The following is a 1,153,433-nucleotide window of genomic DNA, read 5'->3' as shown; positions in this document are numbered from 1 at the left end:
CTCCAGAGACATTCCAAACCCGCCTGGACGCGTTCCTGTGCAACCTGCTCTGGGTGACCCTGCTCTGGCAGGGGGTTGGACCAGAGGATCTCCAGAGGTCCCTTCCAACCCCGACCATTCTGTGGTTCTGTATTAAATAGTTATTAAATACATATAATGGGGTAATAAATAACCATCCCCCTCCTGGTAGGGGTGGTCTGTGTGCCCCCCCCATGGCCCGCCCGAGCACTGCCTATGCAGGACAGAGGGGAACATGCGTGTCTCTCCTGTATCAGAAGCAGATGGGGGGCCTGGTGCTCTTTCACCTTCTCTGGTCCCCTCTCCCCTGTGGGGAAGACCCCCGAGAACTGCCCTAAAAGACAGGGTGGGCAACGTGGGGCATCCTGCCCCCGGTGTAGCCCCCCTCCCAGAGCAGCCAACAACTCTATGCAGTCCCACCTTCTCCGTGAGCTGGGCTGGCTCTGTCCCCAGGCTGCAAGGCATGGGGGGGACACAACAAGCCCACCGGGGGCCCCTGAACATGCACAAGGCTGAGGGAGCAGACCCCCAGCAGCAGGCTGGCTCCAGGGTGGTGGCTGGCAGAAGCGCTGAGAGGGACAGGCAGGGGTGGCTGGGCTGTGACAGCGTGGGAGTGCGGGGAACAAGCATTGTCTTCATTCCCTGCCCCCCTTCCCCCTGGGGCTCCCCCTTGGTGCAGATGGACACAAACTCTCCAGGTGTCCTGGTTCATCATCTTTCATCTGATGCCTCCTGCCTGGTCCAAGAGGTCCAACCCCATCCTACACCCAGCACGTGAAGGACACTGTGAGGGCTGCCTGTCTCAGATACTGTGTCTGTACACAGGTACCTGGGACATCCTTCATCCCAATGGGCTTCCAGGGTGGCCCTTCACTGACTTGTGCTTGAACACCTGGGACTGAGAAGTCACCTCCCACTCATGTCTGGGGTGATGCTGAACCTCTCCCTGACAGCTGTGGGCTTGGGCAGAGAAATGCTGGCCTGTGGCAGGCAGAGTTGCTCTTTGCCGTCCCCAACTTACCTTGTCTCACTGGTTCCTCCAAATAGGAGTGTCCCAGGAGTTTCTTTGGTCTGTAGATCTTGGAGGCTGCCTTGAACTTCTGAGATTCAGGTGGTGCCAACCTCAGTCCCCAGCCCTGCCCCCATGGGACTCCTCTCCAACGGGGCAAAGCATCTTGCAATTGATTTTAGAGGAATTATTTGGAGAAATAACAGATCCATGTGGATGGGAAGCGTGATACCTGCCACCTCTCCAGGAGACACATGAAGATTTCCTTCGCCTTCACATTGTTCAGCTCCAGGACTGTTTGGGCCTCCGGTGTGCATGTCAGAGGAACAACATAAATGTCAGGAAGGATAAAAGATGAATCATAAGGGCAGATTAATAATGTGATAAATACTATTGTTTCTTGGCCTGGGCTCCAAAGGTCTCTCTCATCCACGGCGGGCTCAGAAAAAGCACCTAATGTGGTAAAACCTAAACGTGAACCGCTCCCACTATTAATTGTATCAAATGTCATTGTAGCAACATTAATCATGGCGAGTTCCTCGTGCGATTTAGGAGATTGTAATATGTGATTCCGTAAGACTCTCATTGTGATATAGCATTGATTAATGTCCATTCATAAAATGATATAAAACTTACTTCTCTTCCATTGTAGAGCCCCAAACTGCCTTCCAGCCAATATTTCAAAACCTTGTTAACGTAACTGCTAATTTCAGAGGGTGATGGCGATGGTTATGGCGTACACGGGCTCGTGCGGAGGGGTCCGCAGTGGGGGCAGGAAGAGGTTAATAGACATTATTTCCAAAGCAGAAAATTGCTGTCCAGTTTAAGCTATCGCAGGTGTTACACCTGAAACACACCGTTATTCTGCTGTGACTTCAGATTCGCACCAGAGCTCCCGAGGATTTAATTGGGACTCTGAAGCGCCTGAGCGCTCAAAGAATCAAATTATTTTGGTGATAAAACCCATGGGATTTGTACCTGGGGCTTCCTCATTCCCTTGTGGCATTTATCCACCTTCCGCTCCCCGTGAACTGGCTGCTCTGAAGATATTCATAGAAACAGCCTGCTTTCACCCTATTTTCTGGAGGCAGGAGGCTCCGCTTGGCACGGGGCCTAGTACAAAATAGCTCGTGCTTTTTATTTCCTTTTTTTCTTTCTTTTTTTTTTTTTTTAAGACACACACCAGGGATTAGCATGCATAATGCTATGTGACCCGGGAATCACGCTCTTGCCAAAAAAAAAAAAAGATCAAATTAGTGAAGCAGGGAGGAGACTGTGCGGCTAGCGAGATGTTTAGAGAGTTAAAAAAAAAAAAAGGCTGGAAGTTGACATCTGGATTAAAAAAACAATATATAATAGGAAGTTCAACATTTGATGCTTCCGTATATATAATTTAGCTATAGATAATAGATAATTCACAGTTCACAGGATCACTTGATGGGAAATATATTGATAATACAATTTTTCTTTGCAAAATGTATGCAATGATTGCAGTTTTGGTTGAATAATAAATTTAACTTTGAAGAATCATTTGATTCAAACCTCTGCTTTTTCTAATGGCATTCAGAATTATTAATATCTGTCTAGCCAGCTAAAGAGGTTTTTAAAAGAGTATGCTGGGTGTTCTGCAATTAGACTGGCCATCTGCCCTTTATTAAAACTCCATTAACCTTTACATTAAAATACGTTTAAAATGCAGACACACTGAAAATATCAAACACAAATAAAATAGATAAATCTAAGCGGTTTCTTTGCTTTACTGGCTTATTTGTGCAGAACGTGGCAACTCGTTGTGGCACCTATAATTTTCTGGGGACAGGTAGCACTTTGTAGCATCGGTTTTCCCATGTTAAGGATAGGAAACAATTACAAGAAGGTAATGGAATTAATAACATCTCTAATTAAAATTTCTACAGCGTGATCTTGTTTATAGAAGGCTAAAAAATAATTTAGAGTTCATATTATTAACTTCAATATGAAATGCTTGATTTTAAGAGCAGAGCTAATTTTCTTTGCTCGTGCAGCTCTGCTGATTACAGCGGAGATATTTACGTGGGAGAATGACTCGTGCAAATAAAATGATGGAAAATATTCTGAAGATATACAGGTGTGTTGTCGATATAAAATCCAACACAGTTCCCGTCGATGCTGCTGCATTTTTCCCTTGAGCCTTGTACCACGGCGTCTCCCTAAGGGGCGGGAGCGACACTGTATTTCCCCTGCCGGAATTATTGCTGCCACTGGCAGAGCCGCTGATTTTGCCTGTGAGTAAATATGCCCAAAAAAACACCCCTTCTAAGACCTGTTTTTACTTGCTTCTAATTTCACCACATTTGATCCATGCAGGCTGAAATTCCTGAGCTAAAATACCTGCCTGCTTTTTATTTTTTTATTTTTTTTTTTTAAGTCAGCAAAAATGCCTCAGCCATCTCTAAGAGCCAGGTTAAGAAATAATGGCATTGTTTCGCCCGGCTCAAAGGCTTTCCAGGGCGGGTGTTTGCACTCCCATCAAGCCGTGATTTACGGCCGCAGCTGGTTCAGGTCAGGCCCCCCTGGCACGGGGGACACCTCCTGTCATCGATCCCACACACCCAGCCTTTGCCCAAATCATAAAACTTTAGGAAGTGGCTCCTCCACGAGATACGCAGCCTCCTTCGCCGCATTTCCCAGGGACTGCCTCTGCTCCGGAGACAACCCGGGTCGGGAACTCAGCAGGAATTCCCTCCCTGTCATCGCTTTTTCTGCCTCCCGCGGGCTGCAGCAGCCAGTCCCGGAGAAGCGAGGTGTCAGACCCAACCGCAGCGAGGGAAACGGGCCGAGGCGAGTGAGGAAGGAGCCGGGTGAGTGATGTTCACCGCGCACCCTGGGTACCACACCTGCAACGAGGGCTTGCAGGGAAATTCAGAGCCGGACGTGATGGAGGCAGGTGGGGGGACTGCAGAGCCAGAGATGCTAAAGCTGGGAGGAGAGAGAGGGTGGTGGGAGGCGAGGAGGCACTGGGAGGATGAGGATGGGGGTCCGGGTCTGCGCTGCGGGGTTGGGGAGGGGTAGCGGAGAAGTGGGAGGCAGCATCTGGAGGGAGCCACGCAAGGAGGACGTCAGTGTCGAGAGGGAGAGGTCAGCGGTGGCCAACCCCCGGCGTGATCGGCTGCCCCTCAGCAATCGCTCAGAGGGGAGTTTCTGACAGTCCTGGGATTAAATACTCTCCTTTTCAATGCAGAACTGGCTTTGTAAAAAAATTTTACACAGCAAAGCATTTTAATCCAAACTGCAAGAAAATACTTTTAGTTGACTTGATAGCATATTTTCAAAGCCGTAGTTTCTCAGAAAGTTTTACAATGTTTTGCGATTTCTTTTTAGTCAGAACAAAACCAAATATCAAAAGTGTAGAATTCCCCAAGAACCACAAATCCTGCTTCCTTGATGATCTCGGTGATCCCTGTGTATCGAAGGTACATTTTAAGCTCAGGTCCTAGTAACGCCCTGCTGATAAAGAAATGGTTTAGGGAAGGAAATAATATATTTCCACAGACCATCATACTATTTTCTTAATTGCATGAATCCACATGTCCCTAGATTGAAGGATCATCTTGGAAAAAAGAGCCTAGCTTTCAAACAGGTTTGTAGTTTTCTTTGCTGGGTTTATATATGGTCCTTATATTGACAGTACTTTTTGATTAATATTGTGTATAACATTCCTTAATGCATCACTTGAATTAATTATGCAGAAACATTTGGCCACCTGGACGTACCATTGATGAAATGATATTTTATTGACAAAATGACAATTCAATACTGAGCTTTCCTAAAGCTCTCTGCTGAATACGTTGCTTGGTTCAGTAGGTAGAACAGGGGTGTGGGCAACTCCAGAAATCCTTTTGTTTTCCCCCAAATTTCCCAGTTGGATATGAGTATGGCAGATTTGCTACTGGAGGTTAGTACTGGGCTACTTTGGGTCTTCTGCTAATGGACAATATACAGAGGAGTGGATTCATCCGTAGCTTCTGCCGGCTGAGCTTGGAAGAACCTTCTCAACGAAGTTTGCTAAAATGCACCTGTGGGTGATGGCCCCAACGTCTCCTTGTGGCAGGGGTCCTGCTGTGGCTTCAGGCATTTCAAATTATTTTGGGAAACGAGTTGAACTGTGGTGAGGTGACATATATGGCTATTAAGGGGCAAAAAGGGCCGCCTCCACCCGCGTGGCTTGCAAAGAGCCTGGGTTTGCTGCCCTACACATGCCTTGGCGAGAAGAGCGTCCAAAACTTTCTCTTCTCATCACAGTGCGGATAGTGTGATCCTGCTGTGTGGTCTTGAATAAGCTTTTGTTTAGCTTTTGCTGTGTTTTTTAACCCTGGACTTTAAAAATCGAACTGTCTTCAAAATGGTAGATTTGGGGTGGGATTTTCAACAGCTTACAAGTGACTTTGGAACAGGCGTCCTATGAAATTGCTGGGGTCTTCAATCATTCAGGGACTTGTGAAAAAAATCATATCCTTTATCGGGACCTTAGTTTCTCTTTCTTAAAAAATTGGAGTGTAGAGGCGGTCCTGATGATGGAGAATAATATTGACTTTCTGTAGCTGATAGCAGAGATGTGAGTGGGCTGGGAGTTTTCCAACCAGATGTTTTTTTCTTGGAAAATGCTGATTTATTGAAACTGAAACTTTTCATGGGAACATATCAGTACTGATTAAATTTTGTTGAGAGAGATTGCTAGGGTCTGAGCCAGAATTTCTGGCTGTAACAAAAAAATGAGATCTTTGAATGGGGAATGGCCAACAGGTCAGGGCCGCCATCTGGAGCCTGTCTGGGTCAGGTAGAGGAGCGGACGGACTCTAAGTCTCCCACATAACTCACATAGCCCTTGGGCTATTGCTTACTCCAAGGATCGTCTACTGTTTTTCATATAGCAAACTTAAAAAACTCTCCAGCTTATTCTTATATGGGATGGGAAGTTTATTTCTCGCCTGGGTTGTTGTGAGAATTAAATATTTGCTTGCAAAGGTCTTTGAAAATCCAATCTATCAATTTATCAGTATTGCAGTTATTATTACTCGTTTATGCAGTTATTATTACTCGTTTAGAGAGGAAGTTGCATCGCAGGGTATGATCAACAGAAACCCTTCGGAAAGGATGTCTGGATGTCAAGTCCAAAGACTGAATCCTCTGGAAGCAAATTACTGGTAACCGCATTATGGTCAGTTATCATCAGCATTAGCGTGAGGATTTGTTCCCGTGTCAGAATGATGTTAATACAATATTAGTGATGCAGGTCTTTGGTGTCAACATGAGAATATCAAATGCAAGTGGAGGGAAATTGTATTGGATTGTGGAGATGATGGCAAATCAATGACACAGAAAATCTATGGAGAGCAGTTCACAGTGACACAAGAAAGCAGTGTCCACATAAATCAGTGGAGACCAATGGACACTGAAAGGAAATTTCCATGCAAGATTAAGTGGACATTGTTATCATCTCATGACCATGTGAAATAAGTGCTGCAAAATGAGGATGATACTGTGATACTGACATTTAGACCAACCAATGTCAACAGAAATTACTCTCTCATTAAAAGAAACCAACAGACTTCTCCGTTACAAACTCTTGTCGGCAGTAGGAGCAGCTACTGTGCTCCATCAGGTCTGGGAGCTCCCGTGGTGGACCAGGACTCTGCAGTGTTTGATGCTGAGCAAACACACACCTACACGGTCTCTCCCGGCCCAGAAACTGCCAAAGACGGGGAAGAGCAGATGTCTGTAAAGGGGACACAACAGGGTCTAAAGAGACAAAAGGACAACATGGTCAGCGTGGTGGCAACTGCCTCTGCTTTGATGAATTTTCTGTGCACAAAGGAGAGAGGTGAAGAACGAGGCGGGTGATGCTCTGGGGACTGTATGTGGACGCGGAGCAGAAGGGGAGGGCGGTGGGAGAACTGGGGTGGGAGTTGGCAAGATGATGCTGATGGGAAAGAAAAGCTGCCGGTGAAGTCACTCAACACCTTTTCTAACTAACCCTTGTCTAAGAAGATGACTAATATGTTTGAGGGGAGTGAGTTGATAGCTCCCATCCTCTTACCTCCTTGCAGCGTGACGTTCATGAAATGTTCTTGCCCGTGCCCCAATCCACCGGTCCGTCCCTGCTCCACATGCAGCACAGTTTAATAGCGCTGTCACGTGTCCATTTAGGCCAGCCTTCAGCCTCAAAGGGCATCACTATATGTACAACTGGATGACAAGACCCATCTCCTCTGATTTTAAGTACCTACGAGGCAGCTCGCGCACAGCACAGGTACCGCGGGCACCACCCCTGGGAAGAGGGGAGGAATAAATCCTGCTCCAAATTTCTGCAGACATCTCCTCAACATCACAGGCTCCCAGCCCAGCTCGGTCCCAGCTCCCAGCACGTAACCTGTGTATCTTGTGCTCGGGGAGTTCTCCGCTGTGGGTGGGAAGCGGTTCTGCGTTTTCTACATTTATTGCACATTTACTGTACATTTATTTAGCTAAGGCACAGCGAGCTGGGTCTCAGGGAAGCCAGTGGGAATTTTGCCACCAGTTTGACGGCGAGTGGGACCAGGCCTTGTGCCTGCAGAGCAGTGTAAGTGTCCTAATGTGTTTAAAGTGTTTATAAAATTACTTAAGGCAGACACATTTTTCAGTCCAGCCCATTAGCCTTTCACACGTGTTTGTGTGGAGCGCAGCGCCCAGGCAGACTGGCGGCTTGTAAATGTTAAATCAGCATAAATATCACAGCCTCCACGAAGGCCGTTAGTGTGGCAACTTACAGCATGATTAACATAATGCAGGGAAAGAAAATATTGACATTTTATACCTCCGCATCTCCATAATGCCGCATGAAAAGCAATATCTGCAATGCTAATGGACACCTAATTGATGTTATTACAATGCTTACAGCTCACTGGGAAGCTGGTGAGCGAGCCTGTAAAAGAGATAAGATTAAAAGAGATAACAGTTGCAGTAATTCCAGCCATATTTCTGGCAGCAAACTCTAGCGCAGCACTTGCTGTAACTCCCGCTACAGTCACTGTGGTCACGTTTATTGCTTTGCAGCTTTCGGGGGTTGCTCCTCTGAGGATGCTGAGCGCCGGGCAGTAAAGAGGAGCAGAGGGTGTTGAGCTGGAAAAAGCAGATTTGGGAATGAATCTGAGAGATTTTGTGATGCTGTTTTGTGCAGCGCAAGGTTAGTGGCTGCTGCTCAGAGCTGCCTTGACGGAACAGGGGGAGACGGAGAGGAACTCGATGACAGCACGTGCCTGCGGCAGCGATGCAGGGAGACGCTCAAGAAGGAAAAGGCAGAGCCCCTTCCTGGCATGGTCCATGGCCACTGTGAGGTTCACGAGTTTTTGCAGGGTGTTTTCTAATTATGTTTCATACCTGGCTTCCCAGGCCTTGCCACTAAACTGGCAAATTTGCTTTAATCACAAGTACAACAAATAGTTATTGGCTTACCCTCATGCTGATCAAGGCACGGAAAACCTGAATAACATTTTAGGATGCATCCCTGTAAGTCGGAAGCTGGTGCTGCTCCCTGGCATGCCAAAGGGCTGGGCAGGGGCAGGTCCGCGGGCGAGGAAGTGTCTGGATGGGTGAATCCAGCCTCCCGGCAGGCAGAGGGACCACAGCTCTGCCCACGCTGCCCAGCGACGGGATGCTGGGGATGTACCAGCATCCAGAGCAGTTGCAGTGAACGAGGAACTCTGGAAAACCAGTATTAAGACCCATCCTTGGGCTAAACCTCTGGCAGTGAACAGAAAGTGAAAGCTCGGGGTAAGACTTTTCTTTAACAGGACTTGGGAATTTCTAGTGACATTGATTTGTCTTTGGGACATATAAACTTGCCTTTTTTTCTCTGCTATTCAAAGGACACAAAAGAGCGTGTCCAGAGGAGGGTAACAAAACTGGTGAGGGGTCTGGAGAACAAGCTGAGGGAGCTGGGGTTGTTCAGCCTGGAGAAGGAGGCTGAGGGGAGACCTTCTCGCTCTCCACAGATACCTGACAGGAGGCTGTAGGGAGGTGGGGGTCGGTCTCTTCTCCCAGGGAACAGGAGACAGGACAAGAGGAAACGGCCTCAAGTTGCTCCAGGGGAGGTTTAGATTAGATATTAGGAAAAATTTTACACCGAAAGGGTTATGAAGCACTGGAACAGGCTGCCCAGGGAAGTGGTTGAGGCACCATCCCTGGAGGTATTTAAAAGACGGGTAGACACAGTGCCTAGAGATATGGTTTAGTGATGGTTTTTGCCAGAGTTAGGTTGATGGTTGGACTCGATGATCTGAAAGGTCCCTTCCAATTCTATGGTTCTGTGATTCTAAATCTCCTGGAATATCTCCTGGAAGCACAGCAGATACATTGATATTGGCTCTGTTCCAACGAGGGTCTCCTTCCTCCAGCCTCTGGCGGGCTGGGGCACTGGCTGAAATCCCAGCCTTGCTGGAAAGCTCAGTCCTCCCTCAGCAAGGCTTTCGCGCTGGGTGCTGGGTGCTTTTCTGCCTGCACACGCCAACCAGAGTGCCACCATCAAAAAGGTCTCTGCCCAGCTATTGCATGTGAATACAAATAATGCACAGGATGACTGGAACTGCATCACGTCATTAAAGGCAAATCCTCAAGCAAAGTTACCTTGAGTGCACCGGGAATTCTCGAGTTAAGATTTCAGGACCTATGTACGACTTGCCAGATACCGAAATGCCTACGGACACCATGGTCTCTCGCTGCCTGATCCTCTGCAGCTCCAGTGGTGTTGATTTTGCTTCTACCACATTTCAGCAATTGGTTTTAGTGGCTGGAACATAATTCGTGTGTTAAATAACCTAAACTCTTTAATCCAAGATTGCTGGCCCCCAGAGGGATTTAGATAACTTTGCTATAAGATGGCAAAGAGCCAGTACGTTATCTTGAATCACAGTCTAGTTCCAGAACAATCAACTCTAAGTTGTTTAAGAAGACTGTGTACATTAAAGTGGCTGTAAATCAGCATAATGAAAGCAACAGCACATGCAGAAATTCATTACGCATCTGATACGCTGGGGTGTTATTTTATTATTTGGTGCATTTATGCTTTATGATTGTTTTGCAGCATAAAATTCAGCCGATGGATGTGAAATTACAAACTGCTGCCACTTCTCTTGCAGTAAACAGAATGCATTTTAAAAAATAAATAAATAAAATAAACACCTAAATGTTTTATTATAATAAAGTTACTCGAGGCCAAGAGTTCAATAAGGAGAATTTATAAACATATCATTTCAGATCTTGGAAGGATTTCAACATAATTTGCTTGTGGTATGGTAAGTGAGGTGAAATCCATCTACAAGTCTCTCCAGAGTAATAAATATATGGAAGTGTCTATTTATATTTGCTATGAATTTACTGTAGCACAAAAATGCTCTAGACTCTCCAAATCAAATAGGCATGACTTTTGGGCAAGAAAGGAACTCTTTGCGCACTTTTTTCTCAAATAAGATCGATTTTATTTCTCTGTGAAACAAAGCCGCTATTCTCTCTTTCCTCACCTGACTCAAATGCTGCCACTCGGAGGGTAAAAACTACTAGTGCCGTTAAGGCTTTGAAGAATCAGGCCCCAGGGCCCCAGCTTTCAGCAATATTTTTGAATATGCTTTCATCTAAGTTGACAGTGTAAATAAATTATAATAATTGAGACTTCATTTTATGTCCATTTGTAAATGAACATAGATTTTTCAATTTATCTAAGTAATTAACCTTTATCAGAACTGCTGGCTGTATCGCAATGACAATTTTATACACAAATAGACGCCGGTGATTATCTGGAGGTATTTTGGGCTTGCTAACCACGTCTGCTCTTCAGCAAATTCTCCGTTGTGCAGGTGGAATATGGCTGAAGAGTCACCTACGGCAAAATTCCCCATCACGTTGTCAGCAGCCACCTCCGTAGGACGGTGGGAGATGGGGCTGCTGACGGGAGCAGCTTTGCAGGACAGCTTCACTTAGTGGCGCTGCTGAGATTTTCACCTTTGCTGCCATTCAGCACCGGAATTAAATGAATCTATTTAACTAAACACAGGACTTTGAAACCTTGCACACAGAGCAGTAAAAAAGAATGGATTCTAAGCTTCCAGTGAAGTTTTGCTTAGGGGAGGCGTTAGTAGATCTTATAGATCACCTGTCCCACTCCAGTAGAAATACCGCCTCCTTTCTAAACAGGTGGTTTTAGGCTCACTTTCTAGGGCTCCTTTGTTCACTCTGAACACAGTTCCTCACTTAGTTGGGGCTGACAGCCCTTCTAGCCAACGCGCCTCCAGTCTCCGCTATGTTACTTCTTTCTATCCCACCCATAAGAAAAAAGGGGTGAAGAAAGGTAGGAACAACTAAGGCCAGCCATTTTCTTAAACCCACAGTCAGAGCTTTGGTAGCTGCCCCCCAGGACGGGGATCTGGCCGCAGGCTCCCAGAACGGGAGCAAAGCAAGCCCCGTTTTCCACTGCAGTTTTGCAGCGACCTCGAGGCTTACCCAGGAGTTCAGAAATCACGTCTTTGAAAACTTTCTTAATTTGTTGCCTGTGCAGACTTTCAGATTGTACAAAACCATCTGTTCTGATAAAAAAAAAAAAAGAAAAAGTTTAAAAAAAGCTTAAAAGTAGTTCTAGTCTTTATACCCCCAGAACCCTCCAGTACCGAAACAGAACCACGGGGGGAACACAACTACGTAGCATCAAATATACATATTTTTGGGTATTTCACTTTCACTAAAGGAAACAAAGTCTTAAGAATAAAGCTCCTACTCCAGGTATGCAGTAAAGTTGGAATTTAAGACGGTGGTGGATGGATTCAAAATCTGACCATAGACTGGGTTATATCAGGGAGGTCGATCTACCTGCGCAAGCGGCCTGTAAAGCATGAAGGAATATACAGAGAAGCAGGGGGTCTTGAAGTCGAATGCAGCAAAACCATTTTTAGTAGATTAGGCTAGTGAAAGATCAATCACAGATTACGTAAATATTTTTGATCGCACCCTGGGGCTGGATCAAGGGCTTCTCAAGGTCTCTGACGGCCTTATTTTCTGAGATCTGACAGCAGTTCCAGGCTGAACTGCTGAAAAGCTGCTATGTAATATAATTGATTTTAAAAAGTGCTATGAGTTATTCCGGCCAATCCAAGAGAGGGAAAATGTCCCTTCTGTCCTCCTGGCGTACAAATCATAAGATGGATAATAAAATACAGATCGTGACAGAATTGCTTTCCCCTCCGTTTTGGAAATGAATGACTTCAAAGCATTGGCAGTCTCCTCTTGCCTGGGTTTTGAACTCCCAAACCCATGGTTTAGCATGCGAGGTTCTTACCATTGCGAAAGGCAAGGTAAGCATTTAAACTTTTTGGGTTTTGGCAAGCAGGGCAAAAAATCATCAAACCCTACAACTATTAAACTCTTGAGAAAACAAGCAACAAAGTCGGCAAAAAGCTGCAGCAAAAAGGAACCTCTCTTAATGAGGAGAAGCCGTGGCAGGAAGAGGAACACTGACGTTACTCTGGGACCACAGGGATGAAGAAGTTGACTGTCTGTCAACCCCTTGAAAAGGCAGAAGCTGAAGAAGGTCTGATGTCCCACTGGAACTTGAAACGGGAAGGGTGAAAAGAAAAAGAAGGAAATAGCTGGCAGTGACTGAAAGTATGCGCAAAAGAAAAAATTGCGAGAGCTTTGAAATCAAATCCCTGGAGAAGGATGTTTGCACACCCCTACTTATCAAGTGTAAAGAATTGAAGTGGAAAAGCTCCAGTTCAATCTGATTAACTGTGGCAGAGGAAGGGGAACCAGAGTCCACCTCTCCGGATCCTTGACCTCAACAACATAAGGGATTTTTTAAATTTTTTTTTCCTGGAAGGAGAATTTTTTTTCCGCATGTTTAGGAAATCCTTCCCAAATACAGACCTTTACATAGCCACCTCCATAACTCATCCCCCTTGACAAGCAAATGACATGCAAACAAACAGAAATCTGCTGGTTTTCTTAATGGAAAGTACTTCTGGAGCAGGGATGTAGTTTAAACAATGGTATGGAAGTCTGAAAAACAGTCAGAATTTAGAAACACATCATCCAGCGGTAGCTTAGGTTTGTTCAATCCCGCCCCAGGCGCAGACCAGAGCCTCTCAACAGCCCTACAGTTGACTGTAACGGAACAACAGTTACAAACCCTCCTTCAATCTGCTCAGTGAATAAAGCTGTGGTTTCCTCTTGGACTTCAGGCAGCATTAGGTTATGCTGCTGCCGAAGGAGTGCATCCTCATCCCCATCCTCATCCAGGGGCTTCTACCTTGTGTCAGCTCTAGCAATCACCCGATTGCAATTCATGTTCTTGGTTTGTCTGCAGACTAACCATTTTTGGGTTTAGGGTGAGTTTTTCAGCTGATAGATGGATTAACCCAACACACTGTGGCTTGCAAATTCACTCATAATCTCCCACTCTGTCCTTCTTTGCGTCTTCCACCCATGTGGCTCCCATGCAGGCTACCTGCAAGACTCCTGGGGACAGCTTACCTGGGCCTGTCTGAGAGCTCCTCTTGTGAGATGCTAAGTGACCAAGTCTTGGGTATGAAGGATTCCTCATGCCCCCAGTGAGCCCTAACACACCAGTACTTGAAGATCTTCTCTTTACACAGAGAGAATCTGGCCAGGAAGGCTGCCTTTGGGTGGTCTTCAACAGGCAGGGTAGAAACACCAAGTCTTGGATGCGTACAGGCCATCTCACAGGAGCTCACACAGACTGACGAGTCCCATGTGAAACAGAGATGTTCCTTTCACTCCTGTCCCCAGTTAGAAAGCAAAACTAACAGCCATCGCGGAAGCTGTTTGGACACACCAGTGTATGGTAACCATCACGCAGATTCCCAGCAGCTGTTTGATTCAGGTGTGTCCTTGTCTCTTTTCATTTGCTCTTCAGGGCCAGGCCAGTGTATGGTTTGTGTCTGTGGAGCGAGTGTGTTTTCTGCCCTTGCTCTGGGTCACCACATGATTGTCAACCTTTGCCAATGGGAAACCTTATTTTCTTTACTGGGAATGGCCTTTACTGTGAATCATCACATTTCTCATGCTCAAAGTTTTCACCCTGCCCATCAATCAGCAGGAAGATCACCATGTGGCACATGTCAGAGAGAGAAAATACTCCATGAAAAATAACTTCGTAATTTGTAAACACATGCTGGAACTGTTAACCCGACATCTTAGTGACTGCTTACAGCTCCCAGGGGATTTCTGAGTGATCTTGCAAAAGAATAAAATGGAAGAGTTAAATTTGTCCAGCAAGGAACTGCCTTCAAGTTCTTATTTCCCTTGTGCAGAAATACTCTCTGTCAGCATGGCGGATGTTACCCGTGACCTGTTCTGTAACAGGCAAATCTCACGGCTGCTCTGTGTCTCACTTTCCCTATCTGCGAATCAACAGTAACTTCATGCTTTGAAGTTACTTTGATTAACGAACCGTTCTTACGTTTCAATGGGTTTGGATGGGATCCCGTGAACTTAGCATGCCTGATGGTCCTAATGCTACCTCAGGTGACATTGCAATTGCCTTAGCAGTTATTTATGAGCAGCAGTTGCCTCTGATACAAGGCATCAGAGAGCTTAAGTGGGTTCTGGGGTGGGATGAATGGGAAAGAGTGATGTTTGATGCTGCATGCAATGATGGTTTCCCACATCCACAGGTCTGGGTCCCTGGGATGCGGGTTCTTGTCACAAGAGCATGCCCAAAACAAGTTGGGGAAGGGATGTGCCAGGGCTGGGCAATGCTGCAGGCACTGTCAGAAGGTCCTCACATGGGCATGAAGGGAAGAGAGCAGGCTGGACTCTGTCAGTGGAAAGCACTGAGCCTTGCCCACAGACCTTGTTAAAAGTACCAAACCTGGTGGCTGTCAGCACTTGCTTGTGTAAGAGATGTGGTCCCTTTCCCCTGGAGGCAAGCGAGTCCTGAAATAATTTTTTTTATTCCTCTCTCTGGCCAGAAATTCCAACCAGGAGTGAGGAAACATTTTCTCCTAAACCAACGTGTTTCTGCCAAACACTTTGTTAATTGGAAAGGGTTTTGTTGAAAAGTTTCTGGTCGGCTCTGGTGCATGCCGACACCAAAACTCGCAGTGAGCACGGTGGGACGCAGACAGACCCAAACCAGGATGCTACAAACTGGTGCAGCCCCAATCAATATAATCAGGACTTAACATATGTTTCCCTTATATGTTATATCAGTTTACCTAGTTAAATCCAGTTAACTAAGTATAGCAAGAGGCAGGGGTTGTTCTTTCGTTCTGCGCACGCTGCCTGGAGTAAAGCAGCCCTTTAGGTTTCCTTACAGTGTTAGAAATTAATATAAAGTGAAGACATATGGATTCATTCTCCTCCCAACTATTCTCAAGCAACCTGGGAGCAATTTCACTAAAATCAGTTGTTACACTCTAAAGGTCAAAAGCACAGGATTTTTGTAAAATTTGTTCTGACAAAGAAAATCTGCCTTCGTTTCTGGCTGCTGCTGATTTGCTGAGTTGTCTCTGTGGTGCCGACTCCAGTATCAGCGAACGGGTTTCTCTCCAGGCATTTTCTCCATGAATTTCAGAATATCCTTGTTGGTTTATATTTTTAATGTGAGCTGAACGTTTGGTGGCTGGAAGAGGGACAAGTGCAAGTCTCCACTACAGAAGAATGGCAAACGATTGCAATGGGAACATAAAAATGATACCTCGTGTACCCGCGTTGAACGCTGGGCAATGTCATATCTGGCTCTCACTGAGTTTTAATAAAAATCAGTCAAAAGTGGTCACATCTGCATGTGACTGGTGACTTCCGTACCCCTGATGCAGTGCAGTTCATTACCTTTCTCTGTTAAAAGAAGATGGGGGCAACCATTGGACTTAGGAGTGTATTTGTGGATCCTAAAAGTTACAGGAGAAGAGACAGGGGGATTCTCAAGTGGGTGGTAGGACGGTGTGTAATTGTGGTCACTGCTGCTCCTGAAGAGAAGTTATCTGAGCCCTCCCACATTGAGGATTTGATTCAAAGCCCACTGAGGTGGAGTAGGAACATTTCTGTGGACTTCACTGGGCTCGGCCCAGAGCTCAGAGCAGGGAGTGTGTTCCCTTGCTTGGACGACATTTCCGAAATGCCCATAAATGGGAACTTCATGGCACAGAACTGAAACAGGCCTTTCCAAATGTTACCTGACCCTCTTGCTTACGGCCTGGAGCCAGGCCCTGCGCTCATTGTGGGTGTTCCTACACAGTGGACTTCTGCCGGCTTAGGTGAGACAGCGGGAGATGTAGAGGAGCGTCCCCGATGAACATACCCTACTGTGGGTACCAGCCTTCGCTCCCTGTTGTTTCACCTGGATATCCATTTACCTGTTGTTACCTACACACAAAGACATTGCCTCCGCGCTGCTTCTCCTGTCCTGGTGAAGTGCTCACAGGGCCTTTGGAAAAGCTGTTTGACCTTCAATAGCCAATACTGAGGAGAAATACTTGTACTGGCCCAGCCTCATTCTTGGTTAATATCGAGCCCAAAACTCCCTAGAGGAGAGAGTCTGAGCTTGCTTGGCGCCTCAGCATTGGCCTGGCCATTTGGCTAGGAAGATTAAAAAATATTATAGCCTACTTGGCCAGCGTATATTCCAGGCTTGATTCTTTCTGAATTCAGTAAAGATGGTTAAAGCCCAAGCCCTGGTGAACTGACAGCCAGCAAGGTGGAGAGAGATACCTTCAGTGCTCTCAGACCCGGTCTTTATTCCAGAACACAGGCGTAGCTGTACTCCTGGGGACATGGTTCTGTGGAGTGTGGTTCAACCCTGTCATTAGGATGCCACAAAATTAAACCAACGTGGTATTTTGCCCTCCCCCTTCCAGTGTGATTTAGAGAAGTCAGGTGAACCTTGTTTCAACCTTGTTCTTGGGTTCTAAGTGGTTGTTTCATTTAGGACATTTGACTAAAAGCCCTTTTCATGGAACCAGCTCCTTCAGGAAACATGCCAGCAATTAATGAAAGATGATAAAATAATAAAAAAAGTAATACATTAACTATATTATCCTTGCACATTTGGGCAGTCCTTTTCATTATATCCTCTTTATGGACATCCTCCAGCAACAATTGAAGAGCTGCTTTATTGCTGTTCTGTGACTGTTTTGGTTTCCAGACATTAACAAGTTATTTAAATGCAAAAGCTCTCGTTCGCTCTTCCATTTCCTACTGGTAGATTTGATGCAAATAACAAAAAAATTTCAGTATGTTACATTTATACAGTTTCTCTGTGTGTGGATGAATATTCATATCAAGCAGAATTTGGACCTTTGACTTTGTTCTTTTTCTTTCTCCTTCCTGCATATATACCTTATGGATACTCTTCTGGCTGAGTACCACGGTACTATGTGGCCATAGTAGCCACATCCTTTTGATGTAAATGATTTATCTAGTGATAAGATAGCATCTTCTGAGTAGAGAAACCAGAGTGAGTCCAGCAGCCCACAGCACAATGATTTCTCAGTGCCTTGGAAGCAATAATGTCCCTCCCTCCTGGGCTAGGTGGGAATCCCACTGGAATTTCGGGACAGATTGCTCTCTTACGCAAATTTCATGGCCGTGTAACTCCTTTGGTGCTAGTTCCTCTGGCACCAGCACAAACACTAGCCTGGAGGCACCATTCAAATCATAGAATCATAGGATGCGTTGGGTTGGAAGGGATGTTTAAAGGTCATCTAGTCCAACCCCCTGCAGTGAGCAGGGACATCTTTAACTAGATCAGGTTGCTCAGAGCCTCATCAAGCCTGGCCTTGAATGTCTCCAGGGATGGGGCCTCCACCACCTCTCTGGGCAACCTGTTCCAGTGTCTCACCACCCTCATTGTAAAGAACTTCATCCTAATGTCTAATCTAAACCTGCCCTGCTGTAGTTTAAAACCATCGCCCCTCGTCCTATCGCTACATGCCCCTGCAAACAGCCCCTCCCCAGCTTTCTTGTAGGCCCCCTTCAGGTACTGGAAGGCCGCTATAGGGTCTCCCTGGAGCCTTCTCCTCCCCAGGCTGAACAACCCCAACTCTCTCAGCCTGTCAAAAGCTTGACTCCGTTTTTGCGCAAATCAGGAATAGCTCCCCAGGCAATTCTGACTGCTGGCACCAAAACAGGGCATCAAGTGGGAATGGTTATTTTTGGAGCCTAGATTTAACATGCAGGTTGGATTATTTTGCGGCAAGAAATGTAGGTATGGTCAAGCCCAATGAGAAAGCTAAAGGGGAATTGCCTGTTATGTTATTCATTCATTCCACTCCCCGCAAATGCCTTCAGAGAACTCATTAAGAAAGGCAGCAGCGGACCTAGGGCTGAGAGGAGGCGATTCCTAGGCTGCTTGGAGTATTTTTATGTATTGCGCAAAAATCAAATGCTGTATCTGATTTTTCATTCTGAAATAACCTTGTGGATACAGAGGTTGATGAAAACTGCCAAGGTTCTCACTGTTCTTTTTATTTTGCCTTTATTTTCCCAGCTGGTTTTCGTCTGAAATAGCTGTTGTTCTAGCTCCATATATACAGTTGAAAATTCTCAACTATTAAATTGTAGTTTGCCAGCCTGGAAGAAGAATGTCAATGAATTGTCAATTCTTTCTACTGGGTAATTGATTAATTGGCACAATGATAATCTCTAAATCAGCAGCAATAAATTCTATCATTTTTAATCTTGACCTAAAAGTACTAAAGCACTTCTAATTGCCACTGTTGCTGCTGTAAAATGACTGATTAAACTGCATTCATATCATAATCTTTGTTGCTCCTAAAATGTCTAATTGACAGTCACATCAGTACTCAGTGCCAAGAAAGGAAAGGGATATCTTGCTTCTTGCTTTCTCTCAGGAATGCCTGAACGGGAAAACCTGATCATTTTCCCTGGCAGTACCGGACACGGGCCTCTAATTGTAATTATTGTTGCAATGTTCTTTTTTGTCTGTGTTGAGTCCCAATGTGCTGGGTGTTTTACAAACCCAAGACAGAAGAGTTCTGAGAGCTGAAGAATAGGGATAGGTAGGAAAGCACAAAACAATGATGAAACACCACAGTAGACGCCAGTTCCAGTGTATCAGAACTATGGACAAGTTTTCATCAGGCATCAAAGCAATAATTTTATTTTCTACTTTAAGAAATTATTTTCTAGCAATTCAACATTGCAAAGACCCTGGAAGTCAGCTTTACCCTGCCCCTTGTATGCATGCCTAGGAAAAGGGATATAGCCAAAATCCCACCGTTGTGGTGAACCATAAATCCTGGGGGCCACGGGCAGCCGGGATTAATGAAGAACAGCCCAGTGGTCCCAGGATTAGGATGCCCGTGTCCAGGTTTCCTTTGTCCTCGTGGCTTCTCTAGGCTGAACACAGCTCAGCCTGAGCGGCGAACCCAACCCCCTTGTACGATCATCATGTACACACGGGATTTGTAAAGTGGTACTTTAACCTTGTGAAAAACAGCGTTTTCTGACAAAGAAGCAAAGCAGACCACGAGGATCCAGCCCTGCCTTCTTTGAAGTCAGGGGAATTGGGGATGTTTTCTGGCAGACAAAATACAGCTCACCCTTCCCGTGTGAGTTATCCAAACTGCCGAGAAACTTGACTGGCAGCTTCATGTTGTAAAAACCTAAAAAAAATGAAGTAAAAATAATAAAAGACCCAAATCCTGCTGGATTAAGCTGAGGCCCAACTTCTAAACTTTTGGGAACTAAGTATAAAAACTCAGCTAAGAAAGTCACAATGCTTTCCATCCCGGATCCTTGGATTCCGTTCTGGTTTATTCATTATCAGCCCAAGTTCTGTAGCTGCAACTTTATTATCGTTCTCATTCCACATGCAGTTTGCAGATGAAAAAATGCTGAAACTGTACCAGATGTGATCTGAAAGAAACCGAGAAAGAAATAAATCCAGACCACCATGACACTCTAACTATGATTTTAGATATTGTAAACTTTATCCTGCATTATTGCATTTGACAGTGTTACATTGTAAGTGGCTCTATTGCCTTAAAATAAGAGTCTGCAAAGCTGAAAACCTGTGGTTTAGCACAAAATTGGTTAAAGGAATCCAAAACATCTAGAAAACCATCATCAGAAGGATCAGAAAGCAGCACGAGCAACATCATTCCTTTCGCCTCCCTGCATCTTCCCGTGGCCCCAAGGATAACAGTGGGGGCAGCTGAGTTCTGTAGGATTTTGGAGAGAGGTACTGGCAAGGCAGAAGGAAATAAGGAGAGGAAGGCCATAGCTCTTAGCACAGGTTTCTCTCAGTAAATAAAGGTCAAACACCTGTGGGTGCAGATTTGCCATATGTGTTCTTAAACATACGTGTTGCCATCCTGGGGAGTGATACAAGTGACGGGGACAGACATGTCCCTAGAAGGACAGGGGGTTTCTCATCTCGTGGACATCTGAGGGGCTGGAAAGGCAGAACGCCTCCTCCCCATGCTGGGAAGAGCCCCACGTTTTGCTGCTCCGTGGTGCACGTGCTGTGGGTGCGGATATCGACTGGAGCGCAAGTGCAGTGGTGCAGCGTAAACCTGCTCCCGCGGGTCAGCGCTAAGGCTGCCCGAGGGCTACGGATTCATACTGCTACCACACTGGCAGGTTTTTTTTACGTTTTTCAATCAGTGAGGAATACATTTAATGCTTTTAAAAAGTATTTTAATAAGTCTGTTTGGTTGGTAGTTTTTTTTGAGGAAAGGGTTTTGTGGGATTTCTCATATGTCATTCTTGTTTGCTTTTGCGGGGCAGTTCCCAGCTCTAACGTTGGCAAGGGGTGGGCAGTGGCTGAGTGAATGGAGCAATGAGCTTAAGAGGAAATAGGGCTGTGAAGGCAGCCAATTTAATCTTCTCCATGTAAAATCTTGTAGGTGAGGAGGAGGAAACTCCAGCTGATGGCCATCTTTCATCAGACATTCCTGTCATTTCAAGTTTCCTCTATAAGGATTAGGAAGTATAAAAGTACGGAGTATTAATCATAACTGATTTGGTTGTTAAATTTGCCTCTATAATTTCCTTAGGGTTTTCCTTTCTTTCAGAACGCCCAATTGCTCCATCTTGTGCTTTAAAAGCAACATGAAAATGACTCTTAAGAACAGGTTGTGTTTTTCACTTTAAGCTTTTATAAAGAACACCTGAAGAGTTCGTCTCATTTCTTAAAGAAAAGGTTTCTTCAACTTCACTATTGCCTTAAAATTAGCAGAGGTTTTGTATCCTGGTCATTTCTGTTTTTCCGAGGTGGGGTTGGGTAACGTGGAAGGCGTGTGCTGCGATTTCTCTCTGATCACAGGTGTCAGGGCGGGAGTATTCTATCTCCAAAAGAGAGAGCTGATGTCTTATATCCCAAATGTCAGCAATTGAAATGAAACCACCATTAAAACCAAACCCACCCGTAATTCCTGTGGAAGCCACCTGGCTGATCAGCTCCACCACTGTCAGTCTCTTGTCTCCTGTGATGTCTTGACTTACCAGCTGCAAGGCACCACGGATTTCTGGTCCAGCCAGAAGCTGGCTGAAGAAGCTTAAAAAAAGAAATAAAAGCACACCATAAAAGAATTTCTAGTGAAGCCCAGACTGCATAAATGCAACAGATTTTAGGCCTTCCTTGAATGTTATGAATAAGTGAAAATGGATACAAGCCCAGTTTAAATGAAAATTTTTCAGGTTGTCTTTCTTCTGTTACGGGGAAATTCCTGGCTGATATTCAGGCTGTCTCATCCCATTTCCTCTTTTTCTGTCTATGTGTGCATGGTAATACATGTTATCGTATTGCCGCGCAGAGATCGAATGCATCCGAAATGGCTTAACTGGAAGAAGCCACCATGTAAGTGATCCTTCATGGGAAGGTGTGGGATCGCTTCCTTGGTTTTAGCTATGTGGGGTCAGAACCATTTCTCGTGGTTCTCTGGCCTTCAAATCTGTGGCTGAGCATCTTCACCACATTCCCAGAGCCGCTGTATCAGGTTGGTGCACTGAAGCAGCAATGATGGGGTTTAAGAGCTGTGGGAGAATCCCGCCCACACGGGAACAGAGGAAGACACCAAACTGGGTCACTCTGAAAGATCTCACGCAAGACCTTGTATGTCTTAAAAATTGTAACAAAATCCATAAATAGTTGAGTGCTTCTGATCGCCAGCTTATGACCACCCTCGGTTGATTTGCATTTCAAGCTTTTCTCTAGAGCCGTGGGAGCTGTAACTTTGAAAGCTGGGACTCCCACAGAGCCACTTGTTCTAGGAGCCCGCAGAGCGGTAGGGAGACAGGAAAAGGGCAAGTTTGGGACTCAGACTGTGGCGATGGGGCTCTAGAGAGGGGCTTCTTTGGCCAAGAGGCTCTCATCCTGCAGGAGATGTGTTTGTAACTCGGCAAAATGCTGACTCACTCAACTGGCACAGCTGAAGTTACTGCTCTGATAAAATATGTTAACTCTGCTGTTCTCTGTGTGACTTGTCCTGGAGAAACACAGTGCATAGCTTATTCTTCATCACAAGTAATTAATACAAAATCAATTGTCTGACGCAATATTTGCCATGAAAAAAACTTTATGACAAACTAATATGGAAAGTAATTTACAACAGATATATTTTGGGAAGAGTGTTATATGGCAAGCTCTGGAATGTGACACTGTGGTGACTCAATTAAAGCCAACATTTACACATTAGTAAACCTTAAAATAGCCCATGTCCTAGATTTTAAAATAATCTACAAATGGGTCATTTTTCAACCTACAGACTTCAGAAACTATTGTCAGACAGATCCAAAGAAGAATTTTATTTGCCAATAAAATTTTCCAAAGGAACTGCTTTAAAAATGGTTAGAACATAATGTAATGGCTTTATCTAACATTTTCAGCTAATGGTTTTGGTTTCTTATGACTAAGAGTTTGGGACGGATACATCTTATTATTCATATATTAGAAAATAATTTCATTCCTATTTTAAATGCAGATGTCCATGCAAACCAAAGTGCTGGGCTGCCTTTTAAGTATTTGTCATCAAATCCATTAATCTTCCAAATTTTAAGTCCATTTGTGATTAGATCCATTTGTCACATTAGACAATGTTTCTTCTAAAATGATCATCAGTGGAACATTAAGTGACAACATCCACATGATGATCTGCAGATTGCAGAGGCAAGGCACAAAAAGATATTACTGAACCAACTTTTAATCTTTTCCCAAATTTATAAGATTTTTAAACTGCCAAAATTTAAAAATAGTATACTGCTATTGCCATGAACATAATTAAAAAGAAAAAGGAAGAGTAAATCCAAGGGATAAGACATGCTACATTAGCAGATTCATACAACTGGAATGTACCTTCTGTCTTTGTTTTGCTGCAGTCCAGTGGCCCGATTTCAGAGCAGTAAATCTGTGAAATGTACTTTTTTACCTTTAACACTGCTTTTCATATGAAGGCCTCGGTACAGGGTAAACATGACCAAAATCTCATATTACTACTACTAGTAAAGAGAAAACCAGTGAAACCCCCAGAAGAACCATGTTGATTTTCTTACATTGTGTAAGCTGTTCGACATATGCATCTGTAAATTTTCAGAAAACTTACTGTAATCAACTACAACTTTCTATAGTATAAAAACATCTACATTCCTGCTTTAAGGGCATATCTCAATGAAACCTTCAATGGAGAGACATTTTGGTGGTTTCATGTTAAACGGTGCCTCCAAAACTGGATCCGTCATCTTGTCATAGAAATTAAATGCACAAGAGAAATAACATGACAAGACTTGGATTATTTTTCTTTTCTGTGCAAGATGACTGCTAATTGCAAAGGATTGATGCAAAATTTGTACAGCTAAATGACCTCAGCAGTTTTAATGTCAAACATTAAGCACGAATGTTCTATTTGTTGGGGGTGATGGAAAATTGCACCATTTGCCAGCTATGGTCTGATACTTGGAGGGGTCATGTCCATAATTGCTATGAATGAGTCTAGTGTTAGTAGTGTCATCACCACAGAGGTAACATAGTTTATTTTCCCTCAGGTTTCTTTTTCTGAGCTAGCTTCACTTCAGTTGAATGACACTGCAAACTAACTTTTGAATTGTGCCCATATTTTTCTGCATTTATTCGTCTGACAAAGCCAAGTTTTATAATTCCTGGCAGTGGTAGAAGCTGACCTGCCCAGCAACTTCACTCCTAGTCAACATGGAAGAACATTTCTTTTTGGGCCCGCAGAGGAATTGGGAGACGGTGTTGGATGAACAGAGCTGGTCTGGGTTCACACTACCTAGTGGCTGTGTAAGCACCAAGCATGGACCAGGCTGCTTCAGCATCTCTACCCTGGTGGCTTATCCAGCTTGAGTTCAACACTTTTTCTCACTCAGGCTAAAAGCTTCTGTGTGTGGACTGAACTAGAAATTACATTTTAATGATGACATCAGATAACTTTGCTGTAAGGCAGCCACAAGTCTATTTTCTTTTAATTCCAAAATCATTTGTCACTTGGTTGCCTGAACATCGATACCTGTTTTTGAAGGATCATGGATTAACAAAAAGAAGTAAAGTGTCGACAAATAGAAATAATGTGGGATTCAATAACTTTGGCATGATTGAACACGAACAATAGGTAACCTCACTGCAAAGCTACTGATAGCATTTTCTGCTTATAGGTTAAATTCCCATGCTGAAGTAAACCTTGGCAGACCAGCCTGCTTACAGGAAATAGGACAAAAAGTGATCCATGCCGAATTCTGCTGAGCTTTGCTAGTGCCTTCCTACCTGATCTTGGGCAACCCATGCAGTCTCTGCCTTGTCTCTTCAGGGTAACAAATACCTTCAGCCTTCCCTCACTCTCATGTCTATTAGACTCAAACTCTCAAAAGCAATGGCTGCTTTTTACTACTTTTTTAAAAACAATGAAACTCCAATTTCAGGAAGTCTCTAGATGATCTACCATGATCAAAATTACTTGAATTCTTGACATTTCTCCCTCTCGCCTTGTTTTTCCTTGTCTGTCACACTGTATGTTTTTACAGCCATATTTCTTGTTTTCACGTTGCAGCATTCAATCACGTGCGCTCTGGCAGTGCTCGTTGGGGAGCGTTTCCCAATCATCTTTCGCACTTTGCTACAGTGATCTGTTCATCATATTTCATTATCAAATGCAAGGTTAAATACATTATATAGACATTTTAGGCATGTGACTTGCAAGGTTAATGCAAGTACAGCAATAACGGCTCTTTGAATATAATTATACTTTCTCTGTATTCACTCAGCTATTATTTTTTTTTCTAGATACCAGGGTTATGCTATGGAAAATTTTACTTTCCATCAGGCCTTGTTATTGGACTTCTTGAGATGAATGTTCTTAAAACCAAAATACAATCTACAAAAGATGTCATGTCTCAGGAAATTGTTACCAGAGATACTTTATTTAGTAAATTAATGATCAGCAGTGACATATTGCTAGCATATTAAGTACAGCATGAGACTGCTCTGCAAAACTGTCATTCTTGCAGCAACAGTCTGAAACTAAGTAAACAGTTAAGTTCAAAAGTTAAACATATCTGTAAAGTTTGGTTCCCTTTTCAGTCTTGTGAACTCAATAGATAGTGGGCAGTATGGCGCCAACAAATACATTTCACAGGCTGTATATTTTTTTTCATCACAGGGTGTTTTGTTTGCTTGTGTGGCTCCTGAGGAGAGGAGCTTTAACTAGGAAATACATCAGTTCAGTGCAGAGTCAGGAAGAAAGACTGAACGTTATCACGACAGTTTCTAAAAATAACTTAATTGCAAATAACAAAAAGCTATTATTCAAGATCTTGTTGTTCTGTCTCTATAGCCAGGTAATCTTCAAGTAATAGTAAAGTAATCTTTATATCTGCAGATTATCTGTGGTATGCTACCTGGTGACTCCCAACCACATAAAACATGCCACATCATTGTAATTTAAAAACAATGAAGGTGGAGGGAGGGGATTTAGTTAGCTGCAAAATAAATAACAATAAGCTTCCTAAAATCCTTTAGCATAGTCACTTGAAAATTATTAACACCAGTTGTAAGCAACAAGGAGATCAGATGCACGGATCAGTCTCATGAAACAAATTAATGACCTTCTATTCACTTAAAGGTAACTTTAAACTATACTATTTCCAGGAAGACTTCCAAAGGTAGTCTACCCTAGAAACAAAACCTGTTTAAAAAGCTTCATATGAACAAATGAAAATAAAAAGAGGAACACAGTAATTGATGATATTTAACCTGTACATCTTTTACTCTTTTCTCTTTTTTACATTTCTTCTTGTTGAAGCTTTACAGTACTTTGGACAGTGAGGAAAGAAATCAAGGTCAAATTGTCTGGCATAATCTGGCTGCTTTGCAACATTCCATCTTCCTTCAAATGACTGTAATCCAAATTTGGTGAAGAAAAACCTCAGTCAAGCAGACGTCTAAGCCGAAGGGTCACCAGCGATCTTCTCTAGTGCCTGTCCAGCCTTGGGCCCATCTTGTACAACATTTCTATCAGTGACTGTGACACACACATGAGGAATTTGCCAATAGTAAAGAGCTGAGAGGCACTGTCAATAATAAAGTGAATATGAATATCCATTAGAAAGAAAATACTGAATAAATGAAAGTACTGGAATCCAAAACTGAGACCAAATTTCATCGTTCAAAAGCATCCTGCCTTAGGGGAACCATCAGAAGAAATTCTGCCATGAATTGAACTCATGAACTGAAAATGTCTGAGGAAAAAGTCTATACATATATAAAAAGTCTGAGGAAAAGGAAGGTCAGGATGTCCCAGTGAATACAAGAAGTATTAAGAGAGAACAACATTATGCAGAGATGAGAAAAGTAAATGGAAACGATGCATTTACAGAACCGCTTCAAAGAGTGAAAGGAAAGCTTCACTATGACAGGGAAGACCTGCTCTGCAACACAGCACCCAGCTCTGGTCAGACGTGTTGACAAGAAGCGTGAAGAAGATCTAAGAGGACAATGAAGGAATGGGGAGCCGATCTTACCAGAAGACACAGTCGGTGCAGTTCCTGGAGGTGGCCTGAACCAGCCTAGCTTTAACCACCAGACAAACTGACCCTGCTCACTAAACCAGCAGAAAACTCTTCATGTCTTCTGTTGCGTTATTTTTCTGCCAGTTTAATGGGCTAAATTGAAAGGTCAGACAAGAGCCAGAACCAGTTGCACAGGAAACATACACATGGCCAGGAGACAGAGGAGGAGGAGAAAATCAGGGATCATCCCTTTCAATGGCAAGAGGCTGATAGATTGACTCAACCTATTTCTGGCAACCTCACCTAGCTCAGCAGAGCACGGCTTGCTCAGCCCAGCAAAACTCGACGGGGCAGAAAGAAGATTTTGTCTATCAACACTCAACCAGATAAGACAGAGGCCAATGCTGTTGCAAGAACAAATGGATATAAACTGGATATACAGTTTATATCCATTGGACAGAAATGGATATAAACAGAGTTGGGCTAGAAATTGGAAGGGTTTTAGGCTCTGTATCAGTCATATTCTCCAACAGTTTCTAATGGGCTTAGTCAGGAAAATGGGAAAGGCATAAACACTGAGGGACAACCAATAAATACTCAAGCAAAAAACTTAAACAGAAGATGTTACTTTTTCACACACAGAGCATTTATAGGCATGCAGCAACAAGATTCTGCTCTTGGAGGATGTTACAGAGGTCAAAAGGATAAATGTAGTCAAACAGGGATTGGCCAAATTCCCAAAGGGGAAACCCATCAGTTTCTACTTCCAACAGGCCAAGTATTCCCAGGATGCCGCTCCATAAATTTGTGCAAAGGATTGCATGTATGGACACTGTGGTAGCAGGGGACTGGAGTGCATGACGCAGGATGCGTTTTCAAGTCCTACATCCAAAGTGTATGGATCACTGAGAGGCAAATGGATCAAATTGCATGTCCTGTATTCCACAAGAGATCAAACCAGTGTTCTTATCTGGCCAAAATATTTGTTTGCTTAAGACTAGGGCACCAGATAGTGCAAAGCAAGCAAAGCTTGTAGGCAAGTTTCCATTTCTCAGTTAAAAGTATTTGTTTTGATTCTCTACTATTAATCACTGTTATTGACTTCAGTTGCTGTAAAGACTAATTGGTAAGCATAGAAAGTGGAACTGATACAAGTTAGTAAATAATTAATGCAAAACATAATTTAGATGTTATTTCTGTTATTTGATTTACATGATTTAATTTTTAAATTACAGGTTTGTGGTCCAGAGATGTATAATACACAAAATTTAGCAAATGGTCATACCAGTGTGTTACACAGTTCCATAAAATATTTTACTGCCAACCCTAAATATTCAAAAATGACGAATCAGACCCCAATAATCATGATACATCCTAAAAAATACACTCTTTTTAAAGGAGTCAAGAAAATCCTGGCTGCTTTAAAGTCAATGACAAACCTTTTGTAAAGTCAATGACGAAATCCATATGGGATTAATTTCAATTGCCTTTTGTTTTTTATGAGCCTTTAGGACTCACCTACTTGCCATTTCCAGTCTCTGTAACCAGAAAATTAATTTTCCTCTTTAACTGACTGCTGGAGTTTTCCTACAGACTAATAACTCCAGAAGTGGAGGCAATAAGAGTAGGACACATTATCATAAGGTTTGTGCTGTAATTATGAGGGACAGCTGGAGAACAAACATTTCTTTTAAACTCATCCTGCAAGGAAAGGGTAGAGTGTCTCACGGGGAGATTTGATGAACTGGGCAGGAGTGCCCTCGGGATGAAGGGCTGGGAGTGTGGTCCAGACAGCTCTGAGCAGGTGGAAGGACCAAGCTGGGAGGGAGAGTGGGATGCAGATCCCAGCTGAGCTGACCTTGCCACTGCTCCTCAGGGGATAGATGGGTTGGGCAATGCTGTCTACTTTTGGGACTGTCCACCCTATTCCTTGTTGCTCCCACTTTTTATTACCCATTTCCTCCTGCAGAGGCAGGAGTTGCTGGCCTTGCTCTCCAGATGGCACAGTCAAGTGTGCAGTGAGAGCAGAGCTGCTGTCCTGCCCTTGACAGCTGGCTGCCCAAGGCAGCTATGGGCTTTATCTCTGCCTGGTGTCAACCCTGCTTGCTGGGCTGCATGTGGGATGGAGGGAAGAAGATGATGACCCACAGAAAATACTTGATTTTCAGGCCACTTACATTCAGACCAAGCTTGACGCAAACAATGTCAGTGGACTAGATGCCATTTTTACAGAAGATGGACTTATCTTCTGCTGATGTTAGCTGACTTTATTTTTCAGACTTCATTGCTGGTTGAACCTCCTGGGAGCTCCTTCACATAAGAACAGCGATAGTGGAGCAGTGAAGACCTCTCTCGAGGCTGGAAAAAAGCATGGAAGAAGAGCTGGAAATATCCACTTGGAAGATAAGAGCTCAGTCTAAGGACACAAAAAAAGAAATCTGCAAGAAACAGGAATGGCAGGAAGGGTCCAAGAGGGACAGAAGTATTTTAAACTAAAAATAAACCTCAGTTCTCAAACTTAAATATATAAAGCTGTCTATTAAAATAACAGTACCAGATTACATCTCTACAGTGCCAAATAATTAATGACTTTTAATAACCCTAATAAATTTGGATTTCATCAAAACCTTGTTGCATACCATTGACTGTTTCAAGCAAGGACTATGAGCTCTGAAGGGAGACTAGCATTTGTTTTAAAATGTACACTGCTGACATCTTTCCCAGGTACATCAATTATAATTAAAGAGTAATAAGAATGCCAGGATGGACTTCTCAGGCACTTTCATGCAGGAGCCCTAGCATTTAAAATTAAATCCATTAATTGTAACTACTGTACGTTTGTGATCTCTCAGATAACGTACAAACTAATTCATTGCTTTTGCAGTCATGCCAGTCTTTGTTAATTAAGGTTTGTGATTTATTTAATCTGAGCAGGGATGTATCAGAGTGCCCCAAAATGGACGGATAAAAGGTCATTAGTTCATACTGTTCAAGACAATTTGGAATCTGATAATGAAAAATGTTTCTAGGCGCCTGACAAAAATTGATTAGCAAAACGGGCTCTGATTGTTTAAAGGAAAGCTCCATATTTTCTTCAACCCAGACATCTGAAAGTTTGTATGTTAAGAAGCTCTTCTCACTCTGAAGTGGCTCTGAAATACATTTGAAGATAAAAGGCTGTTTTAAAATTATTGTTGGCATTGCTTAGGAGAGGAGGGAGCCACAGTGCTGTCATCATCTGGAAGACTTTATTTCTTTTTTCTCTTTCCATATATAGCAGCCAACATCACAGTCTCTGAGTGAGGCTCAAATATTAACAAATGTGTTCCTCCAAAAAAATACTGAGGTAGGAGCTTTACAAATGTGAAAGAGAGGCAAAGAGTGTGGGACTGATACCACTAAGTCATTGTGGCTTAGAAGGGACTCCCCTCTGTCTCAGCAATTGAGCAACAATATTGAGCATGGACTGGTATGTCTCATCTTAAAGTCAATGTTGGATGAGTCACAACGCTGGTATGAAAGGGAACCCAGAGCAACCAGCTCAGATGTAAATGACCACACTATAGCTATTAGGTGAAATGAATCACAGAATCAGAGAACAGTTGAGGTTGGAAGGGACCTGTGGACCCTGTCCAAACCCCCTGTGCAAAGCAGGGCAACAGATTGCTCAGCACCTTGTGAAGTGAAGGACTGGACGTTTCACAAGGTATCTATCTGGATCCCATTCCAGTGTTTGACTACCTCCACCATGAAAATTTTCTTCCTAATAAACAGTTGAAAATACCCTAATTTCCTTCATTGCAACTTGAGTCCATTGCCTCTTGTCTTTTCACTGTGCAAGACACTCCAGGAGGAGTCTGGTTCCACCTTCTCTATACCCTCTCATTAGATAGTTATAAACAGCAATAAGGTCTTTCCTTCAGCTTCTTGTCTCAAGGCTGAACAAATTATTTCAGGGTTTTTTTGTACCATATGGTCCAGCTCCTCATCATTTTGTTAGTCGTCTGATGGATTTGCTCCAGTATTTCAATGGCTTGCTTTCCCTGAGGAATCCAAAATTGGGAAGACTCACTTCCATCAACCTTCTGTCTACGCTCTATTTCATATAACCTACTACGCAGTTGGCTTGCTTTGCTGTAATGGCACACTGCTAACACATGTTCAACTTCTTGCCTAGGTCCTTCTCTGCAAAGATGTCTTCTAGCTCACTTGGTTACACAGAAAGTTAGTGGAAGTGCTGGGCATTTAAACCACATGTCCCAAACCCGGGCTGTGGCATCTTAATTTCTTCCTGACGGTATTTTGAAAATCCAAATTTACTGGCAGAGGTCAAAAGACAAATGTCATTTCTATGTTTTTCCACAGCAGCAGATGTTAACTACAGCCTTCAGAATCAGCACCAAAGTAAAATGGGACTTATTCAACAGTTTCTGGCACTTTTCTCAACATCCTTCTGTGACACTAATAATAATCCTGAACAATTTTATTGCTCATTTGTCATTTAGGTCTTAAAGTCTGTTTAGAAGTGTCTAAGCATCATTGTTCCTTCTTTATGGATGAAGGATAAATTTCTTCTTTATTGTCTGGCTTGTCTTTAGTCACACGGAGGGTGAACCGCCCCCACCTAACTTCAGCCACGCACATGGCAAGTGCCTAATCTCATCATGAACTTTCAGTCAATAAACACATCCAGTGAGCTGAGCCCATTATAAGAGAGGCGTTTCGAAGAGGAAGTGCCTCTCTGTGCTGAGAGGTCTAGATGGAGAGGCTAGACTAGATGTCTAATATTTAGACAGCTAAAATTAGATGACGCTCATCTCACTCATAAAGAAATATAAGAGCAGGTAGGAGTAAAATTCATGAACTTCATTCTAAGGCAGCATAAACTGTCTTCACCCCCATTGAGTCCTGTGTAACCACGCTGATTTTTATCAACCACAAAGCTAAATTAATGGATCTGTGCCATGCAGAATCTATACAGCTCACACTAAGCTAATACACCCATGCAGAAAATTAATCTGGATAACTTGAATGATGCACAGAGGGAAGTCAGAACAATCTTCCAGGATTCCATGGCATTGCTGTAATAAATTCTTCTGAATAGTTTAAAATATGAGAATACTACTGTTTCCTCTCAGTTATCTGAATTGGTTTCTGGGACTTTTTTCTTGCTTTCTCTTAATTATTTTCCACAAGATCATAATTTGTGCCCCTTCAATATTTTTTGGATGAGTCTTCACAATATGAGTTTATCAGCTGCCTTTAATTTCCCATTTCCAGTAGGTTTTGAAAGTCACTTCGGTCTCATAAGAGCTGGTCAGTGAAAACTTATCTTCTAAAACTTATCTTCTGAGTGGGCATGGTACTGGCATGTGTTTTCATTATTTTTTTTCACTATTACAAGAGCCAAAGCCCTGTACATCAAACAACTCACCTGAGTGTTCATACTTCATGAACGTAGGTTGGGATGTACTGGGATCTTCTTTTTCAGACATCCAAACCCTTTAACATCTTTAATTATGAGTAATTTGTTATGAAGGACCTCTTTAAATTCTTCTGAGAACTTCTGGAAGAAAACACTTCCATATATCCATATATCAACATACATATATCCACAAACACATACAAGTGTGCATGTACTTGTGTTTTTCTGGATCAGAAGGAAGTTCAGGTGACCTAACCCAAAGAAATAATATCTGGTCTGGTTTTCCTCAAACCACATGAAAGATATGACTTTGATAAGGTTCTTGTTTACATGGGCACCAAGGGAAGGTGAAAATACTCCAACCAATTTGAATAGGAAATGAAGTGGAACACGTTTTAACAACAGCTAGCTGTGTACTAGCCCATAGCACATATGTTTCTGTCAGCATAAAATCAGCATGTTGGAATTTGCTTGGAATGGCAATTTTTGTAATGCTTATATACAGGGAAAGCTTCCAGGTATATTAAAAGTGAGCCAAAGTTAACAAAGGTAAATATGAAGTTATATTTGTGCTCACATGAGGGCAATTATTCTTTGCAATTGGGCTTTCAAAGACATCTAAGGATCCTGAATGCTTCATTCCTATTAAAATAAATTGATACTTAAGTTTCTAGGCACACTTGGAAAAGAACATCCTAATCTTTATTATTTAGCTGAACATCTTTGTAGCACTAATGCTGGAATTAAATATATGTATAATTTTTAAACCCAGAAAACAAACTAGGATTTATGGTTAACTAATACTTGCCAAGTAACATAATAACGTCTCTCAATTATAGCTATAAAACTGTAATAAGCCCTTACCCCAACACTCCTCAGAAGACTGGATGTCTAAAATAAATATCTTGTTCAATCAGAAGCTGGGAATGAAATGTAGGGATCTCTGGGGGGATTTTTTTTCTATGTATATCTTATAAAGGAGCTAAGACCATAGGGTAATAACCTTTTCATTTTAGAAACTATGGCTATAAGGTTCCTCAGACTCTTCAGCTTGACATGCCTACAGAGGAACAAGGTATGAATGGTACAATATTATGAAAGGTACCAATTGTGTTTGACTGTTCTAGCGCCTTGGAAGCAAGGACTGCAGACAACCTATATTCACGGATTTCTGACGGAAACCCCCAAAATCTCACTGAACCAAGCCAACAGAACACGGAACAATCACCCCGGACTGGAATTCAAACGCACCACTGTAGTTCACTGATCTGATTAGCTCTGTAGTACAGGATGGATCCCGTCCATTTTTCAAAACTGGGCTGAAGCCTTGAACAGTTGTTTTGGTAATGTAGATGAGGCTTTAGGTCTTAATAGTTCCTACAATTACTGCTGAATCTGGCCTTGGCTCAGGAATAAACTCCTTGTATTGAAAAGATTTACTACTCTAACTATATCTGTATCTCAATTTAATGAAAATGTTAAGGATAATTTGATGGTCTCTTGCCAGTGTAATTTTAAATAAAATGTCTTCATTCCTTGGCAGTGTCTGTTGGCACTCAGGTTTAACTAAAGGAAGTGCTTAAGTGAAGTGCTTTTTACATTACAGTCTTGCCAGTACCTTCTGTAATAGAATAGATTTAATTTTCAGTGTTTTAACCAGAGTAAATAAATTAAAAAAAATAAATTACCTCCCACCATCAGTCCGTATGATAGCAAACCTTACTCAAGCATTACTAGAAATCAGATATTGGCCTATCACAGCCTTTGGACTAATCTCAAGGCTCATCTCCCGCAAATTAAAGTATTTCTAACTTATTTACTGTTCATTTATTATGCACTCTTGTAAAAAATGTTTCTGCATCTTGGGAAGAAATGTAGCACATAATGAGGCGCTGTCAGTGCATCTTAGATTTTCATCTCAGTTCAGCAAGTCAGCATAAAAGTTTAGGACACTTTATTATAATTGCACAGGGAATGGAAAGTAATGGTTAGATGGTGACAATTTGGCCATGATACCCTACAGTACTGAGCAATTGCCAAATATACTTTTGATTGCTTACCCTGTCTAAATAAGGAATATATGCACAGAGTGGGGCCAGAAGGACAATGCATCAGAAGTTAAATCGTCCGGGGATTAGTTTGACAATAGAAAAGATTGTAGATGTAAAATGGTGCTCATTCAAAGGGTAAAAACAGTGCGTACAATATTTATTTTCTTTTTAAATACAATTGATTTTTTTTTAATGTGTAGAGTGTTTACGAAAACTATAAAATCTGTGCCTGACAGAGGCAGTGTCTCAGTCAACTTATAGTAAGGTACCAGTACGTCCATAATTTTAAACGTGCGTAAGTCACCTCAGTAATGTTATCCTTAGCACCTAGTACAACATGAACTCAAGATCTTTATCACTGTGGGGAGGGAATTGTTTTCTCTTTCCATTATTGCTCCCCAACAAATTTTCATTCCTGGTTTTCTTCTGCTCAGTACCAAGGTGTCAACAAGCCACATTTAGAAGACAGTTTTGCTCCTAGTCACTCATATTGAAAAGAAAAAAGAAGTTCAGGGAGCACCATCTTACAATAGTCAGATATGAACCACAAAATTTTTCCTGTCCTTTGGTACCATGAGGCATGCTTAGGAGAGAATCTATAAATAAGTTTCTCTGTAATGTGGATTGAATCACACTTTGCCCATATTTTCAACACATGTGACTATCTTTGTGTTGCTGTTCTAATTTCTATGGTGTGTATTTACAAGAAAAAGAAGGTATTTGCACACCCCCGGAAAACTTACCGTCACTCTATACCAATGCCAGAGCTTAAGCGCACTTCTGCTCAGGCATAGCCTCCTCTGATGTCTCCATCTCTGTACCACATCTGCAAGCAAAAACCAATATAGACTATCAAACCTAAGGACATCTCAGAGAAGACGTAAAACATGTTGAGATTGGGTCACTTTACATATACGTTATGATACAAATTTGACTTGCACAAAGGATGGAAACATAAATTGGATGCTAGGAGAAAATCCACGACTTTCTGTGGTGAGCAGATAGGCACATTGTTGAACTTCCCCGTTTGCAGTGGTTTACCTAAACTATACTCAGTACTGTGTGTAAAAACTGCTTAAGAGCAACATATACTTAGAGATATATGTATTTAGAGATAATTTATATGTACTATCGATTCTTTTCTTAGAGCATGGGGATAGACTAGAGGTTAGTCCTACACCTGTATTTCTAGAATTCTTTGTTTTTAATTCACCAGGACATCCATGTCTACAGTCTTCTTAGTTAATTAACAAATACACGGAAAATAAAATAAATTCATTTTGTTGGAAATGGAATACTTGCTGTTGGTGATTCTCAGACATACAGATGAAATGGCCCTGAATACCTGATTTCAAATAAAAAGCAGGAGAGGTCGATATTGATTGCAGGGAGTGAAGAAAATGTTGAGTAATGACATCTTTTTAACGGACTGCAGTCTGATGAACAACTGGACTTCTGCAGTCCAGCTGTACCTGGAAGCAACATGTACATATGCATGCAGAGGGAAAAAGGAACAATCAAAAGGCACAGACTGTGATTAAGAGAAAGCAAAAAATCTCGTGGAATGCACAATAAGGAGATAAGAAAGATGGGAAACTGTGTATGGAGCTAAATTCATTGCAGTGGGTGAGGCAGGTGGGTGATAACACAGCATACATACAAGAGCAATATTCCTAGATCCTCAAGTATGTGTTTGTCAGGGCTCTGAATGCACTGACAGGGCTTAATTGCCCTGAACAGCTTCAGTTGGGACCCCCTCTCACTCACCCCAGTGCTCATTGGTCCATCTAAGCTCAGGCGTACCTGTCTCCAGCCCTGCCTCCTGGATGGACCTTGGACCTACATCGCAGCACTGTCTTCTGCTGCTTGTGACTGGACTCCCCTTGCACTGCCTGGAGCTGTCAGTGGACCCTGTGACCATTGCCAGGCTCTGCTCACTGTGTCTGTGGGATCATGTCCTGACTGGAGAGGGCACGGCCTGTGCTGGAGTCACACTCTGCGCTCATTCGTCTTCGTTCATGGGGCAGCCCTGTTCTTGCTGCTCCCCGAGAACATTAAACCAGTCTCCGCTCAGACTTTTTGACTAATTGACACCGAGTTTTCTGACTTCTGTATATTTTCTCCACTGTGATATAGATGTATATTTTGTCCTAAAAAAATAAAAATAAAACACATTTACAGTTTCTTTTATGCTTCCATAAATTCACTATATTCAAGATACAAAGACTCAGTTTATTCTGTTATGTAAATTTTCATTTAATAAAATTACAAGTAGAGTGGCCTCTAGGGGCACATGCAAATCACTAAGACTTCTCAGACAAACATTCATCAGTTGGACCCATGTAATTTATCAACTACTTCTTCAGAAGGTAACAGCCAGGGTTAGCAGAGGAGCTTGTGTCCTTCTGACACTGGAGCTGGAACCTGTCAAACGCGTCTCAGTCCAAAAACTACTTCATAGAAACCCTGCTCTCTGCAGTTTCAAGTTTCTTTGGCTTCTCACATGAGGAGGGATTAAATCCCAAAATTGGCTTTGCTAATGATAAAAAATTTGGCACAAACTCATGACCTAACAGTTCGCTTCTGCCCTAATGAAAATCAATGAATTAACTGCTAGGGTCACCTAGACTAGTCCTTTTCTGTATGAGACTTACAAAGTTTATCAAGCCACTTGAAAAGAATGCTGTCATGCTTGGGAAAAAAAAACTTGCTACCACTCCCACATAGAGTGGTGTGATCAGCAATGCAATGCACTGACACTATTAATGAACGTTTGACGTGGTATTTCACAATGCCCTAAACCTCAACTGCATTTGTAAACAGTACTTATAGGAGGCCAGGCTTCCTTATACTGAAACTATGTTATCTCAGGAAATGCAGGGTTAATATTGACTCTTGCCAAGCACTTGTTCCCTTATGAAAAGTCAGAAATTTTAAAATTCAGATTCTTCTGAATCATCCAAACCCAAAGAGATCTCAACAACTATTACATTTGTCACTCAGCTTGGCAACAGTTAAATGGCATTGTTCTCTCTGTACGAAATAGCTCTGAAGCGCGTACATCATCTCCTGACATGGATCCTTGCCATTTGTTTGTTGTGATATGCCGATGCGAGAATTCATGAGTTAGGGCTCAATCAAATTTCCACTGAAGGAAATGAAAGCTGGATTTGGCCACATATATTTATTTAGCACCTCATAGCTGCAGACTGAATAACTGCTTTTTGTTATTGCTGTTGGGCATATCACCTCTCTATCTGGAAGGATGCAATCACAGCACTGAAAAATGGAGAACAGGCTGAGAAATATTAAAGGAGTCTCAGGTGCAGTTTCACCATTCAGGTCTGTTGCTTTTATATTACTGCCCTTTTCGCTCACCGCTCTTCACCAAGGCCCTGATCCTGTGCAGACCCCACCTGCGCCAGGGACTTTCTTGATGGATTTTCAGGTCTGTGTGAGCTCAAGAGCCTGTACTTGGGTGTCCAGCGTCCCGCCCTCAGACTGCTCGTGAAGTCTTTGCAAGGGGGTAACGTCTGTCATATGCTTATCCTGTGAAAAGGACAAATTATACACATATAAGGATTTGTTACAAGCACAAATATTTAGTATTTTTGCCTCTGCTTGCTGTTCACGACACACAGGTGAGGCCCTTTCGGCGGCAGCAGTATGGGTGTCCTCACCGAGGCTGAGGAAGGGGCCCCGCACCAGGCCCGAGCAAGACCCTCGGCTCGGCCCCGGCCCGGAGGCGTTCCGACGGCTGGAAGCCCAACTCCAAACGCCCCCCTGCACCCACGGGAAAGAAGCTTTAGAAGTTTCGGGGCTGGCGATGAGGGCGGGCGGGGAAAGGCGGCTCCGACCTACCGCCGCCACGGCCTGAGGCGCGGCCTCACGGAGCCCGGCGCGTCCCCGGCGGTTGCGGGCGGTGCGCGCGCCGCCGCGCCCGGTCGTCGTGAGCGCGCCGGGGAGGCTGCGGGCGGCGGCCATCTTCTCTCCGCAGCCGGCTGCTCCCCCAGTGCAAGTGAAGCAGCCCCCTCCTCCGCTCCCTCCCTCCTCCTCCTTCCTTCTCCCTCCCACTACACTCAGCCGTCGCCGCCGGTCAGAGAAGGGGCGACCGGGGAAGCGAAGGCCGCGGGGCGGGGAAGGCGGGGGAGGGGGGGGTGGGAAGCCGGGCCGCCGTGAGGGGAGCAGCCCCGCGGGGGCGAGCGGGAGGGCCGCAGGCTGCCAGCCCGGGGAGGCGGGGGGGAGCGGTTTGTGCCTCCCCGGGGCCGGCGGCGGCCCCTCCGCTCGCCTCTACCGACCGGCCGGCGCCCCTACAGCGGGGTCAGCTCGGGGGCCGGACCCCGCTCTAGATGGGATAAGCTGTAAACATGTTTAGCTTTGAAGGGGATTTCAAAACAAGGCCCAAGGTGTCCCTCGGAGGAGCGAGTAGGAAGGTAAGAAGCGGCGCCTGTCTGTCTCCGCGTTCGTGTCTGTGTTCGGTTCCCTTGTATTATCGGTATTTTCACCATTGGGCCTTCAAAAATGGGAGCAGCTATGACTAAGGTTTAATAGAGGGGGGGAAAAAATCCTCCCCTCCTGATGATGTGTTTATCTCAGATCTCTCTGGCTCTGTGTTTTTTTTTTTTATTTTTTTTATTTTTTAAATCAGACCACACACCCCCTCCCAGGCTGGCAGTGTAGTAAGAATTGTGGGAAGCGAGGAAATGTCTCTAGCTCGCCCCCCCACCTCGCACGGGATCCGGTGTGTTGTGGCTGGGGGCACCTCCCGGGGCTGTGGGTCTCCCGGGGAGGGGAAGTAGGGAAGGATGCGGCGACCCCCTGTCACCTCCCTCCCACGGGAGAGCCTGGGGTGAGCCCCCATGGAGGGTTGGGGACGGCCTGACACGACTGGAGATGAATGTGAATGGCGGGGGTGGGGGCTTCACCCACATGAGAGGGGGCTGCGCGTCACAGATTTCGCTTTTCTCTGTCAAGTTTGCGTTCGGTCAGTTTGTCGTGTGCAGGGTGAGTAGCAGCTAATTGTCTGCTCTACCAGCCTGTTCCATCTCCTTGGATTTATTGACGGAAAAGAAGCGACGTGGTTTATTTAGGTCTTGCTGATTGGACAGAGTAGTCAAATGTTTAGTCAGGCACTGAAGGGCATAGAACTACCGAAGAACGAGAGAAAAGACAAAGTGTTTCTAGAAGTGGCCTCTTTTGTAAGGGTCACTCTAATTCAGTACTAAAATACTGATTCCCCATGTTGTCATTGGGCATGGTTGTGTGGAAATATTAATGACTGCTTTTATTAGTATTTTTGAATTTTAATAGGGGTAAAAGTAAGTCGTAAGCTTTTCTTATTGTGCACTGTAAGCAAGTTAGGCTCTCTGAAACTTTTAAGGTTTGGCGGTACAGTTAGGAAACTTGAGCTAAAATACCGCAGCACGATATATTAAAATCACAGTGAGGTTTGCATTTTGGTGTATTGTCTTACATAATTTATTCAAGAGAATGCGTACCAGAACTGTATTTAGATTGTGCAGCTTTTCATCTGAATTGTCTTCTGTTTATCTTAAGACATTTCTGTTCATTGGACTACACAAAATAGCATTACACGAGTCAAAAATACCATAAATATTCCCCAGTTGAAGTAGGAATTGGCAGAACATACCCTGGTCCTTAGCTGTACACTTGAGGTACTTTGCAACTTTTGACACTGACTTGCTAATAGCGTTACTTGCAGAACTTGTTTCCTTCTACAGAAGTAAACAACTGTCATAACATCTTCTTTTACATCTACTGATTTTTTCATGAAAAAATCAGCAGAATTCTGTCTATTTTAATTATATGGGACAAATTTATTAATGTTACACAGGTAGAAGTTTTCAAGGGCAAATATTAAGAGGTGAAGGAAGTGGAGACTGAAATTGGTGCATAACCTTCACTCTGTCCAATGCAGAGGTTGTATTTCATGGTCAGATTGATACTGACCGGTCCACAGATTTCATGATTTTACACTACCACATTGAAGTGCTTGAGCTGCATCAATGCAAATCAGTTAGTCACAGCTTTGGACATAATGGTTATATGGACATAGTAAAATGCCCTTGAAATAGCTGCTTATTTTCAGAAACTATGTGCAGTACTAATGAAAGAATTTATTTAAACAGTACTAAGAATTACTTCTAAAACTTTTATGTAAGCATACTACAGCAAGGATTGGTGTGGCAAGTGCTTATATGGGTTCCATGAGCTTCTCATTATCTCATGTCACAGGCTCCTTGCGATGGTGTTTCCCATGCCTATGGGCTTCAGTTTTACAGAAGGCAGAATTGTAAAATATTTCCTTTCAGCTTTTTGTGCACATGGGAAAAAACCACAATTGTTCTTCTACAAAGAGAACCTTCCCTCCCCAAGATACAGTGTAGTTCCATCCCTGCACCTCTGCGATACTGTTAGCTGGATGCTTAGTACTGCCTGTTTTGATTCCTTTGGTGGAATAAAGCACAACTCAGAAATACTGGTAGAATCTGTATGCAGGCTGCTTAATGCTAAGAATAAGTCTCTACCCAATTTGGGGACGTTTCCCAAATGTTGTTGTACCTGTATAGCTACATTAGCAAGCCCCCCCTGCCCCCATATGAAAGCAGGGACTCCAATCTGAGGAGACAGTCAGTGCCAAAGATGCCAGCAGTCTTCCTGATGTGGATACAACTACACCAAAATAAACCATCAGCAAAACTGACTATTAAAAGAGTTGTTTTGATAATATAACTGCAAACAATAACCATGGGTTGGTCATGGGTTGGTCATGGGTTGGATATGTTGATACCCTGTCTGACATCACCATGTGTGTCTGTAGTGTTTCCTTAGGCCTCATGGATGTGCCACTTCAGGACATTGTTTAGTGGTGGACTTGGCAGTGGTAGGTTTACGGTTGGACTCAATGATCTTAAAGGTCTTTTCCAACCTAAATGGTTCTATGGTTCATTGTGGTGGTTAGAAAAGTACTGAATCTAGTGTGCTTTCTCACCACTAACTTTCATGGCATTTTTGAATAATAAAGCAGAGACCTTCAGGTGTGTTTTCACAGTGTTTGCCTCTTATGTTCACATGTGTTACGATGGTCTGAATTACGGATGCTGTGGAGGGACACTTCAGTCCAGCCAAACCTTTTGCCAAAAAAGTAATCTTTAAGTATCACTTATTTTTGTTAAAATCCTGGGTCACAAAATTAGTGTTGTTGAAATGACTAGCCTTGTTGACCAATCCTTTCAGAACATTATTTTAACATTAAGTGTAAAAATACAGGTAGTATTGTCAGTGTTTGGACTTTTCCCTCCGTATCTACTTTCAAAAATCTGCTGATTCATTTGGACTATTTGCATTAGTTGTATATTTGTTTGAGGGTATAGGTATTGTGTTTTATTTACAGTATGATAAGTTATTTTTTGTGGGCTGATTTTTATTTTTTTTTTTATTTTTGGGGGTGCTTATTGTCACCTTTAAAACATGATTCCCTGCTTTATGAGGTTCTTCAAAAGTTAATTTCAGGTTAAGTTTTAATTATAACTGGCAAAACACTTTTTTTTTTTTTTTTAACTTCTGAAGTAAAATAGTCTCCAAAAATGAATACTGTTATTGGACTCCAGTACAGGAACATCTTGAATTACTCATGGACTTTCTGTACAGGATGGTAATTGTTGCCTGAAAGGCTGTGGCTGCAGAATTTCTGTGGTGTGTCAGGCAGGAAAAAAAGAGGTGCGCCTGAAGAGTTGGTTTGGGGTGAGGTTGAAATTGAGCTAGTCCAACCTAACTGTGCAGTGGACTGAAACAGATGGTCCTTCACCTGCGTGGTTCCCAACTCATCCTTTGTGTCCCATACAGTGAACATATTTCTGCAGGGTGGAGTGTCACCATGCCTTCTGGTGGCAGCTGTCATGTTTCACTAATTTTATGGTGAAGTTGGACTCTTGGTGGCATGATGCAGAATCTGTTTAACCACGTCATCTTGATTTGGTGCAGTCAGGCCTAGTGTTTCTTTATTAATTTTATCAGCGTTAAGAAAAATATGAGGTACCAGTCCTTTAGTACATCCATGCAGGGGGATCCTCGTGCCTGTGCTGAGGTGTATGAGGAGCTCTGTAGCTGTACATTATTCGTTTAGGTTGTGAAATGTCTTGATGACATCCTAAACCTTTAACAGGAAAAATGGTTAAAATAATATTATTAAGTCAAATTTAGTTGAGATATTGAAACCATTCTATTATAAATCTCCAAACTGTTTAAAATGGAGTATTTTTAAATTATAATGCCAGTATGAGGTGGTTGTTAAAAAATCTTCCTTTCCAGGGATACAGATGACTTAGCACTGTCATGAAAGTGAAACCAACTTCACTGAGTTTCGGTTTGTTATTAATGAACAAATAGGGATGACTCATCTGTATTTTAAAAAGTCTCTTTAATTTCTTTTAACATGGATATTGTTAATAATTAAAAATCTTTAATTTACAAAGTTTGTTTTATTTTAGTAGTTACTGATACGTTTTCTTAAATTAACAGCATAACAGTAAGCATTAGATTCCTGCATATTTTTCCCCCTGCTCTCAGCTAAAGTGCAGAGATAGAACTGCAGAAGTACTTTGCTTTTTGTTTTCTGTATTCTATGCATGAAGTAACTTCTTGTGGAATAAAAATTAATGACTTAAAAACAGTAGGCTGTAAGATTACCAGTGTATGGAGAGGTCTGCAGAGGTTGGGATTGCTTATGGTGATAGATGTCTGTAGGATTTAAACAATGATGGGACAGATTTGAAAAGTAGTTTTGCTTCTGTCTTACTGATTGATTGAGGAAAGATGTTAATAATTTCAGGAGGGAAGAATTAATGTTTTATTATATCTTACTTGAACCTACACCAGGTCACGATGGAAATGAAATGGTGCTTGGGATTTATAGTACAGGATTCTAGGTTACAATTACAAATTTACAAATTATTTGTAAATTGGTGGGAAAGAATTGCACTGCTTTGCTCCATAAGACCTTCATCCCATAAGGCACATGGCTTAGATCCTTATGCAAGTGCATACCTCCCTCTGAGTCAGAAGTGTGCTTTGTCCAGAACGTTGAAATGTCAAAGCCTAAGTCTTGAAATACTCTTTGAATTTCAGATCTGTGGTGTAGAAATATGATGAGACCATCAAGTAAAATAATGACTGTCAGCAGGAAACAATATAATAAACGCATACTAGATTCTTGTGGATTTTTTCCCTCTCAGTGACATCTGAAATTCACCTTATTTGAAAGGAAGCTATGAATGATGGACTTGTATTTAGCTGACAGCAGTGATTACACTGTTATTTTCACTTATGTGATAATTTCTCAGATTCAAACAAAAAATTTCTGCTTTTATAGATTATGTTTTTTTCCCCTGCATGTTTCTGAGAAAATGAAAAGTCACTCAACTACAATGATGTGTACAATATACATCTTAAAAATCATAATACAGACAAACTTGAGAGTAAATTTAAGAGCAACTTGATTGCATTTCATTTGACCTCTAGAGCCTCCAGTCAAGTTCTGGTTCCACTGTGCGTGGCTTTGTAGTTACAGAGATACAGGGCTTTCCAGATACTCCCTACATCCTATGTTAAAATTTGAGCAAAAATGCTGAGGTGTTTTCTAGCAAGTACTGTGACGTTGATTTCAGTGAGGCCAGGCTTTCCCTAGCCAAATGCCTTTTCCCGAGCATATTTTAAGTGCTTTAAAATACGTTCTTCGGGAAGATGGTGTTCTCTGTGTATAATTTTAACCATGATGTAAATAATCAGAGATATGAAGAGTCCCAAACTGTTCTAAAGCAGAATTTTTCAAGCTGCTGAACATGTTTTACTCAGGCTGGCTGAGCTGTCTCTCCAGTGAAATTTAAATTGATGAGGTTCAGTTTCAGACATTGTGAGTCTTTTAAAGTGCTAATTTCTTTTAGTATTCATAAAAGCCAATTGAAGTGGCATTTATTTTGTCTAACATAATGTTGGTAACTAGAAACACTGGTGAAAACCACTTTCGAGGGGGGATGTCTCCAAGTGTCCACATTTGTTCTCTACAAAGAGGTGCTACAAAATCTTCCTTTTATTTGATGGACATACTAAATATGAGCGGTGAAAGGAATTTTATTCTATACATTTCTTAGGTCACTTAATTTGCTTTGGGAGTTGTTACTGATGTTTATGTGGTTCAAGCTAAATTCAGCTGAAAAGTCATGTTCCTCATTTTAAGGAAAGAAAAAAGATGTCCTGGGTTTTGTAGACTAAAACCATACGCGATTTTATAATTGTCCCCAAAAGTTAAAAGATCAAGTGCTTATTTGTTTTTTCATGAAAATGTCCTAAAAGTCATGCCTTGTACTTTACATGATCTGTTGTAATGTTAAATAGAATTGCATTCTCAACTAAAGAAAGACAATAAATGCTGGTGGTTTACAAATAAATCTCAAACATATACTAATAATATTTAAATTTTTGCATCAATGTATTTTTGTTATTTTTTTTAAAATATGCTCACTGTTTAGGCAATACCTGAAAATAATTACTTGGTTTCACCTTTGCATCTAGCATATTTAGGTTTTAAATTTACTTGTGTGGATCTAAGATGGCTTGATTAACATGACAGTCCACGAGTGATCAATTTCAGATTTTAAAAAGTCAACAAATACTAGGAGTATTTGAAAATAATTATTTATACTTTTTTTTTTCTGAACCTGAATTTTGAGCCAAGAGGGCTGAAAGTTTATTAACGCTCTCAATGCACAGTGTCAAAATGAAGGACAAAAAGAATCATAATTTGTGTATTTCTTTATGTTATTCAGTCTTTGTGTAGGATATGTAAAGGCTAGGAGTTGTGTAAACATACTTTTGCAGCAAAATAGTGTGTTTCATCAAAGTGAGGACAAGAAAGCAGTTTTCATTCAAGGTTTTTTTTTTTTCATTATGTATTTGAGTGGAGTTTTTGAAGCACCGACATTGACATTTTTACACTGTTGGATGCGGTTGTTCTTGTCAACTGGTCTGTTACAGCAGTAGTGCAACGTTGACCTTTGCTGTGGTGAATAATACGGTACATAACAGTTTTATCCTGATGTATAAAGTAACATTTTAAATATTACTTAACATTTCTTTGATGGTAGTCACAAGCTTTCCTTTCCGTACGCTGTCTTCCATCCGCTTCCTTGTTTTCACCTCTTTCCCCTTTCTGTCTTACTCTTGAGTCATCATCCACGTCACATTGCGTTTTGCTGTCACATACTCTTTCTTTGCTTTCTTGTTTCTTTGTGTCATGCCTCACATATTTGGTGAAGAAATGTCTCAGACTGGGTTGTTCATGGTCCTGCAGCTGGCATGCTAGAGCCTGAGATTGGTTGTCTTTACCAAGATCTTCTGTTGGAGGAAGGAGCAGACAGGAAAGGGACTGTTAATAACATGAAAAACACAGTGTATTCCCTGCTCTGCACTTTGGAGGTCAAGCTGCTGCAGAAAGAAGACTACATCATAGAAGGTGTTGGGAATTTGGTTCACTAAATGGCTTTTCACTTCTTTTGAGTTAGGGTTGAAGGAATCAAGACAAGCTGGTGCTTCATTCCCCCTAACGTGTCTGACCGCCTACCGTGATAGGTAGCCGTGATACCTGACGTCTGCCTGTCTGGCAGGTGAAGAAACAAGGTAGCGTGATCATCACAGAAGCTGGGCCAGGAAGATGTGGAGTAGGAATGAACTAGGAGTAGGAATGAGCTAGGTGTGATCTTTGGAAGTCACTGTCGGATGGTCTCGTACTGTGAGTAGCTCTGGCTGTCAGTGGGCAGGGAGAGGTGGTGGAGCAGTGGCTGTAGCTGTCAGACTCACGTGACCATATAGGTGGGACCTGTCAAATGTCCATCACTTATCATAATGCCATTGTTGTTCACAACCAGTCACAGAGCAACAGCTGTAGAGTTTAACTCCTTTTCACTGTTCTGATTATTAAGAGGCAAGGTGGGGAGGATTTCAGAGATGACTGTGCAGTTAGCTGTCTTAAAGAAATTTGTTAGAATGCCCTTTGTGGGCAATGAAGTTTATTTCATAGTTATTTTCACCTCTTTCTCTCAGCAGGTTTATTTTCTATTGCATATTTACTGTTGCTTTTTAATTTCTGAAGAGATGGTGTACTCCAGTTGGGTTGCATAACTCTGAAATAGGTATATTTTTTTGCATTTAATTTAAATACATTCTTTAGTCATAGTTGTGATTCTGTTCCTTTATGTTTCTGATCTATGTGTGTCTTGTGAACAAGAGCAACAGTATCATTTGACCTGCAATAATTTTTTAAAGTTGGGATATACTTACCTGGATATCTTATTCTTTGTTTTAAGACAGTTTCTCTATTGTATTTAATTTACACCGTAACAAGTTGGTGTTTCTCTTTACAAATACTCAAAGCAAGTATGTGACATTGACTAGAAACGTAAGTTTTGTTATTTTTTTTTAAAAGTGGTTTAGTTTAAAGAGTGCTTATTTCAAAGAGATCCAATTCCTGGTCAGTGCAAAGCTGGTGATACACTAAGTGAGGATACAGTGCCCTCTTTTATCTCCCCCTCTCTCCAAATACTTAAGATTATTTGGCTCTGATAAGCCCTCTGGCCACTTATTTTCCTTTATTAACTAATCCATTGCATTTACTCTGGTTGTATTTTTTTCATACCATTCTCTTCTCTGCTCACATGTAGCAATTTGTCTTTCATTTGCTTTTTCTTTCAATCCGTTCTGAAGTGTAAGGACAAATTTAGCAACATTGCTTCTAAGCAGAAATTCTCTCTATATGGCACTGCCTCCAGAATGAAACTCCCCAAGCAGATTGAAGAGTTGTCACTGTGATCACTTCACTTTTTACTAACTTCTTTCTTTTTTGTAACTTTTTTCTTTTTTTACTAGCTTCTTTCTTTTCACTAACTTCTGTAATGCATTGGGTATCAGCTGTTGCAAAATAAGTGATCCGTTAAAAAAAGTTCTGAAACTTCTAGCCATCTGTTGGTTATTTATAAATTTAGTACATTATTTTGTCTTTTTTGTATGTGTGAGGTCATAATCTTTTGCCTCACATTACCAACAGACCTGGAGCCTTTCCTATTGCTTGAGTGGAGATACATCATCTTATGTATAGATTTTGTTATGATTTGTTTATACTGTATTTAACACATGGAAAAAACCCTGTCTTTAGAGGACAGTAGTGGTAGTTAGTGGTGTCTTTGGACATAAATACTGTCTTTAGAGGAGAAGATGGTTAACCTTCTTGTGGCTTTTTTTTATGCTTGCGCCAGTAAATGATCTGAAATACAAACCCAACTTTAAATTCATTTTTTGCGTCTGTGTCTTTCTTTTTTATTTCTCTCTTGGTGGTCTGTGTTAAAATATTTTCTATACTAATGAAACTAGGAGAATCATGACCTTGCTTACTCTGTATCATCAGAAAAGAAATGCAGAAGAGTTTTGCCGTCAGATTTTGTATCTGCATATAGACATTGAAAATATTACAGCACAGTTGTTTTTGATGTGGTTAAATAGTTCATAAACATTTGTTTGCCAACTTCAAATTTATTTTTATGTATTTTGCTATAATACATTTTCAGCTTGAATGTATTTTATTTCTTTACTTCTCTAGACTAATAGGGGCGTAGGGTGAAAATGGAAGTTCTTATATATGTAGAAGAAGCAAAAAAAGAAAATAGTTTCCTTAAATCTGTCATCTGTTTTAGACTGGATTTGGAAAGGTGTCAGGGTACTTTCAACTGTCATTGTCTGCAGTGGGAGCTAAATACCTTGCATCAAAAAGGAATTATTTTGTATATTTCCTTGGAAACTACACAGAGCCATCCAGTAAGAGATACTTGCAAATAAAGCTTTGTTTATATTTTGTAATCTTTGTGTACTGATTTAAGATTCTGGTTTAAAGAGCTAATACACAGGTTTTCTATTGTAATGGTATTGTTTTTTAGAGACCTCATAAATACTTCAGTGTTCTTTACTTTTTCTCTATTGGAGAGATCACTGTCCTGAAAGTTTCAGTTTGTAAGCCTTAATTTGGGTGAAGGGTTCAAAATTTTAAAAGAAAAAATTCCTTTCATTTATGTTATATAGGTCTGTTTTGACATCTTTTCCGGACAAGTTTTGAGGAAAAGGATAAGTAAATATAAGAACTTAATGCCTTTTTGCAAGTTAGACAAAAGCACGGGGATTTGGAACAGTATGTGATTACTTTGAACGTGCCACAGCTTGTTGCATGCACCTGGGCCAATAACTTACGTATGCTCCAAGCAAGGAAAACACTTGATAAACATTTGGTACTACCTGGTAGGATTGGGACCCTGTTATGTTTCAGCTCCCCCATTTGTAAATCGATGATGTTTGCCTAGGTTATTTGGATGCTGAGAACACAAACCTGGACAGGGTTCAGTACAGTTTGCTGCTGTTTGCCTGTCCCTTTTCTTCTTACATAGCTTCCCTCTGTCACTGTGCTTCCGACAGGGCTGCATAACATGTATTTGTAAGAGCAGAAAATGATTAACACTTACTTTTCTCCAGTGTTTTACATATTACATATCATGAACGATCCCCAAAGTGAAGTCTAGATTAAACATCATTAACACATTTGAATCATACGTTTGAATGAAAATGCAATTGTATATTTTTTTTTTCTTTATAGGAAGAAAAGGCTTCTCTCCTGCATCGTACTCAGGAAGAAAGGAGAAAACGAGAGGTAAAGTAGACTGTAAGCGTTTGCATGGATTTATCTTTGATGTAGTAACATTTACAGTCCAAAGTACTTCATTCTGCTGCAGTCGTACTTAGTTCAGGAATGTTTTGTTTCAGTTTGCAAGTTCTACATAGTCGTCCAGTATACTAGAATTGACAAACTGTTTGACTGCTTTTAAGGTGCTTCCCAGAAGTGATTTTCGTCTCAAAAGAAGGTAGTTAAGCATGCACTGGGTGCAAAGGGAATTTTTCCTTTTATTTTGTTGCTCATGTGATCTAGGCTTTGTTGAGAAAAGGCAGATATTTGGATAGTAAATCGCATTTTTTTGGCCTTTTCCATAATCTATTACTGTGGGTTGGGCTCGGCAAACTGTTTTCTGCTCCTGGTTTTTCTATGGTTTCTTGGGTGACCTTCAGCAGTTCACTTTCCCCAGTGCATGCCTCAGTTCTGTGGAGGTAGAATCAAAACAATCATACTTGAGTGCATCCTAAACTGCTTTGAAATCACCTGATAATTGAGGAGCAATGAGAAGCAGTTGTGAGGCTTTAGAAAATCTTAAAAGTGGTTTGAGAATGAAGTTTACTGCCATGGATAATTCAGTCTGGAATAATGCAAAGGAGGAATAGGCATTGAAAGGAAAAATAGCGGTTTTAAAACATTAATATATGTGGCAATATGAAATCAAAACTTAGTAATATGGAATTAAAAGTGAATATCTTCATTTTGTCATTTTTCCCCCTCTGATACGAGTAAAAACAATTGTTGTCTTTAAAATGAGTTAAAAAGTGTAACTGTAGTTTTCATGCAAATCAAGAATAAAGAGCTGTTTGGCCCTTAAAGATGTGTTTGACCCTTGCTAGATTAAATACAAGTTCTGCCGTGGCTCCTCTGATTCTGAGGACGGTAACTGCTTTTTTTCTTTCCACCCTGGATGTATAATTATGGACCAAGTTAAAGTATGAAGTTACTAGGATTTCACCAGTTAGTTCAGAATGCTGTTTTATGAATTAAATTTATAATCAGTGAGTCCTTATCAACATACGCAAACGGAGTTTTTTGCACTTCATAAACTTTTGGCCGTTAAGTTGCTTAATTCTGTCTGCTGCACAGCTGATGCAGAGTCATATATCTGTATATGTACACACATAAACACAACGATTTTCTGTGACATATATCGGATTCTCACAAAATGAATGACTCCTCTGAGAATGGAACCAGTTATGGCTTTTAAAAAAATGCCTGTATCAGAATCTTAGCAGTGACCTCAGACTTAAAACCTTTGCAATTACAGGTCGCTAATTGACAATTATGTATTCTAGGATAAAACCTGTATCTAGAGAAAAGGAGAAATACTTACTTTTCAGTCGAACATTACATTATGATTATGAAGAGACAGTGCCTCTTTGTAATTGAAACTCTCTCCTGCTTGCCCCTGTACTTTGCACTTTTACTGTTTTGATACTTTGGAGAGAAAAATACCCTTTGGTCTATCAAAATTTTGATTTTGATCTGTACTCTAGAGGTAATTAGAGACTTTCAAGTGTATGCTTATTCTGAGAAATTGCTTTGGGGGTTGGGGTTTCCAAGATAGGCATTGAATAGCAAATTCATCTGGTGTTTCTCTGGTCAGTTCAGGTTAAGTTCAAGTTTTCGAGAGTTGAAAGTTTATGTGAACTTTCCCAAATGTATTTTAATGAAATTTATAAAAACATGTTGGTGGTTTGTTTTGCTTGGTGGCCGACAGAATTATGGGCTCATTATAGTGCAAGGATTCATGAGGTTAAATAAAATTTCTCTTCTCAAAGCAGGCTTTGCTCTTTTTTTTTTTTTTTTTTTGAACTCTTGATCTTCCTACTTTCCCTTCCTCAACCGTTGCTTTGTAGCTCTAGGTTCATGAGAAACAACTTTATTTACTTCCCTCTTTCATCCCCTAAGAAACTATACGGACATTATTAGAAACCTAATTACAGTAGCCACTTCCCTTAGATATTTGTTGTGATGGAATATGCTGGGGCTGTTGTCAGTGGACTCACTGAGTGCTCTTTTCATAGTACCTGAAGCAAGTTGGCTTTCAGTTCCCCAGCAAGTGAGACCTTGTTAAAGGGATGATTTTAAATACTCTTTCTAGCTACTGAGGAAGACATCATAAAATGACTCAATTTACATGTCTGGTTTGAAGGAGAGAGCAGGAATTTTTACTAATTTCCATATTGTGCTCCCGGGCTTAAAGCATTAAGCCTCTTTTCCTTTTGACAGCAGTATTGTCTCCAAATAACTGGGTTTTTTTGTTGGTTGGTTGGTTTTTTTGTGGTTTGTGTTTTGTCTCCCCCCCCCCCGCCCCCCTTCTAAACTGCACCAGCCTCATAATACTGATCTGTTATTTGAATGGAAACAAATAGGCAGGTCTTCAGTGTTAGCTGATCTATGCAGAAAGAGGAATGGTGTAATTGAATTTTATTAATTCTTTGATGTTTTAGTATTAAGACTTTGTCTAATAAAATACAAATGTGTTTATTTTGATTTCTGTAGTATTACATATGAGTATTAAAAATTCTTTTGCAATATCTTTATGGTAAATTTACAACTAAAAAAATAAAAACTTTCTCCCTGATTTATGTATATTGGATGCAAACCTTCAGTTTATTTTACTAATGATTAGTGCTTAATTTTAATTTAAAAAAATCTTTTTGAATACCACTTTAAATATAGTTGTATGAATTAGAGTCAGCGCCATAATATTGATTTTGATTTTCTCGCTTTGCTTTAAAGGAAGAAAGGCGGAGGCTGAAAAATGCAATAATAATCCAGTCATTTGTAAGAGGGTACAGAGACAGAAAACATCAAGTAAGTATTTATTTATTTAGAAAGATGTAAAACAGTTTTGTTGAAAAATAGACTTTCTAGTAATAAGTAATTCCATTGGAACATCTTCACCTTTTTGAATATTGTGTGTGCTCACAAAGTGCAAGTTCCTTTTCCCTCTTGACATTTTTGTTTGAACCTCAATATTTTAGTAGATGAACGTTTATTCCACAAAGCATGTATGTGACAGTGGACTTCGGTATGATTACACACTGTTTTTTTGAGCTGACAAAGCATACAAAACCAGTTAGGTATTAGTAGCTTTCACACATCAGTGGAGCTTTTTATCCCCAGTATGTCTAAGGTGGTAGTTTGAGTCAAAAAGTTGTTCTTTCTAAGCTGCTGTTGGGTAGATTATTCTAAGAAAGGGTTGTATCTGTTTAAATTTACTAATATTTATTGAGTAAAATAGATGAAAATGTTTGATGTGATATTCTTTACTTGAAAAGCAACAAATTTGTTGCAATGTGTACTTTTTGAATTACAGAAAGCAGTTATGGCCTTAACTGTGTTACTGTGTATGTGTTTTGATCTTTTAACAAATATGTGCTGCATCCATTTTACTACTTTGCTAGCACTTTGGATGGGAAACTGCAATGAGGTTTTGAAAATTTTGCATCTCTATTTGAAATCATAACCATTATTGATATGTTGATGCATGTCTTATTTTTAAGCACTCTATCCAAAGAAGTGAATTTGATCGCTGTGCTAATTTGGCCCAATCTGGAGGAACCTTTTCCACTGCTAATGGAGCTAATTTGACTCTCTTAGTTCGTCAGTTACTCTTTTTCTATAGACAGAATGAGGATTCTAAGCGTTTGGTGAGTACTATAACATACTTTGATCCATAGTACTTTTATTTCATGCACTTTTAAAGTACTCTTTCACTTGAAAGATTTTGAAGGGACGCAAAAAGGGCTTTGACCAGTTCAGTAAATTCTTTTAAGAATTCTGGCTTTTGCTGGCCTGCACTCTGTCGTTTAGACAGAATAGCTTAAAATTAGATTTTATATGTGCACACACACAAAAAAAATCTGTGAAATAAAGCCGTGAAAAATCCTGTGTTTATTATTCACAGTAATTTATTAAAAATATTAAACTTCTATTAGAATTTAATTTATAAACAGTATTTTCCACTTAGCCATCTAGTCGTTCCTAAAGCGTTTAGGTTTTTTGTGTTTTTTTTTTTCCTTGCTGGTCAATAATGCTGGCATAGCAATTGCAAAGTCACTGCAAACTTCCCTAATGTACAAGTAAGTATAATTCATAGCGGATATTAATAATGGACATTTAAAGAATTATGGTTATTTAAAACAAAAAAAAAATCAGATAAATTTGTTGCAAGAGTAAAGTTATTTGCAAACGTAATTCAGTTTTAACTTTGAAAGTTTAGTTCTAGCAGTTGTGTAGTTTGTTGTGTAACAATTTTTTCTCAGCTGAACATGATTGTCTTAGTGTTTTTAAGTCCTCCAAAGGTATCCAAAACAGGATTGAAATAATACTATCTGTATTGCAATAAATAATATAACTTGTTGTTATAAAGAGTAAACTTTTGCATATCTTTTCCCAGGTATGGATGTGTCAGAATTTAATTAAACAGAGTTCTCAGTTTGTTAAGCAATTGGATGGTCCAGACAGACTTACTTGCTTATTCCAAATAAAAAGACTGTTGGGGCTGTGTTGCAGGTAAATTCTTTTTTCTGTATGCTATTGTCTAAAAAGTGTTCAGAAATTATGTTTGGCACTTCTTTTGTTTCTTTTTGCAGCAGGTGAAGTATTAAATGTAAATTTATCTTAGAGAGAGGACTGTTCATGTAAAATATATATGTAGGCCGTGGTATAGAACGCTTGTTCCTATGTAGGAACAATGAAATTGACTTTCAAGTTCAACATGTGCTTAAGGGATGCCCTGCCTAGGGATAAGCTTAAGTGTGTTCTTAAATGTTTGCTTATCACTATGTCATTAGCAATATTTGTGGAAACCAGAAGGTTTTATTGGGAACTGGTAGTGATTAGAAGGTATATCTGAGTTAGACAGATGTTCCAAGGATATGCTTTGGATATATTTTGTTTTAAAACAGTTAATCTATCAAGGTTACTTGAATAGCTGACAGCTAAAGCCTAGTTTTAGAAAACAGTATATTTGCTCTTATTAATAATGGATACTAGTTATACTTTAAAGTAGCTTTAAAGTTAAAGCTTTAAAATAGCTTTAAAATAGTTTTTTTTCCCTTTAATGTTCAGGCTTTTTTAGAAAACCGTTTCATTCAAGTCACTGGACCTTGTGTTCTGACAATGGTGTAGACTGTATGTATAAGAAACAGTGACAGCAGATACTAAAGACGACTTGAGTGGTGGGCTTCATAGTCCACATACAGTGGAATGCAGCTGTGGTCTCACTGGATTGAATTGTACATTTTCACTACAGTTGAAACTGAGGTTTTATAAATGCAGCTCTGTTTGTATTCCCATTCTCCCTTTCTGACTGGGTGATGTGGGAAAACAGGAGTGGAAGAGCTGTTCCTGCCTGTACACATAGAGAGGATGGAGGAAGAAGCTCTTCCTGACTTCACCTTGCCAGCACGATGATGGGTGTCTATACTTACTTGCAGAGCTATTTCAATTTTCTGAAAAAGCCCAGACAGCGAGCAGTGGGACAGGTAGCCAAAAAAGTGTTTCCCTGGGATAAGCTCATATTAAATGAGAAGCTGTAGCTTTTGATGCTATGGAAAAAAAAAGGTGAAAAAAAGGGTATTGTAGCAAAAAATGGCAGTGTGATTGCAGCTACATCTGCAAAAGAGATCTTGTTGCCAGAGTATCTTTTTTTTGGTTTAGTGAAATGTCTTAGCTATGGTGTCAAAAGAAATTTTTCTGATAGGTCCCATCTTTCTGAATGGCTGGGAAAGCAGGCACATTGCTAGAGCAACTATGCTTATATACATCTCATACTAACAACTCCTTTTAATTCTAAACAGACTCTTAATCTTCACCATTTCTGTTGTTAGTGGTGGTTGTTTCATAAGCAATTTGCTAGAAGGATGGGATGGTTGTATTTTTAGTATTTCAGTCTGTAATGAGGGACATATTGGTTTAGTTATACATAAGACGTTCCTCAGCGTTTGTTCCCAGCCCATGTTGCTCCGGGGCTTTCATGACTTCATTTTTAATATGGGTAGTAATACATGTTGGAAAAACATGTATTATTCTTTCCTTCTCTTCCAGTTCATGCAGTAGACCTTCAAACTGTCAAGTCATTGAAAACAAGAATTTAGTAGGATTTAAAGAGAGTGCTGTATTCATAGAAACTCTGAAATTGGGAATTATTATTATAAAGGTGCTAATAAAAAGATGTGGCTAAGCTACTAAGAACACTTGGAAAACAAATGGAAATAAGTTATTTTAAGGTGAATGCGGAAAGGTTTTTTGGTAGTTTTATTTTTAAATCAGTGTGCATATGCCTGTCATGAAATAAAAGAAATATCTTGTTAAATAATTTTGTTTTCATTTTATTTATAGGCTATTGCAAAATTGCAATGACGACAGTCTGAATGTTGCACTTCCTATGAGAATGCTTGAGGTATTTTCATCTGAGAATACATATTTGCCTGTTTTACAAGATGTCAGCTATGTGACATCATTAATTGAACAAATTTTGCACTACATGATTCAAAAAGGTGAGTAGCTAGGAACTATAAGTTGTGAGAAATACTCAAAAATTAAACAGAACGTGTAATACCTGAAGACCGTGTTGTTTAGTCACATTTTGCCTTTACCACATGTTGAATGATGACTTGATGAATTAAGTGCTGCGTACACTAACCTATAGATATATATTAGATGGATATTTTGCTTGCAATGAGATCATTGCTTGAGAAATTACTGTTTGACTTTTTTTGGAAATTCTGTTTATAAATTGAATATTCTACCAAGTTACTTATACAGACTTTTACCACAGATTTTGAGTAGGTGGATATTACCTAACAGAAGTTTTATTCCAGGAGCTGTTTATGCACACACACACGTGCACATGCGTGCATGGGCACACGTACACACACTGTGCCAGGTCTAAGCTTTAGTTGTGTAACAGTTGGGTGTTGTTTCGCAGTACGGTTCTCTATAACTGCTAACGTTCGATATTATCATAAATTGGCATTGCCTTTTCATCCTGCTAACAGTAGAGACACCTTAGCAAAGAGATGGTAAACTAGCTTTTATTTCCCTTGTACCATCATCAGCAAAACTGTTTGTAACTGCAATCAGTTACACCTGTGCAAACATACTTGAAAGTTAATGAGTTGTGTAGTTATCACCAAAATTCTGTTTTGTCTTGATTTTGCAAGACTTGTGGATAGGGAGAAAAGACAAAACCATTATGAAATAAACATCTCGGATCCGTCTTCATTGGTGTGAAATGTAAAAAGAGCACATTCCAATTTGTTAGTTAATTGTTAGAATAATTCTATGTGTGTAGGTTTTAAAGTACGTTCAATGGACCAGGCTATCTTATCCTGTTATTAAGGATTTGGTTTTAACTACTACATGTTGAAGTCGCTATGAGGAAAAAAATGACTGTTATTGTAGCACACTTATTTTACTTGCCAGGCATAACTAAAACTATAGAAGTATTTGTCTCATTGCTTACTATATAATAAGTATATCTTCCAGAATACTTTAATACGTTATACTTCTTTTAGTATAATATTCAGTTCTCGTAACTGATGTGTGAAAGTTTATCAAGATGTTAGATCATAAATTTTAGTAAAAAAAAATAAGCTTTCTGAACGCTTACAGTCAAACCAAAAAGAAGTGGTTGTGTGCAACTACAGATGTTCTGTCTCCTGTTCATTTATGATGGTTATTTTGTAAAGAATCTGTAATCAGCTTTTTTTAGTACACATTTTTCTATGTAATTTGTCTTGTCAGCATTGCTAAGGTATTCCTTTATAGTGATTTCCACTTGTTGCATTGTATGTCAAGTTAGGTAGTTGCTGATGAAGGGTCTTAGGGGTCTTAGACTGGGCCTCTCAATAATGCAACACTATTTATGCATTTATAGTGGTTCCTGTAGTAGTGGAAATTGAGTTTAGGAGTTCATTGAGCAAGAGGAAGTTGGTTTAAGAAGAATGAAATCATATGATTCCATTTGTACTTTAGTGAGACAAAAACAGATTACACTCTACACATCTCTTCATGGCTTGGGTGGTAGTGCATTTTATTACTGTCTGAGAGGTTCCTAGTTTGGGAACAGCAACTGTATTCTTCAGCCTCCTAAGGCAAGGTGGTTATAGAATTGAGACATTGTGCCAACAGGACTGTTACCTGTATGATGCAGTCATGTTTTGGAGGAGGGGAAAATTCATCATTTCTGAAAGGGTAGAAGGGCAGCTGTCAAAAACATAACTAGAGTCACTCAGAGGAGAAAAGAAAGTCTTTTTCATAGGTCGTTGTTTAAAATAAAAATCAAATTATTCACTTCATCAGCAAGAGTGGTTGGTCTTTGAAAAATCAAACTGATTCTGACTGCAATTACCTATCTATGATTTTATACAGTGAAGTTTCCAAAGAGGCTGTTGGTATATCCTGTTAGTTATGTGAATGTTACTTGGACTATTGTAAAATGTATTCCTTAGTAAAGCTTTGTGCAATTAATTGTAAAGTATTTTTCAAGTTAATAATGTTAAGTATATAAGTTGTTTTGTATGGAAAAGAAAAAAAAATATGTATTTTAAAAGTGGTATTTCTTAATTTGCAGGCTACTACAAGTCGCTTTATTTGTTAATTAACAATAAGCTTCCCTCGAGTATTGAGTATTCTGATGTTTCTCGAGTCCCTGTTGCAAAAATACTTCTGGAGAATGTTCTGAAGCCATTGCACTTTACATATAGCTCCTGTCCAGGAGGTGCAAGGTAAATAAAGATAATATTAGATATTTGTGTACTTACTTGTTACTGTCAAAGGTGCACAGTTTGTTGTTGAGTGTCTGGTTATTCTTTCAGTGCAGTTTGCTGATTCATTTGTAATAGTACTGATTTTTGGTAATGTTTTTCATTGTTGAAACTATGTAGTTTCAGGTGTGTTTAAGAAAAAGGCAATGAAACGCTGAAGACGATAAACGAGAATAGACGAGAATAGTGGGTATCATAATATGTGGGAACACAGGTGTGGAAAAAAATAGATGAGAGCAGAGATGCAGCTAAGGGCAGAAGAGAATTTTAGAGTTAAAAAGAACTTTGTGACAGAGGAACTGAGGTTTATGAAGAGAAATAACTAAGTCATAGCTATTTTTTTCAAGAGGAATGTCGGGTTTGTAGCAATCCGGTTGTATCACGTGATAGTGTTTTGTGTTAAAGTAGTATTTTGGGGGATAAATAGTTATTGTGGCTTTTTAATTTATTTTTTATGTCAAGAATGTAAACACCAAATTTAACTTCAGAATAGTTTTTTTCTGAGTTCCTGAAAAGTTTAAAGGATAAGATGAAATGTAAGATCATCAGGAAAAGCACGTAGTGTAAGAAGTTAATTTTTGAGAAATCTGAGAAATTTGGTTTATTAGCACAGGATTAATGAAGTGCATCTTTGCAGTCTCGTTGATGGACGTGTTCAAACTTGCAAATTGATCTATTATTCCATGGATATAAATGTGGGAAATCTTGTCTATATTTTCTATAAAGACAATTTTTCTTCATTTCAGGCAGCAGATTTTTGCAGCCTTCACAGAGGAGTTTCTGGCAGCACCTTTTACGGATCAGATATTCCATTTCATCATTCCAGCGCTTGCTGATGTGCAGACCATTTTCCCTTATGAACTCTTTCTGAGTGCACTATTACTAGCAGAAAGCAGATGTTCAAGAAGAAGTGATCAAGCCCCATGGCTTTTTTATTTCGTGTTAACAGTTGGAGAAACATATTTGGGTGAGAAAGCAGAATGGGCAATTCGTTGTTTTTTCATATTTGAGTTAATGCGTTATGTATTTCTACAACGTGGTTCATTGCCAAGCAAAAAGGACAGTTTGTGGATAAAAGTGTTGGAGACATCTGTTTTATTAGCTATTCTTACCCTTTTCAGTAAAAAGTACACTTCATTTGATAAGATCTGGCATAATGTGTTTTGTTTGGGTACTTCTGGTAAAATACATTATAGTACAGTGTGATCTGACTAATGATCTTTTATTTCAATGTATGTGCTATAGGATCCCTTTCAGAGGAAGGACTTCTTGTGTATCTGAGGGTACTCCAGACTTTCCTCTCTCAGCTGCCTGTGTCTGCTGCTGGTACAAATTGTCAAGATGCAAACAGTGATTCTGAAGATGAGGATGAAGAGATCAGTAAAATGACAGCTACACCAGTAAGCAGTACAGAATTGCTTTGAATGAATTTGTATTATAGCAGCAGCAAATACAGGCAAAACCAGGAGCACCATGAAGTCCAGTGTTTTCCTAGCTGCATGTAGAAGGGAGCATGTTTACTTCTTAAAAATAGATGGCTGCTCACTGCAAGCAAACAGAACTGGATGCTTACATTAAAAACAAAACAGAACAAAAAATCAACAAACAAGAGGGAATACCTGCTTTCTGTAGTGTAATGTATAGAGACTGTAGCGTAAATAGAACTTTCGCTATAGTTTAAACTTCCACCAGTAAAATGAATCCACGCTAACTTTAACCTCCTAACACTCAGGTCAAGGCTTTGAACAACCGAAGTTGGAGAGATGTCAACAGGTTCTTACTGGCCTTTATATAATCTCTGAAAAGACACTACCATTCAAAGGACTTGTGCAATGTGCAGTCTTCCATTATGGAATATGTGAAATTTAACCATGTTTAGAGTTCATTAAAAAAAAAAATAGTCTCCTAGATTACTTTAGCTCCCCACACTGAGCTGGAAATTCCAAATTTCTGTGTCTCAGGTATTCTAGGGCTTCCTGGCATTTTCTTAAGTGTTGAAAGCAAAAGCGTACCAGCTCTATAATGCCTACTTACATTTCATGTAAGGTGATCTACATTTCTGAAAGATGCAGCTTTTTTAAGACCTAGATGTTGAGAGTAACCTCCTATAAAGAACCATCCTGTTGGGGAATATGGGCAGCCTTTTACTTGTGCATTTTTAGATGCAGTGTGTTACTGTTACCCTGGAATCTTTACCAAGATAGTGTGAATAAAATATTTAACTTACCAGCCACACACACACTGTATGTGATGTAAATATTGGCAGATTCTACTTGTGGCTTAGAGATATTGGTGGTGTTTAAAAGGCGTTTAGGTAAAAACAAAGAATAAATTTCTATTCACAGGTAACTTACAATAATTTGTAAATTGGAGAAAATCTGCTCTGAGGAGGCTTTAATAGATAATACTATTTGTTGCAATACGTTTTTCTTGTGTTTCTCCTATGAGTTTTTTATGTATTCCAAATTCCCATGCATGCCTGTTTTACAAATTAAAAAAAAAAAAAGGGGTGGATGGGTGGGGAACCCCTCTTTCTTAAAAATTAATAATTAGATAACTTGTATCCTTCAACGATCCAGACTGCTTTGCTCTGTTGGGGGCAAGATAAAGAGAGGAAATAAGGAAAAGAAAATGCCGAGCTCCACTCAGTTTTATGGCAAGAGAAAGCATTCCTCTTCATGCGCTTCTGGTACTACCCAAACGTGTGTTAGCCACCCTGAAGTGTTTTGTTGTTTGTTAACCCATGGGTTATGAATGAGAAAATACTGTTTGTAAAGGAACTTAGAGTAGACATCCATTTCTGGATTTCATGTCCAATGCTGACTGATGTCAGCGGGGAAGAGATGACTATTCACATATTTTATGCCAGTAAGTGATGTTGCCTTATTGTATCCAACTGTTTCAGAACATGCCTGCTTTAAAGGCAGTCTTTCCCACTGGACTAAGTGAAAAGGTCGATACCACAACCCAACAGTTGCCTACCCAGGGATTTAAGTTGGCTTTTGGGTCTGATGTTTTTAATAATGCTACTGGGATATACATATGTGCTTGCATTTTAATTATTGTACAAGAAGACTTTATGTTCTAGTAGAATTCTGAGGTGTTATTTTTTTTAAAAAAAGGGGATACTTGATCATTAAAAAGACTTAAAGCAAACTTTTCTTTGATATGTTTGTAGGGCGATGGGAGAATATCAGTTCAGTATATAACTGAGGAGTGTCTAAAGAAATTGGATACAAAGCAGCAGACAAACACTCTGCTGAATATGGTTTGGAGAGATTCAGCTAGTGAAGAGGTCTTTACCTTGATGGCATCAATCTGCCACACGCTAATGGTGCAACACCGAATGATGGTGCCAAAAGTCAGGCAAGTATAAATAATAGTGATGTTGAACTGTAGTACATCTAAAATTGGTTTTATTAGATAGAGTTGTTTCAAAGTCTTGTGGTGTTTTTTTTTCCTGTGCTTTCCTCTGTGATCAGATGAAATAAATAAGAATTTCAGAATTTAAATAATAATTCCAGGCGAACCAAAGAATGGATTCATTCTGTTTCTTATTTTACTTCTTGTTTATTGTGCTCTCTCCGGAGTAATCACTGAATCCAGAAGTGTAAATAAGTTAGCCTTATTTACATTATCTTATTTACGGTCATCTTGCAAATAAGTTAGTCTTCTATCACCACACTGAGGACTGTGGAGCAGGTAGTATTTGTGATCAGAAAATCACACAAATAGGTATTGCAAAGATTCTGGAAAGGAGTTTATCCATCCACTTGCTCAGAGGCAGTATTAAGCATTTTTCTAGCAGAATTTTGTCTAGGTTGTTTTTAAAACTTTCAGTGATACGTATTCCACAGTCTCTCTAGCTGGCTGAGCACCGAAACCAAAGTGTTCTCTACCCCCTTTAATATATAGCCAAAATCTCTCTTGCTACAAATTAAAACGATTCCTAACTGCTGAAACCCACTGTTGTTGTTTGGGAAGAGCTTTGGCACCTGAGACGGAGATAAAAGACTTGTTCATTTGTACAGCATTCTCTTACAAAGGCTGCAAACCACAAATGTCAGTAACAATGGAAGAAGATTTGTGACCTTTTTATCATCAAGCTAAGACCCATGAGTATTAACACTATTCTGGTGCAAGTAGTTTTGAATAAGTATGTAGTTTCTGGTAGTAAAGTAAGTATTTAGGGAATGTTGTAAACATAATCAATTCAAACTGCATTGTAAACAGTGATACAGAAAACTAATTAGGTGCTATCTTAGCCCAATGGTGTTTATAGCTGTTAGAGGAAGTAAGATGTCAGTGAAACTGTGATTGCTCGATTAGGGTAATTAGTTCTTTGTAGACTAATTGCATTAGAGCAGGATGTGAGACCTGAAGATCATAGCAGCAGTTGAATTAGTATGCCCGCTTTATTGTTGCAAGTAGTACATTGCCTTGGATAGTAATTACTGAGTTTAAATGCATCACTGCTTTGACTTGAGGTTTGCTGGTGACTGTGGAACAGGGCGTTTAATGAATAAAGAAGTCACACAGAACTTTAATTGTACGAGTGTAGCATCTGTTTCCTCTGAGAAGCTGTATTGGGTCTTTGCAGTTCTCTGTGGTAACAGGCTAGTTACACATCGGATGAATTCAGGAGTTAGGAAAGCTCTACTCCTCATCTTGTAATAGAAAGTGATTTACAAATTTTAACTTTCGAAAAGCTCCAAAATAGTTGAATTCACTAATTTTAGAAAGAGGTAGCAGAGATACTAAGATTTGTGTCAGTAATACCAATGGAATTACTTTCATAGTAAAAATGAAGTTAATTCATACAGGTATTTGGTAAATTAAAGTAGATATTTAATTACTAGTTCTGACTTCCAGTCAGTCATAACTCTTGGGTTTGCCAGGCATCATCGTGTCAGTTCTCAGTGTTTTGTCCTATTCTCGGTGCATTTTAGACCTGCCCTAAGTTACCAAGCAGCTATTCTAAACATTCTTTTTGGGTATTTTTTTAAAGAACATTTCATGTTGTTCTAAAGGTAGTAAACATGTGCCATTTCAAAAGACAATTGAAACATATATTTTTTTGTCATTAATTTTAACTTTTTTTCATTGCCTAATGATTTTTTAATTGCCCAAATGATTTTGTCAAATTTAATGATAATATTTTGAAAGATGCTTGACTTGAGACTAACTTTTAAATTATTTAATATTCAGAGTAAAGTGTATCTGTTTAATTAAACTGTGTAGAAATAGTTAAACAGAAATAATTTATTTAAAAATGCTCTCTTATTTTCTGTTCGGAAACATACTGGGTCAAATGGTTTAACAGATAGAAAAGGTTGTTACAAAAACATTGCTTATTTAACAGCATTTACAACTGTAATAGAAAATTATAATTAAAAACATAAAGGCTGCAAATCAAAGTGGGACGTTAAAGAGAGTAGTAACTGAAAATAACTTTTCAATAACCGTAAAGAAAATTAGGCTGTTAACACAGACTTTGGAAGGGAGGAAACAACACATACCTCTGTATTGTTTTTATAGTTCCGAGGCGTTTTTCCTTATTGAAAAAAAGATAACGGTACAGACTTATGTCACTCCATTAAAGCTGAATGGTTTTTCTTCTTGTAGCACCTCAGTAATCTTATTACATATTATATGGTGTTAGGAACATCAGTGTTGCTGCATTAGCTCAGTAGTTTCTTTGGTTTTGCAAGAGACCAAGAGAGGACAGAACAAGATACCCAAAAATACAATGTAGTTCTGAACAGAAGGAGCAGGCCTCTAAAGTTCCTTTCTGATTCTCTGCAGAGAGTGGTGGGATCCAAAGGTGGATTACTGGAAAAGCACATTGCTTTGGATTAGAATTTTGATAAATTCTGAGTAAGTTCTGGAAAGCTGCAATCAAGCCCAATTAAAGAAAAAGGCCACGAGACTGTAAAAAATCTTGCTGTAGCTAGTATTCAGTAAGCCAGGCAAGAGGTCTAGAATGTAATGAAGTCGTTGGGAATTGTACTTGTTTTCAGCGGGGCAGGGCTTTAATCTTTCTGCTGTAAAGTTGATGTATATTATTGAATACAGTTAATTAAAAAAAAAGAGAAAACATGAGTCTTGGAATGTAGTTCTCATTATAAAGAGATTTGCAAGACTTCGTTCATCAAAACTGTACTTTAAATAACTAGTAAATTCTGTTTCTGCAAAATATTTAGGGGCTTAATTTAATACCATAGACTTCAGGTCATCACTATGGCTTAACATTAAACAGTGATGGGAACTGTTCTTGGACTGGGACTCCACTTGCTATCAGCCGTCTGATTAGTGCCCCAGAGTAATTGCTAATCTTGGTTTAACAGTTTCATAGTGACTGTATATTACTACTATTTAAGGAATATAACATTGCTAATCTTAACCTGTGGTTGAAAATTGTTTGGAAAACTGACATTCTGGTGTAATAGTAGCAGCCTGTCTTCATCCGTGTGCTGAAGATAGTTAGGCTTTACATGAGGCTATTTAATAATTGTTTAGGGAGTGTTCTTACACTGGTGTGTTTTTCTTAAAACCAGAATAATTTTATATGAATTTTTTACTTTTGTTTTTTCTTTTTTTAAGCTTCACTTTACATTCTTGGTCCAATAGAAAGAGAGGCGGAAGCATTAAGCAGCCTAAAGAGTGGTATAGTTCATTTAGGGATGGCTTTGCATGCTGTCTCCTACCTGTGACACCTTGCAGTTCTGAAGTGTCAAAATCCGCTGCCCCGCCAGCAGTGACCTTTCGCAGACTGTATGAGCTCCTCTCATTCTAGTGTATTCTCTTCATTAACTTAAATGGTCTCAGTGGGAAACTGGGCCCAATTTATGACCTAGACTGAAAGTCTTGCCTTTAACTAATTAACTTGTAGTGGTGCCTCAGCTAAATTAAGCTTAATGGGTCATTTAATCTGTCCCATTGCGCAGAAGGAATTTGACACTTTTTTTAAACCAGAGGTGCCCAAAATACTACTCTGGTAAGTACACATAAATCATGTAGCCTTTGTGGACAATTAGATACCTATGGAGAGAAACAAGGTTCTAAATAAATGATCGTTATGTACTCACTTTTGGGAGCAGATAATTTAATTTGGTATGATTAAAATAGATACTTAACAGAAACCACTGGAGTGAATTTAACTCTATCATAGCCTGTGGCTGAAACAGTGTGCCTTTTCGCGCTTAAAAGGAGCTTATCCTTTCTGGTAGTAGAAAAATGGTTCTTCTCCCAAACCACAGTGCTAAATCTGCATATTGAACTTTACATAAAATTGTTAATTAATCCGTTCTATAAAACTATATATAATGATCTCATAATAAAGGAAGTTGGTGGTATACAGTGAGATTTTCAAGAAAATGTAGAACCACTAGATGGGAGGCGTAAAAATCCAGGGTTTAAACTTTAGCCACTTGGTTTGTTCTTAGAACAGTACGAATATTGAAAATGAAACCTCTGAGTTAGATTATAAAAATTTACAGAAAAAAACCCCCATCTCATCTTTTTGATTTCTAGTGTTTGTGTGGGGGAGGGTTTTTTGGTGTGGGTTTTTTTTTTTCTTTCTTTAAAGGAAAAAGTGATTAAGATTGTATGGACACTCAAGCTTTACGTTAACTGATTTCTAAACTTTTTGAGTTAATAATGCTTTGTCTTCAGGGTATGTAAGCTATCCCTGTAATGTTCTGCAGTTTATCAGGAATTATTATTTTGCACAGTGTCATTTTAATGTAGTTCTATCTGGAAATGCTGTTTTTTAGCAGATGCACATCTTTTCTCTGCCAAAGAAAAAAAAACAAGGTAGATTTTGACCTATTTTAATTATAAAAGGTTTTAATATTTACTTTTTACTCTTTAAATTTAAATTTTTTTTTAGGCTTTTTCATGTTTGTTTTTTTTTTTTTTAATGTGAAACCAGAAATTTTGGAACTTTTTAGTACAGCCAATTTCTCAAACTTTTGCAGAGATTTCAAGGCCATCCTTGCATTGTGGGTGGGTTTTTTTTTTTTGGTTATAATTGTTATCTTCTACTTTGAAAGTCAATTTCTATACTTGGAGTGGGAGGGTAGTAGTTTGTTTCTGCTGTCATTCCTTCTGCAATGGATTATATTTCAGGTGAATCTAGTGATGTAAAATTTTTGTAACATAAGGCCTAATTCACCCTTCTATGTTTAGTTTGTAGTTTCGTGTTTATTTTCTGGTAACAGTATGGAAACTTGTGAATTGATGAATTCCTCTGCTTCGTATTTCGTAGGTATTTCATATTGACAAAACAGGCTGTATGATAACGTGTTCTACCAAATTTGCATTTTTGTATTTAACCAGATTTTCAGGGAAGGGAAATGTGAAAGTTGAATACATTCAGCATTTCTGGAATTGGGCCATGAAATATAGCAGTTGCTACAATTGACTGCCTGAATCACGGATATGGAATAAAAATGGCTAAAACTTAGACAAAGGTTATTATTATAAGCTCTTAAGGTTTGTCTTTTTTTTCCCTTCATTATTGCTGGATATTGCTAGAATGAAAAAATGAATTACATTATGATAGGTTCAGTGTCCATAATGTTTGTTCATTTCTGCTAAAACTATTACATAATTTCCAGGGATGATTGTAAAATTAATAAGTTTTTACTTGGAAGCCCTATGAGACCTAACGGCACTGTGCCAAATTACTTTTCATTTCAAATATGAGGCTGAAAACTGAAGGTCACTGAGGAAATTTCTCATTTCAGAAACCAAGACATCTGAGCTATCATTCATGTATTTAAACATTAAGATACAAATCCTTGTTCTAAATTAGCTAGATATAATAAGCCCTTCCTTACATGATAATGCATAATTTCCACCCAAATGTCAAAATAATGTGACTTTACAAGGAAGTAAAATTCCCATGTATCAAATTCAGGTTGGATTTTTTAAAAATTCCACATGTTTAAAGTAGAACTTAATTTTACAATAAAACTTATCTTAAACTGGCATTAGCTGCAGTTGCTTTAAATTTGAATCATTACTAATGATCACCAACATGCAACTTCTCTGGAATATGCGAAGCTCCCAACTCTCTTTCAAGGTACTAATCTATGTATTTAAAATTCAAAGTTTTTGAAACAAGAAGGGTGATATTTCAGCAAAGACGCACCACAGACCAGCGGTTGCTTGTATTTCGTTTTCCCTTCCGCATGCCCCCTTTCTGTTTCCAAAAATCCCTGTACCTGTGAAACTCTGTCCTTTCTGTTTGGTGAAGATTTCTGCCCTTCCTAATGCTGCTTGATCCTCGCATAGTTCCTTGTCTGTGCACCTGGCTTTTGGTGAATACATGGCAGTTGAGAGCCTGAAGAAGGGATGAGCCGGGTGGGTGCATGAGAGAGGCTGTACTTCAGCCAAGGCAGCAAAAAGAGCCCGCAGGGCTTCAGCAGCCAGTAAGCGAGGACCCAGAGGCATGTGGCGCTATGCAGGATTTGTGAGAGGGCGTGTAGGTTTTCTTGTGGGTTTTTTTGTTTGTTTTTGTCTTTGGTTTAAGTGGCAATTCATTTATTCTCAAATGTTTTTAAGAGTTTACTGATATTTTACTTTTTTCCCTTAGTGAAATGTGTGCTTCCTTTCCTTTTGCCATCTGGCAAATTTTAATTTATCCAGGTGGTCCGTAATAAATACTGTTTTTTTCAGACAGTCAGGCAGCAGCTACTCCACCCTCCCTGCTCCCATTTCCCAGCCTCCTACTTGTTGTATGTGTGGTCAGAGGGAATTTTGGTATTAGGAGACTGTTGACCTCTGAGAGAAGATGTGGATCTGAGTATCTGTTTTAGCTTATTTATTCTAATAGTAATTAGAATGAGGAAAGTAGCATTTAGGATAACTAACTGAATATAGTTCTTCAATATCTGAAAAATGACAGTTTAGTCAAATCCTTTTTGGTTTCCTAGAAGACATTAATTGTTACAAATTGTTTGTGACGTATGTTGCTTCCTGTAGGGGAAAAAATAGGCTGGGGGAGACTTTTTAATTCCAGGAATCTTTTTATTTCTCATTTCTATAAAAAGTTTATTGTGGTTCAGTCCTGTATATAACTGACTTGCAAACACATACATTTATTTTTACAGGTGTGTAAACCATTTTCTGTCTACAGATGGATTAGTGTAATGTGTATGGGTAGCTGTCCGGACAGACATTGTTCTGTTCATGTTGTTGTATCTGCCAGGCAGAATATAGCAGTAAAATCGCTACATAATTGTAAATCAATAGTTACTTCTAGCATAAAGTATTCTAATCTACTTTTCACAAAAATTGCTACATTTGTTAATGTCAGAAGAACCACAGAAGTGACCTGTTAACTAGTTGGTGTGATTTTCTATATTAGAATTTTAAAAAATCCCAAAGAATTAACGCAGAGCATATGTTATTTTTATTTAATGTGTGTTTAATTCTGTGGAATACTGCAAACTTGGGTCTATATCATGAGGTTTGTTGCTGCATTAATGAGAACTGTGTATTTTAGGTATAAGGATTTATGTGCTTGTTTTTCAGCTTTGAGGCTTTCACCAGACTTGGTTGGAATAAGAACCTCCATCTTGAAACAATAAATTTGAATAGTTAATGTTTGAGAAATGCTTGACAGAAAAGTTCTTATAGAAACATTGTGCTTTGTAAATACAGTATTTTGGAAGACATAATTTATTTGAACTTCCTCTTGCAGGCTTCTTTATAGTTTAGCCTTTAATGCCAGGTTCCTGAGGCATCTTTGGTATTTGATATCTTCAATGACTACACGAATGATTACAGGGTATGTATTATACCATTTTTGAAACTGAGTCTTTGTTAAAATAGAGTATATCTAGTGAAAAGAGCATGAGGGAATTGGTGGTATAACTGCCTGTGGAAGACAATTGAAAACAAAACTGTAATGATTACTTGGCTCCTATGATTTCATAAAACTGAGCAAAATCTGGGGAATTGGACAGTTGTAGATAATTATATGTAAATAAACAAAATATTTATTTAAAATAAGATGGATGGGTTTTAGTTTTTGGAGTGCTTACTAGCATCAATATAACAGACATTGAAGCTCCAAATACTTCATCCCAAGTGCGTGAGTTTTATCTCATATACTTTGACTAGTCCAGAAATTGTTGCTAGCAGAAGCATGTTCCCAGGAACTGAGGCACTGGACCTCCAGATTTTTTCTGTGCTGATATGCAGATAAATTACTCTTTGCTTTGTGTCTCTGTTCTCAACCAGAAAGTACCTGCAGCTTGCAGCGAATGCCAAAGTTTATATATCATCAAGACACTGAGATCCTATAGTGACAACAAATTACAAAGAACAACCTTATTTTGCAAGAATGGGAAATAGTTATTTAATTGAGAGTGCCATCCTTATTTTGCTGTTGAAACCACTACTAAATATTTTTAATAAAATGCTGAAGTTAATTAGAGTATTTAATTAACCACCTCTTTAATTTACATTTTATATTTTAAGGTCAATGGTGCCACTCCTTCAAGTGATTTCAAGAGGCTCTCCAATGTCTTTAGAAGACTCTAGTCGAATTATCCCTCTCTTCTACCTTTTTAGTTCTTTATTTAGTCATTCACTTATTTCTATTCATGATAATGAATTCTTCGGTGATCCAATAGAAGGTGAGTTTCAAGCATGATAAATATCAGTGCTTTGCAAAGTGGTTTTTTTCGTAAGGCTACAGAGTTCTCTGGGCAATGATTTGCTGACATCTGTGGGGAAGGCTTTTCTGGGCTGACTTGCTGATAGTCCCCTGAGCACTCAGCTGTCAGCTGGCTCTTTCATGGTGATTACATTTAGAAAAAAGAGGAAAAAAATGATGGTCTGCACCTTGGGAACCCTAGCTTTACAGGGTCTGATATTGAAGTTCTTAATCATGATAATTTTTAATGAGTTAGTGAAGAGAGTGAAGTTCTTCTGGACTGAACCTGTAGTCTAATGTAAAAATTTTACATAGCAGGAATCAAAAAGGAGAATAAGAGAATATTGTAATTAAAGTTATTGTGACTGCAAACAATTATAAGACTTGATTGCCTTTATAAACGGATACTCGTTCTCTTTTTGGGCGATGTTTCTTTTCTCTGCCTTTAGATTTTGTGTGTGAATATTAAAGTTCCAATTTAATTGTTTTTAATAACAAAATGATTAATAAAGTAATTTAAAGAATCTTAAACTTGTGTTTTATGTAGTTGTAGGTCAAAGACAATCATCAATGATGCCTTTTACACTAGAAGAGCTTGTAATATTATCACGCTGCCTTCGAGATGCATGTTTAGGAATCATAAAGTTGGCTTACCCAGAAACAAAACCAGAGGTTCGTGAGGAATATATTGCAGCATTTAGAAGTGTTGGAGTAACAAAAAATACAGAAATGCAGCAATGTATACAGACGGAACAAAAAAAGTGGATTCAGTTATTCAAGGTAAATTGTGTCAATTTTCAGAACATATTTAAATAAAATTTTCAGGCTTCTGCTGACGATATGAAATTAGGTAATTTTCTTTTCCCTAATTATACTTTTAACACAGTTGTTACATGCTTTTTTTTAACACAGTTGTTATATGCTTTGTGGCATATATGCTAAACTTTGAGTAAGTAAATTCTGATAACTGTAACAATTTTTATTTTTTTTTTTTTGCTTCTAGCCACTTTTCATGCGTATTCAGTTTATAAAAAAAAAAATTGCTGTATAGAATTTAGGTTTTAACTTGAATTCCCATTCAGCAAGGTACTTAAGCGTGTCATTGTAACTTTATGCAGGTGTGAAGCTCTAACTGAATCATACAATTACTGAAGTACTTCTCTTTTGGAGGCTTCACTAAACTGATACTTTGCTGCATATTTTTTTTTTTTGTGTTCTACTGAAATACATTGGTATTACTTCTTTTGGGTTCGCTGGAATACTAATGGGATGGTGAATCTGGCTTAGCAAATGTAAACTTAATGTATGTTAATTCTGGTACATTATACCAATGTGATTCTGCTAGTTTTATCCATGGCATCCTACCTAAGACATGAGTTAAGAGAAGCTGAAAATGTTGGCAGGAAAAAACCTAATATAACTGTTGCCGAAAAAAAGGAGTGCTTGACTTGTCATGAAAATTCTGCAGCAAACACATCTAGTCAGCTAAAATTGCTCATTAAAGAAGTGGGAGCAGAAGAAATGCATTTTCCAAATTGAATGCTAGATTTACAGTCTGTTTAATACTGGCGACCTCTCGCACGCTAATGTTCAGTTCGAGTCATCAGCTGTCCCTTCAGGTCTTTTATCACTGCTTTTGTCAAGCTATCTATTTAATTGAAAGAAGTTAATTGAATGAAAATGATCAACTAAGCTTGTATTAATATTGCTAATGGAACTTTCTTCTTGGCCATGTTTGGAGAAAGATGTCATGCTAGACTTTAGGAAAGGCCCATTAAGGCTTGCACTTAACCTGATGGGCTAATTAAGGAATGCTTATTCATTCTACAAGTCTAAGATAGCCTCTATCCAGACTATTCTGCTTGATTTTACAACACATTTCACTTATGAGCATAAGCATTAATAGCAGTGAGAGTAACTGATAATGTTTTGATTGCATTGAATACAGTCCTAATGCACCACTGAATTTGTAATTTGCACGGATTGATCTAATATATGTTTGCACAATTCAATTTAATTACTTGTCTTTAAATTGCCAAATAAACTTTCAATTTAAAGGTCACAAGTGAAAACCCCAATATGTCTATTTTTCTAAGAAGGAAGGCATACTAGGGGTATTTTTATATATGCAGTTTATATCATGCCATCTTCTATTTCTTCTCTTTCATTTGTTATATTTAATCAGTCTTTTTATAAGCTTCTTACATTTCAGGTGAATTTGATAATATTTTGCTGTCGTTCAGAAAGCTGTAAAATCCCAAGTTACTCTGCCTCATTTTAGCAGTCAGGAATTCAGAATGGAACTGTCTAAACTCGGTGTGCTCTTGCTATTTTCAGGAGCCAGAGTTCTCTTCCATTAGCTGAATTACAAATGTAAATCTTGAGGGTATCTCCAAGGCCTTGTTTCTACCCAAAAAGAAGCTAAGCTTCCCATGTTTACTCCTTCAGAAATCTATTGTTACAGATAAAAATTCAATGCGTCTGAAGTTCATCTCATCGAGACTACCTGATGTACGCAGCACTGAGTCTTTTCTGAGAATAGTTTTAAAATAGCTTCTTGCAGTAAGCAGGCAGCAATACCTTCTTCCAAATCATTAAAACAAAGCTAAAGTAGTTCATCATAGATTTAAGGTGCTGAAATAGAAAATACTTTTACTTCTTTTACACTATGTCAAATATATGAGAGATTTATCTTTTCTAAAGCTTTTGCAAGCTGCCTGCAGAGAATAAGGCACGTTCCTTCCCTATCTATGCTTTTAATTTCTCATTTTTATTTTTCTCTTTTCTCACATTTATTTTGCATATTTTTCTATGCCACTGTTATCTAATGAAATACATTCCTTGGTGGCAAGATTTCCATGTGAAAATGTCTTTATTCAGCGGAATCACCCTTTTTTGGCTTGGTATAATATTGAATAGTGTAGTCAACTGTTTTGGATTCCATAGAAGGACTTAAGTTATGAGTACATGAAAATGGGTTTTGTCAAATAAAAGAATTACTTCACTATCCTGAGTTAATCCTATGAAATTAAGTTGTTAATTCTGCTGAATTTTAGTTTCTAATCTTACTTACACTTGGTGCTTTATTGGAAGAAATACCCATTTTAATATTATTTATTGAAGGGTGTCTTTCTTTTCAATAAAACATACACTTACAAAAAATTTTACAAAGGAGTCCTGAGTTTAGAATGCTAGTGTTCTCAGTACCCATTTGATGTGCAGAAGGAACTCCATTCTCACCTATTTTGATTCAGCTTCCTTTAAGGATTCTTTAACTACTTGTGAAATATTTTATTACCATTATCTTCACGTGAATAACTTTTTCTTATTCCCCCCCCCCTTTTTTTTTTTCTAAGTGTAGTGGTAATGGCACCACAGAGCTTCAGTGACTCATCTAACCTGCACTGAATTTTATAAGGGCAAGGTGATGAAAATTCCTGTGTAATCAGATAGTTCCCTTAATAGCATTCTTCTTTATTCTGTCTTTATTCAAGACCTTACTTTACAAACTGGATCTTAAAAGGTCTTTTGTATAGTATCTAGACACAGAATCCTTTAGAAGGTCCATTAAACTCTTTGTTATCTTGACACCTGCCCATTAAGACTGTCTTTTAGCAAGATTGCTTCAGCAAAGCTTTGTGTATGTTTTTTCCTATTCATTTTTCAAGTGCTATAGTTCTACCTTCAAAACAGATGGTTCATTGTAGCAGTGATAATGTCTGTTAGGCTAGTAATTTAATATTCTGGTCATTCCACTTAATTACGTTTTATGTAGTGTTGGGCTAAGTTGGTTCTGCTTTGGAGAGAAGGCATGCAACCCAGTGACAATTGTGTTTGAGATGTAGTAGTTGTTAGTTTGATATAGCTTGATATCTCTACTTTTTTTTTTTTTCTGCATTGGAGGAAACTGCCCAGAAAAATCTTAAAATTGCAAAGACACCCTGATGACCATGATAACCGTTCTTCTCAACCTCCCAATTTTGTTAGAAGATGTGCATAGACTGGTTATCTATACAGTTTTCTCATTTTCTCTGTGGTTGTAATAATGATGGAATTTCGTCATTTGAATTCCTAGTGAATAAGTGAATTAAATGTAGTGATTTAAGCGGATGTGATTTTGGGTGTGTGAAGTATGGGTGTATGCATCATCACCCACTGTCATTCAGCTGATAAGCAACAATAGTGGGTGATGATGACCACTCCTACTAGGTGGTTTTCAGGTAAATGGTTACACCTCTGTTGGAAAAGGGTTTACTGACTTAACACACTAAATGGCTTTGACTTAACACAGTTTGTAAATAATATGACAATAATACAGTATATAGTGCATATTAAATGCAAATTACAACCAGCCACCCCACACATGTATTTTTAGGACTGTAAGTGTTTTTTGTGCTGCTTATGGTGATCACCAGAAGAATATTTAGTAACCATGCTTTTTCTGGAAATGGTCGTTTTGTAATCTGCTTTCAGGCATGTGAGCTATAGCCCCTTCTTAGGAGTGGTTTTACTTTCTGAATCTGGTGTGTTGTATCCTTCAATGACATTACAGTAGGTTTTACTGTACAGTATAAACAACTGAGCTGGTCAGGGTAGGATTTAAGAGACAAGAACTTTGAGGGTACATTTCATTTGACAAATTGGTAGCCACTTCTGGATGAGATGATCTTTTTTTTTTTTTTTTTTTTTCTCTGTTAGCTTTGAAAATACTAACAAGATATGCAATGACAAGAAAAGAAGCCTGTAGTGTCTCTTCAGATGTAGACCTTTACCCTTAAAAATGTCAGCATTGGTGTTTTCACATACGGATAATCCCCTCAGTGTCTGAAGAGGTGATAGCATCAACAGATACTTATGAATTCTCTGAGGCAACTTTAGCTGGAAATGCTTTAGTTAATGAAGCAACCAGAAGTAGTCAGTCTTTCATGGACTTTAGAGATGTATTTTTTGCTGTTATGTTTTGCTGGCCAATTTAGTGCTTCTGCCCTCTCCTCTACTTTCTGAAGTTGATGTTGGCTTTTATACAGTTTGGCCATTGAGAAACACATCACACCATCTTGTGCTGACTAGTTAGTTCAGTTTATTGACTGTAGGCAGAAATACCCACTGTTTATTAGTTGCTCTCTCAGATTTGCTTAGCGTGGAAAGATACATGTGACCTTTGTTGCGAGATGGCAAGCAAAAGTTCCATTCTGTGGATCATTTTCCTTGAAAAACGATGCGTTTAAGAATCCTCCTCCTTGTGGGCAAAGAAAACCTACAAATCACCCAAATTGTTTGTAATCTCAGTTTTGGAATAAGAGGTAGTAAAGAATAGCTGTCTTCTCTCTTATAAAACACACATCTATTCACATGTTTAATGGTTCTGAAAACCTATATAAACAAAAAAGAAAAAAAACTATATAGAAGGCCATTGTATAAATTACCTGGTTAGGTGTTACTTTCTTCAAATAAGTAATTTAATGCTGGTAATGATTCGTTGAGGCTTAGGTGTTGCAGGGTAGTCCTAGGATTACTTAGTCCTAGGTAGTCCTAGTTCTTAGGTTTTGGAATGAGACTTTAATAACCCAATTTTTTGATGACTTACAAGTGAACCACAATTACTTACTTGCAGTCTGAAGTACTTGAGTATAAGAGCAAGTTTTCTAAGTTACAAATAAGTAACAATTTCATACGTTACTGAAAGATTTTCTTAAATTATTGCTTGTGGGTTATACAGTTTCATTCATAGTGCTAAATCTATATTGAATGTATGTGTTTCTGTCACGTAGGTCATCACAAACTTAGTGAAAATGTTAAAATCTAGAGATACAAGGAGAAATTTCTGCCCACCAAATCACTGGCTCTCAGAACAAGAAAACATTAAAGCAGATAAGGTAAGAGTAATATCCCTTTTCCACATAGCCTTACAGGTGCCAAAGTTTCCATAGTGGTGTTTGATTCCTGACTATTAATGATGTTGACGTTGCACAAATTTAGCATGGTTCAAAACCTGGAGTAATACTGCTTTTGTCTAATGTAGAAGTCTTGCATCTCTTAAGAAACTTTTATGTTAAATGACATTTCCAGTCCATCAGTGGGCAAATTTTTCAATTTTCTTCTGCATTTATAGCAGAGGGGAATTGAAAATCTGATAGCATTTTGTAGCATTTTATTTTCTAGGTATTTTAAGTGCTTCTCATAATAATAAATGCTAAATAAAAGAATTGCTCTATAGTGAGGAAAAATCACTCTAGGTTCTCTTCCAAAATAAAAGAAAATTAAGTAGTATTTTCTGTACTTATCTCATTTAGAATTTTTTTTTTTGCAAGAGCTTTTGAAAAAAATTACATTGTTGGAGCTTAATAAGTATGTATGTGCATGCAAAAGAAAACACTAATATGAATGTGCAAGTGCATCCTTTGAATCATTGAAAACTTGGATCTTAAGAAGTTATAGTTACATCTCAGATCTAGTTACATCTCAGAGACTACTGTGCTCTATTGGATGTCTTAACAATTGGAAGTTTTGCACGGAATAGTTGACAGTGAAATGTTCTGTTTATTTTTGATGATTGCACATTTGCTTGCCTTGTTCAAGATTTACATTTTGCTGCGTGACAGTTCTTTATAGATCTTAGGAAGTAGTGCCTACACACCTTAGAGAAAGTAGCAGTAGTCTTAAAATGTGCTGCTAACCTGATTCTCAGTGCAAAGTAAACAGAATTTATTTCATATCTCAAAATTCAAACTTAGCTTCTCTACTATCTTAAATACTAGAATTTAATATAACATTGCATGGTATTTTTAAATAATGCATGCACTTTCTATTACGTTGGTGCTAATTTTGCAGCTCAGCTTTAAGGCACAAGTATGAGGAGAAGTGATTAGAAACAAAGATACTTAGTCATGCAGACACTCTTGGATGTGACAATTTTATGTATTTACTATGTTGTAGTAAATTGTAATATGTAATTAGATAATGTTTAAGTGTAAAATACTGCTAATTTATTAGGTTACGCAGCTGTATGTGCCGTCTGCTAGACATGTCTGGAGAGTCAGAAGAATGGGGAGAATAGGACCATTGCAATCTACTTTGGATGGTAAGATACTGTCTATGCAATTTTTACTTTATTGAGCTCAGTTTAGTATTTTGTATAAAAGTCTTAATGATAGTGAAAAGCAGGGCAATCTTTCATAATTTTGTTTCAGCTATTTTAAAAAATGTGTTTGTATACACATGTGAGTGTATGTCTTTAGAGTGTTTAATGTATAACAGCTTTCCCCAAGCTTCTACTGCGGAGGCGAAATGATGAGGTGGACAAATGATATGTGTTAAAAATATATGTATTAATGTGTATAAAAGGCAGTTGCATAAGGTACAAAATTAGTAAAATTGCAGAAGATAGAAAGCATTGAGGTTTTGGTTTTACTATATACTATAAAGAAACTTCTTTATTATATATTAAACTGTAACAAACAAGCTTTAGGTACTATGATGAGTATTAATTGCTGTTTATAAATATTGCCTCTAATTAGAAAAGGCAGAAATGTAACCCCTTGAATTACTCAAAATATGGAATTCCCAAAGAGCAATGAGAGAACTGGACCAACTTAGCAATTAGGGTAAATTTACACTAGTTTAGTTGTGCCAATATACTTTCTCAGGTAGGCAGTTTTTCTTTCCGTTTTTCATAACTTTATATCTTCACTATTCTAGAATTTTACCTGGCGATGGTCAGGTAAAATAATAATTAAATCACTAATATTTGTGAAGATTTAATAATGAATTAAAAATGGAGCCTTTAAACAGCAAATTGATTCATCTGTGAGAGTCCGTATTCTCTTTCAAGATGGTGTAATCTGCTTGAATTCTTAACCAGATACAGTAGATCATTTAGAGAAGACCGTAGCCTTTGAATGCTGCCATAGAGTTGTACAGAATTAAGGGCTTTGCCCAAGGTTGAAATGTAAGGACTCCTTAAAATTATATTTTTTATTTGAATAGCTATGATGGTATGAGTTTACATTGATTACCTTGTTACTCTAGTTCCCAGGAAACAACTAGTTGGTCCAGTGTAAGTACTCCTCAGAATTTTGAATTGAATATTTTTTCAATTTAGTTTCTTTCTTTGGAAATGGCCTATTCTAAGCAACTGATAATATGAAATCTTAAAAGCAGATGTTTTAGCAAAAATTGCCAGGCTTCAACGGGCCTGTATCCTCTATGCCTTATGGACTCTACATCAGTAATCCCTCTTTTTTCCCTTGACCTACATGGCTCTTGACAGCTATGTTGTCGTGATGCTCTCCACTGTCAGACCTGTTCCACATTCACTACTCCCAGATTCTCCCCCATGCTACTAGTCTACTAAGCTCCTTCCCCTCACGCATAACAGTACCTTGTGCTCTCTCCTTTTTCTTCTTTCCTGTAATAGCACCAGTTCCCTCTGTTTCATTAGCTGCCTTGGTCTGGACAGTTGGTAGATAAGGAATTCACGTGCTGGGGCTGGTGCGGAGCAGCTACATACCCCCGTTTGGCTGGCTGGCTGTCAGACAAGCTGACATACTGAACAGAGCAGATAACTGAGCTGCTCTTGCTGTTTCTGGAATCAGGTCACTAAAGGAATTTCTCTTCTCTATCCAGTTGAAAATTTTCACAAAACTTAGTATTTTTGAATCTCCTATTTGTCACAGTTAAAATTCTGCTGGTTATCTCAAAAGGTGTGTTGGAGGCAAGATGGTGAGGAAAGATGATGCAGTGTGTTCATGTAAACCTTGTTTTCATATGAAATTGGGATAAAAAAAGTGCAGTCAACACGAATGTGTGAAAACAAGCAGGTATCAATGTGCACCTGACTTGTTTAATCCCACTTGACTCCATATGGGTTAAAGCCAATTAGCATGAAAGTACTGCTGAATCACATATGGTCATGTTTATTTGTGCTTTTTCATTTACTTAAATGGCAGACTCGTGAATTCTAAATGCCCTCTGTATTGATGACTCCATCCCATATTTCTCTTTAAAGAAAGAAGCTGTGATGGAGAAATGCAGATAAAATTGACTAATTGACTGGAATAATTGAACTGTCGAAGTCATGTAGTAGTTTACCTTTGCTGTACATGCACTTTTTATTTAAAATGCTTTTAACCCTTAGCTTAATAGGCTGCATACATTGACTTTAATTAAAAATGTTTACTAAGTAAACTAAGTGTAGTCACAGATAAGCATTTTATCAGAAATTCCAAAGGCTTGCAATGTTGAAACCTGCCCCAGATGAACATACATCAAGTATAGTGATGTTTTGGATCACATCATGTTAAATTGGTGCTTAACATATCCCTACTTAAAGTGCTTTGAGGGGTAAAACCACCACCACCACCAACATTGAAGTGATGTCGAGTTGCAAAAGGCAGCAAGATGCTAGTCACCACAGGTAGGAGCCAAAGGAAGAACTTGAAACAGTCATCATAAACTCCCAGATGGGTATTAACGTGAAGCATTTACTTCAGTTTTGTAATATGATCTATAAATAGTCTAGACTCTGGAGCCTTTTTTTGAGAAGATTGTTATTAAACATGAAAATTAAACAACTAAGGAGTAGTGGGTTTTGTTTCCTCTGTAGACTGAAGCTAGGTAGACCTTTAACTACAGTGCCTAGTCAGTGAGCAAGACCATTTTTTTTTGCTGCAGTTAATTAACTTACAGTCAAGATACATGCTCAGCAACTGAGTTTCTTCCCATGAAGTTAGAGCAGGATTGTCACCTGTACTGTGCATCACCCGAAGTTGAGTTGTTTCCTAAAAACATCCTCTGTGAGTGTAAGAAGGTTCAAAGGAGCTTCATGGTAGCTTGGGAACTGCACACGATTGAGTCTGTCTGCTCTGGCTTCTTGAATTAATTTCTTAAGATTTTTTTTCTGAAGCACATTATACAATTTCTTGATTTTTATTTTCACTATTTCTGCAGTGACTGGGATTTAATGTGATCACTGTGACCTTGCTGTTGGGAGAGAAAACCCATTGAAATAAATGTTATCTTTCTGTTGGTTTCATTAGATTTGCATTAATTCTTAGTTTTTATGCCTAAAATGATTTGATTGTAGGTGTTGTAGTTGAAAGCACAATACCTTTAAACTATTTTGATCACCGGGATGGGAATATTGTGTATTTAATTGAAAAATTAAAATGTCAATTATAAGAAAATAACTTTTTTTCCCTTCTGAATAAATTAAAAATACAGGAGTACTTATTTTTATACACGTTTTGTTTTCAGTGTGTTTTCACTACTTGTATTTCAGTTTGCCTGTACAAACTAATGTTTAGAGAAAGGTAAGGCTTTGTGTGACTGTTAAAGCAAATAATCTATTTTAATGGATGTATGTTTATGCAAAATAAATTGAGTCACTTTATACAACTGCTTAAAAAAATGTTCTTTCAAAAATTTTTAAAATTATCATTTCTATTTTAAGTGGGTTTGGAACCAGCACCTCTTTCTGTATCTGAAGAACGGCAACTTGCAATTCTGACAGAGCTACCTTTTGTAGTTCCTTTTGAAGAAAGAGTAAAGGTACCTAATTTCTAATTTAATATGCATTTGGCTTTTTAGTTTTTTTATTTTCAATAAGTGTAAAAAGAGGACTTAGCTAAGTAGAAACCGGATTGTTTCCCTACAGAAGGATGTGACAGGCTGTACTGTTCAGTACTCACGTGTCAGCTGAACATTTGAAGTTAATTACTTTTCTTTTCTTTTACTAGTTATATTAGCCTTTGTAATAATTGCATTAAAATTAGAAACATGTATTCCAAGATATGAGAGCAGTTGTATGTTTATAATGAACTGCAGTCCTGATTCAATGATTGATCTACATGATCGCACCCTCTTGTGGTAAGCAGAGCACTAACTAGTTGTGTATCTGTAATAAACAGATTGTAAGGTCAAGACTGGAGACTTTTGTGCAGTGGGTGGATTTACTCAAATGAGATGATGGATGTCCATTTTGGGGAAAGTAACGCCTAGAGATTAAATTTCTGCATTCATAGCTGAGTAGCTGAACTTTAATAGAGTATGTGGTTTAAAACTTGCAAGATTCTTGTATTACTGGATTTGCTTTTGAATGTTTTCTAAATTTTAAATATGTAATTGTTAGTTCTGTTCTCTATTCCAGTTCGCATCATATTTTTTTTTTAAAGCTATTACTCTGTTACACACAATTTCTTTTCTGAACTGCTTTTGTTGTCAACAGTATCAATTACTTAATGTTTCCAAGACAATTCAGGGAGCAGTTTTTAAGTTGCAAGACACCATCAGGGGAATGAAGAATAGTTCCACAGGGAAAGTAAATCAGTATTTGTCAAAAAACACAGTGACAGCTTTGGTAGAAAAGGAGTGTTTTTTTCCAAGCTTCTATGAAACATGCGTTCCAACAAAACATCTCAATACCATATGGCAATATTGCACTAGGATTACAGGGAAACAATTGGAAGTGAACTCAAGCAGGGGTCTCTATGTCATGATTTAGTCACTGTCTACAACATCTGGACTTCTTAAAGGTTTGTTGAGATGCGTATATGTTAAGTTTCTGGAATTCATAAAGCCTTATTTGGTTTTACCACAAAAACTGAAATAACAATTGGATGAGAGCTTGGAAAGAAGGATAAAGCTATAGACTGAACTTTTCTGCTTCAAAGAGGCGATCCTCTTATACTGCTTTTTGGACGAAGTATGATCCTTTTTATTTAATAGTGGGTCTCAACATCCTTTTGGAGTCTCCTGCTGCCCCTGTAAAACAACTTGAAGTAAGAGAGGCAGATATACCTTATTGTGGTCATCTTGTTGGTTTTGGTTTGTGTTTGTTTTTTCTTTTTTTTCTTTCAATCAGTTGCCATCTATTATGCTGTAATTTAATGTGGTAATACAGCTCGGTGCTGTTTCCATGTGTCCTTTCATTTTCTGACTTCATGAGACTTTTTTACCTTGAATTACCGGGTACTAGATATTCTTAAGCAATTACTGAGTCCAGTTTCTTGGTAGGCTCTTCAGCCTTCTGACCCTGGGGGATGTTATCCTCTTTAGCCTTAAGGCACATTAGTGTGCACCTTTCAGTCTACTATTTGCCTGTGGGCGGTAATGAATCCAATTTTTATCAAGTGCCTTGATTCTCACTTACTTAAGCCATACTTTCATCAGCTTGCCTATGGTGATGTTAATTCCTATCGTGTGTACTTCCATCAGCATTGCTTACTTTTCTATGTGTTAGTCTGAAGTCATTTTAAGTGCTTCAGTTATGCGTTAGGGTTCTTATTTTCAGGAGTAACGTATGCATGAGCATTGGATTCTTTAGGAGTCCAGACTCTGTATCAAGAAGAATTTTGCTATGAGACATACCTCCAAACAATTATTTCCATCTACTGTTTTGTAGTAATAGTTAATACACTGTATTTAGCCATGCCTCAGGAAAGAGAATGGTGGTGAGCATGTTCTCATGCCCTGTACATGAAAAGAAGGCATCTGTGGCTATGCATCTTGATGTTGTAGAACTGTAGAAAAATTTAGGTCAGAAGGGACCTCTGGAGTCCACATCCTTCCTCATGCAGGAATAACTTCAGAGTTGGATCAGGATGTGCAAGGACTTGTCCAGATGAGATTTGACTATCTCCGAAGATGGAGATTTCGCAGACTCTTCGTGTAACCTCTTCCGATACTTAATTGCTCTCATTATGGATATTTTTCTTTTGATTCATTCAGCATTTCTCTTTCTGCAGTTTATGACTGTTTTCTCTTGTCTTCCTCCTGTGTGCACTAGGGAAGAATCTGGCTTTGTCTACCCTATAGTCTTCCTCCTTGGAGACTATTTCCTCCACTAGCTACAGTTGTCCATAGAAACAGTAGATTTGAGACCTTACTCTAGCTTTGTCTGCTGTTGTCAGATTTTCCTCTTTCATGGTAAATTTGTTGTTTTTAAATGTCCCTGGAGACTCTTACTTAATCTTCCTGATTAAGAAAGCAGTCTGTGATATGGGGAGATTACATCCCTTGGAAAATGTGCTAGGCTGCTTACTGAATATGGGAAAGATGCAAGAGGATGCAGTAAATGGACAGTCGCTGGACTGAGGGTATATTGAACAGCGTTGTACTTTAGGCAGCCCCCTCCCATGCTACATCTTGGTGTAGAAACATGATTAGCTACAGTTACTCTTCAGGTGAACTGTAACAGGTTCCTGTTGTGAAGACTTGCAAAGGGACAATGTGTGAAGTTTGATTTGTACTTCAGCTGCATTCTTGTTTTGAATTGGTGTGATGCTGTGGTTGTTTAACGTGATAGTGCTATCCACTGTTTTGCTTTGAATTATTTGTTTGCTGCTCCTGAGAGGAGAACTGATACCTAATTTCTTGTTACTGGGAATGTTCCTAAGTGTTACAAAAAATGACTTAGCAGTTTTGGGGATTGCCTCTGTGTGCGCAAAATACTCATGTGACCTTTTCCCTTTGTTTTTGAATACTTTGCGTTGCAGAACTGTGAAAGTTAGGGAGGGGAAACTGGAATAACGGACACAATGTCTGTAGATGTGCCCCTCTATGTAAAAAGAACTGAGGATGATATCTTAGCACGGAAAATGTTTTTTGCATGTCTGTCCCCTCTCCTTCCCTCCCCTGGGATATGGCTCTGTATTATGTTCCCGCAGCTCAGTAAGAGAGAAGACAAATCACTTGAAAGTGAGTGCCCAGAAGCAGCTCAAAGGATAGTAATAGTAGTGAATAACCATCTCTCATTGAATATTTAGGTCTGCACAATGATATGATTTCTTTTTTTGCTCATTTTAACAGATTTTTCAAAGACTGATCTATGCTGATAAACAAGAAGTTCAAGGAGACGGGCCATTTTTGGATGGAATTAATGTGACTATCAGAAGAAATTATATTTATGAAGACGCTTATGATAAACTTTCTCCTGAAAATGGTAGGTTTACAATTAAGTTCTGATCAGCTTGTTTAAAACATTCAACCATTCTTACCACGTAGTTACGTATTTCCTTACTTGACTAGGATGATAAAGTATATAATCTCTGAGGTGTGAAAGTTCTTACAAAGTTAAATTTCCTTGTTTTTACGTAAAGTAACGCTCATCCACATTCTTTCTGATTATTGCAGTCTTACTATCTTTAACACACCCTTCCTTAGTTTAAACCTACTTCTGTGGGGCTTTTCTTCCCATTTACTTGTCCAAATAACTCTACTTTGTATGTTTATCTATGTAGTTTATTATATATTACCTGCTTTGGTAATCTATGTCAACAAAAATATCCAGACTGCACAAGATTTACTAGGTGCAGTGTGGCTGATAAAGATAATGCAGTGCACTTTGTAGTGATAGTATGTAGTAGTATATATTTGCCACATTGATTTACATCATACCTTTAATGTGAATTTGTGTGAGAGTAGCTGCTCTAGAAGCCAAAGTTCCAATGTAGGTGAAACCTGGCAAAATAAAGTCCTTATTAGTTATAAGGTATTTTTGCATATGAAAAGAATATTTGCCAAATACTTGAGGTTTGCCATGTGAATCTTAACCTGCTGTGCCATGTAATTTCCCTCCTGGAGAACTGCTTAGTTTACAGAGGAAGAAGAGGTGTTGGTATTCTTGGGCAGTATGAAATTACTGGAGATCACTCCTTTTCTTAATTTCCTTTACTCTGGTAATGTTAAAGATACTATTCTATATATAAACAGGATTTTGTATTTCAATACCTGTGTTTAAAGCTGTAACTATCTAAAAGAGGTACATTCAGAATAATTTTAAATTAAGTACAAATTACGTTCTCCTGGTTTTGGAAGGTTTTAAAAGCTAATCAGGAGATGTCACTGTATAATCATCTGGATATTATATGTGCAATTGACTTGTTCAGCCTCTTTCCTAGTGGTTGGGAATAGTTTCATCGTACTGAGTTTAGTATGAGTCATTAACTGATTTCTTAAAAAGAGAAAGATGAAATGGAATTGGAATATAGAAAAAATTGAGTCTGTTGCATTCCCCCTCTCTCCCCTAAATGTATGAAAATACAATTCAGACACTGCAGTTTAAGCTTTGGAATAATGCAATGTCAAGTAACAGGCAAGTCAACTTATTTGTTTAATAAGAAGGTAGCTTTAAATGAGAAACACATTTTCTGTGAAGACTACATTTTGACTTACTGTAGTTTTATTAAACTACGAAAGCAGTTTTAGAATGCGTGTTTCCTAAACTTAATCTACAGTCTGACAGTCTGGGGTACTGGCATGTACACCACCTTTAGCGAGGTCACAGGCAATGTGAAATTGAGGCGAATAGTCAATATACTGAAAGGTCAGGTTACTGCTCAGACGGCCCTTAACAGGCTGAAGAAAAGGGCTTACTGAAACCTCATGAAGTTTAGGAGAGACCAAAGCAAAATCCTTTACCTGGGCTGTAATAACTCCATCTGGCAGCACAGACTGAGCACTGACTGGCTAGAAAGCTGTTTGCAGTAAAGGACTCTGGGCTGCTTAGTGGACAACACATTGGACAAATAAAGAGTTCCCCTTGATGAAATGAAAGCTAACTGCATACTGGGCTGTATTAGCAAGAACGTAGCTCACAGTTTCGGCACCAGTTAACTGTGTCCAGCTGTGGGCTTCCCAGTACAAAAAAAAAAGACATTAACATACAAGAATGTGTCCTCTAGAAGGCTGCCAAGATGATACAGGCGACTGAAGCACATGGCATATGAGAAAAAGCTGTTATCACCACAGCTGGGAGGTTACAGAAGCCAGTTTGCCTAAGGTGCAATGGTGACACGTGCAGCAGTGGTGACATGTCTTCCTCAGGAAGAAAATTACTCATAAAACAGTGACAAGGGAGTATCAAATAAGCTTATAGCAAGCAATGGACGTGGAGTAATCTCTAGGTGAAGATTTCTGTCTTGTTTACAGGTACAGAGAAGCCATAGTGGTAGTTGGCCATTGAAGTCCGAAAATCTGTTTTTCTGCATGTGTGCATGACACACCATGCATACATTCTCTGAGAAGTGAGCTGTTCAAAGTTAATGTTTCCATAGTACCTTAACTGACATCATTAAGAAAACAAGCTTGGAATAGCAGAAATGTACTAGGTTGGTTCTTGTGGGTTTATATTTTTATTTGGTTGTCATATGCTTAATAATGTGCAAACATTTCTCAATTATTTTTTTTCCTGTGATTGGAATTTTCATATTCCCTAATAGCCTCCACTGGACTCCAGTAACAGCTTAGTTTAATTCTAGCTGTTTGAGTTATAAAATTGAGCTCTTCTTTTCAGAGGTTGCACTAACTTGGGGTCCACCTCTACCTGGTCACCTGTTTTGACATGTGAATTTGTTTTAGGACCATTTTTCCCTCCTTGCTATGAATCTGGTTGGCAGTACACAGAGGAAGATACAAATAACTGATTTTCTTCGTAAGGCTTCCAAAAGCATTAAAGCAACATTTTCCATATATAAAAGTTTTAACTCTAATGCTCAATATCTCGGGAATTTCCAGACAAAGCATGTTGGTATGCTTGAGAGTCTCTCTTGCCACTGGAAGTGTATTCTGTTTTCATGTTTTGAATGGTGACCTATTGCAGCACCTGTGGCTAAAAATGGCCATCCTGTATTTCCAGCCAGTAGAATTTTGGTGCAGAAGAGCATTTCACTTGAATGAATAACTAATAAGTAATTTTTTAAACTAGCTGACTGTGAATGGGAAGTTACTAGTAGATGTAGAGGCGTTTGCTAATGGGTGAGTGCGAGTAAGACAGTGGTTCAGCAGAAATTATGTTGCTACAAAGTGCTGAAGATTTTTCCATGGACATCAGCTGTCCATCCATAATGTGTGCATTTGTAGCACATGGAAGCAGTAGAAGGTTTTATTGTTACTGGTTTATTACTGGTTGCTTTGCTGGGACGCAAGTGCAGTCAGTGCAAGGGTTCAATTAAAAGCTGTGTATTTGGTTAGATCTTTGGAAGCCTTCAGTGAACTGAGGTAAAAGGTCCTCCTTCTCTGTTACGTATACATAGTTCAAGGACCAAATACTGCTTGCTATTTCAAGTAGCAGCACTCTATGAAACAAGCAGAATACCTACTTTCAGAACGCGTCCATCTTTACCACACCTTGCACGCTGGAATTACATGACATAGCAGTGAGTCCAAAGTGTCAAAAATACCGAGTTCAACTTCAAAGAGTATTATTTAATGGTGTAGCTTTAACAGTCAGCCCCTCTAAGGGAATGCAGTGCGTGTTGACGGTTCCTTCAGACAGGAGAAAGCTGAACCTTGCATTCACAATATTTTCTATAAATAGAATTTTACAATTATTCTTGGGCCTCTTTAAAATATTTTGTAAGATTTCTTTTTCTTCCCCTATCCAATGTCTTTCCACTCGATTTTTTTGATGACTCTTAAAGCAAGATCCTTTGTATAAAGTGAGTTTAACATACTGAGTATTTCAAAATTCTAGTAACACATTTTTGCTACAGTCCTATTTACTAGTTCAATTTTTTATATATAGTTAGTGTAGGTATGTTTGTATGTGTAGTTACATGTGTTTTTATCCAAACAAAATTCAAGCAGATAGTTGTATTTGAGTTTGTCTCTCTCCTTTCTCTGCAGAACCTGACCTAAAAAAGCGCATTCGTGTTCACTTACTTAATGCGCATGGTCTTGATGAAGCTGGTATTGATGGTGGTGGAATTTTCAGAGAATTTCTGAACGAACTCCTTAAATCAGGATTTAACCCTAATCAGGGATTTTTTAAGACCACCAATGAGGGACTTCTTTACCCTAACCCTGCTGCACAGATGCTCGTTGGAGACTCTTACGCCCGACATTACTACTTTCTTGGAAGAATGCTTGGAAAGGTAAAAACAGTGTTGTATGATATAAAGCTTTAGCAGTACTGAAATTATTCAGTAATGTTTTTTTCTTTTTAGATTGGGGTAGGTGGGGAAAAATGGTGATTTTTCTAGAATCGAGGTAAAATAACTTTCAGATGTTGAATTTGAACATTATTTCCTCAAATCACACAAATTTCTGGTTCATTTTAATAAGTTACATACTTGAGAAGTACAGAGAATTTGAGATAGCCTGACTTGCCAGTTAAGCAAAGTGTGCGTATGTCTACTTCTGTGTTTAACCTCTTGCTTGAAGTTAAGTTGATCGAAGCCAATAGAACTGCTCTGCTTATGGTGGTTTTTAACCTGGAGCTTTCTGGAATTTGACTGCAGTGATATTTTCATCATTTTCAGAAAAAAACAGTTTCTATTTGCATGAGGTATATAATACTTGCTAGCATTTAAAATTTGCTATGAGCATTTACCATACTTAAGAGCCATATGCAAATTAACTCTTACTTATTCTGCTTCGGTTTTCCTATATCTTGCATCTTTCTTGAGTTTTAGTGCTTGATATTTTTGGTGTTGTGAGTGAATGTTCAAAGACTAATACTTGTTGAGCTAGATGAAGAATGAAGGTAGGACGGAGAAAAAAAAGAGGGAAAACATTACAAACATCCATTACATTCAGTTTTCTTTTATGGTCAGGTTTAGTACTGAGGCTATTTCCTTCTAACCCTTGAAATAATTTTTGCTAATAATTGTGAAACAAAGTTTGGAATACAAATTCCACTTCAGAAAAAATGTATTGATTGCTACTCAGCTGTCTAAAACAGAAGGTATTTAAGATGTAAAAGTCCCATTTTACTGCCTGAATTATTTTGGAGGCTGAAATCCTGCTGACTTGCAGTGAGATTTAACATCTAGTTGGATGTCCTTTTAGTGTAGTTGGAAGCGGTTTAAGAGGATGTTGTTGGCAAACTCGAGTTGTCAAAACAGAGCGCTGTTCTTTAGAGTTGATTTAGATTAAACTGCCACTTTGTAGGCAAATTCACTGCTAATGCATCCTAGCTATTGCAATATCCAGACTTACTAAATAATGAAAATTTCAAATCAGCCATTTCAATAAAATAATCTTTGAAGGATGTTCCTGCTCTTAATGGGAGATGGATTCAGTACTAATACAATAGTGTGTAATTACGACCGATGTTACATATCCAAGGCTTCATTTTCTTTCTACATCTATATATTTTTGGAGTGGGGAAGCAAATTCTGCTGTGGTATTGTGAGGAAGTTACTCCACAAACGTTTACCTAGGAATGAGGCAGGGCTCAATTGTCAAGGGGAAGTTTGAAACATTATTTTAAAAAAAATTGTAATTTTTTAATCTTTAATTTCCTCTGTCAGAACAACACATTGCCTTCTGTAATTGGATTTCAAATATTAGCATAAAGGCAGAAGTTGCAAAATGTGTTTAATCTCCCATAGCGTGCTACAAGTATAGTTTTGGTTTTGTCTTTTTAAAATCAGAGGATCTATTATTTAACATTTTGAAAGCATAAATTGTTTCTGTATTTGCAGTGTATTTACATAAGGTAAGAATTGACAGTGTTACTTAATAATTACCCCTGCCCAGGTGCACAGACACCTTTTTAGGAGTGTATTTAGAGACTTGATGAATTAAACAGAAAGATAAGGCACGACCATACTATTCAAAACCTGCCAGTATTGTGATCTTGGTTACGTTATTGAATACTCACTCATCCATTTTCAAAAATTGTCCATTTTATGCTTTGCACAGGGTTATTTGAGAGCAATAGTGGATTATTAAAAGCCCCTTTGTAAACAAAATAGATATAATGCAAAGGAAGCAATCAGGCATCCACAGCAATTTCTTATTTGTGGAAACCAGTATGTAAAGAGTGCTGCTACCAAAAACTCTCACGTAAGAAGTTCCCATGTTATCAGAAAACAAATACATTAAAATACAATAATTTATAGAAATTCTCTGTCTCTTGGTAACCATTTCATACTAATATCGAAATACATTTAACTCTCGGTACCGTAGGATTTACACCTAATTCAGTTTTTCTTCTCGGGAAGTTTCTAACAGCTTGACATCTTCTGTGTTGATTACTCAGTTCAGAAGTAGAAACATCTGAAAATTTAAAGCTTAGATTTAAAAAAGGTGTATCTAAATTATTTTAACCCTAGATAAATAATTGACTGTTTGGGGTGTATTTTTGTAGTTAGTGAAGAAATTGAAATCTAAATGCTATGCAAACTGCATGGCTGTCCATGCAACTCCTACTGATCACTGATGAGCAAAACATCTTGTAGAGATAATACCATGTCATCATGTAATTGCATATGTTGTCTGAAATCATGCTTTAAAAAAAGCAGAAGTGAGTTTGCTTAAACAACAGCTACTCAAACACTTCCAAGGTTTACATTTCTCAACTTTCAGTGACTTTACTCTGTAATGTAAATATTATTTTAACATTGGTAGCTTTTAGGCTTTTTCCTTTCTCTTCCTTAAAAGTAAAAGCTCGGTGCTTGGTTCAGTAAAAGCTGCACAGCTCTGGCAGCAGCCTCACACCGCTGCCGGGATTTGAAACTGGACCCTTGCTGTTTCCCCCACTGGAAGCACAGCAGTGACTTTCTGAGTCCCAGGCTTCCTTACCACATGCAGTAGTTCTCTCAGCGCTAACAATCTTTCCACGTGCGGACCTTCCTGCTGCAGCTTTGGCAGTGTTGTGGACTTGGCTCACAACACCACAAAGGTTGTCACCCTGGCAGGCCTCCAAAATGTTGAGCAATGTAGCCAGAGAAGGGAAGTTTGGAAGCAACACCTGAGAATCTCAAGTGAGGATTTTCTCTGTGCTGATTCTTGAATGGTCTGCTGTAAATCTGGAAAGAGGGAAACAATGGTTAACCATTTCAGCCAAAACAGCGATCGGTAGAAAAGTAGCAGATACAGAATTAAAACCTGAACTTCACCATGTTGAGACCTTATCTCTGATTTTTATACCATATTATCTGTCTCCATTTCCAGCTAACATTTGCATTTATTATTAATGTGACAGACATTGTGGAAAAAGATATTCTTTGCATTTGGAGTTATTTGACTTCAAGTAGATAATTCTTATGATAATGTACTTAGATTTCATGAAATATTAGCATTAGTTTAAGAATATGGCAGGAAGTCCATAGAAAGATTAGAGTGATAACTTTTATTATTTCCTCTTCTTCCTTTTTGATGTCAACCTGCTAGTTCTGGCATGTATTAAGTTTTGCAATGATTGTCTTTGCACCCTTAAAAAGTGGCTTTCTGACACTAGAGATTTTTGTCTAATACACTCAGCGTTTTTGATTATACGGAATTCAGCCATCTCCATTTCTCTTCTCTTATTCCAGCATATCGAAGAGCACTAGTGAGTCATGCGTTCATGTTGCTGAAGCACTTATACACTATCTTTGAAATACATTTTTAAGTCTCTTTTCTTAAGCAATAGAATCTGTAGTCCTTGGAAGACACTGAATATTATATTATATAATATTATTATGAATATTTTATTGATGATGGTTTAAGTTGTTTATTTTCATATCACTTTTTGTACGTTACTGTACTGATTTAAAATATAACAGACTGCTCTGTGCACACATCTAAATGTTGTTAAACATACTTAATTGCAAAAAAAGTTGTAAAATGAAACATTAGCAAGGTAATAGTAGAACAAATACAAATTTTATTACCCTAGTAGTGAATATGTGACCATTAATTATTGATTAGATTATTTTTCTATATCTTAGGGAGTGTGCCTTGTCATTCCAGTTTGTAACTTTGAATAGAGCTGTGATAGATCATTTGTTGTTTGAGATATTATTCCTGGCTGGAAGGTACAATTCTAAGATTACTGGTGTCTACAGTATCCATTTTGCAGAAAAACTAAAGTAGTTCTTAATCATCCTGGGGCCTTATCTAAAGTGGATTGAATTAGTGGGAGTCTTTTCACAGCAAGATCTGGATCAGTTCCTAAACTCTTAAATCATTAATAAACTGCACATACAGAGTTAAAACCTTCAAGCAAAATGTTTCTGATAACATATTTGTGTGCCCCTTTTGCACCAAAAGCTTATAGAGAGAAAACAAAGCAAGAAAACGCTACAATGAGAAGAACTGGGGTTTGTGTAGTCGACTATTCGATAGGCTGGTGCATCATGCATTGCGCTGCTGCTCTTCCTGGTTCTCTGACTGTTGAAGGGTTTTTTTGTTGGACTTTTTTTTTTCCCCTTCTGATTTTTAGACTACCCTTTCCCTTTGCTTATTGTCCATTTAATTAAGATCCACTTTAGCTTGGCTAAATCAGTGCACTCTTAATTGATTTGTGCTGCAGCCGCAACTGATACTACTAGTACCTACAAAGGTAGGTATGGAATTACTGATGTTGATACAAAGAGCAGGTAATTTGTATAATTTTTTTTTGTTTTATTAATATCAGTTACCCTGCACATGATTTTGTAGACTCAGCGTTTTGCTTAAAAGCAAGTTAGCTGTTTGTCTCCGAAAATCCTGAATCATCTGAAATGGAATCAAAATGGAATTTACCATGTAACGTGGCGTGCTCTTTTAATTATGCACTTAGAGTGCAGAAACACAATCATAAGAGAGTGAAATTGATACCTTATGGAAGTTATTTCAAGATTTATGAATGTAGATGTAAACTAATCTGTATATATTTTCTGACACTGTTATTCAGCCTGACAATTCCTTTGTGTACTGGTTCATTTAACATAACCAATTATCTTTTGATTACAAATAGCTATGTTAGTACTAACCCTGTAAATATATGTCTACCACTAAAAGACTACTGAAATGTGGTATTTTAACTCTAAATCTTTAGGAAGGAAAAGTGTGTATTGATGGATTGCGATATTTATTGGGTCATAATGTATTTAAATTTTCTTTAATGCATATGTTAGTGATTGTTTACCGTGATAAAGTGCATAGAGGTCTCTGCAAGGAGTTCTGCATGGAAAGAATTACCTCATGTCAGTGGTCACTCCTCAATTAAAAGTTCCATTAGCAGATGATTCCTGCTTCTGGTTTGTGTACTGATTGCATTTTATTGCCTCTAAATCAGGTTCCTAGACAGGGAATAAATAAACAGTTAAGAGTGTGTGGTAATGGTATCCTGATCTTTTTTCACAGTTGGGAACACCTACGTCCATTTCAATCAATTAGGTTTGGAATATTTACTGAAATTCTTTATTCTATTTGAACTGTCTTCAAAAATGACTAATTTCGCAGCTATTAAAATACAGATTTATCTTAGAAGCATATCCAGAGGTTAGTTGTATAGTAGTAAATGTTTCGTTTTTTCAGAAGATTAGAATAAGGAGGAGATGTCCTCCTTTATCTTCAGTTCTCACTAAATTATGTTTAAATTTGAGACAAGAAAAATCTATTAAGCCTTTACTGGAGCTTCAGTAGTGCATGACAACTATCTGTTATCCCTTGCATCCACAGGTACCTCTAGTCCTTCCCTCTCTCCTGCCCCTCAAAACCTCCCAAATGACATTGACAGCGATTTATATCACTTATATGGTGTAAGTTACAGAGATAACTGTTCCTATTAAAACAGAAAGAAAGTACCAAGCAGATGGAATGGTGGTTTTCTGCAACATTTCTGAAGCACTCTGTTTTTGTAATTAAAAATTCTTGTAACAAAATTCTGTATGTCCTGAGTTCTTAGAGTAAAAATACTAGCATGACTTTCCATTTTTAAATTTAACTCAAGGTCATTATACTTGATATGCTCCAATGGAGTCTTTGGAGGTGGATCCCTACATTTTTATGGTGATGTGTTCACAAGTCAGTCATGAGTTCGTTTTGTGCTTATCACACGCTTGCAGCCAGTTCAAGTATTTGCACTGACTGCGCCAGATTTGACAGGCGCAGGCCCTTCGCATCTGAGCCTTCCTACCCCAAATCTCCAAATTTCTATGAACTTGTACATACTGCCCTTCAAATTCCCAGTGAGTGGGAAATCAGAAGTAAAACCAATTTACAAAAGGCTTTCTTTTTTCTGAAAAGAAAAAAAAGAATAAAAAAAAATTTAACTTGGAGGATACTAGCACTTCCACAAGGAGTATTAATAAAGTGCTCTCAGTAGTCTAATTGCAGGCATCTAGCTGTGGAATTTCGGATTCCTACTTTTTTAAAAGACAGAAATGGCATCCAGTATTTGAACAGAAAGTGCACCATGAATTTTTGCAGTCATATAGGGAAGCTGTTGTACGAGACTTGCCATTACTATGGTGATAGGAATGCATCTAGAGGTCTCTGCTTTTGTAGAACTGAGGGAACTGATAAAGCTACCAGGTAGCAGACGTACTGCATTGCAACACCCACCTGATAGAATTAGTTTTATTTTATCATATTGGTATTAGGAACATTGTCAATTTGGTTTTCCTCACTTTAAAGCACATTATTAAGTATATCTGTAAGAAATTATTTTATCTTAAAATTACTAAATGCTAGCTTAAAAAATGCCTCAAAAATACGAGTACATGTTAATTTTAATGTAACTTATATTTTTAGTTTTATCCTTTTCATTAGGGTAGAAAAGGCTTTGCTGGCTCCAAAAGCTTTGTGAGTGTGATGAGTTATTTCAAGGATATAAATAATAAGGTAGAAGGAAGTTCTAATGGTTTTGCTATTTTTCTATCATTTTTATTAATGGTTCTGTACAGCTTTGAAGATCTATTGCACTCTGTAAGTGCTAAGTATTATTTAATAGTAACTGTTTAAAATGACTGAAATAGAAAGGGTTATGGTCTTGGGGGCTGATTAGGGAAATAACTGAATTTAAACCCAGTCATTTACTGCCTTGGCCCATAAGCCATGTGTCTTTCTAGGGGTATGACTTTAGCATTGTTTAGGTTTTAAAATACAGTTCTGGGTTGTAAAGGATTAATGGAAAGTAGGAGCAATGGCTGATTAATTATTTTTCTTAAGAAAGATTTTAGTTGAAATAATAAATGAGATAATTAATTCTAGACCTGAAAGTGTAAGTAAAGGCACTAAAGCTGCCTCACAGTCAGGGAAGTTTAGTTGGTTCATCTGTGAATTTGTTTATACAATTTGAACCTTATTCAGCATGTTGTAATGCTCTTGTAACCTCTACTATATATAACTAATTTGTCCAAAATGACTAGACTAGCTTAAATTTTGTCCAGTTTTAAAACATGGCACAAAGCCTTTTTTTCCTGAAGAGCTCTTACCTAAGATATCTTGAGATAACTAGGAAAACACTATGGTGAAGAGTACCAAAAATAATCTGTTACTGAAAACCGGATCTGTTTGCTTTGTTTTGTTTAGTTGTTTCAGAAGTTTTAAACTTATTTTAATAGTTATCTAGAGATGTCACAACTTTCCCTAAAGAGTTTGAAATAGCGCTGGGAAACCCAGGGTGGCCCTTTCAGCAGAAATAACCTTTTAGCTACTGGGAACCTGTCACCCTTGTGATGCTTGTGTGACTGCCCTTGATGTAGACATCCCTGTCTCTGCTTCAGACCAGCTTCTCACCCCAGGCTGCCATCTGCAAATTACACTTTGGTGAAAGTGGAATTCTAATACTCCCAGGCTTTCAAGGAGGCTCTGTTAAGGTGTTTGTTCTCCCCCATCTAAATGTTAGAAGCTAGAATTCTAATGTCATATTTGACCATCAGGTGCTCCTTTCATGACTTTCTGCATGGACTTTTTGCTTTATGTCAATTGCAGTTTATGGGACTTCAGGACAGAGGCAATATAGTCAAGTCAGGGGCTCGTTAGATAGCAAAGTTGGGAACGTGAACTCTCAGAATTCATCATAGAATGGCATCGGTCCCATAGGATGACCGTAAGAGTTAAAGGAAACTTGCCAAAGGGGGAGAGTACTTCAAGTTTGAAGGAGATTAGTTTTAAAAAAATATATTGGTTAAGCTTGCTGGCTTTGATCTCTTGAAGCAGTGTGTGAACAGGAACTTCTGACTTAACAGTCAAACAGAAGTTACCTGCCTCCAAGGGCAAGCCAGTTTCTTCCATCAAAGTTGTTTGCTGTCTGCTGGAGCAAAAAAGAGGACCACCTCTGTGCAGAGAGCATGACCTTATATTGTATTAAAGTACATATATAAGTATATTCTAACGGTGCATCTTCATATTGCAGCTAATTAATCTGACAGCTGGTTACCTCTGTAAGAGGGGGTCAGCATTCCCTTGCCTCTCAGTGATGCTGGCTCCTGCCTCCTTTACGTTGCTGTTGCAGAAGGACAGTTCAGAGAGTTCAATGGGCAGAAAACTAAGCTTAAAATTGGGTTACTTATAGCTCCCCAAGACACTTCACTAAGGGAATAGAGAGGAGCGAATCTTCCCTTTTGGCCATTAGATTAGCTGCAGTAAGAAAAATACCCGTCAGGGTGGACTTCCATGGAAAACTCGCTGCTCTAAGGCTGTGCTTCCATTGAAACAGATGGTCTTGCGGGTCCTACCTGGTTTCAGCCATAGCTGTGAGCTGCATCTGACTTGGATTTGAAAGCAAGCTCAACTTCAGTGTCCGTGCTATGTCCACCAGCACCCACTCCAACCCAACACCTCAAACTAAGCACAACACAAATAATCTGCAAATTTTGAACCTTATTCATCACGTTGCAGTGCTCGTGCAACCTCCGCTATACGACTCCTCTACTTGGCAAACAAACCCAGTTGAATGAGCAAGCTGATCTGTGTCGTTGCTCTGGCGGGAATGGGTGGCAGCAACAGGCAGCTTGTGCTGACTGAGAAGTTAGGGACAGGGCAGTTAGATGGAGACTGAAAAATAAAGTTTCAGTTTATTTAGTCATATTCAATTGTACGCAGCATTTCTCAGCATCTCTGCACAGTGCTGGAGCTGTAACGGTGTAATTCACGTCTTTGAAACAAAAAGTTTATAATTATTTTATTTACCACAGTTTGAGTGCATTTTTTTCATTCATTAGGACAGCTTGACTTTCAAACTAATTAAACCACTACCGTTTGTCTGTTTCCAAAAATACTTTAATACTGCAATCACTTAGCTGAGAGAGGAAAGAATAATTAAAGTTATTCTCAAGTTGCACAATTTAGTTTATTTAAAAATGCTTTATATAGTTTTTAGATGAAGTTATAAATGTTCACTTTGGAACTACCTGAAGATTAATAGTGATGCATTTGAAATGCATTATTTTTTTATTGATTCTTAATGTAGTAAATTACTGAAGTTATTTGGCAGCAAACAGAAATAGCCAGTGATGTTGTTCACATTTATTTTCCTGATAGCGTCACAATTTGCATTAATTGCATTGCAGCTGCACTCACTTATATTAAAAAGCTTCTACTATAATTAATCCTTTTTATTTCAAATCATTTTGGCACAATTTCTAGCAATAAACACTCATAGAAGACAGACACTTGAAAAATAACATACAAGTTTCTTCAATATACCTATTGCTGTTTTTCCCTGACAAGGAATTATTGATAGGCTTCTGGGATCAAGTGTTGCAAGTGGCTAAGACTTAAGACCAGTTTGAAAAATGCTAAGTGGATTATTTTGCATAAAAAATAGACAGGTTTTGAATTTGTGTAATTAACCTGTGTTTAGAAAATACCTTGATTTATGTCTACATTTGTATTTCAGTTGCATACATTATGGAAATTTAATTTATAATCCATTTAGCTGATGTGATCATAGTTTTTAGTGCTATCATTTATTAGTCCTTGTATATTAAATGCTCTAAAGGCTTAAACCTGCCTTGTGTAAAAAATTACACCTCTACATTTACATTTTATGAGTCATAGATGGAATTCCATTTTAAATTCGGGTAGCTTTGATATATTTAAGGAATTACAATGGCTTTATTGTTACTAATGCAGGAACAGCAAACACTGACCTTATACATTGCAAATTAATGATTTATCCCTCTAGTTTGCTTTTAAAGTCAACTATACAAATGAGGATTTCGACTTCTACACCTTGAATAAATCATACAGCTCTAAATATAATGCACCCTTTGGCTTTGAACTCGTTATTCTCAATTCTTTCTGCAAGGTTTAACTCACCTCATAGAAATGGTCTTTCAGAAGTTTAAGGAATTGTGTATATTTTTCTTAGTGTCTTTGTTGGAATATCATTGAGTGATTACAGCTACATTTCTTCCTTTTTTTTTTTCTTTTTTTTTTTTCTTCTCGTTGTGCTTCCTTTTCTAAGTTTGCAGCAGATTATGGAGGAATTAAGTAATGCCAAAACACTGCTCTTAAAGAGTAAAAAGAGAACAAACAATAACGTTATGTTGATGATGCCTTTTCTGATCAGCTTGGCAGTGATATTGATGATACCATAAAGACTTGGTTGTCATTGTTAGAGATGCTGATGTGGCAAACAAACAGCACGTTTTCTTTAAAAGCAACAGTCTTTTATTTTTCCTTTATTCATGTAGGCTTTCTCTAAATGATGTCATGCTTTCTAGTTCTGAAGTTTCCATCTCTCCTTTTGAGAGCCACCATAAGTAATTTTTTTTTTCAATCAACAAGAAGTTTTTACTTATTGTATGAGAAATACACAAAGTTGCTTTGTGTTACATTGAAATGTGGTCGTACAGTAGATCAACTGAGAGTGGTATTGCTGGAGTTTTCTGCATTTTTTGAAAAATCTTGAGGGAACTCAGTAAAAATACTTTTTTTTTTTTTTTTATGAGTGCTGTATATTCGGGTCAGGCTCATTTTTGGTTCAGTAATCTTTCAACAGGTGTGTAACAGTGTTAGGTATAGGAAAGACTGAACATATGATACAGTCATAGCTGGTAAGCTCTTGGCTTGGAAATTAGGATGGTCTGATGATTCATTAAACAGTAGAATTCACCAAAAGTATGCAGTAATGAATCTGCATGACATGCAAGAGAAATAGTTTATTTGGATTAGTTTAAAAGGTACTGGTTTTACATAGTTATTTTTAAGGGGCAGACTGTTTTACATGTAGCAATTGATATGAATGGAGAAGTATTGCTTGTGGCGATGCTAATGGAGGTAGGGATGCTAACTTTTTTTTGGAAGACGTTCTTGATGCAGTTGCATTATCCTTTAGCAAACTTTGCTTTTCTTGCCAATCTATGCAATTGATGTACTTCCTCTTTGCTATCGTACTTCGGACAAGAAGATTAATGACAGATGACCAATGACCTTACCTTTTAAAATCACCAAGATTTTACTTAATTTGTAAAATTTGGGAGCTTGCTATTTAACAAGAATATCTGAATTTCAAACTTGATGAATATTTTTAAATTCATGCAATACGTGGGCTGTTGCTATATGAGAAGATCCTATTCAGGCACCAAATTAAAAAGAAATTACCAAAAAGTTGGGAAAAACACAATAGCCTTCAGAATTCCTGCATGTACAACAATAAAATCTAATGTGCTTTTAATTGCTTTGTTTTTCAGGCTCTCTACGAAAATATGCTGGTCGAGCTGCCATTTGCTAGTTTTTTCCTCTCAAAATTACTGGGGACAAGTGCTGATGTTGACATCCATCATTTAGCTTCACTGGATCCAGAAATGTACAAAAATCTGCTTTTTCTGAAGAGCTATGAAGGAGATGTGGAAGAACTTGGACTAAACTTCACTGTGGTAAATAATGACCTTGGGGAAGCACAGGTAAGAATGGCTTTTGCTTTTTTTTCTTTTATGTATGACTGATGAATCGTTACTACCCTTACTAACTCATTTTTTAATTTGAAAGTGATGGGAAACAACTGTTAAAGGTGCTGTGAGGCATCACAGGGATGCTGACTCAATATTTGAAGTAGACAATAACTAATTGCATACTTAAAAAAAATAACTTTTGATGATGACTTAAAGCTCTGATCTTTTAAGCAGTAAACTGTAGTGATTATTTCTAAGAGTCATACATTAAAAGTTCTATTGCCCAAGATAATTTCTTGAACAAAATATTTTATGTTGTTTCTTTGATTGCACTTCAAATAATTGCAAAAGTTAGATGATATGTAAACTATAGAAGTACTGGCTGATTTTGGAATCAGAGTTAGAAATCAGAATGTTTTTAAATAATAATGACCCTTTATTGTGAGATAAGTGTTGTCTCCATTAGCTGTAATTTTCAAAGTAGAGGGCCTGAAGTTAGATCTTAATTTTTTTTTTTTCTTAAATCCCTCTTCCCCCGCCCCTTTTTTTTTTTTTTGTGGGGCTGAGACACCAGGTGAGTCAGGTGGGAGAAATGGGTGTTCAGTGCTTCTAAAAATTGGGACAGTTAGGTCCTTAATACGGGTTTTTAACGTGATTGTACTATGTAATTAGATTATGGCTTTTATTTGCTCTGTTGTCAGTACTAAAGATCACTTGTGCTCTTTGTAGAAAATCAACATCGCCAGAGCTTCAAAAGTGTGCCTTTATTTGCTAATACAGTTAATCTCCTTAGTTGAAGTCTTGTCGTGCTTCCTCTTTCATTTTGGAGGATTTAAAATTGTGCACTACTCATGGCCTACTTATACTTGATTATGGTATTTGTTTAATAATTGGATCAAAAGGGTAGACCTGACAACATTGTGACATGCAGCAGCATCCTCATTCAGCCTTGTTTCTTGTGGAAGAAGCAGAGGCTATAAAAGCGGGTAAGCAGTTCTCTTGGCTGTGCGTGTTGGTCGGGGAAGCCTGGGACTGTGCACATCTCTCAGAAGCAGCAGCACCACTGAGATGCAGCAGCGAGTCCTGGAAACTGTTAGGTTGAGTTCTCTACTGCTGCTTAAATCATAGCAAATTTGATGTCCAAGACTTCCGCTTTAACAGCGTCAGGCTTGGACTTTATCGTTACTCCTCTGTCATCCATTTCCTGTCATTTTAGAAAATCCTAAAACCTGGATTGCATCACAGTTTTATAATAGTGTCCTCAGATTTGGGTTCCTGAATCATACTGAAGGGCAGAGTCAACAATTGCCTGATATAAGTAATGTTTCATATTAAACATACGCCGTATGCCATTTTTTTTCCCTTGGGTTACACTCCCTGTATGAAAACTTCTGACCTGCACTGTTAGAAAAACACTCAAAAAGTTGAAATAAAGGCATGTGGTAGAGATGTATCAGAAAGCATGTTCTTAGGGTGTCTACTCTGTTGTACAGTATTGTACAGTTGAGCACCAGCTCTGCTCTAGCATGTGCTGTTAAGTCACTGATACTGAATTGAGTTCTACGGTGTCCATTTATTTGGTTAGTGGGTTGCAAAACACACAAGATGACAGTTTCCAATATAACCTAGGATTTTCCTGGGGGGTGTGCGGGCGGGGGGGGGGGGGAGCCTGTTGTTTGTATTCTAGAGCCACTCATTTAAATGAACTTAAAGTAATAGTTTTGTTGATTGTAGCTAATACAAATGCAGTTTAGTCCTATTTAAAAATGAGAAGTAGCGAATATTTTCTGGAGAGCTTATGGTTTCCACACGTTATACATCTACTCTGTAGGTCCTCAAAAATAAGCCACACAAGTTAGAACCTACCTGAACATGTAAGGTAGAAGGACATAGAAAAGAGAAAAAGCTCAGAAATAGCATACAAGGGGATCCAAGTTAGAGATGTGTCCAGCTCTACCTACTGCAACAAAAGCTTGTAAAAAGTGCGTTCTTGCAGAGAAGCCTAATTTGTTCGTTAAAATTCTCTGAGGGCTATGGGTAGTATTATCAAGACTTGATTTTTAATTATTTGGCATAACTTTAAAAGGAAGATTAACTATAATAGTGAGTTTCTGAGTAACTAAATGAAATGTAAGTTAAATTCAATATTCTAATGCTGTATTGCTATGTTTATACTTAGAGAACACTATACGCGTGAAGTATTAACCATCTTTTAATGAGACTGCATGTTATTGTAGTTCAACAGAACTAATTGGTTCTCGCCACTGTCTTCTGTGTTTTAATGCAATAAGTTACTTTTTATATTTAATTTCATTATCTTAATAGACCTCATACGGATAAATACATTTTGTCTGGTATTTGACTCGTGTAACCATTGCATGCTAATTAATTGTGTCAAGGTAAGGCTAATTCACTTTGGGAAAGAGCTTAATTTGCACTCCTTATGTTGAATGTACATTATCACTAGTTTTCAGCTAAACAACCACTTTAGCCTCTAATAAATTAGTGCCCAAGAAATGCATCATAAATCTATCATTGTAAATAGCTATCCTCATGACAGTGTCCATCCAGCAATTGTGGCACAAAAGCATTATCTGCAATGAAAGACACATTCAAAAGGGGCTCTATTGCCTCTGTCAGTAATATAAGGTAGAAATTCTATTATCAGCGTATTGATCCCAATCCTGTAATGTGCTTTTAGATCCCATTAAACTATTGTCAAAGTGCATTCACCAGAAGTTGAAAAAGGTACTTAATAATTTGCACATTAGACCTGCTAATTAGGGGAGCTATGCCATCAACTTTTATCTTCCAACCCCAAATAGCTTTAGCTGTTGATAAAGAGCTATCTAACGCCGTGATGCCAGCCTAGACTTCGACTGTTGTATCTGCTGCATAAAATGGTGGCCAGTAAAAAAATCTCAAAAGAACATCAGCCTGTATTTACAGGTGCCTTCAGGTAGCTGTGTATATTGATTTTATTTTTCCTTTTATCTTTTAGATTAGATGATGATAAAATAGTTATAAAATGCTTATAATAAGTGTATGCTGGTCATACTTCAAGGAGGTGCTCTTAGAAGCACAGGAGAAGGCCATCCCCATGTCCCGAAAGACGAGCCGATGGGGAAGAAGACCAGCCTGGCTAAATAGAGAGCTTTGGCTGGACCTCAGGAAAAAAAGGAAGGCTTACATTCTCTGGAAAAGGGGCTTAGCAACTTACGAGGATTATCAAGATATAACAAAGCTATGCAGGGGGAAGATTAGAAGGGCCAAAGCTCAATCAGAACTCAGCTTGGCCACGGCAGTTAAAGACAATAAGAAGAGATTTTTCCAGTATATCAACAGAAAAAGGAAAACTAGGGAAAATATAGGTCCACTGATGAATGAGACGGGTGCCCTAGTGGTGGAAGACACAGAGAAGGCAGAGTTACTGAATGCCTTCTTTTCTTCGGTCTTCACTGATAAAGCCGTCCCTCACGCATCCCATACCCTGGAGGCAAGGGGGAAGGTCTGGAGAGAGGAAGATTTTCCCTTAGTTGAGGAGGACCGGGTCAGAGACCACTTGGCCAAGCTGGACATTCATAAATCCATGGGCCCTGACGGGATGCACCCGCGAGTGCTGAGAGAGCTGGCAGATGTTATCGCTAGACCACTCTCCATTGTCTTTGCAAGGTCATGGGGAAACAGGAGAGGTGCCTGAGGACTGGAGGAAGGCTGACATCACTCCAATCTTCAAAAAAGGCAAGAAGGAGGACCGGGGAACTACAGGCCGGTTAGTCTCACCTCTGTCCCTGGGAAGGTAATGGAGCGACTCATTCTGGATGTCGTCTCCAAACACATAGAGGAACAGGAAGTTATTGGAAGTGGTCAGCATGGATTTACCAAGGGCAAATCATGCCTGACCAATCTGATAGCTTTCTATGATGTTATAACGGGTTGGCTGGATGAGGGGAGAGCCGTAGGTGTCATCTACCTTGACCTTAGCAAGGCTTTTGACACTGTCTCCCATAACATCCTCATTAGGAAGCTGAGGAAGTATGGGCTAGACGAGGTGACAGTGAGGTGGATCGAGAGCTGGCTGAGTGACAGAACTCAGAGGGTTGTGATCAGCGGCACAGAGTCCAGTTGGAGGCCTGTAACGAGTGGTGTCCCTCAGGGGTCAATACTTGGACCAATTTTGTTCAATATATTCATTAATGACCTAGATGAGGGGACAGAGTGTATCCTCAGCAAGTTTGCTGATGATACCAAGCTGGGAGGGGTGGCCGACACTCCAGAGGGCCGTGCTGCCATCCAGCGTGACCTGGACAGGCTGGAGAGCTGGGCAGAGAAGAACCTAATGAGGTTCAACAAAAGCAAGTGTAGGGTCCTGCACCTGGGAAGGAAGAATGCCAAACACCAGTATAGGTTAGGGGCGGACATGCTGGGAAGCAGCTCTGAGGAGAAGGATCTGGGGGTCCTGGTAGACAGCAAATTATCCATGAGCCAGCAGTGTGCCCTTGTCGCCAAGAAGGCCAATGGCATCCTGGGCTGCATAGGGAAGACTGTGGCCAGTAGGCCGAGGGAGGTCATTCTCCCCCTCTACTCTGCACTGGTGAGGCCACAACTGGAGTACTGTGTCCAGTTTTGGCCTCCCCAGTTCAAGAGGGACAGGGAACTACTGGAGAGAGTCCAGCGTAGGGCAACCAAGATGATTATGGGACTGGAGCACCTCCCTTATGAGGAAAGGCTGAAAGAGCTGGGACTCTTTAGCCTGGAGAAGAGAAGGTTGAGGGGGGACCTGATTAATGTTTACAAGTATCTAAAGGGTGGGTTTAAGGAGGACGGAGCCAGGCTCTTTTCAATGGTTCCCAGTGACAGGACAAGGGGCAATGGGCACAAGCTAGAACATAGGAAGTTCCGTTCAAATACACGGAAAAACTTCTTTACAGTGAGGGTGACAGAGCACTGGAACAGGCTGCCCAGGGAGGGTGTGGAGTCCCCTTCTCTGGAGATTTTCAAGACCCGCCTGGATGCAGCCCTGAGGGATGTGCTTTAGGTAATCCTGCTCTAGCAGGGGAGTTGGACTAGATGATCTCTAGAGGTCCCTTCCAACTCTGAAGATTCCGTGATTCCGTGATAATAAATTCAGGAAAATACCTCCTCTTTTCAGACCTCCCTCGCTTCCTCCCCCCCCTCTCTCAGTGAGGAGGGTGAGCTTTGTGGCTGCCCAAGGGAGGAGAGGACGATTCAGAAATGTTAGATTCTGTACTCAGTGAGTCTTCTTAAACACTGATTCTTCAGATTGCATGGATCAGAACGGTTGAATATGGGAAGAGTCCATAATCAGAAGACTCCATAAATGAAGTGTAGAAGCATAAATCCACAGAGAAGCACTACAGTATACGTGGCCGCAGTTTCTATTAAATCCATATAGTAGAGAAGTGGAGTGTCAGGACACCTTCTTTGGCTTTTTAAAACAGATGTGAATGCCATTGTTGTTACTGAAAATATGTTGACTCACTAAAGGAGAGTACTTTGCCTTTAAATTTCCCTGAGAGAAAATTTTGAAGCCTTAAAAATAATTCTGAAAGTTTCTGTCACGGCAACTTCTTTACTAGAATACAGTGGCTTAGATGAATGATTTTGGAGGTTTTTCAGAAGGGAAACATTTAAGACTGATCCTTCTCAGGCAGATTTATAACACTTATGGCAAAGGCATTCTTAGACATTCAAATGCAATCTCCTACCTGGAACTCCTGCCTGAACATCTGGAAGGCAGATGACACAGAAAGAAAGCAAGCTTTTACCTACTTGTTTTCAGAATGGGGAAAAACTTTAGGGGTGATGTGAACAAAAGTGATCAGAGTCCAAGACAGAAGATAAAATATTTTAATCTGTCCTAAAAACAAGTTTGTAAGAATTCTTGACTTTAAGAGTGTTTTTTGAAATTGCCCTGGAGATATGTCTTACCTCTTCATACACAAAATACCTAGACGACAGGTCCCTTATTCTTTCCTAAAATATTTCCCACTTTACCCTCGAAATGTTCCCTTTATCTCCATTAAGTTTGTCTACCAACAGAGACTTGTTGTCTCCCCATAATCACATTACAAAGCAACTTTGTGTGACAAATTATAATTATCAGTAAGCCAGAAGATAATCCCCTGATCCCCTGAATTCTGCTTGACAAATACTGTGATATTCACTGTTTTCCTGATTTTTGGTGTGTATTTATTTCATTATTATGCTAACGTTAAAACAATAGATGTAATAACTGAAAATGATCATCTGAACCATTCACTCGAACTGCAACCACACATAAAATGGAGATTTCCTTTTTTCTTTTTTTTTTTTTTTCCCAAACTGTGGTGGTTTTCCTAAGTGAAATATAAATGTAAGTTGAGCACAGTTTTTTTAGTATTGTACCTGCACAAACATATAGTTGAATTTATAGCCAAGAAAACGGTAGGTGCAGGCAACCGTAGTTCACAGTGTGTCTAACCCTCAGTCAGAGGCCTAATGCAGTATTTCTGTCCACGTGACCAAAAAATGCAAAGCACCTTGTCTTGCAGATTTTTAAAAATATGGGACTTTTATATCCCATTTTGATATTTCCCCTTCATTTCGAAAACAGACATTGTGACTATGGAATCAAATTCATTTCTCTATGGTATTGTCTGAATGATCTGAATACTTGTCTAAACAATATGTGTGATTTGATTGCTTTTAAAATCTGTGATTTTGATAAAGAACCAAGTTAAAATGTTGTTGGTTTATTTTTTAAACTTAGATCTACAAACTAGAAAATAAGGTGATGACACAAGTTTGCACATTTCGGGAAGTTTTATATTCTCGCCCGTCCTGTGTAACTATCTTGCACCATCTAGTGGTGAAAATTGGGTGGATAAAAATAAAAATGTAAGCTGTTAAATCATTTTAGATTGTTGTTGTGGCCTTTTTGAAAAGGAACTCTTCAACAATCATTCCTGTCATTTTAGAAGTGGGAGTTCTGCAATAGCCCCTTTAAAATGCCATGAAAATGAGGAATGAGTAAAAAGTGAACTATATCTATGTTTACTATACTTTTAACGACAGCCCAAGTGTTACTGTTTTCTGTCTCTTTTTTACATCCTACTTAGCCTTTATGGCATAATATATTTCTTATTCCTGCTACATTAGTCCCTCTGTTTCAGACTGCGATGATACTTTCACAAAACGGTGGTAGAATTAATCTCACATTGACAAACTCTGAAAATGGGTAGTTAGATCACTGGAATGAATGCTGTAGGCTTACTTGTGGCAATGCAGGGTTGGGGGGAAGCAGGGGAGTGATGGAAGTGTTGCTGGATCAGAAATCAAGCTTTGCTACTTAAAACTATAAAAATAAAAACAAAAATAGGGTTTTTTTAGAAAGTATTTTTTCCTGTTTTCTGAAAATAGTGGTCAGAAAGAGTACAACAGTTTTTGGGGTTTTTTTTCTCTGATTTGCAGGAAAAACATTATAGGGAGAGAGAGTAACTTTCATTATACAATGAATACAGCTTTTCCAGCATCCTTAGACCATTGTGGAGAGCAAACATAAGCATAAATTAATCTGTATCGTGATCTCTATTTGCTGACCTGCAGGGAAGGGTAGACATTTTACTTCACCTAGTGCTGGGATGAATCTTAAAACACAGCAGTTTTCTAGAACACTCAGCCAGTAGTTCTCTTTTGCTATTTTAGGGAGGAAGTCAGTTCAAGCATCTTTTTGTGTAAATAGAAATTATTGTATGCAAATGGTATAATAACTATTGGTTGGTTTATTGTTGGTGACTGTATTCTTGAGAGAAGCTCAATGAGTTGGGTGATACAAATACGCTTTAATATGGCCAAATTCAATGTGTCCATACTTCAAAGAGAGGAATTGTATTTAGTGCAGTACTGCCAAAAGAACAGATAATTATGCAGTTCTGCAAAACAAATATAGAAGATTTGTAAGAGGGCAGATAGCGAAGAATTACTAGTGTTGAGGTCTCAGCAATGATCTGTTCATATGGAACATCATTGGTAGCTCAGGTCCTATAACACTTAAGAGGACAGGAATTAAAGTAAGAAGTAAGCGAAAGATTTCTGATCTTGTTAGGCTTTGTAAAATGGTATTTTATAGGAGGAAATTAAAGGAACTTGACATATTTTAGTTCCATGAAAAAGTCTCGGAGAAGATTAATGAAGTTGCTGCTCGTAAGTAATACATCATGGATATAATTGAGGAGGAAAGTAAAGAGCTGGTTAAATTATAGGGCAATGTTGAAATAAGAACAATGGGTATGAACAAACTTTATCCATTGGACTCGAAGTGGAAATTAGAATTTTTCTAATCATTATATGAATCCAGTTATTGACTAACTTCTCAGTGACAACAGTAAAACCACTCCAGTGGTTGAAGCATAGTACATTTCTAGAGTGCGTTGTTGGCTGCAGTAGCAGGAGAAGGCTCAGTAGCGCAGTGGTCCCTTCTCATCCGATATTTACACCGTGGTATGGAACATATCCCATACTTCTACTACTACTCCTTGTGGACTTTACCAGGAAAATATCCTCACCCTTAGGCCAGCCAGTGGCACCAGGTACTGGCCTGTACCCCCTCTACTGGCCGGCTGCATGGCATCCAAGGCTCCGGAAGGGAGCCTCTCTCCCCAGAAGAAGCTGTCCTGCCTCTTGGGTCCACAGTTCTTGTTGAAGGGGACTCGCTCAGAAGGGAGCAAGCTCATGTGTGCAGGGAGTGAAAGAGTCAGCTAAACCGATACCTTTATTTTACTTAATTCTTCAGGGAGTAGGACTTAAACATAGTCACTACTACCTACACTCAGAGATGGTGGGGTATTGATGAGGTTTTTTACTGTAGGTGTAACAAAATCAAGAAGCTTGCAGCTGAAGTATTAAAGTGGGAAGACAGACACATTTTTAACACCTATTGTAATTCAGGTTGTTCTAGCTTATCAAGGAAAGTGGTAAATACTCCATCACATGGAGGCTTTACACCAGGATTGCCTGTCTCTCTAAAAAATGTGCTCTAACTCATCTGTGGATTTATTGAGTTAAATACAGGAATCTCTAGACAGAATCCTCTGGCCCGTGTTATTTGGGAGGTCAGATTCACAGATCTTAATGTTCTCTTTTCGCCTTAAAAACCTATGAATCAAGTAAAAATCTGAATGTTCAAAAGCACTGCAATTTTTTAATCTTACCACTTTGCATTTTGCTTAGTGCTGGAACAGCTGACGTTATTAGGTAGCATGTTACCAAAGAAGCTGTTCATGTGTTTAATTCTTTGTGCTCTAAAGATGTGATCATTACCACAAACTGAAATGCGTAGTTATTTAACAAAAAAAATATAATTAAAAAATTGCCGACTCCAAAGTGTAGAAAAACAGACTTTTTTCTGAAGGCTTCAGAAGGCGACAGTATCTCGGCTTTTCAGGTTTTTTTTATTCTCCTCTTGGTACTCAAATAATCCCTTCAGATTTGGCTGCTATGCAACAAAATTATAATTTTGTAGTAAAAAGTAGAATATGTCAAGGTCAGTAGTGTTTTAGTAACAACTACCATCGATCCTCGCTTATATCTCAATGCGATTACAGTATCTTTGTTTTGTTTTGCCTTTTTTCATTAAAAATTCTTCCATGACAAGGTGTCTTGATGTACTTGAAGGACAAAAGCTTCTCAGTAGAAAAACAAGGCGTATGCTTGATATTTTTTGTTTGTTTGTTTTGTATTTTTATTGAAAGTACTGAACATGTATAATTTGGATTTTCCACAGTAGGAATTGTGAATGCTTATCATCCTGTAAATTAGGCTTGTATCAGAATCTTAGTTTTGACTCAGCAGACATTGCTTTTACTATAAGGTGATCCTGCAGAATTCATAATCGCCAAACAGTCAGAGCAGAGCCTGGCCAGTTGAGCACAGCTTTCCTAATCCAAGTGGAAGGAGAGCGCTGTGTGTGAAGTCCATGCTTATACAGGCTACTCTCTTTTCCAGGGCAGTTACCAGCATGTGAAGCGAGGGGGGAGCTTGCCCGAGGGGAGGATTTTCATCTGACTTTGTGTGATTTGCAGTGGTAAATTTAGTATTAGCCACTTTCTCCTAGAAAAGAGCTCTGACTTTGCCAAATCTGCTTTCTGGCAATAAACCACGAGGCCACGCAATCAGCTGCATTAGCAGCTTGGAGGTGTAGGTCTAAGAACTGGATGACATAGAATGGGCTCTTACGAGTAAACAGCCCCCCCTACCTTTATAACTTGTTGTAGTCTTTTATCTTATTTTGAGGTGAATATTCTTGAGTATATTCTAGTAAACTTCAAATATATGCATCTCTTACTAGAATGTTTTGCATTTCAATTTTATGGTTACAGCACACAGAATTAAAGTTTACCAAGATGATGAGAATTATTCTGTTTATAGGTGGTTGAGCTGAAGCCCGGTGGAAAAGACATTCCTGTTACCAGCGCTAACCGAATCGCGTACATCCATCTGGTGGCAGACTACAGGTTAAACAAGCAAATTCGGCAGCATTGCCTTGCTTTCCGTCAGGGACTGGCCAATGTTGTGAATCTTGAATGGCTTCGAATGTTTGATCAACAGGAAATACAGGTAATTCTGCCTAAAACTGCAGAAAACAATTGCTTTAAACAGAAATAAATGCTAATTTTTGCCTGTAATATAATTGTCTAACTTCCTTCACTATTAGGTTTTGATTTCTGGTGCCCAGGTTCCTATTAGTTTGGATGACCTTAAATCTTTCACAAACTATTCAGGTTAGTATGTTTTACTTAAATGTATTATGACTGACTTGGGAATAAATAAACTTGCTTGTTATCCCAGCTTTTAAATAAAAGTTGTCAGGTCGTTCTTGTTAACTTTGGCCAAAATTCTATAGAGACTGGAATTTCAGAAGATTGGGTAAAATTACAACCTAAATCTATAAATGCTGGGAGATACAGGTATGCAGTTTATTTTATTTGTACACTTAAATGCAAGTTTATAGCCAGATAATTAGAGAACATGTAATTCTCTTTCTAAATGGATGTTAGTTGATGTTATGTCTGGTTGCCCTGAAAGTAAGTCTGCAAATGACTTTGGGATGGTTGTTCCTACCACTGCATTCAGATACTTACCATTTCTCAGCCAGCCTGAAGAGAGAGCTCATATTTCTTTTCCTTGTGAGAAATGCAAGGTATCTTCATTTTTCCCTGCATTTATCATGAATGTGATCAAAAAGTAGCTACTATATAATCAGTTCACATCTGAGCTTACCTCAAGGTAAGTCGATTAATTAAAAAACCATCCTGAGTCTTGCAGGTTTTGCAAACTCTTGGAGTAAAAGCAATAATCCAAAGTTACTATGTAAATGCTAAACTAAATAAAGTTAGTTTCAAGTAAAGAAATAGGATTCAGTGAAGAAAACTGTAGTTAAGAAGCTGAGGGAGACAGTAGCTGTAGGTAAGCAATGAATGAGAAACTCAGAAGGCAGTGATCAGAGAGATCTGTAGATACTGGAAGTCAGCGGTGTAAGCCTGCTGGTTTTAATATTTTCCCCAAGCTTTTCAAGGTTGATGCTTGTTTTCTGAATAATTTATTTCTTACATAAAACTATTCTACCTATGAATCATTTAAATCTCATTGTAGGTGGCTACACAGCAGACCATCCTGTCATTAAAATATTCTGGAGAGTTGTAGAAAGCTTCACTGATGAAGAGAAACGCAAACTACTGAAGTTTGTAACAAGCTGCTCTCGACCGCCTCTTCTGGGCTTTAAGGTACACGTCAAGTTTCTGTGAATACTACAGATTACGATACAAGCTTTTCTTGTCTACAGCCATTTACAATTTGAGAAGAATATTCCTCTGTGACTACAGGAACAGCTTCAATGTTTGCACTTGCATGTATTACGAGTATAGTTGTAAAATATTTCATGAAATGTTGTTCTGCTGTTTTCTATTTTAACTGCAAAATTTGATAAGCCTAAAACCACATCAGTTAGAGCGATTACTCTTGTCGTGGAAGATCCTTGCTACTGTTTCACGTTGCTGTACAGGAGCAGTGTTGCTACCAGTTTCAAGGAACAGGTTGAGTTAAGAATGATGTCTTTTAAAACAGGCAAAAGAGGATTTAGGATATAAAAGCAGCTATTAAATTTAAACCTCTTAAATCAACCATTTGAAGTGGGAGATGTGTTGTTTCCTTCTAATTACCATTTATCTGCTTATAGGGTCACAGCTCATTAACTTTTGCATCTAAATATTTAGCTGCTGTCTTTAGATTGCTGTTTACAGTAAAGCTTAAGTATGAAGAAAACTTCAGTGTACTGCTTATAAAATTTAAGAGAGGATGAGGCAAGTTGAAGACATTTTGAAATTAAATTCTGGGGATGTTCTACCCATGAGTTTCAGTTGGGCTGCAAAATTCTGTCTAAGAACTGGCCATGGTCTTAATTTCCCCTAAAACGTAGGAACATTCAGTGCTTCTCTGTAAGAAAATAAAAGAATAAATTGCTCCATAGCAACACCATCACCTTCAGTACAGTGGTCAACAGCGTGTTTAATATTGTAAACAGGATGTGCTATTTAGTAAAATTAACACAAAGGTGGGTTTATGTGGAACATAAATACAGGCATTGCATCATTCAGTTGCTTACAAGTAAGAAAAAAATTTGTTACTAAACAAAATTTGGGTACCTGTACTTAGTAAATTTTCATGCTACAAGGTAATGTGATACAATATTTAATTAGTAGTGGATAGTAACTAATTTCCTACATTTATTACATAAAATAGGTAGATGAACCCATAAGAAATGAATGCAGGCATTGTGTGAGTCCTGAAGGTTTATTAGCTGTTTTGTAAAAGAAATGGTTTTCAATGAACATTTTCTCATTATAGAAGTCCTTCAGGGACAGATACTAACATTTTATATAGGAACAAGGAATTCAGATATACCTAATAGGCTGGAGACGGAAACAACATATTTGGAATTTTGCACAATTTTTTCTTGAATCATACTGTGAAAGTTCATTCTGGTGGGGTTTTTTTGTTTTTGGTTTTTTTTGGGGGGGGGGGGGCAGGGCGGACAGGGGGAGCGTGTTTAATTGGCATTTAAAAAATTACTTGGAAGGCAAATTCTTAGAAGAATTTCTTCTCGGCTATAGGAATTGGGCCCTTTCCTGTAATGTGTCCTGCAGGTGACACATGATAAAGATGTCAGAAGTAAAAAATGAAACAACCCCCCCACCTTCCTCTTGCACACACACAACTTAGATGTTTGTACTACTCACCACTGTTTTTCTTCTTCAAACTTTTGATGATCAATTTTTCTCACAAAAACAGTTTTCCTCTGGAAAACAGGCAAGACGACACTCTGATACTGAAATCACAGCGGTCTCCTTCGCACACCTTTGCCACTTGAATGATTTAAAACATATAAAAGCATATGTGGGCTGTCATACAGTAGTATGTAGATCAGTTGCTACAGGTGAGGAAAGAATACTCTTGGTGGCTTAAACAGCTCTTCTTTTTAGGCTGCAGAGTGATTTTGAAGTGGAAAAGTCATTTCTAGTGCCACATTCTGCACGGGAGTGTGGCCCTTTTCCCTCGACTTCCATCCATCCCCTTATGCTGCAACTTCAAGCTCTCTTCCCTCGTCTATCCTTTTGTTTATTTTCCTGTTTCTTCCTAGGCTGATAGGGGTGTGCAGCGCTGCTGTTGCAGCGTGTCGTTATTTAAACCTCCCTTTGGTGCAGTTGCTCTGTAAACCTCATGCAGTCTTATGCTCCAGCTGCTGTAGCAAGTGCTGCGTGGTTGCTGGTAGCACGTGGATGGGCACCGTATCCTCCACCTTCAATATCTGCAGTCTGTAGCTCAGCTACACTCCTTTTATAGGCACCTAAGAGAGGAATGAGCGCTTTCAGTTGGTAATTTGTCTGACTGTTCTACGTGTCTGCTTCGGGATGAAATGAATCGTGTCTTAGATCCCACAACACATACTAGCTAGGTCCCCTTGAACAGTAGAGAGAGCCTGGGGTGACAAGATGTGGATATGGAGACAGCGGAGATGGCTGGTTAATCACATGAATCCTATCTAGGGTATTCGTTGATTAGTTTACGCGATTGGTTATTTAAAAGCCTGCAAGCATTGCTCTTAAACTCTCCAAGTCTGTGTGAATATCACTGTACAGTACTCTGGCAACAAACAGGATTTTATAGGACAGTGGGAAGAACAATTAGGAAGCTGTGGGATGATACCAAGAGAGAACAGCACACATCAGTCATGTCATGAGGGGAGAACTGGGAAACAATTGTGTGGAAACAAAGTAAAGAGGAGTCTCCATTTGTTGTCATCCTTTTTAATTACAAGGGGAGAGCAGGAAATGTAGATGTAGCTACCCAGCTTTGAGGTTGCCAGCCTGACATTTGAAGAGATGGAGGAAGTGAATCAAAAGTCTAAAAATATTAAGGCTGACAGTGACACATTAGCAACAGGATGTAGCGAAGCTGAATGTGGACAGTTGAAGTTTGTGTGGGTATTTGGGAGATAGGCCTCAACCTGACTTTAATGTACTTGGCTAGGAAAAAATGCAAGTAAAATAGTCATCACATTTTCAGCATGACAGCAATAAGTTAATAGATTAATTCACTGTACAACGGACTTGCAAGGTCAGCCACATGCAACAGTCTCGGCAACGGAAAGCAGAGTGCAAAGGCCTCACTGCTGCTTTGCTGGGCAGCGCTGGGCGGGAGTTAGGTCAGTACGCGCATGGCGCTTGCAGAAGCGTCTTGTTAACACGGATTTACCAACAAAGCAGGGGGTTGCCGTGAAATGTTTGCCAGAAAAGGAAGTGGGTAACTGGTATTGTCATCAGCAGTCACATCTCGGTAGCCTGTGACAGTGTGTGGTTTAGAGCTTTGAAAATGAAGAGTGCAAAGCCCCAGGAGTGCTGAGTATTACCAGCCAAATAACTGTCTGAATATATCGATGTTGATGGTAGACATTAATACAAGCAATCTTCAGAATTTGTTTACAGTTTTAGTATGGGTGCTATATTTTCCTGAGAGGAACACAATTTCTGGTTCTCACTCTGAAATCTTCTGTATGCTCTCTATTGTGGAACCTTCAGGTTTTCTAAAAGTTAGCGCATCTTAATTTAAGATAAGGAAATGTCTCGACATTCATAGCTTATGGAGAGCACAGTGTAGCTTTGCATCATTTCAAAATTTTAAACTCTTACTGCCAGATTCAGACTTAGAATAACATTTACTAAAGCTAATTAAAGTTTAATAAGTTTAATAAATGTGATTGTTACGGACAGAAAAAAAAATCATTAAAGCATGGTTGAAAATTGTTAAGTTCCAATCAGGTCACATAATAAATTGATGATACTTTTCACTTCCAAACTATTGCAGTTTCCCGCTGCACAGTATTTAATTATGCAACAAATGGTGCCCTTGGCTTGACATTTCAATTTAGAACTTCATTTTTCCATTTTTAAAGCTAAAGTAGGGGAATTCAATTAGCATTTTGAAAGGAACACTAAAAATGCAGCATTTTAGCCATGAAATACTTTTTAAGGCCTCCATTTGAACAATAATTTAGCTTAGAATCTAATTGACCTTCTGCCTTTGGAGCTGGGATTTTTTTTCCCAGTTTCTAAAATCAGAGCTCTTTTATCTCAGGCAAGCGTTTGATAAAATGAATGAATACTTTCCTGCCAGCAAAAGCAGTGCTTTAGAGGTAACAAATAAATATCTTTTTCACTATTTTTAACTTTAAAAAAAAAAAATCAGATTTTACTAAAACAATTAAGTACTACATACAAAATGTGTTAAAAATCTGTTCCTCAGATCAGTAGTTATCACATCAGAAGAATAATCAGGGTTTGACAAATTTATATCATTACAGAGTCGCTATGCACAACTTGTGTCTTGCGTATGTATCATCCCAGTAACAGCCGAGTGACTTTATAATCACTCAGTAAATAAACACTGAATATAATTGCTTTAAATAAAGTTAGGTCTTTATGTGGAGAATATAAAGTACCTCTTGATTCAGAGTTCTGGAACACGGTAGTGTAAATACTTGCTTAATCTCAGACGTGAACAGATCCACTGAAGTCATTAGTACCGTTTGTCTCGAAGTTCATAAATTGTAGGCTTGCAGAAAGATTAGTTTAGACAAAAATCCCTTTAGGGCAAGAAATGCCTTTAGTGTTTTATCAGGCAATTGATTTTAACAGAGAAATGATCATTGTATATTGTGGTGAGTAGAAGGGAAATGATGGCTTGATACTTAGCCTCTTGAAGAATTTCTTTTATATGTTGGGGTATGCTAACAAACTAAAGCTCTAGAAGGAAAACACTGAAAGGGTGTGTTTGATCATGGTTTCTTCATTTGTTTGGGGGTTTGGGTTTTTTTGGCTGTCACAAAGAAATTGATGTAGTACTATAATTTGTATTGGATCTGGTCACTCATTCATCTTTTTTTTACATAGAGCATTGCTTTGACAACTAGAGAATCTGTACATAAAATTGGCATAGCACATCACTTCATTAGCTAGAGCAAAATTATCTCTGCTGGGATTTTTTGTGTATGCAGAAACAATGTCTTCCCTGCCGGGAAAGAAAAAAACCAGAAAGTATAATTCTCAGAAGAGGCCATGTCATTATACAATGACAAACATTATGTCATTCAAACACGACAAAACATCCTTTTCCATCCGCCTCTGTTACTGCTAGTGGGCTGTAGTCCCCTGTGTTCAGCGTGTTTCACTGTCAGAGAACTGCAGTGTAGCAGGAGCCCAGCCTTTTCCTGTTCCTACAGAATGAAGAGCATCCACGGGCATTTGGGAGGCTTTGTAAGGGGAGTCCAAAGTTGTGAATCCCAGGTTGTTTCTCCCAAATACAACAAAAAAATTCTTGCACGCTTCTGTACTACTTTTTCCATTTCGCGTTTCACTGTTTCTGTAGCATCCATAGACTTGCAGAATAGAGTGTATAAACAATGGCAAATTATTATTTTTCATTAGAACCAGATAAATTGCTTTGTGTTTTGCAGATTAATGGATCTTGATGGGGACAAGGTAGAGGAAGGCACTACACAGTTCAAGAGTGCTTTTGGGGCCATCAGGAACAAAAGAAAATGACATTTGAATATGTTATTGTGACAGATTTTAATCTAATGATTTATTTCTAGAAATTCGTGCCAGCTGTTACAGGGTAGGTTTTGGCTTGTATGTATTTTTTGATATGCGTTTCCCTGTTGCATTTTTCAGGAGTTGTATCCTGCATTTTGCATTCACAATGGAGGATCTGATTTAGACAGGCTACCTACTGCCAGTACCTGCATGAACTTGCTGAAGCTTCCTGAGTTTTATGACGAAAATCTTATGCGAAGCAAGCTTCTTTATGCCATTGAATGTGCTGCTGGATTTGAACTCAGCTGAGTCGAACTGACGCTTATTTGGATGATGTGCAGAGGAACTAACCAGTGCCTACTCTATAAGCAGCACCCACACCCAAGCAGTTTTAAGGGAATTGTGTCTAGATTTCTGCAGTTCTTGTGTTTTATCAAATGTCCTCCAATAGGTTTAATTTTTAAACACGATTTCTTAGTTAGCTTTCATTAATTAATATTACATTGACACTGCTTTATGATTCAAAACAATGAATGCCGTGTGCAGTGTGGCTGTTTTCTGTGTTTATGCGAAGAAAGAGGACATTTAAAGAACAGTGACATCTCAGTGAAATGAACCAAAGATGAAGCTTTGGCTTTGTGCTGTTCAAACATAAATAATTTCACAAACTGGCAATAAAGTTGTGTACCATGCAGCACATTGGGATGAGACGGGGCTAACATCCTGTAATTAATCTCTTAGATGGAAGTGAAGCAGATGTTTGCAGATATCCCAGAACTGGCAGGATGAAAATGCTCATTACCGATAACCTAACATCTTTACTTACGTTGTAGAATTGTTTACAAATCATAGTTTTGCAGAACTGATTTTGTTTTATACTACCTTCCCTCAAGATGGTAGGCACTGAGATAAAACATTTATAGTATTCCATTTGTGCTTTCTGAAATACCTTGGAGAAATTGGATTCGCATTATTTTAAGTTCAACCTTCGGCTGTGTCATTATCACTTGAACACTGTCATAAATGGATGTGACTATCCATGTTTCCTCTGTTCTGTTTCTGTCTTTTCTGCCTGTACAGATTTTTTTTTTTTTCAATGTATCAGACTCCTATTGCATAAACAGTACATACAGAAGTCATCACTTTGGAAAAATATACATGTAACAACTATTAAAATTATTTGAACCAAAGTTATCAGGCTTTATCTTTTATATTTGAAGCCTGTGGTGTTCACATTCCTCTTCCCTATCATTTCTTTTCATCTTAAATACCATATCTGTGCCGTAGACACTAGTCAAATTCATTATTTTTTGTGACTAAACAGCTTCTATATCCATCTGCCTGCAGTATTTCTGCTAAGAAAAGTAGGTGGGGATATGCTGCTTAATATAATTCGATAGATGGGGAAAAAATTGCTTTCATATGGAAGGAACTGATCCTCTCGTAGTAGGCACATCGTTGGGTATTCGTATGCAAACTGCAGTCAATTTAAAAGAGGAACTGTGGTTCAAACTGTTAAGGTTCGTAAGTGCATCCCTCTGAACTTTAGTTTTATATTTTAAATCATCAAAATTTACAATCAAATTTGTATTCATCTCTTATGCAAAAAACTATTTTGCTGTTACTGGAAACTGTTGGATCTCATATTTAATACGCAGTAACCAGCAATATCCTTTTAAAGGTAGGGAAGCTGAGTGATTTTGAGATGTTTACTAGTAACCGTATAAAAATGTATAATTTCTTAATTTGGGTAATAAATGAAGTGTTAAAATACTATTTGTAGTCTTGATGTACAGAAATAAAATGATTGGTTTTCTTTTTGGTTTTGCTTTAGGCTTTTTATTTATGTTAAATGTTACATACCCAACCTATTCTTTATCCCCAAATTCTTTTCTTGTATATTTTTCTACATAAATTATGGAACTTGTAAAGAAGCTGAAAAAGAGATCAGTAATAGTGGAACTGCCTCCTCCTAATTGCAAAACCTGAACACTTCTTTTAGATAGCATTATTTATTTTAGAACCTAATGCTTTAAATATTTCGAAATTATTTTTCAACTCCATTATTTTGCTATATTGGGTAGTGTTGTATCCGTATTTTGTAAAATTAAATTTAAATTTTCTATTGAATATTCGTATTTTGAAGACGGTGTTGGAGTCATGCCAACTAATTGTGACCGGTAAAGTACGCTTTCTGCTTTCGCAAAAGGAGACAGAGCTCAGTATTCCTGCCCGCCGCCGGGAACGCAAGTTCAGCAGAGAGGGGTAGGCTGGGGGGAAGCGCGAGTTGCAGAGAGGTGTAGTCACGTAGTTGCAAGAATCACGCAGCTGCAGGAAACTTCGGAAGAGAACTTGAGTTTGCTGAAAATACTCTGACTCTTATTTCTTCAGTATGTAGTACTCGGTGATCTCGTTTTGTGTATTCTGTACATTAAGTATGAAATGCTGCCGTACTGGAGCCAGTGGGGCTGCAGCCTAGATTTCACTCTGCGGGCGGTCAGTTGAAAATCTGCGCTGCAGCAGCTTTACGCCACCTCCAGTACCCAGACTGCAAGAAGAAGAGGGCAGGGCTTTCCTTTGGCAACCAGTGCTTTTAATTCTGACTGTCGGCTGTTTCCTTGCTGTAGGGATGAAGCACGAGTCCCTGCTTTTCAGTGATCTATTGCTGGATATTTTAAGGAGCAGGCGATAAAGGTATGACAAATAATATCGGTATAGTTAGTCATGTCCTGAGGAGCTAAGTGGTCTAAATGATCTCTCATAGCTCTCGTGTAGCAGGAATTGTTTATATATGAAAATGGATTTTCTGTTTTTTAAAAGCAGAGCAAACTCTCTCCCAGTTGTGGTGCTCCCGGAGTTTCGTTAGGCAGAGCCAGGCAGCACTCTGCGTGCAAGTAACCTGAAATATTATTGTAGATTTTGATCATCAGAATTGTGGCACTAATAATTATGGGTTTGGAGTCTTTCTGTGCAAGACAACCCTTCCTTAAAGTCAATTTCTGTACTTCAGTGTTTTATCCTCCTAATTCAGTATACTTACTTGCTTTTTGAAAAATGCCAGCATTTTCTATTTGGTTTTTGTTTTCAAATACTTTTCTTTACAATTTTGTAACGTCTTTTAAAAGCATTTTTGTCAAGGTTTATCTTGATGATGGAAGAGGTCACAAATTCTTCATCTCTCCAAAGTTAAATGGCATAAAAGCAGAAAAAAAAAAATAAAATTAGCACTTGGTCTGTTTATCTCAGTGACAATTTTCCCGGCTGTGGGTTTAGTCCTACTAGCTGGATGAAAAAACAAACAACAACAAACCAAACCAGAAATGACTGTCCGCCTTCCTTAATCTCAGTTGTCTTCCATCATGGCCCGGAAAGCCAGACTTGCATAAATTTCACAAAACTCGTATGTTTTAGGGAGAATTTATGTCTACAAGAGAGGAAAGGTTTGGCTCCAAGTTGCATGCGTAAATACTGAGCCGACAGAACTTTGATTTGAACAAAAAGGATATCTCAAGTTATTTTTGTGTGGGGTGCTCCATAATTAAAAAAAAATGAGCTTCCTGATGCTATTAGTAGCAATGTGGATGGGGTTTTTTGGCATCACTTGAGTAATCTTGCACAAACATCCTAATTTGATCTATAAAGGGGTTTGGAATTCAAAGAAAACACTCGAAGGAGCGCAGTGAGCTCATGCTAAATTTCAGTTTAACCCAAAAGCTATTTGCTAAATGCCAGTGAGACAGCACATGCTCTTTTCACCACTGAAACAAACTTTTCAGCACAGAAACAAAAAGGAAAAAAACAAGAGAGCTGCTGTTCTTGGAATGTTTTGTTGGAGCTGTAATTTTATTTGTATTTATATGCAAAAACTTTAAAACATTTGCTCATATACATGAATCTGTGTTAATAATGGTTTGTGATGTAAATGCTTGTTACTATTTTTTTTTTCATGATGCTTTGCCTGTCAGTGAAGGAGAGAAGAAATGGTCTGTAAAACTGATCAGGATATCTATATTTTTATTGACTTCTGCTTTTGTGAATAAAATAATTTGAGTTTTCTTGAAACTTTGCAGAAACACTCTCTTCTTTCATTTTTTGCGGTAAATTTGACATTCTCCCGCTAAAGATTGATGGTGCTGAATAGGTTCTAAAAGGGAAGCTAATACTAACTGTTCGTTGGTGTCGAAGTTACCACTGCTCCTGGCTGATTTGTAACTTCAGTTTCCAAGCTCTGAAGTTCCCGCTCCGTCAGTCAAACTGCAGCTCAAAGCTTTAGCTTTGTTTCGGTGTGTCTTTCAAACAACGTAGCTGAGATCACTGGTGCGCTTTGAAAAACTTCCGCAGATTCCCTCCTTGGATAAAAATACGAGAAGTTATAATTCATACTGCAGAATGCCGCTCTGTCAGCAAACACGTATAAACACATCTCTCAGCTTCTTGAATTCTAGCACATATGCGGGCTGCTGAAGGTGTATTTGTCAAAGGAGATAAAAAATAAATTACAATTATCTGCTTTCCTTTGCTTTTCTATTATTTTCACTGGTAAATACACTTTTGGTTCCATGATAGCATTTATAAAGTTAGTATTGTGCCTGTTTATTTTGGGATACTTCCAAATATATATGCTTCAGGTTATCTGCCAGTAAAAATGTAAACAGAAAATTGAAGAAAACTCCTCTTGTAGGAGGGTAATTCATAGCACGAATAGAACACAAACGCCCAGATGTTTGGCCTGTGTTTCAATATGTATCTGGCAGTCTGGAAAGCTCACAAAATTTCTGATGTGTGTAGAGAGACAATGCAAGGCAAAAAGTGATGATGAAGTTGCACCATTTTAATCCATTTCAAAGAAAACAAAATAGTTGAGGTCAGCAGGAATGGCTGGAGATCACTTGGTCCAACCCTCAGCTCAAATCAGGGTCACTCAGAACCTCGTCCCGTGGAGTTTCGAATGTCTCAGCTCAAATCAGGGTCACTCAGAACCTCGTCCCGTGGAGTTTCGAATGTCTCAGCTCAAATCAGGGTCACTCAGAACCTCGTCCCGTGGCGTTTCGAATGTCTCTGTGGATGGAGACTTCACAACCTCTCTGGGCAACTTGTTCCAGTGTTCAATCACTTTTACAATAAAATATTATTGATAAGGTTTCAACACAATTTCTCATATTCCAGTTTGTGCCCGTTGCCTCTTGTCCTGTAACTGGGCAGTACAAAGAGGAATCTGAGCCTTCTCCAGGCTGATCCCAGATCTCAGCCTCTCCTCGCATGACCGCTGCTCCAAAACCTTAATCGTATTTGTGACCCTGCACTGGACTCTCCAGCACGTCCATCTCTCTCATACTGGGGAGCCCAGAACTGGACCCAGCACTCCAGATGTGCCCCGCCAGTGCTGTACAAAGAAGGACCACCTCCCTCAGCCTGCTGGCAGTGCTCTTCCTCATGATGGCCAGGGTGCTGTTGGCCACCTTTGCTGCAAGGGCACTTTTCTGGCTCATCTTCAACTCGCCCACCAAGAAACCCCAAGTCCTTCTCTGCTGAGCTGCTTTCAGCCAACTGGCCTCCAGCCTGCAACTGCTGCACGGGTTTACTCCTGGCTGGGTAGAGAACTCTGGACAGAATGAGCTGAGTACTCAAGTCTTGAGTCATATTTCTTAGTTTCATGACTTTCTTCTTTACTGGGCTGTTTGCTGTAGATGATGTTTGACTTCTCATTTTTGCTATCTTGAGACAGTACTTTTTTGAAAACGAAGTTCCTGGCTCAGCTTTACTCCATCCCACTGTCAGCGTCAGTGATTCATTCACAAGGGCTATACATCTTAGAAAAGCTGCGAGTTTTGAGGTATATGGAAATTCATTCCAAGAATAAGGCTGTCATGTCTTTGGAATAAAGAACAAAAGTCGAGAATTTCCCTAAGAAACAACAGAAGACATTCAGCTGCATTCTCTGTAGACAGGGCTTTGTTGTCCCCACGTAGGTGGCTGGGCAAGACCCAAGTAAACAACTCACAGCACCAACAACTGTTCTTACAGATTTTCCCCCACGTTTAGCTACTTATAATACGTATCAAGTGCGATCTTGTTTCCTGTGCAGATTATAAATAGAAACTGCTGTCTACAATGAAGTTTAATGTCCCTTGTAAGCACCCCATGTAACGCAGGAAGTTTATTTTTATTATAGTAAATGAGTAGGGAAAAGATGGGAAACAAGATGTACAGGTATGTAAAGAAAAATCTACACAGCACAAAACCACCTAGCACTTAGAAGGGTGTCTAATTTTTGGTAAAAGTACATTTTGAAGTTATTCTGACAAAGCAAGCCGACTTGAGGATTTGCTGACTTCAAAATGAAGTTCTGTTTTCTCTTGGATATTGCTTTGCACTGTCACGCTACCTTTGACTCCTATCAGGTGTAAATTGCTACAGCATTCGTTTCTCTCTGACTTACTTCTTCAGTGAACACAGTGGCATCTTCAAAGTACCTTTTGAGGAACGTTACGCGATTGGGGACCGAGTGTACTGCGCTACTTCTCTTCCTCGCCGCATGCCTGTAGATGTCTGTTAATAAACGGCACTTAACCAGGTAAAGGTTGGATTTAAGATTTTGTGGCTTTGCTTTTTCAACTTCCACTGCTGCTTTGTCTTTTCAAGGATTTTGCAAATCTGTTGTCAACCACAAAATAAGACTCAGTAAAAACTGAGGTCTCAATTATTTTCTCCACTTTTTATAGATGCTAAGCGTCGATACAAAAGCCATAGGACTAATGCTGAATGTTAAATCACCTCAATGCGTACTCAACGTCTTCCCGAAGGCGCAATTTGTTGGACAGACTCCTGTAATTTGTCTGTCTTCTGCCGAGGCTGGGTAGCCCAGTGCTAGGTGCAAACCAGCAAAGCACGTCAGACAGGAGAAACACGGGAATTCTGACCGGCGCTCCAGGACCGCTTGTACATAAAGGCACGCAGAGGTGTCCTACAGGCTTGATCTCATGCCGTCAAGGGGTGAAGTTTTCTCACGTGATGGTTAAATCATTCTACATTTTATTGCCGGAATAGCTGCTCTCCAGCCTGGACTAAGTTAACCTGTCCACAGCTCGGTAGAAAACATAGACTTTGCAGTGTTTGTTAATGTGTTTATAGGAACAGCTTGTTCAAATGTCCTACTATATTTAAGATCATTCTTTCCTGCATTCCCAGAGCAGCTGTTAGTTCATTCTGTGTAACAGTTGACTGAAAAGCAGTTTTGCATTATTTCTATTTTATTCTCTGTTTATAGTTACACATAGCTCTTGATTTTTGAAGAAGGAAACAGGCATTCACCAGATGGTGTTATTCCAGATCATCTTGCTACTTCTGCTTACCCAAATGTTAGATCTAGGGAAAGCATCTCTCATCAGCTGCTATGTAGTTTTGCTGCATGTTGTCAAACACATCTTCTGAAGAAATTAGTTCCTGCTAGCCTTTGTATCTTTAATTAAGAATAATTCTTTTAATTACAGCTCTGCTAACTGTTTTTCCCCTCTGCGCTTTCAGGCAAACAGCAGCAGAGCTCAAAGTTCTGCGGAGATATTTTAGGTCTAATTGTCTATTAGATCTATATGGCTATTGATGAAAAATTACATAGAATTAACTAATATTTGGCACTATTTGGCACTGGCATATGGATAAGAAAGCATATCCCTGATCGAGTTAATGAACATAACTGCTGATCAAGCTGTCCTTGCAAAGAATTAGCACTTGCCGTAAGCTGTGAGATCTTCTGAGGGCCCCCAACAGCAGTTAGGTTGTTGCCTGCACACCCCAAATAGTCAGTAGAATACATCTGATACTTCACGAGGAATTGCCAACCCCCCAGCAATGCTGAAATGCTTCAACCACTTCCAAAAGCATCCGCTCGGCTCGAGCTTTTGGTGACAGAGGAGTCCAGAAAAACTTGCAGCCTCTTGATTACCTGAGAAGCTTTGTACCGATGAAAACTGAGGTTGTGCTCGGCAGAAAAACCCTGGAGAATGCTAATGAAAATTGGTTATTTTGTGCTTTTAATGCTCCTACTTAGAGTTTTAAACATTAGGTGTATTGCCCATATTTCAAGTCTAATTGTTTCTGATAAGCTATCAGCAAAAAGTTAATGCTTATATTTAATTAAGTGGCACTTTCCAGAATTACTTTGCCAGTAGTACTATAATTAAATGATGTGAGAACAGTCTTTGATACATATGCTCATATTCTTTGCTAATACCAAAAATAGGATCTGTAAATCTGTAAATAGAAAAACTGGATGCATTAAGCAGCAGGCTAGAGCGGCAGGCCAGGAAGGCTGCAGCCATTACCACATCAAGGGGACTAATATTAATATCTCTCTAATGCAGCATTTTCAAGCATTTCTTGTGTTCTGATGGGCTTTTCATAATTGACCTCCATAAGTCATAAAAAATGGTTAAAAAAAAGAATCTGGGAACTATGTGAATTGCTAATACCTCCTGGAATGCTGCCACATTATTTCCATCATTAGGTTATAGCTACCCGTTAGGTCTGAATTCATCTCACTTAACTTCAGCCATCTGTAAGGTGGCTGTCGAGGCACTTCCGATGAAAGAGAGGCGACCCAGAGACGGAGCTCCAGAGGCTGCTTCTTTCTTTACTAAAATACATCTCCAAAGTGGGTGGAATAAATCATGCCCTGGAGGTGCCACCTCCTTCTCTCTCTCTTCATAGTCGGAGGCCTTAAACTGTATGCTTAACTTTTAGGCAGCTGAAGTTACCTGAAGTGAAACCAGACCTTTGCCTCCTGTTCCCAGGTGAGAGCTGACCATTCTTGAACAATGAAGACCCTTCAATAACAGAGTTTATTCTGACTTATGACTCAGCACTTGGAGACCAGCCCACGTCTGCCTGGATCTTTGACACCTGTGGCAGGTGTGTGAGCAGAGGCCTGCGTACGGCCAAGGACACAGTGAGCAGAGCACACAGAAACAGGAACGCAGGTATCGATACGGATGGAACGAAGAGGAACTGCTTCAATATAAACATGGAACATGAAAACAACTTCGTGTGCTTATCTTGGTGGGAACTGAATAAGGTGACTGGGTTAGTGATCTGAAATATGTGTTTACTTGCCTAGCAGGTGCATGGAAAGTTTTAGAGGTCGGGTATAAAAGCTGAGGCTTGAGAAGCAATAAACGATTTCGTGCTCAACACAGCCAGAGTCTGTGCCTTCATACACCACAGACACCAGCTTTGACAGACCCACCAGCCTTTATCAGCTTCTGTTATTGGAATGTTGATCCTCTGCCAGCAACATCAGATCTAATGCTATTTAACGCAACATTCCAGGCTTTTGCTGCAAGCAGCTAGCCATAAAAACATGGGATGCTTTTACTTTGCACTTTTGCAAATTCCTTTGAAGAAGGTTTTCTGAATCTAAAAGCTTTTCTGTTTTATTAGTCCTATAAGTAGATCTAATTAAATATGTTACCTCTTTCTACGAGTCCTGCCTCTAAAATCCTTCCCATGACATTACCTCTGATGAGAAGGCAGGCGGTTTTGGCTCTTTACGTTATGCAGTTCCTCCTCCTTTTGTTTATTGGTGTTAACTTTTTACACAGAGACTGCAAAATCCTTCTGTTGCATAGAAAACTCTGGAATGGGCAGTTCTCATTTAGGGACTTTCAAACTATTGTAAGACACCTAAATATGATTAATGCTGAAGCTTAAAAATAATTCTGAGAAATCCTAATGAAATGAGTGTGACTGAATATACAGATCAAATCCAACTATGGGTCAGAAGAATTTTAATGAATTCTTGGGGAACTAGTCAGTCCTGTCCTGTGGTACCTGGACTATGTAACTTGGATGAGAGAAAGGGGGGTAAAAAGGTGGTTCAGCAGTACACGATTAGCGTTACGAACATTGTTTATCAGAGTGCTACTGGTAAAAGCAAAGTAATCGTAGCCATGATGTCCATTTTCAGTGGCTCTTTCGGTGATCTGGGAGAAGCAGAGACCTTGGCTGGACACAAATAGATTAGATGACATTAGCCTAAAAAACCTTAGAGGCTTAAGTGACCCTCTGAAGACCCGACGGGGTAAGAGGTGGGTGTGCTGCCAAACTGAGCTGAGGCAACAAGCACACTGGGCAGAGCGGCATGAAAGCGGCATTTCCTTCACTGCTCGCCAGCTAGCCACGTTCTTCTGATCAGAAAACAAACAGAAGCCAGGAAAACAAGGCTGTGAATGTGTATGTTTTCAAAACTAGCTTTGAATTTATGTTTGTCTGTTTCTCTGATAAATTCTACGGGAAGCTGAGCAAAAGGGATAAAAAGCTGTCACTGTGCATGGTTTTGTTCTGTTAGTCTTGTGCTCCCAAAATGACTGTTCACACGTAACCCGCTTCCCTGCACGAAAAAATGTGGAGGCTTAAACCTTGTCAAGATGACTTCCAATGGAGTGCTTGGTCATTGACCAACAAGGGGAGCTTGAATCACAGGTGGGAAGTAGAGACTTCTTCTATGGGAGGAGCTGAGCAGTCTGATGGACGCTGTGTTACAGACAACCTCGGCCTGGAGCCTCTGGAGTTATTTCTCTCAGCTCTTAAGACCTTGAGATAGAACGCTGTAATTCCATACAGAATTATGCTGCTTTGCCACTGTTGTTCCACCTGCGTGGATAAATAGAAGATTTTATGGTCAGCATCCATCATGGCATAACTTTAATATAAAATCTTTTCTGTAAACAATTAAAGCAAAGTAACTGCCTCGTGCTACCTGCAGCATGTTTACCGCAGGTGAGATTTTTAAAAGAATTAAGACATTTCATAGTTTGTTCTCACCTGTCATCCGTTATGAAAGGTTGAGCAAAAAAACTCTTCACATCAAGAAATGCTTAAAGCGTTAAATAAAAATTTTATATGATCTCCCAAGCTACACAGTACTGACCCGCTGCTTGCCTTTGCACTTGCCAGGCTGGGAATCCTCTGAGGTTTGCAGCCATAAGTTTTACAAAGAGCCAGTCTAACCTAGTAGTCTTTTTTTTTTTTTTCCAAGTGGATCAACAACTCGGACTTCACAGCTCCTTGCTGATGAGAAACTAATAATGGTGCTAGGTGTCTCTCTGCTCTAATTTTAAAGACTTGTTTCCATGACCACAACGTAGCATCAAATCTCATGGAACAGTATTTCTTTTGAAGCTTATATTTCCCCCAAAGCACCAAGCCTTTACTTTTCTTAGGGCTGTCCTACTGCTTGCCTTGCTGGTTTGTATTAGGTTTTCCTGTGTCTTATTCCAAGCTTGCTTTTTTCTTTTTGAACTGATCCCACTCCCACATAAACACCTCCAAATTAATGAGTAGCCTTTCAACTGACTTTGTTTGGGGAGCGCACGCTTTAGGTGTGGAAAGCCTCTAATTTCACCTTGGTGATCTTATAAATCAATCCATCCTCCAACTTTTTAATAAAGGGCAAGAAATGTAATTTTACAGCAATTTAAATCATGGACAAAGTCCAAATTTTTAAAATAGAATAATAACTTGGCTGCTTACGCTTTATTCTCAGCCATGACACTCGGAAAACCACATACTCAAATATAACCCAAAGGATGCTTAAAATACACTGGAACAGCAGAAGGAATCTGTTCAGGTGCCAGCTGGAAAACGACGGCTCTGGCCTGAAGAGAATTATCCGTGAGGGTTGCCATTTTTGAGACTAAAATAAAGATGTAATGGGGGGGCGGGGGAGGGCAGCCAAACTCACCTATTCAAAGAGTGTTTGTAAAAATTATGATGATTTTTCTTCTCCTTTTCCCTCAGCAACCGCACCTGGACATCACTCCTTCCCCCCACCCGCCCCCCTCAGACAACCATGGCGGGGTTTTCCACCACTTGGGGGCTTAGAAACTCCGGGACAGCGGCAACAGCGGGCTGTGAGCGGGGAAGGCCTGACAGGGTCGGCTCCCACCCCTGCTGCGCCCCGCCGGGCCCGTAGCCCCCGCAGCGCCGCTGGCGGCCGGCAGGGGGCGCACTCCGCTTGCGGGCGGCCGGGCGGCGGCGGCGGCGCTGTTCGAGAAACTTCCGGAAACAGCCGGCCGGACGTGACGCCACGTCGCTGACGCAGCTTCCTGTTTGCGGCTGAGGTGAGCTGCCGCCGTTGCCGTCGTTCCGGGCTGCTGGCGGGGAGGGTGGCGGCCGCGCTGCGGAGGCACCGGGACGGGTGAGTGTCCCGGGACGGGCCTGGCCTCGCTCGGGGGAGGGGATGGGGGCAGCGGGAGGGGGATGGAGCGGGCGCCGGTTTCTGGGCCAGGCCTGGGTTCGTAGCGGCGGTGTTGCTGGTAACGGGGCCTGGGCTGCCGCCGCCATGCTGCGCGCCGGGGGACCGGCAGTGGGGCCTCCCCCGCGGGGAGTGCGAAGCTCTGCCGGCCTCGGCGTCTCCTTCGCCTCGTGGAGGTGCGTGGCCTGGGCGGGCGGAGCGGGGCGTGCGTGGGCAGCGGGGCGGGCGGTGGGGATCTCCGGCGTTCGAGGGCGGGCGGGGAGGGAGCCGCCCCCCGGGCGCCGTGGCTGCCTTGGGCTTCCCCCGTACGTCGGAGCGGAGGAGATATAGCTTGGGATCCCTGGGCCGTATGGTCCCCGGTCGGATTTGTCTTCTGTGTGCCGCCAGCAGAGAGGACCTAGGGGAAAAAAAACCCGCATTTGCATTTTCGCTTGCGGAGGTTTCAGTTACAAAAAGGTGAGGGAGAGCATCAGTTCACCGTCTCGTTTTGAGTGTTTTGAACAGACCTTTTACTTAAATTCTTTTTTTTTCACAACATACAGCTTGTAAACTGAAGGTACTTTCCCCCCCCTGGTAGAAGTAGTTCAGTTAAATTCTGTTTTGTGTTTATTATCTCAGTGGGGTCAGTAGTAAGGATTGCTGTGGTTGAAGGCGGTAGTGGTCAGGTGTTTAGAACTCGCTGTTGCCAAGTTCCAAACTGAGTCGAAGACTGTTGCTGGCAGGTAAGGAACATAGTTTGTTGTCAGTATTTGCTAGACTTCTGAGGGGGCGGGAGCTGGGAAGTGAAGTTATTTATGAGCAGCGTTGATGTTTGTAGCAACACTTTATGCTGTGTTACGGTTTTATTGTTAGAGCTCTGCTTGGCTGCTGGAAACTTGTACTGCAGGCTTGAGCCATTTTAATGAAGGCATTAGAAAAGGTTATTCAAAATACTGAGCAAATTTGTTTTGAATCCTGATAATAATCAACTCTTGTTTGGTTCTCATTTGGAAACAGTAGCATCATAGATAGCAATGTAACATGCAAATGGTCAAGCTTGTGACATTGCACAGTCAGTCAGTGATCAAGCCCTGAGATTTTAGGATGTAAAGTGTCAAAAAGTGATAAGAACAAGGTGTTGACACAGAGCGAACAGCTGGAATAAAACTAGGCTCTGTCTCTCTGGTCCTCTGAGGTTGCAGTTACTGCTGCCTGCTGACCTTAATTTTTGTTTACTCTTTGGAGAGATCCTTGTACTCTAGTTAGGAGGGATTTTATGTTCAGCTGATGATCAAGAGCCTAGTGGTTAAAGTACCATTTAGTTTGCTGGATTATGTTGTCAAAGAAGATTTGTTTGCACCAGTGAGTAAATGTATTTACAGATCTTGTCTCTGATTACTTTTCTATGTTTTTTTGGTTTTGTTTTTTTTTCTTTTGTTTTAAACAGCCAAAATGGTAACTAGTGCTTTATTCTAGTCTAACTTTGTTTCCCCCTCTTGGCTCTCATGCTGCCCGTTCAGTGGAGAGCAAGGAACTGTTCAAAATGGAAGATAATTTGTGATTAAATTTTCTTAAATAATCTCAGAGAGTGGAGAAGAAATTTAAATTGTCACTTTTACTGGCAGTACTGTTTAATATAATAATAATTTCTCTATGTGTAAACTGCAAAGTTCCCCTTGTTCTCCATCAGATTTGTCTTTTTAGCACTTGTGCTATCTAACTATAGCACATTCTTACCAAAACAGATTTTCTTTCTGGTATTTTCTTCTGTCTTTACTAGATTGATGCAGTTTGCTGATTTATTTTGGCTGGACTTTGAGGTAAAGCATGCAAGGCTTCACTCTTGTGTGACACAGAATTTTTAGTTGGAGGGATAATATGTTTTGCTGTTTAGTTTTTTAATAGATATATAAACTTGTTGCTACCTACTGTATTGTTTCTTTCCTGCACTAGAAATTTTGGAATGTACATGGAGAAGCAAAACAATTTACGTTAAATAATTACCTCAATAATAAAGATATATGAGTTCCTAATAGTATTTGGGCTGTTCTGAGGAAAGAAATACCTGTGTGTTTGGTTTTTTTTTTAACTGTAAAACTTTCAGGACTCCTACATCTGTACAGCTGTGCTTAACGCATTGGTGCAGTTAGATCTGTGAGCTGAGGTCGCACGGGCTGAGGGTCATGACTGTGTTTTATTGTGAGTCCAGAAGCATTGAAGTTCTAGGCTGGAATTGATTGAAACGTCACACCAGCTTGAACAGACCGAGTGCAGCCGCCCGTGTTAGTTGTGTTCAGCTCTTGTGCTGCTGGCTATAGAAGATAGTGCATCTCGATCATGTCGGTACACTGGACTTACAAACTTGAGCGGACTATCTGTTTCTTGCCATATAAATAGTGACGTTCTGAAGGCAATGTATTGCCTTAATTTTCAACTTAGTTGTGTGAGGTTTAATATTCTGGTATTTTGCTCCTTAAGTAGGAAGTGCTCCATTTCTCTAATAGCATTTATAAAGAACCTCGTCAGCTCTGTCCTGAAAACGTTTTCTGACAACAGCTTTTCCTTTGTCTTGATTTATTCCAGGAATGGAATGATTAGTGAGAAATTACGTAGCTTTGTCAAAACTTTTTTGATCTTATATATGATGATTGTTTATTTCAACATAGATTTAGATGAAAATTTTAGTTGATGATATTAAACAAATTCTATTTTCTTGGTTGTTGAAGGAAATGCTACATTTGAATGGATGTTAGATTTTTCTTAAGTTTAGACTTAACAGAAGTATTATTCTGCTTCTGTTTATTTAGCTGCTAGGGAAGAAATAATTAATGCATATGAATTTCACTCCTGCTGTTATTAGTCGTAGGTTTCATCTGTGTTTTCTATTTGTTCCGAGTAAGTACTGAAATCCCCCGATATTAGTGAGGACTCAGCACTTAACAAGGGTCTTAGAGCTTATGTAGTAATTCTGAAGCCGTTCATAGCTATATGGCAGCCAGTTTCTGTTAAAACTTTAATTCTTTTGATTAGAGTAAATTACTTTCTGTCTAAAAATCTAATCTGAATCTATGACAGCCTGTCATCATTGTTCTGAAAAAGAAATTTGCATTTACTTTAATGTAACATTTTTTTTTTCTGGTTGGCTTAAGTAAAATTATCATGACTCCAAAAACTACTTCAGGGGAAGTGTGTAGAAAGTTTAAACTGTTTTCTTTCCCCTGAAGGATCATCTGGTTGTATGTGATTGTTTGGCTGAAACTTTCTGGACCCGATCTTTGCCAGTTGAGGATTTCACTGTTTTTAATCACTTAATCAAACACAGATCATACATTTTTTAAAATGAGTTAGGAATATTTTTACTTTCTGTAAAAAAGCCTTTTATGGTTAGTTTTAGGAGGGTACCAGTGTTCAAGATAGTTGTATGACACAATTCCAAATTTGGACACCTGGGTAGTTGTGTTTTGGAAAAATGCCCCTTTGCTTTAAGGAGAGATTGTGAATAAGTACCCCTTGATTTAAGGCATGCTCACAGATCAGGTAGATAAGCAGTAGAGTATCAGCCAAGGGTGTGAAGGTAGCCTAGTCACTGACCTACTTCCTTTCCCAGTTTTTGTTAACTAGTTTACCTGTCTTTCACGGATGAAGATTTTCTATTTCTTCTGTTTCTATTTTTTGTAGGTTAAATGTTTTTTAGTGGTTTCTTACTTGTTGCCCTCTTCAGACTTTCCGCGTGCCAGACAGTAATATAGACCAGAAAGAGTCCTGTAGTTCTTCCCACAGTTGTGTCTTGCTGTTCTTGGGGAGGAGAGGAATGGACAGGGTGCTTTGTAACTTCTTGCCTTGAGGAAGTGAGTGACCCCTGTACAGGTGGCTCTTTTTTGGTTGTGGTTTTTTTTTTTTTTTGTTTTGTTTTGTGGCTTTTTTTTTTTATGGAACACAAACTGCAAGGTAAAGCAATCAGCTTGGCTACCTTTTCCCCTTTATGAACAGCATCCTTTCATATAATAATCACTGTAGTCAAATCCACTTTGTTTTCTAACATGGAAACAGGATGTTTAGTGTAAACAGGAGATTAAGCTAAGCTTTTTGGAATGTTCATTTTATTAGATTCATCTCATGGGGATGCTGTGGTAGTATTAATGTAATGAGTATAAACATTGCTATTTAAGTGCATTTTATTAACTTTAATTATATGGTAAATTTACATTTTTCCATGAAAGAATATGTTTCAGAACCTGTAAAGTTAAACTGTGACAGCTTTTCTAAGCTTAGGTTAGTAGAAGTAAAGAATACTGAGGTTTTTAATATCCTTTAGTCTGTACCACAGCGTGTATATATATCAGTGGGAAGAAAAGTTTAATGTTGGTGCATTATTTAAATGTATTGGTCAGATTAATTAATCACAAACTTTATACAGGGTTTCTTGCTCTGTATGATTGCACTCACCAGAATTAAGGTAATTTTCTTTTGGTTCCTTAGCATTCTTAAACTTCCTCTTATAAAGATCCTTCTGGTTTATAGTGCGGGCATTTTTATGTTAGCACTTGTACAGTGCTTGCACAGTGGACCTTTGCTAGTTCAGCCAAGGGACTGCTCATGGTCTCAGCTCAGTTACGTACAGCACATCCCAGATATTGTTAGAACTGACAAAGATCTCTTCATTTTATTTGGGATTTGGCCAAGATTTTGGGACTTGTATGGCTTTCTGTGTTGCTGAGTTGTACTAGGTAAGATTGTTGCCTGAGTGATGTTCTGCTCTGAAGCCTTGTGGTATGAGATTTGTCTTTTTTTGGTTAGGACGTAGGATGACACCAGAAGGCAGTTTCTATAACCAGTGTGTGTGTGTTAAAGGCAGTGGCCTCTTCAAGCCAGTGAGCGCTCCTTGAGCCACTGGTACAAATGTGTCCTGGAAGCCTTGTCAAACAGTGCTTTATGGTTGATCTTTATTTACCCTTCTTTTAGATGGGTAACTTGGAGAGATATAGGCAAGTAGTTACAATTCATGGATTACATTGAAATCCACAGCTTGCGAGCAAATGAAGTGACTGAACTTCATCTGAAATCTGTTACTTTAAGACTGAAAATATTTGTGTATGTCTCTAAATTTATGGTACTGTAAATAATGAAAATCTTAGCAAAGGTGTCTTAGCTATATAAAAATCAAATGAGGAAATACTAGAAAACTTTGAAAGTGTGTGTGTTGCTTGGCATTCTTTGTGTGGCCCTGAATCCACAACGGTATTAATGCTACTGTAGTCTGGTTCATATTTTGAAGTAGTGTAAAATTGTATCAGGTCCAGTTGACATACTACTTTTTAATAAAACTCCTTGAATGTGAAAAATTGTACTTTTTTTAGTCATAGGGTGCAATGCCCAAACATCCTCGAGTGTGTACGTAATCTATTAACATACCAGAGACATCTCTAAATCGCTCAGTTGCTGTTGAGCAGGTCAGGCGCAAGCTGGAGCCGAACTGGGATTCAGAACAGGGTATTCTTCCAGTGTCGCGAGCAGGATGCAATCTTTTAGCTACGTTCTTAGAAAGCGGGCAGGTACTAGGAATTGGATGGCTGTGCAGTTTGCTTAGGATGTTGATGACTGGCTGCTTCTGTGAATTACATGAATCAGGAATTTGGAACTCCATCTCCCTCTACCCAGGTGACTGCACTAGTCACTAAGCTTGAGCTATTCTGGCATGTTTCAGGACACTCTGTGCTGCCCTGCTGCTTCATAGCCAGAAATAGATAACTTTTTCTGACTAGGCTGACTGCAAAGGTTGCGTGCCCCTTGCTGTCTGAATTCTGTCCTGACTGATTTAAGATTTTATTGTTCGGATACCTTCTTCCCTTCTGTATTTAGTTATGTGTGCTGCTTTGTCATCCTGGCAGGTTGTGCATCTGATAACTTTTTCTCTTTTCTTTGTCATCTGATCTTATAAAAGTTTATTGCTCTCTACGTATCTGTCTTCTGTAATTCTTCTCATGTCTTTTATGTAGCTGAGCACTTTGCTGTAAAGACAGTTTATGAGCTGGGTTTCAAGATAACTCTAAACTGACCTGACTTAGGGCTGTGCTGTAAGAGGGATGTCCCAGGCCTGGTCACGTACTCCTTTCAGTTGTCTTGTGTCGGTAGGAGCATTCAGGGCTTCTGCTCAGTAAGCCAGAATAAAGCTGACTTCTCCTGTGATGACTGAGAAATCTACAAGCTATGGAAACTTTTAGTTCACATGAACATTTGGGTGTTTGATTTGTTCATGCTCCAAAGAAGGAGTTAGAGTAGCTGATAGAATCCTATAAACATAGAGCAAGTAACTTTAGATTTTTGCAAGCAAACACAAAGGCTGTGTTTGCTCTTTCCTCTGGAGTTTTTTTGCTTGTTTTTTCTTCTGAGACTTTGAAGATTTTCTGTGGTTGGAGGCGAGAAATTAGCTAATGTGGTCTGGCTTCCTGTGGCTTTGGAAAAAACCCTCATGAGTGCCTAGTTAATGAGCCTTGCTTGTGAATTTAGAGACAATTTGTTTGACAGATTTGGGGTTGGAATAAGATTTTTGTCATGTCATTTTGGTTAGGACGGTTGAGTATTTCTGCCTTTCATTTTGCAGGAAGGTATATGGTTTGCTGCTTTGAATTATCTGGGTGCTTTGACCATGCAGATTCCTACTAGCCTTTAAAAAAAAATAAAATCAGTAGTTTTATCAGCTGTTTTCTGTTTTGTTACAAGTTGATGGTGTTTTTTTCTTGAGTGAATGTTTTTTTTCTTGGAAAGATTGGAGGCAGAGGTCTTCTCTAGTTTTTGAGTGGTTGTTGGGTTGGTGTTTTTTTTTTTTTTTCATTACTGGATGTTGAGCAAAAGTCTAAGTATTTTTAAGGGGCTAAATGTTAGCTGATACTGTTTCATGTTTTTTGATGCTTTACTTAAGCTGGACAAAAAAAAGCTGCAAATGAATTTTCTTAATGTAAACATTGCATACAGGAACAAAGTTCCTATGATAACTTAAATTGTAGTGGTGCAGTTCATGCTTTATGGTAACTAGCAGATAGAAATAATGATTAATTGGAGATGAACTCTTCCTGTCACATGAATGTTTGATTAAGGGAAGGAGAATATAAACAGTTTCTTTTCTTTAGAGAGCTGTTGGCTTCTCTTAATTCCAGACTTTATATTAGTGGCAAGTAAAAGCTGAACAGTAACACACTCGCAAAAGAATAGAATATGCAACCTGCTGACACTTCTTTGAAACAAATAATTCCTCTGTTCTTAGATAAGTTACTTTTTAGGGTCAGAGTAATCTAGTAAGTGCTAGTCATGTAGCCTCAGCATTCATTTTTGGCCCCACCTTCAGGCTTCTGTTATTTAGGATATATTGGTAAATTTATTGAATCTGAACTTAGAACACTGCAGCACTGTTTTTAAACAAACAGCTAAAGTGTTTAAAGAAATACATGTCGAAATCAATATGACTACCAGTGTGCACAAAGTTCTCTAGGAAAAGATGTGATTTACTTTTTTCATCTAAGTTGCTTTTCCTACCTGCTTCTTCCAGTTAGAAGCTTGAGTTTTGAATTTTACCTCTAAGATACCTGCCTAAATTGAGAGGAGTGCTAATGCAAGTCTTGAATTTAAGAAAAAAAGGAGAATATGGAAAAAACTACTTAACAGTATGGTATGTGCTCTTAATGCGTTGTGGCTTCCTGCTGCTAGCTTACTGGTTTTAGGCTAGTATCTCTTGTTAGGAGGGGCTCTGACATCTAAGCCTAAGTCTGACTCATACTAGATTTCACACATATTTCCCCCCCCCGATTTCTTCCCGTAAACTATGTGTTCCATATATGCTATTACTCATAAGGATTGGCTACAGGATTTGATAACATACTTAACCCATCCTAACCATACTCCTCACCTGTTTATTCATAGAGCTGTTCTCTTAATCAGTGTTTGGGAAACAGCAAAACTAGTGAGGCTGGTTGATAGCAAATATTCTGGGATATTTTTGGTAACTATATGTTTACATATTGTACCCTGCCATTACTCTATTAGTATTGGCATTCTTAATGGTCATTTTAATGCATGTCTCCCAACTTCCCTTGGTGTTGGTCACAATATTAACTATACCCTTACTATTTTTTTCAGTGTGAAGGTTTTTACTTTTTTTTTTTCAGTGTGAAGGTTTTTACTTTTTTTTTTTCAGTGTGAAGGTTTTTACTTTTTTTTTTTCAGTGTGAAGGTTTTTACTTTTTTTTTTTCAGTGTGGAGGTTTCTTCAAAGGGCAGAGTCAATTAGAGGTCTGTTTACCTGCTACACTTTAATTTTGTAAGTGTTTGTGGAACCATATGATTAACTAGATTGCTAAAACCGCCTATTTTAAAAACATGTAGCTCCTCAAATACATTTTTTTTCTGTAAGTAGTTTGGAGGGGGGAGGTAGCATGGCAGGGTATCTCTTAAACTGGTTTTGTCATTTGAGGAAATATGTGTGTAACCACATCCCTAATTAAAGTTAATTAAGCTTTAACCTACAACAGCAGTGTATTTTGAAGATGTACCAATCTATTTTAAAAGGAAGTATCTCTTTAATGTTTGTATCCCAGGATGTTGAAAGATACATGTAATACTAGTACAATAAATTAATTTCATAATATTCCACTGGGCTATATCACACTTGATTCTTTCAGCATTTATGTGAAAGAACATGAAAATGAGACTTTGTCTGGGCTGAAATCAAAAACACTAAAAGGCTTGAGGGAGAGGGGGAAGTGATTTCAAAGAATTTTTGTTCTTGATGCACAGGATAAGAAAGTGTGACATACAGTGCTGTATTGTTATGTTCTAAGTATATTTGAGTGACTTTGCCTGCAATGAGTTGATAAGTCATTGAAAAGATCAGTGTTGCCTTGTTCATAAAACTTGAGATGAGCCAGCAGCAATGGCAGGATGGAAGGGTGGTTGGAAGTTTTGCCAGAATGGAGACCTGTTACAGTGGTGGGAAGAAGAAGCCTTTGCATGAAGAGATGAAATGTTCTTGAAATTGTTAGAAAGATTCTTTAAGCTTAGTGGTCATCTATTTGAAGTAGTGGAACTGTTCCTTGTAACTATTCTCTAATATCAACAAGAAACTGTCTGTATTTAAATTGAGTAGGGCAAATGCTTTTTATTCTAATTTGTACATTTCTTAGGACTCTTGTGAAAACTTTATTTTCTTGTACTAAGAAACACAAGGTGCTTCTGTACTTGAGTTGGTTGGTTAACCTTGTGGTGTGAGCAGTCTTGCCTGGCTATGTATTTTATGGTGGTAAACATAAATTTCTAAACATTTGAATTTTTAAAAACAAGCAGTTCTCTTGGATCAGGTTTGGTACTGGAAGATACTAGGCTCCTACCTGACTTTTATGAAGTAACATTACTGGACAAGCTTCATTTACAAGTTCTTGTTATTACAGGACTTGAAAGACTCAGCTGTTGTTAACAAAACTACTGAAACATGGTGGATTACTATGAAGTTTTGGGGGTGCAAAAGCATGCCTCAGCAGAAGATATTAGAAAAGCGTAAGTATCATTGGTCTGTGTGTGTGTATATATGTATATAAAAGTTATATATTTTAAGGAACAAATATAATCACGTGGTTTCTGGATTCTCACTTTGTTGTCAATGTTAGGATGAGTAGTAGTCATCTGAGGTGATACCTTTGCTAACACAGAAATATTCAGTGTTCTGATGAAAAAGGATTTGTTCATTTTTATGAAATTGGGAAAAGAATCCTGAGTACTGCTAAAGTGAAAATGCTGTCAGTCACTGTTTTTTGATCACTGTTAAATACACTTCTGTACAAGTGTGTCTCCAAACTTGGTATGGTCCAGGCAGTGACAGCTCCTTCTTCTATGGCTGAATTGCAGTAACTAGTCTTCCCGTCCATTTGCAGAGGTGCTTTTTCAAAGTTCTTACAAGTATTTGGCATGTTGCTTTTTTGGATACTAGCTCTTTCTTAACATGAGGTCTGGTTTCTGTGTTTAGATTTTGATGGACTGAACATCTGTTACAATTTTAAAAAAAATGATACTTTAAATTAGAAGTGTTCAAAGGAATTAAATACAGTTCTTTGTTTAGATTTACTATTTATGTACTGTTTTAAGATGGGTGTTTGTAACATTTTCATAGGATAGCGTTTACTTTTCAAGAAACAATTGGGAGGAAGCATTCTTGTAGTACATGTTTATAGTATACCAAAACTGTCTGACAGAAATTGCAGTTTCAAGTGACCTGGAAATACAGTGTTTCTTTCTTGCCTTCTCCTAGGTGCCTGAGCTTGCTTAATCAAATTGCACTAGTGCGTGGAAGTTTGATTTGTGTTTTTTTCCCCTCGTTCTTTTGCGCTTTCCTGCACATACTGCTTTGTCAACTCAAATGTTTGAACTGTGATCTTGTATAACTCGGTTATAGTTAAATAAAAAAGTTGTATAATAGTTATTTCTTCATTTCAGAGTAAAATGTCCTCTATTTTCCTTCCATTTAGGTACCATAAACTGGCATTAAAATGGCACCCTGATAAAAATCCAGATAATAAAGAAGAGGCAGAACGGCAATTTAAACAAGTAGCTGAGGCCTATGAAGTTTTGTCAGATGGTAGGTATTTTAAAAGGGCTCCTGAACTGCAGGTCTCTAGTCTGGATATCAGACTGAAAATGCTGATGTATGATGCTTTAAGGGGATATTTTAACTTTGGTTTACAATCCAACTCAGCTACTTCCTTTTCAAAAGAAAGGAGAGAGAAAGAATCTCGCAGATAAGACAGAATAAACAGAAATTTTGAAACAAAAAATTCGGGACCTTTCTAGATGAGTAACCAAACCAGTTTCCTTCCAGAAATTGAAATCCTGCTTACCAGGCCCTCTTCAGAAACTTCTAGAGAGATATCTGTGAATACCAAGATTCATTTTATCTTGGGAGGTAAAGCCAATGTTACTGTCGCTATAGGGGAATTATTGTGTTTATGCAACAAAAATCAGGCTAGAAGACTCTGAAGTATCTGCTTCTGGGCCTGCTGCTTCTAGTTCTTGTAAGAGTAAACTAGTCTTGACAAAGCCCAAGCATACTGTAAACCTTGCTGAAAATTTGGATTGCATTTGGGTGAATTCCATAAATTCAGTCATCTGTGATACTGAGGCGAGTGTTTATATTTTGAACTGTTCTAAAACAGTTGCTTAGTCTGACCCATGTAGTGCAGGAGTTCAGCTTATAGTTCACCCATATAATTTTCGTTCAAAAGTATCATTAACTTTTGCTAGTGTTCTGGCAAAAGCAGTCTGAATCATAACAAAGTGATTTAAGCTACTTTGATTATTTTCCCCTGTAATTGACTGCAGCTGTCTGTATGCTATTTCTGAAGTGTCCTTGATTTCACCTGAGACCAGTGAGCATGGGAAAGCTATATTTAAAGCACTAGCAGCATCTAGATTACCTTTCAGAATTTGGCCTGGTTTATCAAGCTGCAGTCTTGTACACCCTCTTTCTTTTGTTGGTTTTGATACTTAATTGACATGTGAGAAACAGAACTTAATTTATGGGCAGTTCGTTGTATGCTTGTCTTTCAATTTAACCATCTTAAGCAAATTTTTTGAGCAAGATAAAAATAGGATACTGGTCTGGTTGTTACACAGACCTTTAAGTTCTCTGGAAACAGTACACTGCTAGAATTTTAGAGTATCTTCTGAAAATGCTGTCTGTTTTTGAATCTAGACCAAATCCTAAGTTACTGGTATCTTAACAATCATTTGTGCAGCATGGGTATTTGAATCCTGAGTGTCTGAGAGGCAATCAGCTGTTCTGCAGACTTAATGACATTTTCTGACACCATTACAGGCTTGAATGAAGAGAGTTTTTGTCAGAAGAATAGTTTTGTAAGGGGTTATATAAGCAAAGACTGTCAAAATTGGGTGATCACAGAACACGCTTCCCTTGTGGTTTCAAGAACGGTATATTTTTCAAGATGAACTTCGGGCTTTGTGAGCCTTCAGGTCTTCCTCGCTGTTTCCTGCTCCTTCTGACAATTTGTCTACCTTACTGCTTTGTTCATTTTTCACTGGTGGGTGGGATAACTTTCTTTCTTTAAAAATTGTGTTCCATAAAGGCAGTACGGGTAACGTGGGGATGTGTGTGTGTAAACCTGTTGCAAGTTTCCGTTATTTATAGATGATGATCAATATATAAAATTTTAATTCCCGTTAGTCGGAAGTGTTTTACTTTTCAGCAGCTGTTTGAGGTAACTGCACGTTCTTTCAGTGATGCTATTTAAATTTCAAAAACATCTTTCACTGAAGAGATTCCAGTGGGAATAGTGTGTTAAGAGTCTAAAATCAGATGCCCTGACTGGTTTTTGGCTGATGCTTCCACAGCAGTGCATGCAAAATAAGCTGACTGTCTGCCTCTTTAAGCTCTTCAGGTCCCCTTCCAGTACCAACAGTGCAGTCTGATCTTAAGTAGTATTGCAGAATTAATTTTTCTCTCCTTTTTCATGGGTACTGGAAGGCTGGTCTGCAGTGAAATTAAGAGCAAGCCATTCCATGTCTTCTAAAATAATAGAGAGCTTGAGTTTGCAGTTTGAGCAAAATCCTTCAATGGCATTTTTTTAATATCACTTCATTCCCATCTATTAAACTAGAAGTGATTATAATTAATTTGAGGGGTTCTGCAGTCACTTATGCAGACTCTGTCCTTCCTTTCTCATAACTGTCATGATGTGCTTGGTCTTGTGCAATAAAAGGAAAAGAGGCAATGGTCAAGGTTTGCAACAAGAGAAATTCTGGTTGGATAGAGGGAAGAAAATGCTTACAATGAGAATGCTTGAGCACTGGGACTGTTGTCCAGGGAGACTGTGGAATATTCTTTTCTTGGAGATTGATGAGATATCAGGGCTTTAACCAGGCAAGTTTTGACCAGCTTTGAGATTAGACTTATTTGAAGGAGAAGGTTGAATTCCAGAGGTCCTTTACAACCTAAAGCTTGTTATCGTGCCTATGTACAGGTAAAGATTGTAGTATTCTTTTTAAAGGCAAATTTCCTTGTGAAGTTTGTCCTTATACCAGAATTTTTTTCTGATACAGCAGGACCTGAGCTTCTACAACTAAATGGTAATAAGTCTAAAGTTTAGCACCTGTTTTTTCTGAACCTAAACTGCTTTGTCCATCCTCAAAAAAAACGTTCACCAGTTACATGCCAGAACTTTCTTAAATAAACTAGCCTTGAGAAAATGTATACCTGAGACTACCAGTTAAGTCTTCTTAGTTTTCTCAAAATTCAATGTGCCTATTTACTGACATGATGTACAATTTCTCGTTGTAGCTAAAAAACGTGACATCTATGACAGATATGGAAAAGAAGGCTTAATAAATGGAGGCGGAGGTATGTCGACAACTATCAATTCTTTGCTCTCTCTATTCTGGTGGAAAGCTGTTTTCTGCAGCTTTCTTTTTAAGGCAGGAATCTGTAAATGCCTATACTAAGACCTAAAATGTAATCTTCTGAAAATTGAAATTATAATTGTTTTTACAATTTTTTCTAGTTGTAAGAGCTATTACTGATATCTGGAAACAGAGAAAAGAGAATTAATTATAAAAAATATTGTGTGTACTTAACTTGAGTGATATCTGAAAGGGAAAGAGACATTTATAGATATGTTTATTTTTAAACGATTCAAATACTATATACCTGAACTTTCTTGGTAGTGAGAATGTGTGAGGGTAATTGAATTTTAACTTCTCTTTGTAGGTGGAAATCATCACGATAATCCATTTGAATTTGGATTTACATTCCGTAACCCAGATGATGTCTTCAGGGAGTTTTTTGGTGGAAGGGACCCCTTTTCGTTTGACTTCTTCGGTAAGTAATGTGTTAGTGTTACATGTACCTAAAGTGTGGATAAAACTTTACTCTTACAAAACAAACATAGCTAATGCAGCTTTATTAGAAATAGCTGTGAAAATTGGAGGTAAACAATTAGTATTTTTGTATTATTTTAGAAATATTTTGTTTCCTACCTCTTCCTTCTTGGTCGAATTGATAGTACAAAACAGGTGTGGCTTGACAGTTCATATTTTGTTGGAGGGCCTGGTTTAAAAAACCATAAAACTGTGGCTGCTATGTCTCTGTAGGTTAGAAGGAACTAACATTTAACAGAAATAGTATACACTGGAATTATCTCTCAAGAATTTGACCAGGAGAATTTAGTCTGTTGAATTTGCTCTCTATTGATTTGTAAATATTTAATGTAGCTTCGAGAACTTCTGAACTGGACAGGTTAACAGTAACTGTTACAACATGCTTCTCGGTGTGAACTTGTTTCATAGCAGGAATGATTTTCTTGTATCAAAACAAGAACAGCTGCATATATAATCTAGACACTTTCCCAAATTCATGTCACATGTTTGCGTGGGGATTAAAGCCCCTAAAGGCTCAGATAACATCAATAATTCTTGAAGCCCGGATGCTTCATTTAGTTAAAGGAAGCAATAAGTGATACATTTGTCAAAGTAATCTTTTTATCATAGTGTTGATGGTCTTTTGGCTTGTGATGTTGCTTGCTCTAGTATATTGAAGGCCTTTTCAGAGGTGCTGGAGTTCTTACTCGATCTTTATGTGTATGTTCTACTGCATAAAATGCTGACCTGTAAAGCAGAACAGACCCTGTGTTCAGTGTTTACTTATAGAAAGTAAAAGGTCCCGTATTGAAAACTGGAAGAAGCGTCTCTCTTAGTGCCTTGATATTGATTAATCTCTATAATAATGTATATAGATATTTTAACATTTTTAAAGGTAATTTTTTGTCTTTGCTGGCAGCATTAAGGGCCTAATCCAGCTCAGATGTTATTTGTATCTTTCTTTAGTTTGCTATTCAGAGATCATCAGTTGTTTGATGACTAATGAAGGATTAGAAAGGGGTTAAAGGGCTAGAGATTGAATTCAGTAGAAGGTTAGTTGGTGAATTAGATGAGTAGCTAGGGGAAGAATGTGGTTGAGGATAAACAGCAGAACTTGAGCAATTAGATCCAGTGAGAAATCAGCAGAAGTAGTAAAGGGCAAATTGGAGGAAGTGTCTAGCAAATACTGATGGATGAAACAGGAGCTGAACTAGGAAGATGCAACTTCTTCAGTGTTCCACCACCGGCAGCAGAATCTTAAGGAATAGTAGATGAGGATTTCAGTTTAGATGAGATAAGTGATCTCAGGACTGGTTAGGCCACATCTGGAGTACTGTGTCCAGTTCTGGTCTCCCCAGTCCAAGAGACAGAGCTACTGGATAGAATCCAGTGAAGGACCACTAAGACAAATAAGGGGCTGGAGCATCTTTCACATGAGGAAAAGGCTGAGAGTGCTGGAGTTGTTCAGTATGGAGAAAGCTCGGAGTGGGATCTCATCAATATATATAAATATTGGGTGTAAAAGGTGTAGGAAGGGTTTAAAGAAGATGGAGCAAGGCTGATGTCAGTGGTGCCCAGTGGCAGGAAAAGAGGCAGTGGGCACACATGGAAGCACAGGGGTTTTTGCCTGAACTTAATGTAACACTTTTCTGCCGTGTGGGTGACTGAGCATTGGAGCAGATTGCCCAGAGATACTGTGGTCTCCACATTTGAAGATGCTCAAAAGCCACCTGGACATGGTCCTGGGCAACCAGGATGGCCCTTCTTGAGCTGGAGATTGGACCAGATGACCTCCAGAGGTCCCTGCCAGCCTCAACCATTCTGTGATTGAGTGGTAGAAAACCTAGAAAAATTTGAGCAAGATGTTGAGTAGGAAGTTAGTGAGGAGGAGCTGGGAGGGGGTGTTTTAGCTCTTTTGTTTATTTTTGAATCTAAGATACTTAAAATAGGTGGTTCTCAATCAAGTATCATTAACTAGAGTAAATTGTATTGGTAAGGCATGTTCTAGCTTCTGGGAGACTGGCATAGGTTCTGCTTGATTTTGATTGTATTTACTTCATTACCAGCAAAAGATTTAACTTGCTGCCTAAAAATATCAGTGTTCGTGACTAACCTTAAAGCCGTGAAGTTACGTTCTTCATGTTAAATAGTCATGGGCTTAAAAAGAACCTACCTTTTGGATTCCCTAGAGAGAAGGCTGTACAACGTAGTACATAGAGCTATCTAGCTTATCAAGTGGAGGTACCGCTAACTGCCAAAGGTTTCCTGGGATATTGGAGCTACTTCAGCCTCTCCTGTAGAGGAATAGTGATGCGTCTTGCCCTGTGGAAACAGAGGACTTAAAAACGTACGTCTGCACTGGTGACATCGAGGCATGCTTCCAAAAACATTTCCCCCTGATTAATACCCCAATTTATTTCTTTATTCAAAAGTAGGTTATCTGCTTCATGTATCAGTCACTGTCAGCTTTAAGATATGAGTAATGTGGCACAGGCTCCACTTCTTGCAGAGTAAGGTTCTGGCACTGTCAGCAGTGTTATGTATGCTCCAGGTGATGAGAACTAATGGTTTCAAAGCTGCCTCCGCTTTATGTGATAGTTGCAGTGTTAGGGACCAGAGTCCTAAAACCTATGCTGAGCTTTGGATTCTGAGTAAAAGCTCTTCTAATTTTTCTAGTCAGAAGGCTTCAAAGTGAGCATCTCTTATATTTTTTTTCCTTTTTTTTTGGCTTTTTCTCTAATATGGGAAGGTGTAACTCAAAATGGTTTTTCTGCAGCTTTCTATTAAAAGTGTTTGCAACAATCTCTGCAATATTTACATGAAAGTTTAAAGTGGTACAACATGCAGATATGAGTGCTTTCAATTGAATGTAGTGCATTTAATAATGCCAGAACTGAGCAGTAGAACTGTATGTATAACACGAATATTCGTATTGGTGAACTACAGCTCTTGTATAGTTTGCTTTGTTGATACACTGGTGGAACAGCTTCTGTCCTGAAGAATAAGGGAATTTATATTGTAAAAATGAGGACTTTTCAACTTGTTGATGACTTTTCTGTGGAATTAGTGACTTTTTAAGGAGCTACTCAGGTTATAATTGGTTTTGTAAGGACTGAGGTCATGCTTTCTAAAAATGTATACTAGTGGAATCAAAGATGAAATCGAATTAATACTTTGAAATGTTTGCACCTTTTATACAGTTTGAAATAACATGTAGTGAAGCCCACAGAATGCAGGTGGGACTCTATATTCTGATTGCTATTGAATATGTAGAGAGCAGCATTCAGATGCATAATCCCTGTAAATTTATGGAAGTGAAGAATTTCTAAAATTGTGCCATGAATTGAGTCTGTGAAACTCCAACGAGCTGTGTTGCACTGCTACTGAAGTTAGAGAAAGTTTTCTTTATAAACACTGTCATCTTTATTCATCTGTAGAAAAGAGGAGAATGTATGAAGACTTCTGCAGTGGTTTTTAACTGATGAGTCTTTTCAGACTTTTCAAATGAAAAATTATAATACTGTTGAAGACAGCTTTGAATGCTTCCAAATGGAGCAAAGTTAGTGTTATTTGCTGTGTATTGCACCAGAATTAGCTCAGCCACTCACAATTTCTCTTCACCGATTTACAGGCAAATTCTATGTGAAAATAAAGGTGCATGAAGGCTAGAACTTTTTAAACGTTGATCTGATAATATGACAGAAGGTTAAGTCTCTTAACTTTTGAGACATGGGCTTCCTTTCAGAGACACCTTGTTACAGCAGAATCTGCTTTTTCCTAGCGAGCTGTTCCAGTTACAGTTTGCAGTCTCTTTGCAATATAGATGGACGGTAATCCTTATAATGGGAAGAAAAGGTGGTGCTTCCTATGCAGTACTACTCTTTGTATTGCAAAGTACTGCCGTGGAATATCAGTCTGGTTAACTAGTATTCAGCACTCCACACCGTATACCTCTTCTATTCTTTGACTGTCTTTTGACGTTAGAACTGTTTACTGTTAATGTAGGGATTGATTTCTCATTTCAGTAAGTTCGTTTCATACTTACGCTATATCCTACTCACTTTATATATGCTGCTTGCCTTGATTTGGTTTATTTGTATTCCATCTAGTGTTCTGTTTGTATTTTATTTGTAAACTTTTCAAGGACGTTCTTCTCCCGTATATTAACAGTTCATAGTGACAGATGCATCCCAGTATTACCACTGGTAATGGAGGTGTATTCATTAATTTAAACACCGCTGCTTCAAGCATTGTGAGGGACAGAAAGTGATGTGTTTTGGTGTAGGCAAAAATGTTCGACTGTGATTCAGGGCTGTTAAAGAATTGACTCTAGTTTTGGTTTAGAGGCTTTTCAGATTCACCCTTCAAGATCGGTTTATGTGTTGGAAGGGATTATCGGTGAGGAATTAATTGAAAGATGGAGTGGATATCACAAGAACATAACATTACCTAACAGGCAATTTAGTAGTTCAAACAACTCCTTAAGTAGTTAAGTCATCTTTCATATACATTGAGCTTCAGATACACACCTGGTGACGTTTTAGGTGTTTTAAGGTTTCCGAGATGCTTGAGTAATTTGTCTATGGGCTGGAAGATACAACTCAGGACCTACAGCAGACCAGTATCCTCCAACAGCAGTAGCTAGAAACTAGACAGGATGTTTCAGAGCATTTCAAAGAGTCCAGATGCCTGTGTGTCTATTCAAAGGAATCGCACACAGAACCATGTTTTTCTCGGTGGGAGAATGTATTAATAATGTGATGTGATAAGTTGCTCCAGGTGGATGCCCTCTCTAGACTTTGTTGTCCGAGACAAGTCTGTTTGCGTAGTCTCCTTCCACATAGATGATAATCTCGACAGTTCCTAAACGCTTCAGTATTCTCAATGTACCTTCTGAGATGGTATTTAATAAATGTCTTAGATATTTTTTTTAGTTTGTGAAGTAGAATTCAGGATGTATTTTTATCTAAATTTAATACCAGGTGATGCGGGTAAAGACTTATATGTTCTGTGGAGTTTCCCTTGAGAATTCTGGTTATCTGGTTAATGTGGTACTATACTGTTGGAAACAGGAAACAAAGGTAAAGTTAAACTTAACATCTTTATATGACAACTTAGATATAAATATTTGTCACAGAGAATGTGAGCTGGCTAGTTATACGGGATGTAGTTTGGTTCCATCAAACAACAGAATTTCAGCAGATTGACTACTGTAATGTTGATTACATAAAATGAGGCATGAAGGTTCTTGAAAAGTATAGTGACTTACTTTAAGCATCCAGGCTAAAGAGTCTTCATCTGACAGGAAAGAGGAAAATCTATGTGCAGTAATCATTGCAAACTGTATTATACATGATCTGTGTTTTAGGACGTTGTTTAGGAATGGAATAGCTTCATCAACCTTTTTGTCTCAAGAACAGAAAGTTGTCTTGTTGGTGCAAAATTTTGCATAAGAGTCAGATCATGGTTTTAATGCACATGTAATCCCATTTCTGATAATTACAATGTTTAGGTGTTCTAATGAAAAATGTATTTGTTAGTCAAATGGGTTCTTAAAATTGAAAATGGAAGAGGCTTTCAATTACAGCTGTCTTGCATAACATTGTCCTCTTTCTAATTAATCTTTTTGTTGACATTAATTTGCAGCTTTTGGTATTTATGAAGTGCTCGGGGATTTGCATGTGCATTCATTGCTTTGGTATGAATGTGCACGGTTGTATTTTGTGAGCACCAGTCTTGGATCATAATTATCCACTGAGTGGTCCGAATCTCACTACCATGATTTTTTCAGAAATAACTTTGATAGGTTCAAAGAAAGTCTTTGAAACGCAGTAATTGTCTCGGTATCCAGATAGTATTATCAAATATATAGTTTCTGCTGCTGAAAGAGAGGAGGCCTTGGTCCAAATTCTCATGTCCGTCTTAAAACTTTAATCTTTGACTAATATCCCATTAGATGCATTGAGAAGCTGTTTGATAGCACATTGGCCAAAGAGGAAGTTTGTCTTGGGCACTCCAAGCCAGATCAAGTTGTTAGTCCTCAAGAAAATTTGTTGGATTTTTTTTTTTCCTTTCTTGGATGGCTATCTGGTTAAATTGTTCAGAGGACAAATGCTTCACATAGGACAAGGGGAGTGGGTCATACAATGGTAGTGGAAGATTCCTGCATTTTCAAGGTGTGCCTGAACATTTGGGCAGCAGTTTGGTAACTGTGAGGTTCATGAAGTTCAACAAGGCCAAGCACAAGGTCCTGTATGTGGGTCAGTACAGGCTGGGGGATGAAGGGGTTGAGAGCAGCCTTGCAGAGAAGGGGGTAATGAAAAGCTGGACATGAGCCGACCAATGTGCACTTGCAGCCCAGAAAGTCAACTGTTGTCTGGGCTGTATCAAAAGAAGCGTGGCCAGCAGGTTGAGGGAGGTGATTCTGCCCCTCTACTCTGGTGAGACCCCACCTGGAGTACTCCCTGCAGCACAGGAAAGACATGGATCTGTTGGAGCGCGTCCAGAGGAGAGCCACAAAAATGATCAGAGCGATGTAACACCGCTCCTGTGAAGACAGGCTGAGAGAGTTGGGGTTCTTCAGCCTGGAGAAGAGAAGGCTCCAGGGAGACCTTGTTGTGGTCTTTCAATACTTAGAGGGGGCTTATAAGAAAGATGAAGACAAACGTTTTTTAGCAAGTCCTGTTGCGAAAGGACAAGGGGTAATGGTTTTAAACTAAAAAATGGAAGATTCATGCTAAGGAGAAGAAGAAGAAATTTTTTATGCTGAGGGTGTTGAGACACCAGCCCTGGTTGCCCAGAGGGGTGGTAGATGCCCCATCCCTGGAAACATTCAAGGTCAGGTTGGATGGGGCTCTGAGAAACCTGATCTAGTTGAAGAAGTCCCTGCTTATTTCAGGGGGGGTTGGACTAGATGACCTTTAAAGGTCCCTTCCAACCCAAACTATTCTATGAAATATGAAATGCTGTTTAGAATTGGAGTTACTATACTGTAGCATCTATGTAATTATGGTATAGATGGCATTCAAAGGTAAAGTTTTAAGTCTCCTTTTTCTAAGAAATTAGTAATCCCAGAATTTCTTATATATATCATCAGAAAGACTTTAAAATGTGTCTACTGGTAAGCTTCCTTAAATATGTTGGGGAAACAGATGTTTGAGTTCTAATTTCTGGAAGGGAGCAATTATAAAAGACCATGATGAAACATTGTAGTCAGATGAATCAACAGTGCTTTCAACAGCATCTTAGTGTCTCTTCTGAGTAAGTGGCATCAACAGTATGCTCATTTTATAGTTAAGGAAGAAAATATTTCCATGCAAAGTGCTTATAGGTTTGTGTCCTGTCCAGTTCTGATGATATGCTTTATTGTGCCGGGGGTACACACGAGAGGTCCTGTGTGTATTTACTGCAAATCTGCATCTTTGAAACTTTTTCCAAATAGGAGACAAGATAGAAACACCTACTCCAAGAATTAAATTTTATTGTATGCATCGTATATGTATATGCATAAACACATTTGTCAGACGTGCATTTCAGACTCTCTTCTGCCATGATCTATAAAGTCACTTACAGTATGCTTTTGATATAACGAAATGGTGGCAGGCAGGCAGCCTGTACTGCCTTTGCTTACTGAAACGCTGCAGACTCTAATACTCCGTGCTGTTGAGTTTGAGTGCTTCCTTAGCAGGGGCTGAGCAGCCTTTCAGCATTATTCTGCTCGGTACATTGCAGCTACTGTGTCATCCTCTTGCATCTGCAATACGGGCGTTCAGCTTTTCTTACGTGTCACGTTTTGGCAGAGGCAATAGCGTGGCTGTGACTGCAAAGAATAAAGGAAGGAAAGTTGACTGGTTGGGGAAGTAGTCCAGCAAGTGGTGACTGAGCAGTGATCCTGTTTTTGCAGAGTAATATTCCTTTGCATACTGTCCCTATAAGATTATCGACATCTGTGTCTGCAGCAGCGCGTGCACGTGAGAACATTTGCTGACAGTGCACAGTTTATCTCAACTCTTGATTTTTTTTTTTTTTTTTTTGGAGGTGAATGATGGCACTGCACTGGAGCATGCACACTTTATCAGGGATAGCGTCCTACTATGACGGCTGAAAGCATCTGCCTGTGCTGCTTTTGACCCTTGGGCGCTGCTTCTTCCAGGCTTCCTTGTAACCAGCACAGTTGCTTTTATGGTCACACTGGGGACCCCAGTAAAGAATTGATGTGGATGGACTTCTGTCATATGGAGATGCCCTTTTCAGCTGATCAGTTCCTGATCTGGTTCCCCAAGCATCTGCCAGGGTACAGGTGTCCTGGTAGAAGTGGCAGCCATAGGAAATGTGGCACTTTAGCTTTATAGTGTATTGTGATGATTTCAGCTAGTGGCTTAGATTGTTTTCATGACTTTCATGACGTTTAACTGAATTTTGGACTGTGTCAAATGTAGATATTCTGATTTTTGCGACCTTTCCTCCCTTCCCCTATTGTATAGTGGTTCCCTGCCCACTTTCTTTCAGATACACCAGTCTTGCCGCTATTGAGTCAGATTAGCTCATGGATGCAACAGAAAGCTAACAATACAAACACTCAGTGTTTTCTTCAGGTCAGTGAATTAATGCAACCTGCTACTATTCGGTTCCATGATCACAAGGCAGGAAAGAAGAGTGATCGCATCTTTTGAGTAGTATTCTGCAATTGGATTATGTTGCTGAAAGTGAGAAAATCCTGTTTCTGTATTGGAGCTGAGGACTCCTGAGGGGGGCAGGGATCATGACCTACCTCATTTTGAGCTGCAAAGAGATATGCAGTATAGTTGTTGTTATCTGACTTTTGAAGTTAAATTCTTTCCTTGTGACTACAGAAAAACAAGGTAGGATTCCATGGTTCGCAGTGAGATGCTTTACCCAGAGGAAGTAGACAGTTGTGGCATTTGAATTAGCAAAGATTTTTCTAAATAAATTTTTTTGGAAAAATTACCTCTAATGTCATTATTTTCTGGTGGGTTTGTTAGTATACGTTGTCTTGTGTTGCTGGACACTTTGTGTTCCTACCTTCACATAAACTTTTTGGCTTCTGTAACTGCAGGCTTCCTACCTAGTAACAGCAAGAGTCCTGAAGTCCTTCATTGCATCTCTTTTTTGGTAACAGGTTACTGGGAGTTCTTTGCTTAAGCATTTGCTTTTTCCCCCAAAAGCTTCACGTCATCTTCTGTTGTGGATAGACTAGAAGTCTGTCTCACTGGCTTCCTTGAAGTTTCTCAACTTTAGTTCTCTCTTGATCTTTGCTGTTCTGACAGCACCACAAGTTTTGTGTCAGAAGCGTGCTCGGACATTTCTGTTGAAACTGAATCTGATACTCTGTCCTCCCATAAGCTTCTGATAATACCCGGATTAGAATAAATTGTGGATTTATCTCTGAACAGGAGATAAATACTGATACTCTGAGGTAACACTGGTCTAGCATTTTGGTTTTCTGAAGCTTTAAAGTTATATAGTACTTGCATAGTATTTTTCCCTTTTTAGAAAGGCCTTTGCTTGTGGGGGTGTTTTTTGGTGCCTAGTTTTGTTGATCTGATATGCTTCTAACATTCAATAAGAAAATTATATGGATTGTAAGTTGCACTAAAATGACTGTCATAAGAGGAATCATTAAAAAACTTCAACACTCTGACATCGTGATATGCACTGCATTTGAACTGTTCGGAAAAAGCTATCTATGTGGAAAGGTTATTGTGCATGGAAAGGCTCTGCTAAATTACAGAAATAGACCTACCAAGCTAAAATGTTGTTATTTTGCTGAGTGGTACCATTAATCATCCTGATTTAGGGACTAAAAGCATAAACAGTGTCTGAGTAGTTGTGAGGTTGCTATATTAATGTGTGTTTGGTGGTGGATACAACAAATGATAATGCAGAAGTCTCCTGCTGCCTTGTCTCCTCAATGGTTTTGGCATTATTTGTTTTAAGCATGCTGTACCTGGATGGCTGTCAGGATAATAAGAAATATTCCCTAACAAAAGTCCTACCCATTTTCCTGTCTCTGCATAATCCATCTTGCTGAGCATCGTGCAGTCCACTGCAGAAGACTGGTTTGAGTATTTCATTTACTGGAGGGAATTACTGGAAGAGGACTGGAGGATTATTAGCAGGGCTGCTAACAGAAATCACCTGAGGCTAGAACACTTGCTAATGTGGAGTGCTGACCTCTTTCTTTGGTGTGTAGGGTTGCCAAAGGCTAATAAGGCAGGTCCAAGTCTGGGTTAGGTTTTTGTGGCTAGGAGTAGGGAATAATCCATATAGAAGCTGGGTTGATAGCAGGGATCTCTGGGAGACACTGTGATCCTCCCTTAAAAACCATTGTGTTTCTGCTGCTGCTGTGCCGAGGAGGAGAGATTCACTTGCAGATATACTGATGTATATACCGTGGAGGATGAAAAACTCAAAAGCTTACATAGTAGGTTGTTTTGTTTTTATTTGAACTCCAGGTAACAAGAAAAATTGGACTATAAATAGAAAGGTTAACAGTGGGAGTAATATAATATAGATCACTTGTACACGTGAGTGAATGACCTTCATAACTAACTTGTGAGTCACTGTAGCGAGAATAAATTGGACTACAAAACAATTAACTGCAGCGGTTTTACTTGCTAGCCGATACGCTAGTCTGAAAAAAGCTGCCTTTTTTTTAAATGGGCGTAGTGCTTGTTTTGGAAATAGTCATTTTGGTGGTAGGTTCCCATATTTCCATGCCCAAGTATTGGTTTAATTTCCATTGTTTTAAGATAATAACAGGTCATCTTTGTACTGAAGAAAACTTGTTCTACATTGAAGAAAAAGCACAAAACAAAAAAATGCCTGAAGTAGGGAAAATAAAAAATCACTTGCTTGTCTAGTGTATGTAAGGTAAAAAGTTAGGTCATGCCTTATTTTATTCAAAAACTGTGGAAGCTAGGGGAAAGATAGGGTTATTTTTTGTTGTTCTTGGCGTTTTATGTCTTTGCTGATGAGAGTATATGTCTGAACCTCAGCGGCTGCCTTTGTTCCACATAAATACATTGTGACGTTTCACTTTTGTTAAGTAACTGCACATAAACCAGATGGTAACTAATGTATTTCTGTTATCTTGCCGATTGCTTTAGTATTGTCGCTATTGCATTAACTGGGTGATTTATCATAAATCAGCTTGGATTTTTGTGGGGGTGCCAGAAGTGCAATGAATACTGCATTTCTGACCTTCAGTTTGTCCATTTGTAGTTCTGAACAGTCATGCAGTTATAAGAGTCTTTCCCTGCTTTCATACTTCTGTTGCTCCTATTGCCAGTATCTACATTTTTCAGTAAAAGCTTATTCTGAGCAGTGTTTCAAACTGTTATCTTTTAGCATTGAGTCCCCACTTGTCATTTTGTCAACTTTTACAACACTCGTACTGTGAGAGTTGTGATTGATGGAGAGCGTAGTTGAAGTTACAAACCTTTCTGATTTTAATGCAAGTGTTATGTTTATTGAGTATCTGTTATTTGATTGCAATTTTAAATGTTGCTCTTCGTTTTAACAGCACTAGTAAAAAGCATTTCTCAGATAATTCTAGTAATAACTATTTCTTAGGAAAATGTGGTAAAATAAATAAGGATAGCTTGTATAGGTGCTTTTTTTATTTTTGAAAGAAGCTATTGTTTTCCTGATGTGGATGGAGCAGCAGCCCTTCTGAATGACATTACAGTTGTTCTTGAATTTGAAATAGCATTTTATCCATGACCCCCTTTCTCTATTTCTCCCCGCCTGCCACTGCTTGGTGGGGACCGAACGCCCCTTTGGGACACTGCGTGTAAACCTCCATACTTTGCTGCCTAAATGTGCATTAGAATGAAGTACCTAATGTGGAAAGTGCTAAAATAAACACTTTGAACACTTTATGAGTCATCAGTCCCTGGCTGCTGTTTTTATATGTCAATAATTGATATAACCTATCTGGAAGTTACTTTTAGAGCTCTCACCGTGGTGATCCACAATAAATCTTGAATAGAAATATGTTAGAAAGTTCAGGTACCTGTGTGCAATTTTATAAGGTTTGTTAAACTCAAATTCTAGGAGTAATTTGTCTGTAGTACTACTCTTTATTCTACACCTTGGAAAACCTTCGTCTGACAACAGGGAGTTCTGTAGAACAGCTGAAGGATTTGCATTGTGGTGACTGGGTGTGTAGAGATCATGATTATCCATCTGAAGAGTGTTAAATCTGTCATACGCTAACTGGCTTGACATAGCTTCAAATAAATACTGATCTAATTTTTTATCATACCTCCAGTATATTATGCTGTATGAACGTGTGGTGGAAATAACACTATTTCTGTAGCTCTTGCCACTTCCATTATATTGAAAAATATAAGAACATTTACTTTAGATTTATCAGTTTTTAATACTAAACAGCTAAAATAAGGAAATCAACTATTTTATAATTATTTTTATGTCCAAAAGTGAGATAGAATTTAGTCCAGAAGGAGCATAGGAATTGCCTTTTTGGTGGAGAGTTTAGTTCAGTAGCATCAAATATTTCAAGGGAAAAATCTTATCTGTAACAGGAAATTTCTTTTTCTAATGAGGAATCCCTAATGATTAAATACAGAATCACTCAGTAATATTGGCCTCTTAAATGTTGTGTTCTGTTTTGTAGAAGATCCTTTTGAGGACTTCTTCGGGGGCAGGCGGGCTCCAAGGGGAAGCAGAAGCAGAGGCGGTGGATCATTTTTCTCTGCCTTCGGTGGATTCCCTGCTTTTGGAAGTGGTTTTTCTTCATTTGACACAGGTAACTATCACAACATTTAACAAGGAATGCAGTTTTGGTTCACAAAGGATCTCAATATAATAAGCAGATAAATACTCTTTTAAAAGTTGCCTACTTCATTCAAGAAATTCTGAGGCTGGCTTTTTTTTTTTGGTTGTTTTTTTTTGTTTTGTTTGGTTGTTTGTTTTTTTTTTTTTTAAATTAAGCTGTTCTCTGTGAAGTCTGAGTGTAAATAAAACTATAGTTACAATATTTGGTCTACCTGAAAGTTCATGAAAAGTAAACAGAACTCTAAAAAGTAGAACTTTTTGTGTTCTTAATTTTGGTGCTACAGTTTCTTTGTAGCCTTAGAATTGTTTTAATTCTGTTTCCTTTTGGGTGTTGGGGGTTTGATGGCTTTTACTTAGGTCCTGAAAATATCCTGGAAAAATGTGTGCCTAAAATCCATGGTACTACTTAGTATCGCTTCTGTCTGGGGCAGTGGATTTGAATGCTGGTGTCTGTATCTCAGAGGCTGCCGAGAGCTGCTGGTAGTCAGCATCCTTTCAAGTGTTAAGATTCTGGGTATTAGTTGGATTGTTAGCGATACAAAACTTTTCTATCTGCTAACTCAGGGCATCCCAACACCTACATTAAAGCAAAATATCAGACTCGTTAAAGTTATTAGCTTTACTTTGAGTGGAAAGAATGATATAATGGTTGAGTTCAGCAAATAGGCATGAACGCCTTTTCTTCATGGGAGGAGGTGACAAATATTTTTTTTGGACAATGATATGCATTTGGAATCTGAATTATGAGTCCATATGGGAGAAATTGATGGGAGCCATCTTTTATTCTCACACTGGTGTTTATTGCCATCGAGTCACTGATGCTGAGTGGCTCCTGAAGCTAGGATGTAGTCTGAGAGATGATAAATTTGGATCTGGCAGTCATGCAAAACCACATTTTTAATCAAGTATCTTCTTTTCCAATAGGTTTTACTTCGTTTGGTTCGCTGGGACATGGAGGCCTTACTTCATTCTCCTCTACGTCATTTGGTGGCAGTGGGATGGGTAACTTCAAATCGGTATCAACCTCAACTAAAATAGTTAACGGCAGAAAAATTACTACAAAGAGGTAAGTGATATATTTGTATGAAACTATATGTAGAGACATATATAGCTATAAATACACGCATATAAATATACAATATGTATGCACATAAATAGAATGATACGTATATGTATTTTTACTTTTGATGTTGTAGTCATCACATTACTTGGATTTCTCTGAATGCTTAAAAAAAAATTGAAAAGCGTTACTGGGTTCTCTGACTCTTCTTGGCATTGCTGAGTTTACATAAAGCTGCAGCATGTGAACGTGGGGAAGATGGTGTTTTTGTCTAAACTATTGATAGTTGAGGAGGGTTCAGATGTGTAAGACATGCTTTCAGAACTGCCCTGATGAAAAATGAGGGTTGCAAGTTGTTTGCTGTTTGAAAGGCACCTGTCAATGGAGCTCTTCGAGGCCTTCAGGACCTCCTGTGTAGTGATGCATCTTTTACTATGCTCCTTGAGTACTGTCTGCCAAGTCGGCTTGAGCTTCTGGAGGAGGAAAGTGCGCTTGTTTTCTGTTGATCATGAAGCTTTTAATGTTATGAGACATGAAATGATCTTCCCTAACATCTGCTCTAGTTTGCTTTCCTAGGCAGTATTTGAGAGAAGTTAAATGTTTGTATAAAAAGTTTCAAACACTGTACACAACATACCTTCTCACCATTTCATGCTTGTGATGGGGAAATTACTGCATTTGGGGAACCCAAATATTAGTTAGCTATAGAGTAATCTACATGGAACATCACCATCAATAAGTTACTGAACAAGTAGTTAAATGTAATTTCAATACTTTATAAAAATTTACATAAAAGCAAGGGAGACTCGATTTTTTTGTTTGGTAACTTGTGTCCCACACTTCAAAGTGCAAACGTTCTTCTGTGTCCTGTATACTGGAGAGATCCTGTCATCTTGACCTCTTAAATGCAGCCTTTGTTATCACATGCTGGTGTGGTCATGACACTTTTCTGTGAGTGTGTTCCAGAAAAATCTGAGAACTGCCCACTTTTGAGGGAATTGTACCAGGTGAGAGAGACCAAAGAAATTATTTATGCAAAAGAAAATAAGGCACTATGTTTTAATATTAAAAGTAGGCTAAGTCAGGTATGTGGCTATCATATCTTTTGTTATCATATTTGGAAAGCGGATGGAGAAGCAAGAAATATGGTTAACCACATCTAGGAAGGCACATTTACTATCTCCGAGACGTCCTGTTACTTTTAGAATGTCTGCCCACGAGGTAGCTAAGTCTAAAGGAGAGTCATATCCTAGCATACCCGATGAAAATCATCTCCGAGTAATATTTTACTTCAGGCAAGAAGCCGTTCCCTCTGGTTTTAGTTTGGGTGTATTCTCCTTAATAAGTCTGATCTCCAGAAAAATTTATATTCATTCATGTAATTTCCTTATTTGAATCATGAGGGGAGAATTCCCAGGTAATTAAAACTTATGCCTAAATTTTAACTGTTCTAAAATTAATTTAAATATTCCTTATCTTCCCATTTCTAAAACAAGAAGAAAAAACCAAAAAAACCCAAAAAAAACCAAACCCAACCCCAAACCCATAGAGCTCTTTAATAATCTCCCCTTCCAGTCAGGGATGCTTAGGTTTTGCAATGTATATGCTAGGCATAAACTTGGTATACAGTAGGTCTCTAAACTAATTGCTCTGATCAAATTAAAAGTGCATTAAAGACGGTCTTGCATGCCTTATGTCATGAAATCTAGATCTAGAACGTTATGCATTTAACAAATGGGATAGGTGCTAAATACAACATCAAGATTGCACAGCTGATCTGTCAGAAGACATTTAGTTCTAGGTAATAGCTCATAGTGTCAGTACAGCTGTGACAGTGCATGAGGTGACAGCTCTAACTGTGCACTCCACAAACTGGAGGACTCAAACTTCCAGAAAGCAATTTTCCTGCTATAAATAAGCAATATCAGCTTCTACGCTGTTAAATACGAAAGCTTGCCAACTACAGTTGCATCAAGCAGGCAGTGCTCTGTTACAGGTTGTTATCTAAAAGCCTAGGTCTGGTGTATATTTTCAAACTGTTTCCAGTGCTTTAAAACTGCTAACTCTGTCTTTTGTCCTACAGAATTGTTGAGAATGGACAAGAGAGAGTAGAAGTCGAAGAAGATGGCCAGTTAAGGTCGCTAACAATAAATGGTAAGGAGCAGCTGCTACGCTTGGATAACAAGTAATTCAACGCACGCATTTAACAGAAATTTTAAGCTATAACAGCCACCATTTGAGGATTGACAGGAACATTTTTTGAAGATTTCAAACGAACTCAACTTTCTGTATATCCATACTTAAGTAGTATAAATAGCTCACCGAAGCTCGTATTTGTCATAGACTTTTGAGTTTATTGTTGGGACCACATGAATTGGACCATTTTTGTCCTTAAAAATGTTGTAAATTTCTGTATGCACTTTTCTTTTTATTATATATGATCAAGGTGAACCATGATCCTTCAGTAGTGCTAGGGCGAGATGTACACTAACACTAGCATGAATCTTGCTTTTTCCAATCTGTTTGAAATGTGAGCCAATTAGTAGTTTTAAGTCTGCTGTGAAGTTAACATTTCCAGGATAACCTTTTTAATAATTTCAACTTTTTTTTAAATGTTTAGTAGTGAACAATGTTAATACATTTCTGGTAATGCATTTCTGGTTTAAATAAATTAAGGATGTTTTCTAGTTGTGCATGAATGCAGACAACTTAGTAAGTTTTGACAAATGTTTCAATGTGTAATGTAAGCAAAAGGTAAACAAAAGTGAAGCCAGTGAGCTGGGTCTTTTGTCACTTGCTAAAAAAAAAATAATATTCAAAATGAATAAATGCTGATGTTTGTGGTGCATTCTTTCATGAATGGCATTTGTAACCTTCTTGTGTCTGTGTGTGATTTGGGCAACTTGGGAAAACAGTGCTAACAGTGCTTTTTTTTTTTTTCTCCTACCACCTTTTTCTTCAGTCTTAAGGATGAGGGCCTTTTTTCTTTCCATATGTTTTCTTCAGTGTTCCTGAAAACATGACATTTAATTTCTTTTCTAAACCTGTATCTGAAGCACCTATTTTTAAGAAGCATTCAGAGGCTGACTCTCTAACTCCATCTTTTGCCCTAATATATAATTTTTTTTTTATTTTTTGTCTAGTCCTAAAGTAACTCCCTCTGTTTAAAAATAAAAAAAATTTTCTAAAGCTCTAAGTTCCGAGATTGCTTCAAAAAATAATCTGTAGTGAACATAAATATACAGGAAAAATCTTTATAATTAAAAAGGCTTTCTGAACAATGAGATTTTTTTTGCTTATTTTGAGAACAAACATAACTGCTTTGGAGAAAATTTGTACAAAATTATTAGGGTTAAAATCTCTTATTTTTACTCATCAACCAAAAATCTAAAGCTGGACGAATGCCTTCTGTTAAATTAATGGCGTGAAGCAAAGTGTTAATTTGTAGCTAAGACCAGATTTTCGAAGTTTAGTGACAGATGACTTGATTTCTGTATGTCACAGAGAAAGCATGCAAATAAGTATTGGCCTGTGTTAACACCTGCCAGGCTCTGAGTAATTCCATGCATAAATCACGGATGTGCAGTTTTTAGCTGTGCACCAGCTTTGAACATCTGGCCTTCACCAAATTCTTCAGGGTGGCTTCGTGGTTTAAAAAAAAAAAAAAGCATGGTGTTTTCAAATAGTCACTTAATGCCTTCTTGCTGAACACCATCTGCTTTGTACTAACAAATGCGTTGATTATTAAATACATCGAAAAGCTTCGCTCTTGTTCATCATGCAGGAAAACCAAGTCAACTTAAGCCAAACCAACAGTCTAGCCAACTGCTACAACAGAGTTCATATTTGCAGCAAAGTCAGTGTATCTTACGTTTGTCCCTTTACCGTTAGTGCTAATTTCATAGAACCAAACAAAATAACAGGTAGAAGAAGAAACAAATACGTACAATAAATATGTACCTAGGTTTTGGGACTGCAGAAGTTATGTACCTTTTCAAGTTCTTTGCAGATTTCTTGTTACTTCAGTGTTGTGTTTTTGGTGTAGAAGCACAAACTCAGTTTAGAACTAAACAGTGTTTTCTTGTCAATGCTGTTTTTTGCCTTCCCCATGTATGTTACTTCTTGATCCAGATAACTAAACAGACAATTTATTTCAAAATCTGGCTTTGTTGTGATGTTTTGAGTTATTAAAAATGTTAATTTATATTTATAGGACACAGTGTGCTCCTTTAAGTTATGTAAACTGTAAAAAGTGCTTCAAAATTGGTTAACCAACTCAAATAAAATTAGGACAATCTGGAGTTGAGTTTGAATTCCTTCCTGTGGATACCCATAGGTTTTATGTTAAGCTGCCAAACTTCACCTTCTATTTTAATCTCAGGTAATCTTCTTTAATGTTTAAATTACCTAGCTTGAGTTAAGAACACAATTATGATAGCTGCTAGTGGCAAATCTGTAGCCACATGCTTGCCTTAGATGGTTTTACCCAGAAAAGTGCGGTCCTTCTCACAGTATTATATACAAACCATTCCCTCCAGGGTTCTATCATGAAATCTGTTAACACTAAATTTGCTGAAGACCCAGTGTTTTGGGTAGTCTCTCTTCTGTCTTCAGATCCCTGAAGCTGGTTATTGTCAGAGCTGGAGAAAATGCAGCATTAAAGGGCAGCGCTGCACTTTCTTGGTAGAAAGAGAAACTGGCAAAACGCAAAAACGGACAAGAAGAAATGAGTCAGCAGAAGGCAGAACTCCTCAGTAAAGATTTCTGTGGTAGTAAGCAGATACCCACACACCAGCATTTGAACAGGCTGGTGGTTGAACTGGGTGGATACATGGACTTGGTCAAAGTATACAATTGGACTGGCAGTTCCAGATGTAAAAAATCATCACCTCCTTACACTTGACTAAGCCTAATAGTCTCCACCTGTTTCAATATGTAGAACATTTTTTTTAATAACACCGTTCCTTATTCTTACGTCTAACTTCATTTTTACACAAAATGAATGCTCATTCTATGTTTACTGTAGATCCAATTTAGTTTCTTCCTATTACGTATTATATATTTAGACATTCTTAATTGTGCTGCTGAAATGAGTTTCTTTTCTCTCAAACACACTTACTAGACTGCTCTGAGAACTTCCATGTCATTCCTTACTAATAAGTAATATGCATGTATGTACAAAACCCACTCACTAGAAGTAATGGATCGTCAAAGGCAGCAAGTTTCCTTAAACTTCAGTTTTGGCCAAAATTGCACAAAAAATAACAGAAAGAAAATCTTAATTCTAGCAAATTTTAGGCATAACATGCGCAGTGGCCTGAGGTAGCTTTCAGAAACAGGTGCTGTTTGGTTAAAAGTACCATTTCTTCATACAGGAGGGATTAATTTTGAATGTTTAGGGACACCATCCAGTTTAAATTTAGCTTCCTCCAGTGGTTTGGAAAAACGAAGATGGAGTTTTTGAACCTGCAAAGTCACTTACTCTTTCATGCTCTGCCTCAAAGTTCATTGGTAGAACACAATAACTTTGTAATGCTTTTTCTTGGTGCGAGCTCTTTTTGGTCTCTTGTGCATGGCGGTAATTTCAATGCAATACACTGTAACACGAGTTTCTCTTTAGATTGCATGGCACCTACCCCTGTCACTTGGCTTTGCTGAAGAAGTTTGGGATTTTGCCTTAGAATGCTTCACACTGCAAAATTGCTGAAGCTGTTGTAGTTCTCGGTGCTTACGATGCCTCCTCTGTTGGGAATCGCAGGTGGTGGTTTGTGGTGTAAGTGACAAAGCCGCTCTGCAGGGCGAGCGTACGTAGCATTTGTGAGATGTATACTGTATCAGCTTGCGATTAATTGATGGACAGAGTCTTAGAATACTGAAAACAAGATTGGAAAAGGCTTAGATATCATCTCTACAGAAGCCCAAGGGTTTTCTATCTCTCTGTTGGTGGCTGTGTCCAGCTGTCCCGGTTGCTTGCCTCCTGGGCATTGGCGTGAGCTCTCAGTTTGTCTTTTGGATTTAGCTGTGCTTTTGTGTTTCGGACCATCTCTGGGATGGTCCGGTGATAAAGAAAATTAGATTTTATTTTTTATTTTTGGGAATGTGAATTCTAGTCCTGAATTTGCTTCTGTTTGAAAAGTGAGCTTGTTTCCTACTTTGCCTTAGTGTAATTGGTGACTGTAACAGGATAGTGTTTACCTCCGGGAGGGCTGCGTTGCAAAATGAACGCTCCAGCTGAACGACGCTGATGGTCGGAGAACTTTTCAAAAGCACTCGATGCTACTGCAATACTTTAACTTAGTATTAGAATTCTTGTTAAGTTTTTCGTGAAGCTTTTCAAAAGCGCTTTTGGAAAACGTGTCTCTTTGGTCGTGGTTTTTGGATGTCTTGGTATTTAGGCTTATTTTTAAGTCATGGTGTTCTCCCGAGGCAGTTGCGATGCAGACATCGGTAATCTGCCATTCAGCGTTAACCCGGACTTTGAAACTTTACTTTTTTTAACCTAAGAAAAAGCAGTTTGTTTGCACTGTCTGCTCCCTCTGCTCTTGTTTACTTTGGGACTGAATTGTGACTACGGGCTTGTTTTATGAAGTACTCAACATGGACGGTTTGGGTTTTCTTGTTGTTATTGCTTGTCTTCAAGTGGTTGTCTTAAGTAAAAAGCCATTTATCTTCCACCCGAAATGCTGAAATGGTCCTTATGTTGCAATAGTGTTGGAACGAACCAAATCTACTTTGTTAGTGTTACAAACTGTACCTTTTGAATTCATCTTTATAGTGGGTTTAATGCCTGATCTGCTTTGGTTTTGGAAAAAATGCCTTGAGTTGGTTGTTGAGCGAAGTGGCGCTACTGAAAAGTTCAAGCAGTGGATGGTTGGTTTAGACTCTGCCACGTAGGTCCTGCTTTCACAGAACAGTAAGCCTCACTTTTTAGATGCTGCTGTCAGATTTAAAAAAAAAAACCCACCAGAAAATTAAAATGCTGTGACCATCTGAGCTGTAACGCTGAACCTATGCAAGCTGACTGCTGATTCAAACTCATTGAAACTTCTCTGAAAACTGTGTTCTGGCAGACTTAGCGCTGGGTTAGGTGTTATCTTGCTTCTAACAGCTGGTAGAAAGTTAATTGAAAACCCACATGAGTACTATATCCCCTCTCATGCTTACTGTGTCTAAAATACGCGCAGTAGTTGGGATGAGATAGTACCCAAATCGAAAGCCATGAGGTCTTGGGGTGAGGTAAATTGCACTGGTGGCCTAAGTGCTAATTACCTTCCAAATAAATGAAGCTAAAGAATTCCTGCCTGAGATGATGTCGGCTTTGAAGTGTAATGGCGAGGATTAAAGTATATTTAATTTAGAAAGTAAAAAAGTTTTATTGAAAGGATGCTATTAAGTGGAATTGTCTCTTTAGTTCTCTGGCTTTTTCAATAATGCTGGCTTTTGCAGCGTAGTGAGTTCATTTTGAAATCACTAAAAATAGATCATTTTTCAGCATGACTTAAAATTGACAATCAAGAAAATAGATTTTTAGAGGCTTACGGTAATAACTCTTAAAACTTTACTTTGCTCTATAACTTATCCTCTCTTTCAGCTATTCCTTTCAATGCAGCCAACTTCGAATGAGCTTCCTAAAAATAGAAAAAGCCCCACCCCCGTAGCTGCCAGTTTACCAGAGATCGGAATAAAGCTGAATCCTTTCATACAACGGAATGTTAATTCTGAGAGAGATTAAATATTAACACTTTGTTTGTAAAGACTGCAGTAAGGATGCTAGCTTTTATGTGGTATAACAAACGACATGGTACGCTGAGGCGGCTTCAATTCCTCCTTTTATTGACTGGTGAAAATCAATTATGAAATCTCCCGCATTGTTTCTTATTTGTAAATTTATTTGAATGAGTTCCTAGTATGGGAGAGGAATCCAGCCTGGGTGACTGGTCGTAGAACTCCAATTGTGGACCACACATTCCTGATGGCCAGAAGGGAGAATTACTTTGGCGATGTCTGTAATGGAGTTGCTTGAAGCTGTTGCCAAAACAGCTAAAGATTCAAAGCAGCAGCTCTGGAGTAGGATTATTCTGTCTCGGGTGCAGTCACAAACTTGATTGAAGTGTGGTCCAGGAGGGGAGTGTACCTGGAAAAAAAAAATCATAAGCTCGCAGAGGCTTTGACACATCTGGTAGAGAAGCTGGGCGGATCCAGCAGCCTTTCGGTCTCTCTCCAGAAATACAGGCCGTGTCTATGTTAATCTTTGTAACTGATATACAGGGTAAGATTAACTCCTTTATTTATCACACATTTGCATAACTGTCACCAGAGCCGCATCTGGCAAACTTTTTTCCTAGGCATGTGGTGGCTGCCTTTTGCTCCGAGCAGCACAAAACCCAGTACAGAAACTAAATCCGAATTGGTCATTCTGTTGCAGTATTTGTTTTACTCGGCAACGGAGCGCTGCGTCTCGCCTCTGTGAAGGGGCGTGTTGCGTGGTATCAGTCTCTGTCATTCTTCTGCCGAAGGGAGCTAGACTATGGATGTTGTAAAATTGCATTGGACTTCTGTATGGAAGTATTTTTGGAGGAAAATGGAGAAAACTCACATGGCCAAGGCTCAGCCTTTAGTCGCGTCTCTCTTGGCCAGGGTGGGAGGACTGAGCCTTTTGTCTTCAGAGGACTTTGGACAGGCTTTTCGTAACAATACTGCCTCGCATCAGAAGGTACTTTATTACTTTGGTTTATTTGGACTTGCCCTGCTAAGTAGTCACTCGGACACCTCCCACAATTAGTCTGCTAATCTTGACGTATCCATTTCTTACTACTGGGTGTTTACAGGAAATATGGTCAGGTCCTTATCACCAAGTGTACAGCACTTCAATAACGAAAGGGCGTTATTCAGCTCATCCGTACGAAGTGGGCACTGGATGTTCAGGAGAGCAGTAGAGAGCTAGAAGTTCACTTTAAGCTGTTGTGGACGCATCTGGCGTTGCCTGCAAGCATGAGTAATGTTCTTCACGGACCTTCTGCCCTCAGTCTTTGACTGAGTTCCTGAATGAGTGCAAAGAGGTGTAAGATTTTTCTCTGGCGGCGTTCACGTGCTGAGTTAGGACAACCACCAAAATGCTTCTTCCATTAAATACCCCTAGTCCTTCTTCCATCTCTTCTTGGCTTGGATGTTTTAGCCCCAAGAAGAAAGGCAAATCTTAACATCCTTGATAGGCGCGATGCTGCTTCTCAATGTAACTTGCAGGGCATGAAACCAGTAAGGGAGAAGCAGGAAACCAACTTGGCCTGTTTTGTGCTGTTGACATAAGTTTCGAGGACTATTTTCCTCATTTGGCCTTTGCCTTCCTCATTGGGAAAACCTGATGAGGAGTTACTGCAGTGAATACAGAAGCGATGGGCATTTGCCCCGTCCCTGCCGGCCCCAGCTCCCTGCTGCTGCGGGGGCTGGTTTCCCTGCCAGCCCAGGCAGGGGAGGTGCTTCTGCAGCCTGAGGGTGGTGTGCCAAATTCCAGTTTGATTCTAAAAAAAATGTGTACGCCACTAAGATAAAACCGTGCATATTAAAGGTCGCCTTGTTTGGAAGAAGGGCATAAACATTTGTATAAAGCTAGACAAATTCAAATGGGAAGATAAACATACATTTTTAACACATGGGTGACTAACTGTTGGAAGAACCTGCCAAGAGAAGTATTTTCTCCAGCTTTCAGTGTCTTAGAAGACTAGATTTCTGAAAAATATGTTTTAGTGAGAAGTAAGCGTTCGTGCTCTAGAGAGAAGTAGCGGAAACCCGGGAGCCAGGGGCACAGATCGAGATGCCACGCGGGACGCAGTGTTACTTCAGGCCTTCATTCATCGTCTGCGTCTTAGCCTCTTCCCTCCCTTTCCTCCTGTGTTAACGTTAACGCCCACGCCATGCTCTCTTCCCATGGTTTTGAGACTGGGGGGTGCTTCTGTGGTGAAGGAGTCTGGGGGATGGTTGGGGCTGCGTGCGGGGGCCTGGCAGGAGGCGCAGGTGGCTGGGAAGAGAGGAGACACCCCGTGCACGTAGGGCACACATGGTGTTGCCTGATGACTGTTGCCCTAAAGCATCCAGTTTGGGATGTGTAGGTGCCGAGAGTGGACTTCATGTGGGAGAAGACATTCTGGATCTATTAAGGTAAGTAGTTGCTTTATTGTAGTGGACAAATTGGGTGTTTAGTGACGAGGAGGAACCAGGGCGAGGGCCGTGATGACTGTCCCAGGGCGTTTGGTTTGGAATTTGCATTGCAGTGAGCCCTTGTAGATCTCCTGTCTTCTCACCCACAACAGACTGTAGAGCTTGAGAGAGCCTAATTTCAGCTCCTGAGATGAAGATTAGGAGTCTCCTGTTAATGAATGTAATGTTATGACAAAGATTCATTTGGCAGAATGAACTATTCATTTTCTTAAACGTGGGCAATGTTTTAATGATGTAAAGTTTTTATTTTTAGCGTGTGTTAAATCTTACGTGGACAGCAGTATGCTTGTTTTGAATTTTGAGTGACTATGATGAAAAAAGCTGGCTTTTTCTTAATTGGATCATCTTTGGTAGTGTGCTAAATGCCTAAGACTGCAATACGCCAGAAAAATATTTCTACAGGGAACAGCCAGAGAAGCGTCTCCTACAGGGTTTATGTGCGTGAAAAAACTGTCTGTAGATGCTTACTTGGGCTTTGTGTATACCCAGAGCTGCATTTGTTAATCAAGTTTATTTCTAAGAGAAGCCTGAGGAAAGGCAAATTCCTGGAATTACAACTCTGCAGCGTTTGGGTCATATAACCATCAAACATAGCTTGGAACGAAACCAAAACGTAAGCTCTTGTATGGCCAAGTCCTGGTATCTCTAAGGTCCTTCCTAATTTTCTGCGGAAGGCACCCGTCTTGGAGCGTGCTGGAACCCCAGAACCAAGCCTTAGTTCTTCTACGGTCACATTAACTGTGTTTTGAGATCTAAATATTCAGCCCTTAAAATAGCTTTTGTGCAGTCTCCTTGCTGTACAAATAATAAAAACGAAGCGAAAGCAGCGCGGCGTCACCAGCACAGATGCAGCTCTGGTGGCGAGGAATCTTGTGAAGGGAAAAGCAAACAAGCGTACGTGCCCCACTGCTCTGCCCTTTCCTGCCGTAAAAGAAGTCTGGCACAGAAATCTTCCTCTAGTTGGCAAAGTGCATAGCCAGTGTACACCATGTACGCGTTGGCTCTTCGTTAGCAGAAAACCACTTCAAAACTCGCTATTTTTAAATGTATCGGAGCTGTAACTTGGCAAAGCAAAAGAATTATATCTTTTTTTTTTATCCATATTTTCCAAGGAGCTTCAAAGTCTTTGAGTTGCATCCCAACTCAAAAGCGGATCCTATTTCAGAGTTAGGAAATGCCATTCTGTTCTCTTGTACAGCTCAAGTCCCCACTTACATTGCTGGAAGAGACATCCCCAGGTGTTCTTAGGCGAAACGCAGCAGTTTCGCTAGAGAACCAGGTAGAAAATGGCAAAGTAAACGATCATTTTGACCACTGTTAAGTAAAAAGAAAATTATGCATCCTTTACTATGCCTGTTCGTATTTTTGAGCTGTTATATTGATGCCAGCTGCTGCTATAGGGTGTATAAGCTGCAGTGTCGGTTGCAAGGAGGCTGTCTAAGTAATTACTAAAGTATTTCTGAAACATTGGTATTGACTAACTTTTGATCCACCTTGAAAGTACTAGCCCGAAAGAATTGGAAGATAGTCCTGTTTGAAAGGTTAAAAGAAAGTTGAGTAATTTGTCCTGAATCCTTCCCATAGCAGTTTTGTAGCCATTAATAATATCTTTATTGACAAATACAACTCTGTCGTGAAAAGTGTCATAGAACAGAAGGGGAATTTTCAAGTACTTTCTAATGCAATGAATAATTGAGAAGATGCTTCTTGTAATCACTCCTTAAAACAAGAAGCTCGACCCAGGGAAATAAAACATTTTTCTGAGAAGACGCAGGTGCTTAAGCCTCCCTGCTCTTCTTGATGAACAAAATCAAGAACAAAAAGATTAATTGATTACTTTTACGTGGTTTACACTCTTCCCTCTCCTCTAGCGCGTGCTCCGAGATCACGCGTGCGCTTTGCTCCTGAAATGTTTCTAGGAGGAGATGACTGCATCCCTGCTAGCCCTTTTCGTAGAATAAATCAGGAAGCGGAGTGCCTGCCCGTCTGCGGGCTGCTGTCTCGCAGGGGGTGTGCTCCTCGTCCTGGACAGAACAGTTTCCAACTGTGGAAAGCCTTTTCTTTTACGAGAGCTGTTAGAGGGGGGGATTTTGTTTTTCGCCTCCCCAGCTTCTCCTGAAACAAAAAGCCAACCCTTCCTTCACGTGGGACTCCAGATTCAGCTAATTGTCCTGTTTTCTGGGTGTGGCGGTAAAATTCCCCAAATTACCAGTGTCTGCGGTGTTGAGTATGGACCTGTAAGTGGCACAGAGCCAAGCCAGCAACTTGAAGTGCAGCTTTAATGTAGGTTTAGGTGATAATAATGTGGGTTTAGATGATATATTGCTAACAGAGGTCAAAGCCTCTCCAGTTTCCTATTTTTGTGACAGTTCTGGCTAATCTTCCCTTAAAATGTAGACCCACCACATTTTCAGTGGAAATTGGGGTAGAGATGGACACTCTGAGGTCCTAGCTGAACTGTCATCAATGTCCCGTATGTTAGTGTTACACCAGAGTGGTTTTATTTATCAATTTGTCTTCTCAATAGAAGTTCAACGCTTTGTCGGCTTCTGCTAACAGATTCCACCTCCTGGAAGGTGAACTGGCTGCGTCGTCTGCCGTAATTTTGTCCCCAGGCCACTACTCAGTCTTGAGTAAGCAACTTTTTCTTCAGAAAAACAGTTGTTAATTCTTTTATTGAGTGTTTTTAAAAATTCCTGTAAAAGGAGATTGTTTCTGCAGAGATGCCAGGCTGTATCCAATATTGGGAGTTCAGGCGAGGTCGGAATTTTAATTGGAAAGGGATGAAATATTCTCAAAGGTGCAAAGTCTGGGACTTTTGTGAGAGTCGCTGACTTGCTTGACAATAAACATAGTTGAACGTCAGTCTTACCTGTTGCGCATCTGTTCTAGGTTTCCTTTCGATATCACAGTGCTGGCTGCAGGCCTGTCGCCTAAATGAAGTTTCACATCTTCAAACTTAGTAAAACTCTTGGCAGGTGTTTCTGAGAAGATTTTGAGTTTGCTGGTGTTGAAGAAGGAGGTGGATTAGCTTTGCTGGGTCCTGCACTTTGGGCTGCTAGTAGTGCAAATAGGTCGTTATAGTTAAACAGTGTGAAGCTCTGCAGCTTTGATGAAGTGTTTTTAAGGATTTTTCAAATATTTATGCCATGGTAGAACGAGTCCACTGAACGCCTTCATTGCCATTACAGAATTACAGGAGACACGGGTATGTCCGAATGCCAGGTGATTTTGAGCAGAAGCTCATTACGGCAACTCCAGGTGTTGAGTTGTTGTCCTGTTGTGCAGTTTCGGTGGGCGCATCGCTTCCATGGGCGCATCCACCTCTCCACCGAGAGCCGGTGGGCATTCTGGTACTCTTTGCTCCCTTCTGGAATGTGGCGTGTTCCAATTTTTCTGCCTTTGTGGTAACTGTTAAATCCTGGTCCCTCCCTTTTTCGCTTTGGCCTCAGAGATTTGTGGTTGGAAACGGTTGTTGTTGTCCTTGGTGCTTCATCCCGTGGATCTCAGAGGTGTGTTTGAAGAGGAGAAGGTGGGATGGTGCCGCTGCAGCAGCATAGGGTGGGAACAGGCATCATTCCAGGCATGGGCAGCTCTGGGTGGCCTTCCCAGGAGATGTGTGGCCGCGTTGAGTGCACCAAGCAGGTGTCAGTGTCGCTGTTCACATTCCCTTCCGTTTCCAAAACTCACCAAGTTCTCTTGGTAAAACATTCCTTGTTCCCACTGGATCTCTGCAGATGGAGCTTGTAAAGTGACTGATGATACCGGTGCCAGGCACAAAAGAGAATTGTAAGTATTGGGTTTTTTGGATCGTAATCATGTTTCTGGTTTGGTGTTCGTTGTTTTTCAATTGAGAAAATTTTAATTTCTGTGCTCTCCATTTATTGCTTATTTTGGTCAGAACGTCAGTTTGATCAGCGTACACAGAGCAATTTCTGTTTGTGTGTATACGTACGTATGTATTTGTGTGTGCGCGTTTCTGTGTATGAACATTTAGGTATTGATAGGTCTTGGATTTGAAAAATTACTTGTTGTATTCCTAAACTGTGGTGGATTCTAAGGCACAGGCTGAAGAGCTTGACTATGAGTGGGGGAAAAAAGATTGTTTGGCAGCTTTGAGAGTTCCCTGATGGATCGGAGATGCTGAACAACAAAAAGTGGTACAGCTTGGGAGGTATAGGTTCTTAATTGAATACAGTGTTTAGTCACAATTAGTACTGAACATCAGCTTGAAATGCTATTTCTTGCAAATTCAGACTCCTGATGTCAGTATTTCTGAACAGAACACCAACTAACGGCGTAGTGCTCTTGTTGTCAGGAAGGAGTCAAAAATAGGGTTGGGTTTTGTGGTGAAGGTTCATAAAAACCCATTGAGCTGTCAGAAGAGGCCTCCTTTTACTCTGTCATTTACACGTGTCATTTTCAGGGTCAGTTAAAAGATGGTGGTCTTTGTCCATGGAGCTCTGTAAATCAGGGGTATGTGCCGGCTTTGGGAGCCGGGATTTGCTTGCCCTAGTCCTAGTAATGTAGGAACGGATGAGGAATGAGTGATGTGTTGTGGGGTACAACTGGAGGGGGCAGATACCGCTTTCTTTTTTGTACTTTATATGTGAAAGCCCATGTGTCATGTTTAAGGCCCAGGGTAGAAGGGAGAATATTTTTCAAATGATTAACCTGAGAAGATGAGAGCTTACAACCTGAGCACGGGCAATGCGATATAAAACGTGGAGCTTGCTCTTACTGTCTTCGTGTCTGTGAGATTTCAACAGCGCTAATAGCCATTTGATGAAAATATATACTTGGTGATTTTGTGCTTTTGCCAAATTACTATGGAAGTGTTGACAAAACAGCTGGGGAAGTCATTCATCACATATTTCTGAAGTCACTCATGAGATTCTTTTCTTTTTAAATTTAACAGCGTGACTTTTTGCTTTATATATGATTTTTTTTTTCTCTTATGGTAATCTGGATTTGCTGTACATAAAGGTTTTGAAGACTGGTTTCAAGCTGATAATCAATGGAAAAATATGTAACAAAATGGTGTAATTTGCAAACTAGGACTTGCTCAGAACTGCTCTGGAGATGCTCCTTTTTGTGAGGCCACGTGGAAATATAAGACGGTATCTTGATCCTATAACTTGTTGGTTTTTAAGCATTATAAAGATCTGTTCATTGTGAAAGTAGTAGAGCGCTTTTCCTCCGCTTGCTCTCTGAAGAGTTTTCTAATTAGAGGCCAGTTTTGATGGACCTGGTGGTGGTGACCCCTAGGAGGGCTGAAGGCAAGAAGCAGTTTTGTCCTTCCGGGCAGCAAAGGGGTGGTTTCCTCTGGCACTGGGAGATGCTGGAGCAGGAGAGGTGGGAAGGTCGCGGGGCTCTGCTGGGCACAAGGAGAGAGGAGATGCCGGTGGAAGGCGCCTCGTGTCTGGGTACGTGATGGAGGACCTGGCCGGGCTGCATGTAGTTGTGTCATGGGTTTTTTGGTTTATTTTCCTGTTTTCCTTTAGTAGTGAGTATTAATTTGCATTGTAAGGGCCGGTTCTGTTGGGGTTTTTTTGGGTTTGTTTTTTTTTTGTTTTGTTTTTTTCTCAACAAGATTTTGTTTTGCGGTTCAACATCCAATTTCAAAGTGAAACATGAGCTGTGAGACTTCCTCATGGTAGAGATGAAACCTGCAGGGATTTTGGCTTGAGGGTGAAATATAGGCGAGATGAAAATATTGAACCCAATCAAGTATTTTGCTGTTGGTGATACCAGTTCTGGAGGAAGAGGGGCTCTGTAAGAGAGGGAGACGGTTACAGTGATCTGTAATCCCCCGTCTTGCCTTCTCATTGCACAGGGAGAGCGTTGGGGAGAGAACCCCCAAGAGTAGGAGCCCTGGTGCAACTCTTTAGGGGGGTCTGGCAGCAGCATTGCAATATAGCGGTGTACAACGTGACTTGGAGGAAACCATGGTAGAGATCTGACATGACCCCAAAAAGTGGAGAAAGCATCATCTCTTAAGCAATTTCAATTGCTGTTTAAAAAATCAGGTCCATTTGTTCAAACTCTGAGCTTGAAATCTTGCTAATTTGTATTTATCGTCGAAATACAATATCGGCGAAACGTCAAGCTGCGAAGCTCATTCCACGTTCTTTGCTTCCTTTCAAAATTCATGCAGAAAGGAATAAAAGACCCCTGTGTGATAAAGTCTTTTAAAATTAATAAAATTCACTTTGAGTAGCAGCATGCAAATGGGGTCATCTCGCTGCTTGCTGGAAACGCGGGGATTCGTGTTACCTCCTGCCATTTGCATTTCCCACATCCCAAATCTTTTAAGATGAGAGCAGTTGGTGTAATCCATACGGATGCCCTGGCGTGCTTCGACAGAAGGAAAATAACTGCAAAACCCTGGATGTGCTCAGCCTGCACTTCTCTCTGGCCTCAAATTTAGCATAGGGTCATTTGTTGGGCTTTAAGAGATCACAGAATCATAGAATCAGAATTGTCTGGGTTGGAAGGGACCTTTCAGATCATCGAGTCCAACCATCAACCTAACTCTGGCAAAAACCATCACTAAACCATATCTCTAGGCACTGTGTCTACCCGTCTTTTAAATACCTTCAGGGATGGTGCCTCGACCACTTCCCTGGGCAGCCTGTTCCAACGCTTAATAACCCTTTCAGTGTCAATTTTTTTCCTAATATCTAATCTAAACCTCCCCTGGAGCAACTTGAGGCCGTTTCCTCTTGTCCTGTCTCCTGTTCCCTGGGAGAAGAGACCGACCCCCACCTCCCTACAGCCTCCTGTCAGGTATCTGTGGAGAGCGAGAAGGTCTCCCCTCAGCCTCCTTCTCCAGGCTGAACAACCCCAGCTCCCTCAGCTTGTTCTCCAGACCCCTCACCAGCTTTGTTGCCCTCCTCTGGACACGCTCCAGCACCTTCCGATGAGTAAGTTTTGGCAGCGAGGAGGTAAATCCAGGCTCTCTCAGCAGCTCCCTTGTCTATACGTCAGGCTGCAGAGCTCGGTGCCACGCGGTACGGTCAAACAAACAGGAGTGGCTTTAGCCATCGATCCCCGTTAGCCGCTGAGGGGAACAGCACGATGACCTCTCCTTTCAAAGCACCCGTTTGCAGCGCCGCTGCAGTGTTGGCGTGTGGTGTACGCTCATTTAATTTTCCCAGTTTGTTGCAGATGTGGGGTATCTTCGTGGCGAAACGTCGTCGTCTCGAGTAGCTCGATGTGCTGGGAATGTGGGATTCGTGTTGGTACACGCCGGGCTGAATACAGGAGATAATGGGGTTCTCGGGCGTGTGCGGGGGTGGCAGGTAAAATCCAGATGGCTAAACAATAAAAAAGAAGAAAATCAAAAGGCTGAGGTTTCTAAAGGAGCTGCCATGGCCAGGGGGAGGGTGAGCGGACCCGGCGTGGGGCTTTCCCTGCCCTGCGCCACAGGGGTACGGGCTGGGTAGGAACAGCGGGAGCTGGCACCGGAGCAGCTGGATACGAGGGCAAAAATAAAAGGAGCAAGTGCCAGCTTTTAAAGGCAGAAGGGCAGAGGAGTGCTATGCGCGTTGAGCAGAAAGGATTGAGCCCTGCCCTTTCCCGGCTGCTGGACGTGCTGCAGCCACGTCTCTCCCGGGACCGAAATAGCGCTGCGAGAGTCACTCCATCAGTCTCAGTCCTTTTTCCCAAATCCCACCCTTTTTTTTTTTTTTTTTTTTTGTTCCCCATCACTTCCCAGGATTTCACCACCACCTCCCCTGCTGCCTCCCACCGCTTGCGGACTCGTTTTCCCCCTCGCAGGAAAAGCCCGGCTCCCACGGCAGAGGCCACGGCAGTGCTATGGCAGTGCTGGTCCTGCCCTGGGGAAGCCCGGCCCAAATCCCCCCAGATACAAACTTAACACGAGGGTTTGAGTCGGAGCAGGGAGACGTAATGCACGACTGAGCGCAGCACCGTCGGTGAGGGCAGAGCTGCGCAGGGGGCGAGGTGGGGAGAGGATGAGGAGGGACACGGGAGCAGATTTCTGCAGAGGATGTGGACTGAGAGCTGAGGACATCCTTGATTTCTAACCGGCCGAGCACCCCGGGCATCACTTTGGCTAAATATCTCCGCATTTTGCAGGAGGGGTGTCTCAAACTTCAGTTCGCTGCACCAGAGGAAACCCTGAATCTCCTCGTGCTCTCCTTAGCACTGAGGAATGCGCAATTGCTCCGCAAGGAAAATGATTGCCTGTAACTGCTCGAAGCCACTGATTTGTGTGAGACAACTCAAAACGTCACCCTTCTTCCTCTGCTTTAGCTGATAAAATAGAATGTTGAAAAACCCCTCCCTTTAGGGTTTGCAAAAGCTCTGCCCTTAGCAGCGGTGGTGCAGATGGGGCAGCTGCTCCGGCATTCCCCGGATAGTTTCTGAGTGATTTCAGGCTCTTTCGACTTTCGAGACTAGTTGCATATTTTTATCAGTAGATTTTAAAATGGCTGCTTTTTCTCATAAGCATCACATCAAATAGCAAGATATATATTTTTTTTTTTAAAGGCTGTCACTGTCAGACTCTGACAGTGACATTTTCCAAAGAGGGCTTGATGCAAATTTTAGTTCCTGCCACGTCTGACAAACTGGAGAGAGCACAGCCCGAAAGGGGGTTTTATAACTCCTGCTGTTACGTGTCGCAGAGTTAGTGTTTCCTGGCATTTAGAAACAAGTTTAAGAACGATTAATCAGAAGAACTTGCTCAACATAGCCTCCAGTAATGGTGAGGGAGTATTTTCGTGGCTGAGCGTGTTGCCTACGATTTCAGGAGCAGAGGGGGGTGTGCGCACATGTGATTTAGTAAAATACCCTGGGCTTGGTATCTTATGAGCTTGGTATCTTATCCCTCACACCCAACAGAAATTAAAAGAAACTGTGATGATTTGGCAACTTTCTGAAAACAACTTTCAAGTTTGGTCCCCCAAATGAGACCACTTCTCTGTTTTAGTAGAGTTACTTGATCTCCTGCTGCTTTCTCTGTGCCATAATATATTCGATATGGAGCATTTAAGAGAAGGAACAAAAGAACCAGTTAATCTGCAGGGTAATGCGGGCCCGTAGACAGGTAATTTCCATTAAGTAAGTTCTTGGTTACAACATGCTCCTCTAAAGTATGAGATTTCCCAGCAAATGTCGGGCTTGAGTCTCAGAAGAATGTTGGTATCTTCTGCTAAGTTAAATATTAATACTGGAGCTGCTGTAACAGGGGGAAAGTTTATCAGTACAAAAATCTTATCAACAGATTACAAAGATCGTAGTGCTATCGGGTTCAGGTAAGTGTATTTAAATGGAGATTTTTGTTTTCTTTCTCTTTGGGTTGCTCCTTCCGCAGCAGCTCAGCTCTCGCCGGCAGCCGTGGATGCAGTTGAGTCATCAGAAACTCCAGTGCCCTCCGTAGGCGCAGGGTAAATTCCAAATCCTTGTAATAGCGGGGGGAAAAAAGTCAAGCAAAGCTGTTTTATTTCTCACTCTTGTTTTGTTGTCAGTCAGCATCAGCTCAGACTAAGATCAGACTTCCACCTGAGTCCTCTCTAGAAGCAGCAGTACGGTGTCCTGCTCTGAGCTTTGGAAAATACACCGCCTCTTAACTTTAAAGTCTTAAGGTATTAGAAAGACACTTTGCTGGCCATCATTCAAGAAAGATTTGAATGGAGGGAGTTTCTGGCAAGCCGTCCTTGCACAACCAGCTCTCTGGGAGCTTTAGCTTGGAGCCGTCTTGTGTCATTAGATGAAGCCAGGTGTCCCTCACCAGTTGCATCTTCTGATGCTGGTTACAGGAAGGGCTGCGTGTTGTTCGCGGCCTCGGGGAGGTCTTCCTCTGGATTGAGCAAACTGGTGCGCCTACTTCGTATTTCTTAATACAAGGGAAAATCCTGATTATATATATATTTATTTTTTGGGGGGTCAGGTGTGTAAGATAATAGGATGCACGCGGTAGGGCTGCCGTGCGGGAACCACGAAGGCTCGGCTTCCTCTTGCGCGGGGAGTGACATGGTAAATGTAAATAAGTGGTTCGATATCCTCAGGATGTTTACCCCGGTTTGTTCGACATGTTTCTGTTAATTACTGCCTTGCCGTTAATTACTGCTGATTCCTGGTTGGATTTCAGTTCAGTTCTAGGAGGTACATGGATGCTACTTAAATGTAACACAAAATAATAATGCTAGCTCCTGTGGGGCTGATCTTTTGAGAAGTGCTCCGTGACTTATCCCATCCCACCTCACCTGGAATATCCTCTGCTGGGGTGTTTTTATTCCTGTGCGTTATCTCCATTTTCCAGGAGCACACATGGACCCCTTTGGTGTCGCTGGTGGCTCCTCCGAAGCGCCCACCTCATCCAACAATTGTACTCAGGTCTTGCCTTAGACTTATAAAATCGATGTGTTACTGAATAAAGAGTTTGCAGCGACTTTTCTGATAACGTTGCCCCTCACGATAGGCAATATTGCCCTCTACTGGTTAATTACACGTTAAAGGATCCATATTTTCCCCTTTCACGCAGCAGCACTTTGCCGTGAGAAATTATTTTTCAGCCCTTCCTGCTTGGAGCAAAAGGCGGGTTTTGGTCCTGATGCAGTTTTTGAGGATGCTACAGCTCGTGTTTGGTTTCTTTTTCCCCCGCAGCTGCTTTTCATTTGGGAGGCCCTGGCACACCCCGACACCAAACTTTAATTATTGTTTTTAAATGTTAGTAGTAATGCCGAATCCCTTATTTTTAGAATTAACCCTAAGAAATGTAACTTCCCCAAGCTGGTTTTGCAAGTGAAATAACTGCAAGGTTTTTAATTATTGTTTGCAGTAGTAGAATAAGACCTTTTGCTTAATGCTGTAATCTGGACGCCGACTCCAGCAGCCCCCGACAATTGCCCCCTTCCCTGCCCCGGCTGGGGCGGCTGCACGGTGAGCTGGATCCAGGCACTGACCTGGGTTAAAAATAAGCTCGCAAAAAGCGTTATTTTTAACCTGGGTCAGTCCTCTGCTCGGGTTCACGGCGCAGCTGCCCGGGCTCTCACAAGAGTGTGCTGGCTCGGAGGCGCACAGACGGCGAGAAGGAGCCATGGAGGGAACCGAGGGCTGTTTAAAGCCAGAGCACCCTGAAAGTTGCTTCTCAAGTAGGTGTTCCGGCTCTGAATTCGGCTACGGACCCCTCCTCCATACCAGCTGTCTTCCTAAAAGCCTTTTCCAGGACAAACATCACCGCTTGACAAAGCTCCAGCGATGTTTAAGCACTTTTTGGTGGTGATGCCCTGTGTGGCTGACCTTTCCCAGGGTAAATTTTTTCAAGTTTCGTTTTTGGAACCGGTACAGCTGGCTTTATTCAGAGTCTGGCTTGAATCTTTAGGTATGTAGGACAAGAGAAAATAGTAGGTGCACATTACACTTCTGTTTTGCTTTGCAAGGTGTGCTAAAGATCAATGATCAGAGGAAGGATCTGGCGGCTCGTACCGAGCACAGCGCTGTTGTCCATCCAGTGTTTGAGTCACAGCCGATGGGATGTTAATGGCGTTTAACTAATCCGAGGTGCCATCCTGCTCTCCTGCAACTCGTGAAGGGGAAGAAGTGTGGAGAATTTTTTGGCATCTATTTGTTGAACTAAACCTTGTCTTTACTCTGGGGGAGATGGAAAACTGAATGACTCTGTCGGGTGATCGAGATGGATTTAATCCTTTCACTACTTAAAGGGGGCTTATAAGATGGAAACAGACTTTTTAGCAGGGACTGTAGAAATAGGACAAGGGATAATGGTTTTAAACTAAAAGAGGATAGATTCAGACTAGATACAAGGAAGAAATTTTTTACAATGAGGGTGGTGAGACACTGGCCCAGGTTGCCCAGAGAGGTGGTGGAGGCCCCATCCCTGGAAACACTCAAGGCCAGGCTTGATGAGGCTCTGAGCAACCTGATCTAGTTAGAGATGTCCCTGCTCACTGCAGGGGTTTGGACTAGATGACCTTTAAAGGACCCTTCCAACCCAAACCATTCTATAATTCTATGATTTAGATGCAAAATGTGCCGCCTGTATAGTGGCGGGAGCTGCTCTGCACCCCCCCAGGGCTCCACTGTGGGGCGAAGGGGTCAGGTATAGGCGACCCAGAAATAGGAAGCACAAATTATTCTTCTGGAGGAAAACCAGGTAACCTTGTAGTCTAATCAAAGTTAATAAAGTATTTGCCTTCAGTTGCCACTGTATTCTGCTTTGGGGCGTGTGGATGCAGTTCCTCTGGTGTGCCGATGCTTTCACAGAGACCCCAAACAGCGGAATAATGTCAACGGCAGCTTAAGAGGGAATTTTCTTCCACTGTAACACAGGTCAGCTCAGCTTAGCAGAAGCGCTCATTACAAATCCTTGATGACAGCCTGTTAGGGAGCTTATGAGGAAAGGTTTAGCGCAAACTTCCGAAGGGACACCGGTTCCCTGAGTCCGATACTGAGGAGTTGTGCTCGAGGCTTTAGCAGAGATTGCCACCTCTTTTGGGGTCAGCGGCGGGTCTGAACAAGTTTGCGAACAGCCCCTTCACCACATCTTCTCAGCGGGTGGTCTCGAAGCGTTTCACGCCGATTCCCACCCTCAGCCACGTGCCCTTTCTGTGCGCTTCAGCCGGATAAACTCCGAGCAGGAGCAGCCCGGTCCTGCGTCTCAGCTTGATGCTGGCCGGGCAGGCAGCACCAAGCACAGCCAGGGCTCTCCTGGGTTCCTTGGGCTGGTGCAGCACATTCGGCCACGGTGATGGTGCAGTGCAAGGTCCAGCTTCGGGGATTAGTTTTGGATCATTTTGGAAGGAAATAGAAATGAATATACATTGCAAGAATTGTCTGTTTGTGGGGGGTTTTCTATTGGTGCATCATCTTTCAGGGAGCAATTGAACCATGAACCCCCCTGGAGGAGGGTGTGTGGATCTGAGGGGACAGTCCTTGCTCTGGGCTGTTGGCAGAAGGGCTGCAGAAGACACACCAGGCAAAACCTTGGAGAGGCATATTGTGACTTTTCACAGACAAAAAGTGGCATAGCTATGAGGACTTGCCCCAAAACTCACAGGAGCGGTGTAACAGGCAGGTACCATCATTTTCCAGAGTCGGAGCCGTGCTGAAGGCTAAAACCTGCCCTGGAGAGCAGCTCTTGTGGGATTTGATAAAGCAGGACAAGCTCTTCTGCCTCTTCTCTAGACTGCAGCTGATTTAATTGTAAAGTTTGCAGTATGGAATGTCTTCCAAGTTTTTACATTTTATTTTGAGTAGGACTCAAGCTGCGGGTGCTCGCTGGCAAATCTTTCTGCGCCTTCATTAGGTGCTCGGCGTGGTAGGGCTGGTGGCAGAGCTCAGCTCCCAGAGCCAGGGAGCTCTGCGGGAGCATCACTGCAAGCAGAGGATGGAGGAGGTGTCTGGGGACAAGGGGACCAGCAATGTGCCCTTGTGGCCAAGAAGGCCAATGGCATCCTGGGGTGCATCAAGAAGAGTGTGGCCAGCAGGTCGAGGGAGGTCATCCTCCCCCTCTACTCTGCCTTGGTGAGGCCGCACCTGGAGTACTGTGTCCAGTTCTGGGCTCCCCGGCTCAAGAAGGACAGGGAACTGCTGGAGAGGGTGCAGCAAAGGGCTACCAAGATGATTAGGGGGCTGGAACACCTCTCTTGTGAAGAAAGGCTGAGGGATTTGGGTCTCTTCAGTCTGGAAAAAAGACAACTGAGGGGGGATCTTATCAACACTTATAAATACTGAAAGGGTGGGTGTCAGGAGGATGGGGCCAGGCTCTTTTCAGTGGTGCCCGGGGACAGGACAAGAGGTAATGGGCACAACCTTGAGCATAGGAAGTTCCACCTAAACATGAGGAGGAACTTCTTCACTTTGAGGGTGGCAGAGCCCTGGCACAGGCTGCCCAGAGAGGTGGTGGAGTCTCCGTCTCCGGAGACATTCCAAACCCGCCTGGACGCGTTCCTGTGCAACCTGCTCTGGGTGACCCTGCTCTGGCAGGGGGTTGGACCAGAGGATCTCCAGAGGTCCCTTCCAACCCCGACCATTCTGTGATTCTGTGACCAACATGCAACAATGCTGCAGGCACGTCACCAGGGAGGAGCAAGATTATTTTGAATTCTTCCAGTGGTCAGCTGTGCCTTTCGCACCAGCTGAATTGGACTAAAGGTGTCGAGATGGATCTCTAGCGTAGTGAGGAGTAATTTATTGGGGTGTGTGGAGAGCATCTGGTCTAATACTTAACTGCGCTAAGTGTTAGTGTGTCCGATTGGGGCGTCTCTGCGATGCATACAGACAGAGCTTCGAGAATGGCCTCAGCATATTTCTCAGTCCTGCATCTGTTTGCCAATATAAATTTTAAACATGCGTGACTTTGCACATCAAAAAGAAAGCAATGCAGTTTGTGTTTCCATGGGAGGGATCGCCTATTTCTGGTGCACTGTAATTTGTTAGGAAGTAAACTCTCTTGACTGTTCTTTGGATGTTTCCTATGTTGGTTTTTTTTTTTTTTTTTCACTCCTGGCATTTCATGCTTCATCGTCACAGCCCTGGTATGACGGGACTGATACATACTTCAGTGTTGTTGGTAGGGCTTGTAAAAATCCTGTAGCCTCTTATGGGAAATGCCGGCAATTCTGCATCTGGCGTTTTCTGAGCTTTTCCCAGTGCCTCTCGTAGCGGAAGCGCAGGGAAAACAGCCGTCCTTGGTGTTCTCATCACTTGTGTGTTTGTCTTGTTTGCTTGTGCTTTCAGAAGGGCAGGAGGCTCCAGGGTAAGAAGGCGTGAGTGTTGGGGGGGGGCGGGAATGGGTGTCCAACAACCTGGGAAAACGGGTCCCCTGCGTAATATCCGCACACAGAAGGTGCTCAGACGCACGGCGGGGAGATGTGAGGCACTCCGCGGAGTCCTCTTCTCCTGCGAGGCCTCGGGTGCCGCACTGCACTGTGAAACGACTTTTTAAACATGCCTTGCCTCCTTTTCCTCGTGCCCTCAGAAGCATCTCCCCGCATACGATTACAAGGTAAAGACAACGCAGCCTGTTTTGTTTGACAGTGTCGGTGGTTTGGTGCACACGACGAACCGGGTATTACTGCTCTTGTTCCTTACTGCATACGTGGTGCTTTTTTCCATCTTCAAAGCATTTTCCAGCCATGAACTAAGAGCGCAGGCATTAGCTGAGAGCACACACCCCTCCCGAAGCAGCTGATGCTGGGCACATCCCGGGAAAAACTTCCAGAATGTGACACACCACTTTTGATGCAAATAAAATGACGCCGTATTTCATCAGCTCTATTAAAAGTACTTAAGTAATTGAATTAATGAAACTTTAAAAAGCCTTTAAGAGACACACCTTTCTCCTCACTTTTTTTTTTTTTCTTATTTTCCCCGTTGAATGTCTTTGGTTGGCTTTTTTATTTGTCTTACTGCTTGCCTTTCAATGTGTGGTTTTACTGGTGTTTTTCTGTGTTACGGTAGCCGATTTCTCTACTTTGCAGCATTGGTACTGTTACAGTTTCTGCAGCAAAGGAAAGTTTCATGTGCAAAACAGCATGCGTATGACTGGAATACCTCATCTTTCATATTAATTTTTGCAAACATTGGGTTTTTATGTCCATTGTGTTCATTCGTGTTTGCTGTGCGTGCCTGCCTTGCCCCCTGGACTGTGCTTACCTCTGACTATTCAGCTCCATTTCCCATCTTCATGTGATCCTTCACACTTCTCTACCATCCTCCCAGCTGTGGATGTCCAACAACCAGCCCCTCTGAACTCACGTTGGCTTTGTTTCTCTCCCACCATCCCTGTAGCCAGGTTGGGTATTTATCCCTCCTTTCCCTATAGCTTTTCCTTAGGCAGGGCCAACCCTTCCTAGACAGACAGCCCAGGCGAGGTGGGATGAGATGACAAGCTCTGCACAAGACAGAAATGTCATCCAGAGCCATGTGCTCGGCTCGCTCACCCTGCCTTTTGGGAAAAAGGCCTGGGTCTTTTGGCCTGTTCTAGTGGGAGGTGTTGCTGCCCAGGGCAGGGGGGTTGGAACTGGATGATCTTTAAGGTCCCTTCCAACACGAACCATTCTGTGATTCTTTGATTCTGTGAATAAAAAAAAGCAGTGGCCCCGGAGTTGTCACATCCAGCTGATGTTTTTGGGTGGTTCCAGTCTGGTGAGAGGCCACTGATGGAGCTTTCTGCTCCGGACACTCCCCGATCTGCAGATAGACAGGAGTATCTGTGAACCAACCACTGCCAAGGCAGTAGTTTAGTGACACCCAATTTCCAGCCCAGTTTGAGGGTTTTTTTTTTCAGGCTAAATTTAAGCATTTTGGGTGCAGCTCACTTTTCTTGCTTTTTCAGGTGAGGCAGATGAAGAAGCCTTTGCCGAGGAGTGCAGACGGAGAGGACAACACGCCCTGCCTTTCCAGCCGACCAACCCTCGCCTGCTGAAGCCTCACAAGCCTGCCAGTTCCCCCAAATACGGCTTTCATTACAATAGCGATGAGGTGGAAGAACAAGATAGAAGCCGGGTTACGAGCAGCTTGGAGACCCCTTTTTATTTATCAGGTGTGCACAAGCATGTTGATGAGAAATGCGCAGAAAAGGATCCATCAGCTAGCCAAAAGCCAAAACCAAAAAGCCAAGCAAGAGGTTGTTGCTGTGTGTTGACTTAATGTTAGCTCCCCGGCAGATAATAAACGGCAGCTTGTGTGCCTTCATCCTGCATTAGCTCTGCTCTTCAATTTAGTCTAGATTCACAAACGCCCCGGGATAGTCAAGGATCCAGGGCAAATATTGTCGTGCTGCTGAAGTGCCTATGCTCTTTGTTCTTAAAAGTGAAGGTCTTTTAGAGATTAACTAATCATAATATTTTGCACATTCATTTACTTAAATAGTGCTTCGCTTCCTTGCCAAAGGAGAAGTTCAGCAACTTGATATTATTTCCGGAAGCTGCAATTTTAGGCACCTAAATCCTAATAGAGAGGGCTGAGAACGTTCAGGTGAACGTGGAAGCGTGGTGATTGTCCTGGTTATTTTTGGAAGTAATTAGTCCTTTGATATATTTCCTGTCTGTAATGTTTCAGCAGTATAGTCCAGAGGCTATATCTTGGACAACAAAGTCCTCATAACTACTTGATTTAATTTGAACCTGTGGTCAGAGATGATCCAGGGCTGCCAGGACAGGTTTTCCTGAAACATGAAGATGTCTTTCCACTTGGATGCCCAAACCAAGGGCCCTTCTCGGTGGTGCTGCATTAGGTGAAGTGCTGGGAACCATGAGCCTACGAGGCTCCTCAGGCTGAACACAGCACATGAAAAACATGTACTGTACCCCAAAACACGTGCTCGCCCACTCCTGGTGCTGTACCAGCTTCTGCTGCGTTTATGAGCCTTTAAATCTAACGCTGTCTTCTGTACGGAAGACTAAAGATATCATGTGGGATGACAGCTTGAAAAAATAGACACAGTCAGAAAGATGTCTTCCTGATCAGTTGCTGGAAGTTTTGTCTCTTTAGGGATGGCCAAGTTGAATCTTTCTTTTTTTTTTTTTTTTTTTAAAAAAAAAAACAACTTAAATTTTCTCTCTACAGAAGCCTGAATGTAACCTCTGGGCTGATGTCCTGCAATCTCCCACACAAGGGTTACAGGTTTTGTCTCCTGTGTCTATAGCCGGCAAAACAAAACCTTGGCTCTGCCTTTGGAGACTCTGCAATCATAACAACACTTGGTTTCCAAAGAGCATCCGAGTTTGACATGCACCTCGCAATTTTCGGAGCAATTCTTAAGATTGCTTAGGACTTTTTGCTGTGAATCTATTTATGCTCCAGGGCGCACAAGTTTGCAATTAAAATGAATTTTCAGAAGTATTTGTGCAATCACAAAACCCTCTTTTCTGCCAGTAGATTGTGAATTGCCATAAAAGATTCAGGCTGAAAACTTGATTGCAGTAAGACTAAGATTTTACCGTTGCTTTAAATACTTTGCCTGCTGTTCCTCTGACGGACAGGGCTGCTGAAGGAGTGGTCGAGTCAGTCATAAAAACCTACGTGAGTGTCTTAATCCCTCCCTGGGAAGTTTGTGCACGAGCCCTGGCCAATAATGCCGTTCTCCTTCATGGGTGTTCACCTCTGCCGACTGCCTTGCCCGGCAAGCAGGCTTCACCGGCGCAGCTCTGTCATTACATAGACCACTTACTTGGCTCCCGCTTGGCTTCTCCTTGATCACTGCAACAGCTGCCGTGCTCACACGGGCCAGCGTTGGGAAAGAACAGCATCTTTTTCTGCCTTGGTCCAAAGCCCACTCGCTTCGGTGGAAAATAGTTAAGTTCAATGGCCTCAAACCTGGCACCGTTCCACCTCCAGTCAGGCGTGTGGCCTCTGGCAGCGAGACGGCGTGGCGGTTTGAGATGTTGTCCCAGTTAGAGCACCTCTAGCAACCCCTCCGTCGTTAATGATTCACCTGCAGTGAAATGTTTTTCTGTTCCCAGCTCTAAGGAGTGGGGATGTTTGAGTTTTAATTTGTTAAGTCCCTAGCGAATCTAAATGAAGGCAAAGGGTTTCATCTCGACTCCGTGGTGGGGATGGCTCTGGAAGTGGCCGCCTCTCTCCAGCGCCCCAGGAGAAAGGCTGGCCAACTCGGTCAGATCAGCAAGCGATACCCAGAGGTGAGACGAGGCCTCTCCTCACTCAGGATTTCTAGTCTTTACAATGTTTTTTTTTATAATTAAAAAAAAAAGAGTTAAATTTGATTCTTCATCTAACATTGACACTCTGCATTTTAATAGAAATTTCTTTGGGTTTCATACTGTTCCTGGTTTCGTAACAGCCTTTAGAATAAAACTTGGGCTCTGAAGTCACCGCGTATCTCAAACAGCTCCACCCAAGTAATTTTTTAAATAAGAATTCAGCTATTACAAGTAATGCACTGCCTGATTGTATGATGTATGGCTGACTGGTGATACCCAAGCCGTACTGAAGTGGTGGTAATGCCGGCAGAGACCTGGGGGTTACAGCCACTAATGGTGGGGGTGGTGGTAACTACCCCTAAAAAACTGCTGCTCTGGATTTGAGAGTTTTGATCTTTATCTAGCAAGAACGGTTGAAATGTTTAATTGTTAAAATACTGAAAAATACATGATATGAAAGATCATTATTTGCAAGATAATATTGCAAGGTTTGCTCTTCCTTTTGAATGAAATAGCTTGCATTAACCTCAGACTTACAACATTAATAATTCATTTTTGCTCCATTTTCACCCGCTGGCATCCCTGAAAAGGAAACCACTTTAGAAGAACTAGCTTAACTAATCTTGATCCTTTCCTGGCATGGATTCCTCTGCTGGAAAGTTGAGCTATTTGTACTTTATTACATCTTTAATGCAGTCTCCGTTCTTTTTACTGGCATATGGTTTCCTGAATTACACATTACTAACTAGTAAAACTGATGTGCTTGGTTATCCAACTAAGTACCTTATAATTCTCTCACATACTTGTATTTGGGCATGTCATGGAAAGAGAAAGGAAAGCAAAGCCACTGTTTTCCATGTAAATCTTAATACGGGAGGCATGCTGGAGATGCGGAGACGGGAGGGAGTTCCCTCTCCCTTTGCTCCACATCCCCTGGCCGTAACCGTGTGCGAGCGGGACGGGCAACGGCTATACTCTTCTGCGGGCAGAGGGTGGGAAGGTTGGCTGGTGCATTTGGAGGCTGGCTGGTCATTCCCTGGCTTAGCCAGAGCTGCCTTCACGCATGTTTTGTTCTCTGCTAGTACAAGAGCATCCCGTAGAAGGTGGCTGGGTTGCACATGGAAGGGCTTCCAAGGCTGCATAGCCTTGCAAGCTTTTGCTTGCCATGTGGGAGTAAAGCCTTGGACTCTATTCAGTAATAGTATTACCTTAATTAATAGCAGGCAAGCAGGTTTTATCTGGCTTGGTATGTTCTTGTAGCAATTCTAGGCAGAATTGGTAATGAAAATAGTACGGTGAACAAGCATGAAGGAAGGCCCCGGTAAGTCGCTACAGCTTTTCAGTCCCCTAAAACATCAAAGTTGGAATTACATCACTGGGTTGGCCAGTGAAACTGGAGAACTCACCCCTTGGATTTAACAGTGCGGATAATTAAACAGTGGAGCGGCATACCGAGACGGGGTGGGATGTTTTGTCACCTCAGGTCTTTACGCAGAGCTGGGTTCTCTCTCTGCGATGCTCCGTGGCGGGAGCAGGAGCTGCGGATGCGGTGAGAGAATTAGTAGGTCAAACTGTGGTGTGTGTTGGGCAGTGGCTCGGGCTGACAGGAGGGAACGTGAAAGTGTAGTGCAAAGCTGTAGTTGTAAATTGAGTCACACCTATGAAATTACACTGAAGCCGTGATCTGGGGTGGATTTTTGTAATGGCATATGCAAGCGCGGTCAGTCTGAAATAACAGATGGTGGCTGCGACTCAGAAGTAAGCTAGCTACCTTTGAAATAGCAATTTATTGTTTTGACTAGAGAGAGATTTCTAAGAGCAGAAAATTAGAAAGCACACCACTGAATGCAACGTGCAGGCAACCGGCTGCCCTGTTAAAGCTCCGTGTGCATGTTGGAGCCATGATTGCTTTCACGGTTTTAAGGAGGGCAAAAGAATGGCCGCAATCTTAGCAAAAAGTTAGTCGATTGTGAAAACCATTTTCTCTGGGACTTAAAAGCATGAATCCTGCCCACCCCCAACCTCCACGCTTCAGAGCCTGGAAGTGGAAGGAGGCTCCTCCAAAGCCTTCATCTTTGCAGGAGATCTTCTCTAAAAACGAGGCCATGGCCTTTATCACTGAGTGATGCGGGTCGAGAAGCAGCAATGCTGCATGGTAGTCGTCGGTCGTGACTGAACAGCTTGTTTCCTTCTGCTGACTCCTACGCTCTCCTGTGCTGGCGGGAGGAAGGTGGAGCAGCCCCGTGGCTGCTCTCTGCATCCTGGTAGGGCAGGCAGATGTCAGGCAGGGCAGGCAGAAGTAGGATACCACGAATGGGTTGGGTAGGAGTGTTTTCCCCAGGACACTTGTCCCTTTGGATCAATCACTCCACGTGCACGCCTCCCTTGCAGTTGCCACCCAAGAATGTGATGAGTTTCATAGTCAGTGACTTAACAAACCTGTGACTTCAGGAGGTGCAGATGGCAGGAAAATAGGAAGCCAGAAGGAAAGTCAATCTGGGACACAGCAGAGAGGCTTCCCAATTGGTTTGGGTCCTTGCTAAGTTCTTGCTACTAAGCTTTGTCGGAAGTTGGTTTCAGCTTTTAGCAGTGTTATGAAAGCTGGAATAGCTTCTGTGCTCTTTGTCGTTCTTCTGGAAGTAGAAGAGAAGGGGTGAAATGGAAAGAGCGGGTCATCAGATGCTGTTTGTTTTAGACAAGAATTATCCAGGTTGTAAACCAGGTGTAATTCCAAATGGTGTGGATTCTTGCTCCATCCATCTCTGCTCCTGGCAGCTGACAAGAGCAAGGACGTACCAAGTTAGGGTGATACCTATCTGCATCTGCGTGAATCTGTTTTCCAAATGTCAAAGCTCGGGGAAGGTCTCAGCAACCTGTTCTCCCTCCACCCTGTAATGCATTTCTGGAGTTTAGATGGCTAACGATTGCTTGTAAGGGTGGAAATTTGAGAAGCCCTTATCCAAGGCCAGAACTGTTTGGCTGAAGCCGGCTCAGCCAGGCAGTAACTACGGGAAGTTTCTATGGCCACTTTGTGATGCTGGCGACTCACCAGGACACAGGTTCACTGCAAATTAATCAGATATTAATGGGGCTGCTGCTTTCTAATTCAGATTTTGTTCTCTTATGATGCTGGGGCTAGACTTGTAACCAAGGCAGCTAAATATGCTTTTAATTAGTGCTGGTTGAAGTATTCGAGTGAAATTAGCACCAAAGGGTTGCACCTTTAGTGTGCAATCTTTATTTTTACTAGGAGATGCTTCACTTGTTTTGATCAGGTTTTTGGCCGTTATCACCCAGCGTAGCATCACTGACGCCAACAGACTGGCAAAGTTCAGCCCATCCTTTCTTCCTCCACGGAGGTAAAAAAGGAAACGGTCGAGAGTGAAATCATTTATCACAGCAGGCTCGAAACAGAAAAGACCTGGCAGTTTTCTCTTGAGGAATATGCTGTATTTGTGCGTTATCTCCTACTTTGGCCAATCTGTTTCTGTGTGTCAGTGATAACACTTGAAAGATTTCCACTTTTCACCGTTATCATTCTGGAGGCTGGTAGAAGGCTGTGTTGTCAAATGCCTAAATATCTTCATACCACATTATTTTAACATTTGAGTTGTTTCATTTATAAGACAATGAATTATGTGGCATTCATTTCAAGTCATAATTTATATTGACTCACAGTATTTTTAAGGAAGAGTTGCTAGAATTGCTTTCAAAAATGCAAACATCTGAAGAAAATGGACTTGCAAAAAAAAAAAAAAAGAAGCGTTATGATATGAAATAGCAGTATCAAAAGCAATGATGTCTGTATGTGGAAGCCAGTTAGAAATACTGACCGTGTTTTGAGAATGAAAAATGAGAAAATTATGAAGCTGATTGATAACCTGTTAGGGTTTAATGATCCTTTCCCAAATATCTGTGCTAATGTTTCATAGTTACTACATGAACTAGTTCTGATCAGCTGATATGATGCTGTTTTTCCCTCCAGTAAAGGAAAGAATCTTTTGAATAACACCCTTCGGATGACTGATTCTCAAGAGTCAGCTCGTCTGTTCCGCCTCCGTTGGCCTCTGTGGGAAAGCAAAGAGATGCTTGAGCCCTTCTGGGATGTGTCCCTTGCAGCAGTCAGTGAATTGCCAAGGGATTCTATTTTTGACAATGTATAGGTGACCGAGGGGCTGACATTGAAGTCAACTTCACGGATGGAGTTCTTATTTAGGAGACGTTCATGCAGGGTCCCCGGGGACAGGATTGTAGCTCAGGAGGGTGGCAGGGTACGGGGAAAACACAGCGTCATCTGCAATTCTGCAAAGCACTGCCAGTTTTGCTCTTCCTTAAACAATAAAACTGGTTTCCACTCTAACTTTGCGCAGGCTAATCGCTCGTGGCACAATTTCTAAATAAATATCCTGCTTCTTGACTCAGATGATTGCAAAAGATGAAGTCATGCTGTTGATACAGCGTAGGAGCTAGAGTGATAACCTGGGAACAGCTTCCCTTTGCTATGAGGGAGCATATTTCCTCTAATGCACAAGCTTTTGATAACGTCTCAGGTGATTTTAGCCCAAAGACTATCTCGTGGCTCTCCCCAAGTCTTAAACTTAAACTGAAGAACTGCAGTTCTGCCGCGGGCACAACTCTAATTGCACTTGGGAGGAGCTCTGGTTAGGAACAAACTTTAGCCACAGCGTGGCTTCATGTTCCCCTGACCTCCCACCGCTTCCTTTTCCCATCTTAATTGTGCTCTTGGTGCTACATTGATGGAGAACCGGGCGCAATGGTGACACGGCTTCCTCAGGGTCACATCTGCCTGCCTGCAGACGGAATGGGGGAAAGAAAGAGATTTCCGACAGGCAGAGCTGTGCCCTTCCCGGGCCGTTCCTCTGACTCCCAGCCCTGCCTCTGAGCTGGCTCCCAGGGGCTCCCCTGCTCGGCCCCGTTCACTGGACTCTGCTAATTCCCAGCGGCAGAGCACCGCTGAGCTAAAAGATCCCTCCAAGTATCTCAAAGCATCACAGAATAATGGTTATTTAAGGAAACTGTGTGCTACCTTCGAGTTTAGATTTAAGTGCGCTTGGGTAGGTGTGGTGTTGGTTCTGCACAGGTCACTGTCCATGCAAGTCTGCTGGCAAGCTGCATTTTACTGCAAGTTTGGAGGAAAGAACGAGATGCAGAGCAAGAACTGGTACTCACACATCTTTGGCGGGGAGTGGGGAAACATTGGGATGATGATCACATGGCTGGAAGCTTGTGCCTACTGAACCTGTAGCAAATAAGTGTTGCTTGAACTTAATACTTCTGTGCATTGTAGGAGTTGCGGCAGAATTATAAGCTATGGTGCGCAGTTAAGCATGAGCAGGCTGATGACCTGCATATAAAATGCATATTGGTAAACACTGAGCACCTCCTTATTTACTCAGGATTCTCAGCACTCCCTCGTCTTAAAATGGAAATGCAAATATCGTGGCAACTCTGACTACTGTGAGCAGGAAGCGCCAGTACTTAAATAGCTCCTGCTGTATAAGTCTTACTTATTGCTTCCGTTTTGAAAATTATTCTGGTTTTGCATGTGCTCTAATTTTGAAGCTTTTCCTGAATGGCTTTGAAGTCTTTTGAAAGTTCTCTGGATCTTTTCAAACTTCAAAGATCGATACTGTTTTCTTTCTATCCTATGTAAGGGATATAGTAGAACTGATCATTTAAAAAAAAAAACAACCGCATTAGAAAGCCAGACCTTTTCTTTAAGATTCCTTAAACCATTCAGAGAACATGTGCTTTTGCTAGAGGGAAAAGTCCATGAATGCTGTGAATAGTGTTTTACAAGCCATGTTTCCTCAGGACACAAAGAAGGCAGCAAGAGGAGGAAGCAGAAGCAGAGAGAGGAACAGAAGAAGAAGAAGTCAACCAAAGGGAGTTACTAAAATGGACTTCTCTGCTATGCCAATACCTTTATAATAACGACAACTTAATGTTACATTTGAGCACACCTCTTTTGTGTATATTTTTTGATTGTTCACACTGCTAGCAAGGAAGTGACTCATGTTTAAAACTGTACTAAAATTGCACTATGTTATTCTTTTTAGTTTCACGGAGCGGCTCTCTTGCTGGTTCACGTTAGGGAATTCGAACGAGGCTGATCTTGGTTAGAAGTGTGTTATGTTCGAAGAAGTTGGAAGGCGTTACAGAATTTCTTACCTCTTCCTTCCCTGGGACTAAACCGACTCTAGTCTAGTGTTTGTTTATTTGTTTTGTAGGATGTAAAGGGTTGTGCAAATGCCTGGTTATTTGGTCGCTCCAGCATCACCATCAGGCCTGTTGAAAGAAAAGTCCTATTCACTCGTGTCATTGGGAATGGGATTGAGACATGAGCTCTTGTAGGGTAATTTATGCAAGCTTAATAAGTGACTTCTATGGTTATTTTTTTTTTCCCCAAGCTGGGCAGCAAAGGTTTGTCCCTGCTTTTAAAATCTTCCTTCATTTTAAATTGTATCATGAAGTTATATCCTCTGATTTTTAAGAAACTTAGTGTAATGATGGTCTCCTGTAAGCACTCCTACTGATTTCCTTAAGCATAGTTGACTCCCGATGAATCATTTAGTGAAATCATTCCTTATTTTAAAAGGTTATTTTCAGAACCTAGAGACAAATGATCTAAGCGCTACTTTAAAACTGCTCTTTGTTTCTGCTGAGTAGGTTTTAGATAACAAACATTTTTTCAGCATCCGTATAAGATTTTATCAAGTTGTTCCTGCAAAGAACTTACACCTTTATGTATGAGAGCATTTTGCATTGGGTTTATTGCAGGACTAATTTTTTTTTAGCTCGAAAAATTGTCTTCAATTTAAAAGAAATACGTATTTTCTGGCAAGATGACTTCCTTGCTTCCCATACTTGTCTCATGTGCATGACACGTTGCTTCTCTTAACTTTTTAGTTTGTACAGAGCCCTTCTGTTGCCTTAAGCATTCACCTGCATGTTTCTTGTCAGTACGTTGCCTCCTCTTTTTAACCTCCAGGTAGGGAGTTATCAGCTTATGGTTGTGTTTTGTTTCTTTTGTCTTCTTCTTGCCAATACGTTGTTGATGTAACAGACTTAAACCTGGCAATATTGAAAGTCCACAGTTCCTGGAGAAACTCACTCATCCTAACGTTTAAAAGATGTAGGAATGCACATAATGGTGTAAGGAAGAAGCTAAACAGAAAAGTCAAGTCTGCATTCTAGCGTGGATTGATATAAATTCTGGTGTCTTTGGTATCTGAGCAGTTTAGCTTCGAATGCTTACATTACTCAATGTAACCCTACGCAAACATATAACCGTACATGAACTCTGTTAGGGTATTTAAATTATGGTTTATGTGAAATAAGACTGAGTACCGGTTTTCTGTCACTTAAGTACCACTTTTATTTTTTGTTTGTTTTGTGCAGTGTTACTAATATTTAAAAATAAAGAAAATTCTCCTTTATACTTTGTCCTCTTGCGCTGTACTGTCGGCATCAGTTGTTCATGTTTAGTTTCAATTAAAGCTTAGGCTGTAAGCACCAGGGGGAGAGTCTGCATTCACAAAACGCCCACAAGCATACCGAGTTATTCCTTTTGCTAAATCCGTGAGCAAGTTGATACAGTCCCTGTGTCAAATGGCTGAAAATGAGGGTTCGTTCTGGCTGGGAACACCACTGTAGGGAGGGTATACCTCAAACGGGGCCTGCACATTCGCTGTGCACGGAACAGTCACGCTGAGTAATACCCAACATTCGGAATTGCACCCCATTTAGTATGCTTTCCGTACTCTGGGAGAAGTTCATATGCCAGTTTTAAGCTATTAGTGTTCTTTATTTGTTGGGAAAATGGTGCACGGTCTGGAAAAGCCGGGGAGGTGGAGGGAGGGAGAGGTGCTACCAGCGTAGGGCTGTCCCTGTGCTGTGAGCAGCCCCACGTCACCGGGCAGAGTGGCCCCGGATCAAGAATGTGCCCTGGTGCCCTGAAGACTTAGAGGAGACCGGGATTTGGTACGTAAATACCTTCTTGACTCTGATCCCTGTGTTAGGCTTGTAGGAGGAGGATAGAGCATTAATTAGTTAGGAGACTGAAGGCAGGTGCTAAATTAGTCGGGAAGCCTGTCTTACCAAGAGCACCCTTATGGCACTGGAAAGGTGCTGGAAGCTTGCTGCTGGGCTCCCGCACCCTGTGCTTCCTGCAGGGAGAAGCTCCTGGGAAACACAGAGTCCCCGGAGGAGGGAACCATGGGCATAATCTTTCCTATAACTACCTAGAATCTGCCCAAGCTCGCCCAGAAATTAAGAAATGTGGGCCCGTGGCCATTGAGCCTAATTCCTTCCTTCAGCCCGGTAATTTCTGGATTTTAACTGAAAGGTGACTGCTTAACTGAGCACCGTGAAGCCTGGTGCCGTGCTGACGTGGCTTTGGTGTTTACAGGACAGCCTGGACGTGGTGCCACGTACGTATGAGCAGGCACATATGTGAGGTCTTCGTATCCCAGCGCATCCATCTGCCAAAGGTGAAGGCTGCATGATTATATGGTTACTTAAAGTATGCGTCGGGGCAGGAAAAATGCAGGTGGGTGTGAGACACCACAACTGATAACGGATGATGCTGGCCCAAGAGTGGCTGTGAATAAACGTGTTGTGAAAGTTGGAGAAAGATTCCTGACCATCCTGCAACACTTCTGTGGAAGAGCTGAGGACAGAAACAGAGCTACTTTAAATACACACCTGACGTGATTTACAAAACATGTTGCAAAATGATTCTTTACAGAGCAGATACCTGGGCTCAGAGACCCAAAGTGCTTTCAAGTCCTTTTAGTATCCCGTAAGGAAATTGAATTATTAGGGTAGAGAACACTCAGTGAATTAAGTAACAGCATAATTAAAATGATACACTGAAAACAAAGCAGTTTTATCATAAGATAGTGGGACACAATCGCAAACACGGAAAATATGGACAGATAAGGGTTCCTGCTCCTCACTTGGAAGCTGCCACTATAAAAATAGTTCAAATTCAGTTGTTTTTCCACACCTTTTAGAGATGTGCACAGTCTGCTCTTTGAACTAAGGTTTGGCAAGACTTTGAGCTTAAATAAATGATCTCAGAGAGTGTAGGTGTCAAAATGATAAAAATGTATTTTTCAAGTTTTTGCCCGGCTTTCAGACCTGTAAATCCTACTTCTACAGGTAACAAAAAACTCATTTTTTACGTGTCAGCTCAGCTGCCTTTACAGACAATTGTTTTTTTTCACAAGTTTCTGAAACATCTCATGACCCTTTTTGTACGTATGTATTTGTTGAAATAACACACCAAAGAGAGGCTTCTGCTGAAAAGAAGAGAGTCAGATACCTGGAAAATGTATAATAACCATTAGGGAAGCACTAAACTGCCTGTTTTCCCAACCACTTCTGAAAGGTATGACTCGTATCCGCTTGTTCTTCAGGCATGTTCCTAGACATGTGCCACCAAACCAGTGCCCATCAAGGGGTGGGATTAGCTGGTTGCTCCATTGACTGTCACTGTTTTATTCTGCCTATACAGAAATGTATTCATTCCGGCTTTTTTTCCCTTTGTTTTGTGTGCCAGTTGCAACAGGACTGGACATTCCTGGGATGCACAGGTTAGCCCTTCCGACATTTCAGATCTTGGTTATCTTCCTTCATGTGAAGTCCTGCTCCTTTATGCCCAGACTTAGCTCACGTTTTAGTGCTCTCTCCCGTCACCTTCCCTGGGGAGCACCTCTCTCCCCTGTAACTCACCGGTTGATGGGGGCAGGGTGGTACAATTGCCCATGATTAGGTATATTCTCCTCTTCCTGATGAGCAAGTTGGAATCTGGTCTTAAGAGACTTTTTATCGCTGTTTGCAAAACTTTGCTCGTTGCTGCCTGTAGCACTGAAAACTCCAGGTAAGGCAAGGCAATTTTCCTCTCCGCTGATGAGAATTAAAACAGGCCACTTAAAGCCACAGACGGATGCTCCATTTTAATAAACGTTCATATTTGAAACTATGATCGATTCAGCTGCCCTGTGTCAGCACACTTGGACTTCTCACAAGTTTTCCTAGCCAAAAAGGACTAGGTGGGGTGTTGGGAAGTATCAGGTTTGTTCAGTACCTTGTCGGTGCCCTCTTAGCCACCAGCTGTTAACTACTGACAGTGGGAGCAACACTTCCAAAGTGGCTGAGCTGACCCAAGATGACGTTTCCAGGCATGGGGTAGGTTACGTTGCTGCTTGACTTACGTTGCTTGGATTTCAGGAGAATGCCTCCACATCTGCCTAGAAGTGATGGCGGATTTTCTAGGATGCCTCCAAGGAGGGAAGAGGACCCCACTGCCCTGGCTGGATGTTTAATGGCATCTCTTCAATGCCTGTTTCTGTTGGCGTGCACATACACCTTTCTACTTAAGCAGCATACATAATTTTTTCCATCCCTTGTTTGGGAGATGCTCATCCTTTGGTCAATGCAGAGCGGCAGCTTGCTTGTTCTTTAGGCTGCCTGTAGTTGCAATTTAATGAAGTCTTACGATATGGCAGCTGTTATTTTTACATTATCTCAATAGTAGATAGTTACAGTTGGGAAAATGTCTTTAATTTGAAAAACAAAAGTTGCTTCCAGGTTTTTAAGAAGAAAGCTAGTGGTACAAAATGGTGGATCACTCCAAAGCCAGGAGGCAAACACAACTCTTAAATGATTTAGGTTAAAACTTATGAAATACATGTTTCTTCCTGATTTTTGGAGTCCCAATTTGTGACATCTTTGGATGCTTTCACATGTTAAGCTGAGCAGGGCTGGTGGCATATTGCTACGTGAGACCAAGAGGTGGGTCGGAGCTCCTTTAATAGACTGCCGGCGCGGAGCTGAGGAAGGGAAGGAGCTCTGAGGAGACATTAAGGAACACTAAGCTGACAATTCCCACGGCACCTGGCAGGGATGCTCGCCAAAGGTGCATGACTTGATCCCGGCAGCAGATGCAAGCCACGACCTGCCATGCTGGTAGTGTTGTGACAACATGGGCTTTACTGCTTCAGGATTCCAGGCGAGGAGGTAACCGGCACTAGAGCCTTCCCAGTGCCGTGAGTCACGCTTTATACCCATAAAAGTGATTTGTCAGCTACCTGGCCCACTGTCCTCTCCTCGATAGTGACTAATGGTGGATGCCTAGGGGAGAGCACAGGAACAGGCTAAGCGTGTAATTATACCGCACCAGACTGTTTTCCCAGCTGTGGCACTCTGGTTCAGAGGCTCCTGCATCCAGAAATGGTTTTTCTGTTGCCCAGTGTTTTTTTCCATTGACTCGTTCACTTGTCTCTTAACCCCAAAAACTGCTCAGTACCCAGTGTCCTGTGACCCTCCCCCAACTGCTGGGTCAAGAGATACCCCCTGTGTTTTAAACCTCTCTCTTGTCAGCTTCTTTAGGTTTTCTCCCCTCCTCCCTCCCAACATTGGAAGAGATGCTGAACACCATGTCCTCATTCACCTTTTCCATGCCACTCATGGTTTTACACATTTCGCTCATGCCAGCCTTTGGTTAACTCTTTTATGGCTCAGGAGGTCCAGCGTATCAAACCATTACTCACAGAAAAGCAGCTTCCCACCTCTGATCACTTTGATCAGTTATGTTGGGAAAGCTTGTTAAACAGCTGTTGCTCAGCTCCATAAATTGTGATGACTGCCCAGATGAGCATGACTAGCGTTTTAGCAACTTGCTAATACCCAGTTATCAGTCTGACAGAAAGAGAAAAAGGCCACGCAAAGCCAGGGACGCAGGAAGAGCAGACCAACTCTTTGAGACCCGTCTCTGATGCCTTCAGTCTCGCCAGGCTCTCACGGGCTCTGGAATGAGAACGCATGAGCTCATGGCAGTGATGGTATCTCCAGAGCGTGGTCCCACACACCTTCACCCTCCTTCCCACCCCCTCAGATGACATCGCGTCACGGGGCATTCCTGGGTGGCTGACGGGACGCGGCACCTCCTGACTCAGGCACAGCTCCTGCCGCCGCTCGCTATTCTCAGACTGCAACGTTCACTGTCTCGAGCTCCGCTCTGCTGGCACCACACGGGCTGGGGAGTAGGTGCTTTATTGTAAGAAGCGCCTGGTGTTGCCAATGCCGGTTTGCTTGCTCCCACGGAAAACTGGTGTTGGCTGTTTGATCCCTGCCAACCAGGGGGACGGGTCCAGTAACCTTGGGAAGACACCTTGCACCTGGTGTGACACATCGCTGCAGGCAGCGCCTGGAGACATGGGTGGTGCCACTCCACGCGTCCCTGATTTCTGCGGCGCTGCCTGTGGCAGCACAACAGCTTTTCCTCTTCCAACCCCTTTTTGTCTATTATGCAGACGATATTTCTCACCTGTAGCAATCTGGGCTGTGACTTTCCATATTCATAGAATCATAGAATGGTTTAGGTTGGAAGATCATCTAGTTCCAACGCCCCTGCCATGGGCAGGGACACCTCCCACTAGACCAGGTTGCTCAAAGCCCCATCCAGCCTGGCCTTGGACACTTCCAGGGATGGGGCATCCACAGCCTCCCTGGGCAACCCATGCCAGTGCCTCACCACCCTCATAGTGAAAAATTTCTTCCAGTACCCAATCTAAATCTACCCTCTTCCAGTTGCCCCTCAGAATCTTCTGTGCAGGGACAGGTGTGCACAAGTGTTCGCTTACTGGGCTTTAGGGTCACCGACCTCATTTGGGAAATCTTAAATGTCTGGGGAGTTAGTCATGAGGAAACATCAGTGAAGGTAAGGAGGATCCAGGGAGATGAGAAGGTGCAGGACATCAAATGCCGATTCTTAAAGTGCAAAGTCAAAACTGGCCCATTGATCCAACCCCCCAAAAAGGTTGTGTCGGGATCTGTCAAAGCTCAGAGTGTGTCTAGCTCTGCAGTTCTGGTTCAGATCCAGCTCCACTTTAAATACGATTCTGCCCAATAGGTTTTCCACCTGTGTGCAGACACAGGCTCAAGTGACAGGGAACCTCTGCTCGCTGTGCCTCTGCTCCAGCAGATAGCCCTGCTGCCGTTTGCAGGCACACCTGAGCCCACAGCCTCTTCCTTCTCAGCAGGGTTCAGGTTTGGTGGTGGTGGTTTTTTTAATCAGCAAAATGACTTCCCTTGGAACCACAGATTTTTCTCTCATGAATACTTAGGAAAATATTATTCAGCTCATGTGTAATGCAAGTCCCAGGTTGCATTAGGAGATGGGATGTGATAGAACACGATGGTAATGAGTCACCTTGTATCATGTTTTATTGTGATGTGTCAGCTGAGAAAGCTAGAGAGCTATAGGTGTTTCCACCAGCCCAATTATGAAACAACCGCTGGTTCATGCAGAGATTACTAAGTTTTTCCTGGGGTACTTAGCAGATTTAGGTCTGTGGTTTAGCAATGTTTTGTTAAAGCTGCTAACAATGAACTGCTTCAGAATCTATTTTCCACCCAGAAAAGTCACCAGTCTTTTGTTACCAAGGGTTAATCTTGCTTAAAGACTCCAGTCCTCAGGACAACACTGTCTCTCCCAGCAGAGGGGAAAGTTCGTGAGATTGTCTTTATTTTAGGTCTACTTTCTGCTGGCATAGACTAGAAGAAGGTGATGATGCCATTGCTGGTTGCTGCTGTAGAACTGAGAACATGAAGGCATGATTTGGGAAGTCAGGAGGTTACAGGCTGGTCCTACACTTCTCAGTTTACTCCAGAGAGTGACAGATGCCCAGACACAGGCAGAAAAACTCAAAAGGTTTTCAAGGTAGGCTTTTCACTTCCATTACTGCTGGCTGCATTGCTGGTGGCCATTAAGAAGAAGCACGCAGGACCCTTCAGGACGTCACACCAGCCCTGGGTGTGAAATTGTGTCTATGGGACACGGGTGACGGAGTTGCTGGAGGCCAATGGGTCCCTCTCCACCACTGGTGTGGTGAGACCTTCAGCCGACTGCTTTGCCTCCTGCCGAAATGCCCATGGATTTGCCAGGGCTGCCCAAGCAAACACCCACTTAGCTGGGCAGTCTGGAAGTATCTGGTGTACATGGTCTGCTACGGTGATGGTCGGTGAGGCTTTTTTTTATATGTTTAGGTGAATTTTGAGAATAAGGATTTATATGTTCAACTTCTCTTGTCGTACTGTTTATTTTGAATGTGAGTGACCTCAGTCGGGGGCTGTAGTTTCTAGCCCCTCACACAGGGGAGAGATTTGGGGCAGGTATACATGTCTCCTCTCCCACAGCTGTGTCTTCTCCTGGTTGCAACTCTTTGGCAGTCCCCATCCCTTCAGCCCTACGTCCCTCTGCAGCGGAAAAAGTCAGTTCAGTGAAATGCTCCGGGGCTTTTGCTGTGTCAGTGAGCAGAGACCAGGGTAGGACCTTTCCCTTCATTTTTATACTCTGGCTTGAGCTCCCCTTCTCTAAAGGGTCGGTCTCGCACCATTAACCCCTTGCAGCCCTGGTTGGGGGAGAGGGTTTCCTAGTGGGGCTGTAAATGCTTCAGAGGAGGCATCTGGGGAGGGAAGCTGAATAATGGAAATGTTAACAGACTTTTCATTAGACACCCGATACATCATTACTTAATTTCTTTGCTTTTGTCTCCTGTTTTTATAGTTGCTTTTTTTTCCCCCCCGATCAATAGCATTCATCCTACTCAGTGAACAGGCTTGATACTGTTTTTATGGTGTGAAAATTACTGTTGCTTTGACTGGCTCCTATTACCAGGTGACACTGCTTGGCAGAAAACAATGAATCTTCCTATTATTTGGAAAATAAATGTGATTTATGGGAGCAGCAATCGATAGCCGTCTGCGTCTTGCCATCAGAGTGCTTGCTTTCTTGAAATAAGGCTTTTACCTTTGGAGTGTGAAGGCTGTTTATCTAGTGCTGCGGAGCAATTTATAATATATATATTTTAATCTCAGCTTTTATTAAGAATTTTTTGAAAAGATGGTGATAAAGAAAGCATATGTTGTGTTTTTAAGGGTTTGATGCCCCTGTGGAAAGCGTTCGAGTAGGTGTGAAGTTCAGCACGTTGGCAGGGAAGGGCATGTGGATACTGGAGATGCTGGAGGGAGGAGGAGGAGGAAGGGGAAAGCCGACCATCGAGCACCTGCCATCGCTTCCCTTCACTCACTGGAGAGATGATGGTCAACACTGAGGATTTCTTATTAAAATCCCACAACGCTGATAACAAAAAATGGACCAATTTAGCTGCAGGGAAGCAGAACCGCTTCACCTGATAACTGTGCAAGGCATTACCTAGAGAGGTCTGGGGAGGCCTGTGAGGCTGTTCCTGGTTTTTCTGTTCATTCTTGCTCTTTCGTAGCAACCTCTCTGCTGCCCACTAGTTGGTAGTTGGCTTTCGCTACTGTGGGGCAAACTCTTCTCCCAGAGCGAGCAGGTGTGGGTCCTATTCCTCCGATGCCGGTGCTGACAATGTCTTGCGCTTCTTGATGAAATGGTAAATAAAGAGCTTACCTATTTGGGGACACTTTTTGTGTCTCTGTTAGGATGAAGGAACTAAGGGAGCTCGACATCACTTTGGTTTTTGGGTTTCCTGGGGCTTTTTTGGTGTTTTTTTTTTGTTTGGTTTTTTTTTTTTTTTTAATAGGGGTGGTCTCCAAGTCCCCTCAGCTCTTTGGCGTATTGCAGGTAGCGCTGGACTAACAGTGATTTAAACTACAGTTCTGGTGTATTTATGTATAGAGAGGAGGTTGTGTGACTGCGTACATGTATCAGCACCGTCTGGAAGCAATTACAGTTGGGGCCAAACTCTGTGCTCTTCTCTGTAACTGTGTTTCCTGTGCCAAGGAAGAGTGGACACAGCCCCGGGGGCAGGAGAGCTGGGAGTCACCTCAGCCAGGTGCAGGGATCCCACGTCTCCAAGGATGGATGTCCTGGGAGAGCTGTGATGCCCCAAACCCCCAGATGCTGGAGAGCCACCCAAGTGATTCCAGTTCTGGGGTGGAAGTTTTCACCTCCAGAGGATCAAATTTAACCTCAGCAAATGATTCTGTCCTACAGTGGGCAGCCTAAGGGGCCACACTTTTTGTAAAATTACTGGTGGAAAGAGTCTTGCATTCAAAACACCTCTCTTATGAGGAAAGGCTGAGGGATTTGGGTCTCTTCAGTCTGGAAAAAAGACGTCTGAGGGGTGACCTTATCAACACATAAATACTGAAAGGGTGGGTGTCAGGAGGATGGGGCCAGGCTCTTTTCAGTGGTGCCTGGGGACAGGACAAGAGGTAACGGGCACAAACTTGAGCATAGGAAGTTCCACCTAAACATGATGAGGAACTTCTTTACTTTGAGCGTAGCAGAGCCCTGGCACAGGCTGCCCAGAGAGGTGGTGGAGTCTCCGTCTCCAGAGACAATCCAAACCTGCCTGGACGCGTTCCTGTGCAACCTGCTCTGGGTGACCCTGCTCTGGCAGGGGGTTGGACCAGAGGATCTCCAGAGGGCCCTTCCAACCCTATGATTCTATGATTCTATGATTCTATGAAAGCAGGCACATGTGCATGTTTGCACAGGAAAGGATGGACACTGAATATACACCTATTACTGCTGCACGAAGGGCCAAAGACGCAGCGCCCAAATTATTTCTCTGTATAGACCCAAGCTGCTCAGAAAAACAGTTAACCAAGAGATTTTTGTTAAGGTATTTTGACAAAAAGGAATGTTCCCTTAGGAAGCAAGTACATCAGACAGAAAGAGGTTGATCGTTAATTTTAAAAAGTCAATTTTCTGTCAGGTAAAGTTTTATTTTGGAGATCATAGAATCATAGTATCATTTAGGTTGGAAAATACCTTTAAAATCATCAAGTTCAACCATAAACCTAACACTGCCAAGTCCACCACTAAACCTTTTTTTCCCTTCCCTTCCTGCTAGCCTTCTTGCTCTGCTTTGGGGCTGATTTCTGGTCAAGCTGAAGTGACCACCTGGAAGTTGGGGTTTTTTCACTGTAGAAATGAATATGCATGCAAACATATACACATTTATATGTACCTTAAGTGCCCTTCTGGATATTTTCAACTTCTTTTCTTAGGCCAAGAGGATGGATACTGCACTAGCGGCTGGGAGAATGAAGTGAACTGGAATTGACTTTATCAGTCTTAAAACAGTAGAGTCAGCAGTTTTCTGAATATATTTGGGCAGAGCCTTTAATATTCAGGCCTCTGAGTTTATGTTCAGGTAGTGCCAAACACTGGGGTAATCCAACCCTGATTTGGGTCTCCTTAGTGGAGCGCCTTTGTTTTATGGTCAAGAGGGGTTTATTACGAAAATCTGATCTACTACATTACATGCGGCTGTATAATGTCATTTAATGATGCCTGCATTGAAGTTATGATCTTATGACAAATCCAGAGTGTATCTCATAGAGAAACACGCAGCCACAACTGGAATAATCATCTCTTTTAGGCATCACCCCTTACAGAACCTACGTTGGTTTACTCGGTTCCTCAAACAGCAGCTTCTTCTGGCTGTAATGTCTTTACACAGGTAGGACTGTTTCTGGTCAGGATTAAACATAGGGTTTGTGCTGAATTAGCTACAAAGAATGGGTTTGAGTGGGTAAAATAGCATGAATACAGATGCCACGGTAGCTATAATTATACAGACTTTGATAAATATAATTATACTGTTAAAAGAACTTTGTTGCAGTTTATTTCTTTGCCTTGCAAGAGTTGGATAGCGATAGAGAGTCGTCAAAGGGAGTCCATAGTTTTGTTTCCTTATCTGAAATTAGAGCCCCAGGACACAGCTGTATTCTTGTACTTTGAAGATTCATTCAAAATAAATACCGTACTTTTTATATCAGGCTCTTTCCTTCGGTTCGGGATTTTTGTCACACGGATGCGCTTACTGCAGGTGCAGCTTGTCCTGCTGTCCCGCTTTGGAGAGGACCTGTTTGTGCGTGTTCACCTGGCTATTGGTGCAGGATTGAGCACTCTGTTTTAGCACGCTATTTCTAGTGATAAGTACCTTTACTGGGATAATGGCACGTGAATTTGAAGAGGTGTTATGCATTAATTATACCAACACAGACAGACTGAGGTAAAATTCTGGACTTATTTAAGGCTTCACATATATAACATAAATAAGCTATTGCTCCGTGTATCATTACACTGAATCTCACTCTTAAAGGATACTTTATTTTGATCGGGAAACAGAATAGCCAAGTAACAGAAGTACCATGTTGTTACCTCAGAATCTGATCATAATTTGATGACTGGATGTCATCAAGGATGTGTCTTCTATAAAAGATCCTGAAAAGGTCTTCATATTTAAATTAAACCTTGTGGTTTTGCTTTTCTTGCACAATGCTTTTCTGAATGCAACTGATCATTCCATAATGTAGACCCGTCAGTTGCTGTGCTATTTGCACTAATGCATACTGATATTCAGTGAGTGAAATCAGGGTGCATCCTTGCAAGTGCAGTGGTGAAGAAATCCCATCAACCCACATTACCTTAAATCAGCCTTTGCCAACTCATTTGTATCACTCCAAACACGGAGCACTTTTCTGTGACGAGTTAACTCCGACACTGACATAGTAACCCCCCAGATCCTGCTACCACTTATGAGCCCAGAAGGAGCTTTTCTCCACAAAGCTCAATGTACTCCCGTCAGGTTCCTGACTTCATAAATACGGCAGTGCTCTGCTTTCCCCCTAGGAAGAGGTTGTTCTGTTCTTGACTCTCTCGTCAAATTGAAACTGTTACTAAAACAGCTTTTTGGCATCAGCAAAGAGCTTTCTACTTTGTGAGCTACCCCATCCTCATTTTTGATACAGCTGAATTTCCTAGCACCTTAGCCTAATTTATCAGCTTTGTAAAAAATCTGTTATGATTTCTTCTTTAGATTCCTGGTCTTCTGCAATTCCGGAACATTTGGAGCTGCAAAGCGTATTAATCTGGAAGCCCAATTTTTGCTGGAGGAATCAGCCCTTACAGATATGAAGGGTGAGGCCTCACCTCGAGTACTGTGTTCAGTTCTGGGCCCCTCTGTACAAGAGGGACATTGAGGTGCTGGAGCGTGTCCAGAGGAGAGCTACCAGGCTGGGGAGGGGTCTGGAGACCAGGTCATATGAGGAGAGGCTGAGGGAGCTGGGCTTGTTTTGCTTGGAGAAGAGGAGGCTGAGGAGAGACCTCATTGCCCTCTACAGCTCCCTGAAAGGAGGTTGGAGAGAGGTGGGTGTTGGCCTCTTCTCCCAGGTGAATAATGACAGGACCAGAGGAAATGGTCTGAAGCTGGGGGAAGGGGGGTTTAGATTAGATATTAGGAAGAATTCCTTTACTGGAAGAGTAGTCAGGCACTGGAACAGCCTGCCCACGGAGGTGGCTGAGTCACCATCCCTAGAGGTGTTTAAGAAGTGTGTAGATTTGTCACTTCAGGGCATGCCCTAGTGACAGAGATTGTAGGCTTTTTTTTTTTTTTGTGTGTGTATGGTTGGACTCGATGATCTCAAAGGTCCTTTCCAACCATGAAGATTCTATGATTCTATGAAGTTCAAAGTTGGAAATTTGCTGGAGTGAGGGTGGTCTGGAGGCGGAAAGTGGTTTGATGTACGATGTGTGGCCACGTTACAAACATAATGACCCTGCTCTGGCAGGGGGGTTTGACTAGATGATCTCCAGAGGTCCCTTCCAACCCTGTGATTCTATGATTCTGTGATAATTCTGTACTTGAGAAGGTGGCTTTCACGGTTTAGAGAGTAGCCTGGGATTTAAAGGATCTGCATGCAGTTCTTGACTCTGCTCCTGCCTTCTTGAGTCAATCTTTAAAATGGTTACCAGTCAGCCTATCTCTCTGTTCCCTGTGTATAAAATAAGGTAATTTAATCCCTTTCTATTGCACTTCATTCAATCCATTTAGCTCATTAATTCTTCAGGCCAGGATCTCAATCATGCTGTTTCACAAGGCAAGCACACAGAGAAATAACGTGGAGCGATACAGATTAAACAGTCTTGTAGCGTATAAAAATGAAATTCAACCCTACAGAGTGCTCCCTCTTACTACCAATACTGAGACACCACATCTCTCCCTCTCCCTTAAATCTAGACGCACCAGGGATGGAGGTGGGTGAGGTCTGCTCAGTGCCCCGCTCCACCCTTCTGCCGGCAGCTCTCGTTGCATCCCCTCTCATTCTGCCTAATTGTATTTGCAGTGCAAGTATTTGTACAACCACAGCCACATCTGAGGACCTTCCCAGAGATAAGGGGGGTTTATTTCACTTCCATCCAGAGCTATCTGCAAAATAATGTAATTAGTTGATCCCATGTTTGTCAAGAGAAAACAAAACTGAGCAGCTTAAATGGTATTTGGAGGAACAACGCATTCCTGCCCTTTGGCATAATTCAGCCCGTAACTCTTTCTCCAGCTGTTCCTGTGCTATGATGTCCGCCACTCCGGGATGTGACACAGAGCAGGGCTATAGGACGACAGCGACTTGATTTAGAGGAAAGTTTCAGCACATCCATCACAGGAAAAGTTATCCAGCTCCTTCAACTATTTACCTTCTGCATTTGTAACATAAGTTTTTGTAGGGACTCACATTTTCGGGATGCCGGTTAGTGCAGAAGCAAACACAACTGGTTCTCTTCTGGCTTTCCTCCAGCTCTACCCCCATCTCGCTGGACGTGAGTCCCACTGGCGTGGAACAGACGCTGTAATCGTTCTCCATGAGGGGTTTAAATACATTTTCCCCCTTGTTAGACAAACCTAATATAACCCTAACTATCCAAGCCAACTAGTGTGGTAAAAAGATGCCGTAAGATTTCAAGAATCCAGAGCAAAAGGAGGAACATATAAAAAGGCCTCCAAAACAGTTACCTTTAATGGAATTAGATTGCTTAGCTAAATAAATAAGAATCTATTGCTCGTGGAAAAAAAAAGTCAGTGATTTCCCCTGAGGTAAAATCAGTAGAGCAAAAGAAAAAAAAAAGGTCTAAAAAAATATCCCTCACCATAAACCCAAAGGGACTTGTCAGCTGTACAGCAGAAATTGGAGAGACCACTCAAGCAGGAAGAGGATTAGGCTATCTCCTACCAAAGCACACATGCACTGGATTTTTACAGCAACTTAAACAGAAAGTGGTGGGGTTTGGGGTTTGTTTTTTTTCCATTTCCAGCTGGAGCAAAGGCTGGAAGAAAAAATATATACAGTCCAGTCCCTAAGGTAATGTCTTTCCAGTGGGACCAGTGCCTGCATCCTCCTTCTAGGTCCATCAGCTTTAACAATAATAAAACTGCTCCGCTTTGCACAGTGACCCCAAAGGCAGTGTGAAACTTTTACACCTTTGGTTAAATATATGAAGACCCATCTCTCCCGGGGCTGAACATGAGTGAGCTGGCCTGGCTGTGAGACGGAAAAGACATAGCTGGTGACGAAGGGTCCTGGATGCAGGAGAGCTGGAACAGCTACGCTACCACAAATCCTGCTTCCTAATCCCCTCTGACCTGGGCTCCCGATCCCAGACACATCAGCACTCAGCTATTTTGAATCTGCTCAGGCTTCCAAAAATACCAGGCATGCCCTGAGCATACTCACATTAGCACGGCCTCCGCCGTGAGAACGTGGTACGAGCTTGTTTGCTCCATGCGAGGAGCACCGCGCTCGCCCGCCGCGCCGCCTCCCTGTCGCTGCAAGGCAAGGAGACTCTATCCACAAGTAGCAGAAATTGGGAAAATTATTACTGGACTGTGAATACATGATTCCTTACTAAAACTCAAAATTTTTTCACTGAGCCTTCAGCTTTTCAGACTTTGCTCAAGTGTGTAGTTGACTCGAAGCATTATGATTACATTGCTGCTGTACAGTCCTCAGCTCTGGCACAAGTCACCGCGTTGCTCTGGTCCTCTTCTTCTTTATGAGGCCCTTCCAAGTACCGTCTTCTCTAGGCTCAGTCCAGCTCCAACCCTATCTTCTTCATTCCTGCAACTTCTCAGGTTGGGCTGGGGGCAGCTTTCAGGGGCCACAAACAAGCTCACCTCCATTTGGTGTGTCCCTCGCCTCACCCATTATATGGCTCCTGCAGTCATTTTATAGTAAACTATGCCAGGGCAGCATAACCCGGCATCTTCACTTGCCCGTCTTCAGACCTGCTGGTGCACTGTGTGTTCGGTGACTGGTCCTTCACTGGCACACATTTAGCCCTGTGCCCACCATCTGCTTTGTGTCTTTAACCAGTTTTCACCTAAAGAGGGAACAAACATGGTTTTAATTTGGAGTCTCCTTCTGGGATTTCAGCTCACTCTTCTAAAAGTTATTCATTCCAGAACAGACACAATTTTCTCTCCCTTTTTCAGCCTTAGATTCTGGTGCTGTTGAGGTAATGTGTCTCTGTCTGTCTAGCTTTTAGTTATAAAGCCTTTGCCACTCTATAACTGTCTCCCTTTCTCTTTCTGTCTTTTTTTCCTTGTAACTCTATTGCCAGATGGAGAAAAACTGTTATCTCCCTCCTATGGGCAGGGCACTCAGCGATAAAAAAAGCAATTCCAATGCCAAAGCTCAAAGTCTACCTGCCCAGCCTTCAGCCGCCACTCTTCCTTGGCTAAAGCTGACAGTGTCTGAAGCCTGGAACCTCCTCAAGTTCTCCCCGGAGATTTCCCTAAACATCCCCACATGTTCTGCATTCAGAGACACACAACCATCAAGTCCATGCAGCAACCTGTGTTCCTGCTGGTACTCACCAAAAACGTGCTCTGTGCCCATTTTCCTTTCTAGAGCCTACCCTGAAAAGAGCCACATGCCTAAAGATGGTCTCCATTTATGCTCAGCAGATGAAACCTTCTGCTGGGATGGAGTAGTTGCAGGTTCACATCCCTCAGCCACCTGAAGGCTTCACAGCATTAACTTCCAACTACAAGGCTCTTCTCTTGGAGGCAGGAGAATAACTGGACGTCTTTGAAACAGCTATTCAAGGATGGCATACATCATGGAAATACTTCAGCACAAGAATATACCTAAAGACTCCTACAGTGCATGCGCACTGTGGCCACCATGCAATAGGCCCCATAGTTCTGCAGCAGTAACCTTGCCTCCGAGATGTCACATTTTGTAAAAAATGGTAGACTTGACCTCAATGTCTACCATCAGAAGAGTCCTCTCCATAGGAGACCTTCATGTGGAAGTGGGTTTTCTTAGCCCCTTCACCTGCAACCCTTTGCAGGGTCAGTTTACCTTATCTTGCTGCTGTTCCCTCAGGTGTCTGACTTGCAGCAGTGCTCTTTTTAGCTATCAGAGTGCCCAAATTGTGCTTATAAATCTAATCCTAAGTAACTCACCCAAGTTAAAATAGAGAATTTATTCTGAAGGTAAGATATCAATCCAGTTTGAAATTACATCACCCTTTTTAACCTCAAGACTTCTAGATACAATTGCCTCAGCATATGAATATTATATTATCAAACAGTTTTCAAGGATGCTGTCGATCTACACATGGCTGAATCAAGGCTAGCTGTAGTAAAGAATTCATTGCTCAATATGTGGTTGAAATGGATTCCATATCTTTACAAATTTATACATTTAGCTTCAGGCATTTTATTATAACTGGTGCGAATGATAAGCTTTCAAAATAAACATACGTTTATTGCTCTATATTGTACGTACAGTGACCATAATCCCTACTCTGCCTAGTTCTCCTGTCTTAAAAATTCTTCTAACCACGACAGCAGGATTTTGTAGACCACTACTGCCTTCCTTGAATTATTTCAGATGAATAATCCTGATGCCAGGGGAATATTTTACTGGTACCTCCCTCACCCCCCTGGAAAATCCATTCATGCTTTAAAAACTCAGACGAAAACGAGAAATGTGGCAGTTCCCAACTGTCATTTGCTCCTTATAGCCTACTTTTGGAGCACTGCCAGACGCTCTCATCAGTCTGCTCGTGATGTATACACGGCTCTTTCAGCATAACGTATGGCTGCGGACAAGACGTAGGCACATGAAAATAACGGCTGCTGATTTCGCTATCAAAATGCTCTTTGACCTTGACCCTTGGCTGGAAACCACTATATTATTAATTTAAGTCTCATGTTGTCTCTCCTCTTTACTTGAAATCCATGTTCTGTGTAAGCTTGATTACTAAGTATGGGTTACAGATTTCACAAACTGGGAAAAAAAAATCCCACTGTTAGCATGCCACCCCCAAATACCAATCTGTCTGCTGGGTTTCTCATGGGAGCTAGTTACTCTTTGCACGATCTCAGCACCTTCCTACTGACCCAGCACAGGAGCAGAACTAGTATTAGAAAGCTCTAAACTCACTGTTAGTGTAGAATAATTTTATTGAAAACCACTAGCCTAAATCCCAGTTGAATTTATTTGCCGAAAGATGAGCCCTCTGTGTAGCACAGATACCATTTTTTTTTGTGCGAAGGCATAGATTCTTGCTTAGAAAGATTTATCCGATATTAATGACATAGCTGCATTTAGATTGCATGAATCAGTACGTGCCATAAACTGCTTGAACACTCGTTAAACCTGATGAATTAAATAACCCTCCTGGGCTGGAGAGAGATGTTGCTGTTACAGTTTATGATATATCATATATCACATCTGTTTGTTATTGTTCTACCCGTGTTATTTTACGTGTAAAACTGATAACGCCAGCAGGAGTAATTCCTGCTTATTTTGGAAGAAACAGATGCTCCACAAACAGGAGACAGTGCAAAAAGCTTGGAAATCGGGAAATCTACTGGTAATCTCTCTGATAGCCTGAGAACGCGCTGGAGGACTTGTCTATATGGAGAAAGAGCCTGAAGAATATTATGTTATAGTTGTTATCGTGTGGGTTGGTTTCTTTCCCAGTAAAACAACTTGCATTCTGATTTTAATTCCTTTCGTTTTGAGTGCTCTCCCTTTGGAAGTGTTGCCCCAGGGGCTGCTTATCCTCCGCTTGGGTCTCTTAGGCTGGAGTCTGGTGCTCGATGATACTGATACACGTCTCCTCTTCTGTTCCCAGGGAGCACTGGACTGGGGCCCAGACCCGCGTTTCAGTGGCTCTCTAAACCGTTTAAGGCTTGCGCGAAGGTAAATCCTCTTAAAATTGTAGGCCAAACATCGTTCGCTTTATCTATATAAGCTCTTTTTTTTTTCTTTTTTTTTTTTTTTTATTAGCTGGTAGCACAATTCCTCCAGTTCTCAGGTTTACACTTTCGGTCGGTCATGTATGTGTTGGCTGGCGTGGAGCAGCTCCTATCAGCCCGAGCCAATTCCCGATGGAGTCAACGGGTTCTGAGCCAGGCCAGAGCTGCCCTTGGCTGTGAACTGTAAAATAAACATTTCTCTTAAACACGGAGCATCTTGACTATTCCAAGAATGTCTCAAAAGCCGGTCTAGGCTATGTCAGCTCTTCTTCACAGGCAAAGGGGAAAAATCCTTTCAGGACTGAAGCATGGGAAGTATGTAACGCTGAGATGTGTCATTGTCTAAACTTTGGGCAGGGTGGGATGTTAGGGAGGGTTTCCAGGGAACCAGAAAAACTTTCACAAACTTATTGGCTGACATCCATGGCAAATGTCATTCCAGATATGGCAGAGAATTAAGCAGCTCTATAGCAAAGTAAAACCACATCCAAAAATAAAGATCGTAACACATATTTTAATGCTAAACGGTAAAAATTCCAGTACTGTAAAAGTCAGTGAGATGGGGGAAGAGACTTATGATCCCCGGTAGTATTTAAAGGAGTAATTTTCTGTGATTCTGGTTAAAAGCGAGTTAAGTGTTTAGACGCATTTAAGCGTGTGAATTGTTTCCCGGCTTTAGGAGGAACAAATCTTTAAGTTACATACAATGTGCTTTGCTAAACTGTGGATGAAATTTCTCTCACCTGGCCAGTGACGGGTCATGCTGTGATGAGACCACAGTGTCTCTGGCTTAAAGTGTCTGCTTTAAATCTAGTACACAGATAAACAAAGAAAAAAGCAGACCACCTGGGACTCCAAAAATCCTCCTTCAGGCTACATAAAATTATAAAAGTAAACAAATATTCAGTATTTCTAATAGCCAAAGCTCTGCTGACCTAGAGCCAAATATTTAAATATGAAATTGGTCCTGCTCCATGGAAGACATTGTCCTCTACTCTTTCTCCTCTTACATGTCCATTTGCTCCTTTCTCAGCTCTCTTTCCATCCCTCTCTGGGGCAACATTGGCCTTGGTCCCCAGGTCCAGTATTCTCTCAGTGCTGACAGGTCTCCGAATTACTGGATTCCTTGGGTGGCAAGCACCCGCAGGGACCTGTCTCCATGAACTCTGCTGTCTAAGCACCTACCGCAGTGAGTGGAGCTCTAGTCAGTGCAATCCATTGACTCTCAGGAATATTTGAGCTCATTCTAAAGTACTGACCTACCTTTGGCCACCCGACTTCCCCTCTGGGCCCCAGTGATCAGACTGACATTGCCTGTAACGGGGCCCTACACACCATCCCTTCTGGCAGACACCTCGACTTCTGTGTCCTAAGCAAGAGCTGAATCTCACCTTTGTTGTCCAGACTAAAATCCTGACACGTCTTTGTGAGTGCCCAGCCATTGGTTTTGGTTCAGTTTTTAATCTTTCCTTCTGCTGTTTCATTCTTTCTACATCCTTTCCTAATCATGGCAGGTGATAACCCTATTCTGCCTGTCACTCAGGCTTGGCCATCATATTAGCTGGGATTTATCCGAGCTGTGATTGCTGCAATTTCAGTGGTTCTTGATTTCTGACTTCTCTAACAGCCAATCCTTCCTAGCAATGCACGCAGGTAAACCTCCCCCCGCCCCGTCACCCAGTGTTTCATACCTGGATCCCTGCAGTTCCTTTCCATCGCCCTTGAGAAATTCAATCCTACCCTGCTCCCGCCCATGGGCTATCAAAGGTCATTCTCTAGCCTGGATCACCTCTCACCTTTCTTTTTCCACACACACCTTTTTCTCAAATACACCAAACATAAGCTTCCTGCTTTGGCTCAGCAGGCGCAGCTTGGCCGGTTCCCTACCTTCTGCATCAGCCTTCATTGCCTGTCAAGGCGGTTACTCCCTGCTGGGGTGCAATCATCCCCTCTTTAAAGTTTCCAACAAGCACTATTATACTTTCTTCCATTGGGCCCTCGGGCTTGGGAGAGACGTCTTCCAAACAGCCGCAAAGCTACATCATTACCCACCTTCAAAGCTCTTATTTAAATTCTCCTTTGCCATAAGGCTTAAGAAAAAAAACAGCTTTGACATTACACAAACTACAAGAGTATATTTTACTAAATAATATATTTGTTCATGATTTCCCATATTTCATGTATATTTTTTCTTACACTTTGGTTATAAACTCGTTGGGGTAAGAATTGCATTCAGGGGTTTGTTATCAGAGAAGACATAAGTATATCATAAGGATAAGAAGCGAGGAACATGCCCAGATTTCCTGTCAGTCGGATGTTGTGAACTCCATTAGGAGCCATGACTCTTGACACCAGTTTGCCTCCTTCGTTGCCATTTTCTCTACGGTAACAAGGCATGTCCTCAGCTTTGGGAGACATGAGAGCACCTCATTTCAGTCAGCAGTATAAACCACCAGCTGCTTCTTCAGTGCTGCATTTTTTGGAGAAGCCACTGGAGGGACACCTCCACTACAAAACCAAACCCAGCCACAACCTGCTCCAGCGCTTCCAGCCTGTCCGCTCCTGCTCCGTCTTTCATGGAAGACTCCAAACGGAGCCGTTATTTTGCTGGTTACAAATTATTTCTGGTTCAAAATCAAAGACCTAACGTGACCTAAAGTTATGAGCTCTATAGAAATAGAAGGAAAAGAAAGAAAGGGAAAAAATGCTTTTGGGTCACTTTGGACTAGCGTTAAAGCTAGTCTTCACGGGGAATGTGAGAAGACCTGCTCCTGCACGGCCCGACTGCAGGACCCGACCGTCTCACACAGGCAAAGGCTGCAAGACTGGGCCACCAACACCCCTAGCACAAGTCTGCAGCCACCGGACACATTTAGGCAACCAAATCATCTCTGCTGGCCAGGCTGTTCCTCTGCCTGCTGCGGGTTTTTGGGAGTGACGGCCACAGCAAAGCTGAAATCGTCTCATACTGGGTCTCTGGGACCTGCAGAATTTCCCTTTTCCACATCAAATCTACTCCCATTATTGCAAGCTGACTCTTGCCAAACCACAATTGTTTCTAAGCTAAATAAACTAATATTTATGTCTATCCACTACCTTTCCGTAAAAAATAATAGTCACTGAGAAAGTGGCAATCTGGGGAAGACATGCCAAATGTGTCTAAAACATATCTCTGTGCAAAGACGATTCTATTTTTGTCTGAAACAGAAGGCAGGAAACATTTATGTTCCTGAGTACCTAAATTTAGCTTGAAAAGAATATTTATTAAAGTCACCATAGAAACAGAAATTTAGAAGTATTAGACTTATTCCAGTTGTTACAATTACTATTTCCTCCACAGCATGATCTGTTATATAGCAAATAATGAACAGCTCAAGATCTGTTATAATCTTATTCCAGAGATTTTTGCTCTTTGATGGAAAAAAAACCCAACTTTTGTGGCACGTAAAACTGGCCTCTCACATCCCTGCTTTAATTTACTGAACAAAAAGAGTAAAAAATCCCAAACTCGTAATATTTACCTGGAAGTAAAAATGCAAAGAAGAAGTTTGAACTTGCAGTGCATAATTTTAGGGCAGTATCCAGGAGTGTCGGTCAGATTTAAAAATGCTTTTTTACTCCTTGATTAATAAGCCAGCTGCATGGCTAACTGTACAGAGCTAACGAAGAGTCTGCTCTACGCGGTGGTCCAGTGGTCTCTCTAAACTGTGTCAACAGTTGTGACAGCTACTGCTTGTAAAACCATTTTAAAAATGAATGCAAGGGTGATTTACAGGAGACCATTTTTATAGTGTGGCTTTTTTAACCACAGCATCCCCTGGTCGACCCGGCGACGAGCTGCCGCCCGCGCTCTCTCCTCACCTGGGATGGTTCCCTCTGCTTTAGGAAAGGGATTACAATTCCTGCCGTGCGGATGCGCTCAATGTGGGAACTATTTTGGTTAGCGAGCTTTTCATAAACAAGCATCCTACAAATGCCAAACTCCGAAATAACTGGTTTTGTGTGCTAAAAAGCAACTTTTACCATGAAGAATGTTCTGTAAAGAGGCAAGTAGTCTATACTTCCAGCCTTTCAGGCTAGCTCTTTAGTACAGTAGCTACTTTGGATTAACAATAAGAGTTCCATCATTTACGATACGGTTGATATAAATGCCCTATCATGAAAGCTTCACCTTTTCTTATTGGATGCTTTTTCTAAAAGCGACAAAGTAATCCTGTATGCACAGGTTATATTTATCACAGCTGGCTTAGGCAGAGACAGAATTAATTAGGAAGTGTCTCAAATGTCAGATCATTAAATGAAATTGTAAAAAGGTAAATTGTAGTCTTCAGTGAGCAGATATCTCACAAAATGATCCTTGAAACAAATTGCAATCGCTGTAAAATATTCATTTCTTCTTTACAATCGCTTCTTGGGACAATGTATATGGTTCCACATAAACACTAAAACTTTGTAATTTGATGTGAAGGTCAGCGCAGAGGTCGTGATGAAGAATTTCTTTTAGTCTCTGCAGAATGACTAAACACTGAACAAATATTTAATTTGCATTTTACATTACTATTGAATAGACTTTTCTTCCTCAAAAGGTCCCCCTAGAGTTTATTTCAGTTCTTTTCTTGTCAAAAATTTATAGGAATAAAGTGGGAAAAACAAGGTAAACATAACAAACAGCTATCATTTAATAAATTCTTCCCTTTTACTATTTAGTACCAAAAAAGGTACTGTAATAGTGAAAAAAAGGAAAAAGCAGCATATTTTTCTCTCAATTCATCCTAAAGTGCCAACTTTTCTAGCCTGAAATCAATATTTAGACCCAGCAGTAGAAATGCACTTTAGTTGCAGAAACTCTTGTAATATACTTTTAAAATCACAAATGCGAGGTCTGTTATTTTAGCGCAGTATTTGATTCCAGGGACTCACAGGAGATTCCTGGGGCAGGATGCTGTCACCCGCATTACAAAAGGTAACAAATTAAGACAGAACGCAGCACGTAGGGGATAGCATGGGATAGCATATTATTTGCCTCTCTTCTCCCTCTTTCCTCCACAAATCAATCTGTTTAGAATGACCCAGTTTTGGCTGCGGCGTCAAGGCAACACGTTATGAAAAGGGATGCTCTGAAGGGGCTCCCATCCACTTGCCAGGGTATTTTATAGGGCATTTTGGGGACATACGGACCCTTTTTGCTTACTGGCTTTGCAGTACTGACAAGATGCAGAAGCTGCCTGGGGACACGTGCAAACATGGAGGGGTAAACAAGTCCTTCTCGCTGCAAGAGCTGGTGTTACTGAGCTGCAGCGAGGAGGAAAGTCACATTAAACACAAGTGCACGCTTTCCTCCCGCTGCTTCTAGTGTATCGGATCCAGAGGCAAAGGACAGGCGTGGATAGCAGCAGAGGCAGTTACTATGTCAGCACAGTGTTGAGGTTGTATTATATTGATGTTAAACATAGCTTCTATAAAGCAGTGGTCCCAAACACGCCAGAATTTATTTCAGGGGCTTGTTTCTTTTTTCAGATCCCCCCAAATATGCAGTTTTTCTGTGGGTACCCAGCTACCTGGCCTCAATGTGTTAAAATCTGTGGGTCTTACACTTCCCGCACCGAAAACTGGTAGGAGGGGCTTGGGGTTGGCCACTCGCAGGGACCCTTCCCTGGGATTCTTCTCCAGTCCTGTGGTCATAGTTGTGTGGACTCTCCTCTGCAGAGCAGGTTGGAGAACCCATTCCTGGACTTATCGAGTGCTTGGAAAGCAAAGCCACCGATGTGGAAGGCCTACAATATTTTGTCCCTATAAAACATTTTTGACAGAGCCATCACTGGTCCCTCCCACCGTCCCAGTAGACTTTGGAAGAAGGGAGTTCTCAGCAGAAGAGTGAACGTAGGTTCCTGTGCTGCTGTCTCTCTTCGTCTCCTTTGCAGAGTGCTGGAGAGGGGGGCTAGGCTCTGTTCCATCTGCTTTCCCAGTCCTAAATTCACTAAGCGAGACGTGATCATGGCTTGGAACGCAGATGTGCCTCTGCACTTGGGACATTGCTCCCTGGGTCTGGACCAGAGACGGGAAGGGACAAAAGCAACCAGTGTACTGCAGGTGGCTCTGAACTGATGCCCAGGCACCACCGCGTGTAGGTATGAAGGTGGATAGCTTTGAAATTCAGTTTTCAACACTGCCCTTGTGACTCACCTTTGTTAGACCGTGTCAGCACATATTGGTACCCACAGGCATATGTACGGTAGCTTCACCTAAGGTATGAGTTGATACTCGCTATGTTCATAACCTGCTGTAACCGAGAAAGTGTTTCCACCTAGAACTTGGCAATTCTCTACTATGCCATCAGGCTCGCAGCGCTCCGTGAGCCTGGCAGTACATGCCAGTAAAAATGTCTGTGTGCTTAAAGGAATCCAAAAGGGGCTGACCATCAGCCCCTAATTTTCCACCAGTCTTGCTGAATTGCTTTCATTCAATCTTGCTTTGTGTTCTTACCCGACATCACACTTATCCCTTCATGCACGTTCCTCCTGCTAAAAGCGCAAGCCTTAGTCATCTGTTAAGAGGGTACAGTGAATGTTACAGGAATGTATTCTTGGATAGTTTTTTTCCTTTGTGAACTGTTAAAATTGCTTCTTGAGGACATGAATGCCTTTTCCGGCTGTCTCCTCTCCTCCGTCTTTGATGCTGAGGACATTTGAGAAGTGCAGGTCATGTTGCATGGGAGCACGGGAAGTAGGAAGCTTAATGCGCGAATCACAGACATTCTGTTTTATTCATAAAGAAGAAATAATTGGGGTTTTTGTTTTCTCTTAAACAAATCTTTTGATTAAGCCCAGGCTGATGCTGGGCATTTTTTTAAAAGGAGTATTTTTTTTTTTGAGACAGCAGTAATAATAAAAAGGTCCGTCTGCTTTTTGTTTCATATTATACGATGATTAGCCTGAAAGATGTATCAATTATATTTGTATAAGAACATTTTTCCTCACTGTTTTTAGCCCTGTGTGTTGCACTGATTAAGGGGAATTGATCTTTGCTGCCATACGAAAATGGGAAAACAAACATGAGCTCAGTGATTGTGTAAGATGTGCTCGAGGGCCATAATTTGAGCCAAGAGGAACGATTTGTGGCTTAGTCAGACCATGCAGACAAGTCTATCAAATGTACAACGTGTCATATACAGATTTCTGTTTAGTGGACCTTTCTGTCCCAGCCTCCACATTTATCACTGTCTCCCTGACAGGAGCTCTGCCCTGTTATCCTGACTTGTATGTCATTTATCAGTGTTAAGTACAACAAAAGAGTATCTCTTTAAACCCCCTTTACCCTTTCACATGCTTCTACCCTTGAATAATGATATCTGTCTCTGCAGCCACAAATATTCCATTTCATCCTTTCCTTTGTATTATGTTAGTTGCTCAATAAATGATTAAAATGGCATTAGTGCACTTTAAAATTAAAATTATTATATTATTGTTGAAGTCATGTGTAAGAGGAGAGATAAAAGCATTTGGGTCCTTTTGCCCCCTTTTTAGGCCTGTCAAACCAAAAGAATTTTGTATAAAAAATGCCATCCACAAAGTCAAAAAGTGGCAATGCCATCTCAGCCCAAACCACACAGCCCTGAGCCCAAACCTGAATTTTCAGCCGTGGCTATAAATCACTGACCCCAAAGCAAAAAGAGTGAATTATGACATAAACACAGGAATTAAAATAGCATTAATGGTCTCCAAACGTTCTTTCACATATGACTACTCCATTTATTTTACTCAAGAAAGCTGGGGAGGGACTTTTTAGGATGTCAGGTAATGGTAGGACTAGAGGGAATGGATTCAAACTAGAGCTGGGACGATTCAGACTGGACGTTAGGAAGAAGTTCTTCACCATGAGGGTGGTGAGACACTGGCACAGGTTGCCCAGAGAGGTGGTGGATGCCCCATCCCCGGAGGTGTTCAAGGCCAGGCTGGATGGGGCTTTGAGCAACCTGGTCTAGTGGGAGGTGTCCCTGCCCATGGCAGGGCAGTCGGAACTAGATGATCTTCAAGGTCCCTCCCAACCCAAACCATTCGATGACTCTATGACTCTAAGAACAAAGGAGAAGGTAGCGGAAATGGGCCACAGAAACCTTAAAAAGGTTACACAAAAAGTGAAAACAGTTGCTGGAAAAGATGTTTCCAAGCAGCATTTCATGGCCATCTCTGCTGCTGTGTTTTATAACAATGGACCGTCTTTCTATAAAGTTGGTAACATGCTGGAAATCATAAGCTTCACAGAATTTATGTGCAGCTACTGCCTTGCAAGACATTTTATAGAGATGTGTTAGCAACTCTGTACAACAGGTACAACCCAGGTTCAGGTTATTAATTACAGCTTGGAGTTTCAATTTATAATCAATAAAAACCCCAAACCAATTACCAGTTTGAAACTTTGCCTCTCATTCTCCCACGTGTACATACACATAAATCATCCGGTTCCCACACCTCTCTTCTTACACCTCCCACTCTATTTTCCAGACCTATTTCCCCGTTCTCTTTCTGAAAAGACGTAAACCACCTCGTCCTTCATGTTTTGCCCAGCCTGCTCCTGCTCTCCTAAGCACTGCCCTGGCCAGACCTGGTCCCTGGCACTCCTCGTCACTGTGCTGCATCCTTTCAGGTGTCACTTAAAGGATGCTGAGACCTGCAGACTTGGGCACAGCAGTAAAGGAGGATCTGCAAGGGCAGAGTGCGCTGCATGGCACGGCTGCTGCAAAGCGATCACATGGGAAAGGATGAAAGGATACCTCTCGCTTCTCCAGATTTGGTTCCTGAGGGAGTCATCAAGATTGTTTATATTTGTGTAACATCTGCCAAAGTCCCTCTGACAAAGATGCTGGTCGGTGAAAGATTCTGATGCTGAAGGGATGCCCAGGAAGGGATTATTGGATGAAAACCAGGTCACCAGCTCCTGAAGCTGGTACAACATCAGGAATACGAGTAGAAATGGAAATAGGGAGTCATCTAGGAGGCAGGGTTGTCTCCAGGAGCTCTTGATTCCCAGGTCTGGCAGCTGAAAAGGCTCTTGGGGAGTCTAGGTGCTGGAGGTGGGTTGCCATCCCTGAGTAGATTTGCCTTTTGCATTTGTTTCCTTTTGAGGATTTACTTTCAACATGGTAACCAAGAGCCTGACCAGTCTTGCTAATTGCCTCCTCTCTTGTTTTGCCATTGAGTTTACTTGATGCCCTGTGGACACTGGTCTTAAATACACTTAGCTGAAAATCGGTAGATTTTTACCAAGTAGAGGAATCAGGTTCTGGCCCAGGTTTTTGAGTAAGGGAAAAAAACCAAACCCTAACAGCTTTACAAAAAGGACCATATGGTCCTTTGGTCCAATGGTGTTTGCAGCACTTGTGTGCTGGCATGCCAGATTCCTGGGAGTCTGAGACTTCCCTGGAGGTAGGGCACTGTCTGCTTCTTGTTGACGAGTTGCTATCATAGACTAGAGATCTACGAGTAAATTTCTCACAGAGGCTGTCACCTGGCAGTACACATTTTTCAACTGGCAAGCAAGTCCCATCCTCTGACTTCCCCAGGAGCATCTCTGGAGGGCACTGAGGTGGTCTGAACACCCCTTCTCTGGCCGCTCTGCAAAGATACTACCAAATCATCCATCCCCGTGTGACCATCACAGTGTACGCAGTGCTTCAGGTGAGCTCCTAGTCAGACAAAGCCTTACTCAAAGACACTACAGCAGCATTTTTCCCCAAATGGGATGCACTGACCTAACAGCCACTTCCCAGTAGAAGACCGACTACTACTTTCCCTCATCTCTGCTTTCCGCTACACACTCTTGTCATTTACCATGTGGCAGGTCTGGGTCTCTCTGAATCCCTCTGCAAATGGATGCAGCTCATTAACTCAGCAAAAAACATTTTTTTTTTCCCTTGGTTACCAAAAATTACAGGAGACTGGACTGACAGGCAGCAGAATACCACGAGAAGAGTCTGAGAAAACTAGAGATGGTGCACAGGAGATAGTGGGAGTATGCAGCTGAGTGTAAGGAAAGGGCACAAAACTCATGTCTCCATTTTTAAGGCAGTAGTGAGCCATTAGATCAGCCCAACAGATCACGGTACTTAGCTTAATATATCCTTAGCTCTCCTAGAGATACTACTCCTCGTATAACTGAAGACAGCCTCCTCCCAGGTGCCCCAGGCTGGTGGCTCACAGCTGCCCTACGATCAACTCATGACCTTTCATTCATTTCCCAGTGATGAGCTGCCACCTTACAGGAGGTGTTTCGGGTGTTCCAGATGTATCAGTTAGTATACTGCAGCTTGAATAAATTCCACCCTATTTCCGTTATTCCAGTCCAAAGTGTCATGTAATTCCCTATGCTCAACATACCAATTCTTCTCTGTTTGGGGCCACCTCCCAGCTTTGTGCCATCAACGCACATCATCAACATGCTCCTTGACATTTGTAGCATTTGCATTTAGGCAACATTTTCAACAAATCACATGCTACTTCATATACCCCAACGGAGGATGACTTAACCCCACGTCGTCACTTAGTATCGCATTTGATGCTAAACACCCTCCCGGCAAGATTGTTATAATTCCCACTGAAATCAAAAGAGGTCTTTGCGCTGATATTAGTGGGCCAGGACGCCACACTAAACAAGCCGAAAAGTTTAAGATCAATAAGTGGTAAGTGATGAAGAAAATCGTTTGAATATGCCAGTAGGTTTTTTTTAGGGTAGCTTTATATTGATCAATACAATGGGAAAAAAAACCACCCCGTGTTTAAACAAAATTACAGTGAATTGCTCAAAGGCAAAACAAAATTCTCTGCTCAGCTGTTTGGCTCACATTCATCTCCCTTTACTCCTATAGAAGTGACATTTTAATTAACTGTGTCAGGTGGATGTGTAACATCTCTGCTGAAAAGCCTGTATCTGCTCAGCTGTGTGTCATAGTTTCTATACCGCTAACATCTACAAGAGGTCACGCTTTTGTGGCAGGAGGATCCAAATTCTGAACAAATACTTTATAAGACATAATCTCTCTCAGCTTTTCTTCTACTTGCACAAATCTATGGAAAGTAGTGATTTCCTTGGATTATTTAAATACACAATTTTTTCTACAACCAAGCAAAAAAACCTCTATGGCAGGATCCAAAATCAGCTCTTTGTGGGTAATAAACAGTTTTGCATGGGACTGGCGGGCTAAATGGTAGTGATTTTGTTCCTCGAGCAAGTGCTTTTAGCTATGAATACTGAAGTGTGCAAATGCAAACCGCTGCTTCTGCAAATATATGTGCAGCTCTGAGGTTCACTTTCTGTGAATGTTAATGGATACAGAATTCAATTGCATGAATATTCAAAGAAAGTGAACACAAAAGCCGCACGAGTGTGGTCGAAGCAAACAGATCTGAAAATGTAAGCCCAGAATCATGGCTTCCCCCTGCCCCGCCAGCGCGAGCACCTTAAACTTTGAGAGCTTTACAGTATCCACTGGACTCTGAATTTCGCAGGTAAATATAATGCGATACAAGCCATGAGACTCCACAGAGCCTCAGGAGGAACGTATCGGTTGTGTCACAAAGTCTGATTTGGATCTGAAGCTTTTCCTAGGCAACTGTCAGCTTAGACCTAGATGGGAAGGCTGTGGTGCGGGAAATACTTCTGCTGGGATGACAAGGAGACGGTCAAAGAAGAGGATCACTAGCTTTGTGAGAGTCCCTTGTCAAAGCAGGAATAAGGGTGAGCAAGCAGGCAAATAATGTGTGAAATTCTAAGGTGAGGGGCGAAGGTGAACGATACTTTTATTTCTTCGAAATAACAATGCATGTTGGGGTTTAAATTGCAAGTGATTTTAACATCAGTGAGCGGGAGGGAGAAACAAAGGAGGAATGAAAAACTATATATACACTTATATATGTACTGGAACATATATTCTTAATCTGTCACCTTAAGACGTGCCCACTCAGCTGCAGCTGTGAGTGGGAACCTCTGAAAGAGTCAATGAAGCAGGGGTGGGCATACAAATATAATTAAACTCCAGGAGGCTGGAGTGCTGCATTTTGTTATTCAGGAACTTTCCTGATGCATTTTAATTTTACCGATAAAGAAATCACACACAGACACACTCTACAGGGAAGAATCTTGGAGGTTATGAACGAAACCAGCTAAAGACAGACAATTCAGACCTTTGGAAAAGCTAATGGCATTTTCCCAAGTGCATTATGAGCATACGATCAGTGGGAGCTCACCACGCAACCGTGATGTGATTAAAATGGCATCTCCCCCAGTGATAATGGGGAAACTGAGGCACGTAGGTGATTCTGCAAAGCACTTAAACACATGCTTCAAGCATGGACCATTCTCACTGATGGCAAACACCACTTTCCTGAACTTAGAAACTGTTTGTCTCAAATCCTTCCTCCTGAAAACAGCGATAATGTGATGGCTGTGCTTAGAATTATTCTGTGATTAGAAATATGTCTATGCTCACTTTGCCGAGACAAAAGCTATGCATATGGATGAAGACCACAACATGAGATGGTCAGAAGTGGCCTTGGGATAGGAGTACTGTTGAGAATATCAGACTCATCTATCACTGGTTTGGTGGCAGTAGGAAATGAGGAAGTGCAGGGACTGAGGCTGGTAGGTGATGGCCGAGATACGAAGGTATGCAGGAAGCCTCAGAGAGATGCACTGTTCAATCTGTGTTGCTGTTTCAATGGAAAAGGTGTCTCTGCCCATGGCAGAGTTCCATGGGTTTGGAACTAGATGATCTTCAAGGTCCCCTCCAACTCTAACCATTCTATGATTCTATAAAATTAAATGTAGCAGGCTTACCATGCAGAATACACAGTAACAAGCCTGGGGCTTCCTAAATACTCTTATACTGCATCAACGTAAGTGGGGGCTACTGGGAAACAGCCCATTTCCTCCCCTCATTCACTTTGCAAGATGGGCAAGACATGGCGGGGCAGAAATCATCCCATTTCTTTTCCATATATTCCTTTATAATCCTCTTCTTAAAACCCAAAGCAAAGCTGCAATGATTAGTGCAACCTCTATGGCCAGAATCTTCATTTCTTCGTGCCACCTTAATTTCTGCCACCCAGCAACTTGCATCTTCAATAGCTTCAATGGAATATGGATTACATTTATGTATTCAGCTAGCAGGAAGGGTTTGGATAATGTAGTCATTCTATTACGTCTTGATGCCTGTTCTAGTGGCTTAACAGCTGACGACAGACCCTCAATAACTAAATCTAAATGCATTTTCAAGGAAACGAAATACTACCTTTCATTACAGTATCTTGTTGGCACTACATCAACTGCCGTTTTACTGATACTCCTCCCGAAAAGGGAGATCTGATAAAAATTTGCACTTCAGTCTACATTATTTATCAGAATTTGAATTTTAGTATTCTGTGGCTGACTTCATAAATGTCTCGCACTGGTAATAACTACAGCTCTACGCACAGTTGCATTAAGACCTACCAAAACTCTAGCACACAAGGTCACTTGCTCTCTGCATGGTTCCAACACAGAGTCTCTCTCTATTCCACGCAGCGTTAGCATCTCCTGCCTCTTCTGGAAATGCCGCCAAATGACTTGGAGATGGTATAAACACATCACTGAAATCAATTCACTTAAAAGGACTGTGAACCTTGATATATGGGGAGATTAGCTTTGATAACTTAGGGAAAATCGCTGCAATGGCTGGTACTGCCTGGCTGCTTCTCCATTTTTCTTCAATGAGAGGATTTGGTGAAAAAGCAGAATTTGAGTAGGTTTTGTCTCCCCTGAGTCATTTAGGAAGCAGGCACATAGTCTACACCAACCACGTGGGGTCCCTCTACATTCAGTGAAGAGGAGAGACACCTTCATCCCTCTTATTGCGGGCTCTCGGAGCTCCTGCTGAGGGGCCACTCTATGATTTTTGACTGTCCCTCCCCAGGAAAACTTGCTTTTCCTTGGCTGCAGTTTGACAAAAATGTTGCCTTAAAAAAAAAAAAAAATCCTCACAAAAAGATTCTCTTTAAGTGCCTTTTTCATGAAAACCTGTGTTCTTTGAAAGTGTTCTGATCTTTCACTTTGACCAATAGCCAAACACTGAAATAAAAACTAAACAATGTCTGTTGCTAATTTTTTTTTTTTTATATTCCAATGCTCCCTGCTTTCTCTCCATTTTTTCTCTTTATTTTCCTTTGCTTTTTCAACAGAGGGAAAACAGAACAGAAAATACAGAGAGAGAGGAAGATTAAGCCTATTCAGCTACACTGTTAAAGCGAGGGACCCACTCAGGACCCTCAGGGTGAGCGTGCCTTCACCAGAGGATGTTCTCTGCAGAGCTATATGGGATGAGGCGAGCAGAAGTACCCCTTCACTTTCCACTCAGCCATTAACCCTCATCAATCCACCCGGAAGCCACCTGGGCTTCTCTGAGTTGAAGGGAGAAGACGGAATTTACGGTAATGGCTCCTTTCTGCCAGATCTGTGCCCCGGTAGCAGAGAGTCCACTCCTTTCATCAACCCGGTGACTCAAAGCAGGCAGGATGCTGCAAGTCAGGCAGAGCAGCCTGCTTGAGTATTCTGCAAATATTTTGCTCTTCCAGATTTGCTTACATATCAAAATATGGGTTTAGCTGATAAAAGCCATCAGTTCCATCAGAGTCCATTACAATCTTTATCAGGCAAATGCTCAGTAATTTCCAAATTAGTCCACGGACTACAATACCTTCAAGTGATCTTTATAATCTCTCTTGTAAAAAATATCCACTGTTGTAAGAATTACCCAAACATGGATTTACCAGGTAGATAGCTTGCAATGTAAATGACTTGTGTTTGGATAGGTAGAATGCATATCAAAATGCATGCTCAAATGAGAGACCATATTGACTCTTTCCGAGCTGTTATGGTCTATTAGATAAATATTATCTCAGTTCAGGATTGTGGTAGTTTTCTATATGCACAGTTTCCTGATAAGCCATATGGACTCTCAGATAAAATTGTGTCTTCAGATTTAGAAAGTGATATGGCTGAATAGCTGTAATGAGTATGAGGAAGCTCCTGTTAACCAATTAATCAGAATGTGTCACCGAATGCCCCCTCCCCTTTTTGTGTTAGTATGTGCTATAGTATATATATATATATACACCCAGCAGACATGCATTGCTTAGTGGTATTCCGACAAAAAACACATGCCAAGGGCACTGCAAGCAGTTCTTGTACAACAGTTGTGCTTGTATTTGTATCCCTACACTCCTGTGATTCCAGCCATCTTTCTGATTATTTTCCATCTTGTTCACACAAACGCACGTATACTTACAGCCAAGGTCACCGATATTAACAGAAAGAACTTCAGTGATTTCAGAGGCATGGATTTTGGTCACGCAGTGCCTTTTCCCACTTAATAATAATGCACTAAACACATTTTTCAGTCGTCAATGGCAAAACCTCAGTGGATTTACGTTTCACCTACGTGGCACATGAGCTGCAGGGATCCCTGTGTAACTTGTAAAAGGTTCACATGAACTGACCAAGGCTGGGACACAAACCAGGAGGAGAACCATCAGCTGAAGCCAGGTCCTAGCCGTGCAGGTGACACACCAAGCAACTTCTCCATCCTTAATAACCATGGGGATCTGTCCAGTGCATTCGTACACCATGTTGATGTGAGAAATTAGGTGCTGAATTCCAGTCTGTTTAAAGTGACGATGTATTTTAGAGATGAGTATGTTTTTTCTTCTTTGTACACCTTGCAAAAGAGGTCTCGCCACTACCTAAACAACTGCCATCTGAAGAGGATAAAAAAAAGACATTATTTCTGGATAAATCAACTTTTGTCCAGCTTCTCCTCAGGGTTAAAGGAGTAAATCTTCTCCTGAAGAGCAAAACGAAGGTGTACCTATACAGCACGGTTCAGCATTATGCAGAGATAACCGAGGTACCTTAGGGTACCAGGGCTGTATAAATGACCCCTGGGGCGCGTTCCTGTAATTGTCACTCAGAACAGGCAGCATACCAATGCATATCTTGTAAAAAGTTTTTTGAAAGGATCTGAAGTTTTCTCCCAGCAGAAAAAGTGCCCTGCAGCTGCTGGGCAGGATGCTCTTGGATAGCTGGGGAGGGCGAGTCACACTTTGGGAAAGGGATGCTCCAGAGACAGGCAAGGTCACGAGTGCAGCTACGTTATTCCTCACAAATGGGTTAAGCAGCTTTATTTTACACCATTGCTTATTTTACCTCCGGACCTCAGAAGCTAAGGCAACAGATGGCATATTAAGAAAGTAATTTTAGCAGGTGAGGAATGTCACTTCATTTGGTCCTCTGTTCCACGACTTTCTTGTTATCTTAATATTATTTAAAAGTAGCTCTGCTTTGAATGGCTAAATTCGTTCTCTGAAGCACGCTGCTGAAATGTAAACATCATACAACTTTGATTTCCTATGAATAGAGAACACATGCTGCTACTGAAAAGAACATACAAGATTGCCACGCTTTTAGAAATCAAAAGTTAATTATGAGTCGGGATTGGAGGGCACAATAAGCTTTTGCCCATTCATTGTGACCAAAGATAATTTCCAAGCCTCTGCAAAAATCGTACTTTGCAGGTCTGTTGTATTTCACGAGGAGAGCAGCGTTTCCCGCTCCCAGGCCTTGCAGAGGAAGCTGTGGCTGCAGGCGTCGTCTAACGCTGCTGCCCTTTGCCAAGAGGACATCAGCACCTCGCCTGTGCTTATGTTCACAGCCATCCTCCGCCAATCCCTGTGAAAGTGTTCAGCTTTAAACAGCTTTGCCGCTTCGTCAACGCGCTGTTGATGCTTTTATAGGCCAAGTTACACGATAGTGATTTGTTTAGTTTCCTTTTTTTTTCATTAAAACATTAAAACATACCTCTTTCTGTGTATATTAGTCTGTATGTCAAGCTTGGAACGCGAAAATTACATAGTCATGAGCATGAAGCACCGAGAGGTGTCAAAGTAAAACCAACTGCAAACAGTTGCTTTATTCTCCCCAAAATTTCATCAGAGGCAAGTGAAGATGAGGCTTGGTTTTCATCAGCGACCGCATCTACTGAAACATGTAACTTACCAAACTAAAGCTGCACACTTAGTAGAAGTTTTTGCTTCCCTTTGGTTTTCCAGGCTCTAATATTTTATGCAGTTTATTTTAAATAATTCAAAAAATGGTGAAGAGCTGAACATTGATAATATTTTTTCAAAGTTCTCATAAAAAAACCACTGTGGCTAAAAATGTTGACCTGCAAAACCCTAGGTGAGGGCACAGCCCCCCCGTTTCCAGGAGGAACCCTCCATACCGGGCAGGGCATAACTGGCAGGAAACAATGCCCACTTTATTCTTGCTGTCACGATGCAGGTTATTACAAGAACTCGGGTCACTCTGTTCAAATAACCATTTTGGAAATAGGTTATTTCTAAATAACAGCCCCTTGTATTCCTGCGCACCTTGGGCACTGTCAGACTCCAAAGCCAGCAGAGCCCTGCGGCCGGCTCTTCTGCGGCCGGCCACCCCTTCCGCTCTCCAGGAAAGGGTTTCTCAGGAGATTTCCAGCACAGCCCATGCTCTGTTCAAAAGGCTCGGAGAGGCTTGAATAAACATCTGACCTTCTTGAGGAAGCAAATGTAAACCTCCCTCCCCTCCCACCCCAGCTGTGATTCTTTTGACATTCTTTTCTACTTATTTGTCTTTATTTATCAAGCCAAGACAATATGTTTGACCCTATAGAAGAACAGAAGACTTTCAAACTTTAGGAAGCTTTCTGCGATAATGGAAATAAGTGAAGAAGTTCAAAACTGTGAATAAATAAGAAGTTTGTAGGAAGGAAGTTTTTATTTTAAGTTTTTTACACTGTGAAGAATACACAGAATAAATAAAACCCCTCATGCTTCTAGGTACACAGCGTATGATGAGCCCCATCCTCAGCTCAGTGTGAGAACTGCTCCTACAATTATACTGCAGGTTTTGTGGAAGAAGTGCAGAACTGTGTGGCTTGATCAGCCAGGATTTGGAAGGTCTTTCATGTTGTTATTTTACTAAAGCATTGCTATTTTCAGCCAATTTTAATGTGTGCCATCAAAACCCAAAAGTAACTTAAATAGACGCGGGTTTCCTTTTTTATTAAATGCATGTCTTTTCACTTGCCTTTTTTCACCGAACATTTCATGTCCTCCTTCAAGTCGTTCCAGGTTCAGCCTCCAAGAGAGCAGCGAGGGAAAATCAGGCCATTTAAAAATAAAATAGATTACTTCTGCACAGCTTTCTTTAATCAAAACCATTATAACTGATGGCTCAGAGCCTTGATTACACCTCTTCAGAGGGCACCCCTTGATTTTGCACGACATCTCTGATTATTTTATTTACTTATTTATTTATTTATTAGCTTTTACTTTCTGCCTTGATTTCTAGGTCACTGAGTTGAGGCTCTTTCTTGCTTTAAATGGGCTTGCTTGTTTCTCAGTGGCAGGTTATTTTTCTTACAGGGGCTATGAAGTAAACATGCCCCTTTCTCAGAAGATGACAAAAATTCCCGTGATCGCATATTCCTGGAGTTCTTTCTCTTTTTTTACCCCTCTAGCCCCTGTGGAGAGCAAGATTGGACCAAGAGTCATTCCTCCTGACCTCTCTCGAGCTCCCGCAGAGCTAAGGGCCAAAAGGTCATTTTCTCAGGTCCCCTCTGGAGGGAGAATCCAAAGGTCATTCCTTCCCTCCCCAACTCACCCCAAGTGCATCTGAGAGACATTTAAAACTATTTGGAAGAGGGAGGGGAGAGACTGAGTCCATGTGCTTTACCTACTGCCCTTCAACAGCCAAGAGATGTGAACCAGGGCTGTGCATGAAATGTTTACCTTCTTGCTCAAACCTACTCAGGCCAGGCCTTGGGTTCAAGGTTTGGCACTTTGTGAACTTCAGCAGGGATGGGCAGAGATTGCTCACAGAGCTATGAAACGGGCCCAACCATTTCTGCTCTCTTTTCTATTCCCCAAATCATCCTTCTTCCCACAGTCCTCAGGATCTCCCTTCTCTTCCCAAGTGTGGGTTTCACTAGGGATTAACCAGATGCCATCAGGGAGTGGTGCTGAACAGCTCTGCACCTCCCAATGTTCCTGGTTCTTGGGAACGGAGCTGGAGGGATCATTTTATAAGTCCCCTTAGACAACAAACCCAGACAGACTCACACAGCCTCACCCGGGGCTGCTGCTGCCCGCTGTGCTGTCACCCATGAACCCTGGGGACTGGTTTTGGAACCACTTTGTGTTTCCCAAGACAGAAGTAAATAGTCAAGGTTAGCACCTCTACACTTCCTCCTCATCCCTTTCAAGGAAAAAGTATCTTTTTTTCTTGTTCTCCGAATGACGAAGTAAAAGGCAGATATTTCTCACCATTAATTTCTTTGACCTGCCCGAGGAAGGAAGGAAGAGAAGAGCAACAGTTATTTCACAAGGTCCCCCGCAGAAGGGGGCCACCAAGGGTCATTTCCTCTCAATCTGTCCCCTCTGAAGGAGAGCAGTTAGGCTGTGTCAATGCCACGGTCCCTTTGTGGTGGATAGGCAGCTGGAGGTCATCCCCTGCCCTGGCCCTGCTCTTGCTGCGGACGCACACACTCTCCCGCACGCCTGCTTTCTCTCGCACATGGAGGGCAGGGGAGATTAGTTCTTTCTTCCTCTCTCCGCTTTGTATAGAGGGAACTCACAAGTCACTACTTGGGCCCCTTTTGGAAAAAGACAATAACATAAGGGCAGCTCCTAGCGTTTTTTTTCTGGGGATTTTTCAGGCTGTATGGTAGAATTAGCTGAGCAAAAGTTTAAAATCCAAATAAAAGTGAAAAGCTGAAGTATAGGTTTTGAGCCACTTGGAGGTTTTGGTGACACCGCCCACCGCACCTGCAAATCCACAGCAAAATTCCTACTGACATCTGGGTACACATCAGCCCTAAATTTGGGGAAAACACTAAGCTCCTGTGAAGCACAGAAGGGAAGCAAGGATCATGTGAAATACACTGGAAAATTCAGGTTCTGCGTTATCAGTCAGGAAACAATAAACAAAAACACCTATCCTGCTTGTTGTTTGGGGTTTGAACCATTGCAGGTGACTCCTTTAGGGCCTGAACTGAATCCTCTGAAATAATGCAAGTGTTGTGTCTGAATTTCACGTGCTTTGGGTCAGTCCATGACCAGGCTTCCATGTTTACATTAGTCTCTGGGAAGATCTTTAAGGAGCTAATGTGGAATTAAATGTCATTGTCAAGAGCTACCTTTTCACAGATGATGTTTTTTTCAAGTCTTCAGGCCAAATTTTGTTCAGAGATGGGGGTTTGCACTTCCCATTGAAGTCAATGAGTTAGTCTTTGACACCTCCAAAGAACAAAAAAGAGAAATAATCATTGGGTAGCCTGGAAACAGAATTTGTCCCTAAGATTAAAGTAGAAAGCACACTAGAAAACACATGCATCCTACAATTTCAGCCTTCACTATTTTAAATGATGGAACAGCAAGCTGCTCAAAAAAGAGGCGCAGACTTTCTATGTACTCGTAAGCCAGGCTGAGTAGAGAAACTCATTTGGCAGCATAAATTAACGTGTACCCAGAACCTCCATGTGAACTCCTTAGCAAGATTCAAAGCTCCTTTTGACACACTCCAATAGCATTTACAGAAGAACAAATTGTAGTCAAGACTTTTTTCTTCCTTTCTTTTCTCCTCCTCTACACTTCCTCTGCAAAGTCAGAATGACTTCTCTTAAGGCAGATGTTGACCCCTGGTACTGTGATCGCAGTCTGCACTTTTCAGCGCGCTGAAATAATTCACGATTTTCCCATTCAGCTCTTGAGATAATGCATTGTTTCTACAGAAGCAGGAGCACTTAAATGTAGAACAACATAGTTTTTATGCCCTAGGTGAAATTATCTCCGCAACGCTGTGAGGCTTGGGCTGCAAATGGCTACAAAATGCTTTGAGGTCCTTGTGTAAGTGTGCAATACTGTTATTCTACAGCACCTCAGCACGGCGGAGTTCAGGACTGATGCTGTTCATCAGTGCACCAGATGACTCCCCTTACCAATGCGGGATTTAGCCTTTGTGAATAGAAGTGACATATTATTCTGTGTGCAGGGTTGCATGTAGGTGGGATGCTGGTCCTCCACGCAGCACTGAGCCTTTCTGTCCACACCCAGAGTCGTTCAAGGATGTGAGGGGGAACAGGATCCGCTCTCCTGCACGGATGCCCTGGACTCATTCAAGTGTGAGCTCTGATTTCCACCCGTGCCCGTGGATCCATGGCTCTGCCTTGGAGCGTTACACACTTCAAACTGAGCACGCGAGGATTCTTTATTAATTGTGACGATGTCGTTATTGCCACACAGTGCTGCTTGTTAAGAAGAACACAATGAATTTCAGTCATTGTAGTATCCTTTCCTCCCCTCCCTTCCCAAATGCAAAGTACAAATCCACTTAAAAAGCAGAGATCTTTTGACTTCTAACAGAAACTTTTATCCGCATAAGAGGATAAGAAATTCATTAGCTTAAGTTGTGTGATTGTAACAGCTCATTAGAGAGCCTTTCAGAGTGAGCATGCCTCCAGCACTGCGTTGAATCTGTCAAAGTTAAGGATAAAGGTATGGGACAACTTAACCATCCTGGAAGGCAATTTCTCATTTTTAACTACGCAGACCACAGGCTTCATTAGATGATTTTAATGAACAGTCATAGGCCTGACGTTCAAATCTTCATTTGTGTCCAATTGCAAGCAAAATACAAAATTGCTAAAATGATCTTTATTTTCAAGAAAAAAATACAAATTTTAATTTACTGTCAGTAATTATGTTTTCAGAGTAATTTTGACTTTTTTTTTTTAAGGTGAAATAAACATTTTGATTTCAGGTTTAACTGCTGCAAAGTACTGCTGTAAAAATCTTAACGTGGCTTCTCTTCAAACAAGTGAAAAACTGCCACTTCTAAACAGAAAACATAATTAGTTCTACTAATTTGTTGAAAGAAATGAAAGATAAAGCAGAGTTCTCAGCCATTTGTCAGATCAAGAAAGTTAGTGATAGGGTATTTTTTCATCTGTGGAATTTCAGGAGGAACGGCCTTTACAAAGCAGGTCGTTTGCAACATTTTATAAAATATACGAGGGGAGATTGGAATGTATTTTTCAATCTTCCCCTGGCAGCCTTCACGGCTTTAGTCAATTTATGCATCATCTGTTAAAGTTCAATATGGGGCACTGGGTCCCAAAATGTACTTTGAAGCATCCATAGCAAATCTTCTAATCTCTGCTTTCACTATCTGAACAACATATGCATTAGAGTGGAGTTTGGGACCGGCTTTTAGGTTGAGGGGTGAAACGCTTACTTAGATAACCTGCAGTATCTCGGCTTCAAGTGTAATGCTCAGGTTCGGATAAATGATTGCTTTTCATTTTCCCCAAAGATAAATGATAAAAGATACAGTTTTATACTAGGATTTATAGACCTTTGTACCCGCACATACATGGACATCAAGTACTTCTTTTAAAATTTACATTAAATACAAACATTGCAAAAACAAGTATTTCCTTAAGCCATTCTGAGAAAAATAGTATTATTTTACAGAGCATGATGGTTGCGGTAAGCCACCATCACACGCCTTTAGTGATCAACGAGCTTTTCTGGCTTCAATGTTCTTAGTTAATCTAAAGAAAGCTTAATACCTTTCCTCCCCCTCAAAGAAAGGAAATTACGCATTTTTGTGCTTGTAGCAGTACTATGACTTTACACCAGGTAACAAAACTTCACGAAGGAATTCCATGCGAGAAGGCTCAACGCTTTCTGCACGTTTTTTTTTTCCAAACACAGCTTCTACTACAGCAGATTTTTTGGTTGTTTTCGCAACTATTCTGTTTCCACACTTCCTGCATTTTTGCTTTGTTCTCCCATATGTCATTTGAGAACAATGACTCTGTCGTAGGAGGTAAGACAAGCTATTGGCATGGAAGGGCAAAGTCACAGAACAGTAATTATTGTTTTAGGGTGTAACTGAGGGAAAAAATCATCTCATTTTTAAGCTGATTCTTTCAAAAGTAATCCGTCAGCTACAGAGTACTGCAGTGAGTTGTAGCAGAGCATTTCTGCTTCATAAAGACCAACAGAATACAAAATAATGTTTTTTGAATTACACAGCTACTTGCAGTTAAGAATCTTTATCAAGGAAAAAAAAAAGATATTTACGTTGTTTTTATGCTAGGCAGGTGCACAGCATTTTTTTCTCAGAAAGGCCCTCAAGGTATTAGTGTTTTAAAATATATACTCTTGTCTTCCACAAAAAATAAATTACTCCACTGATCAAAAAAAAAAACCCCAAACCCACAGCGTCTTTTACCTCCAACGCACTTCTAACCGCATTGTTAAGGTTTGGCTGGACAGACTTTCAAAATTACCGTAATTCCCACTAAAACAACCTCAGCCGCCGCCACCTCCCGCCCTCCCGCCGCTGGCCCAGCCGTTAACGGCACCGCCTCGCGCAGGCCCGCCCCGCCTCTGCCGCCCCGCCGGATTGGCTGAGCGGCGCCAGGAAGGTGGTCGCCGATTGGCTGGGGGCTGCTGCGGTTGCTATGACTCTGTTGCTAGGGCCTCGGCCGTCTCCAGGCCCTGCAGGAAACATGTAATGAATTATGGATGGTTGGTTTTCTCAAAGAGGCCTCATCTGTAATGCAGATGAGCTGCCAGGCCCCCCCTTTTCTTCTGGGTTCTTAAAAAAAATATATTAAAAAAATAAAAAAAAAATAAATCTGAGTTTTAAATCAGAATCTGGCATTTGCATCGTCCCCAGTCACAGCAGTGACTCCTGAATACTGATGTTAATTCTTATGCAAAGGCAGGGCCAGAGGTCACTATCTGTTATTTGTTCAGGAAAAGCTTGTAGGATTTTCACTGAACTCTGTGACCCGTTGGGGTATTATTTTTCCCCCCCTCTTTGGTTCAGAGACAAAATAGGATACAAACGCCAGAAGTGGTATTTTCTAACAGTTGGAGAGGAAATTGTCCCCTCAGAGCACGATGGTGCTGGAGGAATCCAGCAGCCAGGCCAGCCAGCGTCCTGGCTTTTCTTGCCTCGTAAAAGATGTCTTTGCCCAAATACGACCTAAGACCTTCTGTCAGCGTAGTTTGTGCGGTTCAGGCTTTCATTAATGGTTTCAATAGCCTTTGGCTGAAGAGAGGTGCCACATCCAAGACGTGCCCGCTTCACGCAAGTGCAAAACTGGATGTTGTTACCCACAGATAACTCCCCAGCTGGAACCCCCCACGTCAACAAAGCCTCCGATGCTTCATACCTGAATAAACAGGTTGCTACAATTCATTTAATTTCCCTAATATTCATTTATTAAGAAGTACTGTGGATGTTATGCTACAGAAATTATAATATTTTCCTATAGCTAATGAATACTGATGTTAGAAGAGACACCTGCTCACGCAGAGTATAGTTTTGGTGCTTTTTTTTTCACACTGGTGACAAATTGCTTCAATCCTTTCTGTGTCAAGCCTCTGCGGACAAATGTGAATTGAAAAATAATTAATTTTAGAGACAATAATGAGCCTCATCCCTATTTTGAGTCAAATTTAAGCTTGTGTAATTTTGGCCAAATATTGACCGCAGTGGAGTGCTCTTGATGCCTGGAAGGTTCATGAACAATGTGGGGGATGAGGCAGCCCCGCTTCTCCTCAAACCCTGTCTTTAGGGCAACTGCACACTAAGCAAGGAAATGACAGAGCAATTAGACAAATTTCTACAGATTTTGTATCATGGGATTTATGCTTTTTACACCTCAAATGCTGCCTGGTTCATGGCTCATCTTCAGGGAGAAGTAAATGACTTAAGGAAGAGCTGTGAGATAAAGATGAAATATATCCGGCCCTCCCGTGATTCAGAGTAGAATGATACCTTATTTCTAGGATTATTAAACAAAATGTTCTGTTGTGTAAAAACCAATGATCACTGAAAAAAAAAGAACAAAGTCTGTGAAACACTGCATTCAAAAGTAGAAAACACGCTCAACTCTAGCCATCAGGCAGTCCCCAAGAGCTTCAGCAGCAATGGCCTTTATGTTTTATTATTTTCCATTATTAAAATGTTTTCTATTGAAGAAAATGGTTAGGGCGAAACTGTATCGCCTACCCCACCCATTCCTGACAGAACATTCATCAAACTCCATTAAAAAAAATATCCAGGCTATAGATGTGTCATTAGAGACCCAATGATGCTTAAAGCTCAGAAATGTCTGAGATGCAGTTTGCTGAAAACACAGTATTAACATTTGTGTATATGGATGTGTTAAATGTGGGGTTTTTTTTGTGACAGTGGTTCTGTGCAATATACATTAAAATGAAAAATATGTTACAGTTTCTACTTGCAGAAAATGTAGGTCAGGTTTTTGTGAACCAAATAATTGTGTTTCAAACTTTTCATTTAGTGATCTTTATTTTTGTATATAATATGCCTAACCCATTGGAAGATGATTATTCCCACACCTATATAAATACAGCATGCACCATGAGATTTGGAATAGCTTAAATAGCCAGCAAAGAAGCAGCAAATAACTTCTTATTCACATATGCAATTTAAACAAATACATATTTCCAGTGCTATAAATGGCCTTAGTATCTCTCTGTGCTTTCTGATGAGGAGGGACAAGAAATTCAACCAGCAGCAGCCAGGCTCTTTCTGTGGCTGTGCTGTCAGGTTGCAGAAAAGTCTTAGTAGAGCTGGGCATGATAACGATGTCTGCAGCATAGCTTTTTCCTTCATGTGTTGGTCCGAACTTCACTAAAAGAGTGCTTGAAACGTGCAGGGCAGAGAGACCTCAACTCCAGCGAGCCCTGCGACTGCCCCAGGAGGTTTTGTAGCCATCTCCTCAGGAGGAACCTTGCTGAGTTTTCCTGATTCAGATTTTATAATTCCCTTTGCTGTGTTTGTGTGCTGAGGGGTGAGGAGGGGCTGGAGGCCTTAATGGTATGGACCTAACAACTTAACTCAAATGGATACAATATACTGGACTGTAGTTCAAGTGCGAGACGGTCCGGAGCCATCAACAGGGAGAAAAATGATGCAGGAAGCTTTCACAAAAGCAGCAGCTCTTAAGGAAAGAGCTGAATGAGGAAAGGGAACTTTTTGGTGCATGACGAGTGGGAGGTTGGTGTGTGGCCACGGAGCGGGAGGCAATCTTCAGAAAGCAGGAGTGGTTATGAGAAAGCAAGGAAAGGAAGTAAATTGGTTTGGGTTTCTTTTTTTCTTTATATCTGTAGCATCTGATTGAAAAAAATCAAATCTATTTCCACGGAAAATATCAAACTTATATTTTTCTTTTTCCAAATTTTCAATGTTATTGTTTCTTTCTTTTAGAAACAAAGGACTTCTTTCAATTTACTTAAAAAGAATGAAAACTTTCCAAGGGTCCTTTTCTATTAAGGATGGAATAAAGAAAAATATTTTATTGTTCACAAAGATCCTTCTGTAACTTAAAATACTTTCTGCTGAAGTGATTTCAACCATTTTATGCTATCAGTAATCTTTATAGAGTTTACATTAATCCACAAACATTGGATAATGTGATGAAGCTGATGAGAATCAACAAAGGATAATGTAGAGTATCACAGCTCAGATTAAAAAAACCACTGTTTAATGCCAGCTGCTCAGGAAATGTCAAAAGTAAAGTGAGTTTCAGGTCAAAGACACTGGGAACACTCTGCAACCCCTAAGACAGGCAGCTCTTGTTGTTAGGATGAAGAAGGATATGGTGAGTCCTTTTTAATCTGTCTCTGGGCCTCTTTCTAGCTTCCCGGACATGAATCCGCCCCATTTGGGCTCACCTCTGTGGGATTGCTGGGAGATTTTCAAAACATACCCTTGTTGGTCTTTCTAATGTTCCCCCTCAGGTTCACTAAAGGCTGGGATTTCAGTGAAAATCCTGCTCCTAGGAGACATGTGGGCTCAGTGCCAGGCCTTGAAAGTGCAGAAAATAGTGGGCAACTGCTCTTTTTTTAACTTTCTGTGGCAGCAGGGATCTTTCACCACCCTTTGTTTTTCTGCCGTGGCATTTAATAGTACCTGTGTCAGGCCCATTTCCATCTTGCACGCCTTTGCCTTCGAGCACTTTGGTGTGCTGTTGTGGAGCATTTAGATGGTGAGTTGTGAGTGTACCTTGTTTATCACCAGTTAAGGGAGTTGTACCTCTTGCTGCAACACTAAATTGACAGGAGAAACTTCTGAAGAAATAGGACCAGAGTGTGGGCAGGTTAATAGCTTGATGAACCTTTCTATAGGTAGCCCTTTCATGGAGGATGGGGCACTATTTCATGTGACTAAGAAGCAGAGGATCTGTTTTGGGAGAACTAACATGTTATGTGCTGATACTGCTTGACAAAATGTCCCCGGCAAGGTGCTGCAAAATTAGAAGAGTGTTGACATCAACTCTGGAATGAACAGAAAAGCAGCTTGGCCCTGTAACTTCAGAGAACTTTCTGTACGTGCATTTCCTGTAGATGTCCTGTAGATGTGAACCACGTCTGCTGTGAAATACAAGGAATTTTGCAGTGAATGTTCAGAATTTTGCAGGTTAACAGCATGGTTTGACTCTTTCCTTATGTATGTTTTTACCATCTCTTTGAATTTTCAGGGATCTCCTAAATGCATATTTAGTCCTTGAACGCTATGTTTTGTACCAGAGAAAAAATCCTTATATAACACTGTGCAATGTATTTCCTAATAGGGCAACAAAGATGGTTGAGGGATTGGAGCATCTCCCTTATGAGGAAAGGCTGAGAGAGCTGGGACTCTTTAGCCTGGAGAAGAGAAGGCTGAGGGGAGACCTTATTAATGTTTACAAGTATCTAAAGGGTGGGTTTAAGGAGGATGGAGCCAGACTCTTTTCAACGGTTCCCAGTGACAGGACGAGGGGTAACAGGCACAAGCTGGAACATAGGAAGTTCCAATCAAATATGAGAAAAAGCTTCTTTCCGCTCAGGGTGACAGAGCACTGGAACAGGCTGCCCAGGGAGGGTGTGGAGTCCCCTTCTCTGGAGACTTTCAAGACCCGCCTGGATGCAGCCCTGAGTAATGTGCTCTGGGCAATCCTGCTTTAGCAGGGGAGTTGGACTAGATGATCTCTAGAGGTCCCTTACAACTCTGAAAATTTCGTGATTCCGTGATTCCGTAATGTGCATGCTGGTAACATGCAGTGGGATATGGCTTATACATTTTTATGATACAGCACTAAGAAATTTCTCTAGTACAAAGTCTGTAAGCTCAGCCAGGGCATTGGTCAATGTGATGATGCTTACTCATTAAAAAGCTGTCATAATATACAAGTATGTTGTCACAGTTTTATTGTTTGAATATTGGGTATTGTGAGCTATAGATTGGGAAGAGGGAGCTGAGTGACTCAGACCCTCCTGGTGCCACAGAGCTTTTTGCTTCTTAGAGCAAGGCAGTGTTTCAGATTTGGTCCCATTTGCAGTGTAATCATCCTTCCAAATAAAGAAAGAGCAGAAAACACGATCTAGGGATCCAAACCTTCACCTTCACAGAGAAGGGATTTATCTTGTCATATGGCAGACATTTACAGAAGAGACATCTACAGCAGATCTAGTGAGCCCAAGCATTGGAGATAAACAGGCCCATTTTGCATGTAATTCATTTATCTATTTACTTCTGTCTTCCTTAGGTTGAGACAAATCCATGTCCTGGAAGTATGTGTATGGGGATCACAAGGCCCAAAACGATATGCCGCCACAATGGTATGTGGTGATCCAGGCTCTTCAGGAAACTCACTTTATGTCTCCTTCAAAAGAGCTCTGTAACATGTTGGAATGTCTCAGCCATGTTGGTCTTTGCTGTCTGCCGCACGATCCTCTTCCACACACATCTTGTTTCTGAGCCCGGAAAGACCCTTTTTCTGAATGAACAAAGAACAGTGACTCCAAAGCAACTGGTTACTGGCCTTCCCTTCCCACTCCTCATGCGGTAGCTTTTAGTAGGATCACTGCAGGTGTAGCCACAGAAGCTGCTTTAAAAGCAGCTTGATAGCTGCTTCAGCTTCCCAAGTCAGCTGGCAGCTGACTTGGGAAGCTGAAGCCAGCCGGCAGTGAGATGTCTCATACATCTCCAGAAACCACGGTGTATTTGCAGCAATTACCATAGTGATACAGCACGCTGTTTTGTCCATGGTCTGTGGTCAATAGAATAGGTCAAAATGTTGCCGTTTATCCAAAACTGAGATGAAACAATGACATAAGAGGAATAATGGTCTTTGGATGTGGATTCCACATGCCATAATTCTACTGGATTTTAAGTATCTTCTATTATGTATGGCCTGGGGAGAAAAACCCATGATGGGTAGGATCTTTCTGGAGAAAGGACCATGATACCAGAATTATGGATGTTTCACAAGGAGTAAGTGTCCATGTTGATGAAACATTGATATAGTAGCTGGCTGTGTGAATAAAAGTTACATGGATAGCTAATATGTAATAGTTAACGTTACTCAGTTTATTTGCAAACAAAAGCTCCAATTCCCCTTCAGCAAATGCTATGTAACACAGTGGGCTGCTGCGTTGTGTGTTCTTTAAGCTTTTCAAGAAGGTCTTGAACTCACAGGTATTAGCAAAGTTGGCATGTTTGAATCTGCCTGTGCTAACTTTGAATTTATGGGAATTTTGTTGGCATTGGTATCAAAACTCATATTTTGATCAATGGAAAAACATCGAGTTTTGATTTCTTAAGAGTAGTTTCCTCTAAGGTAAGAAAGCACTTTAAGTTCATCTAGTATGATCTCCTGTATAACACAGTCTATTAAGTTTCACAGGATTCATGTATATTTTCAACATGATGATTTTAGTTAGATTAAAGAATTTATGTCTTCAGGGGTAACAGTTGCGTGCCACAGGCACAGAACAGAACGAATGAGCTATAGTGCCAAGTATGTGTGAGGCCCTAGCAATGATGGAGAGTTTATTAAATGAGACATGCCTAATTGATCGCAATTAGTGAAAGTAATACCTTCTCCCATATTTTAACTAATTTCTTTCCAATTTGACCTGAGAAATTCTTTCCATTCTTAAATCTGCCAATCGATATGATTCTGTGCATGTAAGGCAGAAATACAAATGTAGGATCTAGGAACGTTTTTCTCTATCTGTTCAGAGCACAGATACAGTTCATTTGACGCCTTCTTGTCATTTATGGCAGGTCTGGAATTTTGCAAAAAAACCCCACCCTCAAACAGGCAAATAAACAAAAAATCTCAATCCCCAAACCCCCAGTCATCTCCATCTGCCCAGCTGTGCATGAGAGGTAGAGGGAATCCTTCCTACCCTGCCTTGCTCTGAGGTTGAACTAAACCACATGTTTTTGGAAGGTGTGTGGCCTTGAAACCTCCAGCCAATAGTGAGGCCCCACCTTCACTGATAATCTTTTAGTGTTTAATTACCCTGTCTGCAAGAAAATTGCATCTTGTTTCAAGGTTGCATTTGTCTAACTTCAACTTTCAGCCATTCAATCTTTTTCAAGCTTTTGTCAACAAGATTGAAAGCCCTTTATTAGGTATCTTTTCCACCAGCAAATACCTATATAAACTGATAAAGTCATTCTACAACTTACCTGAAGTTCTGCCTCTAAAAAGCACTTCCCAGCTCTTGCTCTCCCCACATTTCCTGACAGAGCTTCATTTTTTCTATATGCTGCATGGTCAGAAACCAACACTGTTTTCTAGCAAGGGATGGGGAAAGGGAAAGAAATTATTTTAGAAAGAAAGAGGAGAGGTTAAAAAGGAATTTCTTGATGATTGATCACTGTGTATTTGGAAGAGGCATTTTCTCTTGAAAAGCAAATCTCTGCTAAACATTCCCAGCCTACCCCTGAACAGTCTGTCAGCTCATTTCTACAATATCAATACTAAATGTTTGCAAAGCAATGCCCTGTCCTGGACCACACCTGACATAAACCATCCAGACTCCAGTGAGGTCAGTTCCTGCCTGTGGAGCTACCGCGCTTTATATCATTTGAGGATGTAGAAAGTGCTGTCAAAGAGGCATGTGGATATTAAGGAACGTTGGCTAAAGCAGTGATAACCTGTAGCATCCTGTATGGTGCTCTGTGTCCTCAGTTCTCCTACCGTCAGTAACAACACAGGGCCCTCCAAACCTTGGGTGGGGACCAGAGTCACGGTGAAATCATGGAAAATCCCAACCGCTTAACTTAGCAATTCCATATTAAACATGAATGAACAGTAAAAAATTCACTACCAATCTTCTGTCGAGAAGTCTAGTTTCTCACCCTACCCATCCAGTTATCCATATATTTAATTAGCACTTCACTTTTACATTAGGAAAATATCAAGATACACCCGCCAGTCAAGGACGTCACTAGACTAGGACAAAAATGTAATGCAGTCCCCATCCCAGCAGGTTTGTGGGACTGTAACATAAGCTATTTATAGCGGATCAAAGCATTCAGTGTAGAAGGAATGAGGGATCCAAAATAAGAAGGTGAGTATGGCTCTTCCCCACGGAGGAGTGATGATCAGAATTCAACATTTGCCAGCGGTGTAGTTTCTGTGTGTACCCTACAGGGGTAAGTTCCACAGGAGTGATTTATTTCAAATGTCTTCATTTTTTTTTTCTCTCAGGATGAAGCAAATGTTTTAAATTACAGCTATAGCATGGAAGAGAGAATTTCACTAAAGCACAAATATGAGTCATGAAGATGTTCGTGCCTTATTTTCAGGGTAATAACTAAACACCTGCTAAATTACATTTTAAAAAATTACCCAGTGTTTCACAGTGGGCTTTATCCTTTTGTTTATTATTTTCTCTCTTAAGCCCCACTCTCAATCCTTGATCTGCGTGGGAAGATGGTCTCATCCATGCAGGGCTCCCAAAACTCAGCAGAGCTTTGCATGTACTGTTGCTCTGCCCATGTGGGGCTGATTACAGGGCAAGGACAGAGGCTTGTGCAACAGGGACAGCCCTTCACAGGGCATTTAGGCGGAGCCCTGGCATGGCACTGAGTGCACCAACACAACATGAGAGAAGAGATCATTACCCAGAAAAAGCATAGACTTTTTTTTGAGAGCTTGTTCAACAGAAATAAGAAATTAAAACTGACTCATCCGTGTTGATTCTGTCTAACCTTTACTTTCCCACGTGTTGCTGTTTTCTTCTGTTTGCAACTTTAGTGTAGTAAAAGTGTCTTGCTGAGGAGGAGAATGCTGTAGATGGGCATTATCTCCCCTGAGATGTGCAGTGTATATTCAGTTACCGAGCCTCTTGGGAACACGGTGGAGGGCTCGTGCTCAGTTGTCTGTTTTGCTTTTTATGTTTTCTTTAGTTGTTTTTCATTCTGGCACTGAGTGGGCAGACGAGACTCTTGAACAATCTGTAATTACATAGTGTCACAGTTGATGAGGTTACAAAGGAGTAAATATGTAGTTGGTATTAGAGAGGATATTTTTAACAATACTTGCTCTACATCTAATAGAGTGCATCTGTGTCCTCTGTGGGCACTCTGCCTCAGATAATATCAAAGGAGAGCAATGGGGAAGAGAGCAGCATAATAATATCTGCATAGTCTTCAGCGGAATCAGTTTCTGCAAATACACACTTGACATTTGAACTCTTTCATACCAGTGCTGCTCCTATTGATGCCAGTGGCATCTTTGCCCTTGAATAGGAATAGGATTGAATTCTGACTGTGGAATCTCTTATGACAAGAGAGGTGGAAGTTTCCCAGCGTGATCTGATTGCCATAGTCAAAGAGAAGAGTTTTATTAGACCATCGCGTCAGTAGTTCTTGATCTGGGGTCATGACTATGTCTCAGGGAGGCACAACAACTCTCCCTTCTTTTTGGCTCGCAAGGAAAGAACAACAAACGGATGTATTTTTTCTGTTGTAACATGGGTCACAGTGCAGAACCGCATAAAACAGTTTCATCAGCCTGCCTCTGCTGGGTTGTTACCTGCTGCGTTTCCACTTCTGCTAGCCAAATTTTGGCATCTTGTTGATACAGAACTGCCTGCTCTGGACAGTACCACATGTCTAAAGTCATGAAATCATGTTGTATTTATACCACTCAGAGCTCAAGGAAATAACCTTTTAAAAAGTCAAGGGCCAATTTTATTTTATGATGGCAACATGAAAAGATTTGTTTAAAAGGCTGTTGCATACTGATGCTTGATGTTTCTTGGCTGAAGAAGTTACTAAACACACTGTTGGTCATCTCTATTAATTATTTGTTCTCCAACAGCGCTTATGAATTTATGTATCTTGTCCAAAGTATGGAGTGACATTACTTGAAATTACATCCTTTCCAGCTTTTGGGGCAGGTGTGGGAACAGCAAGACCGACTTCCATGAATCGATGTCAGTTCACCTCAGCTGTTGCTCTGCTTGTGCAAGCTGAGGATGTGACACAGGCTGTTGGGAACATCCCCCCGCCTCTCAGCTTCAATATTCAAGGTATTGCAAGCACACTGATCTTTGGCAACGACATACCTCCCCATGCACCTTACCATGAAATGGCAGGACTCCCCTGTGTATGGGGATATTATTTCCCGGCTTATAATGCAGCAGTAAAGGAAGAAGCATTTTTAAAAAATGCTCATAGGAAAATAAGACAAAACTGAGAAAAAGCATCAGTACGCTCAGTTTGCCAAAACCTGCACAGAAGCGCAGACCTGCATTTTTTTCTAGAGTCACTTGCTGAATTCCTGAAGAAATTACTAATTGTTTTTGTTTTCCTTGCCATGCTCTGTCTCTTTCTTCCTCAAATCCTGATGGTTTTCAGCATCTGACAATAGCACCACCTACGCAATACAGCAAAAATGATCAAGAAATAAGGGGAGTGGTTAGATGATCTGCTTCTTGAGCAGCCTGCTAAGAGCCATCTTCTGTATGAATGAAAGAAGTCAGACGCAGCGTAGGAGAAATCCAAGAGAGCTTGCTTGCTCTGTCCCCCCTCTTTCCTCTAGCCACAGGAGTGAACCGAAGCAATCTCAGTCCCTTGGGTCGGTTGTGGTGTGGAGGGATTGTCCCTTCCCCCAGCATGAAGGGTTATTTTTGACTTTTTGTCTGCCGTTTACATTTTCCGTCTTGAGGTTTCCTGTCTCTCATTTAAACAGTGTTGCTCTGGTTTTGGCAGCAAAGTGTGCAGGACACAGCAGAGCCAGGCCTGCCTTCATCTAAAAGGCAGAAAGGAAACAATCCTTTTCCCTTTGGCTTTATCATATCTTGTGGGATCTCTGCCTGACCCACACCGTTCCCTTTCTCCGCCTCTGCTCCTCCTTTGGTCTGCCCACTCAAACGTCCCTCTTGCTACTCTTTCCTCCCCTTGTCATGTAAAACCTCAACATCCAGGTAATGAATGCCATCTCACCTCTTTCTCTTTATTCATATTTCCATGAGGTGAATGAACCCGCTGACAACGGAAGGAGGAGATAAGAAATCCCCCCCGCCCCGGAAATATCACAGATACTTAAAATAATTTGGAGCAAAAATCCCTGCAGGTTTATTGAAAACACCCCCCCTCAACACACACAGATTTATTTATCTGCTTTACTGCATTTTGCTTACGTCAAGAGCTGGATTGCTCCTGTACAGCCCCCTCGCCAGGCAGATAATTGCTACATATTCTTTTGTATTGCTGCCACCACCTCCACCATCGGGCGCTTTCTCAAACAATCGCCTGCGCAGCCTCGGAGCAATCCATCTCTCTGCAGACAGTAGGATAACAGTGCTTTGATATTAGGGGTCTCCCAGGAGCAGGTGAGAGTCTTGCCTCTTTTCTTGAAAATCAAATGAAGTAAATACTGTGCGTTTCTCCTTCCTTTTCCAGTTCATTAGCAAAGATGTTAAATAAAACCGGGCTAGCTCTGTGACAGCTCCAGCCTCTTCTCGATGGTATCTCGTTGGCCGTCACTTCCACGCAGACACACCGACCTGATGCAGTGTCATTTATCATTACCTTTTGTTTACAGCCACTCAGCCAGTTGTCACTCTGTGTGACAATGCCCGTATTCAAGCCAATATGAATTTATTTCTCGAGAAAGACTTTCTGAGAGTGAAGCTTATGCCTCACTAAGGATCCAGCTATACTATTTTGCTGGCAAGACCTTTTCCTTCACCGTCACCCATTGTATTTCTGATTAAACAAATCATAGCACAGCCTGGCCTTTCTGTTCTTGTTATTTAGTGCTCAGGGTTTCTTCCACATGCTCATGCTTATCTTTTCAGCTGGATATTCATTAAATTCTATTGCTATGTGTTTAGGCAATAACAATTTTTAGGCTTTCTTTGATTTCCTCCACCTGTCTCCAGCTCCTGAAGGCTGGTTTCCTTCTCAGCTCCCTGGGCATGGGACTGTCAGACTCGGTCGGCTGCAGGCAGCTGGAGACCCCTGCAGTGCCAGGACTCCAGTTTTTGTCCTAGGAGAAGGATGACTCTGACAGACATGACATCAGTATGTGTGAGGCAGGAGATAAACAGCTTTGTGTAGGTCACAGTAGCCACAGCAGTGGATCTTGATTTTGAGCTTCTTCCTTTTCTACCCTTCCCTTTTCCCCTTGCTGCTCAGTGAAGGTGGGAGGAGAAGAGCCAGATGGAGGGGCAGCATCCCAGGGAGAGCTGGGCCACATCTGGTTATCTCTCCCCACCCTGCACTGGCGTGGCAGCATGCAGGTAACAGCATCTTTGCCACGCTGTGGACAGAGGCAGGAGGACGTGCTCGCCTGCTGGGTTTGCCTAGTTGTCTTCTGGACAAGGGCAAAGCTGGATGGAGAAAACCTGCAGGGACTTGTTGGTCCATGATGCATGTCAGAAGTATGTTCAGCAAAATAGTTTGCTATGCCGTGGACAAGTAACGACTCTCCTTTCACTTTTTCCTAATGTTAATACACTCATTGCCAAAGTAAATATTTAATTTCCCAGTACTAATGCAGCCCAAGTACCATTTATTGCATATGTATTCCCTTCCCTATTGTCTCCTACCCCAACCCCAACCCCAGCACAAAACATATAATTGCACAAAAAAGACTAGGGGACTAGGGACTTATCTGAAACTTCTTCCAATCTGTCTACAACTTCAAAACTATGACAGGAACCAAATGCTGGGCCCCAAAGATGGAGTTGGAAGAACTATTTTATGTAAAATTTCTGGTGAAACAGGAAGATACCATGATACTAAATATTTACTTCAAAACAAATTTTATCTCACTGAGATTTTTTTTCCTAAATTCATAGAAAGTGTGCTTCTTTTTGATCCTGTCAGGGTGGTAAACTCTATTTTTTTATTGGAAAGTACATTTCAGATATAAATGGCATGAAAATTTATTTTAAAAAATTTTTAAATTCTTAACATCAAAAGGGAAGTCAATTATATTGGTATATGAAGCATTTTCTTTTACCAGATAAAATGATTTTAAAAATATTTCTCTGTTTGCTGATAACTAACAAACCAGTTTGGAATGAGACACAGCTATTTCAATGACATTTTTCCAGAGCTACTGGTGAGATAAAAATCCATTATCTGCAAAGCTCAGAGTAGACAGTCTAAGTCATGAATGTTATGTTGAAAGCATCTTACAACCTTTAGATGGTAGATACTGTGCACTTTTTTTCATATATATATATCATATATCATATTTCATCTATATATATCTATATCGTGTATATATATATGTACGTGTGTGTGTGTGTTTATATATATATATACACATATGTATATAGGAACATATACATATATATATAGGAATATATATATATATTCCTATATATATAGGAATGTGTGAGTGTGTATCTGTAAACAACAAGTACATTGTACTGTAGTATTTTGCCCCCAAAGGGTAGCTCAATATAGCTTATGGAGAGGCATGCAGTCTGCATTGTTGCCGATATTATTTCTTTACAACTTTGGATCCAATCCAAGATTTAAGCACATACTTATGTTTGAGTATATCAGTAATTGCACTGAGCTTTGCTTGAAAGTTTTCCTTAAGTCTTTCCCAAAAGTCTTCCGTGAATGTACGGTAGGGGATTTTGTTACTAACCCTTTTAGTAGTCCTCAATACCCATAATTTTCTTCTGTTTTGGAAACCACCGCGATGCGGTGCGTGCGTATGCAGCTTAGACTTGTGGGCTGTACGTGTTCAGTATTTGGATCCCAGCTTTTCTTTGTTTCCCTCAAACAGGGCCACCTCTAAGAGGAGACAAAACAAGCAGGCCTGTAGCGTGCTGTATGAGTCATGGTGCAGATGCCTTGGAGAGCAGATCTATCACTGCTGCCAACTGTGTTAAGGTGTCGAGGGCAGTAGCTACTGTTTGGGGTGAGAGAGAGGTGGCACTTGGAGAAGGTGTGCTTGATGCCATCTCTGGCAATATCATGAGTGGTAAATTCAGCTCCAAGCATTCTACGGTGGCCATGGATCCAGTAACCTGGCCGTGATCCTTCATCCTCAAGGCCAAATCTTAGTTGTGTCCGCCCCCTGAGTTCGAATGAGCCGCCTTTGCCTTTATGTATGGATAGCGTGCGTTGAGAAAGAGGTGCAGCAAGACTAGCCCAACCTGATAAGCGGTGCTTAAGGTGAGAGCTCCGTTGGGGTGCAGGTGCCACCTGGTTCTGTAGGTGACTGGAAAGCAAGACAAAAGCAGCAGATCGGCCTTCGGCTGCACAGATCAGGTCCCCAGTGCCCAGCTCCCCACTGATGGACAGGAACGCGTTGCGGAGGCAGTGTAGCATAGCTTGTTTAATGCTGCATTATGTTAATGCATACCGGCGAGTCATTAACATGGGAATCTTAGATTTAAAATATAATGAACCACACAATTCAATGTTTGGTAGCACTGTGTACTCCGGAGTCATAAGCACATAATTTTTTTGATCAAGTTTCAGCCTAAAGCAAATTTTCTCAGCTAAGTAGCTCTCTAATCTATCTATCCACAAATATATATCTTTCTTTTTAATAAAATTTGTTAATATTTACCAGACACATAATGGCACTGTTATTTTTACCCAGGGTGCATGCTTTACCTATTAAATGTTATACAACCTTTCTAAAATCAAATTAAGCAAAAACATTAGCATCAATCCATTGAATGCAGGCGCTATTTAAAAAATGTAGATGTTTTCAAACACTAGAGTGAATGGGAAAATATTGCTGCCTTGACTGTCAGATTACATTTCTTTCCTATTGAAGATAAGTGGGTTAAATTAAGTGATTAATTAACTATGCATCTGCACAATTAGGTGGGCATTTTTATTCTGTTTAACTTATATATTTATTTCTAGCTTGGGAAGAAAGGAACCGTAACAAGACAAAGGGAAGAACATCTACCAGAATTAGAGATTCCCAATAGCACTATTGTAGTATGGATTTTACTATCATTTCCATTGTAGTATTGTGAATTCATTGGGTTTAGAACCCAGGCATGAAAATTTGCTCCACGGTGAAATTTCTCAGTTAGAGGAAATTTTGCTAGACTTTATTTACTGTTTTTTTTAGCCTAGAAAAGCTGTAACAGCGTCTAACAAAAATAACCGCCGTTGTCGCAGGTTTTCTGAGCTGCTTCTTGTCATGAGCTGACTTGGCCCAGTTTGTCATTGAGGTGCCATTTCCAAAAGCAGCTCCTCAGCGGCTTCTGGGATGTTTGTCTGCAGTGTGCGTGAGGGCGAGGAAAGGCAGATTTGCCAGCTAAGGAACTGCTCAGGTGCCCAAGCCAGTCTGGGACAAAAGCAGCAACCATAAGTTCGGTTTCCTCAGTTCCCCTTCCTAAATGCATGTGGATGTCCATAAATGTTCAGTGGAAGAAGGGCACCTAAGGCTTCTCCTCTCGGGATAAAACTCTCTCCTACCTCCCCTTGCGCTGCCCCCCTCACTGCAGCTGGGTGCAGCCTTGTGCTGGATTTCTGTTCGAATTGCCCCTGCACGGTGAAAGCAGAAGTGCTTTTCAGCCCTGCCGTTCGCCAAACCTCCTTTCCGAGATGGTTTTTATCTCGGTCCCTGCCAGAATCCTAGTAACTGGCTGGTACAAATGCTGTAAATGGACTAATGTGGGCCCAGCAAGGGCTGGACCTACTGCTTTGAGCTGCGCCTTTGAAAATAATGAGCTGGATTGTCAGAACCCTCGGTCAGCAAGGCGAGAGAATGAGAACCCCGCTGCTCCCCTGCTCAGTTTGCAACTCCAGCTGCCGGCGGTGGCAACTATTCAACTGACATTCCCTCCAGTGAGAAAGGTCTTTGGCAACAGGGAAATGTTGGGATTTTTTTTTTCCCTCCCCTGTAACTTTTGTTTTTTGGCATCAGCTGCCTTGTGTCCTCATACAAAAGTTCCTTTCTTTTCTTTTTCTTTTTCTTTTTTAAGCTGACATTTTGATTCTGCTTTAATTAAACCACTTTGGAAGCAGCATGACTCTTTTCTGGAATGAGTTGCACTGGTATGGGTTTTGTGCGGAGGCATCTCTATTTCAGAGTGACTACATCCCTTCTGACAGTCCTCCCACAGCTAGCCCACCTTGCCTTGCTTCAGGCCTCCATCAGTCTGTGGTTTTTTTCACCTGCATGAACCCTACTGCTCTACAAGCATCCTGACCAGATGTCACAGGGCAGTTTACGTGCCGAGAGGCAACCGCTTTTGTTCGGTCGCTTTTCTGCTTGCTTGACACCCCTCTTGCTCCTTTCCCCCATCCTCCCCTCTTCCACTCAATTACTGACCCAGTGAGGATGCTGTGCCCCAGGATTTCTCGGGGCTTTTTTCCTCTCCCAGAGGAAGAGCATGTCCAGCCCTCACCGAATTAGTCAATGCTTTGCCGTGACCTACCAGTGTCTGGGGCAGAATGTGCGGGAGGAAAGAAATTGTAGGCACAAAGGCCGGCACCCTACAACATCCAAGGGACATCGGTGGCATTACTGCAATACAAGAGTGCTCCTACTGCTCCCTCTACATAAAGTTCTGCACCTGATTTTGCAAAGTTATAAGTAGGTATAAATAGTGGTCGTTATAAGATCAGTGATTCTTTTTTTCACTGTTTCCCTTAGAACCCACCCCTGTCCTGCCCTGCTCAGATGGTTCTCCTACAGCTTTATGCTTTTAACAGCTTTGTTTTGTTTAAAGTGCCTAATTTTGCAACAATTGGCCAAATATCCCACCTTTCCCACATGTCCATGTGCTTTAACTTTCTCTGTCTTGCCTGTTTAACCACTCTTCTCCTTTTCCCCTCTCTCCCCTGAGCACAGTAAGCATTAAAGTATCGGTGTTTTCCATGGCATGTTTACCAGGGAAGAAAAATCCTGGTTCAAAAAACCACGAGTGAACAGTCTCTTAGGATTTTTAACTACATTTATAGTAGAGGAGGTAAATTGCCAAAATTAAATGATGACAACATTACAGAAATACGTGGAGACGATAAGGCATAAATTCCCAGACATCCTCTCTTGGAACTCCACTTCCAAGCCCATGAGCTCATCCCCACCAGCGTTTCCTGCTTGGGGTACATGCCTCAGCCTGGAAAGCACCATTAGAAGGAATTCTTGGCTATTTTTAGTCAGATCCTTGGAATTTTTAACAATTCAGACTCAAATCTATTATTATAAAGTCTAGTTACTTGGAAGCGCACTTTTATGATTGAAAAACATATGGGAGAGGATTTAAACACAGATAATTAGTGCTCGGTTTCAGTGCCTGGATTATAGAATAATACACAGCCTCCTCACGGCGCTGTGTTCATTCAGTGTTTCCTTCCTACCCCAGCAAGGCCTTGCCGAGCACTAGTCTGGTACATCAGCGTTGCTCCATTTCCAGCTCTTTTAGAGCCTTCTAAAGCAATATCCATTTCTATATTGCAGACCAACATTTCAAGACAGCATCCACTTACAGAAAGGAAACCCACGGAGGTTAAGAAATAATTACCAATCTGAGCAGAACTATTATAATTACAAATATTTTACCCTCTGCTGTTGGTTAGTGGATTGAAAATTGAGCCCACTTGGACGAATTAAATGAAATGCAGGAGGAAGACTGTTGGGAAGTGATTAGCTGGTCCCTGTGTCCTGGAAGCCCTGTAGTGCACTATTAGGAAATCCATAGTGTCCCCAAAGCCAAATGGCCAAATGCTGGATCACAGGATATCTTCCTAGGACACTGCACATCTATTTAGAAAAAAATCTAACACTACAATGAACATGAAAATTTTCTTAAACTTGCATTAAAAATCTCACTGAGTCTGTTTAATAAAAATCTTCGATCAAATAAATTTTCTTAGGGATGGGACCGAGCTGGATAAGAAGATGGCAGGCAGAATTAAGTAATTCGTGGAGTTATGGCTCCACGGTCGCTCCCTTATAAGAGAGAGGGAAAAGAAGCAGTTTAATCCCAGGAAAAGAAGCACAGCAAATATTTCTTCTTTGAGCAAGCAAAGAGAGGAGGGAAGCTGTGGTCAGTCCCTGCCCTGCCCCTGCTGCAGGGCAGCTACAAGCCATTGCCTGTTCAGGGCAGACAGTGAAATCGCAACCCCAACAGCTATGTTTAGTGGTGGGTATTTTCAGAATCGGGATTTTGTGTTGTGACCCACGTCACACGGCACCTGACTGGCAGATGTCTGGATACACAGCGAGGCTTGGAGGAATCAGTAGCTTGGAAGTGCTGGAGATTTTTTTTGACGTGCCTTATTTTGATCATATTGTCTTTATTCCGAAAGTGAATTTTTAACTACAGCCGCAGTTCTGGGTCAGCAAAAAGCCAGAACTCATATAAAAACAATCTAATTTTTAAAGTTGTCAGAATGGTAAGATCTTTAAAAGTTTGTCAGCTCATTAATATATAATAACCACATGCCAGCTTGCCTTGAAATAATTTAGTAGATAAGATCTCATTTTGCTGATAACTAAATGAATTTTAGAACATTCAAAGTGGTTTGTTTTTTTAAAAAAATCTTGTTTTCATTTATGATTGCTTGTAACTGTTTATATCCATTTAATAACTAAAAAGGCATGTCCACGATCTGTCCCTGGCTGAATTCCTCGGAATAGTTCTCTCGTTCGGAGCAGTATTGACCTAGCTTGTTGGTTCGGTGATCAGCATGACTTTCGAATCAATGTAGCACAGGAGAGGGTTTACATTACTGCTGCCACAAAATGTAATCAACTGCCTAGCATATTTGTCTGAAGAATTATTAAAGCATAGAATGCAAAGTGGCAGAAATAGAAGTGTAATTCTGGTAAAATCATCAAAGGATGCAATAACCGAGTTAGAAAATGCAGTGACAGATCTAATTAACGAACTAAATTACAATTCAGTCCAAAAATAATTGTCATTAGAAGTAAAATCACATTTCTGTCTGAAGCGTCTCAGCATGTTTGCCATAGTGATTGGTAAAACTAGAAAGAAGCTCACTCTCATTATTTTTTTTAATGCAATTATTACACACAAAAATCAGTCATGAAATCGAATATGCCAGTTTAGCAAACCGTTCTCCGCTAAGAGCCTTCCCTCTCACACTGCGCTGTAGAGGTTTAGGCCGGTGGGTGCTGGCTTACAACACTCTCCTTTTGTGTTCATGTTGGAGTCAACATTATTTTTGGACCGACTCCTTCCTCCCAAAGACCTCTTCATTTTCTGAATTAAAACAACGGACCATTTAATTTTAATATTGACCTAATTGCGCATCTGAATCAGTTGGAAGCTATCTAACAAAAGGGAAATCCTAATAGGACATGTGCCAACAGCAGTTTAAGTTGGGCTGCCTTTAATATAAGCTGAAGAGCTTTTGTATTAAGCTCTAACAATGGGTAATACAGCCGCCGAGCTGATTACTTAAGCAACTTCTGGATATATTCACACAACAAATTTGAATTCCAAGCATTTTGCATACTGTTTCCACCTATATAATTGTCCGCTGGCCCTTATCATTATTTATTATGCAAAACTGATTTTTTTTTGAAGCGTGAAGAATGAAGTAATTTAGTATGCAAACAGTTAAAACTCTCATGTGGATTCCGATTTCGTATGTGTTGATAAATTCACTTACGATGACTGACAGTGTGAGATTTTTTGGGGTCATAACGGTCACTCTTTCCATGACACTGATGAAAATGATAAACTAAATGCCAGAAGTGTCCCTGGCGCATCATAGGATGAAATGTATAAAATGTCAGTGTCTAGCCGGTGTCTATTAATAACTAAATATGATTGCGTGTAATGAGCAGAGATTTTCATGTTGATTGAAGTATGATTTCTTTTGATCTTCCAGATGTTGCTGCTTAGAAATTCATATTGCTCTTTTGCTGCTAAATGCATAATGACCTTTTAAAACCTTTTAACTGTTAAAACCCCTATTATTTTCAACAATGAAGTCAAGCTTCCAGATTTTTTATGTTGATTGGAAGTTCCTCTCCCTTCCCATCCTCACCTTCCCTTTTGCTTTCTCTGTTCTCTCTTGTTTTTCTACCCTTTTTTTTTTTATCCTCTAAGACATTTCTCTAGCAAAGCTCCTGACAACGCACTGACTCCTGTGCTCAGAGGGACAGACGGCGTAAGATGGCTGGACCCTGTCCCCATTTGTGCCACTGTTACTCCGTTACAGTCTTGGGGAGTTTCCCAGCATCGCTGGGAAATTTGGCCCGAGCAAACATTTCATGCAAATACCCTGGTCACCTCACTTTCGAGGTAGAAAAGAAACAAAGGCAGGTGTCAGAAATAAAGAATCGTGTAGCCGATGTTGATAGTGGAGTGATCTGCTCTGAAGAAAGGAATCGCGGAGCATTGTAAGCTTTCTCCATGAATAATGCATTTGTGTCGCTCATTTTTGGGCTTAGTCACACCCTGCCTTCCGCATTTGGCCCCTTTATGGTTGCACCTGTGCATGAATGGTGACTGCCTGAGAGCGTGCAGGAATAAAACCAGTCCCGGAGTAAAGGCGGCAGCAGCAGCAGTGTAAGCTTCCATTCATTATTCAGCTTTTGTGCCAGTCCCGCGCTAGCGGAAGGCTGTCTCTGGCCTGTGTGACTCAGCCATATTAATGCAGGGAGCTGTTTCTGCACCACGAAGCTGTTTTAAGCTCTTAACCGATTCGGTTAGTGGTCATTGTATGAAGACGGCGAAGAAGGGCATCTCTACTCCTGGTACTTTTGGCAATATGAGCTCTAGGATGCTTCAAAGCCTCTGAATGGGCTTCACAGTGCCCAGGTTTCTTCCTCATCACTGCACCGTCCCAGCATCACTCGCACTGAAAAGGGCCTTGGGAGACCACCTAGTCCAAACCCTCACTCCAAGCAGGGCCAGCACTGGCTTGAGACCTATTTTGCCCAGCCCGTTTAAAGTATTTTGGATGGGTCTGGAAGGAGAACTGTATCTGGCATGTTATGTTTGGTATGGTGTACGGTCAATTGGTTAAGGGCCAAATCCACTTCATAGTCTCATGCCGAACAAATGCATTGTCTTCAAGCAGTACTCCTGTAAATTAGCATGAGGTTGAATCTGCTTGGAACAGTTTGACCAATTCTCTGTAAAAGGCTGGTCCTATCTAATTACTTCCCAATCATCCTTTGAGCCCACTGCCATCCAGCCTAGGAATGGGTTCATCGTTCCTCATTGCTGGACGCAGGCCAACGATGGGAGGTTGCCAAGGGCAAGGCTGAAGTACAGGGCTTGAGTGTTGAGGTGTTCTGTGGTCTCTGAAATGGGGACGGGGCTCGTGGATCTGTTTTAGCTATTGTGTGACAGCGGGAAAATGTACCAGTCGTGCACAGGCAGTATGTAGATGGAAAAAACAATAATGCCAACAAAGCAAAGCAAAGCATCTAGCAAAATCAATCCCATTCCACTGAGTTTTTTTACACCCAGATCTGTTCCTGGAAATGTTCAACATAAAACAAGTTATTCTGGTTTTAATTACAGACTCTATGGCAAGCATGCCACACAAAGCCAAACTCAAGAAGATCCTAGACCCTCGGAAGACCAGGCCAAATCTACCACAGGAAAAGAGCGGCTCCAGGCGTTGCCGTACCAGATTTTTTGTGTTTGCAGGTGAAAAAATGCTGTCCACTGTATGGCATCTTTGCAATATCTCTGTGAAAATGGCTGCATCTTTTACTGACTTCCCTGTGGATCTCTGTCACTAATGCAATAGTGACAGTCCTGGGGCCCTATTGCTCTCAGCTACCTCTGGTTCCTGTGCAACGTACTGTGTCATTCATTATATATGCTGGCCCCATCTGGTCTGACAAGCCTTCTCCATCCTCACAAGAGATTAGAAATAGTAATGACGACAAAACCCAGAGAATTTTTGCTTTATTTTGAAAATGATTGTTTTGTGTTGCATGAGGGCGCTTCCCGCCTATCTCCGGGGTCACCTGGCAACCATTTCCTAGCCTCCTGCTATCAGATCCATATCAAGCAAGGGCATCTGGAAGCTCATTTGGGATGGGAGCTGCTCCCTTTCACCATTCCTGCCCGCCTTCTGTGGGCAGAGGTGAGGAGAGTGTGCTTGCGATGGATTCGTGACCATTACTCTGATAGAGGCTATTTAAACATATTGTAGCAGTTTCATTTGAGTGCTGCCAAAATATTAAAAGAAAAGCTGATGCTAATACAGTATCAACCACCAACACTGCATAATTAAGCATGTATTATTTGCAGTTGATGTTTGTCTGTTTAATAGAATTAAGGATAATTAAGAGAAAACAGTGAGAAGATATCTCTGCACAATATAACAATCTACCAAAGCACGTGAAACAGTGAAAGCAATGTCTCTGAATAGGAATGTTCACCCTGTGTGTTGTTTGCTCCTCTTTTTCTTTAACGGGTCACTTACTTAATAATAAAAATTATATATTTGTGTATGTACATACAAACATATATGCGTGTGTAAATATATATATATATGGATTAAGTGAAAAAGTGATAGATCGTGGCTGCGGCACATTAGGATTTTAAAAGCTCTGTTTAATGGCTACACTCAAATTTTGAGAGAGTAGAAGCATTTGCCACAGAGGGCTAAGATGGGCACATCCCAGCTTTCTCTCATCCAGCATCCTTTGCTTTTGTTTACACTGAAATGCCCCGTGACTGTTCCTGTCTGATCACATTCCCCACTCTCCTCACCCTGAAGCTAACATCTCTGGGTTGGCTGGAGTAAGACCAAAGGATGTTAGACACTGCTTTGGCCACTGGGTTTTGCTACAGGAGTGAAAGTGGATGAATGGCTTGTGCCAATCCATACCTTGGAAAAAGCATCTTTTGATGCCAAGTCTCCTCCCTGGCTGTGGGGTTTCAGATGGAAATCACCTTTCTGTTGGTGGGTATCTCTTTGCTTTAAGGGTCTGTTCCTTTAATCAAAATCAGTAGGGACAGGGGAGGGAGTGTGGCTGAGGATGTATTTACTTGAAACATCCAGAGCTCTGAATATATCACAAACGTGGGCCAGAATGGCCCGGGGAACATCTGTGCTTCAGCTTTGCTCAACAAAGACAAATATGTCTCACTCAGTGCTTCGCTCTTATATAAAGTTTCCATATCGGTAGAAATAATTCAATGTATCTTGGTAATTCTGTTAAGGCAGGCTCACCAGTTCCCCCACCTCGGATTCAATAGTAATTGGGTTGGTATTACCTGCAGGTATCTTTGTAAGAAGATGCTGTTAACGTCACTACTCCAAAAGATTTATCAATGCATTAATTGGTGCTAGAAAGTTGACAGCCTGCCCTTATGAGTGTCTGGCTTTGAGCAACCTCAAACTTAAATTATTATTTGAAATTATTTTTGTTTTGGAAGATAATGCACTACGGAGGGACAGTAAGATGCAGCATCCATAGATGGCCCCCGTGTTTGATGAATGGATACCTAATGCAATCACTATTTTTATTTGTTCCTGTAGTGAAGGCACACCCAGGGGCTTTGGTGAGGATTAGAGCCTCTGTGCTCAGTACCATGTGCGAACAGCTTGCAATCGAATGTGGATTCATATATAAGAAAATGAAACCAGCCATTCCCTTCCAGAAAAATTGAATTCCCTTCCCAACAGGTCGATAACATGAGCTCCGATGGTGGTGGTTGAAAAGGATAGCTGCCACCGTGCGCAGTGGAGCTTCCTTAGGAAGGTCCCAGATCTCCATAAGGCTCCAGGAAGATGAAAATCTGCACCAACACAGAGCTTTTGGGAAAAATCAGGCTCCAAGACAGAAACTTGCCCCTCTGTCTTCATTCCTCCAGGGCTGCCTTTACAGACAGGCACAGTTGGTGGTTCCCTGCAGTAGCAGGGGCTGGCAGACTGCCTCACTTGGACAGGGTCCCCAGTCTGGCCAGTCTCTATCTGCACAGCTGCTGGCAGAGACTGCAGGAGACAATGACTACTATTCCGGGGGTCGGTTCCCTGCTTTCCTCCTCCTCGGCAACAACTAAAGAAGCAAGTCCAGTTCTCCTTCCCAGGCCTGTCCTTCCCTCTCTCTCACCTGATGCAGCATCTCCTGTTTCCCACTCATGAAGCATTCAAGCAGATGGTCCAGTAGCCCAGGGAGAACTTAGAAAAGCAATCTTCCCCAAAACTGATGTCTCCCAGCTTTTCCTACATCTTTCCTCTAAATCTTCTCTTTCTTTTGCAGAATTTAATTTTACCTGTACTAAGGATCGGCCTTGAGCTGGTGTTGTGCCCTTAAGCTCTGTTGAAAGCTAATCCAAAAGGCATCTTTCTGCCTGGATTTTGCAGAGTTCTCTGAGATCTGGTCCTCTCTGAGATCTGGTCCTCCTGGCACTGCGCAAAAAGACCTGACGGGTTACCACAAAGGGGTAAGGAGGACTACTGCCAGTGGCTTGAACGCAATTGGTCTAATTTGCATGCCTGTCTGAAATTTTAGGGGCCAGGGAAGAAGGAAAAAGAGATGGATACAGCTACCTAAATCTCTTTGTCGGTCAATGCAAAGGCATAAGGAACTATCAAGACTTGCAGAGGTTGCTCCTGCCTCCCTTACCTGTGAGGTGAAAGCAAAGTAGAGAGGAACCGCTGGAAATATTAGTTGTCGTCTTGCCTTTGAAATCTGCTTCACTGCCCTTTCCTAAAGGCAGGAATCTAGTACTGGATGGCGCCATTTCTTATGTTTTGAACTATGTGGCAGTAGTTGGAGCACTGACTTAGGATGGGGAATATCTAGCGCTCAGCTTTTCTCTGATGGACATAGAAATGGTCTCCCATTTCCCAGATCTCCAGAGTGCCCTGATCAGCAAACCACCCTGTATCCTGGATGAGAGCAGCCGCCAGCTCCTCTTTTCAAGCCAAGCCGTGGTACAGCCAGGCTGTCAAGAGTCCCATGGAAGAGACAGCAAGCAGGAGGCAACCGGGCAGCAGCCAGCAGCCGGGCGCTCATCGGGCGTCCAAGAGCAGTGCTGGGTTTTGCCTGGCTTTCTACTGGTTTTTGTCAGGGAAGCAGAGATGCCCCAGCGTGCAGCAGACATAACAGTAACAGGGAAATGACTGCACCACCTTGGTGCTATCAGAAGTCCTGACTCATCTCCTGGAAACTGAGGCAGGGTGTAGGTGCCTGTTTGCCCACACTTGGACCGCTTTAGGATTGGTAGCCCCAACCATGCCACCTGCACCAGCAACTGCAGCAAAAAGCCTGGGCAACACTGAGGCTAAACCTGCATGGATTTAGCTGTCAATGTCCAAACATGCGATTGTTGAAAAGGAACAGTTTTGACGAATTAGACCAATGTCTGATATTTGTAAACCACAGTGTGTCTATGTTCACATTTATTCACACCATTCTCCAATGTTCCAGTTCCTAGATCGGTGTGAGGATAGCTCCTCGTAAATTAGGAACTGTTAGAGCTCTGTGGCTGAGTGAATTGTTTACTTCCTTACATCATTAATACTATCCTTGTAGGGAGAAGGAGTGTTCAAAATAATAAATACGCTTTCCTTCATTAATATTCTGAAGACCATGGGAGCAAAGGCGAGACATGACTGAGAGCTGCCACAGGGCCTCGAAATACGCAGCTTCCAGCTGCTGCTTCGGGCCACGCTAGGATCTTTTCTGGTCACCATATTAAAAAAAGTGGTATCATTAAACAAGCCCAAGTTTGCCTCTTTTCTGGCACACCGACTCTTCTGTTGGCTGTCTCTCTCTCGGTATATGTATCGTATATACATCGCCCGGAGAACAGGCTGGATTTTACGGGCCGGGCGCGGGTATCGCTACTGCGTCTGGCTGGGAGATCACCCCTGAGCACTGGTCGGTGGCGGGGCTGAGGGTTCAGTAGGTGGCACTATTTCCTCTCGATTTAGGACCAAACCCGGGTCCCAGCAGGGTGTGTGGGGAGCCGTGAGGCCGAGGTGCCCTGTTTTAGGTCCCTTATCGGGGCTGGTTGTTTCTGCTGCGTTTCTGGCCTCGGGTGGGAGGAGGACTGGCCTTGGCATCGCAGTTTAAATTCATTTGAGTAATTTCATTCTGATTGTATAAATCTCTTTTGCACATTCAACCGGTGCAGTATTGTTTTTCACTTTCCAGCCTGAAAACTGCCGTCTGGTATTCAATATGTTGTAGTAACTCTCTTAAAGCAGTTATTACTGTCTACCCCAGAGATGGCTGCATTCCTACAGTGGAAAAGAAATGTGTCCCTCTACATTCCTCCCCTTGCAATGTTGAATCTTAATTAATCGCCACTTATAAAACGCTTTGAGATCCCCAGAGGAAAAAAAAAAAAAGTACGAAAGTGCAAAGTATTGTTAATTGTTATTTTAGCACTTTAAAAGCATGAACCTGGCCCTGAAAACTAGCCACAAAAATGCACTAATTCCAAATTCTGCATGAGAAAACTCGAGGCCACGAGGGAATTTGAAAGGTTCCTAATTAGGCAGAATTCACAAGGCAGACAAAAACTGGAAGACAAAGGTTAAACAAAAGAGGCAAGAATATATTTCATAGGAATCCGACAGACAAGAAGAGAAATGCAGTGACAGACAGATATTCGCTCTAGACCACCGACCGGGTGCAGATCCACCCGGGGAGGTGCCTCAGCACATTCTGCACTGGTAAATGGACTGGGCAAACCCATGCCTGAGGTAGCTGGGGCAACTTCCTTGGAGTGACACCAGGGATCGGCTTGGCCCCTTTTGTTTAGCTGATATCACAAGAGCAGAGATGGGGAATTAGACTGACACTGATAACTGCCTGCCGTACAGTCAGGGCAGAGAGTGATCATTTGTGTGCTGCTGGCGCTGCCCCACGGGCCTTTGGATCTGGTGTTTTTTTCCCCCCGTATTATTATTCTTACTATCTTTAAAAGATCCTGGAGAAAAGGAGCAAGTGATGAAAAATACTAACTTGGAATCAAAAAAGAGCAACAGCCTTGGGGCTGGATTTACAAGGCCAGCTCAGGACACTAGCAACCATTTTATGTTCTAAGTCCAAATGTAAATTTTCTAACTCTGTCCTCTCCCCTCACATTTAATTCCCTAAAAACATTTAATTCCCTAAATACCAACGTTTACACTGGTAGAGTTTGCCAGGTGCCACGGCACTGGGTTTGTATAAATAGACCTTAACCAGAAATTTGATGACCCTGAGTTGCTTGACATCTGTTTCACCGGTGAGTTGTTGCTCTTTCCCGGAGCAGGGGATCCTGCAGCCACACTTGGATGCTGATTTCCCCCCTCCTCCCTGCATCTTCTCACAGAACGCAGCCAAACACTCCTCCCTGCTACGCACCCTTTTACCGGGTCTTCTTCCGATAATCCTTGAGATTAAATCCCCCCGCTGCCTGTTTTGGGACAGAAACTCACAGCCAAGTCTCCCCTCTTTCTGGAGACTTTCTACCAGTGGGGCAGTGAGCGAGACAGGGTGAAGCTGGCTCAGTGAGCTGTAACAGTGATTTCCAATTTCATTGGAGCCCTTTGCATTTGCAATTCAGTTTTCACAGACTAAGGAACCCAGCCCTGCCTCCCCCCCAGTGCAGGTAAGGATCCAGCCCCCAGGGCTGCAGAATCAACCCTTTACGGCTCCTTGTTCCCTGTGACTTAATGAATATTTATGTCTTTATTGCAGCATGGAATAGCTCGGGTCCCATGAGCACAGCAAGCAGGGGAATGTTTGATTTGTGAGCCTGAGATAGGGAGCAGCAGTAGCTGAAATTCAGGTGCCATGGGGATTTCTGTAGCGGAGAGCCCTGGTATCTATGTAATTTAGGCACCAAGGAGGTCTGGAGGATAGTTTGGAAGTCAGCACACAGAACAGCAGTTAGACACCTCCAACAACCCAGAGAATCCAGCTCCAGAGGCTCCAGCACACTATGCAATCCATATTCACATATTTTGATGATTCAAAAAGGTTTCTACCTTCCCTGAAAATTAAGCACAAAGAGTCTAATTCTAGGTGCTGCAGTGATATAACTCTTGATAAGTATCCCCAAAGCTGATCAGCAAAACAGTGTTTCACATGTGCCTCTTTGAGAACGGGATTTGTCCCTTACCTCACCAGATTATAGTGTTGTCATCAGACTAATCCATATGCCTGCAGAAGAAAGTATCTCTCTCGTTTTACTGTTGCCATTTTCCTTTGTGGGCCCCCAATGAGTGACAGCTCAGGTACTTCTTAGGATAGGATTTTGTGAGACAGCTCATCCTTACAGCTCGTAGTCCGCAAAAATATAGTCTCCTCACTACGGATCCTGTGCTCTACCCGTTCCCCTTGCATTCACTCAGCACTTTGGACCTCTTAGCAACTAATCTGTACCTTTAAAGAGGCAAAAGACCAATGTGGGGAGAGAAAAGAAGAGATGAAAGTTTAGATTAGTGAACTGATCTGTCTCATGTGTTCCTAGCTGAGCCAATGCAAGGGACACGGTGGGGCAGTGTTCCATCGCGGGGAGGCGCAGGGCTGGGGGCTGCCCCCAGAGCCGTGAGCTGTGAGCTTGCCCCATCTGCCTGTGAAACTCCACCCTTAGGGGCGAGCAGGTGTTGTCCCTCTGTGTGACACCCACCACAGCTCTTCCTGCAGAGCTCCCTATCCAGCATGGGTGCAGCAAACTAGACCCGAATACCTAATTTAGAGCGTGCTACCATTGCACATACCACAAACCAACCTGGGACAGAGGAGAGAAAGGACCTAAGAAGTGATGCTGTCTGCGTCAGGAGAAAATGGACTGCTTCCGTTCTGTGTTTGAGCCTAATTATTGTATCGAGAGTCTGTCTTCACTGGTGTCTTGGAGCTTTAGGGCTCCGTGCTGAAAGCAGGATAAATGCCAGTAGCAAAGGAACAGGGTACTCAGTACCAGAACAACAAAAACATCTTCATGAAGGCAGTGACCTGCAGGACTCTAATTAGCTCTGGTAGCAGCAGGACCCAGCTGTGATGCTGAACACAGATCTGAAGCTCGAAGAGACTCTGGCCAGCCACAAGCAGGCTCCGTAACTGTGCCAGAAAAGAAGGGAACAGAGGAAACTTCTGCCATGGTGACATGAAAGAGTGCTCAAAAGGTGTCTCAGGCTCTAGTGCCAGCTGGCTGGTTGGCTGCAGAGCCTAGGTATAGAGACTAATTTCTGGGAAACATAAAGACATCTATGTTTAATATTACAGCTTGTGACTCATTTTCCCTATTTGCTACTCCGACTGCACAACCAAACACAGAGGCTCCAATCTTCTTTCCTACGACCTTCAATCATCTGTTGGAAAGTCACATCATTAGGATGAAATTGGAACAGTTTATTTCAGAAATTTCACTAACTGAGATGAAGGAACTTCTATGCTGCATTTGCTCATCTCTCCTTGAAGACCAAAGATGAGGTGGGTCACTGAAAAGGCAGATTTTTCCATCATTCTGACCTTACAGTACAGTGTCCATCTTTTCTTGAATGCAGGAAGCCCATAACCTTACCCTTGTCATGTTTTCACAGATCTGGGCCTTTTTTCATCATATTCCTCTAGGCAATTCCAGATCTATTTTCTACTTGACCCCATAGTTTTGATTTGCGTGGCAGGTTGCCTATTCCTTTGCTTTTGCAGATTTCTTTTATTTAACAAAGAATCCCATCCTAATCCCTTGAATTTGCCCGTGATTCTGCCATTAATCCCTCAAAAAAAAAAAATAGAGGGTACAAAATGTACAGACTCTCCCAGAACCCAGAGAAACGAATATCACGAGGAACATCAGTGCTAAGTACTGTTGTTTACCCGCGCACTCCAAATGCATTAATAGGTTACAAAATGGAGATGAGTTTAGGTTAAACAGACAGCTTTGTCACCTTGCAGATGACAGGCCTTTAGACTCACAAGATAAATAAGACAATTCAAGCGTGGCTTTACCACTCAACATACTTCTCCTTATGTTCTTACAAAAGCTTGAGCAATTGTGTATTAATGTAAAAGGCACTTTCCTTCCTGTGATTATTTATGTAATCAGTAGGAAAAAATTCATGATGAACTAGACTCTGCGGGTCAGCCTCTGATCACTCTAATTTGAATGTCGGATGAAGAAAAAATGTCACAGGCAGCCAATATCCTGAAAAAGAGGAGATCTGCAGGGACGCTGACAGGGGACTGGCAGTGAGTTTTCACAGTAGACCTCGCTGGTTATTTGCTGTCTTTCTCTCTGTTTATCATCTGGTCTTTTCCCCATGAATTACCAGCTTAGGCTCCCCCGCATGCAAGACAGATGCCTAATTTGTGGATACCAACAGGAATCATGTCCAAAATAGATGTTGAACTGCTCAGACCTGTTAAAACTGAGAAACTTCGGGACATGTCTAAAAATATAACATTATTTGCCTCAGGAACACCGGTGCTCGAGGCTGTGATCGCCACAGATTTTTAGGTGCCACCAGATTTCATGAAGGAACGGTTTGGGGGTGCCACTTTTTTGGGTCTTAAGCCCTAGAAAGATTTAGTTGTGGTGTGGGACCATAAGTCCTTGACATTTCTGTGCAACTCACAAGGAATTGCCTCTACCTTGAGAGCTCCGCAGTTTTGCTGGTTCCCCGGTCGGGGTGGGTGGTGGGTTACGGGGATATGGGATTCAGGCTCCTGCTGCTCCCAGGTGTTGCATGAGGAGCAGAGCCATCTGGCTTGGGGGTGGCGATTGTGCTGCATGGCAAGGCTGCACCGGTGCCATACCCCCTTTCAGTTGAGGAAAACATAAATGCATTAATTACCTTTTGGTCAGCACAGAAGTAAGTGATTCCAAAGCGGTCACAGCAGCCTATATACTCATCATTTGCCCAGTGATCATACACAAAACCTTTCCTAATACCACCCTCATGTTCTTCTATGATAAAGCTGACCTCAGTGTTGGTGCTCTCTGTTCTGAAGCTCTCCCCACCTAGAGCAAGAGGACTCGGGTATGACAGTGGCAGAGTTTCACGGGATCCTTATTGCAGTTCAGGAAAACAGTTTTAACTCTTTTCAAAGAGGAGTAACTGATGGGTTGATGTCCAGCTGCTGGCCAGCAATAAGCAGAGTACTGGGCTCTGGTGAGATCCCATCCGTGATATCATGTCAGCCCCCAGATAAGGCAGGGGAGAAAGAAGAAGAAGAAACTGCAGTGGGTCTAATGGAGGGCTACCAAATTGGCAGGAGGCTGGGAGCACATGGCTCACAATGAGAGGCTGAGGGAGTTGGACTCGTTCTGCTTTTGTGGAGAGGAAGCTAAAGGGATGAACTTGTGACTGTAACGGCTTGATGGGCAGCTACAAAAATGGAAGACCAAAATCCTTGGTAGTGCCAGGCACTATAAGAACAGTGAAACCCACAAGATGAGATTTGGGATTTCAGTCTGGACATTAAGAAAACATATTTCAGCAGGAGGGCACAGGAGTGGAAGAGCTCACCACCAAGGTTGTGGAATCTCCCTCTTTTGAGGCTTGCAAGTCTCAGCTACACAAAGCCACAGACCTGGTCCCATGTGGGTGATAGTCCAGCTGAGTAGGAAGATGGAGACTAGAGACCTCCAGATGTCTGTTCCAACCAACATTTCTGTGATTCCATGATCTAGACAATTTTGGACGTTTTTGTAGCTGTTATCTGTAGCACAAATGCAGTGCTGGGTTTCTGAAATGAGACCGAGCCAGACCAGGAGACTAGAAGAAAAAAAAATCTGAAAGCAAAAGTTTTGCTTTAAAACCCAATGTGCCAGAAGACTGGAAGAATTTTATCCATATGCTGGTATAAGACGAAGAGCTGCGTGTTTGCCATTACATATGAATGGACTGACTGCGAATCTCCTGTCATGGAACAAAGAGCCAGGGATAACTTCAGAAGGAACCTGCTGGAAGGAGACTTGGCATGCTAAGGTGGTGAAAAGCTGCCTCTCAGCTGACAGCAGAACAAAGTCTTTTTATGCTCTAAAATGATTCTTATATAGACCGAGGAGCTATTTTGTGTGTGGAGCCCCATCCAGCTCTTGACAGAGGTAGTGCTCTGGATTAAAACGTTAGGAAGAGAGAAGGAAATACCCTGAGGAAAGAAGTCAGCATTAATAATACTGGGATTTGGGAGTGAGTAATACCGAAGTCTCAGGCTTGCTGTCATCCATGTAGCAATAGCCTCCAATTTAGTTTGCAACAAAGAAGTCTGCTGTCAACGCACACACACACATCTACACCATCTTCCAAATGCCTTCTAGCACTGCTCGCCAGTTACTTCCTATGTGATTAACACATTCCTGATGAGTGGGCAAAAGTAGCATTTCCAGTTTTCACTGCACGACGAGTCTTTGACTGTATGGGCTGAGCTGCTGCACGGGAAGCAAATAGTGCACTGCCATTTCACCTAATCCCGCGTGTCGAACCAAGGCAGCAGACTGAAGCGATGGCAGGCATACATCAGTGTGCATGGATATGAAACCTAAAAAAGAAATGAACTTGTAGATCTCCGTGGATCTATTTAAATACAATGTTTTATTCCGTTCCATGTAGCTTTTTATACAGTTCTCATCGCCATAGCAACAGAGGTCCGGCTCTTCAAAGGGTATTTAGGTATCCTTCAGCACCCAAATCTACCAGATATTGCAGTCACAAAAATATTAAGCTTCCACACACAAGGTGCCTGAATACAGATGCTGCCCATAGCTGAGAATCTTCTAAGGGCTCCAGCTCAAGCCAAAACAGGACCTGAAGACAGATCCTCAAAGTGAGGATTTCCCCACTTAACTCTCCAGACCCTCGGAGACACCCTGGGAAGATGGTTAAACGAGCTGTGGCTCACCCGGTGCACAGCCCAGGGACAAGTGTGGCCATATATTCATTTCTATACCTGCCAGTCTTACCATCCTGGTGGCCCCATACAGCTTGGTGGTTAAAGCACTGATGTGTGATAGACAGGTTCAAACTTTACTCTGAGTCATTTGAAGCAGAGAAGTACACCTGCGTCTCCCACATCCTACCATAACCCTACTTCCAGTTCTCCCTGTGTGAACGAACAGGCCGAAACAAAAAGACTTCCTCTGCAGAACACCTTCGCCCCAGGGGGAAGTTTCAAATTTTGCCTCAAATGAAGCAAAAACAGGGAACTGAGCTCAAGTTTCCTGCAGCACAAGATCAACAATCCTCTGTCATGGTTTGGTTCCATTATCTTTTTGTAAAGGGAGATATGTGTGCAGGGGGATTTTTAAAATATACATATTTCTGTGCATATACATTGTGCACTTCTTTGCATGCTTCTACTTAGATGAATAGTGTGTGTATATTTAGCAGCATTGTACATATCTTGCATGAATAAGGGTTGTTATGTACATTTTTTATTTCCACTCTCTAAATAACTCAATATATGTTGCATACAGCGATGTTTACGTTCAGACAGTGTGCAAGGCTGCGCATGCATTTGCCCTGTTTGATGGGGGAAGGGGATCTCCTTGGCACAATACTTATTAGTATCATCAATCATCGGGGGTGTCATTTCCAAATTCCCTTTCCCTTACCTAATTTGCTAAACCTAATTCTTTATCACACTAGAAAACCCAGCATGAGAGATGGAAGTGATAATGAGAGGTGGCTTGCTCATCCATGCTCTACTGTACAGAGGCGATGTCAGCCTGGCACCTTCTGGAGGGATTTCCCATTTTTTCTCTCTTTCCATGTAGGGTGGTCCGTATCTGCTCAATCCACAGCAATTAGCAGCCCATTGCACCCTTATTGCACTGTGGCTTTATTTACTTCTGGCTCCTCAGCGTGCTCTGAGGTTGCTGGAGTCCCTAAGTCAAGCATCTTGCTCGGTTTGTCTGCCGGTGCTTTCTTGTCTTAGATACATTTGCTAATGCCTCCGGTTCAGGACACCTCCAAAAGGCACTTCGTTACTCTCAACAACCAAAGGCTGTGTATTTTTTTTTACGAGTCTGGTACTAAATTAGCAAAAGACCTTTCTTAAAAACTTGCCTCATTGAATTAACCAGTCCTGTTCTGCTTGTGCAAATAATTGCATGTCTTTAAAATTTGGAGGGAGGAAAACAACAAACCATGAGTGGAATCTAAACTACTGACTCAAAATTCCCATGCCTGACATGGACAGGGCCAGGATTTCATCCTGTATGTGCTGTCACTCCCTGCAAGTCCTGTTCTTGTCAATGAATTTAACTCACCAGAAGTCATTGATTTCCCTGAGTTTATTCACAGGTTTGTCCTACACACAGATTCCTAATGGAATTAATGGGTCCGCATCCTACCCACATAGACTGGGGTCCGATTATTCATGGACGTGACTTTGTTTCACCAGCAGGCCTTTAAAATATGCAGCTTCTTCTCTCAGCTGTTGTAAAGAGGATGCCATAGAAAGAAAACAGAAACATATGGAAACAGTAATAAGGCAGGTCAGGAGCCCTGGCAGGAAATAACCTTCAAAGTCTCATGCACGTTAAGGGAAAAAAAAATACAAGCTGTGTTTTTCATAAGACGGGGAAGGTATGTCCAGTCTGTAAAGCTTTTAACACCAACACAAAGAATCAGTGAAGCCTGACTCTTCTCTTTGATGAGGAATGAGTAAGACTCGGAATACAAAGATGTCACCAATTAGCAGCTTCTCAGCTAAAAGTGTGAATATTTTTAGAAAACTGAAAGAATGGGAGACTTATTTTTAAAAAAAGAAGAGATTTTAATCAGATGAAGAAACAGATATTATGGGGGATGCTTTGCAGAAGTCCTTTGGGAATTTGGTTGCCTAGTGCCAGGAGGAATGGTATTTAACTCTTCTTTTATTTTTTTTTCCCACTTTGGACATCTGTGATTCCCCCAGTGACAACACAGTCCCTTGAGCTAGACCACTGGGGACTCCCTGTTCAGATGCTGTCACGATGACATCGGTCTTTGTAGGAGCCCAGGAAATAGCACCGTGCATCAAGGCACACAGTACTGAAGTTTCACTAAAACCACAATCTTCATACGAGTCCGGTAAAACAGACCACTTTGGGAAGGGCCTACTCAAAAGGCGAAAAGTCCCATCAGTAACTCAGGCCGACAGCAGTCAGGATTTATCAGAAAATTGGAAGAGAACGTTTCTGGCACAGAAGTTGCGATAACAGGAGATGTACAGTGAAGGGACTACTTTGATAACTGCTCTGATCAGACAGCTACAGCTATAAATAAAGACTGAAACAACGGTATTTGTGATTATAAAAACTCTTCTGAGCAGGGATTGACTACTACACTGACACAATGCTCATTACTCTATTCTTGGCTGAGTTTTGGGCACCTCCATAAAATTTTTTCTCCAAGGAAAATATAAAAACCTTAAAGGCCAGAAAATTGCAATATTTCTATATGGCATAAGGGAGAACTTATGCTTGCTACGACCTAGACTTTTATGGTAAATTGTGCTCTAATCTGGTCATTTCACACCCAAAGGGATCATGCCAATGCCAATGTCCAAGGGAAGGTACCATCAGATTCCTTGTGTCCCATTGGATGGCCCATAAGTGAACTTGCCTTATCGAGTCCTCCTTTCTGGGAGCTGTAAGTACTGATGGAAATGGCTTTTATCATAGGCAGGCTACAAAGTATGAAGACTTTGGTGCTGGAACTGCAAGTTGCTGGTCAATGGCTGTTTGCCTTCGACCAAACTACAACTCTTCCCCACAGTAAATGCTCCAATATTCAAGTTGTCTTAGAAGTATGAGTATTTTGTTATCTTTTTGTAGCAGACCTTTAGAGAAAAAGAATCATAAAATAAATTGTAAGTATAATACGAAATGTGAATAGACACAGGCAGTAAGCCTCAGTTCCCTGAGACGTCCCGTTGACTGTGTCCAGCTGCACGTCTCACTGGCACACGTTGTACAGCTACTTCCTGGAGGAGCTGAAGGACTCGCAGCTTGCGCTCACAAGTTCTGGCAGTTGAACTTGCCTCCATGTGCGAGTCACACTATATTACCCTCCACACAAGAACAAGGTAGTGATTTCTCCGATGCAAAGTCAGCTGGTTGCTATGACAAAACGTGGGTTTTGTTTGAATGCTGTTTTGAGGCTAATGTGGATCTCTTGCAAGGACATCTAAGGACGTATCAGTCGCGATTTGTTTTAGGCTCCATATCTGAAAGAACGTTCTGTAATGGGTTGGCCATTCCATCGCATCTAATATTACTATGGGTTCTATCAGTAAGGCACGTGAGTTAGCTCTCCTGAAGTCATCCTACCCACTGGCAACATCAGGAATAGCCATGCATATAATCTGCTATGAGAAAACATTTAACAACATTTTACTGAGTGATGTGGCCATTTTCTCTCACATGTCTGTCAGAGGGGAAGGACCAAACCCCCATACAGATGACCAACACAAGATCTACTTAACTTAGTTAGACCATAAAAACCAACTGCAAAGATGGGTGAAGCTCTTACCCCTAGTGCCTGGGTTTCCACTCCAGCAAGGCAGGCAGAAGTTGGCCAGGTCTCTGTTTTTTTCAGCCCGTAGAATTTTAAAGAGGTCACCAAATCATTGTGGGGATAAAGCTTTCTTGCATACTTTGAAATTGAAAAATATTATACTTCGTGGCAGAGAATTTTTTGACAGGTAAGTACCTTAAGATTCACATTTTACTTTCATCAATCACAGTAAAAGTCAAGTAAGGGCAGTTATTACTGTGCCTGATAAATTTTCTCAACAAGTCTGCAAGGCTAAGTGTTTCTACTATTGTATCTAGATAACTGCCGCAGTCACCTACAATTGGATGGTCTGTACTAAGGAAAATATTATTACTTTTGCAAATCCACCAAGTTATGCAATTCAAACTAGGATGGTTATGAAGGCAGTTGTCACTGTCACCCTGATGCTTGAAGGTCTGTGTAAAAATTTTGGCCCAGGAGCCAGCTGTACGCTGGGTTAAAACACCAGAGGTTTTCACCTTGGGGTAAGATTTAGTGGAACTCATTGTTTTTAATTTGCAGCTTTGAGAAGTGTAACCATCTATGTTTTATAGATTTTTCTTTTCCTGTGAGGGAACTCATCAACTTTGATGTCTGTAACTATTGATTCTCTGTATTAAGGGATTGGTAAAACAGATTAACCACAATAGCATGTTAATTAAGACCATGTTTCAGCTTTCCAAAATTACTCTCTTTTTGCAGAAAGCTGATGAAGTGACTGGCATTAGAGACCATCCAAGCCAAGGAACCAGAAGGTATAGATCAGAAGGGAAATCGTCTGCATACCCAAGAGAACGTTTGGAGACAACGCAATCCCATTTTCACAATGTCCTGTGTGGGGCTGTTATATCCAAATCTTTAGTGGTGCTAACAGGATACTTTGCATAGATAGAGCCCTGTCAGATCTTCAGCCAGGTTGAGACTGGATTTGCTGCGTGTGCAAATCCCAGGATGAGGAGTCAAGACTAGGAACAGAACCTTGTCCCACAGAAAGATATTCTGCCAAGCAAGCCCAGGCTATCAGCTGGGGAACGTACTCAGGTTTTCTGCATTGCTTTCAGCTAAAGCAGTCATTCAGCTCCTTCCATCCTTAACTTTCATCTGAGTTGTCCAGTTAGGCTTCAGGTCTTTGGAGCAGACCCTTGTGTTGGGTTTGTGCCTGGTGCAGAGGGTGTTAATCTGAGCTGGGGATGTTACGGCTGCCCTGGGGTAAATCACAGGTTTCAACTGAAAGGACAATGCAAATGTCTTGTGTGTTGTTCCCCCCACCTTGGTGCTCCCAGACTCCTGCTCTGGAGGAAGGACCCTCTGCCCGCCTTTCCCTCCGGCTTTGCTCAGCCTTTCCCAAGCCTCGTTTCTGGCTGCACTCTCATCAATTATTTTTTTTTCAGAGACTGTAAACCTCAGTGTCAGCTCAGCTCGCATTAGTGTCAGAGAAGTATCTCTTGGTGGTTTACAAAAGAGAAAATGGAAAGTCAAGCATTATTTAGTGTGAAATGCAGTAGAGTGCCTATGCTGAGCTTCTCTGAGAGGCCTGAGGCTCCAGATACCTGAAAAAGCTGATAAAAGCTGCCGTCATCCAGTGATTCAGCTCAGCTCTCTACCATGGCTCTGGCCCCACTCTGCGTGGGCGACTCACAACACACATGAACTCTGTTTCTGATGCAGACTAGAAGTTAGCGGGGCTATTCACCCATGTTTCACTTGTGCTGAAGGGTTTGTTGACTTTTCTCTTTTGAAAAGTTGACTTGCTCTTTTGAAGATGTATTTAGTCAGGAAAATGCTGTGAGTTTGCTTTTTATGCAATGATGTGGATTGCTTTTTAGCTACTCCAGCCGGGAGCGAGAAAAAGCGGATCGATGCCCAAGGGATGTCTGTGGTGCTAGGTCATGCTGGCCTGATCTGCTCTCAGAAAGGGACGGCACCACGTGGGCTGAGAGTCACCTCCTCCAGCAGGCAAAACCCCTGCTCCATCTCTCCGCTGCCCCTGTTACCCATTACTCTTGTTCCTTGTAGCATCGTGCAAGCTGGCACGTGGGTCGGATTTCCAGAAAGAAATTTTGTCAGTGCAACTCTTCAGGGTCATGTACATGCTTATATTCAATTAATTGCATTTTAATTTGGGTGTTGAAAAATTGAGGAGCATGAGCTGTACAGCTTTGGAATACTGTTTAAAAATGCATCTTTCTTGTGTAGATGGGAGTACGTAAAATGTGGATACCTTTTAAAATAAGCCTCAATTTTATTTTTTGCTGTGATTTCCCACTTTCAGCGTTCTCTGGAAGGGAGAGGGATATTTGGTTCAGAAGTTATTTTAGCTGGTTCTATCCGTTTTGCTGAACTGATTCCTTCCCCCTCCCCAAAAGGCTTTCTTTTTAATAACAGCTGTTATTTCTTTCCAAGTGCTGGAAGAGGAGTCCAATAAACCCCTCCTTGGGTTCCTTCCAGAAATAAAAAACATTTCAGCTGTCATTCAGGCCTGCCTTTTCATTAATTCTATTTCAATGTATTTTATAAGACCGCGTGTCTGCCTTTGCAACAGCAAGGAATCTCAGTGGGACGGAGCAGCTTAATCGATCAGCAATCCTGGTCACCCAGAAAGAGTGTTAATTGGCCTCGGTACTTGAAGCATGTGACACTACCTGACCTAATCATCAGAACTGGAGAAGTCAATAAATTAGAGGAGAAATGCAAATGGTTAAAATAAGGACCCAATTCTATACAACACGCTGTGAACATTATTCCTGAAACCAGTAGCGCTATATGGGAAATCCAAGTCAAGCATTTTGCTGGATAAGGCCCGGGAGAGCTAAGAGCAAGAATAATTTTATGTTTCCAGAGTTTCACCTTTTAGTCTTCCGTCACGTACATTTGATATGTCTTAGCAATTTGTCTGAAAGCTCCTAACTGAATCTGTGAGAATTATTCGTTCTCCCACTCTAACAACCCAGCGGTGCAGCTTGCCTTGCCCCTGCGCTCCCCGGGGAGGGGCTGGGGACGGCGAAGCCAACGTGACCTGGTCAGGGGACTGGCAGGGACGTGCCAAGGCTCACCTCCCTCGGAGAGACGAGCGGCGTTCACACAAAATTCAGCGTCTCGGTCCCTCTGCGGCAGTGGGAGCAGGTTTGCTTAGCCACAGGGTCCAGACACTTTACCTCCAACGACTGATGAGCTAATACCTTCAGCCTACTAATTTTGGCCTGTAATTTAGACACATGAAGAGGCTGGTGCGAATACCTCCGTGGTGCCCGGAGTATCAGCCATCAGCAACGTCCGCGTGAGGGCTGAAGGAGAGTGGATTGCCTTCAGAGGCAGGGAAGTCTCCTTATTGAAAGCACTCCTTGTCCCTGTGCTGCAGATGAAGGACCGGAGCCATCAGGGGTGACTTTCCAAGCATTGACTGCAAAGGAATTAGTACGTGCAAGCACACGCTGTGCTGATGAGCCTGGGGAAGGATTACCCTATGTACACCCGCAGGGCTCGAGCACGGGGGCTTTCGGCTGGCAGCTGGGTCAGGCAAAGGCTGGCGAGACAAAGGAGTCCAATATCCCAAACCTGCCTGGGGGCAGAGGCCAGCCCTCTTGTGAAGTATGGCGGGGTCGGAATAGGACACTTAACGTCCCTTCTGCTGGAGTAGGTGGTCTCAGGATGAGGAGTAATAAACCTCTTCATCCTGACTGCTCCAAAGGCAGCGAGTACTGTATGGAATCCTAAACCTTCTCTTAAACATTCAGAAAAAGAAGGAAACAAGCAGTAAATGCATCTGACAGGCAATGCGTTCAATGGAGGATGGTGTAAAGAGTATCCCCTGCTGCCTGCTGTGTTCATGGTGGAGCATGAGCACGCCAGCGGCCCCAGGGTTCACAAGCCCCTCCAGAGGGGGAGGTCTGGAGGGGCAGACAGAGCCCTGGCCGCGTCTGGCGGGGTTGTGTCTGCCCTGCTGTCTCTTGGCAGGGCCAACAACTCTGGGACCTTCCTGGAGAGGATGCCGTGAGAAAAACTCATGCAGGCCCTGCTCTGGGTATGCTCCTCCCAGCAGCCAGCTACAGACGTGAGCAACTCATTGGTGGGTTTAATGCCCACTGCTGGCCTGTCCTGTCCTTTACTGTTGGGACATGGCAGGTGACACAAGATTCTCAGATGTGGGACAGGAAACTATGGGACATATGTCAAGCCCCAGGCATAGAACCCTTAGGACTGAAGCCCCAAGGATAAGGATGCTTAAAATGACATCTATCACAGGCTTTTGAACATTCATTTGGGTTCTGAATTACCTGCTAGTTTTTGTCTTTGAGGCTAATGGTAGGCAAAGTATTTGTGACTGTCTCTGCAGCCATGGAACTCCTCAAAGGCTGAGGTGATTTTGTGATTAAACGTTTCTCCACATGGTAGATGGTAATTTTTTTTTTCCCCTCAGAACCCAGCAGGTGGCAAACGCACAGAATCCAGCCTGAATTTTTGTGCAATGAAAAACAAAAATGGCGAGTTTCTTACTCAGACCAGCTGTGGGGACTGGGCTAAAGTCTCAGTCTGGGGTAGCCAAGCCTCAGGAAAGGGTCCTTTGAACCACAGGGTCCGGAAGAGCAAATTTTCAGTGAAAAATTTTCCATCAATTTTTTCACCAAATATTGTTTGTTTTGTTTTTTTTTTTTTTCTATAGAAATATATCAGTTTTGTTGCCAGCTCTCAAGCTAGTTGGAAATGGGACACCTTCACTTTTTTTTAATTTTTATTCCAATTTAAATTTTTCCAAATGTTCTTAAATTAACTCCAGGAATCCTTACAGCAACTCAGGTATCTTGACTTCATATTTTGCACCCTGACCAACTCTGTATAGCCACACAAGGGAGAGAGAAGAATCAACTGCAGATTGTGCCACTCACCCCCCAGCAGTCAGAAAAAATGAGCATCACCATCCCTATTTTGTATGTGTTGCAATGAAAGTATTTTTATCCTTGCAATCCTATTAGGAAACCAAATTTACTGACTTTCTCTTTAGAACTTGGTCCCTAATCAACTCCTTTTTATTAATTTAAACACATCCAAACCCACAGCTGCAATGAAAGAGAGCTTACTGGGAGGCTATCGGCTTTGCGGTTTCCTACCAGTCAGGACCACCTTGTGTTAGTGGAGGGAACTGGTGGGAAAGGCACTCCTGCCAACCAGGTGTGGGGACACCAGTGCAGACAAAACAACTCCCAACTCCCAGCACAGCCAAGATGGTAGCGAAGGCGTGGACATCTCCTACACCAAAAGCTCTAGACGCCCGACCATGAGTAAGTGAGCATGTGCCTGGTAGGAGTGCTGTGACGCTGTTTTATCCAGCACAAATGTCTGGAGGTACACTTATCCATCTGTTGGCTATCCACGTAGCTGTGCTTTTATATTTTCTTTTTTTTTTCCTGTTGTTGTTGTTTATGTATATATAGATCTGTCATATATATATATATATGTCACAGCTCCAGAGATAGTTGCACAGATGAGCATCTGTAGGCAAGGTATTGTCCACAGTGGGGAAAACCCACTGCATTAGCAGAGAAGTTAACATACATTTGCAGTCGAAAGTCACAGGCACAGCCCTATTAGTTGCAAAAGTCCAATATAATGCATTTTCAAAAATAAGCAAAGCTTAAAAAAAATAAAATATCAGGAAGAAAGTTAAGAAGGCACTACAAATTCATTTTGTTGCCCTTCAAGTGCCAGAAGGTGTACAGAGACAGCGGAGCTATTTATGTTAAGTCAAATAAGGAAGGAAAGTAGACCAGATTATAGTAGCCTGGTAGACAGGGAGGAGAAAAAGCAAAAAGAATAGGAATAATAAAGTCTCCAGACCAGCCAGGTGAAAAGTGTGAACTTTCTTGTCCCCTCCTTTCCATAGCTCACTTTTTCTCAGAGCCAACAAAAGTGATCTGTACCACATCCTTTAGCTGCTGGCCTTTCAGTGGGGAAGACAGGGTTTTTAAATAACAATAATAAAGTTTTCCATTTGTATTTTAATAAGGAAACATTCCTTTTTATCGGATTACCAGGCCTGTCATGATTCACCTCTGAGCCCTTCATTTGGCTAATGAATTTATGCCCCTCTCTCCAGGGGCAGGAGATCTTGTCATTCACAAAATGATGCCGTTATCAGCGTATCTCACACTGAGGTGAGGTGGGGAAAGAAATCCCTGCTCAGCTTCATTGGTGCCCGTCTCTCCTTCCTCCTGTGCTTGGTGCTATAAGAGGGCAGGTCATCGCTTAGCTCGCTCTGCTCAAGGCTTCTGCCCTGTTTCAGAGCCTTTGAGGTCAAGAGGGACCACGGTGTGCTATGAAAAACCCCCACACCTTTGTCCTTTCTCAGATGAGGAGCTGCTTACCCTGTTACAGTGCAAGAAGCTCCTTCGTTCGTTCAACTTGGGCACAAACCAAGCAGAATAGGCTCCCTCATCTAAAGGGGGAACACCTAAAGGTTGAACAAGGGTGAATTTTTGGTCAAAACGTGGTCAAAAGAAGCTTGGACTTTGGTGGCAGTTGGGACAGGAGGTGATTCTGCATCTCCGGTGTGGAGAGGGTACTAGCCCATATGACTACAACATCACTCACGTGGCTTCGACCTTTTGTAAAGGCAGGATGTCTTCCATCCCCATCTGTTTCTGAGCCATTTCACACCACGCCAGGGCAGCTTCTTAGCTCTGGTTCAGGACTCCAGAAGTACTGCCCGCCACCTGCACTCCCATCATGAATATCTGGCAAACTTAGTTTGCGGATGGCAGAAAAGCAAACCTGTGTTTGTCACAGCACATGGGACAGCCCTAAGAGCTGGAACACCACCCTGGTATTGCTTTTATAGTCTCTGGCTAAAAAAAGAAAAACAAAAGTCATGGCTTTTTTTCTATGCAACCTCAAAATGTCTATTATTCATAATCCTTGCACAAATTTAGCATATATATGGGTAATCCCTGCTCTCAGCTGTGTGCTGCCCTGCTCTTGGCACATCAGAGAGGGTTTGTGGGATCTGGGTCCAGCAGCTGCCTGTTGGCAGTGCCACGCTCCCCTAAGAGATGCCGTTTCCCTGTCCAGAGCCCCGGGCACGCTGGGGAACAGCAACTTCCCACCTAAAGCCCGTAGCCAGGTGGGAGTCCTTCCACATCTCCTGACGCTTTCCTTCTGCGAGAGAGGCTATTTCAGTAATGCCCTGCCTACCTAACGCCCAGCCTGTATTTTCCACTGGGAACAGTATTTTTCCACTTTTAGCTCCCAAACAAGTCTGGGCTAAATAACTCACCACTGCTTACTTCTCTCTGCTGATTTGGGAGGAAGCCGAAAGGACTAGTGGAGACCACCACTTAATTTTTAAAAAGCTGGCTGGATTAGGGGAAGCGAATCCCACCCTCTATGCCTACCTTACAGACTGAAGGGTTGGGGAGCAGATGGGATGGGGAGAAAAGTGTATGGGTAAGCGAATATTTATTAGAAGGCTTATAAAAATACCTGTTAGTGGTACACTGCTGTGCTGTTATCTGTCGTCTCCTGGAAGGTCTAACCTGCACAGAAGCACCGGGCATCCCCCGATCCTGGGTACGGGCAGAAGGCATTTATCAGGATCCTGGTGCTTCCTTTCCCTCTTGCCCAACCTTCTATATCTCACTGTACATTAAAGGGAAACTCAGGCAACTAATTAAATTACTTTTCCCTGACTTAAAAAACGTAATAATATTAAGTGAGCTTTCACAGATGCCAAAAGTAAAAGCTATAATGGCATTTTCAGCCAGCATTAAATCGTTAATTAATTGACATGCATTAGGAATAGTGTAACGCATGCAGCATCAGCCATCTATTCAGAACAAATCCTTAAAATATGGTGGTCTCGGTGACTCATGCCGGTCAGACCCAGCTAGACTTGCACATATAAGCAGCAGGAGTCTGCTCTAGGATGGGGGGAATACCATTGGTTATGTATGGCAGGGCTGTTTGTGCCTGCCAGTTACATAAATCCTGCTTTTACAGGACTGGAATTCACCAAGGTGTCGTGGTTTTGGCCGGCTTGGCCAATCGGAATGACAGATGCCCCCCCCCCCCCACCTCAGAGAGGAGCGGAAGAGATAAGGAGATTTACGAGTTTAGAAAAAGAACTAAACTACTTTAATGAAAATAATAATAAATAGGGAAATAAGAAATAATAATAAAATAAAAAAAAGTATACAATACATACAAAACCGCATCCAGCTCCCAGGATGACGATCACGTCACCAGCAGACACAGGGAAAGTCCCAGACTGGAGTCAGCGACGGACAGGAGCTGAATTCTGGATCTGGAGTCAGGAATGCTCGGATCGGGATCAAAGGCAGACGAACAGACAGGGTCCTCCTCAGACATCGGCCACTGAAGAAAGAGCGAGCCAGAGCAGCCTTGCCCCTTTGATCCCTCAGCTTTTATACCGAGTGTGATGCAGATGGAATGGACCCTGTTGGTCAGTCTGGGGTCACCTGTCCTGCCCACTCCTCCCTGCAGTGTGACCCCTCCACGCTTCTCCGCTTCCGACCCTCTAACGGGGCAAATAACGGAGTTACCTGACCTTGGCAATAAGTATATATACGTAGCAATAAGGATAAGCAAGAGCCTCTGTGCACACCATTCCTTGGTATAATCAGGTCTTATCACTCAGAGTGAACAGTTGCTGAACAACAGGCTGTTCATTTCAGACTTCAGTCAGTTAGAAGAGACCCAGCTAAAAAGTAAAATTACAAGTCAGAAAATTGGTTCTGTTTTACCTCAAAGCAGGACACAAGGAAAACGGCAAAAGCTTTTACAAGCCAGTATTCTGCTTAAAAGAAGCTTTGTGGACATTTATGTGGTTTTGTGCACATTAGATGTTGTGTCGGCAACTTACAGAAAAGCAAGTTTGGGTGGATACAGAAAAAAGAAGAGCTGTGAAAGTCTCCCAGGGTAAATACCTACAACACTGACAAAAAAAGGTGTTCTATTTCTTACTGAGAGGAACAAGAGTACTAGAGACTGGAACATGGCCAGGCAGGGAGATGACAACACCGGCAGATCACTACAAAGCTGTCCATCCATCCCATTCCTTGGTGAATGTGACGATGTGGGGTTACTGCTGTAACCTCTCTGCTGTGGAGCAAAGACCCACATTTTTCCTGCAGAGAGCATGTTAACAGATGTCTTATCTTCAGGATTTCCGTTCTTATGCCTTACGCACTCATGTCAGAGGGGCACCAGCCTACAAACCATGTCCGTCTTTTTTGGCATCTCAGCCATGGAGGATAAGGGAGGTGGAAGTCGAGCAGGGCAGGTATTTGGCACAACCGAGATTCCCAGCAAGATGTGGCATGAGAGTCAGGTTCAGCAAGCGCAGATATAACAAAATCTTTCAGAAGGAAAAAGCTGAAAGTGTATGAGCCAGCAGTGCATCAAAAATGTTTTCTTTCCCAAGTCATCTCATTATTTCGTCAGGTTGTCATAGCGTCTCTACTCCCTCAACCTCAGAGAAAAACAAAGAACGTGATTTACCACAATAGACATAACCTAAGGGTGTCTCCAAAAGGCTCAGCATTTAGTGCTAAAACTGGAAGGAAGGCCAAGTCCCACCTAACTGCTTAGGAACGCAGCTTGCCTTGGTTGCCTGTCTTGTGGGTCTTTGAAGTGGCAGTATATGGAATGGGCAGAACTGTAATTCACTTCAGATGAATCCTAATAGATCCCAATTTGTCACTTCTGCTTCTATAATACCTTATTTAAAAAACTAAAATAAAAACGTAGGCTTTACTTAGAATGAACAGTAGAACAGATTAAAAAGTCAACGCTAAAGACCTTCTGTTCTGCAGGAAACGTCTCGGTGAGTCAGGTCACTTACCCAGCTCCTTCAGCCATGCATGGCTAGACACACCAGATGTTAAATTAATCTCCCTTTTCAAAAAAGAGATGTGTATTCCTGCTCATGGAAACAAATCTATAAATAATCAAAAGGTAATTCTGGAAAAAGTGGTGGTTTGTTTTTCCCCTTCAGCTGCTCCTGAGAGCACTGGTTTCCTTTCGGCCTCGGCAATGCTTTTATCAGGATCGCAAACTGTGGGTCTACTTTGGCTTCTGCCCAACAGATTAAGTGTAACACCAGTGCCCTGCTAGAGCTGGTCTTGCTCGTTCTCACTCTCTATCATAATATCTATATGCAGGAACAAACATTTCTAACTTGGACAACACAAATGAAATCTGATGGAAAATGGAGCAGATTTCCTGCGTGAAGGAAATGGATGCCACATTTAGAAACAAGTGCTACTAGAACACTGCTGTTCGCTATTTTTTGTTCACATGAGCTCAAAAGCCTAAAATACCATGGTTTTGGCCACTTTTCTCTTTTTTCCCCTCTTGTGCTGGAAAGCGCCAGTGCCTGTGCTCCCACACAACGCGGTCACAGGCTGTGGTGGACACAAAGACATTAAGTGCTACCCGGTGTAAAGGCTACGCACCAGTTGTGCCCTGCTGCGGTCACCGCAGCGCCGCGTGCCGGGGCTTGGCGTACGCTCAAGCAATGCTGTCTGCTGCCGAAGTCGTAGCCCTACCTTGAATCGGGTACTGATAGGTGTTCAAATCGGCATAATGAGGGTTTTCAAAAGCTGCTGCCAGTTTGGGAGTGGTGGGTTCTATCTGGGAAAGTACTGCCCTGTGAAATTCCCTCCAATACCTTTAATTTCGGTAGACACCTGTTGTGGGATTCAGTTCCCTGAATGCAGGCATCCAACGTCATTTGAGGCACCTCAGGAGTTTTAAGCCACCAGCACAGGGCCGGCAAACAAAACACAAGACTTCAGAGCCTCAGCTGGCATGAGCACTGGAGGGTAGGCAGGACACCCACACCATCTGCAGTCACATCGCACACTTACAAACAAGCACTGAATCCTGCCCGGAGGGTGAGATTCAGCTCATGGATTAAGACACTTAAATATAAATGCCTCCATGTGCGCTACATGCCTGAGTGTCCACTACAGTAGACAGCCTTGTTGGTGGAGCCTAGAGAGGGATTTGGCTGTCCAAGTGTAGGCATCTCCTTTTGGGGAGCTGATTAACAATAATCTGCATCAAGGGAAATTTCAGTTAGGTCTTTGTGAGAAATAAGTTCCGGTCTGAATGAAATAGGCTCAGGCAGAATCCTCTGTGAAGCACATTTTTATTCACGTTCTTGCAAGAGCGGGTGACCTAGCAACTAGGCACACTTTCAGTTCTTGAAACACACCTTTTTATTTCCTAATCCCGGCCGAATTTTTCCCTCCCCTGTTTCCCACTGGTTAGGTACTCCAGAGTTCACAGTCTGTCCGAGGCGCCTAAAAATCTTCCCGGATGTCCTGCCTCTGTTTACTTCTGTTTATGCTACACCTAAAGGGATTATCTGACTAGTTTATTTCTTTCCTTTTTGGTAAAAAAATTGCTCAATGTCATTAGCCCTGGTTAAATGTTTGACTACCCTTCTAGACATTAATGCAGTATGAATCAGTTTGCCCTTTTGTCTGTGTGACAAGAGACACAGCCTTCTACAAGCCTTTGCTGGAGCCTCTTTGTCTTAGTCATTCCCTTATCATGTCACCTCTGATGGAAACGGCTTTTCTCCTCTGCAAAAGCAATACCTGCCTTTCTTACAGTCTTGAAAAAATACTTTTTCACAAAGAGGACCCAGAGGAATCTGCACCTCTGGAGATACTCAAAACTTGTCGGGAAATGGCCCTGAGCAATGTGCTCCAAGTGCTGCGTTGAGTGGGGGGTTGCACTAGCTGAGCTGCAGAACTCCATTTTAAAGTCCATTCAGTAGCTCTCCACTGACTCCAAAAGGACACCAAAGCTATTTTAGTAGGTGTCTTCTACTCTCTAAGCCGCATCCACCCCCTTGTGTCTGGATCCTACACAACTGACGGCATAAAGGGGAGGGAGAAGCAATATGGCTTTTGCAGGGGGAAGCCGTGTCTCAAAAGCCTACTAAGAGGCTCTGAAGGAATCAGTGAGCGCATTGAGGTGGGTGATTTACTTGATATTGTGTATTTGGCTTTCCTAAAAGCATTTGGCAAAGGCTGCCCCTTGAAAGGTTCTTGCAGAAACTAAGCTGCCATTGGATTAGGGTTAAGTTTTTTGTGGGTTAATGAGTGATTAAAAGACAAGAAACAGGTTGTGAAGAAAGGGACAGTTTTTGCAGTGGTGGTGATTCCCCAGTATAAACAATGTGGAAAAGGAGGAGGCCATAGATAGTGAGATGGCAGAGCGTGAATGACACATATTATCTAGGGTCATAAAAGCAAGAGTAACTGTGAAGTGTCATGGAGAGATCTTGTGATAATTCGGGACTGCGAAGATGGCAGATGAAAGCACTGAGGATAAACATAAAGTAATACACATCATGAAATACGGGTCCCTAACAATAAAGACAGAATGATGCCCTCTGGGCGAGTTATTGTTTTCAAGAAAAGGATTTGGTATTGCTGCAAGAACGAAGGTGGTCTGTGAGCACCAGCTCAGTGCTCAGCTGTGGGAAAGGGAAACGAAGTGTTAGAAATTCCAAAGAAACGAAAAAAACATAAAAACTTCACTATGTGACAGTGGACCACAGCCTGGGCCCTGCGCACCTCAGAGCAAGTGTAGTAGAAACAGAAGCGGACAAAGGTGAGGGATGGCAGAGGTGATCAAAGGCATGAGATAACTTCTGCTAGGGGAGAAATGAGTCTGCAGTGTGGAAGAGGAAAAACTGAGGAGGGATAGGACAAGGATCTATTTAAATTCATGGTCTACAAAACCAGAAATCACTTTCCTTTTTCTTACAAGTGATACAATGCAGTTATGAAGGAATAGGTTTCCAGTCTCAGAAGGAAATGCTTTTCTACCTAATGCATAGTTTAACTTTGGAAATCCCCATGTGGGGATTGGGGTGAATATCATGATTCACCTTATGGTAAAGTAGACATCCAAACCAGATCAGATAAATCATGCCTTAGAAATGCTTATTTTCCTCCACTGACTACAAAGGAAGCTTAACATGAGTTGATTGACTGTATAAGTTAATGCAAAAGCTATTCAGAGATTGATTCAGATGAATCCCACCTCTAACCTCTGCTGGAAATGATGGAGTAACACGCTTCTGTATATTTGAGAATTGTGGCCAAAGCTTCAGGGAAAAATCTGTTGCAATGCAAATACACCAGTCATATATCCCAAAATGTGGTTTAAGTCTGTATCTCCCAGGACGGTCATCCATGTAGAGCCTTTTTCCTGTATTGCTGATTTACCTGCGTGTGGGGGATAACTGGGGCATTCTCAAGGGGAGAAATTAATTTTCGGCTTAACTCTACCGCAGTAAGAATTTCCCCATGGATTCAGTTGTTTCAAGCACACGATGTGCTGGTCCTATCGCTAAACCAAGAATAAACGCGGCCTACCGGTTACCCCTCCCTGTGGGTGCGTAGTTCTTTGTATTTGCTCAGCACGCAAAACAGAAATACCAATCCCATCAGCACTGAAGTTTTACAACAAGTTCTAAAAATAAAACCCCGAGGAACTTTGGGCAACTTGAAAAGCTCCTGGTTTCTATATTGTATGAGGGGCTGCAGTAGTTCAGCTGGGAGGAGCAGCAGCTCTCTGGATGCTCCAGGCTGATGCTCAAACCCGGCCCTTTCTGAGCCTTACCAGCAGCCAATACCCAGTCTGCCGTACTGAGCTAGAGCCACAAATACGAAACCAAAAGAAAAGAAACAACCAAAGTAATGTCCCTTGGTGGCAGGTGGGACTGTCCTACAGTCCGAGCACCAGAGAGGGCCAGGCTGCCTGTATTTGTGTAGCACGAAGCAAAAGCAAATGCTGGCTGCATGAATCAATGTATGTACAACCGATGGCTTCCGTGTTTGCCTGGAAGATACATAATGCTCCAGTAGTTATATAGTTAAATGTATCTCTCTTTTTGTCCTCCATCTGATGTTACCAGAGGCTTCAGAAAGCTATCTTAGAGATGAAAGATCTCCTAAATTACACGACCAGGCAAATAGCTATAATGGTGCATATATTTTGCTTCCAAGATGAAAGTCACCTTCTTACACTGAGAAAGGCATAGATATTAAAACACGCAACTACATAAACAAGGTTAAAGAATGTAAGACGTGATTCTTCTGATGGGAAGGGAGTGAGCTGGACCAGCGTGGTTTACATTTTTCTAGTTATTTCCAGGTAAGCAGCAAACTATTTTAAGTCTTCTTCAAAACACAAGGGAAATTTTAACACACAGTACAGGACCATGAAAATTGCCATACTGGGGGTGTCTAATCCTAAAGACCGCCTCTGATAACAGCTAACAATAGATATTTCATGGAAAGAAACCTTCATATAATGGACAGTGCTTATGGAAAAATTACTTCCTGTCCCTCAAGGAAAACACTGGTTATTTTAGGCTGTGCTTATGTGGGAACCTTAGGCTTTAGTCCTCTTAACCTTATTTAATATAACAGTGAGTATTTTCCATTCAAATACTGCTGTATATCTCACTACTATTTTAAAACTATAAATCCTTGGGCAGCCTGGACCACCCATGATGTGACGCCATGATCCACCAGCCTTCCCTCCCCCCCAAAAAATTTTCCTGCTTTAAATATTCCTGCAAGAGGGTATCATTTATTCCGTTTGTTAACTTGTACACTCTGTGACACACAACAGGCCAAATTTTTTCACTTCATGGTTGTACCAGAAGGGTCCCTGTAATTTAGTAATTTTTTTTTTTTTCCTTCTTCACAGGAGTCCGCTTCGATCGAAATGTCGGAAGCTGCAATGTTACAGGCCACACACGTGAGCCAGAGGTGGCTGCAATCTCTTCTGCTCAGAGCAGATTAAACGTGGACCTCCAAGGCGTCAGCAGGACGTTTCTGTCCCTCTTTGTCAGCCCCGTGTGCCCACCTCCGACATTCAGAATCCAACTTTCCAGCAAAGGATGGAGGTATCGCTCCCCCCCCCAAATAAAAGCAAAGCACCAGCTGGTAATGCTGTATGCACGATACCGTACTCCACAGACAATGTGACTTTATTGGCAAACATGATTTTTACAGAGGTAGAACAAAATACTTTATATAATCTTTTTTTTTGTTGTTGTTTTTAAAACTATATACATATGAAGAATATAATAGAATGACAAGAAAGAAAAGGTTGTAAACAAAACAATATTATGCCATCAAATACAGTACAAACAGCATGCAAGAACAGCTTCAAATGAAATCTTGCTGGTGTAACTTTATTTTATTTCTAATGTGGTAAATGAAGAGTAGTAAAGAGTCATGCTCTAATTGGATTTAGTATGCCACAGCTCTGCAATTTTGTTTTAATTATTTTTTTTTGCTTTTACAATAAACCAACAGGATAGCTTTCTTTTCACTGTGGTGGGGAATGCTTTTGTAATGCCCAATGTAATCTTAACAGAAAAATATAATAATCAAATCTACAAAGTGTACCCTCATTTAAAAAGCAAAACCATAGAAACTGTACAGTTTTAAAAAGCGAATTATCTCAGCTGCTTCTTAAGAGAATTTTCTAAACAAAGAATAAAATATGCAGAATAAAAATTAGGAGAGCTATTGTTCTGTAACAAAGCTAATCAAATACTTGTTTTCTATTCCAATAAACAGCTTTTTTAATTAATGACTATTCTGGAAATTATGAAGTGGGCTGGGTTTTATTAATGTTCCACTTGACTAATAAAGCATGAACTCCTTACAGGTACTATAGCTGTCATTCCCCTGGGGATGGATGGAGATTGGTTCTGCATGCATGCTAGAGACAGGAACAAGGTTTAGTCATTGGTATAGGTTTAAAAAATATTTTAAAATGTTTTAAACGTTTAGTAGCATCTATAAAAATAATCTTGCTTGTTTTGCTACTGGATTGAGATTTGGATATGGGGGATTTTCTGCTGAAATTCATTCTTGGCCCTCATGATTGCCAAGGACTTCCACCGCATGTTACCTGGGCTGCACCAGGTCCCACAGATGATGGTCGAGAGCAACGGTTAGAGCTCACACCTGAAACATGTGAAGCCAACAGAAAACCCCACACTGTTTGCCTTGTGGCCAGGGCTGAACCTCAAGGATCTGGGCTTTAGGGAACGGTGCTCTCCTGCCCCTCCATCCCTCTGAATCCCGGCCCATGTCATGAGAAAGGTGAAGGCTGGAGAGAGCAACTGTGTTACTCCTATGAACCATCAACGCTGGTGACAACCACCTCTCTGTCCCTCTTATCTGCGCACACTGTGACTACGTAAATGTAGGGTTGGTCAGGTCATTGCCCTGCTCAGGGCCAGCAGCTGTGTTCACTGCTGTGCCTGTGGGAAAACAGAGTTCTCTCCCTCTGCCGCAGGCTTTGACCAGCCAGGAAGGAAACCGTGAGCACTGGGGTGAAATCGCCCTCCTGCAGCACCCCCCCTTCCTTAAATGTCATTTAAAGAGTCAACCACACAAACAGCACCTGTAGATTCATTTATCGTTATCAAGAACACCAGGATGGTCAATATTAAACACATGCTGTTTATGGCTACGTGTCAGGCACCAGCCCATGCTTCAATTGTAATGAGTTTACTAAAGATCCAACAAAATATTGATGAGGGAAGGATGGTGGATCTCATTCGACTCTGGGCTCTCAGATGATCATGGCTTCCAGGAAGAATCTCATCTCAACCTGCCAGTGAACACGGGGCAGGTCCCACATCCAGCACAAGTGGCCACGGGTGGCCTGAACAACATCCTTTGCCAAATCACAAGGGTTAAGTTAACTGTAGTGAAAAGGGTAAAAAAATATCTGCCCTGCATGAGAAATCAATCTCTGTGGCTTCATCCATGGCTTTGGCATCTTCCTGGGAAATGGATTGTCAAACCCCTGGTGTGGCTGAAACCTGCATTTCACTAATAGACCCTGCAGCAGATTATCACCCCCAGAAGCAGGGCATTTATTGAGAGGTGCGAGCAGTATGCCACCTGCACAGACAAAATACTCTGCGTGGTAGTTTACAGTCAACAGAATAAGCCTGGCACCTCTTTGTGGAAGAACTGTACAAAACACGGCTGAAATAACAGGATTGTCAATCACATTCAGTGGGAGATACTCTAACCCACTGAGTAAGACCGCATCTTTCTGTTGTGTAAATTGGTCTACAAGTATGAATAAAACAATACATCCCTGCCCCATTAGCCTTGGGAAAGATTAATGCCCTCTAATCTACGCTAAATAAACTCCAAAGCACGAAGAGCAATATTTAAGTCCCACACTCAGCTGCTTGTGAATTAATAGGGATCATCCTGAAATTGCTATTATGAAATGCAAATATTTGCAAAAGAACAATTAAAAAATATTCCTGAAGTGCAAACGAAAGGCTTGTCAGCCATGTTTGTGGTGTGCACAGGGACAGTCAGAAGGCGAACGCTAATGAATCCCAGGGCAGAAATCTGTGCTAAAAAACCATTAGCCCATTGGCAGTAGGTAATGGCACAGCATCCCATGCTGGGAAATAATTCTACCCGATAATCGGAGGGCTTGGCTTAGGATGCCCTAATTTTGATTCTTTGGACAGTTAGTTTGGCTATAACTACCTGTATTTTCAGAAAGCTGCAGTACATGGCTCACAGTAAATCTACTTCAAACACTTGCTGATACTGCTCAAACTGATCTCATCTGCCCTGATCTGCAATTTTGTGTTAGCTAAAGTAATAAAAGAATCCTGTTAAACTTAAATTATCAAATGAAAAAGGCAATTTTCTCATTCATACTCCATTAGTTTTTTTAGTTATTGCTAGGAAAGCTCTAAAATGCTGAGGCCATAAAATAAACATGTGGCTTAATGTACAGTATGTGTACTTAAGAGGATGATGGCATCTGCAGTAACTGCTCTGTACTGCTACAGTAATGGAATGCACAAATTAAGCAACAGCACATACCAAGTATAGCACACAAAAATGTATGGCAAAAAGTAACAAGCCTTCTGCTTTTTTTTTTTTTAAATAACTCTTTAATTGCTGAAAAGAAGAAATCACCAATATCCACACCTACAACACAAAATTGCAACGTGGTTGATTTCGATAGATGCCTGTTGCCTCTGTGCCAGCAACACTCTGTGATATTGTCCTCTTTAACATTCCACTGATTAGAAGTTTATAAAAGCTTCCCCTTCCCAAATTAAATTCAATGATATATTTTCCAGTGCTAAGTCAAACAATTAGCCTAATATGCTTTCAAGCACACAACACTGTTAAGATTTTGGAAGAAAAGCACCCCAGATTCTTAAATCACGGAGATGTAGGATAACATATGAAAAAGCACCCAAGAATTTACTTTTGAAAATGAAATTAAGAGCCTAGATCACTTAGGTACCTTTGATATTTTTAATCTCAGGCCCTCCATTCAAACATATCGGAGTACTTTCTATCAATAGTTTAAATTCCTTCAGAAGAGTACCATAACTAAACCTGTGAATGCACATAAGCAAGATTGCATAACCAAACCATTTACAGACCTATTTTAGCATTACTTTGCAACAGTAGGCATTCGGATTTTGAGAACACAAGGATCTCGGAAATTCAACCTGTGTGCTTCTTTATCCCTTAATGGTTGGTTAAAATAGGTATCGTTCAGAACAAGGAGCGAGCAGAGCCTCTGCAGAAAGGTGCAACGAACGTCTGGATCAGACAAACTCGATGAGAATCACAAAATGCAGATTGGAGGGTTCTCCTGCAGCCAGGCTTTTACAGAAATATATTTTCCTGGCTAAGAAGGATGGCACAGCACAGTTTTACAAAGGGAAATGCAAAAATATAAAGAGGAGAGTCCCATTTTTTTCCTCAGTAACCCCATAAAATCAACAATCTGTTTCCATAACAGCTCTGGACATTTACCTGACGGCCGACAGGGCCTTTCCCCATCACCCGAGGTGAGTCTACGCTCTCCTGTTCCGCGCTGTCAGTGGTAGGTACATGGTCAGAGTTATTGCGCTCGTTAGCCCCCAGCTTCCCATTAATGTGACCAACTTGTTCTCCCCAGTTGCAACAACTGTGCAGGCCTATTTACTTATAGTTCAGATTTTCTTCCATTCATGGCACAAAGCTGAAAAGTAAACAACAGTTAAGAAAACATTTGCTTGCCAAAGCCCAGCACGAGAAGGTGCAAGCTCTCTTTGGCAGAGCCTGGACCCGTGTTTGCTCACACCCTCAGCGCTGTTTCATGCTCCAGCTCGGCATTGTATAGGAACAATCACCATCCTCTTCAGTCCCTCCCTCTCATTCAGCCTTTGAAAAGTTACAAAAATATAACAGAACACTGTTTTCTGAGACTATATTGACTGCACTAATTACCCACAATACTGTATATTTGCTATTAAGAACATGAATGTGTGCTTTCAAAGTGTGACATTCAGGGCTTTGAGGATGTGAAAGGAATTAGATGGATTGTTCTGTCACTTAATCCGAGGCTTCAATGTACTTTTAAAAATTTGTTTAAAACCCCAAAAAACAGAATACACATTTTAACTGTTGAACTTTTACCAGCTAAAGGAGTTTGTAAGGACCCTATCACTATGTGGTTACAACAGAAGATACACAGTTAAGGTCAGGTCACGGTTTCCAAGAACATTCACAGGGACTGAGGATGAGGAAAACGAGGGACGGATCCTGCGGGAACCTTCGGGAGACTGAGCTGCTCACTGGGGAAGCGCCTTGAGTATTGCATTCACTTCCTCGGCAACCGCTGTCAAAGCAAACTCAAACTGCTCCTGCGGAGAGAACAAACGCATACTCTGAATAATAAAACGAAACACTTTCCAAAAGCCTGGTGCGCTACTCTGCAGCTGAGCATCCTCAAGACATTGTTAAAAATATGAATATGCAGGATGAACTGTACACTGCAACAGAAAGGAACAAAATGTTCCGGGCTTATTGATGCCATATAACATGTTTGACAGCATCTTGAAGCCGGAGTCATTTTAATGGAGAAAAATGTTGGTAGCAGAAACTAAGCTATTGGGACACAATGATGTATTGCAATTGTGTGGTCAGAAGGGTTTGGGAGTAGTTGATCACCAGCCGTTTCCTTCTGACACAGAGATGGAAACTCGTTAACATAACTGAGATATGAAATAGGTGAGATGCTGCAACACCGAGCCTTTGGCTTTTCTCAGGACCGTTTCTAGTTGAAATCAGCTAGAATCACCTTATATCTACTGTATAAAACACTATCTGCTTTTTGGCTTGCCTATTGCTGTTCTTTTTCAGCCTCCCGTTTTATCGGCCTTTCTGCACTCACAAATTACCTAACCATGTTTAGACCACTCCTATTTAAGAAACACTTGGGAAGGCTTTTCTCTGCTATTAATTAAACATAATACCAAAATTACTAACAGGCCTCTGTGCTGGGTTGGCAGAGGTGTGAAGGACACAGCCATGAATGGCCATCTCATCTAAGTGCAACCCTAACATGCTCCTGAACTGTCTAGTCCTACAGAAGGACAAAGGAGCTTTACTTCATCAAGGTTAACAGGTGTTATATTTTCTAAGCAAGTGATTTTTCTCAGAAATTTAGCTTACTGAAATATCCGACAGGATGATTTGGTGTTTGCAACTTTTCAGATGAGAAAAAAGAAACGTGAGCAGTTTACTCAGAATATTGGCAAATCAACGACACCAGAGAAGGACTGTGGAGAAGTTCCTGGATTTTCTAGACATACCCCAGCGATTTAAGCCAGCCAGGATCAAGAGCCATTGAAGAACCAACTTTGAGAATGGAGGTTTGAGATGCACCCTGCAAATCATCCTGAGATCACGGCTGGGATACTATCTGTGTCTCCAATTAAGAACTTGGTGGTCTGGTAGGTACCTCCAGCCCCTCGGTTTGCCCCGCCAGGGGCTGTGCGGGATGGTTGCAGGTACGTATGCAGCAGTGGCAGATGGCTGCAGAACACAGACAGCCCTGAAAGGTGATTACTGGACTAATAGCATTCATTTTCCACAGTGTTTCACTTTACTGCAGAAATCTGCAGGAAGGATGAAAGAACAAACTACAGATGTGTGAGCTCATAGTTCAGAAAGGCAGCTGACTTCTGACTCCTGCAGCTCAGTGCCAGTCTTCTCTGCCTTGTCTTACCCCACTGCAGAGACATCTCCCATGCGGAGATGCCTCAGAGAGAAGCAATGATGGGCACAGTTCCTGAGCAGAAAAAGAAGAACAAAACTCGGAATAATTTCTCAGAGACACTGACATTCAAGAATTTTGCGGTCTGCTTGGTGCTGTCAAAGCGGCATCCTTGTACATTCACTGGACTGCAGCCAACTGTTTTTAATCAGACATCAATTCACCCTAAAGAGTAGGACTTGTCCTCATTAGGCACAGAAAATGGTGTATATGCCTGCCTGTGCCTCCCCGCACTTCCCAAGGTCTCTGCAATTAAAGAAAAGACTGGAAATGCTGGTGGCAGCCCAGGAGCAGCAGTTGTATTTTAACTGGAGCACACTGAATGCGTGAGTGGAGCTGGAGGGCAGCAGAGGCAGAGAGGGCCGTTCATCTGGACACGTTGTGCCAGAATCAAACCGGGTGCTTGCACCGGCTCAAAAAAGCTGCAGGAAATTTGGGCTGATGCAGGAGAAGCGCTCGCCTCCAGGAAAAAGAGCCTTGGCAGGAAGAGCCGTCAGCTGCTGGACCCCATCAATGGGGGTCCAGCCCATTGAGGTGAGCAGCCCGGGGAAGGGTGGGAGACACTTGAGTTGCGGCAGGACAGGGGCAAAGCGGGTGCTCCCAGGATGCCAATGCTCAGCTGTGAGCGGGACAGCTGATCCCCGCCGCTGCCAGTCCTCGAACCACGGGGAGGACAACAACAGAAGAGGCTGATCTGAGCACGATGGGGTTGACACAGTGATGCAGCCAAGTTTCAGAGATGTGCAGATGTCTCTTCCAAGATGTGGGCGTCAGTTTGGGAGAAGGGAAGCTGCCCATGGTAATGAGGCTACCTAATGTGCTCTTCATCTGAGTATTTTATAGTCAGGAAAAGCTCATAAGATTGGGGACTACAATACTTTAATATTAGTCACGTTGCTGAAAATAACTTATATTACTCTTAAGTTATTCATGGAGCAAATCTGCCCTTTAATTTTGTTGGTCTGAGATGTGTTCACCTTACTGAGAAGACCTGTCAGGCTGGAGACCACCTGGCCTGCCTTTACCCCTCCCGGAGGGTACTCCTCACGTGAGCACAGGGCACCATTGCACCGCCTGAGGAAAAGTGTCTGTCTTGCCTAAGGACCATGGACCGATCAACGTGACCTCCAAAGTTCAGTATGGATTTTGGAGACAGGTTGAGGGGAGACCACCAGCTAATATTAGGTGTGACCCTAAATTACTGAGGCAAAACAACTTACAAAGCATAATCTTTACAGCCAGAGCTCAAAACTGACTGTGAGACACTGCAGCAAAGGGGACAGCGGCGCGGGCACATGAGATGTGCGAGGACTTGGTCCTCCTGGAATGGCACAGCTGAGCTCTTCCCCTGCCTTCCTCCTGCATAATACGCACAGGCGAAATGCAGATAGTGCAGCTTCCATTGATGTGTATCACCACCCTCCAAAGAAAAGCTTTTACACACCTCCCACATCTTCTCATGAGAACAACCAAAGTTAAACCAAATTTATCTCAGTAATTCTTAAAGGAGCTCAGTTTGTTGTTTTCTACAGCTACACTGTCATTCACATATGTTATTCGCATATACAAGATTGACTGGAGAGGAGCTTAAACCTCTAGCTTTGCCTAGAAAGCAGAGCTAGACAGGCATTTTGTGGTGTTGGTCCACTTATAATGCAAAGGTGACAAGAATATATTTTATAAAAAATAATAAACTATGTTTCATTAAGTCTACAAACAAATATTCCCAGAAAAAGAGAGTACATGTAGCATATATGACACAATAAAGGACCTTAGCTAAATATTACAGATTGTGAGAGGAAAGACATAGAAGGAGAGAGGAAAAAAAGGAAACATATATTTTTCCCATCACAGAGAATACGCTTCCTCCTTCATTACTTTTTCCCCTCACATGTGGCATATCAATTCTATTTTATGATTCCCCCGCAAAAAAAAATAACAAAACCCACAAACCCTCTATTATGCTTCTCAGAAATGCAGAATGTCGTTATGATAATTTCATTACCATTTATTATATATAGTGCTTTTGAATTAAAGATCCCTTCCAGAACACAAAATGTTGCAAACAAATCTTTCACATGCTTATTGGAAATGTGGAGCGCTGCCTGCTGGAAGCAAAATAACATTGCTGAAGTAAGTTGGTGTTTATTTTGCCTAGGGATATTCTGTAATTGGCATTTCTAACCTGACTTTTAATCCATTGTTTTAAATTACTCCAAGAGTCTAATATTCCTCATTTGTATTCAGTTGGGAAAGCAGAGGGGTTTGTTTAAATCCATCAGAAAAATTCTCTGGGGATCGTGCATTGCTAGCATGTAACCAGATATTTATAATTTGCAAGACATTAGCTTGAATAAGTGATTTGGGTGGTTTTGAGAAAATGACAATGATGGAAGAAGAAGCACAAGGAGAGATAAGCAATATCCTGAGAAAATTTTTCATCCTGGGTGAAAACACGGGATACGTTTCTTTTCTGGAGCTCTTCCAGATAAATGTTTGGATGGGAAAAACACGTCTTGAGTGATATTTTCATGGGACTCGGATAACTATTTCTGTGCTAAGAGAAGTTGTTCACAAAACCTCATTCTTTGCTTCTGGAGCTATGTTTTTTTCTTTTGTTGAAGGCAACAAGCTGTAATTTCTCCACCCTGAGAGGGAAACTGGAATCTCAGCTTTAGATTTCTGCAGAGCTGCCATCTATTTTGCATGCATTTACAGAGTAGTTCAGGACTTGCATCTTCCCTCAGAGTAAATATATGTGACATTGGATACTGTGTGATATAATGCATTCTTCTTCCTGTCTGAATAATCAAAGTAGAAGAAAGATTTGTGCAATTTTATGTCTTACATGCAGATAAAGAATAGTTAGCTTTGACTGGCTCATCTTAATTTTTCATGCACTTATTTAATTGGCAAAACAATAATTAATGTCCCCTCAACTGTTCTCCTGTACCACCTCTCTTAGTATTAGTGGGAAGATAAAATGATTAGGAAGAGATTAAAGAAAAGTTATGAAACAATGATTCATTCCTGCAAAACACATTTATTTCACCTTTGTCCCTCAGCAATTTCGACTCCCTAAATGCTGCAGACTTTCCTATCAGTTCCAGCGTGGCCAAGACAGACTGCTGTCACATTGCTCTTGTTACTCGGTTTGGGGCTGTAACACTCACTCGATATTTTACAATGTCATATACAGATCTATTTGGTCTCCATGCCACAAACGAGTTTCTTTATTGTCATATTTGCAGCTCTTAACTTGCAGCAAATACCCCCAAATATCATTCCATACATCACTGAAATGGTTAATAATAGACAGCTTCATATCTTATTTAAGGCACTGCAATGACACCATCAGCTATCTTTAAAAGTTTTACATTGTGGAAAAATGTCAAAACTATTACAACTGACAGGAATTATAGAGTAATACCTCACCAAAGGGTACAAATACAGTCACCATGCTACATCCATAAAGGACATGGCTTTAGGTACGATGCAAGCTCTTCCGTTCAAAGAGACTAAAAATGACTCGATTTCCTACAAAACTGTATTTCCTTTAATTCAAACCTTTTTTTTTTCCAGACAAAAACCAAATGCAGCAGTTACATTCTGTCTAATGAGTTGAAGCTTTAAAAAAAAAATTAAAAATTACATGCACAGTTAAGCACAGATACTCTAAGAAAATAATCCATATTTCAGGATGAAAGCAAGAACATTCTTTCAAATGCACATTTTCTTTAGTAGGCTATAGATTGTTGTCTTGACTGCCCTTCATATATGGTAATCAAGACAGATGCTAGAGACATTTACAAGAAAGAGCAGTAAACACCAAAGAAAGTAGCCTAGATAAATTTTCAGCATAAATAAACCTCAGTTGGTAGGGAGCCAAACAGAGTAATCAGCAAGCGACCTGCGTTAAATTAGGTCATACCCTCCCTCTTCTGTCATGAAAACAACTACTGTGAAAGACCTTTAATGTATTTAAAATCCCAGTGGATTTATTGACAGTACCTTTGTCTGGACCATGCCTGGTCTCTGGTCCCTCAAGTGCTCCAGGGTAGCAGCAATATCAATCTCTTTAGCACCTGCAACAAACCACAAATTGGGCTGAGTTCAGAGCACAAGATAATCCATGCTGCATCTGTCAATCTCTTGCTATCGGGATCCCTTTGGGCTAACAGTCCAATTGAAAATTATTACATCCATCTCTCAGCAGATTTGGCAGGCAGCTGCAATTTTTGTGTTCATATAGAAAAATAAGAGGTTGGGGCAGCTTTTATTAACATTAATTCAAGAAAAGCCAGAGAAAAACACATTCTTAAAAATGCCTCTATACCTAGAGCAGAATATATTTCACAAAACCTAAGGGTCTGTTGTGGCAATGCGACCCAGTGCCCTTTTGTCACTTCTAAGAGTATGCACTGAATTAAGAGCCCGAACTACATAAAGATTTACACTGTTAAAACAAGATTTAGGTGAACTTTTATCATCTGCAGCTGAGATGCAGAAAACCTGTCTGTGGTTTCCTAGTTCAGGACCTGCCAGACCATCTTGCTGCGTGATCACCGTTTCAGCCGGCAAATCTACGACATTTTCTTTAGGTTATACTCGGGGTGTCTGGACACCGCTGCTCTGTAGCGATCGGCAGTACCCGGATGCAGAAAATAGGCACAGGGAGCCTAACTGCTGTGGGGACTGGCTCCCTTCCTCAGTGCAAAGGGAGGTGCTTTCTTTTCAAACATGATCTATGGAGAGCAAAACAAGTCCTTTCTTATAATAACCCAGCATTTCTTATAATAACGCAGAACCTGGAGAACTAAAGGGGACAAGGAGATGCTGATTTCCTCCTCAGTTTCCTCAAGTTTAACGTGTTTCAAGACCACCTTTCCCATTCTCCATAGATGCCTAACCAGATACATGGTTTTTTGAGGGGACTGAGAGAAAATCAGGATTTTGGTCCTTCCAGTGTGAACTCCAAGAGTAGAAGCCTGGCTGGAAATCTTTCGAGCTGAGACGTTCAAAAGTACTCAAAAGTACTCAAAAGAAGTACAGAACCTAGCTGTCTCGCATCTGTCCCCCTTCTGCATCTTGCAGGAACATCACACAATGCCAAAGCATCAGGCAGATGGGCAGAGGGTCACCCGAGCCCAAGTGTAACTGCCCCATCTCCTCTTCCCTGTCCCCTACAGCTCTGGACATTCATGCATTCTTCTAGGGCAGATGTGGGTCTGTAGCCTCCGAAGCTCAAGAATTTGCTGACCTCAGGTCTCTCCTCTTTTGTACATACCCTTTCATCATTAGATCAAGGACGGGGACCAGCTACATTCGGAATTCTGCTCCATTTTGAAGGATACTCCATGGTGCGCTCTAAAGACTACCGTGGCCCTTCTGTGTGCAATTTGGCAACCGTTTTCTGTTGCCTGTCCCTGTGAATCTCCTGGCCCAGGCTGTGCCCATTTGCGACCTCCTTCTGGAGGCATTTAAATCCCCCCAATTATTCACAGGGGTCTTGGTGCCTAACCTGGAGGTGATGCACCCAAAGCATTCCTGCTGCAATAGCTCACTTGTACGCATCTAGAACACATATTTGTTTAGTTCCCAGGACTGGATTTGCAGGATGGGGCCAATGCTTATCACTATTTCTACAACTCTTGCAATTTAAGGGCTTAAGTCTAACTGTAATTAGGGTAACGTCAATGTAAACATTATGCACCTCCTCATTTACCCAACTCCACTTTATAACTCAATACCATCTTTTCAAAAGTTCTGAAAGGCAACTAAAAGTAAATGATTTAATTTGGTTTCCTTTGATAAAAGACATGAGAAGATATTTAAAAATAACATCAGGTCTAGAAGAATAATTGATTTGCATTACGTTCTTCATATCGATGAAAATATGTTCTTCAGCTGTATCAGAAATAGAATGGATTAATTCAGTAAATGTAACAGTGACAACTCAGAAAAGGTATCTGACAGATTTTTTTGCTAATTACCACAGGTTGGGGCACTGTATGGTTTTTGCTTTTTTTTCCCCTCTACACATATTGTACAGGAATTTACAGGGATGAGCTTTGGAAAAAATAGAAAGGTTTATTTTAAAATAAAAAAACCCAAACCTCCTTACAATGGAGCAGAGCAATACATACTCACATATGCTGTAAAGTCTGATAACAGTGACAGTAATTATACCTTAAGTCTGTCGCAGGTTTTGCAGTGGCAATTAATCCAGAAAGCATCAGTAAAGGTACACTCTTTGTAGACCACAGCACTGGCGTAACACAGCAGCTCATTTCAGTGTTTAGTCTCACGCGTGCACGTGCAATTAGGTGGGATTTTCCTGTTCCACCACAGATGTCCATGGGAGCAGAGTTGTGCGAGTACCGCACACATTTTACAGCCTTACTTGTGGCCTCATTAGATTACCAGGAATTAAAATGTCCTAGTAGCATCTTGGCTCAATGTAAGAGGAATTCTCTCTTTCAGAAATTAAGATAGGAGAAAAATTTAAGACACCGACATCCACGCATGAGGTTAACCAGAGGCCTGAGCTGGCCTCTGAGGTGTGCTGCAAGGATGAACCCAGAGATCCTCCCAGTGGAGGTGCCAGGTGGGCTTCCCCATGGCTGCAAACATGTATGTGCCCCCTCCAGTAGGGGATCGTCTTAGTTTGAAAATACTCTAGCCCTGGGACAAAAAGGGAAAAGGTTCATGACAAGACCGAATAACACTCTTTAACTGCCAGACAGGCTTCTGAGCTTACCTTCAAAAGAGTTAATTCCTCCATTCCCGTGATGCAGATTGCAGGCATTTACTAGCGAACTGATGCTTGCTTTTTTATCATCGTTAACAGAATGACATGCCTAATAGTATGAACAACGCCTGATTATAAAATCCTGATTTAGCAAAACACCAAAGCATATGCTTGCACTGGAACATAAGAATAGTCCTAGTGGGCCAGTGTGCTTGATGGGAAGCTTGTTTTGAGGTGTTTTGTCGGTAGAAGTCCCTGAAACATCAGTTTTTACTGATTAGTGTCCCCCAGCCCATAGGTTGTGATCAGCATATCACCCACAAGCACTTCTGATGTCCTCAGCCACAGGCAATTAAAAGGAAAAGGTGAGAAAAATAAGATTTTGCCTAAAGCACGTGTCTTGTGGAAAGGCAAAGCAGAAGCAGAGATTGGTTTGCTACCCCATTTTTTCCATTTCTGAATGCCTCTGACACTATGGTGATGGGAACTACCTAAGCGCCTAGACAGGCTGATCAACAAAACTTAGTGTTGCAAAGATGGGAAGCTGTTTTGGAAGCAAAATATCTTGGAATAAGAAAATTCACAGGAAAATGGATGAAATCAATGGCACAGGATAAAGCCAACATGACTTGTTTTCCCTCTGCTTGAATAAACCTCTTTTCCTCCCCCACATCCACTGCTACATGTTCTGCATCTAGTCTCTTATTGTGCCTAATATATATAAATATATATAAAAATATATATTGCTAGTCCACTATTAAATCTCATTTTGTGATGAGGGCTTTTTTTCTATTCAAGCTTACACTAGATTGCTGTTACATTATGTAAATTCAGCTCACTTCCACTGATGCGTGCAACAATACTCTGCAGAAAGGTGAGACAGACGGACAAAGGAAGAGATTTTCAAGACACAAAGTGTGGTCTGAACCCAACCTGCCTTCACAGGTGAGAGCAGCTCAGTGCTTAACTGCAGTGTGAGCTTTCAACTCCCTTTGGAATGATTTTGTTGAAATATGACACAAATTCAACATCTTCGCCACGCTGAGGCTTTCTCTTTTATCTGAGAGTACAACAGTATGGCATAACACTCTTTAGTACCCCATAACACTTTATTTATGTGTTTGAGCCATTTCAGGTAACAAAAAATACAGCGTACGTTACATGACATTGGGAGAGAGGGATATTGCATCTAAGGGCATCGGGGTCAAATAATGGTCTTACTGAGATGGCTGCCAAATATGCACGCACTGCTAAGGTATTTTAAACATTGCTTATCTGGGAAGCCCACATACAATCTAAATTTGATGCCGTGGTTTAGAGTAAAAGCTGGAAGAGCTTGATCCACCGATTCCAAGGATATCACGTTATTGGAATTGTTTTGCTCTGGCTGCTAAACTAAGTCCAGTAATAGATGGAGACGTCAATTTGTTGTCACACAACAAATAATCTAGAGGAAGGGTTAAAAATACTAGGCTGGAGAGCACTGACAATTAGAAAAGAGAACATAAAATATGTCAAAAAGGCAATATTTTCTATCTTTTCTCCACACCAATACATATCTGTCTGCTTAACAGTCTACTGGTTTCAGAAAATCAAGAGGGGGATAAAAGCGGAAGCATTTAAAGAATAAAGAACTGCCTTTTCACCTTTAGACTGTATTTTACTCTGCAGGGAATAAATTTGGTTTCTGTTTGTGACAGGTTCCTTTTTCACAGTGGATTTCATTGCTTGTTTTAAATGAACGTAAGAATCCAGCTTAGTGTGAGACTGAGCTAATGTTGTACCAGCAGTATTGTGAAAAATGACTGTGCAATGTGCAATGTGTTTTTTCTTTTTAAACAGAACATGCATTTGCAGTAATTCACTGTGAGCCAGATACTACTAGCCTTCCCCCTGCCCTTAGCAGCTCACTGAGCTAGCTGAGTAAATACCTCCGAAAGCACTTCCACACCAGCGCAAGGCAGATTTTTAACTTCAGTAATTAACTATCATCTTCCTAAAGGCTTGAAGCGCTCACAGCGAGTGCACAACAACACGCATCAGGAACATTAACTGGATAAGCTAAAAGAAAACAAGAGAAGATGCAAGCTGAATTATATTTTGCCCCCGAGGAGAGAAGCGGTTTCTGAAGTTTAGGGTCATATCCTTTGCAACCCTTTCTCTCCCCGCAGGCGCGGACGCAGGATGCATGCTGGCACTTAACAGCTGGTGCTCCTGATTAGCAGCTCTCAAGGGGTTAAAGTGTTTGCCCTTAGATAGTTGCATAAGTGGAGTATCCAGCATGTCATAACAACATGAGTGAAAGTTGAATTCTCTTTTCCTCCTGCAACAAATAACGAGCTAGCCAAATTCTCCTGCAATAGGCTCCATGAGGTGACCAGCAGCAGCGCGCAATATTTAAAATCGTGAATTACATAATGTTACTTTTATGACTATAATAATGAAATCTTCCCTCTCCTCTCCTCCCCCTAAACAGGGCAGGGGACCCATTCTGATAAGCACAAGACACATGAGAAACACTCTGTGGAGGATAATCCCTTCCACATTGCAGCAGCGTTGCTGTCACTGTGATGGTACAGGAGTATGACAGACAAAGTTTGCCGAGAGGGGTAACATCTTTTAATATATCAGCTGGAAAGAAAAAAATTAAGGTATATCATTAAAAAGGGGTTTTCAGGTTTAGTACACTACAGAGCTTGTGCAACCGAAAATGTGCTGGGTTTATTTTTTTTTTCAGTTCTAAGAACAATCAGCATTTGTTACATAAATGTATGGAAATTATGGCTTAATTAAGGCAAGCTTTGAGATTTTATTTTTATGTAATAGGCCTGAACGTACTTGCACTGAAAGTCAAAAGTTCTATTTTATTCATTACTAACGAAAAGTGCGGTGTAGATTCTGTAAGACTGATAGAATTTTATATTAAAGGACTGTATTAAAAGGAATATTTTAGATTCTAGATGCTCTGAATTTTCGGTGTATTTATAAAAATAAAATGATCCTTAAATACTTCATCAAAGCAGTTATTTGGGGGGGGTTTCTTTTTAAATAACCCAAACTCAAGAGTTTTCTTTGTGATGTTTCACAAATACATATCACTCATAAATATTAAATTAAAAAGGATTTTTCTAGCTGGGAACAACTTTCAGATCTACTGGCATATATCCTCAAAAAGATACCATTATAACCCTGCAGAACGGCTGTAAATTTGTTACTGTGAGTCCTAAAGCATGCCTTGGTCATTAGGTTGCTATGTTTAGATATATTTGAATTCTCTTCCAGACTGAGATTCTGACTTCCTGCACCACTTTGGTTAAATCATTAAAATCACCCTATGTTTCACGCCATCATTTATAAAATGAACCATCTTTTTCCTACCTAATAAGTTGTTATGAAGGCAAATCCATTAATGATTACAAGGTACTTGGACACTGGAGAGGTGAGGACCTAGATAGATACTCTGTTTTTTTTTCCAATATCCTTTGCACCTTTCTCAGCCCTCTTTCATTTCCCCTTCATCACAAAGTGATCACAAAGCTGAATATATGATGTAGGAGTCATGCTGAGAGGTTGTAAATGTGGGACTATTAGCACTGTTACTATATCTCCTTAAGGAGATGATGATGATCTGTGTGGGAATAAAAAACGGAGTACTGAGGGGAATACAGAAATGACCTGTCAAGTGCCTTTCTTTTTGCAGCAGTAAGTATTCCGTTTCATTCTAGTCAGATATTACCTGCTTAATGCATCTTTTTATATTTATTATATTGTATAGATTTTGAATTACGCCTTGAAGGGCAAAGGGACTTGTTAGGTCAGATTAAAAACCGGCTTGTTAAAATCTCGAAGGAAGAGTCCCTAATACAGTTCTTTCTGCTGCTGTTGCTAGAAGCTGAAAAAGACCCAATTAATATTTGCAAGATGCTGCTGATCGGCAGCCTTTTAGCCTCAGAGTCACGCGCGGCACAGTATTCGCAGGCACTTGGGAGCGCCGTGGAAGAATCACTTGTAAGAGTATGAAATAGCAAAAATACACGTGAGAAAGAAAATAAGGGGGAAAATCCAGTGTCAGCAAGGACAATCAGCTGTCTCATCACAGCGTGTCTGTGTTTAGGAAGAATACAAGTGTTTTGCATGTTTGGGTGATGACTGCGTGACTCATGCCTAAAAGTGATGCTTCATGGTCAAAGCAAACTCGTGCACGGCGGCTTTATGCTGCCTTTCTTCCCTCCCCATGCGAGGGCTCCTACATAGGCTTTCTTGGGTTTAGTACAGTGTTTTCTGGCCATTTTCTGCGCTCAGCTTTGCCTCAGGAAGGAGGCAGACAGTGAATTATGGACACCCAAGGACAGAAACCTCCTAAAGAAGGACAGGCAGTAACTAGAGCCAGGTCTGCCAGGAGCCTAATACACAGAAAGGGCCCTTCTGTACTGCTGGCTGTGATAGTGTATAGAAACAGAAGGGGGCTCTCTGGGGAGTCAGGAGGGTTTATCAGTACCCACGGACTATTACACTGTCACAGCTCGGCTGGTCTCAATGCCCAAGCTAGCTGGATGTAGCACAGATATGCTATAGATTTGCAGTGCCCCCAAAGCTCTAGATGCCTCCAGCTTCCCGCTGACAACTTCTAAAGGACGGCTCGCGTAGCTGCTCCAGCAAGCGTTTGCCCCATTGAGTACTTAATGTTGCAGGGAAACATTTAATCACACCATATGAGGGGCAAACTCAATCTGATTAAAGAAGAAAGGGTCATAACTAGGGGGAGTGTAACACCACTTCTTCACTGACCATTAGTTTTAATGGCATACCGGTAATATTTACTAACCAGCTTAGTCTCAAAGGCCCAGCCTCATCTCATCTACTCCAGCCATCCCTGAAGTTTGAATCGGAGTTAGTCATCTCCTCTCCCAACAGCTAAGAGAGAGAGTGGAAGCTCTGATGGGTAATTCATTTGCCTGGGAATTATCCTCCAGAGGTGTGTATCATTCTCCATTGATGACTGGGTAGACCCAGACAACTAGGTTAGGTGAGACGCTTAACGCTGGATGCTTTATATGGCTAAAGTTATCTGGAATGAACCTGAGCTGGAAAGAGCTGAGCTTCTGCTCTGCAGTTTTGGGCTCACAAATGCCAGAATCTGTCAAATCTAACAGAGTTTGAGATCTGTGTTTTGTGTCTGTTGCCTTCCCCTCTTTCCTCACCTCCCCAGTTTGGCAATTTTAATGGACATGACAAAAGAAAAAGCAACATGGAACCGCAATGAAAAGATAAAACACTTGCAGTATAGTGTAGGGAAGGCCATCAAAAACATGTTCTAAGCGTAAGTGTTGTTTGTATAGTGCTCTGCTGCAAAGAAACAAGAGTATTTTCTACTTTCAACTTGCATTGTCTGAGTGCCCATTAAATAAAAACACTTGTAAATATTAAAGTTAAAAAAAGGAGCTGAACAACGGCTAGAAACTACAAAAATACAAGCAATTTTCATTTGTAGTTATCCAGATGTCTGCTGCAGTAGCTGCTGGAGTTCTGCTATTGGCCAGGAGGATCATTTGATGCTTTTCATGGAAAGAGAAAAGCGTCAGCAAAAACCCAGCGAGGGACACAGTTTTAAAGATAACAAAAAAGATAAATGTATTCAGGCTGGCATTTTCATTAAAAGCTTATTCTCCCTCTGAGATGAACAAAATCTGTGTGCATGCGTGTATGTAGTTAGGGATGGACCCAACGTATACCTGAGTCTGTGAACTGTCTGTAATTTCACACAAAATACCTAAGTGCTTCTATACACCTAAAAATGACCCAAATAAAAATTTCACTACGTTTATTAAAAAAAAAAAACCAAGCCAAAAAGCACAACAACAACAAAAAACCCAGTGGGAAAAACAAGCATACGCATGGAGAGGGGAGTACTTAAAGTAATAAAAGCGAAGTAATGAAAATTATTGTGACAGTCATATACGCACACACTATAAATTACATAATGTGTTACTGTTTACACATTTTATATAAAAACTTGAAAACTGCATGTCATAAACATATAAATGTATGTGATACGGCTTTGTCAGTACGCTATCCAAAGGAAGGTGATACTGAAGATGGAACACCTGGGAACAGCCTAATATTTTAAAAACTGCTACAGGAAAATGCTGCTTCTAAGCTTACACTGATTCTGACAGTCTTGCAGAGACAGAATCTCACTACTGACATGTCAGTTTTTAAGCTAATATCCTTTGTCAATGCAGAAAAAACATGCAGAAACCACTCACTGTAACTGAATGCAAATGGATGCTAATTTGAGGCCCAGTCCTTCCTCCTTTCCACTGTGCATAAGAATATGTCACATCCCACTCTATATCATATAGGGATTATTTCTCTTTTACATCTAGATTTCCCCCAGCCTCCTGAGAAGTTAAAAGCGGAATATGCCTAGATTACTACATGCAAGAAATACAAGTTAATGAATTGTATTCTATATGGGGTAAGATATCCCATAATCACCTATGGTCACTCTAGACAATACCAGTGCACACATCTAACTTCAATTTACACATGCACGCACACACACATAAATGAACGTACAAAGCGTATGCATAGCAAGAATTGTGGATGTGCTGCTACTGCCTACTCATAGGTGTTCCGCAGTATCGGCTCCATAGACTTCTGCACAATTTGCTTCTTTTAGCACCTCTTCTAGAAACCACCAGCGAATTACCTGAAAGGCAGTTCGTCTCCATGTGCTGAATCAAACATGAACAAAGTTCAGATGCTGATTGCAAAAATGACATTTCTGAAAACGTGTCTCAGTTGGCCCTAAAAAATCTTGGAGTTCCCTCTGGAGAATGTGAATTTTCTTTACAGGGGACACAGAATTGGGACAGAGTTGGGACACAGCTCACCCACATGAATCTATTAAACTGTTAGAACTGCGTTTTACATTACTTTCATTTTACGTTGCACATAGGTGGCAATGCTTTCACAAGACAGTACATGGAGTGACCGGAATAAAAGATGCAACTATTATGGATTCATTCTTTAACGAAGTTTATCCTTTAAAGTGACTAAACTGGTCCAGCTATAGAAGTTGTGGAATAATTACACTTTAGTTAGGTAATATACATTGTCCTCTTTACAGCCAGAAAACTACCATCTGGTCAATTAAACACTTCAAATCCTTCTATGGACTGCATGAGATTAGCCACAAAAAAAGTAGTTCTTCACTCTCTATATAAACGTCCTTTTCCAAACATTTGCCCAGCTGCTTCTCAAACTGATAGCACAGTACTTCTATGACCAGCTTTTTCACTTTTCCATATTCTAACCTACCCATTGTGTGAAAAAATGCTGCCCAAATTCCTTATCTGCTTGTCTCCTCCTTAGTTTCAGTCAATGACCTCTTGTTTTCAAATTAGTCACTATCTCAAGCTGCTTACTGACATCAATACATTCCTTTCAGGGTCTTCTAACGCTCTATGGGGACCCCCCTTCGTGCTCCCTTTCCCAAGGAATAGCCCATGTCTGATCAGTCTTTCTTCACAATTCATTTGCCCCAAACCCTGAATAATTAGAATTGCTTTCTACCACACTTTCCTAGTCCCTTTTCCAATAAAATCTCCAGAACAGCAAATAACTCAAGAAGTACGGCTCTTTTAGAGTAATCCCTGACCACGAAACTATATAAAAGAGGAAAAAGCCAAAGAAATTACATCGATAACTTGTTTGCTTTTTGTTTGGAATTTCTATATGCCATAAAGGAAACCATCTATAAACGCAGTCCAAACAACATAATACACTAGGAAACACCAACCAGCAACACCCTCCCCTTTGGTCACTAATTCATTTCACAATAGAAGCTTGCAGAACGTGCTACTTCTTAATCTTCATTTTATGAACTATTAATCAATGACTCTATAGCGTCAATAATGTCTCAAAAGCTTTAAAGCTTTATACCTCAAAAGGTGTTCTGCAAAGGAAATAAACACTGTTTTGAACAGCCTGTTCTAAACAGCGAGAGTTCCCTGAGCATCACAGGCTGGACCATAAAAAACTGCCCTATACATTCCCTATACACTTTTGCGTGTAGCTGGGGGCCCAGCTCTCATTGTGATTAATTATCTGCTGGGAAAGGCTGCAAGAATGAGCACTATTTGCCTAATTGTGTTTCCAGGGTAACTCATTACATAAAAGTTACAATACATAAATGCAGCTCGTTTGAAGAAACAGCCTTATAACATATGATATGTTTACATGGACCCTAAGAACTTCCTTCAGAAATTGAAATAGCAGCATTTCAGATTTACATGGTTAGCGTTGTTGCTGCTGAGAACTGAGGCAGTCTTGCGGATAGCACAATGGCGCACAAAGCAAAATCTAATTTTTAGGCTTTACTGGCCTGCATCTTTTCCCTTTTTCCTAGAGATTACTAGTAATCTATCTCACCCAAACCTCAAAGACCAGCAATTTGATTGATTCAAACTTAGAATATGAAAACAATCATATTTGTCCTGAATTTTTCTGCTGTAAATTTTTCTCCAGAATACCACCTATTTCTAATCCCACTTCTTGCCCTTTTACCATTAAATACCACCTTAAAAAAAAAGTAATCTCTCTTTTACACTGTATATTCTCTCAAGCAGTGTGTGATGCGTAGTATGTTAAGTTTTATTTTCATGGGAGAAGCTGGATCCTGGGCTGAAGAAATATTCTCGTGTTCACCAAGAGCATGTCAGAAATCGTCTCCTCTAGACTTGTATCAGCACAACCGAACAATAGAATTTTCTTAGACTTTGCATAAGGACTCAAAAATAAGCAGATTGAATCCATTTTAACATGAATATGGGCAAGCATTTTCTTTCATAAAATCCCTTCAGAGAGGAGCTAACCCCACAACTTCATTATGGTTGTTAAATCCACACAGAAGATAAGCAAAACCTCAGCAAGGGTTCAGATTAGCCAAAATCATTTGATCACGATGAGTCAGAAGGCGAATTAAGGAATCTTTTGTTTTGCCTTAAAATGTCACGGTATACACTGCATCTGCTCAGGAGCTGACTCACAAGACCCTCAGACAATAGGGTAGTGGGGGCAAGGAAAGGACTCGGGGAGATAACCTCCGCAGCCAGCCCAGGCCAGAGCGTGTGTGCTCATCAATTATAATCCAAGCTTTTGAATGCGAGAGAATAAACCGTTGGTTCGGCTTTGCTAAATCGAATCTTTTTGCTGGGCTTTAGAATTCGGAAATCAATACTTTAAAAGGATTTTAAAATTCATATTCGCCTTCCCTTTGACTCATCTCGTTCCAGCTAGTTCAAACACAAGAACATGGATGGTCAGCAAACCCTAAGCAGCTGCTGGCTGGATTAATATCTAAAAATCAAACTATTATCTACACTATCCAAGCCTCTCGCTTCAGAAAAATGAAAGTGGGAAGACACATAATTTCATTTTTTTTCTTTTTCGTGCCAGAAACACTCAATAAAAATGTCTTGCAATATATCAAACTTTTAGTCACTACAATAAGCCTGCAGGAAAGACAAGAAATGAGAAAATTCTCAGCTTTTCTCTATATCACACAAAAAGAAAAAAACCTGATCAGCTCAGAGTTACCATGAGTTTGGGGTGAGGAAGGAATATCAAGCAGACTAAACCTAATCAGTTTATCTTCCCTAGTAACAAAGGATAATACTTGTAAATACATCAAGAACGTTGAAATTCTCAGTAGAAATCAGGCCTCAGAAAAACAGTCTCTGTCAAAAATCCAGCAAGCTTTGTTATCTACAAAAACAATCCATTATCATTTTTCATATTTATTTAAATCACGGAAGCACACATGGAGTTGAAATAAATCATTTCTCAACTTCTCACTCAAAACTAAAGCTTGTCCTAAGCTGCCTGTCAGGGAAATAAAAGGTGACTTGCTAACTGTCGTGAAATTGTAACCCCCATGGAAAAATAGTATCATCATGAAATAGTTGTCATAGTTAAAACACATTAAATAGTATTTAAACGTGCTACTGTAAGGTCAGACTCAACACTGTTTGGTTGTTATTACTTTGATGGGTACAGGATCAAGATCTTGTAACTGCTCTGCATATGAATATAGCAAGAAAAATAATTATAGTAATAAACTACATGATAAATGGCAGCACTAAGTTACTGGAACAACTAAACAAAAGGGTACACTTGCATTTAAAACTTTCCGCTGACATGACACAGGAATGATAGCACTGAATAGACACCCTTGTTCTCTGACTGTTCCAGTATCTAATAAGATTATTTAATGTGGCTGTTTGGAGTGAATGCACAGATGCAGTCATTACATTTACTGCACAGAGGCCAGTGAAATTCATTAAAAACCTGATCCAAGAGGAGATCCTGCCCAGCTCTCAAGGCAGCTGGGGGCCGGGATGGCGTTTGCTAGGCGAGGGCTCCTGCGAGCACCCTGCGAGCTCTCGCTTGCCCTCCCACCCGCCCAACCCCCCAGGTACGCCACGGGGCCATTTCCAACCTCGGGAACAACTTCTACCCCACGTCAGTTGCACTAAGACAGGGCGCTTTGCCTTTTTTTTAAGTTTCATTCCTGCTCTCTCGAAGGGGTCAGGGCCGTCAGACCGACGTGGCGGAGGTCAAGCACAAAATCCTCCCCGGCTTGGTTCCCCTTCCCCTGCTTTAGGCTTTAGGCACAGGTCCCTCGCTGGTGGTTTTCAGCATCTAAAATAACATGAGGGATGGCAACAGGCGAGATAGTCGAAGATATGAATTTATAACGCGTTTAATAGACTAAGTATTAGCACTAATTCAATGAGCAGTAGGAGAAGAAATTGTAAATGACAAAGGCATTTACAGTTAACTGTCTAAGAGAATGCAGGGAAGTAAATCATTACATGAAAAAGGAGCTCCTTTTCTCAACCTACCCTATTAAAAACCCCACTAAAGAGCCAAGGCATTTATTGATTGCTTTCTACTTTCCCACTGCCGAAACTAAGTACTCCTCTATTTACTTTGATTTAAAAATGCATTATTGTCTACTTTCTAATAAACCAGACAGTGGAACAAGAAACTCAAATTATTCTAAGTTTATTCTTAAAAGTCCGTTTTTTTTTTTGTTTTTTTTTTTTTTTTGAAAGACTGAAGGCCTTAATCCTTAAAAGCCTTTTTGAAAGAAATGTTACTAGATGCTGGCCTTGCAGCTGGGCCCAGATTGAAAGTGCACTTACATTTTTATGTTTAGCGCTGAAGGACTCTGAAGTTAGCCCTCGCACTCCACATAAAAGCTTTGGAAAGGGCATTCTTTGCCACTCGTGCAATTCATTCTCTAAGAAAAGGAAATGGAAAGAAAGATTTCATGTCCAGGGCCTTCAGGCCTTTGATCATTTGATGAACATTGGATCCTCAACCTGGGCCTCCAGCTTCTCAGGCCAGACAAAGAGGGCCCCGGCCGCACAGGCTGGGCCTCGGCTCCCGCCCGAACAAAACCTTTGGCGGCCGCACAGTGTGACAGCCTGGGAAAGGCCCACCTCAGCAGGGCTGAGATGCCCGCTCTGCCCTTTGATCTTTCATTTTAAACCCCAGCCAAAGCACCAGGTCAGGGGATTTCGCGTCGCACACCCCCACGGGCAGAGGGGAGCAGGTCAAGAACAAAATGGGGGTGACCGATCTCCAAAAAGCCCTGTGACGCCTTTCTCTGGCCAGTTTCACATGACTTGTCTGGCATTGTGAAGCGCTAAGCCCGCACTTAAAATGGAATTTGACATTACATGGTACAATGGAGTCAATAAATGGCATTCTTCAGTGCTTTTACAACAAAGTCAACCCTCCCTTAAGTGGCTGAAAGCCCCAAGCTAGAAAATACTTCTCATTTACTTCTTTATGAGAGTAAATTGCATATACTTTAAATCTAGTTTTCATTACAGCTTCTCATTGCCGATGACTGAAATGAGCCGAACAAATACCGAACAAAGGTCTACATTAATTTTGCAACGTACCATTGCTTCTATTTTTAAAGACTAGGTTGTCACATGGCATGTAACAAAAATTGGAAATATCTCCATATTCTTTCACAGAGTAAAAACCTACTTTCCAATGAGCCTGAAAAACTAATCTCATCCCTCCCATTGAAAAATTTATTTTCAGTACGCTACTAAGGAGAAGGCAAACGCACAACTTCTTTTAACACCAGCAGCAAGTTCCACATGATGCTCATGGGCAGAAAATTAAGTCCATGTTTGATGAGACATGTTAGCATAATATGGAGAGAAAAAATGCTAAACTCTTCTTTCTAAAGGGACAAGACACCACTATGTCCCACAGGACTGGGACACACAGAATGCAACAGATGACTGCAAAATACGGAGTGTATTTCTTAAATACATATAAAAATACATCTATGTTAGAAGATTTAAAAAAACTGTAAGGTGGTTAGAACTCAAAGAACTAAATATTGTATCTCTACTTAAATTAATATATGCTTTTATAATTAATCCTTTTTCTTTAAATGCAAACACATGTGCATAATGCCAGGTCAAGATGGCTTAAGAACTCAGCTTAAGAAAGGCAAATAACTATTTTTGCTTTAGTTTGATTTATCTTCCTCTTAAAATGCAGTTCTATGAAACTGTGACACAAAGATGGCCAAAGGCATGGGGAGGGGGTACAATATATAAATAAAGTTGACTATTATGTCTTTTTAACATACGGTCAGGTTAACATGCCTACTTTTGCCCTCCTTCCTTTTGAAGACAGTATAACTATTAAAAATTTGGTTTAGTTCTAACATACTAAGATTATTTCAGGGCATCTCAAGTACTTTGCACCGTGAACCATTTACCGATCAACAAAAAGTTAAGGAATGATCCCAGGGTTCCAATCTCTAGAGAATCTATAGACTTCATTTTAAACAAATAAACAAACAACAGTATATATTTATGTTGACAGATGATTTCCCACTTCTTAAAATTACATCTCACAGAGAAGGAAACTAAGGAACAGAACAGTTAAATAAATTGTTCAATATTGAACAGACAGTGGCAGAGCTGGGAACAGAGCATTAGCTGATTTATTTTCAGTCCTCTGTCCTGTTCACTCCAGTATTTTTCCTCCTAAGAGATAAATTTGTGGAGCACGTGAGGCCCTGTCTGGTACCAGCTCTTCCAGGTGCTTTGGTGGCAAAAGGCAGCTACAAAAAGAAAAGTAATTGCGTTTGACCATCGTGGCTGGGTAGTTGACAGTGGACTGGGCAACAGTCATGAAGCAGCCCAGGACCTAACCCAGGTAACCATTGAATAAGGATTGTACATCTACAAGGCATCTTCTTCTAAAAACTGTAATAACTATTTTAAATGTTAAATTTAAAAATTCAAATACTTCTCATCAGCATGAAGACACCTGCTCATTCACAAAGCATTTGCGTTCAGGTTTGTTGTTTGAAATCACTAAGAAAATAAAACTCAAGAACGTTCAGGAAAGAGTACAATTTGCCTCTAATTTATTCTCAAATTTTCTGTGAATATTGCTCCCCACGTTGTCATGGCAACACAAGCACATCTTTCAGTACCGAGGAAGTAACAAGCCTTTCGATTCTCACCTTTGGCCATTTTATTGAGAACCATGTCAATTAGAATGTAGGTTCCACTTCTTCCTGCACCATCGCTGCCAACAGAAAGGGAAAAAGAAAAAATAAAGCCTATCAATGTGCATCTAGACTCAACACGAAGGTACCTGCCCTTAATGTTATAGTTACACAGGAGGGGAGAGGACAGAACAAGGGGCTAAAGTAGGGTACTGAGAGGGGGAGAGAAAGCTTGCACTGAATTAACACAAGCTGTTCATGGAAGATTAACTACTAGCCTGCATGGGTAACAGGGCTTTGTTTTGATTTTTTTAAACCAAGTTGTGTTTAGGCAATAAAAACATTTTAAACAACAGTGGAAACGTCAGTAACCCTAAAACAGGATACCATTTCTGCTCCAAAAGTACATATAATGAGCTTATAGTCACTTGTATGAGATCAAGAACCACAAAATAAGCTAAACCACAACATCACCCAGACCGCTCCCCAAATGTTGCAGATTGCGTTTAAACAGCGGTCAGAGGGAATGCATAGAGAGACCTGTCCGAGAACCAAAATATTTGATTACTGAGGGACTGCAATCTCTCTTCACTATACATCACGAGTGGTTTGATTTTTCTTTTTACCTTTCCCTTTAAATCTTCCCTAGTTGCGACGACCAGAAAAAAATATTAACATGTAATTCCTAAGAAACAGCTTTAACTTTTGTGCATCATCAGCCCTTCCTCAGAGATGTGAGCCCAAGCCTTGGGAGTGGGAAAGCTCCCTAATCTGAATGCAGCTTGTGTCCCTTTCAGAGAGCAATGTGTAATTGCCAGCGTGATGCTCTTTTAGAGCTGCTGTTAGCAAACATAATTAAGACCTTAAGTAAAAGCCTTTTTTCTTTCCCTCCCCAAAATTTTTACAAAGGTGCATGTGTGACCAATTAGACTGGTATGTAGTTTTATTAATTAAGCCATTATTTTTATTGATAGCTCAATTTGTGTACAAGAATTAATGAAAGGAAAAATAATAGAACAGCATGAAGAGCGTTATTACGTTCTGTTTAGAGGCAGGCTATGAAACTTAATTTTTGTTAAGTCTCTGTAGACAGAGGTTTTTTTCTTTCGGTTGGTAGATCACTGCTTAGAGAAAAGTAGGTAAGAGTAATAATTTTTTTTTCTATGTCTATGAAGGGAACAAAGACACAATCTTATTAGTTAAGCTGAATAACGAGAGTGAGAGACAAGGCAGCGGTCAGGCCCAATAAAAACAAAAACTACTGAGTTGATGGTAGACATTTCCATCCATCACAGTAAGCAAAGAGCAAGAAACCTGAAGGCTCTTCATTGTGCATCAAATGTTTCTTTTCTCAGGCCTCCTGAAGGCAATGCAAACAAGCCTGCTCCAGAGCATCCACCTTTGCAGAGGGCCTCCTCGCATCCAGTGGAAGGTGATTCTGCTGAGCCACACGTGAGAGAACACGTCCCCTCCCTCCTCACCCCCACCCAAATTGCAATGCCAGAATGCCTCTTAGGAGGGCTGGTCTTCTATCTCCCTTATCTACATAAATATCTTTGATAAATAAGTGCAATAGTCTCCTTATAACTCAGAACCTCCAATGGCAAACCCTAACCTTAACCTTATTATAGTAAAGTTTTCCATTGACCTGCCCAATAGCTTTCGCGTGCATCTATCAGACTGTCAGGTCTAAAGATAATGTGTGTTTAAAGGATTACTCAGTCTCAGGGTTTCCACCCCCTGACATTGCCCGCTTCTTATCATGATCACTAAAAGCAAGCAAAAAAACCAAACAAACATAATTGAGTGTTAATAAAATAAAGAAGACCAAATTGGGAGGGAATGCAAGGAACCACTATCATTTTGAAGGAGACTTATGAAATTGAAGTGCTACTTATATTGGAAAAGGTGGCCATACATTGTTAAGTAATGGCACGACATCTGCGAAATCATAGGAAAGGATAATTTTATCATGAAAACAGATCCTCAGCATCAGTTAGCACTAAAAAACAGTTGAATTGTATTTAATACCTTCAGCCTACCTCACTATCTGTTTAGTGATTCATCTAAAACTTTAATTTTCCCATTTTGTTGGTATCTATATTAAATTCTTACACATACAAATCTCTCTAAAGCTATTTCAGAAATTGTACTTGCCTGCAATGAACAACTACTGGACAAGAACGACCCCTGTAGCACTTGTTTACTTTTCTGAAATAAAACAGACACAAAAAAATTAATTAAGCATATGACATACTGTTTCTTTAGCCAATTGTCAAAAATAAGCAATAAGGAAAAACAAATATTGCAGTCTTTAATAGAACAGTCAGGTTGATAATTTCCCAATATAACAAGTAGTTGTTACGTACATAATCTTGTTTAAAGTTTGCTTCTGCTTTGCTGCTGTAGAAATCCCAGAAAACATTCCATTATCACTCTTGGCTAGGCAAAATAAACGGCCTCTTTTCTCAAAAGTCTCATGTCTTAACTCCAAAACTTTGGAGTTTTTTAAAGGCAACTTTGAGTTCATGAGCTTGCTCAAAGAAATATCAAAGGGCATCAAATTGAATCCAAAATTAAAAATGGCTGTTTCAGTATACTTTGTGCAATGTGTGCTGATCTGTAAAACCAGTTCTCCTCAGAAAGGCAAAAACTGAATCTCCTTAAAAGCTTCTCACAAAATTCTGAAATGTAATCTATTATGGTAAAAATAACTTAAACCACCAGTAAGCTCTACTGCTTTGGTTCTACTGCAGAAGTCTTACATATTTCATATTTACACATTATTGTCTTCTCCACCTTTGTGGTTAAACACTCTCGGTGGCAAGAGAATATATGTGAAGTCAATCAATAAAAGTACAGCTATAGAACAAGTCCGCTGATACGTAAACTCAATGAAGGAATTAACCAGTGCTGAAGCAAACCAAGATACGCAGTCTAAGAACAGAGCCCACAAAATTGGTTTAAATCTATTTAAATTGCCTTACAAAAACCAAAATCCCAAATGGTCTCTTCTGCTCTAGGATATATTTTGCATGTCAAGTATGTTACAGGCCCCAAAAAACATAAAATATGCACACATATGGTAACAAGGCAAGCTGAATAAACGCTAAAATGGGAAGGCGCTGCTTCAAGAAATTAAAACCTTTCATTTAATTTCCTTGATGAGATGTTTGAGTTTACTGGAGCTAGAAGGTCTCCTATGAAACCATTTCACAGGGCAGCTTCCAAGGGGTGCCCAGACCCTCCAATAGTACCCAGTTTGGCGCAAGCGTTACCCTGGGTCCTGACTGCTAAACTGAACAGAGCTGCTGGAATTTGGCAACTGTGGTACGATGTTATTATGAATTTTAAAGCATAACTAACCTACTGAATCATTTAGTTCTTGGCTGTTCATCTATTCACTAACATCTGTGCTGTGAAAACATGCATATATCTTTAAACATTGCTTACAGTATAGCCTGAAGATGCCTAAACTTCTAAATCTGACAGGGAGCCGGGATACCTGGAACTCAACCCAAACAGACTACGGAGACGGTGGTGGTGTCCCATGAAACTGTGTTTTCACATTCTACTTTTTATTATTTAAGAATCTAACCAAACTTGATAACAACATTAAGTTCCTGTAATGATTCCCTTTACACATTAGAATTCAGGAATTTTTCACATTTCTTACTCATCTGCTTACTGATATAAATCATACTTGCAGAGACATTCTGTCTCTATTTATATTCCTTGGACGTAAGTAATTAATGCAGTAGAACAAGTTTCTATGAAATAAGTGGTAAGTCATTGAGAAGCACCTGACTTTAGAAGTCAAATGGACCATTTATATGTCCATAAATGCATGTATACACAGGCACTACCAACCAAAACTTCAATGACTTAAGCTGCAGTAGAGTTGACACAGGAATGAATCATTCAATTTGTGATGGTCATAGCTGAGGATCAACTCCTTCTATACAACAAAAAGCCTGATATTTATTTTTTGTATTGTATAGTAATTTATTTGAAATGTCTGTAAAAACATGTGATACGGTCAGTCTGCATTTCCCTACGTGCAGCTGGTCATCCTCCTCCCACCCCCCATCATGTGCATTCGTAAAGAGTCATTCCTGCATTTAAAGTATTAAATAAAAGCTAATAGCTAGAGAGGGGTATTTACCATTTCTTTTTCTGCTTGTGTGGTTCCTTTGTTCCTTGTATGGCACCACTAATATGATATTTGCATGTTGTGACTACCCGTCTACCAGTGTCTTAATAGAATTTCAATGACAAACTCGATCTAAACCTATCAGTAAATCAGACCTCCCAGTAAATCAGACAGCCAGAGACACACGTTAGGGAAAGACATCTTATGTTTGTCAGTTTTATTGAAGGCGTTTCAAACATTTTCATTATCACACATTTCAGAACACACATTAAAACAAAGGGTTTCAATCCAGCTGGTTCATAGCTTTGTCTATATATAGTTTATGAAAATATTTAGAAGTGCAGCAACATCTCATTTCATTCTTAGTTCTGGCTAATGAGAGTGAGCTGAAAATTCATCAGTAAGCAAAGTTCTTGAATGTTGAAGAAAATATATATTTTATATATATATACATATACAGGAAGAATTAACTTAGAAAGAATGATTAGTAATACAAACCAACCCTTGGCTCATTGAGTGAAAAAGAAATCAACATGCAAACCATCAGCAAGCAAAGGTCAGAGGTCGTTAGAGGCTCAGAAAAGGGGTTTCCCACATTGTCCCTGCAGCAGAGTCACAGTTTCCAATGATCACTTTTGTGACTATGCAACTGGGCTCATATTACTAGCTGCAACATCACAAAAATGACACTGGCAACCGCTAATTAGCTGGCAAAATAAGAATTTGTCCGTTTTTAAAGTGAGCAGTGTTAGTAAATGCCATTGCACACAGCGAGAAGTGATAGCATAATAGATATATATTTTAAGCAAAGCCCTCACATGTGATGCTAATTATCTTTTAGCTTAGCAGTCCCTCTTTAAAGTGTAAATGTGCTCCCTCTGGGCTCAAGAAATATTTAATTACACATATCAGTGCATGACTAACAAGCTAGTCCAGAGCAATAATGATTGGTCTATTGTTCAAAATGAAATTAGGACTCCAGAAGCATGTAAAACTGACCAGTGGTTTCTACAGTAGCCTCACCTCTCAGGGACTGTCTTTTGCACAAATTTTTTAAATATATAGAATAATCTCTTTTTGGCAATTTATACCTACATTATGAAAGTATGATAGATTATTCCGCAAGGTTTAGTATATCTGCTAAATGCAAAATCATCTAAAACACTGTCTGATACATAGTAAGAAAAATGTAAGCTTTCAGTTTTCAAAGAGACTCGCAAAATTTACTTCAATAAAAATTTTAAGGTCCATATTTCCACAGACTCTGGGCAAGGTAATTTTGGGAATCCAATTTTTCTTGGTGATGAATTATAAAAAATAGAGGGTTGGTTATGTATATGCTTAATTTCATATATGTATGTGAATATATAAATATACACACATATCCATATATATATATATACAAACACACTGAATGCACATAAAAACAGATAGATTAAAAGAAATGAGAGCAGCCCCTTCCTAGCACTACCCTACTCCGAGTATGGTAGTGCTGTCAGACGTTTATTCTGGGGGCTTTATGACTCAGCTGTCGTAATCCAGCAGAGTTTGTACTTTAAATAGGAAGCTTCAGGTGCAAAACATGTATTGTATAAATGAATTCCAAATACATTATTTCAGCAACAGTGCATTAGTTGTTTTTTTTTTGGTCGTTAAAAAAGCAGCAACATCAGATGACCAAGAAAACTGAGATTCACAGACCAGCTATTGTGCATGCCAAAATTCCTTTTCAGGCGGAATTTTACTATGCATTCAGTATTATGAGTTCATTGTACAAAATCTGCACGTAGCAAATGATTACAGTACCCTACACTGGACTGTGAATACATATTAAATGAACACTCAGAATTCAATTAAATCTTAACAGGTTCATTCCCATACTGGCTTTAAATACAAAGAATGGCAGCTCCACTACTTTTCTCATCTAGTTATAATTTTTCTTTTTCGAAGTATCGCACAACACCTCTTCAACATGGCTATTTAACCCTTACACAATGTCCCTCTAAGCAGTGCTTTCTTGGCGATGTGAACTGCGACTTAGTGTAGACCTAATCCCGCGGTTCACGCAGGGACCTCAATTCTTACAGAAGCAAGTTGGAGTCGAGGTGCTCCCAATTTCAGATGGCCTGGCTGTACAGGCTCATTTATAGCCTAGTTAGAATTGCTAGCAGATTTCCCACTAACTTCAAAAAGAGCAAAATGGGGCGCTGTGTTGGCTCCGTGCTGCAGCCTCGCACAGCTTAATGGAACCAATTCAGAATTTTCACTACACAAATTCACTACAGGCAACTTCCACGGTACCACAAGCGAAGGGAAATCAACCTATGGAAATCACATTAAAGTTTGAACCCAGAGAAGAAAACCTTGAAAATTCAATTACAATTTCAACTCCGTCCTATAACCGTGCTTCCTTCCTCCGCTCCTTCATTTGCATTGCGGCTCTGTAGCATGTCCTGATTTTCTTACCTAGCCATCGCTCCTACAGCCTCAGTGCAGCTGCTCTCCGTTACTCGACCTGCACCGTGTGAGGTGACTCTCTGCTTTCAAAAGCCTTGCAATACACACAAGAATACTGGTGGATGAAGGGTGGCATTCAAGTCCTAAAATTTTAAGGGTAAAATGTTGCCAACTGGGCAACGAGCTCTCGGTGGATACACGCCAGCTTCTCCCCTCAGGTGCAGACGCATAACTCCGACTGGCATCAGCCAGAGCTTCCAGCACTTATAGAAAGAAGCAAATTTGGACCTTTTGAGCACCGAGCCCCTTATAATCGCTTTGGGGGGTTGTAGATAATGTTGCAGCACAGGGAGGGAAACACGCGATCCCACAGGCCGCTTGCGGAATGAGAACCAACTCCCCAAACCTCCCGGAGATTCTTTTCATTAGTCATAAGCGCATCGCTGTGGATTAGCTGATACACGCTAACACCTACACACAATGCACTGGGCACGGTTTGCAATCAAATGAAGATTATTTCGCTCCAGTATTTATCATGCATGGCTTTAATTTTCAAATTAAAATTTAGATAGACACAGCAAACATTAGAGAAGGTGGCAAGGACTTTCACAGGTTTTCCCTCTGTATATTTGTATTTTAAAGCCACATTGACTTTCTTTAAAATTCCAGAGGGTATGCTTTGTCAATGTTTTCATCCGCTTTCTCAAATTTCCACCTTCCTGCAGCCAAGGAAAGTCTAGAGTCCTCACTGTTTGATCCGTACGAGCAAACACTCCCATGGGAATGCCATTATTGCCATATGACTCCATCGTGACTTTTTTCTTTTTTTTAAAGCGTGCTCATAGTACATAATTTATTTGTGAGATTCCTGCAATAAGTTTCACGGGGGGTGGGGTAGGGGCATCCAAAAAAGCCTGGAAGTTGCAGAATGGATAAATACTCATAAAACAAAGAAATACAGAAGCACTGAGGGGCTGTATGAAGGGAAGAAAGGTGTTGATCTCTAAATGGGGAAGGGGTATGTCTTAAAACCAGGCAACATCTATGTGTGAGACAACACGAACCATCAACCTACTGCAGATTTGTGTGTTAGCGTAGCATTGTGGCATCACAGGCTGAGGACCCCCCTTTCAAACCAGAAATATTTAAAGGACAATTAAAAGGACTAGTTTAGTTCCTCAGATGTGTAGCGTCTTACATGAACTGTCATACGTTGTGCTTTACCTGCGGAAATCCAGAAGTGATCTTGTGGAAGCAGGAACCCTCTGATCGTTCCAGCTGAGGAAGTGGAACTGTGTCACTGTGCGGGTCTCGTTCGTCTGCAGGTTCTTCAGGTAGAAGCTCCTCACGAGGAAATCCTCGCACCAGATGTGCTCAGAGACAAGGTTTACCTACACCCCACAGGAAGGAACAAACGCAGATCAGCAATTTCGGTTGCAAGCCGCGTCTTCAGGATTGCAGGGGGGTAAGATGTCTGGGATGAAGGAACTGCACGGAAGTTTTGGTTTTATTAGCAAATTGGCCATTGCTGGGAAAATATTTTTTTTAATTTAGCAATCAGCGTAGTTGTCAGGAAGGGGTTAGCTGCCACTTCTATTTCACTGAAAACCTAAAAAACCCATTCTTGACAGTTTTAATGCAAAAGCAAAAAAAATCACTAAATTGAAACTTTGTATCATTACGTGAATACAAAAGACACTGCCTGAAAATATGTCAGATTGCCAGTCGCTTTCTACTCAGAAATGCCCACAATGCATTGCCCAGGCCGCCCTCAGCGGTCTTAAAAATCTGAGTTGAATTCACATGAGAAGCGAAAAGTCAGGTTCTTCAGCTAGGAGGAAACACAAGCATTAAAAAATGCAACTTATTTGCAGAGTTCATCTTTCCAAAAAATGAGTTTGTTCACATTTTAGTTTAAACAACCGTTATTTCTTCACATTTTTCTATTCTTCTTATTTGGCACTGTGGTATTATTTTCTTCCTCTAATATGGACAACTGGAAAAAATCTGACAGACGTTGTCAATGGTACATTTCGACAAAACTGGTGATACGACATTTTGAGCTAGAAATGTAAAGCAGAAAATAAAAATATGTATTTGTTGTTGCGTCTGAAGTAAGAGGTAAAAATAGGTAGCATTAATTACTAAAGCTACACAGAGGCTTTTCTGCAATGACATACATAGGGCTTTCCTAAGGCAAAATTCACTAGTTCTAAAAATACTGTTTTCCTATAAAATATAAATACACAGTTTCACATTTTAACCACTTGCAAAGCCGTTTGAAAAACAAAATTGTTGTCCTTTTTTCATTGTAATACTTGGCTCATTATTGACCAGATTTTATGCAGCGGAAACTACGTTGCTATTAAAACTGCCTTCGAATTTTTCACAAATCTAAAGCTACTGGAAGGCACATGAAAAGTATTTAAGAGCCCTCGGCTCGACCTCCAGGTTAGATCGGCTTAAACACCGTTCTGCCCCATAGGAAATCAACCCGGACACTTACTGTCACGTTTACAACCAGATATGTTGTTTAGGTACCTCATAGATGTGGTAGAGGTTTGACCCTTCGTCTGGCCAATAGTGGTAGCACTGTTTGACTCCGTTTTCGGCGAGGGGTGTCAGCATGACAATAACGACACAGCCGTTCTCCCAGACCATCTGCAGACAAAGAAAGACACCGTGGCCACATTGTGACTGCCTAATTACTGCGTGACATGTATAATTACTGCACTCAGACACACAATCAAAATTTATTCCATTCACAGGAAATTTATTTCATTTTCATTAGACACTTTTACTCTGCAGCTGCTTTCAAATCCCTGAATAAACTGGCACCATATTTTGCAGGCGTCCATGAAATATTAAAGAATTTCCAGCGATTTCAATTTGGGTCTTCCACAAAATCTCTCCTCGTTCCTGGTACCGTTTTCATCTGCTTTTCTGTCAAACTTTTAGATCCACAAAGGGAACACTGAACAATACTTGCAGAACACACAACTATTTGGGATTTGATATTTGTTAGTAAACAGCATGGATCCACTGAAGTCGCACGTACTGAAACCTGTTTGTGTCCTCAGCCCTGTGTCTTTTCACAGTTTGCCACGTAGCAAAAGCCATTAAAGTGCTGCGTTGCTGAAACAACCATAAAAGTTGCATCTGAACGAGAGTAAGGAGGAAAAGGTAGGAAAAAACCAAACCAAATCCGTTCTTGAAGAAATACTTCAGATGGAGAAATCGTCTCTCCAAAAGCACATTTATAAAAGATTTATTCCAAATGTGCATTACTTTCTCTTTCTTCCTCCTTCCTTTCTTCCTTTTTTCTTTCTTTCCTTTCATTTTTCCTTCTTTATTCCCTTCTTTTTCTTTATTTTTACTCTTTTATTTTCCTTTATCTTTTTTCTTTTGTTTTTCATTCCTTAATTTTTTTTGTCCCCTCCCCCCCTCCCCTGCCATTTTTCTGTCTCTCTTTTTTCACTTTCCTTTTTTTTTTTTTTTTTTTTTTTTTTTTTTGAGGTGGAAGGAAAACCCAACCCCTGCTGCACACCGTGCACTCACAGAGCGCAGGTACAGCAGGAGCAGAGGGAAACGGTGCATCCTCCCTACCAGCACGACCGCTTTAGAATTTAGACCAGCTACAGAGCAGGATACAGGAATCCAGCGCATCCTCAACTAAAAGATTTGTGGATGTCTCCCACAAACCGCAGAACAAGCAGAGATGCTCTGGCCTGGCGTATCTCTGTTCCAAACACAGCCCACGGCTGAACAAAAAGGCTCCTATGAATTAATACCAAGCAGCATAATCACTAAAAACTGTTGTTATTATTATGCTGTACATTGATGTTATATTTGCATACAACTTTCATTGTCTTTTTGCTAGCATATAAAATTACTGAATGAAGAGTAAACTGCTCTTTTTGTGAAGGGTTATGTTTATTTCACAGAAATATTTATAAGCAACCGTATTGACATGTAAATTTCGTAAACAAAAAAGGCCTTTGTCTAAACTGTGCAAAGATGAGATGATACATTCAATTCGAGGATTATTTTTTTTAATTACATATCAAATAAAAAGGTTTCCCATTCATGGATAATGATGTTGTCTTCTCTTACAAGAATAGCTTGCATATAGAAAACAAATAATGCTTTTCTTCCTTTTTTTTTTCATTTTGCAACATAATTAAAACAACTTTTAAAACTAGGTTAGAATTATTTAGAGAAATGAACCTAGGGTTTGCACAGAATAGCGTTATTTATACTTTTGAATAGAAGCAGGGGAAAAAAATTACAGTTGAATGTAATGAATAAAAATAATCTTTCTTATCTTTTTTTCCTTAAAAAGATGTTTTAACTAAAAATATCTGTAATGCACTCATCCTCCTGTTAAAACTCACAATGCCACAAAACTAGCAAAAATACTTTAAATTGATAGATCATTTATTTTATAGACAGACGTAGATTTATCATTTGTACCTTTTTTGTATTGCATTTGTTTTAGGCCACAGCTGGGAACCTTCTTTGTATGTAAGGAAGAGGACGCAGATTTCATTCATTCTAACATAGTTTCACCTTTTTTTAGTCAACAATCAGACTACGATAAGAATTCAAAACATGTATCTTACTTTAAAACTAGCCCCACTAAATCAGTACTTTCATCACATAACGATTTAATGGGCCTCTAGAAGGTATAGAAGCTCATTGAAGCCATTACGAAAATGAGGAGAAACACAGTTTTTATGAGTGTAATAAAAATACAATGATCTAGACCATAAACTAATCATCTAGCACTCTGCTTGTGCCACCCAAGTGTAACATTATAAAAGCCCACTCGTTTAGAGAGGAATCCTTACAGTTTGGCAACCCTGTTCATTGGTTCAAAGATACAGCTTTTCATTAGAGAAGGGCTGTCTGCATCTCTGAAGATTTCATTAAGCATAAATCCAAATGAAAGTTAATTTAAACAAACAATTTCAAAGTTACTCTGGGGTATAATATTTCTTATAGGTCATTGTGCGAAAATGTAGGAGTCAAGTCTACTAAATCAAGAAGGCAATACAATCCAGGGCCGTCATCCCTGTTACAAGCAATTGTCACTGCATCTCCTGCGCTTACCATTGGGAGGGGATTTTCACTAAGACTCACAGCCTGTGACTGGAGGAATACAGCATTTTCTTTGTCTCCTTGATAACTTAAATATGAGACCATCAGGTTGTTACCTGGGTTTCTTTCCAAATAACACAGAAGGTTGAAAGGCAGTTCAGAGTTTCAGACTGTTGCCTGTTCACCGCCCCGTCTTTAACTTGGTGATGGGTTTTTCAGAAGCCACATCTCCCAACACCTAACACTTTGCTGTGCTCAGAGTGTCCAGACATGGCCACGTGCTAGAAAGTGTCCCCAAGGAGTGTGTCTTTGTAATTAATGAAGGAACAGGTAGCACAGACCCGGTCTGCGCAATCCCAGTACAGCCTTCAGAGAAGGGCCTCTGATTACCAAAGACACATTTCAGCTGGGCTTGGTGAATAAAGGAGAAGGTTCAGTTGCAAATTCGTAGCAATTAACGTAATTCTGAACTTTGTATGCTTGCACAATTGAAAGTAAGTCAATGCATGTGACATAAGAATAAAGAGAACGTAAGGTCCTCAGGACAGAGGTTTTTCTTTTTGGGTAGAGCCTAGCAAAATTTAGTCTTAGACTCTAAGTGTCTATAAAAGCTAAATATATATAAAATTCTGTTTTTATATATATATATATATACACACACACACACATATATGCATATATATAAAAAAATATAATACATGTAACATATAAACCTAAACTTATTTAGATCACTGAGAACAGTCAGTTTCATGTTTGTAATTTATGGTAATACTTCCAGAAGAAGAAATGTTGAATGGAGTCTTCTGAATGGAAGTGATAAAGTCTGAGTTACGTATAGGGGCTCACCACGGAGCTCTGCGACGCTGCTTTGCCGAAAAGGGAAGACAGTGTATATAACGTTGTGTGACATGTCTACCTTCAGCCTATATGCCTAGAGAGTAACATGTTAATGATCTTTAATGAGGTTCTGCTGTATGCATCATTCTCAAAACATTTCTTAGACAAGAATAACACTCTCCCTTTCCATTTATTGCATATGAAAGGCTGAATCCTGCAACCCAAAGCCGAGCAGTGCGTTCGACATCCGCAGGATTCCCTGTTGACGAAATCCACCACGTGTAGAGACCTCATGCTGTGGTTATCTAGTGTGCCAGTCCCGTACAAAGGACTTCTGCATTGGGATGAATTATATTTAGTACGAATTACTTGCAAAGGAGCACAGAATTGGTTTTTCTAGTAAGGAGAAAAATAAAGTCACAAATAGGAGACTCAGTGCCACAAGACTGCCACGAATCCAATAAAACACCAGTTTTTGAAAGCTTGTATTTTAAAATTTCCCTGTTTACCAGCTTGTAAACAAAATGGTTATATGAATCCCTTCAGTTTTTTTCAGACACTTGATTTTTAAGCTTCTTTTTATAACAAATGATCCACCCCAAACTCCTTTTTCAGTCATTTTTGTCTTTATTTTAGTGATGGGGAAATGACAAGACATGTGCTCCGACCAGACACTCTTCTTTTGACAGGGACTGATGGAGAAGTTTCTAAAATGTGATGATTTAGAAGTAGAAAATAGATGGGCTAATCAGTTAAATCCAGCCTGTTCACTAAAAATAACAGGCTAATCACACCAGCTGCATTCTGGAAGAGATCTCCAGTAAACTGAAGAATCCATCTTTTAGGCTTTCCAAATAGTTGGTAAATGCAACTATTTAGAACAGCAGACAAACAAGCAAACAAAACCTAAAGAATTTGTAACGATAATCAAAATTCTACATGAATAAACACAACTCCTAAACCAACAACAAAGCAAGGTACTAACCCTTGCTGGATCAGATGATGTTCATCCTATTACGTATCTGGAAAGTAATTAACTCAACTATGATTCCTTTCAAGTTCTCCATTGGAAATAGGAAATGCTGTATTGAATGGAGACAGTCAGAAAATGTCATTGTCTGGAATATTTTAAAACCAAACCCTAATGTTTTAATGGCTACAAGAAAGCCGGGGGGGGGGGGGGGGGAGGCGGAACTTTTAACTGAAAAAACATAAATGGGAGGGAATTTAGATTTTTGTTATCAACTAGAACTTCGCAATTTTGCCAGGCAAAAAGCAACTTTTTTTTTTTGTGTGAAACGTTTTGTTTGAAAATGACTTAACCTTTTGATATGAAGTGGGTCAAATCTGGCAAAGTTAGAGTTGCCATCTGCAAAGTCATAGCTGTACCAGACAGCTAAACAAATCTGTAGGTTGAAGAATTAACGATCGACAATATATGTTTAATTAAAAAAAAATAAAAATCTCACTCTTGCAGTTGAAAAGACAGCTTCAGAGAGGACCATATGTAAATACTTGGTAGTCAGGCTGCTCCGTGTGTTACGTCCCTGGTGTTACAGCAACACTTGTTTGGAAGTCAATGGGAAAGGCAAACTCAAGGTGACTGTATGTGTTGCAATAACTTCTGCCTTCTCAGAGAGACATAAACTGCTCTTATTCCTCTCAGTAGACTCCTAACTCAAGCCTTATTATTAAATAATTTAAATATGAGCACTATTTACTCTTGAAGTGCTGACAAAACCACATTAAGGAGGGAAAGTCCACCAAAATCACCAGTAATTAGCTTTTCACTTTAATATTGGAAAGGTGGAGTCTAAACAATAAAGGGATAGAAATTTTAAAAGGACCACTTGTAAATGCCTTCTCCAACCAGAGCCATAATTAAAAGTGAGCATGGTGAACGCACACTCCTTTACCGAACGCCTACGGAATTCCAAACGCTATATTTATTTCACGTGGCTTGACAAGTTACTAGAGCTCTAGGGGCTACTGTTCTGTGCCTATCTCTCCCTTGCTGTTTTTCTTTTATTAAATTAAAATATGCATATTTTACACATTGAATTGCTTTGTGTCGCTTTTCATCTGCTCGTCTTTCTGAAGGTGAGAACTGATTAGACATGCAGGAAGTCCCATTCCAGGCAACGAAAATAAAACTTGGGAATCAAGACTGCTTGAAAGCGCTGTGTTCTGCACAGAAGAACAAAATGCAGAAAAATAATTTAGTCTGTAAATTAATTTCAGCACTCACAAAACATGCTGAACTGGGAGCACAGAAACCCACAACTAGAGCGGGGGAGGGTTTGGTACAGTTGTTCTTACACAGCCCTTGGGTTTGGAACGCTGGTTTTGCAGGGAGACTCATTCAGCTACAGGGACATCGTATCCTGCCCAATGGGATTTGCCCACTGCTGACTAATCCTTTTTACACAGGAAACAATCAACTGACAGTATTTTGTATTTCTTTTGTTGAATTCCAAAACTGGAAGAGAGAAGGGAACGTTGCCAAACAGACATGCAAAGATTTATCATGTCCTCATGACTGCACCCCAGGAATTGGGTTCTTACATGCCAGCGTGATCTAGGAGGAAAACAATAGTCAGTTTTTGAACTGACGCTGATAATATACTCCTGAATATGGGTAGAGAAAAATTATTCTAAAAATAGTTTTAGATTAAGAAATGCAGGACTGGAGGCAACGAAAAGCAAATGGCAATGGAACTCCCCGGCTCACATTAGGGCTCTGGTCTTCACTCTTGGGACTCCTTCTGCACTTTACATTTAATAGTCTTGCAATAATAATAGCAAATAATCAAAGGAGCAGAGATGAGGTCTCCCCACTCCCTCTAATCACAACAGTGTAAACGTCCACTCCAGTGAGCTTGCTTTTTGTTTGTTGCCAATAGATGCCCAGGTTTAACAAGAACGGTGAAGAGCATTCCCAGTTTCAAGACTGTTTCATATATTGGCGAACAGTGGAGGAAAGATGGGGTAATGAAAAGCATGGGTTTGATTCAGAACATGCAGGATGAAGCTCTTTCTCACTTTCTGGAGGAGCACCCTAACCACAAGGGGCCACACCTGAAGTCTGCCGTCCCAGTCCCGTGTCTGACTCAGTGCTCTTTGTGAGCGGCACCTGCTCTGCCATCCTTGACAGAATGGAGCCCTCCAGAGACTAAGGCACCTGGGGAACTATCTAGCCCAAGCTACAGATCTATTCAGGCAAAAGCCAGGGAATTTTCTGGTCCAAACTACAAGTGGTGACTGTGTTTAATTCATGGCTTACTGTTGTAGGTGCTTTGAACCTTATTGAACGTCTACAAAATGAGGAAAAACGTATTTCTTTGTTCCCTCCATAGAAGTTACATAGTGCTCGTGCACTTATTAATTACGTTGGTCATGGAGAGAGAACATCACAGAAAGATGGCAAATACCGACATAAACATATATCACATGTGATTTGATTTTCTAAGGCAACTAAGAAGCATATCCTCTTAAGCCACTTGGCAGGAACTACCTGATCTCTCCCTCTATTTCACTTACTGTAGTAAAATAAAAAAAAACACATGAAAATGCACTTCCTTCCAAAAAGGGGGAGGGGAAAGGAAGGCAAATGTGGGTAGATTTATGAAAGCCAGGCGTAATGTGGGGTGTTTTCCAGAGGGAAAAATTATGGCCTCCTACAGAAATCTCCATTTGGAGACGAACCTTAGCAGACATGCAATTTATGAGACTGGCATAATTAAGAACAATTTTTCAGTGCAAAGACAGTTGGTTCTAAATATCTTAACTCCTAGGAATAGTTTCTTGCATATTATCGTCCCTTGCTTCTTAGAATACTTTGCAAGTTAAGACATGTACTTCATGTCAAATACTTCATGGAATTATAACCCAGCACATACGGAAAATAATAAAATTTTATGCCTCCAGAATTATTCACAACATGGAACTCCTGCTGAGAAAACTTGTTATAGATCAGAAATGTTCTACATCCTCTTTCTTTTGAATTATGTTCAAAGAGATGTTGAATTTTAATAGCGTTATGTGAAAGAGCTGAGTGAAATCTCACTGAAGCTGCTGGACAAAATCATCACCTTTCATTCAAGATAAATGTAAGAAACAAGCAAACTCTTTTATGGAGCCTGATAACTGAAATTACAGAAGTTATCATCAAAAACAAGAGAAACGTGAAGCATATGGACCCATGAGTTTCTCTAGAAATTGATATGCTTAATGCAGAGAGAGAGGCATTAATCAAGGCAAGATGATTAATCCAGATAAGCAGCAAAAATGTGTAAAAGGAATAAAGAAACCACCAGCACAGCTTGACAAACTAGCATTGTGATCCTGGTAGAAGAAAAGCTGAAAGAGAGGTTGGGGATAAAACACTGGGTGAGTGAGGTTTGGAAAAAAGAAGTTATTGCCTGTTATTTGATTCTGTCTTTGTTCAAGGAAATAAAACTCTGTACTTTCTTTGTAAATAAAATGGAACTATATCAAAGCAAAACCCTATCCTGAGGATGAATTCTCTTTCCAGCTGAGAAGAAAACAACCCACAAACCTGGCAAATTGTTTAACCACTCAGGTAAAAATGGATTAATACCATGCGAGCAGAGGCATCCAGTTTTCAAGGAAGGGAATTGTGAGGTGGAATTCCCACTGAACCAAAATAGAATCAATGAAGGAGGTATCTTTCAGAAATAGTAATTGGTAAAAAGAGATGAAAACAAGACCAGATGAAATTAAAAGAAGACTTAAATCAGCTGGAGGCTTTTCAAAATTAATTAAAGTAGTAGCTGGAAAATTTCCAGAGCGGCCTAGGAGATGACATACAGGCAGAGATGAAATCTCTGCTTGAGCCGCAAACACAGTACCCAGACAGATTAGGAAGCCCTGTGGCAAAACAGATCAATGAGATGACTGACAACACAACTCCTGCAGGCTAGAAAGTTTTCAAAGAAATAGGTAAGCCAGGAAAGTTGGAACTAACTTGGCACTTGCTGACTTAGGAGGGTTATGCCAAGAATATAAAGACCTGGAGAAGTAAATTGGAGGGACAAAGACAGTTGTGGAAAACTGATGCCTGGAAATGCCCTTATGCCTTTAGAAAAGCTGGAGTGAGACTCTTGCCTTTTTATCATTACTGTTTTTATAACATTTACAAAACTTGTTTGAATACCATTTGAAAATGACCCATATACAGGAATTTGGACTATCTCCAGCTCAAAAACTGCATCTTTGAGAGAAAAGCTTCCAACAAGCTAATCTCTCTCAGGTCAAACCCAAATGAATAGGAAGGTGTACCGAAAATGATGAGACTATTGGCCAGCTCTAGTAGCCCAAGTTAGATGGTACTGAAGAAAAATATCTGCCCATCTGCCTCACCTTACCAAAAAGGCCATAATCTTCCAAGAAGTGGTCACTAGTGAGATGACTGAAACCCAGCTTTGGTCCCATAGTGGTACTAGGCACAGATCTGCTCACCAGTAGTAAGAATGCTAAACAAGATGAGTTTGAACAAAGCATCATCAACATTTTATGAAAAAGCTTTGCCCAGTTTGGGCAAGAGAAGACACTGAGCTGACCATGATCTTTGTTCAGAACCGGGCAACTTGAAAACAGTAAATGGGAATGTGATTGCTGAGTTTCTAATAGCAGTTGCACAAAAATACTGGGCACTGGATCAACATAACAGGTTTTAGAGGGGCCTGCCAACAGAACTAGGAAACAAGATTATCCAAAACTATATCATCTGTTTCATTTTAAACAGAGACAATGGATGTGACCACACGATCACGTAGATGACAGACATGAAGGGCAGCAGACACTGCAGAGCAGTGTTAGAGCTAAGGAACTGGGTTCCTTTTGGAAGAAGCTTCCTCTGGACTCACCCATAGCCTTCTCCACCACCAACAGGCATTTTGGCCATTGGACCACTGAACAGTTGGTCTAAAGTAAAACCTACAAAATAAGTACTGTGACACTCTACAAATCCATTCTTAGTGGGCCACGCTGGTTGCTAATGTAGACATAGTCACTGATGGGTGGAAGAATATAATGCAAGTTTAAGGGAAACTAGGTTTAGAAGCTGTGTCTCTGTAGTCTGAGCATGAAATCTAGACAGTCAGGACAAACCTGGAGCAGTTTGTATTTCATTACGGATATCAGCTGTGTTGTAAATGCCAAGAAAGCTGTCTTACACTTTCAAGTAAAACAAATGCTTTGTAGGCAAGTGTCTTCTAGAAATCAGCTTGAAATGTCTATAGGAGTGGAAATAATTATAACAGTTTCTTCCTGGGGTAGCCTTTCAGCCAAGATAAAATGGAGTGGCTGATGCCCACCATGCAACTAGGCTTTTGGGAATCCTAGCAGCTAAGTCTCTGCAAAAAAAGGAAGCAATACATCTAGGAAATATTGCCATAGAAGGTGACGCCAAGCTCCAAGAGTTTCTGTTGGACTTGCTAAAGCATGACATTGTGCATTTAGACAAGGAACAGCAGAATAGTCCCAGGTCTCTCTGGAGTCAGTCACTCTTCTCACTATCAGTCAGAAAACTGCTTCACTGAGCACATAAAAGGGAAAAAAAGCAACAGAGCTCAGCAACAGCTGGTATTAAGCGGAGGAGGGAGAGGGAGGAGAGTCACTGAGAAGATGTTTCAGGAATGAATAATTGAATCTTTAAGCAATCCCTGGTGGCAGCACCGTGGTCCGTATAAACTACAGAAAACTGTATTCAAGTAAACATCAAAGGATGCTGTCCTGACAGGAGTTAATACTCTATTTTCCATAACAAGTTCAGCTTTCCCATGCTTTACTTTCAAATAGGTACTATTAGGTGAAAAATCCATATAAACCTTGCTCCTGCATCTGGGCATAAACCACAACAACCTCAAGCCGTGGCTATTGACTTGTACCATGGATCTATTCTATTTCAGCAGTTATGGACGCAGTGTTCTGTAAGGAGTTAATCACTCTTGGCCCATTTACTAGACCTGGTTGAGAGCCATGGCCATATATAAAAGCTTGGGACAGGAACCAGCACGTTGATGTGTGACCTGTAGGAGGTTTAAATTTGAAAAAAGTGGGTGATGGACCAATCTAACATAGGTAGATTGTTACGTTGAAGTAATAGGCATCATCAAAATAAATGCAAGAAAAAAACTTTTCCACGGAACCTATTAGAAGAAATAATAAAAGGATATCACATCAAAAATGGACACAGCTGCACTTGAGCAGAAGCCGAACCACAGTTGCCAAGTGGTTTCTGTGGAGATGTACAGAGGAAATCTGGTGGGGAGATGGAGTGGACTTTCACTGATGGATAACTGGGAGAAGAAATAGCTAAAAAGAGCAGAAGTAAAGTGAAGGAAAGCGAAGACTCTGCCCCTCACAAATAGCAGGAAGAAAGAGTCAAGAAAGAGAACTTTTGAGTACAAAGTTGGAATGAAGAAGACCGGATCACAGAACAAAAACCCAACATTTCAGTTCTACTCGCTCTGTGTCTGTGCAAACAGTTTGCCTAACTGTTCAAATTAGAAAGGGTGAAAACCAAAATATGTTGTTCATACTATGTTGATATGATTAATTCTGACTTCTGCGTGAGCAGCAGGGCTTATAAAGTTTGTTCTTTAAATGACTCCTTTAAAAATGAGAACATACATTTTTTCAACATGTAAAGGTGCAGTTACAGGTAAAAATGTAAAAAATATAAATATACAAATATGCAAAAATATACAAATAAAAAGCCTGGGCCTTAGGAATCATAAAATATCATGACAGAATAGCTAGCGTGGTATTTGATTTTACATGTTTAACTTAAGAAACACATTTTCAAGTATCATGCCTCATATAAGGAATCCACTCACCAAAAGAAAAAAAGATACCGAAGACAAAAATCACAAGGTACTTGAAAATTTAAGCCAGAACAACACCTCCAGTGATGTCAAACAGAAAGAATTTGCTCTGTCCTTCTAAAAACCAGGCCCAAAATATCTCAGACTGAGCATTTAAATATCGAGGAGCCTAAAATCAAACGTTTTGAAAATGTCTCGGTTCCTCATCAGAGACAGTAGGAAATTGTGACATGACAAGTGTCTTTACTAGGCATCAGTTAACACTTTCTAATCATAGACCAAGTGATGCAGATGAAGGGAAAAGACGGTTTCGACTGATGCAAGCTCCTAAAATACAATGGCACTTCTGAAATTTTTACCTAGATATTCTTCAGAACAAAAGTTTCTAAATTTATAATGCAGAACAAAAAATAAAAACATATGTTCATGTTGATAGTAAGCCCCAGTTGATCTCCTCCCCAAACAGCTTCAGTAAGCTTTCAGGCACACTTTTACACTTACAAAGGAATATCTAATGCAGCATATCCATCACACAATCGCACGCACTGAGCCTGGTATGTCCAAATCAGAGAGCCGCAGGAGCATGTAAAAAAACTGCGTGCAAAGTAAGCTCATGTTTGTGCATCACCAACTACTGCCGTTAGCCCCAATCCTGCAAAAAGTATACACCTATTCAACTTCATGCAGCAGGGTCTTAACTCAGCCTTTAGCTCGCTACCTGTGGTAGGGAAAATACATGAGAACTTAAGCATCTGGGGGAACTGGGACATGTGAGAAGTAGGTTTCAATGGAAACATACACGGCACATAGTGTTAGGTCCTTTTTGATCTGGAAAGTGACAATGAATTCTGGCTACGCTCTTAAGAAGGTCAGGCCCTCTGAAAATCATCCAGTCCTTGGCAGTAGTTCAATTACGGAGACCTGGCACTAAAATATGAATACTTTGGCCTGAGGTTTTCTATATAATTTCCAGATCAACTATTCTTTAGCAGGGCTTGTCGCATACGTAAGCGGCTTGAATATCCATGTACTAGATTTTAAAGCCATTTGAACGAAGGTTTTCCCACCTATTGTGACTCAAGCACAATATATTTTTATACACCTTACATTTCTAGAAGCACAGGAAGACATGTGACTTGTAACATAAATTCAGTTTTCAAAGAGATGTTTAACTTACCTGCCAGAAGTCAGCGACAGTGGCAGGGAGAGGGCCCTGGGTGGCAATATATGCTGGGTTTCGGGGGTCGTGGTCCATCTGGAACAAGGAAAGAGAACACAGACTGGATTTATTTAAAAGAAAATCCCTTTCTGTGATAGATACAGAAAGTATGCGAGGGCAGAAACAAGGGACTTCCTAAAGGACTGTCATGTTCCTCCATCCTTTATTGGCAAGCAAAGAATTTTATTTCTATTTATAAGCTCAGAGGAGAACTTTTTCCACAAAAGACTGATGCTACCAGATGGATATCAGCACACATGATGAGCAATGTCCTATGTCCTCAATATGCAGCGTAACATCATTTATGGTGGTTGACAATGGCATTTATTTGAGATCAGTACTCGTGGTTTCATAGCAACCTTGGCGCCATTTGAAACATTTTTTGACACTGAGTGTTAAGAATGCTCCACACATCTAAATATGTTCTCCATTTCCACCGTGCCAGTCAAGGGCACATGTAACTAAAAACCAGCAAAAATGGGGAACAAATTCAGTTTCTGGCTTTTTCCGGTTAGCTGGTTTATCTAAATGCATGGATTTGGCCTCAATAGAGGAAGTTCTGCTTAAAGACCTTAATTATTACATTTAATTCAAGGAGCAGAAAATTCACTGAGCAGAAAAAATAAAGAATCTAAGAAACAAAGCCATCAAGAGTAAATAGGATTAGTGTGTTACAATGAATGTTTTCGAACTGATGGGTGGTTTTCTTGGTTCTAAATCTTAGGACCCATTCTACTGAAAAAGAAGATCTGCTGATAGGATTAAAACCCAAACAAACTCATTCTAACCCTGAACTGGGCAAGACAAAACTTTGACCATAAAGAAGAGAGACCCAGCTCAGCCCTCAGATGCGTGTGTGTGACTCAGTGACACTGAAGTCGGCGAGAGTTAACTTATACCCATGTAGCTGAAGGCAGAATTTGTCTCGATACACGATTCTGTTCTGTAAGTAAAGATCTGAATAAGAATGAATGTGAGTCATATTTGCATTAAGAGGCATCTACTGAATTTATTCATAGCCTATCAAAATTTTCAGTGATGGTACATGTCAGCGTAAAAGAAGGCACCTCATAATTATGTGCAACATAAAAGAGGGAAGAACCATAAAAGAACAGATGTAAGTTATTCTAACAGAACAACAATATGATGAATGTTGCAAAAAGGAAGAGAACACTTATGTTTCTAATTTTCTGACGTATAATTAAGCCGGACTCACTATTGAAATTCTCCATGACAACACAGCACAGGTAAAATGAAGTCACTGAATCCATTTAGAACAAAAGCTTACTTCTGATTCAACACCCATAGTTATAAAAAACCTTGACCAGGATGCCTATAATACCATCATTTTTTTCTGAGCTTCATTGAGATGCTTCTCTTATCAGCAAATAACTCTTCACAACAAGCAATTGCTCACAACAAATTTCAACCTTGCTTTCTTTGCCTTTTGACAAAAGCAATTCTGATAGCAGCACATTTACTACTGTGGGTATTTTGAGATCAGGGAAAAACTAGCTTTTTTCAGAAAGCAGTATTAGCAAAAAATCCCTAGGAACCATTTCAAAATGGGCAACTTTTTTGTTTTTCTAAGAATTGAGACACTGAACTAAACACAGCTGAAAACGGCAGTAAATGCCATTAAGCAAAGTCAGGCTTAAAGGGTTTTTTTACTCCATTATGGTTGAAATAATTTCTGTTTTGTTTTGAATCCCACAGAGGTCTATCAGATTTAATCAAGTGCTTAAATGTTTTCATATGCTGGAACTAAAAATCTTCGCTTAGAAAAATCATCCTGCACCGAGGAGGACTTGTTACTCCCCGTGGAAACTGTTGTATGCTGCATCCACTTGAAAATGATGTCACTTGTCTACCAGGCGAGAGCCTGACTTGGAAATGTAACCGACAGTGAATACACCAAACTTTAGAAAAATAATTTACTTTGAATTTCTTCTTGAAATAAATTCTTTTGTATGTAGACATGCCAGAAAACAAAGGCAGCAGAAATCAAGGATGATGCAAATGGTGCTGTCATGGAGGAAATACTTCTCAACATTCAGCTGATAAATCAGGAATAGGCCAATCTTGGCATTTCAGCATTAATCAACCTCTGTCACAAAGGTGCTGTTGGAACGTGGCAAACATTACAATAAGCACAGAGTAGTGAAGTGTATCAGCCGTTTAACAATAATTCAAAAGACAATTACAATTATTACATTCCAAGCACATTGTGCTGCACAGAAAACAATTATGAGCAGAAACTCTTCTTGCTTGGAGCAAATAGAAGATGTCAGAAAGCCCTATCACACTATTAAATGATCTTTAACTGAACAAAAATAAGAGCAAAGATTAAACTAATTAAATGAAATTCCTGGTTTCATCAATTTTCTATTATACGTACTGTTTTAAAGGACACATATTTCAGGAAAAGTGAGAAAAATCACTACTCTGGTCACATTCAATTTAACGTGAGTAGGTGACTGCAAGGGACGGTTCTTGAATGTTTTTGTTATGTTCTTTTTTATTCTCTCAAGGTCACCAAGAACACCAAGGCCATCTTAATCTATCAAAGTTAACAAAACTTTGAATAAAGAAATAAAGTTAGTAATGGGTTTTAAACTAACTAATCAAGGAACAAGTAAAAGGCTCTATTTTATGTCAGGAGTCATTATCTTCCTTCAAGGATCCCTCAGATTTCTCACTTCACGAAAATAAAACAGAAAATGTATTCTCCAGAGAAGAATAGAGAACAGCAGGCTCCATACTATCAAGTATTAAAACAAAAATCGACTGTTTGCTAGCATTTTACATCAGAACAACCTTCAGAAATCACCCTAATAGTAATTGTTCAAAAATAACAAGATTTTTCCCTCTATGTCCCCATCAAAGCACAAAGTTCACAGGACTTACATCAGAACTGGATCGAACAGCCATTTTTGGGAAGAAAAAGCCGCAATTATTACAACTGTTCTGCTATGGTGGAATTCTCATTTTCTGCTGCAGTACAACAAAGGCAAGTCTGGTGATAATGTTTCAATCTATTTTTCCATGATTTTGTATTAGGAAAAGAAAGGGATCAAGGATTACTATAAGTGGCCACGCAATTGACTGTGGTGATTTCTGTCACTACCAATATCAAAAGCAAATGGAAACAAAAAGGAGGAGCATTCAGATTTCTTGTTGGAAAAGAAATCTACAGAAAACTTTAGTGGCACGGCCTGTGTTTTTCTACAGGGCTTTGTAATGGAAGTTGACTTACAGTATCTTAAAGTAGGAAAATATATAAAGAACACAGTATCACAATTAGTTGCACCTTTTTAAAATATCAGACCACAATTCCACCTTGGCTTTACTAGAGAATAAAAGCAACTCCTTTATTTTTTCCTTCAAGAGTCCTACTATCCAGTTGCCTTATCCTGGGACTTTGCAAGGATTCCCTGAAGAACTCTGAATTTTGTTGAGTTTTTAGATAGAGGTCATGCTGCTGCATGATTTCACTGATAATGCTGATGAAATACAGCAAAATCAATACTTCTGGGAGTAAATCCTCAAATTTATTGTATTTGGACTTAAGAGTAGTACATATAGATTCTTGTTAAGTAGTCTTCTAAAACTGTAAACTGAAGTAAAACCGTCAATAGGCATCAATGACCATTTTGAAATCTCATGTAAATGATACATCGATTCATTCCTGCCCTTTACCTTCCCTCTCAGCTTGTCAGATCCTGACTTTCCACGCAGGAAGATCTGGGTGAGATGTGGTCTCAGTCACGCCATATTTACCTTGATCTAAATCCCCTGAGTCCATCTGAAATACGCCTAAATCACGTGAGATCAGAATAAGATCCAGTGTAGACCAAATATGACAGAGAGAAAGTTGAACTCTGACAAACACCTTAAAAATACGTATGGATTGAAGCTACTGTGTAGTTTCTGGATTTAATGTGTTTATAATAGCAATAAAATCTACTTTCATGCATACACAGAGTATAGATAGTGTCTAAAAGTAAAAAAGTATGTTTGTTTTTGTAAAAGAAAGCATATCCAGCAAACGCAGATGAACTTTGTAATCACTTTCATCTCAGCATTAAAATTAAAAAGGTAGACTAGTCTTCATCTTCATGTTTGAATTAAAATTTAAAACAATTTTTAAATCCTTCCTTTAAAACCCCTAATGGAATGAAAGAAGTAAATCTGGTTGTGAATGCCATTATGAATTTCAGAGTCTATTCTTGGTGATGAAATTTGTATGCTGTGTTTGAACAAACTGTCATGCTAATGACATTCCTCAGTCTGGTGTCTTCAATAATAAGCAAACTGAGTTTTTAAATGTAGTTGATGGGATTTTTTTCTCTTTCAGACACCCTATGAGGAAAAACAGAATTCCCATTTACTTTCATGACCTCTGATTTAAAAGCAAAGATTGCACATTATTTACTACTGGATGATTTTCCCGAAATTTAATGAGGACTAAGTACAAATATGACAGATGTAATTATCACAGTTTTATTCTGCACAGTCAGGGTCTTCTTGTGCTGTAATTGCCAGCCTTTCATTCAGCTGCTGATAGCAGAGTTATTATCATAGTACTTTATGTTATTTCAGAGAGGAGGGAAACAGATTTCTACCTCACTTTTACTCCGCAAATTTATCCCAAGGACTCATTTTGCCTGGCCTCGCGCTAGAGTGAAATTAAAGACCTACGGGAGGAACTCGGACTAAATCTTTGCTGATTCTCCTCACCCGCTCCCAGCCGTGGTGAGGCCATCAATCCCACCCCAGTTTTCTCAACATATTGGAGGGAAAGGAGGTCTTGAGGGGGGCAGCATTTTTCAAAAGGAAGAAACATGTGGGCAGGTGGCCAGCTCATTGTCTGGTGCGGGGGTTTTTTCTGCGGTGTGCCGCTGCACTCATTTAGACTTAAGTTAAGGTTGAGTGAGCCCCAGCTGGAGACTGGACCACTGACCCAGAAGCTGGAGATACCCAGCGACATGTACATGACTGGAAGCCTCCCTTTCTGAAGCTCAAATATAATTACTTTATTTTACACTCTTCCCCCACCAGACAGCTCACACGCGCAGGGAGGAAAAAGCCTCTTCCAGTCACTTCAGACCGTACTGATCCTCTGTTATTAATGCCCATCTTGCAGCTCACTACAATGCTCACTCCTAGCCCGAGCGCTGCAAGGCGCACATGCACCAGGAACATCACCGCGTTGACATGATAATTACTGAGGTTATTTAAGTTGAAAGGCAGCAGTCTGAAGGAAAGAAATGGTAGGATTTTAGCAAGGGCGAATACTGGCCAACTTACTGGTACTCCACATCCGCTGTACACTTACAAAGACGCTGATTAAATGTGTGTCTGCTAACCAAAAATATCTCAAATAAACAGCATGTATGTCCAGCTCAGGCTGCGATGACTGTACAGCCACACTAAATATTGCAGAATCAAGTGCCCGATCTAATATTCCAGTAAGCTTCTAAAGTGGAAAGCAGGGCTGAAAGTCTCTGTCACTCCTATATTCTACCTCATTAGCCAAACGTGATACCAGATTAACCAATACAATTACGCTAAGCTGAAGATACTTCATTTGTCTTGAAACGAAACAGTTTGCAGGGAATCTTTGCAAACTATGGGCTTGCAAAGTAGTGTTTTCCTCCTGTCAACCTCCCACTGCATCACCTTCAGGAAACACACATTTTATCTATTGCTTTCAAAATAGCAAAATGACTACTGACTTAATGAAACGAACTCACACTCTTTCCTTGGAATAACAGGTTGTCTCCAGAAATGTGGGCTGTGGCACTCCTTCCCACACGGTAGGGTCCCTATCCTACCATGACAAAGAGGAACTCAAGAGTTTCTCTTGCAGTTTTTCATGGCTATGCAAGATATTGGGTGCTTGTCCCTATCCAATAAATCACTTGTGCACCCACTTATCACTGAGCATAGAAATATTTCTGTAAGAGATATAGAGACAACCATAAGAATTTTTGCTTCATCAGCGTGGCTTGTTTTATCGAGTAAAACTCTGCAGTCTGGGAAAGCTACACAAAAGAAATACCTTCTACCCTTGCAGAAGAAAATACCCTTATTAAGTGCTGGATGGAAAGGCAAGATTACAACCCCTCGTAAAACCATGAGAGTTAAAACTGTGGAAGCAGAGACCCTCCGCCTGCATTAGCCTCAGGCACCCTGACAAAGCAAATCTCTTCCCAGTTATGTCAATGGGATATCTTTGTCCCGTCTCTCCACCCCCAACACTAAATCTAATACTTTTCTCTTTATTGTAATTAAAGGAATAGATATACTATAGTCCAGAATTACAATTACAAGAATTTACCCCTTCCCCAACCAAATTTGTGTACTAAAACCAGTTAAGCTGTGTCTGCACAGAATTTTGGGCAGGATGCAGAAGCCCATCTTGGTTATTCGGTAAAAACACAGCATCTGTACTGCTGCCAGCACTGAACTTGGCTTAGCATTGTCTACAGATGCTGTAATTCCACTTCTGCACCATGCTGTAGTCACGCGAATTACAACCAAGCTCTTACAAGAAGACGATATCTCGCTTCCAGTTAACACCTCCCACTCCCGTGCTTGCCACAAAACCTCTCAGCTTCTACTATCAAATTAAGGCTTGACCAAACATAAGTCACCAAATGGGCCCTGAAGACAGGCAAACAGAGCACTGAAGCCCTGGAGCTGGATCTCTGTGCGTGACTACAAGCAGGATACCTATTCCTTGGAGTGCCAAGTTACTCGGAACTCCTGATCCTGGGTCCAGCTAGAGCTTGGTCAGGTCGGAGACATACTGAAAAGTAGTCCAAAACCTGCTCTAATCTGCGCACATCTACCCTGGTCCTCTAAAATGGTAGCTGGCAATTCCTGAAGCATGCAGGTGCTTTGGTTTCCCCTCTACCCTAAGTCGAAGGCAAAAACATCCCAAAGGTGTTTTTTGGGTTCTGTGTATTTTTTAACTCTCTGAATAAAGCATTTTTATATGTTCAAGGAAATGATGCTTTTGAACACTGCTGAAAGTAACAAAAACAAAGCTCAGAGAACATTTTCCATATAGTTGTGGGTTTTTTAAAGAAAAAAAGTATTGTCAACAACATTGGAAGGAAGCAGCCTGTAATTTCATGCTGTTGCAAATTGTCAGCTGCTTTGCCCACACAAAGTGATTTAACTGGGGGAGTGATACTCCCCAGGAAAATGAGCCAGTAATGGCATACACAGCCCACTGCAGTGCGATGTAATTCTCCATCCTAAGTTCTTTCTCATAGTTTCCCTGTAATAACTTTTCAGTGCCTAATTAATGTGAATAAGAACCACGAGCAAAAGAGACTCCAATACTAGCAGCCTCATGGAGGTCAAGGACACAGTGCTTTTTCCCTCTTCAAATGGATATCATGACACTTCCATTGAGATGCTATGACAGGGCAATGCTACTGGCTCTATCGTACCTGTTTTGTATCTAAAAATAGAGAGCTTTTATCCCTATCACCTTTCACAGACAAGAAAGGATTCATATTCAGCTTATGAAGGGTCAGAAAGGGCAGCTGGGCCACACTGGAGTATTCCGTGGCAAAAATTGGATTGACCTATTTTGCAGTTTGAATGAATACACAAGTGGTAAGGGATCTCGTTCTCGCTTTCAAAACAGCAAGCTCGGAGGAGAACCGGGCGAGCTACAGAAACGCCAAGCTATGCATCAGTAGGGCAACGGAGGAAGAAAGGTAAGGGGAAGTGTCGCTTTCTGATGCAGAAGTTCAGAACCCTGTGGAGCTCAGCTCTCCACGCCTACAGAAACAATTCCTCCTACAACTGCAGCTAGTAGGACAAAGCGAAAAAGAACAAGCAAGTTTTACCTCCTCAGAGTAGGAAAAGCTCCGCTAAGGTTATATTGTTGCATTTTATAATCATAATATCAAGTACAGAGTAATTAATCTGTACTAAGTTAATAATATCAAGTACAGAAAACCTGACAGTATTACAAGGTAGAATGACAACTAGCTAGGGACTTTGTTTTCTTAGTACATAAACTTTAAGAGTATTGCATGCACGTGCAGAAGATTTATTTCTCTTCAGTTTGAAAGGACAGCCTGAGACACCAGAGTCGTGAGGCGCTCGCAAACTGAGGTTGCACAATCTGCGTGGTGAGGTCCCTCAAGTTACCTTATTTTAACAACAAGGAAAGACAGGGACTGACTCTTTGGATTATTTCTTATGGGTTACCATACTTACAATTGGGCTGGCATTGATGTAGTCTGAATTGTCATGGCTATTTTCACCTTTCAGACGTATCCTGGAATGATCATCTGCAAAGGAGAAAATAAGAGAAGAAAGTTTCTATACAAGTATTCGATCCATTTTAAGTTAAACAATTCAAAGTCAGATTAACGTGCGCTCCAAGACAGGCAAATGGTAAATATCAGAAAGGACGTTTCCTTCCAACTCCCAGCCTAGCATGGCCTTGATGCAGCCACAGCGTCACAGCCTGACCCAGGAATGAAGCACTAAGAAATTTCGGAGGCTGAGTCTCTGAAAGCGTGTCTGCATGAGATGCACCACAATGTCTTACAGTCTCTCGTAGGAAAAATGGGAATCTCTACAGCTTAGACAGTTTAAGATTTAAGCTAGGCAAAACACTAGAAAAAAACAGTATTATAGAAGACACTTCTGTGTTTGCAGGGTCTTGGAAGAAGTAAGTTGATGGACTTTGTCCTTCTGGCTTCTCTATAAAATGAGCAGCAGGAACATCGAAGTACAGTTGAGAACTGGACAGTAAGTTAATCTATCCTGATCAAAGACTAGTGCTGTGTGGTGCTACGCTAGTGACGTGGGAGACGATATGACTTGGAGGTGATCATGGGAGAGGCAAAATGCCGATAACAACTGCACCTAAAAGTATGACTGGAGTACATACAGATATCTTACACTGCCGGTAATATAGCTAGTTCAGATACCACCAGTAAAGAAAACAGCAGGCTGGAGATAGGAGACTTACTCATGATTTTTGCCCATCGTCAGCATTCTTTTGTTACTTTTTAACTTGTATTTTTACTGGTGCTAGCTCAGGTATGTTTAGATCTGGTACATCCCAAATTCTAGTAATTTTTTTTTTTTTAACTTTGGGACATATGGGTGTCCCCATAATGGATGGGTTTTATTTGTCTGTATTTAAACAGTGACAATGCAGATGTCTGCATCTGTTCCAGTCATCTAGACTCACTTTCTGCTAAGAGAAAAGAAATATTTCTATGTCATGAATCATCTCATCCTGATTTAGCTGTCTCAAAGAGGCCAAATTGCACTCAAGAAGTGCCGGCTTCTTTCCATTGACTAAAGAAAGAAAGACCAGACCACACACAGATAATTTATGCGAGAGATGTCTAAGTCCTTACATATGAATCTCGAACAACTTGTACCTGATACGTAACCAGCACAATCTATACTTCTCAGCAAACCTGCCCTGCACAGTACATTGTGGTGAGAGGTCATGGAGCTGCCCTTTCTGTAACCGTCTACAGCTGAACACGGATACGGATATTTTGAGAGGATCTTTCCATCAATTATTCGAATAGTCAAAACAAGAGTACAGGAATACACCCTGTCCGCCTTTGTATCTTCTCTAGTGGCCTGTGACACCATTCTTAACAGCAAAATTGCAAGTTGCCTTTTAAACTACTAAGTACCAATCATTATTTTAATAATGAGGAACAACAAATGAGTTATGAAACATTGTAAGTACCACACAGCAAAGTAGAATCAGAGGGTTTGGGCTCTGCTTAGGCTTATTCACCAGCAATGTCGTGGCTGTTCAATATGTGAGCAAGACAAAGGTGTGCTTGTATGAGTGTTGTTTATAGTCACTCAATCTTATCAGCAATATTGAACCCACCAAATTCCTTCTCCTGGAATAAGACTAGAGGTGAACAAGTCATGTGAAATGAATGAAGAGTCATTCTCTACTATTCGCATAAAATTATTTCCTCTGGTAAGTTTCAACACAATAGGAGGATGAAGAAGATGAGAAAGGAAAGACGTTCATGCACATTATTCGCTTCCACCTTCCTTTGACACCTCTGCACAAAAAATCCAAAACTTACTTAAAAATGATCTCATGACATCTGAGATCTTGGGGCTACCCAAGATTTTTTATAGGAAGCTTTACCATGAGCATCATCACAGAGTGCTTGAAGAACTACAGCTCTGAAACCTTTTGTCTATGCCTGAGATAGGCAGGTTATAGGCACTAAACGTGGTCTCTCATGTATCTTAAGGTGAGTAAGGGCTCAGGATAAGCCCCACTCATTGGATGGCAAAAGTGTTTGAACTAATCACCAAAGAAAATGCGTGAAATGTTTTTAAATGGATGAGGCAGAGAGAGCAGACAGTGATTCATCAGTATTTAGCAAACAGATGTCAGTGTAAGCCTCCAATAAAAGTCAAATGTCAGATCGGTAAGCTAATGATCTTTTTCTTGAAAACATAATGTTTTATCCAGACACTCTGATCTAGTGTGCTGTATCATACTGCTGTCTTGGAGGGTTTATCGGAGGGTGAAACACGTTAAGGCTTTGGTAGTGAAAAGGTGGTAAGTATTTGCGCTCAGAAAAAAAAAAAAGCATGCAAAAAAGGTCGTACATGTGTTTTCTGCATATATCAAGAGTTTGCACCCACGTGTGCTTCAGTTGCAGCATCAAGCGTTCATATTGACAATGAACAGATTGTGCTTGTCTATGCCTGTTATCACCTCAAAGCTTCTAGGAACCAGCACAATAGCTCTTCAGAAACAGGCAGAAAAAGAAGGGGGAAAAAAAAGAATACCGTGGACACCAGTTTGTTATGTTAACAATAAGCAACTATGGGGAAAATGCCGAATGTACAAGATTTTTTTTTTGTAAACTGCATATTGATTATGTTAGAGAAGGAGGAGAAGCAGGAAATAAAAGGAAGGAAAGAGATGACAGAAAAGGAAGATATATAAGATCAATCTAAAAAGCGAGAAAGAAAGATGAATGAAGAAATAGGAGAGGAAAGGGACCATAATAAGGAAGTGAGAGAAAAGACAAATGCTGTTACTAGCTACTGCAATCTGGCCAAGCTACAACTAGTCATCATTTCAAATATCTACAATAGCTACTGCTGAATGCTGAACTACTTTGCATTTGCTATTGCTCCAGCCAAGGCACAGCTGAACAAAAGCAAAATGTATACATGGTTATGTGTGGCAGAGAGAGGCTTTCGAAACAAGAAGGATAGTACTAGCCCATAGCTGAGGAGAAATATAGCACAATTTTGTATTTTATATACATATAAAATATAAAGTATAAAATATAAAGGATAAAGGATAAAATAAAAAGCAAACACACATGAGTTTGCGGTATATAAAACCTCAATTTATAGACAGAGAAACCTAAGTTTTGGAGCCTACTTACAGATATCTCCATGTGGACAAGGTTAAGTTCATGGGCCTTGATCTAGTTGGCTAAATATGAACACGTCATACCATTTGAGAAACTGTAGATGAGACATTGCATAAGGATAATAGACATGACACAAGACCTAAAGACTTGTGTCCTATTGGCCCAGCATCTGAAGCTCACATGAGATAACCGAGGGCATCCTACAGCTATTCATTTCACTGTGAAGCAAAAACCTGCTTTTGGTCATTGCACGGCTCTCTCGATGCCACTGCCCGGACAAGCTGTTCACTGGCTGTAACGGCTGCTTTGGCACCTGGCTCACATGGAGACACTTAAATTTAGGCATCTTATTCTATGATTTCACAGAATAATGCCCAGAGATCTTGATTCAATGCCTCAGGGTAGGTTTCTAGTGATATCTGAGGTGCCCTAGGGAGACTCAGGCTAGCAGCAAGGAGGGCCCAGGTCTCCCATAGAGCGTAGGTTATACCTACTAGCTCTGCGTGGGTACCTTGAACACTTTAGGCACCTCAAACGGCACTAAATTCCCGTGTTTAAACAACTGAGCTGAGCACAAAATGTCATATCTGTTTGCGTTATTTAAACAGTGACCAATACTGTTGTGGTATTGTAGTATGCCATCTCGCAGTCTTCTGTTTATCTCACAGGGGCCCTGCGATCTATTACTTTTGCTGTTTTTCAGATGATGATTGAAAAATAAAAAAAATCACACCTTACCTAATTTTGGAAAAATAAAACTCTCATCTCACCTAATTCCCTCTGTCTTCTGTTTTCTTTTAGTCGGACACTTCTAAAGGAACAGAACCAACAAACAAAGGCTGGACACAAGCAGTATGGGCGACTTTGGGTTGTTTAAATCCAGACATCTCCTAGCAGAGTGAATCTCACAACGGTCAACCTGGCACATTCTGCCTGGATCATCATTCTCTTCCTTCTAAATTTAGACTTTTTCTTTTTTTTTTCCCTGTACAAAACACTATACAGAGCTACACTGGTAAGAAAGTGAACTACTGAGGAGCAAGTGGAGCAGTGTAAAGACTGTGAAGAATCATAATTCATTGATTATCATTATTTTGCTCATAGAATATTTGCACAAAACGGAACTCTTCCTGGGTGCACGCTCTGCCCCTAAATGCTTTGCTTTCCTTTGGAGGAAATTCAGAGCACAGAGGTTAGCGGGTTGCTCTAATATATACCATGACCCATGGACACTGTTACGGTAGACAGCTTTTGACAGATGTTCACTGCAAAAAGTTGCTTGCCAAATGTTTAATGGTTTTATTTCGCAGAGGTGCGAGAGGAGAAAATAAAGTCTGGAAAGATTTTTTTTGGACATCAACTAACTGAGCTACTCATGTGTTCACACAGAAAAAAAAGGTATCCCATTGCCCTAAATTATTGCAATCTGCTTGTTGGTTGGACAAAAGGATGCAGTTTTGTTAATCTAGAAGGTCCAAGTTACTGCAATTGGTAGAACTTTTTAACTAGCAGTTTTTTAAGTGTCTAGTGTCAAGGTGTTCTGCTACCAAGTATTTTAAAAGCTGTTTGTAAATAGAGAAGATAGGTATAATAGTAAACTATGCTAAAACTGTGAGATTAAAGATAACGTTAATCTAGAAATTGCATGTTATGTAATCAGTAAAAAATAATACCATATTATTTTACTTAAGAAAACACAAAGTAAATACAACATGATATTAAAGCTTCTTTGAAGCCTTCCTAAGATGAAATGTTTTATATGAATTGGCAATCTTGTTCTACCTTGTCAAGGTGATTATGAATATGAAAGAGGTAAGGAAATGCTAACAAGGCATTACTCCGTGAGAATACTTTGAATGTAGCATAACAACTTTGTAGCATATCAAAAGCATATCAGCTTTGCTTCTTAATTTATTATGAAGCAAATCCGTGACTTTTTGCTATAGTTTTAATGTCAAACATAGTCAAAAAGAAAAGTGCGAAAACTGGGCTCTTTCTCATCTCAGTCTAATCTTAGAGTACACAATAACCATCATCTTATCAAAAATCAATATTTTTTAAACTCCATACCACACTCTCCATCCATCACCAAAGCAGTTTTATGGATATAACATGACAGCTGTTCATCAGTGCACAGCAGCTTCAGAAAGTGAGGGCAGGTAATTTTGTGCAATTCAGTCAAAAAGGAAAGTTCCCAGTGCACTAAGAGCTATAATAGAAGTTTTCAAGTTGTAACCCCACCAAAAAAATAGCATTTTACTCTTGTGCAAAAATACTTCTAATTAAAGCTTCAGACACACCGCAGCCACCCTGTCCATATCCAAATCCCTTCCCGGGTAGCACTGGTTCAGCCTAGACTCAGCGATGGGAAGAACAGGCATAACAATATGCCACGGAAGAAGCAATGGCAGAGACCTGTCAACTGAAGGCTGATCCGTGTAGGCTGATTCATCCGCTTGGTACAATATGATGAAAAGAGACAGACTATCTTAGCCCTGAAAATAGTTCAGCGTTCTAGTGTGGCATGACACCCAAGGCAAAAAACCCCTGCTCTTTAGCACTGCCGCAGCTATGTTACTTCTGGATTCAGAGCTAGAACAGTCTAGTCTGGAGGTCCCCATCTTATCGCTCGTTGTATCATGCAGACACATTTCCTACACCAGCTGAATAACCAGCACCGGTTTCTGGCAACACCTGTAGCTCCCGTTGTGTCTCCAAGGCAGCAACCAGAAACAATCTGGCTTAATTTATGAGCAGGGACTTGGAAGAGCTTACGATGGTCTGACTGTCAGTCCACATTGTAAAGAACACTTTAAGCAGGAAGATTAACTTGGATCGATACACATTATCATGGAGCAATTTTCACTTCCTATCATGTCGGTTAAATGCTATTTTTTCAGGATGGAGAAGAGCACAGAATTCTTGCACTCCTTTAACTTTCATGGTGACTTCTTTAGAACTTTTCAACAGACCTGATCCCAAAAAGCTTTCAACCAGCACCATATTTACTGAGGAGAATTCATATCGCCGAACTACCGCACTCCTCCCCTAAGCAGCAAAGGATTGCAAAAAGAGCCACTGCATAAACAAGAAAGCCAAACCCTGCTGAAGCAAATATGCAAGGACTGATGGGCTCAGTTAAATTATCATGTACGTCCAGAGAGTCTTCACTCTAAATCTGGCTCTGACATTTACTTAACGTGTTACCTGTCATTTCCTCATTTCTAAAGGAGGAATAGGCTCTCATAGGGAAAATTAATGTTTTCAGGGCACTTTAAAAATTAAAATAGCTATACATGTTTGCCAAGCTACCCAGCTGGATTGTGGGCACACTGATTGAGAGCATTTTTGTTGCTGTGGACTGTGCATACATTCTCAGTCTCAGTTTTGTTTCATTGGTTGCTTAATAAAATGTGTGGTCATAGATTACCAATGTAATCTATGAGACACATGTATTTGCATAGGAAAAATATGTTGCTTTTATTTCAAGCTCAGAAAGGTGGCTGCCTACAAGAAAGAGGAGATTCTAGGAATATAAACACTGGCTGGTTCTTTTTTTTTTTCTTTTTCTCTTTTTATCCTATGCCTAGCAGGAAGAGAAGCCAGTGAGCAAGCTTATCCACTGAAGCCTGAAGGGGCTCATTCAGTACAGCTGAGTATCTGATAAACAGATCATCTAGCTCTGATTATAGACTGCTGGTATTACTGTTGGATGGACATGATACCAACTTGTCTAAACACAAGCCAAACTTCTTTCTGTTGAATGGCTACAGATGCCACTCTTGTACAGAAAGTATATTCCAGCATTGAAAAGCACTCCGGCTATTGAATTTCATGAGACAGCACAGCTGCAGCAGCAGTGCTATGTGACAGAGTCGTGCATTTTTGTAACATGCATGCAGCTTTTAAGGAGATAAACAGTGTCTGATATGACAACAGGACAAGCACCCAGCCCATAGTTTTCTAGTACACACATAAGCTGCTTCCCATTCTGTCTGCCTGTCGTCTGTAGCTTTCAAACCACTGTGCAAAGGATATTGAGAAAAGTACCAAGAGCTTAAAATGCAATCATCCAAATTAAAGTGTACATACATGGCACTACAGCCTGTGAGCGATTCTTCTGGACATTTTCCTCCTGCTGTGCAACGGTGGTGGCATTGGGCTCAGCCTGATAAGCACACAGAGCTTCCCACTCTTTCTCCAGACGATTCTTGTTTTTCAGATGATCTTCCATGTAGGACTGGAATTAAAAGGATACTGTATTAAGCGTTGACTTAGCTAGGCTCAAAGCTAAGCTGAAAGGATGTATCTCGGGATGGAAAGCACGGGAATCCTGAGCTTTAGGGATGAAACGCACTCAGTCTTATGGGTAATTCGTTCACTTAAGAGAGTTAACTTCAAGCTTATTTGTGCTATACAAAATGTACCAATGCTAACAGAGAAGAGCCCCCAGCTACTGAGCTTCAGGAGAAAACTATTTCTTCTTTGGTACCTAGAAGAAATAAGCACAAATGCCTCTTTCATCAGGCAATGAAAAAGAAACAAAAGTGCATTGATAAAAAAGTACTTACTACAACAACAGCTCACGTCAAACCGAAGGCTTTTAAAACTAAAGATCAAGCACATATGCAAGTCACAACAGCAACGCAGTTCTTGAGGAGAATTAACAAATTGCCAGGCTGGAGTGTCCTGGCTCAAGTACCGGGTCATTAGGAACTCGTCCTGGACATGGACTGGCACTGAGAGCGCCTTGAACTGAGAAGGTGATGTTAATGAATATTAATATATGCTGTTAAAGATTGTACCTGGCATTCAGTACAGTCAACAGCGTCAGGAGAAGCATCACCAAAGAAAAAACAACTGGCTGTGGCGGGGATGACGGCCCATCACAGTATATTGGTGCAGGTCTTAAGTTTTTGCAGATCTCCCAAGGCTAGAGATTCAGAACAGCACTGGATTGGGAATTCAGTTCCAAAGGTTTGCCAAAAATGAAATAAAACCCTATTCCTTCATCCCAAGGACCTGAAAATCGTCCAAGTGTTTGAGGGGAAGAGAGCAGAAAGGAGGAAGGGTGGGGAAAAACAGAAATCTTCCCCTCCCTTTAACATGAAAATTAAGAAAGTGATCACCTGGCACTGTAAGCCTACTTACACAGCCAAATTACCCTTCAGAGCCTGTCATCTTCTCCTAGAGTAAGTAGAAGAATAATCTCACATGACACCCAGTTCGCATTTGTAAACTAAACTCCATACTACCTTTACAAGGGAAGTTGAAGTTAACATCCTTAAACAGATTAAAAAAGGGACAGACTGGGTCTGGAGGGGGTCGGCAGCAGAGCTGTGGGTGCCTCTGCCCCGAACATCAGTCAAAGCAGTTCCTGCTGCAGCACCCGCTCCAGCACAGTCTGTAGCAATGCTTGCCAAGAAAAACCTCCTGGAAAGGATTCACTGGAAAATATAATTGCTTAGAAAACCTTGCCCATAGACAGTCTCTGTTATGTCGAATAGTTCTTCCCAAACATGCGCTGAAGAAGAAAGGCTCGCGTGCCCTCTCAGCAGGTTTAACAGAAGGTGCAAAAAGCTTGCAGCTTGTCTCCTGCCGAACAGGAGCTCTGCTGAGCTGTGGCTCCACCGCACTGCCCACCCCGCCAGCGAGGCAGGAGACTGCTCTCTCCTGCAGCTTGAAGGGGCTTTTTTTTGGTTACAAAAGAGCCCCCGACACACAGCTTTGTTTTGTGCGGGGTCTGGCAGGTGCATTCGTCTTTACACGAGATTTGTAAATCAAACCTGTTACTGAAAAGCAATTCAAGAAGTGACACTTCCAGAAGGGATATCTTTAAGGACATAGAAATTATCGCATTAGAAGAAAGGTTTCTAAAGGAGGTAAAAAATAGTTGTGGCCTAGATACAATCAAAACACCTACTGTGTGATTGCTTCTTTTCTATAATGAAGGAAAAAGCATCGCAGTGGACAGAGCTGTGACCTGATGGATGGGGAGCCGGGAGAGCTGCGCGGCCCCGTGGTATGTTTGGGGAGCGGGTCAGCTAACATGTTCCCAGCCTTAACCTGCTAGCTAATGGGAGGAAACCATCCTCTGATAGTTTGCTTGTCCCTGTCGAAAGGCTGTTGCTACTGGGGAAAGGAGGGAGGCTAAAGACCCCTTTCTTTTCTCCTGGTAAAACTGTGCCTGCGTATGTATACTGAACATAATGAAAAAAAAGATAATCCCTCCTGAGCAGAGACTAGTTGGGTTTAAGAATTTTTATGAGGCAAAGGGAAAAAAACAGCAAAATCTCACAAAACCAAGACCCCTGGCTTCAGAGAAGCTGTTTAGCATGCAGCAGGCAGAGACCAGGCAGTCAAGGACCAGCCTGTAGCATCTTCCCATTTTAAACCACAGTTTTATAATCTGATTCATTTTGACATGCCCATCACCAACGTCCCATAGACTTCAGGGACACTTTATGCAGATATACAGATCTGCCAACACTGAATCTCTCCAAAATACTCTAAGATACATGAAGCTGTAGGAAAAGAGCGAAGAGCATTTGATTCCTAAGGCAGGGCTGTACATAGCCCTGGAGCTGGCTCCAACTCATCTATTTGATGATTTCAAGGATTGTATTTAAAAAAAAAAATAAAAATTATTTTTAAGTCGTCCAATGTGACACAATTAAGGTAATTTGATTGCTTCTAGTGCACATGAATTTTTAAATAACTCATCTCTCTTTAAAAAGGAATAGTCTTTTTACTTTTACCTTCCTTTTTCAGGGAATCCTGAGTGTAGAGAGAAATGAATGTTCAAATGAAAACACACCGAAATCTTTACTTTAACCAGATGACCACTTTTCATGTAGTCTCAACACCTGCATCGCATGGATCAGATTCACAGGGCGCTTCCTGACAGATCTTGAAAAGGTGTTTGACTGGTTGAACGGACCCGTGGAAGGCTCTGCACAATATGAACATCTGCTTTTCACAAGTTTAAAAAAGCTACCGAGAAAGAAGCTTGCTTTAAAACATTCAGCAGCCAGACAATTCCCTCAGAGTTAAGTAATCTTTCATTTACAGTCCTTCAGAGCCCCTTCGCTCATCCCCATTTTGCTAAACAGAAGCTTAGTGATTTTGAAACACCCTCTTGGGAGCTGCTGGATGTACATTAAATTGAGTGGAACTTCTGATATTTTAGAGATTGTATGTCTACTCAAATCCAGTCCTTAATTAGGATGTTTTCGTGAGACATTCTGCAGCGTTTGCCTGGTACAAAAGAAATTCATTACCAACATGTCAAACACGCACATGATTTTCCTTGTCCCAGAGCAGCAGGTAAAATAAATAGAGGTTGTCACCACTGTTACTGCAATGCTCCTCAAAGCCTGCTGAAAAAGGCAGGGGTCTGGTCTCACCAATACGTCCACATCAAGACAAGTCCTGTAATCCCAAGTATACGCTATTATTTAAACAAACACTGTCTGCTTGGCCAGATCTCCTGATGTACACTAAATTGCGTTAAGTCTTAATTTTCCTTCCACAGGGCCTCACCTGCAAGGGCGTTTGGTAGCCCAGTTCACACTTTCTCCTGTATACACAGATGAGACACTCTGGCTGCCAAACATGTTATGGGGATAAGGAGGATGCATTGACGTTACGTGGAGAGCGGGGATGTACTGTAAAATCTATTATTATTGTGTGAGACACACCAGTCGTAAGGCAAGAGACAAGCTTTCAGCCAGAGGATGAAACACGGCCCCAGGGACAATGAATCTCTGGCCGAGAGAACCAGCGCTGGTGGCAAATGAACACGGGCGCTGAGGCAGAGCACAGCAGCCTGGCTTGGCTTTGGTAAAGCTTCCCGAGTGCTTGGCTGATGTTGTAATACGGTGTCAAACCACTTTGTTTTCCTTCTTTACTCCAGGAGTGGCATCCAGTGCGTGCTCTGTGGCTAAATTAAGGTTACCAAATATAACAATTGAATTTTAATTGTCTGGTCAGTCTCCAAATACCTTCTTCAGAGATAGTATGGTTTGCATCTGTCAAGATAATTGTTTTTTAAAAACACCTGTTTTATTAGTTGATTCTCAGCTATTACAAAAAGCAATTATGTTTGACAACATACTTCCAATACCTCATTAGACACTCTTTCCATGGCTGAGAATGTCTCTTTTAATGAAAAGATGGGCAACTGTTAAATTGACAGACCTTGACAGGTCTAATTGACTCTCAAACGTCAGCTGAAGAAGTGGATGGGACATTATCTTAATCCTTGTGAGCGGTGACAACTCATATCCACACCTTTCACCTCCCAGCGTGAGAGCCCCTGCTTTCAAACCGCTGACACTTTTTCCAGAGATGCAGAGGGCCAGGCAGTGCCGTGGTGCTTCACTGGGTTCCTCTGAAGGAATTTGGAAAGGAGAGAATTGGCCTTAGTTATGATACAGCAAATTGTGCACTAAACGACCATACTTGAAACGATTTGCTTTGTTATTCTCTCCAATTGACTTAAGGCTTTTTTTGCTTTTGTTCCTTGCTAACTTGTAGGCCACATTATTCTGGCACAGGACAGCCCAGCATTTTTGCTATTCAGCTTCAACTTCTTTGTCTTCTTCAGTACATATTGCATTGACTACATTTAAGAAAAATACTTTTCTGCATAAATCCAATTTGCTTTCAACACAGCACATCATTTTCTCCTTCTTTTTTCTGGCTTAATACCTTATCATTAGTGGCTTTACAGTAAATTTCTCTGTTCCCACTCATATTACTCGCAATGCTATAGAAGTTAGAGTCAGAAGAAGCCTATCTGATTACCCATTTCCAGGCCTTCAAATAATGTCTTGTTTCTTGTACTTCACTAAGAAACTTTGCTAACATTTTGGTGCCCTGTATCTAACGAAGAAGCCTAAAACACAGTTCATGACTATTCCTTGGGACACAAACTGTTCTAAACTATACATTCTATTCCTGGAAATACTCAAATATTTTCAATGAGGAACAGTAGTCCTCATTTGAGATGAATGCCCGTAGTATTGCTTTTCTATTGCAAACTTAATTTGCTACCCATTGCAACCAATCCATTTATTTCAACCCTAGTCTGCTCGCACAGAATACTGCTGTTCTCTATAATTTCCACTCGTACGTATTTCAGTGTCTCCACAGATCATGAATTAATGGATCTATACAAACTACAGACGTCTTTTCTTGTGACTCTTTTCTTCAAAGATAATTTAACTTTATTTGTTGTATGTGTTTTCAGGTCTAAGATTTTTAGACTTTTGAATTACTCCTCTGTCATCGCTTCTGTGCAGAACTTTACACTGTGATACCACTTGTAAAAGTCATTAAGTCACTTCCATCCACTTCCAGATCATTACTTAAAAAGTTAACTATAATTGGATCTAACAGTAATTCCTGTACTCTGCCAGACACTCCCATACATAGCTTTTGATCGTTACTCTTTGTATATCATCCTTTAGCCACATTTCAATCCACGTAATTGTCTTCGAAAAAATTGACATTAATTTTTCAATTAACCATTCATGAGACACTTTCAAGGCTTTATTAAAATTTGGATATATTACATCTGTTGTTTTCCCTTTATCTACTGGTTTTGTAATTTTAGTTAAATAAAAAGCAATCAAGTTTGTCCAGGCAAGATTCATTCTTTATAAAATCATGCACATTCTTACTCATTGTGCAGCTATCCAATGGAAAGGATGGAGGAGATTAGCAAACACACAAAAGAAAGGCTCCAGCCTTCCCCATCCTCTTAAATGAGACCCTCACACTTATCTCCCTTTTATGCCCTTGAAAAATCTCTTGCTAGATAATCAGCAATTTCTTTTTTAATATGTGTTCCATTATTTTCTAGGGCTGGAATCTGGACTCAGGGAACAGCAATAGAAAGGTACATTTCTCTTCTCCTTTTTCGTTCTCCCTGCTCTTTTTTTCTAAAATTGTGATTACTTTATTCTTCTATTTTGGTGCACCCACACTTGTCCAGATCTGCTCAAATAAAGCTCCCTGAGATAAGTGTCACTATTAGAATCCCAAGCCGTATTCAGACCACACGGAACACCACAATATTTCTTCACATTTTCTAAGCATTTCTCACACCTCCTAACTAACTTCAGTTTCACATTAATACTGAAGTTACTTTGGGCTCTTGTTTACAGAAGGTTGGTCCTTCTCTCTGAGCTGCCACGGTCTTCTTACAGAGACTAAGGCCTGGGAGCTCACCACATGTTTCCATGAGGAATGTTCTCGGTGTTGCCTCATGTAGAAGGAAGCATGGGGCCAGAAACTATGCTCGTACCTTTCCTAACTTTCTTCCTCAACAAAGTAGACCTTAAATGAAGAGAGGATGCACTACCTCAACTAAGGCAAGTCTTTCAATCAACTAACACAATAAGAAAATCACAGTTTTCTCCAAGAGTTACAGCTCTGTTGAAGCGCCGTAGATGTTTCTGACGCTCTGATCTGACCAACCCACAATAACGCAGAGCCTACAGCTGTTACCAAGACCAGCTCCATATCTGAAATGTCACTCCGTAACTGCTGTTAAAAGCACTAACTTCAGTCCTAATGTGGCAAATCAAGTTTTCAACCTGAACTGTAGAAAAGCGTGACTTTGTTGAGCTAGTTACATTGAGTATATTTATATGTATAAAAATAAAAATTCGTTTGTGGCAACTCATAGTCAGTATCTCACCAAACTTGTATCTGTGAGAACTCTCAGTAAATTAACATCTGGCTATAAAGTCTCACATACTTTAAATCCTGGGGAGCATTTTGCATCCACTACTGTCAATGGCAACACTTCTGACTTTACTGGAGCCAGGATTTCATCATCTGATTAGTCAGTTGTTTTAGGCTGGAGCCTCCTTTCTCTTTTCTGATTTGTCATAGATCCATCCTGGATTTCCTGATCTTATCAGCAAGAACTGTCTAAATGAAAAAATCTAGGAAATAAAAACCTGGAAATTTGTATTTTCTCTTTATAAAACACACTGAGAAATTATTTTTCCTCCTCAGTGTTTGGAGCCATATTACTACAAGAATGTGTTTTCATCTATTTTTTCTCCTATTTGTCAGTACCTGATTACCCCAAGAAAAGAATAGTTTTGAAGCCTTTTCAATTAAGTATTGGAAACTACTACAAAGCTTTACTAGTAATTTGGCATAAAACACTACTAATATCATACGGTAGGTGACCAAGGAAAACTACAAAAAAAAAACAACAGAGGGAGGCAATTCTCTGACAAAGCAACTGTTCAGCCTGGTTGAGAATAATATCCCCAGATTGTTTCAGATAGGTTGTATTATTAGGAAATAAATTAACTTCCATGGTGATATCAGCCAACAATAAGAAATGGCATTCCATAGTTTCCGTTTTATATTTTTAGATGTAAAGATTGTTGTAAACAACTAAGCATGGACACTGAGAGCGCAGTCGTGCTTTAAGCGTGCCATCTAAAATAATTTTAAATGATTGTCCTTGAGTTTCTAGAGAGGTATCATCTTTGCATGAGCCATGTATGGCATTATCTACCAGAGTAGATAATCATGCAACTTTTTCAAGAATGACTGTAATTCACAAGTACATTAAATGGAAACCTATGTTCTGTTTACCTAAATTAATATACCCTTGATGCAGTGTATATCACTGCTTCCCCCTCGCTTAATGCTCTGATAATAGAGTTTTGTAACTTGTAAAAGGATTACTTCAATCCAATCAGCAGGTGCTGGGATCAGTGTGTGTCAGACAAACACTCGCTAATCCCTTTTCTTACAGCTCCCAGCTGCCAAAGGTGCTCAATGAAATCCCAATGAAATGGCTGGATACAACCTGGTGTGGACTGATGCAGGTTTTCATCTCTGGAGGAGATCTTGGAAAATACATGTGATGCTAAGCATTGCTTGAATGGGGAATGATGGAGGCAGGTATGCTTTTGAAAGGAAACGTAGTGAAGAAATTAAACATTAAAAAAAAATAGAATGCTTAATTATAAAATATTTACTCTATCTGGCTCTCTAAATATAGCAGAAGATAAAGAAATTCACTGTACAAAGAATCCCTTCTCAAGGATTATCAGCTACTTAATGGTGTCTTCTAGGTCTTAAAATACAACCACCCCCATCTCCTCCTCCTTACCCCCTTTCCTGAAATCTAAATTATGCCTATGAAGTTTCCCCCCTGCAATTACTTTGCTTTAAATAAACCTCAACAAAAAGGAGACGGTGATTACCATAAAAGGCAGATAATTTGCTCCCTTACAATCTCTGTATTTCTAAAGCTTCTCCTGTCCAAGTGTCTGAAAGTACTCACATTGCTTCTGCAGGGGAGGCAAGTATCATTGACGTTTCACTCAGGGGAAACGAAGGGGCAGAACCATCGAAGTGAATTTCCCGGGGTCACAGAATATGCTCCTAAAACACTTATTTTGCAGGGAAATTCAGAACTCTTGACTACTGGTTTTTTCCTTTTCTCATGATCATGTTTATACACAGGGCTAAAGGTCGCGCAACCTTCATGAATCCATAACTGATAACATTTTTGTAATTAGAGCATACCAAATGTTCTGACTCTAATGGAATTAGAGCAGGTTTTGGTTTGGGGGTCTAGTTTAGAAGTACAGGGTTTAAGTGGCTGACGAGTAGAGGAATTTAATTTACGCATGTTAGATTCTGTTTATACAATGACTGGCCAAACCAAATAATAAAGATTTAAAAGATGAATGAGCCAAAATCAGTTTCCAGGCTTTCTGAACTTCTTATGGTAGGTTTCACGATAAAATTTTTAAATGGTAAATAGCCTTTAAATAAAGAAAGAATATTATTTCAAAAAATGAAGGGCTAAACCTCTTAGCCAAATACTGCTATTTCACAGCATGGAATATGTTGTGACATTTCTTAAAACCAAAAATAAATCCAAAATAAAGATCTCAAACCTCCCCATTAAAGACAACTCTGCAGCATAGGTACTGACGCCAAAGATAGTGTCAGTTAAATTCGTCAGCTGAGACATTTTGGGAAGCACTTCTGGTAGCTTTGTTAAAAAGTAAAAGTGCAAGCTACATAGCTATATAAAAAGTAGCAGAAAAACTGCAAAAAATATATAAATCAAGTTCTTTGACTCTGTGATAAATATTGACATCCGATTGCATTCTCACAGGAAGCCGCTGTTTTCTTCTTACACATTAAAGTTTTCAGATGATCCCTTTCTTCTCACTTCACTTTTTTACTAATGGTTTGAACATCATACCACAATCCAAGACATATTTGTGACTCATTTATATGCCTGCTAATGATATTGCATGTCTGAAATGAAAACTTTAAAAATATATTACTACACACTAATTACCTAGCTGAAAACACAAAACCAAATTCCCTGCCTTCTTCCTCTCCAAGCCTTGCTAACTCAATTAAGCATCTAAATTTGTGTTCCCGGTTGGGTACTGTATTTGCAAATTTAGATTTTAATGAATTAAAGTCTGTGTCTCTTTTCAGAGCACTTGTACAGTCATCTTCATTTACTATATATAAAAGTTACCAAGAGATAAATGTAGAATTCTGAACACGTCACGTTTAAAAATAATCGTCTCTTTAAGCATGGTCAAGTTCTTCAGAGACAATGAGACTAGGAAAACCCAGGCAACCATGACCAAGTACATCAAAGTGATACAGCACATGATGTGATTTATAGATAGTCTGGCAAATGATACCTCTGCGAGACAGTGGCCATCTTGAGGGTAGAAAGAAAATATTATTTCTACAGAGAGAACATCTCTGCTAGAGCAAAGGGATAAGCAGTAATACTTTCACTACTCAAACATGTGAATAACAATGAAAAGATGCTTTTCCAGGAGCAAATTATGACTTATAAAGGAAAAGCCCTCTGCTTTTCAGTGGTTGTGGGGAGGGGGTGTATCTAAGTTGATAGAGTCTGTACACAAACACACACACTGGTTTGTGTGTAAATCGAGAATATGCAATATGAAATCCAAGAAGTCTTGTAATCCACGCTGTACCCACAGCCTAGCATAAGCAAAAGTGAACATATGGCCACCCGTGAGAAAAAGCAGGGAAAGAACAGACTGGATAATCAGCCTTTTCCTTAGAAAACTGCCATAACAGTGAGAGACAGGAAACTTCGAACTCCACAAACACTTCCAATGGTCAAATACTCAAGACCATTTTGGAGCCACGTCCCCGACCTAGGAAGTTCCATGTTTACACACTGCAAACTGCAAAGAAGCAACACAACTAGAGTAACTGCCAGTGAGGACACTAAGCAGTGAAGAAATTCTTTTTCCACAGAAGTACTTTGAAAACTTAATGGAGACAACTGTGGGAGAAGACATGCCTGACTTCTACCCTATCCCTTCCGTGTCACACTCACAGCCACACTGAACCAACGCGCAGCAGGAGACTGAGCAATGCTGGTCATGAGAAAGAGGGAGCTGGCATCTACCCAGCTCCCAAATTTAGCTGAAGCGCCCCATTTTTTATGTAACCTTTTATCTGTGCTCCATGGGATTTTCATCTGAGGTTGGCCTGGCTCAGTGATTCTCAACTTCTCAAATATTTTTCTCATGAAAGCATTCAAAAGGGATTGTGAAGTGATGGTAGAAAAGCTTTAGACGTGCGAAGCTGAAGACATTCTACCTACTCCTGGGACCCTTGGGTTTCCATGGAAGCCAGTAAGGGATAACACTTTAAAGAAGTTTGAGGAACACTGCTCTAATCCATAGACAAGAATATTTGAAGTGACAGAGGGCAAAATAAGAACAAGGGAAAGACAGTGTGAAAGAGGACAGGAAAAGACGCCAAGAACAGACTGTGGAGATCAACAAAGAAGCGAAATGCTGAAAGAAGACACTGTACTGTAAAGAAAAAAAATCAGAAAAACAAACACCAGAATGCAGCAAATTAAGAAAATGCTATGGGAAGGAGTGAATTTTGGTCATAACTAATAACTGTCAGCATTTCCTCGTGTGCTGTTTCTTTTCGTTGGAACACTTCCCTTCACATGCTGAACCAAATAAAGTTTTTTTAGTCTCTTCTGAATTATAGCTTACTGATAAATAGAAGGAAAAGCAAAATAAAAACCCTAAAATTCAGTGCATGTGTGCAGTGCATGCGCAGGTGTGTGATGGCTAAGGATGTAGCAGATTGGGAATATATTCTTGAAGAAAACTGTTACCATTTCAGAAGAGACTAAAAAAAATTAGTAGACGGCATCCTTTTCCATCACAGGGGTAACTGACTATACACTGCACATCCTCAGTTTGGTTTTCAAAAGCTTTTCCGATGTGTATTTAATATCTTTCAGCTAGGTCTCCAAATATGGAATAGTTTGCTCTTAGATAATGAGGCCAAAACTAAACTCGCAGAATCAAATCTGACAAACCCAGGTGCAGAACTCCTTTGTACTTTCATGTCATACTTTCATGTCTTAAAAAAGACTAATGAGGGACAAAAAAGGGCAAAAATATTACCCTTCGATATGATCCTTTTTCTATTAAAGCCAATATGATTAGTTGTGAGAGCAGAGCTCTGGGACACCAGAGAATGGAGGTCTACTCCTGGCTCTGCTGCTGACCTTAAGGTTAGTCTTGGTCAAGACAGTTCCTTGTCTGAGCCCGAGCTTCCTGGACTAAAAAGACAGGATAATGATATTGACCTTTAAAAAGAGCTTTGAACCTACTGATCAAAAGTGCTGTGTAAGGGTTGGCTTATTATTATTTTGGTTACTGAAGTGAGTTGAAAGGCTCCCGGTGACTTTAATCAAAATTTCTTATATCAGGCCCCAGAATCCAACCTGAAGGACAAAGTTTCTCAAAATTCACTTGTGAGGACACACGTATGGTAAGTCAAGGGCTGGTTTATATCCTCAGACACTGCAGAGTTTTCTTGACTCCAGCAGAACTTTAAATGACACAAAAGTGATTTCTGGACTTCCAGAAGAAATAACATATTAGGCACCATTAGTGCCTAGCGTCTTCGCTATGTTAAGAGCAATTAGACTCTACTATAATGCTTTCAGTCAGACCGGTCTAATGTAAACAAAGACACCGATAGGTGAAAGGAGGCAATGAGGAAAGAAGAAAGCACTTTTTCTTGGGCAGGTATCACTCATGCCCACCTTAGCAGCGCCAGGACATCCCTCCCGCTGTCAGCCAGCACTGCCTCAGGGATTTCATGTTCCTGCTTCCCTGTGGTTGCTGTGGTAAATCAAACCAACTCTTCCGGGTGCCTTTCTACTAAAGCAGTAGATAAATATCTACATCAGAAATATCCCTGCATTTAGAAAAGCTTTAATTTTGGATTCTGCATTAGTTTCATCCTTGACCGATTCCACCTCTTAACTATACCCGCCTACCGCACTGGCATGGTGACTGACTCTTACGGTTGTCGTCTACACGGTTTGTTATGATTCTTACAGATTAAGGAAGAACCTTTGATGTCTTTGATTTAACACATAATTATAATACGTACAAAACATGCTTTTACAATGAAACTGCTTCTTCGGGTATTGTTACCGCATACTATTTAACAACTGCTATGTTGTTAAGGCTAAAAGCCCTTTGATTTTGTCTGATAAATGAAGCCTATGGCATTTTCTGCTACAATACCACTCTGTCTGCAAGAGTGTTGCAAAGGAGCGTTCGTAGGGCCACAGATCTAAGGTTAGTTCTGTAACATGCAATTTCCGAAGTGAAGCCAACGAGGTGCCCACAAGTCCCCACAGAGGTAAAGCTCAGCGTAACCTCATGGTAGAGCAGGTGCACGGGGATCTGTTGTGTTGATATGGTATCTTTGTGCAAAGTCCATCTACTCACGCAAATAATGTCTTAACCAAAGCATTTAAATGATCTTTATCTATTCTGCTGGTAAGATTTGTCACTGTCAAAGACATGACATCTCTCACATTAGCTTTTCTCTGTAACAGGACACAGGCAAATTAATAGTGTTCTTTAATATACATCTCCTCCAGTACTTATGCGGCTGAGACCACTGCAAATTAAATTTTGTAAATTATCACTGCTTTGCTTTTCACCATTTATGTCACTGTATATTTGCAACTTCCTCATCCCAAGAAGAAAAAACAGTCTTGTCAACTTCATTTGTACACTCCTCTAAGAGATGAAAATTGCATATATTGCAAGGAAAAGTTTTAAAATTTAAAATGCCAAGTAGTTTTCCATTAACACTTAGCAGATGTGTATCTTATATCTTTGCTCACAAACATTTAGCTATACTTATATGAGGATACCGTTGCTGTGCATGGTATTTGTACACAAACATACACGTGGGTATAAAGCACCCGCCACTGAGTACTCATCTCCAGGGACATGACGCTAATAAAAATACATAACAACTGAAAATATACCACCATTTAAAGGAGTAAGAAGGCCCAGTTAAATATGAAGTGACTTTGGTGCCAAACATAATTATAGGCTTTTTCTGTGTCATAAAAATATCACCAAGATCTAGGGCCTGTTTCTGACCGGGCTCCCACCTGCTAATCAGGCGTGTGCAGATACAGCCTTGGGTGCAATTTCAGCCCTTAGATTTTTCTGCTGTAGCTTTTTCCCGTTGTTATCTCAGTAGACATCTTCACTTTGGTAAGATGGATATTGAACTACCATCCTGCTACACATTCCAGGAATATGCACACAGCAAGCAGCTCGGCATCAGCTCACACATGAACAGCCTTAGCTCCCATAAAATATACATTCATTTAAAAAATATTTGCACCCTGCTGTCAAACTAAGACAAATTCATACTGAGCTTCAGAAAATAGCTGTTTTAATGGTAAATGATGTTCCAGAAACCTCTTTCAGGCTAAACACTCTCGTCAAAATTATTTTAATAAGAAAGATTAACAATTTCAACATTAGCTGCTAATCCCCTTTCATTTGAAACTGTGCTGATAAAATTCTTTGCTTGTCATTCAAATAGTAAGTAATAATTATAGATTTGGGGCCTCCATCCCTTGCTTCATTAATAGTAAATTGCATGGAAGTCTGAAGCATAAAGTCAGCTTTGATACATCTCAAAATGCAATTTCCATAGCTTTCCTTAGCTATGTACAATTAATTACAGAGTTAATAAGGGGAATATGTTAATGAAAGGGAAATTATTCACTCAGACCACCTGGTCTTATCGAATTTCTTTAATATGTTTCCTACTTTCTGTGAATTTGGATGACAGCAAGAACACAAATCATGGTGTGTGCATTGCTACTCCTCTAGTATTTTTATTTGCAATCAGCTAAAGTCCACTTAAATTAAATACAAAAATAATGTAAGAACTAATGAGTACTAAATAACTGACTGTATTTGTTTTCTCAAGTTCAGCACCTTTTGAATTTTAAAACAAAAACACTTAAACAACTTCATAATTACCAGACTCTCTTAAATGCTCAGAATATAAATATAATGTATCCGGCAAGGAGACATTGTCATTTTTTCTTTATTTTCTTTAAAGAAAAGTGTTGCATGTGCAGAAATTTAAGGAAAGAAGTACAGAAACGTGCTTCAATTCACTACACTCTGACAGCTACTACAGCTTAGTTGCTACGTGCAGTAGGGTTATTGGATGTTCATGGGAATATTTTAGATAGTACAAACAGCCCAGTCAGAAGGAGGAAAACCTTCACATAAGTCATCTTAAAAATAACGCAGTTGTGATGCATAGTCAGGGAAATATTTTTTAAAGACACGTCAAATCAAGAAACCGGCCATCTTCAACAGACATTAATGGATTTACTACTAACCAGACTGAGAACAGAAACGTTGTAGGACCTGGACACCAGCCCTCATAGTCATTCCAAAAAGAAAAGGGCAGAGATTAATTCCCAGAGTAGTATTGGGTCATGCTTGGAGGAGGTGATGCTTGTGAGCAGTTTTTCACCCCTCGTTTCTCTTCTTGGTCCAATGCAATGGTACAGCGAACAGCCAGAAACAAGAGGCAACTCCTAATTCTCCCCTGCTAGAACGGGCTTTTCTTGGCCAGCTGGTCAACCTAACGCAGCATGGGCACACGAGTTTAGGACAAGAGGATGAGGGAGACACGACAGCACTGAGGGAGCGCTACCAACTGGAAAAATTGAAAAGATATTACTCCAGTCTGAAACAAAAGAGTTATATAAAGGAGACAAATTCCTAGTAAAATGACGTATTTCATAAAGACACACTGGGGGCGGGATGTCATATTTGGGGGTAGTAGACTTTATCTGGTTCTGACCAAAAAGTAACATAGTCCTCCTTTATGGAACGGCAAATACTATGTCATCTACAAGCAAACTTCACAGATTATTTTAATGTTTATCTCCATATTTAAAAATGTTTCCACAGCTGCGTCGTGGGCGCATATGCAAAATTTGATCGTCACAGGAGCATTTTATCTGTGTCCTACACATTAAATTTTCCAAGTACCACCCAAATTCTGATACCTCACTCACAAAACACTGTCAAGTAAAGGCCTAATCCCAGAAAGATTTTATGCCTTGCAGAAAGAAAAGTATAATTTTTTTTTATCTTGTCCTGAAGATGAGCACAAACAGACTTTGCCGAATCAATGGAGGGACTGAGTTGTCTTTCTTACCAACAGCATCTTAACCAGGCCACTTCCAATAACTTCTGCGGGCGTAGCCCACATGAAGAGCAGGAGCTCTCCAAAATACCACTGGAGTTCTCCTGGGTATCTTAAACTGCAACTGGTATAACAGTGCAAAAACACAGTGCCAGTATGACGTCCCCTCTTTGTAAGTACCATGAAGGAAGTCTCAGTTTCATCCTGAACTGCTATGTGTTTTCAGAACCTCTGAAGCTGTAGTCCCATCTACCACACGTCATTTGATCTTAGCAGTGCATCATGACTTGCAACCTGCACGAGCCATTTCTTTATCCTGCAATGAGTCAAAACTCACCTCCTTCTCACATCTGAACTCTGCCACCAGCTCAGAAATACTCTATAACATGTATTATCATCTTGGGCCTCCTGCCTGAGAAGTCTTCCTGAACCAACCTCTTTCTGTTATCCTTCTCCTTCTAAATAGGCATTTCCACCTGTTAGATCCAAAATATGATTAACTGCTACATCTGCTACAATGAGTTATGCATTAATTAATGCATGATATGAGCACGCGCAACAGGAGAAACACAGCAAAGAGCACTTTGTTACTGAGGATGCATTTGGAGACAAAAGACAAGACCAGTAGCCTCCTGGATGAGTGTTCATCCTTGGTTTCTGCCACTAATGAGACCCTCAGAAGCAGCTGAGGACCCAGTAACATCCCCTGTCTTCAATCTGAAGGATCAAAACCCAGATCTTCTTCATTAAATGACCTCCTAACATCTCTTGCTACTTGCTACAACTGGTACTTATCTTGCCTTGACATTACCTGGATGTTGTCTAGAAATGGAAGGAAGCTGGGAGAAACAGAAAAAAGTTCAGATAGCCGCCAAGTTTTGTTTCAGCCATGGCAATGATCCTTTCTTTTTACTTTGTGCACATAGTTGCATAAGCTAGTTTTTTGTCGTGTACTTCTCCGAATGTAACGCTTTTAAAATTAGTACTCTAGAATATTAATAGGAATGTTTTCTTCATCTTTCTACTAAAAGCCTTAGGGAATGATATAAGGTGGCTAAAAGTGTTCAACCAAAGCAGCTTAAACAAAGCTGTAATAAACACCTCACAGTCAAACGACAGACCAAGATGTAGTCACAGAAATTTGGCGAGTTATTTCTAATCATGTATACATTTGGAGAAAACAACCAACAGGGAAGAATTTAGGAAAAAAAAAAGATTTTGAAATTAATTTCATATCGTGTTCAAGAGGAATGTTCTTCTTGATTTAATACTGACTCCTGTAATTGTCATTATTTCCTAAGGACCATTCAACAAGATTAATATAGAAAAAGGGAGGCAACTGAACATGAAACAAATAAAAATGGAAGAATCAAAGGGTAACCTGTTCATGAATATTTTTTCTGAGTTTTATTGATGAAATCTATGTAGTACATACATCCATTTATTAGATTTATGGCTCTATTAGTAGAGCTGTTTTCATATGCAATGAGATTTTTTGAACTTTTCTTTGCAGCTTTTTTTTGTTCCCATATCTCAAGTCTTGGCTTTAAACAAACAGACGTAAATGTTTCAAAATAACTCTGAACGCTTAGGGAGGAAAAAAACCCTAAAATGAAGAGATAAATGTCATTTCATCAGCACAAGATCTTTCAGGAGGCAACCAGCTCCACTTGTCCCTAAAAGCACGACAACTCAGGGAGAGAGGGGTAAAGATTATCCCATCCACAGTATTTATGTCTTTTTGGGATATTGGCTATCTTGTCACTAAGTAAGGCGCTACACAGCTGCCTTTTCCCTTGTGACCCCTCTCCTCTGACTGTTCGTGATGAAATGGCCTTCAAGGCCAAAGTCTTCTTGGGATTTACATTTCGTGAGACTACTACAGCTATTTATACTGGCACAGATGAAAAATAAGTTGGGATTTAGATACACTTAGCACATGTGTAAAGAGTTTACGCCTTTAGCTAAACTTTGCCACTGATTTGTTTCTCTTCCCATGTGAGGGAGGATTTTTTTCTTCATTTTCTCAGTTGAAAGCTTTTTTTTCAAATGAGTATTTATATCCCTGAAATTCATAAAGAACTAAAGATAAATTACTGGTGGGAGAAGGAAATGTTGGAAAAAGAAAAAAATTTAAAGCCCACTAAGTAATCAAACCTACCATAATTGTGACAAAGACCTTGTTTTCCGTACCTGCGCTCCTCACCTTTGTCCCTGCTAGCGTTAATCAATCACCTTTGCGGCATGTGTCCCCGGGCAGTGCACTGCACGCCTACCATGCATCACGCTCCTTCGCTCAGGAAATGTTTTCTGTGTATATGGATTAAGCTCAAGGTGGAAAGTACGCCTGCATCTAGCACAGTGCTATCAGTCCTCACATGCTGGAGCTTCTCTCTTTATTTAGAAAAGTGCGTTTAGATGCCTTTTGCTCATGCTTTTATTGTAGCTTTAAGAATAAAATCAAGGAGTTTCAGCAAAATGTGGTGGAGGATTTAACAAATATTTTTTTCATGTTGGAATGTGTTTTCTATCGCTCAGTTCTACACTCTTCCATATTCAATTAAAAGAAAATCTATAGCAGCTACCCCATAGAGTCCATTTCAAACAGAGTTTATTTTTAAAAATGAGAGTGAGTGAAAATTGCTTAGAAACCATCAGAAAGTTACTACTACAGGATAACAATGTTATCAAAAAAACCCCAGGTTCAACCTTGGAGACCATTTCCTTGTTCCCTTTCTCAGTCCCACAGGAATCCTGCCACTGATTCAGCATCAAAACTAAAGTGGATGCAAAATTCAACCCCTTGGGTTTGACTGGTTTCCCAGCAGCAGGTCTCCGTCCCATGTCCCCCAGTTCAGGTTGTGTCACTTTCTGGAAACAACCTCTCCCAGAACTTTGTTTTGACACTAAGTTCTCATACGAGGCCATCTTTCAGTTCTCTACAGGGAAAGTCCTTTTGGTTTTGCAGGCACATTGCCAAAGACAAGTGGATCAGGTGGATTTACACCTCCTAGATGCGAGGCCCCAAATTTCAATCTCTAGTTCATTTGCTCCTACTGCCTCGTTCAGCCCAGTTACGAAACTTCCTTCTCCTTCTGAAAAGTACAGCATGCACAAACTATCCCAGACTATTATTATTTCCAATATATACAGCAGTTTCATACCCTCAGAGAGAAGACTCCTCAGACTTCCAGCTTAAACAAATACTGAAGAGGACCTTTTGTAAATTCACACTTTCTAAAATTCTAATTTATGTATAATGCTCCAAATTCTGAATGTCTGTCTTTACAAGGAAAAAAAACCCAAAACACAGAAAATCACTTCTGCGTCTGCAAATTCCCTCTCATATATGGTATTCAGATAACAACCTCAAAATGTTATCATCAAAAGCATACGCTCCCTTCTTGCAGTACTGTTCTTCATTTAAAAACTCATAAAAGATTATAATTATTTTAACCAAACAAGCGTGGTAATATATGGAGCAGATGTGGGGTCCAATCTACCTAATTTACGTGCTGAACTTGTGCTTCAGCACGAACAAAAGAGACTCCTTCATCTAAGCTGCAGACGTCAATGGGATGGTGCAGGCACAACAGGAGGTCTCCCAAGAGAAATAATCCACTCTCTGCCTAAATCTCTGGGGACCTTCATGACCATCCACTAACTCCACCAACTACAAAGGGGATTTATGGACTCAATTCAACACCACCACTTCATTAAGTGCCTCAAATGTTAGGAGCCCAAGTCAGGGAGACTAAATCTCTTCTGGACACCTTCAAACCCCCCTGGTTTTCTTGTTGGGCTTTTCTCGCACTTTAGTAGGGCTTCTCTTGGCACTTGAAATATAGATATGCACATACGAATAAAGTGGATGGAAATCTCATCCTAAGTTCCTACTCTTTCCGTTGCTGTGACCTTCTGAAAAGCAATTGTTTTCTTGCAAAACCAACAGTGACCAAAATGAGGGCACTTCTTTCTTCTTGCTCGTGCTAAAACCAGACAGTCAGCACCACAAACACGACTGCATAAAACATGCTCCTCTAATTACACTTTCCAAAGTGCCTGGATCTTTTAGAAAGACAGAATCAAAAAGTGCCATATGGGCCATTCTCCTGCTATAAATGTGAGGAAAAAGAATGTGAAAAGGAAAAAAAAAAAAAAAAAAAAAGCTCTGAGTGTTGTTAGCGTTGTCCTTCTGGGCCTCCCGAGTCCTCCCTGCTTCCTCCTGCCAACAGCACAAACTACCTCATGCTACTGTCAGCACTGCGGAGACGTTGCCTCTGCTGCACAAGGAAGTGGCAGAAATGCAGGATTTTTCTCTTCGAAAGACTGTTTTCAGTCTAAGTGAGGAGACCGCCCCACAGCCACAAGGGTTTGGAGGATTCCTGGTGTCTCCAGACCACGAGTACTATAAACAACGGGCTACCCACAAGCAGCGAGTTCTCCAAGAAAACAGTGCCTGTGGCCAACCACAACCTCCAATAAAACCAAAGCTGTGGTGGCTTGGACATCACTCCAGGTAGGACACCCTAGCATTTTCCAGCAAATTAAACAGCTTTACGGAAATGTTCCTGACCAACGCTACCTCCGAGCAAGGTTACATGGAGTCATTCAGCAGCGGCAGACACAATTCTTCTAAGCTACTTTCATTAAAGATTTTTTTCTGTTTATACATCAAAATAAAATATTTTCCGCTGCCACTAAATACAGTAATCCTTTTTTTTTATTTTCTCTGGGGAGGTCCTGGCACCTATGAACAATAAAGACCGAGGAGCCCTAGCTCAGCTAACTGCTACTTCGCTGCACACTGTGGAGCTGAAAAACACATTACAGAGCTGTACGTGCATTTCGCCTGCAAAGCAGATGGTATTTGCCATTCTTACTAGGCCCCTTGCTAATATTTCTCATTGCTTTTTTTAGGCACTGAGATATTTTTCACTGAAAATATCTACAAAATTTCACAGAATCATAGAATGTGTTGGGTTGGGAGGGACCTTTAAAGGTCATCTCGTCCAACTCCCCTGCAGTAAGATCAGGTTGCTCAGAACCTCATCCAGCCTGGCCTTGAATGTCTCCAGGGACAGGGCTTCCACCACTTCTCTGGGCAACCTGTTCCAGTGTCTCACCACCCTCACAAAAGATCAGAGGATTGTGGTAGCAGAAAATGGGAAGAACTGGAAAACTCGTATCAAAGGATATAAAGGTGGCGAACTGGCCCCTCGCTCTCCTCCACTTGTAGCTGCAGGGCAAGGGGAGGAAAAGCTCACCCCTGGCGAGACTCTTCTATTGCAGGATCACAGAATCATAGAATGGTCCAACAAGTCACAGCATCTCCAGAGGGAGAGAAATTCAGGCAAATAAGGTATTACAGATATGTGCATTTATTTTTTGAGCAAAACATAAATTGGGTCAGCTCTCCGGTTTCAGCGTGACCCTCAGTGACACAGAACACCAGCATTTCTGATCAAGTCCAATCATGTGCTTCAGCGCTGTAGCTGAGTGATGCTGATCTTCCCATGTAAACCTAGCCCTGCTTCACCTTCGGCAAATCTTGGATTTATGGTTTAACTACCTCGCTTAAGTAAACATCCCACTGCCTTTCCTGACCCTCCTATTAGGCTTGCCCTGACAGCCAGGCTAAATGCATCCTTTCGATTCTAACCCATGTTTTCTTCCTAATTGTATCATCTGTGTCTATTAAGAACAATTTTCCCTCATCCTGTATTTCAAAGCACATAGGCAGATTCCCCTGAATCACTGATTTTTGTTTATTCAGTTTAGACGAAACAAATCAACTATTCTTACTCTCTCTGTGTGGTTTGTACTCTCAAGACGTTACAGCATTTCTTTTACCCTTCTTTGAACCCTCACCGTCTAAGATATAACACATGCTGCTAGATTGCTAACATATGTATGGGTTCATTCAGGGTTAAACAGGATTGACTGACTTATGGACACTGAATACCATAACAGTGATCTTAACCAACCTGACCATTTTTTAAAGTTTATTGCCATGTGAAGACAATTCTTTCTCGCAATTTTGCAGAGATTCCCAGAGCCAGAATAAGTGGTTCCCACATGCAACTTTCTCTCCTTTAAGCTTGATTTTGTGATTTTTTTATTTTTCCCAATAATATAATTGAAAACAATTTTGCTCCCTTTAAAGTAGTTTAAACTGTTTGCAAATATTAAATGCCTATTTCCATCTACATAGGAAATTTTGCTCTTATTTCCATACAAATATATTGCCTGAGAACCTTACCACAGGAATCGGTACTTATTTTGAGGCTGGGCAATTAAGTTGTTCTTTTTTCCCCAAGCATTTCAGTTAACCGTGAAAGGAAATCAAGTGAATCTTAATTCTGGTTAGGCAACAATTGGACAGTAAAAACTATGACAAATGATTTTCTGTAATAGGAGCAACCCTTCCAAACTGCACTCGTATACCAGATTTTACCATAATACTTAATTTACTCCTTTTTTGGGGGGAGGAATGGGCAGGGGAAGAAGTATTTACTCACACTGACATACTCTGATGAAGCATCTGGTTTACAAACTTGCCCTGCTTTTGCTCAGTTTTATAGCTGACCTGATGAAGGCTGACTGAGGTCAGTAACTTGGATGAGGTAAAATTAGCTCTATGGGTTTTGCCTGCCTCCACTCCATTCTCCAGTGGGTGAGGTGGCTCATAAGAACTTGAAAAATATCTGAGAAAATAGTACTTTCAAATATAAGTCCAGAAAAAGAGAGAAACAAGCTGAAAAATTATGACCCGAAAGTACGGCGCAGTGGAGAGAAGTTTTCTTCTGAGAAACCCCACTGGTGAGTCTTCTCAGCGGTGCATGAATAAATCAACAGGGAAGTTCCCAAAAGCGCAGCAATGCTACCAACTGGAAAGAGTGTTGTTTCCTTTAGATCAACCACAATAATAAACAGCAGAAATCAAATATAGAAATCAAAATAACACCTGACTCATCATCTTCACCGTCACCTAACTTCTTCTCAGCTAATTTCAACGCACTCTACCAAGACAGGAAATATTTAAAGGAGGAGAAAAATACAGCACAAAAAAAATGGGGGATTACTCTACAGTTGTCCCAACAGGACGCTACCAGAGAGACAAAGAAACAACCTGCAGCGAGTCCCAGCCACTGGACTCTGTTTGTCTTGGGCTGCTAAAGCCATTTCTCACATACACACAGATCTTCACGTGTCCGTCTTCCACACTGATACGGGTGGCAAGTCATGCTTGGAAGCAATCCAAGTTTTCCAGTGCAGACTCCATCAATATAATATAATATAATTTCAAACACAGAAGAGATCCAGCTTGGAAGAAATCCAGCCAAGGGCAACAAAATTCAGGCCCGGCTCACAAGTCAGATCCCTTTTCTAAGGGTAATGGAAAAGACGTTGCTCCACATCACTAATATTCTGTTGCCTTCTCAGCTCAGATCCCTCCGCACACTAACCATACATGAGAAAAAGCAGCAAGCCGATGAGAAATTCAGCAGTTTTCTTCAGTTGTCCAAGCTGAGGTAAACGTAAATTAACAGAACAAAAGGAGAGCAGAGGGCTTATCTTTTTTAAAGCAAGCATGCAAACAATTTGTATGTCCAAGATAAAAGCATGTTCCCCAGAGAGGAAAAAACACAATATAATGAAAAAGAAATGGAAATAAAAATGCCTTCAGCTTTAATTATACAAAGCTAAGATTACCAACAAAGCTCAGGAATATTTTTTACCTGTGAAAAGACAGTTTCCCTTTCTTTAAAAGTCATCTCTTTCCAAAAGCTGAGCAGGTACCTTAAATTCTGGTGACACCTCACGTGCCGTGACGACGAAAACGCCTTACCAAGATCATGTGACCGGTGGAGATGTCCATGTTGGACTGGACCGGCTCCTCGCACCAGGACGACGTGCTGCTCCGGGCCGAGGGGCTGGGAATGGGCCCATCGCTAAATTGTGAAGAAACACTATTTATTCGAGAAGCATGCAGGGGCTCCGGGCGATCAGATGTTTTCACTGCCATGCGCTGACGGCATAGCTCCTAGAGAGAGAAAAAGGAAGAAACAACCTACGGTTAAGAGTAATTACAGGATACAGTCTACTAAAGACATATGATTTACAATATGTTTCCAGGGCTGGAAGTGTTTTCCCCCTCACTGCAGTGATTTTTGGGAGGCTGTCTGTTCTGTTAGGCACATTTACAAAGAGATACTTAAGGAAATTACTACATGATGACTACCCTAACCTTTCTAAAGTGTAATTGTGACTGTACGCACATCTCCTTTTAGATAACCAAAAATAATGTTTTGGAGCTTGACTTCTCTATCAGATAGCCTTTTTTCCCCCTCATACCGCCCCGCGTTCTGCGAAGCCACTTTTGAACTGCGCAACCTGCTGAAGTTAATGGGGTTGCACGGGAGTAATTGAGAGCGCTACTTGGCCCTGGATATGCAAACTCAGCAAGCTCAAGGCAACTGAATTGATGTGCTCTCCAGTATAAATCCTAGTTGATAGATGCCTCATTTCTCTTCATTAAAACAGCAAACTCACAACACTTCCTCCCTGATGTGGGGCAGAGAGGATGAAGAATGACATTAACGAAGAATAAAAGCAGAAATCTGTCATTGTATTGTTTAAGCAGCTTTGGCGAAGAAAGAAAATTCAAGCTATCACGCATGCTAATGCAAGCCATGTTAAAACACTGAAATAGATCGCACTGGGAATACGTATTTTCAGTTGCTCCCATGCATAGAATTCACATAAAAATACAGAATTCTGGTTAGGTAACAGAAAATCCTGCTGGTAAAACCAGCTCCTTGCAGTATAAAATTCTGACTCTAATGGGATAAACAGACCCACAGTTACACCATCATTGTTATAATGCTTTTAGAATCGGTTACGTGTGGTGAAATCCCAGACAGCATAAGAAAATTATCATTTTTTAACATATGTCTATTGTCCATGAGAGATACTTGGCTGCCTGTGGCGCACAGCGAGACCAGCAAGTTCATAGTATCTGGACATATTGCACACGCGGTATGGCTACACATTTGTCTCAGATTACTCATTCTGCACAGACGAGTACTAAGAGCACAGTCTCTTGCCTGAGGCCAACAAAATAATACAGTCTGAAGAATTCATACTGTTGAAATGCCACGGCTTCTGTTTTCTTATTCATTGATAATATGGTTGCAGCCCAAGTGCCACCAGTAGGATGATCTGAAAACCTCCATATATCAAGTGCAATAAAATCTTCATTTCAGACAGGAGTTAGAAACAGAACTTTAAGACTATGGTGGTGGGTTTTTTTTAACGTTGCAAACTTTAGGACACTGAAGAGGGATCCTAACCCATGCAGTAGCAAGCACTCAAACAAACCCACTGAACCATTATATTGAGTCTCCTCTTGGCACCACTTGGCAATGATTAAAGACCCCTCCAAACATTTTCTTCTCCCAAAACTTCTGTTTGACTTGCCATCAGAGATGCTTATGTGGAATTTCACTATTTTATGGTGTGTAATGCATACATATATATATATGTATGCATGTAAAATTAAGATACACTAAGACAAAATTTGTATCATATATCAACAGGATATATTTTGTTGTTTATTACAAAAATACAGTCACCAGAGGTTTGGGAAGCACAGATTACTCCTTGTATGTGGTGTCAGTTGTTGGAATAACTGTACAGACTGTCCCAAATGAAACTGCTACCTGATTCCATCACTGCATTTTGTATATTTATTAATTTCATCCATGCCCTGTAAGATTTTTTTTTTAATTTTTACAAAAAGTAGGGTGTTTTCCGCGCTTGACTGGAATGTTTTCTGTCACTTGGTACCCTTGTTACTTCCTGCTAACCTTAACAGGAAAAATATTACAAAAAAAATTAAACTTCACAAATACTTTGAAATGGAGTCACACATATTAGTGTTAGATAGGTCAGTTAAACTATCAGTATTAAACCCAAGACTTTTTAATACAGGACAAAATGTTATTGTATTTCTTTTTTTAAATATAGGGACAAAGAAAAAAAACAAACCTCCTTCTCCTTTTCTCTGAAGGATCACACATGTCATAAGAAAAGATAGCAATAGTCCAAAATGGCTATTACTAACCTCGGAACGACCTTGTGGTAGTGTAATTTCAAATCCCAGCTTTTAGCAGATTTTGGGAAAAGTATAACAGTACAGAAACTTTTTAGACAGAAAAATAAATCTACAGAAAGCCAAAAGGCTGTTCAGATGTTTAGATATCAGCCGTTCTTAGGGAGAACGGTTTATTGGACTAGGCAAAAGAATAATAAGTAAAGGTATAAAAATACGTAGTCTATCGCGTAACTGCTAAAAGGATGTGTCTTCTGGCTAGCATGCCATATGGCGTAAATACGAATTTATTATATTCTAATAGACATCCTGCCACTTGACTCACCCCAACTCTGTGCTAACAATAGCATTTGTACTCAAACAGGATCTTTGTTTTTAAGTTGATCTGTTCCTGCTGCTCATATCCTGCCTCAAGTCATAATCCTCTGCTTTTACAAGTGGTTGCTGTGGAAAGGATTATAGGCGTCTGCTAACAAAAAAGAATCAGGATCAAGTGAACTCTAAGAAATTAATATACCATTTTTACGCAAATGATAATGGCAAAAGAAGCAACATTATAGCCAACTAGTTCTAGAGTAGATTAAGCTCCAACTAAAAAGAATGTTTTGGACATAAAGTATTTAATATGTTACTAAGAAATGTTTGTTTAAAATTAACATGTTCATGGTTCTCATGAAAGAAGGTAAGGTTGAGAAACAGAGCAAAAATAAATAAGTTTAAAAAAAAAAAGTAACATGATCTCAAATATTAACATATTTCTTTCCTGCCATATACAGAACCAAAACAATTATTCCCAGAACCGCTGTCAAATACCTTAAACAAAGCAACCACGTCACTGCACACCACCATAAAAATTTTTTAATGTAAACAGGAAGGTCAAATCATAGTTGCAGCAAAAACACCACTGAATTTCTTGATTGGTGTTTTAAATCTCCAAGACAATGGGTTTCCCCCCGACCGTAAACAGAAGTTTTTTGTTTGACTTTATTTCCAGATTGGTCTAAGGGCCCTTGACTGAGCCCCTAAGCTCTTCCTTCCCCCGCTCCCAGCCAGCCCAGCCCAGGCTGAGGAACCTGCCCCATCCCCACCTGCACGTCAGCAGCCTCAGGACACCTACAGCTTCTGCTTCTTCAAAGCCACCTCTGCGTTAGCCCAACCGTTTCAACTCCCAGCTGGGTTTTTAGCCTAGCACTGCAGGGGTAACGCAGTTAACACCACCACGTATAAAAGCTTTGATGTGTGGGGCGTTTTGGGGAGCCAAACGGGTTCCTCCAGGACTAGGGAGGTCCAGCTCAGAGCAGGGAAATGTCTCGATGCAAGATCTGGGTTTGCTTCATCCTTGAGATAGGCAGCTCTGTCCCATTCCTATGAAAGGCATTGGGAATAGCGGGGTCTCAACGTGTGGGGTGTTTCGCACGGGCTGCTCTTGGGGAAACACCATCCCTGGGCACTTACGGAGGTGGCATCACTTCAAAGACGCACAAAGCCCTAGACAGTGAAGAGTCTCATTAAAATGATAACTGTCACCTGCACTCTTCTCTGCACGCTCCAGTATGCTCTTCCTTGCTCTCCAAAATCTTTACTCCCATGAGCATTTAGCAAATCAGCCATCTACCAAACCAAAACTAGAATTTAAACTTGACTAAAATGTCAAAGCTGCAAACTGTGAGAATGACACGAGCCGTATTTCTGTATCGTCTCAGCACGTACACCATTAAAAACATTTTCTAAGAATGAATTCAATTTACTGCTGCACTTCTATATTTAGCCAAGTGGCTGAGGCTATTTCTGCCGTACTGCGACTCAGTAATGTCTAGCCGTTGTTTGTGTATAGTTTGAGTGCCATTCTTCATCTAAAAACATCATTTACACCTAAAAAAGCAATCATAATGCATACAGTGAAATATGAAGAAATGATCCTCCTGACCCTTCGGGCTATGATCTAATGGATGGGCTGGACGTAAACATTTATTTAAAAGGTAATTTGAAGTTTATGACATTATTTCCCATCACATGGGAATTGCTATCATACTGAGGCACTTACTCTGTTTTTTATTTCCCAGCATTTATTATCAAACTTATGTGGTGGTCACATGCAGTATATAATGGAAAAGTAATATTGCTGTGTGACAAAAACTGCCATAACCAAGATAAATATTCTGTAAATAATGTCCAGTTAAATGAGTTCAAAGTACAGCACAATGATCATCTGTAGAGAGCTTTTTTGTTCAAGACATAATTGATAACCTTAAACAAACCATAAAGAGTATTCTCAGAAAACCCCTGGACCTCTTCCAAGGAGGTTTTAAAGTGCTCCTAACACTTGGTTGTCCTCACAGAGACAGGGAGAAGCACGAACCAACAAGTATTTCCTCAGGTACAAAAAATGGGTTTTCAAATCCGTACAGTCTACTCGTGAATGAATCACATCGCGGCACAAGTGTAGTTTATCCACATTTAAAGAAGGGCATTAGGAGACTTGTTGCACCTAATGGACACCACCACAGAGATGGAGAGCCAGCCTTACCACGCTGTTTTCTTAGATGGGTCTTGAAAAGGTAAGAAACTCTCCTTTCAACCAAGCATATGTTGAGTCTGTTCAGAAACGAAGCCCACAGATGCCTGTCCGGGTCTGTTTTAGAGATGCAACCTGCTTATCACCACAAGCATTAGACCACCTCTTCTGCACGTCCCCAGCCAGTGACAGCAGCGGCACTTGCTGCCGCTTGGCTTCGAGATGCACGCAGCCATCAGCGTCACAGAAGGGCAAGACAGCAAATTATAGTTTTGAGAAATTTTCATCTTCCATCAAGTTCGACTAATACAGTAGGTATCTGGAAAAGCCATTAAGACCACATAGTTTACTAAAATGTTTGGTTTTGGAGAGAAACCTATGTATACACCCTGGTAAGGACTAAGAATATAGGCAAGCATGGAACTAAAACCAGCTGGAACCGAGGCTTGAATGGTAAATATTGAATCTTTTCCCTTGTTTTGTTTGCAAAAATGGAATTTGAAAACCTTAGGGTGGCACGTTACAGGCAGGAGACCTGACCTGGGCATCCCGGTTAAAAGATGGCCAACGTGCACCTTGGCTTTCCACTTATGTCTCTTAAAGATGAGCCACTTCACCTCAAAGCTGCCTGCAGTGACGACGCTGCTGTTTATTAAAATACACCTACTTAATGCAAATGCAGTTTGCAATATCTCCAGGTAGTCCGAGTCCAGCCACTGACCACGGCACGGGACTCGTTCTCATCTAGCTGGTACCAGGTGCGTTGTAAATGAAACGTCCAAAGTAAATGAAAACAGATTCCTATCGACAATACTGCTCCTCTTCCCCGCTCACATTCAGCTCAGGTCTACTTAATAGGAACCTGGGATCTGAGGGAAATTCCAACTCTCCAATTTATTTAGAAAAAGAAATATAATTTCATTACTACATTTTAATGAAAATAATCTATTTTTGCAACTGATCCCCCAAAGTTACATAATTCCAAAAACAATGTCCAGGGAATAGGCCTGACATTTCCATGCTTTTAAAAGTCTTTTGCTTAACACATTCAAATGGAAATCACTTGAGCGAGTCCAGAAACAAGTGTGGCACAATTATTTTCAGAATTAACAAAATGTAAGAAAGAATATATCCTTCCACGGTATAATTATTACAAAAATGCAGAGACATTAGACATAGAAATCGATGTTTATTAAAAGTGATAGTTGAGTGTACACCAAGCCCTTTCAACCTGACCTGACTAATTTTCTTTCAGAAACAAATCTCCTTTAAGCAGGCACGATCACAATAACACTGTATCCATTCTACATGCGAAACAAAATTGTTTTGTAGAAATTCTAAATTAAAAACGCTGACTATTAATTCTAAAGGATTCAAGGCTATCCTTCATAATAAAATATATAATGAAAACTAAGAATATATGTAACCTTTTATATGCCAGGTATGGAAGAATAAGGTCTTTAAAAAGGCTTTTCTTCTCAGCTTTAATACATTTAATTAAATAGTAGCCTCGCTTTCCTTTAAATTAAGGAGGCATTATTGACAGGATGAGCTGAGGTCTGCACGTGCAGCATGGATTTAACCGTTCCGCTATGGATGCAGTCATAACACGGTGAGATTGAAAAAATGGAAAAGTAAGGTAAGCTTATTTTTTTTAAACAAATGAATCTAGGACTACAAACATCATTATTCTCTAACTAAATTTGCTTAGTGTTACTACAGGGTGAAGCTAAAGTCATTTGGCTGCCTTTGTTTTGCTTTTGCATACTTAATATGCTTGCAGGTGTTATAAATTTAACTTTAACTTATTTACTGTGTTTGTAGCTTTGGGGATAATTACAGCTTTATTACCATTTATTTTTTGAGTTATTGAAACATACTTTCAAGCTTTAGTTTCATTTTAACAGACTTTTTGTCCAGGAGTAAAAGAGCTGTTTACATAGGTGGAATATTTGTACATATATTTTTCTATGCTTGCCAGAAAAGGCAACTGCTGAGATCAGTGCGCCTTCAGAAAAGGAACAAAGGCAGATATTGGAAAAATGTTTGAGGGTAATATTTTGAGAGACCTCATCTCTGCCACAGCATCAAACGTTATCATTGCATATTCATACTCTGTACAATTCTCATTTATCTGGACTTGTATGTGATAGATCTGGGGAGGGAAAAAAAGAAAAAGAAAAAAAAAGAAAGCAAAATGTATTTATTTGATTGTCAATATACCCTTAGTCTGTCCAGTTCAGTTTACTGTCTGCCCTCTCGTACTGCACCACCCTCTGTACCTCTGGCTATATCTCGGAGCCTCTGTGTAGGGGTTTTGCTTTGTTTGGCTTTTAAATAACGTAACAGGCAGGGCCGCTGTTTCGCTTTGAGAGCACTGCAGCCAAACACGGGCTTGAGACTCACTTTCCTAACAAAACCCCAATTTTGATTATGGTCTGTGAAATTAAAAACTTCAATTATTTTAGCATTCTGAGTGTTTCTTGTTGGTGACTCATGTAATTACGATTCCCCTTTCTTCATGTACACAATGAAAGTAGAGACCACGCAGGAGGGGAAAGGCAAAGAAAATGTGGCAATCTTTATGACCTTTCTTTTATTTGTATTTATTTGTTTTATTCCCTCTCTTTAAGTTCAAGCATTGTCACAATCTTATCCTACCAAATCATACAAACAAAAAGCCATCACGGGCTTGTGGACATCTCCAGAAGTCCAGCAGATGTGAAAATTTCTGGCTTGCACAGAACCGAAGACACTGACTGTGCAAGGAAATACTTTTACTTTAGTTTCTTCTGTGCCCTCTCATCAATAAGGTAGACAACTAAATAGCCCAGGAGCTCCTGAAGGAGGGAGAAGCCTTTTACATGGCTCAAGTCACCAAGGAAGACACGACTGCACAGGTCTAATGATATTTCCCTGAAATAACGGTAGCGTGTCTCCCCTGCTGTCCGCGCCAGGAAAGCACAGGCATCTTTGGGGATAATACTGCCTTCCAGAGGATCAATGAAAGTTGCAGATCATGTTTAGGTTACTGTACTGGGGATTTTTTTCTATCCAAAACTACAAGATACCACTCCAACGGGGACTATGTAAGTGAGTACGACAATTTATATCCTTTATTTCTAAAAGAGGGAAGAGTGTTGCGAAACAGATGCCTGACTCAACATGACTGCAGTACACTGGACCTCAAAGACAGAAGAAAGTTCATGTTTCTTTAAAATTATTTTCTCTGCATAATGACATCATGGTCATAATGACATCATAGTCCTTTCTCTTGGGATTTAAAGAGACTCCCTGGATGCCTCCAAGGAAACCAGGGTCTATCTCTACTAGGAAAGATCTGCAAAACCACAGACCAGTGATCTACTGGCATAAAAACACCCTGGTTTTTCTCAGGGTGACCCTGTCAGCGTTTGAACATTCCTGGTCCTGCATTTCAGACAGCTGTAATTCGGGAAGCAGCAGCATATGAGGTTTACCTATCTGCCACACAAAAAAAAAAAAAAAAAAAAATTTTTTTGCTAGTTTCGAACAAATTTGGTTTCTAAACTGCATTTCCCACATTTCAGCTGTGATTGCATGTAGCATTTCACAAGTATATGGTAAGTATGGAGCTGGGAGAGGGAAGATTTCTTAAGGAGTAACTGGACAGAGAAGAAGAATGCATAAAACAAACTTCACCTTTTCCATATTTTGTTCATCTTAACTAACTCAAATCCATGCTCACGAGGGCACAGCTGCTTCTTAATATGGATTTGCACATTAAATTCACCGCTAGCACAGTGAGAGCCGTACAGCACACTATGGGTTACAAACAAACCTTGGTAACGACTGAGTTCACCTGAAAGGCCACGCAGAACCACGTGCGAATTCATCACCCATTTTGACTTGGTCTAAGCCACCCAAAGCCCAACCACCTTCCAGCAGATGCCAGCGCTCTAAACGGCAACTGCCACAAACGTTTCCTTTTCCTCTCCCAGCGTTTATAGTTGCCTGGGGCCCAAAGCAGGCGAAAAATGCGGTCCCAAGGCAGCTGTAGTTTCTCAAGATCCACACACATTAAGGCTGTGTGTGTAGTCCACTATTTTATTGCCCTGCAGGACTAAAAATGGGAGATCATTTCTGCTAGAAATAAGACTTCCCAGCTCGCCAGCAGGACTCAGCGTGCACTTCTCGGTCCGAAAAAACCAAACATATAACCACAAGTTTGTGTCTAAAAATGTTATTTTACCCCATTCCAAAGATTATTATTGCTTCTCCTTAAGCCTGTGTAACTGCATTCATGGTAACGGAGGTAATAAAATCAGGCAGAGAAATACAAAAAGAATTCCTAAAAACTTCTGAAAACCTCAAACACTTTTCTTTCATAGAAGGTGGCTAGACACCTAAGACGTGATGCTGGGGTAAGGAAGTATTTATCAAGGATGGTCATCAGCAACAATTTTCTTTTTCATAACATCTTCTATCATGACAGTTGAAATCGCCAGTCCCTACCCTCTCTTGATTAGAAAACTAAAGTTATTGCTTTCCGCCCATTCCCGACTGAAAATAAAAAATGAAATCACTCTTTTAACTCAGCTAGGAGCTACAAATGCAAATTTTGTGAAGGAGGAAACAGTGTAAAAAAAAAAAAAAAAAGATCTATAAATCACAAAGCTACTAGCTACTAGTAAGTCAGAGCAGGTTATTATGAGCAAAAAACTTGGTAATACAGAGAAACTTCCTAAACTATGGAAAAAAAATAAATGTGTATGAGTTCCATTGTGTCTCTGATAACAGACACACACAGAAAAGTCTTTGAGGATTAAAAATGTTGGTCAATATTTCTACACGTTCCTTTTATTAGTGTTACAGGAGATGCTGGAAAAACTGAGAGGGATTTTATACTGTTCTTAGTACTGATGGTCAGAGACACAGGGAGACTTCACAATTTGGAGAAAAGAGCAACAACAGCAAAAATGCACGTTTCTCCTTGCTGTCCCCTGCCTGTGCTCTCAACCGGATCACGGTCGTGCCGTGGCACTGCCTGCCCGGAGGAGAGCTGCAGACCTCCCCACCATCCCTGGTCTGCCCCACGGCACCGCTCACAATAAACACCCTGCAGAGGCAGCAAGGAGTTCACGTGTGTGTTTGCTTCCAATGCAAAGAACTTCCTTGGCCATTACTGAAGCTCCTGGGTTTCCCTTTGCCAACTCATGCAAGCACAGGGGCTGTCACTCCACCTTGGACCTCTCCGCCAGGCACCAGTTTGCCCACAAGAAGCACCACGGGACCAGCACAGAAGACCACTTACGAGGTAGACACATTCCTGAAACAGTCACATCTTAATTTTGGATGATTTTAAGACCTGGGGCAGGAAGATACAGACATCATCTAAAACATCAGCAGCTATTTTGTTACCTAGCGTATTTTTTTCCACGTGCTTCTTTGGTTTTTGAGGTTGCTGCTAACAACTCGTGCATCAACAACATTCTGCAGAAATAGTGTTGCATGTTGCAAGTTGTATTATGCAGACAGCTTTCCCTCTGTTAGTCTTTTATGTTATGTATTTAATATAACCGAATGTCTTTGCCCTGGTGCTGGGTAGAAGACGGAATAAGAGTTTCACTCTTCCTTCAGTTCCTCATTTCATGTACTTTTTTCCTTTTCTACACTGCCGCTTGTTACTGTTTTGGAAGAAATAATCTGTCTTTTCAATCTCTCTTCACATGAGTTTTCCATGCCCTTAAATCATTCTTGTCACCTTTTCCTCAACCCTTCCATTTCCATAGCGTTCCTTTGGCGATGGAATGACCAGAACTCACAGCAGCCTCAAGCACTGATTTATACTTAATTAACTTCTAAAGCCGTCAAACAAGCAAATAAAATTATTAGTCAACAATGCCTGGACAGCCATTGCGCTGACCCAGACCTCCAAAAAGAAGCTGAAATTTGGAACAGCTTGCTCAGCAGCCCTTCTATATATTTTAACTTCACACCCAAGAGCTTTCCAGCGAGGTTAATTAGGAACTGCAACTCTTTATTTCACTCTTGTGGATGATGGTATATGGAATTTATATGTCCACGTTCCCATTTCCCCAGAGTACAGAGGGAGATGCCGTATGACATAATTTCACTATATAACATGAATTTACATATGTAGGTTGTTCTTACTCCCAAAACTACATTCAGCTGCATCACGTTTCTCCTCCTATCTTAGGTGGCCAGCCAGCCACTCACACCTTTCACTGTGATCCACTGCAGCAAAACCTCTTCCACCAAATCACACCATTTCACTCCACACGAGGCATTTTTCTTTCTCAGGAAGCCAGGATGAACTCCAGTTGAGAGAAGCTGGAAAAAGGTAAAATCCCAGCTTCTTTTCCCCACGCTGTCAGAAAAGCAGCAGCATACTGAATTTTTCCTTTTCATCTTTCTCTCGTTCTTCTATTCATAGTTTTCGGGAAAGATCAATACTTCTCTGACATGTGAATATTCTGCCCGAAACATTTTTGAAGATTAGGGGATGGAAGATTGTTCAGACCAGCAGTACTAGAAAATGGGTAGGGTTGGTAGTTATGGCTCTGCTACAGCCCACTTCAAACCACGTACCTCTGCTGTTGTCAGACAGCATGACCAAGGAAAAGCCTTCCCGCCTGCACGAAATGCATAGATCTCCAGGTTGGGTAACATTTGATGAGGGGAAGTGGGGTGGCTTTAATCAGCCTAGGTAAGCATGTAAACCCAATACCAAAAGTGAGTTTTGTCATGGTAATGATGAGCTGTTCCCACTATGGAGAGCAAGATCAGCCACTGCTGAGATCTCCGAGATGCTGCCAGAACACAGTTCTGCAAAGCAGCAGCAGCCCTATGTAGAAGGAAAAAGGAGGAATCCTCAAGAAGCCTGTAACTACGTTAGCTAGACAGGAAAACAGAAGACCACACCAAAAATGAATAGGTTTCTATCAGTCTGAAATATTAAAAATTTAACAAACTATTTCCCTGATCAAAATCTGTGCTTGTTCAGAATGCAGTCATCCCAAGCAAACATCAATAAAACATCACTCATTTGTCTTTGGCAAAAAAGACGTAGAAACTGGTCAGCAAAGCTTAGAGAAAACCTCATGCGTTTTCCCCTTCGGATAAGCCACCTACATTTCTCCAATTCAAAAGCTATTCTCTCCCATGGCCCTCCAAATTAATTTTGGTTCTTTTGGTTCTTCTCATCTCTCCAGTGATGAGAACTGGATCTGCACGCTGAAAGCTGAGGACCTGAACTGGAAGATGAAGAGCTGCGGGGATGCCCCAGCTGACTTACCCTGCAGTGCCATACACTGGTGCCATGAGAGCTTAGAACCTGCACCAGCAAAAATCACGGCACAAAGAAATCAGATGAGGTGTCTCAGTCCTTCACCATACCGTGCTGGTAGGCATTGACTGAATCAAAGTTTGTTTTACAGTTCTTAAAACTGCTGGAAAGCATTTATATCTGTCGTGCACATAAATATATGAAGAGGAAAACATCTTGGATAGGAAGTCCTCATCCCTGGAGCTGTAGCTTTGTCCCTGTTGAGAGGAATGAAATGAGGCCTCTTGTCCAGTCAACACAAATTACATCCTTGACATCCAACTCTTTGTAGTTCTGCACACAGGCCACCCACGGGTCCCCTTGCCTTCATGTGTCACACATGCTCCCAAGGCTGTTCGAGACACCATCTCATGTGTGCCTTTGGGAAGGTTGGAGCAGTTGAGCAGCATGACCCCAGGAGTGCTCCAGTCTGCTCTGCTCCAACTTCTTCTCTTGTAGTTTATACCACAATAAAATGAGCGAAAACTCCACAGTCCACCCAGAATATTCAACTTTGCAACGTCCCTGCAAGAGCTGCACAACAGGACTACAGGCAGAGGCAAGTTGAGGATTCAAAACCTACTTTTGTTCATCTGTCCCTCAAAACAGCCAAGTTCACTGAGGCTGAGCACAAACACGCAATGCAGAAAGGACAAGAGATTCCTGGAGCTGGGATCTCGCTGGCTTTGGGCAGGACGTGGACCTGCTCTGCCAGCACACTGCTGAGCACAGCATGTCTCCCCTGCCCGCATGGAGATGGAGAAAGGAAGCGGCCCTGCAACCCCCACTCCTCTTCCCTTTCGCTGCCCACCGTGTGAGATTGGCGTGAGCGATGCGAGGTGTACCCAGAAGAAAGCAGTAAGAAGAACGCTTTTTTTGTACCTGACAGACTTCAGAGAATAAACTGCAACCTGTTCCTGCTCGCAGGCAACATGGTCCTACAAGAACCGACAAACATCATCTACAACAGTTCTTTATGTACACAAAATTAACTTCTACTCTCTTCCAGTGAGCACGACCCTGATACAAGATTCGTTCCACAAATAAAAAAGTCTTACCAGTTAAAAACCTTAAAAAATATATTTTTTTCATCTAGAATATATTTTTTTTCTTTTCGTGCAGCACTCTGAGGGAATATGAAAGGCTCAGCAAGCCAGATCGCAGTGTTAGCTGCTGAGCGTTCAGAGAATACACAGTAGAAGAATGTGTCAAACCCGAAACACAGTAACAGAGCTGCTCCAAAAGAAAAAGGAAAATCCTAAAACAGAAAAAAAGGGCAGAAGTGTGTAGGAAAGACAGGCCTGATTATCCTCTACATTACATCAGAAAAAAAAAAAAAGGCGACTGAAGACAGTACAGCTATTCTAGAAAGAAATCGGGACACTTGAGATGATGTACTGCCTGGGACTGCAGATCAAATACTCTCCAGCCCATTAGGCAAGACTGTGGTTATCTTTGGCTTCTTTATAACGTACAGGCACTGGGACGCAATCAATTTACCAGAGGGAGACAATCCATTGTACTTATCCAGAACCAGCCCACGCTCAGCTGGCAAACAGCCCGCCACGCGGCAGGGACGGCTGGAAGGGGCTCTGAAGCAGGAGCGGGATGCTCGGAGGCGGGATGCTTGGGAGAGGGAGCCCGGACCTCAGTGGTCCAGGATGGGGAGTTAAGGCAGGTAAAGCGACAGTAATTCTCACGCTCTAAAACAAGAAAACTGCCCGGTGAATCAACATATGTCTTTTTCTTGGCCTGTGCTAACTGTGCTGAGAAACTGTTTGGGAGAAAGTTGGGTGGCTTGGCCTGAAATGGTGCCAAAGCCATTTGAACAATTTACAGGTTTAATTTACCAGGCGAGATGCAGCCTGCAAGTCCAGAGCACCTCCAGCACATTTTCTAAGAAATGCCTGTTTGGGTAAGGACTCTGGATTTCCCAGTAATTAAAAATGAGTCACTAACTTAATTTCCGCTCCTACTATTTTTTTCTTGGCGTTTTCTTACATCTTAAATACACAGAAATTCTACTGCAAGATGCTTGGAGCACGTTTGTCCTTGTTCCACAAAACACCAAGCTCAAACACCGTTTTCTTTAGACAGGGAAAAATAAACAGAGGCGGGTTAAGAGGAGAGGGTCGACATCACCTTCTCTCTGCCACTTTGCACCAGTCCTACGCAGATAAACATCCAACTGCTTGAAAAAGAGGGTTTATATTACTCAAACCTAAACCCACATGGCACCTTCTCATCCAAGCACTCCAGGAGCTGTGTGTATACTCATTTTCCTTCCATACCTGCAAAAAAACCTCTCTCTCCACCCGCCCGCTCTAATGTCAGGAGTGTTTTTACTCAAAAGCGTTGCTGCGCTGCCGCTGCTGCAGCAGCCCAGCACCCGGGCTGCCAAGGTAAGACCTGCTCTGCTCAGGGCAAGTCCATTTCTCCGAGTAATTTACAAAAGTTATTTTCTTCACTAGGAAAAGGTTGGAGGAGAGCCTTCCGTACCAAGCCCGATGAACCCCTCTGACACGGCCAGCGCGGCTCCCCTGGGGCAGGGCAGGGAGGAGGCGATGGGAGAGCCCCGCTCCTCCCAGACGGACACGACGAGCTCCAGTACAGATTTCCTGAAGTGCCCGCCGAGATCTGTGCCATGGAGCTTCACTTAAAATGGGCATTTCTCACTAAGCCGTATTTTGAAGTTGATTTTAAATGCTAGGGGCATGATGGATAACATACCCCTATTTATTTATTTATACTCCAATTTATCAAACAGGCATGTTTGATAAATTTCTGCTGATTTATAAATTCATACATAACATTACTACCATTTAACTCTATTTTACGGCTACCGCAGGAAGCAAGGTTAGGGCATTGAATAGTCCACTGCACCACAGGAATTGTGGTTTGTTCTGAACGCTAATTGGATAAAAAACAGATTAAAAGTTAAATCCATATTTGTACACCTCCTGTTTGGCCTCATTCTGCTCTGGCCATCCACTGACTTCAATGGAAGTGTTTAACATAAGGTAAGCTCTCTCCTAATCACCTTAAAACGCTCCCCACTTCTCCCTTCTCTCCCTTGATTGCTATGCATGGCCATTGTGTAGAATATCCATTTTGTACGTTGTGAAAACTGTCTCACCTTAAAGTACAGTGGTTTATGCAACAACATTACACACAATGTATTTGCAGGTTCCTGAGAATTCATTTTAAGACAAAATTCTAATTAAAGATAGAGAAAATTGTTCACATAATACACAATAAGCAGACTGGAATGGACAAGAACGACTCTTCTAAAACACATATCTCCCTGCGTATGCTTTATTACAAACAATTACAGTTTGTCCTGTTGCTTTGCATAGTCACATGAGATGATTTTTTTTTTCCTCTTTTAATAAGGACACAGGAAAGGAAAAGATTAAAAATGCGTTATGTCCTTTGTTTTCCCAGAAGAAAACACAAGCAAGCCCTTCTTAGTATTCAGCCTTAAGGCAACATTTTCATCTACCCCAAATCCTTACTAAAGGTATTCCTTACTGAACTGTTTACTAAATACTCATGTACTGAATATACCTCATCCTCACTGACAACTTCTTTGCTTAAGTAAGTGCAGCGAGGGTCATTGAAAATGAGAGTTTTATATAGCTCTGAGGTAATACTTCATCGTACTGGTTATCCCCAGTTTGCCAGCTTACTTTGGTCCCAATCCCGACGGTAATTTGAATATTACCGAGAACTTGATAAATAAGAACAGTAAAATTTTCCTTTTTTTTTTTTTTTCCCCCCATTTCACTTCACAAAAATCCATTTTCTAAGGAGCTGATCTGCAGTACTACTGTAACGTTAAGGTCTTATACTAGAATAACATGTTTGCTTGTGAAAGCCAGTCTAGACTGTAAAAGATGAAGCCGTATTAGAGGTAATGAATTAACTGTATTTAAACACACAAAACAGACAGGATAGTTAAGCAGAGAGTACGTTTCCTGCGGATTTTTTCACTTGGAGCCTTTTAAAACATTTGCAGCAGAAACATTTGTTGTAGTTGTTGTAAATACTGTGTTCTTAACATCTCAAATCAAAAATACCAGCAGGATGAAATCTGTAAAAGCACAGAGAAGTTCTTAGGGGCTTCGAATACAGAAGGATCATGTAATTAATAAGACTGTATTTTACAAAGGAATATATGATTTGTATATAATATAATACATGTAATAATGTAGAATTTAACATGTAATTTACAATTATGTGCCTGCCAAATCAAGTTATTTGATCAAGTTTAAAAAGCTGGTGATGTAATCCAGCAGCACTGACGCTGCACGGCTCATGTCGCCTTCAATACTTCAGGCAGTTTAAGAAGAAACTTCATTGCAAACTGTTTGGTCTTTGCCCCCTCATTTTTCAAAGGAAGTTCTTTGGGCTGAGGTGAAGGAAAATTAAAAAGAACATTACTGACATAAAATATTAAAAGGCAGGCTTTCTGTGAAACCAGCTTCAGCCCATTTTAACTTTTGCCTTTAAATTCCGTTATGGGCGATGTTTTGCAGCACATTGTCAGTGATGCAGAAGTCCACGCTCATGGAAAACTTCTGCAGCGCAAAGTATAAAATATGCTGATGATTTAACGTCTCGCACAACCCAGCGCTCCCCACACGGGGGTCAAAAGCCAGGGTTCAGCCGGACTCGCAAATACATCACCCTGACTCAAACAGAGCATCCCTAAATAGTAGCAGTCACTAACACACACTCATTACATTAATAAATTGCTTGCTAATGGGAGCGGTGACAAGTAAGATGTGCACTTAGTGGCCCTGCTTGCAGCCCGCCCCCGATGCCTGAATGCCCATTTTTTCTTTGGGTTACGTTCTAAAGGCTCGAAAGTGCATGAAGAAAATCTGCTCGGTGTTGTGAAATAAATCAAAGAGCGTCTGCTGAAAATTCCTAAAACGCTTTCGGCCCTAATCTCCCGGACCAGAGAGTGGGCTTGCAGAATGCTAAACTTGCTTTTCAAAGAAGATCAAAGCAAGGCGAGCAACAATTAAACACACGGGCGCAGGTGTGCGCATGCGCAGGGGCAGCGCCGAGGCAGCAAGAACCTCTTTTTAGTGATCCCTGAATGCAACCACCGACTTATCTAATCACTACACACGTGTGATTTGAAAGGACGGGAGAGGTGTTGAAAAGGGACGCAAAAAATCATCCGCCTTTATGTATAAAATGTGTTTTATACACACGCAACATTTTGAGGCACGCTATTTCTGCTCATTTTGAAAAGCTCCTTAGCCACTGGCTAATTAAACCAGCCTGTAACTTTGTTGTTTGGGGATTCAAAAGATAAATGAAGTTGCAATTGTGTATCTGCCCTTCCTAGCCTTACTTAGCCTGTCAACAGGGTTACTTTAACCCTTTGAAGGACAGCTACTTGCCTTACCCAACACCCCAAGAACCAGCCTCCCACCGCAGCCTCCTCAAGTGCCATCGGGCCCTTTGGCAGCTTATCGAGGGCCCCGCGGAGATTTTTTTATTTGCCCACTTCAGTTTTTAAACAGCATTGGCCGTTCTGCCCAAGCCTGGTCACTTCTACGTGCCCTTACAGGAGAAACACTCATGCTAGGAGGTAAGCGGGCTCAGACAAGAACTGCTGGTGCTGGCAGGTGAGTGCCCCAGGGACAGTGACGTTGCATGACAGGCGTGGGGCGGGGGGATGGACTTCACAGCCAACCTGCCATTTCCCTGACAATATGATTTGTCTCTTTTCCCCTTCTCAAGCTAGTATTCCACGAGAAAGAAAAAAAACCAACAACACAAACAAAAAAACCCCAACACCCAAACCAAAAAAAAACACCAACCAAAAACCACAACGGCAGCTGTGGGAAAAAACTCTTCGAAGTTCACAGGGTGAGTAAGGAAGGAGTAAAACCCCGAATGAACCCTCCCGGCTGAACTGGGTTAGGATGAAAAATGCTTCTGCTAAACGATGAAAATTTAGGTCAGTCTTGTTTATGTGAAAATATAAACCACTGACATTTTGAGAAGCATGTGAATCAAAGTGGTATTTCGGTGTTCTCTCTGAATCACATCAGGCCACCAGGCCCTTTTATACCAACCAATTTCTCCCCCTTCAAATTAAAATAAAAGTAATCTGAATTGTCACTTAAGCTGTAAGCAGCAACATAATGGAGTATCGCGCTTTAAAGTCTAGTGGCAGCAGCTGCTGAAATATTTCATATTTTTAAAACACTGAGTTAACCGAGTAGATACTTGGGAAACATTCAGCAGATGAGAACAAAGTAGGGGTTTTTTTGAAAGCTATCTGCTTTTTTCTTCCCCCATATTAATACGGGTTACATTATTCCCCTATGAGTATCAGAGAAGATGAGGAAAAAGATAATTGATGCTTTTCTGAGACCTAATTGATGTTATCCAAAACATGCATCACACCAGCTATCCATTACATTTAACACAGCTCAACATAAGGCGATTTTGACGACGCGAATAGGGCTCAATCCTATTTCTCTTCAATCCACGTGAATAGTTTATTATATACAGAACCAGGCTCAGTGATTCATTTTGATAAAATGCTACTTAGTGGCAGCAAGACTGCCTGAGTATTTTGTCTGCCTATACTGGGGCCTCCTACTGCTGCCATTGAAACAAATGGCAAAATTCCCATTTACTTCCACGGGAGGAGAGCCAAGCCCTTAGAAACCTTTGTATTTAAGGAAAAACATTTTTCCTCCCACTCATGACTACAGTTCCCTTGAAAAACCAATGGAAATGTTTAAGAAGTCAGGTGGTTAGGACTGGGCTCAAAGGTCAGGAACAAAGAATATTAATACAGTCTTGCTATTGAAAAACTCAGCAGCATCCTCAAAGCGTCGTTGTTGTTTTTAAACAGAAAATGACACTCTCGGCTCTAACTAGGAAGATTTTAAAATATATATAAATCTGGGAAGAAGAAATGAAGCACACATTTCATTTAGTGTCTGGATTACAGATTCTTATTAAACAAACCAAAGCTCATTATAAAATCAATATCAACTTAACCACTATACTCCCAGGAGAAATGGCAAAAAAGGTCACTCCAAGAAATTCAAACAATTTTCCTGCTGGAAGGGCACGATTTTAATTACAGATACTATTAATTAGAGCTGTCAGTAGGAAGATTGTCCTGTTAATTATCACAAATTCAGTTTCAAGTGTGATTTTGGAACCTGGAGGGCTTTTTTTTTTAAAAAAAAAAAAAAGAATTCTCCTATTCACGTGTAATGGAAGAAAAAAACTACCTATCGCTTCCGCAGTTTAAATAAGCCAACCGCAAGTTCCCTATTAAAAACAAACAAAAATATTTATGGCCATGGTCTCTTTGGCCACCAAAACTGATTTGACAAACTGCTGTTTTGTTCAGACTTTATCCTGAAGGACACTCCTTTTTTCCACTGGAAATGCTCTTGCTCTCTTTTGCTTTTGAAGTCATTAAATTTAAAGATGCAAAGTAATTTAAAGATTATTTTTTTTTTGAGAAAACATTCAATTTAAACCGAAAAACAAAACCACTCCTGAAGATACTAATTGTTACAGAAACATACATATTTATCATTCTGTACTACAATCTCCCTGGACCCAGCCTATGGAGACGTACTAAATACGTTACATCTTTAACATGTAAGAGGTACAGGCAGACCCAAACTTTGCGAGGAAATATGAGTTTATTCCCGTATGACTCCCAGCTGCCAATTTAAATCTATCTCAGCTCCAGAATACAGAAAGGCCATGATGTCTGATCCTAAGCAGAACAAGAAGGTAAAATAAAACTTGACAGAAGAGTGCCATTAGCGAGACCCTATGGGTGCACAGCAGACACGGATACTACGGCAACAATGTTTACACATTCTTGAATTCTTTTTCCTGGTCACACTCCAAATATTTTGGGATAGGAGACCAGGGCTGTGTGATATATGACTATAACACATGCATTACCACACCAATAACACGCGGAGAAATAAGTGCCATGATCTAAAACAAACTTCAGGCAGATGCAGAGTGCCTCCCCACCCAATACTTTTGAAACTGAAAGAGAAAGCCCGAGGTTTCTGATTTATTTCAGGAAATCTGACTGCAGTCCTCCCGTATTACTGGGTACACATCTGCTACCATTGTTCTCCCAGAACCAGTCCTAATTCACCTCCCCATCTATCAGCATTAGATTTCATTTTATCTGAATAATGGCAGAAGGTGGCAACAGATCGGGTCAAAGGCTCTTTTCATATCAGACCCTGAAGAAGTCGATTACTCAAAAAGAGAGACATCTTCAGATAACCGTGCAATCCATTCCTCATAAATGTTAAAGATTTTTTGTTATTAATAGTGGCAGGGGTGACAGATTATGGATATTAATGTTATTTTTCAGAGAATTTCAATGGCAAGGGCTTTTTTTTTCTTTCTTCTTTTTTTTTTTTAACGTTTCTAATTAGACACGAATTTACAGCAACTACCAGAATAGCCAAGATTAATACCCAGCAATAAAAAGCTGCTACAGTGAATCCGCGGGAATATGAATGGAGCGAGGGGAGGGCGGGGGGGGGGGGGGAAGCGTCGGAAACAAACCCACCCCCTCGGCTCTCAATACGAGCAGGGTGTCCCGTCCCCCCTTTCCCCGGGCTCCGCCGCGCACCCCGGGGGGAGCAGGGCCGGAGGAGGACAGCTCGGTCCTTACCTGGTAAGCAGCGGGGGCGTCGGAGCCGGCGTCGGCCCCCAGGGCCGAGAGCTTCTCCTTCAGGCGGTGGTGGGCGCGGTGGCGGAGGCAGTAGGCGACCCCCGACGCCGCCAGGACCCCGGCGATGCAGGCGAGGGAGAGGAGGGTGAGGAGGAGGAATTTGGCGGACTCTGCCTCTTCCCCGCGCTGCGGGAGCGGCGGGACGTTGTTTTTCTGCAGGGGAGGAGAGAGAGGCAGCGCCTGAGTTGCGCGGTCGCGGAGCAGCGCGGAGGGGGAAGTTGGGGTGGGGGCGGACCCCCGTCGGGGGAGAACAGCGCTAACTTTCAGCCAAGGATGGAGGCAAACGGACGGGCAGGGACAGCGCTGCTGACATGCCCCCCCCCCCTCCCCTCCCGGCGGCTCGCATTTAACTACCGAAAGGCGTAGGCGGGCGCGTTGGCTGCGCGCAACCACCGCGGAGCGCCCCGCAGCTCCGCGCCGCCCCGCACGCCCCCCCGCAGCTCCGCATCCAGGGCCAGGGGCTGCGAGGGGGGCAGCAAGGGAAAATCCGGTATTTTTTTTTTTCTTGGAGTGAAAAATAAAACACGGAACAACAGAGAAATAATAATAATAAAAAAGTAGGTGTCGGTCCTTCCTGTTGTCTGTTGTAGACGGAAAAGGATAAAAAAGCCCGATAGTTCCAAACTCCTCCAGATTACTATTATTTTTGCAGCAATAGGAGAGAATCCTTCTAGTGCATTTCACTTGTCTCCATGTGCTAAAAAGTTGTACAATAATTTCCCCTCATTAGCTTCATTATAAGCTATATTAGCAACAATTAAAAACGCAACATGAAAATGAAAAGACCAGGCGCGCAAATTGCTGCAAGACTCATTTGGCCTGCATTCCCCCTTTCACAATTACCAGGGAAATGAATTGAAAAGCACGCCCCTGCCTCAGTCCTGGTTGCTACAAGATGAGAACAATTAGCAAACTCCTTTCCACCACCTAATTTCGCGTGGTAACAAAATGGATTTTTCCCCATGAATGCCTAGCCGGCCTATTCATTATCTCTCCTCTATTAGTAATTTTCTGCTCCGTATTCAGCTAGCCAGCTCTTAATTTCCTCCTGTCTTGCAGTGTACACAGTGGCTCTTATGTCAGGCCCGGTCCATTTTTATCTTGTAATCATAAAGGCCACCAAAGCAATTATCGCTGGTCTTGACTGTAAAAGCTTGTCATTAATTAGCCTCCTTGCCTTCAGTGCTGCGGATTAGCCGGGGCTGAGGCTGAGTTAATGGAAATGCAGGTTCAATAAGACTCCCGGATTTTCTTGCCTGGATGCGCCGAGCGGAGGAGGATTGCCGGGTTTGTAAACCCCGGGCGGCGGCGCGGGGGGGGCGGGCGCTGGGCTCGCCCAGAGCCAGCCATGGACCGCCCGCCTCCGCGCCCGCGCAGCCACCGCCGGACCCGCCGCCTCCCTCCCTCCCTCCCTCCCCTAAACCGCAACCGGCCCCTCCTCCAAATCCCAACAGCCACCAGGAGGACGGGGCTGTCCCCCCCTACCACCGCTACTGCCGCCCCGGCCCCGAGAGGGGCTGCGGAGCCGCCTCCCCGCGTCCCCCCCCTCCCCGCCCCCGGCGCGGCACCTGCCCCGGGGGGAGAGCGGCCCCCGCCCGCAGCACCGCCCGCCCTCCGCACCGGGCGGGACGGGGGGGGGCTTGCAAAGCAGACCCGGGAGGGGCAGCACCGACGGCAGCCGCCGCCTGCTCGCAGCTCGGCCCTGGGGCCCGGGGGGGTAAAGGGCTGCTGCGCTCTGCCATTAGCATCCCCCTGAAAGGCCGCCGTCCCCTCGGGGCCGGAGGTCGCAATCTGCATCTAAATAGGCAACTCCCGCCAAAGTGCCACCCCCCCACCCCCCCACCCCCCAAGAGCTGCGCCCCGGGACCTTAATCCGCCTCGCCGCGGCGTTTGGCCTCCCATCAGCGAGGCGGGGACAAGCTCCCCCCGTCTGTCCCCCAGCCCCGGGACCCCCCGCGGGCCGGCCCCGCTCCCCGGGGCGCCCCGGGTCCCGGCTGCGCGCAGGGGCACCGCCGCCGCCGGCGGGAAGAAAGAGGCTGGCGGGCCGTTTCGGGCACTGCGCCTCAATCTCTGCTCTCTCTGCTTTCGCAACCGCCGTTTTAAACGGTTTTTCCTTCTCCGGTGGCCGTGTGAAAGAGCCGCACAAGCACCCGGGGAAAGGGCTATGCCAGAGAAACAATGAAAACGACGGGAGCAAAGCGCTGTCAAATGCCCCGAGTAAACACGGGGGAGAGAAAAGAGCGTGTTTTGCCTTTCTCCCCCGGTAGTTATAGTGATTTTAGATGTCGCTTCCAACTTTGCCGGGCAGTTTTCCCCACAGAGCTGGGGTCGCCGCCCCCGGACCTGGCTGCCCTTAACAAAAGAAGTGCTCGCCGAGACACCCCGCACGGCTTTACCCGATAACGTGAAACACGGGGAAGAGTTTGGAACCTTCCGTGGGGTGTTCAGCATTGTTTACACCCCGGTAAGCATCTCCCGTGGGGAGCCCGTGTAGCCGTGTCCCTAGCGACGGGCTCCAGGCAGGCGAGGGTTTGCAAACCCCCTACACGTCTTGGGGACCGGCCCCGGCCCCGACCCCCCGTGCCCTGGAAGGGGACGGCGACCCCCCAGCGGGAGGGAAGGGGCGAAGGGGCTCGGCCGCTGCCCGCCGCTCCCCGCCTGCGCGGCCGCCCGGCGGTGCCCCCCCCGCGTCGGGGCGGCTGGCGGGGAAGGGAGAGGGGCTCTGCCGTGCGGCCGCCGGCCCTTCTCCCCGCTCCTTCCTCCCTCTCGCTTCACGGGGAGCAGCTCCGGAGCCGCTGCCGTCGGGGCCCGGAGGGTTCCCCTCTCCCCTCCCTGCCTCCGTGGGGGTGGGTGCTCAGGGCAACCTCGGCCAGCCCCCACGCCGCCCTCGGAATGGGGGACTGCTGCCGGCTGCGCGACCCCGCATAAACCGCCGGGTAAAGCCGACGGCGACGCCCCGCCCGCCCGGCTCCGGGTCCCGCAGCGGCGGCTCTGCCGGGCCCCGGGCTGGGGACGCCCAGTGCCGCAAAGGGCAGCGGGGCCCGGCCCCCCCGGGCATGCCCCATCGGGAAACAGTCCCCACTGCCCCCAACTCACTTGGATAAACCCGCTGCCCTTCCGTCCTGCTTGATGTCTGACCAAACATCAAATTATGAAACGGGTAAAAATTAACCCGACGAGTTAGTTACCAGCTCCCTCCCTCTTCCCCCTCACTTCCCCCCCAGTCAGGAGCGCAGATTTCCCCACCACACCTAAACCCCCCATTCTTCCCTGCAATAAGGCCTCAGCCTGAAACGGAGCCCAGGGTTAATTAGAGGCGTCCTGTCAGACTTGACTTGAAATTGAAAGAAAAATGTTTAAATATTTATGAATTTGACATTTACAGGCGGATGTCTTTTAAAGCAGAACACCTCTCCCTGTGCTGGTTGGGGCTGCCATGGTGCGTGTGCCTGGGGTGGAAGGGGAACAATAGCTGTTGCATAACAAGAAAAACAAATCACCTTCTCCCCCCCGCCCCCCCAAGGCTTAACAAATAAATAGACCACATAAATTACACATAATTAAATATTAAACTCAGCTACATGTAACTATGCATTTTTTTAAACTTTATATAACAGAATATATTGACATTCCTCTGAATTATTTTCTCCTCCGAAAATTGTGTAGTACACAGAGTCCCAGGGAAGGAAAAACAACCAATTCCTAAATGGATGGCTTAGGAAGTGACTCTAAGTACAGAGGCTTTGGAGATGTTCAGCCTGTCTTTCCTTGCTTTGAAACAGCTTGGCCTGAGCTTAAATGCTAGAAGGCAAAGATTCACCCTGTCTGAGAAGAACATCACACCTAGCACTTACACTCAACAGTGTTTGCTTGAAGTACACCGCTTCTGTCAGGGTTTGTGGTAGTTTTGGGGTTTTTTAAGAATGAAGAAAAAATGCTTAGGATCTGATCTCATGTGGGCTTTCCCAGTCCCTCGACAGAACACATTTTATATACACCCAGAAGTGAGTCAGTAACTAGAGCAGCCATAACACTGGAGTCACAAATCACTGTTCTAATCAAAGAGCAGTGTCCCGTTCCATGGTGTCATCCCATGATGCAGCAGAACAGCCGACATTTCAAACAAATTCCAGGCAAATGTCAGTAAATATTTAATGTACGCTTTCATGTAAATAAGTTCTCACACCTATGTTGGAAGTGTGGGAGAAAGTCTTTGCAAGAGCAGAGAGGAGCTCCCCACGCAGTGATGTGAAAGCTCACCTTCCAGATGCCTCAGCAGAATTACACTTCATTATTTGCTTTAGGACACAGGGCCTGATTCTGAAGCAAAACTCTAACTGAAGTTGAGGTTTTGTTTTGCTTCATAAACTTAAAAAGAAATTCCTGATTTAAAACCAGGTTTGCCAGTTGCTGCAGCCGACCTCTCTTCCAGTTTGCAAAGGAAAAATCACTACGATTCATTTTAAACAACTTGACATTAGAATTTTTTTGCAATTTTTTCATGCCTTGATTCTTACATTTGTATTAGACAGTTTTGTTTCTGAGCAGTAATAAAAAAATGCAGATTTCTTAGTAAATATGGGCAAAAAGATGAACTTCAGAATATGATTTGTTTCAAAATATTAGAATGTTAAAAAAACTCCAAGAGGTGCTATTTTTAATTTGGAATTCACTATAGAATCTAATAAATGAGAGAAGTGAGGTGGAAATAATCATGTATTAATTCTGTGCATTACAAAATCTTTTCAGAAGCTATTATCAGAGCAAGAGGCATTGTGGTTTGGATTCAGGGTGGGAGAAATCCTTTGTGCAACTGAAAGCTATTGTTCCTCTGTGCAGATGAAATTGTACTTGCAAATCTGCCATTCAAGGAGGGAAGAAAGTGCCTAGGCAGAAGAAAAGAATTCTACAAGAAAATCATTATTCTTAAAAATAAACTTCACTAAAATAAGTTTTAGTTCATCAGGTTTTGGGTTTTTTTTTTTTAAGAGGATCCTTTGCTAATAGTCGCAGTCACTGACATTAAAACAAACCATAAAGGATACGTGTATTATTTCCTTAATATAGAAAGCACAAAGAAAGGGATGTGTGTGGGTGTGTACGGAGATATATATATAAAATATGTATTCATATATATATACACACACATCTGTGTATGTCTGCTCGCTTAAATATATCTAAACTTCAGTTCACATCTAGTAATTTCCCTCTGTAAGGTTATCTGAGACATAGGTTGAGATACACTATGCTGGTTAAGTTTTGATAGATTGCTAGAAAACCAGAGAAACAGTTTACATCAGGAGGAGCCTGGCTACCCTCATCTGTCCCCAGGAAACCTACGGGGTTTTTGGTTTTGTTTTGTTTTTTCCTTTAGTAAAATAAGAAAGCAAACAGAAGGGAAAGCGGCATCTCCCTCGGTTTTGATTCCTGCATCTCCTCCCCTACTTCATGCTTCCCAGTCAGGTGAGAGTGGGGCAGCAGGGCCTGGGGATGTTCACCTTCAGTGCATACAGTGTTTCTTGCGTTCAGCGCTGCGCTCCCCAGCTGTATGGTCCAGGCTACTTGTTGGTGTTTTAAGGTACTATCTTTAGAGTTAGTAAGAGGTTTCTGGGGCCACTGTCCTCTGCCTCCCTCTTCACAACCACCCCGGAAAGCTCGCCTGATGCCAGGCTCACTTTCAGCAGATGTCAGTTCATCACCTGAAATGAGGTCAATTTAACGCTTTTACTTGGGAGGATGAAATCGGATGGGAAGGTACTTTTTTGCTTCTTTTAGGGGTCGGAAAGATTAGACAAATCGACAAACACAAAAGGCAGATGGATTTCTGGGAACTGCAGCTTATTCAAATCACTGAGAAAGGTCACTGCAAGAGCCACAGATCTATTCATCTGTAGGGGTACAATGATCTTTCCACAACCTTCAACACCACAAAGCACTCTGGAGCGTCTCTATACCTTTTAGTAGGATTAATACCACGAACAATGACTGAATACAATCAAGAATTCAGCGAGTTCAAAGATCCCTTGATCAATGGTAGATATTTCCTTCTGGCTTCCTAAAGGCAAACAGAAGTGAAGTTTCTGGTTAGAGTTACGAGAAATTATAGCTATTATCCTGAATCCCACTACAAGGTGATGCCGAAATGCCAAAATGTCCAAGAACCCCAAAGAAGTTTGTGGCATGGAAGGAATAAGGATGCAAAAGAGGAAATTAGAGAGCTTCAAGATTTTCCTGAGGATCTGGGTATTTTTTTTAAGCCGACATTTAGTTAAAAAGCATGGCACAAAAGCCTACAGCATCAGTGAGACGCTGTAGGGATAACACACAACTCAGGAAACTGGACAGCCACATCCATGCCTGTGGAGGAGGTAGGCGAGCCGGAGATGGAGAAGCGTGGCCCGTTCCGCCCGAAGCCGCGCAGGGCGCCTCTGGGGTGGCAGCAAGAAGAGGAAGGTGTGGAGCCACCATGGTGAAGAAACTTCGATTCCCATCTCTAAAGGACTCAGGAGCTACTAGGGGGAAAGCAGCAGAATGGGAGCGCCGGGAAGCAGGTTTCCTCCTCAGCCCAGGCTTTGCAAGCCAGAGGGAAACAGATAAATAGAAGGACTCGGCAGGTCCAAGTCACAAAGTGTCAGAGCCCGAGCCAAAGAGGACGGTCAGCGACAGCCGAGCTTAATCAAATATCTTCGGCAAGCAAGAGAAACACAAGCCGTAGTGCCAGCGCTGATCTAATGCCGATGCTGAAGGCACATAATTTAGGGATTAGATAAAGCGCCCTTAAACTGCCAACAAGCGAGCCGTCCCTCGGTAACCCGCTGGCAGAGCCGGAGGCCCCGTCAGCGCCGCAGCCGCCCCGTCTCGCCGGGCCCCGCGGCTCCCGGTCCACCCCCGCCCGGGGACGGGACCCCGGCGGCCGCCTCTGCGCACCTTCCGCGGGGCACCGAGCCGAGGGGAGCGGGAAGGGCACGTCCTCGCCCCGCCGGGCCCGCTGCCCCCTTCCGCCCTCCTCCCCTTTGACGGTCCCGAGGTATCGCTCGGCCGGGGGCTCTGGGAGCCGCGGCCGCGGGGCCGGGGGGAGGAGAAGCGGCCCTTCCTCCGCCCAAGCTCCGTCGCGGAGACCCGGCCCGGCCCGGCCCGGCCCGACGGAGCGGACGGCGGCAGCGCTTGCCCCCCATCCCGCCCGCCCCCACACCCCGCTCCCCCGCTGGCCCTGGCCGGGCCGCCTCGAAACACGGCGCTCCCCCCGCCCCGCATTCCGCCCCCACCCCCCCGGTCCTCCGCCGCATTTACCTGCTGCCATGGCGCCGCAGCCGGCGTGCCGGGACGGGCTCCTCCCCGGGAGGGCTCAGCGCACCTCGGCGGGCTCTATCAATCCTCCTCCGGTGCCAAAACTTTCCCCTCCCCCCCCGCCCCCTCCGCTCCTTTCCCCCTTCCCCACTCCCCTCCTCGGCGCAGACAAAGGCGGCGGCAGCCACAAGCGCTGCTGGCAGCCCCGCGGCCGCCTCCCGGCGCGGCGCGGCGGGGCGGGGAGAGCCGGTGTCCCCGGGCGGTCCCCGCGGGGCGCGGGCGCGGGTGGAGGATGCCGGCGCGGCCCGGCTCTGCCCTCCTTATATCGGGCCGGTGGCAGCCCCTGCCGGCTGCCGCACATGGCCCATCCACCGGTTGCTATAGCGATGCCTCCCCTCCACATGTTGCTGGCAGCAATTGGCTAAGGAGGTCTGGGCTGTGCAGAAACCCTTCGCCGGAGTGAGGCGATGAATGGACACGGGCTGTGTCACTCATTTGGAAAAGCTGCTGGGGGTTTCTGTTGTGGATGATGTGGGGGGGTGTTTTGCTTTTGCTTCGGGTTTTTTTTTTTTTGGTTGATTTTTTTTTATTCGTCCCCCCATCTTTTTTTTTTTTTCTTTTCCTTTCTTCATTTTATTTTTTTTTTTGTTTTAGTGCCACCCTACAAGATGGAAGCGGAGGGCAGAACAATGACGGAAAGCCAAAATTAAAATCAAACAAGGGAAGCAAAGAAAACCTAAAGATCATTTGCATGACAATACAGCAAAGAAGCCCGCAACGTTTCTTCCTGAAAACACTTTCCTCCGTAAAAAACAAACCAAAACAACCCATCACACAGCGACAAGCAAAGGTGGTCCAAACTTTTCCCCCTCCCGTCCTGGTTCTCCAAATAACCACGAAATTAGGAAGCAGCAGTGTCCTGCGACCAGCCATGGGACGGTGGCGGAGCCCGGCTGTATAAATCACGGCAGGGACTGCTGAGAGCGTGTCCGCTGCGGGCGAACGGGGCCGGGCTGTGCCCGGCGCTGCACATCCACAACTCCGAGTTAGAGCCGCTTTTCCGCGCAAGTGCCCGGGGCAGCACCGACCCTCATAACGAAACCCCGCGGTCTTCCCCGTCTCCCCCAAACACGCTGCGGGGGCACCCCCGAAGCATCTGCCTGCGGAGTGCCCCGGCTGCGGGACAAGAGCGAGCGGGGACAGAGCGGGGAGCTGCCGGGTGCAGGTGACAGGTCCTTGGGAGGCCCCTTCAGACCACCCTTCCCCCGATGAAGCGCCCTCCCGCCTCCCTCTCCCCATTGTTTCCCATTGCCCCTGCGGCTGGGGATGACAAGCAGGGCAGAGCTGACCCGCCTCTGGCCGGTGGGGGGGCGGAAGGCACCCTCCCTTCCCTTTCCCTTTCCCCTTCCCTTTCCCCTTCCCTTTCCCTTTCCCTTTCCCCTTCCCTTTCCCTTTCCCTTTCCCTTTCCCTTTCCCTTTCCCTTTCCCCTTCCCCTTCCCTTTCCCCTTCCCCTTCCTCTCTGCAGCCCAGAGCCAGCCCGCCCCCCTGCCGCCGCCGCCGAGCCCCAGCCTCCCCCGCCTCGGGCGGTGGCAGCCCCTGCGTGTCCGCCCCCCCCCCACCCCGCGCAAAACCCTCCTGAGCCGAGAAAACCGCAAATCAGGGAGGGGGAGCTGTTTCCCTCCCCCACCGCCTCCCCCGCCCACGAGGGGACCCCCCCGCCCCGCCTGTTCCCCAGCCGCGGGGCGGCCCCGGCGGCGGCGGGACAGTGCGGTGGGGGCGGCGTGCGGGGGTGGGATGAGATGGGGTGGGATGGGATGGACGGGGCGGACCGGGCCGCCCCCTTCCTCACTCCCCCCCGCCGCACCGGCAGCCGTCGGGGGCACGGCCCGCTGCCTTCCCGGAGGGAGAGGTCGGCTCGGGCTCCCCGCGGCTTTCCCGGTGACACTGCAGCAACCCCACGTAGCTTTTCCTTTTTTTTTTTCCCCTCTTTCCCTCGCCCTCCCCCCGTTAGTATTCCTCCGCCCAGCGCCCCTCCGAAGCCCGCGCCTTGGTAAGGACACGGCCTGTCCGGGAAGCCAAGGGGGGGCGGCGGCAGCCCGTATCCCCAGAGCATCCCCCGCCCCAGAGCGACACTTCACTGAAACCTACAGGACAGCGCCGAAAGTGTCACCACCAGCACCGCGCTCAGGGTCGCCCTGCCATATTCCGAAAGCGCAGAGTAGCTGTGCCGTAGGTCACCCCCCGCCACCCACCCCCCCGCACCGACCCTCCCCGTCGCCGGTGGAGGAAGATGCTGTTTACATCGACACCATTTTTTTGACAATAAGGTTCCTGGGGAGCAGGGAGAGGTCCTCACGCTCCTACCTGCCTTCTGCCCACGGAAGTTCCTTCTCGTTCCCACAGACGAACACAAACTTGGCTTCTCCAAACATTTAATCAGCTACAGTTTTACCGCGCGGTATCAACTTATTACTTTGTCGGTCTGATAGCACACTTCTGCGTCTAATATTACCCTGCTCCAGTAAGAGCCGTCGCACACGTAATTTGCTCACTAACCTGTATTACTTAAGTTGAAAGATAAATGAACCCGCCAAGAGATTTCATTAAAAGGACACGTGTGTTTGCATATTGATCCTTCTAATGAACTGTCTGAAACTGATAAATACATCCATTAGCTGTGTAGTTTATATTTCTTATTTACAAATATATTAATTATGATTTCCTGAGCAAACATTGCATCTTTTCAGAACTGACAGGGACTGAACTGGTTGAACGTTAAATTGACTGGCCAAAAGCGTCAGGAGACAGCAAAATGCTATTTAAAACACATTTTTTTAACTGTGAAATTTTGAGAAATTTTTAGTGAAACTCAGAATACTTTTATTTTTATGTAATTCATATTTTATCACATGCTAAATACAACCTTTGAAGGGATGGTAAATATCTTTGTGAGTTATGTCACAGGAAGAAATTATTTTAACACAGTTCAGTTAATAGCTATTCATTAAAAACTTAGGATGCGTGACCAGGCAGAAATAATGTTCAGTAGTTTACTAATTTAAAAGTTTTTAAATGTTTTTAAAGTTTTCATAGTGATGTTACAGCCTTTATTTGTGAATACTGGTACTTGATCAAACCTCATTTTCAATTGAATAACTTACATGTAGGTGGTCTAAATAAATTTTCTCATATAATTTAATGCATTTGTAAACGGGAAAACAAAAAACACCCTGACATCAGCAGCATTTTGGTATAGAACTTCTAGAGAGTTTCATGTCTTTTTCTTGGAAAACACTTGAAATCGAAAGTAAAAATGACTTTGAGACAGTTTCTCTGGTTTCAGCGCATCTAAAATACCAGTATTTTCAAGACTTGCATTAACATTCATCTAAATTTAAGAGCTGTCTTTGAACAATGCCTAAACTCAAAATATTCTGGATCTTGTGATTTCAATGAGAATGATGCTGGAAACATATTTGCAGTTTGCACAGAACAAACCTGTTTTCTAAGAAGCAGCGATGTTTGGTAGGATTCCCTAAAAATCTGTTCCTCGTAACTGGGTGCTGAACTTTTTGCCTTGATTTCTGACTAAAAATCTGTCTGCAATTGTAAGTTTAGTCACTTTTTTTCTGCAAATGCATGCACAATGTATAGCATGAAATAGATTTTCATTCTTTTAAAGGATGTATGATAAAGCTAAAATGCCATTTAATCTCATTTGTTGTTTTGCTTGAAAGTTTTATCTAACATCCTTTGGAGCCTTGCTCATTAAATACAAATCCGAGTATGCTGCAGAGGATTCTCCACAGATTTTCTGTCTGCGAGGATCTTAAGATCAAAGTTGAACTTCCTTCACTCCTATGAACAAAAAATCTCTGCCAATTACTAACTTCTTATACGCATTTTTTTCAAATTACCTCAACTTCAGGAATACATGGATTAAGAAAGAGACAGAGCCCCTGTGCCTTGAAAACACCACGGCTTGCTTATATATAAACCCAACACCTAGGACCGTAATTTGGAAATGGACTTAGCAGCATTTTACCCACTAAACTTCAGGGAGTTTGACATCTTACCTTCTCATCGTGCTCATCTGTGAAGATCGACACCAGACACTTTCTACTTCCAAGTAAATTCTAGAGCTCTTAGCTTTATTAAGAAAATGATTTCATTCTGGCTAAGATTTGAATCTAATTAATCTGTCTTCCATTTTAAAAATGATAACTAAATTCAAGCTGCGTACTATTCTTCAGAGACAGCTTAAAATATTAATTAACTAAAGAGTGCATTTTCCATTTATTTTAATTACATTAATACAGTTTCAATAAATAAAATAGTTCTATGCTTCATCAAATCAAACAAACTTGAATGCAAATCTTTCCGTTGATTAGTTCTCTGTTCACATTGGCCCTTTTGACTGTTTGTTTTTAAATGGGAAAGAGATGCAGAAGTGTTTGGGGGTTCCCGTTAATGAAATGAGGTCCGACTGTCTGAAAAGGTCAGCTCAGCCTTCCAGGAGCCCTATAAAAGTGACATTCTGATAACATATTGCTTGTAAAGGTATTCAGTGATATAAAGCTGGATGCCTTTATAGACATTTTTAAACAAATGCAGATTTTTTTTTTTATTACATTTTTCCAGTTAAATTAAAAAAAACCTATTAGATCTCTCTGATCCCCTTCCCTATGATGCTTACTGATCCACAGACAAAATATTACAAAACAACCGGATGAACTGTGCTTTTAATATTCAATTTAATTAAAGCTGACATGTTCTAGATTTGCAGGTGAACCTCTTTCTTGAGATAAACCCCAGGACAAGGCAGAGGCAGTCTTGTTAGCAGTTATGTCAAAAAAAGTGTCATTCTACCTACTTCGGTAACAATTCTATCCTTCAAATATTTGAGCAGCAGCAGCAGCTCGAGGAAAACTAAATATTGAAGAAAAAGTTTCAAAATACCTCGGGAGTCACAGCAGGTGTTTTGAAACCTGTCCTTTATGCATTTCAAGAAGAGTTTGAGTCCCTTTGTAATTCAGGGCCCAATCCCACCCACCTCAATCGGAGAAATTAATGATAAATCAACAAAACTAATCAAAATAGCAATCAGAACATTACAGTAAATGTTTTCAGGGTCAGGCTCTCTGTAAATCAATATTTCACAAACTATACTTGCAATATTGAAACATTAATTGCATTCTGATTACGTTTATATTCTCAGAATATAGATAAAATCTGAACGTAAGCTTTAACATGAGACTAAATACTGTTATGAAAACCCGATTAAGAAGCTTCTATAAAAACGGCAACTCAAAACCTGTTTAATGGTAAAACACTCTGAGAAATGCATGATTTTACACCGTGATCTTGTCCGAACAAAACGTGGCTGTCGCTGAAATGCTGAACTTATTTTACGTGCCAAGAATTCAGAGAACTGTTAGGTATCAGTTTCCTCTACTGTAATATCAGCAGATTAGTTTTGTTAAAGGGCTATTTTAGTATTGTCGTGAAAAGGATATGCATTTCTTCTTTCCTGAGATGAAAACAAACTATTACAGCGAACAAGTATTTTCAGAATAGTCGCCAGTGCTGCAAATCCGTATGAGATCTGAAATCAAGATGTGTTTTTTCCTGCCTTTGACACAAATATTGCTCTTTCTATCTTATCTTCTAATACTGATAGCCTCAGGACAAACATAGATTATGTTAGAAAATTGTCCTTCATTATATTGATCGAAGTTCACTTCCAACCTACCTGTATCTAATGACAGAACATTTTTATTAGTTTTAAATTGTTTGCGTTATAAATTCAACATAACAAAATGCCTTTATAAATAGTTTAAAGTTCTAAACCAGATGGTTTACAAAGTTCTTATGTGCTTCACACAGTCCCATTGAGTTTCTTCTTACACCCACCTACCATTTCTGACTGCAGCTTTGGGGGAAACACAGCCATGCCTTTTATGAAAACACGTTAAGACGGCATTTTAATTGGTATATGAAGTTTTAACAATTGTCAGAATTACAGAGCACCTAAAGTTCATGCACCAGTAGCACTGCACCTTATTTAAGATTTCCAGTTGGTGCTGCCATGGCTTTCGAGTCCCCTATAAAGGTCTTGCTTTTATGTTGTGACACATAGGAACGGTGGAAGTCTGACCAGCACCGGCAATCTCACCACTAACATTGCTCCTGGAGCTGGGATTTAACTGATAATTTGGCAAAGATGCCAGACACCCAGGAAAATCCTTCTTATGCTTTCACTATATCTAATACAGACACCTCCCCTACTCCCACCCCAGTTCTGTATTTTTGAAAGTAATTTGCTAGGATTTTTCTCTTCCTTTTCTCCTCCTACTGAAGAAATGACAAAATGCCCCTTGATTTGAAGCAAGCCCTTGGTTGGTAAAGCAAGTAGGGACTCCGTGAGTGGCATTTTTAATAGAACTAGGTTCCTGAAAGTATGAGCACTTATCAAAAGGAGAAAGAGGACCCTGACACATGTAGGAAGAAGGACAGAGACTAGGTAACTTTCAGAAAGTCCCTTTTCTTCTCTGAGTCACACAAGCATTGAAGAACATTGAAAAATTTGCCTTTTCTGGCTATAGAAACAGGAAGATGACTACATCGGTTTATGCAACCACGAGCTATAAACCCTAGATAAATAATTATGTGTGACAGCATGCTAGAATGAATGTATCACACAGCCATTTTAAAAGTACGTGCTTTAAATTTATGCCTTCAGATTACATATGAAATCAGAAAGATTGCAGAAAAAGTACTTATCCTATGTTTTGCATGTAATGAGGCACACGCACACACACTCATTAGATTTTTTCAATTAATTTCCCAACAAAGTTCTAGAGATTTAAAATTCTAGACTTTAGAGTCACTGCTTTACCGACACAGGTATAATTTACTCTAAATGTAGGTGTGGTCCATAAAAGCTTTTACAAGCTTTTACCTGTACTCTTGGTGTACCTGACACTTGGTGTTTGAAGCAATTATCACTGAAGTCTCATTTTTTTTAAACAGAAGAAGAGGAGCAACAGTGCTGGTTTACAAGAAGGGAAGCTTTCACCCTTAAACAGTGGTCTTACAAGTGGCACCGAGAGCTCCGTCCGCCTGCCTGTCACTGGATTCCCATAACTTCGTCAGAGTTTTGTAAGGGCAAAGAATGAAGGGGTCATGCCAGAGCTTGATAAGACACGCACTGACAAGCCTCTCATGCAAAACTAATTGCAGAGGGAAAGTCAGTGCTTCTGAAAAGATCTTCTGTTTATCGCTTTTTTGTGTGACTTGCTTGGGCTTTTGAAAGAGTAGACCTTCTTGCCCGTTCCCTCCTTTTAATCACTCACTCTGTGTACGATAACTTTGGTCAAAAAGTTTTCCAATAAATCTCAAAGATTTCTCTTAGTTCAGTATCAAATTTTAAATTGTCAGCAATGCTAATGATACAGCCCAGCCAAACACAAAGGTCATTAAAATTAAGGGGTTAACCGTCCCAAATTAAGTATAGAATTTAGTTTTCCATAATGAATTAGCCACTCTCCAACATAGCAGCTCCTAACTTTTATGTGTTACATTTCCTCGTGAATACAAGGAAATTGATGAGAAGCATTACTTGCGGAAAAAATTCCACTGGAATTCCTTCCATCCTCCCTCTGATCCTGTCCTCAGAGCTCCCGAAGGCACCGTGGAGATCTCAGGATGGACTTTAAGCACACCCAGAGAAGACCTGCAGGTTTGGCGCATGGATCGATCGCTTTGCACGTAGAAGTGTAGCTCTCCCCCAGGAACCACAGAGGCCAGGAAATGGGTGCCACGGTCACAGTTACACTTTTTCCTACTACCGAGCCCTCCTTGTAGGACAAACGCATGCTAGGGCCTGACTTCACAGGAAAAAAGAAACTATGCCTTAAAGTATTGACCGTTTAAAATGTAAATGTACTGAAAGTTTAGAGTTATAACTATGATTAATAGAAACGTTCTGCTGTTCAGCTCTTTGAGCAAATGGAGAAGGTACTGTTGAGACAAGGAAGTGCGAAGGCATTCTTTAAGGCCTTAGTTTTCTTACGTCGTTATCTCTAACTCACTATCTTGGATAGTTTTTAGCTAAGTTAAGGCTTGGTATTGATTATCGTGTCTTCTGTTTCACTAAGCCAAACATTTGCCACAGCACTACTGGGGACTACTTTGCTGTAACCCCACTGCCTGTGTGCCCTGATACACGCTTGTGCCATTTACGCTGCCACCTTGCTTCCAAACACTCAAGTCAAGTCCCGGAACCACAGAAAGTCCTTTAGGCCCCTAGTTAAGGGCTTAAGTGAGGTGCAATGGGCACCTTGGTCTCCTGTTGGTCTGAAGGGGCTCATAACAAATATAACTTGTTTTCTTTTATGTTCAATATATTCATTACTCTACTGTTGATCACAATTAAAAACCAACCGAAACAAATATCCTCTCTTTAGAAAAGTTACCATAGAAACAAGACCAGAGAATTCCCTTTAAAAATGTCAAGATTTCCCTCACATTTAAATACGGACTCCCAGGCATTACTCATGCACCATTAAAAACTGCAACATATCCAGTGAGTCATTAGTTTAAAAATATATCCATAAATATACACTCTTTCAAAAGATAGAGATGGTTTTGTCTCAGTAAATATGTATCACGACATGACCCAACTTTTGATTTTATCTTGTTCTGTTTTACATCCCCAGAGAAAACTTGAACGCTGCCGTCTTTTGTTCAAACACCTGATTGAGGAAAGGGAGAATAAAAATCAAGAGTGACAAAACACACAGAATGTGAGAAATAGCAGCAAAAGCTAGACAGAAAGGAAGAATAACTCTGAATACATATTTACATGGTAGTAGACAAGATGAATGGAACGAAAAATGCCAGAAATGAGGCATAGTGCAGACATTCTCCATGTACAGAGAGAATTTTAGTGTTGTATCTTAAAATAAGAATTTTCTAAAATGGAGAAATTTCCTAATTTAAACTAATTGAGGCTATAGTACTGTGCTACAGCAGTTAATTTCCATTTCTTTGCACCAATCTGTAGTATAATATTAATCTCAAATACTCTTCTACTCCATCTTTCTTCTGCGGGAACACTGGCAAACTCTGACAGACTTTGGCAGAGTAGAAGAAGGTCCATCTGCATAAGACACTTTGATCATACAGAAGCAGAAGAAAATAAGCTGGAGTCAAAGTAGAAGGTGCTCCGCAAGTAATAATAATGCAAATTTAAAGAAAATTCAGAATTGGTCACAAAGAAAGCTGACAAATAGTTTATTCATAAACTCTTGCATATTTAGAGGAGGTAATACAAAGGAATTGTGCCCTCCCTTTGCATTACTGGCTCTGCTGTAGGCAAATAGCATGGCTGAATGGAACCAGATTAACAATAATAAAGACAGTTTTCTCATTTTCTTTGTAGCAGAGCCAACCTGAAAATGAGGAAAAACAACAAAATTGAACTAATTTTTGTTCTGCGGCTCTTATAGAAAGGTTTGATTTCTTTCATTTTCTTAATGCAAGGAATCCTAGAAATTTGCCTCTGAAATTTTAGTGGTAGAAGTCCCCCCATTCCTGCATAGTCCTATTTCCTCCTTTTTTATCCTGCTTCCTCCATTTTCCCCTCCTGTTTGTCACTTACGCAGGGAGAAATAAACATTGAAGGACAGATACAAGAAAAACAATAAATCCAGTTTAAAAAAATGCCAAGGAAAATTATTTTTCTTTCTTCCAATAATCAATTCCGGCTGATTATTTAAATTTTTCAAAAGTGCTGCAAACATTTCCCATATTATAGAGAAGTGTCAAATAAAATAAAAAATACATTTTTTAGGCACTTACTAATTTATATCATCACCATACTCTGACGGTTACAATATACTTTTATTTTCTTGCTGCCAGAATGGCTTCTTCTGTTCCCACTTCAACTGAGCGACATGGGAAAAGAAAAATAAATCCAAGGAATGAAACAGATTATCTGAAGGTGAGAAGAGGTGCAGCATCAGGATAGATGACACCAACAGAAAAACATATTCTGGGAGTGACACCAAATTTTAAATTAACTTTCAGATTATGATTAAAAATTTCTTGCCAATCAGAAAGATAAACACTGGTAGTATTTTTCCTCCTAAAACTAGGAAGGGTGGTGCATAGTACAGCTTTAGCTGAGGTATCCTTGCTATCTTACTTCTGATTCAATTTCTAAAAAGAAAAAGCAGGTTCTGGAAATATTTAGATATCATTTTTCACCAGCAGTGATCTCATGAGGAGTCACATTCCCACATTTAGCCCCAGTCGTGCCCCAGCCACAGTGACAAAAGGCTTTGCTCAATAGGCATCTAGCAAGAGGCAGAAGCATACCATTGCCAGCCAGGAGTGCGGGGAAAGGTTGGGATATGAAACACAGGCATATCGTGGCAAGTTTTCAGCTGGAAGTTCATTTTCAATCTTTGGTAATTGTATTCAGTGCCACAGAAGGAGTTTCACACAGGAACAGGTCTGCTTGTTTCAAAACCAAGTTGTCCAGCGTTGTCTGGATCAGCAAAACACATTTATCGGTTTATGGACTCAGTGCCGTAACATTACGTGGTGCCCGTGAGGGCTGGACTATGCATCTGGATACCAAAGGCAGATGATTAATGTGCTGGAGCTGCCCTGGCAGAGAGCTCCCTGCTGACCACACATCTGAGCATGGGCTATTTTTATGTGAAGTGTGAGATTTGCTAAAGGGAGGTGCTAGTTTCTTCAGTAGACTTCTTCACCTTGTGTCTTCAGCGGGATGTATTTACTTTCTCCATTGTGAGAATTTCTCTGTGTTCACCTCATCATTCATCTGCCTTTAGATAGGAACAAATATGAAACGGAACCAACACAGAGGCCTGAGGTTCAGCCCTGAAGCCTCTTCTGCACCGTCCTGTAGCTTTGCCACGTATGAGTAACACAGCTTGCCCTAAAATCACGACAAAAATCTCTGTGTCACTTCTCTGGTCTTCTCTCGGAAAGACAAGTGGCTGGAGCTGTAACAGTTTACACTGGGGAAGGTCTGTCCTCATCTATTTTTATTCACACGTATGAATCACACTTCTATGCACCATAGCTAGAAATAAAACAGTAGTCCATCTCGAAGCTTTAAATTACTTAGGGCTTAATCAAGAGTACGATAGAACAGATATGAAATTTAAGATGCAGTCAGTGAGTAAATTAAAGTAGACACAACCTCATGTATCTGTTCTATACTTCAGTCTGGTAGTTTGATGCAGAACAAATTTCCCACTCATTTTTCCCCCTAGACATAACATAGAGCGGTGTAATAACTATGATTAACATTATATGAAAATTAAACAATTTTGAAATTGCAGGGTTTGGAAACATGACTATCATATGTACGGCAAAGAAAAATGATATCTTTCTACATCAGTTTCTCTCGTACACGGATGAAGGTTGGATCTTGGCCCACTCCAGTCACCTCATGACACTCTGCAGTTTTCAGGCATCTGCAGGGCTGGGGTAGGCAGGTCCCCGAGCACGCTCCTGCACCACGGAGGCAGAAGAGTGGAGCTGTATGGATTCCTCCCAGCCTCCATAGAAAGGCCACTCCTTCAGGAGAGGAACATGAGCGTGTTAAAACAAGACCATCAAGCTTCCTTTTAGAGGGTGGTGCTGGGTGAGCATCTCCTCAAAAGGAGAAACGTCTCAGAAAGATGATGAAAGCTCTCCTGTCTTATCCATGTGGGACAGCCTATGAATCCTGCACTTTCTTCAAGAGTTTGAGCATTCATCTGCTCATGATGTTGGAAATGACTTCCCATCCCAGTCATTTAATCTGCCACTTTTTTCAACAGGACTCCTGGTTAAAATTGGGCTATTTTACAAGAAATTTCCCCGTTACACTTGGTTTGCCTGCAATAAATGCACAGTTGGGCTAGAATGCAGCATCCAGTTTCCTCAGTAGCGCTTCGGTTCTGCCAGAGTGTTTACTCCGTAGCCCAGGTTCCTTCAGCTGATGGAACGGTGGAGGAGATGCTTAGGAACAAGCTCTGTCTCCTTGCCCTAATATCAGACCAGTGTCTAATTTCTCTTTGCAGTCCCCATTCTGTCTCACCACCCACATCTTTGAAACAACCTCTCCATACCCCTTTGGATTTTATAAGGCAATTCATCTGCCTGAAGGATAATGAGCAGAAAACCAAACAAACATATCATCAAGATCATTATTTTTAAGCTGCTTCCTTTCTGTGGGTTTCCCACAGAGCCCTGACGTTTGCTCCCTATTGCTGTGTGGAAGCAGAGTTTAAGGAGAAGACCATGGATCTGAGACTAAGGTGGCTTTGTTGCTTTCCACCCTGTTACAACACTAAAGGAAGAGAACCAAAAGTTTGGCTTTAGTCCTGGTTGTGTAAGTGTCACTGATGACATGTGGTAAGAAGGGGAAGAGAATCTCTCGAGCGTATTAAAAAAATACAGTTTTGATTGCAATTTGTTAACACATTTAACAAAATGGATGTTAAACAAAATAAACTCTACATTTGGCCAGAGAGCTGGACCTCATTGTAATCAAGAGCTAGAGAACAAGAATGCTATAAATTGCTTTCCAGTGACTGAGAAAGGGAATAAATCCAAAGTCCTTTTTATGGGAGAAGAAATCAGGCGACTGCGCTATTTCACAGTTACAGTGTATGGTTTAGGACTACAATTACAAATCATCATTTTCAAGGGTGAACTCCCTGAACGGAGAAAACGGGCTGAGCGACCGCGTCCCTCAGCTGCGTGCTAAGGGAACGTGCCCGGGCTGACAGCATCGGCACATCAGCTGCCGTCGCTCCCCTGCATCAGTGGGGCACTGCTAATGGCAGGTCTGAGGAGTGATGCTGCACCTCCCCTCCTGCGTGCTCACAGCTGGGGGCTCTCCTTCCTTCCTGCCCCCTTACGGGTGCCTGGCCAGGGGAGGGCTCCTTAGACATTCGAGCTGAGCCTTTTTGCAGGAGAGAGAGAAGGTTGCTGGAAGATCCTGTGATGCTGCTCAGAGAGAAGGGGGTCATGACTTCCAGGAACAGGCACACCTGAGATCAACACGACACGGAACATGGGAGGCGGCAGGACTGAAGGCAGGGGCCACAGCCTCCAGCCCACTCCTCCTCCCTGCACATCCAGGCGCTTGGAGCAGAGAAGCAAAGGATCACCTTGGTGCCATCATTAATGTCTCTGAAAGAAGCTCTCAGCCCATGCTCAGCCCGAGAATTGACTTTTTGTCACGTGCTGGAGCTCATGCATTACAGAAATGTGCAAGGGTGGAGTGGGGAGAGCTTGGGCCCGGCTGGTAGTTAGCCTGCGCCTTAGGACATCTCCAATCTCTCGCACAAAGAAGTGGCCATGCCTGAGCACCGGTCCCATCACCACCTCCTTGGAGAAACATTGCATGACCATCAAGGGGAAGCAGGCCAGCCAGGCTTACCTGCCAAGAGACCTGATGTGGATGACACAAATCATTGCAGCTGGCAGAGTTATAAAAGCTGATATTTTCATATATGTGCACAGCGTCAGAGTGTGTGCTGTGCTCTCGGCTGCTGCAGACAAGCTTTCCCAAAGCATGGTGTGTCCTGGGGCAAGGCCCGCGTCCCAGGGTGCTGGCTGGAGCCAGGCACCTGGCTGCTCTCAGCAGGCTAGACCTCTGTGTCTGACCACTGAAGAAACCAAAGCCAAGTTCTAGGAGACCTTCATAATCACACTGAAATGTGAGGAACCACAGGCAATAACTGAGAGAGAGAGATGTGAGGGCAGTTGGATCGCAATTTTGGGTGCAGGCACTTCTCACTGCAGGCTCCTAAATCCTGCACTGAGTTTAGCCCCAGATTTCAGGGGCAGCAGCTGCATTATGAATTTTTCCTCAGAGTGTCAGCTCTCTAAGCTTCTAAGAGCAGGGACATTCGTCATCTACAGAACTGATGGATTATTTATCATTGAAGAAAATCAAGCACTCTTACCTTACTTACATATTAGTTTAAAGTGTTAATATGAATCTATTTGTCAGCAAAACTCTCAATGCTTATGAAGTACGTGAGGTGCAGCAGATTTTACTTACAGGAAGACCAAACCATACCTTAAACATCTCTTTTGTCGGAATTCAGCTATAAACTCTGTGACTAAGATGTGCTTTGACTTTAACACCTCTCCGGTGGCTTGCTGCTTTTCTTTATTAAAAAGGATCCCAGCAGAGTATTTTTTCTTGTTATAGATCACTTTTTGCCCCTCGCAGTAGAAAATGTGTGCTCACACTAATTTCTATATACCAGATTATTATTATTATTTTTTGTGATGATCAGATCTGAACAACTTGTCCTGGCAGAATGATTTATGCATCTCATTTCAATAAGAATAGGCCTCAATTTGATTTTAAAAGAAAGACAGGATTTTTTTTTTTTCAAACAACTGAAGTAAAAGAGGATTACAGAGACCTTTGGAAAAATAAAAGATGCAAACATTTTATTTATTTCCTTACATTTGCCTTATAAGATATTCAGCACAACAACAATAACAAAAGGTTTATTTTAAAGCCTAGAGGATTTTTAACACAGTTGGTCTCATAGGCTTTTAATGGTAGGTATAGGCTAGAGCTGCTTGCTGGGAGGATTTGGGCAGATGGGAGGGGAATTGTGTATTTTATGGGTTGATTGGGTCACTGAGAGGAGAAATCAAGATGCCTGTCCAGGGGCAGGTCAAGACACCTTCATGGAAAGCCCTGTTCATCCTCTCATGGCCTGGCCACACAAGGAAAATCGTATCGGCATAAAACCATCTCACGAGCTGGACCAGTAAATCCATAATTGGGGTTGGCATCAGTGTACCTTCTCCAGGCAAGGGGGACAACCAAAAACTTCCTTAACAGCAGATTCCCAATGCTACCTACAGGAATTGTCAGCTGTCTCTGTATCCTCCGTGGCGCCCGTCCCCAAATTAAACAATGTATTTTCAAGATATAATACTCTTCTTTTCAAACTACAGTATTTTGGGGGGTATATAAAAGGGCAGCCAGAGGTAAGAGGATGCATGGGAAGACAACAGGGTGATCTCCGTCTTCAGACTCACGGCAGATCTCATGAGAGCAGCGTACAAAGCCCTCCAGAGTTAACGATGACAGCAAAACATTTTGCGCTACACATTTCCATACATTTTTGGGCCCTGGGAAGGTGAAGTGGTAAGTGGGCAGAAAGTTTCTACTTTTCTTCCTATGTCTGTCCATGGTGCTTACTATAATTTTTTGTAAGTCATTACATTTATCTGTTCCTGAGTTTTCTTATTTGTAAAACGGACACTGCAGAACTTTAGTCCCTCACAAGGCTGTTGTAGAGTTCGGTTCATTAAAATTTATAAGATGCAGTCAAGTTTTTAGCCAAAAGTTGCTGTATAAATTGCAAAGCCTGTAACCTCTGTTTCCCTACACAGCTGAATACAAACCAGAAGAAAAAAAAAAAATCAGGTACAGAGGTTTCCTTATGCTACCATAGCCATTTTCTATCGTTTTCTTTATTGCCCAAGCTGAAAAGTTATAGGTAGGTATTCACAGGTGGCACATACCTTTTGAATAAGGCGTGACTCCCCTTTGGGATCACCAAAAAATATCTGCCTCCAGATTGTGTGGATTTCTAGCTAACAGAAGTAGCATGAACTCACTGACTCATGAAGCTTGCTGGAAGGCTTTGATGCAATACTGCTAACAAGAAGTTGAAAATCAGACTGAGCACTGAAAAAATAAAATTAAATTAAACAAGTCATCCAAGTATTTTTACCCCGGTTTAAAAATAAGCAAGAGGGGCACAATGCAGTTAATTTAAATATCACAGCTGACAGAGAGATGTTCAGACAGATTTCTGTAACGAGTGCCATAAACCAGGAATAAACAAAAGTTGCTTTGTGAAAAAATGCCAAAATCAGAATGATACGGGACAAAAAAATATTCTAACTGGGCTTCAGAATGGCTCAAAGTTCAGTCATATCATTGTAGTAAAACACTACAATTTCATGTTCTTCCTAGAATCTTACAATATGCCATGGATATGAGAATTCAGACAATCTGTCTCAGCTCCACCCATACGACATGAAACATATAGTGTTTAATGGGGTGGCTGCTAAGGGATAGTTAGTTTCATTAAACAACAACGACAAGAACAACCTCTTGTTTCAATGTAGTCTTGGGGAGAAAGAGGAAAAAGTAGAGAGATATGAATTAGTTGGCAAACCCCAAATATATGAATATCTGGACAGTGAATTTTTTACCTGCAGGTTGAACCGTTTGCTCTAGCTAGGAAAGCCTGCTATCTAATGAGACTCGTACAGTCCAGTATCAAGAAAAAATCCCCCCCCGCAAAAACAGAGGAGACATTGCGTACAGTTGCTAGCAAATTTTGGTAGGGAACAGAGCTCCGAGGCTCTATTGCTAGCTCTTGACTTCTCTTGGGCATGCAGTTTAACCTCCCTGTGAAAGATTTTTCGTAAGCACCGGAGGGATTCAGAAACACAAGCCTCATTAATTTTCATTAGACTTGTGCAACTCCACCCCTTGGGTCCTTTGAAAATCTCTCTTCCTGTGTTTTTTAGTTGACTTCCCCGTTAAGTAGGGATAATAATTACAACTGATCAACCTGTTTAAATAATACAGTTATAATATCACTATTATTTTCATAGATTATTCTCAGCACTGAAATAAATGCATCATGATAAATAATGCAGAACTTTAACATCTGTTCTGGTTAGTAAATAATTCACAAGTCAATAATTAATTTTCTAGCTGTTCATTCATAATTCATAAATATTTGCCAAATATTCAGAATCTGAAAAATTTTATCTGAACTATTATGTGAACTTTTCCTTTTAATTGTTACATATTTGCTGTCTGTGTCATTTAGTTTGGCATTTAATTAACACAGTATTATTTTCCTTATCCTGACTGAATGACTGAAATATTTCAAATGTTGGAAAGAAAGTCACTGCCAGCACTGAATCATGAATACCCACTTAGAATGACTTTCCAATGCCCACAAAAATTCACAATGCTTCGAGGACTCACCATCATTTTCACAAACAGCATTATTTACGGAGTCAATCTCAGTGCGTTTATTTATGTGACGTACACTCGTACTATTTGACTTCATCTGCCAACTTCCCTAATTTCCAGTTGTTCCCTTAGCCAGTTCTCCAGTTTATTCCCAGTGCTTATATACTTCAACTAATTAATATCTGCACTATGATTTGGAATGTGATGCCTAAAATTTGGGTGGGAATATTTTTTAAACAATACCAGCATTTAGGGAAAAATATACCTTTAAAGTACTCATTCAATAATTCCCGAAGAAAAATTAAATGCCTTTTATAACAAACACTGTCACGTTAGAAAAAGCGACAAAGGCATCTTTGACACACCAGGCTGTGGCTGTCTTAACAAAAAAAAGACCCCAAAGCTCGATCACTGCTTTTTATTCTGCAAAACATGTATGTATTGCTAAATATTGCAAAAAATCATTACCGTCACTGTGCATTTGTAATGGAGCTTAGCAGCAAAAGACCTGAAAGACTGAGACTATCCAACCTGAGGCACCTTCCTAGGCTGATGAAATTGGGTAATTAGTTTCTGTAGGCTATTGGGGCTACAGAAAGTAACGAGTCTGCTCTACAGGGCAATTCTGGCTGTGGGCTGAAATGTTTTGAGGAGACACATCTTGTTCTTTCTCCGGTGACTACACGCAGGGCTGGAGCAGCTTTGCTCTTTAATCACTTCATGGAGAAATCGAGCCCTTAACTGCTGACTGAAGATGTTCCTGTTGTTTTAAAAGCAGGACAAATAAATATTCACTTGCTACTTTCTCCTCGAAAGGGATCTCTGCATTCACCAAATGTTCCCGATTAAGCCTCTGAAACAGCGTAGAATCAAAATGGATAGTTTTAGTCTGGTTCTCCAGAGGACTCAAAATACGAAATGAATTTACATCTGGATTTAAATGCTTGTTCAGAATAACATTCTGCATGCAGACACATCCAAGCTCATGCCTGTGTGGGCGCATGGGTGAGGGTACAGGGGTTAAAAATGGGACGGGAAGACAGGCTCGGGGCATAGCCTTCTGTCTACAGCACCAGCGGCTGCACTTCTTTCACTAATTAGATCTTGATCAGATTAATCATGTATGCCGTCCTACTGAATGCAGTGGGACTACTGCGGGGGACAAAAATAAAAAGCAAGTTTAAGTGCTGCAGGTGGTTAGATCGTCGATAACTAGAGCCAGAACCTTTCATATAGCAACTCAAGTAGGGAGAAGCTGTCTTCTACCCAGCATTTCCATACCTATTACTTCACCAGAACCATTAGGATTGTTATACGGTGAATATCCCTGAAACAGCAAAGTATCATTATAATGGATTTTTTGTTAAGAGTTCATAGCATCCCTAAGCCTATTCACACAGCAATAGGCAGCCATAAAGCTTTGAAGAGTGGGGTTTAGAGAGTGGAAAGTAGCACAAAGGTAATTCAATAAGATGTTGGTCTCACAAACAGTATCAAAAGACTAACTTTTACATAGATCATGACATTTACTTTTATAGATAAGAAGATTTTTCTTGCTTACATTATTTTCATTAGGAAGCTACTCTTGTTATGGATTTTTTCCCACTCAGGCACAGATGAATGAGACAAAAAGCCAGATATTTAAAACATTAATATAATGGCCTGATACCCTGTAAATAAAGCTTTGTCGATTATCCATTTTCTTTAAGGGTCTCTTTTGTTAAGCCACCATTTTTAGGTCATCTCTGCAGTTTAATCCAAAATAGCTGTAACAAGTACTAGCCCTTGAATATAAACATCACCTACAGACGTAGGAAGCCGACGGCAGGTGTGTTCATTGTACTCTGCCGTGAGGATCTTTGCACCTTTTAAAAGGGATTCGGTGCAACCTAGGATAGGGTCTACATTGTCGTTAATGTTAAAATAAATTAAATTTGCCTTGAAACAACCTAAATACTCAGGGAGATCCCGCTATCAAGGCTGCCAAAGGCACTGCTGCCGGTTTCTATATACCTTATACTGGTCTAGGCATTTGTATACTTCTTTAGTAATGGAAACGTACAGACCAGGGGGCTGGAACACCTCTCCTATGAAGAAAGGCTGAGCAAGTTAGGTTTATTTAGCCTGGAGAATAGAAAACTTCGGGAAGACTTTATTGCCGCCTTTCAATACTTAAAGAGGGCATTTAAGAAAGACAGAGAAAGACTTTTTACCAGGGACTGTAGTAATAGGACAAGGGGTAATGGTTTTAAACAAAAAGAGGGTAGATTTAAAGGTAATTTTAAAGGTCCCTTCCAACCCAAACCATTCCATAATTCTATGATTTTATGATACCTGTTTAATTATTCCATGTATGATGCAACAACTTCAATAGGACAGCTTGAAAGAACACATCTGAGAATGCTCTGGTGAGTTACAACGTCCATCAGGAGATTGTGCGTGTCAGTATAACTCTCAAAGCATGGAAATTGAATCTGGTTGTCCCATATCCTTGGTGATCTATAGGACGGAAGATAAGGCATCGGCCATTGTCATTGCCTCCAACCGCTGCTGTTTTCTTTTTCTTGAAAACAGGCTGGTGAATAAAAAGCTACTAGCAGAAGAAGGTTCAGGGTTTTAATTCCCACCCAGTTCTCTTGATTTTCTGCATTTCCTGAGAGATATGTGGCTTCAGCTCCTTTGCCCCCCTTTGGCAGTTCCCTGCCCAGCATGCTATTTTTATGGAGGATATATTACATACGCAAACACTCCTACTCACCGAATGGGTAACCTGCATGGGGAATTTTTCTGAGATAGTGGACACCCAAACAATACACCCAGAAGCACAGGTGCTAACCCTGTCAGTCTGGGAGGCTTATGTCATTTTATAGGGTTAGCCTTCCCTCACTTCCCTGAGTCACTGCAACATTTGAATCTCAGCCTTGTGACTACTGTGCTACTGTCATAACTAAAGGACTATCCCTCCTTGTCCTTTGGAAACTCCCTGCCAGCACCTATAGGCTTGGTTAATAAACTAGATGGTATAACAGTGAGGGTTTTAACTAATAATGAGTAAAGAAAGCTACTTTCAGAAATAGCGCTTATGAATCATGACCCCATTATTCTAAGCACACCGGTGAGTTAAGGCTAAACCAGGATACACCTCATTAAATCCATGTTGTATCTAAAGGAATAATCTAAGTCACAAATAGGTAACCTACTCCAAGGCCCAAAGTATCGGGACTTTTGAAAAGAATTGATGATAAATTCTGAAAGTATGCAAACATTGACAAAGATGACTTTTTTGGGTAAAAGTATAGGCAGGCTGATGTTGTGAGCAAAGGAATTCATGACAATTTGCCCAACCTCTTCCTCTCATTTCTTAAATAATGCATGATTTGAAATGAGAGCAAGTCGACATCTCATTATCTGATGTACCCTCCCCTCACAAGTCATATCAGCATGCAGATTCCCAAAGCGCTGATTCCCAAAGATGCAGCAGACTTGTCCAAGCTGTTATGAGTACCAAGAAACATTTTATACAACATGCTATTGGCAATAATTTCACACACAATGTCAAGTTCATCCTAAGCATATCTGGTGGCAAAAGTTCCTAATAAATGATAAAGCCAGAGAACCCGAAGGAAAAGGAGGCTTTACTGCAAAGGGACTAGCATTTTCTTTGTCTAAAGTTATGACATTTTGCCTTTGGATGATTTTCTTGGCAAATACTATAGACCAGTGTCAGAAGGGGAGGAGAAAAAGAGAGACTGTACAATACTCTCTATTATATGTATCACATGATGTCTTTTGGTTCAGTAGACATAAACAGCTTTAAAGTTCAAGGCTAATTCAAATTGGATTTTAGAAACACAAAGTCTTAAAACATTTGCACCAAACTAAGGGATTACACTCTTATCTTATCCTTAGAAAAGCTTTTGAAAAAAATATGGTAGCTCAGATTTTAAATTGGGTCTTCAAAACGCTCTTGTCTGTAGCTGTGTCATCTGCTTGGTTGCCTATTGTCAAAAGGTAAAATGCCTTATAGAGAGAAGGATTTGCATAAATTGCTATCACCTGCTGGCCATCCCAGGTTAATGAAAGTGGGGAAAAAAATAAATGCATGAAGCCTTTGAGCCTAATCTTTCTTGACTGTTTCTGTGCCAAAAGAGATGAGCAAAATATTACTGTGGTTGTCCTCTTAACTTGCAGACCATTTACAACCTGGGCCCAGTCTTGGCCCCTTTGCTATCACTGAAATCTTTATCTCCACCTGCTGAAATCAGTCATCAGAGGGTGGAGAAACCTTTTCATATAGTACAGATGCTTTTAGCCTTCTGCTCCCCACATGCACCAGAAAAGATGTAGTACAGGAAACTGTGGGAACAAGCTGTACTAAAAGAAAATTACTCCTTAGTGGTTTGAGTAGAGCATACACAGCAATCGGACAGTCAGGTTAGAAATAATACATGAAAAAAAGCATATTAGGCAAATGCTTGTACTCTAAGTTAATTGTCCATCTGGTAAAGAGGAGTTAAAAGGGCAATCTATAGCAGTCTACAGCTACCTAAGGGTTGGTTACAAAGGTGTCAGAGTCAAAGTCTTTGCAGCGGTGTTAGATGACATACCAAGGACAATGATCATCAGCTGTGGCCTGGGAGATGAAGGTAGGCCAAAGAGGCTGTGGAATCTCCACCCTTGGTGTTTTTTCAAGACTCAGGAGGACCATACCATGACTGAGACCTGAGAGTGTGTTGGCGATAGCTGCAGTTTGAGCTGGAGGTTGGCCTAGACCTGCTCATTTCCCTTCAGATCACCATTTCTGTAATCCTATATAGTGCTAAGTATAAGTATGAAAGCTAACATAGTGAATATAGCTATTTACACAAAAGATAATAAAAAATATAACAATTCTGAAAGCAGTAATTTTGTTCAGAGGGACAAAGAATGGTTCTGACAATTTACTACAGCATAAGGTCTTTTACCAGTCGTGGCAAATGAATTGGTTTTTATAGTGTCTGTTATTTCCTGTTTAGACAATTCACAGGAACCTACCATTAATATTCACGGAGATTTTATATTTACGCCAGAAGGACAGATCACAAAATACTAGACAACGCTCACCTACAGGTGAGCCTAATTTCAAAAGGAGTCTCCACACTATAGTCTACGGTCTAAGCAAGTTTCCCAAGTATTTAGACTTTCCAAAGTTTATTCTCTTATGCAGGAGAAGAAAGGGGAAACTGGCTTATTGTTGAGGACTTTTAAACAGCTGTGAGAATGACCAAAACATTGCCTGGAAATCTCAGAGAAAAAGCCACTGCCGTGTGCCAGCCTATTCTCTTTTATGTGCTATAATGAGTATATTATCACGTATATTAAAACACATTGAACCATGAATTATTACGATAGTGAAACCCTGGATTATGCGCTCGGTAGTTGATCTGTCCATGAAAAAGCTGTTAGATGCACATCTGGACTATTGCACATGGGCAGTTCAGCTATGCTGTGCTGACAGTACTGCCCAGTTCATCCCGAATGCACCCAGCTCACCGCACATGAAATGCAACGCAATGCATATGCTTCTTTCAGGGAAATCTCTGGTCGATCGGTAGCAGACTTACACCTGCCTATACGAACAAGCATAAGGAGCTGTCTTGTTATACATGCAGTGCAAGGGATGCCCGCAGAAGGTTAATCCATTCTCAGAAGTTGCTAAGTAACAGTACCCCGAGCTCAGGATCACTAATTACTCAACAGCTCATCTCCAAAGACTTTGACTTGTGTTTTATTGGCTGAACGTCACTATTTCTTAATAGTCTCTTCAGGCAGCAGGGGTTGAGGGGGGAAGAGAAGGCACTGAGTTGGTTTAAATCAGAGGAGAATCTGACTTGTCTCACAATTCTGAAGTTTGAATTAACATCTCAGTAAAAACTCCCTAGTCATGAGAAAACTCATTGACTTCTGGACTGGTATGTACTAATATGCCAAACGTTAATCACTCTAGCTACAATGGCACCATCTCTTTAGAAGGCACAAAATTCATCAGAAGGCAGGTGGAGTAAATTTGATTTTGTCAGGCTATCATATGAGTGTGGTATTACACAGAGAATGGAGTGTACTTATGTTTTGCATATCCTAGGTATATAATTTCTGTTTGCTGGAGGTTATTTTCTCTCTGCCAGGGATTCTTTTCCCCCCTTTTTAAGAAAAAATCAATCGAGTCTGCTCCCAGCACACAGGTAAATAAATTTGTACCAGCAACAGGATTAAGGTCAAAACCATAACCAACATTATTCTGTAAATACCTGAGATTAAGATAAATTTATTTTTATTAATGCTGTTTGAAATCTTTCCAACATTTGAATGCTGTGACATTTCAACAACAATAATCTTTCTGCCTCTCACTGACATGTGCATTTTTGACAGGAAATACTGTAATACACGGCTTTAAGATTCAAAATAAAGTTCTAGCAAACCTTCACATAAATTAAGAACAAGATCAAAGCCAAAGGACCTGCATGGGGTTCACAGACACCATTCTAATATTAGGGAGTAATGATCAAAAAAGAATATTAGCTAAAGCTTATTTTATGTAAACAAAATAACTATTTCAAAAGCATTTAAAAACAATATAAAAGATACCAATTCATGTGAAACATAATGAACATGCAGTTCCTTGCAGTGAAAAACATATTTTACAAGAGTTTGGCAGAGAACGCATCTGTAACTGAAATAAAAATGGCTAGAATTTGTTGCATAACTTAGACATAGCTTTACCCTCTTCTATTCAAATTAATATATGGGTTAGCAATTTATATGCCAACTCTCAGCTCTCAGGGATTAGAAACAGCTGAGACATACTGCAACACTGAGGTTTATGATGTGAAAATGCTGACAGACTCAAATAAAATGGCACTGCTGCTACATCAGGTGGGAAACTTGATCCATGAACTGGCTGGGTGTTAAGTGTCTGAATCCACAGCTTCAGGCTAAAGGGTTCAAGTTTGCCCAGGGAATGTTGCCTAGCCTATATCTCTTTGTGTACAGTATGCTTCAAAACAATATCGTACCCTAAGTGAGTTTCAAACCGGCTGCTCTTAGAAAAAGTAGGCTGTAGTGGATCCCCAGCACGAGGCTTGCATGACAGCTGAGCCTGCTTAACCCCTTCGAGAAGGGATTAACAGATGTATTTTCTCAAGCACTGCGCGTGAGCCTCCTTCCTTCTCCTTCACCTCTCTCTCAGGATTCCCAGCGCTGTGGTACCTGCCTTGGTGTGATACCACCCGTGCCCACCATGCCTGGTTGTGGCAACCAGCTCTCCAATTCCGAGGCATCCCAATGGAAAAGGACGTGCTTTATAAATACGGATTTTTGCTGTGGCCTCTCCCCAAAGCTGAAACGCCTAGATTACGCAGACGGTCATGGCTAGACCCCAGGCTAATCCCTCTGGATGAGGGTGTTGTGGCTTTCACTTGGTAAAGCTTGTTGTCAAAGTCATTTTACAGTGCAGCGTGTTCCTCCCACCAAGGAGCTCTTTCTCAGCGAGTCCTGGCCATCCTGGGCAGTCGTGAAGAGAAAAACCAGCCACAGTCACTGCATTTGATCCCCACAGAGATCATTACGTTTTACCGTTTCCTCAGGTCATGGCTAAATAGGCCTTGTGGTGTCCTGGGACTATAAAGATGCATTTTTCTTTCATGGCACATCTCTGCTTCCTACAATACTTCCCCAAAGTACAAAAAAGTTGCAAAATAAAAACAAAATACAAGGAAGTAGCCTCCAAATGCTGTACTAAGCATGAAATTCCCCAAGGTGTGAGGTAATTGCAGCACCTAGCTGTCATGGTAACAGGCACGACTGCAATTAATAACATTTAAAGTGTGCTATATGTGGGAGATGTTAGGTAGAAACCTCCGCGAGCCTGTTTGTTTAAAGTCACTCCCGCCTTCCCACTTATCCTATCCGAAAACTCGCCTGATGCATCTCAGCCGGGCATCCGATTTTCTTCAGAGATTTCAAACCTTTATGCAAAGCCACTGCCAGACGTTCATAAACAGAATGATACTAAATTTCTCTGCCCTAAGGAATAATACCAAACACTTATAATTGGGAGAACGGAGCATTCAGTTTTCTATAATGTGTGCTCTTGAATACCAGGAACTAATCTAATATTGCGTAAACCTCCTTTCGCCGCTCGGCTTTACAGCTATCACATCAGCATGGTTTTCTAGCCAATGTCATGCTGCCCTGGAACTGAGAAAATCAATGAAGGTTAAAATCGCACACATGAAGGCATTGTGTTGATCTGCACTGCCATTAATTTAAACCATTTGGGGAGGCTAAAAAACAACCCAATTATTTTCTATTTGCAATTCTAGTGCAGGGCTAATACACAGAGCAATACCTAGCATATAAGGAAATGTAAACCTGTCAGTTTACTGCTAAGTGACCCAGCTTATACGGATGTAATTAGAAAGTTATTAAACCAGAGTCCCTTTAGCCATGGCTTCAACTGAACAGCTCTGCTACTAATACTATCCATTAAACTGCAACCATTTATAGCTTGAGCACTATCACTTTTTAATAGCATTACTCCTAACAATCAACCAGCATATGCTGTTTTGAGCATTAATCCTTGCCTGCCGCTGACTACTTATAAACAAAATATAAATTAAAATTAAAAGAACCGTAGCACTATCCTTGCAGGTTGTAACCAGGAGGCACATCCTCTCTTTCAGGTGTGCAGGTGCCAAAGCCAGACCTGCTCTCTCCTCATCGGTGCACGAGAGGCCGGAGGGACCACATGGTGTGGCTGGATGTGGTACCTCACCCAGGGTAACCTCCCACCTGGGGCGCAGGATTGTGCCGTGTCACCTGCAAGTGAGCTGGTGAGCACCTTGCCAGCTTGGTGGTAACAGTGGTGCTTTCCCCAGATGGCTTTGCACCTCCTTTCAAGAGTCTGTGGCTAAGAGAGCTCAAAGTTTAGCAGAAATCGGCCAGGTAACCCTTATATCAAGGTGCAGCTCATTTTTTTCTGGGAGAATTTTTGCCCCATACCTATCCTTTCTGTGAACAGCCCATAGGATCACAGAGGGAAACTGGTTCAAAGCGCAAGTTAAACGTGGGGATTTGTGCCACATAACCAGATACCAACTCTCCTCTGTCTAGTTTTTGAGAAAGGTTGAATCCTGTCCCCAGATAAGATGTTCTCATTCCACTGACCTCTCCAGACGTTTCTGAAATTCACACTTATACACAGGTCCATACAACAGTTCATTAGATCCACAAAAAACCTTCAAAATAGGTTCAACTGGAATGCAAATGAAGGCCTGTGGCAAGAAGACAAATTCCCTCTTTTTTGAGTTGACCTTTTCTATTTTCACCCGTACTGACTGATCTGTATTAGCATGAGAAACAGTATTTCAGTGGCAGCTCTTTTTAAAATCAGATATTTTCCTAACTCCCTGCTCTATCTGTGGGAAGGTACGTTTACTAGACATTAAATCTGGAAGCATCCAGGCTTCTGAGATCGTACTGCATGGAATAGTTTAATTAGGCAATGGTACATCAGTATTTTTAGGACAACTTTCATTTATTACATGGAAGTGATCATAAAAGTTGAATGAGCTCTGGAAATAACTTGTTCTTTTCTGTGACTATTCAAAACCTCATCTTTATTTTTAGATTTAAAATCTATCTTAATTTTAAACTGTATAGATACAGTGTACTTAGAACATATATAATTAGAAATGAGAAGTCTAGATTGCTCTAGATCAGGAGCTGTAAAATTTTCCTTAAGACTGAGAGTTACATTGAGTGTGGTTTACCGTTGGAGACAAAATATCTATAACAACATGGCTTGCTTCTCAAATTCTTTCAGGTACAATCATCCATCAACTGGGTCTGCTAGATCTAACCTGAATTCTATAGATATCAAGACAAACAGAAATGGAGGAATTCTCCTCATTTAGTAGCCTCTAGTCTTTTCTCGCGTAGGGTGGGGTATTGAACTCTAAGCCCAGAGGTGACATCAACTACTCATGACCGTACCCATAGCTCCAATGCACTGACAGTCACGCTCTTCCCATACCTCTGCGGAACTTATTTCACTTCACTGGACACTATAGAAACTGTGTTTCTGATCATGTAACTTTCTATACTGATTTTATCTGAAAGCTTGCTCTTTTAGACCTAGGCATTTTTAAAATGAAAGTATTCAGCTCCTATACCCCAAAAGTATGAAACACTAAGATACAAAGAGAAAGTCTGTGTTTCTTAAAGCATTTCTAAGAAAAGACTGCAAGTTCCAGCAGGTAAGGCTCCCTGGCATTACGCAATGGAAGATCTTAGAAGTAACAAATCAAAGAAGTTAAAATACTAATAACACTAATACTAGTAATACAGTGTTAAAATATAAAGTTAAAACACTGATAACTACTAATACTAATATTAATAATACAGTGTTAAAATACTAATAACTGCATCAGAACCATAGATTTTGAAGGACTGAGAAGTATATGCGCACCTTCTCATCAGAAATATTTAAGTGTGCCCTGAAAATATTAATGTGGAAAGAATCAGTATAGAAAAACCTCAGCATATGGATGGCTTTTCTGGAGTAGGCTGTCTTTAACAGTGGAGAGAAGCAATCTTTAAACACAGAGGTGAGCAATCTTAATTGCACTGTCCCTTGAAACCACAGCAAAATTACAGCACAGACCACGATATAGCATGATTTTAACTAAGCTGCATAAAATTCTTGCACTGTTGGCTCACCATTATGTACTCTAGATGAGGCATGTATCAGAAAAGAAAATTTTCGCAGGAGAAAAGTCTCTTTTTCAATGTCTATGTGTTGAATAGTGATTGCATTGGCACTGAAGATGCTAAGTGTCTTGCTGAGTTAGATGTTTTACGGTTACTCATTATAGCAGTTGACTATATATATCTAAATGTTTTATAAGAAAAGGACACAAAGGATCTTATCCAAAGAGAACTCCTGAGCCTGCATATTATCCCATTACAATCCGTATAACCAGGTCTGACCTGGTGTGGCAGCTTGCTGATATATTGCCGTAACAATTACGTATACACATTGTAATACAGTTCAGGCTATTACCAATAAAGGTCTGTTATCTGGCCTCTAACATTTATAGAAGTCATAAATATCCAGAAATAAGAAAACTAGATCCTGCTTTCCTAGTTCTTGTCTTCCTAATGATGCCATTTTTTTCAAACTTGTTAACAATCCTATGTCCAAGAACTGTTCAGCTCTATGCAGTCATTGTGCACATTTCCATTTGCCTAAAATAAATGCAAAACTCTAACTGAAGCTCTTTAACAGCAATTTTTCCTTTTGTGATTGTGACACCTCAGTTGTACTCTCTCTGTGTTGCAAAACGAAATTTCTTAGATGACCTGACACAAAATAGCCCAGTTTTGATGTTTGTATTGGGACCTGCTTCCCTCCCAGGAATCACTTAATATAAAGCCAAAGCTGGTATAGCAGAACAAAATTCTTCTTTTCATACTGCAGCTAAAATGTTGCAAAATAAAAAAATAAAGGTACAATAAAAATAATTTTTCTTAAATTTTACAAAGTAGAAATGTAAGGTGTTTTTTATACCTGCACAGGCATCCATGAAAATTTTAAATACTTCCATTCAGCCTTGGCACAGCAGCTCCTAATAGATGCATTTTGATGGTTTAATGTATTTACTAAGATGTTTTAAGTCACTAGGTTCAGATAAAATTAGTGTAAACACAGACAAGCCCCATGTGCCATACTTAAACTGTTCAATCTCAGCAGTCTGATCTCAGTACCAAAACTGGCACAAAGGTGCCCAACTATCCTGATTTAAAGAGCTGGTAGGCACATGCAACTCATCCTAATTTGAGACATGGGGTGATGAGTACTTGGAGAATTATACCTATTTTAACACTTAAATACAAGCCTTGCTGCCTAACTTGTTGCACCATTTACAAATGTGAGCTCGTAGGTGGAAACCCCGTTGAAGCCACAGCCCTAAAGACATATCTGCACTCCAGGTCAATGGGGTTTACTTAAGCATAAAGGCTGTGTGTAAGGATGATGAGCAGCAACCCACTGCCCAGCTGGGGCTGACATACCTTTCCAGGAGGCCAGTCACTCTCTACCAAGTTAGGTAGAATGGATGCCACCCAAACACAATTTTAAACTAGCACACAAACATGAAACAACTGTCTATGTGGAGATCACCCTAGGAATTTGTGTCCTGCTTTGAAACCTGATGATGCCTCAACTACTAGCTTCAGACCCTGAGATTTCCTCTTGCAGGTAGTCTTGTTCATCTGTCCTTGGATTCTACATCTTGTCCTGTCTTCCATGCCGCCATCCTCATGTTTGCTCCTGCACTGCCTGCATTTGTTCCCAGGCCTCATCCTATCTTGCTGGTATTCGAAATCCTCACCTTATACCAGGCTCCTGTCTTGCCCCTTCGGTTTGACCCTTTTGTGACTTCTCCAGGTCTTGGTCCTGTTTGTCAAGATTTGTCTTTGCTACTTCTTTCACTCTGGTTCAACTGAGTTTAACCAATAGGCAGGACTACCCGTGTCCAAATCGTGACAAATGGAATCAGACTACAGCCTGCTGCATCTGCTTCCACCAAGTCTGAGAGCCCTGACTACTGTAAACATATAATAAAAGAAACTAGTTGAGACTGGGAGGCTCTACACTCTGTGCGGAGTCCGGTTGTTTTATTGAATGTAACATGATGAATTTTGGGAATGGCACATCTGCTCTCCTCTACAATTTCAAGGGGAATGTTGGAGGCAAGTTGAAGGAAGAAAAATGTATCAAAGGCTATTAAACACAAAGATACCATCTGTGGTTCAGGAAGTCCCTGGACTGCAAATCACTGAAAGCTAGGGAAATATATCAGCAAAGTGTCACTACACGCTGGCCCTACTCCATCCTGCTGTTGCCTGCAGTTGGATGCAGACTTACATGGTCCAAGCAAGGTGTTTTTATGTTCTCAGGTAGCCAGGGGAAAATCATCATCAACATTTAAAATCAACTGTATCTATTGAAGGGGGGGGATGTGGAAAACTGAAGGCAGGGCTCCTACCATCTGCTTAATAGAGCCACCGCTTCAAGTTCCTCTACAATTGCTTGAATGCCAAAGAACTGACTGATGGCACCAATGGACATATTCCAGAGTAGCAATATCCCTGTATGAGTGTCTCCCCATAAAGTTTAAGGTGGTGCCTTTCCAAATGACCTGCCTCCTAGTTAGAGAGAAGATGATGGCCATGGGAAGAGAGACGTAAGCCCAAGCACTTTGTGAGAGGGAAGGCAACAGGGGACCTGCAGAGCCCACTGGAGTGACTGGGGCAAGAAAAGGGGACAGCCAGAGTGAAGCAACCCTCCCCCCTCAGCCAACAGCATATGTGTCTTTCATGTGGGTTAGAGACACCACAGAGCAAGCAGTGCCCCAGGCATGGAAGGAAGGCTGAGGTTTTAAGGCCTCCATAAAGAGAGGAGGCCTGAAAGAACAGTCCCTGAGTTGGGCATTGAGCTTGGATGACAGATGCTGCAACAGAGATGAACCTCCTGATAGATGGTGTATCTTCCCAATGTCAGATGTCACTCCTTGAAGCACCCCTAATGGGGGGTGCAGAATTAAATAACATGTTGTGGGGACTTGCTAAAAGGCTAAAGAAGATTGCTCCATTTCTTAACAACCATACGGAGCTGGACTGGGCACTGATGGAGCAGTGGAGCCTATTTCAGCTTGTAGGAAAGGACAAGATCGGACACGGTTGGAGCTGGAGTAGCACCCTGAGACAAACCCTAATCTTGTCCTTTCTTTAAGCAGATGTGTTTATTATTTTATGCTTATTCTTCAGTTCCGGCCCCAAGTACCAAAGAAGGGAGCGTGCCAAGGACTCAGACAAGTGGCAGGAGTGAGGAGGCACCACGGCACGGAGAATTGACACGTACCCCAGCCTGGAGCTGTCTTGGGGATAACCCAAGCATCTGGCAAATCTATCTGCATCAATGTTCTACACCGTTTGTCCAAGATATTCTCTTTTCTCCCTCCGCGTGACTCCGTGCAGCGACCTAGTGGACCCCTAGGAAGAGTTCGGCTCCAATGCAATTAGCGCGAACATCAGAAAATGTCTCCCCGTCACACAACTCCATATAGCCAGGGCACAGCTTGAACATGTTTATTCTGTGCAAAGCTTATGAAGAGTTTGCATTAGAAAACAGAGACAAATGGAAATTTTGGCTTTCGCTGCTGTTTTTAAAGCAAATGTCACCCAAAGAGCTATTTACCTATTATCTAGATTCTGTTGTTGATAATGCTAGCTTCACAATACGAATTTTTAAAATTTATTTTAAAGCAATATTAGGAAATGCATTTTGCACCATGTAATTATATTAATAAAGAAATTTGTTTGATGTTAAATATTTATTCTTCTCTCACTGTAATCATACTTTTGATGCTGCATACATTTACAGCGAAAAAATGCATTTTCAAATGTCTTCAACCTGGTTTTATGATTATTTGTTAATCACAATCCATTAAAACCTTAAGGTTTTGAGTGCAGGGTTTGGGGTTGGTTTTTTTTTTGTTTGGTTTTTTTTTTTTGAATGGTCTGTTTTGCTGTGGTTGGCACAGTGAAAAGAAAAAAGTAATTTGGGTTTAGCATGTAGAATTTAACTAAGCTTTATTTATTTTATTGTCAGAAGTAATAATAGGGAGTAATTTAAGTACTTTGAAGATGTGCATTTAGTGGTCTTTGAAGCATAATCCCATTAAGATTAATAATGAATTACATCTGAGAAAGACTATGTCCCTTAATGCTAATGTCTTTTGCAAGGTGGATAAATCGCTCAATTTAACAGCAAAGATGAATGGGCAGAGGAGCTGTAGTTGCACTGGCTTATTTGATGTTGGGAGGTTCCAATTTTGGTGGTTTTTTTCTGTTTTGTTTCTGTCTAGAAGACCCAGAGACTCATGGTCATTGAGGGATGAGCAGTTCCCTTGAATAATCACCATCCACTTCTCCCGCCTGCAAACCTCGCTGGTAATAGTTCCACCATTGCCAAAGAGTTCACTTTTCCCAGCAGGTCTTGGTCATGGTGTGGACAGCAAGCCTGAAGCAGCCAAGATGAAGGGCTGATGGGCTAAGGGATGAAGAGAATGTAGGTGGCCTATTTCTAATTTGGCTCAATAAGCTGTGCTCCTGAGTGTGGTATTTCACAGAAACCAGCATTCAGGATACCAACTTCAAACTTCCCTCAGCAGTGCTGCAGTGCTCCAGAGGGGAGAGATCCTTACCTGGAATGGCAACATTTTTTGTGGCATCCATAGCTATGCAGTAAAAGGTAGACAGATGTGAAGCGTGGCCTTGCTCTTTTAAGAGCGAGAGGAATGCTCCGAAAGACCAAAACAGGCTGCAAAGTGAAGTGCTAAGTTACGGCTCACACTAGCCAGACTGCACCGAGAAAGAACCAATCTCCCTTCGACCTCCTTTCAGGTCCAGCCTTGTAGCAGAGACCTGGTGGGACAGATCTCTGTTCCCACTCAGGTAGGATAAACATCGCTGGCAGGACACCAGGCGGAACCTCCTCCTGTACCCTGCTATTACATGTGTGTCGGTCAGCTAAGTCTTCATCCTGCTTAATTTATAAGAGCTAAAGAGATCACATTACACACTGGTACAACAACAAAATCAGTGCTGCTTTGCCCAAGAAATAATGGTATATGTCCCTTCTGACTGAAATGAACAATCCGTTCAAGGGGGCCACAAACCTCACAGTATGTGATGCCTTCAAAGCACCTATTAAAAATACATTTTTATGTTGTAATTTCTTACTAAGATAGATGCATTGATTTCTTTCCCTCACATCTGATAATGTGCATAATATACTTGAAAAACTAGGCATGAAGAATCAGTTTAGATTTCACTGAGTGTGAATTTGGGGAGAAAAATTATCCCTCCACCTTCTCACTGCTAATGCAATAGGGTTTATTTTTGAATGAAGGCAATATGAGCTTAAATTAAATGTCAAATATAATTTAACATTAAAGCATGAAGTGGCTGAGCGTGTGCGTGTCAAAACTAGCAGCTCTTCTGAGTGGTTAATTGCTATCTACAAAATAATAACCTATAAAAAGATCTCTCATTTCCAGCAGTGAGGCTTAAATTTACTGTACTGGAATAATTCTAACAAAATAGAGCTTAGAAGCCTTTTTAGTCACCCATGCCACATGAAGACACACAATGCCAAATAAAAACATCTGCAATCCGGTTGCCTACTTCTCGGGGAGATGTCTAGACTCCTTTTATAATCAGCAATGAGAAATAGACACTTCTAGGCTGCAGTTCAACTTGTCCTAAACTAGATATCTAAAATAGGCCAGAAGAATCACATCTGAAAAGTGCCTATTTCTCTCCACTGACTGTAAAGGAAGCCAGGAGCGATTAATTCAGAGGCAGAAAGCTACAAGGCAATGTGTAGTTTTGATCATTTTCTGCCAACAGGATCAACTGACCAATGCTGCAATTACATTTCTATTCTTTTTCACTGGCACCTGATAGGTAACTTCTATTAGTGTTAGAAAGTGGCTATTTTATGCAACATGCTGCCCACTTTAGAAAGTAGTGAAATCCTTGCAAAAGAAAACTCCGCATCTGAGATGTCGGCTCTGGGACTGAAGTCTGGGAAGACATTACAACAATCAAAACACCTAAAACCGAGCAGAACTGTCTCAACGGACCCAATCTTCCAGGCATATGTACACCTGCTTAATTCTAGGCATACAAATAGCCCCATGGATGACTTTTTAAATAAGTTGCTGGCTACCAGTGGGCACAGGTCTGTTTGCTGTAGTACAACAGGCTGGCCGGAAACCTCCACTAAAGCTGAGTTCTACTCGAAGGAAGAGGCAGCTTTAATAGGGGAAAACAAAACAGAGAGGGCAATATATGCTTTTTATATTGGTATACTTCCTTCTCAAGGTTAAGTTATGACTTAATCTCTGCCCCCCTCCTTTTTTTGGTGGTATTCCTAAATATAACAACATAAATAATACAGAAAATCTGACTCAAACGCATTAGGAAGAGCTAGACAAAATCCTGATATGTGTGGAGTTAACGGCAAAGCTATCACTGACTTAAATTGATTCACAACTTCAGTCCTTCAGCATTTATAGCAACGAAAAATCTGAGGTGGTTTCCAGAATATGAAATAACAATATGTCATTGTAATGTCTCTATACAACTACTTCTGCTAGAAGAAGGAAGAGATTTGAGATAAGAGAAAAGAAGAAATCAGTTTTGCAAAGGCATTAACTTTGGGGTCAATGAATATAAAAACAATAAACTATAATTTTCATCATGATTTCTTGCTTGTTTTCAAAGTTACATTTCAGAAGTGTAACACAGTCATCCAATACCTCTGGGGTGACAGGAGCTTGCCATGTTCGTTTGGGCATATCCACCGATACAGAAGTTTTGATATCAAAGTTCACAAGGGTCATGTAAGTCATATGATGGACAGTGTTGGAGAGTTAAATTAATAGACTAACCTGAACATTAAATACACCTTAAATAGTAAGAATTACTATATAATCAGAAAAGCGTTGATTTAGCTTTCTAAATGCCAGGTATAATATGGAGTGATACGGATGAAAGAAATGGAGGGTGAGCAGCCTGCAATCACAAGGGAAGGAGTAAGCAATTCCTGTCCAAACTTTGCTACCAAAACAGATACATCTAAGCCCCATGGAGCTGCCTTTTTACTTCAAGATGTATGTACATATGTATCACATTATGAAATGTAACCAAGGATTAAGTCTCATTGAAAGTTACTGCTATGTTTATTCTCCTGTGGCCAAAGTCAGCGCTGGGAGCAGGCAAGTGGCCTGATACGGGCCAAAGCCAGAGACAGCTTGTAGCCCTGGTAACGTGGTCCCCTCTGCATGGCCATTGCCACATGGGCAAATCTACACAGCAGCACAAGTCTCGGGCATGGTGCTGACATCCCAGACTGTCCGCCAGCTTGGTTACCGCTTGCCCTGCTGCGGATCGTTGGGTGCCAGCCATGAGCTGTTCTGAGTGGCTCTCAGCTCCTTCTGCCTGCTGTGTCTGAGATGAGGTGCTGCCACACCTCATCCTCTGCTGCCATCCCTCCCCTGGACAAACCATGGACAAGCACAGAGAAGCTTAGGTTTTCTTCATGCTGTTAACTGAGGCCTAAGGTACAAGATGTTGGTCTATTCCTGATTTCCAGTTTGGCTACTGGTAGGAGCTTGCTAATGCGGCTACTCCTCCACATATGAAGCCTTTTACAACCTCAATGCCTTTCCCGTGCTGTGACTTCTGCCTACCCTCTTCTGTCCTGGCTCATGAAGGGACACTAGGACTATCTGCCCTGTTAATAAGCATGGGTCAACACCACAGAAAGCAGAAGCAGAAGGCCATGATAACCATATCTTCCACACTTCAGAGGTATCCCGCACATTGATGTGCAACTATTCTTGCCAGCCCAAGACACAAAAAGCCAAAGAAAGTTTGGCACTTTGCTGCATTAGCTGGAAAACACACCTATTCAGACTACTGAAAAAGATAGTGTAACATCCTCTCCTATGAGGACAGGCTGAGAGAGCTGGGGATGTTCGGCCTGGAGAAGAGAAGGCTCCAGGGAGACCTTATAGCAGCCTTACAGTATCTGAAGGGGGCCTACAGGAAAGATGGGGAGGGACTCTTCATCAGGGAGTGGAGCGGTAGAACGAGGGGTAATAGTTTTAAACTGAGAGAGGGGAGATTTAGATTGGATATTGGGAAGAAATTCTTTACTGTGAGGGTGGTGAGGCACTGGCACAGGTTGCCCAGAGAAGCTGTGGATGCCCCATCCCTGGAAGTGTCCAAGGCCAGGCTGGATGGGGCTTTGAGCAGGCTGGTCTAGTGGGAGGTGTCCCTGCCCATGGCAGGGGGTTGGAACTTTAAGGTCCTTTCCAACTCTAACTATTCTATGATTCTATGCTGTAGCACTATGTGGAGTGACTTGCATTGAACTTGCACTGAGAGAAGGGGAAGAACATCCTTGTGCAGTGACTCCAGTGATTACACTGTGAGAACAGAAAGTGTATCAGAAGAAAAGGCCTGTGCAGAAACTGCGGCAAATGCAGTAGAGCTCTGGCATGGGCAAATGTTACTTAATTTGGCATTATGTCTGCCAGCATCAGTTCAGCCAGGAATATTATCTATCTACTTACTCGTGATTCTGAACTGGTGCAGTGTGGTGTAATGACTGATTTGTGTCACCTGGTTGCTCCTTTTTCAGCAAAGAACCAAGAGCCCTTTTGCTACTGTCCAGCCTTTTGTTCTTAGGCTACTGTAGACAACTAGAGGTCTCTACACCTGCGCCCATCAGTGCCATGATGCTTCATTAACATAATCCATTCACCAGCAACTCTCCCTTCTGTATATTTGAAGTCATAAGGAATGCTTTTAAACAAGTAACAGTGATTTTGCCCACCAAGAAAGGGTCCAAATACTTTATAATACTGGTTGTCATAATAAAAATCTACCTGCAGTGTTTGTTGTATAGTCTCCTATTCTTCTGCAAGCTAAAGTCCATCAAAAATAATTAAGAACTTTCTCTGAAATCTCAAGATTTGATGATTTAGCAGGAAAGATGGGTTATAACAGATGAACTCCAGCGAATTTTGCTGAGGTGGTTTAGATGTTACTGCTCTCAGTTATTTTTCCCGCCCTTCTGCCAAAGTTACTGTCCCTGGACAGAAGGGCAAACTAAAATGTGGGCCCATCTCTCACACAGCCCCTTCAAACTGCTGAGATATCAGTCTGCAAAGTGACGCCCTTGAAGTACAGGTGTCCAGTCTTTTTTTTTGTTGACCCTGATACAGGGCAGAGTTGAAAGAAGTATCTCCATCAAAAGCCTTAAAAACAAAAGATGGTAAAACAAAAATGTATCAGAACTACCTACGTTTTCTCTCCCATTTGTTCTCCCAATGAATTCAAGTCACAGCCTTGCTTCTCTGCAGCTGTCCTGTGTCTGCGAGCTGCTAATTTTAGCCAGGGCCCTCCATTACAGGGCAAGATGAAAGGGAAGTTATGAAAGGATGTGAGCCATAGCTTTCCTAAACCTTTTATATTTTTTAAGTTCCTCGGTCAGCTCCCAAATACCTTGTCTGGTTCTGTCACAATTCCAGCACACAGAATGGAAACACAAAGTGCCAAACAGATGCAGCTATTTGTAAGAAAAAGCCAAACCCTTCTGTCCTCTCTCAATGATCTCTGACTTTCAGAATCTTGCCTGAACATTCATCAAATATTCCCTTTGTCTGTTGTCATCCTTCTTAAATACATAAAGAACTCATTCATGAATGTATAAACTTTTGTCAGTCTCTAAAGTAAACGGAGTTTTCTTTTAAAATGCTTTACATCAAAATCACTCAGTGCATGGTGCTCTGTACTGTTATCCTCCTTTTTTCAGAGAGTGTGTCTGCTTTTGATCCTTTATTCCAGACTTCTCCCAAGTACCGATTTCTCTGTCAGTTTGGGAGCTGTGCCCTGTGCTTATGTTTAGACGGCATATTTTGATGTTTTTCCTGTCTTGCTTTTAAAAAATATCTCTCAAATTTGGTGCTGATAAAGGTTAAAGAGGCTCAAGGCTAATGTAATTGAGGCTTTTGTTCTCCCTCTCCACTCGCACACTGTTATGGGAAGAAATAGTCAAGTAACCTTTGATGGGCCAGAAATTCCACTGATTTGCATCAAGCTCTACATCTGCACAGGTAACAGACTTTGGTCCATCCTACTACAGAATAAGGGCCCAAACTCACCAAGGACTAAAGACCACAGCCCAGGAAAAAGTTCCTCTTCGGGAAGCATAAATCTATCTCTCCACTTCCCACTCGGACCCCGCCATCCCTCATAATGCATGCTAAGGGAATTATGACCTTGCTTTGATGCCATTTCTGTCATGCTGTGCAAGGAGACCACCACTTAGGATTCAGGAGTCATGTCATCTCTTCCCAAACAACATTCAATATTCTTTGGACACTGCTTCACGTAGTATCTTTAATGGTTAAACTGTCTTTATTCGTCTAGTGAGAAGAGTGGCAACAAGGCAGCAGAATGAGTCAAGTCTAAGACAGAACCTAGCTCAAAGAGCAAAGAAATCTTTCTCTGGTGTATGCGTATACGTATATATATATATATATAAAAATATATATATATAAAAACTTCTGTGTTACACTCAGTTTCAGACATAGTGAAGTCTCTGTTAAGAAGCAACGGAGAGCTCTGAGATAGAATAATTGGAAATGTGTCCTTCTGCAGCTCCTACTCGCTGCTGGTGTTCAGCAATAAAAAGAGAATTGCAACCATGAATCACAAACACTACTGTGCTGTCTTAATACTGCCTTTCAAGAGCTGAAGAGACAAATACCACTTAGTCAAGGAGAAGCCCTCATATATCTGATGCACCTCCAAATGCTCTGTGATTAATCTTTTTTCTTAAAAACAAACAAAAGAAAACAAACAGTGGTTGAACAAAAAAACCCCACATCCGACAATCTAGATTTCTAAAGCTTTGATGGAATGAGGCCATTGGTGAGCAACAGTAGAACTTTACATAGAAAAACCCCCAAACACTTTACTAAACTATCAAAAGAGCTATTCTTTTAGGTAGTTTTGGAGTAAATAAAACAACACTTAGTCCTTTAAGTGATTTGTTTGCATTAAATGATTCATTTGCATTTATTTGTCTAATCCCAGAGAGGTTATTGTGCCGCAGCATACTCACACATTCAATCAGGCTATTCTTTAAAGCCAAGTACTGTGGCTTCTAAAGTGGGAGTGTGGACGCTGGATTTCCGCAGAGTTGGAATCCACTACATAAATTGAAAGAGTTTGCTATTCTGTATTGTCCGTATCACGCTTGCTTGTTGAAACAACATCAACCTTTCACCAGTGGGAAGCGGGTGGCCTGGGGAGCAGGAGGGATTCCTGACATGCCGCGTGGCCCCTTGGGAATCACTGCGAGATGTGTTTGCAAAAGCACTGGTGGCTGCCACTGTTCTCACTGTGAGCACTTTTTGAACAGCTTCCATAAGCCTCTTCAGGATTACGGTCCCATAGTGCTTAACTGGAAGGCAGTCAGAGTTTCAAGTGCAGATTCCTCCCCAAAGTCACGCATGCCCTTCGTGGTTCAAGGTGGGACTTGAGTTTTTGGTTAGGCTGGCTTTCACTGCCATTTCTGCCTACGCGCTCTTGCTGCTTCTCTCGCCCCATCACCAGCCCTCACCTGGATCAGGGTGCTGAACTGGTAAAAGACTATAAAAAAATATGAAGTGAACAGATTTTTGCCCATTTAGCACCCTGAACTCGCTCACCATGATTGATCATGGGCTTAACGCAGGAAAGAAAATGGAAGAACATGGCTGGGGGAGGACAGAAGAAAGTTTTTACAGTTTTTACATTTTTAACAATATAAATAAATTGAGGGTGTGGTTTAACTATCTATCCATCCATAAATAAATCCTTTGCCACATGCAATGCTTTAGGAACTGTGGTTGAAAAAGACACTTACGTAAGCGCTAATGCAATCTGAATAAATGGCAGCATTTAGGCAGGGGCAATGGGGGGGTGAGACAGCCATTACATAATGTAATTGGAGATTTATCCACCAAAGCTTTACATTTTGAGAGGGACAAACTGGATGTCCCAGAAACCAGCAGTTAAACAAACACTGAATTTGTAAACCCATTCAGAATTTGTAAAAAGTATTGTTGTTTTATTACTGTTATTTATCTTGATCGCGTTTGTTCTGCTCAGAAGAAATAAAACACAAGCGCTCTTTGCTTTAATTGCTGGGCTTATTCTTTAGTAAACAATGAAAAGTGATTAGAGATGTTTTTTGGCATGCACAGTCCAAAACCACCTAGTGAGAGTTCAAAGAACAAAGCAAATGCTTATTGGAAGAAATTACTCAGCTAACTAAACTTGTATATCTTTGAGTCAGACATTTTTTCAGCATCTTTACCCCATTTATCAATGCACAATTACTGTCACTATTGTGTTGTGTCATTAGGCGTAAGGTTACAAGTGCCAGTCGGAATAAAAAAATTGCAGTAATGTTGGCATAATTTTTCATTATCATCTTCATTAACCACAGCTAGTGGGAGTAAGAGTTTATCCTTGCTGTTGTCATCGTCATGACAACGCTTCCAAAGCTTGTCTGCCGAGAGTTCACCAGATACAAAAAACTGAATGTCCTCATTATTCCGCTTCTCACACTCTCACCCATGCCAAGGGTGATCCGAGATGCACAGGGCCCTTGATTTATCCCCTGTGATTTCTCTTGACAGCCTGGTATGGTGTCTCAGCTTAAGGCAATCGGTCTGATTTCACAGTTTAATTACTGCTAATCTGAAGGAGCGTGGCCAATGCTAATGAGCCAGCAGCAATCAAAGCAATAATGGCTAAACTCGCCCTGTTTCATTCTTCTCTTTTTATTAAAACACCCCTACCCTGAAATAAGCAAGTAATTTCTTCTTCTCTGCGCAACTGCATGAAACGAACAGACGAGCCTCTTGTACAATTTGGTGTTATTTCAGAAGCGGACTGTAAGATTCCTTTATATTTTGCACTTAAACCCCTGCTTAATGTTAGTTTCCAAACAGCTTTGATTCAAGAAAAGAATCAATAGTTGGAAAAGACTCATTAGCGGATCACTAACTCGACTGCAGAACATCCACAGTGGCACACGGAGCCAAATTTGGGATGGAGGTCTCCTTGAGTTTTGCAGCTGGGCTTCACCAAATTATGCAGTGAATTAAAATATCTATGACGGCACTGCGAAAGAGAACTTAGAATATTCAGAAAGGACTTTATTGTAACAGAAATTAATCTCGAATCTGGATAACAATTTACCCTGCAAAATGATAAGTGCCCTCAAGTTGACACCACCCAACGGCAGCGACTTGCATGGTCTCCCTTTTCTCGAGCTTTTCTCCTATTGTTGAAATAAATGAAGAAAATCATATTAAAAAAAAATAAATCTTCCAGACTGACTCCTCTCAATCACACTATCCCAAACATCAGGAGTAAATCCAGGAAAATAAAAATAATCAGGCCCCCTGTCTGTCTTTCCATACATCCATCGGCTGCATTACAAGTTCCTTTAGATAAATTTTCATTGGCCTTTTTCGTCCTCAGAGCAGAACCGCTACCTAAAATATTTACCAAACTCTACTGTGATGATTTGATTAATGTACAAACCCTTTTACATTTTAATGTTTCTCCAAACAGAAAGTAACGTACTAGAAGCCAGGCCCCCGACATCAGTATAAATCCTAGCTATTTCAGCAATGTTATACAGCTATTTCATGCTTACTCTGGTGAGACATAAGCAGACTCTGGCCCATTTCGAATTAAGCAGAAAAACTGTGTTTCAGTGCTACTGTGTGTGATTTATGAGATATAAATAGAAGGTCAGGCAATATTTTGCTTGTTAAATGGCACGGGAGGAAGAATGATAGAGAAATCAGCCATAAATAATGTTTTAGAGCAAATTTTGAAGGATGTGAACTGTTGTGCTTGTCTCAAGTTTATCTGTCATTACTTCAAATTTGGTGTTGCTCAGTTAACCTGAAAGAAAATAGCTTTTTAAGAATTTTGTGAGCACCTAGGAATACCTGACCTTTCCACCTGACGTGGAAAATCATGTCTTCTTTGCATGTAAAGGTGTTTAATAAAACAGTAAATATTTAGAATGTACCATTTGCTTTTTACATCAGTGTCATTTAAATGTATACTATAGCAAGACAGCGACACTTTACAGGATTAAGTCTCTTATAAATCATTTTATCCCATCCATTCATTAAAGAGCTGTTCTATCAATGATTGTTTCACATTCACAATGCATATTTAAAAAATAGAAGAGTCCAGACTGTAATGCTACAGTGATTTGTTATTTTGCAGTGTTTTTAAACCTATTTTACCTGTTGTTTTTTTTTTTTTTTAACTCTGTCTCAGTACAAGAAAAATAATGCTATGGGTACTCACAAAATATGGCTATTTCCATAAGATACATGAGAGAGAGAGTCACAAGAGGGGAACGTCATTCTCATAATATTTTGTACTTCATCATAGCACTGTCAGAAGATGCCAATGGAGACTCCAAGTCATTTTAAAGAACCACTTCATTTACAGGGAAGGAGTTCACTCCTAATTAAGTTGGAAAGCCTCTGGGGCTTTCTCCAGCCTTTGCAATTCTGATTTCCTCAGAGAACTGTTAAATCTAAGAGATCCAGAGATTTCAGCATGATTAAGGCCCTGTTGACACAGACATTAAAACGGCGCTAGTCAAACTATGCCATAAACCTCACACAAAAAAAATCCCGGTCCACAACAGCTCAGGTAAACTGAACTAGAAGTCTACCAGTAACATGGTGTACCTACGAGGCACAAGTGATAACACGGAAAAAAAGGAGAAAAACCTAGGTTCAAGATCTTGCTTGTCTCCATTAGTACACCCCCTCGATATTCATCTGCTTTATCTGGCTGAGGAACTGGGAAACCTTGGTGTAAAGTGAAAAAAACCCCAAAAGCGTAGAACAGGGAACTGCAAAATTCCAGCTGTGTATGAAAGAGTTACAATTCCCTTATCTTCTAACTTAGAATGTATCTATATGGCAAGAATGTAATCTGGTGCCACCAGACTGATGTGGTATCGCTACATGGAGGTTCTCAAGCCCTGTAAATAAAACTGACATTTCCACAGAAAGCTAAATTCCCTGATTTGGTCCACTGGAAAACTCCACAAACTGTATCAGTACAGCAGGCGGAAGAGAATGAAGGAAGATGGTACTTATTTACAGTGTTATAATAATAATAGTAATAATAGAACATGCATACAACTAGAAGATGAGACTCAAATTACTTGAATTCCACTTAAGCCCCTATATTAGCTCGTTCTGAGCTAAGCTGATTATTACTAACATAAAAACATAGCAGTGGGTTGTTCGTATAGATGCATCCCAGCATAGAAGGCAAGGAAATATCCACCCTCAGTTGTGGTTCTGACTTGATTCTCCCCTTTTATTGAATACTCATCTGAAGGTCTAGGTTGATAAGAAGTTGTCAGTCAAGACAAAGCAGGAGACACAGGGACTCTGGCAAAATTGAGGTCTTGTAAATTTGGGTCAGAGAGAGCAAGCTGCACTGAAAAGCTGCAATAGAGCAGGGAACTAATTTTATGTCATTCTGAATAATGGGACGTATCACAGCCATTGAATTATCCTTCTCTTCCCATAAATGGGAATTGCTAGTACAAGTGTAAAGCCTTTTTGGCACTAAAGTGGTCCAGGCATCAAGTAAGAGATGTCATTAACAAATGTAGGGTATTTTAGTGAAGTGTGGTGTGATGGACCCTGTGACAAAAGACGAGCAAAGTCTTCTGAAATATAATGCAGGGACACATCGGTCACATGGAGGCAACGCAAACCAAAGAACAGACTGTCGAGAAATCGGAGTTGATTTCCTTCTGGATGTCGTGAATTTGGAGGTCATCAGCTTTGCCTAGCTGTGGGTCTGGCATGCTGGTACTCTCCCCCGAATAAAAAGGGTATTTCTCAGGTAATAATCTACCAAGTGGCCAGACCCAGTGCTGCTGAGGCTGCGCTTCTTGTACAGTTTGAACTGGCTCAATTTTTAAGTCACACTAAAGCAACTGCCTTCTATTATTCTAAAACAATGTTGCTGCTGAACTTTTTGCAAGACAGGACTGAGACTGCCATGGAAAGAAGGGATCTGAGGAGTCACACAGAAGAAGCAGAAGAGAGGGCATTTGAAGTGAACACGAAGAGAGAAACCCAAAATGAATAAAATTGGAAAGACCTTCAAACAGAAACAAACGTCAGAGGCAAAGGAAAATAAAAGAAAGCAAACTTGGTTTGTTTAGCAACCAAGACTAATTCCCCTTCCTGTTAGAAAAGACCTTCATAGATCAAAGTATTAGTGTGCTCTGAATTCCACTTGGGCAACCAGCGATATCCTGATTAGATTTGTATTTAAACAGAATTCTCATACATTTCAATTATCAGAATCATTGGAGCCAAGTGCTCTTTCAAGTTAGACCTAAATTATCCGTTCTCTAACAGAAAGTGAAACGGCATACAATATTGATATCAAATATTGTTCTGTAGAGCCATATATACTTTTAGCAGTCATGAGCATAAATGGCAGCATTCTGTATTCATACAGTTCCACTGGTAAGCTGAAAAGTTACTACAGCAAAAAAAAAAAAAAGCAAGCACAGTCTTGGGTTTTAATTGCTTTAATATTCAAAGGATAATCTTTCAGCCGAGTTTTCAAAATTGTTCTTCAGAATAATTACTTCTGTGTACTCATAAAGAAAAAAAAAAGGAAAAGATACTACAAAAGGTACTCATTTTCATATGTTGGGCTAGGCACCTTCTAAAAACAAGTGCCCTTGATGGCATGCCATTTCAGGGTGCAAAGCCAGATTTACCCCAAACCAGGAGTCTCCTTCAATAATCATTTGTGATCAATTGATTTGCACATTTGAATATCCCTAGTAGTGAACAGGAATCTAAACGGCTATTGAAACAGCCCTGGGAGATAAGCATATTCACTGCTACTGAAAAACAGCTTAGTGTGTAATACCACCCAAACACAACAGAAGGGCCCGGAAGGTACCTCTATAAGAGATCTGGGCATCAGAGGGAATTCTAGCTGTTACGTAAACACGCAAGAGCATATATGGGGACAGAACATTCATTGTTCACTTAAAACTCATCAAAACATGAATTCTGTAAATAACTGCTTCTTAGCCCTAACACCTACATTTTACATCTAGGACTAAAAAAAATGACAAAGACCCTTATATTTTTTTTGTAACGTGGTTCCATTTTTAGGAGAATATCACCACTCCTTAAAAATTATGATTTTCTAATCTCCTGCCTCGGTTTTCTTACAGTACTGTATGAGGTTTAACATCTCAGCTTTTATTTGCTGCTATTCAGTAGACCCTGGGGGTCGTGCTGCCTGTAAAATCATGAAGTGCGTGCAGGATAACGGGGAGAATTCATCAACACAGGAGATTTTTCAGTGAATAATCTTCCAGAGTCAGAGAACCACTTCCCACCTCCCAAAATTTTACTGCTGAAAGAGAGGACTCCAAATCACAAGACAGCAAAACAAATTTCCTCAGTGCTTGTTCCTATCGTGGACCTTTGACTGCTTGGTGACTGCTCCCATCCTCCCTACTCTGCCGCTGACAGCAGCCTCTTTGCCCTCGCTGTGTTTTCTCACAGGTTCCTTCCACGACATCTGCACAACATCTTACTTCTGCTCCCAGATATTTTCCTTATTATAGCAGTTTTCCCCAAAGGATGACACTGTCTATCTCATCTGCAAGAAACAACCGAAAGCAAAAATGTTTAAAAATGTCATGGTCATCTAGATATATCCTTCTCACTTATTTCTCTCAATATCCTCTGTGAGTCCCAGTTTCTGTGTTGTACTAAATGCAGTTGTCTGGGCAAGAGATCAGGTTTTTTTCTTATCTTACAAGAGAACTGATACATCTTTGAAACCCTAAAAATAATAATACACTATAATAATAATTAAAGAACAAATACTGCTTGTAACTTTTCCCTTATCCCAATGAAATTACAAGTGAAACAAATCTAGTATTTCTCTCTAACACAACACCAACAATGTATCTGGATTATAGTTTTCTCTTGTTTGATAGTTTAAGTAATTTTAGAAAAATGTACACGTGCTGTTTCCACTGAATAATTTCTCCAGAAGGTAGGATGACCCTAGTCACATTCGCACTTCTCTTTGACAGAAAAATAAACAAAAATTGTTGTATGAATTTACCAGTCAGGTTCAGGTCTTATTTTAAGTAAGTAAAATATCTGTGCTGGAAAATACAGAAGTAATTCATATGTACAGTGGACAAAAAAGCATTTGTCTGAAAAGCATATAGAAGTTTAAAAGTGGCATAAAAATGCCAGATCTTGCCAATCTGTCCCATTTTCTGTCTCCAGAAATTAGAGTTTTTTTTTTTTTAAGGGCTAGTGCATTTTACTAGCCGACGTGCCTAAGTGACATTGGTTTTAGCTATCAGTTTAGATATTTATACCACACTGGACCGTGTGTCCCCTTGGGATCCTGTCAAAGCTGGTATAAGTGTCTGTTGCCCAGTTCTGCCTCACCAGGTAAAATTCCAGAGTCAGGGCCTCACTTTTGTTTTCATCACTGGGAAGGAGAAACACCAAAGGACCTTCCATTGCTAGAGAGAAACGGCGTCATCTTCATCATTAGCATTAATAACAGCTCAAGATGGATGTAGAGCACCTACGCAGAAGCCCAGCCCTGGCAAGCCCAGGTGCAAATTGTTTTGTATTATCCAAAGCCCTTGCGCACCGTACTTCTCCCTTCTAACCCTTCCGTACCAAACAGCAACTCTTTAAAGGGATGCCAGCGGTCTTCCCCCCATCCCTGCGGCAACATTCAGCCTTCACCCTGAGGCACTTTCTGGGGTGTCAGTGGGTGCAGCCGTCCCTGTTTGCGTGGTCCCAAAACTCGGGTCTGCTTAAGACTTCTACTGCTCATAAGCGCTGGTGGGTCTGCCAGCCTGCAGCCCCCGAATTCAGGAGATGGTCACGTTTAGCTAACGAGCTATGGGAACAACAAAGAGCAGGAACACTCTCTACTGAAACCATGAAGAAAGCAGTGAGACACTGTTCTAAGCAGGAGCTCTAGGATATTAATTTATTTTTTATAATATAAATATTTTTTATAATGTAAATATTTAATGGGAAGATGAAAAAAAAAAACCCCAACAATTCCCCAATTCGAAACGTTTTAATCACTTCAGTAGAAATCACGGTCTAAGTCAAGCCGTTTTACCTGCCCCTGGTATTTAGTTCTCTCTCACATGACAGCTACTGTGCCATCCCCTACAATAATCTCTGTAGGACAGGAAGAAAAACAAACACCCACCTTCCATTTCAAATTATTTTTAGTAGGGTGTATGAATCATCTTTGTCAACATAACCCAGAGGACATTGAAAGCCTTTAGAAAAACTAACTCAGGTTACTCTTCCCATCACATCATTAAGCATGTCTAGAATTCTTTAAATCATGCTCTGTCAAATGTGGGTTATTTTGGGGGAAAACATTGTTAAGCTTCTTAACCATGTTCCTCAAATAAGAAGAGATCTGATTTTTCTCATATATGTTATTTACAGATAAGAAAAAGAAGAAATATGCACAAGAAATCTTTAGGCTCCCTGTTTGGTATCTTCATACAATTCAGTAAATAGCAACAGATGCAACACATATATGTTTTAAAATAGCTTTAGTGATGCCAGAGAATGATTTTTGTACGGATCTATGGGCTTTGCTTTTTCCCAGCTATGCTAAAACAACAGCAGTGGGTGGTAGCAGGCAGATGTGTTGTATACATTATGTTATGCTATATGTATGAAATTTTATATATTAATATTATCTACTTCTCTCCTTTAAAGTCTTCCTTAGCAGTAAAAAGAAGCAATATCATCCTAACTGGACATCGAGTAACTCATCACTGCAATGAAGGTAGTCTGCTTCTCTCTTGCTTTAGACCATCTTCTGACTCAGACAGTCTCCTCTTGTTGGTTTACACTTAATTTGCCTCCTCATTATCTTTTCAACCATAAAAAGATGATAACTTGTTACTTAAATTAACACTCAGGACACAACCAAACACTCCCTGCAGACAAAAAACTCTATAGGTTAAGATATTTTTATTCTGTCTTTGCCTGTGGGGAAAAAAACAAAAAAAAAAAAAAAGAAAGAAAAAGCCAGACCACACTGTACAGACATTTCTCCTTTGCCCCAGGGCAAAGGCACCTGGGCTACTGAACGAGTAAATCTTCCCTCACAGATGACCGACTCTTGAGTTGTCCCCCTTGGTGTTTGCCACTTGAGGTAGTTTAACTGCTCTTTAGCTCTTGCCTGAGGATATGCCTATTCCTGCCTCAAGTCATCTTCCAAGAAAGAGTCCAAGGGAGCTCAATAGAAAGAAAACTCAAGAGGAGAGGGGAAAACAAGCTTGAGTTTCTTGAGGTCTACCAGCAGAGCACGCATTGAATCAGGGTGCAGGTGGAGGGAAGGCTACCAGGAGGGAACCTCTTCCCTTCAGAAAGCTGGGAAAGGTATTAAAATAATAAAAATACAGTTTTCCAAGCTTGAGTCTCAGCGGTTCATTCTCCAGAAAGAAAGCATGTAAAATATCCAGAATACTGAAGAAAGCCGAGAAATCCTTTCACTAATCTGTCTTCATTTAGCCCAAAGCTGTAAAATGATATTTCCCTAACATAATCTTCTAGTTTCTGTCAGTCGAAGATTTTGCATTTTCCTGAATTGGAAGTTGTATTCAGACCATTGCATTTAATAACCTTTGATGCATCGTTCTGTCTAGAATTTGTCTAATTATTTCTTAAACCTCTTTAAACATGCGGTATCCAAAACATCTTGTAGCAATGAAGCCCTCAATTTATTTTGCATTAGGAAGAAAAAGAGCTTTCCTGCTCCCTGGAAATTTCAGGATGCCCCTCCTTCTTGTTCTGTGGTAACAGGGGATGATCATCTTCTCTCTGCATCCTTTGGATCATTCGTAATTTTGTACACTTTTGTACATCTTTGTTGTTCCTAGTATTATGCGCACCATGAGACTCCTTTTCCCCCCAGGGTGGAGAGATTTGGTGCATTCAGTCTCTGCTTGTAGAGAAACTGTTCAGTTCCTCCACTCAGGCTGCCACCTTCTCTGCAGCTCTTCCAGTTCCATCACATCCCCCTGGAGACAGGGTAACGAGAGCCGCACATCGCATACGAAACACAGGAACATCACAAGTTAGAGCCAGGAAGGCATCTTCTCTTCTGTTCCATTCCTTTTCTGGTAACTCCTTTTCGTTTGATGAAGCTGCATTTTCACAAGCTTCTGGGCTGCGTGCCAGCGTGATGCAAGATGACTTGACGCTTTCAGTGTTATTTTTCTAAACCCCGACTTCTCCGCAGTCAGCCGTCCTGCGGGTTGGCTTCCCAGGAGACAAACGAATTGGCCATGACTGAAGAGTCCCCGTTACCTGTGTACAAGCCGCCCCGCTATAGATTTCATCTCAAAGCAAGTGTTGCTGTTCTGGAAAGGTTCCTCTGGGAGAAAGCAGGTCCACACCATGGCTGAGCGGTTGCAATATTCTAAGGTAATTAGAAAACAGCTGTGAAGGAACAGTCAATTGTTTTTTGGCAGTCACGGCCAATTTTGCACCAATGCAAATGATGAATCAAATCCTGCAAGTTTACAATATCTGCTGCGAGTGTAATGGCAGAAGCCACGCTAATGATTTTAAATCTTGTTTATACCACTTTTGGCTGATGGAGTAGTCCCTCGTCCCCCAGAAGCCTCCAGCGTGAAGGAATTCCCACACACTGCACCATAACACCTATTGGGAAGGGGAGAGGAGAGCCAATGGGTTGGGTATGGAAATAGGGTAGCTACCTTTCAGCCACGGACTAAAGATAGTACATTCTTCTCCCTTTCCAAAGCAGGACCCATGTCGTTGAGCCATGCATTACTCAGCCTCACCAAATAAACATAAAACTGGCAAGAGAGAATAACACAAAGTACCCAGTGACTACCAGGCTGCTCCTGGTCTACCAAACCCGGCCACCCACTGTGTATTAACGCATCAGAAATATTCATCCAGGAGAACAGCGTTATTCCTTTAAACGTGTTCCTCATACCAGTTTGTTTAACAAACATCTAGCTCAGTTAAGGCTACCAAATATCAGCCTGTGCCCTATCACCTACTCCTAAAATGTGTGCAACTTTACTGTCTGAATGATGATGATAATCTCTAGGGCCACATTCTCTTGCTGAGGCCCCCCACAAGATCTTTCAAAATTATTGCATGTGTCAGCTGGGACTGGAAGTGCTTCTTAGGAGGATAACTGTTAAAAACATATTTTTGCATTTGTAGCAGTGCCTGTTAACACGAAAAAATGCAAACACAGTTGGCAATATGTTCGCATAAGTGCAAACTTTGAGATAAAGATGTTAGAAACAACATTTGAAAGTGGTCCTTTGCCCTTCTTGTTCTGGCCTGAAAATAGTTGCATGTCAGTCTTTAGAAGGCAGTATTTTCGGCCAGAGAGTCAATAATTTTAATAGAATTAGCATGGGACAGAAATGCCATCCAAAAATGGATTCATGTTTAATCTGGTAATCTGATCCCATATGGCACTTTAAAGAGTGGGAGGAATTAGTGTTTGCTGCTTAAAGAAATTACCCAGAAAATGACTGCTGAAGACAGACCAAATAGTACCTCATCAGCATTCAGAGTGAAAAAGACAAACAGCACAGGAACAAGAGAAGTTAAAAGGTGAGCCAGCAAAGAAAGCCAAAATTTGCTCCTGCATGGCTGGTGAAGGGATAACAATCAGGTGATAAAGGTAACCTCACAAAATACTGGGTATAAATAAAGAGGAATTAGAATATATTGCACAGAAGGGCAGAAGGCAGTTTAAAAGCTGAACCTAACAATAAGGCAAGCTCCATCCTTAAATACCCATTCACCTTCTCTGCAGTTCTGAGAAGGCGTTAAGAATGTATCAGAAAGCACAGTTTGGTCCCATATTTATCTCTAATCATCCTGATGAGGGAAGCAAAGGTCTCCGACACGAGGCTCATAATGACTGTCTTGGTCCTGACACTTGGCTGTGCTTCAGGTCACAGTTTCAGGGAGGCAAAACAGGCCAACGTGGTTCGTTCTTCCTGCCCTCATCCCTCAGTCCTGTTTATCCAAGTCTGTGCAGCCTTGTGGTGAAATAGATTCAGAAACTCAACTCACAACTAATCCTGTTAAAGAACGAAAAGAAAGGGCCCAGCACATTTCTAATTCAGCTGAGGTCAACCAGTTCGTCTGCAGCTCTGCAAAAAGTGGCAACGGCACAACTGAGGAGCCACCCCTGGAGTGAACAGTTGGAGATAAATGCAATAAACAGATGGAGTTGAAGAGGAGAAGAGCGGGAACAGCTCACGCTGCCTTTGATGCCAAGAGCGATGTCCACAGAAACACAGAGCCTCAGATCTCCCAGTTTGTGCTGTCTCTGGAAGCGTGTTAATATCTGCACAAACACACTAAATATGGCCTGTGTGCTAAAAAAAAAATAATAATGACCAGAGAGAATAAAAATAGCTGAGGGATGAGATGTGACAAATATCTAAAGCACTTGAGCTTCTGGGCAGGAAGCTCAATAATTTAATGATGCCTTTTCTATGTTGTTCTCCTTCTATCAGGATGTTCAGCTTCCCTGACCCACCCCGTTCTGGAAAACCTCCTTTCGTCACATCAACCTTTCACTTGGCCCATCCCCCAAAATTCTACAGGTATGAGGAGCCCTTCTCTTTCAGTGAAATTATGGAAGCTGAAAGGCGTCAAAACAACGGCCAGTGAAGCTGTAGCTGAACCAAAGCAGGGTTTGCGGGTTGCAAATCTATTTCGCAATCTTGTAACTTGACATAGACATGTAGCACAGGTTAAAAAACAAAGAAAAGCATTTTCCCCCTTCCGACCTCCCGGGAAAGGAAAGCATTTAGCAGAACAAAGCGCTCGTTGTAAAATGAAATAAGATGTGACTGTTCCCATATGGATATTATACAAAATACACCCCTAAAGAATTATTCCGTTGCTTACTACTGGGGTAAGGATACAGGATTTATCTGTATCTGCAGCTCAGACCAGGGCAGTGCAGTGGCTAATGAAACCCATGCCAATATGTGTCCAAATCCTTTCCTTTGTGTCACCAGTTCAAGCACACCAATTTGTGACAGAGCTACGAAATGAAAAATCACAGCCCAGTGCACAGAGATAATATAGACAATAACCAAGCTTTTGCTGTGTGCTTATGCACACATGCAACACCCAGCATTCAGCTCAGGCAGAGCTTGGCTGGCTCACCAAAGCCAACAGCCCCGAGATAAAAAGTCCAAATTAGGGTGAGAAAAAAAAAAAAAAGGCAAAAAAAAAAATGCTTTCAGGTGCAGTCTACAAACACAACAAAACACAATGCTTTTTGACCGTTGTTCTGAACAGGTAGAAACCCTGTGTCCCGCACAAATATCCAATGGCAGAATTAGCGCTATGGTATCGATATTATGTCCTTAATGGGTATACACTTTCCTCTTAATGCTCCCTTTACTGACACCCATCTCCTTTCCTTCCTTTAAAACTGCATAAGGATGTCGAAAACCTCTGGAGAATGTACTTTGAGAAACAAAATTGGAGTCACACACTTGCCGAGTAAAACATCTTTTGTTGTGTTTAGGTGGCAACTGAGGCAAAGAGAGGACAATATCCATTTTTCCTCTAAAAAAATTTTAAATTCTTGTGAGATTCCATAAAATTAAATATAGCTTAAGCATCCATAGGAACATGCCTAAGGTAAAAAACAACCCACCTAAACTGTACTAATATCATAGCTCTTCTTAAGCTTATCCTCGCTTACCAGCCTGGTTTCCACAGCCAGTGGCTAGTCTGGTTGTCAAAGCAGCAGTCACCAGCTCTCCACATTATGTTAGTATGGATTACCACTCTATTTAACATTTTTAAAACCTCTTTGATGATTAAAAAAAAGCCCCAAACGTTTATGAAAACAGAGCAGCATTTACTCACCAATGGTGTAGAGCATGTCAAGGGGACAAATACAATAAAGGTGTATACGCCTCTTTCTCCTTACCTAACCCTCCACACAGTTTTCTACCTGCAAGATGCAAAACAGCAGCACGCTCTCAGGGCCTCTTTCACCGAGGACTGGCCACTGCTGGCAGCTCCGTAATCTCCCAGCCTCATGCCATTACCCAGCCATTTATGTCGTTTAGGGTTTATGCAATTATAGGTTCAGATTGGAAAGATTACAATTTGCCAGGCTAGATAGAGCCAGGCTAGAGGGCTTCCCCAATTAATAGCAACCCCGTTGTTATCACCAGTGATCCCTTCCAGGCCCTGCTTGATTTCCCTTGTTCCATTTTCCCTTTCCCTCCTCTAAAGGCTTTGTTTAACTCTTTGCAGAAAAACATCAAAGAGGTGAACTGAGGTGACATAAAAGCAATTTCCCTACATTCACCTTCTTTGTGCTCTGGTCAGCCAGGATTTCCTTCTTTCACCCAAGAGAAAGGTGAAGAACGTGTTCCTAAAACCAGCATTTTATTTGCCCAGCGTCGTAGCAGTTCATGCCACTATTAGCACGTCTAGCTCACTAACAGCACAGTGGCTGCTTCCCATCAGCTTTTACAAAAAAGTATTTATTGACAGGTCAGAAAGCAAAAATGGCAGATTCACTGTACTATAACAATCATACCCGTAATCCTTTACTAAACCTACCCCAGAAGTGCCCTTCAGATTCTGCAGTGTGATTAAGATGAGGGTATCAGTAAATGATGCTTTTTTATTTCAGGATTTGGCTAAAATACAGAAGATCCCTTGCTTTTCGACTGCTATATCATTTTCTTTACAGTGTACCCCTTGTTTGTGTTGCTTCCAGATTCAGGAGTAACCAGATTTTCCTTATGGGCATGCACTACAGTGCATCCTGCAGCAGGTACAACAAAGAAGGGCTCTTGTTTCAGCTCAGTTACCTTAGCTAATTACTGACACTTCAGGATAGATGCTCGAGGAATCTCAGAAGACGAATAACAACACTGAATTCAATACTGTCATCTAAGTGTGAAACAGGATGGGAATCAAGTCACAGACTACCGGAGACTTCATTTGGCAAGGCAATGAGGACTCAGACCAGCCCTTCAAAGAGGTTAGGTATTGCCTTAAATTTAGCACAAGTTCCAATGACTTTCAGCAAATGAGTAGAAATATCACCGCTTTGCATCCCTGAAGGGAATCACAGTTAAAAATCAAGAGGTCAAACTACATTATCTGGAAAGACCAAGTTCCCCTTGTATCTCTGCAAGTCAAGTGCTTTTACACAAGTTCAGACGATTACTTAATATGAAAAGCACAGGCTGGAGATGCGGCAGGAGATGTGCAAGACGTGTGTCATGAAAAAAAGCTGGAATTAATGGATGGGTCTCATCAATCTCAGCTTGTATTTGTGATGAAGACAGTGCAAAGTGAATATACACCTTAAATAAGAAAGGGAATGTCAAAAACATGACAGTTATAAATCCAAGGTCAACAGTAGCCTTCAAAGAGTTTTCTTAAGCAGTTGTGATGGATTCCCAATTTGCTGAAAGTTTTATGTAAGACAGCTTGACGCTTCATTGCCACAAGTTTCACAGTATAAAAATTTCAAGGCTTTCAGCTAACAGCAGATACATCTGAAGGAGATTATAGAACTTTGACATCATTTTTGGTACCTATGGTAGTTAAGACATGAAGGGGTTCCCAGGACGTACAGGAGTGCTAAATTTTGCCAAGCAACGCCACTTACTTCCTTATTTTGACTACTTATAAACAATAGCTTAGTCTAAGCCAAAGCCCACAGAGGTCTTAACGAATATTACCATTGACTTTCAGATAAAAACCCATAATGTCCTTTTCGTCTTGAAGGCTGTGTCAGCATTCCACACACTCCCATGCTGTTGAAGTTCAGCACCTTTCAAATTGACATAGAGCAACCATTTAACTATTTAGGGCAAACCTACACAATTCTTTGGAAGAAAATGTGAAGTCTACTTTGAAACAGTATTTCTAGAGTTATCTTAGGTAGGTACAATGTAATCATTTTCACAGTTTAACAGTTTAAGTTTTGCCTTCTGTTTCTGTGTAGTCCCTCTGAGAACTTAACCTTGTGTGACCTGTTTTTTTATTATTTTAAAGCTGATCCCTGAAGGGGCTTTGCCTTGATCTCCCACTACTCTTTCAGTCAATCCCAAAGTCTCTAAACTCCAGGTAAGGTCTCCAGCCTCCAGGGAATACCACAGCAGGTCAGGTCAGGCTTCCCAGGACAGACAGCACTTTCAGCCTGCTGTCAGGCAGCAATATTGTTTGCTTCAGTGCCTAGGGTCTTCCCAATTTCATCTTCCTACCCCAAACCTGCCATCACTATCCCAACATCACTAACACTGCAGCTCACTAGTTGCAGCAGTGGACAACCTAACTCTGCATTTTCTTCCTTCCATTCGCATTCATTTTTTCAGACAAAAGCGGTTTATCTTTTCTTTGCCCTTATGTCTATTCATTTGTAGCTCTTCTACAGTAGTTCATTCATACCAGACTCAGAGGACAGACGTTAGATACCAGAGCAGATAGACAGACACACAGATGTACTTATATATGGGATTCCTTCCAATCTCCTTCATGGCTTGATCAAAACGAGGAATTATTTTTTCTTCAGCATATATTAGGAACTAAAGCAAAAATACAAACAAATTCTGCAGAATTACCAAAACAGAGAATTTACACTCATACTGTGCCTCATATTGGCATCGGTTATAAAACAGGACGTCCAAGAACTGCAAAAAGTGTCATGGTCTCATTTCTAGCCAGAGATGCTAAATTTTATATCTAGTCTGAAAGACAATTTTCACAAGCAATCCACCTCCCACTTCAACTGAAGGAGCACGACTTTTGGTGTACGTCTGTTTTCCTGGATACCTCCCAGGGGACTTGATCCTTCACCGCCTTGCCTGGATATCGATACTTTTGCACAAAAGGTATAATGTGCGATAGTTCTTGTCGTAGCACTCACTCCCACTCTCCTCTCCAGCTGAGCAGGTGAAAATGAGCAAAGAAGCTACAAGGCTGCAGAGTATAAATCCTTACACCTGCACTTCCATTACAAAACCTTTGCGGTTGGAAACGTAGCATTTAAAATCTTAGCAGAAGAGAGATTCTTTTTAAAGGCAGCGAAATTAAAATTTTCTTTTACATTTGCATGAATGCTAAGGGCCCTATATATTTTGAATATTATTTTACATTTGATGAAAGTCTGAAAATAATCGTTACACCTTTGAAAGCAAACAATACTATTAACATTAATAAAGTTTGTCAGATGTTTGCTTTCTTAGAAACATAATTTAGAGTTTTGGGTGAAGAAGAAAAAAGAGGTATCCCTTCCCAGTTTGGCACCTCCCTTGAACGAATGTAATCCTCATCCCAACCACTGTGTCTTTCCCAACTTTTTTGCTTCTCCTTGACCCTCATAAAGAAGCTCGGCAGTGATTTCGGGAACAGGCTTGCTAGGCAATGGCAGTCACAGGCAGCAGGGGGGGCTCACACACAGGGTTACTTTGTTGGCCCTGCATATTTTCGTGTTCATTTTCACTCTTTGCTGATGGTAATGGCAGCACAGAGAATTTCCACACCAGTACTAAACTTTGGAACCTAAATTTTCTGATAATTTTCTTTGGAATTTCTGTACATGAATGCTTTTGATGATAATTTATATCTATTTCTCGCATCGAGACATTCATCAGTAAATCTCAAAGCACTTTAGAAAGGAGATCAATGTCATTATCATCATTTTGAAATTAGCTTACCAAGAGATTATTATTTCTGGTACAATGTGATTGCTATATAAAAGCAGTATAAGTGCAATGGCATTTGCCTTTGTGCCATAAGCTTAGCATCGCTATCAAAAGATTTCTTTAACCAAATCAGAATAAGGCAGCCTTAGTCTTTTCTGCTATCTTGAAAAATAAACCAACCCAAACCACCAAAGGACGGATTGAAATACGAGTCTTTTTGGCCAAATTAAGAAATCCAAGTTAGCATTATTGTATGTTTTACTTCATTCCAAACATACAATTCAGAAAGACTGACACACAGAAGAAACACATCCTAGGGGAAAGCTTTCCCGCTTGCAGCCCTGCCGAGTTGCGCGCCCTGTCCTCCACAGAAAGGGCTTCACCGATATTTTGCGGAAAACACTGCGCTTGCTCTCTCTTAACAGAGAAATAAGAGAGGCCTGCAGAGAATTTCATGCTAAAATACCATATTACTCTTACCGTACTCTTATCCATTTTGCTGCAATGCATCCTTGACAGGGCTTAGAAGCCGCCCTTACAATGCGATGCAGAACTCGGGCAAGCCGTGGTAACTCCTTGCCAGGGAGGGAAGATGGAAGGAACACATTATGAATAAGTAACAGCAGCCAAAGTATTTCTGAGGAGTATGTTCTTTCACAAACACCTTTAGTACAGTGCAGGTCTAAATTGGATTTTTGCATATTTTTGCAATAAGTGCATGAGAAAAACCATTAGTTCCTCCGAGAGAGAGGAACTGGTAATGGTTAGCCAAAAATAATAATTTTAGCCTGCCAAGAGAAAAAAACCAAATGTGTGTTTTGAAACAAAATTCAAGAGATTTGTATTTTAAACAGAACTGAAAGACGTAGGTTTTAATAACTTGTCTGTTTGTACCATTCAGGCATCAGCCTCAAGACAAAAAGCACATAAAGCAAGAGAAAGTTCTGTAACCTTTTCAATATTCTTCATTAGACTCCACCATCCACAGCCCCTAGAGTGAACTGCATCATCAAATCAATTGCACCAAAGCCTCCTCTGACTCATGAAAGGCCTCACCATGGAGTTTTCATATACTAGTTATTTAAGTACTGAAAAGTCTTACCTATAGATCCTCAAGTAATTACACACTGAGAAAGCTCACGCAGAGCAGATTTTCAGCAAAGGGAGGCCACTGTAGGAATAAAAGCCTTTTACAGCTGAAATCAGGCATGTATTACAGGTTTGTGTTTTTACGGGGCTGCATTAAGAACTGAGCCCTGAGACTAGCACAGAATGAGAGCAAGAGGACTTTCCCAGTGATAAATCTGAGGAGATATAAAAGCATTTCCAGGACCATCACTGCAATGAAAGCCAGGCACCGATTTTTCCCTTTTCAACTGCCTGATTAAGTAATCTTTTTTGGTGACCTGTGATGGCACACACACATGCATACGGTAGGTGCTACAAATAATATCACCTCTCTACATTTGTTCGGTCTGGATTTTTATTTTTTTTTATTTTTTTTTAGTGATCTCCACGCCTTTATTTTCTTATCTCCTACCAGCACAAAAAAAAAAAAAAAAAAAGAGAGAGAGAGAGAGAGAGAGAGAGAGAGAGAGAACAGCCAAGTTGCTACTCGCATCTGCCGCACTCCTTCTTCTGGGATTTGGGCAGTGGATTTGCATGGGAGGCTCCCAGTCTCCACAGTGGTGGACCACTGTGTCACGGTGGTCTGGGTAAAAAGAACCCCGAGACATTTCCTCTGAAACCTGTCCTTCAAACACCGCAGAAATGGGGCCGTTTAATGCATTTTGCAGTAGGAATCAATGTTGTCTTGATGTCTAGATTATTTCCAGCTACTTAAGTAATTCCCACTGTGTGATACAGTAAAAACAGCAAAAGCAGCATCAACATCCTCCTTTTCACCAGCCGAAACTATTTTCCTCCTTCTCTTTCCCTTGTCCAAAATCTCTCTGAAAAATGAACTGGATAAGTGAGTCAGCCCTCACCCCTTCACAAAATGGAAAAAGACCACATTTATATGCTTTATCCTCTTTTAAGAGGATTTATATACACTTTATAAACATTTTTACGTGTTTACACTCTTTTAGGAGGGAAGGCAAACAGAACTTTGCAGAGCCTTTGCACCAGACTCAAACAAACGTAACCCCTCTGCTCAGCTTCCATCAATTCAGTTGGCAGGCTGCGCGCTGACTGGTGTTTTGGGAAGATCGCTGCATGTTGTGCATGGATTTGTTCCGTACTTGTGCATATACAGACCACTGTCTTCTCCTGGATGCCCGAGCAGACACTCTGAATGCTTATGATCACATCATCTTTTGGAAGCTGAAACCTTACGTAGACTTAGGATAGGATTTTCAAAGGCCTGAAGCCCTAACTCCATTTAGGATCATTTCCATAAACCCTAATCCCAATTGCTTGATGGGACATTTCATTGGTTACCGGATCTTTATTGTTTTTAAAATATAAAGGCAGCAGAGCTGAGGTTTGGGTTTATCTAATAGAAATCAGAATAAATATATGGCATCTGGTCACAAAGATTTTGCTCTCAAAAGTGAGTGATGTTTCTGATTTGTCATTGATCAAAGTGCAATTTATCTTCCTTGGGGAAATAAGAATGACACACTGTTTTTCAACAGGTGTGACTCACTAACGGTTTTCTTCCAATGAACTTTTAGAAGCAAAATTGTCATCAGATTTGGCAACGGGTGTACTGGCTTTCCTACAACTGCTATTCTTACAGTGCTAATGACTTGCACTTGCATTGGATCACACTGAACGACTGTGCCACGAGGCTCCCTGTATCCCGAGGGATGCTGTAGCTCCTTGGCAGCACATATATTACCTGATGTCAGACAGCACCGTCTCCAACGGCAGCATCCATCAGCTGCCATGAGCCAGGAAAGAAAGCAGCTGTTTCCAAATCTTTTTGAAATGATGTGTAATACACTCAAGTGAAACTCCCTTCCCCTCCCCTGGGATGTATTATAAATATTATGAATTTGTATTATTAATACTGTATGAGTGTTAGAATATTTATTGTAAGTGTGGGGCCTTAACATTTGTACAACTCAAGTGTGTCTAGGGAGTCTCTCACTAAGTGCTGATATGCAACTGCTTCCAGATAAGTGTAAATATCACAAGACAAGATTGCACAACAGTTTGAGACGGAAAGTAAAAAAAATGTCACGTTATCCTACAGGGCTGATGCTAGAAAGTATGCAGATGTATGACAGGCAGCCAAGTGTGAATTTTGACAGGGCATTAGGCAGCCAGTCTAGCAAAAGCGTAATAAGACTGTTAACGAACGAGAGATCAATAGCCTTTTAATTTCTCCACCTGAAGTACTACAAAATGCTCCCTGTAACATGAGGTTTTCCAGGAAAGGATGTCAACTACTCACTAATCAAAGCTACTTTCTGCAGCAGTGGTGGGCCCCACAAATCACCCTTTAAGAAACTGTTCCTGATTTACTTCTTGCGAATCAAATTGCACTCGCAGTCCAATGTGGGATTGCTGTAATAGGAGAAAGCAACAAGGGAGGACACCCACTGATATATTACTTTTCTATTTTATTAGCAGGAACCGTGTTAAAGCCAATTAAATTTCATAGAACAGAGAACAGTTGTGCTCTTCTGGAGATTCCTGTGAAGGTTTAAAGCTAAAATTGAGAGTCTCCAACAGAAACTGTTAATTATAATTGTTCTTAATAAAGAGGGAGCACAAATGAAGCCAGAATTTGAAACTATTGCTGCTGATTTAGCAGGTCTTTTAATAAAGCTTTGTTTATACAAACTGTTCTCAAAACTCGTGCTAATATTCCAGCAACACCAGAACTGCTCATCACAAGCAGGGTTATTTTTTTAATTTTCAGCGCACAAAAATGCATGACATTTTTATTTAACTACACAATTTCTGTCAAAACTTGGTATTTCTTATCTTCAGCTGACATATGCATTAAGGGGATGGAAACGGCCGTTGAAATGTATTTTTCTTATTTTGATGCAAAGGACAGACAGTTCCGCTGGACCTTTCTGAAGGAGTTTCCTTCCATTTCTGAAAGAGGTACACTTTTTATTGCTCTCGGTTTTAAGTGTTCAAGAAACTGATATAACATAGCGAAAGTTTAACCTAAATTTCTGAATACGTAGCTCACTTTTTTAGAAATTACAACTCTCTTGTTTTTATTTTCAATTTAAAACCCCCCTCATTCTCTTTGAAGAATTTTTTTCCCCACAATGAAATACTGCATTTTCAATTTTTTAAAAGGCATTCTTAAGAAAATATGATCAGGTGTTGCTCCAGGAAAGGACAGTTTGTACAGTCATCCCCATAAAGCTGCAAGTGTTTCATGGCTGACTCAAAACATGCACTGAAGAAGAAGTCAGATTGCCCTGCTAAATAATCACCAAGCTGCCTGCAGCTGCAAAATTCTTCTTTCGGACCCCAGCAAGCCCCAGTTTTTCAGATTCTGGGAGCTGCCACCCACCTTCTCACATGTACTGTGTCATCACTTCAAACAATCTTTCCTTTTGTTTCAAGAGTCTCTCCAAAAAAACCTCTCATTCTAAAAATTCCTGCAGGAATTTGCATCCATCACCATCACAGGCTCCTGCTCTCCCCGCATTTATTTCCCAGTTTGTTCTGATGGTTTTGGATCACCAGGCATCTTTCAGCCCTCTGACACAAGTTCTAAGACCTTACACTGGACCTCTCAACCCAGACCTCACAGCCACGTCGGTGTCCTCTTTGGATTTCGGCCACCCAGACCTACCCCGCTCTACTTTGCCTTGGCTTCCATCTCTTCCCACTGCAGACACTTTTTCCTTCCTTCATGTACATTTATTTTTATACGTGTGTCTGTATTTATATATACACAAATTACATAAGATTAGAAAGATATCTTCCCCCCACCCCCCCCACCCCACTGTGGAAAAAGGTGTTCATACAATTAAAAGCTTTCACGACAACATTCTGATGCAACTCCCAGTTCATGCCTAATGCGAATGGTGTTGGGTGGAGGTGTAGTTCCCCCTTTCTGCTCTGTCATAATCTTATTTCCCTACACAAAGTGTTCACACAGGAGTAGTCTGAGTGTACTACGTAGTAGTATGAGCTCCCCAGCTGCCACCTTCTGGGAGAATACGTGTAACAACGCGCTTCAAAAGTGGGTTCTATTTATTCATGCATTTGGCACTTTAGAGCCGTGATATATAATTTAATACAAAAATAGAAAATCAATAATGATTTAGTTCCAACTATAAAGCCAGTCGAGCACAGATCAATTTTCATAACATGCTTATAATCATTTAAACACCAACTGATGCCTGATAAAATACCCGGAGAAACATTTTGCTGGTTTCCGACTTTGGAAACTAGATGAATTCTGAAAGATAAGGATTCAGCATTCAGTAAACCAGCCTTCACTCTAGAGCCTTCTTCCCCCGCCAACACTGCTCTGTTACGATCACTGTACAAGAAGCACTGGATTAGGACTTCACAAAGAGCCGTTATACTCTAGCATGCCACGCAAGATTAGCAATTTTCAGTCCCAGAAGCTTTCATAGAGCAACGGCCCTAAAGTTAAGTAATCGCAAAAATGCAGGATTAGATGGACCATGTGAACCTTGCCAATTAGGATAGCCAGTGCTATGGAAGTGACAATATAGGTCAACCTTTTCAAGCGTTGCCAAGACTCAGTAACTGTGAGTCTTGCGCTGTTGAGTTTGAATCAATAAAACAGAAAAAACTGGGCTGCTTTCTGGACAAACAGGACCAGTCTTCATGAGCTTCTCAGAATGTTGTTGTAAAATCAATAATCCCAGCACTGAATATGTATACATTCCATCACACTTGAGAAAGCCTAGTGTAACATTAACTTCAGAGTCAGCTCCAGTGTGGACCACCTGGGTCTCTAAGACAAGGCATCAACCTCTAACTTGCTGTATCTGCTGTTCCTGAACTAGAGTCCAGGACTTCTCAATCCCTGTGCCCTTCTAGGCTTGGAGCCTCCCCCACGTAATCAGTCACACAATCAGTCCAACCTGGTACATGGAACCAGAAGTAAGGACAAGACAATATCTGAACGAGGCTTCCCAGAACCAGCTTGTCCCCTTTCGCTCCAAAAAGAAGGAAGACTTTTGTGCCTCTGAACTAGGTAGTTTTGACTTACAACTTCACATTGAAGGTAAATGCGATGGGAACCCCAAGCAGCCAGAGCCTTGTGAGACAAGCAACCACCTTTTCTGTAAGATGAGAAGACAGAGATACCAAAAGGTTCTCATTTTTCAAGACTTATTTCTATGACTGCAAAAAATACTAACCCTGAATGCAATAACTACTCGTTGTGTAGTGAAAACCTAGCAATGGTGAAAGTAAGATTTTTGAAAAGGATGACTTGCAGTGCCTCACTGGGTCAAACCGACCCTGACACTCACCTCTGGACACACGGGAAAGTCTCTGTATGCTGACTGTCTCCGGGGCAGGCAGGCCGCCTGCTCTTCCCAAGCATCTCTCCTTCTCTACCCTTGGGATGTAGGCTCCTATTTGCAGTCCCTGACACCTGCACGGTCCACCCAAAGGCTCTCCTAATCTCAGTGTTCTTAGTTCTGCCAGGGGGAAGGGGTACAGCTTTCTTCCTTGGAGATACTGGAGCCAAGAGGAAGCCCTCCGGTTTGCAATTTGGCTCTTCTTAGTAAAGCATACAACAAAACACAAATAGCCTGCAAACAAATAAACTAGTTAATTATATCTTTGCTACAGCAAGACAAACTTCTTTGGAACCTGTCTTTAGAACATTATTTCAGTTTTAAGCTAATATAATAAAGATATAGTTGCCCGAGAAGTTGCTATTCAGTTTTGGATAAACTTGGACAAGTGACAGCTAACTAAAGTCAACCGCTGAAGTAGACATTATAATATACAATTAATCAGACATTCTGATGATAAAGAGCCTTCCATTTCAGACCAAACTGACAAGCTCAGGTCAAGGAAAGACAAGCTTTTGCATAAATGAAGTCTTTGCTGGAAACCAGCGTTCCCCCATGGAGGAGCGTAAGCTGCATGAGACGGAGCAGCCTACGCTCCTCTCCTCCCACCGTGTCTTGAAGCTTTGCGTGTGACTCCCCATACTTTAATTAAAAAATTGGCAAAGCTCCCAGTACCCTCAAATCCATGATATTCCCCTTTCCTTCGCAAACTGTGTTTTGGTTTAATCTGGGGACTGAAACACAATCAACAGCAGTATTCATTTCTCTATTACATTTTTTTTATTTTGATCTTATTTAAGTTTGAAAACTGGAACACCTTTTTAAACTGAGAATTTAAACAGAGAAATGTCACTTCTGCAGTGATATCTAGTGACATAGATGTTTCTTTACATAGACTTGTTTCTATAGAGCAAAAAACAATATCTCAGTAATACATAGCTGTCCTAAAGAGGCAGCTCAGCAAATTATTTTGTTAGTGCTGACAATTTACAAGTCCTTCATATTAACACATGAAATTGTGTGGGATTGTGTGAAAGCATTTTTAGGCTCTATTATGCTTATCTGCATAATAAAACCCACTTTTATATATTTCCTGTCATCTAAAAGATCTCAAAGTCCCTCACAAGCTTAAACTAACGTGTAAACGAGAGAGACAAACACTAATTCCTCACTCAAAGTCAGCATTAGTTTAACAACACGCAACACTAAATGTGAAATCGTTTTGTTCTCTCCTACCTACTTCTGCAAAAGGTAATAAACCACTAATGAATAGATAAATATTAGTTTCTTCGAGCACAAGGCAAACGCGTGAGAAAGTCTAGAAAAATATGAAATGAATCGAGACATCAATAGCACCAAAAATAAAATAATCTAGTCATTGGTGCCTTACCAGAATTTACATCCCCTTGCAAGACTCAAATTCCTCTGACTTAGACGGAAAATAGATGAAACATCAGCCTTTTGTGGGAGGCACATGGAAGCTGTATTTTCCCACTGAGACTGGGATACCCCAAGGTATCCCTGTAATGAGTGGCACTTGGAAGAAGAGTGGCAGCACTATAGACCCTTCCAAAGTGAAGCCAGCTGTGGCCAGAGAGGGTGAATCAAAGCAAGGATAAGTCTGGCCTGGCAGAGGGACGTGGCTTATTTTTCTCTTTCAAAAATCAAAATGCGGATCGACCTTTCCTGGTGTTTACGAACAAAGGACAGCCCAGGACACAGATTTGGATCTTGTTCCTCACACTCTGTGGGTTGCAGCTTGCCAGACCCAGAGTTTCCAGTATGTACCTTGACTGTTCCATCCTTTTGGAATTGTTTCTGAACTACATAATTCTTTTCTCCAAATTTAAACAGATCTGCAGTCTTTATTGTAAGTGCATTTAGATTGTTGTGGGTTTTTTTAAGTAGAATCATCAGTTTCACAGAGAGTATTTGCTACAGCAAGCTAGATAATTCCTTGTAACGCTTGCATATTTTAACAATTTGCATCCTGAAATAATTATTTAGAAATATGTTTTGTTCTTTATCAGCTTTGTTATTTTCAACTACATTCAACAATATTAAAATCAGAGGTTTCTTGCACTTTTGCAAAATTCAAATGTTGAAAAAGAAAGAAAAAGGAACCCCCACAAAAACTGTATTTTGATATATTAAGTCCATACCAATCACATTGATGGTATTTTATTAATGCCATAATCATTTCAGAATGTCTACGTTTCACTTAATGTGCACCGCACAGAATGTAAACATTTAAATGCAGAGCCAATATTGTCACATAATTTGACTTCCTGAACATCAGTATGACATTTTTCACCTCTAAATAATAAAAATTAATCCAGGGGCAATCTGCTTATAAATAAGCATGAATCTCTGGAAGCATTGAATGTCGAGCTACTACTACAGGCAGTGGGTATGTTTCCAGTCTCAACGCTAGGGGCCTGACCCAGACCCTTGATGAGCATCGTAATTCCCTGCGTACGCAAAACAAAACAGAAGAAAGGGAGTTAGTGGCTGGAATCAAGCTCTGTGTCAGGGGTTGTCTTAGGAAATCATGTTTTTCCAGTTCCTTGTTCTCCTTTTGGGTGTTCAACCCACACCTCTCTTTTCTTGTTCCTTTTATCTCCCTCCTGAATTGTATTTCAGAATCAGAAATATTTTCCTTGGTCTGTCAAAAAATGAGTTGTCTCTTACTCTTCCACAGCTACAAAATCCACATTTGACCTTCACACTGCGTTTCAGTATAGCATCGCTTCGTTTTTCACACATAATCTGATTTCATTATACAGGTCAGAATTACTCATAATGAGAAGTTGAACTAATAACAAAGGGCACCATTGATGCCTCTTGTCTCCTCATTAAAGGACTAGACTTTAGTTTATTATAAATGGAACCGCAACCAAATATACATGCATAGGAATCGTCACAGATTTAAGCTTTTTTCTTTTTTTTTCTTTTTTTTTTTTTTCCTTTTCTCTTTGTATTCTTCTTTTCTAAATAGAAAGTAATCAAGTTGGTTGATTTAGTTTTATTTAGATTGGAAAGACTATCATTAATCTGTTTTGGTAAGATGTTCCGCTCACAATACAACAGCAGCAGCACATTTTCTAATGCACAGCTCTGCATGAAAACACAACACAAATCCCCGGCTCTCCACCCACTGTGCAGCGGAATCTGTGGGTGACAAAGTGCAGTCAGAAAAGCACATTTTCAGCCTGCAACAAAACAAATGTTATGATGGAGAAGAGAGGAAAAAAGGAAGCAATTTTTAGAAAGGGTTTAAACCATCATTTACCCTAGTGGGAGGATGTGACTGACTTGCCACTTTAAGGCTTTATTGATTAATAAGATTTGAGGATACAGCATAGTAATAAAAGTTTTCTTTTGAAAAAACCCCACAAACCTTCAAAAGATGGTACACAGCTATTCAAAGTTGCTCATATTTACTTCGGGATTGAAATGAAGCCTTTGAGCATCAGGAATCCATTCCAGAGGGAATGAATGATGTATTTTGATTTTTAGACTTGCTATTGTACTTTTAACACATCTTTTGGCAACAATTCAAGTTTTTATTAGCTTAAAGTTGGAATGACTTGCTTATCTGTGGTTGAACAGACCAAAGCAGAGGAGCCAGTGTTCCTATATGCTGCTGTGGGAAATGGGATGCTTGCTGTTTTGAAAACACAAAACAAGGCTCCAGGTCTGCAACTGCCCCCAAGCATGGAGCCAGCGTACATTGCAAAGTCAATCGCGTCATCAGAGGTCACGTATTATTCAAAATACATGGTCTTTATTACCCTGAACATAAAAAATAATTGTAAATGTCTCTGGATAGTAAATTATTTTTACATGTAAACCCTGACCTTTACTGGATCCAGTCAGTGTATATCTGTGTCTGAGAGAAGGTTTGATCAGCAAATCTAGGACCTCAGTCTCTAAGAAATAGGTCTAGAAGAAAACAAATTTATAGGTGTAGAGGAAAATAGCGTAGTTTGATTCTATATTAGTTGAAGAAACAAGTGTTTTCATGAATGCATTTAGGAAAAGCTAATTGCAATGTGACTGCCATTGTCCAAGCTAGAGAGCTAAACTGATGGAAAACTGAAGCAAGAGAAAGCTAAGACCCAAAGAGTTTTTATTTCTTCCAGCTATTTTCAGTTTCGCTTATTATTTCTTTTATGTTACATACTAGAAAGGACTGTCTTTTTCCCCCCCCCCACAACACTTTCATTAAGAGAGAAATAAAAAAAACCAAACAACAGTAATTCAAAGCTCAGACAAAAAATAAAGGATGGCACATTTCAAGAATGAAAGAATTTTTTTCCCTCTTTCCTTCTTAAAATGTCCTGGTTAAGAGTTCAAAGCCCCTTTTTTCCTTATAGGCTAGGCTGGAAAAAATGCCATGCCCAAGATCTGAAGAAGTAGAATTTTTAAAGTACACGTAGAATTAAAATTGGCAACAGTAGGAGAAACTGGATACCTAAGGAAAATATCGTTTTTTTCAGAGTCCTTGGCATTTGCAAGTTTGTATTTTTTAAAGAACATGAATTCAAGACTAAACCACAATAACTAAGCTGCATTTTACACCTATTTAATTTAAAGGTACTGACCTAGACCTATTGCTTGCACCAAAGATGCGGCCACCGTGCAGCTAACCTATGGTCATGAGCAGGCCAGTAACAGAGCTGGGAAGCGAAGGAAAATCCCTGTGCCCCAATAGAGCATCGCATTCATTGGGCAGGACGACATTCCCATTTGTAAGCAGAGCCTTTTAATGCTTCCAGTGTTGCATAAGAAATGGAGGCAACCAAAATATCTAGAAAGTTTGAAGACTCCCCCTGTACTGAAATTAAAAGGGAAGAAACAAAAAACTGTCAAAGAATAGCTACTGACATGCAGAATTTTCTTTGTATTAAACTGAAGTGACTTGACATAAAACCATCATGATGGCTTTCTCTCTGCTATGCCGTATCACTTGCAAAACCTGGTCGCTTTATATAGAAGCCAGTATTTTCCCCGTGAAGTTTAAAACAGTGTCTTTATAGCATCTTATTAAGGGTCTACACTAATTTTTGAACAATAATATTTACATGTGCCACAAGAAAAGGGGCTTCCAGAGGTAGCAATCTCTGAAGCAGTAAGTCCATAGTAGCGAGGCTGTTCGCTGTGCTATGGACATTACAAGGGCCATTATTTGGAAAAGCCTCCTACGGCCAGCATTCACATTTCAGCAATTGGTCAGTATTGAGTCCTTAGGGAAACATCACGAACAGCAGAGTTAAATAGAGGTTTTTAAAAGCCTGAGATTTGGGTTATGCCCTCATTATGAAATTTGGATTTGTTTCTGTGTCTAACTGTGAAAACAAAGCCCCATGCAGGCTATACTATTATGATCCCCACCAGCAGCAGAATGAGCAATCTGCACATTTGCTGTGATTTTGCAAGTGTTGCATCACTTCATAAAGATCCCTGTCATTTCTCAAAAGATACAAGAGCATCCTACAAGAAACTGTCACTGCTCTAATTCAGATTTTTTTCTCCGCTGGAATTTACTAGAGCCTTATGTATTCCTGTGTACTGAAATGCTTTAGGTGACACGATACATTCAAGACTGGTTACTGACTGCATGCCCCATTGCCACTTCCATAAACAGCTGACCTGCAGCATGTGTATGCTTACAAAGGTGCAGCCTGATGCTTTGAAAATATCAAATCTGAAGTACATCTTCACTTTTCCCCTTATGCAGTTGTTTCCTATCAAATTATGGAAAAGCTTTTGCTTCAACTGTATTCAGTGGTGCCTGTAAATAGGGTGTTTAGGACTGCCTTGGAAAAAAACCCAACCAAACATAAAACCCCAAACAGTCTTGCATGTCCCCATCCCCACTGTCCTTATTCCCCATCAACTTTGGGATCAGTGATTCAAAATCATTTGTAGGTTCAAAAAGATTTGCTTGCACTGTAGATGCTGGTGAGCAGCCCAGTATGTAGGACTGCTCTTGTTAAATATTTAAATATTTTCATAACCTCTCTCATTTGTTGGGTTCTTTTCACTCCTTTGGATATTTTGGTGGTTGTGCTATTAGATGTCTGTTAATACATTAAGTAAATTGCTGTTGTGCATTAAAGGAACCAAATTTGACTGAATGCTAAAATAACTAGCAGTTTCTGTTTATTTCATAGCTGATTAGAAATCTACCTTTAGCACTGAAGCAGTATTTACAGGGTATTCATGTAGCAGACACACAGTGTAATCTTCTTTCTCTGCAGCTGACAGCACACAGAGATGTTCAATGTAAAACTCAATGATGTACAAAGAATTTGACTGCTATGAGATAACTGGTCCTTTTCGTAACCCTCTCCTGATGGATTGTGGGAGGCAGACAAAATAAGGATCTGCTACCAGGCTGATAAGTCATTTCTGTTCTCTAAAATAGGAAAGCAGGGCCATATTAAAGGTGAAACCATTTATAAATATAGCCCCGTGGAGAAGGAGATGGACAAAAGGTTATATGTGATGTTTGAGTACCTATTAAAAGAAGCAAGAACACAAAACCTAGGCAGATCAAAACATGTGTTTGCATATGCCTATTAATTCTGAGACAAATTTTTGAAGAATGCTAGCCAATATATTCCAGCATGAGTAACAGAAATTGGGCTAAGTTCACAGCAAAGCACTTAAATAAATCACTTGATTTTCAGAGGATATTTGAAACTGAAATACAAAATGTAATTGCCTACCTTTAGGCATCAAATAATGAAACTGCTGACAAAATTGCTAACTCTCAGCAGCTATGAGTTCAAGGAAGCTCAAAGACAGACCAAATATTCATATCACCCTCTACAACTGCCTGAAAGGAGGTTGTAGAGAGGTGGGGGTCGGTCTCTTCTCCCAAGTAACAGGCGGTAGGACAAGAGGAAATGGCCTCAAGTTGTGCCAGGGGAGGTTTAGGATGGATATTAGGAAAAATTTCTTCACAGAAAGGTCGTCAAGCATTGGAACAGGCAGTCCAGGGAAGTGGTTGAATCACCATCCCTGGAGGTATTTAAAAGACAGGTAGATGTGGTGCTGAGGGCCATGGTTTAGTGGTGGTTTGGCAGTGTTGGGTTAAATGGTTGGACTTGATGATAAAGGTCTTTTCCAACAAGTGATTATATGTTTCTAAGAATTCTTTTTTTTTTCTTCATGTCTCTATATGATGTCATACATGTTACAAACTGTTACAAATGATACAATCGTCTTCTGGACAGCCATAGCTGATATTTAGTGAATCTGACAGAAAGGTTCACCTTTACTTCCACGGCTACTGCCCCTGATCTTAATCCTTTTCTTTGTAGAGCTTGGTACAATACTATCAATTGGCTCCTTTTAGTTAAATTTGTAACACTGGCATGTGCTCATCTCTCTAGGAATTAAGAGCATTAATGAGATGCCGTCTTCCCAGAAGACTTTATATATGCACATGTGTAAGGGAAAGCCCTAATATACACCACAAGATAGTACCTTGAAATAGTCCTTGCTTAAAAACATTTAATCTACCGAAAAAGCCCTCGCAATAGTTATTTCGACATACTAACCCAATGATAGAACAGCAGCTTGGTGGTGGGTGCTCTGTTTGGAGGCTCTAGGAATTATTGAAAATTTTTCCTGAACCTATTTTCTGTCATCTTACAGTGGGATGGAGAAGTTGAAAAAGTGCTGTAACGAACAATCACAGAAACTAGGGCAGGCCCTGTTTCTAAGTAAGATGTAACAAAATAATTTCATTAAAAAACATTTTTATAAGAGTACTTTAAAAAGAATTATTTGGGTACATATTGTGTTTCTGCATTTCTTGTATCTTCAGTTAAAAAGTTAATCTAGCATATTTTTTATTTACTCAAATCTAAGCCATTTGTCTTCCTGGCTGATTTACTGCCCTGTCTAGGTTGGTAGCATTGAGAAAGAGTCCTCTAAAAACTTATTTTCCAATGTAAATTTTATTAAAAAAACACAGAAACATTTCTCTTTTTTATAGAAGCCTGTTCTGACAAAACCTATATATTTTAGATCTCACACTTTATCTTAGGTGCTCTGATTAAAAAGGACAAACTTCCTCAACACATTTTCTTCTCCACAGGAGCCAGGGTTTGTTTCAGTTTCAAACTTCACTTGAAGCATGAGACATCAAACCTTTGCCCTAGAAATTACAGGCTGCACAGACAGATTCTGAAGGACGTGCAGGAATTTTATTTGCATGTTATCTGTTTCTAGTACTTTGTCTCTGCCTTTACTACAATTGAACTAACCATTGCCGAGAGAATACGCAAGCCTTAATAAAGGGAGTGGGGGCGATTAAGACCTGAGATGACTTTTATTGGATATGTAAAGCCATACAGTTTATTAATTAAAAGAAATCTGCCGACAGCCATCCTACATTTGTTTTTGAATGCTTTAGATAGTCCTTTCCAATTCTAATTTCTGAATTAGCATCACCTGTATCTGTAAGATAACTCTCATGCAAGCAGAAAGAGATCCAAACCTTTCTGTGAATTGGAACATGGGAAAAAATCTTCCCTTCGCTTTTCATCAGGCGGGATAGTCCCCATGGACTGACTTCCCTGTTGGAGAGACAAAAGGGCACTTTTGGTTGTTACTTGGTGCCCAAAAGCCAGGGAAGCCTCTTGGAAGCGGCAGGTTTGAGAGTCAGTTGTGCCTTCTGTTGTCCACCCTGACTGACGCGCTACACACTCAGAATAAATGCTTTAAATATTAAGATTCAAGTGACAAAAAATAGGAAATACCAGAATCCATCTAGCTCATGAATATGTATTTTGCTACTGTCATTAATTACATGATCACAAACCTCTTTTTCACTAAGTCCTCAGCTGGTGCTCCCTGAATGAACAACTACTGAATATTTTATCTTTGCTGTTTAGTTTTTGCCCTGAGTCTCGGGGCCACCGTGAGAGAAGGTAACCCCCATTATCCATGAATCAGAGTATTCATGGGAACAACTGCCATGAAGAAGCTGAACGTGCTTTTGGTTTGCTCAGTTGTGGTAACTTTTCTGTAATCTACCCAGTTAATTGCCTTGGAAAGTATCAGCCTGTCACGAGTGGGGTCCCCAGGGACTTGGGGTCCCCAAGGCGCTCAACATCTTCGTAAGTGATCTGGATGATGGGATTAAAAGCAACCGCAACGAGTTTGCTGATGACACCAAATCAGGTGGTGACATGAACATGTCAGAAGGGTGGGCCATCTTACAGAGAGACCTGGGCAGGCTGGAAGAGTGGGCAAGCAAAAGCAATATGAAGTTTAACAAAGACAAGTGCAAAGTCTTGCACCGGGAATTAAATAACCAAACAGCCCAGCACAGACTAGGATCTGTGTGATGGGGGAACAGCCTTGCTGAAGGCGACTTGGAGGTCCTGGTGGACAACAAGCTGAACGTGAGTCAGCAGGGCACCGCTGGAGCAACAAAGGCAAATCGGATCCTGGCTGCATCCACCTGGACGTAACTAACAGACATAGAGTCGTGATCATCTCACTCTACTCAGCATTGTCATGCAGCTCCTGGAGTACTGTGTCCAGTTGTGGTTCCCATAATTCAAGACAGATGTGGACAGACTGGACATGGTTCAAAGGAGGGCCACAAAGATCATGACAGCTGGAAAACCTGCCCCGTGAGGGAAGACTGAAGGAGTAAGGTCCTTTCTCCCTGGAGAAGGCTCAGGGGAAACCTCATCACAGTATTACACTACTTAAAGGGAGGCTACAAAGAGGACGGAGGGTCTTTCTTCACAAGAGGCCACATGGAGAATACAAGTTGCAGTGGGAAAGGCTTCATCTCAATATAAGACAGAAATTTTTTATAGTAAGAACAATCCTTCACCAGAACAACCTCTTCAGGGACATGGTGGAGTCCCCATCACTGGAGGTTTTCAATATGCGCTTGGACAGGGTGCCAGATAATCTCATCCAGGCTCCTTTTCCCACAAAACGCTGGATTTTTCAAGGTCCCTTCCAACCTGGGCTACTCTATGATTCTATGATCACCCAAATAAATTCACTAATTATTGATGAAATTCAGCCTGAAAAATTCTTTGAAGGGAAGAGTTCAGGTTGAAGAAGTTATGGTTTGTTTATTTACAGAAAAATGCAAAAATGATCTTATTCTAGGAGTTTAGGCAACTGTAATGGTAGATGGTGCTGCTATTTCTCCCTATGCATTGAATGTCTTGAATCTTTTGTTTTTATTTATTCCCTACAATTAAATCCAAGTGGTACAATACAGGCAGAGACCTATATAGAGGCACTTAGATGAAAATAATTTGGAGAAAAAACAGTAATTAATGGATCTATTTTCATTTCATCTAAGACTTTTCAAATGGAAACATATCGCTCTTCAACGTTCAATGAACACAAAAAAGAATTTTCATGGGGAGAGATAATTGTAAAAAAATAATTCAAAAGTAAAAGATAAAATTGAAATAACTTCAAACTAGTAAATACAGATCGCCTGATTTTGAAGGCTTAGAGCTGTCTTTATGGATACAAAAGAATTAGCCATATATAATTGAAATTATTATTGCTGAACTAAGCATAAGCTAGTGATTATGCCAATGCCTCGTTGGCCCAGTTAGTTCGGGTAAAACATTGCTCCCATTAAAGTGGTTAGAAAGGTACAGACTTCACTTTAGCATTATTGAATTTCTAAAGAAAATTTAGGAATGGGGGAACTTGCATGGAGTTCAGGCTTGATTTGTGGTGGAGGTGACATTGGTTAGAAAGCAGATAGCACCCTAAATTGCTTTAACTCTTTTCAGAGCTAAACTTGATTCTTTGCTATAGCACACACAAAACAGCAGAGCTGAGCTGGAAACAGTTTTTCTTGCATTGTGAAAAATTAAGGGTTTTAAAAAACTCAATTGTATTCATTGGATCAAACACAACAACCTGAATTTTGCTGTATAGCAGATTTTAATAAATTATTTGAATCATTGCAAACACTTTATTTAAATAATATACACTGATTCATTGCTGTTTTGGCAATTTTAAGTTCTAAAATAGACTCCTTTTAGAATTTCAGAAAAAAAAATGGTAATGCAGTTAGGAAAACATGCCTAAGTGCGCATCTCAACATTTCAAAGCTGATTTAAAAAAACCCACCTTGAATTCAAATAATTCTTTGAAACTACCTTCCATAATAAATCTTTTAAAAACATCTTTTAAAACAATTTAAAAGGAAAATTTTTGACTAGTCCCCTGAAGTCTACCACATGTGGTGCTTAAACCTAAGTGTTAATTCTAAGTTTTTACTGAGCTTGGAAAGAAAATTTCTGACTGTTTTATTACTGCTTTTATTTGATTTGATTTGATTTGATTTGATTTGATTTTATATTTTATTTATTTTAATTATTATTTAATATTATTTTTAATGTTTTTATTTATTATTTATTATTATTATTTATTTTTAATTATTATTTAAACATCCAGAAGTGCCTGGCTAGCCCCTCAGCTCACTTCCCAATATGCCAAGCTGCCATGGGCTTGTCCTGCAGTAAGTATCTCTGCATCCATGTCCTGCCTCCTGGCAAACAGGAAGTCACCTGAAGAAGCCACATCTGACTGTGCATCACCTCTACAAGAATCTTAATTACCAAAAAAATACTCCTTTCAACAAGGATATTGCTCCTGGCAGTCATTTTTTTCACTGCTAAACTGGGTGATATAAAAAGTGAGGGAAATTTAGTTGAAGGGGTGAAGATGTAATGCTTTCCAGGGGTCTCCTCTGTCCTCCTGGCTATGACAGAAGTGGCAGAAAGAAATGTGTCTGGACCTCGGCTGCTCCAGTGCTAAATCCAAAGCTTTAATGCCCAGGAGCAGTGGTTCATATTAACCCTTGGCTTTGCACTGGAGAGACGTGGGTGCACATCTCCTCCTGCCAGTTCCTCTGTGTGGGTCATACCCTGTGACAGAAGAAGGTAACGGGGACCTGGTGGTTTCCTAAGCTGCCCATCCCACCCCATCCCACCCCACCCCACCCCATCCCATCCCATCCCATCCCATCCCATCCCTTCCTGGTGCTCGGTTCTTGGGACTTGTGGTAAAATTAAGTCAAAAAACTTCTGCCAGTCATATCATTAAAGTGGTAAGACCTTCATTCTCTGTGTAGCCCTGCTATTAGTCCAACTGAAGTACAAAGCAATATATCCCATTTGGGAAAATTATTGAAATCCAGAGAAATTGTTCTCCCAGCATGAGTAAATGTTAGCAGATTTTGACTAATCTGAGTTTTCAATGATAAGCGTTAGCAGATTCAGGATCTATCATAACTCAGTATTTTGAACATTGCCCTATTTATTGCTGCTCTCTTTCTTCTTATTTTTAATTGCAATGCTACAGTTAATGTAATGAACAAGAGCATTAGCATACCAAAGACAATGATGGGGAAACTTCCCATGTCGCCGTGCCCCTGCAGCCTCAAGCTAATCTCCTGCCAGCACCCACCATCCAGATATCGCCATCTCTCTCTCACACACAAACACTTTGCAACTTGCTGATATTCAACATAGGAATTAGTGCAGACCGTCTTCATTTGTGGCGGCATATTGAAGCTGGTGAAGCAATTAGGAGCGCCCTACAAGTCTGATTGAGTTAAGACCCCAGGAATACCCAAGAGCCAAAAAATCATCATGATTAACACAGATCTGCTCCAACGCAGCTCTCCAGCAAGTGGGGATTCATCAGCGCCTTTAGCAAGAAGGCGTGCAAAAAAAAGCGTGGACTGCCATATACAGATGATTGCTTTTGTTTGCGGATAACCCTGTGTGTAAGATCTGAACTGTCCTCGCCCAGCGAGCATAACCTCCCAAAAACCAACAGAAATAATTTTGCACTGTAGCATTACAGCTTTGGATGCAGTCTCAGCTTAATTAATAATCAACCCTTGCACTTTTGTGGGCCCCGTCTCTTCACTGTCACACATTTCCTTCAGCACGCTTGCTTGCTTTTGGAGAAACAGCCACGAGACTGACAAGTGCATGAAACAAAATTACCCCCCTCAAACCAGAAAGAAGGTGTCCTCTCAAGGTCATGTTCAGACAAATGGCACGAGCTGTGTGCTAAATCTCCAGCAATTTACCTGGGCTCTGGCTGAACAGAATCCTTCACTATCCTCTGAAGCTCTAATGCCAACTCCTCCTCCTTTTCTTCCTCCATCTCCCGTATCAAATTCATTGCGAAGTTTCAAGGGGGAAAAGTACTCCCAAAGGTTATTCTAAAGCTCAAATCTAAACGCACTTTTAAACACCGCTGAACTCACCGCAGAGGCCGTGCACTAGACAAAGAGCTGCAGAGGGCCCACAATAATACGCTAATCCCATTTCTTAGAAGAAAGGGAGAAGACTTCAATCAATCTTGAAATTAATTTTGCATTTAAAAATGTAACAGCCTCTGCACTGCGTAGAGTGTCAATTCTTTTATCATGATTACTTGTTATGTGTCAAACCATTTAGTCTCACCTCCCATTGTGCTGTGATTGAGTTCATGGCAGCAAACATACTGGTCATAAAAACAATGAAAGCTTGAATGCTGCCTGAAATATTTGTTTCACCAAAGCTGAATAATCAAATGCACATTATGATTTTTTGTCAACAACTTTAATTTAGTTCTGTTTAACTGATTGCCTATGCCTTACCCATTTTTTGCTCCACAAAGGAGGCCTGTAGGACAAACAAGAAGTAAAATCGTGAGCTAAGGCTCATCTTCCTGTAAATAAAGGAATGGCTGAGAGCTTTTTTACATATTTGTTTCACAAATCCTCCCCTTTTCTTCCAGTATCCCTTTTTGACTTTTTTAAGTTTCTGGATCCAACTGGTGGCTCCAAACCTTTCAACCTGGATCCCTAAAACTTTTTTGGTGAACTACAAACCCTTTGAAGTTTCAAAGACTTGGATTGCTCATAGCATGTATGAACTTGCTCCTTTTAGACACGTTTGGGTGATCCCAAGTCTGAAAACCTCTGGACTTGTTGGACCTTACTGCTCGGTGAGTGTGTGGAGGGGCAAATGTGCTCCTCAAAGGGACTGCAGTAAAAAAAGGAGGCAAAAATTGAAGTCTTCCATGAAAATTGTTAAAATTTCTATTTCTTTTTCGATCCACAGCCTCTCTAATAACTAAAGAAATGTTGTGTTCTAGAAATGTAGTATACTTCTATAAAATTCTAGTTTGATAAGAAATACTTTACTCCTTCCATGAAGTTCAGTATAAATTTTAACTTCCCCTGTTTATTACAAAGACATTTTCACCTAGAAAATGAAAATGACACTTTAGCCTTGTGGTCCCAGTCTGAATATTTGAATATGATCCCACAAATAGATGAAGAAATGCACCAAAGTGAATATGTATGGAGAAAAAAAAAAGAGAATGGGCTGTTTTGGCTGTGGTTAAGAGCAGAAAACAGGGGGCAACACAGAGTGTCACAAGGCGTGCATTGTTATTCACTGCAAATTTTGCAGATCGTTTTCTCTGCTTCACAACCTTTAAGGGCTGGTCCACTTTTTAACCTGCTCCATAGATCTGAGGGCACTGTAGATCTGCCCACAATACTGCTTTATTAACTGCACATAATGGGGTATGCAACACTTCAAATAGCAATAGGTCAGTCAGCAGAACAGGATGCCAAAATGCATGGCTTGGTTTGGGTTGCTGTTCACCTCCACCCAACCAATTACAACGGCTTAAGGCTGAGACTGGAAAAATAAGAGAGATGGTGTCATTTATCTTTTTCTCTTTTTTCAAAGAAAACCTTTGTAAGAAACAAAGCTAACGTTATTTTTAAGTCAAGTTTATGGTTCTTATTTATTCTTTATGGGAGTATACATTATTGTCTTACATATAGGCAAAGCCAACAGTCAAACACTGCTAGAGGTAATAAAAGTCCTTTGGTTGCTCTGCCTACATTATTCATGCCAAAGCACTGACCATCCAGGCTGGCTGCCACTGCGGCTGTCCAGAGGGGAAAAATTTAGGATATGACTCCTACTGGATGAAGGTTGGTGTACACCATTGCCACTGTGTCCATACCTGTCCCTCACATCTCAGCAGCAAGGGCTTCATCCCCTCTCTCCATCCCTCTGCTATGCCTTGCCTGTCCCCTGGACTCTGGAAGACCAAAATTTAATTTTTGACTTAAATGATTTAAAGTTTAGACTAAATGATGGTTCTGTTTTGTCCATATTAACAGGAAGTACAGGATGCAAGAAACCAGACCATCTAATTTTCACAGTTAGACAATCAGACCCCTAACTTGCTGTAAGAAAGTAAAAAGTGAGAAATAGTGGGCAGATGAGTATCAGAAGAGAGAACAACTACGTTAAACTTTTTTTCCTACTTTGAAAAAACAGAATGAAAAAATATTTTTGTGCGTTTACTGCTTCATTTTGGAAATAAAATATTGAATTACCCCAAGACCGTCCGCAGTCATACTGTCCAAAACTGAAAATCTCACACAATAGCCATTCTAAAAACACAATACTAATTGTATACTCATATCTCTAAGCTCTTAGAAACAATGTAAACAATTAACTGTCCTTTAGATCATGCCATATTTCTGAAGAAGACAGAGAGTATGCTCAGCAAAAAGCAAAGACAAATAGCTCTTTCAGAGTTCACTTATTTTGCTGTTGTCTGTCCATCTACATTTATAAATATTGTGGGCCAAATTCACACATGATATAAGCGAGGGGATTATTTTAATCCATTCACTGTTTAGCAACAAGAGTCACCTTAAATTGCATCACTGAAGAAAACCATCCCGTTCTCTAAAAGGGAAAATGAAAAAAAACAACAACCCACCTAGCCTATGGCAATAGTTTTCGCTGTTTCGGTCTGCAGTTTCTGTCTTTCTTACAATACCCAGGGTTAGTGAGAAAAGAATTCTCTGTTTTCCTGTAGTTTTCCATTCAGAAACCATGGCACGGTCTGAACTGTGTTTGCTTTATAAGCATGGGTGAGAATGGTTCCAAGACCTGGGACACTTTCAGGGGAAAAGCTGAGGGTAAGCTAGAAACGCTCGTTACACTTTGGGGAGTAGTTACAAAACTAGAGAGGTGTTCACCCACTAGGAAGATGCTGAAGACCAGCTGTGATCATATTCAACCACGGCCGGACTGTAAGGGGGCAGCAGATTACTGTAGATAACGGGGGATGCTGGTATGATCCTCACGTGGCAGGACCAATGCCTGAGTTGCTGGTCCCCTTTGTGACTATGGGACAAAGTCACAACAGCCTGGATGCAAAATCCTACAACTGGAAGGACAGAACTTCCCATGGCAGTGCCAGGGTGATGGGATTTCCTCTTTACAGCAGACATCACTTTGCAGCCATGTCTCGATATCAGAAATACTTAAATGAAAGCATCCCCAAAGTAGAAATCACAACAGTTACAAAAAATCATGGTACGGAAGTAGGAGCCCAACTTAACGTGCCGAGCCGACAGTGCTTCTACAAACAACCCACTTTATGAGCCGGACTAAGAGGCAGCAGCACATCTGAGAGCTGTCTGTTTGCCACCATATTCATATTATTCTAATACTTAATCAGTGGTCACTAGCTGAGCTTGACAGTTTTGTTACAGAGCTGTAGCTGTTTTAGTTTCCAAATCAATTTAAATGGCAACCACAGTAAGACTGTCTAGCAATGACGTACGGTTTATAGAAGCAAGGTTTGAGGCTAAAAATAATTACTTTCCTGCCTATATTGAAATGGAAAAATCCTTGTTGTATTGATATGGAAAACTCCTCTTGAGCACCTAAAAGCAGCGAGAGAGTGAACAATAACTGCAGATTGCAAACGCCAGCATCAATGGCAAATGAAAAGTATGCTAAAAGGGGATAGTTACAGTCTCCTTTTGAAATACGCTGAGCTTGGCCTAATTTCCACTGAGTGGACTACCTGAGGTCAGACTAGGAGATTGCAACTGTCCTTTTTGGCCTTCCCACCTCCCCTGTTTCAGTTCCACAGCCTAAGCTCAAACCCAGAGAGCAGCCCTCAGGCTCATAGGGCTGCTTCAGACCAAGCAAGGGGATAGACAGATACCCGCCTGACACTAACAATCCGTCCCTAGCAATGAACAGGCAAAATAATATCTCTTTTCCCAAAGGGTGGAAGTATATCATGGATATTTTGGACCTTAGAGATGTTTTGTGATTAAATACGGGATCTTTGATACCACTAGGGGAACTAATTTTGCATGGAACTTTGTTCCAGGTAACTTGAAGACTATGAGACTTAAGGGTCTCATAGGTGTACTTCCAAATGTGCGTATAAATTTAAGCACTTAAATAGTGATCTGATTTTTAGTTTCTAGATAGCTGTAATACTGATTGACCAACTGTTGCTGGGTAACTGTTGCTGTTTACTTAGGTGTTTTAACTTAAAACAGGTGAATTTGAAAATACTTGCCTAAGCACTTAGCAACATTCAGACTCACAAATTTCTGTCCATAGAAAGGAGCATTCATTGTGAGTAAATAACAGTAAGAGGAAGGGCTAAGACCTGCATTCTTCCTAGAAATGCATTATTGTGTTGTGCTGCATCAACCCAGATGTTGGTGACATTCCCAATCAGCTGCCAAAAAACTCAAAGTGATTACGGAGACAGAAAATAGCGACTAGGAAAAAGGACAGATAAGAAAGAAAGCACCGAGGTAAACTTCTCACAAAATCTATGTTTTGCACCATCAAGACCTTTCTTGACAAGCTCCATCTCTGCTCTTTATATACATAGAAAATTAGCATATCATTTGATAATGACCTATCAAAACCTATGCTTTGATTACAAGCAGCTGCTTTTGATTACAATCAATGAATCACTAATTTGTGCTCAACCACAGAACAGTTGGACTCCATCTATTATTCATTCTTGAAGTGGAGATCCTATTTAGAACTGGATTCCGAATTTCACTAAAGCTTTAACCTCTTGGCTATTAATAATTTTGTTTTGAAGTTAGGTCTCTAAGGTTTCATGATGGTCTCTTTTGTTATGCTTAAACTCTCAAATAATATGCTCAGCTGTTGCCCAGATCTATGCATCTTTCTCCCTGACCGTATGTCTGGAATGGGCTAATTTAAGTCTTCTAACCACCACATGATACTCTCTGGATTTTCAAAAGCCCTAGCCTTTATGTCTGGTATAAACTGAACCATACTCACAAGGGACCGATATAATATGGTGTGTGATTGTGTGACATGGGATTTGTAGGTCTATGAATTTCTTTATGGCATATATATATGATAAAAAGATACATGAATGTAAGATGCCTTCTCAATTCAAGGTATTTGAATTACATCCCACAACTTGAAGTTGTGGGATGTAATGGACCCCTGTAAAATTATGTGTGCATAAACACAACGATTCTCCAGATAAATCCAAACCTTTTGAATCTCAAGATCTCATGTTCAACAAGCTTTGATTAAATTATTGCTAGTTCAAGATAAAGGACCATATGTTTTTTCTTAGATTATCAATGAGATTGTTCATAAGAGTGGGAGAATGACTTCTACTGTGGAAAGAACTCTCTCCTGTGTAAGCTGCTTCCAGTGTAAGACTGTCTGGCTCACAAATCTGCATGACTCCATCGACCAACATACAAGCGACGCCTCATTTGATAAATAGATGATGACCAGACTCAAAAATGAAACTAACAGTTAATGTGTTCTGATTTTCTATCAACAAAAAAATAATAAATGTGCACTATCAAACAAATTAATTTACAAGCCAAAAATGTCAAAAATGTCCTGCCATTCCATTTGGGTGGTAGATCTGATAGATGGATGCCTATAATTTAAAAGGTCTACTCTAAACAAGTGTTAAACACTTTCAATGTACGTGGATACATTTTCAAAATGCATCTCACACCTCAGAGTCTGAATACTGTTCTCAGGCTAAATCGGAAGCAGATGCTCAGGCTTGGGGCTCACTCTTGTAGAGCATCACCAACGCTTGGTGGGGGGGTTCACAAGCTTGCTTTCCAGCCTTTGGTTCTCTCACTCCTCAGACCCCTCGGGAAATGTGGCAGAAACTGTGACCCCGAAAGGCAGTGGGAAACCAGTACTGAGTGCCCTGGGGTGCATTCCCCAAACTGTAAACCTGAGAGGAAGGAACATGTAGATATTTTTCTGATAGTGGGGGAGTCCGGAGAGAAAATCAGTTTTGACAACAGAATCTGCTTGGAAAACAATATTCTCTCTTAAATTTACTCTTAAATTGCATTCCAATTCTGTGAGTGAGATTTACCGCCCACAAGGAAAAGCTGAGAGAAAGAGGGATACCTTGTCAGTTGAAAACGGTGGGCACGATTCGTTGCAAGTGTAAAGTGGCACCCACAAATCCAAAGATGCAATTTAAAAATCACACCTCAGGCTCAACAAACACAGGCTCCGGGGACCCCAGTGCCGTCCACGTCTCTAATGAATGCTTCCTGCTCTCCTGTCTCTGCCCATTGACTTTAATATAAATCATGCCTCGTGATTTTTTAAATAGTAACAGAATGCTGTAATCTGTAACTCTTGCTCATGTTAATAAGTACTTAATCATCTCAATAGGATCTAGATACACATTGGGACTGCTCCTGAGATTAAATTGCTTCCCATTGAACATAAGGACTCAGGCCCATTTTTATTTACGCATTGTATGTGAGATTCATAAAAAGACTGTGAAAATTCAGCCAGAGGTCTCATTACAAGAGTTGCCGGGAGCTAAGCGCCTTCGAATATTTGTCACATAGTACCAAACATCTGACAATCAACCAAGCTATGAGACAAATTTTGCCCTAAGATGTATGTTGCTCCCAGTGAAGTCAGCAAGTTACACATATTTCACCAGGGAATTTGACCACAATATAGTTGTTAAGGCAGACTGGCATTTTAGAGTTCATTTTTAAGTAAGGTAGTTCATTAGAAAAATAGCCGTGTAACTAAATGTTTAACCACCAACACATAGACTTGAAATGTCAGGGAGGAATAAGTGTTATGTTTGCAAGTCTTTTTATTTCCCAGGGAAAGCTACATAACTCACTAGGCCCTTCACAAACAAACAAACAAAAAGCGGAAAAGAAATGGCTTCGTGCTCTTGGAACACCTCTGGGAAACAGAATGGCTGAGCAGAGCCACATAGCAATTCAGCTGTAACGGCCAGTAGCTTCAAACAACAGAAAGCCTGCACAAATGTCAGATTTTCCAATACTGGCAGCCTGAAATCTTTGCAATAGAGTTGTACCTGTTAAGATTCGATGTCACCATATGCTCTAATTACTCTTAAAATACTGTTTATCGTGTCAGAAATCTTTCCATTTACAAACACATCCGGAGCCCAGGGCACAGGTAGGTACACAGTGGCAGTGTACGCTGAAACTGTTATCGATGGCTATCAGCAAAATAAATGAAGGAGGGAAAAAGACTCACCAAAGCGAAAAACCCAGGTTTGGTGCTCACTGGTCTCTGGGCTGAATCCTATGGGATGGCGGGATCAGGCCCCCGGCAGAGTCACAGGCTCTGCTTTAGAAGACATCGCCTAGAAAATAACGTTGAACCTCCATGGCCTAATGCACAGACCTTGGCTGAGGGAACCAAGCTAACGGTATCTGTGTGTTGAACACCTTTACGCTCTTCTAAACGTTTTTTTTGTGGTTTAGCTGAATTTGCCTGCATGCAAGTTGAAACAAACTTGAGGCCCTGTAAAATTGAACTCAAGGATCCTGAAAGGGCTCACGCTGTTTCAAACATATGGATGTAAAATATCGATGTGAATATAAAGCTACTTTCCTATAGAGAGAGAACCTAAGGTAAGCTGAGTTTGTGTTGATGTGAGAGAAGTACTATGAATTATCATTATTTGCTATATCACAGTAATATACAGAATGACAGAAAATGGGTGATCACATAAGACAGCAAGGATCAATTGAATTCACTTGAAACCAGGTTCCTTTTGCTTTGCGGGGGCACTGGGGACCTCTGGCAGTTTGCGTTAAGTGTGGAGTTCTACAATCAAAATGTGCTACCAAACGGTGCAATGTGCAATACACCGTTGCTGGAAGTAATGTATCTCATTACGGGGATTTTGGGTTACGATGGACCATACAATTGAATTTCTAGGAGCCTGCTGTTGGCTAGATGTGTCTGTCTCGTCACATTTTTCTTTTTGTTCATTTAGGATTCAATTTTTTATATGAAAGGCAGACACATAAAAACGCCTACACACAAGCTCCATGTGCTCTTTCATTCAATGTTTAATTTTTTTTTTTTCCTCTTAGTTTTCATGGGCATAAGCAAAGAAGTTAAAGATAATGAAGATAAAACAAAATCACGTAATTAAAAATTCAGTATTTGCTAAGTTTTGAGTGCTGCTTCAGAACATGAGTGGGGTGATATTTTAATGCAATTATTAATTAAAAAAAACACCTATTGGTAGGATGAACACAATATGTAGCACTGAAAGAATGGTATTTTCCAGTGTTAGCAATTATCTGATGTGAGATTTAAAAAACACCAGTGAAATGTATGTGACTTTACTTTTCCCTATAGTTCACTGTGAATTTATGATGTTCTGGTGTTTTCTTCTGAAAATCAAGTTCATCAAAGTAACACTATGAGAGGCCGAGCCTCTTTTAAATAGCTTTCCATTAACTATAATTTTTGTCATCTTAGTATAATCTTTTGTGATATATCTGACCATTTTGCCATGGGAATAAGGAATCGTGAATTGGGAGAGGCTACTGAGAGGAGCAAATAATTTCCAGGACCTACAGGTACCTCCATATCATATTCCCTGGTCTGCTGTGTGCCTGGTAACTTCATCTCTTTACCTCTAGTTACAGACTCTTTATAATACTGCTGGAGATCTAGGGATAAACCAAGCTGTATTTATCATCAGAAATTTGATAAGCATGAAAAAGACGACAGGATAAATGTTATGCACAACAAACTGCATAAAAGCACAAAGCAAAATGGCAGCTACCATCAGAAAACAATTATTCCCAGAAAAGGGCTTCCCTGCGTCTTAATCCACATTAATCTTTCTGCCACCCCTCAGTCTAGCGCAGGCTGGATTTTCTCCTTTTATATTTGTGTTTTCTGGAGGCTTTCAGAAGAAGAGGCAGTGCTATAGCACAAATAAGATACAATTATGATTTTAAAAGAAGAAAACTATTGTTCCCTGATATCCAGCAGGATTAGACTGATTGTGAGTGAATAGGATGCAAACTGAAGGTGAGTTTTAAAATAGTAAGCTTGCAAAGATTTGAAAACCTGGGCAGCAGGTACAATCAAAATGGACAGACATGAAGTCTTCGTGGGTGCCGTTCCCAGGGGTGGCAAATTTACGTGTCTGGGAGCGTTTTCAGAACATGATTAAAAGTTCTTGCCCATCATTCCCCAAAATTCCTGGTTGAGCCCTTCCTTCTCCAAAATTCAGACCCACAAAGAAAGACAGTCGCCATTTTCTTTCAACTTTGAGGAAGCGTAGATCAGAGACAACCTTTCAAATACAGCTATGGTAAAAGTTTAATTAAAAGAATTTCAGGATTTCCTATTGACTTTCCTTTAAAATATAAGATGTACAAACTAGGAACCTTGAATAAACTGATGCATTTATTTAATTCAGTTTATATTCCGATGCTTGAACAGGTCTCAGAACCATCTTCCTTTTATTTTAATTTTCTTTTGGTGAGGCAAACGGAAAGCAGAAGGCATGATTTTTGAGAGAAAAACAAACAACAGCGATTAAACTTAGGTCTGTGTATTCCACTTGCGATGCTAAAACAAGCTATCAGATTACTGCACAAAGGGAACTAAAAACATGACCTATACATTTATTTTTGCTCATGCTTTTCGCTGTTCTGTTGGTTTTTATTGCAAGGCTTAATTAAAATTAATAGCAAATCAGGCTGGCTTCGGATTGTTTGGAAACGCTACAGAACAACTGGATTGTACCTCCACCTACTGTTAGCACTCAGTTAGCTTGAGAAGGGTACATCTACCGCATTTTAAAGCACTGACACATCTGATGCTCTGGGATACAAGCTGGACAGGTCATGAGCAAGAAAACAGGAGACCGAATTTATGAGAAAAGTTTAGTTTTGGCTAAAACCCATACCTTATCATTACTATAAAAGGGCTGCGACTGAGAGCTTTGAACTGCTTCTGCCTACTGTTTCCTCTCTTGTGTCAAAGTCAGGTGCATTCATGCAAAAGGAGCAAACAGCCTTTCCTTTTATATAAATATATTACTTTGGAGACTTTCTCCTCCTTTGTATCTATGGGAAAGTTTCTTGTGAAGCCGGGCCTCACAGAAGCACCGGTGTGCTTTGAAGTGCATAGTTTAAACACACTTCAGAAAAGGTTTCTCAGGAGCAACCTTGTATTTTACATTAATGAAAAGCTTTCCTCTGAGATTATGCAGATTTCCCGGCAGATGCTACCTAACAACATGTGGACTACATCTTGCCATCCCTAAATATCCCTTTTTTCCCCCCTGGGCTAGAGTAAGCCGAGGGAGTTTGGTAGTGTCACTGTAACAACTACCTCTCAGGCACCGTGCTGCTGAGGGCTTTTCCCAGCTCTGAATTAGGAATATTGGGGTAAGAAAAAAAAAAACAAACATGCCGAAGGGTTCACAGCAACCACCTCACTGGATCTGCCTAGCCTAACCAGGAGACGATGCCAAATACTTAGATATGCGGAAACGGTACTTGGAATGATGCTTCAGCCCTGCATCGTTCAGGGACTCGCTTGCACAGAGGCACTTATTTGCATTTAGGGTTCACGTAGCTAAACCCTTGCTTTAGATAAGGAAAAGAGTTCTGGTCTTTTCAAAGGACGAGGGCAAGACGATAGTGCCCCTTTTCATCCAGTAGCTCAGTAATTAGAGCAGCTGCCTGTGTGATGTGGGCCCCTACCTTGATCAAACAGCTCTTCCACCTATGGGATCAGGACTCATCCCTTCTGACGGACGGCTGAAGCCACCAGAGCTGGGGTTTCCCACCGGAGCCCCTCTCAGTCCATTCTGTTGAAACTCTTCCTCTTTGCATGGCCCAATTAAATATTCATTGGGCCAGAGAGTACTGAGCATCACGCTGTAGCTTAGCAGTTGTGGCAGTCCAAGGGAGAGATTCCCATCTCTGCTCTGACGAATGTTGAAGTATTTTCTATGAAGTATTTACTGGAACAAAGACACGACAACATTCCGTTCAGCGCACAGCCCGCAGGGGCCCAGCACGTGGGTCAAGTGCTGCAATGGGGAGGAGGGAGTTGACTTTGCATCCCGTGTCTGGGGTGCAGGTTAAGTCAACCTGTATTCAGCAAGGCAAGTGTTTTTTAGTGTCTCGTGGGACTTACCTGCTGCTCGCAGCGGGAGCAATGTGCTCTTGGGAAGCCTTTCTTAATTACCAGACCGAGGCTGGAAAATCAAGCACTCTAGGATGTCAGGAAAAGCCAGGATTAAGGTTGCCTACTCAACTCAATCTTGCCCTGTACATGTATTTTGAATTTGTGTTTTTCTAGAAGACTCCTCTTCACTCAGGGCACGGAGCGGCCGGTGGTTTTTTGTGTCTGTATTCGCATTTGGCCGTTGGCCTTATTTACCTCACATTACACAAAGCCTTCTGTGCTGACAGACGTCAGCTGTAAGGATAGATTAACAATTTTCAATATTTTCATTTCCTTCTTTGGTACTCATTATTCCAGTATACAAACACTCCAAAATTTTAATGCATTTCATATCCTGCCTAGGATATGAGTGGGTATTGTTCCCTCTGTAAAAAGCAGACTTAAGGCACAGAGAGATTTATGTCAAAAAGTGCTCATTAATTTTGGGTACCCAGTTTGAGCTGTCTCTGTACTTTGTAGTATTTCACATATTCACACACACAGTCCAGTTCATACATTTGGTGTGTAAGTGCTCACCAAACCTATGGGTCAAGCCCTACACAGAAGGTCTTGTTTATCTAGAAAATGACAAATAAACAGGAATCTCTGACAAAACTTGTATAACAAAATTACCTGACTACATGTAAAGACTCCCTCATAAAAAACAAAAGACATTTTGCTGTTTTAACCAAGAGACTATCCCGTCTCATTCGCTCTATACTTTCTGACTTACTTAACAAATGAGGTAGGGGTCTTTTAATCATTTGCTTTACTGCAAAGTCCTAGTGTGTTGACAGACCTTACCCTTTCTGCATACGAATGAAGCAGGATTCTGTAATTAAACGTTCTACTTGTACCTTAATATACATGGAAAAAGGGGACAATTAGGGGTGCACAAACAATATAAGTCAGGCATTAACTTTGCAATTTTTTGCAAAGACAATATTTTTTTCAGAATTAAAAATGACATCCACAGGCTTTTCATTTTAAAAAAATATACCCTCCTCTCTGTAATTTGAATATGTGTCTTCATATTGACACCAACACAGCTCATCGCATAACAATATCCGTCACCCAGACCTCTACCATTTGGGTTTCTGGAATAACGTATGAGTAGTGAAAGAGAGTGGAATTGTTACCAGTGGTTCCACATCCCTGTGCTGATGCAGGGGGGGCTCTGAGATAAAAAACAGTGACTTCAGACCACACTGTGAAGGAAAGTACTCTACGTAAAGCTTTTGTGACTACTGTCTTCCAAATTTGAACCCATCTTTTTTTCCAGCCCCTTTTTCTTTGCCTACCCAGTCTCAGTATGGAAATTTCTCTCCATAGTTGTCTTGGCTGTAGCTTCCCCAGCCACCTTTTTCTGCAGGCCCAGGTGTGTCACCCCTGGTTGTCCCTGGAGACAGTACCTGTGCCAAGAAGCCATCCCTAAAGCCCTCCCAAAATCTTCTTGACTGGTGTGTCCCGTGGCAATACTGATGCAGCAAATGTCAAGGAGGTTAAAGTCCCCTCTGTTAACCAGGTCTGTGTTACGGACGCTCCCTAATTTGTTTAGAAAAGATCTCTTGTACTTCACACCCTGATGATGCAGTTTGTAACAAACTCTCCGGATCGTGGTCCACAAGATCTCAACAAGCTTTTTGTTCGTCCTATACATCACCATCTGTCCATCCATGGGGACGGATTCCCTGGTGAATTCAGATACTAAAATGCTGCAAGTTTCTTCAGGGCATGTGCAAACCGCACCTATACACAGGTTTATAACTACTTCGGAAAAGATTTCCTGGATTTCCATAAAAGAGAGTAAAAGATAAATCCTTGCCACATGGCTCCCACCACCCACCAGCACTGAGCAAAGGTACCAGAGATGGATCACCGGGACATTGGAAAAGAAGAAGCACCATAACTTTTTGACACTGGTTTAAGGTTAATTTTCTACAGTGTGGTTTCAGAAATGATTGAGTTGTTTGTGTTGTAATTTTCCTGAGAAAATTCAGCCAGAGGTGGAGAGTAAATGCTAGAAGTTTTCAAATGACTAAAGCTTGCAGCCAAAATTTCTAACAGGAAGTGCCAAGAAACTTTAATGGTTGGTAATGCTGTCCAGCCTGCCTCTAGGTATAAGCTATAAACAAAATACCTAAGAAAGAAATTTCAGTACGCTTATATGGGACACCTTTTCACCATACCCTGAATGTTACCGTGAATGAAGACAGCCTGTACCTCCATCAAAAGTGCCTTTTATCTTCCAAAAAGAAAACACACAGCACACAAATGCATCCTCTGCTCTGCTTCCAAAAGCAGAAAAACTTAGAAAACGACTTAAAAAAAATAAGCAAATACTCAATATAAGTGCACAGGCTACAGTTTTGAGCTCATATGCTGCACTTTTTTTCAAATTCAAGTGAATTCATTTAGGAAGTGCAAGCTCTCAGGACTGGCAGAGACAGCAAGCTTAAAGGAAGGCTAGAGCACGTGTAAGCATCAACTTGCACTTCTGTCAGTCCCAAAGGAAAAAAATGAAACTTCAGGAGTTTTGTGGGGCCCTGATATCAGCCTGGTCTTTAGCATGAATATGATAATGGATTTATGATTTTTGCTTCAAAATGGGTGCAAACCTTGCTTTCTATTTATTGGTTTTGCTTTCTGGGTTATCTCTTAAATTAAGGCTGTGATTAACTTTGATGTGCCTATCAGCGCTAGATCATAGCCTTACTTATCCAGTACTGCTGGGAAGCTGAAATTTTTTAATGACAGTCTAGAAATGTGAAAAATATTAAAGAAAGATACTACTAAGGTCCCAATAAGATAGCGTTACATAAAAGCCTTCTTCTGAGATGCCCGTGTACACCTCAAACGCCCATTCAAAGACAGAGAACCTTAAGCATCAGTGTTGCTAAGTAGTCTGTCAGCTATTGATTACGATTTGTATCATGAAAATGATGTGAATTGAACGACTAATAGTCCAAAATTCTGGAAGATTGCTAGAAGATTACTAGATTACTAGAGAATGACTCAACTATGAAGATACAACCCAATTATCCCATCACTTAAATTTTTCAGATCTTATCCAAGCAACAATCTATAAATTTAAATAATTTTTGTGAGAAATTCAAAAAAAGTAGCATGGATCTATCAAAGTCTCCTGGAACAAGTATTCCTGACTGACTGCAGCAAAACTATATTCACAGAGGTATATTAATAGCCCCAAGAGCCAGTTTTATCTGCAAAACACTTTTAAAAAAAGCTAAAAAAGCTTATACCAGTATGTAAAAAAGTATTTTGTGTCTCAAAAGTGATACAAAGATAATGATATAATCATTATTTAACGGATTTAAAAAAAAAAGTAAATTGTAGTATATCTTGTAATTTTAGGCAGCCTCATGGTACCTCCCAATGTGGGAGGCAGGACTTCCTCCTTCTGCAGCCTTCCGCCCCAAAGCTGACTCAGAGGCATGTGCTGGAGCCAGGGGTCTGCTGGAAAGACAAGTCCTTAAGAAAATCAGCCTTCTTCTCAGAAAAAAAAAAAATCTGACCTAAAAACCCCTCCCCCGATGTTGTATTTGTAATTTCAAATGGTTGTGGGATATCTCCTTTCATGTTCTCCACTGAGTGTGCTGATGTTAGCACAAGATGCAGAAGAATATTGTGTTATTGCAAACGACTTTAATTTTGATGTATATAATTCATTTTTAATAAGGACAACTCCATATTTCCCCTTAGAAATGTATTTAAAAGAGCCTGTAATAAAATGCATTCTACAAAGCAAGGCTATTTATAGGTAAAAAACAAAAATCCAAGTATGCTGTTTTCAAAGAAATTGCTTAAGCAGGTGCATACTAAAAAGCTGAGTTTGTTTGTGCACAAAAGCCTATAGATTTTTACTGGTAATTCAGAAACTTGGTATGCATGTAGGTGTGCTTAAAAGCAGCAAGTATACAATATTTCCATATCAAACAAATTTTGATATGAAAGATTGCTCCTGAAAAATGTAAAAAAGCAACAACTTTCCCTATAAATAGGGATCCTGTCTTCAGAAACAAGTTTTCAAGATTACTTTGTTGAAAATAGAGGTAGGAGACAAAGGATCTCAAATGAGATGCCCAACTAGAGCAGCTTAGTGCGGCATTTCAGTCCCGCCACTTCGAAAGCTGCCCCTGTATTTTCCAAACGTGAACCACTTGGCTTTCTGCTCCAGAGTACATGGTAGGAACTGGACTTGTCAGGTTCACAACTTCCACAGAGGCAGCAGGATACAGTGGTTTGTACCATGCAATTATGTCCTTCCATTCTGACCAATACCAGCAATGAAAACCATCTTTATCTATGCTTGAACAACCAGGCATAGACCAGGGAGTTTAGCTTTGGATGTTTATGCAGCTAGAACCAGGTGTTACTGTGTGTCTGCCTTAGATCCCGCCCATCCAACCCCGGCTCCTCAGCGCCAGTTAGGATCTCGTCTTCTGAGGAGTACGAAAAATGGAGGAAAACCACTGAGGAAAACCAGCCCTTCCCGGCAAACCCATGCGACTCAGGCTGGGGTGACTTTGCTCAGCACTGGTGGGGCCACACCTTGAGTATTGTGTCCAGTTTTGGGCACCTCAATACGAGAGAGACATCGAGGTGCTGGAGCGAGTGCAGAGGAGGGCAACAAAGCTGGTGAAGGGCCTGGAGAATAAATCTTATGAGGAGCGACTGAAGGAGCTGGGACTGTTTGAGGAAGAGGAGGCTGAGGGGAGACCTCATCACTCTCTACAAGTACTTGAAAGGCCATTGTAGAGACGTTGGTGCTGGTCTCTTCTCACAGGTAATTAGCGATAGAACAAGAGGGAATGGCTTCAAGCTGCTACAGGGTAGGTTTAGACTGGACCCATTTTTTTCCCAATGGAAAAAATTCTTCATAGAAAGAGTGGTCAGACACTGGAATAGGCTGCCCAGGGAGGTGTTGGAGTCACCATCCCTGAGTGTGTTTAAGAGTCGTTTAGATGTGGTGTCGGGGGATATGGCGTAGGGGAGAACTTTGTAGAGTGGGGTTGATGGTTGGACTCCATGATCCAAGGGTCTTTTCCAACCCGAATGATTCTATGATTCTATGACTTCCTCAGTGGTCCATCCCTTGCAACAAAAGAACGTTGCAGCAAAGCGAGAAAGGAGTATGTTCCAAGAGTAACCAAGCTGGCTAATTTGCCCCTTCTCATGATCAAAGAAATGAGAAATGTCATGCTGGTATTCTATTTCTGACATCCCTCCTTATAACAATTGTATAATACACTCCAGGATCACTTACTCTTTGGTTCCTGTCATTTGATGCCTGGACTTGGCCAGCTGCACGCCGTGCTTGTGTGCAATTCATTGACAGGAGATGAGTACATGATACACAAGGCCAGCAAAAACGCATCCTGTTCCTTGGGTGCTTCAAGGGAGAGAAATGGATCAGATGTCCACTGCAGCCTTCAGCATCCATTTAAATTGGGCTAGTATCAAGAATAGCAGAATAACAGAAATTTAATAGTGAATGATGACTCTTATGGGTTAAACTCCACTTTTAAAAAAGATGTACTTGACATAACTGGCCTGTAGCCTGCTGTGCATTTTTACATTGTGTTTTCAGAAGTAAGAGGATTTTTTTTTACGTTGATCAGAGGCAGCTGTACTTTTTGAAATGGCTTATATTGTAGCTGTACTTTACAGTACACTAATGGACTTCTCTGATGCAGCAATCCTAATCCATTTGGGCTGTTATGGATGGCTACGTTTCTGTAAACTGGAGATAGTTTTGTTCCAAATTTAAACATGGATTTGAATGAACATTAGTGATGGGCAAACTGAAATTCTGGAGGTGCAGTTCAGTTTGAAAAGGACCCACACATTTGCTTATCCAAACCTCCTGGTCTTACACAATGTGCAGCTGCAAATGGTCTTAGGAAGAGAAAAGCCTCTCATGACACTTTCAGCACTTCATGCATCCAGTGAAAACTAAACCCACAGACGCAGAAATTGCAAGAGGATGAAAACACATGGTTCAAATGACTATTTGAATATTATTTAACTTTTGTGAAAGTTTTGGGTTACATCAGTCTGCAAGATGAATGAATATCTAGTATTGTTACTGGTTTATTAATACTTCTATTAAAATAAGACTGGAGGCTATCAGAGGGTGAGCTGACAGTATTTCCATGCCGTTTGTTTGTACTTTCTAGTTTCAAGGATGTGCTGTATTGCTCTGAAAGTACCTTCTCTGATATACCAGTGAAACTTCTAAAACCCATGTCATTCTCTGCGGGCAGTAACTCATTTTCTCAGCGCTGAACACTTTCAGCATAGTACTATTATTATTGCTTAGCCTTTATCATCCTCCTGATACTGTCCACAAATACAGTTCGTTTACTGAAGAGGAGGTACTAGGCAACCTATCCAAGGGCACACATCGGGTCAGTGGTAAAGACGGAGGAATTTGCTCAGGAGGCTTGTAGGCATCTGTAAACCGGGCAATGGAGTGAACGAGGGAGAAAGGGGAGGCTGATGGGGTGGTAGTGGCTCTGAGCAGCAGCAGTGCTACGCAGACTCCTGTGTTGCCACAGCATCCCAGCCACGCCGTGGGGCAGCACTCCTCACTCCTGCGTTAAATCTGAGCTGCAAACAACTTCGTTTCTCACATGATAAGAACAGGAAATATGTGGATGCAGAGATGCTTCACAGGTTACAAGTCTTTGGGCAACCCTTTATGCCCATCATCACTCAGCTGACATCAGCACCATGCAGAATAATTTCCTTTTTTATTATTCTTCCTGAAATACACTGTTGCTCTGATTTTAAAACTGCTGGGGATAACGCCGGTAACCGGAAAGGATGTATATCATTTTTCTATATTAACCAAACTGGCTATTGATTTATTTTATTAATTATATTGATTTATTTATTGGGTTTTGGTATTTCTTTTTTTTTATTTGGAGATAGTCCTTGATGCCTAGGAACATATCTGCCTGCAGTGCTGTGAAGTTGTAAGAGGAATCACCATTTGATCCTATATTTGATGCAAACCATGAGATGCTATAAATAAAGTAGATCTATTGACTTCTAAACACTTTAATTTAGGAATGAAGGCACAATTTTTTCTCAGAGTGCCAGAAGAGAAGGAGGGATAGATGGTAGGCACTGTCTCCATACAGCGAAATCATGCATTTGTCATGGCCTCAGCCTTTGGAAAGATGAATGATGATTTTGACCCTTTTGGAAAGAAGAAATAGATTTTTTTAAAAAAAAAGTTCTAAATATCTTTTGGGGAAAACGTTGACTGTGTCTTCAAGAGAATCCTGTTTGCCTTGTTGCCAATACAAGCTTTATACAAGAGCAAGCCACAGTTATGGCTTTTTTTTTTTTCCCCCTCTGCCTTTCCTCCAAATCTCTCACAATTTTTTTTCTTCAAAAAGAGCAGCCAAGTAATTTTTGCCAAAGAGAAAGAAACAGGAAAATCTATGTTACTTCTTTTCTCCCTTTTTTCAAGTTAGCTGCAGCATTTTGTCTTACCTCATTACCTCCTGTGTGTATAACTTTTTATGAATGGCTGAAAGCAGAAGACTGCAATTACAAACAAACGCAGGTATTAGAAGGAAATATTTCTGCTTTGATTAGAGTATTGAGTTTGACACAGCCTAGAAAGCAGAAAGAAGTGGCGTAAATATACATGGACCTTTTAGAGGGCTGGAAAAATATTTCAAACAACTCGTATTGGTTATTCAATATAAAAGATGAAATATGCAGATTATGCCTAAAAATACTTCTAAAGAGATCAAATATAAATGCACCTGGTTAGTGAATTATTTAAGTTACTATCAGTTGTAACTAAAGGCGATGGCAAGCTCTGGGCACTCCAGATCCATTCCTGACCTTGTCAGGCCAGTGACAACCAGCACCTGTACTCCTGGAGTCTTCCTTTTTCTGGACTGACAGACTTTGCTGCTGCCTCATGTATTATTCAACACAAAGCAGGACCGAATGAAATAGATTTAAAAGATCTCTTAAAAAGAAAAACCACGGCAGAAAAATAAAGGTTAATCAGAGAACCTGATATTTTTTTTCCTATAATTTATAAAAAAAATTGCAGCTTTCGTAGAGCTGGAGGTGTCCTTACTTGTTATTACAGGAACACCTTCAATTTTGCACATTTCTTCATGCTGACTTGCTGTCCGCAGGGTGCTTGTAGAACAGCATATGGTACACCATGGACATTTTTTTTCCCTACTAGAGAACCATAGTACAGCTTTGGCAAGCAAGCATTTTAAGGCTCAACAGAAAACTTGGGAGTTTATTTTCTATGGTGGTCCAATTAGAGTTACACAGCAACTCCCAGAGTCTTTCTATTCTCTGACCTGACATAGCTGTCAGGAAAGCACGAACTCATTTAAATCGATACCAGATTGTCTTAAAACCACACACACAATATACTATAGACTGTATTATTCCCTCTAAGAAGGCCTATGAGTCATTTCCATGTCTCCTTTACGTAAGGGCCTTTCTCAATTAATTTCCACTTAGGCATCTTGTCTGGTGTTGACTATTAAATGGAATTGTTTTTACACTACAAAGAAGATACGGAATATGTATATGAATCCCACGCAAATATTTGATATACCAAGCATACGAATATGTTCACAAAAAGAAACACGTACCGAGATACACAGCCGTTGTCCACGTACGTGCAATATGGAGAGTAAAGAACTTTTTTTGCATTGCTTTTGTATTTCTAATCTTTTGTGTAATATCCTCATCTGTAAGTCTCTAAACCGCGACCTGTGTGTAGGCATTAGCATATTGTCATTGCAGCTGATAGGAGTCCCATTTGCTGAAAGTCAATGTGTATTAAAAAAGTTGAGATTTCTCAGCCTCAGAAGGACACAGGCTACAAGATAACTGGGGTGCAGTTATACCGGGGATTTGGAAATTCAGTTCTATTCAAACTTGTAATGCCACTGATCATTTTTTTTTTCCGTGAATCTTTGAGAGCATCGTGAGTGTGTATTTGATTTATGATATATGGGATGCTCCTTTTATATATATGCACAGACCCAGAGAACTCTATAGAAGAAATTACGCTAATAGAATTGAAGGCCAGCTGGCAATACATGTTGGGTAAAAAACAGAAGATGTGACAACTTCAGCTAAGCCAACAGACAGAATCACTTGATTTGGTCTCTGCACATCTTTAAAATCATGCTCTGTGAACATTGTTATGACAGGGAAAAACAAGATTTTTTTCCCTTTAAAATTAAATGTCACTCTTGATAGCATAATATCTGAAACATCATCCTTCCAAGTCCACAGCAATACTTTACACAGAAAATTAAACTCTCTCTCTGTTTATTGAGTGGATAATGCAGTCTTCGAATGTGTGAGAACCCCTGCTAGGTGAGAAATTAAAAAAGAAGCACTATAAAGTCTAATGGTATGTATGAAATACAAAAAAGAGAGAAAAAGGTAACTTAATTGGTAATCAGAAGAAATCATAAAACTAATCATGCAATTAATGTCTTAAAAAGCCAGCATATGAGGTGTGTATAATTACCAGAAAACAATGCAGTGATGGCTTCAAGGATTAATGAATTAATGATTGTTGGGGGGAGGAGGATTTGATCTACAATTTTATATGTTAGCTTTAAATCCACGCTAAACTATTACTTTGCTTTGTTTACAGGAAATGCCCTCACCTTACGCATAGAGTTTATCTTTGAAATTAGTTGGTTTTTTTTAATATTATGTTTAAAACCTTTTCCTTGAGAGAGATGAAGATGTTTTCTTTTCCTTCGTATAGCTCCCCAACCTCCCCTCTTGCTCACGAAAATAGAAGACGACTCTTTGCAAGGGAAAGAGTTTGGACAGCACATACATCAAAATGACACAAAGTGTAGAGAAATTCACCAATTGCAGGTGCCGGAATAAATTAACAAATAAGTTAACATATATAAATATTTTTATTTTCTCTTTAAAATGTAAAGTGCTACACCACGTATTACCAATTGTCCTTTGTTTTGTACACACATTAAAAACTAAATTTGTGTTCTGGTGCTGATTGCTAATTTGCTGATGATCTTATATATCAAGATGTTAATTTGTTGATAAAAGGAGGTGATAGAAAATTACAAATGATTTAAGACTGCTGTACATCAAAACATAAGCGTTCCTTTGATTTAGTTGCCAACTAGAAAGATTTCAAACCATTCTATGGTAAACATTGGTCTTTGTTCCTTTTTTTTTTTTTCTCATATGGTTCAAATGTGTGCATCTGCTGCTAGATACGACAGCAATGCATGACAAATGGGAGGAGGGATGAAAGGATTGGATTTTTTTTATGACAGCAGAGTCCTACAATTCAACAACCTTCAAGGAAAGGCTGGCAGGATGGTCCAGTGGTGAGGGAGCTGGCTTAGGACTGGGCTACCAAATGCACCCTCACGGCCAACACAGCCTTTCTGTGACTCAGTTCTCCATTTGTAATTGAAGGATATGAATTACTTCCCTACCTTGATGGACTCCCAGAAAAGCAGATGCCTTGAAGACTGCCAGGTAGCTGGATGCTATAGTAAGGGCAGACAGATGAGTAGCACGGGTAGAAGCCTTAAAATTGCATGACTTGCAAATTAGAGTTTTTTAAACTAAAAAATGAATGAGTCCTTGTAAAATGTGCCACTGTTAGAAAAGTAAACCCTTTCTATGAGAAGTCTGGCACCACAAGATCTATGAAAGTTAGTGTGGTTCAGCTGTCAGTGCAACTCCTGCCTTAGCCCCCAGATAATGCTCTCAGCTGGGAAAAAGAGCAAAGTAAGGAAAAAGAACAAGACAGAAGAAAGAAAAGAAGGTACAGAAATGCGACTGAGAAGAAATGAAGCCAATTCTCAAGTCTGTTGCTGACTTTCCATGTGGGCTTAGAGATGCTCACAATTCATTTCTACGCTCCAGCTCCCAGCTGTAAGAGTGATTATAATACTTGGCTGTGCCTCACAGGGGTTCCCAGCATCCCTTCGTTAATGGCTGGGAGCACTCACACCGTGGCAGTGATGGGGGCTGTAAGACGGGCAGAATTAGTATCACACGTGAAAATGATGTTTGCAGATATCTGTGTGTTAAGAACTGGAGTGAGGCTGGGTAACAATAGCCACTTCGTATCAAATAACCACTTACATCTGATAAGCTCCGAAGTGCCTAAATCCGGCTGCCTCATTCTCAGGGCAGCACCAGGGTGAATGGGACCATCGCACCCAGGGGTCGAGGCCCCAAGAGAGGATCCGCTTGCCCCAGAGGGAAGTAAAAATTTTTTCAGAAAGGGAAGAACTTTGATTTTTTTGCAGTGCATTTTCTTCCTTCGGAGAGTTTGGGACAGGCTTCGATGGAAGCTAGAGAGCCTTACAGTAATTTGGATATGTCTAAATCACTTATTTTCTATTTTGCTGTTGCTGGAGGTCTGTGACCCACTGCGTGAGACAGCAACTGCCCTGTCATCCCAGTGAAGTCAGTGGCACAAGGCTGCTGGGAGGGCCGGACAGGTTCACATTTTGATTTGGCATAGTAACGACTTCACTGAACGTCACCACTGAGATCAAACATATGTCCTTGTCTGATTTTGCATAGAGTTGAACTTACGCAGTCCTTTGAAACCACAGTTTGGGTCAAGTAAATAAGATCTACTGTTGCTCTCCCTGCTGGACACAGACAGAGGTGTTATTTGGAGACAAAAAAGACATAGTTTAAATAATTTTTCAGGACAGAAAAACAGCTCAGACATCCAGGATTTTTCCTGGAAATATTTCAGCAGGATCCGCATCAAATTAGCATTAGCTATAAATGGAAAGTTTCCTTAATTCATTGTATCAACACAGAAATGGTTTTTGCATAATTTGAAGGGGAGAATAGCGTTATGTATTACTAGCGAGTGGGATAAGCAAAGATGACATTCCAATTTCTATCAAAACCAGCCGCACCTTTGTAAAAAATAATGCAGCTGAACACAAGATATAAACCTACTTGACTGGACAGGTCCAAATCAGCTGTCTTAAAAATGAAAAACTGACGCAGTGGAGCATGCACAGAGATATGATTTCTTGCACCATTTGCTATTGTTTGTAGTTACGAAAAATGAATGTTCAGTATCCCTACCCACAACTGGGATATTCCCACTCTCTAGTCCCACTTTGCATAAGTGTTAGCAACTATGTACAAAATATGGCACTGGAGTGACTAGCCATTGGAAGACGGCATGTCTGAGTTCTATTCCAAAAACCAGAATGAAATCAGCAGTTCAAAAGAGAAGCGTTGTTCTGCAGCTGCTGGGGGTTGCCTCCTTTTGGAGGAGAGGGTTGGTTGGAAAGGGGGAAGCTCAGAGAGAAAGATCATCTTTGTATCTCTCATAGATAACTTTTAGGAAGAAATATTAAAATTTTTAGATCTGCTTGTAAGTTGAAGAAATCCAGAAATAGAGCACTACCGGGTAGTGCACCAGGATTATCAAAACCAGGGTTACGCCTGCTGTGATACCTGTATTGCTGGCTGTGACAAACAGCTTGGTAAAGATCATGTGGAAGCTGGTTTTCATTGAGACATCACTGGGAATCCTATTATCAGGATTTGTGGAAAGATACCCTGCCACTGAAATTCTGTTTTACTGGGGAAGCCAGTTCATGAGTTTCTGCCTCTCTCTCCAGCAGTTTTCTATTTTGCATTCTGCAGCATAAGTGTTGTCTTTTCCTGCATTTGCACAGATGATATAAACATCTATCTACAATAATGGGATCTGATGAGCAGTGGAAACTATTCTTTTCTTAATTCCCAAACTAACCTTGAGATGTGAATTCTCAGTCTTTAAAAACATAGGAGTGGCCATACTGAGTTAGACCAAAAATGCGTGGAATTCATCACTCTGCTTGTGGCAGCAGCCACTAGTGGGTACATGAAGGTGTAAGAATAGCTGGAGAAGCAAGTTGTGACACTTCCTCACATTGGCTGTGCGATGATTGCTCCCAGTCTCCATTCTGTAGCTCGTCGGGATTGAGGTTGGAGGATGAAACATCTTGAGCTCTTTTGCGGACACCACCTGATCTGAACCATGCTCTGGCACCCCATGTTGTGAGTGCATCTACTCATGCCATACTCAGCAGAGGGAGGATGCGTATTACTGCACCTCACACTACAGAGCTATCCCTTCTAAACAGCCTTCATATATTGAAGGTAGTCTAGACAGAACCGGCTGTTTCCAAGCTGAAGGTGATAGGAAAATTTAAAGAAAGTTACAATGCATTGGCCTTGAACTTGCCTGGTAAAAGGTCCAGGAAGATCTGAAATTTTTAATGATGTCACAGATGGAGATTTGGTTGCTATGCTTTATCAAGGGGAGCTTGAATTCAATATTTAACTCCCAAGCATAACAATTGTGTATTCCCTTTAGATGAGAAAGTAGCGTAAGGAAAGGCTGAACCGACAAAGCAATTGCTTCTGCAGTTCTGCGGTAGTTGTCTGTCTCCTTATCCACATCCTGCAACATGACACAAAGGTATCCGGGAAATTTGATAGAGTTATCCTTTGCTCTGACCACCCATAAATTCAACAAAAGTTAACTCCTTCATCTTGATGAATGTGCCTTGCCAAACATGCAACATCAAGAAAATTCTCCTCTAGAATTAACAAGAAATTCCTCAGCACAAGTCTTTTCTAGGCATTAGAGCCATTGACAACATTTAGAGATAGTCAGACCAATTAATGTTCCTTTGCAGAAAATGTTTTGCAACATCAAAATTTCCAATTTGATGTTTTATAATCAGAAAAGTTACCGTTTCAGCTTGATGTAACTTTGGAAAAACAAAATTCTAATTAATTTAAGTGAATTCATTCTTAAATGATAAACATGGAAATTAATGTTTTGATTAATATAACTAGGTAATGCATGAGATGGAAAAATAGATTACTGAAATTTCTACCCTAAATCCACAGCTTGCTGTATACGGAAATCCTGAAAATCAGAGCCAGTAATTTATGCTGTAAAGTTCTAAAAATAAAGGCTCATTTTCAAAAATGCTTGGCATCCTGGGTCTCACCTGATTCAAATTGTAGCTTTGAGTGTTCACTACCTTTGAAAATCAAATCACAGTGACACATACTAAACACTGAGCCCCAAATCTAAATGATTCAAAATTAAAAAGAACTTTTGAAACTCCAGCTGTAAGAGCCTTCATGAGAGATGAAAATAAAGATTTTAGCACAGCGCAAAAGAATTTCTGAGTCTCCTAACTGCAAATGCTTAACCATAGCTACAAGACTATTCTTACCTCCCTAAGTCATGGTCTGCTTTAGTGTATGATAATTTCTTTCATCTGAGTTGTTCCTTAAACCTATCTTTCCTGATTCTTTGTTTTTTTCAAAGCAATTCGGCATGATTTAATCTTAAATGACACTCAGACAGTGACTTAATAATTAATATGCCAAGTAAAGCAGGTAAACTAAATCACCTCTTAAATTAAGAAACCAGATCCTTTCTATTAGAGCATAAACATAATTTAAAACATTGGTCTTAATAACTCATGCTCTATTAAGGAAAGAGCAGGTGGCTTAGTGTTGCTAATGCTGAATTGATAGGACAGGAAAATATGAGAATCTTAGGTTGGTGTATAATGTACTTCAGTTGCTTTCTAGCTGTACCATCAGCATTTAAATCATGAAATTACATTCCTATTCATGAGCCACACTCTTCTGAATTTTAAGATGCATATTATAATTATTTTTAGAAATTAAGGGATAATGTTTATTCCCAGTGGATACTTTTTTTTTGTGTGTGTGTTATTATTAAAATAGCATGTTTTTAAACATTAACTACCTAACTGCAGGAAGCAGGCCAAGTGTCTATTCTCTCAGTCAGTAATGCTCTGCCCGTTAACAGGTTGGGTGAAAGCAGAGGCTGAGCTGGAGCCTGTGTACACTGAAGTGTCCCATCACCAGAAGTTCAGGAAGTGTCATTGCTGAGACTGCAGGCAGCTTTGTTTAACCCCGTTTTGCAACGGTCATTTAAAATTTTTTATTTTGATCTTTTGTGCTCACAGGCCTGCACCGTAAAGCCCTTGTGCATAGTTTGCCAGCTGCTCAGCGTCCCTTCCAGGCAGTTTATCTCCTACCTGCTCCGCAGACCAGAATTCAATCTTATTTTCTGCAGAGTAACTTTGTTGTGAGCCAGTAGCTTCCACGCTGTCACATTCATGGAGCGGAGAATAGAGACACCCCGCCGTTTGCCGGGCCATGCGCCAGTTTTGCACTGGTTTTTGCACTTTGATGGTGAAAATGTAGTATTTAAATACATACTGTAGAGCAAGGCTGAAAACAGATGCCTAAAAGATAGCACATAGAATCCACTGTCACTTCTTAATAAATTATGAAACTAAATTTATCGCAACAGCCATTTACTCATAGAATTTTCCTGATTTCCTAGTGTATATTTTGAGCTTTTAGATATTCATCCATTTTCCCTCTAGTCATACAAGACCTTTATTAAAACACCGGTAGTGTTTACATCGAGCTCCCTTTTTCACGTTGGGCATATGTAAATGGTGGATTTAGTTACACAACAACAGAATGAAACTATCAGGGAGAATAAATGCCACAGGAGGAAAAATCTTTGTACTGAGAACTGCAAAATAAGATTATTTATTTACGCAACCCTAGTTTAAAATGCCTTATTATAAGACCTGTAAGAATCCTGTAAGAAATAAACTCCAAACCTGGATGCAAACTTTCACTTCAATAGGAATACCAGCTTGGACCAGTCCTGAAGTTTACTCCTTTGGATCAAAAATAAAGGGAAAGCAAAAGTAAAAAACTCTACAGTTGGGGATGTCTCCTGTAGGAATTCTTTATTCGGTAAGTTAACGGTATGGTCCCGGTCTGTCTTCTGACTCCTCATCACCCATGCCAAGATGAGGTAGTTTCGGTACTCCAAGATTTTCATGAAACATCATTGCTGATATTGAGGGTTGACAGAAATTGGGAGGAAGTTGACACTAGGAAGGAGACAGAGTTAGTGATCTCACAGATAATTTAACTTGAGACAAGTCCTTTCACAAGGAATACAACGTTCAAAAGGGAGGCCGCAGAGAGCTCACCACTGAGCGTGAGATGTCGATGTCAGGGACAAGTGCTGCTCACGCCCGCTAGACAGGCATTTGTGTCAGAGTGCGGAATACAGACTTCAGATAAACCAGTCGTTCTTTATCTATCGTTTGCATCTAGGATAGCTTGGGGTTTGGAGGGATTTGGATACCTAGGCTCTGTTCTCAAAATTATCCACTCAGGTGCTCAGGTTGGTAAAACAGGTGTCTAAAAGAAGGGCATGGAACCTGCCGTTACCCAATGCCAACAGATGCAGAGCCTCTTGGTTCAAAGCTTTTGTTGACTGTGAAATGTGACAATAAAAGAGAATCAAACGTGCAGTAAAATACTCTTCCGGGACCTAAAAAACCTTAATGCAGTCAGTGTTAAATAATATACTCACATCAAATTGAAAAATAATATGACCAGTGCCAAAAGAGCCATGCACGTGAAGTTGTCACTTAAAAACCAAGGCAGCGCTTCTCCAGCACATGGCCCAGGGTGGTGTGCACTCTCCTGAGGATGACAGGAAAGCTCCATTCAAAATGTCATTAGTAACTCCAAATCTGCCTGCTAGGATTTGAAAACCATTTATTAGGAAAGAATAAAAAAGGATATCTGAACACAGGAATGAGGGACAGGAGCCTTTGGTCTCAATTTTGGTCTCATTCTTATCAGCTTAATTTAACAAATAACTTCCCATAACTTCATGCTGCTGCTTGAAAGCGGCTTTTGATGAGACCAGAAGCAAACCACCTCCGTGTACTTTCAAGCAGGGCTCACATCCAATACAGCCAGTTAAAAAGCTAATGAGGCAAGGATGTAGCAACAGCTCCTTTCACTGGACTGATCAACCGCTTTACAAATGAACATGGTACTTCTTTAAGAGAGAACCAAGCATGCTAAAATGGTCCTTAAGTCAATCTCCAGCTACATTTCCCCCTCAAAACACAAAGGAAGAGACGAATGATTTAAAGTTGCTGTGGAGCTGACTGAGAGAAAGAGTCAGCCGCGTGAAAAATGCTGGTTTTGTGAAGAACAGCAGCTGCCACGGTGTAGCACCGTTCCGTGGTCTGGGGTTCCTGTTTAATAAATGACAGCACAAATCCTGCTGCAATCCTTTAGAAAAAACTTCTTCTGCAAGACAAAACATCTCGTATACGTGCAGTGATAACCACACATTACAGAATGAAGTATAAATGGATTGTATGGCAAAATCCATCTGTTGTACCTGCAGTTTATATTGAATACTGTACGATAAAGTATCTCGGAAGTCACATAAATCATTGTGACATTCTAATCCAACCTCTATGATCTCTATTCAGAAATCACAGCAGCTGTCTTTTAAAGTGTCCTTCCCAACAGTAACAAAATCTGACCCTATTAATGAGATCAAAGCTTAAAATGACTAGATACTAGTCAATGGTAATTTTTGCTCTGTTACGATTACCAAAATTCAACCCTTGCAGCCATAAAGCACTTCAAATTTTACTAAACCGTAAATGGATTGTTCTTCAACTATATCTGTCGATGTGAATAGGGCTTATGTGATGCACAGATACATGTAGTGCCGGGAATAGGAATTACAGTATGAGCATAACATTTATATAAAACTTGTAATACATTTTTATCCTGAGTTCACAGTAGAAATAATTTATTTGGTATGTTTCTCTTTATGAATTTACATTGTCCTCATCACCATTAGTAGCAGAGCAAGTCCCACTAAAACATACAAACAGAACAAAGCTCTGCCTTCTCTTCCCTGTGCCTGTAAGAATAGCCTGTGGAGGTCCGTAAGGTACTAACTACAACTTGTTCTAGCTTTCAGAAAGTTCTGAATCTAAAGCAAGTTATACGAAACATAATCCATGCTTTTAAGACCAGCAAAGGCTACTCTGAGCCTTTGTGGGGGTATTTAAAAGTGGAGGGTATTTAAAAGTCAGACTAGGCTTGAGTCCATGCTAGAAACATCCCAGGGTGATCCCTGGAGCGACCATGGCAATACAAGGGACAGCTACGCCACCACCTTCCAAAGGGACCAGCTCTGCTGAGGAGCATGGTGGCAAGCAAGGCTGTGCTCTTCCTTTTGGGAAATTTGTCCAGTGGTGGTTTTGGCTTGGAATTAGGCCAGGAAAGTAAACCCAAGGGACTGGGAGCCTGTGGAAAAGCTCCTGATTTTCCTTGTCTTTCCCTTGTGTGTAGGGACAGTTGGGTGTTAGTAGACTTTGTACTATCTATGTTTTAGCTTGCATCCTAATGATCCTAATGGACTTGTGTGAGACCTATATCAAAGCAATTCTCCCATTGATTTCACTGCATTTTGAATCAGAACTATTGTAGGCACATGGCCCTGAGCTGCTTCAGAGCTGGAAGCAGACACAGGGGAATAAGCTCTGGTAGCGACTGTGTTCAGAACAATTCCAGTCAATTCTAAAAGTTTCTCTAGGGCCAAACAAGACTGCAGCACACTCATTCAAAGCCCCTGGTGATTCACAGAGGGAAAACAGCTGCAGGGAACTTTAAATTTGTTTGTCGAGCAAGGTCACACCAGTCAGTCCACAAGGTACAGAGAAAGCGATGAAAATGATGACATTCCTCACCCTGCACAGGGGTATGAGGCCCCTACGACGCTGGTCTGGTAGTAATAGAAAGGATGCTCTATGTGATCACTGGTGATCGTCACCCAAAAGACATCTGTGGCAGACACATTTATTACATGCAGAGCCTTTGATGTATGGCTTTGAGCATGGACGTTGAGCAGGTCAAGAAAGAGAAGGAGAACTCATTATTATTTATCATGTGCCAGGTGGCAGCAATGCCAGAATCAGGATGGTTGTCCTAGGGACACACCAAGATCACCAGCAGTCAGCAAAAGACTCAGACTATAGAAAACAAGTCCTTGGAAAAGGCATGAGGTCAGGTTGTACAAGCAAGTTATTACTGGTAGCATCCAAAGGACAACATTTTCTTACAGGTAGGGCAGTACTTCCACCCTTCTCCTTATGCCTTCAAAAATTATTCCTGATTTTCTAATACCAGAGCTGGAACTGCCAGTACGGAAAGGAAATCTGCCTGATACAGTGCTGGCAACCACCCTGCTTTGAGCAAGAGATTGGACAGGGTGACTACAGGGTTCCTTCAGCCAACATTTTCATAATTTTGTGGTTGATTCTCCACATGCTTCCAGCAGCCAACAGCCATTGAAATATGACAGCAATATGAGGAAACTTGACTACACGTCTCAGAAACAACCTCAGAAACACCAGGGATGGGCATTATAGTCATGGTTATTTGGGACACAGGAAGAATAACAGATAGCTGACAGTTAACTCCTGTCCCTCTTTTGGGCTATGGGCTTCATACAGGACCAAATGCTACACATCTGATGGATGCCTGGTTCACCTGGGCAGTACAAACATCTGCTTTTCCTGCTAGGCTAGGGAATGCACCCTTCCAAATTTCATCAAGCCATCATACAGAAGAGAGGGAGGATTTGTTAGGTATTAGATGAAAATCTTATGCTCAAAGCTAACAGATCTTTGCAAACAAGAGCCCTTATTGTCATTAAAAAAAAAAAAAAAAAAACAAAAAAATGAAAAGAAACATGAATGTTTTTAGTACAAAGTTATAAGGTTAAAAAAAGCTAACAAAATAGCCCGAGGAAAAATACTATGCGAAGGGTTGCATCAAAATACTCCAGTGAGCTAAGCGTCTAGCAATTGCCTCCCATTTATACCGTGTTGTAAAACCTTCAGAAGTGGGTCATGAATGTGCCCCTGTGACACTACTGCATCTGAAAGGCCTTTCACTCTTGCCCGGTCCTAGTATGACATGGGAGATATGAACAATCAGTTCTTTATGCAATTCCCAGGTAAAATTTAAAATATAAACAAAGTTCCCGAAAATTGCACTGATCTCTTTTTGACGTTTCATAATTTTCTCTTGGTAACATGCTTAAGTTGTAGCAACCACCTGGAAGACATAAAATATGATGGGTAAGGTGGAGGAAAGGAAGCACTTACTGCTAACTATATACTGGAGAGAGAAGCGCCAATCATGATCTGACCTGATATTAATTTCTGTATGAGAAGGCGTTTTCAGAAGAAATCAAATGCTAAATACTTGTATATAATTGTAAAAGTCATGGGCTATTAACTAATCACTATACTTCAACTAATGGCAGCATACAGTTGCTAGGTAACCCCTGATAAGATGTGTGCATTGGCTGCCTGGCAATTACTAGAGAAAAGCGATTCCTGCCGCCACCACCACCACCAAAACCATCTCTGAGTCAAACCGATGACATAGGAGTTCCTGTTTTGACTGACTTTATAGCAGAGAAATGCTGACTACATTGTGTTTAGACAGTTGAAAACTGTACACTAGTTGATAAAACCTAAAAAAATGCAATCACTAAAGTGCATTTGTTGCTTTTTCAATGGGTTCGTTTCCCCTCGAAATCATAACGCTGCATGCTGGAATCCGGAGTTCTCCGACTGATTTATTTTTATTTGCTGCATTATATTTCATAAGATGTGAAGAGTCAGATGACTGGAAGCTGACTCTGAAAATCAATGAGGAACAGATACATACTGGCATATATGAACAGTGTTGCCCTTTTACAATTTTTTAATATTTTTTACTCTCTATTTCACGCTATCACCGTTCTGTGTTTGATAGAAACCTGAAAATCAATTCTATTTGAGCATTTTTTTTCTTTATTTTCACCAAGTTAGTATTAAATAAAAATGAATGCTAAACCAATTCAGTAAATACTTTCTGGGGAAATATTACACTGGCCTACTTGTTCTGAATAAAATAAAAAAACCAGCAAGATCAAAAACAAAACAAAGAAGAAAAAGGCACTGCCAGTATGAAGAACTACACGGAAACTGCTAACAAAAAATAACAGGTTTGATTTTTTTTTACCCAATTGTCTAGCATTCAGTATAGTATATACGCTGTGAAAACTATTTTATCAAAAAGACTTGCTATATCTCTAACAATGAGTCTTAATATTATTCCTTGCCCTGAAAAATCAGGCACTCTGAAGCAAACTCTCTAAAAGGACTTAAGATAAATTCAAAGCTATTTAACCCTTCTAAACTTACGATTTTTACAGTGCGTGTGAGTTGTCTCCCTCTTCTGGCTGATCCAGACAACCCAAATGACCTACAACTGCTCAACCACATGAGGCTCCACGTTGGATGTGGACACAGCCCAGTCGGCTTCTCTCCTGTGTGTGAGTTTATGGAGACTGCAGCATCTACCTATGGGTATAGACTTGCAACTGGACATTTTCTTCATGGTAAGCACTCTGTCCTCTACCATGAGACTACCTATCATCCCCTAGGAAGGGGTGAGCAAGCAATGAAGGAAAGAACCAAATAAGAGATGACAATATTATTATATTTTTCTTCTGAGTTAGCTTTGAGGTTAGGGAACACACCAGGGGTTTCTACACCACCAGAAGAGAAACACAATTGTTTGCATACACTCCAAGTGGCATGGCTATTTTTGTATCCCAATCACACATCTCCTCCGCTGGCATCAGCCAGGGCTCTTTCCATGGCATACATTGCTCACAGCTTGATGCAAAAAACTGCCCGACAACTATATTGAGAAACAGCTTGTTTTGTTTTTCTAATTTGGAAAACAAAGGCGTGCTGCAAGCTGCGCTGACTGGGAAGTCATACATCTTTAACACAAAGTAAAAAGGAAAAGAAAAGAAAAGAAGGAAACATCCTTTAGTTACAGCATACGCCTTCCTCTTTCCTTGCAAAGTGCCCTGTCAGCATGGCCACCCTCATGCCACTTTTCAACAATAACTGAAAAAGAATGAAATCTTCTGTGTTCAGAAGTTAATATTAGGGAATTCATTGTCTGTAAAGACAGAGCTTCAGGCTACTAGAAGAGACTCTTTCTCCAGTGAGATCAAGTATGAAACTCATGTAGACTACAGACTATTCACTGCATAGGCCAGTGGATCTCAAAGAGTGGCCCTGGAAGGCAAGTTACCCTCTAGGCCATCAAGATTCAGCCTGGCCCAGAACAACATGGTCCAGCCTGATATGAGCTTTCATCTCCCTTCACTCTCAGTCTCACTTCATCTTTCCAGGGAAATTCTTACAACAACAGGATCCCTTGCAGCCCTATTTCAAGAAATCACCTCAACCTAGTCCTGGGGACACAGAGTGTAGGACAGGCCTAATAATGGCCTCATATGGCCTCAGAAGTGTACAAGGGCTGGAAGACCTGCTGGGCTTTTATTATCCAACTGCTCAAGCTCAGTGTGCTCACACGCTCCATGAACACAGCCTCAGTGCTCAGACAGTCAAGGATAGCCACAAATGGTTGAAGATTGGGAATCCCTAGGTCAGGCTTATCAGACCAATATGGAGTTCAATGAACATTATTTATACCATTCACATCTTCAGCCAACACTACAGATGGTGATATCCCAAATTTACCTAGTTATTTATCTGACAGAATCATCTTGACACCTCGGATCTAGTGGAGATCCAACCTATTCAATCTAAGCTTTTAAACTGAATCCCATTTAACTATGCAGCCCCAGCCTTTGGCTATCCCTGTAATCAGTGATGGGAAATAGGAGGCAATTCCAATCATAGCTGGACTCCGCTGATTATAGAGCTCCATTGACTACACTCCTATCATAGATGAATCAGTGAAGTGTCTGTACAAATAAGTTAGGGGTGGATAACATTAGCTACTAATAGACTTTTATAACCAGTGGGCTCACATCTCACCGGAGCAGGTAAGGGTGCAGGGAAGTCTTGGAAACTGTGAGCCAGCCTTTCAAGGCTCTGGAAAAAGCCAGAGCCAGTCTTATGAAACTGCCTGCTCCTCCAGTGTCCCATGAAACAGAGCCGGTGTACAGTTTCTGTAAATGAACAGGATTGCACCAAAGAAATAACTTGCATATATCATTCAATTTCTCAGGAAAATGACCCAGGAAACCTCTGAATATTTGCTAATCTGTTTGGTATTTAGCATGAGGAAATCCAGCCTGATTGTTCCCTGAACCTGCTCCATTGTGGTAATTAATAATGAAGATATTGGATTTTGGGCATGAAGCAAGGAAGAGACTTTGCTCTGAAAACTTTACAGCCTGAATGTGGTAGGTAGGAATACTGAATTCCTTCCCTGCAAATAAATCATTTTACAACAGTGGAATTCTGTGATTCCACCTCTCCTGAGCCAGAAAAGCCACAGCCAATACAGTTTTTCAAAGTCTGCTCTCCTGACTTGTGGTCTCATGACAGGTTAGAAAGACCATGTTTTAAAGGGCAAGTGCCAATACAATGCATTGTTGTGCCACCATATATAATCAAGGTGGCTGCCTTCTTCCACTTCTTGGGGGTTATGTGCATTCCTAATCAGAGACAGAATTTGGCTGAGCAAATTTGGGATCCCCAGAATGAAGCAGAAATCTCAGCAGAAATTTAATTGCTTGAAATGTATCAAGTTACCATATTTTGTTTATTTCCCGAGATTCAATTACGAAAATTGCCAGTCTGTAACTCCAAATTGCATGACAACTGTTGAACTTACAGTCTCACAAGGATAATCACCCCAGAGCACAACAACACACACATCGCTCCACTACCATAAATTAATATAAGCTGCCAGCAATTGAAAAGGGCAGAATAAACTCCACACCTCCTTTATTCTCTGACTGGTATAATGAGGATGTCATTCCATTGTCTCCTGGGTGGGATCTTTTGCCACCTCAGCTGTTACAGGTTTTTTCTAGACACGTTGGGTACAAATACGGTTTCACTTCACAAAATGTCTGTGCCCTCACCATTCTGTTCATCCTTGTCAAATCAGGATTTCACACATTGTTTTCTGCACATTTCCTAATCTTAGTGAAAGTTTCATTTCCCCAGCCCATTGCCATCGGCTATTAGTCTGGCACAGAACTCAAGCTCAAAATGAAAAAGGTAAACCAGAGAAAGGACAGCAGGCACAGCTACTATTGCTCTGCTCTCGTCACAGCTAACAAAACGTGCTTAATAGCACCATTGTGTTCTTGGTGAGCCAGAGAGACAACCAGGTGTACCTTGTCATGCCCTGTGGATATTACCTATTCCTGAAATATTCTGTATCCGCCCATTAGTGTTTCCAAAGTTCACGATGGCAATAGACGGAGGAACATTTCATTGCCCAATGTGTCCAAAACAGCAATAACAACATGGTATTAGCCACTGTGGATATTACTGACCGACAAGGTCACAAACAACACCTGGATCTGCTCCAGGCTTCGACTGTTGAAACCAAAAGACCAAAGTCTTAAAATGACAATTCAAAATTTCACACATTACTAATCAATTGTTTTATATCCTCATAAGATCTTAGTTATCTGACAGACTTTTAGCATTTTTGCCTACTTGGTATCAGCAAAGTAAAGAAATTGAGCCTGTTTAGAAAAGAGAGGAAATTATTTTGCATGAAAAGACAAATATGTTTTAAAATGTAATGAAATCCTGTCAATTTGTTTTAAAGAAATTATTGGCAGAGTCTGGCTTCTATGGGTGAAAAACTCTCTTCTCTGGTTTAGAAAAGAATGATTTTCCTTTTAGCGTTCAAATTTGCAAGCCAATATACTTTGCATGTAATTTACATACCATACTGTATCACAAACACTTTGTCTCTTATTGTAAAATCCAAGATCAGCTCCTAGCATTTCATAGCTGGGATTATTAAAATATTTTTTTAAGTCAAGTCTGAAGATAAGCTTTCATCCTGATGCTCCTGGAACTGCATACTAATGGTCAGGAAAGGTGAGCATCTGGTTCAGGCACTGGATTGGGCTTTGAGTCCAGTCCCACATTTCTCACAGGCTTGTTTTCAAATTTGGACAATTTCACTTAATTTCTTTATAACTCATAACCTTACGTGTAAAATAAGAAAAATGACAGTTTTTATTGCCTTTCTTTTATAATCTTGTCTTTTTGAGTGATTATCTGTAATCACTCAAAGGCACAGTTTTCCTTTCACTCTATGTGTGGGCAGGTACCCAGTGAGATCCCAGTCCTGTCTAGAAAGCATTACTGTAATGCCCCTGCTAATCAAAACTACTCAGCCTTTTTTCAGTTAAGTGATTTATGCAAAGAAATATCAATTTGCTAGAGAACGATTTTTTTCATAGATCCACAAAAGTTTTAGGGAAACTTTGAATGGGGAATTTTTTTCATTTCAAAGACATGATTGTTTGGTTAAAGATCAGGTGTCAGAAAGCTTTACGACCCACCTACAGTAGTCAGAGCACTGCCATGGGAAAACAAAGTTCAAGCTTTCACCTGCTTGACTCAGAACAAGAATCTTGGTATGAATCGGGAGCTACACCATCACCTACCTGTCCCAGGTTCTCATAAAATATCTGGAATATTAAAATATCTACTTAAAATCAAAGAGTTCAGGAGGGTACTACCAGTGCAGCTGATGAGGTTTAGCACACACAGAAGAGCAGTGCAGAAAATCAGGGTCTTCCTCTTTCTGCGTGAGGACCTACGCTTCCACTCTGTTCTGGGTCTCTGTTATTGTGCTTCTATCATGAAAAACCAGGGCTTGATTTCATCCAAATGGGAAACCAGAAGTGCTCCACAATTTCAAAAAGCTCTGCAGGACACGGAACCGCATCCTGCTGAGCATTGCTAGGTGCACACATGGTACTTTTGCAGGGAAAATCGGAGCACACATCCTGAAGCTGGCTGCGATACTTCAATAGTGTGAAGCAGCAGCTCCCTGAAAGAGGAGATGACTGCAAATGGGACCCAAGACCACAGATGAAGGCCACGAAGCACCTGAAGTATCTTCCTCACCTGCATCAAGAACGCAAGGACATTACTTAATACAAAGTACCTTAAACAGCTAAAACAGGTTGCAGAGGTTAGTAGTGCGAGTACTCACACCGCCTTGAATATATAGCTTACAAATACAACTGCATGGCTTATCTCCAGATACTGCCTTGAGGTGTATTATGGCCTAATGCTTCTCTAATCAATAGATCGTCATCATCTCTCTACTTAAGACAAACTCAAATAATTTCAGTAACTGTAACTGATTGGATTTTTTCCCCAAATATGAATCTATCGTAGCCAAAGTTACTTGTTATATATGAAGAATTCCCAATGCTCTCCATGATGAAACAGTTATTATTTAGGCTAAAATTAATAGCAAAATGGTTAAGAAGGTGAAGTGAATAAAGAACTTGGATCGAGTAGTGTTGCCTAACCTCAGCACAGACTACTGCTGTTCTGCTGCGGAACACGAAGAACTTCTCAGAGTCGATTTAGTGTCTTGGGAAAAGGCAAAGAGAAAAAAGGCAGCTCTGGTCTAAGCACCACTCTGGCCAAATGGGTAACAGTTAAGAAGGGCCATTAATACTCTCAGGTGTACATCTTGCTAGAGCAGGTAGCACTAGAAGAACGGGCAACTCTTTCTTTTAAGAACAAATAATGGGATTTCCCAGAAAATACATAACTACCTGGCATTATCTGGCACCTGCGTGCCAGACACCTGTACGCTGCTGAACACCCATCTGCTATATATGCTACATGCATTCCTGTTCCTTTTTTTTTTTTTTTTTAAGCTTGGCAAAGGAGTTGATTAGGAAGATAAAGTCTCTGAAAAACATTTTGGACAAAGATGCCAGCACAGATTGTACAGTAAAAGATATCAGGTCTGCCAATACATGCACACCACACTCTGCAGGCTGCTTATATTTGCCTCTCAATGATTTATTGCACAAATTACTGAAATTATGAAATAGGACAAGCCGTATCTCCATATTTCCATTTGGTATAGATTTGATAACGAAAGGATGAAACCTCCACAACAAGCAATATTTGTATTCTAGCTGTTCTCTTTTCTTGGTCAGTAAGAACATCCTTTCTTTCAGAGCAGCCTCTGCTTATCTTTCCTTTCTCTCCTGCTACAGACAATATAGCTGAATGTTATATTTGTCCAGTGCCCAATCTAAAAAAGGTACTTTTTTGTACCACAGTTTCTCCAGGAATTAAATAAACTCGTTGATGATATTTTGAGTTTCAAAATGACTGAGTCACCCATTGCTTGTGTGTGCACACAATCAGTAGTTAGATGAAACCGCCTACTGTCCAGTAGAGCTCAAAAGTCTGCTAGGTAGATCTCATAAAACACAAAACTCTCCCACGAATGTATGTACTTATCTATCTATCTATCTATCTATCTATCTATCTATCTATCTATCTATCTATATGAGGTTATTTGTAAGTTCAGTACTTTCATGATATATATCATTAAAAAAAAGTCTTAAAACCCCCAAGAAGTACACGGATGGACAAGAGATTTTGTACAACTAGTGAGTTCAATAATAATAATACACAAAAAAAAAGTATGTCAAGGCAAACACTTCTTTTTGGATGCAATGTTAGAGGACCAGATTTTTGTACTGGTGTAGACAAAACCAGTATCAAGACTGTTTTAACAGATAAGTATATTAATTGAACATATTAACTGATATAGAAAACATACTACTCTCACTTTTTGGATAAACTATGAAACATTTAATTCATGTGATATATTTTTTATTGTAAAGAACCTATTTTGTTCTCCAGTTGGTAACTGCCTGGCTCTTCCATTCAGTGCACAGCACACAAAATAGAAGTTAGCTCTCCAGGTTGTGCATATGCACGCACAGATACGTAGATACACACACAAAACCCTAAAGCAACATACTGCACTTATCTTCTTCCCATTTTTAGATCATACATATTTCATTAAGCTTCATGCAGAGTGTCTTCTGATTTATGGTAATTGTCAACAAAAGCAAAAAATGCCGACAATTTTAACCCTGCAGTACTGGGGATTTAACTGGGATAAAATTAAAATGTTTAGGGGGGGGGAAAGCCACCACAACACCCTAAGCCCCTGGGAGCTTGACCCTTGAGATGTTGTCAATTTTTTATTTTATTTTATTGTGTTTGTTGTCTGTAGAAGCAGATGCCAGCAGCAACATCTGATGTACCGGACACCTCCAGTGTTATCCCAGCATGCTCATGGCCTGGAGGACTTGGAGTGAGACTAATTTCCATATCAAACCCAATTTAGATGAAACATCTTGGTTTAAAAAAAAAAAAAAAAAAAAGCCAGTGCATCAATAGCCCCTTGATTAGATTTTCATCTCCTGAGCAGACAAATATGAATATTTATTACCATGAATGCAGATTTCCCTCTTTCCATTGCTCTGATCTTGAATATTACCCACTGCTAATTTTTATGAAAATTTGGGCAACATAATGTTTTCACATAAACTGACAGTTCTTGAGATAATCCCGTTATTGTTTGGTGGGAAATGACAGTTTCCGCTTATTCATGTGTTAACGAGGGATTAAATATTGTTTTTCATCACCATAATCTAAGATGGACTGGAAATTAAAATTCGAACATTGTGCATTAGCAGGGCTTTGAGGACCAGAATTTGTTTGCATTCACTTAGTAAAGATCTGTAAATTAACAGTTTAACAATCAAGTGAAATCCGTATCATAAAACCAGCACTGACATTTGTAAAAGGAAGTCATTATTCTACCCGCTGAAGGTAAAGAGCCAGAGAGATAAATAGTTCACAAAATGAAATCCCTTTGCAAGAGCAAAGTGCACGGTGAACCGTTGTCAGCGCAATGGTCCTTGGGCATTAATGGACCAGGCCATTTTCCCGTGGCAGAGAATCATCTCCCTTTTCTCTGTCACAGGTTCTGATACTCAAACACTTGATATGCTCGGATCACATTGAAAAACCGCTCCAAGACAGATCTATCCGTAGCGCTAAAAGCAGTCATACTGACCCAACGGGCTGTTTTCATGCGTGCCAAAGTGCTGTGCTCACGCCCTATCCAGGTCTTGGCACGCAGTACATAGACACATATAATTCTTCACTGAAATGGGTATTTTGCTGGAGCTGCAATATACAGCTATAAAGGATCAGTTATCTCCTCGATGCTTGTGCCTAATGCCCAGCAATGCAAATCAGAGATACCTACATGTACCAAAGTGAAAATGGAGACCTATCAGTGACATTTTACAGTGCATGAGCCATTACATTGTTCTTTCTACATAACTTTTGAACTACAAATTCAGTTAAGTAGGTTTGCAATTCTATTAAAAAACCCCAACTTTTCCCTTTGATACCAGTCAAAGTGCAAACAAAAACTAGAACTAATCTTACTCAAAGCAACTCAAACATCTGCCTAACTAAATCTTTAAACTATCTCATCAGGATAAATCTTGCTGATTCATGGAAAAAAGAAATAAAATGCTTAAATTTAGGACCTCGTTAAAAATATTCTGACTAAAATATGATTTTATAAGTACAGCACATAAAGACTTGCATTCTGGAGGATGCTGAAGTGATGGACGTGGAGCAGCGCTACAGCGATGTCGCCTCTAAGGATGTAAACTTAGTGATGTACAGATGCGAAACTACTCTGGCCAGGATGAATGAAAATGTGCTACCAAACCTTCAGCCTTCCCAGAAAGCGGACCGGATCTTAAGGTTTACAGCCTAGTACTAAAACCCCTACGATAAATGGCACATCTATCTTGTAACTAGGTAGAAAAAAAAAGTCACTACCCTAGATGAAGCTTTTATTCTAAGGCAAATAGAACACTTGCCTTCCCACCTGTGCTCCAAAGCAGACCAAGATGAAGCTGCCTGGTATGGATGGTCGCTGGCCTGGATCTTGTTTAGACTTAGAAGCAAAACAGCCCAGAAGGGTACCAGTTGGTGCAGGACACCACGTGAGTGGCCATGCCAACATTTTAACAGTGCAGACGAACGTGGGACCGTGAGAGGCTCTGTGCCCTGTTCTTGTTTTATTTTACTAACGCTGACATTACTATAAGGCCCCTGATGCCGGCGATTCATAAAAGTTGGATGTCTCACAGCTTGGATCTTAGACCAAGAGACTTACTCTCCTTTGCTTACAGAACAGGAGCAGAGGTCCTGGTGAGTGGCTTTCCATGTCGACCTGGAGGGGAACATTTGCTGCCCAGGGACTGCTAGAGAGAGGGCTGAGGGACTGGGATCTGCCACCTCTTCCTCTCCTCAAATAGTTAAATCTGTGTTTGAAATTGCTTGAAATCCACGTGTTCCTGCCAGGGTCAAGCTCTTGCCTCTGGAGGTGGAAGAATCTCCCTTCTCACAATTTCTGACCATCTCTATCACTCAAACTTCAGGCAGTTAAACAGAATTTAATCTTAACCTACAGCTTCCCCAGCCAACCCATTACACCACTGAAGGTTTTGTTTTCCTTTGAGTCATAATGAACTGGCTGCTGGTAGAGGGAGGATCCTGAATTTCATGAATCAGTAAGATACCTAGCACAAACAATCACATTCTCCTACGTAAAGATCCTGCATATCTCCTTTATGAATATATAAAATGCAGGCTGCCAAATCATAGGGTAGATAATAACACTGATTTTTAAGCAGAATTACCCTGCAGTTTGCTTTATGTAGTCGGTGCTAGTATCTAAATCTCTTTTCTCTACAGATCTATAGCGGTCTGTAAGGGAAACTGCTTGAAAAACAATGGCATGACACGGCCTAAAACCAAAACAAATCCTTAAAACAAACATATGCTACTTTTTTAATGGAACAATGTTTAAAAAAGACAAAAAGGAACAACACTGGTAGGATGTGTAAGTTCCTGAAGCCACAAGGCAAACCGTATCTTGTTTCATTTTACATGATACTGAATAAAAATTGAATTGCTGTAGTTGCCATGGCAACTGCCACATCACTTGGCACTTCTGCTCCTTTAAATCACACAGTACTACTGTAAAGGAATTCATGAACCAACATGACACTTGAATACTTGTGCTTTTTATACTGTTTCGGGAGGAAAACATAAATCAATATACACTGATAGTTGTCTGTGAAAATCAGGTTTGTTGTATTTTTCTTAACATTATAATCTCCTCATTTCCTTGTCGTGTTCTTTAAAAATTTGTAAAGAAGGTGGAGGGCGTTGTCACAATCAGAGCACAAGAAAAGAAATTACTGCTGACACCTGATTTCCAAACTGAAGCTGTGACCTGTCATTCAGATGTCAAAATACCTCTGCTATGCAATATTCAAATCAAATACAGGGGATAAACATTGGAACTTTGCCCCTCCAGAGCCAGAGACAGTGTGATATGTGACAGAAGACAGTCTCAGTAGCATCCAGGCATCTCTTTAACTCTAAACTTATCGGTAGCTTAAAAGGAAAGTCTAAGTATATACTTAAAACTCAGCATATTCTAAATGTTTGCAGAGTTGGGACCATGATTTATATTGTTTTACTATGTTCTGTATATAACAGGCAGTCACAGAAGGTATATGACAAAATAATGTGGTAAAATAATATACATATTCATGGTGCATATTTTTTGTTTTTATTTTGCTGTTTATTAACACTCTGGATGCAATTTATATGAAAAGCAGCCCTCTAGTGGGCTATGTACCATAATGAATAGTTAATAAATAGCATTAACAGTATCTCTAAATATTAGCTAAAATGCATTTTGCAAAAACATACAAGATCTTAAATAAATGAGCCATAGAGTTCCATCGTTCTCTTTGGAGAAATTTAATGTTCTGTTTAGCTTTATTCCTTAAAGCTCTTGAAGCATTACTTCTAAATACTACTGTGTGACTGACTTCTGATTAGCATCACTTTACTATACATGTATACCCACAAAACTGTAAGAGTGAGATATTATTCACTGTCAGTAAAACCCCATGAAAGTAGGATATTACTAGTAGCGTTCTATGTAAAATATAATCTATGAATTGTTAAGTGTTACACAGCTTCAGAATCTGTGCATGGGAGATAAAGTAAATCTTCCCCGTTGTGCCTTCCCCAAGAATATTTCTAGGATTGCACTCCTTAAAGTTTTTCATTTAATGATTATTTTTCTTGTTTGTATATATAGCCTTAAAGTTACATGCCTTAAAGCAAGGCACCTGACGCGTGCCTTGTCCATAGCAATGTATTGCTCCAAAACACTCTCCTCCTGGCAGTCTCTGTTCAACTGCTAATCACCACAGCCGCAGCGATCGGCAAACGCCAACAGCAAGAGCCGTCTGCAGGATGTCCGATCCCAGCTCTCACTTAACAGGAAAAAATGAATGTGTTGATCTCCAAGCCATGGGTTTTGTAGGAAAAGATGTTGAAAGCAGAATCATGGAAAAAGCCCTCCCTCCCAGGGGTGTCCCCTGATCCAGGAATGCTTAACGCTGTAATGCAGGCGTGTATTCCCTCATAGGCACCTGTGCTCGGCTTCAGCCTAATTACTTCTGGTAAGAGGAGGGTGGGTTTTAACAGAAGTTGAAAAACTTACCTGTGACTTGGGCTAAAACTTGGGTATTTATGCACGCACAGCTGCTGCTCCCACACCACGGTCAGTATCAGGGCTACCGATACTGATCTAAGTACAAGATCTAAGTGATCTTGGGTAGAGCATCCCTTCCTATCCCAGTGTACCAGGTACTGGGATATGGAGCTTTTGCTGGTTGCCAAGATGTCACTGTAAGAAAGGGAGCTGGTGCAGATCCCAGGCTAATTTGGCCTGTACAAGCCAAAAGCCAACCCTTAGCAATCTGCCTAGTAGTCAGAGACGATCAGAAAAAAGCCGACACCTTATTCTTCAGGAATTGCAAATGATTTGTTAAGTTCTGCGCTCACTCCAATTCTTTATGGATTTCCAATATCATTCTCGGTAAAATCTAGGTACACAGACATTAATGACAAAATTTGTCAACATTAAGGAAGATGAGTTTGAAATCTGACTCCTGCCTCCAAGACGTTTGCACATCACTGGAAAGTCTGTCTTAACATGTCCTCTGGCTTCACTAGAATTTTGAAATGCAGATTTCTTTATTGTAGTAATATCATTTTATGCAACATGAACATAATTCTACATCTATAAAAATATCTATAAATGAGAATATCCTGAAACATGTCAAAATATCACTGCTCTATTTCAGAATATCTAGAGATACAGCAAAGTGTTCATTTTGCATATATTTTGGGTTATTTCCATTTGGTTTAGAAAATTATTCTAACTCTTATGTCTGCTATATGAGAACCATGATTCAAAGCCTACAAACAAAGTTAAAATTCCAGTGATGAGTGTATTTTGTGCAGCCCTACTGGGAAATTGAAAGAGTTCATTTAAAATAATGTATTCCCGAGTGGGTGCTGTTTTACCAGTTCAAGACGGTAACAGTGCCCTTGGCCTCGGTTTGTTTCAGGCCTTGACTCAGTTAATTTGTCATTCAAACCAAAACCTCTTAGCCTCCAAAACCTGATTTGAATCTTTACACTTCCTTGAGCCACTGGAAAGCCTGACCCTTTATTCCGAAATTGTTGTTGAAAACATATTTCAGCCAAAAGCTGGATAAACCGTTATTTTTCCATGCCACCGTAACTGCATTGAACCATTATTTGAATTTTTCTTAAACTGGAGCTGGACTTGAACCACGCTCAGCGTGGAATTGAACTGAAAAATATTGCATTTTTATAACAATTCAAAAGCGCTTACGTGAAGAGAAAGAAGTGGTTGAGTTCCTAAAGGACGTGGCAGGAATTCCAGGTTACTCAGTGACCTCTGCGTGGCCTGTGGTTCGTGGTGCCTGCTGAGCTCCCTTAGGCTGGAGAGCAGCTCCTGACTACAAGTCCAGTTGGACAAACGTTTGCGTGGGACTGGGACCCCCAACTCCGCTGGACCCTGAAGTCAGCAGGAGTCGGGGGGGCCGTGCTGCCGCTAAGGAGGCTTTCCCTCTGTGTGAGACCAAATGCTGTACCCAAGATCTCGCAGGGGTGCTCAGCCATGCAGAGCAAAAAATTCATCTCTCATTTCTGCAAAAAGCAATGGTCCACATCAAGTTGGGAGGTAGGAGAATGGAGTTACGGGTCATGCTTAAATGTTGTTTAGCTCGTCAGGTTTTTTACCAGTGCTCTGCCTCTTATGGTATTATGCAAATACACACATAGATAACACAACACTTACTTACATTCATACCCTCTCATACACTCAACTATAGGAGGTTCTTGAACTTCTGAAGATGACCTAGGACTTCAGAGATTTATTTCATGTGTGGGAGATCAAAAGAAAATACCTCAAAGACAACAGCAGCTTCATTGTATATGAATAACCAAGAAGATGTGAAAAGCTCATGATGATGACTTTGTGTGGCACAAACATTATGCACGACAATGACTCAAAAAAATCTCAGAGGGCTACCATATAGGAGTTTTAGAGCTGTTATAGGTGCTGGAAAACTCCAAATAGAAAATAAACACCTTTGTAAATATAATTCCAGAGGCAGTCAGTACTACAGCAATGCACACGTCCTCAGGATTTCAGTGTCGCACTGGTTTGCTCTGCAGCAGAGTTATTCCTGGCTTCCTGGTATAATAGCCTTCTTACAACAGGATAGGTGCCAAAATAATTAGCACTTTAAGAGTGACACGCAGCACATCAAACTCCAATCCAGGTTTCTGGACCCCTGGACCATTGAATATTCTGCCGGTACATGTCAGATGAGGTGGACGTGTTGTGGAAGTACCAGTAAGGGTCTGTGGTTCCACAGTGACCTGATCTGCTTACCCACAGTCCAGACAACTCTTTGCATTGTATCATACAAACCTTCCCATGAAACATATAGAACTTTTAAGTCAACATCCTGAGACATTAGCAGCTTCTGACGTGGCAGTTTAGGAACTCATTTTTAATCCTGCTAAAGCAGAGCCTCCCCTGCGCTGACACAATGCAGCTAACCTCAGCTCTATCCAAAAAACTCACTGAAGCTGTGGAAATCTTTTACATGACATAAAGATGATGAACTGTATTGTAGCTGTGCTAGACTCCAGACCCGTGTTGTTAATGACTACATAGCACATGTTTATGCAGTGACATAAAAGCAATTCATCAGCCCTCCCCAGACTTGACTGAACGGCTCAGTAAGCTTGGTGTGAATTTTATAATCTGTTGTTGCTTTTGAAATGCTTTTCTTGAGACAGAGAGAGAAAGCGAGAGATTGAGGAGCTCTGAGAAGCATTTCTCTTCTCCACAGAGAAAGAGACGGTTTCCTTCTACCGCACCCAAGGCCTGGGCAGTCATTGGTGTCTACACATTTCTTACTGAGGCACAAATCCTGTTGTCATACATCAACACCTAAACCAGATTCCACTGTCCAGAGCCACACATGAATTATTGCTGAGCTTAGAACCGCTCCTGCTTTGTTTATACAGCTGCTCCATTTGCCACTAGTATCTCAGCTACGTTTCTCTTGAGCCTTTTCAGATATGAAACTTGCCATGCAAAATCAATCCTTTTTATTTTACAGTCCTGCAAGTGGAGATTATATATCCATTAACTTTGACACGAATCTGACCTACTGTCCAAACAAAAAGGCCATCCCTCATTCTGAAACTAAAGAGTTTTTTCTAAGTACTTGTGATTTGAGCGTCTTGACTTTGATTTACAGTTACCATTACATATAATTCCATTCCCACAGTGTGAAGAAAAAGAAATCCTTATTCAACAAAAGGCTTCTTCATCATGTCAAAATATGTACTTTCTACTATTTTAACACTGTTAAACACCAAGGTGAATCAAAAACAAACTGCAAAACTGGATTAACACAGATTTAACCTGAAATAGCCTGAATCTGATACCCTATCAACAAAGAAACAGCCTGGTTACAGAACTCTATTATTTTGCATGTAGGTGAGACTGCAGAAATGTATTCATTATGTACACAATCATGTCTGATAAGACTTAGAAAGGGAATGTACACAGCTGGAAGAATTCACATCCAACAAAATATATACGCAGCTGAATAAATGTTCTTCCATCACCTTAATGTTACAAACCACTTGGCTCTTTCGCTGCTGATCACCATATCTCAGAAGTAACCTGGAATGTATTTAGGCCAAAATGCCTGCTTCCCTTCAGTTGATTAATTTTCACTTTTTGCTTTCTAAAAATATATATTTGGCAGAGTGTAAAGCACAACTTTCTGTCAAAGTCTTTATTAATCCAAATAGTATCACCAGTTTTTTTTAAAAGCGACGATAGCCTAAATATATGGGAGGTGAGCTCTGCAGTGACTTTTACTAACCCAAGCACAAGAACAAGACTGGGCAGATCTCTAGCCTAAGAACTTGTCCATTTTTTTCCAGTTCTATTAGCTGGTCTTAAAAAAGCTAGTAAGTCCTTGAGGCTGTATCTCCAGTACGTCCTTAGACTGCCATGGTTACAACAACCCTATTACTGCAATGTGATTTAAATGATGCATTTAACAGGTGACAACTTCTTGCATTTCGAATATCCAAAAGTGCTTTCTTTCTCCACTGATCACATATAAGATAACAAGTCCTTCAACAGTAAGCATTTGAAGTGAAGTGGGCTTTCATTTTCCAGCTGACTTTGAAGCCAACTGCACACCATTCCATGACTGGAATCGGACAAAATACATGGAAGTATTTCACTAGCATGAGGAGTCCTGCTGGGTAAAATTTTACTGAGTGTGCCTTCCATAGTCTGTGCCGCAGTCCTGGTTCTCCTGTTATTTAGCAGAAACCAGGCCCTGCAGATAGCACAAACACAAGCTTCACTCTGGCTTGAAGTCAGGACACGGCCTGAGGTGCACAGCCATGCTCCAGGATACACTTCCCAGGTCTTGAGGCGATACACCCTTGAGAACCTCAACTAGTTAAATCGGCTCCAGCTAAGGAGAGGTGCTGGCTTCCATTATCTGACGATTTCACCTGTGTTTGTTTCCAAATTCTAATTCTTACAGCTTTGGCCCTGAGCGTCTCAACAGGTCTCAGTGTTGGTACCTCTTCAGGACCAAGTCCTTTAACAGTGTGAAAAAAGTTACACAAAGAACCTCATAAATCCTGGCAAGTTAAGTTCTTAGGCATGAACTGATAACAATTAGAAATACAAAAAATGAAAATCAGTAAAAACAAGAAAAAAAAAGCAAATTCCTTCAGTATATTACAAGTTAGTAATTAATTATTCTTAATACTGAGAATAATGTAATCACAAGAAAAAGGCATTTGTCTAGCCCTGTGAGCATTCACCACTAGCAAAATTACTTAAATGAAAAGTAAAAAAAAGATAAATGTGTACACAAAATTAGCACTAGAATTAGCAATCAACTGTAGTTCATACAAGGTTCTTAACAGATAGCATCATCTTTATTAATAAATGATGAACTGCTTAGTGGAGTTTTTGCTTAGTGATATCACCATAATAACAGACACATGTTTTGTTTATGTTTCGAGTTACATCCAAAATAAGCAAGTCATTCACTGGCAGATTCGCTGTAACATCTGAAGACTCTTTACCCCAAATTTAAACTTTCATTGATCCAGATGAGATAGCACTCCATCAAAACCAAGGGGAATAATATGATGACTTCAGTTGTTGTGCTCATCTTTGGGGATTTTGTTTCTGTGATACAACAAAGCAAAAAACTGCATTTCTTAAAGCCGGCTGCACTTTTCTCATAAGGATGGTATTTCTTTCTCTGTGGGATACGGTGCTATTTGTGCAGCAGATTGTATTTTGACAGATGCAACTGTATCATAAAAAGGCCCTTAGCACTATCAGACTGGTAGCTCACAAACATTCATGAGCTCCAGGATTTCTTAAAAAACCCCAACAATTAAAATGTTTTTGAGAGTGTAAAATGCCCCCAAGCCACTTACCTCCCCCACACCAGTCTGCAGAATTTTCAGTCCAGTTGTTTTTTCAAGCTTCTCTTTGTTTATGTCTGTAAGGAAAATCAAGATGGAAAGAGTTACAGGAAAGCTGGAATACGCATGATTTTGCACCATTTACAATATAACCAACCTTCTTTCCTCCATCAATAAATTCATGACAGTTCCTACCGATTCCTTCTATGGAATACCTTTCCCTGATAGCAACTCCGCTAGTCAGTTTTTTGAATGCGTAGGTAAGCCATTAATTATTCATTATTACGTGAAAAAGAAAGCCAAACTCATTCTAGTTCCCTCGTACACACAGTATCACACACTTTTAACACATATACACAATACGTTTTGGAACTTCTTTTCAGTGGAAACCTCCCACTGTCTTCCCTGCAGCGGAGAGCAGGGCAGCACCTTACCATTCCAATAGCACTGTCGCAGTGTAGGACATTTCACAACAAATACAGGTGACTCTTACCCAGCAGGCAAGATAAATAGTTTATTTCACAACATCGGGATGCAATGCACTGTGTTGTCTTTTTTGAAATTTATTTTTTTTCCTATTTATCAGCTTCTATATCAGTAGAAGCATTCAAAACAAAAATAAAGTAATCCAGCATGAAAAAGCCAAATGCAAAATAAAGCTAGTAACCACTAAGACTACATCTATACTTACAACACAAACGTGCCCGGGGCATGAACTTGAGCACTTTCTTACCATTACTGTGGTCTTCACATTTTGGCTTTTGCCCACGAGTATTCTCACAAAACAACGCCTAACCACAGTTCTGGGGACAGCGCAAGGATGAGACTATTCCCAGCTGTGGGTATGGGTAAGGTCATCCCGTCTTGGATGGGAAGACTTTAACCTTCTAGATGCAAACTGTGACGGTTTTCCAAAACCCAGGCACCTGGCTTGATTTATGAGTCGAAATGAAGCCTTGCAGGCTTGTTAAACTCTCCTCCCTGTAGCCGTCTAGTCATTGACTATGTAATCCAAATGAGTCATCTAGGTTCTCTCTGCAGTCAACGGAAAGGGATGGACATTTAATACGATGAGTCATCCCACGTATCTTACACACATCTGCAGGCACCTAACTCTGTCCTTTGATTGCAGACACGATTTGGATTCAGATTCTCAATTTAAGTTGCCTAAAGGAAACATTCCTACCAGAAAGGACAAGAGGTGTGCTAGAACATACTGTAACTCTGTAAATTTACACTAAAATGCTGAAAGGAATTAATAGCTTTATCTTTCATTTGTGAAAAATACTCTTTAATTGTTGCAGTTCAAAACATATTCAAAACAGTTCAGACTGCAGCAGACAATTCTCAGAAGCAATATTGTTGTGAACTGATACTTTATTTAGTTTGTCCAAAGTGCAACACAAATGACTCACATTTATTTCAGAGGTGAGCCGTGTCGTTAGGGCTCAATCTCACCTCATCTATCCAAAATGTGGAAAGATTCTGGTAAGAGTTTGTAAGTGCAAAGACTCAAGAAGTGAAACGTCAAGCAATTCTAACACAGAGAAACTTTTCTGCCTGCCTTCAGCGAGGGATGAATATTGACGATGATTGAAATAGAGAGGAAATTTCTGTCCACCTGTTAGACCCACACAACTTTATTTTTGCTTCTTTTCAAGATGCCACCAAATAAGCAGATAGGAACATGAAGGCCCGAGCGATGAAAGCTTAAAATCATGTTTTGCTGAATGCAGCTTAAAAACTGCATACAATACTCACTTAATTAATACTTATGCCATACTTTACACATTCACAGACTTATTTATTCCACCCAGAGTCAGAGGGACCACATGAGAAGGAGGGTTGCCTGGACCATATGTTTTCACTGTGTTGTATATGTTGTGTAGTATGAATTTCCAAAAAATAAGTAAATCTTTGCCAACAAACTTGATTTTCAGCCTTGAGATGGACTCTGGACTATGTTGTTTCACTGACGGCTGATGACTTGCCACGTCACATTACACCATTCTCCCTTTTGGATGTGCCATTTTCTTGCAAAGGTGTGCCACGCTACCACACTGCCCCCCTCACACCAAGCATATACGTTAAAGGCAGATTTCCACCAAATGCAAAAATTTAGATTTATAAAACCAGAAAGCTCCACAGCCTCTTTCAAAGAAACTGAATGGTCCAACAAATAATTCTTTGGTAGCTTAGGATAAAGAAAATTGCACAGCAGAGTGGCTGCAAAATAAATGGGCATAAGTAAACAACAAGCCCTAAATCCCAACATGTAATTTCCTACCACATGAACAGTTAATAGAAAATATTGGGTCTGCTGAATTGCTGAGTTTTATAATTACAATTACATATTTGACCTCCTTTTTATAGGTTTCCTGAAGACTTTAATTATTGAAGCTTTGATATTAAAAAACAGAAAAAAAAGTTTACTTAACACCCCCCCCTTTTCCCCTTGATACTGGCTAAACACAAAGGACAGCTCTGACAGCCATGCTAACGCAAACCCTGCCAAAATTAGGAGGTATGAAGGCACAAGGTGTTATTGATTAAATCATAACCTGAAAATGGTCAAGCTCGGGCACTGTCAGATTGCGGAGAGAGACGCAGCAGACAGTCTCCGGCGCGCTCACTCCAGGCATGTATCGGAGCATATTTTAGCTAACCTTGAACTCCACGAGCAGTTCAGGAAGGTGAAGAAACTCTGTGAAAAAGAGTGGTGCTGGTGCTGAAGCACCAACTGCACATCAGGCAGCTGCTTCAAGCTGCCGAACAGTGAACATAACTTCTTAACTATAATTGAGGATTTTGAGACAATAAAACATGGTCGATAGCCTATAGATAGACAAGGAAGAAGTGGTGGGAAAATAAATTCAAATATTAAGAACAAGCCTCTAATCGTTTGAAAATTGGCCTAAATTTTTAAAAAGTATTTTAGTGTATTACCTTCTAGCTTTTATTCCAATACAAATACACAGCAGATGACGTTTCTGTTGCAAATTTTATGAACTGGAAATTATAATTCTGGGTAACATGGTATATTACACATTCCATCAAAGTTGATTTTTTACAGCCACAGTTTAAAAGTCCAGAAACGCTAGCGGGGAACTGACAAACTCATCAGTGAAGAGGCATAATAAAAACAGCTATTCAAAAAAAAGCAAAAAACCCCCAACCTTACCCAGTTAGCAACATATAAATCCCTTTTTTAATCTTCCACTGAAACAAAAAGGGCTTCCAAACACACAAAAAAGGAGGCCTTTAAATTAAATTCACTAGATGAAGGATATGCAAATTACCTGAAGAAGCGGAGCCCTATAATGTTCTCAAAATTCTGCAACAGCCTATTTAATTAGTATTTTAATTTATCAGAATAATTCTTTGCACTTGACAATTTATGCAGTATTCCATATAATTAAGCACGTAGCTACAGTGGAATAATTTTGCCTACTCTCTGTATACCAGTTATTTTAACCTGAAAGTATCTGTGGAAGTCTCTTCTGTGATCTAAATTACAATGGGGACATCTTAATGGCTTTGCTCTATTAGAGAGCACGATGAGGGTGTTACTGAGTGTTTAAGGGTAGGGATTGTCACTGTTCATAGTTTTCACTAACCTGAGGGAGGTCTGATGTGTTTTCTGAGGGCTAACATTTCTTTCCTTCAGCAGAGTTATCTGTCAGTGGCAGAGTCAGGAATTTGAGTGTCTAGTTTTGTAGTCGGCAGGTTTAACCTTAGAGTCCGTGGGTTATTAGGAGGAACAAGTTACACAGGGCTTCAAGCAGACCTCCAGTCTCATTATAACGATTCTGGAAGAAGGAAGCCCTGAGAAATGAGTGGTTTACACAGGTTTGCTATAAAGCAGGTTGCCAAGCGCAACTGCACCCTCCGGCTCACTCACGGGGGCACACACTGGCACAAGCGCGACCAGGGAAGGGTTTCTGCAGGAGACCTCCTGGGTCTGCCTCCCGCGCTGCTGCAGGATTTACCTGCTCCAGAGAAGAAACCATCCTTATATATGAAAATTATTTGTGGGAAGATGGTGCCACTCACAAAGAAACCTTATTTTTCTGCTGTGAATCTGACTTTGAGGGTGTGCTGCATTTAATTAAATGTAGAAAAGAAAAAGTACTTACAGACATATGATTCCCCTGACCTCTATTACATGCCCGTTTTAGAATGAGACAATTCATGCCCTAGACTCACTAACTACATTGACTAGACCTCCAGTCAATAAAGTGATGGAGGGCAATTAATTCAGATTTACTGTAGGCTGTCAGATGAATTCTACAACAACCATCTTCTTCCCATCAGCTTGTTGCAAAGCTCCTTTCATAGAACCACATTGAGAAGAATTTCAATGATTTTCCCCTCTTTGAGGAAAGGAAAGGAAAAAGAAGGAAGGGAAATCCAAAGAGACGGTAAGTGTTTATTACCATTTTTAACTTTTTAACAAGTTTCCCAAATCTAAGACAAGCAGATGTTGCATTCATTCACATCAAGTCAGTCTTCACTTTCTTCTCCCCTACAAAGAACCCCGCGATTATATGGAAAGCTTTTTCATAGGTTGGACCAGAAAGACTGCCTTTATGTTTGGCAGACCCATGCACTATGCAATGCAAATACACAGCGGATACTAAAACCTTTGTCCCTTGCCATTGCATGAAAATGGGTTCACATGATATTTGGTCTCTCTCCCTGTTGAGAAGAACACAGACCCAGAGTAAACCTGCACCTCCTGAAACCACTGAGGCACTCACACCACTAAATGAGAATGGGACAGAGGAAAATCAAAACCACACTGCTGGTTCAGCGCCCTCTAAGTCTTCTCCCTACCCAACAACCCAATGTTACGTAGGTTTTTCCCACCTCATTCACTTTCCTTTGTTGGAAGTAATGAAAAAGTACTTTAATGAACTTTGAATTAGATACTTGGGTATGACCACGTTCAGAAGAATAGACCTTCTGGAATATAAATAAACCCTCCCTGATGTTGGCGCACGTCTACAGGGTGGTGCGTGGCCACCCTGTGCCCAGCCCTGGGCACTTCTTCCAGGGGCTCCAGCCTGTGCCTCTGTAATTCCTCTCGCTGGGCAGGAGTAGCATCAGACTGCAAGTAAATTAGTCAAAAACACAACATGAGCATTCAAAATGCTCCAGCTTGAAACAAAAATTACTAACTCAAATGGACAAACACAAGGAGAAGAAGGGTTCCTTTGCTAAATTTTGCAATTCAATTAGTGAGGGACAAGTACACGGGCTGCAGGCAAAAGGTATTTTGTCTTCCAATCTTTACTGGGTGATGGCATGAGATAGTTGCTTCATGTGTAATTTCTAGTTAACTGGCAGCCAGGCCTGGAATGAAAATGGTTGCAAAAAAGTCAAAGCTGCATAGCTGTACCAGCGACAGCCTGCTAAATATTATGTCATATTCAATTTTCAAGTCATTTTTCAAATGATTTTAATTAGATATTGTTTCAATCTCACATGCATTAATTTAATTTCTGATATCAACATTTCAGCTTTCAATCTGTTCAGATGCAGTACCTTGCTGCCTGGAGTAATTTAAAATATTGTTTGCATCTCCAGCAATTTTGTGGGCACACATCCTTCACAACCTGCCCTAGCCAATAAAACCAGCAGATGGAAATTCAGGTCGTGCTCTCCACTCCCAATGCACCTTTGCATTCTCATAGTTTTTGGTACAAGACAGCCAAATCTCCACACTCACAATCAAGGAATTTTCCACCTCTGTTTGTCTTTAATTCTGTTCAAAAAATACATTTCTCAGGCAAATAGCAGAACTGCATGTTGCCATAAGAGAAAAACTGGCCCATACTTGAGAAGCTGGCAAGAGCTCTTATATTTTTTCACACTCATTCACTAAAACAGCATCACTTTCCCCTCTCTAAACCATCTTCCTGCCATGTCCCTAATGTCCCGTGGTCAGATAACGTTCAAGGATAAAGCAGCAAAGACCTGATACAGCAGGACCTCACGTAGCTGTTAGTTTGCATAGATTAGGTATGCATTTTCAACGCAATCTTTCTGCCTGACTGCTTGCATTGATTTATTTTTACTTATTTAATAAATAGCTGCTCAATTGTACGTTTTCCCTTAAATGTCCTTTAAAATGAGCACACTGCTGTTCTAAAATGTGGTACTTAAATCGTAGTAAAGGAGTTTGGGATATAGGCAATAACATTTTTGTATTTCTCTGGAGCTTTTTTGTTGATGGTGGGATCCATCTCTACTAACTTTGCTGTCTCAACTAAGAAATCAGTCAAGGTTCCCTCACTAGTCAAGAGAAGTAAATAGGCATCACCAGAGATTGACTTATCCCATCCCAAGACAGCTATCATTTATTCATCACATGTAAATACAGGCCTGGAGAGTCCTGTTGGGTCAACAAATCAATTTTATTTTTTCTTTCCACAGCCATACCTTTGTAAGAAACACATGTATACAAGCTTCAAAATACTTCAGCATTAAACCAGTCCTACTGACAATGCCATGGCTACAGAGAGAAATTTTCAAAGTGTGGTGTCAATGTAATGGTTCTGTTCTTGAAGTATGAACAAAACCAGTTTATATGAATTAAAACTGTAGAAATCGAAAACATTTATCTACTGTAAATGTTTCCTTGCAAAGCTTGAGAAACCCATTATCAAAAATATTCTCCTAAATAATATAGAGAAGTTGATGTGCATCGATAGAGGAGTTTTAAGTACTAATAACAAAAATAACCACCCTTTACCTATGTATGTTTCACGAATACAGAATATATTTCAATTATTTTTTTAACAGTGACAATTTTTAACACTATTGACCATTTTAACAGTGACAATTCAATGTTGCACATTACTTGATGGAGTGCAGCACAGGTACGTGTAACAATTTGCTTGCATACTTAAAACACTTATCCATTATTTATAGCTAAAGATGTACCGATTCAGCCAGTGTTAGCAGAAAATGAAAAAAGAAGTGTCATTCCACCTTTCACATCAAAATTTGTTCACATAAATATTCTTTGACAAGTTTCAGCTCTGCACGGAAAAGTCAGATAAAAGAACCTGCAGTATGTAGAGCTGAAGCTGGAGCAGAATACATTCAAGTAGCCCAAAGTGGTGCGACTACCCGTGCAAGTGCAGACAATTTTGTCTCAGCAAGCTTCTTTCTCGGCTGATTGCTAATGTCTAGATCAACTTTTAATTGTACTTTTTAAAGTCCCAGTTAGCTTAACATTAAAGTTCACCATCATATGTTCAGTCTGAACATTTACAAATTAGAAGGCAAGATTCGTGGTCCCAGGGGATGGGTGGGTAAGAGGGACCATCTGGATCTCTCAGCTCTTCTTAGTGCAAGGAAATCTTTGCCTCCTCACCTTGACAACACTGTGGAAAATAACTCTCTATAAAATAAGTTTAAGGCCACAGCTTCTTTTCTTGCCTTTTAAATAGACTGGTTTTTGGAATAGCATTATAAAAGAACAGGTTTGCTGCATTCTTTTATTTATAGTCAAGAATTCAACAGATTGCTTTAATTTTCTCCTGATTAAAATACTACCAAAAAAATCAAACAGATAATAGCAGTTACTCAGCTTTTCAAGGGTAGCTATGTATTCTAGTTTTGTATCTGCTTTTGCTTCTATTTGAATATTCTCGCCTTCCATATACTTCATTTGGATCCCTCAGGATACCCACTGCATCTCCTTTTTGTGTTTTATTATTTTTAAATAAGAACCATCTGTCCTTTTTAAAAACATAAACTTTTATGTAAGATCCGTTCCTTGTCCTTTTAATGCTTTAGAAAAAATACAAAAATGATAAGCTTCTATGGTCATCTCCATCTAATAGGAACAAAAACGTTGACCTACCTAATGTCCAGGAATAGTAGTATCTAAAATACAATTTTCTCTCCTGTTGTCACTTTTCTAGCAATATTGAGTGGGGTGGTTTATAAGCAGAAAGGACCACTGAAGTGACGAGGAAGTTGCTACTTATGGTTGTAGCTTTGTTGAAATTGAGGAAAGCCAGTTATCTGGAATTTAACTGACCTTGTGTCGTTTCTCTGGAGTAGGTGATGTATTATTGGGGGAAAGGAAAGTACAAAACCTTCTCTCCAGAAGCCTATCAGCTACTTTTTCTACAGCTTCTGTTATTTTTTAACATAAAGCAAACCAAAGAGCTCAGGAAAAGAAAACCAAGTAACAGTTGTTGCACCTTTAAAGAAGCGATCCACTCCTCCCGAGGGTCTCCCTGGAAAATACACTGTCCCTCTTTGATATTATAATATATAATTAAAAATACACATATTGACCTCTAATTATTAATTCTGTTCTTTGTTATACTGTACTTTTTTACCATTCTCCTGCTTGCACCACTTTGAGTCTTCTCATATAAACAGCCTGAAATATATGAATTATTCTTAATCTTATTTAAAATCTGTCAGAATCTTTGGATGGACGCTGTAGTGTGTTTGCGCCGGTATATGAAAAATTTAAAGGGCACTACCACTAATTCTCAGCATGCCAAATGTTGTTATTTTTAATAAATACACATTCAAGAACCGTCATTCTTTTCAGTCATTTCCTCAGTTAATAAAACTGTACCCTGTAGGTTCATTTCTTTAATGATCCAAAACACAACTTCAAGCCATGTTATTTGTTATTCATCCACAACTACACTTAATGTCATCCGTGTGGCACAAATGTAACAAGACTGAGTTGGGAAAACATTAGCAATATTTCAGCGGACTGGCTCACTAAATCATGAATAACAGTTAATGCACAAGGTCATTCCCTAACAAAATCTATTTGCCTCAGAATAAAACGAAAATATTTATTACCAAGGATGCCACCAGTTACCAGAGTCACAATAAAGCTTTCAGGTAAGAGTGAATAGGGATGACGTTAACTTGCCCATCGTTTCTCACAATATAATTCTGCCTTAATGATAACTTTGGAGGCTACTTTGCCACCTTTGAAAAAATTTATTTAAAATCAGTAAAAAGTGGAAGAATCAGTGAAGCCTGCTTCAGAAATATAGGCCATATATTTTTTAAAGAGTATAAACTTTAATTATGTTATATAAAAAAATCATGTTTATCCTTGGATGGGTCAAGCGCAAAATAAGGAAGATAAATGCTTGTCTACAGAGATAACTGGGTCCTAAATGCATTTACAGAGTTTGCATGTAGATGCGTGTGTGGGTATGCACATTTGGTGGGAATGAGGAGAAGTATTTGACAGGAAAGATCTAAGTGTGTGAAGAACGACTACTTTGCAGATCCTGGGGATACTCAAAATATTAGGATTATTCCTACATCACCTGCAAATTCTTCCCATTGCCCGAAGCGTCATGGGAAAGGGACTCTGCAAACACACAACTAAAAGGTGGTTCCCATGATAGAACTTCTATCTACCCAACAACTGGAGACAGCAGATGGCTACAGAGAGGAGTCCAGATAGCAAGGAACTGATATTAAGCAACACAACAGCAGAATACCAAAGCAGTATCCATCCACACAACATTCTTTCTCTTCTTTTTTGGCACAGGAAGTGATGTGATCAGCTAAGCCTTACAAATCCTTTAAAAGCCGCAGCGCTTTCACCGTTTCGCTGTTTAGAGGAGCAGAAGAGACTTATTGGCAGGGTTTAAAATAAGGAGAAATGGCAGGAAAGGGCACTCTGATCAGCTCTCCCAGAAGCGCTGGAAGCAAAGGCAAAGCTTTCCTGTTCTCTAATTGGTGTGACGGAGAGGTCTCTCTTTTGCAGGAGGCTTAACCCAGTACTTACTGGCATGAGGTTCTGCTGGCACCATCTCTCCTCTAACAATGCTATGAAAACAGTTTTTTAAGACATCCCTAAAAAGTGCAATAAATGTTACCTGGACTGTCCCTCTCCCTGTGGTGCCAATTCACCCCAGTGGATTATAAATCAGATTATAAACCTCCCACTGGGCAAAATGCCGTCGTGTATCTCAGATCTCTGTGCTCTTTGTGGGAGGATCCTACATCCAGAAAGAAAAGCATTTCTGTCATGCTGTTGGGGTTTTGGTTTGGTTTGGTTTGGTTTTTGTTTGTTTTTGAGAAATCATAAACGACTACAGAAATATTAGAACTAAAGAAGATAGATGAATCGACAGAGTGTGAGGTTGTGGACTAATACAGTGCATCAGGAGCCAGCCCTGCCAGTAGAAGAGTTTACTGGCCCTCAAAATGCCAGCTATGCGTTCTTGTGAGTAGCTCCTTACCCTTTTTTCTGGCTAAAAGTGCACCATTAGGAAAAAAATCTGCTATTTAAACTATTTGAGTTTGCCTGGTACATTTTGACTGACACTGTTTAGGCAGCGATCACCGGAGCAGTCCCCCCCAGCAGATACAAGCCAGCGGTAACCTCTGTCAAGGGTACGATAACCTCCTTCATTGGCACTGATGCATTCAAAAGAGAACATCGGCCCACAGCCGTTATGAGACTGTCAGACTTGTATGGATTATGCAATTTAACACATAGAAATCATTACTGCATACGATTTACAATAAATGTAAATGAAATGCCTATCCGCTTTATGCATACGTGGGCATAGGTCACTATTTGAGTGCCAGCAATTTCAAGCAATTTCTGCATGCTATTTTCTGCAAAAATTAGCACAATAGCTTCCTTATGGGGTGAAAATCTATAGGAGAGTTAAAAGCTCGGTGAAATGTTTTCTGACTTCTCCCTGACTGCTCCATTTGGCAGGCAGACTTTTCCCCTACCAAGACAGGCCGTAAAGTACACCTGAAGCTGGGCACGAAGCCATCCTCCCAGCGCTCTCCCCTCCCTGACAGCGTGGCCATAGCCCAGGCTGGTTTCCAGAGCTTCCCCTTGAAGCAAATTTATGGAAACCAGCCTGAAAAGAAATATTTGCTACTGAAAAAGAAAGGTGGCTATTACAAGGGCAGTACAGATAATGACTTCCTCAGGAAAGAATTTTGTGAGAAAGAGGTTTGCATATTTCCTGACCCCCTTCCTTTTGTAGACTGCTGGATCCGTGACTGATTTCTAAAGGAGAGGATACTCTTGCTGAAAGCATTTTAAAATTCCTTTATATATATATATCTCATACGCCAGAACCCTTTACTTTATAAATACCTACAATAATCTACACATACACACACAACATGTACGTCTCAATGTAAGACACATACATATGGCTTATTCCACCCACTACGCTTCAAAAATGAATACAGAACAGTAGTATAAACATAAATTAAGTATGAGGTATACATCTCCGCCAATCAAGATTAATGTATATTATTATCCCTTGACCCCTTCTTAATGTTCCATTTTACCGTGTTTCTAAAATATTTATACCATACAGGGTGTTAAATTATAGCAATTAAGACCATAGTATGGTTTTATTAATATTTCATCAAGAATGTTTCATAATTTGAATTTCCCTGGTGCCCTTCTGTTGCTTTGCTGTACACAGTGGGGATGGAGGGCATTTCTGTCTTGTTCTTCTTCATCTTTGCAGAACTTTACCAGCATTTTGCTTTATTTAGCCAGAGGCAGTGTTTTTCAGCTACTGATTTTTTACCTGGTGGCTGACTCATGTAATAGTTTCAGGTTCTTCATGTCCAGTTTTGGGTCTCCAGCACAACAAAGACATCAGCAAACTGGAGAGAGACAAGAGAAGGGCCACCAAAGGGACTGGAGCGTGAATCCAAGGACAAGCTGAGACCGATGGCTTTGTTCAGCCTGGGGAAGAGAAGTGATTCAGCTGCTGCTGACTGCTGCTTGGGCAGGACTACAAAAAAGATGGAGCCAGACTTTTGCAGAGACTCGTACCAAAAGGACTCGAGGCAAATTGCCACAAAGGAAATTCTGGTTGGACAGAAGGAAAAAAACTATTTTCATAGTGAGTGATGGCTGAGCATGCGGACAGGCTGCCCTGAGAGGCTGTAGAATCTTTATTTGTTGAGTTTTCCGTAATTCAGGTAGAGCAGGGCCTCAAGAAGCCAAATTTCAGATTTGGCACTGCTTTACACCGGTTCTTGAACCCAATGACCTCCAGTGGTCCCTTCCAACTTAAATTTTTCTATGATTATAAATATATATATATATCGTCTTTAAAGACAGCAGTTCTTCTCAAGAGACTGTATAATTCCATCCTAATGTTTCTGAAATACTGATAAAACCTTCCTTGAAATAGGTACCACGTGTTTTTATGGGGAAAGGCTGCTGTCCTCAAGAGTACCATCATCTCTCAGACCTGGGTTCAGCAAAGCGGTTTTATTTCTGTTCGTTCTTATGCAGCAAAGCACTCTAAGACATGTCCAGCTCACGAATCATGGCCCAAAAGCACTGGAGTGGGGTGAAGAAGAGAAACACAGAAGTTTGGAAAAATTCAAAACAAACTAACATTTGGTCTTTATTGCTTAGTTTTTGCGGCGCACGGCCATCACAACAGAGCTGAACTAGATTATGACAGTAAAACTGGAGAGCTTGAAAAGATTAAAAAATGGAATATTATGGGAATAGTGAAAAAATAAAAGGAAATAATAACATTAGAACAGGCAAAAAATAAATAGAAGAAAAGGAATAATATGCAATGTTGTTCAAGTATGAAGAAAGGTCTCTTCCTGAAGCAGCGTGATGTGACTGCATAAATTGTGGGTGATTAAAGGACAAAACTGAGTTTTACAGCTGCCAAAGCATGAGGCAGACAGACACAAAGGCAGAGGAGCAAGAGAGATAGACCCCTGGAAACAAAGAGGGATGTGGGCGATGGAAAAACTACCCAGGACTTCAGACTAGGTTTGGCTGCTCCCAATATTTTACAATCTGTATTCCAAAGGTGGTTTCATAATGCAGTTTCAGACATCTGAAAATTAGTCCTTTAGTAAAAGCTTCTTGCCTGCTTTCCCTATAGCTGATAGAGAGAGAGCACTTCATCCTCTCAGAAAGACATCATTCACATGTAAATAAAACGTCAGCATCCATTTGATGCGCAGCCATGGTACCCCAAAAGCAGTTGGGGGTTTGCAGTGAAGATTTAAGGAACAGATTTGCGTGACACAGAAATAAGTAGGTGATCTCACAAGGACGATGGTCACCAAATCAATGGGTGAAAAGTCAAGACGGAAAGAAAGGGGTGTCTGCTAACCACTGTTTTAGTCACCCAGACTATAACATGAAGAGTAAAATTCTACAGCGGTGTTTTCCCATAACTCTGAGGCTGTAGTTTCAAAATCAAAATGAATTTTGGGTTTTCTCCTAAAAAAAAAGCAGTATTTTTTCTCCATTCATATTATTTTATATAATCTAGGATATGACGTACTAGTGAGTAATAGTGACATAGAGTGATAAGATTGACTTAATCTAGCAAGAAAAGGCAAGAGTTAAAATGACAGTTGTAAAATATTTCATTAATTTTAAAACATCAAGGACAGTTTTTACTAGGTACAGACTACAATATCTTTTTTTTTTCTGAATCATTAAATTGCTTTTTTGTGCTGCAATGGTGTTATATTCAATATTTTAAGATATGAACTGTTTCATTCAGTAGACAGCAGCCTGTTTTCAAAATAATGGAATGTTACAGTTTTTATATTTTCATTTGAAAAAAAGAGCAGAATTTTGTGTATTATAAGAATCAATTTTGATTAATTTCTGATAAGATCTACAAAAAAACTTCCTCCCCTCAAAAAGTTTGCTGAACAGACAAAGTTGAAAAATTATCAGGAGGAACAAAGGCCTCCAGGGTTATCCAGAAAGGATTTGGTTGATGTGGGAATTCATATAAATGGAGGCGGCAGCAAAAGAGCACAGCTCTCTATATTACATTGTCACATAGCAGGAAGAGTTGATGCTCCTTCAGGTAATGTTGTGCCACATATAAAAAATGAGCAATTTCGAGCAATTAGTTTCACCAAAATGTTGAATGAGAATCTGAACGTCCTGCTGTTTTGCGAGTGAAGCTATGAAGGGGAAAAGAGGCGTGTTTTTCACGTGTAGGATGGGTGAGGAGATGAATGCAAGATAATTAACAGGTTGCTGCATCTCTTGTTTTTGATAGCCAACTTGATTAGAAGTTCTGTAATTTTTGTATCTGGGCAATTCCTTGGGTCAAGTTAGGAATGCAATTCCTACAAAACCTCATCCATAACGGCTAAAAGCACCAAAGTCTTGTAAAATAGATATATGTAGGATGTAATTATATGTAAAGTGTATGTGTTTTGTGTGTATGATGTATGGTGCTGGAATAGTATTTGCATATATTTGAATATTCATTAGATCTTCAATATCTTGTGAAACCAAATGCAATAAAGGAAGGAATAGAAACAGAGATAACAGGGAGAAGATGCATCTCTTTCATTTTCCTAATTTCACACTGTATAATGATCTACCCATCTATTTTCTTATTTAAAAATATCAACAAGATGTTTGATATTATAAATAACACTAAATAATAGACATTAATAATGCATTATAACCTTGCATTCAATTACAATCTTTAAATTAAATCCAAAGATATTAATACTTAAATAATAATTAATATAAAATTAAGTTTTAAATATAGCACTGTATTACTTTGTGGAAATTATATTACTAGTTAGACTACTTTAAGGACATAAGCCTATCTAAATCAAACTGCAGGCACTGTTGACAATTCATTAAAAGGAATCAAAATACACCACTTATTTTGTAATTACAACGTATAAATCCAATTCCATTATCATATCGATCATAGTGCTGCATCTACCTCATTCCTTTAAGTTACCATATTATTACTTGTGCAATTTTACTATGTACTGAAAATACACTATGCCACATTTTAAAATTATTATTTCAGCAGCAGTAGTGTTAAAGGAAAACGGCGCTTTCATAAAGCCTAATACATCTGAAGGGAAAAGCACTCAGAGTATCTAAATATGTTTTCTATGCACAGTTTGAACTCCAGTTGTTCAAAGTGAAGTGTTGCCTTTGGTGTGGAACATGAAGTACTTGGGATAGAAGAGCGGAGCAGCATCAAAGGGGGACCAACCACCTGATGCCACAAAATGCATGTATGGATTTCATATTTTGAAAGGTTTCCTTTACTTTGAATATTTGGCAGATCCAATGAAAGTTTGAACTGACCCCAATGAATTTAAATCCTGCTTTACCTAAAATGTAATATTTGAGAAGGACATACAAGTTATTCTATTATTACGCTTGTTATCAGCAAACAGGGTAGTAATTCGGTGACAGACAGATGACACATTGGGCTTTTGGACCAGAGAGGTTATAAAAACTGCAAATATTACTTGTATTTACAATCCTCAGTAGACTATGAAAAAAAAATACTTTGAAATATGTTTTATACAGTAGGCAGAGGTTTCTTTTTTAACAACTTAAGTTAAAATAATTAAATAACATATTTTTTCCACTGGTTAATATTATGTAACCTGTTTTCAGCCTTAGACAAGCTACAAAGCAATTAAATTGACTATTGGATTTCACTTTGGCATTAGGTCTTTTTTTCCACACTCGTAGCTTTTAATTTTGTTCACCTTTTTATCTTAATTACTAATTTATATTTATATTTAGACTTTCAAAAGGACCATGTCCATTATTTTGCTAGTCGTAAAATCAAGAGTTTCTTGTCATATTCAAGATGCTGATCCCATTTTAAACTTAGGTGCTGGATAAGAACAAACGTGAAGATGGCAAAAAGGAAAACCAAGAATATTTTCTGGGGGATTTGAGGTATTCACATTTTTTCTTCAAACGACACCCGAACACGTGGCCTTTAGGGCAGTACTTTCCACATAAATGTGTATTTCTGATGTTATACCTAGTTAGGACAAAACCAAGCACGAGCCAACAAATCTAAAACCATGAAGCCTGGGGAAATGAAGTGGGGTTAGACACATCTGGCTACATAAATAGTTTAAAAACATTTTCCACTAACAATTTCTCTTGGATCATAACTGATCCAAAGGAGAAGGAAAGCTGATCAACTGGGACAGTGACTAAACTATCATCCTGTAGTGACCTACGCTTCTACACAAGCCCAGCATTAGTTATGTCACTGAGCCCTCTTAGAGCTGGGTTAAGTTTTCTAAATTAGGTCCAGCTAGCATAAACATAACATTAAACATAATGAGAAAACATCCCCCAAAAGATCCAAACCAAAATGTATTATTTGACATGAAAACATTTTATATTTTCACTTTATCATTTGTTTTGAATTTTTCTAGAACTAATTGCTGAAAAGGCCAGAACAGAGATTAAGGCACAATTGAAACGAAATAAACTAGTTTAAATAGAATTAATGCAAGGAGATGTAGGAAAATGAAAAAAATGTTCTTTATGTATTCACCTAAAGCAAATTAAAGTTTGTTTCGGTTTGGCTTGGTTATCAAAAAACCCACCCCGCAACACAATCCCTCCCCCCACAAAGTTTTCCAAACTCCTTCCAAATATCCAAAGAATGTTCAGGATTATAATCAAGGAAGTATAATGTGATTTTGTGATTTTACTCGATCTGTTTGGAGTAGTCTTTCTCTGGAATTGAGGCACTGTAAAAAATTGTCTTCCTTTGCATGAACCGAACATGCACCAGGATGGGAGGGAACACTGCACGTATGTTCAACAAATTTTTTTGGAGAACCAGAGAAAGTGGTTTTATAGAAACTGAGAACAAAAAAAGCAGACAACTATCTTTTTCTTCCATTATTAGCTTTTGCTTCAAACGTATTTTAAAATACCTTTTTCTAATCAATACAAGTCTTGCCACTGTTCATATAATTAACATCTGATCTACAGACAGGCAAGCTTCCTGGCAAACTCTAGCGCACATACTTGGGGGAACCGAAGGTGTTGCTAATAATAGTTGCAGCTGGTACTCCTTTCACAGAAATTACTACTGTGGAGCAGAATATGTGTTTGTGTCTGAGCTGCCAAGGTGAAATGCTGCATCTTGGCACACTTTGCCCTCCCTGGGCCTGGCAGCGACAGGGGATGGCTGGACACATGCCCCAATCTGCTGATCTGCCATGGCAATGATAGCCCTTGGCAGAACAAATGAGTAGGAGCCATACACAACAGTTCACGTTTTGCAGCAAGAGCTATCGGAGCATGTCTACCTGAGGACCATAGCTGAAACCATCCTTGTGCATCCCTGCATCTAAATACAGACCAATTAATCTCACTTTATTAAGAATTCAACTCTGAAGAAAGGATATTTTCCCTACTGAGCTTGCATTTTTTCCCATTTTGCGGTTTTGTTTGAGCCCTTGCTAACTATGCACAGTGTTGGTTACCTGACTGACGAGAGCAAAGGTGTCTGAATAATTTGAGGTTATAATACTAATATACAAATATTAATATCAATTTATATGAAATTATTTCATATGTTTCTGAGTTCTCTGCAAACAGCTTGGTGTTATGCCTTTGTTAGACCTAATTTGAAGAATAGCTTTCTGTGCAGAACTCTTAGGTCATAATTCAGAATTTGATTCAGGGCTGAATTTTGGTGTGAGGTCATAACTGCTTTGTGCCTCACCGATTTCACCGTTGTGCTCCATATGGGCGCTGTCAGATGGTGATCTTACCCTGTTGATTTTATAGGGTCACATTTTCATAGGCATTCAGTTCATTTCACTCAAAATATAATTGCTGTGCATCAATTTCAGTGAGACATAAAAGTCACACCGAGCTGCTTCTGTTTTGTGATTGAAAACAGACTGCGTAATGTAGACACATCCCCTTTATACAGTAATACCTGCGTGAGCAGAAATCTTTGTCTTCACTACGAGATGAGAAAGTTGTGAAACAGTGAGATAAAAGTAATTGGCTGCGAGTCACCCAGCCACCTACCGCCAGAAATGGAAATTCCTCAATGTCCTGAAGCCAAACTCAGTGACACAACATTTCATCCCATGGTTCAGCAGGGAAAAGTAGAATATTTCTATGAACACTGATAGTTTAACATGTTCTTCCCAGCCCAGGAATTTGTAATCAAACACTACCATGTTTGGGGGGGGGCGCGGTTCAGGATAGAAAGAAATAAGTAAAAGTAAGACAAAATTATAGAGCTAAAGAAATCAGCTGGACTGAATAACCCAATTTTTTTCTACTGTCAGCTAACTGCCTTTTTCTGAAGAAAGGTGAAGGAAATTTTTCCGGGAAAAAGAGAAGCCACCTTTGAGAAAAGAGCAACAATCAGTGCACGACAATAAAATCACAGATTAACTGAAGGGTTCTTTATTATAAATACATCTAACAATTCATTTTACTTGGTACTTTGGCCCATTTAAAAATGAGCTGATAAAGCAACATTTTTTCTTAGACTGATAACCAGCTCACTGGATTTCAGAGAGGTCAGAGGCTTCCTTGTTTATTTAGCTGAAGTAGCCTTTTAGCTCTCTGATCTTCTCAGTCTATCGTTATTATTAGTCTTCCTGGAGTTCTGCTTTTCAAATACCTTGTCTCCTGCTCACTTTGCATTTCCTATTCAGCAATTTAACCCTACAGACAGTTTATAAAACAAGATAAAAATCCATAAATTAGGTGTCCATGGGTGCTTGTGCCCTATATCTTTGTCAAGGATGATCACAATCAAATGCTTGTTTCTCGAGACAGCCTGTCAGCGAGCACAATTACAGGTTCTCAACTTGCCCTGCCATAGCACAAGGCAGAAGTGAGACTTGTAGAAAGGGAAATAGCTTCACACTCATTCTTCATCTGCCTCTTTTCTGTCTGTTCTCTTAGTTCTATTTATTTTCTTTACAGATTGCCATCAATACTCTTTTGAGAAAGCAAAGCTTTATTAAATATGCAGTATTTATGTTGCTTTATGGGTACGATTACCTCAGAGATGGTGTAAAAAACTGGAGTGTGGTACAAACACTGCTGACCCAGGGGTAACTCGGGAGCCTGGCAGCTCTGCCGTGTCACCACAACAGTGTGAAGGCCAACGGGAGGCACTGGTCCCGGGTGCCACAGCTAAACTGCTAGCAGCACCCCCAGTAGTTTAAACCCTTCAAAACACAGACATTCTCAGGATCTTTTATTTCTAGATCTGAAGGCAAAATCCTGCCATCTTTATGCAGAGCAGAAATTTTGCTACGGAATTCACTGAGGTCAAAATTTAACTGTGGTTTTGTTTGGTTTTTTTTTACGTTTGAGGAAGACATGACAAGGTCTGAGAACGTGACCTACAGCTGTGACTCCTGGCCCATGGACAGTAGGAACATTGTATTCAGAGGCACCTTTCCTGTAAGGAGTGACAGGTTTTGGATGAATGTGGTGGACCATTCATCATCTGAAACAGGACTTATTACAACAAACTCCAAATTGTGCTCTGTTGAGCAAGAAAAGATGATAATGCTATAATAAAAGCCTATGTACTAGAGGACATTATGATGGACTTGAGTGGTGGGAGAAAAATTTTGGATTTCTGAGAGGAAATTGGTATATATTTAAAAGATTCATCCTAAAGTGAGCCTTAGTACATCACCAAAAGGAAAAAAATAGGATGATGCTGCATTGGTTTAGTGTCTTTTCCTTTTAAAGTCCTCTAGGAACTGTGAAATAATAGGAAATTCTGCCATGGTCTGAGGGCTTTTCTATGCCTCAGAGCCTCCTCCAGGATGGCTCTGTCTCAGAGCACTACCTGGAGTCCCCACATCACCTCATACTTTGCTCATATCCCTGACATACCTCCCTCGTCATCCTCACCCTAATACGCTCCCTAAGGAATCCTCACAGGACAGACTAGAAGTCCCCCGTCAGAGTCGCTATGCCAAGAGTCTCTAGGTACACCTGCATATTTAAGACCTCTTTATTTCTCTCTCTGCATGCTGCAAAGAATTCAACATTGCAGTAAGTCTCCCACCTTCATTTCCTATTTCTTTCTTAAAGGAAGCAGATTTACTATTTCAAATATGAGCAAGCACCCAGACAAACAGGCAATGCGCTGACACAGGGGTACATCTTGGTCATGAATTCCAACACTGTCTCTTGCCTGCCACATTTTCTGCTTTTCTAGCAAATATTGCCAGTTGCACAATATTATTCCACTCATAACAGGCCTCCAGGCAGAGTACAAACCATTAATTAGTTCCCTTTGATTCCATCAATTCAGGCAGTTTTTCACCCTTGTACTAATCCACTCATTGAGACTGAAATGTCTGAACTTGAATTCATGGATGCTACAGGAGATCATGTCAAAAGTCTTGTTTAGGTCAAAGTAGATAACAACCACTGTTCTCTGCTTATCCACAGAGCTTGTCATTTCATTGTAGAAGGCAATAAGGTTGGTCAGGCATGATTAGCCCCTGATTAATCCATGCAGGCTAGTCCCAGTCATCATCTTGTCCTTCATGTGCCCAGTAATAGCTTCCAAGAGAACACACTCCGTAATTTTCTCAGGGATCAAAGTGAAGCTGACCAGCCTCTAGTTCCCTGGAGGATTCCTTCTTGCCCTTTCTGAAGATGGGTGCAACACTGGCTTTTCTCTAGCCTTAACCCTCAATCTTCACAACTTTTAAAGAGTGAGTGGCCTTTCTGTGATATCAGCTACCTTTCTGAGTATCTTTGTATGCATCCATCTTGACCCATGGACTTTCCTGTGTCAAGATTTCTTAAGAGATCTTTGAATCAATTGTCGTCTTCTATCGCAGATCGTAGTTTCTCTCCTTGAAAAATATCTCTGCATATATAGGCTTGGGAGGCTTTTTTTGCTGCAGGTCACAAAGACAATACTAAGCAATTCTGCCTGTCTGTATTTTCTGTCACTAAATCACTTGCCCCATTCAGAAGTGGACCCGTGTTTTCCTCTTTTTTTTCCCCATTACTTCTAATGCAGTGGTAGAAGCTCTTCTTGTTGCCCTTGATGTCCCTTGCCAGTTTGAACTCTAGTGTGCATTGTCTTTCCTAGCACCCTTCGAGGTTCTATATATATTCTATACTCTTCCTTTGTGGCCTGTCCTTCCTGCATACACTCTTTTTGCACTGGAACCCAGTCCTGACTTACCAAGCCTGTTTCCTCATACATCTCCTTTTCCTGAGAACAAGGAAAGAGCGTTCTTGCTCTTTCTGTTACAGAATCACAGAATGGTAGGGTTGGAAGGCACCTCTGGAGATCCTCTGGTCCCACCCCCCTGCCAGAGCAGGGTCGCCCAGAGCAGGTTGCACAGGAACGCGTCCAGGCGGGTTTTGAATGTCTCCAGAGACGGAGACTCCACCACCTCTCTGGGCAGCCTGTGCCAGTTCCTGTCCCTAGAGACCTGCCAACTCTCCTGAGTCATATTTGTCTTCAGAGTTGCCTCTCACAGGATCTTGCCTACCAGTTTTCTGAAAAGCCAAAGTCTGATCTCCTGAAGTCTGGGGCCTGGTACATGTCTTCCTCTTTCCCCTCAAAATCTTGAACTCCCTTATCAGCATATGTTTAGTAAAATTGCATATGTTGATATCAATACAGAAACATGGTTTAACTCATTCTATCCAGATTTCCACTTTTCCTTCTAGATTCAAAATAAGTGTGTTTGGACTGCATTCAGAGAATCCTGGTTCTAGGAAGAACCATCAGGATGTGGTGGCAGGTTCCCCCAGTATTGCACAAGCATACTGGCCTGGAATAGTCTCCTTTTGCCTTAAAAACACCCTCCTTGTTAATATATTCCTTAATTCTGACTGCAGTCCCTCTTTGGTTCAATGTTCTGGCTCATAAATTGCAATAGTCCATAGCTTGGCACCATATGGTGTTATTTACAGTTTCTACAAGGTATCTGCTTCTAAATCATACCAGCTGCACAGCTATAAATTAGATGTGAGGCAGGAGAGAATCAAATCAATGAAACACAGTGCTATCATGACTGGTGTTGTCTAAATTTTGGAAAATCTGCTTTATCCTGGTGAGTCTGAGTCCACCCAGAATTACACTCTAAGTTTCACTGCTTCATGGCATTTTTCCGTCTTGCCTTTCTGAAGGGCTTTAAATAAATTTTTGTAATTCATCATATTTTGGGCATCATGGACTTTATTCTTCCTAACTTAAAGATATTTCTCAGGAGGATTTTAAGACTTTTTTTAGTGCAACACACTATACTCTAAATTAATCCAGGCAAATGACCCAAAAAAGCAAAGGCAACGATATCTGAGGCCTCAGAGCTCTTGTGGTTTTACAGCATTATCTCATCTCATAGCATTTCAAAGTCTTCAAACAAGTATTCAGTCCATCTAAAAAATCTTTCGGTCTTCAGGAGCCCAAGCTCCAGGGTTTTTGATCTCAACTCTTTAAGTCTTTCCTTAATCTTAAAGGCTTTGTATTTGGTAACTCCTTCTCTGCTGATAGACCTGATTACTAGAATATGCAGGGTCAGAATCTGAGATGATTTTTCTCATTTTGAATAGCTCTCTCTGCTTATTTATTTATTACAACTACTAATTCAACTACTTTTCCTCTTTTGAGGACATCAAGTAACTGCAAAAGTATTGCTCCTTTGGTCTTTTTTTTTTTTTACTTGAAGTTTGTGAAGAGGTCATTAAAGCATTTCTGAGAAATGAATGTATCATTAATGTTATCAGCATGTGACCCTTGATGTTCTAGTGGTTCCCACAGCCTTTTCATTAGACAGTCAGGACTGAACACTTTGAGAACTGTTGTATGAGGAGCTGCTCAAAAAGGACAGGTAAATATCCTGTAAGACAAGATAATTTTTTTTTTTTTTTAAAGCTTGTAAAATAAACAGTTGGGAATTCTGTTTATCTCCAGAATGCAAAGCATTTCTGGTTCTAGAGGAAACTACACGGAGCCCTCCTTATGGACCAAGCAGGAATTTGTTCCATGCTGATCTTCTGGTTTGTCTTTACTTTGTAAACACCAGTCCCCTCCAGACCTTTCGTCCACCCCATAGTCCTCCTGACTGCTGAATCTGTGCCTGAATGGGTGAGCCAGAGGGGGAAGAGGCAAAAGGTCCTATCTCAAGCAGCAAATGAAGGTAACGTGAGGTAGGGTTGGGAAAGGAGAACCTTTGTTAGTGATTTGAGGGATATAAATCACTAAGAAAAGGAATTATCTCAGGAACTCCACAGAGATTTCTACACAGTACTGGGGTGGAATTCAGATAAGAAGCATTAAGATAAGTTCGAGAAAAAAATAATTCCTAAAGGTGAGATCTATTAGATTGTGGAACAGTCTCCTGCTGGAAGTAGTGAGAGCAGAATGGTTTGGGTTATATCATTCAAATGCTTCACATGGAAGTATATTTACACTGTCAACAGCAAACATTTCCATTTAAAAAAATTGCTGCTATACATGCGTGTCAAGCAGTCTGTGTTTAGAGAAGCAAAAGATAATATTCGCTTTATCACCCGTCCTGTGTTTCTTGTTATTATTTTGCTTACCGGTGGGAACAGTTTTATTGCTTTTTTTTTTTTTTTACAGATGGCAAGGAGAAGAACTGGAAAATGCATAGTGTTTATAATGTTACAGCGGCTCGGAGGTTTTTTCTTCCTTCAGAGAGTAAAGATCAGAATGAAATTGTCTTCAGCAATTTGAATGTTTTATTTTTCCTGAATGGAAGAACACCTGAAGTGCTGAGGTGTAATTTGGTGCAGAATATGCAATGTTACATTGCAGGGAATGTATTTCTCAGGGAACTATTCTCCTCTTACGGCAGATATGTAACTGCCACTAATGACAACAGAAATTACACATTTGCCGCAGGAAACTGACTGCGGTGTCTTGCCCTGATACGGCTGTTTTGCTACGTTAGTATTTCAAACACTTCTTATCCTTTATTAACCAGAAGGGTATCCTATAAACACGACTTATTCAACAAAAATATACATATATAGAAATACAGATATTTATCATTGTTGCATACTTATGCCTACACATTAGTAGCATAATTTCTAAAGGCACAAACGTCTGTATGCATATACAAAAGGACACTTCATATAAAATTGGGCTGAAAATCAGCAGGTGTTTTAAAGCACATATCTATTTGAGCAGGGAGTGTAATATTACCCAGTATGCAACCCCCTGGCAGCTGAGAGGTTTTTGGTCAACCGTAAGCGCGCTATAGCCAAGCATCTCAGCCTTGCTCAGCTCCCTCTGCGAGCCTGGCTCTCAGGCTCTCCATGGCCGCTCAAGGGCCCCAGCAGGACTTTGTTGGTAGCTGGTAGCCCAGATGACTTCTCGCAGCGAATTTGGCAGCAAGCAGAGATACATGAGGTATCTTTTAACAGGCTACACTGGGTAGCAGAACCATTTAACCTGGCACTTTGCCTGGGCCAATTAGCCCTGCAGAGGAGATGGGTAAATCAGTTCAAAACACCATAACGTAACTAACCTGCTTCTTGTACCTGAGCCGGCTCACTAAATGCTGCCTTAGGTACCTGTTCAGGGTGATGCAATTGTGGGATACTACTTAGTGATGTATCCCAAATAATTGGCACACAGATCAGGGGGCAAAGGAAGCCAGCTAATAGGAATGCACAGAAAGAAGGAAAAAACTAATTTTCTGTGGTGTTTAGTCTCTCAAAAATATCATTCTCTTTGAATAGATAGCGAGGACAAACCTCTTGACAGGACAAACCTATTTTCAAATCTTAGGGTTTTATGAAGGCAAAGTAGCGCAAGAAGCTCTATGAATACATTTCATGGGCATGTAAATTATTTATCCCAGGAAATCACTAGAGCTATTTCTAAAATATCCATAGGACTTATATTTTCAGGTACATGACTCTGGCCTTAGCAGCATTACTGGTTTATCTTGACTTATGATTCTGCAGTTTTCAAATTTACACAGAAAGCTGGCCAACAAATGGAGAAAAATATTGTAGAAATGAAATAAAAAAATCTCAAATCTCTTTTAGTTAGTTCACCTTCTAGAAATGTGATTTAATTGCATTATGAGAGAACAAGCTGGATGTAAATGATTTTGAAGTCAGAGTGAGGTAAATGATGAACATATATGAGAAAAGATATCACTAGCTGTGAATAATTCCACGTTAGACTTAAAAAGTACAGTTAATAAAGTAAATACTATCTCTAGTTCTAAAAATACAGAAGAAAGGAAGAGGCATTAAAAGTGCCCTTGTAGGACATAACCTTAGCCATCTAAAATGTAACCATCCTGGCTGATACTGATGGGAGCGAAACACAAGGTATTGGAGATAGCTGGGAATGGTAAAGTTGTCCTGTCCTGATCTCGTGTTCAATTACCCCAGGAATTCTTTGCTTTGCTTCTGCATTTGCCAAAATTACTATTAATTCCTTCAAAAAAGTGTTGGAGCTTGTAAGATTCTATTATTTAAATTAACGTTAACTACTTTCGCAGTCACAGAAAATCATTAACTCACAACAATGGGTTGCTGAGCACTTTGTCACAATAAGGTGACTTGCCACATGACAAAATTTGGCCTTATTTCTAATTGGTTATTTTGGCATCTGCTCATTATTTTAGAAATCCCACTAGCCTGCTTACTTGTCCATGTTTTTCAGTTATGTGGATGAAATATATCTCACACAGACCGTCTAACACTTCCTAAATGCTTTTATAATTTTACTGCTACTACTTCAACTCCAAGGGCAATGTTGCTTGGAACAGCATTTAAACTGTATCTGTCACAATATTTAATTCTTTGCTTCAAAGAATATTCTAGTATCAAAATATAAATGCTATGGATTTCTAAGTGATTCCTCAAAGATCAAGCTTTACACCTCAAGCGGTAAGGTTGCATGCTTTCGCATATTAGTATTAGCACGCAGGCACGCTTATTAGTACCAATGTATTGTGCTTTCCAAACTCAGAAGAAGATGCAAAGAAAACTTTGAATCATCAGAGCTTAGGGCCCTGTCTCTTTTCTTTCCTTGGATCATCTTTGATCCAAGCTTTTGCCTGAGTTTTAAGTATGTTTGGCACTACCCCGACACTGAACAGAGGATGTGTGGAGAGGCAGAAGGATCAAGGCAAGCACATTTATGTGCAGATTGCAAGTTTCATGCCAAGAAGTAGGACATGAAGAGACCACATGTGAAGACTGGCCCTAACTAATAATTACCTGGCTGACATTTTAAACTCAGATGTTTTCTACTGTTTCGTTTCTTTCTTGGAGAAAAGATATTGCCACCACCACCTATTTCTATTACATTCAGATTCAACACCCTGTTGTGCTAAGTGATGCAAAGACAAAAAAAAAAATAAAAATCCCTAACTAGAAAAGCTGGATTATGGATTCATGATAAATCACTCTTCAAAAGTTAGATGTTCAAACCCACACTTCATCATTTGTGTAAAAATATAGGTAGATCTAGAAGGAAAACCTCTGACATATCCTGGATATCTATCTGAAAATAACGCAAACAGAGGTGTCTACCCCTCTGCACTGACTTCAAGGGAATATAAAGTGACTAACTCAGACTTACATGTCTAACTTTTCATGTTTAGATTACGGCAGATAAATGTGCTCCATACTGTGAAAGAAAAAAGTGACTTAAAAGGATGGATCAGAGTACAATCAAATATACGCATCATTATTTTTTATTATTATAAAAGAAGAATTGTAAACACCATCTATATTCATCTGTCCCCAACCTGCCCACTAGTAAGTGATTTATGTTGACACATATTATGAGACAAGATTTGTAAAAGAAGGCAAGAGCTTTTATTCAATGGATTATACAGTTTACTTGCTTTTTCCAGCTACAACAGTGGGTCCAAAAAAAGTATTTTCATCCTTAGAGTCCTTACTTCTCTCACATCCTTAAGGGTGAGAACTATAAGAACATTACTGTATAGAGAAGATGTGTGGTGGCAAAGACAGGTTATAAAAAGTCATTTGGAGAAGAAAATACTGGCTGTTAGGTCAGTTCTAGGAGGTCAAGTCTCAATTTAGCTAAGGAAAAGAGCTATTATTTTCATAAAAATTAGAAAACTATAAAATCAGACTCATTACATAATGTACTTATTCAAATAACAGATCAGGATAAACACTGATTATACAACCCTATGAGAGTGATTTGCATTCTAGTACATGCACACAATAAATTAGAGATTGGGGTGCTATCAAACACAAACTCCTAAGAGGAATCATTGAGTTTGCTGGTCCTCATCAAGTGATTCAATCAGTGCAGAGTTCAAACTCAGCCAAGTATTAGCACAAGAGTATATTGTAAGTCCATTACAGGAACAGCTCCAGTGAAGGCTGACCTTCTGGGAGCTGCACCTCTAGTCATCATGGCAATCTCAGCTGGCATCAGAGTTAACCAGACAAATCATAACATCCACTCCGAATAGTCATGCACCACTTCCCTATCTCTGCTATCAACTGAGCAATCCCTTCTGTATTTCTTCCTATGGGACACATGAAAAAATGCGCTTCTGCATGCCCTTGTAACAGCCTGCATTTGTCAGAACTGCAGAGTCCAATAAGCTTCAGTGCAGATGAAAAAGCCAATCAAAATACTGATTAAAGTGAAAGAAATGGCTTTGCCAGTAAAGCACACTGGAGAACCAGCACTTCAGTTCTTGCGCACTGATTGCCACATGTCTGATAGGATCGTGCTTCATTATCAGCTTCTTTATTGTTAAACCATAGCAAGGCTAAGAGAAAACAGCTGGGACTTTGGTGAGAAATCTAATATTTAAGAAAAACAGGAGCACAAAACCAAAAATAGTGACATTCAGAACAAACTCTCCAAACCTGCTTTAAATGGAAGATAGTGGGTTGTGGGTTTTTTGGCTCCCAGTGGAAACTGAAGAAAAGATAGAGAATAAATTGATCTGTTTGAGAAGAGAAAGACATTTGTGGAAACTGTAGAGGACAACAAAAAGATTCTTCAGCCTTTCCTGGACAGGGAACCTGGAAGAGCAGTGATCGGTGATGGATGGGGTGGGAATCGCTTCCAGGAACCACAAGCAGCAGTGATGGCTGTGCCCTGCTGGTTGCTGGTGGCCCATGGGACACCCCCATCACCAACACCGGGCTGCCATCTACCTCTCTTTCAGTGGCTTGCAGAGAGTGGTGCTGAGGAGCGGCACTTTCTGCACACTCCAACAGGGTATACTTTTTCATGCTTCATCCCCTGACCTCACATCCTAGGGACCACATCCCCCACAGAACACAAAAGCAGATAAATGTGGAAAAAGTTATTATATGAGGTTTGGGGGAAGCGTTTTTTCCCCCCAGTGTCAAGTTAAAAGAGGTTCCAGGTGAGAGGAAGCCAGCTGCAGCTGCCAGGATAAAAAGGCAGCTATTTGAACCTAATTTGATATTTTATTTCCAGCAGCCTAAAAAGCCTTCAGTTAACTAAAGGCCAAGTGATACTCAGCAGAAGAAAATTAAAAAAAACTGTACAGAGAGAAGGACGCTTTTTAGTCCCTCTAAAGTGAAATGCTGTGAACCATACAATTCCAATTTCAACCTCCCACTTAAGTATTCATGTGGATATCCTTTGCACTGCAGTGGGAGTAAAGGCGCTCCCAAAGTCACAGTAATATAGCTCTTTCTCATGGCAATAGACTTCAAAGGAATAGGTTTACAGATCTACTTACCGGTGCTTAGGATCGATTTGAAAATGTGTGAGGCATCGAGGCTGAGCTGACCTCACAGATTAAACATGATATGTCATTTCTACAATAACTTGCAAAACCTTCCCAGGGATGCCCTCCTCCCCATAAATCTTGGGTTTAGTTAACCAAACAGTGAACAGGAACTTCTGGCTCTATAAAATATTTGATCATCAGAGGACTCAGTCAGTCTACAAAGCATGCCACAAAACCAGAAGTTACAAATATTATAGCAACAGCCAGCAAGGCAAAAGAAGAAGGAAATAAACAAATCTGGAAACCTGAACTGGGGAAGCTTTTTTTTTTTTTTTCAATTTTATGCAATAAGATCAATTAAAAAATAAATTTGTGATCTGACAAAATGAGGTTGGGAAAGATGGAGAGAATAGGAAAGAAAGGTTCAGACTCAGCAATGTTAGAGTGATATTTTTTATGGTATAGGACACTATTTCTCACAGGTAAGTATAATGTAAAAATATTTATGCAGACTTTTGAAGTTCAAAATGCTCCAAATATTTCTATTAACTAAAAGGGAGTTAGTCTTCCAGTATGAAAAGTACTGCACTGTAACTGTAATAGTCCTCTTGAAACAGATTTTCAGGCACATGGAGGAGAAGGTGGTAACTGGGAACAGTCACGAGGAATTCACCAAAGGTAAGACATGCCTGACCAACCTCACTGCCTTCTACAATAAAATAAATGGATTTTTGGGTGTGCAGAAACGTGTTTCTGCCTTTTAAGTGCAGTATCACCAGTAAAGAGAACGCGCTTAGAAATAATAGGTATATTCAAATAGTCGGTAATGATATTCCTTCACTGTAGCAAGAAGCCCTGCTCCATGGCATCAGTGTGGCAAAAAACACATCAAAAACTTGAACATAAGTTAGTAGCATGATGTATTGCACAAAAGCACATTTTCTTCTGAAACACTAAATCCTATTTCTAATTTTCCTTTCATGAGCACAAGTATTGGGGAACTCTGACAATATGTCAAGTTAAACAGTGCAAAGCAGGATTCCAGTGCTCCTAATAAAGCCTTTGACGAGGTTAGATTCGAGATACTTCCACATATAACTGTTAATGGCACAAAACTGCAGTGGCTCCAATTGTTCCTTTCCACTGGAATTGAAAGAGCTCTCCAGGACTGCTTTTCCTTTGCCAAAAGTCTTCATCTGTAGGAAGCCAGACTTTTGTCTCTTCTTCTCCGACCATAGGAAATACATACAGTGAATAACTAGCCGGTGCTGCTATCAATTGTAAATTTTGTTCTTCACTAACTATCACCATAATAATACCAGAATGCCAACAAACATGAACAATAAAAATCGTGTTATGGATAAAGAGCACTTCTGAAGAGCTAGGGATGTGTTTGGCTCTACCCTCCATAAAGGCAGACCCTCCATTTCCTCGGGCTACGCAAAACTTTGGGTGTTACCTCATCACTCTCCGAAATGAAATTTTAGACTGCGTGAAACATATTTTTAAATCATTTATAGCCTTCAAGGACTGTCACTTCATCCTAGACAAGGTATTAGTCATATATACGAGCCATTTGTGTTAGCCACCTCTAGGCTTGGCTATTTTGATTTTCTAGGTCTGAAACAGAATGTGAAGATACTACACTGCTCTTTGAGAATTAGAAAGGCATTCAACCACAGATTGGCTTCTGTAATATTATTTCAAATAGAGAGGAATTATGGGACAAAAAGCACCAATTGGAGTAATAGGATGGAATCACCAAGAAATGCTGATTACTTTGCACTGTGAGGGTGAAGCAGAGCACCCGTTGGTGCCATTTAAGCCACAAGATAAACTGAGTTTGCCTTTGCCTTCTACAGAACAATATGGCGCAGCAGCCCTGACAGAAACACAAATGGTTATTTTACATAAATGCTGATTTACAAAGTGTAGATGGCGTTCATTCTTTTTTAAAGATACACGAGATGACAACACAAATTAGGCAAAACAATATTTTTTTCTATATTTGTCAAAATTCCCCACAATTATTGGAGAACGAGCTGACCTCGTAGACTGAAAAATATGAAGAGTTGCTTTGATGAAGTAACAAGAGCTACAACATTATGAAAATGTAGTAAATGGAAGGTAAAAAAAAAAGCCTCAAACTATCACCATAAGAAAACACTCTTTCTGGTCCTAAGGAAGATAAAATTTAAAAAAACAAATAACTCTGACTTCCTGTCACTATTAATGAAATTTCATTTACCTTTTCTATTTAGCAGCTATCAGTCTTCATATATCAAATTTAATTTTGCACAGTTATACATTATTTTTCACTTGTATCAATAAATTAACCTCATGGATTGTAAAGCCAGATGGGACCACTATGATCATCTAATCTGACCTCATAAAGCAAAGAACATTTTTCTTTATTAAGTTCAAGCTGAGAGTGTGTGTGTGTGTGCGCGCACACATGTATGTATATACGCATATTTTTTAAATTGGGTGTCTACAATTATAACCACTCAAGTTCTGATCTAAACCCAGGTCTGCCCGTTGGATTATGGATTAGAACCTTAAGGTTGAGACTTCCAAAAAATAGAAATGCATTTTCCTATTTTTTGATTATTTAACTGCCAAAATGAAAGGTGGTGGCACCTGTCTTTTAGCATACAGCAAACATATTTCAGTATGGGAAAAGAATCAACATTTTAAAATTAAAATTCATCGTTACCTTTTACTTACAGCACCTGAATAATTGTTAAAAACAACTAATTACCTGCATACCAGAACGCACATTTAATTAGCTGCTCATAAACAGAGTACATTTCGAAAGCCCTCCAGGGGGGATAGGTGCAGAAATTCCATTAACCAAAGTTGTGCGTGAATTTGAGCGCTTCTTCCAAAATATACTCGGGAGACCACTTTTATGCATATTAGTTTTTCTCTTCAAAGTACTTTCCCCTCTGCCACGTGTACATGAATGAAAAGATCTGTCCACCTGCAGGGGTACAGGATTTTATGAATGGAGGACCGGTGAGGGGGGTTTGCCTTTCGTAACTGAGGTAAATGACAAGGTAGTTGAGCATTTTTCTTTTATAGGTTCAAGGAGAAGTTACAGAGATTACATCATCGGGATGGAATAGGAAATGGCAAATTTATATGCAAGAGATCGGCTTCCTTCAGAGAGGGGCTCAGTTCACAGTCCCTAGATTTCTGGGTTTGGCAGGCAGCTGTGGCTCTGAGCACGAGTCATTCAAAACCTTCACCCCTGTTTTGTTACAATATTAAGACAACAGCACGACAGTGGAAAAACACACAACCCCCCTCTTGTCCTAACAATATTATGATGACCGAGAGACACACACAGAGACACGTATACACCTCCCCCCCGCCCCGGCTCTCACATGCGTTCACTCAATCCAATTTTCTCTTCTCTCCAGCCCAAAATGAAGCTGCAGCCAACTTATTGAAGCAAACAAATGTATGGTCTCTTTCTCTTTTAAAAGGAAGAAGTTATCTGGATTCCCTCTTGACGAAGGAACGTCAATCCTTGTCTACCTTATTCCTTTACTGCAGAAATTGTCACCTTCAAAATTAATGGTCCTTTTCAGAGAAGAGTGCCTATCTCAAAGCATTTATCTGATAGAGCTGGTAACATTTTTCCAAAGAACCATCCTGCATCAGGAAATACTGTTTCATTGAAATTGAAAGTTTTAAGTGAACATGTTGATTTTTATAGTATTTGACAGAAAAAAATTTAAATGCTTGAAATAAAAATGGAATATTGGGCTTTCTTACTTGATTTTGTCCTGATGGTACAAACTTGTTCTATTTCCATTTGCACTTAAGACTTGATTTCTAAATAATGCGATATTGTTTCCTATAATTCAATATTACATTCTAATGTACTGAGATTGTCAGGCTGAACAGTTTTGACATTGCTGAAATGAAATTTTTAGTAACAGCGGTCTAGATCTTTAGAAATACATTAACTTCAAAATTTCTTGGAATTTCTTCTTTATGTTGCATTTTTTTAATTCAATGCAGATTGAAAGGAAGTTAAAATATTTCCCTGAAGAAGAAATTTTATTTTTTGATCAAATGTCCGATAACTCTGTAAGTAGACTAGTTCATGTAGACAGTTTTATGTATAGTGGGTTTTTTTTCTTTCTCAGTACAAGCAGTTCAATATCTTCTGGAATGCTTACAACACGTGGAAAACTTCCACGTACACACGTTCAGATATGAATTACCTGCAGCCTACACGTTACTGGTTTTCTTACTTAAAGAAGGAATTTTTAATGAAACTATTGGTATCTGGTTGTAGTAAATTGTTTAAAGCTATAACACATATATTTATGTTTGTGTATACAACTCTCTACATATATTCACATCCATCCCAAGCGCTACTGTTAAGAGTTTTTCACTATACATTTACTTGCTAGAGTAAATGTTTCCCTCGCAGTTTTACACCTCATGTAGTAAGTTGTGAACTGTGATGACTTAAGCAAACTTTAGTTAAATCCCTTGTCGAAAGCCTCCCAGTTTGACTCACTGAGGGATATTTTAGAAGCTGAAGCCAGATTTCTTCCAGTATTATTGATCTGCTATAGCCAAAGCAGCTGCATTTGCTGAATCACAAAGGTAGTTTGTCTCTTGTGATTTCTGCATTAATATGCAATTTTATGGTAGTCCTAGGCACTGCTTATATTGCAATAACAGTGTCAAATAGCCTAATTAGAACATGATTGATTCCCTGGTCAGAAAAGGTGAAAAATTGTCGAGTAGGAAAGATGATGAATGGATGAGACCTCTGCCTGGAAATACTAAATCCCTCAGCAGACTCTAGTTTTACCTCTACGTAGCAAACAGTGATAATGTTTGGAGAAAGCTACAAATTTCACACATGCTTTTGGCAAGTTTCAGACACCCACCGACCATGCTGTGACCCAGTCTCCTGGCTCAGTGGTTTCAACATAAACAGAGCCATCTTTGTCGCCTCCTTTTCTTTGCCTTTGAAACATAAAACTCCACACATATAAAGCCAAACCCTCCCATCCTTCAGAGGGACAATTTTTCTTCCGCCTTTATTCAGCCAAAATTCGTCTTGCTTATCCTTAGAAATTAAATTAAAAAGAAAAAAAAAAAAAGAACAACAAAACGGGAAGGATCGGTCAGCCCCAACATGTCTGCAGAATTTTATCTTTCTGACGCTTCTCAGATAAAGTTGGTGACCATTCACACTCTCCAAACTGAGCAGAAATTTAATTTGAAAAGCTTCACTGTTTCTTTTGCGTAAAAGACAAAATGATGCAGAACATAGAACAAACGTTTGTCGATATTTTTAAGCTTATATAGTAAGGAATAGCGATTTATTTTTTAGTTTTTATATTGCTTTGAAGTTATGAAAATCATTATTAGCTCTCTGGAATTTCTCATGACAGCATTAGTCATGATGAAATAATTTATGGTAAACAAGGAGTTCCTTATGAGCACCTCCATAGTATTTCCACCATAATTCAGCATTGACCATAAAGTACCAGAATTTTTAGCATCAGCTGAGAGACAGTACATTTCACATCTGCATTAAGACACAACCCCCAAGTGAATTTAAAAGAAAAAAGTGTTGCATTGTTGTGTGAAAGTCTATGTTGAAACAGCAAGGCTTTTCTTGCCTCAGGCTACAATAGCTACTAGTTTAACTCAATGGTCAGAGGACTCCCTGGGGAAACAAGAAGCCTTAATTCTACTGCTGGCAGTAACTTTCCCTTTGTTAGCACCACATGTACAAAATTATTTTTAAAATAACACCACATGTATTAAACACTCACTGCAAGATGACTTATAAAAACAATGTTCCGTATGTGCAAATGAGATTTTGGCAAACACAAAATTATATGCAGAAATTACATTTGGGTATGGAAAAAGACTCTTTTCACTAACTCAGATAGATATTTAATTTCTATGGGATAAATTGCATGCTACCTATTCACTAACATAATTTTCCCACTGATGATTGACATTTAGATATCAAAGAGGAAAAAAGATAGCATAACATTAGATTGCACATCTCGGAGGAGTAAAAGGTATTCATTAGACTAGGTATTCCAGCAAATGGCATGCTAAAGTCTTGACAAAAATCATGTCAAAAGTCGTGTCAATCTTTTTTTTTGCTGCCTCAAAAGCACATCTGTCTGTGGATGACAATCACTCATACTGGCACCTGAAATATAACAAATAATACCCGCACTCGAAAAGATGAAAGCCGGAATCAATGTGCGCTACGCTGCATTGCTGACCGGTATTCAAGGACATGAAAATGCAAATAAACAGGGCTTGAGTATTCCCACAGGGACGGCGTGCAGCTGAGGGGCAGTATGGAAAGAAGGAAACCATGGCAAAGGAACTCTCAGGCCCTTGCAGGGTGTTTAACCCTCCAGAAAGGGTGTGATGCACAAACAGCAGCAAAGCCCTGGAGCACGGGGCAATTGCCGCACGTCCCTCCGCAGGGCTTCTTTCAGCCAGTTCAGAAATAGTATATCCTGGCTCCAGAGAGAATCCAGGCCAGCGCCTGTAGCTGAAAAGAAGATGGTGTCTTTGATTAAACCTTATCAATCTTTGTGCAAGGGTTAAATCAGAGGGGGAAATGAGAAGTAATTTTTTAGACCTTTAACAAGGATGGAAAAAAAATTCAGAATTCTCCCCCTGGGAGAAAGCCAGGACCTACGTAAAAAAAATAGAGAGAGCTGCATTGCAGAGTAACTGGACGAAAATGACTTCCTCACACCAGAGTGAACTATTCAGAGGAGATGCACTGCATATGGGAACACGTAGCCTGCCGTTAGCGTCTAGTTATGCTTCCCTCAAAATGAATAATGCTAACAATATAACAATAGCAAAATAATAAAGGAAAGGAGGAAGATTTGCATTATCTGTGTTCATTAACCCAGACTGTAATGCTTCCCTTAAATATTAAATACCTTTCTATCATTAGAAATACAATGCGAAAGGCTAAAGAAATGTATTATGTGGCGGATTTTTTTAAAGAATTTTTTTCTTAAGAGACAATGAGAAAAGCAACACAGCTCCTTTAATCCTGTAATCTCTCTGGTAGCAATCAGCTTGGGGTACATTTCAGTTTGTTCACTTGTCATCTACATTAAGAGTCCTTCAATGAGCTTTTCTTTTAAAGTAAATACAGAACGACACATTTATAATTAGATCTCTCTGGCCATTCCTTTTTAGGTTTGAAGGGTATGAGATGTGGACATGTCATGCAGCCCCTGCTCCTGATCAGTGTGCTAAGGAGCTTAGACTTTCACTGTTGATTAGTGAATTGTAAAACAACCAACAAAATATACTACGGGTGCTGCTGGTTCAGATTATTGTGGCCTCAGTTATTCCTTGCATGCAGGAACAGTCAGAAACTCAAGAAATGTTTTGAGCCACACTGAAAAATAAAAGAGTTCAAACCAATCCTGAATTTCAAGCAAAGATTATTCAAACATTTAAGAACAATATAAGCCCCTGCGAACACAGCAGCAAGCAAAACTGTTATTTCTGTTGACCTTAAGAGCAGTATGTTTTAAGATCATTAGGAATATAGTATAGTATTATATGTTACTGTTTGTAATTCCACTTGATATTAAAATAATTTCTTAACATTAATTGCTGTTCAAACTGTCCATAACATTATTTCTCACTAAGGGATAAAATGAGGTTTTTTGTTTTTTCCCTCTAGTTCAGATTTGGTTTTAATCATTCATGCCTTTGGTATCTATGAGCGAATTTCTCAACAAATGTATCATATAATTTTCTTTTATAGTCTAGAAATAGCCTAATGATCCTGAATTTTCATGAGCTTTTCAAAATAAGAACTGTATTCCAATAGAGGGATCTATGTTTGCCTGCTTTCTTTCTCAATATATAGGACAAAAATGTTTCTTTTTCACTGCCTTAGAACAAAAATCAGAGATGATGCCCCACGTATGTTCCTTGGTTGTATTCATTGATCAGGGGAAAATATAAAAATTATTCAGTACTTCAGCTATGAGAATATAAGTTTACTAAGGGAAGTCATCTTTGGGGATTTAGTGAATCAGCAATGTTCTTTAGCTTTCTGATTTTTACTGGGCCTATTCAGCACTAACGTGGACCTCCTGGGACCCCAACTCTTCCACTTCTATCAAGACTATAATGTAAAACCAGCCAACATTTGCTACTGTTCTGACCTCACTCACTGCACCAGGAAAATAGTCGATAAGTTCCCACCTTTTTCTTCACAAAGTAAAGTTTTCTATCCCAATCTTCTGCAGTCAACAAAATCTCACTCGCCTGTTTTTATTTTGTCCTGCATTCTACACTTCATCAAATTTTCGCATTAAGTGGCTCACTTTACCAACTCCCCACCCAGTACCATCTAGCATTTTAATATCAATGCTCTGTTTATAACTCAAACTCACTATTTGCCACCTCTTGTCCACCAAATCTCTTTTCAAACAATAACACTCTTACAAATCCCAAGAATCCTAATCCTTCAGTTCTTATAACTATGGCTACTCCAATAGTGCTAAATAAAACACGGCCAGTGACGGAGCTCCAGTCCTGCAGCCCTTTCCACTCTACCCCACAGTTGGCCATGGGCCTCCTCTGGGCCCTCGCACAACTTTGTGACCATAAGGCAGAATTATTTGATGTTTGCAGGGAGGGGTTCAAGATGTCTGAAATAAGGGCTTTGTTGTAGCTCACCAGAGAAATATTTCAATTGCATGAAAATCGTGTATGCTGATTTCCCTGGAGTACACTATGAGGGCATTTATGGGGTATTTGATGCCACAAAGCCTTCGGGGAAAGTGCTGGAGGATTATAAAGAAAGCAAAATCTGATGCAGTCTTGTTACCTACAGGTAATGGATCTTGGAGTGCACCGTTCCTTGAGCCATGCTCAGGGACTGGGGAAAAATCCTACTTGGGATGGGCCAGCACTATGCTCTGGATCATGTTAACAGATACGCAATATAGTGACTCCAACAGTCAGTGACCCACTGGCCAAGACTGCTCTCTGTCCATGGCTTATTTAGCAGTATAAAAAATGTGTACCTGACAGTACAGACAAACATATTTGTTTCCTGTGTGGTAAATGCAGTTAGAAAATTAGATAATCTATAGGACAAGTAAACTCATAATGAAACACTTAATTCTTCAGATAACTAAACATAAAAGATGGAATCTAAGAGTTTACTTCCACCATGGGGGTCAACTTTCAGATTAAGATAACCAGAAATAGGTGTCTATCTGTGACCAGCCAACAAGGCCAAGGGAGTCAAAAGAGTTACTGCATTTATATAAGGTAGATGCCTAAACTAAGTTCAGCTAATACAAGTGACTGTATTGACTGTAGCAGGAATGCAAATAATAGTCTCACATGTAGGCGTGTCTAGGGTGAGCCCCATGTCCAGCCTAAACTATAGTTTAGACTGCTTACTTATTGATACCTAGTGCTACCTGAGATGCCCTTGGGTACCTTGTCTGGCCTCCTGGAGTCACTGCAGAAAGGAACAGATTTTCTGTATGTCCTGTGTCATACCTGACAATTCACGCGCGAGTATCAAGTACCATTTCAAAAGGCATCAGGCACCTATGGGAGGGCAGAGGAATTAAGCCTGAGCTGTCTGGACTCTGTCCGTGAGGGAGACACCTTCAGAGGGCAGGTTAGTTCTTCCTGCAATAGTAGGAACACAGTGAGCATTTAAATCGGATGTTTAATATTTGAGAGGAGTAGGATGGCATGAGTCCCAAAATAAAGAGCCTACATAACCTACATAAACTACTTATGTTACTTCCATTCCACAAATCTTTCTGCAAGGGGTGGAGGATCTTCCAAAAGATATGCTCAATATATAATTAGAGAACTGAAAATATCTGAACTACAGGATGCAGTCTGAAATCCAGCTTAATATCACTGAAGTTAAAGATATTCTGGTGATGATTTCAACAGTGTAAGAGCTTTAGCTGAAATTTCTTAGTTGGCACCAGTTCTCTCTCACACAAACTAGGCCCTGGAAAGAACGATTAGACCATCATAATGTAGATTATACGGTATATAATGTTTGGGATTCTCAGAATGCTGCGGTTGAATCACTGTTTACAGATCATATCGCCAACAATTCTTAATCTAGCATTATGCTGCAAAATTAACTCTCAAGAAAGTAAATTTTACTACAATGAAATATTTTATTTCTAACTAGCAAGAAGTGAGAGAAAATTGTTCACTGGTTGTCTGTAGTCTTGATTTCCTTGGGCATTAGAGATACACAGCTCTTCAGAAGAAAAAGGGTTTTTTAGTTGTGGACCTAAATGTGGATTTGGAAGCTTAATTTTAGGCATTTATCTTTACAGTTAGAAGACTAGAAATCTTACTCATAAGATTATTAAAGTAAAGATGTAAGAAGTATGACTGCATATAGTCCTGAGAAAGCCAGGTCAGGAAGGAGGTACATATACATGTTGTGAGGAATACAACATAACATTACTACATGAGAGAAAAAAGAGTACAATCGGGTAAATAGGGAAGACAAGATCAAGAATTATAAATCTGTAATGGAAAAAGGAAGCTGTAGAGATTCTTAGACAGGAGTGAAATGGTCAGATGACAAGCTACAATAATGAACTTAACAGCTACACTTGGTATCTGTTGGAGTTCTGTTTGAGCCGGCCAGGACTGAGAGCAGATACAATGAGAAAATGTTGGAGAGTCAGCAAAACTTATGCATTATATGCCTATAGATGAAAAAAAGAAGAAGGGAAAATACCTGAAAATGACACCAAAGTTGATGGGGAAGATGTTGTCATCAGCAGTATGCCTTAGCTACATATGCCTACTCTTCAGAAGTTACAGGTCAACATCCAAGAGAAGGAGAAGCTCAAAGCATTTTTAATCTTGCTGTTCAATTTTTAACTCGACTCTGGGATACTATTTGTGTAAATTAAATACGATGATTGAGTCACAAGTTTTCCAGCAAATATTGAGGGGCCATCCCTTGGAAAAAATGTATAAAATAGTTCAAGTGAAATCTAAGGCTATACCAACTGTCAGCAGGACACTGTCTGTTTATACCAGGCGAGGCTCTGAGTTAATAGATTTGACAGATCTTTCCAAACCAAAGCAGTGATTGACATTAAAATACAAGATTCAGAAAACAGACAATGAAAGAGTACAGTGACAATGTATGGCATGTAAATAAAAAGCATCTCTTTTCCCTTCAATGTCTTATTACTAGTAAAACCAATAACAAATTTCAAAGAACACTGGTTTTCTGAATTAATGGAATTACAGATGAGAAAACACTGGACTTGATTTTACCTTCATAGCATTTAATATGAGATCAGAACATCTCGTACTGGTATAGCTCCATTGATTTCAATTAATTTAACCTACTGACTAACTATAAATCAGAGAGCAGAATCAGGACCAATTAGCCTCAATGAGCATGAGCCAGCAAAACTCTCAGGATTAGTTGTCAGGAAAAAGCTTTCAATCTAGGGAATATTTTATAACTCTCTGTGGAAGACACTAAGCAGACAGTGTAAGCTTTGCATGGATTTTTATAAGGCCGTGTTCTAGAAAAAACACCTTAATTGAGCTAATTTAGAAATGTTCTTTCTGATCAATGTATTGATTTAGTTATAATTTGATTCCTGGCCTGGTGATCATCTTTACGTAGCTCTGTAAGTGTATTGTGAATTTGAAATGCACACGAATATGTAATGTAATCCATTAACTAATAAAACAATGATCAGTCAATTCATGAGAAATGGTGCGGATTTGTAAGATAAATGGCTGTTTTTCTGGTGGGGATTCTTGCACAAACATTACATAGTCTGTTACTTCGGTACCATCTTATTTAAGAGAACACTGGAATTGTAAAGGACAGGAGTTTGCTATTTATCACTACCTCTGGAAGAAAATATGGTTGCAGGGAATTCCTGTCAAAGCCAAACGGAGAGCTGAAATTGTTCTTTTGTACTGGATTCGAAGCACACACCAAAATACTCTATTGACACGAAAAAATATTTTCAAATACACGTTTTCTCTTCATTGGACCTTCGCTCAATAAAGTGCTATTTTGAAGCACTGAATTCATATTCCTGCCCACTCATGACTCCTTACGTTACTGTGAATCTAGTTTAAAAAAACTTAATTAAAGCCTGATCTTGTGCACAGGAGAGTATCTTCATGAGTAGTCGCAGAGAAATCCTGTTCTAAAGGTGAATAAAATTACTCAGCTGATGTTTATAGGATGAAAACTAGTGCATACCCAGCAGTTGTATTCTGAGCTCCTTTACATCACTGTAATTCAAATCCCTTGTAGTCTTTGGAATTAATTCAATCTAAATTAGATGATATTGCTGTCCAAGTATTCCTGATTTTCTTCTGCGTGGTGGACAAAAGAATGATGTCCTGAGACCACCATCGTCTCTGCAGATTTGACAGCAGTTCTTTCCTCTCTGTTGGGAACGCTGAGCAAAATTTCTAAACCACCACTTTTCTGTGACGCACTAGAAGCAGAAATACTTTTTTTTCTTTTTTTTTTTTTAATAGGCTTCATATTGTATTGTAGCAAACAGTGGAATTTTTCTATAATTAGAGAAGTTCTAACTTGACTCTTGCTATTTCTCAGTCTCTCAGGATCATTACTTTCCTGCACTATTTCCCAAAATCTCAGTTCAACTTGAGCTGGAGGCAAAGTTAGGTTTTTGACTTTAGATTTTCATTCGGGCTCATCTTTCAAACACTTATTATTTTCCTTGCTGGCATATGTTTGCCCATCATCAGTTAGAATCTGCATGATTTTACATTTATAAAGAAAAGTTAAGCAATTCAACCAAACCCATAAACTTTTTTTCTAGGGACCAAAGTGGCAGCTTTCTCATTACATATCAATTTACAGCTCAAAATCAGGAATAGATCAATGCAAACCATCTGCACCTTGCAAGTTTTAACATATCTCCCTTTCGTCACTCTCAGTAAAGCAGAGGAAGTTATGCAGAGCATGTGGTCTGCTTTCACAAATAATTTCTATGGAAAACAGCAGTCAGACAGTAATACAGGCCCAAGGTGACCTCATTACTGAAATTTGTTCTAGTTGTCATTAGACATATCACACTGTGTCACTCAAATCGGGAAAGGAATAAGAGATACTGACACGCAGCACCAGTGATTAGAGATGAAAAATACTGTTACGCCATAAGAATCCCTTGGTGGAAAAGAAATATGTATAGTGTTTAAGATTCATTCGCCCCCCTGATCTGTCACTACTGCCTTTATGGCTTTATTCTTTTTCTACTTGTTAATTCTCCTTCACAAGGGACAACACCTTTTCTTGAAGAATATTTCAGAGACCGATGCTCGCTGGCCAGCTACCTTGGACAAAATGGTGCTGAATTTTTGGTAGTGATGCCCTCATGTTGTGTAAAGATATTTACTGCAGTTGCAGCAGTCCAACTTGGACAATCGCTTTTTTGTGTGTTTATCAGTGCAGAGTCCTGTCACTGCCTAACTGTAGACACAGCTTCATTCTTCACAATTGTTAGTTATGGTTAGATCAGGCCAAGTTTTGGTCTGATCTTCTTTAGGTCCATAAGCTGCAAGGAATGATACCAGCAATTCAGAAGATGGCATCTTCTTAGCCAGAAGCAAAGCACGGTTGGCAAAGATCCTAGTGAGAGGAATTAAACTGTTCAGCCAACTGTCAGTTCCCACTCCCAGCTTTTCCCACCTCGGTAACCAAAGATCTGGGTCAATGTGGTCTTTGGGACTTCCTGCCCAAAGGGTGCACTTCCACCCTTGAGAAATATTCTCCTGCCGTGGGTCCCCACAGAGTCAACATCCCTCAGTAGTTTTGGGACACAACTCCTCAAGCATGATAATTTCAACGAGATCTAGTGCCAGATGCTGAGGCTTAGCTGATTTACCTTGACTGAAGAAAAAGGTCCTTAAAGCCAAGTGCTCACCATTTATCATTATCAAAGATCTCAAGATGCCTTTTGCAACAGTGTCCCAGAATAAGGGCAAAATTATTAGGCACCATCCCAAATGTTATGGCTAAATTCCAGTTTGACTAATTACATTCTGCTTACCAAAATTCTCACTTCTGAGCAAAAGGAAGGGGATTTGCTTTCTATTTCTGGCCTGGACTTTTGGACAGTTGTTACTATGGGCTTTAAACCTGTAGCTTTCCACCTGAGAGCTGGTGAGTCAAAGGACATCTTAGAATCATAGAATCACAAAATAGTTTGTCTTAACATAAAAAGATCTGGGGGAATCTACAGGATGAAAGGCGTTACATGAAAGCAGGAAGTTATTGTTCCTTTTTTCTTTACTGACTTTTGCAGCTGTTTTGCTGCAGAAAATGATCCATTTTTACACTGACCTAGATCAGGGAGGAGGAAGAAGGGATCTTAAAAGAATTTTGTGAAATGGTTAAAACATAGATGAGACCAACCAGGAAACAAAAAAAATAATTTTCACCTCAATTACTCAAATACAAAGCTCACTTTTAAAAGTCTGATCTTTCATGCCCCAAATCTGTATTTAATTATTTTCTATTATGCTGCCCATTTATGTCCTGTGCAATGTTGAATTCTTAATTTCTTTCCAACACACTTTGCACTTTGCTAATTCTATGGTGAAGCAGGACTCTGGTCTGAGTTACCTATCTCCTTACAGGGATTAAAATATTCACTTCATCATTCTCTCTTGCAAGTATTTTAGTTCTTTTTGCTATTCAGACATCCGTCCCAGTTGCATGTTTTCTTGAAACAAATGTATTTATGGTTAACTCCTTCTCTCTGAAGTCTAAGACAACAGGTTTGATCACTGCCTACAGAAGGACCACTATTTGATTTTCAGTAAAATCTAAATACAATCTCTCTTAAGCTTCTCATATTTCGGAAATTTCCCCATTCACTAAAATTCCTTTCAGTTCTAACAGTACTGCAGAATGTGAAAATATGTATATTCCATTCAACTAGAATGTTGATAGGTTAATTTTCTCTCGAGATGTATACTTTTTATCTGTATATTTTCAGATTGGCATGTACTACATTTATTAGTCCTATCTGTAATAGTGGCAGTCCTATTCTACTATTAACTTTGCCAATAAAAAAAATAGAACAATCTAAAAATGAGAAGTCCAGCCTGTGACAGCTCATCATACATTATAAAGCAGCCCCAGCACATCTGTGGGTAAATTGTCTCTTGTGAACTGTTCTACAGCTGTTAGGGTTCATGTTGTTCCCTCATAAACTAGAAATAGGAATTTTTATTACCTCTGGCCATAATTTAAATTACATGAACCCAACTCCATGCTGTAGATTAGTGTACTGCCACGCAGTTCGGCTTTTATTTTGGCATACTACAACGCAGCCCACATGAACTCTACCATCAGTAGGCATGTGATAGGAAAAGAAAGGATAAACACACACAGTATTAAAAATGCTAGAGCAAAACCTTAGGTCTATAAAGAATTATTACTGTACTTGCACCTATTCTCATAGGTTATATTCTTGGCAGCTTTACATCACTAGAGTGAATGGTTCAAGCACTTCGCTCGTACTCGACAAACACTCTAAAGGTCAGTGCTGTCACCCTTTCACTAAACATCACCAAAAATAGCTACATAGCTGTTCTGGGAGTTCTTGCTTGATTTATTAAATAAAATTTGTGCTATAAGGTTTTTTCCAAGTCCTACATTGCAAAAAACTAAACTAGATATTTTTAACAATGTTCAAAAGTTCAAATTTTTGAGTAATCTATGCAAATAAAAAAATCTATTCCACTTCAATATTTTAAAAAATAAATTTACTTTCAAAAATTTAAAATGTATCACACCAGGACTAAGAACTGGGTTGCTCTCCCCCTCCTCCCTACATGTATTTCTTTAACTAGCAAAAGAGGTAATTCAAGAAATATGGAGAGGTCACGAGAGAAATTAAAAAAAGTACACCCCAACATGCAGAGCTAGCTGAAATAAAAAATAAAACTATTTCATAAATGCCTGCAATAAACTGAAGCTGTCCCTGCATACATTTAGCCACAAATCTGTCCTTTCCCACTCAATTACAAGCAAAAAAAAATTATTTTGCACATGTATATTTAACAGAAGAAATACATACGTTATAATCTGAATTTTTCCTTAGCAAATTATATCCATTACATTCTTCTGTGAAGTCTTACACTTTGATATACCTTACAGTAAGCTGCAATTTATAAACTGCCAGGACACAAAAGAACTTGAATGTTACCCTACGCTCGTTCCACCAACTTGCTTTAGAAAGTCATAAACATTATGGCTAATTAACAACCTAATGGAACGCTGAGAATGAAGGTCTTGCTTCTCTGTGCACTTCTGGGCTCGCCTTTAATTGGTAAGAAATTTCCAGAGCTATAAACAGAGCACCACATCTAAGCAACATTCAAAATTTACTTCTGGCTTTTCATCCCAAATAAATAAAATAATTATCATTAGCTTTCTGATTAATTTTCATAACCTGTCATGGCTTGAATAAAGAGTTCCTCATACCCAAGATTTGGATTAAGGATTACTGCATGTCTCCTCTTTGATTTCATCCAGTTGTCATTGTAGGAAACAGTCTCTAAATGAGTATTTATTCCTTCATTTTGATTGCAGGACAAAATGTATCAGGCACAATCAGGGTATCATAACAAGGAGCTGTGGTGGTTAAAATGTGGACCTGGATTTAGAAGCTCTCAGGAGTCTCATTCCCTGCTCTGCCCCAGATTGAACCACATAACCTTGAGCTAACAGCTCAGTATCTCTACCTGCAATGTTGAATAATAATCATTCCCATCCTTAGTCTCTTGACACCACAAGCTCAAAAAAAGTGGTGGTGGCATCAGGCCTTGATTTGCATAGAGTCTTGGACAGCCCAGCATATTACTAATTTTACTAAACCATTTCTTACTCACATCCTCATTATGAATATTGAATTACTTCAAAAACGTAGTCCATGAGAAATGTTTCCCACAGTTTTTTAATGGCACATAAAACATCTCAGGAAATCTTTCAAAAGCTGTGGCATACATCAGAGAACAGCTATGATTACTGAGTAAATAGGAATATAGCTCCCAACAACCAAAGGAATTCTTCCAAAGTTTGAAAACAAAACGACCGATTTTTATTTTTATTTATTTTTTTCACAAAGAGTAACATAACTAGCTATTCCAGATGTGAGCTTCACCAATACTTGTTTATTAAGTGTGAGGCCTTGCTCCAGCAATTAAATCCTTTGGGAGTGTATGCAAACCAGAACATTTGCATTTGGCCTTGAGCAACGTACCTTCTGCATGACAGTGCGGTCCCCACAGTTTTGAACGTGCTGACAGACTAAACTAACCAAACCTCCAGAGAACCAATGACTAGAACCTGCAATAATCCAACAGGAAGGATTACAGGCTTTATAAATAATAGCATGGTAAACTAGCACAAAGTTTATGGAAGAACCAGGCTCTGAGGTGACCATTACTGTAAGGGTGGAAATGTTTTACCATGGATACCAGCCAGACAAAAGTGGAATAATAAAACCAGGGGAAGACTCATTATTTTGGAGCTGATGAATGCGATTTCTGTTCCTGACCTTTCAGGGCCAAATTCTGATCTCGAGGGACGGGGCCGACTGTACGGCTTCTGTTGTCAACTGCATTGGCTCATGCAGATCTAATGATAACATGCCTCCATGACCTGTCTGGCCAACTGCTGTCCCTAGTCCTGTATTTAGTAACTTTTTGAAATTAAAATACACTTAAATAACTTTAGAAATTATTCAAGCAATCTCTAAATAAAGTACCTTGTTTCACTCTGTACAGAATCATCATAATGGCTTTCATTTAAAAACAAATAAAAAATAGGCAAAACTTTGAATCTGGAATTATTCCAACTTTTTATTTACTTACATGTTAGAAAAAGTGTGTTTTCCTTCTTTTTTACAATATGTGGACCTCAATTTGATAAACCCTACTCCTAGACATTCCTGAAAAATCAGCCAGAACGTCATCTACCTCTTCTCACAGCATCTTCAAAATAGGACTTGAGTGGACACAAGCGCTGGGGGCTCGGCCAGGGGCTTATTCTCATATCCATGATACCTCTTCCCCGGGGACAGAATTAATTTCTATGCAAACTACTCATTTTCCTCATGCTTTATAATCAATTTATAGTACATATCCTAAAGTGAAATAATAATAATAATAAAAAAATCTAATTAGACCAGAACCAAGCCTTAAAATAGGCTTGAAGCTATGGTATTTTTTTAAACTAAAGTTTAAAATAAATTTTTGCTAATTTTATTTTACATTCTAGAAATTTACGTGGGTGGATTACAACCAAAGAAACAGGTGTCAGAAGCACAGCAGAAATCCAGACCAACACGGTTTTGATCCTTGAGCATAGATCAGGAGAAACTGCTTAAAAAAGCCAATAAGGTTATTAAGTTACCAGAAAATGTAAAAGAAATCCTCTTTGCATGTGAGCTACAGCTGCAGTAATCAAACTGAGAAATCTGTGTGAGTTTGAAGGAAAATATGCAATATGCAAACAAGCCATAGCTTCTTTTGCGATCTGACATGCACTAATAGCTAACAAACGAGAGGCTCTTTCAAATGAGCTGGTCCTGCACAGCTGAATTATGATAGGCAAATGGGATGGGAATGAATTATAGAGCAACGCTCCCTGTCACAATACGCCTCTGCAAAAGCTACTTCCCTTCAGAAGTTATCGGCACCTGCCAAAGCCACAGGGATTACCCTTCCCCCTGTGGCAGCATGTAACAGCAGGGGAAATTTTGGCTTCTGACCAAGAAACCAGAAACTGAAAAATGTACTAACAAGCGAAGTGAGAAGCCTAAGCCAAAATTTTTTAGGAAAGTAACAGACTTATCCGTGCCCAAGCCTGACTCCTCATTGACTTTTAGCCTCCGCTCTGCAGCATTAAAACGGCTAATAGAGCACTGCGGAAAATGGCAGACAAATCTGAGTCTAAAAGGGTATGCTTCGTCACCCAGCCATGATTTGCTTAAGAACAACAAATTCACAGAGAAATTTGATGCACCAGTATACTCTGTCCCACTGGTAAAAAATTGTCAATGTGTCTGTCATCGGACCCCAGAAAGCCAAGAGCCAAAGCGTGGAAGGAAGCCCTGTGCCACAGGGAGTACGTGCTTGCACTGGGCCAATGAGTATTTCACCTGGAACTGCTGCCTTGAGTTGAGCTGGGACATTTCCCCAATCAGTGGGTATCCCTGATTCTCTGGGCAAGAAATAGAGACCCTCGATCCCTTTGGCAAGAATAACAGTGGGAACCCCCACCTGATTGTCCAATTCCATCTACTGTCTGCATTCCATCCTTCTGAAGGTCCTCAATGACCTAAAAGTAATTCAGCCCAATTCAGAGCTCTTCCTATTCCCCAAACATGGTTAACAGTTGTAGTGTTTAGATAGGGCACTCCTTTTACCATCTCTACTTTTAACAGTTCTTTCAACCTGCTAACCAAGAAATACATCCAGCCACAGAAAAATATTCTCTTCTGAAGTGTGTGATGGCAAAAAATCAGTGGAGAAGGGGTAGAACACGTGCAGGGTGAAGGAACAAACAGGTAGACAAGGAGAGAAAGAGAGCCTAGACATACAGGAATTGATAGGTGTTCCCTATATAAACCGAAGTCCCCTCTAGACATCTATGTGAAGGTAGAGATTTAGTACTTTATGGGTTTTTTCTGAAAAGAAGGTGAACTTTATTTTCACTCTAGTGATTGATTCTCATAAAAGTTAAGTAGCCATCTATGAATAACGTTTACTTTAAGAGCTCAGGTGCTAGTTGTCTCTACTATAAAGATGAAGATATAAATTCTGATCATCTAAGCTCAAGGTCAGTATTGTTCAACAGAGCAGAAATTCTGTTTTACTATTTCTTTACAAGGTATCAGAAATAATTACTAAGGACGCCATTCAAATTCAAGTATTCAAAAGGTAAGAAATGCCAGCCTAAAATTGCTTATGCAACTCAATTTGGACCTCTTGAACATAGCTTCTATGAAACCATCTTCAATTATGTGATCACAGACTATTTTTCCATGGCATAGCTGCAGCTCTTTTTGTGTGCGCTGTGGATAGTATTCTGAGAAATGGTATTCTGGGAATGAATCAGGTTTATGTAGTGAATGAGGCTTTCATTTCTCTCTGGCTCATTTGTTTCAGGAACTGGAAGGTATATAATGAACCAGCAAGGGACTACAGAACGAGAAAATAAGATTTAATGGTTAAGGCAGCTGCCACTGAAGAACTGAATTCCATTTCTGGATCTGCCACAGAGTTCCTATGTGATGTTGGACAAATCACTTCACATTTCCCAGAGATGACCATTAATTTGATGTTCCTCATTTTCTGGCCTCTATACAAGACAATTGAGCTGAGGTATTGAACACTTACAGCTGCAATTGATGTAGATCAGAACTGTATTTATATACACATAAAGATTGATTAAAATTATAGAGACTAATGTATGACTTCTATTAATTTAGAAATTAGCTGATATATTGTCAACTATTTTGTTCTTCCTCTCTCTGTTCCTCTGTCCGTCACCTGTGAAGTAGGGATAACAAACCCATGAATGGCCGGTGTATTACGCAGGTAATTTCATTACTGTGTGTGAAGCATTCAGGTATGAGAGCCGTGAGAACAATGAAGCAAAATGAAGCAACCAATAATTTTGTATTCAGGGCAGGTTTGGAATGATGTGTGGTAAGGAAAGCCCTGGGGCCCCAGGCTACATGAAGAGGATGGAAAGAAACACAAGCTAACTGCCGATGAAGCAGGGTCATGTGTAAAATACAGTATCCATTTTTGAAAGAATGTCAGAATGCCTGCATTCAAAGGGGCCAAATTAAGTTTTGCAGAAGCAGCCTTAGTCCTGGCATAACTGACTTTCTGTGTGGGCTTGATTTTGTTCTTTTCATGCAGATTCGGAGTTGTACTGTCTGCTTCTAAGAAGCATTTGAATGTCTGTTGGAGGTTTTATGTGAAGAAGAATCCAGGCACCTATCATCTCTCCAATTTCTAACTAGGCCACAGACAAAAGGCAGTTCGAATCTAAACCCATGTTTCATACAGATGTAGAAAAGTTGTAATCTGACAAAGGTTAACCCCTCGGATTTGGGAATGAATGCCCAGATTGATGTGGCATGGAATGAACATCCAGGTAGAGGTGGCTCCACTCTTTGAAAAGGCTGCATCCATTGTCCTCAGAAACAGGCCTGCCTCGCCTAGATCTACAAAACCTAGATGTTCCTGTGGGCAGAAAGTACCCACTTTGTATCTGGAGAGGACCTCATTTTCTCAGTCGTTCATTCAAGAAGAGCATGGCTGAGCAACCAATGCCTGAGGTGGCCAATGCCAATGCCCAAGTGGACATCCACTTCTCAGTTCATGAGCTCAGAGGATGTTAAACCTTAGCTGGTCCATGAGATGGGCTGAGCAGGCTAAATTCTGCCCTGGAGCTTGGCTTTTACCTCACTGCTTATCTGAGGTGGGGAACTCCACCACCACGTCTGCCAAATCCAGGACAGGACGTGTGACCAGGTGAACCAGAGGTGTAACCTGGCTGACTGTTTAACCTGCACTGAGGCCGCCCACCTCTCCTCACACATATTGAAAAATGGGGACAATCGCTCTTTCCTATTAATACAAAACAGATTCAGCTGGAGGAAGAAAGTAACCAGGGATACTTAACAATTCACTAAAGCTTGGAGTTATGATAAGGAAATCACAGTGCAGGGAAGTCCTATTTTGTTACTAACTTCCCTATTATATGAAAGCCATGAAAGAAATGAATATTGTGACGGGGTCATGACTTCACTTATAAAACCTGCATATTAAGTTGTGGGAAAGATTACTGCTGAATGCCTTGTTTTACTCTTCACCGTGGTTTGCAGCCTTCTATTTTGTGATATCTGCTGGGGCTGACGTGAGCTTTGCCAAAATATATTACAGGCCACACAGAAGATCATATATCAGCAAATAATGGAATCAAGTTAAAATGCAAGTTTCCTATAATGAACTGAGGCGGCCCATTTCAGCATTAAGTTCAGGTGTTACACTGGGAGAGAAGATAGGCTTTAAGGTACGTTTTAAATTTGATTGCCTGCGAGAATGCAAATATGTAACTTCAAAATTTCAGGCCAGCATGCTTGCTTTCTAAAGCTTAAAGCAGTTTCATTCATGAGGTTTATAATTTGTCAAAGTATTTTCACTAGATTTGCATGCAAATTATGAAATACAAAACCAATTTAGTACAGCAAAGAAAATGATTTCAATCACTAAGGGAAATAAAAGTAACTTTTACTTAGAGCATGAGAAGAAAAGCAAAGCAAATAAGAGATTAAAAGTATCCTCTCTTGATGAATTCCAGTGTTTGGCCTAGAGAAGATTAGCCAGAAGAGGAAAAAATATTTAAGAATTTATTCATAAAAATTACCAACCCTAAATCTACATGCTGAATAAATTAAACATTCCTAATCTTTCACATTTTCATTCTAAGCTTTCCTGATCAGAGCAGAATAAAAACTGTAACTTGTACCTTAGGACCAAGCCGGGGTGCAAACTGCTCATTCCAAACTCCAGATGGCATAAACTGTCACAGACTCATTGAAGTCGTTCGAGTTGTGGTAGTTTACACCATGGGGAGATTCAGCCCCACATTACTTGTCTCTCTACAGTAGTTTATGACTGCGCCTATTTTGGATCACAACAAGCCAAAAGATATATGTTAAGTAAGCAGTGAGGAAACATAGACATGATACTCATAGATGAACAGGAGGACATCACATAAAGGAACTCAACATTTATAGATTTTAAATATTATTGATATGTTGTGGGGTTAAAACATGGCAACTTATTCAAAACCTTTTTTGCTTTCTGTTACCTGTTTGTGACTACAGTCCCCAACGAGCATTATGGTCATGTTTTGGAATATAGAAAAACTCAAGATTTTTTTTGCACAATACTATCAGGATTCTTCCTGATGCACCTGATAGAGTAGAAGAGGAATCATGATGATGGTGATGATGACGATGATGATTTGGCAAACACCTTACAAAACACGTGGCACAACAAGGAGATTTTAAGAAAATGCAAGGGCAAAAAGGAAAAAAGCAGAGAAAACTATCTGAGAAAACGACACAATTAATTATGGCAGTAAATGCACAGCAAAAGCAGCTTTAATGCACATGAATAGTTTTGTACAGGTCCACTACAGATCAGTAGGTTAAAATATCATGGAAAAAAATTTTCTTCTACCACCAAAGGCTTTTAACAGGAGCTACTTTTTCTTGTGAATTAAGGAGGGGAAATTGTGGTTCCCCCCCAGGTAAGCAGGCTGAAGGGCCTCACACCTGCCTCTGACTTCAGTCACCACCAGCAGGACAGAGGGCATTTGGGAAACTTCCATTCCAGCCAACAAGGAACGAGGTAGTATTCGCAATGAGTAAATATAAAAATCCAGCATATGGACATCAGTCTTAAGAAAGACATACTGTGAACTGTTCCTTTAGGCAACTTCTTGACTTGTGAAACCACGCAGAGGTACTCACAGACACAGCAAATCACCAACCTATCTCAGTAAAGCAATTAATTTTCGGTTTTGCTAAAGCAATTTCTTAAGGTATGTTTCCTAGAATAGTGCTACAATCTGATAAATGTCTGGAGCGATATATAGAAAGTCCTCATGTGCAAGTGCCCAAGCTCCTTAACACAAGCCGTCACATGATTTTAGATACATGTGAAGGGAAAACACCGCACGGGGGAGATTTGACTCCATTTGATAAAATGAGCCATGGGCATTCATCAGCGCACAAGGATGCCTTGGTTTCCAAGGGAAGGAAACCCACAAAATTGGCGCAGAAAAGAGCTATCACGTATTCAGACGACAACTCAAATCTGAAAAACTGGGGGACAGGAGCAGCCTGCACTACTTTGATGTCTAGACACAGCCTCTGCATAGCTCTGCTTCCTATCAGCATAGTGAGGACATTTATGTGTTTGTTTCTCCTTGTTTCTCTTTTCTAGTTAGACAAAAAAGCTGCTGAATTCCAGGACTACCAGCACCTCATGTACCTGCACCTCGTGGCCCCACCACGGCTGCAGCCCTGGTCCGCTGGAGTACAAAAAGCAGTGTTGAGGATCAGGGTGCAGGTGGAGGATCTCAATACGGATATAGTCCTGCAATACCAGCAAGCACAGTCATTTCATGCGTGAATTAAGCCTGCGTGACAATCGGAAAGTTCAGCTCTTCACATCTTTTAATACTAAAGCTGATACTCAGTGCAAAATGACAGCAGATTTCCTTTTTTATGTGAAGTTTACATAGAAACATTAAGCAGCAATTATTAATGTGGAAGATGGTGTGAATGTATTAAAATATTTTTAAAAGCTCAGCATTACAAAGTGGAGTTGAAGGGAGAATTTTTTCTTCACTGTTTTCTAATAACTTTTGTGTACTTTTCATCATTAATATTTAACCAAACTCTTTGAAAATAGGGCTATACTTTACTGAGATGCATTAGGCCAAGCCATTCACCTGCAATTAAAGTGGTAAAGTATTTGGAAAAAATAGCAATACCTACTATGAAACTTTAATATAACTGCAGAATGCTTTATTTGCAATTTATCTTAAATGTACAATAACTTTTAGAACTATGAAATTAACACCAAAGTGGGCAGCTTACTTCCCTATAAAAAGAACCTGAAAATAGATTTCTTCAGATAAGGAGGTGCTGAAGTGGAGGTGCTTGAGTGGTATAGCTTCAACAAAAACTTAAAATGTCGCCAAAAATAACAGGTAACTGTCCCTGAAGCCAATGCCTCAGGAAGATGCTAATGAAGGGTACATCAATGGAAGTGCCATCTTTCATACAAGGTATGAAAGCTCCTGATCGTTGTGATAAATAACGCTGGCTATTTTTTTGCTGTTACTGGAGACCTTGGCCCCTGAATTTCTGCTGAACCAATTTGGTTTAATTGCATTCTGCACACCTAATTCCTTCCCTAAACTGCTAAACTGTTCTGAAGGGCTAACTGTATCTTCCTAAATACCTATTACCCTCCACTGTAGGAAACTTTGAAATTCTCTGCCTACATTTCTGCGTTTGATTAAGTATATTTGCTATATTTTGGGGAGGAAGGGTTCTTTTGAAACAAAAGCTATTCGAAATGTAAGCTTTTCATTTAAGTAGAAGAACTGTGAGACTATCAAGCTGAACACGAACAGAGTAGTCTCACACGACAATATGTGTGCAAGGATTTTTAATTCTGGAATTTGTTTAACATTCTCCTTTTGTGTTGGCTGTTTCTTAAAAAGTAAACGGTACCATCTGTATAGACCATCTGAACTGAACTGACCCTGAACAGGAACATGAACAGAATGAACCTACGGATAATCCACAGCACTTTGTCAAGCCTGATGGTAGCTAATTTACTTCCAGATAATATGGGCAGGCAATTATTACCAGAAAACTTTAATGAACAAAAATTGAGAAGAATTATCTTGATTTTGCAAGCGTTACTTTCCACAAGAGTTTGTTCTGTGGCGGAGTTTTCAGCAACACGAAATGATAAAGAAACGAGTTGTAGGGGCTGGTTCTGAGACCAGCATCTGTTTTCCCACTCCTGTCAAAATCATTTACCATTATTTAGTGTGAAGTTTGGCTTGCCCATTAGCAGAGCCTATGATACAGGGTATCAGTATATGCCTATGAGAACTGAATACGCTGCACAGCTATCTCTGGTGTCCCACATACGCTGCCGGTTCCACATATGCTACCAATAGTGGCAAATAACAATCAAAGAGTGGCAGATGAAGAATAATTAAGTCTAAGGAATGGGGCAAGAGATTGAAGAAAATCATAACACATGGAGACATCCTTGAGGAGATCTTGGCTTCCCTACTTTGCTTTCACGCCTGCTTGGTCCTCAAAAGCTCCGTCCCCACCTCCCCTCTTCCAGCATCCTGCCTTTGGGCACTCTCCCCACCAGGGCTGGCAGCATGATGGGAAGTCACTGGTACGACTCGACATCCTAATTTGCTCCAAGCACTCAGCTGCTGCTGCAAGACCAGCCTGTGCGGTTCTGGAGCTTGTCTCCCCCGCAGGGAAGTCAGGATAACTCGATTTGCTCCTGTCAAGGAGAAGGGTGCCAAGCCAAGAGATCTGCTTCTGCTGAGCCCTTGGCACTGAAATCAAGCCTGCGGTTCTGTCATGCCCTTTTTTGTTGCTTGGATTCACGAGGAAAGGCTACAGGACCGCTTCCTCTCCCTGCACGGCTAAACTGTACCACCGTGGGAAGCTTGAACTGTGTTTTTAAACAGGCTCCCTGCTGCTCTGTGTCACATTCTTTCTTCTTCTCCTTCCACAGCAATCTCATATATATATTACGTTCTGAAACAGAGGGCAAACTCCAAAAATGAGCATCCTGCACACAATTTTCCAATGTTCATGGCCAATTTGCTGCGTTCTGCTCTGAATTTCATGACAAGGAATTCAGAAAGTATTAATATTGCATTGATGCCTCTTCTTGTTTTCCCTTGTACCCACCAATGCTTGTGTACTAACAGGATGTGAAACGAAGCGGGGTGTGTGTGTGTCTTCAAATTCCAAAATATTGCTACTTATGCATTTTTACATAAATTAAATTAACTGTGATTTCATGAAAATGCTGACTTCAAGAAAAAAAATACACAATTTTAGGAGGATAACTGATTTAACTACAACAGAAACACCAATTAATACACTTAGTCACGTCGAGGGATTGATCTAATGCAGAATCTAGATTTATTTATGTTTCATTCCCATTTTTACTTTTCAATCTTTTTGGTAATGTAAAATAAGTTAGATTAGCTTCTTAGCTTACACTGCGTATTGCCATGTATTTTCTTAGAGTGAGGTGCTCTGCATGAGAGCATTAATGATAATCATTAAATATAGGAAAAAGTTAAAATTCAAAGGAATCTCTTTGTCTTTTAGTTCCTCATTCTTTGCCAAATACATACATACCCTTATATATATATACACACACACATAAATCGTAGGCAGTGAAATAAAGAATTTCTTTGATTTAATTTCAAGAAAAAATGTCAAATGCAGAGACGCATCCACTATCCTTTCCCAGACATCAAAGATATTTTCAACAGAAGGGTCTCTGCTCAGCCAAAAATATAGTCTGTTTCCATACTGCAGCTGAAGTCTGCAAAAGCTCAGAGAGAAAGAGGGAAAAAAAACCCCAGTTTTCATGGCCATGTACCAATTTCTACAGGATGAAAGATGAAAGCATTTTTGGTTGAATCAGCCAGTATCTTTTAATTAGGAGAAGCATTTCCAAAAGTGTCTAGCTGTCTCTAGGAACACAAGTCTCGGTCACTGACTTCAATTTTGCAACAAAAATTATACTATGACTTGGTGACATCTTTCACAAAAATGGGTCAATTTTTCTTTCATAAAAAATGCAAGAAAACCTGACTTTCAAGTCATTTGGCCTTTTATTATAATATATTACATCCCATGCACTGTCTTGATGACATTTAGTGTTTCCTATGCAGGATCCCACAGTATGTATGAGTTGTCCGAAGTTCAAAGAGGGCAATCATTAAAATTTGACATTTATGTCGATGTGTACACAGGGAGTTTACCTTTTCATTCGATGCATTTATTTTTTTTTCTGGTGGAAAAGCTGAATATGAAGTCATGAAAGACTTGGAGTGATTTTGTGTGATCCCAATTGAGACTAATGGGTAATTCTATATGATTGCAACTGGGTAAAGGAATTGATTAAAGATAATTTTTTTTGTTTTTATTTGCTGAGTTGTCAGGAGGTGTTGAGTCATGCTGTGAGAAGTTCGAGTGCTGAATCTTGTGCTGTCATATACAGAAATGTCATGTTATATTACACAGCACACAGGAGCAAGTTAAAAAAAATTCTTTGTACATAACACAGTAGTTTGGTAAACAAAACCTATCAACTTCACAAATCCGGTTTTCCTTCCAATTGCGTGTTATTTTTCATGCCTGATAAGCTCAGATTTTCTCAGTGCACAAGTCCTAACAGATGTCTTTCTCCAGATGAAGAAACTGATTTGAATACTGTAAGGATATGAGTGTTGTCAGTCAAGCTTTAATAGGTCTTCCTTTTGGTTCAGAAGTGTTCCTTAAACTCCTCTTGAAAACAAATTGCGTGTGTTGCACCATTTCCTTGTTTGGCCAGGGTAAAACAGTCCAGAAACCTTCTGCCTCTCGACTCAACCCAAAATACTTCTAGTAATTGCATTGGGATTAATTCAGGAAACTGAAAGACTGATGCTGATGTGATACCCAGAATCAGCTTACAGACTCGAGGGGACAGTTTTTATGCCTAGCCGTGGTATGAAGTCAGCAGGAAGAGGAATGCATGAATTTTTTTTAACCATCTTAGCTGAGTTGCAAAGAGTGGATCCAAAACCCCACACAGGTGCGTCTTGGCTGGTATAAAGCTGAGTTCCTGAGCACTTGGGAGGGAAAAGGAGAGTCACTCCAAGAAAAAAAGTTGCCTGTGGTTCATAGGGCTGTGAAGGTTTACGATAACTCTAATGTAAGCTATGTGGAGCCATCGTCTCCTGGAAGAAAAGTATCCTGACCACCTCCCATCCAAAGCTCAGCTCAAAGGAGATTGGGGACAGATGAGGACAAGGTCATCCACATTCCACTTAGAAACTCTTCCTGCAGTGGTCCAGAGGGAATGGAGGGTGAGGAGGTCACCCAGCAGCATCAAGCTGGATGTTCATTTACGAGGAGCAGGACAGTCAATGATCTCAGTGTGTGTGTGTTCAGGACCCTGCACTCAGTAGCTCTTATTCAGCCTCATTTAAGAAGTTGAATTTGCCTTATACAAGTGAACCTATAATCAGCAATCAAATAAATGATGTTATATAGCCAGTAATCCATGTCTGTGGCCTTAGTTAGCTGAGAATTAATACTGGGGGCCAAAACCTCCCTCCAGGAATAGTTCTAGAAGTAGAAGCTATTTTAGGATGATTTCTTAAGCAGCAAAATACTACATAATGTCAACAAGACTGGAAGGAACTGGCTGAATCAGACCATTAGGCGAAATCTACAAAATGACAGGTGTTTTATTTTAGATCTTTATCCATATTCTTATTATCTTTATTTAAGAAAGAAAAAATCTAAATTTCTGAGCATTCTGCTTTTATTATATTTGAAATATAATAAAAGACTGTACAAATTACAGAATTTAAAAGACTTTTAAGACTGTCACAGAATTTAAGACTGTTACAGAATTTAAAGACTTTTAAAAGACTGTACAAATTACAGCTTTAAACCAGAAAAATAGAAGATATAACATAAATAAGACTTCAATACATTAATTTTCATCTTTGCAGAAAACATAAGAAGTAAAACTATACTCAGTCAAGATAAGAGGAAATTCCTGCCTTCTAAAATCTTTCAAAAAAAGCGGATTTTCCCCAATTAGATCTCTACAAGTATCTTTTACATTTCCATTCTGAATTTCCATACTTTCTAATAATTTGGATGTTTAATTAAAAAAAAAAATATCTTTTTTTCTCTACTTTCTTATTAATCTGATTCACCTCAGGAGTGAGAGGCCCTTGATAAGACTATTTCACCCCACAATGCAATTCCATGAAGGCATAATTTGGGTGAGCATATCGTGCCCTTACATGTTTTCCCATCTGTCTCTTTAGAAATATATAATCTAATTTTAGTTATCATATTTGCCTAAAGACCTCTGCTGCATCTCTGTTGGAACATCTCTTCTGAAAGTACTTTTACATTAGTATGTATTAATAATTATTGCAGTAAATGCTTTAAAAGCTGCCCAAAACAGAGGAGGAGTTTTAAAAGGTTTGTGGTTGCAGATAAAGGTTTGAAGCTTCTAATGCTCTGCTGACAGCCACCTTTCAGATTTCTATACATCTCTTAAAGACAATTACCAAATTTACCGAATGAGCTAGACTAGGAGCATCCTAATAGGAGTGTGAAAGGCTAACAAGCTGGAAGCCTTTGAGGTGGCATCAGTGTCTCACATCTCTTGAAGTCAGTGAGGTGATAAAATTGTTACTAGTTCAAGAAGGCACGCACCCATGGTTTCTCCTTTCAGGCATTCCCTTCAACTAAGGCTAGATAGTTAAGGTCTTGTATCTCAGATGCGGTAAGTGTGCTGAAATGTCAGAATTCACTCCCCAGGAACTTCACAAACAAGGGGGTTTGTGTCGCAAGGAGGACTGAGCCGTGAGCAGGGGGAGGAATTGTCTCGTTCCCAACTCACCTATTTAGTGTTATTTTTTTTATAAAGGGAATGCCATCTCCAGCCTCTTTCTACCCATAATCTGAGTAAGGTGTTGATGAAAAGACATGACTTCTTTTAAAGATTATTCTTTCTTGGAAACACCAAGCACGATGCAGCTGTTACTCTGTCATGTATGGTCTGACAATGTTCACTTGTGAGGAAAGACATCCCACTCCTTGTTCAGCCCGAGAAACTGCCCAAGTCTGTGAAAACAGTCCGAGATTTAGCTTCTCAGAGCTGATGGCCTCCTAGCACTCAGCGCAGTCAGCTGTCCTTGCTCCCACCAGGCTGAACCATCCTTTCTGAGTAACCTCACTGACATCAACGGGGTTCTTTCACCTACAGGTACCACTCGGTGTGAGCCAAAATAGCAGAACTCAACCCAGAGTTCTTGTTAATAATCATAAAACCAGTAATAATTAATCCACCAATTCTTATGTTCAGTAAAACTGTGTGTCTACCCATTATCGCAGAAGAAATAATGCAGTAATGAATATCACCACCACCACGAGCCCATTCAGAGTTTAGAAGCACACAGCAATACAATGTGATTATCTAGGACAGCAAGTAGAGACTATGTAGTTGTCTCTAAAAGTATCATTTGCATAGAGTCTGCCTTCTGAAATTGGATGTAAACAAAGATACTGATCCTGGTATCTTGTATAGAAAACAACTAGCACTGTATAAAGGCCGGGATTGAAGACTGATGCAGAGCAAAGAGTGCCACCTACAGAATTACTAGGAATATTTACTTCAACACATTAGATCCCCTTTCCATTTGCAGACCATTTATGATGATGCTTAGTTAGCACCGTCTGGTGAGATCAAATCCAAGCTGCAGTTCTCTCTGAGCCAATAAATTAACTGTGAAGCAAAGTAATGTAAGAGCAAAACTGCTAAACAAAAGAGATGTTTGAAAAATTTGCTAATACTACAGCTATAAGAAATAATCTTACCAGCTCAGAACAAGCCTGCTTTGGATATACAGTCTTGCCAGGTGCTTGACATCGTAACACGGCACATTTAATACTTGCACAGAATCCGCAATGCACAGCACCACGAGCAAACCTCGGAAGTACCGCTGCTGCGATTTGACTTTCATGAGGGCACTCCAGACTACAAGCTCTCAATGAAACGGAGCACAGAAGTTAAAATCTATGCATTTCTTCTTATTCTGCCTCCATTAATCAAAGTCCAGAAATACGCGGCTCGGTAAGGTTAACTGGATGGCAGCTTCCTCGGTAACTAGAGGCTAGTCAGCAGTTCAGAAACAGATGGTAGGTTAAATAGTCTCAGCCAGTAGGAGTTTTTGTTTTGGCCTTTTCCACTTCCCTTTAGACTAATACACGACCATATTGTGACAGGAAGATTTTAAGTAGTGGTCAAAAAGTACTACAGGCATTCCTTACTCACTTACTTATTTCCCTATCCAGCCCATAAACTGCTGTCATCCATTTAGCGATGACCAGAGACATAACTATAATAATGTGGCTGGAGTTTGATTTCCAAATTCTATTTAACAAAATGCTTGTTCAGGGGGTGGTAATATCAGGTATTTGCTCTACAATGAATAAGGAGAGAAGGGTGCTGTGGTGGGCGGAAGAGCAAAAAAAGATCTTTCCTTTTGTATCCAATATTTGTAAAAAGTTTTAAAACTCTTGGGTGTTGTGTGTTATCTGGCTTGCGTATCCTGAAAAAAATCAGACTATTTGGGGCTGAACCTGATCAGTCTGCTCAGCTACTGTGTGTCTGCCAAGGTTTGAGCCAATAACATATTGCAAGAGCCAGTGCAGTAATTATACAATCTGATCTCTGCACGCTACCAAAATAAACTCGTAGCTAATGATGGCAGTGCTACCACCATTTAGCAGGTTGAAGATGTGTGCCATATTTAATGCCTCCTCATGAGATCGGTTTCCTAATCTGAAAGAGATTTAAGACACTCAGAGAGAAACGCGCAGCTACTCCTTTCTGCTGTTTTCAAACCGCTCCTGGCCATACTGGGCCTCTCTGCTCTGTCCCTCAAATAAACAGAAAAGCTGCTTTCACAGCTCATCTCCAGATATGAAATTACTTTCATGGTGGCTGAGCGCTCTCTGCTATCCAAATTTCTCACAAAAAAACATTGCTTTCATTTTCTTGTGCTACTGAGCTGAACAAAGATAAAAGGAGTCAAATAAAGATTATTGATTTAATGTTATCATTTCTCATTCTTTCTCCTCCTTAGGAGCATTGCTGTGTTTTGGTTTTTTTTATACCGACATATGCAGCAGCAGCAATGCCGCGAACGAGTCAGCTTTGTGACTCTTTGCAGGCTTGAGTTATCAGCAGCCACCTGTGCTGTACGCTGTACTGAGGAATTAGTGATTTGGAAAATTATCCAATCCATACTATCAAATCAAGGGAAAGATCTACTGTTTGCAATTGCTTTCTCAGAGCTTGCTGCTGCTCCTCCTTGCATTTGATAAAATTCAGCGAGCGGAACTACAGCACTGGCCCTTTTCAGTGAGAGTTCATCGGGCTTTATAAGTATATTCTCAACGCCACAAAATAGGACAGAATTATTACTAGGGGGTAATTACAATGATTTTTTTCCTCTCAAATGGCAGCTAGGTTGTATAACTGAGAAGTTACAGTTACATTCCTATTCACACCACGCATACGAACCCAAACGAAAGGAAACTTTGAAATTCAATGTAGCAAAAGCTAACATCCTCCGTGATGGCAATGATAACAAGAAAATAGCAGCTTTCTCACATCTTGTGTAGACGTAGCATGAGGCGACTGCTCAAGAACCAGAACAAGAGCAGTCATGAGGCCTTACAGATGCCTTTCTAAAAGTGCCGTTAACATGCATTCATTAAACGTTTTTATGAAGGGCAGAAATACGAGACCCAGTCCCCAGCTAGAAATTTTAGTTTTATCCTTTCTAAACCCAGAACCTTGAAACAAAACCCTGGCATGGTTGATGGCTCAGCATCTAAAATCTATGCAATGCAAAACGCTGTAAGCGTTTATTTGCAGGAAACCTCAATAACTGGAGACATTTTTCCTGAAAAAAAAACCCCTGAACTTATCACACAGTCACAAGATTTCAAGAGAGAAACCCCAAAACCAGTGAAAGCCACCAGCTGTACTTTATGAATGCAGAACACTTATCAACGTTTTGGAAACAAGTGGATGCATTAAAGTTTTCAGAATGACAGAGTTTACATTAATATAACTAACTGCACAACTTATGCTTTTGCATGTATTTTATGGCAGACTGGGAATCGAAACAGGCTCACAAAGTGCCCCGGTTGGGACAGACACCTCAGGCTGTGGTGAAACATGACCTTTATAGATACCTAGCAAAAAACATTTAAGAAACAGATATAACATCATGACCTTTTTAGATATATAGCATAAAATATCTAAGGGAAAAATCCAGCCCCTTTTCCCGTCTGCCACAGAAGCCATGGACACAGCAGGAACTGCCCAAGGGGCCAGTGGTGGGACCAGGGATTGCAGGATTTACTGAATCCCAAGATGATGGTAACAGCGGGACTGATTACGCCCAACTTTGCCACCTACGTGTCTGGTATTTCGGCTCTCCCTACAGTTGCTGGAGGCAGGCAAACAGCTCCAGTAGTGATGTTTAAAATAAATGTCTAAAGCAGAACATATGCAAGGTAAAACAGAATTTATGAATTGTTCTTTGGAGGTACTTCCATTGCTTTCACTACAGAGGAAATAATACTAATACTAATACTAATATACTAATACTAATACTAATACTAACTAGAGTTCACTCAGACGAATCTCAAGGGATGACACTATTTTCACACTCTCTGGTGACGAGCGGCTGTTTATATTGCTCCAGTATGCAGAATAGATTGCGTTTTAGTGGAATTGGTGTAGGACACAGGATTTCCTCGATCAAACAGAAGCCAAGGCTTAGCATTGTTGCTCTGGACTTTTGCTTCTTAATGGAAAATAATCTTGTAAAACTGGAATTACTTCTCTGACGGATTTTTGTTTTCTTTTCTCCCATCAGAAAACACAAAAAGCAAAGGAGAGTTTATTTCATTAAGTCTGAGAAATTAAAGATGTAGCATTGCTAGTAATAGTGTTTTGCTGCTCCTGCGGTCCTACCACAGACAATCCCATTCCAGATACACTCTGTAGGGTATTTTTAGCAAAAAAGTGCCGTTAGTGTTACCAAACTTTCAAAGGAGAAATTTTGGAGGAATGATAGCCCAAAGGCTAATAAGAATTTGAAAAACAGAAATGAAATAAAATCCCCAGGAAGGAAAGGTGCTACTCAGAGGAAAATTTAGAGGCTATCAAAATGCATGATGAAGAAAGCAGGAAGACAAGAATAAATTATCAATGGCAAGATCCAAGAGGCCAGTTAAGTCAGATGAAAATTAATTAAAATTTGGAACTAAAGTGTTTGGTGGAGCCCCAATGGAAGTATAAGCCACAGTCAACACTCTGAAAGAGGAAAATCTGAGAGTCTAAAACTATTCTGAAGTGAAAAACAAATAAGAGATACTTTGAGGACATCAGAATAAGGACAATGAGAAAAATTTGCTCAAGACTATCAAAGGTTAATGAAGCAGCTAAGGAAGAGAAAGGTCCATCTAAGAAGCAAAATCATCCTTTGCCTCAGTGAAACAGGAGACCCTTGCTTATCCTTGCTCCTTTCTGCTAATTAAGACGAAACACTATCAAAACAGAGGTTCCATGCATTCTGGAACAAACACCAAGCATCCAAAGCTTCTGAAAAAGCTCATGTATAAGTTATCTGACATGCTTATAAAATAGACTCTCTCTGCTGCTTCTGATGTGTGCAGCACACTGCAGCTATATTTAAAATCAATCCAGAGCTATAGAATGACTCTAGGGAATTACTGGCCAATGGACTTAAGTGGCAGTTCAAATCAGAAAAACAAAGCACTTGGAATACGGTGATAATAAAGGGGCTAATCAGTTCTGTTTCTGTGAAGAAGCACATTGTCTTGTCTCTTAAGACTATAGGTCTATGTGTTATTTTCTAGAAAAGCCATCTTCAGTGCACCCCACCCCAGTTTTCACTCCCCTCACATATTCTGTAATGCCCTTACAACAACTGTGCCACCATAATTGCTTGAGAATTAGTCTCTAAATTAGATTACAAGTAAAATAAATTTTCTTAAAAATATTATTATATTATACATTTAAAAACCAGATTGTACAACCCAGCTCCCACAGTGCTTACTATGGAGGAGGCAGACATAGCGGCATAACAGAAAAACCCAGCAAAATCTTCTTTAGTTTGGCTTAGTGCTGAAGAAAACATGTCTTAGAGCTACAATCTTAGAAACCTTGTGATATGTTGATAAAAGACAGAATAAAGAAGAACCTTTTGACATACTTTATTCAGATTGCCAAAATGATTTTCCAAGGTCCCTTATAAGAGATGAATATAGGTAAAGAGTTATAAAGAGGAAAACAGTGCCCCAGAGCAAAAAGTGGCTAGAAAAATAAAAACAAAGAGTATAATTAAATGGTACGTATTTAGCATGGTGAAAGGTTAATGACAGGGCATCTCGTGGTTACTTTCTAGGTCCATGGCTATTTAATAGATTCATTAATAATCTAGAAAGGGATGGTGTGTAGGTAGGCAGCAGAACAGGCACATAGTAATTTTTCAGGTTACTCGGGACAGAGAGGACATTGAGTTCAGAGTCTTGCCAGAATATAAGTTTGTCTTTTTTGACAATTTTGGCTTAAGTTATCACCATCTAATATATTATTAAAAGCACGGTGCTGCTCAATATAGAATACAATAGTTTTATCATCACTTAATTCTGTATGAAATAGAAATTATTTTCATTTCACCAGGTAAGCCCACAAGCTACAGATATTAATTTTTATTTTCTACTCTCCTTTTTTTCTTTCAGAAAATCTCCCAGAAAACAATGTGGTGTTTAGCAGCAAGTCTAATTAAGCTATCAAGATCAAATATCAAGGGACTCCAGAAATCAAGCTTAATCCAATAATGTAGGTTCACCAATGCTGAGTTTACACATACTTTCTATTTTTCCTTTGCCCCTATAATACCAATACTCCTCATTTGGCCTATTCTCCTCTCCACAGCAGAGAAAGAAAAGAATATTTTTTAAAGTAATTTTCATTCTCTCAAAAAAGAAATACAAATAAAAATAAGCCCATTTTTAAATAAATCAAAACCAATAACGAAAATGATCCTGTTCTTAACAGATTTCTAAAACACCTTTAAATTTTTATACTTAATATCACCTAGAAGTTCATTTCTGAAGAAATATTCACAAAAGGTTGCACTTACAATACAAGCTTTGGGAGATTCACCTGTCATTCCATCCTGTGCAAATTCACAGGTGTTATCATATACCTAATTTCTTTGTCCCTCACAGCCCTAAGAAGAGAAGAACTGTCACGTTCTTGAAGTCAGCACGGCAGCCGTACCCTGTATACAAGTGTGGAATCATAAGACTGCTTCTTAAGGTCAGTGCAGCTTATGGTAATGAATATGGAAAGGTTACTATTGTTGTCTTTTGTTGATTTCTCCCCCAAAAATGCAAAGAACAAAAAGGTCACTAAGCAATGTTTCTAAGCTACTTTGGAATTTACTAATCTATCACTGAAGAAAATAAAAAAGGGTTAATAAAATATACTCTAGACATAGAAAATCAGATTAGAAGTGGCATTTCACTGTGAAACCTTCTTTAGACAGGGGAAAAATAACCCCAAAATCAGAAAGGAAAGCTACTTTCAGACTTTGATCACTAAATAAATATTTACAAACTGAATAAAGCTTTTTAAAGTACAAGGCTGGAGCACCATAACACGTCACTGAGGAATACATCTGTGACAGTGGAGCTGACATCTAGCATTGTAATGAATGCTAGGTGCAAGAATTTTATGAAAATTGTACTTCTCCAGATCAGTGAAAGAAGTTACTATATATTGAGTTTTGTAGACCAAGCCTATACTGGAAGTGATTGAAAAAGCAAGGAGGGCGACATGCAATGGCAAGAAGAGACTCTAGCATGATGTACTACATTACCAACGCAGAGATATCCAAGGATACCAACTTGCATTTTCCAGCTCGGCTAGCGAAGTGTTCGAATTAGAGGAACTTTGAGATGAGTGGTGAAGCCCTGTCGAAGGCAATCTGGCTTGGCAAGTTGGCAAAGGGACCAGGTCTCTGCAAAGCAAGTCTGAAGGCACTGCTCATTCTTGGGTCCAGGTTGGGGAAAACTTAGATGCAGTCTAAGTTTTAAAACACGTCTCTCTCCTCTGACATGCTTTTGCCCCAAACAAATTATAAATATGGCTTTCAAGTCATTATTTGGTTGCTGCAAATAAGTCAGATCTACTGCGGAAACCCCTGGTGATATCTAGCAGCTGTAGGGTCAGGAGATGATCTGAGAGAAGGATAAACTTGTATTTCCATCTCGATACACAGGGTTGGGGATAGAGAACCGGAAATGTACTCTGAGGTACACTTCAGGGGCTATCTGAAATAGCATGAATAAAAGGTAAAATTTTACTAAGAAAAATCAGTAAGAAATTAATTGTGTTTCTATATGGATATTTCCATATATATGTGAACAGAATATGCATGTCATAGATTCTGAATTATTGCATATATTTATATTTCTGTGGTTTTCTCGTGTTGTGTGGCCCTTTAGCTTTGCAGTACCTTGTCTATAGTATTTGTGTAGTGTGATGACAGAGAGGAAGAAGCAGCATAATCTTGACATTTTGGCATTACTCTTCATCTATCTTGCCTTTTGTGGAGGTTACTATATTATTTAAAATGCCAAATGTTCAGAACCATAAAGATAAGCCAAATTCAATGAATTTTAATGGGAATATTTTATACTTTAAATTCAAAATGGGCTTCTTGTTTGAGTGGAGGATCAGCTTTGAAGATAACTGTGCAAACAGTGACATCGTTGAATTGAGCTGTTTGGTAGAATAAGTTTTGAGTGAGGGAGAACACGTAAGTATTTTCATGAAACAGCCCTTTCACTGTTAGGGGACAGGTTAATCCATTTCAGAAATTCTGAAGTCATAAGGCAATGGAAGTTTTCTATGTAATGGCTGGTGCTTCTAGACTTATGTGATCGTTTGTTCAAATTTTTAAAAATAGAGATTACAGAATTAAGTGACAAAATTACCCATGTTGCACTGGAAATAAGCACCACTAATTTATCCATTTTCTATTACAGAGAATGACATCTTTAACAAAAGGAAATTTAAACAGCATTTTTAAATGGTAGGACCATTTTTCCATGCTGAGCTTATTCTTTTGTGTATGTATATATAGGTAAAGGTTTGAGTCTGAGCTTGCTTCTCAAGCAAATTTTATGTTGAAACCACACATGATGTCACGTCCAGATGGAGTGTAGTGAGAAGAAAAGAATTTCAGATTTCATCTGCATTTTCATTTCAGTATATATGTCAAATGCTTTGCCTTGTTTAGCTAAAGGTCAAGAAAACACAAAGATTTTCTTTTTATCTTACGTGTTTTTGTAAAACAAGGAAAACGGAGGTGGAATGATTTGGAAATGAGTTCCTTTTGAAATTCTCTACAGCAGTCAATTCAAGTTCTGAAAATACAGTTTAATTGTTGGAAGATGTATCCTACATTGATGTAGCCTTACCTACTCCTTTGTATTGCAAAAAGGAATCAAGCTGGAGAACACAAGACAGTCTGAAACAAACCATTACAGAGTAATGGAGAAGGTACTGAGCATAGCAGTGCTACATGAGGAGAAAAGTGAAATACGAGAATTAGTTGTCCTTTTGTTCCATAACAGGATTGTCCAAAAGTCCATGTTTATTTAGCAGTGTATATGCACTATTTACTTCAATATTCTGAAGTTAAGCACATGCTCAAGAATGAGATTTTGGGGAAATTTAGCCCTCCATATCATTAAATAGTATCCTAAAATACTGGAATCAGATGAGCATTATGAGCATTATTTACTTATTTATTATTTCACAAGCCATTATTTTTGGCAAGGTATTTGCAAAAATTTGGGTAGGTAAGTAGAAGACTAAACAGCTGCGTTGGGACATAGCTGGGAGGTCAGACGCTTTCTTAAAACAGATTCTCTTCAGTTTAACTTCTGCATCTCTCAGATTACAGGGCATCTCACTTTTCCTGAAACAATTGTGAGATTGGTACCTGTGGTATTTACGTACTCTGAGGGTGTAGGAATGATCAGCTAACTCACTCTTGCACAGAAAGGCAGCAGAAAACCTGCGCATTAGTTGGACAAAATCAGTAAAGCACTCTATAACTGATGATGATAATGACTCAACAGCGATTCACGACCACAGAAGTAGTTATCAAGGTAGCGGGGGATGAAGAAAGTACTCAAGTACTCCTGGAAGGAAGCAGTCATAATGTCTTTTCACTCAATATGGGTGAAATAAAAAAGATATGTTATTTTGGGTCCTCTGCGTGAAAAAAAAACCCAGTGCATAAAATATGAAAAAAGACCTAATGCCCTTTTACAGATTATTTTTTTGTCCCTATAGATAAACTGCGTTGAAAGTTAGATATAGAAAGGTTATACTAATTAAATTTCTGGAAATAATTACCATCACTAACCAAAGCGAATGACAGATCAAGCAGATGACTCAGTTTCAATAATAGCTATCAATCTACAAACATAAGCAAAAATAGATCAAATTCTTTATATACCTTTGAGATGACAGGCATTATCCATCACGGACTATTCAGGCAGACTACAAAAATATTTTATCTTTCCCGCCCCAGATATTACAGAATTCTATAAAAAACCTGAACTGTTGGAAGAGTGAAATCAGTTGTGTCAATACATAAATGCACAAGAATAAGAATAAATGACAAATCTGACATAAATTCTTCCACAGAATTTTTTCTTTATTTTTGTATATCAGACATGAAAAAGGAAAAAAAAAAAGAATTCCAAAATTTGAAATGTGGCTTTTTTTTTTTTTTCCCTAGTCTGGCTGAAAACGGAAAGTGGTTGAAATGCTCTGTAAAAGCGACTTCAATAAAATATTTTGTATCACTCTGATCTACTTTGTTTACCTTCTGTAAAAATATAAGTCTGGAACTTCATACATGTTTTCACTGCATTTTGATGCAAGCATCCTTACATTTAAAAAGTGGCTCAACTGTGGTCCATTCAATTAACATTAGCATGAATATGTACAGTCATGGTACACACATATTTTAGAGTCAGATACTAAGGAGGGATTTTGTTACTGAGACAGAATATACACTTTTGCAAACTGTAAAAAGCAGTAATACCGACATACAAACTTTTCTAGCTCAGGGGACAAAAAACTCATCTTCCCATTTATGCTACCCTACTTCTTTTAAAGTGCAAATAATAAACTTCCTCTAAACATGCTTTTCGAGCAGAAAACTGGACTGTTTTTTAAAACAGGAGCCTTTTCAGATCGAACCATAACTAAGAGAAATGGGACAATTTAGAACTTTGTCCTTCTCACTGACGATTTTCAAATGACTTTACTTGCATTGGGATTGGGGCCCTAAAGGAGATGTAGAAATGAGCTTTGAACAGCCTGCTAAGTACACATACCTACCTGCACTCCTTACTTAGATACAAAGCTGATCATTAATAACCTGGTAATTTAGGGGAAAAGATCAGGGTTCTCAAGCCCCTTTCAGAACCAGACCGGAGGACCGCATTCAAGGAATAATGACAGAAAGAAAGAATAAAATTGCAACTGCCTTTCTTCCCATTAAAAAAAAAAGAAAAACAGAAAGAAAAGAAAATCAATTTCTGGATAAACCAAGGGTCTCAGGTACTCTTCACACAGAAGAAGAGGAAGCATTGTCATTGTTTTTGAAATATGTATGAAGATAAATGCCTTAATTGGTGAAAGAAAAGTACCTGACAGTGATTTGAAGACTTTTGTTTTTGTGAATGTAAGTCAACTCTTGTAAAAAAGGTCAGCAGAACTTCAAAAGGATATCCCCCCCCAGTCTAGCCTTTATTTTATGCATTTTTCTATCTCATTGAGAGAAGCATCAAAGTCCTGCATGAAAATGCCTGTTTTGTTCCAATAACACATAGCAGGGTCTCTTCCTGAAGCCCTTCCACAAATAAACAGCTTTGAATTGCATCCACTGCTAGGTTAGCACACTGCTCTCTTAGGCTGAAGCAGCTGCAGCCAACGCTTTACATCAAATTCATAAAATGCAGGGATTGATATTTTCAAAAGAAAATAACAGCTAATATAGATGAAAATAAAAGAAGGGTTTATATTAATCTCCAATTTATTTCATTTTAAAGACTGAAGCTTGGAACGGGAAGAGGGTCAAGCCTAGAAACGAAGCGTTCTGAGGATAAGGTGTTTTGATACCATACCAAATGACCAAATTTTGGCAAGGGAGAATAGGAGGGGAATGACAAGGAGGGACTGAGAGCTCATTCCTGGAAAGGTTTAAAAATAAATTCTGTGCACTAACTCAGCTTGAAGATCTGACATAAACCTGTCTGCAGCTCGGCTAAGGAAACACCTGATATCTTAGAGACAGGTTTCACCCCTTTTCCCCAGGAAGCTGGTGGTGCAGCCCCGTGGGAGAGGTGCAGCGGGAGACGAGTGCCTGCAGCACCGCAGGTTTAGGCTGCTTGGTGCTGCTTGGTCAGATTTGCGGATTTCAAGACCTAACCACTAGGAAAGTTTGCAAGTCTGTGGTGTTTCTGATGTGTCCTAAGCTCTGACAATAATAATAAAAGAATAGAGAGGATCACGATAACAGGGAGATAGCCCCCAGTATGCTAATTATCTTATTTCCTCATTAATGACAAGGATTAAAACTCTGAAATTAAAGATTTCAAAGTGAGGAAATAGAACATCCTGGTAGAAAAAATAATTCAGATAATTCCCTTATTTAATAATAGTTCCCTTTTTCTTTCTCCTATACTTTCTCCTTTGTTTCAAGGTCTTTCCTTCATTCTTTTTGGTGGCCTTCACCATTCACACTCACTTGAGTTGTGGAGGTGGATGTAGGTAAATAAATCACTTCTGAATTATCTCAGACTAATTTTTTGTTTCCTAACTCAGCTTCTTTTCTTTGCCTGTTTTCATCTTCTCTTCTGTCCCTTAACTCACACTCTTTATCGTGTCTTTACTTCTCAGGTGTTTCTCTGTGGGTCTCTCTACCTTTGGACCCCTATCTCTCCCCACGGGAAGCCTGGGAGTGGGCAGGGAGCTGCTCTGAGCAGCTCCTGCCCATGTACCGCTCACAGGGCAGGAGGACAAGGGCGACAGCAGCTTTCCCACTTCTCCTCTAGGCAAAAAGCAACAAACCTCAAGGACAAGGAACAGCCCAAGGCAGCTGCCAGCCCCTCTCCTGCATCTCACACCCGGCAGCCGTCGCACCAGGAAGGCAGGAGATGCACCACCTTGGTGATGCCCATGCAGCACGTTCCCATTTAGCATACCTCAAAGCCAAAGATTTTTAGTTAACACTTAACATGTAGAAGCCAAAATTATACCTGGTGGAGGTTGATGTGAACAATCTGTGCAAGGCTGAGGTGCCATTTGGTCTGTAGGATTTGAAAACAAACCCACAATCCTTCTCTGTATGAGCCTGACAGTCCCTGTATTAATTGGCTATCGTACGGCATCCATGCATGCAGTGCTGGTAATTAAAGCAGAGTCAACACTCATACACCCCCAGATTTAAAGAAAGATTGCTTGGTTAATTAGGATACAATTTGTTTTTGTATGCTTCTAGAAATTGTTCCAATAATAAGTTTCTGTACTATTATTACAAAATTAAAAACTGTCAGCAAAGCAGCTATAATTAATGTTTCTGACTTAAAGGCATAACACCTGAATTTTGAGGATTACTTTTTCTAATGGTATGAGAAACAACACTGTTCAGGTTTAAAAGACTGAGTCTAAATGGGTTCGTTCATCGAGAAGAGGAATATTGGATTTCCCCCTATTTTTCCAGGATAATACATCACGTTAATTTTCTCTTTTTTTTTTTGTTTTTTTTTAGAATCCCAGCTATTTTGATTTAACCTATTATTAGAGACGGAAAAGTGACAAATTCCCTCAGCTCAGCAATACAAGAATTTGCAGTTTAAAGACCTCACTGTAAAAACTTTACATACTGTATCTGACACACTGTATCCATTACCAAAGATCTGCATCTAAGTGCTGTGAATTGTCATTTTTGGGGCAATGCATAGCAGGGAACAACAATAACGAAGGAAAAAAAAAACCCCCACAACAGTATAAGCTACAATAATAGAGTTTAGGATGTAATCACTTAGCTGCTGTCTCTGACCACAGTGGTAGAATACTACTTTCCAGCTGAGTTTAGTCTCTGAAGGTCATTAGAGATGTGTACCAATAAACATACACTCTGCTATCAGATTAGCAGACAAAACAGTTTCCATGGCAACCATTGGACAAGAGAGCTCGCCTGCATTCAGCATTAATTAAAAATATTTTTTTTTCCTCTCTCAGTCTCCTTGGAGTCAGTACTGTGAAACACAAGTGCTTGCAAGCTCTCTAATCTGCGGCTGCCTTTGAAAACCCATCCAATGTGTGTTGAAGCTGAGCCAATTAACGTTACGAGAATTGGGTGAATTGCAGAGAATCTGGCAAGGCTGTGTTTACCAATTAGGGTTTTTTTTATGATGCAAATGTTGCACACCATGCAGCAGGAATAAAAGCCAGCTATGCTGAATATGAAACTGTTAATTGCATTTTTCAGAGACACGGCTACAAGGTGAAACTAATCATACAAATGATAACTGGGTTTTACCACCTACAGTGCTTTGGTATTGCACTTTCACTAATCTGTATTAAAATAGCCCATAAATTTTTAGAGCGAAAGAAAATGCAGACCTTAGTACACCCTTCTGAATTTTGGGGGACATAAGGCACCGGGAAATTAGATATAGGTAACAAGGAAAGCAATCAAATTATGGTTAATAAAAACCAAGCAGTGACCTTTTTTTTTTAAAAAAAAAAAAAAAGAAAATATGTGTTTGCTACATAACAAAGAGAACTATAATCTATTCAGCTCAAATGAAAATCCTCCTGGTAAAAGAGACTGGTCAAGATGTCATTGAGTGGGAAGTTTTCTGAGTGAATCAGTCCAAAGGAAAATCTCGGATGAGGATGGAAAATGCTTGGACCGAAAGTCCAAAAGAAAATTGGATAATGTGTATTTATGGAGAAGTTTACTCGATACTTTACAAACAGTAGGAAAGTCCAATATATAAGCCCCCAGATTGCTGACAGGATTTGGGAATACTTTAGGCTGAAGAGGGGCTTATGAAGAGGACTTTACGTCTAACTGGTCCAAGTGTGTAGTATCTTTTTCTAAAAAGAATTAAAATATTATTGATTTTCAAGTATTAAAATTCAGTATAGGAAAGGGCAGGCAAATGGATTTTGTATCTAGACCTCCCCATAATTTAAGCCTTATTTCTCCAAGGACAAAACTCACCTCAGTTAGGGGAGCCCTTAAGAAGAAATATTTGGAAAAAGTAGTTAAATGAAATCCTTCAATAAAGTTTTTGGTGGTACGGCGGTACCTACAAACAGTAAAACTTTATTTGAATTTTATTTTTTCCTCAAAGATTTCTCAGTATGGAAAAAGACAAAAAAAAATGAATTTTCTACCTTTTTCTCCTGTAAATGAGGCATTGAAATTTAATCATCAGATAAAACTGAGATTACTTTTCTGATATGCAGCTGGTGAATTTTTAGACAGAAAGAACACTTAAAAATGTTGCCAAAAACTCTACCACTATCTCATCCACTGGGAAGTATGAAGTACACAGCATAGACTTAGCGAATTGTTTCCTGTGACAAATTAAAATTAAACAGTGATGACAAATAAACCCAGGTCCTAAAGACATTTGAGTAAGTAGGTTCAGCTGTCTTCAGGTGTGATAAAGACCGCAGTACTTTGGGGACCCAGAGTCCCAAAGTGCTCTAGAAACTATAATCAATTCTTCATTGAATCTTTATGAGAAAAAGAAGTATGATATTTCCCATTCTGTAGATAATTTCAGTGCCTCTCTTTCCTTAATTGTGTCAGTCACATAGAATTAGAAACAGATACAAAATCTCCTGTCATCAATTAATTTGTCATAAAACTATCTCTATGCCTGTACCTTTGTCTTTTAGAAGACAAAGCATGCAGCATGACAAACATTTGGAGAGCGCAAATATTTGCTAAACTAGTGTATTTTGTGGTCAGCAATCACATGTACATGACACTTGGAAAAAGAAGAAAAACATCAGGCAGAGAGGGTTTTCAAATGTTGCATTTAGAGAAGAGGATCAAAGTAAATGCTGCAAAGAATAACCATAACTAGAGTCATACACTAGACAACTTCAATTGAAAGTGGCATGGCTTAAAGTAACAAGATAATAGGGTTGAATAATGCAAATGACCATATCCCATGTGGGTTTGCACTACAAGAGATCCTAAAACCACAGAAAATTAGGAAAAGGCATTGAAGAGCAGATTCTTGAAGAGATTTTCCTAAAAGAATAGAGAAAATGAGGACAGCTGGGAACCTTGAATGCACAGCAGGATGAGGGGCAAGGGAATGATTTGCTCTATAATAAGAACTGAGGGAAACAGTGACAATTGTAGAAAGTGCATGAAGAAAACTAGCCAGGAATGAATGGCCCATGTGTTTCTGAACTGCACTGGCAATCAATCATCTATTTTCCAGCAAAAGACAAAATACAAATTTGAATCGCAACTGCTGCCAGAGTGTGCTTAGCCCAGATTGGTACAGCATTAAGACGGCAAGAGAAACTCTGTCAGACTTAATAAAATGGTTATTAGAAGGGACGAGTTTTTATGCACTTTGGAAGACAGATGGGTCATGTCAGAAATGAACTGTGTCTAAATGACATGCTTCTCTCCGTTCTTTTGTGTATTTATTTACTTGAGCTTTTCGTATTCTTGGGTTGATTCATAGGATGCTAAAGACATCCAATACCACCGGCGTATACACCTCTGATAGCTAAAGATTTGAATTCCGTTCAGGGCTTTCTTCTAATCAGGAATTTACTGCAGGTCCGTTCACTTCCATTGTCCATAATGTTAAAAGATACAGATTTGCAAAATTTGTTTTGCAAGAACTTAGCAGCTATTCAAAAGCCTCCAGAAATCATTTCGATTTCAATTGTTGCAATGTATAAATATGAAGACCTTGGATCTTGGGCTTAAGGAGAAAAAGAAAAATTAAAGTAATCGAGATAATGATCAAAGGATAACAAAACACAATTGTTACTGAAGATTACAAAGCACTGAAAAATCTGACTGATTATCTCTGCAAACAAGCTATCAGATTGCTGGAAATTGTTGGAATTGTGGAGGCTATTAGGAAAAAAGATAGCTTTGCAATGAATGACAAAATTATGATCTGCCTTGTATCCCTGAACTTGTAGATAGATGAGCGACAAATCCTCTGCTTCTTGAGAAAGAAACATCACTTTAAAATTATTTCATGAACAGTAGTCCGGTATCATAGTATAAGGAAACTCACCACTTCTGAATAAGACTACTTGGCAACAAAAGGTAAATATGAAGGTAAAAAATAAAGCAAGTATGACAAATTATTAGTTTACTGTTATAATAACCCAAGGTTTAATTGACCAACTGGGAAGAATTGATATGTTCAGGGTAATAAACTCAAGGAAGCAATTTAGTCCAGAAGATCACTGAGATTAAAACCGGAATCTTTCAAACAGATTCTTTTTTTCAGACATGATTTTTCTTGCTTTTTGCTTTTGTTTTTTTGCAAACATGAAAATGATGTTTTGCACACCACAGAAAACCCACAGAAATCCAGCCATTTAAAATTGTAATCTAGAAATAGAGTTTCCACCACATTCAGAAGATACTTGTGCTCAACAAACACACGGAAGGATGGACGATCTCTTCCTTGGAGACTGTTTGATGTTAAAAAGACAAGAAAAAAGGAAAAGGGAGAGAATGAAAACATGAAAATGGTTAAAATGAAAACTGGGCCAGTTTTGTGATTGATACTGTTGATTATCCTTGAACACACCTGGCTTTTTCACATGACTAGGGATATACAGCTCCTAGTTCCTGATATGAGTTCTGAGGACTCTTACAGGTGTCATAGAAAGGATTCAAACCGAGAAAATAATTCACCTTAGTGAACCAACTTAGGAAGAGGCATCTCATCCTCCTAAAGAAGTCTGAGAAGGGTGTGGCTGCAATAATATCTAGGGCATGGATTAATAAAATATTCTTTTCTATTGCAGGAACTCTGATGCTTCTTCATCTTGCTTCAGTTTGCAATCCCATCATAATAAAGTAGGTTTATACACATCTGCTAGTAGAAATGCATTCTGAGTACACTGGAAATTTGGACTGTTGATTTTTTATTATTTTCTACTCAGTGTTGCTACTTTTAAGATATGATATCACAGATTATAATCTTTACTATGTTAACAGGGAACTTCTCCAAGTTATTATTGTACAGAAATGTTTTCTCCCTCCCAGGCACCATGGCGACTGCAGCACTAAAAATAAGCACCATCTACAGAGAGATGAATGAAGATACGGATGTGGCATTCTGCAAGCCACAGCCAATAAAATCACTGAAACTTGGACAGAAACGGTATGGAAAGAAAACTCACTGTCATTTTGCCAACAAGCACTTGAAATGCAAGTATCACAGAGCTGGAGCCACACCAGCATGAGTCAGTAGTATCCTACCTGTCCTTCTACTAACTGAGGCAGTTCCAACAGACTTCGATACACAGTTGGCATAGTTGCACTTGACTCAAAGTCCAGATAATACGGTAGCTCTAGGGGTTGTAGTCTCTTAAAGTTACAAAATATAGCACAATATAATCACGATAAACCTGGTAAGTAAAATACCTAGACACTCTGCTGGCCCAAGATGAATCCCATTGCCATGTTGGCTCTGCTCCTCCCAGATTCTGATTTACATGGGGTAAAATCTGCATTTTCTGAATTATAAGATTATGTCCAGTATGTGTCTGAGTAATTCATTTGATAAGTTATGTAACTCCTTCAAAAAACTACTGGACATCAAATTGTAAAGAAGAGGCAAAGACTGAATACCTCGAGATATCATTTTTGAATCAGGAGGTGTTTGGAATTTTACTCTGACCCATGTTATTGTGTATATGCGTGTACTACTTGTATCTCTAAAATGTTCTCATAATCCTAGTGTGGAAAGGAACGGTTCTTTCTTTATGGGTCACAGAGACTCTCTGGGTCACGGTTGTCTACTCTCCACAGAGAGTAAAATGAAAGTCCAGGATGAGTCTGAACAGTATAATTTACAACACAAAGCAGTAAAGTATTCCTTAGATTTCCAAAATAATCTTCTATACTGATTTAAGGTAATACAGGAAAATAAAGCCCTGGTTTATTCTTGCAAGGCTTCCACAAGTAGAGTTTGTAGCATTCACCCACTGGGTACAAAAGCTTTATTTCTCTCAGAAACGAGAGAAAAAGAACATTTTCACTTGTGGATTAAAGGTAAATGAAAAGAAAGGATGCAAGAACATCCCTTAATCTTTGTTCCTAGACCTTTGTTTCTATTATGCCTTTCACTACTTTAAATGGTATGGTTACTGAGTCAAAAGTAAACTGATATGCACACGATACATGAAAACCATGTCATTTATCAAGAGACTGAAAGGCAGAAACATTTTAGAGTGTGACATTAATTTCCCTCCTTGGTCTATAAAACTGCGTACAAAGTGATACAGCGCCAACCTGCAGTTACGGGATGATTGAGGGGAGAGGGGTAGCCAACTCTGAATTCCCTGTGAACATGAAGATTTAGGAGCAACCAAGCTTTGAGCAGGAGGGGACACACCAAGACCTACCTGAGGGTCACTACAGGGGTCTGCCAGCACGTGTGATAAGCTTGGTGATTTGATTGTGTGGATTCACCGTGAATACATGAATTCACTGGGCTGAAGCAATCAGGTAAGATAACGAAGGCAAAATAAATCACGCTTTGCAACAGAGACCATAGATAAACTCAATAATTAAGTTGGAAATGTATTTGTTCCGGTGCTAGTATTGCAGGTTTACATTTGCATTGAAAAGCTTTGACCTAATTTTAGAAGGTATCTTTAGATATTTTAATTTACTTTATGATAGATTCAGTTAAATATATTGGTTAAATATAATTCTAGCTATTGAATCTGCACATATCTTATATCACATCACATAATACCTTTTGGACTTAGAAGAGCGAAATGCATGGTGTATAAACTGGGAATTCTTAGTGTTGACTGAGAACTACTCTAGCTAGCAAGCTGTAATGTTAATTATACAAAAAGCTAATATATTTTTATTCTAATCTTCCCAAAGCTATCAATGAAAGATTAGCAATGTCATTGGAATGAAAGAATGGAAATGCATAATGTTTAAATAGCATACTAAAAACAGATGTAGTAACTAAAAAGCAAGCCAAAGGGACAAACAATTCCCTTTCACCACTTTCTTTCCTTTTTCTCATTCTTTTTAAAGATACCTTCTCAAACTACAGCACAGTGTACAATAATGATTGCTAGAGTGGTTGCTCAAGAGTTGCAAATATGTTTTCTAACACTGGTCCTGAGATTCTGAAAGTAGAAACAAAAGAGATGTATGGTACATTTAGTGTATTGATTGATCTTTGTATACGACAAATAAATACTGTCACTTTGTAAGCACAAACTACAAGAAGAAAGTATAAGAGAACATTTCTACCTTTGGACTCATAGACCTCAATTTTATTTTCAAGACTATAATAAAGACTAACCTGCAGTTCCACTACCCTAGTATAAGCACAAATTGGCTGAAGTTTGATGTTTCCTAGGGCTTCCCAGAATTTGGGAAGAAATGCATACTGACAAAAGTGTTATCACCTCCCATATGTTCCACTATATCCCAGCCCTGGTAGAAGTGGGGATCACAGCCCTCCCGAGGGAAATCAGAGGAGAAGAAAACTGTGTGTTCCCAGAGCACCGGAGCTGCACATCAGCTGTGGCCAGGGTTGAAAGAAGAAACTTGTTCTCTTTGAGACGTAGTCAGGACAGGCTACTTTTGAATAGCCAGGACAGGTTATTCAAAGTCTGGAACACAGAAAACAAGTTGTTCTAATGCACAAGTTTGTACCTGAAACCTGAAGTTATATATATAAAAAAATGTCCTGTAAATGTAGAGAAATATCATAAGAGTTGAGTCATTATTTGAGAAATACTCTGAGATTTAACAGCTACCTGTTAATCCAACCCAGCAAGACTTAAAAGGGAGGAAACAAACCTGTTTCACTGTTTACAAAGCTGCTACCCATGAAGCATTTCATCTCCCAGTGATATGATACAACTATCATATTTTGCCAGAGGGGCCATTTTCAGGCTTGTTCTGTTTCCCATACATTTTCAGACCTGGCTGAAATAAACATAACCATGTATCGATTAGGTATCGATCCCCAAATTTCAGACACTGGCTAATATTTGTGTTACAGCATCTTATAAGACATGTCACCAGTTATTACATTTCATTTCACTGTTTTCATTTCTAGTACTGAACAGAATAATTCAAATTTTCTCACTTATATTTCTAGGAGTGATCCAGTGTTGGATAAAGGAATAGATCTGTAAGTATACCTTTAATGGTGGCTCAAAAGTAAATTGCTGCTCTGGATATGCAGAGTTCTCCGACACATTAGCAAAAAAGGAAAAACAAAAACAAAAGCCATGGACTAAAATAATTCAGCAGACCAGATTCATTATTTCTAGAAGCGATGCAGGATGTTGCCAAAAAAAATTCCGATAATAACAGAGATAAAGACCAGAAAGAAATACAAATAAAGAAAGAGAAGCATATATTACCAAAGTTAAGCTTTCTGGATTAGTGACACAGAAAACCCTCCTATGGATCCAGACAAAAAATTTCGTTTCAGTTTATTTTCTGTTGTATGCGTTACTTTTCCATTTCAGTGACTTCTGTAATGGAGGCAATCGGTCGTTATTGACCATTTGTAGCGGGCTTCATTGGCAGTAGCATTTTGAGGGGAAAAGTGCCTTTCCAAAAGATCCTATGTTGCTTTAAAGCATGTAACAGTTCCAGTATGCCAAATGCACGTCGTGCTGTGAGCCATCACAGCAGTACACAGATATTGATTTAGATAGAAACCAGAGGGCTGGGGAAGATAGAAAGGGCACAGTGTGCTTTCTGATGCGTATGCATTATTTAGCTTTCATAGTTTCATCTGAAGTTAGTGCCTATTTAGATAAAATTATAGAATCGGTATCACTGTGTTCAATACAGGTACATCAAATTACTTCTGATCCAAAGAGATACAGACGATACGACTCATTTATTCTTGTAGCTACCAAGAAAATAGTTTTCAGGGATGATCTATTTTTTTCTACTTGAAAAATATACCTGGAAAAAGTACCATATTGTGAAAAACAAAGAAAAATAGAGCTTTGCCTGCTTGGTTCCCAAACAGGTACGCTAGAGCAATCTATCATGCAAATTCCACTGATTCTAGTACCTAGGAATGGCAAATGATTTGAGACAACTAACTGGGAATTTCTCTAATATTGCAGCATACTAAAATTCACAAAGCAAGGGAGGCAAAGGCAAAAGAAGAATGCAAGGAAGATGTATTCAACTAACAAAGGTAGGGAAGAATGGAAATGTCACAAGAGATCATAACATTCAGATTAGTGGCTTGGATTAAAGTCCCAATGTTTCATTTTTATTTCCACATTTTCCTAACACATCTTTAGAGGAGACAGACAAAGCGTAGTTCCTAGACTCAAAACTTAACAACTGAAATAAACGTATTTCTCCTGTATCACCCTACTTCCTTAGAAACTACCATAAATCATGAAGATAATGGTTTTTTTGCACCAGATCTTGTACCTCAGACTGAAATCACAATAATTTAGGCAATAGTTTATGAGTGACTGTACATGTGCAGAAATGAACCTGAGACAAAGCTGAGACCCTCAGATACCACTGAAAAATATTTTGAATACATTTTGCTATTTAGAGTACCGTATTTTGCAATTCTTACCGAAGTTGCGTACTATTATAAGCAGATGTGGAAATGACTGACGAACGCAAAAGTTTCAGAAGATAGCTATTATCCTTATATTCATCTGTCCATTCTGATTCTGATCTACCAGCCGTTTGTACAGAAACATTCTTAATTAACAGTATTAGTATCAAAAGGATTATTGTGTGAATAAGAGCTTGCAGACCAAACTGAAACACTGCACAACCTCTGATAACAAGCTGGCAAATGAATGTATTCACACGGAAACACTTATTTGACTTCGTAGCACAGAAACATCGACTTCCAGTCAAACACACACACAAGCAGATGATTCTTACACAAGCCTATGAGAGCTGAAACCTTCTAACAACAACGAGCCCATTTCAAATGAACAAATGAAATGCTTCCTCTTGTATATTTCTAGCAAACCGTTAGATAAAGATTTAGTAGACTTTAAAAGTTATGTGAAGGTTCACCTGACAAGTAAGTTCCTCTTTTAGGGAAAAATAACCCAACTACACTTGTCACAAGCATCATCACCAACTGTATAACATACATTCATATAAAAATGTAAAGATAATATAAAATTAGTGGAATGTTAAAAAAAGCCCCAAAGCCCACCAAAAAATGTAATGGCAGGTGGCTTTTTTCACTGACAATTATTTGTTTGTAAACATGATAACAATAAGAATTATTATTTTTTTCTACTGGATACTGTACCCCAATTACATATGGCATACAGATAAGTGTAATTTAATCAAAAAGAAAAGTTTGCAGTTATAATTAATAGTAGCCATTGCATTTTATAATGCTGATGATACCTTAGAAACATGATATCCTTCTGGGCACATTTAAATGTGTAACTTTAAAATTAGCATTCTCTATTTATTAGATATGTTCTTATTTATAACCTAACATCTAAGTGCACAAATAGACAGAAAGCAGACATTTTGCTGTGGAATTGCATACAAAAAATGTGGCTACAATGGCTTCTTTTTATTATCCATTTTTTTAATTCAGAAATCCCTTGAAGGCCTTAGCTAAATTAATGAATTCATATCAAGCAAAACTTCAAAATGGCATTTAAAATTTGAAAGAAGCTACATCTTAGTATTTAAATATGTTTTCAATCACATTTTGTCTAAAAAGACAACAAACAAACCTCCCCCCATGCCACACACACAAATAACTCCAGACCAGATCTTTGCAAAAATTTACTGGGAGAATATTTCTGATGGCAAGATGAAGTCCTGAACGTAGTGCTCTAAATAGCAGTTAGGGAGACAAGCAAGTCCGGACTGGAAGAACTTCCCTTCCCATCCTTAGACCTTAGAGAAACAACTACAAGGGACAGTTCACCAGCAATATAATTTGGGGCCCAGGTCCAGCCGGTCTTTTCTGTGCACTTTTCCTGCTGAAAACATCACAAGAACAGCTGCTTTCACAGGGTTTTTCATGGAGTCTCAGGGGATCTTCTTGTCATGTTATTGCAGTATTTTGAATGACAGTCAGCCAGCAAAAACAACAAGAACAAGAACCAAAGAGAGGAAAGAGTGGGGATAGGGGATGTAAAGAGACAGGGAAGTAGAAAGACTGATAAGGAAAAATGGATTACAAAAAAAAAGGACAGATCAGAAAATAAAACAAAAATTGGGAGTTGGGGAACCAGAAAATAAGGCAAAAATTGAAATAAGGTGAAAAAGATTTACAGGAAAAAAGGTTTTAAGATAAGAGAAAGGAAAAAGAAAAATAGGGCATCCATCACAAATACAGAATATATTCAACAACAACAGAAAGAAATAAAAATAAATTTAATTTAGAAGAATTAAAATGGAAGGACTGAACAGGGTCTGCAAGAAACTTGCAGTAAGATGCAAGAGATGAATACAAAACAGATGCTGTGCAAGTAGAAAGACTGAATAATCAGATTGTAAATAAATGACATTCACAAAGCTAGCCCAGCTTAGAATACATGTGTTATTGCATTTTCCATTAGTAATAGAAACATGTGTTGAGTTTGTAGTATCCATTTATATCTTCCCTAAAACATTGCAGAAGCAGGTAGGACTAATAAGAGCTTGCCTGACACAAGTCTGGTAAACGATGATTGATTTTTGTATGTTTATACATTACATTTTTGCTACGTGTTTCTTCCATTCTTTGCAGTAATGTTGACATAAAGTTAAAATTCACTGTCTACACACACGTACAAACACAGACAGTCAAGATGCAAAAGCCCTTGGTTTTTTGCATAACGCAACTCCCCTCCCAAGTTTACAAATATTAATATCATATAAATTATTGCCACAGGAAGACAACAGTCAGCCTGTATCAGGAATGGGACTGCTACTGTCCCTTAAACTGCATTTAAAATTTGATAGGGCTCCTTTCCAGGCACCAGGGAACCTCCCATTTACATGCGTTGGGACAAGATTAAGCCATAGCGGTGGATATTCAGATAGGAGAGGGAAGAGATGAGCCATGATTTGAAAAGGGGACTTAAAAAGGAATTAAAGGTAGCAGCAATCATTGTGTGCTTTAAGCCTGAACTGAGGGCCAGGGATGTCAAAAGGAAAGCTTTCATTAGCTTCAGTGCCCTCTGACTCGAGTTCTTTTACATTCTGGAGGGCAGGAAGGATTATGTTTTGGAAAGCTGAGAGATTGAAATCATGCTACACAGGCATTAAAAATGCCTCTTCTCTGCCTCAAGTGTGGCATCATCTCAATCGTGTGACTGGGGGCAGGAATAACATTGGAAACTGAGACCCCCCATCACGAGAACACAATTGCAGTCACCTCACTTACCAGAGATGAAAAATATTTTCATGTTGTTCCTCAAGTTACCTCGTTAGTTATTTTTCCCTCTCCTTTCTATTGTTAGTGGACATAGCATAGAAAAAAATATTAAAATACCTAGTATTGTGATATTTCTATAAAACAATCAGTTCATTTAGACTCATACAACTAAGTAATGTCAACTGCAAGACGCAATGTCGACTAATTGATGAAATCACATTTCCTCAATATTATGTTCTATCTTTTCTCATCAATGAATGTTTTAAAGAAAGAACTAAAAAGATATTGCAAGGGAAGAAAGATTTGATTTACCAGGTAAATCTTCTCAAGTCTCCATTGGCAAAAATCGCTTAATGTTGTGTTTTTAACACAAAATGTTATGCTTTCTCTAGTCTACCTCTCTCCTCTTTCTCCCCATCTCCAAATCGCCAAACTACATGTGAAAAAATTTAATGACAGCATGAATAAAAAAGTAAGACTCCAAGTATGCAGATGTGTAATTTTCGCACGTTTTTTTTTTCCTCATGTAGTTGTCTACAATTAGATTTCTAAAGGGAAAAAAAAAAGATACATTATAACTTCTAAATCTCTCTTTTCCATCTTAAAATATTAAGTACATGAACTGAGAGGGTTATGTCTATTTTTACTTTAGAGAATGTAGATAAAAGGCAGGCAAAGCAATTTTTTTTTTCCCTGGACTGCTTCACATGCACATACACCCCTTTCCAGTGCTGTTTTAATCTCAACTGGAGGTGACTACTCATTTGTAAAAGAAAAGAGGTTAAGAGGCACTAAATAAAGATGACAGATAGCTTCATAAAATAATTTAAATTACTCTGAAAAAGAACTGGGTAGAAAACAAAGATGACGCTGTTTACAGTAACAATATTTAAAATGTATTAATTAAACCCAGAGCAGAACTACAAAAGAGAGAGGTGCTTTGAAGATGGAAAGCTCTGAATGCCACAGGAAGCTTTGAAGTTTCTCAGTTTCCTTTGTTTCTCACTCATAATACATGAGGACACTCGGCAGTAGCTAAGCTTTAACTTTCAAGGGACCTTTTTCTGTTTGTTCCACCATTAATGAGAAAAAAAAAAAAAGTCATACCCTTCTTTTCCTATTCGACTTTAGAATTCATGGCAGAGAGATTCACTGCTGCCTGTGAGAGTTTCTGGTTCCTATTTGGGAAGGCTGATTTAATCTATTGAAGATTACTCTGCAGTCCGTTGTGCCAAATATATGCCAGACTTTAGCATCAATTAATCAAAGCAGTCACCCAGTACGGCTTCCGTTGTACTACAGAGGCAAAGGTAGCAATGCTACAGCCAGGGCTGGTTTCAAACCTGCTCTTGAAACTGAAACAAAAAAATTCAGTTTCATATTCGATTACTTGATTTTCTCTCCAAGTATCCTCTGGCAATCATTTTAGCAGAAAGTTATATCAATAGTAGGAAAAGTTTTCTAGTGGCACCTTCTTCATGTGTGTGGACAGAGGAATCCAGAGGAAAGGAAGAGTTTGAGGAGTTTTTTACTTCCTGATGGTGCCCCTGGAAGACGACGTTGAGTTCAGTAATTGAAAATATTGAATCAAAAGGTGAACGCACACACATTTATAGGTTTCTTGACCTTCCAATTCATCCAAGGGGAAAAAATAACTTCATTTGTTATACGTGATTCCTGCAGCAACAGAGGTGATCCCCCTCCCCTTCTTCCATCCCACTGTATAGATTTGGGTAGAGCAGTTCCACTATGTATATTATGTGCATTATCTCCAGAGATAACACGATCACATTGTCATGCAAACATGCAAATCACCACTTCTAGTTGCTATGGTTTCAAATTGAAATGCTGGCATCCTTTTATCATGGTCCAGCATAACTTACTGTAAAAAAAAAAAAAAAAAAGAAGGCAGCAAGGCAGAAACCACAGGACTAGCCGGCATTACACTATTTAAATGACTAAATCCTAGGTATATTTTTTTAAATTCCACTAGAACTTCTGATGCTGGATCTGGGTCCTGTTAATTAAAACATTTTTACATAAACTGGCTCACATTGCCTCTAATTCCCAGCCACAACGCAATACCACTGGGAACGTGCAGCCTTCCAGTTTTAGCACTCAGGAAACACTGCATTAATGCGGTCAGAGTAGCATTACGTTAAAAAGGAAGAAAAAAAAAAAGTTTTACAAATCTATTCATTGATTGCTATTACAAAGACTTAGGAATGAAATACCATAGAAGAGGTGAAGTCCAGGCATGGGCAGCACAAAATTCTTTGTGTTGCCGAGGTGGGTGCGCCTATAACCCTCCCGTATGGACCAGAAAGAGCACGCTCAGGTTAACGGCTCGGACTTTGCTGGCAGTACCAGCATTGTATTAATGTTTGGAGGGATGAGGACGTGTCTGGTGGAAGTATTATGAAGACCTCAAGTTTTCTTGTACAAAATTATCCAACAGATGCTAACAGTTTTGAGTGTCCATTAGCAAAAAACAGGTTCAAAAGAGGAAAGTAACTGCTGTCTCATGTCTCACCAACCTGCATTTCACCGCTGGAGAACTGATTAATTTTAGGCACCTAACTTGCGGTGCCTATAAGAGAGGCTAATTTTCCAAAGACCTCTGTAACAGAACAGCAAGAACGAACCTCCTACACAGAGTGATTCAGAGCCACATCTTAACTTAGATGCTCCAAATTGTCCCCTGGGGAAGCTTCCCTCAGTCCGAGTTCTACATAAGGAGTCTCGCCTCCTAATTTAGCTATCTGAACAAGGTGGCCTGAATTCTGGGGATTGAATGCCTTCCCAAGAGCCCACTAATCCATGTGTGGACAGGAACCAACGTACACAATGAACCAACAGAACAATTAAAGGTATAACCCAGGTTAGAAAGGAAAATTTTGCTTGCGGTAAGCCTTAAGAACGAATCTTGAAAGACCTGGCTTGCCCCTTTGCAGAACAAGGGAGCCTGGGCATGCTCCTCTGCATTAGTTGCCACCGAGGAGCTGCTGATTCTTGTACGGATGTGACTCTGCGGGGATGATGCCTTGTTCCTGCTGTTTTTCCCAGTTCAATGTTTTCTACAGGTGTGTGCCTCAGACACCAAAAATGGGTATTTTTGTTTGTATTTCACCCAAGATAAGCAAAAATAAAATCAGTTATATGAAAGTTAATAAAACCCAAATGTTCTACATCTAAAAACAAAAACTGAACTAAGATTTAAAGTATTTACTATACAACAAGTTCACTGTTATCTTCTCTCCCCCAAATTAATATTTATCATACTTAATTAAATTCTCTCTTACATCCATGTATACTCCACTTCAAGCCTGAATACTAAATATTATTAATAATTATGGCTAGTACACTGATTCATGCAAACACAAATCACATATCTCTAGAGTCTAAAGAGGTAGTCAGATTTCATTAGGGGGAGTCCCAAGACATGAGCTCTGGCACTCCTGATTTTATGGAAGATTTTCTGAGGGTTTGTGACTTCTTTCAGTAAGTTAAAATAGCACGTAACTTCACATTACCTTGAAGCCTCTTGTGGCTTTTCTTCAGCAGTTTTAAGGTAACCTTTCCACTGCCTGTGGCGACTGTGTTATGCACCCTTATGTCAGTGCCAAAGAACAGAAATTTTTTGTAACTTGCAATTTTTAGTGTCAAGGAGAGATGTGATCTCTTTGTCCACCACTCAGACAACAGAGCATAGTCCAGAAGTGAGTATTCCATCAATGATTTCAGGACAAATATTTCATTTCCAATGTAAAAGGACCTTCAGTGGTCTTTCTATAAATTTTAAATTATGAAAAATCTTAGAAAAATTCTTTTCATCTATACTCTCTCATTTGTCGTAGCTATATGCATCAAACAAGAACAACTCTGACACTTTTACGACAGACTAGATCAAGTGTTATCCTTAACAAAAGAATAGTTTACAGCTCAAGAAATTATAAATCTATTATAAATATAAACATTATTTTTAAATATAATTGCAGCAAAACTCACAGTTTTGGAGCCACAGAACACTAGCTACACCCTGGGGCATTTTATTACTCTGTTTGACTAGCATCCGTTTGCTTTCATTGTTCTCCCTCCTCTCTCAGAATACCTTGGTTGATGGTCCAATTAAACTAAATGCTTCATATGGCCCAAAAGAAGGGTAAATGAAATTTTCACACCCAAGAAACACACATATAGAAAACACATATCCAAATACTAATGTATTCTACTTGTTCTTCAACATATGATACTTTCCCTGGAAAAAAAAAGGTAGCATATGATTTATCTTAAGTAGGAAAAGCAGCATAATTTTAATGCCTATTTTTGTATTAAGTCTCCTAAGACAAACGTTCTGCCCCATCTGCCAGCAGAAACTGAATTCCTTCCTCTCCTTTTCTCACTGGTGTTTATTCTCTAATGGGTTCTCTGCATATACTCGTTCTCTGCCACATGTGCCTGTCAGATGATTTGGAAATATATAACTGCCTTGTGGCTACTTTGTTTGATGTAGCTTTGACATTCACATCTCTGTAGATCTTAGCCTTTGAAACCAATGGAGGAAAAAACATCCTAAAGCAGACTTTATTACCATTGTTACTTCATTGATTTCAGATAGATTCAAGCAGAAATAAATCTGGACCAACAGTATTCAAGATAGCATTATTCTGTTAGGAGCACTTAAGAACTTAGTAATTAGTCTAAATTGTTATTATGCTATCAAGCTACAAATGCAAACATCCCTTAAATACAGAGCCCCAAATGCAATAATATGGTGGTAAAAAGATAAAAAAAGGCAGAATACAGTAAGTCTGCCACCTGATGATACAACTGATGGCACAAATAATTTGCTTAAAATCCTGTCTCTAAAAATGACTAATCCCAAACACTTAGGGAAGCCTCTGCAGAAAGGGAGACTGGTAGAAATATTTTTCAGAATAGTGCTGCAAAGTAAGTCAGCGCATTTCTGAGCCAGAGGTGGTGGTTTGTGTTTTAGAAATTAATGTTCTTTTTTCTTACACTAATTTGAGCATCAGGTTTTTTTAATCTACACAAACTTCAGTATTCACAACAAACTTCAGCAAGGTCTTTGTCAGCTTGATACTACATTGTTTGCAAAGCCACTTCTTTCTGCTTGTTGTCAGCTTGTTGCCCAATAGTCAGCAATGAGGACTTTGTATATACAGTGTTAGAAGGAATGTCTGTTATATAAAACATAACAAAATTGATGACCTCCTAGTTCCTGTTCCTAAGGCAGAAGAAATAGTCAAATCCTACACGACTTCTCCATGCCAGTCATGATTTTACAGACCTCTATCATATCTTTCCATCAGTCATATCACTTTAAACAGACTCCTATTCTATTTAATCTTTCCCTGTACACCAGATGCTCCCTACCTTTGATCTTCCTTGTCACACCTCTCTATATCTTTGCCCATAATAATATACCTTTCGGAGAGGAGGGGAGCAGAGCTTCATGCGTTTAGGGACGCAGGCACTACATGGTTTTGTAACAATGACTTAATGAAGTTTTCTGGGTTTTTTTTTTTTCTTTCTCTTTGCTTCCCTAGCATCTAATTTGCTTTCATTGCTGCTATTGAGCACTGAACTGGCATTTTCATAAAACTATATATTGTAACCTCAAATGTCATTCCTGAGTACTTACAGTTAGCTCAGTGTCCATCACTGTATAAGTTACATTAGGACTGAGGTTTTATTCACCCCAAAGAATCACATAACGCTTATAAAAATTGAATTTCATCTACTAATTTATTGCCCAGTCACTCATACGTCCTTCTTCAATGTTACACAGTCAGCCCTTGTCTTGAATATCTTGGATATCTCAAAATCCTCAGCAAGCTATTCTGTCCTTTTTTTACAGATCATTTATGAATCTGTTGAAGAGCACAAACCTCTGTGGAATTCAGCTGGTGACATCTCTGCATTGTGAAAATGGAACATTTATTATTACCCTCTGCTGCCTCTCTTTTTACTGACTACTTATCCATGTGAAGACCTCCCTGTTATCCCAGAGCAACTTAGCTGCTTTGTTGAGAGATATTGTTGAAAGTCATTCAGAATTCCATGGGAACCATATCTATGGTATCTCTTACGCACACTTGTTACTGAATTCAAGGGGCTGAAGTTGGGAGGCAGGACTTTCCTATTCAAAAGTTTAGCCATTGCTAATATGCCATACACACCCATGTGTCCACTGATTCAGTACTTAGAATAATTTGTACTAATCTTTCCAATACAGACATCGGGTTTAGTGATTTGCCATTTCTGTCAATCTTCTCTGTGGCCTTTTCTACAAACCAGTATTATATTTACCAGCTTCCAGTCTGTTAGGATGAGGCTTTCCCATCACACCTACTGCCTCAGCTCTTTCATTCTGGAGAGCTGTTTGAATGATTTTGAGCAAGTATCACCTGGCCATGGTGACTTATTGCTCTTCAGTTTGTCTATTTGTTCCATAAATTCAATTTCAGACATCGTCTGATGGGTTTCCCATGAAGAAGGATTCTTTCACATTCTGTGAAATAAATACTTAAATAGTGAGCATAGCTTTATAATTATTTTTTTTTTTCCACTAATGGTATCCTTTTCTCAAAGCTGTTTTTCAACGCCTTTGATCCTATGGACTCTGTGAAAGGCTTCCTGACACCAATCAATTTGAAAATGACTTATTATTAGTTTTTAAGAATTGTGCAAGTTGCTTGTCCGATCTTTTTTGCCTACTTTACTTCATTTTTATACTTCACTTGCCAGTACCATCTTTTTTATCTTTCTCTTTTGAACATACCTCAGATTTCTTGACATACCTTCTAGTAACTTCCATTTTCATTCTGTTTTACCGTGTTGGCTTGATTTTGGTCTTCCTCAACCTTTTTTGCTACGTGGCATGAATTTGCCTGGAGTTCCTAATATGATGTCTGTAAATAATCTCCATAGAACTTGAACATATAACATTTTTCATAGCCCCGTTAGTATATTTTTAGCTATATGTCTTCACACTTAATGTATTTTTCTCTTTTTTTTAATTAAGCACAGGAACAGTGGATTTTTGTGTGTTTGCTGGCCTGTTGTATCTAAGTAAAGCACGGTTTCTGGTACACAGCAGTTCATTGAGAGAAACATTTTCAATCAAGTCTTTCACCAGTGCTCAGGACCAAGCTGCTACTTCTCACAGGTTCCCTGACTGCCTCGTTCCATCAAACAGTCATTAATGGGGTGAAAAAACATAGATGCGGCAATTCATCCAGACAGGACACGGCCTTTCTAATCTCACTTAGCACCTCACTGTATCCATTGTAAGTCTATTGTATTTCCCCTACTGTATTGCATATTTTATTACTTGTTTCTTGATATGGCTTTCCTTCCAAATATTTATGGATATCATAATAATTGATTTACAGAATAATAAGAAAATCAAACATCATTAAAAGATTATTTTACATATCAATGCCATTTATCTAGACACAATCCACCACTGGAAACATTTAAAACACTATTTACAGCTCAGAAAACTACAGCATGATACATATAGAGATTTCAATAAGATTGCAGGCAGGCCACAAATATCCAGAAGCCAAAGCAGGAGTGATGAATACGAAGAAGTCTGAGCAATCTTGTGCTATTACCACGCTGTGCAAATCTCAGTAAGATCCAAATGGTAAAGTATATTTTCCATACATTATGCATGCACACGTGATGTGCAATTTTCCATACCTTAAGCATCCTCACATTTCAAGGGAAAAAATGCACACATGGTCTGCCGTCGCCTATGCTGAAGGAGACCCAGAATCTTCACCACAAAATATTAAATTGTGCCGTAGACCTTCCCCGCACCCTGCGGCATTCAGAAGCACGTACTTTCCTGCCTCCTAAGAAGGCTGGTACACAGGGTACAGGAGCACCACGCAGACTACTGTGGTTAGAGAAACGTAACTATTTACTAATGTTGCTCACAGACAGTGAGGAATATGAAATAAGAGCTGATTACTGGTGGATATTAAGCAGCTGTGCAACTGGAGATGTGTTTTTCATCACCCCACATGTTACGCAGTCTCTGCTTCAGAACTCTCCTCTGAGGATCTCACAGCTCTTTGCAAACTTTATCAAGGCTCAGAAAACTTTCTTTCTGGATTAGGCCTTCTGCTATTTTTCCCACTTAAAGGAAGATCTAAGGGACTTCACTAAGGTCACACAAATGGCACTGGTTAAATTAAAGGTGTGTGTCAAACTGATTGAGTTTAATATGTGGAAGATTGTGAGACCACAGTACACTTATTGTCTTCTCAGTTCCTCTGGCCTCAGCCAAAAAAAAAGCAAACAAGTGAGCTACTGTAAACAAAATAATAGCGTCTACAGCAAAATTCGCATCACTAGGTAACTTAGAATTCTTTATCTTAACCAATTAAACTGATTTCTTCCCTATTTTATATTTCAAACAGGCTTTTATTTGCCTAACACATGTCTGGATAAAGAGTAAATTAAGGGAACAAGAAGAAAATTAAAATTTTATGATGAACAATTACAACATACGCATAAATATTTATTCTTGTATCAGCACAAGATATTAGTGTTACTGCCAGAAAGCACTAAGCGCGGTTCCCTGAACCACAAAAGCATGGATGTAGCAACTCTCTTCCTTCTTCAGTCTTAGTGGTATATAAGGCAGTGCTCTTCCTAAGGTCCCTCTAATTGTAACGGTGTCATTACTACAAAGGTAGCATATACGTTCACCTGAACTGAAATACATATTAAAGGCTGATGCAGCATACACATACATAAATTACTTGCAAGATGAATGTAAGGCCGGATGTGGGAGGAACCACAAGTACATTCGAATCTCCTGTTCCTTCCCAGTTTAGCAGTTAGGGCATCCAACAGCAGAGAAAAAAGATCCCTTCCTCCCAGAGCGTCTATATATTGTTATGCTCCATCATCACTGAAAGATGCTAAACCAGTACCTACAATAATCAAATTTCTGAAGTCTTTCCTATTCTACCCTCAGACCCCCAGACACCAGGCCAGTGTCTGGCTGTTGTCAGGCTGCTCACTGATGGAACCGGCGCTGATCAGCTCTCCGATGCGTGCAGGGCAGGTTTCTACAACAGGGATAGGAAAGACCTTCTCCTTTCCCCTTCTTTTCACCTGTAAATGCCCAGTAGCCTGCTCTTCAGAATCAGCTTCAAGGCTGGGAAAATTGTGCTTTCCAATCTCCCCAAGGTATGATGTGTGTGGACTCTGAGAAACCCCCACCTTGGGGAAGAATCATTATGGTGTCTTCCTTCTGCCCTTCTGTTTACCCTTGAAAGAGCTTGCCAGGATCCTCAGTAAACCTGATTTCCAGCTCAATCCAGTTAGCTAAACTCTAACGAGGCAAGAAGCTGATATACTCTATTTGTCCATTTTTCCCCATTGGCTGGCTAGAGGTGGCTTCCAGCTCATCATTTAGATGTTTTGCATCATTTTCACTGCTTCCCCACTTCCTGCTTTGAGAGAAAAGTCTTGCTTTTCCCTTCAGAGGTAAATCTCTCAACGTGGACAGACTATGGCCTTACCTATGTTTGTAACTGTCTCTTTCTTCTGCAGTCAAAATCTAAGTAAAATAATAGAAACTAATATTATTTTCCGTAAAGCACTGAAAGGAGTAGTGAATCAGCCAGGGAATCTAACAGATCCCAGAGCACACACACACACGAAAAAAAAGGGATTAAGACTATCGGTTTAAAACTTTTATTACCAGGGAAATTCAGGCATCAGTGGTAAATGACCAGAACAGGAACGGAAGAGTGTTGTAGGTTTATGCATACGCATACGTTGCAGCTAGTTTACGCTGGCATGGTTTGCTTTTGCTTGAGAGTGAACCACTTGCACCTGAACAACTTAGAGATTTGCTTATAAAAATATATATTTTTTTAAAAAAACTATATTCAAAATACTTGAGCAAATCCCCAGGGCAGACGGAGCTAAAGTCTAAATGTCACTGCTCTTTTGGAGACAAGATCAACCTATAACCTTATCAGAACACAAATTATGTCAGTGAACAACATCCAAAACCTGCAGAGGCATTTCAGAGATTTTTGGCATTCTAATTTATGGATTTCAGTTGCTGTTTCCTAACTTTCAGACGACTCCTTTGGAGAAAGACTTTTTTTTTAGTTCACGTTTTCTTTAGTTCATGTTTTCTTTATTGGTTACAAAAGTCCTGAAAATCTATCACTTTTATCTTTGTGCATTCTGATGACGCACAATACTGATTAGAAAGTGTCTCAGCTGGTAATAAGTTCCCATCATAATTTTTTTTCAAATGCTGTTTTTATGCAGTTCATACAGGAATCCAATTAGCATATCATTGTGACTGATTAAATATGCCTCACGTAAATTTACATGTCAAAATACATACTGTACTTAAACAAACAAACAAGGATGCCAGTCTTCTGTAAACAGCTTTGCATGCATAAGCTAACTCAGAAACACAAAAGCTTATATTTAAATTCTCAGTGACTACCTGAATAAAGATAGAGTGAAAGGGAGACAGAAAGGTAATGTTACTCATGCATGAAGTGAGAGAATGAATATAGACATTTGTCTCTCTTTGTCTCTGAAGAAAACTATTGACAAGAGATTCCCCATCTGCATATGAGGCTGTCACGTCAGATTAGCTCATCAGGTAATGGAAATTTGGCCTCTGATCCAGAAAGGGTCCCTATGCACTAAGAATCGAGACTGTTTCAAAGAGATTGTATTATCTTAGACAGCAGGATTAAATTAATATGGGAATGACTTCTACTGGAGGAAATTTTTTGTTAAACATGCGCTAATGTTTATTATGCAGAGCATCCACTTCTCATAAGTGATCTTTCTTGACATTTATTCATACTTTTTGACCTTCCTTGCAACTGAAAAACAAACAAGCGAAGTGCACCCCCTATGAAGCATGGATGATATGATTCCAACCAAATCCTCCTCTAAGGGCGCATATAGGCTAACACACATTATGAAACAGTGGAAGAAATTACACTGTGTTCAGACAGATCACATTAACACCCCAAAAGTGGAAAAATTATTGAGGTCAATCACAAAGGGCTGGATTCACAAAGCAGATGTTGTTGATCTTAACCAGCAAAGGGAAGATTCCACTTCCAATTCTTTCTCCAATGAGTAGTTCACTAAATTATATTAAATATGCAATGAAGAAAGGACTTGGAGGCGAGCCACCAAACTCCTGAGGAGTGCGCACATACTAGGCTGCAGTGCAGTGTTCCCTTCTGCTCTCGTGCACTCCAGATCAGTGAATTTATTCCATGCAAAAGTTCAATTATTCCATCCAGATGCAGATGTAACAGCGTCTAGAGAAAAGTCTGAGAAACTCCTCCCAATACTTTACTCACATCATGATTAAGGAGAGGGGTACAAAATCTCCGAGGCAGAGGAAGACCGTGAATTCATCCTGACCAAGTGCATTTCTGAGAGGAGACTGAGCTTTCATCTATAGAAATTAATCAGCAAGACTGATTATACCGATCTGCGTTGTGGTTTGCAGTACAAGCCAGAGGGAATCAACACGTCAGGAAAGTAGCAAGCAGTTGTAGAGCAAAAGACAAAAATCCCTGTATATGACTAGATATATTTGACATTTGCAAACAATTCCAGGTGAACTCAAGCCTTTTCTATGACTTCAACAGAAAATTGGATTAGGCTACCACTGAGCATGGCAGAAGAACAAGAGGCCACCTCAGCCTTGACTTCAATGATGTCCCACATGTAAATAAACGTGTAGTTAATTTGATCCATATAATCCGCTTCTGATTGCACACAAACCAGAAGAGCGATGGGAGGAACAATACAAAATGTGGAGATATTTTCTGCAGAGCAGTGGTATGTTTCCTAAATTTGAGATAATCTATCAAATTGCACGTGTTTATTACCATTGCAGTGCCTCAACCTTCTGCATATTCTAGTATAGAAAGATGAACCACATAACTCAAGTAAGAGTCTGAAATAAGAAAGGTGATTAAAGGGCATTTCAAAATAAATTTAGGATGTTGAAATAGTGAAATAATAGAAATATCAGGATGATGAAATGACATCTTGTTATTGACATTACGAAAAGCACAGGTCTCATTTAATCTAAAATAAGCGATATGTATCAATGGCTGTTATTAAATCCATATACTGTTTCTGTTACTTCATTTAATATATAAAAAACTTAGAACAGATTTCTGCATTTTCCAGTATCTAAAATCAGCAATTTAGAATGTTTCTTTGCCAGATTTAATACTGGCAGCATCAAACGCATTTTAAGTTTTATCCCAAAAGTGAAGAAATGTTTTTAACAAGTTTGAATCCACATCACAACCTTCAGTCTGTATTAATAGCAATCTGAATTGTGAATGTTCTAAAAGAAATTGAAAACAGGAATTTATTGTTATAGCTCTAATTCCTGTCAAAGGGATGACGTTTTAATACTGACAGTGATAAGTGATGTAAAATTTTCTAATGCTCTAGCAGGGAGAAAACTGTTATTTTAGTTAGTCCAAATCAACTGCTTACCCATTCATTTTATCTTTGCTGGAAGCCAGGTACGGATGCTTAAAAAAAGTATAAAAACTTCTTACTGGACAATCACAGAAAAAAAAAATCACCTTTAGGAAACTCTTTACTTCTTTGTAATTCCTAAAAATGAAGCATATATCTTTATGAAAATTCATCACTAGTAACAGCAAGCAACTACTGATGTTTTAATTATTAATAGAAATCTATAGACAAGTTCTTAACAAAAATAATTACTTTGTTTCCCCAAGTTTTGTTTAAGACTAACTTGCAGTCTGAAGGGTGTTTCACACAGTTTCAGCAGAAAAGTCAAGCAAGACCTACACTTAATAAAAACTGCCAGCTCTTTTTGTGCTTAGCGTTGAGAAGTATGAAGAGTGCCAGGCTATCGAATTCAATGGGAGCTATGGGTGGAATTCAGCTCTCAAATTAAGACATCTAAACCTAAGTGCCTGTGCAGACATGCCTACATACCAGTTGGTTGCCTAAGCTCCCAAAGTAGTTAATAAAGACGGAAGCTAATACAGTTAGGAGGGCTACTCACATCTCCCTGAATCAGCCACTTACTCTTCTCCAGCTAAATAGCTCGCTCAGCTCTACTGACTGCAGATTGATAAGAAACCTGGAGCAAGGCTTAGATACCTGCGTCTAGTGCCCTTGTAAGTGATGGTGATCCTGCCTGGCCTCCAGAAAGATGTGGACCACCCCCATAAGTGAAGTCCCAGGCAAATCTCTTAGACAGCTACAGCATCTCTGGTGGCCCCAGATGTCTCCATCAGGCAAATGAATCCCACCACCACTATGATGAGTGCTCACATACGTAGGTCAAACGTAGGCTTTTATATGTATCCATCCACATCTAAGCATGCATCTCTCTGAGCCAAGTACCACATGAAATGCCCTCTCCTCTCCTCCCATAAGGTACTTCAGGATCAAGCCCATTGAAAAAAGAGACCGAAGTCTAAAGACAGGAGAACATTCTCAAATCATTAGCATTTTGGTTGACAGTTGCTCTGAGTACAACTAATTATTCAGATTATATAATACAGCAAAAAAATTTTTACATCTAAACACTTCCTTCATCTATGGATGAACAGTGCTCCAGAGACCATTCATGTACATTATAAACTAGAAAAGATGTGATTAAATCGAAAATTCGGGGAAAATAAAGTAACCTGTCCACACAAGTTGATAGAGAGAAAGTTGGTATTTGGTCTTCTCTTAGATTGTATCATCAGGTATTGTAAAAATGGTGGAACAGATCAGTAATTACACTTCATGAAAAAAGATTTCGCTTTGGTTTGCTGAGGGAAAAAAATCACTGTTATACATACTAAAAGAATACACATATATGCTGTGAAAAAGAAGCATACGTGGACAATTTTCTAGAGGGGATTTTTTTTTTTCAAAACCATGTGAAATCACATATCTTGTGGCTTTAAAATGTATCATTTCACTTTAACAACAATCAAGATTTAACTTACTGTATATAAAAAAGAATGTCCAAGAAAAAAAACTTAATTAGAGAAAAACATCTTTCACTTGTTAATAGAACTGTATAATTTTTTTCTCTTAACAATCGGTGCCATAAAAGTCATACCATGTACTTTTCAGAGAATGTATAAATTTTTCAGCCAGTGGCTTTCAGACTGTTTGCCTTTAATAGGGAAATGATTCAGTCACAATTCAACCAACAATGCATGTAATATTCTCCCTATTAAAGCTGGGAAAAATCACAAGAAAATACTGAAAAATCAAAATCAAAAATCACATTGAGCAAAAGTGATAAAACACACATCTGTGATTTAGGAGTATATGGCTTTTTCCTTATTTTCTAAAGGCAATGACATTTAAAGCTGCTAAGATATGTCCAAAATGGGATTTCTTGACGTTTTTATTCATAACACAACTAAAATTTAAATTATTCTTAAAATAATGAAAAAGATTGTTTAATAACATAGTAGATTATTTGATTAGGAAGTGGCACAAATAAAAGGGAGAAGACATTGATTGCATGCTTGAGGATGCTAGCAAGGTAAGTTTAACAGCTGATAGAATTATGTATGCTGAAATATTCTCTTCCAAGTAGAACAGCACTTTCCCTCGTTACCAGAATTTAATGATGTTTTTTCTCTCTCTCTCTTTTTCTTTTTTTTTTTACCAAGTCCAAACTCCAGTGAGGTAATGATTTCAAGAAAAGGCAAGACAAAGCTAAAACTTGTTGGTAACCCTCTAGCAGAGATGAACATGTAAGGGATATACACTTCCCAAGGAAGAAATGAATTCATTCGTTTCAAGGGAATAAATATGATTGTTTCAAGCAGCTCTACAGCTACAAACACCAACTATATCTTGCAATAGCAAGACTAGAAATCTGTTAATAGCTGTGCTGGAACTTTCCCCATTGACTAAGCAAATTGTTCCCCTCATTTTGTGCAAAAATATATTTGACCATATATCTAATGATACAAGGTGAAATGGACCAGGCTGTGTACAGGAAATGTTGAAGCGATTATACCTGCGAGGGATTCTTAGCCATCACGTGCCTACATGAGACCTCCAGAAGGTCTCCCTAACACAGGCTGGCCTGGGAACACTCCTCCAGCAGGTTCATAATGAAGTAAGAACAGTTTTCTTTGACAGCATGCCTTATGCCCAAATTTCCAGGGAAGATGATAGGTAAACCAAAGTTTGTCCAAACAAACATGATGGGAAGGCTACGGTTTGATGACAAGCAGAGCCTCAAATTACAGTCTAGTTAATCTCTGAAAGGATCTCCTTGCCTTATTGCTATAAATATTGTCAGGAAAGGACAACATAAGGACTGTTGCTGTTTGAAAACCACAGGAGCCTTTACCAGCAATTAGAAGCAGGTTGAGAGGAGAATTTTAGGAATGTATGTGTTTTGGTTTTCAAGTTTCACTGTTGTGTTTTGGTGTTCTTGTCAGCAAGTTAGACAGATTTAGTTATATACGGGCAATGTGTGAAGGGAACAGCATTATTTGTCGGTATTAGAAACCAGTGGCTTCTAGAAGAACACTCAGAGACTCAGAGATGCTCCAGGCCACAATAATGCAAAGAGCTTCTGCAGAGGTGGAGAGGAAGATGGGAGGGAAGGAAGGGGAGTAAAAAGAAGTCACAGTTTACATTAGAACTAAAACTAGTCTTTAAAATATATAAATTTCAATATCAATTGCAACCTACCAGAAAACATGTTTCAAAAAGTCCTGCTGTTCTCATGCATTGATGTGAAAACTGGGGACTTTTATCACATACTGCCCCTTCTTGCCAAAAAATGGCAGCCTCCTTGGAGTGGAGTCAAAGTCAATGACTGCAACAGAAGCGCTGAAACTGCAACAGTCATTTCTGTAAGGGTAGCTCAATTTTTGTGTGGGTTTTTCTTAGAATTTGAAAGGAAGAATGTTATTAAGTGTACAACTTAATTATTTTTAAGTGGATGGTGTTTGCTCTTAGCAGAAGCTAGGTGTGCACTGAAGTAGAATAAACCATTACAAAATGACTTGCATCTCCTACTGAACACCCAGGGTGCTCAGAATTAAAAAGCCATTCAAACTAAGGAATACTGTAATGATGTAACATAAAAGCAAATGTATGCATGTGAACACTATAACCTATTTAACCACTAACAGTCATCTCCAGGTATGTATTTGTGTCTGTTATTTCTGCCCTCAGACTGTTTTATTTATTTTTTAAAGGACTGGAAGAATACCACGGTTCCTTAATAAAGAGGATGGGCTTCCATAAATAAAAACTAAGTTTAAAATTCAAAACATATGTCACTGTTGTGGTGCTTAGAAGGTCAATATCTTCCAGGGAATTTGCAATTATGAACTTCGTTAACAATTTAAGAATATCCTGGTTGAAAAGAAAGAGTCACGGGTCAACTACATATGGCTGGAAGTCTAAGATTCAAGCCAGCTGAGATCAAGCCTTTTCATATATTAAGAAATTTTACATCATAAATAGGGCCACAGAGCTATTGAAGAACATTTTCACTGTGTTATAGACATCTTCAAGCTTATGTCATGTGCATAGACAGAAATACAGGTGAAGCAGGTATAACTTTAAAAATCCACGGCCAACAAAACGTTACCCTTTTCCTCAACTTCTTTATTCTGTTGACTAAATACAGCACTACATGCCGTTTGAGATGACCCAAGCACCTAACATATCAATATGGGGCTGGCAGAGGTGACACAGGGCCACGAGAAACCAGCACTTTCCCCAAGCAGCATTTGGCAGCCACACAGGGTATTGCTCAGTGCCCAAACTGCAACCAGAGCGCACTATTTAGTGAGCTGCATCCCGTCGTCTTTGCACAAGGGAAAACAGATATACCTTGCTCCAAAAAATGCTGCCCATCCCTCAGCAACAGATTTCTCTGCCCGCATTAATTCTGAAATGTGCTTTAAAGGCACTTGAGAGAGATCTAAGGGATTTGCTTTCATTGGGAGATCTTGGTTGGCCCTAAATTTAAGCAAGACTCCCGTTGTAGTTAATGGAGAATAACAGGATCCTCAAGGGAATGACATATACTTGACCTATCTTAGACACCAATCATAAGTGTGATAGACATGCATGAGATAGATGAGATATAGGAGATACAGATGAGACAGACATCTCTCATGGGATGAAATGAATTACCCTCTGGAAGCACTTATTACATTCAACTGATTGTAAAGGGAGCTGAGGTTGACTAGCTTACACTTAAAGTATCTAAAAGACAAGACACCCGAATTAGAGGAGATGAAATCCACTCTTACGTTTAAATTTGATTACAAAGAATTGAGTTAGCTGACACAATACTGACCATGACTGATTGGGTCTGCGCACAGAAGGACAACTCCAATTCAACATTGAGCTGCAAGGTAGCTACTGTAATTAGTTGACACGACGCTAAACAACTTTTTTTCTAAGGCATTCAGTCAATTCATTTTTAACACGAGCAGAATTGTTTACCAGTCAAGGGATGCAGTCTCAGAAACAGGGGACAGTTAAGAATGATGCATCTGAGGGATTTATGGGAAAAAAAGACATTGCAATTCTATTCTGGACACTTTAAAATATTAATTAATATAAACTATTAATTCCCATTTTAAAATGGGAAATTACATGTGTTCTGATGAACACATGAATTAGTGTTGAAACAAAAATTAGAATCCTGCATTGCTAAACTGAATGCCTTTTTAAAAAGCACTACTGAATGAATTAAAAAATTGACACATTTTGCCGATGTAAACTGACAATATTTGAAAGGCTTTCCTTTAAAATAAAATGTGAAATTACACTGTACACTGTCATAAGTTGGGTGAAGCTATCTTGATTTAAAACAGCAAAATTTCTGTTGCTACAAGGACAGACAGGGGAGTTAATACACGTACCGAAACTTTTAAATTCCACTACAGCTTATACATATGAAGATATTTATGTAAAACAACAGGCACAGAATTATAAAGAGAAACAAGTGACAGCATTAGTGCATGACTGGCATTTTATGTTTTGCTAAAGATGACTAATGAACTGAACTCCTATGGAAATATAGTGTGCATGGCATTCTCATACCTACCCAATGAGTTCATAATGATTACTGCTATTACAATGAATACAAAATTAATGAATAATAAATTAAATCCTTACACTAAATTGATATTAGGAGGCTCTTTAAGTCATTAATTTTTTGTAACAGTCAAGTCACAATCCATAATAACCTTCTGAGAATAACAAGTTATGGATTTAATTACAGATAAAAAGAAATGTCTTCTATTAAAATGTGGGAAATTATGCCCTAAAAAATTAAAAATGGAGCAGATGTTGGAAAGCAGCAAAGAATGTTCAGAAACTAAAATAGTAATGTTAATAAAAAAGGAAGTTAGAACGTCATGGTTTTACTTGCAATGTTTTCAAAAGAAATATTCCAGGGTTAGGATAGAAGATGAGCTAGCCAAGCATACTTCTGAAAAGTTTGATTGGTTTGCGACGTGTCAAGTGCAGAGAAACTTTTTCATTTCTATACACAAAAATCCTGTCATAGGAATTAAGCCAACAAAATTAACGTCATATCTAAATTTGGCAATCCTCACTCAGGATTCATCAGAAATCTAAAATATTAAAGTGAATTTTTGTTCATATCATTTTACCAGAAATCTTCCTAGATAAAAAAATAACTGTCACCCCCATAGATATATTTTGAAAGTTTAAACATCTTTGGAAATAAAACATGGAAGCTATTTTAAGCAGGCATGATCTACCTCTGTGTGCTACCACATTTACTGTTAGAGATTCAAAAAATGTTTCTGAATAGATTAGTGAAGAATGGAAATCTAATAGAATTCCTTGTATTTGCTTATGAGTGAAGTTCAGACATGAGAAAAAGAATTTGAGAGCTATACAGAGAAAGACATAGTAGATTTTAAAATCTACAAAAAGTTATGTTTTCTTGGAGTTGGTTTCTATATGAATGGCCGTATCTAGTTCCTTTAGCCATGTATTGTATCTCCAGCAATGTTCAAAGGAAAAAGACTATGGAAATCAGATATAACTAGTTTCACCATTTGTTTTTTAATATGTACATTGCCTTTTAGGTATTACCTCTTTAATGAGCTAAAGGTGTCGAAAGAGTGCAGAGTACCTTTTGATATAAACCGTATAAATGTACTATCTAACTGAGCGTGTGAAGGTACCAACACAGACAACCTCTCCTCTGTAATTGCCTGGATGAGGGTAAGACTTAGAATCACAGAATTGCCTGGGTTGGAGGGGACCTTTCTGATCATCAAGTCCAACCATCAACCTAACTCTTGACAAAAACCATCACTAAACCATATCTCTAAGCACTATGTCTACCTGTCTTTTAAATACCTCCTGGGATGGTGCCTCAACCACTTCCCTGGGCAGCCTGTTCCAACACTTAATAACCCTTTCAGTGTCAAAATTATTTCTAATATCCAGTTTAAACCTCCCCTGGCACAACTTGAGACCATTTCCTCTTGTCCTATCTCCCGTTCCTTGGGAGAAGAGACCAACCCCCACTTCTGTATGACCTCCTGTCAGGTAGTTGTAGAGAGTGATAAGGTCTCCCCTCAGCCTCCTTTTCTCCAGGCTGAACAACCCCAGCTCCCTCAGCTGCTCCTCATAAGACTTCTTCTCCAGACCCCTCACCAGCTTCGTTGCCCTTCTCTGGACCCCCTCCAGCACCTCAATGTCTGTTTTGTGGTGACAGGCCCAAAACTGGACACAGTACTCGAGGTGGGGCCTCACCAGCGCCCAATACAGGGGGATGATCACTGCCCTAGTCCTGCTCACCACACTGTTCCTGATACAGGCCAGGCCTTCTTGGCCACCTGGGCACACTACTGGCTCATATTCACCAAGCAGTCGACCAACACCCCCAGGTCCTTTTCTGCCAGGCAGGTCTCCAGCCACTCATCCCCAAGCTTGTAATGCTGCATGGGGTTGTTGTGACACAAAAACAGTTGGTTAAGCTATTGCTTGACCAGCAATAGCTTTCACATCTCTACAGGGATCAACCCCAAACTCAGTTTTACCTCTTGTGCTACCAACCACTAACAGTGGTTTAATGAACGTGTGTGAATTGCATGAGTTCATACAGAAGAGGAACGAGAGGGACGAAGGATGCTCACCAGCAGTAACAGGACATTCTGTGAAAAGCTGATAGCCATTACTAGATACACACGAAGAACAAAATTGAACTTATTCCTAGGGGTACCAGAATTTGAACTTGAAAGTACACATCTGATAGTGAAAACATGCTGCGGACTGTCTGCTGTGTTACTAACCGTTCTGTCTTGATAGCTTCCATTTACACTTTTTGCTTTTTCTTAGCCAAGAAATCTGAGATGAAAACATCTTTTGGAATGAGAAGCCTTAGATACTTATTGCCTTCTGTCTAAAGCAAAGATTTATTTAACTGTATGGCAATATTCCACTAAGTTTGTTTAAAACTCTTAAGGGCAGGTTATAATTCATTTTGATACATATGCCTCTACACATAAATATATGCCAATTCTAACATTTATGATTGCTTGCAGTATAAAAGATATCAGTATAAACCAGATATGAGTTTAACAGTGTAACAGAAGACAACAAATTAGAGTTCTTAAGTTCTCTGATACTCTTTGCCTACAAGCAACACACCAAGAAACCAACATAATGTGAAAGATCGATGTATTTATTCACACCGCCAAAGAGTATCAGAGAAACTGAAACAATATGTAGAAAAAAATGTGATAAATATGCAAACTCTGCCTCATCACCAGTTTGATAACAACAGAAGAGAATCAGCTTCCTTGTCCTTCTGGAAGTGGACACATACCGTCACTTCTGGAAACAGCTACCTCTACCTCCAGTATTCTAGGCTTCCCACATCTCCCAGCTTTCAGCTCTTTTTTGTCCACTCTGCTGATTTCAGACGTGTAGTTATCCTGTGAGAGCTCTGCTGCCAGGAGGGAAACATATGGGTAGAATATGAGAGGAAAAGGGACCAGAATGGAAAAGCAGAATTGCGGCAGGACTGAGAAAACCATTGCAAATGTTTGAATTTACCCACATTTAAATCAGAAAACCTGAGAGGGGCATCTGATTCTTCACAGTTAAGTTAACAAAATAGTAACTTCCCATCGAATAATAATTGTTAACATATTTTCCTAACGCTTATAGAAAGCAGAGTACCGGGAGCTGCTGAGTGAAAGATAACTTGCTTAAAATGCCACCTAACTTTGCAAACATTACGTTGTAACATAAAATAACAGGTTCTACAGTAGGTGGGGTTCTCAATTTGAAACACCTTAAAAAATTAATGTTAAAATACTTCTAATTTAACACAAAATAATGTAATAATCTGGTTGAATTCTCAGTTCTTAAGTGGAAATAAAATATGTTTGAACATGCCAATCCATTTTACTGCCAAGGGTAGTAACTACAGCCAGCGTGGCTGATTTTAGCTGCACACTTCCCATTAACGTTAATGTAAGTTTCACAGCTATATCGCTGCACATGGGTAGAGAATATACCCTCCGGTTGCTAAATGGCAATGAAAGAAGAGAATGAATACATGGTGATTCCCCTGAAGAGGAAAAATGCCAAGGAAAGAAATGTCAGAAAGAATAATACAATACACAGAACCCATTCAGAGAAGGCAGGACATTGTGGGGGGGAAAGAGGCACTTTCTGGTCTCTTTCCAAAAATCAGTTGTGTTCTGCATTCCCTGCAACGATGTAACGCTTGAAAAAGACTTAATAGCCTCTTATAAAAGGCGAGTCATGAAATCCAAAAGAAAAAAGCATCTTTTTCTCAATTCAAGTCTATGTTTCAGGTGGACCTACTACTTCTTTAGACCTAGATCTAAAGCTTTATCTCTTTTTTTTTTTTTTCTATTTTTTTTCTATTTACATCTTCTGGATTACATGTAAAGTCAAAAAGAATTAGAGGAACATTTTCATCAGTGCTGCATCCCTGGGGCTCTTTGCTGGTGACAGTTCAACAGTTTGTCTGGCAGAGCTGATCAAGGTTAAAAACGACTTCGCAAAAAAATGGTCCTTTTTAACTGCTACTACTATGAGGTTCCAGCCCAGCTCCAACTGCAGCCACTGAAACACTGCAACTTTATCTTATTAGGTGAAGGTCTAGGATTAGGCTGTTAAATCCTGACCTGCATTTCCATGGTACCTACCACTGTGCCCAAAACCATTACTTTTTGAAGGTAATGTTTCTTTCTCTGTTCTAAGAACATTACATAAGGTAATGTTCTTACCTTAAAGAAGGTAACCATTCTTTCTCCGTGCATGGTAATAATTTCATGGTGACTATATACCTATGTGAAGTATTTCAATTCAAGAATAAAAATCAGAGGGAATGAACTGTTAAATATGGGTGAAATCACTGCAGACTTGAGGTCCTAGCTGGGGTTTGGAAGCAAAGCTGAACACCTTGACTTCTTCTGAAAAGTTTCCTATTTATCTCTTTCTGTCTTTTATATATATACACAAGTGCACGGACTGTAGCACAAAGAATATCACGATAAGGGAGAAAAGTCTTTTTTAGTTTAGATACAACCATGGAATACAACGACATGAAGAGGCAGTCAACATTATAAAACAAATGATACTTTTTATAAAAATATTTATTGTTTTCAGAATTGTTTTAATATATTAATTTGGGGGGAGTTGCTTATTTTCTTATATTTTGCTAAAGTACTTTATCAGTTTAAAATCCATTACAGGAATCCATTTGTACAGTATTGCTGGATGAAGTGGTAATCATAACTCCCACAAGAAAAATGGGAGGTTTTCGCATGCATTGAATTTTTGCAAATGAAATTTCCAGCAAAATTTTGCCGCATTATCAAGCAAAATAAATACATTTTTTCTTTTCTTTGTCTTTGATTTTCTTTTTATGATTAATATTTTTTCAATGTAAATTAAAAGTATTAACATTATTCATCTGCTGTATATGTATAGTCAAATATACACATATGTAACATACACAGATAATGTATCTGTGTGAATATATAACACGTACACAGATGCATATAAATATATATTTAATTTCTACAACAATATAATTTTTCCCATATTTCTCCAATTTCACATCATATGCTTACTCCTAAGCATCCATTTAGCCAATTTTGTAAACTGTGATAAATCAAATTACTCTGTATTATTAGTTCACTTACTCTATATTATTAGTTCACTTTTTCTCAGCACAAAACTACAGTGAAAACTGGTTTCCACAACTTCTAATTACAAAACATTAGCTACCTGAGTCTTCTCCAGCTGAGCAGATTAGCATAGATCTTCTCTGCTGACAGCTTTGACCTTCACTCCAGCAAACACTTGTCAAAATGCCAAAAGTAATTACCTGGCTGTTTAGGAAGGAGTAATGGGGTGTAGCTACCTACCTTTTCTTGTTACTGATCTAAAATGTCTATAAAACTTTGCCAAGAGGCATCCTCTGGATTTTGGCATACACATTTTTTTCTCATCTGTCTTTCTTTTCTTTTTCAACAGCGTATCAAATATTAGCTATATCTTCTCCTGCCAGCCAATCCCATCGCTATTCTGGGGCGCAGGCTAAATAACCCACTAGGCGGATCTTTCAACCAAAATGATTTTATGATTGCTGTCATCCTGATCTTGTTGCACTGATGCAACCAGGAAAAAAAATATACAAAAAAGCAGTAGAAGCACCACAGGAACAAATGATCATAATTATACTATAGAAGACCATCCTGTTTATCCTCTGAATTATCTTAAAAGGACAATTATGTTATAGCTTTTTTTTTTCTTTTCATATAAAGCCTTTTTCCTATTCATATTTCAGGTTTACAATTAAGAAAACAGAGGCACAGAGAATTTACAGGTACTTCTCGAAAATCTATGACTAGATTAAATCTAGCTCATCTTTTGGCTTCAGCAGCATAAAGCTGTACAATTTCTCTTAATCTGGAATGTTCAAATTTATAGAAAATATTTTCCAAGGAGAACAAAGGGATTTAACATATTTTCTTGATGACTACAGGATACTAGACAGATTAAGTATTTGCAGATTATTGCAGTGGTCATTAATCTCTAAAGCCCACATACAGTTTTTGTCAGACAATGGAAAACAGCATCTCCAAATAAGAACAAGATCAAAGATCTATAAATCTGACTCCATCTTAACTTACATGTCAGAATTGATACATGGAGTTCAGGAAAGCTCAGGAAAACAACCCCAACTTTCTTTGACCACAGATAGTCCAGAAAACAAAATTAATGAACATCAAATCGCTTGCCTCATAGTCACAACATGCTCTAATATTTGTGCAGGTGACCAGGTAGCAGCAGAGGCTGCTGAAGTAGCCTTCAATCCGTAGGAGAAAGACTGCTCCAAATGAAGGCAATGTTAACATACAGGACTGCGTACTGCTGACAAGTGTGCCCTTGTGACTACTGCCAACAAACTCCCCTTATCTTCAAAAACTCTCCCAAAGCTCTCAAGTTATTCCTTGTCCCACCGTCAAGAGCTCATTATTTCCCCCCTCAGATACATTCCTCCACAAGCTACCAGCAGCAGAAGGTCAGGCAAGCGGCTATTTTCAAGACAGATGATATGTGAATCCTCCGGACTTCCTAACTAAGCCTTTGTCAGCCAAAAACTCTCCACCTGCCCTTTCATCCCAGGTCATGCTTATGCCTTCTTCCCAAGATGTCATCCCATAAATCGTGTTCTACCAAGAGAACAGATTGTAGCCAGGTTCGTGTCAGCTGCCCCTACACGCTGCTACCGAAACACCCTGCTTCTGGAGAAGTGCCTTTTCGTGTTATTACTTTTCTCCAGCAAAAAGGGATGACAGCCTTATTCTAAGATTATTCTGTGTGTAATTGATTTTGTGTTTTTTCTTGTGCTTTAAATAACAGCTGTTTTTCATAGAGCCCTGAAGTAGCACCTCTCTCCCTCGCAATTTTTTATTATTTGGCTGATATGAAAGCTATCACTTACAATCACAAGACTGCTAATCATCCAACTTCATATATTGAAAATAGAATATTTAGTTACATCAGATAAAGGGCATTTTCCTGTTTGTACCAACTAAAATAGAACATTATCCCCTGTTCCACATGGTGCCTAGTGTTTATTTGCATGCATAGTTTAAAATTGTTAGGTTTATTTTGTTGTTCCACATTTTGAAAAGTTATACTCAATCTGTCTAATGGCTGAAAAAAGATGTACTGACTGTTCTTTTTCAGGTAAAGGCTAGGTTACAATACGATCTAACCTAAATTAGGGTTTCTTTAATCCTTTTAGTTATGCTCACCTAAAAAGTTACATATTCACCAAAAAATATTAGATCAGCCTTACCTAGTCTTTACAGAAAAACTGCCTTTTTTGTACCCGCCTTACCATATTTTTTCTTACTGTAGCATTCCTAAATGCTTTGTTGCAATATTCTTAGGATTTGGTATAAACAGTCTCTTAAGTGTACTGCACAAAAATATATAAAAATTATGAAAGTATATATATAACTATAACATTTAAGGATGTCTGGAATTGTAAGCATTGTTATATGTCATATTGCTTATATATCTCCATTTTCCTGGAAAATGCTTATCATAAAAATGCTAAATAGAAGCATTTTTGCTAAATAATATAACGAAATATGACATTAAGCAGGTTGTCTTGGGTTTGGGGACTTCTGCTTGCTTCGCTTTAAATTAGAATGAAATTTAGTTCTCAAATATTTTAGTATAGGGACTTTTTGATGCCATGTTCACAGTGGGACCCCATAGTACTGCTGTTATACAAAAATTAATACCTCTTAATTTCAATCACACATCATCAGTGCTACGGACTTCAGTGCAGCTACCCATTGCTTTACATCAGCTGAAAACAGTCCTTTTAAAATGCACAGGTCAGTTTGAAATATCTACGTAAGGAAACATGCAGCAAATTTAATATGGAAAAAGACTTTTCACTTCTATAGTCAAAAATGTATTGGGAGATTTCTTGGACTTGAACGAAAACCACTTTTCACTTCAACTACATGGCAGTTTCATCTTGCGTAAGCAGCTGTAGGTGTGAACAAGCTGACTGCAGGAATTTGATTGTTTAATAATGTTAAACGTGGTAATATTTATCAAACTTGAAATCTTTGCAAGTTTACTCAGTCTTAAATTAATTTTGAATTCCTAAAGAGCTTTGAACATGTTACCAAAGGAAAATGTGAATGAAGGAGGCTTGAGTAGAAGAAATCAGGATTTGCACCAGAAGATTTTAAGCACGATAAAAAATATTTTTGAATATGTTACGAAGCAGGGACTACTGGAAGATCCTGAAAGCTGTACTAAATTCTGCAGTCCTGACTGCAAGCAATCTCTAACCTCCACAATATCTATATATTTCTGTGGATATTAGTGATGACTTTCTCTCACCTACCTTTAGCCACCTGTGATAAGTGCCAGTTCATACAATCTATCTTTTCATTTTGAATTTAGAGGCAATCTAGGCAACTAGTTTTGACTAAATGCCTAACATTGTTAGATGTCATACTACCAGAGGCTGTTTAAAAAAGTAAACTTTAAAATCACTATTAACCTTTAAATCATGACATAAATTACTTTAATAGAGGACTTATTTTTACCTGTCTTCAGTGGCCTGCCTACAGATTTCAGAAAAAGCAACTAACAGAAACACATGAGTAGCTGCAAATCAACCTTTGCAACTATATATTTTTCTAAGCTTCAATTCTGGTCTTTTCATTGAACCTTTGATAGAACCGTCTGGTTCAGGTATCAGCTGTTGTATTCTAAAACATTAATATATATCTCTATATAAAATCCATCAGTGGTGTGTTTCTCTTTATTTTAGTTTAATCCCAATCTGATGGTTTTCTATGAATGGGTGCTTAATAAGAGGCATCAGAACATAATGACATGAACCATTGTTGCTTTAATTAAAGAACACTGGCTACATAATGCTACTTAGCTCTTGTTTTTCTCCTCAGTTCTATAAAATGATTAACTAGCTTTAGAGTTCCCAATAGTTAAAAAGCATGATTTAGGGGTTTATGCTGGAATAGATTACATCACTTTATAAGGTGAACAGAAGGAAGTTCTGAAGTTTTCTGTTACAACAGAAAGCGGTTTTAAAGTAAAAAGATTTCTTTCTAAAATTAGATACCTCACAGTTATTCTTAGAGGACACAAGTGTATATTAAAAAAACCCCCATCCTTACATATCACAGCGATGAATACCACAAATAGAAGGAAGTCACTGGAGAAGAGCCATAATCAAAGGCACTTGTTGTTCCTCAGGATTGAGGCACGTTTACTGCAGGCTAGCACCCATCACAATTGCTAAAACTCATTCCGTTTTCTAACAGAAGAACAAGATGGGAAGGAAATCCCGTCTCAAAATGCCATTAATTATTGTATCAGACATTTGGTAGTGCAGGAAACAGTTTAGATTCTGAATAATATTTCAAAAATATGTCATCCTTTATTCAGCAATGGAAAGGTTTGAGGAAAATATTCAGATAGATATAGAAAATACAGCGGGTGAAAGGGAATTGATCCACTCGGAGGGGCAAAAAGGACAATGTGAACTAAGGAAGCTTGAGTTGAAGAAATCAGGATTTGCATCAAAAGACTTAAGAGAGCTAGCACGGAAGAAGAGCTGTCAAACTTTTACGTTTCACATTACAGACCAAAGGATTGTAATCCTCCTTAAACCAGGGCAACAGCAAGTGAAATCAGATGGACCTCACAGCCTCCTGGCTACGTTGTTCAAAGTTTCTGACACAGAAGCTGTCAGTTCACTTCAAAGATGAACTTCGAATTATTCATAGACACACTCTTTGTTACTGTCTCAGAGAGAAAGACACCTAGTTGCATAGTCTACAAAAATCTAGACAGAGGGAAGGAATTCAGCCATAGACTTTCATCTTGTTCTGTTCACTTCATCACAGCTGAACTATGAATCTGACAATGACTGGCCAATGAATACTTTCAAAACAACCATTATTGCTCACGGTTGTGGGCTAGAAAATGAAACGAAGACAGTGTGCCAGCATGGACATGTTTGTGACTGAAGCAACAGAGTTAATCTTTCTGAGACTTCTCACAAGACGTGCAATGCCTGTGCCAAAAATCAACAGGACTGGTTATGGCCATTTAGGAAGAACAAGGACTTCTTAGAGAAGAGGAAGCCTTTTTACCCAGAAATTGACATTTCCTGCTTCTGATGATATAGAATTCATATCTCCTGCACCAATGGTCACCGTGAAAAAGAAGATGGATGTTGCCATCACCAAAACTACACAACGGACATTGCCAAGTTTCATTATGCCAGCAACAGGAGCAGTACAAAGAATAATAAATTCCTAGATTACACGTAGCCAAGTGAAATACATTATGCAAGGACCTTCTAGCAATTAACCAACAATGGTCTAAAAAACATCAAAGGCCAGACAGTGTTTAATCACAAACTGAAATAAGCAGAGAGAGAAAATCACAGTATTCTGAACTCACTGTATTAAATGTCATTTCCCAGGTTTTGTTCAAAATCCTCTGTGAGACCATGATGTTTTTAAGACGTAAATCAGCAACTCTATTCTAAACATGCTTTCAACTAAATACATGGATAGCTTAATAAAACTTTGCATAATCTTACTCTTGCAGTTGACGATTTATTCCTCATTGTTCTCTTGTTCCTTCTGCTAGTCTCCCTTCTCTACATTTATACGTTCTTTACATATACACATTACATGTAGCTTTACTATGTGAAGATACAGTTATGTTATATGAAGGTAAATTGAAGATTTACCTTGAACCTTGAAGTTCTTTCTCTTTTGTTCTCCTGAGAACCTCCTATAACAATTTTCTTGCTAATAATGGATAATAATATAGAGTTATCATGTTTCTGTCAACAATGCTGGTAGGGTCAATACCTACTGGCTAGAGAGCGAGTGAGCCTCTGCAGCGATCCTAGAAATGAACAGCCAATTTAAGTTGCATACCAGATCCTCATCAATTGATTCTCTAATGTTGAGTAAACTGTCTTCCCTCTGTGCCTTGTTTTGATAAATTTCAGACCATGAAATTAAGAGTTGTGCAAGCTTTATAGAGGTATTCCATAAATGTGCTTTTTATTATATGTATTTCTATTATGCAGCAAACTGGAAAGATAACCCCCTTTGACCAATAAATAGAGGATGACATTTCATGACCAGAATGAACACAAGAGGACAGGCATATAAATCAATGCTTTAGACTTACATCAGATTTGCTAAAATTTGAACTGTATATTTCAATTGTACTGAAGGCTAATACAACCAATTGCTGGAAACAGCTAAAAAATGCACCTAAGCATTATGGCTTTAACCGATCATTTGTACTTTCATAGTTAAGTCATTTAAAATACATTTATAATGGATATTTGCAGCACTGAATTTATAAAGAAATCAAAATATATTCATGTCAGAGTCTCAGCCCTTTTTAACAGGGCACAAATTTGATGTCTGACATAACCTATTCTGCTGAAGAATCTCTTAAGAAATGGGAGCAATAAACAGATTTCTGCAGTGACTGTGTAAGGCAGGTTCCTCAGCAATATTTCCAAGTTGAAGAAGAAACTGGGATCATTTTTTTTAACGCACGTGGGGCACGCGGTCTCTGACATGGCTTTGAAATTTAAATTTCTTGGTCATTCTTCAGAAAATTCTGTATTTCAAGCCTGCTAACTATCCAAGGTCATTAAAGGGTTTTATGGTGTGATGGGAACTAAGAGCCTTTGAAACTAGACCATTGATTTAGATACTTAAGCCTACACATTTCGAAGAGGAATTTTTGACACCTATAAATACAGCTCAGAGTTGCCTAGTAAAAGGAACATATCAGAGGCAGAATAAGGCATAAACACCAACTGAAACCAGGGTCACTAATATGACGGGCCATTTAGCCATCCTAATTTAGATAAAATCTACGACATCTTGGACCACTCCAAACCAATAAGACACCATCAGCTTAAATCACTAGACAAGGTGAGTTAACTCTAAGGGTTTTGAAGTGCCCTTTTCATCTCAAAAGGACTGTTTAATGCTAAAAGCTAAGGATCATGTTTTGCCTGTTTAGAGCTGCCAATTTTAGCAAAAATATTCAGTTTTAATGTCAAAAAGTTCTATTGCAATATTTGTTGCCATGGATATTTCCCCACAGCTGGGACATGACCAAAATTTGTAGGTGTCAAATCTCAAAATCTGTAAGTCTACAAATTTAATCATTTGCAGTTGTTTAAAACTGCAAGGTAATTCTATATGCATTTTTTTTGTATGTTCCAATACTTTTGAGGTGATATCTTTATTACAAGTAGTCTATTATACAGTTAAATTTTAATGATAATATAGTATTTTTTGCATTTGTGCGGGTTCTTTTTGAGTGGAATTAATTTTGCAAGGCATTTTTTGCAGAATTAGCAAGCTGGCAGAGAAAGAATTTTTGGACAAGAAGGTTATATGACTCGATACCCTACTCTCTAAGTCATGATTACTGGTCTCTGTCAAACCATGCACATTGTGAAAATGTAGGTGTCACCCGTTGGGAAACAGAAAAGTAAAAAAAAACCCGATGAACAAAAATCAAAACCCAAAACCAAGCCAAACCAATAGCTCAGTCAAGTTGGGGGAATTAAAAAAAAAAATTTTTGTAAAGTTTTCTTGATAGTCTAATATATCTTCAAAAACCATATTTTGAAGAAAATGAAATCAAGATTTCTGACTTGCTACAAGGGTGTGTATCACAACACTTCTTAGACACAAGAACCTGCAGACAAGACCTATCAATTCCCCAACATCTGGTTATGCATTGCCTTTTGCTGTGCTATCTGTCCCCTATCACTAATATGCCTACTCTATGCGTACATTCCTTTGCTCTTCAGTCTCCATTTTTCATAACACCTACAATGTTGCATTTTAATACATATCAAAAAAATTGTAAGCATGATTCCAACCAGTAAAAGGCTGCAGCTACACAAATAAATGCTTTTATTTCACCTTGGCAATGCTGAGCACAAGACTTCTCTCCTACATCTCTTTTTCATGTGTGCAGTGTGTATATGATCATTACAGCCAGATGATGCTAAAATTCTATGGTTGGAAACTTCAGAAGTTTCCTTTTTTCTAATTATCACTGTTAATATACATGTCTTTGCATAAATAGTGGGATTCTGGAGTACCTATAAAGCAAACTCCTTGCTCATTAGTATACTGACTATATTGCAATTTTATATAAACAGAGTTATCTTACTGACAATTGTTCTTTGCTAGATTTTTCCTAACCTTTAAACTGAAGAGAAATGAAATCCACATTCATTTGTCTAAATGATGTCATCTGCCAAGTATAATTACTTCTAGAGCAGGTCATCTATGTCTAGAGAAAGTTTATTTCTTCAAAATGTTGCGATGAAATTACACTGCACCATTGAGCTTGACTTACTGGAGAGAAACAGGGCAGAGGACAGCTGCTTGATGCAAGATATGTTCTATGTTATGAACGTCAGAGTATGTGACACTGGCAAAACATTGCCTGTCCTTCTGCTCTGTAGTCAAAGAGCAAATAAAGGTACTGTTAATGTAAGAAAGCAAGCTATTCACAATTTTAAATTACTCTGTTGTCAGCTTTCCTGTACAATTATGTAGCCCTAGAAACTGCAAAAAAAAGTAAGCAAAACATTTACGCAGAATTGGAACCGTAGATTACTGGGAAAAAAATTTATCAGCAAGAAGGCAGCTGAAGGATTTGAGAGAGCTTTATCTCTCCTCAAGCCTGGTCTCATGTACACCAAAAAGAACGTCTCTCAAACTCCAAGAAAACATAGGAAACCATTTTTATTATCATACTTCCATATCGCTATTTTTTAGTAGATATTCTAAGTCATTCACCTGTTTACGTAGTTGCTAAAGAATCCCATGCCTTCTCTAACCTGCCTATTTGTCAAGCTCCACAGGTGAGGATGCAAAACTTTAAATATAGTCCCCTATAATTAAACCTAAATAATGCAAGGAAAATATGCAGTTTATCCATTTTGGTTACAAAAATATATACTACATGAATAATAACATCAAACTGCTGCACAGAAACTGTTCTTTTGGATATCAGTGAGATGTGCATGCACACAACATCCGCACAAATAAATTATTTTTTGCAAATCGTGATAATTTACATTCCCATAATTACTATGGCATCTGATTACTTATATTTCTAAATTCTTTTACTTTCTAAGGATGTGATGGACAGTGAAATTCTTCTGTCAGTTTGGTGTATTCATTCTCTGTAAACAAGATCTGCTTGCAGAGTTCCTGGATGGATGTCAAGTTACCTAATAGCAACACACCACGGAGTAATGCATTGACCTGTGCCTGCCCTAGAAGTATGCACTGATTTATTCTGCTTTGGTTTCCTTTGGTAAATTAAGTTTTTGGAATGCTTTTCTTCAAGACACTGTTGACTTTTTAGATTTCTAATTACAACTAAAGCCTAAAAAAACTTCTTATGTAAGTATATACCGCTGCTCATTTTTTAACTGAATTTATATTTCGCTTTAGAGATCTGCAAGTAAGAAGTTTGCTCAAAATAAATGAACTGATTACCGAGTACATTGACAAGCTACTGCAACCTTATTTATGGGATAGAAAAGAAAAATGAGATACTTTTTTAATTTAAAATGTTTGACAGCTGGTAGAATTGTGACCGTTTTTTTGGTAAAAGGCAAACACAGGGTTTAGCTATAACAACACTATGGCCATGGTGACACACTGAGAGGAGCTGATATAAGACTCCTGTAAACCTCTTTCTGCAGCCATCAAAACCTAAAAATCTTAATGTACTAAACAAATAGAAGTTAGGAAATGACTGGGATATGGATATATAGAGTAGATAAAATTACAATATAAAAGATTAAACTGGTTAATCCTTAGAACTTCCTCTGGGGTGACATTTTTTTGTCCCCAGAACCTCCCTACTTTGTCAGCAATATTTAAGTTAAGGAAGTTGAAAACAACTACTTTGATCCCAGTGGTAAGAAAAAACCCTAACATTACTTCTTAATTTTGCTGAAATAAACTAGTCACAGCACTTACACATTTCAGAGTAACTTGGTAAGAACAGGCCAAGGCGCACCAGGAACCTCCTGAACTTGACCAGGTTTCTACGGACTTGCTAAGTTTCAGGGGATGTCTTTTCCATGTACTTGTAAATTTTTTAACGCATGTAAACTTCATAATCTACAACAGGCATAACTACATACTGCATTCCTATTTATTTTGAACCTGCCTTCTGCCAGTTTCATCTGTTCTGGCATTGTTAGAGCCACTGCGCAATCCCATGCACACTCGCTGTGCCACTCTGGTCTTGACAAACCTTTCTCATACCATACTCATCTTTTTTTCCCAAATAAAGATTCCTGCCTGATTTCACCATTTGTTGTACGGAAGATATTCCATACTTAAGAGTCATGCATTCTGCCTTTCTCTGAATCTTTCCATTTCAACCTGAGTTCCCAACCCCTCTGAGCTATGAGAAGCAGAACTGTGTGTCGTATTTAAATAAAGGCAAGGGATAGACTTATGCAATGACCAATTATGCCATTCTGTTTTCTATTCCTTTCTGAATAATTCTTAAAAACACCTTCTTTGTTGAACTGGTAATGGAAACTGAATTGTTATTTTCATTACATTACCTATTACTGCACTAAGTTCTTACGCCAGAGCAGTAATGGTCTATTTAGACCTATAACTTCGTATGTAAAGCTATTTTTTTCTCCATATGCTTTTTTTTAATGCTAATTCACAGTGAATTTCATCTGCCATTTTGATTCCAGTCACTTGGTTTGTTAAAGTTTTTATACATTTATAAGTCCAACTTTCACGTTTAATACTGTAAATAATTTAATACAATTAACAGACTTTCTCACCACACTGTTCACCCTCTTTTCCAGCTTGTTTCTAAGTACGTTGGATGCCACATTCCCAGCAGAGATCCTTGCACTTTTCTGCTATCTTTAGCCTTTGAAAAAACTAATAATCTATTCGTAATCGGTTTCTTGTATCTTAACCAATTACTGATCCACCATTTTCATGTTCCATATTCCACATTCCAAGAAACAATTAGTTTCTTTAGAAATTTCTAGTGGAAGACCTTGGCAAAAGTCTTTCCCAACCCAGGCAGGCTCTACTGGCTGCATCATGTTTGTTGATCCCTTCAGAGAGATTCAAAAGATTTACAAGGCAAGGCACTGCTATAGAAAGAACATATTATTTTTTCCCCAGGTAAATCATACACATTGAGGTGTCCCATAATTCAATAATTACTTTGTTGTAATTTCCTAATTTTGACCGTGTGCCTCTAGGGCGTTATGGCATGTTAAACCCTTCTAAGAAAAATGGTATCCCATTGGCTACTCTCTAATCATCAGTTAACAAGACCCATCTCCAACGGGTTCCACAAAGGAAAGCTCTGGTATGGGAACTACCCCAGTTCTTTCTATCACTAAATTCATCCGTAGTGAAGCAAAAGGAGAAGTTAATGGACAGTTTGGGGCTCCCGGTGTTTTATTTACATGGATTTTTTTTTTGTTTCTACTTTCAAGAAACATTGCAACTTGTTTACTCATAATTTTTAAAACCTGTGAACTGGGTAATTTGGAAACAAATCACTTACCAATTCAGTTACTTTGACAAAATTATTTATTGCAGTCAGCAACTCCATAATAGTTATTAGCCAAGTTGACAAGAAGCCAACAGGTTTCTTGGAACAGTGGTACTTATTCAGAAGTAGCTTAGCTCCAGAAATGCAATGTTTATTACCAAGATTAACTTGTCATTGAAATTGCCTAAACAACACACCAACAGAGCTACAGTTCTACAACCTATTGATCCAGAAACTAAGGCTAACATGTAATAACATTTTTGTTCCCTGAAAAAAAGTATCAGAAAAGCAAAGGTATTACATCCTCATTTAGAAATAACCAGTCTGTTTTTATGAGTTCATGACAACACTGAAGAGTTTTTCACATGCTGGGCCTTGACTACAAGTCTCTATTTAATCCATTTCATCGACAAACAAGGAAGTCTCAGGCAGTTTTAATTGACTCAGAGGCACTACACTTCTATTTCCCATATGTGCCACTCACCTCTTGACTGTCTCTTTCCTTAAATGTCAATCTTCTGGGAGGATGGGATGTCTCTGTGCTGTTTGCAGTGCTACTGCCTGCTAAAAGGGCGCGTGGGAGGTCACAGTTTGGGAATGAAGGACAAGGACTCTTACCTGCTGCTTTGGCAACATCTGCAGTTGAAATGTTTTGGAGGTTTGAGTGCACTCTGAAGGTCACAGCTGGTCCCAGCACGCTGGAAGAGATTATTAAAAAACATAAGATTCATAATCAGGAGACATGGCGTAATATTGCTTATCAAAATAGGTTTTTAAGGAGATACTATTAAGACACCATTTAGCTCTCTTCCTTTTGCTTCATTAGCTACATTTGCATACATTTTTATACCTCTTGTGGTTTCTTCTGTGTATCTTGTGCCTGTCTGAAAGAATTTCAACGACATTAACTAAACTTCAGAACACTCCTGTAAATACTATTCCTATTATGAAAATGGCAAAATGGAGGCACTGAAATTGTTATTCTCCCAAGTACAGAATAAACCGTCACTGGAAATCAGCACCCAAAGAAGATTACAGGTAGTTTCAAATTTAATATGCCTAACATCAACACAAGGTTTGTCTTCTTGTCACGACTGTAAGTCAGAGGGACAACAAAATAAAAATAGAATATTTATCTTGATCAGGTTCTGCAAGAACATGTGTGGGGAAAAGATTTTGGACAGATCCGATCCAATAAGTGATTTTGACCAGAAAGATACCACAAAGTATTTATTTTTTAACAACAGAGGTAATCACCTCTTTGAATAACTTACGAAGGGAAATAATTGACTCTGGTGACCCTTTTGGGTGCAGTCTGATAGTCCTTTACGGCATTAAAATCCATGAGGCATTTACAGAGGAAGGTACTGATTAGCCAGATGAAGAACGAAAAAGTATACATGATTTCAGAAAAAAAAATCATTTTAAAGGAAAATAAATCCATATATGTCATTCTGCATTCATTCTCCACCCATCCCAATAATAACCAACTTACAGGCACGTCTGATGAAAAGAATAAAGAAATTTCAGTTCGGGTATCCTTAAAAGTATGCTGAAGTACATATACATATGGAAAACAAAGACAAAAACTGACACCATTATAAAAGTTTGCTTACATACTATGTATTATGTGAGTTCCTAAGTTTTTATTCTTCATATAATCAGGGAAAAGAATTACACTTATACTATGAATAAAAACCCTGCTTAAATGGTGAAGTATGATGGCTGGAACCATACGTGTTTTGACCTCCTATAGCTGTGGCTTATGAGAAAATGAAGTCTGAAAAATTGCTGCATAAAAGAAATAACTTGAAAAATATTTTTGTTGCAGGGCTTGAAATGAGGTATTAAATTATTCTTTTACCAACATGTTAATATTTTGCATTCATACAATGGAGAGTACTTAATGAAGTGTGCTTAACTGCATCACATATATCCTAGACAGAAATACCTTTAAACTTTTTCCATTTCAGGAAGAATAAAACCTATTATTAACCACAGGACTGCGTTTCGAGGTCGCAAAGGGAATCGGAGTAAGACTAAGAAGCATCCTTTCTATCTTTTACTAGCAAAGCATGCACTGTGCACATTTAATTCTGGAGTTAATAAGAACTGTCATTAATCAATCATTTTTCTCTAAATACTGTCGCGGGGGGGGGGGAGAGAAAAAGAAAACAGAGAGATTTTATTGCTAAAGGACACTCCAGATGTCAAATCATTAATGAGCAAGAAATGTATTTTAATAATGTTAGGTAATTATAAAGCATTTCTCATCGTCATTTAAATAATATTTCAGGTTATAATACTCTGCAATAATATATACTGCAAAGTATATGTTATTTGAGATAACTACTATACAAAAATTCAGACCATTCCCTGATTCTGTCAGTGAGACTGAGACAATCAACCGTAAAAAGCACCTGAGAGGTTCATGATATCATCCATACACTGAATACAACTGCCTTGCACAGTCCTTCCTTCTGCATTGGCAGCCTGAGACACGATGATTCTGCCGTGGCGGCTCAGGCAGTTACAGCATAATTAGCACTCTGCTTTAAATAAAAGCAGGCACCAACGCAGTACGCAGCTGTTCCGTGACAAGGACAGGGTGAAAAAGCCCAACTGTAGATATTCCTCCCAAATCGACACTGCACACCGTTATAGCTGAGAGCCTGGAACCAATGCAAACTTTCAAACACAGTGTAGTTACGCTTCGGCTTTATCAGCAAAGACATAGAAAGTTTGTTCCCCTCCTTCCCTTGCCTGAGTTTTTTGCTGCTGTCTCTGGCACAGAGCTCTCTGCCTCCCCCGCCTCCCCCAGTCCTGCCCCACTCACTGCAGCTAAGCACTTCGTGGCATCATTAAAATCATATATATTAAAACTGGATCATTTCAGTGATCCAGCCCAGGCAGGGAGAGGCAGGGATTTCAGAGTGAAGCCCGGCAGGGACCATGGCGCTATTCTCTAGTGACTCCACCTGGATAACCCGGGAACACGACAGGATCCCAGTCGTGCCCATGCAGGCATTGCCACAAGCACCGTCATTCCTCGTCGCCGCTGATGAGAAAATGCGGGGAAAAAAAAACAACCCGGAGAAAAAAAACAGGGTGGGGAAAAAAAATCCTTATGCAAGTGGGATGGTATCTGGTTAACACCGTTCATTTGCAGGAAAGAAGAAATCTCAGAATTGTTTAAAATACCCATTCATATATTACTACGTGGGATATTGTTTTTCTTTACTTAAGCAATTGAATGCTTGAACATAAGGAATCACCTGAGCACCACATAAGCACAGCTTCACTAGGAATACTTACAAAACGAGGAAAATAAAGCAGTTCTTGTCACAACTTTTTGCACATTGCTATTCTGTTGTTTATTTAAAAGCAAACAAAAGACCTTGAGATTACTTGGTCAAAATTACATTTCTGCTCAATGTTTTGGGAACTGACTGCTTCAGGAGCTCATAAAATGAGATTTTTCTCATGGGGGGCTTCTGGCAAAAGCACTCAATAAATAAACATTTCAATAACAATAGATGCCCTTTGGGGAATTCCTCGCTGTTCATTATGTGTTGGACAAAAACATTTAAACAAAACCAGTAATTATTTGGCTACAAAATATTTTTTAAAAGACTTTTTAACAAGAGGGCAACCAGCCCGAGAAAAGGTTCTAAGATGTATAAAATGCACCCCTGATCCTTCCTAACCAGGAACTTGAAATTAGATAGATGAGACTGCTTTTTCGTGTGGCTGTCAAAGCCTCTGAAGCCTAGCTAGTATTAATGGCAATTGTCTTTACCTCACTCTAAATACGGAGGCTCACTGGAGTGCACATGATTGTTTATGACCTGATGAATTGCAAACAAACCCTTCCCACGGATGCAGGAGGGTGCTGCCGGTTAGCGGAGGCATCCCTCCTGCCTGGCGGGTCGCATCACGCCAGCGCTCTGGAGGCGAAAGCAATCAGAAACGTAAACCACAATGCCCAGGCTGAAACGTAACCTACATCTAAGACACGCGCCTGCTGCGACCGAGATGAAACACGTATGGTAGTAGCACGTTTAATCTAGAAAGACAGTATTTTATGTCAGATTTTTTGTCTGTTTTTTCCCTCCAATCTTCATTTTACCGCAATTACACCTATGTAAATTTGTAGTTAACTCTTCTGACACAAGTGAACTTACACCCACCTAAATAAGAGAAGCCTGTGAGTTTTAGAAGGCCTCTGGACTATACTATTATAATTGCACTTATCATTTTTTTCTAATACTTTGTTATGATGTTTTTTTCAATAAAGGTAAGCAGGTCTGGCTTCAAGGCTAATAAACAGTGACCTCTCCCCACGCAAAATGTAATGTCTGTTGCAATGACCTGCTAAATTTATTACTTGAAATTTACTGACTAATTACCCTCTCTGTTGGCTGTCACAACTTCTGCTTTTTTTTTAATTTCAATAATATTGCCTTCAGCCATAATAGTTGTTTTTTTTTTAACAAAGACATTCAAAGCATATTGCAAATTGTCACCCTTATGTGCTGTTGTCTTATATTCTGTTTACTAGAGATGAAATAATTACAGTGTTTATACCAAAATGACTTGAAGGTTGATTGCTGATTTAATAATATCCCCTCCCCTTGGGTTGATATTTGCCATCTGAAGGTGGGAGGGTGCACATGTACAGAAACAAACAATATTCTTTGTGTAAAATAGAAGTATTTCCTTTCATTAATTGTTTTACTGACTAACAACATTGTCATATTTTGCCTGTCAACAAATGAATGATCTGAATAAACCGAGCTGGAGCATGATCAATATGGCAAGGTCCATATCACTTTCAAGCCGTAGGTTATAATTATATTTATGAATGACAGGATTTAAATCTCCATAAATTATGCAGCAATCTTTGCATGCCTGTTCTTCTCCCTCATGTGTGTATACTTTAGTATTACAATATCATACAGGAGGTTTACTGTGAAATACAGCCACAGTCTATCATACCCCCTAGTGGAAAAGGATTTGAGAAACAAGTGCCAACATGGTTATGTGTATTCTTGAAGATGAGACTTAGAGCTGATGCTGTATGGAAATGAGTTGAGGTGGCACTGCATTTTTAAAAATTACAGGCAGAGTGCAATTTCTCAAGACTGGAGGAAGATGAAGAGATTAGGATTGGGTATTTCCGACATTAAACATTCTCTTAATGACCCTATTTCATAAAACAGAGCTTGCGTTAATAAAGCTTAGATTTGAAATTAGAGTCACTACTTGTCTATATGTTCATTTCAAAATCCTTTAATCTCTGGAGGTTAAGAAAAGCAATTAGTAATGCTCCAGAGGATTGCGCAGAGCAAATTTTACAGCAGCGAAGGTAATTGTCTCAGGAAATGTTTGGTGGGCTTGAACTAATGACTTGCAATGTGTACACATTTCTTTGCTTACTGTGTTTAGGAATTCGAAGTTTATGTCCATTGTTTACATTGCACTGAAGCCTTCTTTTCACCTTTTCAATTTTGGAAAAATTAAAATGTTCACACTTATGTCAATGTGTTATATATTATATATATTGGTATATAAACACGTCAAATCAAATTGATGGAAAAACGCACATGGCTAAAAGAGGTATTTTTGCAATACAGTACATTTGTACGACACGATTTACAGAGCAAAGCAAAGGCAGAAAATTGCATCTGGTCGTCATCATATAATACATACATGGATTAAGAAGTGGCTATGTACGCTGGCTATTGTGTGCTCCTTCTGTTATCCAAACCAGCCGTAAATCCATTGGATACTTGATTCAGGTTTCACCAACATTTTTGACTAGAAATTTTGACCAAAATTTATTTTGTGGAGCATCGTGTCATACTCTATTTGTATTACATTAGCAGGTACCTGACTAAACTTCAAAGATTCAGGAAATCTGTGAAGGACGTATTGTGTTGACCTACGACAAAATAACTTCCCTGAACTGTTGAGTAGAGAATATTGATCATCACCCAGACTTAATACTAAAAAGGCACACATCTATCACTCTTTAATATCTTTACTGTTCAAAGGTTTGCTTCATTTTGCACCTGGACTGAAAAAATATCAATGTACAGCTGTATGTATTCTCACATTTCTATTGACATGTACGTATTTACAGCCAGTGATCAATTAAAAAATCTTTTTCTGTTTTAGCAAATTGATCTTCTTGAGCCCTTCTCTGGAAACTCTTAACGTGCTCCTTAAACTGCAGAATGACACACAGTGTTGCACAACATGCTGCCATACAGCCAAAAATATATTGTCTATTCTGATTTATATCCTTTATATACACTTAACATGAACTGTTTATTTGCAACATTGTCTACAGAAATGTGGTCCTGTAATAATGATACAGCAAGCATGGAGAGAGAAAGTTAAAGATTTGTTGTATCACACCTTATGTCTGACAATGACCGAGTACTAAAGATGAAAAAGCAAAACCCCTGCTAAGGGAAAGACATTAATTGCGGCGCTCACCAGTTAGTGCTTGATTTTCTATCACCACTTGCATTTCATTAGAGAGGTTTACACCGTGCAGCTGGGTGAGGCGTAGCAGGTTAGACCACAAAGATTAGATAGACTGGCTGTTTCAGAGCAATCCCATCTTGCAAATGTAACTACATGGAAACAAAACTTCGGTCTGGATTTGATGGTTGTAGCTCAGACGTACCTCTGCAAGCTGCATCTGCAGCCTCCACAAACCCAGTCATTATTTGGACACTTTGTAGTGCCCCATTCTCTCCCCTCAAAAGGATCAGTGCTGCAGGGTGACTTCATGGAGCATCGTTTCAAGGGGAGGGCAAAGGGCACTACAAGGTGTCCCCATAATGGAATGTATCCTGACTGACACACTACAGTCAGAATCGTTGCAAGAGTAAAGTCACAGAAAAGGGGTGTCGGGTCCAGACCAGGATGCCTTCCAACAACAGCAGCCCGTGTTTGGTGGGGTTCTGATGCCAACCGATGCTAAACGATGGACTTGTAATTATTTTACGTTAGTCATTAATTTTGTATTAATCATTTAATCTATATGCATCAAAACTGTGCTAAGCACATTGATACTAATTTACAGTGCACGAGGCAATGAAAGAGTATTTTAAAGATTTTACAACTCACTTCATCTCAGGTGAAGATTATTTTGCTAAGCCTACAATTTAAATGATTTAAAAAACAGACAACGCTCAATTTAGAGATTGATGCTACACTCTGTTTGTCCTATTTTTATTCTTCACAAAATGCAACTTCTGATGATTACTCAATATCTATGAATAATTTGCAGAGTTTTAAAATAATTTTTCTATTAATCTGTCACAGGCCATGAAACTTGACATTTTCACCATCCTGAGTACATGAAAGTTGCCAGCTTTGCCTGCCATGCAAATAAGGTTCTTAATTACAGTATTTGAAAGAACAAACCATACAAGTGCTGTAATTTTTTACAGCAAAAGTGTTTGGACCCTGAGAGAGTGGGAAAATGGTCTCAAAATGCTGCTTAAATGTACAGCGATTTTTCTTTCACTCCCCAAAGATTAAACTAAAGGATGAAAAAGTTAGGTAATTAAAAAAAAAAAAAAAGATTATTGTATTCTATTTATATTTCCATTGTTCTTTATAACTTTCAGTAGTCTGCCTGGTACACAAACAGCAGACAATTTTTAGCCAGTAAGCATTCAATGCTTTTTACTGACTTCAGGCTTACTTACCCTCTGCACACCTGTGTTGTTAATGGAGTCTGTTGAAACCACGTGTAAAATTTGTCTACTGGGCTGATAGTCACCTTACGCTCGGCTTGCACAAGTGATTTCTAATAATTAATGAAGAGCATGACTCACGTGTTTGGACTTTTGCAGAGGTAAAGGTTGAGCATGCTCATAGCTTTGGTAGGAGCCAGACAGGACACAATTTCTTTGATCAGGATTAGGCAGCACAACCAAAGACCCAAAACCCAAACTTTGCTACAGCCTCAACTTATAAAGCTCCAAAACTCTGAATGCTACAATCAGAGCCCTTCCTCTTGCCATCTTAAGAACCTGTTGGCTTCTCCTTTAGCTCTGAGGAGAACAACTAGAAGATTTGTTCTTGAGCTTCCCCTGACAGCTGTGAGGGAGACAAGAGGCATTGCAAGCGGAATTTATTGGGCTCTTTCGGTCGCACCTACAGATGTGTATTTGCTCTGGCTGCCTTTAGGGCTCCTAATACAAACCCTTGCCCAGGCAACTTGTGGTGCAGCTCAGGCTTGGATATGCAATATTTACTGGCTAAGGTGTAAAAAAAAAACGTGAAGAAGAATTATTTATCTTTTGCAGCTGGGTCAGCAGGTCTGCAATATTCATGCAATCCATCCGTCCGTCCATCCAGGGGACAAAGAAAGAAAAAAAGTGTGAGTTTGTTTAACTAGGAGAATCAGTTAAGCAAGGGCTGGAGGATCAAGAAAGACATAGACATAGGATTAATTTTGTATATTTCTTATAAGGGACTATTCTTTTATACTGATCTCTACATTATAATCTTTTTACATTTCTAATATTTGTTATTCTATTTGTGGACCAAGCTTTAGTTCAAGAGTGAGAATCACAGTTCTCTGTTTCTATTCTCATATCTGTCACCAAGTTCTGTACCATCATAGGGAAAATCAGGCAAACTGTCTGGAGTTTCAATTTACCCATCTGTAGAATGGAAATGATTACCTGGTAATAATATGTGAAATGTTACATAAATAAAATGCAATGGTGCATGTTCAGTGACTTGCTTGAAACAAAGGGGTGTATCCTGCCTACCCTATAATGTTATGAACTTTAATTTTATTAAAAAATGAATGTGATGGCATTCTCAGAAACACAGAGGCATGAGTAGTAGGGAAGTATGAAGTTAAAAATAGATGAACTTCAGAAGCTCACTTATCTGTAAAACCCTTCTCTTGAGTAGGGACCTATGAGTACACGGAAATGCATCTATAACACTGGATTTCATTCTGCCTTTGACTACAAAGGTGAAAATCCTCTGATTTAATGAGATGAAATGTTGTAATGGAAAGACAAACTTCGTACATTTTTATTTATAAAAGTCTCCCTAGATTTTTACGGTCTTTCTGTTTTGTCACCTAGAATTCATAAAACGCTGCAGGCCAAAATCCTTCTTGTTATTTTAATGTATTTTTATATTTTTCTAGCAGGAAAGTTACAGTGGAGAAGGCAAAATGATCTTGGTTATATGCACATTTATTAAAGAAAAGCACAAAAAATATATTGTACCTCAGGGGAAAAAGCCACAAGACTAATGTAATGCTAAGGTTGAGAAATCACTCATTTTTAAGTAAAGGAATGCACAGTTGAAACTCCCACCTTATTTTTGTTTCCTTATCCTGATTCCTTTAAAAATTGATGTATCTTTATATTATAAATTAGTTGTCAAATAAGACAATATGTACCAGAAAACACAATGTAATTTCTTATAAAAGCCTGCATGCAATGAGTTACAGCAGTGCATTTTTCAAACAATGTTTTCCAGATTCATTAAATCTGTGGAAGGAGTCAAGTTTGAATAAAAGTGGTTCCATTATTTCTGAGTTATGCTTTTATAACATTTTAAACAAGATTATGCCAAATAGCTTTAGTCTGTTGGTTTGCTATTTAAAATCAAAGAACAGATGACAAATATTGCTCAACTTTTTTGAAAGTTATGTCTTTTTTATTGGGACCAAGCATGGCACAGTTCAAATTGAAATAAAAATGTTGCTTAATTTCTGGACAATAAACGGAATGGAAATAAAAATTGAAATTATTGATAGTTTATAAGACAGCACCTTAAGGGGAGCAGGATGGACTACATGTTTTTTCATAAGCACAATATTAGAACATTCCTCTCAGTAAACCTAAATAGCATAGATGGCAGAATCCAGAACCTGCCAATCTAGAAAAAAATTTTGGAAGAATATTCATCCACTGGTGTCCAACATAAAACACAAGAGAAGATTAACCACACTGAGTCAAGGAGAAAGGAATCATGGAGAACCTGTACAGTAGAGGGAAGCTTGCAGATACAAACCTAACAAGACACTGTGCTACCTGTCCCACTAGTGCTGTGATTAAATAATCCTCCCTCACACTATCCTGCCTCTCAAGCTACCAATAATTTCCTGAGATGTTCACATTTAGAGCATACATATACCACATGTCATAATCCATCAGCATGATGAAGTGAAAATACCAAGTACTGTTCCAGTGTTTAGGTTCTGGATGACTGAATATGATTAACTGGCTGATTGAGTTTTTCAACTGTTAGAAAAATAACACGACAAACAATGAACAAAACCTATATAGCATGATTAGGACACTACAGCCAATGCACATGTTCATAATAGGTGAGGCTGGGAGCTCCACTCATCGCTCTGCCTGCCCAACACTTCCGATTTGAACACATTTAAAGCTTCTCCAAACTTTCACCACTTGGTTTGATTTTCAGACATCTTCAGTTCAAGCTCTTTTCACTGGGATGGTTGGCTGGCTTTTCAAATTGCATTTATTCCAGCCCAACCATTTCAGCCCTTCCTAAGACTAAGGATAATGATAGGTATTGTTTGGTCGTGTAAGGACTTTTCTTTGAAAAGGATGTGGAAAGTGTCTCTAACCCCACTACTTGAAAACAGAGATTTGAAGTATGGCAAGAATGTGCTTGTAGCTGTCCTCATTATAAAATTCCAAATCCAAGCTTTTGTTAGATCACTGTTTACATAAAAATATGTAAAAAACATAGTTGACACTAAGGACATACTACAGTATAATAGGAAAAATCAATCTTGATTTACTTCGTATCTAGCTAGACAGTCTTTCTTTGCAAAGTGTTTTTCAATAGGATCCCTGACATCCACAGATGAACAGTGGTCAAGTGGTAGAAAAGACCAATATTTTCAAGGGCCTCAACTTATTTTTGTCAGACTGCAGGAAGTATGTTGCAAATAAGGCATGGAACTATGAAGATGTAAAGGTCCTACCATTACTTTGAGTTCTTCTGGTACCATCCGGTTCTGCCTCAGATTCAGATTCAGACTCAGTTCATTTGAAGCCAAGTCATTTCAGGTAATTTTTCTTACAGACCAAGTGTCACTGTCTAAACTGAAAGCTGACTTCTAGGGCTGCTGAGCACTCAGAATGGCAACTGAAAGCAGTGGGATCGCTGTCTCAATAAGTGAAGATCTTTACAGAAAAGGCTGAATAAGCTATAGTCTGAGACATCAGACTGGACACCTCACATTAGCGAGTGCTTTGATGTTAATCTCTTCATGCATAGCTCCAGCTCTGAGTGGTCCTAATAATACCGCAGTCTCATGTGACTTCAATATATCAATTCATGTTCATCAAGAATTTTGATAGTGTAGTGAAAAGCACCATAGGAAAAAAAAAGAAAAAACAAAACAAAAAAACCCAAACCAAAACAAACCAAAACAAGAGGAAATGGGTTTTCTGACCTCAAAGCAGGATTTGAATAATGTGTTATAAATAAATCCTGAAGCCATACATTGAACAATGAGAATAAAATGAAACATTGAAGAGCTGCTCATTAACTGAGCGTTTTATTTCCTGCATATGGAATAAGACAGAAGGCTGTAGAAAAATACATAGATACGATCAAGTATTTCAAGACTATATCATAATTAGTCTTTATAGAATGACTGATACTTTTTGGTCAGCTGAACAACAAAACAAAATAATGAAAATAATGGCTTAAGTTCAGTCCAAAATCAATTTTTTGTTTATTCTTATCACCAAAATAGAAGCATTTTCTTTACAAGCCAGTTATAAGATAGTTAAATTTTGAAACTGGTCATTACTTTGAATTTAAAAATTATAGTACTCTAATTTCAAAATAACAAACCACACTGCTGTGGCTGCCACAAATTTTGACAGGAATTTTCAATTGAAGCTGCCATACAGTTTCTGTACATACCTTCAGTTAACCTGAATTTTCATTTTTCGTATAATAAACTATTCAAGTAAAACATGGAATTCACCTCTAATCTTAGTGTGGGTATAGAGAGTGGTCAGGTGAAAGCTGAACAGCAAACCCAAGGCCTGGCAGTTTGAGTTTTAGACTCTGAAACATCAGTGATTTGGTCTTTTAAGTTAGCTTTGGATGTACAATATAGATGCAACCAACTTTAGATGACAGGGGAATATTGGTTAAGTTTTATGGCTTTGCAATCCAGGACATTATATTCAATAACCAGAATCAGCTTTTTCAACCTGAAAAATCTATTTTTATTAGCATTTGAAATTTAGCATAAGTATCCTGTTCATCCCCAACATTATATGTATATATATTGATTATGTGCTTATATAGGCAATTACACAAGCATCAAAGAGAGGCTAATGTTATTGTATGGAATATAGAGTGCTCTGCTATGGGTTTTCCACTGAAAAACTAGATATGTAAATGGGCATGCTTGTTGGTCAAGTAATCATGTCTCCTGAAAGGACATTTCTTTGAGTACTGAGTTTAGGTATGTTAGACGGCAAAAATGACAAAGATGCCCGCTAAGATGAATGGGTGGAGGGAGCCAAAGAGGTAGAAAAAAAACAGGGGAAAAAGAAACACCTAGAGCGAGGGATCTTCAATGGCAATAGGGAAAATCATATAAGACTAAAGAGAGGAATAAGAAGGAAAAGAAATAAAATCAGTGCTACTGCAGCATCCATCAGAGAATATAATGTTCAGTTGAAAATCTCACTCTGAACTGGAGTCCTAGTATGGTAGGATATGCGGTCTGGAATACTATGAAATCAGACTAATTCATTTTCTCTCCACGGAAAGATATTCAGCTAAGCTTAGAGTTGAAAACCTCCCTTAACAATGTTCTCAGTAGATACCCCAGGTATGAGAACATTAAATAAAAATTCAGAAATAATTCATATTCTCATCAGAAACTAAAGAAGTTATGTATGTTCTAATTCAGTCGCTTTGACTATAGGTTCTGAGTGTCCTTTCCACTACCTTCACGGTTGAGCTTACAGATTTTAGTATTCTTATTATATTTGGATGTTTCTTGATAACCTCTCTCATTTATAAGTTTACTCTATAATGTGTGAAGAACTGTAATTACATGAAGAAGGCCAATGTTGTAGATTGTAGAGTGGTAAAGTTATTATTTTTTTTAAATAAATACAAACCCTCCTAACACTACTACCCATCTGACTTCAATCCATGATACTAGCCCAACAATCAATCACCAGGGGCATTGGACACCCATAATTAGATTATAAAATCATAACTATAGTCATTTTACGTCTGCTTGCATAATTACATCAGCATGCTAATATCCTTTTAATGGTCTCTAATGATGTAATAAGAAATAATGGAATTTATTTGACAGCTACATAATCATTAACAAAACATATTAAGCATAACTATTACTTCCATAAAGATTCAGGCTGTATCCAAAAGTGACAGCTAACATGTTGGATCGTTTCTTCAACGCTGAAATATTTCTAATTATGAATTCCCCAAATCTATTCCCACTTATCTGCTTCACAGGGTGAGCAAAGTTTATGTCAATGCAAACTTGACAACAAACCAACTGTAGAAGTGGACTGAACGCTCCGGGAGCCAGGCCTGAGGCTATACTGTGAATTGAAGCCATCGGTTAAAGTTGGCAGGATTGTGAACAAGAGAAGAAAAGATAAGCTGATTACTACCATGCATCAACTAATCAAGAACTAGCACAGAAATTGGTAGGAATCCACGGCAAAAGCAACTGTACACTTACCAAAGCACAGGAAAAATCCTAAAAATATAGGGAAGAACGAAAGACATTTGCAGACAAAACTAACTAAAGGTAGTAACGTATTTGTGAAGCAGTCCCTTTAAAAGTGTTTTTTTTTTTTTAGAGAAAAGGACAAGAAACTCTAAATTGAGAATTTAAAGAACTTTAGAAGAACTCATCACTCACCCTGTCTCCTCAGTTCTTCTTACACGATTCCTATTGAATGTGATGGCTTTGTCTATACTCCCAAATTAACCCCGTGATTCTCATTAAGATGTCTTTACCCTGAAATCTTTCCAATAGTCCAAAAAATTCAGGTCTACACTGTTATTTTCTTACCAATCAGAGTTCTTGGGGGGAAAAGAAAGACTTGAGAATTTTACACCGACATAACACTCAGGTCAGACTTCAAAGTAGACTTTTTAAAAAAATGAATCCCTAAGAAAAAGAGTACTTTTAGTTGCCAGTAAACTAAAATAATTTAAATCCCTATAGTGCCTTAGGCCAAGTAAAAAGCATATTTCCCGAGAGGACTCATTCTCACTCTTTGGTATGGCAAAGGTGGATTGGGAATAACCATGATATCAAGTCCTTCCTGAAACCCCTCTCCATGATGCCACTCAGAAGATAACCAGAGCCTTCAAATTCATAGTTTTCCAGCGATGGCTATGCAGTGATGACAAAAGAACAAATCCAAAAAGCGTCAATTCTCTGCTTGGAGAGGCCTTGTTCTAAAGCCTCTACTCCTGCTACATCTACTGGCCAGCCCGCACTTCTTCAGCATTTCATGGGTTTAACGCGAGTCAAAGCATCTCATTTTCTTGAGTAAAGAGAAATTATTATGGATGAATTCTTCACTAACTTGAGATAATCTTTCCCAGATTTATGGACATTTTAGAAAGGAAAAGACTGTGTGTGTGTTGATAGACAGAATACTTGGTCCCGTTTGGAGTTACCGTCATTCAAACCACACTTTTAATATACTGACCATACAATACAAGTACTTTCAGTACAGTCGTATGACTGCATATTAATGGACACAAAATAACCAGCTTCCCTAATGTCACACATTAAAAAAAAAAAAAAGGTTGTTCATAGCTAGCTATATCACTGGAGGCATATTTTTCACTAGAGAATGAATCTACAGCCTGCCAATAGCAACGTTGTTGTGATTTATCAAATGATAAAAAATAACCAAAAGGGTTTATGCTAACAATTAGAAAGGTAGGTGAAAGTGCTCTTGTACTGTAAATGCATGAAGTTAATGAAGCAGAACCCGTTGATTCCAGCAGAGAAATTGTTCCATGGGATTACCCCTTTAAATATGCATCAGACTTTATCTGCTAGTATTCAAAGTCAAGGTTGCAAGTTCTCTTTGCAAGGAAGACCACATAATACTGTAATTTTTTGTAATTTCAAAACTAAGTTTTCATATGAACTACATTTCATAAAATACAAGTAAAAAGACTTGCAGCAAGGCAAAGAATTGTTCTAGCAAACAAAACAGGGGAATATTCTCCTTATAAACAACTAAAGCCAATATGTCTGGTATTTATCAGATTTCTAAAAAGATTTTCTCACCAGTAGTGTATTTCTCCCTACATATACAGCAATAAAAGGGGTACCATTTTTTTTCCAAATAATATAAACACTTCCACTGGAGGTGAAACATCTTCAGACTATGGCTTAAAACACAGTATTAAATGATGAATTACATTCACTGGAATGGAAGGTAAAAGAAAAGCTGACGGCGGTACAAGTGAGGCTGAGAAAGATGCTGCACTTCAGCAACCTGACTCGTGGGCCAAAACAAGCATCCCCAAACCCTCTGAAACATAGGCAGGAACTGGATGCTACCCAGACATCAGTTATTTTCTGCACACCACGATGTGACTTCTTTCCAGCAAGCTGTCAAAACCCTCCCACAGCTGACCCTTCTTTTCCATTACTTTTCTATCAAACTATTTTTATTCTCTGTTTCATGAAATAGTTAAGTTTTGTGAAGGAAATGATCCTGCCAAAGTGACTTCAGAAAATCCTCAATCTAAAAATTTTTACTGGACTTGGCAAATCATAACCACCTAGTTCAGGAGATTAACATGCAGAGCAGTCATCAGTATGAATCATATGAAGAAAACCAGTAGCTCAACATAGCTGAACTCCCTGTGACTTGTTAAATGAGTAGTTGACCAAGCAGCATGACCTAGTGTGCCATGTGCCAGACTCAAAGCCAGGGACCCAAGTTCTTATCCATCTCTGATGTCATTTTCCCCCTCAGCAATGCTGGGTATAATGACCCTTAAAAAGACTTTCCTTACCTAGAAACTGTTAAACAAGGTTGATAATATTTTTACAGCACTTTGAACAGGCTACCTTTCCATACAGAAGCATAGCAAACTTCCAGTCTTTATAATTTTTTTCAAAATAATTTGTTCGTGTGTGGAGGGAACGTTATAAAGATCACCACGATATTCTTTTTTTTTTGCCTCCCGCACGCTCTCATTAATGTTGGCATTAAAGAACAGATATTTCCTTGTAAGACAAACTATTCAAAAATAATGAGAAATCCAATAAAATAAAAAGGGGCGAATTCCGTGTACGTACTTGACATCGTCGAAGGCACTCATCTGCAGCTTCAGGAGATCTGCCACTTCCTTTATTAACTCCAAGCCCTTTTCCACACTCAGGGGGCTGTTGAAAGGGAGCAAGAAAACAGAGCATTACGAAAATGGAACTCATCAATACTTGAGAGGCTAAAAGTCCCAAAAGAGTTATCACCTTGGCCTCTTAGAGTCTGAAAGCCACCACTAACTGTATTCCTGTCACATAGTGATCGTGATATCAAGGGAATTGGGATCAGGTGCTTCTTCAGGCATGATGAATCACCTGAATTTTCCAGCAATAAGACAAACAATAAGGTGTAAATGGAATTGTTAGGAAGTGTAATGGGCCCATGATGCAGCAACCAGTTCATCTCGGTCCTCAATAAAAAATGTAATAAAGTAAAAGGACAGAAAGAGAGAAAAGGATTGACGAGACAAGGAGGGAAACAAACAATGAAAGTCAAATTGCAGGCTCAGTATCAAATGGACAAGGGAAAAGCATATTTTTAAATTCATTAGTTTTTAAAATGAATCTTCGCCCAGTGAAAGGATACAAAATTATTATGGATTTGAGGGTAAACAATGGGGTAAGGCACACAGTCCAGAGGACACTGATTAGATACATAGGATTTAGTTTGGTGTCTGTATGCACTGCTGACAGAACCCGCTTTAAATCTTTTTAACCTTTGTCAATGCCACATTTACATTTTTTAATTTAGAAAACAGGTTGCAGTCAAGCCTAACACAAGAGGACTGCTAACATTTAAAAAAGCACTTATCTAGATGCAAAATTTGTATTTGCAAAAAATTCGGGTTATTAGAGTTGTTATGACTCTAAAGATGCATTAAGAACATTCTGTCCCTAATATACAGATCATACCTCGTTTAGTTGTTGTTCAGTACTGTGGAACCAAATACAAAAGTATTAAGAAAGCAAAAAGATAAGGAAATGATATAGAAATGTCCAGTGAGAACAACAGACACAACATTCTCTGTCTAAATTGCAATTATAGAATTATTCTCAACATTGTTAAAGCCCCAAAGATCATACAACTAAACCTTACGAACTTGATACTTATCTAACTTATGCCATGGTAAAAAAGAAACAACTTTGATGAGACTAACCCAGTGGAAAAAGGTTCTGTATTTTTTCCTTCGAGGATTTAGAACAAGTAGGAGAAGGAGGTGTCAAAAAAAGAGCGTACTGTTAGACATGATCTTTTCAACCGGACTAAGGGGGAAAAAGATTTTTCTAACATCTGTACCTAGGTTATTATTTCTGGTTCACAGTGAAAGTTTTTGAATCTAATTTTATATCATGGTAATCATCGCCACAATTTTATTTATTGTCTACAATGAGCACTGTTTATTTATTTATTTATTGTACTGGGTTCTGCATACACTGCCCTAAGGGCACCTCTATTTAAATAATGGGATGTCTCATGTGGATGTTGGTTAGGATGGAATTGCTCAGCCTCCCTTCATGCTACTAACCCAAAATGCTCAAGAGAACTCCTGTCACACAAGCAGAGGTACCCCCTCAAGGCACCAGATAAATTTAGAGTTTTTCTAGATGTCTAAGACAGAAATGTTCTTGTGTGAAAGTAACAAAAGAATCTGATTGTTTCTGTAAGGAAAAAAAATGTACTATAGATTATTCATAAAACCCCTATATTTCAAGGACTGACAGCGGGTAGAAACGTGATTATTCCCATCACTATGAAAGCAGATTGTCATAGTGACTCAGGGACTTATGTGTTAATTAAATCTTTTCTCCCAAAGATGTTGGCTTAAATTTTATGGAAATGATCGGTGTCAGTAAGTGGGCTTTTACTGTAATAGCAAGTCTATGCAGTGGCGCAGGCAAAGTCTGCTGCATACATTGGTGTCATTTTTTTAACCAAGGGAGTCTCATTTGTAAAAGCTCAACCTCCTACTCCCTGCTTACCCCTCCTGCCCTCAAAAAAGCATTCCCCAACTTCAAAAACAAGGTATGCCGCTACAAGCCAATGTAGTAACTGCAGTGGGGGATGTAATCGGAGCATTTGAATGATGGAGAGAAAATGGGAGAGAAAATGGTCTCTAAGGCCATTCTTTTGCAAGCCTGAACATCCAAGAATAGTCTTAATAACTCTCATCCAATACCAAATTAAAACACATAGGTTCCCAAACTCACATGCAGTTTGTTAGGCTAAGAAATCGTCACTCATAACAGCTCAGGAAAGGGGCAGAAGCAGTACTCTTTGGTGCCAGTACTATCATTGATCACACTATCACATTTGAGGATTCACATTAAGAATGATTAATTTATATCGCGGTATTATCCAATATAAATTTCCCAACTTCTTAACATTGATATATACTAGTAGTGTTTATAAGAGTTTTGTGACAGTTGTACTGTAGGAGAGTTGAATATTCAAAACCTTTCTCTAAAAATGCCAGAATGTCATTTTCCACGCTCTACTTCTGCTTTGCTTTTGTTTAGCATTGCTCATTGTTGCATCATTTGCACTTGTACAGTGATTGCCTTTAGCTTTGTTTACACAGAGAGAGCACACCCTTCCCACCAGCACAGTGTTAAACAAACTAGCCTACATCGCAACGGTGCCGCGCACCCACATCACCCATCTCATTTCAGGTTTATACAAGGACTGTTACCAGAAGACAACTTGCAAACATCACCTATCCTCCTGCCCGTGGTCCTCCCACACGTCCCGGGTACGAGCACACAGTACTTGTGGAACCGCCGCTATCTGTGGTCTTTGATGTACTATGCTGGGTTTTCAGCATGCTTGATTCAGCCCTACATGGGAAGAAGCTTCTGTATTATGGAGTGATTTTTTTTTTTTATGAATATGATTCATCTATTGATTGTGAGGGTTCAACAACTATGGAATTAGTTCAAAGGAAAGTGTTACATAAACCAACAAAGAAGGACAAAAAATAGTTGTTCAGATAAGGAACAAACAACAGAAATTGCAGTAGTAGAAAGAAGACTCTTTAGACAGCCCTGATGATGAAACTACTTTATCAAGGCCAAAGACTTGGAGGAAAGCTAAGGGTGGGGGTAGGGTTCACACTACTTTGTCTGAACTGTCAAGATGGTCATTTCAGTTCCCTATACTGGGGGTGGAGAGTGGGGCCACCCTTTTTGGTGACAGTTCTTGCCGGCTCCAATTCACTCGGAGCAGCACGGCACAGAGGGAGTCTCTGGGCTATGGCCTTTCAGTTTTCAGACATGCTACAACACAGGTCCAACCCATATGAGCTTTCTTTTGGGAGCCTGTGACAAGACATTTCGGTACAATAGTAATGGTTAGCCCTTAAAGAAATATCGCAACTTAGGCCTCAAAGATACAAAACATGTACTGGGAAAAACAAAAGGCAGCAAAAGGCACCCATGGATGCTATTTATGCTTTGGAGGTTCTCTTGAGGCTGGCCAACCCTTTTTCTGCCAAAGAAAATTAATGGTTCCTGCAGTGTCTTTAACAGTCCTTCTTGATTTTACCACTCCATTTTATGATTGCTATGAAGGTTTCCGATCATCGTTGATCTAGTGTTTGGCTTTAGGAAGAATAAACTGTTGGATGGCACAGCACTTTTTGCAGATGACATAGCTAGCTGTTGCCAGCTATGAGATAGTGCTTGCTTTGGGTTTCCTACTTTTGCTCTCATTTCACTTGTTGTAGATTTCTCTTTTGCATCTTCCTTCAAGTTAACTGTGCTAAAATATGATAATAGTAGCTAAAACAAAATGTGATACATTTCACAGTTTAGCATAATTCTCTTGGGGTCCTTTTTAGCTTTCCGGCTCCAGTTCTCTGCAGCTTGGAAGATTAAAAGAGAGTCAGAATGTATAGAAAATTCATGTATAACTAACTTTCTTCCATTGCTTTTTCTTCTAATGCCATCTCTGTCTCTGAGTGCTAGCCTAAATATAATTTTTCAGTTGACAGATTCAGACCCTACTGAACCAGTAGCAGAACTCTGTCTCACTCATAGGCCAATCTCAGTCTCATATTATTTGTAGAATATACTTTGTTTGACAGGTTAATGACAATGAAGAAATAAATGGGGAATGAAATATAAATACTTCCTTTGGGGTTTATGTAGATATATATAGCTTTAAAGTCTGGCAGAGTATTATCTGCAAAATAGTTCACTGTTGCTTTTGTTTAATCTCACTTTTCAGGGCACAGCTCTTGCACTAAACTAGTTATACCTGCTGGAGCATATGGCTTATATCTCTGCTAAAAAAAGCCAATGTTATATGGTAGTACTACATTATCCCTTCAGATGAATTGACTCCCCAGTTCAGTGTAAGTCTCTGATGTCATGATTTAACATCATGACATAAACATGAAAACTTCCCTATCCATTTTAACCATGTGAAAAATAAACCGTTTAATCCATACCTACTTGTGAGCTAAAATAATCGCGTGCCAATCAGCTCCCTGTAACTTCATCAGGAGTTTTGTCTAACAAAAAAAGAAAGCAGATCTAGGCTATAAAGCTATTTTATTTAGAGACAAATTTGAAATGAAAGTACAGGAATAAATATCTCTTAATTTTAATGTAAACTGCTAAGCACTTCTGAAAATTAGTGTAATCCGTTTAAATGCTCAGGAGGGGATTTGGGAACCCAACTTTATGTAATTCTTAAAACTTTTCCACAAAGTGTACTGGATATTGGTGAAAATAATATTTGGTATCTTCCAATATCTAAATCCCTCCAAGTGAGGGAGCTGAAAACAGAAATATTTTAAGGAATAATCCATTTACAGAGGCCATCTAAATAATAGAACATTGCATTAATATCTTTCTCTGCTATTGCCTATTGAAGATTTCACTTTTCATTTGCTCAATTTACAAGAAAAATACAGCAATGAGGAATCATTTCTAAAATCTAGTTCCAGAAAGTTGGCACAACTTAGAACAATCCCATTAAGTCATTTTCTTCTCAGTCCCTGCTACAAAATATATAGAATTTGCTACCCATTTTTTCAATCTGTCTATACAATTCCACTGTTATCAGTGGGTTTATACCTAAATCAGGGAATATCTGTTGCTGAATGAATTATGAATGAGGAACAGAATATGCCTTCATCTGGAAGAGGCCTATCATGACCCTCAATTTCACCATCTGTAAAATGAATACAAAGATACCAACTTTCTCTGTCAGATGCCTACTATTGTTATATAAAAGACGATTATTATTTGACTTGCATCCCTTTTGGATCCAAGAATAGAAAGAGCAGCACTATTGGCTGTCTCTAAAGGCTATGTATATTTCTCCCTCCCGAGTACAGAGAATATGTTGTAGTAGTAAAGACCATGTACACGAAAATTAACTTTTAGGTATAATAATAAATTCCCTCACTCCCCTATGAAAAATTTTCCTCCAAACTTTTCCAGCAGAGGGGATCTGACTGGTTTTAGAGAACATCTGACTGATTTTAGAGCATATTTAGAGCCCCTGGATCCAGGTGAAGATAACTTCTCCCTCACTGGTGAGTCAGTAGCATTGCTAAACACTTGCTGGGGGCAAATGGAGCCTTATGAACAAGACATGCCTCACGAATGGCCAATTAGATCCTTCCAACTAAAGAGGAGTGCTGAATATTGGATGCTGATCTCAAGACCAGTTCAGCTTCATGCTGCAATTATCTGAACAATGCTACAAATGGATGCCATGTTTCCAAGAAATTCCCAAGATGAACTACAAATCTGATGACTGAGAACAACCACTTTGATTAATGGATTATCTACTTTTGACCTGGACCTAATGATTTATGCATTCAAGGCTCAAAGCTTCCCCTTCTGGTTAAAGAGCAAGAAGGAAACATGTAAATGAAGGAACAGGAGGAGTTCTGCGGGGAGCGACACCGGCAGCACGGCCAGTTCCGCGTGCTGAACTAAATGGAGCTCAAACTCTAATAAAAGCCAGTGGGCAATGTCAAAGGGAACAAGAGGAAAAACAGAAGTAAACAATGATGAAAACTGTATGTTCTCTGTTTCCCAACATGCCTGTCAAAACAATCCCGCAAACTGATCCATTTTGGTAGGAAAAATCTGATCCAGTTATACAGATGGCTTGATTGCTAGCACTTGCCAAGCCTGCTCCCAGCCCAAGGAGAGCAACATGTAGCTCAATGTTACGCTGAGGTTACGTCAGTCTCACAAGCAGTTGCTCTCATTTGCTTTTCCTCCTCCCAATTGCCAAGTGTCTTCGGAAACCCACTTACCGAACTCTGAAATGCTCCCTTAGTGCCATCATTCAAATTATGTATTGCCTTTACCAGACTGTACCTAGTGCCCTTCCAATACTCTGTTTAGCAATTGTAATGCTGCACTATAATGGACATCCAGTCAGCCCTGTCAGATTAGTTCAATTGAATCATTTTCTGCAAAAATGAAGAATAATCTACAGTACAGAAATAGGTCTGACATTGGGAATTGCACTCCTTAAACCTAAATGTCAGTCTAATCCCCAGTGAAATCTTAAGTAAGGTAGGGTTCAATCCACCTAAAATTTGCTTAAATGGGGACACAGGCAATGAAGGCCACTTCGACCATTTTTAAGAGCGCTGAGCACTGCACTAAAATTGCAAGGCGTTTCTCTACAGCCTGAAAGTTGCCTGAGTGCTTAACTACAGTCCTCCCGGCAATATCAGAAAGCACATTTTCTGAGCAGATAAGTGTCACATTCACATCAAGCCTCTCTTTTGCTATTCAAAGTCAAGCACAATGGCATCCCCACTCCACCTATTTCCCCTGGAGAGGGTTCAAAATTTTGGCTATACCTGTGTTCAGCTGGGATAGTATTGAACACACATCTCAGCCAGAGGAAAGTAGAACCTGAATCCAGCATCAAGGACTTTTGGGGGGGAGACATTTTTTCTTTAGACTAAGGTTTACTTTAAAAACACTTTCAATGTTTACTAATGTAAAATGCATACATGCTTGAAAACTAAGTTTGGACCATCAGACTTCCTTCCTCCTGAGTGCTGCAAGTTAAGAGTCATGTTCTCTCTTGCGTGTTGTCTGTCTTCCTCTGTTGCTTTTATGTCTGAACATGAATCACTGGGCCATCAAGAGGACAGTTCTTCTGCTCAGGGCTGGTACATAAAGCACTCTCCTATGATGTGGGAATTAAAACTGCTCAATCCAACTTCAGTAAATTCTCTTCCATCTCCTGCTTCACTTTCTAACCCCCACACTAATATGCAGAAGACAGGCAGAAGACACTACACAAAGTGCCTTTCAGCAGAGGAGCACTAGACACGCTGGATCCCAGAATATCCTACTTGTTTGGCATGTTTCAGTGGAACAGGGACTGGGCTGACTTCTGCAGTCTCCTGAAGTCCCTTATAATCTGTGGAAGAAAGGAGGTGCCTGAATCTCTGTGTGTGGGTATGTCTCCACTTGTCTCTCAGGGAGCTCAATGATGTCAAGTGAAGTGGATGACATCCCCATCCTTGGGGAAGATGTGCAGCATTCAGCAGCTCGAAGTTTGGCACCTAAATGAGGCAGTTGGGTTTTCACCCTGAATTCTGAAATAACTGCTTTTCAGATTAAAACCTAGAAATGTGCCTTAAAGGGAAAAAGTATTAACCACATGGATAACAAGATAGATATCCAACACACTAGAAAACAGAAGCTGAATGGACCAAATTTGCCAGAAAAATTAATTTTAGTAATCATCTTTTATTAAACAATGAGAGGTACACGCAGATTATGCCCTGCAGGTGAAAGTGTTTGTTTAGACCTGTAAGATTCTTTCTCAGTTGGGTCTTTACCTTACAGATTCACGTTAGCAAAAATAATCTACCAGAAGACCTAGTCTGACAACTGCCTGGATGGATTCACCAAAGATCAGTGTCTTCTAGTAGTGGTACTTTACTCTAGAAGCTAATCTGACACTTCAGCTGACAAACATAATGTTTTTGGTCCTACTTACTTCATTATTTATTTTGAGTGTTTACATCTAAGATTTTTTAACAGTTGTTCACTTATTAGCCACGCACAAGAGCATCTTTAAGGTTGAAGATTTTCTTTTTTTCATACTGAACTTAGATATATTTTTTCTCTAGTCTTTTTAAATATTGAATTTTAAGAAAGATGCATTCCTTAGTTTAAAATAACCTGACCATGTTTCAATAATGTCTCTGTGCACTGACATCAAACTGGCTTCCCTCATTGACAGAGCAATCGTATCACTTTCTTAATATGCAGCACAGTCTCCTTAGTACTGCAGATAGAAAGCTATACCTAAAAAAAAAAAAAAAAATCAAAGTCCAGAAATACTGGTCTGGAATACCATATGGAATGCTTCAGAGAGTCAAATAAAGAGGCCACCTTTAGGATGAATAAAGTGAAGGACTAGTTTTCTCTTGTTCCTAAAACCATTTGGCAGCAGCGTGGGCATTGACCAGGCTGCAGGCAAAAATCCCTCTTGACGGGAAGCTGGGAGAAGCAACCCAGCCAGCTCCAGCACAAGATGCCGTCCCCCCTCCAGGCCTGGAAAAAGGCAGGTATATTGGTCACAAGGCTGAGGCGTACAGTATTTCAGAGCTTCTTTAAAATGACTTACAGATACGCTAGGAACTGTCCGTTTGCTTATTATGTGCTCTAACGAATAAAAATTATTAAATCCAGTCGAAGGGGTCTATTTGAACAGGTGACAGTATCTTCAGCACTTTTAATCACCCACCTTCACGAGCTTGATTCCTTTCACACCGTATGCCCGCTCTGAGTGCGTTACTTGGCAAGGAGGAGCCAGAATGCCAGGACTTCAGCGCTGCCCCTCCATGGGCAAGGGGCTGGTGCACACCAGCTATGACTGCTTTGCCTGCTAAAAGCAGTCAGGAGAAAAGGGTAAAGAGGGGGAAAGCAATTTCCAGTTCCTGCTGCTGGGATCAAGAAGGAGTGCGAAGAGCAATTGCCGAAGGGAGCAGGTCCCCAGCAGTCCGTACAAACCCCAGACCTTGAGTCAGTTCTCAGCATCAGCTGCCAGCACAAGACTGGAGATTATTTTAAACCACCTTGGACATGTTACTGCCTGATTTTCTTAGGCCAGCAGTAAATACAGGAGAGTCCAAAAATAAGACCTAAAAATTAAAATAAAGCCCAAGATAATTCTGGAAAAGTTCTGAAGGAGGGTGAGAGAAGTGGTCAGCTGATATAGATCTCTGTAAGGACTACCTAAGGAGCAGTCTACCCTGGGAAAAACAACGCTGTGACAGACAGAAACCATTAATTCTTTAATTATTTTTTTTTCTCTTGGGCCCTGTTGTGTTCACACTGATAAAAAACAAGAAAGACAGGTGTTAAAAAAGTTGTCCAGTAACAATATTCAACATTGACCTCAATTCCCTGAGGAAAAACTTAAAAGGTGTGAGGATTGCTGTGAAATTGCCAGTTTTCAGGCAGTTGTCCAAAACCCGGTCGAAAAGTAGCAGAACACCGAAATTCTATGCCAGGAATACTAGGGACACTTGACCAAATAAATGAGAATATTATACACGAAAAGACCAGATTCCATCTGACTCAGTATCTGATGCCAGTGGTCAGATACAAGAATGGTGCCATTTTATCTTTACATGAACCTCATGAAATTTATGAACCTCATGTTTCTAGGTTGGGATGATAATCTCAGCCGTGCGCTCTGTTGCCATGCACACTCGCTGCACTACAGCATAGGTAAAGGACAGACAGAGATCAGAAAGCAGTCCCTCATGCCTTACACACCGCAGCAAGAGTATTCCTTCTAAAAATAAATATATGAGAATATGGTATAATTCTACAAACAATTAGTTAATGTGATTATGCATATGCCTATTACTTATAAAAATATCTCTCTTTATAAAAAATATCCTGCTGAACTCTTGACTTCGGTGATATGTATTAGACTAGTTTGTATTTTAGAAATACATGGCAGGAAAACAGGCCACCTACTTCAAGACTTCCATGCCTTCTTTTAGATTTTCAAGTCTGAAAATACGTGCCGCTATAACAAGGGTAGGATTCATGTATCTAAATACAGCAAATCTTTTCTTCAAAATTTTCCACAGCCTCAGAGCTCAGACTATAAGGAGTTTTAAGAATACCTTTTCTTTTTTTTTTTTTTCTAAAAAGGACTATTTTTGTTAATGTCTATTATTCTGTCACACTTATTGCAGCTGAATTTCATCTACCATTGTGCTCGTTAATCCCTCAATGTATTTAAATCCATCTGGAATTTTTCTAAATCCTCCATAGTTCTTCCTAACAGAGACAATTTGCCCATGGGGTACCACTAATCTCTCTACACGCTGAGAAGCAGCAGTTCATGACGAATCTTTCTCTCCTATCTCATACCCAGGTCTTAATCCACAGTGACGCCCTGGCCCTTGCTCTGTGACTCACTCTCCTTAAAGTCGGCATGAAGAGCATCCCATTTATTTCCTGTTGATCTGAAGGGTAGGTAACAACTCGCAGTTTTGCTGCAACAGCAGCTTTTCTCCCGAGCGAGTCAGATGTATGTCATCAGAAGGTGCTTCACTCCTGAGGGTCTTCCAGGCACAGTGCTGCCACGAAGGAGAAGAGAGGGTCCCTGGCACTGCCTTCTGGAGGCCAAGGCTCAGTGGCCTTCACATATAAATAGCCAAGTTTTAAAATGTGAATAGCAGCTTATCATTGACGTGGTCTCAGAGTCAGTGATCACAGCATTTCTTCAGCTCAGAGAAGCTGAAAACTATACTAGGAAAGCTTTTATTTTAAGGACACAGTTAAATTTGTTTCCTTTTCTCTTTTTTTTTCTTCTTTTTTTTTCTGCTAAGATTAGTAAATATTTTAACAAGCAACATGATGGGAAATTCAGTTACTGAAGTATGAAATAGAAGGAATTTGAACCTCTTTGTGTGCAAATTTCAGTAGTAACTGGACTATGGAAGTGCTGCTGATGCCATCATTAAACAGATGTAGCTTTACCAAGGTTCTTCAAGAGATTTTCACTCCCTTCTTCCCACTGACTCCTACCTCCTGGGAATTTACAGGCTTGAGAGGTGGGTCCATGCAAACCTCATGAAGTTCAACTAGGCCAAGTGCAAGGTCCTGCACCTGGGTCACAGCAATCCCAAGCACAAATACAGGCTGGGTGGAGAATGGCTTGAGACCAGCCCTGAGGAGAAGGACTTGGAGGTGTTGGTGGATGAGAAGCTCAACATGAGCAGGCAATGTGCACTTCCAGCCTAGAAAGCCAAACTGCATCCTGGGCTGCATCAAAAGAAGTGTGGCCAGCAGGTCGAGGGAGGTGATTCTGCCCCTCTACTCTGCTCTGGTGAGACCCCACCTGGAGTACTGCACCCAGCTCTGGAGTCCTCAGCACAAGAAGGAACATGGACCTTTTGGAGCTTGTCCAGAGGAGGGCCACAAAGACGATCAGAGGGCTGGAGCACCTCTCCTAGGAGGACAGGCTGAGAGAGTTGGGGCTGTGCAGCCTGGAGAAGAGAAGGCTCCAGGGAGACCTTATAGCAGCCTTCCAGTACCTAAAGGGGGCCTACAGGAAGGATGGGGAGGGACTCTTCATCAGGGAGTGGAGCGATAGGATGAGGGAAGATGGTTTTAAACTGAAAGAGGGGAGATTTAGATTGGATATTGGGAAGAAATTCTTTACTGTGAGGGTGGTGAGGCACTGGCACAGGTTGCCCAGAGAAGCTGTGGATGCCCCATCCCTGGAAGTGTTCAAGGCCAGGCTGGATGGGGCTTTGAGCAGCCTGGTCTAGTGGGAGGTGTCCCTGCCCATGGCAGGGGGGTTGGAACTAGATGATCTTTAAGGTCCCTTCCAACCCAAACCATTGTATGATTCAATGAACTGGATTCACGGCACTTATCTACTACACCACCACCGCTCTTCTCTGACCTGAAAGGTCATTTACCCAACCTGGCTGAATTAGCTCCTAGCTACCAGCATCTGAGCCACGCGCACTGCAATCCAGAGGAAAGATGTTGCATTTGCCTGAGGAGGGAGTAAATAGTGCATGGTGTCCACTATACACACCCCATGGAAGAAGTCAGTGCTCCTGCCACCTTAGGTAGCACAGGGCGTGTCAGAGAATACATGGCAACATGACTCCCATTCTCAACAGGTTGGCAACCACTAGCATAAAGCTACGGAAGCCAGCCTTCTTCAACTCCTACTTCTTTTTCTAGATACAAAGGAAATTTCACTCATCACAAGAAAGATGCATATTATCCATACAATGGAGAAGAGACTGAGACATTAGAGTGGTTTGCTCCAGGTCACAAAGGAGGTAAGTGGGAGGCAAGGACTACTGGGAACACTTTAACATCAAAATAATTTATAGGATTACCATTAAATACTTTCTGAGCCTAACAAACCTAAAAAACCCAACATTTAGACACCAAAACAGTAGTTATTTCGCGTGTCTGGAAGCACCCCTGAGATCAACTCATCTGATAACCTATTATGAAAGTCCTGGGCACTGATTCTTCAAGTCCATGGCGTTACAACAGCCTGCCTTGTCTGTCTGAGTTTCAGTCTTTTGTCTGTGTTTCAGTGCAGTTTCATATATCTTGGAGCACATATCCCCACTAAAGACTTAGAGGAGGAATGCATTTCAGCACTAAACGGATTTAATTTCGTTGGAACATGGCATGTGCCTTAAATGTAGTTAAATAATGATTAATTTTGTAAATGGTTCACATTTATTCAGGATTCGTGAAAGCAACCAAATAACTTCTCAGCACAGAGCTACTCACGGGATTGTTTGAGAGCTGCCTGACTTCACAGCACTGTCATCCTAATCATTTTAAGGACGCTGCAATTTTATTGCAGTTTTGTCTTTCTATGTTTGTTTCCTCAAAGGCTTTATTAGCCATAAAACCTTTTTAAGCTTACTTCTGTTTTGACAGCTCAGCAAATTCCCACTTTCCGTAATTTTTTCCCCTCTTTTCCCACCACCAGTAAGTGTGAATTTAAACCTCTTAATACAGACAGATTCAAGTCCAGACCAATTTGTAACACAGATGACACTTCGTAAAAATCAATGGCAGTGGTCAGGCTATGAAGGTCAGAGGAGATAACGGCATCATGGAAACACGAGAGTGACAGAGAAGTCGAGAAGGAGCAACTCTCCAGAGTTATAATGGAAGTGTGACACCGTGCCAGCCTGTACTTGCATTACTTCAAACACGCACTACCTCCAGCTGTGTTAATAGCAACAAATTCGTACAGATGCTTTGTCGCTAGCAGAAGCATGGAAATAATGGCAATAATCTGTGCCATAATTGTGATGTCTTCCTTTCCAAGACTGAAAAGGACCCCACCAAAGTACTCCCTAATGCATTTTAAGCTCAATGTTAGAAACAGCTCTGGAGTCCACCTGCCATGAACCCTGAATCTCTGATGCAAAAAAACCTTGAAAATGCTAAATCTTTCTTTCATATCAAATTACTCTTTCATACAAGTAATTAATAAATGAGATTGAGGACAATAAGCATTTTAATGCACTTCAAACTTTTCATCCTTTCCTTTCTTTCATATCTTCCCTCTTCCTTCAAGGCAGCTAAAAGCCCGGACCAGTTTATAATGCAAATGGTTTAAATTAAAAATGACAAAGAATATCCAACAACCTACTATTAAAAGAAAGAAGTTAAAGAAACAAAAACATTTCTTTGAGAGATCCAAAGTTTAAAGATTTTAAAACTGATGTTTTATAAAAATCATTCTCCAAACTATTAAGAAATTTACTCTAAATTAATTTCTATAGCAGATATACCTAATCTTTAGATTGTGACATACCTTCTTCAAACAAGTGCCAGTGGAAAGCCAGAATATATACTTCAAAGAAAAATTAAAATATCTTCTCTGTTCTGATTTATTCTCTGTGTTCTGAATTAGTCCTCGCTGATTTTCTACTTATGACATTTCATTTGCGTGAAATACAAATGATTTAGAGTGAGATTAAAATTGCTTCATTCTAATTGTTAGTGGTCAGGCATTTACATTGTGTAGATGCTGAGTTAAGAAATTCCAAAAAATTTGCAGGTGTAAAATTAAATGATGGCATTTTTATATCTGAGCTTCCCAGGACTGGGCAGAACAGCACTGATGAAAAAGTACTGGCAGATAATATACTGCATTATGATTCAGTTTTCTGCATTCCCAGGAATCCTGATCTTTGGTTTTCCCCTTCTCACTCATTTCAAAAGCTTAAATTTCATCACTCTTTGTAATGAACTACATGTTAATTACCCGAAAAAAACTGTGATACACTAAAAGTATTGACCATATGGTATGGTGAGATATTGCAGCATCTGAGGGTTTTAATGACTACCACTGTTTATAAAAACAAAGCACAGCTCCCAGCCACATCCCTAATTTGGGAATATATAATGTGCAGCCTCGGTGACTAAAGGCCTATAGCCTTGGGACAGCGGAATAACCTGAACCTGCCCACAGAGAGGTTGTGGAGCACCTGCACCGGCTGCTCTCCTGAAAGAGCTGGCATCTGATACTCAAACAAGGGACGCTAACATGGCACAGAAGGCACGGAAAGATAGAAATGGGAACGTCTGGGAATGTCTGTTCTCAGAAATGAGGCCAACAGCCATCTCTGTTCAGCTACACGGAGAGTTACAAATGTGAGCTAATCCTTGTGGCACTATTGGGGACTTCAGACATGGTCCTACAATTACCTGTTGCCTTTCATTGTTCAAGGGACTCAAGTGATTCCTTGCCATTACTGTTGCTGGTGTGACAGATCGCCTGGTCACCAGCTAAACCAATTCAAAATTTTGCTCTGGATGTTCCTCTAGAGGTAAAAATGAAGAGCTGGTCATGACAGAAAGTAGAGGAAAACATCTGGGGAAGTGAAGCCCTAAGGGGAGGGAAAGATCGACCCCTGGAAGGACTCTTCTCTTGCAAAGTGATCTACATCAGCAGGTGAGAATCTTATTGCAGGATAATATATTTCAACAGATTTTGGAAGCACAAAAGCTGAGGACAACAGAAGTAGAACAGACTATCATCTTATCTCTGCACATACAACGGATAAGAAGTTCAAAATATTCAAAGCTGAACTCTTGTATTGAAAAAAATACAGTAAATATTGCTCTCTGGCAAAGCTATAGTAACTACTGTTTTTCTCTTATTTTCTTGTGCAAGAATAAGAGGCATGAAGCATCATTTTCCTATGGGAATATATAATATCAGAATTAAGGCACTGAAGTAATAATGTGGGGGATATGATCTCTGCCACTTCCTCGGTATCACAAAGAATCTGGCGGATTAAGAGGGGAAAATGGTTTTATGCCTAGAAAACTCTAGGGAGGGTGAATAATTACATGGGAAGAGTTACCCAAAGAAGATTCTGGATTTGGGTCTCTCCACCAGTTATGGTGCTGAGACACAATGACAGGATTTTCTCTACTGGATAAATTCATAGGCAAGTATTTTCCTATGTATTATTTAGGTAGGGGCTCAAGCCGTGTTATCAGAAGTAAAACTTTTGGCTTTAAAATTAATGATGGATATTTATGGAACTTATTTATACAAGGGCAGAGACTGCTAGGGAAAGTGACAAAGTGAGGGATAAAAATTTTACATTTAACCTCCTATTTAATCTGAGCAATGCTGTCCCTTGCTGATTTTAACGGACTTTAGTAGCAAGAGCTTTTCTGTTTTATGTATGTTTGTAATTTCTTTTAGTTTTTTAAGCTAGTTGTTGAAGTTAAGCGAAGAATATGCACAAATCTTTTTCACTTGATAAATTTCACTTGCAGGTAGAATAACAATTTCAACACTGAGATATGCAGAGAAGGTCAAATCAGTGTTTCTGTTTATATATATGTATTAAGGGCCAAGAACATTTTGTTATTATTTTCTGTAAAAGAGCTGAAAAGCCTCGTGGAATGCAAACTCTCAGCTTCTAAGAAAATCAAGACCTTCCAGTACCAAAGAACAATAAAACCTATCAGCCCTGTTTCCTTGCTGTAAACATTGTAATTCATTTTCTCTTATTTATTTTAAATTTCATTTTTAAATGCAATTAAAATGCACTAAATATTTTAACCTGGTAGGGGAAATAAATAACGAAAAATCATAAAAATACAATGCTTTAATGACTTGCCTAGGAAAACAGAAAACTTGGGGAATAAACCAAGAGTTCTGTACAACCCAGCTTCAGGGTCCTAACCTGTACGCCATCCTGTGGAAATTAATCGTTATATACAAAGCAGTATCATTTATCACCTTTGCAAAGGTGGAGAAATAATATCAAGCAATTGGAATTAACCTAACCTTTCAGCACGTTAAATGGGCCAGACTAATCATATTCCATAGCAATTTTATACTATGAACACAAGATCCATTTTCAGCTTTTTCACAGCATCTAAGCAGAATACCAGCTACCTCAAATTAAATGCGTAGAATGGCACGTATGCTCCAATTAAGTTAACAAGTTGTGAACAGATTTACAGCCTATATAATCTTACATAGACTGTCTGGAATTGAGAGTTAACATATGACAAAACACGAAAAATCCAGGAATTGACTAATACAAGAATGCCAGAAGTTGGCTCACAAGGGCTGCCATGAGCTGTCTGTGATCTTGTGTTGATATGAAAAGATTCAAGCACACGCATCATGATAAATCACAAAACAGGACAAGTTCCTCTGCATTGGGTGTCCAAGCAGGACTTCAGAAAATCATGATGACTTTAAAGCTTGAAAGACTATGATAAGCAGTGAAAAGAGATGAAATTTCTACCCTCAAACTAGGATTTTTGTTAGTGCATTTAAGTCTAACTACCCAATCTCACGTTTAAGAAATTGCACACCAGCTTGACTGTTTAAGCTGCTGAGCATGCAGCAGCTTGCATTTAGTTTTATTGGAGGTGGCAAGAACTACATGTTCTGGAAAGTCAGGCTTTGGGTTTCCTCATGAGGGACTCAGGAGGCTAAACATTCTTTAAATGTTTTGGCTGTGGGATCTTGGCCCTCAGCTTAGAGCATATTCTGCCAGACAAATGGGACTGCTGGCATTATTTCCAACTAAAAAATAGTTTTCCATACTTGAAGAAGAAGAAGTTCAGAGAATATGAAGAGTTCTTTGGTCCTAGGTGAAGACTCCTCTGATTTGAGAGCTCACTTTGATGTATCCCCACTACAATGGAGATGTGTTTTATAACAACTGCCAAAGTAGCATACAAACGAAAACAACATCCTGTACATAACTTCGTTCTGTAAGATTGCTTTAGAATTTCAGAGCTAAAATTAGTAGAAACAGTTCAAAGCAGTTATACTGAGAAAGAAACAAGCCTCTTTCACACAAATCCTACAGTGGTAGAATACCAATTTTTTGAAGGAGAAAAGAGTAAACAAAGTAAATCACCCAATTTGATTGGTTTCTCAGCATAATAAAGTGCTGAAGCAGCACAGTGGCGGATTTGCTGGACAATTTTCTACACTGAAACTGTCAATTCATTCCAAAGCTTAGAGCTGATGGATATTATGGATTGGTATGGATTGCACTGCTCCAACCATCTGAAAGGTCACTTGACAAACACAGCAGGAGTGACCTATTGTTCTTGCCATTGACAATCAGCCTGCCATTTTGACAAGTCTTTAAACTATCACAAATCTTTTCTTCAAGTATTACATGGAAATGTTTATCTTTGCTTTGTGGCACAATTAAAAGCTGGCATCTTAGGAGTTCACTGAAGCAGTCTTAATATCTCCTTGGGTCAGACTTGCAAAGCCATAGAAGCCTGAGAATCTAATAGTGAATGGATCACCCCTGACATCTGTCAACTATACCACCGAGCATAATCTTTTCAGTTCCATTTTCAGATCAAAAGGTGAAAAGAACTCAAGCTATTATCCCCAGTGTACAAATATGTTGCACTACTTCCTTTCTCACCAAAAGACCACTGTTTCAGATGTAAAAATGAAGCTTCGTTGCTCCAAAAAATCATGGCAAACAAAAATTGATGGATTGAAACCATGTCCTGTTGCTTTATGGAGGAAGAAGTAAAACATACAAAGACAGTAGTATTGGAAAATAAATACCTTTCATATTGGCTTGATAAATAAGCACTGTTCACATTTTGGCATTTCATTTTGTGTGCACAAGTTAAGAGCGGATTAAAAAAACCCACCTAAATCGTATTTTTAAGTTTATAATCTTAAATGTGCTAATTGCTGCAAGAAAGATACTTCACATATGAATTTGTCTAACACCCAGGCTGTTAGAAAGATATATTTTATGACTACCTTGAGCTCCATCTTCTTCTCTATTCAAAATAGAGAACTTTAAAGAAGCGTAAAGATCTAAACACAAAATATCAAAGATCAGTTGTGAAACCAATTTCCTGAGTACTGACAGACTACAATCACCTCCCAACCAGGAGTGATTTTAGACTGACATAGATTAAAGATCTGACTAGGGATAGATCTGCCCCTTTACTTCACTGTATGAATGTAACACGCATGTAAAGTTATATATAAATGTGTAGCATACACCTAAGCCATTTATTAATATTATTTATTTACTGCAAACAGTCAGTTTTTCAGTACAAAAACTTAGTGATGCAGGAAGCTTACTAAAGAAATGTTCCTTAAATGGACAGTAAAATTTCTCTTCTGTGCAGTGATAGTTAAAAAACATCCCTTTATCCTCTCTCTCCCAAGTAAAAACACAATTACAGCAACATTCATAAAACCAAGTCCTTACTGGAACTCTCGGCTACACTGATCCAATTGCTCTCTAAGGCCACTTTATGTACTAAAGAAATGGTTGTGGGAAACACTAGTACATAACAGATCCTTCAACTGCTGTAGAAAGTATTTCACTGTTCCTATAAAGTAGACAAGTCCATTTTTAGCATGTGGAATTTCCTGAGCAGGTTTTGTTACTCTTATAAAATTCCAGAATATATACGTTGGGGTTTTTTTGCAAAATATGGGATTTTCATTTTACTCTTACATTTCAGATAGACCTATTCAAACCAAACAAGTTTAACAACAACAACAACAAATAAACCGGTATATTTTGGAGTATGAAATTCTGAGGAGGGTCAAATCTCTGAAGAGTTATAAGTCACTGGCTAAGAACTCTGAACCAAAATCTGTTTGCTGCAGATCAAATACAACATAATCCTGGTACAAAAGGAATTTTTCTTTAGTTCAACTGAATCAGCTAATTCTCATTAAAAATTAACTCATTCCAGATTAGGAATGGAAAACAAGCATGAAAGCTTACTCTTGTCTCTACAGTGACTTTGGAGAAGATGCTAGTTGTACTCAAAGTGTTAAAAATGTAGTGAGGACTTATCATTATAGTACGTGCCTTGCGTAATGAGCATCACACAAAGCCAAACACCATTAAAAACTAAAACTGTTTTGATAAACATATTTTTGAATTGAAACCATTTGAAGTCATTTCATCTAACTCATTGCAAATGTTTTCTCATCATTTCTGAGCATTTTTAACAACAACCCAATGTTTATTTAAAAGCATATTGCCCAAAAGTTACTAAAATTGTGATAATCTAATATATAAGAAAAGTACTTTTTTGTCTCTCTGGTAGTGAAAATGATAAAGAAGCTGAACAAAACTATGCTAAATTGTATTTGTGTATACGGAGTCATCTAGGATCAAGAACCTTTGGACAAATTACCCTCATCAGCAAGTTTCATTGAATAATAATAGACACAATTTGGGGAAAACCCATCAGCAAGGAACTAGCTAGAGAGAAAACCAGGTAAGATGACACAGTGAAGAATCTACATGCTGTGAAGACGGAAAGTCAGAGCGTCTCCCATTCCATAGAGCTGTGAAAGCTCTAAGCTTTTAGAGAATTTATGAGCCAAATAAGTCTGGATGGTCAAGGGAGATGGTGTCGTTAAGACACTGTTGAATATAAAGCTGCCTGCCAGACTGATGTGAGTTAAAAGGCCCTGGGGAAGCAGCACTGAGCTGGGTTAAAACTGGCTTCTACTGCTTCACAACAGCATTCATAGGCAGGAACCAGGAGGTGTGGTTAAACCAGGGAATACCATCAATTTCTGGTAGACTGTTTTCAAAAACACAGAATGAGACTCCTGCATGTCCGCTTGACAAAAAGCAAACAGAAATGTAACCTACCTGAAGGACTAAGGTATGACCTAGACAAAAAAATGGTAGAATACTCTGTAATAACTAGCTCTCTCCTGGAGCAGGTTCTTGAGAATAGTGAGCCTGCCACAGGAACCAGTCAACAAAAATAAATGTTACAGGAAAACAACTGAAAAGTGTAATCGCAGAAGCAGTTTAAAACTGGTTAATTAAATCCAAAGCACTTGGTCATTAAATAATGATTAACAGTGGTTATTGACACACAGACATGTTAACAGAAGCATAAGGACCTCAAATCATTTGTGACTTTCCTTAAAGCAAGTACTCCAAAACTCCCAAAAGGTCTTTTCTAAACACTAGAGATGGGTTTCTTTAGAAAGTGAAATAAATTTAATACTATGATGGTAAAAATAAAACTCAGAATGAGACATGATAGCAATGCAAGGATACGTTAACATAACTCTCATCCCTACTATGTCCTCACGAGGTGAGCCCTTTCCTTCAACATCTTTGATTCCGGTAACTAACTTCTATTTTCTGCAGGGTAACCTCTGAGTCCTTACGAAATATATTCCTTCCATTATCTCTGAGGAGCAAGTGTTTGCTCCCTACTTTTTGAGAGGCCTCTGTCTGTCTGTCTCTGATGTTTGCAGGCTTCTGAGCCTCAGCTTCCACTCTCCTCTCTTCTGTCTGTCCCTCCATGCACTGTATAAATCTCTTCCCCCCAAAATGGCATCCTTTCTTCGTGATCCCATCTTTCTCAAGTGGCATCGCCCCTGGGAGAAGGTGAACAAGAAGCTGGCATCTGATACCCAGCCACATGCATTTCAAAGCAACACAGTAAAACCAAGAATCCACCACAATCCTATTGCTTTCAATCCCATTAATAAGTTTGAGAGGGTCAAAAGAATCAATCCATGCTACAGAAGTGTCTGTCTCAGTTTCTCTATAATGCTGGGCAGAGATTTGTAAACTCATCCCAAAAATTCCTAATTTCTCACAGAAGATGAGTCAGGATTACTAACCAAATATAACATTGTTCTCACAGAGTACGGGGGGAGGATGTAAAAGTGCCCAGATTGTTCTAAACTCTGAAATGTTCCTATAATAAACTGTGTATCACTAGGGGAAGAAAAGCTGTCTTTTGCAAGTATAGTATTAAATGTCAAATTCATTAGTGACATGACCTGAAATCATCAGGTCTTCCTTTCTAAACTAGCTGCATATGTGATGTTTGGATTCCTATACATGTTATTTTCAGATCAAAATGAAACCACAGAGAAAACATTTTGCTTTATTATTGTGTGTCATTTTTTGAAAGAATGACTCGGGCATTGATATTTAGGCTACTTTCAAGTCAAATATTTAAAGCCCACATCCTAACCATAAGCACACTTACTGACATATTGGAAGGTCACTGGAACATGAGAAGATAGAGAGAGGTCTAAGCAAAAGACCTGCAAACTAAATATCTTCCGCATTGGAGGAAAGGCAACTGTAAGAAAATGGAACTGTTTTCTTATATTTTCATCAAAGTACTGAACAGGTTCCAAACAGTTTCAGATCTATTAAAAATCATGCCTGTGGCATTTTCCTCTTGTACATTCATATTTCATTAGGTGCAATGACTTTATCTTTTCTCCAGTTAAAAATGCCATTCAAATTGGCTGCCGTACTTACTCTTTCACTGTGACAATATAGCCGTATCCTTTCTCCTCAGAAGATTTCACTTCAAGCTGTAAGCCTTGTCCCATATTTTTCTGAGGCAGTTCATAGGAGTTTCCATCCTGCATTAAAGCATTCTTAATCCCGTAGCGGGTCTCACTCTGGTCTTTGGAGTCGGATTCACTGTTCTTTGCAGCTGTCAGTTCCCTTGAGAAAGTCTCACTCTTTACATTTTCCACACCAGCATTTATTTCTTCTGAGGAAGAGTCAGTGTCTTCAGATTTCTTCATTTCTGTCTTAGTAGATTCTGCAGGTATAAGGTCTTTAGGCATACTTTCAGGTAATGCATTTTCATTCAAGAAGTTGAGTAGTTTTGCAGTGTTCTCCTGTATTAAAAGAATATTATTATTTTTAAAACTAAACTAAAAACAGGGATGTTATACTGAACCAAACCTGGATATAATCTTTCAAACTCTTATTGATATGGCAGAGTCTATTCATACAAATATCGCGTGGTCATTTTCTTGATTTCTGTATGCTGCCAGACTATGTAAGAACATAACGTTTATTCAGTAATAATAAAAAGAGCATTAAATTATGCCACTGTATTTCTCAATAGTTTTAATAAGGGCAAAGAAATTCTATAGTTAACAGTTCTTCAAATATTACGGAATCTAGATAGCCTTTCCTCTGACTTGAACAGCTAGAAGAAAATGCTGATGGTATTTTCATAGTGTTCATTTTCATGTGTCTGTGTGTTTAAGTATCGATGAGAATAAAATATTTTATCAAATAAGTTAATGAAAAGGAGAAATAATAGAAGTATTCATCAGTATGCCTAAGTGTTGGGACTGGAAACGTGTTCAGCCTGGGTCTCACAAGTCGTACTGCAGGAGAGGGAACAGATATTATATGACAAATTATGTTTCGCTTATTCATCTCTAGAAATTGTGACAAACTGTTTGCAAGTGATCCACTAAGCTAAACATTCGATCACAGAAAAAAATCTGCCTAATAAATCGAAACAATAAACAAATGAGCAAAAGTCAAAACACACACCTGGAACAATTTGTTAGCTAGTTTCATTATATAAGTTTATTGCAGCCAAGCATTTGGGAGGAAATGATGGCTAATGGGCACTTTGTGCTCTGTGTCACAATATATTCTTTTGTATCACATCCCCTATTCAAGCTGTCACTAAGAAATCTGTACATGGGATCCTCTGTAAGTCTATTGTCAATCCAGCGCTTCATTCCTTGAAGTATTTCATGTGGATGGTTAAAGCTCCTGGCAAATTGGCTGCTTGTGTGTTTTCCTTGCTTGGTAGAAGTGCAGCTACTAAAGAGATTTTACTGGGAACATGAAAGGGTTTGCCCGTTTATGAGTCTTGCAGTGTTAGCTTCTGACAGAGTATATAGTAGGAGAAGTTTCACGGCAGTTTTTAAAAAAAATTTCTTTGAGATTTTGCTGTTCCATGCAACCCGGAAAAAGAACAATGAATATACCTCAAAAATGGCTGAATATTGGATAGAACTCTAGAGGATATGATTCAAAGCTCATGAGGGTACGAGATGTAATGCCTACAGCTTTTGAAATACCTCTGGTATTCAACGATTTGGAAGAATATAAGGTAAAGTGAAAAAGAGAATGACAGATCTCATGAAAGGAGAGGGAATTTTGAACCCTCCCACAAACACATGCCCTCAGAGGGAATATGTTTATTCATCTGCTTGTGAAAACCAGAAAGATTATCTGAGCAAGGATGCTTACACTCCCCAGAAGGAGGAGCCATAGGACACACCTCAATCGTCAAAATTTACTGAACCGAGGAAAACCCTGAATTTGAACTTTGGGATCTGTTATGAATTCTGTCTATTTACAGAGGAAGGAAAGGTGAAATAGGACTTGATTTTGGTTCTTTGAACTGCAAAACTCATTTTGGTTAAGCTTTAAATAAATGTTGATTTAATATTTCAATGCATCAACATCAATACGCCTATGCTGTGATATTGAATTGTATCTACACAAGACACAAACCAAGTCTTATATTTCATAAGTGTGTTTTTGCACATAAACCTGATATTCTGAGATGGAATGCTTATTTTGTTAAAATACTGGTACTCTACCTCTTTATCAGTTCTCGCACTGGTTTCACGCGCTCCGTCGTCTGTAAGATATGAAAAGCACAAATACATAGTTATGAAGGAAAAAAATCATATATGAAACAAGCACCACTTATAGACTGCTCTGTAGTGGTGGCCTTTTCATGCAATTTAAACATTAAGACATCAAAGCTGAAAGGACAGGGTAAAGAGCACTGTATAATACAGTATTGTTATTCTAACCCCACTTCGATAGCAAATTAATGCAAGATCAATAGACAGAGTACCTCAAGAGCCAATGTAATAGTGTTATTTTGCTAATTAAGTGTCCAATCTTCATATCAGTTTATCAATATCTACAAAAAAACCCAATAAAATAGTTCTAACTGGCTGAATGGACATTCACATTAAAAAGAAAGGAAATATATACATCCCTCATACACATTGTGGTGGAAGAAAAAGACATTTCTATAGATATCATCTAGCAAAACCATGTTACAGTTTAACTACAGTGATGATACGCAGTCACACCATTAACCTCAGTCAAATAACATTGGCTTTTTGGTTTATGAACTGAGTCTTATTCATCTCTCCCAGCATGATTCAAGACAAACTCTCAAGTCTGCTCATTTTAATCTACACGAAGAATTGGCAATTAAAATAGCCAGAATATCCCTAATGAGTAAGGATTTCAATATATCACCATGAAAAACAAAAAAAGACAGTAAGTTAAAACCACTGTTCGTCACTTATACCATATATCATTTTTTTGGTGTCTTAGATATCATAACATTCCTAAAATAAAGAATAGGTAAGCGGCAACTTATGTCCCACTGTAGTATTGACTCATTAATGGCAATTACTGTAGATCCTGAATCTACATCACCAGGAAAATATGTGTCCAGACAGAAGCAAATAACCATAACAACTCTTTTATTTCCCTAAGCAGGAAAGGGAATGAGTAGTTTTCTACCTGTGCCCATCTAAGACTTTCTTCTGCATGTAATTGTGGTACATTAAAGAATGATAATCTGTAAAACAAAATTTTTTCACCACATATTTCAAAATACATTACTGAAATATAATACTTTTTCATTATAATTTTGCTTACATATCTTATTTTCAAGAAAGGGAAATTAGACCACACAGTATAAAGCAATTTGTATTTCAATATAATTGGGTGCGTAGGTTTATCTTGTTTGTGAAGCTGTAAAAAGAAAACAGCAAAACTAAAATTCTGCGGCCTTTAGGGAAAAATACAGAAACTTTCCCTCCTGTCCTCTTTAAAACTGATTTTAAAAAGTCTAGCACTACTATAACACAGTAAAGGGAAATTAGGGTAGCTATCTTTTGCTGTATTTAACTCTTAGAATTAATACCTGGTTTGTTAACACTGTTTTCCGTTAATCCAGTCTGAATCTCTGCCCTTCCTTGAGCACCTCCTTTCTTCATTTGCCCTTCTGTTTGGTCTTTAATTTTTCCAGCACCCTCCTCCATTTCTTCCTGAATGCCAACGGTTTGAATTGCATTGGCGATAGTGTCAGCGATCTCATCCAGTTCTGTTGAGCTGAGATTCTCCACATTCACCTGGTGTTTCTCTAGGTCCTTCAATACATCTTTAATAAGTGTCTCTGGATCACAAAACAACATAAACACAAGATTTAGCTGCATACATGAAGCTCATCTGCTTGGATCAGTATGTATCTTTCATGTTTCCTAAAAGAAAACTTTTCCTTCATGGAGAGCATCTTCTTTTCCAAAAGAGCACATACACATTCTTGCTGCCATCTTTACAAAACACAGTCTTATAAAAGGATGTTAGAGTTTATGACAAGATGAACCCGTGCCAGGCACTGGGGAATGTATGTCACTACAACCCAGCAAGCTGTCCTAGAGAGAGAGGTATAAAATTGTCACTTTTTCTTTACAAGAAAAGTATTGTTCCCTAGCCTAAACCGATCCAAAATACTCAAGACAAGTGTTAAGGTAGCTTAACTTTTTTTTAGCTGCGTTAAGATAGTGCAAACAACACTACTTCTTATTAGAGATCAGTTTCTTTGGTGATTTGCTTTTGCAAGGTAAGTAGCTATATAGAGTTCTGGAAAAAAACCCAAACAGATATTTTGCCTCTCAATCAAAAAGCTCCTCTTCAATTAGAAGCCGATATGGATATATCTCCATTACGTACATGGATACATAATGGACAAACCTTGTAAATTGTATCTATTTCTCTTGGAATATATATATTTTGTCAAAATAACTTGACAGAAAAACCTAAATTATTGAAGCAGAGCTAATAAAGTCAGCAAGGAAAAGACAGAATATATGTCAGCTTCAAATCAAAACTAAATCTTTTCAACTAAATATATAAAGACACATTGCAAGGCACAATTCAGTAGGAAAAAGTGTGCTTGCAAAACTGTTTGATTACCTGACACCAGTGCATCTACAAAAGAATGAAAACTGTGATGACTTCAGTGATTTTCTTTTTCAAGAGTTTTTGCCATTTATCCATTGATAAGGAGAACCCATGACATGCAGTAGCTAACAATCTATGAATGAGGTGTTAAAGGTTTTTGCAATCATCTGGAATAATATTCACAAATGTTCATAATAATTTTTAGAACAGATCAAGAATCCACCTCGCATTTTTAAGCCCCTTGGAAATGTGGAATGGCCTTAGAAAACATCTATGTCAAGAATTAAAGGCTTCTAAGTCAGACAAACATCATTCATTAACACTTAGTTTTAGGCAAAAGAAGAGAGAACATGAGCAAAACAGCCAGCTGATTAGAGCCTTGAACGTGAGATTCTCACAATCCAGATGACTTTCCTAACTATTAAATGATACTGACTGCTTTAGGATCACTTGTTCACTTTCCTACAATATTTTTGAAACATTTTTGAATTATTCAACTTCGGAACAGAAACTACATTTCTTTTTCCCCAGCTTTCTAGCCATAACCAGTCAAGAAGAATGTCATTCAGTTACTGTGATTTTCAAGGTGATAAGAAACATCTTACCAAGAAATTGGATTTATGAAAAAAATTCAAACACACTTACATGCCTAGTAGCACTATTTTTTCAAAATTTGAACTCTCAGATTCTTAAGTTGACTCTGTGCTAATGTTACGTAGAACCCTGAAAGTTTATCTATTTTCTGAAAATAGGAACAAGATTCTTAAAATAATTCAAGAGAATGGTTAGAAATATTATGAAGTTTTTAACAAAATGCATAGAGAGGAGTTTCAAGCAAATTCCAGCAAGTGGAACAGCATAAAAGCAATTTTGTCGTTGAGTAAAAGTTGTTCAACATTGATCATTCATTTATGACAAAAAAGCTAGGTCAATGTCATGAATTCAGCGGCAGATTCAAAACAAACTACCCCAAAATTCTGATTTGAAAAATCAGCAACCTTAGGCTTCCAATCTGAAAGCAGGTTTTGAGCCCCAGAAAAATAATTTGCATCTGCATTCGCCCGTTAAATTTTATTTAAGTCAGTTACTGGCCATTACAACAATATTTGAAGAAAAATGTTCAAAGATAATTGTATTTCAGGACATATATAATTAAAAGAGCTCTATTAATGTAGCACTATTTGATTTTTGTTTTTTTCAGTTGTTTCACAGCCAGCTGTCAAGACCAACTACTGACCTACTCAACAACACGCAGTCAATATACCCTTGTCATTTCCATTCCATTTCATTTTTTCCAAACTAACTTTTCTCTGTACCTATTATCTTAGCCAAGTCTTATCTCCCCAGTCCACTTCCACATGTTCATAGCAATAACAAAGCACTCTCAATCTCAAACAAAATGGAAATTGGGCGGTGGCATAGGAAATTACACAAGAAAATGAATGGCCACAGGCCCTACTCCAGGTAATGCTAACAGCCTCACTGCAGGTCCTCCTGGTTCATTAAACAAGGCTGTTCTAGACGAGCCTCCTGCTCCTCTGATGCTGCTATTCCTGCCCTTGATAATGCCACCTGGGCACCATTGAGCAAACAAACTCCTAAATACTTGCATCAACGTGAGTAAAACTTAGGTATTATATACTACCCTTAGTAAAGAACTACAAGTGTGACTTAGAATGTCAAGGAACAAAGGCGATAATCAAAGGCAGTAAGTTTGAGGAACATCATGTTTTCAGTATACTAGGAAGAATAGTCACCAGAATGCCTGTAACAGCCTGGTGAAATGGAGGTCTACATAAGGAGTCTTGCTAACTTCATGAGGTTCCTGATATGATGTTAACACACGTCCATGTGAAATATGGATGTTTCCACTTCTCGTCATGGCACTTGTCCGTGTTTGTATATCATTTCGTATTATTGGATGAGGCTGATACAGAAATAAATATCAGTGCATCTGTTTACAAACACCTTTGGGTAATTTAAGGAAATTATGATGAATTTATTAAAACCAGAAAGTACGGCTGGAGAATAACCAAAAAGAAGATGGATACTGCAATGGCGCACTGCTTAAGCAGCACATGTACTCAAAACATGCATGTACCTGAGCACAGCTCATACTCTCCCACTGACCCCTTCTAAATAGAATCGGCAACGCTCAGCCATGTTTCACAGGGCTTGAATGGCACAAAAGCTTTCTCCATTAGCTCCAGCTTCCAAACTGAAGAAGACAAGTTGCCTTTCATAGTTGCCTTAGAACCAGAGTGAGAGTAAAGACACATATATCTTAGATAATGTGATTTTTAACATCAGCTTCACCAGCAGAATTTCCTTAGTAGGTAACAAGAGCAGCTTAGCAAGGGAAAACAGCTTTTCATTGTACCGCGCACAAATGAAGCTCCATACTCTGTTGACACAACTGCCAAAGCCAACTTGCCTGACAACTGAATGGTATGGCAGCAGTAACTTTGCCAGCAGTCCCACAAGGGGGTCTGTTCTCTTCTACCCCATCACCCAGTTGACCATGTATTAGCTGTCCTCAGCAGCTGAGTGCCTCACAGACTGGTGACCACAGCCTTGCAAGGCAGTGGACGTACAAAAATATCTTTGCTCTATAAGCACGGAAGTTTGTTATTTTTTGAAAAAAATTACATCTGAATTACTAATTCTGTGACCTTTACCAAGCAATGGAGAAATGTATTCTGTAATATTTAACACACCAAAAATGCGTAGACTAGAACAAATCACTTAAAACTGAGCCAAATTCTAAATACAGCTAGTGCAGAAGACAGATTAATGATTCCACTATTGCACAGTGACTACAAAGGCAGTACCCACGCACATCATGCTACTCCTAGAGGTAACAGTTTCCAAATCTGATAGCAAAAGGCCTCCACATTTCCTTCTCTTGTATTTCTCCCTCAGGGTGCCTTGTTAGATAATTTACCTGCCACTGTTTTGCAGCAATTCTTAGCGCTAATCTGGTCAGTACCTTCTGGATTGTTCTCTCAGTCAAGTTCCTTTGTCTAATCCTCTGCCAGATGCAGCAGAGAACCGAGCCCATCCGACTGCCCCACGCGCTTTCCAGTTTTTGAACAGTTCTGTGGTTTAGAGAGTGCAAGAGAGAAACCCCCTACAAGTGTACAAAAGTCCTGAAGCATCAGAGAGATTGGAGAAAGGTTAAAAGCAGAAAGAGATGGGGCGGTCAGCTGGCAAATCTGAATCCGAACCATCATCATGGCAATGGAGAGCACTTTAAACAACAAATACACTGGGGTCTGTCCTCGCTACTTCCTTATGAGACTACTAACTGGCTCACAAATACAAAGGAAACCATGTTATTTCCTACTGAAATGTTTAATAATTTTATGTTTATGCAACATTTAAAAGCTAATGCAATGGTAGAAGTTCCTACTGGGCACATTATGTATGTGAAGTCAAAGCAGTACAACGCAATGAATTGTGAAACATGTTATTCCCTCTAAGTGTTAAGCATTTTTTTCCCGGTTGGCTCCTACCAGGAAAGGTGAAGTGGAACAGCTGGAGGATAATGAAACCAGCATGTGCCTAGTTTGTTTTGAGTCTAGCAACAAAATTGTCTAACCTGTGCAAGAGACTTACAGTGCCACCTGGACTTGATTTTACATTATAGTTCGTTCCTTGAAACCTATTATCTCTGGGCACCATACCAAGAATGCTTTCACTTCTGAGCATCCTTTAGATTGCAAGCATTACCTTTCCTCTGCTGCAACTTTGACATTTCTGTGTGTTCTATTTTGTTCTATCCAACAAAACAAATCAAAGAACGTTAAACTTTATGGATGACAATAACTACAGAAGGGATTCAAAGGAACCCTCTTACATATTACCAAAACCCATTGGGGTAGTGGTGACTACAGTGTAACAGATGTAACTGCCTGGCAATGGCTGAGGATCAATTATTTCATTTTTCAGGCATTCTAAACCACTGGAATAACATCAATAGCTAGGTTAGTTTAGAGAAAAAACAAAGTGAATGAGAATTATTTTCTAAACTCTACCTGATCCCCGGCCGTGACGAGAAGACCCATCTTGTCTTACAAAGCAGCACTTAAAATATATCACAGTATCCCATGAGATGTTATACTCCAACTTCATTTAAATATTTGTCAAATTACCACACAAAAAAGAAATCAGGATCTGGTCATAGTTAAGCAGCATCAGCAATAAATATGAAAAAACAGCAAATGGGTTGTTTCATATAGAATGCCTATCTGCAACCTCACCTTCTTGTATTACTCTGTGTCCATCTGTCCCCATAACTGACAGACTCCTCCCCTCTCTGTGTTCTGTGCCAGAATTTGTTTCAGTGTTAATTTTTGTGTTTAACTTTGATTTTACTTGAAACTGTAGTTTGTCTTTGAATTTCTAGTTAAATACAGAGAAATGGAATAAAACCAGGCATTTCTGTATTACCTATACATGGTGTGGGATGCATGCATAAAAGCAGATTTGACAGCAAAGATATGCCCATAATTACGTGTTGTTTGTAAAGTGCTTTGCAAATATAACAAGTTACATAAATGCTACGTCTTACTGAGTGCCATATATTTCTACATGCATATGGAAGGTGGGTTGAAGAATGTGGGTAGATATTTGCAGGGAAAGAGTAGTTAGAACAGTGAACATTGTTATTGTGAGTATTATGGTAGATATAAATATGCCAATAGAAGGAGATTTATCAGAATGTCTATTTTTTTTTTTTTTTCTCAAAAATGCTCAGTGAACATGAGGGAAACTTCAGATAAGTTAAAATAAGTAATTATTGACTTTACCATCCACTACACTCAGTGGGTCCTTGGGATCATCCTGGGAAGCAGATTTATGATTCAGATTCAGCATTTCAGGGGTTGGGCCCAGCACTGCAGATGCAGGTTTTGCCTGGAACAGCTTCTTCATTTTAAAATCTTCTCCTTTTCCTTTGGTAAAAGTTCCATCAAAAGGACTGACTTGCGAAGAGTAGAATCTATCGGCGTAAATGTGAGACCCTTTAGTCCTGCTGTGAGAGCTTTTATCATTGCTTTGTGCTGACAAGTTCGGGGTGATGTACGTATGCAGAGCAGCCATCAGAGTTTGTTGGTCAAGCCCCATTTCTGACTCTGGCGAGAATTTGTCTGGCTGAGGCTGGGTGAAGGTCCTCCCACGGAGATTTTCAGCATGCTGTTGGTGGGATGTTGACGCATGGGCCAAAGGAGGTGCTTTTTCTTTGGGTTTTTGCATCACATAGTACCTGATGGGATCATTGTAGATGTAGCTCTAGAGAGAACAGAGGGTGGAAAAATGACTGGGTCATTATTGCTTTGTAATGATAATTGTTATGCAGGAACAACAGGCATAACCCTTAGCATTTTACCAACCAGGAAAACAGTATTTAGAATCCATAATGCGCATGAAGATTACGAACCTCAAACTGGTATGTTTGCTTTAGAGGCACTATCGCTTTGGTACAAATTTTGTAAAACAGCTTATTAAATTACTAAAAAGCAAGATAAAGAGATTAGAGAATGATAAAACTAAAACTTGATGTTAACTCTGCATGCACTACTTGTATTCACTTAGACAAAGAAAATTCAGTAAAGCCTCTTTCCCTTTGGTTTTTACTAGACTTGTGACAATAACTTATTTTTCAGATTACTTACCAAAAACTAACAGGTCAAATAAAAAATGTCATTTTTTAAAGAATATAAAAAAGTGAAACAATTTGTTTGTATATATAAAATAGTTTGTTCTACTTTAAATTAAAATTTTTTTTTCACTAAATTAAATCGCTAAACAATATGTCCTCTGACAGTATAAAGAAATATAAAACCCGCCTTTAAGTTGGTTTTTAATTCGTTTATTTCAGCTAAAAGAACTCAGCAAATTAAACAAGAATGTAAAACATGTTTCAGTCAAGCTAAAACCATGATTTCGTTGAAAAAGTGCAGGGAAGAAAGTGGAAAGGTGGGCTGGCACTAGAGTTCCCTATTTTCAGTTTCAGATTTTTAAGGATGCACCCGATAGGAACCTAGCATTGCAAGACAACATCTATTGTTTACATTGCCCTTTTTTGTTGTTGAAAGTGATGATGAAATTTAGTTTTCAGGACAAATTCTAAATTCCCTTTAAACATTTTAAGCCTCTATCCAGCACATGAAACAATAAACTCATTAATTAGTATTACATAGAATCATAGAATCATAGAATTGCTGAGGTTGGAAGGGACCTTTAAGATCATCAAGTCCAACCTTTAACCTACCCTGACAAAAGCCACTTCTAAACCATGTCCCTAAGTGCCCCATCTACCCTTTTTTTAAACACCTCCAGGGATGGTGAATCCATCACCTCCCTGGGCAGCCTATTCCAATGTTTAATAACCCTTTCAGTGAAAAAATGTTTCCTAATAGCGAATCTAAACCTCCCCTGACATAACTTGAACCCGTTTCCTCTCGTCCTATCACTTGTCACCAGGGAGAAGAGGTCAGCCCCCATCTCTCTACAACCTCCTTTCAGGTAGTTGTAGAGGATGATAAGGTCTCCCCTCAGCCTCCTCTTCTCCAGGCTAAACAACCCCCAGCTCCCTCAGTCGTTCTTCATAAGGTTTGTCCTCCAGACCCCTCACCAGCTTTGTAGCCCTTCTCTGGACATGCTCCAACACCTCAATGTCCTTCTTGTAGTGAGGGGCCCAAAACTGAACGCAGTACTCGAGGTGGGGCCTCACCAGTGCCGAGTACAGGGGGATGATCACTTCCCTAGTCCGGCTCACCACACTATTCCTGATACAGGCCAGGATGCTGTTGGCCGCCTTGGCCACCTGGGCACACTGCTGGCTCATATTCAGCCGGCTGTCAACCAACACCCCCAGGTCCTTTTCTGCCGGGCTGCTTTCGAGCCACTCTGCCCCAATCCTGTAGCGCTGCATGGGGTTGTTGTGACCCAAGTGCAGGACCCGGCACTTGGCCTTGTTGAACCTCAGTACATGTACTATAATTTCATCCTAGAGATGTTTTTGTTACGATCACAACCTGAAGGCAGGAATTTTTGTTTTTAATAAAGCCCTTCTGCCCTCCTAAATAATTTTCCTTCACTCCTTGCAAAATATAAATATGAACTGGGAGAATTGTTTATATTCAGAATTATTCCAATTAGATTCTTTGTTTATAATTCCTTCAGGACACTTTGCTGAAGTTGCATCCCATCCTGTATGCATGTTGAAGAATGGCTCCTGCTTCTCAGCTGTGGTTTCTTGGTTAAATTGGCATAGGAACTACATTACAACATGGGAAACTTAGGACGGGGATTATTTCAGCTCTCACTGTTGTGTCTTGTAGTGTATCACTGGTGTCCCTATGCACTGATAGTATAATAGCTTAGGACAGAAAGAGCTGCAAAATATAGAGCTCAGAGACTCTACAACCCAGAGGAGAGCAATTAGTAGAATTCGGCCAGAAAAATAATTATTTATATATTTCCTAATGGACTTTGTAAAGGCAAAATAAGTAAAGTTGATAAACCATTCCAGAAATGAATAAAAACTTTTAGATTTTATCTAGTTCTTTATTTATGGACAATAATTTTGCTCTCCGTCTGAACAATTTTATTTGTTCTGATAGCAGTCAGTTGACTTTATAATATATATTCATAACCCTTGTTTTCCAAGAGGGTTATCCTCCCCCTGAGGAAAGACTGAAGGGTTTCATTCCGTGATTTCATATCATGATTTGTAGATTTATGGCTTATGCAACTTTATTACAGAAAAAAGGCACTTTGGGGTCTTTGGCTTGTGATCCACCAACACAAGGCTTTTCACTTCTGCAGGTGGTCTTTAACATAGAAACGTGTTTTGTTAATGTCAAGAAATTGGGCTAGAGTAAGACAGTGTCAAAGAATATAGAGCTAGAGATCAAGCAGCTTTGTGTATGAAATATTTTAATGTCCCCTGGGAACTGTATCAAACAACAGCCACGTAGCTCCGGTTCAGTGCACCAGCTGCAGGGTATGCATTGCTCTGATCAACACCAAGAGGGAAGCCAGTTGTCAAAATGCAAGTTGAATGCTGTTTACATACTTAATAGCAAATCCTAGATGTGAAAAACTACTACTTGTACGTATTTATCTCTCAATTTCAACCGGTCTTTGCATGGGGTAATTAACCCTTTGATGACGCTCACTCCCTAGAAGGAACTGCAGAGGATGACACAAAGCGGACCCAGACACACCAAGTAGTTTGCAGAGAATTCACATACACTGCCAGCTCCCTTTCCCACCCACATACCTTGCCACCTTTTGGAGGACTTCCTGGGGACAAGGGAAGGAAGAACAGGGAGCTGGGAAAGGGAGAAACATGATAGGAGGGAAGAGGACATTCCCTGTTCAGCCACGGAAAGATACTAAATTAGCTCAATCCAGTTTGTGCAACGATACCCTAATTTGGGTCTTTGTCCTATATCCAGCTGCCTCTTTTGCCTCTAAAGCTTTACTAATAAATCAAATTTTAGGGGGAGCAAAACTGCTAGACGCTCTCAAACCACTTGTGAAAGAATAGGGTCAGGAGATGTGGGCTGGCTTTTGATGAGCTATTTAACAAGTCCAAATATCCTTTAACATTAACAGATGTGTCATTTCCTGCTCTTGCGGACAACAAGTACACAAAGAAAGAAAACACAACAAAATTACCAAGTGATTGTACACAAATGGGACATAAGCAAGTGTCAGTCCCGGGCTCAGATCTGCACCTCTATCAAGAAGGGGCAGCCTCTCAGCAGCTTGACAGGTCACACTTCGGGTACTAAAGGATGAAATATTAAAAGTTCTAATTAAAGTACGGCACCGACAGCTCAGCTGTCTTCACAGTGCACTCAGATACCAGCCCATCTGATGTAGCTTAGTCCGACTTAATTAAAGGGCTCTCGCAGCTGTACGGCATGGCAATCCTCGACTTGCAAGAGAAAAATCCCCTTCCTCAGCCCTCCTGCCTCATCTCAAACAAAACACAGCACCAAAAATGTATGCGCCAACCGAAATATGCAAGGTGAAATCCAAGTAAAATTGCAGCACGGATAAATACAGCCCTAGACTATGGGTTTGTGCTAAGCGGCATGAGAAAAAAAAACCCAGATATTTTTTACAGAAAAAGATGGGAGAAAAATATCTGTTATACGTAGTTTAGAATCCAGTGACAATTTACATCTTAAGTTATGAATAACAATTGCAGAGCACTGCGATAATCTTATTTGAAGTGTTTTTGCAATCTAACCTCCTGAACATTGTTAGTTTGACTTACTTCCAAGTTAAATGGCAGAATCCATGGTCAGTGAAAAAGAATCTGTAAATTCCCTTGTTAACGCCTTTGGGAGAAGCTGTTAACATCATGAAGAAGCAGAGGGAAACAGGGAGCAATAAAATTTTAGAAAGAAAATTAATTTCTAGATTGATTAAGCTGGATTTATACAAAGTCCTACCAGTAACTGCAAAGAAACTCAAAATGAAATGTGCGGAAATAAGAAAGGATACTCTAGTTACTATATAACTGGGTTATACTGGTTTGGGTTAGAATACAGGTCCCTATTACTATCAGGAATAATTTTATTTTGAATAGATAAGATACTGTTCAATTACCTCATGTCACTGATACAGCATCTTTAAAAAGTATTCAAATTGCTAAAGAACTGAGTTTAAAAAAAATCTTATTTCTCCATGTGCACAAGATTTTCCTCTTCTTCACCACCTTTCAAATAAGCCATCTCAATAATTCACACATTATCAAAAAAAACCCCATACTAACCTTTCTGAAGATGGAATCGTTAGGGCAATGTCTCGTATAGTTTATGTATGTAAGTAACTGACATTTTCTGTGTGGAAGTTCACAGAAGAGCACATCAAATTACACCCTACAGATGCTCTGTGCAATAGTCTATGGACTACACATTTTCTTCAAAGAATTAAAAAAGGGGGCAGGATTAGATACATACAACCGAAGCCGCAGATAAATGCTGTTCACTTTACCCACTAAGGGGTAGACAGATTTGAATATTTCGCCCAAGTGCAGAAAGAATGGAATTAAATTTATGACAAAATACTTCCTTTCTTGAGGACACATTTGCTAACTCTTGAAGGCAATAAATATAAAGAGCTAATAAAAATCCCTTAGGAATGCATAAAGAAGAAATCTTCCTCCATCAATTTAATTTAGCTTTTTTCTGTTTGATGCATTTTCAGATATTAATTCATGTTTGCTACCACCTAAATCTGGTTGGACCATGATTCCACCTACAGTACTTAATTTACTGTGCCTGTTTGAGACGGTGGCAGCACGCTCTCTAAAATTAGAAAAGAAAAACACAACAAACACTGGAACCAGGCCCTCCCTTACCAATGGTGAGATAAAATAAAAGTTTCTAAATGCTAGCAAAAATTAAATGATCTCATACTTTATCTCACTGTGTGGAGTGAAATAAGTTTAGTTTTTTCTGCCAGAAGCAGTCTAGATACTTTGTGAGCCACACACGCTTGCCTCGTGTAAACTCGCTGCATGGGAAATACACGTACCCGTGCGCTGCCCTCACCAAACAGGAGCACAGGTGGCACTGCCTGGTTGCTAGATCGGAGTGCGGGCTGTGAATCTGTACACCTCGATTTACCTTTACCTCGAGAGGAATCCAGCCAACAATGTGAACCTGAGGGCCAAACAGGTGTCGTGGAGTGGATTACAGTGCAAAATCCCCGGGATGGAGCTGAATAAGCAGTAGAGCTGGGGCCTTAGAGCATCACAGCTAAAGCAGCCAGACCTATGCTAACAAAGCTTTAATTCTTTCGGCTGGTGATCTGCTGTTCCCGCACAGTGCTGCGCTGTCAGGAGGATAGCCTCGCAGGCTTCCAGCTAGCTTCAAGCTAGCCAAAGGGGGCAATCCTGCTTTACAAGCCTCTGTGTGCCGTTGACATGATGTTACACACTCTGCACCAAATTCAGTGTTAGGTTTGTCTGAAAATAATAGGTAAAGTCAATGAAAAAATACACAATTGTCTGAGCAACAGTGGAGCAGAAGAGTTTTCTACCAACTGATAACAACCTTTTCACTTACTATGGACAAGGATATTATACCATGAAAGAAATCACTGCATTAAAAACAAGAACTTGGAAGATTAATTCAGAATCCAGAAACTGGTAAAGAGGCCAAACCAGTGACTCCTGCAGCGATGGGATAGCATCAGGACACAGTCTTTTGACAGATTCACAGGCCTAAGGCAACAGGCACCATGACAGTCATCTCATCTGACCTACTATTTCACTAATAATTTTCTGTAACTACCTCCTATTTTCTTTCTGAGAATTACACCATCTTTGAAACCATTTAAGAACTACACCAGAGAAGTAAAGATGGCAAAGATTGTTAATGAACACCCTGTAGCTTGCAGTGTCAAAAGCTTGACCAAGCAAAAGGGATCCTCAGAGTCTCCTTCGATCAAAACCAGTCATGACTTTGCTTCCTAATTCCAGTTGTGAATCTGCAGTGTAACAGGATTGTCTGGGATCTGACTGTATACCATTCAATAATCTACAGTGCTGGAATTTCAGTTGACAGAGATTTGATTGTGAGCAGTAAACAAAACAACCCTCCAAAACAAAAGAAAAAAGAGAGAGGATAAATACATAGGTTTCTTTCATGTATAAGTTACTATTTAAGAAATTAACTTTGAAATTTCAAATGTTCCCATCGATTCTTAGTTTCCTTTGGGATGCTGTTAGCTGCATGCCTACCCTTCAACCTTCTCCAACAGACTGTCCTGCATAAATAATTTTTATCATTAGCTGCCATTTCTTGTACTGCTGAGGAGCTCAATAGCTTTAGTCTTCATAGCTGACTGCTGGGTGTTCTCTCTGTTTCTGACAAATCTCCATCCTATGGGCTAAAACAAAGTTTCTAAAGCATTTCCTTTGGTGTAAAGGGAGTGCCGGATTGCCTTTCCTCATTCATCATTAGCTCATCACAAACAAATGGTAGTTTTACATATCAGGTTACACGATAACCTGGCTTGTCTCCACACATAAAGGAGCAGAGAAAAATGACAGGTGGATCAACCCCAATAACCTCATGAATGCCAAGGGGCCCCTGCCCCAAGTGCTCTCTGGGCTGTCACAGCGACCCCTCAGCCAGGAGTGCCACGCACCAGATGGGTCAGTGGGAGAAGCTCTCTGGATCACCCTGCAGATTGAAGGGGTTACTGCCTACAAGAGTGCCGCACTCATTATGGGATGCCAAGAAGAGCAACTTATCATCGTGCAAGGCATATTATGGGATTTTTAGAGAGAGGATCAGAGAGGGAGTGATCAAGGTGGATTGGGGAGCAACTGTGGTAAAACAGGGGGGAAAGGGAGTAAAAGAGACCAGTAAAGGCCAGTATGCTTGTCTGACCATGCCTTGTGTCTCATCACCACAGTCTGTCCCGACTTCTCAATAAACTCCATTTCTAACTATTATTTTGGGTGAGGAGGTCTCTATTCTGCATGCACGTGTGTGTGTGGTGGTCTGAGTGCCAACCACCAGAGTCCAACCATGGGTCCCATGATGCCTCTTGGCACCACCTGCTCCACCTGGCTACTGGCTACACACGAGGACGTGGAGCTGGACCAGCTTCACTTCTGTCAGGGTTCAGCAGCTCCCTAACATTACTAATAGGAACCAAGAAGTGACAGCCAGCCCCCAGTGGATGGTAGGAATCGTGCAGCATGGTGATCAGTGCTGATAAATACACCAGGATTTACCAGCTTCCCATGCCTGAGAACAGTTTGCTCATATGTCAATAAGTCTGTTACTTAAGGTTTCAGTGAATGATGTTTAAACACATTTTCTGTAGGCATATGCTGGTATATTGAGCTAACTCATTATCTAAAGATGATTTACATAGAAACACGAAGATCTTCATCTGCCAAAAGTTGAGCACATTATCACCAATTCAATATATTTATAACTCTAACATATGAATCTAGAGACTAGTTTTACCCAAAGAAATGCAAGTGAACAGAAATCTGCAGGATCCATGTCTATAACTTTGCTTTACAACCCCATTGAAAGCATCTAACCATTCCCTGGACAACGGCGAGAGGTAAGGCGAGGATTTTTCCCCTCATGAAAAACACCAGTTGTTTTACTGTCCTGAAATGTATACACCAGCACACTCACACAAAGGTTAGGTAAAATAAGTTCAATTTTTTGTGAACTCTACCCTCTCATCTGATAAGTATGATCTAAAAATAAATATGTAATATTCTTTAAAATTTGTACCAGCTCCACCATCTTCTATTTACTGAGCCCAGTGTAGTGAAGTACAGTGTGTAAATATTTGCAAGACAAATAGCAAACTTGCAGGAGAAATGGCAGAAACAAAAGCTCCCAATACATGGTATTTGGCAAAGAAAGAGTTGATTTCGAAAGGGCGGGGAGGGATGTGAAAAAGAAGCAAATCTTATTGTCCAGTCAGTATTTGAGATTTGAAAACTGTCAACCTATGTTTGGAATTTACCAGAAATTAATGAATTGGTCTTTTAAATAAGCCTCCAGGCCTACGCACATCATTTATAATATCATTTCTACAGCAATTATGTCTTCAAATCATTGTACAAATAATTAATATTTACAAGATTACAAATCTTTACAAGCTGTGTGATAAGGGAAATCATGGTTTCTCTGTTAAGATATGAAAATTCTGTCACTACATCGTACATAAACTGATAGGTTGTAGGTAAAGGCAGGTGTTAGGTCTAAGACTTGAAGAGCACAATACTGGCACTAGAACCTTCACTTGCCAAAATATTAAGCTCAAAAATAAAATCATGGATCACATTAGACTGCCAAACTGTGTGTTTATGCCACAAACAACCTCACTGTAATTGTACTAGGATTTGTAGCCATGATTCTGTTAGATCGTCAAATGTATGAGTACCAGTCCTCCCAGAAAAATATTGCTGTCCAGACCAGATTCACGCAGGATGGCAAACAGGACAGAATTTTCCACGTCTAATTTTATATATTTAAGTTAGCATGGGTGGATATCAACTTGGAAATTCCTTTTTTCTCTCCACTGATCATAAAAGGAGTTTATGCTGACTTGCACCAATGTAAACATCTGGTTTTGGTCAAAAGTGAATTCTGCTCCGTGCAAATGGGGTTTTGCTTTTTCTTTGTTTTTTGGGTTGGAGTTATTTTGTTGTTGTTGTGTTTCCATTTTTTGTAAGAGGACTTTAATGTTTCTATTTTACTGGAGAGCCATGGAGGGGAGAACGATCCCAAATACTAAATACTTGTCTGGGATTTGAGGCTTAACTTCTAGTCTACTGAAAAATTCTTGTACGACCTCGGGAAAGCTGTCTGTGAAACTGGGGTCCTAGTTCTTCCTTACTTTGTAATAGCTTTAGCTAAATAAATACATCAACGTTTGTAAGACGTCCAGATTTACTCTAATCATTGTTGTATAGATATGTCAACAGATGGGCAACTCTAGCTTCAAGGAGACACTCCTTTATCAGTTATTCCTAATATTTTTATGAAAGTACTTATACACAGGGCAAATTACATTTTTCTTACTTATACATAATCCCACATATATGACATATTAAATTTTACATTTATATAAGCAGACTTTAAATGTATACATTGCAGAAAGGTTTTTTGCTTTTTAGCAGTCAGCCATTAAATCAATTTTGGATGATCTTCGTTCAGTACTGTATTTTAATCAGTTTTAGATAAATAAGGGTACCGCTTTTTTGAATTAAAGCTCCAGATTAAAATAAGCAATGTCTGCGTAATTTCTTACTAGTTAATCACAGTAACAATTATTTGCAGATAAGTTCAGAGTACATCTTCGAGCCCTTGTGCACTCAGATTTTCTAAAATAAATAATAATCCTTTGAATAATTATCACCCATCCTAGTTCCTTCAGGAGATCAATTACAAAGCATCAAACAATTGATTTTCAACCCAGCAAAACTGAGTGCTCTTCCCGGAATGTGAAAGGGGAAAATGTGGGAAATGTGGGAATGTGAAAGGGAAAAACCATAGGTGGAAGGTTCCCTCTTGTACTGAGGACTGAAATATAGGCTTTACCAAGTGCTTTGTCTAACCTTCGTACCCTTCTAGATTCCAGCAAACTGACTCTGCCGCAACAGTTTTTACTTGCACTTTCTCCCCTTTCAGCTCCATTGTACTGCTGATCTAACAACCAGCCGTACCCCTCTGCCACTAACCACTCACTTTGTCTGTTTCTTTTTCCCTTCATGATTCTGGAAAGACCTTTAACTTCATTAGTGACTTCTTCCATGTAAAGATTCTGCTTTTTTTTTTCCAAAGTCTGCTTTAAAACTTATAAGAATACCTGAGACCCGGAGATTTCTGCAATCACAATATTTATACATAAAGTTTACCTAGAAAAGCAATGTAAGTAATGAAAACCCAAAGAAACTGAAACAGCAGAAAATGGATGAAACTCCCGGCGGACTCTGAGATAATTTTCTCTTCCTCCCTACAGTGCGTACAAGGGCCAGAATGGCATACCAGCCTGCAGAAGACCTTAGCAGCAAGCAGACCCCATGTCTGAACACCTGAGAGGTCACATCAGGAGGAAGGAATAAAAGCAATCCCATGATTCTTCTAGCCATAAAAGCCTAAACCATAAACCAGAGACCCCTGCAACAAGAAATGCAGCAGTAGCACAAGTCCAGCAGGCAACTCCCTTACTCCTACAGCCCTAGAAAGTTTCCAAGAGGAGCCCATGGAGTGTCCAGTCCCAGAGTGGAGCAGCACACTTTTGCCAGCTTCAGGTATTAAAAACGTTAATCACTCAGGCTACTAGAAGGCATGAGAATGTGTGAAAATGATAGCTAGTTCAAGAAATAAACACATAGTTTCAGCTGAGTTATTTTCATTTTCTTTATGATTTTGGGATTTTTAAGTATATTTGGATCAAATTTCGAATCTTTTATCTTTCTGTGATTATCAAAAAATTATTCTCGGTGAGATGAAAGCAGTATAATTGAAATCTCCTGTAACTATTCAAATGCAGGCATTTGGACTTTTAAAAAAACCTATAATGTAAGATCATTCCTCACTGTCTTGGTGAAAAGTAGGCAACAGGAGTATTTGTTTCCACACTGATCATTTTTGCTGCCTCTCTTTTTTGCTCTGTTGTAAAGGCCGCTGTGGACATAGCTATTTTTTTCTTTTTCCATCTACTTTATTTAAAGATTTCCCACATGCCCTGCTATGCAAACGCTTACACAGAGCCCACCGGCAGGGCTGCCATCAGCAGCAAAGCAAGCAAGCTCTCCTTCTACAGCTGACTGGCTTTACTAATATCAGCTCTCTGCTGGCCCTTCGAAGCCAACAAAACTCTGCCGTTCTGTTTCTGTAGGAACGTCAACGGTGTACTGTTTTTTTCAGGGTTTTGGTCGGTTGTTTCTTTTTTCTGTAAGAGAGGGGTTTGCTCTAACTGGAGGGGAGAAGAGTGGGGGGATTCATACATGATTTGAAGCCTCAGTATGTAAGATAAACCGAGCTTTCTCGTTATGTGTATGCGCCTGGCTATATGTTATTATCCATACTAAGTCCAGGTTTGGTAGAAAGGAATAAAAAATACTGATAATGCATTTTGTGAATGGTAAAACCTTCGTTAAGGCCAAGTGGGGGAAAAAAAACCCAAACCAAAACCCCACTAGCTAATGCTTAAGTAACAAATGCCACCAAGTGCCCATTTTCTGAACAACTCTTTTCAACTGAACTAAAGCGAAACGTTCTTTACAACTGTAATCCTCAGGAAACAGCCCCACCAAATCTTCTGATTTACTGCTATTTATCCACTGACAAAGTCATTATCAACTGGTTAGATTATAGCCTGCAGTAGATACTCTCTAAATACTGAGAAAAAATTCTAAGTTAGTGATGAAGTTCAAGCACTTCAAAAATCACTCAGAGAGGCTCTTGTAATAAATGGTAGACATTAGAGAAATTTTCGTCCATTGCATGATTTAAGTTTAATACTGTTATTTCTGTCACTATTCTATCAAGCCTCAAGCTGACTGTTGTTTGAACAAGGGAAAAAGGAAAAGAGTTACCTGTCTTAGGTTTTGCTGTGTCTTATTTTACAACTTCATGCATAACTGTATGTCTGCTCTCTCCCCAACAATGCTGAAGCTCTGAATTTTTATTTTGACAATACACACAGAAAGTAGTACCAAACTGAAGACCAAAAGTTTGTAAACCAGTTTGATTAAAAATATGTAAGTTTACATAGTAAATAACACTTTTGGAATGTAACAAATATTTTAAATCCCCTTTGTCTTTTTTCTTCCTCCCTTTTATTCTTGGCCAGAGTCCTCTGATGACAGTTTTGGAACAAACCAGACTTCATTCAGGAAGTCTGCCTAGAAGCACTAAATTTCTGCAAGATTCAGCTATACTTCATAGCAGGTAAGGTATCAAAGCAACCAGAGTAGTGTTACATCTCCTGCTCCCCGACAGCAAGAAAGAAGTGACAGAGGTAAATATATACTTGAAAGAAAATTATTTTTACGAAGGGCAAAGGCCCAAAAGCTGCAATTCTAAGTCTAAGTAGGGTAAAGTATCTCTTTCTTATGGTTATTTTTAATCAGAAAATTACAAGAAAGTTAAAAAGATAAATTTGTTGCTACAATTATTTAATGTACATTATAATTTATCCATATATGAACACAAGGTAACACGATTTTGTTGAAGCATGCAATTAAACTGCATAAGATAGCCATTTTCAATTCCAAGTGGTATGACAATATCAAATGCAGCTCCTGCAGTTACTTTCCCTCCTATTCTTTTCAAAACACTAAATTCTACATTTTTCCTGCTTCCTGGATTAGCAAAAATCCTGTTTTCTCTTTTGCTAAAATGTTATTCCATTAATGACCCGATGAATCAAGATACAAACACAGTGCCCCTCTTCTTTCTTTTTAAATAATAGCAGGTGCATTTGATTTGCAGAGAACCGGGAAACGTCTCCAGGATCATTTAAAATTTACGATTGATTCTTAATTGTTAAGATAATTTTCCTTTTTTATTTTCTAACATTAAATTATAGGTAACCTGTCTGTCTCGCTGTCTGTTGTTTTAAAATGCTCCTTAGTAAATAGAAGTGTACAGTTTGCTCCTATACGTGCTTCATTTCCAGATTTTCTCCTCTTTATCCCACTCCCCCAGGCTTCAGAGTACCCATCTCCATGGCAACACTCGATAAGGTTGGTGGGTGGTGTTATCACAGCAGGCTTCCCCACAGAAGGTCTCAGCCATATGGATTATTTATGAACTTGCATGACAGCACCAGACCCACTGCAATACTTTGCGAGCAAGTTTTCTTGTCTCTGAAAGGCAGTGATTCAAAGCAGGGCATCCTCACTGCAGTCAGTGCCCGTGTTAGAGAGTGGAGGAAAAGTACCACGGAGGTGGTCACTCATCCATCCCCAAAGCTGCCTGGCTGCTGCCTGCAAGTTTCTCTTGCCTCAGACAAACACCTAATGACATATGCCACAAATCATAAGTGTTATATACGCCAATCAGTGAAATTGGAAATTTGCGGCTCCTGACAAGAATAATAACATTTCAGTTATACCATGACTAAATAGTAGATACCGCTGATACTGTTGTTGGGAGTTGCTGTTGCAGATACACTGCAGTAGTGCCGTGTCTCTGAGTTAATTCCTGGGAAAAAACATCAGTTTGGCTTTGACACTATATTTTCTTTGCCTGATTTTTTTCCTAAAACGTCAGTATATTTTTTAGGTAAGGTTGTTGCATTTTCACTGTATTCATGCAAATAGCACATACCAGTTTTTTGAGATGATCACTGTAATAGCAGCCTATTTCTTTAAAATAATAGATTTCTTTGGATAAACATTTTTTTTGAGGAAAAGATGCAGGGCTATGAGATATGTAACCCCATCATCAAATCATTTTTATAAATTTATCAAGCTCCATCTTAGAGCGAGACAGATTTTCTCTAGGAAAGAAAAAAGAGTTTTAGTTCTCAGATAGGCATTTGTGTGTTTTTTTAACAGAGATGATACTCAAGATTTAATGGGTGTGATTTATCTTCCTAGCCATATGTATACTTATAATGCATACATATGAACCTTAATTGATCATGATAGGCTTACTTTATGATCAGTAAGAATTAGGAAAAGTTGAGGCACAATTCATCAGATCTGTTATCAAAATCTGCTGAAAGATTACATTAATTGTACTGTAAGCACCATAAACATCAGCAAGAATTCCCTGGGTAGTTCAGCCAGCTTTTTGGAGACAAGCCATTCAGACGCTGCAAGAAGTGTTTCAGATCAGCCAGTGAAGATGTTGCAACCATTATCCCACTTTTCCTCCTTGCATATATATAATCTGTCTCATGTTAAGGTAAAACACTCTGGGTTAGAAGAGCTATATCGTTTACAATGCTGAAGCTGACCCAACTCTTTTGGAGAGGACTTGGGTAGTGCAGTTATGATAATCAGCTGGAGGAGGCAGTAAGAAACAATGTCTGGTCTTGGGACAGAAGAGAAAATTGAAAAATTAGGAGAATTCAAAGAAGAAGGAAGCCAAAATCACAGAATGCAGGAACCACGTTAAAAATACTACCTTGACAGAAGCTTTGTCGTTTGTCTTCCTTGGATACAAATTTGTAGCTGCAGACTGGGAGAGAACGCTGAGATATTTAAGATATTGCTGAAGAGACTTGGCCAAGTTCACGGCATTTTCCAGATCGTATTTTCTTTCATTATCTGCATCCTGTTCCAAAATCCTGCACAGCAAAAGCAAGGAAAAGAAAGTCACCAGTCTGTACAATGTACAAAGTGCCCAACTAAAAAACCACTGGTTTATGCTGCAAACCACTGAAGTTCATTCCATACATAACAAAAAAGTTACCCAGAAGCTTAAAAGCCACAAAAGTATAGAAAATTCAATGTTTCAGCAAAAGCAGACAAAAAGTCTTGAACTATTAACAATTTATTGCATGAATCAAAGTTAATGATCCAACAGTAAATCAAATAAAATGCCTACATCAAGGCAAAGCCATATTCTGAAGAAAAGAAAATGCTTATAAAAAGAAAATACGCCTGATTAAATTGCATCCCAAAGAAATATGAGTTGGTTGTAAGATTTTTAAAAATTGCTGGATGATGATGAGATTCAACATCAATTTGGCCCTGCACCAATTTACAGAATACAGTGAGACTACTGCATGTGCAGAAATAACTGAGCAAGCCAGCTCCAGCAAAAGGCTTAAAAAAGGAATAATTAGATGGGAAATGTATCTCTTCTAGTCTTCTTATGTGCCTGGGATTCACAGAATAGCCGTGTTTCCTGACTGATTTAGACAGATCTTGGTGACGTTTGCAAAGAAAAGCTAAAAATGTGATTAAACAACAGCAGTGTAGAGGTGTTTATATGGGATTCAAAGCGCTGTGTGCAATGAATTTGAATTATTACCAGCTCTCCTCATCTATCTCAACAACATGTCAATGACGATGATAATTTAAATGTCAGCACCAGTAACTATTTCATTCCTTGTGTAAAAGAGCAAAGAGAGGGTTCCCAGTCTGCTTCCTTGCCTGTGAGAGACACATTTTTTTGAGGGAAATCACCTTTTTGGTGTCACCATTTCCTACCCAAATGCCCACGCACTTCTTCAGTGAAGAACAATTCCAGGTGGGAAAGCTTTTGAGCCCAAGGAGATCAGGCATCATTTGATTTTCAACGTCTCCACGCTACTGTAAGCAAAATTTTATTCTACCAGCCCACGTCATGGTGCTTATGTGGGGGCACAGCTTGAGGGAGTACCATTATCTCATTTTCCAAATCTTGGGTTTAATTACATTACTTTATGCACAAAATAACAGTCTTCCTTCCATGCTCACAGTTGTACCAAATGCGTGTCCTCACTAATTTAATGCCAATAAATGTAATTAATAATCTAATTTGCTGTGGTGGCATTGCAACCAATAGTGCTCACAGGGTTGCTCACTTTGAAGTACCAGAACCGCCCCTCCCCCCTCTCCCCAGTGTAAAACAACCAGCACAAACAACCAGGCACACAAACGCCAGGAAAATGAAGGTTTACTGCACAGAGCACTGTAGCGATCTTGATATAATTTACCATAAGTCTTTCTTCCTTCTCATGCTGTTCATATTTTCCTCTGATTCCAGAGCTCTAAATTCTGCCTTGCGATGGGGGTTGGACATGTAGTTAACATTATCCACCTCCTTTTCAACTTCAAGCCTGACTAAAACTGTTCTGCAGTTTTAGAAAGAGCTAGGCAATAGGCTTTCCACTTCAATAGAGATGAATTAATCAGAGGAATCATAGAATACCAGGTTGGAAGGGACCTCAAGGACCATCTGGTCCAACCTTTCTTGGCAGAAGCATGGTCTAGACAAGATGGCCCAGCACCCTGTCCAGCTGAATCTTAAAAGTCTTCAATGTCGGGGAATCAACCACTTCCCTGCAGAGATTATTACAATGGCCAATGATTATTATCCAAAGAGGCTCTCATCATAGAAGGTATCCCACTTCCAAACACTCATCTTTCATTCATCAATTAATTCCAACACCTATCCTCTCCTTTCTTCGCTAACTTTGAAAAGAAAGGGAAAACGGAAACACCAGACCAAATTCTGCCCTGAGGATTTCCACTGGAGCTAATGGGAACTGAGTGCACAGACAAAAGACAGTATTTAGGATAGGCTTTCAAGCCATTATTTACAGTATATAATCACTCACACTGGTGATAGAAGCAAAATCTGAGGTGTAGGATTTCTCATTTTTCTTATAGAGACAGTAATTATGCTCAAATTGTGTTTAAATTCCACATTAGATGTAATATTTTATGGTATAAACCTTTAAACACTTAAAATGTAAAAGTCTAACAAAGCATTACATTTAATTTGATGACAACTTTAATAAAATCCTATGAACACGTCTGAAAGATTTTTAAGAATTTCTGCAGTTCACCAGTATACCACTGTTGTTCACCTTGTTAAGACAGAAAGAAAAATGCATTAAACGAGCTATTATTGCAACTGAATTAAAATCTTTCTTTTAAATTTGACAAAGTGATATTGAAAAATGGATGAAAGACGAATATATAAAAGCACCTGGTGAGTAGGAGACATGACTGTCAGCTGAGCTCTTGTGCACTTATTTGGAAGTATTTTCAGTTTTAATTTGTTCTGAAAAAGGACTTTGCATACAATGAACTTCAGGGTATAAAGACAATAACATAGATAATTATTTATCCATGGAAATAATTCTATATTTCCTACAAGAACCAGTGCTTTAGAAACTTTTTTGTGCAAATATCTAAATCACTGTACTTCAGATATTACACTTTTCTAGAATGTTCTCAATTAATAGACAACATACGTGTAAGAATAAAGTTTCTCCCTTTTAAATGCTGTGAGAATCTTATTACTGAGTTAATGATGGTTTTATTATAGAAATAATGCTATACCCCATTTCATACATTGAAGTTGGCTGGAAACGTTTGCGGTTTTGCCTAATTGCACCGATGAACACAACTGACATTTATTCCCTGTGTGCAGAATGGACTTTTTTCCTTCATCTTGGATCCTCTTTCAAGAGTAGGGATTTTTGAAATTTAATAAGGGCCCCAGAAATACCACATACACTCCAGTTAGCCACCAAAGAAAGAACTTTCATCTTGAAATCAAGCTCCCAGTTTCGGCATTTTTTTTAAGATGAAATCCATGTCTTCTGTTCCGTCACATTTCATACGCACTAATTTAGCCTAAGTCAATTTACCTTTCAAGTGCCTGAGTCTATTTTCCTGCTCTCACTAGCTCTGTGGGGATTAATGACTCATTAGTATGACTTCATATTGTCTTATTACACGTTACCCTTAATAAAAGCTCTTCCTGCCATAATGTTTCTTTGATAATTAAATACCTACACTAAGTTGCGCTTTTAATTATTTACTATTATCTGATAAGATTTTAGCAAGCGTGCACTGAGCACATAGCAAACTTTATCAGAATCTACAAGACGCCAGAGAAAAAGTTCCTACTGTTCTCTGACCTACAGAATATATTGCAAATGGACAACCAGAGAAATCAATTAATGCTTTAAACTGTTGGCACATAAGATAATGCTTTCAGAAGCACAGCTTGGTAACTTCAGAAAATCTATCCACAATAGGAACTGCTATAAATGGAACACATTTGAAATTCTGATGTTCCTAAAGTGTCAATATACTTTTTGTTTTTTTAACATGTAGTTCTAGTTAAAAATGCAAAACAGCTCACACCTGATCACAATGGGAACTCCTAAAAGTGATCATCTGTTCTCAGTCTATAAACTAAATTATTTTTTATATCTTCTACATTTTATTTTTATATAACTATGAATCTGGAACACTGCAGAATAGAGTTTTGATCTCGCGGAAATCTGGCCTATTTTATCTTACTCTTATGAATAAAAGTTTTAGATGCGCTCATTCTATAAAAAAAAAAAATCCCCCAGAAGATATTCAAAATGATTTCTGATACCACGTATAGAGGTTAATCTGTACAGTAATGGCTTTTTGCGTACCTAAGCAGTGAAAACATGTTTATCGATTCAACCATGTAGCACCTTTATGATAATCTATAGATCAAAATCTTCTTTAAAAGTTAAGCTTCTACCTTACTGCACTCCTGTAATGTATCATGCTGTGATCTTAAGGAATCAGCAAATATCTGAAATACAGGGTCAAATTCTATGAATTAAATCAAAACAAACTGAGGCAAACACAGCTGAAGCCACTGGGCAGTATCAATTACACGGCATTTTTATTTCCATAAAAGAGCAACCTAAATAATAAATGATTTTGCAGTATAGGTAAAACACACACTGTGGTATATGAAGATCTGAAGTCCAACTTTCAATATGTTGCCCGTCAAGGCTAGAAGCTCAAGCTTTGTCCCACTATGAAGAAAGTTTTCTAACAAAAAGCACTTTCTTTCAATTTCACTAATTTGGAGATTGCATTTCTTAAAACCACGTAGGGGAAAGCAAAATTTACCATTTTTAACATTCCTATAATATCATGCATTTTAAAATTTCCTTCTGGGTTTTTTTGTGGTTGGGTTGCACTTAATAGCCTGTAGGACAGGATAGACCAAGTAAAAGTGTATATTTATATGTGTATCTGTATACGAAGATGATATAATTGCAGGTCCTACATGCATATAACTTTACAGAATTATAGATACTGTATCTTTTGTCACCAATAACCACTAAGTCACTCCTCAGTATCTTTCAAGCCACGAGGAAAATGGCTTCTGTAATGCAAAGAAGAGATAGAAATGTGCCCACATTGTTTTCTGTCATTGTAACTTGCATGAATCTCTCCTACCTGGACAAATTTTGCAACTAAAGCTGAGAATCTATGGAATTAAAGTCAATTACAGCTATGCTTTAGAAGAATATGAGTTTGAAAATACAATTAGTTGCTCAGCATATCATTCAATACTTCTTTTTGTTTCTTTTTGTTCACTTATTCCAGAATAAAATGTCTTCTGTGGATGAGCCCCTGTGTAATTCTCCTTTTTTAAGCCACTCATAAGTAAAGCGGGTTGAACTGAGACTAGGCACTGCATAACTGGCTAAAAGACCTGATCTTTTGAGTTCTGGCACCTAAATTAACAATAGAAGGCATATTTTTTTAACTTGATGATACTCAGAAGAAAAGGGTGGAGAATTTTATTTCATTCTGTCTGCTGTTTTCCTACTGGAGTTTTCAGTGCTGTTCTACGACTGGTTTCCCTTTAACGTATAGATAGTGGTTTTGGTGATGTGTTTAATTCAGCTTCAGTGCCAGTCTATTTCTCATCATTTGCAAACCCTCCTCAAAACCTACCAGGCTAAAACACCATCGAAGACTTACCTTCCCGGGTCAGATCCATCAGGTGCAAATATATCAGGGCGCCTGTTGTGGATTTTGCGAATGGTTGAGAGTTCCTGACCAATAACATGCTGCGTATAATCATCTCGCCAGGTAAAACCTGATAAATAATGAAACAAACAAACAAACAAAAAAAACCAAACCAACAAACAAAAAAAAAAAAGAAAAATCACTATTTAGTAACCTGACAGTTTGGCCAAAATGTGTCCTATATAAGCAATATTTTAAAAAAGAAAAAAGAAGCTTTGCTCTATTGGAACCAGGAATGAACTACAGATTCGTCTCTTCTGTATGGAATTTTGTTAATCAAACTTTCCTTGCAATGGAAGGAAGACAATAGATGATGTGAGGAGATTTTGAAAGACTACTCTTAGTGCAATTTTAGCTAGCTACAAACTAGCTTTAATAGATAAAAAAAAAAGTTTACTTCGGACAGCTATGGAAAGTTATCTCACTAGCTGGTATCTATTGAAAAGTTGCTTCACTTCTTCCCCATTTGCAGAACCATCCCTTCTCTTTTTTCTCCATGGAACTGTGCTTTTAAAACATTAAGGAACTAGTACTGCAGTGGAAATAAGCATTTTGAGTTTTAGTATAATACACGCGGAAGTCAATTTACGTTATCTATATACTTAAATGTTGTGACAAAGAAAAGGGGGAAGTGCAACTATGAAGGCAAATTCCAGTGATTACCCATTAATTACATGCACAGCCAATCTCATGGTAATTATACTTGAAATAATGATATAACTCCAAACATAATTGTTACCCGATTTGTAGATTTTAGATGTTACAGTTACACTTTAGTTCATAGAACTTGCCCATGCAATTATCTGTAATTATCTAATAACTAAACATTACATAATTGAAGAGAATTTCTGCTTTTACACCATGCACAGTGAAACACCACAAAACCCTCAAATGAGTACTGATGAAAGTTACAGATATGGTTATCCTGCTCATATCTTCCTGTAAGAAACCACCTAAAGAAAAATCCTCTCCAGCGCCAGATGGAAGGGGATGTGTCTGGTTGTCAGAATCAGGCTGGGAAGGGGGATTTCTGGTTCAGTCCCTATTTCATACACACGTTATAAACTTCATCACCATTTGCAGTCAACATCAGATTGTTTTGCTATAGACTGTCTCTTAGGATGCAGCTAAAGCATCGTCAAACTCAGCAGATGCTTTGGCAGAATGGACAAATGTCCTATTTAGACTTCTTTTTTAATTCTGGCCTTAAGTAAACAGACAACACCAAGACAGTGGAAAAATTTGAAGAATACCACCCTTTTTTTAATAGCCCACTGGATAAAGTACTCATCCAAAGAGTGAGGTGGCCAAGTCCTGGGTTCTACTGAGTCTGATAATGCTTTAGCTGCATCCTAAGAGACAGTCTATAGCAAAACAATCTGATGTTGACTGAGCTCTGAGCATGAGGAAGTAAAAATTACTTTAATATTTACCAAATTTTCAGCCTAAGGAGATAATTAAAGAAGTCAGGTATAAGATTAGACAGAACTAGGAAGTACTCAGACTGTGCTGTTGTCTGAGATTTAGACAAGTTTTAGGAAATAAAGTCCCTGTTTAGTCCAGATTTAGCTGGACTGCATCCCAAACTTTTTTTTTTAATTAATGAAAATAATAATAAACAATCTATAACCACTGTAGGTACGCACGAAGGCTTTAACAAACAAAAAAGCTCTTTGACACCTCATGGTTCCACTCTGCTTTTGCTCCCTCTTTCTCCTTTTCTTAAATAAAAGTGTTATTTAAGTTTATTTAGGAAATAAATGTTAGATGTTAGTGTCTACAGTAAATTACTCTAGATCCTTGTGAGGTGGAAGAATCTCCAATATATTTTTAGTTCTAACTCATCCTTTTCAAATACAAATTTTAACTTTTTCAAATGTGCCGTAGAAGTAGATGAATTCAAACCATTCCACAAATCTCGATGTAAGGCTGTTCTTATGTGAATACAATGTGAATGAACACGTTTTTATGTCAATACACAAAAATGAGTCACCATGCACCTATGATTATTTTGGTGTAGTGTTATTAAAATGATTTTTACATGAAAGCATATATATATGTTCAAGTTTACTTCTCTGTTGTCTAGCACTACACATTTGTATTTAATTTATAAATTCATGCAGGAGAAAACCCTAAGATACCATTCCAGTTTAGAAGAATGTGCAACAAAATAGTCCAGCTAAAATATATATATTAATTATATATATATTATATATATAAAATATATATATTAAAATCATTAGCATAGATATAAACTGACTAATTTATGAACGGAGTATCCAAAATCACAACAGTTTCACTTTGTAACTCTAAGACAATACTAGCCCTGCTAAAGGCTAAGATTACACTTTGAAGAAAAATACACAGAATTACACTCAAGATGCCTGTTCAAATTAAAGCAAGAAGACTTCATCTGTGGTATCTGCATACAGACAGGAAATTCATCTCCCTTAATCCTGAGGACTACATATGGGGGTCAATAGTTAGGTATGGTTTTATGCCTCCACAAAACTTTTTCCGGAAAGAGAGCATAAGAAACCATGGCAATCTCAGTCCTCACTGGTCATAATAATGGTGCAACTTTGGTATATTTTCTTTCTCCTGCAGCACTATTTTAACATTTTCTCATAATGTATTTCAAACCACTACAAGTATATAATCCTAAATACTGTAAAAGAACACAACTGTGGCATTAAAGGAGAGCAAACAGATGAAAGGAAACTAGAATACTTGTTATAGACCTTAAGAAACTGGAGTTAAGCATATATGCCCTCTCCAATGCATCTCAGGAACTCTAACTCAGATAAGAGTTAGAACAAGACATGGATGAGAACTGTAAATTTTAACTAATTCAAAAATCCCCTGGTCAATGAGTTAATATTGCTGTTTCTCGTGCAACTATCTCGGGAACTGCAACATGTCCAAAGCTAACCTTATGCCAATCATTTTCCAACATTGTTTCACTTTCCAAAAAATCTCTTCCCCCACACTGAGCTCAATGAAACAGCACATTCAAGGACCACAATGCGACGCTGACAGCTGCAATCAGAATTAAGGTTGAGAAGGAGCATATGACGCCGTATGGTGATTTCCTGTTCCCTTTGTCTCTGCCGTCACACCTAGCGCCAGCTCCTGCCTCACCACCCAATTACTACAATTTATCTCCACTGGCTGAGCAGGATCACAGCCGTGCTCTTGTACACACATTATTTCCATGTCACTAACGGGGAGCGGTACGGGCAGACGCCCAACCCCTGATTAACCATCCCCCCTGCTGCAGGTCTGCCCAGGATCTGCGTCTCCCAACCGTGAATTCCCACAGACGGACAATGCCAAGAGAGAAGGAGTCCGGCACGCACTGAAGTGACGCAAATATGATGACAACAACAACAGCAGCAGCAGCAGCAGATATAACATTGCTCTCAGCTGAAGAGCACTGATGATACTGATTCCCCATGAAAAAAAAACATTGGTACAAACTTTCCCCACAAAAAGTAGCAGTTTTCATTCGTAAGGGAGCCCAAGGTTTAATTCTTTCTTTTTTTTTTTTTAATTGAAGATCTATAACCTAAACATCTGAAAAAAAGAATGCTAGAGACAGTAAAGACAAGACATTATACCTTTAGTAAACCCAATCTCCACATCAAAACCAAAGGAGGTGCTCCAGATACAACCTGGTCTTTCCTTATTATCATCAGGTATCTCCCTAGGCCTTTCCTTTCTAGAGAACGATTAATTATTATTATTATTACCCACAACCACAAAAATAATAATGACATTATCATTGTCTAGGTCTCCATTATGTTCAACACTTAGCAATAACTATGTCAACAGAGAGTATACGCCTAAGAATTATTTTATTAATTGAAATAAAATCAAAAGCAAGCAGTGCAAATAGTGAAAAAAATAGTTTTCACAGATTCACACTGGTGAAGAAAATATTAACTTCTGTCTCCAAAAGTAAAGTCAAAGTTGTTTTCAAATTTATCATATAATTTCACTTTACACCAGCTTAATTGGCTTTACAGCTATACCTATATTACACAGAATTATTGAAAAAAAATAAAAAATCAAATATGTATTTTCTTCTCTCCCCTGTTCAATTTTTCTAAATAATGGCATTCTTTCCTGTGGGTTTGACTCTGTTTTTCATCTTAGGGAAACTTGATGCCTCTCCAAATATGCCTGACCACAACTTTAATTATATTAGTAATTATATTAGCAACCGTTGAAAACATTCATCTGCTACTTCTCTGCCTCAACTTATTCTAGTTCAGAATTATTCACACAAATAATCTTTACCCCCTCTGAAGGCCTAGGCAAGAAAAGCAACATCTTTTTAACTCGTGTTCTGATGTAAATCAGCAAAGTCCCATTTAAGTTCTTCAAAGCACCGCGAGTTCTCGCTACCTGAAGGTCTGGCTGTGCAAATCTTCCTGCTCCTATTCCTGACCTTTTTCCTGACCAGCCCAGCAAAGGTTGCATGGGGCTTTGCAGGCAAGTCCAGCAAAACCCGTGTCTGGCAGAGACTCTTCCAGCTCTTGTGCTAATCAAAATCCAAAATGATTAGTTCTGCCTCAATATATTGGCAACAAGATTATTTTTACGTACCAAGTCCACTCAAAATGAGATTATTATATGTTGGCAGAAACCTATATACTGAAGCCTGATCCTTCTTTGTCAGGAAAATCCCTGCATGAAGGCCAAAAAACCTCAGAAGTATTCAGACTTGAAGCCAGAACACGTTACTATTTTTGACTTGTGACATTATTTTTTCCCCAGTTTTTTGTAACGTTTTCCATTTTGTCCCTACACGGTGTATGATAAAATAGGTTTCTCTCTGAGCTACCTTCAACTGATACTTCGTTTCAGCCAGGAAACTCTCAGTTGTAGAGCTCAGAGACTTTCATCCCCCATGCCATGTGTTGCAAATTGTTAATGCCTACTTTAGCTGTCAGAACGTCTGCAGAATTGGGAATGATTGGCTTTCTTCCCTATTTTCACAACAGATAGGTCAACGTATAGATGTGCCTTTCTGCAGGCTGCCTTTCCACATTCTCTAGAGGAGCTGCACTTGTTCTCTTCCCAGACCTCCATTTTCTGAGCTCAAGGGCATACCCAATCACGCTCACATCTTTCAGTACTGGCTAAGTCAAAATTACAGCTTTAATGCTGAGGTTGCTGTGTGTATAAAAAAAATCATTCTTCCAATTGCTATATATTCTACCTAAGAACGCAGCCAAAAGATAAAATCCTGGTGTTTCCTGTTACAATAAAAGAAAACCAGAACTTCTTCTGAAAGCAATTTTGCAATACAACTCGTAATGTCAGGTTAATGGCAAAATTAGTATTAGAGAAGTTAAACCCACCTCCGCACAGTTAAGCTCACTACCAGCTTTTCCTATAAATTGGTGCACCACAACATTTTAATTCCTCTGCATCTTTGGCTTGGAATATTCATTTGCGGTGAAAACTGTGACTAAAGATGGTTTCTACAAAATTGGAACAAAATCTGAAGCAGCAGTTTTGAGCTACATTTCGATGAAAACGTACTCTAATTATTTCTTTTTTTCTCTGGTCAAACATTGTATTGTCTTCTAGATGGAAAAAAAAATCTGGTACAGACTGTATTTGAAGAAATGACTGGGAGTTATAAGCTCCCAGTGGTTATCACCACTCTTGTTCAACCCATTTCAGCAGGAATGGTGGTCATCCTCTCCTGGAAGTCCTCAGGAGCTTTTGTTGTTTCCTTCCCTTTTCCACTGCATTCCCGGGCAGCAGTGGGGAGTACCGGATCTGCATGGGTGAGTTTGCTGCCCTCTTTTGGAGATTCTAGTAGGATCTTCTCTATAATACGCAACAATTTCAGTCGCTGCATTCAGCAGCAATTCACTCACACTCGCAGGCAAAGACCTTCCATTCAAATGAGCAGATGAAAGGGCTGCCTAAGGATTATGGTTTCAAATTTTCATATATTGTTTTATTATACATAAAAGTGATAATCTCCATAGAATTAAATTACCAGCATGATCTTCTTACAGCCCTGATTTTAATTTACCCTAAGTAACTATCCCAGAAGGTGGAGGGAAGGCTTTTCTTTTCGTATTTTTGGAATTTCTATTATTTCAAAAAGCCAAATGAGCGCGTCATTTGCCAAGAAGATTATAAAATACTCTCACAGGACTCAGTATGCAATGTTTCCTTACCTTTACTTCAGCTCTTGTAGCCAGCTACAAATAATTGGTTTATGCAAGAGAAAGTTCTAAGCGTTACATAAGATTTTTCTGCCACTGGAGCTGATAGTAGTAAAAGAATAATAAGATAATGCAAAATATATCATCTAACTTCCAATTAAAATAGGCTACTTTCCAAAGGCTAGAACGGAATGGATACATGAAAAAGGCTTCCCAAATCCTTGAGATAAATCCTCTGCTATTCACCATATAATACTTTTCACAAATTGATGACCCTCAACCTTGAAAGCAGATGGTTCTGCTCACAGAAATGCTTTTTAGGAAGGAAGATATGCAAAAGGGGGCTTATATTAATGTTCAATTGCAAATTAACTCATGGACAGTTACATCTTTAACTTGAATGGCTCTCTGTGGTGTCAAGGCTGTGACGTGAGAGAAATGTCTAGGCTGTGGGGAGTAAAGGTGCACCTTCCATTCCTCCATTTCCTTCCGCCCCTGGACTGCGCACAGACATGTCCTCAGCGCTGTCAGCCCAAGGAGTTTTCATGAATATGAGGAAATATTCCCATGCACCCAAAATAGGGATACTAAAACAAAGATGAGACTGTTTTGCTTGTTTCACCGAGCTTTGAACCCACCTGTGTTATCTGACAATCACATCAAAGTGCATGTGACTATTCCAGATTTAACCCCCAAAACCTGACATTAGTTCTACACTGCAAACCATCTCTCTTTACTACATTAATCCTCTGCAATCTCCTTTTAGAGTAAGTGGTGATCTTTCGTTTTCTGTCAAAATATCTTTCATTTTTCTGTTCCCTTCTCCTTCCTTTTCTATCTTATTACTCTTTTCTGAGATGGCTTACACCACTCTAAACTTTCATTCATTCATCTCTTAATGCAGGATCTCTTTAGTATGCAGAAACTGGTTGTAATGCTAGACTGTACAATGCTAAGAACGGAGATATTGTCCAAATAGTAGTTAACAATGCACATAAAATCAGCAGGTCTTCCTTCTCATTTTATTTTATCCATTTCATTTCATGCTAACAGTAGGATGACAGCCTTATTGTCACGAAAAATATAGTTCCTGGGAAAGGACTTTTGAAGTGCCTTCAGTCTGGGAATTAAAACATCACCTGTAACAAGGCAGAATTGGTCAGAAATGTCCTGGCACTTGAATAAGTATAGAAAATTAAGTGGATATACGGCTTACAGAGATTCTAGCAAATTCATCTCAGATCCACAGTTCTTCATGTATTTTTAAATGCCTACGAGCAGAACTGTTCTTTCAGCTCCGCACAGTGGCTCTCACCCTCATTTTATGTAACTGCTGAACTCTCATTGATGTTTGTGAAAAATCAATTTTCGGCTGTCAGAGGAGTGCTTCCAATTGCACATGCAAAGTCAATATACAGGAGTGCCGACCCGGGCAGTACAGCAAAGGCTGAAGATGCAAATGTGTCTCCTCATTTGGTTCCCAACATAAGTCTTTAAGACTGAGGTACAGACCACTGTGCCACGGTATGGAAGGAATGTTGGAATGAGTCGGAGCAAAGGCGTCTGCAGGATATTCACAGTGAGCACACAGGGAAATCCGACATACTTGAAACGTTTTCTCTAGCAAGGACCTTTGGTCTCCTGCTCACCATGCTCTGTCCTGCGTCGAGACCAATGCAAATTAAAGCAGGGAAAAAAAAAAAGCTAATTTTTTCATTTTAAATGACAGGCAAAAAGTGCATATATAGTTTGTGTGCAACCATATCCTCCATTTTCCACTTTTAAGACGTTTTTCTTGGACTGTATATTTCTCCAGGAAGAGGCCATGGAACGCATACATTTGTAAAGCCTCTTTCTACAGCAATAACAAAAATAATTGTTATTGTTGTTATTATTATTAATAAAAGCACAGCAGTTGCAGAAGGTAGCACTCCCTTAGGAACCTTGTAAAGATCTTGGTGGCCGAAACCTATGAGTTTTCCAGGGAAGTATGTTAGCCAAGTCAGCTTGCCTGAAGCAAAGATGAACAACCTGCAGGTCACACTGCTCCCCCAAAAACCTGATTAGTTTCATTTTGAATTCACCCCGTGTGCAGAAAATACACACGGTGAATTTGGGCAACCCTGAAAGGCAGCGCGACATTTTCAGCCAGAGGAGTATTTGAATTATCTTTTTTTTTCTATTTTCTTGTTCACCTAAACTTTTTTGGTTTTGACCTTCTAACAATTGCAACGGCGGATGCAATGCACTTCACTGTACATTGCACGACAGACAACTTTTTCATTTGAGCATTTTTAGTCTTTGCATCTCAGGGCTCTGATTTACAAGTCAATTTCAATCAAAAAATGAGTAAAAATGGGTAACAATGAGATTATTTCACTTATTTTAGCCAACAATTAAAAGGATTTAGTGAGAGAAGCTCTGACTGACATGATTGCCCACCTAGTGTCCATTTTCCCTCCCTCGTTTCATGGGGTTAATACCTCAGTGAGCTTTAATAACATTTTTGGACAATTCATGTAATGCTGATTCACAGATTCACATTGATGCTTTGTCAGCTGTACGCACTCTGATTTTTAGTTCTTTCTAGCTTCTTTACTGCCTTCTGGGGTTGTTCTTTCTGAATACTTAAAATATGCCACGCTATGAGCTGTGATTCAATTTTACTACAATTTATCGCAATGCTACTAAAAAGCAGATTTATTTTTTTTTAATCTCTGAATTACTTTTTGAGCAAGATTGTCAATGAACTAAAATATTTACACTGAAAGAGCTGGAACAATTAGATATGAGCTGCAAGCCCCTAAAATTTGAGTCTTTGTGAGCACAGTTTGAGCTGATGTCTATTCATAATACACCACTTTATAAAAAAGCTCCTTTATTTCTCGCTCATAACCACCAAGGTTTAAATGTCATTTACTGAAAACTCTGACATTAACGAAATACCTCAAAACATTTCATGATGACATAACAGTGAAATAAAACATACAGAGGGAATATAAAATGCATATCATTCTTGGGAGCAATTTTTACCTTTGCATGATCTGTGCTCAGCTAAGGTCTAAATATGCTGAAATAGCTCCAATAACTTCATGCCACCAAGGTGTAAGATTAGCTGCGCAGACCTGCTATACCCACTGTGCTCAAAATGAAGCAGAGAGATCGTCCTCTGGGCAAAGATCATGGTTTGAGATGTAGCCTGGACCTGCAGGCTGAGCCACAGAGGGGCGAGCACTGGCAGAGGGGACCAAAAGCACATTTGCCTTCTTTTGAACCTGCCCTTCAACTTGTAATGCAACACAAATTCATTAATTCACTTCTCTATCTGCAACACGGATATAATAAAACACAATTTCAGGGGTTAAAGTTCCACTGCATTTTGTGAGGCGTTGAAATATTGTAGAACTGGGCTGGCACAACCAAGAAACAGCGACAAAAACAGAGTCCACCAGGAGCTACTGCAACGTGTCCTTATCTAAGTGGCAGGTAGTTGCTTTTTTTTTTTTTTCCTTAACTTCAATGTATTTCTATCATTTAAGGAGTAGCAACTAGTATCAAGGAAGTGAACGTATTTTCAAAAATACCATTCATTCCAGAAATTTGTCCATCAGCAGTTTTGAATGGCATACAAAAAGCAAACCTGCTTTAGAGAGAGCACTGAAGTGAACCAGCAATAACGTTAAAGCACTTCAAAAACATTGGTGGTGTAGCTCATATTTCTCTCTTTCACTTAGTATTGTTACAGAAGATAAGTCTTCTGATCAGTGGCTGCCAGCTTTAAGAAATAGTGATATATTTCTAGATAATCGACTGCTACCTATTACCATACTTTTGATGTGGTGGAACATTCATGTGCCTTATTTTCTGCTTCCTCGGGGTATTCTGGTTAAATGTCACATGCATTTTTCTCCTATGTTAAGAAAACAAAACCTGCATATTAATTCTTTCTGAGAGAGGCATAAATGTAATAAGGAGGGAACATTGATTATTCTATTCATCTATAAACTGCTCCAATAGAGATATAAATAACACTGGAAAAAGTAAAGCAGCCTTAATTATCAGCAGTGTTACCCCCCTGTTTATAACAGTCATGATAGATGAAACCTGCAGCAATCAATCTGATTGCTCTGATAGCAGTTTAAGCTAATTCACACCAAGAGACACAATGGTAGAAAGCCAGATTATCGCATGTATTTTACAAGTATATTGGTATTTAATGTAAGATCGCTATTTCATTGACCAGATTTCTGCTCCTTAGTAAAGAAACTATGAGAAAATGTCCTTGTAAATGTATCCGAGAGCTAAGGTGCTCAAGCGCTTCATACATTCCTTCTTATGTGTTCCTAATATATGAATAAAAACACAGAATTGCCCTTTTCTTGCTCCAAAATGCTCATGGTTCAGTTCCCCAAATCTGTAGCCCAGCAAGGCAATCTATCAAGAAAATGTTTGCTATTAGGGCCCCAAAAGACACAAATTTTGGAAAGGAAAGAGCAGAGTGAATAAACTACTGAAAATGTTCTGCTTCACCCATTTACATGCTACAAATCTGGCCTTCATTTGGTATTCCTTATTCACAGTACCTCACACAGTGTTAGCACTTTCAAACAGAAAAAAATAGTCTTCTTTTTCTAGGCAAACAATCATTTTATTTTTATACTTTAGGACTATTTTTTGCAAAGAGTAAACTAGAACTTGGGATTAACTTGTTTTATTTCCTACAACAAATAAAAAGGAAACATGGCGCATTCCAAAGTCAACGATTTATTGTTAATTTGCTATTCCTACTCACTATTGACTTCTATGTCTATATACAAGGTAAACTATATTTATATAGATTTCAATTTACTTACATTGTATGATATATGAAAGAAAATACTTCCCTTTATTAATTACTTCTTAACTAAATGCCAAAGGTTCAAATGTAAAAAGTGAAGAAGTCTGTCCCGACAGCCACATAAGACTGTGCTTTTGTGCATTACATTATATTTAGCAGCTGGTCATGTTTGATTCATTTCGCTATACAGAGGACCAAGGTATGCCCTTGAATATTTTCTGTTTTTAAAAGCTAAATGTATTCAATACTTCTCAGAAAGATAACTTTTGATCATCCTATTTGCTTGAAAGTACATTAAAATGGGTCAAGATTTCCAAGGTTATAGCAAAGATATTCCCATGCCACACTGATCTGTCATCAATAAAGCTTTCTCTCCATCAGTACTGGTGGAGTTTAGCCAGCCAGTTGCCCAGCACAGGTTTTGCCCCAATTCTTTGTGTAGCTTCTGGTGGCGTGGGAATTTGCAGGACATGGTTGGATGAACGGGTGCAAGAAAACACACCTGTATGGGAACTCACGTAACTATTGTATTGAAAAAGCCAAAATAGACCCTTTCCCACTCTCCCCACGCTACCTGGCCTTGCAATGCGAACAGGAATAGAACGCAGTATGTAATTTTTTTATTACTGACGCTATCGTTCACGTTACTGCCTTGTTACACAAATCTGGTATTCCAAATGAGCACCCTAATGGCTGTAAATCCTATTTACTTTTAGGATGAGTTCTTCAAATGCCACCTGAGCAAAGCAAAGCACTTTTGCTAAAAGAGAAGTCGGGCCCACGAAAGAATAGCTTCTAGTCAGGGATTATGATTCAGTTACCCCTAGCAATTATAGCAAACACCTTCAGGTATACAGCCGAGATATAGCCCTTCTCCTATTAGTCTTTGCATTATTTTCCTTAGCCAGGGAAAGTTTCCCTGACATAGTTTTGACAATTCCACAATTAATTTGTCTTCATTTCATTGTGTCCTTAATAACACTATGTAGGCAACAGATGTCAAGTCTTTCCAAGTGGAATGAAGCAGAAGTGAACTCACATCCCTAATAAATTGTTTATTGAATATTTATTTTTACTTGGATGACAAAGTGCTAGTGAATCCACTGGTGGTAAAACCCATGCTTACATGCTGCAGCACAACATTTATTGAAGCAGCTATTCTTGCCAAATCTATATTGCATTTATAAATCTTCAAAACAAGCCCTGGTAAATGTCACTTCTTCTTAAATGCTCGGCAGAATCAATGACAAGTGATGCTGCCTTTGCCCTTGAAGAATTCACGTGCTTGGATCCGAGTCCAAATTCTAAAAACCTGTTCAGAAACACAGGCAGTGTAAATACACATGCAATGTACCAGAAACACTGAGGAAAGAAAGGAAAAGTTACTCTAAATACAAAAGTTAAATACAAACAGAAAAGCTTGCCTATTGTTTTCCCAGGCTTTCATGGTAAGCTGTGTGAAAAGCGCTACTACAAAGCCCATTAGCTTACTTCCATTCGGCATTGGAATGTTTTGCAGTGGTCTTCCATATGCTACCTAAAAGCAATCAGTTGCTTTTGATGTGTTTTTAGTGTCACATTAAGCATCTTTTGAAATAATTATCAATATAAAATTGAGTAAAAATATAGAGTTACGATACCATATTCTATCTAACAAAATTTTGAAACTATTCTGGCATAACATCAGGCAATATCGTGTGCTATGTATTTATTCGTGTTTCTTAGGTACGTATCCTTCATTTACCGGACAATAACTCTGAATTTTTATTATACCTTCAAGTGGAAAGGGAAATGAAATACAAAAACTGAGCAGCACAGGGAACAATTTCCTATCTCCTCTAATGTCTTGAACGCCGTCAGTGGATTCTACGCTGTGGAAGAGTCTGCTCAGTGTCAGTGGGGTGCCCGTGTCCAAAGAGCAGAGCTGCTCTGCTGAGCAGCACAGCCCAGATTTGCTGCCACGCCTGACACGGTGCAACTCAAATGCTTTTCCAAGGAAAGCATTGCAACATCCTCATTTTCCAGCTGGTTTTGTAACATCTGGGGTTTAAAAGAGTGTGGGGTAGTCTATTCAGGGCTCTGAATTACACAGCAAATAGTATTTTTCAAGAGCATGTCGATGGCTTAGTATAATGACACGTTTCTATGGCAGAGCTGCAGCTATATCATCTTTTTGCCCATGGTGGATTTCTCAGAGTTAGGGGAATTTCCTCAAGGGGAAATGCTGTCAGCACAGTGCAAGGAAAGAGACCAGATAAAGAGAATCCATGGAGATCCAGCAATGGAGAGTCCCTCTCCTTCGGAGTTATAATCCCCACAGCACCTTGTACCCTCCCAGTCACAAACGCAGCAGCCCTGGCTCACTGCTTTTATAAAGATCTTTTCTTCAAGGAAGAAACTGGAAGCGTGGTTCTCTTGACTTGACCCACGCCTATCTTCTGTGCACCTCCCTCACTAACCAGAACGAGCGTTTCTTTTCTTTTTAGCAAAACCTACACTTGTTTTACTCCCAAATGGCGATGAACATGTTAATTAAACAGAAAATAGTTGGCAGAGCTTGTCACAGAAATGACATTTTAGTGGGAGATGAAATCTTGGGGCGATATTCATTGATAAAATATAAAGTGAAATGGAAAAAAACATTGATTCAAATCAAGGCCTTCCATTTATTGCTTGAAGAAGTCATCACAGTGAAAAACACCAACAAACCAGTCTCCATCTATTGACGGCTGCCAGGCTGCTAATTGCCTCAGAATAGAAAACTGGCTTTGAAATGGGAATAGTTCAAAAGCAAAAAAAAACCCCACAGCCTGGATGGTGATGATGAACAAAAAATGACTTCTCAAGCACACAACCAGGAAAACAGAGGACAAAAAGATTATGAGATACTTTGTTACTTTTTATTTCTGAGCAAAACAAAACACTTCACAAAAAAATAAAAAAAAAAAAAGAAAAAGAAATGTGGTACTAATCCCGTCCCACTCTTTATAGTACTGTTTGATAGACACAGAGGTAGGATGAATAACCTAAGTCAGCAATTTTTCTCTATTTAGTAAAATCCCTTGGGACAGTATTTTGTAGTTGGTATGAAGAGGTTTATTGTGCTCTCTGAGACTTTAGAAAATGTGATTATTACATTACTGCATTGTTTTATTCTAAATAAAACATAAACCCCCTGCTCTTACAATTTAGATTTGGGTTTGATGTCTACATGCAGTGATTTGTAAAGCTTATAAAAATGCTTAATTAAGCACATGCCACTTCTTTTTCTCTAATTCCTGTATTCTTTGCTAAATAGTTATTTTAATGCAACAATAGCTGGATATTTTAGATCTTTGCAGAAGAGGTGGATTACGTGGCAGCCACTAAATATTGGCACAAGCATCACAGATCATACGAAGTTTCCGAATGTGTAATGCAAAGAGTCTTTCATTTCATCCACCAACCCTGAAGATATCTCAATTGATAAAAGGAAAGATTCCAGCCCCACTGTTCGAACCCCCCCGAAAGGCAGGTGTCAGGCTGGAAAGCTGCCCTTTCGCTAACTCATGCTGGCTACATGATGATGAAATGAAACCTGTTGGAGGCAACAAATGATTCTCCGTATCTTCTCAGTCTTTGTGGCTCTAATCCCATACAACTATAACTGAGAGCCTTGATTTTGAATAATTTGGGGGAATTTTTCATGTTCCCTAAATGCAATGAAGTAAGGGGTTAGAATAAGGCTTGAGGGAAGAAACACAACCTGTTTGTGGTATGGATTGCAATGAAATCTAAATAAGATACAATTTCCTATTACATAAGAACGTGTTTAGTCATCTCACGTTCTTCACTCTCCTCCCCGTATCTCCCTACAAAATGTTTAGGGTTGTATGACAGAGATGAAGTGTGACAGGTTCCTAATGTGCAAAACAATTGAAAAACGTTATTTTTTGCAGAGGCAATCCCACATTCATCTGCTGCCTGATTTAGAGTTTCCATCTGGACAGTTGGCAGTCACTCACTACAGTTCAGACTACCTCGAAATGTAGCACAGAGGCTTTGGCAAACTCTGATTTAGATACCTGGTAAGAGAAGAACAGGTTCTCACTAAAATCACTTCCATTTTCAGATATGTCAATCAAATGAACAGTAGTTTCATTTCCATTCCTCCAAAAACAGAAAGGTAGAAAACCACTTGAAAGCTGAAATTATCATCATGGGAAGTTTGTTGTGCCCTGAATCTCTAGATATAGCTTGAAATAGACCTGACAGGTTTAGTTCATTCATTTGTCTTCTATCCCTTCTCCTTCTAGAAACACATCTAATTTTTAAAAAATATAAAAAATTCATGTAATGAAGAGAAATAGCCAGTATTTCCAGAAACATCATTATTTCATTAGGGACATTCCCTAAACATCACTGTTCCCTGCTTTACACACAAAAGAAATGGAAGTGCAGTCGCCTTCTCCTCTTTCTGTTACCATGTTGTTAATTCCAACTGCGAAGCCACTGACCCTTGAAATTATTTTCGCATGCCTGGAAAACACATGTGGCTTTTCCTTACCTTTATCTTTCTCGAATTGTTCTTTCAAAATTCTTTGTGCCCCTTGGACAATATTAATTCACACAGGATTCTGTTAACAAATATCAAAACTTAGCCTTAGTTTTAGCCTTAGAGACTCAAAGCCCTAATGAGGGAATTCAGAGTTCAGCTCACATTATTCCTCACTAGTAACATAAAAACAGGTTCAGCATATGTAACGCTGCTGCAGCTTAAGCACAGCAAGACATACCCTGAACTTTCAAATCCCTGCCTCTTATTTGTACAAGCCAGGCTATGAAAACAGACACTTCTAATGAATTCACTGAGAAATCCTCAGTAGAAGTAGCAACAGCAGACTTAGAGCTATAATATTTAAAGCAACTGCAAAATTGTGCTTTCATCAGGAAAGGAACAAAAGCTTTGTTAGTTTTGAAGCTTACATTTATATTCAGCATAACAATTCAAAGTATCATTGCCTGCCACTATTAGGAGACAGAGGTCAAACATGGCAAGTAAAAAAAAAAAAAATTACATTCACAAGCTGTACAAAAGAGAAAATAGGCTCAAATTGTATGAAGTGCAGTGACATTATTTAAATGTCTTTGTTAATCAGGGTCCTGACATAAGAGATGGTGCTGAGAAGAATTTGCTCTTCAGACTCTTCTCAGCATGGGTCAAATCTGCTTAATATTCCAAACGCTGAGTCTAGCTGAACCACGTTACCCCTTTATGATCTCTCATCTATTTTTTTTCTCCTTTGAATTCAAGATGCACTGGTATTTTCAGTTTTCATCACTGCTAAAGGGCAGGGAAGCTATAGTATAAACAGTGAAGTTCCTTTCAAGCCTTGTTTATAATGATTTATACATTATACAGCTGTTAGACCTGCAGAAATTTTTGCAGAAAGTCAGAGCACAAAAAAGAAGTTTGCAAATATCTGCTTTCAGCCTTATTTATTTTTTTCCGGTTGTTCAATGAGAGACAAAAAATAGGACTATCTGCTGATTCATACATGAGAAAATAATAGCAGTCTAATTTCCACCCCACAAAGCCACAATGGTGTGAAGCTCGTGCAAAGCAAAGAACGGTAGGGACCACAGAGTATTTAATCTACAGATACTGCTGCTCACTTATCGGCACCAACATCCCATCTGAAGCACGCCCATGAGGACTATGCAGGATGCTTTCAGATGGTCAATTGTCACTCTTTCAGGGATAAACAAAAGATAAATAAAAAGACGAAAGCCAGGTCAAAATCTTATCCTGTACATTGGTCTCCCCATTCTCCAGCGATGATTGTGGAGAGCAAAAAGGGTTCCTTAAAACAAAAGGTAGCTCTGGCCCTCCTGTTGGCACCACGCTGTAGAGGATGCGCTGTGCAATCACAAGATCAAGAACTCACGTTCCTCTATGCTTCTTTCTTCCCCCAGCACTCATGTAGCTGCCCCAGCCATCCACAAGTTTAATCCCTGCCAGCTGCTTTCCCGTCACCTAGACTTGCTACCTGAGGGGTCTGGAGGCTATTTTTGTTTCCCTGCCAAAATACTCAGTCCATAAAAGACCTTCTCCCATTTCAAAGAAGATATACAGCGCAATGAGAGGACACGACGAAGCAGCTGGCCAGTTTATTTTGATTTATTGGAAACATTATGGGATTGCCCAAAGGCCTTGATCAGAGTCCAGTTGCGCTCAGAGCTGTTCCACCGTGTCGGCAGCAGTGCAAAGCAGTAAGATAGATGAGGTTGCTCCAGACAAGATGGGATCCAGCCCGCCCGAGGACAACTGTTTTTGCAGTGGGGATTTAGGAAGGGCATACTACTGTAAAGACCAACTGCATAGTTTTTGAAGATTTTGGTAGCCTGATGTAACTGTAAGATTTGAGAAACTGCAACGACACAAATCAGACCGTCTGATGTGACTCCCTTTCTGGCATTCAGATAAACGTAATACATTTTCACGCTACTGACCAGCATTGGTTAAAAGCTAGTTTTCAAACTGTTCCTGTTCAGAATCAAAACCAATCCAGTCCTAACTACTCATTTCATAGAGTGTCGTATCCTGTATTTATACTTAATGGATATTTCTTTTAATTGCAGGCCGAGCGGGGAATGCCCCACTTAATTCAGAAGGGACAAAGCTATTGAATTAAGTTTTGAGACTTACACTAAGCCAGTGTATGTCACAAGAATTTTCATCCATCCTGTTGAAATAGGTGGCATACTGATCAGGTAGCTAGGGTTATACTACAGAATATTTTCTGTATTTTCGATCAGTTTAATATACATTTCATTATTTCTTGTCCATGGCTCTGATCCCTCTACGTTCACCCTCCCGTAGGCCCCCAACCCCAGCGAGAGCTTAAGGGCTATAATTAGAGCCTTGCAAGTTAGGAGACGGCAAAAGTGTTGGAAAGGCTGGAAATGTTTTCATACCTTCTTCTGCGATCAGCACAGGCAGCAACAACCAGGTGCTACGGCTGAGCCACTTCTGGGAAGGGAGGAGCACTACACACTGTATATACAACATAGGATAAATGCCCTGTGTTTTATTGCAGATGGGATACTTGCACTTCATCATTAAAAAAAAACCCTCAGAAGAACAAAGTGATATAACAAAGAATAAATCACAAGGACAAGCACAAGACAACAGGACGAAGGATTTGGAGGGGGGGGGGAAAGGCAGAAAGAAGGTTTAAATGTATTTGTTCCTCTCCTTCTTACCATTTTCTTTACAGTATTTTTCTCTTTTTCAGGACCGGCTTCAGAAGTGGAGTATTTAAGCATTAAAAGAGAACTCTTCCCTTCAGAGAACCAGTTTCACCAAATGTAATGTTGACAGGCACTGTACAGCTACGGTGTGTATTTGGGAAGACATAATAAATACGAGCTGAAAAGGTCACATCTCACACAGGCACCTTTGACGACTCATGCAGACTCTCTCTCAAAATACAGCTCAGAAGTAGATACAGTAACACGTTCCTTCCCTCCAGCATTCACAGCAACTGGTGTTTCAAAACCACTTAAATTTCCTATTAAAAATCTCAATACAGGAATATACCCTGTTTTGATTTAACACGTTCCCAGAAAGGCAGCTGTGCTCCTGTATTCCATGTGGCAGTCCAAGTTCCACATGGAATTCTTTCTTTTTGATAACAATAAATAAAAACTAGAGTTTTCAAAGGAAAGAAAATAGACAGCAATCCATTTATGACGACACCTCACTCATTCCTGCTCACATCCTTCTGCCAATGAATATCTAATAGAGTAATGAGACTCCGAATTGCAGAAAAGCAGTAAATACCTGCAATGCTTTTAAAAATTACGTGTGACTTGATTTCTCTTCTTTGTCATGGTTAGCTCTTGGGATTGAACGGGTTAATCTATTTCCTGAGAAAGAAGGCCTTAGATAAGCTTGGTGGTTATGTAGGCATGTCTGGGTTGCTAGGAGTTTAAACTATCAGCTTGCAAATGGAGCTATTTCAGATCCCAGGTGATCCAAAGAATAGGTTCTCCTCGTGCACTAAACGATGCAGGCATTATGTGGCAAAAAATAGTATGCGATCATATCATCAGACACTGCACTGTAACACACAGGCACAAAGATGTTGAATTAAGGCAGTGCAGGGAATGCCAGAATTACATTTGTCTACCTTCTGAACATTTGATTTGCAGTCCTCAGAAGGTTTTTTTTTTTATTTATTATTATTTTTATTAATCATAACTATTGTGTATAACACACTCAGAGAATATGATACAGTACCGGGTAATAATGAAACCTCTTGTGTGCAGCTCCTGCTCATTAACTGTCCTGGTATTTTTCTTACTTGGACACGGATATTCCAGTGGTAAATGATATTATATCTTCTGCCTATCAGCTCGCTCATGCATATGACCACTCGATTGCCTCACATACCCACTGTTTAACCTAATTAACATAAACACTGATGTCTCAAGAATTTTCTGTGGCTCCCAGATCTGTGCTATTGAAAATAGGCATAACTCTCTAAGCAATTTCTGAGCTTGGTCACAACACAATAAACCTGCGCCGCTTCGCTAAGTCTGATGCATCATTGATAAACACTCCTGAACCCGTTTCAACAGTACCCTCTACCTTATGCTATTGCTTGTGTTAAAGCAAAGGCTAAAACACCTATAGAATAAGGACAGGAGCACTGGGGGAAAGGGAATTGCTTTTGTGTTTTTTTCCTAATAGTTTATGTAAACATAAGAAACACCCCAAAGTACTCAGTAAGGGGGGAAAAAAAAAAGAAAGCAGGCTTCAGTTTATCTAACAATGAAAGTAATCAGAACCTGTCACACCGTATATAAAATACATTCAAACACATACTTGACTTTAATTTATTGGTGCCAAAGCTCCCACTGAATTAAACCGGAGTTCAGGGTGCTAAGCACCCCTGTAAATCAGAGGCTTCATGCACGCGCGAGTGCAGTCCCGGGCTGCCTCTGTAACAGGAAATCACTTTTATCATCACAGCGCGTCGAGGAGAGAAGCCCATGACCAGAATGCTATTTTTATCTACCGAATCTGTGACTCCGTGTAAACTATTTCTACAGGAAATAAATATGTAAAAGTGGCATCAATTATTACAGTTTCAATTAAGGTACTGAATGGCAGGAGATGCCATGCATAGCAAAAATGACTAATTTGAAAAGGGAATAAAGTACATTTTTCAGATAAAGCTGAAGTAATTTTTTTTTTTTTTTTTAAGAATTTAGGCAGGATATTTATTCTCTTTTCAACAAAGGACATGACAGTATCCACGCCTGATAAAAATCTTCTCACTTCCTCTTCCAGACAAAGGTGGAGACACAAGGCTAGTTTTCATATTCAAGCCCCACAATTATTAGCTTTGCCACCTTCCCAGCCCTTGCCAGAAGTCTCAGCTTTCCTTTTTTTCTTAAAGATCAAAGTAAAAATCCTGAATACGTAACCCTGAACTGAGAAACAACACTGAGATTAAATACATATGTGTCTGTGCTCATGGGTGTTTACATCACCAGAAATTCACAGCTCCTGTATCATCATGCTCAAACATCTTCATGATTGCCTAGGTGATACAAGATTGTTTATTTTTACATGGAGCATGATGACAGAGAATCTGATTTGTAATGTTTTGGGTTAGGTTCAAGCGTTTGAGGAAAAAAAAAATGCCAACAAAATGAATTTGCAGAAATTACACCGGAACTGATCCTGTTGCCGCTGAATTTAGTGAAACTGCTCCACGTGCTATATGCGCTTCATTTAACCCACCTCCTAAAATTATCAGCAAAGTGGTCGGGAATAGGAGGGCAATCCCTGCAAATGAGTAATAAAGTGATATTGCTGCTAATAACACAGGACCCTCCATTTAGATAGTGCCTGCCGCCCCCGCGGGTGGTAAAGCTTCTAACCCTCCTGCGTAAGGAGTAGAAGTCATAGAAACAGGGTGAAGCCCAGGCTGTCAAACAGCCTCTCTGGCCCTGACTTTTGTCCAGGACAGCAGATCGTTTCTCTCCAAAACCCGCATGAAATTTTCCACTCAGACAAAAAAGGGAATCTCTCTAATCTCTCGAGATACAAAAGAGCAGCCCACGTTTAACTTCACACAACTCGGACTCCTCTCATGCCCGAGTCGTTTCCCTGCCCATATTTCTCTGCTTTAACTTTTCCTTCCCCCCAGTCAACTGCGAACATATATACGAAGATTTGATTTTTGGGAAGCACCTTCAACTTGATTCACTTCAGCTGAATCTTCAAACGCTCAGCCTCTCTGACTATCAGGCCATAAATATAAGAGAAGTAAATATCCGTACCCTGCAACCTCTCCCGTTCTCTCTTTGTGACAGTGCTGCTCACAGCTTCCCCAGGGACTGGTTTATCCACAAGACTGGCATTTTAAATTCAACAACGTGCAATTCATTTTTGCAGTCCTCAAAGATAACAAATACTCAGTTTTAAATTACTGAATCATTCATTTCACTTAGGATGCCTGAAAATTATCATTTTTATGGAAAGTAATAAATTGTAATTGAAAGTAATAAAAATATAAGTAAAGAGAACACCCGGACGTGCCACAAAGAAAATACCTCGTTCTGTAAATGAGTGTGTTTAATTAATGATGATTTCTAATTGTAACACATTCCTTAAGTTTTAAAATTAGGGTTAGCAGACAGATACAAAAAGTGTTAATTCTGTTATTTCAGCTGCGAATGATTCATGACTTTTTTTTTTTTTTTTGTAAATAATATTTACTCTGAGTTCAGGCTTCCCAGAAGCAGCGGGAAGCGACGATAGGCATTGGCTGCTTAAGCCCCTGGACGGAGCATTTTCAAGCGGGCACATAACCGGCTGCCGGGACTCGTGCAAAGGTTCACGGTCAGACCTGCTGACTGGGACCTGATGTAGGGACTCCTGAACACTACATGTTAAGAAAATGTTTCTATTAAATTGGCTGTCCAAGATATACTACGGTAATCTTCCGTGCAGTACCTTGCAGGTATTGCAGTAACCGTTACTTTCCTGTTTATTTAGATGAAGCTGTAGGAAACAAGCTGGAGCATTATCCCCATTGCAAAAATACAGGCGCCTTTCCTGGACAACATAAGCCTTCCCAAAGAGCCCCAAGTGGTCAAATCCATCTCCTGCTTAAGAGAACAGCAGAGCTACAATAACATGGAGTAAGCTCTTCACTCTGGTTGTTATAATATTGCTTGTACAAAACAATAAAGTATCAAATTTACCAGTGCTAGAGGCCACTAGTCTGGTATTGTGACTGATTACAAGATTCAAAATTTGAGTCTAGATCTGCAGATCAAAATTTACTGGTGGCGATATTCTGTCAGCACACAATAATCCTTTGCAAGTTCTTCATTTATTTAGAAAGTTTGGCAACAGCGATAGTATGCTGAGGGCTGCCTTATTGGAGCTGGAAAAAATCAGTATCTTGACTTTACTTTTCATGAAGTATTACTCCGTGATTAAGGCTGTTTCTTTTGTTGTTTATTTGTTTCTACTTTTCCATTTGAATTCATCTGGATTCAGCTTCTGGCCTACTTCAGCCAAATCTTGTCTTCCTCTGCTAGATTATAGAGGCTTCTGGTAACTAATATTTTCGACACATTAAGGCCCTTCTGCACTGTAAACAAATCATCTCTGTTTCTTCGAGAAAAGCAGAACAGATGGAGCTCTAAGTTTCCCACTATAAGGCATTCTCTCAAAATTGTTTTTCTGGCCCATTCGTTTACCTTCTTCCATTTGCCAACATAATTTAAACAAATGCAGAGACAAAACCAAACAAGATATTCCAGTAGCTGCCTGACTAATGCAATATATAGACAGAAAATCACTTCGCTCTCCCTGTCACTACTGTAATCGGTATATCCAAGATCCACATTAGCCTTCTTTGCCCCAGCTTTCACAGAAAGTCCTGATGAGCTGCTTGTCTGGTATGACCCTAACACCTTTCTCAAGCACAAGCCCTCAACAGAACAGATATTGTCATTGCAACCCCCAGCCTACATTCTCCTTATACGTTTTTTTTTTTTTGAATGGCTCTTGTTGGCAATCCTCCTAAATTCTCTGGTAGGACTTAATTACTACCCACAATGCCAATTGTCTATACGTCATCTGGAAGTTTTTTTACTGGCAGCTAGTACATACGCATCTCCAACTTACTGACAAAGTTGTGAGTGAGAATTGAGCCAGCACCTATGCCTAAGGAATTTCACTAAAAGCAATCTTACTTAAGTCTCGTTATTATATCGGGAGTGGAAAGCATCCTTCTATCCAAACAAGGAGCGATATTCATATATTAAAAAATATGCAAAGCCAGACTTGCCAAGGCGTGGAAAATGATGGGCTCCATTATGTAGAAATGTAAAGGCCATGTATGAAAATAACATGCACGTATCAAAAACAGTGGTCCTTAAAATTCAATAACTTTTGAGCAAAAATCCTTAGATCTTTTGTTTTGCACACTTCAATGTGCATTAGAAGGCGTCAAAATAATACTGTACAAAATAAGAATGCATACGTTTATACACATTTGGACCACAAAGACAAGAATTAACAAAAAATTTCAAATAACTGTAGTACAGTATGGAAAGTACACTAGAAGGAAGCACATCAATGCTTCCATAACGGTGATATTTTTTTCATCAGAGGTTCTGTCAAGGATATAAATCCTTTTTGCCTGTCCACAGAGTCCCCAGGCCCAAAATAACACACGATTCACTTTCATGACAGACTTTTTTAATTTGGGTAGGGAGGGCAGGCAGAGGGAAAAATGTTTTCTCAGTGTGAAGGAAGAAGTTTGAAAACAGATACAAGTTCATAACAGAAAAAAAAAAAAGTCATCTTCATTATTTTTCAAATTACCAGAGCCCCAGAATTCAGGAAAGCCCATTCATTCCTCTGGAAGCAGCACATGCAACTTACAGCAATGCTAAAATATTTCTTGAATAGGAAAGCTTTAAGGGGCGTCTGCATTACTACTCCTGACTCCTCCTCAGTTCCTCCTCCTTTGCTCTCCGCTCGCCAAGAGACATGGCCGAGGCTGCACATCTCAGAGTGAAATCTGTAATGTAATCAATAAGATGCCACAAAGCTGAATATTTGATGCTGGCTTATTATTCTCATTGTGCTTCCACAGGTTCGGTCTCCCTCCCCCCACCCCACTCTCCTCCCTCTCTTCTGCAAGCCCCCTCCAGAGGCACCAACAATTCTAGCTCAAAAGCCACATTACCTCTCATTTTATGAAATTTCTGCAAGGAATAACCTTTAACCCGTACTCTGCCTCCTCCCCTTCCCTGCGAAAAGCTTTATTCATTCAATTCTTTTTCAACCTCAATTACTTCCCATTTAACAAATGGTTGGTATAGCAGTGAAGCACTACAGTAAGAACAAAGGTTGGTGCTCCATTGCAATCTCTTCAGGGTAGAATTAAAGGCAAATTCTCTATCAGAGAAAGCCACCTCTCCTCGATTTTTCTGTCACCGCATTATTATTATACAGCTTGTCTCTGAAAGGAAGGCTCTCAGAGTGTCATGAACTCTCGGAGAATTTCTAGTCTACAATGCCTTTCAGTAAAAAAGGGAATGCTCCAGAGAGAAAATAACCTTTGTGTAAGGAAAGGTTTGTTCTGCAATATTGTCTGAGCATTGGCTTTACAGGGAAGAAATGAATCTTTGCATTTGCATCACCAGAGCGTAGAAACTGGTCCAAAAGAATATCACTCTGCACAGCCCGAGCCATACTGCTCTGCTCCCTCCGACTGAGAGACTTGGGCAGGATTAGGCAGTATATACAATCCCTCCTCTATTGATACGTGTCCACAGCAGAACACACACAATTGAATTCAGAAAACGTGAATCCTGTTCATCTCAAATGCTATTCTTGAATTAAAAAAAAAAAAGAAGCCATGTCACTTATGACATCTCTTTTCTGATCTCACTTGAAAGATAAGGGAAGAATGTATTCCTAATTGCCTTTTCCCCTCATTCCTCAATCATTCTCTTTTATTTCTTTCCCCAATTTTAAATACTTTAAATGCAGGCATAAATTCCTGCCTTTTGCTGGCATGTCTACAGCAGCAGTTCATGTCAGCAAAAGGACAGCAACATCCTCATGGAGACAAATTAGTGATACTCCAGAAGAATCCTAAACTGTCTTGTCTAGAAAAAATAAAGACTGCTTATAGCAAGTATCATTCACACATATATAAACACACACACAAGCACACATGCTCTGGCACAGGAAAGAACGGAGGACAGACAAAAATGACAGATATCTTATCTTATAGGGAGGAAATGAGGAGGCAGATTCCAAGCTGTGTGAATTCTTAAATGCCCATCGAAATAAATGGAATTCTGATAATTAGTTCCAGCTAAGGATCTGCCCCTGAGACATGAAAAGTGCCTCTCAACCTGCTCACATCCTGCCTCCCTGAATTATTTTAATTATGCAAAAAGTTAGGGGGTTTATTATTTTTAATTTGTATAATTTTATGTATTCCACTGGTTATACTAAAGAATTAATTCTTTTCTATTTTGTGTTAAAGTGGAACGTTTTTTTAATCCAAAGGAGACTAGAGAAACAGAATGTTAAAATGTAAAAGGAAGGTTAAATGGTTAATGGAAGAAATGACTTATAAATACATAGAAAAAAATAAGGAACAGGAAAAGAAAAGTAAATTTTGTAGTATTCAGATTCAGGTTCAAGCTCAACAAGAGGCATGATCAAAATGTGTCCTCCCTTGAGAGTTACATATTATTGAAGACAGTGGCACTTCATATGCTTTTCTTAATACTGTTTATAAACTACATCCTTCTGGGAGTTGAAGAAAAAAAAATTGTACTTTAAAGGCGTGCATGTGGGTTATTAGCTAAGCTAATAGCCACCATTCCCACATATCTGAAGGATGGTTCTTTTTTTCCCCTGAAAGAAAACTAAACCTAAGAAAAATGGTATCATACTTGATGTTCTGCAAACATTTTAATAATACATAAAGTCTGAGTTAAAAAGGAAAGCAACTCAAAACCAAATCAATAAAGTCTGTAATACTAAAAAATTTCAATTTTGCCTCCAGTTACTCTATGTCAATGTTTACTGCATGTCATACAAGCTACTTCACATACCTGCGTGCCTAGGATATTCTTAGTGCTGTGAATCCTTTAGATGCATCCCAAATGCTGAGATAACGCTATTTAATTCTCTGGAATAATAAACAAATAGAAAAAAAAAACACTACTGCTGTCATTCAGTTAGACTTTAAAAATAGCACAGCTAAGCAGGTGGTGAGTAGAGATTACTGCGCTTGCTGTCACCGATTGACTGCAGATTGTGCACATAGCAAATCTATGCCAAGATATCTAGTTATTTTTGTTACTCATCTTCTCCCTTCCTACTCATCAACTTTACCTAAATGTGTTTTTCAGCTGTAACGTGCTGAGTTTGAAACTTCAGACTCAGGAATTATCACTCTAAACTTGGTTACTACCTGTAGAATAGGTCTTAGACTGCAAACTAAATTTTCAGCCCAAGACTTTGGCAATCACTCAATGGCATCTTTGGAGATAGACTTGACCCCAGAAGGGTAAATATGAGCAATAAAGGGTTAAGTAAGCCCTTTGGTTCCTGAAGACTTTTTGACGGTGTTATACACTGAAAAAACATAAGGAACCCAGGATTCGGAACGCTAGTGCAAGATGCAAGCTGCAGGTTGTAATATTTTAGGTTACCCATTTGTTAAATTACCATCTATTTGTAAAATTATTTCAAGTTTGAATGATATGAAAGATGAAGATAGATGTAAATTAAGTATGCTGCAGTTACCTGCAGCATTTAACAGTTCATTTCCAGAATATTTTGGGTCTTGTACGCTATGGTTCTTTTGTATAAATGGTTAGTACACCTGGCCAGCTCATCATGACAGTACTTCTCCAGTATGATGCAGGAGAAATCATAAGAGGCTTTTAAAAAGGGAAAAAAAAAAGAAAAGGTTTTCAAAACCATTGTCAAAATGAGGGTCCAGAAATCAATTTGTAATTATCTGCCAACACAAATCTAAAGGCTTTTCTGTGATAAGGGTGGTAATACGTAGGGCTGTAACGTGAATTATTTCAAAGAATAAAAGACTGATTGTCTTCATGACCTATATAGCTTTTAGTGAGCTTTAAAACAAAATTACATTTTATACTTCTCATGAATGGCTTTCTCCCCCTTCCTTCCCCCTTTAAAAATGCAGGGTTTTTGTCCCATCTAGCAGGCTTTCAGCTTTAAATGGGACTCGGTTTCTTCCAATGTTGATACATTTAATTCCACTGAAAGTGAAGGCTCTGGCTTTGCAAAAGAGCTGAAGCTTCCCCTGTATAAAGGCAACTTTTTCCAATACGTATAAAAGTAAACTACAAACCATCTGATCGTGTTATTTTTACACAGAAGCTCGGCACTAGAATTCTTTTTTTTTTTTCCCTTACCCTGGAAAACTTTAGCATAGAAGTATGATAAATAAAATAAATATTTCAAAAGGTACAAAAATATCTAGGAATAGCTTATCAGAGATTAAAATAAAGTTAAAGGAATACGTGGAAAAAAAATACAGGGTTTAGTATTGTCAACAAATAGAAATAAAGACATAGTGCAACATTTTCTAAGATGTGAGAGCCATATTCACATCGCTGTACGTAATCACCTCAGCTGCTGTGGCCTCATGCCAACAGAGTGATTCTGGACGTCCCAGTAGGTGACTCCAGGCCTGGCTTTTGATCCGTCGGTGGTACTGGACATATACTGTAGCCTTGCAGATGCAAATCCATGAAATTTTCTGTGTGGGATACCAGCTGCAACTTTCTTAAGCAAAGTTGCCTCCACATGACTTTCTTATGGTCGTTTCCTGCTTGAAAATTGCTTGGTGATTATGCACCAAGCTTGGTGATGATATCAACTTGATGATATGTTGGTTTCAGGGAACTATTATCTTAAAAATATTAAATGTATTATACCATTAAGATTGTAGAGAGTATATGGCTACAGAAGCATTTAATTTTTGGAAAGAATATTTGGTTTTGTTCAGTTGTCTTTATCCAGAGATTCAGAAGAATCAAGTATTACTGAAGTGTATTAGTCTGAAAGTATTTTGGATCTTGGTAAGTAAGAGCTCCCTGGGATAAATGCGTACATCCTACTCTTGCTAACAATAAGCTGGATGCTTAACTGAAGTACCTGCTATCATTTATGTTTGTATTCCTTTGCACTTGCAGCTAGATCATACTTTGGAAATCCACGTGATGGATTTCTTTACCTAAGTTTCTTCAAACCATTCCAAAATTAACCTAATCATTCTGGATTTTCAGAATCATAGAACCGAATCATAGAATCGTGGTGGTTGGAAAAGACCTTTAAAATCATCAAGTCCAACCATTAACATAACACTGCCAAAACCACCACTAAACCATGTCCCTCAGCATTACATCTACGTGTCTTTTAAATACCTCCAGGGATGGTGATTCCACCACTTCCCTGGGCAGCCTGTTCCAATGCTTGACAACCCTTCCAGTGAAGAAATTTTTCCTAATATTCAATCCAAAGCTCCCCTGGCGTAACATGAGGCCGTTTCCTCTTGTCCTATCACCTATCACTTGAGAGAAGAGACCAACCCCGACCTCGCTACAGTCTCCTCTCAAGTAGTTGCAGAGAGCGAGGTCTCCCCTCAGCCTCCTTTTCTCCAGGCTGAACAACCCCAGCTCCCTCAGCTGCTCCTCGTAAGACTTGTTCTCCAGACCTCTCACAAGCTCCGTTGCCCTTCTCTGGACCCCCTCCAGCACCTCAGTGCCTGTCTTGTAGTGAGGGGCCAAAAACTGAACACAGCACTCGAGGTGGGGCCTTGCTGGTGCTGAGTACAGGGGGACGATCACTGCCCTAGTCCTGCTGGCCACACTATTATTACAGGACAACTTTTCCTGAGAAAATAAAAAAAATCAATTGCCTGTTTGTTTGGGATTTTTCCTGTTAATCAACCAACTTCATACAATAACTACCATGAAGAATAAGGAATGATCTCTGCTTTGAATGCAGAAAAGGTTAGACAAGTAGTTCTTTCCTTGTACACAGTTTTATTTTTTAAAAAAGGGTTTTCTAATCTATTAAGGTGATACCTTTGCATTACTATATCTACTGATTTTTCTGAGAGGTTTTTTGTAGTATCATATTCTTCCTGCTCATAACACAATACATAATTTGCGCATTGACCCTGTATGTTCGTACACTGCCTAGCATTTTAAGTTCATATTCAGAAGTCCTGCATGAGGCCTTTTAAATAATAAATAAAAAAAATACAGTGCCAATATATCCCTGCCAACTTTTTTGCAATTGGCAGGCACTGCTCATTTAATAACTTTACTTTTCACTAGAGAGTAAACCTGTCCCCATAAGCCATATGTCTTTTTCCAACATTTGTTTCACTTGAACTTAATTTCTGAAGGGACAGTAAAGCACATAATGTCACAACAACTTGCTAATATATTTGCTAATGCTGCAAGCAAGGTTATCCAGTCTGTTCTCAAACTCCAAATGGTCTCTATAGGGTCAAAAAGGTTGAAAAGAAGCCAGGTGGAGATCAAAACTGTTCGGTTCCTTCTTATTTCCCAGATTAGATAGTAAATTAATGGTAGGTTAACACGATAATACAAGCACAGACCGGATGGTTCATCCAGCCTGATGCAAAACTACCTAAAACTACCTCTCTGACAAATCCTCTTTTGTGTTATGACTCCTTTCGGTCGGCAGAAATTTCTCAGATAGCACACATTAAGGAAAAAAGATACAAAATCAGTACCAGGACTTAGCCGACACCCAGTCCCTGGGGAAATGTCATCTCCTTAACAGAAACAGGGGCAGCTCTGAGGCTACTCTTAAGCTACATCATGGACAAAGGAAGATGCAAATACTCAGCCGACACAAACACAGGGACACAGAATTACCTTCAGCACTTTATGCTTCTGCCTGTTGTTCAATCTGAACACGGCACCTGGCCTTTGAACCAGCCAAAAGTGCCTGAAGAGAAGAGGCAAGGCCATAAAACTTTCAGAACAAACTTTGGTAAGAAGACAGAAGTAAAACCCACTGCACTGTTAATCAACTCTTATCTTTTCGGGGAAAAAAAATGCAAATGTAAAATCATTAAAAAAATGAAAACTTTTAATGAAAACAAGAATTACTCATACTGCTCCACAGAGGATAAAAGATCTCTCTTTGGATTCTACTCTAATCTAGTTTCAGGGTAATTGTTAAAGTGTTTGAAATATCTTATCTCTCCCTCCTCCCCTGTTTATATTCTTGACTTCTTTAACATACAGATTGCCTTTAATTTAGTTGGTTGGGATGTCGGTTCTGTATAAGGTGCTCACTTAGCTCCCAGTTAAATGAGCATTTCCCAAGAAATAACCTTCTGTCCACTCCCTTCTCCAACACCTTCAGCCCCAAATGCCCATTTGCAGTTCTCATTTCAAAGGAAATTTTACTGTCGTCTTCTCATCGCATCTTGCAGGTTCCTTCCCATAGATGTGCAAGAGTGCTGTTCTCAGACCCTGCTTTCTGCTTTGCTCATGGTGGTACCCTGCTCAAGAGAGCCATCCTGCTCCAAATCATAGTGTTAACAACTTTTAGATCCTGTTTTGTTTCTCCATTTCCCTGATTCTCAATGGCTTTTCTGCACTAAGTAGCCCAGATTTCGTCTTGATAAACAACGCGTACCCTGCAGAGTAAATCTTATGGCCTTTATGTAACTGTCTAGTATGCACGCACTGTGCTGTGTATACTATAAGGACTTATCACGATGAAATCTAGACTATAGTCTTGTTCACGTCAGTTACTTTTCTGAAGCTTTCACCTGTCTGTGCCTTTGAATAGCCCTATATTTTTGCATTATTTTTCTGCCTGCCTTGAACCAGAGAGATCAGGGGAACTGAACCTTACATGTCCCAGCAAGAGACCAGGAAAAGTTTCTCAACTTATCAACAGTTTCCTCCAAGCAGTCACCTCAATGCAGAGAAGAAGCAATAAAGGCTGTGTAACATATTTGAAAACATTTGTTCTTTTCTCTGGCTGTATCTGCCTCAGTAGGAAATGATCCCAACAATAAAGAACAGAAAAGCCTGGTAGGTCTGAAAATGTATCTTACAGTTTGGGGTCAAAGCCTTTTTGACTTTCTTTTCCTTCACCAAGGTAATGGACAGTGTGTGGTAGCTCAGCATGCTTGTCACTAACTTCTCACCTCCAACTCTCCAGTTCATAGTAAGGATCAAAGCAGAGGAAACACAAAGGAGGATTCTATCATGTGGAGAAAGACCTATTTTTCATCCCCTTTGTATACAACAACCCTTCTGATTACTGGCATTATGTTCAGTTCCTCTTCCCTTTTTTTAAGTCGTGGCAGTATTGATTGGTACAATGGCTACAAAGAAGTTCATTCAAAAAGAAAGCAGACAACAGAAGAAAACTAATGATAATCAGAAGAGGAGCTGTAATAATTACCGATGTTTTGACTGAAACTCAAGTATGTAGTGACACTTGAAGAGTCCATTGATCCCAGAGTGATTGCAAAAAGGTAAACTATCCAACACCACCTAGCCAGCCTCAGGTTCAGCAGCATCTGCCGCACATTGACAGTACGAAGCAATCCACCTCAGCCACGTGAATGGTAAACTCACAGCAATTCAACCCACTGTGATCCTAATTCTTTCCACTGAAAAATCCAAATACAGTGTTTCTCTCCAAGTCCCTTTTGCAAGTAGGAAGCTTTGTCTCCCTACATTTTTACTATTCTTGACCCAAACCAAGTAGTTCCCTCTAAGTCAAGTTACTCACAGTAATCCAGCCTGGCTCTCCACTGCACTCAAGTCACCAACAGCAACAGCTGAGAGGAGTTACAAGATCAGAGCTCATTATGCGCTAAGATGATTCACAGCATCCTTAGAAAGGAGCATATAGCAAACCGCCTTACTCAAGTGTCCTGTCTTAGTCTTCTCCTTCATCATCTCTCACCTTCTGCACTAAAACAGAACGTATCTTTACCAGCTTCACCTAGTGATTATTCAAAGCTTTATATTCTTCCTCCAACAATCCTAATAATACGTTTTGACATCTTGAAGTCTATGACAATTATCCTTTGGGGAATCAAAAGAACATACTATTATTAGCTGGTAACATAACCTTGCAGAAAGTACAAAACCAGGATTGCCATCAGGCTATTTTTTTTGTGAAACATCTGATTAGAATGTCAAATAGGGACTAAAAGGAGGGACACTGCTGTTCACTGAACAGGTATTGCTGACCTGGGTAGTGCGTCTGATACCACCACTGACTATCTGGAGGCTTTGGAACCGCACTGTTATGACTTCTACCATTATTTGTTACATAGTTTTCTTAGATTCAGTCAATGAGGGAGGAACAATCTCTCATTATGTGTTTGTACCATGCTTAGCACAAGGGGATCTCATCCTCATGTAAAAATTATCACTATTTGCAGTAGCAGCTAAATCACCGATGGAAAAGAACCTACTGCTTCCTTCATCATCTAATAAGCTTATTTTGTCTTATTCTTTGCAAAGTTATGAATATTATCCTATCCATCTCAGTAGGAAAGTAGATAAGACTGGTAAGAATCACTGTAAATTGAAGGAGGATTTTAATCTTATTTAGCCTTGTTGTTCTCTTGACTTTCAAAAAAACTAATAAATTCACAATCACATATTTTCCATTGATGTACCTGCATGACAACTTTACATAATGAATAATGACAGCTGATTTTTCACTTTTTCATTTTAAGTCTCTTCCGTTCTGAAACAAAACTTTGGCATCAGTATCATTTCAATGGGGATTATGAAATCTTTTTAATGGTGAAATATATCAATGTAAGATGCTAAATTTCAGGTGAATATCTGAATATTGGATGCCTGCTAATCACAGTAGCCCACAGCACTGGTTTAATTGTTGTCAAATACTGACATGTAATAGTAACTCCGACTGCAAATAACCACAGACAGGACCCACACCCAGGTCTCTGAAAATCTAATTGCACTGCATCAAATTTACCAGAAAATCACAAGGGCAATCACCAGATGATCACTGGCCATACTAGAGTATGATCATTCTTTCTAATGACGTCCCCAAGCCATACAGGATGTTATCTGTTTTCCTCAATTTCCAGACAAAATAGTTTAACCAATATTAATGCAATTTAGAGTTTAATGCTCCCTCATCCAACAACCAACAATCTCTTCTGTCCATCTCATTTGAAGCAGTGATTTTCTATCAGGGTGGTATAACATACCCGGGGTGATTCCTCCAGTGCTATTGGAGAATATTTCAGCTTTAGGTCTGTAAGATGCCTAATGAGGCAATTCCACATACCGAGGAAAAAAAGTTGCAAAAATAAAGCCCATAGCTTTATTGTAGTGCTGTTAGTTGTGAGTAGACAGCAGTGACTACTCAAAAGGAGGCGTGATTTGAATCTTGTATTAGCTTAGAACTTTTCAGACAGGGGCTCTATTTGGAAAACATTCTGGAAAATATTTCACAGCAACCTGCTTTGTTGCCTTCCATTTGCCTAGGAAGAAAACCTATATGAGAAGCCCTGAGAGCTCCAGCCTTCCAGCAGAGCACCAGGCAATCCTGGCAATTCTTCTCTCCATGGGAGCTGAACCTCTGAGGACTTCAAGTAGATGTTGTTTATCAAGCCTCTGGGAGTTCTAAAATAATGAATTATATGCAATTTATTTAGGAATGATCAAAATTTACCTCCATACATCAATCTATATCCCCCAAAACAATGTATTTCAAATGTTAGAATTTCTCACAGATCAGAAACTCTGATAGTTGATTACTTCTACTATTAATTCATTGTCCTGCAATTTCCTCTGGCTCAATACTGATATTATCATGGAATCACGGAATTTTCAGAGTTGGAAGGGACCTCTAGAGATCACCTAGTCCAACTCCCCTGCTAAAGCAGGATTGCCCAGAGCATATTACTCAGGACCTCATCCAGGCGGGTCTTGAATGTCTCCAGAGAAGGGGACTCCACACCCTCCCTGGGCAGCCTGTTCCAGTGCTCTGTCACCCTGAGCGGAAAGAAGCTTTTTCTCATATTTGATTGGAACTTCCTATGTTCCAGCTTGTGCCCGTTACCCCTCGTCCTGTTACTGGGAACCACTGAAAAGAGTCTGGCTCCGTCCTCCTTCAACCCAAACCCACCCTTTAGATACTTGTAAACATTAATCAGGTCCCCCCTCAGCCTTCTCTTCTCCAGGCTAAAGAGTCCCAGCTCTCTCAGCCTTTCCTCCTAAGGGAGATGCTCCAATCCCTCAACCATCTTTGTTGCCCTGTGCTGGACTCTCTCCAGTAGTTCCCTGTCTCTCTTGAACTGGGGAGCCCAGAGCTGGACACAGTATTCCAGCTGTGGCCTCACCAGTGCAGAGGAGAGGGGGAGAATGACCTCCCTTGACCTGCTGGCCACACTCTTCCCTACGCAGCCCAGAATTCCATTGGCTGCTTGGCAGCAAGGGCACATTTCTTGCTCATGGGTAATTTACTGTCTGCCAAGACCCCCAGATCCTTTTCTTCAGAGCTGCTTTCCAGCAGGTCCATCCCTAACATTCTTCCTCCTCAGGTGCAGGACCCTACACTTGTCCTTGTTGAACCTCATTAGGTTCTTCTCTGCCCAGCTCTCCAGCCTGTCTAGGTCATGCTGGATGGCAGCACGGCCCTCTGGGGTGTCAGCCACCCCTCCCAGTTTGGTATCATCAGCGAACTTGCTGAGCATACACTCTGTCCTCTCGTCCAGGTCATTGATGAATACGTTAAACGATACTGGTCCAAGTATTGACCCCTGAGGGACACCACTGGCTACAGGCTTCCAACTTGACCCTGCTCCATTAATCACAACCCTCTGAGTCCTGTCACACAGCCAGCTCTCAATCCACCTCACTGTCCCCTCGTCTAGTCCACACTTCCTCAGCTTCCTAAGGAGGATGTTAGGAGAGACAGTGTCAAAAGCCCTGCTGAAGTCAAGGTAGATGACATCTGCTGCTCTGCCCTCATCCAGCCAACCAGTTATAACATCATAGAAGGCTATGAGATTGGTCAAGCATGATTTACCCTTGGTAAATCCATGTTGACTACTTCCAATAACTTCCTGCTCTTGAACTCCTCTTATGACGCTCCTTAACTAATTTATTCCAAGTTAAAAGGTGGCACATGTTACCACATTACTCAAAATTTAAGAAAATACACAAATGTATTAATGGAATCATATCTGCCTTTCCAGTGAATCACAATGTAAATGCACAAGGTACTGAAATACGAGTCACACAATACATTTCAGGGAAAATACTTTCATAGATAATTCTAAACAATGACCAGTGTGAGGCTTAAATTCCTAGCAGACTCTTATGTTTCTTTGGATTTCTTCCCTTCCTTGCCATGTGCTTGGACCTCAAAAATTTGCCTCAGTTAAAAAAAGCCAGTAGGAAAAAGAACAACATACACTCATTTCCATAATAATTTCTATTCTGGGCTGTTACCCTATCCCCATTTCACAAGATACCAACTCCTTTTAGAATAATGCTTTCTATGTTTGGGATTCTGAGATTGTTCTCTGTTTCTTAAAAAGAATTTCGGTACCTTAATCGTCATTTCAAGAGAGAGTAAAAATCCCACCTTTCCTCTTATATGCATGCTTCGCTCTTTGGAACAGTACTAAAGCTGAAAAATTGAGGTCTGAAAATAGAAAATAAGCTAGAAAATGATCCATCACACTATCTTGTACTGAAAGCAATTTGGTTTTGGATTTGATCTTACTAGTAAATCTTTGAAAAAAAACTGGCATTGAGCAGTTCTTTCATCTAACAATGTATGATCTTGCAGAAAAGTCTGTGGAATGTTTCAAAGAACTTGTTTAGATATATTTACTTTATTGCCATGCCACGGGAGAAGAGAGCCTTTTTTCCTGACAGAGATTTCTATAATTCAGTGTAAGGCGTTGAGGGTCCCTCCTGCAAAATGACAAGCTGCTTCTGAAGGGCGCTGGCGTTCTTCGCCCTGGCTGGAGTTACCCCATGCCTTCCACAAACGAGGTCTTGCTCAGTCCCAGTCACCTGAATCAGCCATAACTTCTCAGCTGAGGAAACAAATGCCTAGTTCTGAATGAAGACTGTAAAATACTAAAATTTTATATGTGCGCATGCAGTTAGAGACATTATCATCCATGCATTTAGACACATATGGGTGTAGAAGTAAAATTTGAACGTTGGCAGTGCCTGATTGCTTGCACAGCTGTTGAATGAATGCGATGTTTTGCAGCTAATGCAATGTCCCCTTGTTACTTCTTATGAAGCCAATCGGTTTTCCCACAGTACTTTTTTCCCTCAAAATGTACTTATAAATAGCTGTGGAGAAATAATGTATATTGTACAATCATTTGTCTGAGAGTACCTTGACAAAATTCACTTGTGTCCCTTAAGGCAGATTAGATGAACTACCATTTAATGGTATCTATGATGGATGCAGTAAACAGCTTCAGGCTTGGGAATATAATCTATGACTCCTAGAAACTGTTAGTGTAGCAAGCAGCTCATTTGCAGCATTTAGACAGCACTAACTATCAGTCTATGCCATGTAAATGATAGGAAAGAGGTTGTGTTTTGGGATGCAGAATGCTCTATGGAAAGTAAAAGGACTATGCCTCTAATCAGAGCATCTCCCTGGTGAGCACTTCAGATCCACTATGGGCAGTGCAAAGGCTTGGATCAATTATCTAGTAATAACATTATAATCCTTGGAGATATGGACAGAAGAACACTTATCAGTGGCAAAACTTCTTTTTCATCACTCTTCTGAAAAAAACAAAAAACTTTATCTTTTTCTCTCAGTTTAATTCCTCCCAAATCTACTAGGTAAAATTCCTCCTTGTGCACAGGATAACACAGGACTAATTTACCCCTCATTTCCCATCTAAAGGGCATTCATGGGGAAGCACCCTGTGCTACCCTGTTCATTTATAGTTGGGAGTGGCAAGAAGAGGTGTTTTAAAGGGCATCTAAACCTTGAATTATCTACTCACCAGAGATGGAGAAGGAGGATTATGTACTTCAGTCAAAATACAAAAGCACTGATTCACTAATTTGGGAAACACTGAACTCAACTGTTCATCATTCAGTAGATGCCACTGATCACCATTCAGTAGATGCCAGAAGCCACTGCTTCTCTACTGAAACCAGCTGCAAAGGCAGAGATTTTGGTGGGCGGGTTTTTTAAACTGGACAGTCCATATAGAAATGAATCGCAAATCGCAAGGCCTAGAAAGCTGCTAGTAAATGAAAGACAAATAAAGCTCTTACATGTAAACTCACTATCACACCAAACAAAAAAAAATCCCCAGTGAGAAGTACCAGACAACTGATGCTTATGGTGAATTTGAAGCTATTGGCCTTGTAAGGGTTTCCTTGCATAAAAACTAGATTTTATCATAAGTGGTAAAATTCCCATGGTAAGTTATCAATAAACTCAAAATATTTCCTTTGTGAAAAGAGAAGAAAAACAGGAAACTCGATAAGCCTTTCACTTTGTAAGGTAGTTTATAGCAGGAAGCCCGTACACCTAGGACTTGGTTAGAAATCTATTTAAGTCTTAATGCACAACCTGCTAGCCGCCTAATGATGAAAATGACAAAATCATTAAAATTAAGCAAAACTTAAGTAAATATAATAAACAGGGTAAGAGCAAAGCTGATAACTAAAAAAAATCTGTTAGGAGTTTAAGGTAAGGGTTTGGCTTTACCAAAAAAAAAAGCCCAAAAAGTGAGATTCTAAAATTGACCATAAGTAGTATATCTACACAGCAAATGGACTAACATGAAGAGGTACTTAAGTTGGCACTGACAAAGCTATAATGTGTACAAAACAAAGCGCTGTAGAGCTTAGTAGGGCTAATTAACACAGGAAGAGCACTATGCCGACACAGTGGTATTGAATCCTATCCAAGCTATCTTGTTCAGTGCTAACCAGGATGCAAAGACATAAAAGCGTACTCTACTTCTCTCACAAAGACAAAAACATCTTGGAAATTTTAACTAATAATTTTAACATTACAATTTCTACCTGGATTCGCTCACTTGAAGTGGCTGACCACGCTGAAAGCTGAACCTGCTGACCTGTTAATAAAAATATTTGCGTGTACTCATCTCTGCGGCAGTAAGGGGAAGGAAAATTATGGACCAGATGTAGGAGGAGAATAAAGACTTGATTTAGAGTGTTCTGAGCACTGTTTTTCCTTGAATGGTATTTACAGTTTATAGCAAGCACAAGTGGGTGCTGGATTTTCTCTTTCCTGCATTAATCTCACCTTTTCCAAAACCCAGATAAACAGCAGAAGGAAAAGGGAATAGATTAAAACTCTGAACTGGGTCTTTCTTCAATAAGAGCAATGAAAAAGGGAAGGTAAATTGGAATACGCTTAATGAGGGCTATATACTTTATTGTGCTGTTTTATTTGGTATTTATGCTGTCAGGTAATTTCTTATTCTGCCGACTCTACTTGCCATAGCACGGTTTGATCTCTGACCGGCTCTAAACGGAGGCCATTGTGCAGGTCAGTTTTCCATGAAGCCCCCCAGGTTTAAGCAAGCACCCTAATCTGCTTTGAGCAGGATAACCAGGAGTAAGTGCAACGGCAGAATTCATCCCATAAACCTTGCAGCCCAATTGCCTATCGCAATCACGGTGAGATTTCATACAGCGCCCCAACTCCTTCTCACCTGGCCCTTCCTAGTCACCACTGCTCCAGCCAGAGCATCCTCTCCAGGAGAGCCTGCCTCCACCTAAGGTTTAATTAAGAAGGGGATCAGGTCCTTCCAGCTCTCGTGGTTCAGTTTATCATATTTCCCTTCCCTTGTTAAAAGCAGAGTACGACACTTTCTCCCCTTCATGTATCTCTGTCCCCATTCAGCCAGCACCAGTCTCGGCTCCTAAAGAACGTGAGCTGTGCTAGAACTGCAATGCGATTTTGTTGTAAAAGCAACCAGGATGCCAGTGAGGCCTTGGGAAGAAGCTTTTGTTCATTACCTCTGTTAACAATTACAACTTCTTTGTAGAGCTACATGATTACCTCTTTGCCTGCAGTAACGAGGTTAGTGCCCTGGGTGCCGAATCCCTGGGCCCCATCTCACCTGACAGCTGACGTGCCTGTATAACGCAGGCATCTTTCCGTACGCAAGACAGGTTTTGTTCTCTCTTTAATATTCGATTTCTGTAACAGGGTGGGGAGGGACTTCTAAAAGCAAAATCCAGGTTGGGAGTTTTCTGTAACAACCATTGCCATAGCATTAATTTTATTTCTAAGCACTTTTCTATATTCAAAATAAAATTCACGAAGGCATTTAAGAATTTTATAGACTTACGTTTTTCCACCTCCCCACCTATTTTTCCGTGCAGGAGCTCTTATAGTCTTTAGCACAGATAGGTTTCTTTCAAAGCAGCATAATGTTCTTCACCTCTTCTCTCTCGCAATGACAGGTCATTTTGAACGCTTGCCCATCCCTGCCTGTATCTGATGCTCTCGACACCAGACACACACATTTTTACAGGATTTCTAAAAGGGCCGTTTGAAAGAAAGGGTAACCTGACAGAAAGAAAATGTTACTAAAAATCTTTCGAAGTACTTATCATGGGAAAATCTGTTTTGTAGCCACACTGAATCTCCACGTACTGTTACAGCTTCCAGTAAAAATGAAAAACAGAGGAGAAAAAAAATGAGAAATCACTCAGGGTGGGAGAGTTTACAGAAGCCTGGAAGATAATATAACATTTATCTAAGAAAGTAATTGCATTCTCTGTTATTAAATATGTTATTGCACATCATGGAAAATAGTTTACAGGGAAAATATTTTCAAATAACAAATATGCTATTTGGTTTCACTTTCGTATATATTTAGTGTTAAGAAAATGAAAGGAATAAAGCAATTTCTATGGATTATGTAGGAATGAAAAGTAAGCCGTTAGCTGTATTTTCAAAATATTACTAAATCAAAATGTATTAAGCATACAATAATTTTTATTTCTGTTACAAACAACTTTTAGTATGAAAGCACTGGAAAATTATAGCTTTTTTTTTTTTTCAGATGAGATTAATATGTTGCCCTATGTGGGCTGGAGTACAGTGCCTGTCTGATAGTATAAAGCATAACTGAACAGCTGATAAGGACAACGATTAAATAAGTATAATGGATTTTATACGGGTGTGGGAGGAATTTAGGAAAGAAAATTGTCCAAATTAAGTTTGTGTCAGTCACTGAAACTTATATTATTCTTCTTGCAAAAGGTGTCTATCATCTTTAAAATCCAGAGGGGATCAAAGCATTATACTCCACAGTGGCATCTGTGCCTGAAACAGCACACCTCTCTTTAGAGCCATGCTGGATTATTGGTTTAATGTATAAACAGACTCAGAAAGAAGAAAAAAGATAAAAAGGAACAACAACAAAACGACTGCTTTGTATAGCATCTTCAGTTTATCGCTGGTGGTCTCCCATTCAAGATTTGACTGAACTCAGCTTCAATAATTAACTCTTACATTTCTATTGGTCAGAATTATATCAAAACTCCAACCCAGCAGAGCAATTATATTGCCTTTTCCATATTGAAAAAAAATAACCAATGCTGTTGAATCTCTTCCTATCGGTGCAGGCAATTTTTAATATTCCATACCATTTTGGGATTTCTTCTTTTTCCCCGTTTAAGAAATTACGACACTTTTTGGTTTTGACATATTGCTCAATACTTAACGAGAATCTCACCAGAAAATAAATCCATAGTTGTTTTCATGACAGCAAATTACATGCCAAAGTGTGACATTTAAATGTTGAATTTTAATGGCTTGTCAGCAGAAGTGAAATGCATTTAAAAAAATTAATATGTGAGAGAACAATGTGTCTGTCTATAAAATAATTCTGTTCATAGTAGACATGAATGGTAAATACAGTGTCAAATGTATTCTATTTCTCAAAGCACATCTTCATTTAGTAGGAAAGGAGCTATATGAACAGGGATTAAATTCTCCTCTCCCACTGGCACAGCAGGTCTCTGCTGCAGTTGTTCTGGTCAGGAAACTCCTACCAATATCCATTTCCAGGCCATTTCCACATGCAGGACAACTTTAGCAAAGGCAATAAAAGATGAACTGGACAGCCTGGGGAGAAGGAGGAGCGTCCAGCACCTCTTACAAGCACTCAGTTATGACTGTCACACGCTTGCTACCTTTCTTTTTCCTTGCACCGCAGGTGGCGACGACTGATTTTCAGAGGGTAAATTCAAGACACGACTGACCAAAAATATTCTAATCGCATTTAGTCACATGCAAGCATTTCCTCTTTGCTGTTTATCTTAAACATTTCCATCAATTCATTTTTCACTTCCTACCAATAAACATTTGTGTTGTGTAAAATGTTGATATTTAAGTTAAAAATAGCAGTGAGCAGAATTCCCTTTTCCTCCTGCAATTATAAGGATACAAATTTCAGTGTTCTTGCTTACATGTGAGGTCCCTTGGGATCTTTGGATTATTTAATAAGGGTCTATAAAGGAGGTTTGACAGGCGGTATGAGTGTATGCACAGGCCAATATCCTCAGATTAAGTAAAATGGGAGATCGTTGTCATGAATTAGGTTCTTGACAATGTGTGGAGATGTGAGAAAACAGAAAGTTAACTGCTGAAAAATGCAAATTTGTATACATTGAAAAAAATAATCCATGTCTATATTTTCCTGGGAACTAACTTAATTCTGTTCTTTTAGCGGGAGAAACAAAAGGAAAGGTTCTCAATGTGCAACTTACAGACAATAAAAAAGTGCTGAGGAGCACAGGAAGGTTGTTACTACTCCTAAAACATTAAAATGTCTGAACGCCCTCACTAAAATAGTCTGAGCAGTTTTGCACTGCTTGTCTAAAAACAAAGGAAGAACAGGCTCAACACCAGACCACAAGAATGATTAAAGAATTAGAAAGCATCTTTATGGAGAGAGATTGGAATGGCTCTTCTGAGCCTGGGGGAGAGGAAGGGGTAAGAGGAAACGTTATAAAACGGTGACAGTTACAAAGGGAAATAAACTGTCTTAGAATGTACGATGAACATTTGTTTAACAGCTTATTTTACAAGTTACTCTTCAAGCAAGAATAAAGACTAATGAAACCTTTATTCCTTCAGGTACCTGTCCCACCTCCGCAGAAATACCAGCTCCCTTTAAGTATTCTCTGCTGCTTTCTTCTACAGTTCCATCCTGTTCTCCTCATGTCACCACAGCTCCTCCCCCAGTATCCTATCTCCCATCTTTATTTACTCCTCTCGTTCTTCTAAGATGTTCATTCTCTTTCAGGTGCCTCCCTGCATCCTGTGGCTGGTTTCAAAATATCTGCGTGTTGCCCAGCAAAACACTTCACCCGAGCCGTTGAATAGTCTCTCTGTCTGTAGGGGTATTAATTTCAGAGTCTCCTTGACCCAGCTACCAACTTCCACAAAGCTCATAGATACTGAATGTATTTGAGACCTTGCCTTTCTGTCAAACTGGCTAAGAAGCTGAAAAATTGTTGAAGGATTGAGATGAACTAATGCAATGAGCAGGTAGGGCCCACCCTTATAATACTATGTTAAAAAAGAAAGAGAAAACAAAATCACATCAGGTAAACAAATAATTGTGAGGTACTCGCTGATACCTGACACACAGACACATTCTTTCTCTCCCAGAAAGACTCATGTGACTTCTAACGCATTGTCAACATCAGAGGCTAAAATCTCAGCCACAAAACAATCAGTGCATGGGAAATAGCAAGCATAATTCCTTAAATGTCTTGACAATATGCCTCCATCCAGGGGCACGTGAGTTCAGCTCCTATGCCTGCCCTGCGCCTGCCCTTCATACGTTAGAAGAAAGGCTGACACATCAGGAACGCGTCCATTTTTTTTCAAGTATATCAGATATTATGAAAATCATGTTACCTCTTCCTCCAAAGCATACATTACTCAAACTGATATTAACTTTAACTTCTTTCATACTGCCAAAATCATATGACAATAAGTGACTTCAGGTCACCTGCAGTAAAGCTAAGCTGGTTAGTCCAGAGATGAGAGTTGCATCCTTAACCATCATCACTCTAAAACATTTTTTCTTCTGATAGATGTTATCTTGATACTCACGCTTATGATAATGATAACTTTTACTTATTTAGTTTCAAGGCGTATTTTGAAAAGAGGCGAGGCAGTAAGCTGCCTTATTCTTCATATTTTTTGATTCGTATTTTTGGACGAGACACTAAAGTTTTATACTCAGACAACTATTTAACTCTCTGTCTCCTTTCAGGACTACAGGCTTCACTTCCACTGCTGGCCTTGAAAAGCCAGCTAAAAAAAAGGTGGCATTAAGATCACATCCATTGCATGGCAATGAAATGAAATGCCTTTAATCAGTCAAGCTTCTGTAGAACAGATGAAATTAGATTTAAATTAGATTTAGGATTCACAGTTAAAAATATTTTGGTCTGTCAATCAAGCCTCAGCCAATTAGCAACATATAAATTTTATTCCTAGAAATATGTGCAAACATGTTACAAAATTAGGCAAACCAAAACTCTTCTTTATACTGCCAGTTTTCTAACTGAAAAGGAGACTTTTGAAATCATTCTGAATACCTATACACTGAATTTTTAGAAACACTCAGACTGGAGACCATGTTCCACAAGTCATAACGTAGACAAGTCACTGGTAAAGCCTGTTATTTAAAGAGTACAACTATTCGGCAGAATTGTTGAAAGCAACATTGTCTAATTAAGCAGCAGCGACCTGACAGAAATGTCTTCGCTACCCCTTCAGCCTCAAACATTCAGAGAACCTCCCGTTGAACGGTAAGATAAATACAGGCAGTTCAGCGGCGAGGATGAAGGGTTGTCAATACAGTGACATTAGCATGCACTTTTGATTTTCTCCAACTAAACATTACTAAACACTTAGTTTAATAAACTGAAACAATTTTACTGCTGTAAGTGGTAACATCAAGGTATCGGATGAAGGGAATCCATAACAGACCAGTAATGAGGCTGCGCTATTGAATTTTCACCATTAAAATCCACAGATTAGTTCTCGGTTTACTCCTGGACTTTCAATGGAAGAAAAAATCAGCCAGAAACCCCAGGTATAACCTATTGATTTCCTTTCACCAGTCATTTGGAAAGTACGGAAGTGATTAAACTGGGAAAAATGCCTTTGAATGTATCGGACTCGAGGTATCTAATATTCTTGCCTAAAGCTGTACGTTCCAGTCTTGACAGAGTGAATTGCTCATGCAAAGACATATCACCCTTTCCTCCTATCCATAGGGGTCCTGCAAAGACATACCACCCTTTCCCATCTCCACAGGGCTCCTGCCATAGCAAAATTACTGTCTCTATACTGACCCATATTGTTTCTTATTTTCCTCATGCTGTGCTGGTGGTCTTCAAGGGTTCCTCTGTTGTCTCTTACCTTGTAGGTTCTCCAGAAGCCGTCTGTACTGATTCTGTACTGCAGTAACCACAAAAAAAGTCCACAAGTAGAGCTTTTAATCACTATGATAATACTGCAGAGTTTGGTTAAAAGAATCACAGTTCTGTGTTTTGGAATTCATTTATTTAATTTTGTGCTTAAAAAAAAAAAGCCAGAATCTGCCTAATCTGCATGTACACAAGCAAAGTCTGCTTCACTTTTCACAATTCCGTTCACCACAGAAGTGGAAGTACTATAAAGATAAAGATACTGAATAAGTAATTAACTTTATCCTTCAAGATAAAATGGACTAAAAAAATGCTGTTCTGAGGAGCAAGCCAACGTCAACCTAAATCAGTGGCCCTGCATCATGTATTAACTTCCTGAACTCAGAGACCATATAGTTGATGTCAGGCAGCTTTTTAAATTTTTTTAAAGGGCATTTTTTTCTACGTTGTTTTTTGAACAGCCTTTCCTTTATTCTTTCTTTTTATATTTAACACAGAAAAGGCTACATTTTTTCATGCAGGGGAAGAAAATACCCTTACTGTAACGATCAATATCATTATCCTGTTATCCTACATTTTGGTATTTACATTCCTCTCCAGAATTAATTCAAGTAACCTCTGTTAATGTATCAACGGCCCTTACATCAAAGTGGAAGCAAGAAACCTTATTTATTTATTTTAAAATCAGATCTGTGTTCCCAGTTGGTGAAACTGAAGAATAGCGTAACAGTTCTTCATCACATTTCGGAAGGTGTTTTGACCTGCATGTTATTGCCAATACTGTGAGTGTCAGCGCACAAGTGACGAAAATAGCAGCAATATCTTTTTATTGATACTGTATTCACTTTATCCCCCAATGTTAAATTTACAGTTTTCCCTAGAGAACTGATATCATATTCACATCCCCATCATTACAGCTGTATGAGGATATGAGGACCGCTCTTCAGAGACAATATCAGTCACACCATATGTTGTCCTGAAAAGCAGACAGCGCAAACAGGTCACCTTACCCTCTGACCTGGAGAATTCGAGTTTAATTATGAACACAGGCTCCGCCTCCTTTGTTTTCAATTGTGCAATAGCACAAAAGAGGTTATAAATATTCAGAAATTATCACTTTTACCAACTTTGTGCTTTCCCCTCACCCCCCGCTCCAATTCTTCTGATACTGATTCTTTTAACAGTACAGAGAGATTTTACTTCTGTCCTGAAGCTCTGTCTCCTCCAGCTTTTGATCCAACAGCAGTGGCCATCTCCCAGCAAGCACTAGGTCACTTGTAAATGCCTTTTTAAAGTCAATTCTGTCTGATAATGCCCAAAGCAAACAGCTATCAAAGCAGCTTTCACCACCTCTGTCCCATTATGCTAAAACCAGCTTGGTGAGAATGGAAGGCTTAGACTTCACGTAATCCCAGCAAGCACACAACAAAACAGATGAACTCAAAGAACACTAAAGGGTTCAGATCCCTGTGCCATTACTGTTTTCCTGTAAAATCTCAGCTAATCACTAAGGTCCATGACCAAAAACGTATTTAAGCATCTTATATAGGTAGGAGACTTGCCACTGAAATCAATGGAAATATAAACATTTACATATCTCTGTGAACCCGACCCTTTAGTCCTTCTATGTCCCATCTGTAAAACGAGGATAACATTAATTCGTTATCTATCAGAGATAGAGAACACAAATCCTGAAAATTAGAAGGTGCTCAGATTTCACTGTAATAGAAAAACAAAGAAAAACCCACGTTAAATGGGAGAAAGCCTTAAAATCGGGGCGGGGGGGAGAAAACCTAGACAGACTCAGTGACGTGTTAGTTTTAAGTGTAAACTGTCTCATGAACAAAGAAAGGATTCTAACTTCAATAGTGCCTTCATCTTATTGCTGCCTGTCTGGAATATGCTGACCTGAATCCCCCCGCAGAGGCAGGCAGTGTGTGACACAGCAGATGCTGAACCTTTTAAGTCTTTGACAGTTATGATTTTTTGCATAAATTGTAAGATTAAGCCCAACCACTCTGTTTCATGTTTATGCTGCATCATTTAGATGAACCTTCTTCATCAACAGCAAGCAAAATAGTCAAACTAATTCAGTTTCTTGTTATTTGCCTGGCAATGTGTTTTTAGGGGATCCTGGAACATTTTTGATGTCTCTGAGAATAGGGGAGAGAGACCCTTAAGACTCCTCCTTAGCCCAAAGAGATACCCAGGCGTCTTCCATCAAGATGCGCATGCTCTGCTGTGGATGCCATCAAGTGAAGTGATGTCACCTTCTCTATCACTTCTCTTAGCAGAGTTGAGGCAGAGTAAGCCAGCTGTGAGTCCTGTTCTTCAGTGAGCTCAGCTTCTTCAAAAATTCATAGGGCGAAAATATGATAAAAATATTTTTAGAAAAGCACCTGTTAATAATTTGTGCTCACTACAGGTAGCCAGCTTTCTAGAGAGTTAGAAAATAACCCAAAAGTGTCTTAAAAAGGCATCCTGTCCAAAATAACACCCCACAGCAGTGATTGCAAACAGAATATAGGTAAGGGAGACAGAGCAAACCCAGAGCCTGCTGAACTGTTTCAGGGAAGCATCTAGAGTACACTGGCATGCTTTTCCTGGCAGGATCACAACACTGCTTTTCTGCTAATATTAGACTTCCAACAAAATTCTCCCTAAGCGCCAGCCTTGACACTGCTTCTATAAAAAAAAAAAAAATTAATAGTAAAAAAAAAAACTTTTTTTTTTCTATTCTAATGAAAATTCACTATAGAACATTAAAAATGAAACTTGATCCCAGCGACAGCAATGGGAGGTGGGGCCAACAGCAGTGTTTCAATGCAGCCAGCATTTGATACTAATTAACAGCAATGTAAGAAATTAAAGGGTAAATGGACCTATTAGATTATCTACTAAGTATACCGTCCGTAAAGAAACAGCTTGTCTAACAGTCAAATGATGTATCATATGGCATAGTCACTCTGAATCCCAAAGCTGTCCATCTTTAGAGGCTGTAGCGTTTCTTAGTGAAAAATAAGCCAACACACAGATTTCAAGGCAGATGGAACGCAGCTTCCAGGAACTCAGTTTGCAAAAGATTAAGGGGCAAACAATTGGGTCCTTTCCACAGCTGGATCACAGTTAATCTTGGGGTGCCAAAACAGGATTTGAGATGGATCAACGGCAGTTTCATTTTTACTCTTAAGCTTTCCTGTACTTTTCCACAACGTCATCATTTCAGCAAAATCAGTCCATCTGTTTCACCACCCAAACCAGAAGGTGCTGATGTTTTCCTTGTCCATTAAAAGCACAAGCACATGATGTATGAAAAATTCATAATGAGAATCAGCGGTGATACAGCCAAAGAAAGAAAACAGAAGATACCGTGGACATGTCTACGTGATATCAGGAAAAGCAAGGGCGGGACAGTGGCCCAATGGCCTGTTATTGTGAAAACCTAAAGCAAGCCTCCTATGAAATGGATCACTAGTGTGATTTCATCACTCACAAATGTGACTTCAAGAAACCAGTTCATTTCATTTATTAAGAAAATCAACCTGTACTCCTGATGCGCCAAAAGACCATTAGGACAAAATATTAGATCCAAGTTTCATATACACTATATTGCAGTAATTAGAATTCAGGAGAAAGTGTCCTCTGGTGGAGCGGGCAGGGGAGTAGCATGCTCTCCCTGGGCTCTGGCACCAGTGCAATGTTTGTCCTTGGAAACGTAGAACGTTTTCCAACTGTGGCTCTGCTTCAGAATAACTCAGGCTCCTTTGAGGGATGCCAAGGGGTGTTCACAAAAGGCTTTGGAAGCCCTGGGTGAAAGAAGAAACTATTAACTATTGTAGAAGTTATTTTAATGAAAAACAGGACAGCTATCCCAGGAACGTGCTATATCATTTTCTTGCGAGAACTCAAGAATCATTATGAATAATAAGAATTTTTTGCTTGAGGAAAGGCAATATTCAAAAAAAATGTTTCTAATATTCATGGACTAAATTTGAGTGAGAGACTGAATCTCATTGGTCTACAAAGGACTTTTTAGGGAACGCTGTCTGTGCTGACTAGCTGTAATTATTGCTCATCTTTCCTTCTGTGTCATCATAGGTCATGGCTTCTTTGCTGTAACATTAGTATTTTAGTAATTCTACATATTATAAGCAGGTTTTCCTTAGTAATGCATAAGAATTGTGAAGTCCTTAAACCACTGAGTGTCAGAAGTCATACAAGGGAAAAGCTTATTCTATACTTGCTCTGGATCTTACTCTCTCTTTCCCTAAATATCTGCTACCGATCACTGTCAGAGGAGGATGTTCAGCTAGATGAATCATCTGAGTGAGCTCATACTGCACTTCATCATTTACCAGCCCAGAGCAACGGATTTTTATGCCTATCCAGACTTGCTAGGTGGTTAAAACAGACAACCACTTCTGGATTTGTTCTTTCCGTCTGCAGAAATGCCTTAGCAGACCTAATGGCTTAAAGGGGAGGGGGCAGGAACAAAAGTAAAAATTCAAAACAGTGTTTTGCTGCCAAAAGGTAATAAAAATAAAAGCTTATTTCAGACAAAGCTCAGCTGTAATCAAACACGCCAGCTACAAGATGGGACTGTGCTTTTTGCATCTTCCGGGTATCTTCTGACAAAGTTTTCACCCTGCTTTGCCAATACGTGAAAACAAGTTGGATTCTATTCTGCACGCCATGCCAAGTAGGGAAGCAAACCAGAAATGAGTCATTTGAGCAGCTCAAAGACTCTCTTTGAATACTCCTACTGCAGGTCAAGAAGCACTGGACGTAATGGTGGACAATTGAAGCAAATAACCAAAGTCCCAATGGCCCTTCATCTTTAACTTGTAAACAAAGCAAATAGAAACAAAGGTTAATGAAAACGGTTACTGAGGTTGATAATGTAATTTTCACAATTCTAAAGCTATGAGTTACAAAATAATTACTGGCACAAAGAGCATGTAGCCATAACTGGTGTAGTATAATTCCAATTCTGATGGAATGAATACATATAGCGCTCTCACTGTATGTGGTCCAACAGTAAGCCCACTAATAAAAACTAGCTTCCTTCCAACACCACGGTCTACAACCATACCCACACTCTGCAACAAGTGACATTTTACTGCCTAACTAACTCAGAGAAAGCAAGCTGAGCAACTCTGCAGTCGGGAGATGAAGGACCCACCTTCATTTGATCTAAAGTTCTTTAAATCTCTCATTTATAGGAGCTGTAGTATGCATTTCACAAATCTCAAAGAATGTAAGCATTACTTCTGCAACAACTGACTTGAGCTAAACCTAGAAATACTGAACTTAAATCTATTAATCGGAGTCCTAGCAAAGCAGGTAAGGAGACTGACTGTTGATTATTCTCTATATATCTGTGATTCAACTCCAGATTGATAATTTTTTCTTCGAAAAGTAGACACAGACACCTGATGAAGCCTCCAAAAATTGAAAGAGCACATGGAAAATATACAATTCATTATTCAAAGGGTTGAGTAATACCAGGACCACCAGGAAGAAAATTCTAAGTCCACACTACCATTTATAACAGGGAAAATAGCCTTAGGATGTTTTCTCCCGTCTCAGGACTGGTGACACAAGTCTCAGGGTTCCTGCATTTTGTTTAAATTCTGCTTTGTGGGATTCAATGTCCTGCAGTGCACAAATCAATATGCATGCTCCACCCACTGCTTGCTCTTTATTGCACCACTAAAGTTGCAGCATCTACACAGGGTGATGTTGGATGTTTTGGAAACTCTTATAAAAGGTTATAAACACTCTGACTCTTACAAAAGGTCTCACCTTGCTTCTGACATCATGCCTGATTTTCGTACCTAGAGTTACCTGTAAAAGCAACTCATCAATTCACCTAAATACATTGTCAGAGGACAGAGAGTCAGCTAATCAGACCTTTCTGTAGATACATTTCTGAAATTATTTATGCAGGTGGAAAACTTGAAAGAGAAATCAGGTTTAAAAAAAAATCTTAAAAAATAGATAAAATAGTATCAGTGAAAAGAAAAGCTATTACATTTATACATTGTTTTTAATGCAAACACTGTCTATGCCATTAGTCATTGGTAGCATAATAACAAAAAGTCATATTGATTTAATAATATGCTGGTTCCCAGAATGAATACTGTTACACTTCTGCAAGAACTTTCATTTTAAAGGAAGAGCTTGTTGGCCTATTGCTCAGACATCCTTGTGGGAAACGAAGAGACTCCTAATTCTTGCCCTTTGATCTCTCAAGCCCTAGATGGTTGTACCATTATAAAGCTGTCTGGAAAAGCTCGTTCACCCAGCTTTTCAATGTATCAGCACAAATCCTCCAGAACAATAAGTACATTTGGGGTTTTTTTCAGGCATGCTTTGATTTCACAGTCTTGGACTTGTACTTCTAAGTATTTTTCTTCTATTTTTTGAATCCTTGAAAAAAAAAAAAGGAAAATAAAGAGAATCATCCCAAAATACTCCTATATGACAAAATGTAGAAAATCAATGCCATTTCCTTTCAGCATCACCCACCCTCAGCTACAGCTTGCTCAGTAAAACAGCAGGGAGGTGAAAGCCTCTAAAATGGCAGGGTTTATTACAAAAATTGATGCTTTCAGTAGCCTTAGCAAAGAGTGACTAACGTAGAAATGGAGACGGGTGCTGTATTTTGAAATTAATTAAATAGTATCAAATAAGGACATTCCAGACCTATTTTCTTTGTAAGAGGGAAAATGTTGCAGTTTGACCATTCCAACAGTTCTGTTATCACCGTATTTGTGAAACTTAAAAAAATACAATAGCTTTTTTTTCCCCACAAAAGACAAATATTCTGAAAGAGTCAAGTCAATCTGCTGCATAATTTTAAAGAGTTATTTTACAGAAAATGGAAAATACTACTAGGTGACATAGTCACTAGAAAACAAGAGAGATGTAAATAGTTTTACCTTGTCCCTAATTTAAAGAAAACTGTTGAAGTATGGAATAACAGAAACGTTAAGATCACAAGAGTATTCTCAAGGCTAAAAGCTGAACCACCTTCCAGTGAAGATAAGTTCATACCATCAGTTGTCAGGAAAGGGCCTGTACCACAACCTGTCAAACTGAAGTTCAAGATAAATCCAGGATCTATTCTAGCATGAGTTGCACAAAAAAGTTTACATCAAAAAAACCACAGCAGGATTAGAAATTGCCCGAGCGCTTGCTATTCAGCAAAGGTCAGAATTTGAGCACTGATTAGTTTATGCTGCCACACAGATAACCGATGGGTACTCAAAGGATTTCAGAAAAATAATTAAAATGTTGCAAGAGTATAGGCCAGGGCAAACTGCAGCAAAGTTGATTTTTTTTTTAAGTGACCCTGGCACTGGGAATTTGAAATTGTTTCTCAGGTTCTGTTCAGGCTGTACAAGACTATTAAACCTGTACCAGAAGCTACTTATCCTTAAAGTACAACTTAATTCCTCTAAACACCTCTCCACAGGGCCTGAAACACGGCTGAACTTAGATAATGCATTCAGTGAGACACGAAAGACAAACTTCATGTGACTAAACAAAACAGCAGAAGTAATAGCCATGGACTCCCTAGTCAATGGAGAGCTAAGCAATATGGTCAGTGAAATTTAGGATATGATTCACTTCATCCTACAGTTGTCTAAAATTACACAGATGAATCACATCCTAAAAGTGCCTGTTTCTCTACTGTTTATAAAGAGAGCCCCAGCAGACAGGGACTGTAGCCTCGCAGCTGTGTGCGATGGATGCCATCCACACAACCGGAGCACGTTTGCAGTTCAGCAACAGCAGAGTCAGCCCAGGGTGGCAGAGTGTTTGAAGCAACATCTTGGGACTCACTGTCATTAAGGACGGGACGGCACGGAATGGGACGGGATGGGATGGGGAGCAAGCGAAGGGGGTGGAGGAGTAACAATTTTGCAAATTTGCAACTCCCTAAATATTTTTTAGAGTTGAGATGGACCCCTGTAGAGCAAATATAAGGCTAGTATCAACAGAGTTGCCAAGAGCACTTCAAATAACATCTCCATCCATACAACATGTGCTGGCATTACCAGAACATGGATCACCTTCCCCTGTACACATTGAGGCCAAGTGGCATAGGGAAAAAGATCTACTTCTGTACGAGGAGGCAGTAGACTTGTGCTAGAGCTTTCTGTGATGATTAGCTGTTAGCATAAGAATAAGACATGAGTGTCATCTCTTCCCAAAGTTCAAAGCAGAAAAATTAGACACAAGGAACCTGGGATGAGGTGAAGGGCAGAGTCCTAGACAGAAGAAAACTGAAGAACAGGCCAAAAGGGAGAAGGGCAAAGCCACATGTGTGAAAAAACAAATTGATATTTGCTCATGTTGTTAGGTCACCACTCCATAGGGAGAAAAATAGAGTAGGTTTAATAAACAATAATCCACTAATTTTAGAGCCAATGTTTGTATGTTCACATAGTTTTATATACTCATTTTGATATTGAAGGTATGCCTTTAAGACAACCCAGTTCGATGTCAGTAATGCTTTACTATCAATGCTTGGCTGAGCCTTCAAATAAATTTTTTAGCATAATGCTGGAAAGAAATCTGTTGGTTCCTAAAGCAGACAAATGCAGTAGTAAAGATGAAACAGTAAAATCATTGAGAAAGATTTCATTGGAACAGGCAAGTGACCAAGTTTATCTAAAATCTTACAGAAACATTAAGTGGGATTTCTTATATACTAAGTGTTAGAGTTGAGCACTTAATTAGACTGTCAAATCTAGGAGGACCAAAGTAGATTAAACTTTGGATACTTATACATAGTGATCAGACACTGCAGTGCAAAGGAAAGATTAGATGATCATAACTAATCTAAGTTTTAATTAAAATTTAAAAGCAGACAGGTTTTGCGCTGCCCACAAGGGACAAAAAGCTGAGTTCCACTGAGATGGGTTCTCATTTCTGAATTCAATTTGGTATCCAGTCTTTCTAATGTTATTCTCAGCTTAAAGAAAATTCTCCCATTTTAAGCAACTCACACTGAGGGCCACATTCCATTTTTATTTATTGACTGGTGGAATTATCTCACAGGTTAATAAGATGGTATCAAGAAGTTTTCAGTGTCAATGAACATTTTCATTTTAAATTTTAAATCAGTGTACTCCTCTCCAAGCGTTCACTGCCCTCTGCTCAAGCCTATGGCCAGTGTCCGAACAAAGTTCACTTCGATGAAAGGAATGGGAAGAATATTTTATCATTTTATCATTGTCTGTCCTGCATATACGCAAACGCATGCTAATGCATAATCTTGCAGAGATTTTCAAATGAAGATGCCAGAGCTATAACTCAAAACAAAAGATAATGCATTTTCCTTCCTATGTAGGGCTGATTGACTTATTCATTATGATTTCATTAGCTTGTGGGTTTAACCCTTCTTATATTCATAAATTGTTTCCAATTCAATTCTGACTTCTCTAAAAGTATTCATTATTCATAAATATTTTATAAAGTACTTAGGTGAACAATTTTAAACCTAATGAATTTTTTAATCTCTCTTTCTTTTTCCACTGGGAGTGACCGCCCAAGTCACATAGAACTGACCTTAGCAAATACTTTCAGAGCACGGTGATACTTATTAAAGTTAGTATATATAGAGTTCTTTCTGAAATGAGGATAAATATGATAAGCCTATGAGGTTAGAAATTTATGGATGGTGAATATCAAATATTGTTTGAAGAGTCTAAGTATTATTCCTTAAAAAGGAAAAGTCCAAACCTTTAAAACTCTGCCTTTTTTAGAAGATAAACTACAGGAGATACCAGGAGGAGATTGAGGGGAAGGGCTCCACGGGGTCACTTAGAACAAACATATTGCACCACCCCTCCTCCTACATAAGAAGAGCGTGCTGACACTCCGTGTACGTGCTGTATGGAAAAAGAGCTTGTAGGAGCAGCAAGCAACCTGGAGGAGGTGGAGGGGTTGGGAGTCTGACAGTGGGGATGCTGTCGAGCAACTACCCCAGAAAAAAGTGAAGAAAAGATTGAGGAAGGCTCCATATGCTGAGTGACCAGCTCAGGTCTCTGCACAGGAACAAACTGCCTGTGTGCTGCTTCTGTGCAGGGGCGAGGGCAAGTGGGTAACAGCAGGGATACCCCACGGAGGCAGGGAAGTGATGAGCTTCCAGCTAACATTTGGGGGGCAGAAGAAGTAGGAGATGAAAGAAGGTGTCTTTTTGTTTTGGAATTATATCTTGCCTGTATATTTACACTGCTGCTCAATGGGAAAGCTGGAATTTTATAGATAACAGACCTATCTCATGAAGAGTCCAAAGAGAAAAGGTATGTGACTAAACAAAATAATCGACCTTTTGATCACGTAGAGTTTTGATTTAGGAGGGGATTTTTTACACTGTTTTGCAGTATTGGCTAATATTAAATCCCTCTAACATCTTGAATGTGACTATTAGCTGGATGCCTTTTAAATCCTTATAACTATAAATGGAATGAAAAGCTTGATGTTTGACACTATATTGAATGTCACTAACTATAACGCTATCAGAAATGAGCATTGTGCTGTACCTCGAAAGACGTGAAACTCATCAAACTATTTGAAAAAGCTGAGCTGGAGTGCTAAAGTCTTTTCACTTGCCTACTCTCCTGCGAGGGGTAGAAAGAGGAAGAGAGCATCTGTACCAAATGCATAAGCAACTCAGACCACTGGAGAAAAATAGTGCTGCCTAACTTGGTACTTACTTAAATTCATAGAATAGTTTATGAAAGAGATAACGTGGCCCAAGGAGTGCCTCTCGGCTTGCTCTCCTGGCATACTAACAAAATAATAAAATAGAAATTATTCTAATAGTCAGTATTGGGCTACATTAGTAGAACAGGCAGCAGTTCAAAGGAGGGTACTACCCCCCTCTAGTCAGCAGCAGTGTGGCCACATCTATATCATGTGTCCATTTTGGATCCAATTACTTGAACTGGAGTTCAGTAAGGAAATAGAGACACCGGGAAAAGTCCAACAGATCGAGTCATATAACCAGTAAGAAGAGGTGCTTTTGTATTGTGAAGAAGTGGCTAAGGGTGGACCTCAGCCACCACCAATGCAGCCTACAGCAGCACGCAGAGTAGCTGAAAAGACAACATGGTCAAATTCTTTGCTTTTGGCTGATGGTACAACAAGGGACAAAAGCCACAAGTGGAACTTTGGGCTCTTTCTGAGTCAGAGGTTTTGCATCATTGGATAGCTCACAGGTAAATTAGGGAAAAGAAAATCAATTATCTGACCATGCTAAAGAAATGTGAAAATACTGTATTCAAAAAGCCCAACAAAACCCCCAAAAAGAAGTAAAGAAAAAAAAATAGTTTAATAGCTATATGTTTGCCATAGGCTAAGTCAAACAGAGGAAGAATATTCTACACCTTGATAAAAGATTGGAGACACTTTAGTAAAATATGCAGCGCGGGTCTGTGCAATGCTTAATTAGAAACCAGATGTCAATAGAAATAAGACTAAAAATGGGACGAAAGTCCTTTTTGCAATTTTAAGCCTATGGGAAGGTGCAAAAGAGAAACTGAGCAATGGACAACTGTTGGAGGGAAAGTACGATTCTTAATATCATGAACTGCACTGTCTATCCATGACCACACACGTATGTACAGGCAAAACAAAACAGGAGAAACTTGGGAAATACAGTGAGTATATACTAAGAGTCAGCATGAGAGAAAACACAAGTGGAATTAAAAAAGATATTTACTACCTCCCAGCCTTTGCAGGAAACTGCTACATTTGTCAGAAGCATTCTGCCAAAGCCAGAAGATAAAGAATGAAAACATCTTAAGCGAAAAAGGTATTTTTTTTCTAGATAGCAAAGGGAAAAAAACTTTTGTGAGAATTCATACTGATTACTAAAACAAGGTAAAGCTTCAGTCATGCCATGGTGTACTGTGACGGACATGATCTACCTATTGAGGTTTTGTATGAATAAGACTAAAATCATGATTTTGAAAAAGTAAGCCTAAACGTGTCAGAACTTAGAGTACCTATTATAAAGCTAAAAATGTCAAATAGAAGGTGTCATGAAGAGTTGATATCTTAAAAGAACGTGAGGCAATGTAGAGATAAATAGGTAGAGATAAAATCTGTAGATAAAGAAATGCAATGAATATAGAAATAGAAAAGGAAAACAAATTCCCTAGTAATAAACAAACAAGGAAGAAAACACTGGTAGTGCAATGATAAAAAACAGTCTTATGTTGAATATGTAAATGTGCTATAATTATAGATTAATGGTACAAAATGGCATAATTGGTTTGGATATGCTATATTGTTATTCACAGTTTCTAAAAGTAACATTATTAGAGAATACAGCAGCTAAAGAGGTAATCTCATGCTTGAATTGATATTTGCTCACATTCCAAGTGTGGGAACTGATAATGAACTGCAATTTGATTTCTGTGTTTTCAAGTGTGTCTTAAAAATATGTTATGTACCCATATCACTTCAAGCCCAGTGTATGCCCAGTCCAATGGTCCTGTGGAAGGCATTCATTTTTTTAAAAAATGATCTGAGAATAAGAATGAAGTTCAGAGCCACATGTGACATCATTAAGAGGGAAGCATGTTAATGAGTAATTAACATAGACTTTCTGCTGTCAGCTGTTGCTCATTCTAATGCCATCCAAGGCCAACCAGAGGAGGCCTGGCGAGCTTCATCAGTGAATTCCAATTGGAACAAGAAGAGGCGTCTTTACTTTCTTCCACAGGAAGAAGAAGCAGAGACAGTTTCCAAATTTCAAAGATCAGAAAGAGAACAAACTGTGTACGAGCCGGCACAAAACGCTTCATGGAAAAGACTAAGCATTGATGCAGAGGTTAAAATTCATAAGGTGCCGCAGAGATCTTCAAAACAAAGGTGGCAAGGCAGGAATTGAACGACAGCCTTTGGTATTTGCATTATATTACCGCTAATTTCTATGTTTCCTTCGGAAAAAGAGCTGTAAAGCTATCTGGACCACAAAGAATTTCATGCATTCTGGTCCCAGTCAGCAATTGTCACTGCTGGTTGACAGAAACATGACACAAAGGAGACATGCAGACCTTTTCTCCTTTCTGTCAAAGATATTAGTTAATGTGTTATCAAAAACACAAGTAAACTCTCTGATTGATCATTCTTTTTAAACAAAAGCAATGTGATGCTATTGGGTTGACATACTTATCTTCCAAAAAAGCAATATTCAAATGATGCAAAATCAAAAAGCTTTATAAAAGAGTGTTACGAACACAGATAAAACTAAATATATATTAAAAAGTTTTCTTCTGCACTTTCAAATACCTTTCCCTCAATACATAGAATCTGCTTTACCCCGATAATCAATTTCTGTAATGCAAATACATTCTTCACAAATACCAATTTCCTGGAATGAACATTTTTCATAAGTGTCTAATATGGCAAAGAGCAAGTCAATGACATACCAGATTATGTCTGGTAAGCAGATTTCAAAGTGTATTCTTTCTGCCGTTCCATAAAATAAAACTTCTTGCTTTTTCTGAAACTCATTCTTAGTTTTCTGAAGTTCTATTTAGGTTTTGAAGACCAAAAGATATCAGTGGTGCTTTAGCACTTAACAAAGGCAGGAGTTTTTTGCAACCTTTTCAGTATGTTATTGTCCATTGAGCCAAAAAGTTAAGACAGCGTGACAGTGATACCAGGAGAAGGTAAATACGTCCAGTCCCGGCTGAGTTCCTCCAGTGTAGCATGTCATGGGGTTTATGCTTCAATTCCTGGCTTCAGCAGCCATCTAGGAGAAGAATTTGTTAAGTGCACAGATGTCTGGAGCAAGCTGATGCCTGGGAAATTTGATGTAAACTCACTGCTTTATTCAAGTAAAAACAGATTTATTTTTTTTCCTGGAGGCCAAAAGAAGAGTTTGCCTTCCTTTATATCGACATTTGAATTTAAACAAAAAACTGTTTTCTCCTGCCTCACTTGTTTTCAGCTTTCCATATACCTCCGTAATGATGTGATAATCACCTTGCAAATATGTGCAAGAACTGCATTATTCCTTTTAAGTTTATTTCAAAACTGAGCTTATAAAGGTTTACTTTCAAGTCCGTTACCTTCGTTGCAGTATGATACTTCGCCTTGAAAAATAGTCCTGACTGAAATATTTAGCAACCCTTTCGTACTTCACAAGCTGCATGTGACAAGTCACATTCATTTCAATTTTCAAGTTAACTGATTGTAAATCATTTTAGTTTTTAAAACAAATTTGCTGTAAGAGTGTAAAATTATTTCTAGCAAAGTTATATTAATCACCTTACACTTAACTGGTTAAAATTAATTTAGAACAGGTTGGGGTTTTTTCTCCCTGTCAAGAGCTTTCTGGGTTGCAAAGAAGACAAATGAGGAAAAAAGTGTTATTTTTTTTTCAAATAGTCTGTAAATTTGTTGCCTATTTCCAGAGCCCATGAGCCTCTCAAGAATATCTTGCTGAGTTAAGCTAAATGAATTTAAAAGTGTATCCTACTCTTTTTCGTTCTCCTAATGACACTGTTGATATTTGAATAACTTAAGCAGGATTTTCTTCACAAAAGTAATTTCTTTGCTTGAAAGTATAGTTTAGAACAAAAAGGTGTTACAGAAAAAATTAAGCAGCAACAAGCATACTCAAGAATCATTTAATAATGACTCCAAAACATATATAAACAAAAAAAACCCACTTATCTGACTATTTTTTTCCAAATAGTCATGCTGCACAGTTTCTGCAATGAAGTGACAACAGCTGTAATTTAGTTAAAATTTAAGTAAAATAGAAGACAGAAGCTACACTACCGATTATTAGTCTAAAATGCCTTGTTTCTAGTACACAGTATCCTATTGAACTGTGCTGGAAACAGTGTCTACCAGGCATACAGCCAACACAAAAAGATGACTTCCAGCTCAGGAGAGCCGTACGCCACCAAGCACGCAACGCTGAGAAGGTACAACCACTGTGAAACGCTTTTGTGTGCTTGAACTTTCCTTACAGTTTTTCCCTAAACATGCACAGTGGCCACTTCCAGAGGCAGAATCAGATGGACACTTGTTGTGACCCCGAGCAAATATCCTTGTTCTGATGTCTCTAAGGAAGTGTATCCTCCAGGCTCCAGCTCTGAGCTCCTTCTTCTAGTAATGCTCATTGCTACGGCAGCTGCACTTTCACAGAGTTCGTACCATGTTATCAGCTCGTCTGAATCACAGGTTAGAAACTATTCTATGAAACAAATGTAAATCCCTCTTTGAGTAAGCAACTTGAGAAATACTACTGTTCTCTTTTATTATTGCGTATGCTGATATTTCAAGTACTCTTTGTGCATTCCTGCTTGAATTATAATGTACTGTGATTAGTCCTCCTATCTCATTTTCCATGCTTCTAGTCTTATAGGTCAACCATCAGCGTGAAACTATGTTTCCACAGTCTTGCTAAGAATCGTAGTGATGCGATCACTTTGCCTTCATGATAATATTGTTGGGATAAGAAGAAAACAAAACATTTTATAATCTATTTAATCCATTTAAGCTAAAAAACTATTTCATGCATTTTAGCTCAAACCGGGAAGTGTATAGTTGATTTATCATCCTTGGTATATTCCAAGAAGTATCTTCTCTAAAGTTGGACAAAAGGACGCAGAAGATCAACCACAGGGATAAATATTTCCATTTCCTTCAGGCACTACTCATTCACCCCTTTGTGCTGATACTTCCTTCATTCCCCTTTTCCAATGATTTAGTCCTATCTAAACAGTATCGTTTTGGCTGTTCTGTTTATCAGACAATGAGAAATGTTTTAACTCCTCATAAATTATAAATTATAGCGCTACCAATTTCAGAAAGTGATTCATCATGTTTCAGCAACTGTGAGAAGGGCTTTTCCCATATAGATAGTCACATTTATAAAAACTGAATCGTCAGAAAATATTCTTCCTGAAGGGTATTTTGAAAGATTTGACCAACTCAAGGACAGCGAGTGAAAATGCCATGAACAGGAGTATTTGAATGCTAACAGATCATTTCTTTGTAGCAAACTCTAATATTCCAAGGCATTCATTTCTATCATCAATCTACTAGTAGATAGTGTGGACAAAGATAGGCTCAATGTGTAAAGAAGACATAAAAACTATATCATTATGAAACCTGAATTCAATTTTAGTCAAAGTCCTTTATTAAACAGATTATCATCAAGCGTGTCACTCATCCAAGCCTCTGTAGTATGCTTCCTATTGTAGTAAACACTTTGAGCTGGCAGAATCACAAATGATATTTACTATTCATATCATGTTGTCCTTTGTTTTATAGCACCTGACCATACAATCTTCCATTTGGACCTTGATTCAAATACAGGCAAATATGACTTAGAAGTGATCAGCAAATAGGAAAGCGAGAGGACATAAATTTTACAAGGCTTTCTAGGGATTATTATTTTTAATCCTATGGCAATAGATATCAACAGACTGTTGCTACAAAATAATAGGAAATCAGTAATACTACAAGAAGGCATCAGGAAGGAAACAAAAAAGAAAAACCGAGTCATGTTAGAAAAATAAATAAATAGATAAATAAATAAATAAATAAATAAAAACCTAGAAAACCACTCAGGTTAATAACTTCCAAAGTATCTGGTCCTTGACGGTATATCTGTCTAATAAAAACAGAAAGTGCTCAATATAGAGATTATTAAAAATTTTACTTATTGCGGGACCTACTATACAGTCTTCCAAGAGAAGTTTGTCCCGCCCTTTACAGAAAGGAGAGAAGAGATGCTGTTCCCTGCCCCTCCTATGGAAGCCGGGCATCACCAAGCAGAGCTAGCCAGTACTCTTTGGAAAGGACACGAACTGGGTATTATGTACATAAAAGAAATAAGACCTCTGAAAAAGTGAAGTTCTTTCTTGAGGTTACCTGGAACACTTTTGTTTGCCAATGCTTGCCAATGCTTGCTTATCTATACTGCAGAAACGGTCATAGTGTTTTGCCCACAATTTGCAGAAGAGCATTAACTGTGCAAGTGACCATCACAGCCAGCAAACATGACCTAAGGGCTGGATGTATTACATCTGATAGCACCAGCAAACTGTAGAGTGTTCTTTCCGAGCCACCTGATGTCAGTAATCCATTAATCTGATAGCCTGTATTGATTCTACTCCTTCCATATTTCTGTCCTCACTAAGCATTTCAGAATTTGCCAAGGATACTGAGAGTAAAAAAAAAAAGAAAAAAGTGATTTTATCACATCAATCATTTGAACAAGGGCGTTCTAGCATTCTATTATCTTTTACAGATATGTTTAAGATTCTCATCACTGGGATACCCACAGGCCACAAAAACTGCCCGCAAAAGTTTTACATCAGTTCAAAGCATATACACTTTTGTGTATGTACCTCTAAATGTCATAAGTAAGGAAGGATAAAAGCAAAAGTACTTTCATTCTCCACCACGTTTTCAATCTGTGTGTTCCTTGTTATTCTCTTGCTATGAAAAAATATGAGACAAGTCCAAATTTCAATGCCCAAATTTCCTTAAAAGAAGCATACTGCAGTTTACTGCAACAGATACATGCAGGGAGGGGGGCTGCTGATAACAGAGATCCTAGGGAAGGTCTGTTTATTCATCAGAGAAGCACTTAGTAGGGGGAGGTCACACGAATTCAGCTGAACTAACCAAAATCTTACGGTAGTCAGGGAGGTGGAGACAGGTAAGTAAGATTTGAGACGGCCTGAGCTATCCCACCAGCCCCTCCACAAGGGCATGGGTCTCCTGCAGGTCTCACCTCTGACATCCCTGTGGAGGAATCTTTACATAGGACTCACCACCAATATTGGAGCAGCGTGAGTGAGTGCTGACTGTCCATGCAAGCATGATCAATGTAGACATCAATGTAAGTGCCTTAGTGAGATGAATTTTGCCCCCCTTCTTCACTATATCCAGAGAGCAGGTACTACCTTTTCAACTCATGCAATGTTGCCCTGATTAAACAGTATTTTCATAAATTTTCCTGCATAACTTGGCCTTTAGAAAATGACAAGTGAAAGAGCCACAAGTACAATTCACATGTAACCATTAATCAGCCAGGAGTTACTACAATCAAATTTTGTCAAGTTCGCTTCATTTGGATGGGCTGCTGGACAGGAAATAAATCCCCTGAAATTTTTTGAATCCTCTAAATGAGTGGTTTCCAAACTAGAAGTCCAGTCTCTAAGTATAGGCATGAACTTCTAAGAAATAATTTTTTTCTCATAATTAAACTAGCATCATGCTAATACAATATTACTAGTTTGTAACTGAGACTGTAACTAGAAAATATTTAGGAACAAACATCCACACAGATGATACAAGTGCAAAATTAACTGTAATTAACTATTCCAACAATCCTTTTGGAACAATTTGGATCACAAAGATTTCTTCGTCCTGCAGCTGCTTACAACAGAGGTATATTTCATGTATTGGTACCTAAAGTTTGTTCACCCTGTTGGCTTTTGCTTATCCAAATTTTGATTTGTTAGTTCAGGTTATGCCATTCAGAAGCTAGAACATCCTTTTTGTCTTCAGAAAGAGCACAGAGATTAACTTCAGAAAGCTGAATAAAAATTAAAAGGAACACAGTAGATGCTGCTTTAATGAAATCAGAGCAGTTCTACTTATATGAATTAATTGGAAAGTCAAGAACTGTTTCTACCTTGCTGGAAGTTGCATGTTTTCTACTCACGCACCCTGCAAAAGTATACAGGGCAAATTATTTTCCTTTCCTGCTGATTTATTTATATGACACCAGTATTCATAGATGCTGCAATTTTATTGTATGGAGCGTCAGCCATAGATATGCACTGCACAAAAAGAAAGCACCTCTCCTGAAATTGCTTCACCAAGTCCTTGTTGCAGAGTCAGTGAGTCATAAAGCTTTTTACTTTTATAAAGTCTGAGCTACTGGGCCTGAAACACACTGTGTTTGAAAACTTCTGAAGACGTCACCTCAGAGGGAGCACCAAATAATTGTAACCCCCAGTGCAACTAACCCTACTCCAGAGTTTTTATTGTACCTCTGTGTGAGAGCTTCTCCAGGATGATCCTTAGGCGCTGAAGAACAGGGGGTGAAATGTCATATTTATAGATGTCTATTACTGGCACTCGCTGACATCTCCCAAATATTCCATCTGCAGGAGAGAGAAAAAGAAAAGGAAAAATATACATTTCGTTTTCTGAGAGGAAGAAATGTGTGATGAGATGCGCATTTCCAATGTATCCTAATTATATACTGAAGGAAACTTTTAAAAGACACTTTAAAAAGCTATCAAAGGACTACTGAAGTCACGGGACTGGGTATTTTCTACCAAAATAAATAAATACCGGAAAGAATATTAGTTGGAGGAAGATTCTATTGTACAAGTTATGCATACAGTTTATTTTATAAAGTAATCTCAGACTTCTGCTCCCAAATCTTTTAATGTAAGACTTCTTTACTCAGTGGGAGCTTATTCAGTGGGGAAAAAAAATTAATGCTCAGTGCCTACTATGTTGCAGATGAAAAGTGCAGCATCCAGAAATATAAATATTAATTTGCAGAAACGATGAGGATTTGCTGAAACATTTTTAATGCAGGAGCTGTGTGTTAGGCATTGGTAAATGAGAACTGAATCCGTAATGGCTAGTAAAGGCTCATTTCAAGAAGTACCCTCTAATGAATGCAATAAAAGAAAGCTGCTCACAGAACAATGAGATATTAATGTGGCCTAATTTATTTAGCTCCATTCCATTTGTCTAAAATGACAGACTCTTCTCATCAATGTCTTTTCAAATCACACCTTCTAATTAATTTAGCTTCTTATTAGTCTTTATTTAGAGAATTGTTCATTTTGAGACAAGCTTCCTGTGTATGTGTGGGAGGAACAGGGAGTTCAAACATTCAAATTACCTTTCTCCCTTTCATACAAAAGACTAATTCAGAGCCTAGGTGCTTCACATACAATCTGACCATCTGCAATTCCAGGCCTCAGAAAAAGAAAGTGGCTTCATTTATTGTTCAAAACCCTTCTCTTCTATATAGTGATCCAAAGGAAGCAATTTAAATGCAACAAGTTTAATTAGCAAAATCTTCTACTGCAGTACTAGTTTTAACACAGTAATTACTTCTGCTCTGATATTACATCTATGCTCAAAAAGGATAGTTACAACAGATTAGCAGAAAATAACGGTAAGTATTAATTTGCAACCGTCCATTACTTTCTCTGCTGCTTCACAGAGCTAAAAGACTACAAATGGGAACTATTGGCCCAGCTGTTCACGAAACACAAATAATGGCATAAAAGAAAATAAAACAATCCAGGATGCAGAAAAAGGGCATTATTAGCCTTCACTGTTAAACACAAATACCTCATTGAAATTAGCCAACTTTTGCTTTCTTTGCCTTTCCAATCCTCCTGTCACTTACAACTGCCAAATTAAGTTAATCCAAATTAAAAACTTACCTCTGAGTCTAATTTTGTTATTGGAAGCTAGGTTTATTTTAGAAACCGCATACACAGATCTGGTTTGTTTTTCTGCCGTATGATGTATAAAGCAGCCTAACAGCAGATTAAAATATTCACCTCCGTTGGAAATAAGCATAGTATATAAATATCAGTCACTTGTAAATGGATGGATAGCAGGAATAAAGAAGGTCTTGATTCAGACAGGAACAGAAGAACATTTTAACGTCTACGAACAAGATTGTTCAAAATGAAACATGACTTGAAATAGCCAGTTCTATTTTGGAATACCACCACTACTGGCCACAAATAATCAGGACAGTATCTATGTTTATATAAACTACTTACATTCCATGATTTTTTAAAGATAACGTACCCTAAAAATAATTATGACCTTATTTTAGAGTCCAGGAAAGCATACATACGCAGCATGAATTACAGTTTTTCGTATTAAGTATCATTTAAAGATAATTCAAAAGCTAATTCACTCACAAACTCTAAAAGAGACTTAACCTGTTCTTCTAAAAACCGAATTTTCAGAAACATTGAACCTACCGCCTTTGAATAGAACAAAACCTATTTAAATTCTAAAATCAACAATTAGCACGAGTCTGAGCTGCATTATACAATCTACCCCAAAACACTAGGACTGCTTAGGGAGGAACTGCAAGTTATTTTGGCTTTTGTACTTGAAATATGGGCATAATAAGCTTTGAAGAGGCTGCAATCACAAATAGGGCTCTGCTCTGCTAAATGCGGTACTAGGAGAGCTGAGAGGGAGCAGCATGCTCCAAGGGGCGCTTGGCAAATACCATCTCTAAAATGCAGAGGGTCTTTATAGCGGGGATTACAGTTGGGCTGGAGTTGTGCAAATAGTAGATTTTAGTTCAGGTCAGTAGTTTTTTTTTAAAAAGTAGGAATTTGCACAGGTTTTTCTATTTGGGGTTGGTTTATTTGTGTTTGTTTTGGTTTGGGGTTGGTTTTTTTTAATTTTTATTTTTTGATTGCAAGGCTTCTGTGGCACGATTTAAAACCTAAAAAATTAAATTGAGGTTGAGAGTTCAATTTTCAGGGTACCTTTAAATTAAACCTTCTTAAAATTACATAGACTGTGGGGAACGAGTGGCAGGGGAGAGCAACTTTAGAAAAAAGTATTTGTAAAAGATCCCTCTCTTTTTCTTTCCAAGAAATCTATTTGGCAGATGTGGCCCAAATTCAATAATGGCTTTGGTCCAGCACAAACTTCATTTTCGCTTAAATTACAGCTAATGTTTAAAAACTGTCCATTCTAGTCTGCTATGGACTATCCAAAACCACCGGGATCTTTACAGAGAGTAAACACATGTTGTGTCATTCCAGACCAGCTGCCCCCAACGCTGGAGCAGGGTGATGTTGCAGTACCTTGGTGTCCGAGCACCCTTTCATGCACCCGTTTGACTTCCAGCAGCCTCTAACGAGGGCTGCTAGAAGCAAATTGCCCAAAGTTGTCATGAAGCAAAAAGGAAAATGGACAAGCTCCCAGATTTTACAGTAAATGTCATACAGCAGAGGAAGTTCAAAGTATGAATGATGCTTTAATAACCACCATCCACTGTATGCCTATAGCCGTGAAGAGTGTGTTCATACTGAACTTTGATTAAAATTGTATTCTAAGAAGGAACGTAATATGCAAAAGACATCTGCTCTTTACACATGCCCAGAATGAGGAAAGGTTGAGACAACTGATCAACATACACATATGGTTGCTATTAAAGTGCTATCATTTGCTAACCGTTACCAAATAGTATCTGAAATTTCCATAGTAATATCTTATAAGTTATACTTAGACCTGGAAACATCTGCGTTAACAGCATGGTAATGTTGACTTTTAGACGGCTTCTACATTTGTTTCCAAAGAAGTGACTAAAACAGAAGAATAATATACCCAAGGAGACAGTGGAATGTTTCTTTCTGTATTTGGCTATTTACTAATAGGTTTAATGTTTGAGAAAAAAAAAATGCAAGCATAAATTTTTACAAGCTGCTATTTAAAATCTTGAATTTTGACAAATATATATTACAAAGTTATATGCCAACATCAAAAGACACAAATTTAACGTAACCCAGGTGCCCAAAAAGATCTCAAATAGTGACAGATTTAGTAGAGACAATATCCTGGAGCATGATACATGTATTTACACTGAATATTTATCATCTTATAGTGAAAAAAATGCAACTGATGGATTAAACAGTGAAAAGTCAAAACACAAGTTCTGGAAGGATGATTTTTGAGGAAGGGATACAAACAAATGGAAAACTCCCATCTTAATTCATTATTATTGCCCATTTGCGATGAATTAGTGGACATTTATGATCTCTATTACTTACTGAGGAAGGAAGCACCACGTTACATTCGTGACTGACGTCTATGTACTGAATCATATGAAGGGAGAGCATGAAAAACTATAGTCTGAAACACAGTTTTGAAGAGTTGATTATGTGAACAGGTTCAGTTGGTTCAGACAGACAGGCATCATGTGCTTAACAGCTACTAAAAAGTCTTTGGAAACTTGCACTGAGTGACCACCTTCACCTTGAAGGCAAGACTGGTCATGGGCAGCTGGTTCATTCAATTCATTTTAAGTAGTGTTTCCTACAAAAGAAACCCAGTGTATAATAAGCTGTCCTTAGCTAGAGAAACATATCCTGTCCTGGAAGCACCAAGTATGGCTAATCTGACAATTGAAACTGAGATGTATACGAGACTTGGCACAGTTTTGAATAATACCAGCAAAAAAAGCATGAGTTCTTGCTGAGTGTATTTTGCTACTGAGCAAAGCTACAAGGACTGGTAGAGACACTGGAGTTTGTCTGCAGGCTAATGAAAGCTTGATAGATGTAAATTAAAAGATTGTCTTTTGCAGCAATTAATTATTTAGATCTACATGCAGTGAAATTTTCACATGGTGCTGACAGGTGACCTTTGGAAAGGAGCCTTTAAGCGGATGCTTTGAAGCACCCAGTTCTTCTGCTCTTCAAACTTCCTGCAGCAGCCAGAAAGGAAGCGGTGGCTCTCCAGAACGTGACAGGATTCGCATACATGGGTCGACCAACACTTCAGCTTCCTTATCCTAGTTACCTGACTATTGTTAAAAAATTGTAAAGTAGAGCTTTGTATAAAACATAAGGTTTTCCCCATATTGTAGGCATCATGCCTTGTTCCTGTGTCGTAACTTAAACAAAAAAGTCCACAGACCCAGCAGTGTGTGAAATGGAACCTGCTGCCACCTTTGACTGTATCATTTATGCTTTTGCATAAACAAACTTCCTCTAATGTTTCTCTAATGTTTCTCTAATGTTTCTGCAGAGTTTTCAGGGGGCATCGTTCTTCAGCAACTTAACCTTCTGTAAAAAAAGGATTGTTTCTTCTCACTCAATATGGACATTACTTCACAGTCCTTCCCCCAGCTATTGGTTTAAGGTGTTGTAAGGTCCAAGAGTAGTCCAGGACTAATGAAAAGGCCAGTGCTTGATGTTTTATAACCCGAGTTGCCTACTGGAAAGATTAAATCATTTTCCAATGGGAACCATATTTGCATCTCAAAAGTCTCATGATACTGCACTTCAAGGTCACAGACGTTAAATGTTTTAGGAAGTATGAAGGAGATTGTGAAGGTATTTTACTCTTCTCTCCCTACTATTTCTCTCCAGTATGGTGTTTGTTTTCAAAATCCTTTTCCAAAAGAAATAAAAAATAAAAAATGTTACAGTTCCATGAAGAGGACATAAGTTGCATACCAGGAGGCTTCTTTCAGAATATATAGTCCACAAAGCCACATTCAACATTTACAAGTAAGCTTTTCAGCAAACAGCATATTTTTAATATTCCATTTATTAAAAAAGATTTGTTCATAATTTATACCTCTACTTTTAAATTCTCTTTACAAGTGAGGTGGAGATCACACAGATAGAGCAACAGTGGCTTCTACAGTGTCATTTCTCATGCAATGTTTTGAAGATATTACTCCAATGCTTTCAAACAGCCAATGCTTACAAGCCTCACTGCAACAGTCCGGCAGAAAAGCTGCTGCTTGCAATCACGGTTAACTGCATCCCAAACCTGCAGCGCTCCACGGAGAACACAGCCTTCCTAGGAGGCAATCTCCCCGTGTTAAACTTTTAAAACCTTTTTACCATTTTATTTTGCTTATCTCTATGCAGCCTCGGTAGTCCTTGGTTGTTTCCATTTCGGAGCAGTAAGAGTGGCATCTAGTGGCCAGTTTGGTGCTCAGAGGTCGGTCCCGGAGCACACGCTTTTCACCACCGAAATTTATTGCTTTCGGATCCATTTGACATCATCTGGAATACACAGCTCTGCAGCCACAGCCACCCTCAGCCTTCCTTATCCATATGGCTGATAGGCATGTGGAAGTTTTTAAGGCAGTTATTTAGAATTAAGAAATGCAATACAAAAAAAAAAAAAAAGCCTAAGCTACTTTTTCTAGAAGTAATGCGTTATTAAGACAAATAAGCAAAGCGCATACAGATTGTTTTAAAAAGCATATGTGGCGGCGTTCTGCTTTTGCTAGTGTGTAAGGCACGAAACATTGTGCAATAAAAGTAAATCCTCAACTGTAAATAAAACACAAAGCACATTTTTTGTAGATTCATGTGGTAGATTTAAGAGAAGCACCACAGGAAACAGAAAACAACATTATAAGATGTTCTAAAATTAAAAAAAAAAATAAATTAACCAATAAGAAAATGCAGTGGATACTCTTACTAACAGTCCAGTAAATACACTTTTCCTCAGCTACTTAATAAACCACTGCCTGGAAGGCAAAGGTAACTTGGTAAATTTTGCTCAAAGCCAGACCACCTAACAGTCCTGTAAAAGGACTGTAACAAGATTTAATGCCTTTCCTCGCATCTTTGGACACAGATATTAAAGGAAAAATGTGGATGGCCCATCTGCTTTTGACCAAAAAAAACCCCAAAACCTAAACCCCAAAATACGTTTTTGCTGATTGGAAGACTTGGATGGGATGTTAGTGATTATGACAGTGCCAGCATTAAAAGATAAAAGCTCCCATTAACAGCAGTATTCGTTAGCTGTTGTGCAAACATTGTGATAGGGATGGGATTTGCGAAGATCCAAATCATCCCGAGGCACGTCTGAGAGCAAAGAGCTCCTCTGGGATTTACAGTCCCCTTGTCTCAAGGAGTAATTCTGAGAGCAAGTTCTGGAGGACTCTGTTCTTCCTTCATCAAAAAAAGATATAACCTTCAACAGACGGGAAATATCATTTCAGGAACTATTTCTGTGCTAGCCTGCCAATTTAAGTGGTGGATCGTACGATCCCAAAATATTATGCACACTTTCACTTGCGAGGTTTTCTTAAGTTACAACAGAAATATGTAAATTGTAGAGAAAGTAACTAAAAAATCCTGCTCTCTCTTGAGTACAGCGAAAGGAGGGAAGGAAAGGACGGTGAAAAAGCTAGCTACATTTTAACAAAGCAAGAGGATAGCAGGCTCGCGATGAAAAGAGGTGCTCCCTGCTTCCAAAAAGCCCCTAAGTTGAGTTATTCAGCTAAGAGAATGAGAGGTGCAGATTTCAATGCCTACTTTCTGCCATTCAGAGCACAGAAACGAACCTGAGTCCTACCAGGTCGCACGCAGGCCTCCCAGCTACAGCAATAATGGCCGTGCCTTGGGAGGAAAGGGCAGGGGGGAGTTGGAGGGAAGGAAAAAGTAGAGATGAAAAGAAAGGAAGTCTTAAATTTTTGCTGCTAGAGCTAATGTTCCAGTTGAGTAATGCTTAAATAGCACGCTACTTCTTAGAGAACCAAACATGAATTTTCCACAGCCTAGGTAACTATGTGGAATGAAAGCTGTGGGGTTTGGCTCCATGATGAGAACAAAAAAGGATTATAAAGCAGTGACTGAATCAACATCTTCCGCATCCAGATGACCACTACAGTTTGTAAGCCACAGAAGCCATCTGCCTCTGCTTTTGATCTCAGAGACAAACCCAGACTTGAGAAAACCTTTGACAAAAACCCAAGAAGCTCTAACTGTAATACATTAATAGGAATTTTCTAAGCAAAACGACATATTCAATATTAGCTATGATATCTCTAAGAAAAAAGAGCTTGCAATCAAAATCATCTGAACAGCAATTCCTTTTTTTTGTTGTTGTCGATATTGGTATGAAAGAAAAGAGAGGAAAGACTTAAACCCAAAAATCCTCCTCCAAGAGGGAAAATACTTTAAATTCAAGTATAAGTCAAGTATTAGTAGGCTTACAATAAAGCTATCTCTTTTTCTGCAGCATATTTAGTCACCGGACTGCAAGACTAACACGTAAGTTTACATTTTACATTGCTATCTCATTAGTGAGAAATCTGAGCCCTGTTCCACCCCCCATCTAGAAAAAGCTATTTTTTTCCACAAGAAAGACAGAATACTGCACCAAATTCTGACCACATCACCACCAGAAAGATAGGAATAGACCAGAAATGTTCCAAGAAAAAGCAAAGAAAGGAGGTAACCACATAGATCCTTAAGCCTTGAACTATCCGATTATGGGAAAAGCCTAAAAGTTTATGCAACATGGTTGATTAATTATTTATGGCATTATTGGGAGAAATGGAGTGAAAAGACAAAAATGAACACTCTGAATCAGAACAAGTTTCAAGCAGAGAGAAACTGTTCTGAAGCTGTTCAACTGCCTCTTGGAAGAGTAATGGAGCTCCTCTTGCTTGCACTGGTTAAAATTAAGCCAGAGCAATAGGGAATGATGAAACATGAACAATTCTGGTTTTACTTAATGTGCATTTATGAACAGAGGTTACTGAAGGGACTAGGAATTTATTTATGAAAGCAATGAGATGCAAATATACTAATGCTTATTTATGCACACTAATTTTCCAAGTATCACTGAGATGTACTTCAGTCACTTCAAGGATCCCCATTACATTTTCGGTTGGTGCCAAGAACCACTTTGGTGCTGGCAATGTCTTCACTGTGTGATCAGACTGTAGCTGCTCTTGCATCTGTATTCCCAAGGCAAAAATAACTCTGCAAGGAAACATGTTCAGCAAAACGGATTTCTGCATTAATTTTCATTTTGTATTAAAAACAAAGTAGTGAAAGTTTTAACTCGTGCTGTCTAAGTGCCAAGAACTTATATTTTAAGAGTTAGTTATTACGGGTTTGCAGGAGACAGTGTTCTTGTGAAAACATGACTAATGACCATTCCATTCATATTCATCAGATGCAGCATCTAAGAGTTAGAGCAAACTTGGTTTATTTCTGACCTTTGCCAAACCTGACGCTTTCTAGATCTTTGCAGGACAATATTTTTTGGGACAGCAGATTATTTCTGTAATCTGAGCTACTGAATTTATTCCTAAATGGAATTGACTTCAGACATGCATGAAATTATAGCAATAAAGATCTCCCTCTTGTTCCCTAGCTGCAAAGTATTACAAAAGTTATGGAAAATTATGTTATGCCAACCTGAGCGCATCAGCAGAGATTTCAAATGCATTCCTTTATGAAGGGGAGGGGAAACTCGTATAAAAAAGGGTAACTTCACAGAGTGCTGCACCCTGTGGACTGATTAAAACTGTTTGGTGCTATCTCAGAAATCTCTGCACCTTGCTGGAGTATGAAATATCAGCACGCCTAGAGAAGCCACAGCACATCGAGGTGTCTCTGGCAGCTTATCCACGGGCACTGGAAGAGCCGAGAACCTCACCTCAAACTTTGACAGAGGGATGCTAACAGTTTCTGCTGAACAGTCTGGAGAGCGTGAAAAACCTGACAGTCTTCAAGCAAGCTGTGCTTTAAAATTGGCTAATTATGATGTTACATACCCAGGACCACCTTATCAGAAGCTGCAATGAGAAAAGTCTTTTCTTTCACAATGAATTAGAGGCCCAGCCACAGCTGTCCCCCCACTGTGTGACGGAGCCTGAGCACCGCCCGCAGCTTCACTAACGTCAATAAGTGAAGGCCGTGAGACGTTACAGTCCTCCTTGCTTGGTTCAGACCCCAGTGTCCAGTCTGAGACAATATCAGGGCAAAAGCACTAATAGTCCTGGAGGATATACGATCCTAACAGCGAAAAGCTGGAATAAGGAGATGATGTCATTCGGTATGCAGCATTGATGAGGTCAGCGCGGGAATACAGAGTTCTGGTGTCCAAATTTTAAAAAGAGCGATAAATTTTGGGAAGGACATTAAGAGAAGCAAAAGAGATTATCTACGGGCTGGAAAAAGCCCTACGGTGAAATGCCTTTTCCAGCGCAGAAATCTTCAGAGCAGAGGATGATCTTTTGTCTCTATAAGCCCGCAGACAGATTAAATGATATGGGAACAGAGATGTGGAACAGGACTGGGAGCAGTTTCAGAAGTCTTTAATTCTCCTCAGTTTTGTGTGCTACTCTTCATAACAACTTTTAAGACTTGCAATGTCTGAAATTATGACAAAAATGGCCCTGAAAAGCAAGATTTTTCTGCTTTTGCAACAGGCGCAGAGACCCCTCAATGCATGTGAAATGCGCAACCCCAAATTACTTGCTATTTTATTCACAGAATACATAAAACTTACAGGAAATATTTAACATTTGAGCATAATTCTAAGTTGTAATGTGCTTTTTAATATACTTTATACAATTAAAAGCCATTATTTAACTGGAGTTTGGGGGCAGAATTTAAGCTGCTCACAGCTTTAGATTCCCCGGCAATTTGAATGGTTAAGTACAGAAGTTGTATACTCAGCATATATACTTCTTAAAAGAAGAGAGAATAAATAAGAATAATTTTGAACAAAGTATTCATGCTACAAAAGGAGGAAATAACGGTTCATCAAAGATGCAAAATAAAAAAAAAAAAAAACCAAAAAACCAAAAAACCAAAACAAACCACCAACTTGAAAGCCAAGACTACAGGATCAGCAAAAATACCCACTGAAATAATATTTTACTAATGAGCTCCATACTGTACGTTTCTAAATTTCTCTCTCATACTATATTGCTTATGAAGAGCCAGATTCTTGCTTGGGATAATGAAACTACACAGAAAATAGAATATCTGGTTTTTATCTCTTCTTATAATCCAGCTGAATGCTCTTCCAGGCAGAAATCGTCACTTTTTTTTTTTTTAGCATGTTTTGATAGAGCTAACAAAATAGACTGCAATCCTAAATGAAGGAAAATGCCTCTACCCAAAATCTGTTATGCTGAAGCTTCTCTTGGATTACTGAAAATAGTAACACACGTTTAAATAATATTGCTGCACTTATGACACCTGTTAGATGGATAACTATTCACCTGGATCTCTGCACAAAGACCACTTTCCTAAGCGTGTCACCTCAGAGTTTCAGGCTTCTGCCGGTGCTTCTCCATTCCCCAGTTACTCAGCCGGGCAAGCCCACGCTCCCGTTCTGGCCAGCAGAAAGGTTTGCAAAGGGACAGCAGCTCCAGGGTGGTCGTATGGACGTCACCAAAGGCATCTCCAAAGGCAAAAATGTAAACAGAACTGCACACTCACTAATGAAAGCATAGGGAGAAACCAACATTTTAAACATGTGTGAGGAAAAAGAAAGGTGAATCCTAAGGAAGGAAAAAGCCACCAGCTTCTATCGCTAGCCATATTTCAGCACTAATTTTCCAGTCCAAAAAATGCTTCTATGATGACGCGTAATTTGGGTATACCTAATCTAGAACGATTCCCAAACCATGTACAGATATAAACAGTTTTTGATGCATCCATGTTTAATCTACAATAGCATTTTCTCCCAAAGGCATCAAACAAAACAGTAAAATTTTTGTCTTTCAATCTGGCTTCTGCATATCTAGTAACTGCAGTAATTTTACAGTGTATATCATTTATTTCTTCACTGTCACTAAGAGCAGGAGCCAGAGACAACTGTTAAAAATAATTGCTACTATTTTCAGTGTTTATGAATGGACAATGTAGGAACAAGACAACTCATTTCTCTCACCTCTGGAGGATCACCCTTTCAAATAAAAATGTTCCCCCCCGAAAGGGCAATCCAGAAAACAACCTGCAAATTTCAATAAATTCAAGATCTTAAAGTCAGCACCCCAAGTCTTTTGCACAAACTTCATTTGCCACAAAGTTCATATTCTGCCACTGACTGCTGTCATATTTGGTGCAACTTGTTATGGGTGGAAAGATAAGCAGCAGGGCAGCAAAAAGAGGAGGTTTATCTATGGCAGCTAATCTCCTCAATCAACAGCACTCAGCTCTGCTTAACAGCCGTTGCCAAGTAACGGGGACCAGCTTTTCTTATCGGCTTCATAATGTTTCATTGACTATTCAGACTAGAATAGAAAGCTATGACACTCAGGGTTATAAGCAGCACAAAATGAAAATGGCATATTATGTGGTATGAAGAAGAGAAATCTTTTAGCCCTCACCTTATCTGGACAGTGACTGTTATGCAAAAAAAAAAAAAAAAAAAAATCATTTTCTGCTCTGCTTATTTTAATATCACAAAACAAACAGAAAAATATATCTACATGAACAAGATATTTTTTTTTAACATTGTTGGCAGGTCCTTGGCAATTCACTGACATTACTGATACCTCTTATACAGAGAGACAAGGGTTGCGCAGATCCCTATTACATTACCGAAAAGCAAGCCTTTGCTGCTTATTCTAAAGCTATTGCAGCAGCTTTAATGCAGTGAGGGATGTCTTCTCACAGTAGGTGGGATATTCCTCAAGCCTTGATAACCATGACCAGAATAAGACAATCTATGCAAAACTGACAACATTACATTTCTTTAACGGTATTACTACTTCTCTCTCCTTTCTTCATCTCCGCACAGATTCCGATTTTCTGTTCAAATATTGATACTCTTTGTGTAGCGGAGCAGCAATAGCAAAGCCTTATTGCGTCTCTTCTGATTGTGATTTTTTTAGAGTAATCACCTTTTCTGAATATCTGGCTACCAAAATTTAAATCTGGAGCCATCCAGAATTATGATGAATTGTAACTGCCATTGTGTTTTCATGTTATAATCAACACATACAGATTTATATCATTACCCACAACAGGAAAAAGTGGTAAATAAATAAGAGAATATGCTTAGACATATTCGCTGTGTCAGAGAAACTAATGATATACTCCCCAAATTAGAAAATAAATTTGTTTACCTTTGTTCCACCCCAAAGAATGATTAACCATCCCAAAGTCACCATATCCAGAGATCTACGACCTCTCAAAATTTTGTCTTTGACATATTTTCCCATGCCCAGAAAAGGGAAGGAATATCCTGCAACAAATTTTACACTCATGGAATTCTTTGTCTTTCACACAAAGTTCAGCTTTGGATTTGAGGCAAATATTTATAAGCATCTCAGGTTGCAAGTACTTCTGAAGGATGTCGTGTTACCCAGTCTCTTTCTGCACAAACTCTGATGCATTCAGTTACTGTTAAGCACATGCCTAAATTGAAATTAATTGCAAGTCTCCCAGATGCTACTGGGAATATTTCCATGCTTAAAAATAACTATTTGCTTAAGCAATTGTCTCTACTGCAGCCTCAGTGTTCCATGGCCTTCTTGCTTTTCCAAAATTTTAGAAAAACCTGAAAAAATTAAAAGCAGTTGCAAAACACTGCAAGTATCATATCATATCCTTCAGGAAATTTTAAAGCCTTGTTGTATTATGGAGCCCATAGGATGAATATCATCTATTGAAGCAGAAACGCACCTTTCTTTGGCACTGAAGTTTCCTGTGCAGATACGATTTCAAAGTACTGATTGTGCTTAGGTTGAAATGTCTCATGCGATCATGACACAGTGTGATATGGCTACGGGCTCTCTTGCATTTAGGATGGGGTTGATGAATTCATTTCACAAAGGCATCGTTTTTGTGGTCGTCTTTTGCTGAAAAATAACTTCTGAGATATACTCACCACACTCTCACTAGTAAACCTGCAGTTTTATCTAGACAATGCATTTAGGTGACCGAGAGTAGGGTTATCGACTACTCCACATAGTCACCTCCTTCCATTTTTCATCATTAATGAGAACAGACAAATTTCAAATAAGAGAAGATATTATTTCTAACAACAAATAAAAGGAACATTTCTTTCTGTACTAAATGGCATGAGTTTTAGGGAAAAGTGTTTTTGAATCTGATTCAGTTCACCAAGGCTTGCGTATGAGATCGGAGAGGTAAGTTAGAATTGTAGTTGCTGCAGGTTTCCTCCAGAACCAACAAAGAGAGAGGGGCACGTGCTGAAGGTGATTTGGCTAAACTATAATCTAAATCATTAAATTGAACAGATATGTGTCTTAATAGGAATAAAATCACAAGGCCTTGATGAATGGATTAGCCATAACAAAAGAACAAGTTATAAAACAATCTGTGGATTCAACCTTAGCTGAGGTACTGCTATCAGTTTTCACCCAGTTTGGCTTTTCAGCTAACGAACACTACGAGGAGGTGCTACACCCACTTCAACTTGAGTTGCTTGAGTACAACAATAAAGTAAGAGCGTGTTCAAATAGAGAGGTGTTGAGTTTTCTTCTATCACTCAAATAAGTAAAGTTATACATTTATTACTAATGTGAATCTATCGATTTATCATAAATTGAATCTATCTATTTGAAACCATTACTATTTGAATCATTTATGGAGCATTATTTTAACCAGTGTGATAACACACACACACAAAACCCATATTTTCAAATATATTCCCTTCACTACACTTCCACGTAGATATATAAACTGTAGCAAGAAACTTGAACATCAGTAATTTTGGTTCTTAAGGCTTTTGCTTTTTGCTCTGAGCCAGGTAGAGGGTGTTAAGTTCTCAGTCATGGAGAGGTGACAAGGTTCATTAAAAGCCAATGATGGCTTAGACAGAAAGAGGCAGAAAGTATTTCACCTTTTCATCTCAGAAGCAAATGCACCCTGACATAAATAAGAGGCCTCTTCAGCCATGACCACACAGTGCAACGTAGAAGCACTGCAAGCGATTGCAGGACTGAAGATTTCAGTCCCATCAAGAAGACTCCACCAACTCCTGGGACCAAGCGCTGCTATTTTAGGACGTGTCCATCACCTGAAGTGGCTTCTTAAAATTTTAGTTCAAGAAAAACAACTAATATATCAAAAATCTATTTAAATTTCTTTTTTAATATTTTACAGTTGTCCCTTTACTTCTGTGCCGTATCAGTAGTGACGTTACTTTTGAACATTCACATCAGGATCCCTAAGGGACAGATATTCAAGCTGAGCATACACACTTAAGAAGCAAATGAATAACAATATCAGATGAGCATATATATGGAGAACTACAGTTTTGTGTGCATAAAATCAGTCATACAGGCTGCGTCATAGGCAAGCAAATACTAATCGCAAGTGCAGATACACATTGTGATGTACCACCTAGGGAAGATGGGTCGGCCAAAATCAGGGCAGAGGTTACCGCTGTTTTGACTTCTGTCCCACAGGGGTTCTGTCCTCAAACTGTAATTTTAAAATACCTGTCATGTTGTTTCAGTACCTTCATGTATTTGGTATCTGGAGTGGAAAAAGGGGCGAAGGAATTAGCTTAATAGAAGCTAACAATGCTAAATAGACTTTGGAATAAAAATTTTGCAGAGCAATATGAGAAGATTCTTACTTTATATGTTGAGAATAAAAATCTTATACTCAAAACAACAGGCCTGTCAGTAATTACAGAGAAATACAGTCTCCACACAGATCCATCATTAGACATCATTCTAGTAGAACCATTAGAAGTGCCCTCGTTTTACCTACAGGCAAAACACTTATGCTAAGCTGCTTCCATACATTTAAGGAACTGATTTCAACAGCACTCTGGTTTGGATTTCCTTTTCTTTTTTTTTTTTTTTTTCCTAAGAAGGCTTCAGAATAATTTCTACAAAACCAACATGGATCATCTTTAATTACTGCATTGCAACCATGGCTATTTAAAAACCCAGTCTCAGCAAAGTAGATGACAAACATTAATGAGCAGTAATGCACACACGGTATTGTAAATGAAAGGATAATGAAAGCAATTTATTTGAAAATTAAAATATGATTAAGAATGGCAGTCTGTACTAGGACCCAGATGCCAACAGAAAGCAACCAATGTGCAAGCAGACTGTCATTAATTTGGGAACTGTATGAAATTGCTTTCCTTTCTTTGACAGTTTTTAATATAAAGTATCTTAACTAATAGACAGCATGAATACACTGGAAGCCACAAGACCTATGGAGATTTTTAGAAGAAATAAAGAACACTACAGGGAAAGTATCCAAGAGGAGACTTGCCGAGAGAGAGGGAAGTACATCTAGAAGATATTTCCAATTTTAGGTAGGAGGAATTACACTCTGCAAAAGTGCCTCTCCACATTGACTCTGGAGGGACTGTCAGTTCTTAACTCAGACTCAGCAGAGTGCCTAATCTGAGGTCAGGTGAACCTCAAGCGTATCTCCAACAGCAGGTGCTCACACCAGCACCTAATTAGGAACAGGACACTTTGGGGAAAGCCCAAAAAGCAGGTGCACCAGAGTTAGCTAAATGCATGCAGAGGAAGTCTAGAAGCGATTTAACTACAACTGTGTTCTCCTTCACATGTGTTAATAAGAAGCCTTTCTGAGACCATGCAAATATGTTTAGGATCTAAACTGGTTCCATCTGTACAGTGTGGGCTGCTAGTTCAAGTCTCCATCACTTCAAGGACCTCTGACCTTTGCTCCAAATCAGAGTATAGCACACCTTGCTGAGCCCTTCTCACTGGGTTCCAGTGACAGGACACGTGAGAGTCGTTCAAAGCTTCACCAGGGGAGGTTTAGACTGGACATCAGGAAGCATTTCTTTACTGACATGGTGGTCAAACACTGAAACAGGCTTCCTAGAGAGGTGGTCGACGCCCCAATCCTGTCACTCTTTGAGAGACATTTGGACAATACCCTAAACAACACGCTTTAACTTTTGGTCGGCCCTGAAGTGGTCGGGCAGTTGGACTGGATGATCGTTGTAGGTCCCTTCCAACTGAAATAGTCTGTTCTAAGGTTCAGCTTCCAAGCAAAACAGAATACTGGGCTACTATGAATGGGATTTTGTTGTATATTTACTAGAACGTTTATACAGTGTTTACAAGGTAAGTAGACCAAGGAAAATCAAGGTAATCAATAAATGGCTTTTTCACCTTACTTTCTTGAATGAATTTATATTTTATGTGTATAAATCACTTATCTTCCTATCAAAAGACACCCCAGAAAAATAAATTTCATCAATATGGCTCCCAACAACCAGTATTTTCCACTGTACGTAAGGTCTGTGGAGAGCTTCTCACTCAGTATTGGGCTGTGCAGTAAACACAAATCCTCCTAGCCAGGCTGTACACTACTGAACCCTGCAGACATCTTCCATCCCTTTTTGTCTTGGATAAATTATTATATGTAATATGTATATATTACCACTGTATGAGTAAATAACTAAATATCTAAAACAAAACTAGCAAGTTTTTAGGGGTAACAGCTGTACCCCAGCTGAGCTGAACCGGTACCTTATCACCACTAACAGCACAGAAAAGACAAAGAAAACAGTTTTATCTGTAGAACTCCATGCCTTAACAAAAGGCTATTCCCTGGCCAGAATACATTCTTCCCCCACCCCTTTTTTTTCCCCTACTGTTGCATTGCTTTATCTATTACTAAATTTTACAAAGATTCTTAGACTTTTCAGCTTCTAATTATTTCTTTTCTGTCAGTCAAGTCAATCATTCAACACATCTTCTTAAAAACTGCTTCGATCTCTGTTTGAACAATGCGACTTTTTGGGTAGGTGACAAGGGCTAATCATCAATGGAAAAATATAAATAGAACCAATGGCTGCTTAAAAATATATTTTAATCCTTAAGAAATCCACTGGGATATTAACAAAAGGTGGTTTTGTCTGCAAAAAGGCATTAACATAGCCATTTATAAAACTAATAGGAAAGCGAGCACTGCTCCAGTAATAATGAAAGTACACTGCAGAATAACATTATGGAAATAGGATACCAAATTGAAGAATTGACCTTGGGGCCCTGGCTTATCCTGGATGAAGATGACTTGTGAAATGAAAATTTGGCTGTAATTTGCTCTTGCTTTCCCTAAAAGGTTGAAGGCATTTCTATTCCAAATGAATAAAACGACTGTTAATTTCATAGCATTAAGCGGGGTGTTCTTAAATATAGTTATTTAAGTGTATTCAAACACATTTTCAAGTCTTATTTTTATTCTTAGAAAAATAGAACGGGTTTTCTGTGATTTTTAAATTTAATTTTTAAATCACTTCAGAGAGAAGTACTTGCTACAGCCAAATCAGCTGGATGCACTATGCTTATGTATCAAGTGTTTATTCTTGATTTAACAAGATCCATTGGTCTGAGCATTTGATACTATAAGTGAACGTGAAACACAGAACATGAGGACGTTCCTTCAAATAATCGTATCACTTTCAAGTAATGGTAAAAAATTATAATCTGTTATAGAAAAAAAAATAATGGCTAAAAGTATGACCATCATAGTTTTGTTTAACATGAGACTTATTTAATAATGGCCATCAGTGCATCCATTTCAGGGAATAAGTGTCACAACATGGTGGTTAAAGTCAGAATTAAATAAATCAAAACAAAGCAGAAGTCACAGGTGGATCGTATCATATGCTACAAGTCTTCCAGCATGTCTTTTACACCAGTAGTTTTAATTATTGGTATCATAGTAGTGCCTAGCAGCCTCAATAATTGTTCAGAGAATATGTATGAAATGCAAACATATAAAAAAAAATTACATCCATATATATATATACTTACACGTAACTATATTTTATATGTGCATATAATGTTTTAATATTACATATATGTATAAAATAAAATAGTAATTTTAAAAACTCTTCCCCAGGCAGATTACATTCATAAATTAGTGTTTATGGCATTCAGATATGGATACACAAGTAAGAGCTTGTCAATACCAGCCAGAATGACAGGCAACACTAAGCACAGCCCAGTTCCCTGACTATACTTCGTATGCTTCACGGAGGAGAATTTCAAGAAGGAATCTGAAGGACAGCTTTAAGTTGGCTTATGAATGGTTATAAACAGCTTCTGTCAAACATGGGGGTAGAAGGGAAAAGGTGCTTATTTGAAAATGAATACAAAGAAGATAAAAGCCTGACGTAACTGGTAAAACAGAAAAAGGAATTAAAACCTGTATTATTTATAAGAAATAAGCCTAATACGTTCTGAGCCTGTATTCAAGATGAGAAAAATTCTCAAATTACATGTCTAAACACAGAGACTCTAATACATTGCTATGTATTTTACCGAATTTCAAATAAAAACACCCATATTTTTCAAATTAACAACCTCTTACAAAATCTTACTCTTCAGTATATTATTGATTTTTCTTTCGTTTAGTAAAGTGGAATCAAGCACAAACAGTGAAAACCTTTGAGATCCATTATTTCAAAGAAAATATTATTCAGTAGTGGTTTACCAAGCTAGCAGCTAAGTTTAAAGCCAAATATAGGATAAGAATGAAAGGAACTCCCTCTAATACATGTTGCACATCAAAATTACTCTGAAAAAAAAAAAAAAAAATCAAACTTCACTTTCAAGGCATTTCTCACTTTTCCCTTCAAAGTTTCTACCTGAAAGGTCTGAAAGGTGGGCTCCAGAGCCCAAAGTCTTGGAAGGATCCTCTAAATTTGAACCTACTGATGAGTCACTAGTGCCTATCATGCTAATACTGGCCTTTAGCTTAAATAGCTCTTTTCTCTCCCTAGTATTTTGTCAATAGCATACTTACAGAGATCAGCTGCATCATCAGCTGTCATCTGCATATCAGGTATCATCTCTCCAGCTTAATCTGCAAGGCTAAATAGGATGTCCTCCTCTAGTTTCCTCACTGAGGAGAGACTTCATTCTCTAATCTCATTACCAGCCTCTTTTTCTATGCACGCACTCCAGTTTCAACTAAATCTTCAATACATTTGAAAGAAAAAGTCCATATGAGTATTCCAGGGGATCTCTTGTTAAGGTTATATACACTGCTACTTGTTTATCTCAGCCGCCATGTGCCTAGATAGATGAGTACTAAAATTGTCCGTGGTCTTTCATGGCACCATCATAATATGGACGTGTGCAACCTTTCACTTTGTACCGTTCGTCTGACTCTCTGTCATTCTACTTCTCAGAGCTACACATTCTTTTCAGTGCAATATTCCTCTTCTCATTTTATCCAGAAAGCAGCTGAGTTTTCTTTCAGCCCTTTCTTAATATTTGTCCTAACGTCACTAATAAAAACACAGAGTGAGATCTTTTACAAAATCAATTCTTCAGAAATTCTATTAAAAAGCTCAGTCCAAGCACTTCTCTCATCAATGCTACCCATTGCCATACTCTAGTAAGACACAGTATTCACTTTATCATTCCTTTCATAGTGTCTGCACTTGGAAATTTAAATAACAGTTTCCCATACAGACCAAGCAAGGGCTTTACTGAAGTCCAGTTAATGCCATTACCACCATTTCCTGTCTAGAAAGTTCTTCAAAAACACAACCGGTCAAAACAAAGAAAACCTTTTCAGGCCACTGGTACAATCACCTTGGGTAGATTTATACTGACTGCTTCCCATTCAGCTCGGAACGGATTTACAGGCTTGCATTTGCCTGACTCATACTCTCTGCCTTTTAAATATAAGCAATATTATCTTTTCTCCGCTCTCTGTTGCTGTGTTTACAATACTTGCTGCCAGACCCACTGTTTTGTGTGTCAGTTCATTCAGGAAACTGTGATGGAGATTATTCAGCATCAAGTCCTTTAAGTGGGTTTTATTTTAGTTATAGTAATTCTGTTTTTCTAATGATTACTCACCTTGGTTAATATCAATCTTATAAAAATCAAGGGAAAACATAAACAGAGCCATAGGATTGTCTCCTTTGAAAACTTTGATTGGCATGAACGTGGTTTGGCTGGTAAATCTGTTGCTACTTTATTACCTGCAATATTAACTGAGGGGTGAGGGGTAATTTTATGAACTGAAGCTTTGTTTGTTTATCTCCTGTCCATTTACAAAGCCATATTTTGAATAACTACTTCCAGACAGATATTTTAGTAACATGCGGTGTGAGCAGCCACAGCCATTAAGTAGGCAAAAGAAAAAAAAACTAAAAAAAATTCTGATAATCTTATTAAGTTTCTTGGCTCTTATTTAGAAGATTAATCAGGAAAACATGAAGGGAGAAGAATCGGAAAAGGTCTGATGCAATAATAACGGTGTCCCTCAACAGATTTACCAGGCTAAAAGAAAAGTCTGATACATAGATGCTCCCAAGAGTATTCCGGGCTTCTAACACAGGCACTCCTTCCGACTCAACTCAGCAATCACCTCTCCATCTTTTCCAAAATACAGTGACCGAGCTGTCGGAAAGACACACGTGAGCCTGCAGCTCTGCACGCTCACAAGTAGGCATCTCCGTTCCAGTACTTGCACACCCACTAGCTTTTCGGGAAACCGCAATAGCAAAGGTACTTACAGTAGTTGGCGTGATTTCCGTGCCTTTCCTATATGGTTGCACTTAACAGTAGTTCAATACTTTCTTTAGAAAACAGATGTAGCGATCACAAAGCAAGAGAACACTTGTAGAGAGATATAAACACAGGTATTTCTCACATCAGTGTCTATAATTCACTACCAAATAATGGTATTATGTCGAAGAGTTCATACAGAAACATTTCGTATTTGATTCATGCAAGTACAGAACATGGAAATTCCTAAATAGGATTAAAATAGATGAAGTCTATCAATCACATTTCATGGTAAAGACCAGTTACGTGGTCAGGAAGAAAGTTCTGCACTGAAATTTGCATGTGGACTGAAAATTGCATTGTTTGTTGATCCTCAAACTGTTCCTTTATTGTTCTAGCAGGAAGAGAATTGTTAATGATAAAAGGTTACATTCATTCTTTGCTGGTTTGTTACTTCAAAGATAACAAGCAAATACAGAAAAAGTCCTACAGTTTGTTAAAAATCTGAGATATAGAATATGTCCTCTCTATTTCAATTTAATGGCATTTTTATTACTAGACTTAAGCTGTAAGTCTAACTAAAACAACAAAAAAACCCATGAAAAACAGAACTGACAAAAATAAATGACACAAAAAGCTCTCAACTCTCTTCAGTGTTCAGAAAAGTGAATTAACATATTTATTGAATTACATTGGCAATGAAGACAGCAATATATTGAAATTCATTGATTTTTTTTTTCTTGACTTAAAAGCAACACAGATGCTTATTACAAAACAGCGGTTCCTCTTCTCATTTTTATCAACCCTTTTTTAACAGCCACTGACATTGACAGTTTCAAGCTTAATTGTACATTCAGCATGTACTGTTAATGACATTAGATAAATGGATCACATCAGAATGCAGTATCGTCAAAAGAGACCACGTGCCAATCTTACAAATTTTAAATCAAACAAGCTACTCCGTAGACCCTGACTCTTCAAGTTGTTTATCAACTGAGTACTAGAGAATATTTTGAATGTCATTATACATCAAAAGATGAAAGATGTGCCTACCACAGCCCATGTTCCATTTATACAATGAAATTTAATTACATGTTATAACTATGCTGTCTTAGAACTATGGTAATTAAAGGGGTACAGTACATTGGTGTTTTATTCATTGTAAGCCCTTATTTTCAGAGGGCTTAACTCAGCCATGCAAATTTACTCCCTTATCAAAGGGTGGAGACTGTCACAAACACAGCAACGCTTGCTGCAACTATGCTAAAATAGAGTTGAAACTTATTTGCAGCATTGCTGCGGATGTTGTTAGAATGAACCTAAAAAGTCTTCTCCATTACGATATATAAGGACTCAGAATAATAGCTCTTTAAAATATCAGTTTATGTTTACAGGAATGTTTTGTTTCCACATATCTCTAATCAGATTTCTGAGCAAAATACTCTCAACCTCATGCAAAATGTCTTTCTGCAAGCCCAATATTAGCACAAGTAGTGAGCCTCCCAAATAATTAAGAACCTTTTTGGAAGGATGAAATCTAGGTCCTTAAGCAGCAGGGTGTTTGGATAGAATTTTCACCTGTATAGGCAGTTGCAAATTACAATCCTGTGCATCTACATGGGCGTCCGAGCAAGACCCGGTGGCTGAGTGGAGGCAGTTTAATTGGCTGGCCGTACTCCACAGGAGCAGAGGAGACTAGCTTGGAGAGGTGCCGAATTAACACATCTCACAGATTTCCAAGTCGTCACTCATCCTCTGCTGTATAAACCCAGCCCTGCCCCCACAAGTCTCCCAGACACCCAAGATTATACACCCAAGATTATACACCCAAGATATACCGTCTTCATATACGTGCAGTAGCACAGAATATCAAGATCTGTCTTCCAAGACGTATGCAGATACACAGTGAAATAAGCACCGCGTTTCCTTCCCAGATAATCTCTCCACTCATGGTCTCATGCATTCTTGGATTTCCAGTAAAAAGGAAAACAAATCCATAGTATCAATTCCCCATAAACTATTCAAGATTCACGTTACCTTCATTAGCCAAAACTGATATTTTACCTGTTTTGAATACAAGGCTACTTAAAAAGTGAAAAAGTGTTGGTGACAAGTTTTCAGTGAGTCTAATCTCACTGGATGTATTGCTTCCACTCAAGATACACAGTGTAAAGTATGTGGCATTTCTTTGGGTAGGATGTTGGGCAAATACTTTCCCCAAACATATATAAAAAATACAGCTGCGCAAAGCATCAATAAAAATAACTTTATCTTCAATTCACTGAACGAGGCATATGATTTCTAATAAGCAGTCATCCAGTGTAGCAAAATCCTGTGACAACCAACAAAAGGGGCAATTTAAGGACGGAGCATCGCCTTGCTTCTGCAGATCTAAGACTTATTTTAAGCTTTTTTTGTGTGTGTGATCAAATCAGCATCAACCCAATTATGCCTAAGGTCTATCTTCTTGTTAGATGGCAGGGTCAGTCACAAATGAGCAGCCTCTTGCAATTTTCCATCGAATCAGCTCTGTAATTTGAGAGCTAATGCAGACATCTCATGAAAACAAATCATCAGACAGTGTCGGTTCTCCCCCTCCTTCCCAAAATGAAGCGTTCAGAGGGATTTGGGTTTCTCTTTTAAAAGCCAATTTTCGTCTCTGTGAAAGCCAATGCAATCTATAGTAAACAAAAGTCAGTAGTCATTTTTAGACCTACATGAATATTTCAAACCTCTGTGCACCTTTTTTCCAACAGCATTCTCGCTTTGTTCGGTAAAAGACAGATTATGAATTTTAAGTACAAAATACACCCCGTAAGTAAAGGTGTTTTGCAAGAAATAAGACATTTGCACGAAACTGCAAAATGCAAATCTATAGTCATAAATTTGCTTGGCTGAGAGCTCAGCACCATTACAATAAACACATTCAGGAAAAAAACCCTTTATGTTAAGTGCCCTTCATAATTCATAAATACCCAAAATCTTCGGGAAAAGGTGGTTATTTCCAACAGGGGGAGAAAGAGGTTGTGCATAACGAACTACAGACAAAACCAAACTCGAGTTGTTTCATTCACCCAACCTCTGCCTTCTTTCCGACAAACTAAGCCACTGAATCTGTACATCTAAACTGCCAACGAAAACAGTAGGATGATAAGGAAGATCCCTAAATTATTCAAAGTGGTTTCTGGGCTTCAAAAGACTCCTTCACTTTGTTCCTTTATATATCTACAGCTATTTAAGTTTGCCTGCGGCTCTGACACAGGCAGCATTGTGCCTGTGATGTTGAAAGAGAGGAGCGATTCTGTAAGTTTGGGTAGAGACTTCTCCGGCTGGAGCCCACTAAGAACAAGACGGCCACTTTGGCAGGTCTTGGGATGCAAGGACTGCAACTCTAAAGAAGTCATTCCCTTCCCCCTGCCTTTCTATTTCCAATTTCTCCCACACTATAGCACTCCTGCGTATGCCGGATAGAACTTGTCAATCTCTCTGAGGATCAAAAAGTAAGATGCTATTAACATATGCTTTTACTGCTTAACAGCATATAGACAGCACTCCCAAAGGGGGCCCGAGGCTCCGAAAGAGGAAAAATAAAAAGATACCAGAGTCAACATCGTGCCCTAATTTACAGGTCTACTGCTGGTAGAGCCCACAAGTGTTACATTCCCTTTTTTGCTTCTCTAATGCCAGCCACCTCATTCTTACTGGCAGACAATAAGCTGACAGAGACGCCGAGCTTAGGAAGGTGTAAAGGTTTCTAGTGCCTTGCTTCTTGGATACAGATACATTTTTTTCCCCTATATGCAGAAAAGACTGGAGGAAATACCCTTCTAAGTTCTACCATCCGCTGGCAAAAGGCTCCTGAGCGCACAGCCTTTCATACAGACTCCCACTGAAGTTAACGGGATCACTCACATGAATGCAAAGTTGCTAAATCAGGCACACCAGAGGAATTGAAAAGCCATCTGCTAATTAACTTTAAAATCTATTTTCATCAGATATGCGAATATACTGTATGCGCTTCTCTGTGTGCTTCTCAGATTTAGATCCCAAAATGCAGAAAAAGACTGGGACCTGAAAACTGTCAGTCAGGGTGAGGACTGAGACCTCATACCAAGAAAGGAAAATATTAAAGCAAGAGCTCATAAAGTATTTTTTCTTCAGCTAACTTCTCATAATGCAATGCAACCAGTGTAGTCTAGTTTAATAAGGACTTTGTAATTTTACGCTAAATTCATTATGTGCACAGCATTGCTGCCAAGGGGACAGCAAAAGCGGAACGGCAATGATGTGGAGAATTCAAACTTGGTTGCCCTTGGAAAGAAAAGGTCTCGGAACAGCGTCTGTGACTCAAGGCTAAATCACAGGTACGGTCAAGCAAAGGATATGGTGCCTTAAACATCAAGACACACACTGTCACCTCAGCTACCACCGATCCCCCAAAAAATTCCATACCTACAAACAAAATGGAAGGAGCAACAGAAAAAGAGAAAGATCCAACACCACCCTGGAAGATAGAGCATTTTGTTTTCTTCCCATTAGAGTCCTTTAAATCTGTTTTTCAACAGCCGTCCAGCTCCGTCTCTGCTTCCACTTGCAGTAACACCAGTGAGCTAAGACTTATAAGAAGTGAAGGTTGTTTTCTCAGCTAAAAGGGATTTTCTAATGTCTGGCCTTCTGGATGTTTCTTGTGTAGTAGCTGTTTGGCATTCAGAAATACTGGCCAGTTATTTCAGCTCCAGAAATCTCAAGAAGCAATTTTATACTTTAGCAAGGATACTGCCATGCTCCACATATTCATTAGATCCCTGTACGCTCTCCTTTGACACTGTGGTAGATTCAGTATCAAAATATTTAAAAGTAAGCCTTATAAGCAGGCTGAAGCTTCCCAATGCATCTGCCACAGTAATGTTCACATACAATATTCTATGTGTGCATTAATGAGATGTGATATTGCCTATACAAACATACATTATGGATTGCATATATACAGAATAGCATACCTACAAATACTATGTATCCTTACCATAATGCAGGATAACATTCAAGTGACAGCAGTTTCAGAAATATCAGTTCAGCATCAGCAACTATTTTCTACACGTTAAAATGAAAAGCTTGTAAATCAGCCTCTTGGTGGGCCTGCTAAAGCTGGACACTGCAGATATCCACCATCCAAAAGAGATACTGACCCATACAGATGCCAGATCTTCATGCCGTAATATTTTTAAACATAGATTTGAGGCACTTTTGAAGATTTTAATGATCCTGAGCCCTTGACTGTAAAATATAGAGTAACTAAATATTTATCATTAGATTTCCAATAGCTTCAAGGCCCACAATGAAAGTGAGTTCTTTACTAACATTTTCCAATGAACATTTTCTGAGCGTGTGGTGTAACACATACGTTAGCAACGTTCATTTGGGGTGAGCTTTCTGCCTGCATCCCAGAATTACTCAGTAGCAGCCAAAAGATGAAAAATCACCCAAGTGAAGATGTAGCTATGGCACAATTTCCATCATGACTCTATTCATGGGGAAGAGGGGCAGGGGGAGAAAAAAAGCAGCAGGAGTTGATATAGCCTTTATGGCCAGGGGCTGTGCCTGCGCCTGCATTAAAAGTCATGTCTCTATTTCTAGCGCCCTGGATTAAAACAGATACCATCTGACTTGCCATTTATTTATTCACACTAGGTTTCAATCTACAGGGTGCAATAAGAACACAGTACTGGAGGGTTATTTAATGTGGAAGCTGACAAGGCTGCCAGCCAAAGAAAAAAAAAAAAAAGAAAAAAAAAGAAAAGTTTTCTTTTCTGCAACTAAACCAATAAGAAATGTGTTTAAAATTGACCCAATCATAGTTCCTTTTCTTGAGTGTGTCCTTTCTATATCAGACATCTGACTTTTCTTCTTACACCTTAAATCTTCTAATCAGATTGTGCTGATAAACCCCTGAATTTGTGCAAAGGCCCTTTAAAACCAAGAAAACATCATACAGATTCCCACTTGCGATTGCTGAATCAAGGCTTTCGATGAGGCACTGACTAATTCCAAATTGGTGAGCAGCAAACCGTAACTAAGGGCTGACAATAAGGAATATTGCTACATACGGCAAGAAATGCCAAGGTCCTGCCACAAAATCCATTTATTGTACATCTCTCGTGGCAACAGCTGAACTTCAGGAAAATACATCGTTTGACCGCATTGTTCTCAGATTGCAAACCATTAAGTAATTATCATCAAAACAATCTGTGGATTTTATTACACATATGCATGAGTTCTTAGCACACAAAGATTTAGAATGGGAAATAATCTGCATTGACGAAACGACAAATGTGCAGGAGTGAGCCCTTTTGATATAACATTTTAAATGGGGATAAATATTCTCATGAAAATTCAAAGTTCTCACCTAATTGAATAAGGGGTGAATGATTCTTCTCCTGCATGGCCTTTATCTGTCTTCTAGGGACATGGTGAGAGCAAATCTCTAAATATAACAAATATCCATATATGGGATCTAGAATCTACTCAGGTGGTAGGGTGAGGAAATTCAAAATAACAGCAATTACATGCAATATAAAAATATATTTCCAGTTGCTCTGGGAGTACCTTGTAAAAAAATTGCAAAGATATGCAATTTATAGCCTGTAACAACTGAAAGAAAAATAACGTTCATCTAGGAGAAAAACAACCCTACCATTGTCAGACCCACAATACAACTGTAATTCCAGCAGGTTAGGATAAAGATATAATACAAAGAAAAGTACTAATATTATTTACTTTCTCTCAGATTCTTTTTTCTTCTCAGTGGCTTCTGCCACTACAGTTGCAAGATCCGTTATTTTCCAATCTTTTGCAAATGGAAAAGGGGGAAGGGAAAATAAAACATCTCTTATTTGCTCATGTTTGGATTTTCAATATTTTTTCCTTTGATAGCTTCTCCTTTGAGCAGTAGCGGTGTCAATTCCCCGAGGGCAGAAGTCAGGTCTCAGAAATATGTACACAGCATACAAATCTTCCATAATACTCTTTCTAATAGTTTGTTAAACTCTGAGAAATGTTATCTGTGGAAATACATATATGCATTTCATAAGTCCAAAACCAGCTACTGATGCCATCTGCATTGAGCTACAACAACCATTTATTAGCCTTGTAGAAAATGCTCATAGTTTATACAAATAACTAAGTTTTAATAGCTCCCGCCAAGATGAATACATCATCTATCAACACAGACTTCTGTGCGCAGTCCCCAGAAACCGTCTTCCAGGGCCTCATGGCAACTTTGTGGAGCGTTTCAGAAATTATTGGGCAGACCTGGCTACAAACTTCTAGCTTTCTACAGAGCTCTCTTCTTTGTACAACTATCCACCAGCCTGCCTCAAGCCTAAATTTATTTCCAGTGCCACAGAAGAGCAGTTCTGCTTCCATAACCTGTGAACCTCTGGATCATTTTGCCAATTAGTATAAAAGTTGTGCTGAATTTGTGATGTGGGGTGTAAGAATGAAGCAGTCACCACACTGGACACAAAACACCCAATAATGGAAAGAACCTCTAAGCGCTCCTGATTGTAGGTTAATCTGCTGATGAACAAGAAATAGCCTGTTGAGGCGATAAAATTAAACACAGCAGATTTTTTCTTAGTACATGCCAACGTTACACCAGCCAGGGTAAAGCTGATTTTTTGGGCAGACTGCTATTAAATCAGTCTGAAGGTTTGCAGTAGTAAAAGCACCATGCTGACAAAAATTTCACCTGCATGTATTGTTCTCAATTCCCAAAATAACCTGCAACTTTTTAGGGAGATAGCTTCCGCTAGCTGAAATGCAAATGTTAAGCAAAATGACAGCACCTGCATTGGTACAATTCCAGCTTACCTCTGAATAACATTAACTGTTGTGTTCTACAAAACTGTTTCAACAACCATCCCAATATCTTCTGCGTATCTCCTTTTTTTTTCATATATACTTCTAAAAAGCATCAAACTCTGCCTCTCCTTCTAGACCTTGCCCCTCTAATTCATTAGTTTAGTTTGAAGTCACAGCCCGCAGATGAGCAACATGAGCCTTTTATAAACCAAAAATCATTCCAGTATTTTCCAAGAGGTTTTACATAAGTTGAAACACTGTATTGAAATTATCTAATGGGTATAATTTATCACTAGCAATGAATGTTAGAATTCCCCTATTCTCATCCTTTACAAGTCATTAGCTAGAGACAGCAAAACATGCACATGCCAATGCCTTTAGCTTCGCTCACCTGCAGAAATGGTCCTCAAGAGCTATGTATCTAAAAGCATTTTCTTTCCTAGAGAGGAATTCATTTTCAGGACACTCATTTAGAGCCAGAACTGACAAATTTAATGAAGCAGTTCTCTACGCAACACTGTCTCAGAGGGATCTCTGAACATCACCCCACCGGTGAAAAAGTTCACAGTCATGAATGAAACTAAGATAGCTGCAACACAAAGTAAAACGCCACTAACAGTAGTAAAAGTTCAAAAGAGCCATTCATTCTGTAATTCTAGGGACTGGGTGTTTGAAAATAGCATGTATACTCAGAGAATAAATACTTTTCAAATGTCTTCCTGGTTCTTTCGCCTTTATATATAAACTTGACTGACAAAACACTTTTCAATGTTATTAATGCATGATACGCAAACTAGATACAGACACGATGGGTGTGGAGCACTGTGATTCATCTGGTAAAAGCACAAAGTCTATCATCAGGTACTTTAAATACCAATAGGATTATTTTTTTAATTTGTTTTTAAATCAGCCACTTTCAGGCAAAACATAGACGGTGATTGCCAGAGCTATGGCTTAGAGTGAGATGTTGCAGAAAGTGCTTATGGCTATCAACTTAGAGCGATCAGAATAGCATGTTCCCAGGCGTGCTTTCCAATTCAAAGAGGCCCTTGAAGTTTTAATGGAAATTTGGTTGAAGGACAAGACAACAAATGGTAAAATACTGTGAAAGGTCATACTTTTGATTAAAGATCAAAACTTCTAAATAGAAAGAAAGATTATGGCTGTTTTATATTGTTTTTATGAAAACATCTACACTGAGGGAATTATCGGAGAGGATCAGCTGAGGACCAAGCCCACGTTACTTTAACAACATGCTAGTCCTGAGCCACCATGCTAAAAAAACACATGACCTAAACTGATGCGCTAAATGAAGTAGGCATTCATTATGTATTTTCTGGAGATATTACCTGCCTTTACCTCAATTTTACATACAGTGTTGTCGCAGGAAAAAAACTGGCCAAGTCACGTGGTTTAAATGAAATCAGGGTTGAAGTGGTTTATTGATTTATTAATGGCACGTAATTAACTGGCAAACAGTGAGCTATACATTCGGGATCAATATCAGCGAAAGAACAAATAAACCACAACACCAGGCACTTACGAAAGTATAGCAAATGCGTACAATTTTCTAAACACCCTCCCACCGCTAGCCCCCAAATTTTCTAATCCCCATGGGCCACGTTCACACAGTTGCCTGCACGCACAGAGCCTACTGACAGACAGGCAGCAGACGATGTTCTCCCCCCGTGCGCCTGGGGTGCAGGATCCCATTTACCAGCACCTCCTTTGGGGGATGCGGGGGCTCCAGCTCTGTGCGCACCTGCCCTGCTTTCTTCAGCTGAATAATTTGCAGGCAGTGAACGAGATCTCTCAGAGCCAGGTATAAATACCCGAGGTCACAGCCACTGGCAGGAAGGATGCACCCTCCTGGACGTGGGCTGTGATGGTGGTGGTGCGAACAGTGGCAAACCCCATTTTGATGCTGCTCTGTTCCCATTTCTCTCTCCCCGCTGAAGCAAGTTCTCATGCTTCTTTTATGCTTTTCAAGATACCTTTTTTATTTCTTTTTGTTTGTTTTTGAAGGTCCCGAAAGTCTCTGCGTAACTCCACGGTTACCATTCAAACCAGATGATAGTCCTGTTAAGCAAACTTTGTTCTTTTTAATTTCTGCTTCAGCACTACCAGGTTTTGGGCAAACATCCTCTGGGGTAGTTTGGGGTATTCCATTCACACACGCTGTTTACTCTTGCATTCCTCTCTGTGGTTATCCAGGCCATGTTACTAAGAGGAGGAGCCACGCTGACTTCCCCATAAGTGTTACCAATAGGTGATTATACATAATAAAACTATTTTTACTGGACATGGAACAGGAGATGGGACAAATAAGCCAAAGTTTAATGGGAACTAGATGATCTTTAAGGTCCCTTCCAGCTCTAACCATTCTATGATTCTATGGTTGGGTTCAACTAGATTGCAGCAATGTTTATGGCTAGACATATAACCGTTAGCCCTCAAAAACAAATTAGTAAGAACTAATATCACAATGAGAAAGCTTTTAGAGCTGGGCACTAGTTCATAATAACGTTGTTAAGTTATAACACATGAATTAAGCATGGATTCACCACCCAGTGACATTTTATTCAGCCACAAAAAATGAGAAAGAATGCTTGCAGTAACACTGGTGTCAGAAGAACCAGAAAAACTAAGATGTATAAGACAACACGGAAGGAAAAATAATGCTTTCAGGATCTAGGAATTATCAAAACATCAAGAAACTGAGACATGTAATATGTGTAATAAAAATAAAACAGTCATTTGCCACAGATTACTTTCTAAGAGGATGCCCTTTGGTCCTGCAATGTTAGTATACTTTATGAATACATGCAAGCTTTGGAGCAAATATTGCCTATTCTTCAGGATAAAAGACATTGAGTCTGTAATTTTGTCTGAAAACACCTCAGATAAGTATCAATAATAAGATAAGAAAGATGAAAGTGATGATGTACATCAGTGCAAATGGATAAATGAACTCCTGATACTTCAAAGTTAGCTCAAAAAGCAATCGACAGGGCAAAGAAAGGACCCTAACGTAACTACAAAGCTCAGTCAAAAGGTCAGTTAAATCCATTTCAAATTTTCTGTTATATATTTTGTCATAAGTATGTATGGTTCAAACTGAAAAGTTTAGTAGCAAGGAAGAAATGTGGAATTTTTTTTTCAAAATTCTCATATAACACAGAGGTCCAGGTTATATAGAGAGAGGGAGTGAACAGAGACACTGAATGAAGCAAATCTATCACGGGACCTGCCCAAGGATGATTCTTGACCATACCTTTTCTGTTTGCTAAAGCAGCGTTTCTTCTCTAACAACATGATCCTCACCAGCAAGGCAGGAGCAAGCAGGTGAGGTTTCGAACCTGACACACTATCAGCCCCCTGCAGGCTCTGTGCACAGCCTGTGGGGTGTCCGAGCGCCACACTCACCGAACCACCCTGTGAGGATCCTAGAGATGACAAGAAGGGATTCATTTCCTATTGGGGCTTTTAAGTGTTTCAGGCTCAGCTGATGTCTCCCCAGAGGAAACTGGTTCCCCTTTACCTGTTACATTGGCCCTATATCTATTCTGTAAGGGTACCTCTGCAAATAGATAAAGAGCCTGCCTCACTCCTGGAAATCACAAGCTTCCAACCTCCCTCATCTTAGGTACCTCCAGCCTCCACCCATGAAGGTGTAGCCATCCCTCCTTCCAAGCAATGTAGGGTTTTGCCTTTTGCCCTGCATAGTCTCTACAAAACCCCCGCTCATCTCCATATGTTGCACAGTCTCCTACAGCACCTTTGCGTGGTGGCTACATGCCTCCGTGTCTCAACTAGAGCACATCTCTTACCAGGAAGGTCAACATCATTCCCAGCCCCAGCAAAGGCACCAGGCGGACTATACAACCTGAGACCCGTATGGACGAATCCTTCATCCGGAGGTCCCTTCTGATATGACAGGGTGGCTGGTCCAGCAGGTGCTGGGGAATGTGCCCTGGGGCACGTCACTGTCATCACTGTGCAAGTCCACTATCATCTTCAGCAGTCCCGCTGGGTTCCTTTGCTGCCCCTTACAGGGAAACTCTCATGTGAGCAGCTGATTATACAATTCTGTTCCCTATGCATCCTCATGTGTAAATACTTTTACAAAAATAACTAAAACAAATACAATAATTCTACAGTTTGGGGAGAGATTAGAAAATGGTAGGTGACCGTTCTCAACTCCAAGAGTGCTTTCTGTGGAAACCCAGCTCTCATGTAATGTAACTGTAAGTCTCAGAGATTGAAAAAAAAATTGTTTGTACATGCTCAGTGTTGACAGTTTCAGCCTTGTTCTCCCTGGTCTCCAGTTTCCCAATTGGTGAAACACCACTTTTCACCATTGAGTAAACTCATTAATCTTGATGAAAAATGTAAATAGTACAGTGGCGATTGACATTGAAATACTTAAGAGTAAATTAACAATTATGTATTCATTCAGCATAGCGTGTGGATATGGTGTGCAATATACACAGACTAATGAAAATAAATATAAATATGGAATAGGTACTATTAATTGCGCACAAAGAGACACCCTCAGATGCTTGCGTTCAAATAGCTGTTTAAATGTGGACTTGCATAAGCACAGGTCTGATCACATGAATAAGTGCTTTTGGGGATCTGGTCCACCGATTCTCAACCTCTTTCAGGTATGAAGCCACAGGGCAGAAAACTGCAATTCTATCTCCCACTCATGCCCAAAATAAGTCACTTCTCAATGTTAGATAATAAATATCACTTGTGACATCATCCTAAAGGGTAAGAAGCGATTTATATATATATGAATAGACACGGAGACAAATATGACCTATGGGAATATGTTAAATGTCTTCTTGTGAAAACCAGAACTCTAATATTAACAGAAAAATTGTCTCAAAGATATTTTCTGGCAGCCCAACCGGTATCAACATCCACATCTGCTAGCATTTGTGTTGGGTAACTAGATTTACACACCTGATCATCTTTCAAAAGGGCAAATGCCTTGGTTTCATCAACAATATACAAATACTTGAAAGCAAAAACAAAGTAGTTTTTAAGTTTTAGATTATAGATCTTCTAAACTGGTTTGGAAGCCAACAATATAAAAATCCAATTGCTAAAACTCTCTGTGGCTTTGAAACAAAGAAATATCATTATTGTTGCCTCTTTAATTTAAATAGACTTTGCAACTTTATTTATGTTGGCAGGAAAATGGATTCGGATCGTGGTGTGTGCCTAGTAAGTAAACATCTCCAAGGAAAAGAGCAGGTCACCAATGCATAAAGTGGATTTGGGAACTGTTTAACTATGTTTCTTCTCGATATTCATTATAGCGAGGCACCCAGGGCATCTATTAGACTTTACATTGTTTATTGCAATTTCCTCTCCCGAGAATTTTAGACCTTGACAACTAGAAGTTATAGTAGCAGCCCTCGAACCAAACGCGCTCGCCAAAGGGTAGTGTTCATATTCGATGTGACTGTGGGATCTGAGCGAGAGTCTCACAATACTCAGTGCTGAAACACGTCTAAGTTTGGGTCTTGACACCAAACAGCCACAGTAGCACAGCATCCAAAAAAATCACTTTGATAGAGACTGGCTTTCTCGTTAGTTTAATGGAGAAATTGTTCTGTTTGCCCCAAACTATATCAGAAGAGAAAAAAGACAGCGGACTTGTGGTTGACTTCCATGACACTGCATATGGGGATGAAATAGAAGACTTTTTGGAAATTCAAAATTTTGGAATTTAAGCAGCAGAGCATTCAGTTGCATTTTTTCTTTTTTTATTCAGAGGGGGTTTTTTTTTGTTAATGGGTTTGACCTCAATTATCAGAATTAAGCTCTGGTAATTAGGAGACCTCTGACAATCAAGATAATTCTCCTAAATTTAAACCGCTCTCAATGAAAGTCACGGTAGCTAGGAGAAAAGTGTCAGTATTGTAACTGAATGGAAATGAATCCAAACACTACTGAAACCCTTCTTTTCCTGTATATTCTTCATCTTGTTCGGGAAGGATTTACTACGTTGTCAGTGAATTAATGGCTTCCCTTTCCAATAGGCAATGTATGGCAACTGTACATTTCTAGTGATCAAATAATTTCATAAGCTAGAAAATAAACAAGTGCACAGGGTTTTGTAATCGCTGTTTTTCCTCAATGAGCACTGAGGGCCAGAAAAAGGAAAAGGAAGACAAACAGAACAAATAATAAGAGTAAGGAATGGTATGCACAGAGACGGTAAAATTAATATGCACAACAGAAATGAAATATTTCCAACCAGAAGCAGCACTTCTCATCACACCAGCCAAACAACCTTGAGAAAAGCCAGCTCAGGAATCAAGAAAAAAGATAGAAGAAATAGCTTCTGTGATCTGAAAACTTTTCTAAGTTAAGAAAGAAAATGAAAGTGGTAAGATAAAAGATCTGAGCATAAGTTTTATATTTTGCCCTTGACTTTTCTTGCCCATGAACTTACATCTTGCTTTTGATTTTTCTTTACTGATAGTAAACTAGTCTGGCACTACTGAGATTCCCCCCTCGCCCCTGCCATCCCTCCCCTTCCTTCAAAGAACACTGTGTTTTCTGCAATCCTAGATATGAATGTTCACCTGAATTAATCCTCCTGCTCCCCTCTGACTATTCTTTAAATTGTTACTTGGAAAGTGTATTCAGGTTAAGGGTTTCTTAGCTGTTAACGGTTTCATGAAGCATATGGGAAAACACATCTGTATTTCTTCAGCCACTTAGAGCAGACAACATGGTGAAGACAACCCTACGCTGTCTTTTACTCGCCAAGTATTTCCACAGATGGAAGAGAGAGGGAATGGGGGCAGGACTGAGCAGGATATGCTCCCCAAACTCTAAATCTGTACTAAGATTCAGGATGAAAATCAGGATGCTATAACTCATTCCTCTATAGACACTTAATAAAATGTTCAGGAAAAATCCTAGCTTTTTGAAAACAAGTACAGCTCTACAGCTATGGACTTCCACTGTCAAGAATTCACCAAGAATTTAGCATACACCTAAATAGTGTAGATTTCTTCCATCACTTTTCTTTCATCCTCCTCCATCCCAAATAAAAAACTACACTCAGCATAATTTTAAGGCATTTCATATAATGCCTTAAACAAAAACCTCTAAGGACACAAGCGTAAAATCTAATGTGTCTACTTTCCTTCTTGCACAAATTAAATTTGCCATTTCACTACTTGAATTGAAGTGGGGATATAGCTTCCAGTAGATTTGAAGACAGCAGCAGTGAGACAACATAATTTTTGAATCATAAGTGGATTTTTTTGACTGTTGGCATTAAAAGGACTTTGGCATAAAAGTGCCATATTTTATATTTAAAAAGCAGTAATTAATTCCATACAAAGCCAACAGCTCACTAGTGATACAGTTATCGTTCTCTATTTTCCACAAAATCCTTATGGTAAGAAAATAAGCTGGTTTCATTCAGTAGCTGCAAACATTTTCATATAACTACATAGTGTTAGTCAAACTGATGACAACTGACTCAAGTATGGCCAGTAATTTATGACATCTGCTATTCACAGAAAAGAAGAAAAAAAACCCCGCTGATTATGTCTTCTGCAAGGGATGCTTTATTTCAAAATATGTCTGAACTTTACAGGTAAAAATGCTGGGATCACCACGTTCTGAGGGGGGAAAAAAGATTAAAAAAAAAAAAAAAAGAAAAAAAATCCAAGATTGACTATTTGTTGTGAGTGTATGTAAAATACCATTAGCAGAAGAAAGTAAATTAATTCTTGTTGGAATTCTACTAGCCAACCATTCTGCCAAAGATTTGCTCTACCACCTTGCATTTTTTATGTACTCCTGTACAGAGCACAAAGATTGGCACGGCACAGTTAGCCTTGTGATCTATACGTATATAAGATTCTACATGCAAAATATCAAGTTTAAAAGAAGTGGCTGCAGCAGAATACTAGTGAATTCATTGCCAAGACGAAGTCAAACCTAACTTGTATTAAAACTGCCTATAGTTCCTTAAGCTTCAGACATGTAGGTTCATTAGAAAAAGATTTATAATGCTTTCCTCATACCTTGTCAGTTCAATTAATTCTCTGGTTGAAAAATGGAGAACACCAGACTATGGAACTTTTTAAATGTTTAAGATATTAAGTAATGCCACAGGTCACAAAATTTGAGCTGAAATATAAGACATTCTTTCATCCGACCATGAGACCACCCTTCTGGCTACATACTTTATAAAATTATCTAATTTTATATCTATGTAATACATATACTATTTATAAAAGTATTCCTGTGGATCAAATCGAAATAAGAATATACAATGCTAAAAGTGTTTCTGACAGGAACTATACTAGTTTTCTTCAAGTTCTTTAGCTGAGCTTTAAGACCAAAACTACTGAAGATCTGAAAGATTGATTTAGATTACCATTTAGAATTTCGTTATTAAAGAATTGCAACATACACTGACTGACATGAAGAATGGGCTTTCACAATATGATTACTTTTCTGTGTTTACTACTTATTTATAAAAATTTCCTGTGTAAAAAGAAGTGAGACATACATTGGAAAAATCATTAATTCAGTTCAAAAACCAAAGGCTAACCACTGGACAAGACTCAAAAGAAGTCGCTGGTAGTTGTTTTTTTTTTTCTAGCTTTCTGAAGTTTTGTTACTATGTCCAGAACAGAAGTAGTTTAAAACGTTTGGCAAGATGCAAGTTCTGGGGAACTACTTCCCTTCAGCTGCCTGAGATACTCCAGACCGGCATTGCCATGAGTTTGACACATTTCCTTTGAGTCCGCTCCAAAAGCAAAAAGCATAAGCAAAATGTGAAAAGACAAAGGAGAAAGCAGGGAAGATCAAACTAGAATAATTTAGTTGAGTTTCAAAGTTGATCACTGTAGTTCTTAATCTAGTTCCATGATTCCCATATCCTGTCTGATTACTTTTCCTCTTCCAATTACCAAATTGGTATGTGATTTTTGAAGTAGAACTTTCATCGTAGGGCTAATCTTAGAGCTACACCCAGTTTATTCTTAGCTTGGTCAAAGTATCCCCAATGCAAATCTACACTCAGCTCATACCCGCACCAGTTCTACACTCAAGTGCCCAATATGCAAAGGCTTCTGTGAATTATCCTGAGGCTACATAACACCACATACATGGCACCAGCTATGTAACTCAGTCAACTACTGGAAATCTTGTTTTGTCTTCTTCACTGCAGTTCAAAAGTTTTTCCCACCAATTCAGTTAAGAACCTCCACCTTAAAATGGTCTACAAACAGTCTCTGGCTGCTGTGTTTCTCTGAGCTGAATTTTAGCTTGTCACTTTTGCAGAAATTATGTTAACGCAAGCATCCCTTTGAGAGGAGGCCGCCCTAGGGCTGCAGGCACAAGGAGCACGTGGCAACAGCACACCTTCATTCCCTCTCTGAGAACAGGAGAGTGTATTCTGCTAAGGATAACCCATGCTGATTTGACACAACGGTCCTGTAGAAGAATAACGTCCTGTACAGCCTGGAGGTTTTGGGGCACAACCACCAATGCCCAATGCCTGCCATGGATTGAGAACTTCTGTGTGAGCAATGTGACCTACAAGTATTTGTATGAGGAGCCTGTCCCCGCTTCTTGGTGATGGTGTAACAGATGAGTGCAATCAGGTCATCCGCAATTTGTTATTATTATATTTTTATCCGGAACTTTCCTACCGTGGCTTTCTACAGCTCAGTAGATCCTTGTTTTAGTAAAGACAGTTCTTTGCATGGCGCTCTGCTGGGTAAATTTCTTCTCCCAGTTCACTGATACACATCCATGTCATTCCAGTTACTGTTCTCACTGAGTTCTGGCGGAAACCCAGCATCAAACCTTTCATCACCTGGTAGGATATCAAGACGATTTGCAATATAACATTTCTGTTCAGGTGCTGGGAGATATATAGCAGGGATGCGGTTATGTGCAAACTCACTAAGTATTGTACTCTGCAACCTAGTCCATTTACCTGCCACGTGCACGCTAGCCTGTACCCCCCAGCAAGACTAAACTTTAAATTTTAAAAACTGTCAAACTCAATATAGAGGTTTTAGTACCTGGACAAGGAACTTGCTGGGGCACTCGGTGAATAAAAATCCACATTAACCTTGCAACGCAGTTGCAGTGACACTGTGGATCAATTAAGTTGCTTTTATTTAAAAAGTACGTGTGTTCGTTCCATAGGACAGGTGTCAGTCCAGCCATAGTCTCCGGTTACGTGTTCTGCTTAGAAATAGAAATGACTGGGGGGTTGTTTTGTTTCTGTTAAAAGTTGAGGCATCCACAACACCAGAAACAACCAAAACACTGTGACAAAAATGTCTGAAGCCTTTGAAACAGATCAAAAGTACAGTCATTTGTTTGATATAATTTGCTTTAAAAGTGAATATTGAAATACTTAACATGCTTAGCTCCCACATAAGAAAATTACCATGAAATTCCCCTCTTTCTCCCAACCCCGCAATCTCTCTCAGATACCATTTTTCCTGTAAAAAGCTTCCTTCTAGATCTAAATACAGTAATCAACAGGAAGAAACAAAACTACAATCGTGGAGCAATATTCCATTCTGCAGTAAGCTGAATTCGCTTATCCTCGTGATCAAAATGTACAGTACATTTCACTATTTGCACTCATGTTTGTAGGAAATTAATATTCCAGGAAGCTGCACTCAGTGTGTGACTGAATTCACAAATAAGACTATCAACAATAAAATAAATAAATCATGTTTCATACTAAGACACCATGGCTTTTTTTAGATGAAAATTATCCTTGAAAACAGACATAAAACATAATCAAATAGACCAAGAAAAGACTAAAAGAAAATCTCAGAAGGGTTTAAGTATTTGAGATAAAAGACATACAGAACAACTTTGGATGCGGGGGAAAAAACCACACTTGAATAAGAACGGAGAGGAAATATTGAACAGGAGCAATACTTTTGTGCTTCAGAGTCCACGTTTCTTCCTTTCAGTGATCCCCAGTGAAACCAGTAAGAATTTATACAAACATGCACTGGAAGAGCAACACCATAATGTGCCATAAATGTAACAGAGAAACCCAAAGATTGCAACTGTGCTCACCATGTGATAAGGTATTTCATACCTTATCATTATATCTAGACACAAATTTTTTATACTGGTATTTTATAAAATTCCTTCCACAATAAGCATGAATTACAGTGGAGAACATAGAATCATTTTTTCTTACGAATAGCTTAATAGTAGGTAAATATTTTCATAAACCACCAAAGAGACCATATCATTCAGCATAAGTAGGACTGTATATTGGATTACTACATTTTTTAAAAACCATTCTCACAGCGTAAGTCTGCCTTCAGTATTTGTATCTCAGTCACGGAATATGCAGTCACATTGAGTTTCCATTTCACTGTCTAAAATTTTAATTTATAAAATACTCAGATGACCTTGTATAAAATTATTCAGGGAAAAAATATTCCACTTGACAAACTACTGCATTCCTAATTGATAAACTCAGAATTCCTAAGCTGAGTCACAAAGTCAGGACAAGACTTATTTCACAATCGCTTCCACTTTGTGCTTCACTTTCCCATCGTTCATCAATTCTTCATTGCAAACACTGTAATTCTACGTGCAGTGCCTGATATAACAAAAAAATCGGCCCTACATCTCAGATGCTGCCGTGTTAAGGCATTGCCACACTCTTTTCTTAATGGCCCTAGCTGCCCTCTTCACATAAAATCCAAGTGCATTCTTTAAACAAGACCAGCTTTTGTAGGGGTGCAACTACTTTGTGCACACGTGAAAGGTGATATTTTTTACAAGGGTCAAGAAAGACCCCTGGTTCCCCTAGCGCTGGGACCAGCAGCAGTGTCACTTCCACACTGGTGGGAGAAGGTGACTGGACAGGTCTGATGCAACCAGCACTTCCGTGGAACTCACAAGTTTTATGATATTGCCCATGAAGTGGATTCAGAGCTTGAAAAAGGTACGGAAAAGTATTACCTTCCCCCCTACCCTTCTGAAATCATTTTGCTGGTGTTATTCTCAGAGTCCATTATCTGAGTGGCAATCACCAGACAGCTTGGTGGGAAGCTGAGCACCCGCAACCTGGACGGTGCCCAGGGCTCAGGCTGGTGCCGTGCCTGTGCCGTGTGCTGTGCGGGAAGCTTTCAGCCTTAGGGCATAGCAGTGTTCCAGTACCAAATGTCTCACTTTGCCCAATTACAGCTTTAGAAATTCACAAGGGAAATATCTGGGGATTACTTGGGCCGTCACATCTTTCAGGGCACTTCATTTCACATGCTTCAGGACTAGTTTTAAATATTTTAGACGTGTATTAGCAACAGAGGGGAAAAAACTCCAAAACCAAACTTGAAACCTAATCAGTCTGGACAATGCTGAAAAAGAAGCACAAATTAATCCCATAATCAATAGGTACTTAGACGTAATTTCTACAAGTCTGTGCCAGAAAGTTACAGAGAACAGGAGGACTCTACAGGACTAAAAAATGAAAACAATGATGAAAGATATGCTGCACCGAGAATAGGTCAGCAGCAATACTTCTCAACTTGGCACAAGAAAAATTAACAGAAGTTTCTTAATTGGCTAAACCACATCTGTCTAACATTTTGACAGAATTAACAAAGAAAAGTCAAGTCTGTTGCTGCCACTGAGGCACATTAATACAGATCTGATAACTTGCATGACTACAAGTCAGTCATTTTTATAAATACTTCTATGAGAAGTAACATATTTATAAGTCTAAAACTCTAAGATCTTGAATAACACAGCTCTTCTCAGAGTGAATTATAAGCAAAGGACTCTACTGATTGCAATAGGATGCTCCAAGTTTGCAAGGATGACAGAATAGTGCCCCACAGATACATACAATACCCTTGCAAATGATAAACAAAAAAAAAAAACAAACCCAAAGAAAAAAAAAGATTCTTTCTGGACCCCCGTTTACCCTTTCAAATGCATATTTACCCAGTGCAATGTAACACCATGTCAGAGCCAGCCAAACTAGCACATTTATACAGCACCATGCAGGGATATTAGCTGAGGTCTCAGAGAGAATATAACCTCGTTAGAGCAACATTGTGCATGGGCTAATTAGGCCTGTCTCTCAAGCAAGGCTAATTATTCCCAGTACAGCACCATACTGATATCGCTCTGTGGCTTCTGGGTTCTGGAGCTAGATTATTCAGCAGTAGCTCAGGGATCTCTGCCCCACGCTGTATTCAAAATTGTAAACAAAATCATGAGAAATGGCTGTATTATTCTGAGATAGCGGCATGATGCACTGCACTGTCTCGCTTCATCTATCAAGGACATCAAAATGAAGGATTAACGTGTCTATGCGCTGAGATCATCTTTCAAACGGGAAATTCCACCACTAGACCAACAGTTGTGCTAGAGAGAAAAGTTGGACTGAAGGGAACAAATATCCCAGGGCTGGAGTCCAGGGTGGCTACAATCATCTCATTAGACATATGCCACACTCGGTAAGCCCTCAGAAACCAAAAAAAAAGGCAAGGAAAGGCTAGAGAGAAGATCAAGATTTCTGCTGTTTTTCTTAAAGACCAGCTTTGAGTAAAAGCTAGTGCAAAACAAAAGGTTCCATAGACTGTTGGCAAGGCAGGTCCCAAACTCTTCAAGGGTAAATCAGAGTTCCTGTACCGCGATGGAGTATTGGGTTAACTGAGAAACCTTGGGATGTCTCTACCAGAAGTTTCAAGGCTCGGGGACAGTTTGCCTTTATTGTTTCAGGTGCAAAAGCCAATAGCAAACCGGTGTCAAGAGAGGCCTTACAGAGCGCAAAGGAGACAGGCCTGGTGAGCTGGGACGGGAGCCAGCTGCCCTGGAAGCATGCGAGGGCCCGCCTCTGGGTGCAGTTGCAGACAGGACTTGCGCAGCAGGTGGATTCAACCAGGTAATAGAGTAGTCTGCATCGGATAGGGAAAAAGGAATCATTTGACATTCAGTATAAAAGGAAACCTAGTGCTTTTATATAAAATATACAAAATCGTCGTGCGTGAGGCAGTCAGGAAGCTTCCTATTTATTCAGTGGAGAAGGTTTCTTTGTACCTTTAATTCAGCTATCTTCTTACGAAGAAGAATCTTTGACATAAAAAGGCAAGGTGAGGTCTCTCACATCACTGCAGAACTGAATGCATCTTGTTTCAACACACCTCTAACAAGCAGCCTAACATACAAGAATGGAAACTTAATAAACTCCGCCAGGATTTGAGCCCTGCGCTGCTGACACATGCTTCTGTGATGAGACTGAATTGCCAAGAGCCTTCCGTTAAGGACAGTGTTTTTGTCCAGTTCCTGTTATGATGCCGGATAACAATATATCTAGTTTTCAAAAGAAACTCTAATAGGAAATGTGAAATAAAAGAAATGTGAGCTAACATTTTAAAGCCATTAGCATATTGTATCCACTTTCTTTTCTAACTGGCAGTGACTACCAGTATAAAGATTTGAACGTACAAATAATAGCTCCTAATGAAAAAGAAAAAAAAAAAAAAGAAAAAGAAAAAGCAACAGAGCTGTGATGACAGCTTGTTCTCTAGAATTCCAATAGAATTAAACAATCAGTTTTGATGAGGGGAGCACAGGGACAAGGCAGAAAGACATCATCAATTTAAAGCCAATTTACCTTTGTGGTTACAAGGTTGTAAATTAACACCTCTTCTGTAATAGCATAAGCAAAGAGTTCTTTTGGTGTTTTACTTAATACCTACCATGAACAAAAGATACTGGTCCAAAATTTGAAATCCTGGGCAAGACAGTAATAAAATAAATCACAAGAATATAGGAATCAATTTGGTCCCACTCTTTCCTGCTGCTCAACCTGTCCATTGCAAACCTCTTTTTATTTCTTTTAAACTGTGAATAGAAGAACATTCAGAGCATTGCCCACATCTTCTCTCATCACACAGTTGAGAACCCCTACCAATGCCCAAAATACAGCGTTGTAACTCCAGCAGAAGAGTGGCAAATGCCATGAAGTCCACTAGGTATTGGACTACTGCAACATTTACACACACGGGCATAAAAGTTATAAAGAGCATAAAACCTTAGACACTGGGAAGTACTGATTTAGGGAACAGAAGGAGAAATCTTGTTCAAAACTAATTAATTCATAAAGAAAATTTTAAAATCCCAGTCTGTAGAAAAGAGAAATACTGATAGCAACGGAGCATTTCATCTTTAACATGCATATACATTTTCCACTCCATTTTCAGCAATATTGATAAGTATTCTGTACAACCTGACGAAATGAAAGGTTTTAGTAACACAAAGCTTATCCCATCCAACCTCTGCACTTGTATGCAGCAGTTAACATGCTAGTGCCTGATTGTTTCTGATAAAAAGATATACTATATCTTGCTAAAGCTGGTGATGTGCCAAATACTCAGTGACGCAGTGACAAATAGCCTTCTCGATTCCTGACAAAATACTCCCTCTGCTGTACAATATACACTGTTACATAAAGCCCAATGCACATAAATACATATTTAAACTATGAAAAGGTCACGGTTTTCATAAACCAGTGAATTCACTCTTTCAGATTTTTTTTCTGAATGACCTTGCTGAAAATAGAAATATTATTTGTACCCACCAAATCCTGCAGTTCAAACAAACAGGATGAATATACAAAGGTATAAACTTATATAGGTGCCCAGGCCTCAAAGACAGTAACACCCCTAAATTATTTAGTTCATTTTATAGCGAATGTGAGAAAATAAAGATTCAAATTCCCAGTTAAGACACAGACAGATATGTCAAAATACAAATATCTAAATATAAGGAATACAGAATGAAGGAATTAATTCAGCCATAGTTTTGTTTCGTTTGTGTTTTACTGCTTTTATTATATACCCAGAATTTGCCTTCATTCAAAATTGCTCTGTCTCTATAATTTCATCATGCCTCTACAGTAAATATTAAGGTGATTAACAAGACTGAAAAGTTTAACATTTCTGATGGGCCGGAAAAATATTTCTGGATAAATTTTCCATTTAGAAGTTATGTAGGCCAAATGACATAAAAAGACTTAGAAAACCAAAGGCATTCAGGAGCAAGCTGAAATGGTTGTGCCGAGTATTCCAGAATGAAGACCTCTCCATCCCATGCGAAACCAACCCACAGTACATGAACCCCTGGAGTGGCATCCACGTGCCATCCAAGTGCCATATGTTGCTGAGTCTCTGTGCCAAAGAAGACGGAATGATGTTCTCCAAGTTTATACCATAAATCTGTTTAAATATTTAGTGTGCACGACTTCTCCCTCTCCCGAGAAAGCTGAATACTTCTCCTAGGAGAACACCAAAGCACGTGCATAGCCACAGAATAACACACTATTATCCATAAACAGAGGTATAATTTTCAGCTTTCAAAAAAGTTAAAATTAGGTTTTATGGATGGACATTAGGTTTTTTGCATTCAGACAGTTCACTAATCTACTTCAATTTACATCAGTAGCCCCTGACGCAAACACTTCCTCCCTGCCCCAGGCTCTTCCACTCACACAATGTCAACTTATACACACGTGTTTAAGAAAACAGTAATTGAGGAATAAAATCATCTGCATTTCATGCTTTCATTATATAAATTTTGGGTTTATTCCACAGAGGTGTTAAGAAATTCAAATTCTAATTCAAGGCGTGTTGTCATTATGCACTGAATTTCATTAAAAATTAAAATTTTATCTAGCTGTCGTAAAGTTCATTTATAGAAATTAGTGATTCCAGGACAGAAAGATGAAAACACTGTAATAACAATAATGCTGGTTTATCTGGGAATACAAAACCAAAGATAATTTCTTTCCAGAAATTCCATTAAAATTATTCTTTTTAAAGTAAAAGCTAAAGACAAATTACTTCTAAGTGTATTAAGTAATAAACAGGGTGGGGTGTTTTTTAATTTTAACATTAATAGTTAATATAACTCCTTTTTATTTCAAAAACATGCCACAAATACATAATTATCCAAAGATCAATATTCAGAAGAAATTCCCTTTGCATTTTTCTCATAGGAAGCACAAGAAACATCATTGTTTGCTTTCTAACAAATAACAATTGCAGCTAGCTGCAGTGTATGCTAAATTGCATATACAGGGGGAAAAAAAAAAATCCATATTGTTCATAACACACCTTTGAGTACACGTGCCATAAGGATATACACCAGGAATAACAACGCCATTCAAAACAGGGATCGGGACATGATCGATTACGGTCCCAGCATCCACCCATAGACCGAGTTTAAGCAAAACTTGACAAGATCGGCCCTTTGCAGTATATCAATACTGCCACAGGATGGCAGAAAGAACACCTGATAGTTTCACTGGCTTTGCAAATTCCCAAGATGCTGGTGAAAGCCTATAACCAGCTGAACCCTCCTCTGCTCGCGTTCTGTTGCGTTTGCAGAACAAATGCCAACCGCACGCAGGGTCTCACTGACAGAAGCTTATATTGCCTTGTGAAAAGCCTTAAACACTATCAAAATTATGAGTAGTTTTAGTGCTACTCATTTCCACATTATAATCTCTTGAAAGCTACAAAAAATGATTGTAGCTTATGCCTTGTTGGAAAAATAGAATTAGTTGAATTTTTAAACTGTATTATCAGTCAAGTTTATGGCAGGTGGGACACCCCTTTGTGCCAGTCTCACAGCAAAATTACAGTGTGATGCACGTCCAAACACACAATCACAGAATCATAGAATGGTTTGCGTTGGCAGGGACCTTTAAAGGTCATTTAGTCCAACCCCTCTGCCATGAGCAGGGACACCTCCCACTAGAGCTCCAAAGCCCCGTTCAACCTGACTTTGAATGTTTCCAGGGATGGGGCATCTACCACCTTCCTAGGCAACCTGGGCCAGTGTCTCACCACCCTCAGCATAAAAAAAATTTCTTCCTTATATCCACTCTGAATCTACCCTCTTTTAGTTTAAAGCCACTACCCCTTGTCCTATTGCTACAGGCCCTGCTAAAAACTTTGTCCTCATCTTTCCTGTAGGCCCTGTTTAAGTACTGAAAGGCCAAAATAAGGTCTCAAAACCTTCTTTTCTCCAGGCTGAACAACCCCAACTCCCCCAGCCTGTCCTCATAGGAGAGGTGCTCCAGCCCTCTGATCATTTTTGTGGCCCGCCTCTGGACCTGCTCCAACAGGTCCATGTTTTTGCAACGCTGGGGGCTCCAGAGCTGGACACAGTACTCCAGGTGGGGTCTCACCAGAGCAGAGCAGAGGGGCTGAATCATCTCCCTCAACCTGCTGGCCACACTGCTTTAGAAGCAGCCCAGGACACAGTTATCTTTCTGGACTGCGAACACACCAAGTCCTTCTCAGTGGGGTTACCTTCAATTCCTTCATCCCTCAGCCTGTATTGATACCACGGGGTTGCCCCAACCACAGATGGAAAGCTCCATCAGACAAATCTTTAGGCCTTCTCTTCAAGGAACGTGTCGTCTGTACAAAATGCAAAGGAAAAGCAGGATGCAACTGAGAAAGAACCAGCAGTGTACTGGCATCAAAGGGCTCTTCTTGCCCTCAGGCAGAAAGTCATCTACGGAGGTATTTTATTTTCCTTTTCTTTTCAAGCTACTTACTAACAGGTATTCAAGAAATGCAGAGTAACATGGAGACAGTCACTCAATAAATAATTGAACTAAGGCCACATGCGTCCTAAAAGAAGAACTTGCTTCTGTGGGACATTGGCCACCTTTGGTCCCATAGCCTTGTGTGTGGATGTTATTCCTGCAGTCACAGATTAGCAAGAGAATGAGCAGAAATGGCTGCTCATCGGTTTACCGAGCTCTTTAATTATAGCACACTTCTGCTTACTTCCAGCCCTGTGGTGGGGAGACTCCAGGGTACTGCAAAGCTTGTGGCTCCACCTCTCTCCTTTTGCTCCTGCCAGAGCAACCTGATGGGTTGGGGGTGGGGGTGGGGTGGGGTGGGGGAAATTTGGGAAGGAAGTCTGTGGGAAAATTCTGAACTTCTGTAGTTCCACTTCAGTGGAACTTCAGTTACTTCAGAAAAGTAACCACATCTTTGTTTCTTTAACCAAAGATTACTGGATCGTACTTAAATCTTTCTGGCGCAGCAAGCTGAGGGAAGACAGTCTTAATCACAGACCCTATGGGAGACTTTAGACGTATTTTTCCCCCTAGCAAAGGAACATTACAAGATATCATCTCAATGCTTTTGATCCCCACTGAAATCATGAAGCCTACCCTTTTTATTAGGCCAGGTAATTTTAGCATGTCTGTTGATACAACAGTTGAGAGAGACACACCTCACTTTCCTGCTGCTTCGAGTAATAGCCTGAATTAGGTTGAATTTCTACATTTTTCCCTTGTCCTCTACCTACAAAAATGAAGACTTTTCACATTAAAATGGCTATATCTCTTTCCTGCTGAAAGAAAAAAGATGAAGAAGTAACTGATATTGCAGACAAGATCTCTTTGCTTTGGCTGAGGAAAAAAAACACTACTCACTGAAAGAAAGAATTTATATTAGTTTCAGAATAATGATACATACAAAGAATAGCTTTTTTTCCTAGGTTTTGGACAAGGATAAGGATTCAGCGAGTTCAGTCAGTTGAAAAAAGAACTGAAAGTGCTGTTTCTACTATTGAACTTGAGAAAAACGTTACCCGTGCCCCTTGTCCAGTCCTTTCTCCGGTACTGTAATGTAACATATTTCCAGTCATTTAGTGACAGACTTGCTAGATACGTTTGGCTGGTAGTAAGAATCTTTTTTTCCAGCAGAAAATCCATTTCTGGATTTACCCAAATGGAATTAATGGAAGTCAATAGCCTCTAGAGCAGCTTTTATTTTTCCAGACTACTGCTCATATCCTCTTGTTTCTTCCCTGGGAAGCACCACGCACTGCTCTCTCCTTTAATAAGGCACTGGCTTCACCAATTTGAAGCAGCCCAGTAGTAGTCTTAAATTAATTACAATGCCATCCATCCCTTCCCCTGACATCTGAAGATGACACCTTGTGGCAGCTTCTCCTTTAGCATTGTCTTTAAGAGTGATACATGACTGCAATTTTGTTCCATCTGCTAGGACTGCCAGTGTAACAGCAAGCCTGGGGACTTTTAGTTGTTGCTGCTGGTACTTTTGGTGATAACAGAGTTGCACCTTTAATCATACAGCAATATTTGGAGGTGCACAGTAGGAAAGTACCAGATTTCAACCTCTTTACGTTTGTACCTACAGTTGCGTCTTCATTTTACACAGCACCATTGACAAGCGACTGATTTTTTTCAGCACTGTGAGCCCTAGTTTTCTTATCTAAACTAGGCTTGAAAGTTGTTATGTTTGGATAAACAAACGCATCCTGGATTTCAGCTGTCCCTTTAGGATCTGCAGCTACACAGGAACGGACAAGACCTTCGATGGTGGAGTCAGTTCTAGAACAGAAACCACGCAGATGTTCATTCCCCTGGTTGTTTTTTTGTTTGTTTGTTTTTTGTTTTGTTTTTTTGGTTTTTTTCCTCTAAATCAGTGATAGTGCATTTTACTTGACTTTCTCAAAAAAGTCTGTTTTGCCTCGCTGGATTATGGATGTGCATAAATTGGCACTGTGAAGTGTTTTCTTCTTCTTTCCTTCAGTGAACAATTGCACAGGTTACCCTAAAAGCAACTTTAAAGTCTATATACTAGCCCTAGAAACAGTATCTTTTCTAGCTGCTTTTCAGTTATGTTTTATTCATAATTCAGTGATCGGTTTAAATTTGCATTCAAGCAGCCTCACATGCTTCCTAATGGTTTCACAATTGAAATGCCTTCCTTTTCTCTTACCTGCCGTTGATTGCTTCAAGCGGGTTTAATTTATTTAATGATGGAGAATACAGTCCATAATACTAAATATGTTTTCCTGTTCATCCCAGTGTAAATTTGTGCTAAAAATAAACATGAAAGGCTTTATATAATAAGCAAAGTGTCATAAGAGTACATCATCCACTGGAGCAGCTATGTTAAAATTATAACTCTATCATGAGCACGGATGAATAAAAGAACAATTGCAACACCTCTTCACTGAGTGTATCACATATACTTTCTTTTTTCCTCATACATGAATCAAAAATAATTCAGAGTCATTACAACTTGACGGGCGGGGAAAATATCACTTTGAAGTGAATTTCCAAATATCACTTTGAATTTCATTTCAGCAGGATAGGCAGTAGATATTTCAGCAAAGTTCTGCTTAACTCACTCTGTAAAGAAGTTGGGAAAAAATAGTATTGTTATAAAGAAGTGCAATGCCGATCAATTCTGATGTCTGCAAAAAACCAAAACCTCCCTTTTCGCACCAGCTTTCAGAAGTCCAGCACCAGCTTTCATTTTTGCATATACGAGACATTGAAAACTCACCTAAACATTTTCCCTGATGTTAAACTTGTTCTGAATGTAAGTCACTTCATGCTATAAATTAAAGAAGATTCCTCGACACCTTTACCACTAAATGGCAGAAGATACAAGTCTACTTCATTCTTAACATCTGGGGACTCATTATGGGTCCACCCTGACTCCGAAAGCTTTGAAAGATCCTAATTTGATCCTACTAGTAAACATGAGATAACCTTTGCATTTGCTCATTCATCTTTTCACACAAGAAGATATTGCACAAGACAAAATCAGCCTAAAACTAGAAGCAAGTGTAAAACAATAAAATAGAATAAAATAGAAGAACCTTAATGAAATTTGAATCTGCATTTGAATTTTTACTTTTAATTTAAACATTTTTAAAGACAAATTCACGGAGCAAGTTAGAAGAAGTAGCCTGAAAATGTGTTCTTTAATATCAAATCATGTATACCTCACTCCTAACTTAACTCCAAGTAAGAACTTTACAAGAAAAATATTGCTATCAATCTCACGTAAAATCTACAAGAAAATGATCTTTTGGTGTAAAATCCAAGAGTCTACTGCAAATCACTTTTTTAAGACAAAAGAATGACTATATGTGAGTATATCTATCTACATGTTAGGATAAATACTGCAGCATTTATCTGCATTGTGTTCACAATTTAAAAGCCATTTTCATAACTAGAGTGGCAAGTGAGAGAGACAATGGTAATGAAAATTTTGACTTCAGAACACAAGATGGCAGCCTCCAAAAGGGAATAGGAAGTTGTCCCAAATCACTTCCAACAGTTATAGACCTTTTTTTGATATTAGGTCTTGGACTGCAGGAGTCCAAACTTTACCATCCTTTTCATAAGGATTAATCACAGAAATCATGAATAAAAGCCAAAGAATAAATATGAAGCTAAGATGTATTTCATTAAGAGAAAAGCATATTAAAAGTAGCTTATGGGAAATATTTTGCATATTTCCCTCAATGACTTCTCAACAGGATTTACTTCCAAAGACAAAAATGCAGATTATTATTCCACAACCAAAATTTACAAGTAAAATTTACTAACGCATATATATAAGATCATCCAGGAACCACTCACATCTTTACCCTGCAAAAATGAATGAAATAAATGCATCTTCCCAGAAACAGACAAATTTTATACATGCACAGCGATACTGCGATTTACAGGGGAGCAGCTAAGCTCCAGGTTTTGGTTACGAAACTGGATCATGCTAAACCCCATTAAACTTCACGGACATTGCTGGGTACCTGAGACTAAGGTACACTAGCTAAGTACACTATACACTATGTGAAGAAGTAAAAGCGTAGCACGGTTTACTTTCCTCCTTAAATAATATGCAAACTGTTTGCATGCGAATCAAAACATAACACCATGAATGGGCTTCATCTTCTGTAACTTTACCTGCAGAAATCAGACAAGCTCTTCCAGACTCTCATGTAGCAGGGAAAAGATTGAACTACAGATGTCATAAGGAAACCCGGGGGAAAGGGAACATAAAAAGCTATTTTTTGACATTGCTTTAACCTCCATCCTGCTTATTTGCACAGCAATGAACTCAGTCATAGGTTGTATACATGACCCCACAACATAATACCAGTAACTACTCCATTCAATGCAGTTCCATCTGCACTCACATTACAGTAATGATAACTTAATAATATCTTAATAAGTCATAATATCTTTAAAATATACGTATAAGTCGAAACAAAGTTATATTAAAAAAGCTCCTCAGTTGTTTTCTGTCTTTTTAAGTAAAACATATTTCAAACCTAACAAACCAATACACGACAAAATTTATTACCTTAAAGGCTAATTAATCAGAAATAGACACTTTCCACATCAAAGTCAAGTTATACTTTCCCCTTCTTTTCTAACTAAATTTTTTACTTCCTTTTCTTTCCAGCTGCAAATCGTTTCCTTCGACTTCACCCACTAAACTCCTTGTCTGAAGGCACCTATTGCCACCCACTGCCTGGAGAAGAAACCCGGACTCGTTTAGGCTACATACTTAAACCTCCAAGTTGCTAAAATTCAGCAAAATTAATCCATATTCAAAACAGGAGCATCCAACTGTGGTGACAACAATGAATAAAAATATCAGTGACTAGAAATTTAGATTTACAGTACTTACTTGGGACACCAGGTCAAAATGGACAAGGAAGACACTGCAACAGCAGGCATACTACAAGAAGCACTTTATCTGGAAGGTTTCTATACCAACCACTTCCCCACAAGCCATATGATAACCACAAAATGATTTGCAATATAGAAGACCAAAGTGACAAAAAAACTTTCATGTCTCATAAAGTTTAAAGACAATTTAAAGCTTGAGGCTGGCATACAAGACGAGTGTGTAGGCAGGCAAAATGCTTTGCAAGAGCAAGGCCTGAAGGATGCTGCAATGAGAATCGTAACTAATATAACAGATGGTAGAGCACAGCATACCCTTGTATTCTGGCACATTTCAGTTACTGCCTATCATTTGGTTGCACCTGTGTCTTCCTCTACTCAAAGATTAAAGTCCTGGGAAGCTGAACAGATTTTGCTTCCATTTTTTGTCCCTTCCACACAGTTCCTCTGGCTCTTGATTCTCTGAGCTCTCCACCCAGGCAAGCTGGCACCTCAGGAAAAGTGGGATGTACTTTCAGACCTCATGAGATCAGAGAGCCCATCACCCACCTCCAGGCAGGAGCAAAACCCCTAAACCATTCCTGTAGGCTGCATCGCCCTAGGAATCTATTTCTGTACTCATTGTCTGGAGGGTTTGGAAATTTTTCCTCATGCTGTCTCTTGATATCCACATAATGGGGCTGAAACTGGAAGGCATTCTCAGTACAGGGAGACCTTTTTTCTTCCCTCTCAGGTTTTTCTTTTTCAGAACATTGATTCTTTCATTGGTCTTTCTTCACATCACTCCTACATTGCTCCAAAAGGAACCCTTCCAGCACAAAAACTGGGCACTTCTCCAGAATAAGCTTCACAAAAGTGCTGACCGGAGTAAAAGTCTTACCTCCCATACATTTGACATAACATTCCCCCTTAAACCTACCAGGAGGATGCTTGATATTTGCATGATATGATGATGGAACCGACTCAAGCGAAGCTTGCAATGCATTTTATATCTCAGAGCTTTTTGTTTCTTCACCAGCCTTCCACATGTGGTACACTACTAATAAGTGCAGCACTTTACTGGATTGCGCTGCATTTATTCCAAGCCATTTCTCCAATTTTTTTTCTAAGTCATTATGGGTTTCAAGCCTGTCCTTGAACATGTTGACAGGCCCTCCCGGCTTGTATATCACCAGCAGATTTCATAAGCACACTCTGAGCTGTATCATGTAAATCATTATGAAAACATTGAAAAGCACCAGAGAAGAAGCGTCTCCAAACAAGCAGATGCTTAAGGCCAGCAAGCGCCCCCATGGAGGCATTTATTGGAGTCACAAGGTAAAAGAATTAAGCACAGGCAAAACCAGCTGATCTGCCCGTGGGGTCTCCACCAGTACCAGGTCCCGTCTTGGAGTGGGTTTTGCTCTGTTAGTGATGCCCGCACCAGGTTAGGGACTTTCATATAGACAGGATCTGTACAACTTGCTTGTGAAAATCTAAGTGTCAAAAAACCTCCTTAAAGTCATGATTTAAACATGTTTACTGTATATGCTTAGCCCTGTGGCTTGTTACCCTGTCAAAAGATGAAATTTGTCACGTGAAATCCTTTGGAGCTTTTTTTTTTTTGACAAAGCCGTGCTGTGTTTGTTACTACTTCTTTTTTTTTTTTTTTTAAATCAGGTAGTTGTTTATAAACACGCAGGCGAATTATGCATACTCCAGCCTTCTCCCAGAATTTTAAGTTAAACTGAGAATGCATCCTCCCCCTGCCTTGCATCCCCCTTTTTTGAGGATGTTACCCTTTATTTTTCCCAGAACACCAGGATCCTCTCTATGACTTCTCTAAGATTGCTGCTCTAAAACTGGATCAAATAAATCTCACTGCAAAGCACCTGGAAATAGAGGGAGGCAATCTCAAATCATCTCACTTAAACGGTTTCTGGCTTTTGCTTCTTTCCTGTTCCAGCAGAGTTGTCACTCCTCTGCTGCTTTTTTCAACTATGCAGAGCTAATCTTTCTTGCAGACATAGTACTGAGGAAGGGAGAACAAAACACAAAACACTTCCATCTTCCCAGTAATCTTCCGTTGTTATCTTTCCATTGGGTAGGGAGACAGCTTTGTCATTAGTCCATGCAGCAATGGACAGAGTAAGAACATAAAGTCAATACTCTAACTTCATGTCATTTTTCTCAGATCGTTCATAATTTTATTGCGTTGGAAGGGGTTTTTTGTTTGTTTCATTTTTATTCCTAGTGAGAAATGAAGAAGTTGGAAAATAAATAAATAAATAAAGCTCTGGATGATCTACCAGAATCTCAGGTCCCTGCTGTTGCAGTGCCCGCACAGGCTGCTCACAAGAGAAGATAAAGGTTAAAGTGAAATCAGGCTGTTCATGCACAAACCTGCAGGGGAAAAAAAGGAGGCAGAATCAGAAGCTGAAGACAGCGTTGTGGAAAGCAGTGCAGCTCTGATTGCAGGCAGCAATCAATAATCCTGAGAAGGAAGCCTACTGCTGAAAAATATACCAGTAGAGCAACAAAAAAAACCCAGGAACTGAAGAATGTGGTGACCATCAACAACAGGTTGGTTTTGAGAGCACCTCTGCAGATGAATGGGTAGATAGGACTGCTCTCTTTTAGGGGAGACTGTCAATGTTGCTCCCTACATAAGCATCGTTAAAAAAAAATACCCAAACAAACAAACTAGACTCCATCTTTTCTGCCCCTCTTTTCTACAAAATTGTCTTACATTAATTTGTGTATTTCAGAGTTTGGAAAGCATTTCAGTGATGGGAAATGGTGTTAATACAGCACTATCAGCTTATTGCTTTTCTCTCTAGGAAAATCGTTTGATTTCATACCAGGAAACACATTTCAGACAGCACCCGAGTTCAGGCAGGGTTTCCATATGAAATTTCACGTCAAACAATTTTTGGCATAAAGACTTACAAAAAGGGAAGGAGGAAGGTGTGTTTACAGCAATGTTTTATTTCACAAGTCATATGTTTTTGCAGCAAATCTCAGCTTCGCCCTCACTGAAGACGTTTAGCTGCCATAGCAGAGCACACGCATTCACCCTTTTGAAGGAAATGAGCACTCGTGGTGTTCAAGTCCCTGGACCGGACCAGAGATCTTCCAAGGGAAAGCACCTCCTGAAATCTGTGCCAGCCTGCATGTCAGGTTTGCAAATCAAGTGTTTTGCTTGGTAGGTCTGCTCCAATTGCACCACATTATGTGCGAACATAAACACAGCCAGAATCTAGCTGAGAAACATTTTGCCTTCCTTCAAAATCTATAATCACATTTACACAGTCTCTTTCTCTCTCCTTTACAAGAAAACATTCTGTCATACCAAATGTTCCCACGCTATTGATATTTACTCGTTCTGTGAGTTTCGTTCCCTCAGGAATGGTAAAGTTGCTTGCTAATTAGGGTCTCCTCATACCAGATGCTTTTCTCCTTTGATTCGATCATATTTTATGCCTCCCTCTTGTGGGAGAAGGACTGAGATTATACAAGAGAGTGCAAGATAATATTTGAACCTAATACACCTTTTCACAACGTATGATTTGAGACATATGCAATACATACATACATACATGACTGCAGAGAACGATAAACTCAGCGTTATAGTAATTTTTTTTGTTTGTTCACAATTCATCAAAGGAACCAACTGGCAGTACTGCCACTAAGATGTTACATACCCAGCACTGTTTCACATCAGGCGCCCCAGGCTTACAGTCAAGGAACAGGTAGGATACATGGAGGAACAACCCGGCACGACTGTTCCGAACACGCTGTTTCCACAACAGTCACTCCAGTCTGCACAGGCGTATCCTCAGGGGTAGTGGCACGGACCAGATGGCTTTCCATTCACATTTTCTACTGTTATTATAAGGCTATCCTCACAAGGATTTCATGTAGAGTAACAAACATGCCTATTTTCCCGAATAAACTCCCAAAGAAACAAATTCTAACATTCCTGCTAAACCCAGCCTTACTTTAGAAATTTAAGACTTTGTTGTTTGCAAAGAAACAGGGAGCAAGAGGTGAAAGTGAGAATAACAAGGTATTAGAGAGATGCTAAGAGATTTCCTTCCATCAGTGTGAACAACAGGGATGTACCTACTCTTGACCTACTTTTGTCAGAAAATAAGAATGAAATTCTGTCACATACTTTAGCGTACAGAGAAGAGGTGCTGGAATAAACATACAGGATGGGAAGAAATAAGCCATCCACCTGGTCACATTATCATCAGAACCAGGGTTCAAAAAGACAACAACACTTGAGGTCTGATAGCCAAGCATGACAGGCTCTAGGGTAAGGGAACAGGCGAAGGCAGCAGGCGAAATTTTGAATTCGTTGAAAACAGCAGGATTTATGCATTGATTTGATTCAAGGTGCTGTGTTCCAGCATTTCCACAGAGTAATTCTCATGGACTAAAATGTATTGTTTGTGATTTTATGACAGATCACCAACTCAACTTAGTATGGGAGACTTTTAAAAACTTTGTATTATAAAGCTTCTGTGGTAGTATTCGAAAAATTATTTTGCAAATAAATTGAGGTCAAGCCCACAAGAACCATAAAATGTTGTACATGTTAAAGCCTGAATATCATAGCATCTCTTACGTGATATATATATACCCTGTAAAGTGAATTACAAATATTTGCAGAAATTACACATCTGCTCTAAAAATGTCATATCTTGCTGACACTAGGAAAAACGCAGGAAGAGTTATGGGAGCAGTATATTATAGATGATAATTCTCCAATGAGTACATTTTGATTAATGTTGCTGCATTTACTAACGAATGACAGGCAAGGCCACAAGTAATTTCAGTAGTCCTCCGTACTACAACTTCCATGGCTGTATAAAGAAAGCCCCATATTTTACAGCAGCACTTCCCTGAGACAAACTAAAATGCTTTGGAAACAGTAATAATATACATCAAGTGGTGAAATTCACATCAGCTATTCAGATATGTAAAGTCATAAAAAAATTATACCTCATATTTTCTTATGAAAGATCAAGATATCTTAAAAATCTTAAAGTTATTATATTCATTTTTCTCTCTATAGTACGGTGTCTTACTTGTAAAACCTTAAGAGCTAAAAGGCAATCTACAACTTCAACCCAATGAAGCAAAAGGGTCTGAGGATACGGCAAAGCTGGAACATTATACGACTTTGCCTACGGAGACAAACTTAATTAAAGCATGTCTGCAAAAACTGTACTACTTTTTATTTGAGAACTAAGTTATAAAACACCAGAAACCCATATGTTACCTATACCTACCTGACATTCAGATACGACCTATTTATACAAGGCTTAATTCTGGATATTAGATAAGATGATCAGTGAGGAGTTAGTAGTTTTATACGCATTTCACAAGGTTTTTAAGTCAGCATAAGAGAATAACAGTTTCTTACTGTAGCCTTACCATGTCAAGCCCAAAACAGCATGGTTAAATATTTTAACTCCCTATGCATTCTTCGCTGTTGTGCTGAAATTCACCTCAACCCATTAACAGTTGAGAGTGACTTCTATCACGCAAACTATCACGCTAGCTTTGACCCACCGCAGCTCGTTTGTAACGGATGTTATTACCAACTAAAGAAGAGCTCTTCCGCCAAAATCCCCTCTCCCAGCATGAAACATACAACGACTAAGTAGTCTCTTCAGCCAACAATTTTATTTAACGTTATTCTAAGCAGCTTAAGAATTCTAAAAGTTGGTTACTTTTCAAACATAGTCAATGTCACCTGATTTTATTGGGGTTTATATCAGCTGCAACTCCTGCTTTTAATTTCAACCACTCCTGTTTGCATAGCTAAACAGCAACAGACTGCTGCAGAGGAGGGAAGGAGGAAATAATGCACTTCATGCATTTAATACCTGGCCATCTGGTACCTCAGAAATGAGTTCAACTTCAAAACAGCAAGAAAATAAAATGAAAGAGCCAAAAGAGGCTTTGCTGCAGCAAAAATGCGTTTATTCTATGCAAACAGGGCAACTGGCATCTGATGCAGAGGATACACACGTAAATCCAAATGCTAATCCCCAGTGCTTATAAGAATAGGAATACCATAGGTAAGCAGCAGCAATGGAAACTGGAATAAAGACTCTGTCCCTGACACCCTAATTTAAATGAATTTTTTTTTTTTTTATTTTCTCTTCTGCATATCACTAAAAGAGTGAGATGAAAACTGAATAGTTAAGGCATTTCCCTTCACATAGAGAAGAAAAAACAAGAAATGCAGTTACGTTTAGCAGCTTCAGCATCCTCAAAAACAGTTGCTAGATGCCTTGGGAGAAACACATAGATAATAGGTGGAATTTCTCATTAGCTCACTACACAACTGCAGTACTGAAGACAGAGGCAGTCATTCTACTTTGAAGAAAGACCTTAAGACAGGTACAGATAAATGGGTTTATCTATAGAGAAAGGTGGTGATCCCACTGCAGGAAGAAAATCAAATTGGAGAAGGCCTATTACTGCTTCCAGGAATCTTCTGAGCTTCTCTTAATCCCTCTCTTTTTGCCACCTGAAGGCCACATGGGAAAAAAAGTACTGAGCTGTGTTTGCTGTGAAGCCACAGGATCTTCTGGCAAAAATCTGTCTAAAAGAGCAAATTACTTAAGGACAAGCTCTCCATCACTACTAGATGGTAAATGCTAATTCCCCTATTAATAAAAGGTCTGTGTGCACACAACTGATTTGCTCACTTGCCTTGCTGCTGTATGCAACTTTGGGGCACAAAAAAAAAAACAAAACCAAAACACCCCCACATCTATTCAAGTGGAAGGTCATACAATTTCTGGGAAGAAAAAAAAAAAAAAAAGAAAATCTTCCCTAAAAATAATTTTGTTTAGACAGCAGTTTATAGGTTTCTAATATGTTTTATAAACTACAGGGAAAAAAAAAAAAAAACAGAAAAAAACCCAAGAATACTAAATACAAAGTAGAAGAGTAAAACTACCAAATGCTCACTGGACTCAGAAGGCAGCAGGACACTGGGAAATTTATTCACATACAAGCACGTGAAAGCAATAGAGGAAGACCCTCAGCAGCTTGTTCTGTCAGAAAAGAAGGGCTTTTCAAGACCTGTCAAAGGAACTACGGGTGCAAAAGGCGGTGAAATGGCAAAGGTCGTAAATTCTTCATAAGAGAAGGATGAAGTGAAGACAGGACTCTGGAAAGACCAATTTCACTGTGCCTAGAGATCTGATAGGTAGACAAATTGCAAGGTCTTCAAAATAAATCACTTTGGAAGTCAAATTAGTAAGTAGGAATACAAAAATAGCAAGAGCACAGTGGGACAAGAGTCAGAAAGATCCAAGTATAGTATGTAACATAGGGGAACAGGTAAAAAGAACATGCTCTAGAGACACAGAAATAGTATGAAAACAGTCAGAAAATAGATGGTTCAATCCTCCGCAGTTTCTCTGTCTATGGTTGGTAGATCACCTGCAGTCCCACAGAACATAGCTTATGTATAATAGTAGAGAAAGGTGACAAAAAGAGACCCCCATACACTTTGAGAATATTTGTAAGATTTTCTGCAGGATTTAGCGGAAAAAAAAAAAAAAAGGAGGAAAGAAAAGGTAGTAAAATCTTGCAGCTGGTTCCCAAATAAAAGCCAGTATAGTTCCATTGTATGAAAAATACTGGGATTGCTTTAAAATTATTAGGTAATACATGGGGTTTTCTGTTTTGTTTTTTTTTTTTTCCCCCACAAATGTAAGTATACTGAAAATAACAACTGCATGTGGGTCAGGAGAATTATTAATAGATGACCATGAGAAAAATATTTAAATTACTTTGTCTTCATTTTTCATCAGAAAGAGAACTGCGATCAGGCAATTAATCACAACAAACCAGGAAAAACAAGAAAATGGAAGGTAGAATTAGGCAGATGAGCATTTGACCAAATTCTACATTTTCAAAAATCACAGACCTGATGAAACTCATTCTTAGAAAGCACACTAGAGGAAATTTAGAGTACTAAGTACTTATTTAAGAGGACTCACGGGAAAGAAGTGTGGCTCAAGAAGGTTGGAAAAAGTAAACTAAAATACCTATCTTCAGAATGAGAGAAAATTGAGAAGTTTGGGAAATGTGGACTACTCAGTTTAAAATGAAGCCCCAGAAAAACACTGGAGCAAATAAAAAACACCCAGAAGACAGGACAGATTACATAAGTATTGTCAACATGGGTTTTTAAAGAACAGACTGCTGAATCAGGTTGATTTTCTCCATGACAGGATAAAAACCCTTGTGTGAAGGGAAAAGTCAGTAGATGTCTCACGTTCACCTTAGCACGGCGTTTGGTACTGTCTCACATGACATTTTCATTAGCAAGTTCCAGATGAACCCTCTTTAAAATAGGTGAAACTGTTTTGAAAACCATATTTAGATCTATCAATGGATAACTGTTAAAACAGGATGTCAGAAGAGGATGTATTGTAGGATTCTGAAGAGGGTCTGCCCTGGGTCTAGTAGTATTTATTCAGTGATTTTATTAATCATTTAGATGATGGAATGGAGTGAATGCTTATTAAATGCAACATTTGACTGCACACAACACAGGGCCTGTAGCTTCTTTCAAGCCCCTAGAGAACAAAATTGAAATCAAAATAATCTTGAGAAATTGGAAAATGGCATAAAAAAAGGACACGATTCAGTAGGGAGAACTGTGAGATACTACACCTATAGCTAGGTAGAAGTAATAGCTGTACAGTACATGATACAGAATAGTTGGCTTGGATTACATTTCCTGAGGAGAAATTTTGGGATTGTAATGGGTTATCTACATGAATCAGCATTATCATACCCTTACAACACATGAGTTTTAGTAAACTTATATATACTGTTTTTAAAGCTCCATAGAGTCTAAATGCAAGCTCACATTCCAGTTCAAAGGACAGCAGGTGGAGTGGAAATCTGGGTGATTTTTATTCTCCACCGGTTCCAGCATTAAATTCCTGAAGCCCCTCAGTCACATGTTATTAGACTGGGAGACAGCTCTCAGACTTACAGCCCACAGGAGATAGTCTCTTCGGGAATAACGGAGGACTTAGAAGAGCAGTTTTTCTCATCTGGGAATCCTTTTCAGCAAAGGGAACAACTATATTCTTTCTAAGAATTCTTATTTCTTGTCTTGAAGCTAACCACACCTCTGGGACGGGTCAAATAAGCGAAGACAGCAACTTAATTTCATTTGGAGTTATGTCGAAAATTAAGAGCAAAGTAAGGAATTTAAATAACTTAGTAGGCTTCCGAATACGTTTACACGTAAGTGTCTACAAAGTTGGGTGACTTCAATAAATTTTGCATCAAAATCAGAGCTTGTCTTTAGTGAAAAGATAATAGGCTTTATAACACTAAAGTCATACAAATGGTTTTGAATTCTTTTACCACAAAACGGTCATTTAAAAAAAATAAATTATTCTATATTTGGAGAAACAAAGAAGTTGCATAAGGGAATGCTGGCGCACTCTATTATCTCAAGGTCCTTAGAAGAAAAGTCTCCCATGAGCCCCATGGCATCACACCTATACAAGCAACGGAACAAACAAACGAGGTAAACAGGAAAGTCAAAATGGGCAGGATTAAAAGTTTGTTCCCATTACGAGGCAGGATTGAACACTTCAAGTGAAGCCCCAAACTGCAGGAGACTATTGAGTTTCCACAAGAGGGATCTGAACTCTAGAATACTTAGTACAAGCTCCATTTGTTTCAATTTGAGCAAATTGAGGATTTCACTCTAGATTTACTGCTGTGCTACATTTAAGATTTGGTAGGTTTTGCATAATACACAGTCCTTAGAGGCAGCTTTATCGTGGTGTGTCTTTTGTGAAGGGTGGGGTGGAAGAGAAACAGTAAACGTCAACAAATACCTGGATTGTGTTTGCATTATGGTGACTCTTTCAGAATAACTCAGAACTTGATATCTTGCAATTAAAACAACTTTATGCACAACATATGTTATTTCCAGAAAATCCACCCCCACCCCCCACCCCCCCAAAAAAAAAAAAAAAAACAACCAAACACATTTTATTGCATGTCACCACCATGCGAAATGGCTAAGGAGCACTGAACAGCGAGAATCCTGTTCTGCTTTGACATTGCTTAAATGGGAATCTCAGGTTATTTCAACAAGAGCTATCCCAATGCCAGCCTTTAGGGCATCTAGTCAGTGGAACTCAGATAGGTCCCCTTACAGGATTAAGGCTGTATTGATGCAAGAAGGAATCTATGCCTCTCTAACGACAGGCAAACACATTTTTAACCCTTTTTTTATATACATAAAACTGACCATTAGAAGTGACAGTTCTATAAATTCACTTCATAGCAGGTTTATTTTGCCCGTTAGTTTTCCGGGTTTTTTTCGTTTGTGTGTTTTTAATGCTACTTTTTCTGTGAAGTGCTGTACAAGTACATATCAGGAATCAACAAGTTTTCAAGGTTGATTCAGATTCTTGCTAGCCTTAGATGTCTTATCTAAGGTCTATTTTTTTTTTCTTAAAAGAGATATTGTTACAAGTCCTAATGTATTTAAGTTTGTAAAATATTTGGAAATCCTTGGATGGAAATTAAACTGCAAGTTTATAAGAACTATATTTTTTTTTCATGAAAGATATGTTTATTCCACAACACAAAAATATCAGATTCATGTTAGGCAGAGAATCATATAATTATGTAAAACCATCAGTCAGGGATGAATCATCACCAAAACAAGGTCTGACAATCTCTTTTCACAAGTAGATGGAGAAGGAGCTACTGGCCATCTGGATGCAGCAATTTCAGATACTCAGTTGATAAGTTTTGCATTTGGTTTGAGTTAAGTTTCCCACCTTCATAGAAGCAATGCCATCCTCATATCCACAATACAAACACAACATGAGCATACTTCTCACAGGAAGCTTTTTAAATGACAAGAAATGCTTCCAGTCAATTAGTTATTATTTTAAAAATCTGAACAAAACCCAATAGATCAAAGATTTAAATAACCTTCCGTATGACAAGCAAGTCAAAATGGATCCCTCTTGTTACAATTATCATGCTTATAAATACATTTCTATGACTTCCATGAAATGTCCCTTCCCTGAATTATTTTCTAATTTCTGTAAAGCAGCTAATGATCACAATTTTATGTATAGACCTGTGAAGTAACAGTCTAATTTTCACCTATTATAGACCAAGGGGAGTGGCAAAAGTGATAAAAGTAGTCATAGAATTATAGAATTGCCTGGGTTGGAAGGGACCTTTCAGATCATCTAGTCCAACCATCAACCTAACTCTTGACGAAAACCATCACCAAACCATATCTCTAAGCACTATGTCTACCCGTCTTTTAAAAACCTCCTGGGATGGTGCCTCAACCACTTCCCTGGGCAGCCTGTTCCAATGCTTAACAACCCTTTCAGTGTAAAAATTTTTCCAAATATCCAGTCTAAACCGCCCCTGGCACAACTTGAGGCCGTTTCTTCTTGTCCTATCACCTGTTGCTTGGGAGAAGAGACTGATCCCCACCTCTCTACACCCTCCTGTCAGGTAGTTGTAGAGAGCGAGAAGGTCTCCCCTCAGCCTCCTTTTCTCCAGGCTGAACAACCCCAGCTCCCTCAGCCGCTCCTCATAAGACGTGTTCCTCCTCCTAAGATTAAGTCCTCCTCATATCAGTAGTTTCCACAACCAATATTCCTTCCAGCATTCTACCTATAAAATTATAATGCACAGGACTCTTTACGAGAGTAAGGCTTTTGTGGGGAATATTTCAGTCCGTTATTACATCTGGGGATATAAGATGACAAAAGCTTTATAAATGTGCTAAAATTCCTATTACAGCAAAATATCAAATTCAAGCATATATTTAGACTTTGAAAAGCAGCTTTTTATTATTTAATGACCATACATATAGAGGAAATCTCTATACCTTTTATAACTTCTGGCCTTTGGCGACTTTTAATCATACATACACACATATATACATTAACCCCCATGCGCACACAGAGAGCAGTCTGAAGCAAAGACAAATGACAGATGAACCATGAGGTCATATTGATTCCCTCTGCTGTAATGCAACTCATTATTAGAGATGCTGTCCATTAATTTTTCCTTTCTCTACAAGTCCTTAATTATAACATGTTACAAGTGCATGCCTGAGTGAGCACTACTCTAATTTGAAACTGAAACAATGCTTGTGTCCCACCGTGAGCAATATTAATTAAAATCTCTCTTCTGTTTTCCCTGAACTCTCCTCCTGACATTTCCAGGTAGAGTTACATAAAAATGTATGTCAATATGTAAAAGCTAGCTATCAGCAAATACACGATGTAATTGAAGTACTGGATGTTAAACAACAATTTAAGTGGTTTCCCTTTGGAAACTGTGTGTTTGTCCATGCAATTTCATATTATGGTCTTTATTAATAACAGTAATCACATCGGGCAGTCTCTGCACATGTGACAAGTTAATAATATCACAAAAGATATATGCATGCTTTCTGGGATATTAAGTGTAATACCAAGTAATAATTCATTTATACATTTATTGATATCCAAGCTAAGGCAAATAAAATTTAAAAGTGAAAAAATAAAAATCAAAGTTTTAAGAAAAATTAAAACATAAAATGAAAGCTTGATATACGAGATAAAATAAAACATACATCAGAAAAGTAGTAATAAACAAAATAATCGTTGTGCAAAAATTCAGTATCTGAAAAAAGTTTAATATATCCAGTTTAGGTCCTTCAAGCCAAGTTAGTTGCTGGCTGATATCAGGTTGTTTAGCTAGTTACAAAGAAGCATACAGAGTTTATAAAAGCTCTTCGGGTAAAGCGTACTTCACATACTCTGCTGTGCAACTAGCCCTTTTCTCAGGGAAATAACTTGGTCAGCAATGTTTGCACAATTACATTTAATGCCATTCATTCTCAAGATGAAATATGTAACAAAAAATATACATGATATTCATCAGTATACAAGTATTTTTCTCCAACAGAATTTTAAAGATATCTGATGTATACACAAACCTACGTTCAAATTACTGCTGTTCAGATTATTTAGTACCTGAATAGTACTGCCCATGATATCCATTCCTGATGAAAAGGACTTCCTCACGTGAAACGCTGGCTGTGCTGACCACGGGAAATGTTATCCCAACAGAAAATCTCAGCTTGCTGTGCATAACAGAATGACAGCATAAAATGCTCTTAACAAAGCTCCTACTGTTGCAGCCAGGAAGCATCCAAATTGCAGTGGTCCAGTACTGTTCTGGCGAGAACTGGATTAAGCAAAGTCTGACTGCAAGATGCTAAATTCAAATGATGCTTAATGAAAGTTTTTCTAGAAATGCCCCATCTGAGATAACACATCAGTTGGCCTTAAAAGGTTTTCATTCCTTCTTCTGGATCACCTTTTTTTCAACTAGCTGGAAGAGGGTAGATTTAGATTGGATATCAGGAAGAAATTTTTTCACTATGAGGGTGGTGAGACACTGGAACAGGCTGCCCAGAGAAGCTGTGGATGCCCCATCCTTGGAAGTGTTCAAGACCAGGCTGGATGGGGCTTTGAACAACCTGGTCTGGTGGGAGGTATCCCTGCCCATGGCAGGGGGTTGGAACTAGATGATCTTTAAGGTCCCTTCCAACCTAAAGCATTTTATGATTCTATGATGCTATAAAAGTTCTCATAAACATAAACAGGCCAGACTGAATCAACTTCTGACTACGTTTTTTCCATCAGAAGTATCGAGCTCTGGAGCCCTCAGCACAGGAAAGACATGGCCTGTTGGAGCAAGTCCACAGGAGGGCCACAAAAATGATCAGAGGGCTAGAGCACCTCTCCTATGAAGACAGGCTGAGGGAGCTGGGGTTGTCCAGTCTGGAGAGGAGAAGGCTCTGGGGAGGCCTTTTTGTAGCCTTCCAGTACCTAAAGGGGGTCTACAGGAAAGACAGGGACAAACGTTTCACCAGGGCCTGTTACAATAGGACAAGGGGTAATAGCTTTAAACTAAAAGAGGGAAGATTTAGACTACATAGAAGGAAGAAATTTTTTACACTGAGGGTGGTGAGACACCAGCACAGGTTGCCCAGAGGGGTGGTAGATGCCCCATCCCTGGAAACATTCAAGGTCAGGTTGGACGGGGCTCTGAGCAACCTGATCTAGTTGAAGATGTTCCTGCTCATTGCAGAGCAGGGGTGGACTAGATGACCTTTAAAGGTCCCTTCCAACCCAAACTATTTTATGATTCTTGTGTATCACATTCGAAATGCAAGCATATCAATAGCAGCAGCATAAATTGAAAAACTGAAACCCTATTTCTGGGCTTTTTTTTTTTTTTTTTTTTAAACTAAAACCTACTCTATTGTCAAACAACCCATCCAGCTGTTTTTGGAATGGAGCGCCCTTCTGTAGAAAACAGGTTAATTGCAATATAACTAATCTAGTTGAAAATACAGTGGAGGGGGGTTGTCAGAAAAGATGTTCTGATCACTTTTACCAAGAGGAACTCAACTTGTAATTTAACTGCCCCCAGTGTAACTTAATATAACTTGGCAATACATTTTCAATTAACTTGTAAGTACATTAAGCTCATGTAAAATTTAAAGAGCAAGAAATTGAATTAATATATAAATATAGTTCAAGATCTGAAAGGCATTCCCATGGTTTGTAGAAAGAGCCCTGTGTGTTACCTGCTATTGAGCACATACTTTAATTTCCTAGTATATTTTAGTAAACTAAAAGATGTCCCTCATTTCTTGCGTAAAATATGTCCAAGAGGATGCAGATTTATTGCATCCAGCCACACACACTGTCTCATCAATCCTAGCTGCAGGGTGGCACACAACCAGCTCCCAGTTCTAGTGCTGGCTAAGATGACAACTGTCATCTAACTGCAGGTGGTTGAGCTCCCACTTATCTTCTATTAGGAGATGAATATAACCTAAGACTACTTATACTCACCTTCCTAAGGGGTGGAGGTATATGGTCACCTGCAATCCCCGAGATACCAGGCTAAGATTGGGCCAGCTCTTGTACGATTCCGGCTCTGGTGGCCTTACCTGGCCTTGCACTCAAGTCCCAGGTGCAAGATTGTGGTTCTGTGTTCAGTGGATTCAAAGCAGCAACATGCTCAGGTGGTTTGCAAGCCAAAGCATTACCAAATACAGCAAACGCAGGAAATGCAAAGCCTAAAGACTGACTGGAAGTGGTTAAACATACAGGGTTTTTTAAAGCATGATCTGGTGCAGGTTTCTGAACAGATCCCTGTACAGTGCCAACCAAGTTTTAATGGAACTGTTCCAGTTATAGAGTTTAGGTTTTTCTCATCGTGAAAGCTATTTTTTGCTTTACTTCTCTATTTCTTAGGCAAGAAAATACCGTTGTCTCCGTCTCTGGACACATTCAAAACCCACCTGGACGCGTTCCTGTGCAACCTGCTCTAGGTCACCCTGCTCTGGCAGGGGGGTTGGACTAGATGATCTCCAGAGGTCCCTTCCAACCCCGACCATTCTGTGAAAGCTTGCCGAACTTCTAGGGGAGCGGCCAGCAATGAACTGGACCGTCACGTAAATACACTTTCTTAAGTGTTTTCAGATCACTGATGGAAGAGTACTATTAACGCACAGTGTTGCGAAAGAATCAAGCTGAAACTAAAGTCACACCTTAAAATACAAAGTAGATCTCATTAATTTAAATCAATAAACCCAGAACTTAATGGAGTCTGACATTCTATTAATTACTGCCGGTGAGGCAAAGGGAAATGTTTTATAAAATAGCATTTTATGAACCGTGGCAAGCGTACTAGAAATAGTACTTTATAGTCTTTGAAAAAGGGTAGGAGATTGTAGTTGAGGGCAGGAAAATATCAAGAATAAACAGTAGCTTTGATCAATGCTGTGGTAAACACCTGTGGAGAATTATGACAGTAAGTTCTGCAGATAACTGTTGCAGTACTTAAGGTTAAATCCATCCATTTTCAAAATATGAAATGATTTAGGTTAGCCAGAAATACCAGCTTTCCATAAAACACTTCAGTATTTGCACAAATTTTCAACAAACCCACTGACAAGTAGCTGCAATTTCCACAATACTGATGCCAGCGTATTTAGTGACAACAAAGCCCAAGGGTTCGTAAACAAATGCGCTAATAGGTGTCTTAGTTCCTGCCTTTTAACTAAAACTAAAGGAAGACTTTTGAATCAGCTCTATGCATGCACCAATATCCAAATGGGTCTGCTGAGCAATCCCAAAATAAGGCACTGCTCTGCTCAGGAATAAATTTTAGCATGGTATGTGGAACACAGCTCCTTGCTCCAGCATCAGACTTAATCACTTTAGATCAATAACAGTCACCTGGGAACAAATGAACACTCCATCACAGAAGCATTGTGTGTTGTCACTAAAGGGAAAATATATTCCTTTTTCTAGATTGACATAGTTCATTTAAAGTTCATTGCGTATTTGCACATGAGGCAGGACAGAGTAGCAAGAAAAAAATGTAGTTGTAGTTATGCTAAAACATAAATGCATTGCAAAACATATTGATTACCTTCGGTTAAAAAAAAAAAGCCTACCATCACAAAGTCTAAGCCCTTCCTTCTTAGGAGGACTATTTAATTGGTTTTATATTTATGTTGTTCTTAACTTGCATTTGGTACAAAAATCAGTATTACACCTCAGACTATCACTCTATTTACAATATTCTCACTACACGTGTGAAATCATGCACTCCAGTCCAATTCTGGGATACAAACCCAAACCTTTCAAAAGGCTGCAGAATGCTTAAGATCCCAAGATACAATAGTGACTCGCAGTGTACCAGCAGTGCTCAAACCAAACAGATATATCCCATAGGCAGGCTTAGAAAAAAAAAAAAGGCACAAAGCTTCTTTTCTATATCTTGGCAGGGAGGGGAATCACAGCATTCCCCACTAGGGATAATAACATCATCAAAATCACAACAAGCATCCTTATGTAGATGCGGGGCCCTGATTGACCTAAAGACTACAAGTGCTTGCAGTTCTGCTTCTGTATGCTACCATAAATCCTCAATACTAAGTCACCAGGAGCCAGATTGCAATTGAAAGTCCAGCCAATGCCCTGAAAATACCAGTACAAGCCCTGTATTTTTCTGCTTTGAAAAATATGATCCTCACTCCCATTGTCCTTAGTAACAAACTGGAGCTACCTCTGAACAAGCCAGGAGCCCAGTGTATTAAGCGCTCTGAGAGCACCAACTGGATCCAAATACTCCAGGGGAGGGTATATGCGGTATCTTTCTAAAAAGCAGCTCTTGGCTAGTAGGAACCATGTGAGAGAGTCACCCTTATGCGCATATATACATATATATACACACACACATATAGAGCTTACTGACTAGCACTTCTGCTCCGGAAATGGGAAATCAAAGTTCTTCAGCCTGAAGAGGGTTCACTCCTGTATCTGCCATATCACAGGACAGTCCCTAGCTATTAGGCTTTAAGAAGGGCTGGGACAACTCTCCTTTTCACTGAAGTGATGCCAGTGAATAGAAAAGCTGCATGGAGCCAGAAAGAGAGCAAAAGGAAAAGTATGACTCTGCAGCCTAATAGGATAGTCAACTGGAGAGTGTGCAATTATCATTTCTAGCTTCTGCTCCCAAGATTGTTAATGCATTGTACATTAAGTAGCTATTCAGTGAAAATTTGACATAATCTTGGGAACAGGACTCAATCACAGTATAACCATAAGGGTAAAATCCTGTTCCCTCTTGTCCTCTTTTTCCAGCTCTGCAAATCTTCTCTATACAATGCTTTTAGCAAAAGGGAAAGTCTGTCTTTGCTCCCCTCAGTCTGTAGATTAGTAATTATTGTGCTGTCCCTAGGAGTTAATAAGATCTTAGGCTGTACTTGTGGGTGCTCCTGCTGAAACTTTTTAAAGTGTTGACATGTCTTATCAACCATGGTTTGCGAAGGGGGGAAGGGTGCAAAGCGACAGCTGCTACTGCCAGCAAAGGTCTATCCTCCTTGGCTTCTTGTGCCATCAGATTCCTTGGCCAAGGCTACGCCGGGTTTTGCTCTTGACCTACCCAACATGACTGGTACTTGCTTTACCTAATTAGAGCAAATTTCCTTCACAGTAGGTAGGTTTTCAATTTCACTTTCAGAAAATCAAAGGAAGGGGACAGCGGTTATCTCCAGACTCCAGTGGTTATCCTGGGGGGTGCTGACTGCATTTAGGTACTTTGTACCTGCCAGTTCTGTTGTTTTGCCTGGAAGTACCAGAAACCAACCGTTATCCAAGACAGCATGGATGAGATTCACGTGGTTAAAATTAGGTCTTGTGTACAGAGCAGACATAGTCATCCTATCCACTTCTTCTGCAGAAATGCAGTCAAGGGAACAATTTATCTCCTCTTACAGAAAAGATCTAAAGCATGTTGGATCAGTTATTGAGAGTAAAATGCCCATTTTACTCTCAACTATATGGCAAACATTGGGCAGCCAGCTCAGAGACTGACATCCAAACTGCAAATATTTAAGGTTAAGCCTGATGACTCCCCCCACTCCACATGTCTCTGAAGCAAAGGTTTCTCTGGACTTCACCCTTTGGCCTGCCATATGCTGTCATGAACATACTGACCACAATCCTGCTTTGGGCCAAAGGAGAAGACAAGCCAATACCAAACCCGCACTGTTTCATAGTGCTTTGGACAGGCATTGGATCAAACCTTATAAACTTAGGGGTTCTCTTTCTGTATCTCACTCTCTATTCAACTCTCACTAATTTAAACAGTAAATTGAAGTAACTGTCATCATCAGAACAGTCCAAGTACTTATCACAAATTTGCAGTATAACCATAAACTTAAATCCATATATAGTACCCAAAGGAAAAAAAAAGAGAGCACAGTTCACCCATTAGATCTAATGAAAAATTTCAAAATCCAATCACTAGTTTTGCAAAGGAAATTAAACACACAGACACCTACTTTGTTAACGGTTAAAGAAGATCTTTTTCAAATTCGAATGACAGATTACACGTTGCTGATATCATCGATATTCTGGAAGAAAATTCTCTTCAGGGCCAATTTCTTTTCAAAAAGAAGTGTAATTGGATGGACTAGTCTAGGAATGGCTATCATAGATAACATACATGGTAAAAGGTCTAAGAAAGCTGAAATAAACCCATAAATTACTCCGAGACAAAATTAAAGCAGAAAAGATTAATTAAGAAACCTGACCAGAATGCCTCCAAAAGTGAGGCACTAGGTTGTTGGCCGTGAAAGAAACATTCCCTACAAAGCAAGTAATGAACTCAGGATTAATTTAGAAACTGACCCAGGATCAAATTTTCTCACTCTCAAACATTCTCTGCTCAGAACATTTTAATGAAAATGCCCTCTCCCATCCGCCTCTGTTGTTATAAGGCGCAGCTCTGCTAGTAATGGCAAAGTTATGATTAATACAACAGTTCCTGCCCTAGGAATTGGGTTGTTCAGATCTGAGGTGGTAAGATCTGATTAAGACCATGTTAAAAATCTTCGCGATGGCTCCAATTCCATCACGACAAGCTGTGTCCCCACAGTAGCACGCAGTCCAGAAACAGGGCAAAGCATGATTTGTCTGATTCCCACATTACACTCCAAATGTCCTTTAGTGCATTTACAGAAACCTTTATTCCTGAATTGCAGTCTGTGTGCTCCTGTGCACTGATAGCAAGTGACCCAAACTGCTCCATCGCTTTATAGAAATTGAAGAGCCAGAGTTCAGGCCAGCAGAGATCATTTGGCCATTTAACCAAACTGTTCATGCCTCTCAGCCTTCAGCTTCATTCCTCTGCTCATATCAACTACCCAGTGCTGCAGAAAAACACATTCAATTAGAACTACGTTTAAAACAAAAAAGATAATCAGGCTTATTTGAAGACAATTCACAATCACATTGTTTTCTTGCTTTGAAGAGGTTCTAGCACATGGTATTTGCTGAGCATTAAAATACTATCGTGCTGTAGTCATGCAATCTCACAATATTTTTTGAGAAATTGAAGAAATTGAGTCTCATGTGCCTTAACTTTTTCTCAAACCTAAAATTATTTCAGCTATTCACTTCTGCCTCCATTCCAATTTTTGACGATAATTTTAAACACTAGCATGACAGTTCTGTGCAACATTCTCATGGTGGCCTTACCACTAGATTTGATGAAACTTAAATCAAAGGACAATACCCCACATCCCCAAGTTACTCTTTCTTCTTTCATCGTGAATTATACTAACCTTTTTTTGCCACGATAGCAGAGTAAAAAAACCCATATCAAGTTGTTTTCCACCCACCTTCGTGACCGAGAAGTAGGGAGGTGATTGTCCCCCTGTACTCAGCACTGGTGAGGCCACACCTTGAGTATTGTGTCCAGTTCTGGGCACCTCAATACGAGAGAAACATCGAGGTGCTGGAAAAAATTATATATTTTTTCCTAGTCATTTGTAAAACTGAACAAAGCTGACCATTGTTTTAAAATCCAGTTCATGACCAGTTTGACATGGGTCAGCTCTGGCTGAGAACAAGGTCCAATCAACCAAGACATATTCTGACTTTCTTCGCTATGTCTATTTCAAAGTCTTTTGGCTTTATGCTGTTATTAAAAAAATAGATGTACGTATCCTTCTGTTACATGAACTTATACCATGGCTAGGTTTTTTCCAATAATTATACCAGATTCATGCCCTTAAATCTCTTAAGGAATTCTTATTCCCTTAATAACCACAGTGACATTACAGATGGGTGGGGTTTTTTTCCTTCACAAAAGATCTTAGAAGGCAAGAAATAGCACAGAGAATGAGAGGATAATTATTTTCTGCACAACCGGAAAAATACATTTAACTTCATTGATCTATTTAAATAATGTAATTATTATTTTAGTTTAAACTAATTTGATTAACATATTTAATTTAAATATATTAAAGAAGCAGAAATTAAGAAAAATTAACAACACCTATATAGACCCACATTCTGTTCCTAACAATTGTATATTCACATCAGTATGTTCGGTACCCTGGGTATTAGATTATTACTGTTTAGTTTTGTTTATATGTTCCACACCCTCGCAGTTCCTGTCTGTCTCCTTTTGTTTTCTACGTCCGTTGGAAGCGGGCAAGGGTGCTCATTTCTCTTCTGCTTGTATTGCACCTACTACATGACTAGAGCTCCTTGCTGCTGTAGCTGTATAAATAGTGAAAACATGCAAGCGTGCAAGATGGGCAAAACACGTTGATTATTCGTTTACATAAACATATACCATACCTGCAAATTGTCATGTTTACAATTGCTTACTATTGATAAAAAAAAACAAATGAATTCAAGTCCAGCTTTGTGTTCGTTACAATCTCTGTTAGAATTACAGATCTAGTTAGCTTCCTAATTTACTTTCTGAGAACTTAAACTAATGCTTAACTTCAATTTAGGTGACAATTCCATTGCAGATGTTCAGCGTGCTGCTTGGTTAAAGGATTTGCAATTACCTTCTGAAGATTTGTTCTTAACTGTCAGCTCTATTATCAATAAAGCAGAACTAAGCTCTGGCTCAGTGTCATCCCTGCCCTCTTGAGTTATGCATGAGCCTGAGGTTTTTGCTGTATGTTTGGGAAGAAAAAAAAAGTTACAATATGGGAGTTTAAATCATTGAAAAAGGAAGGACAAATCAAGAAGTTAAGGAGGATTTTTCTTTCTGTTGCCAGGAGGCATACCCACCCCACCCCCCATAAAAAAAAAAAAAAAAGAAAAAAAAATCAAGGAAAGAAAAAACTGACCCTTTACTCTAGAAGGGTTTGCAATGACATTGCTGGCCCCTGCATTACTGGCAAGATTTGTATTATTTATTTATTAGATCAGGTTCGAAACCATTTGAGGAACCTGAAGGTGCACAAGTGCATGGAACATGATGAGATGCACCTGTGTGTCCTGAAGGAAACAGCAGATCAAGTTGCCAAACCACTATCCATCATATTTGAGAACCTCCTAGCAATAGGATGAGGGGTAACACTTCTAAACTGAAAGAGGGTAGAGTTAGATTGGACATCAGGAAGAAATTTTTTCACTATGACGTGGTGAGACACTGGAACAGGTTGCCCAAGGAAGTTGTGGATGCCCCATCCCCGGAAGCGTTAAAGGCCAGGTTGGATGGGGCTTTGAGCAACCTGGTCTAGTGGGAGGTGTCCCTGACCATGGCAGGGGTGTTGGAACTAGATGATCTTTAAAGGTCCCTTCTGACCCAAACCACCCTATGATTCTACTTATTAAATTACGACAAGGTTAATTTCAGAGAAGTACAAGTAATTCCAAAGAAGCCTCATGACTATAGACCTGTAAATATTTGTCAAGATTTATCATTTATTTTTTGGCAATGGTGTCTTATACTATTATGAAGAGATCCAGAGTCTACTGAAAGCACCAAGGGTTTGAGACATTGCACAGATGGGCACTTTCCAAACGGAGGCACCTGGACTTGGAGTTTTTCATCTTATGATTGTATTGGAGCTTAAAGACCTTTGCCATACACTGGAAGCGTTAGTGTGAAAGTGAGCTGATGAGCCCTGTCCAACCCTGGCAACCAGGTGATCAGGCCCAGTCAGCATGGGCTCATGAAAGGCAGGTCCTGCTTGACAAACCTGATCTCCTTCTATGACAAAGTGACCCGCTTGGTGGATGAGGGAAAGGCTGTGGTTGTTGTTTACCTGGACTTTAGTAAGGCTTTTGATACAGTTTCCCACAGCATCCTCCTGGAGAAACTGGAATGGTGTGGTGAATAGGATTAGGGGAGTGATCGTCCCCCTGTACTCAGCATCGGAGAGGCCCCACCTTGAATGTGTCCAGTTTTGGGCCCCTCACTACAAAAAAAGTCACTGAGGTGCTGGAGGGGGTCCAGAGAAGGGCAACGAAGCTGGTGAGGGGTCTGGAGAATAAGTCTTATGAGGAGCGGCTGAGGGAGCTGTGGGCGTTCAGCCTGGAGAAAAGGAGGCTGAGGGGAGACCTTATCGCTCTCTACAGCTCCCTGAAAGGAGGTTGTAGCGAGGTGGGTGTCAGTCTCTTCTCCCAAGCAACAGATGATAGGACAAGAAGAAACGGCCTCAAGTTGTGCCAGGGGAGGTTTAGACTCGATATTAGGAAAACATTTTTACACTGAAAGGGTTGTTAAGCATTGGAACAGGCTGCCCAGGGAAGTGGTTGAGGCACCATCCCAGGAGGTTTTTTAAAAGACAGGTAGACATAGTGCTTAGAAATATGGTTTAGTGATGGTTTTTGTAAAGAGTTACGTTGACGGTTGGACTAGATGATCTGAAAGATCCCTTCCAAGCTAGGCAATTCTATGATTCTATGTGGCATATGAAAATCGCAACTAGAATACAGTTGTGTGTAGCAGCAAGATCAGCAAAGGCCTGGAGAGACTGGTGCCTGGAGTTGGCACTCACTGAACCCAACTCTATAAAGTAGCCTGAACCTGTTCTGATCAGCTGCCCCAGAAACCTTCTTATGAATCCAAATGAAAACTTAAAATCCCGTTTAAAATTACACATTTACCCACTATTCCAAAACTACCCAAGTTTCACTTGAGGATTAGCTGAAGTTACAGGGCCATTTCTTTGCCCGAACTCCAGCCGAGCTGAGTTTCCTACAAGTTTCAGTTCAGAACCTGAACTTGCACCTTTACTTTACAAGCCAATTCATTACAAAATAAAACTATTCAGCTAGGTAGCTGCATACCTCCTACACAGCGCACCTTACAGTGAGTCAACCACACCAAAATGGTTGTGTAATTTAATTACACTTTTGGATAATGTTTTTAAAAATCAGGATGTGCTTTTATAGATTGGAAGACCCATAAAGCCTTCAAAAGGAGTTCCACGAGTCCAACACTTGTTACATGGGTAGCACACATTGTTTTGTCTTCTAGGACTGGGAAGACTTATGAGGTACAGAATTTCAAAAGAATTTCAGGTATCTTCCATTTTGGGTACCTAAATCCAAATCTTAAAAAATAAAAAAAAAAAAAATATGTATTTTTAGGAAATATTAAGTAGCCAGAATCTCTCAAAATAGGTAGTTTAATCCAATACCTTGTTTGTAAACAAAAAGCCCAACCCTTGTACAACAGAGCTTAGTTTTATGCATTCTTTCTGTTTGAATTTATAAAATCAGTTTTAGAAAAATGCATCTTTTATTGGAAATAGATAGATTTGGGTTTTAATAGTACAACTGTTTATTCCCTAATGCTATCATTAAATGGACAAGCTTACTCTCTGAAGAATCTGCAATCCAGTTAAAATAAGTCATTACTACAAATAAGGGTGCGCTTTTCCACATGTTCCCAACTAAAACTGTTTCAGGTTACTGACTCAAACCCATTTAATAAAAGATGGTACAAACTTGAGTTATTCCTCAAGTCTCTCAATTACACCCGCTGAAAAACACAGAATTAAATTAATTTGATTTTGACCCTCTATTCATTTACATTCTCTAGTTTCTAAATGCAAAACACAGACCACTTCAAAAAAAACACACTTCTCTTGGCAACATGTGAACCACAACACAGATGACAAGTCAGTTCGTTAAATTCCATTATTTAGAATTAGGTTGCAGAATCGTAGGAGCAGAAGCTACGGCACAGAGTGAGGGCCAGACAAACTGAAGTGCCCACAGAGTGTGGAAAAATAATTCTAGTTCTGGAACTGAGCTACTAAGGAAGCTGCTTTGCATCATGGTTAAGACAAAATTGCTGACAGCAAACACATTAGATCCCTCTCCCGCAGCAGTCTGCTATGGATGCCCGTCTCCTTCCCTCACGTAATTGTGCAGGCATGTTACTTTATCCACCAGGAAGATTTATCGAAACCCAAAGCAGATTTGAAACAAGGGCTGTGAAACCAGAGAAACACACAGATCTGGCACAAGGAAAGCAGCAGGTGCTTGTGGGTGGGCAGGGAGAAGATGGGGGAAATCATCCCAGTGCTGATCTGGTTGGCTTAACCATAACAAACTGCACCCTAAAATTCACCCCTGAGAAGACCTACTTAGGTCAAGTTCAACACTATGTCTCTATGCACACCCAGGTTCCAGTTTCAAGACCTGTATGGTCAGCTTCATTCTACTATAAAACAAAACAAAATGTTTTGCATTGCAGAAATAACTTGGTGTGTTCACTTTGCAAAGTTAAGTAGTAAATTTAAAGGAAAGTCTGAATTAGTGGATGTGGCACAGTATTCCCAGAACTCTGGCAAATTGCTTAATCTGAGTCTTTGCTGAAATTTTTTTCACAAATGAATTTTCCCCTCAGATGTGCACTGTGTAGTATTTTCTCAGGTCAACTTTTTTGACACTTATTTATTAAATAAGTTGGACAGGAAGTTAATGGTTTACATGCTTCTACGGAAATCGTTACACTAACTTTCCTGTTAAAAAAAAAGAAATTTAAATTTTTCATGAAAGCAGCTGTGTCCTTAGCACAATTCATTTCTTTATTTTAAATTAAAATGAATGGATTCAGATGGATTGATCTCAGATACTTATTTGAGTTAATGTGTTTACCAGACTTCATAAAGGTATATTATTCACACTAAAAGTGTGACTCGCCTCCTCACTTCTGTTCTACCATTTTCTTCTCCATACGTAATACAATAATCCCATGCCACATCAGCTTCCAAAACTGTCCACTATTTGTCTTCAAAAATTTACAACAGGACATGTTTTTGAAGTTGTTTTGGCTTCACACTATGAGCCTCTCTGAACATTCAGAGAAGCCTTCAGCAATGATTAGTACTGTACTTCTCATTAAGGTCTAAATGGTAGGAGAACAATGAGAAGAGAAACATTGCCAAATCACCACGTTAGAGGACTAATTTTTTACAATTACTACTGCAGATTTGTTCCAAATCAGAACTGCCATTATACTGTCAAGGAGATTCAAGTTTCAGAAAGGAAATTGCATCACTAGCTGAATACCGAAAGTCCAAATAAAATTAAGGAGAAGCATTTAATGTATATAAAACTATGTTCACCTGTTAGAGTCTGTGCCACATCCAACAGGTTGTGTCATATTTCTGTGCCTACGCATGTGTGCATGCGTACGCATCTGTGCATACGGATCCATTTCATTTCATTACGTGAGATCATCTGAAAGATATTTGCATAGAAATCTTTCAAACTATATAATCAATATCATTGGATAGTACAAATCTACTCTGTAATACACATAAAAGGCTCATTTCAAGAGCTCCTGTATCCCTTTTTTCATTGTGAACCTGTAACAGCTACAAGCCAAACTAATATTTAAAACATCTCCAGTTTTAAACACACCGTGCAGCTGTCACAATTGCCTTTCCAACAGGTGCTTTCAGCAGCAACTCAAGGCATTTTGAGATCTTCACAGCTCTATTTTCATTTATCAATATGCCCCTTCCTATCCTCTCCAGTAAACAGAAACCACATACTTAGGCGATTAACTGACTTACAATCCTCAGAGGTGGGGTCATTTATGAAGCAAGTCAGGAACTAAGAAGGAAACAACACCTGTGATGCATTTACATTTAGTTCAAAAGTGCTATTCTGCTAAAAAAGCAAGCATTGGAAATTAAAGCATTTACTATATAGGTGGTAACACAGCATCGCACCTGAAAAGTCTATGTTCAAGGTCAAGCACCCAAAAAAGAATAAAACTTATATAGGTTACACTCCTTAACCCAGTCCTTTGTACCTATACGTTATGACACAGAATATTTTATCCCTCTACAACTCTTTCCCCATTCCTATTATAGTCAAAGGCTCATCACTAGGCATGTCGATCTGTAGCTGTAGAGGGTCTCAACTGATTTCTTGGTCAATAAAAACTTTTGTGAATTCAAAAGCATTATTTCCTTGTGGATCTCTGCTATAGCATTGAAGATAAAGAGCAAGATACAGCCACAGAAGAGCATGTATAAGCAGGGGTTACAATTCACATTGCTGTAGCAGTAAATATTCTCCTGCAGTTCCATATGTGGTTGAGTTGGGCCTCTAATGCTTATGACACACTATATTTCTGCTGATTTATATGACACATACCTGGTATAACTTTGCCATGACGTATGGCTGAACAATTTTTTTATAAACATATACAGACACCCCAGAAACCTGTCCCATTACACACTTGTGCTAGTATGAATTAAATTACTCATTTCTGTATTATATTTGTGCTCTCCTAGCAAATGGCTGCTAGTCAGAGAACCACATTTTGATCTCTAGCACTGCACGCTGCTAACAAAAAAGCGCCAGTTTACCCCAAAACCTGAAAACCCAATTACCACACCAGGGCATCAAGATGGACAAACCTCTTCCCCTCAGCAGCACATTCCCTGGCTTTCGAAAATCCAAATGTATGCAGACAAAGGAAAAACAGTGGTAAAAAAAAAATGGGCAAGCCCAAAAAGAGCTGTAACCACCCAGAATCCATTCCTTTTGCACTTGTGACTGACTGATGAGGAAGTCATTAACTGCCTCCTCGCACTGTTACATACCAGTCACAGCTCACCACCAGTTTTTCCAACTCTTTTGGCAAGGCAGTGCTTGCCCGTAAGCTTGTGCCTTCTGCAGGATTTGCTGCTCCCGAGGAAAGGTGCTGCATGGTCACAATGCTCCGGCTGTTCCCCAGCCAACTCATCCCGAGCTCTTAACCGTGAGCTCATCATGCCCAAGACTGTCAGCCTCAGGTTTACTTTTCAGTCTCGTAGCCTTCCTCTGGCATAAGTACAAGATGTTTTCCATACCATCTGCCCATCTACAATATAAGCAGGGTCAGCACGATGTTACATCAAAGTAATTTACACCTATTCATGCTGACTTACCAATAAATAACACATCGGTACTCAGATGAATCTATCTGCCGACTTCCTAAGGTGTACAGCCATTACTGAGAGGCTTCTCTAGCTACACAGCACGTGTAGCTGCCAATCCCATCACGTAATAAAATGGTTTAACAGCTACCATTTGCTCCAGCTACCGTAGAAGCATAACACTTAAGGCTAGTTACACTGCCGTTATGCTGTAGCATTCCCAGTTTTAAGAACTCAGCTCCACAGCCTATGAATTCTGCTTTCTGATCAGCCCTACCTGCCACCACCCTTCAGTGATGTTCACAGGGCACATTTGGATGCTTAGCTGTGCCTTCTGTGTGTTCCGCTCTTCCCTTGCATCTGAGGGATGCCTGCCTCAGCAGGGTACGAGAGGGAGAGGCTGACGAGGAGTCAAGAGACAGAGCTGCTTTAATGCAGGAAAATGAAAGGTCAGAACTCAAGGAGGGACTAATGAAAAAGAACAGGAGAAGAGAGCAATTCATTCTGGGGGAGAACAGACTGCTATTTTAAATTTCATGGGAAGTTAGGTATTTTCTCTCAAAATTAAACATTTTGTTCCAATACAACAGTACTGCTACACCAATTCCCTTTCAACAAAAGCAGTCCTATTACAACAAAAAAACATGAAATAAGCCCCCACTACTACTACCAAGAAAAATATCATAAACTGTAAAACGATGCATAATTGAAAAATTCAATGTTAATTATGGAGAGAATTGATGTATTTTAGCATTTTTAGGTTTTCCCTACTTTTATTTGCCACTTTCTCATAGAAAATTGCAAATAAAACATAACATATTGATTATATAAGGCTGTATTCTGCCTATTACTGATCAAGGATGAGCAGTTTCCGTATATTCAAATAACATTTAAAACAAAAGTGCTCACAGACCCTTAAAAACATCAGTCCCTCTAAACACCTCTCTCATAAATTCACCCGTTTAATAAGAATTTCATCTAATAAGCAGGTCAGCAGAGAACTGCAAAGCAAACAGGGTGTCTCTGCTGCTGCAACTACTCTCCGGACAATACTCTCATCACACACAAGATAACCATTACGCTGTATATGTGTTTATTACAGAATAAGTCATTTTAGCTGTACGTTTTCCACATAGCAAGTGCTGCTATAATTTCCTCTTTAAAAATAAATTAGTTTGTTAAAGCCATACTCTCGAACGTGATCACTGCATACCCCTGGAGTGTCTAAAAATGGAGCCTTCCTTATTTCTGCATCTGTGATTATTACAGCAAAATAAACCTGTGCGTGTATGGGAGAAGGGAAGAAGGATCCAAGCTGGCCAGAAGGGACAGAATGATTGACTGACTACTAGTTAGAGCTTGGGTCCAAATTATGTTCCCAAAGCACATTCAGCAAAAGATTTTTTTTTTTTTTTGGAAGTTTTCAGTTTCAGGTTTAATAAAAAAGTATGAAAGATGCCACTTCTGCCCGGTTCTTAACTGAAAGGGCCTGGGAAAATATCCGTGCATCTACAAAGGCCTCATGCTGTGGGCACATCTCCAGCCACAGGGGGATTTCACAAAGTCACATCGCCAGCCTGGCAGGGAATATCCGTGGCTGGGAGACACCTGCCACCAGCAGCACAGCCACAGCTACAACCCAGGGGAACTTCACTACCCAGTTTCACGCCTCCAGCCACAAGACCCTCAACACATTACCTGACCCCCCAGCAATCAGAGTACCATACTCAGTAGTGGGTTGCAAGTCTGAGTCACTGCTGCCACTTGCAGTTGATGCTGAATCATTCTAAACATCAAAGATTTGCAAAGTTGCAAGTGTTCACATAAATACGGCAAAACTTTGTCATCTTTAATGACTTCTGTAAGTCTTGATATTTTTGTTCTTTCTTCTCTTTGGTACCTGCCAGCTCTATCAAATTCTCTGAATCTTCTGCAGCTCTTAAATTCTTTGCTACCTCTATTGCCTGCTACGAAAACCAGCCCTGATTCCATCAGCTTTCCACATCCCATTATGTTATTACTCCTTGTTATTGCACACCAATTTCACTAATTCTCTTCCATTCTCTGAGAACTAATTTTAACAGGAAAAGGTACGTGGCTGACTATATGGCAAATTAACTAGCATTTCTAGCTCTCTCAGACAAGGCAATTTATTTGGATTTCCTTTCTGTCACACATAATGCCACTACATCTGACAATTAAATTATCTCCCAGGAACAAAAAGAGAAAATTTATCAAGTATTTGAAATCCAATACTAAAAACTATTTTCTAAGCCACATTATTGTTACTCAAGCTCACCTCAGAGTAAGGGAGCATTTTTAAGAGACTAAAACTTGTCAGAGTAGTGAATTTACCCCTGTAATGTTCTTGCTTACCAGTTTCACGTTGTCTACCACTGAAATAACGATAGACTCACAGAGAAGGCTATTACGTAATTCTAGAATAGAACTTGGCATCTGACTTTATCCATTCATTCAGAATTTCCTGTAATATCGATGGAGCTGCCATTATGGCACCCACCCACAAGTCCACAAACCACATTGGCACCAACCCCTGACTGATCATCTTTCTACTTAACTAACGGTATTTTCTGCAGGATCACAGATTATGTTGCTCCAATTATGCTTCTCTTTGCAGCAGTTTCAATCATGACCCTGACATCATGGGGCTGTCGATCACGCCTGCCTGGGCTACAGCTCTACGCTGCTATCACCTCTCATCCTACATTCGCAACCTAGAAAATGCATCAGGCAAAACAAAGAGTAATGGGATTTAGAGATTAACTAATTCATCCAGTTTCTGTTGAACCACTGCTGGTTCAGGCAAGACAACAATAACAGACTAAACCTGTTAAAACAGGCATAGAGATAGCCAGGCATCTTAACCCACTATGCCTGCCTACTGGCTTTACTCAGCACTGGTGACAAATATACTCTCAACTGCTCACAAATACCAGGTGAGAGTTGTTAACATACAAACAAGCACATCAGCCCATCACAGAATTGTTGCTTTTTTTTGCCTGACTGGGAAAAAACAATTAAATAAAAAAAAAGAACTCTCGCAATACCTACAGAATAAGAGGGACGTCAACACAATTGCTGTGTCTTATGGCCTTTTCTGACATGTTCTTTCATAAGCCCTCGCTTTAGACAAAGCATTTAATTTACTGGTTTTTTTCATACTTCATATTCTCTGATAATAAGGTTATCAGGCCTCAAAAGAATACGGAGGATTCAGGAAAAGAAACTTTCTTCTTTCTTCCCCTTATGTGTCTCCATGTTTCATATGATTTTCCAGACTTCAGGCACTGAAGCTAACTCACTCCTCAAGTAAACCAAGACTTTTACCCTTTTCCTCACACAAACACTCTTGATGCAAATGAGCAAACAATGACTCATGGAATAAAATTAAGGACCAACTCTATAAATTATTTTTCCCCAGAAGCATTGTACTTCTCCCCCATAAAAACGTCAGTTTTCCCATTTTAAAAGTAAATATTCCTTTAAAAAGATGAAAATATTATTTACTATATTTTTAAACTAGACTAAATTATACATTGATTCAAATCTAAAATAAAAAATCAAAGCACGCCTACAGAAAATAGTATTTATTTATATATTTATAGAGTGTGTATATATATATTTATTTACTTTTCTCTTTGAAATTGCTGGTGAGATGCAACTTAACCAAAAGTTAAATGTCATATAAGCTTTTAGAAACCCCTAAGCTACTAGTATATCCCAACACTTGACTTGGAAGTCCAGACCTAGCACAGTAAGATGTGTGGAGGGCTCCTATGAATCTAAAGAACAAATATGTCAGATCAATATTAAGTTTGGGTTAGTAACAGATTTGAGGATGGAAGTAGAGGTATAATAGGGTGGCAATGGAAATGATGGCCAAGGCTTCAGGATCTGGTAGGCTAAACATTTTCCATGCTTTTGACCCAAGTGGCTGCTGCAAAAGACAATACACCAGTCAATTTGAGAGCCTGGCCCAACAGAAATGGCTACTTTACCCCAGTCTTGATGAAGCAAAAATAAAAGTTATTGGCTGTGGCTCCACACCTCTCCACCATCATGCTTTCTCCTTAGGTGTCCTTTCCAGAAGAATAACCAGAGTCATGTCTTCTCCTCACCCAACTCTGAGGCCCCTGTTATTGCCTAGGAGATCCCTCAAGCCTTAGAGGCAAAACTGAATTTCACTTTTGGTGACACCCTGGGAAGGAAGGATGCGGGTGCAAGTGGGAAGTAGGGCTGGGGCAAGCCAAGGTGTCCCCAGCCTTTTATCACCTTCGGGATTCCCTCACTCCTTCCTCCCTCTCTTACATGCATCCAGGCATCTCTCTTCTCCCCCATTCAGCATCCTTGCAGCATCCCCACACACGATTTGCAAAAAAGAAAAAAAATAAATCTGCATCCTTTCCCACAAGCAGCAAAATCTGCTCACACAGGGCATCCGAGGCTATGGCAAGGAGAAAAAGTGTCAGGTCACGGCCAGACTCTGCTCTGATACAGTGAGGACAGAGGGGCCAGACACGAAAAAACAACAGTGAGCTGAGGAGATCCAGAGAACAGAGCTTACTGCGGCTCAGCTGAAAGAAGAGCAAACCACTACTTTTGCTGATCCTGTCTCCCACACCAAAGTTGCTCCAAGGAGCAGCTCGGGTCCGAATATTTCATCACCATCATCATTCTAAGCATTGCCAGAAAGAGCTGCATTCTTCAATTGAGGCTGAAGTTGATTCAGATATTGTTAACAGCAAAAGAAGCCATAAGCTGTTACAGCCCCACTTGCATTCTCTTCCACCTTCCATAAAAATGGCCACTAATCAATACTATTCACAGTTTATTCAAGTGCAATTGTGTAAGATGTTTCCGAGAAGCCGTTCACGGGGGCAGAGTCTGCCGCTCGGCACAGAGCGCTCACAGACCTCCGCAGAGCACGGATCCAGCCAGCACGGCTCACGGGCACAGACGGTAAACAAGGAGAAATAAATCAATCTGTTCCCACATAAAATTGTTGCCACTTGAACTGCAGCATCTCCCACACTGATGTTGTGGATAATTCTGTTTCATCTTGATTACGACCAGTATTAACACCCAAAGCAATGAAATTTTTCACATTCTCATTTTATTCAAGCCAAAGGACAACCCTGTTGCAGTGACATATGGCTCTGCTCCTCTGCGAGTATGTTAGACTGCCTACAAAATCTCCTTGTCTAGCAAAGGATAATGCTTTGTAAAATCAATGACCTGCATTAATTTGTATTTTCCACCAAGAAAACCTCACATATCATCATAATCATCTTTCTATACAAGAGATAGATGAGTTTCCTCACATTGTTTGCATTTTTCCTCCTTTAATGAAATGGTTGTAGACTATGTCATTGATTATATAGCCAGAATGTGCTACTTTTTTTCCAACAAGAAAGTCAGCTTGGGGTTAACAGACTGCAGACAATTCTCACATAGTTGAAACAACATGAAGAACAGTCTAGGGGACATGAACTGAGGATGGGACTAAGTTTTGCACCACTTTGAAAACAAGGGGCAGTTCATAGCCATTTATTTCTATAGGAATTTAAACCTCAGGGGATTTGATGTGTCTCTGGATTTTTTTATTTATTTTTTTTTAAATCCAAGAGATTTCTCTGTAGTATATGTACTGACATCTAAGTGAGCATCCCAAACTCCATGCAATAGGATTAAATGCCCTCCTGCTTTTCTGGCTGATGATTCCTCCCCATTTGACTGCAAGACGACCAGCTGCCATGGAGAGGGCAGAGATTACCTTGCTCTTCTGGGAGCAAGAACTAATATTTCCAGTGTTGTGAGACAGGGACCTGAAACCATGGTCTCCCCTGTCCTGAAGGAGACCTTTATAAATGGCTCCTTGTAAGACTTCCTTGTGAGGGTGGAACAGATTTTTATTTTTACATGGTTAGGAAGCATTTCTCTGCTTGATGATGCAGGTTCATGTAATAAGGAGAGCTGCAGCTCCATAAAATCATAACAGCTGATGTACCAGCACCGGCTCATAAAAAAGGACTAGGCATGAACAAGTAGGAAAAGAAAATATATTTATGCCTCCTGGTCTTTTTCCATCTAAACCTACACTTTCAAAAACAGCTGATTTCAGACCAAGAAAATTCTGTTTATATTTTTTTAACAAAATGTCTTCTGCCTCTGCCAACAACTCCTTAATAGTAAACAGGATGCAAACTGCATGACATACAGGAGCAGGTTTTGTTTAGCAAATGCTTAATGTCATTGTCATGGTTTCTAAAAAGGCAGCTTGTAATGCCACTGAAATTTGCACTTACTGCAGCTTAATTAACAAACGTCCATTTCCCATTTATATCTAATGCAGAGACTTTCAGATTAAAAAAGGGAAATATTTACCCATGTACTACTGCATGAGAATAAAATGTACAATGAAAACTCCTTAGCCCTAGAATTCTGAGCTATCATTTGCCTTTTGAAGCTGCAGACGTCTTCCATTCTAAAATACGCTGTTAACCTCTATTCCGGTCATAATTTATTTTCTAATTACCATGCCAACAAAACACACTGAAACCTGTAAATCTTTTTTTAGCATCATTTGTGGAGGGTAATATTTCATGAAATAACAAAATAATTTTACCCAGTGACCTAACTCATTAGGAACAACCACACCCGCTTTAGGGGGCTAGTATAAATCTCTTTTTAGATAATTTGAAATAAAGCCCAGCAAGAAGGAGTGACTTCAATTGGCGACGCATTAGCTCTAGGGACATGAAATGGGCACTGACCGGTTGATTACCTTTTTAGTGAGCATGGATTTATAAACTGTATTGCAGCGTTAAACACGCCCATCGTCCCTTTACCACTGAGCACTCCACCCTCCCGTGAAACGGTGTTGAAACAGGGAATCTCTTCTGGCCAAACTTCTTCCAGAGGTTTTCATTTCTTCCGTTATAATAATAATGACTAAAGTGTTTGTATGGGTGAGCCCTAACTGGAGGGGAAGAAAGACTACCCCTTGGGCTTTTTTATAGTGGTGACTATTTAAAAGTGTCTGATCTACCAAAAGTAAAGGAAATTTTAGTATTAGACTCCATTTCAAACATTTTTAACAAAGCCACTGAGTGGAACTTTGGCATCTAACATACGTGTTGTGTTTACCATAACAAAACTGAAGAGAATAAAAAGAATTTGAGACATGGAATAAGGCTGATGTTTCTTAACTGTGTATCAGCTCTACAGTATCTTATGTTTTGTTGAGCATATTGGCCCATTTTATCCAACAATTTTTCACAGAAATTTTTGAACTTACAAAAAAATAAGTGGTAGGGTAAAAAAAAAAAAAGCTGTTACTTCATTTAAAAAACCCCAAATATTTATAACACAGTCATTCACCAAACACATGTAAGCAATCAGACTTATTGATACGAATTCAAGAGGAAACTTTTCTAATAGGTACAGCCAGTGAAAGAACAGTTTGTTCCATGAAATTACCCAGCATAAGCCATCAGCAAAATGAAGACAGGCTGTCAGTAAAGAGAAGTAGGAACTCTTAATTATTCTAGAAGTCTAGTAAATCTTTACATCTCAAACTTGGAATTTAAACATTGAAGAGAAATAAAACAACATCCTAGGAAGAGAGATGAAATCAGGAGACTAACAAGACAATATTATAATTTGAAAAGGTTTGGGATTTCTTCATGTCACAAACACAAGAAACAGCCAAGTTTATTACTTAAAGTTAGAAAATTAATTAAAATTTTAAATCAAAACAAACAGTACCACCCCACCCATCCCCAAAAACCATTCCGCCTCCAAAGGCAACAAATTGATTTAATTTTGGAAAGCCACAATCCATTTAAACTGCTTTGACTGTGGCTGGGTATTGCAGGTTGTCTTCTGTAAGTGTCCAACAAGCTATGAAACTACCAGCAAGCATAGCATCCAAATGGCCATCCACCTAACTGTTAATCTACTCTAATACCTTTTTTATCTGTATTTCACAGGAATACAGATAGAGCAGCACAATGTAGAGTCAAACGAGAGGACTACAGGACAAAGAAAAAAATCTGAATGAAGGTCTCATTAGTTTTCAACTCCACCCTCAATCCCCCCCCCCAACCAGCACATTATATAGGTTCTGCTTAGATAATACACCTCTTCCTCATCTATTACAGAGCTCACCATAGAGAAAGAATCAATAACAGATAGAGAAAACTAACAGAATATATTCTTACAGTTGAACAATTGCATAATACGCAACTGCTCACAAACATACCTGTCTTGTTACTTCCAGGAAAAAACTACAATGGCACAGTCTAATCTCCGAAAGAGTCAGTGAGATAATGCAGTTGAAAGACTAAATACAGTCTTAAAAGGGCCAAGATTAAAAAGAATAAATTAGGTATTAGGCATTTTCAACCTTATCATACTATTGTCAATTCAATATTAACACAAATGTTTGCTGCATTAAAAACCAAAACATTTTCCTTTTGGCAGAAGCGTTTCCTTGAAGAGCTTAGAGTCCAAACGTTAAACATTGTATTCCCCCATGCTCCCTCAACATCCACTGCTGTTACCAACCCTCTTAAATCACGCTGATCCTACCTTAGAGCCAATAGAGGAACACGCTGACACAGCAGTAAAAGCAACCAAATATTTCTCAACTTATGCAGAGCAGCAGCCAAAGCTATTTAAATAAAGGACTAAATTACAATAAATGGTTTGGGACCATAAAATGTATTTATTGTTCTGCCTACCTCTAGAGCAACTTTTGTTGCTGTTGCCATGGAGGTTGTAGGGCATGAAAGAAAACTCTGTTTAAATTAAAGGCTTCGTTGGAATGGCTTATAATGGAGAATGACTTTTCATTAACAGGTCTTTACCTGTTAATCAGCAGCACTATGATTAGTTCGCTTTCAGATTGTTCTTATTTATTAAATGAGGACATAGAACAAAAAAATCCTGTCACTTTTCTTATTACAGAGCATTTATTCTAAGCATTAGAATAAAGAGAAGATATAGATTTTTCTAGCTCCCTTTGGATGAACGTTCTATTTTGAACCCGATCCAGTACAAAATAAGGACATCCAGTAATAGGTACACAACTTGGGATAGAACTTCTACATTCTTTATATAAAAACAAAAAAAAAGGAAAGCAAATGATGTATCTAGTTACTTCATCTGTTCAGAACACTCAGTCATTGAAAGTTATTTTCATATAAGTTAAATATTTAAATTTTTTATGCGCATACAAACTTGCATCTCATATTTAGAATGTTATAAAGTAATTCCCTCTTTCTTAACTTCTTACATGAAATGACATAGATGTTATTTATTATTGAATATATTTTCAGATACTAGCTATCTTCAGACAAAAAAAGTCACCATGTCTTGCAGAAACCGTAATCAGAGTTTTGCTCTGCTGAGGCAGATACATTTTCAGTTGACCCAAATAAAGTTTTTCTACTCGGTTTTCTCATATTCTTTGAGAAGTTACTAGCCAGGACCACAACGTTGCCCCCTGCAAACCATAAATAACGTTTTTTTTCCCCTATTATGTTCACTGTCCAAAGGCAGATTGAGAGTCAAAAAAAAGAAAAAGTCTATTAGTGCTTGTCAAATGCTTTGAAGTCTGCAACAAGAAGATGTTCATTAAATGATTAATGTAATGCAACAACAGTCAACCAATGTGCAGTCTGGCCAGCAAACAAGGAGAAGGATTTTTGACAGAACATTTGAAAGAATAAATAAATAATAGAGGAATTACATCTTAAGCACAGAGACTCTTATAACTGTAAAGAAACATCCAAGAGAGTCTTATTCAGGAGACGTTTAAGAAATCTACAGCTTTACCTCCCACGCACCCAAGAAAACAGAGAGGGAATAGTCGAGAGTCATTCATTAATGGCCTTGTAGAATTGGTACATTTTCTAAATATATGGTCTTATTCATTATCTCATATTTTAAGCATATGTACTATTAGACAGAATTACTGAAGCCGGCAGCATGATTATTAAAAAAGCATACCATTTTCTCAGGCAGGGAACGCATTCCAAGTTTTCTAGTCTGTCTTCTTTTAGACACTCCTGTCAATGCCTCTCTTAGTTACCAAAGTACCTTGATAATTAATGCAAATAATTAATCTGATTGACCCAGTTAACCACTGCTGTGCCAATACAGTATTCACTTACTGATATTCAGGGGTACAAAGGCAAATATCACAGTTTCACATCTAACAGAGATTAGGTGAAGCCCAAAATAAGCAAGTAGATCCAAAGTTACGCACTTCATTTTCGGAATTACGCATTCCTAAGCAAACAGCATGCTAAGTAGAAGATATCCCTTCTAATCCGAACCATGTCCTTGTAGCACTAGGAAAAAGATAATTAATCTCTCATTCAAATCTGGAGTTGCCCAATAATCACAATACAACTTTGTGGCCATCACTGCCAAACTCACCAGTTTCATATGTCCTTTGTTTTGACAACCTTTATTATTATTCTTTGCTCATAAATATGTTTATGCAGGTATTTGGAGATTTTTTGGGTTTTACTTTTTTTCAGTAGAGGTGAACAAATACAGAAAAAAACTCATCTATTATTTTTAAAAAGCCACAATGCAAACATCTTAACAACGAAGTAAACCATAACACTTACAAATGCCCCTTTACACCAGGAAAGGGGAAGTATGATGGATTTTCAGCAGTGGAACACTGCCGCAGTGTCACGCCAAACCAGGACTCGTTTGCTTTCCACCTCGTTGCCAGAACATTGTCCTTTGGTGTTCTCTTCTTCTCTACAGACCATGCTGTCCTTTTCAGGCTCTTGTGTTTCATGATTCATCAGGCACAAATTTTACTGAGACTCCCTAAAGCCTTTTGTCAAACAGGTTGTACTTTTCCATGGTCTCCCAAATGTTACAATTGCCTTTTTTTTTTTTTTGGAGTATAATAAAGTAATGAAAGAGGGAACATTTCTGAACACTTTCAACAAATGTGCCAACAGCTGCTACGTAGCTTACCCAAAAAGAGTTAATGAAGTGGTCCACCACGCACCAATGATATCGGATTCAAACATTATCTCAAACACCCAAATATATTTTCATGAAAGTTGTAATATGCTAGTGTAACATACGTTTTCTAAGTTACCCTAAATTGTATGTATCCTGCCAAGTACAAGTTCCAAAACACAGCACACAAACAGGATTTGTCTTTTTTTTTGTAATAAAAGCACACACACATACAGTAAGAGTGAAGACTTCATATCAACTCAAATACCGAATGGAGAAATACTGAATATTTTCCCCAAAAAATAGCAAATCCCAGAGTTCCAGAACCTCAATCCTGCTTAAAATCAGATCATTACATTAGATTTTAAATAATCATCCACATTATCACTACAAATATATGATTCGGGTAACAGAGGAAGAGATACTAGATAAATGTAACTCTTCAATGATCTACGTCTCACCCCAGCCCTGCCTCTCCAATCTATGGGTGGGGAGGTGGAGTCTTGTAACCAAACGTCTTGAATTGAACACCAAAATCCCCCCAGAGTCACTCAAACATACACTGATGAAGCAATTTTACTTGCAGTGCCTGCCCTGGTTCTGTGAAACCCAATGCTGATATTTGGAGTGAGAAAATGCTCTAATACAAGTCACAACACTAAGATAGTAATAAAAGTTTCTGTACGACAACACAGCAGTGTCGCCTGAGCTGGAAGAAAAAGGTCTGTCTACATGAAATAACGCTGTGCAACACTCAGCAGCTCCAAGACTTATTTACTGGCACAGGACACAGGAATACAAAGGCTCACTGATGGCTGGCGGTAGATTTATGGTTGTGCGTACTGGCCTCTCACTTGCTGCCGGACAGCAGGCTGTCAGGGAAGCCTGAGCAATGGTTTTGTGCCCTGCAGGAGCTACAGCTTGAGATTCTCCACACACAAAAAAAATCACAATAAAGCTTTTTAGTGACAGCTAGGATGGTGGATAACCACAGTTGCATTATCACAATAAGTGACTTTTCCTAAGGAGAAGATTGTAACTTTAGCTCTGATTACTACTCCAGTTTTAATGCCTGTTGTGCTAGACAGTTCTACCCCACTAGCACACAGGTAGCTGTTTTAACACCATACTGAGACAAAAAAGCAAGACACAAATAAACAGTTTGGAAGATAGATGGGCCTTTTCTTCAAAGAGGAAAAAACGCACCACACTCTATTGCAAGGTAAAGCAGATGAAGTCATCACTACCCTGGCATTTTTAACCTCAAATAGCTCAGAAACTTTCAGCATGAAAATGTTGCTGTTGGTGAACACTGGGCTGAGTACAGTCGGTAGCATACCAGACCCGTCTTGGTCAGAAACTGAGATAGTACAACTTATTTGCAAAGCAGTAGCATGGTTGGGTGGAGTAGAGCTGAGAAACTCTGAAGTTTGTGCAGTCACCATCTCCCCTACTACCTACTCCCCTTCACTGTTATCACCATTCATACTGCTAGTTACCTGTTGGAATTTTTCTTCCACACAATCCTGAAGAGGTCTGACACCGTCATTAATACACATAGAGCTCCATAAGACAAGGGGAAGTGAGAGCCAGCGCCAGGGGAGAGGGAGTGCACAGGCTGACGGGGAACCAGAGGCTCCCTCCCAAACAAACTCTGTATCATTGACTTGCTCCTCTTATACGACTCTGTCACATAACCTAATGGGGAACAAGTGCGGAGCTGGGGGGGGAAAAGCGCAAATTTCAATCTTGGCATTTATTTCCACAGATGCAAACACAGAATTGTTTCAAAAGGTGCATATGAACTCTTCTTAACTGAGGCACCCATCCTCTCACCCACAGATTCTCAAGAACATTTGCTGGTAACTTACCCTTGATTTCAGTTGAACAAACCGCATAAATACTTCTGAAGATGTAGGCTCTCAGGTTACCATGATACAATGGTAGATTTTAAAGTTATCTCCTACTTGAGTATCATACCAGATTATGCCATGCTTATTCAAAGCATTTTTTTTTTTTTTTTTTAAAAAAGTCTCTGACAAAAAATTTGATCAATAGAAGAACCATTGAAAGTAAATCCTTGTATTTAAGTATTTGGTCAGGATTTTACTCCAAACATATGTATATTCCATTTACTTCATAATTCAAGTTACAAATTACAATATCAGGTTTACCTCATAGGGTGGTATTAAGATTTCAGTTACTTGCAAAGAATTCCCACATCCTTGGAAAGCAAAGAAATTCTCTGCACATACAGTAAAGCAGTAGTATGCAGAGGTTCTACTTAGCGTTATCCGCCAAAGTCTGAATTTAGTTATAACAAGCACTGATTCCTACTGAAAAGCTTAGGCACAGATTCATAGTGTCATTTGACAAAGTTCCGATAGCTTTCGTAAGAGCAATGCCTTGCAAATGCAGATGTAGCTGCAGACATCTGTTAGCTAAACAATGCCGAGGTGCATCTCCCTCTGTAATTCCATCCTACTAGGCAACGATCTGGAAAACCTCAAAGTGTAACACATTAAGTTCAAGAAAACATTTCAGGGATCCTGACTCCTCTCCCTTATCATCTGTAGCACATGTTTACCATTTATGGCTCATCACCAGCATGTGCAAGCACTTATATTCCAAATGTTCAAGGAGCTCTGTAGCTAAGGAAGAAAAGTACATTAATATTCTGAACTATCTGGAGACAACCAAACTTGCAAAGGCTCATGACTTCGTACTGCAACGCTTGGATGCCTTCGACACACCGTGCTAACCTAAGTCCCTCCTAACAAGCGCAGCTTGCATACATAAAGCAATATTGATTCAGCTGTGCAGAGCTGTTTATACAGCCTTTCAGAAGCACAGCATCTTCAAACACTACTGCAGACATCAGACCGTGTCTTCCTAGGAGAGGTTTAGTGGTTGTCACTGAGGCTTGACTTAATGATGCACACTGCGCCAACGACTGTAATTAACTTTTTTGGTTGGCCTCACAGAGCTGTTTTCTACAATCTGATCTTGTCTGCATGAACCCTGTTATGATTTCATGCGGGAAGGAGGCCTGCAGCCACTACAGCTTTCATAAATAAAACTGCCCCGATTTCTAAAAGCTCTGTTGATAAGGAGCAAAGATATCATGGTATCCACGCATGGATAAAACAGAGCACAAAGCTTCTTTCTGAAGCAAAATATCTGGAGATTAAACCTAAAGGAAAGAATGCCGTCCTTCTAAATGAGCAGTTCAAACAGTTTAATAAAGGGAGGAACGAGGACAATAAGGGATGGTTATTTTGAAATGAATGCTTTTATCTATACCGCATGGTGTCTTTCCCAGTGGCACTACCAGAATTCAATAGCGTGATTTCATAAGAAAGGATAAGAACTAGTCTTTGCTTTGCTGCGTTCAGGACCCAGTTTGTTTAAACCTTCCAACAAGGAAGCTACGTGAGCTGATGTTTCACATGAACTGCTTTACTTATCACTTAAAATGCAAAATAGAACATGACATATTCCCACTTATCCAACTGTACTAGGTTTAATATATAAATACAAGTGTTCAAGGATAAGTGAAGGATCTCTGTCTCAGACATCATCTAAAAATTCCTTCCTGATGCATTTTTTTTTTCTTTCCTTTTCATACAAACACATTTTGGCCGTAATGGTTAAGAAAATAAAAATCCACACACAGGCAAACTCATTTGCTTAAACTTCTAACCCAGACAGGAAAACGCATGTGAATGCCAAATCCCTCTATACCCACAGCTGTGTCACTACACGTACCTCATTTCAAATCCTACTCTTTGTATTATTATTTTCCCTTCTATATATCTTGTTTAATTAAAACATTGTTAACTGTTTCCTTTGGTGTCTGTAGAAGCTTATCAGCACTTATGGGGGAGCAAGCATTTCCAAGCTTATAGAATGCTAAGTTATTTTCTATTAGGGTCTGCAGCTCATAAGCATATCCACCTTTCACATCAAGTTTCTTAGCTGCAAGCTTTCACGCTTCAAGCATTTTCAATGGGTGAAAGTATCAGTTCCTCCAACTGTAAGAGAGAGGTAATGATTTACCAGAAGTGAAATAAATGACATCTACGCCACTTTACCCCACAAAGTTCTAGCTTTGCAAAGGAAGAGTCCAGGAAAACTAACTCAGTATTTTTGCCTGGCTTATCCTTACACCATTAAAATAAACATGAAACAATATGTTCCTTTTTAACCACTTGATGAGTCAGTGCAGCTCAGGAAACTGATAAAAGGTTTATGGAAATAAATTAATATTGCATGAATGCTGCTGGAGCTATTAAACAAACATAAGCGTGAACCCATCACTGAAGCCAAAAGAGACCTTTATACGATGAGGGAAAGCGGCAGAAAAGTCAACAATCATTATTACAGCAGGTTCTTTGCCCTGCAAAAGGGACATATGACCTAAACAGATGGAGGCGATGCAACTGATACAGTTATGCTGTTTATATCAGAACTTGCAACTGGATTACATTGCTTTTAACAGTAAAAGAAGTTGCTTTTAACATCTTTTTTTTTTTATTCATACAAATGAACATTTACCAAGGTCTTTCAGGCACTTAATCTCTTCTTCAAAATAAATGAGAAGGAAAGAATTTTTAAAGTTATGAAACAGCTGAGTTATTGGTGTTTTGGTTACGCTTTTACAAGTCTGATGCATGACAAGTACTTGAAGTTGATGACATGATGCGACATAACAAACACTGTGACCTATCTCTTCAATAGGCAAACCCAGTTTCATTTTGATAATGCAGTCAGTTCAGTTACTTTCGCTGGTGACCAAGAGAAAGATCAAAATTATCATCCTTCCTGCAGGAGTCAGACTCAGATCTGCAGATCGCAGGTGCTTCAAAGATGCTACCCAAAAGTAGCTGCTGTTTTTTACCCACGTTCACACTGTACTTCAGAAATATGCACAAAGGAGGCAAACCTTTCCACGACCTTGCAATACACAAAGTAATCTCTGCTCCTGAGCATAGTGACCTCCACAGACTGAAGTTTCTGAGCTTTCAAACCAACTAAGCACTCGCATTTAAATATATCAGGATTTCTGCAGAATTTCAGAGATACACTTGAACCAGAAGCAGTTTGGTCAGGAATAATGGGAAGGACTGCTTGGAAGCAAGCGGCCCTCTTCTTTTCTGGTCCATATAAAATGTGAATTCTGATGGTATTTTAATACTCCAAAGTATGATCTTCCAAAGATTCTGTTAATTTCTCAAGAATGGTGTATTTTTACTTGCATCAATTACAGCATTTAAAATCCACTCTAGACAACACTTGCCCAGTTAGGGCAAAAAAAAAAAACCAACCCAAAAACCACCACTTTGCAGTGACCTTAAACACATCGACAGAACCCCTGCATGTATTTTTTTTAATTAAGACCAGCCATTAGGAAATATCATTGATCAACTGGCTTATTCATTACTGACCTTTTTATAAGCTACAGTTATGCCAAAATAAGAGCAGATCTACAGAAGAGGTCCTTTCTGAATTCAAAGCTACTATTTCCATAGTTTAATGTTGCACTCTAATGAAAGTCACGTCGAATTTTTAAAAACTTTGTCTCCAGTTAATAAAACAGTTAAAGCAAGAAGATGTGAAGTAACCTTTATAGGAATATCTTTATTGAAGACTTTGCAGTCAGTGAAAGTACATTTATTGCTTTACTATCACCTGTTGCATAAACTCCCATTATACACTGCCTGCCAGATATAAGGGTGGCCTGTCGTACAAGCTGATTAAATACGCTCGCGCTGGGGAAGACTGCAGCACAGCCACTGGCGATCATCGGCAGTCAGCAAAACGCACCACTGTAGAAAACTGCCACTACCCTTCCTGGTGTCAATCATGGGAAGCGTCAAAGAAGAATTTTTGCATATTATTGGAATAACTTCAAATGACACTTCTACACAAGAATGACCTTTGAAGATGTTAATAAATGTATATTTCTAGCCTTCTACCTATTTTAATTCCTCCCAACTCCTCAACCCTATTTGCTGTCTTCTGTTCCCTCTCCTGCCTGCATTTGTCTGACATTCAACAACACTGGAAATGTAATCTCATTTCATCTTAAGTGTTTGATAAATTAGCATGTTAATAAAGTTTATTTATTAAAGAACTATATTATTGCCTCCCAGGTTTGATGGGAAAAAAAACTACTTCTTTATGCCATATGTGCACAAAGAGAAATTTAATATGCGATAATTAATTAAAAAAAAATCCCTAATCACAGCTCTATGTATTTTAAATCAGTAATTGTTTCAATAGATCTCTCTAAACATGGTCCACCCTTCATCCAGACTTAAATGATTTCACATAGCGTATTGACAATCTTCAACTATTGTCAGAAAAAGTCTTTCCTACTATTTCATTAGACTTATTCATACATTTGTATTGGCTTTTTGACTTACTGAAAAAAAATTGTGAAGGAGAGCACAAGAAAGCTCCTTCTGCATAGTTCAAGTAAAATCACAGAAAAAAGGAAGCACGATAATCAAGAACAATGGTAATCTTCCTTTTAGACCTTCTTTCTTATTATAATAAGTAACCTTTTGAAGAAAAGGCGACTGGTAATTACTCAACATCATCCCCTAAAAAGACAAACAACCTGGAGATAACAAAACAGTTATTTCCACCCTGTATGAAGATAAATTAAATGTTAGGATGTTTCAGTGTGCTTTATTTAATTATGGTCTGTTCCTCATAAAAGGAGATGATGTTGTTCAAGGTTGAGAAAATGTTTATATATTTTTTAACTCAGTTAAATTTCCTCTAATTGCTGACCAGAATAGTCATACCTGGTACTTCTTTTTTTTTTTTTTTCCTCCTTTCCTCTCCTTCTCATTCATACAGAGATTTGGCTTATTGAATCGACCACATAGCAATTACACAGCAGAGGACAGAGTAGTCAGCAAACAAAACATCGAAGACTTACCATTTACACAGATTTCAAAAGATTTGCAAAGGTCATCCTCAAACAGGCAGCCTAAAAACACAATAGAAAGGTAAAAATTAATACAGGTTTCAAACTGTGGATAATTAGTGCAGACTGAAGATCTCTCAGGCTATTAACTGCTTAGCAAGAGTCAGATATTCAGCTGGTCTTAGGGCTAAATTGGGCAGCACGGAAAGTCGAGAACATGGGAACCGGCCTGGTTAGACAGCACATCTTACTAACTGGTGACATCCAGAAAAACCTTGGATGTTTTTCTTCCCCCTCATACCTCTACTGAGGGTTCAGTTTTCTCTGTCTGTGTATCTCTCATTTAGTAATATAGGGAACTCGGCGTTGTCTCAATTTTGAATACTTTATACCACAGCAGAGTAATGCTGCAAGACACTACAAAAACACACACCAAGAAATCAGCAGGGCAGTGGGCAGGATACACCTCTGCTCTTGTCACTCCACACTGGGGGACGGGGACAAGGGCCAAGTACAGAAGCAGCATGAAATACTGTGCTGTGGTTAAGGGCACGTACCCTGTTAACCCAACCAGTAGTTTCTTTAATGTGTTTTCTGAAAATGATAAAGAGCTAGGACTGGATAAACTCCAAGGAATGAGGATTTATTTTGAATACATAAACTGCGATATTGTCACAATTAAGCCTCTCTGGGAAGTATCTTAAATTTACAAATGGACACAGAGCATTAGCAAAATTAAGTAGTCTTGAGTAGTTTCACACTATGCATCAAAAAACAGTCAGGAACTTCACTACATTGAAACGCAGGAGCAAATTCTCTCTCCCCAGCCATGCCTATCCCTGCAGAAGCAAAAAGTACAAGCATCTCTGTTCATCAGAGTCAAATGGATTAAGTAGCCTATTCTTATTTTTAAAAAAAAAAAAACAAACACACACACAAACCAAAACCAACCAAACCCCACACATCACAAAAAAACAACAGCAACTAAAAGGCTCAAGACTATGTCATGAATTACCTGATTCCTAACCCTGCTGAAAGAAAAGTTCAAGGGAATAGAGTGACTTATGTGTGCCCGCAAAGCCTTTCAGCAGGTAACTGTATTAGCACACCATTAAGCCTGAACCAATATACCATGTCTCTCAGCAGGATTTACTAGCACAGGGCTAGGTCTGAGCTAGGCAAGCACATTTACATGAATTCGAGTCATTTGGAACACCAGCAGAGCCCCAGCTATCGATCCCCCACCTGCCTCAACAAACCCACATACATAACCTTAGGCAAATAATGAAAGCCCACAATATGCACACCAATGAAAGTGTTCTCTCTGCCTTTAACCTATGCATCAATAAACTGTGGATACACATTTGGTAGCTTTTGAAAGCTAAAGCAAGTTTCCGACCAGGAAAGGCTTCTTCAAGCAGAGTACGGCAGAACAGCATGTGCCTACACAGTCCACAAATTCTGGTTTGTGACATATTTGATACACGTGATTTTGCTCCAGACAAGTCTACTGTAACAGCCAATTGACCTGAACCAGTGTCTGGCCCCAAAAAAAAAAAAAAAAAAAAAAAAAAAAATCACTAAAGATACCTGATTGCATCTTTGGTACCAAACCAGCAAAGCAGAAGGATGCCTTAACCCTTAACTATACATTGACTCATAAAGAACTTAAGGCAAGAATGAGGAAATAGCGACCAAAACACAACAGCACAGGGTATACAGCACAAGAGGAGCTCTAATTAAAAGCATAACAATGATCACTGGGAAAAAAAAAAATAAAGAAGGTAAAAAGACTTCAAGTACTAATACAAGCTAGGCAAACAAAATGTATACTTCAGTATTCCTGTTTTCAAAAAATTGCAGTTGCCTTTTCTAAAAGAAAGGATGTATGGTTAGAAGAAATCCTTGGTTAAATGTGTCTGCCCTGTTTTCCTGGGAGATCACAAAAGGATTAAAACCAGAAGCCTGAAACATCCATGTCCAATGAAGGGCTGCCAAAGGTGTCCTCTGACAGAGGGAAAACAAGCAGTTTTGTAGCTGATTTCCCATCCTGCAGTGGCTGTGCTATAGATCCAAAAAGTATCAGATGAGAAGTTTCAACTAGGAATACCTCTAGTAGAGTCGCACGTTAGAACAGCAACCGGTTCACCTCGACCCTACTGATTTTGAAACACCTGGGAGCTGGGATCCCAGCCACCAGCTGCCCATGGCCACCTACCAGAGGGAGGCCATCCTATAATATACTGATATCCTCAGAAACAGAAAAATCCAGAATCAAGATAGACAAAATGAGTATGTTCTGGCAGAAAGAAATAAACAGCCAGGCTACCTCCATACAGAGCTACGACTCAAATGCACTCCAATTTTACTTGATATGTTTTGCGTTATCACTTAATATATTTTCCATGAAAAGCACAAAAGAAAACTGATTTTATCATGTTTTAGCTTCTCTTTTAATAATAGTTGGTTATTTGATGCTTACCACACAAGATGTCTGACACAATTAGCCTTGGAAGTATATGTTTTGGAGAGCAAATTAATAAAAATCAATGCATGACAAAATATGCCCGTCTATGATTACTCTAAAATAGGAAAGGACCTCTAAAACTCCTTGAAAAATATTTTATTTCAAGTTATTTATTGCTAGAATTTATTGTTATGCATATTTCACCCAGCCAGTAAATATGTTAATTTAACTACCAATTTATCTTTTGTTGTTATTTGCTGTGACATTAAGAAGCATCATATTTCATTCTAAATGTCATCTACTTACTAATAGTAATGGTGGAAATAAGTCACCACTAAAGAGTGAAGTAGCATTGTCTCCAAAAATCACTTAATTCTGTTCGTGCCTTATGAGATCAAAATTACATTTTGTTTTCTATCAAACAATCCTCCTACCAGCAATCATCTCCCAAAACACAAACTGCTGATGAAATACCTTCAAACCCCACAAAAAACCAAAACAAATCACAAAAACAAAACAAAAAACCACCAACACACACACACCTGAAACCCAAAGCCCCAATCTTACTTCAGTTCAGCAGCCCTGAAATAACAAATTCTCCTAACTATTCAATCAGCTGACAGAGTGAAACTGAACAGGTACACATACATTGCTTTACTTACTCTAGAATTTAAACACGGCTTACTTACTTGCATTAAAGATTCAGTTCTTCACTACCACTAGTATAGTCCCCGCATCTCAATAGTGGCAAAGAAGGTTGGGGATGACTCAGTTGTGCACAGGTGCGCCAGCAGCCGCAAGAAGCTCAGCTGATCATCCTCCCCCCACGTAACCAAGGCACACAAATGTATGCTGTGCGTCTCGTTAATATAGGGAGAGTGGTTCCCTGACACTTATTGGGGCTATTTAAAATCCAGTTAGCACGGCGCTAAGGATTATCCCATATGCTTGGATAACTATATGGTTTTTCACATTCTTAAATAAAAGGGTTTGCATAAGTGTGGTTTATGTCCATTAACTTCTACTGACATAAGTAGTGCACTTATAAACTTCTTCTTGATGATTTACCACAGTGAATTCCAGAAGAGTTTACATGAGTAAAGCTCCCTAGAGGTCAGAAAAGCCCGGGCTGACTATGTAACATAAACCAATGTAGTGAGCTTCCATACACCAAGGTAAGCAGGTCTTTCAGAGAGAAGTCAAGAGAAGTGAAGAAATACCTAACTTTATCCTTGCATCCAAACACAGACTTTAGTAGCCTGCAATTCTACTAAATTGTGTCAGGTATGAGGACCATTGGTATTGAACCCACTCATATATACACACATTTTCTCAATGTTTTTTAACTTCATGACTGCATAAAATAATGGCAGGTTTCTATGCTACATTTTACAATACACTTACATCACGCATTCTTCACCTAGCCAGGAAAAGAGATTCCATGGAGCCTCACAAAGTTTTCTGCCTCCCTTCCCTCTCCCTCTCCCCTACATCTCCAGTACTGTTTCTCAGACACACAAGGTAATCCCAAAATACTTTTGCAAGTACAGCACCTAAAAGTTTAAATCTCTTTGTCAAGATATTCTTCTCTTGAGATACTAATCAAAGTATTCCCTTCCTCCTTTCATCAGGTATGCAGCAGTTCTGCATTCCTAAAGACAAACTAGGAAGGTTTAAACCACACTGGAATATACTGTTTGTTTGGATTTATAAGAGGTGCCTCTGAAGGTTACAACAGTCGAGGCACCAGCTGAAATCACTTAGACTTCATCTAGAAAAAGCTATAATAATTCACTTATCAGGAAAATAATTTTTTAAAGTCCACTGATTAAATAGATTATATTAATGTTTATTTCTTGTTTCTTTCCCCCAGTTAACCAACCCATGATGACTTTACATTAAACGTATCTTCCAAGAACGCCCAAAGTCTGTAAGCATTTTTATTAAGATAAAAAACATACCATAACCTTTCTTCATAAAAAATTGCCTTATAATCATCAAAACAAGAAAACAAACAGTAGCCAAGAACAGCTAAGTTTCTTTTCTACTTATCAATCAGAAATTGGGAAAATACAAACCTTAATCCTTTCTGTTGTTGAGGGTTCTCTGCCTCTTCCCTTCATTCAACTGCCACATGAGCATCTAATAGCTCATCACGTTTGCAGACCATACCAACCTCACCTCATCACAAAGTTTTAGCCAGCATGTGTTTCTTTAATCAAAATATGCCAATGTTCATTAGCATTTTTAATAGCCTACAAAGAAAGCTCACTCTGCATTTATCTGCTTCTTTCAGATTTACTTGCTATCTGGTAAGAAGAGCTTGAAGGGTAGGTTCTGCTAAACATTACTAACGAGAGAAACGAAAAAGGAAACACCTGGGTAAGCCAACACTGGGCACGTCTGATGGGCCTTGTTGGGTCTTTAGCACCAGCTGTGAATGACTCTAAATAGAGAGCACATGTTTATTTTCCTATAGTAAGGATAAGAAATATGGTCTAAGAATGACATTTTAGAAGTGCTCAGCTCACACAGCTGGGATAGCCCTGACTGAGAAAAATCAAGTTAGTGCACAATAATGATTAGGAATGATAACGTGAACTGATTGGTAGGAAGAGTCAAAAATTGTTTTTGTGCAGAAAACTGAATGGAGAAGTCATCTGATTGAGAGAGACGTATTCCTCTCACTAATAGAAGTGAGAGAAAATTTTGCTCAGTCTGGTAAAGCTGTGATCTATCCAACAAATCCTCATCTGTCTGCCACACGTGTATGCCTAACAAGTCTAAAATTACAGAAAAGTGCAAAAATGACTGGGAAAAATGTATTTTAAGCTGATCACAGGTTATAAGCAGAGCTTCTCTTGGTTTTCCGAACCCTGTGGTTACATAGGTGCCATAGGTGTACGTACATGTGTAATGTAAGCATTATTTATTCTCAAAACCTATCAATTGCATATGAAAAATCAGCTACTGTTTCTTTACTTTAGTTTTATTTTGGCATTCATTTTGATAATAAATTTGGATATTCCCTGGCCCTGTTTTTTAAATTTTCATTTTCATCCCCTTTTTTCTTTGCTTTTTATTCTGTTCCAAACTCCTCCGTTCTCTTTCTGAGAACTATTTTTTTTTCTAACTCCTACCCATTCTCTTCTACTCTCCAAGAAACCATTGCTCCAGCACCAGAATGCAGTCACCCCTTTCTGTCCCTCCCAAGCACGTGGATGCTGTACTTGGGCACTGCCCTTCCTACCCAGGCCCTCGCCTTTCACTCATGCAGGTAAACAGCTTGTCTGTCACCTTTGTATCATTATTGGTTGCTGGCAATTTCTGGATCTCTGGTCTCACCCTTTACCACGGGTGTCCTCCACTTCCCTTCTTGTAGCACACTCAGCCATTTCTCATCTACCCCGCTTCTGGTGTGATGACTAGGAGAGAGGTAAAGAGACAGGAGGGAAGAACGAGGTAGAATTTGCTCCATCGTGCTCACTCTGTTCAGAGCTTTTCAGGAGTGGAGTAGGTTCAGCCACATTCTTTCTTTCTCCTTGGGCATTCAGGATATCCAGAATAGTCTTCACTGAGAAAGGCATTTTAGCAAGACATCAGAACTTGTGATGCTTTATCAACAACTACTCAGAATAGTAGTTTAGCTAGGCAAGAAAAGTAAATCAATGTAGTCAAAAACAATATTAAAGGAGTACATAACACTAAGAGGGTTCTCTCTCCCAAGAGAGAAAATGAGAAAAATATATGACAGCACAATAATTACTGTGCTTTCATCTTCTTCCTTTACTCCACCTTTTATGTTTTTTTGAATGTAATAGGTGCCTGATGTTTTTGTAATACTGTAAACTCTTGAGAGCAGATTATTTATTTTTTTTAATTGTGTGCATGTACAAAGCCTAGTACAATGAGGCACTGATCCCTGGTGAGGAATCCAGGCCTTACTGTAATCCAAATTAACAGTCATAAAGATGACAAAAGAAATCCCTGCAGTGGTTAACTGGAGGACTGTGCAATCTCTTACATGAAAAGTTTCCAAAGTAAAGTAAGGAAAGATTTCCCATAAGTGTTACCATATGGTGCTAACGCTGCCACATCTCAGAATTACTCCGTCTTTCAATCATTTTTCATACGCATTGATTTTGTATATTGAAAAATGACCCTAGCCAGAATAATTCACCATGGAATAATTTTCATTTTAAGAAGGAAAATGTTAGTACTAAACTTATAGCCAAGATTTGCCCCTGAAGCCTCAATCACAGTACACATTAGTCCTTCAATTACCTTCTGTATATCACTTGCTCTTCAACATGTACTGATTGACACACTAAATAGGCAAAATAGTAGAAAAATGCTGTGATGTATGATACTATTTCGTACTATGTAAGGGGGGTACATCATCCTTTCTGCATTTAGAAAGAAAAGTAATGATTAAATCTTTTCTTTTGCATGTAATTAGTCGTGAGCCTGTCCACCACTAAAGAAAGGAATTGCTTTGTGGTGAAAATACTATTAACTTTTCTGATTACTAATGTCATGACTGCAATGATGTAGGGCTTTTCTTCTGGGGAGTACTGAGGAAAGGTCACTACTAGGAATAACTGAAGACGTGAGCAGTAGTAATAGTTCATGAGGCGAAGAGACAGGGAAAGGCCACCACTGGAAAAGCTCCAAGCATTTCCATTTGCCCAGGGCTCAGAAAGAACATGGCATTTCATGGGCGGATACAGCCGATATGTGTTTTGGTGGGCCTTTTTGTCATTTTTTCACAGTGACTATTAAAAGAACTTGCATTGTCTCCCCTGAAAAATTACAATTCTCCCAATGCTACATTTCCCAACTCTGTTTCTTTAGCAGAGACTGCCACTATCTCAGGTAATTTCTGAAAATGGGGACCACAGATCTAATACTTCTGACAAACAAGTAGCTCCACTCATACTTAGTTACATGCTCTCCATTTAAATAAAAAATGTATTTAAAGCCAGATAAACCCATTATTGGAGAAAAAATAGAAGACCACTTAAAAACTAACATTAAAATTATTACTTCTTAGGATCAAGACTGAAATCTGTTACCCACACCATTAACTGTGGCAGGAAGGGTCAAATGTGATTTTGCTCAAGTAACTCAGCCCCAAACAAAAGATCTTTGACATGCTGGTAACCCATATTGGGACAAAATTAGGATCTCTACAATATAAAATGTGTGATCTGTTCCTTCAAAATTTGTAAATGTGAATTGAAGTCCTCACAAGTTGAATAAAAAATATCAGAAAGATCCAGACCAGGCCTTTAATAACTTCAATTCAATACCTTCTACTGGTCACCGGTTGCTAAAACTAATTTCCTTATTGGGTAGTAAACTGAAATCACCCAACACCCACAAAAATTACAACTGTGACCTAAGCAAAACCTTTTTTGCACTTGGCAGAGAATTTGAGAATTTGAACACCATTGACTCTAAATGAATAATTGCACTTTGCTGCTTAAATACTTCAACAAGGAGCCTAAATTTTTTCCCCTGCTATTGCCTGTGCAGTATCCTTCCCCACAAAGTCTATGGGCAGCAAGGCCTTCTAGTATTTCTCATAGCCGTAAGATACTAAAAACTGAGGCTTACATACAGCAGAGTATGATGTTACGAGCAAAGCCTTCCTCAGTATTCTTGCACATAGACCAGCAAACTTTGCAGTTCAGTGGCCTCTCTCATATTTATTCTGTGGAAGAAGTACTGTCATCATTATGTCTGTCAACCCCGTTTTACCCATCAGTAACTGTCAGCCTATTCCTGTATAGTTGTTTTACAAAACGGCAGAATGGAGCGAATTCTAAGTCCTAATTATAACATAACTCTAGCCTTCTTCCACAGTCAGAGTTAAGACAAGCTGGGTCAAAGAAGTAACGAACCATTAGCTAGCAGGAATAGGAACTATCTGTCTCGGGGTTATGTGCTTTGGAAGATAGTTCTTTCAGATAAAATTTTCCAAAACACTTAGGTGATAAAGAAGCTTATGTCCCATCATCTGAAGCTAATCAGTCTCTAAGATGCACTGAAGTGACAGTTCTTTTAAAAAATAGTTCTTTAAAGTTGCGTCTCATGTTTTGAGAAAACTACAGTTATTCATATAATCAAAGAAAGGAAAAGAGATATGTTTATCATTTTCCTCTAACAGGCACCAAAATTTTGTCTTCGTTATTTGACAGAAAATTTTAATGAGTATCTGCTTGGTGCTTGAAAAAACATAACCAGAATTCACAGCAATTCTCATCCATTTACACTGCATACAAAAGTAAGTAATTACCCAATATTCTGCGATAATGCGCCTCTCTCAACACTGTCTTGAGCAGAATTCAAAGGCAGAAACAATTTTTTGCAGAAGACCTCTTTGGAATGATTGGCTTTTCTGTTTTGTTTTATTTCGAAAATAGTACAGCACCTTTTAAGCAATGATGACTGTGCCCACAGCTGCAGTACAGCCAGTACCTGTCACATACGATCCCTTCTTTTTCCCCTTCCTCATTCTTCTTAGAAAATCACTCTCCTTTTTGTTACATCTCTCTTTCACAGTTAATTTGAGCTGAGTAAATTATCATGTGGACTTGGCAAAAACAACTTGGGAAGGAAATAAAGAACCATATAACTCAGTGGAGTCTGAAGAGCAAGGGGATAGTCCACAGTCATTTATTGCAGAAAAGTAATTCTAATTTATACAACAGCACACGCGGGTTTGGGAGCTACACTTAACAGATGAGCTCCAAACAGGGAGACAGGACCCAACCAGTACTCTAAATCTGTCTGTTTCCGTGTATCTATATTGAGGCCTGCTAGATATTGAAAACACTTTGAATTCCTATTATTGCTGTTAGCAGGTGTTTGGAAAAGAAGCTTTATAGATTTATCAGGCAATTTTGAAACACGTTATAAGGTGTATTTAGAGTGCTGAAATCACCTAAGTTCATGTCATGAAACAGACACTATTATATACACTTGGTAATTTCTCTAATAAAGAGTTTAAACAGTCCAGAGTAACCCACATTAATTATTAATGTGTTGGAGAAACGTAATGAAAGTCAATGCAGAAAGTCATCGTCTCTTAAATTTCTTGAAGGAAAAAGAATAATATTAGGTAAAATTCAATGGACTGTGGCACCAAGATTTATCTATATACTTTACCCCGGGAATTTGAATTGCAAATGAAGCTGCAGCATTCTCTAGTATGGGATAGAGTTATGAGAAATAGGTCATACAAGGATATTAGTAGCACATCAAAGTTAACAGTTCTTAGTGAAGATGCCTAAAACTTTTCGCCTTCCACAGAAAAATGAAAGAATTTTATAAATGTTTATGTACTAGAAATTTTTTTCAAGCTACCGAGAACTCAGCTGTTCCAATCAATACAAATTATCTCCCAACATATAATCAATGTGCAGCACCTTATGGCTTTGCTCAAGTCCTGTGGGACTTGTAGCGTATGTAACTGCATACATGGGCATCACTCTACTTTCTTGTCTGGGACTGATGATAAGGGGCAGACTTAGGACAATACCGTGTTAATGCTGAAAAAGAATTAAACCTTATCTTGTATTGAGTCGAGACTCATTCCAGAGAGTAGTTTAAATTCATTACAGAGTAAAAGGATCTGCTTCTACTTACTTTTGTGAAATTACACCGATTTCAAAGCAAATCTGGAACTGAGAGTGAATGGTCCTGATTTTGACCAGTAAATGTGCTCTAATTACTCCTGACTCACCCTGATGTATCTGAGGCTGGCATTAGAGCCAGCTGTCCCAGAATACATTATGCCATTGTCTCCGTGAAGTAGCTCTGCCTACCCTGTGATACCAGTAAGATGTTTTTTTTTCCCTAGGCTAGCTCTTGAGAAGCAGGCATCATAATGACACCTATCAGAGAAGTAGTTAAGAAAAAGACTAATGATTAAAGCAATTTGGGGAGGAAGCCAAGAAAATTACAGATATTCTGAATCATGACAAATATGATGCATGCAGAGTAGCACTAGAATTCATATTCTGGCTCCTTCCTAAAAAAGTACACAAAAAACAGCTTTTGTCTCTCTAGAAAAAAAGACTATTAGAAGGCTAAACCTCCCAGATTCTAGAAGTTCATCTGACTGTTAAACTCCTTGAAACAGAAAGGAAAAACTGCCCTTGAGAAAATTAATTTATTTAGGAAAAAAAATCTGAAGCCTGGATGCCTTCAGGAGTTTATACAGGTGTCGTTCACCATTAAGAGCAGCCAAAAGTCATTACTATATTATAGCCATATAGTCACCAGCTCTCATTAACTTAGCATCTAACACCTATTGATTTTGATGGAATTGAAGTGTCTGAGCAGTTCTGTGGCCCAAATGCCTACTTTTTTGGTTCATGTTTATTATCTTTGTTATTTTTCCCTGTGCAGTAGGAAGAAAAATCTTAGAACTTTTATTGAACAGGTAAGAAAAAGATGTTGATGTTGCATGTCCGCTGAATATCTGAATATCACGAAGAGGAGATACCACGTTACTTATAAGCCAGACCTACTAGCAAGGTTACCAGGCTACAGTCCAGCAGAGTGGAATTCTAGACTTGCTCCTGATTTTTGCTGCTGGCCTGGGCAGAAATGTTTTGAACCTTAAAGAAAAGGAAGTAGCTGCATAAAGGTACTGGGAAGCATTCAGTGCAATGCAAACAAGCATTTTCTGAAGAGTGTGTTTTTTAATGTCTATTTAAGTAAAGCCAATGCGCTCTACCTCTTCTCAAAAAGTGCAGAGATTTCAAGAATGTGAAACAACTCCTTGCCTGCCTCTACAGTCCATGAGCTTTTGAGTTTGTGTCCCCTGAGAAGTGGGGCGGGGTGGTGTCAGGGGACAAGAATTCTAGTTAGGGACCTGAAGTGGCCAAGTATCAGACAGGCAAGGAGACCTCCAAGCCCCACGTGACAAGTTGTAGAAATTTCTGAATGGCTTCAGGAGCACTATCTGTCATTCTTTCTTGATGTGTTATACAGATACTTCTAACGAAGTAATAGATTGTTCTTCAAGTCTCAGTTCAGATTGCATCTTTCTACTGTGAGTTTGACTTATCTATTGGTTTGATTTTAATGAAAAGGAAAATGGGGCATAGATAAAGTGAGGAAAAAATATGTCTGAATCTTGTGCCCTTCCTCTATCGTATTCCTTTTGGATGAGCAGGAACTGCAGTCAGCGTGATTACACTGCAGTTACAATTCACAAAACCTGTACTATGCACATTGTATGTAGCACACCGGAGTTGTACGGTGTTATGATCCACCTGAGGATAACAATCTACTTCTGAGAACAAGTGAATGCTAGTGTTGCATATTTTTCATATTCCCATCTAAACTTAAGCCAAAGACCGAAGTCAAGGACATTTGAATTTCTTTAGCATCACTCAAAATCTCCCAATCATGTTTGCTGAAAATAAATGCCACCCAGAAGGCAACATATCCCACAAAAATATGCTGAATTATGACTGAATTTCTACACATCTCATCATAACAGTAGGCCCTATAAAAAGCCAAATACCTTTTATTGTTTGCATTCATGCAGCAATCTTTATTCCCATCATTAGAGCGTCCTCTGTGCTCATTCCCTATCCCATCATGAATGTTACCTTTGCTCCTGAGAGTGACGAGGTTGAAGGGACACAATGGAAAAGAGAAGGGAATGGGGATTTTCGCACCAGTATTCGCCAATGGGAAACTACCTCCCAGCTTCCTCCACTGCCCCGCAAAGCTGCTCTGAACTCTAGAGCTGGCTGTGCCTGCTGAGTCCGGCCTCTCACTAGTAACGATAATTAGCCCAGAGCCTACACAGTGAAAAAAGAATGGGGCATATTATTAACTTCACAAAGGGATTACCAAAATTTACTGTAGAGAATGAAGATGGATGAGGAAATTTAGAAACTTGGAAACAGTAAGAGGTAGAAATTTAGAAGAAAACACCAGAGAGTGAACCATGGGAATACAGAGGATATAGTAAGCATTTCACTATGGAATAAGTGAAAAAAGAGAATGTACAAGAAAAGAGGAAACCGGAGAAAATAAGAGTGTCTGAGAAAGGAAGTGAAGGAGAATAACCTTCACAGAAATGTCTGTAATGCATGAGGAGTTAAAAGTGATAAAAAGTCCAAAGTACAGAGATAAGCCAGTGGCAGAGATAAGAACAGACCTGAGTTTTCCTCATAGCACTTTACACGACTTTAGAGGAGTGCTGCCTGGGGATTTCACAGAGTTTAGAAGGGGGCTCTCTCATTTCTTGCAGGCATCCTAAGAATAGCAGTTATTTTACAATAATCCCATTGATAGTTTACAAGCCTATTCCAAAGTTTCATTAATTCAAGAACGGATTTTATTTTTTTTCCTGCAAAAATTCCTGGTGATAATATTTCACAAAGTTCCAGACATGAGTCTTCAGTCTACAGTTGACTGTAGGATGACTGGCATTTGCATAATTCTGTGAGACACGATATTCAATGAGGTTTAGAATCAGTCTGGCACCTCATATGGGAGCCTTCTTAAGAATTCTTAAATTATTTTAATGAACCAGTATTATTCAAAAAACTATTTTTTCCCCTCAGGATTTGAACTCCAGCCAAATCACTAAACCACAATCTTTAAAAGTGTTCCTGGAGACTTTCTATTTGATGCATATCTTACAAATCTAATCTTATGTTGTTTCTGAATTTAATACTCTGCAGACAGCAAAGAACAATGTGTATGCAAGGTTTTGTACATCAATATAGTGTTTACAAAAAATCCTACTTATAAGACTCCTAAAATAATAGCACAAAAAAAAATGAAAAAATCATCAAAAAAAACCAAAGCTTTGTGACCTTTATCCTCTGTTCTACAAACAATACATCATGCAGCAGAAGTACAGGAACAAGAATATTAAAATTATGCCCAAATGAGTAATTTTATTTTTTTTTTACAGTGAAACCTCATTTGAATTGTTCTTTCAAGGCAACATGAGAGAGCAACAAGAATGTCTGAAAGCTCTGAAATTGTTTCATAAAAGGTATGTCAAAAATGCAAAACATGGAAGAGTGGCATGTTATTGCACCCTAGTCTGTACAAGGAAACAATACACAGCTACTTCTCTTCATTTAGATTTGCTGAGAATAAAGTTTAAATATCAAATTCACATCAAGTAGTAGCCTTTTTGAGAAGGTGGCTTCAGTTTCCTGCAGACAGTTGAAGAGTATCAGGTCAAGGACCAGAACAACAATCACTGTATCTACAGTTTTCTCCCTTTTGTATAATTTTCTGGAACATTTTCATTAAGGGGCACATTGAAAAAAAATTGGAGTTCACAGTATATGAGCGGTATTGTTATCCTGCTGTTGAAAAACGCGCACTGGCAGACTCTTGGCTGGAGCTTGGTTCAGAGTAGCCTCAAGATCTCTACAGCTAAGAGGTTTTGTCTATCAATTCAACTTCCCTTTAGCTATTAATGTAATGTCAGAGCAACTAAAACAAAAAATGCTTTGCACCACTTTCTGTGCAATCACCACAAACAGTTTTAACAATTTCACATAGCTAAAAACATGAAGTTAACGTGTGTAGGTTCAATGAAAAAACAGTCCTCAGAGTGGCCCAGGTCTGCTGGAGCATTACATCAGTGTAACCCAGCCCGTCATCTCCCAATTTAAACAGAGCATGAGGACAGGGCGCAACTGTGATGGGATGGGAGAGGGCTGCCCATGGCTGGCAGTATGTGAACGTATCTGCATCCTCCCCACCTCCCAGAAAATCCTTACTTTGATTATACTCAGCAGCTCTGTCCTTTGACATCTGACGATATAATACCATGCAATTTATGTAATTCTGGGTTAAAGATAGAACACACATATAAAAATAATTATTCTTGCTTTTAGTTGTAATGCTTTATTTACAAAGAGATATGAAAGTGCCTGCACACTTTCAAAACAACCGGGTATTAGCGCCTTTTATCACTCCAGAACTCCCAAGCCTTTACCTTCACTGTCAATAAAACCTTCTCTAGGGATGTGATTCCCTTGTTGTTTTTTGACAATCATCTGTTCTATTCTGAGATCTCCACCACACCTCCACAGCCTGCCTAATCTTACAGACCACACAGTTTACCAATCTTACGAGCAGGACAGTGAGTTTAGGCCATGGATTATCCCCCCCAGCCACTACCTTTCCAGATGTGTGAACACCTTTATTGCTACTGCTAGTCTGGTAGTACAGAATGCTAACAGCCCGCCCCAGAAAAGATTAGCCAGTTCTTCTTTCCTTTTACAATTCACTCACTTCACATTTACATTCCCAGATGGATAACTGATTCTATACCCTGAAGAAGTTGGGTTTTTTAAAAAATTTGAAATACATCAGAAGGAAAAACTTACTAGTTCATTACTTCATAGAAGCTTTTTTAGTGTAATTTTTACTAAAATATCCTAAGAGATTTAAGATGACTCACAAATGCCTAAAAATATGGAAGCTATTTTCCTCCTGTGTGTTTTTTCCTTTATGATGAAAGGAAGGTAAAAGTACATTGCTTTTGTTTCTTGTTATTTTCTGCGTAGTTTCTACCCTCCCTTTTTGTAAGAATAATAACGTACATTATGTTTTTACTTGAGAAGCTCCTGAATGCGTACCACCTGTATCAGCAGGAGGCATGGCAGATAAAAAGCACTAATCACACAGCTGCAATTACAGCTCAAAGATGACTGCTAATCTGACTAGCTGCTACATTTTAGTTATCCCTCTTTCAGCCAGTGTCACCCACTTTGCAAAACAGAATCAACGTTTGTCTTTAAAACCACTTGCATATATCTGTATTACGCATATATGAAAATACATATATTAAACATGTATCTATAATACATGTATTATACACGTAGGACATTTTTTATTATTATTATTATTATACCAAAATAGGTACGAAATTTGTTGCCAAAACATTGGTATCCAGTGCCATCTGAGCTACCGCAGACTAAGACACCCACACAGCACTGAGAGACATGGTACAGGACTTGGGGGAGATTCAGCTCTTTCTGGAGTGTCATGGAGGTTAGGCACAATACCCACAGCACCTGAAACAACACAAGCTACCCTTCTTTAGGCAACGGAATACAGCCTTGTTTTCTAAAATAATTGAGGTGAGCCATGCCATAAAAGTCCTATTTCTGCCAATTGGTCTTCCAGGTTTCTCTGTAGTTATCTTAGAGGTAAATGTCAACTGTCTAAGCACTACAATTACCTGAGATGAGACTCCTCTACTATCTTCTTTGAGATGTCAACAAACAAAAGTCTATTTCTTCAAAGCTGGTAATTTTGTTGATACTCAATCGTCTGAATACCTTTAAAAAATACAGATTTAGAAGATATGAGGACTCAACAGGAAGAAAGAACTAAAAAGGAGGCACTGTACATTGTATTTAACTTCTTCATGAGGTTTTAAGGCTTGTTGAATGTCTCTACTTGATACTATTTTTGTTGGCATTGTAACCTTGGCTGGCCTGCTCTTATATCCCTCATTTTCAGTGCTGCAGGTGGTCATATTTCCACAATATAGAGTGCAGCAGCCACCAAGGGAATATCTTGCTCCTGGTATAGACATTGGCAAGCCTTCACTGATTTTCAAAATAACAGGTCTGGATCCTAAATGTTCAGGACAGGAATAGGAGTTAAAGCAGACTAGAAAAGTGCTTTTGCTGCATTATGGAAGAGATACTGTTCCTCAACTAGACTAGGAACAGAAAAGTGAATTAACCTTTCTTTCTGCTTGAAAAAGGACAAATAGGCTTTCCCTTCCCTATATTTTGCTTTAGTCCCACAGAATGCCTTGTGTTATTTATAAGAAACTCTATGAATTGGAAATAACTCCACACAATTTTACCTGGAAGTCTTATGGAAGAGATGGAGGCCTAGCAGAAGAGAAAGTAGGACCACCTTGGCTTTTAAAGAAGGTAGGAAACAGCTAAATAACATTGCATTATATTTTTAGGATCTATTCCTAAAAATACTTAACTTTATCTAAATATTGTAGAATATTCATAGGAAAAGAAGTCTAAAACACGAAGATTTTCCATGGACACCTAAGGCTCAGAGATGCAGTCGCCACGCCAGGTCACTGGCAGAGTCAAAGACAAGTTTGTGTGATGAAAACAAATCTAATGGGTTTATTTTTAAATACAAGCATTTCATAATGAATATTCAGCAAGACAGCTGCAGCCCAAAAATCATCCACTGAACATAGCCAAGAATGGTTGCAAATAATCATTGCATACATGAAAAAATCCAGAACATTCCTCACAGATCTGCCTCTAGCCTATGTATTTGGGATACTATTTTTTCATTGTGTGTGTTAGATATACCTAAACAGTATTTAAAAGGTAGTTTAAAACTAACAAAACACTAATTAACAGCACCTCTGGAAACATTAAGATTTTTGATTCTAGACACGTTCATCTGCCAACTTAAAAATGTTCATCTGTGGAAGGATTTAGGGACTTTAGCTTGCTTTTTTTCTTCTTTCAACTCAATGGGAAAGTAGAATCTCATTCTGTACTTCTGCAGTCAATATTAGAGTTGAAATTGTTTGGACGGGTTTCACCCTACTTTATGCTGGCTGCCTAAAGAACAGTAGGATAAAGGAAATTAACACTTCAGTCCTCCTTGCAGTACTATTTAATCACTCTAAAATCATAGGGTAATAAATCAGTCTGTAAAGAAGACTGTCATCAAACACTCACACATATACACACAAAAGATAAAATAATTAAAGAACAACATTCAAGCAGGACAGCACCCACCACCCTCAAACCAAGATGGATGGCTTCACAATTGTTTATGGTAAGGCATTGCTATTCAGTATTTCTCCCATCTCTAAAGTTGTTTTAACTGTACACATAGCAGTGAAATTTTGCCACCTTAAAATTAATGGCAAACTCCAACTTGTTGCAACTAGCTCCAAGAATGTTGTTTTGCAGATTTATACTACCGATCGGATAATAACTTCATTGCCATTCATGCCATTCATTCTGGCAATAAAATTTCATTGCCAGACACATGGAATAGGTATGATAGAATAACAAAAAGCATATTTTCAGACAATCGTCTATGCTGGTAATAATCAAGCTTAAAAAAATGACGAGATATCATTCATACAAAATTTCTAGACATTTCTCTTTTCAAAAGATAAACTTGGGTATCACTTACTGAATTATGCATTCTGCACAGAACAATAAGAAGCTCTAATACTGTGCAACATAGAAAGTAGGCATGAAACTAAAGATTCTAGTTAGCTAAAACTTAGTTTAGAAGGTTAATTTTTAATTTGACAAGTGAGAGATCCATTCTCTATTTCTGTGCCCCACTACATCTGAATCCCTGAATGATCTCTACAGAAAAAGTGTGAAGGAGCAAAAATGTAAGGCTATTTCAGGTCTATTTCAAGTACTGTAGGAGTTTGACAGTATTTCATTTTTCAACATATGCTAAAACACCGTGGGATGACTTTATAGCTTCTGCAGCTTCATGCAGATAAATACGGCTAGATAGGATCTGGATGTTTCATGCAGTTAGAAAGATGTAAGGAACAGCACCAGCAGGTTACTTTCCGCAGTAAGGTCCTTGTAGAGAACAGCAACGTAGGAGCCCTCCATAACTAGTTACAGCAGCTGGAACCCAAGCACAAAGAAACAGAAACTGCATCCAAGCTCATTTGCCCAGTTCACAAAGAAAGGCTACACAGCGTCTGAATTGTACTTTACTGTAGTAGGCTAGTTCACCTGGGGCCAATACCTCAAACATCAGTGAATGACTAATTTATGATGAAAAAGTTTCATTTTTAATGGAAATGATTCAAAGCCGGGAGAAATAATGAGAAAGGAAAAAAGAATAAATTCCTATTATGTGACCCAGTTCAAGCTGAACCCTCTATATGCTATTGCTGCACAGTGAACTTTTTGCTCCCATTTTGTTTCCTGTTCTTCTGCTCTGTAGAAGGCAGCACTATTGACCAATTCCGGCTGAGACCTTTTCAATTTCTGTACTCCAAGGGCTCTTTTCTATCTCCTCAGCTCATTAGAAGGAAACACAGGCAACAGAAGATGGCATGTTTTTCTTCCCCTTTTATGACAGCTGCCATTTGGTCAACTGAGGTGGCACCGCTAGCACAATAAAATCACCAGCGTGAAACTTAATGCATCCCAGAATAGCATGTAAATTTTAAGAACATCAGGCTGGCCATTTGCATCAGGGGAGCCCTGTCCGGACCTGGATTCTGGCTCTGAAAGTGGTCATCAGCAGATGTTCAGGGAAAGAGCACCAGAAAACCTTTCCAGTGTAAGGCAACACACTGTTTAAAAACCTGGAGTAAGAGGCTGTATCTCGACTGCGGTGTCTGAGAAGTATCAATTCCCTTTCACAGCTCATTGATTCTTTTGGCTTCCATGAGACTTTTCAAAGCCCTAGTGACAGGCAGGTAAATAAATATTATCTGCTTTTAACAGGCGGAAGAAAATGTGTTCTATAATGTGTGCCAGATGTTGTGAAAAGTAAGCAATTAACAGTCCTAGCAGTGGTCTACGTGCCACTTGTGGATCTCTTTTTGCCTTAAAGATCTTACAGTCTAGACAGATGGCATAAAATTCTCCAGCAGAACAGAAAAAGCGTCCAGCCTGACACTTGGTAAAGTTATTTGTTTTTTTTATTATTTTTTTAAATATAGGAGTGTGTGACTGGCTTTTTCTTCTTCTCTTTTAATGCATTAGGCCTTCTGGTTCCTAATATCTGATATAACACTATTAGACCAAAATGCTTCCCTGTTTTTCTCTTACTTTCTCAGTACATTACCTTTCCCACATATAATAGTTAAACAATTTTTTTTTTTTCAGGCTAACAGCAGAAGATAAACTACTTTACAGGCCAGAAAGCATTATCATCTTCATTACGGTCCAATTAGATCATCGGTAAAGTGAAGATAACATTATTTTACTATTATTTAGTCATAAAATAAGTTCTAAGGTATAAAATATTCAAATACTACAATTTAGGCTGGACTGGAAATCAGGTTTCAGTATATTTAATCTTTCTACCTTTGAACAGCAATTTTTACTTTCAATAAATTCAGAGGTAGATTTCTGGGATCTAAATGCCAAGGAGATTTAGGTGGGGTCGGGTATTTTATGTTCATATGAGGAAAGTTATGCAAACATGCACAGATTATATTCAACTAACAGCATTTTTCATGCTAATGACATTTTCTTCCTTTATGCACCAAACAATATTTTCAACTTGAGCATTTAAAAAAAAAAGTTTTATTATTTCATTTATCCCAGCAGTAATGTGTATCCAAAGGAAAACACAAAATCTATGGTGCTTTTTTTTTCACTGCTCTTTGACTTACTGTAAAATTTCTGACTTTTCCTTTCCAATGAGCAAATACATGAACATATACATCTAATTAAAACATTTGAAAGGACTTGCCAGTTTTCCCAAGCACATGAATCTTCTGTGAAGAACAAAACTTGCAAAGTTTAAGCTCTAGAGATGAAACTTTTGGGAATGTATTAGCATGTGATAAAAGGAGGCAAGAACAGAAAGTTTTTATATTCACTACGTAACCTGTGCCACCTGCTCCGCTATGAAAGTGCTCAGTTTTCTTCTCCATTGCTGCACAAGTTTTATGTCATTAGAATCTTTTCAAAACATCTGAGGATTAATGAATGCTGCTAGTTTTATGTCTAAAGCATAACATGTAATATTTATAATTGTGCACTAGAGGTCTATCACTTTTTAGAAAGACAATTTATGCCACAAAACAGCACAGTGCACCTAACTGTAGTAGTACTGAAGAATAATGCCAAGGCGTGTGATAGCTTCCTGCAATTGCTTATATTCGGCTTGCCACATGATAGTTAATGACAACCATAACTGTAAACATCATTGCAAGAATAATTACAACTTACTTATGGATTTAGAAAAAACATAAATAAGTATCAGAATGTATATTTCCAGCTAAGCAACAACAAAAAAAATTACTGTTGTCTTCATTACACATACGTTTGCTCGATAGAATTCAGAATTGCAAATGAAACCAAAACTCATTATATGTCACTAGAAAAGCAAGCAAGTCTCCCACTTTGGAAAGGAATAAAAGACGTTCGCAACTGGTGCTCCTCACAACATCTACAACAGCCGCCCTCAGCAGCAGCCTCTCACCGATGGCAGAAAACTAACAGTAGATAACATTTAAACTGATTAACATGTTTGTGCCTTTCCTGTTACACACGCAAGAAATTTTCATTCTGCAGAGGATGACTTTAATAAAATGCTACAATGATTCATTCATTTTTGTGAGTATTAGTGGTCATTTTGTCACCTGATTAGAATTACATTTGAGAACGCTGGATAAAAGGCATAAAAATTCATTATTAGCAAATGCAGCCTACTTGATCTCCACCCATTTTTAGCTACTTGTGCCATTAATCAGCAGCACAGATCCCCACTAGGGTAACAAGACCAAGTTCCTGACACTCGACAAACAAGAAATGGAACAGAAAACACAGCATGAGCAAACTAAAGGTGACAGCCATAATACAGAAAAAACAGACCGTGAGAGAACCTTGCTTTACAGAAAGAGAACACAAACTTTCGATGTTTAACTTCCCCGTAATAACATTGTACGAGTGATCAGAAGCCAAAGCAGAAAATATTGTACTAAAGCAAGAATTAGCAAATCAAAAAAAAGAGTCTGGAAGAAAGCATAAGCACCCAGAAATTTGAAACCAGGAATCAAACCGTCAATGTGTAAGAAGCCTAAGTCCTACAGCAGATTATTTTATGATTTTTAAGAAATGTTTACAAAGTGAATTTGCTTTTACTTCTTAGTGAATGAAAACATAAATAGACAAAACTCAGCTAAAATCCTGTACTGAAGATCTTGCCTCCATCATACAGCTATATTGCATTCAGACTTTCCTGCACACTGGTTGTATTTCATGGCACACATCATCTATGCAAACAGAGGTAAACACAAGACAGAAAAATAGAAGATTTTACCTGAACTTGTATTTTTAGTAATTCTATTTTTCATAAATACATAGCCAAAATGCAAGCAATTTTGTATTGGGCATTCCTTGCACCTTACAATGTCTCTCGTGCAAAGGTTGATTTCTAAACTGAAAATTAAAAGAGGTTTTGATTTCCTTGTACACTTTGCTCCTAAGTACTCCTACCAGACATACTACCTTGAATGAAATAAAGCCACATGCTAAGTGTAGCAGAAACAAAACATTGAGGATGATAAAGAATACACATACTTTGAGCACAAGTCACAAAGTCTCTTACCATAGGCTTCTATGTTTAAATTGAATTTGCACTATACATTTTGCCAAAAGCAAAAATTAATATATAAATAAATAGCGAGATAAGTTCTCTGCTCTGCTAGAGAAAGAAACGCTTAATGAATCCAAGGTTACTTAAAATATTCACACCCTAAATAAACCTTCACCAGTCAACCTAGGTGGCAATGCATCTGGCTGCACACGTCATTTCCTCTAGAAAAAAGGATGTAGAGGGCATGTTTGCCATATGCCATTTAACACCACCATCTTAATTTGCTAGGAATATCTTTACAGGTTCTTTGGTGCCAGATTGTGGCACCTGAAAAATTACCCAAACCAGCACACTTTGTTAGCATGTACGTGTACTGCTCCCAAATCCCGAGCTGGTCAATAACATCTGCATTTGATTATAGCACTCTTTATCCATAAAGAGGAGGGTCCACATGTCATCTGAAAGAGGTAACAGGATATCCAAGAGTCTGAGAGGCCTTCTGAGTCCTCAGCTGCTATATGCTTAAACTGAATTTCCTGTTTCTACTCTGCTCGCTGCAAGGAGTGGAGAACAATATTCAAAATATTTAAATTACTACAGGAGGTTAACTCCCCAAAAGACAGAGCACAAGGGAAATGGGGTAGGTATGGACTGACTACATTATAGAGTCTGGTTGCCTTAGGGAGGAAATTTTGTCTACCAGCAAGCCCCAGAGTTGTCATAGCACCATTCAAAAGAACCAGAACGATCACCTGCAACTCCTACACTCGCATTTCTTGGACAATAACATGATGGGAGACTATAGCTATGTCTTCTGCAAAGACTGTCCACTCCTCTTTTAGGAGAGAAAACATCTACACTTGTATAAATATGTACAAGTCAGCAGTAAGAACAATTTTCTTCAATAATAAAGACCTCATGAACAACGGCAGTTTTTTTACAAAAGAGTAATTAAGACATTAACAAAAAAAGCGCTGTCTCCCAGTCAGCTGCCACACTTGTGTAACCACCAGGCTTCAGTCCAGGGCAGTTTTGAAACAGCATCCATTGCTCTGACACATAACCTCCTCTGCTCCACTAACAAGGAAACTGCACCTGGGCTCATCCCATTGGGCTGCTCTGCAGGACAGGGAAGGGTGGTCTGCTCAGATGTTCATGGTTACAGGGGTAAATAGACGGACCTGAAATGCTGCTGCTTCTCAGAATGAACCCAAAGGTTCATCATCACAGGCCCTACAGAGCCCACAGGTCTCAGCCCTCAGCATTATGCTACTGAACACCAATCTGGGAAGCCAGAGAGGTAAATTGCACTGAATCATCAGCAATGCAGGTAACCGCAACTGTTTCAGTTCGGACAGGAATGGCATATTCTCCTACTGTTCTCACAGCCTGGCTGAAGTCAGCGTCTGACTGAAGAACAGATGGCTAATCCCAAAGCCAGAAAAAAGTGAGGAAGCCTTTTGAAGAACATGTTATTATTTCTATTAAAGTAATATTTAGGAGTTCCAATACAGGGAAGAACCCAGTAACAGTGAGCCCCTTCCAAGCATGCCTCAGAGATTATATGGAATTATACATTAGCATATCCGTAAATTTAAGTTCCAGATATTCATTAAATCAGTTCTGAAAGCTAAAGAGTGGTAGATGTGACCACGTAACCTTAAATATAGACTTATTTGCTGAAGAGCGATTGATTGAGAGAAAGATCTGTGGGAAAATTGTCTCTGACTACATAATTAAAACGTTATATGTATGCAAAGAAAGCAATTTAAAAGAGGTGTTTTCCAGCTTAAAGTGACAAATGCTACAGCCAACAATTTGGCCATATGTGATAACCTTGCCACAAAGAAGGCTAATGGTATCCTGCGCTACATTTGAGGAGTTTTGCCAGAAGGTTCAAGGGGGAACCCTTCCCATCTACCACAGCACTGGTAAGGCCACACCTGGAGTACTGGGTCCAGTTCTAGGCTCCTCCGTACATGGACATACTGGAGAGAGTGCAACAAAGAGTCACAAAGATGATTATGGGACTGGAGCATCTCTCCTATAAGGAAAGCTGAGAGAGTCGGGACTGTTTAACCCAGAGGAGAAGGCTCCGGGGAGATCTCATTAATATGTACAAATATCTGAAGGGAGAGTGCAAAGAAGACGGAGTTGGGCTCTTCTCAAACGTGCCCAGTGACAGGACCAGAGGCAATGGGCACAAACTGAAACACAGGAAGTCCCTGCTGAATATCAGGAAACACTTTTTTTACTGTGAGGATGACAGCACTGACACAGGTTGCCCAGAGAGGTTGTGGCGTCTCCCTCTCTTAACCATCTGGTCCTGGGCTCTGGGTGGCCCTGCTTGAGCAGGTAGGTTGGACCAGATGACCTACAGAGGTCTCTGTGAACCTCAACCATTCTGTGATTCTGTGAAAAAAGCTAACTCACCAGTTAAGCTGAACGCAAAGAAAATCACTTTACTTCTGTGTGCCCACGCAGAGTGGGTGTGTAACAAATGTGGCACAACAAATCCCCTTTAAATTCACACTTTTAATAATTCAGGTTATCTTTATGTGCGTACATGCAGAAAAACTCCAAGAAGCAATATTTTTGTATTTTGGGGATGTGTTTTCTTTACTCTTTTGTTTTAAATAAAAAAAAATAAATCTAATTATCTGCAACTGCAGCAAACCCTGTGCACCAGCAGCTGCCTGCTCTGTAGAAGAGGCCTTTACCACTTAACCTGTAGGACTATACCCTTTGCTAAAAGCAGTAGAAGATTGCGAGACTGGCACCGCTTCAAGCTGACCTTGAGCTGGGAATTCATTTCCAGGAGTCCATTCCTTCCCCTCATACTACTTTAACAGATTTCAGGCTTTCCGTCTGCAAGGACAGTTATCTCTGCAAAGGTGGTGTGCAGTTACACTTGGGTGGTTCATCGTGTTATTCCATTTGGGAGATAAAAGTGCAAAGAAACTTTCAGATCAAAACATAACAAAACATGTCCTTCTATCTAAAAGTTTAACCAGATTTCTAACTACTTCAGAATATTTATTCCACAAATTGGGGTAGCAGAGCATCTTAGTACTTTCATTTTAAAAATACGGAGTACCAGATGATCGCATGTATTTCTTAAAAAAAATTTCTACCTGAAGTTATAAATTACATGCAAGAATTTAAACTAAAGTGTCATGAAAGGCAGCTGCCAGGAAGTGCAACAAATCATCAGCAAAGGCATTAATCTGGTTTGTGACAAAATGTTGCAACAAGAACAAAATGAAATCAAAGTAAGTACTCCTTATTTTCTATCCTTTTTTATTTTAAATGGGTACATATGTAAATAAAATATTTTCATTATTTTAAAATGGAAACAGAATTTTCAAGTTGAAAGTATTCCTTCCGCTTTTTCTTATGTAAGTTAATAAAAATTTTCCTAACTTATTTTCAATAACGGTAATGCAAATGCACATAACTAAAAGCATATCACTATTTCAGTTTTAAGACTATCCAAGGAGAAGGGACATCACACTTAGGGGGATTCCAAGTTGTCAACAGGGCTTTATTTTTCACAGCTAGGTCTTTGCCAAACCATTTAAAAGCAAGCTTGCTATTTTGCACATCACTAACGCCTACCCATCCTTCACATTTCACTCCACCAGTGCCCTTTTGTATTATACATCAAAGCACAGACCTCTTAAATAGAATGTTGGAAAAAAGAGAGACGCTCTAATGTTACTTACATTCCATCACACTGTTACTCCTTGCTTTTACTTGTCGTTCTCTTTGAATCCCCTATTGATGTGACACATCGGGACGTGGATATACTACAGATGCAGCGTGATTCATCAGGAGTATGTGGCTCCACTTTCAGCGCAAAAAAATGCTTTTAGAAGATATCCAAGTTCATTGACTCAATGTTTCTCACTAGGAGGCTGTTTTAACACTGGTTTTCTTAGTTTTCTCATGCCAGAGTAGTGTTGCCATTTTCCCTGCGTCCCTGCTTCTGAAGTCAAGTAGCATGTTATTAAAGCCCCTTTAGGTGTAGGCACTGGGCTAAAGTAAAATAAGCTTCTGATAAAATCTTAGTGCTGCTTGCTAGATTGTTCTCTTCATTGTAGACAAAACAGTATTCGATTTAGTTTTATGAATTTTATGTTTAATTTTAACAAATCCTGACAATTTTTTGAGCTGACAAATAACTGAAAACAGCATCCTAATCAGGATAAAGCAGTAAAAAGAGATAAAAAGACAGAGAGCAAAATAAAAATAATCCTGATAGTTTTAGGCAATAAGAATATGTAATTAAGGATTTTAGAAACACAGGATTGTCAGAAAATTCTCATAGCTGGTAGAAATTTCATTGTGACTAGATCTGACGACCATCTTGAACTCCTGACACCTGACAAGTTAATTGAGTCATTTGCAACCCATTACCTGCTCCAGCTACTTTCATTTTCTAAGAAAAAATACCTGTCTTGGAGCAAATCTTTCTATGACACTAGAATATAGCAGCTCGTTGTTGATGATGAGTAGCCTTGAGGAGATTTTACTGTGGCTCTGTCTTGGGAAGAAGAGGACATAATTATCTGCAGAGACATAGAGAAGGAAAGAAACTGGAAAATAATAATTCCATGAGCACTTAATACTGGCATAGAGTGGCATGATCACAGTCCTGAGTATTCATTCCTGCTTCTTTCACCTCCGGCAGAGGAAAGGGGCAGCACGAGGGCAGCAGAGTAGAAGGCAGATGAGCAGGACAGCTTATTTGGCAGCAGGGTAACTTTGTGCTAGCTTAAAATGTGCATGGAACTGCACTGTTAATACTTACTAGATTGTTGCCAAAACTCAAAAGTACCATTTTGTTTGGTAGTCCACTTCCTTGGAATTATGCAGGAAGAGAATTCAGATGTACTATTCCAAGTCCTTGACTGGAGGTTGTGGCCAAACCTAAACTAAGACCCAACTCAGCACCTGTGTTCCTTCCAAATTACTTTATCTCTACCGACAGCCCTGTCCCTTCTTGCTGCTCGTCACAGGCTGATCTTAGCTTCCATGGAAAGATCCCTTATTCCAGACCAGTTCATTTGCTTAATTATTGCTAGCAAGCAATGCTGAATGAATTTCGATTTCCAAATCAAGTTCATTCTTGGCAGCAGATATATTCGTCTGGAATAAATTTAGCTGCCATTGTTACCCTTTCAAGACAGTTGGAGTCCAAAAGGATGATCAAACCACCCTAATCCCGTGCATTTTCATTTCTCTGGGTAGTTTTGTCAAGTTTGCTACTACGTATAAAGCACATAGGCATTCACGTTAAAGCCAACATATATACACTCTGTAAAGTAATATAAATTTTGCTGTTTCAAATAACTGAGGAAAAATCTGGCTTCCAGTTTCTTAAAAAGATTGTCTAGCATTCCCTGCACACTCCCTGGCTCAAAAAGTAACTTGTCAAAACTTTCACAACTGAAAATGTTTTAAGAGATACAAATCTTCTAAATTACACTAACTTGTAGCCCTCAGGTGCACATGCACAAATTTTATGTAAACCAGGCATCTGTTCCAAAATATTAAAACCTTTCTCTCCATTTTTTTTTTCCTTAAGTTGTAGAATGTGATCTACGCCTTCTTTCAGTTTCTGGAAACACCTCTATACATGGTAGAAATCAGGCAAAAATCACAGTTATCTAAGGGGGTATAGGATGAATTATGACAAAAAAGTTATAATAAATAAAGTAAGTTTTTGACAATAAACTTCCACCACTCAAGATTATGGAAGAAAGTTGTAAAACATGATCTAGAGCACATAAAAAATGGATCCTGATTTTAAGAAGTGTCTCATAATTTTTTCAATTTTTGCAATACTGAGTTGTTATGACTATTCAAATCTTTAAGACGTTACATCATTTCTACTTTTTTATTTATTAGAATCAAATTTCTAAATTTCAAACATATAAGGTATGTCCTTATCCCCATTTCCATTTTGAAATTGTTATTAAAAATTATTTCACAGAAAAGTAGATAACTTTTCACAAACTGCATTTGAATGACATTCTAGAATGTAAACACTAAAAGACGTATGAGCAACGGGAAAAGTAACTGGGCATGAGAAAACTACAGCAACATAAAAAGAATTCAAGATTAGAGGAACATGGATTGTATGAAATTGAATGACAGAAATACTTACAACCTAGGCCTCAAATTTGACTAAAATTCTAAATTAAATTTTAAAATGGTCACATAGTTTCTGTCAAACATTATTCCAAATGTAGAAACCTGAGTAATCAAGTTAGAGTGACAGTGTTAGCACATTTATAAATCTCTAAAATTCCGGGCTGTAGATAGAAGAAATTACTTTTGGTCCCCTCTGATTCAAATCAGTGAAGAGTCCAGAGCAGTTTGCTTTAGAAGCAGTTCGGTAACCTAACCAAATGTGACATTCACAAAACTGTAAGATGAATGATAACTGCTTGCTGCAGGAGGTCAGTGGTTTAACTCATCTCTGGGTTTCCATTAAATTCAACAACTAAATTTAACACATCCACAGGACATATTTAAAAGGAAACAGAAACATGTCACCTTATTTGTGATATAGCTGAAGAGGAGAGAGATGTCTTAAAGCTGGGGATCCTGGGAGATGCTAAATAACAATGTGTCATAATAGCTTTACTAAGTGATAGTACAAGACACAGAAAATATGTACAGAGAATGAAGAACACATTTTTCTCCTGGGCTGCTTGTAAATATTTAAAGTGAGGGAAAGGACACGGCAATTTATTGGTGATTGTCAGACGAACAGAGGAGGAATTTTTCTCACCAGTAAATCACTGCTCTGTCTGCCAATAAGTAATCAGTTATTCCACACTACTACATCTCAGCTGCTCTTACTTGTCCCTGTGATGTATCTCCACTTTGAAAAAAAGTCTCTAAATATAAAATTTGTAATTAATGCAGTTTTTTCCTTAAACTCTATTGCAGTTACTATTGTAGCTCAGTGGAAACAAATATTATTCACCAAATTCTATCACAATATACTTTATGCAGAATGAAAATCAAAGTAACCACTCAGGCCCTGTGATGATGAAAGGTAGCAGTGCAGAGGCAGAAAGCTGAATCCTTTGGGATGGGACACGTAAGGAGGACATCTGGTATCCTGCCATAGCGATGCTCTCTGGGGTGATCGAACTTCATCCAGAGCTCAAAATGACGGGTAAAAAATCCCAGATGACCTCACTTCAGAAGCAACTGGTATATATCAGCATAGTTAAACCTTTTATTTTCAAAGCTGCCGGCCCTGCTCCAGGCTGTGTGCAAAATTAACTACTTAGGCAAAAAGAAAAAAGATGAATTAAGCCTAACATACAGTGGAAAAAGAAGTAAAAAATTCTGGCAAGTCAATCCGAAAAGGAAAGGATTGGTATTTTTAGTCTAAAACTTTTCTAGATTTTGTCACACTTTTTTAAATCTAAACATAAAATTATTATCAAGTTTCAATTAATATTATTGACAATTTATTATTCATATCAATAACTACAGTCATAAGCATAATGGAACAAAGAAAATTAGCATCTCCAAAGCAAAATATAACTTTCGTGCTGATTTTGTTTCTTTACACTTAAAAAGCTAGCTTATTTATGATCAAAATTTTGCCAGAGTTATATTCCCATTCACTTCCACCCAAAAGCCTCACAAGTTGTAAGAGCTTTTTTACCTCAACCATTTTGTCTGTGTCAGGCTTTTCCAAGCTACAGCAAATGATATCATTCTACTCAAATAGCACACACTTACTGTTTCCCAATTTTTCCAGTTATCAGCCTGATTTGGAGATTTAGAACGACACTAGTTCAGGCAACGGCATCTTCTCATTTCATTAATTTCTAATTTAATTTTTCAAAGTATATCCCATTCATTGCTTTTTAGGTAGGATTAGTATCTATGTGTAATCTCATGAATGACTGCTCTTTTTGTCATTTTGTTATAGAGTAATTTTGTTATTAGTCTAATAGAGCAATTAAGCAAAAAACCAAAAATAAACCATAGAGTAACACGCTCAATTTGTATTAACAGTCTTTAAAAGGAAAATACGTAGTGGAGGATATATTGCAATAGGACAAATAAACTGCAGGTTTCTTGCCACTATTGAAACAAGTTGAAATTTTCAACTCCTCTTGATGCCTATAAAATTGCACTTGGATAGAACAGCCCTCCAGACTCAGGAAGATCATCAATATCCTCTGCCCCACAGTACTCTATTTCAGAGCTGATTTACTTTAACACCATGAACAAAATAGTAAAGAAGGTGAAGGACAGAGTTTTCTGGGGAACCACATCTGCTTCCTATTGATTTAGAAAACCTTTGTTATCCTTAAATTTCTTCCCCCTTGAAAAAGTATGGTTACAAAATATTAATCAATTTTAGCAAAATCCAAAAGGTAGAACCACAATTATTGTGAAAAAATGCTTTTATTAACCTGCTTCCTATGAAGTTTATTTGACATTATTGCAAACTAAGATTAGATTAACAACACTTAGGATGTAAATGGTGTTTGCCAACATAGAGGCTAGATGAATAGGAACTCATTTTTCCTTCTAACTAACTCTCATGACTAGGGAACAAGATCTTAGACTTATGGTACAAGGTTCCATGAAAACATCATCTCTGTCCTCAGTTATGGTCAAATAAATAAATCCAGAAAAAACAGTGAAAGGATTCATCTTGGTCCACAGCTGAGGGAGAGGGTAAGACAGAAGGCTTAAAAATTCATAAGTAGGTTGGAAAAAAGTAAATAGGGAGAACTAAGTTCACCATCCCTTCAACAACAATAAGCACATTTTTAAAAAAAATCACTGTTATAAAGCTCTAGAAATTAGTCCCCAAGAATGTAAGATAATCATTGATTTAGGACTCACTGAGCTGAGGATTTCTGAAGGTTGGCAAAGTATACCAGAGAAATGTGACTATCTGCTTGCCCTGGTCTCTTGTACTCTTTTAGGTAAATGCTATAGGCAACAGGCAAAGAGAGTATATGGGGCTGTATGGATCCTGAGTGTGGCCTAGAAGAGCTCTTATCAGATTCACTGGCAGGTACCGATGTTCCACAGATGAAAACAGGACCAAGGTTACACAGAAGTAAACAGAAGCCAAAACTAGATACAGAAGTTCCACATGATATTCAGTTCCAGGTATTATTTCTCTGTAGCATACGGTTATGGATGTTCAGCTGGATACAGATATTGCACTGAAGGGATATATATTTTAATTTTAAGATACAGTCAATAGGGTCACCAAGATATTTTGAAAATAATCCTAAATTCTTTTATAATGCTAACATTGCAGAAGTTTCCTGTGATGAATGACTAAAGGCATATTCTTCACAGAGAATGAAGCAGCTGTGATAGGTAACCAGTAGACACAAAAGCCAACAGCTATTCAGTTCCCTCTACCTTAACTACCCGCATTTGATCAGCTGAAAAGCTCTCTAGACTTGACAGATTGTATTGATTATAATGGGAGTTTAGAGAACTAATTCTTGTACAGACACCTACATGGACACCTCTAAACATAGGTGTCTTAATCTGTAGCTGAATCCTGCCACACATAATTCAAATGTGCCTTGACTATTCACATTTAAGTAATGCATATTATAATGCTTTTATGATTTTATTATCTTCCAGCCAGGCTTTGATTGCTAACCCCATTTAGCTTTCCAGATAATAGCTGTTTGATGATTTGCCAAAACCGAAATCATATGTACAGATTGTTCTTTGCTGAATTGATTGATTCAGGACTTATTTTCAAGATCATGTCTGCCCCATTTGCAGATGTTCTGTTCTTCTTAATAAGGACAGGAAAACTGACAAGTCTTGTTAGAAAATTCGTATCACTTCTCCTCTGTTATTCCAGTCTGCAGCTTGTCTGAAAACTTGCTGCTACTATTCATTCTTTTAGTCAGAACCAATAAATCCCACTCTTCATCCAATTTTTATTTTCAGATAGGATTTTCAAAGAGACCTAAAGGATTAGACTTCTCAGTTCTCATTAGCAGTCACTAGGAACTGGGCTTTTAACTGTCTGAAACTCCTTATCTTATTCCTATAAGCTTTCACATCCTGCAACTCTGACTCAATACAGGCAGCAGGTAAGCACTGACACGAAGCATGGTTTAAAGGACTGTTTTTAAATCAGGGAGCTGCTTACCTGACCACAACCAAAGCTGATGCCTGTACCATTACAAGCTTGCAAGCCACTCTTACGATTCCTTCACACATAACTTCAAATGTCAAGATATCTCAGGGATGCTGGTATGTATTCTTTCAGGCTGCTTCTAAAAATAAATGAAATGGGCCAGCAACAGATCTCTGCCCCTGGTATTGATTAGCACAGCATGGCTCACATCCATTTGGCTGACTTCTCTCACTCTACTTCCCTCCTTGCCCTCCAAAATAGAACAGCTGCATCCTACCTGCCTTTTCGCAGTAGTCTTTGCCCATAATATATCCCCATTTCTTGCCTGGGGATTGTCTGGAAAAGTGCTTATTTAACACTCCAAACTCGGCTATGGACATGACCATGCCAGCAATTCAGCAGTAGGGATGATCATAAATCTGTGCTCAGGCTCATATTCTGCTCATGATTAGTTTATTAACAAAGACATAACCTCATGCTCCAAGAGTACGATGCATTTTGGGTGATAGCTGGATTTTTTTAGACTGAAACTGTAAGAAGTAGACCTCTTCGTGGGTACATTTCACCATAGATTTTTTTTTCCCAAAGCAATTATATTCTTCCCTGGGGATGTAGTTTTCTCTGCCCTTCCTTAACCTGAAGACGTAATGACATTCTCTGAAAATGGAGAAATCGCTCAAAAATCACTTAGTCATCTCTTCAGTGTGGCAGGCTCTCTCTGCTGAGGGTTGGCAGTGTGAGTTTCAGAAGACAGCCTCAACAAACCCCTTGGCAAAAATATTTGGAGAGGTGTCTATTTAATGCACCTTCACAGTATAAATGTCAAAGTAAAAAGGTGAAGGCCTACAGTCTCAACTACATGGAAGTTTAACTACAACTTTGAGACAGGTGCCCCAAATCCAGACAAGAGAGAGTGGTTAGACTGTTGCTTCTTCTCCACTCCAAATTACTGCTGTGTATTTCCAGTCTTGGTTCCTTGCATGCTCTTAGGAGACTTGTGTTCAGAAAACTCTGTTGCCTAAACCAAAATTGCTTAGCCAAACACTTAATTTATATGCATTGCCAGCACGGGTGACCTTGGTCCTAACAGGGACCGAGTTCTTCTTTGGATGTGGAATTCAACAGTTTTGCTGCCTTTTCTTGCCTGGTTTCTTCTCTGGTTTCGGTTGTCTCATTTTGAAAACACAAATTGGTCCTTAAACAACATGCTGCTTTATGTCCTCCCATTCACCTCTTCTCTTTCTTCTGTAACTTTTCTGGGGGAAAGGTCTTCCTTGTCTTAGGTCTGTTATCTGTCTCTTCTGCCACACATTAAAAAAAAATCACCTGTTGCCTTATTATATTGTGATTCTATCCCAACCACCAAATTCTCTTCTAGATACTCAAATCATGTATTTTATACGCGAGTTCTTCCTTGTGCAAACCACCATTTCTCTGTGATGCTCTCAGGGCTCTGAGTTCTCTCCTCTCCTCCTAGAAGCAAGGCAGCTCAAGGCCAGCTCACTGACAGGAGCTGTTATGAAAAACGCGCTGGAAGTGGGGGCTCCCCACTTTGTCTCTAGTGGGCTGCTGTTAAGCTGAGACGCTGGGCCCCAGCCTGAACTGCACTGCAGCTCTGTTGCCACCATATCGATGCCTGGGCACGCACCCTATTGATCCAGACCCTGACCCAGACCTTCAGACTTAACACCCCAGCCTGATCTCAGACCATTTTCATCACTGTGGGCTTGCTCAGTGACCTGGACTCTCAGCTAAAACTGGCCAGGGTCACCAGATCTGCCCTGCTTGCCTTGCTCAGGTGCAGTGGGACCGGGTCCTTGTCGGTGAGGCTACTGCCTCTGCCAGCCTTGTTACCATCCTTAGCTCCTGGCTCACTTTCCTTTCCGGAGCAGACTGCCTTCGCTGTTCCCTGGCAGATTCTTTCTGAGCCGTTTTTCATTCAGACTTTTACTTCTGCTGAAATAGCACTTGGCTTTTATCATCTGCGAGACAAATGCATTCAAACATCTCTTGCTTCTTTCATGATTGTCCTTAACTACTTTATTTAGATGGCGTGTATCAATCTTACCGTTTATGATAGAAGTAGGTTTTGTTTTTGTAATTATACAATCAAATACTTTTCTCTCTTTTCTCTCTTAGCAATCTTTAAGGAAATATGATGATTGTAATCGCTTTCCTTTATTAATAGGCATCTCCAAAGAGTCTAGAAATTTCCTTTTTAGCACTTTCTAGTGCTTTCCTTCTTTCTTCCTTCTTTCATGTGCCTTTTCTAAAAAGGCTTTCTTCTTCAAAGCTACAGTTTCTATTCTTAAATTGAAAACACGCCTTTCCAGGGTTTCTCCAGTTTCTTTACTACTTCTTGGTTTAGTTCTATTGACTCCATGGAGACAAATAATTGGACACAAATATAAACTAGGAAAATCCTAGTCTGCCTCGGTTGTCACCTTTCTTTATTACTACTTAAAAGTTATTTTCTATCCACGTGCACTCTTATGATTAAAATGTGAAGATGTACTGTGAGATCTGGACTTGCTAAGAACCGTTCAGTCTTTTGATACTTCTAGAAATACTGTTTTGTCTCTTACTTTCTACATTTTTCCATATTTTCACCATTTCAGTTCTGTTTCCACATCTCCTATTTCTTTTTCACACCCATTCAAACAACTGAATGGTCACTAACTTGTTTTGTTGCAAAAGCTATTTTATTGCCATGGTCTTCTGTTGTTCTCATCTAATTTTTTATCAAAGAAAGACATTTGGAAATGTTTCCAAAAAATGGAAACATTTGATGCAAGCATCTAATTGTTTTCTTTGCCCAAAAGCTTCAATTGTTCTCTAAAGCCCATCCTGTCCTTTCATGTACAGTAATAGATTATTCTTCTCCATAAGTTTATTATGGAGAAAGCAGAATACTTATGCAAAAATGAGATTAAATTAGAAAGTACACTTTATTTTTAATACAATTTCTTTCTTTCACAAAACAAAAGGTTGCATTAAAAAAACCCTGTTAATTAGGCCCTTGGAATATGTCTTTATTGAGAACATTTACTATCAATGATTCAATCTTTTTATGAAAGAATTTATAGTTATGATCTGCATTTGTGTGGAACCCTTTGCTCTGAGTCATTCAGCTGATGGCTACTTTCCAAAATACTGGAATTACTCACCACAAATCTACTGCAGTGACAGAAATGTAAGTTTTGAATAATGGATTTAAGGACCCTATATTATATTTTGGCTCATAAGATGCATTGCCATAAAATAGACATTAAAGATATGTGCGCAGTGCAGCAAACTTCCAGAACTCAACAACAGGGTGACACATGACATGAGAAATTTAAGGTTTTCTGGAGTTTCGGAAGCCAGCTGGGATGCAGTTTGGAAAAAGTTAGTCTTATGACCACAGAAATCTGATCTTTAACTTCAGAATTATTATTACATTCAAAAGGGATGTTAATTGAAAGCCTTAACCTGTTTTTCAGAGCAATGAACAAACCTGGTGATAAATTAGAGGTTTTCTTGATGAGCAAAAGAAACAGAGGATGCAGTATGTTCTTTTCATCTTCTACCCTTCTTCTTCCTCCTTATTCTAATATTTCAACTTTGTACCAAGTTCTGCATGTTAAATACAGACCAAAGGAAGGGGAGGAGGGCAACCCTTAATATCCCCATCCAAATGGTTTCCTCATCTTTCTCAGCTCCAAGCAGAAATTATATATTGTTTTCTGAATACAATAAGGGGAGAAGGAAGTGTGAGAAATTTTCATAGACCGGCAGCAAAATTTTGAGGGTCTCATCAGCAGGAGCAGGCCTGGGGGAGTGGAACAGGGTTACTGTTAATATTCTTGTTGCTTTTTGTGTTCTTCAGAATTCAGCAGGGCAGAACTAGGCAACATTCCTAAATTCCCCTAATTTTGTCAATAATTCACAGCAAAGCACAGAGCCAAGCTCATCATGAGAATTAGTGGCATTATCGCTATGATGAGTTAGCTTCTCAAAGTTTTTAATATGGGAGAATTGTATTGATTCTGGGTGGGGGGTAGAGCAAAGAATAGAAGACAGACAGTAATTAATTTTTTTCCAAGGGCAGTGAAAAAATATAAAATGTATTGCTAAAATGATCATATTTTCAGTAAGTCTTAAATAAATAGCCATGGATATCACCTGCAAACCATATAATGACAATTATGTAGCAAATTATGGCTCATGCTGCCATCTTCACACAGTTTTATTTCATTAGCGTGATGGCAGATGTGCATTTCTGGCAACATGACTGGTGAAATATATTCTGAATCAGAACTGGACTGCTAACCAGACAATTAGTATTATGTCCTTTTTTCATTATGCTCTTTGTATTTGGGCAGTAAGGTAACCAGAAAGCTATGATCTAGCTAGACTCCCCATTCTAGAATGAGATCTACATATCATAGATTTAGTGGGAGAAGGAGATACCTCTGCTTATATTGGGGGGTTTGTGAGGACTTGGTAAAGTTTTCATTTTACCAAAATACGCTTTCATTCAGTCTTTTTCAATCTACGTATGCCAATAACAGTACGAAACCACCTGGAATATGACTGGTCTTAGTCAAGCATTATGATAAATCAGGGAAAAAATCACAAGCATGTTGTAAAAAAGATAGAGATTCAGCAATTTTGTATTTTAGAAAGTCATTTCTGGGATTTCAAGTCATGAATAGTCTCTCACTATACACTGAAGAACCTGTCTACAATGCAGCAATAAGACAAATATAAACTCATTGCTTTTCTCTGGCCTTCAGAGGACTTTTATATTTGAGGATTTTTTTAATATAGGATTACAAGCACTGTCATAAATTATTCAGACTTTGATTTTATATTGGATTTGTTCCACAAAGCAGTGATCAATCTGTGCTACTTTCAAAAATGAGAATGGCAGTTTGTGTGAATTACAAAAGTTAATAAATTCTGGTTTAATTGTTTCTAGTCTGTCACTGTGGGTCAGACAATGGGGCAGACATTTGGTTTATTAGTGCAGACTGTAATCACTATGTTTTGCCGCATATTCAAGAACCAGTTTCTCGGTTCCTTTTTAGTTTTTTATTTAATGAGCTACAGAAGACCTTTCATATGTATTGATGATTCTGTAAGTCCATTTGCTTGCAGGTTTTGCACAGGGTTTCATCATTAGCAGATAATTACTGCTAACCCTTATTTTCTGCCGTATTGCTCCTCTGTTCTTACTGCAGTCATAGAAAGGCACTTCTTTTGACACCTTCTTCACTTCCACAACTGTTTTAATATTAAATACCTTCCTAATTTTTAGTGGATTGAGAATAGTCTATTTTGCTCAGGAGATAGCTTGCATATAGAGAGTATGGTCAAAGAAAATAAATGACTATGCCCTCCAGCTAAGAATAAATGGCATCTCATGTAGCTGAAGTAAATGTGTCAGTAATACTATCACTGTTAAAAAAGAAAAAGGAAAATTTTTTCCAGGAAGTTAACACATAGGCAAAAATATTCCTTATCAATTTTAATGAGATGTGATAATATACATCAACATTTCTCTTCTCTTCTTAATACCGTTACAATCTTTTCATTTTTTACTGGATTCTTTTCAATCCTACTATTCTCCCTCTACCTTCACACTCGTCATTGTACAGTTGCCGTTCTGAGCTTGCCTTCTCTCTAAATTTTCTGACCAGTCCTTCCAAAATTTGCGTTACTTGAAGTTGATTTTCTGGAAATAGATATTTGGCAGTCAATAAGAATAGAATAGAATAGAATAGAATAGAATAATTACCATTAGAAGGGACTAACAATGATCAGCTAGTCCAACTGCCAGTAGTATGCAACTATATCATGCAACTTAGCAGAAAGTTGCCAGTTGACCTTCTAATATCTCTAAATATGTAGAATACTGTACATCACAGCTAATATCCACATTAAAAACTGCAGGTAAAAGCTTCTTTTTTCCTTTAGTATAAATTAAACTTTTAAAGGAAATAGAGCAACATATAAGAACGATATTCCTTTCAGCTTCAGGAACAAATACAGCCTATCTGAACGAAAAAGCTGCGTATCGGTACATGTGTATTGGGTTTGCATGGCAAGGTTTTGGTAGTGGAGGGGGCTACAGAGGGCTTCTGTAAGAAGCTGCTAGAAGCTTCCCCTATGTCAAATAGAGCCAATGCCAGCGGCTCCAAGACAGACCTGCCGCTGGTCAAGGCTGAGCCTATCAGCAACAGTGGTAGTGCCTCTGGGATAACGTATTTAAGAAGTGGGAGAAAAAAATTCACAATATCAACTGTAGCCAAAGACAGGAGTGAGAATACATGAGAGCAACCACTCTGCAGACACCAAAGGTAGTGAAGAAGGAGGGGAAGAGGTGCTCCAGGCACCGGTGCAGGGATTCCCATTCAGCCCGTGGTGAAGACCATGGTGAGGCAGGCTGTCCACCTGCAGCCCATGGAGGACCCCATGCCAGAGCAGGTGGATGCCCAAAGGAGGCTGTGACCGCATAGGAAGCCCATGCTGGAGCAGGCTCCTGGCAGGGCCTGTGGGCCTGTGGAGAGGAGCCCATGCTGGAGCAGGTATGCTGACAGGACTTGTGACTCAATGGAGGACCCACGCTGGAGCAGTCTGTTCCTGAAGGACTGCACCCTGTAGAAAGGATGCACAGTGGAGCAATCCGTGAAGAACTGCTGCCCCTGGGAAGGACTCATGTTGGAGAAGTTTGTGGAGAACTGTCTCCCATGGAAGGGACCCCACGCTGGAGCAGAGGAAGCGTGTAAAGAGGAAAGAGCAGCAGAAACACTGTGTGATGAACTGACCGCAACCCCCATTCCCTGTCTCCCTTCACTGCTCAAGGGGAGGAGGTAGAGAATTCAGGAGTCAAGTTAAGCCTGGGAAGAAAGAAGGGATGGGGGGAGCTGTTTTTAGATTTGGTTTTATTTCTCATTACCCTACTCTGATTTGATTGGTAATAAATTAAACTAATTTCCCCAAGTCAAGTCTGTTTTGCCCGTGACAGTAACTGGCGAATGATCTCTTCCTGTCCTTATCTCAACCCACAAGCCTTTCGTTATGTTTTCTTTCCCCTGTCCAGCTGGGACAGCTGAGGGGAGTGATGGAGTGGCTTTGGTGGGCACCTGGCATCCAGCCAGGGTCATTCCACCGCAACAGGTTGTATCACATAGAAGGTATCACAAGGAAGTGGCTAGATTTAGTAGAGGGTATAGACCCCTTCATCCCTTCAAGTAAATCTATACCTGATAGCATTGCCGAAATCCTGAACAGAAAAAGAAATGCAATATAATAGAAGCAACAGAATGACAGCATCTGGAAAGCAAGCAAAAATGTTCTTAAAAATAATAGAGCATGACGAAAGTTCCTTTGGGAATTTGTAGCGTAGGTGTTACTGTGTTCTTACTAGCATAATCCTCACACACTGTTATTTTGTAAAGATCTCAGAATTTACCATGTAGCATTTATTGGTTTTGAACTCCTGTAAGCTAAAGAAATTTTATAGAGCTCAGTTTACTGAAGTGAATGGCAACTAATTTAAACAGAATATAAATATATTTGAGCGATTTCTGTGACAGCTGGGTAAAACCAAATGAACCTTTAAACCAGTCCAGTTTTACTGGAGGGATGGGGCTCATTTCATCCACCTCAAACTATCTGTAAGTTAAATTAGTGGTATATGATCTCCCTGTGGTACAGAAGCACTTCAGAGTCATATCCATCAAGAGAACTAGCAACAAAATTGTTTTCATGAGCTGCCTTCCATCCAGCATTCACACATAAACGTTTTGCACAAGTCATTTAAATGACCTGTGCATCGTTAGGACATATAAAAGCTATACATCTTATCTTTTCCCTCAAAGTCTCTAAGCATTCCAGGCTGCCCAGAAAAGGTATGAGATTCCTAAGATTTTCACATGAGTTTTGGTCACTAACTTGATTACTTCTGCATTTGGTTGTGGGTTATTTTGTGGGTTTTTTTAAGTGGAAAATTACTGACAAAACTTTCCAGCCACTCACATTTTATTACTTATACAACTTTTACCTGCCTTTCATCAAGTCTTATTTACCTCAAACTATAATAAAAATGTTGACCAAGTTGGGGATGTGTCTGTAATATATCTGTCTTTTAGGTACATTTCAAACTGATTTTTATATAACCATTCAAACATACGTAAAAGTTCCCATCCCTTTTTAAAGTATAAAAATATAGGTATGGGCCCGATCCTATGCTGTCTTATTCTTAAAGAAGTCAGAACCTCTCAGAAAAAAAAAACACCTCTCAAAAAAGCTGTTGAACTTCTATCTGATGCTCTAGCCTTTTGCTCAAGTCCTGGTATATAAGATAAGTAGCCTTTTCATTAACCTTCCTATTTTCCAGTAAGCTTCCTTATATCTGGGCCAATTGGACTCCTGTCTTCTGCCTTGGATATCATCCAAAACATTAACAATGATTGCTCAAGTTTGCTTAATACCTCAGTAAACAAAACAGTTTTACTTTCTACTTCATATTGGCTGTCAGCCATCTTCTGTGTTCCCAGGCAACACTGGACCGATATATCAGCAATAATACACTTCGGAAGAGCTGAAACTGTGAATATCTCTTCAGAAAAACAGTTAATCAGGGTGTCTTTACTCGCGTGACAGTCTTAGCACTGTTTTTACTCTGGTGTTTCACTGTGAGCTATTTCCTGAGCAAAATAAACAATATTCATTCTAATAAATTATTTTTACTGTCTTCTGTTCTCTTACTATACCACATAAATGAACTCACACGCATATTTTTTTCCTATTAGCAGGAGTGGGTAAGAAAGACAAACTGTTTTGGATTCCAAAGGAGAACCACAGGATGATTTGTTCACATTGATGAAATAAAAACCTGAATCTTGAGTGTCTCTTTTACCATTAGCTATGTGATTTTTCCAGATCGGTCTATCAGGTTCTTTATTTTTACTGTATATGCTTTTTTTACATGTATACACTTTAGGTCCAACACAACATGTGCACATTTTAACTGATCAGATATACCAAATGGCTCTTTGTGGTTTAGTTTTTCTCTTTCATTTTAAATTGTTTGGGTTTTTCACAGTTGCTATGTGATGTTTTAAAATCAATTCATTAAAATGTACATTTTCTCATGCAACTGCTTTATATTTGACTGGACTTATTTGAAGGCTTTTTTCAGCTGAACAGTATTGTGCTTGCACAGCAAGGAGGCTAGAAATGGTTTCCAGTTTGGAATCACAGACACATCACGTGTGTCAATGTTGATCACTTCAACTCATTTCTAATAAGGCCTGAAAAGAAAAAACCTGTAAAGATAAGAGATGGAAAAACACACATATGTGGAAAAAATAAACCTTTTCTACCTGTCCAGCCATATCTACATTTTCATTACTACTGCGTCACTGAGAACAGACTTTAAATCATAAATTGGCTTTAATAAGATGCTCGGCACTTTCTGTCCAAAGATGAATGTAACTTCCCAGTAATTTTAGAAAGGGTGGAAACTATGAGAGTACTGTGGTCTAGTTGGATGAGGAGAAACAGAGAAGGCTGAAGCAGAGCCAGTAGACTTGATATTTTTAAAATACTCACTGAAGACACATTTTTCATTAAAATCCCCAATAAGGATGGGCATCTAACTCTTTTAGCTTCCTAAGAGAAGCAGTGCAGTCTTACTATTCTCCTAATCCATTTTACAGGTAAAGACTGACAAATCCCCTATTACAGAGATTATAAACAGTCAGTCTGCTACATATTTACTATGGAACAGCAACAAAGACACTTGCTGAGATCATTCAACATCTGCCAACTAGTTAAAACTGAATCACGGGAGACTTTTTTGGGATTTTAGCCAGTCAAGTAAGAATCTAAAATCTATGCATAACAGTCTGTCTCATATTGCTTTTGTATTAGGTCTCACACCTCAACAGACTGTATTTTGCATTTTTTTCTATTCCTAAAAAAAAAAAAAACAAACCCACAAACAAAACAAAACCAAAAAAAAACCCTAAACAACAAAAAAGACAAAACCAAACCCAACATAAATCTGTATCAAAATCCATCTAATACAGCCCTTCCCTGAGCAAAACAAGTAGAACAGATAGTCTGAACTGTTAATTATGGCTTTCTACATTTTATCACTGTCCTTCACTCCAAGAAGACAGAAAATATTCAAATTAAGAGCATGTTTACTGTAGGACGAGGAAAGCAGAGGAGACCACATTGCACATGGATACTTACATTTTACCCAAATCAGAATAATTGACATGTACACACCGTCTGAACAAAGATATGCAGCAGAAGGAAAACATAACCTGTGGTTGACATTTATAACAACACTTTCAGATGGCCAGAAACACTACATTCAGTTCTCAGCTAGCAAGGTGTTTCTGGCTACATCTGTCATCTCTTACAAATCACTGATTCAGACTGCCACATATGAAATTATTTCAGTATATGTTTGTGGATCATTCAATGTGATACAACTCCTCCAACCAGACACTGTACATCTATTTGCCTCCCTCATTTGTATCTCTTTCTGTGCTGTTTACACTTGGAAAACTGACATCTAAACCACTATTAGCATTGCAACTAAGCGTGAGTGTAAATCTGGAATAGTAGCAAAATCTTGCTGGAAAGCTAAAAGAGCGTAGTTACTGGGGAAAAAAACCCACATATGCTACTTTCATACAATTAAATTCACGTTCTTTAATATAAAGCAAATCGACTTAAACATCAGACTTGGACATCACACTCAAATTGATATGTCCATGCTACCAGGTCATCAGCAAACTGTGTGTATCTGCAGAAGATGCAATTTTTTCTGTAAGGGCCACCTCAAATAATCCTTATTGCGTTTCTGACTTTATCATATAAACCTTTGGAAAAAGGAAAAAAAAAAAGCCCAAAACCTTAGACATTTACTATTCCAGCCTGTATAATCACTAGATACAGATTTTTCAGCTAAGTGTATAAAAAAACTCATTCAGCTTTTTTCTTGCTGTCCTAGAGTTCAGCCAGTGGAACTCAATGTCTCTCTTAATCTTCTCTTTCTTCATCCTGTTCTGCAGGTAGGTTCCACCTCCTTACATAAACTCAACAAGAGCCTGTGAAAAACTGTATTTGACAGCTCATTCCAATCTATGCCTCTAGGACTGCGTAAAGCAGCAGCTCTCAAACTTTTTGGAAATGTAACCCTACTTTGGTCATCTGTCTTGGGTATGAGATCTTCCCTTCCTGACAGTTACTTAGGTTTAACCTAATATGCAGCACAAGCCAGGAGCGCCAGATTTTGTAATTGTTGGCAGGGGCTAGAATACTCCAGGGCTGAAGAATGAGAAAAGACTGTAATTACTGGCTATAGGTGTTTCCATTTTGCAGAGAATTGTTAACTGTCAGCAATTAAAAATAGTTACTACTACTGTGACCAATGGAAATATTTGCCTCTAGTAATGATAGCTGCTTGGAATTCTTCCTCCTGGACAAAACGAACTGTTACTCTTATCTGAGTAGTACTCCTAGGCCATACTCATCCTAGTGCTCTATGGCAGAAAGACTGTCTGTATGAAAAGCCTGGATTTCTTACTCAATTTAAAAGTGAAAAAAAAAAAAACAAGAAAAAAACACCCCAAAATAAACTTGTTCTTAAACACTAGATCTAGTGATTTGTTTCACTGAAGATTAATTCACCAAAGATATAATTTCCAGGCAATCTCAGCTTCATAAATGCAACTCTAATTCAGTAATTTGAGCTGAATTTTGCTAATAGTTCTGATGGAGAAAGTACAATGTGGTTGGTGCTTTCTGCTATGCTGCACCTTAGCAGTTAGGTCTATCAAAGACAGCATGAGGAATTTGAGCAAAAAGGCCCTCATTGAGACAAAAGACCTGCACCCCAGTTTCCATGGATAACCCAAACCACCAACTGCTCCTATGACCTGGTTAATACCTAATTACTTTCATACAGACTGGGACAGCTTCAACAGGACCAACTCACCTTTGAGTATCTTTAGAGCTCAGAATATAATGGACCAGCTGAGTAGCCTGGTGAGAGAGGCAGAAGGCATCATCTCTACCATTTTGGAAATTATGCCTAAATATCCCCTTGGTAATCCAGCTCTTCATCTCTTTTCTTTTGTTCATATGAAATGTTTGCATTTGTTCCTAAAAATGAATCTAACAAAGAGTCTTTAAAAATCAAAAAATTTCATTTCAAGTCGACATAAATTTGTCACAATTCAGTCACCAATAATTTACATCGTTGTAGCGACACTGACTTTTATTATGATTCAGTTAAAGCAGTTTTATATCTCAGATGTATGTAGAGGACTCTAGTCTAACAATGTCCTGCGTTCAAATTTTAGTTTTGCATCTCCATAAAGTGATATAACCTTGAATGATGTTAAATTACTCAAATTCTTAATTACTAGAACGAGAAACCACTCCTCTAGAAATGATTGGACCCCCTGTCAAAAACATGGGCTTTCCATCACAGATAGATACATCACCAGGGTAGTTCTATTCTGGATATAGGTAAGCACTTCTTGTAAGAAATCGGATTTCATTCACTAGTGTTGACTAGATAGGGAAAGTTTTCAAATGTCCATAATTACATAGGTAGAAGCATACACATATGGTCTATAACTTAGGTTTTACATAACTCACATTTAAAAAAACATTCTCATTTTCTCTGTTTTACCACACTAATCTGCCATACATCATGTTTCTAGCCTTCATTTGTTGAATTGTGACAGTACTCTATGTCAGAAAAAAATTCAGTAAAACTACCCCATGATTCTGAGGGGAAATCTCCCAACTCTTGAATCATCTCACTCCTAGCAAGGCAATTCTCTCAGTATTTCAGTAATTTCTCAGATCTAGAATCAACACAGGGTTGCCGGTGAAGCTGGCTTCATAATTCTGTATTGCACAAAGCACTCTGAGATGTGTAACACACTGAGGTGTGTCCCTCAGGTCTCTAAAACATAAGACCTTCTAAAAGGCATGCAATCATTTCTAAATGTTGATATTTCTTACATTGCTGGTAAAATTTAATAAAAGAAATATTTAAAAAGAAAGAAGTAGTCTTACTAGCTGACATTAAAAAATCATTCCCAGAAAACAACAAGCAAGATGTCTGACCCAGAGTAATGGGGGTTGGTCAGTATTTGGATGACAGTTACAAAGTGGGTCATCACCAACAGCTACACTATATGTCACCAGGCGTATAATAGCATTCTCTGTAGCTTCAGTCATGCCCTTATAGATACCAGCTAGCAGCCTTCTTTAGTGATCAACGAATATACTCTTTCTTTGCTGCTTTCACTGTCTAAACATTTTCTGGCTCACTTTCAACATTTCTTGTCATTTAGCAAAACAGCTGTGACACTTATGCACCATTATCTCAAAGAAGCTGAAGCTGGACATACATTAAGACTCTCAGTCTATAAGGATGTGCCTTTCTTTAGGACAAAGTGTTAGAACCGCACACTGTTTTGAAGTACCCTCTAACAATCACAGCTCTCTCTTAACAATTTTGAAAGGACAGAAATATTTCAGTAGCTTCATTACTTCAACAGCTAGAAAAAGAATTTTAACATTTCAATAGCTAGAAAAAATATGTGCCGGAATATGGAATAAAAGAAACCTCTGCTGCTTCAAAAATAGCTGTTCTTGTCTACTTTTTCAGATACCTGCTGTATCTTTTGCCATGAGAAAATCATACTATTATTTTTTCACTGTGAAAGCCAGTAATTTATCTCCTTATTGACATTTTCAGTTACACAAATTCCTTCATTGTAAAATGGAAGCAAAATACGGTGAAATTATTTTATATTGCCAGTTTTATTATGAAAACCACAATTGCTCCTGCTGTCAACAAGAAAAGTTTAGTGCTACTGAAAAGCATTTAATCTATTCTTGAAAAACATGACATGAGATGCATGTAAATGAGGCCACACCTCCTAACGACTCATGTCCCATTTGCCTTGACAGCACAGATATTTTCAAGGAAAAAGGCTTTAAAAACACACTTTTTTTCTAGGTATATTTTTGTTGTATATGATTCTAACTCAAACAAACACAGGGCAGGTGCGATCCTATCATGTTTCTATGGTCACGGATGTTTTTTTTACTATTACTGTACTGTCTGCCAGTTATTTTTCCTGTCATTTGTACAAAACTTAAACACAACAACAGGGGGCAAGCGATTAGGAGCTGTTTCTAAAAATAAGACAATTCTACTGTCTAAATACAAAAAATAGTCTAGGGGTAAGTAGTGTCTGAATAAACTTTATGTTCATTTTTGAATGATGACTGCATTTCAGCCTTTCCTTGTTCCCTAAAAATCTCTGCAGCAGATGCAAAATGCTAAAAGACAGAACTCAAATACATTTCTCTCTGTGCTATATGTGGAACACCTGCTGGCTTCCTTTTCTTTGATGTAGATTTTGGCACTAAATAAGAAGACTAAAGAGTCTATATGAGCCAGTGATACAGTGCCCACTGGGGCATGATCCTGTACTGACCTGAAGTCACAGGACTCATTCTATTTCTTCACTGAGAAATACACCAGAAAAAGCTGCAGAAGAAGGCATAGAAAGCTGCACTGCAGCAAAATGCCAGGCCAAAAAGAATAATGATCCCTTTTCCATCAAAAGAATAAAAATTCAGTCAGTTTTTTGAGGTCCAAAGCTCTTATTGCTATATTTTAAATTCAGATTAGTCAGATTTTTCTATGCATAACTTCATTCCCAGTTACCATAAAATCAGCCAGCCATATTTGGATTGTCTGACCACAAGCACTACGGAGGGAACTAAACAGGCAAGCGCAGAAGAATCCAGTGGTGGCTCTAATGCTTTCTAGCACTGGTGGTGAATCACAACAGAGAACCCTGAAGAAGATTTCAGTGTGTATGGCCTTGTAACGCAGTGAGTATTTAAGAAAACAGTGAGTTGCTGTGAGCACTACTGAATCAGTACCTGAATGCATGAGAGCCCGGGACTGGATTTCAGTATTAACAACATATATGTATATATATACACATACATGTACATGGAAAATTATTATATGTTGAGGATTTCACTTGTAGCAACTTACACTGAGCACTAGGAGTGACATCTAAGAGTACACTACACGGTAATGCTCATTCTGTTTTTCAACATAAAACAACTAGATGCACTCATCCTAGTACTATCTTGATAATAAATAACTCACTGTGTTTTTGAAACTCCACTTGAAATGCTGCTACATTACTGAGACAGAACAACAATGAAAGACTTTAGTAAAGTTTATATAGCTCTGGAGGAGATTAAAACCACTGTCCTCAAGAGAAAAGCTGTCCTTGAAAGAATCCACTCTTCTCCAAGACTTGTCCAGATGAAAAGCAAGAACTAGGAAGAAGTCTAATGACGATTTAAGAAATTATTTCTCTGGTTTACTACTTCAGGATTTGATCTTGTTCCTATTGACATGAGTGTTTTAGGAGCAAGTCCTCAAACATCAATTTAAAAATAGTACAAAGGGGAAAAAAAGGAAAACTGTTTTCTGTTTAGCACTCATAGAATGAGGACATCCATCCTTTTCTTCTGCAATTTGTATGGAAATAGTAAATAACATAAGATATGCTAACTTATATGACTACAAGCAATCAATGTAAAAATGCTGAATACAAAATAGTCATCCATACCAACTTCCTACAGGTCAACTCATTACAAAATACAGTAAAAGAAAACAACATTTTGCAATCGAATAGATTTCAACTGAAGCTGATAAGCATTTTTGTCTTTGTATGCTGGTAAAATTGGCCAGATTTTCTTAGACTCCATCATTTGGAATAAGTAAAAATTGCTTTGTTTTAATCATTAAACCACCATAAAATTATTTTACTGAGGAATTAATAGGTACCACCATTCGCATTGCATGAACAGTACAGGAACAGTGAAGAAGCAAAGATCTATACAGAATGCATTTCACAATAATGTAATGCACTCTAATGTATGAGATAAACACAAGTGTGATTGACAGATTTCAAGGTCAGAAGAGACCGTGAAATTCTACATTAAAAACATCAGAGAATGTCATCAAGTATCATCAGGTGGGTGCTGCAATCAGTCCACAATTTCTGTTTGAGTGAAAGTATTGCATTATATGCTCCATTCAAATTGGTTTGATGGCCTAACATCCCAGTGATTAAAAACTACTCATCTCTTAGCATTAATTTATTCAGCTTCAGCCATTTTCCACCACTAATTATGGCTTTTTTCTTGAAAAATTTAGCAACTTCCTTCTTTTACTAGAACTACAAAACTCTCCAAATTCTCCTCAATCCAAACCTCCATGTTTCAAAATCCACTTTTCCAGAGGTATAGAGAGGACTTTTATTGCATTGGATCTTATAAATAGGTTTGGGGTCATAATCAATAGTAAGTATAATTTTAGCAAAAATACCAGGAATATTAACAGCAAGTAGTTTACTACAGATGAGAGAAAAGGCAAAATACAAACAGAAAGAAAAATTATTTTTGTTTTAATTTATCTAAGCCACCAACACTCCCACAAATTGATTCATTCAGACATAGGTATTCCCCAGATCTCTCACTCATCTTGCATAAAACATTATATTAAGAAAAGATAAAGTAAGTTATTTTCAAATGTCAATAAAATTATTGCTATCTTCAAACATGAGTTCCGTCCTACTTTATGAAGAACTTTTTATCATTACGCGCTTTTGGACTGCCGTCACGTCCAACAGTTTTCCAGTGCTTGTCAAGTGACATGACTGATATGTAACTTTTGGAAATAGTTTTCTCCCTATTTCTCCCTTTCTTTGTGAACTTCTCCTGGTCTTGCTCATTCAGTGCCAGTGGTATTTGTTTTGGAGAAGGGTTGCGTACCTGTCTTTTACAAATTATGAGCATACGTATTGTGTATTACTGGACAGAATACAAATTGAATCTACATAATGAGTATATGTGAGACAGCCCTCAGACAGTTCTCTTGCTTCAGGTTTTTTGTATAAGCCTCAAACTACCCAAAAGCCCCTCTCCACTGTGTAGATAAGATTTGTCTTTGAGGAGGAGAGATTTTATCAGCAGTCCTCATCCTACATCTCTGGTGGAGCCATTAGATATCTTGGACTATTAGAGGATCAGGAATCTGGCTAGTGAGTCTCTTGTAAACAAGGATAAAGGCTTTGAGCTTGATCTGTAGGAGACCAGTGTTCAGAGCAGAGAACAACTAAAATGTTCTTACCTCTGACTGTGCTGCTGAACACATACAGTGCTATGTTCTATATTACCCACTCTTTATTAAGAAACAATAACTTTAAACCACTGTGTGTTACCCCACGGAAATCCAGATGAGAGGCAGTGAAAGTGTATAAAGTCCAGGTCTGGTCATCATCTACCGGCATGAGACATATTACTTTAGCCAGCTGGACATGGTAAACATGAATCCTTAGAGACAGTACTGTGGGAAATCATCAGGGACCTCACAACCATTCTTGAACTTCAAACAGATTTAATTATTTGCTATTTTTCACCTTCAACAAAAGGAACAGCAATCTTTTGCTGAAACTCCTAAATGCACTTTCAATTTATGGGCTCTATCTGTGGTACAAATTAGAATTTCATGTCACTGTGAGCATATCTTCCAAATAAATTCAGGAAGTGTACCTAAGAGCACTGCAAAATGGCATATGAGAAACAGGTAAGAAGGGCATCAGTAGAATTCATTGTTTTCCTAAACCATTTGAATATTTTCCTTTTTCAATGCTGTATTCTGGAGGTTGACCAACCACACGTGAAATATTATTTTTATTCAATTTATCAAGAGTGTAGTTGATTTCTTCCTGCCTTTAGCAAACCTGAATCATTACAAATTCATCATTTGGCATAAAAGTGGTCTACTTAAAACCAAGTGTTCCCTCCAGAATACTGTAGTTTCTCTGCTGTACTGTATTTTTTTTACAAAATGTACCACTATATCCTATGTGGCAAGATCTTATTTGGAGAATAAAACCAACATATCAATTAATTCAGCTGCAGGAGCAAGGATTGCTCCTGCAGCTGACAATACTATTTCACATGTTCCTCTTATGTAATGAATAGGGACACTAAATTTAACAGTTAGTGATACAGCATAATCTCCTATCTACATATTTTAAGAAAAAGCTTAGGATCATTAAGTCCCAAAAAGAAGCACTCTTCCTCATTAACTATTCAATATGGTTACAGATTAGAAAGAAAAGCACCTTGCAGAAACTTGCTTTCCAGAAATGAAAAGCTTTGTAGAAAGAAATTAAGCTTTGCAGAAATCTTGATTGCAGCAAAATATGTTAATGGGTACTACTAAAAAATATAGTGCAAGGTCAAGGCAACTGTAAACCTAATGGTTTTACATCACCATGATCATTCAAGAATTTTTAAAATTAGTATAAATACCTCACTTAAATTGCACCAAGACCAGAGTTGTCACCACAGTTCCCTACTTGGTATGCAAGCGTTATCCACATTTTCCGCTCATAAAAAATAGAGAAATGTCATGATTTGCTTAATGTCACATAGCAGGAAACAGAAACAAAATCCTGTTCTATGACCACTTGACATTCAAAGCCCTTCATAATCTGCTTCCTAATATTCCTCTCCTCTCCTGTCGGCCCCTCCTCTTTCAACACTCAAACAACTTGAGTCCTCCAGCTTCTTGCATTCTTGTTCACTGTTTGATTCATGCTGTTAATACATTTGGAGTCCCCTTTCTGAACTAAGATACAGCTTTTCCTTTATTTATTAATGCTTAGCTTAAAACACAGTCCTTCATGACTGTCATGGACCACTAGAGAAGATGTCCCTGTGTGTAACTAATTGTCGGTCCTTACCCATACCTACAGACAGCTTTTCAGCCCCTCTGGCCTAGTGCAATTGGGTTGCCAGCACACAATAACTACATATTTCTCTTACTCCAATGAGCTAAACATTTTTTTCTTCTTACTACAGAAAAGCATTCACTGACAAAATAAGTTAATGTAAAGAGCATATTGTTAACTATCTTTATATTACTATTCATTTATGCAACTTCTAAAACCTTGTTATTTATAATATTGTCTACCTAATTCATCAACCCCTTCAGGCTGTAAGTGCATCTTTTCAAAGGTCTTTAAAATTCCCAACACACTTGGTGGCAACAAAAAATAAATAAGCACTATACAGTTCTTTATTGAAATTTGAAAAAAAATCAGTATTTCTCTATATAAAGTAGTCTACATCAGATGTAAAGACAAGGTTTGCTTTCTAATGAACACGGGTGAAAGAAAAATCCCTAAAAAGTATCTCTGCACTTTTCACAGTATCAAGACAAGTTAGTACTCTGAGAAAATAAAAGGCTATGCTGAATATGAGAAAGCATCATGAAGCAAATAATCATCAAAATCATGAAGTCTGTTATACTGTAGGACAAGAAGGAAGGAATGTATTTTCAGTCAAGGGTGTCTGTGCTGGTACTTGGGAAATTCTTATATTGTAATTGCTTATTTCAAGCAAAGAATTAATCTACAAACAAGAGATTACTCTAAAAAATTCAAAAGAATTGATTTTTCAAAAATATCATTTAATCCAAAACTATAATATGCTTCATTGCTGTAAAGTTTACTTCAAGAGAATAAATATCATGCTATCATTCTACAGAGTTCCTGTTACTCTGGTTCTCTAAGTTTTAGAAACTTTGCAAGAGAATACATTTGCCTTCTGTGCAATATGTTTTTTAGGTACAACAAAAGCATTGCTAAGGATGATAAACTTAACATTAAATAGTACTCTTAAGAGAGAGGATTTGAAAACTATCCCATTTGAAGCTAAGATGCAGATCTCAAGTTTTGAAGGTTCATGGAGATAGATATATTAGAGAGTTTGGATGAGAGTTTATACTCCTCTACATTTCTCTGTCTATAACACAGCCTCTGCTCACACCATGCTGCTTCTGCAGTTGATGGAAATCTAGTCATTTCAGCCAAATGTTCCTGGAGTACCACTCGTCTCATCCTGAAGCAGACACGTAAAATAGGTCAGATCAATTATGTCCCATAAGTGCCTCTTTCTCTTCAATTACTATAAATGGACCACAGAGTGACTGACTCAACTACAGACACCTGAAATGAGATGAATCCCAGACCCCACAACGAACTGCAAAAGTTTTCTCTAATAAAATGATGTTGAAACGTTTCTTTTAGGATATTTAAACAAAAGAAAATAAAGTCAAATTTTAAATATCTAATCTAATGCAGTCGTATTTCTGAGAAAGTACTAAATTGCTAGATCTGAAAAAGAATTTGTTGTATGTTATTATTTCTCCTGGTGTTTGTCAATAGGTATAATTTCCAGTCTGTCTGGGATTAGGAAATAATTGAAAAATTGAGCAGAATGCATTTTTGTTGTGATTCCCTCTAGAGGACAGATATCTACGCATTTTGTGGTCTTTTGAATAAGCTGGAGCTTTTGAAAGTACATAAAAACACACCAATTTTCTTGAAACCAGCATATTCTTTGAAGACAGTTGGAAAACAGCCTTTTTTTTTCCCGCTATAAAAAAACAGACCATCCAGCTGATACCTCAAGAAGGAGAAGTAAAAGCTTAGAAATACCACTTTCATGACATTCCACTCACATTCTGCTCTTATGTAAGCAAAATTAAGATTGCTTTATTTTGGTGTTTGTTTTTTTTTAAAACAAAACCAACTAACTTCTCTGAACATTCTGATCTGTATATAAATGAAAGCTGTTTGGAGACCATCAACATGTCTTTCAATTAAAAATGTAGTTTTCAGAAAATTGAGGTTCTACAGGATACTTCTAATAAGACACTTCGTTGGATAAACTGTAAAAAATTATTCCAGTTAATTGAATAAAAATATTTAATTTGGGGTCAATTTAACACTGCAGTGCATCAGGGGTTTCAAATCCCCCTTCTAAAGTGATGAGTTGAACAAGGAAACCTGACTCAGTAACAAGACTGAGGCCTCTGATGTGCAGCAGTAGCTCAGCAATTTCCCTCCTGCCCATCATGGGTATACGAGGATCTGAAGATACAATTTATAGCATCAGGAGCAGCAAAACCTTCTCCCTGCTCTCAGGTTGACAAACCTGGCAGTTCAGGCTGACAAAGTTCAGTGGTACCTTAGAAAAAATTTTTTTTAATGTTTCAGTACTTTGCCTCCTCCAAAAATAATCTATTTTTAAAGTTTTATTCCATTAAAACATCCTCATTTTTCATTTTTGTCCTGATACGGAGCAAAAGCAAATGTTGAAATACGAGAAGCTCCCATAAGAAAAAAATTCCAAAGGTTAAACAGATAAAATTAAAACCTCTTCAAGGAACAGTCTGTGCTGCAATTAAGGAGTGAAAGAAAAAGAAAGCATAGAGGCAGAACCATCCAAAAGTATTATTTTGTTGTTCTGTTTGCTCCTGTAAAACATAACTTCAGTATCTGTACTGCACTTAGAGTTTTAATCCAATAATCACACAAAACTGATGGCTCGAGAAGTTAAAAATAGCAGCTATACAGTATCTGGTAGCCATATTGCACTTGGGAGCAATTTGAGCTTTTTTGCTAGTCAAGCAAAAACTCACAATCATTGCTCAAATAACCTATATACAACAGCCAAAGAGGAGAGAAACAACAGCCACTTTCTGTCACTGTAGTAATTTTTGGTGAAGAGTTAAATGTATTTATTCTCCTACATGATCTTTATTTTAAAGAAAGTGATAAATATATATTTATAGGCTTATTTTAGAAGAACAAACCTGTTCTGATAGCTAGAAGATTCAAGGAACTCTTCTCTTTTAAACTGCATATTCAGATAACCAGAAGTACTATTACAAGGAACAAAGTTGCTTCATTTTAGTTAAAATGTATCACCTTCTTCCTTTAAAGAAGCCTTCTAAAGTCACGCTTCTTTAAACCTAGTGACTTCAAGGTTACAAAATATTAATGGATCTTCCTGAAGCTGTATTGCCTTTCTCATCAATATTATCATCCTTTGTTTGCTTGTTTCCACACCAGACTATTTTTAAAGACTTTGTTCATTTGTGAAAATAAACCAAGGCAATGAAAAAATGGGTTCAGTTGGGGTTACAATATCCACCAATCTGGTATAAGATGATGATACATGAGTAAAATACATGCCTACTGCACCTCTTTCTACTTTGTTCAATTACATGTTTTCTGAGTGCACTATAGAGCTATTTTCCCTTTAAATTCAGCTTGCTTGCAATTTTATCTTCCCTCTTACACAGATGTCATGCATGATGGTGCACTTTTATTATTTGACACCCATTTGAGGAAAAAACCCCAGCATTTTCTTCTGTTAATTATATATATACTTGTCTGCGTGCAAAATACAGTACCCCAGATTAGTAGCTCAACAATTCTCATAAACTGAATAGCGATGGATCTCACCAGTGCTCAAGTAAAATCTCCACATTACACAAGTGTTGCAGAAACCACAATTTTAGGAATGGCACATGTCCTTCTAGAACAGTACTGGACCATTGTTCTGAAATGATGCAGAAGGGTAACTGGTTATTGAAAAACAAGTCTTTAAAGCAAGAAATAAAACAAATCCTTGTCCTGTTCTTTCCCAATGCCGAGACAAGAGATCAGCCGCAGGGCATACCCAAATCCCACTTACATTCACAGAATCATGAATCATTCATGAATTATGGAATCATGTTGGTTGGAAGAGACCTTTTAAGATCATCAAGTCCAATCATTAACAAAGCGCTGCCAAGTTACCACCAAACCATGTCCCTCAGCACTACATCTACACGTCTTTTAAATACCTCCAGGGAAGGCAACACAATCACTTCCCTGGGCAGCCTGTTCCGATGCTTCACAACACTTCCAGTAAAGAAATATTCCTTATATCCAATCTAAACACCACCTGGCACTACTTGAAGCCACTTCGTCGTGTCCTATCGCCTGTTACTTGGGAGAAAATACCAACCCCCTCCTTTCAGGTAGTTGTAGAGAGCAATTAGGTCTCCCCTGAGCCTCCATTTCTCCAGGCTAAACAACACCGGCTCCCTCAGCCACTCCTCAAAAGACTTGTTCTCTAGACCCCTCACCACTTACTCAAAAGTCCATGTAACTTGATTTCAATAGCTTTCACGTGCCACCATACAGAGTAGCTATGACTGCTATGCAGTCTTAAATTGCTGCCTTCTGCAACAGGCAGAAGGCAGAAGTAATGGTATTACTTAGGTGGGTAGAATGATCCGGCTCAAAAGTCTATAATACTTGAAATGTGCTTTCTGTATGGATGTAATATCTTTCCATTCACACTTTCTGTACTGAAATTGAAAGTATAATGCAAAGACATGGGGTTTTTCCTGCTACCAAAGTTAGTTATATACTTTCCATGGCTATGGGAACCCAGCGGGAGCACTTTAATATAGACTAGAGACTTCTGGCTGGAACACAAGTCTAAAAAAAACCATTTAACCTAGTGTATTTTCTGCCCATAGTGGCAAGAAATACTTGGCACTGTATTAGCAGTTTACTAGCAAAAATCCACTTCATTTTGTTTCTTATAAAATATTAGTGCTTCAGGGCCTAATGAGCAAATACTAGCATAATTTTTGATTCACAAATACTGTGCCTATACATTTTTTTAATTTTGAGGAAAGTTTGTGTATATCTTCATCTAGAATATTTGTCTGCTTCAGAATTTTTCTGTCATTAGTCAGAATATCCTCAGGGCTGCGAGTCTCCTGTCCACATTGGTCTATAGGGGGACACAGGCATTATTCAGGGGGATGCTATTTGTGTTTGCTCAGCTTCCTCTAGTCAAAAGTTTGCTGGGAGCAAACTGTACAAGTGCCACATCACATTAGACCAAAATCTGTCTCTGACAGTGATCAGCAGCAGTTCCTGAGGGAAAGAAGGTAAGAATGGGGAAATACGCCACGACACTCACCTTGGTACGATCTTCCCATTTGCCAACCATCAACCACTGTCAGACAACCCTCAGATCTATCAGGCCTCATACCAGTCTGGAGATCTGATCCACCAACAGATGTGTCACTCAGCAGATGCACAGAAAAAGGGAATCATGACTCCACTAGTATTTTAAAGCCTCATATAATGGAATGGCAAAATAATACTGTAGGCAAGATTCTTAAAAACAAAAGTCACTATCTGAAATCATGCTTTTCCTTGTTGCACCACTTGACTATTTTTTGATAATTCATTCCACAAATACCATATATGACATTGCAAAAAATTCTTACTGCGAAATCTGGAAAAGGTTAATTCAAGAAGGACACTAAAGCTTTTTATCAAATCTGAAAAATATTACTTCACTGTTGCTAACACCTTCCTAATAAGCCCTTTAAATTTATACACTGTCTTAAGAGAGTTCTAGGTCAAGTTAAAAAGCACAGACAACTCTTCAGAGGAATCAAGTTTATATTCAGCATGGGTAAGAATGTAATGGAAAAGGTGAACTAAAGTTTTTAGCTATTTCCATAATGACTTCTCACTTGCTGTGGTCTGTCCTACTTTCCTTCCCCTTAGCCACCCAGTAGTTTCTCTTCTGAGGAGAGAATTCTCAATTGCCTCTAAGGGAAAATTCCTAATAATTTTTTATCCTATAGCAACATACCATCTTCATGAAAAAAAAAACCTTAGATTTGCAAAAAGATATATTTGCAGATATAAGTTTGCACGTCCTGAGATGAGACCAAGAATAAAAAGCTATTTCCAGTTTCTCACATATGGAGAATAACTACACATAGCTAATATATGAACTGAGAAATTGCATAGTGAATACAAAAATCATTCATGAAGCACCTGGGGATTATAACAGGGATTTATATTTATTTGCTCTATAACTACATGATACCTGGTGTTCTCTTGCTGATCTCTAAGGTCCAGAGTTGAAGTCATTCTTCTGGGGAAGAGCTGGCAGTGTGCATACTGGGGACCATCTTGGGAAAAGGAGGAACAACCTCTTTCAGTTTTCATGCAGTTGTAAAGCATCAGTTAGTGGATTTTTGGCACCAATCTGGTTTCAGAGAAATGTTCAGTTCATTTGCATCTTCTCAAATGTAGGTTTTTTACAGTCCTTCCCAGATGTCACCAGATACCTACTCATTTGAGAAGAATGAAAACCAAAGCTTCTAACTCATCTGAAAGTGGTGTACCGTATCAGTTTTTAAAAAGGAAATGAAACACACAAAGTATTATTATTGCAGAAAGCACTCCAAACAGCAGATTTGAGGTAATTTGAGGAATTCCTATCTAGTTTCATTTTTAAAACCCTGTTCCAATTATCTTATTTGGAAATGCAACAAATTCTTTAAGTACCCCTAAAAACATACACAGGTGACAGCACCATGCACTTTTTATTACAGACTTTTCTAGTGTGTGACATTTTGATGTCATTAAAGTGCTCAATTACCAAAGAAATGAGTGAAATAAAAATCCTGCTTATACAAAAATTCAAGGTACGATCAAAACTGCTGTGACCTATTTTTTCCCATGCTGAAAGCAAAAAGGATGAACAGTCCTGTTTACTAAGTAAGTGACAACAGCACTTGCCTATAGTTAGGCACATGCCTAAGTATTTGCATTGGTAATCAGAACCAAAATTAAACAGACACACTTAATCATAGCTTTCAGGTAATAAACAATTATAGAAACAGTTCTCCTGTGATTTATGATGTGTGAAAAAATCATCATAATACCTGACATATGTTATTCACAAATGAAATGTGAATAAAAATAGATTATGAATAAATATAGTGTAAAATACTGAGGAATGGACTAGAGTTAAGAAACTACATAATGAGGTTAGCGTGTTTCCAGCAGATCTGCCAGATTGCTAACTTTTTTACTTACAAAGAGTAGGAAAAAGATGTTGTGTACTGACTCCAACATAACAGATATTATTATAGTACACTAACTTCCAGCTTGCCACATTTAAAGGCTATTTATTCCTAACCCTCTCTCTCCCCTTTTTCTCTGTTTTTGTGTTTGCCACCATATCTGGTCTCTATCAGCATTCATTGCTTTCATTTATACACATCTGTATAAATAATTTCTGAAGCTTTACTTTATAAGAAAGTTACGTATTTTCTCTAACATGTTCAGGAAGTGTCGTATTTGCAGTCTGTAGATGGTTTGTTTGCTGGGTCTTTTTTACAAACTGGTATTTAGTTGACATCTGCACAACTGGAAGGACTTTCCAAAGGTTACATGGCAATGGTGAAGCTGGTCAAACAGAGTTCTGTTAGCACAGCTGATAAGAGCTGAAGGGACTGGAAGGTGGAAAAAAATCCCAGGTATGAATGAGTCTTCACTTGATAGAAACCACAGTAGAAAGGTAGATTCTTCACCTTAAATCAGTACCCACTCTGGAGGATGAAAGCTGACCAACAATAATCTGTTTCTGGGAAATTTCATTAAGCTTTCTGATAATTAGGTTAACCTGACAGTCTGATGAAGCCAAAGCAGGATTACAGGTGTAAGACTTCTATGTGATCTTTTTCTGCACCTATTTCTTTATATAACAGTTGCTTTACTGAATGCTGTCTAGAATAGAACACTTACTTTCTTTTCATTTGTACATGAACATTGCCTAATACTGAGGAGCGACTCAGGTGTGGCTGGCAAACTACAGAACACTACACCCTCTGTTTTCCAGGGAGTGACAATCCCAAATAAAGTAACGCTCACACCCCATTTTAGAGAATCAGGGTTGCATGACAATATGCTACCAAAACACCAAAGCCCATCCTATGGCAAGAAAAATTCTCTCAATTGAGAAGAGTTAAGCAGAGTATCTTTGTCAGAAAGCAGGAAAACATGGGCACTCCTGAGCCAAGCCCATCTTCCAGACTGCAACAGAGACAATGGAAATTTAACTAGAAAGACAATGTTCAAATATTTATTTGCTAATACTCCATCTTAAATAGAGCTAAACATATTGTATAAAACCATCTCTAAGTAAGCCCTATTCAAATATTTGTTGCCTTAAATCACCTTAAATCCAGGAACCTTGGACCTGCAACCATTCTTATTTACACCAAACGTAAAAACAACTCCAGGAAAACTGGTGAAGCTATCCATAAAAGGCTGCATTTTATATACTTCTGTTGATAACAGAGTGTCTTTGTGCAGTGATGAATAGTTAGTACTATTCTAATACTCAATGGACAAAAAGAAAGATGATGAATGACAGGAAGCCCACCCTGTCCAAGGAGCATTAGGTGGCCAAACTCAGATTCTAGCAGCTTCATGCAGAGAGTTAGGTGAGGCTCATCCCCCCCTTCACAGGGACTGCTATTTAATTTAGTCTCTCTGGCATGAACCTCCCTAAACTGCAAGTTAAGAGAAAGGTGCACAACTGTGCTCCTTTTAACAACCTGAGTAGCCACCCCATCACCAGGTAGCTGATCATTTCAGAGTTCTTCACTATCTGCTAAACTATGAAAGTAGTTCCATAATCTGAAGATGGTAAAGTACTGTTCGAAAATTCTCACAAGTAATTGTTTAATTAGGAAAGTTTGACAACCGGGTGTGATCAGCTCCTTCATTCAAGCTGAATCAGATCCTTCATAAAAGCTGTGTGTTCTGCTTTCTAAAATGTCAGCCATTTGACAGCTGTTTGTTCTCAAGCCTGTGTGCTGTGTCCATTTCCTCCTCCCTTCTCAGTTATTTACTTTCAGATTATAAACTCATTAGAGCAGGTGTTACTCAGAGAAACAAAAGCAAATGGACAGAAAAAAAAAATCTTTGTCTTGTTGGGTGGCATAAAACCAACCAGATACAGTACTAAAACAACCTTCCCATTCCGCTTTTTAAATCCTATTGGATTATAGCATTATAAATTTTATACTATTTTAAAATGTGAGTGATTGCTCCCAAAGAACATGGTTGGTTTCTTTTTCTGCATCTCTTAAGATGGAAATTCATCAGATAGCATCAGTTAACTTTGGGGTTTCCTTCAAAATTTCTGTTTTCACTATTATTACATTTATTTTGAATATGCAATTTTTATAACTGCCTTTCATCCTTGGAAATCATCCCCTACATGTAATGTATGTTGGTAAATTGTTATTATGAGCTGACCTAGTTGACCAAAATAAACTTCCTGATAGGTAGTCCTAACAGGAATACTTTAACAATTGAAATTTCACTTTATCATTGAGGAAAAAGAAAATTGCAAAATCTGATCCAAGATTTCAAGGGTAAAAAAAATCCCAGACATTTCTTAAATATAGATCAAACAAAAATCAAAAATCTAAAAGTAATACCCTGTGCTGAAGAATTTTGGGGGGGCATTATCTCTGCCAACTATGTCACTAACTCCAAGATGTGTTCACCTACCTAAATGCTTGATATTTACCTTGGTGTGTTGTCTTCATTGATATGCAGCTGTTTCCAGAAAGTCATGACAGATGCATAGTTCCCAAATTTCCCTTCTCCTCTCCTTCTGTTCTTCTGTTGGGACATAAGTATGAACTGGGATAATCACCGGTGACTACAGCCTTCCCCAGCAAATGGAAGGAGTTGCTGTAATCCACAGGGTTACATGAAAATACCATGAAAATAAGAAACAGTGTTTAGCTGAGAAGCTGGGATGAGAGGTGAGGCCAGGTCACAGAAGAAGTTGTGTATAATATTTTACTAGGGTAAGTAAGGCGTTGCATGGACTACATACTGAGAATACTGAGCTGTGCTAAAATCTAGAAAAGGAAAGAAGATTTTATGAGAAAGAGCTCACTGAAGATATTTGATAGCCTAATATCTATCATATCAGATATCAAATAAAGCTGAAATATAAACAGCAAGTATATGAAGTATTCCACACTCTATAACAAATCATTTTGCCAAGAGAAATACACCATAATGTATACATGCTTTAAAAAATAGAATAGACATTTACATTCTTTGGTGGTGAATTATATGCATTAATCAAGAGTTATAATGCTTGATGCCACATTTTTAATTCAGGGCTGAAGAGTAAATAGAATTTAATGTCTAACTTACAAATCAGTTGTGTAAGAGAAGTCAGGTTAATAGGAGACTATCTTTTAGAAGGATGCAAGTCAAAGTTTCATGCCATGGAGAGCTCAGGGGCAATAGTGGCATAAACTAATCCTACCCCCAAACCCAGTTCCCTGTTGCCATTTCATGGATACCAGCACTAATACCAACTCTGTTTTCACTGCCTGGGAGCAAGGCTGGTCCATTTTTTTTTGTCTCAGCCAAACTGACACCCTTTACAAAGGCAAGATCAAGCAGTCACTGGCAGGAATACCATAAACTTTTGTTATTGCCAAACATTCTGTACCGCAAAGCTGCAGCCTGATAATAATTGAAAAAACACAGGCAATTTCTTAACATACAAACTCCTCCTCAGGCATGAAGATGAGGCATGACCTTCCAGGTGAAGTAAAGTAGTTGTCTGAAACAGCTGCTCTGAGTTTAACTGAATTGTATTAACCAACTAAAAAAGTTGTAGAGAAAAAAAACCTTTCCTGGTGCAGCGCAGAATATTAACAAGAGAAGAGGTTATAATATCTTTAGCTCTTTTAGGACAGCAACAGACAGACACGTAATTATCTCCTGCAGAATAATGAGAGCAGAAGATTTCTGTGTGCCAGAAATCCAAAATATCCATCAGTTTTTCAGCATCCAAGATTGATTTCTGTAAGGTATTTTGCAGAATTTGTTGAGGTTCAAACTTGAGAGATCAACAATTAATTAGGCAGGGAGGAAGTAAAAATGGGGGGTTTACATGTACCTGGATATTTCCTGACTTTTGTTGAACCTTGTAAGTTTATTATAATATGTAGCGTGAGTTTGGTCTCAGTTGCATTGTTTTCTATGAGGACATCTGGAAGTATATTACATTTTGGGAGGCACATATATCTGTGTGCATTACCTTGTTGGCTTGTTGGCTGTGATTTCAAGCTTATGTAACTGTCATTGCACACTGTTAAGCTATGACTGAAAGAAAAGACCTTACACCCACTACAACCAGCTGTACTTCCCATAAAACTTCTAGTTACTGATTTTTACACATTAAAATAGCTTGTTTTATCAACATATGAGTTTGAAGCAAAATAGGTGCGCAACATTAAGTGCTAACTGTCCGTTCAGAGAGACTGTGCATCAATAAACTCTGTTTAGTATTTAAGAATGTTCACTGAAAGAAACTATAGTAAAAAACACAGTAAGATGCAGCAATTTACTAAGCTACTTTACTTCTCAAAAGAAATAAATTCTATAAAGTTAAGCCCCTCTAATCTTTTCAGAAAAAAGTTTCCTAATTTTTTGATGAGCACAGCTGTTCTGAATGGTATAGTGTTAGTGGGAATGCTATGGTGTATTGAGGCTATGAAATAGTTGAGATAAAAATAGAGCCCTTCCATCCCCCTCACAAGTAAAGCCCCTAAAACTCACATAAGAAAACTCAGTAATCCTATGTAACATTAACCTCCATGCCCTTCATGCTCTCTCTTCACTGTCCCAAACTAGTAAGCGTTCGTGGTCCCCTTCTTCAGCTCTCCAACACCAGACTCCCCCACCATTTGTCTCTCTTACCTACAGACCTCCTGTTCATTTACCTGCTTTTTTCCCTTCTCTTGCTCATTCCATTATATCTCATTCAAAGGTCACCTTCATTTGTTTGCAATTACCAGAGGGTGATTTTTATTAGAATCATTTAAAAGATGGGTAGACAAAGTGCTTAGAGATATAGTTTAGATTACTGATGGTTTTTGTTAGGTTGATGGTTGGACTAGATGATCTTAAACGTCCCTTCCAACCTAGGCAATTCTATGATTCTATGATTTTCTCAGAGACATTTTTTCCAGAACTACTACTATCCTCCATTCATCTCCCTGGTTCCAGTCCCTTACATGCCTGACTACTCACACGTAGGAGCTTCCTAAACAACTTACTTGCAAAATCTATATATCTCAAAGTCATGCCTGCGGTTTTGAAGTAATGTAGTAGGTCATCCTCAACAAACCTAACTTTAGTTTAAGCTACTTCATTTGTCTCACCTCAATGGGGAGAGACCAGTGAATCCCTCTCCAAATGTGCTTACCTCTCCCCAACTTTACCTGAGCTTCTGATTTTTGAATAGCTAAATTGCAGTGCATAGATATTTACAGCCAGATACCCACCCTAGCCTGGGAAACAGACTGAGACAATACTAAGTGGAAAGCAATACCTGTACTCAGGGAGACACTTATCTGACCTGTGTTAGATATGTACAGTTGAGTAGAATTAATTGAAATTTATAAACTAGATACAGGTTAAAAGGAGCCTAGAATGATTAGCTCAAATAATTACATTTAGTTAGAAGAATCACACCCCTTACATTAAGAGAAATAAATCCTTTCTATTCCCAGAGCAGTTTCTCATAGTCTACACACATTTCCTGACTCGATTTTTTGCCACAGCTTTGGCCTAAATGAATGAGTTCATATTCCTAATTTGTGAATCCCTTTTCCTTCTGGTCACCTCGCCTCATTTTCTCATGCCTCAAACTGGTCCATTGAACATCTCAGTTTTGCTGCTGCATTTGACTGTCTCTTCCATGAGAAAAAGTAACTCCACTCTATCTTAAAAAAAAAAAAAAAGTTATAGTTTAAGTTTTAAAGTTTAAACATCTTAAAGTTTACATCTTTACAGATCATATACAACTCACTAATCCTGATCTCCAATTCCAATAATTTTACTTCTACTAAACATTTAATTTCTCATTCCCTCAATCCCAACGTGCCTCAGTTCCTTGGCTTCTCTTCCAATTGTTTCCCTGCAAACATGCTCTTCACCCACTTATTCTTCATTTGCAAACATAAAACTTCAACAATATTACTTACTGCCTTCCTAGATTTATTAATAATGACCATGATGAGCCTAAATAAATATACATCCAGCTCAGCATCCTGACTTTGATGGAGACTAGCAGGGCACTTTCCCTGTGGTATACTTTCCCTCCTTTCCCAATTTTATCACCAAAACCAGACTTATCTTTCCTCCAATCTTTATTCAATGCCCTCCTAAAACTGCTTGTAAACACCAGCACAGATTTTAGCAAGACCTTATGTATGCTGATTTTGTAAGAATAACTTCAGAGATTTATCTAAATTTTAGACTACAGTGTAAGTGGGATAAGGTCAAAATATATAGTGTTTCCAGGAAGCTGGAATATACACTGCCTTTTGGCTTCCACAGGAAGGAATACTTCTTATGGATTTGGATATGGGAATCAGCTACATCTGAGCTCATGTTCTTATGCTCTTTTTCCAGCCAATGGAAATCTGATCAACGCAGGAGACCTCAACTGCCTGCTCATCAGTGGGCTCCACTGCCTTCAGGGACTGCAATTGCCCTTTTCTCACTAAGGGCAGTCTCTCCACACTGAAGTTTGTACGCGTTGCTGTTCACTGTAACAAAGTACAAAGACAACTGCCTATTTATCATTAGTGTGTCAGTATTAACCACCTTTTGCTATTTTAGCAGAACTGCCCAAATATTCCAGGATCTAACAACTAGGAGTAACCTAATTTAGATTACTGATGGCATGGTATGATGACAGTGTGGTATGATGAAGATTTTGGAACTGGTATTACTCCTTGATAGCAAAAAAAGAAGGAAGACAAGTAGAAATACTCTCTTTTATTTCACCAATTACAGAGAAATGTTGGGGTACACTCACATAGAAAGCAGGAATGAGCTCATATTTCCAAAAACTTGTCTGTTTTCTCTCAATCAGTAAACCAAACAGAAAGAAAAAAAATCTCCCTAGAAAACCCATCCTATGAAGAACCTTTAGAGCACCCTACAATGACTTCCTTTTACTGATAGAGAAATAATTCACTTCCTGTCCATTTGAAACTTTCAACAAAAACAAGTTAGATAATAAAAAGATATTGTGGAACGGTCATGGCATGATGTAAAAAATATTAATCCATATTCTTACCTTTAATTCAATGGAACTAACATATAGACATGCCTTGATATCAAGCTACTTTCAAATTGCTTTCTAACATAATTGATTACTTAGAAACATTTCTAGAATATACAAAAATACTTTTGAGGAAGGGAAGCATACAACTTCCTACATTGAATCCTTCAAGTTCTGAGCCCATAGCATTGTCTTAATTAAATTAATTTTATTGATATTTTTATTTGCTAACATTATATCATAAATTGCACTCCATCATCAATAATTACATCAAATCAATGTGATATCAAAATACCTGAGTGCCTATGAGAAGTTCCAAATAAATATAACTGGAAAGTCAGGCAATTTTATCTACTGAACAGATGGTAACACTGTTAATTCCCCTACTTTCTCAGCCAGTCTGCTACAAGCCTCAACCAGCATTTTGACCCAAATGCTACTGAAGACAATGGGATGGTTGACATTGACTTCAGTGAGCTTCATCTCAGCTCAGAATTGCTGCAAGAAGCAAAATTTCAGTCTTCATGGATCTCCAAGACAGTTGACAACTATGTCTGAGAACAAGTTATGTTAATTTTGTTATGGTAACATCTATGCAACAAGAACTAAAAGAAGATATACTTTTTTGCTGTTTCCCATGAAACACCCATAGACAAAAATGCTCCAGCCCTTCTTCTGTTGGATCAGCGCTGACCGAAAAGCCAAAAAAAAGATGTATTTTTTCATCCGCCCTCCTCTTTATTTCATTCTCTTGTAATTTAAGAATCAACACTGGATAAATGCTTTCTACTAATGGTAAATGAAGTCCCTGCTCTTGTAATTTTTTACTTCTGATAAACTTTAATCACTTTAAACTCCTAACCCATGTCTAAAATATTTTTCAGCTGTTAAACATGCACTCTGTACTTTGTGCAAATCCTACAAGTAACATGCAACATTTTAAAAAAGTCTTTGAGTAAAGTTTCTATCCTCAATTACATTTAAACCCTAGTGAAACGTAAGACACAGTTTTGCTCGCTGTATGTGTCAGGAACTCACAGCTACAGGTTTAGAAGAATATTTCATGTTTATAAGTTGAAATGCGACCAACTTGTCTTTTTGCTAGTTAGTTAAAAACTAAATTTGCAGGTATTTGACTGACTTAAAAAAATTTTGCATATGATGATTTGAATATGACTTTGAAGGAACTTTTACATTGTGAATGGAATAACTGTTTCCAGAAATTTCCACAGCATATTAATGTACTCATTTAAGAAGAAAATGCAGATGGAAAAATGGGATTGCATACAGCACAAAAGATCAAATTATATTGCAAAATTATACTCATATTCACTGAAGGTTATAAGCTTCATTTTACACATTAGAGGTCAATGTGAAGGCACTGCAGCAAGCACACACTTTCTCTCTTTTCTAATACATATGAGGATGACTTCTGCTGTAAAGTATCAGTATTTTAGGACTAATGAAATAATGTGATTAGAATGTTCACAGTTTACTTTGCTCTCAAGTTCTCTACCTCACCAAGCTGATGTAATATAAAAATAAAATACCACTGCAACTTTCTGAATAGATTAGTCTACTTTAAAAGCCGTACAACTGCATGAAAAACTTTGTTAGAGCTGCAATTTTTACTGAAGTAACTGTTTAGTGTTTATTGGAAAGCATTTTAAGTTTAACTGCTTCCTCAGCATAATTATTTTCTAATAAGAAAACGTCTCATTGAAAAAAAAAATCCATAAAACCATCACTACGGGAACAGAATAACCCAAATCTGTGGAATTTAGCAAACATGATCAGGATATGTTGTTCACAGATTATTATTTTGTAAAACATTCAAAAAGAAGTTCCATAATCTTAAGTGGACTGTCGCTTATAAACAATTAAAGATTTATTTAGAATATTAAACTCCGAGCCCCAGTGTTTCATCAAAGACTAATGAACAATACTATGACCTCACCTGATTTTTTTCTGCGAAAAAGATAAGAATCTCTCTCCTGGGCTAAACCTGGGCAAGAGACAGAGAGAGGGGAAGGGCTATACTTTTCCTCATTTTTTCATATTTCAAATGCTACTATAAATGTCAAGAAATGGAATAATATGTGCTTTTGTTGATAATAGCATCTTATAAAACCACCTTCCCACAGGAACAATCTACAAAGCCTCATGAATTACATAGGCAGAAGAAGCACAAATCCAAATCTTTAATCTTATTTAAATGTAACTTTAAAACTTCCAATTTCTTAAACAAGTTTGTAAGTATGTTACAAAAGAAATAGGTCACCATTTGGAGATGATTGGAAAGCATAGACAAAAGTTGACCAAAAAGAGAGGAAAATAATGAAATTGGATTAAAACATCCTGTGAAATGGTAAAGGTCATGAACTTCTACTTCTGAACCAGCTTTTAGGAAGACTTTCTGAAACACTAAATAGGAATAAATTAATAAAAAGCTGTTTCTATAATTACATGGCTTTTAAGGCTGTTTCCAGTACATATTATAGAGGTTTCATAATGCACCTGTGTTCAATTTTTAATTAAAGAAGATAGGACTGTGCACAAGAAGAAACCAAATTAGTGTCTTCCACTTATAACCACAAATAATCCCAAAGCTCAGATACCTTGTAAAATTCCAGTTGCATCTTCTGCTCATGTCTAAAAATTGTAGTCTAAAATTGAACATAATCCATCATAATAGTTTGGAGTCAAGATTAATGAGATCTGAAATACTGGTCAATAAAAGAAATAAAGGAAGTCTAAGGGAAGAGACAGCTAAAACTGTTTCACTTCCAGCAATGCAAACATTTTCCTGCATCTTGTCAAACAATAAATCCTCTCCCTTCTTTCACAGAGATCTGTGAGATATCAGTTAGTTCCCTATCCCAGCAAGAAGCGGAAAGCCTTAACTTGTTGTACTGATCTTGAAATGTCTCTGAATTATATCTCCCAGACCACTGCATTCACTGTGTAAGATCCAGCCTGCTCTTCCCCATTCCCTTCCACGCAAGGACAGCCTTAACTGTCAGGCAGGTACCCTTGCCAAGGCAGAAGCACAGAGAAGCTACAGGGAAGTGACACACACAAACATTGTTTTGTAGCTACAACACACTGGAAAATATTTTGTGACCCAGACTGATTTGCATTTTATATTTAGGGAGAGAGAATCAAAATCTGACTAGTTTGAAAGCACAATGTATAGCCTATTGCATTAGTAAAGGTAAAAATTACAGCTATTACTTTCAATATTTTTATGCAAGCTTTCTCCTCAGCAGATTAGGAGAAACAGTCTATATCTATAGCAACCAGGAGAGAGGAGGGAGGGATATATCCAGCCCAAACCATTTGTCCTTAAAACCCTGCATCACTACCTTCACTATAGCAAGCATCTAATAGCTCATTTTTATTGCCACTTGACTGAAGTCTCATTAAAAATATGGTCAGCTGATTTTAATTCCTTCTTAATAAACAGAATGTGCATGAGGAAGACTGCAGTGATACTTTTGTGGGAGGCTTCCTTTGTTTCTTAAAGTCATTCTATTTTTTGTCAGAAAAAGATTTCTTAGGGACAGCTAGTTTAGCTTTCCCTCTCTGATCTCCATAACCACTCTGGGTAGGTATTAAACTGGGAAAAAATACAAAATTTTCCAAGTCATGACCTTCTTGACTTAAAGTGAGTTTTGGAAAGATACTGTAAATGAAAGGAGACTGACTTTATTAGTAGATCTCATTGGAGAAAATTCTGGTGAGCATACACTCGTGAGTGTCTCAGTGCAAGTAGAGGTCTGCCAGGGAGAGTGGCACAAGACAATAACATCTTAAAGGCACAGAGTTTGCTTTCAGGATCCCTTCATGTTAGTGTGGGTCATTTTAGCAGGTGGGGATGTTTACTGCAGACGGTATCTTCTAAAAGAGGAAGGGGTTGTTCAAGGAAGTCTTGACAGAAGGAGACTGTTTAATGGTCTTCACTGGGCAGCAGTGGGTATTTTTAGACACCTCTAAACAGCCTTAGCCAGCAGCCAGTGCTGCCTTCCACCTTCAGCAGCATGAGTAAAGGGTGGACACCAGTGAAGGCTGGGCTCTACCTGGGGGTTTGTGGCCTGGGGGTTTCCCGTGGCTTCCAAAAAGGAGGGCAGTTTCGTGGGCTGAATCCACTAAGCGGGGAGGAGGGTTAAATATGTGGAGGCTGGAAGCATTTTTGGTGACTCCCCACTGGTGGGCCTCGACTTTAGGGGCCTCGTGATTGTCTCAGCGTAAGTTTTCAGCATGTGGGGAGACTTGTTGAGGCCGGGTTCTTGAAGGTGCCCCCAGAGATCCCACCCGGGACACGCCGCTGGGGCAGCTGGGGCCCTGGGCCGGTCTGGGGGTGACCAGGGACCGGCAGGGAGAGGCGGGATCCGGGAGGTGTGAGGGGCTGGGAGCCCGTCGCGACTGGCCGGCGGACAGGGACTCTCAGCGGGAGCCGGTCGTGAGGGGCCGGAGGAGGGTCCCCTCAGCGGGGGCCGGTCGTGAGGGGCCGGAGGACGGAGCCCCTCAGCGGGGGCCGGTCGTGAGGGGCCGGAGGACGGAGCCCCTCAGCGACAGCAGTGCGGGCGCGGCCGCCGGGGGCCTGTCGAGCTGCCTCTGAGGCAGCTGTCGGGCAGCAGCGGAGGGAGCGAGGGGACGGCGCGGCCCCGCTCCCCGTCAGCCCCCATGCCTCCCGCCCCTCGCCCCACTCACCGATCCGCGCCTCGGCGGCGGCTCCGGCGGAGGGCGGTTGGCCGCGCGGGGCGGCGGCGAGGACCTGCAGCAGCGGCGGCAGCAGCAGCGGGAGGACGGAGCCGAGCGCCCCCATCATGCCTGGCCCATCGCAGGCGGCTGTCCCGCTCCCCTGCCCGCCGCCGCCAGCCCTCACTCCATGCCGCCCGGCCCGCCCGCCCTTTTGCCTCCCGCAGCAGCTCCCCGGCTCCGGCGAGAGGCAGCCGCAGCAGATTCAACACCCAGGACAGCGACCAGCGCCGCCTGCCCGCCCCACAGCCGGCACCGCCCCGGCCCGGCCCGGCCCGCCCGCCCGGCCGCGGCACCGCCTCCCCGCTCCCCGCCCGGCCGCGAGGGAGGGCCCTGCCCTCCCTGCCGGTATGGCGCTGTACCGGCCCCCACCTCCGGCGGGGTGAGAGCAGGGGCCGGTCCCCGGCCCCCGAACCGTCACTGGCCCTGAGGGAGGCTCCGCCTCAGGCGGGCTGGGAGCGTGCCCGAGGGGCAGCGGGGATCCCTCCCGCCAGAGCGGCAGTTCGCTTGAGTCTCCCGTAAAGATGGATGAGAAGGGGAAGGGAGTTATTAAATGCGCTTGTTACACACACCTGTGTGTAAAACCAGTTCAGCCACTGTCAAAGTTTTGTCCTAAAAAACGCACCAGCTGGGTGGGTTCTCCCTGTGGCCTCCTCAGCGGTGGTTTATTTACCGCCCTTTTTTCCTCATAAAATTACTTGCCATCCTGATGGATTTTTATGATCCCTCAGGTGAACCCCTCCCACAGCTGAGGTGTGTGCGTTTGCCTGGGAGACGTCCATGTTCATCCTCCACCTCCTGTCCCCGATTCACTCCACTGAGCAGGCTGCGGGGAGGGAGCAGGGGGCCCTGGCACAAACCCTCCTCCTGCACAGGCTCCCATTTTCTCACAAGCTCGGTGTAATCATATTTAGCCTTTAACACGGCAGTCATGGCCACCGAGGTGAAACAGCACAGCTGCCATGCCTCCTGGCAGGGGACGCGTTTTTGACTAGGACAGCCAGCTCCGTGCCACGGCAAGGGACGGCTGCTGCCAGCCACCTCCGCCACCCCGACATCTGCTTTACTCCTCCCTGAAGTTTCATATTCTCCTGACCGTTTTCATATTGGAGGTAAATAGCTCTAACTGTACTCCCTGACATGCTTCATCCCTGGCTTTTACCAGGTACAGTCACAACAGACTCACACTCAAGGTTTTTAAACCTGTAATACATGAAGTGGCTTTGCCATAGCCAGAAAAATAAATAACCGAAGCTCACAGAACAAACTAACCCTGGAAGAGCACAGCTATTCCACCTTGCTCCCCTCAAAAGTGGCAGAGAATACAATGCCAACATGTCCAGACCAGGGTGGACGCTGGGCCTGAGCACCACGCTGGGACCAGCTGGGACCTGCCATGGGGTGGTCAGCCAGGCCTGGGGGCCCAGGTCAGTGCTTTAGCCCAGCCTCTGGGAGTTTGGGGAGGGCACACAAGGCACTTATGGCTCCTGGTGCCCTGACAGACACTTGTCGACTTCTCTTATTCCCTCAGTTATGTTCTGTGGCAGAAGTGTGAGCCTCTGTGCTGAGGAAAAGGAGTCATGGCTTCTAGAATTGGTGCAAAGTCACCTCCTTTCCTTTGTGGTTATGGTTGGTGACTCATAGAAACATAGATTGGTTTGGGTCAGAAAGGACCTTAAAGATCATCTAGTTCCAACCCCCCTGCCATGGGCAGGGACACCTCCCACTAGACCAGGCTGCTCAAAGCCCCATCCAGCCTGGTCTTGGACACCTCCAGGGATGGGGCAGCCACAGCTTCTCTGGGCAACCTGTTGCAGTGCCTCACCACCCTCACAGTAAAGAATTTCTTCCCAATATCCAATCTAAATCTCCCCTCTTTCAGTTTAAAACCATTACCCCTCATCCTATTGCTCCACTCCTTGATGAAGAGTCCCTCCCCATCCTTCCTGTAGGCCCCCTTTAGGTACTGGAAGGCCGCTATAAGGTCTCCCTGGAGCCTTCTCTTCTAAAAGTTGAACAACCCCAACTCTCTGCCTGTCCTCATAGCAGAGGTGCTCCAGCCCTCAGATGCCAAAGACTCAGATACAAATAAGGGCAATATTTGATTCAGAAAACAGAAATTTCAAAAAAATATATTGATATTGGATGGGGTTCGCTGGCCCAGAGTTTGCAAAAGGGTTGGATGGTCTTTTCGAGCATTTCTGTCCTTGAGGTCTGTTACATGGTTGCTTACATCTTGCAGGGGAGTGATTTCACTAACCCAAAAGGTCCCTTTACCTCAGGAAAATCGCTTTTGACGACTCTGACAGAAACCTGAGTGCTGGAAAGGGAGAAACAAAAAAGGAGGGAAAAGCATTCTATGGAAAGGACAAGATGAGAAATGAAAGTGCTGGAACATAAATTAGTATATTCTCATGGGTTATGCAAACCATCTGGCTTTAAAAGCTAGTAGTAGGAACAAGGAAAAAGGTCATCTGAATTAGCAGAGAACTGCAAAACAACTGAAGGTAAGAAAGGAGCAAATGGCAGACACAGCAAGAGAACAAGTTGTTCGTCAAAATACAAAATAGCCGTGGTATTACTGGAAGTCATTGCAGCTCTGCAACGAAGGATTTGCATAGCTCCTGTGAATTTATGATCAAATACTATGCAGATTTTAAAAGGAAATTAAAATTCTCATAGCTGCTCCGTGCAGAGGATTAGCAAAATGACATTTGTTCAAATGCATGTGAAGCAATGTGTAAAATCAAGAGAGAAAGGGCATTCATCGAAGACAGAAATAAATCCTTGAGTACACAAGGTTAGTAAAAGCAGGAGCAAGGTGTCAAGGAAAAAGCAAAGAGTCAATCGGTAGGTGAATCGGGCATTTGGAAATAACTCAAGTAGCCATTCTCAGGACTGGAAAGTGTAAAGCATTCCCTATCTGGTTGTATTTTACAGTTGTATGGTAGGCTGCACCTAGCTAAAATACACAGATCTGTCTTAAAGCCCCAGGAACAGACGGATTGAAGTCAGTGGCAGTAGGTATAATGAATTTTGTTAATGACATGTAAGAACTGCAAGACTTGAGTCTGTGTGTAAATTAGATGAATAACAGTATCACAGTGTAAATAACATGTTGTGACACATGCAGGTTACTTGCTGGTTCACAGTCATTTTCTCAAGACATTGCTCAGTGCCAAGGTTTTAAATACTTTGTATAATAAATTAAGCATCTATGTTTAGGTCTACCAACCTTGTGAGGTTATTTTCATTGTCATTTTCATTATCATGTTTTCGATAAGTTTCTGAACTGCGGAAAAAGAAAGCCTAAAGGGTATAAGTAATTTGTGACAATTAATAGAAAGACTACAAAAATTACTCCATTATTGAAGTCAGGGATGTTGTGGGGCTCAAACAAAACTGTAGGACTTGATAGTTTTGAAAAAGGAATAGAAGAGGGTATCAGTAAGTTATTTCTGTTAGGGCATTTTAAATCTTTTTGGTGAGGGATTCTAGACTAGTAAAGATACTGAATGGTGGCTGAGAGGGTAGAGTATCAGCTCTCCGTTGATAGCGTGTCTGGAGGTGAATGTGAAGCCATATGAAAGAATGACATTGGAAATTATAGATCTGAAAATTTCAGCACAGTGAATAACATATTGAAGTTTAGCATGTCCTTAATTGCTGGAGCTGAGTCTTTTTATGATACCCATATTGGTGAGAAAAACATGCTAGGCAAAGTGAAAGAAGAGCTGGATAATCTATATGATTTTATACGTATGAGAGATTTACATCCTTATCCATGGTAACCACAGCTGAACCGGAGTTTTTCAAGGAAACACTTTTCTGTTTGAAAATGCGTGTTGTCTGACTAAGGTTTTTCATGAGAAACATATTTTAATCAAAAATCCATTAGTAAGGGCCAGAAAAAGATCCAGAAAGGGCCAGAAATAATCCCAGAATGGCTAATTGTCTAGTAGCCAGGACACCTGTGTGGGCTGAGATTCTAAAGGTTCAAATTTTTGCTCTGATTCAAAGACTTGATCTAGCCATTGAACAAGAAGGTCAGCCTCTCTCTCTCTCTCTATTTCACTGGACCATTCGAGATTATATTAAAAGCAAACAGCCCTGCTAGAAAAGACATCGGTAGGCAGAAGTAGTTTAGCATGGAAGAGGCAAGATAAGTATAGGATTTATTTTGTTGATTTAATACTGTTTAGAAATAAATACTAGGAATAATGAATTAGTAAGCTGGGAATTGAGTTAATGATAGAAATTTGAGGGATGTAAGAAGAAAAGGTGCCAAAATTACATGAACCAAAAACTGGGTGGGGGTAAAAAAGAAGATAAACACATGATAAACACAGGATTCAGAACATTGCCAGAGAATAACTTAGGCATAAAAATACACAAAGGAAAAATACTCTTACTAGTTATATACTTAGAAGTAATTAAGTGATATGAGTAAAATGTTGTAAACAGGATTAAAATAATATGTGATAGTTAAAGGCTAAGTATAAGGACTATAAAAGACAAACGTATCAGCTGAGTTTTACTGTGGACTTAGTTACTGAGGTCATGTTTGTGAACCTTTGCAGGTCTTTTTTTTAATTACAAATGGGAATTATATATACAAGCATAGGTGCACCGGCATGATCGTAGAAATTGTAGGTGTATATTTGTACAGGGTAGAACTGCGTGTTTCGTCTGTCAGTTTAGCCAAGTATAAAGAAGAGCCTGAACAAAAGGTCAGTTCCAGCTATGCTAAATACAGTCTACCTGCATCAGCAAACACGCCCTTAAAAAAAAAAAAAAAGGCATTAAAATCCCCTTCTTCATTTTCTTTCTTCCTCTCCTTCCCCGGTCCCCCCCCCGTCCTCCCCTCCCCAAATCAAGGCTTCCAAGCACATTAATTGCAGATCATTTGTCCTGTTAATGGGTCCAAAATCCACAGGGAACAATATCTATCAGGCAGTTTATCTAAGATTCAGTAACCTAGATATCTTGGCAGAGCTTTAAGATGTATTGGGGGGCGTAGGGGCGAAAGAGGAGAGAAAGAGATGAGAGGTTTGTGGTATATCCATGCCCAGACAAGAAAGAATTTAGACTATTTTATTATTTCTATTTTCTGGTTCTAGAGGACATAGGTAAAATATTCGAAGCCTGTAGACATATATACAGACGCAAAGGGAGCCTTTTGGAGCTCAGTGCTGCACGTGTAACCTTCCCCATGCTTGTTTGAGGGCAGAAAGAGCTGGTTGGGCAGCAGCAATCCTCCTGCACCTTGCTTACGATTTGAGGACTTCTTTCACAAGACTGTGAAAAATATGGCTAAAAATCTCATCTTTAGAGTCACATTTTGGAGTACCATGGTTACAAGAGGAACAGTACCGATTGCATATTGTTGGTGCGAGCAGTCACAAACTGTGTTTTAGGAGGGTGATGAGCACTGGGCCCTCTTCAGGATGATCTGGCAAAGACATTCTTTGAACTGCGGCTGCAGAACTGTTCACACATTCATATCCTGGAATATTTTGATTATATTTATTCACTATTGTTGATGGAAAGTTTAAAGTGACAAGATTTCTTTTTAAATTACAGGAGTGGGTTATTGCAACTGTATTGTAGAGGCTGTAATAGCTCTTGGGATTAAAAACTATCAAAATAGTTACCAGAAATTCTGCACTATGAACTTACAAGTAGTTTATTTTATTTATGTTTGTTGAAAAAGTATATGCATGGTTATATAGCTCTGTATATTCGATCCTTTCGTTAAAAGAAAACATATAACTTATTCCATGTACGCATTTTTAAAAATACTAAATTACAATAGTTAATATTGTAAAGCAGTTAAGAATGAAGGACTTTATCCTGCAATAGTGACAGGCAATATGTCTAAAAAGCCATCCAGTGCCTGAGACACTAAGAGTGTTGAGAGGATGAGAAGCTATACAGAAGCCTGGATTACTGAGAGCTAAAGTCTTATAACTCACTTCACAGCAGTACAAATGCTCACTTAAATTTCGATTTGGTGGTTGTATTCGACACTCAGGGACTAAGTTTATTAAATGAATAGAAAGTTCTTAAAGGGAGAAATCTTTAACTGGTGTAAAAAGTTGTAGCCCCGGGTCATATCAGCAGTGGCTGTCGTCTTTCTCAATTATTGATCATTTCATAGTATAACTAAAGTACTTGAAAGGATTTTAGCATTCAATACAGAAATTACTGATTTTCAGTATCAGTTATTTCATATCTATAAAAGTAGCAGAGCCTTTAGGATTTTAAAATGAATTCATACTGAATTCAGTTTAGCATGAAAATATTTGCAGGGTTTAGAAGACGTCAGATTGCTTGGTGGAAGAGTGTGGTAGGACTCATTTTATGAATATCACAGCAATTCAGATGCATCTAGGAATAATATTTTAATGTACAGTTGATTTCAGCTATTTTAAAGCTTTTCTTCTTGTTTGCAAAATTGTATTAGAAAATGTCTTTACTCTGGAGCATGCTAAAAGTTTTATTCTGGATATTTTTGCATCACTGAGGAACAGCAGTTCAAGACGGAGCCAGAAGGAAATATCCTTGAGAACTGTGCAACCGTGTGACTGATAGAGTTTAAAAAAGGAAAAGAAAAAAAGTAGGTTGATTTTAGTTATGACTGGTAAGCTGTGAGCTGGGCTTTTATTCCCTGTGCTGTAACGGAATGATAATGGGTTTTATGCGTTGCTGGAAAGAACTGTTGGAAAGGAGCCTAAAACGGAGTGTTCGGGGCCTAAGAGATGAAACGCAGCTAGAGAAAATTACCAGTGAGAATAGCAGGAGATATGACTTACATTAACTGAAAACTATAAATGTGACTTACATTAACCGAAGACCTAAACATCTGTGTGTATGAGCGCTTAGGGTGGCATGTTTTGAGCTGACTTCTAAGGCTGTAGGAGCCCTTGGTACCAGATCAGCCACTTCAGTGTGCCTGGTAGTTCGGGCTTGTGAGGAAAATTTCCATAATGTCTTCTGCTGGTTTGCCAGGGGTGCTGGAGAGAGCAGCTTCTGTAAATGTAGGCATTCACAGGTCTGGATTGAACCCAAATTTATTAGAGATTCATTTAAAATTCTAGCTGACCTGTTCAAATACCTCTTATGGCGATACCTTCACTAAACAGGGTGCTGAAGCTGTGTTTGATATAAAACTGGTTGAAAAGAAGGAAAAGGCAGCACGAAGCAACCTGCGAGTAACAAAGTACAGGTGTTCAGAACCCATGAAGAGCAGACCCTCGGTGTCTCAAGACAGGGATACAATAACTGATGACTCTGAGGCCACTTCTGAAATCTTTATATCTAGTGTCAGGCTATGAAAGGGAATTTGGGCTTCACTGGGGGAGGGATGGCCTCTATGAGAAGCAGCACAGGTCACTGATGTGCACAAGAGCTGGCCCCTTTTCACTGAGAAAGGCTTGATTTCTCGCTAATGCCCACCGTCAGCTCAGATCAATGTAGAGGCTAAACTGCGACTTGCCTCTCTTGAAGTCTCTGGAGGCAGATTTCGAAATCAAACCCCCTGAATTCCTATTGATTTTCATGGGTGTTATTGTCTGAGCACATCGAGATGGTATATCCAGATTAAATGATTAGACATTAGTAAATGTTTTTTGCGAATGGGTTCTTGTTCTTTGAAAACCGGGTTGAAACCCTTAGTTGTGCAATCAATAGTTAGATTTGGTTGCCATTGATCAAAATTGATTTAAAATGTCAATAGGGAGCCAAACTTTTAAATTAATTAGGTGCTTTTAATGGGAGGAAGGCCAGAAACAGTTAAAGAATTCAATTTTTATCCATTTTTGCTAATCTGTAAAATTTGATACCCGGTGAATGGGTTTTACAACTGATAACTAATCCCCTGAGATATCCACTCCCCCTGTGCTAAATTAAAGGATGAATGAGGTTAACACACTTTGTCGTTGTGAAAGAATAGGCCTGTAGTTGATTAAAGCCGCTGGGGAGCTCTGGTTACGTGTCCCTCACTTTCTGCGTCTGACTTGAGAACCTGAAGTCTGATTCAGAGGGTGCTTAGCACCCACAACAGGTGCTTTAAGGTGACAAGTGCCATGCAACGTGACATCTCATACCCAGTTCCCAAAATTCGTAGAAATTTTTTATCATAGTCTCACCGCACTTTTGTAAAATGGCAATAAGAAAACCTACAGGGAGTTGGAAAGATACATGAATCATTGTGAAATTCTGGGACTGCAGTGAATAGTGCCATAGTAACGCCACTGTGGAAGTTAACAGTTTTGTCCTCAGAGCTGGGTATGAGTAGCATGCGGCAGATTAAGTGCAGAGCTATATGTTGAACCACGAGTGGAGCAAAAGCCCTGATATTTGCTGTGTCGACAACAGCGAGGGTTTTGGATTACCCACAGAGCAGATACAGACTGAGCACCGAGGAGGGAACAGCTTGTGTGGAATAACTGACTTGTCTTAATATAATTAAAGATAGCATGCCATTTGACACATAATCAAAAGTGAGGTGAAAGCTGTGCACATCTTCGTTTTGCTACTTCCTGACTTTTGAGTGCCTGACTTTCCAGCTGTGGTAGTGTTCTTAAACCATGCTTTCATGTGCTCCATACGAGGGAGGATCCGGTTTCACAAAGCGCGAAGTGTGGACGTGTGCATTATCCAGCCCTTGCTGTGGTGGTGAGAGGAAGTGTGGGGCAGCAAACAGTCGAGAAGCGGCTTGTGCTTCTCTCCATCTTTTTCTCCAGCATGTATCTCTCACTTTGGCTGCTTATTGCTGAAGAGATAACACACTTTTGGATTAAGTTTATCCTCTGTGTTCTCTCTGGAAAACATTCATAGAATTGTCTAAGTTGGAAGGGACCTTTAACATCATCTAGCCCAACCATCAACCCAACACAGCCAAAACCACCGACTAAACCATGTCCCTAAGCACCACATCTGCCCATCTTTTAAATATCTCCAGGGATGGTGCCTCAACCACTTCCCTGGGCAGCCTGTTCCAGTGCTTGACAACACTTTCAGTGTAAATTTTTTTCCAAATATCCAATCTAAACCTCCCCTGGTGCAATTTGAGGCCATTTCTTCTTGTCCTATTGCCTGTTCCTTGGGAGAAGGGACCGACCCCCACCTCTCTGCAACCTCCTTTCAGGGAGCTGTAGAGAGCGATAAGGTCTCCCCTCAGCCTCCTTTTCTCCAGGCTGAACGCCCACAGCTCCCTCAGCTGCCCCTCATAAGACAGACTTATTCTCCAGACCCCTCACCAGTTTTGTTGCTTTTCTCTGGACACGCTCCAGCACCTCAGTGACTTTTTTGTGGTGAGGGGCCCAAAACTGAACACAGCACTCAAGGTGAATACCGTTGTCCTGTCTGTTACAGTACTAGACACAGGCAAACCCGGCAGGGACCTAGAGGCTGCAATATTTGCTATAGCTGTTGTACGACTATAAACTTGGAGTATCATTGAGAAATATACTGGAGGAACTCCAGAATTGAACAATATATTTGATAGCAACCCAAAATGGAGCAAGAACAACTGAGCTCAGATCATTTCCACTTCAGTTTTGTAGCTTAATGCTTATTGACATGGCTTATTTTGAAGAGCAAAAACATTTTAAAAATTAAGGACATAGTTTCTAGAGTAAAAAAAATTAGAAAACCTTGCTCAAGGCATTCTGATATCTCAGAGCGCAAGATTGCTTGAACCATTGCCTATGATGTGTTCCTTTTCAAGGAAGGTTACCGGGGATATACTGTGACCAGGGGAAAAAAAAAAAAAAAAAAGTAGGGAAAGTTCATGGTAATGACAGCTGGGGAAAGGAACATTGTTTGGACTACACTGAAATTACATTATGTGTCTTTGTAAGTACAAGATTATATTAAGAATAGTCATAGGCTTTGGTGAAACTATTAAAAGTTGGATAATAGAAGAGACAGGATGCTCTTTTTCTCTTGTGAATCACTACTTTAAAAAGCCTTCCCTTTGCTCTCTGTTGTAGTTCAGAGAGTTCCAATAGAGCATCAAAGACCAAACAAAAACCCTTACATGACTTCTCAGGGGAATCATCCTGTTAGGCTGGGCATTTTCCTTGAACTTTTCTGCTCCGTATAATAGAGCTTCTACCGTATATGACTAAGTGGGTTGAGTCATACAGAATTATTTTCTTACGCAACAGCGTTGATAAACGTGGAAGCATGGCTCCTGGTAAAGCCAAGGAATCACTACCAAGTTTGAAAAAGCAGGCCACTACTGCAAAAATCTCACTATTTAAAAATTCTTATCTCCTTATGCCATCCTAACCTACACTTAGCCTCTGTGGTGAGAGAAAATTCTGAGGAGGTTGGCAGCCCATAGCCTATAAAAAATGGGGAAAAAAGGGAAAGGGGGGAAAGCAAAGATACTCTGCTGGGGTCCCACCCACTGAGTGAGGGGATGAGGGTGGGTGAGCAACAGCAGCCACCCAGAAGCAGCCCAGCCAGGAGCAGGGAGGGCGGCGGGACCAGGGACTGCCAGGGTGAGTTCCTGCCCTCGCAGGCCTGTGGGCTTCCCGGGGAACCCTCTAGAGCCAGCGCCTGGCCTGGGCCCCACCGTGCTCTAGAGAGCCACTGACAGGAGGGCATGTCCCACCTGGGGAAAGGGGAATTTCTCCAGATGGTTCATAAGACAGAGGAACAAGGTTCCTGCTTTGAGGTGTATGGTGGTTATTTAGTATTCTACCATTAAATCTCCTGTGTCAGCAATGAAAAAAGGAATATCTCAGTGAAAAAGTGGCAAAGGTACAAAATTCTACTGGCAAGAATTACATTAAGCAAATGTAGAAAAAATACTAAGACAAAAATAAAGTTGTACCTGGCATTTTCTTTCATTAGCAGTTGAATAAAATTAGAGGTAAAAGAGCTGTCCTAAACTGCAAAAGGAAGGTAGAGAGCTAAAGGAATGAAGATGGTCTTCAAAACAGGTTTGTGAAAAATGAATTCTCCTCTTCCCTCTCACCACAATTTAAAAAAAAATTAAACTCTTTCCATATTATAAGTTTTTCCACAAAGTCAACATATTTCCAGAGCCAAAAGCATCACACCTGTTCAGATGCGCTAATTGCACAGCAGAGTCTTTCATCAGACAGCACAGAGTGCTTTCTGATATTAGATCGCACAGAAACAAGTCTGCTTTTAAGCATTCAATCAATGGATCATGATACACTGATAAACTAAAAACTGCAAGCTGGATTCCCTGATCTCTGTGTGCTGCTCAGGCCGTTTAAGGCTCTATGATCTTAACTGGGAAGACAAGAATTCCCCCGAGGCTGGCTGACCCGTCCTGGATGGCGCAGGAGCCAGATACTGCTGCGGATCCCAGCGGAGATCAGACCGGGGAATCAGGAGGCTGCAATCAGATCCTTTGATAAGTTCTCTCATTTTCTTGCATCAAACAGTTCTCAGTTTCATTGCAGATGGACTAGTTTTATGTTTCTTCTTTTTTAGTCTTAACGTAACCTTAACTTTTTAAATTCTGACAATAGCAGACATCTGAAAAAGTAAAAAAAAAAAAATAAAATCTGATAAACATTGAAAGTTAGTAACTCCAGCTTCTTTTTTTTTTTTCATTTACAAATCAGATTGTTGGGTGATAGATGTACAGTACACATTGTAAGTCTCTGACATTTTTGCTACTGTCCTTGAGTTTGACTATTGTTGCAGGAATCCAGTGGGGATTGAAACGTCTGAAGGAGACGGGCTGTCGTGGTCACCAAACAGCGCCTTCCCCCAGAAGCCCTGGCCATGGGCAAATCCACCTGCTCAGCCCAGGGACTGGCAGAGGCTCTTGATAGAAACAGCTCTCACTGTAAAACAAGCATTTTACACGTCGTGGGTGGACAGGCACATGGGAAGAGCCGTCCTGCAGGTCAGGAGCAGCGGTCTGCGAGGGGGAATCTGGGGACGGAGGATGAGAGAGAGGATTTTTGTCATGAAAGATGGTCCCTTTTAATAAAGGACAATAAAGGCTTTTAAATAAAGGGCAAGCCTTAGAACTTCTCTTTGTGTGGAACTGAGAAAATACTGAAAGCAAAATCTTTTTCTTTATACTGTGTTTTAGTAGTGTCCAATCTTAGAGACCGGCGTAAGAAAGGATACAGCTTTTGCCATTAGGATCAATAAAATGAGCTCCCTCAGGAAAAGGAGCTTTTCCTTCAATGGAGCCCTGGGAGAGCTTCAGCCATGCTGCCGTTAAGTAGCCTGGAGCAGGAACGAGATTCACCTTTTTGTTTTGTTTTTTTGTGTGTTTTTTAAATACTCTCTTAGATTGTTCTAATTGGATTCATAGCCTCTTACAGATGCATATATTTTTCCTTTAGGTGCTATTCAGAGAAAATAAAGTCGGTTAATACTTGCCTTTTTTTATTAAGCACGGCAAGATTTCGGAAAGGTCAGTGCACGAAGCCTGCATTTCTTGCTGTTCAGCTGGTACTCAGGTACTATTTTAGGTAATTAGCCAGTAAGGATTGCTACATTAAGAAAAAAAAAAAGAAATAAAAAGCCAAATTAATATTCTTATTGACATGAAAGTTGAGCTAGCATGAACAGTTCATACCCGTGTTTAATAATGATGGCAAAAGGCAGGAAGCAGCGGCATTACACACTGCAAAGAGCCCAGGAGAGGCTGGGCTGGCTCTGGCCTGGCCGTGCTTTGCTGCGTTCACACGGCAGTGCGGGGCTCGCCTGCCTTTCCTGCAAGGACGGCGAAAATGTACCTACTTCAAATGTACGGCTTTACAGCAAAGCATCTGCTACTGCAGCGTATAAAAAAATTATTAAACCGAGACAAGGATTATTATAGGAATAGTAAGACGGGTAAGGAACTAATCGAACGGAAGAGAGAAATAGATTAGGCTGAAAAGGAATTACTAACGATGTTTTGGAACGCAACCTTATTTAATATTTTCATTAATGACAGCACAAAAATAAGCATAAGCAAATGAAATTTGAACATACATTTGAAACTGGGGCAAAGTTGACAGCGATATCAAACAAAGGACTGGAATTTTACATAGGAAGAATTTAGGGATGTGAAGTCTGATGTAATATAAACACCATGAAATAAATAAGTGTAACATCATGTGCTTGAGAACCAAGTTATTTTGCTGAAAACAAGGCAGTTCCTCTGGTTAAAAAAAAATGACAAAGGAGAAAAAGGTTGGCAACACCTTCTACTTCCTGGGGTCATAAGCAGTTAGAAAATCAGAGCAACAGAACTCTGGCTGTGATACAGTTCTCAAAAAATGCTAACAGATAGAACAGAAAGTGAATTTCCACTGCTGGTTTTCTCAGCATTAACATATATAGTGTCTGCAGCTTTTCCAGAACTGTGATGTGGAACCGGACAGAGAGAAGTGACCCCCCGTCGTTAGAGAAGACTAAGGACACATCTATGCAACCTCACCAGTGAAAAAATCCCAATGATTGCTGAGTAAATTAAAGCTAAAATTACATAGCTTTTGGGAGCCTCGGGCTGTGCCTGGGGTCGCGCTCAGACAAGCGGCGATACAGCTACACACAGCCCGGGACTAACAAGTCTTATCTGAAGTAGATTAGACATGATTTGTGCCTTGCAAGAGCTTAATGAAACTAAGAACCGCTGGCTGCCCGGGGAAGGTTTTGCAGCTGTTCCTGAAAGCTGCCCTTGAGCAGCCGATCGTCACGATCGTCACGACGTAAGCGCTGAGCCGCGCTCTTCGGTCTGGAACGGGCAGGTCCCGCTGCAGGTGCCCCTAGAACAGAGGTGGCAGGGCACCCTACAGCCCTCTCCCGCCACAGCAGGTGGAGCAGATCAGCGAACAATGCCACGAGGTAGCTGGCGTGCCTGCTGGTTTCGCAGTGCAGTCATTATCCCAAGTATTCTCCACTAAGCATTTATCAAGTGAGGTGAAAGATTTTATCAAAATTAATCTCTCTCATTTCCTTCTGTAAGTCAGGAGGCCTCAAAGCGCTTGACAGCAGCAGCACACCTGAGCTGAAATGCAGAGCGGGTCGCAGCTCTCATGGAAGCAAACAGCAGGTGCAAGGTGGATTTTTTTCTTTCCCTTGGCAAGTCTGAACGTTTGTGTGCTTGGATCTGTACCTGAAGACGTTTATTTGCTAAGGAAGAAGCTTGAGAGTTTCTCCTTGTCTTTTTTAGCTCATAATTTGAAGCTGTGATGGATGAAAGACTTTTTTTCCCAGCCAGAGAACAGAGCAAATGAATGTTGTCATCAAAAAAGGGACCAAGTCCCTACAAATAAAATTAAAACATAGATTACTACAAATAGTTTAAAGCTATTACTTTCTTCCGTAATATTTATACTGAATATATATGCACGAAGGGGAGAGCCGTAGGGATGTCACTTACAGGTGCTACTGGGACTAGAAAAGTTATTCTTCAAGCAGTTGTACATTAGCAGTGACCGCCAATGAAATTGCTCGAAGGAGTATTTTAGAATGGTGTTATCTTCTTCCTGCTTCAAGCAATTTCATTAATCAAAGTCAAGTTCAGCCCTTGAAAAAGCTGAACAGATCTCAAAGGGGAAGTTCTCAGACATGCGGTTAGGACAGTGCTGCTGGCCGAATACCAAGATTATTCCATAAAAACCACCAGAGACCAACCCCTCTCCTCCAGTAACACCATTTCAACAACACTTTCAATTAATAAAACGAAACAAATTTGTTTTACAGGTTTCCAAACAATAACTCAGCTTAAGGAACATACTATTTATTTGTATCTTCAAAACAGAAGGAAAAGGTAAGGATTTAGCAGTTTGGCAAGACTTAGTTTGCAACGAGAACAGCAAGTAAAACCTAGAACTCTTAACGAGATTTTTGTGAAATTTGACCCAAAGCCCCAAGGAGAAGAGTCCTGGCAGACCTCGGCTCAAGGAATTGTTAAGACCATCATTATTTGTGTTGCAGAAAGACAATATTTTTTCATCTGTCAGAGCAGTTCTAGTAGAGCTGGACTAGAAATTGATCTGAAATCCATACACCGGCTGCACAACCAACGCAAAATGATTTCAACATTCTTGAGAGGCACTTGAGTACCAGCCACCAGGAGGACAAAGGTTTATCTTTAAATTTTCCTACCCTTCCCAGCAATAGCACCTCTGAGTTCTTCAGAAGAAATCTGCGTGTTTCTGACGTTGGCATTACTTTTATTTCTTTCAGGCTCAGGGATATTACCTCTGGACCAAGTATTACATGAAATGGGAAAACTGCAAAAGCAATACTATACACTGAGGAAAAACAAGGCAGTAAATTTGGATTCTCTTCTAATCTAATAACATGAGAAAATGCTGAACGAAGGAGAAGCAGAAAAAAAGAAACTGTAATTTACATATTCATTAAGTAATTTGTATAATCAGAAGATTTAAAAGGTCATTATTGGAACACCTGCCTGTTAACAGATGTAGAAGAATGAAGGCCAAAGAACACAGTTTTTATAAAGATGTTGATAGATAAACAGTTGGCAGATCCACAGGTACCTGCTGTGGCAGCGTTAGTCTTTTTGGCTCAGGCTACTGTTGTGGATAAGGTAAATCTTCCGGAATTCCTGCATCCATACACATACTGGCTTTCCTGTTGCAAAGCCTGACAGTTGTTTATTAAAAATGTGGTTGCTTTTAAATAACAACATTCCAGCTAAATAAGCTTTTATCCAGTAGGGAAGTTTTACACACTCAGGTCAAGTATGAATTCAATGTAAATCAGGATGAAAGTGATTCGTTGCACTCGATGGAGCAGATACTAGAAAAAAAGGCTTACTCTTACCACCGAAAGAAAACCAGCACAGTAGATGCCTGCTCAGGTAGACGGGGGTACAGCACTGTGCACAAATCTTAATCAAGAATGAGGAGTCTTGATTAATTTCCTGTCTTAATTTCCTAAATTTGTTAATTTCCATTGCAGTGCCACGCAGTAACACTGGAGACCTCAAGAAGCCGTTTGCATCGACACGTAACTGCAGATAACCAAGTGTTAGATACCCAGCTCTAAGCTGGTCACCGTGTGGTACTTTTAGTCCGTGGCTGAATCATTTTCTGGGGATTCCTGTTAGATCTCCATCTGAAACAGACAAAAATACAGCATTAGGAGCTGTGCTGGCTTCGGATTTATCTTCCTGTCCCTCTGTTAATTTTTTCTCTCTTTTCCTTACAATTTTGTTTTACAATTATTGTTATTTCTTTTTAACTTTTAAACTGTTTCTATCTCAACACATGAGTTTCTTTCTGACTTTTACCCTTACAATTCCTTCCCATCCCACTGCGGGGCGGGGAGGGAGGGAGCAGCTGTGTGGGGTAAAACCCCCCCATGAGCTTAGACATCTAATTTACAGATATCTCAGTTAAGGCAAAATAACATTCTGCAATCAGCATTCTATTACTAGTCTTAGGAGAGCATCTAGTTGCATTAGCAAAATTAAATAAGTGGTTTACCTCTGCATTATCTGCATCATTAGTATTAATTTATAAAAATAGCTAAATATAAAATAATTTAACTTATGTATTAATCAAGTATATATTTAATAGCTAGGGCATTTCCCCTTCAGTACACTTGTCACTGGGTCACACGAATAGTCAGGTTGAGAGGGAGCTCGGGAGATAATCTGGTCCAGTCCCCGGCTCGAGCAGGGCTAACTTCAAAATGATGAGATGATGGTCAGGGCCTTGTCAGTCAGGTTCTGCACGTCTCCAAGGATGGATGTTCCACAGCCTTTCTGAGCAACCTGTGCCTGTTCTGCTTCCAGTTTCAATTCACTTTCATAAAGAAATTTTTTTTTCTTATGTCCAACAAGAATTTCTCTTGCTGTAAGTTGTTTCTGTTGCCTCACATTGTCTTCACGTGTACCTCTAATAAAAGTCTTTTCTTAACCCTCATCCAGGTAGTTGAAGACAGCAATAAGACCACCCTTCTGCACTGGCCATGCTGGTACAGAGGATTAGTCCGTTGCAGGTAGAAACGTGTCTTTGTTGAGCATAACAAGATTCATTGATCCTTAAATGCAGCTTGTCAGGACCCCACTGAATGGGGCCACCCCACCCCTCAAAGTATCAACCATTGCTCCCAAGTCAGTGTCATCTGCCAACAGACTGAGGTTGCATTTCATCCCATTGCCCAAGCTTTTAATAAAAATGTTAAATAATATTCGCAGCAGTAGCTGCCCTGGGGAATGCCGCAAGTAACCGGCTTTCAATCTGACAGTGTAGCATCATTCTTCTTCAAGTCTGATGGTCCAGTCCCTTTCCCACCCACCTTCTAAGTTCAGCTCTCTCCCCCTTGGCTCTAGGGACGCTACAAGCCCATGTACAAGTCTTTGCCAAGGACAGGAAAGATGGTGTTCTCTGCTCTCCCTTCTTCCACAAAATGGAGGGAAAGGAGGTTGGTTAGGCAGAGCTTGCCCTGGTGAATTCATGACGGCTATTCTCAATCACCATTTTGTCCTTCATGTGTCTTGAAATTAAATTAATTTCCATAACCTTAAAGAATACGCTGCATAGCCTTCCCAGGGAGTGAGGGTACGTGCTACCTCAGTCTCCAAGTATATAAGATACAATTACTTTTTTATAAAAAAAAAGATATTGATTTTACACCCCCCCAAATAATACATTTTTATACAGAATAACCTCTTTACAGCTGTTTGAAAAATCTTTACTATTACATGATTTCTGTACACACTTTTATACATTTTTCCTGCTTTATATGTACAGAATAACAGAAAACAAACTTTAACAATTGATAAGTTTACAGGATAATCTTTTTAAAAAAGCAATACATCTTTCTTCCTTTAATTTTCATGACAAAAGCTTCCGTGTGGTCAAAGATTCAACAAGTCATCCAAAATTTTCAAAGATGATTCATACAGGATTCTGAAAAGGCATAAAACAATGCATAACAGGATTAGATATGCCAAATGCTAAATCAATCCTCGACTATTTGATTCCCAGAATATAGCTACCCCATGATTTCTGTGACAAGTTACTCCCTATTAGTTTAAGTATTAAATATGCCTTTACAAATTACGTTTAAAATAGCCGGGGTTTTTTTTTCTTTCAACTTTTCCATTTTTCTGGCATTCAGCTCTAGCTATAGCGTGATCTACAGCAAGACAGTTTAAATTACTATGTCAATTCAGGCACATTTTCTAATATTTCATCATCTATTTAAAGAACCCACTCGTTTTCTTCACAGCATTTTTACTCTTTTTTTTCCAAACATAAATAGTCAAATCCTTTACCGCAAATTCATACTAATGCCATTTTCATTTATTTCCTTCCTTTCTCCCTCATTCTTCAGTCTTCACCACTTTTCTCCCCCCGCTCTGGCATTGTTTTTTTTACAAGCCTGAGCTTTCCGGCTTGTCCTTCGCAGCAGCCTGCGTCAGCTGCACGTACACCCACTTCAGCCCCTTTCTGCCTCTCTCTTGTCTCACATCACTCCAGAAACAGTCTCAGAGTTCAGCTCTGAACTTTCCGTTTGGCAGGCCCTTTTTATTTTCTTGCGTTCCCTGACACAGTCACTCACGTAGCCTTTGTAGTTGCATTGTCACGCAACTTCTTTTAACACTGCTGTAAAATATCCTCAAAACACAAAAATGGGCACTTTGATCTCCTGCCAAAATATTATTTTACTGTTAACCACCATAAACTTCATCCTTCATGTTACTTTTGTAAGATTCTGTCACTCGTATTTCTCAAGCATTTTTTTCTCTATATTTTTATTATTGTAGTCCCAGACTGCTGCCCCAAATAAGCAAGGTCAGTCGTTAATCATGACAAATTAGAGCTTTCACCATGAGACACCAAGACCTGACATACAAGAGGCAGCTCTGGATCTCCCCAGCAGCGCATTGGGTGTTAGGGCTCCCCGAACTCAGGCCGCCACCGCTCTGTCTCATGCTCCTCTCTATAATGCCGTATCCTTTAAGCCATGATGGAATCCCACTGTCAAAGTTATTATTACAGTGTACTATAAAATCAGTATAATTACTTGAGAACTATGGTTTTAGGCACAATGCTACATTGTATAAATTTTATTCCGTTAGCATTTAAGGCTAATAAAACAATGGATGTGCAAAGTGGGACCACGCACCTGCCGCCCATTGGGCAGGAAGGCGCCGTTCAGAACAACTGTACGCCTCCCCAGACACATCTCAGCCAGCTTTACCCGGGACCTTTCTAGTCAACTTGTAGATAAGTGGCAGACAAATAATACACAAAGTTCTATCACAAAACAATTCAAGAACCATTATTTACAGATTCAACGAGAGCGCAGTGAAGAGTTTGGGAAGCTAGCTAAATGATAATACTCAAGAACTATCTTTCACTAGCTAAATTCTAACACCCCTATATCAAAATGCTAATTAAAGTGAATACAAAATATTAAGTAAGAGGTATTATTCCATAGCACATTTCATCTTATAGAACATGGAACATTTTGTCTAGCCTCCAAATCACTGCATTGACAGCTTTATCCATGTTTTTTTGCCAGGCGTAAACATTTGCGTTTTATAAACTAAACAAATGTGTGTGCCATTACTCTTGAGGAAATTCTCTCAATATACAATATGTTGCCCAGAATTTTTAAGTGCACTGAACAGCATTTTAAAAATAATAGACCCACAGGGCCACCTTAAACTGCTCACTCAGCTGAAGAGGGAAGAGTAAATTACAATGAAAAGTTTTGCTTCTGAATTAAGTGCAGCAATTCCTTGTTTAAGGGCAGCACTTTAATTACTACACCAGACAGCATTTTTACTTGTTTCTTTCTTTGCCAATATGTAGCAGATAACTTCTAAGTCTAAATTTAAGATGCTGGCACAGAATGCCAAGTCTCTTAGGAAATTAAAGAATGTCACTATTTCCTGGTATACCTGGGTATTAAATAAAATAATCCCTCAAGGAGTTATGATGAGTAATGCATCCAGAAGCAAAAAGTAATACTACTATTAAGTATGAGTTAAGAAACGAGGAATATATTTTAGAATGCATTAGTGCAGCACTGTGTGTTATAAGGCTGTGCTCAGAGTAATGATCAGAGATCTAGCTTGCTGCATACCATAACTAAAATTTTGGAGTTTGGCAAGTGGAGTAGGATGATAAAATCATTTACAAACAACAGAGCGCATTTCAGACTGTATATAAGCACATTTTAGTTATACATTTGCACACGAGTAGTAGTATAGTACTAGTCCTATGCTAGAGCATGACAAATGGCATGTCGGAAGACACTAGGGGCCCAGCCCAGTCCAACGTTCTGTCTGTCTGAGAAAGTGCAAACACGCTGTAAATTAGTGAAGCAAAACCTGGTCATTAAAGAACTTCCCCCTAACCTTTTTTCAGAATAAATTCTTTTAGCCTTCAGGAGAGAGAAAAAAAACCCAACACACCTGTACAAATATGAATCCTCCCCAATTCTGCAAAGCCCTGTGACAGCATCTAAATTTTGTTATCATATTGCAGTTCTGATTCTTGTGAAAAATACTTCCGTTCATGATGTTTGTACTCCTAATCTTTTAATTTTATCCGCAACTGTCCCTTGGGTTTGTGTTATACAAAGGCAGCCATTCATATATCATGAAATTAAAACGCTGTGTAACATCTTACGCTCTCCATCCGTCCCAGCTTCTAGGTTGATTTGTCCCAGTTCACTGGGCAGAGATGATCACATAGATTCATAAACAATTACCTGTGTTCTTACAGAAATTTATAGTCAGTAGTGCACTCAAGTGGCAGCAATTGCACATTTTAATAGGCCTATTTATTTAATCGTGTTAAGATTTGCTTTAATTTCTCAGCCTTTTCTACTGTCTTGATTAAAACACGTGCACAACTGGATCGTGATACTCTGCTGCTCACCTTTCTTTTACAGATCATTATTATTTTTAAAAATATTCTACTAGAGTACTTGGCAGCCCAACGTTAAATGATTTCATGGCAAATAAAAAAAATTGGGTTTTGTTTATTTTTATTTGATTTTGTTTCTAAGCTAGGTGCCAACCAAAAGAAATTTGTCACAGCTGAGCAACTAATTAAAAATATCCACCCAGGAAGCAGAGTCACTCTGAGTTTTAGAAGTCCAATTATGTAGTGATTTTTTTTTTTAATAAGATATTTTTTGGTTCTTTATCAATTTTATGTTACATGAGCACAATGTCCTCTGTGGAAACCACTCAAAGTCTTGACAGCAAAATTTCTGTTTTCTATTTTCTTATGTCAGACAGGAAATGGGAGTGAAGGCTTTGATATTTTTTTTCCCTTTTGTTTTTTAAATAAATCTCTTATTTGACAGTACTTAACTGAAATGGCTCCTATGTCTTTCTGGTCTAGTTCTTAAGTTTATATATCTCTCTAAAGAGAGTTATGTAATACCCTTTTGGCTCTGATATAATAACAGATTTAAATGAATGAGTGCATATTCTGTTAGCAACAACACAGCTACTCTATCATATTGTCCTGAATATCAGGCTTTTCTTTTTCCTGGAAAAATCCAATTTACCTTCTGCGCTCCTGAGCCAAGTGGATATTTAGTATACAGCCCTCAAAGTCCTACCACTGCCAGAACACTTCGTGTAGCTGTTGGGCTTCTTGACACAAGTGGAAACTCTAAGAATTTGAAGGAGGGAAGGAATACAGCTCATGTTGCCTCCTTGATAAAGTCTTATTTTTCAGTGGCATGTCATAACTTTAGTATTGGCTTTAAATCAGTGACACCAATTCAGTCACAGCACGGCCACCAAAGGTCTGTGTCTAGTCATTACAACGCCAGAGAACAACACACCTCAGGCTAGTGATCCACCAGAAGAGCGTGCTGCGGAAGTGTCCTTAGGTCTGAGGGGCCAGGCGATGACCTCAAATGAAGCAGGGTATTTTTTTGTGCTTCGTTTTTTAATTTAAAAATCTTTCTATTCTACATCCATTGTTTGACTGAATAGTAAGGATCAATTTGAGGAATTAAAGACTGCAAGGGCCTCTGCATGTTCGGGCCACTGTGGTGCATTAATAACTTTCTCAGTACTTTTGGATGAATGTCCATAACCATCGTTTGTTTTCTTCATATTCTATGTTTGTGCTTTTTAATGTCTACTTTGCATGTTTTCTAATTTCATGGCGAGTTCAATAACTAGGCAGAAATCAAATGTTACCAAATTTTTAGACTTAAGCAAGTTTGAAACACTTAAGGCTAAAGCATTTACCATGATTGTCTATCTTAGGCAGGTCTGAAATAAATGATTGCAAATACAGTGTAACCAATCACTTCCAAGAAACTTATGCCCCAAAAATCTGAAAGTCAACCAAATACGACACTGAAATTGCAAAGAAAAGCAAAATAAAGTCGCCTGTGGAAAGGTCTTAAAGTTATTGTCATATTCAGTTAAATTTTTACCATCTGCATAGCTATGGATTCATAGGTCTAATACCAAAATGTGGGAGAATAATGCTTTGTTCTACATCTGCTGCTAACGGAACTGAATTTCAGAACTGAATCCTGCAATATTCAGGATCAAGTCGTAACACATTGAAATTAAATGCAAAAACCTAAACTATAAAGATCGCAATCACAGCAAATGTACGGGCAGGAAATCTAATACTACCCTGGGCTCAATACCTCATCATTCTTTTACCCACTATTTTAAACCTTGCAATCTTTCAGAGCGCTCTAACCGTATTATGCAAGTACAAAACGCAGCGAATTATTGCAGAGAGGGTACAGGAGAGGTTAGTGTTCATTTTCCACAGCACATTTACCTTTCAGTGCTGCTAGATTCTCCTGCAGCAGCATCCTTGCATGTTAGCAGGGACCTTTGAATGGCAGGTGCAATATCCTTTAGAAGTGAAGTTTTGTGCTTACCTATTTGAAATAAGATTATGTTGAAGAGTTGGAAGAAAATAATGATTTATCAAAAAAGAAAAGCCCTGCATATTTTAAATTTTTTTTTAACATAAAAGATTGTTTAATGAAAGATCAGATATTAAATTCAATTTTCACTGTTCTGGATTAATTACCGTGTGTTTCAGCCAATCATAATATAGGCATGGACCCTACGAGTTAGCACAGTTGTCTTTTTAAATTCATTACACAAAGATTGAAAGTCCAAAGCTTAACAATGTGATTTACAAGTGATATAACCTTAAATCCTGTAGAAAAATGGTAAGTTAACAGGATAAGTACCCATTGAATTGTATAAGAGCTTCTTTCAAAATGTAGCACATAAGAAAAAAAAATAGACAAAAATGGTTTGACTGACCTTTAATTATAATCACAATGCAGACACTAGCTGTTAGACTAAAAATCCCTTCAATTTCTTCAGAGAGAATGCATTCCATTAATTCATTTAAAAATGACCTAAGGAAAAAATAAAGCAAAGATACATTGTAAATCATGTTTCTTTCAAAATAGAACTGAAGACAACAAGTTTATGATTATGCTACCCTGCTACCTCAGCTTCTGAGAGACCACGCAGGACAAAGCAGTGGTTATTGGGTAATTGAAGACTACGTGCTGCTTCTGGAACTGAGACTATCTGAGTTTGCAGAACGGTAAATTGCTTAGGAAGAAAATTAAAAAGTTTGTACACAGAATACGTAGCGGTTAAGAGAAATGAAGCGCTCGTGTAATTTGTGTTGAAGTTTCTAACTTCAATTTCTACTGAAGTTTAAAAGAACATCTTATGTGACTCCAATGGTTTGTTAGTAACTACTCATGCCCTTAAAACTATTACTACTTGCAGACTGATTAGAAACTGGAGTTTAATTAACACTTTGGTCTAAAATATTTATCTCAAAAATTGAAATAGATGGGTTTCCAACTACAAAAGAATGAAGAACATTTATAACTAAATATAGCCCCAAAACACTTCCAAACTGCATTTTAGATATTCAAGTATGGACAGACCAACAGAATCAAAACAACTGTTCATTTTAAAGTCTGAGATAAATGCTAACTCTATAAGTATCTTAAGAGACTCACTTTTAGCAAGCAATGATAGTATTACCAGCAAACTTTAGAGGTGTTTTGGGACATACATTAAGAAAAAAGAAGCAAGGGAGTCAAGGAAGATGTCTACCAACGAAACTAAACTGCAATACGGAATAAGGCAATGTTACGGAATGAAACCACTAATTGGTCATTATAGTGTTTACGGTAAAAATAACAAATTTAACTCAGAAGCAATTCACAAAACCAGAGAAAAGTAAAAGAACAACAGGGATAAAGCAGAAGCCGGACAAGATTTGTAATCCTCATACTCCTCAAGGCACAAACCTAAATGCTCTGTGACGAACTAAAGGGGAAACTGAGAGCAGCAGACGTTTCAATAACTTTCCCTAAAATATTTCAAAATACCTTTGGCAATATTATTATCTGTTACCAAAACTGAGCATCGTAAATACCCAGTTCCGACTTTAATTGTTCTTCTGGCTTTTATTGTGCTAAGGTATGAAAATGAAAGATGCAATTAAGAAAAGAACCAACCTCCACTAGTGATTCAGTAAGTAAGCCTCGTAGAAGCTCAAATATTGCTTCAAAGAGAACAACAAAACCTCTTTAGGTTCTGAAATACATATTATGAAGTCACTCCTGCATTGCATTGATTTTAGTATACCATTGGGGATTAATTTGACCAAGTATCGATTCCATTTCATATTGCTCTTAAATTTTTAACTGATAGTATTCCAATCAGAGTCTTGACTTTATTGTTATCACTGTTAAGATCAGTAGGCACAATCTTTAGTTCCATAAAGGAAGACTGTAGTTTTATTGCCCTGTAATAAGACTCCCTGCAGACCCAATGCAGGTGCCTTTCCCCACCTCCCTCTCAAGAAGGGTCCCATGAGCCTGCAGGCAGAGATAAAATAGAATGGAACAATTTGCTATTTACAAATACATGGAAGTTAAAGAGATAAGTAATTGGTTCCTGTACAGATCATTCCCTACTAAAGGAAAGGATACTCACACAATTGGTCAGATATTGTCAAGTCACTCAGTACTATCACTGCTATATGGACTGAAATTCAGTGCTAGAGAATGACTAATTAGTAACTGAAAACATAATAGACGCTGCAGAACCTGGTGCAAGATGACTGTGTGTTCACTGAACAGATTCTGCAGTGTCAAAAGCTCTGACATTCACGTTGGTGTGGAAAGATGTTAATTCCTGAGATATTGAACGATTTACTATTGGAATCCAATTATGACCTATCAATACAGATTAATAAAAAAAAACAGTGTTAACAGTCTAGATGCACCAGTGGAACCAGATATAAATTATCTCCTGACTTAAATCTTCTTCGCACCAAAAGACAAATACTAGATATATGTTTATCAAAGTACTCATAGAAACAATGTGGTCCAAACTAGCAGCTTTCTCCATCAAGAATAGACAAGATTCTCCTTGACCGCTATCAGGAAAAGTTTCAGAGGAATAAATTGAATTTCTGCATCTCTTTTCAGTAGAGGTGTGTAAAATAATTGTGTTTCCCTAAAATAGAGTACCTTGATGGACAGCTGCTGCCTCACAGAAGAACAAGATTTGGATTAGGAAACCTATTGCTGGACTCTCTGAAGTCCTTTGTTTGGCAAGTTCAACTAGAACTAGAGATGGATTGAGAAGTGAAAAATCTCATGACAGCAGAGACAGGAATATGCCTGTCAGATGAGGAAGTTAAGAATAGGAGTTAGTTGTCATAAGTCATGGAGAATGATAGGACTTCCAAGGACTTCACATTAACCCCTTGATCATGCAGAATAACACTGGTGTGTATAGTCACATTTATATAGTAAATAAAAATTGAATAGGAGCAAACTAAGCACTGAACGATAACAAAATTAACTTGTGACAATTTTAGAAGATATCCAGGGTACCCACTAAACATAGCAAATAAAAAAACCAGTTTATGTCTTACAAAAATTAGGTAACCCTACTTTTGGGGGCTTTTAAGACTCAGATACTTTAAAACTATTTTAAATTTTGTGATTTTAATACAGCTATAGTACATTTGTCACCTCATTGCAATTAAAGGATTAATGCTATTTCTGGTAAATATTTTACATAATCTAAATACCTCTATATTGAGGGGACTAATATTTATAACTATCTTATGAAAGACACAAGCCAAGATGTATGATTAAAGAATTCATTTCAATTAACAGTTTTGTAAATAAGAAGCACTCTTAGAAGCAGTTAAAAAATGGAACCAACCCCCCCCAGACAACACCTACAAGCAACATGTCAAGAGAAAAGGATTTTGAAGTAGCACAGGTAAATTTAATAAGCATCTAGTTCCTCAAAACTTATTTGAATTTAGAAATTAAAACTTTATCGATGACATATAAGCTCTTCTATAGTAGCAACAACCTTGGAAAAATAAATGTAGAAACATTTACCTGACAACATTAACTGACTTCATAATTATGGCCATTAAACTGCTTGAAAGAGGAGGAAGGTCTGAAACCGTCTTTGGTATTGTTAAGTCTTTTTCACTGGAAGCCTAAAAAAAGAAAAAAGTCAACAACTGCTGGAGATCAAGAAGTGTATGTATACAGAAAACATCAAAGCAAATCTGTATTTCAATAATTACACTAACCAAGATCTATTCTTAAATAATTAGAAGAAACATTCCTGTGTGTTCTTTGAATAGCCTTAATCCAATTGTGTGTGTCCAAATAAACAAAACAAATTTAAATTAGAAAGGCTAAAACTAAACCAAATAAACAGTATTTGTACCAAGGCATATATTCTCCACAGTTCTGAACAGAAGTTTCATTTAACTACATTGTTGGCCACTATTTATAAAGGCACAGCCTACTAAACTCAAATGAGTATCCTCTGTGTCTCCATGTTTAATGTGCAGCCATAATTTCTAAAAATAACTTAAGTGACAGCAATTCCCGATTCGGTGTCTCAGCTTTTTTTGGTACGAAGTTCTGGGGCCCCTCTGTCCAAGAGGGACATTGAGGTGCTGGAGCATGTCCAGAGGAGAGCTACCAGGCTGGTGAGGGGTCTGGAGACCAGGTCGTATGAGCAGAGGCTGAGGGAGCTGGGCATGTTTAGCTTGGAGAAGAGGAGGCTGAGGGGAGACCTCATTGCCCTCTACAACTCCCTGAAAGGAGGTTGGAGAGACGTGGATGTTGGCCTCTTCTCCCAGGTGAAGAATGACAGAACCAGAGGAAATGGTCTGAGGTTGCAGCAGGGGAGGTTTAGATTAGATATTAGGAAGAATTCCTTTACTGGAAGAGTGGTCAGGCACTGGAACAGCCTACCCAGAGAGGTGGCTGAGTCACCATCCCTAGAGGTATTTAAGCAACGCCTACATTTGGCACTTCAGGGCATGCTCTAGTGGCAGAGATTGTAAGTTGTTTGGTTGGACTCGATCTCAAAGGTCCTTTCCAACCATGAAGATTCTACGATTCTGGCAAGTATTTAGTTAGAACTGAATTTTGATTTACTAGTACAATAACCTGGGGCAGGGAAAACCCCAGCTCAGATGACTCACTGCAATGAACGTTCATAATCTGTGAATATGAATTTGCAGTATCATTCAAGACTATAAACTTTTATTCTGCTGCATGAATAAAGAGCATGTTCTCATCCCACAGCTGATACATTCATATTTGCAGGTAAAGCTCTGGTATTGTTTCAGTTCCTTCTGTAATGCTGAATCTTAGAAGCAGCTCTGCCGTACTCTGTACTTTCTGGCAATCTTTTATTGCTCTGTTTCTGACTTATCTAGCAACCAGAGTAAGAGCCTCTTCTAGAGAACCTCTGCTCTTCCTTGTTAGTTCTCAAAGCTTCCTGTCTTACTAGCCATATTTTCTCCTAACACTACATGCATTAGTAACATACGTTGGGAATGTTACCCTTCTCCTTCAAAGACAGTAATGGTTCCTTGAACTTTTAGTACATACGATAACCTCTGTCTATATATTTTTTTCAGTATTAGAGCTTCTTTCTTTATATTACAGAGAAACTCAGATGAGATATTTGGAAATCCTCTAGACAAAACCACTGAGGAACAAAAACCAGATATGGTATGAGAAATGGATCTGTATTGAAGCAGAGAATGCAGAAGTGACCAGTGCCAAGCAAGACATCAGCCTGCTTTGGAACAGGATTACGGAACCTTATGGGACAGTTCCAAGAATAGGGAACAGGAATCTTTCAGACATCAGTGGTTCACTAACGCTGGGTGCGACGAAGTGAGGTGCATTTAGAACAATCACTCTTCCTCCTCTTTTCCCTGAGCTTTTATAGCTGAACGCAACATCGTATGGTATGGAATATGCCTTTGGTCAGTTTGGGTCAATGGTCTCGGCTGTTGCCCACATGCTTACTTTTTTTTAGGGCAGGGGTGAAGGGAAGAGAGAAAACCTTGACACTCTGAAAGCCCTGTTCAGCAACAGCCAAAATGAACTGCTGTGCCCTCAACTGTGTTTTAGCCACAATATGAAACCACAGCACAGTAGAGACCAATGGGAAGAAAGTTAACTCCTTCCCAGCCAGACCCAGTACAAATACACAGAGAGAACATCTCAAAAAACATGTGATTAATCTCTAACACTGCCTAATTTCTAAATTCTTCTGTGAGAGGCAGATAGTGAACTAGGTATCAGGACAACTCAGTTCTTACACTGCCGTATTTGTAAGTTATGGAAAATAAAATTTCCTGTTTGTTCCATGCCAACACACAAAATCTTTATCTGCAGTACTAAGATCATCCTTTCTGAACGCAACTGTATTGTTCCAACAAAACATTTACAAGGCAGTAGGTGTAAAAAAAGCGAGCATTAACTTTACCTTCTGTAGCACATAATTTATCTCTGCTACTATTGCAGCCAGGAGAGTAGAGAATACACCTTGGTGAACTGCCGGGCAAGATGAATGCCAGCGCTGGACTGTATGTATGAATTCTCCAAGAGGGATTTCAATAGAGTGGATCAACTAAAACCAAAGAAAAACAGATCATTTTTTTCAGATTGCCTGAGTACAATTGAAATATTTCAGCAAACTTCTCTGTGAAGAAGTGCAGATCACACTTTGAAAGCTATTGAGGTATTCTAGTCACCTGGGATCGGAAAAAGAATCACTAACACGGTTGGGAAGCCTACTCATAAATTTGGGAAAAACATACAAACCAACGGCTGTAACAAAAAAGAACTGCAATGTTTTTCAGAAGTCCATAAAAGCAGACCATCACATTTTCCCGATCCACCCATCTCAGTACTATCTATACAAGAAGTTAACTTTTCTGTGAAGGTAGGAAGTTTTAAAGAACTTTAGGACATCATACATATTTTGAAGCTGGTATAATTCAGGCTGAAATAAATAAATACAAGAATGACAATTTCTCCTCCCTCCCAAGATTATAATATGTATGTAATCAAATCCTTTGCTCTGGAATGAGCAAGTTCGTTTAATTGCAGATAAGTTAAATAACCTATGAGTACTAGGGTAGTTCAGGATCATTGATAACAGGGTTAACATTGTTCTCCATTTTACTGTTTTTTCTGTCATGATGAAACCAGCAACGGATTAAAAAAAAAAAAAACCCATCAGTAACAAGGAAATTTAGAAAGTTCAACTGAAAATTTAATCAGATGTCGACTCGAATAATAACCTCAAAACATCTAACACAGTTGCATAAAAAACATGGATACATCTACACATTAGGTAGCAATTTCAAGTGTAATGTGATACCTGAATCCCTTCTTCCTGCTGTTTCTTGAGTCTACGTGCCACGCATTCTAAAACTTTCTGGAAGACTGTCTGTACAGCATAGAGAAGATTTGCCACTTCATCTGTCTCAGTATTCTGAGTTAAAGAAGCTTCAGTAATTTCTTTTAGAGAATACAGTAATACTGGAGCACAAAAGCCACCTCTCTCTAGGAAAAGAGATAAATACCACCATATAAAAATTGTAATGAGATATTCTTCAGGTACAAGCTTAGAATGAAACTCAGTTATATACCATAAATAGCTATAGTTTACAAGTGTAGACGATATATTCAGATTCTGAGAATCCTCATCTGAAGTATTCATACAGTTCAATCAATATTTTAAGTATAAATCCAGCGTTCCTTCCAATTCTTGAAGTATAGGGATTAAAATTGTAGATTCTTCATGAACTGAGCTCTAATTTTGTCTGTACTGTAGATGTAAACTTTCCAAATGTGAGCCAACTTTAAATAGTGCTACATTGTTTTTTCCTAAAGCATAATGATGTATATTTACCAATATACATATATCACTTTATATATATTAAAAACTGCTTTATGTATACATAAAAAACCTTATATAGTAATAACTGGAATCTAAGAGCAAGGAAGAGACATCAGTTATCAACAGTAATATGGTTCTGGGTTGGTTCTCTGTTCATTTTCACTTTTCTGAAAAGCTGCTGCGACTTTTAACCATAGAATCATAGAAAAGTTTGGGTTGAAAGGGACCTTTAAAGGTCATCTAGTATTGTGAGTATATATATACACACACATAAATACACATGTATATATATATACATATATACACACACATACACAAATATGTATATATACATATACAGATATACACACACACATACCCCATATTACTGGTACTAGCTAGCATAAGCTGTAAACACTATTTTTTGAGAAACAGACTCCAAAATGCTAAAAGCAATAGTTCTGTTAATATAAGAAGAGTCAGCTAAGTGTATATGGAGATGTTGATGTTAGTGCGAAATATCGTACCTGTTTGTATAACTGAAAGAGCCATATCTAAAAGCTGTGCTTGAAACGCGATATCGCCAAGGCCAACCATTATGACATCTTTACATACTGTCAGGTAGGCCTAGAAAAGAGATGCAAAAGTATATGAGAAACAAAATGTATATAGAGTAACTGTTCAGTAAAACCTAAAAATAATAAAATTGCAAAATCTTAGCCAAGTTCCCCAGAAAGCTGGTGCATCTACTTGGAGTTACTCAGTTCTCAACCTCTGAAAAGCATAAGTTTCCAAACAGTTTTCCAAATGCTTCCATTGCCCTTTCCTCCAGTAAACACAGTTTCTCAAAAGGCAATAAATCCTCTCTCTTTTTGCTCAGGCTCAGATCAGAAGCATTGATACTTAACATTTACCAAGGCAGAATATGACGTCTCTGCCTATCTTGAATAGCAAAATTAAAAACAGAATACAAAAAGAGCTTTTCCCTACAAACTCACACACGTTACATACTAAGCAGATTATAATACTATGTACCAACAGAGTAGAGCAGAGAATTTTTAACCAGTCTATGTATGCGTGAGCTGGGTAGTTCATGGAAACTGACTGCAACTAAAGTTAGTCCTAATCTTACCCTTGACCAAAACCTGAAAGGACTCATATCTCAATGCTAAAATCCACCTTGGGTTAAGTAATATGCCGTGGGAACGTAACAGAAAACAATTCAAAGCTAGCTAAAAAATGCTCACATTATATAAACAAATGCTTTCTATGAAGGGCAAAAGAAGATAAGGGACAAGGGACACTGTCAGTGACAATGCCAGGGTTTGTGTCAAAGTGCCTATCAGCCTTACTCAACAAATCAGTGGCCCAGAGTGAACGGTCCCCCAGTGAATCCCTGCCCATAACAGCAAGTGCAAAACAGAGTAACAGACCAAGCAGAGAAGGAAGCATGAAATGGGAAAGAATGGGATACGTCATGGGGAAAGTGATAGAGAAATGTAAGTGGAAAAACAAGAGGCATCCCAGTCCCCTCTGAAATGCAACAGCATTAAAGAAGCAACTGTAATTATGGTATATGATATGGATATTTTGAGACTAGGTTTGCTTTTAATGCCAGTGTTGCTACCAAATATACACTCCAAACAATTAAAAAGCACAATCAATACCTCATTCCAATAAAAAACAGTATACAAGGTGAGAAGCAAATAGGAGCTGCTTAATAAGCATGTGGCTTATTACAGGAGATGCAAGAGGCCTGGATTCTCTTCTTGACTTCCAGACAAGTCACATCAGTCTTTACACCTCACTTTCTTCTCTGGAAATAACGATGCAAACAGACTTTAAGATCTACTACTAAAGATCATTGTGTGTCATTACTGGCTAGTCAAGTAATATGTCAGATGGGTTTAAAGGTGACAACTGCCTATCTTATTGCTTATCAATAAAGTTGCATTTCCATTCTGTATTTAAACCTAGGAAATTGATCGTAAACATTCTGGTAATGTTGGTAAAGATTTTGTTTCTTGTCTTTCTATAAGGTTGAGTTCTGTGGCTCCAAACTTTTGAAAAATCACCATAAAAGAGTTTTGACATGCATACTAAATTTTCCATTCAGAGAGAAAAGACAATAGCATGTAAAACACACAAGAAACCTGTACCAGGAACAACTACAACACTTGTATGAGTTTACTATCTCTTTATACTTTTCAAAAAGCAATTTGGCTGTAGCAGCAGGATTTAGTACAAGACTGATCTCCTCATTAAATTCCCAGATAACTCACACCCTTCCTCTCTGCTGACTTCCAAAGATATGTTCTATGGGACTTAGCACTAGAATGAAGCATACTGAATTCCTCAAGGTATAATTTTACCTCTTTCTTTTGGGAAAGCAGGAAGGAAAGAAAGGAAGGAAGGAAGCAAGAAAACATGATTAGATTTGAATCCTCTCTCATAATCACACAACCTTCCTGGCCCTCTAAGTCATCTATTGTGCTATCCAACACAACGAATGCACCTCAGTGATTCTACGTCATTTCCAGGACCTTCTATGCTACGGAAGAACAGGCTATTAAGTGCTAGCAAACCACGTAACTATGCCCTTGTTTCCAGCAACTAATTTTCTTCTTTTCAGAACTGAGATTCACTGACAATCTTAACTTTATGTTAATGCACTTTTAATAAAACAGTATAAACGTTACCTTTATTCAATATGGGGGATGAGAGACTGAGGGCAAGAATTACTTGTTAGAAACCTAAAATTTGGGAGACCCAGGTTACATCACCTGCTGTGCTAGAAGTTTCTTGAGTGGGCATTTTCACAAGCGTGAAACATAAAACATGTCAACAGATATGATGAGAATATATATTATGCACTGCTAGGTGAAAAAAGTTTAGATAAGAAAAAAGTATTATTGCCTCCAACTACTTGATTTAAGTGCTCGGGTATGCACAATTACATTTCTATATTCCTATGTTTATAAAATATAAAGGTTATAACTAAACTCAAAGCAATTTAAAAAAAAATAATTGTGTGATTTTAAGCAATCAAAACTGTAGCCTCAGAACAATCAAGACTGTATTTCATTAGGTCATTCACTTGCTGGACTCCAAACACTCCAGTGCACTGTGTTCGTCAATATACGGTTGCTACATATATGGCTTTTCATATTGGCAGCAGTTTGATGTACGTTATAAGAGACCTCTAACCTGGATAATTAATTCAGAAACGTTACTGTGGTTTGGAATGCCATCCTCTTGATCGCTTGCTAGTATAAAAGGTACAACTTGACTTTCTATCCAAGCACCTGTCTCCTTCAGAAGAGAGAGGTACTCTTTTCCTTCTTCAGAAAACTGGAAAAAAAATAAATTACAAGTTGTTTACCAATGGTCTTCCCAATTCTTCTGGAATTTCCTTATGCTGTCAGCTGTAATTCCAGCTTACACTGAAAAGGTATACCTTGTTCTGAAGATGAATACTCAACCTGCAAAAGAGGCTGAAGGCTCTTAGGCTAGTTGCTTGATTGCAGCTACCAGAACCTGCATCAGTTGCTTTCAGAACTGAGCCAAGAACCTCCTGAAATATCAAGGTTTACATTTATATTTTCCAGAAAATCTTTTCAAATGTGTCTTTTCTCAGCAGCTCTAAACAAAAAACTTAAAAAAAACCCCAAACAAACCACCAAACCGCTCAAAAACACAAACCTGGAAAAAACCCGAAAATCAAAAAGCCAACAGGTATGTTTTCAATTTCTCTAACTTGCAATTGATTTTCAAGCTATTCCTTAAGTGTACATTCCAAAGCTCAGGTGTCCCTTAAAAATGCTCACCACTAGACCACAAAAATTTTGAGACACCTAAAAATGACAAGCTGGTTAAAATCTGCCATCTACAAACAATTCTGAACTATTATACTTCTAGTTTAGAATATTTGTTTGAAGTACAAATCAAAAGGAAAATCTTTTAATAAAGGGGATCATGAATCTTATTTTTTTATTCTTGCAGGCCTTTAGTTTGACTCAGGCGATGTATGATACTAAGCACTCTTTTATAAGCAGTGTTTATGGTAAGGAGAATACTACCTTTGCAGCACCGAGAATTTTCAAAAGCTTCATCAGTTTCTTTTTAGGAACAGAGAGTAGGCAACCACGATTAAAAGGATGAGTCAATAAATATTCAATGTAATCAATTGCTAATTCTGGCTTAGATTCTTGTGTAACATGGAGACGTACTCGTCGTTCAGTTGTTTTAATACTCTAAACGAGAAGAAAGCACAAAGACAGTACAACACTTAGTATCTTACTTTACAACTAATTTCAAAGCAGAAAAATAAGGCATTAAAGTGGCTTCTTCTATTAAAAAAAAGCACAATGCCTTTATGAAATCTAGCAATTCCTTAATTCTTTGACATATACATATGCACACCTTTCTTGGGGTTAGTTTGTCAGACAGCCAATCACAGGCTAATTCCATAATATGTCCCACTTGACCCCAGCGACACATGCAGTCTATCAGGGTTGAATATTTGCTTTGGTCAGCTCCATTGTCAATATTTCTGAGTCTGGCGATCACACCACAGCTTAAAAGAACACAAACAAACAGACAGAGACACATTAGCTTTACATCCATTAGCGTAGAAATCATTCAAAGAAAATCAACCAGTACAATATCAAAAAAGATGCACCAATGTCTCAAAGGCATATTTGCACCTCACAGATTTTACTAACGTACTGAATTTGTTTAGTGGATCAATTTATCCAAATGGGTATTTAATATGTTGAGTTGTGAAAAATTAAAAAAATATAGTCAACAAGAGATTTCTTGTCATTCATATTTTGGATTTAAAAATAGTACCTGAATGTAGGAATAGCAGCAGGGGGCATAAAGGATGCCAGAATAACCAATGGAGTCATGCAACGCTCATCCTAAGATAAAAAAAGTAAACTATATGATGTACACATACAGATGCACACAAAGCTAAAGAGAGTACTGAAAAATTATGACTAAATTATCTCAAATTAAGGATTTCCCTTTTTCACTAGAAGTGGAACTGAAAGAAGCTCATAACACGTAGCTTGCAATCTGAAACTTCTGATTCCTATTCTCAGAGGTCAATTATCAATTATCTTATCATTCAGCTTTCTGACAAACCGTCAGAACAACTACCGTGAATAATTATGGCTCCATTAGCTTAATAACCATTGCAAAAGAAATAACAGTTTAGCTTACATTTGCTCTAGCAGAGGCTAATACTTAATTGCACAATCACGACACCATCTAATTCCTCTCAAGTAACTAGTGCCTTAAATGAATATTCATTTCTACCAGAAATGTATAAGACAGACTGTAAAGGAAAGGGTGCTTATCTAACAATGTTAATGTAAAATGCATTACAAGTTGCTATAACACACAAGGTCTAGACCATGACACCGTTTCACTCAGATTATATAGAAAACAATCTATGTGAAAGGCTCTTCAAAAATTGTATACTGTATGCCCAAGCTTCATGAATACAATCAAATGAAATTATTACCTACTTAGACATTTGGAGAGCTAAAGCCTTTTAAAGATGATTTTTCAAAGTACATTTAAAAGCATATTTGTAGCTTTTCAGGAAAGAGACAAGCTGCTTCAATCTGTAGTCTTTTAGAAACTAAGCCTCTGATGACAGGTCTTTTTAGATCCAAGCTGGTTACTCACTGTAAGAATACCAAAGTCAAAGAGGTTGCTTGCTAAAGCTGGTTATCTTGTCTGCTCACCAGAACCTTTCAGGAGGGATGGTACATCCTCTACCAAAAAAGATTTGGAATGTCTTTGAAGACTTCCAAATGCTTTCAGGGTAGAGAGAGCATTTGGTATATTTGTGCTGCAGAATATTATGTAGCAATGAATTGCTTTCCACTCCCTGCATATCTAAAGCAAACTCGAATGTTGTTAAGTATAACAGCCAGCATAACTCAGTGTACTTCAACATAAAAGCCATAAATAAAAAAAAAAAAAAAAAAAAAAAGATGTCCAGTAGATAATCCTTCTAAATGCACTACAGGGTGCAGCAGATACTATTAGCCACTACCAAAAGATCAAGCAGACTGAAAATGACTGATTTTAATTAATTGTTATATCAAACCCAAACAATAAATAAATGCATCAAAAGATCATTACAGAGTAGAATCAAATTAACAGAAACCAAACATAAGAAAGTGAAAAAAGGAGCCTCAGCTGCTTCAGCTGCCTGTTCCAGCAGCTGGATCACAATAAGAAGTGGTGGTAGTAGAGGGGTTTGAGGGGGGGAACAAAAAAAAAATAAAAATGTGGACTCTCATCTACACTGAGTAGTTTTTCTGCAATGGCATATTTTCAGTTACTGATTTCCAAAAATTCCAAAAACATTCACAAGAATAGAAAAGTATAAAAACATTACAAGGAGAGCAATTTATTGCACAAGTATTTGTGTGTTGACTATTTAGCTAATGGTTCGTCAGTCAGACCTTGCAATTGGAGAATAGCTTCTACCCATTTGTGGAATTCCAAGAAACTTGCTATTGTTTATGGTTTGTAGCAACAATGAAAAAGAATACTTAATGCCATGAAAATAGATAAAAGACATAACACATGAAAGCATCTGAAGAAAATGCTAAGCACTTACAGGAACACCTCGGCTTTCTTTACCTTAAATACTTTAAAATATTCAGGAAGTACAGAAGCAAATTTTCTGATAGCATAATCTTTGGCCTCTTCATTGTGATCTAGTGCTTTCTGAATACTTCTCCAGAGAATTACAGCAATCTCCAATAAACTTGCCATGCTGGCCACATCGTTTATTGACAACACATTATTCAAGACCTGAAATACAAACACGTGGATGATATTGCCTATTATATTCTCAAATATAAATTTAGGTTAAAATAAGATTTCAAAAAAAACCTGAAAATCCTTCCGTCCTTTCACGGAGGCATTGAGTTTGTCGTATAACATGAACTCCACGATTCATTCTTACTCTCTCTATATAACTTGAGTCATCTTGCGACATTAATTTTTTTGAATAATTTAATTGCAGAATTAAACCAATTTTAATTAGTACTTGAATTAGGGAAGTATTCATTTAAAATATGCTTCATAGTCCTTCTATCTTATTCTAGCTACTTCACCAAATTTCTGCTATTGCAGGCCATGAAAACACCATAGTGGCCGTTCTCCCCTTCTAATTCCATGGATGCCCAAGTGCTTTCCTTCAGATTTCTGTCGTATCATTAACTGCCCACGTCTTAGATTAAGCACCACAGAAAAAAAGTTACCAGAACTTATCATAAAGTGGACTTCCTTACACTTGTATTCTCCTTTTCACTTTCTTCTTCGTCATCATCATCATCATCATCGCTATCATGAAGACTCTCTTTCATTGCTTTCTGGATGCAGGCATTCAAGCAGCGCCGAATAGTAAGCATCAATTTAGCTACATTTGAATATAATAAGAATAAATTAGACATTTACTATTTGTTAAGAACGTTGCTAATAAATGCTTTTAAGTGTAACGCTGGAAAGCCAGCATGAAAAGTAGGCAACAGAACCAGAAATAACTAGTAAAAAAGGTACCAAATTTCCTGGTAAAAGGAAATGGAAAAAATGTAAAAATGCTTTATATCCTCAAGTACGAAGAAGAAATGGTAACATTATCACCAGGTTCTATAATTTTATTTTGTTAAAAAAAGTCTACTCAAAAAAACCCCAAACCCAACTACCAGCTTATCAAATCAGGATTAGAGGAAGCTCCCACCGCTCCTACATTCGGCTGGCATAGCTATTAACGACCTATGTTCAATAATACATTCCCGCCAATTCCAATGATTTATAAAAGATGTAGTAGCCTAACTGTTGCATTCCTTAATAAGAAGCTCATCTCTAGATAAAAGTGAAAGGATTATGTCCACTCTGGTGAAAGTACGACTAGCTAAAATATACCAGCGCATATTATTTCAAAAGTACCCTAACAAGGTGATACAATCTGTCAAGGGGCAACAGTTTGGGCATTCTACCCAAGTCTCTCCATGCTGGCTACTTTGTTTTTAGACGATCAGAACTCCTCTGAAACAAAATTTTCCTGATTTTACTTGGTTCAATAGCACTTTTATTAAAAAAAGCTATATTCTGTGCAGTACATATCCTCTTCACTGAATATTTCTGAAGCTTTTAATGGGAAGGAAAGCTTTTTAGATTTTGTTTGAGCAACTTGAAATACTACTGATCCACAAATCTCAGATAATCAGGTTATCGGACATAAATATTTTTCACCTTCTATATAATCTTCCACATAAAGATATCAAATCATTTGAGACACCAGGGTATTTTATTTCACTATTTTTGCATGATAAATAGGTATCAACTTAGATATTAGATAGTCTTAAGGTCCACGTGATGAGAAAGAATAAAAGAGAGACCAGATAACACCACCTGCTAGGGAGTATAGTACTGCACTCAAGAGAGGAAACAAAAAGCTTTGGTCTTCTCATTGTTGCAAAGGGTTATGACTGTTGTCACCAGGGTTCATTGCTGGTGCCAAGAACTGAAAAAACCTACAAAGTAGTATTATACTAACAACAAAAGAGCTAGCAACAACATACCACTGTTAGAGAAAAAAATTAAAAAGCAATTACAGGATGTGATATTAGTATTTCCAAAGACTCATAAGGTTTTGTACTTTACCTATATTGGTAGGGGCAGTATATTCATAAGCATATTGGTAGAACTTCCTAGCTGCTGCTGAATTCATCTGGATGAGAGTAACACAGCGCTCACACCACACATCCTCAGGTTGGTTAATGGGAAAGAAAGAGTTGAATAAGAGGTTCACTATGCGTCGTGACACAGGCCGTGAATCAACTTCAAGACGAGCCAGAAGATGCTCCATGGGACAGATTTTCCAGAACTTTTTAAAGAGAGAAAAATATATTACAGCAGTTAAAAAAATAAAGAGGAAAAAACAATCACCTTTTAAGTGTTGTCCATATGAGAAGTCTCAACAAATATAAATAGCATTTTCCAGAAAAGCATGAGCTTTAATTTTTACCAAAATACCAGCATTTTCTTGAGGTCACATATTGCTGCAACAATGCTACTTTACTGTTCTGACACACCTCTAAACCTCCTGGAATCTCTGACAGAGCGGTAAAATTCTGGTTTGAGCAATTCCAGCTCAATATACCTGCAATACTAATGCAATTCCATAGGTATAGGGAAGAATTGTTTACTCTACAAGGGTATCAACACAAAATATAATTATTTCTCATTATGTGCCATGTTTCATATTCTCCTCATAGGACAAAGTAGGACCAAATTACCTACACATCCTAAAAATGTGCATAGAACAGGACCCTTTCCAAAACCATCCTAAATCATAAGTGCATCCCATTGTCAGCAGAGCTCTAGCTTATTTTTAACACAGTAACTGAAGGTTATGAAATTCAGAAATAAACAGCGCGTTATGCCAGCAGTGATATCACTCACATTTGTAACTTCTGTGAGAAAATCTTGAATTAGGCTGTGCACTTCTGGATTAAAAAAAAAAAAACAACCCAAAAAAACCTCAAAACACACCCAAAAAAACCAAACCCACCCAAAAAATAGGGTTTCTTGGCACTGAAAAATATTGTTTTATTCTTGAGTAGAAATATTTGCAGCAGCTAATTCTCCCATGGTTTCGAACTATGAGCATCCCTTCTAGAATTACCATAAAAGGTCAGTCCTTGGAACAAGCATCAAAGTAATCCCAGAACTTACCAGAGATACATATTACATTTTTTTAAATAAATAGGAAGTTACTGCAAAACATCTAACACTTACTAGGAATTTTTTTCTTTTATGTAAACCTGATCTTTTCTTTAGAAGATAAGAGTCTTCTAATACATAAAGCACAGGCTCGATGGAAGATACACATTATGCCTAAAGAATGAACTAATACCTAAAAAAACCATCCCTGAAATTGAGAATTATCTTTTTCCTCTGCCTTTAATGGCAGCAAATTCAGAATGATTCAGGAAAGCCAAAAAAATTGTTTGCTTGAACTTTGATACTGAATGACAAATAACTTTCAAACAAGATTTTTTTTATACATTTAAGAGCAGCATGAATAACTTGTATTCAACATCAACAATGCTTTAAATCGTTTTTCTTTGTGTGCAGTCTTTTAAAAACAAGTTAAAAATGCTTGTTTGTATTTTACTATACAGATAACTGACACTAACAGAACAATTCATGACCGTAGGCGTCAGTCCTCTAAATCATACTTCTATATCATATCTTCTGAAGAGTTAAAACTCAGGACAAGAAGTACTAAGTGTCTGGGAGGTTACAGAGTATTGTAGAAATTAATATTAAAAAAGACATTAAAAGATTAGAAAAAATTACATGTAAACAGATTATTAGGGGAATATGCTTACTGAGTATTTTTAAAATAATAAATAATAACACAAGAATACAATAGAAATGGTGATTAAGATTTCAGAGGCCAGCAAGTTCAGAACAACAGTTCTGTGATCTGTTGTTTCTGCTGATTCTGTGAACCAAGTGATGTATCTCCTAACACAGAGGCACTATCAGTGTGAGGTCCAGTGTCACAGTGATACTTCTGCCACTCTACCTCAGATTCACCTGGTAAAACCTGGCTTTAGAAACCACTGAAGGAGAAACTTCCAGACAAAAACCCCTATCTTTTAGAGTACTAACACTTATTTATAAGTCTGAATTGCCTCCTCCAGTTATCTCCAATAATCTTAACAACCAGAACCAATTGTCTAAGTAAAGGCACAGCTGCACACTGTAATTCAAGAAGATCTGCAAACGTTATTAGAACCCTGCAGCAAACCTTTTGTGCTGACAGTCTGAATGATAATACCTTGTACTTGCAGTGGTTGTCTCCATTTCACATTTTCTGTGGACTTGCCTAATCAATGTATTGACATATGTATTACGGAAGTACCAAACTTGCTGTTGCATTATTGTAATCCTTATCCTGAATTTGTGTGCAAAAAGCTGAAAGCCCTCAATTCTGAAATCACCTCCCACTTGTCTTCTGAGCATATTTTGGGGAATTTGGAAGGTACCGAGGTGGTCTAATCTCAATAAAATCTCTTTGAGGTCCTGTCACCAAAGCTGCAATGCATACATTTGGCAAGTAGGTAATTCTCATGTTAGGGACAGATATGTTCCTTGAGCACTGAAGCCTTAGAAGTCTGACAAACCAAGCATTTATTTAATTCTCTCCTGAACAATAGAGATACATACCTCTGACTTCATACAGTCTATGTGCCCAGCACAAGATAAGCATGTCCTAATAATCAGGCTTAGCAAGAGACAAAACAATGACTAAAATAAAATATAAAATTGCAAATAGGAAAACATTAACAGCAGATAGTGGAGAAAGAGCTCAAAGATGCTATAATGCTTAAGGCTGGACAGTATCACCCTAAATAAGAATGCAAAGTTTGTTCAAAATCACTATAAAAAGACACCAAAATCCCAAAGGACATGCCCACAAAAGACAAATAGAAGTTATAAGAATAGGTAAATAAATCTAAATAAGCAATTCGGTAAAGGCATTAAACATTTAGAAGGTGAAGGAGTCCTGACTTGGGCTAGCCCGCTGGAAGGAAGCGTGGTGGGACCGACTGCTCTGCCCTGGCACGGCCAGGAGAGGGCAGGGAAGAGAGGAACGCGCCAAGAAAGAGGTCTGCTGAGTGCTTGGGATGCCAGCTGCCACCAAAAAAAGCAGTAGAGCACAGAAAGGCCGCTGGACCTAGTAATCATCCCAAACTACTCAAAAATCGTGGCAAGAGGGAAAGGAGAAAAGCGTACTTGGTTCAACTAAAAAGCAAACTTTCTAGCATGTCTATAAAAATCTCTGTCACAGCACTATCTCACATACTTAATTTTTCTGTCAAGCACAGCTACAGAAAGGCTGAAAGTGCACCAGGACTAGTTGCAATTTCTTTTTTTATTTTAAAAGATTTTTCAAGGATTTCATTAGAATTCACAAAATTACTGGAAAGAAGTACTTCTATACTACTACCTAACATTTGGATCAAAACCTTTCAAATGGACAGAAGTGACTACCAGCAACAGAATCCACAACTCTTGGAAATAAATCAATTATATACTTAAATATATGAAGAGGAGAAAAACTGAAGTTAACAGTATTACTACATTAAACACATTTTTTTTTCCTTTTAGGAATACTGAAGTAGTCTCAAAAGGCACTTTTATTATTTTTTTTAAACAAACATCTTACCTCCTTGATACTTATGAAGTGTCAGTTATCCTACCTTAGCAGCCTTGGTAGCCTTAATTTTCAGCAGCATATCAACAAAAGCCACTCGCACTTTCTCTGAATTGTCATGAAGACTGTGTTTGACTGCTGGCAAGAGCTGTTCCAGTAATGGGTGACTTAGTCTGTTGTCCAAAATGAATGGTAGGCACTGCAATAAAAGAAGATTATGCTAAATAACTAAATAAATTTAATGAGTAGATTTGCAAAAAGATGTAGCTAGAAATTGTTGAACCGGACCATGACACTTCTAAAGTTATATTAAGTAGGGACAGACACTGTCCATATGTATTTTTCCCATAATACTCTTTAGTAAAAATTGCTATGGTTATTTCATATTTCCAGTGAACTCATTTCAGACAAAGCAGCTTCAGATCTATACTGAGGCCACCGTCTTGCCTTCTACCTGAGGACACAGTGCCAAGTATTTCTTGTGGTAGCAATACCAGCTCCCTAAACTACGCTGATTTCAGATGAAAAATACATCCTTTTTTTGCCAAGTTATTTTTAAATCAGCACTTTCTGCTTATCCAGTATAGACCCCCATGCAGCTGTAGTGGAGCAAGTGAGGATTAACATGACGATAGCTCCAAATGAATGCTGAATTTACACATACACAATTTTTTTAAGTGAAAATACTGCTTAGGGAGTTCATTTTTCATTCCAAGCTATTAGTTATTTACCAGATGCCACAAAGATGTAGATGAACTAATCTTAACATACTGAGCAATGCACAGGAGGCCAGCATTCCCAGAGGAACAGTACGCAATTATATTCATCCAAACCTCAGAATCACCAAGTGGGATACAAAATCCTAACATCATTGTGCATGTTTAGGGATGGGTTAAAACCATTGACACAGAAACATACTGGAATCCACCTGAATATATTTTCAAGTCTAAGCTTAACTTCTCATAGCTAAAATAACCAAATGATCAGGTCCAACCAACGCATATAAGACTAGAAATGCAGAGAGAAACAAAGCCAAACAGTCACTATTTTAGAAGGCATTTGTTCATCCCAAATGTGTGGCTTTTATAAAACGTGTACAACACTCGCATGTATTAGGAACTTTACTGCATAAGTCATTTTGCAAAATAAGTAATTTCCTTAAGTGGCCTATACTAGAAAATAGTGCATCAAGTAAAATATGACAATCATGATTTTAAATTTAGAAAAAAAGATTTACTTTAAAAACAGAGCATCGAACATCAGCAGATGTTATATCATATGCCAACTCTTCAGTTATTTTTTTTAACAGATCAGCAAGAATTGTTGGAGGAATCATCTCCCAGTACTTGGATGTTATCTGAGTAACTCCAAGTATCCCTGTAGAGCGGACAACTGGATGAGGATCTTCCAAAAGACTCTAAAACAAACATAAGAATAATGTGAGTATGTGCATTTTTGTGACTCTACTGCTGTTTGACATTGACCTATCATAAACAAATAGCATTCCGTTACCTTTTAATCATTATACAAATTGTCATACTATGAAAGAAATGTAATATTAACATTCCCTCAAGGCATTTTATTACGAAGCAAACTAGGACATTTAAATCAGAAGCAAAATTAAGACAAATATTGGCCTTTTTTTTAATTGGAGTTTTGAAATAGTTTTTTTAAAAACAGCTCACATTAAGTCTGACATCTGTGATGTAATTAAGAATATTTAGATTTCTATTTATATATGAGCTTACACCGGCCACTGTTCCTATGCAACAATATAAAAACTTTGAAATTCATTAAAAATGTAAACATCGGATAATTGAAAGACGACACTCAGGATTTTCCAAACATTTTTCTTAATGAAAATACTATGCCCATTCTCACCCATCTAGACTGGTGAAGAGTTTTTTAGGTTGTTATCTCCATTATACTTAATTTCAAAAGTATTTAGTAATACAGTACCAAACTTCCATTGAATGCCTACATATTAAATGTAAAGCTCTCCACCAATACTAGGTTAAGTAAGATTCAAGATCATTACTCATGCATCTAGTCTTTCAAAAGCATCTTTCATTTACAGAATAATGTATAACAATCCCAAACACTTCCTTTTCAGAGTTGAAAATGGTGCATGTCATTTGTTGTCAACATACTACAGAAATATAAAATATTGTTTTTGCGTTTTCTGCATCACAAGACTGTGTTTCCCTGTAAATACTATCCTAAAGTTTCATAAATTTTAATTGCATCACCATCTTATTTTTGAGTTAGTTTTGATGAAAGTTTCATTTCAAACATTTTAATTTCATTAAAACTCACAAAGAGTTCTTCAAACTGTTTCTGAATTTCATTGTCCATTTCTTCAGCATTAAAACTGGGATCACGAACAGGAAAAGCATCAACAAACAAAAATGCTGCATTTGATCGAACTTCTGAGTTTCTGGCCTGTTACAATGAAGGAAAAAATATTTTTTCAGTAAGTAAGGACAGACTTTTAATATCAAATGGCATATCCTGTCAAATACTGCTCTCCAAAACACTTTAGGAATTTAGTATTTTAAATTAAGTAGACAGAAGAGATGAATTTTTAAATTTATGGAAGAACCTATAGTAACATATGATTTTTATTTTCTTTTATCTTACATTTTTGCCCATTCAGTAAAACCTCAGTTATTAGTACAATCAGCTTTCAAGGCATATCAGCTTCAATGACCCTGAAGAGTCACAGTCAGAGCCCTTCTGCTCTCTGTAATGCTGAATAAATTAAAAGCAATTGGTTTTCACTTGGTCACCTCAGAGCTCCTCTTCAGAACACAAGAATCTTGAATTCAAGCAGATTTAATTAATTAAATTGCCTGTCAAGAGACAGGCGATTTAATTGAAAAGCTCAAGCTTATTTCTTCAAGAAAACAGTATTTAGAAACTAAGTACCAGCAAGCCTGGAGAGTAACGTATCCAGCATAAGCATATTCAGTTCTGCATCTATGCACGTAAGTAATAGGACCATGTTCTGAGCTCCAGGCAGTTCATCAAAAATCTAAGGCAAGCCTCATAACCCTCAGACATTTTACCATTTGTAATAGTTTTCAGTGTATTACACTATATATTTTGCTGTAAAATGTAAAGAAAAATTCTATGTTTAGACAGTCAGCGAAAAATAATTAGCTCTGTGGACTTCTAAAGGACAGAAAAAGAGAGCAGGCAATGAAATGAAGAAAAGACGAAATTCAAGGTATCTCAGAGAGAAACCTGAAATCTAAACATCAGACCACATTTTATTGATCAAAGACAGCAGTGCAATGCTACGAGCCTCTGCTCACTTCCTCTTGGAAGGAAGAATTTTGTTGAAATTTTTAGTCCAAGTTAAAACAAACAAATGTGTGTGTATATATATGAGATTATATATATGCAGTCTAATAAAACATGCAAAGTAGGCTTAATTTTAGCAGCAAGATAAGAGACGGTTCAGGGAACCTTCTGACTACTCTAATCATCCAATTTTTTTTCCTCCCTTGTCATAAGGGACATTGAGATCAAAGGCAGGAAAAAGAAAAATAAGGACAACCATGTAATATTTAGAACTAAATAAACTAATAGCAAATAAAAACAGAAAAACACAAAAGAAATGAGCAAAAATTACTTAATGTACAATTTATTTTGTATTTCCCGTCTGGACCAATCTTCCTACGGTGGGTCACATCTCTGGGTAGAGCCAAAAAAAAAAAAATCCAAATTCTTTGAGCCAACAAAATTAACAGCAATTCGAAATTTAATACTACGAAGGCAAATAAAGCTCACATATACATTCTTTATTTAGAGACTTGTGCTTTACTTTATTTATCATGGATAATACAAACAGTCCAAAACTAAAAAGATTATAAGTCTTCAATCCTATAAAGCTGTACAAAATCCTTTAACTTTGATGTTGTCTATATTGAAGTAGTAATGCATAACAAGCTAATATGTGAATTCAGGGTGAAATAGCTCTTCTGTACTAATATTTCATGTGAAAATTAATTCAAATATGTTTTTGTGCAATAACCTAGACCTTGTCTACCACAGCCATTCCAGAAAGTTAATTTTCATAAACTTCCTAAGCACATTACACTGAATTCCATTAAGCTCACTTTAATTCTGAACTGAGTACCCACAGTTTAAACTCCTGCCTTAATTAATTGGAATTTATCCCAAATGTATTTGCATATTCAAGCTCATAACAGAGTAAATGTCTTCACAGAGGTAGAACCTAGGACTTTACATTCATATTCTATTTTATTCCACACTGACTTTTCCAGGCAGAGGAGCCTGCAGTTATTTCAATGACTAATGTTTCTTTACCTTTATGCTTGTACTATTCTGAGGAACTTTCAGAGACCTTTTAAACAATATTTTAATTTTTTTGTTCAATTAATTTTCAGAGCTTTCTTTTAAGTTTCATCTGGTGTTACAGGTCCTGAAATTCACTTCCAATTATTTAAAATGCTGGTTTTCCCTAGTAAAAGTTAGTTTAAAGGTGTGTGATGATAAAAAAACCCAACCAAACACGGTACTTTAAAGGAATCACTTCCTTCAACAGCTTGAATTCCTGGAGGAGTGGTTCTTGACTTTTCGAGCTTGAAATAGCTTAATCACTACTTATCTCACAATAAATATCCGTATTTTTAGATTTCTATAGCTTCTTATACTAATAACCAATCACTGCACAACTGTCTCTGCTATGCTTGCATGAGACTTACTTTTCATAATAAAGTAATGAAAAAAGATGAAGTTACATAAGGGCTTATATTATAAAAACTTAAAGTTGCATAAAGGCTATAAAATATGCGTAGGTAAAAGCCACAAAGAAACTTGTGCAATCTAAGTATTTGCAAAACAAGCAATTTAGAGAAGATACAGAAAATTATGCATTACAAATATGCATTCTCAGTTTAAAGATTTCAGAGATGAAATCAAATAGTTTCAACACAAACAGTTCTGGAATCATTTGTATTCTTACAACTGAGTTTTTTCCCTTTCTGCGAGAAGCAGCGGTAAAGAGGTCCTTCTAAGAGTTCCCTTTCTGCTTTATAACCAGTGTTCTAGAACAAGATTTATTCTTCACTATATTAGATTAGGGATTTGCACACTGGCTAAAATAGGAGCATCAAACTAGTTATTTAAAATTAAACTGACATTTCAAGCTTTGGATGAGAATCCATATCAGTAAGGACAACTATAATCTTCCCTTCAGAGTTCTGTATCTTAAAGCTACTGGTGGTTCTGAATGACAGCAAGTTATCGTAAAAATGCCAAATACTTCAGGAGTACTATATGAAAAACAAAATTTAACCATACAAAAGTCACACAGCAAGACAGTGGCTTATACGAAAATAAAGTGCCAAATTTTGACGGTAAGTCACATATTTCCTTTCACTAATCACAAATATGGTACTGAATCATTTGGAATTCAGAATCTTTCTTTGCACTGAATCATTACATGATTCATATAATTGCGGCATTCAATTTTTCACAATCCTCCCTTTACCATTCTGAAATCTACATTCACAACAGTTGGACTATTTTTCTGTATTAAAACATATTCTCTGTGACCTATTTGATAAGTCTAAGCTTTAAGTGCTTAATTACATAGGTAGAAGCTGTCAAGATAAAAATGAAACAAACAAAAAAACCCAATAAACGCCCACACACAAACAAACAAAAAACCACCCAAAAAATCTTTCTAAAATTCAGATTTGTTCTAGCAACGGAACCATTAGTGATGTGAACGTTATGAATAGCAACTGTTAAAAATCTGAACCACTTCTGGAATCAGGAATTTCTCCCACTGTCTTGCTGCAAATCAATAGTTAACTTTTTTTCCCCTCAATCCAAACCTTTCTGTTACATTTCTTCAAATAAATCTATGCAGATTTAATAAAGTTTGACAGAATGTTGATCTGAAGTACTCTGGTCTTATATCTGAGTTAAGTCCTGGGCTTTGGAAAGTGAACTATTCGCCTCCATTTACAGAGAGCAACTCCCTTAACAACAGAATACTATGTTTTGCTAACCACTCCAAAGTTGGTTTTGAGCTACTAGTCAGGAACTTTGCTATGCTATCAAAAATCAATTAAAAACCCTATTCATTTTAGAGACAGAAATGTAGAAATTAAAGCAAGCCATATTTTGTGGCTATTATTCTCTTGCACTGAGAACATATGTTTCATCCAGAAGGATCCTTGTTTATATTAATTCTAAAGGGACAGGATTTGACCCTTAATGTCAGGCCAAACAAGATACTGGTCTAGCAATGATGGACTAGTCTGTCCATCTTCCTACTCCTACCATGGCGTTCTATTGAAAACAAATAGCTCTCTATTCCTTCCTGTAACTCATAAAATCCATTTTAAACATAATTGTTTTAAATACTTTCAACTGTAATGGTTTTTAAATACTTCTCTCATGGCTAGAGAAGATGCTATATTCTCAATCAGTAAATGAAACTTCAGTAAATGTTTAGCAGCACTTAATTTGGCTGTAACAAATGGTATGCGTATGCTCTCACTTCAGTGAGGAATTTCATAACCTCCGACAAAATAAAAGCTGTTCACAAAGAAGGAAGCTTGGTTCGTCTTAATCATAGAGTGTAAATGAGTTGGTAAACTGCAGTAGGTACCCTTTAGCCTGTGCATGCAATCCACAGGAAGACACACACACTTACCTTAAAAGCATGAGAAGTTAGAAATTTCATTCTGAATGCTTGATACAAGCACACCCACAGCATGAATGTCTGTATATACAGTCAAACTAGAATAATACTTAAATTAATAATACTTTTAATAATTAATAATAATACTTAAATAAATTAATTGAGCTGTATTCTAAGGCTGATAATTAATCAGAAGGTGAGACTAAATCATCCTCTGAACATTTCTGGCTCTGATTAATAAAACACTGATCATTCCATAAAGATCTTGGAAAACAGAATACAAAGTTATGCAAAATTCCTGAATTGAGAAGATGAGAATACCAAACTAAAGTGTTAGTCCCACTGTCTACTGCAATCCTGGAAGGCACTGCATGTACCTGTAAATAAAACTGAATTATAGAAGTAAATTATGTTAACAAATTAGAATATTGTTGTGCAAATTATGCCTAATTACAAATTTACTCTGCTGCATCTGAGATGCTAAACACACTGATTGTTTTCTGTAGACATTTTGTTTTAAAAACAATTATTAAAAATAGAACATGTGGGAGGGACCAAAAATTTAGTAGTTGGAGAAAGACAATCCTATTTTCTGAAAAGGATAATTACCTTCAGTGATCTCCAAAGGATAGGTTGATACAATCTATATAGCATTTCTTCAACTCCTTGACGAACTTTACTTTGTTTATGAAAATAACTCAGCATCTGAGAAAAACAAACAAACCAATCCCCAAAAAAATTTTTAAGAGTGCTTTCTACATTCAAGATGTGCGCAGGAGTTGTCTCATTTCATCATTTATATAAGACCAAAGAGTTTTCCATACTATGAAAAATGATAAAACTAGATATATTAATTGACCCTATATTTTATTTAAGTCTCAAAAATCATAAAAGAGAAATAGATCTAATAAATATAATATTTTATAACTTTATGGATTCAATAAATCTATATAAAGATCTACAACTGAGAAATAAAATCATAGCTAGAGTGTCAGTTTCACATCAACCACTCATTTTTTGTTGCAGTAAAAAACTCCCATTTTTAAAGTAGCTGGCAGAAATACTTTAAAAACATGTAATTATCAACTACAGATAAATAAGCCATTTCTCTGTTAAGAACAAAGGAACATTATTTGGTAACTAGGGTTATCCAAATACAAATCTACAAACATAATATGGTTTTTTATGCATTGATGAAAAGCAAGTATCAGCACTCCTTGTGACTCAGAACTGTGCTTAGGTAGCTAAAGCCCCTTTTATTTTTGTATCTGAATTATACAGACAAAAAGGGAAAGTAGAAGACAAGAGCAGAATATAAGGAAGGACATCATGTAATTCCTCCACCCGAAACACTGGACAGTTTGAAAAGAAGTTGATCCTCTAGTGGTCAATACCTTCAGATATTCACAGCTACAGCTAAACAGGGAAGCCTGTGAATACCATCTACAGAAACCATACCTATAGTGGAAGAATCTCTTTTCTCTAGTTTTGAAATATACTGAAGTAAAGACATGGTATAATTTATAAGAGACTACGTAGCTCTTATTTATACATGAGAACGATGGATCTAACGCAGGATTAATAGTCAGTCAGTACTGTTTTGTAACAGTTTTCATTAGTACAGTGAGTATCAGATATTTCCGAAATGGACATGGGTTCTATAATCAGAACTTTGAATTCAGAAGGGAGAGTTGTACGTGTTGCTTCTCCCCTACCCTGACCCTACTCTTTCAATAAAATAGCCCAAACTTTGCTCAAGTGAATGACTGTGGTTGGTTACTCTCCTAATTGCTACAGGAACTTCTGGATTCTAAAGGACTATTTTAAATCAAATTCTTTCATACTGAAAAAGAGTGCATCATTCAAATTTATTCCAAGTCCCACTTCTTTCACAACTCAAAGACAGATTTATTTACATCACAGTCGTCTTTCCAGATCATTAGCTTCTGAATCTGAAAAAACATGAAATGCCCTGTCAAGCCTACTCTATCAACCGGGAACCAGTGGAAAAGGGAATCCACTATGGATACGAGAATCTATTTCTTTTTGATTAAAAACAAAACAAACCCAAACCAAATAAAAAAATCAATATAGAATCATATACTGATATATCAAGCTGTGTAGTTCACATACTATACACTCTAGCTTCTATATATTTGGGGGAAAGCATGGAAGGTGAAAGGGCATAGATCAAATGCAAATGCCTTGACTTGAAAAGCTTAGTGCACTTCTCATTCTGCTTCAAATGTTTTGCTCATGAATAAAAGCCACAGATGACAGACGATAAGAATCTGTAAATGAATCAAGGCTTGTCCCTATAAACACATATACAATGCCTTCACATATAACAAAAAGAAAAAACAAGTTTAATTTCAGACCCATCTACTAAATTTGCCTCAAGGAGCTTATGACTTTTTATCCTTGTGATCAGCTATGGAAAGGTCAGTTCTCTAGGTAAAGAAAAGCTTAGACAACAGACGGCAAAAACTATTTTTGGCAGTCTGGAAAATCCCCTTATATTTCTATTTTCGAGCACCAAAAACAGATCTGGTGCAAAACTATAAGCAGGTTCCTCTTAAAATTTGGTTTAATATTATTTCTCAGAATATGCTATTTGTTAAGTAAGTATTTGTGGTGGGTTTCCCCCAAGCACAACACAGCCACTCACTCACTCCCCTACTATTGGGGTAGGGGAAGAGAAAAGCAAGAAAACTCATGGGTCGAGACAAAGATGGTTTAATAAGTGAAGGAAAGAGGACAAAAAAACCCCACAAGTGATGGAAATGCAATCACCACCTCCCACAAGTGGTCCAGTGCCCAGACAGTCTCCAAGCAGTGGCTACCTCCCCAAAATCCACTTTCCCTTAGTTTTTATTGCTAAGCACGATGTTATATGGCCTGTAATATCCCTTTGGTCAGTTTGGGTCAGCTGTCACAGCTCTGCCCCCTCCCAACTTCTTGCTCATCCCCAGCCTACTCACTAGGGAAACAGAGTGGGGAAAAGAAAGTCTTGACACCATGCAAGCACTGCTCAACAACAGCCAAAACACTGGTGTGTTATCAACACAGTTTTAGTCGGCAAATCCAAAATGGCACCATATGGGCTACTGTGAAGAAAAGTAATTCCATTCCAGCCAGACCTAGTATACTATTTTAGTATGAAATAGAAATTTTCCACTTTATAGTAACTGATCCGATTTTGACGCTACTAGTTCATGCCATGCTTTACAGGAACTTACCTCTCTAACTTTAGAATGAACAGAAGAACTTCTGGGAAGATGAATTCCATGATGCATGAAGTCCTGAATGCAGTTATGTTCAAGTATCTACAGTAAAATCACATACATGCTGCTATTAACAAACAATAAAGCAATAAGTACTGTAGACTGTGCAGCAACTTATATTTTCTCTAAAACAAACAACTGAAAATAGTCTTTGATATTATTTCTTCTGTTTGGCCCTTAAAGCCAAGTTAGAAATTCAAAAGCACCTCCACATAAGAATTATTTGGTATCTGAAATTTTGCTGTAGCATTGTTCTGATGCTGTAACTGTACTTTTGATCATCTCATGGAAATCCACAAAAACTAGATAAATATTTAAGCTATCAAATAAATAGACTTGCACATACTGAATAAAAGCTTCAATAACTCGGATAACTAATGCGTTTATGAAAAAAGTGTGTATATGCATAGTTGTGTGAACCAATATTTCAGCAGCAGAATTAAAAGTGTTTAAATGCAACCAAGCTGATTGCACTGGGCAAACATTCAAAGCATGATATGCTGTTTTTCCTTGACAATGCTGAAGAGGCCCTTTCCTTAGGGAAATAATTCCTTAAAGCTTGCTTAGGAATCTTTCTGAGGCTGAAAAGTCATGTATCTTCTCCACCTTGAAATTCAAAACTATCCAAATGAAATGTCAAGCATAGTATTACCTCTAGGAATTCTCCTGACACCTTCTTCCAGGCCCTGAAGTAAACTTCTGAAATGTATTCCACCAAGGATCTGTATTAACACATGGGAAACACTGTCAAGCAAGTATCCTAACCATACCTATGTACAATTCATAAAGGTAACAACATGAAGTTTTTGATAAGTACCAACATTATTCTTAATTCTGTGCATCAACGTTATTTTTAGAAGAGATTATCTTGAAAGTCTACATTGGTAATTATGGAAAAATAAAGTTAATTGTTAATTAGTGAACCAGAGCACTATTAAAAAACACAGGAAATATCTCTTATAGTGGGAAAGTCAAAACATTAGCACAGATATTTTATCATTTATCTTACAATTATTATCTTAAATTCTTTATAAAGATGGACAGGTATACATTATTCTAACTGAAAGCATTAGAAAGCCTCTGATTTTAATATGAAGAATTACTTCTGTACTATTTCTCTGAATAATCAAAGGAAAAAAAGAAAATCCACATTTTTCATTCATCATTCAAGTTCTCAGGCTATGATCCTGCAAGTCACTTCTTATTAGAATGCCTCTATATAGAGCCTTACCAACTTAAAGTAGAGGTTGCTCATAGGAAAAAACAAAAACACCTTACAGAAGCAGAAATGGACCTGCAATTCTCACACAAACACTGCAAGTAATGCAGCACAATTTATATGGAAGTCATTAATTTTACCTAATGCTAAATAAGCATTTTCCTACATCTATAATTGTAGACATAGGCATGTGCAGAGCAACTATTAAATTAAGTTGCTAAAACAATATGGTAGTTACATTGAGAGATGTGAAGGTGTCTGGATTCTGATATATTTTATCAATATACTAGGTATTTGAGAGTATGAAACAAACAAGATTTTAGCCAAGCTCTTAACGATCATTAAGAACTCTAACTGTGATGCGTACCTTGGAAAGAATTGTAATTGGTTTTTAACAGTTCCATGGATCATTTTAATGAAGTTTATATTCCAGCTGAACAAAAAGCTCAAGAATCTTCTTCCCTGTTGGGAGGGGGGGAAAAGCGTAGATGAGATTGTTGCAGGAAAAAAAATATTAAGATTCTTAATTTTTAAACAGAATTCAAGCATTACTCTTATTTATACTGTAGAGAAAACGCAAAACAAGTGAACATGTGGATTACATATCTGCCTGCATTTTTTTCAATGTCCATTCTGTTCTGGTGTGACTTCAAGTAGTATTCCGTAACGGTAAGGGACTGTGCAACTCCAGACCCTCATCAAGGCTGCATCATCAGAACTCTTTCAAGTGCAATGTCATTCCAGGATGACACTGTAATGACGGTGAAGGTACAAATAAAATAGCATGACAACTCTGCCAGCACTGGATACAGAAACATTTTTTGGACAAAGCCACAGAGAACAGCTGGGCCACTGAGGAAAATAAATGTCCTGATTAGTAAGGACAATTCCTTTCCTATTGCCTCATGAAAAATAATATTGCAAGCCTCCTGGAGCTGCTTTAATTCATGAAAACAGAAAAAAACAAAAAAAAAAACAAAAAACCAAAACCAACCCACTATTCAGTTTTTTTCCTGAATTAGTTTTCTTCCATTTTAGCAAGTTAGAAATGATGATGACAAGTTTGATGAGCAACACGATTTTTGCAAGAAAAGGCAGTGCAAGGCTGTGGATGGAGGAAATAAGCCCTTGCTCTTCCGGAAATAAAGAATTAGAGCCTTACACGTTATCTGCGTGGACAACCTTACTCTGGCGCATCTTACAGATGAAGCGAAGGCATCCAGCTTCTGAGACTTTGAAAAGTTTAATCACACATAAGGGTGAGTTGGACAGTTGTAAGGATCATTTGCACATGTCAGCTTTCTAGTCACAAATAATTCATGAAAATTAATAAGGAGATGCAATAGTAAAGAGCACATTGGCGGAAGTTCAAAAGGCGCACTGAAGAGTTAGCAGAGCTTCAAAGGCAATTCTGTTCAGAGGTGGACCAACAGTTATGTTCTGACCTAATAGAGAAAATATGACTGATAATGCCAGACACGCTTTGAGCTGAAATATCATGGAGTAGGGAAGAGAGAAGGAAGCATATGGGCAGAAACTGCCCTTTAGTGGAACTGGTAGCTTAAATGCCTTCAGGCCAAGAAGCAGTTTAGAAGACCGTGAAAATCAAAGCTGAATATAATGTCAAGACCCTTGTCTACAGGTCTGATAAAATCCTTCCTGTTGTCAATAAGAGCTTCTTCTACCAAAAAAGAAAAAAAAAATTAATGAAAAAAAGCCACTTATCTCCAACTTTGGTGGTATAATATGTATATTGAGTCCCAGTGGTGCACTCTTCCATCAACATCCCTGGCAAACCAAAAGGTCAAGGGAGTTTTGACCTACAGATCCTGCCTCAACAAGGCAAAGATGAGTCCAAATTCAAACTCATCTCACCTTCTACAATCCCAGCAGCAAGACAGATGAAGAATAGTCACAAAGTAGCTTTCAGCAGTTCAACCAATTCTTTTTTGCCTTAGATTTCAACAGATTGACCCCGATCCTGAAAATGATACTAAGTGCATCTAATTTAATCTACTGCTTCTGATCAATGGATCTGAAACAATTACTGTTATCAAGATTCTTAGTATCATGAGATGTAAACTGGTGACAGGTGAATAAGATTGCAAACTTGTCATCTTTGGGGTTAATGCATTAAAAGAGTGTTGAGCGTCTTGCACTGCTGTGCCTCTGAATATAGTACATGTGACTTTGTCAGGTGTATACACACACAGAAGGTTAGCAAGGAAGAAGAGGGTAGAATAGGCCTACTTCTAAAACACAGTAATATATGCTCTGCATGGCCCTCCAGTTGTTTGATTGGAAACCCCACATGAAAAAGAATGTTTTCATAAATCACACAGAGATATAAATTCAGAGGATGACTCCACTAATGCAGCCTGAAAATAAGCCTTTGAGAAATATTACTGTGCATTGAATAGCACAGTCTGGGAAGACAGAAAAACTGAACTCCCTGATCTTGCAGTGAGGCATAAATGTGCAATTCCGCATCAGCTTAATCTGATCTAGAATCAGGATATCGCATTCCTGACCCTCCCCTTCTCTTCATCCTTGCATATGACGAACAAGTCCAGGCAGTTAATCTGGCTGAAAAAATCTTACTAGAAGAAAAACTGATCAGCTACCTACTTCAATCAACCCATGACATCGCTGCTTGAGCATTCGTACTGTGGAGAGGAAAACAGGAATTCTAGCCAATTGCAACACAGGATCATCGCAACCTGGAGTTACAGCAGCTTAAGCTGCTATGGTGCTATGCTCTGGGAAGTGTACTCTAAAAAGAATTAGGTATACTTTTCTCAGGAACTGTAGAACAAGCCTGCAGGCACTAAAGGGAATATTGTCACTGATATATAGGAGTTCAGTTTCATCACAAGGCAATTCATACATCATGTTGATATTTGGTTAAGACTATTAGCATTTTAGAAATAGACAGAATGTAAGAAAAAGGTCCAGCAGAGCTACTGTGGGTGTGTTAGACATGGTGCTACAATAAATATACCATTAGCAAAATGAGCCAGGCAGGGAAATTAGAGAATGCACATGAGGTGGGCTGTCATTAAAACTAAACTCCCTCAGCAGGTCAAGGGACACGATCTTTTCCCTCTGCACAGCACTGGTGAGGCACATCTGGAGTGCTGGGGCCAGTGCTGGGCTCCCCCGTACAACAGAGATATGGACAAGCTGGAGTGAGTCCAGCAAAGGGCTACAAAAACGATTAAGGGACTGGAGCATCTCTCATAGGAGAGGAGACTGCAAGAGCTGGGCTTGGTAAGTCCAAAAAGATAAGGCACAGCGGAATCTTATCAATGTATATAAATACCTGACAGGATGTAAGGATGATGGTAACAGCCTCTTCTCAGTGGTGCCCGATGATAGGACAAAAGGCAATGGGCACAAATTGAAATACAAGAAATGCCCCTTGAATATAAGGAATTTTTTTTTTAATTTTTTTATTTGTTTTCACTATAAGGGTGATTGAACACTGGAGCAGCTTGCCCAGAGAGGCTGTGGAGTCTCCATCCTTGGAAACATTCAAAACCCAGGTGGACACAGCCCTGAGCGACCTGCTCTGGCTGACTTTGCTTTGTGCAAGAGTGTTGGACTAGAGGTGGACCACTACTGTTGGACCTCTAGTGTCTCCAGAGGTCCTTTGCAACCTCAAACTCTGTAATTCTAACATTAATGTTCAGCAACATCACTTACTTGGGAATAATCAGAAGAATTAGGAGAAGCAACTACTATTTCCTCCCCCTCCCGTGTTAAACTCTTCAGAGAGGGTGGCGGGGGGGACCAAAAAAAAAAAAAAAAAAAAAACAACTCAAAACCAAACCTAGAGAGTTCTTAAATAGACAGATTAAAATTAACAAAAAGTCTGAGAATGGACAAAGCATCCTTGATTACATGCGAGAGCTTATCAGGCTTGAAGATGAAGAGCCTGAAGCTCTTTCAGGTCCTGGAAGCCCTGAAAAGAGAGATACCCTACCAAGTGCTACCCACTATCATAATCTAATAAGTAGGTCAGGTCCAGAACTGAATCTGGCAACAGACTATTGACCTCTCAGTTCTACTGACAGCCTTTGTAGCTTTTTGTAAAGAGGTTTAGGCTAATAAACAGACCTCAAGTTCTGTATTATTAAAAAGGTATTTTCTGAAATTAAGAATGCTCCCCAAGCCCACTCAAAGTTTTCAGCACTCAGAATTGATGCCTGTCAGGCAGTACTAGTACTTCAATGGAAAGAACTGCTGAGAAGATTGGACATAATCAATATGAGTCCGTATTTGTGAACAGTTGTTTACATCATTCACCTTTATCACAAAGGAATGCTTGGACTAACAGAATGTAAATTCAGCTCCCAGCTGGGAGCTGCTACTTTCAGTCAATCCTTCTAGCCATAAAGCTAAGGACTCCGGATTAAGGATTTAAACCGCTAACGATCATATGCCAGAGCAAAAAGTGCAATAAGGCATTCTCTAAATCTACCTAGAAAGAGATAGGCATATGAAAAAAGAAAACATGACAAAATCTAGAGAGAACAGAAATCATGAGGAGAGGGGAAGAACAAAATCTTGGGCAGAAAAGTATATGTGCAAAGTATGACCAAATTTGCATATTCTGGTGAAGCAAAGGGAATGTGTTTTGATATGCTAGGAAAAAGATTCAGTACCAAGTCTGATATTACTGCTTTTTTTCCCTGCAAAATGTAAAAAGTTTCATACTGAAGGCTGTTTCACCCAAAGATTCTTCAGAAAAAACTTACATGTAGTAATTAACATATGTTCTACTAAAAATCTCACAAGATGAGGAAGAAAAAAACCAAATAACTGGAATAAATTGTTTCTGAAGCCTAGATAGCAGTTTCATTTTAAATATATAATTCCCAATTATTTACTGTGCCTATACAAATATGAAATATTAGAAGTGATGCAGTAGGTTCAAATAAAACAGAATAAAATTATTGATACAGAATCAAACACAGCTAAGGCACTTTAAATACTGTGACAAAGGATGCATACATGAAACATACTTTTTCAAGAGGACAAAAAATGATCTAAAATGAAATTTTAGATTTAGGACATGAAACCAAATACAAAAATCAGTCAATAAAGTCTAATTCGTCTTTCCTCTTTCCACACGTGTTTCCTCTTCTTCCTTTCACACCTCTCACATTGCCTTAGTACATCACAATTTTAATCAAAACATCTTAAAATACAATGTGTAAGTAACCAAAAAAAATAATTTTAGTGGCTGTTATCCAAAACCTGGTCTGTCAAACATTTCACCTAATTCACTCCCTACCATCATTTTTAAAACCCCATATGCCCATAATGCCACAATCACACAGCAGCCTCAGAGCTCATTTTATGACAGAAGTTCATATATTCCATGAAAGGGAAAATATGTATTTTGAACAGGCAAGGAGGAGTTAGAACTTCAGAGCCAATGTCAGGTTGTCTTGTCACCTAACCAGAAAGAAAGCTTGGGTACTATTATCTTGATGCACACTAAAAACTACAAATACAGTAATTCTTCACCGAGAGAAATACAGGTAGACAAATAAAATAATTCTCATTTTGCTGTAAAGTTGGGTTCTCCTTATACTACTTTTAAAACAGACTATGGCAATGCAATCTTCTAAATGGAATCATTTAGAAGGGAAATTATTTTGCTCAAGTTATCTATCTCCAATAAATGAAAAACTGCTATAAAGAAGAGAATTATACCAGGGATGGTTTTTAAGTAGTGAGGGACATGCACTGGAAGCAAAGCACTTGGTTGTTATTACTTCAGGATACAAGAACATGAGTGATAACTTAGACATATACTTTTATATTTATGTCAGAAATAGGAATAAGGGTTTCCAAATGAAACACAAAGATCAGCCGTTGATGCCTTGGAGTCCGAGCTGATTTATCTTGCATTGCTGCCTACTGTACTGTAAAAAAAGGCTTAATGCAAAACCATTAAAAGTAACGAAAGCCCACACACATAAAATCACAGTAAGACAAAAGTTTGCTTACCTCTTCTTTTTTGATGTGTTTTACACTCATAAAACACTGGAGCAACAAGTCCTTGACTTCATTACTCTCCTCTGAATCGTAATCAAAACAAAGTAATGTCTGATGTAGATTCCATAGACGAACAATATCTGCACCCTGACAGGGGAAAAAGCCCCCATATTAAAGTGAATTAGGTACAGCTTTAATGTGAAGAAGTATTCAAAGGATTTTAGATATTGAATTTGAAATGCATTGTTGCAGATAGAAGATTTTCAGATTGTAAAATTATGAACATTAATTGACTTTCACTGCATCATTAGGAAAAATTACAAAAATATGCGTAACTGCATAAATACTGCCTTCCAACAACTGAAGACATGCTTAAGTACAGAAAGCAAGCTGCTATTTCATGCAAGACAGATGAAAGCTGTATTATTCCACTTTTGAAACTTTATACAATTAAAGCAGTTAACAGGAAAAAATAAAAGATAAACATAAGAAAGGGAGATATTTATTGGGTTAGTGCAAAATCTGTATGCCACAATACTGTAAATAACTCACACATTTAAAAAAATAATTTCAGTCCATTAATTGAAAAATAAGAGAAGTTATTTGTAGAGAGATACAAAGTAACAGAATGAACCTTCCCACGTAAGAAGTCTCTATGAGTAGCTGAATATAGTACTTAAAACCTGAATTAACTGAGTTAATTGCTATTTAAACCTTAGTCACTGGACTTCATAAATGAGTGCAGAAATAAATAAAAAAAGAATGTAAAAAAAGAAAGTAAAAAAACCCAGTTCACTTGTGAAATCGGTGCCAAAAATCTTTAAAGTTTGTTATAAACAAGGCAACATTTTAACATGTTTCTTATGCAAGCAACACCATAAAGACACTTTGGAACCAACATGCATCCTAGGTTTCATTAGTTAAGAAGCACTATGACATGAAAAACAAGTAACTTGACATAAAAGGTATTTTGGAGGGATAATCTTTCTTGGAATATTCAGTAATAACCTAAAAGTCAATATAACTTCAGTATACCGTAGCAGCTTTAGCCAGGCTTTTTCTTAGCAGAATAATAAACAGAGTCTTCCCTAGCTGCTCCTTCCCTTCCAGTCCTTTCTCCCACCACATTTCACATATATGTTGGATAGCACGCTGTAGGATTTTTTCAGATTCAGGTGATGCAGGAAGAATACCTACAACAGTAATAAAGTAATTATTTACTGCAATGAAGCAAGTTATTCCTGTGAAACTTTATTCTGTTAGTACACTAACTATACCTCACAAAATCAACTAGTTCGTGACACATTTATACATCTTAATGGCTTATTCTTACTGTGAGCATTTAGGCAGCTTTATTAACTCTTAAGGTTTTGGCCAAGTTTTTGGATCAGTGAGAACGAACTGAAGTTAGCAACAATCTTACATTTTGCCTTAAAACCACTATAAGCTACAGAATAAGGAAAGTTATCTATCATTGGGTAAACAGCTGGGAGAAAGAAAACTACTTAAGTTCCAAATTTTAAATTGTGTAACTGATTTTTAAGTAAACGTTCACTTAATTTTTTCTCAAATAAGAACTCACATCAGTACCAACTTTTCTCCTGTAAATTTTGTTCCATAGGCCAGTCAGGTCAAACAAAAAGCCTAGTATAGTCATCTGCTAAAAAAACAGTATAATACTGTATTCTGTAACAGATAAGTACGCACCATTTAATATAAAAACACACTCTAGAAGAGCTTTGTAGTTTACAGTTTCATCCACTGCAGGTATGGAAGCAGTAACTACAGCTGCCACTCCTTGGATCACAGCTAGAGTTTGTTTCTGAAAGAAAGCAATGTTGAGGAAACAATTCTGCAGTTTAATTTATACTCAGAAGAGAATGATGACAAGCAATAAACCTTAGCAACGCAGAGCAAAGCTGAATTTCTATTATGCTTCCATTTTGAACAAAGAGTATACTGGCACCCAAAACCTATCAAATAAAAATAGGCAAAAGCATAGATTTTGAAAGTACATCCATTTCAAGAAGTTTGAAAATGGCTTTCAGGTCCAGCTAGCAGATAACTCGGTGACTGTACACATGTATTCATTCCTCCCATAAAAACTTCATCTGCAACAAAACCACCCAAACACACATCCGTTTCAGAGCTAAAAAGACACTAACTAGCAGGGTCTTGTGCAACTCAAAAACGTGTACATCTGGTGACTTTACATCCAGGCACACGATTTTACAGGCCTGTCTATGTATGATGGATTTCCTACAAGCCTCTAGGTCTCCCTAATGATTTCCTCACTGCATTTGTCTTTTTCTTCCAAAATTCAATAACCTTTTTCCCCCAGTATTCTCAAGATCAAGGGGACTGCAGTGCAGAACGCAGTATATGAGGGTCTGAGTCAGAGAAATTCTATATAAGCTAAATTTGTCAATCTAGATTTCACGATATTCATTCCACAGAATGACAGAATAAAATAGGTAATGAATTTCTTATAGTATATGCCAGATACTTAAGGAACATCTGAGAGATCAACATTTGTTTACTGAAATAAGACATACAAAAAGCCCACTCGACTCCAGTGAAAAAACTAAGTCTCCCCTTTGATAATTAAAATTATCAGCAGATCTAATCTTTTATAGTATAGAACAAACATAAGCTCAGCTTAACCTGAGCGTGATAGTTAAGAAGTCAGTTAAGAATGAGACAATGTTTGATAACCCTTGCATGTTTTCAGATGCTATGCAAATATTCCATTTTCTTTCCCAGAAAATATGAAATATCATATTTTTATTTTACAAGATTTTTACCATTTGTGGAACTCTCTCTGCTTCCATGTTATCATTACTTTCATCATCTTCAACCCTCTGCCACGTTTCCACAGGGTTGTCCATCAAAGTCTCTGTCAATAGCTGCATCAGCCTCTCCCATAGTACTTCTTTCTGCTTTCTTGGCAATTCTTGAAGTAGTTCAGTCAAGTCGAAAGGATCAAATGTATTTTGCTGTGAATGGTCAGAAGATATCATACAATTCCACACCAGCGAAATGGCTTCTATTTCATCATCGTATTTCCTAAAATTAATGCTTTTTTTACATTAAGGATTAATTTCCATTCCTCTGCAGTTAGAGAGATAACATACCTTCTAGATGTTGAATTTATTTAAAAAATAGCATGAGAAATTCATGCTGTTTAACTCTTTATTGTGAAACAAGAGTGCTTCTTTTAAGACTAAAATCTTTAGCCCTTAATAGCAAAACTACCAAACATAAATCACATCCCTGTAACATGAAATTCTGTCTCTCATGTGTTCTAAATACTTCATTCCCAATGAAGACAATTCCATACCCTTAGTTAAGAAGCTCACAAGTGCACAGAACTAAAGTCCCTGATCATGTCTTTGCTATCTTCAATATAGATTGATGATGGCTGTTGAAAGAAAATCCTTACGCAAGGACTAGAAATTGAACAGTCAGTACAGCCATATGGACAGCACTACAGGGTTTGGAGTACAATCTGCATAGAACAGTGCGCTATATACGGCACTGTTTTAAAGCCCCCCCAGTCAAACCTAACTCCTGAGCACATTAACCCTATACTTGCCTCTTAAGCTCTATTGAGCAGGAAGCCACTATTAGTGAAGTCTTTAATAGACACTAAGAGACAGATCTGAACTATTTTCTCAGAAGAACCTTGCTAGAAGAATTTACCTCAGAGATGCAAAGAGCCAGTTGGCATCAAAGAAGGGTAAGGCAACCTGCTAGGAAAGGGTATATGCAGACAAAACACGAGAAGAAAAAAAACAGGCACAGCCAAGAGCAGTACAGATAATTTTTGAGATTTAATTTGCAATACTGAAGTGAAGGTCCACCAGATCAAAAACACTTCCTAGGAAAGAGAGAGAATAAAGAATGTCCGTGATCTTGAAATAAAAATATTTTTAGTTTGCAGATACACTAAAAACTAGGAATCAAAAAGAAAAAAAAATGTTGAAGGGAAAAAGAAAAACAGGAAATAATGAAAGAAGTGGCAGTAAGTATTAGAAGGTTCCCAGAAAAGTATGAGAAGAAAGATCCTGTTACATATTTATAACAGAATTTCTATCCTACTCTACAGCTGGAAACAAATACAATAAACCAAAGGCCTCACAGGGAGTTCTGCAGCCCTCTACTTCAAACTAACCCAAAAGACAGGTTATTAAGACTGTACTGTTTTGAACAAAAAGAATGAATTCATAATAAGACTAAAGCCTTATGATCTTTCTTTGGGATGATATGAGACAGAATTATTCCAAGACCTGTGAGAGAAAAGGATATCATTCAGTGGTAGTCATATCCGTGATTCTTATTTTCCTGTCTAAGAAATAATGCATTTTCTTGAACTAGAACAGGATTTAGTGGAAAAATTTAACAGTGCCTGATAAAGACCTCAATGAACAGAACCACAATATGGTAATATTTTAAAAAGATGGCAAATAAAGGTGAAAAGCCCAAGGCAAACCTTGAAGGAAAACTAGCAAGCCCCTGGAATTCTAGAAGATCTGAATGAAACAAAACATTGAGAGGAAGGAAAAGGAAAATTAAAGGGAGCTGGAGGGTATAGAAATGAGAGACACTGAAAGAAGTAATAATGCTAAGAACAGAACTTGAAAAATAAGTTAAAAAGGCAACTTCTGACGCTAGAACACAAAATAGTTAGAAAAAACAGGGCATAAATATAGTACAAAAACTAAGAAAAGCAGTGAGGCTCTAAGCACACTTTCCTCTTCTTTCTGTGGCTATATATCTGCTTCGAAAGGACAGAATATGGTACCACAGTCTCCTCTAGAAAATCACTCAAGAATTATTCAAGGGAGATTCTAAAATGAGGATCATCATCCTAAGATAAGATACGGTCAAACACCCTCCAGCACTGAAAGTTTCAAAAGGAAATGTATAAAATAACTCAGGTCTCTTAGACAATTCAAAACGTAATCTGGATATTTGTGTTCCCTTACGCTATGAAGGCATGAAGACAGTTTTAATCAATATGCTCATTATAGTTGGTGACATTCTACCAGCTATTTCCAGAGATATTGGAAACAACTGAAAACTGTTGCAAGACAGCTCTTGTGAATTGGTGATTAAAAATAAAAGGATGAAAAAACAATATTTAATCCAAATAGACCAAGATATGACAAGAAAGATTACTGGATGGAGATGGCAGAAAAAACACAACCAAATTAATTGAAAAGGAAATGCTGCAAGTACTATGTGTTATCCTAAACAGCACAGTTTCTTCTTAAAGTATTCAGTTTTGGGGAAAAATGGGAAGGAGACTTCAACGAAGGGCAATATGGTAATAAAGTTGTCATCTATAATCACATACAGGTGTGCAAATGAAAAAAATAGCAAATCTATTGGAAAAAGATTCAATGATGCTTGGAGATAAATATTTCTAAACTTGTTACATAGAACATGATCCCCATCATAGAAAACGTAGGCTTAATACATCTGCTACATTAGTAAATTAGTTCATGCCTCTGTGGACATAGAGGTCAACTCAGCCACTTACTTTATTCTGATACAGGTAATATTAGGAAAATTCTGATTAGAAACCTTAAGAAACTAATCTGACAATACCATTTATTAAGGCTATCAAAAGATGATTAGGAGAAATCATGTACATCTTAATACCAGACATTGAAGCTTAGTGGAAAACATCACAATGCAAATTATTCTTTCTGATTGCTATGCAACATCATATACACAACTTGAGAACGAACTTTTAATTAGCAGATTTCAGTGGATTTGTTCTGTTATTCCTCACGCTTCTCTCCACACTGCATTTAGAGACAGCCATCTATCCCATCTCCAAAACATTAAGTAATAAAAAGAACTATCAAGTACAATTACACACGGACTAAAGAAAGTGGACAGCCTAAACTATCAAAAGAATGAACAAATACTAGTGAAACATGTATAATGGCTTACTTACAGGATTCTGAGTATAACGCAAGAAGTCTTCAATAGACTCTTTAGACACCACTTGTAAAAATGCTTCGCGTTTCATTGTGGTCTTGTTTTTCCTCGCTTTATAAACAAAACAGAACAAAATGTCACAGAAAGTATTGTATCTCAAAATAGTATCATTTTGGTTCTCGGCGAAGAACGTATGAACTCACATTCTTCATCTACATAGTTATAAATAAAAGATGTTTCCTCCTCCAAAATACAGTTCTCTGAATCAGCATTTAGATTCATAACAGCATGACATTGCAGTATTTGCATGATTTCTTTTTAGTTCTTGTTTTTACTAGACAAGTCTTAAAACAGAAGAACTTTTTAATGGATACTTTTATCTTTAAAAAGAACAGTGTATCCAGCACATACCCCCTATTTAGCTAGCCCTCATTCCCAATAACAGCATTTACTTATATTAAATGTACTGATGGGCAGCAAAACGTTCTCTTTTTCTCTTTTGCCTGGTGAAGACTATGGAAAATGGGCAAGGCCACTTTCTATGACCACGAGATGAATTTTCGCACCTAAGCATTCCTCCCACCCTAGGCAATTCCTGAGGTGCTTTTCCCACCCCCACCAGCTGGGAGGTTGCCTTAAATCGCCTTTACTGTGCGGAAAGCCATACCCCGGAATGAAGCGGGGGCCGACCCGGGGCACTGTCCCGGAGCAGCCAGGGGCTGGCCGGGCTGCCGTCAGGCCCGCGGCACGGCCCCACAGGCCGCCGTACGCCCCCGGTAGAAGCGGAAAGACAGACGGGCACTTACCTACCGCTCCTTCAGAACGGGAGCCCCGCAGATCGGGGGGTTACGCTTCTAACAACGCGGCGCTGCCAGCACAGGAAGGAAACAGAACCGGAGACGGCCCGGTGTGACGGGCAGGAGAGGAGCCCGGGCCCCACCGCTCCGTTGCCGGAAGAGGGGCCAGTCCCGGCTGCGGCTCAGGGAGGGGACAGCGGAGGGGACAGCGGAGGGGACAGCGGAGGGGACAGCGGAGGGGACAGCGCGCCCCTCAGCCGGCTCCCGGCGCTGCCCGCCTGCCCTCCCTCACACGGCCCTGAGACCCGGCCCCGGCCCTGCCACCGCCGCGCGCGCTGCCACCCCTTTCGAATTCTCCCGCGGCGGCCGTTGAGCGCGCGCGCGGGCGGGCGGGCGCCGCGGAGCTCCCGTCTCGCGAGAGCTCGGTTCCTCCCCCGCCCTCCCCGCGCGCGGCAGCGGCCGTTGGGGCGGGCTGAGGGAGGCGGGGTGTTGCGTTCCCCCCCGCCCCGCACACCGACACGGGACTGGGCTCAAAATCCACGTTTTTGTTTTTTTGCTTGTTTTCAGTTAGGTGCCGCCTGGGTGACTTGTGGTTCTGCGGCTGCTACTGCCAGCCGAGGCTACCGCTGTCTCCGATCCCCACTCCCGCGCCGCCACCTTTCATGGGGGAGGCGCTGAGGACGGGGCGACTGTTGCCGGGTCGCAGGAGGGCCGGAGGAGCGGGGGTGCATATATCCCTGGAGAGGGCAGGCCCGGTAATGGGCACGTCTGGGCGGCTGCAGCCCATTAGTGGCTGGCATTAGTGAGGAGTTCGGTGCCGGCCATGCTGCTTGCTTTTAAACTGGGCTACATGGAAATCATTCTCTTCTGTTTTCACTTTATCGTAACAGCTGGCTTGCTTACACACCTTCCCCTGGAGGAGCATCCAGTCAATTACCCAGACAGGCAGTAAATCTACATACCAGTTTACTGTTACCTTTCTGTAGCTGTCTCGTAGAAGTCTCACCACCTTCAAAGGTGTAAGAGGTGTTTAGTTAAATTTTTGTATAGGCTTAAGAAACAGTATCCCTTTGTCATGGTTTCAGCTGGGATGGAGTTAACTTTCTTGGTAGCATAGAGTCATAGAATTGATAGGGTTGGAAGGGACCTTCAAGATCATCTAGTTCCTACCCTCTGCCATGGGCAGGGACACCTCCCACTAGACCAGGTTGCTCAGAGCCCCATCCAGCCTGGCCTTAAAAACTTCCAGGGATGGGGCTTCCACCACCTCTCTGGGCAACCTGTGCCAGTGTCTCACGACCCTCATGGTGAAGAACTTCTTCCTAACGTCCAGTCTGAATTGTCCCATCTCTAGTTTTAATCCATTCCCTCTAGCCCTACCATTACCCAACATCCTAAAAAGTCCCTCACCAGCTTTCTTGTAGGCCCCCTTAAGATACTGGTAGGCCACTGTAAGGTCTCCTCGGAGCCTTCTTTTCTCCAGACTGAACAACCCCAACTCTCTCAGTCTGTCCTCATAGGAGAGGTGCTCCAGCCCTCTGATCATCCTTGTGGCCCTTCTCTGGACACGTTCCAGCACATCCGTATCTTTCTTGTAGTAGGGGCTCTGGAACTCGATGCAGTACTCCAGGTGGGGTCTCACGAGAGTGGAGTAGAGGGGGAGAATCACTTCCCTTGACCTGCTGTCCACGCTTCTCCTGATGCAGCCCAGGATACGATTTGCTTTCTGGGCTGCTAGTGCACACTGATGGCTCATGTTGAGCCTCTCGTCCACCAGCACCCGCAAGTCCTTTTCTTCAGGGCTGCTCTCAAGCCAGTCACTGCCCAGCCTATATTGCTGCTTGGGATTGCCCCAACTCAGATGGAGGACCTTGCACTTGGTCTTGTTGAACTTCATGAGGTTGGCATGGGCCCACCTCTCCAGCCTGTCAAGGTCCCTCTGGATGGCATCCCTTCCCTCCAGCATGTCAGACGCCCCACACAACTTGGTGACATTGGCAAACTTGCTGAGGGTGCACTCTATGCCACTGTCCATGTTGCTGACGAAGATGTTAAACAAGACCGGTCCCAGTACTGATCCTTGAGGGACTCCACTTGTCACTGGCCTTCACTTGGACATGGACCCATTGACAGCCACTCTTTGGGTGCGCCCGTCAAGCCAGTTCTTTATCCACTGAATTGTCAGTCCATCAAACCCATATTTTATCAGCTTGGAGACCAGGATGTCATGCGAGACAGTGTCAAAGGCTTTGCTCAGGTCCGGGTAAATGACATCAGTTGCTCTCCCCTTGTCTACTGATGTTGTGACCTTCTCATAGAAGGCCACCAGGTTTGTCAGGCATGATTTGCCCTTGGTGAAGCCGTGTTGATTGCACCCAATCACCTCTTCATTATTCTTCTGCCTCAGCAGTGCCTCCAGGAGGACCTGCTCCGTACTCTTACAGAGGTGAGAGTGACTGGCCTATAGTTCCCTGGTTCCTCCTCATTTCCCTTTTTGAAAATGGGGATTATGTTTCCCCTTTTCCAGCCAGTGGGGACTTCACCAGACTGCCATGACTTTTGGAATATAATAGAGAGCAGTTTAGTTTAGCAACCTCATCTGCCAGTTCCTTCAGTACCTGTGGGTGTATCCCATCAGGTCCCATGGACTTGTTCACTTTCAGGTTCATTAGATGGTCACGAACCTGATCTTCACTTACGATGGGCAGTTCTGTCCAACCCCTGCCATTGTCTTCTGTGACTCCGGGAGTGTGGCTGGAGCCCTCGCCAGTGAAGACTGAGGAAAAGAAGTTGTTGAGAACCTCGGCCTTCTCCATATCACTTGTCATCAGCTCCCCCATTTCCTTTCTGAGGGGGCCCACACCCTCCCTAGTTTTCTTCTTACCATTAATGCACCTATAGAAATTTTTGCTGTTTCCCTTGATCTCCTTGACTAGATTTAATTCTAACTGAGCTTTAGCTTTTCTCACCAGGTCTCTTGCTGTTCGGACAGCTTCCTTATATGCCCCCCATTCTAGCTGTCCTTTCTTCCACTCCTTATAAAGTTTCTTTTTGTGTGACAGTGTGTCCAGGAGCTCCCTGTTCATCTAGGCAGGTCTCCTAGCATTCTTTCCTGCCTTCCTCTTTGTTGGTATAGTTTGCTCCTGGACACGGAGAAGGTGATCCTTGAATACTGACCAGCTGTCCTGGGCCCCCCTTCCCTCTAGAGCTTTCTCCCGCGGCACTTTGGCAGGTGTAGTGCTTCGGTTTGGATTTGGGATGAGTGTTTTGGATTAGGTTGTTGCTGAGCACTCAAGGCCTTTTCTGCACTGCCTTTTCTGCAGCTCATGCTGCTCTGCCAGGGAGCAGGCTGGGGGGCACAAGAGGTTGGGAGGGGACAGAGGTGGGACAGCTGACCCCAACTGACCAAAAGGACTATTCCATACCATATGACATTGTGCTCAGTATGTAAAGCTGGGGGAAGGATGATATTTGGAGTTACGGCATTTGTTTTCCCAAGCCACCGTTATGCGTGATGGGGCCCTGCTTTCCTGGAGATGGCTGAACACCTGCCTGCTGATGGAAGCAGTGAATGAATTCCTTGTTTTGCTTTGCTTGTGTGTGCAGCTTGTGCTGTACCTATTAAACTGTCTTTACCTCAACCTACCATTTTTTTCTCAATTTTACTCTTCTGATTCTCTCCCCCATCCAAACTGGGGCGGGGGGGAGCGAGTGGCTGCGTGGAGCGAGTGGCCGCGAGCTAGCTGGACTTAAACCACAACAGCCGCCTTCCACGGATCTCGGGTAATGTGGATGTACTATTACTACAATAACCAATTCTGCTAGCTCACAAAGCTTGCGTCATCCATTTGATTACACTGGTGACTTTTTTCTCCAATAATGTTTTTGTTGCTGTTGTTGACAGCTACACATTTAACCTTAGTTGTGGTGAACAGTACATGTATTATGCACTCTTTATCCAAAGTGATGAAGAGCTAAACAGGCTATTCACCAGAATTTATAGGAGACTATGTAGGCCAGATGATATTTACACTTTGATAACTAAGTATTTTTTTAATATATCAGGAAATGCTGCTTTCTGTTTCTTCTCAAACTTAATTTGCAGTGTTCAGAAATAGTTGGACTCAGTTCCTTGAGTTAAGCGTAATCAGCTTTCAAATTCTGTAATATTCCCTGTTCCATTTGTTTGAGCTCTTCTGCAAACCAGGAACAGTCAATATGTCTTGTTAAGAACTTAATTTATATCTTCCAATTTTGCATTTGCAGTAGCGTATTATTTCCCAGGATGTGTTGCTCAGAAGAGGTAGGTGCTTGACTGAAATGGTTTACTTTTCAGTCTGTGATAGCAGTACAGCATATGCTGCTTTACTGTGTAAACAAACAGAAAACCAACAGTAAGTTCTATCAAAGTTCTCACATCTGATTGGACTTTTCTGGATTGTAATTTTTAAAAACATGATGTAATTCAGATTTTAGTTATACGTAAAAAATCACTACTTTTTAAAGTAGTATTTATGTCTTCTGCTATTATTTTATTTTTTAACATAGGATCTTCTTTAATCATCCTACCTCTCACAATATCAGTTTATATTCAAAATTAAGACTTGTCAGATTTTCTGCCATATATATTTGGCTTACAGACTTTTCCTGGTTTATTTTTTAAAGTTTTTGAGTAAACTATTTACCTGGTTTTTATACAGTTTGAGGACTATAGGACGAAAAATTGTTATATGCTTATCCCATATAAATAATGCTATTCTGTATTGCTTAAAAAATGTATGTAACAGATGACTAATGTTACTGAAAACAAAGATAAAAACTGTTTCGATTCCTGAATCATCATCTGAGTCCACGTGAAACTTCTGAAATAACTGGATTTTAAAACAAGTATGTGCCACATAGAAAGTACTGTTGGCTCTGCAGGAGAATGGGTTACATTATTTACAAGCTGGATTTGAGGTGGTCGCGTACCCAGGGCAGGGACAACGTGGCAGAAGGAGTTAACTGTCAAAAACTCATCTTCTTGAGCAATGTAATTGTGCACTGGCAGTTCAGTGCCACTCCTTGTCTCCTCCCGAAGCCAAACACACGCACACCTCCCCACATCGCATTTCCATCGAGACAAAGGCCTGTCTCCTCAAAAGTGTGGAAAAGGCGATCTGGCACTATACCGACATCTACCTACTGGCAACCACAGAGGAAGGTCCCAGGAGAGGCAGGTCCCTGGACAATCACTTGAAATCGCATCGGTCCTCCAGCCCTTATCGCTGCACTGCGACGGCTGGGAGGTGTTGGCTTCCAGAAAATGACTACCAAAAGAAGGGACCATTTTGAGCTCTACAGCAAAGAAGGATCAAGATTCGGGGTGGGTTCAGATCCTGTGGGCTTGACTTCATTTCTTAACCTAGGTATTCAGCTAAGTGCAAGAAGCCTGTGAAACAGTTTGCTTGAAATAGGTTGTATGAGCAATCATCATACTTGTAGAACAGTAAAAGCAAATAAAAAAAGTATGAAAACTGACATTTATACATTGTGCTAATGTCTGTCCTTTCTGCATATATCAAAAATCTTTGCCATTTTAGGTCCAAACTGATGGTTTTATTTGTCATGTCTCGTGAGGACTGAATATGTCATTAATACCTTGATTAGTCTTTTAATTAGATGGTACGTTAGTCACCTGGTTACTGTTTATTTAGTCGGGCACATATCCATTTAGCAAACGAACTAAAACATATTTTAGCTTATCATTTCTGTTGCATAGCAACCACAGAATGATTTTTTCATAGTATTGAAACTGGAAGTTGACACAGATAACAGACTGAATAACACCAAATGATTCATTTTAAGGGACCATACAGAGAAAAGCGAGAGGGAGAGTAGCGTTTTGTAGGTTTTTTTCAAGAATTGCGCAGGAACTGCAAGCTATTAATGAAGCTACAACTCTATTTGCAGTTTCTCTAATGTTCTGCCTTTCGAGAGTACTGAATTACATGCCTTTTTTTGACATATCTGTTCATCTGTTCAAAATAATCTATACCCTGTGATAATAATCTCATATTTATTATCATTTTCCTGTCAAGTCAAGTTAAGGCAAAGATGAAAAATGGGCCTTCCACACATGGTTGCTGAGCAACAGCAAATAAAGATTTGCTTTTGTGCTACCGCTTCATAAACTAGTCTTTATTCTTGTTGGTGGCCTGTATAAGAGATCTCAATTACAAATGTCTCTCACAAGAACATCGTGGTTTGGACTATAGCGAGTATTCTATTTCAACCTATATGATTCAATGTTATAAATACTTGTAAAAAATAAACAAGTAATTCCCTGAATGTCAGATGCTTTCTTGACATTTATGTTTTGTTCATATTTACAATGTTATTTTCTAGATAATAGTTTCTGATGAGATTATTGTATGCATTATCTCCTAACGGGTTAGAATTGCTACTCCTATTTCTTTTCATTTGAATATATAATAAAATTTGTTACAGTCAATACAGTATCCACGAAATCTGCTCCTCCTCTGAGGCAGGCTGTTAATAATTTACATGCGTTCATTTCCCTTGATTATTTTTTTTTTTTTTTTTTTTTGATCTTCACATACTTTGATAGTCGGAACAGCATGGGAGAGAGCTGAAGTTTCACACTCTTCCACTTCTCCAGATCTCCCCTTGCCTGAAGGTAATACTGCCAATCACGCCAGCCTTTAGTCGGGGGCAACTGTCGCTTCCCAATGGCGGTGTGATTAGACTGTGAAACTGCTTATTTCCATTAAATTATTAACAGAAACAACTTTAGACTTTAAGAGATTAAGTAGAAAAAAAAACAAACAATAAACATATTCACTACAGAAGAAAAAAACCGATCCTTGTTAACTGGGAAAAAAATCAGGAAATAAAATAGGCAGCGGGAAGGCGCAGCTTTTCCCCGGAGATCCCCAGCAGATGCTGCTGAAGCCCTGAACTGCCGCCCCGTGGAAGCTCGCCCATACGGCTGGGTCTCTCACAGGTTAGTCACAAGGCATGAAAACAGTGCAACTTTAGTTATTTTCCTTTATTACTATGCTTTATTCTAAAATATTTATTTTTATTTGCTTTATTATTACGCTCTCGTCGTTATCCCTCGTTCCTTATAGGCAGCATTATAAATCACAGTCATTTTACTCTGCTAACTATTAGCACCGTGAAAATGGAAAGATTTCTGAAGGGCTATAAAATGCACACAAAAAGAAATTACAATAACAATATTTGCATAGATAAATCCTTCCCACTGTAAATATACAGGGTATCACTTTCTGGGATAACTACAGCAAACATTTTCTAGTATAAAGTCATTAACATCTTTCAGAATGTTATATATCAATGAGCAAATGTATAATAGTAGTTTGTCAGTTAATTTGTTTCAGATGTAAAACACTCCAGTTACATCTGCCATGTCTACATTACTTTAACCCTATTAAATTTAACGTTCTGAATTATTAGAGATTTACAGGTCTTGTAAGTATTCTGTCTCCTTTCAGCTCTCATTCTATTTTGGCCTTTACGGATAAAGAGAAGAATTGTTTCCAATGTACAAAAATACTGTTATTATTAATTTTACAAGGGCTCTTAGAGGTTTCACTGTGATAGACATGCATCATCTAGACACCATCTCTGTTCCATCTGTTAGTATGAAACATGAAAATACTGTATAAATATCAGAATGGACATGATTTGTTCATCTATATTAGGTTTTATGTATATATATGTGTATGTACATGCAGGCACACACACGACAAACTACTTCATGTTGGCTGGAGAATGTACCGGCATTTTCTTGTCTCTCGTATCAACGTTGGCTTTGCCGAGGCTGAGACATGGGTGTTCCCCGTGCTCCTGATCCAGACCAGGACTCTAACCAAAGCCTGCCGCGCGTTTCTTACAGCTGCATGTCCAGCTGCCTTCCCACAAAGCAGGCAGATGGGGAACTGAATAGTGTGGTACTTGCTGAGAGCAGTACCCGCCTGGGGGGTACGTCTGGAGTCAGGCCCTTGGGAGCGCTCACACGTTCACTAGTTCAGACGTACCTGACAATTAGTCCTGGTCTGTGCAGCAGTTTTAGTATTAGACCTTGTGACAATGCGATTTGGCAAATGTTTCCTGATCATCTCCGTAAACAATGGACAACTGTTTTGTAAGATATTTTTTTCTAGCAGAATTTGATCTTTGCCCCCTTCCCCCCCACTGTGTTTCTTGTACTGCTCCATGATGGTTTCCACTGTCGTTAGATACCCTGAGTTTCAGCCTTAGGCTTGAAGCAACAATAGACATAAAGACTTAAAGCATAATGATGTTTCAAATGTGCTGGTCAAGGCCCTTCTCTGTGTCTTAAATTGTAATTTCACTTCTGCCTGCCTCTGATTAATTTCAAGTTTTTGCACTTAATCTTATTAAAGTTCTGTCAGCTTCTCGAGGGAGCTCTAATTGTCTGGGCTAGGTATCTCAGGCACGAAACACCTTTGCAAATTACTGCCAGAGGCAATTATGGTGAACTTAGAACTTTCATCTTCCAGGAGAAGTTTCATGTTTCCTCAAGTCATGGAGCAGTTGTTTTATTTCCCAGTTCCTCATGACTAAATGCTTTTACAAAAATATTTTGGCAAATTGAATGCAGATATTATTAACCCCCGTTATGAAACTCAACTCTTTTAATATCACCTGTGCCGCAGAGCAAAGGGGGAGAGCAGAGCGCTGTGGGGACCATGCCTCTTTTGTGCTGCTTTTAAGGTTTTTTACGATGACTTCAGGCTCCACTGCCTAGATGCCTAGAATCCAGACCCCTTCGTTATTGTACAAGAAAGGAAGTGCACGGGCAGCAAAAAAGGCTTTTCAGAATAGGGCCTGCACTACCATCTAGTGGAATATAGTGGTGTCTTCAGAAAACAAAAATTGTCCAGGAATGACTATAAATCTAAAAACTTTAAAGTCTCATTGTGAATTGCAAGATGAGCAAAACTAAAATGTCTTATAAAAAATGTTAAAAATGAAGCATTTTTTACATTTCCAATAATCTGAACTTGAAAAAGTTTATTATATAATAAAAAAGACCTAGAACAAAGTTACCTAAAACTCTAAGTTCTACACTTCTTTTCAGAAAGCTCATCTTAGTATTTTAAACCTTCAATTCCAACTTATTTTACATGCACATTAATCAATGATTTACTTAATAAAACATAAAGAACCAGCATTGCTACAAATACCATGCTGTGAGTCACGAGCAGCCATTTCCATTAACTCATTTTCCGTACCTTTCATTTTATTTTCATCACCTGTGCGATAGACGGGTCGAGAGACAATCCGAGTTCTTCATTTGGATGCCGTTGCCACAGTTCCTCAAATTTATCCAGCCGGGCTCTGAGCTGAAAGTTACAATAGAGCACCCGTTCAGTGGTTGTTATATTTACTATAGCCGAGAGAACATTCCATGATTCAGGCAAAACCAGGTAAAGGGTCTTATCAATTCTAGGTTGAAAACATTGCAACATGATAGCTTCAGCTAAACTTCCAGACAGCAAAGAAAATCCATGCAAAACACGTCAGGGACTTCAGCCTGTTTCTCCCATGTTGAAGTCTGCATGGAACTGTCTTGCAGACTATTCTTTATTAATCTTTGCGAAATGCTTGGTAAACTCCAGTTGTCAGTCTCTGAGAATTTGTAGAATAACACACTGGCCTGGAAACCCAGCCAAAGAATAAAAAACCTTATTTGAAATTCTGTGCTGGAAACAACCACCGTTAAACGCATGCACCATTTTTTGTTTTAGGGATTTCATCCCAGTTATCCACTAAAATTAATGACCTTCATTCAGTACCTACCGACAATTATCACTTTGCTAGCATTATCTATGTTGCAACTCAAGTTGTATTTTTAATTACCACACAATTTTTGCACCTTGACTTAACAAAGCTTGCAACTTCTGCTACATGCCCGCTTTGTTTGCCCAGACAGAGCTGCTCCATGCCCATCTCACAGAGCCTGGGGTCAGGCAGCAGAATGCCAGAAATACCTACCACGCAGATCGCACAAGAGCTCCAGTACATTTACCAATCTTATTTTAACATTAAATAAAATGTACTTGAGAGTCTTAGAAGAATTCAGGTTGGAAGGGACCTTAGCAGGTCATTGAGTTCAACCTCCTGCTGAAAGGAACTACCGTGCTTAGAAAATACATAAATAAAATTGATCGTCAGTTACGCATCAGATTCTTGCTACGCACCTGATGAATGAAATCACAGGACCTTATCACTTTCTTCTGTGTGTCATTTCTTGCCGAGGCGCTACACGCCCAGCTCTGAGGGCAGTTGGATTATCAAGTCCCGGCAGGAATGGACCCCACGGTCCCCAAGCCGGGAACCGCCTACCACAGCCCGGTGTGAAAGGTTGGAATCCTGACTAGCTTTGTCTGCCTTGAACCTGTTTCTGTGTGGATCTCAAAGGGAAGAATGGTCACTATTAGCCCTTATTCCTTTGCAATAAAGTTTACGGCTACTGAGGACGCAAAGAAAGACCGGGGAAGAGAGGCTGCCTTCCCTTCGGTAGCATCTGAGGAAATAGCTTTGCAGTGCTCTGCTCAAACTGGATTCCACTGCAGGTGACTGGCAAGGAATATTCCCTGCAGACGGTGAGAACAGAGAGCGTCACCTCTATCACATGAATACAGATTAGAGAGCTTTTCTCCCCGAGCTGCCGTCTAATCTGGCAGTTAAATTCACCGCATAACACTGAGAGAAATACAAGTGGATTTTTTTACTTTAGCTGCTTTGCATTTTTCAAAAAACACATTTCAGAAGGTTGCTGAGAATATTGTCGAGCGCCTGACAGTTAGCCTTAGAAATTAGTAGGAGAGCATAAAATGATAAAGTTAGATACCTTGTTAAGATGTATTAAAACACCATTTGTGATTAAATAGTCAGACTCCTTCAACAATCAGCTACAGCCACAAATAGATCTTGGTTTTCATTCTTTCTACCAAATATCAAAGGTACCATCCAACATTCACAGTTTGTTTCGGGGAGAACATAAATAATTAAACTGATTAAAACAGAAACCTCATAGAAAACCAATTTTGTATTCAGCTCTTAGCTGGGAAACAACTATATAACTAATATATAACTATATAACGAAAATAACCAAAAATAACTATTTTGGTAACTGTATTGGCAAATACTGCTCTTGGATGGAGACTGGATGAACTAAATGATAGCCCAAACCAGTTTAAACAGCACAGAAAATCGTAAGAAAACATCTAGGCTTGGCTGAGCCCATCAAATTAATACCAAACCCATCTGGAGGAGTGTCTTGCACAATTATTTCTGTTCTCTAACAAGATCTTGTGAACACACAGGCAGCATTCTTGCGCAGGCGCTGATCCAGTTACCACCTGCCTTGCAGGACTGAATGGAAGGTTTGATTTTGATCCCAGCCTGGAAAACGCAGACACCTGATCAGTACTGGCCTTGCCAGGAAGCGTGACACCCAGGAACACCTTGCATGAGGGACTGAGGAAGACGGGCACGCTTTTACTTGGCTTTAGCTGCCTTCCCATTGATTAGCAGAAGCCCTTTATTCTGCTAAAAAAGGAAGATATCTCCCTTAGGGGGAAAAAAAAAAAAAATCCAAAAAAACCCCTAACAAACCTGAAGATAATTTTGTAGTTAGCATCAATAAAGATTATCCAGTGGAGTCCCTTCTAAATGCGATAGTGACTGGGTGATGGACTTCTGCAGCTTTTAGTCTGACCGACTATTAGGAATTCAGACAAGTTGTAGCTGTTTAAGGGAAGAGGTATCATAATTAATTATGGTATTATAATTAATTAAAAATTAATGTTTAATGCAAACAACATAATTTCTATGGTTGTTTTTCTGTAATAGATAGAGGAACCGATACCGCTTTTCTTATTTATGCAGCACAATGTTGTATTTTCTACCTGTAGCTGCCTTAACGTGCAGGTGGAAGGACAGGAAAGGTTGCCACACGTAGAAATCTGCTGGGTCTAAATCCAAGGCAATTACATGCAGTTCTAGGTCCTTTTGAAGACATAATTCTTGATAATTAATAAGTGACAACCGTGACAATTTGTCCAATTGATCATTTTAAGAGAAAAAATTTTAGACACTTAAGTTGAACAAAGGACATTCTAATTCTTAGGTGTGAATCTGTTCCAGACCAACAAGCATGGAGTTCCCCGTTGAAGCACCCTATACTTCTCACTCCACTTTCTCTCATGCAAAACCCAAAAATCTGCCTACACACCTTACAGCAAGGCTACCTAGGTTAGAGCAGTCAGCATACTTTACATATCTTACATACATACATATTTTAAAAATTCACCTCACTGTATTACTAATTAATAGGACAGGGATATGCAAAAGAGGGGAAAAGGGAGTATGTGTCTAGAGGGAAGCAACACACCGACTTCCATATGAACCATTTATTGAATAAATACATGCATCATAATGTAGAATTACATGAGCAAAAAAGGCAATCTGTACAAAATCGATTACCCTTTGTTCTCATTTCAACTCTCACCATTTGCTGCAGCTCTGATAAAGGATTCAAGACAGAAAATAAGATTCTTTTAAACCAAATCCAAGTGATATGCATGCTGATTTGAGTTCGGGTTATAACACCGCTATAATTAAGAAAGCTGGTTTTCTTGTCAGTGAAGCAGAGTAATTCTAAAAACAGTTTTGATAGTAGAGAACACGTGTTGGTACATACAGGTAACAAAGCTTATTTTTAGCCATATCTTAAACATCTTCATATGTTCATATTTTAAGGCACAGGATAAACGAGAACTACATGAAAAGCTATCAGTTGATATTGAATACATTGACTTGATAACAAGGTGCAACTTTTGTCCAGAGGAACAATGATGTTTGTCCTTCCTACTTCCATATAAACGGAACAATCAGAATTTGGTAACTATACAGAGGTCTGTTTCCACTATCGAAAGAATCAGTCTCATCTAGGCAGTCATATTCTGATCCAAATTCACTCAGGAGAACATTTCTAAAGAGTTTGGCATCCAGGACTGATGACAGTCAATGGGAATTACTGTTGCTGAATTACGATGACAATTCAACCTCTTAATTTTACATTCCTAAATGGGAACTGAGCTCTTTTAAGAACCTATCCCTAATTTCAGGTTGTGAGCTATTTTGGAAACCTGTCCTATATACTTTATTCAGTTACTCACATTGTGCTATCATCTCACATTTACCCAACGGGTCTAACAGCCCGTTTGTTGGCTGTGGATCAAACCCTGGGCAGTCACCGGCCAAGATGTACAGCAAAAGTCCTTCTACCTCGGGCCGCACCAAGGCAAAAGGCAATTAGGCTCAACCGCTGCACTTAGACCTCCTTTATTTAGATCAGCTTTCACTTTGTGCATTTTCATTGCATTAACAATAATTCTCTGTCTTTCCATTCTTAACATTTTAATGGAGAACTAGCAAAGAAAATACATATTTCATAATATATTACATTTGATATGAACAGATGAGTGTGTGTATATATATAGATAGATAGATACTCATACATTCCAATATAGAGTGAAGCCTTCAAACGGAAATGTTTTCTTACAAAGAACCTCTCTCTATTGCCCAGTCCATCGGAAAGTAACAGCAGCAAAATTTACAATGTAAGTTTGTTTGCTAAAATTGTCTTGTATAAAATGTGGCGATAAGAAGGCCAGCACTGTATAGAGGTGTATGTGTGCGTGTCACACACATCCGTGACAAATGTTCATGTTAAACTGAATTTAAACAAACTGAAATGAGTCAATTCTTAAATTTGAAAAAGACAAAAAGCTACATCTATGGTAGGCACTTTGGTACATCTAGTGATGTAGGCATATTCTACATCTAGAGTTAAGGTTCTGTCAGTATTCTTACAATAAAGCTAATTTCAGGAGTTTATTATTCTGCTTTAAAAATTCTTTCTTGGCTGAGAGATCATTCTAGAATCTTAGCTAAATAATATACTTTGTCTGTCTAATTGCATACTTATCCAAGAATGAGGGCATTGGCTCTGAAAGAGCTGAGCTGTTCTCTTGGATTCTTAATGCACATTTTTATAACAGTCTGAGAAAACTTACCGGAAAAAGGAAAATCGGTTCCGAATACAAAAAAAAGTTCCCCGTAATTCATAAAGTTAGAGGTATGAGCTCAGCTGTTTAAACTGATACTCTCCCTTCAACTCTCAACTGTCTACTTTTATCAGTTTGTGCTAATTGTATCGCTGCTGGTCTTGCAGCAGACGACGGCAATGCTCTAGCAGAATGCCGTTATATCTCAAGACACCTGGGTGGACCACTGCAGTGCATTTTTTCCATGCACCAAACACACTAAGTAACAATAAAGCAATTGTCAAGACAGTCAGTTTTAACTCAGTTTCACACTTTCTTACCTATTGGTGTTCAATTTTAGTACTACAGAAGCATAATATACTATTTAGCACAGTATTGTGTAATAAAAATAACGTATGCCTTGTGTGTATGCCTACTATATGAACTTACATTGCAAGCTGATCTTTATGCCTTATAAATCAGTGAAACATGGCAGTTAGGACAGTTCTAAGTGGTTAGAGAGTTTGTTTATAATACAGAAAAATCCATGTCCTCATACCTTCAAAAGGTCACATGTCTGGTACTAGAGAGTACAGGAATAAATAACAAAATCCAAGTGAACCTGCATAATAAAACCATACTGTTTGTTTTGTTTACTCCATGAAATGAAAACCCAGATTTAGAAACTGTGATTCATGGACCTCATCCTCTATTTATACAATATTTATAGAATCCTCAATTTTGTTTATAATATTCTATAGCATGATTTCCCAATAATACATTTATATATAAATATTAAAATGTTAATGTTCTGTATATTTTAAGCTAGCCACACTGGGCCAGAAACACAATAAAGTAAAAATGTTTTTCTGCAGTTTGTTTTTGAAGAATATCACAAAATGATTAAGACCATTGTGCTGCAAAGACAAAAGAGATTCATCTGAAGAAATTAACATGCATTTAGAAGAAAATATCTATATCCTTTATCTAATTTTCATCTGAATTCAAACCAGCATGAAAGAATTATAAAAAAATAGTATATATTTACATGGTACAGTATACCTTGGTGAGATATAAAACAAGGCAGGTAAACAGCAGAACATAATCTTTTCACTTTCTAATAGGTACAGCCGTCATAATGATCAATTTAAACACAAAAGGTTACTTTACTGTACTATTGCACATTACAGTAACACATAAAATTGTTTAGCAAATTAAAATACAAAGTTTAACGATGAGAAAGGCTATGTCTACATAAAATGACCAAGTGTTACAAAATTATTGGGGATGTGTCTAAGAACTAAATCGGTAAAGCTATAAAAATAATATTGGTACATCTGTGAGAAGAACGCTTTAAAAATATATATAAAGGTTGGCAAAATTACGCATGGGGAATTCCCAGTATCCATGGGTCTAACTTGCACCATGTGGCCTTGTACCATCTTCTGTTAAATCATACCTGAAAATGAAAAGAACAAAGGAAATTTTTTTTTTATGTTTAGCATGTATTATTAAAACTATCACTAATACACCACTTATTAGTACGCAGTTTTATTAGTAATAAAGGAAATGTTATACTTACCACTGGGTCCAGCCTTTAGCAAGTTCTTCAGACGCCAGAGGTATTAATAACTGTGGAAAGTTAAATTAGCAATCAATGCATTATGTGTGCCTTCCATTCTATGTCTTTTAAAGTTCAAATCTGACAATCCTGAGAACTACAGTATAAGTAATGCCATTAATAAACCACATATTTTACGTCCTTGTCATCATAGCTATCTGCACAACGTGTATTAAAGTTTCAAGCTGCTGGTTTTGACCTAAAAATCTATACCCTTTAGTGATACGGTCCCAGGGCACCTCACAGGCTCAAATTCTGAAGATGGCGTATCTTGGCAATGGCAGTCGGTGGACGTGTTTATGCTAACAGCCGTCCTGGCAAACAGGAAAATGAACAACACCGTTCACCATGAACTGGCCACGACTCTGATAAGTTTCATTCTCTTTTTAGAGCTCATACATGGCAATTTGCAAGGGTGTAGGAATGTACTATTCCTTTTTGCATGCTCCAAAGCACATGTGTAGGAAATAGAGTGATTTAATGAGTGCCTATAGAACAGTGAAGTTGTAAATGCAATAGCTGGTTTTGGCATTGGGAACATCTCCAGTAGCAGTTCTTTCTTGTGAATTTTACAATCTTTAATTTTAATTACTAAACATACATTTGTTCTGCATGCTTCTCTAAGTACTCTTGCTTGTCTTTCCGGTTTTGTCTGAACGTTTTCTGAGATACCACCTTTTTTCTACTGGTTATTTTTTCTTTCTCTGACTGTATGATTAATAAGTCTGACATGCAGATTTCCTTTGTTACAGCGAGCCTCAGAATTTTCCATTCTCTAGAAGAGATTACTGCCTCATCTTTTGATGTCTATCTGTGCAATTTGTTCCTTCCCTTACTGAAGCTTGACATCTAAGCCATCTATAATTTTTAGAAGCTTCGTATATGAATCAGGTGCTTCATTCAACGCTAACAAGGTCATATCACAAGAGGATTTTAGTCTTATATAATGACATGCTGTATTAGCAGAATTTTCTTGTCAACTTACTTTGCCAAGCAGCCCTTTATCTTTGGACAAGAAACCTCCACTGTTCTTCACTGCTACATCTAGTGTTCTTCTCTGTACTTCAGGCAGGGAAACACTGAAATCAAATCTGAAAGACAAAGTGATGTTTTAGAGAGAATTTTGTACCTGAAATGCAAGTTCAGTTCCTACAGCTAACCAACAACTCAAATCAGAACCAAATCATTCCCCTCCCCAGACAAAAAATGATGTCTGAGATAAATGAAGAAAAAAATCCCTGTTTTCCCTAAATTTTTTCTTCAATACTATGATCAATATCTAATGTTTGAGACTTCTGTTACCTTTGGTCTCTAAAAGCCACTGATAAAACAAAATGAACCAAACCCAAACAAAACGAGCAAAAGGTCAACCACTGAGTCAACAGAGAAGAGAATGAGGAATCCTATTGTCTTGACAACTCAGTATCATTATTCTCCAAAACAGAAAGACTGGTCAGTCTTACTGATCCTCAGTCCTCTAGAACCAGAACTGCTTTTCTTTCCTGGCACACCAGGAAAACCTATCCACTTTTAAGGAAGAACACATTTTGTTTGCTAGATCTGAAATTTACAGAAAACGAGGGCAAGATTGTACCACAATTTACATTTATTTGTCACTACAGTTCTTAAACAGTTTAATTGCTTTGCAATACATTTTACTTGGAAAGGCACAGTAAAACAAACCTATTACCTGGAATGAACAGGAGAGAGCTGCAGTACCAGGGAAACCTACCAGAGCCTCTAACTAATGATTTACAGATTTCCCTTAGACAGAATGGACTGAAGTGGTGTTTTTCCCCAAATAAAGTTTCTGTCTGTAGAGAAAGGTCGTCTTTATCAATAAGCGATGGGTGGGGGAGGATGGGGTACACATGTGAGGGAAGCTACCATCAAAAAGCTGAGTGCAAAGCTGAGGATTTTTATGCAATATACCATTGCACAAGCTTGCACAACTTCCAACCTATGGGCCAGGATATAACCCACGAGGAAATCTGCAGACTCACTGGATGCTGAGAAGTGCCACCAAGTAGATTGACCGAGCAATTTGATCATGCATAGACACTGGCTGGCCAGGCCTACCGAGGAGGCAGCATCTATCTATCAGCCAGGCAATGGGCCACTCAGAACCAACACGCCTCCTGGAAGGAAGGGATGCCAATGGCACTGCCCAGCTAAAAGGTACCCATGTTCTGGCCATCTGCCAGAAGATGGCATGCTACTTCTTAGCTACCAGCACAAAGGGGATGTAACTAGCATCGGATAAGGCAGAAGAGAAGAGAGAAGTGCCTGGTAACAGAGTAAGAAGGGCTATAGTGATGACAGGGAATAGACGGATGGGAAGAGCTATTACAGCAGAAGAGAAAGGTACGACCAACTCTGGTGGTGACAACTAAGAATTTCAACAGCTCATCCAGTCAGGTAACCTGAGAAACCTCAATTTGACAGTTTTGTAATTACATGATATAAAACTACTATACATAGTTTAGAACATACATTTGATCAAACACTGGGTTTAAGGTCTTCTTTGATACATGTGTTTTTCTTCTTCCCGATCGTCTCTTATCAGGCAATAAATACATTCGCACATATGGATCGGATCCTTCTTCTGAAAATGCTATTAGATTTCTGTGACCAGTGAAAAACAAGGAAAAACACTTAGAAAATAAATGACACATTGCTGAATGTGAGTGTCTACACTACTATCACTTAATTTAGCACAGGAATCAGTTGTGGGATATCCTGCACAAAGTATGATGTGCAGGATACAGCACATAGCTAATAGCAGTGGTAAAGAAAAACTAAAAAAATGCTAAGCAGTAACTTGTACAAGATCAAAGAAACGGTGAGCAGACAGCAGGGGTGGAAAAACGGTGTTTCTTAAGTGCCATTACAAAGTTTAGATATGGCTTTCCAAAAATTAGGCGTTTTTGTCATTCCATGAAAAATGCAGTCTGTTAGAGATAGCTTCCAGACACTGCTGATACAAGTCTACACACCATTTTCACTTAAAATCTGAAGATGCATAATAGACAAATACAAAATCACAGCAAAATCTTCAGCAAAGTTTTTACTGATTCTGAGTATAGCTCTGTATGTTCTTGTATTTACACATAATTACAATTGGTATGTTATTTTAAAAATCAAAAAGATCATCCAGACAACCAATTTGAGAGGATATGTCAAGATACGACAAAGTTTATACAGACATATGCGCAGAAATGAAATTTGATATTTTATGCTCACCTGCAGGAATGCACTACCACAATCAGTTTGTTTCTTTGTGAACTATGACGAATTGTTAGCTGAATCTGTCCTAATGGAGACTGCCCCAGAGTTGTTCCACTGCAGGAAAAAAGTAGAACACTATGCTTAGCTTTTAAAACACGTATTTAAAGTAAGACCTAACTGAAATATACGCTGAGTATTTTTCCCAGAAATTGTATGTTATCTATTTAACTTTTCAGTAGCCCAAAAGGAGAGCACGCGTTAGCACATGAGCATATCTTCATCAGTTTCTTGTACCTCAGTTGTCCAACAGCTCTAGTCTCCAAAATAAGCTGGCTATTCTTATCACATTAGAGGTCAACTGCTCTTCAGTACTTTGAAAACCATGATCAGTAAAGAACTTGCTCACTCTAAAACAAACATTAAAGCAGCGTCTAGGAAATTGGAAAGAATAACAGTGCAAACTGCAATGAAAACCTCAGCGATGGGCCACTCTTACCTATGGTCAGGAACCAATTAGAAGACCAGCTCACTTTTTTCTAAATTCTCTAACATAGAAATATAAGTATTCTGGGCTTAAAATAGTGACACTTAAACTCACTTACTGTCTTAAAAGCTCAAATCACAGTATTAACACAGCCATTTTACTTTTCTGTAGCTCATGCCGCATTGAAAATAAGATTAGAATCAATTTACACTTAAAAATACAAGTCACGCTTAAATAAAAAGCAAGCGCCATGATTAAGAACTTCTGTTTTAAAGAATGGCAAATATTTGCAGAGTTCCCTCATCTCTATAAAACGCTTATTTTAGTTTGTGTAACCTGACTATGAGTGGTTTCTGTTTCACACGGGACAGTATATGGCATGCCTGGCATTTTTCAACAACCCAAAGGATATCTTAACCTCAAAGGAGAGGTGTACCTCCTTTGTGCATAGCTGCTACAAAGTGCTTGCAGACTGTTCCATTAAGATTCCCAAGTCATTCACTTCAAAAAACTAGAATGAAGCATTTCAGTTCAGTATTTTCTTAGTTAAAATAAAAAAAAAAAACAAAAACACAAAAAAAACCCCAAAATCAGAATGCCTAAAATACATGGGGCCTGCAATAAAGGACCTCCTTAGCCGTAGCTTTAACACTCTTATCAAATGAGAAAGTATGAAATCTGTGTATTCAATAAGGAGTAGTATTTCAACATTTATCATAATTAACAAAGTCTAAGCCGGTTTTGGGCCAGAAGAGACTGACAAATAGAAGACAAGACAGCAGAGGACCGTAGAGATAAACGGGGGACTGCAGAACATAAGTGGATGCTGAAGGAAATGGGTTCATACAAACGAAAGAGGGGGCCAACAGCAGTTTGACAACATTTTTTATAAATCAACTTAGATGTATTGCAAAAATAAGTAATTAACACCGTACTTTTCAAGCTGTCGTAGCCTTTGCCGTAGCTCCTGTGTGGCGATAGGCAGAGAGATGTCTGAGGCTATGCTAGGAGTGGGTTCTTTGACTGAGAGGTGGCTGGGAGAATAAGAGAAGTTAGAGGCATGAAGACTGGAGGAACTTCGGCTGAGATCTGTTGGCCACTGAGGGCTGGCATTGGGAGGCTGGCTTTTTTCAGCTGTATCAGTCTTTTTGTCGCTATCAGTCACTGGGGAAGCTGGAACAGGTTTGTTTGAATCAGGTGGTGGCGAGACAGGAACCTGAGGCTTAAAAGATGATTTTCTTGCATCTTTGGAAAGGGATGGCCTTTTCACTTGGGCTGAGTGTTGGTGATCTGGAGATCTCGCTTGCTTTTCAAGAGAAAGGACCTAGATACAGTAAAAATACATATAATATTACTACTTTGCAGTATAAAAAACAGTAACAAATTTGTTCCTACAAGAGTATTGGTTGGTGACAAGTTCTTAAGTTCAGACACTAATGCATGACCACAAACATTCACACTTATACTCATTCACTCTAAAATAGGAAACCTTTTCCACAGCAGCCGTGTTCTTCTTTGTGGCAACTGCAGTAACTATAAAACAATGTGAAATTCTTCATTCATTTAGAATTATTCTCCTCATTATTCCCTTCCCATTCTCACACAGTTCTGGTGCAAGAGCTATTTACTTTGCAGCTCTAGCCACCTAGAGAAAGCTATTCTTTAATTTTTTTTCTTCTAATCTTTTGAAATTTAATCCTACATCACAAGTTCTTCTCACTCATTGCCCTTACTTTCTCTTTTATAGGTTATTTTCATTTATTAATGATAAGTAAGAAAGCGCTTTAGAAATAAACAAATAACCGAAGTTAACAGAAGCTTGACAGTGTTTGCGAGGAGATACTACTTTATTAAACCAAATTATTTAGCTGGGAAAAAAGACAAACCAACTTACTTTCAGGTGTGCAAGTTTCATCTTCAAAACTCCAATGTGATTGAAAGTTGGTCTGAATTTTTTTAGCACTATGAAGGTACCTCCTTTCCCTATAAACTTTATTCTTTTTAAACCATCATAACCTCAGTTCCGTTTCTATAAGATGAAGGCAATTTCACCATTTGCAGCCTACTGAGTCATAAGAGACTTGAATGAATTCAGATTCTAAATACGATTTCCGAACCAAAACCCCTCAAACCATGGGGAACCTCAGTCTTAATTAACACAGCCAATAACTGTTTTGTTCAGAGAATTTTCTGGTTATGAAATAGAATGTATTTAAATTAGAGGTTATCTTTGTGTACTTAATGGCACTGCCACAACTAAGGACACCTGGCATTGTGACACCCAAGGAAATGTACTATCTTCTTCACAAATCTAGAAGAACAGAAGTCACAATAGTCTTAAATATGCTTTCAGATATTTACAATCAGAAAAGCTTTAGCATACCCTGAGTGCAATCTTCATGTTTATAGTGCTGTTTGGACCGGAGTTGCTCAGGTGGAACCGCTGATGCATAGTTAAATCTTCACTCTCCAGCAACTGGCTTAGAGGCAGTTTGAAGTTCCCCAAAGAACACTGGTGCTGTTCGTCCCTCACCTGAAGGAACACAGAAGCTAAGTCATTTTGTATCATCCGCTTTGTAAGAATTCAGAGAAAGACAAGGAAATGAGAGTTTTATTTAAAAACAAAAAATCCAAACAATATTGAATGTAGTTTTTTGTTAAACTAAATTTCCCTGATCATAAGGTTACTTTAAATTGGAGAAGGAAATTGCAAATATACTCAATGCCTAGTTTCCTCATCCCTATCTTCTCAGCAAAAGCAAGACAGAAAACTGTCCATCTCCATGTCCATCTCCATCTACCTGACCCTTGAACAAATAACTACTTGGTTTCCAAAGGTCTGTGTGGAAAAGAATTCCCACAACTATTAGAGGAATAGTAACGAGGACAGTACTCATTTACACTTCGGTCTCTTCGAACCTTGTAAATGATATGTCAGCAGTGTAAAGGGATACAGTATTTGGATAAAGCAAAGACTTCCTTGGGACAAGAGAGGAAACAAATCAGCCATACGTAACAGCAACTTCTGCTAGCAGTTAAGACTGTTAAGGTTCAAAACAGGTATCAAAAATTACCTTTTTTCCTTTTTTTTCCTTTTCTTTTGTTAAGACAGACGACTATCAAGTATGTTCTTCTGGTGAGAGACTGACTATACTATTTCTTCCTTTTAGTAGTAAATGCAAATAAACATTTCATAGTGTTGTCTTAAAAAACACTTTAAGTATCATTTTAATGGTGTTCACAACATATTCAATCTCTTTTCATAACAGCCTGTAACATCTGAATGACTACTGAAATGTCTTAGAAAAGAAAGGTAACTAGAGAGAGTGAGACAACGCACCTCAACTTCAAGATCTTGTCTTTTGGGATTGTGTACAAAGAAAGTAAAGTTTTCCTCCCATACTGGTTCATTGGTCTTGTATCGAATCTAAAGTTAGGGAACAAGAAGCATATAAATTATGAAACATTTTTGTCTAATAAAGCTGGTGTGAAGAGTTGAGTACATTTTTCATTTTGGCTTTGCAAAATTAATGTCTGAAACCTGACATATTTAAACAAAGGCCAAGTGGGATCTACCCAAGACATATATAATACCACATATAAAATTATACCCATGACATGTGTCCTGGTTTGAGGTAAAACAGAACCAATTTTCTGATTTGTAATTTTACTTTTTAGCTGGGCCTCTTCTAACTGACTGAAGTCTGAAATGAACAGTCTGTTGTTCAGAAACTGTTCACTCTCAGAGTGATAAGACCTGATTATACCAAGGAATGGTGTGCACAGAGGCTCTTGCTTATACTTATTGCTATAACAACCAAGGTCAGGTAACTCCGTTATTTGCCCCGTTAGAGGGTCGGAAGCGGAGAAGCGTGGAGGGGTCACACTGCAGGGAGGAGTGGGCAGGACAGGTGACCCCAGACTGACCAACAGGGTCCATCCCATCTGCATCACACTCGGTATAAAAGCTGAGGGATCAAAGGGGCAAGGCTGCTCTGGCTCGCTCTTTCTTCAGTGGCCGATGTCTGAGGAGGACCCTGTCTGTTCGTCTGCCTTTGATCCCGATCCGAGCATTCCTGACTCCAGATCCAGAATCCAGCTCCTGTCCGTCACTGACTCCAGTCTGGGACTTTCCCTGTGTCTGCTAGTGATGCGATCATCATCCTGGGAGCTGGATACGGTTTTGTATGTATTGTATACTTTTTTTCTCTTTAATTTTTATTATTCTATTATTATTTCTTATTTCCTTATTTATTATTATTTTCATTAAAGTAGTTTATTTCTTTTTTCTAAACTTGTAAATCTCCTTATCTCTTCCTCTCCTCTGAGGAGAGATGGCGGGGAGGGCCATCTGTCGTTCTGATCGGCCAATCCGGCCAAAACCACACCAACATGTAATAGGATATGTTTTGCAATAAAGTTGCTGTACGTAAACTCCTGCTAAAGAACTTTTACTTCACACCAGTCTATGAACAAATGCAAGGTCTTCAGACTGACACGTTCCCTACTAGTATTTTTCCTTCTAATCTCTGAGTAGCCACGTGGAAGATTTCATTGCCAAATCTCACTCAGCAACCCATTATTGGGATGGCGGTGGGTGGCAAATGTGGGCCCAATCAAGAAGGAAACAGGAGACCTGGTGACCCAGGATACAGAGAAGGCTAAGGTAGTCAATGACTTTTTTGCCTCTGTCTTCACCAGCAAGGGCTCTAGCCACACTGCTCAAGTCACAGAAAGCAAGGGAAGGTACTGTGAGAATGAGGAACCACCCACTGTAGAAGACCAGGTTCGAGACCATCTAAGGAACCTGAAGGTGCACAAGTCCATGGGACCTGCTGAGATGCATCCATGGGTCCTGAGGGAACCGACGGGTGAAGTTGTTAAGCCACTATCCATGATATTTGAGAAGTCATGGCAGACCAATGAAGTTCCCACTGACTGGAAAAGGGGAAACATAACCCCCATTTTTAAAAAGGGAAAAAGGGAAGACCCTGGGAACTACAGGCCAGTCAGTCTTATCTCTGTGCCCGGCAAGATCATGGAGCAGAGCCTCCTGGAAGCTATGCTAAGGCACATGGAAAATAAGGAGGTGATTGGTGACAGCCAACATGGCTTCACTAAGGGCAAATTGAGCCTGACAAATTTGGTGGCCTTCTATGACAGTGTTACAGCATTGGTGGATACGGGAAGAGCAACTGACATAATCTACCTGGAATTGTGCAAAGCTTTTGACACTGTCCTACGTGACATCCCTGTCTCTAAATTGGAGAGACATGGATTTGACGGATGGACCACTCAGTGGATAAAGAAGCGTCTGGATGGCCGCACTCAAAGAGTTGCAGTCAACAGCTCAATGTCCAAGTGGCAACCAGTGACAAGTGGCATTCCTCAGATGTTGGTACAGGGACTGGTGCTATTTAACCTCTTTGTTCATGACATGGTCAGGGGGATTGACTGCACATGTGAACCCCATGAACTTCAACAAACAAGGCCATGTGCAAGGTCCTGCACATGGGTCAGGGGAATCCCAAGCACAGATACAGGTTGGGCAGAGAATGGATTAGGAGCAGCCCTGAAGAGAAGGACTTGGGGGTGTTGGTTGATGAGAAGCTCAACATGTGCAATGCGGCAATGTGCACTTGCAGCCCAGAAAGTTTCCTGGTCCGCATCAAAAGAAGTGTGGCCAGCAGGTCAAGGGAGGTGATTCTGCCCCTCTAGTCTGCTCTTATGAGACCCCAACCTGGAGTACTGCATCCAGCTCTGGAGCCCTCAGCACAGGAAGGACATGGACCTGTTGGAGTGTGTCCAGAGAAGGGCCACAAAAATGATCAGAGGGCTGGATCTCCTCTCCTATAAAGACAGACTGAGAGAGTTGGGGTTGTTCAGCGTAGAGAAGAGAAGGCTCCGGGGAGACCTTATTGTGGCCTTCCAGTACCCAGAGGGAGCCTACAGGAAAGATGGGGAGGGACTCTTCATCAGGGAGTGCAGTGATAGGACAAGGGGTAAGTTTTAAACTGAAAATTAGATATTAGGAAGAAATTCTTTACTGTGAGGGTGGTGAGGCACTGGAACAGGTTGCCCAGGGAAGTTGTGGATGCCCCATCCCAGGAAGTGTTCAAGGCCAGGCTGGATGGGGCTTTGAGCAGCCTGGTCTAGTGGGAGGTGTCCCTGCCCATGGCAGGGGGGTTGGCACTAGATGATCTTTAAGGTCCCTTCCAACTCTAACCATTCTATGATTCTATAATAAAACCCTCACACTTCAGAAACACAGATTTCCACTTGCTTTCCACTGTTAGAAGGGATTCCGTGAATAGAGGCCAAAGGAGCTTAGGAGTGCTAGAGGACAGCCTTCTCAAAGCACAGAAGTGGTCCATCCCTCAAAGCGGAAAAAGCAGCAGGCATAACAAGAGTAGCCTAGCGAAACTACAAGCTCCTGAGAGCTACACAGCACTGTGGCTAATCTAAGGCCCTACTTTAAACAGAAGGTTCAAGCTAACGATCTTCAGTGGTCCCTTCTGACTGAGGCATTTCTATAACTGATTCTGTAAATTTTCAAATCTTGATTGGCATTTTGAAGCCTGCTGTTTGCCCACACTGTTATTTATATAATTACTACTGTAGGAATCCCAGTTGCAGATCAGGACCTACTGGGGAAGGGCATCTACAAATAGTTAAAAATCTAGTCTCTACTCACAGACAGTTTAAATTGAGTAAGGTCATTCAATCCTTTGCTTCTTGTTGGCAATTTCAGTTCTGGTGGTAACTTTTAGTGCAGTGGGTACACTCAATGGCTTGATAGCCTATGCCAAACACACAGAGCTGCCAAATGTTTGTAGACAGAGCCAAGTATAAAGAGTAAGAACTTACCTTACTTTCCTGTGCCTTGTGTCCAACTGACAGCAAAACAAGTGGGTTGGGATTGCTGTTTATTTTCTTTCCTGACTGGTAAAGAAAAAGCAAAAACTTTGCCTTCAGAACAAAGCAAAACCTCTCTCCTCTGAAACTTAAATTTTTGCATCTTAAAAATACAGATGATATGCATTCTACTATTTGCTTATCTGTTATTCTCAGTATTTTATTCAACAGGCTTGAATGGCAGACTGGCTAGTAACTCATGGACATGTTAACATGAAGGCATCCAACTACCCTATATACATTGAAGCAAAACGCTACAAATAAGCAGGAGTTTTAGGCTCCTTTCCATTTTCTTCGAATGAAATTCATTAGGTGAAAATGCTTATCCTTTAATGAGCATTAAAACCCCCAAAGCTAATGAAGCATAGTTAAGGCTGCAAAATTAATATTGCATGCAGATGGGAGATATGGAGAAAGAACAAACTCAGGAAGCTTACTTTATTTACATTGCAGTAGTATTATTAAATTGTATGTAGTATCAGAACATTGATATTTCCCCCTTTTCAGTTTTGGGAGAAAGAAGATGCACTATAATGTACCTGATGTATATTTCTACAGTTTACCAAATACTCTTTATTAGAGAATCAACCATCTGCCATATCTGAGCCTTGCTCACCAGGTGTATAGCATTACATCAAACTGTGAAAATAAACACCAGTTTAGAAACAAATGATATACACAAAGGAACATTCCCAACTGTATGTTTCTTTCATAAATTTTAAATTAACCTAACAAAAATTTAAGTCAGAAAGAAAAGTTAGACATGAAAGTTAATCATCTCAAGCAGGTATTAACACAGTTTAAAAGCCTAGAAAATATACTATACATGATTAATAATATACTTTGAATTCTACCATGTAGGAAGTTGTACAGATAGGTATGCAAACAGAAAGTTAGTTCAAATCTACTTAATGCATGTAAGGTCACAATTACAACCAAGGGATTAAAATATTTTATATTTTTAAATTAAGAACGTGCATATTTTAGGTATTTTTGGATCTGGACTTACAGTTTGTACATCAATATTTCCACTAATATTACTCGACTTTAATGTGACACACTGCTTATAACCATACTTTCCTTTAGAAAAAAAGCTGCTAAGAAAGCACTCCTTTCTTGGATGAATGCTGCATTTCTTTTTTTCATGATTCCTAATAAAAAATATTTAGCTCTCAAAGACAACAGAATACAAAGGTTTAAGGAACAGAAAGTCAGATTATACTCCAGTTGATGGTGTTTAAAAATGGTAGGTGCAATTTGTTTAATTTTTCCTTTGTTCATAAAAAGATGCCCGAAACTCCCTTTTCTTCATAAAATGATGAAACTACAGAAGTTGACAAAAAGACCCTTGTTGCTTATGCTGATATGTAAATATAAATAATTTTAATCGATGCTAAATGGGCAGAAATACGTACACACACTTATAACGTACCTCTGACACCTGCCACTGTGAGATTTGTCGTTGAGAGTCTATTAGAGACTGCCTCTTGTCCAAGTTTCTGCAGCTGAGAACTTGGCTTAAGCCTTCCAAGTTTCCCTCTCAAGTCTTATGTCTTCCATATCAAAAAGCTGGTCTAAAGTTATTTATTACTTATATAAAAGACGTAAAGCCTTCTAAAAACATCTAGCAGAAACAAGATCACTTCAAAACATGTCAGAGACTGATTTTATTGGCTAGTCACTCAGCTGACCAATAAAGTATCACTCAGTAGGTAAAAGATGTGTTAGCTTTCATGTCAGCCTTGTTCTTTAGTTACTACTTCAAATCAGCTCTCAGGACTATTTTTTCCCCAGTCTTCTAAAGCAGTCTATACTCCCCTCAACTGATCTAAAATTCAGATTACCACAGACCATAGTATTTTACCAATGTCTTCACCGCTTCTTGAAACCAAATTTAAGTAAAACGGAATTGCACTAAATATATATCTTGGCAACAGAAATTCCGCCCACTGTTGGAAGCGAAGCGTTGCAGGCATTTGTGCATTTCCAATTACGTCTGTGACCTTAAATGGACAACTATATTAATTTTACCTTTAGGGCTTTCTGAACAGCAGCCTTCTTCAAGCCATCAGGGTTAAATTCTAACGGATTATGCTTTTAAGTCAGGAGAGAATGAACATAGGAAGGGTTAGTAAGTCATGCAATGAAGCAATTTCACTAGGTTAATTAATTATGACATGACAACAAAGGACAAAGCGGGAAAAAAAAAATCAACCTAAAAAACCCACAAAAATCTTTCAAACAGAACAATGAAGGAGCCACAACAACAACAGAAGTCTGACAAAACTTTTTTTTTCCCTTTTGTCCTCTCTGAATGTTTGTATTCTGCTTTAAAACTAATATAGTTACTTTCATCCCACTTACATTTCCCTTACCAGGTTTTACTATAATAAAGAGACTTCACAAAACAGGTTTTATTGAATACCTGATGTGCTATGGACTGCCTTCTGAATGAATCTCTTTAAAATTTGGTTAAGTATATTTTCACAACATAGAAGCTTCTCTGATGAGAATCACAAAATGGTTCGAGTTGGAAGGGACCTTAAAGACCATCTAGTTCCAACCCCCCTGCCCTGGGCAGGGACACCCAAGTCAAGTAATTATGTGAAGGAGTCCTTTTATGGGAGAAATTGCTATGCTAAAAGTATTGATAGGACTTAGATCATTATAAAAATCTGTCGTTTGAGCCTCTTCAGCAGATGAATAATACAAATACTGCATGCTCACTAGGATGATGTTCTACTACTTTACTCAGTTGAATGAAGACATGCAAATAAACTAACAACAGGAATTTGAACTGATTTAGCAGGACAAAACCTCTGACTACTTTCCATTCATTATGCAAATTTTTAAGTTTATTATAAGAATAATATATTGTTCTTGAAGTGACACATGTGAAGTACAAAAATATCGCAGAAAATTTGCATTCAGCTCATAAGAAATAATTTCAGAAAATACTATTTTGAAATAAAACAGATTTCAAGTTACTATACTTTTGTCTGTTTTTTTCTTCAAGTGCAAATTTTTGTTTCCAGGGAGAATTCTGCTTTAACAGCTGTAGTGTGGGGCAACAAAAAAATTGCATAATGGCCTTTTTAAACATGCTGGTTTATGAACAAGAATTGATATTAATGCTCTGGGAAAAGAAATGCCTTCCTGAAATTCAAATCCAAAAGTGACTAAAATATGAAGAGAGATTTAGCCTTTGTGCTGAAATACATTTTTACATTTTCTTTTGCAATGTCACATCCTGAGGTTGGCCAATATATATGATGAGATTCCTGGCATTCAGCTTTAACATTTCTATTTCAGAATAAACACCCCATATGATGAAACTGGAGAAAACTAGGAATAAGGTTGGGCTGGTTTTGTGGGATCTTTTTTATTCATTATTTTTCTTAAAATAAAATCAAGGAATCTTCCACAGCTATTTATCTGATATGTTTGGGACTTATTGTACTTAAAGACCCTCAAAGATGGAGACTGCACAATATCCCTAGACATATCAATCCTAATGTTTAACTATCCTTTTCATTAGAAAATTTGTTAATGCCCAACAGGTATGTTCCTTGCTGGAGTTTAAACGTTGTTTCTTGATTTCTGACCAGACATTAAAAAGTCACTTTGTTTGCAGCAGCCTTCTATCATTTCCATCCCCACCTTTACTTCCTAAGGGTAAACTCATCCTAGTTACTCTTCCTCTGCTAGTCACATTTATTGGCTTTCTTGTCATCATCACTGCTGTCTTCCAGATCTTAAATTGCTGCGGCCAAACTCAGGGCCTTAATAATGGCTCAGTAGACCATAAGGATTAGTACATACATCCTACAGGCTACGCTCCTCTCTCTATGTATGGTATGGTGTTTGTCTTTCATAACAGCACGATACAGCACAACTACAGATCTGTTTCTGTAGAGCTATCCATCAGACAACTATTTCCATCCTATAACTATATGGGTACAATGATCGTCCTCGATGGAAAAGTACCTTATTTTTCCAGATCATATCTTCAATTCATGAAGATCATTTTGAATCCTAAGCTACCTCCCAACTTACTGGCCATCCTTCCTTCGGATTTGCACCTGCATGTTCAGTACACATCTTTTTGCCCCTCTATATTATTATTTCAAAGACTTTTAAAAGTCAAAAACAAACCTATGTGATCAATTATAAAGGCAGGCAACCAATGATTCCTGGATATTGAACATGTCTGACCACGTTCAATGAACATGTCCTCTGGAATCATAGCAAGGATAGGCCAAGGAGGACATCCGCTGGGACAAATATGTTTAAGCCAGACTTCAGGTTCCAAAGGAAGGAGCTGCAGGTCCAAGAGGATGATGGCTGAAAGGCTGGGCAGGAGGAGACGAGGAGAAGAAAAGGGAGTGTTCAATATAAAAAGCCAAGAAAAGGTCTTGCCTTCGGTGACAAAATTGTCTTGTTATGGTTCTGAGTGTCTGCAGTTATAGAAAAGGGGACAGGTATCCAAGAACTAAACTGATAACTGAGTGGAATAAATCAAATATCTGTAACAGCCAGTGACATTTGCAGTAAATTCTAATAAGAAACCCATAAGTTACACCGCAGCTAACAAGTTGTTTTATTTTTAAGCCAGATCCTAATTCAATACGCTTTGGAGTACGACTCATTAGTTCTTTTGACTCACTAAGTCTTGCTTTGGGTTAAAATGGGGATTTAGAAGTTTCTAAATCTGTGAGTGTATCCTCAGTTGATGACCAGATCTGTAAAAGCTGATTTAAAATACAGATAATTTATATATTACATAGACACCAAATTTAAAAAAAAAATTGTTATGAGCTAATGATAATGTATCATAAAACTAGTGCTATTCACCTTTGGAAATTACACTAAGAACTCTTTCATACTCCTTAACTTCAGATAAATCAGATTTAAATGGGTAAATGTCTGAATTAGGTGTCATGAATCTAGGTTCCCAGCAGCTGATAAACTGTCCAGAAAGGAACAGAGAGCACTCAGGGCACTGGATTTTCCTCTCCCTATATAAAGTGAGTCCTCTTTTTACCAATCCCTCAGCCCCCGCCTCCCCAGCTAACTCATGTTACATGTCAATTAGGTATCTGAACTTGCAGGTGTGAATGTGTGCATAATGCCTCATGTTTAAAGATGCCCTGAAAACAAGGTGCAGTTTTATGACTGCTGAAGCTCTTATTACCTCTGGGCTACTACAGTCCTCTCCTCTTCCTGGCCTCCAGCCATAAATGTCATCCGCTTGCTTTCTGCAAGACTAGCACCTGTGCAACTGCGGAACAAGGCAGTTAACGCTACCGTTGAAGGAAATCCAGCCCTGGCTATTGTAAATTGGTTGCTCTTCTACTCTGACTCACAAATTGCTTTGGGGATTTGGTAAATTTCGTCCAATGTCTAAATAGATGCTGTCATAAGTAGACGACGTGTCCTAATGCAAAGATCCTAAGATCCACAAAAACGTCAGGGCTACACTCTTTAGCAAGCATTTTGATTTTTTAAAAAAATTATTATTTTTAGGATCTATCTAGTATTTTTATAATTAAAAGAAACAGCAACTACTTCTTATTTTTAATACCAAGATAACTGAACCATAGCTTATGAACTGCACTTCTTATTCATTAAGTTTTAAAAAGATTTGGTAATAGATCTAATTTATTTTTTTATACTTTAAAATGAACTTCTACACAGAAACTAACTGAAAGGACTCCAGAGAAAGGGTTTTGGTGCGGGGTGTGTGGTGTAAGGTGTTTTTAAATCAATGTTTATGATACAAGCCACAAGTAGCCAGCCAGCAATAAATTTATCTGCACAATCTACAATGGCATATTCACCTCTCCCGGGCAAGACAGTTCTTATTCTGAACAGATTCTCATTCTTTTTGAAGATACCAAGGTTGTGTTTATAGATTTAAGTGTAAGATATTCAGAGGCTCATTAGTTTGTAATAATCTTGCAACATTAAATTCAAGCAGAAAAAATTACCTGGTTGTTCTCCCTAGCCTGGAGTTTCCTGACTACAGACTAATTTGGGGGGGTGGGGGTGGGGGGGAAGGGAGCTTGGGAATTTGCAAAACAAGGAGCATCATGAAGTGAAATAGAATTTACAAGGGAATTTATATTTTGGGGCGCACAAAGAACCACACCCATTTTTAAAGCAATACTTGAACCAGCGTGGAGAGGTTGCAAGTTCTTACAAACATTGAGTGCATCACCTTTTAAAGAAACTACAAGGATGTTGGTCGTAATATTTATTAGTTTAATTTCTTTGCAATAAAAGCCAACAATTCACCAGCACACAGTGTGCGAGTATAGTATGCATTTTATTTCTCAATCAATCAGCAATTTAAGTTAAATGTAAGAGCTTTAATAACAAACTTATCTTGGGTTTTTATCATAAAAAGTTAATTACTTACCCAATGATATGCTGATCAATGAAATTTAAGTAGCCTTTAAAATGCAATAAAAATAGCACAAAAACAATGCACACTTGTTGAAACCATGCAGCAAAACAAATTGCATGCTCTCATTCCACTAGAGTGAGTGGCTTTAGTAGCACTAATCCACACTCTGGCAGATAAAAGGTACAATACAAATAATACCAGAGAACTCACAAATAGTGCTCTATAGAGTGAGGTAGTGTTTTCACAAAAGACTAGTCCCGATGCTCTCCTCTCTTTTAAGTATCCACACCCAAAGTTTCCCTCGTAGATACTCTTAGGAAGATGGAAATGGAAGGAGAAAGCAGAGTGATGGGATTGTGGCAGAATGAATGCATAAGCAGCTTTACTACACAAAAAAGTTAAGGAAAATAGTCAAAGGATTCCAGAGAAAACAGCAGATAACAAAAAGTAAGTAAATATTTGTCATTACAAATAGTTTCATCTGTTAGATGATTTTCTGTAGTGCAACAAGGTGAAAAGTCTTTTGATTTTTGTTTTTTATTAATTATTCAAATATATTAACCCACTTTCCAAGTTAACTATTGGTAGTTCAGATTTATATGCCAGATCCAACTAAGTAAATTTAGAGACCAACCTTCTACACTGTTTCTGTTTCACTTGAAACATATTTCAGATAAATAATACAAGCGCCTCAGAAACCCACAACTATGAAAAAAATGCCTGTGCGGGGAATTATCCACTACAGCTCAAACAAAACAAGGCTGATGAGAAGATTTAAAATGTACCCCACGATAAGCATTAACTTAAGAAATCCATTTTGAAGGTAATAAGAAGTACTTATTCATCTGGAAAATATTTCATCTGTAACATTAAAGTTGTGGACAAAAGTCTTCAAAACTATTAATAAGGGTCTGTGTAATTTTAACACTTCATTATCTTTGAACGTTTTCTTTACCATAAATACAAGAAATCCAAAAGAGCAATTATGTTTGCTATTACACTACATGACACCTATCAGTGTATATAAACACAACATGAGAAGCCAGCGGACTTTCATGTTTAGTCTTGTAAATGTTGTAAATGTAAAGATATTAGAATCAAATAGACATAAAAAAGCTGTATTCACTACATTTCACTGCAGTTTGTCTAGCAGCTCCATGGTATTATCTAAGCATTGTCTTTATAGCATCCATAGGAAACTTTTGAGTTCTCCTGCATGAAGTAGTCTTCTCATGATATTTTTAACCAACAAAACTATCAAGCCTTTTTATATCTGGTTTTGGACAACTGAATTTAACACAGTATTGTATTATTTTATTCTTGTACATGGAATTTTCAGGTGTTCAATATTATGTTCTATTATATTCTTTATAACATATTTCTGGAAAGAAAATTACTTGAAGTTAAATACTGAGTCATTTGTAGATTTGTAGCAACTGCTTTTCTGGGCTGGTAGAGCAAGAAAAAAAAAAAGAGGGTTAAACAGGTCCCACACTACGACCATCCTTATACTCAATCCACCCAGCCAATTTTGTACTGTAGACAGAACATCAGACACATCAATAAGAAGTTTGGGATCCAGTTCCCAAACTTCCAAACTGTCAGCTTTATGCAAAGAACTTCCCCTTTCTGTGCCCTACAGCTTAGCGATCTACTGATTAGAAGTCCTGATTAAGACATTTAGATTCAATTGCTCTTCCCCTAAGTAGGTAGAACTGAAGACTTGCAGCCTGACTTTTCCAAAGGAGGGAAAAAATGTTACAGAATGTTTGTTTAAAACAGGAAGGGAAAAAATTAAACTTAAGACAAAGCCTCTGAGTATTTGCTGGAGAAGCTAATCTAATACAGAGAAGCGGAGCTGTATGGAAAAAAATTGGAAACTGCAGATGTGAGAACTTTATTCAGTTTAAGTAAGAGGCTTTAGTGTTTTTTACAAATATATTAAACTTGCAACAGTTTGAGTAAAATCCAGTAGTTGAACAAGAAAATACAGAAATGGGTTTGATTTATATCTACTGCACAAAAGAGATGGCAGATAGACTTTTTCTGTGATAAAGAAGGGCTCTATTCCAAATAAGCTATATCTTTTTAGCTTTTAAAATAACCTATAAATACTGCTTCCAAACACTGTTCTATACACCCTGGAACAGACATGAAATCACTAGTCAGAGATATAAATTGTTTAGGCTACTAAGCTTTCGTTTGTCACCACTCTGTTTGATGCAGCATTTTAACTTAAATTTGAGTGGGCAAATTTTAAAATGCATGCAAAAAAAATCTGAGGCTTGAAAACTTTATTCTCTGATTAGTATTTTAGCCATCACTTCCAGAATTTCTCATCTAACAGCAACGCTGAAAAGCAGCAAAACTCAGTGCTGTGTTTCCCATATCTATTTATGGTAGGGTTTACTTTATTACTGCTATAATTTACTTTACTACTTGAAGCTTTACTTTACTAATCTGAAATAAACTACCAAACGGCCTGCACTTGTCATAAACAAGCTATTTCACAGTCCCATGGTATAATCCATACAATGACAGAACCGTTAATTTTTTTGGTTTTGTTTTGCACAAACAAATAAACAATACTCCAAATGACAACCTGACAGAAACCTCATACAAGTATTCTGCCACTGTAACATCAACTGCACAGTAATAATTTCATGATGAGGACTTCGGTATCTTCAAATCTACCACAGTTACCCTAAAACAAATAAACCAAAGCAAGCAGATTTACCCAAACTCAAGGAAGCGGGCCTTTTCCCAGTTAGTTCCTTAAAATTCTTCATGCTAATCTCACACTATTTATGGAAAACACTGTGTAATAAAAACATGCAGCCTTTCAAGTCCAGGAAAGGAGCATTCCTTAAAGAAAAATCACACTGACTAAAGAGTAATGTTTTATTAAATATATATCTATAATACTATACTAGTAGAAATGTGGACCTTACATTACACCTTTTGAAACAAGAGAAAGTATTGAAAATATGGCATAATGTGTGTTAGTAAAGCAGTGTGCCATACTACCAAGCAAGACATGCTGGAAGTACACAAGGGATACCCGTGACAAAAGGGTATCCATCAGAATATAACTTACGGGCAGGTTTCTTGCTGAGTCCAAATACAGAATAAGCAATGCAGAAGAAAGCCCATCGTTGGCTTGGTCTTTATCAGCTCTAATGCTTGTTAGCACCTAAACCAAAAACATACTGTAAGCCTTTCTGAAAATCAAATAATATTATTCCCTGCTTACTGCAGGGGGGTTGGACTAGATGACCTTTAAAGGTCCCTTCCAACCCAACACATTCTATGATTATATGATTCTATTATTTCTGTCCCATTCCTGAAAAATATTTTAAAAACACCTCCCAAAATGCAAACATTCACAAATGCACACTATGTAGCATAAGAAGTAAGTTTTTAAGACTTGTATAGATACTTCAAACCCATTTTTATGGAAACTTCCATCCCATTTCCTTATTTTTTTTTTTAGACTGGACAGATTACAATATCATATCCAACCTTATCTCGCAGGCTAATGAATGTTAGCTGATATCCTCAAACCATAACATTAAGAGAAAATAAGAGGACAACAAAAGCATTTTAAAATCCCATGCCACAAGGGTACGTTGACAGTTATGGCTAGTTTGAGATTTTTAAAGACAAACAGCTTGGAATAAAGTTGCAGGTTTATCCAAATTCACAACAGCTAGAGAATTAAATTTCTAATATAGTTAACAAAAAAACCCCACAAACAAAAAAATACCCAAACAAGAACAACCCAACAAACTCCACAACACCCACAACAAAAAACATCCCACAACAATTAAGATTAGGATAAAAGTAATGCGTTCATTTCATACCTTGTCTAGATTTTCAGCTGTTGGCATCAATGTGAGCCATTCCAGTTTTAAATGCAATTTCCCTTTGGACACTTCATCCAAAGTAAACCACTAAAAGTTAAGCAAAGTAATGTGAAATAATCTGACGCCAAATACGTGATTGCAATTGCCTCTTTAGGACATTTAGGAAATGCTAAACTCTACTAGAAATCTCATAGAGCTGAAGTCTGCATAACCGGAAAAGATCTAATTCATTGTTTAAAATTTCCTATTTCACATTTAATATTACAACACAGAATAACAAAAACAGCCACGCAAACCTCTATGTTATACAGTAAAAGCATTTTTAAAATATTAAGAGAATTCTTTAAGTTCTGTAAAGATGGCCTGGAAATACAAACCCTGTGTAACATACTTCTTTAATAATACGTAAAATCTAATAACAATCTCTCTTACATATAGGGCAAAAATTAGTCTGCTAAGTATAACAATAGTTAAACTGGGTAATTAACTATTCTCCTGCAAGAAAAAGCTCTCACCAAATATATGTTACTGCTTTTTGCATTCACATACTAGTAATCTTAAAGCCCCAAGAAGAAGGATGGCATTATTCTTCAGATTTCACCGATTCAGATATCCCTTAAACCAGTGTACTGGTCATCAAAGAATCTATTTCTATAGTATTAAGGTTATTCAAGCACATACAGGAACTATCCCCAAGAAAAAAAAATAATAATACAAGAACACTTACCTCATCTAGAAGACGCTCCTTTTCAACTTCAATTAAATCTATCATCAAACTAGAAAAAAGAAAAGGAAAAAAAAAATCAGTATTTTAGCCAAGAAGAAAAAAATTTAATACAGAACTCAAATCCCACCCTGTGCTTGCTGAGCATCCAGGCTTCCATTGACATCACAAGAGCAGAATACTATTTTTTTAGCCCCTAAGAGAGGAAGAAGTAGGGAATGCAATGGCTGAACGATGATGAATACAGGACAACAGAAAATATACCTATACTAGAGCCCATTTTGTAGCTACAAGGGCAACTGGCACAATATGGGTCACATATGTACGACCAAACTCTCAGAGCAGTGACTACATCCAAACTACCCACTGGAAATAGCCCCTGGACATATGCTATGACCAAATTCATGCTTTGGCGTTGTCTGGAAGAGCGCTAGTTCACACAAGCTAAAAAGGTACAGGGAACCTACTAAAAATTAAACAGGGCAGACAACTACATGCCAGTGCACGAACATTTGTCATGGCTTTTTATTTTATTAGTACTGATGTACACATTATGCCACTTTCCCCCCCCACCACTTCAGTGTAAGATTAGGGAAGTGCAAAGAAAAGAAGCCTTTGTACTACCTACTTCTTTATTTTAATGAGAAGAGAAGTAGGTACTGTTGCTCCTGTTAAGAGAGAAGGAGCTGGAAAGATAAGGGAGTTCTACTCTGTATGGAAAGCAACAATGGGAAGCTCCAAAACTCTGCAAGAAATAAAGGTGACAAATTACTGGAGAAAGAAGCTGACTAAAACCCTGAAATGTTTCTGGGTAAACACTAAAAGGTAGGCCTATGGAATCTATGAGTGAGTAATGTTCGCGAAAGCATTACAGCAATCTTTTTTTTTAATCAAATAGTTAAGATAAGCTCTCAGAGAAAAATAAACTGTGAGATAGCCATTTAAAAACTATGAAGATGAAGAAGATACACAGCTATAAAGCTATATTAACTTTTTATGAAGAAATAATTAAGAGTTAGTGCTGCTTATGAAAGCAGGTAGGTTACAATTACTAAAAAAACCCACCTTTTTTTTTTCTGGGTACCCACAATACTTACCTTTTTTTAAAAAAATATATAAACATATAGATGTGTATATACACAAAAACACATTTTTATATACATATATTTACAGATATGAAGTAACTAGGGAACTACTTACTACCACCATTTTGAAAAGATCATGAATTTATAAATGTAGTAATATAGCAGAACTACAACAGCAACAAAATGCAAAAAGAAAAAAAAACAAACACAATTATATCAAAATATTTCACCTCTTTTCAATACCAATAAGCATATTCTCCGTAACATTTACCTTCCCAGGAAGTCATCTTTATCTGGATCTTCATCAAAGAGCTCAATCTCTAGCTCCTGTCCTGGATGTTCATATACTAAGGCCTGGAAGTACAGTAAGAGAGCACTGTCAATGGTAAAACTAACTACCTTTGTTAAATGGCATAGTCACAGTAAAACATTGAACTACAGTCCCTTTGTGTATTAAAACATATCAATAAGGAAATGCTTTAAAAAAGATGCAATTTATTGAGTAGAGCAAGTGTAAGTGCTTTTGAGCTGCGATTTGCTAATGTTGGCTTTAAGAGACAAGACTGCTTTTCAGAACTACTGATGCTTAGTTTAAGACAAAAGAAGTATATACATCAATGGAGAATTTCTGTTTTGTTACACAACTTTGGGCTTTTAAAGGGAGACACACGAAGCTCCTCAAGGAAGTCCCCAGAGTTACCTTCTTTAACAAAAGAAGCTTTAGAAGACAACACACAGCAACGTATTTTTATTGATTATACCTCATAAACTTCATTCCATTTTGGATTGAGATTTTCTTTGATGACCTTGCTTTGGAAAATCTGGTTGCCCACACGGATAATTCCATAAGGATCCGACTTTCCTTTGACAATCCCTTTTAGGTAAGTATCTTTCCCCTCCAGGTCCTGAGCTTCAATAAAGTGTATCCTTAGAACACCCTGAAAAAGGAAAAAATGAGTTTATGTAGTAATCTGAAAGTCTCTGTGCCATCACAGTTTATGCAATACGTGTTCTATAACTTCCACTGCGATTTCCTTAACATGAAACTTAGCTTGGACACACTGTAAATGGAGGGATATCAATGATGACCCACATACACAGCAGACCTAGCACTAAAGAGATTCCTGAAAAGAAAAGCTGTTATCAACAATCAGAAACTTGCCAGTTATATCAAGAAATGCCATGCTACTGTAGCATCAGTAGCAATAAGTAGTAACAACTTTCAAGAGAAGAGCCCTAACAATACTTTGCAGTGATAACACAAAACATGTGCTACTTAACTTTTTAGTCTTCTCCAGTTGAACTATATTTTAACAAGTAATATGGTTAAGATTCTAGACAAACAAAAAAATCCTTCTTGGCATTATTATGAAACTTTAACTCCACAGACATTATTTATAAATTAAATCAATCATTTCAAGTGATTGGATTCACAATAACTTGTACTACTGCAATAACTATATTTAGAAATTCACACAGATGTGCAAATCTAACAGTTATTACTACTACAGAAAAAACTAAATACCAAACCATTAGTATTAACAGAAACATACTTACCTTCGGTATAGGAAACCGCAACTGAGCAATCTGCACTTCACTGACAAGGGGGACTGTAATTCTATTTGGAAGGACCAGGTAGTTGGATATTATATCCAATATTATTGTATCTGATAAGCCACTGTTGGGGAAAATAATCCTTAGTTAACATGTGTTTAATTGTCACAAAGTATGTCACACTAATATACTCCTTTTGCTGCTTAACAACCTAAATGGAGAAAACATTTGCCTTTTGGGGAAGGTAGAAGACATCTGTTTTTTAAAATAAAGGATTCTTGTGAAAATGGCCACCAGGTGGAAGCAGCTGACACTGAACAGCAGTAACCACAGAGATGAATAAAAAATTCTCATTTCCCTGCCACCACCAAGTTCCCCCCTTACGCCCCCCCCCCCCCCCCCCGGCCCCCCCCCCCCCCAGGGTAAAAGGCTGTTGCATAAGTTTTCTTGCCTGCATTGCATATAACCCAGCAGATGTTAACTGTTAATCTACTTTTGTATTTCAATAATGATTTAACTGTCCCTGAAAGTTTGGCTAACCATGCCCGTACTGTTATGAAACAAGTTGCCCTCTTGATCTGGGAGGACCATCATTTAAAACAGAAACAAAGAAGACATGCTTGCGGCTGAGCAAAATATAGCCTAGGGAAGCAAAACAGGTTTTGTTCTGGCAAAAAGGGAGTGGCACTACGATCACATTGGTAATGAATCATTTAAAAAACCCAACCCCATACTTCCTCACAAACACAGAAAAGAAAAAGATTTCCTAAGCTACGAGTTCACCCAGTTTGGGTCTGAACCAACAACAAATCTGTACTTTGTCAGACCAACACCACTGGTTACACACATTGCCTACACTGGCAAAAAGGCAGAACTGGAGTGGTACAGTTCACCAGGGAAGACAAGTATCCAGGAGGATTTTAGGGGGTTGTACAAAGGTTCAGAGAGAAAATTATAAAAATACTTGAGATATTCTGAACTTCAGGTGCACTCTCGCTAATGCTGGTGGGAGCTGCTTCAGGGATGAATGATTTCTCCCAAAATACACTATGATTTTCCTTTTACAGTCTTTATGATATTAAGATGCTGATAATGTCTGATTACTTAGAACTTTTTTCAGATTAAGCACTTTGTGTAACCACCTTGTGAAGTTTTTCTAAGACTCAGTCTCCAGTTGGGAGGTAGCTCTCACTCAACAGCTAGCGTACAAACACAAAAGCTGCGGTGAAATGTAATATATATCACATTTCAATTTGGGAAGAAAATTTCATGGTGAGCAATAAAAAATGGTAGAGATGGGTAACAGATTAACCCATTAAATACAATCTGGCCCATTTCAAATTCACACTGATCTTTCATGCCAGAGATTTGCAATCTGCATCCCCTTGGCTGCCCACTTCCATTGTAAATCCAGGTGAACTATGATACATGATAGAATATGGCTGACTTTTTAATGGCATCCAGTACAATAGGAATAGAAGAAACTTAAGACTGTATCAAGATCAACAGACCTCTGTTCATTCTCCAAAAGAAGCAACAGTGGACAATGTTAAGATATTGCTCAGAGGAAAAGTTTCCTCTCAACTTTTGTGAGTTAACATGCATCTTCCTTTCTTGCAGGGCTTATCCAAACATATTTACAAAGACTTTCATTCTACATGAACGCTAAACCCTATAAATTTATAGTCTCAGTAATTCTTAAGACAACTAATGACTACAAGAAGATAATTACGTTATTCGAAAATAAGTAGCTCCCTTTAGTCATGGTAACATATGTTGCTTTTCAAATTTCTCAGTTCAGTTTTGCTAAACATCAAATTTTCAACTTATGTATGTTAGAATTTCCCTAAAATGAGCCAAGAAAATAGAACCCTTTTTTTTTTTTAGAGTTGACTTAAATTTTTAAGATAATCATCTCAAACAGTCTTAACATGAAAAGGAAAACAAAAAATGCTGAGGTGAGGGTAACTACACAAGCAATAATCACTCTTTTCAAAATACAAGTCTGATGATGAATCTCCAGCAGAGAGATCAGATACATTTGTTTTGTTCATGCTTTTTTCAGTGTCCCTACCTGGCAAGAAGGGAAAGCTCTGCCTTTATGCTCAGAAAAGCACATGCCTTAAGAACAGATGATTAATGTAGAAAACTAACTGACCTAGGTCAGAGAAAGCAAATGAGCAGTGCAAGAGGCGCAATGGTACCTGAGCTGCCTTGATGGAAAGGTTATCGTGCTCTTCTCCAGTGCTAAGATCACACACGTTATGAAATAAGCTATAGGCATAACTAAACCTATCCTAGACTAGCAAAAGGTTCAGCGATTGATTAGTGTTCAAACGGAACTACAGGAGATGTCCTTAAATTAGAGAAAGAAACAGCCTGAAGCACAACAGAGCCCCGTCGTTTGGAGGATTCACAATCCTTTACACTAGGACCAAACGCCAACTCTGTGATTCCGAAGGTCAGTCTCACAATTTTACCCCAACATAGATGCCTGAAGTTCATTAAAACATCTGAGAAATTAATGTGAAAAATGAACCAGCTTTAATGGAATTTCACAGAATTTTAAACAGAGAAACTGAACTCAAAGGAGGTAGCGGATATTCCATCTTTAAAAACAGGGAGCTGAAAAAGAATACCAAAGATCATAACTAACTAATGAATTAAATGAATTCTAAAACAACATGAGACTTTCAAGCTGTATAAAACTTATCTAACCAAATATTAGCCAACTGGGATGTTCCCAGCTGGGAAGTATTCTTCATGAATACAACACAAAAATCACAATCTTTTTTATTGTTTTATTACTTAAACTGAGAGCTCTGATCCATGGAAAAGAGACAAATCACTGATCAAGGAACAGAGAAAGATATATCAATTTAAACCCTTATGTTGTTGCATCGTCGATAAAGACCTTCTTAAGATCATAAAATTAAGTCATTGATTCTAAGTACAATTATTTTTTCAGTTCACAACACTTAGAAAAGTGTGAAATGCTTCAGATAGTTTATTATAGTAAATACCTTCAAAAGCTCAATTTCTTCACAGAAAAATAACAGGTAGTTACCCACTCTGTTGTATTGCTCTCTGTTTAGCTCTACTTAATTTTTAGTGACAGAATAAGCAGCTATCTACTTTTCCTAAGTGGTCTTTATTCACCACTGCAGAGACATTGCATCTCTGACTGCACAGAGTATTTTTACTACAGCTCAAGCAACTATAACAGAATTCATCTTCCCATCATCCGCCTTCCCTCCTGACCGCACTTGAGTATTCTCCCAGCCTGGCTCCTCCTCACAGAGATTTTAATTCCACTCCTCCGTAAGCTATATTAATGATGAAATACGAATTACTTTTGTGTCTTGCTCCTTGTGGAGTCATATACGAAGAGCGATGGAAGTTGTCAACAGCTAACAGGGAAGCTTCCAGCAGCAAATGCAGAAATTCATTTAGCTGAAGACATTTGCATACAGAGTACAAATAAGTAGTTTCGTGTGCAGCCAACAGCTGCAGGACGGAAAAGGTACCCGGAGTGGCAGCAATCTCTTGTTCATCACTGTTTATAACAACTACAATAACGTCAAGCCGTCCTACCAAAATATACAATCTATCTATACAGATAAGAAAAACAAATACAGCACTAAAGAAATCTCTTGGAAAGGCAGAGCATGAGTCACCTCAGTTACAGTTACTATAGAAACTATACCACATGTAGATGGCACCATTATATGCATCTGTGGCCAAGCTCGGTTGCTCTGGAAACCATAAACTTGAGATATTTAGCGAGACTTTGTTTACATCTGAGGTTTTGTGTTCATAGTCAGGAAAATAAGTACCGTGATATGAATCTCAGAAGCCTAGTAAGCTTAAGTACTAAACGTAATTTATTAGTGTTATGTCAAATAGCAAATTGTTACTCAGGAGCTGTATTTTGAAAGCCATTTTCTCACTCATCAAGAAAAGCCCTTTCCTGGGAGGCGGTCTTCAGCCGGCTTGAAACATAAGCAATTCTTGCAGCCATTAACCTACTTAACGCAAGTTCTAATTTCAAACGGTTCAACTGGGATTCCATGCAATGGCTTCACATGTCTAAGTAAAGCAAAAACTGTTTCAGGCATGCAACTGAGCACTAAAGGATTAATTTAATACCTAAATTCAAACTCTTGTTTTTAAACAATAAAAAAATAATTCCGTAGTCAGCCAACTCTTGAGAGTATAGGATCCAATAAGAGAACTAGACACAAAATTCAAGCGTGTATCAGATCTGCCATTATCCCCTTAGCCATTGTCTCAATATTAAAAAGCCCCTGGGTAACTATTACAACTTGATAATTATGAATATATTCATGGGGATTTAACGTTATTAGGATCGCAATGATTCAAAGAAGCTTGGTTTCCACCTCTGCTCCTGCTTTTTTCTTTGGGGTTTTATCATGTACTATTTTGAAAAGCTCTGAATAAGCCAAGCATATTTTCTAGTTATATTTTTGCTACTATATTTGATCTTCATATAATAAACCGAAAGCTTCAAAGATAAGTACTTGAAGGGATTAGAAAGTTTATTTAATTTGATTACAGTCTTAAGGTATTTCTAACTACCTTTACACAAGCAACTAAAGATGTATGTCATACAAAGCCATAAACCAAGACGTTGTCAGCCCACTGGTGTGAAAAATAAGGCTCTTTGTCTTTCTGTTGTCCTAGGAGATGGAAGATAGGAAATGCACAAGATTCTGGGAATGTGAAAAGGGTGAGAACACTAAAAAAGCAAAATAAAATTTATCTTTGCAAAATGTTTTTAGTAAGACCTATTAGATATACTTTTAACGTACTTACACTTGTAGCGAAATCACTACCTTCTGTGTATTGAGCCATTTTATATACTTCCTAATTAGATATAACTGCTCAGAGTAATTGAACATAAATTATTTAGCTGGTGGTCTTTAGATTTTCTGGGGTTTATTAGGATGAAGAAATATCAAACACTGCTTTACATATACTCACTTCAGTCCTGGAACATCCAGAAGGTTGGTCAGTCCAGTCCAGTTAATTTCCAAAAGCTGTGAAGTACAGAGAAAAGAAGGGGAAGGAAAAAAGAAAAAAAAAAAGGAAAGAAAAAAGAAAAGCAACTTAGAATTCACAAAACTGAAGAAATAAACCTGATCGCTATAGATTCTGATCAGTTGAGAGTTAATAATCAGTTTCCAGGATTTTCTTAAACAGAAACCCAAAACCTCTTCCATCCTAAATAATTTTTAGCCATCGTTTTTAAAACAGTTATAAGAACAACTCTCTATCCTCTTATCTACCCTTTCACACAAACATGTAAATACACACGTACACACCCCCAACATACATGTGTACATAGTATCTACTACATACAACCAATATCAAATAACAAAATATGGTCCTATTTTCTGGAGAAATCTTTTCATATTCACCATAGACCTGTTACAGATGAACAGTCACCAAAATGAATTTACAAAGTATAATAAGCTGATGAACAAACCCATTTGAGATCAGGAAGATAAGAGATCTAGAAGACGTAACGAATGGAAAGAATGAGGGCTGGGATTAAAAAAGTGGAAGAAGGACATCATAACAGTTTGCAAACACAAAGGAGGCTGTTTTCAATGACAAAGAGACAAGTTCATTTTACCACTGATGCACTAAAGAAGCAAGGTATCAACAGGATTAAGTATTGAAGTGAGAAAAATCGTCAGAAATAATTAATAGGGATAACTCATTGCTAGATCATACATACTTCCTTCACTGAAAATCTTTACAGAATATTAGACCTACAAATGCTATAAAGGTACTTACTGTGTTTCAGGGCCGCTGGCATTAACAATTAAGTTCTAATTTCCTTTTCGATCCTATAATCTTCTAATTCCAGATAACAAAACTCATTGAACTGAGTTTCCTTATCTCCCTTCTCACTGAAAACTCTCTATTAACTGCATAGATGTTAATTGAATATAAGCAACAAGCAAATCTGAACCTATCCAACTACCACCACGCTTCCAAATACAAATAATCCAATCTAAGAACAACTGCACAAAAAGTTAAAAGGATTTTGAGATTCCCCAGTTAAGAAACTAATTGTGGTTGTTCAGCTAAATGCTGAAAAAAACTAGAGATCTCTACAAGAACATGCGTTGCATCATACCACAAACAGGTACATTAATTTTCCCTTACAAAAAAAACCACATGCTATTCTATTATAAAGGATCTATCAATAGTTTATGTAGTGATTTCCTTTGTGAATACTTCGACTAAAGACAACACCTAATACATTTACTTACATAAGGAGCACTGTTAATATACTTTTATAGTGGTGGCACAATATTTCAACAATGTTATCTATGAAGCACCTACGAGCCACCAACACGCCCTTGCCACAGAGGCGGCTGACGCCACCCTGGGCTGCATTAGGAGAGCCATTGCCAGCAGGCTGAGGGAGGTGATCCTTCCCCTCTGCTCAGCACTGGCGAGGCCACACCTGGAATGCTTTGCCCAGTTCTGGGCTCCTCACTGCGTGGACATACTGGAGAGAGTCCAACAAAGGGCCTTGAGGGTGATTAAGGGACTGGAGCATCTCTCCTGTGAGGAAAGACTGAGAGAGCTGGGACTGTTTAGCCCAGAGAAGAGAAGGCTCAGGCAGATCTTATTAGTGCCTACAAATACCTGAAGGGAGGGTGCAAAGAATATGGAGCCAGGCTCTTCTCAGTGGAGCCCAGTGACAGGACCGAAGGCAGTGGGTACAAACTGAAACACAGGAGGTTCTCTCTGAACATCAGGAAACACTTTTATACTGTGACTGTGACTGAGCACTGGCACAGTTTGCCCAGAGAGGCTGTAAACTCTGCTTTTGGAGATACTCAAAAGCCATCTGGACACAGTCCTGGCCAACCTGCTCTAGGTGGCCCTGCCTGAGCAAGGGACCCGGGTCGGACTAGTTGATTTCCAGAGGTCCCTGTCAACCTCAATTATTCTGAATCTGTGAACATATTACAACAGAACACAAACATTTGGCCCCACACAGGGAATAAGACTAGTGTCATTCCTAACACTGCCATTCAGAAGGGTGAATAAACCTACAGACTTTAATAGAATGCTTAAAATTTAGCACTTTCCCTGCTGACATCCATTCAGAAAATTGCTGCAAGGTTTTTCTTAGCCTCCTTTTAATGTATTACAATCCCGTGTCTCTGTATAGGCAGGAAAAAAAAAAGAAACAGAGCCTCCTCTAATATTGGCATCTAACTTAAACTCCAGTGGGTGACTGAAAGAAGCTTTCTCTCTACCTCCATCAGCAAAAGGAGTCCAGTGGAGATCTGCTATATTTCAACATTCAGAAACCAAGGCACCAAAACCAAAAGAATAATAATTTTATACAGATCATTACAGTTTATCTGTTTGCTTCTTTTAAATGCAATTTTCTAAACCCTTCAGGATATTCGTGTTTCCCAGACTCTAAAAGAATGAATGAAACTCAAAACAACTTTTCACTCTGTCATTACAGCATCAGACAGAAGTTAAGAGCTCTCGGAATGACAGCTTAACTTCATGGTTTAGTTCTATTCAATTCATTTTCTTACTTCAGGTTATTTTATATTGCATCGTTAAAATGCAGTAAACAATAAGTTTCTGACAGTTGTACGTATTTTATTATATTTAATTATGACTTCGCATCTGCCCTTTTCCCCTTGCCAATTACAGAGTATTTCCTTTATCCATCCATTTTATATACTGTTTTTTCCCAGGAATCATATTCAATATCTCAACAGATACAATAATGATGAAGTTATGATAGCAGAAAAAAAAAAATCAACATTGTTCCACTCTGAGCCTTAAAAAACACTTTCCCAAAGTATCCACAATAACACAGCAGCAGGACAGAGAACTGAAATGTAAAGCTTTAGACACTTCACTGAACTACAAGTAACATGTTTCCTATAAGCTTAATTCTGTGGCTTTCAAAATAACAGGAGCTTCCTAATAAGATACTACAGAATGATGCTACTGTGAAAACCTAGGTTGATTTTTAAGAGATTTCTAAAACCATATTTTGCAAGGTTCATCAGAAAGTTAATTTTTCCTTTTGATTTACTTTTCAACACAATATCCCAAACAGACACTGAATGTATGTCGGAGAAGGAAAACACATAACAGAATTTTGAACATTTTACTCAATAGCAATAATTTCTTTTTGTAGTTTAGGGCATAGAGAAACAAAAATAAAATACTTCTTGTATTAGTTACTGGTATCACTTATCTTTTAGCCTTTACATCATTGGTGAAACGCACCACTGGCTACATTGAAAATAAAAAAAAAAAAAAATTTGTCTGCTGGCAATTACATTTCACAATTAAGGTATTTTGTCTTTATAACTAGAATGTTCCAAAGACACCCTCTTACTTAGTCTTTTATTTACTTGATTCTGTGTATTAGAATTCTCTTGCAGGACAAAGTGAAACAAATTATCTTGCATCAAATACTATTTAATATAAATCTGAATTTCCAAGTTCTGTTTGCAGATGTACACAACATTGGATGTAAATGAAATAACCTTATTAAGAAAGATATTCTCCAAATGTAATAGTAGCTCTAGTGACCAAATTGCATGAACGGGTGGAAATAAATAGCTTTCAAAAAATAAGTTCTGTGATAAAATAACTTATTTTTGGACTCTAGAAATTTTAATGACAAGTATCCTTAGCTAAAGGCTGGAATACCTCTAAGATCCTAACTTTTATAAATACAAGGTAAACAGTTATGGTCTCTTTGCTCTTTTACATGATGTAAACAATGTTAGATGGCTACTCTGCAATTATTCATATCTCTGAAGTTGATATTTGTTCTCATTATAAAATAAAGGGCTTTTAAACACTCAAAAGTGTTAAGTGAACAACATGGTAGAAATTAATAATTAAAGCACATTTCATAATAATGAAGCAGATCATATTCTTGCTGCTTGTAAGAACAGTCATTCTAAAATATGCAATAAATATTGACAGCCTTGGATTTAGTTTTCCACTTAAAGTGATACAAACCCTGGCTGAATATGCAATAAATTAGCTAAAAAATTTGTATACACCACCAACTAAATGATGAATGCAATGGTAAAATGTGAGACAATGCTACAGACACAAGCATCTTCAGAAAACTTTTCAAATTGAGTTTACTTTTCCCTTAACGTGATGTACAGCACACTTGATTTCTGCATAAGTGGGGAGTTCCCTCGACTGGGAAACTGAAAACTTTACAGCCAGGTTTTGGTTTCCATTGCACAAAATATCCCAGAACACTTTTTATCTTCTAACCAAGTGTCACATTTTAAATATAGTTTTGACATTTGCCCATCAGAGCCCCTCCAAGGGCTTTCACTGAGACAGTTTCACAAAGTTGAGAATAGATGATTTATTGAAGTGACAGAGCTAACAGGTTCAGAATTGCCATTAATGAATGCACTAGCTGCAATAGCACTAATATATGATTTTAAAATTATTTTTCTTTAATTTTTGAATTGTTTATTGATTTTATTATTAATTTTTCTGATATTTTTAAGTCAAAAGAATTGGGATGAATGCTGGGAGTAAAAATCATAATCTCGGAGTAAAAATAGTGGTTTAACTAACCATACACAGGCACCTAGTTCCATTTGAGATCCATTAGGATATAGAAACAGAATAGCTGGTGTTGGAAAACATCTCAAGATGATTCAGTCTAATGCTCCTTCTCAAAGTGGAATCAGCTAGTGCAGATTGCTCAGAGCCATGTCCAGTTGGGTTTTGAATATCTCCACGGATGGAGACACCACAACCTCTCTGGGTAACCTGCTCCAGTGTTCAATCACCCCTACAGTTAAAAAATAAAAAAATAATAACAATTCTTTATGTTTAAAAGGAATTTATTGTACTTCAGTTTGTGCCCATTGCCTCTTATCCTGTCACCGGAAACCATTGAGAAGAGTCTGTCTCCATTGTCTTTACTTCCACCATCAGGTATTTATATACACTGACAACATCCCCCCGAACTTTCTCTTCTCCAGACTAAACAAGCCCAGCTCTTGCAGCCTCTCCTTGTATGAGAAATGCTCCACTCTCTTACTTGTATTTGTAGCCCTCTGTTAGGCTCGCTCCAGTAGGTTCATCTTGCTCTTGTACTGGGGAGCCCAGAATTGGAGTCGGCACCCCAGATGTGCCTCACCAGTGCTGTGCAGAGAGGAAAAATCACCATCCTCAACCAGCTGGCAATGCTCTTCCCAACGCAGCCCAGGGTGCTGTTGGCTGCCTTTGCCATAAGGCCATATTGCTGACTTGTCTTCACCTTTTTGTCTACCAGGACACCCCAGATCTTTTTCTGCAAAGCTGCTCTCCAGCCGGTCAGTCCCCAGTCTGTCCTGGTACATGGGGCTATTCCTTCCCAGGCACAGGAATTTGCATTTCACTTTGTTGAACTTCATAAGATTCCTTTTGGTGCATTTCTCCAGCTTGTCACGGTCCCTCTGAAGAGCAGCAAAACTATCTGGTGCACCAACCACTCTTTCTAGTTTTAAGCAAGAAAACTTGCTGAGGGTGCACTCTGTCCCGCCACCCAGAACAGCCATGAAGAAGTATTGGCTCCCAAATTTACTCCAGGCCATACCACTACTGACCATCCTCTAGCTAGACTTCACGTTATTGACCACAACATATTGAGCCCAAAGAGTTCAGCCAATCAAGCTCATTGCCCACTTATCTAGTCTGTACTTCATCAGTTTACCTATGAGGATGTTGCAGAAGATGGCATCAAAAGCTTTACTTACGTCAAGATATGCAGCAGCCATTGCCCTCCCCTCATCTACTAAGCCAGCCTTCTTATCATAGAGGGCTATTGGCTTGGTTAACTGTGATTTCCTGTTCATAAACCCATCCTGACTGCTCCCAGTCACTTTCTTGTCCCTTCTTCCTTACCAGCATGATTGAGATCACTGTGCCCTTGAATTGTGTCCCTGTGCCCTTGAATCGCCCCCAGAGGCATGCAGTCACACTTGATGTTTTCTAGACTTCCCCTGGAAGTGGTGTTGGTGCCCAAATGGAAGAGCAGCAGTGGACAATAGTCTGAAGTCCAGACAAGCTTTAACAGCTGACAACATCCCGAATCTGAGACCCAGGCAAACAGCAAACCTCACAAGACAATACATCAAGATGGCAGACGGGGGCTTCTGTCCCCTGAGGCAGGGAGTTGCTCAGTGCTGTCACTTGCTACTTCCTCCTGGTGCTTCAGTGTGCCTCAGGCTCTGCTGGCTCAGATGCTCCCAAGCCGTCCTCTGCTACACTGGTCCTGAATCTCTTCAATAGTTGCAAATCTGCAGGTGGGGTAGGAGTCATCTTCCTTGCGCCAGAAATTTTCCAGCTTTCCCCATCACGGAAGAATCCCAGTAGTAGTAGCGTAATAGTGTCTCCAGAAGGTCAGAGGTCATGTTTCAGGTGTCCCTCCCTCTACAGAGAATCACACTAGATGCATGTGTGAGGATAACTAAATTCAGCCTAAGCCATCTACTTGTTCATACACATTTGTCATATCTGAAATCAGACTGTCAGAACCTAAAGTGAAAAATACTATCGTTAGTAGTTGTACAGAGACTGTACAGAGCCCAGTACAGAGACTGCTGACTTCCATCAGTCTTCAGGTGAAAGCATGAAGATACCATTGGCCCCAGTACCATTTTGTATTCAATGTCTTTTTAAAGATATCTCATTAAACACTAGTTTTGCCCACTTTCCATTAGAGTACTGGCAGGATTATTTTTAGTGAGAAAAGGCTAACCTACCTTATACAAGACTCAGTACATGCTTGAGCACATAATATGGAGGAACTGATGTGCTGTGGAATTCACATCACCACTTACTACAATGTTATTTGACTATGTATCCATCCTCTAATAAACATACTGAAAGTTTGACAAGTACATGTGAAAGTTTCCTATACTTCTGAAAACACTGATTTTTAGAAAATGCTTTTGAGACACTTAGGTTATCAGGCTCATTTTCAAACAGACAAGAAGGCGGCTAAAATCACTTGTCCAGTTCGCTTAAGAGCCAGTGCTTACACAAAACCTCTGCCTTTCTTCCGTCAAATTTATCTTCTATTAGCATATAATGCCTCTACCAATTATAGGTCAGGATGTCAGCCAAGCACTTACAAGAAATTGTGCATGAGAGATGAACACAGCCATTAGGAAAACAGTTTTGTAATTAACATTTTCAACAAGGGAATGCACCACTGTTAACTGGATTGGGAAAGATCCTCTTCAGGAAGGTGGGACGCTCAGGCATTTGCTAAGGCACATCTAGTTATGCAATGCTAGCAAGGCCAAGTGGCAGTAATACCTTCAGGAGAGGATGAGATCTTACCTAAAACTCATACAGTACACTGAACACTCCTGGGTTTGTTGTGTTTGTGGGTTTTTTTAAGGTGTTACGATTTCTTTTCTACATGAATATCAATTTAAAGCTATCAGAAATAATTTGTTGTAACATAGGTTATTTTATATTGGTATGTAAGTTTACTTGTACAGTTCTACAAAAACTAAGAGCTAGGACACACGGAACATTTACATTCAAGAAAACTGACAGCAAATTCGGTGTATTCGTCTTTGAAAATTAATGGCGTAAATTATTAGTATATGTTTTCAAATGTTATGTTCACCTTAACTCTGAAAAAAAGTTAAGAAATAAATAATTGAACCAGGATGAGAAGTCCAACTTAGCATGAATAACTTGGTCTTGCACAACTTCCTCAATCCTGCAAATTAACAAATGTTTAAGTAATACAACATACAAGTAGCTTGGTAGTAGCTGATAAGACTAACCGCAACTTGTGTTTGCAGAGTATCTCACGTTCTAATAACAAGTTTTGACATTACATTATGTTACACTTTAAATATCTACGGAGGCTACCAAGGCTCTGGAAAAAGTAATTTTATCCTCTTTTGAGACAAAGAACCCAGTTTATTACATGATTTCTTCCCTTTTTCGTAGGCAAATGAGAAGGCAAATACAGACCATAAATACCTCAAAAAAGCGGTCCCTATCCTAAAGTGTTCATAGCTGCATCCCATGTTTAACAGTTTTGCATACTGATGTTTTCAGAACAGAAATGAGAAAATATTTGCATTTCCTTTTGATTTTTTCATGCTTTGTTTAGTATATTGCATACGGAAGTTAACAAGGCAAACTCCTGTCCTGTCTCCTAAATAGACTTAACCAAATTAAATGAGTTGAGCAACATAATGGATGTTGAAATTCATCATTGAGAAACATCTCCTACACTAAACTGAAACGTATATCATTGTGGTTTTTATATTAACTGCCACAACCCAAAACAAAGAATAACCTATGAGATACCATTAAGAACTGAAAGATTTTCATCTTATGTGACCAAAAAGCATTTCAAAATGTTGCAACACAGCATACGAAACACGTACAGTGCTTATGGTACAATTTCACTATCAATACTTATTATTACACACTTCTCAAAAACATGGCTACCGATTCATTCTGTCATCAGTCCTTAGGCTCTGAAGCATGTAAAAAAAAAATAATTACAGAAAAAATTGAAAAAATAGTGCTACTAAGTGTGGCCATTTAGACAAGAAATGCAATTAGTCCCTCTATTATCAGAAACTTCTATTCATCCCCTTATTGTACAGGAATAAATAGAAAGACAGAGGTCAGTTTCAGAAATGTTAAAGACAAATCCTTTTCCATTCAAAGTTGGAGGTAAGAAGTTAAAAAACACTCCTAAGGCTAAGCACTTTACAGGATTATTAGAAGAGATTTGCAAATAAATCTTAAGCCATGAAACGTTTTGGAAGAAATACAAGCCTTCAGACTCCTGGCATAAATCAAGCTTTAACTATTTGGGCTTTGAAGGTAAGCCAAGATTTGTTATGTTTGTTCACCACAGTCGCTTCCTTTCCAGTTCAACCAGAGGAGCCCAGGAGCAATGAAGCACACTGATACCACTGCAGTAACACACGCTCTCTAATCTCAGTCTACCGATATTAGTGACAGATGCTTTTTTCTTTTCATGTTTCTTTGGTTTTAGTGTTCTCCCCACCGCCACCACCTCCCACATTCCTCTCAAAGTTTTTTCCAGTCTGCACTTTTGGCTTCCAAACTTAATCAGACTTCAGCATAAGATACACCTTTTGTAACATAAGAAGAGTTTTCCATAAAGCAACAAGTTCAGGCAAAAAACGCTTATACCTGCAGTTCTATGGAAATAGCACTGACAGCAGTAGAAAGAGAAGAAAGTAGTCAAAGGATTGCTTGATACACAAGAGGGAGCCCTTCCAGCCACAGTCCAGACAAACAACAAGGATTTTCATTCCATGTTTTGGGCATTACCATGCCATGACTCGCTGGAGAGGAAAAAGGACTCACTGACTTGTGGTTCTGACAGTAAGGTAAAGCAATGCCACCACCCCATCAAACTGACGAACCCTATGGAGAAAAAGGGAGCAAGCAAAAGACTTCCAGCTGATGAATCATTTTTTGAAACACTGAATATAAAAAATTCCACACTTAAAAAAAGGCTTTGGCCTATAAGTCTCCAAAGTAGCTCAACAATATCATTTCCTTCTCTGTCACCACTTTGAGCAACGCATAATTCTCTTAGTTTAGCTAAATTTGGGGAATGCCAGCTGGTTCTCTGCAGCAGGACTAACAGGGCACTGGAAAGACTGTGTTCAGGATTTGTCACCGAGTGAAACTCTGCCAGGAGCCAGGAATGATGTGGTGCCTTTCCACAACACACTGCAACCGAGAGAGGAGATATGCCTTGCAGAGCCTGCTACCAGCCAGCGCTCTGGCCTAGACGGATGTTTCAGACACCAGTTACACTTTCCGATGAAGCAGTCAGTACGTGTGTCATGTTACTCAAAGCTCTTTCAGTTCTTCCCCTGCTCAGAACAGTGAAAACAAAGTTTGTTTCCTCCCTGGAAACCAAGAAATTTGTGTCTTATCAAGGCTCTGTACTGAGAACTAATGCAACACACGCTAAAGCGTACTGGTACCAAGACACAAATTCTTGTTACTCCTGAAAATATTTTGTTACCGAAGTTGGAGAGAAGGGAAAGGAACACAAAATCTTTATGTGGGGAACCAGTGATCGTCCAACATCGTTAATAGCTAAAATTGATTAGACATCTTCGTACTCCTAGGGTACAGTGACTCTGTTATTGGACCTGCTAATATTCCACTAACAAAACATGTCTACATTTAAATATGGACTTTGTCCAAAGCTCATGTTCATGGGCTGTCCTAGGCTTACTGGCTTTGGCCCTGAGCTGGTGGTAGAGGTAGCCAGACTATTGCTATTCCCTTTCTTCCTTACATCTTTTATTCACAGTATTTGAGATTTTCAAGTATGCTTAAAAAAAAAAAAAAGCCTTAAAATCCACAGACACTGGAATTCGGCTACACAACATAGTGGCAGAAGCATCAGGAAAAGTGGCAATTTTCCAAAGCTTATTCCAGAGAGAGCTTGCAAAAAACAGAAATGGAAAACTTCCATATATTCTTTACATGTAAGAGATGGAGAAAGTTGGTTACGTGTAATGCTTATTAATCATCTGGAAAAGTGATGGTAAAGAGAGCTGTAAAACAAAACAAAAGAATTTGATAATTGCCATGCTGCTGCTTCTATTTCAAGAGACTATGAAAAAGATCAAGAGCATCTAATGTGCAAGGTGTGTATTTTAATGTTGATAAAGCAAAATAATGCAAATGAATAAACACACATTATTCAAATTCACCATTGGTGAAATAGCCATGCAGATGTCACAGTAAACACATCAAGCTCTACTTCAATCTGTTACTACATGAATGAGTTTAATAAATCCCTGAATAAGTTAGACACAACAGAGAAAAAGCGTCAGGATGCATAAGTAGTAGAGACAAGAAATTCTGGTGTTCATGTGTGTTTAAACAAACAGTAATAGAACAATATTCATAAAACTCTGTGAAGTTGGGGTTTTAACTAAGAGGGAAAATAAGGAATACAAGTTAGAATTGAAAGGACAAACTTATTCACCTTTTGTTAAAATGCAAAAAACCAGAATATTGTGAAGATGTGACTTACACTTCCATTTATTACGTGCAACAGAAAAAAAAACCAAACAAGTCCAGCAAGCAGTGATCCTTTCAAACTTCCTGGTAAAACTCACCACTGAAGATAATACATAAGTAGAAGCCATTTTTAAAAGCTAATCATGTAACAGTTTTTACTCTTCTGAACAGAGAAAGTAACAGCTCAGTTCATTTTTTCTATTCTGTTCAGTCACAGAATTATACTGGTTGTATGGCATGCAAGCGGGATGGACGACTGCCTCCAGTTCTGCACCAAAATTCATTTCTTTTATGATATTCACAATTATTTTGTGATTTCTTCTGTGTTACATTGAAAGGGTTTTAAAAAGCATATCTATCCCTGCAGCCTATAAGAAAAGGCAGGCTAAAATTTTGTGAGCATTTTTACATGTTTGGTATTCTCCATAACATAGATGCCTTTACAAAGAGAAAAGAATGTACTGGAAGGTAGAATATACAGGGCCATTACCGAAGTTCACACCAGCACAAAAAGCAGCCTCTAAACATTGCCAACCTTGTGGCTTGGTTTGGCTGCCATAGGCATTAATAATTCTCAGAAGAGAAACCACAAAGTATTTTAAAATCCTGATGAACAACTTCCTGCTAATCAACTTACGGAAGTGTAAGATTTCTGCAGGTCGAATTTAAAGTCTGCTACAGGGTACGATGATACGATTCCATGGGACGAGTTGTGTTTCTTCTCAGAAATTTATTATAAGAAGGGGACTAACATGCTGCCCTCTGTTACTTGTGGATGTTCATGCGGAAACACAGTACAATTTGTCTGATCGTAGAGCACAGCCCATTAGCACTACAATGCCAAAGTGCTAACATCACTGTAATAATTTAATAAGTAACATTATCCAGTGTATTTCCCCAGTAATAATAATAATAAATTCAGCCACTCAAACAAAGCCTGACTACAGATTACCACAGAAAGTGGAAATCACACCAGTTTTCATCATTGCTATAGGAAACAGAGCATATCTCTGCACAGTAACTGTGTTTAACAGTGGTTTTTCAGTGGTAACTGTCTAAAGATTTAAGTGAGACAATTGCTACAGAGATAAAAATGTATAGTTATGGGGGTAAGAGACAGAGCAGGCAAGTTCTTGAGTTAAAGGTGACCAGAAGGATCACAGCTGGTCTTACAAAATCCAGTGCACCCCGCTATTCTCCATAATGTTAAATACTTAAAACTACCGTTCAAGCTGGTTCCCTCTACTTTCTACTGCTTTCTACCCTTCTACTAGTCCTGCATTTCAGTTCACGCCCTCACAGTAGTACTGACACGCTCCTGACTCCCTAGGGAGCCAGCTCAAGATGCTCAAATACACCTGAAGGACAGGAAACTAGTCACTTCTTGTGTGTTCAATATTCTGCCAGCTGACATCCTTTGACCAGCTTCCTTCAGGAGCAGAAGTTTCAAGACCAGTATAAGAGAGACAGTAACATTGAATGGGAAGGCACAGGGAGAGAAGAATATGGTATTATGTAAGTACCAACTGTGGTGGCCCTTAAAACATTCCATAAGCCATCAAAATAAAAATTAACAAAATTTAAGTTATAGCAAATAATAAGTATACGAAGTAACAGTGCAAATCACTTTGATTTTATAAGCAACTGGACTAATTATTAACAAATATGATTATAGCAGTACCTATGCTTCAGAATTTATCCAGGTGTTCCACGAACCCCTTTAAAAGAGGTTAAAAAGTTTTGAAGCAACAATACTGACAGTCTCACTTGGTATGAAGACATTTTTGATCAACTAAAAACAAACCAAACCAACATTCTTCTGCATTTTACACAACCACTTTGTGGGTTTTTTTTCCAGCCATTGCACTAGGGCCCATTTTTGGTGCAAGCGCTCCTTTTGAGTCTCACTTTCATCAGTATTGATAATTTTGAAAGACACATCCAACACTGAATTTTCCAAAGGTAGCCAATATTAAATGAAATTAAACCAAGATTAAATAAATCAAAACTACAGGACAGACCCAATCTGTAAAGTGAGTAGAGGGAGAGCAGTGCTCAAGTCAGCAAGTGGAGGGCAAGAGTTTGAATATAAAGATGAGAGCTTTGGAATAGTTGCCCACTTTTCCTGAAAGGCATCCTGTTTTCCAGCCATTGTTTTTTCAAAACAGTAATACTGGTATTTTCATGTGTCTTTTTTTTTGTTTGGTTGGTTTTTTTTGTTTTGTTGGGGTTTTCTTTTGTTTGCTTTGTTGCTGTTTTTTTTAAAAAGAGAAAAGGGTTAGATTAAGACACACCTTCAATATTAAGTATGTTACTAAACAAGCTTTTGAAAATTAACAATTTGCAGCACATCTGTAAACCATATACACTTCTAAAATGGAACCAAAAAATCAAAATAATTAACTATGTGATATTTTGTTCTAAAAGTAAAAAACCTACACGCAAAAAGCAGAATTTATGGCAAATACGTATAATGTTAACATAATGAGAAGTAACGTGAAAAACCTTACAAATCCTGACTGTTTACACAGTGCTAACTTCTCTCTAGCATTGAAGCTCAGAGATTTAAAAGACTACTTCAAAACATCAGAATGCACATATTTCTCTTTCTTGAAATCTCTTACATATTTAGACATAATTTGTAAGCTGATGAAACTCTTAGTACCTTGTTCACAATAATAACAACAAAATAGAGTATTTAAAAAGTTTCATATAAAGTAAGAACTCTTGCAGCATCAAAAACTTCATGCATTACTCAGAAATTTGAGACTGGTAAACTCATTAAACAAGTATGTTCAGAACTATTAATTTAGGCAGCGTTGCCTTATATAGTCATTAAGGCCAGCAAACAGATGATACAGAGCAAGAGGATTTGTTGCCAGTTACTTTAGACTGGAAAATATGAGAACAAAATCTAATGCTAGCTGCCAACTAATTCCTCTTCTAACAAAAATATTGAAGAAAAGCTTTCCTTGGCTGCAGCCACTTGCTCTCTAGTAAGAGAACAGAATTTGGTTATTGCTATAATAAACATTATTTTACATTTTTCTGCAGAAGTTAAAAAAAATAAACACCAAGATGACACACTCCAGTGAGGAGAGACGTCTGCTTGGAAAAAACTAATCGTTCATGTAAAACTGTCAAAATTATGGAGTAATTTGATTCAAAGATACATTTTTTGAACAATCCACCCTTAAGTTTGCTCAGACCTTGACCACTAGTTTAGTTTTTAAATGAACGGAGGGTGAAAAGTCCTTTTAATATTTTTGAAACTGAATACTTTTGGGGAGGGGTTGACTCTTTAATCTTTGTACTCCAGGCTACTTGCCATCCTTTTTTGTCCCACTAAGTCAACCAGGCCCCTAATAAAGTGCCACGGGGGTAGGAATAAAGGCAACGTCTTTCTTTGGACTCTGGACAAAGTCTTTCACAAAGTGACACATTCAGAAAGCTACTGACCACAAATGATAGGTGTTTCATTTGATGTATTTTCAGTTTACCGTCTCAGGTGCAAGTTGTGCGAGTTAAGCACTTTGCAAATGCATGGCACTTGGAGTGGATCAGGGACAGAACGGACTGGGCACGGGTACCGGAGCTAAAAGTGGACTGCAGAGGTATCTGGCAGCACCAGAAATTAAGGGTTCTGGCAAATGCTACCAGAGTAAAATGCCGGGAGTGGGAAACAGAGGAAGTGTCAGGAACTGCTGCAGATCTCTCCCACCCCATCCCTTGGCCAACAACGCAGCAGTGGCTGCAAGAGGTACTCCAGGAAAGCAGCCCAGACACTGCATCAGGTACCCAGTGAGCCAGGAGAATGGTGTCTGCAGAAGGAGGGCACACTGGTTTCTCTCTCGGTGAGCACAAGACAACTTAGAGAGACTACACAAACCACATTTACAACATGAAGAAAGGTCATTCCAAATCCTGTAGGAAAAAAAATTTAAAGTCTGTGTCCACACAGCTAATCCTTCTCCCTGCTCCTCAAAAATACAGTGTTTGCATTTAACTTGTTTATTCGATGGTCCCTGTGATGAGCGGGGCACTGTACTAAGTCTGGAAATTGTTTGGGAGAGCAGTAAATAGCAAAACAATATCAGAGAGTATGCTAACAATTATGCAGTGCAGACGACCATACGGCAGTGTTCCATCCTTGTCATGGCCCTGCTTAGTTTGTTTATATTAAACATGAACATTAACAGATGCCCTACACTCATACTGCTCAGCCTGAGGATAGAAATGAGGCAAGCCTTCAGCAGACATCTTCTAGTGTTTAGGCTCACTTCAAAGAAATGTGTGGAAAATCCAGATTTGGTTCATCCCGATGTACTTCCCCAACACTTTCCAAATAAGAGCAATGATGTTTCATCATTGCATGAACTATTTCACTTTTACAAAAAAGCTCACTAAATTATCCACAAAACATTTCCAAATTCTTACACGTTTTACTAAGATTTCTGTCCACATTCCCTTACCCAAGCTCAAACAGTTTCTCTAGACAGATGAAACAAGCTATGTGAACAACATGAGTGACACTAGAGGTTCTCCTGAGGCCACACATAAACACCCATCCAAACCTATCTTTTCAATAAGTTAGCAAAAAGTTATCATAGGACGTTTGTTCAAAAGAATTGCGTTACAAGAATGTGTTTTCATTGAATAAAATTATAACATACCTTCTAAAGCTGTTCAAGTAAAGAATATACTCCCACCCTCCAAAACTAGATCAAATTTTTAGAGTTGCAGACTGCTGAAGAAACCAAGGTGATCAACCTGAGACTGTTTCAAAGTGCCTAAACCCATATACTTGTAATTTACAACCTGGCATAGTCTGAAACTGTTGAATCTTGACATCATAAGTTTGACTGCTTAATTAGAACGTATCCAAGAAACAAAAGCTTCCAATGGAAAATGTACTTCTGAGTAAGAGATGGAAACAATTAATTTCCTTAAAGAAGTCTGTGTAGCGTAAGGATTTCCACAGTGTTCACATTTTCTATTAAGCTCTATTACTGGTACTTATTAAAAGCAGTATCAAACTTCAGATTGCTAAAACTGCCTTACACACCCATATACAACATCAAAGAATTTTCCACCAGCAAATGCGCTATATGAATTATGTTCTCCTTGATATTCTTCTAAAATAAGATTGTTGCACGGACTTTGCAACATCTGTGAACTTTTCTTGATGCGTTTGTAGATTAAAAATGAAATTTCCTGGAAGTAGTAAAACCTAGACTAGAATCACTGTCAGGTTTTATAAGATTTAATTCAATTAAAAAGGTAGGAATTTGTTCCTCATTTTCAGACACTGAAAATTACATCTGCCATCTGTCCTCTGTTCTTCTACCGATGCTGCACCAAGTTATCAACAGAGATACTGGTACTTGTCAGCCAATCTTACCCGTGAGATTCAGGCTCCAGCTTTTGAAGTGAAATAATCATTCCAAGGTGCAACAATCCACTATCTCTAGTGCCTTATTACAGTGCAAACTTCAAAGATGTATATCTATCATTTTAACACAGAGTTAAATGTTGAACTGAAATTGTATGACTATACCAGCCAGGTTCCCAGCTTTCAAAAACTGTATTAGATTCAAACTTCATGCTTACTGTATGTTTAAAAGAACATATTTAAGTTCAGCATAAAAAGACAAGACGTCCATCTAAACAAACTTCTCATGAAAGTTATCTGTGTCCCGTAATTTGTGATAGGCCAGAATTCAGAAACTTTTGTGGCCTCAGAAAATTTTCCTTAACTCATTTTCTTTGAATTACTCAGATGACAAAGTTTTCTTCCTCTTCAGTGAGCTAAGAATCATTTTCTTTAATTCTCTTAATTCAAGGGAATTTAAATATATCTGCAATGACTACGAGGTTATTGAACCCTGCAAGAACACACATCATTTTGGTGCCAGACTCCGTGATACAAATTTATATTGGCTGAGCCAAAAAATCCCTACCCACTTTCATTGTCATTTAGGTAGTAAAGAACAGGGAATCCCAGGAAAGATTTCTAAAGTATATCACAGTTGAAATTAAATAAAGAAATCAGTTACTTCTACAAAAAAGGTGGTAAAACACAGTAGAATCCTATACAAATGCTATAATACCTTGAAAGTCATTTCAGTTTGTCCATAATTATATTATTTAAAATTAAAACCTTTTTTAACTACTAAGAAGTATTTTGACTCCTATTAAGTCATAGTGAACCCTTCTAGGTAATGCTAGTTAGAATGCCCAGGATCTCACCTTCCACAAGACTCTGTAGGTTGGATACAACCTCAAGAGCCCATTTGTGTGAATGGTTCTGGAAGAGCTATACTTATTGTCAATCCTAATGGATGCGGGTCCCATCTGTTCTTAAGAGACATCAGTGACAGAGATTCACAGTGTCTCCAGGCAGCCTAGTGCAGCGCTTTACTATCACTATTATTAAGGCCTTCCCTCATCCGTCTTGTTCAGCCTGAATCAATTATTTGCTAGTCTATTTGCCATGGATTTGCAGAATAGATTGTGCGTTTCTTTTCTGCAAAAGCCTTTCACGTTTTTGAAGAACATGTTCACCCCAATCTTCTCCAAAGTAAACAATTCCCATTCTTTTGGTCTGTCCTTGAGGGCCAAGTTTATTCTCATCTCCATACTTCGGACACTCTCCAACTGGTCAGCATCTTTGCTGAAGTGCTGTGCCTATAACTGAAAGCATCTTGAGGGTTACCCTCTTGTTTACACATGCCAGTCTAGCTGTATCATTTTCATACCAGCGAGACCTTGTTGGCTCACTTCTGCTTCGCTATTATTCCTGTCCAAACATGCACTTTGGCCTACCAGATATTCCAATTGAATTACGTGATACCCTCTCCCCCTCCAACTTCTGCTGTTGTCACCATCATTTTGAATTCCAATTCTATCTCACTCAGTGCTTCAAACCATTCTCACAACTGGGTGATCAGTAAACGTAATGGAAATTGCCCACCTGCTATCTAAGATAAAAATTTCAGTCATTGTAATGGGTAATCTCAATACCCCCATTCTGTTTTTAAGTTGTGGTAACACCAGCGTTGTTTTCAAAACAATCTTGCACAGATCTTGTGGAATTTTAACTTAGACCGTGCTCTCCTGCAGACTCTCATGAGAAACATCAACAAAAGCTTTTTTACAAACAACCTAGATGGTATCTCTTGATCTTCCCTTATCCAGAAGACATGTAAGGAAAATTTGACGGCTTTGACAAAACACACTTTATAATTCCAAAGTAACTATTATTCAACTTGGATTTTTTAAATTCATAAAATTTGTCCACTATTTTTCTGGGAAAATTCAACCAAATGGTAATGAATGCCCAAATTCTTTCCTTTTGCTGCTTAATTCTTGCTCCATCGTTTCCTGACTACTGTCATCAGCACTCTAAAAAGAGCAGAAATATAGATAAAAGAACTTACAGGTTTCCTAAGGAAAAAAAGGGATAGTGCTCCAATTAGGGGCATGTCTCCAATTAGTGGTTCCAGGATAACCCTCATAGTGCCATGGATCTGTAGAAGGGGAGGGGAAAAGAGGCAACAAAGTTGACTTTAGTTCAAGTTTGAAATAAAATTTATTCACTGGCAATGCTCACACTTCTCATTCATTAAATTGACTATGAAGAATTTTATATATATAAGCTTTACCTGTCATCAAACCCCAAAAAATTTAACACAGACACTAAAAATAGTTGGGCTTACAAATTCATTACAGTCATCTGTTTTGGTTTCGGGTTGCTTTTGTTTGTTTGGTGGTGTTTTTTTTGTTTGTTTTGGGTTGGTTTTTTTTTTTTTTTTTTACACATTTTTTGTGTGTACGGTTGGACTTGATGATCTTAAAGGTCCCTTTCCAACCATGAAGATTTATGATTCTATGACTCTATGATCTACATGACACTGTGTCATGTTAGTGGTAGTTTTGCTAAAAATATGAAGTAGATTATTTATACAGCTCAATGTAAACAAATGTGGTACAACCCAATATAATGGTGTCCACAGATACTAGAACAAATGGAGGTAAATGCTTACAGGTATGTCAAGACACACATACACACAAAAAACCATACTATTTTTTGTCATTAGAGAGATCTGTATCAGAAAGTTAAGAACATTTCAGAAACAGTATCAGAAGGCAAGGCTACTACTAATAATTGCATCTAAACTAATAATTGCATCTAACACTGAAATATTAAATAAAACAAAATTTTAAGCTCCATATTCCCTTTACAAACTGACACATCACATGAACATTGGCTTGATGTGAGATTATCTCCATCTTTTCCAGTAGAAAATGTTACATATTTAAAACAGTTCTACATCTGAAAGGAATTTACCCTTCCAGCTAAGTCATGTTACTGAAATTACTATGCAATATCAATATTGTACAACTGAGGAAAAAAAAAAACAGTAAGCAACAAAACTACATAATAACTGGTTCCTTCTTATAAACTATTTCGTCAGAAAAATAATGATTCAGTGATGACTCTATATCAAAATCAAAAGAAAAACATTGAATTTCACCTGTATACTTTTCACACCAGCTCGGCAGAAGTACCTCTTGATCTCCAAATCAATTTCACAGTTTCCAACAAAACTAAAACAAAAAAGAAAGCATACATTTAATTTTTAAGGACTAAATTGCAATACTCTTAGTTCTGTTTTGCACTGTCATGACAATATATTTTGTATCTCAGTCTATACACAAAAAACGCACGTTAAAACATTCCAACATATAACAAAGTTGATATTGTTAAAAAAATTACATCTCCTTCAAAACATCACCACTACACTCAAAATCACTCACATTAATACGGAGGTACGTTAACATCTCCAGAAGCATACATAAGAGAAAACACGCAAGTAGCCTTACTTTTGGGAAATAACGGATACGGAATTCACACTCCATTTCAGAAAGGCCCTACATAGGTCTCATTGATAGCACATGTACCCAAATCCACTCTCATCTAATATAATCATGAGAAGCACTAGACAGAGGTGGTTATTTTGCTAAAAATCAAAGTTGTCTGATTTTGTCAAGAGACTTACAAAACCAGTCATGTTTAGAACTTCAATAAACTGGGCATGCTGAGCTAGATGATCCACTAAGCAAGGTTTAATCCAAAAACAGTTGAGCCCTTTTCTGAGGGGAGGGAGGAGACAGGAAGCAAATTAGAAAATAATATATTAAAAACTATGCAGCTCTTCCCAGAACTGTTCTTGGTTCCCATTTTTGGGGATGCAAGGTCAAGGGCTTAAAATTCTGCAGACGTTGCCTTGTATCTCAGGGATAGATTTGTAGAAGATGGTTAAAAAAAGACTCATCTATTTGCTCACGCTACAAGGCTAAAAGATTATTTGCACACAACTCGGACTCAGATTTTAACAGCTGCTTTTCCCAAAGCTCCATGCAGGTAAAGCATGTACCAGCAGAGCTGAGCAGATCTTTTCCCAAAACTGCTGCTGCTGTGAGCCACATTGGGTCTGAAAGAAAACTTATTCTGAGACTTAACAAAGGATTTGGGAAGAAAGCTTGAGACACTGACTTAGCAAGGGAATCAGTCAATGACTCTACAGAATGAGAGCTGAAACCAAAAACCAATGGATTGAACACCAAGCTACAATTAGGGAGAGACTGGATAGACAAGGAGACTAAGAAGATATAGGCTATAACAAAAGGACAAATGAAATTTGAAGAGCTTTCTGAACAGACTGCCCAGGTAAAGAAAATGGAAGAAGGAACTAAGTGGGAAGGAGACAAGGCAGCCTAAACAAAGCCAGGCACTGCTGGGACGGGAGGAAAATCTGTTTCCTCCACAGGGCATCCTCTTCTAGATTCTGCAGCAGACCCCAGGCTTCCTCCCATTAGGTTCCTCAGACCTAGCCTGTACAGTGAAAAACTGTTCAGCCATGTTCACGAATCTGATGGAATCTTATCACAGAAATGTCTGGGAAATTATGAAGAAAGTGGAGTTGTGCTCCTTCATGGGGCCATTTTAGGATCAAGTCAAGATAAAATAAATTACTCCCACAGTAAGAGCAGGAGAGCAGGACCCCTGCCTGCTCCCCCCTGACAACTGGTGGCCACAAGGTACCATCAAAAGAAAACAAAGGTGAGAGCTGCTGCATTCAGGATATCCATTATTCAAATCATTTGTGGCCTCCTGTGCTCTGTGTGTGCTGGTGCCGTCTATGGAATTTCAAGCAAATGCAAATCTTATCAATACCTTAAACAGAAATAAACAACAGTACCAAGACATTCTTGTAAGCATCCAACATTGGAATTTATTTTGGACTATACAAAAGATAACACTATGCAGAATCATTTTGGTACAATGATCAGTTTGGGGAGCTGGAAGACAACAACATGACAGGAGTCTATGTGGAAGGAAGGTGACCATTGCTTTCCCTGGAAAGAATGTAATGTGACTGTACAGTTTTAAAATAGGTATACAATTTTTAATACACAATTTAAAACCATGTAATTTCTATTTTTACGCTAACTATATATAGAGATAGCGGATATATATATAAATACACATACACATATATAATTGCATAACAACATGACACAGAGAAGCAAGGTCAATTAAACCTGCAACTGAAACCTCAGTCTTGGCACTTTGTAGCATGAGAACTATTTGTGTTATGAAGACTGGGAAGTAATCTGCTCGTTTGAAAATCCATAACAACATGATGACAAATTGAAGTAAAAATAGTAACAAACTGCATTTGAGGGTAATAAGTCAACAACTTTTAACCTTATAATAAAGTTAAACATGGTCTTATCCCCTAGGATATTTGGCTGCGTTCATTAATAGTCAATGCCGCACAGAATTCCACTGTAATTTAACATACAACTTGAAGGCTCAGTTAGTAATCGAATTCTATACATTCAGATCATAATATCCCAGAAATATTTATGACCCCTGTAATGTACAGATCACTGAGATAGATTACAGTTTAATGAGGACAGTCTTGTAAGAATATAACAGCAGCTGTACTGAATCAGATGAGAAGCACGGTATACTTTATGTGGTCCTTGTAGCCAGTAGAAGATACCCAGAAGAAAAATAAACAAGAAAATGAATAGGAAAGCGTATTTCCCATATTACAATGATCTGTGGTTCTGCACTTTGGACTACCTTCATTGTTTTTTAGGTTTTCATAAGGTCTTTTGACCCCATTTTTACATATGTCTTCTGCCAGTACAATGGTAGCGAGTTTCTCCATTCATGTATGCCACATGAAAAAAAAAGTTTAAGTATTTCCACATGTTCAAATCTGCAACCTAAACCCTTTCTTTTAGTGCCTCTATTTTTTGTGTCATGAGAAGGTGAAAAAATTCAATTATACGCTATTAACAAGCATTTCCTCAATCTCAGTCTTTCTTGGCTTTTTTACTACAGTTCATATTTGATTTGACAGAGTTTATCTTGTTTTCTATTGATCCATAACCTTTAATTTTCCCCAAGTGTTTGCTATTAGTGTCATGCCCTTTAGAAAACATAATTCTTCTATTTATTAACAATTTATTTAGATTCTATCTTCATTTGCTCAAGTAGTTAAAACTTTTCCCTCGCACATCTTTGTCACCAGAAACTTGACTTTTACGTTATAATAAGAATTTTGACAACTTTTTTTAACATAAAGCTCACAGTAAGTAAAAGAAAGGTAAAGCATCCCCTTTCCAAACATGGTACTGAAATTGAATCTTTAAATACATTTTCCAATGACTGCTTCGTGGATTAGCTAGTCAAGCTGCTTACAAGAGTAAAGTTCTTAATTGGATCCTGAGCAATGCATAGGACCAGTTTCAAAAGGTTCTGAAAAAACACTCTGAAGCGATGATCATAATGCACTCAATATCCTTGCAGAAACAACAGAAACTAAACCAAAACACACTCCTTTTGCAATTAAACTTAAAAGCAAAAATCAAAAAAACTCAAGGAAGCTGCAAAAAAATACTAAAGAAGTGTTTTGGAGACACATTGAAACAACTTAAAGGTACTCACTCTATGGAAGGTCCAAACCCCAACACAAACAACTGACAGTAGTAAGGTCTAAAGGAAGTCACAGTGGTGAAACAGCAGGATAAAAGATTACTAAAAGGATTAATGTACTTAAAAAAAAAAAATCTTTCCTTCCCTCCTTCCTGCCACACCCCCCACAGGGCTCGGCTTCATACAGCTATTCTTATGAATGCTTAGAGAGACTGTTTTCCTTCTCAAGTGTATTTAGGGAATGAAGGTTTTATAGAAAGCTCCTAACTTTAACCTTAAAAATAATTTAAAATTAGAACAAACTAATTTAACTGGAGATTAAAATCTACAGGGATAAATACTCCAAAGGGCAGACTTTTCTCCAGCAGTAAGACTGCTCTTTATAATCTTGCAAAACTGAACTAAAGTTGATTCCCTAAGAAATAGTTTAGGGTTGGTATCTGTACATAACTCTGTATCTAAACATGCCAAGAACATTTAATACAGAGACTCTTATTCTTCCTTCCCCTTACTACTGACACAATCCCAGTGATGGACACTTAGAGAACATACAATAACAACAAAAATCAAAGAGTAACACTTGACACTGGGGTGCCATCTGTCTTAAACTTGCATAAGACTTTGACACCTTCTCATTGGGAAGGGGCCCTTTTTCAAAGGCAAGTCTTAAATATGAAACGGGACTTCCTTTGATGGTGGATTTGTCTAAGCCTTAGTTGCTAGAAGTGCTGACAGTCACTCCATAGCTCTCCTGTTTCCATTTTCTTCCTGGAAGACTATGCCACCAGGAGCAGTGGGTAAATGCGCACCTAGCTGACTCAGCACTATTGCTGTTATTTAAACTACTTCAAGGAATTTATTTCAGCCTTTTGGACTGTATTCTAGTCCAGTTGTTACCACTTCTCTAAGTAGGTTGCAATGTAATGCAATGAGACACAAGGGTAAAGATTTCCTTCAGGTCTAGATAACAGGACATTGTTCCTGAAAATTTTGTACAAACCTATCATCCTTTTTACATTTATCTGTCCCAACCTGATTCATGAAGGTGAGCAGGAGAAGAAAAAAGAAACACCGAATTTACCCTCTCCTCCTGTGGGAATAATTCTGCTTTAAAGGGAAGAAGTGATCTGGGGAGACTTGGCACCTCAAATGACTCAAAAATAGCTTCTCAAAAACAATTTCTTTGCACTGTGTCCATAGCGGTCTGACAAATTTGTTTTCCTGAGGGCTTAAGTCTGAAAAGGTGAGGCTGTTCTCACAGCTTCTATCAAAAGTGGCAACAAAGGGAAAAGTAAAGGAAGTTTTTCTATTAGGGCTAACAGTATCCATCTAGTGAAACAAGCTCTCAAGAGACAATCCCTGCTGTATTTTGTCCAGCAACACCAACCCCTGATTTGGATAGCTGTCTTTTTGCTACAGAAAAAGTGATTCAATTCAATAAAGAGTGGCCCCTGCTCACAGATGTAGCCCTCACACCCCTCTGAAACCCAGGAAAGGATGAAGCAGCATCTTCTCTTAGCGCTCTACATCCCAGCTTTGACAAAGCAGCAGTCTTCAACATAGCTGAGATTTAGATAAATAATTCAAAATTAAGAATAACCAAGTTCAAACTTCGGAAGTAACTCTGAAAAAGAAAAGCTGAGAGGCCCAATTACCCTTCTGGTTAATTCCAGGGAAGCAGGAAGAAACTCAGGAGGCTGCTCTTTACTGGATGGTCAGTGACTGACAGATCTGGCCTTTCCACAAGCTATAAACAGGCAGAAGTAGTCACTGTAACACATCTACGATGGTCAAATATAAAAACACTGCTGGATTCACTGACTGAACTTTCAAAAAAACCTCCGTAACTGCAGATTGTGTTGAGAAAGACTTCGGCAAACGTTGGCTAGATCTATTTATAAACCTATATAAAAGGGTCATGATGAAAGGGCAAAGAAACCTGAAACAGCAGAGCACAGTCGCTCTGGCATTATATAATATATAGATTTACTTCTGTTAGTGGTATGAGCACAAGTATTTCAGTAGCTATCACTCTCATTCTCTTTCTCTAATACTGTGTTCATAAAAAAAAATATCTACATAACAGAGAAGAGTAACAAAAGAAAAAAAACAAACATCTCATATCCCAAATTTTAGACCAGACTAAACTTCATGGCAAAGTTTTAAAACATTAGGGGAAAAAAAATAAAATCAAAGATAGTGCTTTAGCTCTAGAAAGTATTTTTTTTATTTACTAACATTGCTTTAATAGTGCAGTCACACTGAGTTGATATACTGTTTCCCTCAGATAAATGCTATTTACAACATGCAGTTCCTTCCTCCATTTATACACAATTAGAACTAACTACATTTGCGTAATGGAGCAATTCTTCTCCTTTTAGGCCAACATAACTGCTAAATCAAAGCAAGCACATATTATAAAGCATGGGCACCATCGTAATACAATAATTAAGTTTACCTGATTTGAAGATCCAAAATGATCTGCCTTTTGTCCACATTTTCAGTGTATACTTTTACACCATTTATCCGCAGAGGCTGAAACAATGAAGCAAGTAAAAATTGGATCCATCTACTGAACTATACCATATCGAACTCTTAGCTTCTAAATAAAGGTGAATATAGGCACATTCATGCCTGAAGTTAAGAATTGACTATAAGTATTATTAAAAGGTGTGAAGCAAAGCTATCAATTTAGCTTAAAATGTTATTTCAAGGGTAAAAATTACCTTGCTAGGAACTACTCAACCATAACCCTTCTGGTAATTATCCTGGGTTTAGACCAGTAGATTTCAAGATTTACCAAAGATTTAATATCAAGCTTTCCCTCTCCACCCAATAAACATCTCATTTCTCTGTACTGTTATGTGTCCAACACCCCCAGACAAAGCTTTCTTTTCTGTGCAGCTAAAACAACATACCAAATTTAATTCACAAAAATGTAGCTGCCGTAAGTGGAATTTAGTCAGAATGGATGGAATATAATCTATAATCCCCACAAAAAGTTGTGTTAACCACTCTGTGTTCTCTCGCTCTAAACCACTGTGCTTGCACGCTCCCTCTCTCTCTCTCATACAGAAACTACAAACATTCCCAAGTCTCAAACATTCATCAAGTACTAGGTGGGAGAGATGACCAATGACCTTACTTAGCACCACCGCCTGTCATGTTTTGTTCTTCCTTTCTGGAAAAAACACCATATTTCTATTTAGACCTTTTTAGTAATTTAAGTAAAATGGAAATCTCACTGCTGTCAGATTCCCACTGTCTCCAGGGCTGTGCAGCTCACAGGATGCAACTCAAATCAAGGCTGCAATTACAAAGTAAAAACAGCTGTTTCATGTTTGAGTTAACTCAGTCCAGCTGCAGAAGCATACAGAGGTGCAGAAGCTAATTTAAACCCCACTCAGAATGAGTACTGCTTAAAAGGAATGCCATTCTACAGTCTGTAATACAGGTGTATATAGGGCAGCCCTGTGTAAAAGGATTTACAACTTAAAAAAAACCAACAAAAAAACCCACACAAAAGGTGCAGTAAAGTATAAGGAACTGTGATATACATGAAATAGAGTTACAAAGAGAGAAGAATAATTCCCCTCCAACACACTCGAAACCTAACTTCAGTTTGCCTAACCCTAGGGAGGGAGGAGGGAAGATTTGAATATTTTTTTTTTAAAGCTTTACTTAAAATTCCATTTACGATAAGAGGAACACAAAAGGCAACTTCATGAAAAAGCTGTTAAGCTACATCTCAACAGAAGTAGAGCTCTGGTTGATGCAGGCAAGAGTAAGTAGTGCCAAACCTATTGCAAGCAGAGGTAATTTTCTCTTAGCTTGCACTGGTTAAACAGGCTCTTCTGCATCACCTTCTGCAGGCATGACCCCTTCTTTCCTGGGACTGAAAAGAAGGTAAACACCTATCTGCTCCTTGATACTATGTTACATGCAGTTCTTTAGAAAGCTCAGCCAGCAGTCTTGTCATTGGACTGGGTACATAAGGTAATTAAAAGTTTGTCTGTTACAAGAAAGGCAATTGCACTTGGGTCATCTCACAAGAAAAGGATAATGGTCCCTGCTCACTGAATGTAAAGCATCACATGAACAGTATTAAAATCGTGTTGCTATGAGCTCTTCACATGACTAGGAGTTATTCTACTTCTCCCAATCCTCAGGCAAATTTCTGAAGGAGAGACCACAGGAAAGGAAAAAAAAATAAATAATGAAGCCTCTACTAAAAAAGCCACACGCATTTTTATTTTAATGTTACAGGAGAAATCAGAATCAGGCTCACCACCAAGCGTCACCGAGAAATATTTTTGTATAGATTTAAACAGGTTACATAAAAACAGTATGTAAAACAGAGCCTCTTAGAAAAACTTCAGACACTGACCTGATGACCAATATCAATCTTTGTAAAACTGAAGGTACTGAGGTGGTTGTTCGCTCCTCTTACTGCTGGTTCTATGGTCTCCCGGAAGAGCTTCTCAATAAATTGGCAAATAAAAGGCCACATCTGTTTTACAGTCTAAGGGAAAAAAAAAAAAATCTACATGGAACACAACTTCACACAACTAAAAATATTCTTTAAAGCATACGTAAGAAATTTTGTACAAAGTTTTAAACATACAAGTTTTCTATAGAGCTCATTACAGAACTAAGAACTGGTTCCTTTTTACACACAGGAAAGCTTTCTGGAATTCTCAGTTTGTGTGTTTTATACATTTGCACAAATCTGAAGCACTGAAGGAGAAGAAAAACAATATTAATCATTTTCTTCTTTTACCCCACGAATGTATATGCAGTCAGCACTGATGCTGAGTGTTGGGGAGAAGGATGAAGAGGGTTAAGTTTATGTGCATGTAAAGAGAAGAATACAAAAAAACGGGTCAAGTGCATTTCTTAAATACATGCATAATGTTTATAAATGTAAAATTACAGTATTTTACTGTCATGTCTGAAAATCCTTTATTGTTTATTTTTTCCTCACTATTTTCTAATTAACTCATGGTTCTTCTATGCTCTTTGAATGAAAGATATTTTTAGAAAACCCAAGCCACATAGATCTGTATCTTAGATTATCACACATATAAATCAAAACTGCAAAATCAATTTATTTTTAGATTGTAGGTCGGGAACCTACAGTAACTGGAAAGAATCCCAGGCAAGTAGAACATAAAAGTCTGTGTTTACAGCTGCTATGACTTCCACACAGTTATAGCTGTCATTATTTTAATGCCACCTAAAGTCATTCTCCAAACCTCACTATTTCAAGATCATGAAAATCTTTCTTGTGATTAAATGGATCAACAATCAGAAGCTTGAAGCATAAAAAGAGCACAGAAAGTTAAAATTACTCTGTTCTCAGATTCTTGCCTCACTGTTTTGTTTTTTTAATTTCAGATTTCCCTCCTCCCCCATCCCATTTGGAAGAGATGCTAATGACCAGCCTTACCTTGTTGAGCCATTCTGCCCTCTCTGTGTCTGGAAAATGGACCTAAAAACAAACAAAAAAAAACACCAATCAAGAAAATTAATACAAATACAAAACCCTTTTTAGGTAATCATGTCATTTACAATACAGCAAAGCTTAGGGATCTCCCCATGAGCAACGTATAGAGTGAACAACATACTAAGCAGTTAACACGCTTGACAAGAATATTAGAATTCAATCAGATAAAATATGAACTCATTTTGAACTACACAGATAAAAGTCCAAGCATATATTTAACAGTGGAATCTGGAATTAAACAAAATAATAAAAAAGAGTAAGTATAGTTAACACAGCCTGTGTCAACCAAATTTACCTCTTATGCGTCAGGGGGTTTTAACCTGACACACATGACTGCCAGAGTCCTGACCACACTTCTACTTCTTTTCACTCATGCCAGATCTTTTGCAGCATCAATAAATCATGGCTAGAAATATTTAAACAGTTAAGCACCATCTCAGGAATACGGATTTAAGCTCCGCCAAGAGCCCTTCAAAAGACATTTTTAGTGACTTCTTTTCTTAAACAACTGCAGAAATCACTAAGAGGCAGAAGTATGACGGTATATACACAGGATGGAAAGTATCCATCACAACAGGAAAACACCAACTAAACGCTGGAAGAACAGACGCAGTTTTCCAGACACAGAAGGAGAGCACGGGTAGTAGCTTTATATCTTACATACACATGCTAAATTAATAAAAAAAATAAAAAAAAAGAGAGATAAAAACCTGAAGTATTTCAGTAGAAGCAGAGTTAACAGACATTTCTTTAAAAACAAACAGCTTCTACAATGAGATGCAGATCACACTTCTGAAACACAAAGAGCCTTTGAACACACTAAAAAACTGTGACCTACATGTACTGACTTTCATGAAGCAATGGAGCAATGTCTCTACTTAACTGAATTGCGAAGTCTTAATCTCTTCATAGCATAACAGATTGTACCACTGGTTTTAACAGCAGTGCCTACTGGTTATTTTTATTATGCATACATCCCAAATGTGAACAGCCAGTTAAACACAGACTTTAACTGTCTTCAAGTTGGATTTGAAGGCAAGTCCTGTTAATGATTTCTTTGTTCAGTTTTTATTAAACTCTCGCATTAACAATCAGCACTTTCATATTCTTGAACGTACTCAAGCTACCTTCAGAAAAGTCCTTAATTTCACTTAAGTATCCATGTTTTAGCTATGCTGGAGCATTGGCCCCTACAGCGTAATCAATATTGTCAGTTATTTCTCCAGTCTGTGTAATTCTGAATATTCACATTCGACCTGCGAATATTGGTAAGCCATACTTTTTTTTTTAAAAATTCTTAAAGAATGTCAAATATTGCTTTCTTCCACTGTCAAAAGAGAGGCTCTTGCATCTTTTTCAAATTATTTTTTTCCAAGTATGTCACATATCTATCAAAACCATCACAAGCGCCACAAGAATGACCAATGATCTGCTTGACTAACAAATACAACAAATGAGATTTATTTTACTTAGTGAGTTCAAAGAATTGAATTATTAATAACAGATAGAGGAGTTTGGGAACTACATTATTGTATTTTATTTATTTAGAATTAATTTCCTAGAAAATTACGGCGAGCAGAATGTCAGAAGTCTGTATTTAGAGTGTTAGGCAGGGTTTTTTTGCTTTCTTAAAAACAAAAAAATACTTAACTTTTTTGCATTTGCAACAAAACAAGCAGTTTCTGCATGTACATGAATTTATAGCTGAACAGAGCTTATACTCAATTTATGTCTTGCAGGGTTCTCAAGTAGTTTCCAGTGATCATAAACTTAAAGAACAAAAAGAATAATCACTATGTTAACCCTAATGTTAATAAGTAACATTTTGAACCCTTCTCCTAAAATATTTGCCTTCTGAATCTGCAGATGGAAAACAGCCAATCCTCAATAATTACTTATCTCTTAAGCGTGATGTTGTATCAACATGTCATTCTGATTTGCTTCGGAAAGCGACCAGTGATGTTCACGGGGTGGGAAATCAAGAGCTGTCCCATACAGGGAAGAACATGAACAGCAACAAAACAAATTAAAAAGAAACAACAAATTAAACACACAGATGAGGAAAGGAAAAGAAAATTCATGGAAATACCAAAAGCAAACCTGTCTGCGGTGAGTAAGGAAGACATAACAGAGTTACCATTTCCACAATTCATTTTTAGTCTTTTGTACAAGTATCCAGTTGACATCAAGAGGAGACCCACACTAGGCCAAGAAAGACTTCCCGTCCTAAATATAATCTCAGCCCAGATGAAACTCATCTTTCACCATAGAGCGATCCAACTTCCCAGATTTAGGGTATAGCCTCCCCAAGGCACAGGCCACATTCCCTGCGCTATGCACATGGCTGACATCCAATACAGCTGAATGGAATAAAACATGTAGCATCTCCCTCTGGCACCCATCAAACACCCTTCACATTCAGTCACAAATTATGCAGAATCACTTGAGACAGATTGGGGAAACAAACAAGAGGCCTCATGCACTAATGTCTAGCCATATACGCTAATTCATTAATTTTGAATTTTACCAACTGTGCAGTCTTTGTTGAGACCTTGCTTAAAAAGCCAAGGTTCTTAATTTTTTCCATAGATTTAATAATTATTTGACCTTTAGTGTGCCACACCTATCACACTACTACCATTATCTGAGGTAGTACCAGGTCAATTCCTTAATTATATAAGCCCAGTTTACTTCAAGTGCACATGTTAATAGGAAACAAACAATACAATTAATGACATCTTCCATTCCTTTTTCTCATCCCTTTTCCATCCTTGCTTTTCCACTCACTCAACTTTTAACATAATTCAGTATTCTGTTCTCAGAGAAGAGAATACAATCTTACATCTTCAAGACTCTTGAAACTTTTATTCCAGCCACCCTTGAATCAAAAGTTGAGCTTTATTTAATCTTCAGATGCGCCACAACCAGTTAGTCTGAAAACAAGGCATAAACACTTATAGAATCATAGAATGTGTTGGGTTGGAAGGGACCTTTAAAGGTCATCTAGCCCAAACCCCCTGCAGTAAGCAGGGACATCTTCAACTAGATCAGGTTGCTCAGAGCCTCATCAAGCCTGGCCTTGAATGTCTCCAGGGATGGGGCCTCCACCACCTCTCTGGGCAACCTCTTCCAGATTGTTTATCATTCTACTAATTCCATGCATTTTTAGCCTGCTATATGAGACTGCAATATTTAAGGCAAAATATAATGTTGCCATTAGAGTTTTTGATATCAAACACAATCTTATGCCAAGACAACTGGGGAAACCTTCGGGGTGGAAGTTGGTACCCCCGATCGGTCAGGACTGACACAAGAGCATCAAAGGAACTGCACAAACATTTTTATGGCCAGAAACAGAAGCAGGCATCAGGCTAACTGATGTGCAAAATCTGTTAACTCCTGTACAAAATCTACTAGACAAGCATGACAGAAGGAGACAGAACTCAAGATTTCAGCAGACAGTCACAGACTAAAAGCATTTTCCACTTGGTTTCTGTTACTAAATTGCTCATGCAGGTTTGGTAAGTACTGTCTCATTTCAACCACTTGGCATAGTTATTTATTATTGTATAACTAGAGAGAACTATTCCAAGAAATACCCTAATGACCACGTTCAACACCAAAACATTATATAATTTCCCATGTACCAGGAATGTTGTAATATCAAAAGTTATATTGCAATATACTTGGAAGTGCTCAAAAGATGCGTTTCTACACATTAACAAATACATGATTTAGCTTCTTCACACAACTGCTTGTGCTCAGCTCTAAGCAACTCTCATACTTACTTCCTATTTCTGATGCACTCGTATCCTGCGCTACCAAAAACTCAACTCAGAACACTTTTTTTTGTAACGATCACTAAAATACCAGAAATAGCCCAAGGAATGTAATTCCTTGTTCTGTCCTGGAAGATAATAAAACAAAACAGGGACAAAAGAAAACCACTAACAAGCTCCTATTTCTGTAGTAACAGCAGAAACATTTCTTACCCACAATTATTTTATTATTCAAACTGTATATATGCTCTTCATATTGCCTAAATTAACTCAGTTTTCTGCCCAGATGATCATCTGCATCTTTCTAAGGAAACAAGGCCAGACAGAGAACAATGACCATTAAACTCAAACCTCATGGACTAAGGGCTGGTGGGAAATTTTGAAGAGTCAAACAATAATCAGCAAATGATATCAAATGAGTTTCAAAGTGCAAATAAAAATAATATTACTGCCTTAAATATAATTCTTCATTCGCATAAGGGAGGTTTCACATATCTACATAAATGTCACTAAAAGTAAGCACTGACAAGAAAATCCGAAAGAATGAAGTTACAACACCCTTTCGCAAGTAATTGTGAATTGATCTCAGCACAAGTTACAGGTACTAATAATCTACTTTAAAACATAAATTGCACAGTAGTTCTTATTAACCCCTCACTGTAAAACACTTTTCTTTTTAAAATTATCTTTGTAGGCTTCTTCATCCTTAAAGCTATTTATCAGCCAACTCTTGTTATGTTTAACTTCTATTTAATGGTTATGATTAATACAGTACATCGGTCCTACGTACTAATTACACCAACTGAAACAACAAAAATGGCACCTGCATTGAAAGTACAAAGCTACTGCTATTGACCAGGGTATTCCAGGAAGTGAAAGCTTTTTTTTGCTACAAACCAATCACTTTATCATTAATTGTGAATTACAGCAAAGTAAGAAAAGCAAGCAATAAAAGCAGTTTAGATTAGGAAAAAACAAAACAAAACCAAATCAAACTAAACAAAGCCCCCACACCACTGTATATTGGCATTTTTTTCCCCTTCTATTCCCCCCAAGGATTTAAAGTAAAAATTCAATTTTAGACTACATTAAAAATAATGTGTTATAATAGCTATGTTAAAAAGACACTTATTTGAGACAGCACTACTTAGCTTATACTAGTTCCATTTGCACTAATTCCTTGTTGCTCCAGATTAAACTGTTAAAGAAACTGTAACACTAACTTTTTGAGTAATTGTAAGGTCACACAGTTTCTTGATATAGTTACAATGTAACTAAGTATTTGCCAACAGTTTTCCGGTTATTTCACAAATATAACTTATAGCAAATATCAATGCTTTTTGTTTACTTTGGAAAGCTAAAATTACATACAAAAATCTCCCCCTCTATCAAAACATTTGTCTAGCTTAAATGTAAAAATACAAAAGGGTCTCAATTAATCTTCATAGTTTCTTCATACACCATCAGTAGAGAGGGAAAGCATCCCCCAAAAGGAAATTCAGAACATAACCCCAATTTATGTCCTCTAAATCACCTTCTGAACACACAGCATAAGCAGTTATTTAACTACTAAGCCTAAAGCTAGGCGGTGTGGCAAAAGAGAAACACACTAAAATTAAATTATCCTTTAAATTCTAACTGCCAGATTAATTTGTCGAAATTTACTGTACTCATTAAATCAAAAAGGCCAGAGAAATTTAGTAAAAGCATTAAGAAGAATCCCAGCACAAACAGAATAGAGAGTGTCATACAGTGATATTCAAGCTCAATTTAACAGCTATCTGCTCCAGTGTTTTCCAGGCGGTGAAGCTGGCTGGCCTAAGGACATTTTAGGTAAATCAGAGCTGAGCAGGGCTAATGGCTTATTCCCACATATTTGAGCCAGAATCCCTCCTCTCTCTCTCTGGAGAAAGGAGGTGCAGCAGTAGGTCAAGTATTTGAGTCTTCTGCTACGCAACACAACCTGGGGGGGGCTGGGGGGCAGCCGCTCCTTCCTCATGGGAGGTAAGAAAAGGTGGGGCAGGAAGGGAAAGCAGAGACCCCAGGCTGTCTCCTGTTACTCTAGGAATCCATCCTCCAGGGTTATCCTAGCAATTTTTCCTAACTTCTTCAACCCCAGAAAATACTGTAGCTCCCTTATCTTCTGAATTATAAGGAAAAACGCACTAAATATTTACTGTTGCAGAACTGCAGGACTCAGTACTCCTGAAAGTTAACTTGTTAATAATTAGGGTTCCTCAAAAATGCTGCAACTACAGGCATTTGCTACTAAATTGACAAAAAACCTGCTCTTTCCATTATTTCTGGTAATCTGATTGCGTTTAGCATGCTTTGGCATGGATTTTGTGTTTGCAGTCTTAATATATTAAAATTATTAGCCTTTGCACAGCAAAATTCATATTCAGTATTACACATGCTGTATGTTTTCAGTACAGAGATTAAGAAAGAACTCTTGGAACAATTTCACTGAGAGTATTTGGGGTGCGTTGCATATGTAACGTCTTTCAACAGAAACATCTGGAAGATCCAGACGCAGGGCGAATATACAAAATCAGTTTTGTCAAATACACTATCATAGCCCAAAAGGCACTTCACAAAACAGTAGTTAGAAACATCTGTGTAAATCAGTATGTCTAACCTAGAATTAAACATATATAAAATGAACAGTACAGGTTTTGATAGTAATTGCCCAGAAACAAACAAACAAAAAATAAAACTCAAGCATCAGAAAAATTAAGAGGGGAAAAAAACATATTAAGAAAAAACACACAGAGAGTAAGATACAGAGATAAAGGAGGTGGGGAAGGGCCCTAGAGTCGTTGCCGTGGCTCTCTGATCACTACAAAACCTGAAAGTAAAATGGAAATACTAGAAGTGGAAACATATCTAAATGGAAGAAAGAGTTGTAATGCCAAGCAAGGTTAAGGATTGTATTTATTTATAAACTGGAACGTAAGCCATTTAAGTGCTTGGACAACTCATCGGAAAACAAAATAAACCTTTAAAAAAAAAAAAGGAATTACATGCCCTTTGAGTCAGATTTGCACCTATGAGACGAGAGTGGTATTAGAAACACATACTTGGTGTCCCACCAAATGTTCCTAAAACATTCTACCAGCACAAACACTGCCATCCCACGTGAACTGCCACTATCAGTTCAGCAAGTCCTAAGAACTGCCACAACAAGTTACAGACAGCTATTCAGCACAAGTTTTCCAGTGTGATCTCTACCGTATTCTCTGCCCTGCCTCACAAGCTATTGGCTTCAGAGTCAGCATGAGCATCAAGGTGAAAAATAATGCTTTTAACAACACGGCAATTAAACACAAAACAAGTTGGCGCTTGTAGAAAGTCTGAAACAAACAGCTTTTTAACACCTCCGGGTTTTAATACTAACACAGGAAAGCTACTATAATAAAATTAACATACCTCAAGTAGTAAAGCTGAGATTCTTTATGTTGTATAGGAACTTTTATTTCATCACAACCTTTGTTACTTCTGTACCTCTTACCTTCTTTTTAAGGCCTAAAGAAAGGCCCAATTTACTGACCAGTTCAAACCTTGAATAAAGAGCAGCTCACATACACGGGATCCTGGTATGCCCTGAAGGACTATTTCCTAATGTACATTTGTAGATATCATATGTGGGAGACAAGGAAAATGACTAGCAGCACGCAGGCTGTTTTTTGTAAAGTCAGACTAAACTAGCATAAAGCAGGTCTTCATAAAATGCTGCACATGGTCACAGCACTGTAAGAAGAGTCACCGCTACCCGTACACACACGGTTGAACTTAACTAAAGGCCAAACTACACAGAGGGATCTCGCATCCAACCTCTCTGCTGTTCTACAATTAAAACATGAAATTAAGAATACTTTGTGCTTGTTTAAATTTTACCAATGACCATAAAAGTACCCATGTTTCTCATTTAAATAATACAAAAGATGCTACTTTGCTTAGATTAAAAAAATGTATTATATAAAAATACATATAAGAGTGTAGTTGAGGAAGTTGTCCCTCTGTTTTCCTTCTCATTACAGAACTCACTGGAACAGTATTTAGAAAATTAATGATCCTCCAATTTTTGCTTGCCACCTAGCAAAAATCTGATCACCTTAAAGTTGTGGCAGCTGTGGATTCAGAATCCATCCCTCCACAGCCCTGCAATACCACCAGAATATTCTCACCTGGACATTGCCCTGAACTTCTACTGCAAACAATGTCTTTGGCAATGCAAAATAATGCTGCATTTGCAAAAGAAAAGTCCTGCTTAAAAGAGCTCCAGAGCTCTGATAAACTGAACCAGCAGCCCAGAAGCCAGGCATGCAATTCAGGACTGAAGGATGCCGAGACATTACAAAGCACAACAGTTTAATTTTCTTCATGTGTATCTTTCACTTCAAAATCTATTAAATATGCTTCACTCATACTGGCAGCAAGGCTTGTCAAGAACTGCATTACTGTTCAGCAATTTGACTCACCAGCACAAAAACTAGATAAAATTTGCCTAAGTGCTGCTATTTTTGCAAAGATGGAACAAGTACGCTACAATACAAAATCACCCAGAAACCTCCTACTTAGCAGCAACTTGCCATAACAAAATCCTCCGGAGTAGGCATCATAAGCAGGTGCTCTAGAAAAATGACAGAACAGTAGTCTACTAGTAAGTCAGGGACCTGGGAAGTGCTACTTCTAGCCTGACACTCAGTTTTTGCAACCACAACTCAAGGAAAGTTGTTCAGCCTAGAAATTAAAAACTGAATGCCATTTAACTTCCAGAAGCATCCTGACTTAATCACCTGAGGAGCAACACACAGAACAAAAATCCCTTGCTTTACCACTAACGATTACACAATTTCCTTCCAAACATCTGGAAATGCACTGGCTTGGGTTTCTGTCCTATCTGGATGCAGAATCTACCCTAAACACAGCATACCAGGTCTGCTAGAGTGAATCATGCAGCTTTCCTTTGCTCATCTGTTACCTCTCTCTAAACAAAAACCTTTAAGCCTTCAGTCCTCTACCACAGATTCATCTAGTACAGCCCAATTTCAGATTTATCTTCAAGTACTAGTACACTAGCACTACATATCACAACTCACACTTCAATATAGAGATTAAGTCAATTCTGTAACCAAACTGCTTTATTCTCACTGCAATTAAAGAAGATCGTGTAATTTTTCCTGAATTGTTGCGTTCACACTTTTCTACATTCCATCTGGAAAAGGATTGTAAGTTTTCAGTGATCAGTTTGAACTGGGACAGGACATTTAAAGAAAAAAAGAAAAGAAAAAAGAAGAAGCAGAAGTTGCAGGAACCTTAACGGTTTTAAAAATTTTATAAAGGCATTAGCACCTTATTTCCAATTTGTCACATTTCAAAAACATGACATCCTTTGTATTTTTAAGCCTGTATAACAAATTCCTTTTCAGTTCCCTTGAGAATCCAGGCATGTTCCCACTCCACCATACACGAGAGTGTCTAGCGCTCTCAATGGTCAACAGAAGAAAAATTCTCCTCTCTGGACTGCTAAACATTAGCTTTCAAAATAGCTTATACAACCAGTGTCACAGCACAACTTACTATCCTTTGAATCGTCTATGGCTATGACAAGAAGTGCTGGGCTCTGCACCAAACTGTCAGCCATCCTTGTTGCTGCTGTCTAGACTAAAACATGGAAGGTTTCTTCTCCTTTCACTTCACTGACCCACGCTACCTGCTTTACTAACCCCTGTAGTCAGGGGCTCTGATTCACTAGAACTAAGGTTCATACACCAGGGAGATCTTATTCCTGTTAACACTTGCGAGATTACATAGCTTATCTCTATGGGAACCCTGCATGCGTTCTGTGTAGACTAAAATGGACATGAATTGTCAAGGTAAGTGTTCAAGAAGTTCTGACCAACTTCTGCAGGACTGCCTGTCCCCTTGCTCAGACAGATTAACTGTCCTTTCCTGTTTTTAACTGGCTTACCAGCAGCTAATTACTGAAGAGTAAGATGACCTCCTGTGACTCAATGTACACATTTTAGCATGAAACACCTCCACGTACTGAACCCTGAATTTTATAGGTTAACGTTTTTCTTCCCTTTTAAAGGTAATCTATAATCGCAATATGTTTGAAGCAAATCTATGTGAACTCCAACAAGACAAACATCATTCATTAATTTTTTATTGGTTTGGGGGTGAGCAAATTGCAAATTTGTGTTTGAAAATACAAAAGAGCAAAAAGGGAGAATTTGATTTCTTTTTGTGATATTCAAGCTAAAATACAGAATCAGAGCATGCAAATTCACGCTGGGTTAACCTGCATCCTAAGAAGCCAAACAAGTCTGTAGCATATGCTCATTATGTGCTTATTATTTAGTTCTTACACTAAAAGACAATATACGCACACTCCAGTTTCGACTGATTCCGATTCCTAACACCAGCGAAAGTGGTATAACTTCTACATACTGCACTGCAACCAGTACTATCCAGCCAGAGTTTATTTTTAGTATTAAAAAATTTTTTAAACATAATAAGAAATCATTCACAGTATAACAGGTGTTTTAAAGTCCCCCTGTATCATTTCTAGCTGACTATATAAAAAACAGAAAGTAAAAAGAGCATAGACAGACTGTCTGGCAGTTTTGTTGAACCTGTAAGTATTCAGCAATAAACTCTCTCTGAAACTATAAAACTCTCCTGAGGAAAGTAACAGAAAGCAGAACCTTCTAATAATGTGAAACCAAAAAGAATGGTAGTGTTTAGTTTGGGTCTCAGTTAATACAGTGATAACAAATGGTGGGGAGGAAAGCCCTAGTTAACCCGACAGCAGAGGACAAATAGCTTACATGTGTAACTCTTTCAGGCATTTAACCAGATTCTTACACAAAGCTCAATATTTCTAAAAATCAGGTGCACACTAAAGTTTCTAAGATTCTTGACCTTTGTTCTCTACCTTCTCGAAACCAATTTTGACTCCTTAATTGACTGTATTTCAGCACAGAACACAGTATGATGTCATTTGTTAGAAAAAGATAGTCAAAATATATCACACATTTCATTGGCAGTGTGTAATATAGAAACTTCTGCACTAGAGATCAGAGGTCCAGCTAACACAGCAACCAGAAGCGATGCCTAAGGAAAAAGAAAAAACAAAGTAGTACTATGGAGTTATCCTTCCCTGAATATCGTCTCCGCTTCTGCAAAGGCTGGCTGTAAACCTAGCAGTTGTTGTCATCCTCCTTCACCCCTTCTATCCCCCCAGAAAACCAAAAAAACCAACGAAAAAAAAAAAGATATTTATTCCATTTTACTAATTCCCTTGTATCAGATAAGTTTACTTGAGGCAAAACTGATGCTCTAGATTTTTAGGGCAGCCTTTATCCTCACACAGGCAGGATCATGCTGAAAATACGAGACCAATGAAATACATAACTGGAAAACACTGACCACTGAATTCCAATCCTCTGCAATTGCAGGCATCATTTTCCTATTTCTGTTTATAAACTCCACCTTAAAACCACGGAGTTTGCTACCACTCCTCAGTACAGACCAGGAAGGGCAGCTCTTGTGTGTTTTTGGTAGGCTGGGCTGCCAAGGAAAGACACTGAAGCACTCCCAGTTAAACCAAATTTCTAAACTTAGGTTTGCTACATCATATGGTGGAGTTACAAGGTGGAACCAAAACCCAGACCGCCTCCCAACTAAATTAACTATTATCCTCATCCTTAAATATCAGTCTTACTATTTTGACTCTATGTGTTAGCAAGGAAAGATACTTTAGAGGAAAAAATCTTCATTAAATGACAGAAGATAGTGTTCAACACGAATAAAAATCCCCACCCAGAAATATCACCTGTTTTTGAAGTAGAAAATGTATTTTCAATTATATATTGAAAAGGTTTAACAAGCATGTTTTCAATCTGCGCCCACAGCTTGCAATTCCTGTATACATCCAATTCGTGGATCTGTTTCAATGGCCTATCTTCTTGCAGCTGGAATATCTGTCCCATGACTGAGCTTATCACCTCTTATCAAAGAAGCTATTTTAGAAAAAGCAGACTAAGTATACTTAAATCAAACCTGCAGAAGGAAAGGATACTATTGAAACCGCATCCTCTGAGGAAAACACGTAGGCTTATGCTACTGTATTGACACATACAGCATCTGTGCAGTACAACATCCAGCAAGCTGCAAATCTCCTGAAAGACTTTCTGTCAGCCACACACTCACCAACAGAAAAATACTGTGGGAAGGCCAGAAGCAGTAGGCTTTCATTTATACGTGCAAAATTTTTTTTGTTGTTGTTTTTTTTTTTTTAATTCTGAAATTAGAAAAGCGGGTAAAATCCTGCTCCAAGTAAAGCCAGCCACTAAACTCCTGTACATAAAGTAGGCTCAGAGGAAGAATCCTTCAGCAGGCAGAGGCAACATACACAATTTTACCCTGGAACGTGGATACAGTGCTTAAGACAAATACAACGTTAAAAATAGATTGACGTCCCAGCACTGAGACTTAAAATTGACATTAATTAAATTTTCATTAAAAATAGTAAAAAATTGAAATAAACAGAATTTCACACTTACAGAAGTTGCTGTTCTAGACTACACACAGAAAAAGTAGGAGGACAAAGTGTGCTTGGAGTGTCTCTCTATAACTGTACAATAATTTTTATCAGAAAGTGAGTTCAATACCAAAATACATCGTTCACAGCACTACAATATTTATCATCATCCACAAACAGATGAACACTGCCTGGCAGGCACCTCTCAGTTTGCAACATAACAGTCCACACTTTGCAAAAAGGAAGAGGAAGCCCCTCAAGCAGAATTGAAGCAAATGAGTAAGTGAGTACCAAAGGGCACTCAGTACCTTTTCTCCAACACACCAATACATGTTGCAATATTTTAGTTAAAACACACCTAGATATTTGACAGTCCTGTTTATCCTTTGACTTGTGTACACAGCAACATTTGTTCAGTCACTTGTCCTCCCATGCAAGTCTTTACGAATCAAGAAAGCCAAGGGAAAAATAAAAATACTGCTATAAGTAGGAAACCCGAGGTTTAAAACCAACATTTGACTTATTTTTGTTTGTTTGTTAAATTAGTAACCAGGTTCCAAGAAGATAACGTCTTTTAAGAGATCAGTAGTAAATATAAAAACACAAATGACTAAATAGGAATAAAAAGTCCAGTTGTCAGCTTGCAATGCTCCACTTCACCCTACCAAAACTCCTGCAGTCCCTGGTTCCAGGAAACATCCCCTGAGACTCCAGCTTCCTGCAGACACAGGCACTGTCTCTCATGTTATGACTGCAAACCATCACTGATACCATCTTTCAAAACTGTTGTCTTACAATGCTCTGCATCAAAACATTCTCCAGCCTCTGTTAAAGAGTTTTTCCATTCTAAAAAACAGGGAAAGAAAGTGATCATAAGCTCTAAAAACCATAAATCCTCTTTCCAAGCTAGGCTATTTTTAAAACAATACTGGAAACTAAAGAATCTGCCTTCCCCTGATGTTTGGGAAGTTTAATGTTTGGCAATTTCAATGTTTGGCAATGTATGTCTTAAATGATACTCCATTAATTTCTCTGCTTTTTGTGTAAACTCTCTAAACATAACTAAATAAAATATGTGAAGAGTTCCTATATTTTTTGAAGGAATATACTGTATTTTTTACATAAGCAGTTACAAAACCAGCCTTTCAGTGGAAAAGAAACTGTAGAAAACCCACCCTCTTAAGTATGTACCAAAGATTTTCAATAATACCATCAATTTACTTCCAGGTAGCACGCCCAATCAAGTGTGCATAGTTGCCGACCTGAACCACAAAAACTTGTTTCTATGCACACAACATTGCTTATGCTCAGCAAGTGCGTGCATGAAGGCAGTTACTGCTCTTCAAACAAATAATGGGCAGCAAGTAACCGAGTGACTAAGATTCAGTATCTTCTTGAACACAGAGAAGGAACGTTCCAGCATTAGATTGCTGGAATTGTTGGGTGTTTGAAAGCCAGGATGGAGAGGAAGCAAGAGTGAAGAAGAATGATACATTTTTCCTTATATGCAGCACAGAGCTGCTACCTCTTCTCTCATATTACTGATTATCATCAATGTTGAAGATAACCAAAGCATTCGGGGATCTCTTGAATATTCTTTACCCCAAACTCAACCGTTACAAATGGTCTAAATTCTTCCACTTCCCAATTTAGCAGTAAAAATATCCATCATAAATCAATACTACTTTAATTAATGACAGCAGTAGTAAGTCACTTTATAACCGCCTACAATTGAATCATAACATTAAACACACAATAGACTCTAAAGAATGAGTTGCTTATAACTGATACTTAAGCTCACCATTTCTGCATTTAAATCCACACCTACTGTCCCACTTTGGATACTTGCACAGTGTATAGCTGGAACAGAGATAATCCTACTAGATCCTGGTTGCAGTTTACAACAACAGGAAGACTCTTTTTACATCTCAGCAATGCTTTTTACCTATATAAGGCTTCACAGCTATTTCAAATGTTTCCATTTTAAAGATTCGAATACTGGTGAACAGTGGGCAACTGCAATTACTGAATTATTCTGATTTTCAAAATTTTATCTTTTACATGTCCAAGAATAATCTAGTCACTCTACACCTGCTGTATCACTAATAGAGAAAAATAAGGACCTTTGGAGAGGCATCTGACATCTTGAAATATTTCTCCCGTGATCAGATAGAGTCTTCTGGAGATGCCTGTATTGCTTATAAAGAAAATCTCAAGTGAATTTGGACTCATATGTCTGAGTTTAGGTTAAGCAAATTCTAGCTCTAAGTGGACACCAAACATCTTGTGCCTAGACAGAAACTGAATATTAATTCTATGAGTGGAAAGAAATTTCTGTCAAATAAAGACAACTGCCTGAACTGCAAATCATCAACCACCTAGCTGATCAGCTCTCTAACATTTAGCTTCAAGAAATCTTGTCCATGGCGATGCCAGAGTAACTATGTCACTTTATTTGATTGCTCCTAGGCAGAACATTCCTTAGCCTGCACTTCTCTTGAAGGAGAACTTAGTTTGTGCACATGCAGGGAGTAGTATACGTAGTCAAGTCACTGCTAGCTTCTAAACTCTCAGCAGATTTTACAACAGATGCACAGTGCTAATAATTTATTTTAGAAGTTCTACAACAGAATATTTACTACACGTATTAATTAAAATCTAACAGCTGTGGCCCACATCATTCCTTGCTAAATTTAGGCATGTAAAAAGTAGCAGTGAAGTTGTGACCTCATTACTCTAGGTTCTTATTATACAGAGAAAAGGGACCTCGTGCAAAACATTCAGCTCATCCCTTCCCACTAACTAAAGACAGATGGCAGAAAGAGACATCTCTGAAATGAGGTGCCCAAGTTCAGAAGGATGGATCTACATTTCAGTTTGCTACAGCAAACTTCATTGAGTGCACTAATTGGCAATAGATTTTTTTTTTATGGCTTTTACTGTTGATTGTGTTGTTTTAGGCCTGAATCCCAGCTCAGTACAGCTAACAGATATTTTCAGCAGTCTAAGATCTGTACGCAGCTCTTAATCACATGTAATAGCTTTCTTGCAAAAGACATCACTTGAGTTTAGAAGAATGCAGTGATGACAGTTAAAATGAAATCAAACCCCCCTGAGCAAAATGCCACAGTTATTTCAGAGATCTGCATAAAGAGCAGTTAATTTGCAGCTATATTCCAGCTGAAAAAAAAAAAGTATTTTCAGGAATTTGATAAAGGCTTTTCCATATACAACTGGCTTCTGAGGACAAAAGCAAGGATTTTATTTCTTTTCAGTACCAAAAGGATGTTGAAATCTAGTCCACCGTTCTCATTGCCATATATGATTTGCTGCATGTGATACAGTCCTGACTCTGCTCAATGTACTCGAAAAATTGTTAGGATATCAAGTAGTCAGCAAGCTTAACATGCATCTATGACACTTTAAAAAAAACTAAATAAATTGAAGACTTTTGTTTTAACTAAATAGGTAAAGATCTATTCGCCTATGGAGATGACTGCAATTAAAAGTAACTTGTAAAACATGTTGGAAAAATTCAAAACCGTCTTTGGGATATGTATTTCAGTGTCTCATACTCGGTGTTTTCTTTTATCCTCAGGAGCTCATAGTTACTTTCTGCTAAAATAGCGACATCTCAAATCCCACATCATTGACTAATCTGAGCTGCTCCAAATCAGAGGTTTTTTCCACTTCACTTACTCAGCGGGAGATCACAATGTAACAGCTTTACTTATACATTGCGTTCTTCACTAGATTATGACAGACAGGAATGTTATTTCCACGTGTCTGGCAATGCAAACAATCACAGCAGCAGAAAGCAGAGCTGGAGTTCATCACTTTGATTGTTGGAAAAAGAAACTAGAACAAATGAAAACATGCAAAACGACCAGGGTGGACAAAAAGAAAAAACATTTCCCCAAGCACACAAGCCTCAAGTAAATTGACTGACTCAAGCAAATGACCTGTAAGTTCTTGTAGGTTACACCTAAACTGGAAGATTAAGTGTTACATGGGAATCAAGAATCATAACTTTACAGTAGAGGAAATTCCAAAGTGATTTGTGAGAGCTTAAAGCCCATTAATTTTAGGAACACTGATGAACTAATCTCTTCTCTCTGGCAAATGGACACACTTCTATTGCTTTTCAATAAATTGAAGCTTAAATGATATTCTACAGCTTTTTCAGCTCGCACCCTGAGGACACGGAAGTGAGTCAGTGTTATTACAGTCAAGGATAAATGCTTTAAAGCAACTGTAAGTAAAAACTACAATCACTTCCAACCCTTTAGCAGTTTCACTCCAAGCACAAATGCCTCCACTTCTTACTCTAAAAAAAGTTTTACAAAATATCTGCCAAATATTCTACATTCCAAATACCAAACTCACTTGAAGTGAAGATGAAAGTTAGGATGTCTTCAGCCACAACCAACACAGACTGTCCCACAGCATCCCATAGAGTCTTCCTATTACCCATTTCCCAGGTAAATGTTCGAACATCTTTAAAAAATTGTCAGGCCTTAATGGTCCTGCCTACACTTATCCCCAAATAAGAACTGCCAACTACAATTGCCTACCGTTCCTGTGTAATATCCAGAACAACATGGTGCTGACACTCTACCCAAACGCAACAGAGGTTTAAGAACCAGCAAAAAAAAAAAAAAATTAAAAGAGGAAAAATATACCTACTTTCAGGTATATACACTTGTACTTCCATTGACAGCTTTGTCAGAAGAATGGTGTTACTAGTACGGCAGATTTCCTTCCTAGCTGTGCCAGAAAACCAAAAAATTCAGTATAACGGAAGCAGGTACACCAGTAGCAACATGTGTGTGTTGGAACAAGTCACTTAACCCTAAATTGTTTTAAAAGAACACTTTTGTAGCTCCTCATTTCTCATATAGCAAAATTAAAGTTTGTATTCTTGTACGAGAAACTGATTTGTAAAAAAAGTGATTTCCAAATCAAACCTACTTTCAGGCTGTCAGTATGGCTCTCTGTGTAATGGATTAATCTAATGAACCAAAAAGTTTAAAAAAAGCCCCAAACTTCAGACTATAACTGCAAAACTTTCAAAGCACAAAGGAACCGAAAGAAAAAAACAATTGTTGGCAAATACGTTTTCTGTTATCACACAACTATGTTAAGACCTGAAAGCAACACAAGCACTTATTATACACAACTTTTTAAAAGCTTTATACATAGCCAAATTTAGTAGAAAACTAATTCTCATAATAAAGACTTACATGAACAAGCTAGAAATAAGAAAACTGATTTTATCACAGGAACATGGACAGTTTAGGCACATTCACATCAACACAGTACTCATACCTAACACACCCTAAAAAAAGACAGCACCAACCACTTTCAAAAGCCCAAATATTTTCCCTAAAATATAAACCAAAACAAAGACTACCATGAACAAACAGAGAACAAGAAATTACTACAAATTAAACTAATATATCAATCACTATTGAATATTTTTATAATGCATACAAGTCAAATGACTAAACACTGTTTTTTTTGTTCTCCCCATGAAACACCCTCTTATCATTTCCTGGCTGCTATTTGACATTTAACTGGCAGTGGGTGGGTGGATGGAAAAGCATTCTTTTTCTAGTTCAAGTATTTTAGGAAAAAGTCATTGGGTAAGAAACACAGCATTTCAAAATATGAATTTAGTCTGTATCATAAAACTGATTACTAGACTAAGACAACTTCCTAACCACACATACAAGAGAATTTAGCATTGTAGTTCAACAATTAACAAGATGAATCAACAGACTGGGGGAGGAGGGAAGAGACTTGCCTCAACACAAGTTACAATTTTTCAAAATTCTGGACCAGCAAGCTCACTGTACTAGGAAATATTAACAAATTAAGAAAAGACATTTCCTTATTTGAAGTATCATACATTCATTACATTAACAGTCTGCTTGAAACATACAGACAGATCCAACTTGTTAATAATGCTTAAATATAAAGCAAACTATGAGCTTCCTGAGCTGATAAGTTCCATTTTAATTCGCCCACACAATGTTTTCCTTCCCACAACCCTTTTTTTTTTTTTAGTACGCTATTTTAAAAATGAACACTCACAAACTTTAGGAGCAGAAGTGTGGATCATAACACTGCACAACTAATTCAAATCGGAACAATTAAGGCTTTATAGCTACCTTCGTGCTTCAACATACCTTGTTGTTACTTTTAAAAATTAAATAGGAAGACATAGCATTTTTAGAGACTCATCTTCTTTCTTCCCACCTTCCTTTTAAGGTATGCAGTGATGGAATACAAGACAATGGATTGTCAATATATTTAATTTTGCATTCGGTGTTACATCTTTCAAAATCTTCCCAAAGGAAACTATTTCAGTCAGTTTGGATAATTCATGTGAGCCAGTATCTAACCGAAGGAATGCAAACAAAGGTTATGAAAAAAATCAGTGCTAGAGTCTGTGCTCAATTAAAGTCTTCATTAAAACAGATGCAAAGAGGTATGCAATTTACATCGCAAACATAAATCTCTTAGGTGAAAGCACTTGCAATTGAACTAATGTAAACTTGACCCATGCTGCTATATGATAAGGACAGCCAAATGACAATGTAGTGCTTGTCTGTCATATGACAGTTATTTTCAGCCAAGTAAAACTAGTTTCGTATTTCTAGTAACAACTTCATGGTACTTCATTCTAGACTGCTTCAGCTGAAAACTGTTAGCCTATTTCAAATTTTCAACTCCTTAGGAGAATTTTGTAGTCACCTCAGGGTGTAGCAGACAAAATTTTGTGCAATGACTCATTATATGGCAACATTCATCTTCCAAAGTTTATTTATATAACAGGAGTTCCATTTGAAAAATTGTATGTTTTAGCAATTTGCTGCACAGAATTTTAATATTAGCTATTTAGTTGACAGGCTTCTGAATGACTTAAAAAGCCTCACTACTCCTCACAAAACACCTCTCTAAAGATAGCCATCAATTTTTTTTTTCTAGTATACTTAATAGTTAAGCAAATACCAGTATTTTATGCAGAAAAAGTTTCTTACGATATGCAAGACACAAATGGAGACTGATAGCTAAATTAAATGACAGCTTAAAACAAAAACGATAGAATAATTCAGGTTGAAAGGAACCTCTGGACCACGCACTAAAAACAGAGTCAACTTTTAAGTTGGATCAAAGTACTGAGAGTTTATATGTGAAGACTAAGTACGTTAACAGGTCCACTGAAAATTTATAAAAACTTGGATGTGCAACTTGGCATTATAAGTTGTCAGGAAGCAAAGTTTGAAACTGAACAAAGACACCTCAGCAGTGTTATTTGCCACTTCTTTCTAAGAAGGTCCTCTTCATGCAGGCTATTGTTCCATTTCACTTTAAACTTGACCACAGGCTTCCACAACCTCCTTTTTGTAGGCACCAGCACTTGTGTGGCTGCACAGTAAACTGACTCAAGGAACTGATCCAGCTGAACCTGGCAAAAAGCTTAGAATTAGGCAGCCAAGTAAATCCTAATGCTGGCACAAAAGGCAGTGGGAAAACGCAACTGGATGCAGAAAACCCTTTTTGTCAGGAGTGCACATTTACTTTGTTTTGAAACTGCAGAATCATTAACTATTAAACTCCCTGATTCTCTCTGCAATAAGCATATTCGACTGCAGTGAAAAGCCTACAAATAGAATTCAGGGGTGCTGTTTATACATATTCTCATGAATAAGGAACTGATAGTAGGAATAAGCTTAAATTTAATTTTCACTGCTCCTCTGACTTGTGACAATATCACAAGAAGCACATAGAGAGAACAAAACAAAACAAGAGGCTGCACCATTTAAATGGCAAAGAAAATAAGAACTCCACCAGTCTAACAAAGACTGGTACATGAAGCTTGGTAGAAGTTACTGGGGATGGGGACGAACTGACTCTGCAAGAAGGCTGAGGAGCACCTCTCTTCCTCCCCCTCTCAGACACCATATCAGTGGGATTCAAGAGGACATGGGACACCGTTCCTCACCTAAACCCTGACATAAAGACGAAGACTCACGAGACATACAGGACTATGTTAAGGAACACGGCATCAAAACAAAGCATCTTGAGAAGTTGAGATAAATGGAATGGACTTAGCAAGGCCAGCGTACTTGCTGAACACATGCCCCCAAAGTCAGCGTTCTTGAACTTCACTTTTCTAATGAAGCTTCCTTACAAAACTAGTTTAATCTGGACTAATTCTAGTCAATGGAGAAGAAATCTACTACTGCTGTCAGTTACTCCATTACCTGATGTGGCAAGTTTGTACAACCTCACCTTTCAGGCCTGACAATGATCCATTTTGTGATTTATTCTTTCACTGCTAGCTAAGAAAAATAATGAAATTCACATTAAAAACATAATAAAAGGAACAACATGTGTGAAATCAAAACACAGATAAGGTGGCAAGTACCAGAAAATAAACAAATTTAAGTTGTCTCTTTATTTTCAAAAACTACACACACACCCCTTTGATTACACTAACATATTTCCCTACTTGCCCCAACAGAACTAGCTTCATCCAGTGAGAAGCCAAGGCTTCCTCAAAAAAAGGTATTAACTGCCATCCAGATCCTCTCTTTCTTTTGCTGCAGAATGAGAAAAGCATTTAGTACATGGCAGATGGGACTGAAGAAGGGTCCTGGGTCAGTTCATGCCATCTTGGACAACTACAAACTCTGTCAAACATATAAAGCTGGGAACTGCCTTCCACTATTTCACACATGGTCACTTTTAGCAATTTCTCTATCTGATTCTTCCCTCTTATTCCCCATCCAGTGTTTTCTTTCTAAACTTTACAGAACTCTCTCCTCATTCAACTGAAACAGAACTTACTCACAAAGTGCCATATGATCCATAAGTTATACAAATGATAAAATGCCAGACCTCCCTAAGTAGTTCATTTTCATAATTTACTTAATTCAAACAGTTGTTTAAAATAAAAACACACTCCCCTCTTCTTACCAAAATACTGTTTTCCCATTGTTCTTATTCACGTTCAATTCTATGTTGAATAATCCATCTCTGTATATCCTTCATTTTCATTAAGTGTTCACAAACACCACCCAAAGATAAGGATTTAATTTTCTTCTTTGAAGCATTGCTGTATTTCCCCTGAACACGCAAAAGCAGCTCTACATGTACTACATCTGAAATTCTGCTGGCCTGTCAAGCTTGATACATAAAACTTAGAAGCTGTCCCCTGCTAGGCTACAGAAAAGCTCCAAAGCTGCTGGTGGGGTGTCCCTTCTAAACTTCCTTAAGGAAGGGTAGTATCAGATTTAGTTTATGTTATCCAACAACAAGGAACAATAAAGAGAAAGATGAGACTTCGCAGGTCAAAAAAACACTGTATCTAAATGGCCAGTGTCTCATACAAAATCTCTTATTTCTGTAATCCTTCCAGAAGAACCATACTCTTTTATTGATTCCCTTGCATCTACATGTTGAAACATACCAAATCAACAGCATCAGTTAAATTATAATTATGAACTGCTGCTTTCAGAATCTGATATACTACTACAAGGCTCAGACAAACTGGTTTCAGACACTACAGGGGCTATTTAAAAATTATCACTCTTAAAACTTCCCATTTTAAAATAAGTTTTAAAACCAGCTTCCACAAACCCACACCTCAGATTCAACACAGACGTATGGTCAGCACAAAACTGTTGCAAAGCTCAAAAGAAGTTATGCTAAAGGCAATTTCAGCAACTGAATAACCTTTTCAGTGCTATAATTAGTGATGATTTGATAAACAGGAGATAAAATGCAATATAAATCATATTATTTAAGTCAAAGATTTTTATCTTACCAGAAAGAAAATGCTGCCTCTGCTTTCATTTTAAAAAAAAAAAAAAGAACAGGACACCAAAGAATTGTTTTGGATACCTAAAGTTTCTAGAACAGGCTTTCACTACTAAAAGCTACAATGAAAATATTTTGACAATAACCCTGATTCATCTTCCTATTTCCCTGCAGGCTCTCATGTGCAAAAAAAAAAAATTTAAAAAATTAAAAAAATCTTAGAATACATATCCAACCACACTCTGTGATGTGCCAACAATCTCAAAAAGCACTAGTAATTTAAAATGAGGAGAATCTTGCAGAAGATGCGGAAAAGGTCAACTGCTACTCTAGACTTTTTTCTTCCCGCCCCCCCCCCCCGCTCCCCCCCAAAACCTCAGTCTTTACTGACGAGATCTTTAGGACTCCCACATTCTCAAATATGGCTAAAGCTGGGCCAGCCTTTATATGCAGAACTATTTAGGCATGGAAACAACACCAGCAGACTAAAACGCAAATAAAAAAAAAAAAACAAACCACAACTAAAGAGACTGGTACGCATCTTAGCTATTCAGAGAAAGAGCACATTTAAAGAACACATTAGCAATAGTCCCAAAAATCAGTAATAACTGTTATGCAATATCAATTTGTTATACGAAAAAAGAATGTATTGTATATACATATTTAGAAGGCCTGTGGCACGTAAAAACAGTTCAAGAAGCTCACTAATACTGTCAAATTAGTATTTTTCTTTAGTAGTTTGATATCATATTCATAAACGTCAGTTCATCACATGGCTTTCTACCATAAATATTCTGGAAAAGAGTCTTTACATATGAATCATATAGTGACGCTTACCACATTACTACGTGAGAGAATGTGTTATGTGACAGACATCATCTCAGCATAGTTTTAACACATTAAATTTGAAGATTTTATTTGAGAAACAGGAAGATACGAACAATTGTCCAACATAAATGCCTTTTTTTCTCTGCTTCTCCATTCCCAAAACCATCATTCACTTGTCTTTTAACTATGGGATACTCTTAGAAAGTCACCTAGGTGACCTTCTTAACTACAAGTAGTAATACTGAAAGCAAAAACCTAACCACACAAAAAAAAAAAAAAATCACACGACCCACAACACAGGTATGTGTGTATACATACACTATGAGGCACCTAGAATGGAGACAGTTTTGCAAGAAAATAATCAGGCAGAAGGACATAGACTTCAGTTGTTAAGTACTCACAAATTATTATTCTATTCTTACTCACACTCCTTCATACTTTCCAGATGCAGGCTGGCAGCCTAGGGTATATGGCCATCTGCAGTACTAACCACACAAACTGATTAGATCCAGCTTAGCATTAAGTAGCTATACATGGAAATAATTTTTCTTATAAATCACACCTCGGTAAATTCAATCTAACATGCTCAACTAACATTTGGAAAAAGGATCAGAAGATTGTGTCACAATTCCTCACAGTCTTCCTTTTCATAATACTTTGTATAAAAACCCACCTACGATTCCTACAGCTACAGTAATAACACCACTAGCCAAAGGTATAATTAGAAGTTAAGACGAAGATCTTTTTGTTCTATGGCAATTAAAAACACACATTGTATTGCAGAAGTCCACTTGTTTATCATGTTTACTTAGTACCTCTTTAGCCATTAGCAAGGATTCTTTGGAGACTCCTGTCCTGAGCTATCAGTTTAAGATCCAGTTAGCAAGTTTGACACTACATCATTAAGAAATCTTCACATCAAATACACCTAAGAGGGTAACCACCTCAACCTTCTCTGCAGGTGTCACTCAGTACAGGATATGACCCTGCAGTTAGAGCTACCTAACCATTTTTCTTCCACAAACACTGGGTCTGCCTTCCCAATATCAGTAAAAACCAAAGTCTTTGTTGCTTTAACCATGTAATTGGAATATTTGACAAGAATATGCATGCATATCTTATTCTAACACATGAGACTAAATACAAATAATTTCATAGTTATAAATCACAATTTCCTTTTTCAGACATGCGTTCTAAAGTCTGCTTTTACTCAGAATGGTTCCTCATCCCTTAAACAATAGCAGTTTGCTCAACATTCAACACAACATTCAACTAAGAGATATGCAACTGCCATTAAGTCATACTTTACTGAACATTACCATTGCAAAAAACACTCAACAAAACATGGATCGATAATAATTTTATTATTACTGTAGCTATACATCAGCATCTAATGAAAAGGGAACATGCTGACGTTATCTCCTCCCTAAAGGTGTAGCAGTGGTATAGCAGTTCAATGGTAATTCACAATACCCACAGCCCGCCAGAATTTCATACAGCTTCCCAAGAGAAAGAAGATCTACCAGACTTCTTTACAATAGCACTGTAAATCAGTACAGTTAAAAAGGTGATGACACCTATTTAGGTGTAGGCAGATTGTTCCTTTTACCTGAAGCAGATGAGGAAACAAAACAACAAAAACAAAACCATAAAAATTACTCCAAACTAGAGCAGAAACTCAAGTGAGTCTGTAGGACTCAAAATGCTATATCAGACTTGTAATTAATGTTTTAATATGGCATTACTTTTGCTACAATGATGTGTAGTATTTCAGTTTCTGTACAATACATGGTTAGGGATACAAAGAAAACTGTCTAAACCTGTTTTCACTATCAATTATTTAAAAACATTAAGATTTGTTCCTATTTTGGTCTCCTGCTGATTGCTGACAGACTGCACACAGATACAGCTCCTGGTACGAGGCCAAATTTACAATTAATCTGGGGGGCGGGGGGTAAATCAGCATGGCTTTTTATCTGTATGTTGAAGGAAACAGGAGTCAAAGTTTCACTTATCCAAAAAGATGTCAAACATAATATGTTGGCATGTTATATGAGTCACATTAAGCAACCAAAACCCTCTACAATGGCAAAATTAATTAACTTTTTCAGTTACTCTGAGAAAGAGCAAAGTAAATTCATTATACCACTTAGATTATTAATTCCATTACTGTTTTAAAAATAAAAGGCAACAGGATACCTGGCCTTTAAAAAGTGAGAGTCCTGGCTTCCTACCTTCTATCCTCTAAGTAGTGATACTTAAATTGCCACTTTCGTTCTATATGTTTGCATCTTAGTTACATTCATTCCAGTATAAAATACATCTAGTGTATAAAAATGTTGCTAAGAAAGGGAAAATGTCTATTTAAAGACTGTTTTGATCTCCAGTCCTTTCTCATTGTAAATTCTGCTGCCTAGCTTTAAGTAACTTGGAAAGCACCCACCTCTACTCCCTCCCACCCCATATGATCAGTGACATCTTCAGAGCTGTAACTACATGTTAGCAAGTCTACGAGTACAGATCTTATTCTTTGAAGACAGTAATCGAAATATTTTTTAACACATAGATACTTCTTTAAATAATTCAGTGTTGACATTTAAAATAACATAACTTGTATTCATGTTGAATTAATTCATTTTACATTCACAGTAAAGAGTATTCCTATTGTATAACCACCTGGTTATGGAAGAAGTAAAATCTAATTTAGAAAACTAATAATTAACGTTACGAACTCTAGCGTAACAGCACAACAGCATCACTTTCAAATCGTAACTGAGCATATTGCCAGCAGAAAAGTCTTCTCCTGCAATAACCACTTATTTAAAAATAAACAACTCAATGTGGTATTACTGAATACTTAACATGAATCACTAAAGCAGTGATCAATCCCAGGGTAGGTAGGGGTGGGGAGGAAACCACACCTTACATACACAGCTAAAGTTCTTTTCCAATCTAGAGCCCAGAAATTCACCACATGTCAAGTAAACATTTGGGATGTTACATAATTTTAGTTGAAAAATGGTTTATTACATCTCAGTTTCAGTCCCAGAAGAGTAAAAAAATTTCTTATATTTAAAACACAGCACTGTCCAAGGAATTTAAAGCTTATTTCCTTCACCAGAAACCAAGGGAACATACACCAGTTTGGAGTTCATATTAAGATGGATAAACTCGATACCTATTAAAAAGATGTCAGGCTCCATATACCATCCAGTAGCTCTTACTTGAAATGATTGAAATCCATGAATCTCCAAGACAACACACATAAAGCAGAAGGAAGGAGAACAGCAGTTTTCCAAGACACGTTACAGACAGCAAAAAGACTCATCTAAAGCCTAATGACTATGACAGCAGACATTGAAGACCACTTTTGATTTAAGTGGGCCTTCAGGTCCCAGAAGACTTCTGTTTTACAGATTGCATTTCATCTGGAAGCTACATTTGGAAGCATGTTACAGAATACAGCGTATATGTCAGCGGAAAGGAAAGAACCAAGACCTTTAAAATTTAAGAACACGATTACAGAGAGGGGAGGAAAAAAAAAAAAGAAAGAAAACCACAAAAAAGGCAACAGCAATTTACAATACGTCTGCCAACTGCTGTATCAGAAGGTCACACTTATGGGGAAACCCTGCATATTGATCAATTGCTTTCTCATAATGCCATAGGATATGCAGGCTTTTGCAGCAAGCAATCATTCCTCTCTATAATTTATTTTTGTTTTTTGAGTCTGACTTCAGTCTGACCCTTTCTAAATCCTTAGTTATTTGGACAACACCACACAGGAGTTAATTGCCATTTTATCAAACGTAACAAATTGTTACTTAAAATAAAATTTACACACAGCGCTAAGCTTGAATATCTACTGCTTAGTTACCAGCAGATAGTTACTATATACAACCCTCCACAACAAATCTAGCTTCAACTAATTCATTTTAAATGCATCAAATCAGAACACTTCCATTATAGGGCTATATGATTAGAGGCGAAAAAAAACAACACAGAGCTAACATAAAAGCTGTTCACCACACTATTTGAGACTCACACCTCAGCTTCAAGCAGTAAAACCACCTCATCTCTTTTAAACACCACCCCCATTTTTAACCATGATCTTTCACTAGAACTTGGGTAAAAGATATGAAGAAACAGGAGTGAAAAAGCCTCCCATTTCATACCTACACACTATTTTCCCTCCAGATGTCTGGAACTCCTCTAACTTCCTTAGCAGAGCTGGGACAGGTCACGTAGAATCATAAAATGGTTTGGGCTGGAAGGTGTATCATCAGGTAGAGCAATTTGATTACGTGAAAACAGTGACTTGGACACTTATCGCAACACTGCTCAATGCACGGTCACCGCAAAGAGCGCCTAGCGGAGATGCGGATGGCTATTACTGAGGAGTGGAGTGGTGCCAACACAGAAATCACACGGAAAGACTTAGCATAAACCCGCAAGACTTCAGGTATGGAGGCCAAGAGAGCCACAAGCTCTGCACAGCAGATCACCGGGGCAGAGCAGGACACAGGGAGGCCTGGATGAGCACTGAAGCTGTGGGCTGTCTGGCTGTCAGACAGATTTAGAAAATTGTTAAACCTCCAAAGTAAAAATTACAAAGAAAAAACATTCAACTTTGAAGCTCAGTTTCAGCTAAAAAAATAAAAATAGAAGTGATAGTTCTGACGACTTATTAGAGAGCCTGAAGCTTTCAAGGGAAGACTCCACTTTCAAAGAAAGCCTTTTAAAACCAACCACGGTGATGCACAAACACGGCCACCAAAGCCCCTTTACCTTAGTCCCCACGTCACAACCCTGAAACCAGCCAGAAACACCACCTCATTTGTCCGTCACTTCCTACTAAGTAACGCTTTACTAAACACCATAAAACCATTAAGATACCGACTTTGCCTGCCTCTACTCTCAACTTTTTAAGAAAAGGCTCCTGCCCAAGTGGTAAAATCTGCGCTGTGGGGACCTCGCTACATCCAAGACGTGTGTGTCACTGGCACCTGAGGGGAAAAAAAAACCCAACCCTGAGGTAAAGTTTATTTCTGTGAGGGAAACCTCGGCCATGACGGGTTCGGCGCTGCCGGGCAGCGCCACGGGGCTGTCACCACACGGCCGCGGCGGCCGCCGCCGCTAACGGGACCGGGTGGCCGCGGCGGGGACAGGCCACCCCGGCGGAGGGAGGGTCCCTCTGCCCGCCCGCCTTCGGCAACGCCGCTCCCGCCGCCGGACGCCGAGTCTCCACAGGGGCTGGCAAAGCGGGACGAGTCGCCCAGGGGCACGGGAGATGCCGCCTCCTCACCCCTCTCCCTGCCGCCGGGCCGGCTCCGGCGCTCCGGCCTGCAGCCAACCTCGTCCCCCGCAGCTCGTGGAGAGGGGTGGGCGACAGGCAGGTCCCGGGGAGGTGACGGGCCGCTGCCCGCCGGGCGCGGGTGCTCGCTCGGAAGCGCCGAAGGGTGTTGGCCACTCACCCAGGCAGGCAGATCGGCGGAGGAGACGCTGAGCCGCACCGCCTCCTCCTCGTCCTCCAGGAAGGCGAGCGCCCGGCCCAGGCGGGAGGTCTTGCCGCCGCGGTGCCGGCGGATCCAGAAGAGCCCGCACAGGGCGATGAGAACCCAGCTGAAGCTCAGTCCCAGGTAGCCCAGCACATACACGGGGAAGATCAGCACGAAGCTCCTCGCAAACTGCGACACCAAACCCGTCACGTCCACGCTCAGCAGCGACGGCGGCGGCTCCGGCACCGACTCCCCAGCCGCAGTCTTCTCGGCGGCGGCGGGATCGGTGGCGGACCCCGCGCCGGGGGACTGCTTAGCCGCGGCCCCGCTCATGCTACCGCGGCGGCGGCGGTTCCTACTGCTGCTGCCGCTCCTCCCGCTGCTCCTCCTCCTCCTCGGGCGCTGGCTGCGAGCGGGCAGGGGGGCAGGGCGGCGGCGGCGCCTCGCATCCTGCGCCCGGCCCCGCTCGCCGCGCACCGACACCAACCGCCGCCCGCTTCCGGGTTCGGGGAGGCACGGCCCAAACGGCCGCGGCGGCGGGCCGGGCTGGGCCGTGCCCGGGAGGCGCCTCCTCCCCGGCCGTCGCGATGGGCGCCCGGCCCGCCGCTCTGCCCGACCGGTCCTCCCGTCCCGGGCAGCCGGGCCTCCCGCGGCCCCCTCCCCTCTACGGGGCCCGAGCCGGCGTGACTCTCATCCTTCCCCTCCAGGCCTGCTCTAGGAAGCGCGGGCTCGCCCTGCGCGACGGGATCCAGGCCAGGAGAAGATCGTCGCCTCGGACCCACCCGTCCGCCTTCGCTTGGGAGCAGCCGGCCCAACCGCCCGCCCGTGACGGGCACCGGCCGTGGCTGCCGGGCCTTGCCGGAGCGAGGGGAGCGCGGTGCGGCAAGCAGGACCCGCTGGCTGGGGCGTTAGGGACAGCGGGCATGTCGGTGTGTGCTCCATCATGGGCACAACGCGCTGCCTCCCCCCTCTCTCAGCCACATACGCGGTTCGGTGGTTCCTGCCCCTTACACACCTCCGTAACAAGCTTGGTGTGTGTCTTTGTTCTTTATCGAGGGATGTTATTTAAGGACCGACTGATGGGAGGAAGCTGAGGCCGGTCGCCCCGCTCCTTAGTGGCAGCAGGTGTGTCCCGAAGCTTTGCTCGCACATTCTCAGGTAACGCTGGCTTCTCCCCCATCTTGTCAATGCACAGCAGTGCTCAGGCTGGCACCCACCATCCTGGGGATTACACTAGCCCCGATCTCTGGAACTAAACTGATTTTTTTACAGGCTTGTGTCCTGTATCCCTTTATCACAGTCACACCTCGTTCCCATATCATTCCTCCTGCCATTCCTTTATCTTTTCAATAATTTTAATGTAAACACCTCTGTCATAAGGGGCAGCTGTTGCTTGTCCTTAGCTGTGTTGCCCATCAGTTTGCTGGGAAGCACTTGCTGATTAAACTCAGCATTTACCAGAAGGTTTTCTGCCTTTAAATAGACAACCTTTCGCTTAGTGGGAATGAGGGTCCTTTCTCCTCTCTTCAGCTGTCAGCTTTCACAAAATTTTTAGGACTTCATGAGACTAGTATTTGCAGGCAGGGGCAAAGGGAGAATAAATTTAGCCAACAGGCTGAGAAGGTATGAAAACACATACAAACAGTCAAATAGAAAGCTGCATAAGGTTCATTTCCTCAAACAGTGAAAACGACCTCATCTCAATTATCCAGAGAAATGGAAATTCAGAAAGGCAGGGGCGCAAAAGGAAAAGTTGTTTTCTCAGTGCTGCACAGCAGAATTGGAAAAATAATCCATATCTTGGCAACTGAATGTGCTGTTCTGTTGTATCATCTTTCCAAATTCCCTCTATGCCTGCAATTGGACACGATGGACCACTCTAAGCAAAAACACATTCTGGCCATAGACTCATGCTGCTCTTTTTTACTCCCTCTTTACCACTGACAGTGTATGTTCTCCACCTGTCTAATGAGGCTAGTCAGGATGAAAATTCAAAATGATCAAATGATACCAGAAGGAATAACAAAATCAAAGATTTACAGCTGTTTGGTAATCCAAGCTTTGAAATGACAATTACTTACTTTGGGACTTGACTTCTAGAGAACCCAAAACCTACAGGCTGTAACAGCGAGGGGACTGAAGGGCAGCACAAGACCCTATAAAGGCTCATTACCTAAAACCGGGGGTATTAAGTATGACTCTGTGATCCCTTTGGCTACCAATATCAAACTACAGTAAATGTGAGTGATTTTTTGCATTTATTGCATTCCTCTTCTAATTACTTAGTTTGCTTATATAGACTTTCATGTGAACTCCTCACTCACGAGTTTCAGTAACACCTAGTACAAATGGCCATATTGTGTGTTGGCTCCCTCCATTACAACCAATACTATTAATATTTTCTCATTTTTTCAATCCCTTTGTTCTCAGTCTTGGATTCCGTTGCTCCATTTTACTTCCCTATCTGGCTTCAGAGTATCTGAAGCAGAATACAACTGTATCACAAACCAAAATGAAAATTCAAAACGAGAAAAAAGGTTATTGAATTAACATGATGTTTGCCAACTAACATATGCTGCATCTTATTCTGCTCTCCTGCATGTCTCTGAGCATATTCTACAAATGAGCTGGATATAGAATTTGTAGAGGAGTACCCTGTACAGTCAGTATTAATACACTGGAGAAGGACAGCAGAAAAAAACCAATCTTGTAGTAGCATTTAGGATGACAAACATAATTGTAGGCCTGAAAGCCTGGCATTGATTAGTTGATATGGAAGTTTGATTAACCAGAACTAAATGTGGGTGATACTGTGCCAATCAAACAGGAAAACAGAAGCAAGATCTGGTAGCATTAATTTGATAGCATTTATCTGTAACATCAATAGAAAGTTATGATAAAGAGGTAACCACTGACTTCTTAGAACTTCTGTAGATAACTGACTTGGCCCCACACAGTATTTTGATGGAGAACTGGGTGGTATGAAATTAGCATACCCATTATTATAATAGGGACAAAAGAGTCGTGGTAAAATCAAGATAGAAACTCTGCTGCTAGGGGATAAATTAGGGTCAGTTACTCTGTTACAAAGTTTTTCATAAAGTGTTCTGGATAAACACAAGTTATTTGTTTATTCTAATCTTTCTGGTGCTTATAAATTGTTTAATAATTTGCTTGAGAATCTTGTCATTGTTAATTCACGTATTTCTTGATCCTATTTTTTTAATACTTACAATAGCAGTCTTCAGTGTATCACGAACTCTTGAAGATACTCAGGGCACAGAGATCACTGACTTTTCCTTAAGTATCCTATAATGAATTGTATCAGTTACAGAGCTGATTATATTTATCTCATTTAGATAATATTTATTCTTTTTATATCCTGCTTTGTAGGTCTGTTGCCTTTTTAGAATTTTAATTAATACTTTTTGCTTGCAATATTGCTTTTACCCATTCTTAGCCATATGTGTTTGTTCCTCCTTTTTATTGGATTCCTTTTTTGCTTTTCCAAACTCAAGAGCTTCCACTGGAGTCAAAGCATCATCATCCTATGTTTATCTTGACTTTGCATCACATCAGTTTGCCATGATGCTTTTTTACAGTAAGTACCAGCACTATTCTTCAGAATAACTTCCCAAAAGTTCTTATTCATACATCTGGGTCTTTGAGGATGGGAAAAATTGGAAAAAAACAGTTTATATGGTGAAAAAGAAGGTCTGTTTGCCCGACTTCTTTTAAGTGTTTCTTCTTGACCATTTTCAGTAACAGTTAACCTTCCTGAAGGACAATATTTGATATTATACCCTATTTTACCCAACAGCATTCTTGCAGTCTAATGCTTCTGTTTACAGGTTTTTAACTATTGAATACAAATTTTTATTGAATAGAAATCTGAGAATGTTTATTCAGGAGTTTTTCTCCTAAAAATTTTGCAATTATGAATGGAAACATAGTTTACATGCAGTTTCATCCTAGTAAATTCTCATGATGGATTACTCACTACTTCTGTGTTTGATTTTATCCAGCTGTCTCAACCTGCTTCAGATTATCTAGTATATAGCACAAATATTTTCTGCCTGCTGCAAATTATCTAATACATAGCACAAAGAAAAGTCAGAAGACCTACCATACCTGTTTAGTGTGCAGAGTTTCGGTTGTTTGGAACAAAACCATACATGTCCGATCCCTGGTATCACCCAGTCTGGCTCCAGTTTCACTGAATGCGTAAATTGTACTCTCATTATAAGATCCTCAGATATTTATTTTTCCTGAAGACAGAAATACTTTCAACTGAAATGTGTTTCTTAATAAGTTTTCACAATAATCACAATTTCCATTTTTTTTTTCTTCCCCTGATGGGATTCTTACAAGTTACAGTTCAAAACTAAAGGTGCTTCAGAGATCCACATTTTTGCTGTTTCTATTTATGAACCCAGAGGACTGACTAACACACAATTCTAACACCTGTTTTTATAAAATCAGTAAAACTACTGATATATTCATTTTTTTCAACTACATTAGTGAGAAACTGTAGTTTATTTTAATATATGGTGGAAACACTTAAACGTGCACAGATTTCAGTTCTGTTATTCCAAAGGGGTTATTCCAGCTTGTGTTCTTGTGTAGCAGTTAAACCTCAGTTTGATCCCTGGCTTTAAGGCTTGAAAAGATCTTTCCAAACCCTCTAGTGGTGCCTTCCCACATCTGTAATTTTTCTCATGCTATAAAGCTGCTTGACTAGTATACTCTAATAGGGGTAAGAAAAAGCTATTGGCAGCCAAAACAGAGGGGATTTTTTTGGTAACAAATACATACGCATATTCCAAGAGTAGATGGTAGGACCAGAACCTGAAAAAAAGCTTTTTCTTCTGTCCAGTCTTTGGTATCACTGTCACAGTTGCTAGTTTTAGTGATATGTATTTGCTATATTGTTGTTAAAAACAAAATTAAATTCGAGTACTTGGAGGTAGTTTTTGTCCTTCAGGCTCTATACATAGGACAGCATTTTGGTAGGGTATCCTTTATCAAGCAGATACCTAGTTCCATGTGTTTATAACAGTCACCACTTTGGCTAAAGAGCTCTTTGAGTTAATCCAAGATGGCTTGTAAGTGTTTTTTTATTTGTTCAAGGAAGAAGATATAAAATGCTCATAGATTATTATTACTCTGCCAAAGACAGCTAAATAATTCATAATGATGTTTATAAATAGTTTAGTATCCATAGATGCTTATATTTAGTGGATGTAATTTAGCCCTTAAAGGTCATACTTACGGTTAATGGTGTTTTGTTGTGTTTGTTGTCTTTTCTTTTAAAATAAAATATCAAGGTTTCCCCCCTGCCCCCAGTTGCTTGCTTAATTTCCCTTTGGTTTTCTGCTACATGATAAAGGAAAATATTTCATAGTCCGGACAGTGAGGCAACTTTTACAGCATTTTTAAATTATTCTGGAAGCATGAATAGGAGGCAACTATATCAAGGCCTTGTACGTATTTGTCAACTGACTATTTAAGGCCAAGTATAACGGGTTAAATTTTATGTCTTTGAAGTCAGTGTGACTGACTTGCTGTTGAACTACAAAAAGAATGTTTCTCACATGCAAAAATCCCTCTTTGATTGTATTTTTTTTCTCAGTAGTCAAGTTTTCTACAACCCTTAGTAATGAGTATTAGCGGTAAGTTACATATTAACTTTTTTTTTTTACTCCTAAAAAGGAAAAAACGGGCAATAAAGTTAAAAGTGCCTAGAGGAATTTTCACCTGGTCTTTCAAATGGCACAGCATGTTAATAGGTTGTAAATATTTGCTGTGAAAATAGCACACGCCTTTCCTGCAGGCAGTCATTGCTTATGACAACGTTCGTTTCACATGTGTTGGGTAAGTGGCCGCTTGCTCTTTGTTGCAGAAATCAGCTCCGGTATTTGCTACTGTAGAAATATTATTTTGATTTCTACAGGAGTTCTTCATACCTGCATCTACCTAACATCTGGGTAAACGTCAGATTAAGTTAAGACTTACTCTAACATATTTTTTTTCCACGGCAGTCGTGTATGACTTTACTAAAAGTAGATCAGCTACGATTAGGAATGGTTTCACGGTATCCTTAACCTATAAAAGCCGGGTAGTGGAGAGCGACGGTGCTTTGGAGGCCGCCAGGTGAGCGCCCCGTCCCCTCCTCACGGGATGGAGCGGGGCGAGGCCGAGCCCTCCCCGGGCCGCCCCCGCCACCTGAAGGAATCCAGCTGGGCACCGGCTCCAGGAGGAAAACCTTCCCGCAGCCAGGCAGGCATCCCAGACCGCCGCTTCTCCCTAAGAAAGGGCTGGACGTGCCCAGCCACCATCCTGCAGGACAGTGAGCTACGCCATGAGAGACTCCTTCCTCCACCTTCCCGCTGGGCGGCCTCTCCCTTTCCCACAATCCCCTGCGGCAGCAGCATCCGCCCGTCCTGGCGGCGGGCCGCGGTGCGCATCCATGGCTCGGCCCATCGGCTGCCTCCCCCTGGCCGCCTGTTGCTAGGCAGGCCCGGACGCAGCGGCCGCTGTTTCCTGCCCGCTCGGAGGCGGCCGGTGGCGGCGGCGGGACGCGGCGCCCGCCTCACCCCCGCCATGGAGGGTGACAAGGTGAGAGGCCGCTGGGGAGCGGTCGGGGCTCTGGGCAGCCGTGCGAACCTGCCGGAGCCGCCCAGGCCCGGCTGCTGCGGGCACCGCGCGAGGGGCCGCGCCGCCTCGCCCCTTCCCCCGCTCCAGGAAGACCCTGAGGGGGCGGCGGGGGACGGCCGCCGCCCCACCCGGCCTGGCTTGTTCTTCTGCTCGGCCTGCCCCTGCTCCCGGCGCTTTGTGCCTTAGGTGCCTTGGTGCCTGCCAGAGCCATCCCCTCACCCCGCCGCGTCTCGCTGCCGCAGCTCGTGTCCCCTGGCGAGGAATGAGCCGGGGAATCTGAGGGGAAAAGGCAGAAAACAGCCCTAGTGTTTCTTCTGCTGGCGCTGAGAACCCCCGTGGCCCTCCTGGGACCATTCAAGTCTCCTTGCTTTGTCAGCACGCCAGTGTAGCTCTCACCCAAGTAGCGGTAGTAACCAAGTCCTTATTCCTCTAGCAGAAGGATGAGGCTGTATCAGCCATCGACCTTTCTGCAGAAGAGGATGGGTGGTTTATGAAAATATCCAAAGCTGTTAATGTTTCAGATTGTAGACAAAGTATATTTAATAATTGATACTCCTGTAACTTACAATTTTTGTGTTTTAGTTCTTTAGGAAGTGACATAACTTTTGCATGATAGCGTTAAAGTACGAAAAGTGTCTAGAGTTCCAAAATAAAGGAAACAAAAACACGTGGACATGCTAGCATCAATTATTCATGTTACATATTCACTTGAAAAAGCAGAAGTATCAAATAATTTTTATTACCGTTGTATGATTTGGGATTTTACAGCTAATTGATTTGTGGTGGTCATGCTGAACAGAAAATAGAGTAGGAGAGAGAGTGGCAGGGCAGTGTATGTGAAATAGTAGGACCACTCTAAAAACCTTAGTTCAGATATTTTGGTAACTGTGGTACATCAGTAACCTCTTTACTGAAAAGAGGCGAGTTAGTGAATTGTGATAGGAAGTTAAACTTGGATCAAAAAATTGTGTTGGTATAAGACTGCCAAAGACCCTGAGGCAGATTTACCAACAGCCACACTGTATGAGAAAGCCTCATTTTGCTGTTTCTTTGCCATCAAATCAAGTCTATCACTTGTGCTGCTTACTTGTTTGAGGGCTCTTCAATAGGCAACTCATATTGGAAATAAGAAAGATAAATATTTACATGTAAAAAATAAAGTACTTTTCTCTGGCTTAAAGACTACAGACATTTTACTGTTTTTCTGATTCTTTTTCTTTAGAATCATAGTTAACTGAGTTCTTCGCTTAGTTAACTTAATAATGTTAAGTTCTGAAAAATTCCAATCTTTCTGCATTGTGAGTGAAGAAACCCCTCTTGATCTGTCTTGAAGAGTTTATCTAAAGTAGCAAGGTATCTTGTTCTGCTAACTTCATGAGCTCTGCTAACTTTGTTGTTTAGTTTAAAGGACAGATTCTTACATGTTAAAAATTTTCATAGCGCTTTTTGAGTTCAGTAAATCTGTGCCATTTTTTGTCAGCTGATGAGCTCCCCATGCTCTCATGTGGAAGAATTAAGTTAAACCCCAGTGTGGTTTAAATAACTAATCTTAATCTGGATTTAAGTTAGTATATAAGGACTTCTAAATTAGCAGACAGGTGAGAAACTTCAATAAATCCCTTTCAAGTTTGTTTTAAACATTTCTTTTTGTGTGCACAATGATTCTTCTAGTTACAGAGGGGCAGTGGCCTCAAAGGTATTAAGTTTCTTTAAGCTTTATAAAAGATCTCTCTTTTTCTATTTGTTTGTTAGTCTCCTGCAAAAGCAGAAAATTAAGTGGAAAATCGCCATATATTCTTGTGATGGTAGGGACATGAAAACTGCAGACCCCAGAAAAGTGGCAGACATGCCTTTTTGGGCTCCAGAGAATCATCTCTAAATGTTTGCTGCATGCTTTTTGCCTCAGCTTTGAAATAAATCTCAAACTACCTTATCTGATATTGCCTATTGGTTATGTTGTTTTTAGGCTATTAACATCATTAGCATTCTTTCTTTGTTTGCTGATATGTACCTAAATATTGTCTAAAGCCAAAACATACTAATATTGATTTGGGATTTTAAATAGGTTACTGTTTGAGACTGTAATACGGCCCACTGTTCTCTTCCCATCCATATCTTTCCTTCCAGCTTGCCCTCACGCAAGTTCAGTTGGGTTTCATAGGTTTTGTTAAAAACTTCACTCAAGAAAATGATCCATTTTGGTTTTACTTTCTCATCTGACTTTCTGCAGGAGTAAATATTTGTTATTTTTTCTTTGCCTTTTTTAAGGATCAGAAGAAAATAAAACTTAAAGGATACTTTCATTTGGTTACAAAGGCTCCTTTCTTCGTACTTCTCATTGACTTTAGATGAAGTTTACCAGTCCACTACAATCTTCTATCAAATCTGAGTTTGAAAACAAAAGAATCTTTTCATGTAGAATAATTAAAAAATTAAAATATACTACTAAAATGCTGCTTCAGTATAATGAATTAGCAAAAATTGGGCTCTGTATGTTTATTTTCTTCCACCAGTGCATCTCATCATTCAGATATTTATCAGCAGTTATTTTGTTAAACTTCAGTAACTTTTACCAAGTCTAAATTTGAGAATAAATGTAGCCTGGCCATGTCATTTTGAATATAGTCCTCATCCTTCCACGAACTAGTTAAAAATATTCAATAGATTAGTGATCTCAAACAATATGATTTTTTTAGTTTAGCCAAGTAGTTAAGGGCAGTAACTCTGCAAATGAGGACAGAAGAAACACAACCTATTTAACTAGGGAGAAGTCTAGTGAAACAGTGTCCATATGTACTCTGATTATTTGCATGATCCTTTTACTTTTTTCTTCAGTGCTACATACAAATATTTCATATGGCAGTCACCTTACACAGGTAGTCTGAACCATTTTAAAATATTAAGTGACAGTTGATTGAAAAATAGAGCCAACATTTTTTGAGATGCGTGCAATTACTAAACCAGAAGCTTCCTTGGTTCACTTGAAATGAGCTTCAGGCTTCCAGGTCCAGTCACATCAGGTAAACTGTAAGTATACGCGTTAAGGCTAAATCAAATCAATGTTTACATGACAAAACTCAGTAGTACTTGCCACACATGCCTTGATCCTTTCCTTTGAAAACTATTCTTTAAGTGAGCAGTTTGATCGCTCAGTCTTTTGCTGTCTTTTCTATTCTAGAGAAGAACCAGAGAAGATACTTGGAAATCAGAAGAACTTAGGAAACATCTTAGGGTAATTTTATTTTATTTCTATTATTTTTGATGTTAAGTTACTTTACAGCAAGGGAATTTATTAGCAGTCTAAACATAGAGGCTTGGCTGCTTGTTCTACTAGCCAGTCTGCCTTGTAGACCTATAATAGCTCTTCAAGGCTTTTTGGTAGCATTACTGAATACAAACAGTATGGATCCTTAATGTGTAGCTGTTAAATTTCTTGCTACAACTGACTGTTCTGGAATCTGTCTAGTCCCAAGTGTGTCCGGAGGCTGGCCCACTCAACTGTTTCTAGCTACACAAGTCATATATAATTACTATACAGGTTTCTTCATGAGGTAAAATGGAAAAAATACCATTGTTGTGGTAATGACACAGCACACAATGGGGTCCGCTTTGCTGCCCACCCAAATCCAAGTTACGGCTCTGCTTTATGTATACTTAGTAAGTTTCCTACGTGTATATTATGATTGCATTTGTTATCACCATCTGTCATGTTTGTCATGCGCTTTTAAACTGGTTAATTACATTATTCACTGGTCAAATAGGCATTCAGGCTCCAGTCAGTAACACCACTGATATTCATACTAGTTTTGCGGTATATTTTTTTAAAAGCTGTTTTCCAGTATGTGTCTTCTTTTCTATGTTTTGTGCAGATCTTCATTAGTCCTTTGATAAACTAAAGCATCCTACTGTTCACCTATTACCTAGCTTTCTATTACCTAGCTCCCAATTACATCAGAGCTATGGTATAAGTGCTTTGTATTTTTTAGACATTCAGTAACATTTCCACTACTTCCATGTGGGCTAAAGCTAACAAATTTGAGTTGAAATGCTTTAATTCCAACAGAAGTGGTGTGGTTGGACTTTCTTTTCTGTGAAACAGATGGATAAAGTTTAATTCACTTTACTCATTGACTATAATAAAAGCAAGTTCTGTTTGTTCTGCATTGAGTAAATAGCTGAAATGGTGGATATAGTGAAATCAGTGGGAGTTGTGCCACTTGTTTCAGGAAGGTTAAAATATAATCTCTTATGACTTTAGAAAAATATATGAGTAGTTGCATCCTCAAGGGATCTAGGCCAAAAACTTTTTTTCAGTCTTTACATGCTGTTTTCCGTTCAAGTAAAAGCTAAGCTTCTATTCCAATGGCAGCTGCAGGATGCCCAGTTATCTATTATTATTTTTTATATCTGTCACATTTTACAAGGTGGCACAGTTTCTGTCTCCATGAGCTAACAGCTTTAAGATGCTTAGTTAATTTTGCAACCTAGCTCTAAACAGAATGCACAGTTCCACTGTAAATTTTCTTTTTTTACCAAATTTTTTTCAAATACATTGAAAATGCAGCTTATTGCTATTTTATTTGTTGGTTCTTTTTACAATAAGTACAGACATAATGTTAGCAATTTTACAAAGTAAGCTGAGAAATATATCTGCATTTTAATACAGTTTGGGCAATTAAATTCATAGTTAGCAATCCAATTTTATTTTTCTACATTAATATACTATATCTAAATAGATTGCTGAATTATAATAATAAAATTTTAATTTTTTTTTATCATTTCAGGCATCACAGCCAGATAGTCAAAATGAAGACGAAAAGCACAGAGAAAAGAAACTGCAGAAAGAAAAGTCTCTTCATGACACAGACTTTCATAAACATGAACGGAAAGACAGAGGGAAGAGCAAGGAAAGAATGAGAGAGAGAGAGAGATTTAAATCTGGTGAAAGAGACAGGGATAAAATGAGAGAGAGAGAAAGGGAAAAAGAGCACCAGAGAGAAGGACACCGAGAGAGATACAAAGATAAGCTTCGAGAGTCAAGTTTGGAGAAGGAAAGATACCGTGTACCAAAAGATAAAGACAGGGAGAGCAGTAGAGAACGAGACAAAAAGCATAAAAGGCATGAGATAAAGCAAATAGATAGACAAAATAATCTGAAGTCGTCTGAAGGAAGAGATAAAGAACATCACAGAAGAAGAGAAAGCAGGCATCGTTTGGGTAAGTTGTTTTGGGTTGCTGTTGTACTTTGAAATATTTAGATGGAAATACTCTGAAACCATACCCTATATGTGCAGAGAGGATAAAGACAGGCAGGTGTGAGTACGTATTGAAACATGTATCTTTGCAGAATCTTGTCGTAATCTAGTTTTATTTTGGTGCTTTCAAAAATTTTGTTGCTCATTTCCATTCCTCTGAAGAGAGGGTGAATGTCACTGTTTGTTTCTTTTTGGTCACTTGACTTGAAGAGAATAAGTACCTTCCTGCCTAGACATTCTGTATTGAGTGATCCATTTAAATCCCCGAGTTGCAGGGTGTTTGCTGAAGTTAGCATGTGTCATTACTCTTGCCATCATACAAGACAATCAAGAAGAGCGATTCATAGAATCATAGAATCTTCATGGTTGGAAAGGACCTTTGAGATCATAGAGTCCAACATACAAAAAGGAGTAACCAGCTTTGGAGAGAGAATTTAACCAGAACGTTTTATCTAGAAAGCTTTTATATTTTAGAAAACCCACATCACTGAAATACTATTTTCTATGTGCTAGAGTTAATTATGTACAGAGTTTGAATATAATAATTTTTTTCATTAATTTATACATATATTTTCTAGAGGAGGAGAAAACAAGAAGTGAAGAGCGAGAAAGAAGACATACAGAAAAGAAGGTAAAGGAAGGGAAAGGAATGAAGTGTTTCATAATGGAATAAGATAAAATTGTAGAATAATGAAGAAACTGGATCAGACTCCAGTTCCCAAAAAATCCAAGAGATGCATAGATAGTAAGGTCCTCACAAGTGTACAAAACACATGACAACAAAATATATCCAAGCCTTTCTATTTTAAGGACATACTTCATTCTTCTTTTAAAGTAAAAGTAAAATAGCGTAGCAAACATTGATTTATTTTTGTACAACTACATCTGCTTTATGACAAGGATTTTGGTAAATACACATCCCATTTTATGTTAGACCACCTAGTAAACAAAGAATTAAATTTTTGTGTGAAGAATCCATAATCCATAGAATTTTCTGTAGCAATGTACACCATGTCCCAGAAGAAATATCAGAATCTCAAGTGATATGATAACTTGAAACCTGCCATCATAAGGAATTTAAAAAAAAATGGCTGGAAGATACACATGACAGAAAGAGATTAGGTACTTACAAATCCATCATTCTAATGGTGAAAATTGGATAGATTTGTGAAGATAAAATGGTCTTGGAGAGCCTTCCAGCTCTTTAATGTTATTTTTCCTCTTTCCAGGATATCGATCCTAAAAAGAGCATTGACAAATATTTAGCCTACAAAGTTGAAGGTGAACGTGTACACAAGTTACAGAAAGATCAAGAGTTGGATAAAGAGGGAGAAAGAAGACACAGAGAAAAAAAAGAATATTCTGTTGGGCCAGCAAAAGAGAGGCTCTCAAAAGAGAGAAGTCATAAACGTTATGAAAAGGAAGAGGAAGAAAAACATAAATCAAAGAGATGTAAAGAGGGATCTTCCCATGGAGACAGAGAAGAGCAACGAGCAGAAGCTACTGAGAGACGAAAAAGTAGAGAAAATGAAAGAAAGAAGCGTGATCTAAGGGTTAGTTTTGTTAACACTTTAAAACATTACCTTATAGCTTGCTTTAATTGTTGATATATCATAATTGATAAGGTAAATAATAAAAATAATAGGATCGTAAGTCAACATTTTCTGAAATTTGAGGCTGAAGTGGTAGATTAAAATACTACATCTGCATTTAAGTATCCTAACCCAGAGCTGATTTCTTCCATGAAATTTAAAGTAGAAACTTGTCTATATGTTAGAAATGCCTTTTATTCATAAAATTCTTTATTGCTATGACTTTTGAAATTTTTGCTAACACTTTGAAGTAGATGTAAGTTTAGGCTAGAGGTCCATTAAAATGTATTGGTTGCCTTTATAGAAAAAAAAATATGATTTTAATAACAGCTATTTTCCATGTTGCCTGTAAAGGGAGCATGGTTATCTAACTCACAAGAAGGCACATGAGTATAGATCGCTTATATTTATTTTTTTTGCCTCTACTTCTGAAGCCATCTTTTGTGTTTGTAATACAGAGCATGATGTTGTATCCTAGACACTTAATCAAAACTTTGACATTTTTTACTGGTTTTTATAATACTCATTCTACAAGAAGCAGTGAAGAAATATATAGTAACTCTTAAAATCAGTTAAGTTTTATGGAACATGGAACCATTCAGATGGTCTAGGATAGTTTCTTCTGCTGCATAAAGAGTGAAGATGTACAAGCTTCTCAAAGAAAAGTTCAGAAATATATTTGCTAGTGAAAATACTAGGCATCTTCAGTGTAGGGGTCCACCACAAGTGATTCCTATAACTGACTTTCTGCAATTCAGAAGTCTTTCAGGAGCTTGCTCAAGGTTTGACTTCCTTGGAAATTTACTTAAGTAGCTGATATAGAATATACACACTGATGCTGATGCTTCTGTCTCAGAGTTACGGGGTTTTTTTTCTGATGTTCATGGATAGAGAAAAGCACCTTTATCTTAAACAACCTATTGAATGCATTTCCAAACTTAGGCAACCTTCATAATACAGAATTTACAAGTCAAGTCCCTGTACTGGGGATTAAAAGTGCCAGAGACTGTTCTCTGTCTCCGGGTCCAAGTGGTGTGAATTGTTACAGTTCTTACTGTTAAAATCTCATCCTTCGAAACCTGCTGGCCACAGCCTACTGAGGTCAGCCCCTAGTCCCTAACAGTTTTTCAGGCATGCCAGAGAGTTGTTTAGGAAAGTGCTCTGGGCTCACACTTTAAGGAGTATACACTGGGCCCAGAGTAACATAGTAGTGTGAAGCTTTCCTATGAAAAAGCCAGAATTTACTCTGGTAAAGCATTATAAGGTTTGGTTAAGCAAAGGAGTAGACTCAAGAACCCTTATTCTTTCCTTTCTGAAATGCATTGCAGAAGGGGATGTAGCCAAATTTCACTCCTGAGTATTTAATATTATCAGGAGAAGCTCATATTGTGTGTATAGCATATCTTTTATGGGTGTTTATTTTCTTTGCTTACCATATCTGTAAGGAGGAGATTATTCTGATGTTAGTTCATACACAGAACTTCCTACAAACAATTACTCATTAAAAAATAGTATGTATAATTGAAATAATTCATTAGAAACCTTTCTTATTGTTTAATATTACTACTACTAATACAGGTTCATATGCATATTTTATCCCAGCATTTCTGAGACATGAATGTTGTGACTTCTTTTACAGAACAGTGAATACAAAAAAGAAGAGAGGATTCAAGAAGAAATGAGCCATCAACGTGCAAGGTAAACTCAGAGATTTAAAGTACATGTATACGGTGTGTTATCTACTAAGATTCAGTCACCACCAAAACAATAAGCATGAATTCTTGATGTCAAACATCTAGGGTGAATATAATTTTTTTTCATAGGTCCTTTGTACGATACTATAGCAATTAAAAAAAAAAAGTCTGTTTTGCCTCTAAGAGGATTCATATAAAAATGTATGTATTTGTATTCCATTTATTATGCAAGACATACTCTGCAGTCTTTGCAAACTACATGTATATTAATCTGAGCACGTAATTTGAGAAACAGAAATGCTGTACTGTACCACCTGGAAATTCACTATGCAGGCACGTGGACACATGTGAGGTTCATGATGAACTATATAGGACTCCCTTATATGGTATATTTTACTTTGAATATCTCTACTTAGTTCCTACTCTGGATGGTATCTAAAGCATTAGATATATGTAGCGAGTTTACCATTGTATGTGAAATGGAAAGATCCAGGTCATCCTCAGTAGGATCAGTAAAATTTCAGGATGGTATTTCTAAGTTTTATTACTAGCAAATATAAAATCTTACAGAAGTTCTCTCTATATATTTTAGTTCTCTTTTCATTCTTTAATGCTTCAGCCGTGTGAAATTCCTATACAACTTTCTGAAGTATTGCTGTCCAAATATATTGTCAGCCACAATTCTCATTCGTAAACCCTAGTTTAGCTGCCTAGCTAAATAGAAGACTGGCATGTTGCCTTCTGGGGACGCTGACAGACTCAGTGAAGTCACTACCATTATTGGTCAAGTGTTACTACTGTTTCTTAAGCACAGGACAGATCACTGTCCCAAACCCCTAGTTCAGGCTTAAGCACTGTCAACATTGAATCATTCTGATTTGTTATGAGAGGATCAAACCAGATTTTTATTTATATTGTTGCTTTTTCTTATGTTTGTCAGTCCCAGCAGCAGTATATATGAACACCCTCTTACTTAAGGAGTCAGAACATTCTTTTCTTGAAGTCTGATACTCTACTTATAAAATAATCAAATAGATTGTAAAGGAGTAGAGCTGGTTGGTGATTTTCTCCTGCTCTCTGACCCTGATTGTATTGTCCTCATAAATAAAATCCCTGAATGAAAGACCAGGTTTGAATGTCAATCCACAATTCAGATAGCTTTAGAGCACACTTCACCAATCTGATGTTGATCTCCAGTTAGCTGCAGACATTAATCCAACTAATGGATGTGTGGGTTTAATACACTTTTTCCTCCTTACTTTTTCTTTCATTTTGATCAATTATAGGCATTACATTTGGACGAGGTTTTTGCAGGTTTTAGTTGATTAATCACTTGTCTGTCTCATTGTTATTTTGTATCATAAATAGAGATCTATCAAAGTATTTGTATAAATATTTCAATTTGTTGCAAATTTTCAACTATTTTTTCCTTTTCAGGAAAAAAGACCTATTTTTTCTAAAACAACAACACAAAAAACAAACAGAAAAGAAAACCAAAACAGAAATAGTGCTTTCTTCTGAGTTAATCAATAGAAATTATGTTATTTTTTTCAGAAAGATTGTAGGTGATAAAGAAAGACTCATTGAAAAAGAGGAAAGAGACACAAGAAAAGAGGTAAAACTATTTTGGTTTTGGAACTTAGAATGTTGCGTTTTTCTTGGGATTAATAACAATTACAATACATATTTTAATATAATGCCATTCTAAGATAAGATAAGATTTATGTATATTGGTCTTCAGGTATCTCCCAACCTCTCTTTCTGGATACAGCATTAGAAAACTGATTTGTTCTGTATAAATTTTCTAAGCATTGAAGGTAGCCATCTATTGACCTGTATTTCAGTATGTTCTATGCTTAAAAAAATAATTCTCAGTAAGTGGGAAGAGCTTAGATGTGTAATACAAATGATCTACAAATCGTATACACATACCTAAAGGATATTATTTCTTTCTATAAACAGCTGACATAGGCAAATAATATGTACTGTAAAACAAGTACAATGCAGTTAGCAATGAAATTCATATATGTTTCTTAAAACAGTTGCCATAAGAAAGAGGAAAGTGTTTTTATATGTTTAAGTGGACAGGTGCAGACAGAACCAAGTTTTCAGCAAGTCTGAACCGCAAGCCGTAAAGACCTGGGTTTGTTTGGACCGGTCTGTGCAGATACAGCCTAACTTTACCATAAAAAGTTCTAAAATATTTTGTCATATTTTCAGTCGTTTGTAACGATCCCCCAAAATCTAAATTCTGTCTTAGAATGTTGTAGGATTATGGTCCTAATCTAGGAAAAAGTAGTAGTACCTAATGAAGACATCGTTTTCCATATTCTCATGTTCTGGGCAGCCATATATCGTTCATATATATATATTTCAGCCACATATCGTTCAAAACCATACTAACTTGTATTAAAACCTGGCTGTTTTCATGCCAGAAACACTTCTCTTTCAAAGATGTTCTAAGACCTCTATTACTCTTTTCTTCTGATTTCCAATACATTTCCATTATTCTTGCTTTAGCACAAGCATTTAGCTCAAGTACTTTTTCAGGGTGCCTAGGTGGCCAAGAAGGCCAACAGCATCCTGGCCTGTATCAGGAACAGTGTGGTGAGTAGGACTAGGGCAGTGGTCGTCCTCCTGTACTCGGCACTGGTGAGGTCCCACCTCGAGTACTGTGTCCAGTTTTGGGGCCCTCACTACAGGAGAGACATTGAGGTGCTGGAGGGCGTCCAGAGAAGGTCAACGAAGCTGGTGAGGGATCTGGAGAATAAGTCTTATGAGGAGCAGCTGAGGGAGCTGGGGTTGTTCAGCCTGGAGAAAAGGAGGCTGAGGGGAGACCTTATCGCTCTGTACAACTCCCTCAAAGGAGGTTGTAGCGAGGTCGGGGTTGGTCTCTTCTCCCAAGTGATAGGTGATAGGACAAGAGGAAACGTCCCCAAGTTGTGGTAGGGCAGGTTTAGACTGGATATTTGGAAAAATCTTTACACTGAAAGGGTTGTTAAGCATTGGAACAGGCTGCCCAGGGAAGTGGTTGAGGCACCATCCCAGGAGGTATTTAAAAGACGGGTAGATGTAGTGCTTAGAGATATGGTTTAGTGATGGTTTTTGTCAGAGTTAGGTTGATGGTTGGACTAGGTGATCGGAAAGGTCCCTTCCAACCCAGGCAATTCTATAATTCTATGATTCTTCCACTAATGAGCTTATAGAAAGTGTGTTTATCTCTTCTCTGACTTAATTTTGCTGACCTATGCAAGCCAAATTCATCGTTCCTCTCATCATTCTAGCAGCTGTCTCTTTCTTTCAATTTGCATTAATTTTTCTTGAATACGAGTGACCAGAGTTGAACACAGCACTGAATGTGAATTTTCATCAGTGCCTTGTGTAATACTGTACATGACATAAATACTTATCTGTTCCTGAAAGAAGCAGCTTTCTGATATGTTCTTACTTTTAATCTGCACAGCTCTTACTGCTGTGGCCAACAGTCATCCTGGATCAACTAATGTGTTCAAACGGTTCTCTTCCTCTAATGTTTCCAGCAGCTGAGGTTCCAGGTAGCAGCTGGCATCCATTCTAATCTTTAAGGTCCAGATTCAGCTCACCTTTAGGGGCATGAATTGTCCATGGTGAGGACGTGAATTTCCTTAAATTTCCTTTGTAGTTTGTGGAGAGAAATAGGCACTTCACTCCTTTTATATTTGGTCTGCTTTTCCATAATCTTCTCTGTCTTCATTGGCAATAGGAGGCGATCTAGGAGGATGAGATCTCTACTTAAGACCTGACTCAACAGGGATAATTAAATCAAATTCCATGGGTTTGAACTTTATGCTATTGAATTTCTTCATATATTTGTTATTCCAAATACCACAGTCATCTAGGTATTCCAGCATGATTTCCTAATCCTGCTTTGTATTGACAATGTATTCTTCATGTACTGTTTAAAGTAGGGACCTAGCTGTGATAGGATGATTCTGATTTCCTATGGGAATGTAGGAGGTTCCTATGAGGACGGTAAGATTTGACAGCTGCTGACAGGTGGAGGTTTTTAGTGTGTAAAAACTAAATGTGTAACAGATGCAATATTATAAACATCTATGTGTTATTAATCTATAGGCATATTCAGAGATTATTATAGTAAGGTACTAAAGACTATAACAATCTTTATGGGTGTATTATTACATGTGTCTTTGACTAAGTGGAATAAGGACTTAAAAAAACCACCTGTATGCATTAGTTACTGCTGGGTACCTGCAACCTTGCAGGCAGAACAAATTGGGGAAATTTTGGCTGATTTTGTCCAGTTCTGCCCAAATGGACAACCTGACTAATACAACATATTCTTGATCCAAAGATGGATCTGAGAAATGACAAAAGGCCACAACCAGAAAAACTGAAGTACTGTAGTCCTAGTTCTAGGAGTCTGATGACTCTGAAAAGTAAGGTATCCAGAGAAGCTGTTTACTGTGGTATAATGTCCTTAATACTTTTCCAAGTACTACATTCTGTGAAAACTAGGTGGCTCTATCTCTTCAAGAGTTGTGAAAGGATCAAAAGTGTGCCTAATTTGGAGTTTGACAGACAGCTGCTATCCTTTGGTTGTAAATATGGAAGTAGGTAATAGGTGTGCTGTTATGCTAGATAATTTTCATAAAACCTCGCTTTTATTTCCATTTTGAAATCTGTTAAAATCCCTTACATGTGGATAATTTAGTCTGTGACTTTGAAGAGGCTATTGAAGGCAAAGCCTAGCTAACGATTGGATAGATCCGTGTGTGTTCTTTTAAGTTTTATGTTTGTTTGGGGTACGCGTTGGCGTAATTAAATGGCATTATTTTAATCAAGTTCAATAAGCTAGAGAAAGGCAATTTTTTCAAGTTATTTCAGGGATGCCATCAATATTATTCCATGTAAATACAGTAGAGGATTCAAAGTTAACAAAATTATTTATGCATAAAAATATCTTATTTTCCTGTTGTATCCATGTATCTGCTTTCCTGGTTCCAACATCTGCACTATTTTATTAACAGATTGAGTCCTCCAGTATAACTTAGGTATAGGGATAATTTTCTGTAATTCTCAAAAAAGTAGAACAGTCTTATGTTGTTACACCATCATAAGAGCTACTGTACACTATTGAAATTGTAGGCAACATAGCAGTTTTTATGTATTTCCTAGTAAAAATACTGGTGAGAAAACAGTTGGTTTTCCCAAAATAGGGTTGAGTTTTGTTTTGTCTTCCTGTATTACTATTTTAAGTCAATAATTATCACTTGTTAATACACTTATTCATATTTCTAAACAGAATTTGTTGTACATTTCCTTGAAAATGTAGAAATACCTGAGAAGAACATTCATCTATATTTATGTTAAGATTTGGCAGATAAAGATTTAAATTTTTTGTAAGATTATTTAACAATTTAATTTATTTTTCTTGTTTAGGAAATGACAGATACACATATCTATAATTCAGACACGGGATTTGATAACTTTTCAGCAAATTATGAAGATGATTTTGAAGTAAGTGTAAGCATACAATTGTCCTTTTGAAGTAATTCTCATGTAGCAAAACAGTGATTAACTTTATTCGCAGAAATAAAAATTACAGAATATTACATGGCTTTTACTTATTCTTTTCTGGTGACAGTGACCTTAACCTGGCTAACAGTAGATAATAGTAATTAAAATGTTATGTAGAAACTCTCTGCTATGTATTTACTTAGTTTTCATCAGGGGTTGGGAACAAACCTTTACTTTTCAGTTGAAGTCTTCACAAGATGCTCTTTCTGTCTTCCTGAATTTCATTTATTGACATTGAAATTATTTTGAAATTATTTTCTGTGAAAAATGCTGAATCTTTTAAATAATGGGAGCAAATAATCAATTTCAGGAGGAAAAAAAAGCCTCATAGTTTTTCATTGCAAAAATAGCATGAAAAAAGTATTGACACACATCAGTCCACTAATTTGTTTAATTGAACACTCTTACTTTTAGCTCTCTTGTGCCAGAGCTGTTTGCTCTCAGCAAGAGAGTGTTGAATGTACTTTCATTGGTGGCTGAACCAGCTTCGTCTTTGTTCAGCGTAACTAGAATTCATCTCCACTTACATTAGAAGCTGTTGAGCTGTTTACTGTAGTAGCCCTTTGCAATTCAGTGGAGAGAAATGAGCACATTTAAGACTTGTTCATATGATTTGTGTTAGGTGATTATTTCTATATCTAATGATATAGATCATTATAAGATGAATTGTCTTAATTAAGATAATTATTAACGTATGAGCCTTGTGCATGGACTTGCAAACAGATAGTGTGGTAGTTAGGTAAATTTGAGCCTGCCATTGAAGGGCAGCTTGAATTAAAACTATCAAATAAACAACTTTATACATCTATGAAGTATTTATGCTACTGAATCTGTCATTTTCTTTCTTTAAAGATAACATAATTCACTAAACATATAGTTCCTACTTTAGGATATTTAGAAAAACCAAAAAGGAATCAATTTTGAGCACTGAAGAAAAACACTGTGGAATTATCTTCTCTTGATTAAAATTACCACACAATCAAGATGTGCCACTTTCTTTCTATCAAAGAGTTATTTTAAAATGTTTTTCAGTCAGAGGATTTATAGCCATCTGTATGAGAATTTTATTTTTATTTTGACAGTATTTTATAGTTTCTTAAAAAAGATCTTGAAAAATACATCTGTAATCCATGTTTATTTGTTATTGAAAGTCCTGTTACTTTTAAAGGATTATGAAGATGATTTTGATGATGATGAAGACAAAAGTGGTGAAGAAAAAGATGCAGAAGAAAACCTAAGGGAGATTCCGTTTTCCAGAACATCAGAAATTGAAGAAATTCAAAGAGCAATTAGTGCAGAAAATGATAGAATTTGTACTTCGTTGCCAAAGAAAATTGAAAATGTAAAAAAGGAGCCAATCATTGGTATGTGACTAGATACCAGTCTTTTTTTATTAAATGTATGAGTAGCACATACAACTTCAGAGTAAACAGGCCACTTTTTCTAGAAGTCTGCCTTGAGGCAGAAATCTGGTCCTCTGGATGAGTCACTTAGGTTTGTGGGTAAGTACTGTAACTTTCGCATTGCTGAAGAATGATTCAGAGGCATTACTAATCATTTAAAATGTGAAGTATAAAAATTTACAGACTGACATTTAATATGTCTTATTTTGGGTAAGAGAAGGATATGAGAGTCTGGATTTTGAAAACTGGAGGAGTGTTAGAACAGCATGGGGCTTCCGGTGACATTAATTTGCCTTTTTCTTTTAGGCAAAGTTGAAGGCACTGCTCTGGGTGGGAAGGCAAGAGAAATACAGATACTAGTTAAATATATAGTTCTACATCACTTTTAAAATGCAGAGTTTTTTTTCTGAAATGTGACTATAGAATTACTATCTTGTATTCAGTTGATCTGGTAGCTGTGAGTGCCAGATCTACTTATTTAACTGACTACAGCTGTGGTTCCCCTTTGCACTTTCCACTCATGTGAATGTCAGTATAGAATCATTGTGCAAAAGAATCTTAAACAGCTTTTTACTCTAGTTCATACAAAGTTAGTAGAGTCATGGAAGAATAGCATGGAGTTTTTGTAAGTCTTTATGGTATCAATAGATTTTCAGTTAAGTAGTCATTGCAAGTCAGAACCAGTATACTGTAATACGAATTTATTCTTGTAGAAGATTTATGCAATTATTGTTTTGTTTCTAATAAACAATATCAAATCAGTAAAATAATTCCATTTATGTTATAGATCTAATGAACAGGATGGAATTCTAATATAGAATTGGATTTTTAAATTCTGAATCGTAGCACTTACTGCTTTATTGTAAATTACACAACACTCTTTTTTGATAAAATATTTATCTCATTTGGTTAAAATGATTGTTGATCATTCTGGTGATGATTTTTAGAAGTATTATCTAAAAAGGCAGTCTTCCTCTGAGGAAGTGAAACGCCATTCGTCCTGACTGGAAGTTGGATATTAAGGTCAGTTAGCTACCACGGAGCCAGGAAAGGGAGTAAAATCAACATGACATCAGATGTTGTAGCTGTTCCATTAACCGTGGCTTTTAAAGCAACAAGTTTCAATGTTTTGCGTATTCATCCAAGGGCATCAGTTAAGCTTGTGTTGATGAGTTTCTCCACAAGCTGTAGGCATTTAATTCTCATTTAGAGGTGTGGCATGCACATGGTGTAGTCTGTGTGAATTTGATATGATTTTAAATTCGTGATAGAGCATTTTACTGTACACAGGGGAACAAAGGACCTGCTAATGGCAGGAGAAAGAGAGAGACACGTTCTTCTGAAATAAAAATTACAATGGCCAGTGATTTTGAATTGATTGATAAAGGACCATAATAAGGGAAAAATGCTGGCCCATTACTGAAGTTGAGCAACTTCTTGTACTAATAACTGTGCTAGAGCACTTTGTGTAAAGTGCAAACTATTAACTTTTAGTAGCTGTGTCATAATACATCTGTTGCTTTTTAGACTTACTGCTTTACATTTTAATGCACTGTAAAGTGTGAATTATAACACTAATAATGTTTTGTAATATCACAGAAAGGCGATACCCTTCTGTCAGAAACTCTTTTTGTGGAATATTCATGGATTTTCAAATGGCAAACCAACGACAAAGTAGCCGAAGTATGGCTAGTAAGCAGAAGTAAGTGTATTTTAAATAATCCACACAAAACGGCACCACACTACGTGAGATGTAACTTTTTTATTATATGTGAAATATGTGAAGTTTATAATCTTGAGACTTTTAGAGTCAAATATTATTTTGTAAGCTAACAGTATTTAGTTCTTAAGTAAATATAATTTACAGGCTTTGCTATGTGCTATTTTATAACAGAAAGTTAGCTATATATCAGTTTATGTGTATCACTTTATTACAGAATGATTTGCCAGGATTGTAATTTCTTTGTATTATTCTTCAGTCACTTAATTGGATATTGGCTTATAATTTCAAAGAGCAAGCCTTTTAGCTGCTCTCAGGGCTCTGCAGAACTGTAATTTCTTGAAATAATCAAGACTCTATATGGTATATACTGTTGCCAAAATAGCATGTTCCCTTTTAGGGATAACACCGGTTGGTGTAAAAACATGTTATTACTGATCTAAAATTGGTCTAGATTTGAGACATCTGAAACAGCTCTGTATTAAAGAAAAAAAATGATGTCTGTTTCTTGTGGAACTTGCCAGGAGCTCCAGATTTATCTGAAACACTGTATGTAACTCCAATTTTGGGTTACATCAATTGGACGCATAAAGCAAGAATATTAAATTTTATTGATAATACTGGATTCCTCTGCATCTTGGCTGCATGTCAGTGGCTAACCTTCACATAGGGGAGATTTTATTGTCCAGGCTGTCTAATTCACCTTGCCTAAATTTATATGCCCAAATTTTACATGAGTTCATTGTCTAGGCTTCTTCTCTAGACAGTGGAGACAGATTAGGAAATTCAGAAAGGCATCTCTTTGAAGGTTTGCCTTCTGAAATGATTGTCAGCCTCTACTAATTACGTGCTATGGCTGATTATGACTATGTATATAACTTTGTGTACATGCCAACAATGTATATAGCCTGTGAAGATAACTAGCGTTTTCATGGAAAGAGAAAGGGTTTGTGGAATTTAATGCTGTGACAGTACATTGCTACCAGTGAATAGACTGGAAGCATCCCATAAATGACCTGTGGCACTTTGGAGTTGTAAGTTTTAATACAAGAGGCTTATTAGTTTATTTTAAGGATTTGTCTACGCGTATCATGAAGATTTGTAACTAGGAAGCAACTTTCATACGTTTGAATTAGATCTCGGCAATCTGTGCCCACAATATTTGTGAAGAACTGGTGTACTAGGAAGTAGAAGTAAAAATAAAATGTGGGTAAGAAAATGCAATAGATATCATCAAGTAGCAAAAAGGAGATGTGAAAATTGTCCTTATGCATAAAGAAAAATCCAGCCTAAAATATCAGAGGACAAATTTCAGCTCATGTTGCTCTAGTCTTTTCCCTTTTCAAAGACTACCTTACTGAGAAGAAACTGCAACTAGAATATGCATCTGTGAGACTGTTTAGATATGGAATTGCTACAGACCTATAATTGTATCTGGGTTGTATTTATATTAAGTATGTTAAAAAAACCTGAAAGTGCAAGAGAGAGAAAGGGAGACAACAGAAATTTTCTCATTGTCAAGTAATCTGTACTATAGTAAGAGCATGGAATTAAGTTGTAAATATGCATCTGTAACAAGCAGTTAACTCTTAAAATATTTTAACAGTTTTATGACATTAAAGGAGATAGGTAGTTGTGTGAATTGTGACGAAGATTGACTGTCTTTTCATTATCCACACATATGTGGTAGGATGATAATGTCACAAAAATGTTTTAATATCACATAAAGTCAGGGAAAGATAGAGTATATTACGGTAGACTTGTTTTCCAATTAAGAATCAAAATACGGTTTTATTTGTGAGCAAAGATGAAAAAATTAAGAATTGAGGCAGGCAGAAAGTAAAAGGATTGAGGGGAGCTGGATAAGGCAGTTGAGTTATTTTTTTGTCGTTCCAGCAAGGGAATTTAGGAAGATGGAAAGATGTGGTATTTCATAGGACGAAGCGATTCAAGGATCTCAAATAGTGTACAATGTGCTAATCTTGTTCAAAACAAAAAATATGAGTGGAAAAATGTGTAGTCTTCCTCAATCTCGAGTACTCCCTTTCATACCATTTAGTTTAAGACCAGTGGTCCAATAACTGATGGTTTTTGGAGGTCTGCTTTATGGGGAAGAGGTCAGTATTATGTCCACAGGTTATGAATCAACAATAAATTCATTTCATGTATATGTTTAAAATATATTTCAGGATTGCTGCTTTTGTTATCTGTCCTTAGTGATGTAAGTCTAACAAAACCAGGACATTATAGATGATCTTTATAAAACATGTACACATATAGGTGATGTAAGTTAATAAAATGAGTTTAGGAGACTTAGCCACCATCCTAACTCTAGGAAGAAAGATACGTTCTTCTGTTACCTCGCAGAACAGCTTTTGAATACTTAGGCAAGATGATCATGCTAGGCTTTGACAGTTTGGGTTTAATAATAAACCACATAAGTTTGCCATTTGCAACCGGTATTACATTTTCAAATATGATAATTATCTCAGCATAACATTAAATGATAACTCGTAACAATATTATATGTACTTCTGTTGATATACTTTTATCTGTCAATTAATTTTGGTACAGCTTCAATTCGCATAGATCAATGGATTGCTAGATCTCTGGTACTGTACAAAATCATGTTGTTTTTCTTTTGGAATACCAAATACTTGGTCTTAACCATTTTTGTGTTTCTCTCTTGTGATTCGTTCTAAAGAAAACGGAGTTCAGAACTTCTCCCACTAATTGATCTGGACTTCTCAGTTAGTTTTTCCTTATTGGATTTGCCTCCTGTAAATGAGTATGATATGTATATCAGGAATTTTGGTAAAATTAACACTAAGCAGGTGGGTAACAAATATGTAGTAATATTTAAATCCTGAAAGTGCTGATTCTTGTTCTAGAAAATAATTTTCCTTACCAAAGAAAGTTACTAAAGCTAATGGGACAGTAAAGTAATAAATTAATAATTTTAGTCTCTAAGCCTTAATTACCATAAAGCAATGATATCAAAACTTTTGGCCAGACAGGCCATTTTCTTTCTGTATTGGAAGAGGACTCTCATGTTCCTTCCCATTTTCTGAAGGACTTCCTGTATGTCTGTGGCTTGCTGTCCCAAGTATGCTGGGTTTAGTGTTTATGCATCGTGTAAGACATTCTGTATTTTTGCAGTAAGTCTAGCACTCTTGTGTGAAATGTGGTAAAACGTGCATGCACAAACTAGTGACACTCTGTCAGTATGCTTAGGTCTGAATTTACAAACAGAAGAGCTTGAACACATCGGTTTTTTTAAAATGAGTATTTAAGTTCTGTTCAGTTATATGCTGGCCTTCTCTGTGTCAACCATATATTGATCACTTCATCTTTCTACTTTAGGCATATGTTCAGTGTAACGAGGACAATCTTGAGAGAGACATTCAGACTGAGGAAGTTGAGACATTGGAGAAATGGACACAGCATCCAGGAGAAAGTGCCCTTGTATCTGGAGGTGAAGAACATTTTAATCTTATTCATTTATAGATGTATGCATGTAAACTTTCTTTTTTGTATCCGTTAATTGTCAGAATTTGTAATGTGGCAGGGTGTGTTGATAGCAAACTGCTATAGGCATTCTGAATCCCCTTGTGGAGGCGGTGAAGAATAAGTGGCAGAAATAGTTTCTTCCCTCTGGATTGCTGTTCCTCTTGGCAGCAGATATGATTCCCCAACAGATCTTGTTCTTCAGTACTGTTACTTCTGATGAAGAGAAGTTGATTCCTGACACTCTCCTCTTGCTTAAAAATTACATTGTTCTTATGGTTTTCTTAATTGATACCCTTTTGAAACTTCCAGTTTGGTTTTGGTTTTGGTTTTTCCTTAGGTCCCACAAACAGCCAGGATATGTCAGTGAATGGAGCTCTAACACCTAAAATTGATTCACAAAGATTGGCAAATTTCCTCCGGTCTGCTTGTCAGGTACACTTATGTACTTAATATCCCTTATGAGTTGTGTGCATCAGTATACAGTGTGATAGATCACTTACAGTACTTGTTCTAAGTAATTTAAATAAATTACTTAAATAATACTCATTATCAGTGAGATTCATCTCTCTGCAAAGGAATTGAACCAAAGCTGTGCAACTTTTATGTCTGTAAAGCTGTATTTGCAAAGATAGCAATTAACAAGAGAGTTGATAAAGGTTTATTAAATTAATCCACATACTTTATAAAGCTACAAATAGCAAAGCTGAAAGATGAGACGACCCTTTTATTTCTATAAATGTAATTATGTTTGAAAGGTGATTGCTGTTTTGCTAGAGGAAGATCAAGTTGCAACACAACCCAGGTGGAAACTAAGATCTCGACAAACCAGTCTGTCTATTAGTGATAGCTGTTTCCAGTTAAATACTAACCAGCCATTCCTCCATGGTAAGGGAACTTTATTCTACACCTTTTAGTATGCAGTGTGAACTCTTCTTCCTTATGCAAAATGCTCTTTGTCATGACTGAAGTGCAAACAGCACATATCAGGTTATGTAGATGATGTAAAGCCCGCTTTTCCTTTAATTGTGCTCATCTTGCTGTAGCTCTGTGCAGATTGTTTTCACATAGAGAACATCAGAGCGTTGTAGCTGCCAGCGATTAGCATGATACAGGGGTGCCCTGGATGTAATTTCTTGCACCTGCTGTTAGAGGGCTATGGCAAGGGGTGTAATTTTGTTTAGACTCCTTATGCTGATGGTAGGGCCAAAGTTGCAAATAAAGCAAGGTTATTGAACAGGGAGAATATAGCCTGATATATTTGAACTGCAGTTATATTTTCCCCATATAAACAGTAGATGTTAATAGGAAAAGAAAAATGAAAAATAAAGCATCTGTAATTATGTTAGGAAGACCTATTATAACACAAAACCGCACGTATTCTAACAAGAACACATGAGATGAACAAGCCTGGCTTGTGCTGTTTCCTGTTTGAGACTTAGCTTAATTTTCAGTATATATACTGACATCAGATCAGATTGGCTTGCTTATGCACAGAATAATTATGCTATTAACTTGCTGGCTCTCTTCCTTTTTGCTTTCTATTCTAATTTTTCGTATTACTTCTCTAGTCCCTCCTTTTTTCTTGTATAGCATCAAAAACAACCTACTGTTAATAGAAATATTCTTCATAATTACGTCGTAGCTCCTTTGGTTGTTGCTATAGCAGCTAAATATGCTTTTTCATCTGCAGTGAGTCTACTTTTTTATTTATTGCTTTTCTTTCTTGATTTTTTTTAATGGTTTAGACAGAAAAATATCCTGCCTATATGTCTCTCAAGTTCAGAGGCAGACACTACTTTCTGTTCACGGATTACCTGAAAAGGCAGGTGTTGGTTTACTGGACAGAAAGAGCATCATATGTGTTTGGAACATCTGGCAGCCCTCCAGTCCTCAGAAAGTTTTAATATGTGACTCAGAGGTATGTTTTAATAACATTGTGTACTTGCTTATTGAATAAAAGGCTTTATATGTGTATTTTGTTTTCTTGTCTTGCTGCAAGATATGTCATCTTTTGAGAAACACATTTGAGCCTGGTGAGCAGTATTCTCATTCCATTTTGTGCTCCAGTACTAGAATGTAGTGATGGTCACAGTATTTTTGGGGATTTTTTTGTTTGTTTGTTTTTTAAATTTTGAATCCATTTCATGGTTGAAGAGTGAACGGAAGTAAAACAGCTGGTTCAGATGTTGCCAGGACTTCTCTCTACCCATCACTGTCATACAGTTGATCACCCCCTTCAGCTTTTTGGCAGTAGATGCAGATTAAACAATTGTCTTGACAAGGGAAGGCCTGCTAAAAGTCTTGTATCCTACTTCCTTTTTAAATAAGTTGTACTTCTGCCACAAACACCTGTAATCTGTCTTTTTTGAATTTGCATGCCCAGGAAGAACAAACATATTTCAGGCTTATCAAATCATTGTCCTTTACCATAATATCAACCATGCATATTTTACATATTTTAACAGGTGATATGTTGCTGCTTTAGTCCCAATAAAACAACATTAGTTTTTGCTGGAACAGTAGATGGTTCATTGTTGATGTGGGATCTTCGAGAAGACTCAAGAATGCACCGCCATATGGTGATCAGCGAAACCGACTGGGCATTTAGAGTTCCAACATTTTCCACTGGTTAGTGTCTATGCATTCTGATTAGTCATGTTGTAGGCAGTGAAACAATCCCGCTACTAATTCATCTAAGAACAGTCTTTCTTAGTAGCCTAGTTTAGCCCATTCAGAATTATATTTAGTCTAGTAAAAATTGCCAATCAGTAATAGCTGTAAAGAAATGTAAGCCAGCTCAATATGCACCAAGAGAGGTGGACCAGATGTAGAACCCAAGGAGTGTTGTAATATTAATTCATTAATATTACAATGGATTAATTAATTTTAATTAATATTAAAATGGACTACTTGACTCCTACCTCATTTGAAATTATTAGCTTAGTCAATTTTCATCATGTTATTTCCCTTAATATAACCTGCATTTCTTTTTCATCTATGTCTAAACATGCATATTAAGATGTTTTTTAAAATACACCAGAGTAATTCAGACTGTAAAACATAACTTTTCAGTCATCATTTGAAAGTCGCAATCTGTACAAATTGTTATCTAAATCTTGATGTTTCTGTAAGGTTGCATGCAAGATCCAAGTGTATACATGCATAACCTTTGTTAGAATCAGTGCAGTGCTACTATGTGGGATCTAGAGAACATCTCATCCTAATGTAGATATCTGTATATGGTTAGCTGGATTGATTGTGTCGATTAGATTTAGTTCACTTACGGATACTACACAGCTGTCTTCTATGTAGGTACCATTTTAAGTGTCTTAATTTTTGGTCTGAATCTCACTCTTACGCATTTCTGAAGTTCCACTTATGTAACTTTCGCTTCTGGACTCTATCTAGATACACTAAAAGTTGAGTCAGTATTGTGGTTTTTTATTGCCAATTTATCAATTATTGTAGCAGTGTAAGATCTAGGAATTTCTCATTTTCATTACATATACAACTGTCTTTTTATGATACTATTGGTTCAGCATATATGGGGATCACATCATTGGAAACAAGTAGTCTACGAAGGCTAAATGTCAGGTGTGATCTATATAATGGAGTAAGCTGAATTCTAACTTGCATAGTCAGCAGTCAGTTACTTTTAGTCTTTTATTGAAGAGAATCTGAAGTGGTGACTAAACTTCAGCGCCCCAAAGCTCTCTTGTTCAATATCTCAAGAAATGTACCAATTGCATGTTGGAGTAAACCTAGACATACGTTTTTCTGTCATCCAGCTTGTCACATGAGCAAAATCTCTAGTGCTGGGGCCTGTCAGGAGTTATAGCATGCTCTTTCGAGGTTCTTAATGGCAGAGAAGCACAGCAACAAAAAATAATGTGGAATTCGTTTGTTGCATTGTTTACCTATAGCCTAAATTAGTGTTGCATACATATTAGGAAGCCTGAAGAAGGTTTACTTTTCAAAAGTGCTTTTGGGTGACCTCCTTTCAACCTTTGACATTTTCTTGTCATTGAATTTCTCTTTTTTTCCCACACTTTTGATCCCTTAATGTGTGATCAAAAATTCAAAAGTTGCAGAAGTTTATAGAGGACATATGACTGACATACTAGAAGATGCAGTCCAAAGCTCTGCGTTTGAATTAGTGTATGAAATCCTTAAATTTTTATGAATCTGGTGGAATTGAATGGATCTTTATGCCTATTACAAGTGTTTGTTATTGCAAATTTAAACAGAGGAGCAAGTCATTAATCTGATTGACATTTTCATTGTATGTAGTTGTATCGTGTTGAGAGATTGGGAATGAGGTGTACATACCACCATTTGTCTCAATCTTAATTATAAATTGGTGCCATTTTTCTCGGCACTGTATTGTACCCTGGAGTGAAAAATAACACATAGCAATATTTTTGTAAATAATTTTATTATTGCTAGAGAAGTCCTTCTGTATGTATTTTTCCTTTTTTTGTGTGTGTGTGTGCAGGTGCTACCATTTAACTAACACTGGGGTATTAATACTTTTCTAAAAACCCACCACACACATGCACAAAATCCTCTTCTGTTCACAAGTGTGTCTAATTGCAGCAGCCATGTAAAAATAAACATTAGTTGGTTGATAGACTTTTAAATTTTTTAGTAGATCAAAGATGATTGCTCTGCTGTTTCACAACAGACAAATGTATGTATACGGTTTCATGTAGTTGCTTACATAAGCAAGCAGGTTTTAATGCTGTATTCTTAGGAAGATTTATGCCTTTAATCTTAAATGAGATTAAGTTCAGTGCACAGGGCAAGTCCAGAAATCAAGAGTATCTGGCAAAGAATGCATATTGAAACTGCTTTAAATATACATTTATTTCAAAATGTTATTAAAGGGTAAATACATACTTTCTTGTGAATTGTTTCGGGGTAGTTACTTTCTATTAAGAGTAATTTTTCTTCAGTCTTGTCTTTCCTGTAGTAAGCAGTGATTTATTTCTACCTCTCTTGTTTATGGAGCTTGAAATGAATGTAATTCTTTTCATGGTAACCTGAAATGGCAGATTTTAATGAAATGTCTGGTACAGTGGCATAAATGGTGCAGCAGTCATTTGGAAAATGAAAAGTAAATACAAATGGTGAAACATTGATTTATCTAGTAATATTTTTTTAATTTAGGAAACAGTTTGCAGAATTATATTTGAGACTTTAACAAAGTAATTCTTTACAAAGTTCATTATTTGCCAGTCTTTCTATGTAATCGTCATTCTTCCATAAGCTGAAAAGCGATTAGGGTTTTGTTGTTGTTTGTGTTGAGAATAATACAGTTTTTAACTTTCGTTATCCTTAATTACAGATGGCATTCTAAATTCAGTAAACCACGCCTCTCCTATACTAGCAGTGGAACCTGTCTCAACCTCTCTCTACACCGATCAGAATTGTGGGCTCTCAAGCCTGTCTTATCAGGAGGGTATGTAAACTGCTCTTCAAAGCATCAATGCGTCTGAGTCTTTAAAGTCTAGTAAAACATTCAGTGCAGCTTCACATCAGACGTGGCTGCATGCTTGTTCTAATGTCTGTTTTCAAACATTATTTCTTTCTTCCATGATAAAACAAGTTATCATTCAAAAACTGCCTTCAGAGAAGTCTTATTCATTCTATAATGTCTGGAAAAACCCTATCTGAATTAGTAGAGCAACTTGCTTATATATGAAAGCGCTTAAAATGTGTGACTGTACTTGATGGTTTTACCTGTGCCTTTTGCCTAATTTTTTTGTGACCAACCTTTGCAAAGAAACTTTAATCCTTATGCCCCCAAATTCTCAGGCAATGTGCTAGAGGAGACATTATTACTTCCATTGCAGATTTTTGCTTTGAAATCCATAGTAGTCCAAAGAAACGTGCTGCATATTGCAGGTTTTACAAGATTCCATCTCTTGCACTTTATGTTCTGTTCCAAAGTCCATGCAGAATCCAGGCATTTTAAAAGATGCAGACAGAGATCATCTGCCTTGCTGGTAGGACAAACTGAACTTATTAAAATAGAGATATAAAAAGGACTATTTCAGTCGAAAGGGACTTACGATTGTCTTGTCTAACTGCCTGACCAGTTCAGAGCTGACCAAATTAAAGCATGTTGTTAAGGGCATTGTCCAAATGCCTCTTAAACACTGACAGGCTTGGGGCATCGACCACCTCTCTAAGAAGCCTGTTCCAATGTTTGACCACCCTCTCAGCAAAGAAAGTTTCATGCCTTTTTCATCTATGGTAGAATTAGGGCACTTTTCCTTTTTATGCGGCTGAGAGGATCACAGATGTTTCAGAGAATGTATTAATCTAGGAAATATTTCAAATCCTTTGATATGAAGGATGCAAATATAGATTGTTACTATTCCTTCCATAGAAATGTCAGGCCCTCCATTTCAGATAGCTTCAATGGATGAAAATGGAATCCTCAACATGTGGGTGAGTAATATATGTATGAAAAGAGAAAGTATAATGGGTGGGAGTAACAAAATACTTCTTCAAATATAGGAACCCAAATCTGGATTTCTGATGAGGATTTCCTCCCTGAAAAGCACAGCAACACTAGCCATTCTTTTGGAATTCTCCTCAAAAATTTTGACCTGACTCCCTAATGCCATGATGTTATCCGTAGGCAAAACTATTAATAGATACATGAATTCATGAAAATAGGCAATCGGCATTTCTGCTTCATGTTCACATATTTCTATTAATTGAGTAAGAGACCTCGGTCCTCTTTCACCCACATACTTTATTTTATTTGAATCACAGTGGTGTCAGAGACTGCACTGAATGTACATGAGAAATGACATTCATAATTTATATAAAATAAATGTTCAAGAGGCAAAATGTGAAAATCTGTGGATAAGATTACGCTGCCTAAAATATGATGGTCAGGTAAGCACCGGGGCCGTTGCTCTTAGTTGCTGTCCTGACAGCTCTTCTTTCTATCGGATGCTTTCAGTCTTTTTCTGGTGCAGCTTTGGCCCAGCTGCTGAACCTGTTGTTTGCATCTGAATTGATCTTGCTTGAGGAGCTGAATGGCTCAATGACTAATAAGGGGATAAAAGTATTTCCCTTCTGTATCGCTAGTTAAGTGCCTTAAAGCTCTAAGTAACTTTAGTAGCAACAGATTCAGGCCAAATGATCTACCCTTTTTATTTCATGAATACTGACAAGCACAGGAAACGTGTTACAATTTCTTATTTTGGGGGTTTAGGGTGGGTTTTTTGCGACCCACCAAACTAACGGGATTCCAACTAGTGATTAAGTGTTGAACCTAACTTTTCCTATTCCGCTTTCCAGCGGGGAACATCCAGCAGGCATGTGAAGCTGGTTTTAGAATTGCAGACATTGACAGGGGATAGAGAATCTACCTGTAATCATTGTAATGTTAGACCTACCTATCTAAATGTTCCTTTAGGGTTATGTCATACGTTATTACTACTAGTAAAAAAATTTTACAGTCTGATAAGTATTTATTGCTTATTGATGTTAAAAATTGACTTTTCAGGTAGTTGTTGAATTACAAAAAGTGGATTTAGCTGGTTCGCAAACTGATTTAGGTGAGTACTGTACATTAGAAGTAGAATAAAGTGCTTGAGTTTTGAGATTATGAAGTTAGTAGAGAAGAGTCGGTGACAAAAAATAGTTTAGAAGAAGGCAAAATTACTGAGGAAAAGATTCATTCTGAATAGGACATATATCTGATATTTGGGGTTATTGGTTAGGTATCATGAGAGTTATCTGTACTGCCATCTGAATCTCATCTGCTAATTCTACTATTGGTAATTGCCACCACAGACAACCACGTTTCTTATAATGTCAAAGCAGATTTCTGTGTTTTCAATACTTTTTTTTTTTTTTCAAAGAATATGAGATTTTTGGGTCCTTCTCAGTCCTCCTGTTCTTTCTTTAGTTTTAACCAAATCTGTTCTAATGCTTTTGTTGTTGCCAATATCTCCATTTTGATAATTACCCTGAAAGTTCTCTTTTGGGAAAGGTACTTAATTTAGTGTGAGAAAAAAGTTTCCAAGTTTCCACGAAAAAAGTAAAGAACTAAGTCCATTCAGCCCTTTTTGAATTATGTGAATGAAGAAAGTAAGGTTTTTGTTCTTTGGACAAATTTAGACTTACATACTTACAAAAGTGGAAAAGGCTGTGATTAAAATCCAGCTGCATTTTAAAATACATGTATAAACAGTAGAGTAATGCTAAAAAACTAGAAGTTTTTATCAGTTTTCTAATTTACAGGCTCATGTGCAATGTCTGGCTGTATTAAGCTGCTAAAGCTGGGCATCATGTCTGTGGAGAGGGACATTTTAAAGCTATGGTCGTGTGTTGACACAGTTTTAGCGCCACCAGCATTCATTTTTTTCATCTTCCAAAAATTCTTGTGTTTGAAGGATTTGAATTATTTATGTTATTCTGCATTATTACAGTCTCGCATTACTGTAATTCATTGCAAAAGATGCAGGTGACATAAATGCGCATTTTCACCATTGACAGAACTGGGTTTTATAGAGCGAAACTACAGGATGTTATATGCATACTGTAAACACAAAAATAAACATGTAATCATGTTTTCTTTCTCTGCCCTCTTTCTTTGATTTCTGACAAAGATTACAACTCTTCAGATTTGAATTCTGAAGTAAACAGTTCTAAATGAGGCAAGATTCTTACATATCAAAAGCTGTATGTACAATAAACAATTTAATTATGAAGTATCCTTTTACTTATTAGCTTAGGTTTTTATCTGATGATAGCAGTTTCTTAATGCAAAGTGCTTAAATCAGTTTAAATAATTATTTTATATAATTTTAGGTTTAATTCCTGGAGGGAAAGTGAAGTTAGTACATAGCTCTACTGTGGAATTGAATAACAGGTAAGAAAGGAGGAGTATTTAGATTTTACACATGTATGTCTCAAAGCTTATTTTTCCTATACTTTATTCATGTGCTGTTATGTAAGATATATTTAACAATATTTTCATTAGTTGTTTGGGTTTCTTTTAATATACAGTTATTCCTACAGCTAGTCATAGACATTTTAGATTAAGAGTATCCGTATGTACTTGCATAGCTTTAGGAGACAACTTCCTGTATTTATGTCATCTTTCATCTTTGTTTTTCCTAGCCTTTTCCCAAAGGATGTGCGCCAGAGAATGCCCCAGACACTGACAATTAAATTTCTGCCTTCTAATCCTAATCATTTCATTGTTGGAACAAACATTGTGAGTAATGTGCTGAAATTCATCTCATTGTTATTTTTTGTTTTGCAAGCTGCCCCACTTGGAATTTTACCAGTAGACTGTATGTAAAATTAAGATTTTGAAACTATTATTAAAATCTGTTAGCTATTAAAATTTGTTAGCTCTTAAGGATCTTTTAGGGTAGCAGCTCTGTGAATTATTTAACTTTTTCTTGTAATACTGATAATGCAAATTTTGTTTTGTTTTGTTTAATTCATTTTCTTTATATTGTTCATAGGGGCTGGTAGGCCATAGCACAAGACATGATTTAAAAGTTTTTCCAAAGCTATTCAGACCTCAGGAGGGCGGACTGAGATCAATCAGCATCAACGCAATTGATTTCTTCCCTTTTGGAAAGCCACTATTTCTGGTATGCAAACATTTTAATATAATGCAAGTTTCATTTTTTAATTACTTGCTGAGGGAGGATTTCTAATTTGATGTGTTTAACTAGATGTGATAGTTGATTTACCTCACTAATTCCGATCTGCCATGAAGAGTGACAACAAATCTTGTGTCCTGGCATTTGAACTTTGCTTATGTAGAAGGTGGACCATCTGGCTCACAGAAACAAATGGCAATCTCGCTTCAGCCTTGTAACTTATTCTTTGTTTTGACTGAAATCCAGCATTGCAAGCAGGTCTTCTGCTGTTAATGAAGCCTCAGCTGTTTCTCACTCTTACCATACATCTCTTAATGACATAATAATTTTGGAGACAAAAATACCTTTATTGCTGTGAAATAAAGGTCTGTGGTGCAGCTCTGGGCATTCCCTGCTTTCCTGTATTCTCCACATCAGGTGCACCCTGGGGTCTGCCTGGCAGTGTACACCTGTACACCGTGGTCAGGTGTGTTCAAACCTGCCCTCAGCCATTCATATTGGCACACCCACTGCTTTTATTTGTCTCCCTTGTGAAAGTTTATTCACTGCAAGTTGAATCCAACTTTGGATTTTCCATCTGCTTATCCTTGCATATATTTGTACTTGATCCTCTCTTACAAATGCTTTCTTTCTAAATTTGCCATGATTTACGTGACTTCATTGGGATCGCCCAAGGTATAAAATGAATGGTTTTGGCTACAGCGTACGTATTCGGAGTCACCACTGTGCAGTCAGAACTTTCTTTTACCAGCATGGGTGTTCTTACCTTTTTCCCAAATGCATTTATTTAGAGCGATGCTGACTTCTACAAGTTTGTATCTGCAGAGTCCTTTTAAATATAAGCACAATTTACAGAGTCAGTGTAAAAAGTTGTCATAATTTGAAAATTCTAGGAAGTCTTCCTGATGTAGAGATGGCGCAGGGTAGTAAGAATAAGTTCTTTTCTGTTTTCTTAGAATGGTTGCTTTTGTACCTGGATCAGAGCAAACTTGTAAATGTTATACTAGGCAAGACAACGGTTATAACAAAATACCTGGAAGCAGTGACATCTGCCTATCTTTGGATTTAGCTGTTCATTATGAATCAGTTTAATATCATTATACTGTTAAGCACAGCCTGTCCTACTGAAAGCTATTCTTGGTTTTACAGATTACATGTGTCGCTAAGTAGCCGCCTGAATTGGTCTCCAGGCCCTGACCTCGCCCCAGTTCAAACTACTGTCAAGTTGTGGTGGATCATAGTATTAGTGAAGTTGATAGTTTGAAAACTTTTTTGGAAACAGGAAATTGGGACTTCATCTCAGGATTAGTGGATTAGATTACTCTAGCATGCACAGTACAGAAGTACTGCTTTTGAACTAAAATTTACGTTAAAATCTAAATCGTCCTTGAGAGAGGTGTGCCACTCGAGTCAGATAACTAATTTTATTTATATGCTTGATATTCACAAGAATTGAATTGCAATTTTTATCCTGCTTAGTTTGTTTTGTTCCCAGAAAGTATTTTCTTTTTGACTATGATACAGGTTGGCTGTTCAAATGGAAGTATTAGATTACACCAAATGACATCAGAGTATCCCCTCATGCAGTGGAACGACAGCACAAATGGCCAGCCAGTTATTGCCCTGCAGTGGGCTTTAACAAGACCCGCTGTGTTTTTTGTCCTGGATGCATCGTCTAATATTTACATTTGGGATCTTCTGGAAAACGATTTGCTGCCTGTGGCAAAGCAGACCGTTCCATCAGAGAAGTAAGTACATTACATTATTTTTAACAAAATATTAGTATTATTGTCAGCTACATTTTTATTAGAGTTTGGATGGGGCTTTTTTGCTTGACTTGAAATCTTCGTTAGAGTTTGCTTTTCTAGCTATATTTTTTTAAACTGTTGGAGGTGTGGAAGGAGTCTATATCGAGCTAAATTTTAGCTTATCCTTATTTACTTATTATTTTATATAGTCTGATGAAGGAAAAATAATGTTAGTGTAAATCAAAATCAGATCTAGTGTTACCAGTTGTGACAGATGTCTTTACATGGAGCTGTTGGTGTTTATATGAAGAGAAAACTTTTGTTCCCACTAAAAATCACTGGACTGCTTAAGTTCAAAGGTAGCTTTGCTGGATCAGGATCAACCCCTGAAATAGGCAAGATACGTTGGACAACATTTTAAAATGCCTATGTACAGTATGGTTACCAGTATAAAGAAATATAGTGTTCATTGTCACAAAGCAAACAAGAATATTTTTGGCTCACACATATTCACCAAGACTCACAGTACTGTTCCTGTCAGTAGAGATCTGGGTATCCTGTAGATTGATGCAGAAAAGGAGTTTAATTTAGCCTTTATGAATTACAGTCTTTCCTCACGGGTGAGAGCCCTCCTGGGAGACTCTGTCTTCCCTAGGTTTAAGTTAGTCGTGGTGAATATCCCTCTAAGTAAAAGTTTTCCTTGTGGCCTTGTAAACTGTAGCAAAGTGCTGTGAGTTTGGGGAGAAAATAATATAATTTTTATAGTTGCTACACTGTACTGGAAAATACCATAAAAATAGTTCGTTTTTACAAGCTTGAAATAATTTTTAAGTCATGATGAGAAATCTGGGACCAGGGGAAGAATTGCCTGTTATGTTCACGTTAAATGATTGGAACTGGTAAAAAGCTAAAGAACATGCTGGGACTTGAACTAGCGAGGACTATTACACTGTAATGAGCAGAAAAAAGGAATCATTTAGTTAACTATAACTAACTTCCTGCTAAAAACACGTTTGAAAACACCAGTTTCTATTAATTTTGCCTCAATTGAAAACACTCCCCCGTTCTTTTGATTTCAGTGTTGTGACTATGACTCTGCTGGGAGAACCAGAAAAAACCAATGGATTGTTAGGCATTGCACTGGCCAAAGAATCTGGGCAGATAGACATTCAGTATGTAAAGAAGAAGTGGGCATTACCTCAGCCTGAGGAATCGGAAAAACTACATTTGCTTTTATTGCAGTCTTTTTAGAAATGGTACACCGCTCCGAGTGTACAAATCATTGCAAAATATTTACATTATTTTTGACCGTAATTAGCAGTTTTATAATGTAATTTTGTATTTGTATATAACTTGTATATATTGTAAAGAGTATCAGTACAGTATTTCATCTTGAACTGTGTATTTTATCACAAAAATGGCAGAACCAAATTTAGCATTATTGTACTCAAAAAGATGATGAACTATATTTCACTATTGAATACTCTAGATGTATATATTTTCACAAAAATACTGAAAATATATTGTTATAAATTAAGCTGCTGTTTCTCATTATTCTGCTCTGAAGTAAATGATAGCAGTCCTTTGGTGAGCATAAAGCTCTGTAAGCAACCTGGAGGTATGGAGACTTCGACCTCTGAGCATTTTACACACTATTGGTTGGTAAAACTTTCTTATATCCATCTAAAAACATTATGCAAACATATCAGAATACAAATTTATATCACATGGTATCTTACTCCTGATTTTGACCCTGAAACTTTGCAAAAGGAATACCTGACTGACTCGAGTTGTCCTGATACGTACACTACCTGTTCGCATCACACTATGAAAACACTATGCTTGTGAGATTTACTGAAATTCTAAATCCTTTGGGATGTAAAACAGAAAATACTGGCCTGTCTAATCCTGCAAGTCATTCCCAAAGCTCTTGTAGTGGGGAAAAGGATGGTTGCATATAACGTTATTCTAATTTTTTTACACTATTGGTAAAGTTTAGGCCAAGACTAATCACAGAAAATGTCTTTAGCTTTTGTACCCTAACAGTTTCTGATTTAAAGATCACGAGAAAACCATGATTAAATCAGCACAGACTCAGGGAACAAAAGGACAATTGGAATACAATGTGTTCAGAATTTAGTGAACATGCATTTATGATATGTACTATCTCCTTTTGAAGTAGACTGAAACGATTTGTAAATTCTAATTAATTTGTTGCAGACATTTTTCTGTGTAAATTGTTACTTAAATCGAGCAAACTCAAAGTGGCCACATGATGGTGCCAAGTCACAGCAGTTAAAAATGAGTGCCTTATATAAACAACATGCGCCACTTTGGGAATGAACTTGTTGTAGTCCGTTGCACGTTCCCCTTGCCT

At 39.4% G+C, this 1,153,433-nt stretch overlaps 6 protein-coding genes across 19 annotated transcripts; 3 read left to right on the top strand and 3 right to left on the bottom strand.

Annotated features, from left to right (window-relative positions):
* The first annotated feature begins 38,662 nt into the window (after positions 1-38,662).
* On the top strand, positions 38,663-120,497 carry UBE3C (ubiquitin protein ligase E3C). The gene is made up of 23 exons (XM_054190408.1): positions 38,663-38,937; positions 49,212-49,265; positions 52,032-52,106; positions 52,799-52,945; positions 53,695-53,810; positions 55,641-55,798; positions 57,877-58,030; positions 58,816-59,036; positions 59,315-59,469; positions 61,248-61,435; positions 68,781-68,867; positions 69,563-69,720; positions 70,288-70,520; positions 75,512-75,616; positions 76,734-76,821; positions 80,191-80,288; positions 83,547-83,679; positions 87,363-87,610; positions 99,077-99,289; positions 109,706-109,894; positions 109,992-110,058; positions 110,930-111,060; positions 116,563-120,497. Exons 1-23 carry the CDS (start codon positions 38,872-38,874, stop codon positions 116,731-116,733), a joined length of 3,255 nt encoding a protein of 1,084 aa, XP_054046383.1. The 5' UTR covers positions 38,663-38,871; the 3' UTR covers positions 116,734-120,497.
* Positions 120,498-128,474: 7,977 nt separating this feature from the next.
* DNAJB6 (DnaJ heat shock protein family (Hsp40) member B6) lies at positions 128,475-192,773 on the top strand. Of its 7 annotated transcripts, XM_054189557.1 has the most exons (11): positions 128,527-128,617; positions 136,197-136,316; positions 136,900-136,963; positions 138,090-138,195; positions 139,161-139,270; positions 141,986-142,045; positions 142,412-142,522; positions 155,222-155,353; positions 156,307-156,448; positions 158,526-158,596; positions 182,988-184,180. In XM_054189557.1, exons 4-11 carry the CDS (start codon positions 138,131-138,133, stop codon positions 183,299-183,301), a joined length of 1,005 nt encoding a protein of 334 aa, XP_054045532.1. In that variant the 5' UTR covers positions 128,527-128,617; positions 136,197-136,316; positions 136,900-136,963; positions 138,090-138,130; the 3' UTR covers positions 183,302-184,180. The 7 variants fall into 7 exon arrangements, with proteins under 7 accessions (XP_054045534.1, XP_054045531.1, XP_054045536.1 ...); XM_054189559.1 differs by lacking the exons at positions 136,197-136,316; positions 136,900-136,963 and adding an exon at positions 191,149-192,773 and having other exon boundaries at positions 128,475-128,617; positions 182,988-183,194; XM_054189558.1 differs by lacking the exon at positions 136,197-136,316 and having other exon boundaries at positions 128,528-128,617.
* A 92,500-nt stretch (positions 192,774-285,273) lies between these two features.
* Positions 285,274-948,336, bottom strand: PTPRN2 (protein tyrosine phosphatase receptor type N2). The gene is made up of 26 exons (XM_054190602.1): positions 948,331-948,336; positions 946,936-947,009; positions 945,978-946,020; positions 943,653-943,716; positions 873,988-874,038; positions 775,808-775,921; positions 712,080-712,197; positions 706,774-706,936; positions 691,924-692,404; positions 686,073-686,324; positions 684,718-684,758; positions 682,607-682,977; positions 660,807-660,893; positions 645,038-645,117; positions 525,807-525,871; positions 393,039-393,251; positions 372,225-372,419; positions 348,866-349,013; positions 341,589-341,662; positions 333,300-333,377; positions 320,877-320,996; positions 319,560-319,726; positions 313,883-313,936; positions 311,741-311,805; positions 295,422-295,495; positions 285,274-289,995 (listed from the first exon to the last, which is right to left on the bottom strand). The coding sequence occupies exons 1-26, from the start codon at positions 948,334-948,336 to the stop codon at positions 289,924-289,926; spliced, it is 3,270 nt and encodes a 1,089-aa protein (XP_054046577.1). The 3' UTR covers positions 285,274-289,923.
* Positions 948,337-958,643: 10,307 nt separating this feature from the next.
* NCAPG2 (non-SMC condensin II complex subunit G2) lies at positions 958,644-1,010,480 on the bottom strand. 3 transcript variants are annotated; one of them, XM_054193088.1, is made up of 28 exons: positions 1,010,138-1,010,480; positions 1,009,348-1,009,442; positions 1,006,184-1,006,375; positions 1,005,087-1,005,201; positions 1,004,415-1,004,572; positions 1,003,392-1,003,526; positions 997,738-997,832; positions 996,804-996,873; positions 996,107-996,193; positions 993,477-993,572; positions 988,499-988,624; positions 987,420-987,599; positions 986,229-986,381; positions 982,615-982,837; positions 981,240-981,367; positions 980,584-980,757; positions 978,769-978,839; positions 978,340-978,493; positions 977,997-978,170; positions 977,375-977,491; positions 977,125-977,268; positions 974,445-974,544; positions 973,417-973,601; positions 972,517-972,660; positions 970,107-970,210; positions 966,970-967,067; positions 966,470-966,572; positions 958,644-961,591 (listed from the first exon to the last, which is right to left on the bottom strand). In XM_054193088.1, exons 2-28 carry the CDS (start codon positions 1,009,420-1,009,422, stop codon positions 961,540-961,542), a joined length of 3,453 nt encoding a protein of 1,150 aa, XP_054049063.1. In that variant the 5' UTR covers positions 1,009,423-1,009,442; positions 1,010,138-1,010,480; the 3' UTR covers positions 958,644-961,539. The 3 variants fall into 3 exon arrangements, with proteins under 3 accessions (XP_054049063.1, XP_054049064.1, XP_054049065.1); XM_054193089.1 differs by lacking the exon at positions 1,010,138-1,010,480 and adding an exon at positions 1,007,082-1,007,131 and having other exon boundaries at positions 1,009,348-1,009,417; XM_054193090.1 differs by lacking the exons at positions 977,125-977,268; positions 977,375-977,491.
* A 10,994-nt stretch (positions 1,010,481-1,021,474) lies between these two features.
* Positions 1,021,475-1,112,739, bottom strand: ESYT2 (extended synaptotagmin 2). Of its 3 annotated transcripts, none has more exons than XM_054190146.1 (23): positions 1,112,230-1,112,739; positions 1,083,710-1,083,751; positions 1,082,648-1,082,782; positions 1,080,719-1,080,795; positions 1,074,782-1,074,854; positions 1,073,684-1,073,773; positions 1,055,127-1,055,182; positions 1,050,126-1,050,246; positions 1,049,330-1,049,506; positions 1,048,840-1,048,922; positions 1,047,487-1,047,535; positions 1,046,757-1,046,846; positions 1,045,991-1,046,086; positions 1,043,104-1,043,205; positions 1,036,437-1,036,511; positions 1,032,910-1,032,996; positions 1,031,953-1,032,102; positions 1,030,505-1,030,893; positions 1,029,101-1,029,199; positions 1,028,351-1,028,482; positions 1,026,843-1,026,948; positions 1,025,819-1,025,868; positions 1,021,475-1,025,695 (listed from the first exon to the last, which is right to left on the bottom strand). In XM_054190146.1, exons 1-23 carry the CDS (start codon positions 1,112,584-1,112,586, stop codon positions 1,025,650-1,025,652), a joined length of 2,682 nt encoding a protein of 893 aa, XP_054046121.1. In that variant the 5' UTR covers positions 1,112,587-1,112,739; the 3' UTR covers positions 1,021,475-1,025,649. The 3 variants fall into 3 exon arrangements, with proteins under 3 accessions (XP_054046121.1, XP_054046122.1, XP_054046123.1); XM_054190147.1 differs by lacking the exon at positions 1,043,104-1,043,205 and adding an exon at positions 1,038,516-1,038,578 and having other exon boundaries at positions 1,021,476-1,025,695; XM_054190148.1 differs by lacking the exon at positions 1,043,104-1,043,205 and having other exon boundaries at positions 1,021,480-1,025,695.
* A 48-nt stretch (positions 1,112,740-1,112,787) lies between these two features.
* DYNC2I1 (dynein 2 intermediate chain 1) lies at positions 1,112,788-1,152,593 on the top strand. Of its 4 annotated transcripts, XM_054190141.1 has the most exons (26): positions 1,112,788-1,113,411; positions 1,115,772-1,115,854; positions 1,116,625-1,118,871; positions 1,122,089-1,122,142; positions 1,123,695-1,124,127; positions 1,124,744-1,124,796; positions 1,125,395-1,125,718; positions 1,127,397-1,127,455; positions 1,129,006-1,129,066; positions 1,132,891-1,132,968; positions 1,134,197-1,134,392; positions 1,136,031-1,136,133; positions 1,138,856-1,138,985; positions 1,139,515-1,139,626; positions 1,139,999-1,140,093; positions 1,140,417-1,140,546; positions 1,141,407-1,141,579; positions 1,142,127-1,142,289; positions 1,145,009-1,145,122; positions 1,146,056-1,146,117; positions 1,147,190-1,147,241; positions 1,148,500-1,148,560; positions 1,148,812-1,148,908; positions 1,149,165-1,149,296; positions 1,150,833-1,151,056; positions 1,152,136-1,152,593. In XM_054190141.1, the coding sequence occupies exons 3-26, from the start codon at positions 1,118,434-1,118,436 to the stop codon at positions 1,152,305-1,152,307; spliced, it is 3,516 nt and encodes a 1,171-aa protein (XP_054046116.1). In that variant the 5' UTR covers positions 1,112,788-1,113,411; positions 1,115,772-1,115,854; positions 1,116,625-1,118,433; the 3' UTR covers positions 1,152,308-1,152,593. The 4 variants fall into 4 exon arrangements, with proteins under 4 accessions (XP_054046116.1, XP_054046120.1, XP_054046119.1 ...); XM_054190145.1 differs by lacking the exon at positions 1,116,625-1,118,871 and having other exon boundaries at positions 1,112,789-1,113,411; XM_054190144.1 differs by lacking the exons at positions 1,115,772-1,115,854; positions 1,116,625-1,118,871 and having other exon boundaries at positions 1,112,789-1,113,411.
* Positions 1,152,594-1,153,433: the final 840 nt, after the last annotated feature.

This window comes from Rissa tridactyla, chromosome 2 (genome assembly GCF_028500815.1).
Source record: "Rissa tridactyla isolate bRisTri1 chromosome 2, bRisTri1.patW.cur.20221130, whole genome shotgun sequence".
In the NCBI taxonomy this organism is placed as follows: Eukaryota; Metazoa; Chordata; class Aves; order Charadriiformes; family Laridae; genus Rissa; species Rissa tridactyla.
This window is presented reverse-complemented; position numbering and strand designations above follow the sequence as displayed.

Bases quoted from the DNA above. Each gene is read 5' to 3' on its own strand.
- DNAJB6 (XM_054189556.1), top strand. From the start codon at position 138,131: ATGGTGGATTACTATGAAGTTTTGGGGGTGCAAAAGCATGCCTCAGCA. The intron at 156,449-158,525 runs GTAAGTGATATA...TTTGTCCTACAG, and splicing joins AGAAAAATTACTACAAAGAG to AATTGTTGAGAATGGACAAG. The intron at 158,597-182,987 runs GTAAGGAGCAGC...TTGCTTTTTCAG, and splicing joins AAGGTCGCTAACAATAAATG to GTGAGGCAGATGAAGAAGCC.
- UBE3C (XM_054190408.1), top strand. From the start codon at position 38,872: ATGTTTAGCTTTGAAGGGGATTTCAAAACAAGGCCCAAGGTGTCCCTC. The intron at 68,868-69,562 runs GTATGTATTATA...TTATATTTTAAG, and splicing joins ACTACACGAATGATTACAGG to GTCAATGGTGCCACTCCTTC. The intron at 111,061-116,562 runs GTACACGTCAAG...TGCATTTTTCAG, and splicing joins CGCCTCTTCTGGGCTTTAAG to GAGTTGTATCCTGCATTTTG.
- PTPRN2 (XM_054190602.1), bottom strand. The intron at 946,021-946,935 runs GTTGGTAGACCT...CTCCCTTTCCAG, and splicing joins AATGAAAATAACCTCACAAG to CACTCAGGTTTCTGTCAGAG. The intron at 372,420-393,038 runs GTAAGGACCGAG...TTCTCTCTCTAG, and splicing joins ACGCCCCCGCTGCTTACCAG to GAGCTATGCCGTCAGCGCAT.
- DYNC2I1 (XM_054190141.1), top strand. From the start codon at position 1,118,434: ATGGAGCGGGGCGAGGCCGAGCCCTCCCCGGGCCGCCCCCGCCACCTG. The intron at 1,129,067-1,132,890 runs GTAAAACTATTT...TTTCTTGTTTAG, and splicing joins AAAGAGACACAAGAAAAGAG to GAAATGACAGATACACATAT. The intron at 1,148,561-1,148,811 runs GTAAGAAAGGAG...TGTTTTTCCTAG, and splicing joins ACTGTGGAATTGAATAACAG to CCTTTTCCCAAAGGATGTGC.
- ESYT2 (XM_054190146.1), bottom strand. From the start codon at position 1,112,586: ATGAGCGGGGCCGCGGCTAAGCAGTCCCCCGGCGCGGGGTCCGCCACC. The intron at 1,082,783-1,083,709 runs GTAAGGCTGGTC...TTTTTCCCTTAG, and splicing joins GGGCAGAATGGCTCAACAAG to ACTGTAAAACAGATGTGGCC. The intron at 1,032,997-1,036,436 runs GTAAGTTCTTAC...CCCTAACTTTAG, and splicing joins ACAAGGCACAGGAAAGTAAG to ATTCGATACAAGACCAATGA.
- NCAPG2 (XM_054193088.1), bottom strand. From the start codon at position 1,009,422: ATGAAACGCGAAGCATTTTTACAAGTGGTGTCTAAAGAGTCTATTGAA. The intron at 996,874-997,737 runs GTACGCATCACA...GTGTTAATACAG, and splicing joins CAATTACAATTCTTTCCAAG to ATCCTTGGTGGAATACATTT. The intron at 977,492-977,996 runs GTAGTATTCTCC...TTGATATTTCAG, and splicing joins AAATTCTCGGTGCTGCAAAG to GAGGTTCTTGGCTCAGTTCT.